This window comes from Colletotrichum destructivum, chromosome 1 (assembly GCF_034447905.1).
Source record: "Colletotrichum destructivum chromosome 1, complete sequence".
NCBI lineage: Eukaryota > Fungi > Ascomycota > Sordariomycetes > Glomerellales > Glomerellaceae > Colletotrichum > Colletotrichum destructivum.
This window is the reverse complement of record NC_085896.1, coordinates 4,233,430-5,209,451: the sequence shown is the minus strand read 5'-3', so window position 1 is coordinate 5,209,451 and position 976,022 is coordinate 4,233,430. Positions and strand designations below refer to the sequence as shown.

The window sequence follows — 976,022 nt, the reverse complement described above, 5'->3', positions numbered from 1 at the left end:
CTACAAACGAGCGACCCACTTGCTACATTAAGTCTCCAGCATGGTTAACATACCAATACCTTGATTGAAATATCTCTCCACCACTGTAAGATGTCAAATGGGGTTGCAATGGTTGATAATCAGATAGTCTGGTGAAGGAGTACTGTTGAGGCAACTCAACAGCACTCGGAGTCATAACGAACAGTGCTGCGATGAATCCAAATTGTTATCAGACGGAGCTCGACTCTTCCGGGGTTTCGAATCAAATTAACAAAAGCTGGCTGGGTTGCAAAACATCTGCACTCTGTTGCAGGGTTTTGGAGCCTATGCGGCCACACGTCTTCTGTCACGAGATTTGCCTTAAAGCATTTACCTAAGCGTCTTCTTGATCTATTTACATAGTCACGTACAATGGTCGTTACTTCTATTGTTATGGAGACGTGCCGGTGCTCATCCGTAGTTGGACAACGGAATGACGGCTTTGGATAAGTCGATCCAGAACCCCAGCCGACCACAAAATGTGTTATTTTCAGCAGCTGTTTTGAACTTTTTACAAAATATCCAAGCAGGGATTAATTTCGTTTGTTAGTTGAAGTAGCCTTCGTGTCCTGCTACGTTGTTAGATTTCATGGTGTGGAAGTATATAGCGCGTCTTCCCCAACCTTCGTTACGGAACCATCAGGAGGTATCATGAGCAGGTTGTTTCTTATAGAAACCAATTCCTAAGAACACAAATTCAAAATACTCGAGGGAACTGATGATTTTGGACTCCTCAGTCAAACTTTACTGCAACAGAAAGATGCCTTAGCAACTAATACCGAATGATAGAATTATGACCTCGCGTGTTGGTAATTATAATACAGCACGGGTACAGAATCTAAATAATGCTTTCATATGGGCAGAAGAGTGAAGACCCGGGATTCTTCAGAGGAAATGTTGTGAGAAAAACGAGAGTATAATATATAATGTTGACAAATTCACCACCTACTCTGAACCATTGCCCGCTAGTGACATATTTAATTCCAAATCTGAAAGGGACATATATATCAAACGATTTAAGACTGTAATTACCATTGGAAGGGAAGATTGTTTGTAAGTGTTCCAATGCTAACAGTAGGGATGCGATGCTCGTTTGCCCGGGAGATTGAAACCTCAGTCATTGGTAACTAAAGACAAGTTCATAATATATTATACCTAGTATTCCATTGACGAGGTCTCTATGAAACCAGCTTCTCTCATTATCATGATCTATATTGTGTTCTGTAGGTTCCGTTTTCAAAAAAAAATATCGCAGTCAACTACCACAAGAAGTTATAGCTTTGTGGAAGGCTGATGGCAGTAGACAACACAATGTACTGAACGCTTACAGCACCCGTGCTAAAAAAACGACTTGTTAGACATTCTATTTACCCATTTCGTTACTTGCCTCACATCACTGCTTCTCATCCCGCTGGGTGTGAAACAACCGCTGACCTTTGAGCATTTGTTTCCTTAGCTCCGGAATAGGCTGTGTCAGTGGTGCTCATTGATGGTCACAATCACTACTTCCCAAGCCCTCGGCGCAAGGTTTGTCATTTCTTCACACCCAAACAAGCAAGCTTACCGGCTCTCAAACTGAGTGATCAAGCAGTTGCGGGCAAAGATTCTGTCGAACCCCTTGATATGAATTACCGGCAGGCCGGGTAGTTGAAGCAGACGTTTGACACAAAACGTTCCGAGCCCCTTCACGTGAGACTTGAATTACGGAGACTGTCTCGCACCCTGTAGCATGCCTCATGTTGCGGACCGTCGTCTGACTAAATCTGAGGCAGACATGAAAGCAGTGACGCACACAGCTAGAGTTATTCAACTCTTTCATGTTGAAGCCTGTGAGATTCTCAAGCGGAGCCACATGTGAAAGTAGAAGCTGCCTTTTCGGTCCCGTAGGAGAATAGCCTGTTTTGTACAAATATTTGGGAATGAAAGCTTATTGCATGACCTTTTTTCCAACTTCCCGCACGATCAACAAGAATGAAGCGTCACAGATGTCACGCGGCAAACAGGGTAACACAATCGAGAGTGGATGAGGGGTATCAGTTTGCGTTCAAATGCTATATGCAGCTCGAAAAGAAATGGTATGTACAGCCGTGTGGTATCATTTTTATGTCATGCGGATCCGGCAAACAAAGTCCCCCCTCAAACGATCGATCGAGACATTTAAGAGTACCAGTTGTTGGGGGTCCACTTGACCTGCAAGATAGGTGTTAGCATCTGGGAAACGTCGATGTGGGACACGTGCACAAGAGTCACTTACGAAGCTGGCGTCGATCTTCTTCAGGTCGGCGACACCGAGGTTACCGGCGTCCATGGCAACCTCGCGCTTGATGATCTGGATGGCCTTCTCGACACCCTCCTGGCCGAAGATGTTGGCGAACATGAAGGGGCGGCCGAGACCGACGGCCTTGACGCCGAGGGAAAGGAGCTTGAGGACGTCGGCGCCGTAGCGGACACCGCCGTCGGCGTAGACCTCGATCTTCTGGAAGATAGAGGGGTCCTTCTCGTAGATCTCGAGGGCGATCTCGAGGGCGGAGGGAGAGCCGTCGAGCTGGCGGCCACCGTGGTTGGAGATGACGATTGCGGGGACGTTGTTCTCGATGGCGGCCTCAGCGTCCTCGACGGTCATGATGCCCTTGAGGATGATGGGGAGGTCGGTCATGGTGGTGTACTTGCGGTACACGTCCCAGGTGATGAGGGTCAGCTCCGAGTCGGCGGAGCCGACGCCGAAGCGGGCGGCACGGTGACGGTTGCCGTCAGCGGGGGAGTCGATGGTGTAGACGATGGCCTGGGCGCCCGAGGCCTTGACGCGATCGAAGATGATCTGGGTGGCGGTGTCGTTGCCGCCGAGGTAGACCTGCTGGAAAGCGACCTGACCCTCGGTCTTGACCTCGGCGATCTGCTCGATGGTCTTGGCAGCGAAGAGGGCGGGCATGTAGAGGATGTTCTCGGCGCCAGCGGCCCTCATGAGGTTGAGCTCGGCATCGACGTGACCGTAGTCAGCGCGGGCAGCCGGGCTGATGAAGATGGGGGCAGAGAAGTTGTGTCCCAGGATGGTGGTGCTAACCGAATCAGTCAGCCTTCTTGTGGAACTTAGGTAGAACTCGGGGACTTACGGAAGGGTGGACTCGACATTGGTGATGTCGACCATGGTACGGGGACGGAAGCGGTAGCGGCCAAAGACCTCGAGGTTGTTGCGGTACGACCACTCGCCGGCGGCACCGTTACGGTAGTAGGTGTAGTTGCGGGCGGGCAGGTAGTTGCGGGCAGCGTACTCGAAGTCCGGGATGCCGACCATCTTCTCGAGCTCGGGGAGAGCACCGACGGCGAGATCGGGGAGGGAGAGCTCGATGGCCGTGTCGGGCTCGTTCATGAAGGGGCGGGTGGCGGCAGCGCCGGCCGCAAGGGCGGAGATGAGAGCAGCACGCATGTTGACGATGGGTAAAGAGCGAATGTTGGTGAGTTGAAAGAAGGCACGTGTGTGATGAGCAAAAAACAAAAAACAAGCTCGGCAGATCGTCCTGGGGGGGAAGCGGCCCTCTATAAGTCTATTTCTCGAGAAACCGACGATCCCGTCAACCCCTCGACACTTCACCAAACCTTTCCTCTCTACACCTCTACTCCGGGCTCCTATAGCTCCTTAGCCTTGGCATCTCTCCGAACCTCCTTGCTCATATCCGCCTTCGGTTCAACGAGCGGGCCTAAGGAATGCTACCTCATCCAAAGGTCTCCAGCGAGCCCCATGACGTGCGCCATGGGTATCACTGGACACCTCGTTGGATGGGGACGGTCGCTCCGTCCCATGTAGAGACGGTTGTGGAAGGCCTCCTTGCATGAAGAGACTGACGCTGACGAACGGCTGTGTCCAGGGAAGATTAGGCTTGGCGGACGTCGTCGTCGTCCCAAGGTACTTTGGAACCGTGGGTCTGTCTAACTCAACACTAGCTAGGTCTCTAATCCCCCCCCTCCCTAATCCGGACGTCTGACCAGTCCTGTCAAAAAGAGAATGACGGAGGGGATGACTACGATGGCTCAAACTCAGATAGACGACGTCGACCCGCTGCCAAGCTCAATGGTGCTACAACGCCTCCCATATCCGGGGAGAAGACCGTTATCAGATCTTATAGTGGTTGACAAGCGAGTGCCGTTAGCGATCCGAGAACTGACGTATCAAGTTGACAGGAAGACTTCAGAATGGGGCTAAGTGTCACAGTTTTTTGCTCTCTTTGTTGTGCCTGTGCCCCCCTCCACAAATTATAAACCTCCTTGAGTGAGCCCTTGTCAAATGTTATGCCCCCCTGACAGCCGGAGGCAGGGATGGAACGGGTAACTGACTCGCCCTGGAAAAGGATGGTACCCTCTTCACTGCTTAACAAGACGCTGGAATGGCTGAATAATTGGTGAGCCAAGAATTGAGCCAAGCCGTCGTACGGGGAGTGGGTGGCTTCAGCAGCTGACAGCCCAGCCCAGGCGCAATATGGGGGCTTGGACAACCGCGCGGGTGGTGACATTGCCCACGTAACGCCCGGAAGCGAGTCCCAGAGGTCTGGATTGCGGTGTCTGCCCGGTCCTAGGAGATCCTCACCTTGCATGCAAACTGCTGACACTGAGTAGAGAGCCTCACAAGCGTAGGGTCTTGACCCCCTTCCAAGGGGCTCGGTCGACTTCCGACTCTGTGAAGATTCAGGAAGTTTGCGTAGTCCCTCCCCGAAGGAAGCCCGCACGTTGATTGTGTTCACGGGGGGTTCTCCTTTCCGCGGCGCTCATGCTCGGTGTTGCCCACATGCATGCTGGCGATCCGAACTGGTTGGCGGGTTCCTGGGTCTTTGGCGCTGCTATCCTCCCTCCGATTCCCCCTACCATGATTGATCGATTGTTTGGTTTGTTTGCGGTTGATGGCGCATTACGCTTGAATCGTCCGGTGTCTTGAAAAACAGTTCCTTCACTCTCTCGTTCAGAAAACAGGGATTGGCCTAGCCTCGCCCAGGTCGGGACACCACAGAACAGGTAGGTCACATTCACCATCAGAGTTACAATGCTACCAACCAATCTCGCATTATGACGTATCTACGAGGTATCGTCGAAGCGAGATTCCCCTCGACCCTTGTAGGCATTGTGCACTGAGGCTTTGCCTCCTTGCCTCGGTTCTTCACCGATGGGTCGCGGAATCAAGGTGAAGAGAAAATTTAAACGTTAACCTGCTCAACCTCGCTAGGCATTAGTTCCCGCTCTTTTCCTGCGCGAAAAGTCCCGATATTCGTGAACAAGGGTCCCATTCGGGCACTGACTTTCGCTCTTCGGACTTACTACCGGCCTTACACCACGGTATCCCTGGCAGCACCGAAGTCTTTGCCTCCCCCGGACTCATTCTGCTCCCGGTGCCCAACCGTCTCTTTCCGGGACGCGACACACCTCGTGGCGGAGTTGCAAGTCGAGAACTTTGAATAGAGCCATTTCTCCTAATAGGGTTTGCCACGTGAGTCGCTACAAGCTGCCAAGCATTCTTGGACTCCGCGAAAGCCGTTGCGGACAACGCTGCGGTGAGGCAGCCGATGGGGCCGAGAGGGCTGGATAAGTCAACAGTGGTCCGGGCAGCGTATGTAGACGTCTCAAGGACTGGGGGTCTGACTCTCAAGGGACGAGCCTCGGACTGAATCGCGATGGAGTCAAGTCGGGCTCTAGTTGCGCCGCTGGACTATCTTGTCGTAAAAATCTGCGGATCCATGCAGGAAGCATAGATTTGGCCCGTACAGAGTGAAGCCTCTTCCTCCCCTATTACCTTGACAACAGGTAGATACGCGTAAGTGGAGGGTGATGGAGGGGTCAATAGGTGTTCGTCCCAAGTCCGCTTTCTCCTCTTTACATTCCACAGTTCGTTCTCATCCATCACCTGAGACATTGTCCTCGCCAATAAGTCCTTTTTCTCAACTCAAAATTTGATCATCGAGAGCTCGTCATCTTGCATCGAGGGCTCAACAAATCATAGCACGCACTACCAAACACTGACCGTTATCCACGCAACACGATTTATTCCCGGCCCGCCGCAAGCCATGACTGACCATCGACGTGAGCAGGTTTCTGGAAGGTGGGAGTGCTTCGGGATGATCTGTTCCATCCCATCCTCGGAGTACCACGGATGGAATCCCGGTCACCCAACCTTGATCAACGGGATCGCAACTACCTCCCGCACGGGAAGGCATAAGCTTCCCGCGACTAATACCGGTCTTCTGCATGGCCTTATTGGGCCCGAGCCGAGCAAGATGACCTATCACCGCCTTGAAACCTGTATGCAGACTAGTCGAGCCTCATTCCCCTGAGACGTCCCCAAGATACACACGCTGCTGATAACATCTTCAACACAAAAGGAGGCCAAGGGTTTTCGGGCAACACCCGACCTTCCGAATAGGCTCTCGGTCCATCGAGATTTAGTCCGCGGCGACCAAACCAGTGGATAGCGTCCCTTCCTCGGATATGAGCCGGGCCTGCTGGTGGACCGCAGGACCTCTCACCGAAGAGATAGACCCAAATTGGCATGCCTACACTACAGCTAGGCCAGACCGGCTCGGCTCCTCTCCGACCGTATTGCGCCCGTTGCCTCTGTCGTCCGGATATGGTAATTGCGAAAACGATAACGGCCAAGCATTGCTCAAGAAGGTAGGCGATTGCCTCGGTATCGCTGATGGTGTGACGGTCTAGACGCATGTTGCCTGCCCAGAACCTTGCCTGATATCATCACAAAATGTGACAGCTCGCACGTGTGGCCAGAGTGGAAATCCCGAAATCCATCTTCGTTCCCACACTAATGAAACCTGCAAGGGGAAGCCAGATATTGATCTGCACAATGGGCCAGGTACCCGACCCGGTCTTAAATCGCTCCAGTTTAACCTTCCGCGCCCCTTGATTCTATGGGCACCTCCGCTTGGGATCTTTTCACTCTTCGGAACCAAGAGGGTAGAAAGTGACGCTGCTAGGAGCATGAGCACCGTCCAGAAGGTTAAATCGGCCCTGTGATAAAGGTGTACTTGTATCCTCATCCTCGGTTTGCGGCGATGCTACTCTGTCCTCGCCTTGGCTCGCGTTTTCATCCTCCCCGCGACTCCCACACTTGGCGAAATGGAACCTTTGGGAGAGAGTGTTACCAGCGTCGCGGATTGATTTAATGCCCACGCAGATGCCGCCCTATCATTAGGTAACAAGCCTGTTGCCCATACCGCTCGGGCGCAGACGGTTATAAACTTGAAGCGCCGCCTGCTGGTCGGAGACCCCGTTGCACCAAGCATGCTTTTGGCTGCCTCTTCCTGTCCACCAGCCATAAATAGATATTCGGATTGAGACCTGTTCCGATGTTCTTTCTTGCTGAAACGTCTCCCTGCTTTGTGGAAGGGCCTTTAATTCGCTGGCTACATACCACTCTGTCTCCTGACAACTAGTACTTAGTCGTCGAACAGCATATGCTCACCAGCAAAGGATTTGAGACAGTTGCCATGGGACGGAAAACAGTAGGAATTATGTGCCTCGTGCCTTAACACCAGCTGATCTCGTATTGACAGCTGTCGGGCTGTTCTGAGTTTTGCCGCCTATGATGCATACGTGAGACGCACAACATTAGAAACACGGACAGACCGAGAGCTTGACCTATGATTCCTTGGCTATCGGCTCAGTTGCGAAGCTCCATCATCGACGTATGGTCCTCTCCAGAAACCTTGCGGCGTCCTTCGCACACCTGACTGCTTCTTCCTCGAACCCCGCCAAATCACCCAGAAGAATGGGATCATGCGGAGCGTCTTCCACGATGTACTGTTCGACGTCATTGCCAGCCTCTCGCAGCCATTCGACGAGCTGTAGGTTCTCGTCGAAAAGCAGCTCGTGAGTACAAGTCTGCACCCAGATAGGTCCCTCGCTCCTGAAGTTGCCGGTCATGGGCGATATCCACGGGGACTTTGCCGAAACAGGCCCGTGGCTGGTGAGTGCTTCGGCGCCCCATTTGATAAAGGAACTGGGAAGCAGGTCGGTGGAGTAGTTTCTACGTTTCTGGACCCCGACCGAATCTTGGGAGCCGGCGACGTCGACCCATGGGGACCAGAGCAGAGCTGACCGTGGCCAGGGGAGGTCCGCCTCGATGCCCCATTTCGCGATATATCGCAGCAGCGCTAGCACGATGTTGCCACCCGCAGAGTCTCCGCTCAGAACGATCCGAGACGCCGGGATGTTGAGATCGTGCAGCAAGTACGCGTACGACGAGATGGCGTCCTGTAGAGCGGCGGGGAAGCGTCCGCTGGCATCGTGAGACAGCCTGTACTGAGGCGAGCATACGTGAGTGCAGGGCATGTTTCGCAGCATCGTCCGGACGCCGAAGCCCATGTCCGCATCGCGGCCGGCTCCCACGACGTAAGCACCGCCGTGCAGATGCAGAACAACGAGGAGATCTTCCGAATGCTGCGCCTGGGCCGTGACGGGAGCTGGCGTCCAAGTGTTCCCGACGAGACCCGGCTTCACGACCTCGTCATCGCATGGTCCGTGGAATCGACGTTTGTCGGCTGGAGGGACGACCACGAATCTGTCCCCTTCGGTTTTGGGCAGCAAAGAAAGTGGCCGGGACAAGCGGATGGTTGACTGGAAATTGATCACAGACTTGACGAGCTGGACCATGAAAGACTGACGGAAGGACCATCGGGGGTTCGGCCTGGTTCGAGGAACAATGCTGAAGAACACATTCCTCAACAACGAGGCTACAAATGTGGGAGGTGCGATCAGCAGGATGTAGATGAGCCTCAGCGGCTGTCGAGACCACTTGGAAGACATTGCGTCCGGAGATTTCAACAACGGACAGGCAACAATTCACGCGGGAGTTGTTTTCAAGATGGCAGACGCATGGGTAGGAGCTTGTCTTATGGGACAGTCGGGTCGCAGAGGGGAATCGCTCACATGAACGGCTCCGCTGTCAGCATCCGAGGCATCGAGTACTTGGCATCTGCAGTAAGCAAGGCCAGAGCCAATGGGTTTAGGCGTGACCTCGAGTCTGCAGGTCAGCTTTGCCTCATATGAGCATATTACAGCAACATCCCTGTTGATTCTGTTTTCCGATAAACTACGTCCGAATAAGGTCCCCCAACACCTGATCCAGGATCACTTAGCGAGGAATTTGCGGAGGACAAACAACAAATCTGTGCCTCGGTGACGTGGTGACGTGGTGTGTCGAACTCCTACTCCTAAGTCTCTTCTCAAATTCTTGTTTGAACACTGAGACAATGTCACCGTAACTAATTGCCGTTTAAACTGGAACTGTCTGAACCATGAATCAATTAGGTGATGCGACTCCCCAGTAACAGAAGCGACGCCAGGCTCCTCCACGAGGATACTTGCGTCAAAATGGGACGCTCCTTGGACCTAGAGGGAATTCATACTGCTGTATAAGAACTCCACCTTGGATCATATCTGATTTCTGGCGGCTGCTTTTTGTTCGGCATCGTGCTGGCCGCCAACGGACTTTGCAAGCTTTGTTTTGCCAATATTTTCCATGTATTTGATCCATTGGTACAAAAAGCTAAGAACAAATTGCAGGGTTTCACTTCAAATCTACTACAGAACCCTCCAAAGGAGGAAACTTGTAAGAAGCATTGTTTCTTTGTCTCATTGAAGGCAAAAATGACCGAATATGCCATGCCATAAGATACAGACTTTGGTGATTCCCTGACTAATAGTAGGTACATGTTCCTGGTCCTTCCTGTCCCTCAAGGGCACATGTTTAAGTGTTGTATCCGTTTGATAGATGTCCAGTACGGAATGGCACAATATTATATGGATTTCATCTTCGAACCTTTATCGAGACTCATTCAAAGATGCTGCTCTGAGGGTGAAGTTGTCGACAAGCAAGGGTGAAAGTGGCTTACTCAGAGTGAGGCGTGAAAGGGGATAGTTTGGGAGGAGGGGAGGGGATGGTACCTGAGCTATGGGTTAGAAGCTCCAGGAGGGGGTTAAGTTAAAAAGGCCAAAAGGCCTTGCTTAGCTAGCTGATTAGTGACATCGTGTGTGGGCAAAGTATGATTAGCTGCGGCAGGCCTACTATGGTTGCAGGCAAAGGTATTCTCTCTGCTACGTAGAATGTAAAAGTGTAGCCATAGTTGCCTTTGTATTAGCATATCTAGTTACCCATGTACTCAGGCTCAGCCAGTCAATATTTCATAAGGGATAAGCTACTCAGTCCGATCCTGCGCCATATCAAGCCGGAATATGAGACTTACTGCAAACCATATCTAGCCTGATTAAATCCAGTAGCGTAGCCTTGTGACACATGCCCCCCTCTTGCTGGCCTGCCCAGCAGAGAGAGAAATGTGTGGATCTCAAACAGACAATGGGCCTCAACCCTACCTGCAGAGTTCCACCGACTTTGGCATGCTGGAGAAACGGGATCGACAGCCTGTTCTGTCGCTCGAAGAACTTCGCTGCACGGTTGAACAATCAAGTCGTCGTGGTTACTACAAGGTGACGCACGAGACCGACGAGAAACTCGATTTCTTCATGGAAGCCAAGGCAGACGGTAAGACCCAGACACTCACCCTTAACAGTGTCCGAGAAGGGAACCCATCGCCCTTTGAAACAAGAAAAGCGTTTCTTGCTTTCTGGCAACATGCGACGAACAAGGGCGCCGACGATCTACTCAGCTTTAGTAAGTCAAGAGAGAGAGAGAGAGAGCGCGAGAGAGCGAGAGAGAGAATGCATTCTGTAATCTCGGATGTCTGACAATCAACGAAAGCTTACCTCGAAGTTGACAACCCGGATACGGTTGGGGCCATTGGAGAGGTTCAAGATTCCATGAACCCCAAATGCACGGACGAAAGAATGTGCGCAGTGACATTTGAAGAACCGAGACCCTTCTACTTCCTGATGGACGAAGCCCCCCATGCGGATATTGTGTCTTCTATCCCATATGAATTCGAGGGGTTTGAGAGGCATTATGTGGAATCTTTCGATTGGAGCGACACTCGCAAGACCCAGAAGTGGAACTTCTGGTTCCAAATCAATTTCGAACTGGACAAATGAACTTGACCCGTAGGCCAATGGATACTGGTTGCGTGAATACTTTTGCCTGTTTGTCGACAATTGGGCTCATGCCCTTGGACGCAAAGTTTCGTCCTTGCGCCAACATGGCTCAACCTCACGTCCACTTCAAGGCTCAAGCAGGTCGCCGACGGAGACAGCACTCGGCTTTTGAAGACGGATTTGCGTCGTGTGAACCGCCTTCATCAACTCCTTGCAGCAAAAATGAATCCTCGCTGATGACACACACCTGTTTGAAGTAGTTTGAGATCAGCGATATCCGTGACTGTTGACAGTTCATCGTATTACCACGGCGTCACCCAGCTCACCCCATCGGCTAGGCCGTGACGAGCCGGGAAAACTCCCAGTGTCGATTCCACCGAATGGCCGCTGTAATGTCGGTGAAGTAGGAGGCAGTGCAGTCTGGCAAAGGAGAGCAGCATACATACCAACTATTTTCATCACCGGGACGATGAACAGCTACTCTGAGGTTTGTGATCGACAAGCTGAATCGGCACGCAGTGCGAGGCGCAGAGGGTGGAGGGGCCTGGGCGAGACATTCCTGGACCTGAAAACCACGCGTGGAACGAAAGCAAGGCGAGCAAATCTGCCTCGCCGTCTTTCAACCCCTCCAAGTCCATTTCTAGGCGCATGACGTGAACCGGCTCACTACGTGCAAAGCGGCCTGCCAGGGTCTTGGACGCTAAACCCAGTCGACTTACCGCGGTGCTCGGATGAGTGTGATTGACAGCGCGGCTAGTTGAATCTGGGCTTAGCGGATGCGTCTGTAAGGCGCACACAACATCAAATCGGGCGGAATATGCGCCACCTTGTCCCAGCCTCTATCCGACTTGGCACGTTGTGTTTCGTTCACGAGGCTCCCTGCAGGTCTCATGGGTCGGTCGCTCATGCATGGAAGCTTTAAAGATGGATGGAAATCGTCAAATCATCGACAAAGCGATGCAGACATCGATACCGGCAACCAACGAACAAGTTGACGACCAAGCAAGCGCATGATGGCTCCTCCCGTCACCGTTTTCGAGAACCCATGGGCAAAGGACAAGCCCAAGATTTTGCTCCAGGCCGCTGCTGCTGTAAGACGCTGTGCTCAAAAGAGCTCAAGGTGATGATGAATGTGTACTGACAATTAGACAGAGACACATTGAGATCGTCGAGATATTTCTGAAGCTTCTCCCGTACTTTAAACAAGACGAGCGTGGCAACATTCATGACGAAGCTCTGACACTCTCGGAATGGCGGTACACATGCTACCTTCGGTTCCTCGACTTCAGCGGAGAATCGCCAAATGATTTCCCGCCGCCCTGGTAAGCGAAGTCGTCGTGTGTCCAAAGTACGATGCTGATCGTGACCTAGGGACGTTGCGATTATCTGGTACTGCCATCTTCTATCACCCACAAGATTCCACCGCCATTTATGGGACGGCAAGCACAGGGCTTATGGATTGAATCATCACCAGTTTCCCGCTACACGGCTGTTGGCCCTTATCAACTCTGGCGGGTGGTCCGACAAGAAGGCCGAGAAGAAATGGCAGTTTTTCAACAAGAAGAAAATCGGCCCGGAGCTTCCCTTCCAACTTTGGCGATATCCTCCTTGGGAAGACAGAAGGCGTTCGAGCATACTCTCCATGCTGTCTGCACCGAAGCCGAGCAGCCAAATCGGGGAGGACCCTCCTATCGTCATGTACAGCCTCGATGGAACGCTCTGCAGACCTTTTTGGAAAGACAGGTGGAGTCTGTCTGATTGGACAGAGGTTAGGACCGGCAGGAGATTGGAGACGTGCTTGAACATGGGCGTACACCACAGGTTCGGGCAACAGTGCGAGTTGACCATTTGGCCGGATCTCCGGGACCTCCGCGCCACGCTGGACAGGCAGATCGCGTTCTGGAAAGCCGTAATCCATGCACGAGATACGCAAAAGGACTTTGATACCATCGTCGGCGAGTCTGTCGAGGATTACGAGCGGTTCATCAAGCTACTCGCACGACCCCCGGACAAGTCCTCCGCTGCCAGCAACTTGGCGCTCGACATGGACACGCTCTACCGCGATGAGGAGAGGGCTAGATACTCCGGGAACCGCGAGTTCGTGCCCCCCAATCTGGTCGTCGACCTGCTCTGGCACACGCACCGGCTGTACCCCGCCAGCTACTGGACCTGGAGCTTCGCGGTCACCCGGAGGCTCATCGACTACGAGCCATCGACCTCGGCCACGGCGGCGAGGAGAACCCTCGCGGAAACGAGGCTCGAGTGGAGGAAGAAGTACCACGAGGATTGTCCCGAGTACTCCACCATGGACGATGCGGGTATGGGAGACTACATCGCCGACGCTGCGGTGGTCCCGGCGGGCCATTCGGCGCGGGTCAAGGCGAAGTGGATCCTCGGTGGCCTGAACCCGGTGAAAGGGAGGAATCGGTACACAAAGGGAGTCTATTGTGTCTATGACGGCATGTACATCCCGTTCGAAGGGTCTGCCTGCAGTGGCGACGGCGGCGGTGGTGGTGGCGGCGATGGTGGTGGTTGTGGCGGTGATGGCGGCGGCGGCGGGGAATGAGATGGTTAATGATGCAGTCAGTCGGTATTGTCTGGTGCAGGTGTTCAGCGTCTGGTTTCTTTATTCCCTTACACATGTATATATAGCCAAGGAGCCATGAGAGTAAATGAGTAATGTGAGGGTTGTCTCGCTGACATAGCCGGAGATATTTCAAAAAAATAATTCAAAAGTCTTCAACGACACTTGATCGAGACAGCTGTACGACACGGGGTTTTCATGACGCTAGGGCAGAAATCAGTGTTTTTTTCAATTAACCAATCAGTCTTATCCCTGGGTTTTCTTGATTATTTGTCCTTAGTACAGCCAGTATCATTTGCTGGTCTCGCTCGCATCCATGTGAAATCAGTTCACTGCCCTAAGAAAGACTGCTAAGTACTAGCCGCAATGTAAGGACATTTGTTTAGTTATGGCAACCGGGTTCTAGGGATATTCATGTTACTATGCGAAGCCATAGCGTCTCACTCGGCAATACCAATTTAAACAACAGTTTAGAGATTCTCTCAAACACACCATCTCAGACGACGAAAATCATCTCCTTGAGGCGTGGGTAGTGAATTCCGAGCGGAATTCCGACCATCGCTTCTGCAACACAGGATCGAACTCCGCTCCGCAACCCCCGCCTTGAGCACCGGTCAACTTGCGGAGTTGTCAGTATGCATTTCATCTGATTTATCAGCATTAACTTCAGATCACATGTAGTCAAGTGGGAATGTATATCTATGCATCATGTGAGTAGTCTGTGGAAAAAAGGAGACAAAAAATTCACCTAGCTTGTGCAAAACACCCGCGATCCTCGGTGAACGTCCATCTCTACAACGACACATACCAACAAGAAAAGCGACGAAAATGCGGGAGACCATGAGAAGCTGGCAGTACTCCGCCATCAACGGAAGGCTGGAGGACTGCCTGACGCTCAAAGAAGACACGCCGGCCCCTCAGAAGTCATCTCTTAGCAAAGACGAGCTCATCATCGAAATCATCAGCGCATCGCTCAACCCGGTCGACTACAAATTACCCGTGTCCACTCTACTCGGCCGCTTGGTGATCACCCGCCCAGCGACCCCGGGCTTGGACTTCTGCGGCCGCGTCGTGGCCACGCACCCTTCCAACGACGCGTTCAAAGCCGGGCAGATCGTTTTCGGAGGCTACCCTGGCCCGAGCCAGAGAGGCACCTTGGCGGAATACATCATCATCTCGGGCGCAAACTGCACCCCCCTGCCGGCGGGCATCGACCCCGATCAGGCCTCCGCTGTCGGTACGGCTGCCACGACGGCGTACCGGTCTCTGATGCCAGATACCTTGAAGGCTGGGGGGAAGATCTTCGTCAACGGCGGCAGCGGAGGCACGGGGACATGGACGATACAGATGGCCAAAGCCCTTGGGGTCGAAGTCGTCACGACATGTTCCGCCAAGAACATTAACCTCTGCCGCCAGCTGGGCGCCGACGAGGTGATCGATTACAGGACTCGGGATGTGGTGGCCGAGCTGAAGAGCAGAGGGAAGGTCTTCGACCTGGTGATTGACAACGTGGGGGGCACCTCGGCGCTCTACGACATCAGCAGCACCATCCTTAAACCCGGCGGCACCTTTTCCTCGGTGGGTGTCGGGGAGGCTCTCTCCCTCTCCGGGCTATTCTCCGATGTGTGCAAGCTACTGCGTCCTTCCTTCCTGGGCGGAAAGCCGTTCTACTTCGTTCAGATGGACAACACTGCCGAGACTTTCCGGCGCATTGGGGACTGGATGGCGGAGGGGAAAGCAAGGGCCGTCATTGATTCATCGTTTGCGTTCGAAGACGTCCCGGCCGCCTACAGCAAGCTGAGGGAGGGTCACGCCAAGGGGAAGATTGTTGTCCATGTCGCGGGAGCTTCAAGACAATGAGAATGGTTTCTCTTACAACCAGAATGATATCTGTCGAGGGCGGAAAGAGGTCCTGTTCAACTAAAACAGTCTTTGAATATTTACAGTCTAATTTCGGGTGTCGGAAGCATTTCCAGCGTCATTTCTTCAAATGACACCATGTGGCGCGGTGCACCGACTATGGGATTTAGGCAGAGGATCAAGTCCATCGTCACATTTCAGCTAGCCAAGCCAGAGACTTATTTCCCGGTGGTAAAGGGGGCCTGTTCTTATAATACAATTAGCATCGATAGACCGCGGTAACCGTTGCTTCACTTGCTAGGCCCGCGGGTTCGGCAACCCCGACCTCAAAGTCAGAAGACGTCCCGGACACAGGCATCACAGAGCCAAGTATTGGCAGCGCAAATTCTAGCTTGACTTACGGGTTTGAAGCGTGAGAAGGCAGTATAGTTTACGGGACCGATCTCGATTGTAATCTCAAATTCCTTATTTCGATCCTCCCGTGGCCTTCACCCACGCGCGTTTGCAGTCCCGAGCAAGTGGCGCAAGCCCCATCGTAGAGCATGTCCGCGACCAATCGCATAACACTGTGTCCGAGGACGCCAGCCGAGATCAACACTAGTACAGGGCTGCCCTCAGATGCAGTCGGAGCAGACTGCTCTTGGATGCCGCTACGCGTGTAGAAATCCACGTCGATGACAGAAGTATTCTTCCTACGTAGTGGTCCGTCCTGTGCTCGTATGATATAAAGCGCTCCTGTCCGCGCCTGAAGGGGCTATGATGCACCACCCAGCCATCCACAGCACATCGCGCTTTTTGGATCAATACCAGTTTCTTTGTCTATTCCTTTTGGAGCTGTAGATCGTCGTTTGACAATGGCCCTCTCCCTTGCGCAGACTTGCGTCCCTAGCGCCTTCAACCCATTTGTTTACGGAACCGAGATCCAGTCCCTGGAAGCAAACTTGGTCACCAACTACAGCGCATCAGTCCCTGAAGCCTACCGCTACACCTCGCCGTCCGTCCAGCTCCAGAACGCGACCTTCTGCAACGTTACCGTTACATACACTCATCCTGGGCAGAGCGACAGCATCGTAGTAGAGGCCTGGCTGCCGACGGAATGGAATGAGCGTTTCCTTGCCGTAGGTGGAGGAGGTTGGGTCGCAGGCCGCTTCTTCCTGAGCTACAATGCCATGCAGGGTGCCCTGGCCGATGGCTATGCAACGATCACTACTGACGCCGGGCTTGGTTCGTCGGTGGAGCCCAGTCAGTGGGCTCAGACAAGCCCTGGCAACGTCAACCTTTACAATCTACAGAATCTGGGTTCCGTCTCCCTCAACGAGCAGGTATGGCGCATCAGTACTATGCTCCTCTACCCTATCCTATCCCACCAGTGTTCAGGATAGCATCCTCTCGAACGTCTTACTGACATTGCCGTTCTCAGGCAATCATCGGAAAGTCGTTGATCAAGAACTTTTACGGTCAAGCCCCGAAGTACTCTTACTGGAACGGCTGCTCCCAGGGTGGGCGCCAGGGTCTCATGCTCGCCCAGCGTTACCCGACTGCCTTTGACGGAATCGCGGCCGGCGCGCCAGCGATCAACTGGAACAAGCTTTTCACGTTCGTCCAGTGGCCGCAGCAGGTCATGAACGAGCTCGGGGAGTGGCCCTTTATGTGCGAGCTAGACGCCATTACCCTCGCAGCTGTCTCCGCTTGCGACGAGCTTGATGGTGTTGTCGACGGCGTCGTCTCCGACGTTAAGCAATGCTTCGACACTTTCGACCCCTTCTCCGTCGTGGGAGAACCCACTGCCTGCGCCCAGCTGAACGGAACCCAGAAGACCATTACCAAAGCCGCCGCCACTGTGGTCAACGCAACCTGGTATGGCAGGGAAGATTACCACGGTATCTTGCCCGGAGCCGACCTCACCGGAAACTCACCGAGATCATTCGGCCAGCCAGGTATTGCAGCAACGGACTGCACCGAAAAGGGGTGTGCTGGAACGCCCAGTAACCTCGGTACCTTGTGGTTTAAACTATTCGTGGCCAAGCACGCAACTTTAGACATGACAAAGCTCACAAGGGAGGAATTTGACAGTCTCGCGTACTCGGGCACTCAGCAATATGCTTCTATGATCGAAACAAGTGACGCCGACCTGAGAGCTTTCAAGGCTGCCGGCGGGAAAATGGTAACCTTCCACGGACTTGTAAGTCTTTTGCTCCCAATTCTGGAGTGGATCTATACTCTCTACTCTCTCCGGAAGAGCTAACGAAAGCAATTCGCAGGCCGACAACGTAATTCCCCCAGGTGGCACTGAAGATTACTACAACGCAGTGGCCGACGTCGATCCAGAGGTTCGCGACTTCTATCGGTACTTCGAGGCCCCCGGCCTGGGCCACTGCTTCGGCGGCGCCAGCGGCTCGCCGGCCGGGCTCTTCCAGCAACTTCGTGACTGGGTCGAGAACGGCACCGCGCCTGAGAAGACGCCGATAAAGATCACTGTGGGCAATACGACCCACGACCGGATCCTATGCCCGTACCCGCAGACATCAGTCTTTGACCAGGACTGCGGCGACGCTTCCAAGGCAGGGTGTTGGTCTTGCTCCGGAGGGCTTTCGGTTGCGAATCGCACCAAAAGGTCGGCGCAACGTTGGAACGAGTTGTAATGGAACCTGTGGGACCCCTGATTCGATTGCAATACTCTTTGCTTCTCCGTCACTCTCCATAGAGGACCTTGTAGGGTCTCTTTTCCAGCCATCGCAAACAAAGTTATTAAAGGAATGCCAGTGAATAGTGTACAAGAGTTTTGGAAGGGACAAAGTCGTGAAATAAACTATGCTAGCTCATGATCCCTCGTCTATACCTACGCTCAATTCTTGGTTGGGCCATTCGAGCCAGTCTGCCCAATAAGACCCAAGGTGACGGGAAGTGGCCTCGATCAGAAACCTCCCAGAGTCCCCCACAGTCCAATAAGCCCTGGCCCAATGGAGTAATACGGCGTAATAGGATAGAATGATGAGAGCTTCCGGCCTGCGCTGCTGCAACAGCGCGATGTATTCCTGGGATATGCGGACCGGCCACTCCTGAATGACGATGTACCGGCGCTTGCCGTCCGATCGCACCGAGTCAATGAGATACTGCAGTATCTTGACAACCTCGACGTAGACACCCCTGTTCTGCTCGTTCATCTCGCTATCCGCTAGGCGACGGAGCAGACTGTCACACTCGCTGCCGTGGGACAAATTTGTCACATCCGCGACCGCGTAGACGGGATCGTGGGGCATGTACTTCTGCAGCAGCGTCATAAACTTCTCTATGGACTCGGCCACAATAACACGGATGCCGTGATGTAGCGTGAGGCACTGGACGAGCTTGTCAAGGACGGTCGGGATGGACGTGGCGGCAGAAAAGGCGTCGAAAAGTGTCTGCTGGCCGATAAGGAGGGAAAAGCAGAAGAGGGCCATGATGTTATCTTCCGTGACCTGCACGCCGCCGAGGCCCAGCTTGCTTATGGCCCTGGCCTGCAGCTGGGTTGCTTCATTTTGGTACAAGACTCTCGCCTCTTCCTCAACCGCCACCACGCTCCTGTGAGCGGCGGCGAAGGCGAGCACTTGGTCCATCAGGTAGGGAGCTTTCAGGGCTTCGGCATATGTCAGATGCAGCATGCGTTCCATGTCATTTTGCACACTGATCATGACGTCGGTCAACGTGCCCCTGAAGTGGAGAAGTAGATCGAAGTGGAACAAGCTGAAGGTCTCCGAGAAGAACGATTCGGGGAGTAGCCGCGGGTCGATGGGCGTGGCGGCGGCGGCGGCGGCAGCATCATCTGAACTCGAAGCTGGCGTAGTCGGATACGAAGCGAGGTTTGATCCGCGTCCTCGGATGCTGCCGTGATGGAAACTCGGAGCCGACGTGGATGACGGAAGCGGCGAGGTAGCCGACGCTTGAGATGTCGGCGTCGGAATCTTGCTGACCAGTTCTTGATATGAACAGACTCTCCCCACGCCCTTACACCGAATACAGATGGGTTTCGATTCGTTGCACTTGACTTTGCGTTCTTTGCACTCTCTGCACCCGAGGCGGGATTTCCGATGTTTGGGCATGGTGTCGGACCCGAACCGAGCGGACTAAGGCGGACTGGGGGTGTGTTGTACTGAGGACCGGGGTTGGGCTTCGGACCAGCTGGAACATATGGGGAAAGCACAAGAGTATAACGAAAGCTCAAGTAAAGATACTTCGGATGCGTTCGCAAAGTCGGAAAGAATGAGGTTTAGTTGGGCAAAGCAGATTGCGAGATGATAAAGGAGACAGAGACATCGATTCAGCATCGGGTTGTCGTCGTATTGCCGTATTGGTCAACAGGCTGAATGCGAACAACCAATCATACTGACCTCTGTCCGATTCGGGATCCACTCTGACCTGCTGCTAGTCAGGCCGATACACGCGCCGCGTAATCAATGGCCTCGATAGTGAGGATGTATAGTGTGTTTTATGCTTGACTTATTACAGAGATGCACTTAAGAAAGTGACGTAATAGCAGCATGCTCATGGCCAAGCTGGGTTTAAACGCCATACGTATTCGTCATTCAGTCATTGAGCAGAATGAGAGAGAGCGTGGAAGATAGAGAGTGTGAAAGACACCTGGAGAGCGTTGATAAAGTAATCCGTGCATCAAGCAGACAGCGTCTAGCCAAAACTGGATTAGTGAATCAATCACCCCACATCGAAAGCCGGTATTCAGCCGAGCGGCCCCACATCTCCGCGTCGCGTCCCGCAGCCTTGCAGCCCGCAGGAAAATTTCTTGACGCCTTTCTGCGATGAGCGGGCGGCATCACTCCACCTGCTACAGACTGTACGGACCATGAGAACGTCCGCCGTGTCAACCCGAACATGGCGACCGATACTCCTCCTCAACCGACAGACGGCGCTGCCGCGAGGCAGCCCGCTGATCTCCCGACCGGCGACAAGCCGTCAGTTCCATCAGACTCCCGCACCGAGAGCTCAACCCAGCCCGATTCTGCTGAGGTGGGTGGACGGAAGGGCGGCCGCGAAGAGAAGCGCAACGGCAAATCCCGCGGACCCAAGCGCAAGCACGACGTCGGACGCTCGGCATGGAGGTAAGGACTATCTCTCTGAATGCCAATTGACTGGTTTTTTTTTTCCTTTTCCTTCTTTGTCTTTGTCTTCGTCTTTGTCTTTGCTCGCACGTCTGCACCCACGCCAACAACTTCTTCTAACCAGGTAATAGCCGCGAGGCCACTGACAAGCGCGGACGCAACTCCGAGTACCAAGAGTTCAAGCGCCGAAAGGTAGACAAGGATGGCAACCCCGAGGCCGTCCCCAGCCCGTTCAGCGCCGAGGAGATTGCTGCTGAGGGACGCCGACCGAAGCGAAAGGTGGCCGTCATGGTCGGCTACTCGGGCACCGGATACAAGGGAATGCAGATCAACAACGAGGAGAAGACGATCGAGGGCGACCTCTTCAAGGCCTTTGTCGCCGCGGGCGCCATCTCCAAGGCCAACGCCGACGACCACAAGAAGTCGAGTCTGGTGCGGTGCGCGAGAACCGACAAGGGCGTCCACGCCGCCGGCAACGTCATCAGCTTGAAGCTCATCATCGAGGACGAGGAAATCGTCGACAAGATCAACGCCAACCTGCCCGACCAGATTCGCGTCTGGGGCATCCAGCGCACCAACAACTCCTTCAGCTGCTACCAGACCTGCGACTCGAGATGGTACGAGTACCTGCTGCCGACCTACTGCCTCTTGCCTCCCCACCCGGACAGCTGGCTGTGGAAGCAGCTGGTGGAGGTGGCCAAGGAGAAGGGGTACTACGAGGAGTTCCAGAAGAAGCTGGCCGATGTCGAGGGCTACTGGAGAGAGGTTGACGAGAAGGACATCAAGCCCATCCTCGACAAGCTCGACCCCGAGACCAGGTCCAAGGTGATGGAGAGGATACACGCCGACGAGGCCGCGACCGGTGGCGAGGCCGAGGAGCCCAAGGCTGCCCCCGATGCCGAGACCAAGACCGAGGAGAAGCCGGCGGAGCCCGTCGTCGCGCCCGCCACCGAGACGACCGAGACGACCGAGCCCGCGACGGAAGCCAAGCCCGCTGCCGAAGTCCCCGAGGGAAGCGTCAAGCCGCGGAACCGCGACCTGACCCCCCTCGACTTCGCCCTGCGCGACATCAAGGCGGCCTACATCGCCGCCAAGAGACGGTACCGCGTCACGCCCGAGCGCCTGAGCCAGCTCCAGGCGGCGCTCAACCAGTACTGCGGCACCATCAACTTCCACAACTACACGGTCCAGAAGAGCTTCAAGGACCCGTCGGCCAAGCGCCACATCAAGTCCTTCCAGGTCAACACGCAGCCGATCCAGATCCGCGACACCGAGTGGGTGTCGCTCAAGGTGCACGGCCAGAGCTTCATGATGCACCAGATCCGCAAGATGGTCGGCATGGCCGCCCTCGTCGTCCGCTGCGCGACGCCGCTCGAGCGCATCAAGCAGAGCTACGGCCCGACGCGTATCGCCATCCCCAAGGCGCCCGGTCTGGGCCTGCTGCTCGAGCGGCCCGTCTTCGACGCCTACAACCGCCGCGCCAAGGACAACTTTGGCAAGGAGACGATCGACTTTGGCAAGTACGACGACAAGCTCCAGGCGTTCAAGGACAAGCAGATCTACCAGCGCATCTTCGAGGTCGAGGAGCAGGAGAACACGTGAGTTTGACCCCGACGCCACTGCCGTTCTTCCTTGGAGGCCCCTTCCCACTAACATGCCGATAGGTTCCACATCTTTTTCCAGCAGGTAGACAACTTCAAGTCGGACTACTTCCTGTGGCTGACGGCCGGCGGCATTGACGCCGGCGGGATCCGCACCGGCAAGGACGAGAAGGGCGCGAAGACGCTCGAGACGGAGATTGGCGACGAGGACGAGGATCCCGAGAACGGCGACGGTTAAGCATGGTCTTGACGTACTCGGAGCGGGGGGCATGTATGGGATGGTATTCGGTGTAGACATTCGCCGTAGATCAGAAGCAAAAGCATGAAAAGTTCTTTTTTTTTCTCCGTCCTCTAAATACGGGTATCAGCGTAAAAAGGCCTGTTGCAAAGACCACTCAATATCCAGTGCCTTCCGAACGCCAGTAAATGCAAATCGTGTCGTAGGGTCGTCTTGGTGACCCCTCTCATTTCGCCGTTCCCCGGGTTTGTCCCATCTTCCTCATGCGGAGCCGGCCCCGTTACCGTTCCCATTCGGCGCCGCGACAGGGTTGGCAGGCGGAGGAGCAGCGGCGGCGGCAGCAGCAGCAGCAGCAGAGACAGCGCCTTCGGCATTAGCAGACGCAGCCTCCGGTCGTCCCGTGGGTGCCCACTTGCCGCCCGCCGCGCTCGCGAGCCCGGCGTACCGTGATTCCTGGATGGCGTTGAGAAGCTCGGCGCAGCGCACGACGTCGGCCTGGAGCTTGTCGGCCTGGATGCGCGCGTCGCCCTCGCCGCGGCCCAGCTTGCCGAAGAGCCAGAGCTCCTTGAGGCGGCGGCTCAGGGCGAGAAGGTCCTTGATGGAGGTGTGCTGGGTGTCGATGTCAGCGCGGGACTCAAGTGAGGAAACGATAGAGGGAAAGAGTGCCCGAGGCGTGGAAGCGGGGGGGACTTGGGAAAGCGGGGGACAGAGAGGACGTCAGAGAAGGCGACAGAGAGGGCCGACATACCAGGCCTTCGAACTCCATCTGCATCGACATGCCCGTCACGGCGACGGTCTGCGGCTCGGCGTTCTTGCGCTCGCCTTCGGCCTGGATCGTCGCGAGCATCGTGAGCATGCGGAAGCGCGATAGGACGTCTGCGATGAGGCGGTTGTGCGTGTCGAGCAGGTTCGACGAGTCGCGTGATGTGTCCATCGTGGCGGATTCGCGGTGGCGCTGGGGCGGATGAGATGCGAGTCGAGTGGATGATGAGTGGTTGACTTGGGGGGTGAAGCAGGTTCAGAGGTTCGAGGTGAGGAAGCTGTCTGGTGGGGGGGGATTCGTGTGGGGCTTTCGGTGAGCTCGGGCCGCCGGTCTCTCACCGAGAACATCGTCCCGGTGAACCAGAATCAGTGTTAGACAAAAGACTGATTTGATTATCTTAATCTTCCAAGCTAAGCCCCTTACCTAGAGCTTAAAGAGATTTACGAAAATTTGTAGTTTCAATCATACCACATGCTTGGAAAATACATTGTAATGGCATGTATGCGAACATCCGGCTTGGTTTAGGCGTGTCACTTGCCTTGCCTAGAGGTTTTCTAATCAAACCGTGCAGGATGAAATTACTAGAAACACTACTTTTGGTGACGTAAGTTTTGTTCATCAGTCTCGTCGTATTCCTTTACGTTGCTGGCTGAGGTTGTAACTTGTAGTCAAGTACTGTCACAATATCTTGTTTTCACTAACAGTGGCATTGTTGTTTCTCTCGCAAAGAACATTGACGACTTGTATAGATTTGAAAGCGCTTACGATAACTCCTTGTCTGGCTTGTTATTTGTGTTTCTTTGCTCGTTATTGTCTTACCCTGGTTTTTGAGCGCATCTTTGTCGGTGAAGACCCTCGAAGCAATGGAGTTGAACATGGACAATGGCCTGCATTGTCATTGTACTTTGTTTCTGAACTCCTGCACTGCCACTTGCCACATTGTTTCCTCGGAATCCATGACAGAGGATGTGGTGTATATATACTGAAGACCCAGTTCATCAATCGGAAACCTGAATTCAAGTAGCACAAACAAGTTCGAGAACACCTTGGCATCCACCACACAGACATCACTCCAAACTATCCAAACTCTTCAACCCCGTATCCAGAAATTAAGACAGAAATATCATTCATATTTCAGCGACAATGTCTGGAGCCAGCCAAGACCTTCTTGTCCCCGACCTCATCAGTCTCTCCAGGATTCCCGAGCTCAACGGCATCACCACATGCAAGTACCGCATCATCTCCAACAGCGCCAGCATCTGCACCATCGTAGTTCAGTTCGACGAGGATCAGTCCCCTCGGGGTCTTCCAACCCACCTCATCATCCGCTTCGAGAAGAGCAGAGAGGGCAACCCGCTCTTGGCGACCGCGGCAATCCAACGGCTTGCTCACCTCAGACTCCCCCACGTTGTGCCCAAGGTTTGGGGTGCTGGCCACACCCAGACCGAAGCAGGCACCCAGCTGACGTACATGATCTCACAGTTCTACATGGATACGTTCACGCTCGACACGGTCTGGGACGATATGGATAGGTTCACGCAATACTTCATGGCAAAGGCAGTTGCCAGCGCTATGTTCCAGTTGCGGGACGCTTCCTTGGTTGAGGCCGGTGACGAAGCGCAGGAAGTCCTGCAAGGAACACCATTTGAAAGGAACGCAACTGCGCCTCCCACTCTGGTAGGTGGTCCTGCTTACGGTTATTTCCCAGGTTTCGAGTCATTCTTTAGGGCCATGGTAAGCCCCGGCAGCGCCAAATACAGCGTCGATCAGAAACCGGATGGGGCTGTCACCATTCGAACGCAATCCACAGAGGAGGTCGACTTGGATTTCGCCAAAACGGACCTAGATCTGTTGACGCAGACGTCAGGCTTGTGTCACAACAACCTGGAGCCTCAAAACATCCTCGTTCGACAAGTCAAGAGCGATCAAGGCAGAGCCACGTGTCAGTTTGTTTCCGTCATCGGCTGGGCCGCTGCCGGTTTCCTCCCCCTCGCATTTGAGATTGGCTTCAAGGACACCTGCCTCGGCCTGCAGAACCAGTCCTGGACGTGGTACCGTGTGTACAGAGCGTACGCCGGAACCGTTCTCGCCAAGACATTCCCCGTCGCTCACCACATCTGTTCGAAGCTGATCCGTGCCATGGTACTTACCGACCTCTCTAGAAAGGACAGCAATAAGCTGAACGTTGGCAACTTGGTTCAGAAGCTTTGGCATGAAAGGGAAAAGACCGGAGACCACGTAGCGGAAACTGGATACGTGAAGAGCCCCGACGCTGAAAGAATTACGTCCTTCACTGCGGCGGACAATGCAGAGCTTGAGCTGGAAGCTTTGCGCAGACTGGGGTACATACGTTGAGGCGGAGTTTTATGGCATGACATGCAAACGTCGCGTGGCTCTCTGTTCCGAAGACCAACTGTTTGTTTCCTTGGACTCTATTTAACGGAGACGGTGTAGTTTTCGTGTTATGGACTCGGTCCTAGATCGTAGACAACAAGCTTAGAAATCAGGCAGCTCTAAAAATAGGTTGTGACTTCGAAGTCAACCGCAGAACACATTTGGAATGGAATTATGCAGGATATGTTGTCAGCCAGTAAACAGCCTCTGGTTGACTCCCTAACCAAGTCTTCTGCATGACGGAGTGGGGCAACGGAGGATCGGCCGGAGGATCGGAGGGTCGGGTCACTAAGTCCATGCTGCGGCAAAGTCGCCGAGCTAGTGCTTATCTGTTTTGGTTATTACCTTACCGCCACCACGGTTAAAGAGATTGATCGCTGCAGAGAACCCTCTAACTGCAATACGTCGATGACAAGACACAGACATACGCTTGTTTAACGAGATACCATCACATCAAACCTCCTAACGTGACATCTAAACCAGTCTCTTGATATTTGCGATGGACCAACGAACGCCGTCAACGACCGGCTCGCCCTCTTTAGAGTCTAACCAAGCTGTATCGATACAGGGCGCGCGATCGATCGCTAGCCGGCGCCGTGACAAACCCCAACTTTCATGTAGTCTCTGTCGACGCCGCAAGTATGCCTGAGATCTATACAAGTCCAGCTTGAAAACTTGTCATCCATTAACGTAAGATCCAAAGGACCAAATGCGACCGCCAACAACCATGTTCGAACTGCTCGTCGCGAGGTTTTCCTTGCGTCTACCCAGTGAACCAAGCCTACACCATGAAGCCAGGACAGCCCACTGGCGATCCACTGTCACTACAAGATCGCCTAGTACATCTCGAACGTCTTGTGATGACACTGGGCTCGCCATCATCACAACCACAAAGCAATGACATCAAGGATACAGGCAGTCGTGTACCAGCGACTGACGCCGGCACAATACTCGACGACCAATCAGATACTGGGAGCATGCGCTTCAGTGCTACCGAACATCACTACGTTGGAAGTGATCACTGGGCCGCCATCATGGACAGCATCGCTGATCTCAAAGACCATTTCGATCGAGAGGAACGACTGAAGCTTGCAGAAAGCCCCACGCAGCCCGTAGGAGTTCATGGCGATGGTTGCGAGGATCTTGATGCGCGACCCGGGCGTCGACGCGCCTTGCTTTTGTACGGATGTCGCCCAGCAACTTCAAAAGCTGAGGTTCTCGCCGCTCTTCCGCCAAAACCCGCGGTAGATCGATATATCGCACGCTACTTCAACCGTCTTGACCTGGTTGCTTCATGTAAGTGAACTGCTCTTTTAGCACCCACCTAATCTGACCTACCCGCAGCATCGGTGCATGGGCCTACCTTTTTGAAGCAAGTGAGTTCATTCATTTTATAAACTCATCTTTTGCTGCGTCAGATACTGATGGAGATCAGTATGAGGCTTTCTGGGCCGATCCTGATGGCATTCCCATCATGTGGCTTGGCCTTCTTTACAGTATGATATGCCTTGCAGTCATTGCGTCCGACCCTCCCACCGACATTCTCGAACATCAGCAGCAAAGACTGCATATTGATTTGTACCGGGAAAAACTAGTCCAGTGTCTCATGATGGGCGGCTACACTTTAGGTGGCGAGCACGCGCTCGAAACGTTCATGAACTATGTCTACGTCGAGTTCCGCATCCACGACGACGCTGAGCAAGATGTGTGGTTCTTGCTTGGCCTTGAGGTGAACCTGGCAAAGCGCATGGGCTACCACAGAGACCCCAAACACTTCCCAGGCATCACTCCACTGCAAGCAGAGATGAGAAGGAGAGTATGGGCAACTGTTTTGCTAGGTGATGTGCTGATTTCAGGCCAAATGGGCATGCCCCGGATGGTTCGCGATGGCGAGTTCGACACCGCAGAGCCACAAAATCTGAACGACGAAGACTTCAAGGAAGACATGCCTGTGCTGCCTGAACCGCGGCCAGAGACAGAGCTCACAACGACCTTGGGGGTCATTGCGCGGAGGAGGATCCTCATCGCCCTTGGTACGATCTCGGATTTAACTGCCTCGCTCAACTCATGCAGCTATGCCGAGATCATGCGCCTGGACGAAATTCTCAACAAAGCCGGCATGAGCATACCTCCCCCGCTGAAGGCCAAGTCCATGGCCACGAGTGTCACCGACTCACCTCAAACCATCATGGCACGGCTCTTTCTCAGCCACATGTTCCACAAGGGGAAAATCATGCTCCACCGGCGCGTCTTGTTTGCTCGGTCGATGTCCCCAACGCGTGATACCTTCACGTACTCACGGAGCGCATGCCTCGAGGCGTCTCTAGCGACACTAAAGATACAGCAAGTCTTGGACGAAGAGACTTGTCCTGGCGGTCAGCTCCACATGATGCATTGGAGGGTTGGCTCGATCATGAACCACCACTTTTTAACAGCAACCATGATTCTATGTTCTCTGGTACACCGAAAGCAGGTCTTTGGTCGCGGAGACGAGATCATATCGGCGCTGCGGACGGCCCGCAGTATATGGATGAGAAAAGGTGATGGCTCGCACGAAGCCAAAAAAGCAGGCGAAGCCGTCAGTATTGTTCTCGCACAAGCCGGTGGGCCTCGATTCGATGCCTATCTCTCTGTTGGTAGAGATGATTTGGTTGGGGTGTCTCGCGATGGAATGAACGACCAGCAACCGCCCAACACTGGTATGACAGACGAAGCCAGCGGCTATGATAGCATGGAAATATTGCTCTTCAACGAGACGTTTGGCATTGACCCTGGTAAGAGAATATATGATACAGGAACCTCGAAAGTCGAACTAACTAACTGCTCCAACAGGACTAGAGCACTTTTTGGCCGAGGTGATTCAGGGCACAGTACCAACTGGGCGTAGACTTTCGGGTGGTGGGATCAATGAGGGTAATTTGTCGACGGGTCCTTCAATCGATGACTGGATGATGCGAGAAGATACGGTCTACAAACGATAGAATTCTACATAAAATTTAATTCTAAAAGGTTCGGGCAAGGCAGAAAGTATTGGCTATTTTGATGACCAATTAAGCTGTGAATATGCTGAGAGTGTTGTATGTGTTGTCTACCGTGAGCGATACGAAGCGCTTTTCCTTGTTCTACTGTAGATTAGACTTGTCGAGAAACAAAAGGCGCATTTATTTTACCACTGGGCTTCAGAGACTTTTATTGCTTAAAACGTGAACATGTTGCCACATCTCAACGCAACGAAGGCATTACAAGCAGAAGCAGCCTCCTGTTTCGCACTATTGCCGTCATCATGTCAAGCGATTGTGAATCGCCTCACTGCTTCAGGGTCGTCTAGTCCCGCCTCCTTGTTATCACCGACTGACTGACCTTTCCGCCGATTCGTAAAAGTTATTAGCGACAAAATGCGACTCATCGCGTGTGGTGGTGATGGCCGTCCAGTCCGAGGCTGATTTCTAAGGTGATGTGTGAGGCCCCGACGCTGAAGGCAAGCTGCTTTCCGGCGCCACAGGGATACTATCCCCGGTATACAGGCGCAGATTACACTCAAGTGGATTTCAATCAAGGACCATATAGCCACTCCTTTGAGTTCAACTATGAATGCATTAGCGCGGTGAACCTCCAGGTCAACCCTTCATTTCTGGCATATTAAGAAGCAACTTACAAGTGGGGTTTCTCGAGTCTCCAAATTCTGTGAGTGTCTCCAGACGAATACAGCTTGCTACTGTCACACTACTTCTATTTAGTTCTGCTTCCAGTCGTTTCTGAGAGGATTAGGGGAGCTATGTTAACTCACATCAGACTGAAGAGAAAGATAAGGCTGGTGCTTATCTTCGTCTTTAATGTCCACGACATATTAATACTGTGGAAAATGGTCAGAGTCTAGCTTTGAGTATCCAGACGCTTGACTTACAATTGAGTAACGGGAAGCACGCAGAGAGACAAATCCAGCGCGATGTTGATTCCCCCGTTGACGAAAGAGAAGATTTTGACATGTCCGCGCTTGGTCATCCAGTCACAGTTAGCTCATGGGGTTCGACGAAAGAGAGGTATGCCTCATATCCCGGAGGTTTCCTTACCCTTCCGGTGTGTCTTCCGTCCCAGAATGTCCAATTATAACTGACGGGCCACGACACGAAAACAATCTGAAGAATGTGCCAAATTCCAAAAATGATAGTGATAGTAAAGATTGCCAAGCAAGCCTTTCTAAAACTTGGCTCGTAAAAAATACGGAGGTAAAAGAGCACAACCGAAATTTTTGTCATAGTTATCACAATGGCATACATAATCTCCGAGAAGAAGAAAATCTTGGGTATCAATCAGCAAACCAACCAAGATATGAAACGATATATCTTCAAGGGTGTCTTACGCAAAGAATTTGTGTTATTTGGTCAGGAGAAATCATCCAGATGTCTTGGCCAAATCCCAAGTCAATGGCTAAATTGTCGTAAGCCAACCCCGTACCAGAAGAAGAGAATCTAATTTGTACTTACATATATTGGTACCGATATTTACGGCTATTATCGCTGCCTACATACCAGTTTAGTGAGTGACTTAAAACGAGGAACATTTGACGTGTTCTGAAACGCACCAGAGACGCAAGAATGCAGCAGTCGTCCCAAGAGAAGGTGAATGTCGGATTCACAATAGGAGTCTTCGCGAAAAGCCGAGCTGCTACAGCTATGAGAGTGACGGCAAACATGGACCAGACGAATGGCATTTGGATGGAATCGCGTCTAATCGGTTCGCCGCAGGATAGAGAGTGATTTTTCTTTGCTTCTTCTCAATTACAGTCGTCAGCACAAAGTTTTTACCTTGCTAGCGGTAGTTCTTACGTACGGAGAGCTTCAATAATGGTGCAGTTAGCTTTTACACACACGCCAATGGCGTTATTGAGACTTTCGCTTGTGCAGACACAGGTTGAATTTGCGGAATTGCATGCGGCTTTAGGCAACTCATTCCTGATACAGAGGGCCTACAAAAGTGGCAAACTGGGTTAGACTTTTGACCACCTGCAAAAACATTCGAGGTTGTATGGTTTCCTTACAACGCATTCTGGCAGCTCGACGGCCAGCTGACCCAAGCCGGTGGAAACGGAGCCGTTGTGGCCCAAAGTCGCGTTGAATGTCGTTGGAGTCGCGAGGGTGGTAGACATGGCGGAGGAAACACCAACCAGTTCGAGAAGTCATACGGAGAAAGCGGTTATTTTTCTTTTCGCTACATGTTCGCGAGCTTGGAGCGATACTCGAGCAAGTCTGGTAATCGTCAGTGGCGCTGATGGTGATGATTTGTGCCTTGTTTGGGCACTTTTCGAGACAATTATCGGAATTCGCGGCGGGGTAGAAGCAAGAACAGTCTGATTTGGTGAGATCGCAGAGATTCCCCGTGTGGTTTGTTTCTTGCCTGTCGGCACAGCGTGAGTGAAATACGGCGAAATACGGGACCGAAACCTTCTCGTATCCTGAACCTTGTTCATGACTCGATGGCCTTGCTTTGACGACTGTCGAGCAGACAAAACTTTGGCTGGACATCAAAATTGCGACGAAAGCTTACGGAGTGAAAATCTTGTTTCCCTGTTGCCACGAGCATGTGGCTACCAAACTCTCTGATCGGCATTTCCCCTGTGATTATCGTTGACTTACAGAGTACGATGTATACTCTGTCACAGTCACAGCGTCCTTGCACGACATGCCGTCTACCTCGAGTGCTTTTGCTAGACCCAGGGTGCAAGCCCAACAAGATTGGCACTTATCACGCCGCCTTCTAATTTGTTTCGAGGTCGTGCCGCGTGCCGCCATGCTGGGAATTCACGACGCAATCTCATCGTAACCTATCTCAAAGTTTCCAGAACATCCCTAGACATCCACATCAACAGAATCTGTTGATTCCACGCACTCAACATTCATAAATTACATTTTTATTCTGATTACCAACTTCTTTTGATGAACTGATCTGAAAATCTACACTCAAGCTCCAAGAAAAATGTGGGTGGTTGTGGGAGGAACAAATCTTCTGGGCAGAACTCGTACTCATATCTCTGAGATCCAGGGTCCCGAAGGAAGAGATCAGCATAAATTTGACTGTGGAAACATTCACGGGAGATCATCCTGTGTAGGGGGTCGAGACGTGCTCAAATTCTAAAGTAATATCAGTAACACTCGGCATATATTTCCAGGCAACAAGCTTTGTTACACGGTAAGTTTTGGCAGCATCGCACAGGGTTATACCATGTAGCTTAGCCCTTGCCAAAACGTTAACTGACTGGAGATGCCTGAGTATCTGAGTGAGCGGAATGCTGTTGAATTCAGTTTGGCTGCATGTGCACGCTCTACATAATCTACTGCTAAGACGCCTGCTTGTGAGACTGCAACTACGGTATCTGAAGTCATGAGTGATGATGCGATGCGTCCGGATTCTACGCTCGCTTGTTGTGATGCTTGAATTCCAGCCACTAGCTCGTCTGCGCCTCCAAAATAACTGCCTCCACCGCCACTGGGGTAACAATTTCTTTGCTTGTGGCTGCCTACCTCCGCTATTAATACCATCGCTAGTCTATTGGGTGCGGATGAACCACAACTAGCCCTTGGTTCTACATGGCTTAGTGAATCAGAACCACTGCCTTAAGTCTCTAGTCAGATCAAAAGGCTCATAAATGAGCTTGGGAACTGACTCTGAGGTTGTTATAGATGTAAGCTCTGAGGATTTCGTCGTCTCTATTTCGCTTCGAGCTTAGACCTGGATTGTCGCTGCCTCCGACAGGTCGGGGATTGACGTCGGAGCAATCGTATGACTGTTTCTTTTCGAGGAAGGGAAAGCGAATTCTGATGACATATAATGTGAGGTAGACATGTTTTATGTGCTTAGTCACGAGCTTGTTGTTGGCGGTTCGACAGACCTCTGGTTAGCGCCTATAGATCGAAGTCGAGTGATAGTCGTAGTGGAATGGAGAATTATTTCCTGATGAAAGATTATCAGGGCTGCGATTAAAGGCAGAGAGAGCATTGGAATGAATAGGCAAGAGTCGTTGACGATATTCATCCCAGGTATCTGTACTACTTCTTCTTCAGCGAGAAGAATGTCTATTTATATCAGTTACGGAGGCTTTACTCCAGTGGCACTCTGGCCAGGCATTCTTTGTTTTTCAATGAAGGGACCAGCCCGTTCAACTCCGAATGATACTTAAATTTGCTGCCTAGCTTGACCGACAGTCTGTCGAGAGGTCGAGCAGGCGATGCCATGATATGATGTCAAGAAAACGCTGAGAAGATCCATATCCAATGCTGTTCAGACGACAACATCTCGTTGCACAAATGGAAGCACAACGGAAGCATTCAAACTTTTAGACATCACACTATCAACCATCTTTACAGGTGTGGAGTTTGATCTTGATTTTTCAAATAGGTTACGAATACGTAGGAGGGAACCTTGGGAGGGAAGTGGTTGATCGGCGCTTGAGGTAGCCGAAAAGCATCTGGCCGATGCGGCCGGATCGGCGTGATTGACCAGTGACGGAACCCGGGCGCAGTCTCCATTGCCCCTGCGCAGGCTTCCCAACCACCCGAGATGCGTCATCCAAGACGTATGCCTGGCATCACTAAGAATTTCGGTCTGGTTTCATGGTCTAGTGTGAACCCAGTGTATTAAAGGTTGACTGGCGTCCTTCGACGCAGCAAGGTTGTGCATGATGCGTGATTCCATAACGTCTGACCACACAATTGACAAAGCTAGTCTCCTCAACCCAGGCGATTCTTACATCCCCTAAATGATGAACATGAAAGGGAAGGTATGATTGAGGCAAGTTTTCTTTTCCGGCCCAGTTGAAGCAGAAAAGAGAAAGTTGACATGAGACAGAGATACAAGAATCTCATCATTTGGTGGATATGAACGTATGATGAGGATGTCTAGAGCACCCAGGGTCGTTGTAAAAAACACAGTTTGTTGTTACATCTTTCCTTCACCTCCATTCTGCAGAAAAAGTGCTCGATGCATATCCACGGAGCTCCCTACAATAGGGAAAATCTCAATGAATCGGAACACCGTCCCGGTCGCGCTCGACTCTGTGTTTCTTAGGCTTGTTGGGGTCCGAGCGAAACGCCTTCCCGACGACGGAAGTCTTGATCGATTTGCTGACTGTTTCAATGAAAGATGGCCCCGTGATTTGACGTTGGCGTTCTTTCTCGGCTTCTTTTTCTGCTTTTTTGGCCGCTTTGATGTCGGCCGGCCCGGGCTCAAATGCCGGGCGGGGACCGCGATGCGGGGGCCACCCACCCGAAGCTTCGCTCCCTGCGGTGAATGGGATTCCGACGGACATCGAAATTGTTTGTTTTGACGTTTCTTGTGATTTTTATCTTCTGGTGATAGTTGCAGTACACTGCACACTCATTGTTTTTGCTCGCCTGTTCCTCTGCGGGTGGTAGCTGGACACTTGAGCTATAAATCTTGAAAATTCCTTTGCCAAGGTCCAGTCTCACAACACTAGAGGGGAGCTTACATGTCTTGTACAATGACGCAACCGCTTTCCCATTTCGCTAGTAAGCGAAGTGGTCATCTGAGAAGCTAGTCTCAGCTGCGCATCCATGCGGGAAGATCAACAGCCGGCTTGCGCCACAGAAGCACAGCCATGCGATCGCCAAGATCGTCCCAAACATGGATTCCTACATCCGTCAGAGGTGCAGAAGCCCTGCGCTCCTTATTGATGGCCCAGAGAGCGTGATTCTTTGTGTTTCCGTTAATGTGAGTATCACCTATCATCTCATTGATTTGTAATACCTCACATACACCATGCGATAACTCCTTACATGGCTCCATGTCACTTTGGTCTGCCAACAGAGTATTTCGGTTCAAAGCCTCAAAGACTAACACGTAAACAGGACGCTTAGAGTCGACCAGTTTAAACATGCAAAACTCTCGAGACCTATCGCGGGCATTCTGAGATATTAGCTCACCTCGGCTGGTGATCACATCAAGAGGCTTGCTCATGACTTTGATGATTGTCTCAAGACTAAATGTCAATATCCATAAATAGAGCCTACATTTGTTTCCAGGGAAGGACAATTTCAGATCAATTCACCAGACATTGTTGTACTCAAACGGAGCTTTTTAGCATATAAGCCGGAGACAGTGCATCATTTTCCAGATGTACAGAGCAAGCGAATTCGCTGAATGATTCCTTGGCGCACTAGATTCCATTGTGTTTGGCAACAGAAAATGGATTTGTTTATTTGATCATACCAATAACAGTTTGTGTAAGTCTCTATAACATCGTTCTAAAGCTGCGACTTCAACGCCACTTGTTGATCAAGGAAGCTAGAAATAGTATCCTCCATGGATCTCCACTGGATACCCAACAACTCTGTGGCACGCTTGGCCTCTACCTTTGGCGGCTCATCGAACGGCCCCTTCAGCTTGATGTCGAGAGCTGGGTACTTTTCCCTCACGAAGTTGGCCACTTGCTCCCATTCCCACCCAACCGTCTTTGGGGCGCTGAGCAAAAACTCTTGCACCGAAGCCTTTTCCTTGATCTCCAAATCGAGGGCCTTGAGATGCGCCAGAGCGACGTCCCGAACGTCGACGGCTGCCATTGGGACGTTTGGCTTCTCGGAGAACAGCGACTCCCAGAGCATCGCATTTGTACCGTCAATCTGGTCATGTGACTTCTGATGCAGGTTGCGACCAAAAACGAATGAGGGGTGGAGAGTGACGACAGAGAAGCCTGGTTGGTTCTTGGGCACCCATTCGAGAACGGCGCGGTGCGCAAGGATCTTGGAGGCTTGATACTTCAACCCAGCGTTCGCCCTGGGGTCGCTGGGGAACTCCATGTCGGGGTCGACGGGAATGGATTGGTTTGCTCCCTCTGTGCGGCCGAGTTAGCTTGAAATACCAGAAAGGTATCAGCAGCAGGGAGTGGGAATCTTCTTCTTGCCTTTAGCGGTGAACTCCCCGCCGGCCAATGCATCTAGAGTGGCCAGGGAAAGCACCGAAGCCATGACGACTACTCGCTTGATTGATGGGACCGCCTTTGCCGCATCCAGAAGCGCATTCGTACCGTCCACGGCCGGACCGAGGTAGTCTGTCTTGAAGTCGGAGCCCTTTCCAGGCATGGGCGAGGCGAGGTGGAAAACATACTCGGCGCCCTGGAGTGCCTGATCGAAAGCACCCGGCTTTGTCAAGTCCGGGATGACAGCGAAGTCAAGCTTGGCCTCGTGACCAGCGAAGAGCTCTTTGAGACTGTTGACCTGAGATTCTTTGCGCACGCTCAGGCGCACATGGTGGCCTGCTTCAAGTGTTTGGGCCACGACGTGAGCGCCGATGAAGCCCGTGGCGCCCGTAATGAAGATGAGTGATTGAGACATGATGGAAAAGTCAAAGGTGTTGTGTTCGTGTCGATGTTGTCATGAGAAAGCTCTGAGTGATGCAGACTTGCACTTGCGATAGGCTGCACATGGGTGCCCTTTATGCTCAATGACATTCGTGATGGTCCCTAGAAAGACTTCGAAATCGTCCTTCGGCCAGGCTTCATAATTCGGGGTCATGACATAATGCCAGAACTTCGTGTGCATGACTAAAACAACCTGAAGTATGGAGGCCGCTTATCGATATCGTCAAAAAAGTCCGTCGGACATCTTATGTCATTTGAGTTTCTCGAGCTTGAGAGAGGCATTGACATTGTCAGAGCTCCGAGATCGGGAACCGTGGATTGTAGTGGGAGTTGTCTGAATAGTAATCACTCAGCCTAGGCTATTTCGCAACTCGAGTTGACGTGCTCGTTCTAGTGTGACATCAGAGCATCATTAGTAGTGCTCGCATAGAATAACAACCTCGTCTTCAGATATTTGTTGGAGTTGTATAAAACAAGGATCGGGTTCCAAGCCACCTGCTCATTTTCAACTTCATCACACAACTACACGACAGCACAATCATTTCCACCATACAATCAAATAACGTTACAATTCTATTCTTCATCTAGACCCGAATACTCCTTCAAAATGCCCCTTTGGATCATCTACCACCCCGAAGGCACGTTCGAGGACGACGCCAGCAAAGAAGCGTTTTCCACCGACATCACCAAATTCTACACCAACATCGGCCTTCCCGCCTTCTTCGTTGTGGCCAACTTCATCAAGCTGCCCCAGGGCGCCATGTGGGTCGGCGGCAAGAAGCTGAGCAAAGACAAGCCGTTCATTCGCATCTCGATCGAACACATAGCTGTTAACCTTCCCGACGATGACAAAATCTTCAGAAAGGTGGCTGATGATGTGGATGCCATCTTGAAGCCGCACGTTGCAGACAAGGGCTACGACTGGGAGTTCCACATTGACGAGACTGACCGGCGCCTGTGGAAGGTCCAAGGCTTGCACGCACCGGCGTTCGGGAGTGACGAGGAGAAGATTTGGGTCAAGGAAAACAGGGCTATTCCGTGGGAGAAAAGTTCCCTTTGAGGTTTTGTCTCTCTGGTCAAATTGGGTTTTCGCGAAGACCTCCTCAGCACGTTCATCTCCGGGGAATGATTTTTGCATCACGGCTCAAGTAAATAGCAGGCATTTCAGCAGGATTTTGTAACAGAGGCATCAAGTCAGTTGTAAACAGCTTCAACAGCTTCAACTGGCCATTAACAGAGCTGGGCTAACAGTACGGAAACATAGGCCTGCGGCCCGTTTTACTGATAGATCAATTAAATCGCTTTACGATCGTTTCCGGAACGCCGCACTCGAAGTGAAAGTTTTAGACATAGTTGTTACAATACAACTAGGTTACTGGGTGATCAGAATAACCCGGGCCAGGTTTGGCCAGTCGCGAGATTGATAAACTCAGTAGCCAACCTGTAGCATTGCTGAGCGATTTCGATTGAATTGACCGGGGTCCTAGTTGATAGGGTGATAACAAGCCTCCATGCTTGTCATGCTCCAGTACCGAAAGCGGTTCTAAAACTCTGAATGTTTAGTCAACGACGGATGAATCCTCTGAGCGCATTGCATAGCTGTGGGCTAGAAGCATTATCTTCGTATCTCAAAATGACACTACTGATGTTCCATTACAAGAGGATTTTCTCTGCAAAGGGTTATCGGAGGCGGTCGGAAATTCGCGCTTTGCTATTGACATGGGCTCGACGCCAAGCTGGTCGACGTCGTCATTTGCATCCAGCGATATTTAGGTATGAGAGATAACTACCTGAATAAATGGTCCACTCTCCGGCAGTCAGGTCTGTTGCTACCTACTGCAGGTTCCTGTAGCACCGAGCGAATAATTCAACCGAACAATTCTAGCGAATATTCACAACCGGAAACCCCAACACTTTCTTGCGCTAGCATGCTTGTGGTGAGGTGCAGCCACAAAAGGTGGTTCACTGCATGAAATGATGTAGTTTACGTACGTATGTGGCTCGTGCAAGGCGTGTGTCTGAAAGCATTTATGACCGCCGCAATGACCGCCGCATACTTCCCTCCTTCGCTCGTTGGGTCTTGTGAATACTGTCGTGCCATACCAGAAATAACACTTCTTACGACGGGTCAACAAGCATGCTACAATACGAGTTCAACACAGACCCCGTTGCGGACGAGGAAGCCATCATCGCCGGGACCAACTACCGCTTCACCGTCATCAACGATTTCGTCATCCGCTATGAGTGGGCAGAAGACGGAGTCTTTGAAGATCGCGCTTCGACCTTCGCCATCAACCGGCGGTTTCCTCGCCAGCATAAACCTTTGATCAGAGACACGGAGAGCCAGCTCGAGATCATCACGCCAACCATCCACGTCACATATGACAAGAAACGCTTCAGTCCCAACGGGCTGGTCATCGAGGCTATTCATGAGACAACGCTGTGGGAGACCACATGGAGGTACGGAGAAACTCCAGTTTCCAATCTAGGGGGGACGGCGCGGACTCTGGATGGGGTCGACGGCCGCTGCGACATGGGATCGGGAGCCCTGTCCCGGGTAGGCTTCTCCGTCATCGACGACAGCGACAGCATGCTCTTCGACGGCGCGGGGTTCGTGGCTCCCCGAAGACCCGGCGATCGAGTCGACGGCTACCTGTTCTCTTTCGGGAGCGATTTTCAGGGCGCCATGAGGGCCTTCTTCGCCATCTCGGGACACACTCCTCGCCTGCCTCGCTGGTCCCTGGGAAACTGGTGGAGCCGCTACCACAAATACACGGCCAAATCTTATCTGGATCTGATGGACAGGTTCCGCGATCAGGAGATACCGTTGTCCGTCGCCGTTCTCGACATGGACTGGCATCTGGTCGGCGCCGACGAGGTGCCGCACTCCGGCTGGACTGGGTATACTTGGGACAAAAAGCTGTTCCCGGACCCGGAAGGGTTCACTGCCGCCCTGCATGAAAGAGGCCTCAAGATCACTCTGAACGACCATCCTCACTTGGGTGTTGGCTCCTACGAGGACCAGTACGAAGAGATGGCGAAGCACATGGGCCACGATACATCCCAGGGGAAGACGCCGATTCTCTTTGACCCGGCCAACCCCAAGTTCTTGCACGGATTTTTCAATATCCTCCATCGAGGCTTGGAGAAGAAGGGCTGTGACTTTTGGTGGATGGACTGGCAGCAGGGCCCCCACTCCAAGGTCCCCGGCCTCGATCCCCTCTGGCTGCTCAACCACTTCCAGTTCCTCGACCAGAAGCAGCAGGCCGGCGAGCACCAGGCGCTCAACTTCTCCCGCTACGCCGGCCCCGGCAGCCACCGGTACCCCGTCGGGTTCTCGGGAGACGCCCTCGTGACCTGGGACTCGCTGCGCTTCCAGCCCGAGTTCACGGCCACCGCCTCCAACGTCGGCTACGGCTGGTGGTCGCACGACATTGGCGGCCACATGTTCGGCTACCGCGACGACGAGCTCTTTGCCCGATGGGTGCAGCTCGGCGTCTTCTCTCCCGTCCTGCGCCTGCATTCCGCCGACACGCCCTGGGGATCCAAGGAGCCCTGGCTGTACGGGGCTGATGCGGAACGCGTCGCCACCTCGTTCATGCGCTTCCGCCACCGCCTGGTCCCCTACCTCCACACGCTCAACTGGCGGTTCGCCACGCTCGACGAGCCTCTCGTCGAGCCGCTTTACTGGAAGTTCCCGAAGCGACAGGAGGCGTTCAACTACCCAAACCAGTACTTCTTCGGCCCTTCGCTCGTCGTCGCTCCCATTGTGGACCCGACTGACCGTCAGACGAGGCACGCGCCTGTCAAGGTTTGGCTTCCTCCAGTTGCCGCTCGGTACATCGACATTTTCACAGGGACCGTGTATGACGGCGACAGAGAGCTTCAGATGTGGCGGCCGCTGAGTCAAGTCCCCGCGCTTGCACCAGAGGGCTCCATTATCCCCCTCGACGGTCATCTGAAGCCGGCCAACGGGTGCAAGAACCCGACCTCGCTTGAGCTTCTCGTCGTAGTAGGGCGCGATGGCAAGTTTGAGATCGCCGAGGACTCGGCCGATGACACCGGCTTTAAGCCGGGCGACAATAGCTTCGAGCGCACGACGACCGTCGAGTGGAATCAGGCGGAAGGTCGTCTTACGATCGACAAGGCCGCGGGGCGAGACTGGATCGTGCGGTTCTTGGGCGTGGAAGCCGCCGGCACTAAGGAGATCGGTGTCAGAGTTAACGGTGTTAATAATGCTAGAGCCCACTTCGCACCGGCTGACGACTTAGCACCTGGGCAAGTTGTGAAGGTGAACAAGGAAGAGGTCGGCGGTGACGGTGCACTTCCGCTCCAGCTCTCTGCTCCCCAGCTTCCTCGGATTGACCATACGGACAAGTTCCGGGCACTGCTGTTGGATTTCCAGATTGAGTTCGCCCTCAAGGACAAGATATTTGGCATCTTGACCTCTTCAAAGCCTACCAGTGTGAAGATTGGCGAGCTTCTTGGGGTGAGCTGCGCAGAGTCGATCAAGGGGCCGCTGATGGAACTGCTGTTGGCGGATAGCCGGACGGCCTAGCCGCGAACTTCATTCAACACAATAATAGCATTGTATGAGTCAAGGTGATAATAACATTTTGTTTCATTTTAGAGTCTAGGGATACGAAACCACAAAGTCTCTAGACATTTAAACATGTTCTGTTCAGATGGGTTGCGCCTGAAACGACGGCGGGTTACCATCAAACATTATGCAATTTGATCTTGTGAGTGTGACGGCTCTGCCGTGGCCTCAACGCAGGGTAATCATGCCAAATGCCCCTATTGCCGATCTAGTATCGTATCAGACTACTCTCAGGAGTTGTTTGTCTACTTCTCTCGAGGCTTCAAGTGGACATTCAGAGGCCCCTTCTTCCAGAGACCAAACAACTCCTGTTCTGTCCAGTTTCTGCTATCATCCGCGATCTGCATGTCGAAGTTCCAGATTACTCTGGCGAGAATGACTCTCATTTCAGACATGGCCAGGCTGGTTCGGCTAAAGTCAGCGGATATCCAAATATAGACTACGAAGAAATGTGTTCTTACTTGCGCCCGATGCAATTGCGAGGCCCAAACGAGAAGGGCTGCAGCGCGCTCCTGTTGTCGTTCTCGAACCGCGGGTCTCCAAGCCACCGCTCCGGGATGAAGGAGTCGGCCTGCGCGAATTGCTCCTCATTGTGGTACATAGGCCACTGGGACACCATGACCCTCGTCTGTTGCAATGTGTTAGCGCAATCCCTCGTAAGCACCCGATGGTGCTGAATGAGATCTACTCACGCCCTCGGGCACGAATCTCTCGCACACGTAGTCCCCGCCAGGCTTGACTACACGCGTGAGGCCTATGGGCACGACCGGGTAGACCCGCATGCTCTCGTCAAGGACGGCGAGCATGTACCGCAGCTTCTGGACGCTAAGCACGTCGATCTCCTGCTCCGAGGCGAATGACGTCCGGACCTCCTCGGCCAGTTTCGCCATGGCGTCGGGATGAGTCGTCAGGAAGAAGGTCACGCCCGAGAGCACGGATGCCGTGGTCTCGGAGCCGGCGATGATCAAAAGGTCGGCCGTTTGTTCGATCTCCGGTTTGGACATGGCCTACGAAGAGTCAGTGTGCATTCCAACTTGTCACAAGGGTCCGGAAGCAGGGGTTGTGTATTACCAAGGAGCCCTCTTTTAACATCATGGACTGCACGAAATCCGGCCGCGACTCGCCCAGCGCCATGCGCCGCCGGATCTTGTCCATGCTCAGCTGATTGTGGAACCTCTGGCTCTCCTTCAGCTTCTTCGGCACGAGCCACCTGGCGAACGGCCGCGTGATGCTGTAGCGCTGGAACTGGTTCCTGTACACGCTGGCGTGGATGTTGTCGAAGATGGACGACACCCACGGGTGGTAATCCGACTTCTCGAGGCAGCCAAAGGGCTCCCCGAAGGCCAGATCCCCGATGATGTCGAACGTCGTGTAGTTGAACCAGGCAACCATGTTCAGAGGCGTGCCGCCGTCCTCGCAGTTCTCGTGCAGGCGCTGGATCAGCAGGTCGATCTGGGTCTGGATCAGGGGCTGCTGGTCGACCATGCTCTGGGCGGAGAAGCCGTGCGCGAGCACGCGGCGGATGCGGGCGTGGTCCTCGCGGTTGGCGTTGATGATGCTGTGCGGCCTGTACTGGGCGTTGATGGGGTCCCTGTAGTTCTCCCCGCCGCCGCCGCCGCCCTTGCTGTGGCCCATCAGATCCTTGAACGCGCGCGGGTCGGCCCAGTCGATGGTGTCCGGGCCGATGCGGACGACGGGGCCGTATTGGGCGTGCAGCTCGGCGATCTTCTTGTGCGCCTTGCCGCTGGTGATCATCCGCGTGAGCGGGATGCGAGTCGCTGCGTGGGCCTTTGGGCCCGGGTAATGGCGGAGCGGGTGGAAGTAGACATTATAGACGACTCTCGAGATGAGGCGGATGCATGTCTGGGTGATGTGTTAGATGTCCATCTTTATTCGTAGTGGTGTTTATGGGACCATGTTTCATAGGCATACCAAACCAAGAAGAACTATTGGCAACGCCACCGCCAGCCGCACATTGCCAAACGTGGAAATATCGTGTGGAATGATCATGGTGAACTCGTTGTGTCTTTTCTTTAGGAGTTAACACACGATTGTTCGTATGAGTCTGGACGAACGAAGTGAAAACCCCTTGTTCACCTTGTCACGTCTCGGTAGGGCATCTCCAACTATTTATAACATCCGTATTACCTATTTCAGTAATGCACTGCACAACTTGTTTCCGGGAGCAAGCCTGCCGGAGGACTCGTTTCCACGTCGGAGCTGAACGCGCGCCGACGTCCACACACACCCACGGGGATAATCGGGGTTACGTGCACTAGCCAATCGAAGAGACGGACCAGCTACCCTCTCGTCGCTTTGGGTGACGTCGCACAGCAAGACGTTGAGGTGGGGGAGGGGGGGCGTATTTGCTTGGGGGAGGGCTTGAGCGTCGCGCGGCATTTCGGACGGCGGGACGCGAGTGTTTCATGCCCGCCACATCTGACGACGTCGACCACGGAAACAACGGATCTCGGACTGTTCGCGGTGTCCGGACGATGCTTCTGGTGTTTGCCTCCCTTTCTTGAACTGGGTTGGGCAAGTTCTATCCTCGCTGGGGTAACGAATGCGAAGGTTGAGATGCGAGGCTCCTCGTGTTAGGTTCGCGCTCGCATGGGTGGCACCGAGTCGATTAGAGATGACAGCTCCTTATGCCGGAGGCCGGCAAAGTGGCGCGAACGGCTCTGCGGAGGTGTGGATGATTGGGCGACCCCGGCGTGGGGTGCAGGGGGGGCAAAGCACGGAGCGGGGTTCAGGTGCTTGTTCCGGTAGTGACCGGGGTTGGAGATCGTCTTTACACCGATGTTGTCTTCAGGCAGAGCGTCATTGATGGGCATTGGATGAAGATTACTCAAAGTCGCACTCGTGTGAGACTGAGGAAAGTCATGGAGTATCCGCCACTGCTCCAAGTACGTGGGGTATCTAGAGGTGTTTCTTGCTAAATTTGGCATCCAACGTTGTGCGACTGGAGCTATTGTAACGTAGCTTACTTGAATACATGGCAACCAGTCAACATTCCTCGGTGCTGGTTGTCAACCGTATGACTTCTCTGTAGAACTGTGGTGCTTTCTTAACCCGTGTTATGTCGTACGTCGAGCACGACTGGCTTGCGAGACTAAAGGGTGAGTGTCGTATCAACTCTCTTCTCAGTTGAGATCGTAAGCCCCGCTTAGGAAGTGTATCTCATGTCCGACTAGTCGAAAATGATTCTTCCTTGACCTGAGACCCACCGCATCCACAACATAATCTGTTCTGGTGCATATGGCTCCCATCGCAGGATATGCCCGAATGGCTCAGTGGTAAAGCGTCTCACTAGTACGGCCGTTCAACAGACTTCGGTCTAATTGAATGACTGACGAAATGAGAAGATCGCCAGTTCGATTCTGGCTTTGGGCACAGCAAGTAAAAATGCCCTGACGCGATGTTTCTTTTGTTGTCCTGGTGTTTGATTTGGCATTCGCTTTTGCCTGCGTACATCCCCAGGACACCGTGTGTGCATCTTAGTACGCACAACTATTGACGGAAGACTGCGCCACAGAAAGAGTGTGGCTCAGGCCTGGCCCAGAGACTTTATGTAATCATTGAGCCTCCCTGTCAACGATTCTGGGTTGCCTAATTCGTCAACGACCCAGGGCGCACTTTCCGCTTTTATTTTGTCTTTGATATTACTTACCTTACTTCAGAGTCAACAACTAGATTATTGCCTCACTTTACCACTTCACCACTTCACCACCTCACAATTTCACCACTTCACCACTGCACCTCCCTCGACTCCGCCATCGGCTGATTCTTCAACCCACGTCTTCATCCCTGCTCAGAACCGCCATCCCTCCTTCCACCTCTCACGGCCTGGCACAACAAGCACAGTACCCCAGTCAATACAATCACGATTGCGCCAACGAACGCGAGCCATGGCCAACTTACGCGACCTCCCGCCCGAACTCAAGATTGCCGTGGCCGAGGCTCTGGCACACGGCAACATCAATGGTTACAGACAGGCCGACAGAGTAGTTTCTGCCCTTGCCGCCCTTTCCGCCACAGACCGGTTTTTCCACAATGTCACCGACCCACTGTTGTATACGTTCGGCGTCATGCGCCATCCGTATCTCCTCTGCTGGGCAACTGAAGTGGGCAACTTGGACATGATGAGGAAGATTCTCCAAGCGGGGTCCGTTGGTCCCCAGACAGGAATCATTCGCTACGATCCACGACAAGAATACGCTCCTTGGAATCCAAAGACAGAGTCGCCCATTGAGCGTTTCAGGCGCTTTTACCGATGTGACGGCCGACACTTTCAGAAGCCTGAAGATTACTTTGACGCCCTTCACGGTGGTGCCAGCAACCCCCCGGCTCCGGATGATGGTTCCTCTCCAGGCAGTAATCACTCGGATCACGGAGCCATCCTTCTATTTGAACACAGCGACTTGGACGACACATCCTCCGAAGACTTCTCTGAAAACGCCTCTATTGCCGATCACTACTCCGCCGGCGAAGCTTCCCATGACGAAGAAGACCTCGACGGAGCACCCGCTCATGGTAACCATGCTGCCAATGATGCCGAAGACAGTCATTCGGTCAACAGCAACGACACAGATGAGCAAGACGAGCAAGCCGAGGCCATTGCCGAAATGATTGAAACGGTCAAGAGGGAGGTGGCCGGCGTAATACGGTATTACGATGATTTTGACGTTGAACAAGTGGACCAAGACGACATTCTCGGCTTATACTGGTTCCCAGTACACATCGCCGCAACCAACGGCAATTTGCCAGCTCTCCACCTGCTTGTCGAGCACGGCGCACTTCTCAACATACCCTCCAAGGGTATCTGTGGCGAATGTACGGCACTGTACTGGGGCGATATGCCGTCTGGAGGACTCTACCCGGCCTGGACGCCGCTCCACCTCGCCCTATGTCGAGGACACACAAAGATTGCCAAGTACATCCTCATGGAGCGCCCGCACACCAAAGAACGCCTTGTTGCCTACGATGAACCTCCGTGGGCGGTGCTTCCCGCCTTTATTTCTGCCATTCGATGCGAAGATTTCCAAGTGGCCGAGTTTTGCTTGGAGGAGGAGATCGACGACGCCACCTCCATCGACCTTGTCATGCACAACGCGACACTACTCTGGAGAGCGTTCTGGGAAACGGAGATGTTTCAAGAAGCCCTCGAGATTCTATTACGCTACGGGGCTGAGATTGACTACGACCTGGGCGATGGGCACACCTTGCTTGTTGAGGCTTGCCTGCACGGTCACTTCAGACAGGCTATTGACCTTGTCAACGCCGGCGCGGATACCACAGTCATCCTGAACAGCCCCGGTCCACAGAGCGCGCTGGACTACGCTTGGGACCGTATTGATCGCTCATTTCCTACTCCAATCGCAGGATGCAGCGTTCTCGACATCTGCTGTGGTTTGTCTCCGGTTCTATCCCAGCCAGGTATGGAGGCCCCGCCACCAGTGCCACCAAGGCCTCGATGTCGCCCGTCACACAAATATGGCCCCGATCTCATTCACCTACTGCTTGACACCTCAGAAGGACGCAGCGTTATGGGACGTACCTCCCTTCATGTTGCAGCTTCTGCGCATAACTCAAAGGCCGTTGAAATCTTACTGGATTCCGGAATGGACCCTTCGAGCCTTGACGCAGAGGGATTCAGTGCGCTAGTTCGCGCAACGCGGTGTGAAGAAAACTACGATCCGGAGCTCTGGTTCTGCGAGTTCCTCCAGACGATCTCCGTTCTCGCGGAGCATTTGCGAACCAGACGAGACGAAGGTATCGCGTCATGCAACCCGGCCAAGAAGGGCACAAACAGTTCCGCTACCGCCGACGGGAACGATGCCCTGCTAAACATCATGGAGTGCAGAGTCCTGCCGGCCAGCACGAGGTCGAAAACTAATCGACTTGCCGCTGCTCTAGAGCTCGTCAGCACAGGCCTCGCTGACATCAACACTCGAGATAAATACGGCCATACAGTTCTGATGCTTGCCGTTGCTAGGGGAGATACCGAAATCACTCATTCACTTATGAAGCTGGGAGCCAGTCTGAAGCGTCGTCCGGCACAAGACGACCTGGCTTTATTATGGGCCACCTTCGTCTTGGACTATAGACACCGTGAGCCCCAGAAGGCCTTTAGGCTGATCTGTTCAGTCGATACCGACGGCCGCATCTTCAGGGAGCCCCGATTCCTCGCATTCGCCATGTGCGAACTGCGGCACGAGGTGGGCGAATCGATGGCCTTGTCTATTCAGCCCAAAACTCTGATCCTGGGCGACAGAGACGCCTCGGCGAGGCCTGGCGACAAACAACAGGAGCCGCAGCTGGTTAACGGAGTACGTGACGCGGAGACGTACGTGGACCACATGGCGTCGAAAAATGAAAGATACGATGGGTATCTTCGCAACGGTTGGACGCTGTTGCACATAGCAGTTGAACTGGGATTTGAAAGCGTAGCAGAAACCCTCCTGAGTCAGGGCGCCGACGCCAACAAACCGACCCCGGATGGCCTGAGCCCGTTACATGTCGCTATCAAGAGCCGGGCCGCGGGGAGCCCTGGGATGTTTAGCCTGTTGTTCAACTCTGGAGCGGACCCTCACGCCAATGCCAGTAAAGCAACCAAATCGCCAATCGACTGCTGCATACGGGAAGGACGATTCATGATGCTCTCGCTGCTTGAGGACTATCCTATCCGGGGCCACCCGCAGGCCCATGGCAATCTGTATCTTCACACCACCGTTTCGGTTCAGATGAACGGTCGATCTTACGTCTCCAAAAACGCCCTTCTTCCGCTAATCGAAGCTGGCGCGGATGTCAACGCGAAAGACCAGAACGGGGACACTCCTCTCTCTTTCCTCATCAATGAGGTTCTGCGACTCAACGAGAACCTCGACGTCGACGAGCAGAGGGTGATCGACCCTATACCGGCCGTCCCGATACTGGTTAGGGCTGGCGCGAGCCCAAGCGCGCGCAACAACAAGGGCAAGACCGTGATGGACATGATGGCCGAGGTCAGGAATCATAAGGACGGGCTCTTTGGCTTGAGGGACTATCTCCGCTCAACTCTTCTCTACGACGTGATGCTGTATCGGAACGGTATTGGACTGTAAGCATGGGTTCGGGGGTGGAAGAACCTTTTCTGTTATTTATTTTTTTGTCGGAGTATCGACAGGTTGTGTTTCGGTAGACGTAGACTTCCGGTCGGCCATCCGGGGTAAGTCTGTATGGCTATGAAAGATATCAAGAAAGCCGTCTCATCAGTAACATTGCTGTCTGTCATTGGCCTCTTCTGTTTGATTGACTTGTGACTGGTTGAGGGCGACATATCAGCTAATGGCGAAGTTTGGCTCGCAATGGTGAAGCTCGAAACAGTCCTTCTCAAGCTATTATCCCACAGCCGCTAAAGCATACGAATGAAAGGTCGAGTACTAACTAGTCTCTTTTGATACAGTGTTTTGTGCTCTCTCCATGGCTTGGCCTATGTCTTAGGGGGGTCTCAAAGACGTACTTGCCGAGGGTTAGTTCACTAATCACTAATGCAGACCAGTTCCTGTTGGTGGACGGGGAGGAAGCTGTAGGAAGTTGCGTGGAAGTTACTAGAGGAAATTTTCAGGAATTTCGAGCAAAAAGAATCAAAGACGTTCGTTTAGAAGTATCTGCGCCGGAACCAGCAATGATTAATAGAAATCTTACTTTTCGGTCTCTGCGTTGAGAAGGGAGGGTATGTATCTCTACTCTATTCCATACACTCCTGGATCGGGATGGGCCGAGTAGCCGGATTACTATTCGATCAGGATCAGTAATCATGGTCTCAAGCACCCCAGATACCGAGGACTACCAGAACAAGACCGCCAAAACGACTGACAAGCGAGGTAATGACTAAAGTCGGATGAACTACTGCTTGTAGGATTTACGAAGTGAGATGATCTCTGGCATGAACAGTTGGCCCTGCCCACATGCCATCCGAAGATTCCAAAGTCACATTGGTATTCATTTTCAAGATACCCAACCACGTCTTCCATCGGCGTTCTTACATCATGAGGATGGATGGGAACTTTTGCTCATAACTAGCTATCCCTTGCCCCGAGTTCAGAGCCGCGTGTATTTCAATCAACAATTATATCGACCATTTGCATATCAAAAAGCAGAAACCCTCACTCATCTTATAACTGACACTCAAAATGGGCGAAGTCAAGTCAGACCAGCCCCTAAGCCTACCAGAAACAGACCATACAGCCCAGGATGTCGAGAAGCAGACCGAAACAGACACAACATCAACAGAAGATGGCGGGCAGCAACAGCAACAAGTGGCATGGGACGACCCCCGCGAGACACGAAACCCCAAGAACTGGAGCACCGCGATGAAGATCCTGCACTCCGCAATCCCGTGTTTCCTCGCCTTTGAGATGTAACCACTCCTCCGATCCCCCCCTCTATCACAGGGTACTATCCCATCCATAACCTAGTCGCAGTCTACTGACATGACCCGCGCAGCACCTTCGCAACCTCCATCACCGTCCCGGCCACGACGCAAATAATGCAAGAGTTCTCCGTCTCGCGCACCCTCTCCGTCCTGCCCCTGAGCCTCTACACCCTCGGCATCGCAGTCGGACCTGTCTTCATCGCCCCCTTCTCCGAGGTTTTCGGCCGCAAACCCATCTACGCCGCCTCCTGCACCCTCCTCCTCGCCTTCCTCGGCGGCTCGGCGGCCGCGACGTCGTTCCCGGCCCTCCTGGTCTGCCGCTTCCTCGCGGGCACGCTGGGGTCCGCCGGCATCGCCGTCGGCGCGGGGACCATCGCGGACGTCTGGGAGCTGGGAAAGGGAGCCGGCGCGTCGCTGCTGTACATCCTCGGCCCCTTCCTGGGCCCCACGCTCGGCCCGCTGGCCGGCGCGTACGTCCTCGAGGACCGGGGCGGCGACTGGCGGTGGACGCAATACGTCCTGCTCCTCGTCGGCGCGCCGATCTGGGTCGGGACGCTCTTCATGAGGGAGACCTCGCGCGCCTGGATCCTGCGGGAGGAGAACGGGGAGCCGAAGATCACCGCGGGCCGGATCGGGGCCCTCGCGCGGGCGGCGGTCCTGCGGCCGACGAAGATGCTCCTGACGGAGGTCATCGTCTCGTCGCTGGCGCTCTACACGGCCTTCGCGTACGCCATGATCTTCAGCTACTTCGCCAGCTCCTCGTACGTGCTCCAGCGGCTGTACGGGTTCAACCTGCGCGAGGTCGGGCTGAGCTTCATCAGCGTCATCATCGGGTACCTCCTCGGCGCCGCCCTGTACGGGTTTCTGGACGCCCGGTTCCGGATCCCTGCGGTGCAAGCCGGTACTTCGACGCCGGAGCAGCGGCTCTATGCTGCTCTTGTGGGGAGCGTGATGCTCCCTGTTGGGTTGTTCTGGTATGTTGATCGCTCTGCAAGGTGCTTTGGTTCGGTTCTTGAATAACTTGCTTACCCCTGAGTCAGGTATGCGTGGGAGGCGCGTGAAGGGGGCAACTGGGCCGCCCTCGTCGCAGCCGGCATTCCGTTCGGACTCGGCGCTTTTTCGCTCTTTGTAAGTCGGTTTCTGTGCTGATACTAAGAACTTTCTAACGTTCAGTTGAAGTTGTCGGTCATCACGTACATGGTGGACTTTTACGGGCCCAAGTCGGCAGCGTCAGGTTTGTTCCCTTCGACCCATAATCTAAACCGCATGCTAACCGCAAATAGCGCTCGCCGCGAACGGGATACTTCGGTACATGATGGGCGCAGTGTTCCCCCTCTTCACCATCCAGATGTACGAGAAGCTGGGGGTGAACTGGGCCGGCAGCGTGTTCGCCTTCCTCTCGCTGCCGCTGATGCCGATCCCGTGGCTGTTGTTCAAGTACGGCGGCAAGTTGAGACAGCGAAGCAAGTTTGTGGTCACGTCCGTCTGAAATATCGCATCAAAGAGAATCTGACCAAGGAGGGTGTTGCTGTCGTCCTATGCTGTGTAGTTATAACACTGGATAGTGATCACAGTTCCCTATCTCTTGGCACAACCAAACCACAACTGCCTCTTGCGACTTTCTCTGGAGTTGAAGTAGAGAACCAATTCTGTCAGTCCTCGTGAAGTATATTAATCCTTACAATAAGCTTGGACTTGGTCAAGTCTCGACTGTTTCATGGACCCGCCCGTTGACCTTTCACTATCGTCCCTTTGGTGGTCAACACAGAATTTCCCTTATCTTGTGGACATTATACTTGCTACAACTGACGCTTTGATTCGGGTAACCCTCGATCAGTACGATCGAGCTGAAATCTATTCCCATACGAAGCTTTCCATACCGTGGGAGTGGCTTCTTGTGGAAGATACTCACGGGCGTAAAGCCGCAGTTCGTGGTCCACGCGTGTGTCGACTTCCTGGCCCAATGTGATTCAGCCGCGCATTAAATGCAGGAACCTAATCGGAGTTTGGTCCTTGGTATTTTGAACATATTATTGCATTGACTAGGATGGCGTGACTCAATAGCTTCTCAAATACACGATGAGCACAGTATTGTAGACCTCAAGCCACGTTCATCCGGATGGGTGTTCTGCCTCCCTTCGAGCCAAGACCCATGAATCTACATCGTCTTTCACCTCCTTAGAATACGGGTGTTCCGGGCCCAAAACATCGCAATGTAGCCGATAACAATCGTTCATCAGTGCCATTGCCTCCTCATCCCTGCCTTGGCGGTTCCAGCACCTGGCCAGCCAGAACATCGTGTTGATTGTCCTAGGGTGTCTTGCACCAAGAAACTCCCGCAATAGCCCCAATGCTTCTGTTGTGATGTTCTCGCTCTCTTTGTACCTACCCTGAGCATAGAATGTTATTGCCAAATCTGCCATGATTTTAATTGTCTCAGGATGTCTTGGACCAAGGATCTCCTGTCGCAGCTCTAACACTTCTGTTGTGATGTTCTCGCTCTCTTCGTATCTACCTTGGTTGTGGTATGTTGTTGCAAGCTCAGCCATGTTTTTAATTGTCTCAGGGTGTCTTGGGCCAAGAACCTCCCGCGATAGCTCTAATGCTTCTGTTGTGATGTTCTCGCTCTCTTCGTATCTACCTTGGTTGTGGTATGTTATTGCAAGCTGAGCCATGCTATTAATTGTCTCAGGGTGTCTTCGACCAAGAACCTCCCGTTGCAGTTCTAATACCTCTGTCTTGATGTTCTCGCTCTCTTCAAGCCTTCCCTGGCTGTGGTATGTCGTTGCAAGCTCAGCCATGCTTCTGAGAGTCTGAGGGTGTCTTGGACCAAGAACCTCCTGATGCAGCTTCAGTACTTCTGCTGAGATCCTTTCGCTTTCTCTGTATCTACCCTGTCCATGGTATGTTACTCCAAGCTGGGTCATGCTTTTAATGGTTTTAAGGTGTCTCTGGCCCAGAGTCATGAGGCGCAACGAGTACACCAATTCATCCACGACCTCTCTTTCGCTCCAACGTCCTCGGTCGTATAAATAATCGGACGCACGACCTAGCAAGTTCGAGATTGGCAATTCCTGTCCAGGTATTTTGGCGCATCTGCTGAGTCGCATGACGTGCGGGATGAGAGTCTCACAGTCTTCCCAGGTTTCCCGCTTGCGTTCTGGGAAAAGGTTCGTGAGTATCCGAATCGCCATCTGAGAATGGCTCGCATTGCTACTGCTGTTCTTTTCAACCCCATGGCTGTACAGAGTGGCCTCCTGCACGAGCTTGTGCATGTCGTAGACTTGTTTGCCGTCTGGGCGTGTTGTCATGTGTAGAAACGAGAACTCTCGTAGCCGGGTGAGGGCATCCTCAGTGGAGTCGTCACTGTCACTCGTGTCTTCATCGCTATCATCCGTAGTGTTGTCACTGTCGGTTGTGACTTCCTCAATGTTATCCGAGTGTCCGGCAGCATAGCTAGGTGCGTCGATGGTGTCTTTTGCATCTTCTTCGCCTTTGTCCGAGTCATTGGTAGTGACATGCGGGATATCGTCACCATCACCTGCGTCCTGGTCATCGCCTTCCGGGTCTTCGTCACTTTCGCTCTCCGCGCATGAGACATCCCAACTTCCGTCGTTGTCTTCGCAAGCCACCTCTGAAAATGTGTCTGCTGTTGCTACCGCTGCTGCTGCTACGGCTTTGATCATCTTTCTGGGGATGTTCTGATTGTCGAAGTACGCCAGAATGTGAAGGATCTTCACAGCCGTCTTGTCTTCCTCATTGAGGAGTTCGATGGTGATGTTCCATGTCTCCAGGATACTGTTGCTGACTCCTTCTCGGCGATGGCGGTCAAAGTCGGTCTTCTTGAGAAGTGCCCACCGCTTTTTCCCGTCCCTGAGCCTGGACAGATACTTCTTGATTGGCATGGCCGTCCTTCGGATGTATGAAGCAGCCTGGGAGACTGGAAGTGGGATGTAATGCAGCTCCGAGAGCAAGGCCACAGCGTCATCCAGCTCGTCGTCTTTGAGGTTGCTGCCCCTCGCCGTTACGAGTAGTGTTTGGGCTTCCAGAGGCAGCATGCTGGTAATCTGAATAGCCCGCATCGGTCCAACGAGGCTGCCAGCAATCCTGCCGTCACGACTCGTCCATAGGATCGATCCCGTGGGGCCTTTGGGCACGTAACTATTCAGACTTTTCGAGGAGGCCTGCTCGGACGAAGGCGTGACACCAACACCGAAGAGCCGCAGGTTGTCAGCGTTGTCGAGAACTAGCAGCCACCGCGGCTGTGTTTCGATGAAGTGGCACACGGCCGTCAGCAACTCCTCGCTATTCGGAGCTGATAATCCCGCCTTTCTCGCAATCAAGGCGTAGTCTTGGGTAAAGGTTGCTTCGGTATCGGCATGGACCCAGAAGATGGCGCAAGAGCTGTCATCGTCGGCTCGTCGGTAGGCAAACTCGAGTGCGACCTGCGTTTTCCTTTGGGGGTTCTCGTTAGCATGCTTCGCGTTAAGAAGTAGGCTGCGAAACAGACCACACAAAAACTTACCCAGATCCGCCAAGGCCGCAGAGAGCGGCGTGTCGGGCCTCGGAGACGGGGAGCAGCTGAGCGAGCTGAGAGAAGATTCCGGGGCGAACGACGACATCCTCGTTCCGGGAGAAGGGGAGGACTCGCAAGGGTGCTGTTTGGGGGGGGTTGTTGGCGGCGTGATGGAAGTGGACGTTGGCTGTGCCGCCCGAGACGGACATGCCGGCGACGACACTCTGGCCACGCAGAGGGCCGTTGAAGGCCATCTGCGGATCCATCTCGTGTTTCCAAGACTAGGCGATCATGGATCTGACCATGCGTTCTTGGGGGTGAATAAGGGTGAGTTCTAAACTAGACGACATCGCGAGAAGGCTGGCTGCCGTGGCATGTTCTTCTCCGCTCCTCCATCATGCAGGCTGCGTGGATTCGGTCAGCAGGACATCCGTACATCCGCCAATCAGCAGTCATCGCCCCCCATTGGGAATCAGCGCACAGGTTGTCGCGTTGGCTTCTCGGGCATATCCGGTATTTGCTTCGCGGGGGGGTGTTGTCATGGCAGGCAGTCAAACAACCGGCGATGCGGGAGGGAGATCGTTTATGATATCGCACCCGGTGCTTTCAGGCGAATAATTAGAATTTTGTTCCAAAGGTGACTGTTGGTATTTGACTACGCGGCTTGGACATCCTGTTTAATATAAACGCTTGTTGTGCTCGAAGCATAGGGACGTAGCAAGATTTGAAACCCAGGCCGGCATACATGTAGAAACCAAACAGATCAGTGGTCATTCACCATTGATGTTATCTCAAGAAATGAATTAGACTCTCAAGCCAAAGTTCTGAGACCCGCAGTCAACCCCCAAAAGTCATGTTGGTCGTTCCACCGCTCGTATGCTGCCCTGCGACTACATGCTTCCCCGTGATGGGACCATTGAAGACTGGACCCGAGGCCCCGGAGAGAGTTGACGGCGTAGCAGACGGAGTGGATGACGCGCTCGTCTCGTTGCGATCACCCGCCGGCGGCCTGTCCGTCTGAATGTAGCGCGCCAATAGAGCCTTCATGACAGACGCCGCCGTCGCCGCCGCATACGTCTGCCACCTCTTGTTCTTGTGGCTGTCGGCGTAGTCGCAGACGCCCTTGACGACGATGCACGGCACCTCGTCCCACATGCCGGCGCCCTCCATCTCGAACGCGACGAGGCCATGGTCCCGGGCGATGCGGTCGCGGTCGAGGCCGGACTTCATAACCATGTCGCCGGACCCGACGCAGCCGACGTGGATCTCGAAGTGGTCGTCCGGCTCCGACTCGAGCATGTCGTCGAGCCGGTCGCGGCGGACGAGTCGCGCCGTGTCGCAGCGGAGCTCGGCGCACGAGGCGGCGCGGGCGGCTTCGCAGGCGTGCTCGCCGCATCCGCAGTCGGACCGGTCCCGGTGCTTGTGCTCGTACCCGGGCTCGAAAAGCGTGTCTTCGGTCGCATCGGGCCGGTTGTATCGCGCGCGCCGTCGCTTCTTGGCGGCATTCTCCGCTCACGTCCGAGGTCCGTCCGGAAGCTCTCGACCAGGGACCGGATGTCCTTGTTCGGACGCCCGAGGTTGTCGTCCACGGTGTCCCTCCGGATGAACCTGCCCGGGTATTGCCGGCCGTAGTCGTACTGGACGACGGTCTTGCTGATGACGACGTCGCCCAGGAGGACCTCGTCGTCGGTCCGGGGACTCGGGACTCCGCCGCAGATGCCGGTCAGGAGTGCCAGGCGCAGGCCCGTGTAGCTCGACCGCAAGCTGGTGGCGACGGTCGCGGCGCCGACTTTGCCCATGTTCGAGAGCAGCGACAGGACGACGTTGTACTGCCCGATGCGGCCGGTGGTGTAGGTGTTTGTGTCGCCCTCCGCCCTGCCGTAGGTATCGCCGTCGTCGTCCCAGAACTCGTCAAACGCAAGCGCCGCGGCGTCGAACTCGAGCGGCAGGGCGCACACCACGGCGATCTCAAACTCGTCTCGGCGACTGGGGCGGACGGCCATGGTGATGATGTCGTCGTGAACTGGGGGTGTCTGGTAATAAGCCAGGCTATCGACTGTGTTGCAAGGCTGCAAGATTTCTGTACACGTATTGACAAGATAGGGCTGGGGAATCAAACACGTGTTGGTAGTTATCATCTGCAGGCCAAAAGCACATAGCCTGATAGCCGGCCCAATGATGGTGGAGTGTCTGTTGGGTGCATGAAGTTGGGCATTGCACCAACACGATGCTGCAGATGCTGCAGCAGCGGCACTAACCCCCCTGCTGCCGTGGATGATTGGCAGGTCTGAACGGGGTCAGTAACTTTGGGACACGCTGCTAGATTACGAGAGTGCCGTTACTAGATGAGACCGGGTTGCTGGTTGTTGGACCTCCGCCCATGGTAGGACTTTTGATTTCAGTTGCTGCTGCTACTGCTGCTGCTGCTGCTGCTGCTGGAACCCTTTTTGCCTTTTTTGCCCTTCTCGCCCTTCTTGCCCTTCTTGCCCTTCTTCTTCTCAGAGAAGAAACCCTTCTTTTCGTCGCACTGCCCTGTCGTAATCGAGTCCACATCTGCGCATGCCTAGGTGCCAAAAGTCAGTTATCCCTCTCGCTACTTAGGCCGACGTGCTCGCCTTTTCCCATAGTTCTTCAGTCCCGGAATATTTGCAGCCAGGCCATTGGCCCTTCTGCATCTTGCCGCCAACATCTTTACAGGCGGCCATAGTCATAACATCATCATACTCCCATCCGCGACGGAGGTTCATCCCACACCTAACAGAGTTAGTCGTCTCCAAGGTGTTCAAGATAAGGACAACCATACTCGCAAACAAGCTGCGCCTGTACTGGCATGACGGCGGCAACAGCCAAGAGAGCACAAGAAAGTGGCTTCATGTTGAGTAATAGGGTAAGGAAATGTCGGATGCTATCTGCCGTTAGTCCTGCGTGTCATGGTTTTTTAGGAAGCCCCATGTGAGGATCTAGAAGGAATGTTCCCTTCTAAATAGATGAAAAAACAAGGAGACAAAAGTAAAACCAGCACACAATACTGATACCACTGTATTATGGCATCTAGCTACTTGTATTACAAGGCAAGGTTGTCAAAAGAGATTAAGACCCATCAAAACTACAAACCTTATACCAAGTTTTAGAAGGGGAACTACTTCTTTTCATAAATTCTTAGAATATCTACCCTCATGACATCCCTGATCATACGTGATATTGCTTAGCATAGACAACGAGCCTATTTCCAACCTAAGCAGTTTATGGCGTTCAGCGGCGAAGCCGAAGGGGCTACTAGAACTAATTAAATAAGCATTGACCGTGTACATAACTGCGTAATGAAATCAACCTAACAAGCTTTGCGCCTACTCTTGCTTGCCATGCAATCCTAGCCTTGTGTTAGGGATCGATGACTAAGGGGCGGCATAGGGATACTGCGGGCCCTGTATGCACAGTTCAGCCGGCATATCCATAGCCCGGTAGGGCATTGAGGGGCCTCTAGTAAGCTAGAGGCTTAAGGAAGTTAAATTGAAATTGTTATCCTTACCCATACCTACCCTTTTTCCCCCTTATATGAAGTCGAGCCTGGCCTACTATCTCAGTCATGCTTCTGTCGTTCATCGAGAGCCCATATCCATCGTCAACTTTGGCATTTTACACTTCACGTTCCTCTTCCACTGGTGTTCGATTATCTAACCATCTGCCCTTCGAAATTCGTGGGGCGTTGGATCTAAATGCACGGCTCGCTGGGTGATCCGTGTTGAAGTGTTGGGGGATTGCACTCAGTCAGGGACAGCTGAAGAGGCCATCTTGGCGGCTTCAACACAGGGTAAGCCGTGACGACGACGGAAATATGAAGAACAAGGTTATTAAACCTACTACTCTATTTCTCTCATCCGGGCCTTCTAGTGCATCCGCGCTGGAGGACTTATCGAGACAGATGGAAGTGGGAAAGGGGGTGGATGTAACAGACGCAGAGCGAGAAGTTTGTCTTGGAGAAGATAGGCTAATTCCAGCCACTCTAGGCATCGTCAGAAGCAAGAATCTATTCCCCAAGAAAGAAGAACAGAACAAGAGAGCCTAGAGAAGCTATACGACGGCCTCTTTCGTCACTAGCCACATCAACAACCGCCCATCCATTAGCCCCCCCCCCCCGAGGTCTCGGCCCTGGCGCGCGGCTCTGCGGCAGCGTCAGCTCTGGGCGGGCGGGGCCGCTGACGCGTTCAGCTCGTGGAGGAGGGCGGGCCCTTGACCCATGAGCCATGATCCGTGAGCGATCGAGCGGGTTTGGTGAGTGATGGATGACTGTGAAAGGTTGAATGGGTAAAGACGCTGTGGCCAAACAGAGGCCATCGCGGGACGCACCGGCTGCCGACGTTCCACGCGAGGAGGGGGGATATGGGGAGCCACATTGCCATTTTTATTTTTATTATTTGACTGTTCATCTTGACGGGCGGCCCCCTTTCCGTCGTCATTCCTCCGCAGGGCTGAAGTTTCGGCCGTTTTTGTCTGTCTCTCTGTCTGTCTGTCTATCTGCCTGCGTATCTTTCTTTGTTTGTTTCCATCTCTACGTCTCTCCCCACTGTCCAACACACCATTCTTCTCCTTGTATCCATCCATCTTTTCTCTTCTGCTTCTTTTCTTCTCTTCTCTGCACGCCGGGACATCGCCCTACCATTCCCGGCTATTCCATCGTTGGACCCTTTCGCGGATCCGTCGTGCTGGGTCGGTCACTCCTCAACCGGGTCTTTTCCCCGAGTCATCCCATCCCATCCCGTCGCACCCACCGAAAAAACCCCAATCAATCTATTCCAGAGGAGGTCCCCCATTCATTACTGCTTCACCCGTCTGTCCATTCGCCCACTGGCTGCTATATTCATCCCGCCCCATCCCGTGGAGCCCCGTCCCGTCGGCCGTGCCGAACTTCCATTCCCACCCCTTTCCACACTACATAATCACGCCTTTTCCCCTCCTCGCCCAGTCGGCGAGTCGAGGGAGAGAGAGGAATGGGCATAATGGAGAAACTAGGGGTGACAGACCCCTTGGCAAACCTTCCCCACAGGCCGCAGTCCTACAACGACAAGTATGTCGTCGTCTATGATTTCAGTGAAGTTGGTACGTTTTGTTCGTGATGTGTTACCCCGACCGGGGGTGGGGGGTTGTGCAAAACGACGTTGGCTGATCGCAGTAGATGCCGAGACCTCCGTCAAGGAGCTCACGACGCTCCTGAGCGACCTCGAGTCGGCCGGACTCCAGACCGAGGTGCGCGCCGGCTACGACCAGACGCTGCTCGTCTTCGTCAAGGCCCCACGTGAGCTCCTCGGAAATACCGTCTACAAGTCAAGGTGAGCTCCTCTTATCTACACTCATACTCACAATTCACACTCTACACCACAACGAAGCATTCTCGACTGACTCCGTCTAGGGTCAAGGATTGGCTCTATGGCATCGTGCCCGAACACCCCGGCGGCTCAAAGACCACCATCGTCGACGGCGCCTTCGAGGCCGAGGACATCCTGTCCGTCTACCACCTTGTCAACTGGTCCAAGTCGCTGGGCGGCGCCGGGATCACTCCGGAGGCCGGGCAATGGAAGAACGTCAAAGCCATCTTCCCGCTGCACAACGAGGAGAGGAACCAGTCCCTGATGAAGCACCTCAGCAAGCGCCTGTTCCTGACCCTGGACGACATTGACTCGATCCGAGACCTCTGGGGGACCAAGGTGAGTCCCTCTCTCTCACTCATTCGCTCACTCTCCTTTGATCGACATGCATTGTCTAACACTCACACCCCCAGGTCGCCTTCTACTTCGCCTTCATCCAGACCTACCTGCTCTTCCTCACGTTCCCCGCCATCACCGGCGTCATCGCCTGGATGTACCTCTCCAAGTACTCCCTCTTCTACGCCATCTCGACCTGCGTGTGGTGCACCGTCTTCCTCGAGTACTGGAAGATCCAGGAGGTCGACCTCAGCATCCGCTGGAACGTCCAAGGCATCGGCAAGGTCAAGGTCAACCGCCCGCAGTTCAAGTACGACCGCATCATCAAGGATGAGGCCGGCCGCGAGAAGCACTACTTCCCCAAGTGGAAGCAGATCACGCGCCAGCTGCTCCAGATCCCCTTTGTGCTGATCTCGGCTTTCGCGCTCGGCGCCATCATCGTGCTCGTCTTCGCCATCGAGGTGCTGATATCCGAGGGGTATGATGGGCCGTATAAGAACGTCATTGTAAGTCTCCAAACTGCGGAGTGGATCATAGACTACTTTCTCATCAGTCAATATGGGTGAGCTTCCCTACTGACTTGACCAACCAATCAACCAGGAATACGTCCCGACGTGCTTGCTCGCCGTCGCCCTGCCCTACATCAGCAGCGCCCTCGAGGACATCGCCACGACGCTGACCAACTACGAGAACCACCGCACCGCCGACTACCACGAGATGTCGCTGACGCAGAAGATCTTCGTGCTCAACATCATCACCAACTACCTGCCCATCCTCATCACGGCCTTCGTCTACGTGCCCTTTGGCGACACCTTCGTCCCCTGGCTCGAGCGCATGACCAAGGCCTTCCTCGGCGCGCTTGGCCAGAAGTACATGGACGACGACCTCAGCTTCCACGTCGACGCGGACCGGCTCCGCGACGAGGTCATCGCCCTCGTCGTCACGGGCCAGATCTCGGGCTTCTTCGACGAGAACATCATGCCGGTGCTCAAGCACAAGGCGCAGGGCCTGTACCGCGAGTACCGCCGCTCGCACTCCAAGGACACGATGCTCATGTCCATCGTCCAGGACGACCCGGAGGAGGCCCGGTTCCTGCGCAGCGCGCGCAATCAGGCGACGCTCGACAAGTACAACGTGCAGGACGACATCGCCGAGATCGTGTTACAGTTCGGCTACCTCGCCCTCTTCTCGCCCGTCTGGCCGCTGATCCCCATCGGCTTCCTCATCAACAACGTCGTCGAGCTGCGCACCGACTTCCTCAAGATCTGCATGGAGCACCAGCGACCTGCCCCCGTCCGTACCGACGGCATCGGCCCCTGGATCAACTCGCTCGACTTCCTCACCTGGGTCGGCAGCCTCTCGACCGGCGCCATCGTCCACCTCTTCGGCGCCAACAGCATCGGCGGCGGCGCCTGGTGGGCGCTGCCCATCACCATCTTCATCAGCGAGCACATCTTCCTGGCGCTGCGCGCCCTGGTGCGCTTCGCCCTGCAGCGCGTCGGCTCCGAGCAGATCCGCAAGCAGCGCCAGCAGCGGTACGCCACGCGCGTCAAGCACCTCGAGGAGATCGAGGCCGACAAGCAGCAGGGGCTGATGCTCTCCGTCGCCGAGCGCGAGCGGCGCAAGTCCATCCGCGCCATGGGCCACGAGTCGTTCTGGACGACGCAAATCGATGAGGGCGCGAGCGCGGCGGTGGGCATCGGGCTGATCCAGTCGGTCAAGAGGGCCGAGGTGCTGAAGAACGGCCAGCCGAAGCTCGACTGAAGTGCTGGGGTTTCCTTTGTGTATCAAACCACGTTTCCCAGACTTCTATTTCCTATATAGTCTCATAGATTCCGGTGTCTTAGACCACACTACGACTGGCTATGTAGAAGCAACTCAATAAAACATCCAGTTTTCTAAGTCTAAACTTGGTTCATGTGGGGAATTCTCATTGGCGCAGAATGACATGGCTTTGACATCATCGACTAACACCATGATGAGTGAGCGTGCATCTCAGTATCAACGACACACACACACACACAACTCAACTCGTCTCTACATCACAACCTCACAAATGACATTATAATTGCCATCAACTCACAATTCTTCAACTCTTCGTCTGAATTTCTTCTTCAACTCATCTGCATAACATATATATCTCAGCAGCAGCCATGTCACAAGCACCCACACCCCCCTTTGACAATCCCTTATCCTTCGCCTCGTGCTCCATCGGCCTCCCCCGTCACACGCTCGAGCAGAAACTCGACGCCATTGCCGCCGCCGGCTTCAACGGCATCGAGCTCTCCTTCCCGGACCTCCAGTCCTTCGCGAACCGGCACCTCGACAAAGGCGACGTCGCCGAGGATGACTACGCCTCCCTCTGCGAGGCCGGGAAGCTCGTCCGCGCGCTCTGCGACCGCAAGGAGCTGCAGATCATGGTCCTGCAACCCTTTGCCAACTTCGAAGGGTGGCCGCGCGGCAGCAAGGAGCGCGAGGACGCCTTCGCGCGTGCGAGAGGCTGGATGGAGATCATGACCGCCGTCGGCACCGACATGCTGCAGGTCGGGTCCTCGGACTCTCCTGGCATCTCTTCGTCCTTCGCAGATCTCGCCGCCGACCTTGCTGAATTGGCGGACCTCCTAGCCACCCGGGGCTTCCGCATCGCGTACGAGAACTGGTGCTGGGCAACGCATGCTCCTTCGTGGAAGGACGTATGGGACATAGTCCGGCTTGCGGACCGGCCGAACCTGGGGCTGTGTCTGGACACCTTCCAGTCCGCGGGCGGCGAGTTCGGCGACCCGACGACGGCGTCCGGGCGTATTGAGGCGGGCGGGTTGGTGGAGGAAGAGCTAAGGTCGAGCTACGAGAGCTCGCTGCGGGAGTTGACGAAGACGGTCCCGTCGGAGAAGATCTACTTCCTGCAGATCAGCGACGCGTACAAGGTCGAGCCGCCGTTGGGAACAGAGGCAGACGCGGAGGGATTGCGGCCGAGGGGACGATGGAGCCACGATCACAGGCCGCTGCCGTATGATGGCGGGTATCTGCCCATTGTGCAGTTCCTCGAAGCCGTCATGGGCACCGGGTTCCGTGGGTGGCTGTCGGTCGAGGTGTTTGACGGGAAGTTTGAGGACAAGTATGGCGATGATCTTAAGGGGTATGCGGTGAAGGGAAGGGAGGCTGTCGCGAAGATGTTGGGGGACATGACTTTGGATAAGAGTGGCTACTAGTTATACAAAAGCGGAGGGTATACATATCTACAAGTACAAGCTTAATAGTGCTTTTCTCTACGGATGACGCTCACTCGTCTCTCTTCTCACTCATCCTTGCTCTCATCCTTCTCAAACGTCAATGGCGTCTGGTTCTCTGGCCACGGCATCACCGTCAACCCCTTCCAGATGCCCAGCCACCGCCTCGCCTTCTTCTCGTACGCATGCCTGTCCCCAATCATCGGGTTCGGCCTCACGACCATCTTGTAAAAGTCCGAAAGCCCCCTCGGCGCGTACACGCTCCACTCCCCGCCGGCCTCCAGCCTGACGCCGATCATGGCGCTCGTCGAGATCCACGAGTCGATGCCCGCCTCGACCGACTCGTGCCGCGGGCACGGCATGCCGAAGCGGGACTCGTACCACAGGTGCACGCGCGCCTGGTTGCGAATCTCGACATCGGCGGCGGCAACCCCCGCGAAGACATCGCGGCCGCGGCGGATCGCGGCGTCCTCGGCCTCGTACGAGGTGTCCGAGGCGTCGAAGTAGACGAGGTCGTAGTCCGAGATGCCCGTCTCGGCGGGCAAGCCCGAGACGGAGTTCCAGATCGTCTGGGAGACGGCGCCGCCGGCGAGGTACCAATTCGGCAGGGCGAGCTTCTGCGCGAGGGAGAGCACCTGGAGGAGCGTCCCGTTCGTGGAGAGGGTTTTGCGGAGGTGCGGGAGTTGTTTGCCGAGGGGGAGATGGGCGGGATTCATGATGAGGGGCCTTGTTTGGAGTGAGTTTTGAGTGAGCGAGATTGTTGAGGTGATGATGATGAATGACTCAAGTTGATGTGAAGTTTTGGGATGACGGATTCATTCACGATATGCAAGGGTGTCGATTGTAGATTGCAGCTTACATAACCACCAGCATGTTGGATTCAAATAGATGGATTTTGCAAGACAGTTAGTGACAACGGTCTCTCTGGTACTTTGAACTGTAACTCGCATACGACATCATTGAACTGAAGTCACCTTTTCATCTTGGGCCCGTCTGATCTGCCTCAATCGATGACTTTCGAGGACTCGTGAGGCTTCCACAAGACAGGGTCGGATCCCATCGGGGCAAACAAGTGTTTGGTGCTTCTCATTGGGCAACGACAGATGATATTGCACTAGGTGAGTAGACTCTTTTGTCACATCAACAGATTTTCGGAGGACAGCGAGTTACTATCGAACTAGCAGCCATCGAAACAGAGTGAAAGTCAAGAGTGTAGAAGAGGGCCTCACGAGGACATTCCAGATGATAATAAACCGAAAAGTAATCAAAGCCAGTAAGTAGTCGCCCGAGTGAAAATCAGGACCACCGTATTATCGGACTGGAACACGACGTCCTTTCCCGAACCAGCAGTGTTCCTGCAGCCGACCAAAAGACCCTTCGTCGCGTCTTGACGCGAGGCAGTTAACCTATTCCGCCAATGCACCGCGGATCCGGTTTGCGGGGTAGATTCGCGCTCACTAAGGCTGTGCTGCACTTACAAGAGAGCGAATAAGAGCCCGTTCAACCCCGCGATCCTCTGGCATCCCGCTTCTGCCTGTTCCCGTTCTGGACATGTCAGACCTTGTACGGGTTGGAGGATCCGGCTAAATCCAACGTGGTCGGCTTGCAGGCTGATGGTTGCTGCATTACCTTCCACTCTAGTTCATCTACAGCAAGCATTTGTCCAGAAACTGCAGGTTCCCCATGGGTGATGCCCATGAGGTTTATTCCGTCATCAAGGCGTAGTCTTGTTGCTCGATGGAACCGTGATATTCAAAGTGGACTATGTAGAATGAAACGGCCCTACTTATATGATCGCACAGTCTGTCCTAGTTCAATGTTAAAACCCTACAGTGACGTTGCTGGTTCGTTTGCCAATATCCAAAATGCAGCTCATCAAGCACCTCATCCCCGTTACGGCGGCTCTAGGCCTCGTGGCGAGCTACGACGTCCCGCCTCGCCCCAACATCGTCCCTTTCCCAAAGACCCCGACGCGTGCTCTCCCCATCAGTCCTCCCCGTGACCCGGCGAGGGTGTGCATCGTCTGCCCCAAGACCACCGGAGACTCGGCGCCGGCGATCCTCAAGGCGGCCCACGACTGCAACGATGGCGGCACCGTCGTCTTCATGCCCGGCGCGACCTATAGGATCGCCAGCCGTGTCGACCTGACGTTCCTGAAGCACATCGACTTCGCCATCCTCGGCACCATCGTCTTCAGCGACGATGTGCAGTACTGGCAGACCAACACGTTTGCGTACCGCTACCAGAACGTCAACCTGATGTGGCGGTTCGGGGGCGAGGACGTGAACATCTACGGCCTAGGCCAGGGACTCATCGAAGGTATGTGTCTTCACGACTGACTGAGTGACTTCGTGAAATGCCTCAAACTGACACACGGAAGGCCTCGGTCAGACGTGGTGGAATGCCAACGTGGCCAACTCCACCGTCGTCCGCCCGCTCCTCCTCGGCACCGACGGCCTTAGGGGCGGCTCCATCACGGGGCTCAACATGCGCAACTCGCCCAACTGGTTCAACATCATTGCCAACTCGTCCGATATCCTCGTCTCGGACATGAACCTCGTGGTGGAAGTGACCAATAAGACGTCTCCGGCCAAGAACACGGACGGCTGGGACACGTACCGTAGCGACAACATTGTCATCCAGAATTCGGTAATTGACAACACGGACGGTGAGACCATTAAAAGACTCTATAAGGATAATACCCCAGGACTGACTTGACAAAAAGACTGTGTATCATTCAAGCCAAACTCGACCAACGTCCTGGTCCAGGGCCTCCGCTGCAACGGCTCGCACGGCATCTCGGTCGGCAGCCTCGGGCAGTATCAGGGCCAGGTCGACATTGTCGAGAACCTCTACATCTACAACAATTCCATGTCCAACGCCTCCGACGGCGCCCGCATCAAGATCTGGCCCGGCGTGCCGCCTGGCACGGTCGGCTCGGAGGCGGGAGGCGGCCTCGGCCACGTCCGGAACGTGACGTATGAGAAATACGAAAACAAGAACAACGATTGTAAGTTTCTGCGGGACCTGTGACTGTCTGATGGGACTAGTAGCTGACTATGAGAATAGGGGCAATTCAACTTACCCAGTGCTACTTCGCTGCCAGCCAAGAAGCGTGCCGCAAATACCCCGTGAGTCTCGAGAGCCGTGAGGATTGTAACCGCTACCTAATTCTGACGATGTAAAAGGCCACATTGATCATCGAGGATATCGTGTTCAAGGACTTCACCGGAACGACGTCGAAGAAGAACGACCCCCGCGTCGGCTCCCTCATCTGCAGTGATCCCTCTGTAAGCATTTCACCCGCTCTGTCTCTCTCTCTCTCTCTCTCTCTCTCTCTCTCTCTCTCTCGCCGCAGGATACCTCCTTTTTCTCGGTTCTTCAAACTGACAATCCAAACAGGTCTGCAGGAACATTCGGGCCCAGAACATCAACATCTCGCCGCCCAGCGGCAAGCCGGCCAAGTGGACGTGCACCAACATGGACAAGTCGCTGTTGGACATCGACTGCATCTAGCACCCCGAGGCGAAGATAGGTGCAAGTTCTGCACCTCGGCTTTCGGGCTTAATTAGAGGAGTACACGTGTGTAGACATGGTGTGTCACTCCCAAGGGGGCCACTAAGGCTTCTAAGCTCGTTGGTGGCTGATACCAAGCCGGATGAGAACTGTATGCCAAGAGAGAGAACGTGTAGGCTGAGCCGGAATCGAATTGGTGCCAAGCAGCTTGGCCATCTCTTGGAAGCTTATTCGGGATTGGCCCTCGTGCGGCGAAAAAAAGGTCCGTCGGCTGTAGAGAATCGAGATGGCTCATCGTATGGTTTTGCTGCTGTAGTAGATCGTAGGGTCTGATGAGATGGGCTCGAGTTGTTGGTGAGTAGCCTCTGGGCCAAATCAGTACACAGTGAATTGTTTGGATAGGAAACTTGGGCCGAAGTTCAACATTTGAGGAATTCCAGCTCCCCGAGACATATGGAGCATTCTGCCGAGTCATATTTGACACCCCCTTTCAAAGAAGCCGACTTCCGGTGGGATGGTTCGCAACCACACGAACGACTGGAATGGTGGGTGATCCCACGCCATACCAAGAACACGCCAAGACGGATAAATTGAATTGGGGTGATGTCTTGAAGGGGGTCGTCGTCTCGAGGCTCTTCTCCACATCCCATTATTCATCCCCCTCCCCCGTATCTTTGTTTTCATGCTTATCGAGAGGATCCCGTGGAGACCAAAAGTCCAAACGCCATGGGTCGATTCCGGTAAAGGCTGGATCCATTCCAGTTGTTAAACTGCGTTCGTCGCGCCGCTCGAGAGACCGTCGAGCCATCTGATAGGAGGAAATTTGCTTCCCCGAGGCTCGCGTGTTAATGCAGCCCACTACCGCCAACTCGATGTGGCGCGATGGACCCCCAGACGCCTATTCCGGCCACCGGCTTGCCAAACATAGGTTTTCCAAACTGATCAGCTGGGGAAATGAGGGAGTACACAACCTTGCGGCTGCAGCTGCCAATGAGGCACAGTATGTGCGTCGGTGTAAGAGGCCCGGTGGTGGCCTCTCCCCGGACCCCACAGGTTCGCGTTCGCGTGGCTGTCAGCTCATGGGGTAGTCTATGTTGCGAAAGAAAGGAATCCGGGGTTTGGCTTCCACATGTATAATAATCTAGCATGCCTCCTCGCTAGGTCAGATTCTCTCGCTTCTCGTATCATCATTATCAACAGCTCCCCAGAGTGAGCCGCCCCCGTCAAACTTTCAGACATTCTGACTACACCACAGCAGTCAAGATGGTGTCTGGAAAGGTTTACAGCTGGTAAGATGGAACCCCACATGTGGCTATGCTTCCCATGGGCAAACAAGTGTATCTAACTCTTCTCTCTCCCTCCAGGTACTCCGCCCTGCTGGCGGCCATGTGCATGGTGTTGTACGGCTTCGACGCCTCCGTCTTCAACGCCGTCCAGGCTTCGGACAACTGGCTCGCCTACTTCGACCTCGATCCGGTATGGCACCTGGTTTAACAGCTCACCCGATGCGACGCCCCTACTGAAACCATCCCTCGCAGGACGAAGACACACAGCTCATCGGCCTTATCAACACGGTGTACACCATCGGCGCCATCATCGCCGGCTTCTTCTTCGGTGGCCCCCTGGTACGCAAAGACTCGACGTACGACACGATATAAGTCAACGCTGACAGGTAGAAATAGGCCGACTACGCCGGCCGCCGCATCGGAATGGGCGTCGGCTGCGCCCTCACCATCGCCGCCGCCTTCATGCAGGCCTTTGCGCCTCGCCACAACCTCGGCGTCTTCATGGCCGGCCGAGTCATCATCGGTATCGGCCAGGGCCTTGCATTGAGTAAATCTCGTCCCCCCCTCACCGCCTACACTTTAGAAGAGGGTGGAAAAGAAGAATGAAAAAGAATTGCTTGCTAACCACAACCACCACCATCACCAGCCGCCGGCCCCGTGTACATCAACGAAATCACCCCCGCCGAGATCCGCGGCGTGGTCATGACCTTCTGGCAGCTCAACTTCAGCGTCGGCAGCTTCCTGGCCTTCTGGATCAACTACGCCTGCGGCCTCAACCGCGAGAAGCTCGGCGACTGGGACTGGCGCATGGTCGTGCTCTTCCAGATCCTCGTCCCGACCATCGTCTGCTGCACGCTCTGGACCATCCCCGAGTCGCCCCGTTGGTACGTCCAGAAGGGCAAGCCCGAGAGGGCGCGAAAGGTGCTCTTGTCCCTGCGCAACACCCAGGAGGAGGCCGAGCAGGAGCTGCTGTCCATCCGGGAGGCCATCGAGTACGAGAAGGAGGCCATCAGCAACAACTATACCGCCCTGTTCAAGGACCCCTCCGTCCGCAAGCGTCTCTTCCTCACCATCCTGCTCAACATCGGGCAGCAGCTCACGGGGCAGGGCACGCTCAACAACTACTCGACCCAGATCTACCGCAAGGTGTGGCCGAGCAAGTCGACCATCAACCTCATCAACGCGCTCAACGGCACTTTCGGCATCCTGTTCACGCTCAACGCCACCTGGACCGCCGACCGCTTCGGTCGTCGATGGCTGTTCATGGTCGGAGCTGTGGGCATGGGTCTCTGTATGATGATCGTCCCCATCGTCGGGATGGCTACGCCGGACCTGCCCGGCGGGACGAAGTCGCAGTCTGTCGGCATCTCGATCGTCTTCCTCCTCTTCCTCTTTGCCTTCTTCTACAAGCCTTCATGGTGAGTCCCAGCTGCCTGCCCCCCGATCAACTTGGGAGTCTCGAGAACGAGTTTCTAACTTCGTGTCCAGGGGAGCAACCGTGTGGATCTACACGGCCGAGGTCTTCTCGATGAACATCAGAGCCCAGGCTGTCGGCATGTGCTCCCAGTCGCAGAACGTCGCCAACACCATTTTCCAGCAGTTCTTCCCGACGTTTCTCAAGAACACGGGCCTCAAGTGCCTCTTCTTCTTCATGGCCGTCAACTTCCTGCTCGTCGCCTACGTCTTTTTCTTCATCCCTGAGACCAAGAAGGTGCCCCTGGAGGAGATTGACGTGCTGTTCGGAGGCGTCAACCACGTCGAGAAGGGCAGCAAGATGGTCGGTCATGGGCCTACGGAGCAAGAGATTGAAGACGTCGAGGCCGAGCCCCGCCCGCAGCAGCAGCAGCAGCAGCATCAGCAGCAGGCTCCTGAAGTCAAGGGTGCGTGATCGAGGTTGGGTTTCATGTGCATCTGGGCGCAACAGCTATCCAACACTAAGCATACCACGCTTAGTTCTGGATAAGCTAAACCAGGGGGGTATGATTCGAGTGACAAACCTTGCATTTGCCCCTAGAACCATTAAATATATCCGAGTATACCCAATATATATCCGAATAGAAATACCCCATTGGATGACACCAACGTAGCTTTCTAGCTCTCTTCAACGACAGAGCCTTTCGCAGTGAGTTTATGGGGGGGGGGAAACAAACTGGGGGTCTAAGCCATGACTCCCCTATTCATGCTTGGCAACGAATTGCTTAACCAAACGGTCCAGGATGCGGGGTCGATGCGGAGAACGTGTTGCTGCGGCTTCGGCTGCCCGGATAGGAAGTTTTGTCCGCCCATTTTTCGCGCTTGGGTTCAGGTATTTTTCTCTCCAAACAACCCTCCACAGCTCTTGTCTGTCGGCGTCCATGGGTCTGCATCTCTTCGAAAAACCGGTCTCTCTGGATGATTCCGGGCTAGCCTCCACAGGAAGCAGAGCGTCGCCGAGCTGGAAATCAAGCATCACGGGCATGGTGAGTGAGGGATGTCTGAGCATGGGTCACCGGACGAGACGTGGAAAAATCCCCTGCCATCTCTCGTGGACGCCTACGGCTCGCGGTATGCAAGAAACAGAGCCCTTGACGAGAACGAGGACGAGAACGAAGCGTAAGATTCGCATCAACCTTGCTACTCTTCCGTTCAGTGTTAACCAACCGAAATAACAACAGCCCCCGTCGAAACTCCTTTCCGGCCGTCTCGATCGCGCGGTCAATGAGCCAACATGGCATCGGGCGGCCCTTTCAAGACAGAGACAAGGCCAGACTGTTTATGCATTATGTCAATGATCTCTCCATGTGGGTAGGTGTTATCGCTCCGTCTCCCGGTCTGCAATGCTCACAAACGATGTGCAGGTAGACATCTGCGACGCAAAACGGCACTTCGGGACAGAAGTGCCCAAGCGAGCTTGCCGCTCGCCTCTCCTCGCGTATTCCATTATCGCACTCGCGTCTCAGAGTCTCTGTTGCATCAAGGGAGCCGACAACTCGGAGCCATCCACATACTACAGCCATGCTCTACAGATACTCATCCCAATGCTGGACAGCTCCCTCGACGCCCAGAACGAAGAGGTGCTTGCGGCGATTGTGATACTGAGACAATACGAAGAGATGAACGGTCAGTCAACCATCAGATGCATACTGATAACTAACCCTATGGATCCGTGAAATGAGTCTGACAGCCCTTCAGATACCGACTTCGGCGTCCACCTCTCTGGCAGCTCCAAGCTCCTGAACTCCATGTTCAGCCTCGCGAGCAAGGGCGGCCTCGGCGAGGCCGCGAGCTGGATCGTCCTGCGGCAGGACTACTGGGTCGCCCTCGTCAAGTCCCAGCCGCTGAGCATCAACCTCGACAGCTACAGGGGGTCGAGCTCCTTTGTCCGCTCGGAACCCGAGTGCCTCGCCAACCGCGCCGTCTTCCTGTGCGCCGAGGCGTGCGCCTACGCGTTCCAGCCGACCGCCGTGAGGGACCTGGACAGGTGGAACACGCTGAACCGGGAACTGGGTAGCTGGCTCGTGTCGAACCCCTGGCACGCGGATCCCCTCTGGGTCGAGGCGCCTCATCGGATCAGCGCCAACGGCTCCGCGTTTCCAACGGTCTGGATGACGCACCCGGCGCATGGTGAGTTGCGAGACGAACGATGGCTGTAGCAGCTTGTAGTCGCTGACTGACCCGATCAACGTTCCCAGTGGTGGGATATCAACATTATAGTCTTGCTCGCATGGTCCTCCATATCTTCAACCCGTATTTAAGCAAGCCCAGTCTTGACACATTCAAAAGAAGGAAAGATTCAGAGGTACGGCGATATGTCACTGGTACTAAACCACAACACTAAACTGACATCGCATAGGAGGCAGTGCTCGACAACTTCCGCCTCTTGCTCGGCCTCGCCATCAGCAACCCGACAGTCGTCAACTCGGCCTTCACAGCAGCACATGCGCTCCGGGCTTGTGAGTTGCTTTCTCTCCACTAACCTACCACCGCATGACTGTTGCTGACCGACCATCAGGCGGCCTCTACCTCACGGATCCGAAGGAGCGGAAGGAGAGTCTGGAGTATCTCGACAAGATCCACGAGAGGACCGGGTGGCGGACGAAAGACCTTCAGGAGCAACTGGAAAGTCAGTGGTCCAAGGACACCAACAGCAGCGCGTTTGGCTTTCTCTTCGCAGATTGTTGAGCACAATGACACGCGATGAGTCGAAGACGCTTTTTGCTTCCTCTACTTTTTCCAACATGGCTTCACTCGTCCGGTCTGCCTCGCTGTGAACTGCGTACTCAGCGGCCGCCCGTTCAAGACATTACCCTTGGCGCATCAGTAGTGTATGAGGCGTCGGTCAGCTTCCTGCAAGTCTGCCCAATCATAAAATTGGCCTGTTGCAGGGATCGTGACATGGTGGCGGAGCAAGCCACACATGTCGGCGGTATGCTGACTGGCCACCGGTATCACCGTCATTCGCCAGCCTGGTGTCCTAGGTCTCGATGAATATGATATATTTGCTTCTCCCTTTTGATGTCATCATCTAGGTCTGGTTATATTCAACCACTTCTCAAATCACCACTCAGTCATCATCATGAAGCCTGCGATAGAGCCTGACGCCGCCCTGGACGGCTGCCCATTTGTTGTCTCCTACTTCGGTTTCTTTTGGTCAGACTATTGGTCGGCAACATACACGCTAGGCCCGTTGCTCAAGCATGATCGGCACTCCGACGTCTTCGGCCTTGAGCACTACCCTCCGGACATCCCGGATCCAAATCCGACCGGCGTTGCGCTTGAGGCGCGGAGATTCGTTCTCGACAGCACCGACAGCCTCCCTGTGAAAGCGCGCAAGTACAGACTGAAGTGCATAAAGCGCCTGAGGGCGCGGCAGCTTTGGACCTCAATCAAAAAGAACACAAGAGTGGCATTTGTCATATACAGGACCGACACGAAACTTCCACGCCTCATAGACGGACTCATGCCCGATAACCAACTTCAATACCGCATCCTCTCGCGCGTTTTCCGCGCGCATAACGAATTCGAGAAGCTTTTGGACAAAGGGTTTCTGGTTCCGGAGGCCGAAGCTACTGATTCTCAACACGACAATATCGACTTGCATGTCGATGGAGGAAACAGCGATGAGGGTGGCTTGACAGCTGCTGCTGTCTCTGTGACCCCAGAGATTCCCAACACTGTATCGCCAGATTTTTTCTATGGCGGCCTAGAAACGCCGAGTGTCAAAAATGCCGACAGCTTCTCTCTTGCAACGAGTGATCCAGAAGAGCTCGGAACCGACTCCCATGTTGATGTAGATGAAGAGACGAGTGATGATGGCTATGACGAGGACGCTGTGGACCAAACTACTGGTATTTCAGGCACTGCGCAGGTTTGCGATGGACATGGTGGGGAGAAACAGACGACCGTCGTGATGGATACCCTGCCTGACACAGTGAGCCAAATTGGACGACGACAGAGACTTTGGAAAGAGATTGGGTTGGTATGTTTGGACTTTATAGCCAAGGCGGCACCGATCACTGTCCTGTTTGTTGTTGTGTGGGCGTTGACCAGATACCTACTTTACTTTTTCGTGGCCAAATGGCATACTTGGTAGAACTTGAAAGCTTTTCTTTCTTGCTGACAAGAGTGTCTTGAATTTATTTTTTAGTTTTCTTTTCTCATTTTGATTTAAGTGTCATTCTATAAGTCAACATACCCACTTTCGGACACCCCCCACATGCGGACACCTAAAAATGCCTCATTTCCCCCTCATCACTACCACCCTCCTCCAACTTCAACCCATCACAACATTATCCTACCTTATCTAAATAGGCTTATTTTTTTAGCATACCTTCTTTTAGGTATTATAACCTAGTATACTAAAGACCAGCTTTAACAGGCTCTTAAGGCTATTAGTTGTAGCTAGGCTATTAAGAGTGCATCTTGCGAATATAGGATCCCTTAAACAACGATATATTAACGCATGACTGGTGCCTAGCTAAGGGTTATTGCCTTTGCAGATCTCTAGAGGCTTTCCCCTAACTAGGAGGCTAAGCTGGCTAAATAGGTGCGAATCCAGCATGCCCTTAGCCTTGCTCCAACCTATTAGCAGGTGAAGGTATTCGCAGAAAGGATCCTTTATGCTATAGGGGATACAGAGCCTATAGGCAAAGGATGGATCTAAGCCTTCCTTAAGAGAAACCTATCTATTAAGGTCTAGAGAAGTTGCCCTATTAACTTTAGACGTATTAATAGGGCATCTACTAAGGTTATTAGGGAATAGTTTAAACTCCTTGCTATACTAGAGGTCTAAGGCATTAAACTAGCTAATAGATATAACATAGATAAGACTAATATCCTTAAGGGCTAGGGATCTAATAGGCTGGTGCTAGGTATGTCTAAGACAAAGTCTGTTTGCAAGAAACAGCCTAGATTAAGGGCATAGGTATCTATTATTAAATGCATCTCTACCCTAGGCTAGAGGCTTTATCCCCTTATTATATATAAGGGTAAGATAGTCTAGCAGCAGTAGTTTCCTCTAGATCTTAGCCCTTATAAAGGATAGCTATTTATAGCAACAGAAAATGCTAGGCAATAGATGCTACTGCAGTTAAATAGCTGCAGAAGGTCTTTATCCCTTAGACTATCCCTTAGGGTAAGGATAATAAGAAAGAGGCTAGATGTTACGACCTGAATTCGGTTGGTGACTAATGCAGCCTGGAACGACCCCTGGCGCAAACAGCAGGGCAGAAGGACACTTATGTATGCAGGCGCACGGCGCAGACCGAACGACGGAACGGAAGAACTAGGGAAGGTTATATAATAGATTAGTTTGGATTACTAGTGATCTAATGCAATCCTGCACTAAGGATTAGTAAACTACTAAACTAATCTAGCACTAAGGATTACTAATAGTAGAAAGTAATTTAATTATAATACTTAAGGATATAAGGATATTTATTTTATATAGATAGATTACTTTTTATAGCTCTTTAGCAATTAACTTTATAATTATCCTTTAGATACTTTTAGCACCTTTTACTAGTAACTAACGTTATAAGCCCCTTATTAAGTATATAACTAATTACTGTATCCTCTAAAGACCTAATCCTTTTAGCATAACTTACAGCACTGTTCCCTAGCTTTATTGCTTTAGCTTCTGCTAATAGATACTACTACAGAAAGCTGACTGTAATACTTTAATTGCTTCTGTTTAGTAAGTTAACCTTATAAAGCTAACAAATAGTATTAATAAGATAGCTACCTATTATACTTCTACCTCTTTAAGCTCTAGCTCCTAGGGCTAGCAACAGGCTAGGAACCTTACTTAGGAGTTAGCTAAGAACTAGACTATAGAGGACTTCTATCTGCCTAAACTCTAACTAAATACTAATAGAGAAGTCTCTCTTACTAGCAAAGTCTACAACTAGATTTGCGCTAAGCTAGAATAAAACAACAACAACCTAGCTACTACTTAGAAGCTTATTAACAAACTTATAGAATAAACTAAGATTCTAAAGAATAAAGCAGACTAAGCTATAACCCTCTAGTAGGAGGTTTAGACCCTTTAAGCTATAGCTAACATTATTTAGACTTTAGTAGATAGATGTAAGAAACTTAAGCTTAACTTACTTATTACCTATAATAGAACTTTAGAAACACTTAAGGGATTCCTTATTTAAGTTAAGAACTATTAGAACTTCTACTAGGGAAACTTTTGTAGTAGAACTAAGAGAGTTATTTACGCTGCAACCTTCTTGTAAGGATAAGCCCTTTAATAGTTTAAGCCCTTTCTTAAAGAATACCTTAATAATAAAACCCTTAACTACTATTCTAGTAAAGTTAGAGATATATTTGCTAACTTCTAAGGATTTAAAGATGCCTTAAAATCCCTATTTTAGGACCCTAATAAGTTACAATAAGCAGAAAGAGACTTAGCTTACCTACACTAGACTAAGTCTGCTACTGCTTATACTGCAGAATTTAGAAGACTTTGCGCTTAGCTTAAGCTTACTAAAGACACTAAGATCTTTATGTTTTATAGCAACTTAAAAGACAAAGTTAAGGATAAGATTATTAAGCTTAATTATCCTAAAGACTTCCTTTAGTATGCTAAACTTACTATTAAGATTAATAACTATCTCTATAAATAATGTAAAAAAAGAGGTAAGAAGTAGGCACTAGCTAACTTAGCTAAGAAGTACTAATAGCAACCCTAATAATAGTTCTAATAGAACTACCTTTAGTGCAACAGATAAGCTAAACGCCCTAAAGGAAACTATTAGTAGAATAACTAGAATTGTAATAGCACTGCCTATAGATACTGTAGTAGCCTAATAGACCTTAGCGTAGCCTAAAAAGATAATAAGGCATAAGACTTTAAGTGCTATAACTGCAACAAGCTAGGATATATAGCTAGAGAATGCTAATAACCTAAGAAGCAGCAATTCTAACTAGTACCTAAGAAAGGCTGCTAAATTAACATTGCTAGTAAGAACATCCCCTACGCCTTACTCTTATAAACTGCCTATTATAATAATAACTGCCTTACCTACTAAGATAGCAAAGAACAATTAGGATAGTATCCTAAAGCCTCTAGAACTTTAGCTATAACTAGGTTAGGCTACAAACAGATAGAGATATATAAAACCCCTAAGGAATACTAATAATAATGTGTTAATATCCTCTAATAAGCCTGTAGGATTGCAACATACTAAAGGATCCCTAAGATAAGGAAAGAGGCTAAGAAGAACAACAGCCTTAAAAGAAAGAAAGAACCCTAAGAACAACTAAAGACCCTTGCAATAATGTAAAGAGGCCTTAGTTAAAAGCTTATATGCAAAATTAAGGAACAACTTAATAAGATGCTTTAGATAGGATAGCTTAAAGAAGTTAAGAGACTAGCACTTTAAGGCCTAGTAACACTAGATAGTAAGATTAATATTACTGCGCTTAACTAAGTTGCAGTAGCTAACCTAAGAGATCTACAAATATAGACCTTTTAAGAAAGAGAAGCATATAAACGCACTGCAAGCAACTACCTGTAAGGGCTAGACAGCTTAAACTACAATTTAGAAGAAACACCTAACTATAGAATTATCCCTAGTTAGTACTACAAAACCTACATTGCATCTAGCTCTAAGAAAGAGAACCTAGAACCCTTAAAACAACTAAAATACTAGATTATTTACCTTAAGAATAATAATTAGTTAGTCTAGTTTTATAGGATAATATATAAGAAGAGTTACCTACCTATACTACTTATACTAGGAGACTACCTCCTACTAAACCCTAACTATAAGGACTATAAAGACCTCTTTTAGGTAGAGTGTCTAGATAATAACTGTAAGATACATAGGAAGGGTAAGAAGAAGTTCTACTTCTACCCTTAACAATATACTAAAGAACCTATTTAGAATGTCTACCTATGCAGACAACTCCTATTCTAGATAATGCAATACTACAAGGAAGGAAACATTGCAACCTTTGCTTTAAACCCTAAATACTGGAATAGGCTACGTGCGCGAAAGCAGCACCCACTAAAACAACCTACCCTACTAAAACAGTCCAGCAGCGCGCAGCGCTGCCAGGCCGTTAGTAGGGCCAGGAGCAAAAGTGAGTCCTACTCCTACGCACTTAGATCGTTAAAAGTTGTATGGCAATAGATAGAGGCTTTAATTCTTAGATCTAATTTACTTAGAGCAAGCAAAACAGATTACAATTAATTAAGTAAAGTCCTTTAGAAAGTGTAGGTAAAGGTGTAAAAAATGATTCTAATGTCTGCTGATGATTCTAATAAGTCCTGCTGTCTAGCTAGGCTAATCCTATCTATTATACATAATTGGATCTAAAAATCTAAAAGCTAAGTGGATCCTATAATCCTTTCCTCCTTGTAGCCCTTATAAGCTATACTACCCTATTCTAATTGTCCCCTATATGCCTTCTAAAGTTGTCCTTAATAGAAGCATACACCTAAAAGATAATAAGGAAAAGTTAAGCACTTTAGATGTATAAAGTGCAACCTGCTACTACTGTAGAGCTTAGTAGAGGCTGTATCTCTTGTTTGGAGCATAAGATACTAGCACCTGCTTATAATAAGCCTCCTACTTAAGACTACAGTTAAAGCAACTTTAGCCTTCTTAGTTAGCAGGCTTTAAGAATGGATAAAAGGCACTGTTCCTTTGTGTGTTGCTTTTTATTTAGGCCTAAGGGTTAACTTATTAATTAATATACTCCTTCTTTGTGTAAGTCTGTATGTCTAGGATAGGTATGCAGTCTAGGTAGTTAGGGCGGCTAAAGATCTATCTATTGCAAAGGGTGCTAGCAGAAAGGATTAGAGAAGTGCTAGGGTCTTTACTGCTCTTAGTGCTACTATTTTCTAAAGGCTAGGTTAGTATGTATAAAAGGTTACTAAGTAGGCTGTTTAAGTCTAAGGTTACAAGAGGGGAGGTGCTAGTATTAATTATTAAGGCTAGGTGCATAAGTAGCATAGTTGTCTTAAGGTTTATAAGCCTAGGTAGGAGTCTAATAGTAGGGACCTTACCTACATAGACCTAGCTAATAAAATTGTTAAAAGGTATGTTAATGTTGCAAAGGAGGGGATTCTTGTATGCAGATTAGAGGTTATAGAATTTGCTAGTAATCTAACTTACCTAGCGACTCTATAGTACCTTAAGGCAGGTAACCTTCTCCTTCTAGGTGTAGAATTTATTAGCTAGGGTTAGCAATAAGAATGTTAGGGTAATAAGTCCCTTGCAGATGTAGGCCCTTATAAACTTAGCTATATAAAGGCTGCAAGACCAAGCGTCTTCCTGCTGCTAAGCATATACAATCTACAAATTAGACCTAAGAATGTTAAGGAGATTGTTTAGGGTACTATAGTTCTTATAGAGGTTAATAAGGTTAATTATGTAAGTAACAAAATAAGCGTTGCTATTATCCCTAAAGCTGGAATTAAAGTAGTAGACAGCACTATATAGTTAGTTAATTATTAGACCTATCTAGTGTTTGCTATTTAGATTAATAAGGAGGATAAAGATCTTATAGGTTTAAATCTTCTTAATATTAACAAATTCCTTGTTAACTTTACTAATAATAATAGGGAAACAATAGTCCTAAAGGTAACCTGTAATAGGGAAGTATGTTGTCTGCAGAGAGTCTTATAATAATAGGACTCCTATACTTTAAATCTCCTTTAAGCTAAGCCACTTTTTCTAGGCTATAAGGCCTTAAGCGTTGTATAGGTTAGTAAGCATTACTCCTGCAGTAACAAGGGGTAATGCATTCTAGTAGAAGTTATTAGTAAAGTTGTTAAAGGTAAAGCCTCCCCTATAATGCAAATGCAGATAGGTAAAGGTCTTAAAGTTAAAAGGTATCTATTAGAGGGGTTTAGTGTTACTAGCCTCCTAAGGTTTTAGGTTGTTTAGAAGGTAGTGTAAGTTAGGGCTAGGAGTAATGCTAAGATGCAGGACTACTAGGGTCCTAGGTGATGTTTGGATTAGAAAAGGCAAGAGAGCTATAGGAGTTAAAGGCATAATGTCTGTAGTTAGGTCCTAGGCCTTCTAGATGCCCTTAGCCTGGAGCTCTGCAATGATGGTGTCCCTATGTCTTTTGTTCTAGAAATTTAGGGAGTCTGCAACGTCTTAGATCTAAGAAGCAGGTACTAGCAGCAGCAGCAAAGGTTAAGGAGCCTAAGGAGGTTAAGGAATAGGAGTTATTGTTTTCTCCTTACGTCTATTCTCCTTAAAGTGCTTGCAGGAGCTAGTAGGTATAGTCCTTTAAAGAGGTAAGAGATATCCTCTTTTAAGGAGGGGTATGTCTATAAACTTATAGGTAATGCCTGTAATCTACTGCTGTTTAACTTAGTTAGGGTTTTATAGTTAAAGCTTATTAATATAACTTATGTATAAGATATTCTTAACCTACTTAAAGAGAGCAAGAGGAGCAGCCTATCTTTCTAAAGCAGGGACCTAATAACTACTAATAGTGTAGATGCAGCTTCTTAGATACTATTTAGCTCCTTCTAAACTATATACCTTACAGGCTTGCTTAATTATAGCGTTAATGCAATCTTTAGCGTGCTTATTATTCTAGTAAGGGTTGAAGTAGTAAGAGCAGGCAGTAGTTTAATTAATTATTAGACTTATGCAGATAGTCTACTGCTTCTACTAAAACCCTCTAATGTGCAAGACCTATCTAGATTCTTATGCATTTAATAAGCTTTCCTATAAAGGGGTAAAGTCCCTATTAAATGTGTAGTAGATGTAAGGGAAGGGCATACAGTCCTAGGTAAGTAGCTATAGGGCTAAGAAGCAGTTAAGGGGCATTAGAGAGTACCTAGCTACTAATAAGGCTTAAAGGTTCAGGACTCTAATTAAGGTAGTACGCTTATGCTCCTTAGTAGCAAGGTTAGGCTACTAGACTAGGCCATTAGCCTTCCAACCTAGGAATTTAAGAAGGTTAGTAGTCTTAGGCTTGTTAGGTGTAAGCTACTTATATGCAGGCTAGTTGAATCTCTTAGGCATGTTGTATATAAGGATTGTTTTATAAGGGGCTCTCTAGTTAATGTTGCTGTAGTTAGAATTGTAGGCAATCTGTTAAGGATAGTATCTGTAACAAAAGGGCTATTGCTCTAAGTTAGTGTAGCGCTTAGCTCCCTTAACAAAAGTAAAAGCAGGGTAAGCTTGTAGAGCCTATTGCTGCTAGGCGCTGTTAATAAGGTTAGAATTCAGGATAAAGAATTCTCTATCCTAAACTCTATTAAAAGTAATAGCCTAGCAGTAGAGGTTATCCTAGTAGTTTAGGTTGTTAGTATCTATTATTAAAGCAGAAAGAATAAGGCAGAGGTATAAAGAAAAGGGTTTTTAGATCTAATTAAGTATAAAAGAAGAGAAAAAAGTAATAAAAAGGTAGTAAAGTTGTTAAGTATGTTGCTAGGGAGTTATATAACTTAAGATGTCTGTTTGCAGCAAATGCTATATGTAAGGAGGGTCTTTCTTTTAAAGAATGTAGAGGAAAGAAGGGTTGCAAGGGTAGTATTATCTGTAAAGTAAAAGCTAGTAGCAAAAGTAAAAGCGTATTAAGTATTTAAGTTGTTGTTAATAGGTAGAAGTATTTGTTTAGGTTGACTAGGGCAGAAGTAGTGGTTTTTATACAGCCAGGTGGAAAGTCAGTTGCTAGCCCTATAGTCCTTTCCTTTGTTTATTGTTGCTGTTAATGAATTACAAGATCCTTTTGTCTAAAGGCTAAGCAAAGCAGTTGCTTTGCTAGAAGGTAAATAATTGCTCTGCTGAATACAAACACAAAAAGGGTGCTTGTCTCTGTAGGGCGATTATTCTTAACTTCTTCCTCTTTACATTACTACAACAAACTTTTAGGCCTAAGAATCCTTAATTAAGCCTTAAAAACTGCTTTGCAATAATAGTAAAGGACACTAACTAACCTTACCCTTACAAGATTACTTTATATTTAATCCTATAGATAGTATTAACTTTACTGCTGCCTCCTAATAGAAATAGGAACTAGCCTTTATATTACTATTTTTCTAATAGCAATTTGTAGGTCTGTTTTATGCTTTCTCTTAGGCTTTATAGACTGTAGCTAACGTTTAGATTGCTTATAGGCTATAGCTTGCTTAATCTAGTTTTACCTAGATCTAAAGCCTTAGGATAACGCTTTTTTTAAGGTTGACTTTTTGCCTGCAGCTAGAGAAGAAGATACTCCTAATATATGTTACGACCCGAATTCGGTTGGTGACTGATGCAGCCTGGAACGACCCCCGGCGCGAACAGCAGGGCAGAAGGACACTCATGTATGCAGGCGCACGGCGCAGGCCAAACAACGGAACAGAAGAACTAGGGAAGGTTACGTAATGGATCAGTTTGGATCACTAGTGATCCAACATAATCCTGCACTAAGGATCAGTAAGCCACTAAACTGACCTAACACTAAGGATCACCAACAGCAAGAAGTAATCCAGCAACAACACTTAAGGATATAAGGACATTTATTCTACATAGATAGACTACCTTCTATAGCTCTTTAGCAATCAACTTTGTGATTATCCCCTCAGATACTCTCAGCACCCTTCACTAGTGACCAACGTTATAAGCCCTTTGTTGAGTATACAACTGATCACCATATCCTCTAAAGACCTGATCCTCTCAGCACAACTTACAGCACTATTCCCTAGCTTTATTACCTCAGCTTCTGCTAATAGACACTACCACAAAAAGCTAACTGTAACACTTTAATTGCTCCTGTTTAGTAAGTTAACCCTACAAAGCTAACAAACAGTATTAACAAAATGGCCACTTGTTACACTCCTACTTCTAGCTCTAGCTCCTAAGGCTAGCAACAAGCCAGGAACCTTACCTAGGAGTTAGCTGAGAACTAGACTATAGAGGACTTCCGTCTGCCTGAACTTCAACCTAACACCAACAGAGAGGTCTCTCTTACCAGCAAAGTCTACAACCAGATTTGCGCTAAACTAGGACAAAACAACAACAACCTAGCTACTACTTAGAAACTTATTAACAAACTTATAGAACAAACTAAGATTCTAAAGAACAAAGCAGACTAAGCTACATCCCTTCAGCAGGAGGTCTAGACCCTCCAAGCTATAGCCAACATCATCCAGACTCCAGTAGATGGACGTGAGAAACTCAAGCTTAACTTACCTATTACCTATGATAGAACCCTAAGGACACTTAAGGGATTCCTTATCTAAGTTAAGAACTATTAGAATTTCTACTAAGGAAACTTTTGCAGCAGAACTAAAAGAGTTATTCATGCTGCAACTTTCTTGCAAGGATAAGCCCTTCAATAGTTCAAACCTTTCCTAGAAGAATACCTCAACAGTAAGACTCTCAACTATTGTTCCAGCAAAGTTAGGGACATATTCGCCAATTTCTAAGGATTTAAAGACGCCTTAAAATCCCTATTCTAGGATCCTAATAAATCACAACAAGCAGAAAGAGACTTAGCTTACCTACGCCAGACTAAGTCTGCTACTACCTACGCTGCAGAATTCAGAAGACTCTGCGCTTAGCTTAAGCTTACTAAAGACACTAAGATCTTTATGTTCTACAGCAACTTAAAGGATGAAGTCAAGGATAAGATTGTTAAGCTTAATTGCCTAAAAGACTTCCTTTAGTACGCCAAACTTGCTATCAAGATTAACAACTGCCTTTACAAACAACGCAAAGAAAGAGGCAAGAGGTAAGCACTAGCCAACTTAGCTAAGAAGTACCAGTAGCAACCCTAACAACAATTCCAGCAGAACCACCCTTAGCGCAACAGACAAGCTAAGCGCCCTAGAGGAAACTACTGGCAGAACAACTAGAATTGCAACAGCACTGCCTATAGACACTACAGTAGTCCTATAGACCTTAGCGTAGCATAGAAAGACAATAAGGCATAAGACTTTAAGTGCTACAACTGCAACAAGCCAAAATATATAGCTAGAGAATGCTAACAACCTAAGAAGCAGCAATTCTAACTAGTACCTAAGAAAGGCTGATAAATCAACATTACTAACAAAGACACCCCCTACGCCTTACTCTTATAGACTGCGTGCTACAACAACAACTGCCTTACTTACTAAGATAGCAAAAAACAATTAGGATAGTACCCTAAGACCCCTAGACTCTAGCTATAACCTAGTTAGGCTACAAGAAGACAGGGATATGCAAAACCCCTAAGGAACACTAACAACAATGTATTAACGTTCTACAATAAGCCTGTAGGATTGCTACTTACTAAAAGATCCCTAACGCAAGAAAAGGACTTATAAAGGATAACACACCTAAGAAAAAGAAAACCTAAGAACAACTAAAGACTCTTATAATAATGCACAGGGGCCCTAGTTAGAAGCTTACACGCAAAATCAACAAGCAACTTAACAAAATGCTCCAGACAGGACAACTCAAAGAAGTCAAGAGACCTGCACTCTAAGGACTATTAACACTAGGAGGAGGGATTGAGATCACTACGCTCAACCAAGTTGCAGTAGACAACCCTTAAGACCTACAAACATAGACCCCCTAACAGAGAAAAGCGTACGAACGCGCTGCAAGCAACCACCTGCAAGGGCCAGACGGCTTAGACTATAATTCAAAAGACACACCTAACTACAGGATCACGCCTAGTTAGTACTACAAAACCTACATTGCATCCAGCTCCAAAGAAGAAAACCTAGAACCCCTAAAACAACAAAAATACTAGATCATCCACCCCAAGGATAACAACCAGTTAGTCCAGTTTCATAGGACAGCATACAAGAAGAACTATCTACCTACACCACTTATACCTAGAGACCACCCCCTACTAAACCCTAACTATAAGGACTACACAGACCTCTTTTAGGCAGAATGTCTGGATAACAACTGCAAGACATATAGAAAGGGCAAGAAGAAGTTCTACTTCTACCCTTAACAATATACAGAAGAACCTATTTAGGATGTCTACCTATGCAGACAACTCCTATTCTAGATAATGTAATACTACAAGAAAGGAAACATTGCAACCTTTACCTTAGACCCTAAATACCCTTATGTTATGCTACAATAACAACAAAGGATAGCAAGAATGCAAATACAACAAATGCCTTATTTACTCTAAAGCTAAGGCAAAGGCCTAGCAGAAGGCACAGAAGAAAGGGACTCAACAGTTAAAAAACTAAAGACGCCTACAACAAAAGGGCAACGTACAGCAACAAACCACAAGACCCTATGTGCAACCCACAATGCAGCACATTTTAACCTAGACATTAAGATCCAAGGACGACAGACGCGCGCAATCATCAACAGCAGCACCCAAGGAAACTTCATCTTACCTAGATTAGTGAATAAACAACAGATACTATAGCAGAAAAAAGAACGCCTATATGCATTACAGACAGTTGAAGGAGAACAAGTTAAGTACAGTGGCGGACTTATTGTTTTAGAGACAGTGCACCTCCCTTTGCAAGTTTATAGCTAGAAAGAAGAACTCCAATTTAACATTACAGAAATAGGAGACATCAACATCATCCTAGGAATTACATAGTTACAGAAGCACAACCTACAAATAGATTAAAGAACTAGCTAACTCTAATAGATAGATTTAGTTACTAAGCAGCACTGCAAGAGTTAGGCCTTAAACAAATCTTTTAGAGCACCTCTTAATAATACACTACAACAGAGATAAACACAATACATTGCCTATCTCCAGGAGATACAGCCTTCCAAGACAGTAGCCCCAGTAGCGTCAGATCAGGGATCAGACCCACTCCTAGCTATTCTAGAGGAGTACCAGAAGTACAAAAAGCTGTTTGCCCTAGAGTTGGAAACAGGCTTACCAGAACATAGACCTTACAATCACAAGATCCCTCTTATCAAAGGCTCCTACCTAAAGTTCCATCCAATATATAGACTTAATAAAACAGAACGCAAAGCACTTAACAAGTACCTTAAGGAAAACCTTAAGAAGGGATACATTAGACCCTCTGAATCATCAGCAGGATATCTAATCCTATTTGTACTAAAAAAGAATAGCAAGCTACAACTATGTATTAACTACTAACAGCTTAACAGCATTACAAAGAAAAATTGCTACCTGCTACTACTTATCTTAGAACTCTAAGATTTGCTACACAGAGCAATGTAGTTTACAGCCCTAGACCTTAAAGGAGCCTACAACTTAATTAGAATAAAGGCAGGCAAAGAATGGAAAACAGCGTTCCAAACACGCAAAGGACTTTTCAAGTACCTTATTATGCCCTTTAGACTTACTAACGCACCTACTACCTTTTAGACAATAATTAACCACATCCTTAGCAAATTTATTAACATCTTTGTTGTCATCTACCTCAACAACATCCTCATCTTCTCACCTACCCTTAAGCTACACAAGGAACACGTACACAAAGTCCTTCAGAAGCTCTAAGACGCCAAGCTACTAGTAGAAGCAGAGAAATGTAAATTCTACAGCAAGAAAGTCGATTTTCTAGGATACACCATCACACCAGGACAAATCAAGATAGAAGCAAAGAAAGTACAGGCAGTCAAGGACTAGCCTACACCCTAGAACATCAAGGACGTCCAGTCGTTCCTAGGATTCATCAACTTTTATTAACAATTCCTTAAAGGTTACACAGGAAAAGTTTAGTGCATCTAGAACCTCACACAAAAAGACACCCTATTCAAATGGACCAAAGAATGCAACAATGCATTTAAAGGAGTCAAGCAACAAGTCACCTTAAAACCTGTTACTTAAATCCCCAACCCAAGCAAACCTTTTAAAGTCAAGACTAACGCCTCAGACTTTGCTATAGGCAGATAACTTGGACAACGCAACAAAGAAGGAAGACTACACCCTTATGCCTTCTTCTCTAAAGCATTCCACAGACTAGAATTAAACTACTAGATCCACAACAAAGAACTCATAGCAATCATTAAAGCATTCCATAAGTGGAGACCACAACTATCTGGTACGAAATACAAAGTTCTTGTGTATACAGACCACAAGAACCTAGCACATTTTACAACCTCTAAGAACCTGAACAAACGACAAGTCAGATGGTCAGAATTCCTTTCAGAATACAACTTCTAGATCATCTACAGGAAAGGAACTAACAACAGCAGAGCCAACGCTCTTAGCAGAAGGACGGATCACAAAGTCCCCATCCTAAAGGAAACATAAGTCATCCTTAAAACAGATAAAAACAGAGACCTTATCCTAGTACAAAAACTACTTATAATTGCTAGATAAGTTATAATTAGCACAACCAACAAAATGACGCATAAGATGATTAGAGAGATTCACAGTGCTTAAGCATACAGTTACTAAGGAGTTACTAAGACCTAGAAACAAATTTAACAACACTACAACCAGCAAGTAACGCAATAAGATGTAACAGACGCAATCTAGGATTGCAACCTCTGCAGGAAAAGCAAGAACAGCCTGCATAAGCCCTACAGACTAATTTAACTACTACCAGCACCTCCAGCAGCATAGCACTTAATCTCTTTAGACTTTATCATCAAACTACTAAAGTCAAGAGAACCACTTACAAAGGTCTATTACAACAGCGTTTTAGTTATTGTAGACTAACTTACTAAATACGCTTACTTTATTTTATACCTAGAAGCAAGCACAGCAGAAGACCTTGCGTACACGTTTTTAAAGTACATTATCAGCAACTACAGACTACCTAACGAAATTGTGTTAGACAGAGACAAGCTGTTTACTTTAAAGTTTTAGAAATTACTAATTTTGCAACTTAGTGCAGACTACAAACTGTTAACCTCTTTTTACCTACAGACCGATAGTCAGACTGAACGAATCAACCAGATACTAGAACAGTATCTACAATGCTATATCAACTACAACTAAGACAACTAGGTACTACTATTACCTACAGCCTAGTTTGCCTACAACAGCGCAGTTAGAGAAAGCACTCTCTACTCCCTATTCTACCTAAACTACAGATTTAAACCTACAGCACACAGAGAACCACGCAAAGGACTACAAGCCCTAAAAGCTATAGCAGACATTAACAAAATGCATAAAATCTAAGATAACGTCTCTAAAGATTTAGAATTCGTTAGGAACAGAATAAAGAAATACGCTAACACTTTAAGAATTAGAGGACCATCCTTAGAAGAGGGAGATAGCGCCTATCTTATACAGCAAAACATTAAGACTAAGCAACTAAGCAACAAGTTAGACTACAAAAAGCTTAGACCTTTTAAAATTGTTTAGAAAGTTTTAGCAGTTAACTACAAGCTAAAACTACCTAACACAATAAAAATCCATCCAGTCTTTCACATTACACTTCTTAAACCAGCACCACGCAGATCACACACTAAAGACTGCATTATTGTTAAACCTAATGAACTAGAATATAAAGTTAAACGAATTATTGACTACCAAACAGAGGACAGACAAGAACAGTACCTCATTAAATAGAAAAACTACAGACATAAAGATAATTTATAGGAACTAGTTAAGAACCTCCAACATTCCTAGCAGGCCCTTTAGCAGTACTACAAGAAGGACTTAAGGGACCTAGCTCCGCAAAATCCAACCCTACGCCCAGAGAACTCCAGTCAAACACCTCACCAGCACCCCAGGAGATAAGATCCTGCTCAACCCTAGCCTCAGCCTCTGCCACCTCCTAATCCTAAGCCTCCAGCTTATCTAAGGATTAAAGACCCTAACAAATTAACTTAGACCTACAATCCTTTAGAAATTGCTTCTGCTTCTGCAAGCAAGATAAACAACCTAAGGCAGTAGATAACTGCACCTAAAGAACCTCTATTTCCTCCTCTGCCTTATGTTCCTCTTTTTTAATCTTGCGCTACTCCAACATACAACAACTCACTACAGAAGTTAGCTAAAGACAACAAAATCAGGAAAGAAAAACTCACAGGCATTTACAACATTATTCCTATTGCACTAGCTGCAACTAGTACAAATGCACTTGCTGCATTGCAACAACTCTTTAGCCATTTTATAGACCTTGTTGGACTTGAAACAATAAGTGCAAGGCATAACGTCAACTCTGTAGCGCTTAACTGCTTTAGCAAGAGAACAACGCTTGCGTGTTTTCTAAGAGATTTTAGAATCTGCCTTTTGTTTAACTACGCAACTAGACATAGTATTAGCATTATTAAGGAAGCACAATTAATGCCTCCCTAACCTAGGAGAGACAACCTACTTATAGCGGTCTGCAGGACTTAGACCTTTAGAGAGGAGACCTGATGTTACAACCTGAATTTAGTTGGTGACTAATGCAGCCTGGAACAACCCCCGGCGCAAACAGCAGGGCAGAAGGACACTCATGTATGCAGGCACACAGCGCAAGCCAAACAACAGAACAGAAGAACTAGGGAAGGTCACGTAATAGATCAGTTTGGATCACTAGTGATCCAACATAATCCTGCACTAAGGATCAGTAAGCCACTAAACTAACCTAACACTAAGGATTACTAACAGCAAGAAGTAATCTAGCAACAACACTTAAGGATATAAGGACATTTATTCTACATAGATAGACTACCTTCTATAGCTCTTTAGCAATCAACTTTATGATTATCCCCTTAGATACTCTTAGCACCCTTTACTAGTAACTAACGTTATAAGCCTTTTGTTAAGTATACAACTGATCACTGTATCCTCTAAAGACCTAATCCTCTTAGCACAACTTACAGCACTGTTCCCCAGCTTTGTTGCCTCAGCTTCTGCTAATAGACACTACCACAGAAAGCCGACTGTAACATATAGTAGCAGCTAAGTTCTAGTAATATGTATTATCTCCTTAAGACTTTAGGCTCCTTTAACAACTTATGTAGGGTAAGCATATAGGCCTTTGCAGATGCGTGTTTATTGCTAGGGGATAGGCTCTTTAAGGCAGAAAGTAGATTTAGAAGCTTTACACTTATAAGCTAGCTAGACTAAGTTTCCTTATACAATCTTTTAGCAGTTAGAACTCTATCCCTTGCAACTGTTGCAAGGCCTAAGCCTATTTGCTTTTTAATAATAATATAGAAGTTTAGACCTACAAACTATACTTTAAGTGTATATCTCTTCCTAAGAGGCTTAGGGGTAATAGTGTGTGCAGCAATTATTACTACTATAAGACTATATTAAAATGTTTATATAGTAGAGCTAGCATCTAGAAGAGGTTTAGGTATAGCACCCTAAAAAGAGATAGTGTAATGTGCTGTAGTAGTAAGGCAGATAAGCAGGGCGTAATCCCTAGTGTAATCCCTTAGACTGTTAAGAGGGTATAGCATAACTAGTTTGTTTTCTAGCTATACCTTAATGCTTTTTAAGAGCAGAAGGAGATAATTAAGCGCAACCTAAAGCAGTAGCCTAGGCTAGGTAACTTAGTCTTTGCACATTAGTTCCTCTTTAAGGAGGTATTTAAGGACTATTTAAGGACTCCTTTTAAGATTATGCCTTATTGCATTAAGAAGGATAGGTTGTAGTAGTCTTAAGAAAAGAAAGAAGGATATAAAAGTAAGGATAGTAGTTATATAGCATAATTCTAGAATAAAACAACAATTTTTAGATCTAATATAGTGTGTAGCTTAGGAAAGCAGGGTTATGTGTTTGTGTGTTAAGTATGTCCTTCCTAATCCTGTCCCTAGTTTATGCAGGAAGGTGCTAGGTAAGCATATAAACTTAAGAAAAAAAGGATATAATAGGGGAATGCTTTTTAGATGTAGGAAAATAACAGGATGTTTAGGAAATAATGCTCTAATATTTAAGTAATGTTTGCAAAATGTTAGAAAATAGTACACTAAAATAGGAAATGTTAAGGCTATGTTAGAAAATGTTTAGCCAATGTTAATAAAATGTTACTCAAATAACTTGCAAATGCAATAGATGTCTAATTCTTAGATCTAATATGTTAACAGAATGCTTAAAATATAGTCCTTATTCTATAGGGGAAGTTATAAGATGTTTATATAGCTAAAGTGCAAATAGGAGCAGAATTATACAATAGAAAATTAAAATAATAAAAGGAAATATTAGGATATAAAAGTGCATCCCTAAAGCAGACTCTAGAGATTAAAATTACTAAGTAAGATAGGAGAAGCAATAGTTCTTTATTACAAATGCATCTATAATAAGCGCTAGTTAAAACGTAATGCTAGTAAGGTTTAAAGATTTTAGCCTAGTTGTTATATTATGTTTAGTAGCTATACCCTAAATCTAAAAGGTAATTCTTAGATCTAATCTCTTAAAAACCAAGCAATATTACAAGTTTTAATAAGGCCTAGGGTAGGCTAAGTCCTTAGGGCTAGCCCTAGAGATTAATTAGGCTTATCTAGGAGCATAAACACTAGAGACTAAAAAGACTTTAGAAAAGTTTTTAGGTTGTATTTTGTAGGTTAAAAGAGGATAGAGAAGCTTAATAAAGCATCTTATCTTATCTTATTAAGAAAGAAAGTATTATAAGTAAGTTAGGCAGGAGTAATAGATAAGGATATTAGATAGGGAAAGTAGTGTAGGGTAAGGGATAAGATTTCCCCCCTCTTTTCTAGGTAGGATCTATTTTAAGCAGAACTTACTATCTGTAGTTAATAAAGGAAGGTAGAGGTCCTATAGTTATTCCTACTTATCCTAAATAGAGACGTATTTATCCCTTCTAGCAGGGTCCATCTAAGGAAGAGCAACCTCAAAGTTAAAGGTTTTCCTAACCTTGTTAAGGGCCTTCTTAATTGCGTTAAGGTAAGCTATTGATCTTGTGTACGCTCTTGTAGTAGTGTTGCCTTTATTAGTAGCCTGCAGAAGCATAGGTTCTTTGATTTCCTCTCTATTGTTATTATTAACTTCTTAAAGACTAGATTTAGACTTAAAAGTTAGCTGTAGGTAGAAGATATCTAGATCTTGCTAAAGTTTAGATCTAAGAATCTTTATGTTGTTAGGTTCCTATAGTCTATCTAGGGCTTAGATAAACTTCTTTAACCTTCCTCCCCTGTATGTGGAGCCTTTAATAGGTTTGCCCCTAAGGGTTTCTAGTTGGTATGAAGATGTATCTAGGGCCCTTAAATGGATCTAGAAAGGCCCTTTCTAACGTTTCTTTAGCTTTATGTCTGCTAACTTGTTAATAGATTGCTTTACGTTAAAGACAAGCACTATATCTCTAACCTTAAGCTTTTTTAATTATGTCTAATTAGCATTTTAATAGTTAAAACCTTTAGTAGTAATACGCCTCTTCTTAGTAAGGGTAATAATAGCGTTCTTATAGTCCTTATTAAGTTAGGCAAAAGCTTAGATTCTTATAGCAAGTTCCTGCTTAGGTGTGCAGATAGAGTCTTAGTTAAGAATCCTTTATGTGTAAGTAAGGGTTTCTATTAGCGTTGCTAGGTTATACCTGTAGTTAAGGTAGAAAGGTAAATACCTAGTAGCTGAACAGACACTAGTTTAATCTGCAAAGAGCGCAGTGTGAAGGAAGGGCTTAGGGTCCTGCTCTCCTTTATTCGTCCAGACAGATAAGGCTTTTGCAATAGGCCTGTGCCTAGTCTTAATGGTCCTGTTAGCCTGAGGGTTGTATGCTGAAGTCACTATGCAGCGCATCCTATACTTATTGTTAAAGGTAATTACATAGCCTTTGTTTTTTAGGCCTCTATTAATAATAATTATCCCTGCAAGACTATAGTATGTAATAATTTCTTCCTAGATAAAAGTTGCAATAGTCTTTAAATTGACCTTCTTTGAGAACTGTGCTTCTGCCTATCTGGTTAGTAGATCCCTTGCCTTAATAAGTTTCTATTTCCTAATAAATTAGATATCTAAGGAGATCTAAGCAAAGGGAAGACTAGCAGTAAGTAAAAAGCTGTAAGGGTCCCCTATAAATTGTTTGTTGCAATCCTAACAAGCTTTGCAGGTCTAAACAATAGTAGCAATCTTGTTATATATACTAGGCTAAAAGAACCTGTCTGCAAGGCGCGCATATGTTCCTTTGCGTTAACAGTAGCCTCCTTTTTAGTAGGCTTTAATAATAAGTCTCTTTTGCATCCCTAGGCAGTTAACAACTCTTCTTAGTGTATTCCTTCTTACTGTAAGCCTAGTAAAGAGGAGTCTATTGTAAAGCATATACTCTTATGCCTTAGCCTTAAATTTCCTATACTGCAAGAGGTAAATACTAGGAGGTCTACGCATAGTCAACAGGTAATAAGCAATCTGCTTAGACTTACAAAACTAGACCTAAGAATCGTCCAGCAGAGAGGGTAGAATAATTAGGAGCTTATTAATCTCCTTATTAGGTAAAGTACTATGTGTAACTAAGGCTTTAACTATGCGTTTGCTATTTCTATAGGTTTAGGTAATATTAAAGAAGTTATTAGATTTAACATTAGTAAAAAAGATCTAAGAATTAATCTAGTTGTCTATTTCTTTTTCTGCTTTAGCATCTTAAAGGTTAGAAGGTCTAGAGGGTTTTCTTAAAAGGCTGTCTGCAGCTAAGTTTATTGCACTAGAGATGTGCTTAACCTTAAAGTTGAACATATGTATCCACAAGATCTAACAAATGATTAGTGCGCCTAGGAGGTTAGAAGCAGCTCTATTAAGCTAGGCAACAAGGGTTTTTGCATTAGTCTTAAGGATAAAGTAGACCCTATACAGGTAGTTACAGACTCTCTTTAGTGCCTTAAGAACCCTATAAAGCTCCTTCTTGCTAGCGTTGTAGCTAAGCTCTAGCCTGGTCTACAAACTACTTTTGAATCTAGAAACTGCACGCTTGCTATTAATTATTTATCTAAGGATAGCTCCTTAGCCTAAGCTGCTTGCGTTTGTAGTAAGGTAGATGTTGCTACTGCTAGGTTTGTAGTTAATAGTAATAAGGACTAGAGCAGAGTAAAGATAAGTCTGCAGGATACTTATAGCAGTTTGCTAGTCTAATCCCTAGCAAAAGGTAACATCTTTCTTTATTATCTCTATTAAGGGCTTTATAATAGTTAAAAAGTTCTTTACCTATATTTAATAAAATAAAGCAATTCTAAGAAAGGATTAAATATCCCTAACTAATTTGTAGATCTGCTATTCCTTAATCTTAATGATCTTAGCGTCATTAGGCTTGTGACTGTTTGTACTGCAAACGTACCTAATAAGGCTAATAGATTCCTAGCACTATTGCAACTTAACAACTGCAATTATACATTTAGCAAGTTTAACGTTAACAAGCACGTTATTAAGGTTCTTAATATGCTTGTAGATGTAACAATAAATACCTAGGTAGTCTTTAAGCTCCTTGTTGTTATACCTAGAGGTTAGTCCTTTAATTGCAATATTATTAAGGAAGGCCTTGCAACAATAGGGATTAACTACTAACAGCTTAACAGCATTACAAAGAAAAATTGCTACCTGCTACTACTTATCTTAGAACTCTAAGATTTGCTACACAGAGCAATGTAGTTTACAGCCCTAGACCTTAAAGGAGCCTACAACTTAATTAGAATAAAGGCAGGCAAAGAATGGAAAACAGCGTTCCAAACACGCAAAGGACTTTTCAAGTACCTTATTATGCCCTTTAGACTTACTAACGCACCTACTACCTTTTAGACAATAATTAACCACATCCTTAGCAAATTTATTAACATCTTTGTTGTCATCTACCTCAACGACATCCTCATCTTCTCACCTACCCTTAAGCTACACAAGGAACACATACACAAAGTCCTTCAGAAGCTCTAAGACGCCAAGCTACTAGTAGAAGCAGAGAAATGTAAATTCTACAGCAAGAAAGTCGATTTTCTAGGATACACCATCACACCAGGACAAATCAAGATAGAAGCAAAGAAAGTACAGGCAGTCAAGGACTAGCCTACACCCTAGAACATCAAGGACGTCCAGTCGTTCCTAGGATTCATTCAACTTTTATTAATAATTCCTTAAAGGTTACACAGGAAAAGTTTAGTGCATCTAGAACCTCACACAAAAAGACACCCTATTCAAATGGACCAAAGAATGCAACAATGCATTCAAAGGAGTCAAGCAACAAGTCACCTTAGAACCTGTTACTTAAATCCCCTAACCCAAGCAAACCTTTCAAAGTCAAGACTAACGCCTCAGACTTCGCTATAAGGCAGACTAACTTAGGACAACGCAACAAAGAAGGAAGACTACACCCTTATGCCTTCTTCTCTAAAGCATTCCACAGACCTAGAATTGAACTACTAGATCTACAACAAAGAACTTATAGCAATCATTAAAGCATTCCATAAGTGGAGACCACAACTATCTGGTACGAAATACAAAGTTCTTGTGTATACAGACCACAAGAACCTAGCACATTTTACAACCTCTAAGAACCTGAACAAACGACAAGTCAGATGGTCAGAATTCCTTTCAGAATACAACTTCTAGATCATCTACAGGAAAGGAACTAACAACAGCAGAGCCAACGCTCTTAGCAGAAGGACGGATCACAAAGTCCCCATCCTAAAGGAAACATAAGTCATCCTTAAAACAGATAAAAACAGAGACCTTATCCTAGTACAAAAACTACTTATAATTGCTAGATAAGTTATAATTAGCACAACCAACAAAATGACGCATAAGATGATTAGAGAGATTCACAGTGCTTAAGCATACAGTTACTAAGGAGTTACTAAGACCTAGAAACAAATTTAACAACACTACAACCAGCAAGTAACGCAATAAGATGTAACAGACGCAATCTAGGATTGCAACCTCTGCAGGAAAAGCAAGAACAGCCTGCATAAGCCCTACAGACTAATTTAACTACTACCAGCACCTCCAGCAGCATAGCACTTAATCTCTTTAGACTTTATCATCAAACTACTAAAGTCAAGAGAACCACTTACAAAGGTCTATTACAACAGCGTTTTAGTTATTGTAGACTAACTTACTAAATACGCTTACTTTATTTTATACCTAGAAGCAAGCACAGCAGAAGACCTTGCGTACACGTTTTTAAAGTACATTATCAGCAACTACAGACTACCTAACGAAATTGTGTTAGACAGAGACAAGCTGTTTACTTTAAAGTTTTAGAAATTACTAATTTTGCAACTTAGTGCAGACTACAAACTGTTAACCTCTTTTTACCTACAGACCGATAGTCAGACTGAACGAATCAACCAGATACTAGAACAGTATCTACAATGCTATATCAACTACAACTAAGACAACTAGGTACTACTATTACCTACAGCCTAGTTTGCCTACAACAGCGCAGTTAGAGAAAGCACTCTCTACTCCCTATTCTACCTAAACTACAGATTTAAACCTACAGCACACAGAGAACCACGCAAAGGACTACAAGCCCTAAAAGCTATAGCAGACATTAACAAAATGCATAAAATCTAAGATAACGTCTCTAAAGATTTAGAATTCGTTAGGAACAGAATAAAGAAATACGCTAACACTTTAAGAATTAGAGGACCATCCTTAGAAGAGGGAGATAGCGCCTATCTTATACAGCAAAACATTAAGACTAAGCAACTAAGCAACAAGTTAGACTACAAAAAGCTTAGACCTTTTAAAATTGTTTAGAAAGTTTTAGCAGTTAACTACAAGCTAAAACTACCTAACACAATAAAAATCCATCCAGTCTTTCACATTACACTTCTTAAACCAGCACCACGCAGATCACACACTAAAGACTGCATTATTGTTAAACCTAATGAACTAGAATATAAAGTTAAACGAATTATTGACTACCAAACAGAGGACAGACAAGAACAGTACCTCATTAAATAGAAAAACTACAGACATAAAGATAATTTATAGGAACTAGTTAAGAACCTCCAACATTCCTAGCAGGCCCTTTAGCAGTACTACAAGAAGGACTTAAGGGACCTAGCTCCGCAAAATCCAACCCTACGCCCAGAGAACTCCAGTCAAACACCTCACCAGCACCCCAGGAGATAAGATCCTGCTCAACCCTAGCCTCAGCCTCTGCCACCTCCTAATCCTAAGCCTCCAGCTTATCTAAGGATTAAAGACCCTAACAAATTAACTTAGACCTACAATCCTTTAGAAATTGCTTCTGCTTCTGCAAGCAAGATAAACAACCTAAGGCAGTAGATAACTGCACCTAAAGAACCTCTATTTCCTCCTCTGCCTTATGTTCCTCTTTTTTAATCTTGCGCTACTCCAACATACAACAACTCACTACAGAAGTTAGCTAAAGACAACAAAATCAGGAAAGAAAAACTCACAGGCATTTACAACATTATTCCTATTGCACTAGCTGCAACTAGTACAAATGCACTTGCTGCATTGCAACAACTCTTTAGCCATTTTATAGACCTTGTTGGACTTGAAACAATAAGTGCAAGGCATAACGTCAACTCTGTAGCGCTTAACTGCTTTAGCAAGAGAACAACGCTTGCGTGTTTTCTAAGAGATTTTAGAATCTGCCTTTTGTTTAACTACGCAACTAGACATAGTATTAGCATTATTAAGGAAGCACAATTAATGCCTCCCTAACCTAGGAGAGACAACCTACTTATAGCGGTCTGCAGGACTTAGACCTTTAGAGAGGAGACCTGATGTTACAACCTGAATTTAGTTGGTGACTAATGCAGCCTGGAACAACCCCCGGCGCAAACAGCAGGGCAGAAGGACACTCATGTATGCAGGCACACAGCGCAAGCCAAACAACAGAACAGAAGAACTAGGGAAGGTCACGTAATAGATCAGTTTGGATCACTAGTGATCCAACATAATCCTGCACTAAGGATCAGTAAGCCACTAAACTAACCTAACACTAAGGATTACTAACAGCAAGAAGTAATCTAGCAACAACACTTAAGGATATAAGGACATTTATTCTACATAGATAGACTACCTTCTATAGCTCTTTAGCAATCAACTTTATGATTATCCCCTTAGATACTCTTAGCACCCTTTACTAGTAACTAACGTTATAAGCCTTTTGTTAAGTATACAACTGATCACTGTATCCTCTAAAGACCTAATCCTCTTAGCACAACTTACAGCACTGTTCCCCAGCTTTGTTGCCTCAGCTTCTGCTAATAGACACTACCACAGAAAGCCGACTGTAACATATAGTAGCAGCTAAGTTCTAGTAATATGTATTATCTCCTTAAGACTTTAGGCTCCTTTAACAACTTATGTAGGGTAAGCATATAGGCCTTTGCAGATGCGTGTTTATTGCTAGGGGATAGGCTCTTTAAGGCAGAAAGTAGATTTAGAAGCTTTACACTTATAAGCTAGCTAGACTAAGTTTCCTTATACAATCTTTTAGCAGTTAGAACTCTATCCCTTGCAACTGTTGCAAGGCCTAAGCCTATTTGCTTTTTAATAATAATATAGAAGTTTAGACCTACAAACTATACTTTAAGTGTATATCTCTTCCTAAGAGGCTTAGGGGTAATAGTGTGTGCAGCAATTATTACTACTATAAGACTATATTAAAATGTTTATATAGTAGAGCTAGCATCTAGAAGAGGTTTAGGTATAGCACCCTAAAAAGAGATAGTGTAATGTGCTGTAGTAGTAAGGCAGATAAGCAGGGCGTAATCCCTAGTGTAATCCCTTAGACTGTTAAGAGGGTATAGCATAACTAGTTTGTTTTCTAGCTATACCTTAATGCTTTTTAAGAGCAGAAGGAGATAATTAAGCGCAACCTAAAGCAGTAGCCTAGGCTAGGTAACTTAGTCTTTGCACATTAGTTCCTCTTTAAGGAGGTATTTAAGGACTATTTAAGGACTCCTTTTAAGATTATGCCTTATTGCATTAAGAAGGATAGGTTGTAGTAGTCTTAAGAAAAGAAAGAAGGATATAAAAGTAAGGATAGTAGTTATATAGCATAATTCTAGAATAAAACAACAATTTTTAGATCTAATATAGTGTGTAGCTTAGGAAAGCAGGGTTATGTGTTTGTGTGTTAAGTATGTCCTTCCTAATCCTGTCCCTAGTTTATGCAGGAAGGTGCTAGGTAAGCATATAAACTTAAGAAAAAAAGGATATAATAGGGGAATGCTTTTTAGATGTAGGAAAATAACAGGATGTTTAGGAAATAATGCTCTAATATTTAAGTAATGTTTGCAAAATGTTAGAAAATAGTACACTAAAATAGGAAATGTTAAGGCTATGTTAGAAAATGTTTAGCCAATGTTAATAAAATGTTACTCAAATAACTTGCAAATGCAATAGATGTCTAATTCTTAGATCTAATATGTTAACAGAATGCTTAAAATATAGTCCTTATTCTATAGGGGAAGTTATAAGATGTTTATATAGCTAAAGTGCAAATAGGAGCAGAATTATACAATAGAAAATTAAAATAATAAAAGGAAATATTAGGATATAAAAGTGCATCCCTAAAGCAGACTCTAGAGATTAAAATTACTAAGTAAGATAGGAGAAGCAATAGTTCTTTATTACAAATGCATCTATAATAAGCGCTAGTTAAAACGTAATGCTAGTAAGGTTTAAAGATTTTAGCCTAGTTGTTATATTATGTTTAGTAGCTATACCCTAAATCTAAAAGGTAATTCTTAGATCTAATCTCTTAAAAACCAAGCAATATTACAAGTTTTAATAAGGCCTAGGGTAGGCTAAGTCCTTAGGGCTAGCCCTAGAGATTAATTAGGCTTATCTAGGAGCATAAACACTAGAGACTAAAAAGACTTTAGAAAAGTTTTTAGGTTGTATTTTGTAGGTTAAAAGAGGATAGAGAAGCTTAATAAAGCATCTTATCTTATCTTATTAAGAAAGAAAGTATTATAAGTAAGTTAGGCAGGAGTAATAGATAAGGATATTAGATAGGGAAAGTAGTGTAGGGTAAGGGATAAGATTTCCCCCCTCTTTTCTAGGTAGGATCTATTTTAAGCAGAACTTACTATCTGTAGTTAATAAAGGAAGGTAGAGGTCCTATAGTTATTCCTACTTATCCTAAATAGAGACGTATTTATCCCTTCTAGCAGGGTCCATCTAAGGAAGAGCAACCTCAAAGTTAAAGGTTTTCCTAACCTTGTTAAGGGCCTTCTTAATTGCGTTAAGGTAAGCTATTGATCTTGTGTACGCTCTTGTAGTAGTGTTGCCTTTATTAGTAGCCTGCAGAAGCATAGGTTCTTTGATTTCCTCTCTATTGTTATTATTAACTTCTTAAAGACTAGATTTAGACTTAAAAGTTAGCTGTAGGTAGAAGATATCTAGATCTTGCTAAAGTTTAGATCTAAGAATCTTTATGTTGTTAGGTTCCTATAGTCTATCTAGGGCTTAGATAAACTTCTTTAACCTTCCTCCCCTGTATGTGGAGCCTTTAATAGGTTTGCCCCTAAGGGTTTCTAGTTGGTATGAAGATGTATCTAGGGCCCTTAAATGGATCTAGAAAGGCCCTTTCTAACGTTTCTTTAGCTTTATGTCTGCTAACTTGTTAATAGATTGCTTTACGTTAAAGACAAGCACTATATCTCTAACCTTAAGCTTTTTTAATTATGTCTAATTAGCATTTTAATAGTTAAAACCTTTAGTAGTAATACGCCTCTTCTTAGTAAGGGTAATAATAGCGTTCTTATAGTCCTTATTAAGTTAGGCAAAAGCTTAGATTCTTATAGCAAGTTCCTGCTTAGGTGTGCAGATAGAGTCTTAGTTAAGAATCCTTTATGTGTAAGTAAGGGTTTCTATTAGCGTTGCTAGGTTATACCTGTAGTTAAGGTAGAAAGGTAAATACCTAGTAGCTGAACAGACACTAGTTTAATCTGCAAAGAGCGCAGTGTGAAGGAAGGGCTTAGGGTCCTGCTCTCCTTTATTCGTCCAGACAGATAAGGCTTTTGCAATAGGCCTGTGCCTAGTCTTAATGGTCCTGTTAGCCTGAGGGTTGTATGCTGAAGTCACTATGCAGCGCATCCTATACTTATTGTTAAAGGTAATTACATAGCCTTTGTTTTTTAGGCCTCTATTAATAATAATTATCCCTGCAAGACTATAGTATGTAATAATTTCTTCCTAGATAAAAGTTGCAATAGTCTTTAAATTGACCTTCTTTGAGAACTGTGCTTCTGCCTATCTGGTTAGTAGATCCCTTGCCTTAATAAGTTTCTATTTCCTAATAAATTAGATATCTAAGGAGATCTAAGCAAAGGGAAGACTAGCAGTAAGTAAAAAGCTGTAAGGGTCCCCTATAAATTGTTTGTTGCAATCCTAACAAGCTTTGCAGGTCTAAACAATAGTAGCAATCTTGTTATATATACTAGGCTAAAAGAACCTGTCTGCAAGGCGCGCATATGTTCCTTTGCGTTAACAGTAGCCTCCTTTTTAGTAGGCTTTAATAATAAGTCTCTTTTGCATCCCTAGGCAGTTAACAACTCTTCTTAGTGTATTCCTTCTTACTGTAAGCCTAGTAAAGAGGAGTCTATTGTAAAGCATATACTCTTATGCCTTAGCCTTAAATTTCCTATACTGCAAGAGGTAAATACTAGGAGGTCTACGCATAGTCAACAGGTAATAAGCAATCTGCTTAGACTTACAAAACTAGACCTAAGAATCGTCCAGCAGAGAGGGTAGAATAATTAGGAGCTTATTAATCTCCTTATTAGGTAAAGTACTATGTGTAACTAAGGCTTTAACTATGCGTTTGCTATTTCTATAGGTTTAGGTAATATTAAAGAAGTTATTAGATTTAACATTAGTAAAAAAGATCTAAGAATTAATCTAGTTGTCTATTTCTTTTTCTGCTTTAGCATCTTAAAGGTTAGAAGGTCTAGAGGGTTTTCTTAAAAGGCTGTCTGCAGCTAAGTTTATTGCACTAGAGATGTGCTTAACCTTAAAGTTGAACATATGTATCCACAAGATCTAACAAATGATTAGTGCGCCTAGGAGGTTAGAAGCAGCTCTATTAAGCTAGGCAACAAGGGTTTTTGCATTAGTCTTAAGGATAAAGTAGACCCTATACAGGTAGTTACAGACTCTCTTTAGTGCCTTAAGAACCCTATAAAGCTCCTTCTTGCTAGCGTTGTAGCTAAGCTCTAGCCTGGTCTACAAACTACTTTTGAATCTAGAAACTGCACGCTTGCTATTAATTATTTATCTAAGGATAGCTCCTTAGCCTAAGCTGCTTGCGTTTGTAGTAAGGTAGATGTTGCTACTGCTAGGTTTGTAGTTAATAGTAATAAGGACTAGAGCAGAGTAAAGATAAGTCTGCAGGATACTTATAGCAGTTTGCTAGTCTAATCCCTAGCAAAAGGTAACATCTTTCTTTATTATCTCTATTAAGGGCTTTATAATAGTTAAAAAGTTCTTTACCTATATTTAATAAAATAAAGCAATTCTAAGAAAGGATTAAATATCCCTAACTAATTTGTAGATCTGCTATTCCTTAATCTTAATGATCTTAGCGTCATTAGGCTTGTGACTGTTTGTACTGCAAACGTACCTAATAAGGCTAATAGATTCCTAGCACTATTGCAACTTAACAACTGCAATTATACATTTAGCAAGTTTAACGTTAACAAGCACGTTATTAAGGTTCTTAATATGCTTGTAGATGTAACAATAAATACCTAGGTAGTCTTTAAGCTCCTTGTTGTTATACCTAGAGGTTAGTCCTTTAATTGCAATATTATTAAGGAAGGCCTTGCAACAATAGGGAATAAGGTTATAAAGGATCCTTATTATTACCTTTATAAACTAGGCTACTAAGTTTGTAGCTCCCTACAGCAGAGTACACATTTAAAGGAGGCTAATAGGCATAGAGAAGGTAGTAATATCCCTGCTCTTTAGGTCTAAAGGGACTTAATTATATCCTAAAAAGAAGTTAAGAAGGGATAGGAGCTAGCACATAGTAAAGTCCTCTAAAAATTTGTTAGCGCTAGGCAGTAAGGCTGCATCTTGTAGAGTGATGCTGTTTATCTTAGTTGCTAAGTTGATTAGATGCATCTTCTTATCCTTCTTTCTAACAAGGAAGAAAGGGTTTCTATAAGCAGCATAACTCTATTCTAGAATCCCTTTTCTAATCTAATCCTTTAGAATAGTAATAACATTATCCTCTAGGGCTCTTAGGATAGGAATGCTTTTAGCCTGCTATGCCTTGTGTAGAACAGTCTTAATAGTTTGCAGTAGGGCAACTGATAGGTGGAGAGATCTGCAGTGCAGAAACTCCTAGGTAAGGGCACCCTCTTAAGCCTTTAAAACCTCTGTAAGGAGCTTCTTTTCTTATTTAAGCAAGTGTAGTACAGTCTTAAGGACCTTATCTAAGCGCTCTTTTGTTAGCCTTAATCCTTTCTCTAGAGTAGAGAATTTAGGTGTAATTAGATCTAAGAATAGGATGTTAAGACTAATCCTAATCCTATCCTTTACCCTCCCCTATGCCTTAAGTTTCTACTCTAGGTTACCTTTAGGTATAGTGCTATTAGATAGAGCATTATTAACAGGATAGATTTTCTTATCTTTAGACTTATAAAGCGTAAAAGCTTTAGCTAGAGGTAGTTAAACTAAGTTAATAATGTAGTCTATGTAGTTAACCTCTACAAGCCTGCGTTTGTAGATCTTAAGGTGTTTTAGGGGCCTCTTTAGTTAAGGTTGCTGTTGTTTCCCTTTTGTTGTTTAAGCACGTTAAGAAATGCAGCTAGGGCTGCAATTAGGGCAGTTTAGGTTGTGTTTCCCTATAGTAAGGACAATCTAGCAGATGTCTTTAATAAGGGGAGTGTTACAACCTGAAAAGCGTTGGTTAACATAACCACCTAGAACAACCCCTCGCAAGGAAACAGGGGACAGCACGCTTCATATGCATGCTAACGGCGCTTACAGAGCAGAACAGAAGAACAATAAAAGGTTACATAATAATAAGAAAGTAATTAAGAGATAAGGTAATTACTTAAGGTAATTACTAAGTAAGCAACTCACCTTAGACCCACTACACTTAATTACTCTACTAAGATACTAATAGGACCTTAGGGATACTAACAAAAAGAATAAAATATAAGGACATTTATTCTACATAAATAGATTATCTTCTATAGCTCTTTAGCAATCAACTTTATAATTATCCCCTTAGATACTCTTAGCACCCTTCACTAGTAACTAACGTTACAACCCCTTGTTAAGTATACAACTAATTACTATATCCTCTAAAGACCTAATCCTTTTAGCACAACTTATAGCACTGTTCCCTAGCTTTGTTGCCTTAGCTTCTGCTAATAGACATGTTACAACCCGAATTCGGTTGGTGACTGATGCAGCCTGGAACGACCCCCGGCGCGAACAGCAGGGCAGAAGGACACTCATGTATGCAGGCGCACGGCGCAGGCCAAACAACGGAACAGAAGAACTAGGGAAGGTCACGTAATAGATCAGTTTAGATCACTAGTGATCCAACATAATCCTGCACCAAGGATCAGTAAGCCACTAAACTAACCCAACACTAAGGATCACCAACAGCAAGAAGTGATCCAGCAACAACACTTAAGGATATAAGGACATTTATTCTACATAGATAGACTACCTTTTATAGCTCTTTAGCAATCAACTTTATAATTATCCCCTTAGATACTCTTAGCACCTTTTACTAGTAACTAACGTTACAAGCCCTTTGTTAAGTATACAACTGATCACTGTATCCTCTAAAGACCTAATCCTCTTAGCACAACTTACAGCACTGTTCCCTAGCTTTATTGCCTCAGCTTCTGCTAATAGACACTACTACAGAAAGCTAACTGTAATACTTTAATTGCTCCTGTTTAGTAAGTTAACCCTACAAAGCTAACAAACAGTATTAACAAAATAGCTACTTGTTACACTCCTACTTCCAGCTCCAGCTCCCAGGGCTAGCAACAAGCTAGGAACCTTGCCTAGGAGTTAGCTAAGAACTAGACCATAGAGGACTTCCGTCTGCCTAAACTTTAACCTAACACCAACAGAGAGGTCTCTCTCACCAGCAAAGTCTACAACCAGATTTGCACTAAACTAGGACAAAACAACAACAACCTAGCCACTACTTAGAAACTTATTAACAAACTTATAGAACAAACTAAGATTCTAAAGAATAAAGCAGACTAAGCTACATCCCTTCAGCAGGAGGTCTAGACCCTCCAAGCTATAGCTAACATCATCCAGACTTTAGTAGATAGACGTAAGAAACTTAAGCTTAACTTACCTATTACCTATAATAGAACCCTAGGGACACTTAAGGGATTCCTTATCTAAGTTAAGAACTATTAGAATTTCTACTAGGGAAACTTTTGCAGCAGAACTAAAAGAGTTATTTATACTGCAACTTTCTTGCAAGGATAAGCCCTTTAATAGTTCAAACCTTTCCTAAAAGAATACCTTAACAGTAAGACTCTCAACTATTGTTCCAGCAAAGTTAGGGACATATTCGCCAATTTCCAAGGATTTAAAGACGCCTTAAAATCCCTATTCTAGGATCCTAATAAATCACAATAAGCAGAAAGAGACTTAGCTTACCTACGCCAGACCAAGTCTGCCACTACCTACGCTGCAGAATTCAGAAGACTCTACGCTTAGCTTAAGCTTACTAAAGACACTAAGATCTTTATGTTCTACAGCAACTTAAAGGATGAAGTTAAGGATAAGATCGTTAAGCTTAATTGCCTAGAAGACTTCCTTTAGTACGCCAAACTTGCTATTAAGATTAACAACTGCCTTTACAAACAACGCAAAGAAAGAGGCAAGAGGCAAGCACTAGCTAACTTAGCCAAGAAGTACTAGTAGCAACCCTAACAATGATTCCAGCAGAACCACCCTCAGCGCAACGGACAAGCTGAGCGCCCTAGAGGAAACTACTGGTAGAACAACCAGAATTGCAACAGCACTGCCTATAGACACTACAGTAGTCCTATAGACCTTAGCGTAGCATAGAAAGACAACAAGGCACAAGACTTTAAGTGCTACAACTGCAACAAGCTAGGACATATAGCTAGAGAATGCCAACAACCTAAGAAGCAGCAATTCCAACTAGTACCTAAGAAAGGCCGACAAATTAACATTACTAACAAAGACACCCCCTACGCCTTACTCTTATAGACTGCATGCTACAACAACAACTGCCTTACTTACTAAGATAGCAAAAAACAATTAGGATAGTACCCTAAGACCCCTTAGACTCTAGCTATAACCTAGTTAGGCTACAAGAAGATAGGGATATGTAAAACCCCTAAGGAACACTAACAATAATGTGTTAACGTTCTACAACAAGCCTGCAGGATTGCTACTTACTAAAAGATCCCTAACGCAAGAAAAGGACTTATAAAGGACAACACACCTAAGAAAAAGAAAACCCAAGAACAACCAAAGACTTTTGTAATAATGCGCAGGGGCCTTAGTTAGAAGCTTACACACAAAATCAACAAGCAACTTAACAAAATGCTCTAGACAGGACAACTTAAAGAAGTCAAGAGACCTGCACTCTAAGGACTATTAACACCAGGAGGAGGGATTAAGATCACTACGCTTAACCAAGTCGCAGTAGACAACCCTTAAGACCTACAAACATGGACCCCCTAACAGAGAAAAGCGTACAAACGCGCTGCAAGCAACTACCTGCAAGGGCTAGACAGCTTAGACTATAATTCAAAAGACACACCTAACTACAGGATCACGCCTAGTCAGTACTACAAAACCTACATTACATCCAGCTCCAAAGAAGAAAACCTAGAACCCCTAAAACAACAAAAATACTAGATCATCCACCCCAAGGATAACAACTAGTTAGTCCAGTTTTATAGGACAGCGTACAAGAAGAACTATCTACCTACACTACTTATACCTAGAGACCACCCCCTACTGAACCCTAACCACAAGGACCACACAGACCTCTTTTGGGCAGAATGTCTGGATGACGACTGCAAGACATACAGAAAGGGCAAAAAGAAGTTCTACTTCTACCCTTAACAATACACAGAAGAACCTATTTAGGATGTCTACTTATGCAGACAACTCCTATTCTAGATAATGCAATACTACAAGGAAGGAAACATTGCAACCTTTACCTTAAACCCTAAATACCCTATGTTGTGCTACAACAACAACAAAGGATAGCAAGAATGCAAACACAACAAATGCCTTATTTACTCCAAAGCCAAGGCAAAGGCCTGGCGGAAGGCACAGAAGAAAGGGACTCAACAGTCAAAAAACTAAAGACGCCTACAACAAAAGGGCAACGTACAGCAACAAACCACAAGACCCTATGTGCAACCCACAATGCAGCACATTTTGACCTAGACATTGAGATCCAAGGACGACGGACGCGCGCAATCATCAACAGCAGCACCCAAAAAAACTTCATCTCGCCTAAATTAGTAAATAAACAACAGATACTATAGCAGAAAAAAGAACGCCTATATGCATTACAGACAGTTGAAGGAGAACAAGTTAAGTACAGTAGCAGACTTATTGTTTTAGAGACAGTGCACCTCCCTTTGCAAGTTCATAGCCAAAAAGAAGAACTCCAATTTAACATTACAGAAATAAGAGACATCAACATCATCCTAGGAATTACATAGTTACAGAAGCACAACCTACAAATAGATTAGAGAACTAGCTAACTCTAATAGATAGATTTAGTTACTAAGCAGCACTGCAAGAGTTAGGCCTTAAATAAATCTTTTAGAGCACCTCTTAATAATACACTACAACAGAAATAAACACAATACATTGCCTATCTCCAGGAGATACAGCCTTCCAAGACAGTAGCCCCAGTAGCGTCAGATCAGGGATCAGACCCACTCCTAGCTATTCTAGAGGAGTACCAGAAGTACAAAAAGCTGTTTACCCTAGAGTTGGAAACAGGCTTACCAGAACATAGACCTTACAATCACAAGATCCCTCTTATTAAAAGCTCCCACCTAAAGTTCCATCCAATATATAGACTTAATAAAACAGAACGCAAAGCACTTAACAAGTACCTTAAGGAAAACCTTAAGAAGGGATACATTAGACCCTCTGAATTATCAGCAGGATATCTAATCCTGTTTGTACTAAAAAAGAATAGCAAGCTACAACTATATATTAACTACTAACAGCTTAATAGCATTACAAAGAAAAATTGCTACCTACTACTACTTATCTTAGAACTCTAAGATTTGCTACACAGAGCAATGTAGTTTATAGCCTTAGACCTTAAAGGAGCCTACAACTTAATTAGAATAAAGGCAGGCAAAGAATAGAAAACAGCATTCCAAACACACAAAGGACTTTTCAAGTACCTTATTATGCCCTTTAGACTTACTAACGCACCTACTACCTTTCAAACAATAATTAACCACATCCTTAGCAAATTTATTAACATCTTTGTTGTCATCTACCTTAACGACATCCTCATCTTCTCACCTACCCTCAAGCTACACAAGGAACACATACACAAAGTCCTTCAGAAGCTCCAAGACGCCAAGCTACTAGTAGAAGCAGAGAAATGTAAATTCTACAGCAAGAAAGTCGATTTTCTAGGATACACCATTACACCAGGACAAATCAAGATAGAAGCAAAGAAAGTACAGGCAGTCAAGGACTAGCCTACACCCTAAAACGTCAAGGACGTCCAGTTGTTCCTAGGATTTATTAACTTTTATTAATAATTCCTTAAAGGTTACGCAGGAAAAGTTTAGTGCATCTAGAACCTTACACAAAAAGACACCCTATTCAAATGGACCAAAGAATGCAACAATGCATTCAAAGGAGTCAAGCAACAAGTCACCTTAGAACCTGTTACTTAAATCCCTAACCCAAGCAAACCTTTCAAAGTCAAGACTAACGCCTCAGACTTCGCTATAAGCAGACAACTTAGACAACGCAACAAAGAAGGAAGACTACACCCTTATGCCTTCTTCTCTAAAGCATTCCACAGACCAGAATTGAACTACTAGATCTACAACAAAGAACTTATGGCAATTATTAAAGCATTCCATAAGTGGAGACCACAACTATCTGGTACGAAATACAAAGTTCTTGTGTATACAGACCACAAGAACCTAGCACATTTTACAACCTCTAAGAACCTGAACAAACGACAAGTCAGATGGTCAGAATTCCTTTCAGAATACAACTTCTAGATCATCTACAGGAAAGGAACTAACAACAGCAGAGCCAACGCTCTTAGCAGAAGGACGGATCACAAAGTCCCCATCCTAAAGGAAACATAAGTCATCCTTAAAACAGATAAAAACAGAGACCTTATCCTAGTACAAAAACTACTTATAATTGCTAGATAAGTTATAATTAGCACAACTAACAAAATAACGCATAAGATGATTAGAGAGATTTACAGTGCTTAAGCATACAGTTACTAAGGAGTTACTAAGACCTAGAAATAAATTTAACAACACTACAACCAGCAAGTAACGCAACAAGACGTAATAGACGCAATCTAGGATTGCAACCTCTGCAGGAAAAGCAAGAACAGCCTGCACAAGCCCTACAGACTAATTCAACTACTGCCAGCACCTCCAGCAGCATAGCACTTAATCTCTTTAGACTTTATCGTCAAACTACTAAAGTCAAGAGAACTACTTACAAAGGTCTATTACAACAGCGTTTTAGTTATTGTGGACTAACTCACTAAATACGCTTACTTTATTCTATACCTGGAAGCAAGCACAGCAGAAGACCTTGCGTACACGTTTTTAAAGTACATCATCAGCAACCACAGACTACCCAACGAAATTGTGTTAGACAGAGACAAGCTGTTCACTTTAAAGTTTTAGAAATCACTAATTTTGCAACTTGGTGCAGACTACAGACTGTCAACCTCTTTTTACCTACAGACTAATAGTCAGACTAAACAAATCAACCAAATACTAGAACAGTATCTACAATGCTATGTTAACTACAACCAAGACAACTAGGTACTACTGTTACCTACAGCCCAGTTTACCTACAACAGCGCAGTCAGAGAAAGCACTCTCTACTCCCTATTCTACCTAAACTATAGATTTAAACCTACAGCACACAGAGAACCACGCAAAGGACTACAGGCCCTAAAAGCCGTAGCAGACATTAACAAAATGCGTAAAATCCAAGACAACGTCTCTAAAGATTTAGAATTCGTTAGGAACAGAATAAAGAAATACACCAACACTTCAAGAATTAGAGGACCATCCTTAGAAGAGGGAGATAGCGCCTATCTTATACAGCAAAACATTAAGACTAAGCAACTAAGCAACAAGTTAAACTACAAAAAACTTAGACCTTTCAAAATCGTTCAGAAAGTTTCAGCAGTTAACTACAAGCTAAAACTACCTAACACAATAAAAATCCATCCAGTCTTTCACATCACACTTCTTAAACCAGCACCACGCAGATCACACACCAAAGACTGCATCATCATTAAACCCAACAAACCAGAATACAAAGTCAAACAAATCATTAACCACTAAACAGAGGACAGACAAGAACAGTACCTCATTAAATAGAAAAACTACAGACATAAAGATAATTTATAAGAACTAGTTAAGAACCTCTAACATTCCTAGCAGGCCCTTTAGCAGTACTACAAGAAGGACTTAAGGGACCTAGCTCTACAAAATCCAACCCTATGCCTAGAGAACTCCAGTCAAACACCTCACCAGCACCCTAGGAGACAAGATCCTGCTCAACCCTAGCCTCAGCCTCTGCCACCTCCTAATCCTAAGCCTCCAGCTTGTCTAAGGATTAAAGACCCTGACAAATCAACTTAGACCTACAATCCTTCAGAAATTGCTTCTGCTTCTGCAAGCAAGATAAACAACCTAGGGCAGTAGACAACTGCACCTAAAGAACCTCTATTTCCTCCTCTACCTTACGTTCCTCTTTCTTAATCTTGCGCTGCTCCAACATACAACAACTCACTACAGAAGTTAGCTAAAGACAACAAAATCAGGAAAGAAAAACTTACAGGCATTTGCAACATTATTCCTATTGCACTAGCTGCAACCAGTATAAATGCACTTGCTGCATTGCAACAACTCTTTAGCCATTTTACAGACCTTATTAGACTTAAAACAATAAGTGTAAGGCATAACGTTGACTCTGTAGCGCTTAACTGCTTCAGCAAGAGAACGACGCTTGCGTGTTTTCTAAGAGATTTTAGAATCTGCCTTTTGTTTAACTACGCAACCAGACATAGTATTAGCATCATTAAGGAAGCACAATTAACGCCTCCCTAACCTAGGAGAGACAACCTACTTATAGCAGTCTGCAGGACTTAGACCTTTGGAGAGGAGACCTAATGTTACAACCTAAATTTAGTTAGTAACTAATGCAGCCTGGAACAACCCCCAGCGCAAACAGCAGGGCAGAAGGACACTCATGTATGCAGGCGCACAGCGCAGGCCAAACGACAGAACAGAAGAACTAGGGAAGATTACGTAATAGATTAGTTTGGATCACTAGTGATCCAACATGATCCTGCACCAAGGATCAGTGAGCTACTAAACTAACCTAACACTAAGGATTACTAACAGCAAGAAGTGATCCAGCAACAACACTTAAGGATATAAGGACATTTATTCTACATAGATAGACTACCTTCTATAGCTCTTTAGCAATCAACTTTGTAATTATCCCCTTAGATACTCTTAGCACCCTTTACTAGTAACTAACGTTATAAGCCCTTTGTTGAGTATATAACTGATTACTGTATCCTCTAAAGACCTGATCCTCTTAGCACAACTTACAGCACTGTTCCCCAGCTTCGTTGCCTCAGCTTCTGCTAATAGACACTACCACAGAAAGCCGACCGTAACAAGACACTACTACAGAAAGCTAACTGTAACACTTTAATTGCTCCTATTTAGTAAGTTAACCCTATAAAGCTAACAAATAGTATAATACAATAGCTTCTAAAGCAACTCCTGCAACTCCTGCTCCTACCTCCAAAGGAAAGGCCCCTATGCCCCTTAAGACCTTAGATAAGGAAATAAAGGACGTTAAGTCCTCTAAAAGCAAAGACAACGCTGCAGAGCTAGCTAAGAAACTCTAGAAGACCTATTAAGACATAGCTTATATGCAGGAAATGTTTAACAACAATGCTACTAAAGTCGCTTAACTTTAGCAGATGGTCTAGCAGAACCCTAAGCATGCCTAGCTTATAGCGCTCTAGCAAGAAGTTAACACTCTCTATGCAGCAGCCAACATTATCACCACCCTACACTATAATAGAAGAGAGAAACTTTAACTTAACTTACCCTAAACTTTTAATAGAACCCTAAAACAACTTAAGGGATTCCTTACTTAAGTCTAAGCTTATTAATAATTCTATAGAATAAGCTTTATAGATAAAGCTAAGAAGGTTATTTATGCAGCCTCCTTCCTAAAAGGATAAGCCCTTACCTAGTTTAAACTCTATCTTATAGACTTTATAACTAACAAATAGGATAAACTTAAAACTAAGACCTAACTTATCTTCTAAGGATACTACAGATTTAAAAAGGCACTCCTATCTCTCTTTTAGGAACCTAATAAATAACAATAACATAAGCGCAACCTTACTAACCTTAAACAGAAAGGCGCAGCTACTTATTATGCTTTAGAATTTAAATGCATTTATGCTAGACTTAATTACACTAATGCTACTAAGATCTTCTTATTCTATAAAGGACTTAAGAAAGATGTTAAAGATAAACTCTTTAAGCAAGATTAACTAAACAATTTCCTATAGTATGCTAAACTTGCTATTAAAATTAACAACAGACTTTACAAATAACATAAAAAGAAAAGCAAGAAGCAAACGCTAGCTAACTTAGGAAAAAAGTACTAATAGCAACCCTAGCAACAGTTCTAGCAAAATTACCCTTAGCGCAATAGATAAACTAAACATCCTAAAAGAAACTATTAGCAGAATAACTAAAATTGTAATAGCACTGCCTATAGATACTACAGCAGCCCTATAGACCTTAGTATAGCCTAGAAAGACAACAAGATATAAGACTTTAAGTGCTACAACTGCAACAAGCTAGGATATATAGCTAGAGAATGCTAACAACCTAAGAAGCAGCAATTCTAACTAGTACCTAAGAAAGGCTAACAAATTAATATTGCTAATAAAGATACCCCCTACGCCTTACTCTTATAGACTACATGCTACAATAATAACTGCCTTACCTACTAAGACAGCAAAGAACAATTAGGATAGTATCCTAAAACCCCCTAGACTCTAGCTATAACTAGGTTAGGCTACAAAAAGATAGGGATATATAAAACCCTTAAGGAATACTAACAATAGTGCATTAACATCCTACAACAAGCCTGCAGGATTGCTACCTACTAAAAGATCTCTAATGTAAGGAAAGGACTTAAGAAGGATAACACCCCTAAGAAGAAGGAAGCCTAAAAACAACTAAGAACCCTTGCTATAATGCAAAGGGGCCCTAACTAAAAACTTATATACAAAATTAATAAACAACTTAACAAGATGCTCTAGACAGAACAGCTTAAAGAAGTTAAGAGACTAGCCCTTTAAGGCCTGATAACATCGGACGGCAAGATCGACATCACTGCGCTCAACCAAGTTGCAGCAGCCGACCCAAGAGATCCACAAACATGGACCCCCTAAGAAAGGGAAGCGTACGAACGCGCTGCAAGCGACTACCTGCAAGGGCCAGACAGCTTAAACTACAATTCAGAAGAAATAACTAACTACAGAATTATCCCTAGTTAGTACTACAAGACCTATATTACATCTAGCTCTAAAGAAGAGAACCTAAAACCCCTAAAGCAACTAGAATACTAGATTATCTACCTTAAGAATAACAACTAGTTAGTCTAGTTTTATAGGATAGCATATAAGAAGAACTACCTACCTACACTACTTATACTAAAAGACCACCCCCTACTAAACCCTAACTATAAGGACTATAAAAACCTCTTTTAGGCAGAATATCTAAATAATAACTGTAAAACATATAGGAAGGGTAAGAAGAAGTTCTACTTCTACCTTTAATAATATACTAAAGAACCTATTTAAGATGTCTACCTATGCAAACAACTCCTATTCTAAATAATGCAATACTATAAGGAAGGAAATATTGCAACCTTTACTCTAAACTCTAAATACCTTATATTATGCTATAATAACAACAAAGGATAGCAAGAATGCAAACACAACAAATGCCTTATCTACTCTAAAGCTAAGGCAAAGGCCTAGCAGAAGGCACAGAAGAAAGGAACTCAACAGTCAAAAAACTGAAGACGCCTACGACAGAAGGGCAACGTACGGCAACAACCCACAAGACCCTATGTGCAACTTACGACGCAGCACATTTCAACCTGGACATCAAGGTCCAAGGACAGCAGGCACACGCAATCATCGACAGCAGCACCCAAGGAAACTTCATCTTACCCAGACTGGTGAATGAACGACAGATACTATGGCAAAAGAAGGAACGCCTGTACGCGTTACGGACGGTTGAAGGAGAACAAGTCAAGTACGGTGGCGGACTTATTGTTTTAGAGACAGTGCACCTCCCTTTGCAAGTTCATAGCTAGAAAGAAGAACTCTAATTTAATATTATAGAGATAGGAGATATTAATGTTATCTTAGGAATTATATAGTTATAAAAGCACAACCTATAAATAGATTAGAGAACTAGCTAACTCTAATAAATAGATTTAGTTACTAAGCAGTACTGCAAAAGTTAGGCCTTAAACAAATCTTTTAAAGCACCTCTTAATAATATACTACTATAGAAACTACAAACGCAATACCTTGCCTATCTCTAGGAGATACAGCCTTCTAAGACGGTAGCCCTAGCAGCATCAGATTAGGGATTAGATCTACTCCTAGCTATTCTAGAGGAGTACTAGAAGTACGAAAAGCTGTTTGCCCCAGAATTAGAAACAGGCTTACCAGAGCATAGACCTTACAATCACAAGATCCCTCTTATTAAAGGCTCCTACCTAAAGTTCTATCTAATATATAGACTTAATAAAATAGAACGCAAAGCACTTAATAGGTACCTTAATAAGAACCTTAAGAAAGGATACATTAGGCCCTCTAAGTTATTAGCAGGATACCCTATCCTATTTGTACTAAAAAAGAATAGCAAGTTATAACTATACATTAACTACTAACAGCTTAATAGCATTATAAAGAAGAATTATTACCTACTACTACTTATCTTAGAACTTTAAGATTTGCTATATAAAGCAAACTAGTTTATAGCCCTTAACCTTAAAGGAGCCTACAACCTAATCTAAATAAAGAAAGGCAAAGAATAGAAAACAGCATTCTAAACATACAAAGGACTCTTTAAGTACCTTATTATACCTTTTAGACTTACTAACGCACCTACTACCTTCTAAACTATAATTAACTACATCCTTAGTAAATTTATTAACATATTTATTATTATCTACCTTAACAACATCTTTATCTTCTTACCTACCCTTAAGCTACATAAGGAACACATACACAAAGTCCTTCAGAAGCTCCAAGACGCTAAGCTACTAGTAGAAGCAGAGAAGTGCAAATTCCACAGTAAGAAAGTCAACTTCCTAGGATACACTATTACACTAGGACAAATTAAGATAAAAGCAAAGAAAGTACAGGCAGTCAGGGACTAGCCTACACCCTAGAACGTTAAGGACGTCTAATTGTTCCTAGGATTTATTAATTTCTATTAACAATTCCTTAAAAATTACGCAGGAAGCATGCAGTGCATCTAAAACCTTACACAAAAAGACACCCTATTTAAATAGACTAAAGAATGCAACAACGTATTTAAGAAAGTTAAACAACAAGTATCCTTAGAACCTATTACTTAAATCCTAGACCTAGATAAACCTTTTAAAGTTAAGACTAACACCTTAGACTTTGCTATAGGTAGATAACTTAGATAACGCAATAAAGAAGGAAGACTGCATCCTTATGCCTTCTTCTTTAAAGCATTCTATAGACTAGAATTAAACTACTAGATCTACAATAAAGAACTTATAGCAATTATTAAAGCATTCTATAAGTAGAGACTACAACTATTTAGTACAAAACACAAAGTTCTTATGTATATAGATCATAAGAACCTTACACATTTCACAACCTCTAAGAACTTGAACAAACAGCAAGTCAGATAGTTAGAATTCCTTTCAGAATACAACTTCAGGATTATCTACAGAAAAGGAACTAACAACAGCAGAGCTAACGCTCTTAGCAGAAGGACAGATTACAAAGTTCCTATCCTAGAGGAGACATAAGTCATCCTTAAGACAGATAAGAATAGAGACCTTGTTCTAGCATAGAAGCTCCTTATAATTGCTAGACAAGTTATAGTTAGTACAACTAACAAAATAATGCATAAGATAATTAGAGAGATTTATAGTGCTTAAGTATATAGATACTAAGGAGTTACTAAGACCTAGAAACAAATTTAATAATACTACAACTAGTAAGTAACATAATAAGACGTTGCAGACGCAATCTAGGATTGCAACCTCTACAAGAAAAGCAAGAACAGTCTACACAAACCCTATAGACAGATTCAGCTACTGCTAGTACTACTAGCAGCATAGCATTTAATCTCTTTAGACTTTATCATCAAACTACCTAAGTTAAGAGAACCACTTACAAAGGTCTATTATAACAGCATTTTAGTTATTATAGACTAACTTACTAAATACGCTTACTTTATTCTATACCTAGAAGTAAGTACAGTAGAAGACCTTACGTATATATTTTTAAAATACATTATTAGCAACTACAGACTACTTAACAAAATTGTATTAAATAGAAACAAGCTGTTTACTTTAAAGTTTTAGAAATCTCTAATTTTGCAACTTAGTGCAAACTACAAACTATCTACCTCTTTCTACCTGCAGACTAATAGCTAGACTAAATAAATTAACTAGATACTTAAATAGTACCTACAATGCTATATTAACTACAACTAAAACAACTAGGTACTACTATTACCTACAGCCTAGTTTGCTTACAACAGCGTAGTTAGAGAAAGCATACTATACTCCCTATTCTACCTAAACTACAGATTTAAACCTACTGCATATAGAGAACTACGCAAAAAACTACAAGCCCTAAAGGCTGTAGCTAAGATTAACAAAATTTGCAAAATCTAGACAAACGTCTCCTAAGATTTAGAATTTATTAGAAAACAAATAAGAAAGTATGCTAACACTTTAAAGATTAAAGGACCATCCTTAGAAGAGGGAGATAGCGCCTACCTTATACAACAAAATATTAAAACCAAGCAACCTAGCAACAAGTTAGACTACAAAAAACTTAGACCTTTTAAAATCATCTAAAAGGTTTTAACAGTTAACTACAAACTTAAGCTACCTAACACAATAAAGATCCACCTAGTCTTTCACATTGCACTCCTTGAACTAGCACCACGCGGATCACACACCAAAGACTGCATCATCGTAGAACCTAACAAACCAGAGTATAAAGTTGAACAAATTATTAACTACAGGAACAAAGATAGTTATAACAAGTATCTTATTAAATAGAAAAACTACAGGCATAAAGACAACTTATAGGAACTAGTTAAGAACCTCTAGCACTCCTAGCAGCTGCTCTAGGACTTCTACAACGCTCAGGCGCAGCAGGGACCAGTTCAAAGAAGTCAGAAAACAGGTTGCTAACACCCCTAGACATTTAGGACAAATTACTAGCATCTCTAGGAGGAAGAAACAACAAGTCTATAGCACCCTAACTACTATTTAATTAAACTATATAAGTAGCTTTAATAATAGGATCTATAATAGGGTCTGCAGGCTATTCTTTTGCTACCTTATGCCCCTTCTTAAATACTATATGCTTCTCCTTACGCAGACGATCCAGCTGCGCTAGAGACTTATCCATCTTAGCCTAAGCTTAACAAAAAACCTCTGCTTGTTTTTGCAATATTTTAGCTTTTTAATAAAGCAACGCTTCCTCTTGCTCCTCAGCCTTATCTAAATGATCTGCTTTATTTAACAGACAATCTACTACTACTATTAGAAAACAACACAATTAGAAAACATTAATAGAAACTTACATTTGCAAATTGCATTATTATCTCTATTGTAAGGACAACCTTAATAAGTATACTTATAATATTTTAAGTAACTTATAAGCATTTTGCAATAAATCCCCTTAGAATAATAATTACTATACAGCATGTTAATTTTAATACCTTAACTACAAATCTTCAGAGAATCAGCAAAACAGCGCTTTGTTAACTTCACCTTCTTAAGAAGACTTTCTAGGCTTACTACATTAAACGCTAACATAATAGAGAAAAGGATAAAGGAAGGAAGAATAACTAAATACACCCTACAACAGGAACCTACTTACCTATATAGGTCTAAGGGACTAGACCTTTAGAGGAGGGACCTAATGTTACAACCTAAAAAGCGTTAGTTAATATAACTACCTGGAACAACCCCTTGCAAGGAAACAGGGGATAGCATGCTTTATATGCATGCTAACAGCGCTTATAGAGCAGAACAAAAGAACAATAGAAGGTTACATAATAATAAGAAAGTAATTAAGAGATAAGGTAATTACTTAAGGTAATTACTAAGTAAGCAACTTACCTTAGACCTACTACACTTAATTACTCTACTAAGATACTAATAGGACCTTAGGGACACTAACAAGAAGAATAGGATATAAGGACATTTATTCTACATAAATAGATTATCTTCTATAGCTCTTTAGCAATCAACTTTGTAATTATCCCCTTAGATACTCTTAGCACCCTTCACTAGTGACCAACGTTACAACCCCTTATTAAGTATACAACTAATTACTATATCCTCTAAAGACCTAATCCTTTCAGTACAACTTATAGCACTGTTCCCCAGCTTCATTGCCTCAGCTTCTGCTAATAGACACTACTACAGAAAGCCAACCGTAACACAGGCCTCCTAATAAGCTCTAGGGTTGTAACTGTTGTTGTTGCTGTATCCCCTGCTACTATAGGAGCCTTAATTGTTCTACCCTCTGTAGCTGCTACAGGTCTAGTATCCTCCTTAAGCGTTGCTATACCTAGGGTAACTCTGTTAAGTAGTGATCTTATTGACTTTAGTAAAGTTAGCATTAGAAGGCTATCTTAGCTAGGCACAAAGAAGTCCTATAATATTATTGTTTTGCTAAAGGAGTATTTGAACAGTTAGGTTAAGGTAGCTAAGTTAGGTCTAATTAATACTTAGGCCTCCTACTTTAGTAGTTATCTTATTAAGACTGTTGCTAGCAGGCATAGTTGTGTCTGTAGCTACACGCTTAAGGACCTGCTTAGCTGCCTTTAGTTAAAAAGCAGTAGTAGCAATAGATTAGGTCTAAGAATTAGAGGTAGAAACTAAAATTGTTTGTCTGCTAAGCTAGCAATAAACTATTTTATTGTTTGCCTACTTAAGGAGGGCCTGCTTAATACAGTCCTATAAGGTAGTTTAGAGGTTGATGACTGTACAGCAGAGGTGCTGTACAACAGCATTAATAGCCTTCTTAGGTAGACAGCAAAAGGCAATATAAATAAGCTCTCTATTTAAAACAATAGGGAGTGTCTTAAAGGCAGCCTTAGTAAGGAGGCCCCTTATCTTATTAATAAAGCCAACAAGGGTATTTAGGTTATTCTTAGCAATTTAGGGCCTAAGAGTAAGTCTGCAAATAGCCTTATTAGGGTTATAAAGCTAGTTAATGTCTGCAGCTTTGTAGACTCTTTTAAGCTCTACTTTAGCTTAGGTTTATATCCTCCTCTAAACATACAATTTAACTGCATATTAGTAGGTATTATTGCAGTATAGGTAGATAGTATCCTAAAGGGTGTTATTGTTAATACTAGAGATCTTGCTAATAGCCTTAAAGTCCCTAAGAAAGTTGGAGATGTTGTTGCTAATAAAGCAAGGGGCAGTAGGGTTATTCTAAAGAACTATGCGCAAGTTAGCAGGAGCTTCTTGCATTAAGGTTATAGCTTAGATTAGGTCTGCAAAGTTGTTCCTAGTTATAAAGCCCTTAGTTGCGCCTTTAGATTAGGGTTAGTAAGTTAGGGCTGGACTAGGTTAGGCCTCTAGGGCTGGCATGTTGTGTCTAGATCCTCCAGACATGTTATATTGCAGGTAAGCAGCAGAGCCTGCAGTAGGAGTAGGGATAGAGGCCACAAGAGGGTTGTTGTTGTTAGAAGCGTCTGCTTTAAGCGCACGCTGCTGGATATTTGAAAAGGTATGCCTGCCTAAGATTGGGCTAGGTGGAGTAGTCCTTATAGGTAGAGGGCCTAGAGTACTAAAGATACTTCTGGCCTGCGCCTGCAGGAGGTTGTTTAAAGGGGAATTGTAGTTATTAGATATAATGTCTAAGAACCCTTGTTGTTAGTAGTAATAGTAAATTAGAAAGGTATGAAATGTATGTTGTGTTTCTATTAAGGTGTATAGCAGTCTCCTTTAAGCAATAGAGGTAGGTAAGGAGAGAGATACTATATAGGCTACCTCCTAACGTCCCTTATTGTATGCTTTTCTAACTGCTTCTAGGTGTATTGTTCTTAATTTGTAGGTCCTAGCTACTTTAATTCTTAGTGCTTATTGCTACCTTACCTCCAGGAGGGGTATCTATTTAATTTAGTGTTCCTATAGTATTCTACTTACATAAGCTTATAAGCTCTCTTGCTTAGCTAATTTATAGGTTTAATCTTAAGCCTTTTCCTTATAGAGGCGCCTTCTTATGCCTTCTTTGTAAAGAAATAGCTATATTACTCTTAAGGGTATGCTTTCTCTTATTTAGTTAATCTCTATTGTTAATGTTGTTATGTTAAGTAGTTGTATTTATTAGAGGCTTAGCCTGCTCTTTATTGTATTATTATAGCTCCTCTTAGCAGTTATTAAGTAGTAAGAGGTCTTCTTCTACATTTGTTAATAGAGAAGGGGCTTAAACACCTTGCGCTATTAGAGTGTAATTAATTAAGGGTTTTAATAAGTAGGGGTAAGGCCTTTAGACCTAATTATATGCCTTCTTGGCTGCTCTCTAAGCTGCATTGCTAAATTGTAAAAGTAGACAAAGGAAAAGTTAAACTGCAGGGGCAATTTTAGGGTCTACTTTAGTCCCTAATTAAAGTTATAAGATAATGCATAGCTATTTATACTTCTTTTCTTTAGATTAGGTCTAAAAAGGGGTCTATTATACCTACCTTATGTTTTTCTTTATAATAATATGTTATATTATATTGTGTTCTTTTTGTTTGTTGTAACAGCGTTTGTTTAGATAGCATAAAAGTATCCCTTCTCTACAGCAGATAAATTAGCTTAGAGAAACTAATCTGCCTCTAGGCACTATTAGAATAGGCTACGTGCGCAAAAGCAGCACCTACTAAAACAACCTACCCTACTAAAACAGTCTAGCAGCACGCAGCGCTGCTAGGCTGTTAGTAGGGCTAGAAGCAAAAGTAAGTCCTACTCCTACACACTTAGATCGTTAAAAGTCGTATAGCAATAGATAGAGGCTTTAATTCTTAGATCTAATTCACTTAGAGCAAGCAAAACAGATTACAATTAATTAAGTAAAGTCCTCTAGAAAGTGTAGGCAAAGGTGTAAAAAATGATTCTAATGTCTGCTAATAATTCTAATAAGTCCTGCTGTCTAGCCAGGCCAATCCTATCTATTATACATGATCGGATCTGAAAATCCGAAAGCTAAGTGGATCCTATGATCCTTTCCTCCTTGTGGCCCTCATAAGCCATACCACCCCATTCCAATACCCTATATTGTGCTATAACAACAATAAGGGATAGCAAGAATGTAAATACAATAAATGCCTTATCTACTCTAAAGCTAAAGCAAAAGCTTAGTAGAAGGCATAAAAGAAAGGAACTTAATAGTTAAAAAACTAAAGATGCCTATAGTAGAAGGGTAATATATAGCAACAACCTATAAGACCCTATATGCAACTTATAATGCAGCACATTTTAACCTAGATATTAAGGTCTAAAGATAGTAGGCATATGCAATTATTAATAGCAGCGCCTAAAAAAACTTTATCTTACCTAAACTAGTAAATAAACAATAGATACTATAGCAAAAGAAGGAACGCCTGTATGCATTACAGATAGTTAAAGGAGAATAAGTTAAGTATAGCAGCAGACTTATTGTTTTAGAGATAGTGCACCTCTCTTTATAAGTTTATAGCTAGAAAGAAGAACTCTAATTTAATATTATAGAGATAGGAGATATTAACGTTATCCTAGGAATTATATAGTTATAAAAATACAACTTACAAATAGATTAAAGAACTAGCTAACTTTAATAGTTAGATTTAGTTACTAAGCAGCACTACAAGAGCTAGGCCTTAAATAAATCTTTTAGAGCACCTCTTAATAATATACTATAATAGAAACAACAAACACAATATATTACCTATCTCTAGGAGATACAGCCTTCTAAGATAGTAGCCCTAGCAGCATTAGATTAGGGATTAGATCTACTCCTAGCTATTCTAGATAAGTACTAGAAGTATAAAAAGCTGTTTGCTTTAGAGTTAGAAACAGGCTTACTAGAATATAGACCTTATAATTACAAGATTCCCTTTATTAAAGGCTCCTATCTAAAGTTCTATCTAATATATAGACTTAATAAAATAGAACGCAAAGCACTTAATAAGTACCTTAATAAGAACCTTAAGAAGGGATACATTAGACCCTTTAAGTTATCTATAGGATATCCTATCCTATTTATACTAAAGAAGAATAGTAAGCTATAGCTATACGTTAACTACTAACAGCTTAACAGCATTATAAAGAAGAATTATTACCTGCTACTACTTATCTTAGAACTCTAAGATCTGCTACATAGAGCAATGTAGTTTACAGCCTTAGACCTTAAAGGAGCCTACAACCTAATTAGAATAAAGGCAGGTAAAGAATAGAAGATAGCATTCTAGACACACAAAGGACTTTTTAAGTATCTTATTATGCCTTTTAGACTTACTAATGCACCTGCTACCTTTTAAACAATAATTAACTACATCCTTAGCAAATTTATTAACATATTTGTTATTATTTACCTTAATAACATCTTTATCTTCTTACCTACCCTTAAGCTGCATAAGGAATATGTATATAAAGTCCTTTAGAAGCTTTAAGAAGCTAAGCTATTAGTAGAAGCAGAAAAATGCAAATTCTATACCTAAAGAGTTAACTTCCTAAGATACACTATTACACTAGGATAGATTAAGATAGAAGTAAAGAAAGTATAGGTAGTTAGGGACTAGCCTACACTTTAAAACGTTAAGGACGTCTAGTTATTCCTAGGATTTATTAATTTCTATTAACAATTCCTTAAAAATTACATAGGAAGCGTGTAGTGCATCTAAAACATTATATAAAAAGACACCCTGTTTAAATAGACTATGGAATGCAATAATGCATTTAAGAAAGTTAAGCAATAGGTTAGCTTAAAACCTGTTACTTAAATCCCTAACTTAGAAAAACCTTATAAGATTAAAGTTAATGCTTCTAACTTTGCTATAGGTAGATAACTTAGATAATGCAATAAAAAAGGAAGGCTATACCTTTATGCCTTCTTCTTTAAAGCATTTTATAGACTAGAGTTAAATTACTAGATACACAATAAAGAACTTATAGCAATTATTAAAGCATTTTATAAATAGAGACTACAACTATCTAGTATAAAACATAAAGTTCTTATGTATACAGACTACAAGAACCTTACATATTTTACAACCTCTAAAAACTTAAACAAACAATAAGTTAGATAGTTAGAATTCCTTTTAAAATACAACCTCTAGATTATCTATAGGAAAGGAACTAATAACAGCAGAGCTAACGCTTTTAGCAGAAGGACAGATTACAAAGTTCCTATCCTAGAAGAAACATAAGTTATCCTTAAAATAGATAAGAATAGAGACCTTGTTTTAGCATAGAAGCTCCTTATAATCGCTAGATAAGTTATAGTTAGCATAACTAACAAAATAATGCATAAGATAATTAGAGAGATTTATAGTACTTAAGCATATAGTTACTAAGGAGTTACTAAGACCTAGAAACAAATTTAATAATACTACAACTAGTAAGTAATAAGATAAGACGTTGTAGATGCAATCTAGGATTGCAAACTCTATAAGAAAAGCAAGAATAGTTTACATAAGCCTTATAGATTTATTTAACTACTGCTAGTACTACTAGCAGCATAGCATTTAATCTCTTTAGACTTTATTATTAAACTACTAAAGTTAAGAGAACTACTTATAAAGGTCTATTATAATAGCGTTTTAGTTATTGTAGACTAACTTACTAAATACACTTACTTTATTCTATACCTAGAAGTAAGTACAGCAGAAGACCTTATATATACGTTTTTAAAATACATTATTAGCAACTACAGACTACCTAAAGAAATTATATTAGATAGAGATAAGCTATTTACTTTAAAGTTTTAGAAATCTCTAATTTTGCAACTTAGTGCAGACTACAAACTATCTACCTCTTTCTACCTATAGACTAATAGTTAGACTAAATAAATTAACTAGATACTTAAATAGTATTTATAATGCTATATTAACTACAACTAAGACAACTAGGTACTACTACTACCTACAGCCTAGTTTGCCTATAATAGTGTAGTTAGAGAAAGCACTCTCTACTCCCTATTCTACCTAAACTATAGATTTAAACCTACAGCACATAGAGAACTACGCAAAGGACTATAGGCCCTAAAGGCTGTAGCTAAAATTAATAAAATACGCAAAATTTAGATAAACGTCTCCTAAGATTTAGAATTTGTTAGAGAATAAATAAAGAAGTATACTAATACTTTAAGGATTAAAGGACTATCCTTAGAAGAGGGAGATAGCGCCTACCTTATATAATAAAACATTAAAACTAAGCAACCTAGCAATAAGTTAGACTACAAAAAACTTAAACCTTTTAAAATTCTTAAGAAGGTTTTACTAGTTAACTATAAGCTAAAACTACTTAACATAATAAAAATCTACCTAGTCTTTTATATTGCACTTCTTAAACTAGCACTATATAGATTACATACTAAAGACTGCATTATTGTAGAACCTAATAAACTAGAGTATAAAGTTAAATAAATTATTAACTATAGGAATAAAGATAGTTATAATAAATATCTTATTAAATAGAAAGGCTATAGATATAAAGACAACTTATAGGAACTAGTTAAGAACCTCTAACATTCCTAGTAGGCCTTCTAGCAGTACTATAAGAAGGACTTAAGGGACCTAGCTCTACAAAATCTAACCCTACGCCTAGGGAACTTTAATTAAATACCTTGCTGGCGCCCTAGGAGACAAGATCTTGCTTAACTCTAGCCTCTGCTGCTGCTATCTCTTAATCCTAAGCCTCTAGCTTATCTAAGGATTAAAGACTCTAACAAATTAACTTAGACCTACAATCCTTTAGGAAGCGTTTCTGCTTCTGCAAACAAGATAAATAACCTAGCGCAGTAGATAACTGCATCTAAAGAACCTCTATTACCTCTTCTGCTTTATGCTTCTCCTTCTTAATCTTATGCTGCTCTAACATATAGTAGCTTACTATAAAGAGTTAGCTAAAGATTAAGAAAGGAATAAAAAACTTATAGGCATTTGCAATATTATTCTTATTGCACTAGCTGCAACCTTAGTAGATACACTTACTGCATTGCAACAACTCTCTAGCTATTTTATAGACCTTATTAGACTTAAAACAAAAAGTATAAGGCATAATGTTAATGCTGTAAAGCTTAACTGCCTTAGCAAGAGATTAATGCTTGCAGGTTTTCTAAGAAACTTTAGAATCTGCTTTTTGCTTAACTATGCAACTAGATATAGTGTTAGCATTATTAAGGAAGCATAATTAATACCTCCCTAGCCTAGGAGGGACAACCTACTTATAGCAGTCTGCAGGACTTAGACCTTTAGAGAGGAGACCTAATGTTACAACCTGAATTTAGTTAGTAACTAATGCAGCCTAGAACAACCCCTAGCGCAAACAGCAGGGCAGAAGGACACTTATGTATGTGTTACAGTCGGCTTTCTGTGGTAGTGTCTATTAGCAGAAGCTGAGGCAACGAAGCTGAGGAACAGTGCTGTAAGTCGTGCTGAAAGGATCAGGTCTTCAGAGGATACAGTAATCAGTCGTATACTTAACAAAGGGCTTATAACGTTAGTCACTAGTGAAGGGTGCTAAGAGTATCTAAGGGGATAACTACAAAGTTGATTGCTAAAGAGCTATAGAAGGTAATCTATCTAGGTGGAATGAATGTCCTTATATCCTATTCTTCTTATTAGTGTCCCTAAGGTCCTATTAGTATCTTGGCGGAGTGATTAAGTGTAGTGGGCCTAAGGTGAGCTGCTTACTTAGTGATTACCTTAGGTGATTACCTTATCTTTTGATTATTTTCTTATTATTATGTAACCTCCTATTGTTCTTCTGTTCTAATCTATAAGCGCTGTTAGCATGCATATGAAGCGTGCTGTTCCCTGTTTCTTTGCAAGGGGTTGTTCCAGGTGGTTATGTTAACTAACGCTTTTCAGGTTGTAACATCAGGTCCCTCCTCCAAAGGTCTAGTCCCTTAGACCTATATAGGTAAGTAGGTTCCTGTTGTAGGGTGTATTTAGGCGTTCTCCCTTTCTTTATCCTTTTCCTATTATGTTAGTAATTAACGTAGCAAGCCTAGAAAGTTTTCCTGAGAAGGCGAAGTTAACAAAGCGTTGTCTTGCTGATTCTCTGAAGATTTGTGGTTAGGGCATTGAAATTGACATGCTGTGCAGTAACTGTCGTTCTAAGGGGATTTGCTGCAAAATGCTTGCAGGTTACTTAAAATGCTATAAGTGTACTTATTAAGGTTGTCTTTGCAACAGAAACAACAATGCAATTTGTAAATATAAGTTTCTATTAATGTTTTCTAAGCGTGTTGTTTTCTGATGGTAGTAGTAGATTGTCTTTTGAATAAAGCAGATCGTTTGGACAAGGCTGAGGAGCAAGAGGAAGCGTTGCTTTATTAAAAAGCTAAGATATTGCAAAAACAAGTAGAGGTTTTTTGTTAGGCTTAGGCTAAGATGGATGAATCTCTAGCAAGGCTAGATCGTCTGCGTAAGGAGAAGCGTATGGTGTTCAAGAAGGGGCGTAAGGCAGCAAAAGAATAGCCTGTAGACCCTATCATGGATCCTGTTGTTAAGGCCACTTATGTAGTTTAATTAAATAGTAGTTAGGGTGCTGTGGACTTGTTGTTTCTTCCTCCTGGGGATGCTAGTGACTTGTCCTGGATGTCTAGGGGCGTTAGCAACCTGTTTTCTGACTTCCCTGAACTAGTCTCTGCTGCGCCTAAGCGTTGTAGAAGTCCTGGAGCAGCTGCTAGGAGTGCTAGAGGTTCTTGACTGGTTCCTATAAATTATCCTTATGTCTGTAGCCTTTTTATTTAATAAGATACTTATTATAACTATCTTTGTTCCTGTAGTTAATAATTTGTTTGACTTTATACTCTGGTTTGTTAGGTTCTACGATAATGCAGTCTTTAGTGTGTAATCTGCGTAGTGCTAGTTTAAGAAGTGTAATGTAAAAGACTAAGTGGATTTTTATTATGTTAGGTAGCTTAAGTTTGTAGTTAACTGTTGAAACCTTTTAGATGATTTTAAAAGGTCTAAGTTTTTTATAGTCTAACTTGTCGCTAGGTTGCTTGGTTTTAATATTTTGTTATATGAGGTAGGTACTATCTCCCTCTTCTAAGGATGGTCCTTTAATCCTTAAAGTGTTGGCGTACTTTCTTATTTGTTCTCTAATAAATTCTAAATCTTAGGAGACGTTTGTCTGGATTTTGCGAACTTTGTTGATCTTAGCTACAGCCTTTAGGGCTTATGGTCCTTTGCGTAGTTCTCTATGTGCTGTAGGTTCAAATCTGTAGTTCAGGTAGAATAGGGAGTAGAGAGTGCTTTCTCTAACTGCGCTGTTGTAGGCAAACTAGGCTGTTAGTAACAGTAGTACCTAGTTGTCTTGATTGTAGTTGACATAGCATTGTAGATATTGTTTAAGTATTTGGTTGATTTGTTTAGTCTGGCTATTGGTCTGCAGGTAGAAAGAGGTAGACAGTTTGTGGTCTGCACCAAGTTGCAAAATCAGAGATTTCTAAAACTTTAAAGTAAACAGCTTGTCTCTATCTAACACAATTTCGTTAGGTAGTCTGTGGTTGCTGATGATGTACTTTAAAAACGTGTACGCAAGGTCTTCTGCTGTACTTGCTTCTAGGTATAGGATAAAGTAGGCGTATTTAGTAAGTTGGTCTACAATAACTAAAACGCTGTTGTAATAGACCTTTGTAAGTAGTTCTCTTGACTTTAGTAGCTTAACAATAAAGTCTAAAGAGATTAAGTGCTATGCTGCTAGTAGTATTGGCAGTAGCTGAATAAGTCTGTAGGGTTTGTGTGGACTGTTCTTGCTTTTCTTGCAGGGTTTGCAATCTTAGATTGCGTCTGCTATATCTTGTTGCATTACTTGCTGGTTGTAGTGTTGTTGTATTTGTTTCTAGGTCTTAGTAACTCCTTGGTGACTGTGTGCTTGAGCACTGTGAATCTCTCTGATTATCTTATGCATCATTTTGTTGGTTGTGCTAACTATGACTTGTCTGGCGATTATGAGTAGCTTCTGTGCTGGAATGAGGTCTCTATTCTTATCTGTTTTAAGGATGACTTATGTTTCCTCTAGGACAGGAACTTTGTGATCCATCCTTCTGCTGAGAGCGTTGGCTCTGCTGTTGTTAGTTCCTTTTCTGTAGATGATCTGGAAGTTGTATTCTGAAAGGAATTCTAACTATCTGACTTGTCGTTTGTTCAGGTTCTTAGATGTTGTGAAATGTGTAAGGTTCTTATGATCTGTATACACAAGAACTTTGTGTTTTGTACTAGATAGTTGTGGTCTCTATTTATGGAATGCTTTAATGATTGCTATAAGTTCCTTGTTGTGGATTTAGTAGTTTAGTTCTGGTCTATAGAATGCTTTAGAGAAGAAGGCATAAGGGTGTAGTCTTCCTTCTTTGTTGCGTTGTCTAAGTTGTCTGCCTATAGCAAAGTCTAATGCATTAGTCTTAACTTCAAAAGGTTTGTTTAGGTCAGGGATTTAAGTAACAGGTTCTAAGCTGACCTGTTGCTTGACTTTCTTAAATGCGTCGTTGCGTTCCTTTGTCCATTTAAATAGGGTGTCCTTCTGTGTGAGGTTCTGGATGCATTGCACGTTTCCTGCGTAATTTTTAAGGAATTGTTAATAGAAATTGATGAATCCTAGGAACAATTGGACGTCCTTGACGTTCTGGGGTGTAGGCTAGTCCCTAACTGCCTGTACTTTCCTTGCTTCTATCTTAATTTGTCCTAGTGTGATGGTGTATCCTAGGAAGTTGACTTTCTTACTGTGGAATTTGCACTTCTCTGCTTCTACTAGTAGCTTGGCGTCTTGGAGCTTCTGAAGGACTTTGTGTACGTGTTCCTTGTGTAGCTTAAGGGTAGGTAAGAAGATAAGGATGTTGTTGAGGTAGACGACAACAAATATGTTGATAAATTTACTGAGGATGTGGTTAATTATTGTCTGGAAGGTGGTAGGTGCGTTAGTAAGTCTGAAAGGCATAACAAGGTACTTAAAGAGTCCTTTGCGTGTTTGGAACGCTGTTTTCTATTCTTTACCTGCCTTTATTCTAATTAAGTTGTAGGCTTCTTTAAGGTTAAGAGCTGTAAACTAGTTTGCTTTGTGTAGTAAATCTTAGAGTTCTAAGATAAGTAGTAGCAGGTAATAATTCTTCTTTGTAATGCTGTTAAGCTGTTAGTAGTTAACGCATAGTTGTAATTTGCTATTCTTTTTTAGCATAAATAGGATAAGGTATCCTGCTGATAACTTAGAGGGCCTAATGTATCCTTTCTTAAGGTTTTTGTTAAGGTACTTGTTAAGTGCCTTGCGTTCTGTTTCGTTAAGTCCATATATTGGATGGAACTTTAGGTAGGATCTTTTGATAAGAGGGATCTTGTGATCGTAAGGTCTATGCTCTAGTAAGCCTGTTTCTAATTCTGGGGCAAACAGCTTTTTGTACTTCTGGTACTCCTCTGGAATAGCTAGGAGTGGATCTGATCCCTGATCTGATGCTGCTGGGGCTACCGTCTTGGAAGGCTGTATCTCCTAGAGATAGGTAAGGTATTATGTTTGTGGTTTCTGTAGTAGTGTATTGTTAAGAGGTGCTCTAAAAGATTTGTTTAAGGCCTAACTCTTGTAGTGCTGCTTAGTAACTAAATCTATCTATTAGAGTTAGCTGGTTCTCTAATCTATTTGTAGGTTGTGCTTCTGTAACTATGTGATTCCTAGGATGACGTTGATGTCTCCTATTTCTGTGATGTTGAATTGGAGTTCTTCTTTCTGGCTATGAACTTGCAAAGGGAGGTGCACTGTCTCTAAAACAATGAGTCCGCCACCGTACTTGACTTGTTCTCCTTTGACTGTCTGTAACGCGTACGGGCGTTCTTTTTTCTGCCATGGTATCTGTTGTTTATTCACCAATCTAGGCGAGATGAAGTTTCCTTGGGCGCCGCTGTTGATGATTGCGCGCGTCCGTCGTCCTTAGATCTCAATGTCCAGGTCAAAATGTGCTGCATTGTAGGTTGCACATAGGGTCTTATGGGTTGTTGCCGTACGTTGCCCTTCTGTCGTAGGCGTCATCAGTTTTTTGACTGTTAAGCTTCTTTCTTTTGTGCCTTCCGCTAGGCTTTTGCCTTAGCTTTAGAGTAGATAAGGCATTTGTTGTGTTTGCATTCTTGCTATCCTTTGTTGTTGTTGTAGTACAACATGGGGTATTTAGGGTCTAGGGTAAAGGTTGTAATGTTTCCTTTCTTGTAGTATTGCATTATCTAGAATAGGAGTTGTCTGCATAGGTAGACATCCTAAATAGGTTCTTCTGTATATTGTTAAGGGTAGAAGTAGAACTTCTTTTTACCCTTTTTGTGTGTCTTGCAGTTGTTATCCAGACATTCTGCCTAAAAGAGGTCTGCGTGGTCCTTGTAGTTAGGGTTTAGTAGGGGGTGGTCTCTAGGTATAAGTGGTGTAGGTGGATGGTTCTTCTTGTACGCTGTCCTATAAAACTAGACTGACTGGTTGTTATCCTTAGGGTGGATGATCTAGTATTCTTATTGTTTTAGGGGTTTTAGGTTTTCTTCTTTAGAGCTAGATGCAATGTAGGTTTTGTAGTACTAACTAGGCGTGATCCTGTAGTTAGGTGTGTCTTTTGAATTATAGTCTAAGCCGTCTAGCCCTTGCAGGTAGTTGCTTGCAGCGCGTTTGTACGCTTTTCTCTGTTGGGGGGTCTATGTTTGTGGGTCTTGAGGGTTGTCTACTGCAACTTAGTTGAGTGTAGTGATCTCAATCCCTCCTCCTGGTGTTAATAGTCCTTAGAGTGTAGGTCTCTTGACTTCTTTAAGTTGTCCTGTCTGGAGTATTTTGTTAAGTTGCTTGTTGATTTTGCATGTAAGCTTCTGACTGGGGCCCCTGCGCATTATTGCAAGAGTCTTTAGTTGTTCTTAGGTTTTCTTTTTCTTAGGTGTGTTGTCCTTTATAAGTCCTTTTCTTGCGTTAGGAATCTTTTGGTAAAGAGCAATCCTGCAGGCTTGTTGTAGAACGTTAACACATTGTTGTTAGTGTTCCTTAGGGGTTTTGTATATCCCTATCTTCTTATAGCCTAACTAGGTTATAGCTAGAGTCTAGGGGGTCTTAGGGTACTATCCTAATTGTTTTTTGCTATTTTAGTAAGTAAGGCAGTTGTTATTGTAGCATGCAGTCTATAAGAGTAAGGCGTAGGGGATGTCTTTGTTAGCAATGTTGATTTGTCAGCCTTTTTTAGGTACTAGTTAGAACTGCTGTCTCTTAGGTTGTTAGCATTCTTTAGCTATATGTCCTAGCCTGTTGCAATTGTAGCACTTGAAGTCTTGTGCCTTGTTGTCTTTCTGGGCTACGCTGAGGTCTATGGGCCTGCTGTGGTGTCTATAGGCGGTGCTGTTGCAATTCTAGTTGTTCTGCCAGTAGTTTCCTCTAGGGCGCTTAGCTTGTCTGTTGCGCTAAGGGTGGTTCTGCTGGAATTGTTGTTAAGGTTGCTACTAGTACTTCTTAGCTAAGTTAGCTGGTGCTTGTCTCTTGCCTCTTTCTTTGCGTTGTTTGTAGAGGTAGTTGTTAATCTTAATAGCAAGTTTGGCGTACTAAAGGAAGTCTTTTAGGCAATTAAGCTTGACAATCTTATCCTTGACTTCATCCTTTAAGTTACTGTAGAACATAAAGATCTTAGTGTCTTCAGTGAGCTTAAGCTGAGCGCAGAGTCTTCTGAATTCTGCAGCGTAGGTAGTAGCAGACTTGGTCTAGCGTAGGTAAGCTAAGTCTCTTTCTGCTTGTTGTAATTCATTAGGATCCTAGAACAGGGATTTCAGGGCGTCTTTAAATCCCTGGAAATTAGCAAATATGTCCCTAACTTTGCTAGAACAATAGTTAAGGGTCTTATTATTAAGATATTCTTTAAGGAAGGGTTTAAACCACTAAAGGGCTTATCCTTACAAGAAGGTTGCAGCATAAATAACTCTTTTAGTTCTACTGCAAAAGTTTCTCTAGTAGAAATTCTAATAGTTCTTAACTTAGATAAAGAATCCCTTAAGTGTCCCTAAGGTTCTGTTATAGGTAATAGGTAAGTTGAGCTTAAGTTTCTTACGTCTATCTACTAGAGTCTGGATGATGTTGGCTATAGCTTGGAGGGTCTAGACCTCCTGCTAAAGGGATGTAGCTTAGTCTGCTTTGTTCTTTAGAATCTTAGTTTGTTCTATAAGTTTGTTAATAAGTTTCTAAGTAGTAGCTAGGTTGTTGTTGTTTTGTCCTAGCTTAGCGCAAATCTAGTTGTAGACTTTGCTAGTAAGAGAGACTTCTCTGTTAGTGTTAGGTTAAAGTTCAGGCAGACAGAAGTCCTCTATAGTCTGGTTCTCTACTAACTCCTAGGTGAGGTTCTAGGCTTGTTGCTAGCCCTAGGAGCTGGAGCTGGAAGTGGGAGTGTGACAAGTGGCCATCTTGTTAATACTGTTTGTTAGCTTTGTAGGGTTAACTTACTGAATAGGAGCAATTAAAGTGTTATAGTTGGCTTTCTGTGGTAGTATCTATTAGCAGAAGCTGAGGCAATAAAGCTGAGGAACAGTGCTGTAAGTTGTGCTGAAAGGATTAGGTCTTTAGAGGATATAGTGATTAGTTGTATACTTAACAAAGGGCTTGTAACATTAGTCACTAGTAAAGGGTGCTAAGAGTATCTAAGGGGATAACTACAAAGTTAATTGCTAAAGAGCTATAGAAGGTAATCTATTTAGGTAGAATAAATGTCCTTATATCCTATTCTTCTTATTAGTATCCCTAAGGTCCTATTAGTATCTTGGTGGAGTGATTAAGTGTAGTGGGCCTAAGGTGAGCTGCTTACTTGGTGATCACCTTGGGTGATCACCTTATCTTTTGATCATTTTCTTATCATTACGTGACCTCCCATTGTTCTTCTGTTCCGATCCGTAAGCGCCGTCAGCATGCATATGAAGCGTGCTGTCCCCTGTTTCTTTGCAAGGGGTCGTTCCAGGTGGTTATGTTAACCAACGCTTTTCGGGTCGTAACAGTATGCAGGCGCACAGCGCAGACTAAACAATAGAACAGAAGAACTAGGGAAGGTTATATAATAGATTAGTTTAGATTACTAGTAATCTAATGCAATCCTGCACTAAGGATTAGTAAACTACTAAACTAATCTAGCACTAAGGATTACTAACAGTAGAAAGTAATCTAATTACAACACTTAAGGATATAAAGACATTTATTTTATATAGATAGATTACCTTCTATAGCTCTTTAGCAATTAACTTTGTAATTATCCCTTAGATACTCTTAGCACCCTTTACTAGTAACTAATGTTATAAGCCCCTTATTAAGTATACAACTAATTACTGTATCCTCTAAAGACCTAATCCTTTTAGCACAACTTACAGCACTGTTCCCTAGCTTTGTTGCCTTAGCTTCTGCTAATAGATACTACTACAGAAAGCCAACTGTAACACTAGACTATTAATCCTAGATAGGTATAGGAGCTATATAACAACAGACTTTATATAGTTATGCTATATAAACAACATCTATCTACTATTCTTACTGCTATACACCTCCTATATCCTCTAGCTACTAGATTAAGCAGTCTTTAGCCCTCTAAAGGCAGCTTATAGAAAGAAGCTTAGATACCTTAGTTAATAGAATAACTCTACTATTGTAGGCAAGAGGAACTTCTTAGGCTGTTATTATAAGGCTACCCTTACAGGTATAACAATTAAGAACATTAGAAGTAGCTAGAAATAGATAGAGTTATAGCCTATCTTTATAGCAAAGCCTCTAATAAGCTCCCTTCTGCTCCTAACAACACTAAAGCTATTAGCATTATTAAATTAAGTTAGCAAAAGGCAGTCTAAAGGTAAGGAAGGCAGGGAAGCTAAAGGATAGGCATCTGCGTTGTCTGCAGTAGTGTAGTTAACGCTAAGGAAGATAAAGGATCTAGCTAGCCAACTAAAGCTATTTACAGAGCTAGATAATAACGCTAGTACTTAACGCCTCCTTTTTATAAAGGTAAAAAAAGGCTTCAGCAAGCAGGCCTATAAGCTAGCTACTGCCTAGCACAAGCTGGAGCTTCTACAGGCTTAAGTGACTAATACTGCAGTTAGAAAGAGGAAGGCAGTCTAGCTAGATCCTAACACTAAGTTTGCTACTATCTCAGACGTGCAGAAGGCGCAGGTTGAGGCTAGTGAAAAAGAGGATACTGCAGGTGAATCCAGCGAGTCTGATTTACCTAGTGAAGCTGAAGACTGTATTGTAGTGGCATCTAGAAGAGGGCAGTAATTAAGTGAAAATAGTGGTGATGCTGGAGATGGCTTCATTTTTGGGTGTCCGCATGTGGGGGGTGTCCGAAAGTGGGTATGTTGACTTAATCAGAAAGGACAGTGCCAAACACTCAATCGTCATATTCAACTTTCAAGACCAGGTACGGCATAATATCCAAACACGCCAGCATCCAGAGCAACAGACATTCGCTGCTTGGGCACTCAGGCATCCAGTTTATTTCTTTTCTTTTGCCAATGAAGGAGTTACCTTGAAGCAACAAAGCGCAGCAAAGTTCTTTTATATAACTTCATCATCACAGTCGATGGCATTGAGTAGAATATGAACGGAAGGCAAAGGGTATTTCTGATTATATCTTTTTGGTCGGTTTCCGTTGGGAACTTCGAACTTGCTGACCGTCTACAGCTTCATCAGACTGAATTATCTGAAAAACCAAGACATCTGCCATGATCGGAACTTCGAACTTGCTGACCGTCTACAACCTCATCAGACTGAATCGTCTGAGAAACCAAGACATCTACCATGATCGAATGATAGGCGACACCCCATCTGCTGCTCCCAGCCCATGTGTCTATAAGTCAATGCTTCCCAAAATGCCACGAGACCATGAGGGCGTTGCTGAAACGCTCTACCCCCGGGTCCTAATGTACAGTCAAAATCAGGGTATCTTGATGGGCAAAAGGTGCACCTTCCACATGTTGCCCATCCTTCTCCTCCTTTGTAGTCCTGGGAGCGAAAGCCTTGAAAGGGGGCATCGCGTCAGGCCATTGGCAAATCAGCGCAAGCGAGTGGCCTTGCTCAACCTTTCGGTCATGTCGCGGGAGAATGCCTCCGTTGCGAAGAACCACATCGCTGCGCCGAGGGTTCGTGACCCATAGATCATCTAAGAAACGTTCATGTTCGGCCCACCGGGTCGGAAATACGGCGAGTTGCCAACTAATACCAACGAACGGCTCGTTCTTGCACCCTCCAAGATCGGTGAGGGTGTCCCAGTGGTTCTGCTTCATTTCGAAGTACTTTTCCTCTTTTTCGGTCGTCCGCGCCTCCGTCCCTTGCATTTGGTGTTGAAGTGACGAAGGAAGTCTTCCTGATTGGTAAACACAAGGCGGTGGGACTGAACCTCGTCGTCTGTTCTCTGTCGCAAGCAAACGTACTGCTTGCTTCCTTGACGGCAGTTCTTGAAATGTTCGTCGACGCGGTCTTCGCGCAGGATCTTGCCGCATCGACATTGAACCTGTCGGCGGTCGAGGTTCCTGCGGTGTTCCGTCCACTTGTCATGATTCATGCTTCTGAAGCCGCAGGGACACGCAAACTCGAGTCGTGGTACCTGGCAAAGGCCAGGCGACACGCCCAAGCAGGCGTCGCAAGGGCATTGGCAGCGATGGTCCGACTCAATATGTATGCTGGAAAGTCATGTTGTTAGGAGTGCTTCCATGTGGTAGCATGATAGAAATGACGAGGAATAGAGGCACGTACCGAAGTTGCAGAATGTCCGTGAACTGCTTTGGACATCGGCGGCAATACACATGGTCGATACCATCCAGCGCGGAGCACGCTGGAGAATCATGTTGCAACGTAGCCAGAGACTGCTGGCTGGTGGAAGAGAAGGGCGTGGGAGTTGACAGAAAGGTCGATAGGGTCCTAGGAGACAAGGAGTCTCCTGGGCTGACAAGAGAAGGAGATGGTGTAGTGCCCGCCGAGAACGGAGAGAGTTCGGTCGACGGGAGAAGCAGCTGAGAAGATGAGCCTGAGGAGCATTGCGAACAATCATCGACGCAGGGTCCTATGTGGACTCCGACGGTGTATAGCCATTCTCGACTCAAACCGTTGCTCCTAGCAGCAGGCCTTTCACGGCACAAACCGCCTAGAGCATCAGCAGGTCGACGACGCCGGCCAACTACATCGCCATCGTCATAAGACACCTCGCGCAAATAAAGATCCACATCAGTTCCCTCGTTGTAGTAAGAGTTGAAAGCGCATCGCCATATTTCGTCCCCGAGTGGGTCGAGGTCATTTAGCACTTTGTGATGATCATATTCCCTCTCTCGAATGACGAGCGGGCGGAGTCAAGTCTCCGCCGGCGCACCTCGACAAGGGGGTTCGGCGTCGTTGTCGGCACCGGGTGAGAGAGGGAGAGCCTCGCGGCCCCGTCAGCACGGGACGGCCTAGCATGAGAGAAACACGGAGGTTAGCGTGGTGTTACACATGCCACAAAGAAGATGTAATACCTAGCCGCGGGGGATCGCTACAGGAAGCGAAAAACAGGAGATCGAATGGTCAAAAATGGTGGTGATGTGAAGCGGTGGTGATCGAGTCGCAAGAGTGGGGTGGGAAACACAAGAGCGTGAAGGCGGGAGTTTAGAAGAAGCGCAGAGTCGGACGACACTGGCCTGGACCAAAGCCCCGGTGGGATGTTGGGGTGAAAACGACCGCGGCGTACCAAACAGGAGAAGCAGCCGGGTTTATCAACGCTGGAAAGGTCACCTTGTCTGATTTGCTTGGGCGACCCATCGGTGTGCCTTACGATGGGTCGCAGAGGCGCAGAGCAAGAATCATAATGTACGTCATCCCTCCTCTTGTTCCATTTGGCAGAGGCATACGAGGGGGTTGACATGGCCGGTTTTCTGTTTGGTCACTATTCACCCTGGGCCGGTTTTCTTATTGGCTGATCGACCAGATATCATGGCTCACTAGGTACAGTTGTTAGTGCCAATGGACAGGAGAGTCTCAGTCAGGCCAGCAGTTGACGATGGAGGTGGGCTTGCAGACGTGGACCTGCAGCATGCCGAGTCCTTCCCCCCCCCCTTGTAGTTGTCGAGTCTGGCCCATTTTCTAATTGGCTGGTGCAAATGCTGTCTGGTTGAAAGCCTCTGGCCGTTATTTTCATTGGTGATAAGTCCATACATGCAGCATACGTAAGATGTACCTCTGTTAGGCCCTGCATCGGGCTAGTTCAGAAGTGAAATGGCGGCAGGGATAAGGGGTACGCTCGTCAACGCGCATGCATGGAAAGCCCTTCAGTTTCCCATCGTTTGGGTTCGATGTGTTTGTTTGTTGGTCTGGCCTATTTCCTCGTTGGTCGAAACATCAACTAGGCCGGTTTTCTGACTGGTTAGACACGACGTCTGGCATGTAAAAGTGGCTATTTGTTCCAGGCCTCCATCACGTCCGGTGCTGGTATTCAAATCTTTCATCAAGCAGTGTGAAAATTCACCGAAGTCATCCTGAGACACGTGATGACTTGTTAGCTCCAATGCGGCATGATATACCTTGTTCGAATGTACCTGGACTTCACCGTGACCCCTCTACCCGTGCAGCAGTGTTCCCAAGGGCAGCTCGGCTCGCGAATCCCAACAGCCCAGCCCGCCATACTCACTCTCAGATGTTATTGCACTTTGAGCAGGCCGTTTATCTGATAGGCTCCTACAATATTAGGGTGCAACTAGAGTTCCGTGTACATTTTACTAGAGCATGATGTATATGCCGCCTTGCGTAGGGTCTGCGCTGTTGACGTGTGTTTTATCCTTCCGTTGAGAGGCGGTTGACGACGGACCATAAGGAGGAACTCGGGAACTTGGCCACTCGATAGTTTCAGCTTCCTTACTCGAAACCACGATTACTTAAAGACTTGTTCATCCCCTAGAAGTTCGTCTGCAGCCCACAGAGATCAATCACATCATTAAGCTCATCAGTACACAATCAGTTGGCTGCCACGATCAAAACCCGGTGTTTTCTGACTCGGGATATCCTCGAAATCATCTAAAGTTTATTTTTATGTATATCCTTCCCCAGATTCTCATAAGCAAGGTCTCTTCCATGGCTGGGAACACGGTTCAGGGCGCCCTCCAGGAATACGTGGAAGGTAAGTCTAGCCCGGTGAAGCTATATTCGATCTCCAGTCTGACACAGGCACCCTAGCCCAAAGGAAGGAAGGTGGGATATCGAACTTGACTCAATGGCTATCAAAACATTCTGAAGACGAGCCTTGGAGTCAATTCAGTCTAAGAACGCGCGGAGCAGGGGAGAATATGCAAGTTAGCCAAGGTGGCTCAGGCAAGGACACCGAGCCATTGTCAAGTGTAAAGATGAAGTCAGGCGGCGGTTCAAAGTCGAAATGAATTATGGGCAAAAGACAAGAATGGGTCATGCAACAAGGCCATTAGGACTTCAACGAATCTTTCGGAAAAAATTGGAGTTTTATTTTAAATCATGCCGAGGAATTTCCTTGGTCTTCCCCCAAATTCCCACTCGGCATATGTTAAAGCTCAGGGACTAGTCACAACACGGCTTAGAAAGGCATAAAGCAGTACCCTCTTGGGTGTATCTGGGCTTCTCATTCATCGAAAAACATATTACTTCGCTCATCCATTTTTTTTATCTAGTCCAAAATCATCTACAGCTTCGCCTGCTTGTCCACGCGGCGGCCGATCTCGTCAAAGTACAGCTTCTTCCCTGTCTCCAGAGCCTCCTGCAGGTAGGACCCGATCTGCACGGCCTTGACGGCGTTGGTGAGCTTCAGCGGTAGCCTGGTGTTGTCGAGCGCGGCGGCGGTGAACTCGTTGGCCTCCTGGACGAAGGCGTACTCGAAGCGGCCGTAGTAGTGGGCCGGCACCTCCCTCGTGATGCCCTGGGGCCCATAGTAGTTGACGAAGTTGGCCTGGGGGTTGCCGTTGACGGTGAGCTTGCCGCCGGTGCCGATGAGCTCGGTGGTGTCCTCCTGGCCGTGAGCCATCATGCGCGAGTTGTAGAAGTAGGCGATCTTGCCGCCCCAGAACTCGACGATGCCGACGGCGTTGTCGCAGTCGCCGTGCTCCTTCAGCTCGGGGGAAACGGCGGTGATGCCCGAGGCGGAGACGGACTTGACCTGCGAGTCCTCACCGAAGAACCACAAGGAGAGGTCAATGTCGTGGACTGGACAGGGCTGTTAGAATCTCATGCTCATCTTCAGCGTTTGGGGAGGGGGGAGGGTACGAACCACTCATGTCGACGAAGCATCCTCCGTTGAGGGCGGCGTACTTGACAAAGAACCCGCTGGGGTCGTGCTTGTCACATGTCTGAGACCTGATGATGGAGGGTCTGCCAATCAAGCCACTCTCAATCTTCTCGAACGCATCGCGGTAAGAGGCGTCGAAGCGCCGAGAGAACCCGCACATGACCTTGAGGTGAGGCTTGTGTTGGGCGGCGGTGATGACCTCCATAGACTGGGTGGGACTGATCAGCACAGAACTGAAATGCGGATCACGTATCCGGGCTCACCTTGGCAAGGTCGAGAGAGATGGGCTTCTCGCAAAGAACGTGGAGGTCCTTGTTGATGGCTTTGATGGCCTCCTCGGCATGGACCTTGGTGACGGTGGCGATGACGACGGCCTGGAGGCCCTCGTGCGTGAGCATCTCGTCGTAGTCGGTGTACAGCTTGACGCCGTGGGGCTCGAGCTCCTGTCTTGCCCACGCGAGCTCGTTCTGGTCGGGCGTGAAGGCGGCCACGAGCTGTGCCCGAGGAGTGCGGTGCAAGAAGTTGATGGCGTGACGCTTGCCCATGCGGCCGAGGCCGGCGGCGGCGATTCTGAGCTTTTGCACCATGATGAGTGTGATGGGGTGGCCGGTGAAGATTGAGAACGGGCTTATGGAGAGATTTCAGACTCAATGGGTATCAAGGGCAGGACAAGTAATATAGAAAGAGAAATAGAGAGAGGATCCTGACATCTATCTGGTTTACTCAAAAGGACGTGGCCGAACGTGCTCGTCCTTTTATATGATTGAGCAAGCCAGCCGGACGCACAAAAATGGAGATTTTTTCCTCCCCGCCCAAGTATCGACGTCAATACCTCCCTTCACAAATTCCTGGAGTAACCTATCATCTGGTGTGTCACTACGTTCAGGAAACTGGTAGCGTAAGCTGCCACGGCTAGAGGCTCAAGCTGCTGCGTATGACAGCAAGAATAGTCAACATCAGGGACCAATGAAAACGGCCAATTCCCTCCAGAGGTTGCCAAGCTCGGGAAAACTTTGCCTTTGACGGCGAGAAGGGCAATAATTGCGCGCTCTCCGCGACGATCCCGAACGCGGGGAAGCGGGTCCGGGGGCCTCACCCCCGAGTCAAGCGGGATAAATGTATTTTCGGTTCATCGTAGGGCTCATAGAGCACTAAGATCAACCGGGAAATAGATTCCGTCGGGCTTCGTTGCCCGGATACTGTTTTGGAACATCGTGAGTTCTTAGGATACCCGCGACTTGACTGTGGGCACGATGGGCGATTCTGGCAGTAAATCCCGGGCGCCCTATAACAGCAGAGCCAGTTTGAAGGGATCAACGGCTGCGTAGCTCCACCGCATCCGGTCAGAGTTTCAGGGACTCAGAAAGCGCAGCAAAAAGTCTGCTCATAGTAGATAACCTTGGCTTTCCAAACCGCTTCCACCCGTCACAGACTCGCCTGTCTTCTCATCAAGTCGCTTACTTACGAGGGGGCCCAAGCCTGAAAACTGAAACGATGCAATGGCTGGCCAGAAGACACGACATAGTATGAAGGCATCTCGCTGATGGGCTCAAGATCAAGAGCTCAACGCTCAGCCCGGAGACTCTCGGGATCTTCCCCGAGTGGTCCCCAGTTTGCTTCCCCCGCACGCACTCAAAAACTTACCACATCTGTCAGATACGGATAAAATGGCGCGACGAGACCCATCTCTCTCGCTCCCTTTCTCCAGTTTGCTTTGGTTTGTTTTGGAACTCCTCTGATCGATTCTCCCCCCCACACACAAACATGCTGCTCCTCATCTGAGCTCCAAGCCTGCCCACCACCGCGCACACAGCTGCACGCACACAAACAACCTAGCGGCTGGGTTCAAATGCCCACTTCGGGGAAAGGACCTGCGAGGAGGCCGGGCTGCGAGAATTGTCGTGCCAAGTGAGTCTATCAATCTCTCTCTTGCCTCTGTCGGTAACATGTTCCGACTGCGAGATCCAATATTGTGGGGGACTCGCGGGGGTGCAGAATCCCGCGCGCTGAACAGCCAACTTTCGATCTCTTTTTTTAATTCACAACGCCGCGGGCACACACACGCATGTGGCCACTTGTTGTTCACTCGGCTGATTAGGCCATTTTTCTTAGACATATTAAATGTAAGTGCGAGGGTACACATCTGGGGCTAATATCTGCCCCTGTACCACAACCTCTGCCATCGTCGTGACTGAAGCTGACCGACTGGTCCAAAGGCGACAAAGGGGCCCCCTGTGGGCAATGCGTGAAAAAGGGCAGGGACTGCCTCCGCGCCACGAAGCTCAAGTTCAGGCCCATCACAGGGCCAAGGTACGCGTTCTCAACACATAACTAACCCCTTCCAATCTCACCGTTGCTGAAATAAACGACTTTCTCTTAGGGAGGCCGGTGACAGTGTTAGACACCGTGGAGAACCGCAGTATGAGTTCTCCGAGTCGCAGAAGTGGTGTCGGTTATCCGGCAAGAGACTCAGGTTCATCGACGAAACAGCCGAAATCAACAGCATACACAATGAGGGGTCCGATTCCGAAGACGACACCCTCTCTGAGGTAGATGCCATCCTGACCAGCTCTACGGCACCTACCACATCGCAATCCGTCATCAAAGATGCTCGAAATGCCCATGTGACGCCGTTAGAAGACAACGGCCCAGTCTCGATTCCGGTCACACGCAGTCGCGAGGAACAATCGCTTCTGCCCATCGAGCGAGGGCAGCCCTATCCCTTGACGAGTCTACCAGCCCTGGAACCCCAACCCGCATTGCGGCGTCTGCCATCAAATTCCCTGAATCTGAACGATCTCGCTCAAAACGTCTCCTCAAACATCCGAAGCCAGTTCTCAGGGCCGATCGGCTCCATCAGTGACATCGGCAGCGGCAGCTCGGCCGAGGACCCGAGCCTTCCGGAGCCGCGTCGGACCTTCGACGGTACCAGTCTTCCCCTGAGAGACCGTCGCGAGGCCTACTTGGTCCGGTTCTTCGTCGACCACATCGCAGCGCCTTTTGACTTCGGAGATACTCTCAACCGGGTCTCGACGTTGATCCCGCAGTACGCCGCTCTGAGTCCCGTTTTGCTCAATGCCGTTCTCGCGCTGGCAGCCAAGTCCAACGACCGAGAGGATAAGCTGGCTTTCTTCGACAAGCCGGCCAGTCGGTATCATGATATCGCCGTGGATCTCCTCGAACCGGTCTTGAGCGACTCGCACTCCGAAGTTGACGAGATTCAGTTCGCAGCGGCTGTACTACTGAGGATCTATCAGATTATCGACAGTACGTTCGTCGACTTCCCTCAGTCCAGCCGCCGGTGTTATGACCCTCCCTCATACCCGTTTTTTACGCAGCTGACTGGAGCATGATAGCCGTGCGGGCCACGGTACAGGCACCTCCCGCGATACTGAACTTCCTTACTTCACGCGTGAGGGTACCGGAAAAGGGCAGCCTGTTGGAAGCAACAATCTGGTCTTGGATACCCGCTGAAATATTCCGGTCCGTGATGCGGAACGAGCCACTCAACCTATGCTTCCTAGAACCCATCAACTTTGATCGCTCGTTGGAACCGGCGGATGACCAGGTATGGGCGTTTCGAATGATACTGCACACTATTGACATCTTAGACTACGTATTCGGAGAGACTAAAGATCCAACGACATACGGCCAACTCGCTTCATACGCCGCCAGGTGGATCAGAGCAGCGCCAGACTCGTTCACTCCGGTGTTCGTACAGAGCCTGCCGGAGAACGAGTTCTTCCCGGACATTCTACTCATCAATGATTCCGCTGTGCTGGGGAACATGTACTACCAGCTAAGCCGAGTACTTCTGACGATGCACAACCCCGACGCACCGCGACTCTCCAGACGCTCGTCACGCGCGGCTCGCGTAATGCAGGTTCGCATCCCGCGCTCGACCATCACCCGGTTTTTGGGGAACTAAAGATCATTCTATAGAACGAGATATGCACCGACGTGAAGGTAATTTGTGGGATGGCGGAGTCGATCAGTGACTGCAACCCGGCACATATGTGAGTCTTCGAATTGGCGTTGCTGAACTGGTCGCACAAAATGATCTCTGACCCTTTTATTCATAGAGTTGCCAGCATAGCCATCGCACTCGCAGGAACCCATTTTACCATTCGGGAGGAGCAGGTGGAGTTGTATAAACTCTTCTCTAAAACAGCGACGTACTTCTATTGGGACATAGGCTTGGTGTGAGTTATAAACAGTGTCTGCGGCTCATTGACGCTCCCCCAACGGCCAACAACTATCAACCGTTAACACGTTCCACGCAGTATGAAACGCTTAAGAGAGGCATGGGGTTGGTCCGAATAAGCTAGCCCGTTGCTATTTGCGTCTATTCCCATGGTTTGGCTCCGGCCACCGTGGATCTTGAGCACCATCGTGGTATGTCTCGGCAGACTGATTCTGAAAAACGCTTGAAGAGGTAGACCAGGCTACATTGCTGTGTTCTTACCGCCTCGCAATCGATTATTTTCGCACAAGACTTTCTCCCTCCGGACTCTTGCCAAGGGATACTCGGAGCGAGAACGTGAGGCAGACTGCTCTCAGTAAACGACAAACAATCTGACCTCGATGCTCTCCCTCGGCTCCTTTGGCGCCGGCCCAGGTAGTGTGAAAGAAGTGTGTCCCACCACCTGGGCACCCCCGGAATCATGCTGCAGGAAGAGCAAAACCTCCTCGGGCGTCTGGTCCGCCATGTACCACCACTCGTGGCGCCTCCCGGCGTCCTGCGGCCTCTGCAGCCAGTAGCCCTCGACGCCGGGCCCAACCTCGGGCTGCGGGACGGTCAGGTAGTCCTCCCAGGCCATCGAGGCTGTGTCGGCCACGGTGACGGGGTTCTTGCGCACCGTCTTCAGCGGCCTCCACGCGTTGACCATCTGCCAGTGCTTCCCGTTGTCGTGCACATCGGCGTGCATCTCCGGGCAGTCCCAGCTCATCAGAATGGGGGCGAATTTGCTGGTCACGTCGACGTGCGGCCTCCGGGCCGGGCAGCGATGCTTGCGGGTGTAGGCCATCCCGTCCTCGTAGGTGACATTGCGCACCACGTGGTGGAATGCCTTGACAACAGACGCGCCGAGCCTACCAGGTGAGGCCAGACTCATCAGCGCTGTACTATATCGTGCTTGTATATGTGCATGGCCAAATGTAACCAAAGGTCATGCAGATCTTTCCTTGGGGGGAGGAGGGGGTGAGGTTGATAAGAACATACTGCTCTTTGACCAGCTTCTCAAGCTCCGGGAAGTACGTGGTTTTCACTTGGTCGTCGTCCAGGTAGTCAATTTCTGGAGGGCCGGCCAGTCGCGCGTATTGGAAGCCGTTCTTGGGAATAGAAAACTCTCGATCCGCTGCTCGGGCGTTGCGGACCTCGGCCGGCTGCAGGTCGAGGAACTCGGCGTCGTGAGAGAACATTTGCGCATGGTTCGGGATCTTGCCTTGGTCGTCGCGCCGGACGTAGGGGATATCCACGGTTATTGCATCGCACGTCGCCATCTTTTTTTTTTTGGTGCTGTGTAATGACGTGTGTCTGCTCTTTGAAATTAACGAAACCTTCCAGCGATTAAGTCGAGACTCTTGTGTTGTGCTATGGAAAGTCATATATGAACACGTTTTCCGGAGGAAGCGCCGGGGAAGCCTTAACTACGCCCATTAATGGTGGTCCGCTATCTGTCCTATCTGCATCGCATTATCTCAACTCATGCACGAGTCATCAACAGTCCGCCTAAACCTTAATAGATTAGGAGTTTCCCTCATAGGAAGCTGTGCGAGGAAGTACGAAGAAGAGGATGTGGTCAAGAGTCAGTGCCTCCGTGAGACATGTGTGTCCCTGAAGGACATGGCAACCTCACGCAATCATTACGACTCTCCCGATTCATCTTGTGCTCCACATAGAAATACTGCTCGCGGATAGTCATGTGTTTTAACACGCGATCTTGTCCCATTTCCTTCACCCAACTCTGCCCTATTGGCCCACCAAGTCAACATATTCATACGAAACTATTTGCCCAGAACGCTCGCGATAGGATCGAGGTAGGTTTGAGAGACCAGGTGCCACATTGCAATTCAGGTAGGGGCAGCTAATCGTTTACGCGATTAGAGGTTTTTGGGTGAGATCCACCTCTACTAGTTTTCCTGGGATCAAGGCTGATTCTGCCGTCAATATCCGACCCCATTTTCATTTATATAATGGAATGCTACTCGCAGCACACTGTTGGCTTACTGTTCGCATTTCCTAATGGCAATCGAATAGTTCCTTGCGAACATACCCGGCTCGTCCGCCCCCACATACCCGAAGTCGCCCGTCTTTAAAGACGCTGGGTAATAAATGATCCGACCAAATGTGGCATTTGAACCACATACATAGGGGGGTACATCCTTCAGATGCGTGGAAACGGCGTCGTCAGATTGGCTATGCTGTACGTACGGTACATGCATGTAAGCCCAACAGACCATCCCTCGGTGCCTAAACTCGTTGTTATTTGAAGATGACGCTCTGTTTTCTCCCTCGCCTTCTCTGATTCTGCGGACAATTGCACTTTCCAAGAGGAACTGTTGAGAACAATACCTATGTCTGGGGAGACGATCTTCACGTTGGAGAACAACCCGAGGGTAAATGAGTATGGACATAATCCCGACAGATCCGCTGACGGTGAGCCTCCTTGGACCCTACTGAGGGCCTATTTGGAGTTCTCTCTAACAATTCAGAAAGCGATGTAAATGGATCCCCACTTCGATGGCGGCTAGCCCTCCATGACCTCTCGCGATGCACTCAGGAGCACGCTTCAAGTTGCTATAACCCGGATACAGTCACCCTACCGACGCGGCTTCTTGACATTACGGGATATCGCAAAAACAAGATACGACTAGTGACAACAGATGGAAGCATTGTTGACAAGAGATACGTCGCTCTGTCTTATTGCTGGGGCACGTCGAATACCTTTACGTTGTCTAAAAAGACATCGAATGATTTCACGCTGGGGTTTTCGCCCTCTTGCCTACCACCTACTTTGCAAGACGCTGTCCGAGTCACGGCAGACCTCGGTATTACTTATCTATGGATAGACGCTCTGTGTATCTTCCAAGATTCGGATGGGGATTGGACAACCGAATCTTCCAAAATGGCTAGTGTGTATGGCTGCGCATTTGTTACCGTCATCGCCGCCAATGCTGGAGATTGCAGCAACGGCTTCTTCCAACGGTCCATGGACAACAGTGCGGCCGTAGGCAACCGAAAACACACCTTGAGTTTCTTCAAATCCAGAGACGAGATCATCTCATTCCAGGACGAGCCCATCAATGCCCGGGCTTGGACCCTCCAGGAACTGGGGCTCTCCCCACGCCGCCTCGTATTCTCAACCAGTCGAACGGTTTTCACGTGCTCCCAGGATTTGAAAACTGGTCAAGAACGCAACCTCTTCGGCAAGAGAATTTGGGTTGGGCTCAAACCGGTTGTAGATCTGGGCGAATGGGGTCTGGTTGTGGAGAACTACAGCTCCCGGAACCTCACACACTCCGAAGACAAGCTTGCGGCCCTCGCAGGGCTTGCTGAGAAGTTCCATCACGCTTCCGGTGGCGAGCTCGGGAAGTATGTAGCAGGTCTCTGGGAAGCGGACCTGCCTCAACAGCTTCTCTGGCGTCGTCGGAACCCATTCAACCGCTACCAGAAAGCTGCCAAGAACGAGAGACCCGAAGAGTGGAGGGCGCCGACGTGGTCTTGGGCCTCCTTGGATGGTAACATCGACTACACGTTGAACGTCTTGAGAGTTAAAAGATTCGACAGGGCAGTCGTGATGTCAGTAGATGCTCCACCGGCGTCAGAACAGAATGTGTTCGGAAAGGTAACCAGCGGCCAACTCACTATCCGTGGCCCAAGTATGGTGTCACGAACGGCGGAAGGACTCGAAATTGGCCCCGTGCCAAATGAAGGAGGCCCATCCACATTGACCCGCAGAGGTCAAGAATTCGTGACTGTCGAATTCGACATAGAAAGTGACGTGGACAAACTCAGTCAACCGACAACAGAACTACACTTTCTCGCCATGATCAACAATCCCAAAGAGTCGTATGGTTTGGCCCTGAAAAGAATGGGAGGGGATAAGTTTCAGAGAGTTGGTCTTTTCGTACCAAAGAACAGCTCCCAGTGGCTTCAGGAAAGCGAAATGGCTGTCTATACCATCGTCTAGATGTAGGTTTGACCACTAGAATTTGATATTCTCTGTCCAGTTCTATCGTAAACCTAACCACTGCAAGTCCATGGTGATCTCCAATAATGAAGAACTTCTTAAAGTCTTCACGGCCCTTCTAGACGGCCTAAGTAGCAATGTGATGTAGTCCTGCTCCGATTGATATCGAGTGAGAACGCTTCACATGGCAGACAAACTTCTGTCAAGTATGCGGTTTTTTCCCCCCACATAGTCGCATCAAAGCGTTGGCCAGGTTGTGGATTTGATGGCGAAACGTCAAATGTCGTTGTTGAAGTGCAAGCTCCATGTTACTGGACTCTGTCAACGCCTCTCTCTTGCTCAAACCCGCGAGTACTGTCGCCCTGCCATATGTTCCGGTCTGTCCCTTCCGTGATTTCGGTTTCATACAGATGCGGGTTTCGTTTCCTACAGTCATGTTAGCTCAGTCGTCGTCACAGGTTTCGAAACGTACAGATCCCTCTTGTACAGGTAGTCGAGCAAGTAGATTCCTATGATAGCAAGAGCGCCGAACAATAATAACACTTCGTAGCCGTATTTATACTTGGGTGCGTCGTATGTCGGAAACATAACCACTTGTCCAGCGTGTTAGCTTTTGAATCATTGCGTAGAGTGAGCCGGAGAGTGAAGGCCGACTTCGAGCCTTCTCGACTGGGTGTTTCCGACTTACCAGGCATCCAAGCACTGAAAGTGTAAGTGAATATGTTTCCTGTAGCAACGAGGAGCTGTCGGAGGTTGGCATTCCATTGAGTGATCTCATGCCCGTAGCTGATCACTACAGGCTGCGCCGCTCCGCCCGTGTAGTTCAGATAAAAGGCGGCGAGTAATGCTGCCTTTGGCACACTCCAGACTGACAACACGATGTTCGAAACCAGCACGAGTGCTTGCACGAATACAACGGTCAACACCCGACTGCCCGTTGCGTCTGACAGCCACCCCACCGAAAAGGCTGCCACAATCTGAATGGCATTGCCTAGCGGTAGTGTCTTGTTAGCACATATGTTAAACACAATGTAAAGCTTTAGACTTACCAATGGTTGGGAGAATGTTTGTCTGCACAACGCTGTAGCCCTCTGACTTGAGATAGAGATTGAAATAACCTGTACCAGATCCAGCTTCAGCAACCATGAGATAAGGCAGAATGAATGCCCAAAGCTGCCACGATGTGTATATCTCCTTGATGCCCTTCAGCGTGAGATTTGATGGCGGCTTCCGGCCCATCTTTTGAATCCGTTGCATGCCGTACTCGCGATCCTGTTATCCAGCTATTAGGTCTTGAAAAAAAACCAGTCATTCCTACAATTTGGCCAAACGCTCACTTCTTGCTTCAGATAGAAGGCTCTGGTGTTATGGGGCAGATCGGGGAGGGCGAAGAATCCGTACAGAGCAATCGGTATAGAGATGACTCCTGGAAAGATGTCAGCAGATTTCCATCATTTGAACACGATGATTAACCTGCCATCCATGATGAACAACCATCTCCAACCGGACAAGCCAGCTGTCCCGTTCATTCCCGTATACAATCCAGCCTGGAGATAGCCGCTGAAAATTCCCGCAATAGCCGCCGTCTGTTCGAATAAAGCCATCCGCTTGGCGAGTTGCGTCCTGCCGTACCAACTGCCCAGAATGCTGGCGAAGCCAGGAAACGAGCAAGATTCGAGGAGTCCGATGAAGAAACGCAAGGCGTAGAGCTAGGTGGTTGTGAGCATCTTCCACTGCATCCCGAGGCATGATATGTGACCAACCGTTTCCACGTTTTTGGCACTTGCCATAACCATTGTCAAAGCAGACCAACCCAGCTCGCAAGCTGGTATCCAGATGGAAGGACGGACCCATTTCAGCTGTATCATCTGCGCCGGTATGGTACCAATGATGATGCCGATGTTAAAGTAGGTGTTTAGAAGATTTCTCTCGTTGCCGTAGAGCTCTAACTCCTCCTGCATCCCGCTGATGAATGCGTTGCTGTAGTTGTTTTGGTCCAGGTACTTGATGAAATAGCCCAAGAGGACATAGGAGCTAGTCTTTCTGTCAGTTCAAAGAACACCATTGAAATTAGTCCACAGGATATTGCACTTACAAAAGGAAAGTGTCCAACTTTCGAACGTATTTTCTTTCTCTCGGATCATCCCCCCATATCTTGCGTGAGAAGCTCGAGAACCGTCTATCACGCGGCGTCCCGGAGATTTTGGCCTCACCCTCGGGTTCAGTAAAGACCATTGCGTCTTGTTTTGTGCCGTAGTTCGAAATGGTACGATCTTGCAATAGCGGAAGTTTTACCGATGACTGAGACATTTTGAACTTGAGCTCCTGATGTAGAAGTTCCTCGGTGACTGCTGGATAAATGTGTTCGGTATCTCTTCTATCATCAGCACGCAATCGCATTCGATGATGGTGAAAAGCTCCGAAGACTGATCGAGGCCAAGTGGCTTCGTGTTTCCCCTCGCGTGTGCTCGAGATTCTCGGAACTTCTCCGTGTGTGATATGCATATAGCACACCATAAGCCAGCAGTTGACGAAGGCACTCGTCCCTGGTTCAGTCGACGTCCGGAAATCAAGAGAGTGTCTCAAGTGCGAGATATTTCATCAGCAAAATCTTGAACATGGCAGAGCCGCTGCAGGAGCTGTCTATGCTGAAGAGTAAGAAGACGCGTGTGGAGAAAGATAAGACCGAAGTCGCAGCCCCGACTCCTGACCAATGTGGCGGTGGGAAGATTATGGCGAATATTCCGGGATGATGTCGCGACACGAATGCACCGCATCGCGTGCTTATACGGCTCAAGCAATGAGACACGTCCGAGGTAGTTAAAACACATACACTATCTGGCGTTTGCGACTGACTTTAAACCAACAAGTCAAAAGAGAATTTTCATCCACTGTTCATCATGGCAACAGACGTGTGCACTACAACGACAGAAGCTCAGAAGCTGCAGCTTCGTGGCGAGACTTCGATCAACTATGAAGAAGAAAAGGTATGTTTTCCGGCCTTTCACCAATATCGCCGTTCTAACAGTCCTAGTATCAATATGAAAACTACTTGCCGCACTTCGTCCCCGGCCTCCAATCCCCTCTCAAAGAGTTCAGTCACGTCGATGTCGGACTAAGGGCAGACCCTGAGAAGACGTTCCTGCTGAAAGCTCCAGGAGTGACCCACGAAGAGATCACGCCGGCAATCGGGACAGAAATCCATGGAGTTCAGCTCAGTCAACTGGACTCGGCGCAGCTGGATGAAATGGCGCTCCTGGCAGCAGAACGCGGAGTGGTCCTGTTTCGAGACCAAGATTTTGCCGACATTGGCCCCGAACGTCAGAAACGCTATGGGGAGCATTTTGGACCTCTTCACGTTCATCAGATGGGTGGTCAGATAAAGGACTATCCCGAACTGCTTCCAGTATATCGGGACTTTACGTGAGTTCTTTAGAGCTAGGGTGGGGAAGTGGCTCACTGACGGATATCGCAGAGCCGGCGCTGTTGACAACGAAATCAAGGATAATGTGACCAGCGTGAAGTGGCATAGCGACATGAGTTATGAGATGTGAGTTTCCACTGATTGGGAGTATCGGGATAGAAGATTAACAAGACGCAGCAATGGAATGGGAACCACGACATTTCTCGCGTTGAATACACCCCCCTCTGGAGGTGACACCTTGTATCTTTCCACAACGGCCGCATACTATGCCCTATCCGATACTTATCGTACGTTGCTTCACGGCTTGAAATCTGTTCACTCCGGCTTCTCGCAGGCTGCGGTGCACGATCATAGACAGCGGTACATCAGGGACCCCATTGAGACCGTCCATCCCATCGTCCGCATCCACCCCGTCACCAAAAGGTTGTCCTTGTACATCAACCGGCTATACACCAAGAGGGTCGTGGGAATGAAGCAGGAAGAAAGCGCTTCGTTGTTGGGGTTCTTGTTTGACCACATCGAGAGGGGGCAGGACTGGCATCTGCGAGTGCACTGGAAACAGGGAACGGTCGTGGTGTACGACAACAGGAACACGCAGCACTCCGCGCTGAGGGACTTTCGAGTTGACGAGGGAATCACGCGGAGGCACATGCTTAGGATCACGCCGCAGGCCGAGAGGCCATACTTCGAGGATCTAGGGCGCCTGAATTCATGACCTAGCGAGAAAGGACCAGGACTACGCGCTATCAATGACAATAAACCAGTTTTTCCTACCCATTGCGTACAACCAGACCACGGCAAAAGCTGCAACAACAACATACAGTATGCCTGCAGAGAACTGATGCTAAGACTGTGGAAAATATTCAATAAGCAAGCAACGTATTGTGGTAAGGACTGTATTGGAGTAATCAAAATACTAAATGATTGTATGTCACCGTGATTGACATAACTGCCTTTGCACCATCAAACCAAAGAAACTTACAACACACTGCTGGTCTGCTCTTCTCAAAGCTAGTTTCTGATTTTTAATCATTGCCTTCGATCCAGGTCTCGTTGTAAAGCTTTCTAAACGTTGCACTGGAAGCTACTGAACTTATCGTTCCAGGCCTCGCTCAGCCAGTTGACGCGCCCAGAGGAGCTAGACCAGCCTCCCCTACAGCTCGTGTCCCGGAACAGAAAACAGTACATGCCTCCCTTGACCTCGTAAGAGGAGACCCTGTCGTTGAAGTCCGGACCGATGTGGTCTGCGGGTAGAGTCAGTGGGTTCCAAATTCTACGTTCAATTTGGGCCATGCGTCGCAGCATTCGTGGGAGTTAGGCAAGGTAGGTTCAAAGAGCACTCACAGCACTTTCTGTCCGGGATAGACCAGGTCTTGCAAGGACCACTCAAGTCTTTGTCCATGCAGACCTTGAGGGTTTTGGCTGCGCCAGCCTCAACGGCTTCGACAACCTCAAGATCCCCGACGGTTCCTTGCTCCCCCTCAGTCGGTGCGGCGGCGACGAGGGGCAGCATAAAGCTGAAGGCGAGTACGGTGAGCTTTTCGATCTGCATGGCGATGATATCAAAGTTGGTACAATGGGAACTGTCAGCTTTATTTCGTAAAGTCTGATGAGTAGAAGATGATTTAGAAGTTGTGTTGATGCCCCAGAGTCGAGAAAGGACCAGCAGAATTAAGGTATTTTATACCTTGTCTCTTCTTCTTGTTGTCTTCCCTCTTGTCGAGTATGCAACCTTGATCATGTTCCTACACAGCCCAGTGAAAACGTCAGCAGCTCAGAACCAACAGAGACGGGAGCCAGGATTCACCATACAAAATATACGGTTACCAGTCAAGTGAGGTACTGTTTCCTATTCTGTCACAACGATACTTTCTAGTGCTTAGTTCTGAGACTTCGTGTCATACTTGAATAGCAACTTTCGGTACAAATTTCCGTATCAGCCTCATAGGAGGGCGAGTGACTCTTTCTTTTCCCCGAATTCAAAGCTGAAAACAGCTCTTGACTAGGCATCAATCTTCAAATTTCAGAAATATTTGGTTAAATAGGCGGTATCGTATCAAGTCATATTGGATCTGAAGAATTGTAAACATCGTTGTCGTCTTACTTTTGCTTCGGCGATCTGCAGATGCGAGGGATCGTTGCAAGGCTGCAAGCCAGTGAGCATGACGGTGCCTCCAATCACCGTTTGTGCCCCATGTCAGCCTCGACCCGATCTTCTGTTTAACCAAGTAGTATGCAGGGTAAGTAGGATTGATCCCTTCACGACGATCTTCCGCATCCGTCGTCACAGAGAGCGCCAAGGTTGGACAGCCTCTGTTTTGATTACGAAGACGTTTACAGAATGTCTTAGTCTCCTTCAAAATGTCCCAAGACTTTGGACTTCCAAAAGAGGCATATCGAGTGTTTCAGCAGGAGGATATCGAGCATCGAGTTCGATCGAGCAAGCAAGAAAGATGTCAGTGTTGTGAAAAAGGTGTAGAGCGCCAGAGAGACTGGTAGGGATGAGAAGCTGTACAGGAGGGGCAGGTCGACGAGGAATGTCTCACATGGTACGGAACGAACTGTTTCCAGAGACTTCTTATCTCCTGATCGAGAAAAGAATTTCGTGGCAAGAAAAATGGCAATGGAAAAAGCTTGGCAGTCATAGAACTAACTACATTACATTCCTGGTTGATGAACACAGTCTTGGCTTATGACAGCCGACAAATACTTTCGGCCTACACAGTTCCCAGCCAAGCAACAATTGTGAACAGAATACGTCTTCAACGGCCTATGACAGTACTCATGGCACATCCTTATGTTTTACATTCATTCATCTGTTTTGACTTAGAATCACGTCCGCAGCTTTCTCGCCAACCATGTATGTTGACACGGCGGTAAAGGTGCCCGGAATGCGAGGGTAGACAGAGGCATCAACGACTCTCAGTCCAGCCACACCACGCACTCTAAAGCTTGAATCCAACACGGCCATCGGGTCGTTGTCGGCACCAATAGGGCACGTAGACGAGGCGTGGTGACCCCAAGCAGTGTCCTTAATGTACTGTTTCACAGCAGCGTCCCCCTTGACGCCGGCACCAGGCAACTCTTCTCTGATGGGGACCAGCTGACGGGCAAAGGCGTCACGAGTGACCTTGACGGTCTCTGCCAAGGCCTGCAGATCGGCGTTGAAGTCGCCGGACCCGGTATCGAAGTAGTTGTACTGGATGTTAGGCACGTCGAGCGGGTTTGACGAGCGCAGCGTCACGGAGCCCGCGGTGTTGCGGGGATGCGACTTGAGGATCGCCCAGCTGAACCAGTCGTGCTCGATGGTCGCGTTGACGCTGTAACCCGGGAAGTACCCGCGAAAGTTCACTGGGCCCCCAAAGGCGAAGACATCCCACTCGTTACGCTCGGCGACGGTGCTCTTGTAGAACATGGCGGCCGCGAAGCCGGAGGACTCGTAGATGCCGCGGTCGCCGAGGATCGGGTTCCGCCAGCGCGTCAGACAAGGGTCGCTGGCGCCGTAGAAGCCGAAAGTGCACCCGTTGAGGGCGCTGAAGTTGGCCGGCGCGCGGCCCTGGACGGTGATCTCGTAGTGGTCCTGCAGGTTCGTCCCGACGCCGGGGGCGTCCTTGACGACGGGAATGCCGAAGCGGCGCAGTTCGGTGGCCGGCCCGATGCCGCTCAGCTTGAGGAGCTGCGGCGAGTTGTAGGCCCCGCCGGCGACGATGACCTCGCGGGACGCCTTCGCCGTGCCACGGACGCCGGGGCCGGCGGTGCGGGAGCGGGGGCTCGCGCGGTAGAGGTACTTGCCGTCGAGGAACTCGACGCCGGTGGCCCTCGGCGGGGACGAATTGTCGAAGAGAACCTTGGTGACATGGCAGTTCATCCGGACGTCGAGGGGGTACCGCTTGCTGCCGTTGGCGTTCTTGGCGTCGCGGACGGCGACGATGAACTCGCGCGAGCCGACGCGCTTGGCGTCTCTGGAGGAGATGGGGATCTGGTAGTAGCCCGGCCGAGTGTCACGGGCCGACGCCGCGCTGTTGCCGTCGCCGGCGGTGAGAGTGGCCAAGTTGAAGACCAGGTTCGTCTGGTTCCCGAGAGCAAAAGCACCCCCCGTCACCAGGCTGAGAAGCTGAGGGTCTAGCAGGGCGATGTTTAGTGGCGCCGTCTCAGTGCTGAACCAGCCGTTGTATCCATGGCCCGGGGCGCCGGGCAACAGGTAGCGGTTGTTCTCCATGCGGGAGAAGTAGCTGCGCATGTTGTCCGCCGACCACGACTGGTCACCGGTGAGGCGGGCGATGTAGTCAAAGTCGGAACGGTGGGGATACACGGCGATCAGCGCGTTGTGGGCGGTACAACCCCCGAGGGTGCCGGTGCGAGGATACAGCGTCCCCTTGATCCTCGAGCCCGGCGGTGGGTTGAGGCCGGTGTACTCGCCGCCGCCGGGCGTCTCGTACGACGTCTTGAAGTCGCGGGCCTGCCTCGCATCGTCGGCGTAGTGGCGGACGAAGAAGTCCCAGGCCATGGCGTCGTCCTCGGTGGACTTTGCCTGGTAGGCCGGGACGGTGTAGTTCTCGTTGGCGCCCTGGTCGTCGCCGGCCTCGATGAGGAGGGTCTTGCGGCCGGCTAGGGCGAGACGGGCGGCCAGGACACCGCCCCCGGCACCGGAGCCGACAACAATGAACTCATAACCGGTGAGATCTATGGCTGCGACGAGGGATGACGACGCGGCGAATAGGCCGAAGAGCCACCTGAGTCTCATGGCGGTTGTTGGCGATCAATGGCTTGCCTACTTTTCGGTTTAGTTGGTTGCAGGCGAAAGGTCTATAGATGACTTACTCTGTCGTCCGAGGGCTCGATGGAGAGATTTAATCCTATCCTGTGCCTGGAGATTATAAGTTGAGTTGTCAAATTCGTCAAGGGAAGGTCCCCAGGACTTATAAACTGCGATCGACAGCACAAGCGCATAGCAATGGCGTATCCTGCGTCTCATCTGGAGTGCAGTTGATCTACCGAGGCTCGTCATGACGACAGATCCGCCATAGCCCGCGATCCATGTCTAGTGTCTCTGCAGCTAGAATTAGCATGGGCTGGCGAGGGTTTGCTCGTTCCATGCAGGCCGGGCTCCGGTCCGGGGTGTTCGGGCAGCGCGGGGAATACTAGCAAGCTGGCTCGGTCTGCCAAGACTCTCGGGGCCATTTCTTAGGCTGGTCAAACTTTTGGGACTCTGAAATATTTGTCGAGTAACCGCGTGACAAAAGTAGGTATTGATAGCTAGTTGCCGGCTCAACAGTTCAAGATCCCTCGGCTAATAGCCTCTTCATCATAGCACAAACATTCGAGACCGTTTGCCCTCTTCTTCTACAATTGCCAGGCACACATTCTGTTGCTGCTCTAGGATCAGGCATCGGGTTGGAAATACTATCACTGGTGATTTACCCTCTCGTATCGAAAAACAAAGATCACCTCTATGGATTCCCAATTGGGCCCAAGTCCTGCTGAGTCCTCATCTCAGCTTTCCCATTCTTGCCGTCCGAAAGCTCCGCACGTCGTCCGTCTTGGTTTAGACGGGATTACAGTTCACTAGACCGTGCGGGATGGCTCCTCGCCGGACAGGGTTTCCCATGTGTCTGTTTGCCAGCAACTCGACCCGAAAGGGGGGCAGTAGACCTCGAGAAGGGCCCAGTGATGCAGTGACGATCATCATCGGAGCGCTGCATTTAGCGAATGTGCCCAGACATTTAGCATCCCCTTCTTCTGAGCTGGCGATTCGCTAGTCTCGTCTTGGTGCCCGCCTCACTCTCATTCTCCAGCGGTGCGATGCAACACGCTGGTTTCTCAAACGACGCATCGGATTGGAGTGGAAATCTCGGTCTGTGGTTGAGTACAATCATAAACCCACGGGGCACTTCTTACCGGGACTTTGCAGACGTCCTTTATCACGCAGGCCTCATGAAAGTGTTACTGAGTTGTGACCGGCAACCATTTCGCTGTTTACATCTATTCCCCGCAGGTATGCGCTTTAAGCTTAAACCCAGACACGCCACCATCTTACTCTCTCCCAATGTTCCTTGGCCACTTTTTGGACCCTAAGGAACTAGCAGGCAGCAAAGGTCGGACCAAGAGGCGCTTGTACTTAGGTCGGTTTGCCGCACAACTCGCGAGTGACGATGCTGTTACGGGAAACAGCTAGTCGGCCCGGGGGCTGCGTTGGCATCGGACTCGATGCAGCAGCTTGAGCACAGCATCGTCGACCACCCTTGTCGTCGTAACTAAAAGGCTACCGGCGTCATTCTCTCTTACGGCTTCCCTAACGTTGTCTCTGGAGATGGCAATAATTATATAATTGTCCGTGATCTGTCGGCGTCAACACTTCCCAGCTGTCCCGCCTTGCTAAGCCTAACCCATTCTTTCGGACCCGTCACTAAGCGAAAGTCTCCTCAACTCCACAGACGATGCCAGCCCTAGCCCACAACATAAGCATCTCTCAGACCGTAAAATATCATCGCCTAAGCCTGCATCTGTAGTGTAGGGGTTATCATCCCAGCCTTCCATTTCCAAACGGTAGCTGGGGACTCGGGTTCGAGTCCCGACAGATGCACATACGCACGTTACTTTTGTTTTTTTAGACAGTGTCTCTTCTTTTTTCTCGTAGTATCATCTCCGAAACACGCTTCCGAAGAAACGAACTTGTTAAATGAGTTGGGATCAAAGAACCGCTTGATGTGTTGATGTAACTCACCGCTAACCCAACCAGGAAACCGAAGAGAAGCCGATGCAGCAGTACATTGTTAAACAAACATCTTCTTAAATAGCATTGCCCTCTAGAGAGTAGTCAGGTGTCACTATTTTACCTTGCCTCCAGTTGTCTAGATGAGATGTTGGACACAACTGTTTCATGCTCACCAGTATAAGATAGCAAGGCAGGTCTGTACTACAGATTATATGATAACTGTCAACACTGAAGTTGTTACTATCGATTGGTATAAAACTTTGAACAAGTGGACTGAGCGAGACCTTGCACTATTCCAAACTCAACTCGAGCCGTCAGAGTCAGACTTCAGCTGTCCCATAATGCTCCTTTGATCGTAAACGACCCACTGAGTCTTAAATCCCGACTGCTGGCCCCAACGAACACGATGTAGTCGCCCTCCGCGAGCCGCCACTGCTGCTTGACGACGTCTCATACGGGGGTTGAAAGGCCCTCCAAGCAGTACGAATAGCCAGCCCGGTCGACAAACAAACAGCGTTTGCTTTCCCTGTGTGTTTGTATTCTCGCGGTCGCGGAAGTCTTATTCCAGACCCCCATATCAATAATCGCGTTTGTTCTACTATACCTGTAGAAGTGGGCGACGTTTCTTGCGTATTAGTCATTGTTGTCGAGATGTACGCCGTTGAGGACTCAAGGTAGTCTTTAACTACTCCCAAACATGGTTCGGAGGAGGGGAGGAAAAAGCAGAAAAGGGCCCTAGACATTCGAAGAAACCTTCCCTCCCCTACGATGATCGTATGAGGATCGCTGCGCGCGCATTCAATTGGGAGAGTTGCAGCCGACGATTCATTCATGGACTACGTCGGATGGGAGGCAGCCTGGCCTCTGGTGCCTTTGTCGACGGCAGCATCCAAGCCAGTCAATAGATAGTCAAGCGGCAGATGCCTTTGTCAGTTCTCGGCTTAATCCGGCTCGAGAGAAACAATGTCTCAACAAAGATCCATTCAATAAGGCCTGGAGTCTCTCAGCAATGAGCGCGGAGCTGGTAGGCGAATCAAACATGGCTGGCCCAACAGCACAGCACAAGCTGTCAAGATGTCGGGATGACGGGTGGCTGGTGGCTACAGCCGTCACGCCCCGACCCGATGAGACAAGGAATGGTCAGGATGACGGATCTCAAAGCCTCAGACCGGGCGACGTCAAGCTCGGCTTTACTAGGTTTGGAGGAAGTGTCGGACGGCGTGGCGTGCCTGGTTTCATCGCATCTTTGGGCAAAGGGATGTTTCAGTCGACAGCTCCGGCGGGGTCCAGCCCCTCTTTTTAGCGGTTCTAGAACATGTCATGGTGGATGGACTGTGCAGAGCTGGGTTGACTGAGATTGCGTAGTAGCTGACTGAGCAAAACCAGGATGAGACTGCGACGTCAAGTGTTGAGGTGAGAGCCAAGACGAGAGAAAGAGAGAGAGAGAGAGAGTGAGTGAGACGGAGACGGAGACAAAAAGAGTGAGTTGAGGTGACATAACATTATCGAAGTAACACTGCTGTATCGGTACGTAGCGGCCGGTTGCAGCGATAAGCGATGGTGTGATCTCATTTGCATTGCTCGGATTAGCGCTGAAGACCGCTAGAGAAACTGAGAGCTACGGGGAGCTCCCAGGTAAAATGGCCCACCCAATTGAGTCATACCCAATCACTCCGCCCCAAAAAGTCGCTTGGCCAGGAGAAGGCATCCACTCGCCAGGCCTGCGTGACATAAGGATGCGCCGCGAACAGCCAAGCAAGCCCTGGCCAGCCAGAAGGGTGCTCACAGTGCGATCCGCTATGCGCGCTGCTGAGGCGACCGAGGCCGATAAGGATAACACACCTGACCGAGCTTCAACCTTATCGCGACATCGACCTCGTCGCCTACACCATCTCGTCCTGCCCATCCACATTGCTCACTCACCTGTCCGTCCCCCTTCTTCCTTACCTCTCCACCTACTCGTCCGATCTCACACCATCCCTCTCCGTCTCTTCCTCCACGTTATCACCTAATCCTTTTCCCCTTCTGTTCAAATATGCATCGCTTCAATTCTCACCCTCGCCTGTCGTGAAGAACTTGCCTCTCTCTCCCTCTCTTTCTTTCTCCTTCTCTTCCCCATTCAACATGGCCAATTCCCCATCTCACCGGAGCCCAGCCTCGTCCACCTCGGCCGGCCGAGACTCCGGCTCCCTTTCACATTCCAGAGACCGCCGTGATGCGCCATCCTCCACATCCGCCGACCCCGTTGCCGACCCCGTGCCGGTTGAGACACTGGTGGAACACCTCCTCGCCGCCAAACGCTCCTTATCGTCCATCACTGCCGTTCTCCGCGCCAACGAGATCGCCACCGATGCCCGCCAGGCCCACGAGGAGGCCGTCGTCCTCTATGCCGAGACGCAGTTCCTACAGCGTGCCATCGCCGAGCAGTTGGCCCTGCTAATGAAGGTCCGCCGAGGTCTTAAGAGGACCTACGACGCCGGCAAGCGCGACTTCAAAAACCTCGTCAAGACCATGGATGCAACCAACGAGACCCTACGCGAGACCATGGACATGCTCAAGAACACAACCGTTGAAGCCGTCTTCCGGCCCCCTGGTGAGGCGCGACGCAACTTGATGGATTTCGTCGACGAGAAGAGCGTTCACGTTATGCGTGAGGCGCTGAAGCAGAGCCTAGGCGAGCTGCAGGTGCGAATCCCGCCCGACCTCGACGTCGTGCCTTTACATATGTGTGTTTCTCCGGCTAACATAATGTGATGCTCCAGTCCATCCAGACTTCCTTCGACGGCGATCTCCTTCGATTCGACGACGACCTGCGAGCCCTCAAAAAGTCGATCGCGACATCACCATTGCGCCGCCTACCCTCCGACTCGTCCGCAACCGATCCCATACCTGAGCTGCTCGGCTCCCTTGTCGACCATTCCCACTCCATGGCACAGCTCCTGACGTCCTTGACGAAACACTTTGACCTCTGTGTCACGGCCGTTCGGACCACGGAGGGCGGCGCGGCCCTCGCTCGTCGCAGGGCCGCCGAGGTGACACAGTCGCAAGGCGGCGACGGCGTGTCAATATCCGGCGTCATTGCCGACCAGGAGTCTCACATGCCCGATCTCGACCCCATCACATACCAAGACCGCGCAGACATGCTGGAAATCGTCGTCAGCGATGCTTCCGAGGTCGACAGCGTCATCCAAGAGCTAAACGAGCGGCTACAGGCCATGGAAGACGAGTTTGCCGCAATGACGGAGCAGACGGGGCAGATCAAGGCGGCCTTTCTTGGCACGCTGGGTGCATTCGCCGCCCTGGAAGACATGGGCGGCCGCATGGCCAGCTACATCGCCAGCGAGGCGGAGTTCCTGCAGCGGTGGGAGGACGAGCGGTACACCATCTACAACAAGCTCGGCGAAATGGAAGACCTTAGGGACTTTTACGAGAAATACTCAAACGCCTACGACAACCTGATTCTCGAGGTTGAGCGGCGCCGCATGGTGGAAGACAAGATCGCCAGCATCTGGAAGAAGGCCAAGGACAGCGTCGACAAGCTGACGGAGAACGACCGGCGCGAGCGTGAAGGCTTCCGCCAAGATGTCGGCGAGTTTATACCGACGGACTTGTGGCCGGGTATGGACAGCGGGATGAAGAGGTGGGAGCTCGTCGCGGTCGACGGCGGGAGCTCCGAGGACGACGCGAGCGGCGGCCAGAGAAGCACGCCGGCGTTAGACAGGAGCGTCGTGGACGCGGCCAGAGACAGACTGGACCGAAGCCAGCAGCGGTAGTAGCTGCTGCAATTGTGTTACAGCTTTGATTACGATAAAGGGGCTGGTGCCTTTTTCTTTTTCTCTTTATTTGTTTTTGGATTTTATTTTACCGGGGAGTTTTGAGGAAAGGACAAAGACATGGCGACGGCCTTCAGTCAGGCGCGGGACTCGGTTCGGACGGCAGCGAGGTGTATTTTCTAATTCTGATTTGGTTGGGTATTTCCGTTCTCTTCTGTGTCTTTACTCAAATTGTAAGCTTTCTTTCCTCGTCAGGGCGAAGGGGTCCTCGCCGCTCGGTTAAGCTGTACGCTTTCCCTCCTGTTGAAACATTCAACTCATAACTATTCGATATCATAGTAGAAAGAACAAATTCAATATGAATTGGAAATGGTATACGCTAGCATTCCATGGGGAGACTAAGTGTGTTGCTTCGCACCAGCCTGGTCTTTCGCCTGGGCGATTCTAGCAAAGCTTTGAGTGCCTACCTCGGCTCCCGTGAGCATCTTCAGACTTCAGGTCAGAGTACGTAAAGCTAGATTGGTTTAGGTCTGTCTCATCAACCATTCACCATGACCCCGGCAACGAACTTACCGATGATGACCAGGAAATACGGATCGACCCCGTTTCTAAATGTGAAGACTTGAGCAGTCGTTGGACCTCGCTCGCATGATTCGGATTCCTCTCTGATGTGATCCTTGCCATGTTGCATTTTTTAATTTTTTTTGCGGCTTGGCCTACTGCCTCGATCTCTTGGACTACTCCTTGGACGGTGTGTCGCTGGATATCGTCCGAGGGCGAGGGTGTTGACTACGCCTCGACTGGTGAAAGCGAGCGTTGGTGTAGCGCTGTCTGTTTACGCTGATTCGAGGTTCTTGACAAACCCATTCCTATCATGGACGTAGCACAGAAGAACGAGAAAAGAGCCATTTCTACTCTATGGACCCTATGCCTTCATTTCAAGCCTCCACTTTGGACACTGAGAGGTCCGGAGCCACCGTCAGTCAGCTACGGCCCTCACCTATTTCGATTATCAAATTCATCATTCAGATGCAATTCACGTTAGTGACGATCTCTTCCCCCCCCCCCCATGGTAACTGTACTCGGCTTGTTATATCGAAATCTACAGGCAAAACCTAAGTGCACACAATGTTGACAAGGTCTATCTTCTGGATCCACCCTGGTACAAGTGCCCGTGGAGTCGGTAGCTAGTTAGTGTCATTCTCAACAGGGGAATGTGTCTGACAACCGACGCGTTTCATTATTGTCCCTGCCTGCAGCAAACGCTAAAACTCTTCTAGACTTTAAGCGTTCTGTGTTGGCTGGCAGACGGGTGGGCAAGATTTCCAAACTCTCAGAACATCTCAACTATTTCAGATATTCTTGCGCTAAAGTTAGGTGAATTGTACACAACATCCGCGAACAAAACAAGCTTGGTCCAGGTACTTCCTAACAAACCCCAACTTCAGAGGTTCTGGGTTTCCCCCCCGCATGCCTAGATGGGAGTTTTCTAAGACATCGTCTTACTGCAGAGTGCAGACTGGCGAGATCAGGTTCTTGCGATTCACGTGGTGGTGTCCCATTGGGCCATCGTGCATAGGAGACGCAGATGGTGCGGGGTTGCGATCACTAGCGACGATGAGTCGACATGAATCATTGTGGATTCACCCCACCCCTCCAAGTGTCTCGATCGACTGTCAAGTCAACAAATACGAGCTGGACAGCATTATATATATGGCTGTCCGGGGTATAGTCGACTTGCCCAGCACGTCATTCTTCTCTCCGAAGACACAATATCCAGCCTATGCGAGGAAAGCCTTCTCACCACCCACACCTCCCATCCTCCGCCATGTCGACCAACACAACACCATCCAGCCCTATCGTCTTCTACGATATTGCCACGCGGCCGCCCGTGGAGGAGAGCTGCTGCTCTCCCAACCCGTGGAAAACCCGGCTGGCGCTCAACTTCAAAGGGCTCCCCTACTCGACCACGTGGGTGGCCCTGCCCGACATCGGCAAGGTCCGCAGCGGGCTCAAGGTGCCGCCCTGCCGCAAGTTCGCCGACGGCACTGACTTCTTCACGCTGCCCATCATCGAGGACCCGGTCACGAACTCGTTCATCGGCGACTCCTTCGACATCGCCGTCCACCTGCAGAAGACGTACCCGGACGCCGGCGCGGGCGACCTGTTCCCGCCGCAGACGCTCGACTACGTCTTCACGCCCGACGCCGAGATCATGGTGCCTTTGTCGGACTGCCGCGGGGCAGAGTTTCCCGAGTACGCGCGGTTCAACGTCAATGTCGACGCGGCCTTCACCACGCACGCGCAGCTCACGACGCAGGGGTTCCCGTTCGACCCGGCCAACGCCGACACCGTCAAGGCCGAGTTCGTGCGGCGCGCGGGCGTCGCGGCGATCTCGCGGTGGGAGGACTTCGACATCGCCGGCGAGGCGCGGGCGAAGTTGATGGGCTCGTTCCGGGACACGCTGGGGGCGCTGGGGAAGCTGTTCGAGCGGGACGCCAGCGGGCCGTTCCTGCTCGGGGCCAGGGCGAGCTACGCCGACCTGATCGTGGGCGGGTGGCTGCGGATGTTCCGGGTGACCCTGCCGAAGAGCGAGTGGGAGGAGGTGAGAGGCTGGCACGGGGGCATTTTTGGGCGGCTGTACGATGCGACGGAGGCGTATGCGGAGGTGAAATAAGGGGGCATTGATTCCAGCTTGGGGGGTAGAACGGACGTGCAAGACGAACTTGAACTTGGACAAAAAAAAAAAAAAACCCCAGGGTCCATCGGTAGGAAAATGCATGGCTGTGGCGTTTATTGCACTTGCTTCTGTGTTGCTAGGTTGTGTTGTATTGAATCAAAATGCTACATACCACGGCGAAAACCGCATCAGACGGCCCTTCATTCTGGTGAACCAGCTGGCGATTGTGATATGTATCATTTAACATAGGGCACATTACGGCTTCTCATGATAAGTGCCTGAGTGGTGAAGTGTTCCCGATCTTCGTCTGCTCTGGCAGCATCAATGGGTGAGCCCGGCGGGGTGGAGCAATGGGTGTTCAAGTGCCGGAAGGTCGACCGGCCGGCAGCAGGAGACGGCGTGGCGGAGGAAGACGGGGCGCAGTGTTTATTTGATGGGGTCCCTTCCCTGTCCGACGGCGGCTCCGCACCGCAGCATTCTAATTTCAGCAGGGCATAATGGCGGAGACAGATGTATCACGTGAACGACCAGAGTGGCACAGTTGTGGACATTCATGTCTGTTGGCAGGGGGGCCGAGACGGCTGGGCCGATGTCTTGCTTGGCTGAGTTGCCGGGGCTTGTTGAAGATGCCGATATCCGAGAGGGTTGTTTCACGGTCTCAGTCGCAGTCTCAGTCGTCACTCACTCCGTGAGCTGTTTGGCTGTCCGTTCATCTGCATTCGTGCAATGCACGTTGCATTTCGTGCCTGGTTGCTGTGGACTTGTTGCACTGCAGTCTCAACGTCGTCATCGGTCCGTTTTGAGACGGTGACACTGGATGCGCGATTCTGCAAATGTTGAACAGGTAAGTCAGAAGAACAACAATTGAGTGGAATAGGGAGGGCCATATTCAAAAACTAGTTCATCTCATCTCAACTCGCAAGGTACCTTAAGATGACATTACATAAGCCCAGAATAAAGCTCTGCGGGTACCCGCCAAGACCGGCAAGGCCCAGACAAGCCTTGGCACGTGACTTTCGGCACTGCGACGCGTAACCCCTGCGCAGCTGATGGGCGCTGGGCCCCAGCGCGATCCCCTTGCGGTGATGCCGATTCCACTGTCGTCATCCCTGTCGATATATGGGTCCATGCCCAATGACGTTACCGTCTTGGGGGCACGGATGAAGTCTAACTGGATTGGCTTCAAATTTGCCTGTAAGTGCAAGTGCAAGCCCAGGGCAGGTACGACCGGCCGGACGCTTGCTCCCGTCATTAGGTAGGTAGTTATCAAATAGCGCCGTCATGGAATCCTAGATCATCCCGCGCATTCTTCTTGTTCCTCTGGTGTTTGTTTGTTTTTCCCATCCTACACTATCGATCCGAGCCTTTATCGCATTCTTCACCATCGTCGACCGCACACCACTCGACGTTCCATCCACCGCCAATCGTCCATCCGGACCAACATCGCCATCTTCGCAGCCGTTGGCTCTTGTGTCGAAGAGAATGTCGCAACCATACGGCGAATCGGCTGGCTACTACGGTGGTCCGCCTCAACAGCCGCCCCAACAGCCGCCTTACGATCCCAAGTACGCCCAGCAGTACGACAACAATTACAACCAAAACTACCAGCAGGGCTACGCTGGCCCGCCTCCGCCTCCCCAGGGCTACGACAACGGAAGCAACGGCTACGGATACAATGCGCCGCCCCAGGGCCACGACCCCGAGAAGTATACCTTCGAGGAGGCTTTCAAGATCGACAAGCCCAAGTGGAATGATCTCTGGGCCGCCATTCTGGTAAGGAACCACCGTCGCAACGACGACGACGACGACGACGAAAACGACAACCCCAAGTGCTCGTGCTCGTACACGTACACGCGACGGACGACGCTGACAATATTGCATAGTTTATCGCAGTCTTCCTCGGCTTCGCGGCCGTCTCTGGCCTGACTATATCCGGCTACTCGGCGACCAAGAGCCTTAATGGCGGCGGCATTTACGACGGTGGCAACACCTTCGGCCTCAGCACAAACACCATCGTACTGTTTGCATTCGTTCTGCTTGTCGCCATCGTCTTGAGCTACGCCTACGTCTGGATGGCCCGCCTGTTCCCCAAGGCCTTCATCTGGGTCACCGGCATCCTCAACATCGTCTTCGCCCTCGTCACCGCCATCTACATGCTCTCGCGCCGCTACTACTCGGGCGGCATTGTCTTCCTCATCTTTGGCGTCTTCCTTGTCATCGCCTTCATCAGCTGGATCCCCCGCATCCCCTTCTCCGCCCTCATGCTCAAGACCTCCATTAAGGTCTCCAAGAAGTACGGCCACGTCTATCTGGTCTCGTTCCTCGGTGGCATTCTCGGTGCCGCCTTGGCCGCGTGGTACTCGGTTACCCTTGTCGCTACCTACTCCAAGTACCAGCCGTCGCAAGAGAACCCACAATGCAGGAACGGCCAGTGCAGCCAGGGCAAGGTCATCGGCTTGATTGTCTTCATTACCTTTGCCATGTACTGGATCTCCGAGGTCCTGAAGAACGTCATCCACGTTACCATCTCAGGTGTCTACGGCTCCTGGTACTTCTGCGTCAATAACTTCCCCAAGGGCGCCACCCGCGGCGCCTTGAAGCGTTCCCTGACGTACAGCTTCGGCTCCATCAGCTTCGGCAGCTTGATCGTCGCCATCATCAACTTTCTCCGTCATCTCTGCTCCGTCGCGAGGTCGCAGGCTGCCGGGGACGGCAACATTGTCGGTTACGTCCTCTTCTGCATCCTCGGCTGTCTCATTAGCTTGCTCGACTGGGCTGTGAGCTTTCTCAACAGATATGCCTTCTCTCATATTGCGCTCTACGGAAAGGCATACATCCCCGCGGCGAAGGACACATGGAAGATGATCAAGGACCGTGGCATCGACGCTCTCATCAATGTAAGCAAACTTAGTTTCCCCATGTCGCCACGCCTTGTAGCTGACCAACGTCCAGGAATGTCTCATCGGCCCCGTCCTCTCTTTCGGCGCCACCTTCATTGGCTACGCCTGTGCCTTCCTCGCTTACCTCTACCTGGTCTTCACAAACCCTGCTTATAACCAGACCGGCAGCTTTACGCCCGTCGTTGTTGCGTTTTCCTTCCTCATCGGCTTGCAGATTGCCAACGTTTTCACGACCCCCATCTCAAGCGGCATCGACACTATCTTCGTCGCATCGGCCTGGGACCCGCAGGTGTTGATGCGCGACCACCCTCAGCTCTACGACGAGATGGTCCGCGTTTACCCCCACGTCCAGGAGGCCATCCACGCCTAAGGTCCGAGTGGTTATTGCGTCGATTCGGTTTGCTGCTAGGATGTCTCTTTGGAAACGGCGTCGGAGACTGGATACCCCGAGGAACGCGTATTGTCTTATGTACTTTTATCACCCATTAATTCTAAATGATTATCTCACCACTTGATTAACCCGTTGAGAGCCTGGATGGGCTATGTGTGTGTGTGTGTGTGTGTGTGAACGATTGCGCGTGATGTGTCGTCCAGGTTCACACGATGCGATCAAGAAGAACCATTCCGAACAAAAAGTAACTAATATGCGTCGCGTGACAGTCGGCAAAAGGTACAATTTGTCCCTGGCAAGGCTCGAACTTGCGACCTTTGGATGTCCCCATCTGAAGACAGAGTCATATTCGAATAATGATATGAGACCAACGCTCTACCGACTGAGCCACAGAGACCATTCATTGTACATGCCTCGTAAGATGTGCTGCCGTCTCAAGTAAGGTGGCGATGGATGAGATAGTACCAGAGAAAAATGATAGAGGAGAGGAGGGGGGTGTTTGGGACAACAGACAAAAGAATTGACCAGCCTGGGGGTCGAACCCAGAATCTCCTGATTACACGTCCTTGAATCTCGAGATGAGAAGCCAGAATCGTAGTCAGACGCCTTGCCATTGGGCCAACCGGCCAGGTTGGAGCCAGTTGCGGATGTGGAACAACTGTTGGGAGAGACTTCCGAATGGGGGTTCAAGACGGATACTTCTAATGATGTGTGGGAACTGGCTTGGATGAGCGAGTGAAGAGTTTTTGCAGATTTTTTTCATACGATGCTTGGCGGGTCGAGTTGGGGTAGTTCCCTAGGTAGTAGTGCTTGGGAGTTTCTAGCCGGGTCGGGGACGAGCGGGGCCGGTGGCCGGACCGGATGGAGACGCGGGACATGCCGATGCGGTAGCAATAAGTGACAGCGGGGACCGGACAGCTGCACAATTCGATTCCAGTCTACTATAGCAATGCTTTCCCAGCGTTTCACTAGTAACCATCGTTTAGACCTCAACACTCTGCTTCGGAGGCGTGTGTTCCTGAGTAGGATCGGTAAACGCGGCATGGAGAATACATCACGCTGTCTGGCCATCAGTCTTCTTCAAGTCAAAGCATTTGATCAACAGTATCTCGTCAGGCTCCTGCGCTAATTTTAGGTGACAATATGGTGAGCCTTGTTGGGCCTAGCAGCCCAGCTTCCGTGCATTCCGTCCCGCCGTCCATAGCAACCGCGATGAGATCAGTGTGTGGTATTAGTGTCGCCGTTCAAGCCCAGCGCTTTTCTTGACGATTCAGATTGAGTAGGCTGATACCCACGACCTATCCAAGCCAGTCGATCGGAGTGTTGTGGCAGCCTTGATAGTGATATACGCAAAAGGTAGCCTTCTCTCAGACTCTCTCTCACTCACCCGACCAGCGGTCTCTCAATGTGATTGTCGAAGGCCGTCACCCATTGAGAACGCATCCATGATGATAGTAATCAAACTCTTTCTAGTCTAGTCTCTATAAGGTGGTATTACAATATCATAAGTGTATACATCGCTGGTTGTGATCGAAAAGTCTCCCCCCCCCCTGCGTCATGATGACCCGAAATCACCTCGGGATCCAAATGCCCCCGTTCCCAAACGCGCGATCCCTCAACGCGGCGCCCTCGGTCCTGACGCCCGCCAGGTGCAAGGGCACGCGGTCGACCTGCTTCTGCACCTTCTCCCGCGTCTCGACGTACCGGTCCGCCAGGCTCATCTCGCTCCGCGCCGTGCGCATCCTCTCGCGCGTCTCGACGGGGCACCAGCCGTCCCTGCTTAGGCTCGCCACGGCGAGCAGCACGTCGGCGCCGTAGGCCGCGAGCGCGGCGTCGGACCCGGCCGCCGCGGGCGCCGAGGCCCGCAGCTGGCCCATGACCAGCACCTTGAGCCGGGAGTCGAGGAACAGCGCGCCGCCGAACTCGTGGATCAGGTGCACCGTCGCGACGTTCTTGGCCGCCACGCGCGGGGTCGCGTACGGCGCGGGACCGACGGTGATGATGCTCTCGTGCCAGTCCGTCGACACGGGCTCGGCGAGGCCCCTGCGGGGCACGACCCGTGCCCAGCCGAAGTAGACGCCGCGCATGCGCATCCTGACGTCCTCCGGCACGTCCGTGAGGTTCGCCGTCGGGATGCCGAGCTCCATGCCGCCCCGCCCCGTGCCGCGGGCGACCTTGCCGTCGAATTTGATCGGGAACGGCTCGGCGGGACCGTCGTCGGGGCCGATGACCTCCGGCGGCGCCTCCTCCTCCTGGAACCCGTCGCCGCTACCGCCGCCGCCGCCGGACTGCCAGGCGTCGTATCCGGCGCCCCGCGTCGCGGCGTACTGGTCCTCGTACGCGGTGACGTGCGTCTTGATGCCCGACTTCTCGATGCCGGACTTGGCGTAGGCGATGTGCGTCGCATGCTTCGTGACGAACTTGGCCTTGGAGAGGTTCTTGGCGCGGGACTGGACGACGGCGGCGGCGGGGCCGATGTAGCGGTTCACGACGGTCGTCGCGACGACGGAGCCGGCCTTGATGCCGATCTCGAGGGGCATCGTCGCCAGGCTCGCGCCGCGGACGACGCTCGCGTCCGTCGAGGTGCTCGCGACGCGGAAGACGGGGCTCGGGCAGAGGACCTTTCTCTTGCTGCCGTCGCCACCGCCGCCGCCACCTGAGCAGAGGACGAGGCGAAAGTAGCCGTCGTCGGCGGCGGCGGGGATGCGGACGACATGCGTCTCCCTGGCCAGGTGCTTCGCCAGGTTCTTGGGCGCTTTTTTGAGGAACTTTTTGATGTCGCGCTGGCACCCCCTCTCGTCGCCCTCGGCCATGTCCGTGGGCGCCGCCCGTGACGAGGGCGTGACGTCGAGCCAGGACGTGTTGGCGCCGACGAGGGACTTGAGGTTCATGCCCATGTTGCCGGAGAAGCCCTTCTGTTGGAGCCAGATGGTGCGCGTGGGCGGCAGCGGCGCGTCGGAGAAGACGGTGACGGTGACGGAGGTGGACGGGCCTCGGTACCAGACGAGTGCGCTCGAGTGCCGGAGGATGGAGTGGTGCTTGGTGTACTCGAAGGGGTGGCTCACCAGGCCGCCGGCGAAGTACTTGGTCTCGTCGAGGGCTGTCTGCCAGAAGGACTTCTCCTTGGACTGGGAGTCTGTCGTAGGTGCTTCCGAGGGGGCGTAGCCCGGTGAGACGGGTGGCCGATGGGCTGCTAAGGGAAAGGTTTCTGCCGTCGTGGGAGGGCCGGGGAAGAACGGCGCGTTGCTGGAAGGGGACGGTGTGGGTGGAGCGGCAGGGCGGTACGCTGCCACGGGAAACGTGTGCGCATTCGGCGGACCAGGGAAGAATGGCCCAGGACTGGGCGGCGCGGCAGAAGATTGCTTCTCGGGACCAGAGGAAGTGGACGTCGTCTGCAGATGGTAAGGTGACTTTTCGGGACGAGGGGTTGTAGGAGGTCCAGGGAGGTATCCCCCGTGAATACTGGAGGTTGCGGATGGAGATTGCTTCTCTGGACCAAAAGACGAGGACGAGGACGACTGTAGTTGGTAAGGTGGCTTCTCAGGATGGGAGGCCGCAGGAGGAGGACCAGGAGAGTAGGCCGCATAACCGGATGGCGCAGGGGAAGAAGGCTGCTTCTCAGGAGCAAAGGTCGGCGAGGGTTGTGGCCGGTAGGGCAATATCTCGGGACGCGGAGCGTCGGAATGCCCAGCAAAGTGCGGCCTAGGATCAGGCGGCGCACTGCCGTATCCCGAGGGCGACGAAGGCTGCGGCCGGTAGGCCAGATACTCCCGCCGCGCATCGGCCGGAGGGGGCCCTGGGACGAAAGAGCTGGGACCCGGAGCGGGCGGTGCGACGGCGAGCTGGCCGTGAGAATCGATTCCCGGGAACTCCTCATACGCGGGCGGGGGGTCGTAGATGGACGGCGTGGCGGACCGCCGGAGGTTCGGCGTCGACCGGGCGGCGCGGAGGGGCTGGTGGCGTTGTGGAAAGGGGTCGAAGTCCGGCGGCGGCGGAGGACCCGGCGGAGGGCCCGGCAGGGGTTTGCGCCTGAAGGAGGCGGCGTTGGGGGCGTTGGGGGCGTCCATGACTCTTGTCAGTGGCCTACGGCACAGGCACACACTCGACTCGACCCTCGGACCCAGCTACTGTTGATTGCCGTGGGGTCGGTTTTATCTGCTGTCCTGATCAGGGCCAGCGGGTTCATCGAAACGATGAGAATGCGGGATGAAATAGACCAGAAACCAGGGGGAAGAAAGGGTGAAGGAAAGGAAGCATCCGTGGTTTTTGTTGGGGGGGTCGGTCGCCTAAAGAAATTCGTATTCCGGGAATTGCAGACAAAACCATTCATTCCCTCCCCCCCTGAAATTCCGGACAACCTGAATCTGGAAGTGTCTCATCTCATCACGTGTCGCCAAGCTGTCGGTCCCTGCTGCTGATGTCGTAAGCAGCATTCTCCAAGTTGGTGAAGCTGGCCCAAGCGTGTGAAAGTCTCCGGTGTGGAATAGGCACAGGAAGAGTAGATGGAAACGATGGAGCATGAGGCAACTTTGTCTATTCGAGCAAGTTGAGGCTGGCGGCAAGTTCAGCTCTCATTCACTCATCTTACTCACCTCACTTCTGCAGCACACATGCAGACTGGCCTTGCGTCCAGCCAGTCATCGTCATTCCGAGTGTCACCAAGCAGGCATTCAAGTGAGAACCATGAGTTTGAGATTTATGTTGGACGTTGTTGTTGACACAAGGACCAAAAGGTTTCGATTATAGAAGACCAAACACGCCTCGTGCTTCAGCCCTAGTATTATGATTACCTGACTCCCCTCAGACCTTTCGTCCAGCCTGGACCACAGACCCCCCTCCCAAGACCACGGCGTCTTAGACCCGGGGCCCTTCTCTCTTACTGCCTAGCCATCTGTCGCCGATGATTCACCTCCCCCACCGCATCCAGACGGCGCACCCGCTGACGAACAAAAGCCCCATCAAGATGAGGTTCGTCAGCGCCCCCTCCACCCACCGCTTGGTCGCCATCTCCTCTCTCGCCTTCCACCCGCCCCCAGGGCCGATGGCGTTGGCGTGCGGGAACGGCGCGTCCGGCACCTTCTTGCCGAGGAACTCGCACAGCGGCCCCCAACCTTCGTCAACCGACCACTCGAGGAGCCGCTCGGGCGGCACCATGCCGCGAATCATGTCGCAGTGTTCTATTTTGTCACTGTCAGCGTCGACGGCGTCGCCACTCCTTCTTGCCTAGGAGGAAGATGGGGGAGGGTGGGACGGCCACACTCACCCCGGTAAATCCACTTCCCGTTCCTCTGGATCGCCCGTGCCATGTCCCCGTCCGGCGCCCGGAAGAACAGCGCCCACAGGAACCTCTCGTACACGTGCCACGCCCAGAACGCTTCCCGGTCCAGCAGGCTCGCGATCCAGAAGCTCCAGCTCTCGTTGACGTGCACCAGCGTCTTGACCGCGCTCTGGTGCCACGCGTCCAGGTCCCGCCGCACGTTAAGGACCACCTTGGCCTCGGGGTAGGCCCGGATCATCTCGGCCGCGAAGCAGCTTGCCGCCGCGTCTGTCACGGCCACGCAATGGCCAAGCAGCTCATCGAACTCCTCCGCCGAGATGCTGCAGTCCCCCGCCTTCTCCTCCGCCCGGCTGCCGCGGCCCCCTCCGTACCACTTCTTCCGTGCGAGCCGTACCCACCCCGTCGCGGGGATCGGCGGCTCGTCGTAGACAATGTCCCACCCGTGATACGTGTGGTCGTAGCCGAGCGTCAGCAGCGCCTGCTGCAGGGACTCGGTCGCGCTGCGCGGTGGGCCGACGCAGAGGACCTGCATCGGCTTCGTGCGCACGCGCTTCGGCGGCGGCGGGATGCGGTAGACGTGGTTTTCGAGAAAGTGCCACCACCAGTGGTTCATGCTCGATATCGAGGAGATCATGGCGACGATGGGCAATCACTTATCTGCCAAGACTGGCTTCGTCGTGATCCTGTCTTGTTCGCTTCTCGCTGTTTCGATCCGGTTTCTCGAATATCGACCCGATGGTCTGGTTCGCTGTCGAGGATCGGTTGCGCTAGCGATTTTGATCGACCGAAGATAAGCTGAGCTGCAGTTGAAATCCACCGAGCGTGCATACGTCCGCCGCAGACGTCAAAACGCGCGACGGCGGTCTATTAAATACAACGAGAAGGAAAACCAAGTCCTTCCTAGGGGAAACCCTCATTCGGGGTCACATCCATGTGCTCAATGCTCGCAAACGCTGGAGACCATGCTGTCATAGCGTATGGAGCTGACTCTTCTTCGCCGCCCCCCTCCTGCGGCAGGAAACAAACTGCATGAACCATGAACCATCACTCCCGATTCCGACAACGAAAGGAAACACGCAACGCTGCCTCCTATGTGACATGTTATCGGATGAGGGGGAGGGGGGCATGAAAGATGGCCTCCGCACGGGGCACGGCTCGGCCGCAGTAACCGTCCTCTCCCAGCGCCCGCCTCTCCGCAACTCGCGTCAGCGCATGCTGCGGCACGTTGATTCGGGAAGCTCTCGATCCTTGCTTGGATATGATCGAGGCACTTGACGGGCACCCGCCCCAACTGGAAAAATGCCTTGGATATAGGTGATGCGACCAAACAAGGCGTGCTTACACAACCCGGCGCCCTGTACATGAACCGAGACTTTCGTCTCGCCGTCCGTCTCGGCTTCAACCATGCTTGCAAACCCAGTAGCCCGCCCTGCTATCCTCTGCCGTCTCCAAAGAACGCCAGAACTTGGTCCATCCAGGACGTCCGTCACTCCGCAGGTGTTCCACTTCTTTGACCTCGCCCGTCTGGCTTGCTGCAGCCAGCAGTGCCGTATACAATGACTGGTAGAACAGAATCTGTTTCTCGATTCCTTTGGGCATGGCATCGATGGGACCCAGCACGAGAGACTCGAGCTCGCTCGCATCGACCTCGCCCAGGGTCGAGATCAGGAGTGTCGTCACGTACGGCCGCGGTACCGGGACCCGCCGAACGGAGCCCTCAAAGGAGATGTGCAACCGGCGCAGTGCGGGAAAGGTCGGAGCGATGCTGTTGACGATGTGCAGATACTGATCCCGGGGACTCAAAGCCCGGAGTTCGCTAATCAAAGGCGCGCCAGTCGACGGTCGCGGGGCCTTGTCCAGTGATCGATCGATAAGGGACTCGTCACGGTCCGGGATCCGCATCTCCAGCGACGTGATCCAATTCAGCTTCGGCGTCGCAATGGCGTAGGGAAAGTACATGGCCTCGAGCCGCTGCTCGAATTTGAACGTGTTGCTCGCGTACAAGACCTTGATCGTCTCTTCGTACCTGCGAGCCTGTCAGTATTGATCATCTGATGTTACCGAGACGCAGCAATTGGTCTCATCTCATGCGGACATGGTGTGAGGAAAACCCACGCTTGTCGACACGTCAGCAGCCACGGCAGAATACCCAGATACGTCTCCTTAGGACCGCATGTCTGGAAGAACCCTCTAGGACACTGGTCAGACAGCTTTGTCTCGAGACACCGGTTCTCCGGGCCACACACGCAGCTCCACCAGTACCACTGCGGCGTCATGCTGGCATCGGCGGAAGGCGGGTCCATGGGCGATACGCCGGGTGAGTGAGGGTACCAAGCCGGCACGGGCTGGTGACCCTTCCGCCACCGCACATCCGGCTGAAGGCTGCGCCGGTACAAGAGGTAGAGATGGAGGATTTTGCGGCCAAAAGCGAGCTGGTAGATGTAGTAGCGTAGGTCCGGTGTAAGGACGTCGAAGAAGGGGCTCTCTGAAGTGTCATTGCGGCTCCTCGTCTCATGGGGAGCTTGCCGCGTCCGAATCGCAAGTGAGGGTGTAAGAGACCCGATACCGGGGTCGTCTCTCTCGGCCGTCGCTGTTGCCGAGGCCGCATCGTCCGCATCCGGAGCGGTGAGAAGCGCGTCGCGCGGCCTAGGCCCTGGCGGCTGTTCGCGACCCGGGCTTGGTACTCCGCGGGATGAATCCGACATGGCTGTTGGGCGCCACAGTCGGCGATTGGAGACAGTCCTCCAACGAGAGAGTGAGAGACGAAGAAGCTGAGGTTCTTGCGGGAGTCGTAACGGGGAGGAGAAGAAGTTGGAAGCGTGTGAGAAACCCGTCACATGGAAGATGGGCAGCTGTTCGGTCCTGCAGGCAACGTGGAAAAGGCAAAATGGTGGGAGGTACTTGTCTTGATGAGCGTGGCGGTACTGGGTACTACCTAGGTGATTCAGTGTGCTGGCTGGTGATAAGGTAACAGACGGGTACGTATCGTGCCTAAATGTGCCCGACGGAGGTCTCAGGTGGGTCTCCAGGACAGTGCGGACGATTCAGTCCGACCACTGCTGTACGGAACGGTAAGGGGACAACAGCGCATTCAAATTACAGTTCACACACTGTACCCCTGAACGCGGCCGTTGAGAGATTCAGTCGAAGCAACCCACACCCGGTCGTTGGACGTCCAAGAACGCGAAGGCGACAGACATGTCTGACCGAAACACAGCCTTAGTTGCGCTGGATATATGTTGCAGTCCTATCCATCACTCGATTCCGTTTCCTAGGTAACCGGACACATGTCTGACATGGACTCGACAGACTTGTCTCCCTGCTCAATCCTTATGTTCGCGCTGGGCTGCTCCGTGGACAAGACAGTTGATTACCTACGTACTCTCGACACGGCAAAGGCCCGAGATTATGTCTTCTACAGAATCCGCTTGAAAGCTGTCCTATCATCAGGTGCCCTCGGCTGATGATTTAGGGTAGTTATCGGGTCATCTGACCCCCAAAATTTCACAAAAGAAGCAACTATAATACTGTTTGGCTTTCGTCCACACACGCATCTCTTCTCACGACCTTAGATACCGACAGCAACCAGAATGGCAGCCACGACGGCAGCAGCAACGACGGTACCACCAGTCTCGATCCGCCAAGCTGAGCTGTGAGTGACGACAGCTGGAGTGAATGTGGCGGTCGTCATGGGAGGATCGTCCGGCATGATGAGTGTCTGGAACATGGGCCCCTCGGGAGTCGACGTAGCATCCGGCAGGGTGATGTTGCCTGGAATGGAAACCGCTGGAATGGGGTCGTACGGAACGAGTTCGATAAGGCTGAGACTGCTGGTAGTTGGCTGGGAGGGAATCACAGGTGTCTCAGCCGGTGGAAGGGTGGCGACGGGAGGGTCCACCAGAATGCTGTCGGAGCTCTGCCATCCGGGGGTACTGATACTCTTCGGCGGCACATGGACGACGACAGTCTGGACGACGACAATGGGGCCTGAAGGAGAGTCTACAGTCGGAGTAGTGGGGGGGATGCCATCAATCAAGGTGCACGAGGTCGTGAGGCCTCCATTGCCGGGTGTAACGGTGTGGATGACGATGGTGGACTTGGTGGCCAGCTTCAAGGTGCGAGTGACGGTCGGAAGACGAATGGTTGAAAAGGTGATGCTAGGGACGGGCTCAGTGGAGGCCGGGCCGCCGGGGATCGGATTCGAGAACGGGACGGGCGTGTTCTCGTCGCACGCCTTGTATACGTTGGCATAGCTGCAGCCCCCAGAGTTGGAATAGCCGCAGAAGCCAAAGTTCCAGTCGCCGTTGCAAGGGTTGCTGCAGATGGACTCCTCGACAGTAGGGAAGCTCTCCAGGCTACTACCGCAACGGCACCCACTGAAGAGACCTTGTGTTAATGTCTGGGCTGGTCTGAATAGGAAACGGAGGCCTACTCAGGGAAGACAGCGGCGTAGTTGCGACCGGTGCAAGCAGATTGGCACTCCTCGGGGGTATAGGCTGTGCCAAAGTTGACGAAGGCGTTGAACTTGTCCGAGGTGACGCTAACGCAGCCAACATACTCGAAGCCATGGATGGCGTGGTTGACCTGGGCCGCAGCCATGGCGATCAGCAGAAGGAGAATGGTGATAAGGATCGACATGATGGGTGTGCTTGTTGCTTGTTACGGAAAGGTGTGTGCGTGTGTGTGTGTGTGTGTGCAGGTGAGGAGACAGCAATGCCTTGGAAATGGGGATGATGACGATGAATCCCCCGAAGATGAGATGGAGATGCTTTTGAGATGGCTTTGGAGGAGGGAAGATGTGCGGCGACAGCAAGATTAAGGGGGGAAAGATGTCACTCCGCTGCGGGAGGAAGCTAAAGGAAGCAGGAGGACAGCAGGGACACAGAGGGAAGTCACGATCATGGTCAAGTATGTCCTTCCCCACCTTACGAGGTAGGAGCAGGAAGGGGAGGGCAGGCACACCGAGTATCCCGGACTTGCCTTCATCGAGGTTTATGAGGGGAGTAGTACTAGGGAAAGTGCACCGGAAGGCTCATCCAACAGTACTTGCCTCATTCTTCCCAAATAATAACGCAACAGGTTCAACTCAACCAGAGTCTCCCATCATCATAATGACTTCTCTAGGGATAAACAGATGGCAGCGAAGAACACGCTCTTGGATTTCTACTGGGTCTACGTTGTCGCAAACTGGTGAGCATGACATTCTTGACATTGGTCAATCTTTCCTCCAGTCTTAAGGTCCAACACCGCAGCGGAGAAATGGTGCAATCGTCAGAGCTCTCCTTGATCATCATGGTGCCTCTCTGGAAGTAGAAGAGGGCATTCGAGAGCCAGAATGACGGGGTCAGCAGCGGTTATACCGAATGGTTAAACACTGCATGCCGACCCCGTCTGAGGCCGATCGAGTCTTCATCACCCGATTGCATCCATGTCTTCCGCTTCCAAGGCTTTCCTCGCAAGTGGGGGGTATCCGTTCATGCATGTCAAATGAGGGGAGTTGGCTCAGTGCTTCTTCCTAGACGAAGACGAGACCAGCTTCTTCTTGACGCTCTTGGGGATCTTTTCCTTGCGCTTTTCGCGCTTGGCCTCCTTGACGGCCAGCTTGTGTTGCTGCATCGTGTTAGCGCCGGCCATTCATCCACCATCATCAGTGCCTGTTCCTTACCTTCTTCTCCTCCTTGTCCTCGTGCTTACGTCCCCTAGGTCGGCCCTTGTCAAACCTGGAGTCGTCCTCTTCGCCGCTGGCCAAGGACGCTCCGCTGCCCGACTCATCGTCGGAAGTCTCGTCCTCAGCCTCCTGTTCTTCGTCCTCCTTCACGACGGCGTCGGCGAGCAGGTTCTTGTAGACGAGCTTGTCGCCCTCGCCCTGGCCAATCTTGGCACCGTCCTTCTCGATGTCGTAGACCTGCTCGAGGGTCTGGGGAATGTACTGCTTCCGGAAAACCTCGTTATCGACTTCCTGCTCGGCGGCGGCCTCCTCGTTGTCGGCGGGTCTGCTTTCGTACAGCTTCTCGAGCGCCTCGCCCAGGGCGGGCTCCTCGACCGGACCCTCGGGCGACGAGACAAAGTCGAAGATGGCACGGTCGCTGAGCGTGTCGACGCCCTTTCTCCTGAAGAAGTCACCGACGTTCTTGATATCCATGCGCAGGAACTCCAGCGCGCGGGGGTGGTCAGGTTCGACACTCTGGGAGACATCGATGATGTACAGCTTGCCGCTGTTGTAGAGGATGTTGTACTCGCTCAAGTCGGCGTGGACGAGCCTGCAGACCTGGTATATCCGGCGCATGAGACCCAGAAGCTGGACGTAGAGGTTCCTCCACTGCTGGTCGACATCGTCACCAGTCAGGTTGGCGTCTCTCAGCCGGGGGTATGCCCAGCCCCTCTTGTCACCGAGGAAGCCCATGGCCAGGACGTGCAGCTTCAGGCTGATGGGCTCTGGGCACGGGATTCTGGCAGCGTGTATTCTCCTCAGGTTGCGGAACTCCTTCTCGGCCCACAGCTTGACCATCTTCCTGTTGCTGCTCTTGTCGAAGCCCTTCTGGAAGCGGTGCTCGCCTGTGATGTACCTCTCGCGGTCCTTGAAGACGAGGATCGAAGTCTTGTACACCTTGATGGCCCGTTGGATGTTGGGGCCGTCGCCCTCGGGGTGCAGGATGGCGTGATAAACGTTAGCCTCCTTTCCGGTGCTGATGGCACCATGGATCTCGCTGACGATGCCGCGGTTGATCATCTGCAGCAAGATCATGCGCGTGCGCTGGTCCAGCACCTGCTCGCTCGTCGCCCGGTCGGCCTTGTCCTTGCTTTTCTCGTCATTCTCCTTGACGCCGTCCAGGCGGATCTTCGCGGCGTGCTTGGAGAGGGCGGTGATCTGGTCGTCGACGCTCGACTTGGTGTTGGCAGCCGGTCTCTGGGCGTTGGAGCGCGGCAGGGCTGAGTCGGTGGTGTTGAACATACGCTGGCGGTTGTACGACTTGGTCAGGTTGCCCGAGTCGGCGCTCCAGTCCTCGTCGTCAATCTCTTCGTCCTCGCCGAAAATATCTTCGAGGTCGCCGTCATCCTCGTCGTCGTGGGCAGAAGCGTCGTTGGGCACGGTTCTCAGCTCGACGGGGATAGACTCGGTCTGGTCGTAGCCCTGGTTGGGGCGGTATGTGTATGGAGGCTCGTGGGGAGCAGCGGGGGACTCGTTGGAAGCCATGGTAGGCGGTCTGTGTGGTGTGGTCTGGTCTTGTCTTTCTGGCACCGGCACTTGCGTTGTGTCTTGTCGCTGGCTTGGTCTTGTCGAGTCGAGGATGCTGCTCTCTGCTTGAGGCGTCAGTCGATGTTGTGCATTGCCCCTCTGCCCCTCCATTGTCGTCGCCGGGATTTTCGAATTTTTTATCTTATCAGTGGTGGCGGGCGAGGCGGGGTCCTCCAGGCTTCGACTCACACATTACCTACCCAGCAGGGTGTGTGTGACTGGCCCGTGCACAGTCGATGAGTCAACATCACGGCGAGTGACTGGGCTTTTTGTGGTGAATCAGCGTGAATCACCGCTGGAAGTCCAGGTAGGTGGGCGCTACAGACAACTCGCTAAGGAGAATAGGCGAGAAATTAGGTGGGGCGGCTGCCGCAGTCATTCCTTCCGGGGCATCGTGGGGCCGACGAGGGAGTCTGGACCGCCAACTTCGACATGCTGCTTCACAACCGCGCGGACACCACATCCCCAGCTCCCGTCATGGTCGCAATTCCACCGGGGACCTTCCTTGAAACAAATTAGCGCCTTATGATTTCTACAAGATACGAATCATATTCAGAATGACGTGACATTCAATGGATGCCGCCGGAAAACTAAGGAGGGATGGATGTGTCAGCCATCGACAAGGACGCCGTCCCCAATAAACTCCATACTGCTTCGCGAGTAGCTTCAATTACAGATTTGTTCCATGCTGACCGGTTCTGTACATGCGTCTGGTCTGAATTTAGTATGGTTACTTAGAGACTATGGGCACTGCTATCCGCCAACGTGGCTACAGTGGCTGCATGACGAGAACGGTTGTGCCGCCTCCAGTAACCAGAGCGCAAACACCTCTCGGGCGACTTTCCCTCTCCGAACTCGTAGGCCCGAGCAACTCATGAAGGCTGGATGACGGGAACCACTCACGTTCCACGTATCACGACGCAACTGTTTTTGGGGAATACCGAATTCTTTCATCCGAGGGGCCTCTGTTACTCAGTCTCTCTGCGTTGCCTGCCGCCAATCATCTCGAGTCGCCGTTGAGGCTATGATGTCCGGAGTCCGGTCGTCGGCAGTGTTTCTCCCTCCTTATCACTGCTCGCAAAGCTTCAGAGACTGTCAATGTTGCAACGGTCATTCACACCGACAAAGAAGGTCGTGAGCACGCTCGAGCCCCTCTTCAGAGGCACCCAACATCACCGGTGAGCTTCGATGATGCCCAGGCGCAGCCGCTCTTTGTGCACCATGTGCCATCAGGCGAACGATAGGACCGTCTGACCGCCCTGTCATCTGTCATTTGTGGTGGGCGTGCAGACAGAACTGTCCCTCGAGCCTAATGCGGTGTCGACGTCTATGAAGTAGGCTCAACGACAGGGCCGCCAACACGTCCCGCAGCTTACTGAACTTCAACAGCAAAAGAGGCATCTCGTCCACGAGGTACGCCGAGTCATTTCTAGCGCTCAGGTAGTGTAACACAGTCGGCGCTGGCCCTCAGCGTACCAAACAGCTGAACCGTGTGTAGATGCAAGTTCGCTCTATTTACCACCTGACCACTCGGTATCGGTTCCTCTTTTGGATTCCTCGCTATCATTTCATCACCTTGGAAAGATACTGGAGCGGAAAAGAGTTAGCTTCTTGCCTCTGCTCGTACTTCTGATCATTTCAGCTCTCGGGAGGCTGCGGGCCCGGGAAGTCTGCTGATGATGGGTCATTTGGTATGACCCGCTGGCTGCCGTCGGCCGAGGAAGTGGTGATAGTTGTTGATGAGGCAGAGCAGGTGTCGTTCCACTAGCAGTTCAGTCGATGAGGCGAGATGCAGGCACGGTCCTTGAACCAAGCTGAACAGAGTTGAGAGATTGTGTTTCCCAACGTCGCTCGCGACCAATGGCGGCCGTTTATCGCAGGAAGTCAACCCGTTCTCAAATCGAACCGGGCCATCCCACCCCATCAAAGCACAAATAGCCTCTGTCTCAGCGCGCCGAGGCAGGTCCCCATACTTTCTCCAGCCTCTAGACCATGAAACCAGGCGGCGGCATGGATCGACGCTCTCGTCGTCTTTATATCGTCGGCTCATCCTCGCCTTGTCATTGTGGAAACGCAGTCGCAGGTTGAAATCGAGCCGTCTTGTCTCGTCTGTGGCGAAGAAGCTGTCTTGCGAGTTCTCCCACACTGCGGCGCAATGGCACCATGTTCGCGCTGGGGATGGTTCTTGGTCGTCGCCCTGGTCCTCTTGCTCACGCTCGTTCCGTCCGCCGAGGGCCACCGCAGCAAGAAGAGGCCTCAACAGCCCCCTCAAGCGCCCGCGCCAGTACCGGCACCATCAATAGTCCCGGTGCCACCACCCGTCCTGCCTCCTCCGGCGCCGGTTCCTCCACCGTCCCCGGCACCACCTCCGACACCACCTACGAAACCATCTACGACACCGCCTACGAAACCAACTGCGGCACCCACTACGAAACCGCTGCCACGGCCGGCACCGGTAGCACCAGCGCCGAAACCAAAACCTTCACCACCGGCATCAAAACCACAACCTGTACCACCAAAGCCCAAGCCCGACTTTACTGATGAAGAGATAAACAACGGGACAGCGTTGGCGAAGCTGAACTTGAGGGCACTCAAGAACGCGCGGACCATGAACACACCGCAAACACATCTAGGCGACAACAATCCATGCCAAGGCGCGAATGTGCCCATGCGGAGGGAATGGTGAGTGATACGTCTTGAGGAGGGCCTTCGGAGCCGGAGGAGCTCTCGCCATGTTTCTGGTGCTAATGGTAAACCACAAGGCGGTCTCTGCCACCACCTGAACGCAAGGCTTTCATTGCGGCTGTCCAGTGTATCATGAGGCAGCCTGTCTTGTCAGATCCGAAGCGGGTTCCAATGGCGAAATCCCTTTACGATGACTTTGTTGCCGTTCACTACACCAGCTTCAAGAACACACATCTTACTGTAAGCTATTTTAGAATTTCCCGTCAGACTATGCAGTCTGGTTATCGTAGGTCCGCCGCTGACAAGGATTTCAGGCGTCTTTCTTCGCCTGGCACCGGTATTATCTCGCCAGTTTTGAACAGAGATTGCGCTCTCAGTGTGGTTATAAAGGTAGACCTACGATCCCCCCCCCTCCCTGACAAAATGAGGTCGATGTTGACGCGTCTACAGGAGCCCTGCCCTACTGGGAATGGGGCCTGGACATCAACAATCCAGCCGCCTCGCCCGTTTTCGACGGATCCGAGACATCGCTAGGAAGCGACGGCGAATTCATCCCCCACGATGGGCTCCAACTCCGCCAGCCGTTCACAAAGAACCTCATTACCCTCAAACCAGGCTCCGGCGGCGGTTGCGTGAAAGCGGGCCCTTTCAAGGACATGCGGGTACACATCGGCCCCGCCGCGCTGGCGCAGTACGGCACGGACAAGCCCTTCAACGTCTCGAACCCGCTCGAGGACCTCCCGCGGTGCCTCAAGCGGGACCTGAACAAGGACGTCGCCACCCGCTTCAACTCGTTCCGCAACACGACGCTGCTCATCCTCCAGCAGACGACCATCAAGAACTTCTCGTCCCTGCTGCAGGGCGACGACCGCTTCTTCCCCAACACGCTCGGCGTCCACGGCGGCGGCCACTTGATCATCGGCGGCGACCCCGGCGCGGACGCCTTCATCGCGCCGGGCGATCCCGCCTTCTGGTTGCACCAGGCCCAGGTCGACCGCGTCTACTGGATCTGGCAGAACCTCAACTTCAGAAACCGGCAGGACGTCTTCGGCACCATGACGCTGCAGGACAACCCCAAGAGCCCGAACGGCAGCGTCGAGGACGCCATCGACCTGACGCCCATCAATTCGCCGGTAAAGATCAAGAACCTGATGAATACGGCGTCCGGGGCGCCGTTATGCTATATGTACCAGTAATTCGGGCGGTGATTTTTTTTTAGCTCCAGATCAAAATAGATATGATACCCTCTTTTCTGTACGTCTCGCTGTTGTTCATCCTTGCTGGATGCGACACTTCCTAGGTCACAATGGGCTACCATGAGAGCCTACCGAATACTGACTAACGCAGCAATGATGAGTATCGACAAATTTGCCGCCATCGCATAGTTACCGATGGAAAAGGCCGGTAACGCACCGCCCAGGGTCTATCGTTCGTGAATAGATGATAGCTAGTCTTATCTGGCTGCCTACAAACTGATGTTGAAGGCAAGAGTCACTTGAGCTGTGAGTCTAAAGTGACACTAGAATCCCAGCTAGATGGCTTTCTGAATCAGCTGGTCTCATGGAAGAAGGTCCGACTTGTCGGCTACATGGACAGATTGGTGCTATCGATTGGAAGAAACTTTGTGCTAATCCTGCGCCGGAGAACTTCGTCTAATACCCGGCCATTGGAAAATATACAGCTTGCTGTACAAGTTCACCTAAACTAACTTGACAAGCTGGGAGATCCGTATGTCAACAACGATCTCATCGTGATTGGACTCTTGACAGAATTCGGATAATTCCATCCCTGCAGGCTTCTTAGCCTGGACCGATTCTCTCATCCGTCCGAGGCATTGCAATTGTTTGATAAATTTCTTTCTACGCCTCTCGAAATATCCTCATTTCCTTTTTCCGTCTGGTTGGCTGTCTGGATAAGCAGAGTTGAGTGAGCCCAGTTGGAAGGTCCTGAGCCGTGTTGCTGCTGCTCAGGCCGCTCTTTGTCATTATATTATATTTCAGTTTTCCTCGTATATTTGAATCAATTGGATGATTTACACTGCCGGATTAGACAGGTTAGATATAATTCATGTCCGTATGCTGCTGATCGAACTTCTGTTGGAAAAGTTTCTTCCCCGACTAACTATTAAGCTTCCGAGAGTGAGTCGTTGCGGTCAGATTGAACTCAGGCGAGAAGTCGTATCCGCCTCAAACCCGCCCCGTTCCTACCACAGTGTGTATAAGGAAGAGGCAAAAAGCAGCATTTGAAACAAAGGGTTCCGCGTATTAGTTTAAAGTCTATGGTAGTACTGGAGAGGAGATCCAATGACGCCGATAGAAGGGAATCGGCCAACTGACCCACCTGGGACCACCCGCTCCGAGCCGCATACAATGTTGCAGGTCACCCTCCTCGAGGGAAACAAAACGTTTCTCGACAGCTCAAGCTTTCCGAGATCAGACGGTGACGGCCATAGAGCCCGCGCATTTTGCCATTCGAGTCCCGCCAAGAGCCTCCCCCATCCCTAAACTGGAACGTGCCCCCCGGTCGATCGGGCCCATCAAAGCGCACCGACGAGGTCATCGCGCCAAACCGCGGCCTCTAGCCCTCTGTCCAAGAAACGCGTGGCGCATCCGTTTCGAAACGTCTGAATGAGGTGTGTGCAAGGGGACAGCTACATACCCAGATTTAGCATTGGTGTGTGTGAAGCGAGCGGTGCGTGGGGTGGTTGTGGTTGGCGGCTTCTGCCCATTTTGGCTCACTTTAAAGTCTGTCGTTGCGGGCTCTTGTGTCGCAGGAGGTTGCAGAGAAGAACTTAACTTCCAGTCGGTCTCGCACCGGCAACCTTCTCATAAACTCGCTGGCGAGTGATAATAATTCCCGGACTCATGGAATGGCAAAGCTATCCCAGCTATTCTCACGCTAAAGCTGGATGAACAATACACAGTTGCCAGTGAAAGAATAATGCTTGGTCCAGGTATTCACTACCTAAACCCAACTTCAGGGCGTTCGGGTTTGTTTGTCACCCGGTTGTCTCGGTCGGACTGTTTGTTACGTTTCTGGCCGTCTTCGTCCAATAATTTTGTCTCAACTTCTGATGTAACGGCATCCCATTCCGACGTGCTCGACGCTATCAACACGTAGTAGCTACCGAGGCAACTCGTTGTTAAGAAGCTGCAACTGGCACGTCGAAATGAACAGCGTTAAAAGTCTTCAGAGTTCACTTCCCAGCAAGGGATCGAGTAATGGACGTTGTCGGTGGCTCGAGTAGCTGTTGTAAGGCCAGATAAAAAGGCAAGTAACAGACGGACGTTGTCTGCCTCCTCGCGGACACACCAGCCCCTTGCGATCCTGTTTTACACTCGGACCGACGTCACTGACAAAAACCAAGCAAACTGCTTCATCCCAAGCATATTAAAACCAAAGAGAACCGGCTTTCTGTTTTTATCTCATTCCGTACCATATACTTGGGCGACGGGACACGTCACCACTGCGTCCTACCGTAATCTGCCCACGCTGCAAACGGGGGTCATTAATCTGGTTCTTCGACCGAGAACGCATACGGTTCACTTGGAATTCAACATCCTCAGAGAGTAGCATCATTTATCACGACTCTGTTTCGACCATGGTGTCCTTGATAGCGCCGCGAATGCTTTCGGTGGCGAAGCCCCGATCACGGCAACAGGTTCCGATCTTATACATCGTCCTCGCTCTTTGCCTGCTCTTCGTGTTCCTCCAGATTGAGTTCAAAAACATGGTCGTCGAGCGCATCGCTGACACCGACACCAAGCCGCCACCCGTCATCACGAGCCCGACCCCGTTGCCGAGGCCGACGCCCAAGTTGAAATCGCAGCCGGAATGGACGCCGCCGCCGGTCAAGGATCCATTCCCGCTGCTGTCGTCGGGCATGCCGCCTCCGGTCCCCGCCTGGAACAAGGCCAAGAAGCCCAACGTCTATCACAAGTACTCGCTGTCGAAGGCCCCGCCGCTGCTCATCGGCTTCACGCGGAGCTGGCCGATGCTGCTGCAGACCGTCGTCGGGTACATCACGGCCGGGTGGCCGGCCGACCAAATCTACGTCGTGGAGAATACGGGGGTGCATGATGCCAACGCCAGAGGCCGTCTGACGTTACAGAACCCCCTGTACCTCAACTATACCCAGCTGCACATGTTGGGAGTCCACGTCATGCGCACGCCGGTCCTGCTGAACTTTGCCCAGCTGCAGAACTACTTCACCACCGTGGCGAGGGAGGAGCCGTGGTCGTACTACTTCTGGGGCCACATGGACTCGTTCGTGCTCTCGTACGAGGAGGGCATGGAAGGTGTCACTGGGGCAGTCAACACGCCGGACTACCAGACCATCTACGAACTGGCCATCAGCGAGTTGAACGACACGATGCGCAGTGACCATAAATGGGGAGCCCGGTTCTTCGCGTACGACCACCTGACGCTGGTGAACCCGCGGGCTTACGGGGATGTCGGCGGCTTCGACACGTTCATCCCATACTACATGTCGGACTGCGACATGTACTGGCGCCTCGAGGAGGCCGGGTGGAGTGTCAAGGAAGTAAAGGCCGGCATTGTACAAGACGTGGGATCCGTCCTGGACGACCTGCGCGTTCTGTACCGCGAGTCAGAGGTTCCCGAAGGCTTCGGCTTCACGGATCCGAACCCGCCACCGCCGACCAAGGTCATGGGCGAGAGCGTCCGGGAGGAGAACAAGCGGAGCCTCCCCGTGCCCGAACTCGACAAGGCCGGTGCTCCTGTTGGTGGTGAGACGGATGACTCCAGGGAGGACGCTGCGAAGGCTGTCGACCCCTTGGACTCCTTCCGGGCGCTTCGCCGCATCAGCCAGGATATGTACAACTACAAACACGCGGACCGGGACAGGAACACGTGGCAGCTAGGGCAAAGGGGCGGGGACCCTCGCGAGCCGTACGCCTACGACGCCTTGGGGTTCCAGGAGGGGATAGACGTCATAACAGAGGCCGGCAGAGAAATCTTTCGTAGAAAATGGGGGCATCGCGACTGCGACTTTGCTGCAGCTGGGTTGAGACCCAGTGAAGCTTGGAAGGTTGAGAAAGACTGGGAATGATGGGGTTCGTCATTTGGCTGGAGCAGCTGATACACTGGGCAATCTGGCGTTGTAAGGAGGCTCTTGAGGTGGTTTCAGGGACATAATTCTAGACTCTTTCGAGTGACGTTGGTCAAGGGTTTGGTTAGTTTTCACGAAGTTCACGGTGTGTTTTTCTCCCGGTTGCTGTGCCCAGAGAGCCACAGAACGCGACAATCTGAGAAGTTCTTATATTCACAGCGGACATAGGACGATTGCGGAGAAGATAGAGGTGTGAACCAAAGAATAATGGTAGTGATTAAGGTATTCCAGACATGAGGTGATGATTCTGTCTTGAATTCCGAGTCCTAAATGACGTCTCAAGTCAATTTCGAAAAATGTGTTGATCAAGTCATCGCCCGCCAAAGTTCAACTCAAGGACGAATATAAGATGCCGGCAAGTGGCATGAGATCGGACAATGAAGAAACCTACCCTCAACCTTGAGAATAAATTACTGGAGGCAATCCCAACCATGTAAAGAAGAGCGGCGGTGTTCTTTCATGATGACTGGGCAAATGACTGGTGTCTGTACATAGTCATGGAAAGCGACGATTGGTTGACAACATGTCCTTTGCAGGCATCGAGGTGGGGAGACTAGGCAGCAATGCGGCACAATCCCGATGACAAAATGCTTGCAACAGGCCACCTCAAATCAGGGTGAATTCAACTAAACAGGCACCGAATGGATTTGGTCTTCTTTCTCGGTCCTGTTTGTCTTTCAATCAAAGCAAGGTCTCTTTGACTGTTAATTGAAACACTTACTCGAACGATCATGAACGTAGACCGTCCCCAAAGCCACTCGGGTGTAGCCAAAGACCCGAACGCTTTATCCAATAACAAACCCCATTCCAAGATGGCAACCAACTTTGAGAAAATCCCACAAGAAATCATCGAACAAATCTGCCTTGAGCTCCGAAAAGCGGACTATTCGAGCCTGCTCTCCCTTTCTAGAGTCTCTCGACGTTTACGAAACATCGCCATCACCGCAATAGTCGAAAAGGTCCAGTTTGCAGGGACTCAAGACAGAGTATGGGGCCATCCTGAGCCGCAAGACAACCGTCCAGGTCTTCTTAGGATGTTCATGGAAAACCCGGACATTGCCTACCGGGTAAAGGAGATCTCCAACAACAGCTGCGGTCATTTGGTCCTGAGCGAAGCAGAGTTCCAGACAATTGCTCTCGCGACCACACGCCTCGGTGCGCCGGTCCCGCAAGACCTCTATAAGCTCCTTTTAGACCCACTCAATCATCCGGGGCGGGGGATCAGGTATCACGATGCCGATGAAGGCCTGGTTCAGAACTTCATGACGGACATCATCATAGCTCACACACCCAATCTCCGCACGCTGGAGTATCACGTTTCCCAGACCGACCCGAGAAAGGCATTTCAGACACTGTCTCAGGTGTCAAATGCTACTGGAAACAGGCCGCTGTTGTCCAAGTTGGTAGATTGCCGACTCCACCTGGATGACTGTGCAAACTTGGCGCAGCCACTCGCCGACGCGGCTCCGAACCTCGACTCGCTCTGGATCATCGGCCCCCGGGGGCTCGAAGCCCCTCTTCAGCTCCACGGCGTCAGGGTGCTTATCCTCACAGGAGCGGACTTCACGGCGACGGAGATCAGCGAGCTTCTAAAGGGCTTTCCTGGTCTGAAGAAGTTCTGGTACAACTCTGCCCGACAATATCGTCGTTCGAATGATAGACGAGAGCTATGCTCGCCGCAGGACGTGGCGGATGCACTCGGGCCGGTCAAATCGCAACTCCTCGAGCTCTCGTTGATGTTTGGAGTGTGGCAGCAGCAGCCGCGCCGGCCGGGCACCGGTCCGTTTACACCGAGACTGCTCACTTCAGTGCGAGACTTCGAGGCACTGGAGCATCTTGACCTCGACGGCGGGAGTTTGTGGAACGAGCGGGGCGATTACACCAATTATGTGGCCGAGAACACGGACTTGCTAGCGAAACTACTCCCGGGAAGGCTCAGGAAGCTGGCGCTGTTAGATTTGTCTCGCGGACCGTTCAATGAGGACTTGAGTGTCTTTGTAGGTCGTTCGGAACAGGTGTGCCCGGATTTGAAAGTCATTCGGTATGAACTCAAATGTTGGGAAAAGGTAGACATGAAATGGATGAAAGAGATTACGATGCAGTCGCAAAAGCACGGCGTGACTATCGAAGACACCACCGCGACGTCAGACGATGAAGATGACGTGGACCGATAACTGGCGGGGAAGAACACTTCAGTAGAATATGTAGTTTGCTCGTGCTCTCCGGTATAACCGTTTGAATTCACCATATAAGAGACCCATGATTCGGAACTTGGAACTCGTGCAAGTAACCCCCACGTGATGGCTTCTGGTTGTCATACGCAACGTCATTCCCAGCGTCGACTGTGCACTTTGGCTTCGGACTTGACTTGAAGATACTGCAAAGCTCATGGACGATGTGCTGACCTTCCCGCAGTTGTCGATATGCGCTGTCGGAACTTTCTCAGCTTGAAGGGAACCTTGATTCGTCATCAATCTGTCAAAAAACAAGCATAGATGCTGTAAACGAGAAGCTTTTTGGAAGACTGACAACGACAGTTTACTTTGTCCCACATTGAGAAACGTCCCACCGTTGCTGGTGCTGAACAACACAAACATCTCAAAGTCAAGAGATTAGGGATAATTGGCTCAGACAGTGACAGAACACCGTCATATCACTATCACTATCACTATCTACAAGTCGACTCAATGCTTAAACACGATGAATAGAATAGAGCCTGTCAATGGACGCGAGACAGTAATATTTAAGAGATGTATAAAAAATGTCGACAAACCTCCAGAGAAGACTATCTTGTCCCGACCTAGGACCGGCTGACTCTAAGTGGCTTCGCGAGGACATATCCAGCAACCTATAGCACATTGTGTCAAGATCCCAGCAGCTTACACACAACTTGACTATACCGTCACATTGCCAAGATGCCAGGCTTGGATCTCGGCGACTCAGAAGCCGGGGTCGATAAAGCTCGACAAGTGCCACCCTTGGCTTATGTCTTTGGAGTCTTGGCGATTCGTCACCACCTTAACAACTGCCAGATTGAGATAGCTTCCCCCCCTCACTGCGGAGTTATGCTCTCATCCCCAAGCCCAAGATTGTAACCTCAGAATGGCCGACGATAGCCAGTCTGAACTTGCCTGTTCCAGATAATACACACTCCCCCCCGCTCACCTCCAGTCGAAATAAATGGCTCAACTTGCTGCAGTTCGCCCAGAGACGCAGCACATACACGCCTGCTTCTTGCGGAACACAGTAGACCATTGCTGGCGCCATCCCACTTTCATGTCAGTAAGCTGCAGGGCCTTGTCAGTCCCCGAATCAGGGTCGCATCGCCGCGCGGGGAGGGGGTGACACTTGCTGGCGCGCGGGGGGGGGGGGCCAGGGCCTTGCAAGAACTCGGCTCGTCCCAGCGAGCTGCGCCGCCGCCAGCAATCGCCGCCCCGACGACTTGCGAAGGCTTTAAGCTTAAACCTTAACGGCAGGTGTGAAGGATTTCGACGGGTTGCGTGCGAGTTGCGTGCTCCATCCCGGCGTTTTCTCGAACACTGCAGCCGGCTAACCCGCCTATCCCCCATTCCGTGTCCGCGTCGGCCGAGGAGATCGCCATGCAGGAGGCTGGGCCTACGGTGCTGACAAGTCTCGCGTCTTGGCTCAGCGCAAACCTAGGGTCTGCTCGGTCTCGAAGACGTCCGTTTAGGAAGGTCAAAGGGAGAGGATAGACGCTCTGAGCTCACATGTCCTCCTCAGTCTCTGGTTAAGCGAGGTCCCGAGCTGATAGCTAGCCCAACGACCTTTGTTTTTATTCCCTCAGCATGTTAAGCTGGTTGTGTTATGTGAGCTGCCCCAGACTGTTTATCCATCCATCCCCTCACGGCAGCGTTTGTCTTCTCGGCAGTGGCTGGCTTGATCCCTGCCGTCCGGCATTTGCTCCCCAAACCGGTCAAGTTGCCGCCCTCGAGGGAGTTGGCGATGGTCATCGGCTCGCCTGGAATCGCCCCGGGTTGCTCATCCGACTTCCACCGCGGGGTTTCTGTGCATGGAAGCTCTCCAAAACCCCTTATCATGGGCGCGGGGGCGCTTAGAAGCCACAATCACACCTACCTGTTTCTGCAAAGGTCGGGCTGGTGACACCATCTCGGCTGGTGCCACGCACAGCAACCCGTCCTCATACCGCAACATGACCACACAGATATCTGTCGTCCGATTTCCATAAAGAGGGGCATATGATCGTCGAAGATGGTCTCGCTCCTTTCAGTCTCCAGCCTGTCAGCGCTTCCTCCCTCTTTCTCCAGCTCCCCGTCCATCTGGAACTTTTCACGGAAGCTAGACAAGCCTCAGCGACCATGAAGTTCCTCGCCGGTCTCGCCCTTGTGCTGCCGCTGGCGTCCGCCGCGGCCGTCACGCCCCTGGAGAAGAAGATCAGCTACGATGGCTTCAAGGCCTTCCGTATCTCCACGCACAACGACGCCGCCTCGATCAAGAAGAAGATCGCCAATATCGCCGCGATCCCCTTCAACCTCGACAACAGCGAGCACCTGGACGTCGCCATCCCCGCGGGTGACGTTTCCAAGTTCGAGAAGCTTGGCCTCGAGACGTCGGTCCTGCACGAGGACCTCGGCGCCACCATCGCCGAGGAGGGCAAATTTGCCCCCTACGAGAGTCAGTCCCCCCCTCCCTTTCCCCCAAAGTTCCCACGAATCTGGAAAAGTGATCGATGCTGACGAGTTATACAGGAAACGAAGATGTCAGCCTCCAGGCTCTTCCCAGCCTGACGTGGTTCAACTCGTACCACACCTTCGCCGACCACCAGCAGTTCATCCGCGACCTGCAGTCTAACTTCCCCTCCAACTCGGAGTTGATCAACGCCGGTAACTCGTACGGCGGACGCTCGCTCCTTGGTATTCACCTCTGGGGTAGCGGCGGCAAGGACTCCAAGCCCGCCATCTACTGGCATGGTACTGTCCACGCCCGCGAATGGGTCACGACCATGGTACGCCAACTAGAACCATGTTCCATGTAGCTGTAACCCTCAAGAGATCATCACTAACCAAGATGAAACAGGTGGTCGAGTACTTGACCTACCAGCTTATTGACGGTTATCAAAAGAACGACGCTGCTGTGAAGGCTCTTCTCGACAAGTACGACTTCTACATCCTGCCCATTGTCAACCCGGACGGTAAGTCATCTCTTGGACATCCTGCAAGAGTGTACAGTCACTGATGGAACCGACCAGGTTTCGCCTACAGTCAGACCAACGACCGTCTCTGGCGCAAGAACCGCCAGCCCCGGTCTGGCAGCACCTGTATCGGCACCGACATCAACCGGTATGTGTAGTCCGATCAACCTGGACGCTGATATGCGTGACAAGAAAGCAGACTGACAGCTCTGCAGAAACTGGCCTTTCAACTGGCAACTCCCCGGCGGCGCCTCCACGAGCTTCTGCTCCGAGACGTACAAGGGCCAGGCCGCCGGCGACACCCCCGAGATGGTCGCCCTCAAGGCCTACACCGACCGCCTCGCCGCTGGCCGCGGCATCAAGCTCTTCATCGACTGGCACAGCTACGGCCAGTATATCCTGCTGCCCTACGGCTACGACTGCTCCGCCCGGGCCGCCAACCACGCGCGCCAGATGACGCTCGCCGGCAACACGGCCAACACCATCGCCCAGTCGTACGGCACCCGCTTCACCTACGGGCCCAGCTGCTCGACTCTCTACGCCACCACCGGCAGCGCGCCCGACTACCTCACCGGCGCCGCCCGCGCCGAGGTCGCCTGGACCATCGAGCTGAGGCCCGCCGGCGCCTCCGGCGGTGGTTTCATCCTGCCTGCTGCCCAGATCCTGCCCAGTGCCATCGAGCAGTGGAACGGAATCAAGTACCTGCTCGCCAACGTCTAGTGTGTGTATGTGTGAAGGAGGGATACGGACGTTATAACGAGGCCCAGTTCACCGGGATGATCAAAAGATACCCCCGATTCAATAATTGAGCTGAGCAATTGAAGTCTTTCTGCACCTGCTAAAGGCCCACGAGTGTGCACAATCCTATCGTATGACGAATAATGAGACAATCTTCTTGCGAACAGGGTACAGACTGGGTTAAGAATCCTTGAATGTATCAGTGAAGCTTGCTGTTGGGAATTCGCATCGAGACTTTGCATTTTTACTGGTCAGGTCGGATTCCGGGTCGTTGACTTTGGCCTCCGACTTACACGCGGTGTCTCTAAGTGGCATCGGGTCAGCTTACGCCCAGCATCAGCATAGAGTAGCCAGACACTATTTCGTGTCAGCACTAAACCCCCCTTAGACCCAAACTTCCCTTTCACATGGATATAAGAAAGGGGTCCATCGTCCTCTTGAAAGTCGAGCTTCCAGTCGTCGTCCTAACAGTCTCGCCAGATCCCAACCCTCCCATCTCTACCACATAACCGCAAGCGCACGCCATCATGACAGCCAACGTACCGTCCATCTACCGTGCCGTATTCCTCTACTGGGACCCCCCTTGCTCGCTATGGGGCGCCTACCTCGCCTTCTTCGCCCGCGACTTGACGCTGAACTCCTTCATGCCCGGGTCCGCCGCCAACCGCGACGCCGCCCACGACATGCTCTTCTACCACCAGGGCGGCGCGCTCCTGGGCGCCGCCGTCCTCAACGGCTACCTCCTGCGGCGCACCGGTGACCTCCTCGTCTGGAAGGCCGCGCAGGCCGCGATCCTGTGCATCGACGTCGCGCTGCTGGTGGGCATGACCGGACACCTGTCGGCGCAGGGGAGGCTGTCGCCCGCGGCGTGGACGGGGTACGACTGGATGGGCATCGTCATCACGGGGGGTGTCACGCTCGCGAGAACGCTGTTCATCGCCGGGGTCGGGCTGTCGAGGAAGGGCAAGACTTCGTGAGATGTTGGCAGAGGTTGTAGCTTTGGGTTGGGGCGGCGGGGCAAGGGGAGAATATTCATGTCACTCCAACATGCCACCGAGATAGACAGTGCTATATGAGCTGGGGTTGCCATTCACAACAAGAAAGTCGTCGCAAGCGTTGCGCATCCAAAGCCGGGTTCGCAAGACTGTCCAATCTGCCGAGAACTTCATGATCGACTAACTCGCAACCTGCTGGAAAACTGCTGACAACCAGTGTCAGGGGTGGGTGAAGAGTTTAATGACAGTTTTGCAGTTGGGTGAGGCGCTGGGATCAACTTTGCATCCTTCTTTTCTTCTCCATCGTTTATCAATTACAGCATTTCGTTTAATGCGAGTAAACAACACTACGCTCTAAGCCATTGAGTCTTACCATGGAAGTAAGCAAGCCTTGTCAACTGGAACGAGTTGAGGAAGAATTCATCTATGCAGTTAGACCAGCATTGGCACCAATGGTGCGGCTCACATGTCAAATCCAAGCGATAATGGGATTCGTTAAGAAATGGCCTGAGTCTATCGAATTGCGAGAATATGCTGCCAGTCCTGAATGCGATGAAATGCACCCTGCGAGTCTTGTTGCATCAACCAGCTAAACCAACCGCCCTCACCTTCCTTTTTGTTCATTGTCTTCCGCCGCGATCAATTGAAATGGTTCGCAGCCTCTTCCAATAGCTCCATAACGTCCCTCTTGAAGTTGGCTTCATGAAGTTGGGCAGACTTCTGTCTCTCGGCCAGGGCGAGCATGTAGTCATCCGTCATGGTTGCGGCGATGGTCTTGATCTGCTCCGTCATGTTATCCTCGACCAACTTCGTCCCCTCCTCGAGGCTGTGCCTGGCGTCCCTCACAGCATTGCGAAACATCTTGACCTTGTGTTTGCGGATGTGCTGCTGGATCGCTTCATTCATTCGTTTTACTACTCCCTTTCCTGAAAGCCGCAGAACCAGTTAGCCTATATTGCACTATCTGCATGGGGTGAGAAGAGTAAGACTTGCCTGACTCGGTGGTGCATCGCTGGTAGCCGGGCGTCATGACTTTTGCCACCGCTGGGCTGAACGCGCGACTGGCGTCCTTTTGAGCTTGATCAATATCCGCCCGACTCTGCGCGGCGAGCCGGAGGATGCGTTCTTTGTGAAGCATCAACTGTTGATCAAGTTGCACGGAAGCCTGTAGCTCCCTGAAGTCATGGTCGCCAAGCCGTGTGACAATACCCTCGTGGAACATAATCAGTTTTCCGGTAGCCGCGACTGAGAAACCGTCAAGCACACTGGCGACATTGAACTGGAAGAAGTTGTTCCAAGTAATAGAGATGCCGCTCTTGATGGGCTCGAGAAGTTGCTCGTTGAGATTGTTATCATTGAACACTCCACCGCGGAGGCACGTTGCCTTGAAGGTATTCCAGCTGATGCTCTTCCATCTCTCGGCAATGATTCCCGCTTGCAAAGTAGCGGTGCTGGTCAACCGAGTCAGCTCGTCATAGAGTTTGGTTTGCGCTTCCGTATCTAGTCTGTCGATGCAGCTTTGACCGTCAGCCTTGAGATTCTGCCAAGTGATGTTAGCTTCAGTGGTTATCGTTTCGGGGTAAGTTGACCTTCACTCACTGCTTCGAAGTTTTGCAACAACGTCGCCAAGGTTGCCTCATTAATGGAGACGGGCGATTTCGATGCATCCTGTGCCCAAATGGCAACCGAATTCAGGAGTTGGCAGATGCCGCTCAGCACTTCCTTCTGCTTGGCAACGCGCAGCTCCTCGGTTAGCTTCTGAGCGTGATCCTGAAGCTGGGGGATCTCGGTGTCGTCCTCCGTCTCGAAGCCGGGCGTCGAGTCGTTGTCGGCCATGAGAAGGCCTCGCATCTGCTGGTAGACGTGACTGCTGGTACAGAACACGGGAGTCTGGCGGGACATGTCCTCGTAATCACGTGGCTCTCGGTCGGGTTGGGCTTCGTAGCCTGCTGCATCTTGGCGGTCAAGGCTGCGCGGGTTAGCTGATTCCACAACACAATGACAGTCAGACGGGTCTCCTACTCTTTGAAGCTCTTGGCAAGGTGTCGCTTGACAGCTTCTCTGGAAAGCTCGTTCCGTTTGTGGATGCACTGCGCATGGACTTGATCCATCAGGTCTTTTTTTACGAGCTTACAATCGTACAGTTCCTGTTGCTTCTCATCAACCTTCAACGTGCGTGTTTCAGTACCGTCATCCCTATCAACGGGTCCATGAGAGACAGCAGTGACACAAGACTCGCTGGGAGCCTCCGTCCTTGCTCTTTTCGCCTGTCTCTCGCGGGAGCCGGTCAAACTGGGCGCCTGAGTCGCACCGCGATGCTTCCGAAGTGCTCAAAGCTCCTTCTCTAAGTCCTTGATGCGTCGCTCACATGAAAGGGCGTCCCTCCATGCTTGCATGGTTTCCTTGCCAAGCTTGCTTTTCAAGCTTTCCATGGCTGAGTTGATGGTGATATCATCCGTCTTCGAACAGATGATGGTCAGGGCCGAGTATGCTCCATCAAGCTTGAGCTGGCGCTTAATAGAGTTGCTCATGAGATCTTTCGCGGTCTTGTTATCGACGGCTCTGTTGATGGGCGCCACAATCCAGATACCGGAGCAAGCCTTCATGTACTGGGAGGCAACTGCAGTTCGTGCGGCATCCCAATCCTGATGGCCAGGCTGCGGGAATGCGTGTCAACCAACATTGCAAACGCCTGTGAGGATAAGTCAAAGCAACTTACCAGATCGACAATGGTAACGCCATTCGAAAGGACGCAAGCCTTGGTGAAGATCCTGACAACTTTGACCAGGGGCCAATAAGCCGCCGTTTCATCATCCTTGTCCTTGGAGTCGACGTAAGGCGCGACTTGTTCTCGGATCTCCGAAGCAGAGGAGGCCTTCATAGTTATCGTCGTGCCTAGAAGCTCTCGCACGTTTGGATGTTCGGCGAGTTGAGCAGAGCTGCTCTCGGTCAGTGTGTGAGTTTCCAGTGACGGATAAACCGCGAGAATCTTTGCAAGAGCCCTAGCAGCATCACTGTTGGGGTCCATGTCGTCCATCTCCCTGCCCCCGTTCGTAACAAGGTCGCTGAGAAGAATACTCACTTCGCGCGACCACTCGTCACGCGAGATGAACTCCACCTCCGCTCGGTAAGGGTTTTCCTCGTCCTCGTCATGATTATACGACAGCTCGGTGGCGACGGCTGTGCAGGCACGCATGCAATTTGTAGGAAGTAAGCTACCTAGCATCAGCTGAACATGATCTATGGACAGAGAACCGGAAGGGGTGTTCTACTTCTCTTCATCCAGTAGAGCATTGATGATGGAGCTCTTGCCGTCACCAGTGTTCCCAAGAATACCAACGATAGTCTGTTTGGAATGCTCGGCTCGTCCACGGAGGTCGCGGATCTGTTGCAACCAGTGAGATGCGGCTTTTCTTACCGCGGGCTGCAGCTTTCGGGACGCGGCAATTCTCTCGCAGTCCGGCTTGAGTTCATCCAGAATTGGCAGGACCTGCTGGGTGAACTTTTCCCAAGTCTCAGGGTCCTTCACATGCCCCATCTTGTGGCGGTACGAGAATGCCATGTGCCAGGGAGGCGAGGCAGCAGTTGACTCATCATCGGAAGAAGCTGACTGGGCCTCATCATCCGGCTCTCTCTTGGGCCAACGCAGATTATCTGTGGTGCAAACCATTTTCGGGCTTGAAGTGAATGAGGTGCGCTGATTGCGTTGCGTTGCGCTAAGGCGGCGAAAGTAATGCGAGTATCGACGCGGTCTGCAGATAAACCTTGGCACAGGGCGTTGATTAGCCAAGTTCTCAAGTCAAAACGAAAAGCTTTGAAAGTGATTGATGGGAATAAATGTCAAGAAGAAATATTCCAAGCAAGCGGTGAGAGAGGAAAGAAAAATATGAACAGAGCAAGTAGGACAGGTGTAGGTAGGGCAGGTACTGCCTTACTTGTGATCAGGCAGGCGCTGTAGTGGGAAAAGCCAATGATGGGCTAGAGTGGACAATTTCTGAAGGGGAAAAAGGAGTTGCAGATGGCGAGTAGGTCTAATTGCCTGAGGTTTGCCGTGGGTTGATGTGACAAAGTTGCGGTAGAAATTAGGGATGAAGAGCAAATGGAACGAAAAGAACTGGGGTGACCGAGTACTTGTGCCTGTAGTGCGTATTGCAGTGTGAGTTTGTGGTTAAGAAAATAGAAAGAGACGAGACTGTTGAAGAAAATAAGAAGAGACAAAAGTAGAGAGAGGAAGAGGCAGAGAAGGCTTGGTTTAATCGATAGTGGGAAAGATCTCGGGGCTTCTTTCCCGTGGATACTATGCGACAAGACCAGCAGAGAATTTAGGAAAGGGCGATGAGAGTGGAAACCACAGTGTTCAATGGCGGTGGGTAGTCGGTAGTCTGGAGAATGTCGTAGTAGACCGTCCCCTGTCTTGTCAAGAAGGTGCACGGCGTGTCGAGAGTTGAGGACAAGGACGGGTGCAGTGGGAAGATAATCGGTGGGAAACTGAAAGATTGGAATGAGAAGAAACAAGCTGATCTGTTTCTAAAAGAACTGCGAAGCTCGTATCTTGGGGTCTTTATGTTTCAGTTGACGGACTAAAACGAAAAACACCTGGAACCTCCGAAAGGCTGAGAGGGAAAGGCCATCATCAGCAGGAGCAGAACCAGGAACCCGCTGTCGCGAAAGCCAGAGAAGCTCAACAGGGAAGGAGCTTCACCGACAGCACCGAGAACACTGCCCCACACCGGGACGGAACCGATACGGGCAGATCTTATCAGATCCCGACGAGCTATCTACACCATGAGAGGTACGTACCCTTGGAGTGGGTGGTGGTGCAGTTACCGTGGCAGTGACAGCTCACCCCACCATGCGAACCCCGCGATGCGCATCGCGCGCTCTGGCCAAAGTCCAGGGCCGAGAGAGGTCTTATCCCTCACACCACCACCCCGAGTCAAGAACGACACGTCTCATAACCCCCTCTAGCAGCTTCTCTCTCTCTTTCTATTTCTCTTTTTCCCTTCATCTCCCTCTGCCTTCCCCCTTCCCCTCCTAATTACCACGATACAGATCAAAGAGAACCATGGCAGCACAGGTCACCACGGCCGCGGCCGGCGCTGGCGACCTCTTCGTCAACGGGCGCATCTTTCTCCACAACGCCGACACCGGCCTCGAGACGCAACCGTCTTTTGCTGAGGCCATGTTTGTCGCCGACGGCATCATCCAGGAAATCGGCACCGCGGAAGACCTCCAGGCCAAGCACTCATCATCATCGTCGTCATCATCAGGGCCGCGGCACGTCACGACACACGACCTGCAGGGCCGGACGGTCCTGCCGGGCTTCATCGACGGACATGTCCATCTGCTGCTCCTCGGCCAGTCGCTGCGCAAGCTGAGTCTCGAGCACTGCGCGTCCCTTGAGGACATCCGCGCCGCCATCAAGCAATACGCCGCGGCGAACCCGGACGTCCCGCGCATCATGTGCAAGCTGTGGATGCACTCCATGACCCCCGACGGTGTCGACAAGACCATGCTTGACGACATCGACCCGCGGCCCATCTTCATCGACACAAAGGACCTTCACTCAACCTGGTGCAACACAGCCGGCATCACCGAGCTCGGCATCGAGCACACGCCCGACCCGTCCGGCGGCAAGATCCACCGTGACGCCGACGGCAAGCCCACGGGCCTGCTCAGTGAAGCCGCAGTGCTTACCATCGTGTGGCCCCATCTGGCCCAGGTGGCGCCCAAGAGAGACCGCATGGACGCCATCAGGGCCGCCGTCGAGACGTACAACGCGTCCGGGTACACGGGGCTGATCGAGATGGCCATGGACGAGCCGGCCTGGGACGCCGTCTGCTCGCTGCGCGCCGAGGAACCCGACCTGCCCATGCGTATCCACGCCTACTGGCTCATCCGACCGTCCGAGTCCGAAGAGGAGCGCCTCCGGCAGGTCGACCGCGCCATCGAGCTGCACACGGAGCTGAACAAGACGACTTCGCCCGACCTACGCATCACGGGCATCAAGATTATCACCGACGGCATCATCGACGCCTGCACAGCCCACCTGTCGGAGCCCTACGCCGAGGCCGGCTCGCCGCCCCCCTTCTGGACCCCCGAGCAGCTCGGTCCCGTTGTGCGGAGGGCCGACGCGGCCGGCCTGCAGATCGCGCTGCACGCCATCGGCGACGCGGCCATCAAGAACGCCGTGAATGCCCTTGCGGACAATGCCACGCCCGGCCGCCGCCACCGCCTCGAGCACATCGAGATGGCGTCGCCCGAGGACGCCAAGCACCTCGGCGAGCTGGGCCTGACGGCCTCGGTCCAGCCCGTCCACGCGGACCCGGCCATCCTGCGCGCCTGGCCGCGGCTCCTCGGCGCGCACCGCTGCGAGCGCGCCTTCGCCTACCGCGAATTCGCCGACCACGGCGCGCTCCTGGCCCTCGGCAGCGACAGCCCGACGGCACCCTGGGCGCCCCTGCAGAACGCCTACGTGGCGACGACACGGCGGTCGGCGAGGGAGCCCACCTACGACGTCGTGGTCAACGAGCACTTCAGGCTGGGCGTGTGCGAGGCACTGACGGCCGCCGCATTCGGAACGGCTAAGAGCGTGTTCGCTGAAGACCGCGTCGGGTCCCTGCAGGCCGGCAAGCGCGCGGACTTTGTCGTGGCCGAGATGGACTGGACGCCGCAGGGTCTCTTGAAGGGCGAGATCAAGGCCACCTGGTTCGATGGGAGGAGGGTCTGGGCGTCTTCCGATGTCTACTAGTAGCGAAGGGATTTCATGTCTACAGATAGAGGCCGAAAGGTCATTCATTGGCTGATAGTCGGGTCCAAAATGGTTCAGGTATTTGTAAATAAAGGGTTCGTGTGGCTGTGAGCCGGGAGAAAGACTCCCCCGAGTTTAGTTTCATCCCATCTCGTCGACTGTTTCCGCTTCTGCGGCGTCGTGGCACTGGCCCCCTCCCCCTCAGCCATCACCATCCCCCCCTTACACACAGTATGCCCCCTCCCGAGGCCCATGTTCTCATACATTACCGTATCTGGAAAGGCTGGAATGCCAACTCGGGGTCGTGTCGCGCTGAGGGACAAGGCCCAAGGATCGTACCTCGGCCCAAGCTGTCATGCAGGCCAAGTCTCAGCCAAACATGTTGGAGAGATGGTTCGAGAGCCCAAAACCACAAGCAGCGGGGTCCTGGTCTCTCATCTTGATGTCTGTGTGATATCTGGTTTGTAAAGGAGGTAAAAAAAGAGGCTGTCTGGCACCGCTCCTTGCATATGCGGCTCGCATACGGCTCGCATTCTCGGACAAGCCACATGAACGACAGTTGCCGCGGCTTTCTCCAATGCAATATCATCCCAGGCTCTGGATGGTCGGTCACTACAAGAAGAGCGGCAACCCCTCCTAAGCACACACGAAAACAAACTCGAAAGATCAGGCCAGCCCAACCTTTTTTCTCGCCTTGTTTCCCTCCTTTCCTCTAAGTGTTTTGATTTATCTTGACTTCCATCTCCACTACACAGACGTCTTTCAAAAGTTCCTCCTATCGTGATTACCCCCGCAAGCAGATCAATATGCATCACCACTTCAGCCTCTCGGCACTCGCCGCTCTCGTCCCTCTGGCGGCCTTCGCTCAGGGCCAGCAGCCATGCTCGACTGTCAACATCATCCTCGCCCGTGGTAGCCTCGAGGCGCAAGGGGTCGGGCTGCTGGGAAACATTGCGAAAAACGCGTCGACCCAGATCCCCGGGTCCATCGTGACGCCGCTCGAGTACCCGGCCCAGCTCGACCCGTACCCTCCCTCAGTAGCGGCTGGCGTGACCAACATGACGGCGCTCCTGAACCAACAGGCGCAGCAATGCCCTGGGACGAAACTGGTGTTGATGGGATATTCTCAGGTAGGCAGCCACACGTCGAGGAAATCTTGCAACCAAACTGACGCGGTGAAATATCGCAGGGCGCGCAGGTATCGCTTGACACCCTCTGTGGCACGTCGGATGGTCCCAACTTCAATACCACAGTGGCGCAGGCCCCAATGGTCGGTAGCAAGAGTGAGTCGCCCTCTGGAATCTTTAAACAGTGGATGACCTGCTGACCCAGACGATGTAGTCGCCGCCGTTGTTCTCTTTGGCGACCCGACGTTCGTCGCAGCCCAGCCCTTTGTCAGAGGCACCAGCAAGAAGAACGGCGTAGGTCTTATGAGCACTCTTTTGATGGTGATAGACGGCTGAACACCTCGTAGATCTTCCCCCGCCAGGATTTCTCGCAATGCCAGGGCCTCACTAGCAGGTTCGCGTCCTTTTGTGACGAGTCGGATCTCTTCTGCGCCTCGGGCCAGAACCTGACGGTCCACCTTGGTTACTTCCAGAACCAGCAGTACATCGCCATGGCGTCGTCGTTCATCGTCGAGAACACGCGGTAAAGCGGGGGTTATCAAGGCTTAGTTTGACCCGGTGCTGGAGACTCGGCAAACCCGTGGCGGTGGTTCTCATCATGATTAGACGAAACGGGAGGTTTTTTGGTTTGTTTGGTTTCTCCGTTTGGGAAAGCATCTGGTCTTGATGATCGATAGCAGGAGTTCGCGGGCAAGATACACTAGCTGTAGCGTCCTTGTTTCTTTATGGTAATGTTTGATCTCCGAACCGAAAATGCATAAACGAAAGATGGAATCTATTTGCCCTCCGAACGGATTCATAAAGCATCCAGATGCCTGAGATACGATAGCGTAACCTACCAAGTAAATGCAAACTCTCGGCTCTTGCTAAATACTTACTTAAGAAAGTCTGCTTTTACGTAGAGGTCCTTTCATACACAATTACTTCCAAAGTGAACAATCAGTTCATATACTCAAAGAATAAGTCTAGATATAATCTAGCATTATGTGGTAAGAAAATGAAAACATATTGTTTCCTAAATCAGGTACAGTTATATCGTATAGAAATAGAACCTCAACTGGAGACACTGAAGTCTGAGCCTGACATACCTGAGCTCAAGGCGACAGTTAGCGAGAGCCAGATAGATGCATTCACAAGTCCACGAGAACCATAGGCTCTTGCCACCGAATCATGCTGATAGAGTCAATATCACAACACTCAATCCGAATCTGGTTGCGGTCAGGACCCTGCCGTAGTTCGACTACCCAATCCACGGGGCTCAAACGGGAAAGGTTGGAGGATCGAATTGAAGAGCCACCACCGCGATACCTCCTTGAAGATGCTGCGAGCGCTGCATGAAACGTACCAATTTGACGAAGTCCTTCGGAGCTGCCTGCTCCGGAATCCTAAAGCGCACCCTCTGACTCTACAATCCAGCCCCGACATTGGAAGGGGTCTACCACCAACTCTTGTAGGGCACCAGCACCGCCATGCGGATAAATCAAAGTCAACGGTATGTCGCCGAATCATCTGAGCAAAACTATGTTGATCGTAGGTATCACAGCTGCGCCAGAGACAATCGCCCTGGCAATAACCGCGGCCGAGGCAGAAGTGGTCCACCATGAGACGGCTCACCCTTTCGCAATTTCCCACCCGACTGCAACTGTTACGTCTGCAAGAAGACTGGTTGCTTGTCGAAAAAGCACACGATGAAGAAACTAAGGCAAGCGTACGAACGCTACAAAAGCAGATCATCACGTCTAAGATACATTATCAACTGCCTACGGTATCGTCCTCGCTAACTATGAAGGGCATGAGCCCTTCAGCGAGGACGAAGGCGATGAAGAAATCTGTCAGTGCATATCACCAGCCCACGGCTCCGCCAGCAATGATGATTTAGTAGAAGAAGCTGCTCTCAACACTTCAATCAGCCTAATATCCTCTGAAAATAGGGTAAACAGAATTTCCTTAGGGAATTCCCTGTGTTACTCTGCCACATTTAACAAATGCTAGCCTTGCCTGCCTATTTGCAGAAAACACTACTGTTAAATATCTAACTGTAGCATAATTTATACCAATCTATCACTTGATTCTCTCTAGCTTTTCTGTTCTATGTCCGGTTTGTGCTGCAATCCTGCACATTTGAATATGCTGATGCCCTAGTGTGCTTTTTTATTAACAAAAAGCTTGATTACTCTTGATGGCAGCTCAGGGAGAGCACCAGAGATCTCTGGACTCTTATCATAGAGACAGGATGTCTATTAGAGTAGTACACACTTTGCCTTTTTCCCTAGACTTCTCCACTGATCGATCTTCCTACTAGAGTGTTGACGTACAAAGACCCCGTCTATCTCTCTCCACTCTATAACCTTTGCACCTTTTTTCTTAAGCTCTTTAATAATTTGGCCAAGGATCTGTCGTGAGATTGTGTTTAAGAAAGGTTTACCTGAGTAGTCTTCTTTAGTAAGCATTTCTGAGGCTGCTAGAAGAACAGACAGGCGACGCTTTGGCAAAAAGAGGATTGAGATGCTTGATGAAAACTCGACCCAGGCGTTTGGTTTTGCACCGTAGGCTAACAAAAGCTCGAGAATTGGAAGCAACTTAGCAGTTGCAGCTGCATTGTGCCACACTGTACACCATGCGTTTTGCCAGGGACTGAATCCATTGAACTTTTCGTTGGGATCCGCGCCATGTTGTAAGAGAGCCTCAACGATCCGTATGTCTGTACCCCTCAACCATACTGGATATGCGGGTTCTGGACTGCAAGCGTAATCTAGAAGTGGCCGACCTGGTTTGGCAATGGACTTCCAACCAGGCGACTGTAGCCTGGCTTGGACGTAGCAGCGCAAGCCGTAACGCACAGCAATTGCGAAAAAGTTGTCGTGCCACTCAGCAGGTCTTTTGTAATTTTCCGAAAAGGTATCCCACCAGTCCAGCCCGTGTCTTGTCGTAAGCGCTGCTTCGAAAGCGTTAAGCATCTCTAGTTGACTTGTCCCAAGTTCAATTTCAAGAGTGCGAGAGATTTCGAGAGCAAGTGACACCATATCCCAGAGCGAAAAGTTGAGATAGAGCTCTTTTTCGTGCGGACATTTTTTTGCCTGCATGACCAGACCCTGTAGTAGTGCGATGCGGGCGTGAAAAGCTTCGTGTCCTGCCTCCGTGAGAATTCCACTCCATACATCTTCTCTCCACAGGTATTCTTTCACAGACCGGTGTAGAAAATCGACTTTTGAGTCTTTCCAGTCAGTCAACTCATCCGTGATAGGAGATAAGGCATTTGTGGCTTCTGTTTCAACCCCAGACTCCGTAAGTGAATCAGAGTGACCATCTCCAGCAAGAGCGCCGAGTTCAATCAAGCCGGAGCAAGAAATCTTGATAAGTGCTTCGATGGAACGAATCTCCTCCAACGCCGTTTTGACAGGAAATTGACGGACATCGGCTTGTAGCACCTCTTTTGAATGGAGAAGTGAGAATTTCAAACCCAAAGCCGTCAGTGGTGTCGTGGTGGAGAGGAGCAATTCGGATTCGCGTCCTGACAGAATCTCAGAGTGGCTCCGTAGAAGCTGAAATATTTTAGACATTCTTCCCCTGTATAAACGAGGAACTTTTTCAAGCATGACTCGAAATAAATCCTCGAGGCCGGTGGGTAGTTCGCGGAGTCTTTCGGTCAATGTGTCGATCTCGTCATGATTCTGGAGGCCTTCCAGCAGAGACCTGACAACTAATCTGACCCAGAGAAAGACGCCCTGGGCGGCTTCGACTATTTCGTCAATAAGGGCCTGTGCCTCGTTGGGTGCTTGCAGTGTAAGCTGAACCATCCTTGGACGATGGCTAAGCTTTTCGTTCACGTATGTGACGACGTCGTCATGGGTCAGAAAGTGGAGTCTTAGTCGGGGGCAGCTGATGAATGCTTCTTCAAATGCGTTCTCGGGCCGGCTGGATAACACAGCCTTGAAGGATGTAGACCGGGCGGCCGTTGTGAATAGTTCCGCAAGTTCCGTTAGGCTCATCGAACCAGCGTCGAACTCATCAAGCCCGTCAATGAGAAGAACCAGCTTTATTGGAGTAAGCGAGGCGTCCGCCAACCCTGGTGCCGTCAAGCAAGCAAACGCTCTCTCCAGCTCTTGCATAGTAGGGGAATGAGTGTCATCAATGCATCGTTGGAAACGATCGGGGAATAATTTTTCGGCAAGCTCGGGGCATCCCTTTAGAGCCTGGGAGACGATGGATCGGAGTAAACCTTCCAACGACTTTTGCAACGGTGTACCCGCATTCCAGAAGTAGAACGACAGGATCAGGAGCCGGCTACCGACGCCCCAATCAAGAAGAGGTTGGCGAGTCCTCTTATCGGTGCTAACCAATTTCATGAGCGTGGACTTGCCTGATCCAGCCTTTCCTGAAATCCAGTAGATACCGGAATCGTTTTGCAACCAATCGTGGAAATTGGTCCACGTTGCTCCGTTTGCTCCCAGCCGGGGCTCGCCGTAAATCCACTCAAAAGTGCCCTTATGTGCAGGTTTGATGTCGTGAAACCGGTCAATTTCTTGGCGGAAATAGAGGCAGTCGAACAAGGTTTTCAAAACCAAATGCTTGGGCTTGAGGGTGCTCTCTGTCGTCGTGGACGTGGCAGGCCATGGCTTCGAGCCATGCATGTCGTTCAGAATAGAGACAATCTCAACGTGCCGCTCGGCCTGCACAGCCTGCACAGCAGCGTGCTCTTCTTGAAAAGCATGAAGACGTTTTGCCATGGCCCTGTTTGCGTCTTCCCCTGCCTTGATCTCTGTGAGCAGAGTCTGGGTCTGGGTGTCCATCGCTGCCATGTTGGGGATCGTGCTGACTCTCGCGGCCATGGGGACAACAATGTCGAACAACAGCTGTTGGCGAATCGCCTCCAGTCGGGTTTTCTTTTCCTCAATTTTGCCATGACTCCACATCGTGCGAGCTGTGACCTTGACCCTCGATACGAGCTTACTCGAACTCGCCACAGAAAGGTCTTCTGCGAGATGTATCAATTCGTCTGACAAGATCTGGCACTCTTCGACAAGGTTCTTGAAAACCTGATGCTAGTGTTAGCTCTGTCACAAGGGAGAAATGCTGAGAGAGTACGTGCCCCCTCATTTTCGCCTTCGGCCAACAATTCCGGCGTGAGTTTGGTGGTAGATGCCTTCAAGCTGCTGCTGATGTCGATAATATCTCGTGTGGCGCTCGAGGAACCAGCATCCTTGACTTGCCCCAGAATTTCGAGAAAGGTCTTGGAGAAGTCGACGACAGACAAGACATTGACCGCGAGACTGAAGGCCGATACTGGGTCCATCGTGTTCGGCGCGCGCGACGACTTGCGTCGCTAGAAGGCAGATCACAACTGTGCGAAGGCGTCAGGCAGTAAAACTGACGAGACAGATAGTTATTTACTGGGCTAAAATATCACGCACGCAAAAAGGGGGTGAAAAGTACTTAAGGGACGTAGGAAGTGTAGGGAGTAACAAGACAGGGGTCCTGACGTACTCTTTTGCACTTTCGACAAAGGGCTGCTTGCCTACCATAGAGCACCCATTGCCAGAAGATAGCATAGAAGTACTAGGTGTATCCACCAATCCTTTGAAATGCGTCAGACGTAACAGTGACAGCCCTGATAAGCATACACGTCTGCTAGAGCAATACGTGTCAAATGTGGCGGAATGACATAGGGAACTCGCTGGGAAATCGCCGTTCAGCTTGCCCTACTTTCAGGGTAGATTTAGAACCTTCTAAGCATGTATTACTTCTACATACATATATATGTATATACATATTTATATATGTACATGCCTTGTGTAATCAAGCAGTATAGCATAAATACACTCCATCACCTATGATATTACATAATACCTGACCTAGTCCCAAGAACGACCTGCGCCAGCGGCTGCTTACAGGTCAAATGCAATAACCATCCTGTCAAATGTATCGGAATGACACAGGTCAACTAAGTTGGGGTTATCGGATTTACGGACCCAAAAGGGCGTCTACCCACGTACGTCGCGATTTCTACGCCAATGACACAACCAGAGGATACTGGCAACGGTGACGAACTCTTCCCGATCTTCCGAAGAGCTCTCAAAGATCACGGCCAGATCTGTTACTTATAATGTTGGATGCCCAGCTGGATTCCGATAGGTAAGTAGAGGCGGCGACTAAATGGGTCTACCAAATCGCGCGGATCTATTTCCCATATCACGGCAAGATTATTGCTGAAACCAGATCCCCAAACAATCATTAAGGAAGAACGCAGTCATCATCCCCTTCTGCTCAGTCATATCTTACAGTCAAATCCATATTGCTTCTATTCCTATCTATGCTCATATTATTACCATCGTAGCATCATCTCTAACCAAACGCCACAACCCTCTTCATTTCTCCGGCACAACAAGAATGTCATCCACGTTGACCGCCTGTCCCGTGGCCAGCGACCTGTTGGCCGCGATGCCCGTCAGGATGGAGGCCGCGCCGTCGATGTGGCTGGCGGCGCGCATGTACTCGTCCGAGACGGGCTCCCCGAACAGGTCCCTCAGCAGCACGAGGTCGCCGCCGCCGTGGGCGCCCTTGGCCTCGCCCAGGTCGATCTCCTGCGGCGGGCCGAACAGCGGGCGCAGCAGCATCGTCCTCTTCTCGATGGCACCCTCGAGCGCCTGGCTGCCGCCCGAGTTGACGTAGCTCTTCTCCACGACCTCGACCTCAAGCCGGCCCCCCGTGCCGTTGAAGTTGACGCGGAACCCCTCCCACGGCGCGTAGGCCGTCAGCGAGTACGTCATGACGGCGCCGTTGCGGTACCGGATCAGCAGGTTCATCGTGTCCTCGATGCTGATGCCGTCGCCGAACACGCTCTGGTCGCGGTAGTAGCTGTCCTCGTGCTCGGCGTCGAGGTACATGGACTTGAGCTGCGGGTTCGAGTCGAGGTGCAGCGCAAAAGGGTCGTCCTTGGCCGCCTCGCTGCCGTGCGCGCGCGTGTAGAACTTGGTCACGCCCCTCTTCTCGGCGTTCTCGCGCCCGTAGAACTTGAGGTCCCCCTGCGCGTAGACCGTCTGCGGCCGGGTCTGCAGCCAGAAGTTGACGAGGTCGAAGTGGTGCGTCGACTTGTGCACGAGGAGGCCGCCCGAGTTGCGCTTGTCGCGGTGCCAGCGCCGGAAGTAGTCGGCCCCGTGGTTCTCGTTGAGCATCCACTCGAAGTGCACGCTCGTGACGGTGCCGATGGCGCCCGACTTGATGATCTCAAAGATCTTGGTGTTGTGCGGCGCGTAGCGGTAGTTGAACGTCACCCGCACCTTTTGCCCCGTCCGCTCGACCGCCGAGAAGATGTCGCGGCACCGCGGCGCGTCGATCGTCATGGGCTTCTCGGTTACGACGTTGCAGCCGAGCTCCATGGCGCGGACGATGTAGATGTTGTGCGTGCGGTCGATCGTCGTCACGATGACCTCGTCCGGCTTCGTCTCCTTGATCATCTGGTCGAAGTCGGCGGCGAGGAAGGTCGGGACTTCGCTGTGGCCGAGCTCCTTGAGCCTCGAGTTGGCGTAGTTCATGCGCGTCTGGTTCGTGTCGCAGAGGCCGACGATGACCGAGGTGCTGCTGTAGTCCTGCGCGATGGCAGTGTAAAAGAAGCCCGACCGGCCGCCGGTGCCGACGATGGCATAGCGCTTCTTCTGTCCCGTCTCACCCATTGCGATGTTTTCGTCTACGATGGATTCTTGCGGTGCTGTGTGGTTGAGGTTTTTGGGGGCCACGACGTACGACGCGGCTAAACTTCTATGACCCGAGGACTTGGGATGGCTGCAGAAGTGCGAAATAGGTCTTCAGATCCAAATCTCCGAACGGAACTGGGCACGGCAAGCTTATTGAGAGTGAGAGAATTCCCCCTCCCGCGCTACGGCGTCATGATTTCGGCAAACCTCACGTTCGCCGCGACTTCTCCTGCTCTAGACGACCCCACTACGATGATATCTCGGGGTGAATTACCCCAAGAACCGAGTTTAGCCAGAATGAGACACCAACTTAGAAGTCTCTTCCCAGACTATTACCCGTCCCCACACTGCGGGGAGGGGAGGGGAAAGACAACTCTCTTTTGAGCCAAAGAGAGGGGTGAAAGGAGCCCCTCGACGACCGGGGATGCCGGGGTTGTCTGTGGACAAGTGCGGAGAGAGTTTGGGGAAGAAGTGGGAACAATGGCAACGTCAGTCCAGCGTGAAGACCCCTCCCCCCTCCCTGTTGATGAAATGTAATCAACTTGGCTATGCCAGCCACCCGCTCGCCAACACGTAGATCATCCCTCCAAAGGCCCAGGAAATGCCCGGCAAACTCTCCGCGACTCGTTCGGCAACGAATCCTTGGCGTAACGGCGAGACTTGGTTCGACGGAGACCCTAGAGGTCTCGGTCTTGCATACAGCCTGAAGTTTTCCCTCCAATGGAAATGCTTCATCAAAGAGCCGGGTATATCATCCTGATCTCTTGGTATTTTGCGACAAGCAACGGCCAACAGCCGGCCAGTGGCGGCGTCCCGCCCGAGCCAAGGGTGCTTAATCTCCGGGTGCAACGAGGGAGAGGAAACCGTGCCACGTATACGTAACATTTGCATCAGGTGTATTCACTGACCAGTGTCGTTGCTCTTGAGGCTCCATATTTGCCGGTTGACTCCTCTTCGGTCGAGGGGCCTCATGTGATGGGTCTTTCGGCCACTGGGTTGATAAGATGAACCGGGCCCAGGCTCACTCTGTGTGACGACGCTGATAGTCTAGCACAAGCTTCTTGTCAACTAACCGCAAAAGAGGAGCTTTCTTCATCGATCCCACTAGCCTGGCACGGAAGGACGGCTTGCCATCATCGATATCACGCTCTCCCGCCCCTAGTCTCGAACGAACTACGCCAGCATGGCCTCCCAAGCCCCGGCAACGAACCAGACCGGTGGCCGTACTGCCGATGTCATAGAGCCTGTCCAGGAAACACAGACAACGCCCGCAAACTCGTTGCAAGAGAAGGCGGCCCAGTTCCTGGCGGCGCATGGAGGCGGGGATACCACTTTCACCTACGAAGAGGAGAAGGCCGTCCTAAAGCGGATCAACCTCCGCGTTCTCCCTTTAATTCTAGGAGCTTATTTCTTCCAGCAACTCGACAAGAGTTCTCTTAGGTGCGTCCATGCCGTTATCTCTCCAGTATCTCCGGTATCTTGTGTTGATCACAACTAACCCCGCCACACCATCGCAATAGCTATGTGTCCATCTTCGGCTTCCAAGAAGACGCGAACCTCCACGGCCGGCAGTACAGCTGGCTCGGCTCCATCCTCTACATCGCCCAGCTCGTCTGGCAGCCCGCCGCCGCCTTCATCCTCGTGAAGCTCCCCAATGGCAAGGTCATCGCCGCCGCCATCTTCCTGTGGGGATCCTCGCTGGCCATCATGACCGCCTGCACCAACTTCGGCGCCCTCCTCGGCCTCCGCTTCCTGCTCGGCACCTTTGAGGCCATGATCGCGCCGTCGTGCCTGGCCGTGACGACGACGTGGTGGAGGCGGAGCGAGCAGACGCTGGTGACCAGTTCGTGGAACGCTATGAACGGCGTGACCTTCATCGTCGGCAGTCTGTTCACATACGGCCTTGGTCACATCGAGAGCGACAAGCTGTTCAAGTACCAGATCATTTTCTTGTAAGTCACGAAATAATGTTGAAAACTACCTTACCTAGCTCGAGGTGGGTGTAGCGGACTGACACCGTAATTTAGGTTCTGCGGGCTGCTAACAGTGACATACTCGATCATCGTCCTCGTTTTTATGCCTGACTCGCCCATGTCAGCCAAATACCTCACGGAACGAGAAAAGGTCATCGCCGTCGAGCGACTCCGGGCTAACCAGATGGGCATCCAGTCCGGTATCTGGCGCTGGGATCACGTCTGGGAGACCTTCATGGACCTGAAGACGTGGTGCTGGTTCGTCCTTGTCGTCGCCATCTCGTGAGTAACCCCCCCCCCCCCCCATCTCAAAGTCTTTCCAGGACGGATGCTGACAATGCGTTTGTGGGTGTGAAGCATCGCCAGCGGCGGTATCTCGACGTTCGGCAACTTGATTGTTAAGTCGTTCGGGTACAACAGCTTCCAGACCATCCTGTTCAACATCCCCTTTGGCGTCATCCAGATCGTCGCCATCATGGGTAGCGGCTGGATCGCCACGCGGACGCAGCGGAAGGGTCTGGTCATAGCTGGGATTGCCGTCATTCCCGCCATTGGCACCATCCTCATGCTCACCATTCCGCGCCAGCACAAGGGCGTCTTGCTGTTCGGATACTACTTGGTACGATGTTCCCAGTTCAAACTAAACACACCCACAGTCTTCTCACACTGAACCCAGGTTTCAACCCTCGCTGCCATCACCCCTCTGATCTATACCTGGCAAGCACAGAATACCGCTGGCGACACCAAGAAGAAGACCACGTCGGCTGTTGTTTTCATTGGCATGTGCACCGGCAACATCATTGGTCCGTTGCTTTACTCCGTCGATGACGCTCCGGTCTACCGCCCCGGCCTGATTTCAAACCTCGTCATGTTCATCCTCGTAGCCTTTATGGGAGCGTAAGTCAATTTTCTCCACGCCCTGAAATCCGTTGGCCGAATGTTATACTGATTGGTTTGTCCTTTCTACAGCCTTATTCCTCTTTACCTCAAATACCTCAATGTGCAGCACGCCAAACGCCGCGAGGCCCTCGGCAAGAGCACGCAGATCGTGGACGAGTCCATGATGCGCAACAAGGACGTACAGGACAGCAAGGCGGTGGAGTTGGAGGAGGATCCTCAGAGACACCAGCATAGAACCATCGAGGAAGACCATGGCCTGCAGGACATGACCGACCTCAAGAACGAGGATTTCATCTTTGTGTACTAGCCTCACTTTTTGAAAGCAGGTAAGGGTATATCAAACATCAATTGGTCCCTGATCCTATCTTTCACGGACTTTCGAAGCATCATGTAATATGTCATGCTACCATATCGGTCATGAAGCTCTCTCATCCTGACCGAAGTAAAGGTGCTGATAGCTTGCTACACCATGACTAAGCGATATGCCACAGGAATCTGAACTGAAATTGACGCGGCGGCGATGTAATAGGAGTTTACCATCGCTACAAACCATTTCTGTTACCTGGCATACTCTTGAACAAATCAGGAGTATGAATAAAGTGCAGCGGTACTCTCACATCACAGGAGACGATGAGATAAACAAAAAAACAAACATGAAGGCTTCGCTCGACCATCAGAGCATTCATAGCATCCTAGCGATGCCTGAGGATCTGTGGCCCTATTTTCAGGACGCCCGGCACTAGTACGGGGCGTTAAGTCGATGTTTCTCAACGGGCACTGGACCGACTGCAGATGGCTCCGTGCGGGAATCAAGAGTCGCAGGAGATCAACATGCTTTGACCCGGAGGATCCAGACCTGATTTACGAGGTGTCAAAATGGGCTGAAGACAGGGTTTACGAGTCTGGCGGGGCTCTGAATTCTCTTGAGTGAGCAATGTACTCATTCCTAGTGTCATGGAGTGGGAAACCGCAAGTGTGGCCCAGATCTGTGCATGGGAGAAAGCTAGAAGGATGTCAGAGATCCATGGCCCTGCATAATGCCTCTCTCTCCAAGTGGTGATCCATGAAAGTATATACAACGGCCGGGTGAGGCCAAGAACGCGCCCAGTCAGGTTTGCAGCTGTTAGCTTCATTGGCTTTTTCGTTGGCTTGTTCATTGGCTAGACTGTCTGTCTGAGTAATATTCACCAATAGAGGAAGCCCTGATCTCCAGATTCCTGAGGCTTGTGACGTTGTATCTAGTCTAAGTATTTGGGAATAACAAACCCAGACTCCAGGCTGGTCTTCCGTGTGGAAACCGCCAAGTATAACGATATGGTCTACTCGGACCCCTTTTTTTCCACCGCATTTTCCAGCTTTCCCCCATGATTGTGATCTCCGCTTCAGTAATAGTTGGCGCTGCATAAAGACGCCCAGGTGTGCTGTCCAGCCAGCATGATTTCCAGTCCCACCATCACAGTTCGAATGGTGAAAGCGTGGGTGAATCTCTCCAATTTATGCACTTAGCATTGCTTTGTTGAAATCCCATCTTTCCGTCCGCCGGGCAAGTCCATGTTGCATGCTGCTTCTCTACTCCAATGCATTTAAGCTTTGCTCTAGCCAATCAGCCACGCAGGCGGTGAGTTGAAGAGGAAGATCCAATTTCGATAGTCTTGAACAACAGATATTCTCGCCCTACGCTTTGACTACTCCTGACGCCTCTAAGGATTGTCTGGCCAAAGGTGCGGGGGATAATGGCCAGGTCGAGAGACGAGGTGCGTGAGCCCGTTTCCAGCCAGGCCTAGTCTTTGCCGATTGTAGTTAAGCTTGGTCTTGATCTAGAATTTCAGGTGACGGGTCGAGGGAGCCTTAGGAATGATTAGCCGCACCAAAGATGCTTAATTACACTAAGCTTTTCAGCTGGGGCAACCTCACTGCTTTTCCGCTTGTTCGCATCCGACCTTAGCTTCATAGCTACACGTGGAGAGGAGCAGCCGGTATCTTGCAGCGCGGTATCAGCCGCGCCTTAAACGGACAATTCTCCTTAATTCCCCGCACTTCACTTCCATAGCTAGCCTCTTCACTTTCCCAGGAGGCTGGGTGGTGGAGCCTCGACGCTCGATTCTACCCCTTGCCAAGGCATTGGGCACAACGTCCGGCCTCAGCTCCAAGCCTGCGGTCAATTTCCCAACCAGACTAGTTGGTGGCCCTCATGACAGTTTGGCATTTGCCCCAGAGGCCTGGATCCAGCGGCCTGGGTCAGAAAAGCATCGTTAACAGAGATCCAGCACGTGGAAGACTAAAAGGGGTTCATTGTCTGGTACCCAACGCTCGCAGTCCACCCAGGCTTTTGCTCCTTTTTTAGAGCTGCTGAACTGGGCCAGGAGGTAACCAATGAATCAACTCAATGCCACAGAGGTAGGCCAGTCCAGCCTCAATCCAAATCTCCTTTTCTGATCCGGCCCGAGCCACTGCACTACTGATAACTTGCCCAACGGTTTTTGGTACTGTTGTTGAAAGACGACCCAAGCGATGCCTAGTTCGATGTGAGAATGGCGGTGGACTATGCGCCAAAGCGGCCTTCCTCTCCTGCCCCTATCACCTGGTTTCTTCAACTCTATTCTCCAGCCCACTCCAGCTGGTTTATGACCATATTAACTCAATACCACTTGGCTAGGGTTGTGGTGCCGGGGCATGATCGGCCCTTGGGGCTGAGAGCTGGAAGTCATCGTCAAAACGCCACGAGCAAGAAAAAAAGGGGCCTGTTCTGGATACATACCGTTTCTGCCTACATTTCCTTAGTATATATACCCGATGGACTGCCGTCGAAATACTTACTATCCATCATCCTCTTCATCATCCTTCTCATCACACTACTCTCTTCTTGCAAGCTTATCCTCCAAAGCTTCCGCCCGCCGCCTTATCTGCAATCATGCACGTCTACTCTTACTTGCCCGCCGTGGCCCTCGCTCTTATTACCGCTGTATCTGCACAGAACGACATCCAGGATGTCACCAACAACGGCGTCGCTTATGGCGCGCTGAACTCCATTCAAGCTGAAGCCGCGCCCGCTAAGCGATCCGTCGACCTGGTCGCACACGGTACTTCGGTCCAGCGATCTGTCCTGAAGCGCACACTCCCCAGTGGCATTTGCACGAATCTGCCTTCGAGATGGAGCTACCTGGGATGGTAAGGTCAGACCCAGCCTTTTGAGACCAGTTACTAACAAGGGGGGGGTTAAGCCATACCGACTCACCATCCGCCCGTGTTCTCAGCGGAGCGAGCGTTCACGGAAGCGACATGTCGCAAGAGAAGTGCATCGAGTTCTGTGACGGAAAGGGCTACAGTCAGTATACCATGTTCGGAAACCCCTTGGACCTCTGTACTGATGTTTGGTAGGCGTTGCTGGCGTTGAATGGGGTAGGGAGTGTTACTGCGGCTACCTGCTCGCCTCCTCCGCCACCAAGGCACCCGAGGAGGAGTGCAGCAAGCCGTGTGAGGGCAACAGGGACGAAGTCTGCGGTGAGGGGGGACGCATCAATGTCTTCACCAACGGCGATGCCGCCCCTGCTATCCTGGCTGCGTCCGGAGACTTCAAGTCCATCGGCTGTTACTCGGATCACGCCTCAGCCCGCACTCTGACCAAGGGCATCAGTCTTTCCGGGGGTGTGAGGGTCAGCGATTGCACATCGGCCTGTGCTGCCCAGGGCTACCAGTTTGCCGGTCTGGAGTTCGGCAAAGAATGCTTCTGCGGCACCGGCATCCAAAACGACGGCAAGCCGATCTCGGCCGAATCTTGCAACATGGCTTGCACGGCCGACAAGACCCAGTACTGCGGCGGCGCGGCGGCCATCAACATCTACAAGAACGACAAGCTTCAGCCCAACAGCCCCAGTGTCATTCCTGACGGCTGGACTTCCAAGTCTTGCTACACCGACAGTCCTTCCGGACGCACTCTGTCTTACAAGGTTCCCAGCTTTGATAAATTCAGCGCCGCCCAGTGCGTCTCCAAGTGTGCCGGACTAAACTATGTAAGTCCTCGCTGCCGGCGCAGAAACCATCCTCTGGCGATGGCGAACATGACACGGGCTGACCAGTGATCTGTAGCTTTATGCCGGCCTCGAATACGGCTCCGAGTGCTTCTGCGGCAACACAATCGACAACGGCAACGGCCCCGCCGCCAGCGGCTGCGACATGTCGTGCGCCGGCAACCGGGCCGATACATGCGGTGGCGCCGGACGGATGAACATCTATCAGGCCCCTTGCAAGGGCACTCCCGGCTGCCATTTCGGCTACGGGGTCATCAGGACATATCTCGGTAACGGACTGACCCAGGCCAAGCAGTGCTCCGACTTTTGCCATGCGGAGCCGAGTTGCCAGTCTATCCAGTATGGTATTTACTTTGACGGCAGGCCATTTTGCAACCTTTTCGCGTTCGCCATCCCCGTTGTCTTGTTACAGGGTAGCGGCGAAAGCGGCCCATGCAGCACTTACACCTTCTACGACTCGGTCTGTTCGCTGTAATGGAACCAGATATTCTTTGGCGTGGGCCGCACTGAATGCAAGCTGCCCTGGCAATAATTCATAACTCCTGAAAAGGCAGACGTGCTGGCTAGGGAGGGGATGGGCTACGGGGTGGATACGTCGAACACGCTATGTAATGCTGTTAGTTATGATATTCCTATTAATAATCATTCTTTTCAACTGTCATTTCATCAAAAAAGAATTTCGGTCTTTACGTATTGTGTATGTTGCTGCTACTCACCCTGCTTGGAGGAGACTAGGTGTTGAGCCTCTCCGCCATTGGGGAAATGTCCTCGAGAAAGCAGTCAGCTGGTAACAGACCGGAATGCTCTGCTTCAAGATGCAACTCATCGTTCGATCTGTCTTAAGTTGGTTTCCTACTCCGATATCGGACACGCAGTGGTGATGTTCTCACAGAAATCATGCAGAGGGGAAAACACTCGGTACTGTGCCAGATAGAATGATCCCACTAGTGATGGAAGACGGAAACATCCAACACTTTCAAAGACTTCCTCTGTCACCCTCGGCATCCTACTCAGGCCAGCTCGCATTCAATCAGGCTTTCCACCCCGTTTCCACCTCCGTATATGTTCACAATTCGCAATCCGGCCTTCTCCAGTAGATCTTGCCACTCGACTCTCGTGCGTTCTCGACTGCTGACGAGGGTGAGCATCATGATGTCCTGCCCCGTATTCTGCCAGTCGGCAACGGTGTCCGGAATGCAGTTCTCATTGACCAGCAATTTGCTATAGCCTGGCTTCATCGCCGCCGTCGTACGGCACAAGATCTGTTTGCACTTGTCATCTGGCCAGTCGTGGAGGACAGAGTGCATGTAGTATGCCCGAGCACCTTACCAACGCTTCTGTCAGCATACATCCTCATGATTTTCCAGGCACTCAAGTTTCCGGTTGGTATACTGACCTTTAATAGGCTGCTCGTCGAAGAAGTCGTGCCCCATCCTCTCGATCCTGTCGTCCAGTTTCTCGATCTGGTTGATGACGCTAGGAAGATCTTGCACGACAAGCCTTCCAGGAGCAGCGGGCTGTTTTCTCCTGAACTCGTCGATGTCGTGTCCGAAACTACCCCCGACGTCTACAAGCAAGACGCCGTCTCCAGAGTGGTCGAATCCATTGATCAAGCGCTCTTTGACAGGATACATCCCCTCATCCATCCAGCTGGGCCGACCTTGGCGGTAGGCCCCCCATATGCTGGGCAAACTGGAAATCGTATCTTTCATACGACTTAGTAAATGTAGTAAGGCTATTACTTACAACAAGGGGGGAACATACGGAGGGTTCGCCGCAAACCAACTGAAGCAATCGAGCTTGGTGTTGTATCCGTACTGCAACGGACCGTTGAAGACGTCTTGTGGTTCGCGATAGTTGGTCTTTTTGGCAAACTCATGGAACTTAGCAAGCGATTCCATGCATGCACCGGCACTGGAGGTTTATTGGTGTTCTATTAGCTACGACCCGTGACGTTTCAGAGCGACATGGAAATCAAATCAGCTTACACGCAGGGGTAGCCTGCCCCCATGCTGTTGATTGTGAGCGCGTTGGAAAAGTTTGTCGGTTTGTACTCGTTTGGCCCGGTTTCGGTGATGTACAACATCGCGCCGAGATGACGCATTATCCTGCCTGTCAGTAGTTAGCTTTGAGGGCTTACAGTATCACTTGACTATACAGATGCACCCAGTAACGCAGGGTCATGTCCCAATGTCCTGGCAAGATCGGCGACTCTCTGTGGCGCTGGATTTTTTGCCATCAAGGCAAAAAGGCCCGAGTCAACGGCGTAGGTCAAGGCCGTGAAGGCGGCAGGCTATTGTTCCCAGCGTCAGCTTGGAACCCAACCCCATGACGTTGACGCCGCACTATCAAGACTTACTTGGGCCCAACAGTGTTTTATCATAGTCTCGCGAGGTGTCTCCAGGGCATGGACAAGCGCGCGGGCGCTGGCAAGCGCGCTCAAGCGTGCAGCATCGTCGCCACTGGCAGCAACGTCCGCGAGAGCCGAGATCTTCTTCGCGTGTTGGACAACGCTGGAAAGATTGCACGCCGTCAAGGCAACCGATAATTCGATACCCGGGGAGTCTCCGTTGGGAATAGAACCCATGATGCTCGTTTTGGAATTTTGAAATAACGAGCGTCGCTGGAAGAGCACTGGGCTGTGCCGGAATAGACCGAAGTTCGGGGGTGTAGGGACAGGTCGAATTTAGAAAATCTCAGGAGAGACGATTTTAGGAGCAATTATGCCAGAGATGACCAAACCTGCTCATGTACAACGTGGTATATGTAAGATATGAAGTCAGGTTTGTTGGTCCACTTTACCGCCCATAGAGAGAGACCACGACGAAGGAGCAAAATTCCAACATAACAATACTCCGCAAAAAGCAAACATAATTCAACTTGCATGCCATGACACATGAGCGTCGGATACGACGCCCAAGATGGGAAAGAAACCTCGGCCGACAGGCATATTTGTAAAAGCCCCTGCCAACTACTGTGGTCGAGATTGGCCGCGGGCCAGGCACTTGAGAACATAGCGGCATCGGCAGTAATATCCGATAACTTGTTCTTCGTCACATGTCTGGCCTGGGCCAACATATCTCTGCCTCTGGCTGAGTACAGCGCTCCAGGAATAAGGAACCAACGAACAGCCGTCTCGTCCATAGTAAATTTCGTCACGAGTCAAGCAATCCACTGAAATATGAAGTACATGTTGAGTAAAGGAGGACATATTGGCTGGTGCTGTTAGATTGCCACCTTCGGAGTTGTCCCGAGATCGAGACTCTGTGATGTTGTTGGAACAATGTCAAGGTTCCTGCATGAGATCAGATGATTCTGTTACTGTTGGCTCTAAGTGACGCATAGCACTCGCCTGATTGGCAAGGATAAATCGTTCCGAGTGGGAACCTCTGGGGTCCCCGGGACCTCCGGTGGGTTCGAACCGGCGAACGTCCCAGTTCCGGCCCAGTATTGCACGAAAGAGCAACCAACAGCCCAAGATATTGCCAGAATCCATCGCCAAGTTGGAGGTTCTTGGTTCTTAAATGCTACCATGAACAGTTGCCCCCTCCACTCATCCCTGCAGGCCCGCCAAGACCGACCAAAGACGAGGATCTCGGGATCTCGGGAGCCCGGGACGCTTCCAACAGGTCACAAGTTGTGAAGTCAACAGGAGGCAGTTGGTCACCATCTTTTCCGCGACTTGATTTCTGTAGCTGTCCACTACAAACTGCTTACGAGGGTAGTGTCCCTTTCCGCCTACAGGAGGGAGAGAATGGGAAGAAGAAGATGAACAAAAAGGGAGAGAAAGAGAAAAAGAAAAACCACCCCGTGAAAGGAAGACAACGAGTGTCGTGACCACCCTCGTGTGTCATTCCAACCTGATAATTATCTTATTCTGGCACTTTCCCCATCTCTCCTTTCACTGGATATGATTGGCGTTCAGATCGACTCCGAGAATCCACAAAGCAACAAACATTTTACCTTCTCATTTCGACCTCTTACCCGATTTCAAACTTCTGAAGCAGCTGCTCAAGCGCCATAGCATCCGCGCAGACGATGAACAATACCGTCATGTCGGAAGCCTACGCGGCCGAGGATAAAGGCCCAAACATCATGTTGACAATATGTATCATTGTCGGCATCAGCACCTTGTTTGTTGCCGCTCGTCTCTTTGTCCGAATCAAGATCCTCGGCCAGACGCATTTGGATGACCATTTGACCGTATTGTCGCTGGTATGTACATGCCGAGTCATTTTTCTCCCTCTTCTCCTTTCACTACCTAAGAACCACAGATCCAAATATTTACTAACACGGCCCAGCTTCTCAGTTATCTCACAGTCGGTCTCGATATATGGGCCATTCGATGCGGTAATGGCCGAGACACGCCGATACACTTTCGCAAAAGCAGCAATCCGCCGCTATCCTGTCGACCATCTCTGGTTTCCCTCCGAACGTACTCGCATATACAGTACCCAAGTTTGCTGTGGTGGCGTTATTGGTCAGAATATTGAACCCTGGGAGAGTACATCGGAGGGTACTTTGGTCACTGGCGACTGTATGTTTGGTACTCGTATCACTGTGCATCATCATCCTATTTGCCCAGTGTAGTCCGACGTATGCTCAGTGGGACTACTCAGTGACGGAGAAGAACTGTTGGAGTCCATGGGTTCTTGTCAACGTTGCTATTCTTACGGGAGGTAATGACAGTGACCCATTTTTCTTTTCCTTTGTCTCCTGGCGCGCGCAAGGGCTGATGTAGTTGTCACGCAGCATATTCTGCAGCACTTGACCTTTATCTTGCAATCTACCCGGCGACAGTGCTCATGAAACTTCAAATGAACATCAAAAAGAAGATAGTATTGAGCGTTGCTCTTGGTATCGGTTCTATGTAAGTGTGCTTCTGTCATGCTCCCCCCCCCCCCCCCCACAGTGTGCTCCAGATTTTAGAATCTTAAACTGACATTGCAAGCTCGTGTTTTATATCTATTTACAAAAGCACCCGCTTGCCATCTCTCGCCAGTCAAGACTTCACCTGTACGCTATGAGAAATCCTCTTCCTCCGTAGTCGATTGAGCATGAACTGATCTTCAAGCAGATGACAGTGCGGAGTTGGTCGTATGGACAATGTAAGTCCCTAAATCTCTGTTCCACTTTCAAGCAATCTTATAGATCTGACCAACTCATGACAGTGTCGAAGGCAACACCCTCATCATTGCTGCCTGCATACCCATTCTGGGGCCTCTTGTGGAACTTGCTCTGGGACGTCGCGTACTCAGCACGACCAACCGGAAATACCAGGAACAGAGCGGCACTGCTGAATTGCAACCGGTTTCAATTGGAAGAAAAGGCTCTCGCTCGCTCCCTTGGAACGGAGACTCTGTTGGTAGAACATCCACGGTCATTGGTTCGCACCACGAGGGGAAAGACGCCAGCAGCCAGGAAAGCATCATCGAGGCTACATTCAGGCAGAAGAATGGCGTGGTAGGAATCATTAGACGGGACGATATCACAATATCCTACGAGACGGATGATGGGCCGAAAAGTCTGGTCGACATTGGCAAACCAGCCAAGGGGAATCCGTTCTAGGTGATTACCGAGACGAGCTTCAAGTTTTAACCAAGACATTCTACTTTAGCTATGGTATGTAATAACATGTGTTAACTATGAGGATTGAATGCGGACATCCAACGTCAGAACGATGTTCCAAGGTTCCTTGCCCTTGTTATCAATAAAAAGATAGCCAGAATATGCGTGACATTTTGAACATATGGAGAGGCTATAGCTGACTATGAACCAACTGATTGACTCAGGAAATACCATTCAATTGGGCCCACCTGATTACCTGAAAGAACACGTTAACCACCGTCTGATTTCTCTTACTCGGCCAGGACAATCCAGTCCTCACTCCCATCGCCGGTTTTTGACTCCACAAGAACGGAAGGCTTTTCCAAGATTCCGTTCGGTCTCAACTGATACTCTTCACTCCAGTCCGGACCCGCAGCTATTGTAAAAACGGTCAGCAACGACGACATGGGGAGGGAAGAAAAAAAACATGAAGAACAAGGTAGAGGTGTAGAGTCACTTACATCGCCACCGGTCAGGCGAACAACCGGGGTACCCTTCCGCCAGGTGGACGTGGCCGAACGAGTTGTACCGGTACCCAAAGGCAGTGATGGCTACCTCGTGCCTCCCGGCCTCGAGCTCCCCGAGGTCCAGCGTCCTTGGCTGCAGCGCGATGTGCCCGCTCTTCCGGGCCTTCTCCCCCCACTGGACCTTGACGACGGGCGTGGAGAACTGCGGGACGGACAGCGTCACGTCCGACCGGGACGGGAGCGAGAAGCTGCAGTTGTAGGTGACGTTGCCGACGTAGAACGGATGGCCCTGCGGCACGACGTCGCCCCATCCCAGGCTCCGGCGCCTCTCGCACAGGACGGGCAGGTTGTCCTTGAGCTCGACGCTGAAGCTGCCGAGGACGTAGATCCTCTCGAGGTTCGTCAGCACGCCGAAGGGCATGCTGATCTCGATGACGTTCTTGCCCCTGCGGATCGCCCGCTTCGGCACCGGGACCGTCTTGATGTCCTCGTCGACCCACCAGGACAGCACCTCGGCGTCGACCGGCAGCTTGTGGCCGTTGATGGAGATGCTCGCGTTCTCCGGGTTCTCCATGGCGAGGTAGGCGGGCGTCTTGACGACGATCTGGGACTCGAACTCGAAGCGCAGGTCGACGTAGACCTTGGCGGCCCGCTCCGACTGCGGCACGGTCCAGGGCTGCCTCCATGCCGAGCCCTTGGGGGGCAGACGCAGACGGTCGCGGATCTCGTTGTCGATCCTGAGGATCTCCTGCCGCGAGGCGTCTTCCCACGGGTCGTCGTCGATCCTGTAGAGCGCGTAGTCGAGCATCAGGACGTTGGGCTCGGAGAGAACGACCTCCTCCAGCTTGAGTTCTGCGGACTGCTTTTGGCACGGCGCCGAAGCGACTTCCTCGACGACGTCGACGAAAGACAGGGTTTCGGCGAGGATGGGGTGCAGTCTCAACAACAAGCTGGCGCAGCCCTCGAACCGGTGCTCGAAGACTGTCCATCCGTCGTCATACTTGACCTTGTGATGGTGGTGGTGGCAGTTGCCCGTGAAGGTGTCCATGATCTCGACGTCCCATTCGCCCTTGATGTTGACCACCGTATCGTACGGGTTAGTGCGGTCCGTGTTGCAGACAAAGAGGAATCTCTCTTCGCCGTCTTGGCGCAGCTGGTACAAGAGAGTCTGGGTCGGCCCCCCTTGCTTGAGATCGATCTTCAGCTCTCGACTTTCGGAGACGATGGAGAGGATGTCGTCCTTGTTCCAGTCGACCTTGGTACACGGCTCGATGTCGAGGCTGATCTCCGGCGGCGGGTATTGGGCGCCGACCAACACCGGCCCCGCCCCGGCGATGATGACTTTACCCCCTGCGGCGGCAAACTTCTTGACGACGTCGAGGGTGAAGGACCGGATCGTCCGGAGGTTGGGCAAGATGACGACGTCGTACTCGCAGTGGCCAACCTTAAGGGGCGCCGACACCTCCACCGTCCTGTCGATCTGGTTCGACAGCAGGCTCTCGGCGATGAAGTCAAAGTCCACCAGCCCGTGCAGAAGCCAGTCCGTCAGCTCGACAAAGGCCTGGTCGCGGCGGCCGCCCTCGTCGTCGCCGCTGTTGTTGGGGCCGAAGCTCAGCCAGAAGCTCTCGATGGGGTGGACGACGGCGACGCGCGTGACGGCCCTGCCGCGGGTCATGGCGACGCCGACGCGGGCGAAGTGGTCCTCGACATAGCCGTACTCGCGGTACCACGGGCTCTGGTAGTTGATGCTGGCCGGGTAGTCCCGCTTGCCCTCGCCGGCCATGCTGACCCAGCTGAGGTGCTGGACGCGGAACGTGATGCCGAGGGCGGCGTGCCAGTCGCCGCAGCCCTTGTGGCCCTCGAAGCTGAAGTACCAGTGGGTGCAGCCGTAGATCTCGCTCATGGCGCCGCGGATGCCGTTCTGGCGGGCCACGCTCGTGCACTGCTTGGCCGTGTTGTACTCGACCCAGTCGTTGAGCAGGTCCATGCCGGGCATCGACTGGTTGCGGTAGCACCGCATCGTCTCGCCGTGCGCCGTCGTCTGGGACCGCAGCGTCGGCTCCTCCATCATGTGGCCGTCGAGGAGGATCTTGTTCTTGCGGCACCAGCTCGCGAGGAGGTCGAGGAAGGACGTGACGAAGCGCTCGCTGACGTGGTCGTGGAACCGGTAGCGGGCCAGGCTGGGCGCGTCTCCCGGCAGGTCCCAGATCAGCTCGGGGATGCTGCTGATGAGATCGGCGTCGTCGCCGAAGGCCTTCCTGAAGGTCTCGGGAAGATCCCCCGTCCACGGGAGGAAGACGTCTTCGACGCTGGTCGGGCTGGATAGCTGGGTCTTGTTGGCGACCTGGGGCTCATCGGTGAAGATGCAAGGCACCACGGTGCCGAACTTGTCGCCGATCTTGTCCTTGTAGACCTCGTGAGTGCTCTCGATGAAGCGGGTGATGGCTTCGGTGCTCATCGTGTCGACGTAGGTCTGGCCGTTGAACCAGGCCGAGGGCGGGTTGATCTCGACATAGCAATACCACACTCGGCCGCCGGGCTCCGCGTCTTCGCCTCCCTGGAGCTTCTTGCTCGACTTGAGACAGCCATTCTCATCGAGAGTGACGGAGAACCGGGCGAGCAGGTATCCCTGCTCACTCCGGCATGCTCGTGCTGTGCTGGGGGAGCAATCGCTGTGAGTGGTGGTGAGACTAAAAAAAAAAGAGAGAGAATTCATATCCGATCTGGATTCTTACCCCCCAAGTTCAACACTGCCGTATGGACGCGGCGTGAACATGAGATGCTTCGCCTTGTGTTCGGGATATTCCTTCACAACCTTGCCGCCAGCAACTCCCGAGGGCCACCGGTCATCATCATATCTGATCTAGGTCAGTTACAATCTTCGCTAGTTGATCAATCAACTTGGCCAGTTGATTGAAGATGAGAAGGGGGCTGCAAATCTCACAGGCAGGCGAGCATCCCCTTGCTCTCGGCATATTCGACACAGTCTCGCACACGATCCATGAACTCGGGGCCCATATAGTCGGTATCCAACCCGGTCCGAACGTGCATGTGGAAGCCGCCCATGCCCATGTCTTTCAGGTGGTCGATCTGCCGGAGGAGCTTTTCCTTGTCCAGCTTCGTATTCCATGCCCACAACGGGCATCCCCGGTACTCCGACGTTGGGCTCTTGAAGAGCTCCTGGCTGAAGGGCTCGGCGGCCTTGGGGTACGTCAGTGGGTTCGGCGCGTCCTCCGTGCCCCGGCGTTCGCCGGCGCCGGTTATGACGGTCCTTTCGTCCTTGACGGGATCGAAGGACGATTCCATCTTGTGGTGGTGAGTGGTGCTTGATGAGAGAGTTCAGCAACTGCAAACTCGTCCAGACAACCCAGCCAGCCGTAGAGTATCCGTACTCTGGTGTGAGGTCGAAGTTGCTGGAAAATGACATTGACAACGGCAGAAGTTCAGGGCACAGACGAGGGGTACAAATGTGATCTCATGACTTGTTTCAACTTTTCGGGCGCGCGCGCGCGCGTGTGAGTGAGTGTGTGTGTGTGTGTTTCCCTCCCCCGCACGCAGAAGACGAGTCCAAGATTTCGGCTGAAAACGGCTGACTGAAAACGAAACCTTTTTTTTTTTTCCCTTTTCCAATTGTACGAGGAGACCATGTAATGAAATGACTCCGAAAATAACAGAGGAATGCTGTTCCCTGTTCCCTGTTCCCCCGCATATAGCTGTTCTGACGTATTGCACCCAACATCACACCCTCCCCGGGAGCTCCCTCACTCTTCTCCGAGACCCTTTGCATTCCATGATACATACCCCCCCCTTACGCTACCGTCGCCCAGACACCCTTGTTCTTCTCGACCGTCTCGCGGAACGTCCTTGGCCGTCTTCCCGTCAGCGCGAGCACGACGCTGTTCGTCCGGTCCTCGCTGCCGTTCTTGATGGCGGTGTCCCAGCCGCCCATCATATCTGCGTAGTCCCGCGGCATGCCTTGGCCGGTGAACCGGTCCACAAGCTCCTGCGTCGAGAGCTTCTTGTGCACGATCTTGCGGCCGAGGACTTCGGAAAGGATCGTGGCGATCTGTAGAAGCAACCATTCACGTCAACCAGGCGCCCCAAAGGCAGTCACTCAGTCCTCACCAGGGTGAGTTGTTGGGAGTGTGAGATGCCGGGGACTTACGTCGTCGTAGGCCAGCAGCTCCGGGCCAAGAATGAGGTACTGGTCGTTGGGCGCGTCCTCCTGGGTGAGGAGCTGGTACGCGCACGCCGCAATGTCCTCGGTCGCCACCCAGGGGATCTTACCGTCCGCCGTCGCCGAGTAGATGGTGCTCTCGTCAACAATCGATCTGCGGTGATTTTCCTGCTCGACGAAGTTCTCTGATCGGGTCGTCAACTCGTCAGCATCGGCTTCCTCTGGAAATACCCCCTTTTTGCAAAAGATGAAATTGTACACCCACGTTGAAACCAAGTCGGTCGTATCGCAGCCCATTGCACTTCCCCCTTGTCACCAAGGTCCTTCAGATACGCATGCGGCCGGCCCATCACGTAGCCGTTGATGTCCGGCTCGATGGGGCTTCCGCTCAACAGGACGAATCGCTTGGTGACGGTGGTGTCTCCTTTCATCCTGACCTGGTCGATGAAGGATTGCATCGGTGGCAGCATGTCCATGACCAGCGGGGCGACGAGAAAGATGCTCGTCGCGCCGGTTTCAAGGGCGGCGGTCCACGTCGTCTCATCATCCCAGTCGAAGGCGACGGGCTTGATGTTGTCGGCGCCCGGTTCCGTGGTGGAGGCTCCGCTCCGGGAGGCCTGGTATGTAGGGATTGAGGTCGCTGCGAAGAGCTTCGCGATCTGGCGGCCGACCTTGCCGGTTCCGCCTAGGATTAACACTGTCGTTGAGTTGCTTGTTGCCATTATGACTATTTGATGATTATGGGTTATGTGAACAATGTTCAACAAAGCGCGTGTCTGTGGTATTTATAGGGGGGAAAAGTGTTTTCCTGGGGTTGGGGGATTAACGGAACTAAAGTCGAAATGTCGTGTCACGGATTTAAGAGAAGGAGAATAATCGAACGACTAGATAAATCCTTCAAACTCCGTGAGGACACCCACCCCGGGGGATTTTGTGGTTTGTCAGACTGTCTGGATTCTCTCGAGTCGCTTAGCTAGAGGCGGACAGATATTGGCGCCGAGGACATGGATGCGGGGTACATACATCACTTATAAGTTATGCTGACGTGGGAATCTTGATTTGAAATCACTCATCCACGATGTAGCGGGATATGCATCCCATCTACAATTCTGACAACAAGTGTGGTATACTGATCTGTTTGGTTTCTCGCTTTCAACCAATCTAATTCCCAGGTGCTCCGCCAACGCTCAGCTGTTGGGCGTATTCTCTCCAAGTCTCTCATAGTGGTCTCTCGTCATCCCTCTTGCTGCCCATCCCATCCCATCCCATCCCTCAACATGAAAACATGGCCTCTCCCAATGATGCGGCCATCTGCCTACTGACGTTGTACTTGCACCGGACGATCCCGCTCGGCTCCAGCTGCCGGCACTCCACCAGATCCAGCTTGAATCCGCCCAGCGTCGCTTGCGGCGACTCCTGCACCATCCTCGCGCCCTTCCGCAGCATCACCGGTATGATGGCCGTCTCCACCGAGTCCAGGATCCCCGCGTCCAGGCACGGCCCCGCCAGCTGCCCGCCGCCCATGAGCCAGATGTCCCGGCCCTCGGCGTTCTTGAGGTCCGCGATGCGGTCGACAAAGTCCCGCGATACCACCGTGACGCCCGGGTGCTGCTCGCCTTTCAGCGTCTTGCTGACCACGACCAGGCTTTCCGGCGGGTGGTTACGCAGCGGGTTCAGCTCGCCCATGTCGGAGAGGCATTCGTACGTCCTACGCCCCATGACGAAGGTGTCGAACTGCGCGTCGAGGGCGTCCAGATCAATGCTGTCGTCGTGCACGATCCAGTCTGTCGTTCCGTCCAGTGGGGCGATGAAGCCGTCGAGTGACACGGCCACATTGTACCGCAGACGTCTGAGTGGTTCTTTCATGATTGTGTGAATCGAAGTTTGTGCATTTGGATTTACTCCTCTACTATTGGGTTCCAGCTTATTGGTAGCGAAGACGAGTATCTTTATAACAACAGAAAAAGGACTCGTGATCTGGAGTTGCCGAGGGCGAGCTGCCACCCCGAAGTAAGCTGAGCATTGAAACCCTCGATCTTGCATCATATTTGCCCTGTCTGCCTCGATGACGAAGTTCCGAACACTTGGGTTTCTCGTGATGTCATTTCTTCCACCGTTCGTGCGCAACTGAAGTCATCTCATACAGTACAACGAGGCGGGCCGCGACAAACCGAGTGCCTCGCTGCCTGTGTTAGGCTTACATTCCCGAGGGGCATGCAGAGCACGCGGAATCGAACTGTGAGACCTGCCTCGGTGACTTAACTTGCTAAAATCGCCAGATGTGATGGACTAGGTGGCGTGCAGCTGGGTTGTTTTACCTCCACAAAGCGTACAATTCGTTTCATACCACGCAGGTGTTTGGAGTGGCGTGTGAAACTGGACCGAGGCTACGGTGTTACAACCACTCCGTACAAGACCGATCATCGGCTGAGGATTCCATTCACACAGACTCACAGTCACTGTACGGAAAACACGCAATAGATTTCAGAGCCACACGTTCAATTTTCTTTTTTCGATCTGCTCCTACTGGAAATTTATTTCCTACTGCTAGACGTCTATGTCGAAATGAATCGGGAAGTCATCCCAAGGCTCGGTCAAGAAGTGATAGGGCCAGATTGGCAAAGCATTCATCCTGACACACCATATATTATATTTCAAAAACTCCTATTGCGCTAGATAAGTATACCGTGATTAAAAACGGATTTCTTCGAAGGAAATAAATATCGTCTTCAGACACGCGTGCCCACTGGTCGTCACTGTCACTCTGACACTTCGATCATTATCATAGCAGATCCTCCACTACTTGCAATATTAAAACCACCCTCCTGTGATGATGGTCCCAGTGGAATATTCCCTCCGCATCCAGATTGGTTGCCAGTGCAGCAATAGATGAGAAACCTTTCCAGTGACTCAATGATCAGAGAACAAGGGATTCCGTCCGAAGTAGGATCGTCGACGACCTGAACCGCAGTGTTGGTGCTGTCTGTGGTGGGTGTTTTTCTGGAACAGTGTATAGCTGAAGCTTCGCACATGGCTTCTGGTCCTTTGGCATAGAGGTTCGTGATGCAATCTTCGATCACTCCAGTATCTGCCGGCGGTCCAAAATGCATGCCGGCCTCACATCCATCCCCTCTCGATTCCATTTTAGCTTTCTCAAAGCTAATCCCTTTTGGTGAAAGGATTTTGTCGCCGGAATCGGGGGCGGTTCGCTCGTTGTTGGTAGCAGATGATCCGTGACTTTCAGGAAGGTCTTGACTTGGCTTGGTGGGGGTGGGTGAGGCCAGAGGTGCCATGTGACGTGTGTCGTGTGAATGCCTGCTGGATGGTAATCTCAAGGTTGCGGCATTGGTATTTGGGAGCAGGACGCTCATAAAGAGTACCACGAAGATCAGGTTCGTCATCCTTGCAGATTAAGAAAAAGGACCACAGGAGTAAATATAACGGGAGAGCTTGCTCTCAAAGATAATGGATGTAACAAAAGAATCAAATGAATACTTCTGCTTAGTTTCGGACTGAAATCCCACCCACGAGGGGGTTCATTTCTAATATAGGCGGAAGCCCAACTACCCTTCACGATAACACAGTCACCTTAGTACTCCAAATAGTGGGCGAGGCAGGCATACGAGACGAGCAAAACGTCTTTGGGCGGACGACTGGACATCAGGCTTCGCGCCTACTACCTGGAGGATTGTCTCATTACAGGCGCTTCGAGAAGGGAGACGAGGAGCACAGGAGGCTGCCAATGATAGCGTTCAGGGGTGGCTTGGGCCAAAAGCGGTCAGCACAGGGGTAACTGGATAAGAATGTCCAAAACCACTCAACTACATGCCCTTTCGGAAACATCCAGCCACCAGATCCGCTGCCCAGCACATGGCGCACTGTCGAAACTGGGCGCAAAAGTCGTCCAGTCAGGGAACTATTGACCCTTGGCGGGGTGACAAACGGTCAGCGTCCCAAGAACCAGTGATTCAGGTTGGGCGTCAACCGAAAAGCCTCATCAGCTCCCCGCCTTTTCCATAGTGTAAGAGGAATGTGAAAGGGCAAGCACAAACTGTGGTCTTGAACAAAGATCGAGGCGGCGATGATGTGTTGTCGTCACATGACAGGATAAGCCCCGGCGCCTAAAGGTCTGCGGCCCTGCGGCCCAGTCCAATACGACGCTGAGACTGGGGTCATTGACCCGACACCATGGTAACAAGTCAGCATGCGGTCACAGGGTTTCATTAGATACTCTGAGACTGTGGCTTCTCTCATGGGATGTTGTTCGGGCTTTAGCCGCTGTCAGAAAAGACACTTTGGCGAAGGGTGCGCGTTGTGCGCCTCGGCGTGTAGGCGGTGAGCAAACAAGTGGTGTTGCCAAGCATTCTTGTCCAGATCCATTTGACAAAGAAATGAAGAGCAAATTGACATCTGGTCACGGCATTCATCTAAATTTAGACAAGAGAGCGGCCAATCGTCTCCAACCCGCGATCCATTCAGTCATTGAGATCAACGCTCGCCTCAAACGCTTACCGTGTCTAAAACTTGGTTTGTCTTCTCTTTTTCTCACAGTCAGTTGCAACTCATTGCAGGACATTTTCTCACTTAAATAGATAACCAATTTCCTCTATCCGCAGTCCTGTACGCTTTTTGATAAGCGGTCAGGCAAGGACCAGTTTTCATCATCGTGACAAAAGCGCGACTGGGTTGAAATTTGTAGCAGTAACATTGAATCAAACGTTACCTGAGTTAAATCTTGGACTCCGCGTCCCTCAAAGTCGACAAGTCTGCTTGCAGACACCTTATAGGAGGCTTTGAATCATAGGCAATGGTGAGATTAGATATACAACTACAAGAACTTATATAATGCGCCTGCTGTGGCCAGATTCTGGAGGGGCTGCGTCTTGCAATCAACTGAATCAAAGTTGCCTGCGCCGTGGTTCTTGACTTCCTCGGAAAGCGTTCGAAAATGTGTACGCTATGGCAGCTTCACCGAACGCAATTGAAGATATGGTCAGCTGATTCCAACATTAGTGACAGGAGCCGGCGGTGCTTGATTTACTCTTGCACCAAGATACTTGCTAGCCTGCCGTACGGAATAGTGCAACGTGATCTCAAGTATGAATACGTTGGAAATGACTGGAAGATGAAATCTAGATGGAAGTGTGCGGCCAGTCAATGTCACCAAATTGGTTCTTCCATCCCGATGGTTCCTGATTCCTTGTGTCGCAGTTCCCAAAGCTTTTCGAACTACTTTCTGGGTGACTCCATGTATGTTTGGATGGTATGTCCGTGACACAGCACCTTGGCGCCGATAGCGGGTCCTGTTGTCATGTGGCCTCGCTGCATCGGCGGAGGGTTGAAGACCGGTACCGAAACTCGACTGGGCGCCACAAAATTTACTAAAGACGCACGGGAATATCGAGTAATACAGTCAGCAATCCCCGTTCAGTCGATATCTCGGGAGCATTTAACAACATTGACGTCAATACACTAATAGCCGACTACCCCACCCTGTGCATGTCACTGTTTACAGGCCCATCACCCGGAAGCAAACGAGTGCCGGATGCAACAGTCTTGACCAATTCTTTCTAATCTGCAATTTTTATAATACCCGTGCCGTTCATCTAACGCACAAATCTCGCAGCTAAGTGGGGAAATCTGGAGATCCAGCCTATTGTGGCCACACAACTGGGCCTGGGCGGGTTACACGGCTTACGTTAGTGAAGGAAAGGTGCTACGACTTGATGCGCAGAGCGAGTAGGCAAACATAATCCTTTCACTCAGATCTGGCCCAGTTCCACCAGAGTAAAGATTCTCGCACTGATTCGTTTTCTGGTTCAATGGTTATTAGTCACTTTGTAGCGGAGGCTACGCCCTAGATGCAGTGCGCCCTACAAAGGTCGGAAAACTCCGGGTATCCCCGTTGTCAGGATAGGATGCCCGGTTTCATTACAATGCATGTCTTATCGAGTAGCCTTCATACTGGCTACGTCCTTTTTTCCCTGTCCCTCAAGTGATATAAAGCCACCAAGGTGCTCCTCACATATCTTCAATTTCCACTCCAACTCAAGCTATCTCAGAGCCCCTGTCATCGACCGTGCTGCCATTGCTTTTTCCGGCGCCCATTCACATCGCGACAAATTTGAGTACCAACATCCATCCTCCTGCACAATGTCATTCAATCGAATCGCTGTCTATGGTCATCGTGGCTGGGGCAGTTCCAACATTGTCGACGCGTTGATTGCTTCGGGGGCGCCAGTCAAGATCCTGTATCGCCACGGCTCGGACATCTCGAGCCTTCCTGACCACGTCGCCAAGGTTGAGGTAGACGTCGATGATGAGGCTGCACTTATCGAGGCTCTGCAAGATACTGACATTGTGGTGTAGGTGTGATCCTAGACTCATACAGGCCCAAACTAACTTTTCGCAGATCTCTTGTTGGACATGAAGGTGTCCGTAGGCAACACGGATTCGTCAAGGCCATTCCGAAGACAAACGTCAAGCTGTTCTCGCCTTCAGACCTTGCAGCACGTTACGACGAGCAAGGCCTGAGAATCGGTGTCAACAAAGAGAAAGACGAGGTCGAGAAGGCTGCCAGAGCCGCCGGAATCCCGACGACTGTCGTGCTCGTGGGCAACTTTGCCGAATTCGCCCTCAACACGCCGTGAGTTCTTGTCTGATACCAGCTGCTGATTCTGACTAACCATAAATGCCAAACTACAGGGGCATGGGTGTGGATTTGGCCGGGAACATGATCACACACTCCGGCAACAGCGCAAATGAGAAGCTGAACCTCTGGTGAGTCAATTCAGCCACTCGAGAGGGTCTTAGGGATCAATCGAATCTTAAAGGCTCACACAATATCATTTGCAGCACGAGAAAGTACGTGGCTGCAGCCTACTCCTCCATTTTCGCGGCCACGCCTATCTCCCAGCTCGAAAACCGTGCCATCACCCTCTGCGAGCTGGCACCCACAGGAAAGGAGATCGAAGCTGCACTGGAAGCGAGGCACGGCGTTGCGCCGCAGGTCTCTACCCACAGCCTCGACAAAGTCAACGGCGAGGTAGAGGGCGGCCTTCAGTCCGGCAGCCCCTTTGCCTTGGCTTGGTACTGCCGCAAGATCTGGGCCACAGGTCAGCAGTGCCAGATGGTGGGAACCGACTTTTGGGAGGTCGATGGTTACGACAAGGCAACCCTTGAGGATCTAGTTGTCAGGGGAAATCTGGAGGCCTATCGGGAGATGCCGCCACAGGTCGCTGCGTATTTCAGGCAGTGCTTCTAAGATGAATACAAATGAATAAGAATGGCATTCGGCTGGATTCCTGTATCACGACAGGTCAAAACCCCCGAGCCTACATGTAGCCTCTGCCAGCGTGACATGGGTGATAAAAGCTACGGCCTGGTGTCAGATTGCTCATCATTGGCTGCACCCTCACTAACCTCCCTGCCATTCGAGATATCTGAACCGTACTGGTTTTCAACCCCTGGAATGTATTTAGTATTTGAATTACACGATGTCGACTCCCCCTAGAATTCCCCCTAACCAAACATATTATAAACCTGCCTACCAGAGATCCCATTATCCATTTGCGGTCATGTTTACCTGCACTGTCAACTTTCGATTGTGGTTGATGCGGCTTAGGGACGTCGTGTTTGCCGGACACAAGGACCGACCAAATGGGGCTGGCGACCCTAGGCAGAACGTCGAGACGCCTTCGTGTCGTCGCTCAGTCTATCCTACTTCACTGATATCCCATCTACGTCGAGCTTTTCAATAGGGTCTCCAGATGGGATTTTGATAGCCGCAAGAGGCCCTGGGAGGGACCCAAGGAAGAATATCATCGTCACGAGGCGCACTTGATGCAGGCTTACCAACCTCAAAACTTGAAACGCCAGCGACTGCAACATCCACCCGTAGAAATTGCCTTTCTTCTCAGAGGGCGAAATTCACCAGCGGTGTATGGAAAGAATGTCCCAATGGAGCACCACCCTGCCCAAGCTCCGACAGTTGTTATTGAACGGGCTGCAACTGGAAGCTGTCAGTATTTGTCCAGTTTCTTCTCTTTCTTTAGGATTTGGAGTATTTCTAGGACGCCAAAGAATGCCGTCCAATCCTTAGCAACGATATTGTCTATCTGTGCTGCAGCTTGTCGCCTTAGACGTTTTTGAAACTCCGCTAATGGACGAAGCTTGTCCATTCTTGAAAGTACTTTGAAGCATCGGAATGAGACTCGTCCTCGAAGATGTTTTAGGCATTGAGAATTACCTTGCCAAGGAGATGTTAGGCCCAAGGCATGGTCATTCATTGAGATACGGCATCTATTTACAGATACGCCGGGCACCTGAGCATAAGAAATTTGTTTCGACAAGTTGGGATGTCATTGGATATGTGTAGCCTGTCGGTTGGAGTTGCTGGGGTTGTTTTCTTTGCTTCAAAGGGGGCATGGAATCACTGACGTGTATGAAGCACTCTGCGTAACTATCAGACTCCAGGTCATCGTCGCGGTCTTTTTTTGGCTCCCGAGTTTTCAACTCCGTCCCCCCCAATCATCAAAGTGGCTCTGAGAGGACGAGTTGCAACCGAACGGTCCGACGTTGGACCTCACTAATAGTTGATTTCTTCAGTAGCGCCTGCACGACTTGAAGTTTCAACCGTAACGCAAACGTAGACGAAGTCTGACAGAGAAATCGTTTCTCAGTATACTTGCCCATGGCATGCAAAATAACCAAGTGGGAAGGCTGTGTGAGGCTATTAAGCATAAAGGAGGTCATCATCTCAGACTTGTTTGAAGTGAAATTGCAGTTTTCGACTAGGCTCAGTTAGGAACTCACTGGGTCTCAAGTACAGCGGTGTGGGTATTCTTGTCGACTTGAAGGTTTAGGATAAATTGCACCCTCGAGTCAAACTGACTCGGGAGTGCACAGAGCACAACTGACAGTCAAACCCACGTTGTGGTAACTCCCCCAAGTTGCATTTTGACGGAAAACTCCACAATGTGACAGGTGATCATTCCGCAAAACTCCGACAGACACATCGCAGCCCAGACCTCTCGTCTGATCGACCTGCGCTCAACTTGATATGGCAACTGCAGCTTCGTCCGAGTCAAGTGTCATTTCCGGGGGGTCTCGTCATTAGACTTCGCCCGGTCGCAAACTATTCATCGTCGAGGCGGAACACCCCAGGCAAACAGGTTGGTGCCAAGCTCCGTCAACGCCCAACAGGAGCCCGTCATTATTCATAGATCCCACACTTCGGAGCTTCAAAAAAGCTTTGGAGCGGGGATCCATTATTAAAGTGGAAGGTCATATCTCGGCACGTTACCCACGTGTTCTCCAGAACATCCATTCACCAACCACCCATCATAAGCGCCCCCCGATTACCCCGCGATGAGGGACAAACACCTGTACGATTTGGGAGCCAATGCCGAATTCGCTTGCCTGTTATCAGACGACAGCCCCGAGCCGATGTCACGCGATCCCTGTCCTAGAGGCCCGCCAGAATAAACCGCCAGAAGCCACGAGACTCGACGACAGGCCGGCGCGCAACCCTGCTCCGATATTTACTGCGAAGTGCCGGACCTATCAGGACGAACCGTGCCGCCATGGGCCTCTATCCAAAGACTCTGGACCGTGATGATCACTTCCAGCTTCAGGTCAGGCTCACATTGGTCATCCGTGCAAGCCGCAAAGGTCCCATTCACCAACCCACCGACAATTCAGAACATGGCTGCACAAACGGACGCCGGTGCGGGCCGAGGTGCTGTAGTGGGCTAGTCGGTCTGCAGGACGAAATCAATAAACTTGCTCCGGCCTGCCAGCTTCCTCTTCGAATGCCTCCGTGCCTGGTGCAACAGAACACCTGACTGGTCAATTGGGGGGGGGGGGGGGGGGGGGGGGGGGGGATGGTCGGAGTCAGAAACCCGGGAACAGGCCGACATGGGTCCCGGGGCCAAGCTTTCGAGTTGGGATGAAAAGAGTCGGAGCTGTAGGCATTGCAAAATGATGCAAGCAACCGATGGCCAAGGCTTGGCCCAGCAACTTTCCGCACGGGATACGTGCACATGTCGGCTCTCTAGCTGAGGAGAGAGAGTCTGCGTAAATTCGTACTCGCGAAACGACGGCTTCCTCGGCATATAAAGGAGCTTTATTCCCCAGCTCCCAATAACATCATGAGAGATCGTCAGAGCTTCAGACTCCCATCCCTCCCCGACAAGTCTCCTCCCCCCCCCCTTTCTTGCTTCTTCAAGCCCCAGGCCAGCCCTGGTCAAGCAGCTGACTCGCCAACACCGCCGTCACAATGAAGGCCAGCCTCTTCTTCCTCGCGGCCTCCACGGCCCTCGCCGCGCCCCTCGAGAGCGTCCCTCCCGTCGTCCGCAGCGAGGTGGGAGCCTTCCCCATCGCCGAGCTCGAGGCCTACTACAACGCTGCCTACTCCGTCAAGCCCCAGGAGGCCGACGCTCTTCACCCGACCATTTCCAAGCGTCAGTACAACGGCGACACCTTCAACCAGCTCACCGACGGCACCCCCTGCCGTAAGGTCACCCTGATCTGGGCCCGCGGCACCACCCAGTCCGGCAACGTCGGTGAGGCGGGCTCCGAGGGACCTGTCTTCTTCAACGCTCTCGCTTCGCGCGTCGGAGCTTCGAACTTGGCTGTCCAGGGCGTCGACTACCCTGCCAGCATCTTTGGCTTCCTCGCCGGCGGTGATGCGGGTGGCAGCACCACCATGGCCAACCTGGTCGCCCGCGTAAGTAAACGGATCTGCCTGTTGTGGTGGATAATAGCCTTTGGGGGTGTTCTTCTCGACTAACAAACACTTCGAACACAGGCCGTGACCCAGTGCCCCAACACCAAGATCGTCCTCTCCGGATACAGCCAGGGCGGTCAGCTCGTTCACAACGCCGCGGCCAAGCTGACGGCGGCCCAGACCAACCGGATCTCTGCCGGTATGTACCATCCCCCCCCCCAACGTGTACCCGCGCGTCGTGGCGTGAGTCGCTAACTTCGTGCAAGTTCTCATCTTCGGCGACCCATTCGACGGCCAGCGCGTGGGCAACATTCCCGCGTCCAAGGTCAAGGTCATCTGCCACGACGGCGACAACATCTGCGACGGCGGCATCATCATCACCGCCGACCACCGCAACTACGAGCAGGACGCCCCCGCGGCCGCTGCTTTTGTTGCTGGTCTGGTTGCGTAAGAGCTTCGCCAAAGTGACAAACTCCAAAAAAAAGGGGGTGGGGGAGGAGGAAGGGTTGGAAGCTGGCTGCTGTAATCCCCTTTACGTACTTAATGACTGAGACGATGAATCGACCGATTACGAGAAGCCCATGATCAACACCTCATCAGCACAAAATCCGTGAAAGGCATCTTGCCAACTATTGTTGAATTATCTGTCCACAACAACTGATAGATCATGCCTGTTAGTCTCGATTTGATGTGACCGACCAGAGGAAGTGTTACTTACCCTTTGCGAGTGCCAACCTACCTTCGGTAGGGCAGTTGTGCTGCGCTGGTCATCTCGTACTCTTGTAATTGAACTCTATCCTCGCAGGCGAGACCAAAAGACAACTCGGATTTGAGAATCGCTTTCTTAGCCTTTGGGATCCAGGTCTTCAAGAGCAATATGTATCGACTCATGTCCGTTGTAGTGTTCGTTGCGGGCTATCAGACTGGTTAGGTGCGCTATAGCGGTCTCGAGAGCAAAATATTTTGTGGTTAACGTTGTGTTTGTGAACGACAAGTATCCCAATAGCCCGGGGCCTCATTTTCATGCCCACAAACAAACAAACAGAATAGCGTCGGACAATTTCATTGACAAGGCCTCACAAACAGCCTCGTCCAACCAACGCGGCTGCTCGTTCCGATATGCATATCCAACTCGAGTCCCCAAGCCCGAGAATAAATGAGATAAGCTTGGCTCAGACTGAGCAGCCCTAGGAGAAGGGGTTCAGCAAAGTTCTGTACAAGCGTTCGATCTCTTTCTCCTGACACTGCAGCATATGTCTACGACACGGCCAGCCGACTCCACGGGACAACTTGAACTGATGAAGGGGGACCATTACGCCCCTGGCTTGCTTTAAACGCGATGGACGATGGCAGGTCATCTAGGAAGATAAGTGGAGGATGCATGAGCGGTAATGTGAAGATACCGTAACTCCTCTTTGAGATTCAATCCGAGAATCGACCGATGAAGCCTGATGTTCAGATTATGGCCGAGTTGAGCAGCCCACGGGCGCATTCCGTCGCCCTCCACACCGTTGATGAAAGATGCTCCCAGCGGGATGAAAGGGCGGATGAGTTACGAGGTGAGAAGAAACAACGTGTCCGGGGACAGGACGTGATTACATGAGAAGGCATTTCAATGTAGGCGGCATGTTCGCAGAGACGACCAGTGAGTGAGAGAGAGAGAAGCAGACCAACTTTTTATTTTTCATTACAATGCCGCCCGCGAACGATGATGAGTCTAGTTGAAAACGACCGTCTTGGTCTTGTTGAGGAAAACACGCCCCTCGGCGGTCCACTTCACGGCGGCGGCCAGGACCTGGCTCTCGATGTTGGAGCCCTCCTCGACGAGGTCCTTGGGGCTCATGCCGTGGTCGACCCTCGAGATGCGCTGCTCGATGATGGGGCCCTCGTCCAGGTCGGCGGTGACGAAGTGGGCGGTGGCGCCGATGATCTTGACGCCGCGCTCATAGGCCTGGTGATAGGGCTTGGCGCCCTTGAAGGAGGGCAGGAAGGAGTGGTGGATGTTGATGATCTTGCCGGACATGGCCTCGCACAGCTTAGGGGAGAGGACCTGCATGTAGCGGGCCAGGACGATGAGCTCGATGTCGTTCTCCTTGACGAGGCGCAGGATCTCCTCCTCCTGCTGGGCCTTGGTGTCCCGGGTGACGGGCAGGTGGTGGAACTCGATGCCGTAGTTGCCGGCGAGGCCCTCGTACTCGGTATGGTTGGAGACGATGAGGGGGATGTCGATGGGCAGCTGGCCCGACTTGGCGCGGAAGAGCAGGTCGTTGAGACAGTGGCCGATCTTGGAGACCATGATGAGGGTGCGCAGCTTGCGGGCGACGGGCCGGATGCGGTACCAGTCCAGCTGGAGCTCGGCGGCGAGGGCGTCGAACGGGGCCGTGAGGTGCTCCGTCGACTCGGACTCGGTCGGCCCAAAGTGCACGCGCATGAAGAACTTTTCCGAGACGGGGTCCGAGAACTGCTGGAGGTCCAGGATGTTGAGCTTCTGCGCCGCAAACACCCCCGTCACGGCGTGCACGATGCCGGACTTGTCCGGGCACGAGAGCGTCAGGATGTGATCGTGAGCGGCGGGAGCCATGTTGAATGTCTTTTGTTTGAGGGGGGGAAGAGGGTGGGGGGGTTGAAGAGCGTTGCTGATGATCGTAGTGAGGGATGTTTTGTGACTCCTTTTTCACACTCAAAATCTCAACCTCTCTCTCTCACACACACAAACACACACTCAGCTGGAAGAAATGAGTCAAACACTAAAAATCGGCCGCGGGGCACCAGCTCCGTCAGTGGTGCCCCTCCGACCTCGGGGATGTTTCGGAGACCCGCAAATAGCTCAGCCCATCCCGTTGAAGACGGTTTTTTTCTTCAGCAATTCGAGAGCTTTCTACAGCCCGAGGCTCGGTTGGTTGAGTCCTGCACGAGTGTCTCTCAATGAGAAAGAAGTATGAGTGAGAAGATGGATGAGACCGAGGTAGACTGGATTGATGAGACAATAGGTACGGCCTGTGTTTCTCATTGGGCTTTGACTCGTGTAGTGTGGTGTGTGCCCCAAAGACCCCCCCTCAATTGAAGAATTCAGTGCACTTTGCGGATACGTTAGGGTCGACGACAGAGGGCTACTAAATTAGATCTTGCGAGAGCTGGATGTCGGGGGTGTTTTTTCTTTTTCTTTTTTTTCTATCCTTCATATCCGATTTACCATAAGACGCCAATTGACTTCAAGTACACTCTCTCTGCCATCAGCGTTTCCCCCGTGAATATTTCAAGTACATGAATTACTGAGTTTCCTACTTCTCCACATGTCGTCTTTTGTCGGCCGGTGCCCAGTTTTGATCGTCTCTTCCGGCGAGTCGCCGGCCTGTTGTTAGTCTAGAACAGGGTTTTGGGCGCTTCTATTATATCTTTCTTCAAGCGACAACTCCCTCAATCTTTGGTATTATCTACCCTGTACTCCTTCTCGACAAATTTTGCTCCTTTAGTTGACGGAAATGCATGAGACCTCGAGCGCAGCGATTTTGGGACACTGCCTCCAGACAACACAACCAGGGTTCCGAGACACTATCTAACCAGCTGCACTTTGATAACTGAGACTTAGTGCACTCCCTGAATGAAGTAGCAGATCAAGGAGAGATTTCATAAGTATCGTTTTGGAACACGAATAATGGCCATTTAGATTTAGAGGCGTTCTCAAATGTCTATACCAGCATCAGCAATCACGCCACTACTCCTTGGTGCCTCGGGTGTAGACGATCGCCCGAATAGTGTATCCTTGTTCGCGTCACTGCCGCGTACCAAATCCAGTTGCAACCGCTAAGATTGAGCCAGGCGATGCTGCAACTGGCTCTGCCAAGCGACTATTGCACATTTCAAAACTTGGTAAAGCACTGCTTGTGGTAGTGGTCATCGTTCGCAAGCGACCCACTGAATCTTTGCTTCTACCGAGGCAACCGCTGTGCTTGGCTATCCGATACCACGTTCACATCACTGATGTACATATTGAAGTGAAGGCCCACCTTCCCCATAGATTCCGTCAGCAGGGATAGCTGCAATGGTGAGGGCCAAGGCAGCAACAACGGTGATGGTGTTCGATTTTAATGTTGATGGAGGGAGTTGGACTGCCCCTCCCAGCAATTCCTGCACCGCTACGCTGCCCGAAATGTGAATATAGGCAACCAGAATGACCTATTTCAGACGGTTTTTATGGATTTGGACCTCAGTAACGAAAGCTCTGAGTGATCTTTGCGATGATTTTCTTCTCATCTCTCTAGATTGTGCGCCTCTAACTAGCCCATTATCGTCTCCAATTGATTATTTCGCCTCAGATTTCATACCCTCTGTATCCAGGTTGGACATAATACGTAGAAGCGACGAAGATCAGTCGCTTGACAAACAATAGACCACATCACACGACTGCCGGCTGCCTCGCTGCCATTTGAAGTTGACCTCCCAAGGTGACTTTTAGCACTAAATTTCCCGGTCGCCAATGAGACTAGTGGCAAGACTCGGTCTTGTAGCTTCAAACATTCGCAACGCATAATCTTGCCGGTGCCTCGGGGGCCCTCGCAGCCAAGCACACTGCACCCTGCCGGGCTGACAACTAAGTCACTCGTCTTGCATCCGAATCTACAGATCATCCAAGACAATACAGCCATTGAATTGGATGTCCTAGTGTTATTCAAGGCCGCCAATGACACCGAGAAGAAGCAAACGAAAGCAAGAGCCAATGAGAAAAGAGCCCTCCGGGCGCAACTGCCAACTGACAATGTCTCGAGGAAGGGCGGCCCCCCTCCCCCGCAATCCGCTAGGAGAGCACAGACCCACTATCACCCGGGGCACATAAAGCTGCCGGATGACTAATCAAGACGTGTCGACCCGACACGATCACGCACGAACCGTTTCGGGAAGGAAGGCCAAGGTCCGCCCGGCGAGGAGGCCCGAGAAACAAGAAACGAAAGCGTGAGAGGCCTGGGTCGGCCAGGGCTCCCCCCCCCCCCCCCCCCCCCTTCCCGCGAATGCGACAATCACACAACAAGTAGACTGCAAAGTCTAATTCGACACGCTCCTCTCCGAGGGGCTCGCCTCGCCTCCTCCGCCCACGGCTCGTCGATTCCTCTCTCATCCATCCCGCAACGACACCAACAAAAAAACAAACATCGTCAACAAAAACCTCTCCGCCCATCCGCTGGAGAACCGAACCTCGAAACCTCTACACACCTCGAGAAGCGAAGCCCACCCACTGCCCTCTCTCTTCGATAACATCTTTCAAGATGGTCTCGACGCGGTCCTCCTCCCGCGCCCTCCCCAACGGCGTTGACGCCTCCTCCCCCTCGCCCTCCGCGTCCCCTTCTCCTTCCCCTCCGCGCGCCCGCACCCGCACCGCCGCCGCCGCCGCCGCCTCATCCGTCGTCATCCCGCCCGCCGCCCGCGACAATGAATCCACCCCGCCCCGAGGCTGGTCCCACGCGCCGACCCGCCTCACCCTCCTCTGGCTCGCCATCTCGGTGCCGCTCGTCGCCTGGGACACAGGCTACGTCCTCCTGCGGCCCTGGTCCATGCCGGGCGGTCACCTCCACTGGCCGCTGTGGGCCCCCTACGCGCTCTACGGCGAGGTCGACCACGTCTACGGCTGGAAGGCCTTCAACGCCCGCAACGGCTTCACCTCGGCCCAGGGCGCCCTCAACGCCGTCGAGAGCGTCATGTACCTCGCCTACGTATGGCTGTACTTCTCGCGCGGCAAAGCCGTCGAGGGCGGCCCCGCGGGCAGCGTGAAAAAGACCGTCGGCGGGAGGGCGGGCGGCCTGGCCATTGTCATCGGCTTCAGCGCCGCCGTCATGACGTTGAGCAAGACGGTCCTATACTGTGAGCGCAAGACTTCTTCTCTGGGGGGGAGCGCGATGTAGGGCATGCTGTGGTTCTGGGTCATGCTAACGTGACGTGTACGGTAGGGGCGAACGAGTACTTCTCCGGCTTCGACAACATCGGCCATAACCCGTTCATGGATCTTTTGTTTCTCTGGATCATCCCCAAGTAAGCCTTTGTTTTCCCCTCTTGAAATGTAACCGTGAAGTGCGAGAGGTGGCGTGTGTGTGCTGACTGGGGGGGTGTGTTTTCGCAACAGCGGCGCCTGGCTCCTCGGCTCGGGCTACATGATGTTTTCCCTGGGCGGCGAAATCGTCGACGGCCTGGCCCTGGCTTCCAAGACGACCAAGACCGAATAGATCCATAATCCGACACGCGACGCGCGATTCGAAATCTTTCGCCATGTTTCGCGGGGGAAATCGGTACGTCAGTCAGTTTGGTCAGAAAAAGGCGACCCGGGTGATTTTCAAGAAAGAGGAGGGAACAGAACAAAAGGGCGAGACGGCAAACCTTGAGACGTGAGGCAAATGTGTTTTTAGTATTCTTCCTCCACCAGGGACCTCGGAGACGCTTTGCACTCTGTAGAATGACGTCGAGCACTCCCATTCATCGGGAGATCTGTCTCCCACCCCGGATAGAAAGAACCCCACGATGGATGCAGCCGTCATGCAGGAAACGTGGACTTGCAGCCGCAAAACCCACATGCCCAAGCCGTCAGCGCTAGCGCTCGGTATCGGAACGGCGGCCGAATGGAGCCCCTGCATTTTCGGCGAGCATTCCAGGATAACGGGCAAGGTCGGGGGGTCAGGGGGTGCGCGTCCATGCCCCCACGCACACATCAGTTGGACTAGGCTTCAAATGTCACATGGCTCTACCCCCTCTCAAGAATGGAAGAGGAACTCTTGTGTAAAGGAAAGATTTAATATGGGAATGATAGTGTTAGTCTGTCAATAAGCTCGAATAAGCTCGCTCGATGAGCATGCTACCATACAAAACGAAATCCCTTCTCGGTTCCCAACGCCTGTTTTCAACCACCGCCATGCGACGCTAGGATAGAGAGGGTACGGCAGGGTATCTCATCGTGTCCAAGGACATTTCTTACAAAGGAAAGAAGAACAAGAAGAAGAAGAATGACAGAAAAGTAGAGACTTTTGTTTTGGTCGTCCATCTCGTCTCATCTCATCTCATCTCGACACAACGTTTTGAGGCTAAAGGATATTCAAGACGTCCCTAGATCTTCAGGGGCGACAAGCTGGTCAGCCCCCCCAGGTCCTTGTACTGCTCCCACTCGGGCTTGATGTCCACATCGATAGTCCCCAGGACCGGAGACTCGGCATGCAGCTCGGTGTGCAGCGGCATCGACGTCTTACGGATCTGCAGCGGGAGCGGTTCCAGCTCGTGACGGTGGAAGTCGCTCTCCTGCTGCTTGATCAACTCTTCGTAGTCATGCGCGTAGCTCATGACGCTATGGCGTCTCTTGTCGTTCAACTCCGGGGAGCTGAAGTGAGGGGAGCTGGCGCGAGGAGGCTCCGGAGGTTCCGCGAAGGCGAGCACGGCCTTGACGCGCCGGCGGCCACGTAGGGGCACTGGGCTGAGCATCGGCGAGCCTTGGTTCGGCCAGTTCTTGCACACCGCCTCGGGCGACGTCGGCGGCGCCGTTGACTCGGTCGTTGCGAAGCTAAAGGCCCCCAATGACTGGGGCTCGGAGACGCTGCTGGACTCGGACGACGTCGAGAACGAACGGGGAGCTGTAACTGTCCGCGGCGAAACCTCTGGGGGCGGGATGGTCGACTTCTTGACCGCGTTGGTGCCGTTGCCGTAGCCGTGGACGACGATCTCGCAGTATGATGCCTTCCTGGGCGCTGGAGCGGGAGCGCACTGCTCTTCCAGTTTGCGGAAGATGCTGAGAGATCGTCGGAATGGGTTGCTACGAGAGAGACTCCGACTCCGGGACCGTGCTGCGCCCGTCCCGGTTGAGCTTACACATACCGACTGGCGACGGGACACCCTCTCCTCCTCTTGGCGCGATCTGGCCATGTAGTCAATATCTGGCCGGATGTCGATGGTGGGCGTAACAATGAGGCTCGGGACCGCATTGCACTTGGATGCCCAGTCTGTGACGGACTGCGTCCGCTTGACGTTCGTTGTGAGGTCGGTCTGCTTGCGTAGGAGTGACTGCAAGTTGCGACCCTCCTTCCAAGGCGGTAGCTTCTCGGTCGAGATAGCAAGATGGTAGCCCACCTTTTCCGCGTCGCGAACCTCTGGCGGAGCCTGCGTGCAGCTCAGGAGAACCTGATACGTGGCGTAGATCAAGATCCATCGGACCTTGCGGGCATCCACAAGACTGATCTTCTCGACCTTGTCAACACGGCTGAGCGGCGAGACCGAGTCTTCCTCAAACTTGCGGTACGCACGAACAAAGTCGTTTTCGAGCAGGTCCTGATCCCGCATGTTCATCGCCTTGATCAGAGCGCTGTGGGCCACGAGACGCTGGTCGGGCTTGAGCTTGTCGCCCCGCGCGGTGTTTGCCAGCCATTGGAGAGACACGCGACGGGCAGACCTGTCCCCGGCCGGCTCGGGAAGCAACGGCAGTGGATGCCGGAGCGACTGGAACTTACAACGACGGTCAAAGTCGTTAACGCTCTGGTACGTGCAAATCCCACCCTGGGCAAGGATCGGGCTGCTCTCGGCAGAAGTGAAACTCTCGTCGACCAGCAGCTCATACACAGCCTGGAAGTCTTTGCGCATGATGGTAAGCACCTCGGGGTCGAAGACGGGGTTCTTCTGCGCGTCGAAGGAGAGCGGCGGGTAAGCGCCCAGCTTCGTCGTGTAAAATGATTTTGTAAAGGCTCGGAATCGGTCCAAGTGAGCACGGCCGCCTGCCGGTAGACCGAGGTGGGTTTCAGACAGTTCCTCCTCCAAGAACAGATTCAGCATGCCGCCGGCTTTGCTAAGCCGTGCGTTCATGTTCGCTACGGCCCGTCGGATGTGAGTCTTGGTGACTGAACCAATGTGCTGGGATTCTGTCAGTCTCACTGATGAAACCCGTTGGTGTTGATGAGACATACCTGGTACTCAGGGCTGTAGGGGAGCTCCTCGCTCATTCCAACGCAGTGACTGAATGCATCGATGTACATGTCCCTCATCTGGAAGAACTCGGAAAGATTTAGGAGAGCCAACGCTTGATGCGGCTGGCCCTTGATGTCCAGATAACCCTCCTCATCCAGGTACGACATGAGATCTGGGATGTTGTCCTGGTCATTGCCTCTGAATTCCGCCATGCTGTTCAGCAGGCCGATGAGAGCGGTGCCCAGGTGTTCGCCGACAACCGAGCGGCGGAAAATCCAGGCGAAGAAATTGCGTGTCGCGAGGTGATAGGCAAACGACTGTTCCTTGTCCGCCATGGGCGGCGCTGGAATGTAAAGTTCGACTTTCTCGTTGGGGTTGAGAGCATTCCACCGGTCCAAGTCATCGTACTGGTCGTCAAACGACACGGGCGACTCGGGCATCGCGTCGCGAGACATGAACCTTTTGACGAAAGGGTGGCATTTTGCCGAGAGCAGAGCCCCAAATGGGACCTTGAATGCAGGCCCTCTGCGTGACTGGCCCTTGCCGTACAGATGTACGAAGCAATTCCCGCCGCGGAACCAGAGTTCAGGGTCCTACATCGCCAATGTCAGTACGAGTTCCACGATCGTATCATTCTGATGCTCGACTTACCCTTCTCAGGTTGTCCCAGTCACTGCAGGACCTTGCCGCACCATCCCACCTCTTCACCTTCGAGTTTTGAGGGACTCGTCCCTCCATAGTTATGCCCAGCTTCTTTGGCACCCACTCTTGAGTTGGTGTCGACATTGTAGGCGTTGGCGGTAGAGACATACGTGGATATCGACGACCGGTCATGGTGAAAGCGGAAGCGTGAGACAGGTCGGCGGGGGGGACTGGCACGTTGATATGTGTGGTCCCAGAGTAGCTCCTGTGCCTAGAAGACCACATACTGGGCTGAAAGCGGCCAGAGACCTCTTTGAAACTTGAGACCTGACGATAGTCGATGGCGCCGATGACTGCAGAGCAGCGTCGAGTTCTCGACCACCACCAATCGACCTGGAAATCCCCGACAACCCACCACGACCCCTGGTAGATCTCCGTCAATCACTATGAGGGTGGGGGAGAGATACCGAGCCCACTAGTGCGGTGATCAGTACGCCCGTAGAAGGGAACAAGGACTTTGGGCGGCCGACACCTCGTCAAACTCGTCGAAAGCAGCAGGTCCAGACTCTCACAGCGGTTCTGGTTAGGTGGAGAAACGAACGCCAAAAAACCTTAGTAAATGTCTCTGGATGGGTGTCTTGATGGCTTTATGTCGCTTGTCCAAGATCAGAACCGCCCGAGTGGACTTTCGGGACTGGCGCCCTGGTGAGACTAGCCGTCTCGCCCACGGTCCGAGCTGTCTTTGGAGTGACGCGGCAAAAGGGAGAGAGAGACTCCAAAAAGGATGTCTTAGACCGGGCCGCCACCTGGAGGAGCTATGGACAAACCCCTCAGTCCGGACCCTGCCCTGGTTCAGAGGTCTCTGCTGCCACATTTTGGCGAGGGGCCAGCGAGCGGACGTGCCTGTTATCTGCAGGTGAGATGCATTAGCATACGCTCTCTCGGGTTCCGCAAAATGTGCGCCCGTGTGATCCCTCTGTTCTGGGACGGCCTTGATGCTGCTGCTACTGTAGCTGCTGTTGTATCCTGCATCAGCTCAAAACTGTGCCACTGCAGGTTCCCCGTCCGTGACCTGGCGTTTCCCAACTGAAAGAGAGTGGAAAGGAAAAGTCCGTCGATGACTAATGTATTTTTCCTTGCTGATGGAGGCAGATGATGTCCTGGATATCTCAAAACGGAATCTGTGTCCCCACAGACGCTGCGGTGACGGAATTCAAGGTGACGATATCGTAGTGATTGACATGAGCGACACTCCTGGGTCCTGGAACCTCATGACGATGATAATGAGAGGCAGTAATGTAAATCGTTGCTGCTGACTCCCTTTACTTTACCAGCTCACGGTCCCGGGCTCGTCATTGAAGGGGATCGCCGTCCACTATGCATCCTTCGGTGATGGCGTGCATTCAGAATGAAGCTTGGTGATTGGTCAGAGTTGGCTCCCATCGGCTGAAAAGAGCAATGTCTCAAGTGAGTGGCCACTGAGCCACCGGGAGCTGTGTTTCCCTTCTGCGAAAGTTGTCCTGTTGTCTTGGGACGATCGAAATCGGGCATGCTCTGCTGATTCATCGAAGTCACCCGACGGCCCGTGGGTGAAGTCATCTCAAACCCTTCCAACGTTCACGATCGCATCCGGAGCGCGCGGTATGGCGTTTGGCCGTCTTCATCTTATCGGAGGGGGTTTAATCTCGACTCTAGCCACTTCAGCTGAAGAGCCTGGTGAGTGGCGGTTGGTGAAGACAAAGCCTGGTCATCCGCATAGGGCGTCGATTATCCATCACGACCTAAAACTCCAGAAGAAGGGCGGGTGTGACCCCCTCGAGCACAAGTCGGCCGCCTCCCCAGCCAGGTCTCAGAGTCGTATGTTGCCAACACTCTCCGTCAGTGACTTCTAGACACTGTTGTGCTACCCCGGTAAACTTGACGGTTTGTTTTGCGGCAGGACTGCAAGGGTGACCCAGGGTTGGGATCCGGTATAATGGGACAGCCGGGATGCAGTGTCTAGATTGCCTAGCTTCATGCCGTCGAGCGAGATGAACACCCTGTTACCATGGATGAGAGGCCGGTAGATGGCCTGTGGGAGGTGGTGCGCGCGCCGTGTGCTCGACTTCAGAGAGATATTTACGGATCCTGCAATCTCGGCGCCCATGGAGGGCACAGCTCGTCAACACCCTGATTCGACGAGCGACGCGAGTATTCGGCAACCCAAAACGTTGGCCTCGACGCTCTGCAGTCTTGTGTGAGCTAACTCAGACCGTCTGGCGGGGACACAACCGACGCCTTGACAGGTCCCTGCCTCGCGTAGATTCACGACTCAAAGAGAAAACTCAGCGACTCGGCATGGCATGGACATGGCTGACCAACAAATGTCCAAGTGCTGCCATGGTTCGCGGGGTCGCCAGTTATCCTCCACAGCCTGGCTCATGGCCATGTGGCACAAAGCAACTCCGAAGGCGGATCCCATCGGCCAGAGCATCTCTTCCTCCCCATCAACCACCGGGCAGGCACAGACAAGCAGGCAGGCAAGCAGGCAGGCAAGCAGGCAGGCAGGAGGAAGAGAGGGCAATCCTAAAATGGAGAGTGATTCGGCTTTTGCTCTAGTCGGGGCGGAAGGCTTCCACGACCTAAACCGTCACTGGCTAGAGGGGACTGGAGACGACCCGTAGTACTTGACCGATCTGGGCCACCCACAACAAGTTCGGCGCTGGGCCGCTACGAAAACGTCGAAGCTGGAAGAGCAGAGATCCAGCCAGGTGGAGCCCCGATTGTGACATCGATCGAACGGGCAATGGGAAATAGGCGAGGAGACGAGACGAGACAAGACGAGACGCGAGGCCGGCCCAGCCAGCCAGCCAGCCAGCCAGCCTGGGCTGGGCCTTCGGTATTTGTGAGCGGTGGGAAACAAGGTTGGAGACAAGCTCAATTCCCCGAAGCCAGGTGCGGCGGGTGAATCATGCTCTTCAGGCGGCGACACCGAGATGAATCATTCGAGTCGTCAAAAGTAGTCAAAGTCGAACGTGGTGATGGGTGACACGAGTGTCTTCTTCATCAAGGCATATCTCTTGGCGACAAGCCGGCGGTGTATTGGCAAGAGCCGGACGTCGGTCTTGACATGTGTCTGACAACCTCGAGACAGGTTGATCAATATCGTCCGTCCCCAGATGCGAGCTGCTCGCTCGGACTGATATATCACTAAGCAACGAGGACGGGTTGATTTGGTGATGACGGTTGGAGCTTGGGGAATGGGGAGGGAAGGGGGCTTGTGCCTGTCCCAAGCCCCCCAGTGCACACAAAGTCGGGATGCCAGGCTGCTTACATAAGGATTTATCGATAAGAACCCTGAGCCGCCTGTGCTGAAGGTGGATCAAAGGTAGGTCCGACCGCTTATTGGCGCCAACAGCCCTCCGTCCTCCGTCAGCTGCTCCGCGATTTCTGGAGTCTGGATTCTGCACTGTCGCGTCCGGGAGACAGCTCCGTGCAGATTCTCAAACGCGCCCTCTCTTCCTCGAGCCTTCTCCACGCAGAACAGTCGCCTCCCTTCCCTGCGCCCCTCGCCCAATCGAGCCTTGCTGCTTCCGGAATCCTCTCCCACGCGCACTATGTCGGAGCAGATATGGCGCCTTTGACCCCGTACACCTACATCCGGTGCCCCTGTTCCGAAACCCGGGAGCACGAGGAGGGCTCGTCGACGCCGGGCAGCCCAGAAGACGATGAGCGAACCTTTGACCCACGTGCTCCGCGCGCCAACTTCAGCCTGTTTCCTCTGGAGCACCTGATGTACTGCGAGGACTGCCACCAAATCCGATGCCCGCGATGTGTCAACGAAGAGATTGTCACCTACTACTGTCCCAACTGCTTGTTCGAGGTTCCTAGCAGCAACCTGAAAAGCGAAGGCAACAGGTTAGTCTTCGAACCCGGCTGTTGGAGATGGACTCCGCGTGGCTGACTCGCCGGCAAGGTGCACCCGAAGCTGCTTCCAATGCCCCGTTTGCGTCGGCCCCCTCGCTGTCACCAGCCTCGATGCGCCCCCAGAAAGCAGCAGCCTGCTCACCGCTGACGGTTCAGCGCCCCAAGGGGGTTCATATGTCCTGACCTGCTCCTACTGTACCTGGAGCTCGACCGAGATTGGCATCAAGTTCGACCGGCCCAACGGTATCCACGGGCAGTTGGCGAAGCTGCAGAATGGCGGCCAGCCCAAGCTAACTCCGAAGGAGCACAAGGAGAGGAAGAAGGAGAAGGCCGAAGACTACCACCTGGACCCGGAGGACATGGACTCGGACCTGCAGTTCTCTCTGCTCAAATCGTTCTACCAGAATCAGATGGCAAACGCAAACCCCTCCGCCGGCGGTCTGTCATCGCTCGGCGACCTCGGCCTCAACTCGCCCGGATCTCTGTCCCGCATAATGAGCCTCTACACGGGCAACAACTTTGGGCCCAAGCAGGCGCGGGGCAAAGTGCAAATCATGAGAGAGGCTGAAAGTCCTAGCGAGGGCCTGAAGACGACCGACCTGGATGAGACTGAGGCCATTGAGAAGCTCAGGCACACCCACAGCGACGACACAACCACTCTGGCCCAGAACTCGCAGCAGCAAGACCCCGTACGGTTCCGAGACGAGCTGCGGCCCATCCCTTACCTTCTTAGAACGAAGCGGTCAAAGAGATGTCCCATCTGCCGCCACATCATCAGCAAGCCCGAGGCCAAGATCTCCAACACGCGGTTCCGCATCCGCCTTGTAGCCGGCAGCTACATCCCCACCATCACCATCCGGCCTCTGAACTCGGAGGTGCAGAACATCCCGTCCACCGCCCGGCCGCCGATACCGCAGGAGCTGTGGCTCACGCCGCTGAAGCCCGTACAGTACCTCCTGACGTTCAAGAACCCCATCTTCGAGACGGTCAAGGTGTCCCTCGCGACGCCGTCGAACACGCCCGGCCGCTTCGCCAGCACCGTGACGGTGCTGTGCCCACAGTTCGAGATTGACGCCAACACGGACATGTGGGACGACGCGCTCAAGGACGACGGCGAGAAGGAGCGCCGGCGGGGCGAGGAGGGTGGGATGCAGCAGGCCGAGGTAGGCAAGATCTACGACCGCGGCCGCAACTGGGTGAGCATCGTGCTCGAGGTCGTGCCGGCGTCCCTCGAACGGGGGAACGAGGCGGCGGCGGCGGCGGCGGGTGGAGACGGAGACGAACTGCGGGAGGACGAGGAGGTGTTGGAGATACCCATGTTTGTGCGGATCGAATGGGAGACGGAGGCGCAGGGCGACGTGGGCACGACGACGAACAGGGACAAAGAGGCCAGGGAAAAGAGGGAGCTGGCGTACTGGTGCGTCCTAGGCGTGGGGCGCATCAACCAGACTTAATTAGACAGACCTGCGGCAGATGGAAAATGATACCCAACATTTGACTTTCTTATCTTCTGGCGGAGGACGACGATGCACGCATGTCCACGGCCAGTCAAATTCAATCACGCAATCAATCGGAACGGAAGGTGGAGTAAGGGGCGGTCAGATGTGTGGTATATGCATTTTCGGGGGCAGCCTGTAATTGAATCGCCCAAGCTATAACATCCTTTAGACGCCAGACCCTTTTGACCAACCAGTCATTGCCATGCTCTCATCGCAGCAGACCAAATGCCAAACCCATCATTGACCGACCAAAGATCACTTTTTGAATCATTCCCTCTTTGATGTCTTTTAGTAAACCATCCCACACACACAAAACGAGTAAACGCAAGCCTCCTCTCTTGATGAGAAGTGAGACACGTCTAGTACTCGGTGGCGCCGGACTGGGGGAACTCGAAGGTGACGCCGCGGCCGGTGAGCTTGCGGTAGACCTCGGTGTAGGTGTCGAGGCGGTAGTCGACGCCGCCGCGTTCCTTCTCGTCAAGGATGACCTTGAGGAGCTTGGAGCCGTCCTCCTTGGTGCGGAGGCGCTTGCCGACGATCTCGACGGGGTAGACGAGGTCAGTGAGGATGGCGTCGTGGACGGCGGTGAGGGTGCGGGAGCGGGGGCGCTTCTGCTTCTGGGTGTTGCGGGAGCGGGCAGAGCGCTTGGGGCGGGGCAGGATGCGGCGCGAGGCGAGGATCAGGACGTGGCGGTCGGAGAACTTCTTCTCGAGCTCACGGGTGAGGCTATTGTTCCGGTCTTAGTTTCTGTACTGATGTCATACCAAGGGAGAGAGAGGTTAACATACCGCTGCTGGACGCGGTGGAAGCCCTGCAGGGAAGGGACGGGGACAAAGATGGCAATAGCCTTCTTGCCGTGGCCAACCTCGATCTGTAGAAAGATCACAAGTCAGCATGCGAGCTCCAGGACGATGCCTTGGACCGCTTCCCGCCCTTGTTCCTGAGAGATTATCATTCTTTTCAGCGTTCAAATCTCGGCCGCCACGGCAGCGACGACAACGACTACTACACACACAAAAAACCCATCGAGACTTGTTTTGCGCGCGCGCAGATGACATGGTGTTTCACGACCAGTAACCTCTCCCGCGCTCCTCCTCTTCCTGATGTATTTCAATCGAGAAGGAAAAAAGGCTTCGGGGTCTCATTGCTCCATTGGATGGGGGTTCTCTTCATGTGCATGTGCGTGTCTCGCGTGCCCGCGGCGACTGGAACAGGATTTCGGAATCCTTTCGGGTTCGGGGAAACAAAAAAAGGTCGCGTGTCCGTCCAAGGACTTTCTAGTTTCAGGTAGTTCTCACCTCGCGGGCAGAGACGATCTGCAGAGGGCGGAGGGCGACCTTGAGGTCGGCGGTGTTGCTCTCGAGGTCGTACAGAGCCTGGGCGATGTTCTGCTCGAGCTCAGAGGGGCTGGCCCGCGAGGGGCTGTTGGCAGCGATCTTGTTCAACGCGGGGCCGGACATTGTGGCGGTTGGAGGTGGTTGACGTTGGGTCGGAGGGGTTAGTTGTTGCTCGAGCGGACGAAGTCGAAAACGAGAAAAAAGTCGAGATGGGTACGAACGTCGCGATCCGAAAGTTTTGCGATTGAGAGACGGTGGGCGGGGACCCAGCGAGTGATTGGGGTTTGCAAGCCCCGGATGGTCCGTGCCCAGTGTGATTTTTCGCTTCTGTTTCGGCGTCTTCTGATTGGACAACAAGGCTGGGTAGGAATCCACTCACCTTCGATACCGCGCTTGTCCCTTTTTGGACCAGCAGCAGACAGGTGCCCCGCCACAGCATTCTCACCCTTCACCTCATGTAACTAGCTATAACATGAAGGCGTGAGTGAGCATCGTGTATGATGTTCTTCGGTACGAGCTTCAATATCATAGCCGTTGAGACCTGCCAACATCGATCGTTGTTGTATGCCATGTTATGGAGAAGTCTTTTTTCGCTGAGAGAAATCCTTGTCCGGGTACGAGGTATCATTTCCTATTTCCAACATGTTTGCTAAATGATTATGAACCTCATGTTGACGACAACTCATGTAAGTCGCCAGACCTCCATGCTGTCTACTTGATGTGTTCATTCTTGTCATTCTTGTTTGATGATCCCAAAAAGGACGCCCTTCACTCGATAGAAAGACGACATTTCTCCTTTCTCTTTCTCCGGCCTATTCTTGGCTTCTTCTCTATCATGAATTAATTATATTACATTGGATTAAGGTATGTTTTTGCCGCCCAAATCAAATGTTAGAACTCTTTCCTAACGAGCGTAAGTTATGTCGCACTCATACAACATTGTAGATCCTCTATCGTCTGAGTAGAAAATCCATCACCCGCTCCCTCTTCACAGCATCGTCTGCGCCCTCTCGTTCCTCTCCTGCCGACTCAGCTCGTTACGGAACACGTTGCCCTCGGACGGCGGCGGAGGCCTCGCGGGCGGCGGCATCATCTCGACGCCGCGATCGGGCGACGAGAAGGCGCTGTCGCCCAGTCCGATCTTGACGTCCGCCGTCCGCTGCACGCGGCTCTTGCCGACGCCGTACCCGCGGCCGCGCGAGTGGAACATGCCCTTCCTGCGGCCGTACCACCATACGAACCAGCCGATGCCGCCGAGCGACAGCACGCCGAAGACGATGGGCAGCACGATGCCGAAGACGTTGGGCCCGCGGCGCCTCGGCGGCCCCCGAGACCGGTTGACGATGCGCACCTTGGGCCCGACGTGACGGCCTGTGATGGTGCCGTTGGTCGCGGGCACGGCGAGCACGAGCTGCACGTCGAGCGACTCGTTGGGCGCCATGTTGTACCCGACGGCGGCCCAGGCGAAGTGGCCCTGCGAGGCAGGCATCATCTGCGAGGTGAAGCCGTGGCCGGCCTCGATGGTCTTGGTCACGCCGTAGTCGCCCTGGACCTGGACCATCGTGTTCGGGGAGGGGAAGAGGGCGGCGTCCCAGGTGACTTTTCCGGACTTCTGGTTAGAACCGCTGCACAACGAATGGCCAGAGGAGGCTTCTCACCCCAGTACGTCTTCCCGCCCTCGAGCTCGCTGTTCCCCTTGGGAGAGCAGAAGGGCTGGCTCAGGCCGCCCGAGCCGGCGGCCTGGTTGCATAGCAGGAAGGTGCCGGCACCCTGGGCGTCCGCCGTGGGTAGCGTCGTGCTGCCCGTGAAGGCGGACGTCGTCTTGCCGTCGTTGATGGTGGGAGTGATGGTCTTGGCAGCACCGTCGGCCGCCACCGTCACCCAGGGCCGAAGTGCCTCGTTACTCTGCCGGGGGAGGATGGCGGCGTTGGCGGTTTGTGACAAGGCCAGCGCCGTCGTGGCGAGGAGGGCGACGCCCTTTGAAAACCTGCCGAGTACCATGGCGTGTGGTTGTGACGAAGAGTGAGGAGGTTTGTTTTACAAGGAAAATTGGATATTCAAGATGCCGACCTGTAGCATTCGATGGGCGAAAGGTGGTTCACGTCAGAGAAACCAACGGTTGACCGAGCAAAGGCGGGTAGGAGGAGAGGCAGCAGGCGCCGTTATGTACCGGGAGTCAAGCGCTGAACATGCAAGAATGCGACGAATACTCACCCTGCCTGCGTGATGCCGCTCACGGGACACCTTATTTCTCATCATCTTGAAACCTTGTTGGACTCTTCTTTTTCGCCTCCAACCTGAGCGGCATGCAGTACGACTTAACAAACTTCGGAGGGAGCGTTTTGCAGCTCCTTTCCAGCACGTCTGCTACAAAACTTTCTTCACTCTCGTGGGCTGGTTGTCGGTTCGGGGGTTTATTTTCCGTCAGTTTTGAGTGACACGAAGACTGCCATCTAATTTGGTGAAAGCTAGATGATGGCAGCGGAAGGGGACTATGGCTGGTGCTACTAATCGTCATGACAAGGCACCTGTGGCCACCTGCTTGCAGAACGAACCGGCTGGTGGTGCCGGACGAGGAAGGACGGCAGGCCGTGGGACCAGGGCACACACTGACATGACATGCAGGGGGCTCCTCCCCCTCTCCGGTTTCAAGAAGATTTTGAGCTCGTTTCCAGCGTGGATGGGGCGATCAGACCGGCGCGCGCAGAAGTGACCTTCTCTCTCTCTGGGTTGCAACGCCCGGAAACATGAGCCTGCGCTGTGATGGTGCAAGATTCGGGGACTGCTGTGGGGCCTGAGCTGAGGGGTTGTGGTGAGGTGAGCAGACAGAATCAGCAAGTGTTCAGACCGGCCGATTGGGGTCTTGGGTGAGTTCTGTGAGTTGGGGAGGAGGCGAACGGCACAGTACCCATGGAGGTCGGGGCGCGTGGTCGCTGGGGCCCTCTGCGCTTCAGGTCTCTGCGCGCAGGAAGCCCCGTTTGGTTCGCGAAGTGGGATTATGTATCATCTGCAAGGTTCGGCACTTCGTGAGATGCATCAGTCCTCCAGTCTTCAGATGAGCAAGAGGAGGGGGGGGTTGCTTCAGATGACAATGAATTGGGAGATGGGCGACGGAGAACGGGAACCGGGGGGGAACTCGTGACACCGAAGGATCGGGATATGTGGGTCTTTGTCCGGCGCCGTCTCCGGAACCCCGGGGCAGTCTTTGGTGCGGCACAGCCCGGCACAGTGCTGCTGGGATGGCTAGGTAGGGAAGGATGAAAGCCGTTGATCCAGCGGAGCCAGTCATGGCTGCTCGGCATCCAAACACGATCGGGTTTGATTGACTCACCCATCTATCTCTTTTACTATCCGAGATGCATCGTCTTTCGCTACTACTGCAGTTTGTTCCTTACCCACTGCTACTGATGATGCAGACAGGGCAGACGCGCAGATAAACGTTTTTCTGGCCAAGTCCACATCTAGACTCAATAGTCTCAATGTAATTATCCAGCCGCAATCTCCAGCGCCCCATCCACCGGTGACGATCTTGGACAGACTCGTCACTCATCCACCCCAATTAAGCTTCCACCCTGCCCCGTCCGTCACCGTCTCCCCAACAACCCGCCCGGAGCACCGACACTCGCGAGTCACCGTCGCCAGAGTCACCACTTCGGTGCTAGATACCCTCCGTTACGTGTACAGATGCAGAGCAGCGATGGTGGGAAAAAAGGGCCGCACCGTCCCCGCACCATCCTGTGCAGTGAGTTTTATTTAGCGTGCGCGGCCGTCGGACCTTCCCAACAAATCTTCCGTGTGAAGCTCTCTGTATGGGTTGGTTGATTGTATGTGCATCTAGGAAGAAGGAAAGGTGCGACATTTCTTCACCTTGGCTTGCCATTGCTCCGATCTGACAACATCCACCTCCGCTTACCTGCAGCATCAGCTACCGAAGCTACCCTCTTTCAGTCAACTTGCAGCCTCTCTCTCTCTCACTCTTTCGCTCTTTCGCGCTCTATCTCTCTCTCTCTCTCTCTCTCTGTGTCCCATCCCCCTCCCCCCCTTTCCAACATCTTCCCTCATGTTTAAAGCTCGCCCTGTCCCGCGCTCCTTCGCCCTCTTCCCCCCCTCTCTCTCCCCCTCCCTCGTCTCCCCTGCGCGACTCGCCCTTCCCAGACCCATCATCCCGCCCAGAGACACTCGGCATCGTCAGCTTCTTCACCACCGCCACCACCTGCAGCAGCAGACATCCAGCTTCTCCCATATCTCCCACAGACGCGCTTCTGACAAACCCAATCCCAAGATGGCGGACCAGGACATTGAGCATTACCTCAAGCAGACGCACGACCGCGTCTTCGAGAACAACCGGCGCTGGGCCGAGGAGAAGAAGAAGCAGGACCCCAACTTCTTCGTCAGCCTGTCGGAGGGCCAGTCGCCCGAGTACCTCTGGATCGGCTGCAGCGACTCGCGCATCCCCGCGGAGCAGATCACGGGCCTCGAGCCCGGCGAGGCCTTCATCCACCGCAACATCGCCAACATGGTCAATAACATCGACCTCAACGTCATGAGCGTCATTAACTATGCCGTCCGCCACCTGCAGGTCAAGCACATCGTCGTCTGCGGCCACTACGGCTGCGGCGGCGTCAAGGCCGCCATGACCCCCAAGGACCTCGGCCTGCTGAACCCGTGGCTGCGCAACATCCGCGACGTCTACCGCCTGCACGAGGCCGAGCTCGACGCCATCGCCGACGAGGACGCCCGATACGACCGCCTCGTCGAGCTCAACGTCGTCGAGCAGTGCCGCAACGTCATCAAGACGGCCGCCATCCAGCAGTCGTACGCCAAGAACAAGTTCCCCATTGTCCACGGCTGGGTCTTTGGCTTCAACGACGGTCTTCTCAAGGACCTGAAGATCGACCACAAGTCCATGCTGCACGACATCCAGAAGCTCTACCACCTCCCGGGCGCCGACTTCTGAGCTCCCCCCCCCCCACTGTCTTCGGTCTACGGTCTACGGTCTATAGTCTGCGGTCTACGGTCTATGTTTTTACGGCCCACCGGGGGTGACTCACGGATGGAACCTGGGCTTCTCGACAGCTGCCCGCGTTGTGCGTTCACCTCCATCACGGCATGGGACGTGGGGGAAAATTTTCTTGTTGAGGGCGCGGCATCTTCCACTTCCCCCCCTCCCATTGCAGATCCGGGATGGGGTTGGGACTCTAGGAGACTCTTCGACCGAGACATGTCCACCACGCACAAGTGACAACCCCCCCACACCCACCACCCACCTGTCTGTTGTCGATCCGGTTTAGCCTAGTGGGAACGTCAAGCGAGCCGAATCTGCCGTAGCGTCACCCCCCCTTCGCTGCATTGCATCTCCGTGGACGCGCGAGTGTGTCCAAGGATAGAGACCGTTATCAGGGTGCAGTCACCAGCGGGATTTCATTTCTATTTCTTCTCATCATTATCATACCGGAGTTGAGGATTGAGTTTTTGTGACCAGGAGTGTGGGAGCTTTTCTTTTTTAGGCGCGGGGGCGAAGCAGGCTTGGTGTGGAGGGGTGCGCATGCCAAGGAAAAACGTGATTCTTGGGTAGGAGATGGTTTTCGAGCAAGAGATTATCAGAAGAACCAGATTAAAAGAAACACAAGCACAAATCTCTAATCGACTAATGAACTGAGATGGAGCAACGCAACAATCGTATGTGTGTGACTGTACATCTTGAACATTTTCTGATTGCTGCCAGAGGTAGAATACACACACTATCAGAAATATACTTTGAAACGTCTCTTGAGATTAATTTACAAGAGAGTGTGGAGAGATAGATGTCTGTCACCCCTTGACATGGTCGCTGTTGGCGATGGCGTCGTTGCTTGTGCCGAGACAGGCCGGGGGGCGACCAAGATCCACAGGCGGATGGAACCCGGGCTCTTATCAGTCACACCTGGCCGGAGATGGCCAAAACAACACAAAAAACCGACACGAAGCGCAGAGAGTGACTATTGTATCATCTCCACCGACACGGATGACTCTATCGTCGTAGATTTCATGCTCACTGAGGAGGCCAGGTAGGAGGACTTCCAAACACAAAGGGGACAGTGACAGGAAGAGGCTCGGCACTGGTCCCCTCTCCCCCTCCCGGAACAGCACGAGCCAGCGGTTGCACTTCCATCCTTCGCCGCAGTCCCGAGTGCGCCTCTGCAAGTTGCTGTACATGGAGGTCTCTGTTTCCGGGGATACGGGATCCCTCTTGGAGTTCTTCGTTGAGCAGGCATGAGCTCTTTCATCTCTTCGCCTACGCCAATAGCCCCCCCCCAAAAACCGCTTCCAGAACATTGCTGTCTCATCGGCCTTGTCGGCAACTTGTGGCAAGTTGCAATGCCGCCCTCGTCTCCATTCGCAATGGTTATGCCGCAGTCCGTTGGATCAACGCTGCTACATTTTATCTCTCAAGCAAAATTGAACACAGCAAAGACAGCTGTAACGTTGGATCGAAGCCATCAAAGGATGAACTTGAGACTGTTTAAATCAAGGCGGGAAACCGGCATATGGTCAGTCCACTGAGTCTACAGCCGTCGTAAGCTTCTTCCATGAATATTTATAACCATTTTTATAAAAAAAAACGCTTCGTAGGATCAAACTAAACACTTTTTACATGAGCAGACTATTGTAGTCTTCTACGCAGTTGCTGGGGTGCTCGTCTTGCGCGTGCCGCAGTGATCGAGGTGCTATTTGGGTAGTCCCATCATTTAGAAAGTTCCAGCTGTGTGTCTGTAGAGATGTTCTGAAGAGGTTGGCTCCTCGCACCTCGATGCTGACGAAAACAAGAGTGTAAACGCTTCTCTCCGGCGGAGAGCCATTGGCTTCGGACGCGAAGACCTGCTGGATCCCTTACACCTCTAGCCCTTGACTCCCTCGTCGTCCAGCACAATGATGTTCCTGTTATTTGCGTTTTAGATGAAAGAATACCGGACATTGGGGTACGCATGACTCACCATGAACAGTTCCACGCATGCCTGCCGTTCAGACTCTTGCACATGCCCCGACTGCCCAGATTCGTCGGGGCGACATCGGCACAAACCCACCCATCGGAGCCGTAGTCGCCGGTACCCCTCTTGAGCAGCCTTGCGGCGAGCGCCTTTGCGTAGCCTCTCTGGCGGTATTCCGGCTACGTGGGATTTGAGTCAGCTTGATGCATTATAGCCTGAGGAGCGTTATTCGGTTACTCACTTCGCAGTGGAGGCTGCTCAAGGAGCCGTCGGTGCCTTTGTCAGTCAGCACACCAATACCTCCAATCGATTCCAAGCCGGTAACGAAGAAGAAGAAGAAATGCGGCCAACTAGCATCGCTACTCACCCAAGAATGACCACGCGATGGGTGTCCCATCCGCCAGCTTGAGCACCAGGCTCTGGAACGACATGAGCGTCTTGCTATTCTCACATCAGCCATGTCTCCTTCTTCGGTCCGCTCGGGGATGGAATTGCCAGGCTTACACCTGCCGAGGAACCGTCGTCCTCGAGATCACAATCTCGCAGTCCCGCTCCGTGGCCGACGCCCACATCGCGCCCTCGGGCAGCACCGCGTCGAACTCGGGGATCTCCTCGACCCGAAACAGCCACTTCTCGTACTCGTGGACCGCTCGCGGCTTCACCCGCGCGCCGCGCCTGATCATCACGTCCCTTGTGACGGTGGCGAGCGTCCCGACGAGGCAGGCGCCGGGGTACGCTCGGTTGTCCGGCTGCTCGTCGCTCACCTGCCTCACGGCGTCTAGGGCCGCCATGATGTGCCGCTCGCCAGCCTCCCTCTCCTCGTCGGTCGCGACGGTGCCGTCTTCGAGGGTGGAGTAGATGAAGAGCTGGGTCTCGTTGTTGCTGCCGAAGTCCAGGTACGCTACCGTGAAGTTGTTCTTCTTGTCAGGTGAGCCGGCCTCCTCGTCGGGAATTGCTGCCAGGGGCGAGTCGGAGGCGAAGATTATGCGGGCGGTTGGGCGGATGCCGCCCTTGAAGCGGGTGAATTGCAGGCGGCGGAGGACGGGGAGAGAGTTGGGGAGGTGTGTCTCTAGGAGGGCCGTGAGCCCGGCCGGCACGGTTGTGTGTGTCGTCGCCATGATAAGCGTTTCGCTGTCGTTGCTTTGAGCCTGTCAGGCTGTGGAGGATGTTTTTTGCGGGAACCCGTGATGTTTTCGTAAGGCTAACTGTGAGGAATCGAGGATGGCGTGCTCCGTCCAAAAGGGCGCATGTGTTCATGTTCGGCGGATTAAATATCCGCAGGGTAGACGCGGTATTACATCAGTCGTTCTGGCGTGACTCGATGAGGCAGTTGGTTGATTCTTGCTGAGTGAGTCACCACTCTACCACACATGCGAGGGTATAATTTGGCTGAATATGATTAAGTGATTAGCTGCGGGTCGTGTTGCCAGGTATGACATTATCGTCAACTCATTGTGAGGTAGCTTCAGTTGTCCGCAATTAGCCACAGTAGATTGGTTCACAATGGTTCTACAGACATCGACACGTTATGGCCCTAATGGTCGACCTGTAATCACTCCAAAACAATGTGATTGAGAGAAAGGTTTATCCTGCCGTGGAAGTATAATGCTCGAATACTTGGTATGGTTTACTATGTGCAATAGCACAATCGACATGTTCTAGTTACTAAAAGAACTTGAGGTTTGACGGTCTGCTAGAGGATGCCCTCAACTGATTCCTTCTTGCGTCACAGGCTTGAAAAACAACCAGTCATATGCAATCCAGACTTAAGACTGTAGTCGTGTGTGTTTGCGCCAAATATATTTGAGCACACTAGTGATGAAAATGTGAAATGCAGGTGATGAACGGTGATGTGTTCCATAAACTCATCTTGTTTAAATTGACTTGTAGTCACATCACCCCAAAGGTTTGCGAGTGTCGTCGAGCCTGCAGATATATCTCTCCATCGTTTTACAGTATCGTATGGCATCCAGGATGTTTTTCAAACAACAGAGTGTCTCCGGTAACCTGGATCATGCTGTTTCTGCCTAGTATTTCTCATTCCCCACTGAGTCCACGCCTGTCCGAAGTCCGTAAAGATGCAATCCTGGATTTGTTCCGCCAGGGATGCTGAATTGACTCATGGCTCATCCATAGGCCGACTGGTTCGTATTTCTCGCTTCCGATGGATTTGGCTCTACCTACTTGCAGAAAGCCCAATGACTCATTGCTCATGTCGATAGCGCCCCTTGAGTCTTATTTATACTTGGAAGCACCTCGGCGGTCTCTGCATCTTCCCGAGACACCTAGAAGAAACAACCGGGATGACGTCTAGCTGAAGCTGCCAATTGCAACCCCATCATATTGGCGATGTTCATTTTGACATGAGGATCTGGGGGATGTGAATGCATGCTTACAGCGGGAACATAGACCTTAAAACATAGGAAGCACAGCAGCACTGGCGAAGAAGCGGCAGCCTGATACTTTCATGTACATCTGTTTACTCAAACAAAACATGTAGCATAATTCAAAGCTCTCAGACAAGACAGCATAGGTTGAGGGTGGAAGACAAGCGCATGAGGTACGAACCCAGTCATTGGCTCAATGGAGGACCACTGCATTTTGGGCCTCAATAATGACGCGCCCCACCGGGGGGCCGCTCAGTGAAAATCTGCAAGCCGCTCACTCACTCACTCACCGTCTTTGACATCCCATCCTCATCGCACTCCGTCCTCGCCTCGCCAGAACAAACTTTGTACACGCCCGGTGAAGAATTCCTGATCCAAAATTATTGTAAAATGTCAGCCTACAATCGAGATGTCGTCGTCAACTGCCTCAAGAGGCATTACGAGCTGCTGGTGCGCATGGGCTACATGGACATCTCGGCCGTCGAGCTGCCCCCCGCCGCCGGCTGGGCCGACTCGGAGCTCCGCGTCGACGCGCTCCGGGCCATGGGCCGCTCCGAGGCCGTGATCGACCTGCTGCGGCACATCCCCTACGTCCGCGAGAACGAGGACGCGGACCCCGTCGAGGTCTACACCGAGACGTTCCCTCTCCGGTACCTGCGCGGCGGGCGGTGGTTCGGCGGCAACCCGGGGGAGGATCTCGGCACGACGCCGCTCCTGGATCTCGGGTTCGCGCCGTTTGACGGGCCCGTGCCGGCGGACATGGTGTCGTTGACGCACGCAGACGAAGGCACTTGGTGGTTGATTGACACCAAGGAAGGTTAGTTGACGGGGTTTGCGAGTTGCGACCACGGGCTTTTTTTCCTTCGTTTGTTTTTCATTTTCACACTGTTCTCTTTATTTCTCACTCACTCAATCACTCACTCCCCCTTGATCTTCCGCTCACTAATGCCCCAAAGGATGCATTTATCCTTACGGCACCGAGTTCGACAAGAGCGAAGACCAGGTCCCCGAGGACCGGCAGTGGCTCGCCGTCGACCCGATGCCCATTCAGGCCTACTTTGACAAGATCTACGCCCAGGTCGGCAACTTGGAGGTGGTCCCGGCGCCCCGCTCCGGCAAGTGGGAGGCCAGAGTCGTGGAGGAGTACACCGAGGAGGGCCAGGTGAGCTGCCATCCCATCTTTTCTTGTGTGATACCGTCGAACTCTCTGAACTTTCACTCTAACTCACATGTGCTACGCGTCGAAGGAGGTCAAAAGGCTGTACGCAGAGTACGGGTGGCCGGATGCGTTCCTCAGGGAGGAGTTCGTCCAGGCCGTCGAGAGGACGCGTGCGGCGGCCATCGAGGCGGCGCTCGGGAATGACGATGATGACGAGGACGATGAGATGACTGGCTAGATAGACGAGAGAAAACAAAACACCTTGAGCCCCATTCATGACGGAGAAGCCCGCTGGCATCAATTGGCCAATGGGGGAGGGCCCCCAGTTGCTTTACTCCGAGACCGGCATTACGCTTAACCGTTGTCAAAACATTAAAGCCTGCGCCCACGGACTCCTCCCCCCCCTACTCATCCCCTTCCCCTATGGTCTATCTATCCGTACGGTCAGAGACAACGGATGGTGAGAGCGATTGCGAGTTTGAGGACGAGGAAAGATATCGGATCACGGAAGACGCTCACGGATGGCGGATATCTGGGTTATCTCGCGTCTTTATCGCCTCCGATCTCCCCATTGTTGCAAAACACAGCCATCGTCAACCCCACAAACACGAACGACCTAGCGTGGGAGGGAGGCTGGGACCCCATCGGCATCGACCAAGGATAACGTTGCGGGGACCCCTCGTTGAGCGTCTCGTTAAGAGATTTAGTCATGTTGGCTTCTTATCACTTTACCTCTCCTCCCGCCAACCATTGTCCATTGAATGTTTGTCACCTAGAACGGCCTTCCGGGGGCATCCGGATGCCAGAAATGAAAGCCGACGACATCGGAGGGACCCCGACCTGTTTCCCTCCCCCTTCCTGGGCAGAATTACATCGATCTGCACGAATCTAGCGTGCTTGTGAGGTTGTGGACCCCTCGGTCGCTTGGGATTTCTCCGCCCTGGAGACGCCTGAGTCAGGGATTCGGCCTTCTCTTTACCCTCATCTCTACCGATCAATGCTGTAAACCGGCTTGGACTTGTCTCCGCCAGTCGGTAAAGGGTCGTTTTCTGAGCGGGTCGCCGGGAAATTGTCAAGCTGATAGCAAAGAGCGGAGAGAGCGAGAGGGTCAGAAAGAGAGAGACGAGAAGAGGGGGGACCAGCGATTGCATTTCAAGATGCGTTTAAAGCTCCGCGATGGCCGGTGCTGCGCTGTTCTCGCGTGTTTCCTCTTCACCACCATCTCTTGCGGTCAAGCAGTAGCAGCAGAAGCAGCAGAACCACCCAGAGACGAGGGATCGAGCACGTTGCCCAGCATGAAGCTCTCCACGTCCTTCCCGCTCTTCGCCGCGTCCCAGGTCGTCCTCGCGCCGGCCGCCGCGGCCGCGGCGTACAACCCCGTCGAGCTCAGCGGCTACGGCAAGTTCTCCGGAACCGTCGTCAACTCGACCCTCAGCGGCCGCGCCCTGCCTGCCCCCGTCGACGCCTGGCTGGGCATCGACTACTCAACGCAGCCAGTCGGCGAGGGCCGCTTCAAGCCCGTCTCCTGGCCGGCGCCCTTCAACGGCACGAAGCCGGCGACCCGGTACGGCAAGACGTGCGTCCAGGACCCGACCTCGACCGACGTTAGCACCCAGGACGAGGCCTGCCTCAACTTCAACGTCTACCGGACGCGCGGCATCCCGCTCGACCAGAAGACGCCCGTCCTCGTCTGGATCCACGGCGGCGCCTTCTACGCCGGCAGCTACCGCAGCTTCGACGGCGCCTCCTTCGCCGCCTCGTCCAAGGAGCCCATCACCGTCGTCAACTTCCACTACCGCATCAACTCGCTCGGCTTCCTGCCCTCGGCCCTCTTCGAGGAGGAGGGCCTGCTGAACCTCGGCATGCGCGACCAGCACTTCTTCCTCAAGTTCGTCCAGAAGCACATCGCCGCCTTTGGCGGCGACCCGGACGCCGTCACCATCGGCGGCCGCTCCGCCGGCGGCCACTCGGTCGGCATCCTCTACTTCCACAACTACGACGAGGACGAGGGCAAGCCCCTATTCGCCCGGGCCATCCACCAGTCCGGCTCCGTCACCGCCCGCGCGTTCCCCAACGCCACCTACCCGCTCTACAAGAAGCAGTTCGAGGAGTACATGGCCTACATCGGGTGCCCCATCGACGAGGCCGACAACGCCGCCACCCTTGCCTGCCTCCGCGCCGCCGACATCGACGCCATCCGCAACATCAGCACCAAGCTCTACTACGACTACGACCCGGCCCTGACCTGGCCCTTCCAGCCCACGCAGGGCGGCCCCCTGCTCGAGAAGTTCGGCTCGCAGTCGGGCTACGACGAGACCTTCTTCAAGGTTCCCGTCATCACCTCCACCGTCACCGATGAGGCCAAGTACTACATGGCCGGCGACAAGGAGACCAACGACGAATTCCTCGACTACCTCCACAACATCTCGCCCGCCCTCAACGCCACCGACCTCGACCTCCTCGCCGCCCTCTACCCGGACCCGGCCACCCACCCGGACTCGCCCTTCGCCAACTCCCCCAACAGCACCCAGTACAACCGCCTCTCGGCCGCCTGGAGCGACTACGGCTACATCTGCCCGGGCCAGGAGACGGCCTACCGCGCCTCCCTCGCCGGCGTGCCCACCTGGAAGCTGCGCTTCAACACCAACAACTCGTGGCCCGAGTGGCGCGGCATCCCGCACACCGCCGACACAAAGTACACCTGGGACGAGCCCGTCGTGCAGCACCCGGACGTCAGCCACATCTACCACGGCTACTTGTCCAGCTTCGTCCTCTCCGGCGACCCGAACACGCACCGGTTCCCCGGCAGCCCCGAGTGGCCCAACTACGAGCCCGCCGGGTACGGACTCGACTCGGAGCCCGCGCTGCAGCTCGTCGTCCAGCCCAACAACGGCACGAAGGTCGAGAAGGACGATATCCGCAGGGAGGCGTGCCTGTATTGGCGGGACCCGGAGAGGGCCCCTCGCTTGAACAAATAGAACGTTGGAAAAGTAGTCCTTTATAAATGATGCATTGTTTTTGGAACGACACAGCAAGCACCGATTCAAGTAGAAACCCCGGTTATCCGTGATGAGCGAAGAGACGACGAGAGACCAAAACTTGCGCACGCGACCTAGCCGAGACAAGTCCAAGATATATATCAATGAGAACCAAAAACGACGCCGTGTTACGCCCTTGCCTATATCCACTGTTGGGAGTCTATATAACGTATTGAGACCAGACTGCCTTATACCGCTTTTTCACTTTTTTTTTTGCATTCCCCTGAACTCCTGGGTATCACGAAAACCCGAACCGGTTCGTTAAACGTACCACGTCACTTCCTGATCATTATCCTTCACTGTGCTGCTCGAGTCCTGCCGGCCCGATCTCGGCTGCGGCGTCATCTCCAGACTCGCGAGGTTGCCAGGCTCCGTGGCGCGGCGGAAGAGCGAACGCGGACGGCTGAGGGCCTCTTCCGTCGGCCCCGCCCGCCCGGAAACCGCATCCGCATGAGACTCGGGCTCGGGCTCGGGGGCGAGGGGATCTGCCCGCCCGCCGAAAGACCGTTCTGGCTCCGTGACGCCCCCGTCGGCGTCCGCCGTAGTAGAGCCGAGCACGCACCGCCCGCCCAGGTAGGACGACGAGAACCTCCGCGACCCTGTCGACTTGGAGACCGACTTCTGGTGTTGGTTCGCGTCGGGGGCAATCTCGTTGCTGTCCCTCCGCGATTCCAGGTGCGGGCTCATGGGATGCGAGGCCTTGACGACCTTGGCGATGAGTTCCGCCATGCCCATCTCGATATGCAGCTTCAGGAGGTAGGCGAGAGGGTGAAATTGTGCGTAACTTAGACGGGTCAGTTAGGTCTTCGAAGTCATGGTATGTGCCTTGGCTACACCTACATTAATGTGTTTGGAAGGGACATGAGTCCTATGAGAATTATCTAAAGAGACGAGATGAGTCGACAATCCTGCGAAAGGAGGGCGAGACAGTGGCAGACGTACATCGAGTGACATGGAGATCGCTATCATGGCCAGGTTGAACCGGAAGAGCGACGTGTACTTTGTCAGGCCGCTGGCGATCAGCCGTGACTTGACGAGGTAGATGAAGGTCAGGTTGAGGCCGGCGTCGACGATGAGGAATATCCCTTTCTCAATGCGGTCCCAGATCTCGTTGATGTGGATGTAGGTCTTGCTGATCTGAAGCCGCGCAGGGATCCAGATGCAGAAGACGCTGATGTTGACGGCGAGGAGGACGGCGAAGACGCCCCATTTCAGCCGCGTCGCGTGGGCGGGGATCGGCATCAAGATCGCAATTCGATTGATGATGATTTGCATCAGACATTGAACCTGTTTCTTCCGAGTCAGTCACCGTGGCACGGGGGTGGCGGGCTCTGTAGGCGGTTTTTTCTTGTTGTTGAGAGAGCTGCTTACTTGAATGCTCCAGAGAACGACTACGTCGACACATTGATCATAAGCTTGGTTCCCTCCTTTCCCGGCAGCTGGGAAAATGCTTGTGATACTTACGCAGTAAGAAGAAATACTCGAAGCTGAAAGGGTTGGGGGGCGATCGTGTTAGTTGTCATTCCGGCCCAAGCGGCCAGACGCCGCAACGCGCGTGGGAAGAACGTACCTTGGCCCGATGAGAGCCGTCAGATAGCACCACGAAACGATGCCTATGACGATGCTGGCCATCCACTCCGCCCAGATGAGCCAGACGTATGTGTTGATCCGGTGGGTCCTCTTCCAGTTGGCCTTGCTCTGCCGGTATCCCTTGACGCCGCTCCAAAGCCCGACGCCGAGCGTGAAGCCCCAGAACATGCTGGCGATGTTCTGCTCCTCGTTGGTCGGCGTGGACGCCTCGTACCACGGCGGCACCAGCGTTCCGGCCATCGAGATGCCGGACGTTCGATTCTCCTCGGACGATCGCGTAGGACTCGACTATGGCGGTTCGCCCTCATCCCCGGTGACAAGGCAGGGAGAAGGAGGAAGATGAGAGGAGTAAGAGGAGGGGGAGAAAGAAAGGGCGGGTTGGAAGAGACTTCCGACAAAAGATTTTGAGTTGTTAACGCTGGCAATATGAAGAGCCGTTTCTGCCCATTGACCGCCGCTCATCGGAACTTTCAACAACCGGACCAGTCGAAATGGCGAATAGAAGACGAAAGAAACGGGAGCGGCGAATGGGGGGAGGGGGGAAGGGCAGCACGGGGGGGAGACTTTATTCTAAAGATTGGTGTGAATGGAGCTTTACAACTCACGGAGCGCGCGCAGTGACGCCTAAGAACTGGTCCTAACCCCGACTTGGGAACGTCAGCGCAGAGGCCCGGCTTCTAAATCGTTGGACCCTGCAGGCGTCAAACATGCGGTCTTCAGCCCGACCGTTGAACCGCTCTCTCCAAGGTTCGTCGTAAGGTTCTTATTTTGGCTGTTGACGGCAGTTGAAAGCGACGTTCTGCTCCCTCGCAGCCGGGGCAGTCGTCACACTACGGTTCTCCTCAGGGGAGGGGAGGGGAGGGGAGGGGAGGTTTGCCACACCACACCGTTCGCGAGAGGGTGTCTAGCGATGATCTCCGAACACTTGCACGGGGGCCCCCTGACGACGCAGTAAATTGTATGGGGTTCTGCCGCGAAGAACAAGGCACGGTCTGGAAGTTGGTAATGGCGTGGAGACCAAGACTGAGAGTTGTTTGACGGCGCGGAGTTCGGACTAGAAACCGGCCTTGACCGGCGCTGTCACCAACGCTCGGCTTGCCAAACAGTCGCAACTTCAGTTTCCTCTTCAGAGAGTGGAAAACTCGCGCCGTCTTGGAATGATCTATTAGTGACCTCGGCTTCGAGCCCCCAGAGGCCGGTATTCACGGCGTCTCCCACGACGACGACCAGCCCCTGGGAAAGACGGACGTCTTGGGAACAGATTTTCAATGGTGGAGGCGAGACCCCCCCGCCTTTCCCCGAGGAGAAGTATTAGACTTCGATGCCGCAGGAACGTGCGTCACTCCAATCGAGATCAGCACGAGGGTGTGGAAGCCTTTTGGTGCTGGCATGCGAGTCAGGGACGGTTTTCTGTTGTCGTCATTGGGGACCCAGCCGTAGGGCCAGAGGAGCCGATGAGTTCGTTGCAGAAGCTGCCGGCCGGCTCCTGCTGTGCCCCCCTCCATGAGACGCCGTTCGAGTCGGAGGCACACCGAGACCGAAGATCGTCCGGAAAAGCTTCGTCGTCTGTTTCGTGTTATCTCGTTTCGGCGGCGGCCCGCTGGCCGCGGTCCCGACACCCACCGGGGCAGCTTGCTTCAGTGAAGCAGCGGCAATGAGCTGTTCGCTGTTCATGACTCAGCTCTGGAGAGAATCAACCATGTTGGAATGTCATGTTCTACCGGGGGACCAGAGCCACAAAACGTAGGTTCAAGATTAGCATGTTTCGGTTGAGTTCCCGGTGAGTCAGCCAGTTTGCTGGGGGGGCCATAAGATTAAGCGTAGGGAAAACAAAACGACGGAACGTCTCGTCTTGCGGTACAAGCTCCTTTCTTACTGGGAAGAGTGACATGCGGTACCAGGCCCTTCAACTCAACCAACGGCAGCATGAAGCTGCATCATCAGAGACACATCGCCAAGCAGCATGTGAATTCGTGCTCTCGCGAGCTGGATCAAGGGCCCACACGTGGAACTGAAGACATGCCCTCTGTCTCTTATTGGTTCGCACTATGAACTCTTGTTTGGGAGCACAACAACATCCGCACCCTGAGCAACATTAGCGACCAACGGCTATTGGTTCATACCCGATATTTTATTTCCCCCTCCCATTTTTCATTAGCTCTGGGCTGCGCGGGTAAATCATCCGCGGCCTAGGCCAGGACAATGTAAAATCGCTTGTCGCCGCAGCAATTGTGGCCTTTCATGTTGGCTGTTCCTGTCCGGTGCCCCATGAGCCTTAGACCTTCCGCAACTGGCGTAGAACATGCGCCTAACACTTCAAAGCAGCATGGTTCAATTCGTCGGGGAGCCGGATTCCCGCCTCGACCCTTGCCGTATTGTGATCCCGCCCGCAGAACGCAAGGTACACATGCAGGCTGTTATGCCGTTGGAAGTCGATAACTCGACATGGCCTCAGGCACAGGAACGTCCAAGGACTCTTAAGAAGAGAGGGGAAGCACCCGGTTGCTCCTTAATCAATACCGAAGAACTCATCGTTCACTTTTCGAGGACTCGACTTTTCCCCAGAAGCCCTGTTCTTGCCGGCGACTGTATTCCCGACATTCTCGACATGGCGACAAACGCTCCTTCAACGGCAAACGGCCAGGCTCCCACCAATGTTGACACGGGTCCTACTGTGGACACAATCGTCGCTGTGAGTAGCCGAAATTCAAAAATAGAATTCATTTGATATCGACGAGATATCTTTGCCCGTTTTGGGGCTGATTGTAGAACATGAGTAGGCCCCCGTCAACGCCGTCGAAGATGGAGACGATGACGGCTTCACAGACACCGGGAGGTGAGTTCAAATTTGGCCAAACAGTAGCAACTAATGCCTATCGTCCAATACAGTGCCACCACGTCTTCAACTGCATCATTGACCGAAAGTGTCACCGAGTATCGCCGTCTCCACGGGCGCACTTATACGCAGAAGACGGACTATTGGGGCCCAAACGATGAGAAGCAAAACGAAGCCCTCGATCTGAAGTAAGTTGTTCTCTCAATTCCCTTACGGTGCCTTAGAGCAGGGAGTGACCTGATCTAAGTCCTTCTTTTTCAACTGTGTCTAACGACGGAACAGCCATTATTGGCAGACGCTGTTTCTTGAACACAAGCTGTTCCTGGCCCCAATCGGAAACAAATCTCACGTAAGTATTTTGGTCACAGCCTCTGGAGTCATTTGGCCGTTGAAGTGCTGGAAACTTATCGTTACCATAGAAAGTCCTCGACCTCGGCACAGGAACCGGCATATGGGCCATGTAAGTCTTTCTTTGCCGAGGAATTTCTCTTGCATGCGACTAACAGAATTGACAGTGATTTTGCGGATGAATTCCCCTCCGCCGACGTCACAGGCGTTGATATATCACCAATCCAGCCTTCCTGGACCCCTCCGAACTGCAAATTCCAGATTGATGATATTGAACGGCCTTGGACATGGCCAGTCGGGTTTTTCGACTTCATCCATGTTCGTAACCTCGAGGGAAGCGTCTCAGACTGGCCGAGGATGTATGAGCAGGCTTTTGAACATCTCCAGCCTGGCGGCTGGTTCGAGATCAAAGAGTTCGACTTCCAGATCCACTCTCAGAAGTTCGGCGATTCTCTCGATAAAGACCACATCTTCACGAGATGGGCTGACGTTATGTTCCCGGCATTGGAACGCCTTGGCAAGACCGGAAAATAAACCCGCAACCACGGCATAGCGGACGCTCTGGGAGCGGCTGGGTTTATCGACATTGTGGAGAAGAGCTGGCCGGTCCCTGTCGGACCGTGGCCTGCAGACCCTGTGTTAAGGGAAGTCGGCATTTGCAACCTCGAGTACCTCGACCAATCCCTTGAAGGGTTCGGAACTTTCCTGCTCAAAGAGATCATGGGATGGGAGTACGCGGAGATTTTAATGTTCATGAGCGAGGCGCGAAAGGCCATGAGGGACTCCTCGCTCCAACCGTACTACAAACTGTAAGTTGATCCTCTCGGCTACTCATGCCATATCAGATGTGAGATTACACCACTAACTTGAGTCAGGCATGTCGTCTACGCGCGGAAACTGGAGGCGTCTGAGGGAACCGAAGCGCAGGCGGGTACTGCAACCGAGGCCGACTCCTGAGTTTTTCTGGACAGGAGCTTGGCACGTGCTTGGTAGTAAATAAGTTTCCTTGTTGGCGGTATTCTAGCATAATAGCAATTGACCTGGCCTTCTTTTAAGCTATATAGGGAACTAAACTGGAGTTATAACCGATGGAACCGAAGGGCGACTTGCATAATTCCGCTACGTCATGGCTATCTTAGCAAAAGCAGCAACTTGGGTCTTCGTATGGCTACCTATGCAATTGTGAAGGACTTTCTGAATGCTGTGTATGTGCAAGACACATACTAGGGTCTTGAGCTTGTGTTTCTTTGTTCCAGATATTTCCCCCTTAAAAGACGGTGTTGATGTCCATCTATATGGAAGTGGCATTTGCTTTATGCCAGTTCTAATACTTTCACATCTGCCATGAACTCTCCATATTGCCTCAATTGCTCTTGATATTCGAAAGCTATACGAGAAGGATTGCATGATGTACCCACCAATTGCCGGTAGCTTACAGTTCCAGGCAGCACTTTCTCGTATTTCACCATTGCCGGCTCTGCAGCCCATTTTTCAACCGCCACAATTGCCGCAATGTGCCGTCGCTTACGGCCACCAGGTCCTGTTACTAGAACACCGTCCTTGAAATACGCCCATTAAATGACCTCATGAACTACGATTTGTGGTACAGGACAGCACAGACAGGGACAGCCATGTCCAAAAGCCAGCAAAAGCTATTTCGGACCTAAACTGGGCTTTCATGCTTTGCAGCCCTGGTCTAGAAATAGCTCACTGGCTTCTTGAGCCACAGGAGAGTCGATCACTGATGGATGGGGATCCTATGGCAGGGGCCCCTGTCTAGACCATCAATTTTCTGCTCCGTGGAGAGGATGACGGCAAGGGAGTCCGAGCGAACCACTCACCGCAGGGAGTCCTTTGGTGGCATGTTTTCAAGCTTGTATCAACGAGATGTTGCAATTTCCTGATCGACCGAATACTTAATAGCGGAAAGCCGACCCAAACAGTCGTGTAAACTCAGCCGACTCAACCCACTCTCAAAACCCATGAAGCGTCCATCCTCCACTGTCAAGCGAACCATGCAGCTCTCTACCATTCTCGGAGCCTCTCTTGTGGCCGTTGCTTACGCTATCCTGCCCACGATCAACCTGGGATCTATCGGTTACCCTCACGGTAGTCGGTTCGTCGCCTGGTCTCCCTTCACCCCCACCACGACGCAGGAGCTGGTCGAAGTCTGCGACAAGCGCGGCGCGATCAAGGGCACGGCGACATGGACCGAGATCCGGGTCTACGAGACCTACGTCTTTGACCCCATCTGTCGCAACCCTTTCAACATCACCGACGACGCCACCAACACCACCTACCGCAACCTCGAGCTGGCATGCGTGGATGACAACGTCCCCCTTTACGCCATGCCGGAAGTCACTGCTGTTGTCGACCGGACTACCAACAAGACCGTTGAGACGTGCGTCCCTGTTTTGAAGGACGGCAAGGAGTTCCGCAGTCTGTGCAGTGGCAGCATCGTCTCGATGAGTTTTGGTTGGGTTTGTTCTGCTTAGCTAGATTTTTGGGATGGTAGAGCGCGAAAGCCCAGGTTATGTTATCATATCTACAAGACGAATCCGCAAACCTATGAGTTGGCAGCATCCAACAGCATGGAACAGAGGCTTTTCGTTTAGTTCCTATCGCGAGGACAAAGTTAAATTACAAACATCCCGTCGGACTTAGCTAGCTGAAATGAAATTTAAGCTGGTTAATTCTCTCCTCAGTCTTGGGGCAAATTAAATCGAAGAAAACAATCAATTCCATAAGAAGAGTCGATTATTGGGGCGGACACATTGCACACCAGTGAACAATCCCTGATGTAAACACAGATGAGTTAACAAGCAACCTAGCTAGCACTGCAAATGTTGAACATGCAATTCGTTGCTATCAAACCACAAGTCACTAGCCATAGTGGCTGCTCAGTCCTAGCTCAGTATATCCACCTCAAGTGGGTTCAAGGCGTTGTGGCAGAGTGGTCTAATGCGCAAGACTAGAAATCTTGTTCCTTCGGGAGCGTCTGTTCGAATCAGGCCAACGTCGTTAAATACTTTTGCACAGGTGGCCGTTTGGTTTGGAGCCATCATCGATCTTGCCCTCTACACTAAGAAGCGGTAGTTTTCGTTGCTTCATTGCTCTTATCTAGCTATTTTGTCCCTGGTCTCTAAAGAGGGGTAAGTAGCAGGGGGGAATGTCTGCAACTGCAGTGAGCAGTTGGTGCATTTGAGAGGCACAGCACGACCAACCGGCCTGGGTGGCGTCCTGGCAAAAAGAACTGAGCACGTTGGATGAGTACAAAATGCGGAAGCTGCGCCTTTCCTACCACAGCAGCACAATGCTATCACCTCCATTCATTCTTACCACCTTAATCCGCGTCTGTTGACAACTTGGAGGTTCCACGGTGACCAAGACTGCAGCCAACCGAACCAGCGCCCCCAATGGCTAGAGAAACCACCACATCGAGTCCTTCCGATCCGCCAGCGGCCATCTCTGAAGCCTTCGGAAGCAACCCAAATTTGGAAGCCGACGAAGATGAAACTGTACGTCACGGTGTGATGGAACCGTCTCTGGCTTGATATCTCTTCTAACCCGTGCACTAACCTGAAGATTTCGACAATCGACGATCGACTGTAAGCAAAAACAATGGTGTCGAGACAGTCTCTCCTTTGCTGACAGGGCTGAGTTGTCCAGCTTGAACTGTGCTGTCTCACTGTCCTCCAGCGTAGTTAACTACCCGGAAGAGTACGGCCGGCGCTACCATGCTTTTCGGCCCGGATGTAGGTTTAAACACTCGTTTTCGACGGCTTTGCAGTGCGCTGACTGTGAAGCTTATCTCATGCCAAATGATGAGTTGGAAATGGAGAGGCTCGACATGACCCACGCTATGATGGTTCGGGCCCTCGGGAACAGACTTTTCCTTGCTCCTCTGGAAAAGCATAATGTTCACGAGATTCTCGACATTGGTACCGGCACCGGAATCTGTAAGAGATGAAGACTGTTACTTCGTGCAAATTTGGTTCAGCTGACTGGTTGGCTTGTAGGGGCGGTTGAGATGGGAGACATGTTTGAAAACGCTGCCATCACCGGCGTTGACTTGAGCGCTATACAGCCATCCTGGTCGGTTACACAAGCTCTATGTCTCTCTATCTCTCCCCCCCCTCTCTCTCTCTGCCAAAGTTGACACAAGACTCGATTCAGGGTGCCATCGAATGTCAGGTTTGAGATCGACGACGTGGAAAGCTCCTGGCTTCACGGGAGGAAGTTTGATTACATATTCTGCCGATTCATGGCTGCTTCCATTGCGGACTGGCCGAAGCTCGTCAAGAACATCTTTGAGTACGATACCTGCTCTCTCTCTTCGCCTAACCATTCCGATAGCCTTTTCCATTGCCAATAGCGTTGAGGTCATACACATCTAGAGATTACTGACGCACTATTGCAGGCACCTCAAGCCGGGCGGCTGGGTAGAATTTCATGATATGGACCCCGAGATCTACTCAGAGGACGGGACATACACCGAGAAACACGCGACCTGGCAATGGAATCAGACGTTCCTGAGAACCATGAGGAACATCGGACGCGACCCTTGCCCGGGGCCGCAACTTGAGGGCTGGGTCAAGGATGGAGGGTTTGACAACGTTTTCCACCAGAGGTTCAGGGCCCCATTGGGTCCTTGGCCGAAGGACGCTTATCACAAAGACCTGGGGATGATAAACTTGGCACAGATGCTTGATGGATTGGAGGGCTTTACCTTGAGGGTGTTTTGTGGAGTGCTTAAACGGACCGAGGCGCAAGTCCTGGTTGAAACTGCAATGGTGCGCAAAGAGATGAAGGAGAACGCCTACAACGGCATCTATGACCTGTGAGTACCAAGGCTGCCAAGTATGTGCTCGGAGAGACTGCTTATTTCGTCGGTAGTCATGTGGTCTATGGACAGAAGCCCTTAGGGATGTCCACACACTATGGTTTCGAAGGGTTCTAGATCTCTTCGAGCCCATGAAGTATAGCCTGACTGGCTTTTCAGTGAGAAATTTGCTCAATAAGGTGTTGTAAGAATACAGGCAAGAATAATATCAGACTTACATTTGTACTTAGTACCAAGCATGGTGTTTTCAATTTTGGAAGGCTCCCAGTGTCGGCCCTTCGAAGTCCAAGTACGGGGAAATTGGAACAACGCAATGGTGCTGAAATACACAAAGTCCGGCCAAGGAGACATTGAACGGCCCGTTGAAGTTACAGGAGAAGCTACTAATACATCTATGACCAGCAAGTGTCGCTTATTTAAGGGAACTCCTGCTGTTCATTTCAACAAATAGGTCTTTCAAACTTCATGTACTCATCACACACTTAAAACTGAGCCAACTCAACGTGAAGAAACTCAAGTTACATGAGGGACGTCACCATGAGAGGCACAGCCAGCCCTATGAAGAGAGAAAACATGGATACTCTGACGACGCCAGCCGAGCCCCGTCTGTTCCCGAAAGTTTCAGGTTGGCGGCTGCCCTCCGCGATTTGGTTGGCACGAACGCATCGGAAGACAGTGTAGTTGGACTCCAACTCTCCGTCGTCATACTTGTAAACCAACATTACGGGGTAGACGTTCGTGACGGCTTGGTCGTAGGCCTCCCTGATCAGCTCCTCCGAACCATTCGTGTAGGGACCCCAGTTGCCGCCGATGTGGTAGGTGGACTTGTTGGCTCTGAATGCCATACTCACTGTTGCAAACGGGTCAGCTGAGAACGGTGCATGGCCGTCGAGACTCAAAGAGTGTCTACGTGTGCCCTACCTGTGATCGAGAAAGAGGAGGAAAGGTACTCGGGGCAGCTTTCGGGCGTTTTGTAGGAGCCAGGCATGCTGCATGAGGCTCCCGAAAGCGTTTCTCTCAGGTCCGCGATGCAATGCTTGGATATGACGCCATTGCAGGAACCGTCGGCGTCCTGGTGCAGTTTCTCCATGTCGTCCGTTGACCAGCGGTTCCCCCACCACATAAATGAGCATACGTTGTAGTGCTCGGTAGCGTTGACCGTTTGCTCCGTTTCCGAGAAGGCGTTATCCGGTGCTTTGAGATTCAGGTCCTGGGGATTGGACCTGGACTCCGAATCGGTGGTGGTGATGTTCGTTGCGACGGCGATATCGATGGTCCACCCGTTGCCTCGACCGTACTCATCCGAAGGGGGGTTCCGCAATGGTTTGGTCACGTCGATACCGTGGATCGGCCATGATCCTGTCGCATTTGGATGTCTCGTGGCGTCATCTATGGATTCGATGGTGTCGTTGTTATTGTCGCGACGTTGGACTTTGGCTGACAGCATGTCAGGGAAATGGTCGACCTCAGCCCCGACGTGCTCATAGAAAGTCAGGGCCAGGAGGCAGGCCGAAAAGCTCTGAGAGAGAAACATGGCGCGGATGGTGGTGTCAAGAGACAATTGGTCTTTGATTGGAAGGTGTCGAGTTGTGAAAGCGAACTGTCAAGATTGCAAAAGTAGGAGGCCGAGTCTTTGGTGGCCAAGTCCTCGATGGGATCCATTCTTGCATCTTTTATTCAAGAGCCATGAGCGGCTGCCTCAACTATTCACGGTTGCCTGACTGTTTGTCTACATGAATCAAATGACGTCCCTGGATTACTTGGGTGGCTGTGAATCAAGGAACGCCCTCTAAGGATTCATCTCAGCAGGGCTCGGCAACTTGGCAATCGACCCGAAATAGCGCTGTCAAGCCACCGCCACTTTCATGCCACTGATTGGACCGAGCTGTTTCCTGAGAGTGATCGTCTGCATCGCACCCGGCGAACTCTCCGTCGTCACACGTCCCATCAAGAGAGTGAAGGATGCAGAGAGGGTTATTGTGAGGACATAGTTCAATACCTGGTACAATTCTAGATAGTGTGATGGGGGCATTGGGAAAAGTGGAACTGCGATTGCCGCGCTGCAATTGTGACTTATAAGGGGCATCTTTGACCCGCAACATGCCTACCTACCTAAGTACCTAGGTATGGACTATAAAGAACGGGGTATTTTGGCCCCCAAAACGTGGTGTTAAGTACATCTATCACCCCCAAGAAAATCGGCGCCAGCTAGGGACATGCTGATCCGCCTTGAAAAAATACGTCAAATCGCTTGGCCCGATACTGTGACCTTCAACAAAGGGATCAAGACCCCAGAAAGCGTAACCGGTCGAGGACAATTGATAACCCACCCACGTTAAGTCTAGAACGCAAGCTCTCGGGAGTGAGTGGTTTACCTTCCTGCAACCCCGGGTTTGGGGTTCAGCTGTTCATCCTTGGCTGGATTGTTGGATACCGTTGATGGTGGCACATGCCGTTCGGGCCACGCCGCCCCGGACTACATAGCTTGCCGCTTGCGCGCACGGGGCTGGCGGCGGCCACACGGTCTACCTCCGGGCAACATCCCGCTGATCGACTCCGGGGTCGCCCCTTGGAGGCTCATGGTAACCCCGTCCATGATCCGCACCGTCACCGTCACCAGGTTGTTGGGGATGTGATCTCGCCCTCCACTCCACCTCCAGATGCACACCCAACAGCCTGTCAGCCACTCGCTGGGGTTTGCTCACCAGCATGCTCAAGCTCATCCAATGGGTGATGATAGTACCGTGCTTTCATCAAGCGTTCTGATTAGCTTGAGTGGTCCAGTGGCACAGACTAGAAATGCACGGTACTCTCAGTTTAACTAGCGGAAAAGGGGCTAATTCCAGATTCGACAGATTCAGTGCCGGAAGAAGGCGTAGGCAGCATTAATGGAACCACACCAGCATATACCTCCCTAACGCGGCCAGACATGCTTTGGACCGTCAGAAAGGCGTGGAAATTGTACAATGGAGAGTCGTTGCTTAGTCCAAGGCCGTGGAAAAGGTCTCGAGACAGGGGTGCGTCAGTCAGTGGCCAGTTGGCTAAACATTCAATACACATGGAGGCTAGTATTTCTCGATTTTGGGCATTAAGTTGACACAAAATGTTGTTGGTTGCCTATCTCGTTCAGGCCGGTCTCGCTGCACTTATAACGGACGACAATAACCGCCCTCCGTGATGGATAAGAACGCCCTATACGTATCACTGCCAGAAAGTTCTTGGACTATTCAGTCATTCATCTCATTGCCCCCCTTTATCACACACATGCACACACACACACACACACACTCTCTCTCTCTCTCGCCACACGGAGCAATTTCTCACCATCATGGCTGGAGTCTTCACTCGATTTCCACCACTCGTTGGCCTCTACAACAAATGGAGGCTAGACAACAACCGCGAGGGGGGTGCTGCCGCCCTGGTGCAAAACATCATCATGGTATTTTTCAGAATCGAAGACAACTGGTGTTCCAACTTCGAGCAGCCCCCGGACGGTGGCGAGCGCAAGCACTTCAGAATTGATGTGCTTCTCCTCCAATATGGTCCAACATTCCACGCGCCTGGAACACTCGTTCCAAAACTGTTGGTGGAGATCAAAGGTAGAGGGGGTTCACCGCGGGAGGTCGAAAGGCAGGCGTTGTTGAACGCCAAAGCATCCATCCGGCAGTATAGCCTCGCTGGCCTATTCGTTCAAACGGTTATTGGAACTGAATCGGGCCTATACTTCCGGTTCTGGTGGACCGATGCACATTTTGATGGTCTCGTTCCTCTTGACGGTGGCCCTCCATCCGGGACCCGGCGTGGGCGCAGGGAATACATGGCCATCGAGGCCGATCAAGGAGCTCTCTTGGAAATGTACTACGCTCAAGTTAGGCGGGGAATTCCAGACCTCCCTCAGGAGCTATCTGCTCAAGAGGACTTCTTCCAAGAGGACTTCACCCAAGAGCAGATGGATCCGTTCTCTCAGGGGCAGTCATACCAGTTTGTTCCAGAGCCAATTGGGTCAGTTTTGCAGGAGGAACCGCACCAGTTCTTCGAGGCAGATGTCTCACACGAGGACAACGATACCATGACGGACGACATACAAGGAGACCAATACGATGAAGCAGATCTGTCTTCCGAAGACGAGATGGAAGACTGGATGGAAATGGAGCCTGTCGCCCAAGACGGCACCACCGCGGGGACATCCCAGAGCTCAAGGTCAACCAGCAGGCCGGTCAAGATCATTATGGAGCCGCACCTGATGCAAAGTACCAAGTACCTTTTCAGAAGGCGCGGTAAAACGCGTGTCACCAGGGAAAGGGACTGGGACAAGCAAGCTTATGGTGGGACAGAGATATGGATATACAAAGCCGACAGGAGTTATTGGGGATACAAACCGAAGTGATGCATTGGACTAAATATTATGATTTTTTTCCCCTTCCTTATTCTCTCTCATTGGTCACAATTTGCCTTGTTTCTTCATCATTGCTTCCGCAGTAGAGGGCATAGAGTAGATGGGGGCAACACAACATATAGCATGACTTACAGTTGGTTGAACCATATCATTCAGTTCAGAACCAACCGCGGTCGCAACCTCGTCATCGGACCGTATTCAAAAACGCGGTCTAGGGCTCGATTCTCCTTGCTGGACCGTCCATGCCAAAAAGGAACCAGCCGGGGTTTCCTTGGCAAATCTCTCATCGGCACATGCAAGTTTGCGTTTGATAGTCCCAGTCCCAAACAGGGGGCTTTGGGTCATCCTTCGAACCTCCCACAGCATGCAAGTCCACTCCAAATTTCAAGGCTGCCAATGCCTTGGTTCTATTCAGCGGCATCCATGGTCGGCATGAAGTATATTGTGCCCTGCGAGCGCAAAGTCGGCACTCGAGTCTATTTCACTGGCCTTCCCCTTCGCTATTCCGACGGCCACGAGGCATCACTTGGGAATGTTCGCCTGGATTTATTGGCAGCTCCTAGAGTTGAAGACGGGTTCAGTCTGTGGCTAGGGTTAGTCGTAAGCAGTTAGAGTTCGTATGTTTTACAGTTAGAGTTCTCGCATGCTACGGACGAGGAGAATCTTCGTTGGGTCGAAATACGCAATGATGACCCGGTATATTGGTGGTTCTCCAGAAACCGTTCCGATGTCTACCGGCGGAAGCAGATTACTTTCTAGACGAGAGCATCAATGAATTCGACGCGTGTTTCTCACACTTTCCTGGACAAAACTCGACTGTACCACAATCGACTGCCCATTCACATTATCCTCCGACCCCGAATCAGCAGCGGTGGTTTTGCCATCACCACCACGCCCTCCTGTGATACGGTTCGTAAGACCGATCTCGTCGTCGGACCCCTTCAACTTCAGCATGCCGTCCCCGCCGCCAAAGTTGAACCTCGATCCGCCGTACGTGAACAGCGCGCCGGACCCCTTCTGCGAGCTGCTGTTGCCGGCCGCCTTGCCAGACCTCCACGGCGCGCTGTTCGACGACGGCCCGAATTGCGCGCTGCGCTGCGTCGACGAGATCTTATTGTGGACGAGCTTTCGGAGAGGGGCGAGATGGGCGAGGCAGGCGGACACGATGGCCACCGACGGCTCAATGGCGGACCAGATGAAGACCGGGCCCATCATCCAAGTGACGTCTTGGGCCTTGGAGAACCTCTCCAGGTACCAGATGCGGACGGCGCTAGCGACACAAACACTGCGTGCAGGTCAGCATACGACTGTTCTTATCACCAGTCCTGGTAGAAAAGGGGATGGGTAGTTACAAGCTCCCGAGCAACATGATGCTGCACACAGCCAGCTTCCTCCGTCCAGACATCTGCAACTTCAAAATTTGAGGGATCGGAATCACTAGAACAATGATGTCGTTGATCATGTTGATGATCCCGAGCGCGAGGTAGAATGTGTTGAGGTCGAGGCAGGTCCCCTGCTCGCCGACGAACTGGTTCCAGTAGAAGGGCAGCGGTCTGCAGGCGTTCCCCATCGTCGTCCATATGACGATCGGATAGGTGATGGACAGGAAGTACCCAAGGATCAGGGAGATCTTGAAGGACGGGATGTTGGACACAAAGATCCGCTGGTAGAAGAGCAGGATGGAGATTTTGGTGGCCGCGCAGGCGCTCCCGTACACGAAGGTGTAGGCGTAAAGGATCTATCTCCCCAAAGCCGGTCAACGAATGCAGAGAAATGGGCAAGGAACGAAAGGGCAGAGACAGACCTTGAAAACGCGTGTCAGTCCTAGAGGCGTAAAGGACCACACATGGTTCCCGGCGCCTTGGGCACCGCCTGCGATGCTCAGACCGACGGTGGCACCGACGAGAAGCTACAACGACAGCGTCAGACCGATCAGTCAGGTTTCTCTCGGAGAAAAACTACAGGTGCGATATCTTTACACGTACAAGAGACGCAATGATGGCCCAATCGTCCGCCTTGAGGTTATGGCCTTGGAGGTATCTGGCCATCAGCCGCAACACCACCGCCAAAGATGCCAGGACTGCCAGAACAATGACGGCAGCATTGTTCTGGACGACGCTGCTCTCGGAAACGTCCAGGCCGTCCGGCGGCGGACCGAACATATGGACTATATCCGCATTGGGTTCCATCCTCAGAATCAAGATGCCGTGTGTGGCCGTGTGTAACAAGCAAAAAAACGCGGCATCACGGATAATGGCGGAGGGGTCGGGGCAAGCAGCTCTGCATACATATTCTTGCAGAACATTGCCAAAAGAGACTTACTTGTTTTGCATTACAGAATACAAGAATCCGGGTTAACGGGGGACACAAGGCACAGGCACAGTTGGGGCAAGGAAAGCTCCCGGCTTGCGCAAAAAGCAATATGTTGGAGTCAAATCGGATGATGGATTGGCATCTTGGGAGCCCATTTTAGTCTCCACCCCATGGCGTCCCAGTGACATTTTACTTTCTTCATGATTAGCAGGGCCGTATGCTCGTCAGGCGATAGTCTCAGTTTACATTGATGGGACTGCCTCGGTCATAAGTGGTCACATCTCATAGTTTCCCAGGGGTGATACAAAGTCGTTGGTTGCAGCCTGGGGTCGAGTATCCGTTGGTTGTTGGTTGACCTCCGTGCTGACCTTTCAACCCCGGCATGTGGGACTCTCTCCACGCTCGACTTGAGGGATTATATGCATAGACGAGAAGGACCTTCTGATAGCTGCGGTCCTCTTTAGATGATGGTTGGCGCGGGTACTCGCATTCAGAACGGAAATACTTTCCACTGCCTTCGAGACTAAACCGCTCTTCAATGCGTCAACGGAAAGTGGGCGGACTAATCGAGATAGAGCCCCGAGAAGCAGGTCAGTGTTGCAGACTGCATTTCTCCTTATACCTTGCTCATTGAGTGCTTCCAACCGCCCCCCTTGTAGATATACAACGTGAGAAAAGTGACAGGTTATCAAATTACAGACTGGTATCGAGAGTAACTGATGAGCTTCCACCATGTCAGTTGCAATCCCATAGCTCTCGGCCGCCCATCTTTGAGGAACTGAATAGCAGTCGGGGCCTATTCTGTGCAAGACCAAGCGGACACAAACTAAGGTTGTTGACCACACACTGTTGTAAGTTGCGACGGGCCGTCTGACTGCATCCCGTCTCACGCACCCTTCAGAGCTGTCGACCAGGGCGGGGAACAAGGGGGGAAGGGTTCCGCAGACAAGGGTCGCGTCTAGGGATCCGCTGTCAAAACCCGGAGACCTTTCCTGCGAAGACTGGCCAGGATGATAGGTAATCCCAGCCGGCCGCTCTGGATAGGAAATTGAGCCGAGAGCTCACATAGGTGCCCCAAGATCCGAATCCTATGGTCTGGACAGAGAACTCCACCCCCCATGAAAGCGCTGCAAATCCAAAGGACAAGGTCCGAAGGAGGCAGGTGATCAAATGGTAAGGCAATCCAACAGCATTTCATTTCTTGGGGTCTGAAATGATGTGTCATGGCCAAGTCTCTTTGAGACCGTCCCCGGTCAACTTTGTTGGTTGGAATCATACGAAGGAGGCAGCTCCAGTTCATCATCCCCAGTTGGACGCGTAACAAACAATCGATCATAAGGCGACGGAGATGCAAGGTCACGGCGTAGTAACTTTTTGTTGGATTGCTGGTCAAACATGACTTTATGTCTAATAGTGTAAGGGGGCCGTCCACTGGGATACAATTGACCCTTTCTGGCCTTCCCGTCCCGCTCTTGAAGGGTCTATCAGTCGTTTTTCTTCTTCTCACGCCTTTGCTCTCTTACTTACAGTATGGGTTCACTGTCACCGTTCACCGAGATCCCCGATCTCACGCCGTTGGAGCGTATAGGTCCCAAGGGCTACCTTCGCTATGTCTTCCCTTTCCAGCTCCCGGACGACTACGACCTCGACCAAGCAGCCGCCGTCCTGCGTGCCGGGTATGAAGCTGCCCAACGTCGGATCGTGGTGTTGGACTGCGAGGCCGCTCCGGACCCCGACGCAAGACAAGCGGGCGTCCTGAAGCTTCAGAGGCTGCCCCTTGGGGAAGTAGAAGGGATCGCGGTCAAGGACCTTCGCGCTCCCGGCGCGTTCCCAATGACCTACTCGGAGCTCAAGTCCAAGGCGTTCCCCGTGTCTGCTTTCGACGCCGACACCATCTGCCGCCGTTCCGTCTGGCCCTCTCCTGGGGAGAGGCTGCCCGTTTCTCTTCCCCAGGTCAACTTTGTCCAGGGAGGCATGATCCTGTCGTGGTGCATCTTCCACATGTTCGGCGACGGACAGACGTTCCTTACCTGGACCAAGGTCTGGGCGGAGGAATGTCGCCGGGCTCAGGGACTCGATATCACGGACCCGTTCAAGCTCGACGACGTCCTCCTGAGGGACCGCCAACGACTCATGAAGCCCACTGGCAAGAATCTCGGGCGGGCCCAAGACCACCCCGAGTACACCATCCTCCCGTTCACTCCGCAGGGGATGCCTCCCAACATGCTGTCCGAGGACCACCGCGGGCAGATGTTCTACTTCTCGCCAGAGTCTCTCGCCAGGCTCAAGGCCGAGGCATCCCCTATCAACGCGACAGAGCCGACAGATCAGAAGTGGATATCAACCAACGACGCCCTGTCGGCGCTGCTGTGGCGCACTGTCATGGCCGTCCAGTCGCCGCTCGAGACCCTCGAGGGCGACCCGGTCTCGGTCTTCAACATCGCCATCAACGGCCGTCTTCGTACGGATCCGCCGGTCCACCCGGAAACTATGGGCTGCTTCCTCGGCTACGTCGCCGCCTCGGCGCCGATCCGCAAGATGCTCGGCCCCGCGAGCCTGGCCGACCTGGCGATCCTGGTCCGCCGGGCTCTGGTCCGGGCCGACAGCCAGTTCGTCGACGACGTGGCGACGCTCATCGACACGGTGGAGGACGTGAACCGGGTGCTCCCCACGGCGCTGCTCGACGTCCCGGGCAACAACTGCATCCAGACTTCTTGGGTCAACTTCTCACTCTACGATGTCCAATGGGGACCCGTGCTCGGCGACAAGATCCAGGCCGTCCGGGCCCCGCATGTGGGAGTCATCAACGGGCTGCAGGTCGTCATGCCGATACTGCCAAACGGAGGAATGGAGATCATGGTCGGTGTTGAGAAGAACTGTCTAGACAGGTTGCTGCATGAACCGTTATGGATGAAGTTTGCAGAGGCTAGATAACGTCAGTGAAGCTTGCGAGCGGATTACCTTACTCGCCAAATTAAAAAGGATATCACCAGAACTGCTCTTCAATCTTGATGATTACTGAACAAGTGAGGTTGTCAGAGGCAGAATTCGCCTGCAGTAGTGAACGCGAATACAGAATAGAGTTCGGACGCAACCTCGCAACTGTACTGATCCCTGCAACGTCATGGGGGTAAGCCCGGGATGTCCGATAACAGAGCGGAGAGGTGCGTTACGGAGCACTTTGGTTAATAATGATTTCGTCTGATGCTGAATCCTGTTTACTCTTTGGGTATTTTCTGTTGACAAGAAATCAATGGCAAGGAACCGGCGGCAAGCGAAGCACCTGGAGCAGAGTGAAGATGCCCATGTGTGTGCATGAACTTTCTGGGACATCGGACGTTCTGGAAATAGCTTCGGAATGCGTTTCTTGGACACCATCAGACTGACACAGAGTTGCCCCTACGGTACAACTGTTGGTTTCACGCGCCATAGTCTAAGCAATAAGATTTGTTCCGTCAGGCCGACCAACCCAAACTGGCTGAAGGTTTTTAGCCTTACTCTTTCTTCCACTTCTATTCGCTTGGATACGAAACCCACCGATGGTCGAGTCAAACAAAGCGCTTTTTAAGGTTTGGCCGCTCAACATCAGTCCGTCCAGAGCCTTTGCCGCCCGGCGGGGGTGGAGCACGCAATCTTTCGGCCTTCGTTTGACGACGCCATGGGACAATAGACTGATTGATAACGCTGCTTCTTGGTGTTGCGTTGGTCCGTAGACACGACCCGTGTGATGATGGGCCTACTCCACGGAAGTACTGTTCCCACTTGAAGGTAGCGTAGAGATACAATGCTCCGGAGGTTGCGGAACCCCCAACCACCCCACAGGGCATGTTGTGCAAAGAATGATGAGACTGTCAACGCACTGGAGTGATGCTGACTGTTTGGAACCTATTCCAAGACTCAACCACGATCATGGTTCTCTATAGACCAATGTTCAAAGACCAGCATCAACACGTAAAGGTACTCGTTGAAGAGCAACGCGTCGAGCACCGTCCCTAACTGGCAAGCCGAGGCGTGATGGACTGTTGAAGTCCATCTAGTGATCAGTAATACTGCCCGGAAAGCTTGCTGATCGGATGTGGTGCTCTGGACTCTATGTATTAAATCCGAAACGAGGATGCCGGGTCACCGCGTGCGCCGGACTCGCCCACCCAAGACGCGTAAATGAACTTAGATTTGACTCCGCCAGGATCTGATATTAGGCCCGCGTAATGTAGACGAGGACGACAAACTCAAAAACCCCTAGCGGCGATCAGCGCCGTAAAGACCCTCAACGATGCCGACGGGACGGACACAACCTGTCATTCCCCGTCTGTTGCTGACAGGAGCTCTCTTCTTCACGGCGTCCTCCCGGTTTCTCTTATAAGTCGGGACCTCCGGGAGTCTTCATCAAGTTGCTCCAACATACGTTCTGTTCCTTGGACACTCTTCCCGTGTCATCACTCACCCAGTCGCTCATTTTCCCCTCACTTTTTATTTTATTTTTTGAAACAAGTACTGTCGTTATCCATGTTTTCCTTCGTTCTTACAGCCGCTCTCCTTTTGGCTGAGCTGGCTAGCGGCCACCGACTCCGTGGCCTCCACGGCCGCGCGCATGCTCTCCCTCACGGCCCTTGGACGCACGCAGACTTCGCCAAGCGGAGCTCGGAAGACCTCTTTGTGCGAATCTCTCACGACCGGCCCATCTTGGTCCCCACCCGCGACGACCACCCGCAGAGGCCGGTCGGCATCAAGGCGGACGACGCTCCGATCCAGACGAACAAGTTCTACGCCAACTTCTTCGCCGGAAAGCAGGACAACGCCACCTGGACCTACCCCTACTCGGTCTGGTGGTCCAACGACACCGTCAAGCACGGCCACGGCCTCTCCGTCTCCCACACGGACCGTGGCGAGTTCGTCTACGGTGCCGGGGACCCCGCGCAGTCTTTCGAGGATCCCTTGTTCCAGCAGTCGATCGCCCTCTCTGCGCGGGAGCTCCAGAACGGCACCGTCCTGACGACGGACACGTTGACGGCGTTCGCCGTCAACGTCAACCTCGCTCCTTGGAAGGGCGCGAAGCCGGTCGTCACGTTCCCCCTCGTCCAGGGTATGGCTTTCGTGACGGGCGTGTACAGCGACGCCACCGTCCTCATCCAGTCTCAGAAGCACTTCTCCAACATCACCGACCTTCGGCTGGGATCCTACGGACTCGGCGCCGCCGTGTACGGCTGGAGTGCGCGGCTGAGTGACGGGTCGACCTGGTTGATTTACCTCAACCCAAGCGAGTACTCCCAGAGACCGACTCTTAGAATGACAGACAAAGGCACGCTTCTGGGGCCTCGTGGGTTCACCGGAACAGTTCAAGTTGCCAAGAACCCCAGTGGACCGTCCGGTGTCGAGGTCTTCAATAAGGCGGCCGGGGCCTATCCTGCGGGTGCCACCATCTCCGGATCTGTCTCGGGCAAGACGGGGACCTACACGCTGGCATGGACGAAGAAGGGCGTCACGCAGAACCCGCTGCTCATGTTTGCCCTGCCTCACCACGTCAAATCTTTTGACAGGACGACTGCCCAGGGCCTCACGAGCGTCACCCTGGCCGCCACCACCAAAGGCATCGCAACCGCCACGCTCGCCGATGCTTTCACCATGGTCGAGGACAACCTCCCGACGGATATCAGCTTCGATCCTTGGTCGCCTAGCCTGGGCTCCGTGGGCTCCAAGGGCGCACCGGGCGGCACGATCTCAGACGAAGCCAAGGCGGCCGTTGTTGAAGCGGCCAGGATCGAGCTGGCTCGCGACGTTGTCGCGCTCACCAACCTGACCTCGAAATACTTCAGCGGAATCGCCTTCTCCGTGTACGCGAGGGCTCTCTACGCCGTCCACGAGATAGCAGGAGACACCTCGTTCACGGACGAGGCGCTGCGTAAGCTCAAGTCGGCCTTCGACCGCTACGTCAACAACCAGGAGCAGAACCCCCTCCTCTACGACGAGGTGTGGAAGGGCATCGTCTCGTCTGGCTCGTACGGCAACAACGACTCGAGCAACGACTTTGGCAACACGTACTACAACGACCACCACTTCCACTACAGCTACTACGTCTACACGGCCGCCGTCATCGCCCACTTCGACCCTGCCTGGCTGACCAAGAACGACGGCCTCAACAAGCTCTGGGTCGACAACCTGGTCCGCGACTGGGCCAACCCGTCCACCGAGGACCCCTTCTTCCCCTTCTCCCGCGCCTTCGACTGGTTCCACGGCCACAGCTGGGCCCGCGGCGTGCTCGAGGCGCCCGACGGCAAGGACCAGGAGTCCTCCTCCGAGGACGCCTTCTCGACCTACGCCATCAAGATGTGGGCGCGCGTCACGGGCGACGCCCGCACCGAGGCCCGATCCAACCTCCAGCTCGCCATCACCGCCCGCAGCCTGCAGTCCTACTACCTCCTCGCCACCGACAACGACGTCCAGCCGCCCCGGTTCGTCGACAACCGCGTCGCGGGCATCCTCTGGGACCGCAAGGTCAACCACACCACCTACTTCGGCGACGTCACCGCCTACATCCAGGGCATCCACATGCTGCCCATCGTCCCCACCAGCGCCTACGTCCGCACCCCGGCCTTCGTCCGCCAGGAGTGGGACCAGTACTTTGCCGGCAACAAGAGCGGCCACCTCACGGCCGCGGGGTACGCCGGGCACGTCTACGTCAACCTCGCCATCGCGGACCGGCCGGGCGCGGTCGAGAGCTACGAGTTCATGAAGGGTCTGACGCCGAGCAGTCCGTACCTCGACGGCGTGAGCCTGGCCTGGAACCTCGCCTACACGGCGGCCTTGGGGGGGAGTCTGAACTCCAATTCGACTATGAATTCGACCATATATAGGCGAGTCTGAGAACGGTTCGCCTAGAGGGAGAGAAAGGGCAAGGGTCGTGGTATTTCTTTTCTATTCTTCTCCTTCTTCTTCTTTTCCCACATCCTTATCCTTTTCAAATTCAAATTCAACGCCATATCGGCCCACCTAACCGAGGTATGACGATTTGTGTCATGACATGATCCAGTGTTCGAAGCTGCTTCGGCCCTTGGCCATATTATATTTTACACAGCATTGATGTCACCCTTTGCACACTCAGGATTGCTATTGCGCTCTGGGCACCAGCTGGGAGCGGTGAGAAAGATGAATGCACGAGAGTAGCTGAGTCGAAAACTCACCCCCCTCGACCGTTGACTCATAAAATGCCTTCTCGTCAGTGGTGACCATACCGTTGTAGCAAAGTATTCTTTATAATCATGATTCAAAAACAGTCGTCAAAGTCGCTCTTTTCGTAGCGATCATCTCAATTCGTTTGATCGGACTCAGGATGCTACAATGTTCCACATAAAGAGGGCCTTCCTTTTCAGGCGTACCCATCCATCCACCCAGTGATAAAACAAAGGCACCTCGAAGCCAAACACACACCATCCCTTTTCGGCTTCCTCAATAAAATCTCGCCGGGCTTCGTGTTAGCGGAGTATCCCGCCGCCTCCTGTGCAGACCCCACAGGAGACCGAATCTCCGGCGTCGCAGACGGGGACGTCTGCCGGTGAGTGGTAGGCCGGAGACTGCGACGCGGCAGCTGTCTTCCCAAGGTTGTCTGATATAGAGGCAGCGTCTTTCTTCTCTTTTTAACTTCCCTTTATGGTGTCTTGATGCTCACTTCATGAGGAAGACTCAAGGCCGCGCCAGTTCTAATCATCCGTCTGCGCTGGCTGACTGGCTGCGGCTCTGTTCTTTCAGTCTTTCTGGTACTGGCCCCATCTTCCTGAAGTTGCCTTGGCTTTGTTTGTCGCTGTTTGCTTAGTTTGGACAAGTCTAGCGTCATGGGCAAGTAAACATGGTGTCTGCTACACCTATTTCTCGTTGATGAGCATTCTTGGAAAGCCCCTCCCCCTCCAGACAAAGAGGCCCGTCTTCTTCGGGACTTGAAGACCGATTGTTGATGCTTGGCTGATAATTTTACTCCCGGGTGTTTTCGACAAATGGAGAACGGATTCCGATTTCCCCCGGCAGCGAGCCCGGAGCTGACCCAGAGGTCCTCGGCCGAAGTGGAGCACGTACACCGGTCAGACGTCCAACACGCACATCTGCAACCCCGATCTCGACCCTGAACCTAAGCAAGTGCCTCGCATAGCCAAGCTGTTGTGATGCCTGCGTCGAACCAAGAGAAGAAGAGCCCCCCAACGTCCCATCTGCGAACAACAGTTTAAGCGTGTCGGCTGGGATCTTGGCCGTCCTTCATCTCCCCTTGCACTTCCTCACACCTTTCCCATCTCCTCATTCTGGTCATAAAACAAGTCGCGATGTGGATCGTTCTGCGAATTCTTGGGACGCCAGCAGAACCACCCTCCATTGTCCAGGCACTGTGACCATACACACTCGCCCACCGGCAGAAAGAAAAGAGCTACGACCAAACAAAAATACACCCACATGACATGACAACCTGGTTCAAGTGACGAATCCCTAGGTGTCTTCCCCAAGTGCTATGTATTTCGAGAAATCGCCTAGCAGGTTAGCATCATCATAAATCACCATCCAAAGCAATATCGGAAAAACAATACTGAATTATCAATGATCTCTCGAGGTATGCAAGGGGAATCCTCTATCCAACACTACATCATATGCCGCAACCAAGGTATCCGTATCAAGACGCCGCATCTTGCCTCCCAAAGTGGGGAAGTGACTTTTACAAAGAAGAACGCCAACGTCGACCAGGCGTCCAAGCCCTTTGCGCTTTTAGGACTGGCCATGTTTTCTATCCAAGTCGTTGGCGAGGTTCATGTGCATCAAAGCCTGAGCCGTCCAGTCCTCGTCGTCTTGTCCACCTCCCTTATGGCTGTTCCACATGTCTGTGTTTTCTCGGCCTTCGACGCCCGGGAGCTTGATCTGCGGCGTGGGCTGTCCCGGGCCGGGCTTCGCACCCACGGGCGGCGGGCGGTCATCATGACCGAAGTGATCAAAGTCTGGCAGGACGTAATCGTTACCCGAAGGCGCGTTGACTTGCCCTTGCTGTGCGTATAAAGGTCCCTCGTCACCGGGCATCTCAGCAATGCCGTCATGGCCGTGTTGAGGAAGAGAGGCCATGTGTCCGACCTGGTTCTGGAACTCCTCTTGTTCCAGGATCTGGGGCGCGTGCTCGACATTTCGCAGACTCGAAGAGCCAGGGGCTGGGCCGCCCGCACTTCTCTGGCTGCCGATGGAAGCACGGTGAGGGTCGGATCCATCCGCCGTACCAGGATCGCCGCCGACAAGGCTGGCGGGGTCCATATCTCTGATGGCGAACTGGGCAAGAGTGCGCATCTTGCGCGTGACCCATCCGGCCAGAATCTTTCCGCGCTGTTTCTCGCCAAGGCGAGACCGAGGGAAGTCGCCCTTATTAACGAATGCCACGATGTCGACAATGATCTGGTGCTCATTGAGGATGGCGTTGACAATGACCGGAACGACGGAGCCGAGGTAGGCCTTGCGAGTGATCTCGGCGAGGACGACAACGAGGCCGCCGGCTTGGAAGACGGCGCTACTGAGTGTTAGCATCATGGGCTCGGACGGAAAATGGCGTCGTCGACTTACCATCCGCCAGTGACGATGTTTCGGTGGCATCGTTCCACAGAGGCCTCGATATCCATGGGGAAATGGCTGAGACCATTGATTTCAAACGTTTCTCCAATGTTACCAAGAACGAACAGGACCTGCATGTCAACCTGCGCGCCGCCAGGGCCGATGGGCCTGCTCACGTTATGCAAGAAACCCAAGTCTCCCGTGCGGACATACTGGATGCTGGGGTCGCCGTCGACTGTACGGCCGTCGAATCGTTCCGCGTCAAAGACATCTTTGGAGCCGTAGAAGCCCTTGACGCATGCTTCTGAGTCGACCCAGATCTCGCCATACTCGCCGTCGTGGCAGAGCAGCCGGCTCTCGGGATTGACAATGGCGATCTGCGTCGACACGGGCACCATGCCCGAGTCCTGGAGCAGGAGCGCCTTCGGATCTTGTTCGGGATCGACGGGGTAAATGAGGCCTCGTCGCAGTGCCTTGGTGTCGAGCCAGAGCTCAATGGGCTCGATGCACATGTAGGACCGCGAAGCGACCATGGGGTTGAGGACGTGCGAGTAGACGGTGTTGATGGCGGTTCTGTCAAGGCCAGTGGCGGCGAAGTGTAGCCGCACCTTCTGGAAGACGTCGACTCGCGGGCGGCTCTCGGCCGAGATCATCATGTTCTTGAGCTCGTGGAGCGTGAAGCCCTTGCCCTGCATCGTGGCCATGGCGTGGTCCAGCATCTGCGGCGTCGCGTAGGTGTCTTTGATCTTGTACCTAGAAAGAGTCACAAACAGGGACATGGGATTCTGCGCAAACTCGACTGGCGACAGCAGGTAGGTCGGCGTGCCGATGTAGATGCCCATCAGGCATGAGTGGATGAATCCCAGACCCGTACTACTACGCACGCATCCGAGGACGGGACGGGAGCTCGTCATCTGGCACGTTTCCTTCTGCACCTTGCACACGCCCAGGATGGTATCGTGTCCCAGCTGGACGGCGATCCGGCGCTGGTCGGGGGTCCAGTACGTCCAGATAATCACAGGGTAGCCTGACTGGATCCAGGCGGGTTGCATCATGATGCCGTTGTCTCGCAACCCGTTGCTCTGCTTGGGTGGTTTCGTGGTGTTGTAGTAGTTGGGGACGGCGATTTTGAGAATGGACGCCGCCTGCTTGACGTGGTTCGATACCAGCTTCAACTTGACCAAGTGGTCAACCTCGTGGTTGACTAGGATAGCCTTGACGCGGAAGTCGGCAACGACGTGCAAGAAGGCCGGCACGTCTTCGTTAAGTCGGTTCTGGTCCAGAGGGGCCAGCGGGATGACGATGGCGCCCAGGTTGATGCAGGCATGGACGGCGTAGACGAACTCTTCCGAGTGCGTGTACATCAGGATCAAGTGGTCGCCGGGGCGCACCTTGACCTTGTTCTTCAGATACAACGCCACGGCGGCGACCTTTGTGTCAAACTTTTTCCAGGTGACGCCCTTGCCTTCTCGGCCGCGGCCGTCGATGGTGCAGTAAGCCAGCTCCTCGGGTTGACGGGCCACACGCCATTGGATGAGGTCGGTGATGCATGAGAAGTTGTTGAGCGGTGTCGAGGTGCGATCGTCAATGACGACTTCCCTTCGGTCGATGCCCGAGTATTGCTTGTCAGACGACATGAGAATATCGGCACGGGAATCGGACGAGATGGGCGACCAGATGCCTCCGATGGGATCGACGCCGATGGGCAGGTTCAGGACCGCGTGCTCGACGCCGAACTTGACGTGGACGCAGGGCAGGTTACCCAGGTCGAACTCTCTTCGGCAAAGCATGTTCCCAATGTCCCTACGTCCGTTCTTCACTACTCTTGGAAGAGAATTCGGCGCCGTGATCATGACGCAGTAGAGTCTCAAGTGGTGCTCCTGCATCAAGACGTCCATGCATCTCTCGGCGAGCGAATCGAGGAGAGCCGTGTCGAGCTGTCTCGGCGGCCCACCGGACGTCAGAGGCGCCGTGGACGCGGCCGGTGACTCCAGAACCACGATAGGGAGGTGCTCCTCGTTGACGAAGACGTCAAAGGCAGAGCAGTCGTATATCTTGGGCACATTCTTGACAATGCTGACGACGAGATGCTGGACGAAGAAGTAGCGGTGCTCCGCGACCTCGGTGCCGTGTTCGACCCATTCGACCTTCTGACGGATGCGGTCCTCGTACAGGCCCAGCACGAAGATCTTCCCCTCGATGACGGTGCCGAGCAATCCGGTCCGTAGGAATTCGGGCTCGACGACCGTCGGCGTCGGCTCGCCAGGATCGAACTTGTAGGGACGAGCGTGGAAGATCTGCTCCGTGTGTTTCGGTAAAGCCCAGAAGCCTCCCGAGAGCGAAGGCGAGTCCACCCAGATCTCTCCCACCGAGTGCGGCGACGCCAACAGGCCGGTTTCCGGGTCGACCACCGCGAGCGTGGCATCCGGGATCGGATATCCAAAAGCGCCGACGCGGACGGTGCCGTGTTCGCTGGCTGCGCGTTTCCGCGCCTCGTCTCCAATGGCGATGACGACGACTTCGTTCGTCTTCAGGGCTTCTCTGTCGAGGAGCGCCTCGCTGAGTTCGTTCTTAGCGCGCTGTTCAGTGGTCGTCGTGCCACCGCCTCCCAAAAGACTGCCGAAGCCGTTGGAGGGCGCCAGTTTCACCTCTTCCTTCTCTTCCACGTCGGACTCGATATCGGAACCCATGTCGAGCTTCAAGGGGCATCCCATTCGCTCTTCGCCTCCTAGCCAGTCGCGGATGCTGATGACCATCCCACCGTGTTCGGGCAGGCACAGCATGGGCGCGACCACCTCGCGAGCGCGCGGGTTTCGAAGCGGCCTCAGCCATCTGTCCGCCAGGACCTCGTGAAATTCGCCGTCTACCGTCAGGGTATCAATTAAGCATAACTTGACTGTCTGGAAATTGGGCTCCATGCCCTTCTTGAAATTTCGCGTCGTCATAGGGTCCGACTGGTAGTTATAGGCTGCCCGTTTCAGGCCGGGGTAGTCTGCAATCATGAGCGTAGCTTTGTACTTGGTGATGAGGTGGGCGTAGAGTCCAGGCACCTCGACGGCCTTGTTTTCGACCCAGACGGTCGTGTGGCCGCCATAGACGGTAAGAAGAACGCCCAAGATCATGCCGATGCCCTGGCGCGGGTCCAAGTATGAGAGAAGCGTCTCGCTCGTTGCTCCGGCACCAATCAGCCGGCCATTCTTGTCCCGCAGGGTGCGGCTGAAGGTGTCGCCAGGGCCGTTCCCTGGTACCGTCGAAACAACAGCACTCAGGCAGGCCATCTGGTGCATGACGGTCCTGTGGCTCAGGACAACACCGCGCAGGTCGCCAGTCGGGGCCCTGGAGAACTCAATGTAGGCCAGGTCGGGGACGGTCAACGGCGGGACATCGTCCTTCCGCTTGGGGTGGAAGCTGCCAAACTCGTTTGTCTTCCACCACTCGACACCTTTGGGCCAGTTCAGTTTCTGAGTTGTTATGTCGCGCTGGAAGGCCTTGAGGTTGTTGTCGGTCGTGAGGGCCAGATGCGCCTGCGTCGACGTGAGGATCAAGTTCAGTTTCTGATAGTCCTGGAGGTCGTTGATGGGCACGGCGACGACGCCGGCTATGAAGCACCCGAGAAGCGCAATGGCAAAGTCGATGACTTCCGTGTCGCGGTAGATGAGGGCAACGCGATCACCGCGATACAACGAGCTCTTGTCCCTAATAACCTGAGCCACCTTTTCGGCTCTCGACGCCAACTTGTCCCAGGTGATGGAGGCGATTTCCTTGCCCTTGTTGTCAAGTACCCAGTAGGCGGGTAGCTTGGACATGGTCTTTCCCCTATGCCTCAGGACGGCGGCCATATTGTCAAACTTGGACATCGGGGTGTTGCTGTCGTGCGGATCGGATATCGCAAACGGGAGGTCGCGGGGTTCCAGCGGCATCTGGTATTCGAGCACTTCGGGCGGGGGCAGATCGTTCGCGGTGAGCATGGGCGGCGCCATGGCAGCCGTGGGCGAGAAGGCCTCTCCTGACGAGTATCTGTGTCCACCGCCGTAATCTTCCTGGAGTCCCTGGTCGTAGCCTTGTTGGTCGTAGTTCTGTCCCGGCTCAAACGCCTGTCCACCAGTGAATCCCGAAAAGTATCCTGTCGAATCGAGCATCGTGCCCGTCCGACTGTCGTAGGGGTTCTGCGCATGGTCGACGTAGTGCCCCTGCTGGTCGGGGTTGAAGGCGTAGTCGGTGGAGACCATGGTGCCTGATCGTGTCGTGGGCTCGTTGGCAGAGCCCAGGAAGAGCGAGTCGTGGTGCTTCATGTTCGGCCGGTGCTCGGCAAGAGGGCCACCAGGCCGGAGAAGACCGGCGGGGTTCATCTCGGGAGAGACAAAGCTGGCGCCGGGGGACTGGTATCCTGGAGGTGATGTGTAGCCGGTCGAGCCGTGACCGGAGCCGTGACCAGACCCGTGGGCGGAGCCTCGGCCGCCGAAGGGCGAGTGTGGGCGATGTGATGTGGGCGAGGTCGGGCTGTTGGGATCGGAGTCTCTACCGCCCAAGGCGGCGAGAGCGGCTGCGCGGTGGCCATCGCTCGAAGGGTGACCGGAGCTGTCGGGAGAGTGTATGCCCAGGCCGCGTCTGGACTCGTTGACGGCTGGAGGGGCGAACGAGCCAGGGGCCATGAACTGGGAGAGGAGCTGGGTTCGTCGCTTCTGGTATCTGCGGGGGGAAGAGAGAGGGGGTGCTGGTTAGCGGTTATGTCGTCGCGCCGTCGTGGGCAAACAGAAGCGCCTCGATGGAGGGGATATCATTCGGGGAAGAGGGGTCGGCCACCAACCCTTTCTCTGTGATGTCGCCTTCCTAGAAGCACGAGAAGATGTGTCAGTCAATGCGACGATGGAAGAGGACGACAGGAAGAGGCTGCAGACGCTCAGGGACGATGCGCGCGCACACACACAAACACACACACACACACACTTGCGCACGCAGGCGCAAACGTTTCTTGGGACGGGAGGACTTTAGACGACGGCAAGGGCGAAGGGGTCGTAAAACTCACCTGCAGCTCTTTCTCCAGCTCTTCCAGCTTGTCCTGCAAATCAGGGGTTAATTGTGCTGCCATGGTGTATGGCTGTTGGTCGTCAAAAGTGCGCGACGTTGGCGCAGGGTGTGCAGAAACAACAAGCTGAGAAGAGTTGAGAAAGGGTCTGGAATGGCCCGAGACCCCCGGGGTTTAGGGGGGGATTGCGGAGAGGGAGAGGAGGGGGGTGGGAGTCGCCCAGAGTTATTAAAAGGAGGGACGACGGCGGCAAGATGTTGATGTCCAGTTCGGGTGCCGTCGGTCTGGATTGAGACGAGCGGTGGTGGTGGTAGTAGTAGTGGTGATTTGTCGGTAATGGTGGAGAGGAGGTGCACCGTCCCGGGTCTCGTGACGTAGGTCGTTGCCAGGAAAAGAAGCGGAAGGGGGCGGTCGCTTTACCTGGTTGGGCTAAGGATCCGAACCAGGTCAGGGTAAGGTTGGCCAAGTCTCACGAGAGGATAGATTGGTTGGTTGGTTGGCTGGCTGGCTGGCTGGTGAGAGGTCGAAGGAGAGACAAGACAGAGATGGAAGGGAAAGCGGCGGCCAACGACTCAGGGCGGGCGGTCACTCACTGGTTGAGTTGCCTACCTACTTAGTTAGGTACCTAGAAGCATAGCATAGGGAGATAGATAGGCAGGACTCGGGAGTCGGGATGGCCTCTGTCTGCTGAAGCAGAATACTGGGGGGATGACTACCGGCCGGGGGTGTTTTTTTTGGTGTTTTATTTTTGCTCCCTGTTGCAATCACAGGAGCGTATGGATGTGACATGCATCAACGGAGGAATCAGTAGGAAGGATGCTGGCAGATACTGGCAGATTAGATGCTGCTGCTGCTGCTGCTGCCGCTGCTGGTCTTGATCAGGTGTAGAGGTATTTGCGGAGTACTTTCTACCAGGTGGGTGGTGTTCGGTACTTGCGACGGAGGGGCGCGGAGGGATGGGCCAGGCCAGTCAATAACTGTATCTCTTGCTATCTTTCTCTCTCGCTCTCTCTCGCTCTCTCTCGCCCAAGTGACCCAGACAAACTTTCAGGTACCCGCAAGGCAAATGGGAGTGCCCAAAGAGGTGGTGGTGGCCAGACGATGACAAGGTCCAGGGCGGTGGTCACATCGCCAAACATATGACTTATCTATCATACCTTCTTGGGAAATGCGCCGGCGGTAGGATGGCAGTCGGCAATATCGTCATTGACAGGTTGAACCCAGGGGATGCCCGCCCAAACGGGGAAACAACACAGGTTCCAACTGCCATGGCCTACAACCCCCGTCCTCGGTCCCTGCGAATCCATCGGGACACACACACACACACACACACACACACACATATACACATTGAGCGTGGTACACACATCATAGTACACAAAAGCCAACAAGTGGATGGGGAGAGGACTCGCCCTTGACACACTAAGGCTGCATCTAGGGACCACATTGGGGCGTCCGAGATGTCTCCAGGCCCGTGGAATTCTCCAACACCACAGTCCCGTCTGCCCCAAAAAACATGTCTTGGAACCGAGGGAGCACGACAGAAGGTGGACGAACAAAACGGAGATAAAAATAAATAAAAACGTCCCCCCCTCCCCCCTCATCTACTAACCGCCCATTCGCTGCTCAGTTCGTAATTACATCATTGGTTCGCTTAACCATCCCAATGGGGCCAACGGTTTTCTCTATTAGGCATAGTTCCCTGAGGAGGACGCAAGGATCAACTCGACCACAGTGCCCCCCTACCCTTCGAACGGCTTTTGGGGATGCGCCGAGCACAGAGCACAGAGCACGTAGGACAGGGCTGCGGGGCCCTTTTTTCCACCCCTCCTTAGCCCATTCGTGGCCGACCCTTTTTGTCTCCTTGAACCCCATCCTGCGGTCAGTGGGCCACCACCTCACGACGTCCTTTGAAAGGAAATCTCTTCCCTCGCTTCTACATCCCAAACACATCCTGTTCCTACAACATTCCTTTTTCTCGAGTATTCATCGTCCAGATGGCGCCGAGATGCAAAGATGACGAGGGTTCGTCGAACAATGACGGATGCGTTTGATCACTGAGGCTCTCTTTATTCGAGCGAGATCTTTGCCCAAGGCACAAGTCGTCATTTGATTCGAACCTCCCCGAAAGGGTCGAGGCGGCCAGGCCAGCTGCTGCATGTTATTTTTATCGGAAAGACGAGACACATGCATCTCTTTCTGCTGGGCCTAGAGTACCGACAGATTCTGACGGGCGAGCCCTGCGCGCCGCGACGTACGCGTCAAAGAGACCCTCAGGCGTTGACGTCGAGTGTCGTCGAGTCTTCTCGGACCTTAATGCGACAACCCACCTCGAGACAGATGGACCCAATTGACTTCCCTACAGACAAGTGACGACACGCAGAGATGCCTCTTCAGAATGGTAAGTCGAGCGTCTCCCTTGGTTCAACGTCACCCATATCACACCAGTCCTCAAATGATGAGAGAAGCAATTTAACACAGACCTGTTCGGAACAAATTTTGTCGAGAAACGTGCACCTTACTCCTGATGAGAAACATTACTCTCTTTTTTTGATCAGCATCTTCATCTTCACATGCGGCTCGCTGACGAACATTGAAGACAGGACATGAGTCTATCTCATCGAAATTGGCCCTCGTCAGGTCAATGACAATGGCTTCGCCTCAGAGGCTCAGTTTTGGCTTCACAAGAAGACCTACCCCAGGACGTGCAGTTCGTGTCTCCGACTTCAGCCAAGAAGGCCATTGTCTCGAGATGGTCTTGGAGATGGGGAAGAATTTGCTTTCCTCTCTTCAGCCACCTCGAACCCGTGTGCTTCTTCTGTGCCTCTCTCTTTGACCATACATATACATGGTCAGGGCCATGCTTCAACGCATCTCCGTCGAAGAAATGTACCTAGAATAGCAATCCAAAAATCAAAAACAAAAAAAAGACAGAAAAAATCCCCCCAGAATCCTTTTGTCTCGGCCGGCATACAACTTGATCGATTATTGATTGTCCCCCAACCCAGCCGCCTTCCCCTTCTCCGTTGTACGGCACTGTGTAACACTTTACACGGCTTCTTCATCGACGGCGACGAGCGCGATCCGCTGCTCTGCCACCCAAGGGAGGAAGACCTGGAAGTATGATGGTATGATTTAACTCAGCCGTCGCCCCGCGCTGCTTCTGTGGTTTGAAATATTTCGGCAATTCACTTCGACAAAAACACATCCAGGTATATACCTTGGTTATTCTCAACAGGCACTTCCGCCTTTTTTCTTTCTTCTTTCTTCTTTCTTCTTTTCCTTTTTCCCTTTCCCTCTTCTTTTCTTCCTCTTTGGCTTCATTTGGATACGACGCTTGAAAAGCAGAACCCGAGAGCAACAGGACGAGACGCGGGTTACCCCCACGCCACTGGGCAGGATGGAGATCGCAACGTTGACCCCCGTTGCGGACTTTTGCCGCTTCGACGAGTTCCCCGACACCTCCTTCGACGCCTTCGTTGACCCGGACTCCTTTTTGGGCCTCGATTCGTACTTTCACCTTGACGCCTGCGCCGAGGGGCTGGCTTCCGAGGCAGCAGCAGCAGCGACGACAGAACAGCTACAGCAACGACCGCGACAGATGTCGGAATCAAGCACCATATTTGATGGTCTGCCGACCAACCGGCTCTCCGATCTCGAGTCTCTCTTCGGCAACGCCCCTTGGCCGACGACTCCTCCGGCCTCAACAGTAAGCCCCGCCCGGTTGATGCTCACACTGCCCGGCAAGACGTCAGACAAGACTACGCCGCCGCCGCCGCCGCAGCAGCAGCACCAGCAGCAGCAGACCCTCGTGCTGCCGAGCATTGAACCAACGCAGCCCGGAGAGGACAACGACGGCTTCGAAGCTCTCTTCGCCGAACTGTCTGGCCCAATCGTCGACGCCTTTCAGCTGCCAACCGCGGCCCCAACGCCCGTCCAAGACTGCGGCTCCTTCGCCCTCCCCACCGCGTCGTGGCCTGCGGGCGAGACCGATCTCGTGTTCGAGTGTAAGCCAGAGGCCGGCGCGGCGGAGCTGGATCTCTTTGCTCCTCAACCTCCCAACTGTGACACACTTGGTAACTTTGACTCTTTTGATTCCTTTGACGTCCTCAACATCCCCTTCCCCGAGATCGAACAAAAGTACTCTCCTTCTCCGGCCGGGTTCTTTCAGACATCGCCCCAAGCCCGCCGTAACCTGTTGCACGCACCACCTACTCCGCCGCTTGCCCATTCAACCGAGTCTTTCGAGCCCTTGTTTCCCGATTTAGCATCAGTCTCGGCCGGCGAGATCCCTTTCACATTCGACGAGACCTCGGTAGATTTGTTTTGTTCCCTCCCTCTAGTCGTATCTCTGACCGCTCCGCAGCTGGATGTCCCCCGCAGCGTCCCCTTCGCCACCGTCAGTAGCGCGACCAAGCTCGTGCACCCGAAGCCCAAGTCGCCCATGTCTGCCAGCTTCCTCCGTGGACGCAGCGAACCCCTGGCGAATGTCACGCCATCCAGCATCCTCGACAGCCAGGGCCTTCTCGATGTCGCTGCCGTCTCGGCATCGTACTTGACTCCAGCTCCCACCCCTACAAGGGACATTGTAACGCCGGTCGTGGATGGCAAGGTCCTGAAGCGCATCCCGAGGCCGACCAAGGCCAAGGACGTGGACGCCTCAGACTGGTACGACGCTCTCGCCGAGACGCCGGCCGCATGGGGAGGCCACGACCCAAACAGCCTCATGTTCCAGTACAACAAGGAGGGCGAGTTGTTGCCTAGCCTGCGATTCTCCAGAGAGCAGATTTTCTCCTACATGAAGGGACGCAAGGACCAGGGTCTCCCGCTGACGCTCTGGATTCAGAACGTCCCCCACGGATGCAAGACCCGCGTTGCGGATGACAGGCTGCGCGCGTGTCGTTGGTCGGGATGCCCGGCCTACAAGGGTACTATCCTCAAAGGGTTCTGGCGAATCTGCTTCGACGAGCGGCCCGCCACGTCGGGAAAGCAACACGACCCGTACCACAACGCGGGTTACATGCATCTATGGTGCCTGGACCGCTGCTTCGATCTCTTCGAGATCTCCCACGCGTTCAACCTGAAGCCTGACACGCGCTACTTTGAGAAGGAGGAGCGCAACCCCATGGCAATGACGCGTGACCACGACGAGCTGATGATGGAATTTGAGAAATGGCGCACTTCGCAGAAGGCGGCCTACGAAGAATGGCAGAAGACGTGCCAGGCGAACAAGATGCTGGGCCTCCCAACCGAGAACCGATTGGTCCAGAGGGAAGCCAAGCTGTGGCACGTCTTGACAGCGAAGCATCTGGCCCTCGAGACGCCTGTGCGAAGCAACATGCGAAGAAAGAGAAACGGCATCTCTATTGACAAGCACAAGGGTGATCTCGAGTGGTATGTCGAAAGGGTCAATGAGAGGAAGTTTACAAAGAAGGGAGAGGTTGCCAACTACGACGAGGTTAACACCGAGGATGGGGGCGTGCTTGAGACTCAAGCGAGCAGCAGGCTGCGCACCGCGAGCAACACGAAAAGGAAGTTTGAGGACTGGGAGTTGCACGCCGAAGACGGCGGCTTTCGGCCTCAGTCATGCCGGCACAGCAAACGTCTGCGACGTACTTGATGATGAGATATGAGGCAGTAGGCCCCCCATTCTTCGGTGCGTTTGTGCGCTTGGGTGAGAAAAGCTGGTAACTTGCTTCCGCTCGCCCCTCGAGCCACGACACACAAGCTCGACCCAAGACGAGAGTCCTTGCTCGGCACTGTGTGAATCAAGTAGACTCCACGTTCAACATAGACTTGTTTAGATATTAGCTGGGCGACGAGGAAAGAATCGCCTGTTTGCCAAGAACGGGGTAAGAGGAGAGCAAGCAGTCTAGAAAGACGTGAAAACAAGACCACAAATACCAAGTTTCCTTAGCAAATGGCAACAGAGCTCCAGCCAAGAAACCAGACATGGGTGCATTTTCTGCGATGATAACTGCGAGAGAACTGACTCGCCGTCCAAGCTCAAGCCATGGGGGGTCGAGGAGCTGGGGCCGGCGCGGCCGTCAGACGCCGGTCCCAAACGGTCGGGAGTGAATCTGGGGCCGAGAACCCACGGCTGCGCCAATGGCCGCCTCGCCTCCTCTGGGTGCTGTGTGGCTTGAGGCCGCAGAAGGACGGGCGGGGAAGGAAGGATGCAGATGAGATTTTGGCTTGGGAGCTATGGGCCTTGGCGTTGAAGACAAGAGGCTCAACATGCGCAAGTATCCGTCCGCAGAAGCCAGATTGCCTGGGGACGGAGGTTCAGCCAGAAAATACCTACCTAGGTAGCTGGAGCGGTGACACGGTCGGGGGTGAGCATGGCGATGGAGACCTGGACTGAGGCATTTGGGCGATGGCGTGGTAGTGTGCGGATAGTAGATAGACAGATGGAGGAAGGGCGCTAGAGCGGGTCGACAAGTCGGAGTATGTAAATGAATTGCAGGTGTGCAAGTGGGAACACTGTGAATCGTTGGAGTGCGTATGCGCGGCGAGGCCGAGGCGGGCAGGGGTCGATGGAGGAGCCACGATGCAAGAATGAAGCCGCGAAGGCAGGACGGAACGCAGTAGCACCGCTTCTGTAAAACCCGAAGGAAGAGCCACATCATATCGGTGCGATGGCTGTTGTAGAATTGATGGATCTCTTGATTGCTCCTTGCGTGGCAGAGCTGAGCTGCTTCGGCATGGAGTAAGACGAGACGGGCGCGCAACGGCGGCGACGCCAGCGCCAACGCCAACACCAACGCGGGCGCCGGCGCCGGCGCTGGAACGTGGAGGGACGAAAATGAAACGAGTGGTGCCTTGCCCTGTACCGTGTCGGCTATTCAAAGTACTGCAGGCTCTGGGTTCCGGTTGGGAGAGGCGACGAAATCAAGGGCGGTATATTTAAAACGCATTTCTCGGTGTCGTCTTTATTTATCATTATCAAAGGTCAGCCGCAGTTTTCTTGCCGACACAGGAGCAGGCGACTCACGAGACGTTCTTGACTCGGAAATCGACATAAAGAAACTCTCGCCCGACCGACCTGTCATTGCCAAGCTTTCGTTTGGCAGTTTGTCGTACGTACTAGAATCAGCGGCATTGATCATCCCGGCGTAGGAGATACGAGACTCAACCTGGTAAAACTAATAAGGCACGCTTAGTATTGCGGCGAGCTGGGATTCCGCAACAGCCGGCTATTCACTTCATCCCATCGTCATTAGTCGGTAACGAAACCCGTAGGCCCCGTGAAGAGCCTGCGATTCGACATCAGACGGCACGAAGCTGGAACACTGGGCTAAAGCTTACAACACATAGAGAGGTACGTTGGGTACCCGGGGATCGGGACGTTCAACAACCGATTGCCGCACACAGACTGTAGACTGTGGCCGTCTCTGCCTCTTTGGCTGACTCTGACTAAGGACGAGTTGCCGTTGGTGAAGTGGCCCGAGGTACGAGGTACAAGGCACGATTCGAGCCCGTCCGTTAAGGTTGGACTTGCCAATTGCAGTTGGGTCTTCTTGGAGAAGAGGTCGTCCTTCACCTGAACCACCAAAACACATTGTCCTCGAGGGGGAAGAAGGCAGAGAGCACAATACAATTGGCAGACACCAAACATCCTTGGATGCCCGCGAAGGCTGGAACAGAGCAACAGCATCCGGAAGGAACCTTAATCGGGCGTTCCCTCCCACTCCATTCAGAAAGACAGGCAGGCAACTGATCGGTGGACCTGAATGAGGAAAGAGGATCGGTTTGGCCACTGGTGTGTTACACTTACTGACCCCTATCGCGCCTGGTCAGCACTGGTGGAAGGAGCAAAAAAGAACCTTGACGCACACACATGGGCAGATCGGAGCACGGGCCAGAGGGTGAGCACCGACCCCCAGGTTCCCGGAGCATTGCACGTGCGGCAGCAGCAGCAGCAGCAGCTTCAGCTTCAGTCGGACTTACCTACCTAGGTACCTAGGTAGGTAGAGGGCAGCAGCAGCATCCGTGAGCACCTGCCTACGGAACAGACCTTCCTTCAGAGGTCAGCTTAAGAGTTTACCGTACACCACCTAACCAGTTGCCAGTTTCCGTACTCCCTACCTAAACAGCAGGGATAACAGGCCTTGCGGGTACCTTTGCTCTCCGCCCATTTTGCCTGTTGGCCATAGTACCCATTGTTCCTCCGAGTCTCCCACTTTGCTCCACAAGCCACACACATCACTGAGTACGTCTCTCATTGTTAGCGCACCTGGGCTGCACCCCAAACATCGCATTCGCAGCCGCGGCCGTATTAGCCGCAGCAACTCTCTTTCTCCTGACTGTCCGTCCGTCGTCACTGTTCCGATCGAGCCTGGTCTTTTTTTTGGCCGCCTGCATTCTGCACTGCACTGCACGAGGCCCTCTTCCTCTTCCTCTTCCCCCTCCACCACCACCCCCGGACCCCAAGCAAGGCCATTCAAAAACGCGCTCCATCGGACTTAAACACAACCCAGCAAGCAGTTACAGGTTACACACATCCCTTCATCAATCGTTCCGCATCTAGACACGGCCTCCACTTCGCCAATCAATACCCTACACACGCCGGTTGGAGTCCTCGTCGTACCCACCTATCCCGTCGAGCCTTCGGGGAAGCCGTACACTACATCACATCTCACCATCCCCAGTCCATCCATCGCTCTTCGCCTACTTGAGCCCGAAAAGACCTTGTTGGAGCATCTGAACCAAGGCTATTCAGAAGAACAAGAAAAAAGCAATAGAAAACGGAGAGAGAACTCTGCAATTGAGCTCGCGCAAACATTGGTAGCCCCAACCCTGTTTTTACGATCCATCAAGACCCCAAACTGTATCTCTCTCATACGCTCTCTCCCCCTACCTCTCTATTTCTCTCACTCACTCACTCACTTTACTCTCATTGCTCTCATCCATTGTCACTTGCGCAAAAACACACACATACACACACATACTCTCTACCCCCGCGCACACGCGCACTCACACACATACGTACCTTTTACTCATTCGATATTCTCACTCAAATCATCTCTTGAACTTGCGCCGCCATCGTCTTTTGGATAACTCGCTCAGGCCAGTTCCCTTATTGCCATCGTGCGCCAACCGCCCACCCGCCGGCAACACACCCTACCGGCAGTCTCGGTCACAGTTCACATACCAGATCTCCAGGTTCCTGCAAATATCGATCTCAGCGGCGTGCATCCGGCATTGTCTTCTTTCGCGCGACGTGCGCAACGAGAATCGCATGTTAACCCTATTTGCGCCGTTCCGCCTTCGTCTGCCTCGCGCCTCGTCAACCCCTCTTGGATTCCCGTGTCTGCCGTGTAGTGGTTCTGGCCACGGCTTTGTAAAGGGGGCGTTGGCTGTGTTGTAGGCATCCGGAACATTATTCCGAACCCATCGGCGCTCATCGAGCAACGCTGCTGCCCTGCATCCCCGGGAAGCGGAACCTCTAGCCCTTCATGGAAGACACGAATGGGGAGTCGGACGATGCCCATCGTCCAGCCTTGCAGGTCATCGTCCTGGTACGTCTACCCTCATCATACTCGAAGCACTTTCCCGTTCTGCCCTGTTGTTTCCTATCGCTTTTACCGCTTCTCCCTTGACTGCTCGATTCCAAGCTCTGCCGTCACCGATGGCGAGTAGCCTCACCTTATTACATACACACGCGGATGAGGCAACTACTTCCATGATACTATCCGGACCCGGCCAGGCGGCACATCATCCTGTGGTTCATGCAGATGTCTATATCGGGGCTGCCAATCGCACCGATTAGGCAGCTAGGTCATGCTGCAGCCGATTGTGCACCCTTAGAATCTCTGCCTGCGAGTGCAGTTTTGCGACCGAACAGGCAGTTGAAAGCCCAGCAACTTCTCCCTCAGATCCTAGCCCCCCTCCCCCTTCTGAACACGAAGACGCGCCGTCACTTTTGTGGGATGGATCAATCGCATTACAGATGGCCGGATCGACTGTTTACCGCGAAGTCGCATCAGAGTGTGTCCCATTATCCTGTGTGCATCTCCGCTAACCCACTCGTTCTCCCAGGGTGCCGGCGGCGGTCCCCAGGAATACAACACCACCGCCCTTCTCGTCCGCTCGGTCGCCTCGGGGTGGACAAAAGGCTCCATCATTGCAGTAGACGCCGGCGTTCACCTTTCCGCCATTACGCGTATCCTCGAGACCTCCGTGCCGTCGGGCCTTGGTGGTGATGTACCGCTCCCCCACACGCTCACATCGGGGCCATTCGCTGGCCTCGAGCTCAGGTCAGACACGACGTCGATCTACCCATCGTCTATCGCTGCTCACATCACCCGCTCTCTCATCGACACCTATCTAATAACGCATCCTCACCTGGACCACATCTCGGGCTTCGTCGTCAACACGGCAGGCCTCACGCGACCCAAGAGGCTTGCTGCTCTTCCCAACACCATCAATGCTTTCAAAACTCACATTTTCAACAACGTCATCTGGCCCAATCTCTCAGATGAGAACAATGGTGCGGGCATCGTGACGTATACTCGCCTCGTCGAGGGCGGGTCACCCGCCACTGGCGAGGGCGAATCCAAGGGCTATCTAGAGATCGCCGACCGTCTCGCCGTCAAGGCGTGGTCGGTGTCTCACGGCCACTGCATGGAGAAACACCCTCACCGTGGCTCTGCCTCGTCCACTGCGACGCCTCTGCGTTACCCTTCTGTTGATGCCGCCTCGGTCGCGTCACCGCGCATACTGCCTCACGGTGTCGCGCCGAGCACAATGCCGGTCCCCCGGGCGGCATCCGTCGCACCTGAGCCGCAAGCAAGCATATGCGTCTACGAGTCGTCGGCCTACTTCATCCTCGATCTGGCCACGAACCTCGAGATATTGGTCTTTGGCGACGTCGAGCCCGATTCCTTGTCGCTCTCCCCCCGCAACCTGGGGATATGGCAGGAGGCTGCGCCCAAGATTGCGGCAGGGCAGCTTGCCGCCATCTTCATTGAATGCTCATACGACGACTCACACTCGATCGACCGTCTCTTCGGCCACCTAAAGCCATGCTTTGTGATGGAAGAGATGCGAACCCTAGCCCAAGAGGTGGAATCCGCACGACACGTCGCCCATCTCTCCCGGAAGCGCAAACGTGTAGCTGACCCTGACACGATCCCGCGGAGACGCACGGGGGGCGTCTTCTCACGTCTTGCGGGAGGCGACGAATCCCCTGTCAGCCCCAAGTCGGTAGCCAAGCGGCAGCTCTCGGCGGACATTGGCCACGTACCACCATTACCGCCGGCCGCGACTTCGGTAGAGAGCCCGAATCTCACGACGCCAACCAAGGAGCTGTCCCTGCGAGAGGCCGAGGGGTGGAGCGACAATGAGGACGGTCACTCTAGAAATCCGCCACTGAAGGGCGTCAAGGTGGTCATCATCCACGTCAAGGATCGGCTGGATGGGCGTGACCAAGGAAAAGTTATTTTGCAGGAGCTCGAGGCGTACGAGGAGGAAGCCCAGCTGGGCTGCGAATTCATCATTTCCGCGCCAGGGCAAAGCCTCTATCTGTAAAGGCAAGATTCCGACAACTTGCAACGAGCACACGACTTTGATATATTGTGATATATATATTGTGATATATATGTAGGCGACTCTAAACGCACAAGTCGAGCATGAAAGGCGGTCGGCGGTTTGTAATATCGTGGAGTTTGGAAGGGCGTGTTTTGTCCAAGGAGAGGCATAGTTTGATGATATACCGTTGTGTTTTTGTCTTGTTTTTCCCCCTTCCTTCTTTCGCTTTTTGGCGCACATCTCCCGCTTTCTATATATCCTGTCGGACGCCCTGGCTATGAAAGGGTTGCCGCGTGTTGATCTCCAAATACAATTGCCACGGCCGTCGTTGCGCTCGTGTTCTAATGATATGCAGGCCTGATGAGTCCGACTGCAAGGCTTACCGTCTCCCTCTCTCTCTCTCTGTATCTCTATTTCTCCCGTTCCCATCTATGGTCACGCTAGTTGTCTAGATGCCTACTGCCCACCTTTTGTGACGTTCTCCCAGCCCTCGTCGCCGCCAATGTCCTTTTCCCAGTCGGCCCTCGGAAGCTCCAGGACCTCGTTGGTGCGTCCGTAGGTGATGCCGCCTAATCTGCTGACGGGGCGAAGGACCTGCAGGACCAGTCAGTACGCGGATTCGCTGTACCACGAGTGCGAATCAAGGGGTTTTTGAAGGGAAGGGGAAAGGAAGGAGGAAGCTTACGGCTGGGTCGATAATGTTTCTCTGGTCGTTGATGGCGTCCTCGCGTACCCAAAAGTTGACGCCCTCGATGAAGGCGACAACGCCGCTTTTCTTGCCGGGGGTCGCCTTGGAGTCGTACTCCTTGTAGAAGTCGAGAGTGCCCTCGACGCTGAAGACGGCCTCCTTGACACGAGCGGCGCGGACGTGCTTGCAGTCGTAGACGGGGGTAAGGCCACTGACGTCCCACTCGCTGCGGCCGTAAGGGGCGTTGACGCTCGTGGAGTTGGCGGCCTCGAGGAAGCCCTCGCCGATGATGTTGATGACGCACTCGCGCGACTCCAGCAGGTTGCGCAGCGAGTCTTTGGGCCTGTCGACGGACGCGGAGAAGCCGACGACGAAGAGGGGCGGGTCGTGGTTGACCATGTTAAAGTAGCTGAAAGGCGCGAGGTTCGTGGTGGTGCCGTCAGCGGAGCGAGTAGAGAGGAAGGCGATGGGGCGGGGGACGACGCCGCTGATGAGGAGCTTATAGTTGAAACCGGCGGGGCGGCCCTCCTCGTGGGGGTCGATGGCGACGTGGGCGGCGTCGGAGCGGCCGAGGGCGTTTGCGCCGGAGCCGTATTTCCAGTCCGGGTCGACGGTCTTTGTGAAGCGGACGCCGAGGGAGGCGTCGAAGTCTGGGCGGGCGGCCTCGATGGACTTGAAGTCCGGATGCGGGTTACGCTGGGCCTGGGCGCCGCCCTCGATTTTGGCGGTTGTTGATGTTGGTTTTGTGGGCTGTGCCGATGATGATGATGCCATCTTGACGGCGGGGGCGAGCGGGGTCGTCGTGAGGGTTCTTGCTGGGTGGCGTGCAAACGGATGAGGTGGACGAGAGCGTGGGAGCGTTTGGCTGTGGGAGAGGACGCGACGTGGTATCGTGGGAGGGAGACGGAGGAGGGCGTTACGGCTGGGGATGGACATGACGACACGGAGGAGGATGATAATGGGGGGAGAGCGATACTTTATATCGCGGCGGGGACGACGTGGGATGCGGGATGCGGACGGAAAACCCACTTTGCTGTGGACGTTGGACAGGGAGCTATGGCTTTCTGGCTTTCCCTCGAGTTTGGTTGCTTACGGATGCCCATTGAGGGGATTCTGCCGTGACGCACTCATACCGCGCGCCGGTGCCTCGGATGGGTGGAGTCGATGCCGAAAAACACGGGTGGATATGGGCGGGGGTCCCGGGTCGAACTTTTTTGGAGGCTTTGGAGGGGTATCAAGGCCTCCCCCCCCCCCCCCCCCCCACATGGAGGGGTAATTAGCACTGGAGAGATAGAAGAGACCTGGTCCATGATGCAATTGACTTGGCGGGCCACGCCGGGTCTTTTTTACTGGTCAATCAGGGTACACAGCTGGTATCTCACACACGAAGCTAGAAACCCGTTCAGACTCGCCAAAGGAATAATCCCCCCCCCCTTCCTGTGCATGCATGCCGTGGTTTCCAAAGTCCTGATGTCTCCGGTGGACGCGCCAGTTCGGATGATGGGTCCGCAGTCGCGGGATCCTATTAGTAAGTAATTAATACTTTATACTGCGGCTCCCCTTGGCAAATTGGGCCGGTGCTCACTCGTTCCGTGGGCTGGGGGTTCCTCGTCCCGGGCAAGACCTCGGGGGATGGAAATCGGAACTCGGAAGGGCGGGCGTGAGGGGGAGGAGCTTGCTGGAGACTCGGTCTGGAGTTGCTTGGACAGGGACCACCCACCCCAGAGCAGAAACTAAAGTGGCATGCATGTGGAGATGGGTGTGCGCAAGTCGATTAGATAACGACTCCTTGGGGAATGCCATGTTCAGAGACATGGTGCCATGTCGAGAGAGACGAGAGACCTGGAGAAACCTGGAGATTCCTCTCGGTTTTGTTTCTTGGATTCCCTGACTGGGCTCCAAGCCGGGGATCATACAACAACCCGACCGGGTTTCCAAATCAAGTTGCAGAACACGCACGGCATCAGCGGTTGATCGGCGTTTATTTTTACCAAAGCTACGCTGTGTGTTGTTGGGCATGGCTGCGGCTCCGAATCAATGAGATGAATGTCTCAACCAAAGCGCGGGGGGAAGCTGGCACCTTGGGAATGGTGTGTAAACAACCGCCTCCCCCCCCCCCAAAAAAAGTCAACTTTCTTCAGCATTCACGGGATTCGCGTTGAGAATGGGGAAAGACATCAGGATTCTTTCCTCGGCCGTGATTTCTGGTATAGTTGTGATCAGCATGGAAATACTCCGTGGGGGGAGAGAGACAGAGACAGACGGCATTCTCATATTCTCACACCAAAAATCCCCCCGCCATTCCCGTCAACGCGTGGCGCGGCGGACATTGGCTGTGTTTCTCATGCGGGTTGGACGTTTGGAATGTCATCAACCGGGTGGCCACTTTTCTGGCTTCTCGAGGGATGCTGAGCCTGTGCGACCTCAACAATCCGAGCGTGGGTAGTATCTGTACAGCACGTATATAAGGCAATAGGGACAATCCGTCAGCCATTTACTGCTTCAATCAACAAAAGAGCCCTTCCACTTGAAAGCACTCCTCGCAGAAACCTGGGCACCCCCAACCTACTCAGCAACACACATTCGGAACATCATCATGAGCGCCATTCGCTCCTCGTCATCGGCCCTCCTCCTCCTCGGCGGTGTCGCAACGCTGCCCGGCGCCGCTACGGTCCGCAGCCGTTTCCCACCACGCGGCGGCTCCACAACCACGGCAACCGACGCAGAGCTGGGGTACATGCAGCAGCCCCTAGGCCCGGCCAGCAGCAGCAGCAGCACCGTGCCCGCATCCGCGTCTTCGTTCACGTCCGCCGCCCCAGGAAAGAGCACCCCGCGCGGCAGCACGGCCCCGTCGACGGGGCCTTTGTGGTGGCAGACGCAGGCTTTATGACTGCCCGCAACGGCGGCCCAGGTCGTCACGATGGCGACACTTCACACGCGGCCCCGCTGGATGGACAAAGCCGAGGAGGCGGCCGCCCTCAGGTCCAAGTCTGCCGGCGAGATGGTCGCCATCATGCTCGGCCGTAACCGGGGGGAAAAGTCCTCGTCGATGCGACAATGAAGGCCGTGGTCTCACTTTGTGAAAGAATGAATTCAAGCAAGGGAAAAGTTTGGTGACGTTCGTTCAACGGGGCTGGTCGGCGCCTGCCTGGGGCGACAAGAGACCATTTCATTTTTGGTTGTGACTCGGCAAAGGCCCGGATTGTTTCTGTGTGCGGTCTTTGGATGGTGTTGGGCGTAACGGTTTTATGGCAATTTCTAGAGCACGATTAAAACGAAGGGGAAGATTGCTATTGAGATGCAATTGCCTGTCTGATTGTGTTACTGTTGGTGGTAGTGCGACGTTGATTGTTGAGATGCCTCTTGTGAGGTGAGGCGAAATGAGACATGTGTTACATAATCACAGATGTGACTTGACTTTGTCAGACTGCCGGTGATGACTCAGCTCTCACCTATGTTTCTGATAAGGTCGCCGATAAGGCCCTAGCAGCCGTAGACAAGGGTCCAGTAGGTATCGCAGCCAGTAAAGTCAGCCATTCAGAGGCACCTACTCCAACTGCATGCTCAGTGCACACCCAAAGTAGGTACGCTCCAATGTGTTGATATCCACCAGCGTCTCTTTTTTTTTTTTTTTTTCCTCTCTTCCTTTAGGCTTTGCTTGTGAGCTTCATGCTCTCCACACTCTTTCTCTCTTCCTTCATGTACCGCGCAGGCATCCAAAGGCATGGGGCTTGCATATTGACTCGTTTCTCTCAAGTTTCAACTCGCGCTGCAAGAGCTGCCACGCCTCCGCTATCTCCCAAGATTTCCCGCCGATATTTCGATCGCAAACCCGAGAAACCCTCCTTAGCGCTCGATAAGGAGAAGAAAAAGAAGCCGAAGAATTCATTTTCTCGCCGAAGCTCTTCGCCGCTCGAGAAGAACAAGCCTCTATTTAGCCTAGCCTCTTCAACGGCTTCCGCAGCCTCGAAACACAACTCGTCCCCTCGCCCCGCCCCCTCAACATCCTCGAGGAACAAACGAGCGAAGGAAGAAGACAGACCCAAGCCGGAAACCCACTCGCAAGACACTTCCCCCGCCCACCCCGACACAAAATTGTCGCCCGAATCGCCGAGATCGTACAAGAAGAGATCGCTGTCCGACATCGCTGAAGGCGACCTGTGGAAAGAAAGACACGCAAGTCTTCGTGGCGATCCTAAGTCATTTCCCGGCCAAACCGTCTTTTGCTTACCAGCCGGTTTGAACAATATCAAGCCCCCGGGTCACAAAGTTAAACTCGTCCGACGCTATACCCTCCTCAAGGGGCCATTGAAAAAGGAACAGGAATCGGGACCGACAGATTTCAGGGACAATTACCGGGTCAACACCATGGCGAGCTACATCCACATCGCGTCGACGCCCACGGCCGACACAGGCGCCAGCCTGTTGCTCCACTTCGACCATCGACGGTATCTGTTTGGCAACCTCAGTGAAGGAACGCAACGAGCCCTGACTCAACGCAAGTTCTCCCTCGCCAAGATGGAGACCATTTTCATATCTGGCCAGACCAAGTGGGCAAACACGGGTGGCATGATTGGTATGCTCCTCACTATTGCCGACGTTGTGGAGGGCAGTCGGAGAGAGATGCAAGCTCAGCCCGACGAAAAGAAGAAGAAGGCGAGGAAACAGGAGGCCTTTGAGCGCCTCGAGATTCACGGTGCCCAAAACCTGAACTATTCCATCGCGACAGCCCGGGGTTTCGTCTTCAGAAAGGGTATCCCGATCCGCGCCATGGAGCTGTATCAAGACCCGAGATTGGCAAACCCTGGAGGCTCCACGCCAGATTGGGAGGACGACGCGATCCAAGCCTGGAAGATCCCCATCTCCGCCGACCAGCCGTCGCCTCCTTCGGCCTACGGCAAGTCACGTAAGAGAAGCCACGAGGTCATGACTGCGGAAGACGACGCCGCCGTCGCCACGTCGCAGACAACACCAGCCACCGACGCCGCCGCGGATTCGGCAATAATCGAACAACAGAAGATCACCAACCGAGAGGCCGTTGAGGCCGTTGTGCAGGAAATGTTCAGCTCGGACTGGGCCATGGACCAGCTCTACGAGACGAAGCTTTCCAAGGTCAACCTTCCCGCCACCATCTTCATCAGGGAGAACGGCCAGATACAGAAGTACAAGGGTCCCATGCCGGGTGATGAGGGCGAGGTGCCTGACGTTGACGTTCTCGTACGGTACCCCTGGCCAGCGACCAAGGTCCGTGATCTTCCCGACCCCGAACGGTCAACCTCGGCCGTCTGCTACGTTGTCAAGAACAGAGGCCGCAGGGGCAAGTTCGACCCGGCCGCTGCCAAGGCGCTGGGGGTCGCTCCAGTCGACTTCAAGCACCTCACCAACGGTCAGACGGTTAAGGGAAAGACGGGCAACGATGTGACGCCCGACATGGTGCTGGGGGCGCCGACGAAGCCCGTTGGCTTTGCCATTATCGACATCGCGAGCACGTCCTATATCGAATCGTTCCTCGGCAGACCGGAGTGGAAGAACGCGACGCTCATGGACAACGTGCCCGCCTTCTTCTGGATCCTCGGCCGCTCGGTGATTGATGACGCGCGCATCCAGAACTTTATCAAGGAGCGGCCCCACGTCCGGCACACCATCATGGCCCCGGACGTCAGCCCGAACATGGTAGCGATGGAATCCTATGGACTCCTCCACGCCAAGCTGCGGCGCATCGACCCCGAGCGCTTTCCGCCTCTCCAGGCGGACAACACCGTTCGGGATCTCTCGCACATTGGTCCCAACGTCGAGGCTGCGCGTGTCGGCATGAGGGCTGTCCTGGGTGCGGAAATCAAAGCAGTGAATGATGACATCGTGCCGTTCCCTACGTTCGAGGAGGCTTCGAACATCGACGGCGGGGCCCTGCGGATGGCTGCCCACGCCGCGGCCAAGATTAAGAAGCCTGCATTTTTGGAGGAGGTGGAGCGGACGGAGCAAGACATTCCCAACCGCGACACCGAGATCATCCCGCTCGGCACCGGATCTGCTTTGCCGTCCAAGTACCGCAACGTCTCGGCGACCTTGATCCGCGTGCCGCAGTACGGCAACTACCTTCTCGACTGCGGTGAAAACACGCTTGGCCAACTCCGCCGCGCGTTCCCGGCCGAGGAGGTCGCCAAGATCCTCCGAGAAACCCGGTGCGTTGCCATCAGCCACATCCACGCCGACCACCAACTCGGACTCGCAAGCTTCGTTACGGCCTGGGCCGAAGCGACGGCCGCCCTGGACCCGCCACCCAAGCTTGGGATTGTAGGCCCTCTCAGCATTCAAAACTTCCTGTTGGAATACAACCAGATGGAGTGCATGGACTTGAGCCGTTTGGAGTTCATCCGGAAGCAGAACATCTTCCCCTACGGCGACGGCCGCCTGCCGGAAGACTCGTGCACCCGCCTCGCCTCGGTCCAGCTGGTTCCTGTCCGTCACTGCCATCACTCGTACGCCGTCGTCTTCGCGTGGCCCTCGGGTCTCAAGATCGCCTACTCGGGCGACTGCCGGCCCAGCGATGACCTCGTTGAGGCCGGCAAGGGCGCCACACTTCTCATCCACGAGAGCACCTTTGACGACGACAAGCAGGGTGACGCGTTGGCAAAGAAGCACTCAACCATGTCCGAGGCCCTCGATGTCGGCTACCGCATGGGCGCGCGCCGCGTGCTGCTGACGCACTTCTCCCAGCGCTACGCCAAGATCCCACTGGTCGAGAAGCGGACGACGGAGACGGGCGCCGACCAGACGGTTCTGATGGCCTTTGACCAGATGAGGGTCAAGCTGGGCGAGTTCCGTCAGGCTCAGGCGTTTCTGCCCGCCATCCGGCAAATGTTGGACGCCGAGGAGGCTCCCAAGGCGGACGAGGCGGAATAAGAGTTGGAAGGACTCGTCTCTTGGGTATATAGATGATAGAAAAAAAAGTCTAACCACCCCTTGGAATCACGTATTGTTCCCGGAACCAAGCATTAGGTCTCCCAACATCGTCGTGACTTTGAGAACTAATGATCCAGCTGAATATCACCACCGAATTTTAGGTACCTGCTGACAGAACCTACGTATACAGGTTGAGTTGTCTTCTCCCATAGACCAAAGGTAGTATAAGACCAGGGGCTTGCTATTACCGCCAAGCTAGGATTGAGTCGAGGCGAGCTTCGTGGTCACCTATGCTGACTGCCCGCCCTGCAACCCCCATACAACGTGTGGACGCCTCGTTCTGCGCCGCCTTGGCTGCAGATGACCAGAGTGGTGGAGGCAGTCAACTTACACAGCTTTATTGGACAAGCTGACTCTATCGGAAAGGCAGCCTGTACCGAACAAAAAATCAATAAAGAAAAAAAAAAATAACAAAAACATAAGTCACATGTCCATGCCTATCCTCAAACCCCCCTCGTGGCCGGCTGGCTTCGATCGAGCCCGGTCCCGTTTTTGTCGAAACCCCCCCCCTCCTTGCGCCCTCACGACAATCATGAACGCCATCGACACCCTATCCTTGGTCGCCAACGGTGCCGGGATCGTCGGTCTCGCCGACGTGGTCCTCAAGAGAAGTACGGAGCTCTACGACCTATACAGCCGGTGCAAGGGCGCATCCGAGTCCAGGACCCGGCTGCTGGCTGAGATCCAGGGCTCCGCCGACATCGCCGTACGCGCCCGCTCGCTCCTCGACGACCTGCGGGCCTCGGGAATCCCCGTGTAGGAAGGTCACTGTCTCGCCGAGATCATGTCGATCCTGGGCCGCTTCAACCAGGAGTTTGACGTCCTGGGCCGGCTGGTGACGAGCGCTCGGGTCTCGGCCGGGGACGGCTTGGTTGCCCGAGTGACGAGAAGCCTCAGGTGGACCATGAACGAGCCGGCCGTCGCGCAGGCTTGCGGCCAGCTGCATAGCCTGACGGCATCCTTGACTGCCGCCCTTGCAGTCGCTGGAGGGTAAGCCGGAAAGCCCGAAGTTACCCACGGTGATCCCCGCTAACTTGTCTGCTTCTTTTTCCCCCTCCAGATACAACGGCATTGTCATACACCGTGAGATCACGCAGACGAGGACCCAGGTGATGGCGCAGCTGGCGCAGACGACCCAGAGCTGGCGAGAAGAGATACAGACGCTGCTTCTTGTGCCGGGGCCGACGAGCGTTGAGGGGCGTCGACGGCCATCCCCCGCACATCCCGGCATCATACACCGAAAGAAGAAGAGGTCCCGTGGGAAAACGAGATATCACGTAACCATCACTAACTCGACCGGGCCCTTGCCAGCCGGCCCGACAACAACCCAAGAAGCCCTTCTGGAAACGGAGTTTCGCGTGGCTCGACGGGAGCTGATCCGGCTGCTCGAGCGCGAGAACGGCACCGTCGCGATGATGGCGCCCGTCGAGGAGGACTTGACGGTGTCCCTGGTCCACATGAAGGACTCGCTGCTGGAAGCCATCGGAAGCAGCGTTGGTTTGATCATCCCCGACCACGTCGCCACATTTGTCGCTGGCATCCTGGATGAAGTCCTTGTTCAGGCTCATCTGTCGTCGGCAAACCGGCTGAGGAACCGTTCCCGGGGCCCGACACAGGCCTCTGCACTCACGGGCGGGCTTCCGGGTCCGGGGAAAGTTGTAAAAACGTTATTTGGCTCCGAACGTCTTGGGCCGTGGATGAGCACCTTCGTCTTCGAAAAGCCCGACGACTCGTACTCTAAAACACCTGTCCCTCGATCCGCCGCGGAGACCGGCGATATGTGGTGCCTTGTGCAGGAGATGACGAGACAGACGTCTGCAGGGCCCATCCGCGCCACGCTGATCCAGGGCGGCAACAGGCTCGTCTCCAAGATACTTTACTTCAACATTACCTTCCATCCGCGCAACGGGGGATGCGGGCGCTGCGTCACGCTGGAATTCGGGTCCCTCTGGTTTCAGAAGATGAGCTTACTGGACCCGTCTATTAAACAGCCTAGTAGACGTCGAGTATTTCGAATTGTCCTAGGTCGTGGATCATCACCGTTGTCTCCGAATAGCCTGACGACTTGTATCAAAGACGATCGCCTGTCGAACCGCCGCGGAGACCGGCGACATGTGGGGACTTGTGCATGCAATGACGAGATAGATGTCTATAGAGATCTTCTGCGATGCTTGTCTTTTGAACAGCCCTTGTGGGAAAAAAGTCTTCATGGCATCGTGAGGCTTGCTCCCGGCTCTGACTAACAGTATGCCGTCGTGATGCCAGATCCGAGTTGCTTGTCTGAGCCCTCGCCTACACAAGAAGCCGTTTGATGAACTTGAAAAGATTGACATTGATGACTACAACAACAACAATAACAACAATTATTACCAGCTTCAACCAACCAACCTACCACGATATGTACCTACGGCGCCACAGGAAACCCATCCAGGACGGAGGGGATCTTCTGGAAGCGCAGGTCGTCGAACTCCGCCTCGGAGATGAACTCCCTTGTGTTGAGCATCAGCGCCCAGTCGACGTCGGACCGGCTCGCCGCGGACGCCCGCGCGCCGACGAGAGTGCCGTCGCGCTCGGCGTTCGGTATCCGACCCCCCATACCGGCGACGGCGTGGGCGCCGATGAAGCGCGCCACCGTGGACGCGCTCGCCGCGAGCGAGAAGGCCCCCGCGCACTCCTCCTTGATGGCGCCGTCGCCGCCGTGGGGTCCTGGCACGAGGCGGTCGGATCCCGGGTCCGTCGGTTCGCGGCCGGTGAACCTGCTCTCCTGGACGATGCGGTCGGCCTCGTGGACCGATGCGGCCGTCTCGTAGAGCCGCACGTCGTAGCTGTCGCCGAGGATAGCGTCCCGGAGGAAGGTCATGTAGGGGACCGCCGTGAGGTTGCTGACGAGGTGGCTCAGGAGCATGGTGCCGTAGTTGGAGTAGGAGTAGTCTGAGCCAGGGGCGAAGTCTAGCGGGCGCGCGACCTGGTACTCGATCACGTCGGCGAGAGTGGCGGCGCGGGCGCCGTTGAGCAGGCCAAGCGAGACGTTCCTGAACTGGAAGGCCGGGTCCCCGGACCGCTCGCGGCTGTAGCCCGCGGTGTGCTGGAGGAGATGATCAACGGTGATGTCGTTGGCGCGGGCGTCGGCGGGCTTGTAGCCCAGCAGAGGGTAGATGGCGGTCGAGTAGTTCAGCCTGCCGGCCCCAACGAGGTGGGATACGGCCGCGTGTAGGAAGAGCTTGCTGACGCTGGCGAGGAGGAACACGTCGTCCGGCTCGACGACGGCGCGGTCGCCCTCGGCCCAGGTGTAGCCGCGCTCGGCGACGGTCGACCCGTTGCGCGCGATGGCAAGCTGCGCCTGGCGCACGCCGTTTTTCCTCATCCATACCTGCATGGCGCCGTCCAGGGCCGTCGTGACGCCGGTGTTGTCCCCGAATCCTGTGACCGAGCCCGTCGCCGTCCATTTGCGCGCCTCGGGGACGTCGGTCTCGGCGAAGATGACGGTAAAGCGCGTGTCGCTGCCAGAGACGCCGCCGCTGCCTCCGTGAAGGTCGATCGGGTGCAGGCCCTGCTGCTTCTGGGTCTCGATCTGCGCAGAGAGCTCCGCGGCCGTGAGGCCGTACAGGGCGATCCATTTCCCGACGGACGTGTCGACGAACTGGGGCGTGATGACGTGGTCGTCCGAGACAAAGAGGCGCGAGGGCCGCCAGAAGCGCTTCGCCGTCTCGGACGCGTAGACGGCGGCGTAGTCGACGAGGGCGTCGTCGCCGGCTGAGTAGAAGATGGTGGAGAGCTGGTTCCCGACGTTCTCGTGCCCGAGAACGCAGTACCGACGGTCGCCCGGCCTGCCGTACATGCGAAAGTCCCTGACGACCATGTCGACGCCGGATGTCGCGTTGTCATAGGTCATTGGGTCCGTCAGGCCGCAACGCTGCTCCCAGCTGGCGATGTCGGTCCTCTGCTCGACGACGCCGGCGAAGACGGCGTTGCGGGCCGGCCCCGTGGCGGAGATGTGTGTCGAAACGTAGCCCCGGTTCCTCCACGAATCGAGCCAGGTGTCGTACGCCGCCTCGTCCGCGCCGTGGATCGCCTCGAACGCAGGCCCTTCCCGCCGGACCCAGACGGCGGCATAGTTGGCGTTTGGCGGCGTACCGTAGACGCTCAGGGAGATGATCCGGTAGCCATCGGCCGTCAGGGACTTGAACTTTTCGCCGTGGGCGGCGCCGTCGAGGTCGAAGTACGTGTGGACGTCGGCGGACGTGTCGATGGCGATGGGAACCGCGACGACGACGGCGGCAGCGGAGAACAGCAGCAAGAGGCATGAGGCCAATAGGCCCAAGAACGAGTGAGGGTTCATGGTGAAAGAGAGAAGACGATGCCCAAGGGCAATCCGGACCGGCGGCAATGCCTGATGGTTGTTTTCTCAGTGTTTCAATGTTTGACAACTCTCGAGACAAAACACCAGCACGCACCTTTTCCCCCGGCGGCCGTTCCAGCAACTCTTATTCAAAGCTCCTGGCATCCACATACTCCCTATTATCAGAGTGTCAATTTAGACTGTAGTCAAGACCCTTTGACATGGGATGAATCCCTTCTATGCCCCCCCCCCCACAACCGCGACGCTTGGCAGAGGAAGACGGGACGGCGGACAACAGCCTCGATCCAGGTCCAACGACCTTGGCAGAACCGGACTCGTCAGCCTGTTCGTCCAAAGTCCGTCTTGGAAAAGGGCGGCTTTACAACATCTCTCGACGACGTTGATGTCATGAGCGGATCTGCATCGATGGACATCCCGGCCGGGGTTGCCCCATAACTCGAGTTTAAGGTCGACGTCGCCGTTTCAGCGCCGCGTGCACGTTGTCTCCGGTTAACAGGGGCAAATAACGGAGAAACTTGCTATAAACACAACGCAGATCAAACGCGTTCCTATCAAACTCAAAAGGCCAAGCACTCTTGGAAGATTGCCAACGTCCTGCGTGCGTACCGTACCATACATACATACGTACTCTCTCCCCCGGCAGGCCACGCCATCTTTTGTTTCCAAAGACAACGAGCAGCTTGCTTATCTGACTCGGTCTCGCCAAGCATCGAACTCAAAAAATCCACAAGACCAACAACTAACTGACTTCATGCATTGTCCCCCCCTCCGACAAGCCCGAGAGAACAGCAAAAGTAAAGGTCCATCCAGGATTCGAACCTGGGCTTACGGAAATTCCGAGCTCGAGAGAGAGGGATCAGAATCCGACGTCCTAACCAACTAGACTAATAGACCGAAAAGATGAGAGAGAGGAGTATCCTACCCCGATGGTGGGGTTGAGAAAGGTCCATCCAGGATTCGAACCTGGGCTTACGGAATGTTCCAACTCGTGTGGAGTGAATCAGAATCCGACGTCCTAACCAACTAGACTAATAGACCGGTTGAGCAGATGTGCTCGGTTGCTGTGGACGCTGCAGCGGGGATTGCAGAATTTGAAGCGACGACGCGATGAGGGTGATGCCGAAGCCCTCGTTGTGGGGGGGCGAGGGCGGGGGCGTCTCCGTCCGAGGAGACAGGATACCCCGGTCATGAGAACGACCCGGTCGAGTTAGGTTGTGATCTTCATGGCTCTGATTCTTGGTGCTCTCTCCCGAAGTCATTGAAAGGGTTGCGTCGCGGAAGGGGAGGGGGGGGGGGAGCTGGCATCATAGGGTTGTGTTCTCGAACATGTTGGTTCTTCAACTGGTTGTTTTTCCACTCTGCGGAACGATCTTGACTCAAAGACAACCAGTGTAGCCGTACTTGGTGTTATTCCCTGTTTGCGAGCCTTTGAGTTGTGTCTCAACTGGAGTGAGAGTTGTTGTCGTCAAGTCGTAGCCTATGTTCAGATATGTACATGTACTTCATCAAAGTATACACAGTCCTGCCGCCGCAGACATTAACAAATGCGACAGCATCAAGAATAGCCCGAGTCTCTCCGAGACTACAGAGCAGTCGCACATCCCCTATCCATCACCCGCCAGACACAGTAAAAGAACCCACCACCCTGACTAACACCCGGTCGTCTTCACATTCGTGGCGACGCAGACCTTGCCGTCGGGCCCCTTGCTCACCAGCTTCGGCTCGGCGCCGCTGCTGTTGCCCTCAAAGTTGTTGCACACGTCGGCCCCGAGCACGCACGAGTCCCTGACCTCGGCCACGTCGCCCAGGTTGCCGTTGACGCCCGCGAGCACCTTGCCGCCGTCGAGCCGGACGTTGTCAAACGTCGCGTGCCGCGCCGTCTGCGTCTTGCAGTTGCCGCAGCTGCGGTACAGCTTGCTGCAGTTCTTGCAGAAGTAGTTGCGCACCGCCACCGTGCCGCCGCCATTGTGCTGCAGCACCTTGTCTGCGGCGTCCTGCGCGCCCCCGCCGTTGACGAAGGAGGTGCCCGACTGCTGCTTGAAGGTGACGGCGTCCTCGCACACCTTTTGGAACCAGCTGTCAGGGGGGTGGGTGGGTCAGCATTGGGAGAGAGAGAGAGAGAGAGAGAGAGAAAGAGAGAGATAACACAAGAGAAGAGAGGAGACAGTCGCGACTTACACGTTGTTGAGCGTACAGCTCCCCAGGCAATGGATCCCCTCGCCGTTGTTCGGCCCGATGACGACGTTGCTGAGGGTCGACCCCTCCTCGAGGATGAAGACGGCGTCCTTGTTGCCGCCCTCGCTCTGGCCCTTGCACGTGCTCGGGCTGCGGTCCCAGAGCTGCATGCCTCCGTCGAACGACTGGCCCGCCGCGATGGTCTTGACGGCCGCGAGGTTCTGCGCGCCCTTGGGCGTCGGGAATGTCGTCTGCAGTTCCGTGTTGGCGCCGCCGCCGCCACCGCCGGAAGTCGTCCCGTTTCCTGCGGCAGACCCGGAGCCGGCCCCGTAGCCCGGCACCGAGGTGCTCTTGGGCGCGTGCGCGGGGTGCGTGCTGTGCGCCCCGCCGGAACCGCTGTGCTTGGCGCCCTTGGAAGAGCCCTTGTGCGAGCCGCTCTTCGAAGCCGGAGATGCGAGGACGGAGAGGCAGAGGGCCAAGACGACGAGGTTGTTTCGGATGTACATGTTTTCGGTGGAGAGGCGTCGATATTTAGGGGGGGCTTGGCAGTGACGGGGTAAAGAGGACCCGTTGGAAAGGGATGGGATGGGGAAGGGGGAAAAGGTTTGGCTCTTAATATTCTTGAGATGGGAAAAGTTGATAGACCAGCTGTCAGACGAGACGACCCAGTCGTTTGTGGAGAAGAGAAGAAAAGAGAAGAGAAAAGTGCTTGAGGCTTGAGATCGAAGTGCCCGTGAGTATCTTGAAGCTGTTGATGATGATCAGGACCCAAGAGCCGAGAACGCCATCCTCCCTTATATACTCTATTTTCCGTACGTTCTCTCCCCTACGAACTCCTACGCCCCCTTTCGTTCTAACACTACCGCTTCTAGAAGCAAAACTTAATGGCAACTTGGCCCCGAAGACTCGTATAGTCCAGCCGCCGGCCCGGGCTCGTCGTGTGCGCAACGACCGCGCATGTGCTTCCTCCGACACTTACAACAACACATCGTTAGAGGACAACTCCAGAGCACAATACCCCCAAAAAGGGAACAAAACATATATCCAAGAACGCCGGCGTGCTTCATCTAGACATCCTCGTCGTCCAAACCCTCTACGCCTAGGCTCCTCCTCCTCCTCTCAGAGCCCTTCTATCGGTCTCCTCTATCCTCTTCAAACCCATCTCGCCCCTCCCCCCCCCGTAGCCAAGCCATGTGGTTGGGAATTCGTCCCAATCTATCACAGAACGACCGTCAACCCGTCTGAGAAAGCTTAAGCGAGAACCCACCAATCGACACACCCTCCTGACGGCCCTCGGCAGCGCGACATTTCAGGGAAGACCGTTGTAGACGTGTCCGGTCTGACTTGACGGGTCCAATGTATCCTCGTCTGATGTCTTAATGCACGAGATATTCCCACACGGGCCACCTAGTACCCCCCCCCCCCCCCCGGGTGATTGTCCCGTCAGCCAAGGTCCCTCCCTGCGCGTGAGCTTCACATCGAGTGGACGAGGGGTGTCGACAGGATGGCTGAGTAAGAGGGGTTCATCTACCTCCGGGAACCAAAGCCAGGTCTTCTGCAATCTTCTTCAAACGGCCTCTTGTCTAGCCAGCCATCCGTCCCTTCATGCGTCCCCATGCGCCGGCAATCGGATCCGAAGTTCAGTCACGTCTCGACAGACCACAGAAGTATCTCTCACCTAAAGTACCGACTAACTAGGACAGTCAACTTGTGACTCTCAACCCCCCCTAACATCAGATCGTTTCGATGCTTTCTTTTCATCCCCAATCAAGACTGTGCTCAGCTGTCATCCTCATCATAACTGTCATGATTACTACCTTCACAACCTGGGCCAGCCCTGCCGGCCACGCTTCAAGTCGAGAACCAGTCACGTTGTGGACACTTTAGACACCTCGTCCTCGTGGTTTAATAAATTTCAGACTTATTTGTGAACATCTACTTGAATCATCTCCACCAGCGCCATATTATTCCGTTTTCCCCTCCCTCAAATCGGCTGCTTCCCCTCGTCTCCCCCCTCTTTGTCATCTCCAAGCATGGTATTCCGACGCCGTCATGAAACCCTGGACGATTACCGCCTCTGTTGGTACGGCCCCCGCGGCTGTTGTTGCTGTTGCTGTTGCTGCTCTTGTGACTGCTCCCTCCTAATCTGTCTCTCAAACCTCTTCCCCTCTGTTGTCGCGTTCTTCTCCCCGTTGAGGCCAATCTTCCTCAGCTCTTCCTTGACCATCCCCACGGCCTCCGCCACGACGTCGTCGCCTCGTCGCCATGTGTACAGGGCCACCCCGTGCGACTCCAGGATTTCCTGAGCCCGCTGCAGCCGGCGCATCCACAACTCGTGCTTCCTGTTCGGCGCTGCCGCGGGTCCGAGATTCGGGCTACCCGTCGGCGACGTGGCACCCGACTTAAGGCTGCCAGTCCTGGCCCTCGCAAAGGTGGGCGGAGGAGCCTGCGTCTGGGGTGCCGCGGACGGGGGCAGCGCATCAAAGTCGACATCGTCGTTGCTCGACAGCCTGCGTCTGCTGTCGATCCTCCGCGGGCTCAGACTCCGCGAGACGGATGAAGTTTCTCGACGCCGAGGCGGCGGCGGTGGCGGCGGCACTTTGGCCGTTTTGCTCGTGAAATTTTGGGACGCAGCGGCCGGTATTCTGGCTGCATTTGGCAGGCTCCTGCTGCTGCCCACGGTCTGCTGTGACGAGTTGTGCATCTGCGACAGAGGATGGGGTCCGCCGCGGTCAGCGGATGGCTTCCGAGATCGCGGCACAGCAGGAGGTGTGGCAACACCACCACCACCGCCGTTGGCACCAAGTGTGTTCAAGTTCGTATCCGACGGAGCGCTGCGGAGAGCTGCAGGCTTGTTCGGTCGAGGCGGAGCGGGCTTGCGACCTACGACTATATCGGTGGAGCTCGTCTGCGGCTTCGGCCTGGCCTTGATCTGAGCCAGGGCGGCCTTATCGTTCAGTGTCGTCTCCTCGGGCTCGTCCGAGAAGTCAATCAGGTCGCCGATGACTGGTCCTACCGTCTTGGCCTCGCCGCGCGGAGGCAGCCCTGGCCGGCTCGAAGGCGTATCGCTTTGGTCTGTGATCCTAAACGTTGGGGCCTTTTGACGTGTGTTTCCGCCACCCCCAAAAGAATTGTCAAAGTAGCCAGCCTGTTCTGGAGTCGTAACATCGCGGATGAAGATGGCGATGATGCGTCCCGGATGTGCCTCGACCAGCTCGGTGTAGACCTCCAAATCTGCCTCGCCGCTGTCACCGACCAATAAGAACCTGCGTTCCGGAAAGTCGTGCATGAGCCTGGTGAGGGTGCTCTTCTTCCTCTCCGCCACCGGCTCGAATATCCCCTGCAGCATACCGCTGTATTGCTTGAGATGAAGTGAGCCCGGGGGCAGGCCGGCGATCATGAAGTAGCTCGCAAGCACCGGGAACAGTTGCCACGGGCTGTTAGAGCAATAATGCATACTGACACCCATCTTATGCAGCTCGTTGTACCACTCTCGAACGCCGTCCACTGTCAAATCCTTCAGCTCTCGAATAAACGTGTTGCGGAAGATTTCCTTGGCACCACCCGAGATGTTAGAGCGCTTGATAGTGTCGTCGATATCGCTGATCAGGCTGACGCCCTTCGGCTCGATGATTTTGACCTCTTGGGTAGCCGATAGATCCTCATTGGCGAGGACGCGGACGTGCGTGGGGACAAACTCCAAGGCAGCGCGGAGGATGAAGTGACCGGCGTCGTTTGTCTGTACCGTCCGCGAGGCCGACTTTTCATCGTTGTAGAAGAAGACGGTGATGGGCAGCTGGACCAGAGGCGTCGTCATGAACGGTGCTATCCTTGCCATGAGGTTGGCGTTCGCAACAGAGAGTTCGGCGTCTGTGAGGTCAGCGCCCGTCGTGTTCTGCCTGGCCGGTACCAGCTTGGGAGACCCCGGGGCTGTCATGGGTGTATGGGCGCCGCTTCGAGACCTCGACCTCGCGCGGTATATGCTTTGTGCGTCGTCATCGGACCCGTCCTTTGGCGCCTCGCTGAAGCGGCCTTGGTACGCCACACGCTGTTCCTCTTGACCTCTCTTTTCGATTTCTGCCGCTTCCTTAGCAATCTTCTCCTGTTCGCGCCTCTCCTCGTGGGACTGGTGCAAAGCGGACAGGTTATCGACGGGCGCGGGGACGTCCTGCCTAGGCGCCGGAATGCCGCTCAGCTGGCGCGCAAGACCGATGAGAATGCGGTTTCTCCTGGTTATCGGGCCCTTGTGCGGCGAGTACACCCAGCCCCTGACGTCAATGTCGACGATGGCCCGTTCATCCTCGTTGCGCTCCCACTCTCTTCTCCAAAATTCTTGGTCTTTGACACTCCCCGGCTGCTCTTCAGAATGCTGCTGGTGTTCCACAGTCCAGTCTTGCTTGACATGGCGCTTTGCATACGACGGGAAGATGACCATTTGATCGTCTCCCCGCACTGTGATGGCGACGTCAGGAAACGATCCAGGGATCGTCGTCCGGGGCATGCCGTCGTCGGGCTCCTGGGGCCGTACCCTCGTCTGCGCATACCCTTCCCTTATCTCGTTGACGGCAGTAGCACCAGCGCGGTATACACTCCCAGCCTTTGCGGCCAGCCATTTTCGCCGAGAGCCCCTCTCGCCCGGGTCATCGGCGGATGCAGCACCGTATCCATAACCGTCTCCTGCACCAATACGGGCACTGGCACCGGCACCGGAACCGGCACCGGCAGCGCCACGCCCTCCGCCGCCTCCTCCGTAGGTCGTATAGTCTGAGAACGTGGGCATCCTTTTGCCTAAGTTGGCCCCTCTCTCCCTCGGATGCCGCTTCGGCTTGACCGAAGTCGGACCCAGGAGCAGCCGGCGACCGTGGCGGGCGAAAAGGTCAACTAGCCTGGTCTTGTTGTTCCGCTTGCGCTGGCGCTCGAGGATGTATCGGTATATGCTGGACTGGAACCGGCGCTTGAGCTGGGGTAGGGTGTCGACGCGGAAGTCGAGAAGACGCTCGCGGTATCGGTCTCGTAGGCTTCGCGGGAACAGGTATCGCAAGAGGCTGGTGCGGTTGTGAGGTTGCGGGCGCGGGGGGCCAAATCGCCCGAAGGGAGCCAGTTTGTTCTTCGTTTGTGCCTTGGACAAGGTTCCAAGACGAACTGCGGGCGCGGGACGGCCCAGGGCGTGGGCGTTATGTAGGAAGGGGAAATCTTAGTCCGTGAAAGGGTGGAGAGAGACGATGGTTGGCGGGCCGAGGCCGACGAGGCAAAGTCGACAGGGTGCACGAGCCTGGCAGGCGACAGCGTCTTCTGACCCCCACACGCTCTTACAGGTGATGAAGACAGGGTAAAGGGTGATGGAAGCACATGGTCTCGGGAAGGCTCTGGGTAGGTGGAATCAGCGCGAACCGTTCGTGGTCGAAAGAGCAAGCGGGAGCACGTGGTGATGGAGGGAAGAGGGGAGCTCGTGACGGTGGGCGGGTGGAAGCTTTAGGTTCGTCCTGGTGTTGGTGTTGGTCTCAGAAGCTCCCGGTGTCGAGGGGTGAGCGTTGTTAGTCTAGTAGATGGGATGGAACAGCGGAACGGGTTGCCTGCTGCTCAGGATTGTTCAGTGTCGGATGCGACAAGATGGTGGTGGTGTTGCTGCGACATGCGATTATGCGGGCGGAATGGGGGCGGAGAGAGGAGCTCGCTTCTGGCCGTGCTGACTGCGGACGCACGCCGTGACGCTGGGGAAGGAGGTTGGTGGAGGGACTCGAGACTCGAAGCGAGGAAGCATTACGTCATCTTCCGATAGCTGACCTGTCTAACTACCTGGTATGCTGAGGTACCTTAGTGCCTTCAACAGCAGCAGCAGCAGCAGGAAGCAGGTATTGCCTACCCGTGGTAGGAACCTACCTTGATAGGTGATGTAACGTTTACTGTTCACTGTAGCCAAGCGATGATTGCGCCAACCAGACTTGGACGCTGGGCATGTGAGACCGAGATACTTGGTCGAGGTACCTACTCAGCTGGTTCACCACCCACCACCCACTTACACGATCCAGATGCAGAAATCCCCCTGCCAAGATATTAAAATAGTATTTTCCCACATGGTATTTTTCGTCTAAGCAACTCTCTCGTCCTTTTCGTTTTACAACACCCCAAATACCTACAAATCAGATAAAATCACCGCCTCTCGCGGGCCAGCTTCGCCCTCGTCCTGCCCTTGGCCGGTACGTTCTTCTTCTTGGGCTGCTTCTTGAGATTCAGCACCGCGCCCTGTCCCGCCCGCTCGGCCCGGCCCTTCTTCCACACCTTATCCTCGCTGCGCATCGCCTTGGCGTCGAGCTTCTTCTTGTCCTTGTTGCTGAGCTTCTGCTTCTTGCCCTTGGGCCCGTTGAGCTCATCGCGCCCCGCCTCCTTGGCCTTCTTCTTGTCCTGTTCCGTCTCGAACCACGTCCTCTTGGGCCGCCCCTTGATCTCCGCCTCGTGCTGCAGAATGTTCTCTCCCTTGCGCACCTGCATCTCTGCCTGCGCGAACTGCTTCTCCTGCTTCTCCTCCACCATGATCTCCTCGATCTCGTCCGCCATCTCGTCCACCTGCGCCTGCCATTTGTCCGCCTCCGTCGGCTCGATCACCCTGCTCATGATCTTGGCCCCCTGCGCCTTGCCTGCCTTGACCGCCGCCTTGACCACCTTGCGATCCGGCTCGGCCGCCAGCGTGATGGCGATACCCGTCCTGCCGGCACGCGCCGTACGTCCGACTCTGTGCACGTAAATCTCAATGTTTTGGGGTGCCTCGTAGTTGATGACCGTGTCGACGCCCTTGATATCGAGACCACGCGAAGCCAGATCCGTCGCCAGGAGGTAGTTGACTTTGCCGTCACGGAAATTCTCGACACTGGCAATTCTCTGCATGCACTGTTAGTGGGGGTCCCCTTGTGCAAAACGTTTGATTTCCGACTGGGCTTGGCTTACCTGAGCCTGGTTCATGCTGCCGTGAAGCTCGGCGCAGGACATGCCGAGCAGACCAAAGATGATTCTCGCGCGGTGAGCCTCCTTCTTTTGGCGGAAGAAGACGATGACACGCTCCGTGTGCATTGTCTTGCAGATGTGGACGAGGTAGCCCATGCGCTTGTCCTCGCGGCCAGGGCGCAGTCGGACAAACTCCTGCACCAAGGTGCCGACCGTCTTGTTCTTCTGCGAATCAACCATGACTCTGGCCGGCTTGTTCATTCCCACGCGCACGAGCTTGTCGACAGATGACGTCATCGTCGCAGAGAAGAGCATCGTCTGTCTGGACTTGGGCAGCGTCGTCAGGATCTCGTTCAGCTCGTCGGCGAAACCGTCCTCAAGCATGCGATCGGCCTCGTCCAGCACGAGAATCTCCACCGTGTCGACGTTGAAGCTGGCAGAGTTCCTCATGTGGTCGATGAAACGACCGGGCGTGGCAATGATGACGTCCGGACGAAGCCTCAGCTCTACCTCCTGGGCCTTGAGACTCAGACCACCAACGGCCAGGGTGAACTTGATGTCGGTGTAAGCGGCCAGCTTGGTGGCAACGGCGTGACACTGGATGGCCAGTTCACGTGTCGGCGTGAGGATGACGACGCGGCTGGTCGGCACCTTCTTGGGTCTGTACAGAAGACGCTCGAGAATGGGGACGACGAAGGCGGCCGTCTTTCCGGAACCCGTCACAGCGCCACCAACAACGTCCTTGCCCATCAGCGCAATGGGAACGGTCTTGGCCTGGATGGGCGTCGGCTTGGAGAAACCAACGGCGGCGAGACCTCTCAGCAGAGGGCGCGACAGCGACATGGCCTGGAAGGACGACGCGGTATCTTTCTTGCCAGGTTTCGCTGGCTCCTCGGGGGCGAAGAAGGCGTCGCGCTTGGCCTGCTCCTCGGCGTCCTCCTCTTCCTCGTCGTCGTCCGAATCGCGATTGTCCTCGGGGTGGTCGACGGGCGTCGCAACGGAGTCGTTGTCTGATGCTGCATCGTCGTCGTCGTCACCGGCCTCGTCCGCGTCAGAACCCTCGTCTTCGGATCCGGATTGCTTAGCGTCGGGGTCTATGCCCATGCCGAAGGCGTCGTCGGCCAGGACTTCGTCGTCATCGTCATCGAGGTCGATGTCCACATCCATGTCGTTTTCAACCTCGTCGTCGACGGCCTCCTCTTGTGCCTCTTCCGGCTTGTCATTGCCGTCCTTCTTTGAGCGCCTCCTGCGGATGATTTCGTCCAGGTCGACACCGAGTGTTGTGTTACTGTTCATCGACTTCTTTGCACCCTCGAAACCCCAGCCCTCGAGCTCCGCGTCGCCGAATTCGACGGCACCGTCTTGCGCAAACTCAAAATCCGAGTCCATGGCGCCATCGTCCTCGTCCTTTGCGCCCCAGATGCCCTCATTTACTTCTTCCTCGGGGGTGTCCTCCCTCGCAGCGGCCTTTTTCGATTTCTTGGAGGTTTTCACCTTTTTCTTGGGGGGCGCTGCGACGGGGGCCTCCTCTTGGATGATGTCTTCGTCATTGTCGGAGATGGTGTGGACGAAATCGTCGTCGACGGGCTTGCGCTTGTTAGAGGGAGCCATGTTGAGGGATTGTGGCAGAGGTTGTAGAGAGAGCGAAAGTCGGGATCGCGGGGTATATCGTTCTGGCCCTCGCACGCTTCGTTCTTCCCAAGCTTCGGCGCTGTTCCTGAGCCAGAAATTTTTCTGGACGGAGGGTGGAGCTCAACTTTTTCTGCCGTCTTCAAAAGCGACCCTCGACAAAGGCGGTCAGACAATGGGTGGGGTTAGTATCTTGAATGCTCCAAATCGGTACGTACATCCTCACGGGCACGTGATGCCCTTTGTCATCTTCCATCTCTCCTTCGTCCAGTGTCCAGCGACAGTAGGGGGCAGGGCCGCAGGGGCAAGTCCCGACGGGGGGACCCCACCATGGTTGATTGGGCGACCACTCACAGCTTATTGGCAACAATTTTGGCTGCCTTCACGCCGCCGGGGCGCCGACAGAGCAACGAGATTTAATTTCTGCCGCCCTGTTGACTCTACAACTTGTCTTTTTCGGTCCTAACCAAACTTGGTGCCTCACTTTCCCGCGTCTTCTCCTCGACTACCACCGCGTCTATCTGCTTCTCCCGAGCGTCTTTTTCAACCGATTTTCCTTCCTTCGAGCGCGCATCTCGACTCACCCGGCCGTCCACACTAGTCCCATCCATCCGTGGAAACACACACACACACAAAACGCAAAACACACCCACGCACACACAGACAAGATGGGTGAATCCAGGTGGGCGAGCTTCCATCCCCTTCCACACCACCATTTCGGCGTTGTGTTTGGCCGCATCTCCAGACGTTGGCGCGTCGGAACTCTCTGCTAACACGCCATGGACTCTCCAGACAGGAACTTATTCAGTGGTTGAACCAGCTGCTGTCCCTCAACATCACAAAGGTCGAGCAATGCGGTACCGGGTACGTGGTGATCGGATACCCCTCCCCCGCCATGTGTTTTATAGTGGGACCCTGATGATTTTGATGGTGTTGCTAACTGTTTGGTCCGAACTGCAGCGCCGCCCTCTGCCAGGTGTTTGACAGCATCTTCATGGATGTCCCCATGTCCCGAGTCAAGTTCAACGTCAACAGCGAATATGCGTACATCCAGAACTTCAAGGTGTTGCAGAGTGAGTCTTGCACCCTCCCATCTCGTCCCACGTTTCTGTCCGTCGCCCGGTCATGCTGACGGCGCTCGCCCGAACAGACACCTTTGCGAAGCACCAGGTCGACAAGCCCATCCCCGTCGAAGCGCTGGTCAAGTGCAAGATGCAGGACAACCTCGAGTTCCTTCAATGGACCAAGAAGTTCTGGGACCTGAACTTCCCCGACCACGAGTACGATGCCGTCGCGCGGAGAAAGGGCGCCCCCGTCCCCTCGGGTGGCGGTGCCGCGCCCCGCACGGCGTCCGGTACCGGTACCGCTGCTAGACGAGGCGGCACCACTCCCCTGGGCGGCGGCCGTGTGGCTAAGGCGGCCGGCCCCGGCACGGCGGCGCTTCAGCAGGAGAACGCCACGCTCAAGGAGACGGTCGTGGGCCTCGAGCGCGAGCGTGACTTCTACTTCAGCAAGCTCCGCGACATTGAGCTCCTGGTGCAGCAGGCGGTGGAGGAGGACCCTGAGCTGGAGAAGCAAGAAGACGGCCTCGTCAAGCAGATCCAGACCATCCTGTACTCGACGGAGGAGGGCTTCGAGATCCCGGCAGAGGGCGAGGCCGTGGACGACCAGGAGACTTTCTAGATGGGGTTGAGAGGTGCTTTTGGGCGAAGCAGAGAGGAAGCCCATCGGATGTTTGGGATGCGAAGGTCTTGTCGGGAGCGACGAGGCAAAAAGCACATGGGTTTGGCGCTAGTGCAAATACCCAGCGGCACGTAATAATCAGTATATCGGAGATGAGGAGGCCGAGTAGTACTCGGACAGTCGAGGCCGAAGTCGGTCAGAGTTTGCGGCGGTCTGGCCCCGTATGAGGAGTCATGATAGAATCAAAACGTTTTGTCTGGAGCATCGAGTCATTCGTGGTTATCCATCTTTATTGAGAGTGTATTTGCTGTGACGAACCACGTGCCAATGCAGCGATGCCCGAGACAGATGACTGGCTCATAGTTGTCTTGCTAGCTGGTCATAGAACAGTTCCAGCCTCGACTGCCGGCAGACACAAAACGTCTTGTCTAAGAAGTGTAAGCCATGGCTTGTCGAGTGTACACATAATGTTTGTCATCAAGTCACAGCCTTGGCTGAGCGTCGATTTGGACACCAGTGAAGAGTGTTTCCAGTCAGTCGCCTCATCGTTCCGAGTGCACTGTATTTTAAACTCTAGCGAGTATTGGTCCAACAATGGTATGCAATTCAGACTGTGTGACCTGATCAGCAGTAACGTGTGCGCCTATTGGCTTGCGTCAGCCTAGGCTTCGCCTCCATCGGGTGCGAAGACAGTGTAGAGCCAGGTGAGGTGGGAGTATCCCAGATATGCGGTCATTCCCCTGCTGCAGACCCTGATTTAGTAGTTCCACGCCAATGCGCCACGGGCGTCTAACATCGTTCACGGACACAACCGCCGGCGGGCATCCTCGACCATCTGCCCACCTGTCCATAATACCTAGGCAGCAGTTGTCTTCCGGGAATGGGGCTTTGGAAGAGAAAAGGAGAGAGAGACAGAGAGTACATCAGATATACACACGCACGCACGCATACAGAGAGAGAGAGAGTGAGAGGCATCGACAGGGGACCTCAAACAGGTATGGGTGGCCGGTGGGCTAGTGGGCCAAACCCCTTTAAGGTATGGCCCGCTGCGGCTTCTGCTGGAACTGGAACTGTAACGCTGCGACGGCCACTGCAAGCCTGTAAATAAACCACTGACTGTGGAGACCTGGAACTCGACCTGGAACGACCACCAGACGAACCACGAACCAGGCCAAAGACATTGAAGCCTTTGTTGCTTCGACAGGCCTGACGCCAACAACAACTGACCAAAAAAGCCACTACACCACGCACCCCATTCCACCATTCCGCCATTCTTTACGCAAAAACAACACAAAAACGGATTCGACTTGGCTGACGGCCTTGTTATTGCGACAACTTTTGACGACCAATGCCCCGGCTTCTCAACTTCATGTGAGACGACGTCGAAAAGCTTAAACGACAATAGCTGCACAGTAGTACTCTGTACCTACGAATACATCACCGACACTGCCCCCCCGACGCTTTCTCACTCTCTCCACTTCTACTCTCTTCCTCCGGCTTTCCATCCACCATCCAGGATCGACGAGGGGAGCTACGACGACCCGCCACTCTGCTCATTAGAGCCTACAGCTCTCGAACATCAACTAACCTCCCGACAAACACCTATCACCAAGAATCACCTGTCCTCAACCGCACCTTGCAATGGCACCCCCGGCCGAGATTTCCATCCCCTCGACCATCCTCTCGACCGGCGAATCCAAGCCCTACACCCTTTACAACATCACCCTGCGCCTGCCGCTCAAGTCTTTCGTCGTCCAGAAGCGCTACTCCGACTTCACCGCCCTCCACCAGACCCTCACCTCCCTCGTCGGCTCCCCACCCCCGAAGCCGCTGCCTGCCAAGTCCTGGTTCAAGTCCACCGTCTCCTCCCCCGAGCTCACCGAGCAGCGCCGTCAGGGCCTCGAGGCCTACCTCCGCGCCATCGCCGAGTCCCCCGACCGCCGCTGGCGCGACACCACCGCCTGGCGTGCCTTTCTCAACCTGCCCTCGACCGGCGTCGGCAGCACCTCCAACTCGGCCGCAAGCGCCCACGGACTCATTACCAATGGCCGTGCCGGCGCCGGCGACCCGACCACCTGGCTCGACCTCCATCGCGAGATGAAGACGTGCCTACATGACGCTCGTAACCACCTCGCCCGTCGCGATGGCGCTGTCGACGCCAACAACACCACCGCTGCCGCCGAGGCCGGCGCCGCAGCCAAGCGCTCCCTTGTCAAGGCCGGCACCCTAGTCAGCACCCTCACCGACGGGTTGCGGGCCATGCAGGAGGGCGGACGCCTCGGCGACGGCGAGCTGCGGCGCAGGAGGGATCTCCTCTCATCGGCGCGCGTCGAGCGCGAGGGGCTCGATAAGCTGAGCAACAGCATGGCGCAGGGGAGCATCGGCGGCGGATCCGGCGGACGGGAAGGGTGGGCCTCGACGGGAGACAAGGCGGCGCTGCTAGGCGGCGGTGGCAGCAACCGCAACGGCGGGGCGCGGACGGGTGGCCGGGTTCTCGGGGCGCCGCTGCCGGAGAACGAGCGCACGCGGGAGCTCGACAACAGCGGCGTCGTGCAACTGCAGCGCCAGATGATGAGCGAGCAGGACGAGCAGGTCAACACGCTGGCGGCCATCGTGCGCAGGCAGAAGGAGATGGGGCTGCGGATCAACGACGAGGTGCAGGAGCAGACCAAGATGCTCGACCGCCTCAACGAGGACGCCGACCGCGTGGGCGGCAAGATGGACGTGGCCAAGAAGCGCATCAACAAGTTCTGACTGCGGCGCGCCGCCGGGCTCGCCGCGCGGGCCGTCGTCGCCGTGCTCGAGCTCGTCGTCTGGGGTCTCTGGGTCGGCGGGCGGGTATTGGATGCTTTTGCGTGGTGTTTGGAGTTGGCTTCACTTTTGGTCGCGCCGGCTCGTTCACGATGACTGGCCGTGCTTTTTCTTCCATCACTGTGCTTCTTCTGTTCTGCTGGGTGGGGGTGGTTAATTCACGGAAACGTACATATGTACAGACGACATTCGCATTTACAAACGCCTTTCTTTTTTTTTCCTTTCTCTCCTCTGCGAAACAAAACACAACAGCGCTGCCTTTTATTTTATTCTTATAATCATGCGTGGAAATACCAGCACGGGATGGCTTCGGCCGATATATGAGCTCACACATTTTTTATCTATCCCCAGGACGAAACTCGCCACCACTGATCTATGCGGGAACGTCTTAAGGGTTTACCCAGCGATTTGACCCCAAGATGTTACACGTTACCAGTCAACCAAGAAGGGCAACAACGGCGCACGTGATCCCTGGGCAGCTTGTAGCAATGTTTGATGATGGGAGGGGAGGGTTGCCAGACAGGTCACTCACTACCCCTGGCAGCAGGTCGTGGACGTGAACTGGAGAGAAGGAAGCCATTCACCTGAATCCAAGGAGGTCCCGTCCCCCTTGGACGTTCTTCTCCGGACAGCACTGCGGCAACCAGGCAGCAGCTTGATAGCGATTGTTGGGGGCCTGGCGCGCCGACGCCACGAGCTGGCGTGTCCTAGACTCCTCCCAGTCGGGTGCCCTCTCCCATTGACGAGAGCATACGCCGTTCGAGACGAAACAAAACGGCAGTGCCTTTGGCGCATAACACACGACGAAAGAACAACGACGCATCCTGTAGGACGTAGCGGGTGAGCGCTCATTTCGCCAGGACAGATTGCTCAAGTTCGCTTGACGGCTCTCTAAGAAACCGCAAAACTCGGGAAAACATGGCACGATGCGACAGGTTGAGCAACCCCCACCCCGGCTCGATGCGACTGGCCTCGTCAACCACAGCTTTCGGGGTCGATGCATGGCCGGATGCAAGCCTGGCTGAAGCTAGCGGAGGGAGGGAGTGCTTGATGTTGCCCTCCTCTCTAGAAATTGCCAAAACAGCGGCGGCGGACCGTTCCTCCCCTCATGCACATGCAGAGGGCTGCTTGTGGGCGAACCCCTGCCGTTGACAGGCGCGCGTGGTCGCATACAGTTAGTCGGCCGCTGTCACATCGGTCCTGTTCTCGGCCACTGCTTGCGGCTGAAGAAGAAATACGAGACCAGTAACCTATAGGCGATCCGAGTGGGAAAATCCAATAGGTGGTAAGGGGAAGGGCTGTGTCGCTGCAGCATGAGGCCATCACCAAAACACGTCACGTCGTGTCAAAAACCATGTCTCTCTCCCAAACATCAGTCGTCCGTGGACATTGGAGAGTCCGAGTCGTGCGAAAGACACCAAGCGTTGCCGGCCGGCAGGGGCCAAAAGACGTTTGGCGTGGGACTTGTAACCGGCGCCCACTTGGTGACATCTGATACGTCACTCATGGCGCCGTGGATACACACGGTTCAAGGGACTTCCCGTGGTTGCTGGGCAACGAAACCGAGCACCGTTTTTTTTTTTTTGGAGATGGGGGAGGGGGGGAACCTCCACAGCGGACGTTGTCAGTTGGGACGATTGGGGCCTGAGTTGAAACCTACTCAAGTAGCCCAACGGCGCCAATAATCGCCATACTCGCCCGATCAGGCCTCGCAACCGACCCCGCCAAATGTCGGACTCAATCAACCGAGGATCGTCAGGGAACCACTGGTAGAATGACGATGCATGCTGGTCCTTGGACGCAGGCTCTTTGGAGGAGGAGAAGGAGGAGAAGGAGGAGGGGGCCGCCGCCGCTGTTGCTGCGAGGCCCGAGGGGGACTGTGGCCGTTCGGGACTGGCGGAGGCTGGCGATCTGTCTCTGTGGCCCTCCGCCCAAAGAGGATTTGTGCGTGCTGCTGGCGCCGAAGCCTCCTCCCGGGGAAAATAGCCTCAATGTCCGCGATTCGCTGTGGGAGGTGGCTTGGTGGACCTGTCCCCCAGCAAACTCCCAGTGGTTGACCGCTCAAGGGACCGCAGCATAGTCCACGGTCTACGGTCCACGGTCCACAGGCGACTTGACGGAGAGCCTCTCATAGGAAGGAGATTGAGCAATCTCTTGGGATTGGACGGTCGGAGGAGGAAGAGTGGACTTTGAGCCTTAAAGGCCCCCCCGGGACTCTCGTAGACTGAGAATGGGCGGGGGGGAGGTCGTGGACTCGGCAACGGGAGGTTTGTTGTGATGATCGTGTGGACGATGTTTCCCGTTTGCGGCGGTGAAGTCGTGTGTCGTCCACCGGTTGGTTGGTTGGTTGGTTGGTTGGCTGTTGTTTGGTCAGATGCTGTTGACATTTGAGTGATGCACTATTTCGATTGGGAGGAACATGTAAATAGGCATCGAAAATTGTGGACATGGAGAGGGACGAGGCCATCGCAGCCTCTGCCGGGAATCGAAAGCGGTGGCTGGAAGGAGAAGGGAAAGCTCGGTCATCCGTGTGTTTGCCTTTTTTCAGGGTCTTGCTGGTGCAAGGAAGATCCTCTCAGCCCATGAGGCCAAGCTGGGATGGCAATTTTCAGCGACGAACCCCAACACTACTTACCATCAGTTAGACAGGGACAGCGTACTGTGTTCGTACAACAATGGCAATAATATACATGTCTCAACAGCCAAGTTCAGTTACCCCAGCCGGGCATACAGTTGGAACGGGTAAAGAATGAAGTTTCGAGGTTTGAAGCTAGCAGAGCAAAGGAAGACGAACAGGAAGCAAGTGAAACATAAGGTACCACCTACCTACCTACCTACCTATACCTGTCAACGGTCAAAACCAAAGGCATTCGGCGTCGGGTCTGTGTGTTCCTTTCTCAAAGATCAAAGAGCAGCAGCCGTAGCCTGTAATCCGTAACCTGTAGCCTATGGACTGCCCCCACCTGTCAAAATGTCACCATCTGATTCCCTCGCTTAAACGAGGTCAGTGAGTGAAAAGTGGATCCAAGTCCACTGAGAGGCCCTGGACCCATCAACTCTGCCTCCCAGCGCTATTCCAGCCACTAGCGCCTACCTAGGTACCTCTAGGTCAAGAAGTCAACACCCTAGGTATCCTTTCCCGCGCCTCTGTTTCCTGTCTTTCCGCCGCCTGAGAGAAATTGACAAAGTAAACACAAAAGAATTCCAGGCCCCTTCCTGCCCGCCGTCTTCGCCGCTGTTTTCTCTCTCATCATCATCATCACCACCACGTCCTCCTCCGACCTCCCTCCACCAGGAACGGCGCCGTGTCACCAGACAGCTCCATTTCCTACCACTTTGCCTTGACTAACCAGCAGGGAAAAGGCAAGACATATTTGTTCCTGGCTCGGTCCCCGACACAATCAGGTAGACAGACCCCCACCAAAAAAGCGCAAAGACCGGAGCGGAAGGACGCAATTCAGCACAAGCGTCTGAGCATCAACAAATACCTCTCGATACCCGACTCTTCTCTCCTTTTCTCGCTCCCGCTTTGACGCCTTGGTCTTTGCCCATCTTGCACTCTGGGTATTTGGCGTTTGTTATTTTTTTCTTTCTCATCGTTGCTTGTGAGTATTGCTCTTCTGCTTTTTCTCACCATCCCAAATACTGCAACTCTCACCATCACCATACGCCACCCAGTCGTTCCCTTTTGTTGCTTGGAAAATTACTCATGGCTTCTATACAGACGCTTCATGACTTTACGACCGTCAATGGACCCCCCAAGATACCAATAGACTTCTGCTTGCTTTATTTCGCCCAGAGACACAGTCTCTCCAACCGAGCTTCGAGGCTCCATTTCAACCGATAACCAGCCCCGACAGGTGCTGAGGTTCGCTCAACATGAGCGCCCCTCCTCCGCCTCCGCCCCATGGCGAGGCACCCAAAACCACCGCCGGCTCCCCTCCTCCCGGCGCTGGCCTGGGCCCCGGCAACTACGACATCTTTGTCATCCCCCAACGCGACAAGGGTGGCGGATTCATCTACCTGCCCTCTCTGGCACCTAACGGCCCCAGCTTCGCCGCTGGCTTCGCATGCGCCCTCGTCCTCGTCGTCTTGTTCCAGAGCATGGCTCCGGCTTTCAGGGCATGGTGGGGAACCTACCAGGGCATGGGCAACATGGGCATGACACTCCTTGTCATTGCCGTCGGCGTCGGAGCATGGGCATGGGGAAAGTCGCAGAACCAGTCTTCTTCTTCTTCGAACAACGGCTCGAATGCCAACTACCGCTCTGGTCCCGGCGGCTACGGTGCAGGCGCAAACTTCGGCGGTGGCTACGCAAACACGGGCCCGCCGCCGCCTCCTCCGCCTCATGGCAACCAATACAACGGCCCTCCTCCGAACTCCCCGCCGCCTAACCACGGCGCAGGAAACGGCGGCCCTAGATCTCAATGGCAAGAACGACCACAGCCTCCACCTCCTCAGGAACCTGAAACTGAACCTGAGCCAGAGCCGGAACCCCGCAAGCCGGACCCTCCCCCGAAACCAAAGCCTGACCCGTCCAAGGGCGCCTGGGAAAAGGCCCGGGAGGAGACGAAGAAGCGCGAGCAGGAGCGCAAGGTGAAAGAGGAGGAGGAGCGCAAAAAAGCAGAGATGGCGAGGAAGCTTAAGGAATTTCGAGAAAGAGAGGCCCGCGAGCGCGCAAGACGAGACAGAGAGGAACGAGAGAGAAGAGAGAAGCTGGAGCAGGAGATACGCGAGAAGGAAGATCTCAAGCAGAAGCTCGAGAAGGAGCGCCAGGAGAGGGAGAAGCTTCAGCGTGAAAAGGAGAAAGCCGAGCAGGAGGCCAAGGAGGCCAGAGAGCGTGAGGCCAAGGAGGCCAAGGAACGCGAGGCGAGGGCCGCCAAAGAAAAAGAAACCAAGGAGCGCGAGGAGGCGCGAAAGAAGGAGGCTGCCGAAGCGGCCGCCCGCAAAGCCCGCGTCGAGGCACAACTCGAGGCCTTCCGGAAAGCAAAGAAGGAGCGCGAAGAGGCAGAAAAGGCGAAGAAGGAACGCGAGGAGGCAGAGAGGGCCAAGAAGCTGGCCGAGGAAGAGGCTGCTGCCCGTAAAGCCAAAGAAGAAGCGGATCGCAAGGCCAAGCAGGCCGCTGAGGAGGCCGAGAAGAACAGTCGCAAGGGAAGTAGCTACGCCTTCTCGTCGGTCGGTGAGAAGACGAGTATGTGGCCCAACGGCCGACCCCCTGTTCCCCCCACGACGGCGGCTTCGACGCCGCCAAGACCACCCCCCTCTGCTTCATCGTCCGCTCCCCCGAGACCTCCCCCTTCCGCCAGCTCGGTACCGCCAAGGTCGGCGCCGTCTGCGGCCTCATCTTCGAACACAGCCAGACAACAACAGCCACCACCACGGCCGTCAGCGCGGACAGTCGATGAAGACCAGCACTCATATCGACCATACGACAAACCGAAACACAGACCGGCGTCTTCGATCGGCTCGGAATCATCGTGGGCGCCGTCGGCCACGACGACGAGGACAACGCCGCCGCCCAGTATGCGCGGCCCGTACACGACCAAGGATCCCGACAAGATCGTCATCAGGGCCGTGTACCTGTTCATGAACCAGTTCGCCAAGACGCCGGCCAGCCAGCTCGTGTCGGGGTTCGGCACGGTGACGGACGGCCTCATCCTCCGGATCACGACGGAGGGCCTCTTCATCGACGACGACGTCCGCGGCGTCCCACAGCGCGAGTGGGACGTCAAGGCGTGGACGCTAAAGCTGGTCGAGGTATGGTGCCCCCCGCACTGCTTGAGTTCCAATGCTGCTCCTGCCCCTGCGAATTCTGCGAATCATCCCTCCAATTTGTTTCAGAAGATGGCGAACCAGCGAGCTCGTACGGCGGACAGGGGCGCCACCAAGGCGCTCACGGGCGACGAGGCCGACGCGTACCTGACCGAGATGTTGCGTGCTTGCAAGAGTTGCTGTCGTCTTGGCTTGTGCGACACAAAGTTCAAAGATACTAACGTGGCATCTTCGACGGGACAGACCGGGGAGTGGAGGACCAAGAGCCTGCACGTACTGCGCGCCACGGTTCGGGACCAAGAGGGCAAGCGATACATGTTTGTCCTCGACGAGGAAGAGGCCTGGAAGGTGGCCGTGGGCGTCCAGCGTTTGCGTAAGGGCACGCAGGTACGCTCGCTGGGCGTCAGCGGCATGAGCGCCTCGGATGCCCGCGGCACGCTCGAGACCCTGGGCTGGTCATGAGGGGCGGTGCCTACTGCCGACGGACACAGTTGGACGAGGCTTTCTATTCTTGTCAATTATTGCTTGGCTCTCGGGCGGTGGAGGCTGCCCTTTCTGTCGATATAGTAATCATGTGTGTGTGTGTGTGTGTGTGTGGCTGGGAGGAGCGGATGTTCGAAAATGAGGAAGACTGCCCTTCTTTCTTTCATTTTTTCTTTCTTATATGGAGGCACCCGCGGGAGATATGGACAGAGGGGGGACGTGTCTCTCGAGATGGCTCATTTCGGTTTACGTGGAATTCGGTTGCATAGCAGAGCGAGCGTGGTCGCATTCCAGGACACAAAGCTGGGACGAAAAACATTGGCATCGATGAGCCGGTTGGGCACATCCTCAGATACCTCGAGTTGACGGACAAGTCACCGACCCCGGATAATGACGAAACGACTTCAACTTTGAGTCTGGTTCTTCCTTTGTCTTTTTGCCGCAGGAGATGATGTGCCTTTCGATGACGGTCTAACGAGGCCGTTGACAGTATCTCGAGATGCGAAGCTCTCCAGATATGGCGATGCTGTCAACAAGGGCCACCCCGACGCCGGAGACTGGGGCAACCCATGAGGGAGTGGGTGTTCCTTGTCGGTTTACCGGACTTATCGTGAACCAGGATCCAAGCCGAGCTAAGGGCTGGTCTAGTATCTGTATACACTAGTATCATGGGCGACGCCCCATTCTGCGAGGGATTTCTTCGACGAGCAAGATTGGCGTCCCATTCCACGGGTCCCATCCGGCTGTCGGACGGGGCAAGATACCGAGCTGTCATCTACGTCACGTTAAACAAACCACTGCGGGTCGGATCTTCTTCCTCTTCTCTCCTTATCACGGTGGTATCCTGTAAGCAGGGCGCACTAATAGCTCCCGCCCCATAACTCTCTCATCCCCGCCTAGTTTGGCTGGCGTTTCTCAACGATCGGTAACGGGGACCGCCACGGTCTCCAAGCTGCAAGTCGGGGGTTCCCCGCTTTTGGAGGCAACAAGAACTGATAACCAGGGAGCGGAGGCCTCGTCTCCAATCCTCTTGGGGTCACTGTGACTGTTCTCCGAACGGCTCGTTCTCTCGGCACGGGTTCCTTATGCTTGACGCCCTCGACGCCGGCGAGACTGCGTCAAGCTGTTGTCTGTTGTTCTGGAAGCATATGGATGAGCACGTAGCAACTCAAATCGGCCCAGTAAGCTTTTTGAATCTTGAGCTTATCTTTGATTTGAGTGTCGGCTAGGACCCGACAGAGTTTACCTACCGGCCGGCCCATCGGGTGTGGGGGGGAACTGTGCATGATGTCGTGAATCCGTCCAAGACCGCAGTGCTTTTATTGTTTACGAAAGTTGAATTAGCAACGTGGGTTTGCTATGCTTACCGTCAACTGCCCCATGCCTCGTTACCACTCAACCCTTTAGGCTGTGCCCTCTTGGTACACCATCATCATCATCTTCTTCATGCACTACTGCCGGCCGTCTCCGCTTCCGCCAAGTTGACCGGGCCCGGCAAACCGATACAACTACCGACATCGGCCAGTTCTCTTGACAGAATCCCTTAACAAGCAAGTTGACAACCCCTCCGAGAGTCCGGTCCTAATGGAATTGTCACCCGACCCTCGGGCTTCAAAAGATCCCCTCCTCCCTGCCAAGAACTACCATGCGTGGGCCCAAGAACACCAAGCTCCTTGGAGTAGAGTGAAGTGAGCCAGGACGAGATAACCCTCGGCACGCATGCATGTCCTCGTCGGGTGCTACGATAAGCAACGCCGTCTGCGGCCCCCCTCCCCCTGTCCCCCGGTCGAGGTGACCGAATCAGATAAGCCGATGCCGCCGAGAAGATTGCATATTGCTTTCTCGCAGAGAAAGGTCCTGATTCTCAGCAATTAGTCCCGCCCAAAGTCCAAGCGTAGAGATAGATAACTGGAATTCGGCAAACAAAAGAAAACCCGCCCTCTCTCTTGTTCTCTCTATCACCGACGCTCCATCCGCTTACATCCATTCTATGTGTAAACAGCTCCTCCGGCTTGATATGAGACCATGTATAAAACACGGCTCAGCCGCGGCGGTCCTGTGTCTCGCAGCACCGCCAGGAATACCCCGTGCAGAAGACTGAAGCTTCACCCTCACGCCGGGCCCCCATGATGAAGGCCTTCACTCTGCTGACCATCCTCGGCGCCGCCGCCGCTGACCTCGTTCAGACTGGCGCGTCTTTGCGGCTCAACGACGTATACTACTTCGTCTCTCCCTTCTCCCAAGGCAATCCCTCCAATGGATCTCTCAACATCAAGTCGCTCCCTCGTGCCTTTGGCTTCACCCCCGTCACCGTCGTATCCGACCCTGTCCCCAAGGACAGCCTCGCGGCCCTCTTCTCCAACTGGACGGCCAAAGACGATGTCTGGCAGCCGGCCTTCCTGAGCGCCATCTTCCTCGCCGGCGCCACCACCACGTGCCTGACAAAGGCCAGCTACGACGGCAGCAACAAGACGCAGTCCATCGTCCTCCCGCTCTCTTCGGGCCACGGCATCCCTTCCGGCCCGTATTTCCTGGACACCCATACCGGCGACCTCTACCAGGCCTTTCGCCTATACGACGACTTCGCCGGCGCCTTCTCCGAGTCCCTGCTGCAGACCCCGGAAGGCACGTTCCAGACCCTCTCGGCCCAGGTGCCGTCCTCGGCGTCGCTGACCATCGGCGTCCCGTCCCGGCTCTACTTCACGCCGACGGCCGAGAAGCCCCTGGCCGGCGTCCGCGTCGGCGTCAAGGACATCTACGCCCTCGCCGGCGTGCGCGGCTCCAACGGCAACCGGGCTTGGTACTCTCTCTATCCGCCGGCCTCGGCCACGGGCCCGGCCATCCAGAACCTTATCGACGCCGGCGCCGTCGTCGTCGGCTACCAGAAGCCCTCGCAGTTCGCCAACGGCGAGACCGCTACCGCTGACTGGGTAGACTACCACGCGCCCTTCAACCCGCGCGGCGACGGCTACAACGACCCCTCGTCCTCCTCCTCGGGCGCCGGCGCCTCCGTCGCCTCGTACCCTTGGCTCGACATCGCCGTCGGCAGCGACACGGGCGGCTCCATCCGCGGCCCCTCCAACGTCCAGGGTCTGTTCGGGAACCGCCCGTCCCACGGCCTCGTCAGCCTCGACGGCGTCATGCCGCTGTCCCCGACGCTCGACACCCCCGGCTTCCTGACGAGGGACCCGTACATCTGGGACGAGGCGAACAAGGCGCTGTACGGCGCCAACTACACCTCTCTCGCCGGTGCCGACGTCCCCGTCGAGTACCCCAAGACGCTCTACACGGTCGACTTCCCGACTGGCAGTGGCGGCGACAGCGACACGCCCGCCGCGCAGATGCTCAACGGCTTCGCGCGCGACCTAGCCGCGTTCCTCGGCGCGGACCTCACCCCGTTCAACCTGTCGTCGTCCTGGGCCGCGTCGGCGCCCGAGGCCGTGAGGAACCAGACGCTGACGGACGTTATGGGGCTCACGTACGCGACGCTCATCACCAAGGAGCAGACGGCTCTCGTCCGCGACCCCTTTTACGCCGACTACGCCGGTAAGTCTATACATTACCCCCCTCCCCCCTCTCTCCCTTCTCTGAAATCCCGGCTAAAACTCCGACGCAGCCGCCCATGATGGCCGCCTTCCCTTCGTCAACCCCGTCCCCCTCGCCCGCTGGGCCTGGGGCGACAGACAGCCCGCCACGGCGCTCGCCGACGCAAAGACCAACAAGACGCTCTTCGCCGAGTGGTTCAACACCCAGGTCCTCCCCCCGGCGGCCGTCGGCAACTCGACGACGACAACGACGTGCTCCTCGGGCCTCCTCCTGTACATCGGCAGCGCCGGCTTCGCGAGCCCGCGGAACCGGTACCCGTCCAGCCCGCCGGGGGCGCCGCCGATGGGCTTCTCCAACGGCCGGCTCAGCGTCTTCAGCGGCGCGCCAGACCACGTCTTCCCGCTCGGCGAGGTCGCCGGCCCCAGCTCCGTGACGAACCACATCGAGGTGCTCCCCGTGACGGTGGACATCATGGCCGCCCGGGGCTGCGACGGCCTGCTCGTCAGGCTGGCGCAGGACCTGGTCGGGGCCGGGTTGTTGAAGGTCCCCGAGGCCGGGGGCACGCTTGCCGGGGGCGAGATCCTCATGAGAAGGGATGTGCACGAGTGGTTGTGAGAGCGTTGGGGCAAGGGAGGGAGGGAGAAGGCGAGGTGTGGATGCTTGGGGGGGGGGTCGAGATATACTTTTTAATGACAATTTGACGCATGACAACACATATCATTCAATGGCCTGCATGTACGCTCTGCTCGGTGGGAGCATCCGTTGCAGTTTTCCCTTTGTATCTTGACCCGTTTCACAGAGCAGCATGGCCTTGAAGTATTGGCGATCTCTCTAAGATCTAGCTAGTCCGGTATCCATACTGCTCGTGATGCAGAACGCACTTCGTTCAGAAGGAAACGTTGTGTCTATCATGTGCCATTTTCACTTGTGAACTACAAAGGACTAGAACGCCTTGCCGGGACCAACAGTATACGCTCTCAGCTCTTCCAAGGCCCTCTCATGCTCCTCTCCAATAACCTCAGCGTGGCGCGGAGACCGGGGGGTGATTGAGCACGGGAACGGCAGCGGGCTCGAGTTGAAGCCGTCTGAATACGCGAATCTGTGTCATGAAAAAGGCAAAAAAACAACAGTCAGTTTTTACCACCACGTCCGGTCAAGGGAGCCAACGAGAAGAACGGCCTTCTGGACTCACATGTCGACGTCGACATCCCTCCCCTTTTCGTCCTTGGCCGGCCCGACGGCGAACCCCCAGAGCACCCGCGCGATGTTGAGTGCCACCGACGCCGAGCCGAGGTGCATGCCGGGGCAGACGCGGCGGCCCCAGCCGAAGGCGCTGTGGCCGAGCGTCCCCGGATACTCGCGCTGCTCCGCGAACCGTTCCGGCCGGAACTCGTGGGGCTCTGGGAAATCGGCCTCGTTGAGGTGGACTATGATTCCCGGGGGGGGGAAGGGTGATTAACGGTTAACATTTCCAAAAGCGCGAGACCAATGTCCGCCGAGCCACGGTCCAACTTACTGCTCCACAGGGGCGCGATGACGGTGCTCCCCTTTGGTATGAACATGCCTTTATACACATGATCCGCCGTGCTGGCATGGGGAGTGCCCCCGAGCACGGCGACCGGCCGCCAGCGTAGGGTCTCGGACGCTATGGCCCGGACGTACGCGAGGCCGTCGAGGTCTTGGAAGGTCGGCAGCCTGTCGCCCCCAACGGCCCTGTCGAGCTCCTCTTGCGCCTTTGGTATGAATCGCGGACCGAACTTGACGCAGGCGAGGAAGAAGCTAGCCAGGGACCCGGCCGACTGCACGACACGGGGATCTGTCAGCGGCTCTCTCGTTCCACAGGAATAAAGGGGGTGGGCGGGCTTCTTATCTTACAGTCTCAACGCCAGCCCCAAAGGGCGATCCCGCGGTGTACGCGATCTCGAGGTCCGTCATGCCGAGGGCGGCCTGCTCCTGTATCAGGTGCTTTGCAAAGCAGGCCGGCGCGACGCCGTCGGCCACCTTGCGCCGGACTTCGTCCATAAGCTCCGTGTAGAGCCGGATGTCCTTCTGTCTCTGCCTCAAGACCTCGGCCTTCCATGGGGCCAGGAAGCTCGGGACATGCTTGAGGACGGGGTACCGTTCGACCGCGAACCTTCCAGGGATGCTGTTATAGGTGGTGGAAGTCAGTTAACACAGTTTGAGCTTCAAGGCTTCGGGGGGGTTGGGGAGTTGTGTACTTGACCGAGGTGAGACGGCCCATGGACTCGGCGTTCCTCCGGACGACGACGTCCGTCGCAACGTCCTCAACCCGTCTGCCGTACGTCACCGTTACAATGACCGAGGCTGCGTACCTCTCGAGATGCCTCCGGAAGTCCCCCGGGCTCGCGAGGAGCTCGTGCATGAGGACCCTCGACTCGAGGCACTGGACAGGCCGGTACGTCTCGCTCCGCCTCTGCATGAAGCCGCCGTGGAGGAGCTTCCGCCAGCGCCGCCAGAAGGGCGAGTACGGGGCCATGAGGCCCCTCATGCCGCCGGATAGGAGCTCGCCGCCCACGATGAAGCGCGGCCGCGACGAGAAGACGGCGCCCCTTTTCTCGAGGAGGTCCCACGCCGCCTGGGCCGAGCCGAGGACGATGGTCGGCGTCGGTCCCATCTGGAGGTAGACGACGTCGCCGTACTCCCGGCTCAGCTCCCGGAACCAGAGCCATGGCTTCTTGAGGCCGGTCCTGATGGTCTTGGGCCCCGGCGGCAGCTGGGAGCGGTGGGAATACAGCTTCCACTCTTGTTGTAGCTGGCGAGACAGAATTGTCAGCGGATCATGATCGCGCGTTGGCCATGTACCAAGATCGAGTTTGCATACCCTGGGGAATGTAAAGACAAGGTATACCAGACCGACGACCACGGCTGAGTAGGTAAAGATGGCGAGAATCATGGTCATAAGAGTGAGCTCGAGACGATATGGTTTGATGCAACGATCAGTTTGTGACTTCGATAACACCAAACTGGGACGCCAGAACACCAGTTTTCCAGCTGGTGATATCACTGACGCCAACCAAACCGTAGCCAGTGACGACGGGAGTGAAGAGGCGGGAATCAACTTGCCGAAAGCCCGAGGCTTGTCAAAGTCAAGGCACGGCACGTCGCAGCGGTTCAACTCGACCGTTTACCATTTTGCCGACCTTGGCGATAGCCGTCCAGTAAGCCACACACCCCGCTGGTATCTGGCCATCCGTGGTGGGTGTGAACTGGGTCCTACAAAATATTTCCCGTATAACAGTCATTGATAGGACAGGTTCGAAGCCATGACATGACGGTCTCACAACCCCGCAGTCGGATCCCGACCCCGGGCTGCGCGGGGAAAGGCCTATGGAATCCGGGGGTGACCCCCACACACGCACATACATACGCCTAGGTATGCTGACGCCGGACTTACAAACGCCATGGTTGGACGCGGGTAAGTATACCCTTGCTCCGGGTAGCATTGCGGCGGCAGTTGATGAGTATTGTTGGCGAGGGAGAAATCGAGAAGGTACAAAGTCTGCTAGATCTGGTCTCCGTGTTGGACTTTTGAGGTCATTCATGATGCCTGATTATCTTAATTATAAGACCTTACTTACTACTACTAAACAACTTTATAGTGAAACCAACCCGACTCATCTAACCATGAAACCCAACAGTTCTTCCTGGTTCAGCAAGCCATTCTTAACATCGCTTCTGCTCGGTATAGGGGGGTTTCTCTACGGATAGTGAGCAAACGTCACGTCACCCTTAGCCCAGATCATCTGGCATGTTGGGAACAGCTCACTCACTTACAGCACTGCCACCAGTGATTCCGGAATCATCACTCCCAGCCTGGCGCTCAAGTCCTTCTTGACGTACTTTGGCAACCCCGACGCTCCTCTACGAGGGGCCATCGTCTCCGTCTACCAGGCCGGAGGTAGGGCGTGTTCTGTTGCATTACGCATAGCGGTGTGCCTGAAAGCTGACGAACCGGGGCACAGCATGGCTCGGCAGCGCCTCGGTCGGCATCACCAGCGACAGGCTCGGCCGTAGGAAGGCCATTGCCTTTGGATGCGTATGGGGTGTGGTTGGCGGGGCCTTGATGGCTGGCGCTGCCCATGTCGCTATGCGTGAGGATCTCGACTGTCCGTGACGACCCCAAGTGAAAACCATACTAACGCAGAGGCAGTCATCATGGGACGGCTCCTAGTTGGGTTTGCCGTTGGAACAATCACCGGCGTTGCTCCCGTATTCGGGGCGGAAATCGCAAAGGCAAGTCTGCGCTTGTACTTGTGACACTTTTGAGAGAGAGAGAGAGAGAAAGAACAGGAGGGAGAGAGAGACAGAGAGAGAGATAGGTCTAACGAGCTTATCAAGACTCATGAGCGAGCCCGGATCACAGCCGTCAACCAGATGAGTAAGTCCAGTCTCTATGAGACCCCAAAGGCGGTTGATTAACACCCACGCGCCTAGTGGTTGCTTGGGGCTTCTTCGTCGCCCTGTGGACCGGGGTGGGCGAGGGGAAGTGGCACAACCCGAACCAGTGGCGCCTTGGCTTCGCGATCCAGAGCCTCCCCGCCTTGCTCCTCGGCGTCGGCGTCCTCCTCGTCGGCGAGTCGCCGCGGTGGCTCTGCCTCAAGGGCCGCCACGAGGAGGCCGAAAGGGCGTTCCGCCGCTACCACCACGACGGCTCTAACGACGACTGGTGCCGGGCCGAGTTCGTCGTCATCCGGGCCAGCATCGCCGAGGAGGAGCTGCAGGCCCAAGGACGGCGGCGGCGGCTCTCGTGGGCCGACCTGTTCGCGACGCCGGCCTTCCGCAGGCGGCTCTTCATCGGCTCCTTCGTGTGGGCCGCCGCCATGCTCTCGGGCATCTCGTTCGTGCAGTACTACCAGACGGCCATCTACGCCACGCTGCAGTTCGGCCAGGACCGGCAGCTCCTCGTCAGCGGCTTGTACGGCTCCGTCGGCCCCGTGGCCTGCTTCCTGTCCCTGTTCTTCGTCGACCGCGTCGGCCGCAGGACGATCCTCGTCGCCAGCTCGTCGCTCCTGGCCGTCTGCTACCTGACCATCACGGTCCTGGCCGCCGTGTACCCAGCGAAACCGGGGCTCCCCACGAACGAGGCGGCCCAGCGCGGTCTGATCGCCTGCATATTCGCCGTCTCGGCCATCTACTCCGCCCTCCTGGGCCCCATGACCTGGATTATCCCGTAAGTCAGTCTACGGGTTGAGTGAGATGACGGTCGCGTCCTTGATTTCGTCTGATCCCCTCTCCCAGACCAGAAGTCTTCACCACCGAACTGCGGGCCAAAGCAAACGCCATCGTCCAGGTCATCCATTACTCCATCAGCCTGGTCATAACACAGTGCTCCCCCATTGCGCTTGATGCCGTCGGCTGGAAGTACTACGTAGGCAGCAGATCCGGCGCGGTCCTGAAGCGATACGGTCCGAGTTCTGACGCCAGGTTTCCAGATCCTTTTCATCCTGACCAACGCTCTCTGCGCCGTCGTATTTGCGTTCTTCTACCCCGAGACTCGAGGTGAATGCCAATCCCCCCCCCTCTCTCCCCTTTCCATATGTGGTCAAACATTGAACCCTAACATGCCACAGGTAAATCGTTGGAAGAAATCGACGAGCTGTTCGGGGACGTCAGGATCGTCCACGACGTCGATGTGGCTGAAAAGGCCGACTTTCAGGAAGTAGAAGTGCGACAGAGGTAATGAAAAGGTCATACTTTATAGTTAACAGTCCACAAAACTACAGATGTCCCCTGAATCTAGAGTCGTGGAGGGGGATCGTCGCTGTTCGGGCACTCGACCGTAACGGCCCATAGCTCAGATAAGTTCAAATTTTATTGAGGATTATATTGCTGTGCTCTTTTGATTAATATCAACTGTGTTGGTGTATTGTTGTCGGATCCCAGGTACACCCACATGACACCCATTCCACGGTGATGTTCGCTTTCGTTTTCTTCTTTCCCTGGCCGCTCACCCCTTTTCGTTTCTCGCTAACCGCTTCACCCTGTTATTGCCTGTTCGAATAGCCCGAAAACCATCTCAAGCGAGCCCCTTCTTAGTGTCTCGTACAGCAGCATACGGCGGTGGCTGGATGAAGCTGGCAGCCTCCTCCCCGATGGCGCCTCTCACCACAGCCGGCGCCGTCCGTCTCGTCTCGACTCGTTCCATCGGTGCCCGCCTCGGCGCCGCGCGGAACTCGGGATACTGGTGACCGAGCCGTCTGCTGGCGGCGGAGACGATGGCGATGGTCCAGAGTCCCATGGTCAGGATGCTCAGCAGCATCCACATGGAGCACAGGTTCTTGATGGCCTCGGGCCAGGAGCTCAGCCACATGTGGTCGACGCAGACGAAGCCGACGGCCTGCATGACGATCCACATGAGATAGTAGAAGAGGACGGTCCGGCCGACGTGGGCCGGGGGCGGGTTGATGCAGCGGTGGCGGACGAAGACGAGGAGGGTGACGTTCTGGGAGACGGCGAGGATGACGGCGAGGGCCACGACGGCGTCGTGGCTGAGGTCGCCGGGCCGCATCTTGCTGAGGGCCGCCGCGAGCGTGCCGGAAGCGGTCATGGAAAGGAGCACGAGCATGACGACGGTGCCCCTCGCCGAGTGGTAGAGGTTCGTCCTCCGGAGCCCCTGTTCCGCCATCTCCAGGCTCGAGGCGGACCTGGCTTGCGGAGCGGTGCCGTTTGGCATCTTTGGTGTGGAATTCTGAGGTAGTTGGGCGTATGCGGGTTGGTATTGTGAGGTCACCAACTACCCGATCGGCTTCGAACAGGATGAAGAATTGTCGGGAAGAGTGCGTCTTGCTGAGTCGACTGGGGAGCGTGTTTTTCGCCGGCCAGCTGCGGCGGAGGGCTCATCGTCTTTTAAACACAATCTCAAATTACTCAATGGCCTGGCACTCTCTACCAACACGACAATGAGGCGTCGTGAGAGTTTCTCGTGATAAAGGAGACTTTGGTGGCGTGAAGCGATGGCAATTACCCTGATAGCTATGAACGACGGCGTTCGGAAAGGGTACTCTTAATCTGTCTCCCACCCATTACGAAGAAGTCAAGCAAGCTTGCTGTCTGAAGCAGAAAAGACATTGGGAATTGAGCGGTGCCGTCACCATCACCGTTGGAACTCCTTTTACAGACTTTAAAGCTGAACATATAAGGTCGGTAGCTTTGTTGCCTCAAAGATGCCCGAATGCGGGCTGAGGCGTGGTCGGCTCCCATGGACAGACAACCTGGCTTCGTATGCTAGGATCTGGTAGTAAAGTAAGTCTATTGCCTTCCGGAGGCAGGGCCGTGATGGCTTCGGGCCCTCGCCGATGCTTTATGCCCTCTCACTGAGACAGGTCATCGTTGGCCGGGGGATGCCGGGCAGACAATATGGATAATGGGAGACAGCTTCGAGCTCTCCTCTCCTCTGCCCCCTCCACGGTTCCGCCGACGGCCCCAACACATGGTTCCAGTTTTCCAACAGCTCTCCAACCTCACAACGGTGCGCAGCTATCCATGAGCTGTCTGTCTACCCAACGCAGAGTACGGATATACGTGACGCGACTTGGAAGAGAAAAGTCTTGACTGAGCGGTCGTTGGGTGTTCGGTCTCCGACCCGAACCCCACGCTCTCCTCTCCCCTTCCCCCTCCCCCTCGTTGCCTTCGTGTGTACGTATGTAGTGTAGTGTATTGTAGTTCACCGACATGCCTCCGTGCCCGGCATCGCCCAGCTCCGCGGCAAACAGGAGTCGAGTTCCAAGATGCTTGAGTGTACGAGCAGAATACCTGCATACGACACGTCTACGACAGAACGACCAAAGACGGCCCCCCCCCCGCTCCGGCGTACTGCACTATATAGTACATACCCCGCACAGGTACAGAGTACAGAGTACCGGGCCGTCTCTCATTTTGGCGGGAGTTGAAGCGCGGGAAGACGAAGGTTCAACGATGCGAGGCCTTGACTAATGCGCGCGCTGCAGCGCCGGGGGTGTGTGTGTGTGTGCCAATTGGTGGTTGGCGGTGGACTCAGGCTTGTGGAGACTTGGCTGAGTGAGCCCAGTAAGCTGTTCACGTCTTGGCCATGAACCTGGGAGTTTCCAATGGAGTGGACTGGACAGAGTAGTGTTAGCTAGTGTTTGTGTGCCCAGCTAGCTTGGGAGTCTTTCTGTGCCCGGTTTTTGTGGTGAGCTTTCTGACGGTGAGGCGGCAAATACCAAGTCCCAAGTCTTGCCCCCCAAGTCTTGCCCCGTACGCGTCCACGGTTGTTAGATAAGACCAAAATGTGGCAGCCAGACATCAGACATTCGGATGGTCCTCCTCTCCTGTCGGTGCGGCTCGGCCAGTACAGTATGCAGTTCGAAAAGGTTGCGCCAAGTGAAGCCCCCCCCAAAGATGAGATTGATGAGCTGTTCAAGCTGCACAGGCGGGCATTACTCAGGTACATGTTAGTGTACCTACGCTGAAATCTGCCCCGAATACCCGTAACATGTCATCTACGAAGACTCTGTCTGTACTGTACCTGCGGCCCATCCGGGTCCCAGTAATTCAGGTCCACCGGAGCGAGCCAGACTGGATCGACCATCCTTGTACTTATCACTGGGCAGTGGGTGGGTAGCGGGCACTTTGAACAGAACATGCCCCCCTGTCAAGTCCCAGCTTCAGCAACCCCCCAGCAACAATCCCCCCCTCTCTTGATGAGTGAGGCCCCTCCTGTGTGTGTGTGTGCCTGTGTCAATGACATCAGCGGGGGTTTTGGGATGCCGTCACGGCCGGCCAGGATGCCAAAGCTACCCCTCCATCATGCCATACCAGCCGAAAGCCCCATTTCGTCTCCAGCAGAACCTTGAGCGACCAGATATTCAAAGCCTGCCTTTTCCTCTCCCTCTCTCGCAGATCATATTCTTTTTCCGTTCTTCTTTCTCTCATCTCTACATACTTCTCTCCAATAAGTTTGATACCCCAAAACCTAACATCCTTTCCAAGCCACATCGACATCACCACCACCACCACCACCACCACCACCACCGCCCATCATGCCTCAGGAAATCCCCACCGCCTCCCGCCTCCTGGACCTCTTCAGCCTCAAGGGCAAGGTCGTCGTCGTCACCGGCGCCTCCGGCCCCCGCGGCATGGGCATTGAGGCCGCCCGTGGCTGCGCCGAGATGGGCGCCGACCTGGCCATCACCTACTCCTCCCGCAAGGAGGGCGCCGAGAAGAACGCCGCCGAGCTCGAGAAGGAGTACGGCGTCAAGGTCAAGATCTACAAGCTCAACGTGAGCGACTACAACGACGTCGAGAAGACCACCAAGCAGATCATTGCCGACTTTGGCAAGATTGATGCCTTTATCGCCAAGTAAGTTTTTGCTTTCTTGTATTTTGCTGCCTTCAACCCCTCATCATCACCATCACCATCACCTTCAACAACACCACCACCACACTGTCAGCCTCAACAATACCACCACATTGTTAGCTTCAATACTAACAAAACCCCTCTCTCAGCGCTGGTGCCACTGCCGACAGCGGTGTCATCGACGGTTCCAAGGAGGCCTGGGACCACGTCATCCAGATCGACCTCAACGGCACCGCCTACTGCGCCAAGGCCGTCGGCGCCCACTTCCGCGAGCGCGGCACCGGCTCCTTCGTCATCACGGCCTCCATGTCCGGCCACATCGCCAACTACCCGCAGGAGCAGACCTCGTACAACGTCGCCAAGGCCGGCTGCATCCACATGGCCCGCTCGCTCGCCAACGAGTGGCGCGACTTTGCCCGCGTCAACTCCATCTCCCCCGGCTACATCGACACGGGCCTGTCCGACTTCGTCGCCAAGGAGACCCAGGAACTGTGGAAGAGCATGATCCCCATGGGCCGCAACGGCGACGCCAAGGAGCTCAAGGGCGCCTACGTCTACCTCGTCTCCGACGCCAGCACCTACACCACCGGTGCCGACATCGTCATTGACGGCGGTTACACCTGCCGGTAGACGTCTCTCTCTCTCTCTCTCTCTTGTTTGGGACGTATTTGGGTGGAGCAATAGGACATGGGCGCAGCGTGGGAAAAGGCGCTGGATATGATGTTATGACTAGCCAGATGAATAATAGACAAAAGTAAAGTCACTGAAATGTTGTACCAAACAAAACGTGAAAGGGTTGTAGTGCTGTGCACAAGGAAGCGTGGTTTTTTCTTTAGCTTTTCCACGTAGAGGTCGCATTGAATATAGCCTACTTTACATGCCTATGCTATGAGAGATGAAAATAAAAATAAAACCCCCAAACCATTCGTGCTTTAATCAATATGAGAATTTCTAAACATTGTCACTTTGGTTATCTTGAGGACATGTTTTCACAAACTCTTCTGTGCTTCCATGTGTTCGTTCACATGCTGCAACCAGACAGATGAGAGGCCATGCTCAGAATGTCCCTCATGTCTAAGCTCGCGATCGAAAATGGTGATGTATAGGTGATGCTATGCCACTCAATGACTTCATCATTATACCTGTCTAACCAAGCCTTTCGTAGCGCGTATTATTGACACTCCACCTTTGGTGCTAATGAGTTTGTAAGTGTACAAGCCATCAACCATCGTGATCCATCGTTCGTTCCACATTACCCAACTCCACCCATGAAATCTCCACGATAGCTGTTCAACCTCGTACTCGCAGTCCTTTTTTTTTTTTTTCCTTCCCGACCCACCTCCTCATGCTTACACATCTCATGTTTCCGTGACCTCACACTCAAGAGGAACCCCCGGAAACGGGGACCAGGTCGATGGCAACAGAGACGCCGCCGCCGAGGTCGCCCGCGATGGTCCGCTTCGGCGTCCCCGCCGCCGTGTACAGGGAAAGGCGGATCGACGGGCCTCGCTCGCCAGAAACCGTCTCGACGTGAAGGTGTCTCGGGTCGTCGAACTGGCGGACGGGCACGTCAAACGCCCACCGGCCGCCGTCGTCGCCCTCCCCGGCACGGCCGTTGATCCCGGCGTACGCCCTCTTGAGCTCCTCCCGGTCCACGTCCACGGCCAGGGAGTGGACGCCGAGCGCGCCACTCGGGTGCCTCGTGTTTTCCGCGACGTGGTTGGGCACGCGCAGCTCCCGCGGCGTGCGGTCGAAGCACCAGAACGGCAGCTCGCCCCTCTCCACCGCTCCGTCCGACCCAGCCCCGTCGCCGGCGCCGGCCGGGAGCGCCACGGCCCACTTCAGCTCCGTGCCGTCCGGTCGGATTCTTCCCCCCGGAACTGGGTCGTCGTAGATAGCTGCGGACTGAGCTTCACGCACGCGCTCCTGGATCGCGGCGAAGCCGGATTCCTCCTTGAGAGAGTACGCCCAGTCAATGACGGTGCCGTCCGGTTTCGGACCCCACTTGTGCTTCAGGCGCTCTTCTTTGCCGAGGCCCTCGACGAAGGAGATGAGCTCGAGGTAGGTGCCGTCGGCGAAGATGACGAGCTTGTTCTCGGTGCGGCCGTCGGCGTGGCGGCCTCCCGTGAGGATGGTGAACTCGGATGAGATCCAGGAGGGGAGGGAGGCGAGGACTTGGTGGGGGAGGAGGATGACGATGTGGTCGAGGAGGGGCGAGCTCGAGCTCTGGTCATCCGACGTGGCCATTTTTGTCAAAAAAGATTGGTGTCCGGTTTTGATTATACAGGGGAGAGGCGTCGAGTCGTTGGTGATGAGTTCGTGAGGCTCTAGAGCATCTCCTGCGCGTCCGAGCCTCTCGAGGCCACCGTCTGGTTATTTATTGTTGCGAACCCCCTCGCGCGCCCCACTATGTCACCATTGCAGACAATCATTGCGAAGGGGGGAGGGGGAAACTCGGAGGCATCAAGTCCGCTATCGGTCCTCTCACGAGTGAGAAAGCAAAAGCCCGGGTCCGAGTTCTTTTGAAGTTTAGACGTCTGTCACCTTTCTTCTTGATTTACCCGACAGGCAGAGTCTTCGGAAATGAACGAGAGAATTCCACGATCCAGACCAAGTTGGCTGAGTTGATGACCTAATCAAAAGGGATCAGATAATTCTCCGCGTGGCTTGCGGAGAAGTTTGACCATCGCGGCGCCATCTTTGTTGGATCCGCGAGCTTATCTCTCTCACACAAGCCTCTTGGATACTTGAACGCCCTGGCTGTCTGTGCCCTCAGACATTTCTCACTGAATCGCAACTACCTCGGCGAGGGCGTACGTAGTCTTCGAGGAAGTTGACAATTCTCTCATCAGGGCAATGGGTGCACGACAAGGCCGACCAGACCGGCTCTATATGCGTTTGCGTTGATCGTCCCAGGCAACATCCCGGGGGACTGCCGTAACGCGCGTCGGCAGGACCCCGAATCGGATGCCCAAACGCCCCAATGCCCGGAAAAAAATGCCTCCAAGTCGGGAGTGAGATCTTGCACCGCGCAGCAACACAAAAGGTCCGGCAGATGACGGAGCTGCCCAGTGTTACCGGAATACATACTCTTCGCTATTCTTCTTCCTGTCGAGCCATCGGCTCCAGCATCTTCTACCTCCGCTTGGCGGCCACCATAAAACCCCCCAGAGAGACGGCGTTCTCTTTGGCGTTTTCCTTGCTTGCTTTGCATCAAAAGTTGGTTGTTGCTTGAGGAGGCTCTGTGGAACACCCCCCCCCCCCCCCCCCCCTGGCATGTTCCTGGACGTCCGCCAACCGTTCTAGTGATCCGCGTTGGCACCGCCTCCGTTTGGCCTCGCCTCTGCCAGACGGATTTGACAAGCAGAGGAACCCCCGACAAATGGCTGCCATGGGCTGAGACGGCTCGAAGGGCCTGCCTGCTGTGTGACGCCGTCTCGGCTCACACAGGGCAAACACTCCTCCCACACACCTTTAGTGAGGTGACCCGAGCCTTCGGCCCGCGTGCCGTTTCTCGCATCATGAATGCTCCTACACGCCTATCACAATCACAAACCTACTTTCACAGAGGCCAGCCGTTTGCTCGCTGTGAAACGCACATCACTACACATCTTGAATAGCCTTGAGTAGCGGCCCCCAAGGTTGCCGCCGTTTGCAAAGCTCATTTACGGCACATTCTGAGAGCCAAGGACTCAAACATTCAATCGCAAACCGACGCAATGGAACGCCCGAGTCTCCGCCTCCCGGTCAGCCCGAACCCCCTCCCCCGCTCCTCACCTCCACCCCGAGTCCGTGTGTCTCCCCCTCCTCTCCCCCGTTATTCCTTGACCTCCATGAGGCTTACCAGAGGCTCAGACGGAGCGGGGGGAGGCTCCAAACCTCCCCATCTGGTGTTCACACATGAAACTCCGGATGTCTGATGCAGGCAGGGCCCTCATCCGACTAGGCTTCGTGGCGCTCGCCGCATGAATCTCGTCGCACAGAAACGATCATCAGATGGCATAACGTTGTATTCCACAGCCCGCGTTTTTGTGTCCACTGTGGACACTGGGGGGGGATTGCGCACTCGCAGGTTTGGCATCCGCCCCCCCCCCCCCCCGTGTTCCTATGCCCCCTTTCTTCGTGTGCTGCTATTCTCGTTGTAGGTGGTAAGTATTGTAGTTAGTATCCCTTTTTATGATCCCGGCCGCGCGGTTGGTTTTTCGATCGCTTCCCGTCAGTAGATATGTGATGCGGCTCCCCGCCGCTCACGAGTTCAGATGGACCTTCTTGGTCTCTTCTCCTCCCAAGGGACCTGTCTCGCAACCCAGAAAACAGACCCCTTTTGTGTTTGCTTTTTCGTCGTCATTCGCTTCTTGTCGTCGATCGCCTCTCTTTTCTATTCTTTGGATAGAATCCCTTCTTTTTCTTCCAATTTTTTTTTATTCGTCTTCCTCCTCTTCTTCTTCTTCTTCTTCTTCTTCTTCTTCTTCTTCTTCTTCTTCTTCTTCTTCTTCTTCTTCTTCTTCTTCTTCTTCTTCTTCTTCTTCTTCTTCCTCTTCTATCCCTTCTTGAACAACCTTGGGTTGTCAACACATTCGTTTCTTCCATTCGCTCAGGATATCGAACATGGTCTCAAAGACATTTACACTTTTGGGGTATGCGGCGGCGGCGGTCGCCAGGGTGCAGTTCTTGGCAAGTTGGCCGATCCGCGCAACATGGGATGACTTTCTAACATGACTTTTTGCTGTTCAGGGAGTCGCGATATCTGGCGGAGACTTTGGTTGCGAGACGGACGTGAGTTCAACTATCATGATTATGAGGTCCTCCCCTCGGAGATCAATAACTAACTCAAAGACAGGGAAGTTGTCCCCTGGGCAAGGTCCAGCTACCTCTCAGCTCACTCGGAGGTGGTGACGGAGAAGGCCAGATGAACCATTTTGTTCAGACCAGCAAGCTCAACATGTTCCGATTGCGTAAAGACCCCCCACCCCCCCGACACTCTTTTTTGCAGAGACGGTTGTGTTTTAACCCCCCCAAAATCTCATGCTGACTTGTCATGTCGTGATAGCCGTGAGCTGGCAGTTCCTCGTCAACAACCAACCCGGCGGACAGCTCGACGCCAAGAACGTCGGCCGCTACGACCAGGTCATGCAGAAGTGCCTCGCGACGGGCGCCCACTGCATGATCGACATCCACAACTTCGCACGGTGGGACGGCGGCATCATCGGCCAGGGCGGACCGACCGACGACCAGTTCGTCTCGCTGTGGACGCAGCTCGCGCAGCGGTACAAGGCCGACGAGAGGGTCGTCTTCGAGCTCATGAACGAGCCGCACGACCTCGACGTCGCCCTCTGGGCCGCGACCTGCCAGAAGGCCGTCGCCGCCATCCGCCGCGCCGGCGCCGCGTCCCAGATGATCCTGCTGCCCGGCACCAACTTCAACTCGGCCGAGTTCTTCGTCAGCAGCGGCAGCGCCGACGCCCTCGCCGCCATCACGAACCCCGACGGCTCGACCGACAACCTCGTCCTCGACGTCCACAAGTACCTCGACGAGAACAACAGCGGCACCCACAAGCTGTGCACGACCGACAACGTCGAGAGCTTCAGGAAGGTGGCCGAATTCCTCAGGTCCAAGGGCCGCAAGGGGCTGGTGAGCGAGACGGGCGCCTCGAGCGATGCCTCGGTGAGTTTCTTTCGGGGGGGGGGGGGGGGTGGGGGGGGGGGGGGGTTGCCCTCTCTTTCTTCTACTCTTCATCTTCTTCTTCTATTCTTCGTTCTTTCTAGATTATGTATATGTGTAATCAATCCGAGGAGCCCCTGCGAGCCAGAACTAACCGGATCATGTAAACAGTGCTTCACGAGCTTCTGCGCCCAAAACACCTTCATCAACCAGAACTCAGACGTCTTCATCGGTCTCGTCGGATGGGCCGCCGGCAGCTTCGACACCAACTACGTCCTCAGCCTTACGCCCAAGAAATCCGGCAACGGCGGGTACGTCGACAACGACCTGATGAAGCAGTGCGTGCTCGACACGTGGGCGAACACGGAGCAGAACGTGTCGGCCCCGGCCACGTCCGAGTCCCAGTCTCAGCCTGCCGTTTCCGCGACGCCCACCAAGGCGTCGAGCTCCGCGCCCACTGCGATCCCGGTCACGGCGCCCGCGAGGAGCAGCGAGGAGCAGGGCATCGCTCCCCCGACGACCATGGTCAGCATGCCGAGCACGCTGCTGGTAGACCCGTCCACGCCGACGCCGCCGACGCCAACCGGTTCCCGGAGAAACGGGACGACGACCACGCGCCCGCCCTCCGTGCCAACGGCTGCGGGGTCGCGGATGGAGACGGGCGGCGCCTTTTTGGGTCTTGGTCTAGTGCTCGCCCTGCTTCTGTGAAGGAAGTGAACAGGTATATGCAAGCCTATGATGTTTTAGAACAGCGTGCAAGCAATCAAAGAACCTAAAGAGGCGAACTGGATACAGTCTGAGTATCAATCTATGCAGGCGATAAACTGCCTACTGAAGTGGCCTCAATGTCTAGGCAGAAAAAAGCAGTCATCATGTCAAAACATCAGATTCAAGCCTGGCATTTCTGATACACATACGTCCTATGACAGTGCATGTTAGTTCTTCATCGGAATAGAAGAGGCGGATAGTATGCAATGCTCCGGTCAGCTCATGGCCTCGTATGGGGCTAATCTCTCTCTCTCTCTCTCTCTGATCAACATAGTGGGAGACTTATTCTATGATGGCGAGTACGATGCTTTTTTGTTGCTTTAATCACATCGTTCTGATTGCAATATTTCTCAAACTTGACGCCGAAACTACTATCAACAGTTCGTCAAGATCAACAATGCCACGACCACAGGTCTTCACCGTTAGCCACTACTGAGATACATTCGTCTCATAACTAGACTTGATTTCATTATGATGATGAAGATGACTCGGTCCTCCGAAGAATAATAACAGCAAGAAGACTAGAAGACAGCCCGTGATCTTAGTCACTCACGGCTGTTATTTTTACCAACATTGCCCCAACCCCGAACAACACCTTTCACCCCGTGGCGGTCCCCTGACGCAAAACTCGTCGTAAAAAGAGTTTCTGGCCTGCAATGTTCTTCTCGTACGCAACACCGCCCTCGTACAAGTCGAAGTGCCCGCCTTCGACCCTCAAGCACTCACCTAGAGGCGCCCGCCTCACGCATTCCTCGGCAGCGTCCAACGACGCCTCGTGATCCCATGTCGGCAGAACGATCAGGTACGGGCGCGCGCTCTTGTGAACCTGGAGCAGCGGCCGAGACATCATGATGTTCAGCAGGGAGCGCCCGGCGATGATATTCGGCCACTCCTCACCGTGCCTGGGCGTCAAGCGGGCCCAGCCCTCCGCCGCCTCCTTCGAGGCCATGACCGCCGTGGTCGAGCCGTCGCTGACCAGGTCCACGTACCGCGGCTCCCTGGCGCCCAGCAAGTACGCCCCCACGATGTCGGCGACGGCCGCGGCGGCCAGCCTCAGGGACCGGCCCAGGGGCATCTTCATCGCGCCGGCGCGCCCGTCCACGAGGGGACACTGCGCGATGCCCGCCGCCAGCCCGTGGTCCTCGGCCATCAGGGCCGTGGTGTGCATGCCGCCGAAGCTGCTGCCCCACGCGACGAGGCGGGCGGCGTCGACCCAGCCGCCCTGCTCGGGGTCGCGCGCCCAGCGCACGACGTCCCGGAAGTCCTGGAGCTGGCGCCGCACATCGAGCACGTTCCGCGGCGTGCCCTCACTCTCCCCGAAGCCGACGTAGTCGAACGTGATGGCGGCGTAGCCCTCCGAGGTGAACTCGCTCGCGAACGGGGACAGGCCGGCCGCCTTGATGGCCCCGATGCCGTGCGCCATCACGACCGTCGGCATCGGTCGTTTGACCCCGTCGGGCTTGTAGATGGAGATTGCAATCTTGCACCCGTCGCGGCTTGACGGGATGAACGCGTCTTCTATGGTGTATCCCATGTTTTTTTGGTGATGAGCTATGACAAACGATCCCTTGTGTAAGTGCCAGGTATGACCGTGGGAGTGAGTAGTGAGCCTTCACTTCAGTAGTTCAAATATCGAAGTCGGGCGTCATCAGAAAAGAAGTGCAGCTGTATCTTTTTCCGGAAATCACGGAATAGTTGTCTCAGACACACCGGTATCTACACGGAGAGAGGGGGGGAGGGGGGCCTGGGCCGCGGTCCTTCGTGCGGAGATGCCACCGAGTGACGACGCTATCCTGAACTTTCGTCTACACAGTATGGTGCATTTGCGGGGAAACATCAGACGGGCAACAAACACACTTGGCCGCCGGGTCAGGATTTCGCCCGCCCATCTGATACTGACGTGATACATAAGCAAGCTGGACAGTCAAACATCTTGTCGCGCCCCAACATTGCTGACCTCGGACCCTACGGAGACTGCCTTGGGTTTTGACCTTTTCCCCCCTTCTGCCATTCCACTCCGCGCGATGTCTTCTCCGCCAAGTATGCTGTCCCGTAGCGTGTCCGGGAGGCACGAGGAGCTGTTCCGGGCTTTGAGATCCTTCCAGGCCCTGGAGGTGTTGGCCCGGCGGGGCTGGCCCCGGTTCATCCTGTCCGTCTTGCTGGGCATGGCGGCCATCAGACGGGCGAGCAGCCTGCTGAGCCTCGCCGCTCTCAACAACTTCACGCGAGACAAGTACGACTGGAGGCGGGAGCTGGTGGTCGTCACCGGCGGTTCCGGCGGCCTCGGGGATGGACTTGTCCGGAAGCTGGCAAAGAACTGTGTCAAGGTAGTCAGTCTCGACATCGTTCCGCCAAAGGACCCGCTGCGTGAGTCTGGGCCTACGTTCCCTTGCCTCCTCCCACACGGTCCATCCATCCATTGACAACGGAAGCAGCGTCCAACGCGTACTTTTACAAAACGGACATCACAAGTTCCACGTCCGTCAAGGAAGCCGCAGACCAGATTCGCCAGGATCATGGCGAGCCAACGGTGCTCGTCAACAACGCGGCAGTCATGCCGATAGCGTCCATCCTCGACGAGACCGAGGAGCAGATCCGTCGAGTGTTTGACGTCAACATCGTGGCCAGCTTCCTGCTGATCAAGGAGTTCATCCCCTCCATGATCAGGAACAACCATGGCCACGTCGTCAACATTGCGAGCATGGCAAGCTTCGTCACCGGCGCGAACAACGTGGACTACGCGTGTTCGAAGGCCGGCACCCTGGCCCTGCACGAGGGCTTGACGCAGGAGTTGCGCCATCGCTACAAGGCGCCGAAAGTGCGCACGAGGTGAGGCGAATGCCGAACATCCCCTCAGTCGCGGAACTGTCGCCCAAAGGAAAAAAACACAAAAGAAAATAAGACTAATGTGTGCAACCCCTTAACCAGCATTGTTCACCCAACCTACATCAGAACAGCCCTGATCGAGAAGGTTCACGCCGCGGGGCCCTTCAAGTCGGAACTACTGGAGCCCGAACCTGTCGTGGATGCCATTTTCAAACAGATCATGTCTGGGCGCAGCGGCCATGTGTATCTGCCGGAAAAGCAACGCAGAATTGTCGGGGCGCGAGGTTGGCCCTTTTGGGCTCAGGAGGCGCTGAGAAACACACAGAAGGATGTTCTTTTGCATTAGTTGTGGTTTCGGTGTTTTTCCCTTTCCCAAGACGAAAAGGGCTTCAGGAAACTACGGATAGAGGTGGAAACTCTACCTCGAGCGTGGCATTGCCACATCTTGCGGCGCGTCTGGGTGCATGAACTTTATGTGGTATTATTACAAACAACAACTCGGACTACTCAAGCACACTGTCTCTAAATTTATGCGGCACTGCAAATTTCAACCAGTCAAAGGTGGATGGATCTTAGTCCCCCCAGCGCTGCAGCCTCAATGACCGACACCTTGCGCAGCGGCCTCGTTCCGTATCTGCATGGTGGACTTGTACGTCTTGAACTTCCTGGCCGGAACGCCCCTCTTGAACATCTCATCGAGCTCTTCGTACGAGCGGCCGCCGGTCTCGGGCTGGAAGTACCAGAGGTAGAGAAGCGAGAAGAAGCACAGCCCGCCAAAGATGAAGGCGATCTTGGCGCCCAGGTTGGCCTTGTCCGGGTTGAACATGTAAGGGATCACAAACTGCCACATGACGTTGATCGAGTTCTGCGACGCGTACCCGATGGCGACGGTCTTGGCCCGGAGTCGCGACGTCGAGGTTTCGGCAAGGAGAGAGAAGGCGGTCGACCCGATGGAGACGTTGTACCACCAGCTGTAGATGAGGATGAAAGCCACGGTTCCCTTGATCATGGGCTGAGTGGTGCCTGTCCCTAGCCCTCCCGTGATGAGGAGGAACGCCGTGAGGATGCCCAGGCCGTAGAACGTGAGGTTTCTCCGGCCTACTCTGTCAATGACAGCGGCAGCCATCAGGTTGCCAACAATGGAGAGAACGGGCTGGGCAATCTGTAGCTGGTAGCTCATTGAGGTAGAGTAGCCAGCGAGTTGAAGATAGTAAGTGAAGTAGCCGGCAACCTGCGCAGGGGTTAGTTAGTATTAGTTAGTACATGCAGGTGGCCGCAGGTGGCCGCAGGTAAAAGCAGAATCGGTTGTACTTACCCATGCGATGCCGCTGAAAGCCTGGATGATCAAGGGCATGATGCTGATGATTGTTCGCCGCAGGTTGGACTTCTTGAAGCACTCCACATACGTGACGCCTTCCGTCTCCTCGCGGACCTCTTCCAACGTGCGTTCGATGAGAGCAAGCTTCGCTCTTCCTTCGTTGCCGGTGTGGCCAAGTCTGCCTAGACTCTTAAGGGCTTCTTCTTTCTTTCCCTTTGAGACGAGCCACCACGGGGACCTGGTAAGGAATTAGCTTAGTGTGACCAATGGAGACCAAATGAAGAGGTCCCCCCCCCAAAAAAAAAACCCTTACTCGGGCATGAATGGCCACAGAATGGCCGCAACTCCTGCAAAGCCGAACTGACAGCAGAAGACCGTACGGTACGCCCAGCGAGACTGGACCGTCCCCGTGTAGTTGATGACGATGAAAGCGACCAAGGGGCCGATGCCGTACGCTACGCCAACGCCGCAGGTGAAGATGCCGCGCAGGGCCAGGGGGGTGATCTCGCCGATATAAGAGACCATGATCGTGCCGACAGCGCCAACCATGAGTCCATTGAGGAGTTTTCCGGCAAAAAACACGGCATTGGTGGTGGCGATGAACTCAATGGTAACGGCGACGAAGGATATGAGAAGGGCGAGGGCGAGGACCTTTTTTCTCCCGATCAAGTCCGCCAACTCGGCCGAGGCAATAGACGAGATGACGGCGCTTATGTGATCAAAATCAGTCTTGGGAACTTGTGTCTTTCCTAAAGGAGAGGGGGGAGGGGTCTGCCTCTCGTTACTCACGTTGCGACGGGGGCGCCGCTGAAGGAAGATTGCCACACGGCCGGGAGCACGTAGTCGCCCTCGAAAGCGTATCCAAAGTCCTTGCGGAACTCGGGGATGCCGACGACGGCCCCGGCCGCCTGTACGTCGAAGCTGAGGAGGATGATGGTCCAGCAGGCGTAGACGCACCAGGCGGACGCCCACGGGTAGCGGACCAAGGACTTCCAGATGCCCAGCTCGTGGTCTTCAAAGTCGGCCGCCTGGGCCAGCTGGGAGTCGGCGCTCAGTTCGAGGTGCTTGGCGTTGGAGTCGACTTTTTCGGCTTCATAGCCGTCGTGGTGGGTAGCCATTTCGAATGATGAGGCTGGTAGCAAGAACTCACAACAAAAACTGACCGTTGTTGAACTTGCTTGTGGTGTTCGACAGTTGGCCGGTGCTATCTTGATTTGGAAGAGCGTCGACTGTGTGGGTTACAACAGACATTTATTAATACACTACGTGAATCGGCCAACAAGCCGCGACGCTGCGTTACCCCAAGATCATGACGAAATAGAGTTTCTGGGGGAGGGACTTCAGCCAGATGGTCTGGGGAGGGTCACCCATCACGGCGGCACTTCTTCCCAGGAACCGTTCAGCGGCAACCTTGTCCCCACGGGGAACTGAGATCAGGCGGTGGACCCGGACAAGGAGTGCCCAACATGTGTCAATCACTCAATATCCCGAGTCGGAACCCCGAGGCTCTGAAGTCCTCTTTCGGTATGGGTCAACTTGGACGTGAGGAGGGGAGGGGGGGTTCCGCGTTCCGGTGGGTGCTTCGCATTTCCTATTCTGGATGATCCCACCTAGCTTCAAAACGGACCAGGTGCCCTTTTGGCCCCCCCCCCCCCCCCCCCCCATAAAGTTGTCGATCTACACTTGTACATCCCAGGACTTTTTGTAACTCGCCAAAAAGCTCCAGGAGTCTCTGATTGCCTGTTCAGGAGACGAGAAGCGATTCATTTTGGATATTCTCTACATTTAGCGCCGATATTAAGGTTCGGCGTACTGAACGAACGAGTCCCCGTCATCTTGATACGTCCATCAAGTCCACAACGAACACGACCGGCAACGTAAAAGACAGGGCCGATACCTAACATCAAACTGTAATCATCCGACCAAGTATCATCAGACCAAGTATCATCAGACCAAGTATCAAGTCAATAGAGGAGCAGATATCAAGCCAAGTCGATCCCGACTACCTCCGAGCAACAATTCACCGCGTGGAGGAAGAGCCAGACATCTTCACAACGCCCCCCCCCCCCCCCCCCCCCCCCCCCGCCCCAAATGGCACCTTTACAACCGCAATTCAGAGGGACGGCTTCCCTCACTCAGTTCCCGTCGAAGCCGCGCGTCTTCATCTTGACGGATATCACCAACGAACCCGACGATGCCGAGTCGTTCTGCCGATACCTCACCTACGCCAACCAGTTCCGCACTGAGGGCGTAGTCGCCGTCACGTCGACATGGCTCAAGAACAAAGTGGCGCCCCAGAACCTCCACGAAATCGTTGACGCCTACGAGAAGGTCGTCGACAACATCAACGCCCACACCCACCCGGGCTTCCCCTATCCCTCGGCGCAGAGCGTGCGGGATCTCATCAAGTCTGGACCCCCGGTGAGTCATTTCGTGTGTTTACCCCGTGTGTGCGCGCGGCGGTTCCCCCCGCAACAGGGCCTTACTGAACGACGGGCTTCTTCTTATCACAGGTCTACGGCATGGAGGCAGTCGGCGACGACATCCCACTCAGCCAAGGGGGCGAACTGCTCCTCGAGCGGCTCACCGCGCCCGAGGAGGATCCGCTCTGGGTTCTCGTGTGGGGCGGCGTCAACGTGCTCGCCCAGGTCCTGCACAAGATCCGAGACCGGCCGGACGCGGCCAAGCTGCGCGAGAAGCTGCGCGTCTACACCATCTCCGACCAGGACGACTGCGGAGGCTGGATCCGGCAGCAGTGGCCCGACATCTTTTACATCTGCTCCGTCCACGGTTGGAACCAGTACCAATGCGCCGCGTGGACCGGGATCTCGGCCCCTTGCTCCGGCGACGTCGGGGGACCGGACGGCTCCAAGGTGACTCACGAATGGGTCAAGGAAAACGTCCAAGTCGGGCCCCTGGGGGCTGCGTACCCCGATTTCGAGTTCATCATCGAGGGCGACACGCCGACGTTCCTCTACCTTGTCCAAAATGGCCTCGGCGTCCCGGAAGAGCCGCTCTACGGATCTTGGGGAGGCCGGTACATCCCGGCCAACGTGAGCCCAAAGGGCCTCTCTTCCAGGGGGCACTTTGCCGATGCCATTGACACCGTCATCGGCGTGGACGGCAAGCCTCACAGATCCAGTCAGGCCACCATCTGGCGCTGGAGGAACGCGTTCCAGGACGATTTTGCCGCGCGCATGCAATGGACTTTGACGTCGGATTTCAGCAAGGCCAACCACCACCCCGTCGTCTCGGTCAACGGCGACTCCGGCTTGGCGCCGATCCGTGTCGAGGCCGACGCCGGGGGCGTCGTCTCTCTCGATGCGTCCAAAAGCTACGACCCCGACGGCGACAAGCTCAGCTTCAAGTGGTACCAGTACCGCGAGCCCAGTTCGCTGCAGACGTATCATGGCCTCGAGGTGTCCGACGTGGAGATCAAGCCCTCCAACGACGACGGCAGCAGGGTGGAGGTGAAGATTGCCCCTGCGGACAAGTCCTGCATTGTGTTTAGGGAGAAGATTCCTCTCGAGCGCGGCCTCCCTCTCCACGTGATCCTCGAAGTCAAGGACAACGGCACGCCTTCTCTGACGAGCTATCGCAGAGTGATTATTCAACCCGTCGATAGGGACTTTAAGTCAAGGAGATAGCCAAGTCAAATATAATGGTACATTCCCTCATCCGTTCATGAGAAATGATTTCTTGCAATGCGCCGATGCGCACATGGCGAGGCACTAATTAAGTGTTTGAACTCCAACCCCGACCCCCCTCCGTATGTCGCCCTCCAACATGGTGAGGCTGGTGCTGCAGAATATCCTAATCATCCTCCATCCGTGGGAACTCCCAGTCCGATCGGCAGTGGGACGGCGTACCCCGGCCGATTTGCTGCTCCACGAGGTGCCGAGGCCCCCGGATGGGAGGGATCCACTTTCCCCGTTGGAGGTCCGTCTCGGGTTTGGAGCTCCGCCGGCTTTAGGTTTCAGCCAATCCCACTCTAGCGTCTGCCCCCCGCCACGCCACCCCAGGTACCACCTAGGCACCCTAGACTTTAGACTGTCCCTTGGGTAAAGGGCCTTAAATTGCGTCTTGGGGCGTCTTTCTCTCCCCCTCTGTTTGCTTCAACCTCCACCCTCCTCGCCCGACTGACCGTCTACATCCCGCATTTCGCTAGCTCACTACTGCGCGTGTCCACGTCCACGATGGTGCGCTTCAACACGGATACGGATCTCCCTGATCTTACCGGCAAGGTCATTCTCGTCACCGGGGGCAACGTCGGCCTCGGCAAGGAGACCATCACCCAGTTCAGCAAACACAACCCTGCCCACATCTATCTCGCCGCCAGGAACGAGTCCAAGGCCCTGGCCGCCATCCAAGACATCAAAAAGACAGTGCCCAATGCCGCCCCCATCACCTTCCTCGAGGTCGACCTGACGTCGTTCGAGAGCGTCAAACGCGCCGCCAGCGAGTTCCGGTCCAAGTCCGAGACGCTGCACATCCTCGTCAACAACGCGGGCATCATGGCCTGGCCGCCCGGCACCACCAAGGAGGGGTACGAGATCCAGTTCGGCACAAACCACATGGGCCACGCCCTCTTGACCAAGCTGCTGCTGCCCACCCTGCAGCACACCGCCAAGACCGGCCCGGATAAGGATGTGCGCATCGTCTCGCTTTCCTCCATGGCCGAGAGCTGGGTCCCCAGCGACCTCTACAACTTCGCCGACCTCAAGACCGACATGGCATCGGTCGGGACCTGGGCCCGATACGGCGCCTCCAAGGTCGCCAACATCCACCATGCCAAAGCGCTCGCCAAGCGGTACCCCGAGATCCGCTGCGTGGCCGTCCACCCGGGCGCTGTGAGCACGAACCTTGTCAGCGGTCCCGCCGCCAGCTGGCCCATCATCAAGCCCCTCATCGGCTTCGCCTCGTGGCTCGCCTTCTCGTCCGTCTCCAACGGCGCCAAGAACCAGATCTGGGCCTCGGTCAGCCCAGACGCTGAAACCGGCGTCTTCTACTGGCCGGTGGGTGTCAAGGGAAGGGACTCCAAGCACGCAAAGGACGAGGACCTGAGCGAGAAGCTGTGGGAGTGGACTGAGAAGGAGCTGGAAGCGTATGCTTGACACTGTCTGGGTAGCAGGTGCAGCGTAGCGAGTACCAAAGGGAGTATGGATGTAAAGTATTTCTTTCCCTGTCAAAACAATTAGCATCTTGATCGTTTCAAATAGATGGATGATGAGACCTTTTTTTAATAATGAAAAATCCTGGCATGTTTTATTAGGCATTTCTTGATTTCAGTCAGAACATAACGAACAATGCCTGGGCATCCAGATTGTTCAACACAATTGCAGAACAATCATGCAGCATCCGAACTAATTCGTGATTCGGCGATTCAGTCATCAACCAACCATCAAACTAGAGTTTACCAATGGCTCGTGCAGTAATAAACTACGCATGGTTTCCCAGCTGAGTGCAATAATGTTAACACTGCTGATATCCCCTGTACCAAGCAGCAACCTCGGGTTTTGGTTTATCGAACCTGATTGATCCGTAAAGGTAAACCCAAAATGAGACGAACGGTCCTAGACCGCTAGTATATGAGAGCATGACATATAGACTGTCGAGTCGATCCCGTCGCGATCTTCATCATTAAATAACAACGTGGAGCAACCTGAAAGAGAAGAAAACCGAAGCTGGTCTGCCTTGATCACACAAGGGTTATACCCGAGATTGACGAACCGGGATTACGGGGTCTAATAACGGCCGAAATCTACCGCAGCAGCCAACAGCTTTGTAAGCGATCGACTTGATCGAATGTCAGCAAGCCGAGGGGAACGAATGAGAGGAAGGAACCTGGCTGCTGACAGTCAGGCGTTGTTCGACAGAGCCTGAGCTGGCGACAAGATCACGGGTATGAATTGTTACTTTCTTCAACGCTCCAGGCTTTTTGGCCACGAAACCTAAAAAGAAAATTGAGCATTCTTCGATAGGGGAAAAAGACACCGGCGCAAGCTGCTTTAAACCAGAACTTTTCAGCTAACAAAATTCAATCGAGTTTGATAACAACAGGGGAGTCAGCATTCATCAGCCCGCATGACTTATAGGTGAGTCGAGACTTTGATCGTCCAAACCTGGTGCTCTCATTGGTTTCATTGCCGGTGGGCTGCCGAGTCCACTGCCTGTTTTGACCGGTAACCCAAATGGGTTGGAAACCATCCTTAGCGGATGCTTAGTTCCTGTGGGCGTCGGTTATATCATATCTCAGGGAGTCTGTCTGCCCGTCTCACTTAGTTGGACCGACGACGGACGGACTTTTAATAATCAATTACTGCACCCGGTGACCAACCACTGCATGTTCTCCTACACCATCACGCGTTTCGGGTCCGAAAACAAGGTTGCTCGATACTGATTTCAGCAAGTGCTGACAGCCTTAAGTTCACATTACACATCACATATGTTTGTCATCTTGGACAAGAACACCCCATCTCACTATGTCGTGTGGGGCTAACAGTTGACGTTCTACATCTGGACACAATTTGATTACCATGTCTTAGTTCTCTGCTCTCACTTTCTGCCCAGCGGGATTTTCGATCGAAACCATTCACCGGGAATATACATCGCACGAGGTTTCGACTTATATTTCAAAGAAGTACTTAAGTTGTTTCATGTCCGTTGGTTTTTGGAACTTGTTACCCATATAGGCTTTCCCAATCACTCTCTATACCATACCATTCAACTGCTACGTGCATCGGTTGAATTTCTTGCAGATTACAAAAAAAAAAAATTTTGGAAAAAGTTCTCAACTTGTCAAAAATGGCTTACCAAAAAATTCTTCTCCTCGGAGTATGATGCCTACCCTGCCTTGATCTTGGACTCGTTTCAAACAGCTAAACACCCCCTTCTTAGTCTACCGGAAGCCTCGGCACCAAGGTTCTCGAGGCTCTTATTGCTAACGGTAGCTTTGAGGTTGCTGTGCTTCTTCGTAAAGCCCTGCCGGAGACTCCATCGGGTGTCAAGGCGACCGTGGTGGATTTCGACTCTGCCGATGCCTTAACCGCCTCCATGAGGGGACAAGACGTTGTCATCGATGCAACTGCGGCAGCAGACCCCCAGGTATCCATACGCCTGATGGATGCCGCGGCCAGCGCCGGCGTCAAGCGCTTCATCCCCTCCGAGTTCGGCATCGACTATACAAATCGCAAAGTACGGTCGCTGCCGGTATTCCAAGGAAAGGACGCCGCAATGCAGCATCTTCAGAAGCTTGCGGACGATGGCAGGCTCTCCTTCACAGCGATCTCGAACTATGCCTTTTTGGACTGGGGTCTCTGGACGGGCTTCTTGAACATCGATTTGGCGAACAAAAAGGTGGACCTGATGAACGACGGCAGCGTCCGGATGTATTGCACCGTTCTTTCCTCTGTGGCAACCGCAGTTGTCACCTCCATCCTCAAGTCGGAAGAGACGAAGAACCGCGTCTGTTGTATCTACAACGTCCACAAGAGCCAGGCGGAGTTAGCGGCTTTGGCGCAGGAAGCCTTGGGTGCTGAGGGTTGGCAGACGACGAGCACGGATATGGACAAGGCTTTCGACAATGCGCGCGCGAAGTGGTCTTCCGGCCACATCTCACCCCAAGTCGCCGGCGACATAATTCGTTACGCGGCCTCGACTCCAGGATTTGTCGAGATCCTCGAGCACGATGACAACGATCTTCTTAACGTCGGTCCTCTGACCGACGAAGAGTTGAAGCAGGTCATCAAGGAAGTCTACCTGCAGGTCAAGGCGACCTGACTAGCTTATCTGGGATCTTTTTTTATGTCGGGGGTTTGCTCATGGAATCGTTTAAGTATATCAGGAACTCTATGTGTTTTTTTGTGACTCTACCTCCTGCGCCTGGAATACTGTTGCAACCATGATCATTGGACCTATAGCCAATAGCTTATGACCTTACTTTGTCTTTGAACATTAGTGTTCATGTTCAACCTTGGGTGCAATCAATATCTAATTCGCTCTAATTCTTCTAATTGATCTCTGCAGTTTGAAGTGTCTGTCAAGACTAAATTAGCCACTTGATCTTGATCCTCCGACTCTGGTTACGAACAAGGCCCTCCCATAGCTTTATGACTCCACTCTCAGGTACGAGTTACTGAATCTGGAACGGGGAAACTCATTCAAAGGATCTTATCCAAGATACAAGGTCAGGGATACCCGTCGTCTAGTGTCAGGACCGGAAGGGCTACCCGTAGGTGACTGGCACCGTTCCCTCATTTCGGGAACCCTGTAGTCGCGTGCTAGTACGGTTGCCAATCTAACCATGACGGATGCGGCCACGCCTGGCAGCTGTTTATTTCCATCGTGATTCAATGAACAGCCGGCTAAATCACTTCCGAGTGTTGGGTTCCATAGATGAGCCTATGTCTTTGCCAGACAACAGTTTGAGATATTGGACTGGGGGAACAATAGAGCCGTGACTTGGGAATGGTCTGGTGGTGCCTGAAGCACACCGAAAATCATTGTCTGTATCACGCGCATCGCATCCCGCATCTTGTGGCAGCTCCACACCTCACCATTTGCGGACAGGACGCAAAGATCTACACATTTTAACAGAATCAGTATGTTGTCAGCTAGCATTTTTACGCCGGAATTACGAGGTGGGAGCCGTACCTTTGGAGAGGCGGCCCCAATCCTTCTTCGTCAAACCTGCGCGCCCACTCTGTTCTAGAGGTTACGTATTATGACAGTACTTCCGAAAGTTACCCTGGCAATATGGAGCCCACTGATCTCCACAGTCTCTAGACACTGAAATGAGACGCACGCAACAGGTTCCGCGCCCAGCTGTTCTCAACGTCATTGCCTCTGGCTTTGTGTCAACTTTGGGTGTGTCTCGGGGAGTACTCATATTAGTACCGACAGGATCTTGGACCGTCTCAAAAGCTCAGCTCTTAGATTCAACATCAAGGCAAACAGCTCTGCACAAGGTGCACCTCTGGGACTTTCTCGCGCAAGGATGCAGGTGGGGGGGAATGGGCTTCCAGAGGCGTGTGGAGATGGCAACGGGCCGAAGTCTGCTCGGACCTTCAGCGAACGACAAATGAGACGCTTGCGACTGGCTTGTGTGGGCTTTGAGGCGGCTGGGTTGTATATGGCTATGTTCGGTTGAGCGGCAAGTGCTTCGAGGTGAAGAGGCGAAAAGGCGGCGGCGGCTACTTGCTGAATCTACACTAGCTCAAGATTTATGTTCAAAGAATCGGCCCAACAGCTTGCTTGTCCTCGGTCGTCACACGAAATGTGGCCTTCAACACTTCAGAAGTCAGGGTAGTAGGGTAAGAGGAACACGTTCACCTGTCCTTCGCCGGCACGACAACCCATCACAATCCCCTCATTATAGGTCAAAATTCGAACTCAAAGCTGGCTTGATCGATATGGTATCGATACCCCGACAGTAAGTGGGCCCTCGGGCGTTTACTCACGGGTTCACGTGGGCCTCATGTCACACCCCCATCATCTATCAACCCCTTTTCCCTGCGAGCTCTCGCGAGGTCCTCGCGTGGCGACCGGAAAGTTGGACGGAATCTTGCCGGTGGGAGCTGACGGCCGTTGAAGAATTATGGCCCCGGCGGGTCTCCCTGACATTTCGAGAGATCCCGTTGGATGATATCTCGTGCCCGTGTAGGTGCTTTGACATAATTCTGTATCCCCTTGCCAGCCGTGACGATCTCTTGAGCCCCTTGGTTTGACTTAGTCCAGGGTTGGCCTCAGAATCCACCCACAGCGAGCCTCCCTTTTCACCGTTTGGGCTATTGATCGACCTATCAAGCAGTTTCATCAGGGGCAGTGGGCTTGTGAGAAACTAGATCCATCCACTTGTTAAGCGATGGTTCTGGAGCAAGGCTTCCCATCCGGTCTTCCCTGCCGCTCTCCATACTCGCAATAGCCATGCCCTCGCTCCCCGCCCATCAGGTTTGGCTCGTAGAATTTGGGACTGCAAAATTGAGGAGATGGACCGCGGAGTCTTAATTGACGAGTTCCCCCAAACCCGGATCCTTGACATCCTCCGGTCTCTTCTGTCTTCCCGCGTTGTCTCGACTTTGAGATCGACGCAAACAAACAATGATTGGACCAGGCGGAGACGCGCCCATGGCGCTCGGCGTCCTTTGGGGCTTAACGGGACTCACTCTATGCTTCGTTTTGCTGCGGCTGTACACACGGCTTGTTATCCTTCAAGCTTATGGTATTGACGACCACTTTTACAACTTTGCCTTCGTAAGTGGCTACCTAGTGCCCATGACGCCCATGCCGGGCTGCTTTGCTTGGGTGATACTAACGCATCGCTCCTCAGGTTCTTTTCGTCGCCTACGATGTCATGCTCACGATTTCTTCCTACTACGGCTTCGGCAGGAATGTAATGGAAATCGAAACGCCGGACGTACCACCGGCGATTTTGTACGAGGCCATCGGCACCACGATCCTCGTCTTCGCCATCGTCGTGTCCAAAGCTTCGTTGGCATTGTTCCTCCTCCGACTTGTGAACACACGCCTGCATCAAATCGTCGTTCTTGGTCCAGTCATCATCCTTTTTCTCTTCGCCGTCGTTTCGCTCTTGGTCTTCTGGTTCTCGTGCGCACCGATAGAATTCCTCTGGAACCGATTCATCCCCGGCGGAGTCTGCCACATTGACCCTGGTCCTATCTCTACAGCGGCTGGGTCATGGAGCGTTGTTGTCGACTTCTGGTACGCTGTGACACCCTGGGCATTGTTGTGGAATGTACAGATGCCGAGACGTGAGAAACTCCTCATCAACGTGAGTATGAGCTTGGGTGTAATGTAAGTCCCTTTCCCTTGTCTTTCCTTTGGCGACAAGAAGCTGACACTTTTCAAGTGCTGGTGCGTGTGGTATCAAGAGAGCATTGGAGCTTAAAAACCTCAGCAGCTTGAACTTCACCAGTAAGCAGCTTACTATGCTCATTGCTAGTGTCACGATCAGCATGCCGCTAGCGCAGGGGGTATAGAATTTGCTAACATGATCTCTTCAACCAGAGGATACGGTCCAGCTTATCATTTGGCATGCGTGTGAGCTTGCGGTCACCATGGTCTGCATCGGCATCCCAGTCTGTCGCCCCCTTTTCAAAGGCTGGCTCAACAAATTCTCCTCCCGAGGCGACAGCAACCCTGGTCCATACACGAGAAACCTGACCGGGTCCAACGGCGGTTTTGGTCTGAGAACGATAGGAGGCACCGACTACACAGTAAGGGTTGGAATGAAGACACCCGAGTTGGATTTGAGCAGCGCTGCTGGCCGAAGTGGGGGGGGTATCATTGGAGTCCCTGCTAAGCCTATCGGAAAGGCATATGGGGACGACAACAGCGTGGATTCGATTCTGGGTCCTGAGGACCGCCATGGCCATGCACGAGGCATGGATACTGACGGGTATTCAAGTGAGGAGGGCAAGAGCGGTGCTCAGAATATCTGGGTGAAATCCGAGGTGCTGGTCAAGTCGACAGCAAGGGGTTGATTCCACGCCAGCCGGTCATCCTTGCTTGAAAGAACTTTGTTCTTTTCCTGACCATCACCGATAATCGAGTGATCGCCGAGGGATTTTATGCCAGGACTTGCGTTGCGGAAGTTTGATGATAGATAATGATCACACATAAATAACCCTGAACCTAACATTAGCCGGCGTTTGACAGAAGAGTTGGTCATTCTTACGACCGGTGTCTATTTTCTCCAGAAGTTTCCATTGTCTTGGTCGAACCCGCTATTGGCTATCCGTCTTGCCATCATGCTCTGCGACTAGTTATAGGTGCCATCAAGCATTCCTTCAAGCTTACGTATACCACAATGAACACAAAGGGAACGCTCTGCCACTTACTGCTAATTAAGGCACTCTACATTGCGGGTGCTGGCATCCAACGAGTGTACCACCTTGTTACTCTATCATAGCAGAATGGGTGACATGTATGTAGGCTGCGATTGTTCTTCACGTCATGTATAACAGTCTATGGCAACAGGCGCGATGCCTGTGTTTCCAGGGTAACATAATAAAACATCAAAATATAGCCGCTGACCCTATAAGTCAATTTCACCACTTCCAACACTGTACCTACACACTTACCCCAGATTCGTTTGATATTTGATGAGATCAAACCTCCAGAACCCAGCAATAGCAATGTTCGAGTTTTCGGGCCTTCTCTCTGCTGCTGGCAGCCGAGACAATGTTTATGAGAGCAGCCTGACACGAAAGATGAGGCATAGCGGACAGACGCCAGCCAAGGATACCGCGCGGTGATGCATGGTCAAACCAGTTTCCAGATTCGTCGGAATTGATTCGTAGCGCGAGGTCTTGTAGACTTCTTGCACCACGGTTTTGCTCAAAATAATCAAGGCCGCCGTCCACGGATGACCGAATGCAGGAAACTTGAAGGACATTTTGTCTACCTATCCAGAGAGAAGCTATCCGCGGGTTCGGTTGCCTCCTCTTTTGACAAGACTTCCTATTGTATCTCATGGGGTAATTCATGATAGCGGACGTTTCTTTTGATAAATTTAGCTCTTAAGTCTTTTTGGGTTCTCAGGTCAGAAAACATGATAAAATGCCTGCCGTATGTAAGGCAGCTTACGAAGAAGAAAGTTCATCTGTAGTAGCTAGTGTTTTCATCTTGTTGTATACCTCAACATAAGTGTACCCTCTGGAGTGGCGGCTTGACGATTATTGGATATGATTGTTGAGCTCCCGATGAGGAATCTCTTTTCCTGTATCACGCCTCTGAAGCCGGCAAAGTCGCTGTGCTTTTTGCGTTTCCCAAACACAGTCTCGAACTCCAGCACTTCTTTTGCGAAACTGGCAACTGGGAAAGTTTTCACCGGCTCCGTGGTTCTGCCATTGCCCAAATTCCTCAAGCGAATTGTTCTCTGACTGCTCTCGGTATACCGTATGAATGACATATCCTTTTCCAAACTGCTTCAGGTTGAAGACGTCTTCAGAGACCACATTGCTTGGTGACATTAGGCTCGGATAGTCTGTTGAAGTCAATTCTTGTCGTAGTTGAAATTTATTTTAGTACAACATTTCATTGATTAATGCAGGGTTTCCGAGTTAAGATTCAGAGCGACTTCAAAGCGGTTTCCTCGGACACGAAGGTGCCCCCTTCGGTGTGTAATCGATGAAAGACAGCATTAGCCTGCACCTAGCCTTTCATTTATCAATCTCGGTCTTTCTCCACTTTCGTTTTCATCCAAAAATCTGGCGGCTTCTAGAAACAATGATTCGAGTGAAGCTTCGGTATTTCAAAAACCTGATTTCATCTGATTCCTCCCTAGAGTTTCCCCCTCCGTTTTCCACGTCTCTAGTGGATGCGACACATTCCAGGCACAGTCTCTTGAACATAAGCCACTAATGCCTTTGAAAATTAATGCAAATAGATACCGAGAAAAACCACATGAACATGATTCCAAGGCCACAATGCCCCTAGAAATCCCCTTCGTCGACAGTTCGTCGCGCCAGACAGACTCGTCTTCATAGATGAGGGGAGAGGTTGGGCTTCTACAAAAAGACGGTACCATCCGGTGGTTAAAACCACTGTAGGCTGCTCTAAAACACACAGCGAGAGTCCGCCTTGTGATGTACACGTTCCTAAGATTTGCAGCCCGGGACCTCGTTCCGACACCGTCTCTGAAGCGCAAAACGGAGTTTGCAAACCAAACACCTACACCTCGCTTCCCGAGAACGACCCCATTTGTTAGTTAAATGGCTCTGGATCGGGTGAATAAATAGCCCATCCCGATTCTGAACACAATGTCGAAAGAGCAACCTCGTACGCTTTCATTAGCCGGCCCGCATCGGCACAACCCTCCAGCCAGTACCAATCGAACGCGGGACGGTGCTCCGGACGTATCCCCACTAGGGTCACGCACTCCTACCTTTGCGAAACCAGCGCACAGACCCACTATATTTCCAGCTACATTAATTGTTGTTTGGGAAGATGTATTACCAACCAAGGCCTGCTGGCGAAATGGCATCGCGTCAGATTTCGGCTCTCTAGTCACACTCTGAAGATTCTAGGTTCGATCCCTAGGTAGGTCGCAATGTTTTTGTTTTTTGTTTTTGCATATCTGCATGCAATTATTGCGGTAAAATACACTGGGCTTCTTCTTTTGATTCCCTGTTTCTGGCTCCCGGCACTTTGTTTCCTCAGTTTCCATTGCTTCTTCCCCCCCTTGAATGTACACTTGCATTCCGCTTAATGACCTTGGTTCCGTTCTTTGAAGTGCTGCGCCGTCCCCGCCATGCAACGGCCACCATGTGCCAGCTGTCAAGTATCAGGGTCCAGACACAATCAACCAATCGCAGAGTTTGGATAACACAAGCCCGGGCGCAACCACCCCCACCGATCTCGGGACGGGAGCTCTCCCGACGATACCCATCCATCTTTTTTCCAACCGGACGTCGTCGACGCCCTTTTGCGTCTTCGACACCCCGCGAGACCTCACCGCCGGCCACCAAGCAAGCACTCGAGAGGGGCAGAACAAAAGGAGGTCGTACCGTTCAGCGTCGGCACCGCTCCCGTGCACTCCATTTCCCCCCTTCCTCTCCTTCCTTCACTTGCGACTCTTGTTTTATTTCACCCTCGACAGTGTCGGCGGCCCGCGCAACGATCCTCATTTCCGAACCCTCAAAACCCTCCCGAGATACTCCCCCACGATGTCGGCCTCCCTCCCCGGTGGCCGCGAGCTGCCCGCCTCCCAACATGACCTCAGCACATACTGGGGTCGCGTACGACACAACATGGGCCTAACGGATCCGAGGTACGTCTCACGATTTCCCTTCTACGCCGCACCCAGTTTGCGCGCATCGTGCGCTGGGCCGTCTCGCTACACCGAAGATGTCTGCGATCAGAGTGTCCACGCGTGTCAGAACTAGAAGACATCGCTGTGATAAACGTCCTTGAAGCAAAGACAGGATTGGCTAACACTTCGCTCCACGCTCCCACAGCACCCTCCTCGTCGGCGGCACCGGACTCGAGCAAGCGAAGTCCCTTCTCACCGACTACAAGCAAGGAAAGATCCCGTTCATGACCCCCGACCTCTGGAAGGCCAAGAAGGTCGTCGACTCGACCCTCCACCCAGGTGCGACGAGCCCGTGAAAGCTACAACATTCTTCCCTTTGCACCGCTACGCCCCCAAAGGGGACTCGTTTCTTTTCCGACTAACACGCAGGCGCGCGCCGACCGTCCAGATACTGGCGAACCTGTCCTCCTTCCCTTCCGCATGTCCGCCTATGTGCTGACCAACCTGGTCGTCACGGCCGGCATGCTCCAGCCGGGCCTTGGAGTGAGACCTCCTTCCCCATAAATCCTTTTCAGTTCTCACAACCAGACCCCTAACGCGCAACCACGTAGACAGCGGGTACGATTGCGTGGCAGATCATCAACCAGTCCCTCAACGTTGCCATCAACTCGGCGAACGCGAATAAGTCTTCCCCCCTCTCCTGGCGCAAGCTAGGCGAGTCGTACGCCATGGCGGTTTCCGTCTCGTGCGGTGTCGCCGTCGGCCTGAACAAACTTGTGCCGCGCCTGCGCAACCTCACCCCGGCCACCCGCACGACCCTCACCCGCCTCGTGCCCTTTGCCGCCGTCGCCTCGGCCGGTTTCCTCAACGTCCTCCTGATGCGCGGCGAAGAGATGCGCACCGGCATCGACGTCTTCCCCGTTCTCTCCGACGCCGAGCGCGCGCGCAAGGAAAAGGAGGAGGGCGCCGGCGCCGGCCAGACCCAGTCCCTCGGCCGTAGCAAAAAGGCGGCTCAGATCGCTGTCGGCGAAACCGCCGCCAGCCGCGTCTTCAACTCAACGCCCATCATGGTCATTCCGCCCTTGGTTCTCGTCCGTCTGCAACAGCAACAGTGGCTGAAGCAGCGCCCACGCCTGACTGTGCCCGTCAACCTCGGTCTCATCCTGGTGACGAGCTACGCAGTCCTCCCGCTGGCTCTGGCCGTCTTCCCCCAGCGGCAGACCATCAGCGCCGACAAGTTGGAGCCCGAATTCCACGGCCGCGGTGGGGCTGACGGCCTCGTCGTGTTCAACAGGGGCTTATAGACTACTGCCATGCAACTGGAATTGGCCAATCGTGAAAATCGGCATCAAGCGGATGCAGCGGGTGCCGCAGAGAAGATGAAAGGAATCCGGCGCTCCGGTGCGACTAGCGTATCTTGGACAATAGCAAGTCTTGCCGGAGTGTCTCTGATGTGCTCCCCACCGGCATGAGATGTCGCAACTGCATCCGTCAGAGGGGCCTTCCGTGCCCGGCGAGCGTGATATGGGTTTGGAAATTCGGTATCAGATCGGACGTTGAAAGTGTTTCATGCCTCCATGTTGCCCTTGGCACGGGAGCTCCGCCGATACCGTCCGACCTTTGAGCCGTGAATGAATTTGGCAGAAACTGATTTGGCTTGCTGGCTGTCTGGGTGCGTGATCCTCAGGGAGTTCGTTTGTCTTGCTATCTGCGGATCCTTAAGACACATATGCATTTGACGCATACAGTTGGCCCAGAGACCCACGCGACATCTTTAGATAGCAAATATCCTTTGCCAGTGAAGGCCAACAACAGCTGTCAAATCCTGGGGGCGTAGTGCTTTCCAGGCGGACTTGTACGTATCGCCAGCCTTTTGTTGTGATTTATTCGGGGTTTGTGAGTCGGGGTGGATTCAGGTACGGCTGGGGTCGACGTGCAACTGGCGAAGGTAAAGCGTTGCGGACAGCGCTAGGCAGTCCATGCTATGCAACACAGTGACGGGTAGGCAGAGCATTACCGAGTCTCTAACTGGGGGAGGTGGGCTCCTTCGAGCCATGGTGATGCCGATGAAGGTACGGGCCTCCCCCACGGTTGCTGACTTTTAGTTTGTCCGGGTACGTGGAAGAGGATGGCATCCCCAACGAATTCGGGGCACCACTATCGCGGCGACTGGGTCTGGAAATGGTGTGAGATGATATCATCCAGCGGGCGGTTGAACCGACTGCCTTGGGGCGGTATACCAAAATTGGCAAGGAGTCGCCACCGGAGGACGGAGAGACGGCAGCGGCGGACCACCGTCGCTGCCAACGGCGAAAACATCTCATGCATGAGGCACCTCTCTGCCTACTTCCACCTAGATAACTTCCCCAAGGACGGTCCGTTCGACTTCGGCACCCAACACAGAGACTGTTAGAGACCAATATCGCTAGGTGCAGTGCTGTGAATGAAGTAAGCCTGTCGACGCACTCGACAGCGAGTTCAGTTGTTAGCTCATGGGCATTGTCTCCTACTCATGGCATCCACCTGTAAAGTCTCTGTGTCCTTTGGCAGTTTCTTGGTAATTTACCTCCTGACCTCTGGACGACTCAGTCTTGCCTGTATTGTTGAGCCAATACATACCAGCTCCTGGAGACTAGGCAATATGGACGACAGGAAGACAGGGCTCCCTCTCAGCCCACGATGGCCCATCTGTCGGTTGCGACGGCTGAAGTACAGCCTATGCAATCGCAACCCCCCCTTTCCCCCCTCCAGACGCTTGGGAAGTGCCAGTGGGTGGTCGGCGACATGACAGCCGGTTACGTGCATGCTACAGGAGACGACAGGCGAGTCTGCGACAAAAGCACGGATCAAAAGCTTTGGGAAACGGAAAAGCAAGCTGAAAGACCCCCCCGACGAGTTTTCGCTCGAGGAACTGAAACCTCGCAGCCGTCAATTTGAGTGGTGGATGGCATCAGCATGCTCAGCCCTGGATGAAAAGGCACCGGGCGAGAACAGCGAGAGGCATGTTGCGAGACACCCTCAGCTTGGGTTTGCCGTAGGCAGAGCGGGGAGCCTCCGCTGGAGGCTAACCTGTGCGAACCACGGAGGGGTTTGACTGCTGTCTATCTAGCGGCGCCAATATTAATTGACAATGGCGGCCAAGCAACAAATCTCGCCCGTTGATTATTGTTTATGAGGGGGTGATATAGGTGGTTGTTCTGTGTCCCCTCACCAACAATGTTTCGCGCGAGGCACAGCATCTGGGCCCATGCCTGGCTAGTCTCGGTTGCCACGGATTCGATGTCATGGAGGTCATGCACGCACTTTACGCCACGCACCAGACGGGCACGCTGCAAAGAGAAGAGAGACTGTGAGCGGCAGCCATCGCGTCGACAGTGGGTCGGCTCCCTCGCATGCGTCTCGTTTCTTCGAAGTCCTTCTACTCAAGGGTCAAATAACACTCCCTAGCCTCCGGCGGTCTCGAGAATCGTCCGGTAGCATTGGTATTCCATTTTATCAGACAGCCAAAAGCTACGCGTTCAAATGGAACTTTTGTCGTGTGGGAAAAGATTTGTTTGGCGTCGACGGAGTCGCGCAGATACAGACATGGTGTTGGTTGGGAGGGGGACAGGACGTGACGTGAGGGAGGGGCTGATGACAACAGCACAACGAGAATGCTCTCTCGGTCCTGTCTGTGCCTGTGCCGTGTGGTAAGAGTGCGTACAGCCGTGGAGACAACGGGCTCCTTGTCTCCGCCGGTCTTTTGTCCTTCTAAACTTGAGCGATGCCAAGTGCCCTCCGTCGTCGTGATGGCTGCGACCCTTCGCCTCCTTCCCCCACCTTGTTGTAGCCTGCGCCTGTGATTGGTTGAAGGCGCCATAGGGTACCGCTCCCCGAAGACTCCATTGGCGCATTTTGGGACGGGAGGCAAGGATCTAGACGCTTGAGAGTGCTTGGAGATTCGTCCGCTACTGTGATGTGTGCACCGTTGGGTTGCCGCAGAGGAGACGGTGGGATCGGACCAAAAGCAGCGGTATCCATAGAGATCTCAAGCCCAAGAGACGGCCAGTGCTGGCTGGTCGAGTGAGTAGTCAAACACCATTCTGTCTTTCCGTTTGAACTGGTGTCTCGACACGGAGAGAAAGGAGTGTCCCCCTTTAACTTTTCATCCAGTGCGATGAGATCTTGGCCGACTGCCTGAAATGTGTGGATCATGCTTTTTGGCAGTGTTTGAACTGATCAACAGTACACCCAGTGCCACGAGGCAACGACGCAACTAGGCAGGCAGGCAGAACAAAGCCGGCCGGCGACCAAGGGAATTGCCAGAATATTCGGCTGAGGCGAAAATGCGAAATCTAAAGCCGGCGTTGGGTCCCGGGATGGGTACCCATCGTGTCTGCATCTTTTTGACGCTTTCTGACGTATTGCAGCCCTCAAGAGATGGTATTTCCGAAAACACAGCGTAGTAACTGGGTCGTGTTTCCATGAAATAAAGACAAAGATAGGCAGGGCTGTTTTGTCAGCAGCAAACCCCGTTACGATATCCGTATATTGCGTTGTATGTTCTCGTGATGGTGTCTGGTCTGCCCTGCCCTGCCCTGCCTGGCCGTGGAGCGGTGTCGTGGGGCGGTAACACCGGGGGCCGGCGGGCGGGGACTGGTTCCATTCATCCAACCATCCTTTGGTCCACCTGTCGATATCGCGGGTGCGCGGTTGGAGTTCGGTTTATTTACTGTGTACATATGTGTTCAGACCAGACCAGACAAGACCAGACCAGACCAGACCAGCCCGGTCCAGTCCAGCATACTGCGGTAGCTCGAGCGTGAGATTGTTCACACCAAAACCGAATACCTACTGACATTTGAGGGCCAGGTGCACCAGTACCACGCCATAGTGAACGGCGACGGCAAGGCGCTGTGCAACGACGTGACTTCGGAAGAGGCGACTTGGCCAAGCCGGCGGGACGCTAAACCCGTCTGGACAATGTTCGTGGAGGCAGATTGGCGGGCAGGCGAGTTAGGGTGGAGGGCGGACTCCAAGCGACCCGCCAAGTGCGTAAAGTGGGTGAGAGGAGTATGGCCGTGAAGCTGTTCCCCGGCAATGGGCAATGGGATTGGCGTGTCTTGATTTTGTGAGCGTGACAAGGCAAGCCGTGGGTAAAGTTGTAGGACCAAGGGCCGTGGAGCTAGGGAGCCGTGACTTGACCTAAGTGGGATGCCATTTTGTGGTTGTAGTTTTGACGATCTTGGAAACGATGACGATTGAAATAGCCCAGCGGGTTTGAAGCATACCATCGGGAAGTGAATCTCTTCAAGGACGTTGTTGAGGGTCAAAAAGTCGGCCGGGTTGCGGTTAGGTGGTGAAGCGGCGGGATTCACGGTGAAAAAATGGCGGCGCGCTAGAATGCGCCCAGACGGTCATTTCCAGCGTGGCGGCGCTTCCTTCCTCTTTTTGCAGTCTCACTCTTGGGTCCTGTCTGTCCAGGCAGGCTGTCCTGGTGGTGCTTTCTTAACCTTGCTCCTTCCGTCAGCGGCTTTGCACCTGCTGCTCTCGGTTCACGGTGTCGCTTCTTCCTCTCCGCCTCGTGTCACTGGTGGTGCTCTTCTCCGTTCCCCTGTTTTGCAATTGGCAGTCGCCGTTTCCCCTATTGAATGAATCAAACAGACGATGAAATGAAACCTCCCAGCCGTGCAATGCAAAAATAAAGAACCCGACCATGACCAGCAAAGCACTCCGCACATGAAAACGAAATATGGTGTGCGTCAAGGCCCGCAGTGACAGGCCCCTTGTACCTGCCGGAAGCACAGTGGCAAGGCGAGAGGCTAATTAATTAAGTGCACGGGAAGCACCTATCCCCTCCGGTGCCGACCCTACCTAGGGTGCCTACGGATACGCAGTTCGTACATCCAACATCCAGTCTCATCAACCTACGGACACTCTGTGACAATGTTGCCAAAACGTGGCTCAGCCCTCAGCACTGTCGGATGGGTTCAGATCGATTTGGCTAAGAACAGAGTGATTCCAGTGCTGCACCTCGAGTACTGAATCTTCCATGTGCGGCGGTACCGTCGGACGGCCTCGCTTCCGCTGCGGCATGGGCATATGTTGCGACATTAGTCGACATTGACTTGGATGCGGGAGTATCATGGAAGTGGGAAATATATGTCAGATAGCGAGATACCTGATTCATCATGTCAGATTGCTGTCGCCAGTGAGTACTTCCTATCTGTGTTGGTGGAGGTACGGATACGTCTCAATGTCTGAATCGAGGTGTGTGCACAGGGAACTGGAGAAGGCGCAGGCCGGAAAGTAAGGTACCTACCTACCTACCTTTGCCTCGACTCGTTCACTCGCCTTCTCCACTCCCGCTTCAGGCTACTAACGAGGCACTTTGTCTGACTGTCAGTCTGTCCGCAGCACAGATACTGCATATACATTCAAAGTACTCTGTACAGACACCAGCACCATTCAACATTGCGCCTCTGGGAACCAACAACGAGGTTGGTGATTCGTTGTAGTTTTTTTTTTTTTTTATGCTGTGAGTGCAGATGGGTCGATTCATCCTCCGTCCTGGCCGTAGGTTCATTTGTTATTCCAGCAGGAGGTCCAAATGCCCGCTCGTCGTCTCCTTTCGGCCTTGGCTCCAAGTGGACGACTACGAATATAGAGGGTCCAGCAGCAAATCTCCTTCTCGCCTGTGCAGTCAGTCGGCAATGTTGTCTGCTTTTGTCATTCGTCCACCGACGTAATTGAACGAAGATGAAGAAGGGGCATGGCAACTGGGGAGTCGGGGGGAATAAAACGGCACCCCATTCATTGTCTTGCCAGGTACCTAGCCTTACTACCAGTGTTCGTACCTACTAAGGTAACCTCTAGGTACTCAGCTAGCCAGAGAGATACCTCAATTCAAGTGCGCAGCAGGCAGTGTATCAACGTACCCATCATGTTGTGAGCTCTAATGTCTCTTGAAAGTTGACCTAGCCGTTTTCTCCGCCCCTTCAATGTTCATTCATCCTGACTTCCATTTCCGCTTTCCAGACGCGCACTCACCGGCACCACCAGCACCAAGACCACGACACACAACCTATTCTTCTTCGCCCATGCCCACCACGCCAACGCCCGCCCTCCTCCCCTTGTGCTCGTCCGTTCGCCCAGTTTCTCCACAATTGGTCTCCTCCTCCTCCTCCTCCTCCTCCTCCTCCTCCTCCTCCCCCCCACGGACGAAAACAAGTGCATCGGCTGGCCATCCCTCGGAACCTCGTCACTTTTCGACCACAACGTCCACCACTGACTGACTGCGGCGACTTGTTTTTATCTCGGTTCCCAGCTTGTTTCTCCGTCCCTCCTTCCCTTTCTCCCTTCCCTCCCGTCATTTGTGCTTTTGGTCGGAAAAATCAACAACAGACACCAAACCTTGCCAGCAGCTTCCTCATCTTCAATGTAGGAAGACGCTTTCCAACACGAGACATACCGTCATCAGCCGAATCCCCCCCCGACTCCACCAACCGCCACTGCACCATAAACTCACTGTACCTTCTGCACCCGCACCGTACGAGCCACTTTGTGCACGACTCGGGAACACAAGCCCGAGGACCCTTGGAGTCCTTGTTGTCAAGCCTATTAGCGATACCCCGACGCCAAAAGACACTGCACCGCGCTGTTTTTGCCCATTAATCTGCGGCCCAGTCCTATGCACACTTAGAGACACACGGCCACCACACCACAGAAACCACAGGGCACATTCTTCGCTGGGTGGTCACTGAACATTGCACTTACTACGCTTTGAGGTGCACCCTTCTTCCCTTATCCTTAACCATCCCCCTCCCCCAAGTTTAAAAAAAAAAAAAAAAAACACCTGGGACCAATTCCGAATCCACTGTTTGGACTTGAAAGCCCCCCAAAAAAGGACCAGCGGGCACGTACCCAGCTGCACCAGCACGCCGGCAAAGAGGAAGAAGGACTGCGAAACCACCTTCCTCCCGCTTTCCCTCAACCGTCGAACCTTCCTTCCCTCGCCCTCGTCCTCCGCCCTCTCCTCAACACCAAACGTGATTCTCACGAGCCCGGTAACGCACGAGGAGAATCATGTCGACCCCGACAACGGCCACTGCGACACTGCCTCCTCACTCGCATTATCATCATCCCCATTACCCCTACAACCATCAGCCGTACCAGGCCTCTACTGCTACGGGCTCCTCATACCGTCAGCCCGCAAACCCAATCCTCTCCACTTCCTCCTCGACGGCGACGGCGACGGCGAGACTGCCTTCCTCGTACGCCAACTCGTCGAGCATCGCGTATTCTACCACTTCTACTGCCAGTCACGCTGGTCCAAATGGCCTAGGCCCTCTAGCCTCGTCAGCCACTTCGAGGACCATTCACGACTTTTCGAGTCCCGACGCGAACTACTCCGTTAACGCAATGCCTACCAACTCACAATCTCAGTCTTCCCAGTCAGGTCGCAAGCGACGCCGCTCAAAGGAGCCCGACTGGAACAAGTTCTACAAAAACGGCCTCCCCAAGGAAATCATCGTCATCGATGATACCCCCGAGCCAGAGCAGGGCAAGGTTGTCGGCAATGGCGTAAGGGTCGTGTCCAACGGCAACGGCAACGCCATCGCCACCAACGGTGCCAGCAGTCGTCCTATTCCCAAGAAGCGGAAACGAGACGACGAGCCTCAACCGTACGACCCTGTCTACCACAACAGCAAGTACGCCGCCTCCCACACAACCACTCCTCATCACAACGGGACCCCCAGCGGCTCTACCATTTCAACCGATCGTACGACGAACTCGGCCATCCATACCACGGCTGCCACCTCACTGTCCTCGAACGGCCAGGAGTATTACGATGTGCAGCCCGGCCAAAAGAGGAAGAGGACTCGTCAGCAGATCGCTCAAGAGGCGAAGAAGAGAGAGGTCGAAGGCCTTGGCGATCCCTTCGTCAGCTACAAGCCGCCTCCCTATCCTCCCAAGAAAGCCTCCGACGTGCACGTTCGTGTAGTTCAGGATGTATGCTTTGTTCCATCGAGCCTCGTGGTTCTTTTTGCTGATGTCAGTCCTACAGGCCGGCTACAACAAAAACGCTAAAGTCGACGATGACGATGGACACTACATTGTCGTCCCCGATGCAGACTTGACGAAAGAGTGTAAGCATCAAAACGCCTGCCACATATCTGGTATTAGACCGCTAACCATGGCTACAGATCAAATGGTCAAACTTCTCGGACAGGGTACCTTTGGCAAGGTCGTCCAGGCTCGAGACCGAAGGAGGAACAAGTCGGTTGCGATCAAGATCATCCGATCGGTGCAAAAGTACCGAGATGCATCCCGAATCGAGCTCCGAGTCCTGGCCACGCTTAAGGAGAACGACAGTGAGAACCGCAATCGTTGCATTCACCTGCGGGACTGTTTCGACTACCGCGGCCACATCTGCATCGTCATGGACCTTCTCGGACAGAGCGTCTTCGATTTTCTGAAAAGCAACAGCTTTGTGCCTTTCCCCAACAGTCAAATCCAGAGTTTTGCCCGCCAGCTCTTCACCAGTGTCGCCTGTAGGTCGAATTGTGCCCAAGATGGCCGCCGAACACAGCTGACATTTTCCAGTTCTGCACGACCTCAATCTCATTCACACTGATTTGAAGCCCGAAAACATCCTTCTGTGCGACAGCGCATACCAAACTTTTACGTACAATCGAAAGATACCCTCCTCGTCTACGACCGTGAACCGTCAGGCGAACCAGCGCCGAGTCCTACTGGACACTGAAATTCGTCTCATCGATTTTGGCTCCGCCACTTTCCAGGATGAATACCACAGCTCCGTCGTATCTACTCGCCATTACAGGGCACCCGAGATCATCCTGGGCCTCGGGTGGTCTTTCCCCTGCGATATCTGGAGCATAGGGTGCATTCTGGTCGAATTCTTCACCGGTGATGCCCTCTTCCAAACTCACGACAATCTGGAACATCTTGCCATGATGGAGATGGTCGTCGGTCAGAGGATAGACTCTGGCCTTGTCCAAGCCGTCAACAAAATGGCCACTCGGAGCGGCGGAAACCCAGCCTCCAAGTATGTAACCGACTTCCGTGGCCCACGCACGTTTGATTTTAACCGTCTTATACAGGTACTTCAAAAGGCTCAAGCTTGACTACCCCACGCCGGAGACGACGCGGGCTTCTAAGAGATTCGTCAAGGCGATGAGGCGACTAGAGGTCAGCACTTTCCCGCATGCAGCCTAACAACGCCAGCTTACTAATCCCTTGCAGGACATTATCCCTTCAAACACTACCTACTTCAAGAACTTCTTGGATCTTCTCCGGAAGATCTTTGTCTACGATCCCCAGCACCGCATCACCGCGAAGCAGGCGTTGCAGCACCCTTGGTTCAAGGAACCCGCGACACCGGACGATGGGACCGAGGCCGCCAAGATTCGCTTGGAACGATTGAGACAGGAGCAAGATCATCGGCATCACGCATGATTCTAGCAACTTGGCTGTCTCCAACCCTTACGTCTATAACGAACAAAGTCGAGCATGATATGGGAGTTGGGCCGTTTGATATCAGGTCTGTACGATGGGGAGATGGGTATGGAAGGGCATGGCGCTCGTGCGACTTGATTTTTCTGGCATGCACCTCGTCAGAGGCTAGCCTCAATCTGCCTCTTAATAGCAGGCTTGATTGGACGCGGGTTTTTTCTTTGGGTTGTGTTTTATGGGATGGTTCCAGGTCAAACTTGCAGCAACACGGAGGAGTAGCATGGACGATCGAGCCACGCCCAGGGCAGCGTTGCTAGTAAAATGATGTCTCGGTGAGAGGGACGTCGCGCCTTTTCGCCAGGCCCAATAGAGCGATTTCTCTAGACTACCGCGAGCGTATCTGGGCTCGTCGGCAACTCCTTCAGCTCTACCTGGAGTGACCCCCTGATGGATGACTTGGACTGGGAAAAAAAAGCCCAACAACTCGAACTCGCAGTTGTCGTTGGACGATTCGGGGCAAGATGATGGGCCTAGCTTGTGAGTGATACTTAGGATTACCGCTATACTCAAATAGTTTATTTCTGGCTAATATCAGTTCTATCTCTAGGTTCAGCTCCAACTGCCTGGATCGTTCTCGGGCGTGCTCTTCCCCGGCGATTCAGGAGTCAACCTGAGTCGCCCGCCTGATCAAGTGCGAGGCCGGCACTTCCGTTCGCTCCCGAGATGAAGAGAATGGAAGCATCGTTTTCATCGAGATTCTAGCCTTACCTTAGCCAAGCCGCAGGTCATGAATGAGGCAATTAGGCAGGCAATCTCGGGGCGAAACAAGGAGCTCCGACAAAGCAACTCGCCTTTCAAATCACTATGACGATGCTCTTTTCTGCGACAAGTTACATGACGGGGGGTTGCGTTGTGTGCTTTGAAGCAAGGACAGTCCGTCCTATTGTTTGTTCCCGGTCGAGCCAAGCTGAAAGACGGACACAGCCATCAAGTTCGAGCTTCTTCGCTGACAATGTGATTTTTTCGCCGCTGGATTGTACAAATGGTTTCGCTTCCCATCCATCCTCTTATGGGCCAACTGATAAGGGTAGGGCAGAACGAGTAAAGCAGCCACGAGATCAACAGTACTTTTGTGTATTCCGCCAGCAAACCCGGAATCGATACTAACAATACAACACTATAATCATACAATCATGTGGACCAGACCATCCAGAGTCGCACCACCGCCTGCTGGAAAGCCCAACCAATTCCAATGCATTCACGACCTGTCGGACGTGACGGTCAGAAAGCTGACCCGATACCTCTATCTTTCACAACGACACAGCACTGCCCATCCTCCAGACTATTGGCTACAAGGCCAAGAGCAAAGTCTGCACGATCTTCCTAGCGACTGTCTCCGTCCAAGAGTCGACAACCTCAATGTGGTCAACTTGGTCAAGCGTGGTCTAATGAGCATCAGCGAGAAACACCAACTGCCCTTTACGCCAAAAGCAGCTGTGCTCTGTTTATCCCATCGGGGCCTCAACTCGTGGACGATCCACGCACTCTTTGCGCTAGTCACGAAAGAGGTCACGAAAGAGACGGAGCGACTGCGTCGAGACAGAGGCGGCAGAAATCTGGAATATTCGGCTCCAATCCAGGAGTTTCTCCACCGTCTGGACGCGATACAAGCCTTGTGGATGGACCCGCCGACGTTCGAGATGGTCTTCGGTCGCCTGCCTGGTGGGCTTGAAAAGGTCGCGTCTCAGTGCGAGGCTTGCATTCTGGCTGCCATTGGGTCCCGCGAGTCCTTCCTCGGTGACCTCCGCGCCAATCTGATTGCTCGGACAGAAACGGAGAGACCGGTCCTCCAAAGGGTCGTGGAGTCCTGGCTTGCCTATTTCCCGATGGAAACACAACAGTCAATCAACCAGGGCAGCTCGTTCTTGGCTGAAGAGATCCGGGCCGTACGCAGAGAGATTGTAGCGGCTCGGCAGAAAAGGCGTGATGCCAAGCGGCAGCGGAGGGAACGCCGGACTCCGAACCTGTCGAGCAGGAGCAGCCAGGCGGTATCTGTCCAGTCTTCTCATCAGCTTTCTGCCACCGGGAGACAACCCGAATCGAGCCAGCAGAGCCTCGTTTCCAAAGGGGAAGATCTGGCTGCCGATGTTGATGACGGCAATCAGCCGTGGGAGGATGCTGTTGGAGGCTTTTACGAACGCTTGGCTGTTCAAAATGGCAACGGGCATGCGTTCGACCGCAAATCGGTGCATCCTGCCTTTAGCGAGTTGAACACTCAAGCCGATCCTTTTCGGTCTCGGGCGTTTGAAACTGGGCTCGAGGTTGAACGCAGCGAACAAGACGCCATCTGGGAAGATGCGGTTTCGAACAGCGGTTCTCTCACATCGTCAAGCCGGGAACCCGTGATGCCGTCGTCTTCGACCAGACAGGAACAGCAGCCGAGCAACGCCACTCTCCCTCCGTCGATGCTTCAAGACGAGCAGCGAGTCAGCAATCGTTTCCGTAACGTAGCCACAAGCAGTGTATTTCTGAACAATGAGCCGGCTCAGGCTGTCCCCTCGCGCTCCGAGGCTTCCCCTACCACCCAACTGTACACCCGGCATCGCAACGTAGCACCGAGCAGCATCTACACGAACACTGACCCAGCCCGGCCCCATCCTCCACGGACCGATGTGGCTGCCTCTGCCGCCCGGTCTCAATTAGGGCTATCGGGCTCGGTTAACAACAGTGACCCCGCGCGCCGCTCTCGCCCAGACGCGGCAGTAAGTAACCCCTCCTCCAGGCCTCAGGATAACAGACCCGTAATACAGGATCATCCGACAACAGACCCCCCTCGCTGGCCTGGCCCGAGCCCGCACAACGATCCGAACCGGCGCGCTGTCGACGATGAGAGACTGATGCGGATGGGACAACAAGGTGAGATCGTGGAACGGATGGGATTTATGGAGTACTACGAGAACAAGCGGAAGCCCAAGCCCATACCCCCTTCGGGACGCCGGATGCACTACGGGGCGCAGTCGACTTCCGCGTCGCTGCAGCCTCGGCCTTTCATCTCTCGTACGCCGTCTGCTCCACCCCCCGTCCCTGGATCGGTTAGGAACCCTACTCTCGACGAGGTGCACCACATGGCGGCGGCACGGGGTTCCGTTGCGCTCAGCGACGTCTCCACCCTCTGGCCTCACGACTCCATCACTAGCGTCGGTATGCCCAAATAGGTTTCTGGCTTATGAAAGATTCACTGGCGTTTCCATGGTCTGGCTTGGTGTCCCTTTTTGGAGGGGAACGGATTGTAAGTAGACGACGGTAAGTCTCGTAGAGATGGTTCTTTTAGTCGGAGGAACATTCAATTCCATGTCACTCGTCATTGCAAGGGCGGCCCCAAATGTGTGAACTCAAATATTGAGCTATCTCCCGTTGTGGCTCTTGAGGCAAGTCTGCGACAAGATGTTCTCTCAGTCAGGCTAGACCATCGAGTAGAACGGTAGTACCGAATGCTGGCTGAGATCGGGAATTAACCTAAACGCACTCGAGATTCCACTCGTACTACTGGGCTTTGTTCAACTTGCCGCCATGATCCGAAATCCGTCCACTTATGAGCTAGGTAGTAGTAGTTACGGTCCATTTCCCCCTCGACTTGCCAACTTCTCTGCCAGAATCGCACATGTCTACCAAAGCGGTCGTGGAAGGAAAAATTCTGTGTCGGGGGGGGGGGGGGTGCAAAGCCCTTGGGGAAAGTGATTGAGACTCGGAAATTGATTAAAAGAGTGTGTAAGTGATAAGGAAAGGGGAAGGGGATAAGTCTGAAGTCCCGTCGGTTTGCTGCTGATGTGAGCCAGAGAGCGACCTTAGTGTCAAAACTGTGCTTGTGGCGATGCAACGTTGATGTCCAAACCGTCTTCTTCTCAAATACGATCAAAGAGGACCCCGTGTCGAAGGAGGGCGAGGTCGGACAACATAGGGAGGTATCTTCCGTATCGTCCTGGTGGTGGGCTGTCTGCTGTTCCGGTTATATCATCCTATACACAGTTAGATCTGACCACGTTTTCTGAGCTGACCTCAGGCTAGGGACTCACTCTAGAACTCAAGAGGGTTTTTTCCCCCCCCTTCCTCTTCCTGCTCTCTTTTTCTTTTGAAATTCGACAACACGGTCGAGTACATGCACACATGAAGTGACATGACCTCTCACGCCATCAAATGCTGATGCAGCTGAAGTCAAAGTCTTGCGCAGTAGAGACGTGGTGCTCAGGGACTGAAGACATCATCGTTGCTGTGGCTCGAACCATATGAGGCTGTCCACCTGCAATTGAAGACTGGTCTCAGCGGTAGTTTGGAGACTGAACCTTTCCCGGGTAATCGTAGGAACACTCGGACTCGTCGCCCGCGTAAGCGTTGCGGGCTGTGTCAATCTTGTTCGCCCAGTGCTGCCAAACGACTTGGTCGTACCACTCAACCCCGTGAGGAGAGTCCACCTCGTATACTTGGCTAACTTGACCGGCTTTCTCGAACTGGAACGAGGTCATGAGTTCTTCAACCCATTTGGAATGCTGTTCACGCTCACTCTTAAGCATGGTGTGAGCGATGATGCCTGTTAAGTGTCAGTTGAACGGTTGAAGATGATGTCGCTTCAAGTATTGTGGGAGACTTACGATGAATCTTGCGGAAGTCTGGCGTGTTGAAAGAGTCTTCTTCGGCTGCAGGGTCCTCCCATTTGTATTCGATAGCGTGGCTGTTGTACAAGATCGAGGTCTGCGCCAAGAGCTGATGGATCAGAGCACTGCCGATCCCACCACGACGATGCTCCAGACCGACGAAGACGGTGGCCTTGACCGTGGGAGATGAGTTGCCGGCGAGTCCTGTGATTCCTTTCTCGTATGGTTTCAGATATGCGAAACCACAGATGTTGTTTTCCGTGGACTCGTCTTCCTGTGGCACTGACTTTTTCCACTTCATGTACTGTCGGTATGCGTCCTGAGAGGGCCAATTCTTGGCATCCGTCAGATCGGCTTTCTGCTTGATTGCGACCACGAACGGGAGTCTCTCTCTCTGGCACTCATCAATTATGTACTCGAATCGACGGGCCGAGGTTTGGACGGTGTCGATGATTTCGTGGTCATGGTCGGCTACGGCCGCGTTGTAAATCTGCGAGCAGCCACTGGCGTCGATAAGTTGAGCCGGTCGTAAGACACAGTCGTCCAGTAGCCTTTTCTCCTTCACGATGGAAACTGCATTGAAGTTTGACGTGGTTGCAATCTGGATCGGCTCATCATCTCGTGTAGGCAAGCTGCGACGCTCCAGGTTCTCCTGACGACGACGCATGTAGTCTTCGCGAACGTTTATCTCACGATAGACGAACAAGTTGCTGGTCCAGTCACGACGACGATGAATCATCGAACCCCTCATTTTCTTTTCCTCATCGTAGTCGACGATAGTTTCGGGCTGCTCGACTCGTTCCAAGAGCTGTCCATTCGCTGGGTCAACGTCGTGATGATGATGGTTGGTAATCTCGTTAAGAAACGAGCTGGCTGAGTCCGCAGGCAGGTTGTTGACCCAGGCTTGGAAAGACTCGGAGGCGTAACCATAACAAATAAGGCCATCCGTCTTGTCGGAGGGAGTGCTGGAGCGGCTTGAGCCACGCTCATCGCTGGACGTGATGTCGCCCGCCACACTGACATCCATGGACAGATGACTCTTCTTGGACTTAAGTTCCACTCCTTGTCTCTCTGGGAGTTCCTTCAAAACCATTGGAGTTAGGGGAGTTGAACTCTTGGCGGGCTCGACCGATTCCGTGTCGGAATCGGCATCATAGCTCATGCTGTTTGGGTTTTCGTACTCCAGGTTTGGAGTGTCAACCTCAACATCAGGCTTAGCCTTGATCATGCGCAAGTGAGGAGGGATGTATTCGTTGATCCTACGCAGGTGAGGAGGGATATATGTGGTCGGTGGATGTTGAGCCGCTGTATCTTGCTTCTTGTCATGCTTCTTGTCTTCGCCTTTCTGGGTCGTCTGGCGTTTGGTAACAACCTCAACCTCCTGCTTCTTCCACGTCTTCTCGGAGCTCTTGCTCACTGCAAACGATTGCTGTGCGACATGGAAGTCAGAGACGCTGCTATCAGATTCAGTAGCTGCTCGTGCAACCTCTGGGCTGGATACTGTTTCGTTCCAAGAAGTGGGAGACCGCTTCCTGTCTGGAACTGGAAGATCCTTAGCCCAACGGATCGAGGTAGTCCGCTTGCTGGGCTCACTAGGTCTGATAGGTTTCTTCGAGGACAATGAAGCCTTATTTTGGGCATTTTTCCCGGCGTTCCGCTTGTTCAAGCCCTGGGAGGACCAGCGAGCCGTAGACTGGCTGGAGTTGCTCTGGTGATGGTGCGCTTTGGTAGAGGCACGAGGGTAAGGGCTGCCTGGCCGGTTGAAGTGTGCACTTCTGCCACCGTCATGATGTTCCTTATCGTGCTTTTGGTAGCTTCTGCTGTCAGAAGTTTTCATCTTGGTATCTCTTTTCTGGTCTTGGGTTGACATTGTTGATGGCAGCTGGTAGTAGGCTTCCTCAAAGAGTTTGTTGGAGCTGTCTAATGGAAGACAGTTTAGTAAAGACCTTTGAAAATATCTTATACAGATAACCTGCGCAATAATTCACTTACTGGCTCTTTGTGTTTCACAGACGTTTGTGTGTCTTTGTGTGAGGATGTGTGAGTGTAAGGAAAATAAGAAGAAAAAACTGCACGCGTGTGCACGTATTGTCCCTGAACTGCAAAGGGCTATCAGCTTCCGGTACTCAGGAAATTAGCGTGAATCACTGAAAATAGTGAGAGGGCGCGCTTGTTGGTTTAAAAATGACTTGTAAGTGGCCTGCAAGATGATTGCAGTATACGCGATGCGTTCTCTTCTTTTTGTGTGTCCTGGGGTGCGTGCGAAGCGTAGTTGATGTGTATAGTTGAGGACTATGTGGTGAGAGGATAGGAAGAAGGAAAGTTGGTATGAGCTTGAGGGAGAAGAAGATTTTAGAAGTGAGAAAGATTTTTTAGAGAAGAAAATATTTACAAAACAGGCTGGTGCCCAAAACAGGTAGGAGCATGTGTCCAGGTGCGGCAGGGCTTTCCTCTGCTCAACTTACTGTCGCTCCTTCCTCCTCTCAACTTCTTTTGAGCACCACCACTGGCCAGAATTATATGGTTTCTAGCCAAAATCACAACACAACACTAGCAAAAATATTATTGATTTGAGATGGTTTTGTGCTGTGTAACAAAACATTTATTAACACTGTTTGTAGGTTGTGTAGACGTTTTTACCAAAGATGACTTCGTGATGTTGCACAAAGTATTGTTCACAGCTGCCAGCAATTACATATGATATATGATATATCAACCACATGGTAGTCTCCGTTCAGGTTGTACGAATTGTGCATGAAGCTACAGGCATGAGCTTGGTTAGAACACCGCCAGAATTGGCGTCGGACGTTGTTGATCACGGTGAGCAGACTCGGTAAGCTCGGTGAGGCGCGCTAGCGGGGCGGCGTCTATTGGAGCTAGGTTGACCGTCACCGAGACACAATCACGTGATTACTGACAGGCGTCAGGGGGTCGCCAGACAGTCTGGATGCGGGCACCGGCTCCTGTCAACTGCAATAGGACAGGTGCGGCATCATGAGCAACCCAAGAAGCCCAATTTCTTCAACTTGCCACCTGTAGTCGAGATCTGCCCAGGGGATAAGTCCTTCGATTACGACTAAAATGTTGTCCATTCTCAGAAAAGCGCGTCTCAAGGACAAGGAGATGCGCATCCTCATGCTGTTGGTTGGGAACCCCTGTATGCTTGCCGTACATCTTTGCTGATGATATCGCATAGAGGTCTTGACAATGCTGGGAAGACGACGATAGTCAAGAAGATCATGGGTGAAGACGTCAACACAGTGAGCCCAACTCTGGGCTTTATCATCAAGACCATCGACTACGACGGGTATTGGGTCATGCCCTCCAGTCGTCAATTGCACAGCTAACAATGAGCCAGATACAAGCTAAACATATGTATGGCGAGCACACGTAATGCTTTGGAGCCAGCTGTCTGACCGAAACAGGGGACGTCGGAGGCCAGAAGACGCTGCGCTCATATTGGCGCAACTACTTCGAGAAGACGGATGCGCTGATCTGGGTTGTCGACGCCACAGATCGATTGAGAATCGAAGATTGTAGAGAAGAGTTGCATGGTCTCCTCCAAGAAGAGGTTCGTCCGCCTTCCAACGACCTGTGTGGAGTAGGCGCGATCCTGGTGTGCTAACTGACCCCCGACCGGTTCACAGCGGCTATCTGGTGCGAGTCTGCTTGTCTTTGCCAACAAGACGGACGTGAACGGATGCATGGGCGAGCAGGAGATACTACAGGTTCGGATATTGACACGCTCCTTGACAACTTTGTCGGAAGTTTGGCTGACATCTCTCTCGTCCAGGGGCTGCAGTTGGAGGCGATTAGGACGCATCACTGGCATGTCTTACGATGCAGTGCCATGACGGGCACCAACCTCAAGGAAGGGCTAGCTTGGGTTGTGGACGATGCCAAGAAAAGGCTCTTTTTGTACTGAGTGCCAGAGGGCTTGTTTTTGGGTCGATGGCAGAGAGATGCCATGCTCATCCAGCCAGCACACCCCGAGTTGGAAGTTGGGATGCCCAGGACAAGGTCGACGCGCGCATAACGGTCGCTGGGTCAAAAAATAAATAGATAAATAATAACAATATGAATGGCCAAAGGTAGGGAACTCAATCGTGTTCTAGAAGGGCGACCCCAGGAGTGAAGCGCGCCTGAAGGTCTGTCGTGGGTTCGGGGGTCGGGATCGACGTCTTGCTACGGGTGAGAGGTAGATGGGGCACTCGAGTGTGCGAAAGAGAGCGCACACACGAGGGAGGGATAGGGGGTGGCATTCATTCCACAGCATCGTTCGCATCGCAATCGCAATCTATCTCTGAGGCCGAGAAACAGGGGCAGCTTTTGTGGATTGGGGTTGTTTGATTACCTACCCAAGGTAGGTAGGCAGCCTTGTGGTGTATGTGGTGATGCGTCTTGGTGCTGACAATCGGGGACCCTGGCCTGCTGCTCCGATGGTGCCCGAGAAGCAGAAATACGAGCGGGCCAACAGGCCATCGCGCGCCGCATGCTGCGGATGTATGTTAAGTACATTTGCATGCCGCCTGCAGAGCACTGCCGGTGGCTGCTCTCATCAGTTGTCTGCTGGGCGGGCAGGCTGTATGCCTGGCCTCTTGCAGGAGAATCATTTTCACTCCTGTCATTCGCCGGAGAGAAATTTGGTGTGCGATTTTCAAGGTCTTCAAGAAACGCGGATGCCCGGGTTCATCCCCTCGGTTATCATGGGTTGAAACGACGTGATTGAAACGGCGCAGATGGGCCAGTGAGGTGGACGACCTCAGGTACGGAACCCACCTGTCCAATCGTGAGACAGGGGTTACGAGTGTGGAGAAGAATATGATCCATGCGTCTCGGGACTAGATACGTACCCCGTTTGTTTTGGTCCTCGTTTCTTGCTACCTATGTCTGACTCTCGACTCGTCGAGGATGGGCTGGGGGCGGCGAGTTGAAATGGGGGACGGAGGATCTCGACAGCAGGAGTGCCAGACGTTTTTTAGACAACAAAGAGCTCAAAGGCTGGTGTCGAAGCAGAAGAAGACGCACGACCAAAGAACTGTTTTGGGCGTTGTCGAAGGAAGACGGAGGGAGAGGGACAGGGAGGGGGAAAGCCGTTGTTGACATTGCGCTCAATTTGGATCAAACCATTCATCACTAGGCGCACGAGGTGGATGTCTGTGCCAACTCTGCGAGATTATTGGATGCGGCGCTACGCCTGACGGTACCTTACCTGATGAACAATCTGCCCAATTGACATGGCATGGCATGGCATGGCATGGCAGCTCTAGTAGCAGCACAAGCACGAGCGCGAGAGCACAGCTGCTGCAGCAGCAGCATCCGGAGGGCGAACCGTCGGCCTCTGTGCCGGCCTCTTCGCCGCTGCGCCGTGTGTCCAAATAAAAATCTGCTTCCTTCAAACTCTTCGTTCGTCAGCCAAAGTACCGCCGCTGCAGGTCTCCTCTGTCCGCCGTAGCTACGGATACGCAACTTCGCATCCCACTCCCTTTCTCCCTGTTTACTTTGACCTCTCAGTCAGGTTTCCTCGAAACAAAACAATCCCCCAACAACCCAACAACACCCTGAACCTCCAGTTTTCAACCTTACCCCCGCCGCCGCCGCCGCCACCCTCGCCAGACACTCGGAACTACTTTCAGTCAGTCTGCGCGCATCTGCTAGTCTAGGTATTCTGTAACCAGAGTGACAGAGCTTCCCCGCTGTGCTGTACTGCTGCACTGCTGTACAGACAAAACACAGACTGAAGATCCGTCGTGCCTGACCTCGGGTTGGCTGCCTTGGGGTTCCTTGCCCGCGCCGTCGCCGCCGCCGCCTCTGCTCCGCTTGGGTAGTGCGTAGTACCTTGCTTTGGCGCAACTGCCCACTCTTAGCGCCATCCATCCCATCCCATCCAAAAGGTGACGAACGCAAGGTACCTCCATCCTGTCCTACCTGTCCTACCATTCTATCCTATCCCATCCCATCCCATCCCATCCCATCCCACCGCAGACCGAGTCCCAAAGGTGGACGCAAAACCGAAAGAGGGACGGCAAGAAATTAGACAACATATCCTTCTCCAACAAGGACCTCACTACCTTACCTGCTCCTCTTGCCACGACATACAATTCTAACCGGGGGTAATCCTGCGCATACAGAAGACAGAACCACCTGTTTCCATTCCCTCCCCCACTTCGCAACCGTGTCGTGTCATGACTCTGCCTCCCACCTCATCATGTCGGAACAAGCAATGGACGACGTCTCCAAGTTTCTGCAAGACGTCAAGGAGATGAATGCTCGTCGCACCGAAGAAGACGACGCCCGCCAACGCGAACTCGACGAGAAGATACAGCAGGAAAAGAGGGAACGCCAGGCCCGCCGCGCCGGTACGTCTTGTCTGTGTTTCTCATGTCTAGCCCTCCTCCCCTCACATCACATCTCTCCCTTCCCCCTTCCCTCACTGCTGCTCAGCTCTGTTCTGTTGCCTCGCCCTGCATCTATCTGTCTATCTATCTATCTGTCTATCTGTCTGTCTCTGCCCTTTTTGTAAGCTTGCTTTTCTCCCCTCAACGCGCCTAGGGTACAGATGTTGCTATTCGGTATCGTTGTCGTGCTCATTCACCCATCTGCTCGTGCTGGGGGTGCCCGTGCCGTGCCATGCCGTGCCATGTTCAGGTTCAGGTCGCCCTGAAGGGCCAGGAAGCGGAAGCCTGAGCGAGCTCCTGATGGATGGAACGGCTACCACACCGGGCGAGACGCGAGCGACGCCCTCGACGCCTTGACGCTCACTCTCCCAAATGACCACAAACCACATACACACGGCCGCTTTCTCGTCTCGTGTTTCCCCGTCCGCCTGGTGCTGTCAGAAACCCGGCAGCACACAACTTTCTGCAATTTTGCCATTGTCCCTCCCCTCGTCTCCTTGCACACGCCTTTTTGTGCTTTACAACAAGATCTTTTCCCCTCCGTTTTTCCTTCTCCATCCTGCTGATTTCCTTGCCCCTCATCATCCCTTCTGACGACATTGACAGAACGCGCTCGATCCATTTCCCCTCAGAAATCATCTCCGGCCAATACCCCACCACCTTCGTCTCGAGGCAACAGCACCGCGCAGCTTTCCGATGACCTGAGACTGTCCTCTCCTGGCCTCGAACAAACCGGCAGCCCTCGTCCCCACTCTCGCTCCCGCGCAACACCGGCCCCCGACGCCATGGAGAGCTTGTCGACCTCCCCCACCAAGGAGAACGATTCCCCCCTCGACGCCGACAACAAGCCATTCAGTATGACGTCTCCAACCGGCGGTGGCGTGCAGGGAGCCCGCCCGCTGTCGTGGCAGAGACGCCCCAACTCGCAGCATTCCGATCGATCCAAGAGCCGTCCCTTGTCCGTTGTCGCCGCAGAGAATGCGGCCAGGACCTCGCCGAACCCCACGTCCGACCCCTCCTCCGCCACCGAACAGAACTTCTCTAGGGACCAGATCTCCCAGGCACTGGGCTCCAAAGACCCTGCTTGGTTCCGTCAGACCCCCGATCGTGCAAGCGTTGGCTCCGCTGCCAATCGCAAGACCCAGGTCGAGGATACCGACATCACCGACATGTCCTCCATGCGCGCCCACCAGCTTCCTGGCTTGAGCCGCAGCTCCTCAACGGACCTGCCGCCCGAACTTTCCAGTCCGACCAAGGAAAACAGGCTCGGTTCCCCACTCTCGCTGTCCAGTGTCCAGAGGCTTGACCCTCCGGCTGAAATATCCTCCGAGAACGATACAGTCGCACAGCGCCGCATGTCAGTCTTGTCCTCGGGCTCAGGTCGCGCGTCCCCTACGAGACCCGTCTCGCCTACCAAGGGTATGGGCGGCTTCGTCCAGAGTGCCATGATGAAGAGGTCAGACAGTGTCAAGAGATGGAGCGTGACATCGCCCCCGGGGCTCGTACGCGCTGATTCGGCTACCTCGAGCCGGGTCGGCGAGCCTAGGTCCCGTCCCCAGAGCATGTTCGTGCGCGACGGCGCAGCTACTCCCACCGGCTCGTCCCACTCCCACTCTCGCTCTCTTTCTCGTCCCGCGTCCCGACCATCCTCTCGCCCTTCCTCCCGCCCTACCTCGCGCCACAGCAACCAGGAATTTCAGGACGAGACCGAGACCACGCCCAAGGCCCCCGCCGCAGCCCCGCCGACGTCAGAAGCCAAGCCCGACACCCGAGACGAAGAAGGTGAAAAGGTGACGCCGCCACCCAGCCCTTCAAAGACCATGGACACTAGGAGGTGGAGCCCTACGAAGGCGAGCTGGTTGGAAACAGCGTTGAACAAACCTGAGGCACCGAAGCCCAAGCCTCCACCAACGGCTAACCAGCCAGCCTGGATGGTTGAGCTCAACAAGGCCAAGGCGCACAAGGCTGCCAATCCCAGTGCTGATCTTGGTCGAACTGGCTCCGTGGCATCCAACAAGCATGAAGTCAACATCGGCGGGCTCATGCGGTCGTCGCCCATGGGCGGCCAAGAAGCGAAGCCGTCCGTCGGTGGGCTCAAGGGCATTTATGCACCAGTAAAGACTCACAAGACTGGCGGCAGCATCAGCAGCCCGACTTTCCGCGGCAGCACCATCAAGAGCCCAACGAGTGAGGATAAGCCGGAAGAAACGCCCGCTCCCGTGGGAATCCCGAAACCATCAACTGCCAGTGACACTCCGGCCGTGACCAAGGTCAAGCCCGAAACACCTCCAAAGAAGGATTTCAGAGCTGGCCTCAAGTCTCGAAACGTTTCCGGAGATCCTGCGTCTTCCAAGGACCCAGCCAATGAGTTGCAGAGCGTCTTCGGCAATCTGCGCCGGACAAAGACGCAAAACTACGTTGCGCCGGACGAACTCAAGTCGAACATTTCCCGTGGCAAAGCATCCCTGAACATTACGGGTGGCCCGAAGCCGAGTGACCTCAAAGATGAGTTCAAGGAGGCGATACTGAAGAAAAAGGAAGACTTTAAAGCTGCTCAGTCCCAAGGCAAAGGCGTGACTCGAGCCAAGTCCAATGCTTCGGAAAACCCCGTACCCGAGGCCCTGTTGAAGCGACATGCCCTGAGCAAGTCAATCTCGGGCAGATCAGAAGCGACATCGCCTTCCGCCATTGAACACCGCAAATCTGTCAGCGAACGATCAAAGCTCGTAACCAAGGACGACCCGAGCGAGTCCATCCCCTCGCTTCGGTCCCCGTCGAACAAGTCCCCGACAAACAAATCACCTGGCGTTCAGTCTCCAACAGAGCCGAGGCCTACGACGCCAACTCTTCAGAAAGAGACTAACGCTCCTGCCCGGCTTCAAGGACGTGCCGCTGCTGGTGGCTTGGCTGGTCGGTTCAACCCTGCGCTTGCGGGAATCCTGGCTCGTGGCCCTCCCCCTATGGCTTCTACCGGAGGACGTGAGGCCGAAAAGTCGGAGGAATCCGGCGGTACAACCACCGAGCCCACGGCCCCGGGACCACAACTGACGCACATGACTAAGGGCCGTGCTCGCGGCCCGAAGAGAAAGGCCCCATCGTCCAAGGGCCTGTCTACCGCCGCTCCCGCCCCAGAGCCGGCAAATGAGCCCAAGGCTAGCCCAGCAGTGGCCTCACCTGTGAAGGAAGAGCCACCTGTTGTCGCCGAGGAACCCAAGAAGAGCCCCCAGCAGGAAGCTCCGACATCCATCCAGGCCCAGGTAGCTGCCCAGGCAGCTGCCAAGAACAGGCCAGCGCCTCTCAAGTCATTCGGAAAGCCTGCTGAGGCTCCGGTTGAGAAGCCCATTTTCCCCGCCAAAGAAGAAGAGCCCGTTTCAAAGCGCAGATCTCGGTCTCCTACGATGAAGCTCCAGTCCTCTCCGATAAAGCAACTCGAGGAGAAGCCTAACGAGCCTGCTTCTCAACCCAGTTCACCCAAAAAGCTGGACATGAAGAGAGTGTCCATGTTCTTTGAAGAAAAGAACCAAGAGACGCCCAAGCCGGAGAGCCCAAAGAGAGATGAGCCAAGGGCAGATAGCCCAAAGAGAGAGGAATCAAAGGTGGATAGCCCGAAGAGAGAGGAACCTAAGATGGAGAGCCCGACGAGGGGCGATGAGCTCAAGAAACAAAGCTCGGCTACAATGCCCAGCATCAAGCCCAAGCCGGTTTTTGAGAAGTCCTTCAGTCCCCCACCACAGAAGACTGAGGAAGTCTCTCCTGTCAAGACTTTCGGGCGCCCCCTGCCTGAACCGACGTCAAGCCCTGCAAAGAAGTCGTTCTCTGATAGCGTGGATGAATCTTCCTCTCCTGCCAGGACCTTTGGACGACCCTTGCCCGAGCCTACACCTAGGTCGCCTATCCGGTCTCCTGTACGGTCGCCGTCCAATGATCAAGCGGATAGCCCACATGTGGCGCCTCTCAGAACTTTCGGACGGCCCTTGTCAAGGCCCAGCTCACCTCAGAAGTCGAACGACAAGGTCGATAGCGAGCCGGTGGTATCCGTCAGGAATGCTGCGGCGATGTTTGGTGGTTCTGTCGTTCAGTCACCACCTCTTGAGATACGGTCGCGATTCGACAACACTGCGTCCCCGGTCCAAAGGTCCAGCACCCCCCCTTCAAGGGGCTCTGCCAGGCCTTTGCCAATCCCGCCGAAACCTTCGTCTCCTACGCCTGTCGCTTCGCCCGTCCGATCCCCGACCAAGTCGAGCTCGGAAGTCTCGGCCTTGCTGGACGACTTCTTTGGCACACAGCGACCGCAAAGAGAATACCATCTTGACACTGCCGAGGTATTGATGAATAAGCCCCGTGTCCGCGATATCCAAAGCCAGGGCGCAAGACTCTTCCAGATCACGGGCGATGGCAAGAAAATTCCCGTCCCGGCGCATAATGAGCGCATCCTGTTTGAACGGGAAATGTATATCTGCGCCAACGTCTTCACCAACGAGGCCGGCAGGAAGGAAACGGAGGTGTACTTCTGGGCCGGCGACGAAGTACCGGAAGCTACCATGGAAGATGCTGCTCTGTTTATCAACCGTGAGGCTCGCTCTCTCGGCGGCAAAGTCGTCAAAATGCGCCAGGGCAGAGAGACGCCGGAGTTCATCATGGCGCTTGGCGGCATGATCATCACCCGCCGCGGCACCGGTGCCAAGTTTGACTCGTTGGCGCCCAGCATGCTCTGTGGTCGCCGCATGCTCGGCCAGGTCGTGTTCGACGAGGTCAACTTCTCGTCCACGAGTCTCTGCTCCGGGTTCCCATTCCTCATTACGCAGTCAGGAAAGTGCTATCTCTGGAAGGGCAAGGGTAGTGACGTAGACGAGCTGAGTTGCGCCCGTCTCATAGGTATGGACTTGAGCCTGATGGGCGAGCTCCTGGAAATCGAGGACGGCAGCGAGCCGGACAGCTTCTGGGCCATTTTCAATGACGGTACGAAGCCGCATTCCGCCGACCACTGGCGGTTGAAGTCCAATTACGACAAGTATTGCCAAAGACTGTTCCGCTCGGACGCGTCTGCAGCCCAACAGGTGAGGCGTTCCGTACTAGTCAACCGTCTATGAATCGATCACGACTGACATCAATCGCAGGTCTACGAAATCAGCCCTTTCACTCAAGCCGACCTGGATCCCTCAGGCATCTACGTACTGGATGCATTCTTTGAGATGTACATAATTGTCGGCAGAACGGCGCAGAGCCAGTACGGTTCCTTCCGCAACGCCCTGGATTTCGCACAGGAGTATGCCATTCTGGCCAGTGGCATGGAAGACCGCCCCTTTATCCCCATCTCGACGGTGGTGTTGGAGGGTATCCCGAAAGACCTAAAAAGCGTGTTCCGGAAGTGGCGGGACGAGGCCAGCCCGACCATCATGCCTCAGAAGACGTCCGGGCTGAAGCGCGGCAGGAGTCTGCGCGTCGTTCCCCTCACCCATGCACTGCAGGCGATGAGTGAATAACACATCGATTCTCCTAAGGAAAACAAACCAAAGAGACGGGTGGGGGCCGACGGGGCAGCGCATGATGTTTTCGAAAGCTAGTAGGCAATGAAGGACGATGGATGGGCTTTCTTACTTTCTGTTGCCAAATACCCGAATGCTTGGAGGGAGAGCAGCACGTGCGTACAGAGTTGGAGGATGGAAGAGTATTTGTACATGATTGTTGTCGCATTTGCAACTGGTTCGGGGAAGAGACAAGGACGGAGGCGGTTGGCGACGGGCGTTTCAATATTTTTATTTTAGCCACTCCCACCGGTTCAGGCTGCTTGCTGGGGACATGATTCATCGTCCATGATGGCCATTGATGGGCCGGCATCGTGAATTGGGGGAATACTGAACGCATCTGAAACAAATAGACCGAGGCCGCCAGGGAGTGAGCGAGTGAGTGACCCTCTCGGTGGTGCAAAGACATTGTCGATTTGCACGAGTCCATCCGTCACGATCATTCAGTCCGCTTTCCAACCCGACCTCGCGGGTGCTATCATACCAGGCACAACAACAGTACGAATGGGGACAAAGGGCCATGCATGGTTGGGAACACACTTGATCAATTCAGCGTCAAACACTAATATACCAACCGTAACGAAGAGACCCGCCCTCATCCTCCGCAACGAACCTCATCAACGCCGATAGCTATGTACGTGGACCAACGTGGACCAACACCCTCCAAGCAACAACTTCCGAAGTCCGGCGTGCCTAGTGCAGCGAAACCCCATTTTAAATGCATTTGATTCTTCTCCCTTGTCTCTTCCTCGGTGTGTATGTGTGTGTGTGTTTGTGTGTTGGAATGTTGATGACTTGGGTATATTGAGTCTTTGCACAAACTCTTGGTCTGGGCAATTACCCTCTTTCTTCTATTGCTCCATACACATACACCTCCCCTGAAAAAAGCGCCGCGAAACCCGAGCATAGTACCTCATGACTCGTCCTCGGTGTCAGTGTTTGTCTCGCTTGTGTCATCCTCGACGTCGTCATCTGTGCCGCTCTCCTCGTCCGAGTCCTCCTCCACTTTCCTGCGCGGCTTGGTTGCACCCGGTACGCTGCCGCCCTTAAGGGCTTGCATCTGTCCGGCTATCGAGTCTGTGGCGGTTGTTAGCATTTCGTGTGCGGATGGGAGGTCTCGAAAAAGCTGGGAGAAAGTGGCGCAACATACCTTCGTCGGGCTCGCTGATATCATCTTCGGCAACCATGGCCGCTGCCTTGCTCGCCTCCTCGACGACGAGGGTGACCTCCATCTTGGTATCGAAGCCGACGTAGCTGTCACATACGACGTGCATAACAAATGTGTAGTGACCAGCTTGTGGAGGAGCGGCGAACTGGGCCTTGAGGGTTTGCATATTGAAGGTGGGCTTGCCGTCTTCGCCAAAGATGGGCTGGTCGAACTGGGTGAAGGTGAAGGGGGGCACAGCCATCTTGCCCTGCTTGGAATCGGTCAAGAAGACATACCACTTGGGGGCATGGTCGCGGGCGAAGTAAGGGGCGTGAGCGAGGGGGGGCAGAATGGGTTTGTCGTCGACGGGGATGGGTTGGCCGTCGGGACCCTTCACGGTCTTCTTCTTGCGGCCAAGGTAAGCCTCAAGGTCGTCTTCGGGGGGGTCGATGTCTTCCAGGTCTAGCTCATTGATCTCGGGGACGTTCTCGCTGCCAGGGGGGACGATGCGTCCCTTGACGACGAGGGTGACCAGGGAGGAGGGGATGATGAAGCGCTCGCCAGTGACCTTAAAAAAGGCCTTGGCAACACGGAGCTGGGGCAATTGGCGGGCGACACTGACGGCGGACTTGTACTGGTCCTCGGAGAGAAGCTTGTTGCGCACGACCATGTTCCTGCGGAGGTCGTCGGGCAAGTCCATGAACTGCTGGAGGGAAACGTGAACCTTTGAGTCACCTCCCTCGACCTGGCGGACGATGTCCTGGCTGAAGTGAGGCAGCTGCAGGAGCGGCGAAGCCTTGGGGGGCAGGGCCTGAATCAGGTGCTGGCTTGTGGAGTAGGCGGCAAGGATGGGACCGGTGCTACCGTAGGCTTGGGCAATGGCAGAGAACGACCGGGTGAGGGCGTGGGCAATGGGGGCAACTTCGTACTTGGCGCTGTCGAGGGCCGAGTCCTCGAGCTCAACTCGGCCAAGGTAGGACCACAGCAGAGCCAGGGCCTTCCGGCGCACGCCGCTGTCGAGGTCTTCGAGAGCTTGCCTGTCCTTCTGAGAGAGCCCAGCCTTCTCGGCGTTGGCGAGCAGCTTAGACTCGAGCTTGGAAAGGCCAGACTCGGCCTTGTCACCCTTGAGGACGGCGTCGAATTCCTTGCCGCTGCTCAGAGCGGTGATGACACCGCCCTCGTCAACGTTGTCGTCGTAAGCACGGAAAAGGTTGTTGGCACTCTCCATAAGCACGCCGTCCTTGGACATGCGCTGAGTGCCGTACCACCACGAGCCGACCAGGTAAGGCAGGAGAACGCCGAGGAGCAGCGTGTAGGCGAGGACGACGTACTTGCCGTTGCCGTCGGAGATCATGAACTGAGGAAGGGCAATTCCAATACTGAAGCTTTGCTTCCCGTCAGGGTGGCCGTACTGAATGAAGTTGTTGCGGATCTCCTCGTCGGTGAGGGCCTGGTAGGCCTTTGAAATTTCGACATAAGCGTCATTGAGGGACTCAATGGTCTCGTTCTTGGCCGGGTCAGGCTTGACCTTGTCGGGGTGCAGTCTCCTCGAGAGCTGCTTGTAGACCTTCTTGATCGTTTTCTCGTCCGCAGACTGGGTTTGGGCGTGTCAGCATTCGGGGGGGGGGAACAAATACACGAGTCAAGGGTGGATAACATACATCAGAGATGCCGAGAATGTCGTAGGGGTTCCAGATCTTTTGGGTGACGGTCTTGGTGTGGATGATGAGGTAGATCATGCCGGCCATGACTGCGAGGCCGACGAAGACGGCAATGACGCGCACAATCCGGCGCTGCTTCTTCTGGTGCGCCTTGCGCTGCTTGTCGATGAGGTCGACATGTTCGGGCTTGAAGTCGCTCTGGATGCGCGGGGCCTTGGCCTCGATGTCCTTGGAGGGGAAGACGAGGGTGTAGCCGAGCGGCAGGGTGATGATGCTGCTGATGGCGAGGATGAAGAAGGGATAGAACTGCGCCTCGGCATCGTACGAGTAGTCGGAACTCATGTTGGCGACGTGGCGACGAGCCCGCGAGCTCCGAGGATGGTGCGAATGACGGTAAAAGCGGCCTTTTGGGGGGGGAGGTAATGGGACGTCGTGGTCGAAGTCGAGGTTCTTCGAGGGTTTGTGTGGTGTTACGCAGCGCGCGGATCGGGACACGTCGCTCGCTACCTTTTGGCGCCCGTGAAACCAAAAAAGATAAAGAAAAAAAAAAAAAGGGTGGTCACGGCTGGCTTACTTAGACCTTGGGCTCGGTATTCGCCTGACAAGAATCAAAAAGAAAAACAGAGCAAGATAAGGAATAAACAGAAGTAAAGAACCGTAATGCAGGCCTGTATACTTGCTCTCTCTTGGTCTCTCTGTCTGCTTGTTTCTTTCCAGGTCAGAACTTCCGAGGGTGGAGGATGATGGAGGGGGAGCAGAGGGAGTTGGAGGTGAAGTGTCCGCAAGAGCTCAGTCACCACTTTCTTTTGACAATCGTGGCCTCGAAATAAACTGGCGCTGTGGTCCTACATGCGGTGGTAGTTTCCGGAAATGCGAGCAGGGGTCGCTCCCTCAGCACCTACCTAACTTACTGTGGGAGGTACCTGAATGGATCCCCTGGTACAGAGCACTGTCTGTACCTTACAGTGCTGTGCCAGTCAGAGCGGTCCCTTTCAAGGACCCACACCCGCCCCAACCCTGCAAACCTTGTCATGCCTTCGACACGGCAAATGGATTATCTGTCCTTCCCCAACTTGGAGGGTTGAACCATCTTCTACCTACCTACCTTACCTCAGGTACCTGTCTAGGTACTAGGTACGTAGAAACAGCTGGATGGCCCCATTACTCTTGTTCTCCCCCAGATACCCGTCGAGCCGCCGAACCGGCTGATGTTAGTCGTTGTTACTGTTAGACGGCCTGACTGATTGTCCATCTGCGACCGTATAACGGCCGGCTTGCAGGAGTCTTGTTTGACGTGCGGTTGCATCAAGGGCTCGTCGTCACTCGAACACTGTGACCGACTTCGATCTAATAGTGATCATCACATCCCCCAGAAATAATGCTTCGGATCGCAGTCAAAGATGCTCTATCGAATCGCATGTCAAAACGCCAAGCTATGCTACAAACCTGTATAGGCCCAGTCCTCCGTTTTCCCCCTATTGTATATACCAACGTTCCTTTCTGCTTGGTCATCGACCCTAATCCATCTTTGGCCCGTTCCTGTACTCGCCCTCCTTGTCATCGTATTCCTCTTCGTCGTCAATGATGGCCTCCTCGTTCTCCTCGTTTTCCAGCAACGTCTCCCCCTCAGCGTCCGTGGTCTCGTCGTCGACATCCGTGTTGCCCGAGATGAGCAGGCTCCTAAGGTCATCCTCGCTGAGGATCGTCTCGATACTGCCCCTACGGATCCACGGCCGCGTCTCGCGCCGCCCTTGCTCAATCAGCCTCTCCACTTTCAATCGGTTGCCTACAAACTTCAGGATCGGGTACCCGCGCTGCTGGCCCTCGTGGATCATGCGCGCCAACCGCGGCGGGTCCGGGTCTGAGAGGATATGGTAGAAGTCCGAAGCCACCGTCTTGGGCCAGATAGTGACGGTGCCGCTGAATGTCTGCAGAAAGAGCTGCGACCAGTCCTGACCAAGCGGCCGTGGAAGCAGCTCGGCATGCCGGATGAACTTGAGCCATTTCGTCATGTCCAGCTTGAGGTAATGCTCCACGGCAGACATGACATAGCCGCCGCGCCAGCCTTTACCCTTACGGTGCGTGACCGGATGGCCGACGGATCCGCGTGACGAGAAGAAGAAGAGATTGATGTGCGGGTTGACCTGGCTGACGATGGTGAAGTTGACGTTGAAGTGCAAGTTAAGCGCCTTGATCGGAATATCGGTCCGTAGGCTGCCGTCCTTCCACTTGTGCCCGAACGAGTAGGGCACCAGCGTGCCGTCGCGCTGCTTCATCATCAGCACGACGGGGTTGAGGATGCCGGGCACGGCGGCGGACGCGAGCACAGCCGACCAGATAACGCAGTCCGGGCTGGTGAGGTAGTTGCACAAGATGGTGGGCGAGTGTGGATCGGCCGGCACGCACGACACGTTCAGGATACGGCCCGTCCGCTCGTATGCCTCTCGGAACGTCATCGAGCCCCGCGTCCACCAGCTGCACTGCTTGGCCCAGTCGACCGAGTCGAACCGGGCCCCCGTCTTCCACCAGCGAGGGATCCACGTCCAAAAGGACTCGCGACACGCCGTGATACGGTGGGCGAGTGCTGGCACGAGCAGCTGCTTCAGCTCGTCGTTGGTGCGGGTCGCCACCAGGGCCGCAACCAGAGCACCGCCGCTGGTACCGGTAATTACGTCTGGTAGGAGGTCTGCCTCGAGGAGAGCCTTGATGACTCCGAAATGATAGTAGGCGAACGACGCCCCGCCAGACAGGCAGAGAGCCGTTCGTCCGTAGTTCGTATGCATGCCCTTGAAAATGGACCGCTTCTCTTCCATCGATAACTGCTTCGTGTTGAGAATGAACCTGATGCTTCTCTCCACTGTGGGGCGTCAGTCAGTCGTCCCATACCCCGAGAGAAGAACCGACATACCTTCGTCAATAAAGTTCTGGACCAGGTTCTTGGTGCCGTAGTACGTCTGACTGTACAGCCTGGGGTTCTCGACGCCCACAAAGTTGCTCTTCACGCAAGCCGAGAGCAAGGCATGAAGCTCCTCGACAGCAGGCTTGCTCTGGACTGTGTTCTGGCCCTCGTTGCCGGGGTCCTCGTTCTCATGCGCCTCGGCCCTCTGCCTGCACTTGCGCATCTGCTCCCATACCCGCTTGACCGTTTTGGAGTCGTAGTAGGCAAAGTCGTTCTCCTCCTTCCACCGCTGTCGGTCGAGATAGCTGTCCAGCTCCTTGGCGGCCACGACCCAGTCACGGTAGTTGTTGGTTCGACGCATGCTCCGACGCAGTCTCTCGCGCGTACCGCGCCAGGTTACAAAGTGCTCGTATACCCAAATGTACAGCCGAGTGTAGAGATATGTCATGGCCAGGGCGGCAAGCCAGGCACCGACGAAGAAGAGCATGGGCCACTTGAGGAGGGCGTAGAATATGCCCTCGCGGGTCTCGTCCTTCGTACGCGTCCCGAGGAGAGCCTCGGCAGCGCCCTTGGCCCTGTTCCTCCGCCTGCGAGACCCCCTCTTGACGATCCTCTGGTTGACAGGCGCCCAATCGTTCTGCGCCGTGATGAACATTTTGTGCTGGGTCGTCGACCCGTTGTGCGCTCCGCCGTTGCTGAAGGAGTGGTTCAGGGCCGGGCCGGGTGCCACGACGTCGCCGGCAGCGGCGGCCGCCGCCGCCGCAACGGCGTGCGGATCGTCCCTCTCATCCTCGTAGACGGAGCCTCTATTCGTAACGTCGAGCGAGCTGCTGCTCCTTAAGCCGGGGGACCGCAGCGATGTCGTTTCGTCCGGAGACTGCAGCGGGTCGGGGGCCTGTAGGGCCTGGATGAAGGCAGCGAGGTCAGCATCGTCGAGAAACTTTGTATCGAAGTCGGGCAGGCCTTCGGTGGTGAAAGTCTCAGGCGGGAAGCCGTAAACGTCTGTGTTGCTGCCGTTGCTTTGGGCAAACGAAACTCTGGATTGGTGCTCAGCCATGTCTGCGGGCTGTGTCGTTTATCGGGTCTAAGCGCATGATATAGCAGTGGGCTAATAGGGGGTAGAATGTCGTCAAGATGCGCGAGGGAGAGAGACGATGATGGGTTACCGGCAACGCCCCTGGGAGAAGCAATGGATGCTCGGTAGAGAAAGGGGAAGTGTCAGTGGCGTGGGCGTGGACGTGGATGTGATTGTGCAGGTGTGTAAGTGCGCGTCGCGTAAATGGTTAATTGCGTGGATAGCACCTGGGTCAGCGGCAGAGAATAGGTACGGATCGGTCAGTGTCTGCAGATGAACGGGTGATTATTTAGGGGGGTAGACGTTCAGGTGTTTAGTTGTACAGCTGTTTGTTGGGGGGAAGCGAAGCTAAACGGTTGTTGGTATGTCACTTTTGTGCCGGAAGCTTTGGTCAGGATGGCCGGCGTTCCTCGTCCTCGTCCTCCTCCTCCCTCCTCCTCCCCAGGGAATGCAATGTACGCCCGCGATGCCACGGGTCGGATGACGTCGGCAGTGGCTCTCAAATTGGATTTCGTTGGGGGGCGGCGAGACTCAAGTCTACCGAAGTAGGTAGGTAGCAGACAATTGCGCATTACTGGCTCCGCCGAACCGTCTTTGCCTAGGTAGGTAGCCACAGGGAAGCAGTGGCCCGTTGGGGGGCGTTTTCTTCAGTGGACGCCGTGCCTGGAAGAGGCAGTCTAGCGCATTCACCCAATAGGCCACACACAGTAGGTACCTACCTACCTCAGTACAGACACGCCACCAAGATGCTGGCAAGACACTCTCTTGGCTTATCTTACGTGAGGTAAGCAAAAGGGGATGGGGTGCTCCCCTGTCTATGCTGTTATTTTTGCCAGTGTACTCCGGAATCATCTGGAAACCTGTACCTAGGTATCTTCCTTCCTACTTGTATGTGACCACCCTTACCACCGCCGCAGATAATTAGAATCGAAAAGTCTCCAGATCGGGGTATCGGGATCTCGAGGTAGAACAAGGCTCCGCCCCAGTTCACTGTGCGGGCAGGGGCGGCAGGCGTACCCCTAAACCCCGACAAAAATACCACATAGACGCAGATAAAGATAAAGATGGGCAGAGCGCAGTGGGCCCTGTCTCCCAGTGATCAACGAGGCTGAGCGAGGAGAGAGAGATGAGGGGGGTTACTTCTTGACATGGTCGCGGGCGGCGGGCATGGTTCACATTTTTTTGGATTTTCGATTGTCTCATCATCGAGACGTCAGCCATCCTGGCGATGAGTCTGGGGCTGTGTGTGGCTTATGGAACAGGCCAAAGGGCCAGCCACACTCCACCTAAGCTCGACACATCATCACGCACCCGACGGAGTACCCGCCTCGAAACCTAGACGGCTTTGAACACGGTGGCCTCGGTTACATCACCATCACGACCCCGCTAGGAATACCTTGGTACTACCACGTACGAACGTCTGTGAGGCTCCGCAGGGATCGTCAAATTGGGTGGGCAATCCCGTCGCGAACAGTCACGTTCCGTAATGCTAGAGAGATCGATAGATCCCTTTGGTCGTTGACACACATGTGGCATGGTCGTGTGTCGATGTCGATGCAACACTAACTAGACAGAACAGCAGGCTAACAATTGAAACGCGTGAATAACCAGATTCCCATTCCCCAAGCCCAGTGAAGTACTCTAGCCTAACAAGCGTAACAACAGCCTTGACTGTTTTGGCTACCTGCATGATTGCACGACTGGCTGGCCGACCAAATTGCCATTGGGGCCAACCTGAGGCTGAGGACCTTCTCCCCTCCCGTGGATCAACGCAGAGCCCAGTAGCGGCATTTCGGTCCATTACGCACTTTCTTTCTTGTCCTCTCCATGTTATCTCAGCTTCGAATGCCGACGTCATGTCGCCCTCAAGCACTTCGACCAGAGGAAGCTTTCGTCGACGTGGCACCATGATATCGTTCCCGTGCCGACGCGTCTCGTTCGTACCATTCTCGCCAGTCGTCCGTGTGTGCTCCGTCCGCCTTGAACAACGCCAGGAAGCTCTAATCCGAGCCGTCGGCACGTGTTTAGACGTACTGCGAGAGCCACCGGATACCATCGCCGTAGCCTGTTCATCAATTTAGCCACTGCTGGTCGTTTCGCCGTGACACGCCGAAAACCACGTACCTTGTCTCAGAACAACCGAGCACATGAAGACCTCAATCGGCCGGATGCCCTCCAGAGGCACCTTGCCCTTGCCCGTCGTCTGGTACATGCCGAGCTGGTGACGCAACTCCTCCTCGGAAATGGCGTCGGGGTGGTCAATCTTGTTGCCGAGGATGACAAAGGGGACCTTAGCAAGCTCCTCCATCGACAGGAGGGCATCGAGCTCGGCCTTGGACTCGGCGAACCGCTCGTGGTCCTTGGCGTCGACGAGGAATACGATGCCGTTAACTTCGGGGAAGTAGTCCTTCCAGAGACGGCGGGCCTGCTGGTGACCACCCAGGTCGAAGGTAGTGAAGCGCACATTGCCGATGGCCAGCTCCTCGGAAGCTACAGAGGTGGTCAGAAACTGTACACGTGCGCAAGGCTCGACGCCCGTGTTCGTCGTCAACGACAAGGGATGTACTCACTAGGGTGGAGGGTAGGCTGGAGAATGGCGACACGATCGTTCTGTTGCAATCCGTCAGCTAGAGTTCCTCGATACCATATCGCCATGCCAGAGCATGCCCGCTAGGGCGCATCAAACGTGATGTCCGGCGGGCTCGAGGCATCGATGGGGTTGTATGCAGAAGTCGGGGGCATCATACCTTCAGCATGTGCAGCAGGGTCGTCTTGCCGGCATTGTCGAGGCCGAGAAAGAGGAGTTTAGCATGCTTGTTGAGCAAACCAAGGCTTGAAAGCACGTTGTAGACTATCGAGAGAACACCGGTCAGTTAGTCCATCGTCGTCCGACCAGGGATGGATGCTCGGCCACAAGAAGCGCAGATGGTTGCCCAAGCTCTCGAGGAGAGCATCTAGGCCGGGGATGAGAGAGGATGGAGAGAAGACAAAGACGTACACCAATCAATAAGCCACATCTTGACAGCTGAGGTGCAAGATTATAATCTGAATCGTGAGGGTGGTGTGTGGATGGGCGGTGGACGCGGAGTGGGCAGTTGATTGAGGTCGGGGAGTTTCGTAGAGGACCGGACTTTTGCTCACAGGAGACGTAGCGTGCAATGAGGTGTGGTAATAGATAGGTCCTGACTGCTGGGCCTGGACAAGTCGGGGGTGGTGCGTGCTGCGGTGCTATTGTGCTGTTGTGCTGTGCTGTTCTGTGCTGTAGGACGGATACTGGGGTGGTTGCTGCTGTGATGTGCTGCCTTAATATTTGGGCCGCAACCTGTCGGCGATAACTCCCTTCCTATCTATCGGACTTGGATGTGTGTCGGTGCGTCAGGGCGAAACTTACCTTGGACCCCTTTCTGGACTTGGACTCGCTCGAAATCTTCGATGGCAGTATCAGATGGGAAATGAACGATGCGTTGTAATCCTCAGCCTTCATGTTGCTCTGGACATCGACCGGCCTGCCTGCTTTTGTAGTGCAACTGGAAAGAACACATTGCATCCATATCCCCTTGCCTCCTTCTTGCGCCACGTGAGGAAGGCGTTGGGTCGAATCCGACTCATCGTATCGTGACCCAGAGGTGCATTAAACTCAATATCAACTATACAGACGGATACATTCTCGTTCGTTCAGCCGATCCAAGGCTGGCAAGACGCCAGAGAACACGTCATCATCTTTGGCTCAGCTCGGCTCGCCATAAGGGTTTTCACCATCTTAAGCGGTCACGGTGCGAAAAGGACAGTTGTGATTATCGGAGATCTGCGATATCTCGCAGGAATGCAGTTGATCAGGCTTCCTAATGCTATGTGTTCGCTCAACAACCATGCAAGCCCTCGTACACGCTATTCCAGGGGTATTCGTGCTCCAGTCCAGGCGCCGTTGGACTCCCAAAAACAAACTGAAATGAAACCGTTAAAATAGAAGATGAAGCGAAGAAACAGGTGCGAAGCCCTCGGTCGTCGAGAGATGCTCCGGTGTGTAAAAAAGATATGTGCAGTCCGAAAGGACGTTGAAGTAGTATCGTATATGTCATGAACCCCACCTTTCCATGCACCTTTCCATGCAAAACGCCATGCGGGAGTATCTGTGTCCTGCTGTAAAATGCAAATCAAAACTCCACCCAAATATGTGATGTAAAACGTCTTCTAGACGGAGAGGACATAATTGCCCTGGTCGATCTTGCCAGCCATGAGCAAGCCCAGCTCTCGCATGCGCTCACAGCCAAGGCCACGCTGTGGCTTGCGCTCGGGGACTTGTCCCTTGCGAGCGCGGTTGCAGTATTTTTGATAGAACTTTTCTTTGCGACGCTGTCGCTTCCGCTCGAGGCCCTTGACAATGTCAATGGCGCCACGAATGTGAATGTCGTTGGCTGGAGCCTTGACGCGACGGCCTTTGGCCATGTGGGGGAACATGGAAGGAGGGCGAGGAAGGGACTTGGTGACAGTGAGCCCGGGGCGGGATGCCAAGGTCTTGAACGCGATGGCGCCATGGCCATTGCGAGGGGACGCAGGAGGAGAACGAAGCATCTGCGGCACAGGCGACCTCAGGCGACGGGGCGAAGGTCCATCAAAGAGGCGACGAGGGGAACGGCCGCGAGCCTTTGGGGCAGGAGATGCACGACGCTTCAGAGGGGGAGGCGAGTGGAAGCGTTTGGGAGAGGTGTGCTCTGTCTTCTTGCGGCGACGGCTTCTGTCATTCGCATGGTGCAAGTCGTCCATCTTTCCGTGGAAGAACATCTCGTCGTCACTGCTGTGGTGAACAGGGTTGTAAATCTCCTCTTCACCCTCGTCCTCAGGGTCGGAGGCCGGGAAGCTAGGGTCGATATCCTGTGGGATGAGCTGGAGCTTCTCGCGCCTACGAGCCGCCAGGCAAGACATGTAAGCGTCCTCCATGGGACGGTCCTCGTCAAGGGTGCCGCAGACGAAGTCGGTGCTGTCAGGGAGCTCAGGAGTGCCGGGACGGATCTTGATGCGGTGAGCCCGGCCACGTCGGGCGCGGAGGCTGGTCCGGGAGGCAATGGAGGAGTCCGAAAGCTGCTCAGGAAGGGAGGGACGTCGAGCAATGGGAGTGCTGTCAATGTTCTGCACGGTGGAGCGGCCCGGAGTCCATAAGCGAAGATCCTCATCTTCATCCTCCTCCTCGTCGGAGTCGGCGAACCCGGTCTCCTCATCGGTCTTGTAACCGTCAGAGTTGTCGTCCTCATCAGAGGCCTCGTCGTCGTCCTCGTCCTCCTCATCCTCGACATCATCGCCATCGTCCAGGTTATCGAGATCTTCATCGTCATCGAGGGCGGTCGCCATCTCTTCCTCCTCCTGCTCGGCCTCCTCTTCTACCTCGGTCGCCAACTTGCGAATGGCATTCTCCTTCTGCAGGGTGTCGTCGATGGTGATGCGGCGACCCTGCGAGGAAAAGGCCTGGCGGATCCAGTCATCCTCACGGGGGATGTCGCTGGCGAACTCATGGAAGTGAGAAGACTCGTTGTTCAAGTCATTGACGTTGGCGGTGATGTACTTCTTCGTGGTGGGAGACTTCACGTCCACGTCGGAGCGGGGAGGGGCAAGCGATGGCCTAGGGGAGCGCGAGCGGCTAGCAGAAGAGCGGGACTTGCGGGCGGTCAGCGGGGAGGACTGCTTGGCCAAGGCGGGCGGCTGAAGGCGAGCAGCGGCCATCTCCATGCGCTGGGGTGGCGTGTTCTGCGTGGAAGCAGGGCGCTGAGGAACGGGGCATGCGAACTTGATGCAAGGCTTGCGCTGGGTCTCCTGGGCAGAAGGGGCCTTGACCATGGGCTGGGCCTGAATGGGCTCGGCAGCCTTGGGTTTTGCAGCACAGGCGAACTGAATACAGCGCTTCTTGGGGGCATCCTTGGCAGGCTCGTCGTTGAGGTTCAGATAACGCATCTCAGGGAGAGGAGGGCTAGGAGTATTGGCGCGGGAGGGGCTGGTCAAGCCGGTGTCGCTCGTCAGGTCGGCGGTAGAGGCCAAGCTGATGTTACTGGCCATGGAGCGTCGGCGAGCGAAGAATGACATGCCCGGGCGGACCTCGGGTTCCTCGTCTTCGGAAGGGCTGTGAAGAGCCTTGGTCAGGAGGGAGGCGTTGTGGTCGAGGATAGTGCGGCGGATTGGGTTTCTCTTGAACATGCTGGCCATGGGAGAGATGGGCAATTGCGCATCCGGAGGCTCGTCGACATCGGCGGGTTCGTCTTCTACCATCGAGGGCATGTTGGCACAATCTGTCGACCAAGCGAGGACGTTTGACGCCGCGGCGTTGTGTGTGTGGTGCGTCATGGTGGAGATGTGACGATGTCGATAGAGAGAAGGAACAGGGGTTATATCGGGATCTCGGCTCGCGAATAAGTGGCTAAAGGTTGGTAATTGCAGGCCAAGTCGTTCAATGACGCTTCTAGCAGGCGCAACTGGTCGAAGCTCGACTCCGTAAGGACCGAAATGGTCGAGGTGAATGCGGGTGGTTGTGGCGGGTATATGGCTGCCTGTGGCAAGCGGCTATTGTTGTAGTAGTTGTTGGTTTGTCTTATGTGAGTGGTATGCAGAGAGGGTGTCCTCCAGGCGGACGTGCAGCTGAAGATCGTCTCGAAAGACGATTGCTGCAGATCAAATCGTGTCCCTAGGGACCGTGAGGCTATAAGAACAGAACAGACATGATCGAAGAAGCAATAGATGGTGGTGGTGGTGGTGTTGTTGTTGTTTTTGGGGGGTAGACGAGGGAGATTATAGGATGACCGGGCGCTGGCTCAATGTGAGGCGCGGTAGCGTGATGATTTCAGGGTCCTGGGGGTACAAGAATAACTGAATCGAGAATGCAGATCCTTGGTGAAAAGGGCGAGCGTGGATGAGAGTGCGGCGGTGGCCGTGAGCAGCGTGGGTGCGGACTATCTCTCTTTCTCTCTCACACGCACAAGGATTAATGTGTGCTGGGCGAACAGATGACGTCGGGCCTAGCGTGGCGCAGGGCGAATGGCGAAAACAGGTAGACAGAACGGATGGAAGAGAAGGAGGAAAGATGGAAGGAGGAACGGGGAGAGAGGAAGGGCGCTGGGATAGATGGTCGGACACAGAGAGAACTTTAACAGGTTCCGTGTTATTCTTGGCGGGTTCGAGGATGGAGGTGGGATGAAAATTCAGGATTTTCAGAGGCTGAGGGCTTGGGCCGTCCGTCTGCTTTTGGTGTCTGGGCCAGAAGGGAGTACAATGGATGAAGACTCAACCATGTGCTGGGGAGACCTGACAGGTAGCTCGAGGCGACAACCTGGGAAGAAAGGCAACCAGAAAGGTGGGAGTGAGTGGGCGTGGGACAAGATGGATGGATGAGGGATGGATGAGGGAGGGGCCTGGGGGGGAGTGTAGGGAAGTGGCGACGACGACGGACAGAGGCCGCGACAAGTGGAGGTCAGTTGGCCAGTTTTTCCAAGGGCAAATCCTCTTACCGCCTCGCTGGTGCTGGTGCTGGTGCTGGTACTGGTGCTGCCGTTGAGGTGGGAGGTGTGCGGTTGAGTGGGTGGGTGTAGGGGCGTGTGAATCAGGGTGGCTCCGTACCGTACCGGGTGTGTAAGTTGATTGCGAGAGGTGTGTGGTGGAGGGGAGCAGTGCTACCGTTTGCTGGCGGGCGGCCGAAATATGCGGTGCAGGCTCCAGTCATTCAGTCAGCCAGCAGCAGTTGGCAGCAACGACAGGCGAAGCAGACGAGCGTCTGACTGGGAGGGGGGCAAGTGGGCGAGAGGTGATTGATTGATTAATGGAGTGATAGAGAGAGAGAGAGGACTTGAATGCGTATCCGCGTTGGTCAGGTGGATGCTGTCGGGAGGGGGGAAACAACTGCGTGGTGGTGTGGTGTCTGGCATAAGGTGTTTTTGGGGGGCCGCAGTCGTTGTTTCTGCCAGACGACGGGAAGGTCCTTTGAGCGTCTGTCTGTCTGAGGCAGTGGCACAGCAAAGGCAAAATACACAACAAAAAAGGGAGGCAGATTGCGAGCCAAGGCCAAGGAGGACAGAGTCCAAGCTGATCAACTCCGATCTTGAGCCAACCGATGGAGAGCGGCGAGCGAGATGAGAGAGATGGAATTGGGGTTTGCTTGGCGAGGTCACAGTATACTGTAGGATATTTGAATGTCTTGGCAGACAAGGCGCTTTGTAGGCTGTGAAATACGGATTGCGGATCACGGATCAGGTCAGAAAGCAAAGCAGAAAAGAAGGCAATGAAAAGTACAAGGCTGTAGCAAAGCAGGTCGAAAGACAAGCAGAAGTGGGGGATTGGATTGCGCGTGCTTGTGATTACATTGCGTCTTTTTTTCCCTCATCCCTCTTTTCTTGCACTTTGTTTTCGTCGTAACTGTTCTTATGTTCATTTTGTCTCTCTTTCCAACTGGACCAGCCAGACGCGGCCTGGTGCTTGTGGTCTGGACCCCCATCGCGTTGCTCTCGTCAGTTCCAGGGGTGGGGGTTTTTTTTTTCTTACAAAATTTGGTTGTGTCTACTTTTTTTTCCCTCTCCCGCTCCCAGGTTCCTCTTTTTTCAATTTTTTTTAACGTGGGGAATCTGCTTTCGAGTATTTCCAATTTCTTCTCTTTGTGTTCCTTGGACTGTCCGTTTGTCTCCGACGCCGGGGGTGGTACGGATTGAGATCGGGGGAGGAAACTCGGTGTCAATTTGCCAAAAGCTGTCAATACCACAAGTAGGTAGGGTGGAGCTCCTAAATGTGGCAGGGACCTCTCACCCACCCCCCTGGCCATCAATAAGAGTGCATGTTCTTTCTACTGTGGAATCCATAAAGGAAGAATCGGGGATGGGGCAGGTCTTTCAACCAGAAGAAAAACGGCTAGCATCGTCAGGGGTGTGTCCACACAGTGTGCATGGTGCAACAAAAATGCCGGGAATGGCAGGAAACGCTCGAGGGCGCACGGCCAAGAGCTACCCCCAAATGCCCCAAAGTAACCACCGGGGGCTGCGGGAATCTGCGGCACTTTTTCGCCTTTGGTCGGGTACCGCGCCAAGGAACTCAAGCTTCGAGCCGAAAACGGACCTAGCCGGGGGGGACCAACCTCGGACGAAGACCTCCCACAATTACCACGGTATGCTACCTGGTTCCTATTGGCTCCAAGTTCTGAGGTGAACAACCATCCTACAAAGTACACCTGCCTGACCATGGGCCTGAAGGGGTACGTATCCAGTAGGTCTTGACTCCCATCCCAGCCTTCGCCGAGTGCCCTGCCCCTGCCCATCGAATGCAATCGACACTCACGAACCGAACATGACATGCGGCAAGGCGTGGTACGGCGTGGCATTTGGCATGGCTGGCTTTCGCACGCCGCGGCAAATACTCCGCCGGTCCGCAGGTGGGTTGGCCATTGGCAATTGCTGGCCTTGCTAGTGGCTGAATCTGCGCAAAGGGACCGCCTGCATCTCATCTCTCCACTCGTCGCCCTGTCTCGCTTGCGGTCAGCATCTGTGGATAGTGAATGTTGAGGCAATGTAACCCTCGACACCACGAGTGCTCCGTGCTTCGTGCTTCGTGCTCCGTGCTCCAGAGCTCAACTAGGTACCTCCCTATCTGGGGATTGCCCCCTACACACTACCTGTACCAACCCGCTACCCAGCTCAAAAGACAGGTGCTGGGGGCACTCAGGCCACTAGGTAGGTAGCATAGGTGTGTACTGCTCCGCTAAGCTAGGTAGGGGCCGAGGACGAAATGGACGGGTCCCGCGCGCCATCCATCTCCCATTTCCCGAATCACTGCTCTGCGACTCCGCAACAGCACATCAAGCACCACCGCTGCGTATGTAAGTCTTACCTATCCGTACCCTCCCTTGCCTTAGCTCATCTCGTCCAAAGTGACATGCGTCCGCCCTACTAACTTCGTATGACGGGCAGGTCACCGCTGATTTGCCGCGGAACTATTCTTACCTTGTTCTCCCCGATTCTGATCAGTCGGACCCCTCTTGCAATCTCGACAAACAAACCACCACTGACACCATTCACCACAAAAAACACTGCGCTTATGTCGCGGTCATCATCCGTCGTCGCCCAGCTTCCATCTTCCATCATCATCACCCGTCGCCCCCCACCCACCCTCCCTCCTCCTTTAACTGGCTCTGTACGAATAGTATTGGCAGTATTGGCTGCATTGCTGCATGCACCTGCACGTGTCCTCGTGAGGCCGCCGTCGATTTTCCTTGGCCGCCCGGTTCCCACCCGTCTCATCTCGTTATGTCTCGTCGTTTCCTGAACGAAAAATCCCACGCTCCTCCAACCGGCAACTCAGTCAAAGCTCTGACATTCCCCATTGACACGTTCCTCTCTCGCTCTCTCATGCCCTGACCTGCCCTGCCCTACCCTGCCCTGTGGGTGTGGATATGGATGTGGATGTGGACGGTCAAGTGGCTCTGGTCCAAACAAGGCTTTCCAATTGGCAACATGCCCATCTGCGCCCCTCTATCCAGCTTTGTTCCTCTCACTCCCCGCTCTGCTTCTATTCAGAGAAACCCCGCTGTGTCAATAGTATCGACGACCGGTTCTTACCGAGGGATAGCAGCGATAATATGGGCAATATCTCATCCAAAACGCCGGGCCTTGACTCGACATCTACCCCGTGAGTTACCCCGTAGGCCCGCAGGAGCCACACATTGGCCTTGCGTCGAAGCAATCGATTAAAGTGAGACATTTTCCATCTTTCGCCGACGCCGACGACAAGCCATCCTCGTCTTCGAACCTCTTGCACCACGTCAATTGCACGTTGCACCTTTCAGGCACAGCCGTCCTGCCACAGCCGTTCTGCCGCCCGTCGATCCCCCCCTCTTCTGTCTCGGCTGTCCTCTGGTTCCCCTAGAGCATCTCTTGAGGGATATCCTCCCCCAAATGAACATCAGAACGCACTTGAACTTCCGCTTCATCGATGCTCCATGTTCTCTCAGGCAGCCCCCCAACCACATCAGACGGAATCGGGCCTCGACACTGGGGACTCGTCGTTTAACTGCCACCAGTTCCGCATAGCTCAGGCAGCTCAGCCCTTTTGAGTATATGTGCGCGAGCAAGCAATATCAGACCTGGTAGTGGCATGCCAGTTTCCCAGTCCACATGGAAAGGACCAAAACTAAGCCTGTCCGTTGATGTCGTTGCGTGTGTAGCAGCTAGAGTAGTACCGATCCATCGGCATCAAAGATGTGAGAGGCTAGTCGTCCCTTCGTCCGGCCCAAAACTTCAAACAAAACACGCCATCAAGATCGCTCAGCAGCTAGCGCTCTTGAACTTTCCCGGATTCTCAAGCAAGCTACAGTACACACCGGCAAACGTGGGCCACGGACCTTGGAGCTGGTGGTGGTCGCGGTGGACATGCAAGACGTTTCTCACTGCGCCGTCCGACGGTGCTGATCCTCCCTCCATCCACATGCAAAGTCCTTGTTGACTTGTGATTGTGTATCCCGTACCTTGGACCACCGGTTACAGAAGAGCTCCCGGCTCCTGCCTCCCGACTCCTGAACCTGCAAGCCCGACGCCCATCAACAGAGAACAAGCTTCAGCCCGACAGCCCTCATCCCGGCCCATTTCTCCGTGGCACCACGGTGATGCCAAGCCTCGGGTCACTGGAAGCGCATTCATCCATAATCGACGAGAGCAACAGGCTGTGACGTGAATTATATCATAAGCCGAGCGGCCGTTTTGCGCTTCTGCAATGCTGCTGCTTCCTGTAGGATGTAGGTCTGTACGCCGTGGCCGACGAGCCGCCGGCATGAAGCAGCAGCCTTGAATGCGGTAAAGTCTGACATTGTTCCCGTGGCCACACGTCCCCTTCAAGCTCAAGCTCAAGCTCAGACTCGGCCTCAGCCTTGGAGCGGGTGGTGGGCATGTAGCATGACGCCAGCCAGCATCTGCGACGGTCTGTTTCTCTGCTGCGGCTTTCTTGGCATTCGGGCGAGAGCTTGGGAAAGGGAACTGCAACGAGAGTGAGAAGATGGAACCCGAAGACTGGCGGATGCGGGTGTGCGTGCGCGGGCATCGCGACAATCGCCCGTCCGCCCTAGGCCGATTCCGGCCGCGAGCTTGTGTTTGGGGTTTCGGGCGCCATAGGAGACGTAGAGACTCCTGGGGAGTTGGGGCACAGGCGAGGAGGGTATCTCTGCCTCGCTTTTTTCCTATCCAGCTCGGACGCCCGCCAAGAGATTCAACGGTCTCCGATGGACTCTTTCGTCCTCGCGCGACACGGCGCGACAGCTTCTTCACACAAAGCCGCGGCCTTTCGAAACACACGACAAAGAAATCCTGCAAATGGTGAGGCTCGGTTTTTCTGAGACCTGCCTGAAAACGAGTAACAACTTGAGGTGCCCAGTTGTCCACTATATCCAGATTCCGACCTGCTTGCGGCGTCCCGGGCTGCCCCTCTTTGTCTTGGTATTGGCTGTCTAGGGCCGAGCGAGCCTGCGATGAGGATCCCCCTTTACATCCATCCGACGACTCTGACGGTGGTGTTGTAGCCAGCCAGCAGCAGATGGAATGGAGCATCAGAGGAAAAGCGCAATGAATTGCCCCGTCCGGCACATGCTTCCGTTGCTGGCCCCTCTTGGTCTCGAGTCCTTCGGTCTCTCGGTCTCTCCATCCCCACATCCAATCCCCCTTGCCTATCCTCTACTCTGCTGGGCCTATTGGCGCTGCTCTCTCCCTCTCCTTCCCCTCTCTCTCCTCTACGTGTGGGCATGTGCGTCCGCCGGTCGACGAGTTAATGTGGGTGCGCAACCGGGTGATTCAGCGGGCGTTGGACCCTAGTAGATACCATCAACATTGGGGGTCATTTCATGGCATTTGCGGCACCTCCTGCTCATTTCCTCCTCGCCAGGTCTGGCCTTGCCCCAAGATTATGGATTATGGGCAAAGGTTACCGATGTCATGACAATTCTCAGGAGACCTTCCGGTTTGTATTGTTGAACATTATCGACCAACAAACATCACATGTCCCTGGCACGATGGAAAGTTACGACATGCTTCACTATCGGTCTTGACACCCATTGTTGTCAACGACGAGTCGTGGGACTTTCTCTCTCCTTCTCCCTGTGTCTGCCCAACACCCATGCCCATCCAACGCGACGTCGGATGTCCCGCCTACCTCCTCATCTTCACCCATGCAAGCTGTCGAAGAGAGAGATAGGCTCGCAGGCAGGCCAACACAGCAAACCCCGCGCCTCGCATCTCTTTGATCGACGACCCCCTGCTAGCCAACCCGCCGATTCCATTTGGAAACTGGCGGAGCATTGGTTTCTGGTGCGATGAAGGCCCTGTATATTACCCCGCATTCTGAGATGATGGGGCGAGTATTCCGACGCCGCCAACCTCCTTCAACTGCTCGCTCTTGTTGCGGCTGCACCTGCAGCTCTTTCCGCCTTACTCTCTCAAATCCCCATGCGGCAGCGGCGCGTAGCGTTGGAAATTCGTCGCGGTGCATCGACTGGTCAGCCAGCAGGAAGAACCCACGCGGGTCGTCGCAACCCTGCAGACGAGACACGCAGAAGACGACGAAGATGATCGACAGGTTCAACTAAGACTTCTGGCGACTCTTCCCACCTAGCTTGCGTCTTGTCTTGCCTACACCCTCAAGAACCAAGAATTCCCAAGCATCCACAACTCCGAGATTCCTTGATGCTACTCATGCACTCGTGTCGTCAAGCCCGCGGCATCCCATAGACTAGACTGATTGCAAAGTGGCAACCAGCAGTGCACTCTGACTGCCGCCGTGCCTTGGGTAGCTGGACCTACTACTAGTGTAGTGTTGTTGCTCTCTGATACCTCCCATGCCGTCACCGTCGACAGACTTTCAAGCTCCTCGTCGGTCCGAAGGTTGGTCCAAGTAGGATGCCAACAAGCCGACGAACCCAGGATTGTCGTTGACGCATGGGGAATAAACAAACTCACGACGGGCTCCTTGGGCAGCGGGCGGTCGAGGAGAAGGAAATGAGCAGACGGAGCCATAGAGTGCCACCCTCCCACTCTACGGGGTCCTCGTACACCACACCTCAGGTAGCCAATGCGCTACCTCATTGGCGTAGGAGCTTTGCTTGTCTGGGGAAGTGGTCGTTACCCCTAAACATAAGCTCCGACACGTTGGAAGCAAAGCCTACATACTCTGTACCAAGTACTCAACCCCCCCCCCCATCCCCTGCAGTCCCCAAGCGGTGAAGGGGGCACAAAGAAAACAGCCTGAGTAAGAGGAGGGTGTGAGGGAGGCCGTCTCGGGAGGCCGCTTTGGGAAAACCCCGAATCTCGGTTTAGTGCGTACTCGGAAACGTGGGAGGAGAAGGATGGATGGGAGGGAGGGAGGGAGGGAAGGTCTGGCTATTGCTGAACCAGTGAGCCACGTCCATTCAGCCGTCCAGTTCCTCGGATACCGCTCCGGTGAAAAGGTTTGGCCGTTATTTTCGCGTTTGGCTTCTTCTCTGCTTTCTTTTTTGGCTTTGCGCTTGGAAAGGATGGCTGGAGAAAACTAACTTTCAGTCCGACTTTTCGTCACCTGGCATGTGCCGTCATGTCGAAATGTTGCTTTTGGGGGGGGGGGTTGCCTTTACTCCCCAAATTCAGGGTCTCAGTCATGCCTTCGTGGAGGATTTTACGAGGGAACGCTCGGAGAGTTTTCGCGAGGGAAGTCGGGAGTTTGTCTTCGTGGCGGGCTGCATGTTGAGTGTGTGCACCCGTATATGTGAAATGCTTTTTCACGACTTCTCACACTTCGTGGTGTTTCCCCCGTCACCCTCACCCTTTGCTCGCGCCCCTTTGCATCAGCATCATCTCTCTACCTTCGGGCGCTAGTAGTAGACAAAGCACAGTGTCACAACCGTCGTATCCCATGCCAAGGAGTCTCAGAACAGAAGAGATATCCCGTTGCCCGGAAAGCTTGTCGCATAGAAAGCGGCACGAGACGAGATACATGCCTTTGCGCGATAAAGTCATGGCGCCTCGAACCCTGCTCTTCTTCCCTCCCTCTCCCCTCTTCAACCCTTTGCTGCCTCGTCTTCGTCTGATGTCCGTCGTCACCGGTCTCGGTTCCTTCCAGAACGTCCAAGGAAGACAACCTTGTTTGGCGGCGGTGAGCAGACGAGCAGTCGTGAGCCTCCCCTCCATCATCCTTCCCTGTCTTCGCCTTCTCCATCCGTCATTGCTAGCCGAGTGCCGAGCTGCAAGCAAGTGGTGTCGCGAGTCACGGACCGTGAGCGTGACCGCATCCTCTGGCGTTTCAAGAACCGCGGATCTTTTCTTCCTCGGGGGAATCTCTCTCTTTCTCTCAGGGTGCCTATCCGGGGGGACGCGGCGGTACCGCTGTCGCCGTTATGCTCGCCTCGTTCGCCTCTCTTCCTCCCACCCCGGAGGCTTCCCAGGCCCATTCGTCCAGTCATCAGGCAGGTCGCTGTTCCATTTGCAGACTCCGGGGTGGCCAGTTGGGGGGGGTTGGGGGACTTGGTTGATCGCCATCAGCTTTTGCTGTTTCGTTTCGAAGGATGGGCGGAAAGGGGCAACGACAACCTGCCAAGCCTTTGCCGGAGTCGGGAGGGGCTTTTCCGCAGCTACCTTTTTTCTCCTTGGGGAAACCTGGAGACAAGCACATACGTCGTACATCGTAAGCGCACGTTGGTAGATCCGTACCTGGGCTGTTGTTGTGTTCCCCCCCGTTTTCCTCCCCCGGGAATGGAATGTCGGGATTAGCGACCGCTCTCTCTCTCTCTCTCTCTCTCTCTCTCTCTCTCTCTCTCTCTCTCTCTCTCTCTCTCTCTCTCTCTCTCTCTGTGGCGACCCATCCCGACGGCGGTTGAATCCTGGTTAGACCAGGCCGGCGTACCAGCAACGTATCCCGGCTCAGAGACGCGGGGACCTCGGTGTACGGGACCAGCAACGTGGAAAGGTGATGGACAGTTACAGGTGCCGATGATCTTCGGTCATGCGGTAGCCGTGAGTGGCCGTGAGTGACCAAAGGGTTGCCATGCAGGGCTGTGAGCCGTCGAAGCGCAGGACGGACGCGCATGTCCGGATCTGCGGGAGGGGACGCGACGGGGGGGCGGAGGAATAATCCGAGACTTAATCAGAGTATTTATGACAACGTGGGGGGTTGATCGCGAGAATGGAGGGAGGAAGGTAGGTTGTGCACATCAATTCCCCTTTCCAGGCGCTTTGGCGTGAGATGCTGCGTGTCGTCAGATCTCTGATCTGCGGCTTTTCTTTTCCTCTTGGTTTCTTCTTGGCAAGTCATATGGCCTCGCTGAGACTCGGCGTTTTGTGGTGGTGGTTGGCCATGTGAACTGTAGGGTGAGTGCGTTGTAGGAGGGGCATGTGATTCGATGTATACGGTAGTCGTTGTTATCTCATGGCGACTGGTGGGTTCTGTCTCAAGCCTACTGGTTTCTTGACATGTGCCAACTCCCTAACTTGCGTCGATGCCGTTGGTCCCTTTCATCTCCGCGGTCGTGGTATTTGGAGCTAGCTAGCGATGAGATACTTTAGCCGCTCAAGTATTCGTTCTTGATGCAACGAAGTTATTCCAGTAGAAAGATCTCATGATATGTAGGCCCGTTTACTGGGAAAGTTTGAGACTGGATGTCTGCAACAGTCTATGAGGCCTCGGATTGTGGTGGTATTGTGGTCTCCCCCATTTGCTGGAAGTCGATAGATTTGTCGTACGGTATGTTTTGAGGGAGTGTCCGCTGAAGGATCAAACTGCAAAGACCTTGAGGACACCCCCAAATCATATTCAATTGGCATGTCGTTATTCGTATTCCGAATAGACAGTGAGCGTTCTTATGTCTAAATGTGCCTCTAATTTGGTTGTATTGCTGACAGGTAAGCTACTAGACAGGCGGACAGTTAGTCAAGTCGGTTCAATTCTGTGACTATTCAGCTGTGATCCGAATTACTTCGAAGACTATCTGTCAGAGAATACACTCCAGTCTCTGTTGACGAGTTTCAACCCCTCCCTGTATAAATATCCTTTGGCCTGGTTTCCCATCTTGCTTTCCCCTTGGTGATATTGGTCAACACCGGTCGAAAACGCTCGACCTACGAGGCCGGTGCTTTCTTTTGGAAGAGATACAGATATTGTCTTGTGTATTCCTACCAGTTGTTCATTTAATCGCTAATAATTACTGGCTTGTCTGGAAACAGTTCGACCTGCTCGATCCACGCCAGCTGTTCAACGTCTCTGTAAACAGTCAGTATCGAGCCGGTGTTGAGTCGAGAAGCCGGCCTAACTCGCGAAATTTGCCGCGCTCTGTAACAATTATGTTGAAGCCAGGAATAAGAGAACATTTCTTGAAACCGCCCACCAGTCAGTCCCTATCGTACCGTTTCCTCCTGATTTCAATAAATGAGATCTTCCCAAAGGCCGTAATTCTGTCCATCCCAAGCAACTCCGCTCTAGGGAGAATACCATGACTACGCACAACGCCAGAGACTCGCCGTCATTACCAAGCTACCTATGAAACCGGCCTTTATCAAGCGTTGGTTTTGAATTTGTCTTTCAGAGCATATCATCTAACTTCGAAAGCCCGTCAAACCCAGTAACGGAAGTCTACATGAACATCGGATCTGACACGATGAGAAGCCCGTCAAGAGACTAGTATTCACGATGTAGCAAGTATTTGTGTACACGAGCATTCAGCGAATTGGGAGGTTGTTAGAATTCTTGCCAGTGTCATGTCCTGGTTATCACGGCCTAGGTATCAGAGATGATCTTTAAGTAGGCAGATAGACGATCTTTGCGCGCTCCAGTGAAACCACAGCCCTGCTTGTCCTGCCGAAGCACGGCGGGGTGGTCAAACGTGTCGGCGGCGTCAAAGGCCTGCGAGCTGTTGTTAGGACAGCATCATCGTGGTGGTACCTGCCTGCTACTTGCAGACAACCACGTAGAGAACCCTGTAGGCTTCCCGAAGGATATTTGATTGGAAGAAAGGAGAGTGAAAAGACAGATCAGAGGACTCGGTGCATTACGATGATATGTTAAACCCACCGCGGAATTTCACAAGGCTCGAGAACAGTTGCAATTAGCTGTTTATGTTGTTGAAAACTATCGACGCAGTTCCATTGCTAATCATCATCAATCTCGAAACCCCCACCACGTCCTGAATTGTCTCCCAATTCAGTCTCCAAGCTCGCCATTTCCGCATCAAAAGCCTCCAAATCCGTCGTCTCCCAACTCTTCTCAAAATCAATCAACTTCAATCCGTCTTTGCCAACGACAAAGTTGTGACGGTTCACGTCACCGTGAAGCAAACCTGTCTGGTGGAAACGGCCAAGTGCCTTCCTGCACGCCTCCAGGTCACCCACCCCAGCAAACTGGCCATCCTCAATCTTCTCCAGTAGCATTCCTACTGTCCGCCCTTGCTCTTAAACATGACCGAGGAACCGCGGCGCAATGCCCGTTCCTTCGAGCAGGCGGTACGCACGCGCTCCATACGTGGAATCTCCCATTCGAAGCGTGCCACTTTGGCAATCGTTGTGACTGTGCCGGTTTGTTGTCTTCTGCGGATGCATTCAAAAGCTGTGGCGCTTAGGCGCTCGACGCGATCTAATGACAAGCAATCGACCATTTCCGGGTGCCATATTTCCTTCACACCAAGCAGTGTACCGTTCGAAAGCGATGGTACCAGCTCGCCGGTTTCATTGCTGCGGGAAATGGTGGCGACAGTCCAGTCGTCGCGGCTGTAGGGAAGAGGTGGAAGTGAGAAGAGAGGCATGAGCAAGGCGTCGCCGTGGAGTGTGCCCTGGGTGGTGACAATGTATTTGACCGGTGATCCGCAGCGTACGCGAAAGCAACTATCAGATCGAGCCGAGGATTCCATGGATATGACTTCGGGCAATGGAGAGTCCATGATGGGCTGTGATTTGGTGAGACTAAACTTAGAAGATGTGGCCGAAAACGAATACGGTCATCGACGAGGCTGAAAGGCCTGGAAGGAAAGTGAGATACGGAAGCGTGACAAGTAGGCCTTGCAGACTACTGTAGGCAATGCAAACGCTTGCAAGTCCACATGTGAATGACCACTGGGCAGCGAGTTGAAAGCGACCAGGTCGTGTGGCGGCGCCAATAAATCCTTTGTGGTTGGTCAAAAGTTGCGAGGCACATCACCGCGGTTTCGATAGGCCCTTGCAGGTTGCATCCAGCACCAGGCGATACGGGAAATGGAAGCTTGCAATGAAAGCTGGCAGATTTGCAAATGTTGATGGATCTAGATGTACTGCCAAAACCTATATTCCAGGGAAAACCTCCGCTTGAACACACCACGCAAACGTCATCAATATCTTGTCTTGTAGGTACAGACTCTTTCTGCTGAACGAAATCCTGCTGTTTCTCGCTAACATCATAGTAGATCCGAAACACACCCCCACGTCGACGAATTTATGCTCAGCCGAAGAAGATGTTTAGTTGCCGATTTGATTCCTCCTCTTGGTAAGACCAGACGATGTAAGTCCTTGTAGATAGAGCTCTTCTAATTCCTATTGATATGGGCACTAAAACATCCACAATATATGTGTATGGTGACGTATACAGTACACCTGCGGCTGTGTAAAGAATATGGAGTTTTAACAAGTTAGGAAAGACATGGGCCAGATGTCAAATGCCAGAGCATCCAAAGAGGCTGGCGAGGCGATCTGCCAAGTATTGTCCAGGCCGTCTTGTCAACCCCAGTGTACCGAAGAAACATTTTAGTAATGTTGAGGAGTAATAGTTGTGGAAGTGGGATGGACGGTTGGTTACTCGGTGTTGTCGTTATGTGATCAGGGCAGGCAACCTTTTCGCTGCTCGAAGTCGGTAGGACGGTATATACACCGCCAACTAGACCATGAATTGAACACGAAGGTCGATGCTACTTCAATATCTCATGCAAGCGTCCTGCCACTGAGCTTCAGTTGGGTTTCATGGCATAAACTATGTTGATTAAAGCAGAACAGCGTATGTTCAGCGGAAAAACCGCTCTGCTGTGCCATGATGGGTTCCCCAATCGGAACCGTACCCTCCTGGCCCAGAACCCAAAGATTCCTCGCTTCCTCACACTGATGGGAGTGGTCTAGAAACTCTTCTCTTGAATATACACGTTCTTGGCGGTCGATTTCTATGATGTGACACGTAGGATTGAAGCTGCTTCATCGAGATTGAAAAGACCGCACTCCCTTGGGAAGGTAGGAGAGCTTCCTGGTTGAACAGACATGAACGGCTTATCGGCATTTATTCATTCAAGACGGGTGGTTTGCCATCACGGAGGTGGTGACATTCCATGTGGTGCCCCCACGCTTACTCAGCAATTTGGCGTTGGGCTGTGAATGGATTGCCTGGCGCTGGCAGACAGACCATTGAAGTCAGTATTCCCTTTACATACCTGTGAAAATGAACTAATGCATCGGCATGTAGAAAAAGAGGGAGATGCGAGAGTCGGGGTTGCTCCGTGCGTAGCGGGTCATGTGCTTTGCGGCGTGACCAAAGTTTCTCCCGCTAGCCGAATCGCGAATGGACTCAGCCGAAAGATTCCTGCCCGCGACCTCACCCGAGCTGTCTCCAGCATCACATCCCCATTGCCAGCTCAGCCCATCATGAACTCTTTCCGCTTCGCGCGCGCGGCTCTCCGGGCCCGCCCTGCTGCTATCCGCGCCCCCCTCCAGCGCAGAACCTACGCAGATGCCGTCTCGGACAAGGCAAGCACCACTCTTCGTGCTCCGAGCTGGCCTCCGAACTCCCGCTGACGATTCGCAGATCAAGCTGAGCTTGTCGCTCCCTCACCAGGTACGAACGCGATGTCTTCCGAACACATCAAGCCAGACACGAGCCGACGACGAGAATGCGGCACAACGGGGGAGCCAATTGAAGGATCGAAGCTAATTACCGCAACCGCAGGCCATCTACAAGTCCCAGGATGTCGTTCAGGTCAACATCCCCGCCGAGTCCGGCGATATGGGTGTCCTCGCCAACCACGTTCCCTCCATTGAGCAGCTGAAGTCCGGCCTGGTCGAGGTTATCGAGGAGAGCGGCCCCAACAAGCAGTTTTTCCGTACGTCACATCATAACAAGCTTCCCAAGGGATGACAAGAATTAGAAACTGACGGGAGATGACGTCCGCAGTGTCTGGCGGTTTCGCCGTTGTTCAGCCCAACTCTGTCCTCAGCATCAACGCCACCGAGGGATACCCCATCGAGGATTTCAGCGCCGAGACCGTCAAGTCCTTGATCGCCGAGGCCCAGAAGGTTGCCTCCGGCAGCGGAAGCGAGCAGGATGTTGCCGAGGCCAAGGTTGAGCTGGAGGTAAGTGTTAACGAACGCGAAGTTGCATGCTTGAGTTCCTAACCCATTTCCCAGGTTCTTGAGAGCCTGCAGGCCGTCCTGAAATAGAGTGTAAAAGAAGGTCGTGGGTGACATGACGTTGTACATCAAAAGACTCGGATTCCCTAACTCATCCAACATCGCATAATTGAATCCACTTGCGATGTTTTTTTTCGACGTTCCTTCTCCCTACAGTCTCGCTGCGTGCATGCCGTGCATACTGCTGTTTCGTGGGACGGTCTTTCTGTCCCTTGATGGATCTAGTACACAGGTGTGGTAGGCACTGACACGACCTTGGCCAGCCCTGTCCCATTTCCTTAAGGTGGCCAGCCCTTACCCGGCTTCTGCCCTCTGACTCCCACAACATGTACCTATATATCCTGACCTCTCTCGAGGCACACTCTCTTCCCTAGGTAATGTTCCGCATCGCCCGTCAGGGAGCATTGTTTCTCATCCGCCCCCGACCCATCCATCACAATACCATTTTACGCTTATCCCAGCATCATTCAGCATTTCACAATCACTATCCACTCTCTCTTGATATGGAGGACTCCTTCTTTGACGACTCCCACCCAGCCCATGCCGACGTTGCCGTCGCGCAGCCCGACGATGGCGAAATCCCAGAGGGCTTAGTATCGGCAAGACGTGAGAAGTTCACGAGGCGATCCTCCCACCGTGTGGCAGGTCGCATGCCATCGCCGCAGGACGCGAGGGAACGCGAGAGCACTTGGTTCGGCTAGGGTCAACGGACCAGCAAGATCTTCGCGAGGCCGGCGATGCGCAACACCCTCTCTGCCGAATCCCAAGCACCGTCCCAAGACCATTCGTTTCTAGGCTGGGGACCGGAAGGAGCCTCTCAAGGAAGCAGTCAAGGCGTTGACCCCGTTTTGCATCAGCAGCGCTCAGCATATCTGACACCTCCCCGAGAAACAATCAGTCTGGACCCTGCACAGCTTCGTCAGATCGCCTCGACAAGCCACCTTCGGCCACGGCCCAGCAAGACACAGAATCGAGCTCCCACAGGTCTCGCACCCCCAATGCGGTCTTCATCACGCCCGGAGCAGTGCCGCCTCTTCTCTAGCCACTCGGCTTCCTCGAGCCACTCTCGTGGAACTGAGGTCACGACTTCAACCATCCGCAGACGTCATGCACGGGACATCTTTGCGGAGTTTGGGATCTCTCGCCCGTCCGGATGGCTCTCCGATGACGAAGAAGAGGACTTCTCGCGTCATCAAGATGGCGCCAACAGCATTCCCCGACACGCAACCAACAGCTGTCACTCTTGTGGAGCCGAAGTCATCTCTCGAGCATTTTGCAACACGTGTGGGCACGCGGTATGCCCACAATGTGCAAGCGAGATACCATTCGACGAAGAATCACTCGACGTCGAGTATGCAGGAAGTACGCAGCAAAGGAAGCTGCCTAGTGAATGGCATGCGTTGAATGCGGCCGAGGAGGAGACTGGAACCTCATCTTCTCTAGAGACAACAACGGAAACCTCCAAGAAGAAACAGACAACTGTGGCCACTTTGACTACCCTGAAGGACAACCCCTTTATCCGCGCAGACAGAATGACCAAGGTCACTGCGGCCGAACCTCAGATCACCGATGCGACCATACGCGCACCGCCAGCAGCCAGACTATCGGATTGTGTGCCTAAGCAAACCGACTTGGGTATCGCAGATACGCACGGAAACTACGGGAACCCCAGATGCAATGCCACCCATGCTGGGCATCATTCTGGTCGCCATAGCATTCCATGCATCGTGGAAGGGCACGGGAAGATGAACGAAGTTGACCGACCCTCTTCTCACCTTTCGCTGGCCGATCCGCTTCACAACGAGATTGACAAGATGTATCACCATGCCGAAGATCTTAGGCGTGCTCAACACATCATCGAGCACCTTGCAGCGGGCTCCACCATCACCGAAGGAAATGCCCAGACTTCCACAGACGATGGCTTAAGGATCAAAAGGCTTTCGACCCCGCCCATGGACAGTATACTGTCCCCGACTGATAGCTATGGCTTCAACCGAGAGAAGTTAGCCAGCTCCGATATGGCCATGGCCGAAGACAAGAAACGCACCCGGGCTTAGAATGTCCACGATCTGGAAAGGTCGCAGTCATTTGACGTGGATCCAGTCAAGAAGAGGGGCGCGGAGTCTACTCCGGTACGTCCAGGTAGACCTCTCTCTCGTTTGCCATTGTGGCTCAAGAGTCCCAGGCAGTCGAAGGGCCGGTTGACGGTAATGGAGACCAAGAGTACGCCCCAGATGGAGACCTCGAGCAACCACGGGCCCACCGCCATGTCGTCGTTGGGACCAGAGACAGCCAGTCCCCCGGCACCTGCCGTGTCACCTCGCAACGCCAATGACAACAGTAAAATGCTACTGACTCAATTTGAGCAGTACGGGTCCCTAACAAGTGAGCCTGCAATCCAGTGGCCAAAGCTGAAGAAGGTGGCCCCAAAGACGATGCTGGAGGTTAACAAAGAGCCACTGCCATGGATGCAAAAACAATTGCGCCGAGTGCAAAAAGAGGAAAACATATCACAACAGGTTCGGGATCAAAAATCCGCTGACGTCGAGTTGTGGAGATCGCAACTGCGCAAGATCTCGGCCCTGGATGTGGGTTCTCTCGACCACGACGAGGACGTAGATCACGGCGATCACAAGCGAGCTGGCACTTGCTTAACCTGTCCTCGCGAAACGCCTTCGTCATCACCCCTTCTCGATGATTTGGCCACACACACTCCAGACATCCCCACAAGGCTGTCCGGAGCGGAACGTGAGGGCCAGGATGACCAGTTACATAATTCTGAGCAGAAGCGCCTGAAAGAGATAGGAGCTTCAAGCTCTCAAAGATCGAGCTCAAGAATCTCGACCATGACGAAGGTGGAATCAACTACAGTGACCCACGTTTATCAGGTCAACGAGCCTGTTTATTCGACTTCGGAATCGCTTACGGCAAAAGAGAATATTGTCGGCAGCGCGGAACAGGCCGGTAAAGAGCTGTCTCGGAGCCACACCAGTGCGATCGAGGTCTTCAGCCCGATGCCCATCATGCCACCTAACCACACATGCTCCTGGAAGGATCGATATCTGAACTTGACGGCCGAAGTGCGGCAGTTGAAAGCGGAGATTTTGTCCCAAGAGCGGCGCAAAAGTTCGGAACTTGTGGACGTTGGGGTCGACGTCGGCCAGGGCGAGGACTATGGGCTGGGCGTCGAGGGGCTCACCATTGTTATGCATTTGAAAGGCAAAGACGACCTGATCATCAACACTGACTTGACGCAGGCATCTTCCGACGTGTGAGAGAGTTTGGTAAGGTAGTTGTTTGAAATTGCTGCCGAGTTGGCCCTGGCAGGATGGGCAGGGCCATGAGAACCATAGCACAAGCATTGATTAGACGACGCGTGACTGAAATAAATTGCTTTCATTGCTACGTGTATGAGTCCCTATCACAGTGCAGTCCCGGATGGCATTAGGGGGGGTCTGACGAGGACTGCCGAGTCCGAGGCCTGCCAGCATCGACATGGCATCGGTTGCATTCATTACAAGAATGTATTTTGTGCCATTGTGTCACCCGCAGCCGGAGCTGGAGACCGGCTCTCTCCTGAGAAGCCAAACCAAAATGACCGCTTGCTCACTTGGCTGGGATCGATCAAAGAACGGGTGGGGGGATTGGGGGTCACGAAGTCACTAGAAGCAAAGATAGTCTCGAGCTCGTCGTCGAGAGCCGAGTGATCTTGGACTCTGGTATATTATAAGCCGCATAAATAAACCAATGTAAAATGCCATTCAACAGAAATGCTGCCTGCACGCCGTGTTCATCTACATGTCATGTCGAACGTCTAGTCCCTCAAAGCCCCGCAGGCCAGACGAATAGGCCAGCGGAGCGAGGAAGTGCTTTCGGTCTATAGGGTATCAAGAAATGCCCCCTTCCGAATCTACCCTACCCATACCCAACCATGCATTCTTGCTACTTGAGGCTCCCTCCTGTGGTGGAGTTGTTGCCATCGGGCCCTTCTTGATGCGGGTTATACATATTTATTTGGAAGCGTAGTGTCCGTCAAAGGTAGGCCCCAGTGCGTTATCTCGTCCGAAACTGGCCCTCGGCCATTTGCAGAGTCCTGGTATTTCACAGAGTCGAGACGGTATCAGCAGCGGCGTCGGTGCCGGTGGTCTTTGCGGAAGCGACATCGTGGGCGACCTTCATAGGTCGGCCCTGGGCCTTCTCAGAGAGGGCAACAAGCTCCTCCAACATCAGGTCTCGAGTCTTGCGAGTAAGCTCGTCGACATCAGCGGCGGTCAGGCCAGTGGTAGGGATAGGGTCGAGGACTGCATAAGAGCTCGTTAGCATAGGCACACCTCACTAGATCAAGACGGAAACCAATGCCATACCCTTGACGGGAATCTTGCCAGAGTTGAAGACGAGACCCTTGAGCCAGAGGACGTGGCTATAGTTGGCGACGACGCACGGGACGATGGGCACGCCGGCCTGGATTGCAAGGTGGAAGGCACCCTTCTTGAAGGGCAACAGCACGGGGTCCTTTGCGTAGCTACGAGTGCCCTCGGGGAACATGTAGACGCTCTGGTTCCTCTTGCGAATCTGGTCGGCAGCACCAGACATGACATCCCTGGCATCCTTGGCGTTCTTACGGTCGATGAAGATGGAGCCGCTCAGGGTCATGAACCAGCCGAGGATGGGCGTCTTCTTGAGCGAGGCCTTTGCGGTGACGCTGCAATACTTGGGGAACATGGCACCCAGCATGAGAACATCAAGCTCGGTCTGGTGGTTGCCGACGAAGACGGCGGGACGGGTGGTGTTGAGGACGTCGTTGGGATCAATGATCTCAAAAGTGATACCTGTCGTGAGGGCCATAAGATAGCTGAAAGCCCGGCCGGTCATCCATTGCGCGATGCCCTGCTCGCCAATGAGGCGCAAGAAGATGGAAGCGAAGACGCCCCATCCAGCCGCCAATGCCAGCGAGATGTAGGACGCGAGGACGCGGGCAGCGAAGGCTGCCTTTGGAACGACGAAGGACAGCATGTAGAGGGCGACGACAAGAGCGGCGTAGCCCTTGAAGAAGGAGAAGATGTAGCCTAGGAAAGCCGACATGGCTGATAATTATGCGCCTGGTCGGTGCGGCGGCAGCTGGCGTAAAAAGAGACAGGCGCGCGGAAGCTTGGAGGGGGAAAAGATGATAGTCGGGGACGGCAGGCGTTAAGCTTCTTTCGGGGGAGAAGGCGCCTCAGAACAAAATATGTTGGGGAGAGGGGACTCAGGGAGCGCTCCGAGCGCGGGGTCGAGGCAAACGATCGTCACAAGAGCGAGGCGAAGCGATGCAACAAGTTGTAGGACTTGGGAGGGGGATGAGAGATTGTGGACGAAGGGGGAGGAAAATAGAGAGGTGGATAGTGAGAGGAAGGCGAAGGCTACAACTTCCGAAGACACATGATACGTGGGAGGGGAGGAGCGCAACGTGTGAGTTGGAGGTGTGTCTCAGGGAGGAAAAGTTGACGAGGCTCTTGCAATGACGATGTAAGGAAATCGGTGTTGGTGGGCTGGGCAGCCAGATGGACAGAACGAACGGATGGATGGATACCTTGGCGGTGGAAGAAGTGGAAACTGGAAGTCGAGTGGCAGGACAAGACAGCAAGACCGCAACTGTAACTGCAGCAGCTTCGCTTCACCTGGGCCACACACCGCAAGCTGTCTGTTCGATTAGCGAAGGGTTAACCAGCCGTGGAAACCGTACACGCTACAACCGGCAGGGTCGAGGCCAGGCCAGGAAAAAGGTGTGGGGTTTCCCTGTCCTGGTTTCTCCCAGGGAATGGGGGGTTTTTCTTTTTTGGTGGGATGACCTTTTCTCCCTCTCTCTGGCTGTCTAGCTCTCTCCCGGCGGAAGTACTAACTCCATGCATGCCCCTCATGTGCAGGTCGTTGGGGAAGAGTCAATAATTGGTCCCTTGCAAAACACACACATACAAGACGTTGTCATATCAGACCGTGCATCTGCGCTGGTTGGGACGGTCGTTCGGAACACATCTTAAGAGGAATTGGTTCAGACCGTTGTGGACGCTAGCCCGCTTTGAATTTGCCATTCTGATCAGTAGTAGGCCACTAGCACATGCCATTGTTCTGTCTATCCGTACATGACATGTACACACCATCTGCAGGCTGGGAGTGGGAGGCTAGACGGAGGAACACCTTACGGGAGATGGGGGCAAGTAGAGACACCCGAAACATTATATTTTGAGGTGGATGTTTGCATTCGATTTTCGTTGCAGGTTGACCCCCTCACGTTTGCTCTTTAGTTCTCTTCGCGGCAGGGTCGGTTGAGCGCCGTTGGCTTCCTGTTGGGGCACCAGGCCAGACCAGACGAGCTTTGTGCACCTGGCATGTGATACTGAGAGCTCCCATGACACAGAAAAGTAAAGACGCGCGAGACAAAACGACGGACGGTGCTTTCCCTCGCCCACCGCCGCACCGGACTATCGCTGTCACTGCCTCCCTGACGGAAAGAAATGCGGGTGGGTCTAAAGGCGGCTTCCCCCGTCTTCCTAGATGTCCATCGCTTGGAAGCATGTGGCAGGACTCGGGCAACATTCCCCCCAGCAATCCATCCACTCGTCCCGTCTGGCCTCGAAGCCACTCCGGCGCTCGCAGATGCAATCTTCGTTGCGGCTAAGCCCGACATCGAACGACACTCGCTTCCTACGCAGGAGTCCGCCTTGTCGGTTTGGGTACAACAACACTCTTCTTAGGTAGGTGATATTACCTGCGTGTACACCGTAACTAGGTAGGTTAAGGTAGTAAGTAAGTGTATCCGGAAATATGCCTGATTTCTAAAGTCAAGGTACCCCGACCTCGCAGCTTGCAAGGGATTGTTATCGATAAGGAAGAGTGACAGTCCGCTGACTAACACACTTCCCGGCGCGTCTGCCCGTCTGGGCGCCTGGGCTCGGCGTCGGTATCTGTTGCCCGACAGAGGAGAGCTCGCAACTTTGATCGCACGACAATCGTCGAGTGCATCACCAATCATCCTGAACCTCTTCCGTCCTTTGTGAATCCGTCTTGTCATCGACCGCCATTCCTTCGTTACACGCCATCAAGCTAACGTCTATAACACCACAGCCCTGTCTTCGACGCATCTCCTTGCTGTCGTAGGATGACCTCGAGTCGCTGAGATACCAGACCATGCCCTCCCGCCGGGCGCAACCACCCCTCTCCGTCCGCTTGCCGGCCGGCAATGCGCAGCCCGAACTGCCACCCATAGCGGCCCTGTTCCTCATCGACTTCGACGTTAAGGCCGGATACACCATTGTCTGGAAACAGGCTGCACCCGGCATCGAGCTCGAGGGCCTCGTCGAGTACAAGAGTCTGCCATCGGGACTCCACACTGTCACCGACGACTTGATATACTTCGTTCACGATGGGCACCATGCCGGACTGAGCGCTTTCATCAACACACCGTGCGACGAGGAGGAGGCGCGTCATGCGCGCATGATTGCCGTCGGCGTTCTGGTTCCTCTCAGCTATGGCCGCCTTGGCCGGGCATGGAGGCATGCTGAGGGCTTGAAGGACATTGCATCGTAAGTGCACATGGCCGGCGCATGCTCGTTGCCCGTATTGATTGTGTCATGCCAGAAAACTCGCCGAGGATCGCAAGAACACGAGCCTTCTCGATGAGTACTGGGAGAAGAACAAGGCCAAGGAAGGCGCTGAACAAGAACGGCCGGCGATCGAATCGCCGTCCGTCAGCTTCAGCGCCCAAGCCGCCCAGCCCAGAAAGGCAAACCACACCCGTAATCGCTCTGCTTCAGATGGCGCTTCGTTGCTGCCGTCTGGCCACCGGCTTTCCCCTTACCACCCGGCCTGGAGCCTGACGTCCCTGCTGGACACCTTCGGTCCTCTCATTTTCCCCATCCACAGGGCCGCTCTGCTACGAAAGCGCATCTTGATATCATGCCACGCGCCAGTGCGAGAAACCTGCAACTTTGGTGCGTTGTATCAACCTCGTTACCAGGGCTCTTGCTGACACCCTTACAGTATACAACATTTCTGTCCTTTCAAATATTCCCCAAACAGTGACGGAGCTACTGGCTCCGACATCGTCCTCGCAGCGACTGAGACCCCTTTTCACCATCGGGGTCCATGACATACCTTTCTTGATGGAGGACTTCGAGGCCTCGAAGCGACGAAATGCCGACAGCAACTTCGACTTTGCGGATGAGTCGGGCTCTGGATGGATCGCCTGTACGACTGACAGCATTCTGGCCATGAAGGACACTCTCTGGGACATGCTCATCACCATGCCTCCGCCTTATGCGCCCAACGCCAAGGAAAAGGTCTGGCCCACGGTTGAGTGCCCTCGTGGCGTACCTGTCAAGGCAACGCAGCGGGACCTGAGAAGGTTCCGTGCTTTGCAGTCTGGTCTTGCCAGGCTGGCAGCAACAACGCCGAAGCCGGCGGCAGCCGAAACGCCTCGATCAGAGACACCGACGAGTTTCAAACTTACTGCCGGTGCCTTCCCGGTGCCCGGCCTTGACAACGATGAGGCCTTGGACAAGATTGTCGAGCCACAGAGCTGGACGGCGCTCGCGTACAGTGGCTTCATGTGGTGGGCGAGTGCTGGCGAGCAGGCACGCAGCGAGGAGCAAGAGGAGGCGGCTCATGATGCGGCATTGCTGGCAGACCTGGTATTGACGCCACACACGCCGAGCATGTCGAATCCCCCGAAATCCCGGCCCTTAGTGTCGGGCGGCATGGCTGACTCGATTGGGTCCATTGTGTCTCGGTCAGCGATCGGGCCAGAGGACGACGAGGCAAGAACGGAGCTCGCGGTTATTGCCTACTTTCACCGTTTGACGGCACAAATGCTCACAGTGATGGGGGACCTGGCGGAGTGCTCGGGCGATTGCTACGAGGACGACGACGACGAAGACGAGAACGAGGACGAGGATGCGGAAGACGTCCCTCTCCGGTCCAACGGTGAACCTAAGCGCATCGCCGTACGGGTTGGCAGTGAAGCACTTGAGAGCATGGGTCTTGACGTCTGGAATGCGCATGATGCGGAGTTCGTCAAGGAGCTTATGGCTAAGTACTTCAACCGGAAGCCCTACATCGAGGGCAAAGGAGTTGAGGTGTGCGGAGTGCGCGTCTGTTGAGGGTCTGAATGCTTTCGAGACTCGAAATACTTGGTGTTGTAAAAATGGCCCACCACTGTATTCACGCGGGATGAAACGGTGTCTCCCCTTCCTTTTTTCCATTTTCGTGGGACGTGGCACCTGTTTGACGGACATAATCCATACTCGATAAGTTTTTTGTGTCAAGCTACGTAGGCGTTGGGATGATCTATTTCCGAACGGATGAGCGCGTGGGAGCTTTTCTCCTGTACATGACATGTGGGCTCCCTAGAAGCCTGGCAGAACATTCTCATCTAGGCGGTCGGAATGATAGCAATTGCAGTGCGTGTTGGCTTTATTATGTATGTATCCCATTTTGTCTCATGAGCAACCCGCCTTGCCAGCATCGGACCCGGCAGTTCGCTAGTTATTGTGTTTGAGACAGCTTGTCTGCCACTATAATCTACAACCCCTGTCCACTTAAAAAAATGTCGAGAAGGCGTTTCTTGGACAACAGTTGACAACGTATGCGATGACACAAAGCCAGGGTTGTCAAGGTATATTGATAGGGCTGACCTGGATCAGTCAAACAAGGAAAGGAAGGGAGGGGGCGCAAATGGATATAGTCAGGGGAGAGGGGCAGTCGGTACAGGTCCAGCAATATGGTCACTGCCCAAAAGTATCCTGGTCACGAGCGTCCGTCCTCTGTCGTCTGTCGTCAAGTCATCAGCCATAGGCTCATGGATGGCATTTTTGCGGTGTGGGCTATGGAAAGGTCTGGAAGCCAAGGTGAACGTCCCGCACATGTGTTGGTGCCACGGCGGAAAACAAGGGACGACATGGCCGGTAATTGGTCGGGAAATACGTAGAGGAACGCCCAGGCCAGGAACCCCGCCGCTTGCCAGCGACAGAAGAACTGGGCGGGTGAGAGGTTATGCGTAGCCCCTCTCTGAAATTAGGTAAGGTAGCTTCTGGTCGCCAGTGATCTAGGTACCTGGCCTAAGTACCTACCTAGGCAGTAACGCATGCCGTCTGTACAGCACTGGACAACCTGGACAGGCATGCTGTCCTCACGGACGACGACTCTACCCCACTTGTGCACGAGACTGAAGTGCACACTTGCGCCGATTTTTTTGAGATTGTGAATGGAGAATAGGAAGAAAAATAAAAATAAAAAACACAAAGACGACAGACCACGACGACGACCGACACCACCTGCCCGCCCGCCCACCGCCCGAGTCTTGCTCTGCAACTGCGATATCCCCTCAGCCTTGCACCACACTGCTTTTCCGGCTCTTCTTCTTCCCCTCTCTCACGCACTCTCTCTTCCTCCCTCTTCAGCGACCAAATTTCGATCGCTCCGGAATATCGATACAACCCAACGCCTCCTGCTTGGGCTCTCTCGTCTCCGACCAAAGTACCCCTCCTTGCGTGTACTGCCTTGCCTGTACAGCCTCCCAACCCAGCCCGACCGATCCCACTTCATCTGGGCCGTCTACGGATACGTCTGCTTGCTCCATTACCTTATCGAACCGAGCCGGGCCATGAGTCTTCGGTAGCTCGTACATCGCCGCTTTTACGTCAAGCAAGAATGCTGAATGCACAGCTTGGAGGGCTGCCAGGATTATAGCAGCATTTCGATTGAAAAAAACTAGTCTTTTTTCTCCCACCTTGACTTCTATTCTTTCCGTCTCCTTTTCTTCCACATTGAAAGCTTCGTTCGGTCTTTTCTCCATTCTCTTCGACCCCTCGCTCTGGGCCAAACCGTCTTGAACATGGACGATCAGGTACGTTTGCAGCACCTAGGCCATTCGCCGTTTGGTACCCGTTGCGTTGGCCTACACAAAATTGTCGGGCTCTGCTTGCCCCACCATCCCGACCTCCATCGTCACCCATCCTACCGACGCCTGTATGGCGGGGGGGACTGACCGACAGCCAACCTCGGCCGGCCAAAGCCTTCCCCGGCAACGGGACCTGAGCTCATTGGGAATAACTTGGAAGGGAATGGAAGCCGCCTTTCAGTACCAGGAGCTAACTGCGTGTCTTGCAGATCGTAAACGCCGTCGAGGCCGCCTTCAACCCCGGCAGCGACCAGGATCTCAAGCAACAAGCTTTCAACTACCTGAACCAGCTGCGAACCGACCCCCAAGGCTGGCAGGTCTGCACCAGCCTCTTTACAAGATCTCAGAGACCCTCGGAAGTAGTCCGCCTCTTCTGCTTAGAAGTCGTCAACTATGCAATCCATACCCAGGCCCTCGACCGCGGCAGCCTCACCTGGTTAAAGGACAACCTTCTCGAATACGTCCGCAACATATACGGTCAGAACCTGCAAGACCAGGTCGACCCGCCCCATCTGCAGAACAAGCTGTCACAGACGCTGACCTACCTGTTCGTCTTTCTGTACAACGATGGCTGGGACACTTTCATCGACGAGTTCCTTGCCATGGCAAACAGCCCCAACAACACGGCCGGTGTCGTTCTCTACCTGCGGATCATTGGCTCTATCCATGACGAGATTGCCGACATGCTGTTGACCCGCAACAGTAGCGATGCGAAGCGCAACACCGACCTGAAGGACCAGCTTCGCGCGCGTGACGTTCAGAAGGTTGCCCAGTCATGGAAGGACCTGTTGACGCAATATTCGGGCCAGAACGACGTCATTGTTGAGATGATTCTTAAGGTTATAGGCAAGTGGATCAGCTGGATGGACATCTCCTTGATCGTGAACCAGGACATGCTCAACCTCCTGCTTCCCGTCATAGGACGAACAAACAACTCTGGCAGCGAGGACAAGGTCAGAGACGCTGCCATCGACACCCTTACCGAGATCGTCGGCAAGAAGATGAGAGGCCCCGAGAAGATGGAGCTGATCTCTTTCCTCAACCTGCGCGACATTGTGGCTCAGCTCATTGCCAGCGCCCCTCTGAGCGAGCTCAAGTCCACCCCCAAATACGACACCGATCTCGCCGAGGCCGTCGCAAAGTTAATCAACACCGTCATGGCCGATATCGTGCGAGCCCTCGAGGATGCGCAAGCCGGCGACGATACGCGAGCCAAGTCCGAGCAGCACCTCCACGACTTCCTCCCGTTTCTCCTCCGCTTCTTCTCCGACGAGTACGACGAGGTCTGCTCGACCGTTATCCCCTCCCTGACCGACCTTCTTACATTGCTGCGCAAGGTCGGCGCGAACCTGCCTGCTTCTTACAAGGAGATGCTTCCGCCCATCCTCAACGCCATCATCATGAAGATGCGCTACGACGAGACCTCGAACTGGGGTGACGAGGACGAGCAGACGGACGAAGCCGAGTTTCAGGAGCTGCGCAAGCGACTGCAGGTTCTCCAGAAGACCGTTGCAGCCGTGGACCAGGAGCTTTACATTGAGGTTCTTAGCAACCTCGTGTCCCAAACTTTCAGCACCCTCGACCAGCAAGGGTCACACATGGATTGGAGAGACCTTGATCTGGCGCTCCACGAGATGTATCTTTTTGGAGAACTCGCGCTGCCAAACCAGGGTTTGGGCACCAAGAGCCAACCGTCGAGCACGGCAACGGAACGGCTGACCATTATGGTGACAAAGATGGTCGAGTCCGGTCAGTGACGTTCACCCCCCCCCCCCCCTCTTTGCAATTTGGACACCATCTGACTCGAAATAGGCATTGCCAACTTTCCCCACCCTGCCATTTTGCTCCAGTACATGGAAATCTGCGTCCGGTACTGGCAGGTGTTTGATGCTCGTCAAGAGTACATCCCCCAAGTCCTGGAGAACTTCGTGCGGTTGGTACATCACGACCATGTTCGTATCAAGACACGATCGTGGTACCTCTTCCAGAGGTTTGTCAAGTTCCTCAGGGCCCAGGTTGGTAACGTGGCCGAGACCGTCATCCAGTCCATCGGCGATCTCCTCCCCATCAAGGCCGAGGTCTCGGAGAACAACGGCGATGATGACATGTCTTCGGACGAATCTGACCACTCTGCCGACGCCCTGTTCACCAGCCAGCTTTATCTCTTCGAGGCGATCGGCTGCATTGCGTCGACCGGAAGCACGCCGGCGGACAAGCAGGCTTACTACGCACGGCTGGTGATGAACCCGTTGTTCAGTGACATGGAATCTCATTTGCCAAAGGCAAAGTCGGGCGACGCCCAGGCCATTCTTCAAATACATCACATCATCTTGGCCCTTGGCCGCCTTGCCCATGGATTCTCGGACTGGCAGCCTGGCAGCACTTCAGCCCAAAACCGCCCTCCTCCAGACAAGCTGGTTTCTGATGAATTCTCGAGAGCCGCCGAAGCCATTTTGATCGCACTCAGCGAGCTGAACAGCTCTACTGATATCCGCACTGCCTGCCGTGCGTCCTTCTCCAAGCTGCTCGGCGTCCTCGGGTCTGCCGTGCTGCCCCAGCTTCCCCAGTGGATCGAGGGGTTTCTGTCCCAGAGCTCCTCCAAGGATGAGATGGCTATTTTCTTGCGTCTGCTTGACCAGATCGTATTCGGCTTCAAGGCCGAAATCTATAATGTCCTGAACATGCTGCTCACCCCCTTGCTGCAAAGGATCTTTGCCGGTCTGTCCGAGCCAGTTACCGGCACCGATGACGAGATCCAGCTTGGAGAGCTCCGCAGGGAGTACCTGTCGTTTTTGTTGGTCATCTTGAACAACGAGCTGGAGTCTGTCTTTATCAGCGAGGCCAACCAGGGCTTCTTTGAGTCGTTGGTCAATTCCGTCCTCACCCTGGGCCGAACTCTCGTGGCGGAGAACATCGGGCCTAGCAGGCTCGCGTTCAGTGTGTTAGCACGCATGGTCGTCGTCTGGGGTGGCCCGGACTGCGCCAAGATCGCGGAGAATCCCTCGGCGCCGAGCGGTTCCCCGACCCCGAGCATCCCCGGTTTCGACCGCTTCATGATCGACCGCTTTCACCCACTCTGCTGGGAGGTCTTCCAGGACCCCAACTTCAGACCCCATAACGACGCGCAGAGCAAGCAAGTCCTCAACGAAATCGCGGGTCTCGAGCAGGCCATCTACACCAAGACGGGCGAGATGTTCATCCAACACCTCCAGTCGTCACTGTTCCCACACCTGGGCATCGACGGGTCCGATTTTCTCCGTTCCATGTCGACGTCCGTGGATAGGAAGGGTTTCTCGAGTTATCTGCAAGGACTACTGAAGAGCCGTCGATAGGAATGGGTTCTTGAGTTCCTGTAGGGCTGCTGAAGAGCCGTAGATTATGAAATGCGAGAGGATATCGGCATGGAATTTTGATAGTAGGCGGTGGGACGAGGAAGTATTACAAGCGTACGATGGGTGGAAGGGAAGGTTTTTTGGACAGAGGAGAGGAAATTTCCGGAATCTCTCTTCGTCTTGGCCACTTTTCTTTGTTTACATATCCACTGGCCGCATCGCCTTGGAGTTTAAGGGAGGCATTAGAGATTAAATGACAAATGACAAAAAGAATCATGTTCTCATCAATGATGCGAACCCTTCTTTTTGAAGGAATATTAAGAAACCCAATGGTCTCCTGCATCTGCTTGTGATTTGGGGTTGCATAGATACTGTAACGTTGAAAGGCACAACATGCGCCTGAAGGTTGGAATGTGGGTGTGTATGGGGGGGGGGGGGGGGGGGGCGGCTGGTACTGTTGCCCTCAGAACACTGGTACCAAGTATTCTGATGTGGTTCGTTCGTCCGCAACATCATGAAGCTCGCGGGGTTGTCTTCTGAGGGGTTGGCGGCGGTGTTGTTTATACTCAGGTGTTGATACTGTTGCTGCTGCTGCATATAGATGTCGAAGGGGTTTCCAAACGGTTTGTGCGCGCTCTCGCGCCTACAGGATAAACTGGGCAGGTAGCGAGCAGAGACGTCGAAAATGGGTTCTAGACATACTAGCGGTTCTAGGGATGGTATATGTCACTGGCCTTGAAATTACATTCGGGCAAGGCACTCCTCGATCCGTAGGATATTCCAGGATGCTTGATCTCCCTTGCTTCCACTTCCACGAGCGAGTCTCTTTTGTTGTTGTTATTTTGTTGTTATTTCTAGGCCAGGTAGCGCAGGAGACTCCTGCAGAGCTCGGCATAGTTACGTTCATTTGTATCTAGCTTATCGCGGATACCATGTGTGAAACTGTAACGCGTCGGGTTCTCTGGATATTTTGTGCCCATCTCCTTAACAACACACTTACGCTGAGAATCACGGCAAGAAGCCTGCCACGGTTCGGAAGCTTTGTACGATAATCTGTCTCCGTTGTTCGAATCGAACATGACTGAGAATCGCCAACCGGCTTAAACCTCTTGTCTTACAATGAATGCTTTTTGCCTACGTCCCATGATGGACAGGCCCTCATCGGACACATGAAGGGAGGGGTTTGCCTTGGCTCTATGTATGATGTTCTACAGTTCTCAGCCTCCACACTCATCGGAGCTTTCTGCGTGTCACATAGCGCAGTACCTGCATCAAATTGTTGGATAAGGGGGGGGGGGGGGGGGGGGGGGGGGAGGTTCAAAGCCAAGCAATAGTATAGGGGTACTTATATGTGTCTATATACACACGACTGCGAACAAAGGGATGACAGGTGGTTGTCTTAGTATAGCTCCTCCGAGTAGGGTAGGTAACACTGGTTCGCAACGACCGCCGTGTCACTACAACTCAATCCCGCCAATGCGTCTCGAAGCAAAGAAGGTGTGATCAGCATCCCGAACTTGGGCACATCCAAGCCTCCCCCGTCTCGTCGACCCCTCGTCAAGAGTCTCCATGACGAAACGGTGTTTGACAGTGGTCGAATCCCCCGAACTCAACCCAAGTAGCCATGCTTAGTCTCGACCCAGGCAGGTGTATATGCCAACTTGTGGCCGACACTACGAGGAAGAAACATCCCGATTTCGTTCCTCTGGTTGGAAAATGCTCGGGATGGTGTTACTCAAGTACCTTACTCTGGTACCTAGACACTCGGAGGCCGCAGACTTGAAAACCGGACTCGGAAAGTTCCCAATCCACATTTGTTTATCTTTGCAGATCGATCAAACCGGACACCCCCGGCCGCATGATGTTTGTCACCGAGCTGTTTGCCCTTTCAAGGTCAACCCCTCATTATCTCGGCAAAAAATCCACTGGTCCGTCGACAGCAGCAGGCCGCATAGATGTTCAAAAAGACGGTGGCTTGCAAAAAGATGGCAAACAGTTGCAGAACCCCTTGCCGCGCAGGGGCCGAATTGCGTTACAACTCCGCAAGCCCCGGTAATTCAGCGGCGAAAAGGCCGCAACTACGTACATGGTATGTATGAATACCATGCCAGCTAACGTGCTGCGTGTCAATTGTTACTTCGGGTACTTACTCGTCACTCGAGATGCAACTAGGGGACAGGCCCCCCGCGGCCAGCGATGACCAAGAACCGAGCACCTTCTAGAATGGATTCCGTGAGATGTATATCCATCGATGTTCTTGGAAACGGACCACTCTCCAGATGACTGTTCATGCCGTCTTTAGTCCCTGACTCGCAGGTAGCGACGGATTCCTGAGCCCTACCCTTTGCTTTCGCTCGAGTGATCCGTAAACAAAACATGTTCAAAGCACAAGACTTTCATAACTATATCAGTATCAAGCGTGTTGAAGTCTTGTGAAACGCCTTCAGTAGTCGCTCCATCAAGTTGCCAATTCGTTAGCCGACCACTAGGACGCCAATACGGCTCATCTGCTGAGATTCCCTTTTTCGACGGCCGTCGTACCAAATCGCATCATAAAGACCGCCGTGATGGAGCATGTCTGTACCTGGGACAGCCGAAGTTTCCAAGTGCGGCATCCGCGCCGAGGAATCAATCAACCGCTATCACAACTCAGACACCGACAGCTAGGACATTTTGCTGCTAGGCAACATCCTCGTCGACCCGGGGAACTTCGAGGCCCCTAGAAGACCTATCGTCTACCTCGCTCACGAGCCCCTTGAGGGCGACAAACACTTCGAGGCGGGGCGTTGCGAGTAGCCGCCGCGGGCGAGGTAAACGGTTCGTTGCTGCTAGGACAGATTAATCGTCCAGGAAGCAAGAACATCAGATAAAATCCAGAAGTCCGGATTCACAATCGAAGAGGCCACAGACATATGCCGGCTTCTCGAGAAGCATAAGGCCGATCTCATGGAGCTCAGTTGTGGCACCTATGAGCAGTCGGCCTGGCACTATCCGATCGAGTGCACGAGGGCTCGCGAGGCATTCTTCCTAGGCTTTGCAGAGAAGGTTGTGCCATATGTAAGAATGACCAAAACCCTCGTTATAGACGGAGCCCGCTCAGTCGGCGCCATGGTCGACATCCTGGAGGCTGGCTGGAGTGCGTCAGCAGTTGCGTCAAGCGCTTTTTTGACGAACAGGATTCTGGTCTCAGAGACATGTTGTCAGGAGCACAGGTGCGACGGATGGGCCGCAATGCGGAGCCCTTTCAGTCATTCAGACAAGAAGTCAGTAAGCCTGTTCAAAGACGTGGTTGCGCGCACTGCTCAAGTAACTGAGAGTAAGGGACGACTGTAAAGATTGGTGAAGGCCGAGTCAGTTTCTGTGTTTCCCTATGCCAATACTGTGCAGGTAAGGTTGTGGACAGTCGCAAAAGGGTAGTAGGATGCGTTGGGGTGAGCGGACGGATACGAGGTCAGCAACTAAGACAACAGTTAGTAGACGGGCCCGAGACATTCTAATTGTGCGTGGCCATTTGCAGACAGTCCAGGCGTTGTGTTTAGAGACGCTGTCGTACAGATCACACATGGTCTGGATATATGATGTATTAGAGTGCCCGCTGGCCATGAACGTCTGCGGCAACACGTTGGATGAAATCTAATCTCCGTGCGGTTCGTGTCATTGAAGAAGCCTCCCAAACATCGAGGCTGAATCGTTCCCTTTTCTGTGTATCAATGAACCCTGCTGTGCGGACCAGGTTACTTGATTTGCTGAAAAGCTCCTTGTAATTGTGCTTCCTATTCGACATACCTCGCAGCCGTGGCCGAAATCAATCATGGCCACCAGGGCTAGGAAGCAATGTGTTAAGAATTGTGGTCCTCGTTTTCTAAGAGGCTGCCGGTGGTGATTTGTATTCATGGTGATTGAGTCGCGTCGTGCCAGAACTATTGGTCTTGAACAAGTCAGGCCTGCTCGGGCATTTATCCTCTGTGTCAGACATTGGCCGAGGTCATATGGGACAGGATAAAATTCAAGCCACTGATGGCCGATGTTTGCTGCCCAGGTACTTCGTGGTGTGACCAGAAGAGGATTTGAAGCGTCAGCAACGCCCTTCTTCGACTGTGAACTGGGCCAGTCAGAGGCGCAAAGGCTGATATTATCCGGTGGCAAACACAGCTGAGTGCTGGGTGAGGGCCCCTGAACTCTGCATGTGCTGCTTATGCAGGCGGTCAATCTGGAGTCGGCTGGCATAGTCTGGCCCGACGAACGACCTGCGTCAAGCGGGTGGCGGAGGATGCTTTGCTGCTTTGGGATATTGCGGGGGGGCGGTCGAGGGTCGCGAAAAATTGCCCGAGATTTGCTTCGTATGGTCAGATTGCTCCTGACTTTTGAGGAGAATTGGATCCCAGTTCCCACTTTCTTAGGAGAGACGGACAGCCATACGTCTCGAAATAACAAAGTTAAGAGGTATCTTGATTTTGGACTACCGCAGCGGGTTCGACGGACGACGGGAATGGTGATGGACGAAGAATATGGGGAAAGTCGGTTGCATGATCTACAAGCTGATGTAGCGCCGAGCGTCTGGCAAGGCGGAGCTGCATGCAGCCCAGTTTGCGCGTTCTCTTGGGGGGGGGGGGGACTGACTCCTGGGGCACGATGCACATCGGTGAGTCTTGGATATCAGCGGAAAACCGCATCCAAAACAGATCAAGTTGGCGATGAGCTTGACGTTTGTCAATAACCGTCACCAATCTCAGAATTAACTTGACGCTGCTCATCAACAGACTGGCAAGGGGCAGCATCCTCAATGAAAAAAACGTAACGAAAAGGTTCTACGCCAAATAACGGTGAACGACTCGGTTGGTTATAGCGAGGTCGGTCGGTGTCGCTGAGATCATGGCGCCTTTTTTCCCCTCCTATTCTTTCTATTTGCGGTGGCCATAATTCTAGTCTGTCTGTTGGTCGCATGGCGGGAGTGCAAGGTCTAACCCAGTGGTAGGGGGGCAGTGTGGTCGCAATGGTGGGTGCTCCGATGAGGCCGCAGATCAGAGGGCAGCTGTAGCCGTGTGCAAGACTCCAAGTGTGTGTGAGATGATGAGTGGCCTATTGGCCTCGGGCCTGTGACGGCTTCGACGGTATCGGTAGGGTTGTCGTCGGCGGTGGCCTACCTGAGTCGCGGCTGATTAAGGTTGTGGTTGCTCCTCGACTTCTGCCACATAGGGCCCACCGCCGGGTTCTGGTGGTTCTCTGGCGGAAAGTAGCCGTCGACATCGATATCATGTCCATAATTAAACGACCTTCGGCCGGTCGTCGGGCAGTACTCCGTACTTCGTACTGATAGGGTATATGTTAGATACAGCTTGTGCGACGTCATAAGGGCCATGCCGGAGCATCAGACGATCTTTGTGCACCCACATTGGTGAAACACGCGATGGGTAGCTCGTTGGCCCCCCCGGGCCTGGCTTGCCTGTCTCGTGGAGACTGCTGAGATACGGGTGATGAAAATCAACATGGATATGGACGAGCACACCATTTGCAAGACGCTTTGGTTTTATCGAAACAATCTTATGTGTGGATGAATGGATAGGCACAAGGTGTTCCTCGCCGGATGGATCGCCGTGGTCGTTGCACGGAAACACAAGAATTTGATGATCAACCGCGCCAGCATCCTATAATTGGACGCAGTAGTAAGTAGAATGAATAGTGTATGTGGCGGCATCAAGACGTTCGTTGGCTTTGGGAATTTCGCACGGGCTCTATCTAGACTGGAGGAAAAGGCGTCGGAGCTAAGCCGATTCAAGCGGTATGAATGAAGTGCCGGGGCCGCCTAAAGCGAACGGATTGGAGATTAAGATTGGCTTTTGAGCTTGAAAACACACGGGCAATCGTGTTGACAACGCTGATCTCGCAACGCTGGAGGGTGCCGCGGAGGATTTTGGGCTGGGTGTCCATCGACTCTCAAGGGGTTGACAGGGGAGAAGATGTGCGCTGGATGGAGTCTTGGGGAGCAAGGGGGATCCGATTGTCACTCACGACAATCCCTGGGACCTTCATGCCTCTGCTCTGTGCTCTCTCGCTTTGGCGTCCCAATTCCCTCGGCTCCGTCTATCGAGTGGCCGTGGGTGGTGGTGATGATGGTCTTCTTCTTCTTCTTCTTCTTAACTGGGGCTGATGAGCCGTAGGGTCCATTGATGAACGCTGTCGAGTGGCTCTCTCCTATGATTAACAACCACAACAAACGGTCGAGGGGAAATTAAACCGTAATGGAGGCTTCGTGAAGTGGAAAATGATTGACGGCACAAGACTGAAAAGGGGAAGTTTTGTAGATCATTTGCGGTTTGCGGTGTGCGAGGAAAGAAGAAGGGTACGTACCACTCTCGTGCCCTCTCCCCTCATGCCTTGCCTCTTGCCTGCCCGGCCTTCGTCCAATGTTTTAGTTTTTGGGAAACAAGAACCCACGACCATCTCTTTCCTCCGCTGTTCCTGCATTAGTGCCGGAAACCGACGGATTGTGCCATTCCATCTTGTGCATGACTTCAATTTGTGCAACTTGCTCCCCCAACCCCTGGTCCCCTGCAAGGCTCAAGACAACAGACTGACTTCAAACTTCAGGGTCAGTCAACAAAGGAGCAAGGGGGGAAGGGCACAGACGCAACTGACAATCCCGCCAGGCACAAGGCTTTGCCAAGGGAACACCAAGGGAACACACCGTACCCCTGTCTGCGAGTTCGTTCCCTCTCCTCTTTTGGCGGAGAACCCTGCCTGCTCTTCTCCTGGTTGGCGCTCTCGCTCTCTCTCTCTTTTTCCCTTCCTTCCCAGTTCCCACTCTCTTTACCTCCCTATCTTGCAGCGTTGCATCTGCCCTTGCCTCGACGATCCGGTGCAGCACTTCCCGCTGTTCGCCCGGCTTAACCCCCCTCCAGCTGGCTGCCTCGTTGATTCAGCTCTGGCGCCATTCTCCAATTGTTCAGGCTGTCTGTCTAGCTCCATGCGTCTTTTCGAGGCGACGAACACATCAGACTGTCTCTCCCTACGGAATCTTCTCCCTCCTTCGGGCTCTTACCGGCGGAAACAACCATAAACGTGGGCCACGTTCGCTCCCGCATTCCTCAGGCAAAACCTTCCATCGACGACGTTCGACCTCTCGGCTCATCCGTGCTGTGCTGGAAGAAATTCGGAGACAGACGATGATTACTTTCCAGATGCTTACCCGCGACTGACTGAGCGAAATAACGACGACACAGATCTGCGAGGCGGCTCGCTCGCTCAAGTACCGAGTACTTCGGATGCCAGCATGGCATGGCCTTCAAGTCGCACAATCTCGCACCTCGACGGGCTGTACCCGCAACACCTGCGTACGAAGTATGGATGCAAAGTCTGACCGAAGCCACCCACTTGCCCAATCAGACAATTCATCCCTGTTGCCATCCAACGTGCCACTTTTTGACTCGCCTTCAAACCTCGCCTTCTGGTCCTTGATTGATTGACTCGTGCCGGACAACCTTGCCATCTTACACCCGAGATCCTCCCCGTCGAGGGAGAGAGAGAAGAGAGCCACACTGACTTCGCTAAACCGACAAGAAGACGCGAGATTGGCGAAACTGACCACTGACAGCCAGTCATGCCCATGGTCGCCGGTGCAGCGGTGCACAATTGTTTGTAGAGTGCATCGAAATCGTGCTTAGCTGGACGGACGGTCGATAGCCGCCCGCCATACATCACATGTCGCTAGCGTCAGTGGCTTCCCTTCCTGCAAATTCAAGTAGGTCGGTCTGTGGATGTGTGTATACGAATACACTGCCGTCTCTTCTTTCTCTTGGTGCAAGTGAGTCAAGTGAGTGGCAGTCTTTCAAGTGAGAACGAGATTATAGCGCTGAGCTCATTGCTCACACGAACGGGGTAAGTGGAATGAATAGAGATGCGCCGGAGATGCAATAAAGCCAGACGAAGCCGGCCGGCGCACAAATCAGCGGCTGCCATTAAGCAACGGCGCCCTGTTGGATCTAGTCTTCGCAGCCCCCAATAAGCGCTCACATCCATCTAGTCTGCTTCTGTTTCTCTCCCACCATCCATCCATACTACACACCGCAACCAAGGAGGCACAGCCTAACATCAAGAGTGGTAACGCCGTTTTCCCTTCCGTCCCTGCACTAATGTCGCTCTGCGCGGATGGGATCCAACCCCGGCTTAGGGTCGCAGCCAAAAGCGGCCGGGGTCAAGACATGGGTGGCATGGGTAGCCGGCCTGGCCTCTGCGGGCCAATTCGCCCAAGTGCCCCTTTGGCACCATCCAACCTCCACCGAAACCCCTGGATTAGCGTTCATGGGGCTGGAGGTTAGCAGCGTGGTGTAATTTCCCACTCTGACATACGGTGTCGAGCCGAGCGAGCGAGTGAGTGGGAGAGGCTCGAGTAAGTGCGAGTCTGAGAGTAACAGGACTCTCGCACTTGCTTGTCCAACATGGCTATTAATATGTGCCGCCCTCCCCGTCTGCGTTCAGATCTCTTTCTTTTTTTCCCCCTCCAGCCAAACAAGCCTCATCATTCTCAAGCATCAGCTTTTGACTCAACTTTGACTTCGGTCGTCCACTCTTTAACAAAGCTTCCAGCTTAACACATTCGCTCTCTTAATCAACAAACTTCAAACTTCGTTTTCACGAAACCCCCCCACCACCCTTCAAAATGCGTTACACTGCTGCCGCCCTCGCCGTCGCCGGTGCCGTCATGGCCTACGATGACGAGCCCGCTTCTACCGTCTTCTCCACCAAGTTCTTCACCATTACCTCGTGCGCTCCTGAGGTCACCAACTGCCCTGCCCGCAGCACCGTTGTCTCCTCCAGCGTCGTTCCCCTGACCACCTCTACCATCTACACCACCAAGGTCAGCACCGTCACCTCCTGCGCTCCCGAGATCACCAACTGCCCCGCCGGCTCGACCGTCGTCGTCACCAAGACCGAGGCCGTCTCGACCACCGTCTGCCCCGTCACCGAGACCGGCGCCAAGCCCACCCCCACGGCTCCCGTTGTTGTCCCTCCCCCCGTTGGCCACAACACCACCGCCCCCGGTGTCCCTATCAAGTCTGAGGCCGTTCCCCCGGTCAAGCCTACCACCGAGACCGGCGTCAAGCCCGTTCCCGTCACCACCGGCGGCGTTGCTCCCTCCGTCTCCAAGCCCGCCACCCTGGCCACCAGCGCCGCCTCCGAGTGCCCCGGATACTCTGTCAAGACCATCTCCACCAGCGTCACCACCGTCGTTCCCACCGTCATCTACGAGACCGTCAAGGTTCCTTGCCCTACCCCCAGCAAGCCCTCTGCCACGATCCCTGGTGTCCCTACCGGTGGCAACGGAACGTGAGTAAACTTCCCGATCTACCTCGAAGACCCGAGAGTGCTAACCCTCATGGCCAGTGCTGTTCCTCCCACCAAGACCCCCGTCACCGCTGGTGCCGCTGGCCTGACCGGCTCTGCCGTCCTGGCCGCCATCGCCGGTGTTGCCGCCTTTGCCTTCGCATAAATATCTTTTCCTGGACAACTCTTCTAAGGAAAGCCAACCAAGGCTACGGCAGTTTACGATCAAATCTAGCGGGTTTCTTTGCTTAGGAGTCGAGACGAAATGTAAAAAGAGCCCTTCTCTTTGTACATGTATCATCTTAACGGAATGGCAAAATACCATTTGTACCTAATCTTCTAATTGTATTTGGGGGACGTTTGCGGCCTGGGGAGGTCTCCCTCACCTTGCGATCGAGGATACCGAGCGCGAGGGAGGTGTTTCCTTCCGAGTCCTGACGGCCTGGCTTTAACGACGAAGTGTTTGGAGAAATTCCGATGATTCGATGTGACTATTGCGATGTGACCGTCCTACAACGTGCCAGCCATTTCCGAGCAGAAGGATGTTTCCTCAAGTGAGGGGACATGGTCTGCAGCCGACTTCCTCGGACTTGCGAATCTTACGACCTGGGGACGCATTGGTCGTTACCCCGGAAGACGCCCGTCCGCATAATGCGAAGCAATTAGCAACCGCAATAAGCACCGGACGGAGACCACCGCCAGTGGCTAACAAATGTCGAGCAGTTCGGACAACAAGCCCGCCCTGAAGATCGCCCTGTCAAAGTGGCCTATCCGTACGTTCCCTCTCATCCCAGACCCTGCCACCTTGGCGCGGTCATGGGGCGCACAGGCAAAGACAGGACAACCAACTGAGGGACTTTTATCGGGAGATTACCATTGGGACGAACTGCGGTGTATGATTGGCCGAAGCACACCATTTCAATTTGGACGAAACGCTCGGCCCCGCCCCATGGGATGAACGGCGTCCCCGACTTCTTTTTTAGAAGATGGAGATAGGATGCATAAGGCGGATATCCTCTTTTCATCTTATGCAAGCACAGACGCGCACCAAACCAGGGTGTCAAGCAACCGGATCGACGAGAGCACGACGAGCGCTCGATGACGATGACGACGGAGACTGGTGGGAGCTGCACAACGTCACAGTACGAGCACACGCCCAAGGCCCGTCGAGGAAACACACGACGGGAAGAGAGATGAGATGAGATTGAGGGGGGGACACAACGTCCAACGTCGCAACGGCATCCATGCGAATAAGTCAGCCGGGGAAGACCGCCACAAGAAAGCAATCGAGATTGGAGGCTTTACTGAAGGGAATGCCCTCCAAGGATGAAGGCGCAGTTGCCCCTCGTCTCACCTCTTCCTCTCTCCGCCTTTCATTTCGGAGAAATTCGCGAGTCCTGCGGTTGTGCGCTCCCTGCTGTCCGCCACTCCAATTCCGCCCTCCATCTTTCTGTCAGTCTCTCCATGTTCGAATTTGGAACCTGGGAGACGGGGGGCACGAGATGCAGGATCCGCTGGATCAATGCAGTCGCAGGGCGCGCGACTTGGGCAATTCGGTCGATTCCGAAGTGATTCGACTCATGGATTGAAACGAACGTCTCTTTATGGAAAAGGCTATGTGATGCGGACCCCGGAGGCGGAGACACGCTTGTCGGTGATCGACGATGCGTCGGCCCACCGCCCGGTGGACGCAAACGCAATGTCCGGCTACGTCACGGTATTCGGAAGGGGAGGTCGGAAGGGGAGGCTATGGTCCATGGAGTTTAGTTGCTCGAGTTGCTCGAGGATTACGCTAACGAGGCACTCTCTCGGACGGTTTGCCCTTTCCTTGGACCGTGTGTCGTGCCGTGCTGGATGATGGGACTGAGCGTCTCACTTCGAACCGAGAAGGGTTTTCAACTGGCTATATATTTCTCGATAATGCCTGTGGCCTTGCCTGATGCTATTCTTTGCGCCGGACAGCAGTGTCACGGGCGTCGCCTTCTCGTGCACTTTTCGTTTGAATGAAGCTGCTAATCTTGGAATAGAATCCCTTGTCCACGGAGGCCTCTCTCTGCCGTTCGAGTGCGAAACGATGAAGGCGGTCTTGCCCTGATACGCAGGCCATACTGAACATTTTTCATCGACGTTACAGATAGATGGAACGAGCAGAACGCAGCTGCTTGTTAGCCGTCTCACCTTCGCCGTTTAGAGCTGTCACCGGAGGCTCAATGTCGCGTTGCGACTAGCTATCATTCCATTCCGCAGACCCTCATTCTCTTCTCTCTGCCGTTGATCAGCCGAGGGGCGTCCGCAGACTCACCGGGAAGTGCCGATGCTGCACGGCCCGGTTGTCCAACCGCCGGAGGGGCCGGCCCACCCGGACCGCTGCGGCATGTTTTCCGGACAAGACACTCGTACGCCCCACTCATGCCGGGTTTTGCAGACACTGACGGCAGCGAGAGACCCCCGCCTGTGGTTCACGGAGAGAGCTCTCCGTCCGTATCAAGGACCCGACGTATGAAAAACGCATGCATCGGCGGGGGAGCTATACCCTCCCTTTCTGTGTCTCTGCTATCTTATTATCCGGGGAATTGCTCGTCTGGAAGAGGAAACTACGGTTATGTCCCCTGCGTAGGAGGTTTGAGTTCGAGCTCACTGGCCTGCACCACTTCGGGAATCCATCTCCTTTACCCATATCGGGCCAACCGTCACTCCAGACCAGAAGCGGGAGTAAACAGGGCATGTCCGACGTCTTTTCCGTTTGAGAGGCGTCCCGATCCGTCCCGGAGGGCTGCAGCGTCTCATCGGCCCCGCAGCCTGCGTTTGTCAAGTCAAGGTAGACCGCACTTCAGCCGGTGCGCCGCCCGCTTACTCCTGGATGCGCCGCCCGCTTACTCCTGGATGCGCTGCGCCCGTTAGGGCTAGCTGCCTGTTTCGTCTCAGCGATCCTCTACGGAAGCGAGCGTCAAATATACGACAGTTTTCCGCGACTAGATGGATGTACTCTAAGTGTTTGGCGACTGAGTCGTTTGCTCGGACATCTCCGGTTGCTGCCAAGGTTCGCTTCCGACAACGGTCCCGATCGAGGGTAACTTCCTCGTCCCCCCTGTTGTGCGCTCAGACCCTAGTGGTCCCGTCCCTGTTGAGTACACCTCGCCGTGGTCAGGATTTACGAGTCGCGTTTGTGTAAGGGTCATCTTATGACGGTATCCATCAAACGGGCCGTGGCTTCGAGCTGGAGTTGGTGTCCGAAGTACAGTCGGGGCCGTAACCTAATCGGAGTAGTAGGCGTTTGCATAACAAGCCTGCGTTTTATCGAGGTACTTAAGGCTACCTATAGTCTCGGTGTGAGGTGATGGAGCTTATCGAGGCAAGGAAGGCCCCGGGGTTCGTTGTGGACTTCGCTAGTGCTGCGGGCTCGCTCTCCGTTGGCCCCGGACGGCGATCGCGGCGGGATGGGCGCAGGACGGACCCACTTCGGTACCGACCGGATATCCACACTTGATGTACCTACCTACGAAGTACCGCCCGAGCTGCCGAGACGGCTTGGACAGGTAAACAGTCGAGGCTCCGACACCGGTCGATGCGATGTTCGTCCGAAATTTGAAGGCTCGTTCTCGCAGGCAGCAAATGGGGACCCAGGGCATGATCGAGAAAAGGATGTCCCGGCGCAAGTGCCTATGGCCGATGATTCTAGCCCAACCAATCCCATCCACTCCCTACTTCCTTTGACTGATTTCTGGCGAATGCACTCGGCCGCAGCCCCGAAGCACCGGCCCCTTCACTAAACTGGGGCGTGGGCGTTCGGCGCTTTGCAGGTCGGCGCCCAAATTTGTCGCCACGGTCCGATCCAACACCGACGCCGACTCCGACCCCCGTGGAACGTCCACGACCGGACGGTTGTGCTAACAAGAGGTTCGAAATTGATTTTTTTTGGCACCGCCAAAGGCATCAGAAGCACGCCGTACTAGGGTCACCTCGATGACACGTCAATTCGGCAGCCCACTCCAAAGCACCTCAATCCTCTGCCCCTGCTTGTACATGCAGGCGTCGTCGTCGTCTGCACAGCCCTACGGCCTGGGGGCCGTCCCAACCCGATGCGCGGCACCAACGTGGCGACGACACCCAAAAGGCCACAATGCGTACAACCGTCGGGAATATTTTGGTCCGAAGTCTTCAACGTCATCCCAGACCGTCGTCCAATCCCACGTCAGACGTCGTCTTACCGGGAAGAGCGTTAGCGCGGCCCGCCTCGCACTCGGCACGCACAGACCACAGCTTCCTTCTTCAACACCCTCTTCTTCCTCGAAGCTGACAAGGCGGTACAGGTTCTCGCACTCGCCTAAACCAGTCGAGACGAATCGGATTCCCATTGTCTTCCCTTTCGCGTCGCCCGTCCGTCATATCTCATCGGACGATTCGTCATGCATCTTATCCTCCTCCTCCTTTCTTTCGGCTCCCTTTGCTGCTTGGCCTAAGCCGGCAAGGGAGTTCGCAACCTAGAAAACCAAACTGGTGTTAACGGCATAAGCTTGTTTCTGCCATTTGTCGATCCAACCACGTTTCCACGAATCAGCCTCCCTCTTTTCTTTCCCGTCTTAGTCGTCGTCGTCGTCTTCTTCTTCTTCTTCTTCCTCGCACCTCCACCTGACAGCGTACTCTAGGCGGCGGGGCGCAAGCGGCTACCCGCTGATGCGAGATTCCCAACAGTGACTATACCCTTTCCCGTCGATGCGGGCGAGCGAGATGAGCCACCGCCTCCACGCGGGCATCGGCCACCCATTTCTGATCCAACGCCGTGTTTCCATGCAACACCCACTGGGCGGTTTCCCTCGATCCACTGGCTGACACGAGCCTGATCTCATTCCAACAAACCCTAAGAGAATGCGAGCGCCTCTGGTACTCTTTATCACTAGTGGTGACGAGGCATACCTACCTTCCCCTTGCCAATGGTTCAGTCCCAACATCCTAACGGAAAGCCGAACGCCAAGATTTGCACCGAGTTTGATACTGTAGTACAAATGCCTCCCTTCGGAAGCGCGCACATATATGATCGGCGCTTCCCATGCTCGTGTCAATTTCAATGCCTGCTTAGTAGTTCCCAGAGCAAACGCCCGAGCTCGACGACGTCTGGCCTTTACGACACATTGTGTCCACTGGAACGCAGACCTTTGAAAACTATTAATCTCCTTCTAGGCGGTCCTCGTCACACCTTTGCCTTCCCATCTTACTCCCTAAATCCTCTTTCTCCTGGACACCGCCACGACAGGTCACCACGACAAGCAACAGCAGAAAAAAAGATGTCCGGCCCGCCGCCCCCTCTGCCGTCCAACCTCGTCTTCTTCGGCCCCTCGGCCAACTGCACCCTCGACCTCTGCCCCATCGAGTACAGCCTCTACAAGTACCGTCCGAACCTCGCCGTCAATGTCCTGTTCCTCGCCCTCTTCGCCCTCGCCGGCGCTGTCCACGTCTATCTCGGCGTCCGCTGGCGCTCCTGGTGGTTCATGGCCTTCATGCTCGCCGGCTGCCTCAGCGAGATCGTCGGCTACGTCGGCCGCATCATCATGTATTACAACCCCTTCGAATTCGTCGCCTTCATGTTACAGATCGTCTTCATCACGAGCGGGCCCGTCTACTATACCGCCGCCATCTACGTGACCATCTCCAAGACGTAAGTGTGGGCTCTGCTTTCCTTTTCAATGGAAGCCGATTGCCATGTTTCACACGTTTCAAAGCCGTTACTTTCCATTTCTTTTTTTCTTTCTTTTTCGGTCGTCTTTTTTCCCCTCCGGTATTGGCCACTTGTAGCAGACACACCATTTTTCTTTTCCCACATGGCACATCGTCATTTTGTATCGTGCGAGTTTTGGAGACCAACCCATCCTACCATCCCGCGTGGGATGCTCTATCGAAACCAAAAGAAGCAAGCATGCCGTCTATCGTAACAACGTCCTCTGACACCGTGTGCAGCATCGAATCCTTCGCACCGGAGCTCTCCCGGATCCCCACGAAGGTCATCTATTGGCTCTTCATCTCCTTCGACCTCTTCTGCCTCGTTCTCCAGGCTGCCGGTGGCGCGCTCAGCACCACGTCCCGCGGCAGCTCCGACGTTGGCATCAACCTCGCCATGGCCGGCCTCGTCATCCAGGTCGTCGTGCTGGTGGCCTTCTGCACGCTCTTCGCCGACTACATGTTCCGCTACACGCGCTCCACCGCCGCGCGCAGGCTGACGCGCCGCGAGAAGGTCTTCTTCGGCTTCCTGGCGCTGGCCATCGTGTTGATCCTGGCGCGGTGCGCGTACCGCGTCGACGAACTCAGCGAGGGGTACTCGGACTCGGACAAGATCACGAACGAGGGCCTGTTCATTGGGCTCGAGGGAGTGTAAGTCGTCGCATGGCCGACTCTCTTCTCTGGAGGCCCGGACCTTGGGTGCTGACTTGTTCGCTCTAGTCTCATCATCTGCGCCGTGTTCGCGCTGTGCATCGGACACCCTGGACTGGTCTTTGGAAAGAACAAGGCGACGGACGGAGATAGAAAGGGGTCGACCGTCGAGAGCGGCGTCGAGAGCGGCATTGCGGTGACGGAGCGAAAGTGATCAAAATACCATTTTGTTTCCATCTGGGGGTTTTTTGTTTTGGGTTTTTTGCATAGGGTCTCAGACTAGACGTCGATCGCCTTTCTTCCATTCCTTCACAGCGCGTTTCGCCCGTTCGTTCTGGATCGGCCTGGTTGGTGACTTTTGAGAAGCGATACCTTTCAACCGTCTCCAATATTGCATGCGCCATTAGATATATCGCAAGCTGGGAGATAGAAACTTTGTTTCGTCACAATAACCCTCTTACAACTCCAGGGGGCCTCCCCTCAGAAACTCTCGTGGATAGACGACAGAGGTCCGAATTTTACGCCATAGGTGTGTATAGGCGGACGACGAGGCCCTCAGTCGAGCATACATTTGTTTCAAGAGACACAGGCCGGACGACGCAGATCCCGGGACCGGACGTCTGTCGGCGCGGGCCCCCACACGCTGGGCAACTCCAATCCCGTCGCCTCACCCCCATACCACCGCCCGCGTCCCGGTGTCCGTTTTGCCTCTCCATCCTGTCAGCTTTCATATGGAGTCACTCCCGCCAACACATACCCAGACACCTACATGCCATATACACCTTCGTCACCGAGCCGGCCCGTGCGTGGGTTCTCACCTAGCCCTCGTGTGCAATACGAAAACAGAAGACTGGAAATCAAGATTACCGCCGTGTGTATCTTTTTTGTTGAGCTTCGCCCAGGCCTTGTCGGCTCCGGCTCCCAAAGCTCCCCATAACGCCGTTCCCTCATGCTGTAGTCGTAGCTCCCAACACGGGACAATAAAACGAGACCGTCTGGCTGATGAAGCCCGGTAACTCTGACACAAGACGTGCTGTCCCTGCAGTTACCTCAAAACACAAATAAGCCACTCCGCAGCCCCCTCCCTCCTTACCCTCCCATCTCTTTCCTCCTTTCCAGCATGACGCGAGTTTGGCATGATATCTCGTGACATTTCCCGACCCAACAAATATCCCTGATCCCCAACCCATAATTGTTGACGAAGATTTCAGGCCCACGACCCGTATGCTGTAATGACACGATGGCGATGCAAATCTCCCGCAAGGGACCTCAGGCGACGACAACGACGACGACAACGACGCGAAGACGTCGCGTTTGATGCAATGCGAGGCAAAATGACCACTTGGATCCCGTCTCCTTCCAACGCGTTATGATGACGACGAAGACGAACCCCTTGCCAAACTAAGGAGACTGGTCGCGATACCGCCGCTAACAGCACTCGTCGGCTCGCCCTCGCCCTGCTCGGCAGCTCTCGTCCCGGTCGTCATCAGACGCGGCAGCACCGCCCCCCCAGACTCGGTCTGCTCCGCTGTCTTGTCCGCCCCGGTCAGAGGTTCCGGTCCCCTCTCACGATGCTCGGTGTTCCTCGTTTCATCGGTGTCTTTCCCTGGAGGCCCGTCGCGGCTGGATGGCGGCTGCACCATGACCCTCGGCAACGCCCTATCACGGGTCATCTCCTGCTGTTGCCCTGGGCGCGGCTTCACCTCCAACCTGTCGAGGGGCACGTTCTCCTGACCTGTCCGAAGCTTGTAGTTTGCGAGGCCGAGCTTCAGCTTGAGGATCCGAGCCTTCTGTACGCCGGGTAAACTTGGTCAGCATACATGCTCTCTCTTCTTCTAGTCACTAAGACGGGGCACGGTACCTGTCGCGCCTCCTCGCGTGTTAACAACCTCCTTGACGTCGGCGGGGGCAAGGCCCTGACAGTTTGCTCAGCATCGGGCTCAGTGAGCATGGTCGTGTTCTCCTGCGACGTGTCCATAGCGGAATGATCGAAGACGGAGGACGACGTGTCGGGGGATGCGGAACGATTCCTCAACGTCTGCTGTTGTTGATGTTGCTCGCCGGTGACCTGGATCTTTTCGGGCTGTCGTTGTTCTTGTTGTTCGCCGTCCAGTTTCTGCTCTTCGCCTTGTTGTTGCCGTTGCTCGCTCTGACCCTGCCAAACAGACATCGCATTAGCTTCCGGTGCTTTAGATCATGACATGATGCACGGCCTTGATTATTCGGAACTGGCTTACCTCCTGCGCGTCGGGTTCCGTGTCGATCTCGGTTTGTGCGGACGCTGCGGGAGAGGGTGCGGACGTGGACGTGGACGCAGACGCGATTGCGCCTTTGGACGCCACTGCAGGAACAGGTTTCGTAGTCGTAGGAGGTATAGCAGACACCGAAGCGGGTGCAGCGACGGTGATGGCAGGCTCCTGGCACTGCTTCTTCTTGGCGACAGTGTTCTCGTCAAACACGACGGCAGCAAGGGGCCTCTTGAGACCCAATGGCGTCTTGACGGGACTCTTGAGAGGCGACCCGGGGACCCTGCTGTGCTTGTGCAATTTGGTGGGCGACATCGCGTTCACGTTCGCGTCCAGGGGCGCGAGGGCGCGTCTTTTGGCCGGCGATGAAGGGTCCATGGTGACTTTTCTCTCTTGCGTTTTTGATGATGTAAAATGGCCGACGACAAAGAGAAAGAGAAGGATTGGGAGAAGGGGAGTAGAGGTTGACTTGGTATGTATGTGTTTGGCGGAGGGGATGGCGGACGGGGATGGTCGGGGTTGAGGATGAAGATGAGGATGAAGACGAGGGTGAAAGAGGAGTGGGGGCGGGAGCTGGACGGGAGGAGGAAAAAGAGCTATTCCCACTCAATCACCCAGTTCACAAGCTTGAGCGACTTTCGGCGTGCGTTTCGCGGCTTGGGGCACGCACGCACGCACGCACGCACGCACGCACGCACGCACGCACGGGGGTAGAAGGGAAAGGGAGGGGCTGTTTAAACGAATGACGGTTTTGGGTAGCCGCGTGCAGCTATAGCAACAACTTGGGTAGCAGGGAGGCAAAGCCCCGTGCTTAAAACAAACAAACAAATACGTTGTTGATGTTGACGTTGTTGTGTTAATGTGGCGAGGGGCGTAGGTTCTTCCCCAACTCCAAAGTATTTTGGAGGGATGAAAAAAGGAGGTAACGAATGTAATTCCTCGACGCAAAGGGGGACAAGGCAAGTAGGGAAGTGATGAAGTGAGAGGATGGGGAAGAAAAGAAGGGAAGAGAGACACAGCAGACGTGTTGTTGATGATGGGATGTCCCAAGGGGGGAACTGAACGCGTGCTAGGCCGTCGGGAAATATGTTGTAGAGCCCTCCCTCCGCGTGTGTGGTGTGTCTCCCCGCATACAAGCAGCTTGTAGGCGTGCTAAAAAAAACCAAAAAAAAGTTCCTTCAGCGCAGCAACATCGCTGTAGTTTTTGGTGATTTGGGTCGCCGATTGCCTCGCCACCTGATGAACACCAACTTGACACCGAAAGCCGACCGCGAGCTTTCCAAATCGCGGCCAGGACCCTGTCGTTTACCCTTGCTTGGTCGTCTGCTCGGTGGCTGGCGGGTTTCGTCGCGTACCCCTGCTGAGGACGAGCTTCCAGCGCCTAACCTACGCCCCGTTTACTTCGTACAGTGAGTAGCGAGGCATGCTTACAAGGGGGGAGAGGAAGCGAAATACAGCGTCTGGAACGCGGCTTACATAGGTACATCGTGACCAGTCCTGCAAAGTTAGTCCCCAGAGGCGCGTCCGTCGTTGCAGGGGTTCGCTGGCCGTTGCGCATTGCATCCGGCCTAGTGCAGTGTTGAAGAAAGTAGTACGTATCACATTGTAAAATGCGCATACCTACTGAACCGTGCATCCCAGGGTGGGTGGGTGGCCACCCTTGGACCAACCCATGGGTCCGCGTCGTCCATGTCCACGCCGCTGGGCTCACTCACTCTTGTCGACGTGACAAGCCCCGCTTCCGCTGTCCGCCGTCCGCCGTCCGCTGTCATCCGGTCGAGCCCGCCTTTTCCATCCCGACACAATCCCGGGCAACTCTTCTCGCCAACGCCCAGGGCAAATACGGAATGCGTCGCTCAAAAGCACTGATAACGTCTTTTGCGCCGCCCTCTCCCCTCCCCGTCTAGGCCTACCTAGCCAGGTACATCCGCACTCACTTCCTTACTGGGAACAATGCTTTGTAAACTTGGGTATCATTCCTCTCGCCCTTGCAAAAGTCGCGTCGACGCTGCCGCCGACGCCAGGGAGACCAACTAAAAGATTTCTACCTCCAGAACAACAACGCGCGACTGTTTCTCTGTTTCTCTGTCTCTTCAACCACGATACCAAAAGATGAGACTGAGATTGAAGAAGGTATTGCCAACAAGGGGAAAAGAAATTTCAAGTACAAGGTGAGCCGGACCCCCCCGCCGTCCATCCTCATCACAGTCTCGTCGGCTGTTTGTCCGTCCATATAAGTGAGATAAAGAGATAAGGAAAGAAAAAAAATCAAAAAAGAGAAAACACAACGCTCGCGCATAGACACTAACCCATGGGTTTCAAACCCTTTAAGTCGAGGGACTCCCAAAGAAACGCCAAACCCTTGCTTTTCCACCCTTATGCCAATCCTTCTCAACCACCCAATGAGTCTCGGCTGGTCATCATTCATGGAAATCTCCGGGGTATCCATCCATGAATCGATCGCCCACAACCACCTGCTGCGCCCTGTTCTATCCCCCCTCCTCTCACATGCTGTTTTGCTCCTGCGCCGACGAAGAAACATCCAGCGAGTACATACTGTTGTCGAACTGGAACGGTTTGTTGAAGTCGTTCGTTACTTCGTCCCAGTTGGTAAACTGCTCCATCGGCATCGCGTCCTCGAGCATCATCATGCCGTCAAACTCAGTCCCCACATCTTGGAGTCCTTCCATCCCCTCCATGTTGATGCTGTTCATGTCGAGGAGCAGGTCCACGTCGACAGGCTGCCAGTTGACGTCGATATCCAGGTGCACACCTTCCGAAATATCGCTATTGGGCTCCGAGGACCCGCTGTCCTTGCTCGATTCGGGTGTGTCGTTTGGTGTCAAGGACCGGTAAACACTCATGTCGCTGATGACGCCGTTGGCGCCGAACTCGAACTTGCCGAGGTTGTTAAAGAGGCTCTGCGGATCGATCGTCGTCGCCCAAACCTCCATCGGCGCCGCCGGCGCCGCCATTTCCGGCTGCTTATTCTCCATCTTGGGCGTGCTCTCCGTCTTGCCCGCCGCCGCCTGGTTGTCCTGCGTCTTGCCGCCCATCTTGCTGCCCGTGCGCTGCATCGAAGCATCCCTGGACATAGGCGTTGCGCCGCCGTTGCTTGCCGGTGTTTGTCCTTGTTTGGAAGCGTTCTGTCCCATTGGCTGCGCCATCTGCGGCTCCACCTTGACCTGCCCGTTTGTGTCCAGTCCCAGAGATTGGGCAAGGCTCTCCCGCATGTATTTCATCGGATCCTCGAGAGGCTTCACGTGCTCCTCTAGGATGTGCGCCTGACGCGCCTGGTCCGAGGGGAACCCGGTAGTCGCCATCTCGCAATCTGCCTCCGGGCACAGGAACATCGGCTTCGGCGGTGCCTTGGGTTCCGGCATAGGCTGCCTCTTGAGCTCCGGCGACCCGGATTTGCTGATCTGCGGCGACGGCGTTGCCTGATTAGGTTGCTGCGGCGGAGTCGGCTGCGTGCCAGTCTTGGCCTTCTTCCGCGCCGGAAGCTGCAGGTTGTCCTTGGTGACCTTGGGCTTGGAAAAGTGGATGGATTCGCCGTGCGGGGAGCTCGCGCCGAAGGGAAAGGGGGGCTGAGTTGTCGTCGGCGCAGCTGGGGGGCCGCTCTTACTGTTGGACCGGTTATGCATCTTGTTGTTGAGGTTCTGCGTCTGCTTTTCCAAATTGGCCATGTTGGCCATGCTCAGAGGAAGGGGCGGGCCGCCTTGGGCAGAACCAGCTCCCGCTTGGTTCGGCGCCGGGGGTTGACCTTGCTGAGGCGCAATCGCGGCCTTCTTGCCGAGATTGGCGCAATCGCGCGCCATGGTCTCGAGCAGCCAACGGACCTCATCGATTTCGGCAGGCCTCACGCTGAAGACGGGCTTGGGGTTAGTCATGACCTCGCCATCGGTAAATTGTCTGATCATGCGAAGTCGCTGTGAAAGGTTAGCACAAAGCTGAGGAGTCGGGGTTACATGAATACTCACAGCTCGGAAGTAGCTCTTGGCGCGCCCGTCGTCGCGAGTTGCGGCGTACCACCGGCCGAGCGCCTTTCCAATCTTTCCCATGTCCACTACGATCTTCATCAGTTTGGCGCATGTCTCTTGGCGCTGCTCCGGTGACATGGGGATGTCGGGCATATGTTCCGTCATCATCAGCCTCTGCTCTTCCTGGCCGATGCGTCTGAGCTTGTCAAAGTCGTTCTCGGTTGGACCTGAGCTCGCTGCCTGCATGGCCTGTTGGCGACTCTTCATGGCTTCGTACTTGGCCTTCTGCTCGGGCGTCATGCTCGCTATCTGCTCAGGTGTGAGGTTCGGAAGGGGACGCATCTGCCCGGGGGCAGCTGCAGGCCTCTGAGGTTGCTGAGTAGCCGTCTGAGGCACGTCAACGGGCTCGTCGGTGCTCGGACGCTTGAGGTTCTTCTGCTGGGATGCCGGAGATGGGTTGGGAGGCTGTGATTGGTTGTTGTTCGGGGCGGAGCGTTGGTTGTTCTTCGGTGGGGCGGCGTGAGCAGCAGCCTTCGGGTCAGGAGTGGCACTCTGCTGCTTCGGCGGGGCTGGTTGTACGGGTTGGACAGGCGTGGGGGCGACGTTTGATGGCGGCGGAGGAGCCAGCTGGGGCATATGTGGCGCCTGAGGCGTGGGCATCGGGACGTTTTGTGCCCCAGGCCCCATGTTCACCTGCGCTTGAGCTTGACGCATGGCAATTTCCTTCTGCATAGCGGCACCCATCTGCCGTTGCTTGATCTGAATAATGAACTGTCTCAACTGATCGTCTGTGAGGCTCGCAATCTTGGGGTTTGCTTTGCGAGCGTTCAAGATGTCGTTGGGCGTGACTTGAATCATGTGAGCGGGAATTACCGGTATGTTGGGGGGCATGCCTGGTTGGTTCGGCATCACCATGCCCGCCGGCATACCATTCTGCTGCAACTGCGGCGGTTGCTGCTGCTGCTGCTGCTGCTGCTGCTGCGACCCGAGTTGTTGCTGTTGCTGTTGCAGCGGTTGAGACTGCTGCTGTTGCTGCTGTTGCTGCTGCTGCTGCTGTTGTTGCTGCTGCTGCTGCTGCTGCTGTTGTTGTTGTTGCTGCTGCTGCTGCTGCTGTTGTTGTCCCGCCGCCGCCGCCGCCGCCTGCTGTTCCCGGTTGCGCTTCTCCATTTGCCTTTGCATATATGTCGCGAACTGAGACCTCTGGATCCTCTCGAGGTGCTGTTGTAGCTGGGGCTGGACGGGATTCTGCGCAAGCCACTGCCGAAGGTCCTTCCACTTGCGAACCTCGGCGGGGGCACGGAGTTGGTTTCCAACCTGCTGGAGAACTGGCGGAGGGAGGTCCATGCTGTCCATCATGACCTGGTGAGCAGGTGCCACGGGAGTGCCCTGGTTTCTCAACCTAGCCAGCATCTGCTGTTGCTGCGCAATAACCTGCTGCTGGTTATTTGGGGTTCCCGACTGCGGTTGTTGTGGCATCATGCCGTTGGGCATGAACTGGTTGCCGTTAGGCATGTTGAACTGGCCCATCTGTCCCGGTCTGCCTTGCATCTGGCCTGGTGTGTTTCCGGCCTGCGCCATGGCGTTCATCTGCATCTTACGCTGCTGCTCCTGCCATTTGGTCATGACCTCGTGGAGCTTGTCGGGTGGCAGTCCGTGGACCGCCTGCCTTTGCTCGGAGTTCATGCTCGCCATCATGCTGTGGAAAACGGGGTTGTTGTTCAGGTTCATATTGCCGCCAGTAGACATTGGTCTTTGGTTCCCTTGGTTAAAACGAGGGTCGAGGGTGCCGGCAAAGGGGCCGTTGGCCTGTGCCCCGCCTTGGCCTTCCATGGGGTTCATGGCACTCGGGGGTCGGCGCATTGGAGTGTTCAGGGTGTTCATTCCTGGGCTCTGGGAAGTAGGGGCGCCGCCAAGACCGTTCGGTTGGCCCTGCAGCTGTCTGGCCTGTTGCTGAGCGCGCATCTGCGCCGCTTGTTGCGATTGCTGCTGCTCCATCTTCAACTGTTGCGCCTGCTGCATACTGAGTTGCTGTTGAGCCTGGTTAGGGCGAGGCGTCTGGTTTGACCCGGTCTGATTGGCCATCCCTTGACCTTGTGCGCCAGCGATGGGCTGTGGAGTCGCGTTACGAGCCGGGCCGCTGCTGGCGGGAACGACCATTTGTCCCTGCTCCTGGGCTAGGATGCCCGCCTTTTGTTGGTTCATGATGTTTTCCATCGTGTTAAATTGACCAAAGTCGCCATTGGCAGACTGCATGCCTGCGGCGTTCATCATGGCGGGGTTCATCTGTCCTCGGCCAGCTTGCATGAGAGCCTGGGCTTGAGCCTGGTTCATGTTGGGAGGCATGCCCCCCTGCTGTTGCCGCTGTCTTGCCAAGGCCGCGTTTTTCGAGAGACCTTGGAAAGCCTGGTGTTGAAACCAGATGAGAACCGGATCCTTGCCCTGCGCCGTGTATTCCTGTGCCCTCTGAGTAAACCGAGTCTGCACAATGCTACGGTAATGGTTCTTTTGAGGCTCGGGGCAGGCAGCAGCCATCTTGTGAGCGAGCTCCAAGACTTTTTGCTGGTCGTGCGGCGTGAGGCTTGACGCGTCGGTGGGCATTGCGTTCTGAGGCCTACCCTGTCCACCGGGCATCTGGAACATTTGCTGGTTAGGCCCGATCGGTTGACCGCCCTGGTTGCCCATATTGACGCCCATCTGACCCTGTTGGGAGATTTGAGACGCTTGCATCTGGTGCTGCAGGTGCTGGAACCCTTGCTGCTGGTTCTGACCCATTCCCCGCCCCATCTGATTCTGCATCGCGGCATTCTGGTTCATCATGAGCTGCTGCTGAGCCTGAGCGGCGGCCTGTACCTGGAGGTTGTTGCTAAGGTTTTGCTCGTTCGCCTGTCGCCGTCTGAAGAACTCGTTCGTTTTGTTGCTCATTTGCGCCTCGTATTGAGCCTGTATCTCCGGTTAGATTCATGCTTACGACGAAAAGCCCCCCACAAGATCAGAATGTGATGGGTGGCTCGACTCGAAACCTTACCTTGTCTTGCGATTTGTTAAACGCCTCGCGCTCGAAGTTGACGCCAACTTCTGCCGCTTTCATGAAATCGATGTTAGTCACAGCGAGACCAATGTTGGTGATCCTAGAGAAGAGCTGGTCAGATACTACGAAAGTCTGGTTCGCGGTAGACGAGGCAAGACATACAGGTTGTGGCATTTGATCATGCGCTCTTGGATGGCGACACCGGCTTGCCAGCCTGTATGTGGCTGTTGCTGGGCGAGCATGGTCTGGTAAAGAAACTGGTTCAACTGAACCTGGGTGGGCCGGGGGCGCGGGGGCTGCTGCTGCTGCTGCTGCTGCTGCTGCATCATACCCGCCGCTCCCGCCATGTGCTGCATGTTCGCGGCCATGGCCGCTTTCCACAGGGTTTACACAAGTCCACTACAGCACGTCTTCCAAAGCCGACAGCTTCGATCGGAAATGGGCCTGAAACCGTTGGGCGGCTGCCTAGGCAAGGGCCGCTTTCGAATGGGAAGTGCGTGAGGACTAAGGTGCGTTCGCTTGTTGACAAAGTCCGTAACAATCGGAGAGGTCGGCACCAGGTATTTGTTATTTCCAACAAGAGGCACGAGGCCGTCGACTGCCTACAATGTGCCTAGCGACTTGCGACGACAAGCATCAAAGGGTAGGCGAGTGTCTCGAGAGCGTGGCGGCGGAATGGCGAACGAGGTTGCGATGTAGCGCGAAGTTCCTGTTCCAACAGGAATGAAACGTGTGCGTGTGGTTGAGCGGTGGTGTTGAGGGAAGCGTGACAAGGAAAGCCAGGTGGTTCGGCGGTCTCGTCTCGTGTTTTTCGTAGCTGGGATTACGTGGAGTCGACGAAAGGACCCGAGCGCCTATGCAACAGGTATATTCACTGTGCGTGGGGTTGGGCGCTGCAACATGAAGCTGCGAGAGCAGGGTGGAAGCGACTCGACAAGAGAGAAAGGAAGAAGACGGTGGGAATCCCTAACGTGAGTTGCAGTCGGTGGTGGGTTGTTGTGGTTTTGGGTCCAGGAGCAGCGGAAATTCCAGAGAGTGGAGGGTGGACGTGGCGTGGGCAGCCGCAGGTCGAGACAAAGCAAGCCGGAGCGGGGGGCGGCTTCGAAAACAGGACAAGACTATGCGTAAGGTATATTGCTGTCCAAATTGTCGAACCGTGTAGTCGTCACCGGGTCCTGGTATGACGGCTCACGACTTGGGCGGCTCTGTTGGAAAATCGCGGGGAGGACACGAAGAGAAGTGATGGGTGGTGTGTTGGTGGAGGAAGAGAAAAAGAGGCGGAAGAAGCGGTGGTGAGTAAAGTAAGGTAAAGTGTGCGTGCGTGAGTGAGGTGAGCGATGGGTTACGGTACAGTACGGCAGAAGACGGGGATCGTTGGGCGTGGTGGAGCCTTCTGGAGATGGGCTTTGCTTGATCAGTGCCAGTTGATTTAGGTTCTGGTGGGCTCAGGATTGGCGCTTTTTAAGCGTGGAGCCTATTTTTGCCTGTGGTTGACTGGGGTGGCTGAAACGAGAGATGGACGAGGAAGTTCGGGTGAGATGAGATGCCGTCGTAATAATCGCAGAGAACAAGCCCATCTGGTGAATTGAAAATATTCCGGGGGAGCAAGATGGGAGACAGGCTGCGTGGGCCACAGTCAGAGCATGCTACCAGGCGAGGCGACTGAGGATGAAGTGAGAACGCTCGTGTAGGTCGAGGGAGTGAGGGAGTGAGGGAGGACTAGGACGAAAGAGAGAAGAGAGGGAGGGAGGGGAGAGAGAGCCAAGGCAGGGCACCGAAGTGAGAGAGAGAGAGAAGAGGGCGCGCAAAGTGAAAAGCGTGGTGGTGGAGGATGTGAGCGAGACTGTGTGAGTGACTGACGGAACTGGGACAGAGCAAAAGAGAAAGAGACTGAGAGAGGGAAGAGAGGATGGATGGGGCCTGCAGGGCGGCGAGATGCACGGGTGGAGGGTGGAGGGGAGTGTGCAAGGAAAAGAAAAAGAGGTGGGCGAGGTGAAATAGTGAATGTGGATTGGATGAGGAGGATGAGGGGGTCGGGGGGTGACTGTAGGAAATGTGGGAGGGCAGCTTAAGAACGAGCAAGAGGTAGGTACAAAGACAAGCCAGTGCACCAGGTACCTGCGGATTCTAGGCTAGAGATGAACGACAGCCATCAGACTCTGTGCCAGTGCCCAGTACTCGCTCAGAAACGCAGGCAAACTCTGTATTGAATACGCCCTCAATTTATATGGGCTGTGTGGACGTAAGTTTTCCTTATCTTGATGTTTGTATCAATTTCAATCTGCCTGTGATGGAAGAGGCGAGCCAGCATTGATGGAATACACAGCAGGAGAGACGTTGGACCTGGCGGTCCTAGTTAGTGTAAGTCGGATTGTAGTCAAGTACATATTCACCAGTCCAACCATACAGGTACTTACTTCCACGCACTCAGATGAATACATAGGTACACGGCAATGCGACAGCTGCAACCCGGCTTGGGAGTTGCATCCGACCTTATTCCTTGCCATCCAGCATGCCCACTGGCATAGGGATCTTGCAAATAACGACATCAAACATATACCAGCATCCGTATAAAATTCTTGAGTGGCCTAGGGAACTGAAAGAGAACGTTGAGGATATAAACATGATACCTAAGGTGGGTAGGGGAAAACAAAAGGGAAGGGAGAGGGAGGAAGGGAAGAGACTGCCAGCAGGTTAAATGAAGTAGGCATATAGCGAAAATGGGGGTCTGCCTTTTTCTTCTTTTTCGTCTTCTTCTGCTTCTCCTTCTTTCACTCTCTCCCCTGCCCTGGCGGCTGGATGGGAGGGCCCAGGTGGGAAGGGGAGAGCGCCTTGCTCCGTAGGGGTGTGGCATTAGTGATCGAGGGCGTGAATGGCCAAAAATACCTCCTCTCTCCGTCTTTCGTCTGTGCTGCCTCCTGCCTCGCGCCTCTGTTTCTATTGTTTCTGTCTACCTGTGCCCATCTTCTGATGTCTGGCGGGCATTGGCTGATATTCATTGTCCTGGCACCGGTTGTCTTTCAATAAATGCTTTTCTCTAGCAACAACAGCGTTACCAATACGGTCATCCACCAACATCACGCTCTTCAGACCACATTCTGTCCAGACCTCAACGTCCAGCGCCCAGCACCCTGTCCCACGAGGCCGCTTAGTCCCTGATGTAAAAGCCAAAGGATACCGGCGGGTGACGGGCGACTGTTGTCAGGTACAGGTCTACCATGGCGGCGGTGTGGGAAGCGGTCAACACGAACAAGACAGCCGCATCATGTGTGCTAACATGGTACAGACATACACACACACATACATACATACATAAATACGTGCAACCTGGAAGGGCTGGAAGGGTGACCGACCGAGGCGAAGCCCTCTGGTTCGGTGTCTGGCGACAATCTCGCCGGTACGAAAGCACTCGGAGCTCATACGAAGAGTGGCTCCTGAACGACACGGGATGGCGCTGCGTGATGCGGCTGTGGTGGTGGTGGTGGTGGTGTGTGTGTGTGTGTGTGTGTGTGTGTGTGCCTGGCCTTACCTCAACTCACCTCTGTTCCTTAGACTTCATGCCGTGCCAGCCAACGGGAGAGACAGACACAGGCCGAGGGGTCAGTGCCGGGGCCAGGGTCAGAGCCGAACCTCAACACCGGACCCCGAATGCCTGAAGTACATTCCTTGCCTTCCTTTACACCTGGCCTTGGCTCACACCGAGGCCAATTTCGAATTGTTCCCAGCTTTCGGGGTCGCAACGCCGTCGACGCAGCTGCAGTGCGGCCTCGCAGAGTACTACATATGGTTATGGTCGTTTTTGGGACAGCAACAGCAATAGCAACAGGCTCCATGACTCCAGCAACGAGCAGATACATTGCGATGCGACGATCAGCATGAGTCCTCGCCGGAAGATCGTGGAGGGGAAGCCCCATGGCCATCTCGCAAACCCCCTCACCCCGGTCACGGGTCTCATCTGACAGCGACTCACTTGGCCCGGTGAGGGCAAGGCACGCCGGTCACAACCGGTATTTATTGCCACGCCACGCCACAGTACTGCACCTTGTTTGAATTGTACCTAGTTACCTACAATAAACATGCCCCGGGCAATCCGCAGCGCAGTGCCAGAGGAAAGGAATGCTCGAGACATTCGACATATTCGACTTGCCCTTCCAACGACTTACCACAGGACCCTACTCTCAAGGTCCAATATGCGGCCATATACATTCTCTGTCGTCCTCGCCCCAGCCCGTCGGCCCGCCGCTACAAATTGGCAATGTCTCTTTAGCCTCAGCCATGGCGAGACACTGGTCCACTACCGAGTTTCCCTCCTCTCCCTCCTCTCCCTCTTGTTCAGACCCCCTTTGGGACAGGCATCGCTGGTTGCTACTGTTCTTCCATTCTTTTCTTTTCCTCTTGCCGTCTTGTTTCCCCCAGCAGGCAAGCAAGCGCTCCTTTCTTTTCCCTTCTCCGACTTCCACTTTCAGCTCTTGACACGGTCTTGTCGTTCCTATTCGCCAACAGCCTTCCCCCCAGCTCTCCACGACCCAGCATCACGGTCCTCAAGTCCGAGTCCCTCCCCGCTTACGCACGCCGCCGGTTCTGGTTTCAGCGGCTATTTCTTCATTTTATTTTATTTTATTTTATAGCTTTCTTCTCTTTCTTCCCGCTCCTCTGCTAGTACTCTTTTCTCATATGCAGCTACAAAACTGAGAGACAAGGTACCCAAATGAGAAAGAAATCCAAACGGCAATCAACGTGGATCATTCGGGCCCTTGCATTGGAAAGCAATTCCGCCCGCAAGTACAACAGATGAGGAACTTACCTGGTCTTGGTAACAGGGCAGACGCCCAGCAACAAATGGGGCCGCGCTTCGTTGTGGCCAGGGAGAGCATACTTGCTGGGGCCTTTCAGGCTAGGTACCGAGAGAGAGAAAGGCAGAAAGTACCTACAGAGCGCTTCAGGATTATCCTTGTCTAGCGTAGCTGTACACATGGACGCTAAGCCAAGAAGGGCCAAGTTGACGACGTGATTCTCACAAGGTGTGGAGTCCCGTCCCTGCCTTGTGCCAAGTGACTGCGGCGGTATGGATACCTGACCTGGCGGTGTATCCGCTGGCAATCTGTGTTGTTTCCCACAGAGCCGTTCTCCAGGCGTGCACAACGAGAAGAGAAATTAAAGAGGTGGAGAGTTAACGGTTATGGCGAACGCCGCGGACGAGATCAGGATGCTGATGGAACGACGTTGGACTTGGTCGTCCATCTCAACATGGACGCTGCAGCGAAACGGGACGAAGCAAGTGCATGCGTATCCGTACCAGAAGGAGAAAATAACAAAGGCACGGATACGCAGGACCGAGCAGGCTAGCAAGCTACTGGTGTTGCGCTGGAGACGCAAGAGAGCAGCGCGTGTCCGGACAAGCCTGTCCTGTCGTGGCTGGCGTGAGTACTCTGTGCGAGGTAAAGGACATGGCCAACGATAGGGCCTGTTTCGATCTACAATGTTTACACAAGTGCTCGCTGCAGGCTCGACCACGTTGGTCCTCCCAGAGTAATTAGTCTCAGGGTGCAGGCAGACTTACATGCTTCACTTACTCGCCTATGGCCGGGATGGGTGGTGTTTCTCAAGGCTCAGCGTTGTCGTTGGCACTTGGGACACTAACCAATCGGGCTAGGCCAGACCTATGCTCACCATCACCACCATCACCGCGCAGTTTGGGGGCGAGGGATTGTTCCTCGATCGGGAACATGACCGCCAGCCTCGACGCAAACCGCTTTAAGCCACAAGGTGCTTTTGGGGGGGTCGTCCAAGACCATCTGAAGTCGGACCAGTCGTTGGTTGACGATTGGCCTTGGCCTTGCGCATACACGCATTGCTGCAAAACTCTGCCCGGAATAAGGTGCTTCGCTGCTCCCTGGGTCCATCGAGAAATCACGAACACATTCGGTTTTCACTCTACGCCGTGCGGCGAGCGTCCCTCGAGCGGGGAGAGCGGTCGCTTCTCAAATTCACCTGGTCTCACCGTCGTCGCCGTCGTTGCCTGCTCGGTAGTAAAGGAGTAAGTTGTACTTGAACCAGGCGGCCGAGATGAGCATTTGTTCGAGGGATGGATGAGTTGGTTCTAGAACAGGGCATGGAAAAGCTTGCCTGCTGGGCAACATCAGTCAGTTCGAAGGGAAACCTCCTCCCCCAGGCCGGCCTTAACCTTGAAGGAAACAAGGTGTTGGCAGTTTGGACGTCAAACGAGACGGCACTTGGCTTTCCTCCTTGATTTCCGGCCAAGTTGGTCGTTTTGTTCCCACCAACACTCATAACATAGATACGCTTCTCTCTCTCTCTCTTCCTCTCTCTCTCTCTCTATCTGCCTTCATCCCCGTTTTAGCCCAACCATGACGATGATCATAAGAAAAAACAAGAGGAAGAAGAAAAAGGGCCGTCAGTTGTTGCAGAGGATCTCCGACTAAAACCCCAAGCAAGCAGCCAGGCCCCTCTTCACTGGTTACACCCTACCTCTCTCCCTGCCCCCTCATTCACGCACCCCTCGGTCAGGCCCAATCACGTTGTGCCTTGGGTCCATTCGACACCGGCCCAACCTTGCTGAGGACTGCAACTGTACTCCTCCTAGTGCAAGTACTACTGTAATCGAAGATGGTTATGAGGGTCTTGTGTGCTGGACATGTTAGCAGCCATGACATCTTGTTGCACACGCACACAGCTCACCCACACACCTGCCCGCACGATACTCACACTCCATTCCCGCCTAACTGCTTGCCTTTCCTTCTACTCTGATTTGTCTGTCTTCGGGTTCCAATCCTCCCCCCCCTCTCTCTCTGTCTCCCTCTCTCTTATTTTTCTTGGTTCAATCTTGATCTTCCAACAGTCGCCTCTCTCAGTCGTGTAGGTGCGGGCTCGCGTTGTTCTCGTTTGAGCGTCTGGTCTTGTCTTGTCAGCACATTGAGTAATGGCCACGACTGACTGGCCGAACCTCCCACATTAAGGTTATGTCCCAGACTCGTCTCGTTCCAGCCGCGTCAAGATGCAGGTTGCACGTCCTCGACGGCCGTCATGCCGGATCCGAATCTGGCCCCAGTCGTCCTCTCTGAGTCTCTGACGAGGGAGACGGGTTCAACGCCTAACACCAACAACCCCCCTTCCCCCCTGCCTGCACTTCGTGGAAGATGGGCCATCGCCGCCAGCTACTGGCTCTCCGGTATGGGTGGCTACCGACTCCCGTCTTATCTTACCACCAACGGCACTGGATGATTACTGGACCAGTGCGTGTCGAATCCTCCGCGCCGGCTGCCGGCCAGTGAAAGTCAGCACCAGGGGCGTAGGGCTAAGTGATGACAGCCGGGCCAGTTTTGGGGGACCGCCGGGGGGGGGGGGGGGGGGGGGGGGGGGGGGGCCTTTCTGTCAAAGTTTCGTCCAGCCGTGGCACGAAATTGTAGAAAGAAATGTCTTGGGGCGCGTTTTGCTCCTTCTGCGTCCTCTCGACCCTCGACCCCATCTTCGCAGGGCAAACGCGCATGTGCGTGTGCTTGTCGCAAACGTGCCGCACCTCGCACCACCTGGCGGCGCGCCGCACGCCCCAAACAACCCACACTAAACGACAAAAAGTTGGCGGCACGGAGCGACTGCAGACGTGGGGCACACATAGAGACGCATAATATCTGTTACTCGCAGAAGACTTCATCAGATCGTTCCCATCTTACCCCTTCGCCGCCAGCGCCGCGCACAGCGTACAGTACTCTCGCCCTCGCCAGTCAAAAAAGCCCATCCGTTTCGAAGCGGACGGTCAAGCACAAAAACAAAAACCAAAAAAAAAAAAAAAAAAAAAAAAAAAAAGAAGAAGAAGAAGAAAAAAGAACCACCGGACGGGGGGGCTTCGGACCTGCCGAGCTGCCTATTGGCCCAGATTACCTTGCTTGTGCACCTGTTTTACCCTTGGTGTCGTTGTTGTCGTTGTTTTTATTGTCGTTGTTGTCGTCGTCGTCAATCCGAATCACTACCTGGTCCAACGTGTTTCTGCGCCGATCCATATAGTCATTGCCCATCTCACCTCTACGGTCGTAGCTATCATGGTTGCGAGAACATGGCCAAAGGTGGTGGCCAACGCTCAGACTAACTGATGGCGCGGCCGAGCTACACGCCAAGAGGGGGCGGCGGCGAAGGTCAGATGGAAGGGGGCGCAAACTCGATGCGTGCATGTGGCTGACAGCCAGTCTCTCGGTCGAGTCGATCGACTCACTAGCCCATTACCCGTCCAATGGCGCTGCGTCGTCGGGGGTTCTTGTCCAGGCCAACAGGGGTAGAGGGGCCTACGACACCATCAATCAGATCCTTGGTTCAAAGAATAACTCCCAGTGATGCTGTCAAGCAAGACCACGACGAGCACCGTTTAGCTGGGCGAGCACACTTCCGTAACATGCCCAAGAAGCACACGGACTCGATTCCTTCAGGGAAACCCCCTAAATGGAGGAATTCTCCGGCGATGGGGCAAGATGGGAGACGCGGCCGTTGCTCTCTCTCTTTGTCGCGTCATCCCGTCGTCGACACAGTCGTGCAGATGTCGATCGGTACTTGTGCTTCATTGGCGCGTGCCTCGAGCGATCAACGCCAGGGTCCAGCTCTAGTTACCTTCCGATGGGAACAGGATTGTCAACCAGTTAAACCGAGCTTTTGTCGCACGAACCATGCTCTGCTCTGTCTGGGCATTGCGGAACGCCCATTCTATACGGTCGCCATGAGATTCTCAGTTAAACAAAGTCAAAAGAAACGGGAAGCAGGTCGGGAACTTGGAAGAGAACATCTGCTTGGTCCAGCAGCCTTGGTGAAGAGAGCACACACACACCAGCCCCCGCCTATTATTCCGAGTGGCTGCCAGGGCCACGGGACCCAGAATCACTTTGGGGATCGTGTATCCGTGCTCCGTAGTAAGGCAGTAGTGCGAGGGGACCAACTGGGCATGGTCGCCGTCTGCTTCCCTCCGAAGTAACCACTCAACCATCTCTGCTCTGTATTTATGGTACGGATACTCACGAAATACTTAGATCCCGCCCAAGAACCAGTGAGCCGACTGGTGCCTGCATTTCGACGAACGTTCGACTGTGAGACGCGGACGCCCGCCTCTCTCTTCGAGTTTCTGGGGCCTCGAGACAAACCAGGGAATGGGGGGAAGGGACGAAACGGGGTTCGGACAAGGTCAAGGCAGCACGGTGCAGAGGAATGAACCTTGCCCAGCCGAAAATTCCCCTGCTGGACCGACTTCCCACCCACCTAATGATTGACTGCCTCGAGCGGCATTCTTGAAGATCCAGACCGTTGCCACGGCCGTTGCCATTGCCGTTATGCGCTCGGTGTCGTTGAGCGGCCCTCTGTGCCCTCGTCTGTATCCGTGTGCCTCTGTAGGTTCGGGGTCTTTGACCTGACATGGGCACTTACAGTGTTACACGTTGATATGGACGAAAACAGAAAAAAACACATTGGGTGTCCTCTTGTTCCTGTTTTAGAGTTTGCGCTTTTTCGTCCCGCTTGAACGACACACGGATGATGGTTATGCAGCTGAAAGATGATTAAAAAATTTAATAAAATAAAAGAAAAGAAAGGTCCCGGACGCATGCGCCCTCCTCTGTGACCGCTGTTGTTCTCTCTCGCCCGTCCCCTCAAGGTCTCCCTTGAAAGTCGAAACGACACACTCCCAGCCCGGGGACACTGGAAGGGTGAGCATCTGAAGCGTGCCTTATGCTCCAACAGTCAGCGAGCCCACTTCCCATCTGGTAATCTATGGGGGGGGGGCGGGGGGCAGGTCCCCTTCCAAAGTCTCAACTGACCAGTGCGTGCGGAAACTTTTAAGCCTACACATCAACGGATTGACGTGACGATCGAGGCTCCTCCAGAGAGAGAGAGAGAGAGAGAGAGAGAGAGAGGCTTCATCGGGGATAATCATGGCGTGAATCTCGACCTCGTCGTACCGGGCAGAGAAGGTCGGTCGAGGGAATGGCGTTATGGGGGGAAGGGGAGGGATGACAAACTTGCAGCTGATGTCATGGCACACGTTCGACATCCATTCAATGGCAATATACCTGCGAAAGGGCGAGACGGAGTTGGCTAGTTGGATTTCTGTCGCGTCGCTCAGCCGGGCGCACGCAATAGCAATCGAGGAACGGCGAGGCTTGGCTTGACTTTGCTTTGCTTTGCTTGCAGTTGTCGCAAGGGCCGCCAAACAAAGAGGCAATAGAGGCGGGGGGGGGGGGGGGGGGGGGGACTGTGACGGGACGGCAGCTTCGTTGACATAGTCAACGATGTCTGATCGTCGCACCCCCAGATCGCCGACCCGAGAAGAAGAAGAAGAAGCACAAGGGGGGGTGGACCAACCCAACCCAAAGGGGTGGTGGGTCGACGGAGGACATGGTCGAGAGTCCTAGGCCGAGTTTCCCCATCTGCGAAGACCCCATCTTAGACAGCGACATCAAGCCGCATAATGGTTGCGTAAACCATGGCAATATGCCACGAAGCACACAGGACAAGACACAGTGTAGCAAGAACAGCCTCTTGACAAGCTGCAAGACGAGGGGAATTATGTCGAGATGACTCGTGCCCCCAATTCAAGGTGACACTTGCTCTCCCCCCTCCTCTAAAGAGCCCAAGCCCAGGGCACATCGAAGACCGAACTTCAATGCCCCTGAGAAGCTCACTCAAATGGTAACGGAAGCGGAAGCGCATGCGTGTCGCTGGGACGGGTTCCCATCCGCGAACAAGGCCAAACCCCTGTTTGAGTTCGAGTGGTCCCGGGAGTAGGGCGACGATTGGCTCGAATCTCGGTAGGCGGCCACCCTTGAGTCCCTTCGTCTCATTTTGTCAGTCCCCCCCCTTCTTCCCTCCCCTGAAGGAGTGCCTGAAGGAGTGAAAAGAGAGACAGTGGCTATCCGTACAATGGAAAGTACGAGACGAGTCGTTGCCAGCCGTTCCGTGGCCCGTTCAGGTTGACCACATCCTCGTGGTGGCGAACGGTCTAGAGCAGGTTGCAAACGGCGAGGGGGTGATGTGGAAAGTGACAGGTGGAGGGCTATCGGTCGCAGATAACGCGTCGGCTTGTTTAAACTGGATTGAGTAGAAGTCAATAGTCCGATGCCTTGTAAAGCCGTGAAGAATGGGCGAAGATACCTCAACCGCAATTCATCCCCACATGCACAACACTGCTACACACCCGCATGTGGATACAATCGTCTTCCGTATCCATCCAGCCTCTCTCTCTCTCTCTCTCACTTGCAAAGCGCATGGTTTAGGTTAGCAGCCATGAGTGCTCTTTCGGGGGCTCTCAAAGCCTCTTCGAAGACACAACGAAGTCTTGCGAGTTTGGGTCCTAGGGCCAACTTCTCACTCATGTTCTGCGCCTCGGGGACCTGGCCGCTTCTCTACCCAGTGCAAGATAAGAAGAAGGCAGAAGAAGAGAGGGAAAAAGGGCAGCTTGTCAAACAGGGTCGCGCCATCTATGGGGGGATACCCTTGGTCGCTAGTTTTGTCGTCGACATGGGTGGGCGGGCAGCATAAAAGAAGCGACGGCGGTCGACGGGAGTGCTGGAAGAAGTTGCTGCGCGGCGACGGACGAAGAGTGGGCAGAGCCAAAGGGAACGACCGGAACGATGGGGACCAGGTCTCGTGGCCATGTCTTCCAGTTGTCGGTTGACAGCATCGAGATTTCCAACTGCCTCTACCTCTGCCTCTGCCTTTGCCTCAACTCGAGACGAAGAAGAAGGGGAAGAGCTTCAATTATCAGGCTCTCTTGGCGGAGCCCGATGGGGAAATGGTCTGCTGCGGGTTGACCTCGCTGGCAGCGCAGTAAAGGAAGCACAGCAAAGCTAGAGAGATCTTTGTCTCTTTTGGCGAGATGAGACCCAGCGACCCTTGGAAATAGAAACCCCACAACAGGTCTCTCTGTCTCTTCTTTCTTCCTCTTCCTCCCCTCTCCCCCCCCTCCCCTCGGCGTGTCGCTGTGATGTGGGAGGGGAATGGGAGGTGAGGTGGGGAGCGCACAGACAAGGGCCTGCAGGGCGTCCCGTAGAAGGGGAAGATGCCTTTGGGACCACACGCCAATGAGCTTGGCACTCTCCCGACCGGTACGGAGCTTAGAGCGGTCCAAGTCTGCTGTGTGGGAGTTTCACCATGTGCTATGAGCATCTGAAGTTTGCTCATTGGTCTGCGCATGTCGTTCCTCTTCTCCTGTCAGTGTCAGGCTGCCGGGTAGGTTTTGTTTGTCGTTCTCGAGTACTCACTCGAGTGGCCAGGCGGATACAAGCGAAACACACACACACATACATACAGATAGATACTATGTACAAAGAGAGAGAGAGAGAGAGAGAGAGAGAGGTGACAACAACTTGATGGGTGCCCCGCTGCCCGTCCTCGCCGCTGGGCAGTCTGGCTGTGCCAGCGAGTGGGTGCGTCGTCCAGGAACCCCCTGGGATCTACAGAGCCGGGGAGGGGGGCGTCATTCCGCATCTGTCGTGCTGCAACACCAGACCGACATGGGTGTTGTCGACTTTGCCGCCACTCGTACAGGTGCCTTACCTTACCTTGCCTCGACTTGCCTTGCATTGCCTTGTCTTGCATTGTCTTGCCTCTCTCTCTCCCTCTGTCTTTCTGCTCTGCTCCCTTCAGTCCTGCCAGAGGAATAATCGGAAAATACCAATTGGGTGTGGTTTAGCCACAGGGAAGTCGATGGGCTGGCCGTGACCTGGTTAACGGCACAAATCAAACGGCCGATCCCACGGGTGGGAAAGTGGTCCAGGGTCCATTTCGGTCGGGCAATTGATAAAAGTGTTTGCATGTTTGGGGGGCCAGAGGGAGACAGTCGGGCTCCTGTTTGTGACTTATCCTGACGGGTACACAGCGAGGGGGTTCCTGTGGCGTAGTCAGCCAGTGCAGGACATTGCCTTGCCTCGCCTTGACTTCCATCCGTCCATCCCGTGCTCTTTGGTACTGTTGAAGTAAGTATCTTGTGATGAAGGAATATATGCTCATAGATAGCGCTGTGAGAGGGTCATCCCGTGTATGCAGGTACGTACCGGCACTGGGCGCTGTTCTGTGACTGACTCCACCCCACTGATCCTTCGCGGCAGGCATAGCTACCTAGGTATCCGTACCTTGCCTACCTACCGAAGCACCTAATGGCCAAGGGATACAGGTCCCCAGCCTCGGCGCCGGATCAACGTCGGGTTGCCGTTGACGACATGCGATAACGATACCGCCCCCCTCGAAGCAGCTCCCGTAACAGGCAACGTGGAATACACCCGAAGATTGTCGAGAAGCGTAGCCTGAGCCAACAGAACACCCGGACTGTCTTGCCGAGCCAGGACCTCTTTCTATCACGAGAGAGTGTTGTACCCTAATAAATGCTATCCGTCGCAACGTTCTTGTGCCGAAACATTGCCAGAACATCCAAGAACTATCACCCCGCCATTGCCTCCGTCACCATCCTCCGACCCCTCCATCCCCGAGCTTCATTCTCGACATCCGCCTGCACTATGGCTCCTGCGGCAGCTGCCCTCGACTTTGTCGACTTTGTAAACGCTTCTCCTACTCGTGAGCACCCACTGTCAACCCGAGGATCCTTCCCCAACTAACGTGCACACCCTTCCCCCTCACTAGCCTACCACGCCTGCGCGACCGCCGCCGCCCGCCTCGAGAATGCCGGCTTCACAAAGATCAAGGAGCGCGACTCCTGGAACTCGGCCCTGCACCCTGGCGGGAAGTACTACCTCACCCGCAACGGCTCCTCCATCGTCGCATTCGCCATCGGCAAGAAATGGAAGCCCGGCAACCCCGTCGCCATGATCGGCGCCCATACCGACTCCCCGACCCTGCGCATCAAGCCCGTCTCCAAGAAGAACAACGTCGGCTTCCTGCAGGTCGGCGTCGAGACATACGGCGGCGGCATCTGGCACAGCTGGTTCGACCGCGACCTCAGCATCGCCGGCCGCGTGCTCATCAAAGATGCCGACGGCAACTTTGTCCAGAAGCTGATCAAGGTCGACAAGCCGCTGCTGCGCATCCCGACCCTGGCCATCCACCTCGACCGCAGCTCCACCTTTGACCCGAACAAGGAGAACGAGCTGTTCCCCATCGCCGGCCTGGCCACCGCCGAGCTGAACAAGGGCGCCGCTGCCCAGCCCGAGGCCGACGAGGCCGATGAGGACTTCAAGCCGCTCAAGGCCATGACGGAGCGCCACCACCCCCACATCCTCGACGTCATCGCGTCCCACGCCGAGGTCGAGCCCGAGGCCGTCGTCGACTTTGAGCTCGTCCTGTACGACGTGCAAAAGTCGTGCCTGGGCGGCCTCAACGACGAGTTCATCTTCTCGGCCCGCCTCGACAACCTCAACATGACGTACTGCGCCGTCGAGGGCCTCATCGCCTCGGTCCGCGAGCCCAACGTCCTTGACAACGACACGACGATCCGTCTCGTCACTTGCTTCGACCACGAGGAGATCGGCTCCACCTCGGCCCACGGCGCCAACTCGAACCTCCTGCCCGCCGTCCTGCGCCGCCTCGCCTCGCTCCCTGGCAGCCGTGACACGGCGTCGGACGGCTCGTACGTGGCCGTGTCCCACGACGGCGACTATGAGTCGACGGCTTACGAGCAGACGCTCTCGCGCTCCTTCCTCGTGTCGGCGGACATGGCGCACTCGGTGCATCCCAACTACGCCGGCAAGTACGAGTCGAGCCACCAGCCGGCCATGAACGGCGGCACCGTCATCAAGGTCAACGCGAACCAGCGGTACGCGACCAACTCTCCGGGCATTGTGCTGCTGCAGGAGTGCGCGCGCCTCGCCGGTGTGCCGCTGCAGCTCTTCGTCGTGCGCAACGACTCGCCCTGCGGCAGCACCATCGGCCCCATGCTTAGCGCTAAGCTCGGCGTGAGGACGCTGGACCTGGGCAACCCGCAGCTGAGCATGCACTCGATCCGCGAGACGGGCGGCAGCGAGGATGTCGGGCACGCGATCAAGCTGTTTGAGAGCTTCTATGAGCGGTTCGGCGAGTTGGAGGAGAAAATTCTCGTGGATTAGAGTAGGAGATAAGGTGGTATTCAGAGCACAGCGAGGAGTTCGGAGGGGGTGAGCCGGCATGGTGTCGAAGTGGCGGCGTTGTAGGTATTGAAGACGATGATAGCAGCACTCTTGATCGATCACTCGTTCCACGGTCAGATAGGATCCTCGAGGTAACAATCTGCATTGCGTATCATGTATATGGTTCTTCTAGAACGGTACAGTGGCGCTTCTTCAGCCGGGAATACGGGTATACTTGTCGTTGAGATGGTGGGTATGTCCAAGTCTTGATGGAAAGATTCTTTCCAATTATGGGTGTGGCTATGATACCCGTATGCAATGCCCGGATCAGAATTGATCTCACGGATCGGAGTTCAGGGAAAGCGATGTCCTCCCTACTACCCACCTACACGGGCAATCGGCCCTCGTCCGTCCCTTCCTTCGTTCTATAGTCCGAAGACACAGTCCATCCTCCTCCACGACGCCGTCTCTCTCTATCAACTTCAGCGACTATTCTTTACAGACCAGCTGCCCGTAGGTGTTCTTCCGAGTTGAATAACTTTTTGTTTTGTAGCGCAGTCTCAGCTCGCGTCTCTTCTTTTCCTCTCCCAGATCTTGATCTCGGCCGAATTGCCATCTCAACAGTCACCGCCGACCCAGCTACGACCTAGACCCCTGAATTCGGCTTCTACAGCCTGGACGCAGGAACACTCCACCAGTTCCTGCCTCGACCCTCTGACTCCTGCCGTGGGGAGACCGCTCTTGACGGCCCTGGGGGGTTTTACTCCAACCCCCGATTCCCGCCTCAAGCCGTCTTCCTGACTTCCCACTCAATAACCACCAACTTCAACCACCTCGACCTCGGCCTCATCCCAGCTAACGTGGGACCGAGACGCGTGTCCCCTCGAACCTGTGCGTCAAATCTTTGCTCATTCTATTTCAAGAAAGATATCTATCTTTTCGTATAGACGCATCCGCGTTTTCATCGGCTCAACCTCCCAAAGTCGTCTCTTTCCTAGGTACGCGGCAGTTTTGTCTTTCTCTTCACTCCTGCACAATGACTTTCCATGTCTCTTTTCAAGTCGAACCTTCTCTCTTGTGCCACTCGCCCATGACAGAGATTCTCCCCTTTCACCGTCCTAGTCAAGTTTGCATACCTATTCTCTCAACATCTCCTACACCCTGTTGGAACGCCCGAGCCGATAGCTAGACTTGGTGTTTCTTTCTGTCAACATGTTACACCCTTCGTTACGCAGAACCCATGTAAACCACATCTTTGTCTCCTGAGTCAACGCGAGGCTTCTCAAACCAAGATGCCAACTTCGACCTCGACCTCAACCTTGACCTTGACCTCAAACGCCTTCCAGAAAGGGTAGCATATCTTCCCCCACACATTACTGCTCTTCCCTGCACGCCCCAGCTTTCCTCGCGATTCCATTCTCGGCATTTGGCAAGAATAATAAGCTAATCTCTCAACAGAAGTTTATTCATCCCTGCCAGAAGCAGTCTTCTAGGAAGTCGTTGGAACCAGAGCGTTCCAGTGTAGCCTGGAACAGGTCCTGCCTCGACGGGCACTACTTTCAGGCGCGAGTCCCTGCGGCTGACTGCAATCTCTGTCAACCCGCTTGGATCGGACCAGGCAGCGCCTTTTTCTCTCACACAAACTTGACGTCCGGAAGTTCTAAGATCATCATATATTCCCTTGATTAACCCTGAAAATGACAGACCTCTTCTATTAAGTCATCACCTTCGTCTATGCCCGTCTCGATAACTCGACCATCTCACTGCATCGCCCATCTAGAGAAACCTCCCCTGTCACTGAACAAGACACTCCTCCACTTAACAAACCGGACGACTGCACCAACAGGTCTTGAGAAAGACTTTGCCGTGAACGGCCAACTACGCCTTGCTTATCAGATTTAACCGCAATTTCCAACGCAATTTCCGAAAGTATTACGAAAGTATTAGGTCAAGTAAAGTAAGTTCATTCTTTCCTCATATGATGCGGCTGGAACTTTCCCATGCTCATGGTTTGCACATAGCATACAGTGCCGCGAAGATGTGCCAAAACGTCTTCTACACCTACTCGTGCAGCCACATGGAGTGTGTGACCTATCGCTGCCTCAAATGCAACGATACAGCCAGGTCCATATGCATGCATCGGCAAGAGCCTCGGTACACGACGCTCGGGGACCAGGTGTGCCACGACTGCAATGAGACAAGCAAGCAGCGTCACCATCGCGGTCGAGCTCGCCGAGGGCACCGCCTACGGGAGCAGATGGAAGATGAGCTTCAGGCCGAATCTCAGGCCCGAGGCCACCTAATCGAGGCTCAGACTGCTGTGTATGAGCAGGGCTTTCTTGAGTCTCAGCACCATCACCGCGAATCCCGGCAGGCTGAGCGTGCTCAACAGGCACAACAACCCCAGACTCGCCAGCAGCCGCAGATGCGGCAGGATGCACAGTCGTCTTCTCCTGACGGCAAGACCATCCGTCCTCTAGAGTCGAACAAGCTGGGTAACATGCAATTCCATGGCGCGGGCGATGCAGTGGACCTGCCACCCCACGGCTTGTACCAGTTCTACACAGGTCAGTGAGAAAGAGGTGAGGAGCACATCTGCGCGAGACCAGGTCTTGGGCCAACGTGGTGGTTTCGGACGGGGGCGAACCTATGGTTCCGACGCATCATGTTGTTGAGCGTTTTAGCATGGGAACGATGACTTTCTTTCCCAGGTCGCAGGCGTTTTTTTTTTTTTTTTTTTTTTGGGAGGCCTAGCAGCATTTGCGTTTGTCAATGACATTTACACATTTACTAAATAGACGAGGCTGTTTCTTTTGGCGTCCAGGCTGAATGTTTCCCCTGTCTAGGATGTATCATCATTGATGCTCATTAGATGTTATACTTTATGTCAACATGAAGGACAGATGCATATTGACATGGGCGGCGATCCGATCAGTTGTTTCAAGGGAAAATAGATAAAGGCTGAAAGTTGGGTAGGATTGGTGATGCAGGTTTACATGCTCATTGCAGTGTCTCCGTGTGAAATAACGTGTGAATTATGAGCTAGTTGTGCAATGTGCCACCTTTCACATCCCTGCCACCCGCTTCTGCCCGTCTCACTTTTCCGCCAAGTGACTGAGGTGACGCTTGAGGCTGTGGAGGTCGACATTTTTACTCCAGACCACCAACCTCCTCAGCTCCTCAAGGAACCCAGTCAGGCCTGCAGGTGGCGTATATGGTATCGATGTGGAAGGGTTGGGGATTAGCCATTTTGACAGTATGGGCAATTGAGTGGTGGTTGGATCAGGATCCCTTGAGCTGCCCAAAAGCCGATCAAGCCCGCATTATACAACCCCCCAGCGTTGCCCATAGAGGTTATTCCCAACTTTCTGCAAGTCATGGCTCGCTTGAACGCTAGGCATCATGGTATTTATCAGGGTGTTACAGCAGACAGCAACTGCTGGTTAAGTTCGTGGATAAAAGGGTGTTTTTTCGCCGACGACTCAGGCCGTCAGTTGGGGCCCATAAAGGTCAAGCTCATTGCAGTGCGCAGTTGACAGACAGGGATGTTGGGGGCTGACAACAGGCGTTGCCAAGACAGCATAGCATAGCAGCTCTTGATAATAGTACAAGAACAAGTCTTCCAGACATTTAGAGAAGCCGAACGCGATTTTAAGCCTTGTGACGAACATTGAGCATTACCAGAAGCCCATTTTGTTTTGGCTGAAATCATAAAAATAGATAAAACGAGGACCCCCACGGGACCATTGGGGCATCCCAGTTACTGATGAACTGTCTACTTCCCCAGTCTGGCTCAGCTGACAGCACCGTTTGCTCCGTGCGTGCTCCAGCTGAGCTCTAGCACTAACACATGGAGAGGCGCCAATCCCCCGACTGGAGCTGAAAACATCCGAGGTACCTACCTAACCCAAGTACGCAAGGCAAAATCTGGCCAACTTGGATTTTTCTTCCATGCCGTCCCAACGTCACTATTCTCCAGCACCAGAGCTATTTCCTCCACTTTGCGCGACCAAAAAGAGAAAAAACGCCACTCCATCGGCCATGGTTCTTTGAGAAACAACACGTATACCTCACGAACGAAGCCTCTTTAAACCCCCGACAGATCCCCAGTCAATCGCAGGGGCCTCTCTCTCCGCTGAGACGAGACTCATCAACTTTGCCAACATGGCCTCCCCCTTCGAGACTGCCAAAATCAATCTCGACTACCTCCCCTACGCCTGCGAGTTCGACCCCCAAGATGCGAACCGCCTTGTCGTTGGCGGCGGCGGCGGCGCCAATAGAAGCGGTGTTGCCAACAAGATCGTACGCTGGACCCTTCCCCCCTCTCCCCAATGTGCCCGCGCGACGTGCGACTGACCTCGCGCGCAACAGACAGTGATCGACGCCTCAGCCAAGGATGAGCTGCGCATCAGCGGCGAGGCCGACCTCAGTCGCAACGAGGACAGCGTCATGACCCTTGCCATCGGCCCCAAGAAGGGTCGGACCAGCCACGTATACGCCGGCATCAACTCGAGCCCCGCCGACGTCGAGAAGGGCAAAAACGAACACTTCCGCGTCTTCGGCGTCGAGCAGAGCAAGGCCCGCGCCTCGGCCGGCACTGGCACCTCCACCGTGACCGTCGCCGAGCTCGCGCGTACTGCCCTATTCGAGCACAACGAGATCGACAAGGACGCCTACCAGCGCGTCCTGCGGCTATCCGCGCCCTACGGTGACAAGCCCCAGCTCGGCGCCGTGGCGACCGGCTTGGCCAAAGAGTCGCAGATCGCGCTATTCGAGGTCTCGCCCACGAGCGCCGCTGCGCCCAAGGTCAGGGGTAGGCTGGACATCACCAAGGAGCCCATGGACATCGACGTCATCCAGACTGGCGAAGACGAGTTCCAGGTCGCCTACTGCGACGACCGCGAGCTCTTCCTCATCAAGATCACAAAGACTCAGGTCGACGGCCCCCATCTTGTCTACACCATCCAAGAAGACGGCACTGGCGCGTGGCCCACATTCCGGTCGATCCGTTTCCTCTCGCCAGACTTCATCATGGCGGGCACCAACATCCCCCAGCGGGCCGGCTCCCTCCTGCTGGGCATCCGACTACCCACCAAGGCGGGCGAGGTCGGCCGGCTGTCGGCGTCGGCGAAGCTGCCGCGTGCCGTGACCCAGATCACGACTATTGCGGCGCGGAACCTGAGTCCGCCCTCTACCCCCGGCGGCAAGATTGGCAACGCGCAGTTCCTCGTCGCCGCTGTCGGCCAGGACCGGTCGATATCGCTCTTCACACTCGAGCATAAGGTGTACTCGACCATCGACCTACTGGTCGACTTTGACTTCCTCACGACGCTAAAGGAGGTGCACCCGCTGCAGATCACCAACGTTGCCCTGTCCGTCTTCGTCCCGCCCAAGACCACCGCTCGCCCTCAGTACGTCAAGCTGGCAAGCATCTCGATGAAGAACACCGTCGTCGTGCACTCGATCCTCCTCAAGAAGTTCACCGACAAGGACGCCCCGATCCGCAAGGGTGGCCCGCCTCGCCCGCAGCGGTACGCCGTCGCCCTGCAGCCGCGCAGGCTCACAAAGTCGCGCCTGACGGTTGTTACCTTCCTCGTCCTCCTGCTCGCCGTCCTCGTGCAGCTTAGCCTCGAGACCGCGGGTGTCTCTCCCCTGCGCATTTTGCCCAGCCGCCACGCCGTTGCCAATGCGCCCAACGAATTCCTCACGTCACTCATCGGTGATGTCCACGCCCTCCAGGGCGACCCCATCGTCATCCGTGAGGACGTTGTCAGCCCCACCCATATCGAGGAGGACCCCGTGCCGCGGTTCCAGGCCGCCGTCCACGATGAGGAGGTGTATGGCCCAGCTGTTAGCTGGGAGGACCTCGCGCCCCAGCAGAAGAAGCTGTGGAAGGAGAAGCTTTCTAAGGCCGGGCACTGGACGCAGAACATGGGCGAGAGCGTCTTTAAGGGCATCCTCTTCGGAGAGATCGCGGGGGCTGTCGGCCGCGCGGTGGGTGGCTGAGAGTGCCTTCAGGCCGTGCGTGTATTTACTATGGGGCTTGATGCGTGTTCACGGGTATTTCGTGAATAGAGGTGCCCAGGGATGGGCATGTACGATTTTTATAATCACGAACTTGTACGATTTACTGGAGCGTATTGAATGGTGCTTTGACGAGTAGCTGGGGTGCGATGCAGTTGATGGACCAGTGGATACCTTATATATAGGAACCGTTGGACCGCCACTATATGTTAAAAGAAAATATTTTCTTGCCATACGATGGTACGTAGGGAGGAATCTCGTCGCTCGTGATGCGGATGGCAGCCAAGTCGAATCCGGCCTGCAACTTCGGAACCTGTCTTGCTGCTGCCGGAGCAGTCGTGCCATCGGATATCAGAGAGAGAAAGCTGGATCCGTAGTGACAGTAGTACCGGCAGAAAAAAACAATGATGAAGCGCCACGATTTTTGACCGAGGCGGTAGAAGGTGGTTGTGCCCCTAGTGAAGGAAGAGCAATGGGCGCCAGACGACTAGCTAAAAGGACCGTCAATATTAAAAGGACAATTACAGTAGTGTTCAAACAGCAGAGCTACCTATGCCTTTCAAAGTGCTCTCAGCTTCAGCTGAAGAGATTCGGCGACGGCTTCTTGCCATATCCTGGACGTTTCCGCTGGTTGAGTGTCAGATGAGAACCAAGTGGGAGAAATGTCTCTGCGTTGCCAAGGGAGTTTGTAGATCTCCAATGGCAACATATTCAGGGACAATGACCCGAGATCTCCTGTGAGCATTAACCCCCCCCCCCCCCCCCCCCCCCCCAAAAAAATCTTTTTTAGCAAGAAGACCTTTCCACGGGAGTCGACACTTTCTTGTGTTTCCTGAGGCAAGGACCACGGCTTTCGATACTGCGGTTTGGTCTTGGGCAGCACGCCGCTGGCCGCGGATGTCGACTCTTTGGGAGCTCAGCGAGAAGTGGCGACCACCCTGGAATATCGATCCGAGCATGGTGGTAATCATGTTCATTGATGCTGCAGTGAGCCGGCGCTGAATGCCTCATTTGATGAACTGCGCGATCTCCAGGCAGAGAGCGGCCATCCGGCTCGTTGACAGTAGCTGGAACTAGATCAACATTCTCGACCGCCATCTCTAAGAAGAATCCGGCTGGGCACCTCAAAGTCCACTTCTCAGAGGCTGGTCGGTGTAAGTAGGCCGTTTCAAGTCTCTGCTCGCACCCCAGAACTTGAAATGAACCGAGTGCGGCGGCATAGTCTTTTGCCGTCGTGATCATCAAGGCGTGCTCTTGATTGGATTGGTGATAGTCTGGCATTTGACAGGTAACCTTGCCGCGAAGGGAGTACTGACGAAACGGATGAGACGATTGGGGGAATAGAACTCCTGCGTCTGAACGGTGCCAAGAGGGTATTCACATGTCATTATGCAATATACAATCCAGAGAGAACGACAGTAGGGATCACACCAACGTAAAGTAGTAAGACTGCGGGCCTGGAAAGGGAAAAACGCCTGGAAGGAGATGAGAGTCGAGAAGGGTAGAATGGAAGATTGGGAGGGCATGGGTAGCTTGTCTCGAAGGGGAGGACTGAGACCTTGCTGGGGGGTGTTCCCGCCCCATGTCTATAAGGCCTAAGCCAATCGGAGAATTCCTTCGTCAGTCGGGACAAAGGCTTCGGAACAGTTCGCCTAAATCTTGGCGGGGCCCACCATATGTATGGGATGACGATCATTGATGTGTTGGTTCTCGAAACAGGGTCTTGACGGGATGTGCTGGTGAAGATGGACGGTATTGTTGAGGAAGGTTTCCAGTCTGACTTGATATTTGGGACCCTTCGCACAGGACGGCGATTTGAATTTGTTCGTCAGTCTCGAAGAGGTGGTAAGGTAGGGAAAGATGCAAGTAGTCGTTTTCGTGGTGCAACATAGCAGGCCAGTTCTAGGTGTGAAAAGGGGCAGGTTGATACGGCGAGGGAGTGTCAAGTTTAAATGGTTCGATGAAGGTGATATGAGTACGTTGGAAAGAGATCAAAGAAAACAGCTTTCCAAGTGACAATATAATGAGAAGATCAAGAGACGGCAAAGACCTGGCCAAGCTCGATGGATTACTGGCGAGTGAAACCAGGAAGCCCCTCACAAGAATCTCAGAATTTTTTTGTCTTTTGTCTTTTTTGTGGCATTTTATCATTCACTATGGTTCCTTCTGGAAGTATCAGCAGGATGGGTACTGACTGAGGCCTATGTATTGCTGTTTGCATCATTGCTGTTATAGGTGCAATACTTACTATTGTATGAATTACCTTAAATCAAAGAAAGACTACCAAAGGCAGACACCATAGTATTGGTGTCAAGCGAGGAGAGTCGTTTGGCTGGGCTACATATAGACTCAGCAATCCTTAATAAGCTTGTGCCGTTGTTGAACACAGCCTGTAGCGTCAAATCGACAACTGTGCAAAACTATCGTTGTATAATTAGTAAAGCCTATAAACTGCCATCCAGAAAATGCACGGTCATTTGCATTAAATGTGATAATGGGCGTTGGGGGGCAGGGGGTTTATTTTGTCACGTGGCGGTAGGTTGCGTGGGCAGTTTCGGGGAAGAGATGATGAGCCTATTGACAATGAATCGAGATCGGAGACTCCTTAGATACCACATATAGACACAACTCCACAAGGCGAAAATGGTAGAAACGCGCGAACCTGGGATCGAGGTGGTTCAGCTTGGCATGTAATTCGACCATCTGGCAACTCGGTGCTGTCCATAACGACATCGGCAATAAAGAGCGCCTGGGTTGGAGATTGACCTTGCCCATCAGCGAGGGACCCCTGAGACAGAGATGCTTGGGGGTGGCAAAAGGGAACAAGTTTCTCCAACGTGGCCCGAAGAGATGCGGAATTTCGCGGGGCAGATCCCTCCCCAATCGACCCATGACATCCTTTTCGAACAAGCTCCCAGTCGGCATGAAAGTATGAGCTTATGCAAGGAACGAGGTATGACTGCTGGAAAAAGTATCGCGACAACCCGACTTCTCGCTAGCGTCACACTGAGTTCTGTCATCGGGTTAAGCTTACCTTTGTGGGCGGGACTCCAACGTCCACCGGTCAACGAAATGACTCTTGCCGGTCGGCTTCAACGACAGCGTCAAAGGACTGGTTGGTGTTGTCGTGTTTCCCACAAACCCCCTTCGTCAGGTACCGTCAATGTGAGTTAGAAAACCTGGTTAATTTTGTCCGACTTAGTATTTGGGACATGGGGATGAACAATGCCTGCCTCCTGATCCAAAAGAGTTGCAACGGCTGGCAAACGCGTGTTGGTTGGTAAGCCACCAAAAGAGAGAAAAAAACATAAATAAAAGAAGAAGAGAAACAAATGAAAAAAAATTAAAAAAATTAAAAGTGACGAGACATTGGCGCAACATCGTCTATGAGCTAGGTGAACAGGACCAAAAGAATTGACCAGCCTGGGGGTCGAACCCAGAATCTCCTGATTGCATCACCCTTTGCAGGATTCGTAGTCAGACGCCTTGCCATTGGGCCAACCGGCCATTTTCCAGCTTGTTCAACTGACGGGATGCGAGCCCGCTGCTTGTGCAAATCGTGGTGGAATATGAGCTCATATTCCTTGAGTAGTGCTGGGGGGACGAGCGGCCGACGACGAAAATTTCTTCATGCACGACGGTAGATGGATGGGGGAGCTGAGGTAATTCGGTGGGCCGGTGGGGTCTGCGTCAGGGGATGTATGGGAATTGGAAAGAAGGAAGGAAAAACGCACAAGGGGAAAAGTGGTCCTCTAGCGCTTAGACCGGGGGGAGGAGGAGCTTCATCCGACGAAAGCTCGAATCGTCGTGTCGAGGTTTTGATTGGTTTATCAACAACGGGTGCGACGAAGCGGATCGGCCGGAGGAGCCCTCGGACTTCCCCGGGGGGACGGTGGGGGGATATTGAAGTCTGATGAGGATCGAGTGCGAAAGTACAACACCGAGATGCTGACCCAATTCGGCAGCCGGATGGAAGTTGTCCACTCCAATAATTCTATTGGAAAAAGAAAAGACCAAACCTCTCCCTAACATTTATAAAAGAAGGTTGCATCCCCAGTCGACGACCGCGCCCCGGAAAGATCGGCCCCCGTTGCTGCCACGCCTGGTTCAGGTTATGGGGTTGTTATCCGTGCAGTATGCATTACGTGCGTATGCGAAGCAGGGACCAGAGTGAAACATGTTTCCATCGGACCACCCATGAAACGGGTAACCTCTCGAGAGAGATGACCCTTGCTGCAGCAGCTCGGTGTCCGTGTGGCCCGAGAACAGACACCAGAACGTCAAGACATCTGTATCACAGCAGCCAGTATCAAACATCCGATATCACCACCTGGGAGCGCCACTACTGCTGCTGTGTAGGAAAAACGTTGCGAGTGAATCGCGCATGGGAATCATCATTGTTTGGCTATGTACTCTCTCGGCACTTCCGTCTCAACCGGCCCCTTCCAGCCCGGAGCTGTTTGAGAACCCTGTCAGAGTGCCGTGGCCTTCCCCGTAAGCTGCCAAAGGCGCATGTTGTCGTAAATCTCGTGAACCCACTCAGCCGACCAACACCAGTGCTGGTCCTTTCTATCCCATAAACTCTCACAAAACTCGCTCGGCAACGGCTTAGTTGGCGTTGCCCTTGCCCGCAGGAAGCACCGGAGCAACGGGAGCGGGTGCGACTGCGGCTGGTTGAGCAGGAGAGATTGGCTTAGCAGCCGGAGGAGGGGCGGCTGGAGTTGCGACAGCAGGCGGGTTGTTTCCCTTGCCCTTAGCAGCGCCACCAGCAGCCGGAGGAGCGGCGGCGGGAGGAGCGGCGGCGGGAGGAGCGGCGGCGGGAGGAGCAGCAGCTGGAGGAGCAGCAGCCGGGGGAGCAGCAGCCGGGGGAGCGGCACCAGCGGCTCCCTTGCCCTTACCAGCGGCAGGGGGAGGAGCAGCAGCCGGGGGAGCAGCACCAGCGGCACCCTTGCCCTTGCCAGCGGCGGGGGCGGCCGGCGTAGCAGCCTTCTTCTTAGCAGCGCCGTTGGCGGGAGCGGCCTTGCCCTTGGCCTTTGCGGGGGCGGCGGCCTTGCCTTTGGCGGCCTTGCCCTTGGCAGCCTTGCCTTTGGCGGCCTTTGCCTTCTTTGCTTTCTTCGCCTTCTTGGCCTTCTTGCCCTTCTTCTTCAACAACAACTTCAGGATCTGACGGGCGCGTACGGGCTTTGCAGCCTCGTCTTCCTCGACGTCGGCGACCACGCTGCTGGTGGTCTCGACGCCGGCGAATGAAGGGACGGAGATGTCGCGAGCCTCCTTGCGCTCTTCGCGGTCCTCCAAATGTTGGTCATAGTGGTTCTGGAAGCTGCAGGAGAGGGAAAAGAAAGAAAAAAGAGTCAGCGTCCTAAGCCCTTTATGTGCCTGTGTGAGAAGATGCTAGCAAACGTACCTGACAGCCCTGCTATCAACATCGGTGGGAGCACTGCTGACGCTAACGATCGTCGAGGCCAAAAGGAGGCCGAATGTGAGGAACTTCATATTTTGATGGTTGAAGCGGACCGAAGTGGAAGATGAATTACTGGGATGATATCTTGATGTCGAGAGTTGAACCGTTGTGTACTTCTCTAAGGGAATGTGTGTATTAAATTTGATACTGTGAGGCCTGCCGTCGAACTAGTCCTGAAATCAGCCAAACGAGAGGGAAGCTGCCAGGTCTTTATGGATCTCGCTCTCCTCTCGTCCCAGATGCCAGACGTGGACTTGAATCCGACTACGAGTGGCGTAAGGATGGAACATGTCGAGACAGCGTGACCAAAGGGGGACCACTGAAACCTGCCTAGCAAGACAGATGTCAATGTGTTATGCGCTGAGCCACTCACGCATCACGAAGCAAGAGGCGGTCGTAGATGCTCCCATCTCACTCGAGGTCAGAATAGCAACATCGTTGAGTCAGAATCCAATAGCAGAGAGTCGTCTCGGGACTCGGTCCATCGTCATCCCAAGTCCCTTACATCCTGACCTTCAAAGGGGTAAGGCGCTCGAAGCAACCGAAACTCTGTTCCCTCGTCCGATGTCGTTGGTTCCTCGCCCTCTTCGTATGATGCGGTGTGGACAAGGCCCCCTCCCCTCCCATACGGACTTTGTAAGCTTATTCATGCTTGATCCGGAATACCCAGGTCGCCCCTGGCCAGTCTCAGGAATAAGCATAGGGGATCTGAAGGATAGCCACGGTAGCCCATGTGATTATCCAGAACCACGGGTGATCGGCCTGGCTCGTGCCCCCTCCACACCTAATCGCGTTTTCGTGTTTGAGGATAGTAAACTTTTCGACTTCCCTGAAGGCCGGGCAGAAGCTGCAGAACATAACAAGGGGGGCGACCAAGGTCAAACCACCTCAAACCGACTCGACTCATCCGACCTTGCGCGTGCTCTCCCCGTCATCATTCGTTGCATGCTTGTTCGTAACTTGATCCGAAAAAAGAAAGAAAGACGAGATTCGATAGGCTGGACGATCCCAACGCTTCCTGGTACGATTACGCATGTTGTCCATGATCTTGTGAACCAACCACCTGCACACTATGCGCGATTGACAAAGGCTTGGGGCCAGGTGACGGAAGTCAGTCAGAGAAGAAGCATACATTTACGCACCCAGTATCGCCCCATCCCTGATTGAAGTTGAATTCCAGCGCCGGATATTTTCGTCGCCGAGAGCATTCGCAGAGACTTTTGTGATGTGAGGTGGGGGGAGACTGGGCTTAAGCGGCGCGGCAGAATCATGCCGTCGTCGGTCGCCGTTAGCGGCCAAGTCTTTCTTTTTTTTTGACACAAGCCCAGAAGACGAAGAAGGCGTGCTAAGCTTGGAAATAATGGCGGACGCAGCCGCATGGCCTGCCGAGAAACCGAACCGCTAAGCCTCCGGCAAGTTTGAACCTTTGTGGGCTTGTTTCCCTGCGCAACGCGTCCCCTCCCCGCGGGGAAGAAGAGGGTCCTACTCTTGGACGTTCGGGCCCCGGGCCAGCATCAGAAACGTGTAGTGTGTATGAGAGGGGACAGCAAGTCACAGCTTTGGGCTCAACAGCGCGGCCCTCGCCCTTGAGAGGCCCAGACTGGACCACGCAAAACCTTGGAAGCGGGCTGTGTCGCGTCGAGCATCACATAATGTCGACGTCGCGACATAGTTGGAGGGTGCCCCGGCCACGGCCAAGCCGTCCAGGGTGCGGGCTTGAAAAGAAGGAAACGATTTCCTCCATGGATTCCGCAAATCCTGTGTTCCGGGTGCCTCATACCACGTATCGGGTGCATGCTGGGTTACGCCTGCTGGCATCCCCAGGTTTCTGGTCCCCGATGGAAGCATTGAAGATGGGCTGGTTTTTGGAAGACCGTTTGCAAGACGAGACGCAGGCCAGACTGCGGCCGTTGGGACTGTTTCTCAAAGTTTTGCGCTTGACGTTTCGCTTCAAGGACGGTTTGGCGAAGTAGCGAGAGAGGAATAGAGGACGGGGGTGACGTGAGGGACGTTGCAGTCGGGTTCCTACGAGACGATCCTTTGCTTTCGCCGCGAAGACGAGCAGTTCTTTTCGTAGTTGACCTGACCCTTCTGAAGAAACCAGTCCGACTGGAGACTCTCCCCGAGCTACTGGCGGGAAAAAAAGCAACATCAACTGACATGTCAGGTGGCTTGAGCACGATCGTAGTCGCCGGCCAATTCCCGTAATATCGCAGAGGGTTTCCGGATAGGAAATTAAAGTCACTTGACTGACTTGAACCCCCCCAACCCCCCCGTGACGGGAAAATGAAGATGACTGAGAAAGGGTGATTGAGTAGTTTTGGTGAGCGCTCCCATAATCCCAATGTCTCAACCATGACACGCGACGCATAACGCCTGAACTCAGCAGCGATGAGCTGCTTTGTGAAGGGTGACGTATATGGGCGCAAATGGTGTCGCAAGGCCCATGCAACACAACAAGGGACGTACTCTCCGGGCAGCACTTGCTGATATCGGAGTCGTGGGCAGCATGAAGATGAGGTGAGCTGTCGTCCGCACCCATCGTGATCGTCAAGCAGAAATATGCTTCGCTGTTCACCTTGGTAGGGTTTGCGGCAAAGGCTTGACACCTGCAGAAGCGGAGATTAATTGGGCTCGGGAGGTTCAGACGGTCGGTTTATGCTGACGAAAAGGCAAAAGAAGAAACTCACGGCGAGCAGTGTACATGGTAGTGCGCACAATTCAGCAAGCCTTTTGGATTGCAACTCTATTGCACGTAGGGGTCGATGGAGGGCCCGGTGTCAACGAGAGTTGTAAAGCTTAATCTTTTGGCTTCCGCGCGCCTCCTTCCCGCGATGATGAGGACCATACCTTATCTTATCTCTTATCTCTTATCTCAGTGTCTGGGAGCCAATCTCAGATTCTCCCAAGACCACCGGGGTATGCATCTAAACACACTCCATCTCCCTACCTTAGACTAGGTACCTTAGGTAGAGACCGCATAATGCATTAACCAGGTGGTCCCTTATCCATATTGACATCCACACCCACCTATCGTGTGATGCAATGCACCTGTTCTGCAACAATGTGACACAATCTTCCTCCCATCTTTTTCTTCACCAACCACGTCAACGCCACCCTATCAAACCGCTACACGCATCTCGGGAAGAAACGCGAGTGAGATTGCGTGCCCGTGTCCGCGTCCGACAAACAATAGAGCCCCCCCGCCTCCCTCTCCGGCGCCGCAGCCGCAGCCGCAACAACGCCAAACATCAGGCGCAACTACAACAAAAGTCGACGGCGATGTCAGCTCCAGGACAGACGGCCACACCGCCGCCCGACGCCAAGATCAGCGCCGCCGATGGCCGCTCTTACTGGCAGGGCGTCGATGCCGACGTGAACGGCATGCTGGGCGGTTTCCCCTACATCAGCAAGGTCGACCTGCAGGGCTCGCGCAACTTTCTCGCCAAAATGGGCATTGGCTCGAAGAGCGGTCTGCGGACGGTGAGCCGCGCTCTGGAAGGCGGGGCCGGGTGAGTTTTTCTCTTGCATCTTTTCCCTTCTGTTGCTGTTACAGTCCGGCGTATGTACCCGTACTTCACAACACCTTTGTTGTTATTGTTGTCTTGTCTTGGGGGGCTTTTCCCCTTTTTCTTCCCTCCCCGTCTCCATATCGACCTGACCTCACAAATATCGTATTCAACACGCCCCCCGTCTCTTCTCACCGCCATCTCGTCCCACCTCACACCGCCTCTCGTTTTTCTTCACTCCCTCACTCCCTCTCTCCTCATTCTCTCTGTCTCACCCCTCCTCCCCCAACGCTCTCTCCCCTAACCCACCACAACCGCAACAATGCACGAGCGGGCCGAACGAATGGTTCGACTCTCGTGACCCGTTTCTTCAACACAAGCAAAAAATAAAATAAAAAAAACACCCCAGTCTTTCTTTTGCCTCTCACCGTCCTGTGCTTTGACGCAATACCCCTGCCTCCCCGGCCCAAGTCTCCGTACCATGCATCCAGGCTAATCCCTGCTCCCTCCCCACCTAGCATCGGTCGTATCACAGAGGGTTTCCTGCTCGATGTAGCTGAACAGGTCGACATCGTCGAGCCCATTGCCAAGTTCACCGCTGCTCTTCAGGAGAAACCCGGCGTTGGGTCTGTTTTTAACATTGGTCTTGAGGAATGGAAACCCCTTGAGGGCATTGCCTACGACCTTGTCTGGAACCAGTGGTGTCTGGGCCATCTCACCGACGACCAGCTCGTCGACTACCTGCGTCGTTGCAAGGCCGTCATTGCCCCCACTGACGGTGTCATCGTCGTCAAGGAAAATCTGAGCACGGGCGGCGTCGATCTGTTTGACGACGTTGACAGCAGTGTGACTAGGTAAGTGACAACTCTTCAGAACCCCTGTCTTCCTCGAGTGCCTACATTACGAACTTCCTCTCCAACCGGTGTCATGTTGGAAACCATTCTGCCGTTCTGCCGGCCCGGTTTTCTCGCTCACTCCCCCCCCTTACTTCCGTCTCCCGACGACCCGCGTTGCTGGACAAATTGTATGCATGCAAGACACCTGCATGTACAGTTACTGACGTACAACAGGGTGGATGAGAAGTTCCGCGCCCTCTTTGAGCAAGCGGGTCTCCGCCTCGTCAAGACAGAGCTGCAGCGTGGCTTTCCCAAGGAACTGTTCCCGGTTCGCATGTACGCGCTCAAGTAGCCGGCTGGTGAATCAGCGGTGGCGCGGCGGCGACGGCGGCAAACCATGGATCTGGGGCTCATGGCCGGGAGGCCAGGGGACTGAGGGGCCGGCCGGATGTATTTTGACTAGGCCTAGGACCCTAAGAGCCAAAGGTATCCCGCATCGCCCCTTCCCCCTAAACCAGCCAGCCTGCCTCTCAACATGGGATGGGATGACACGGCGGCTCGGGCTCCGATCTACTGCACGATGCGGCAGGGCCCCGATCATTCGTTTGTGGGTTCGTTTCTGGGGGCCACTTTAATTCTCCGATCTGAGAAAACCGGGACCAAGACACAGTAGGAGGGAAACGGAGAAAGGAAAAGAGAGGGGAGTCAGGGTAGGGGAAGGGTAATACGGGGTCGAACATGCACTGTAGGTATGAGTACATGCCACGCGAGAGGGTTGCCACGTCGGTTGTACAGATGCAGCAGATAGGCGACGACAGACGACAAGACGACAGGTGGCCGGATGGGCGTGTGCAGGACTCTCCAGCCCCCAAGTTCATTGGGTTCGCCCGCCCGTTCCTGTTCTCTTTCTGCTGTTTGCTACTGCACATCCTAGCGATGTTGGACGTCACTAGCTGTTCCCCCCCTCCGCCTCCCCCCCCGCCCCCCCTTCTCTCTTGCCCGCTCCCGTACGCCTCGGACGTCCCGCGATGGATTGCGAAAGGGGTACGCCCAGCATGCACTGCAGACGCAACACGGAGGCTGATGCTTTGCGAGGCATTGATGCCCAAAACAAAGTGATTATGGCTCCTTCTCTTCTCACCACCCCTTCAATTGCCACCCGGACCGGTGTGAAAGTGAGGCGAACCTCCTGCATGCAGCAAGCAGTTGGAGTACACGTACAGTACGGGGTATGTATCACCGACTTCCAGACAGCTAGGAATGAGAGGTGGGGAGGTGCATGAGTCAAAAAAACAAACCCAAACCGGTGTCCTCTATCGTGACAACATCAGAATGGCCCCCAATTTGAATTATCGTGAAGCGCAGGAAGCGCAAGAAGAGGGAGAACCTAGGGTGTATAGGACTCTCTGGGTCCGTCAACCCAGGGAGCGTTCTCGAACGGGAAGCTTCTGCGGAGGAGAACCAGGGGGAGAGGGGGGAGGGGGGCGCGTCTTTGACGACGATACAATGAGAATAGACCAGGCATCCATCCATCCTTCAGCAAACACGAACTTGAACCGTGGTGGCAAACACACGGTAAAGCAAAGAGCGGTGTCGTGTCATATTCCTCATTCATCATCATCTACGGCCGGTTCCCATTATCGTCGTCTTCGCCTCGTCCGTTGATCCCGTGGGCATTGTCGTCCACCTACCCACACACACACACACACACACACACACACACCCCTCCCAACCACCTCTCGTCAACCCCCTCACTCCATACACGAACCGCGTCTCCATCGCAGGGTGTCGGCGTCGAGCTTCGTATCAGATGCAATACCGCGTGACGACTCATCGTGACCCCCGCCAGTGGGGGGGGGGGACCGTTCAGAGCTTAAACTCAAACGGGTCCAGGCCCTTGGCCCCGACGTCGACGCGGAAAAGAGCGCCCCCGAGGGTCCTCTGCTCGTCGGTGGCCTCGTCGTCCTCGCCGAGCTGCGCCGTCGTGATGAAGAGGGCGGTGCCGACGAACTGCACGCAGGTGACGGCCAAAGTGGGCACCCTGACCTCGCCAACGAGCTCACCGGCGGACGAGATCTTGAGGACGCGACCCTCGTTGTACACGGCGTGCCAGAGGTTGCCGTCGGCGTCGACGCGGAAGCCGTCGGGCTCGCCGGCGCCGTCGTGCGCGTAGAAGACGCGCCGGTTTGAGACCGCGCCGCTGGTGGGGTCGTAGTCCCACGCGTACACCTTGCGGTCCGTCGAATGCGTGAAGTACATGGTTCTGCCGTCCGGGGACCAGCCGACCGAGTTGGGGATCAGGAGGTCGCTGAGAACCTCTTCCCTGGCTGACTTGCCGTCGAAGCGGTGCAGGGCACCTGCGGTTCGTGGGGGTTAGCCTTTTCTACATGAGCATGGGTAGGATCTTCCTTTGAGACGTTGTTGGATTGACGTAAGAGAGATGCGGTGAAGGAGGGGGGTCCACGTTGTCATGACGACGGGGGGTAGTGAGTAGTCAGCCAGGGAGTGTGAGTGAGATAGGGAGTGAGTAAGAGAGGGCGTGGGTGAACCAGGGAGTGGGTGAGTGAGTGAGTGATGAAGTGAGTAAGAGGCGCATGCGACAAGGGGGAGTCAGCCCTTGACCGACAACAGCTCCCCTCAAAAAGAACAGGAACGAACCGTACCTTCAGCCTGGAAGTCGCCCAATCCGAAATCCGTCATGCTGCCAAGCCAGAAGCGGCCGTGAGGGTCGACGGCGCCGTCGTTGGCCCTGAGCCTCTCGTTGTCGGTGTCGTGCAGCTTGGCGACGTACTCGTACTGGCCCGTGGCGACGTCGAGCACGGCGACGCCGTATTTGAGGCCGACCAGGATCCTGTCCGCCGGGTCGACGCCCGCGATGTCGGCCGTCACGCCGACGGGGACGTCGAGCTGCACCGTCCGCAGCGACTCCGGGCCCCGGTCGAGGTTGACGAAGTGGACCTGCTTTTTCTTGATGTCGACGAAGCGCAGGACGTTGCCCGCCTTCTCGTAGTAGGGGCCCTCGCCCAGCCCGCAGTGCAGGTTGAGGTAGGGCTCCCCAGCCGTCCACGTCTGGAAGGGCGCCATTCTAGCAAAAGAATTGAAGAAAATTTGGTGCGACTTTGTCTCCTTTTGTGCGACGCGGGGAATGGGGCTTGGTGAGAGAGGATGCTTGCTGGTCGATGAATAGCCGCGCTTCTTTGCTTCCTTCTTGGGGGGTGGGGGGCTGGTTTCTACTGATTCAAGTAGACAAGTCGATGAGGGATTTCGCAATGAGGAGACAGACGGCCAGAATTACCCAGGATGATGCCTCTGCCACCTTGTGTCTCGCTCGGCAATTAACCGAAGGAAACCCGACGAACCACGTTCTCGGTCTGGTCGTCACGTCAGTATAAGCGGGCGATACGGGGGATGAGGGGGGGGGGGGGGGAGAGGGGTTTGGTTTTTCCGACACAGTAAACGTCACAACGGCATCAATCAAGAGGGAGAAGGGGGGGAAGGGAGGGGGACTGGTGTAAGTTTAGGTATCTCAGTCTCGGCAACTATGGCGTCGTCGCGCAAGACGGTCTCTCAGCTCCGTTGAGGAGAGCGAGGTTATCTGGCCTCGGAGTCGCTCCGAGATGCACGGAAGCCGAACCCCCGCACTTACATCCTTAAATGTCCAGTATGTATGTAACATGCAGGGAACGCGGGCCGCTTAGCCTCAATCCCGCGTCCGCCAGGGACCGGCAATGGAACGTGAAGTGAGGGGAACAGGCAGTCTCTTCGATCCGAACTGCTTTTTGGAGAGAGATGGCGGTGGTTTACAACATATTTGAGTGAGCAATATTTTGGGCGAGCAACAGACTGAATGGCAAGGAATAGAATGGGGGGGGGGGGGGTCGTCGGTCAAACATCGACAGACAGACGGACAGATAGACGACGGCAGGCCATCACTCTGGCTCTGACCCAGCTCCTCCTTACGATCAACCGCCAAGCGCGAAGGAAGCAAACGACAGTGGCGCTTCTTGACCCCTTTGTTTGTCCGGTGAGCCGTTGGCCACTCACTTAATCATTCCACTACGATGAATGTCGTTGGTAGGTGGGAAACTCAAATGTTTGCGTGCTCCGCCAACGACGCCATTTCCGGGGGTCCGGGGAACATCAGTGCATGTTCCGGGGACGGCGGCTGCGGAATTCGATTCGAGGTGCCGGAGAGAGAGAGAATGAGAGAGTGTGTACAGAGTATGCCGTGGAGCTTTCTGATCAGCGTGTCTCTGCCCGACCGAACAGTACATCTCCCCTCCCCTTGTCTTGCTTGATGTTTGCCCAAATCATCTGAACGGTCCCACGCTTGGCTGTTCATTTCACGTGCCGAGACGTCGCTGCGAGTAATGTTTCGTTTCTTCTGCCGGGGGGTGGGGGGGTAAATGAGGGAACATTCTCTGGGACTCATGCCTTACTTCAGCTCCGTTGCAAGTGGTCAGTTAATGTCAAAACGAGCAGGCGTCCGTTGTTGCTGTTGTCGTCGTCGTCGTCGTCGTCGGCAGCGGCGGCGACGACGACGAACAATGAGATCCAGTCTCCTTGGGAGTTCGAACCACGAGCACTACGAGGGGCCGCAGTTGCGAGAAGTTCAGCTCCCAACCTGAGGCGGTCTCGATACATACCACAAACACCACACCTCACAATGTAGCCAGGGAGTTCATGGCCCAGTCCAGCCATTTTTGTAACTTGGTCCCATGGCTGTGTGCAGCGGACCTCCCTCTCTCGATCGAAATGTTCCATCATCAAAGGGGTGGGGAGTCAGACACATGATCGCCCACAACCTGGGGCTGGTCGCCTCTGCAAATTTCCCGAACGACGAGGGGGAGGGTTGCAACGAGGGCTTCGTCCAGAAGGCCTACTGTAGCCCGCCCTGGGTCGCCCATGAATCGTGCAGCAGTTTGGGTGCCGATGCGGGTCAGGCATGGTGTGTGTGTATGTTGCCTTTGGTGCCTCCGAGGATGGAGTGGGAGCGGGTAGCGCGTGCTGAGGTAATGAACCAAGACTACTCTCTCTCTCTCTCTGTCTTGGTCGTGTTGGTATTGCATGTCGGCGTCTAACCTGTGACCATGCAAGTGCCCGACCCCGCTTGCGGATATCGTCAGCCAGAAACAACCATACAAAGTATCCGTCCATGTGCTTACCTCTTGTTTCTCGCCCCAAACGGCCTGCTGCATAGGACCTGCACGGGTCACCCGTTGGCGGCGTGCTGATCCCCAGGGCTGTGTCTCTCCCCTTCCCGTTGGACTTCCCGTTTCCGAACTTTTCCAGACTCCCGGGGGGGGGGGGGGCAAGAGACTGAGAAGGAGGGCCGGGCGCATGAACCGCGGTCCGTGTGAGCGCCGGCCGCTGTTAGTTGCAGCTGCAGAGGCAGAAATATGCATGCCATTCTCACATCACGCTTCTGGCCGCCGTCGTCACCCGCGTTTCTCTTTGGTCAAGGTACTGGAGTATCCGTCGTCGCCCTTGCGGGGCTTGCTGGGCTTGCTGAGGAGGGGGGGTTCCGAGTTGCTCATTTGCCGTTTCGCGAGATTGGACGCATCTCTTCTTGGGGGACGCCGCCCACCGGCCCAGTGATCGTCGGCGCAGGTCGCTCAGAACCGGCTCCCAATTTCTTCTTTTTCTTCTTCTCTCTGGATGGAACAGAGGGTTTATTGGATATGCGTGCTGACTAGTTGGGAGGCAAAATTACTAGGGACGGGCCGGGCAGGGACAGGCCTGGTTCCTTTCTCTCTCTCTCTCTCTCTCTCTCTCTCTCTGTGTGTGTGTACACGTGTGCCATGCTGATGCGGCCTGCTCCGAGTGAGTCGGCAAAGTGTCTGTGGTGCTTGGACGACAGCTCTGGAATAGAGATGGACCGCAGCTGCTGACATGGCGTGCCTCAGCCCCGGTGCCGGACGGAGCGTGTTCAATTTGCGCTCTGGCCGGCATTTTTCAAGGGCTCGGCTGGTTCAAACGCTCGCGCGGGCAGTTGATCGTCATTGCAGTAAACGGCTCTCGTTCTTGTTATTGCAGATGTCTCAGTCCATCTCATCAATTCACGCATTGTCGAGATCGACCCTTTCGAAGGGGGGCATCTCGCAACCTCGCCCATCGGCCCAAGAGCCACCACTGCCGTGAGCTCCTCGGCGTCCGACAGCCCCTTTGGACAACGAAGCTTGACCGAAACTCTGTCAAGGAGCGTGTTGCGAGGATCACCCACTCCCATCTCACGCTCGCCCGGGGATTTCCGGCCAAGAGCGTGTTGCCCTCGTGGCGGAACCGACGTTGCATTCCATTCGGGTCCCTGGGAGAGTGCGCCCCCGTTGAGATGAGGGTGAGCCGTTCATCTCGATTTCAGGAGACACGCTATGTATCCCAGTCTCCATCTACGAATGTACTATCATGCTTACCTTGGCCCTGGCCCTGCGGGCTTCTTCGAGGGGCATCCTAGTGAGCTTCGCGGTATGTATCTCGACGACGTCTCAGCACCCGAACCATTTCTGACAGCTATTCAAATTTGAGCCTCGCGATGGGTGTCAAGGCGGCAATCTTACGGCCCGGCATGGGGTTGGTTCCCCTCTGGCCTATACTCTATACTGGACCTACGCTGCCGTCGCCTTGCTGTCTCGACACTGTCGCAAATGTAGTCAACAAGGTGCACCGGCTCGCGTGACACATCGCGCAAATTCGTGGACTCCAGAGAAGCTTGGCTGCTTGGTGCCTCAAGAGCCACGACGCGGGATGGTCGGGGAGCTGCTCCCGGCACTGATAGGGGGGGGGGCGCCCTGTGGTTCGAGGCGAGACTGGCGTCTCTGTCGCTCCCCGGGCCCCTCGTTCATCAGATGGTGCGGGACACACTCGTTAATAAACCTAGGGCAAGGTCCCTGACCAAACAGAGTTTCATCCAGCGACGTGACTCTACTAGGTAGTTAGTTAGTCTAGCGTGCGTGTCCGAATGTGTTCCAGAAACAGCCCGCGGTGTGCCTCGCGTGCCAAATCCCACCAGCCAGGTCGAGACGGAGGGAGGGGGCCTTGTTCAATTGCGTAACCATGTATACCTACCGGTACATCCTGTTGTTCTTTCGCGGAACCGAAAAAAGAAAAAAAAAAAGAGTCCCGGAAGGTTAACTTGCATAAAATGATTACGGCTATCCACCCTCTTGGAACGGCTCATTTGGCGAGGCGGGCTGGGCTAGGCTAGGCTAGGCTGCTGGTGGTGGATTTCTGTTGACGGCAGCGGGTGGCTGGCCACCGGTAACTCCCAGGTACGGTTCGCACAAAACGCGAGACGAGATGAGACTAGACGAGACATCAGTACGTGAGAACCGTGGTGCACTTACAGCACATTACGAATTGCAGACTACGATTACATCGTACACGACAAACAGGCAGAAACACACGCACTCTGCTGATTTAGCATGGCCTGGAAGGGAGCCAAAGTACCTTGTACCGGCCCTGTCCTTGGAACAACGTTACCGTGGGCCGTGAACAGAGGGGGTGTCAGGGGCCGCGTATTGGGCCGCAGATGGCATTTCCTCCCTCTCTGGGGCCTTGCATACAGCTCGTGCAGGCGGCATGGTGCATGTACAACGACACGTCCCGCGGGTGGTGCTGTGCGTCGCTGACTGCCAGGGATCAGATATCATCTGTAGCGGTGGTGGTGCGCAGGGGGGGTGGTGGTTTGGTGTGTGATATCATGAACGACGAGCGCCAACCGACACGAAACGACAACCAACAACACCGAAGTGCGTGTGCCTGCGTTGCTGTCCAACGGCTTGTAAAATTTTTGGTAACGATGGCGGAAGGGGGCCCGCGAGCGGAAAGAAGGTGAGGGGAGAAAGTAAAGAACGGCCAATGCAAAGGATGAGCCCCTCAGACCCAGAGGCAACGCCAGATAATAATACGAAGAAGAAATGAGACGGCGTGAAGAGGCGTGGATGGGAGACCATTGAGTGTGGAGATGGTACGAATGGAGGGGGAGGTGAGGAGGGTCTATGGTCTATCGAGTGAATCTCAATCCAATTCTCTCCTAGGAATACTAATGTCCCCCTCATTCCTCCAGCCGCCCCTCCATGTCATGAAGATTGACCGTGTGACGGGCAGCCGGAGTCAGTGCCAGTTCAACTGGGTCGTACAGGTATGGTGAGCAAAGGAAGGGAGGGGAAGGGGGAAGCCTCGTTAGGCCATGGGGGGGGGGGGGGGGGGGGGGGTTATTCCAGTTTCGTAGGGGTTGTGACAGGGAAGATTACATCGAAATCGATAGTGGTGTGGGGAAAGTCGCCGAGACGAGCGAGGCAAACAAAACAATGAGCCAGCAGCGCCGCCGCGCTCTAGATTTGACCGTGATCAATGAGGCACATGGACTACGTGGCGATCCGTCACCGATGTGAGCATTCCGTTGGTTCCTGGCCGTCGCGGTGGTGGTGGTGGTGATGGTGAGTGGGCTGAGATGCACGCAAGATGTGGCCATCTCAGTTGGTGGCCGGCCCGTCGACGGGGGGCGTGGTTCTCGCTGCCATGTCCTAACGAGGCTTCTTGTCCGGCAGCATCGAGGCCCAGAAGATCCAGCAGCAGCGGCCGCGGCTGCGCGTGAATGGCGTTCCAGGAGGTCGGGAAGCACCAGGGCTTGCATACATACACAGCACGGCATAGCCTGGACGAGGATCTTGAGATGCAGCGGGCGGGATCGGATCAGAAAAAGGTGGTGAGCATCCATGACATTGGCAGCCAGCCGCCTAGCCCAACCCACCCGCGCCGATGTGATGCGTGCAATCAGTTTCCACGAAGTCGAAGTGGATGCGGCATGCGTTTCTTGGTGTGGTCCGGTGGATCTCGAATAGACCATCGGTCTGCTAGTCCGCGCGCGGTTTGGGGGGTTAAACTTTTTGCACGTCAACCAACCTGACCGCCTTTGCCGGCCCATGGATGATGGAATGGATGTGCTTGTATCCGTATGCGTAGGGCTACTGTACTGCTGCCTGCACAAATCGCGTCGAGTCCAAAGTAGTAGTGGCTGCGGAGGTCAAGGTTGGTGTACTCACCTCCTACGAGACGATGGACCACTCAAGTTCCCATTGCCGGCTTGGAAGCCGAAGAGGGCCTATGTCAGTGAGGCTGGCGAGTGTCTGCTGAACTGAGGCGGGTCAGAGGTGTGTTTGTGCTGTGCTCGTTGAGCGCCAAATGCACCGGTGTGCTGTCAAGCGTCGTTGGTTGTGGGTGCATAAGAGCTGTCAACTGCCAAGGCTTATTGTTGAGTGTAAGTGCAAGTGTGAGTGTGGCATCGACTTTGGTACCCAAGCCGTGAGGCGGGCAAAAGGATATGTGACGAGTCGCTTTTCGATGGGCGTGAAGCACACTGGCCTTCCGGATCAAGATCGTCACCGCAGACTGGAGCGAGTACACCCGTAGCGATTGCTCGGTACACTATCATCTTGTACACCAGCTACGGACGGGGCGGATAGGACGAGATCGACTTTGGCAAGTCCCGGCAGTCTGCAAGTATTCAGTATTCGAAAAGACGGTGACGGTGACGTTGGAGCAGACCGGGGCCCGGTTCCGTGTTCCGCGAGAGGAAAATGAGGAGCCAAAAACGTGTTCAAGGTGCAGCTGAGATGACATGGGGGCTAAGGCGGCAGGGATCCGGCCACGGGTACTTCTGAGCCAAGGTTCTCAGGACCAGAGAGAGAGCAAGAGAGACAGACAGAGAGAGAGAGAGAGAGGAGAGGGAGAGCAAAAGAGGGAAAGAGACCAGCAGGTCGGAAGACTTGAGGAGGTGAGAAGTGGGAGCGGATCCGTCGAGATCCCTTTGGTAAGAGTGGGCCGAGAAGCCCAAGAGAAGAGGGTTTGTGAACGGTGAAGGGTGGGTGGTGAAGGGTGAAAAGTCAGGGACAGGGGAGGGAGAAGGACGGTGGATGCGCCACGGGTGCCCAACATCCAGGTGGTAGTTCAACTGCAAGTGAGCGTGCCAATCGTAAGAGAGGGGTGTGGTACAGTGCAGGACGGTTTGCTTGCTTTATTGTGCTGTGCTGTGCATCACATCGCGCATCGCATCGCATCGCGGTAGTGCATGACCGGGCTGGCTTGGGCCGTCCTGGGGCGATGGTGGTGATGGTGGTGATGGTGGTGGTGGTGGTAGTGTTCGTTCTCTCCGCGGGGCGACCATCCCCTTGGTCTTCTGCCTCTTGTTTTGCTTCGGCGAGCAAAAGTTAAGAACAAGCTGCGTTGGCGGAAAGTCAACGTATAAATGGCGTGGTTTGGCGTGACCGTTGGAGGTAAGCCGAAAGAGAGGAATGTTCACAGCGTCTACTCCGGGATGGAGGAGGGAATCCCGGGAGGGGGGGGAGTGGGGTGACGACAGTTAAGAGATGAAAGTCGAGGCGGCCGTGTCCCGTCCGTTCAATAGGTGGTAAAATGAAGATGAAGAGAGAGTGGGTGAGCTTGAGTATGAGTGTGAGGAGTGTGATGGGAGCTTGCAGTGCATGAGAGTAAGAGTAAGAGGAGTAAGAGGAGTAAGAGTATCTGTGTGAGTGAGCAAGACAGTTGGTGTGTAGTGAGTGCATGCATGGGACGAGCGACGGACCGGGGGAAGGGGGGGGGATGAGTGATTAATGAAAACGAGGCGAGGCGGGATATAAAATGAGATTCAAGAAGATCAAAAGAACGTTTCGTGGCGTCACGATGGATTGAACGGCACGGAACGGCACTTGACGACGACTGGCACGGCCTTTCAGCCTTCCAACCAATCCTTCATCTCCATCTCCGTCCGTTCACCTCCCTCCCGCCCCCAATCCTCATCCCCTCCATCCTGGTTTTGCCCTACGCGGTGATGCTTGCAAGTGTTGCCGGTGGCCCCTCCAAGGAAATTCCGTCATCAAATAAACTTCCACAGCCCGGTGCCCACGGCTCTCGTACCGCAGGAAGTGCACTGCTAGGCTACGTATTCAGAACGGATACAGGTGCGGAGAACGTCACGCCAGCCCGAGCACTCGGAAGGGAAGGGTCCAAGAACGCGTGGTACCCAATCCAAGGCGAGGGAGGCCAGCTTCTTTGAGTGTACTGTATTGTATAGATGGTGTCACCAGCAAAGTAACGACTCGAGTCCATCATGGTTAGACTCCGCCCAGACTTTGGCCCAGTTCCGGGTGCACACCATTCGGCACTTCCTGTCTGCGACCCGAACCTTTCCAGGGGTGGTGGACAGACAGGGCGGCTGCCAGCGAGAAGTACTTGTAGGGCCAAGTGAGATGAGCAAGTGTCCTACTCTGTAGGCTTTCAAGACGGGGGATGCATGTCACGACGATGAGGTCAAGCGTATCCGTAGCCCACCTCAGGTGAGTGAGTGCAAATTGAAGAAAATACGGATACAGACCCCCAACTTCCAAATGCCCGGCATCACTTCCTCTCCAGGGCTGGCAAGCCCAGGCCTTGTAGGTAGGTAGGTAGAGATACTTTCCTCATGTGGGTGATACTTGTACCGTCAGGTCCAACCCACGGGTCTTGGTACTTGGACAGCTCCAGGCCCAAAGTACCGGATGACATGCACCTAGCTACTGTACGGATACCTAGGTGAGCTCCGCTAATGTTTCTTCTTTGCCTGCTTAGCCCCCGGTTCCCCTTCTGTCTTCACCTGGGTTAAGTAATCTGTTTCTCCCCGGGCCATGTCAGTCATGTCACGACAGAGAGCTGCCGCCGCCAGCCGTGTTGTGTTTCCCTTCTGCACAAGCCGAGCAAGCCTCACCACCCCGTCAACGTCAAGCGAACCTTGAGGCTTGAAACGTCTGACTCGAGCACGACTTACTTCTTTCGACTTCCCGCCATCCATCGAGACAAGTTAAGACTCAACGGACGACCGAGGCTGGGCGTCGCATCTCGAACACCCAAGCAAGCAGGCAAACAAGTGCTCGCCTAGGTTCCGGTCCCCCAGTCTCGACCTCCATCACGCTTGATGATACGGACGTGTATTTGTACGCGGTATGATGCAACCAACGTCCGTTGGCGATGGGCCAAAGCGTGCCAGTTTGTTCGCCCCAAGTTTCCGCCTCTTCCTCGCTTGGCCGCCCATGCGAATCGGGGCCGCTTTTGACTTCCGTCCCAGACGGGCATCCTCAACGTCACCGTTGTTCAGATGGACACGCCGACCGTTGGCCATTGACCATTGACGGCTCCTCAATCTTCCTTCTTCGGTGTTCCGATTCGACGCTGGTCCAAGAACGCGCCAATCAACATTCTGGAGGCTCAGCGCACACCACCAAGCTTGTTTCCGGTGGTTGGAGACACGCAGATGCGACTGGGCTGGATGTCGTCGCCATTGTCTCTTTGCCTTGTCTGGATGCAACACTCGGTGGGATTGACTGCCACCGAGACAACTGGATGGGCGCGGCGACGGCACCGATCTGCCCATCCTTTATCTGAACTATGGTCCTGTATAACGCCGCCTTTGGGGATCCTACCCACAGCGGGCAATTGGGGCGGGGAGCATGTCTTTGGCTGGGATCCGTCGACTTGGACACCTCAAGGGCCAACCCTGCCTCCTCCCACACCGCACCACTGAGGTGCGGATGCAGGTATGGATACAGAACGCGCCGCCCGGTACCCTGTCAGCTCACCCACTTCACCTTGGCATGTGTTCTCCATGGAACGCGCTAGTCAATAAGTTGCCTAGTGTCCAAGTAGCTCCCACGAGCCTGGTCCAAGGACGTTGTTGTCTTTCGTTGCTGTTCAACATCTCTCTCAGTCGCCCTCCGGGGACGCGCGCAGTGGCCCCCGAAACCCGGCCGGTTTGGATTTTCGTCCCTCTCACGCTCCACTGACCGAGATGAGGAAAACGTCAAGTAGCATCTCATCTCACGTCCCTCTTGCTCGCACTCACACACACACACACACACTCTCTCTCTCTCTCTTCCTCGCCCCGTCCCTCCTTCGGCCTGCCAAAATCGGTCAGAAGGGGCGCTGTTGGAGGAGGCGGGGGGAGCTCCCCGATTCCTGCATCATGCACAAGAGACCCTTTCTGGGGGCCCAAGAAGCAATCCCTCGGTCTTCATTTAGGCATATCTGACTGCTGCTGACAATACAGTAGCAGCAGACCCCTCTCCCAGTTGCCTCATACGTCCCCACGCGAACCCATCATCTGTGCGAAATGGATGGCAAGGCACGCACGCCATGAGCATCGTGGAGTGCCAGATGTGCCATCATCCCTGCCAGGCACGGAAATTCGGATTCCTCAACGCAATAACGGTTGTGAAGCGTATCGTTATCTCGCTGTCCCTATTCGTGTTGATGTCCATATGAGTGCAAGGCGAGTCGCCCGCAACATCTCGGCCGAGCCGACTTTTGTGTTGTTTATTCTCCTGCCTGAGCAATGGCATTCGTGAGTATCCGTTCGAAGTACATGCGACCTGAGCCAAGTAATAGCTGCGAAGCATCGCTCGCGCCCACTGCCCGTCATTACGTTCCTGGCAAGACCCAAGGCATCACGGACAAGCACCATCCCAGTGCCGTCGCAACCGTTCCGGAATAGCTCACCAGTCCAGAGCCTGTAGCTCTGTGCGTCAAGCATGGCTAACCCTTCCCGACGAGTCGACAAAAGGTATTTCTGCATGGCATGTCCAAAAAAAAACAAAAAACAAAAAAACAAAAGGCAAACTTCCAAAAGTCAAGCAAGGTCCCAGTCAAAGCCAAGGCACGCAAGCAAGTCAGCGAGACAGCCAGTACGGCACACCGGTGTCGGCAGGGGGGGAAGACTTGTACCGCGACTTGTGTCTGGATCCGAACGAGGACCACTGGCCGACTAAGCCCTGTCAATGTCTGAGCACCTTATAGCGCTCAGGCTGGACATACGCCCCTGGTGTTTCTGTTCCTTCTCCTCCTACTCTGTTCTCCCTAGGCACCCCCCCCCCCCCCCGGGGCCAGCAAACTTCCACCACAACCCAACAGCGTCAACTTGTATCCATATCCATGTCGCCGTTCGTCCTCCTCCTCTTCTTCCTCCTTCTCCTCCACCAGCACACCCCCGTGCGTCTTAAGCTCGCTGGCTCCCCGGCAAGTTGCTAGGATTCTACAAGAACGCTATGCCTCCATGGGACAACTACGCTAGGGCAGCTCTGGAAGGAAAGAGTAAAAAAAAATCAAATAGAACAGGCTCCTCCCGACCTTGTCTAATACTAATAGTCTCTGTCGTGTGATGAGCCACGGTTACATACATTCAAACATACCAGACCTACGAGAATCCCTCATCAATCCTTCCGATTTCTACCTTCTCAACCTCTCTGGTCCATTCTTTGGTCACGTCCCTTCCCCCCCCCCCCCCCCCCCCCCCGTCAAGGTTTCTAGAACACTCAAGAGAGGAGGAGCAAGACCGACTCCGCTGCTTCGACGACAGAGCCCAACGACTCAACCCATCTCTACGCTACTTGCCTACCTAGCTAGTCCTTGCTCCCAAGTCATCACCTCGAGGAGGCCGTCTGACAAGTCGTTACGGCGGTTGCGATACATTGCAAGGCCAGCACGTCCTTTCTTCCCTGGTCATTTACGGTGAGTAGCTTCACTCGTCATCTAGTGCCTGAGGTTCTCTTCCGCCATTCATGGTCCGCGAATCGGTTCCGGAGTCATGAGTGGTTCGTTTCGGCTGCATCTTATTCCACACACCCTGTCACCGCATCTAATCCTGATCAGCACAGCCAGCCAGCCTCCGCCAGCTTCCTACCTCCCACACGGTTTTTTCGTGGCCATCCAGGAACTTCTCCCTCGCAACAACAACTACATCACCGTCGAGAGTTGGGGTCATCGAAACTCGGCACGCCTTCTGAACCCTCCCTTATCGGCGAAAGAAAACAGACCATAACCTCATTCTGGGGCAGTCCCCCCGAGTCCATCACGGGTTCCAGTCTAACCAAACCGATTGCCCAGCTATTGGTTCTTGAAGACATCCACCGCTCGGCTTCCATTGCAGCCGTCGGCGCAGCTTTCAACTCGATTCCCTGACCCGTCTTCACATCCATCTAGAGCCCGGGACTGTTGGCCTCGACCCAGTTAGTCCCACCCAAAGCCGGCAACCTGGCGGTCTCAGCAGTTGTCCGGTTTTCTGGACAGCATCCTCAACGTAGCCGTGAGGCTAGGGAGGTGGAAAACGCACAGACGGGCTTCCTGGTTGCTGCACCCCGACAGTCTGGGTCCGACAAGACGCAAACATCCAAACAGCCGATCCCCGTCCCCAATTCTGACTATCGTTCAGCTTCCAGTACTGGCCAGGACGGCCAATGCCCAGGCCCTCAAGGCCGGGAGGGTGTAGGGGAACAGGTCTCGATGTCACAGAGGGGACCTGCAGCTCACACTACCAAGCAAGCACCGACGCAGTCACCGCCAAAAGCGCCTTTCGGCTCCCAACAGAGTCCCCAAGCCCGAGGTAGCCCGGGTATTCAAGATGTCGTGACTACTCCTTCGACGACTGGCGAGGGGCATCCCTTTGGCCCGCGGTCCTTGGGCATCAGGGGACTGATCAACGAAGCACAGCCGGAAGGCTCCGCCGGCGAACCATCACGGCCCCGAGGAGCCCATGCCCAGACTTCGCCCTACGGCATGCCCCCGAGGCAGTATGGTACACCTGGCGACCGTCAGTACACGTACCAGAGTCAGAGTCAGAGTCAGAGTCAGAGCCACGGTTCTTTTGGGTCCCAACCCGCTACGCCAGCAGGCCATCCGGCAACGACACCTCTGGGCCACACGCCGTCGGAACACAGCTCGCCCAAGAGCGGTTTCCCCTTCCCACTGATGGGTGCTCCCAGGCAGATGCTCAGTCCCCGAGAGACGCGGGCTGCGAGCTTGAGTCAGGCGGGCATGAGGGGTCCCGAACCACACCAGACCCCCTTTCTTCCTCCGCGGACAAAGCGGCCGTATCCGGGTGACGACGGTCCCTCGGAGCCCCTCCGCACAGCACCTGGCCACCCGTTCTCCGGCCCATCGCCCCACGGCCCTTCATCATCAGGAATCGGGTCCCTGACAACACCGCCACGGTCCATGTCCCAGCCCATGATCGGGCATATGCCGCCTACGAACCCTGAACGACCTCAACTGCCCCCCATGACACGAGATCCTCACGGCAGGGGGCCCGAGTATCCGGGCCAGCCGATGCTGCCCCCGGGCCACAGCTTCCCGCCGCCGCAATCGCCAGGTATTCCCGTTTGGTCCACCCCAGGGGCGGGAACATCTCTATACCAAAGCCTGCGGTCTGACGTGGCGAAGGCGGAAGGTGGAATGGTTGTCAGGCTTCCGGGGGAAGAAGGCGGCATCCTCATACCGGTGGACGTCCATCAAGGGTCGAAGCAGGCTGACGAGAAGCGGCAACGGAATGCCGGAGCCTCGGCACGGTTCAGACAGAGGAAGAAAGAGAAGGACCAAGAACAGATTGCCAACTTGCAGAGGCTGGAGCAGAGGAGCCGCGACCTGGAGGCCAAGCTTCGGGACATGACGCAAGAGAGGGATTTTTACAGGGACGAGCGCAACCGGCTGCGAGACGTGGTCCTGCGGACGCCGCTCAGCGACATGGCGAACGGGCCCCCGAGCCCGACGTCCTCGAGGAGCGGGGGGTCGATGGCGGAGACCAGTCCTCTGACGCAGCCTCCTATGCTACCGCACCAGTCCCAGCAGCAGGGCTACGCATCGAGCGAGGCGTCGTCGGTGGATCGACCAACACGGCGGCGGCGAACCGATTCGGCCCAGACCCCCGAGTTCTCGATGCCCTCGTACGGCACTCCCGGTCCCCAGGCCGGGAACCTGCCGCCTCTGCAGGCACCAGCGTCTTATGGCATGATGCCACAGCGGTCCCCGTCGACGGCGCCGGGGGGCGAGAGACTGCCCCCGCTTCGAACCATGGAAGGCTCCCCCTTCACCGGGTCGGATTCGGGACCGAGTGTGAGTTCCGGTGGTCCCTTGTACCCCAGTTACACGCGCGTCCCCCATGAGACGGGGTTCGCGAGCAGGACCGTAGGGCCGCTGAGCCATCACAGCCACCATGGCCACGACGGCGGCCTGCGGTAGAAAATACGACAGGAAAGGTGTTCATTGTTTATGTTTGGGCTTTTTATTGGGGGGGACTCGGCGTGCTTGTTTATTATATACATATATACACCGACACTCGTTGCTAAAGGTTATACCCACTTCGTTTCATTGTTCAAGCTCGTTGGCGACATATACGAACAATACAGATTGTAATAGGAGGAAGACGAGGGACGGAGGAGGGACGATTGAGGGGCAAAGCGGTTTCATTCCCGAAGATGGGACTTTGGGGTTTGGATACTTCAAAGAATCGCATAGTTGGGCGACCGACGCACATGTTTCTTGGTGGTTTTTTTTTTCTTTTCTTCCGAGTTGTTGATGTTTCTCCTATTCATCTCGTCTCACTGGCTGTTCAAGAAGTTGTTGAGGCTGCACGGGGCAGAGACGACTCTGGGAAGAAGACGAAGAAAAGCAAAATAAACAGTAAACAGTTACAAAGCAGGAGAAGAGAGGGGGAAGGGACAGGAAAGGCCTGTATGGCCGGACCCCTCGTTCTCGGATTCGGTCCGACCAAAAATCATACAACTTTTCCACAGCGTTGGGTTCATGTCTTGTGCTAGCTATTTGTTTTTTAGTCCATCATGGACCCCGGGAGAGAGAGGGGGGAAGGGGGCCTAGCGGGAGTTTTGGAATTAGGATGTATCATCCCTGGCCGCCACTGATATGTTTTTGAGGCCGTGTATATCATCATCATCGTTAGTCTCGGTAGATATGTGTATGTGTATCTTGTCGAGCATCCATCCTGTGTCGCAGCCACCAGCATCGCCGAAGTAACGGCCAGGCGGTGGATAGCGAGGCTGAGTCAAACGCATGGCTTGCTGTGTCTCTGTAGCTCAATCTAGATATTTACAGACACTGCTAGAACGTCATGCGTCAACCACCCCTCTCCCAAAACGGCGAATGACAACGGCTCGATATTTTGAGTTGGCGCGGCGGGCCAACAGGCGAGCGCCAGCCTGGAGAGAGAGATGACGAGAACATGGCGCGGAAGCCCATTGCGTGGGGGGGGACCTCTAGTCGAAGTGAGGCGGAGGGAAAGGGAGAAGGGGGTGTGATTCTATGAGAAAAGATTGGACGATTGCGAGCGATTGCGAGCCAATGCCGGACGACGAAAATGCGCCCGACGTTCGTGAGATGCCGGCCCCCGGTTGCAAGTCGTCAGTCAGCTTATGCGGCAGATGCAAGTCATCCATCCATCCATCCACCAGCCCGCTCTCGTCGTCATCATTGGGGTTCCTGCCGCCATTATGAACACAACCTAAAATGGGCATCCTCAAAAGCGTCACGTCCCACAAGAAAAAACACGGGGGGGGGGGGGGTTCACACGACGCATCTCGCGGCTCGACAAGAGTTGTAGGTTGCAAAGATCACGACTTGGGCGGAGCGTCCGCCACGTCACACACAGCACACATAACACATAACACATACCTATCACGGCCCCCCCACCTTGGCGGGAAGGAAGCAGTCGTCTGCGCCAGCTCTCAGCGCCCCGAATGGCGGCGTTGGATTTATCGCGTTAGCCGACGAAAAATTCAAAGCCCCTCCCGCCCCCCTCTCGCCCCGGGGGGGGGGGGGGGTCGCGCCGCTTTGGCTTCACTTACACGGCGGCCAAGGGAAAGTAGATAACAGCCTGTGTTGTCAGGGGCTTCAGTGTCTTATTCGACAAGTCATACCGCAGTCCAAGTGGGCCTGACTCGACGGCTGTGTGTCTCTGTCGGGCGTCCATACACTCACTCTACACTCACTGCATACGATACATAGGTGGAGGAGAGGAGGATGGGCGTCTCTAACAGGTATTGGTGCGCCAGGAAGGGGAAGGGGCTGGCTCGTTGCCCAATCAGGCGATGACTTCACCGAGCCAGGGGTACGTACCCAACTGCCTGAGGTCCCCGAGATGGTGGGTGAAGTTGGTTGAGGTGAGTGAGGTTTGTGGTGGCCTGGACTTCAGGGTCTGACAGAAACGGACGGAAGGAGCGCTTAGAAGACAGGAAGGGGAAGGTGGGAGGGACGAGAAACGGGGAACGGCGAACGGGGAGCGGGAAAACGGGGAACCGGCGCATGTGGGTGCGGGTGTGCGGCGGCCCCCTGTTTTCCTTAGCGGGTCCACACCGGTGCATATCATTTTCTTCGGTTGCAAGTTCCAAGTGTCAGTCACAGCCCGTTTTTTGCAGTCAGCAGCAATCAGCAGCAGTCAGTCAGTCAGTCAGTCAGTGTTGGCCTCGTTGGTCCGTTGCTTATTTTTTGCTTTTTTCCAGCAGGGCGCCGAGGCCGATGCTCCTTCCTGAAGATAGGCAAAAACCAACCTCCGTGCGCCGAGCCTGCGTCCCCGGCGACGTTGACACATCTTTTCCCCCGTCCTTTCCCCTGTCTGTCCATGCTTTTTTTTTGTTTTCCCCTTCCTCCATGCTACCCCCCCAATCCATGTCGATGGATATGTCGTTTTCTGCCACAACTGCAACTCTCGGCCTCTCGCTGCCGTCGCACGCACACATGCACACACATACACACTCGCTCACACGATTGATTTCCTTTTCTCGGGCGACTTTCTGGAAGCCTTTTCTGCCCATCGCCGCGGCGGTCCCAGCTTTTTTTTTTCTCTTGTTGCGCCGTGCGTACCTGGACGCTTCGTTTGTCGCCAGGAACGTCACCAAAAAACGAAGAGAGGAAAAAAAAGGAATGAAAAAAAAGCCTCTCACATACAATTCCATTCAATTCAACGAGTGTGCATTATCTCCCCTCTGCTGCTATTCCTGGCGATTTCTCTTTTGTTACTTTCTTGGCCTCTCCTCCTCCAGCCTGGTGCGAGCGCGTGGGAGTCGGCGGCGCCTCGTCAAGGGGGGTAACCAACAACGGGGGCTTGATGCGATGGGGAGTCCCCGAAGCGACAGCCGCGAGACACGCCAATGTCTTGTAGGCCAGGGATTGTCAAGGTGTGGATGGTCTTTGACGACATTCACATCACAGCCCGTCCGGCTTGGCACGGCGCTCCTGCATCATCTCCCCCCCGTCGGCCCGTCTGGCAGCTGGTCCAACTCTACCCTTGGGAAGACCAAAATTGGGACCGGGCGACAGCTTGCTCACAATTATGGCCGAGGCACGTCCAATTTCACAACGCTTTGTTGCGAGCTTTAGAGTTGTGGGGTGATTGCGTAGGTGATGCGATGATGCTTGTGTTCTTCTCTTTTTATAAAAAAAGTATGTAAGAAAAAGCCTTTTCTTCTCGGCTCGGACGAGAGAGAGCACACGGGCTCGACCGTTCTCGCTGACAAACTGTTGCTTTTTGCTTTCTACCCTCTCTTTTCCCGTCCCCCTTCTTCTTCTTCTTCTTCTTCTTATTCTTCTCCTTGTACTTGGACAGGTCCCCGAAGTCGAGGTACTTGGTCTTGACCGGGGCACGTCCTTCGCCATGTACCCGTCCAAAACTGCCTGTCCCTGGGCCGTCCGACCGACCGACTGACCGGACCGACCGTTCTGGTAAGCTACGGGGCTGCTTTAGCCTAGTTAGGTAGTCTGCAGCTATCTTGCTTGTTCTCCCCAGAAATCGCTGCACCGTCGGCCCCGCGGCCCCCACGATGCCGACAAAGAAAGCCCCACTCTGACACGATCACGATCCTGAATCTCGGTCCACAATGTACCCCGCTCCCGCACCCGCGTCCAGCTCCAGCCCGGCACCTTGCGGCACTCACGGCTGACATGGCATGACCTCACCTCACCTACCTTACTCACCCCTCTCCCCTCTCCCCTCCCCCCTCTCGTTCTCGCTCGTGAACCATGCCCACTCTCCCTTCCCGCCCTGTTGCATCCGACCGGGGTGACCCGACCAGCCTGCCGAATGCCGCCGAGAACCTTCGTCATTCTCGCCAATCGCCCCTTCCCTTCACCACGTCGCCCCGCCGCCGATCTGGCCGCCCCGAACGGCAGGACATGGGCCCAGCCCCTCGGCCTCTTCATCGACAATGACTTTGTTCCGAGCTCCAACCGGCGGACCTTGACCACCACTAACCCATCGTGAGGCTGTTGTCCGATCTTTCTCCCTCCCGTAGTACCAGAACCGTCTGCTGACTCGGCACCCAGCACCGAGGACGACATTTTCTCCGTCTACGCCGCCACGCCAGACGATGTCGATACCGCCGTCGCCGCCGCCCGTGCCACCTTCGGCCATCCCTCGTGGAGACGCATCTCCGGTATCGACCGCGGCTCCCCGATGATGAAGCTTGCCGACCTCGTCGACGCCCATCTCGAGACCTTGGCCACAATCGAGACCCTCGACAGCGGCTAGCGGTACTCGGTGTGTCGCGAATACGACGTGCCGCATTTTTTAGAGGCCATGGGCGTCGGCCCGCACAAGCTGGCCTACACCACCATCAAGGAGCCGCTCGGCGTGTGCGCCCAAAACCATCCCATGGAACTACCCCCTGTGCATGAGCGCCTGGAAGCTGGGGCCTGCGCTGGGCTTTGGCAACACAGTCGTTCGGAAGCTGGCCGAACAGACGCCGCTCTCCATGTTGTACCTTGCCTGGCTGAACAAGGAGGCCGGTTTCCCTCCAGGCGTCATCAACATCATCAGCGGATACGGTCGCGAGGCAGGCGCCGCCCTCGCCGGACACCCGGGCGTCGACAAGTTGGCCTTGACCGGCAGCACGGCCATGAGCAGGGAGGTCATGGGGCTCGCCGCCGGCACCCTGAAAACCGTCACCGCTCGAGACGGCCGGCAAGTCGCCCCCCTGATTGTCTTGGACAACGCCGACCTCGACCGGGCCGTCCGCTGCTCCCGCGAGAGCACGCGAGAGCATCATGAGCAAACGGGGGTTGCGCATCCTCGTCCACGAGGCTGTGTACGAGCCGTTCTTCGCGAAGTTCACCGCCGCCGTAGTGCGGTTCCGGGCCGAGGAGGAGGCGTTGGCGATGGCCAACGGACTCGCCTTACGGGCTGGGCGCTGCCGTCTTCACCAGGGACCTGGCGAGGGCGCACCGCGTCGCGAGGGAGGTCGAGGCCGGCATGGTGTAGGTGAACAGAAGCAATGACTCGGACGTCCGGGTGCCGTTCGGCGGCGTGAAGCAGAGCGGCATCGGGAGGGAACTGGGCAAGGGCGGGCTGCTGGGATACTGTAACATGGAGGCGGTGCACGTTAACTTGACGAGCGAGTGAGGTCGCCTGGAGGGGATTGCTGGTGGGGGACGTCTGATAAGGACTGTGTGCATGAATACTTATGTATGTTCTCTCCCAGGTAGTCTGGTTTCGTTTTGTAGAACACTTTGGGGAGGAGGCCAGGCCAGCACTACCAACTAGGTAGATAGACGAGGTGAATAAGGATATTAGACGTATTCAAGTTTACCGCTTGTGGAGAGTCGATTGAACGAATGTAGCAAGCTGAGATTGCGAATCAATTCATCCAAAGACAAGGATGTTCCATCAGCTCAATTATACGGGAGGTAAGTCTTGTACATAGAAAGAGTGTGAAGCTATTCACTACCCGCCCTTAGCTGCATTGGCCAAAACCACATGTCTTACACAAGTTTTTGATTCCCTTTCGAATTGGTTTCGCTCCATGCTTGTTTTATCAGCTGAGAGCTTGCATCAGAGACTTCCAGCCAAGTGTATCAAATAAACAAAAACACCTGGGGGTTCACGGCATCCGTATGTCGAACACATGCCACTGATTCAAAGCTTCCACAACGCCTGTAATCTCTGGTCTCCGAGCAAATCTCACCGGTAGAGGCACTACTGTAAGTGACCGATGCTCATCAATGGATAGGATTCGGGGTAAAACGGAGAGATTCAAAGAGGAAGCTGTAGTCCCTGTTCTGCGGGCCTATCAACCTACCCAGTTTGAGGAAAGAGAGAACGAGATACGCTTCATACATCTTTCCTTTTTGAGCAGCTGAAGCCGGGACTAGATACCCTGTCAATGCCTGCCTTCGGCCATCGACATTCTTGCTCGCTTCTCGTCCAACATTTAACTTGCCAATGTTGACAGACACAACATCTGAAACTCACACATGTAGTAGCTAACTTCCACTCTCTGTCTGGACGGGCACAACCCCATGAAGAGAGCAGGTCATAACTCGACACAACCTAGCTGCCGATTGTTGGCTATGGTAAACAAAAACAAGGCAGGTATATACCCGAAGCCTACGTCGTCATCCAGGTAAGTCGATGCGGTTACACCCATTGCCCTCCTGAGCATATTTTCTCTTTCCTCTTACGCCGGAGCTTACATTTCGTCTCAACATCCAGCCCAGACGGCGGCCAACAACTTGTTCTTCCTTTGCCTTATGCTAATTACCTGCTGTGCCAGACTTAGCTGACTCTTTCAAGCCGATATCGTGCCAGATCATCGCGCTTTCCTTCAGCTCCATCGTTGGTGTGCCTATCTCACAAAATGCCTCCTTCCTCCACTCACTTCACTTCACTCCTTCAACACCTTTCCCCTTTCACCCTACATAAAGCCTGGAGAGACATGCCTTACATGAAGGTCTTCTCGACGTATGCCCTAACCTTGTCGTGCTATCTCGGTGCCGGGAGCGACTGCGTCGAGGTGGTGGCCAACTACGACTCGGACATCCTCCAGACCTGGCGCCTGCAGAAGATGCTACAGCTGTTCGGTCATCTGGTCGAGCAGCTGACCTCATATTCCGCTGATTCGACGCTCAGCACACTTGAGCCGCTGACTCCGGCTGATCGGACGCAGTTGTGGGCGTGGAATCGGACTGTCCCGAAGGCGGCAGATGGCTGCGCGCACGACGTGATCGACGCCCAGTCGCGAACCAACCCGGATGGCACACAGCACGAACGAAGCATAAGGTCCTAACCAAACACCCAACGGCAACAGCTACTTGGGTCATCTTCGTCTGATAGTCTCATCACCAGACCAAAACAACTCATCTCCGCTTCGACTCCAACACAACAACTCCGTCTCAGCCTGTCAAGATGCCCAGGTCTTCGACTCTCCAGGCTTCCACTCCAACCTCTCCTCAGTCCGCAGCCTCGGCTCTCGCCGCCTACAGGCAGAAAATCCTAGACCGCCTCCCCGTCTTCGTCTCGGCCAGCTACCACGACGCCATCCGCGACGTCATCCAGGCGCAGGTAGACGCCCCGAACCTCGACTGCCGGCTCCGCTGGGTCGTTGAGGTCGCCTACCACAACAATACTGAGCCCATGTCCCACGAGGTCGTCACCCTCTGCTACCCTTGCTGCTGTCGGTTACGGCGTCGTGAATCACACCAAAGCCGCCGCCCGATGTGAAAAGCGCCCGGCCACAGCCGTTGAAAACCTTTCCTTCCCCCCGGCCGCTCGCCGTCCTAATCCCCCAATCAACCCAGCTCTCGCTCGCTTTGGGAGAAGGAACACGTCGCGTCTTAACTCCCTCGTCGAGAGCCTCAGCCTCAAGAAGTTCGCCAGACCCAACGCCGCCGCTTCCATCCCTGGAGACCCCGGCTCGTTCTACGTGGGTCCTCTCCCACTCGCCTCCGCCTCGCCCTTCTCCCTCGGCATCCCGGACACCAGGAACGCCCCCGCCCCCGCAAACATCCCGGGCAACACCTTCGAGAACCACTGGACCGTCGCCGAGAAGGCCTCCAACACGCGCATCGCCGAGCATCACCAGCAGACCCGCGACAAACCCCGCCAGGCCGCCGCCCGACAGCCTCTCGAGGACGACGGCGCCGGGATTAGAGACTTGGCTGCCTACGTCGCCGAGTCCCACGGCCTCGTCGCTCGCGTCCGACTCAGAGCAACGCCTGACCCCGACGACCACCGTGAAGACCGAGCGGGAGCAATAGCTGCAGGAGGCAGCAGCAGCAGGAGGCAGAGAAAGTTGAGGTCTCGGTGGCAAGTGGAATGATCGGGGTATTGGACTCGTGAGATTGCATTTCTCGCTCCAAAATTGCCTCGCGGTTTGCCAAGCTTTCAAAAGGGGGGGTGGGGGGGTCTCACGTAGTCAAACACGGGCATGCCTCGTCACTCAGCTTTACCGCCATGTGTATTTTGAGGAATAGCGGGCATACACTACATAAATATACGACGGCCAGAGACAGCAGACAGCAATGGCGGACGGACGGAGGGAACCGAGTCGGTTTTCAGAGGCTGCGGGGGGGGGGGGTAAGGACAGACATTTAGGACGGACACGATACCCGCCTCGACGAGGTTTGATTGTATGATAGTTGCCTCGTTAGGAGGCATAGAGAGTCAGGATGAACACGCCGCCGCCAGCAGAGGTCTAGAAACCAACGGGCATCTTTGATAGGTGTCCATAAGTCCCACCGAAGTTTTTCCCTTTGCTGAGGAGGGGAGAGTCCCCCCTCTCTTTCAAGACTCGAAACCGGGACGATAACAGGCTCATTGCGAAATGACCATTCAGGGGGGTTGAGAGAGCTCACGGTGCCGGTTTCTACAACAGGTTCAAACGGGAGACGTATCAATGTCTGTCTTCAATGTCTTGCTTCATTACCATTATCACATTAAAATCGCCGGACTGCTCCGAGACAAGCGAGAGGCGAGCTACTTGAGGACCACCTCCAAAAAACAATAATTCAGGATTACAAAAAACATGGCCGGCATCGTATACTTTTGTGTCCTCGTGAATTCCGGCGCCTATTTGTCGTTTGAAGGTAAGAAATAAATCATGTACTGCCCCTTTTCTTTTCAAAATGGAACAATCCCACACACCACCCATCATCACTCGTGGCGTGACATGTCGTGGAGGAGGGGTGTGGTGAGATGGGGAATAGGGGTTGGGGTGATGGGTATGTGCAGCAGAAGCCGCCATCGCTCTTGCTCTTGATCAAAGTACCACAAATAGCACCGACGGTGCCCAAAGTCCATAGGTATTGAATTCGGCCACGGCCTGCGGACGTTGTCGTAGCGGGCGGGAGCAGCGGCCGTTGTTGTCGGTCCAGAATTGGAATACTGATTTTCTTAGGATCCTGCTCGACATCCAAATGGTTAGTCTGTATACAAATGAGGCGGAACGAGGCCATCCTGCTGTCAATCGTTCATCAATCGTTCAACTACTTACCACAAGTGCCAAAGCCGGACTGGCAGCCGGTGCCGCAGAAGGCGGAGGTGCTGCCACAATACCCATAGGTCGAACAGCAGTTGCCGAAGGCCGAGCCGGCGCAGGTGGCGCCGCCGTTGGTGGGGCCGCAGTTTCCATTGAGTGAGACCTGAACGTTGGCGCCGGTGCCGCTGCATCGGCCAAAGTTGCTTTGGCAGCCCGTGTCGCAGTGGGCGGTGGTGTTGCCGCAGTAGTTGTAGGGCGAGCAGCAGTCTCCGAAGTTGGAGCCCAGGCAGTTGAAGCCGGCCGTGCCACCGCACTCGCCGCTGGTCGAGAGCCTGGTGTTGGTTGCGGCTGCCGGGTTAGTGGAGCTGACGCGGGTTGAGGCGGCGGAGGACGCCGGGGTTCCAGCGGAGCTGGAGACAGAGGAGCCGGCCGAAGAGCTGGACCCGGCGTTGCAGGTGCCGAAGGCAGACTTGCAACCGGTCCCGCAGTGGGCCGCACTGTTGCCGCAGTAGTCGTACTGAGAACAGCAGTTGCCGAACGAAGTTCCCAAGCACGTCCGTCCGTTTAGGCCACCACACTCGCCGTTAATCGAAGCCAGAAGCGAAGAGGTCGGGAGGGCACCGGTGCTTGACGCGGTCGAGCTCCCCCCGGCGGCAGCGCTGCTGGAACGGCTGGAGGAGCCGGTAGACGAGCTGGCAGACGAGCCAGCAGAAGAGCTGGACCCGGCGTTGCAAGTGCCAAACGCAGACTGGCAACCCGTGCCGCAATGGCCAGAGGTGCTACCGCAGAAGTTGTATTGGGAGCAGCAGTTGCCAAAGGCAGAGCCGATACACTGTCTTCCGTTGCCGGAACCGCACTCGCCGTTCGTGGAGACGGGCCGTGTGGACGTGGATGACGCAGCAGAGCTAGACCCAGTAGCGGATCTTGTACCGGTGCCAGAGGAAGAAGTAGTGGATCTGGTGCTGGAAGCAGTGCCTGAGGAGCGCGTGTTAGACGACGAGGTAGAAGAAGAGCGTGTGGACGAGCTCGAACTAGTGGTCGAGCGGGCAGAAGTGCTGCTGCTGGTACTGCTACGTGAGCTTGAGGCAGAGCCAGTGCTTGATCGTATGGAAGACGAAGAAGCACTGGTCCGCGAGCTTGAAGTTGAGGTCCTTGAGCTTGAGGCAGAGCCAGTGCTCGATCGTATGGAAGACGATGAAGCACTGGTCCGCGACGAGGAAGTAGAAGAAGAAGAAGTGCCGCTACGGCTGGATGACGAAGATGAAGAGGTCCTACCTGAGCTAACGCTGCTCGACGAAGACTGGCTTCCGCAAGTACCGTACTTGGACTGGCAGCCCGTGCCGCAGTAAGCGGCTGTGCTGCCACACCATCCGTTCTTGGAACAGCAGTTGCCAAAGACTGAGCCCTGGCAGGTCTTGGCCCCGGTGGCTCCGCAGGAGCCGTCGAGGGAGACGGCGAGGGCGGTGGATGTCGACGTGCTGGATGTCGACGTGCGAGTGGAGGTGGTCCTCGACGAGGACGTGCTGCGCGTGCTGGAGCAGGCCAAGGGACTGACAGCCGAGATCTTGAAGTTGTAGCCGGGGACGTTGCCGCGGTACCAGTTCTCGGGGGGGTCGCCCAGGCACTCACCGACGGTCACGGCCTTCCAGCCGTTGGCGACGATGGAGTCCAGCATGTGGTTGGTAAAAGTTGTAGCGACCTGTTGGTGGATGTCGTGCTCGATGTGCAAGTAACTGCCGTTGCAAGCCGAGCGTGCGATCATGGCGGCATCCCACAGGTTCAGACTAACCTGGATTTGGCTCGGATCAGTGTGGAGGTATCCCTCGGTGTCAAGATCGAAGTAGGTGATGTGGTAACCAAGATCCACCATTTGCTGCTGACACTCGGCTCCGCAAATGGAGTAGGGCGGTCGCATGTAGGTAGGGTAGAAACCAAGAATGTCCATGAACGCGATCTCATTATACACCATCTGGTTCTTCCGCTGCGCTAATGTCATCTGGTCCAGGTTCTCGTGCGACCACGTGTGGCTGGCGATTTGGTGACCCTCGTTAAACATGCGCTACATTCGTCAGATGGGCTACTTGGTTGAAGGGGCGAACAACATGAGAGGACTCACCTGGATGACATTGCGGTACGCCACGTTGATCTGGCCCTTGCCAAGGTTGTTGCCGGTGATGAACCACGTGGCAACGGCGCTGTGTGCCTTGAAAGCGTCCAACATGGCGGCAGTGTAGATGTAGGGACCGTCGTCGTAGGTGACGGCGACGTCGCCGTCATTTTCACAGGCGTAGATTCCGACGCCGCCGTAGGGGATGCTGCCCTTCAAAGGCCTCGCATCGTTGGCTGTGTCGGTGCCGCTAGGCTTCTGGTTGCCGTCACAGCCTGGACCGTAGCTGATTTGACAATCTGGTGCTCTGCAATATTCGGTGCCCTGTCCGCACCATCTGTCGAGTGTTAGTCGTTTTCGACTGCCAGAGAAGAACAACACGGTAAGATGGGAAGAGGGGGGACCTACCCGGCAGATGAACAGCAAAATCCATCAGCACACCTTCCAAAAGTACCTCCACACTGAACGTTGTCTCCCAACTTGATGGTGGCGGCCTGTCGGGGTGACAAACGGTTTGCACGCTCGCCACGAGGCTTGTAGGCTACGGTTGGGGGGTTCCATGGCTCGTATTTCACGCGCTTCTGGCGCAATTCTTCCACGTTCCTGAGACGCGGCAACACCATGTTCATGTGAGGCTCATCCCCGTGAGCGTGAGCTGCCTCTAGCCCGGCGAGGGCGGCGAGCAACACGGGTGTCAAACGCATTTTGACTGGTGCAGCTGGTGCGGTACAGTGTAAGTTCAAGGTGCGGATGAAAGTAGAGTCTTGAAAGGAAAGGGGGAGAATTCAGGCCTGGGTGTGATGGAAGGACTCCTAGGCTTCTTATCATACAACTAAGCCACCTGGATAGAGGATACCGAGATTAAAAATTCCTCCAGGAACCCGTGTGGATTGCCATGTTATATACAAGAGCAATGGGGAAGGAGAAACATAACAAAACGGCCTCGAGGTCCTCCCCCTTCCACACACACACGAAGATTGGCGATGGCGGCGAGAGCCATGCCCCATCGGTTAAGAGGACCGAGCTGTTCGCAATGGAAATTGGAGGATCAAGAGGCAGGCTATGCGGTTCGGCAGAGTTAGCGTGGCGTCGAGACCTCAAGCTCGCGCGGTCCAGGACGGGGTGAGTATAAAGCGAACGAGCCGAGTCCATCATGGAATGAAGACGATGTATGACGCGCTTGGCCTCGTCTACCCGCAAACCGGCCCACCCGCCCACATGCCTAGAAAAACCGTCGTATGTCGCCAAGAAGGTCCCATCGGATCAAAGACGCGATGACAGTCTTGGAGGGGGCGACCATGCCGAAGACAGCAAAACGGAGGGTGCAGGACGGCGGGGAGAGGAGTGGTCATGATGTGCCGATCAGCGAGAGAACCTGGAGAGAAACGAACGAGAGAACCAGAGCACAAAAAAAAAAAAAAAAGAGAGGAGGCGAGCATGAGGGCAACGACGGTCAAGGCGGGTTAGGCGACAAGCCACCGGCTGCGACTGTGACGGACTGACGATTGAGTTGGGGAGACCAGGGCAACGCCAATGGTTTCCGCAGACGCACTGACGGGCTCTAAGAGGCTCGAGGGAATAGGGTACGCCGGCCATCGTCTCGGGACCTTTTCCTCGCGAAAGGAGGATCGGGGACAAGACTGCAGCGGTCGATATGAGGCGAGGCAAGGTAGATGGTCCATGATGGAAAGAGATGGGAATAGATGGATGGGGTGGCGCGCTTCACAGAGCCAGTCGAGACAGCACCCGTTCCATCCGTCTGTCTCACTGCTCTTGTTTACCGTGACCTGCCTGCTTGTTAGTACTCTGCAAGGCCATCCAAGTGGAAGGGGAAGAAGAGTCTAGAGACTAGAGAGAAGTGAAATAACAAACCTAACTGGCGGCACTAGCCCGAGCCAGCGGTACCTGGCAGTAGTTAGTGCTTCTGTGGGTTGTAGCCTGTAGCTAATGTAGACGGAAATAAATAGAATTAAACGAAGACGGTCGGAGCCGGTTGATCCCTATCCCATCTCTCACCCACGCATTCCTTGCGCCGTGCCTCTTTCTCCTCTCCCCCCTAGCCCCTACACCCGCAGCGCTTACACCAACTCACTACCTTAGTTATTATAGCTTCTCCGTGGACAGGACCTTGGACTCTGAACCGTAGACAGTAGTAGACAGACCGTGTGAACGTGGGGAAAGAAGGCCACTCGGCCTTGGCATTGCTGCACCACATAGGTGTGGCCGGTCCCCTGACACACCTTCATTCTGACGGTCGTGTTTTGGCCGTTCTCCTGTAATTTGCATCTGGCTGCGCAGCCGCTATGTAAACAGTCTTCGTCCAATGTAATCTAAGGTTGGCATTGACATGTTTCTTTACCCGAAAACCCACCCGTCTCTCATCCTAGGAGCCAACCAAGCGTTCGTCTCTGCAGTGCGAAATGGATGGTAAAGCCCGTAGGCACCCATACGTAGGTAGGATACGGATACCGTGTACCAATATCCCACTCATACCTACCCCTCGGGCTGCAAAAAACAGACGCGGCTGGTTCAGAACAGACGCAGCTGATCCGGCACTCTGGTCCTGGCATTGCATCTACCTACCTACCCTACACATCACATCACGCCTCTGCTTTGGCATCAAGGTACGAGCGAGGCTCAGAGCACCAGCTGAACCTTGCCCGGAAGCGAACAAAGACCTGCAGCGGCATCTGCACCATGTAGGAGCATCGACTCCATTGTGCGCATCCATCCCCCGTTGCAACCTGTCGGATGAGCGGCGAATATTTCGCGTTGGCTATAAATCCCGAGAATCGGGAACGCGCCGACATGGTGAAGGTGTACATGTAGTAAGCAGCCAGTCGACTGGTCTCCGGGAACCATGCCGCCCACTAGGTGCTCAAAGACAGACTCATCTCGTTGGATTATTGCCGTTGGATGTTTTGCCTTCGAACAAAATAACTACATTCCACGTCCTCTTTCCCGATCTGTCCGTCATGTGCCGATGCTCCGGCCACCATTGTTGACCAAGATAGCATTTGTTTAAAACTCCGTGACGCCCGACGCGACACCCCTAACCGGAAATGGCATGCCACCCGTCAATTATCCCATCGTCCGTCGCCCTTCTAGGTGACGCCGCGTGTGAGTGCGTGATAATCCCTCCCATATGGCCGTTTGCGACTTCCAAGCCTGTCGCCACAAGCCACGCCCTTATGAACTAGCCGCCGTCAATCGTCCAGCAGCACCACGACCCTTCGAGGTTTCGGGGGATCCTCCTCGCCACAGCCTCTTGACTGCTGTCATACATACCGGTGGCGTTGGCATTGTCGGTGGCCTTGTGTCTCTTGTGTTCGACTGCTTGCCTGGACCCCGAAGCCCGCCAAGCTGACATCCGCCTAGATACAATCCCGTAAATCAACATCATTGCCTGATCTGGCCCTTTGATGAGCGCCTCTTTGAATCTGGTTCGTTTACGAACCGGCTTCTGTTACTGGCTGGTCATTAGATACGATTCGCAGAGGCTGCCTTTGCCTGCGCTTCTGCAGCCATTGCCTTGGCCTTGGCATCCGCATCGTTGGCCAAAGGATCATCTTCGTCATTGTCGCCGGCCTGCTCCTGCTTCTTCTTCTCCTCTTCTTCCTGCTTTCTTTTCTCCTCCTCGCCTTCCTTTTTGCGGCGTTCTTCTTCTTCGGCCTTGGCCTTGGCCGCTTCTTCCGCCGCCTTCTTGGCCTCTTCCGCCGCCTTTTCCTTTTCGGCATCCGTTGGACCGATGCCGCCCTCTTTGTTGTCGCCGTCGCAGCGTTCGCGCTCTAGCTTCATGTCCATGATCATACTGATCTCCGGGCAGTAGTCGAAGATTTTCCTGCGCTGTTTGGGATCCTTCCAAACTTTGTCCGAAAGACTCTGGCCCCCGTCTCGAACATGGTAGCCCATAGGCTTTTCCATGTAGAAGTCCTCCACAGCCAGGGCGCCCTTCTTTCCATGGGCAACCTTTTCGCCTTGCATGACCCAAAGTCGCTTGCCAAACCATTCGTCTTCTGCTTCTGTGTCATTGTATCGCTCCTGGAATTGCAACACTTTTCGGATGGACGATACCCGTCGCAGGGAGAGACCACCGTTGCCCGAGAAATGATCATCAGGGGTTCTGAATCCAGGGTCAGCATAAAAGCAGAAGAAATGGAATGGCAACGGCGTACCTGGGAGCACCTGCCCAGCTCCAGTCAAGCCACTCATTCAGACTCTTGGGAGAGTTGGAGCAAAGGATGCTGTCCGATTCGAACTTGAGGATCCATTCCACACCAGGGAGGAATTCCTCGTAAAAGCGCACATCGGTCAGCAGACGGAAGACGTGTTCTTTAGTGTCGATCTCCCAGGGATCGGGAAGCACCATGAGATCGAGTTTCCCGATGACTTGCTGGTGCTTGATCCCGTAGCTTCGGGCGACGCTGACCACGCTTACGTTGGAGCCGATGAATAGGAACCTCCAGTCCGGGGGCACGACGGAAGTCATGTGCAGCAGCTGAGGCACGAGGTGCGGGATAGGGCGCGGCTCAATGATCAGTGCCAACTTGGAGGCATTGTACTTGGCTCGCGGGTCGTCGGTGGGCTTCCAGTCGACCTTGATCTTAGGGATCTTCTGTCTTGCCTCGTCCAACCTCGATTTGAATTCGGCCTTGATCATGGGTTTGTAGCTCGGGAGGAGGTGGGCAAACCACCATCTGTTGCCCGATGTCAGTGACTCTCTCCCCAGGAAGTGGCGTGTCGCATTCGCAACGGGACGACGAACGTGATGGCCAGCGATGCGAAGAGCAGCAACCGGGTTTTGGTGATGGCGAAGACGCCCGCGGAACCGTTTGAGGCAGCCATGGACGCTAGAGATTGACGTCGAGGAATGGCGCAGGAGGGCCGCAGCGGCAAAAGAGAGAATTGGACAGCGACCGAAACGTTGTTGCTGTTGCGAACAAAGCGGACGAGGAAGGGTTCGAGATGGTCCGGAGCGCAGCGAAGACGAAAACTCTCAGAGTCGGCGAAAGGTCAGTAGCGCGTCATGTCGACCACGTGTTGAAACCGCCTAGAGTGAATGCCAATATGGGCCTGGTTTCGTGTTGTGGGCAGTGAATCCCTAGAGGGATTTCAGCTTTCCAAGGGCTTAGTTAAAGACGCGCAGGAATTCCGAGTGCGTTGGAACTGAGATACAGTTGATCTTGACGTGCTCTGCTCTGATGCAGTCGAGTCGAGTCGACGGGGGCGAGAGACAATTGTCTTCCAAGGGATGGGGGGAAAAGAAACCAAGGGGGTTTGCGGACCGTTCGATAGTCCTGAGCGTACCCAAATGTAGACAGAGAGACGGAAGAGGGCGAAGCTGGTTAGATGAAGAATCGCGGGCAGGCGGCCAGACGCTGGGATCGAATGACACCGAAAACCCACTCACTCGTTTTGCTGGATTGCAGGGTCTTTGGGCAGATGTCGGAGAGAGGGGGGAAAGAAGCAAAGTACTCCCTCCGTACGGAGTACACTCTCAGTGAATAAGGCACAGCGACGCGGCACTTTGCGCAGCATCAATCAAAACCCGGTCCCAGTGTGATGTGAGCAAGCGGGCTGCGGAAGATGTGGGAGGAAAGTGGGACAATAGGAAGTGTTGACGGGGGTTACGGTCGCGGCCCCGCGGGCGGTCTGAGCTGGAACGGCACCCACGCTGGAGTATGGAGGACTGGCGCAGGGAGGGAAGACGCCACCGCCTGGTGACCGGGAAGAGGGTACTTACAGACATGTTTTTCTTGGGTTCTGTGGTCGTACTTGGCTGGTGGGTGTGGCATGCAGGGAAAGGGCTCCTCCCGCATGACCCACTCGCACTGGTTCCTCCCTTCCATGCCCGTGAGTGTGTTCTCAACTTCTCACTGTCCTCTCATCCAGGCGAGTTTTCCTGTCCTGTGGTGGTTGTAGGCCTCGGGATTCTTATCATTATGGTCCTGGAGGGTTTCCCTGGACACATGCCGGATCACGTCTTCCGAGCCGAGCTGGGTTCGTTGTCTCGTCCCTCAACACCCAGTACTTGCAGTGCTCATGGAGAGCTTTCTTCCGTCTCGAGTCGCAACGGTTCGTCAATGACGCCCTCTTCGCCCCAACTTCTGCCGTATGCCGAGAACACCACGATCGCTCGATCCGAGCTGGGCCATTGCCCGCGCACGACTATGTGACACCCCGACTCCAGATGATGTTCGAACGAGTCACTGACGACAGGCAGAGCTGCATCATGTAGCATGCCGCATGTCGCAGAATGCAAGGCAAGCAACAAAAGCGTCGGACTTTGGGGCTGACGGGCGTGGCCCAGACCTGCGTCGCTGGCAGATTGCGCAGGACTGGTTCCGTGCTACTGAAAAAGGAACCACGAAGACGGAATTGAGCATCGGCTTTTCTTCTTCTCTCAGACTCATCCGGAGGCGGGTTTCTCTTTTCATGAGCTGTCGTGATGTACAATAATCTACGCCCGTCCGGCAGGTCGCGACCTTTCCACGCGATGACGACAAGAGGGTACCACACCAAACAGATTGGTGCGCAGCTGAAGCTGAGCCGACTGGAGAGTTGAGCCAACCCGACGAAAGGCAACTTTCAGAGAGGCGAGCCTCGTATGGCCAGTCAGGCAGCCCGTATTGCCTAGCATAGGCCAAACCTCACAGTGGGTGCTGCCGCTACCTTCAGATCAGGGGTATTTTAGGAAGGCTTCTTATCTTTTGGACATTAATAACGTATGCCGGCATGGGGTTGCAGTGTCACACATGCAATACTCTGGAGTGAGTGTACAGGTGCCATGCCAAGGAGCACTACCGAACCATCAACTAACTGGACCTGGAGGCGAGCGATCGAGCTGACACGCTTACAGGCTCCAGTACCACGGTGCATCCATACAGGTATGATATGCGCCCGTTCCTCGTACTGTGACATTCGTGCTTTATTAGTGTTGGGAGTTTAAGTTGAAAGTTGTCCAGATGAAATATGAGACACAATCTAGACACGGCCTCCCTTGTTTGCCCCTGCGCGATGTCTCTATTCCGCTGACCGATCAAGTGGCGAGATGGTTTCGATGTGGCCAGAATCGAGTACGACTACCTGTCCGTAGCACACTAAACCTTCTTACTTATTAGAGAGGAACCGGATCCATGGGGCTCCCGTCGCAGATCGTTGGGAGCAAGCCGCCAGCGCTGTCGGGGAGCGAGTTAGCGACCGCGTGTGCTATGGCGTACCGTGCTATCGGACGCCTTGGCTGACCCGCCCCCCTGGCCTTTAATGCATTCGGGCTCATGGGTGCCACAACCGGCGATCCCGAGAGACCGGCTGACTGTTTGTCGTGCTGCACAAAATGGCCGGGCAAGGTACCCAGAGGTTGGGGTTGGTTGCTGGCGGAGAAAGCTCTGCTACATCGTAGAATTATGCCTAACATCACCTCGCTCTCTCTTGATTCAGGCCGTGACGGTGGGATGAATCCTACAACTCCGAGCAGCTCTCGTCGCTCTATCGCTGGCAGCCTCGTTGCAGGTAGGGGTAATTGGCTTTGCAGTGCCCTTTCGTTTGACGCAGCTTCTTGTCGAGTACGAACTATGGTGGCGTGACATTCCAAATCTGTGTCTGCATTCAGCACCTCGATTTGTTCCCCGAGTTCCAATGGCGGAACGGGAGACATCAGGCCCGGCCACCCGTCGTTCTCATCGCAATCGTTATCGCTATCCAACAGCGCAACAGACTGTCCAAAAACGACAGATGGTGGGTGGGTACCAAAAAGGTACATGCAGATACAAGCCCGGCCGGTACTCGATCATCTCAGGTAGTCACTGTTGCGTGGGTCTTGCATTGCGCGGTTGGACAGGGGCTGGCCGACGACGGCAGCGTGGGCAGGGCAGCAAGGGCGGCCTGGAAGAGGAGAATCGGCCACTGAGAGAGCCGCTGGCCCACTGAACCGAACCAAACCGTCTCACTGGGTTCCCTTTTGCTTGAAACTTCCGCAAGTCAGGACCAGGCCGTTTGCTGCTGTCCCCAGGGCTGGCGTAGACACCCGCCAAGGAAAGGGGAGAGGGTGGGGAAACGCAGGCTGCGGCGCTGCGGTAAGAGGGAGGAAGCAAGGGAACTTGGGGGAGGGAAGGGGCGTCCTGTCTTGACATCGGACTGCTCCTTCTGTCGAGGGAGCTGTTAAGGAAGCTGCCGTCGTTTGTTGCTACCCAATTGGCGATTGTGCCAATCTCACTTTCTTTCTCAACTCCCCCCCCATTGCCCTCGCGCTTTCCGTTTAGAGATTTCCATCTCTCTTCTCGAAAAGACATCCTCCTTCTCCTCTATCACCACCACCACCACTCCGATCTACCTTCGGCTCACAACCCGGTTCTTTCGTTCTCATCATCGTTCGGGCTATGACCAGCCCATCGCGCGAGTAGCTCGTTCTATTCGTAGTCGGCTGACGTCTTCGTCGTCGTCCGCAACATCGGATATGAATTTACTCTTCTTCAACGCTACTCAACACGTCCACGCCGTAGACCTTGCGTAATCCCACAGCGTACTGATCCGACCTGCAAACCACAGCCTTGCCCGCGCTCCTGGGCCGCTCTGGGTTTGAGTCGCCTCGGGCACTGAAATCCCCCACAGGCCGTGCCTTTCTCAGATCGCCACACCCATTTCGTTCGTCCTGGGAGAAAACAACTCCCTCTTCAACCTTCTTGTCAATATGGCCTCCCTACCAAGGCCTACCGCCCAAGGCGAGGCAAACATGTCAGATGTGTGGGAGAAATTGAAGCTCGTTCTCCTCAAGATCTGGGGTCAGACGAGCCGCCGGATGAGGGTCACTGGTGCCTTCGTCCTCTTTCTGTAAGTTGGTTGAGCTGTTTTCGCACCTGTCGAGTGCTGACCTTGCCGTATTAGTGGCGTCTCGGTATGGCTCTCTCTGCCCACGATCAAGACAATGACTGTACCGCAAATATCTCTCGAATACCCGCACTCGCCTTACAATCACTCCAAGGTTGCCCTCCTCATCGAGAACCGAGCCAACCCCATTCTCGCGCCCCTGATGCTGCACTTCATCTCCGTAGTGCCCCCTGATTGGCGCTTCCGCTTCATGGGTTCCATTGAATCCGTCAAGTTCATCAACCAGTCCGTCGCAATTCGCGAACAAGTCGCCGCCGGTAAACTGGACCTAACCTACATCCCTTCCAATATGAGCACGGCTGGCCAAGAGATGATCAGTCGCTTCTTGACGAACCTTTGGCTCTATGAGACGGTCCTGCAACCTGCCGAGTGGCTCCTCGTCTTCCAGACCGACAGCATCCTCTGCGCCAATAGCAAGCAGAACATCAATGACTACCTCGAATATGACTGGATCGGTGCCCCCTGGAACCCTGGCGGTCGCTGGGGAGGCAACGGTGGCCTGTCCATCCGTCGTGTCAGCGCCATGATCGACATTCTGAGGCACCAGAAGCGCGTTGACGGATCCGAGCCCGAGGACGTCTGGCTCGCCGAGCGACTTGCTCACCGGCCGGGAAGCAAGGTAGCCAACGGTACCGTGTCGTTGACTTTTAGTGGCGAGATGCACTCGGGCGAAGGCGCCAAGGTCAACAAGGGAGGGGAAAATGCGACGCTCGAGGCAGCCGCCGGGGGAGAACTTGTCACAGGTATTGACGACCACCGCGAGGGCTTTTACGAGCCCATGGGCTACCACACTGGTGGCAGTGGAATTTGGCTCCACGGCCCCATCTGGGGTACTCCGGCACTGCGCAAGCATATCTGGGAGTATTGTCCTGAAGTCAAACTTACACTGGCCATGGATGCAGCCAAGTATGTGCCTGGTAACTGCAAGGCAAACTGGAAGAGGGGTCTTGAGAGCACAGAGAGCGAGCCTGGGGCAGAAATCGACAGCGAAGTGGAAGCTGATGAGGACGAGGCTGATTCACAATACCCTTTTGGAACTGAGGTCATTGAGGGGAGAGAGTACCCAAAATTGCCACCCAGTCTGATGGCGTGGTGATGCCTGATCATCCCTTCAGACGAAGACCCATTCCCTTTTGAACCTGCCAGCACCATATGCGACGGATCTGGGACAAAATGAACGCAGCGGGCAGAGTTTATTACATTGCAGGCATTTCGGTGGCATGGCACTCGGCTTGGCGTTTGGTGGTCATTTGGTCATACAGGGTGTTCAGACAAGATAGCTTAGGAAATGAGTCATGTAGGCAAGGCACAGATGATTAAGCTTTGACGAACTTTGAGGCAAGATCCAACCTATTGGATATCATTTGAGGTTTGAATTGCAAGGCGGCTCAAATGATGATGTACAGAACGGCGCTGGCAGAGGTGTTCCTTACCCATGTCAAGGTTTGGCCAAGATGATGAATTGAGACCTGCAGACAGCACAGTTGGTTTTACGTATGTAGGTGGAGAGGTAGAGGTACTTGGCTACATAACAGCGGGATTAACGGGTCTAGCACTACTTGTACCAGACAACCAGTTGGCTGCCTATCGCTGTTTTTTGAGGATAACATGTCTGCCTTAGGTAAGAACACTGGCGGGGGAGTTCAATGACTTGCCGCTTATTAGGGAAATGTAGCAAGGCAGGAGCTGCAGGGAACTGAGCGGTTGTGGCCCATGAGGTATTACGCGTCAGGCCTCTTTATGTGGCCACTTGGCAGAAACCTTACTTTACTTCCTGACTGCTTGGTGCTGCAAAAAAAATGATAATTTGGAGAAGCAAACCCCTAACCCCCTGTACAGCTATGAGAAGCAAGTTCACCAGGCACGGCCCGCCGGCAGAACTGACTGGCGGCGGCTCCTACAGATTGCTTAGCTCAACTTATGATAGAGCCTCCGGAAGAACAAGATGGAAGGGCTGAAAGTTCGATGCATCTGAACAGGATCCAACATCCGACTCCTCCTAGAACACACAGCCACTGGACTTCACAGATGGGGTAGTTCAAACCTACATAAATACAAAAAAAAAGAAAAAAAGACTACAATTGTATTCCGAATTTGGCTACAAAACTCTGGTCGCCTCAAGACCTCGCGGGAGGTAATAGGTCAACAGCAAGCCCAATGAGGCAGCGTGAATCCACGTTGGCCATGGTCAAAAACAATTACAAGAATGTTATTCTTAAAGCACGTAGCCACCACTTCCAAGACACTGCCACCCCCTCACTCCAGTGCCCTCCTCGAGCTCCACGCACCACCAAAGCACCTCTTTCGCCTTGTCGACCTGGCCACTCTCCTCGTGAGCCCGGGCCAGGGCGAACCAGGCCTCTGCGTTATTCCATGAGCCGCCGAGCTTTGTCAGCGACGACAACAGACCGTAGGCGCGGTCTCGAGCGGCGAGGCGGTCAATCTTGGGGACCGACGTTGCTTTGTACGGGGCTGGCAATTTCTCGTCGGACTCCGATCTTTCCAACGATTTAACCGACGACGCGGTGGTGGCGGATTGCTGGGCATTGGTCTTGATGGATCCCAAAGCTGAGGCGCTGGAGCCGAGGCCGAGGGGCTCCGACGGAAGGCCGCGTTGAGAAGCCGCTGTCTTGGGTAGGCCTGGGGGCGGCAGGGAAACACTGGAAACGTTCTCAGGTACGCTAAGGACGGGGATCGCCGGAGGTGGGAGAATCTTCTCGCTGTAGATGTCGAGCAGGATGTCGGACAATCCGATGGTTGCTGCCGGGTGGTCGGGGAAATGGGTCAGAGCCATCTCAAAGTCTGACCGGGCCAAGTACGGTGACCCTTTAGCCACAGAGAGGTTGCCGAGCTGTTCATGTCGTTAGTTGTCAGGACTAACAATCGCCACAGGAATGGCACTCACCTCAGCCCACACATCTCCTAACAGTTCGTCGACACCCTTCCTTTCCGCCCAGTCGTTGCCTCGCATGGACAAGGAGCCAGTGGGATCCTTTGCGACCTCGGCCTCAAGCATTCCCACGAGCTTCTGCGCCTCCGAGATGGCGCCTTTGGCGTCCTCAAACATGTTGGCACGTCGGTAGAATCCCGCAATCATCAACCACACCTTGATCAGAAGAACTGCCCTTTGTCTTCGCTCCGTATCCAAGGGGAAGTGGATCAAGGGCAATGGGTTAGAGATGGTGTAAGTGCCGCTCGCAGAGATTTCCGAGAAATTCGTTGATCTCGACTTCTGGGATGCGTACGACTCTAAGTGATGGAGGGAGCGGCCCCGGGAAATAGAAGACGCTGTTGAGGCTTGGCGATTGCCCGAGAGAGGGAAGAATTCGGACTGCTGCAGTTCGTCCGCGGGAGTGAAGAACACCTCACCATCGACGACAGTTGGTCCATTGGGGGTTGTGCCAGCGCTACTGGCGCTGGCCGTCCTCTTGCGGCCGCCGCTGCTGTCCCGCTTACGCAGGCTGTGTCTCTTGCCCGATTCGCTCCGGGCCCGGCGCGTAACGCTAGAAAGTCGCCGGTGCCTCTTCTCTGTGGGTGATTCGCTTTCTTGAGTGACTTGTATTGTTGGTGCATTGCTGGTCGCGCTGGTTTGAGGCCGTGATGGGGTGGTCGTCTTTTCGCTTTCCGTCATGCTGGCTTGCCGCGTCCGCGTAGATCCGAAAAAGCTCCCCTTGAGGCTTCTCAGCGTGCCAGCTGAGCTCTTCGGCACCATGGTGTCGGCCGTCCTCGATGGCTGCATGGTTGGTTTGGTTTCGAGGTTGCCGAACAGTCGCATGAATAGCGACATCAGCTCAGAGCATGCATTGACAGCAACATCTGGCCCTTCAAGTAGCTCAAGAAGTGCGAGTTGGGTCATCTTCACTTCGAGAACGCTCTCCCTTTCGGTATCGTCCATGTCATCCACGACGCCCCTACGCTCGCTGGCGGTCTTCTCATCCTGAGCTTCCACCTCGTTGAGGTGTTCGCTCTTAAAGTGAAGATCCTGTCTTCCGAACAGAACAGAGGGGTCACCGAACTGCTCGAAGGCGCCCTCGCAAGCCTTGGCCGCCATGTTATAGTCCTGCCTCGCGCTCAGTAACAGAGCCAGCAAGTGCCACAGTGGGATCAAGGAGCGTTCCTGCCAGTACGGGCCGTGATAGAGGTCTTGTTCGTCGTCCGCCGACTTATTAGAAATCAGCGCCGTTTTGACAATCTCGATCGCCGGGGTCAAGTCTCGTCGCTCAGCGAGGAGCAGACCGAGCGCAAATAGACTGCGGACATCCCGAGTGCGGCCCAGCTCCTGGGACAGGGATTTCCTCAGGCATCTGATCGCCTTGGTTTGGATCTCAGTTCGTGATGCCGCATCGTACGTGCTTCTCGACCAGTGAGCCTGAGAGAGACCGATTGCCTGCCAAGACAGGGCAATCAGATGAGGGCGGATTTGAGGGTGGAGAGCAGTCGCGTCGTCCTCCTCCGGCACCGTGTTTTCGTTTTCAATGCCGTTTCTCAACTGTGGCAGTCTCGCCAACCAATCCTCCAGCTCGTTTCCGATGACGCGGGCCTTTTCGATGGCTCCAGGGCCGCCGTAACGACACAGCGCGAGGATGCACTGCGACATCGTCTCAAGAACAGTGCCGTCGTCGTCAAGGCTCGCTTCCAGATGGCCCGTCTTGTCGACCCTGGCCTTGCCGTGCCTGATGAGGTCGAGATATGAGTCGAATGCCTTGAAGGCCAGGTCGAACTCTGCCACGGCCAGATGGACGGTGAAGAGACAGCGGAGGATAGCTGTGGAATGATACGTCTTCGTCGCCGCTGCGTAAAGGGTGTCCAAGACGCCTCTGCTCAGACTCTCACGGCCTCCCTGGCCAAGATCCTGTTCTTTCCATCCGCGGCCACAGAGAATGGACCAGTTCTTCACGACAGCCTTGACGAAAGACTCGACCTCCTCTCGCGTGTCCTCAGCTCGCGGGAAACTAGTTTCGCTGATGAGAAGAGTCTCGTATGCAGCCTCCGTTTTCTTAAGCTCGATTCTGAGTTGACTTCTCGTAGAGGCCGCGTTGGTGACCTTGCCGAGGAAGCCCGTGGGGAATGGTATGTCTAGTTCAAGGATCGTCGTCAAGGCCAAATAGTACTCCAGCCAGACTTGTCGTCTTGGCACAGAGCCCCTGTATCCATATCCTCCCGTGACCGGCCCTGACATGGATTCCCAGTACCTAGCCCAGGAACGGAAGCAGGCAAGAGAGTTGTGATCGGCGAGTGATCGCTCGTTCGATCGAAGCGCTTCGCTATGAAGCACACAGTACTCTGTCAGGAAGAGTTCGGACCAGACCTTGAACTGCCTGTGGGCGCTGCGAGCAGTCCAGGCTGTGGAGACTGAGGGCAATGCAGAGTCAAATACGAAGAGCGCCTCGGCTGTCTCATTATTGCGTGCCAGACAATCCGCCTTGATGAAAGCGGCCTTCAGAGCGCTGATGTTGGTCCATTCCGACACCTTATCAGCCGTACCGAGTTGCGCAAGTTCCCCGTCGATGTCCCGAGGCAACCTAGCGACGGCCTGATCGAACTCCTCGGCCACCCAATGAAGCAAGCCGGCGCAGACCTGAGCCTGGAACCTGTCCTCCGGGAACCTTGTCTCTCCTTCTATGGCGGCCTGCAACTTGGACTGCACATTCGCGGCATCGAGGTCCTTGGCGGAGACGGCAGTCGAGGGTCGACCGGCACCTGAGGGGTCGGTGGCTTTGGCGATGGCGCATTCCGTTTCGGCAGCCAGGGTCAGACCTAAGGGGTGCTCGGGGTCAGTAATGAGGGCATCGCTGCGTTAGCATGCTGGGTTCGAGGACACCGACAGGTTCGATCAGGCGCATGCTTCCTGATTTTGCGGACAAACTCGGGGACGGCGCTCCAATTGCCCTCGCATCTCGCATCGTCGAGGGCCTTGATGTAGTGGGCGGCCTTGTTGGGGTCGGGCTGCAAGAAGCAAGAAGGAAAACACATTGGTCAGCTTCCAAGCTCGACGTCATGGGGGTTCAAGGGCACCGAGCGGTCTGGAAAAGGTCCCGCCCTTCCCCCTTTGGAAATGGGAGCAACTCACAGCCATTTCGCGATGCTTGAGCCTGTGCCGATGAGGAAACAGAAATGCAAACCAATACTACTAGCAGCGCATCTGAATCCACGGCATGATATAGGTGCAAAGACCTTGGGAGGAGAATGAGGAGGAGGAGGTGGTGGGTTCAGGAGAGGTTGGCGATGTTCGGGTCCTCAAGAATGACTTAATTAGGGGAGGCACGTTGCGTAACTGATTGGAGCGACGTGGTTGACATGCGCTTTGTTTTGGCTCCAGATGAATGCAAGTGCATTGGGCTGCTTTTGGTGGAGCGAATTTGTGAAAAGGATGGGAATTGGGGGAAGCACAAGCCAGCAGGTCCCTTGATGATGGAGCACGGGCCATCCAACGGACGATGGTCAGGGGTACTCTAAGTACTATGGTAGGTACGGACAGTGAGTGCACTAGCCTCTGAAGATTGACCTGGCTGCTTGCTTGTCTGGACCAACTTATGTAACCGACAAGGTGGAGTCTTTTCACCCAATAATCTTTCAGTAAATCGGTCGAGAGGCGGTACATTTAGGATGTACCTTTCACTTACAGAAGAAAAAAGTTTCATGCAGCATCAACGGCTGTGAAGACTCTGGCTGTGATCCGCGAGATATTGCCAATCACCTCTCGTTTCCGGACTCCAATCACAGCTTCAGAGTCTCAATTCGGCTACCGGCACTGGTTTTTTCTGGTTCTTCACTACAATGTCTCTTCCTCCGGATCTGAAAGTGCTCTGCCGCCGACTGACTTCGACACCACCAGCTCAGCTGCCTCACTCAATCCCGGCCTTCATCAACCATGTCATCCGCTGCAAAGATGTCTTGTCTGCGCCTCAGGATCCCAAGGCAACATCCAACTCATCCGAGGCTTCTACTCTGGTCCATAAGCTGAGAACCATCATCTTGACTCTGCTGAACGGCAAGAGTGCCATGGGGCGCTTCACCGGCGCAACCCTCGTCAAGGCCGTCATCGACGTGGGCGGTTGGGAATGTCTGAAGGAATCCGGCAACTGGGTTCGCGGACTCCTGGCCATGCTTCAGGTAGGCCAGTTTGGTGTTTTGATTCAAGCTGCATGCATTGACATCTTCCTAGAAAAACGACCCCTTCCCGGTCAAGGAGATCGCCATTGTCACCCTCGTCCGCATTTACACCCTCATTCACGGTTATCAAACTCTCACCAGGGAGATCGCGACACCCACCATCCCGACCTTCTTCAACGCATGCCTACAGCTGATCAAGCTCCCGGCGGCGGGCCAGCGCCTCAAGACGCCACTGACCGTCATCGAGACTGTCCTTGACGCGTTCTCCGCCCTGATCCCGGCTTACCCGACCACCTGCCGCCCCTTCAACGGCCAGGTCAAGACAGCCATCCGGCCATACTTGGCGCCTACCTCTTCTGATGGCACGACGGTGCCCCAGTCCCTTCGTAAGGCTAGCAGACACCTGGCCATCTCGCTACCGCTTACCACAGCGGGCAAAACGGGACCTGGTGACGACTGGGCCAAGCTCGTTGACGGTCTGAGGAAAGACTTCCACTCGACTGCTGACCAGGTCTTCCGCGCCGTCCAGGAGTCCTGGGAGGCCTCGGCGCCGTACACCCGCTCCAAGGTTGACTTTGACACGCTGCCGCAGAGTCTAGAGACACCCGACCAGTTACCTCAATGGACCGGAATCTCGGCTGGCCGTGACAGACTCGTCGGCCTACTCCATTACCTGGCTGATGCGCTCCGTTACTCGACCAAGACACCCGTCACAATCCCCATCGCTTCTCTCATGGACGTCGTCTCTCGCGTTGCGCTCATCAGCCGCAACTCCAAGTCCCAATCATGGGACCAGGCAATCGAGACTCAAGCCGCCGTGGGTAGAGAAGAGAAGGAGGAACTTTGGGCCGCGATACCCGACATCCACGTCGCCGCCCTGGACCTCCTTCTCGTTCTGGTGCAAAGGCTGGAGCGCAACGCACTATCAACCATCCCGGAAATCTACGACAATATGGTCCTCATCTTCCGCTCCGGCATCGACATCCCTATCGTCCGCGCCGCCACCTACATGCTCCTGGACGAGACGCTCCCGATTGCCGGCCCCGGCCTGCAGAAGCTCACCGTCGAGACGCTCGGCATCGTCTCGCTCGCCTGCTGCCGCGATATCCAACAAGAGTCAGGCTACGTCAAAGAAGCGAAACCAGCTACCAAGACCGCCGCCGAGACCAAGAAGAACAACATCGCCGCCAACGCCGACCTCTTTCTTCCTTCACAGACCGCCGCGGACTCGGCATCCGCATCCAGGCCAACCCTCGACCCGTCCCATCGTGCCGCCGCCGATTCCCTCCTCGCCAGCCTGCTCACTCACCTCCCCCAGCAGCACCTCAAGCCTGGCCTTCGCGGCCTCCTGGACCAGACGGCCATCCTCTCGCGCAACCGCGACGCCATGATCGCCAGCGTGCTCAACCCTTACGTCAACCAGGGCGGTGCCATGTTCCCCAGCATCCTGCCCTTCCTCTCGCAGCAGTTCCCGCACGATCGCGGCGTCGAGATCCTGCGCTCCAACATCCGTACCTCGACGCAGGGATCCTCGGACGTTCTCGAGGGCGTCGACGCCACGCTCGAGGATCTCGAGGCCGAGGAGGCCGCCAGGGATGGCGACGAGGAGATCGTTTCGGAGATCGAGGTCAAGGGTGACGCGGAAGACCAGGAGATGAAGGAAGCCGCGGCCGAGGCCGCGGCGCAGGTATCGTCGGCTAGCGAGACGATCATCGTTGCCAACGACGACGACGCCGAGGACAGCAACAACCCGTTCCGCCCGTCAAAGGACGCCGGCGGTGGCAGCTCGATCGAGGTTGCGAACCCCTTCGCCGTGACGTCTGCGCAGAAGCGCAAGCTCGACGACGAGGGTGCGAGCCCGCCGAAGAGGCAGAGCGTCGAGAGGAAACCTGAACGGACGGTCGCTGCCGCCCCGGAGCCGGAAGGGGACGACGACGATAGCGATGATGAGAGCGTTCACCTGAACATGGACCTTGATGATGATGACGAAGAAGAGGACGAGGAGTAGAGCGCCGGAAAGAAGAAGAAGACGATGGACAAGAATCGTGAGATATTTGTTTTTTCTCGTGTCACGTAGTTGCGGATATACGCAAATGATACCCCACGGGGGAAGAGTATGTGGTCTTGGAGATGAATGGATGTGGGTATAGATTTGGTTTTTCTGTTTGAAGCAGCTCGTGACCAGGAAATCTGGTCTTAGCTATATTCTGTACATGATACTGTGATGACCAGTATCCAAGGCCATGACGGCCAAGCTGAGTCTGTGTGAGGTAAGTGCAGGTGCCCGCGACGCGACGCGCGGGCTATTGTATCGCGAATTCCAAGCCGTTCCACCGCCCAAAGCCGAATGATGAGCCATTTCCTCCCTCCCTCCCTCTCAACGCCGCCGTATGAAGAATTCGTCCTCTCCACCTCCCGCGATCCAAGCGGAGCCCTTTTTGAAAAGAGGTTGAAAGATCACAAACAAAGCCTAAACGATCTCAAAAAAATGAAGAAATAATGAAAAGCAAAAGAAAAGAAGACCCTTTGTTCCCCTTCGACCATCTTAGTCCCTAAGCCAGGCCCGGCGCTTCTCCTCCTTCCTCGCCCGACGCTTCTCCTTGAACTGCTTGAGCTCGGCCTTGCTGGGCTTCTTGCCACTGCGCTCGGCCTTGAGGCTGCGGCCGTCGTGCGAGTTGGCGGCGGCGTCGACGTCGAAGAAGGCATTCATCTGGCGCTTGCTCTTGGCCTCGTCCGAGTGGCGGTCGGGGCCTTCGCCGAGCGTCTGGAATTGGCCGGTGAAGCGATTAAACTGCGCGATCGCGCCGTACTCGGCCGCGTAGGCGGCGGAAGACGCCTGGTTCGCCTCGTTCTCCTCGGCCGTGTTTCCCTTGGCGTACCACGCGTCCGGGTCGTAGTCGCCGTGGATGGCGGGGTTGTAGCCGCCCGCGGGGGGTAGGTCATTTGTCGGCAGGGGAGGGGGGCCCAAGGGCGCGGTCGTCGCTGCGGTCGTGGTCGTACCCGGGGCGGCGCTGGTCGAAGCGGCGGCGGCGGCAACGGGAACGCGGGGGTTTTCCCACTGCGTCGCGCCGGTGAAGCGGTTGTAGAAGAAGTATGCCTGGGAGGCCGGGTCCCACTGGAAGTCCCAGCCGTCGTCTTGGGTCGCAGGAGGAGGTCCTGAGGGGAGCGGTGGTACCTCGTTGGGGAGGGGCGGCGCATCGGAGGAAGAAGTGGTTTTCTCATCACCAGCGTCGGAAGGCGCGGGAGACGCGGTCGAGCTGGCCTCGCCAGACTCGGGGGAGCTAGAGTCTCTCTTGAAGTCGTTGCCGCCGGCGCCCTCGGGAGATGTTGAACCCTGCTTGGTTGATTGTTCACCCTCAGCAGCAATGTCGGCCGGTCGGCTCTGTTCAGAATCGGCTTCCTGCGGGGAGGAGTCGGGTCGTAGGGAGTCTGACGCCATGGTTTCAAAGCTCGGAATGCAGGGAGGGTTAAATGAAGTGGTGTGTGTGTGTGTGTGTGTGTGTGTGAAGTCGCGTGGTGGATATCGAATGAGTTGAGAGTCTGTTGTCACCGGGTAACAATAGTCAGCCGGTCTGGCAGGAGCTTCATTGCTTGAAAGAAGGAAGGCAAACTTGAAAGGCGGCTTTGGTGAATGAAGAGAAAGTGAATCAGGGTTGCAGGTTTGTTCAGTCGGCGGTGCTCGGATGCGTGCAATGTTCACCTGAAATTTGAGAATAATTAGAAAGGTACAAGGAGGATGTCGCTGCAGTGGGGAAAATGACGGTGGTTGACATGCGACTGCAGGTGGCACCAGGCACCGTAGCACTGGGCAGATGCCAGCTGGTTTGCACCATGCCAGCCTGCTATGCAACCTGCAAATCGGTGATGAAGCTTAGTCATGGAGCTTTCCGTGTGGGGCCATCTGTGACCGGCTTACAGCGCTGTTCTGTCATCCCAAAGCAACACAGACTTGCTGCAGGTGCATCATCCAGGGAAGTGGACGTCGCAATATCGGGTTGAGGGGTCTCAGGGGTCCTGGTTCTTATGGCCCCTTCTAGACCATTACCTAACTATCACTGGACAGCAGGTTGAAAGCAACGGAGGCAGATCCGGACCACGAAGTACCACACGATTGGGCTTGGATGATGAGCAAGACAGGACCTGTAGCTCTAGGTGTTTCCATGGTGCTACAAGTCTCTTTTCTCTCTACTGCATCTCCTCCTCCTCTTCCTCCCTCTCTTTTCCTACCTCCCGCTCTCCCACTCTCTCTCCCCTCAACTCTCGCCCTTCCCCTTCTCTCACCCTACTTTCCCTCCGTCTATCCTCAGTTGTCTCTTCGTATCTCGGCCGCAATCCCATTCCAGCCCTTCTCGTTCCTGCCCGGGCCGCCCTCGCGCCCCTGCTGGCAGCTCACCGCATCGCTATAGCTAGCTACCGCCCCCCCCAAATATCTTCCTCCCAGCTAATGACTTTGTCACTGGGACGACGCCTCTCCCACCACCGTTGGAACAACCAGCCAATGTCAACGCCTTCAGTAAGCCTTGCCTTCGCCTTCAACCGCTGTGTCAACTTCTTCGGGGCGTTGTTGGGTCTTTGTCTGCTTCACCAGCTCGTCGATCGCTTATTATGCCGCCTTTTTCTCTCATCTTTATGCCGAATACCCCTCAATCTCCCACCACCGCAAACGGCGGGGACGGAACAGTCCTCTCGTGACACTCATCTCTCCTCACGATCCTAAAAAGGCTATCTTCAAGAAGCCAACTTCGAGTCCAGGTGGTTCTTGAATGCGAGAAGCACTGGGAGCACTAGATGCGCCCCCTTGGATTATCATGCCTGGTCAGAATAAGCCGACGCAGACCTTGCGGCCTCTGCTCCCGGCTCCCAGAGCTTTGCAGCCGCTTCCTCCACGTTTACCCCCAGCCTCGTCGAAAAAACGGTTAATACCAAGCACAAAAGTTGCATGTAATACCTGTAGATCCAAGAAGAAGGCCGTAAGCAGACTTCTTGCCGTACGTCCAGCATCGCATTAGCCGGAAACTGACATGTTGGAGCATAGTGCGATGGTAAAAGACCCGCATGCACGCCTTGCACGGAGCTCGGAACGCAATGCGTCTACATCAGTGCCAACGAAACAGAGACGGCGGCGATGGCTCTAAAACGAGAGAACCAGATGCTTCGTGACATGTTGAGTCAGCTTACGGCGATGCCAGAAGACGTTGCTCATCAGACTCTCAAGAAGCTCAAATTCGCCGTGGACCCGTTCTCCGCCTTTCGCACCATCAGACCATCCGCGCCAAAGGATGTCCGGGAAGTTTTACCTCACGTCCATTCCGATATCGAGTTTGAGCTCACAAGACGGCATCCTTCCGTGTACCCTCAAATTCGGAGACTGTTACGCGGTGACGTGTTGGAGGGTGCGGCGTCGAGACCGGCCAAGGTGGCACGGATTGCAAGCTCATCCGGGGAGAGCCGCTCAGTCCCAGGCGACGGCAGAGACCGTGACACGGCCGAAGTGACGTTGTACAACCCTAGTTTCGCGTCGGATGTCGGTACTCGGCCTTACAATACGGCGTTCTTCAGCTCGCCGACGGGCCCTGCTCCTCCGCCTCCTCTAGTTCGCAAGGACCCACGGTTGAGGAAGCTTAACATTGGCTTCTGGACCGTGGTGCCCATTACCAACCAAGACGCGGCAGACGCCATCTCAATATACCTAGAAACGGATCATCCGGTGTTGGGGTTGTTCGATGCTGACCTGTTTCTTGATGGCCTGATTAGCGGAGAAGTGCGGTATTGCTCTTCTCTCCTTGTCAATGCCCTTCTTGCGTTCGCCTGCGTAGGTCTTGTCAGTATCATCCCCGCAGTCTCCCTCTGCTAATTTTCTCGTCCAGCAAGCGTACGCAGCAAAAAATCCGGAAGCATCGCGCTGGAGCCAGGAGTTTGAAGATGAAGCAAACAAACTCTGGCTCGTGCAGAACGATGACACTCTGCCCACCATCGCCGCTTTGGCCTTCCTGATTCAATCCTGCGGATGCAACGGCAATGGCGAGCTGGATGTTCGATACATCAAGGAGACGGCCGCCATGGCCAAACGGCTGAAGCTCTTTGGTTGTCCTGATGCATACACATTCGCAGATCTGAGCCATCTGTCAGAGGCGAAGGCTCGGGCAACCGCGCAGACCGCCTGGGGAGTCTTCGATACTCTAAGGTAAGCACATGGCAGACGAAATACTTTTGCATAGTAATCCGCCTAACGGTAGCACAGCATGATATCCCAGTACTATCTACCAGCGACTACCGAGTATCCGCCGAGGCTTCCGATTCCGGGCAGCGGTGGGCTCGGGGGCTCGGAGACCGGAGTCGAACTGGCGCAGAGCAGCAGAGAAAGTAGCGCAGGAACTTCGTCGGATCCTGATACGGGTCCTCGACCGCGTTCCCATTTGAAGAGGAGCCGGTCATCGTCGTTGACATGGCCTGTCTCGGATATATTTACAGCTCTTTGCGAGTTGTGGAAGATATCGTCTCAAATCACATGGGTCTACCAGCACGACAGCAGTCCCGGACACTCGTCGCGAGCCTTCGCCCTAGAAAAATACAGCAAGCTTCTGGTCTGGGCGGACAACTTGCCCGAGAGTATGAAGCGTTGCGAGCACAGCCCGTATCAGGTGCTCGTCTGCCAGTAAGCGGTCCCATAGCATATCGGGTGGCAATTTCTTTCGATGCTCACAATGTGCACAGCATATGGTTTCACGGCACGGTCCTCTATCTCCTGAGGCCATTCATTCCCAGTGACCAGCAGCACGGTTTTAGGTCATGGTCACCGTCGGCAGACCGGATCCATGCCTTCTTCGCTGCCTCGATCGAGCAGCTGAAAGAACTGGCCGAACTGTACGCGTCGTGTCCACAGTCAACGTACAGCATCTTCGGCCACCCGGCGCTTCTCCACGTCGCCAATGCCGTGGCCAGCGACATCGGCAACCCAGAGTGGCGGATCTATTTTATGAGCTGCATCCGTGCGTACCAGGCCCTCTACAGCTCGTTTACGGTCGCCGAGGTGATTGCCGGGGGTCTATTGTCCATGGTGGTCAGGAAAGGTGCCATGGATACAGCAGAGGCATTTGGTCTGCTACAGGAGCTGAGGGCAAAGAAGAGCCAGAAGCTCGTGGGCCGGGCGACTGGGATGTTTGTGACGGATTTCGACCTGGCCGTGACGGATCGTGAGGCGGCGAGGGCAGATCGGATGATGGAGAAGTTTGAGGAGATGACCATTTTGGACGAGTTTACCCACGGCGTCATATAAAGGGAGAGCGTGCGTGCGTGGTTTGTCTCTGGAGGGGTATGGATCAGACCATGCATTTGAGTCGGTGTTATTTGACTATGTTGATACCCTGATGACACTGATAGTAGCAGAGAGCAGAGAAGATTATATCTTGCCCTTGGGGGTAGCCGGTAGTTCCAAGTCATAAAGTTCCTTTGCTTGGGCTGTTGCTTCCGTGCTCTTCCTCAATACAACACAAACGAAGCCTACTAAGCACCATGGATAGTTCCGCAAGGTGTAGACAGAGGTTGAGATGCATGCTAGCCTCTCTTCAGGGTGGATCCCCGAGTTGGGGACCAGCGAATGCGAAACTCGGTGCGAATTTAACGAATCTCCAGTATCTCTTGGCAACTTCCCGGGCCACTCATTATAGTCGGGGACGGGTGGCTAGCACTAGGTACTTTGAAAGCGCACTTCCTAAGGCGTTTTGACTCCCGTCAGCGCCAAGAGTCCCGCTCGAATCAAGCTTCACTTCAACTGCAGTCATGGGACGGAGATCGAGCAAGGTGCGTCTTCAGCCCTATCGGCCGGCAGTTGGTGCAAGTTGCGAGTTGTTGATATTGGGGTCGACAGGGGCGACAAGGGGGCATCGCATGATTGGACAAACAGACGAGACCCGCCTCCGCATTGTTTATGTTCTTGAAGGAGCATGTCGATCCCTCCGTTTCGCACCGACCAGATGCAGCGCCTAGCTCCTCCTTAGTATTCCTCTCATTTCTTATTTCCCATCTCGCTTTGCAACGTGACACGAACGACACCGGCCCTTTGCTTTGCTGTCGAAGAAACGTCGTATCCCCACGATCCCCCGCAACGCTCAGTCTCACTGTCCATCCCTCCCACCGTCTCAACACATCGCTGTCGCGGCTAGAAGCCTAGAGCAAGCGGTACGGGAAGCTCCATCCACGACAACGCCAACAGAAAAGAGGCTAAGGGGGGGGTCGCACAAGTGACCGCCGCATGCGGGTGTTTGAGCGCCGTCGCGTATTCCAAGGTCGATTCGGGCATTGGCCTCTTCATCTTTGTTCTTCTGCCATCGGCCTGGCCTAGCCTTCCCGCTCGTTCGCGGATGGGGATTGATCGTCCTTCGCTCGGCCGCACTGGGCGGCCTCTGTAGCTCCCCGCAATATGCCGGACTTTGAAATCTGGCATTGGTTTCTGTTCTGGTTTCCAAATCATGGCGACCAAGTGGCCGCTAGTACACGGAGTACTCGTCGCCGGGTTTGTTCCACCTTAAGGGCAGCTGGTTGCTCTCAACCATCTCTCCCGGCCTCGGCTAAGGCGAGGGCCTGGCCGCCCATTAGTGGCTCGATGACACCCGGAAGGAAGGAAACAATGCGTATGCTAGGTCGCGTCTCACATTCCGGTGCGCCATATACGGGGTGGAGGGGCTCTAGAGAAACGTGCACCCCGTCGAGAGCGTGTGGAATTTGAATGTCTTTTCTCGGATGACATGCCGGCTGCCTCCTATTAAGCCGTTCCATGCCCGTCCCACGCCTGCCTCCCTTCCATTAAGCCTCATCCAGTCTCATTGCCAAGCCGCCAGCACACGGATAAGGAGGAACACCATGGTTTTCAGACGGTCGGTTCTCGTGGGTCTCGCTGTCGCTCTCGCGCCATTGGCCGTGGCAGACGACCACCCTTACGTCGCCGACTCGGTCTGCAATTGCTACCTGACCAACTCGTCCGAGAGCTACTTCACCAACCACCTGTTTTTCGACTTCCGCAACCTCAGCCAGTATGCGAGAGTCCCCGACCTTCTCACCGACTGGGACGCGAGCGCCAACGCTCCAGTGACGTCCGACTACTTCAACTCGGACGCGTGGACCTCGATATGGGGCATTCAGAACTGGAACAACACCGACAAGAAGGGCAAGGATGGCAACGATGCAACTGTCGACATGGTCAACTCGGCCAACAACATCTACATTGAGAAGAACAACGACCAAGATGCGTCGTCGGACACCTTCATGAGCATGCGCACCGCGAGTCTCAAGGGCTTCCAGACCTCCGCCGAGATGGAGACCGTCTCGATGGGCTACCACTACGTCTCAGTCCGCATGCTCGCCCGCACCCTTGGCGACCCGGGCGCGTGCACGGCGCTGTTCACCTACCGCGAAGCCGACAAGTACGCCAATGTGCAGGAGGCCGACATCGAGGTGCTGACCAAGGACCCCGAGAACCGCATCCAGTACACAAACCAGCCGTCCTTCGACTCCAAGGGCGACACCATTGACAGGTCGACTCAGAACGGCACCATGCCCAGCGGCACCTCGTGGCGCGACTGGGCCGTCCACCGCCTCGACTGGGACAAGAAGGACAGCACCTGGCTCGTCGACGGCTCCGAGGTCTCGAGCATCTCGTTCCAGGTGCCCCGCGACCCCAGTCGTGTCATGCTTAATTCATGGAGCGACGGCGGCTCGTGGTCCGGCGTCATGAAGGTCGGCGACTCGGCCGTCATGCAGATCCAGTGGATCGATATGGTCTTCAACATCACCACCGACGAGTCTTCCGAGAAACGGGACCTCGGCCTTCAGCAGCGGCACGGCCACGGGCCCGCCGGCGAGCTGGAGCGCCGCAGCGGCCACGGTAAGTGCCAGGTCGTCTGCAGCATCGACTCGTCCGACGTGGTCGGCCAGGCCGTGATGCTGCACAACGGGACGGCACCCGGCCGCTTGCTGGGACAGTCCAGCGCCGTGGCTTTCTGGCTGCCCGTGGCGCTTATGTCTGCCATGATGTACCATCTTTGGGCCTAGTCGCTGGTTTTGTCAATGAGGTAGCTTGCCTTTTGTTTATGTTTTTTTTACCTCTCTTCTTCTTCTTGCATGTGATTGCTGCGAGCATAGCAGGGGTGTCAAAACGTTGTACATGTGTCTGCAACTTGTCTATTCATGAATATGTCATATGTGTTATGGGGGAAATGTCTCTATAGAGCTTCTTCATCACGTCTTAAACTACATACTTCCACATAACTAGGCAGGGATTTAGATAAATAATAGCTCAGGGGAGCTTCAGTTCTGATCTGTGATGTGAAATAAGGTACAGTAGTTGTCACCCCACCCCTGCAACAAACAACAGCAACCTACTGTGACGTACCTTTTACAGTTGAGCAACCCCTGCCTTCTAACAGGCCGAGGCAATTGGCCTATGGCAAGGACGGACAGCACAGCGCCTCAAAACCCTGGCTGCATCTCAAGTTCTCAACCCTCCACATTCCTCAACAAACTTCCCGTCTCTCTGCGCCTTGCATCCCCCCCCACCCAAAACCCTGGACCCGATCACCTGCCAACGACAGGCTCTCTTGACGGATTCTAGCTTTCAATAAATCGTCAGCCAGCCGCCCCCGATCCCGCCCAACCACCAAGCAAAGCAGATCACCCGACCGACCCGAAGAAGGAACGACGAGGAAAAAATGGCCGACACAGCAGCCGGCCCGACGAGGCCGCAGCGCCGGCCCTCGTCTCCCCTCAAGAACGGCTACTTGATCCTCTACAACTTCGTCTCCGCCGTCGCCTGGGCCACCGTCCTCGGCCGCACCCTCGCCCTCTTCTTCCTCCGCGGGCCGCACTTTGTGCACCTCGGCGTAGGCGACTGGACGCGCTGGACGCAGACCGTGGCCGCCATGGAGATCCTGCACGCGTTGCTCGGTAAGAAACCGCCCCAATCACCCCTCTCCTTTCCCCCGTCCCTCCCTCTCTGCGATGAAGGGCGGGCTTTCGAAAGATGTACGTACAGCTGACGGTGTTCCCCGTCTTCACAGGCGTTGTTCGTGCCCCCGTCTTCACGACCGTTATGCAGGTCCTCAGCCGCTTCGTCCTCGTCTGGGGCGTCGTGTACCCCTTCCCCTGGCTCGCGCGCAGCACCTGGTACTCGTCCATGCTGCTGGCCTGGAGCGTCACCGAGGTCATCCGCTACTCGTACTTTGCGCTCAACCTCAGCGGCTTCCAGCCCAGGCCCCTGACCTGGTTGCGCTACAACACCTTCTTCGTGCTGTACCCTATCGGCATCACGAGCGAGTGCGCCCTCATCTACCTGGCCGCTGAGCCCGCCAGGCAGTTCGGCGAGGTGTTCCCGTACGTCGCGTACGCCATCCTCGCCGTCTACGTTCCCGGTACGTCATCTACAGCTGTGTAACTCTTGCGCCGTCCGTGGCAAGGGGTGGTGGGTTGAGATGTGCTAACGACGACAGGCTCGTACATCCTGTACACGTACATGATGAAGCAGCGAAGCAAGGTCATGCGTAGTCTGAAGGCCGAGGAGGCGGGCCGCGCAAAGACTCAGTAGGCGATCATCAAAACAAAAGAGGAGGGAATCCAGAAAGGTCAAGTAAAACTTGGGTGGGTATTTCGGGACTATACTATAGGGGATGGATGGGTATGGACATAGACAAAAAGACAGACGAGAAACGGTTATCCAACGGCGTATCGTATGCGGTTGCGCGGGGGTAGCAACTTTTGTCCGTGACGAATAGAGGGAGGGGTTAGCACAAACATAATAGTAAAGAGAAGGGAACAAGAACCACCCTTCCGTCATTAAGCAGCCGCACTCTCGCCCGCCTCCTTGATCGCGGGCTTGTCCTCTTCGCTCGTCTCGTACCACTCGTTCCGCGTCCACTGGACAATTAGACCCGCCGCGTCCTGCTTGAGCTTGTCGTACCCAGGGTTCTTCTTGGCTTCGAACATGTCTTTGTCACAACGGATTAGCATGCCTATTCTCAACCCCCCCCCCCCCCAAGAAAAAAAAAACCACCACGACCCCTCCCCGGAGGATTCCACTCACTCATGTGCGCCTGCGTCTCCTCCGTGGCGGCGTCGTTCACGGCCGCCTCCCACACGCCGGCGGCGCCCCTCTTGGGTAGGTTGCAGAAGGTCCGGTCCCGACCCAGGACGGTGCCGACGACGCCGACCTCCTTGGACCCGGCGGCCTTGCCGAGGCGCGTGTACAGGTTGGCGAAGCCGACGTCGAGCTCCCGGCTGAGTCGCGCCATGCGCTGCGCGCGCGCCTGCAGCTCGGCGCCCTTGGCCAGGCAGCCGACGAACTCGAGGTGCGACGTCGCCCACGACAGGCCCTGGGTGATGTGCTCGCGGTTGTAGTAGGCGGCGCCGGCGCTCGCCGCCACGGCCGCCGCGCTGCCGGCCACCATGGCGATTTTGCCCCATTTCGCCCAGGCGCCCTGCTGCTGCTGCTGCTGCTGGGGGGTGTCGTTCGCGGTCGGGGCCGGGAGGGCGGCGACGGGGGCCTTGTTCCGCGACGGCGAGGGCGACGTGGTGCCGTCCTGCTTCGCGCCCCAGAGGGCGGTGCCCAGGCCGCTGAGCTGGGTCATGGCGGCGTTGGCGGCGTTGTAGTGGCCCTCGGCGCCGTGGGCGACGACGCCCGGGGAGATGCCGAGGTAGGGCGTGTCGAAGGCGATGACGCCCTGAATGTAGGGAAACATGAGTGTGTTGAGCGAGGGCATGGCGGAGGAAGACGGGGCAGAGGAGGAGGGGCCGTCAGCGGCGGCCTTGTTCTCGACGCCGCCGTCGTCCCCCGAGTGGATGGGCCGGTCCGATGTGAGGCCGATGACGGTCTCGGCGGCGACAATGCCGCCCATGGAGTGGCCGGCCAGCACGACACGGACCGAAGGGTCAACAGTGGGCGAGGGGGTGTCGTTGGCGACTTCGAGGTCGATGACCTTCTCAAGGAGCCTATGGGTATCAGTCGTCAGTCGTCAGTTGTCACTCGTCGGTCGTGTATGTATGTATGTGTGTGTGTGTGTGTGTGTGTGTGTGTGTGAGAGAGAGAGAGAGAGAGAGAGGGGTCGTCATGGGACTGTCAAGGAATGGAAGTGTTTACCAGTCGCGGAACCGGCTCACGCAGTCCCCCAGGTCGCCGCGCGTCTCATACTTCGGGTACACGACGACGTTGACGTTGATCTTGGGCAGCGCGGCGGCGACGTCGGCGCGCAGCTGCTCCGTGAAGCCGTCCTTGTCGCCGAAAGTGTCGTCGCCCCCCTTGTCGAATTGTTAGAACAGGATTAATGAGACCATCGCAAACCGGGATAAACGTACCTTGAACCCGTGGATGAATACCAGGAGCAACGTCTTCTTCATTTTTCATGCATCTAAATACTCACTTAATGTAAGTTAAGGGTGAGATGAACGCTCGGGACAGTAGCAGCAGCAGCGGTGGCTGAGCGTCTCGCAGTTGCCTCACAGTGAGCTTACAGTGCAATCACAGTGGGCGTGTGTCCGTAGAGGGCCCCCCTCTCTGCCTCGCCACCCGCCCATGTGATTTATCTCTCCCGCATCTCTAAAAAGCAACAACTTTAACCAATCTTGGCCCTGAGAAGCCGGCAAGGTCAGACAATGGGTCCGGTCAGGACACGACACTTGTAACCCCCTTTCGGGTCAGGCCTACGGAGTAATATGATTTACGCCTTAAGAGACTGACTGGCCTCCCTATTGACTAATAGATAGCTGGCCCATCGCAGTTATGTGGCGAGACATGTAGATGTCACTGGCGTCACCAATGCCTTTCACGTGTAGGATTGGGCCCGTAAGGTCAGGATGGTGAGCGACTGAATATGCTGGGTTTCGACATTCAACCCCCCCCCCCCCCCCCCAAAAAAAAAAAAAACCATGAACCATGGGGCGACTTTTGTGTGGCATGCTGGCATTCATCTTGATGCCCTGCCCGCTTCGCCATCGAAACCTAACACGAGAAACAAAAAACTGCTGCATTTCACTGAATGACAGTTGCCCGCTTTCGCACCCTTAGACCAGTCTCATCAGTCGTACCTGGGGCGCCCTCGTACCATTTGCCCAGTGAAGCGAATCAGTATGTGGCCGTCAGCCGCTGCACGAGATACGTCCCACTGTTAATACCTTCGTACTTCTTCTCTGATTCCGTTGCATATGTGCCGGGAATTGCCTCAATATGGCTCTTGAAGTTGGGGTTGCAGAAGTACCTGTTCAACGTTAGAGGCTGTTGTACATACGGGCGAGAGCCGGTCAACACCCACGCAATGCTGTACCGCGGCGGGTACTCGGTGCCGTCCTCTGGTTTCCTCGGGGGCTCGACCACGCGGTGGATGGTGCTCTTGATGGTGTCGTTGCTCCACCGCGCCAGGAGGTCGCCCGCGTTGACAACCACCGTCCCCGGGATGGGCGTCGCGTCCACGAACTGCCCGTTGGGGCTCTTGACCTGGAGGCCGCCGCGGTCGTCCTGGAACAACAGCGTGATGGAGCCGTAGTCGCTGTGCTCGCCGGCGCGGACCTGGCCGGGGTTGATCTTGAAGACGTTAGGGTCGACGGAGGGGTAGTGCAGCAGGCGCAGCGTGTTATCGCCGGCGTCGGTGAAGCTGTCAAAGAAGTGCTCGTCGATGCCCATGCCGACGGCGATGGCGCGCATGACCTCGACATGCAGCGCCTTGCACTGGTCGTGAAACTCGAGCATCTGCGACCTGAAGCCAGCGACGCGCGTACCCGGCTCCTCGACGGGCCACTGGTTAGGGTGGTCGGGCTCGCCCTCGCGGCCGATCTCGTAGCTTTCCTTCAGGTCGGGGTTCCCCGCGCGCACCTTTTCGATCTCGGCCGTGGTCGTCAGGTTACTGACCTTCTCGCGGCCGGGCGCCGAGTAGCCGCGGTTCGCCTCGGGCGTCGTCCAGCCGAGGGCGAGCTTCGCGGCGTCGTCCTGGGCGAAGAAGTCGGCTGACTTGGCAAAGGTGGCGGCGCGGAGCTCCGGAGTGATGGGCACGTTCTTGAGGTAGATAAACCCGGCGTTCTGGAACCCGCTGAGGATCTGCTTGGCCGTCGCGGTACGCTTGGCGGGATCGCCGTTGAGGAAGGCGGAGAAGTCGATGAGCTGAAATGAGGAGGTAAGCTGTGGCACGTGAGATGTTGCAGATGAGGATACCACTCACGGGGATGAAGAGGCCCTCCTTGTCTACCGCGGTGGCCGCCATGGCGATGTCAGTCAGTATCGTGCCTCTGAGGTGTTGTTTTGTTGCTGTGTTGCTGTGTTCATGTGGAGGAATACGGTTTGGGATTCGTCAATCAGACATCTGCAACAAGAGAGCATCACTTGAAGCAAAGGCGATGGGGGGGGGACTGGATAAGAAGTCGTGATAAGGTTCCTCACCACCGCAACGCGCGGGATGGGATCCGAGTGACTTATATCTCACTGGTTTTCGAATCACAGCCCGTGAGAGCGGCACGCCAGCCAACCACAAGCCGAGCATTGACGTCGTATCATGCTAGCCAACCACCGGCACCATCTACATAATCCGGACATGTCAAGGCTCCCTTGTTGATCCCGGCCATACGGGCGATACAGGGACAGAGAAAAGACTTTGGGAGGAGCCCGGGGGGCGCTACAGGCCCGGCTAGAACCGCAGTGGAGCGAGGGGGATCGGAGACCTCCTACACGTTATACGTACGTGTAAGACGAATAAGGTGGTGTTCGTTTACCCCGCCACCAAAAAGATAGGTGAGGGAAAGGGTGATGATAAGGGTCCGGGCGGAGGTTGAGATAACGGCGGGGTAAGATTACAGCCACCGCAATTGGAGACGCCCGCGTGTGGGGTTTGCGGTTTGTGGGACAATGAGACTGGAGGGTTGCACGTTGGGTGCGCATACGGAGTGCAATGAGGGGAACTTTGGATTTGCTGGATTTGCGCGTGCGGGTCGTGGCAACCTCGTCACCTTCCTGGAAAGACGTAGTCTGTCGGGTAACCGGTACTTACCTACCTCAAGGTACTTGTAAAAGACGAAGCGCCGGTCTCTGTTCCGCCCCGAAACCAGTCCAGCCGCTGTTTTCTCTGTTCCGTGTATTCCTGAAACCGTGACTTGTAAGTAAGCTGCTCGACTTGACTCACCATTGAGCCTCTCGATTTTTCTGTAAGTCGGCGGGCATCTCCTCCCATGTCTTTATTCCACGCCGGGAAACAGTCATTAGTAGCAAGACTCGACTCACAAAGAAACAGATGCCCATTTTCTGTTGATCCATCACCCCTCATTCGCTTCGGCTCGGGTCGGTAACACTCAAACCCCCCAACGGAAAAGGGAAACCAAACGCCCGCTGGCCAGAGACGAAATGGCCTCATCATCATCATCAACGCCCATGAAAGTGGTGGACATCCACACCCACATGTACCCCCCTTCGTATATCAAGATTCTTGAATCTCGAACCACCATTCCCGTCGTGCGCAGCTTCCCGCAAACGCCGGACCCGCGCTTCATCCTCCTCGCCTCGGAGGAGCAGGCCCTCGATGAAGCCACCAAGGACTCTTCGGCCAAGCCCCCGGGCCGGCCGCTGACCTCGCACTACGCCTCACTGGACCAGAAGGTGCATTTCATGGATACGCACAAGATCGACATCTCGGTCGTCTCCTTGGCGAACCCCTGGCTCGACTTTGTCGACGCCTCCGAGTCGGGCGCTATGGCCAAGGGTGTCAACGAGGAGTTCGACGCCATGTGCGCCGCCCACCCTGGCCGTCTCTTCTTCTTCGCCACCCTGCCCCTAACTGCGTCGCTCGAGACCATCCTCGAGGCCATCAACCACGTCAGAGCACTCAAGTATTGTCGCGGCATCATTCTCGGCACCTCGGGCCTGGGTAAGGGTCTCGACGATCCGGACCTGCTGCCCATCTTCAAGGCCATTGCCGCGGCCCGCCTGACCATCTTCCTGCACCCGCACTACGGCTTGCCCAACGACGTCTGGGGCCCCAGGGCGAGCAATGAGTACGGCCATGTGCTGCCTCTGGCGCTGGGCTTCCCAATGGAGACCACCATCGCCGTCACACGCATGTTTTTGGCAGGCGTCTTCGACGCGGTGCCCGAGCTGCGCATGCTTCTGGCGCACAGCGGCGGCACGCTGCCCTTCCTTGCGGGACGCATCGAGAGCTGCATCATGCACGATGGCCAGCTGGTGCGCGAGGGCAAGGCCGGCAAGGGCCGCAGAAAGGTGTGGGATGTGCTCAAGGAGCAGATCTACCTCGACGCCGTCATCTACTCCGAGGTTGGGTTGAAGGCGGCCATAGATGCGAGCGGAGCGGACAGGCTCATGTTCGGCACCGACCACCCCTTCTTCCCGCCGCTGACCACCGATGAGCAGGGCGAGTGGGAGAGTGTAAGCATGAATGCCGACGCGGTCGCTGCGGCCGTGGGCGAGGGGAGTGATCAGGCAAAGTCCATCATGGGCGGCAACGCGATCAGAATTTTGAACCTGAAGGTTGATTGAGTAAATTTTCTGGTAAAAGAAAAATGAAATCGATGTCGGGTCCTACTCATGGATGAATCTCGTGGTTTTGAATAAGCTCAGAACAACCTCACATGAGAAATGACCGTGTTGAGTGACCGATGCTTACCGCTTACCGTTTTGGGTAGGCGTCTGTGGATATAATCCATACCGCCTTCCCCTTCCATATCGGCTCCCTGATTTCTGCCGGCAGTCACTGAAAATATGGCTGCTGGCCCCGCGATGTACATTGATCCCGCATCTTGAACCGCCACTACTGTACTCATCGATTCGGCCGAAACTGAGCAATTGTAAGCGTACGGAAACAGGATCAGGCTCTGTATCATATCAGTTTATCTTCAAAATGACGGCTGAAGTCCGCCGCTCCAATGGAACACGCCTCGATGCGTCCCTTGGCATCACCGAGCGCATCGCGCCGAGCATGACAGCTTGGACTGGAGATATGCGCAAGAGGTCAGCTCCCCGACCTAGTTTCGTTGGATCTTCCTGCTGAAAAAGTCCATAGGTACACCGACTTCCAAGTCTACGAAATCAACAAAGATGGATCCGTCCTGCACCTTAAGGAAACTCGTCTCCCGCCACCTCCCAAGGACACCACTCCTGCTCCCCCCCCCCCTCCCCCTCCGGCCCCCGTAGTCGAGGAGAAGAAGGAAGAAGAAGCCAAGAAGGAAGACGCGGCACAGAACGAAGACACAACCGCCGCCGCCGTACCAACATCAGCAGCAGAGAAACCGGTCGTCCCCGAGATCCCTGCCGAAGACCTTGCGGCAATCGCCTCCCTCACAAATGAAGACTTCGCCAACCAGCTGCTGGCACTGTACCAGACAATATCCGCCGACCAGAACGCCAAGACCGAACCCGCGACCTCGCCCATCATGGACGACAAGGACCAGCGCTCCCAGCTCCACCAGAGCGTCCGGCGCATCTTCAACTCGGCAATCGACACGTCCACCGACCCGACGGGCGCTATCGTCGCCCGAGTCGTACCCCCTCGCGGCAAGGGGAAGGGGATGCGCGGCGGTCGCGACAACAATAACAACAGCAACAAGCAGAAGAAGCCCAAGGCCCGCGCTCCCGGCGAAGGGGAGTACCTCCACTTCACAATGTACAAGGAGAACCGCGACACCATGGACGCCCTGCACCAGATCTCCAAGGCGCTGCGAACCAAGCCCCAGGCCATCGGCACTGCAGGCACCAAAGATCGCCGCGCCGCCACCACGCAACGCTGCTCCATTCGCGGCCAGCGCGCCGACGCCCTCGTCCGCGCGCGCCTTAACGGCGTCACCGTCGGCGACTACCTCTACGCCCCGACGCCGATCCACCTCGGTGCCCACGCCGGCAACGAGTTCGTCATCGCCCTCAAGGACTGCCTCGTCGCCGGCTCGCCCGATCTATCCCCCGCCGACCGCCACGCTCAGATCCATAACTCCGTCAAGGCCGCTATGGCGAGCATGCACAGCCTCGGTTGGATCAACTACTTCGGCCACCAGCGCTTTGGCACGCACGCCGTCGGCACGCACGAGGTCGGTCGCCTGATCCTGCAGGAGGACTTCGAGGGCGCCGTCAACGCCATCCTCGCCTACGACGAGGCCATCGCCAAGCGCGCTGCCGCTGGCGAGGTACCCGAGCAGGCGCACGCGCGGGACGACTTCAGCCGCCACCACGCGTGTATGCTCTTCCGCGAGGGCGGGTCCGCGGAGGAAGCGCTCAAGCATCTGCCACGCCGCTTCTCCGCCGAGTCGAGCCTTATCCGCCACCTCGGCATGTCAAGCGGCCCCTCCCGCCGGGATTTCACTGGCGCCCTGACGAGCATTACCCGCGGCCTGCGCAGCATGTATCTGCATGCATACCAGTCCTACGTCTGGAACCACGCGGCGAGCCACCGCTGGCGGCTGTACGGCGAAAAGGTGGTTGAGGGCGACCTCGTTTTCGCCGACGGTTCGAAGCCGCAGGCCAATGATGCAGAGACGAACCAGGACGATGACGACGCCGAGTTCTCCGACGCACGCCCCTTGACCGCGGAAGAGGCCGCCTCAGGCAAGTACACAATCCACGACATCGTCCTCCCCTCCCCTGGCCACGCCGTCGTCTACCCCACCAATGCAGTGGGCGAATTTTACACGACCTTCATGCGCGACAACGGCGGCCTCGACCCGACCAAGATGATTCGCCGGCAGCGCGAGTTCAGCCTCCGCGGTGACTACCGCAAGGTCGTTGTGCGCTTCCTCGCCGAGCCCGGCTTCGAGGTGCGCGCGTACGAAGACGATAACGAGCAGATGCACCCCACCGACATGGACCGCATTCGCGCCGCGCGGAGCGGTGCGGGCAAGAAGCGTGCCCGCGACGAGGCCGAGGGGCAGGATGGCGACAACAAGAAGGCCAAGACGGAGATAGCCCTGGAGACGGCCCCGGAGACGGAGGCGCAGGGGGGCGAGGCCATGGGCGACGAGAAGATGGAGGACGCGCCGCAAACCGAAGAGGAGAAGCCTGCGGCCGGAGCAGAGGCAAAGGCCGAGGACGAGGCGGCTGCTGCAGGATCCAGGCCGACGGCCGAAAAGACCAAGACGGCTGTCGTGGTTAGATTCCAACTGCCCAAGAGCGCCTACGCCACCGTCGCGTTGCGGGAGCTGATGGGCGTCGACGAATCCGAAGTCGCGGCAGTCACCGCCACCACCACCGCCGCCACTGTTGCTACTGCTGCTCACAAGGAGACAGATGAGTCCCCCAAGTCGGCCGAGACCGAGACAACATCCGTGGCTCACGCATGATCAGCGTCGAAAAGTGCGTCGACGGGGGGGGGGGACAGTAAACAAACACTTCATCACTGACTGAAGGTTGATGAAATCTACTTGGCATGTAAATGGTGTAGACTAGATTAGATACCCCCTACTTGGAGAGAGAATCGTTTTCATCGATAAATATGTACAATGCCTCCCTAACCCCCTACCAAACACACATCGGCCCGAGAAAGAAGAAAGACGAGAAAAGAAAAAATCAACCCAAGAGGACGGCAATACTTTTTCCCCCGTTTGAATTCGCTTGAACGTCGCAAATAATGCCAATGGTCTTTCCAACTAGGTAGTGCTGACACCGACTCGCTCGTCCCGGGTACAACTCAGCTACCGCTACTGAAGAAGAACCCAGCCCCTCTTCCCCCTGAGAGCGAGACAATCGGCAATCCTGTGCCCGTACGCCCGTCATATTAAATCATGAAAAATTGTCTTGTCCTGCTTGATCGCTTTGCCGCTGGCTTGGGTGTAAATGTGCTTCCTCTCTCGAGTCGTCGAGCTTATGGCGTTTTCACTCTAGAGACTCCGGCCACTATTCTCGCAGTTTCTCCGGGAGGTGCCTCTGGTTCCCTTTGTGGTCCCGATTGGTCATCAAGCTGGCGCCGTGTGAGACAATGAATGTCATGCATGGTTGAATGCGTTGCAGATGCATTGTCCTTGTCCTGCCCACGCTTATTTGGTGTCCCAACCCCAAACCTGGGCGAGATATTTCGCCATGTTGACACGTTTCGACCGCATCTCAACCATCCACGGATGCTCGAGCATCCTCCAGGGGCTTGCTCTTCGAGTAGACTCCTTCTCGAGACTTCAAATCATGTCAGCGAACCGGGTTCACATCAACTGCAGGAAGCCACTTACCAGCACTCGATAAAGTACTTGAAGTTGTCGCTCCAAAAAATGTTTGCATCGGGCTCATCCTTGAGCTTCGGTATCGGTTGCCGGACGATGTAGGTTAGAAGGTCGATCAATCCGGCTCGTGGTTGCATCTCGGTACCGTCGGCTGGGAACGGGAACCGGTGTTGCGCCACCTCCAGCAGAGTGACGCCTGTTGACCAGACGTCGGAAGTGATGGTGTACGACTGGCCGGTGATACGCTCGGGGGCCATGTAGTAGCTGGTGCCGATGAAGGTGTTTGCTTCTCCCTTGGTGCCAAAGTCGCCGGAAACACCAAAGTCGCAGAGTTTGACATCTCCGTTCCTGCAGAGCAGGATGTTGGACGGCTTGATGTCTCGATGAATAATACGCATACCGTGCAGGTACGTCAGTCCGCGGAGCACACCCTCCGAGATCTTGCCCAGAACTTTCTCGCCGGTACGGCCGCCGAGCTTCTTTACCTCCTTGTAGATGCTGTCCAGGGAGCCGCCTTCGCAGAACTCCATGGCGATCGAGATGGTGCCCGTCGTCGAGTCCTCGAAGGCGCCATAGTAGCGGCAGATGTGTTCCGATGCACACTCCTTGTTGAATCCCAATTCGCGCACAATCTGCTTCTTGACGTCGGGATCGGGATTTGTGGTGATGACCTAAAGTTATTAGCCCTCGTTTTCCGACAGTGTGAATAGCATGATACGCACCTTGAGGGCGAAGGTGGTCTTTCCACCCTTCAATTTGGCTTTCGTAACGGCTCCGCCGGCACCTTCGCCGAGACTGCCGAGCTCCTCGATCCGGTTCTCCATGCTCGCAACCCTCCAGCCGTCCGAGTCGAGCTCCTCCACATCCAGTGTTCTACCCCGCTCCAATGATAGCTTGTCGAAACCCTCGAGCCCCTGCAGGCTGTTATCTCGCTCCATGCCAACTCCGCCTTCGCTCCGCTCAGAGTATATGGAGCCTACAGCGGATGACGGATCCGGAGTTCCTTGAGGCCTCGCTGGGAAGCCGTACTGTGAAGCAAAGGATAGCGCCGAGTATTGAGAGCCGGCTGATGTGGGATTGCTAGCACGGCCGTCCAGAGGGCCGAAGCTGCCCGACCTTGAATGGGCCGCGCTGCTCTCACTGCCACCGCTCGCTGACTGTCCTACGCCTGCCGCTCTCGATGGCTGCTCGTAGGGTGTCGTCTGGCTGCCCTTCGGAGTGGCCAGGTGCAGAGTCGGGAGGGGAGGTCGCGAGTTTACGGGCTGAGGCGGCTGTCCGCCGACTGGCTTTGCATTTGGCGAAGGAGGAATCGCGAGACCGAGTCTAGGTGTTCGAGCACCGCCGCCGGACCTGCCACCGGGAATGGCAGGGCGGAGTAGGGGGACTGGCGAGTTCATCATGGGAACGGATCCGGGCGTGGATAGGGCGGGGGAGGGGATACTCGGTGGTGCCTGAAGAGAAGGTGTCAACAGAGCTCGCGACCACGAGCATGACGAAGATGCATCACGCGGGCATGCTTACCTGCTGAGGAGGGTCCATTGTCTGAGGCTGTGAAGATTGCTGATCGACCATGACAGCAATGGTATGTCGGACGGGCCAGAAGAGTGCAGTTGAAGTGGGGGAGGGGCAGAGAGATGGGATTCCACGAGGTCGCAAAGGAAGTGAAGTCAAGAGCTACGTGACGATGTGATGGCTGCGGCACAGAGCACGGGCGGAAACCAGGAACTAGTGCGGCGGAAGGGTTGTGCCGAGCAAGTAACTGACGTAGTGAATGGGTTGGTTGGAGGTGGGAAATGGGAGGCTTCAAAAGACCGATGCTTCTGGTTCCAAGCCAAGTGCGTCAGTATCGTCGAGAGGGGCTGTTGAAGCGTGTTTCCTTGAAGATCGGAATGGATGAAAGCGAGAGACACGATAGAAAACCGGCGTAGAAGATCGAGCAGCTTTCCCCGCAGGAGTCAGGAGGTCGATATCGGGGGTTAGAGAGCGGGTTTGAGTGGGATGTGACGTTCCGAGCGAGGTTGTGGTACGCGGCCTGGGTCGACTCGAACAGTTCCTGATCTGTGTTGGGGCCAAGGGGGGTATTCCAGAGAGGGGGGAGGGGGTTCTCTTGCGAAGGGGTGGTGCAGTATCGAAGTTGGCCAGATGAGATAGAAAGGCGGGTGAGGGATGCGAGTGCAAAGTAGTGGCAACTGACGAGCCCAAAGGACCTGAATCCTTTTGAGAGTGGGAGAGGAAGAGGGAGGGAGAGCCTGAGAGGTAAGAGATGGTGCTGCTTGAGTGGGATTCGAGCGACGAATGGGCAAAAAAGGCGGGGAGCGGCGGGATGGGGGCGGGCTTGGGCGCTAATTCCAAGGCCAAGTTCCAATGGAAACCGGGGGGCCTGATGCACTGGGCAAGGTCATTTGGTGTGTGTACTGTATGTGTGTGTGTGTGTGTGTGTGTGTGTGTGTGTGTGAGTGTGTTGTGTTGTGTTGCGTGTCGGGCCAAGGTACCTTTTCCGTCTGCTGCAGGCTGCAACAGGCGCAGATTGGGGGGGACTGGTACATTCAGCAACACAAGCTGTCCCGTACCTCGTGTATCTACCTTAGGCAGATAGCAAGATACCTACGCACGCTAGGTACCCACCTGTAAAATGGACCTTCTGTACCTACTAATCCCTCAACCACTAACATCGTCATGCCATTCCCATCTCGCACCTCGCATTTGGACGAATAGTACGAACAAACACGCCAAAGTCAATGGAATAGTTCCCCGCTGAAGCTGAAGACTACACAATACTCTCAGCCGTCTTTGTTTACGTTTTGAGAGTCTTTGGGCGAAAACAACACGCCGCACGACGTAGTCAGTTCCTTGCGTCCGTCCTAGGTTCTGGCCTTCCGGTTTTGGCAGTTTCAAGCATACGGCAATGGCCCCCCCTAGGCCTGGACTCCTTCAACTGGATACAACTGGCGAGGCGGGCGGAGCTTCGAAGGGGGGGCAGACAGGCAAGAGAGTCAGTCAGTCATGAATATGCGGGTGTCCTACTGTGCGTTTGGGGGAAAACACACAAGACCTGTTGACGGAGACGCACGGAAACGAGGCAACAAAGTCAATTCTGGCCGTCTCGTCATCGGGCCGCGTACTCTACCCAGGAGAAAGTGCCTCACTATGTACCAACACCACTCACCATTCACCACTCACCAGCCCCTCCATAACCAGACAGTCGTTCTGTCGAACCAGAGGCACGGTGTGATGAGTGAGCTCCGTCCCGTCCCAGACGATGCCTACCAAGGGGCAAATTACTTCCACTGCAAACACACACACACACACACACACACACACACACAACGGACCCATGCTGGGCCGTTTACGCGCAACGGAAGAACAGTGAGAGGGCGTACAGATACATGGGGGGGGGGGGGGGCATGAGGCACCGGCAGGGGTTGCGCTGCCGTTGGTAGTGTGTCGTCCGTGTCTTGGGCTGCCATTCGATGCCCTGCCCTGCGACATGCTGCTAGCAAGTCGCCGGCCGCCTGTCCCCTCGGGCCAAGCATCTCGCCTAGCATCAATCGCACAGGGGGGGGGGGGCACGCACCAGGCTGGCCCTGCACTGCTTCCCGGCCATCTTCTGCATCTTTTTGCATACGAATGAATACCTGGGTTCGTCGACAACCCGGGAGACGTTCCCGAAACAACTCGGCTCTCCGTTCCAAGGTCTTGGGATGGAGGGAGGTGAGACGAGGCATTTGGTGTGACTGGATAACAACAGGACTCATGTCTGATGAAGGAGTAATGATGAACATGGCTCTGTGCCATTCTCCACGGCGTTGGCTTTCGCTTCTGCTTAGGTGTCGACAATTAGTCAGTTCGTTCGGGTCGCGAGCCAACAATCGCCCACTCCTACTCCCGTGGCACATTCCCACCCACTAAGACAGCCCGCGACATCACATACATGACTGCAGGATCACAGAACGGCTCCATGCGGGCCGACGGCAGCCAATCACCAATGGCCCAGTTCACACTGGGGTCCCAAGAGAGGCGTGCTGATGAAACTCGCATCAGCCATTTGACAGACAGCGTCTCGTCTGGAAATGGGGGCGTTTCCGGACGCGGCAACAGATCAGGACAGGCAGGCCGACCGACCCAAGCCCTTTTCGGCAGATGCTGTTGGAGGGGACTAGAACTCCGTCCGCGGCAAAAACACCCACCTGCCGCGGGTTCCAAATCATTCAGCATGCCGCATGCCACATTACGACCCGAAGTTCCCAACAACATCGGCATAGCAAGCTGCTCCATGCGTTTCCGTCCCGTCAGCTGATTGCAGAAAACTCGGCTGCGACGCTGATGGTTGCTCAGCCATTGCGTTGCCGCTTCGCTGTTGGAAGGACGGCGCTCTCATCCTTCACCGCATTGTCCTGTTGTCCGCAGACCCCGTATAACTGGACCTGGACTGGACCCTGATCGGACGAGGGTCCGATTTTCCAGGGCCCTGCCCCAAAACGCATGAAGTACGCGCCCTCGGTGCACCGAATGTTGCCTTGTCTTTGGTCGCGGAAGTCTCGAAGGCCAGGCCGGTTCACCCAGCTTGGAACAAGTGTCTCTGACTTGCCACGATCAGCCATCCATGGAGCAGTAAAATGAGGCAAGCTGAGGGACACAGGCAGGATCACGGCGTGGGTGCTGCTGATCGCGCCGCGATCCTCCCTCCCTTGGCTTGTCGAATCCGGACCATCGGGTCCCATCTGTGTGGTATATAAGGGTGTACATACTCATGCCAGCTTGTCAGACGGTGCATCTGAATGTAGGAATGAGGGAATCCGAAAGATCCACTGTGACCCTCGTTCCCAGAGACAGAGAGGCATCCGTTGTGGACGTAGGTTTGTACGCCCCCTCCACCAAGCGACCTGAACTGTCCGGGATCGGCATTTGTCGATTCCTCTTTGCGTCGTCTCCCTCCTCCATCGTCACCCGCTGGCACGAGGCCGCGGATCGACCCGACTTTACAAACAGACATCACTGCAGTCACAAGCAGACCAAGCCCAAGATTCGGCTGCCATGTCCTAGGCTGATGCACTCTGGGCATAAGCACCACGCATCCGGGGGCGGGCATCCGGCAGTCGCCAAGAGCATAGGGCATAGGGCGGAAATGCGGTCGGGCTGGCCCCATCCTTGGGCGCGGGAAGCAACGTTATGCTGTCATCAACCTTCAGCCCTGAAGAGTTTCCTGGCTCTGCGCCACTACTGTACGATGGATGTACTGGCTGCCCCCCCCCCCCCCCCCCCCCCCCCCCCCCCCCCAGCAACAAGATCCGGGTCAACCATCTCGTCAGGTCCTCTCAAATCATATTCATGATTTATGCCCATTTTCTATTACACGCGCACAAGTGTGCGACACAGAGAAGCATCATGGTGGTAACGGATGAAATATGCAGCCAACAGATGACAGATGTGACTCGTAAGTAAGTTTGAGCATGCTCTCCCCCCTGAGTCTATCTCTCTAACGCAACGTCTCTGAGTGGTTGCAGGCTGTTGACTGTAGTGGACTGTGGGTCTGTGGCTGTCCTTAGCGGCTCCTATCCCCAAGCGCGCGTCTATCTTGACGCTTTGGGACTTGGCACACTCCACAATGCCACCACCGTCCGATCCAATTGGACTGTCTCATTCGATACTAGCACCCTGTATGACCCCGCTTGCCCGTCCAATCCCCGTCGCCGACAAACATTCTGAATCCAAGGCTTTTACTTTTTTTTTTTTTTTCATCCAAAAGTTTTGGAGGACCCTAGGCCGAAAATTCTCATACGCTGGTGCAGCCGCCGCCCGCCCGCTCATCCCCCAACCCTTGAACCAGAAGAATCGCTACTCTTGTCTCAGGCCCTTTGATCGACCGCACTCGAAGAAGAGATATACCATATATCTCGATTCTGTGATAGATCGCCCCCAATGCCGTCCTCTGCAGCCCCCAGACGCCCTGGTCCCGCCGCCGACGACGAGGACCCGGCATCTTCTTCCTCCGCCAACTCTTCCGGCGCCGAGTCCGAATCCGACTACCTTGACAGTCCCGCCTCGCGCAAGAGACGGAGGACTGAGCCCCCTGCCGAGCCAGACCTCGAAGACGATGACGATGACGACGAGGAGCTGAAGGCCATTGTCTCAACCATCAAGGCCCCATCAAGAATCAAGCGCGCCGCCGCCGCCGTCGAAGAAGCACCTCAGACCGTCCGTCCCGCGCCGTCGCAAAGCACAATCTCTGCGCCGACGGACCCCAACACCACCTTCTCCGCCATCAATGTGCGCCCATGGCTCGTGCAGTCGTTGGCCAACATGGCCATCAAGCGGCCCACCGGCATTCAGAAGGGCTGTATACCCGAGATCCTCAAGGGGAGAGACTGCATCGGCGGCAGCAGGACCGGTTCCGGCAAAACGGTCGCCTTCGCCGTGCCCATCCTCCAGAAATGGGCCGAGGACCCCACCGCCATCTTCGCCCTCGTTCTGACGCCCACCCGCGAGCTCGCCCTGCAAATCTTTGAACAGTTCAAGGCCATCTCCTCCCCGCAGAGCCTCAAGGCCATCCTCGTCACCGGAGGCTCCGACATGCGCCCGCAGGCCATCGCCCTCGCCCAGCGCCCCCACGTCGTCATCGCCACCCCCGGCCGCCTCGCCGACCACATCCGCACCTCGGGAGAGGACACCGTCTGCGGCCTGCGCCGCGTAATGTACGTCGTGCTCGACGAGGCCGACCGTCTCCTCGACGCCACGGGGCCCGGCAGCATGATCCCCGACGTCGAGGAGTGCCTCTCCGTGCTGCCGCCCTCGTCCCAGCGCCAGACCCTCCTCTTCACCGCCACCATCACCCCCGAGGTCCGCGCCCTCAAGGACATGCCCCTCAAGCCCGGCAAGCAGCCCGTCTTCGTCTGCGAGGTCGACACCCAGGCCCTCGCCATCCCCGCCACCCTCGCCCAGATGCACCTCCAGGTCCCCGTCACCCACCGCGAGCACTATCTCCACACCTTCCTCCTCACCGATGCCAATACCGAGAAGTCCGTCATCATCTTCTGTAACCGCACCTCGACCGCCGACTACCTCCACCACCTGCTGCGCCTGCTCGACCACCGCGTCACGTCACTGCACTCGGGTCTGCCCCAGCGCCAGCGCATCGACAACCTGGGCCGCTTCCGCGCCGCCGCCGCGCGGATCCTCGTCGCCACGGACGTCGCCTCGCGCGGTCTCGACATCCCCGAGGTCGGGCTCGTCGTCAACTACGACATCCCGCGCAACCCAGACGACTACATCCACAGGGTCGGCCGTACGGCGCGTGCGGGACGCAAGGGCGAGGCCGTGACGTTTGTCGGGCAGAGGGACGTCGAGCTGGTGCTGGCCATCGAGGCCCGCGTGGGCCGGCAGATGGAGGCGTGGCAGGAGGAGGGAGTCAACCTCGAGACGCGCGTGCTGCGGGACACGCTCAAGGTCGTGAGCGAGAAGAAGAGGGAGGCGCTGCTGGAGCTCGAGGAAGGGAGGGAGGTCGGCGGAAAGAGGAAGAGGACAAAACAGAAGCTCAATGCTTGAAAGGGGGGGAGCGTACGAGGTTGTTGAAAAAGCTAGTACAGAATTATCCGGGTCTCGGTGTTGTCATGGTTGGATGAGAGTAGACGGGATAGACAAAACAATACCCAACAGACAAATGTCCAAGGCACTGATGAAGCCGACACGTCGCAATCTCAAAATCACGATGGCTCGCCTTGGGTGACTCTCCCGGCATGATCTGCTATAAAGTGGACCTCAAAATGGGCTGAGAGGGTCAATGGGTGAAGCACCACTCATTCCAGGGTCTTTTACGACATACAGTGTGGGCAAAAAAGGTGATGGCGTGATGCTCCAGAACGGCGGCCAAAGATGTAGGATCCCACAGAGATTATCCGGTTCTGCAGTTTGCCATGACCGTCTTGAGAGCATTTTACTGCCAAGACCCTTTTCCCTTCTTTTCACCAAGAAAAGTCCACATTGTTGGATGCTGTTGATATCAAACCCCAGGTTTCATTAACAGCAACGGTTTATCCTATTTTGTCCTCATTTTATAGTACTTATCAGACCACAAGACCGGCTGAGAAGGACACCTGGTTTCTCTCGAGGTTATCCGGCATTAACAAGTGAGAATCTCCTTTGAGTAGCCGTTATCCCTTCTTAGGGCATCGCTGACGAGCTCTTTGGCATGTGTAGGGAGAAAACAAAACCGGGTCTCAGTGTCGTCTGATTAGAACACAACATAATCGAGCGTCCCTGGATCATAACTCGTCGTCATCATTCGTAAAGTGGTAGTACAGGCGTGGTAGGTAGGAAATACAGGGTATCTCTGGAAGTCGTCCAAAAAACATCGCACCGCACCATGCCGAGGCTGTCTCTGTGGCTCAGTTCTCCCTTCTCAAGTAACTAGGCAGGCATTGTAAGCCCCAGCCCGCAGACCTCCTGGCCCAGCGTGGCCCGGAACTCGCTCGAACGCCTCCAGTGCTCGCGGTCGATGCGTTCCTCCTCTTTGAGCATCTTGAAGTCGAGCAGGCCATCGTCGCCCTTGCGCTGGCGGACCATCTCGGCCTCGACCTTCTTAAATGTCTGCCAGTCATCCATCTGGGATGGCCTGGGCACCTTCTGCACCTCCTCGAGGCTCTTCTGGCCATCAACATGTTCCAGCAGGAGCTCGAGGCGGTACTTATCGGTGGTGGCGTCGAGCTTGTTGCCGTACTGGCGGATGGTGTAACTGTCGTTCTGTCAGAAGAGGTCGCGTAAAACGGGAAGCGAAGTGACACTCACAGTCCGTCGTAGCGCACACCGGCCTGTGGAGCCAGTGTGCTCTTGAGGCGATAGCCCCTGAGGATGCGGATCTGAGTGCCGACCTGCGTGAGAAGAGAGACGTGCATGTCGGAGAGGCGCCCCTCGCGGACGTATCGGTAGAGCTTGCCGCGGACGTGCTCCTCGAGCCCTGTCAGGAGGGGAAGGGCGGTGACGCCGTACTTGCCCTTGGTGGGCTTCTCGACCGCGGTGCCAATGATGCCGTCGCGCTGGGCGCAGGCCAGATTCAGCCACCAGCTGTAGGAAAGTCAGTATCTCCACATAGAGCCGGAGGCAACCAAGTGACTTACTGGCCAGGCTCAAACTGTTGGTTTCCCTCAAGCTCCGATATGGGATCGGGGCAGCTGTTGCGGACGGTCCAAGACTCGAGGGGGTCCATGCCGGCGGCGGTAAAGTGGATGTCGCGCATCTCGCCGCCGATGGACAGCCTGCGCTGACGCACCTGGTCGAGGGCAAAGTACTGCTCGCGGAACCTGCTCCTCCAGATCTTTTGAAGACTCTCGGCGACGGCCATGTCGGCACGAAAGCGCAGGGGTAGCGGAGATGGGCGGCAGGCGGGGTCGAGGACGTCGGCGAGGAGCTTGTCCAGACGAGCGTACTGAAGCGTCTCGAAGTCAAGAGAGGGACTGTGACGCAGTTCTTCCTTCAAAATCTTCTCGAAGAGCTCTTGGACTCTGTCTGCGTGCGGTCCAAAGCTCTTCTCCCGCTGAAGGGACGTCCGGACCGAGTCGCAGAGCTCGAGGAGCTCCTCTTTGACCGGCAGGGGTTCGACTGGCGGGGAGGAGAGCACAGCTGGGCACATGTTAGACTGTGGCAGAACCGGTTGGCGAGAGCGAGTGCTGACCTGCTCCGGGATATCTCATGAAATATGTCTCTGATGTTCCGTCCATCTGGAACGGCGAGCGGCAGGGCCTGGTCACGACTTGGGTAGGCGACATGGCGGTCCAGCGGGTGGAGGCGGCCACAGCTCTACGGAACCAAAATGGTATGATGGATGTTTGTAGATGTCAGGGCTTGCATCTAAGGCCAATAGCGTGCGGACTGAGAAGTTGGTGACGAATATGAGGTTAGGCGTTGAATCTTGGATCTAGGCATGAGGGTGTGTGTGTGTGTGTTGTCTTCTCTCTCGAAGCTGAGCATGTCTCCGAAATGAACAATCTCAAGATGGATGAGGGAACGAGCAACGGCTTATATTAAAGGAGGATATCAGAGAATGCAATGGCTTGAAGAAAAGCGTGGTGTTGGAGCTAGAAAAACGCGTACCCCTGAGCTTTGGCGTTCGCGGCGGTGCGAGATGGCCGGAAGGAGACATGGCGCGTGTTCCTGGTGGCACTCCTCTCCTTAGACGAGAGGTGCAAATGGGGGAAAGCCCCATCCGTTGGAACCATTCTGCTGGGAAAGGGATCTGGATCAGGGACCAGTGCCGACGAGGTAGCACGCTACTTCCCTCATCAAGCAATGGCATACGCCACTGAGGATTTGGATATGGTCAATAACCGACGATGGCGGCTTGTGGCGCTGTGAAAGCGAAACCGAGCCAAGGCGGCCTATTCCCTTGGGGGAGATCGCCAAGCCACTCGATGAGAAGACGAGCTAAACCAAGGCCAAGCACACGGGTATCTACCTGTCAGCTATCGCCCCACAAGAGAGGGAAGACTAAGAGCCAGTGGTTGCCGATGAAGGCAGCATAGGAAACATCGGAGAAAGCACATCCGGCGGTTGGAGACGGTACGCGACTCCCTGGGCTGGGCGGTCATGGGAAAATGCCACAAACATGTACGGATATACAGCCAGCGTACCGAGAGCGGTTGGTGTCGCAGATTTGTGGGAAAGACTTGAAATCCTGTCTCTTCACTCCCGTCCGCGTAGGAGTGCAAGCTCGCGTCGATGACCTATTCGTACCGACTCCGGCGATGCCAAATCCGGCGTTTCTGTGGGATGTCTCGGAACATAACCAAACCTGGGGGACAAGATCAAGTCTCAGCGCCGGCGTATAGCCTGCCGATGCTCACATCAGACTAAGACAAAAGGGGTTAACTGCCTAGCCAAGCTGCCGGCGTCTCTCGAGACCATGTGTCCCGTTTGTCCGGATGTGTCGTAGGCGTTTCCGGGCGCCGGCCTCCTCGGCAGTGGTTAACCTTTTCCGGTCACGAATCGGAGTACTCAAGGTCCCCGAAGTCCTAGTGCTGCTTCAAAGTCTTTGATGTCACCACCACCAAGGTTCAGGTAGTCCTAAATCCGAGGACATGGCCGCCTCGCTTCCTCGTCTATGGTGTCCAATAACATTTTAGTCGAGGCCTGTGGGATCTCGCCAACGCACTCCATCAGTGGCGGCGGCGGCCAGAGTCGATTGCTCGTTGGGATCTCGTTGAGCCTACCCAGGGACTCGGGACAAAGGGGTGCCCCTAATCATGTCGACCCATCACATCGACCTAACGGCTGCCATCATGCCCAAACCGAGCAAAGTCGAGAAGGTGGGCACACTCGGCCAGTCTGCTGCCTGTTTATGTTGCCTCTCCATGCGGGCGCGACAGCATCACTTTGTCTCACTTTGAGACGTGCCGCGCTGAACAAAACGTCTGAAACCAGGTGTTCGGGCTCCTGGAACGCTGTGTTAGGTACTCCAAGGCCAAAGAAGCCGAGCACTTTACGGTATATGGCCCATCGTGGTTTCGAGGACGAGAACGGCAAGATAGAGGAGTTAGTCGTGAGAGGGACGTAAGTGGACTCCTTCTTGACGTCGGCGGGTGCGGGAGATCAACTGAGGATCCTTTCCAGATACGTCGATGAAGAAGCGCTCATAAAGCAAGCACATGGTTGGACCCGACGTTCTCACTTTGGTCGAAGCCACAGAGAGCGGCGAGTTAGTCGAGAGTGTCAAGATTGTCCACAATACGCCAAACGCTGCACAGGAGCCATCCAGCAATGGCCGACGCGGTCTTTGAGAAAGGACAGTCTCGCCGTATGGATACGGAGACCTGGCGATAAGGGTGCGTGAGCTGACCACGTGTTGTTGGCTTTGGTCAACTCTCATCTTCGAGACGACTCGAGTTAGCCGCGCGCCCCCTCCATAGCCATGGCTCTGGCCAAGAAAGCGACGCCCTCGCTCTGGGATACGCCATAGGGGTTGGACTCGTGGGAGCCAACAAAGACAACGGGCAATTGGGCAACGCCCGTGGGAGAAGCCTTGCGGACTTTGCTGGACAGTGTAGAATTCTGTACTCATGTGGGAAGCGAAGGCGGGCTTATCCGATGAGGGGCGTGAAATGCCGTAGGAAAGAGCAGTCTCTCACCTCTCGCCCAGGCGGACAGTCTTCCCAATCTATAGCGATACGTTGAACAAACGCCCTTCTCCGAGGATCATGTCAACCCAAGCCCGGATAGAGGGCGATAAGGTATTGCCGGTGGGCGGAAGCGGATAAAAGCAATGGGGGAGGGAGAGGTGAGAGACCCCGGCAAGAGGGCAAGGCTTATGAGGCCAGAGATGAAGCCCACTGGCCATTCTCAAACCCCTATACGGGTAGAACGGTTGGAGATCTCAGATGCCATGTGGACCACAGTCCGAGTGGCGGCCAAGCAACGGCGAGTGTGTGAGTTGGAGCAAGGTGCGAGCTGTACGGACGTAAGATGCAGCAAGCCAAGCATACGATGAAAAGAGGAAGGAGACGGTGCAAGCCAGCGTGCATCAGCTTGATTCCCTCCACTGACCGTGGCGATGTCCCCAAGAAAAAGGGAGGATGCATTCAGAAGAACTGGCAACATCACCCATCCTCTCCATTGTCGATCACCCATCCTAGTTTGTTTCGTGTTCTTCTCCTGCTGTTTTGGATGCCTTGGGAGTACAGTGGAATGAGAGAAAACGGATCAAGACAAAACAAAGGTGTCGAAAGGGGAAACAACTCCAAGTGCAAGTTCGAAAGCGAAGCTTGGCGATGCTTTGCATGCCGTTGAGTCTCCAGGAGATAGATACGTAGCTGCCTACCTACCTAATACCTAATGTACGGACGTAAAAAGTGTACCCACTTTTCCCCGTGGCACCAGCACCAGCACCAGCACCAGCACCAGCACCAGCACCAGCACCAACACCCTGCTGCCGTCTCTAACAATCTTGGCGGCAGGCTTTCCACTTGCAAGCCTTCAACTTTTTCTCCCGTCCGCCGTCCCTCCTCCCAACCCACACCAGAAAACCACCAGTATACGCGAACCTTCGAGCGCCGGAAATGGACAACAACAAAGACCTCCTCGCGAAAGCGCACGAGTACTCGTCCAACAACGTCGACCTCTACCAGTTGCTGCAGATCGACACCACAACAACAGAAGAGAAGGACATCCGCCGCGCGTGGCGCAAACAGTCGCTCAACTACCACCCGGACAAGCTCAAGGACGCTTTCGACCCGGAGAAATGGGAGCTCATCGAGACGGCCCGCGACATCCTCCTCGACGCCGCTGCCCGCGCCGCCTATGACAACGCCCGCAAGGCCGTGCTGCTGCGCAAGGCCGAGCGCGATCGCGTCCAGGGACAGCGCAAGCGCCTGATTGACGAGCTCGAGGCTGCCGAGCAGGAGGGGAAGAGACAGAAGCTCGCCGAGGAGGAGCGCGCCCGCGAACTCGAACGCGAACGGGCGCGGCTCGCTGAGGAGGGGCGCCGGCGCATGGCAGAGGAGGCCGAGCGATTCAAGAGAGAAAACCTCGAGCGGTTGGAGAGGGAGAGGGAGCCCGACGAGTATGACGAAAAGCTGGCCGAGCTGCAAAGACGGCTCGACGAGAAGAAGCGGCTCAAGGCCGAGAAGAAGGCCAGGAAGAAGGGCGGCGGGGTCGACGCCGCCGATGCCGCGGCCGCGGCCACATCAAACACGTCGAGCACCTCTGTCCCGGCGTCGGCACCGGCCCCGAAGGCACCGGTCAAATGGGAGGATCTAAAAGCTCGTATGAGCGCCGCACAACGACTCAAGGAAGCCAAGAAAGCCGCCGAGGCCGGGCTGGCGACGGAAGACGAGGTCAAGCAAAGATACGAGGCACTAAAGGCCCTGGATCCGAATCGAGCGGACTGAACATCCACAGGGAGACGGCAGGCGTTGGAACTAGAAGAGGCGGCGACGTGATAGACGATGCTGGAAAAGCTGCCAAAGAAGCGACGACGGATGGGTGTTGGCGGTGCAAACGATGCGACCGAGTGTCTTGTTATACAATTATACCCCTTTTTCTCTCTGTTCTACAATATGATGGGCACTGACTTTTCTACCGTGCAGATGCCAACCCGTTTCTCAACCACTCTGGCACGAATGCCTTGATCTTGACAGTGTTGTTCTTGTCCTCCTCGCCCCACTGCAACATGAACTCATCGGCCGGGTCAAAGGTCGAAGCGGCCGTCTCGCCAGGGAGGACAATGTCCGTCATGATCTCCAGACGGCAGAGCCCCAGGCCGACGTTTCCGACACCCTTGAGCCACTTGCCCGCGCTTCTGCCCCTTTTCCCCGACCTGCCAATGCTCGTCTCCCGCGGGATCGTCTCTGCAGGCAGGCCCTCGGGGCCGTGGTCCGCATCATGCTCCGGCCGGTACTGCAGCGTCTGCGGGACGGCCCTATCCACTTCGTACACCATGCAGGGCAGTATCCTCTTACGCACCACCCCGCGGTGCTTCGTCCGGATCGTGAGCTCCTGTCCCACGTAGCAGCCCTTGTGATAGTCGATTCCGTCCATGTAGTCCATGTTCGTCTCCTGCGGCAGAGCGTGCTCCCGGATGATCTCGTCCTGGCCCTCGGCGACGCCCTGCATGTATCGCCTGATTGTGTAGCTGTCCTCGGTCGTCGCGTCGAGGTCCAGGGGCGGCGGCGTGTCCCTGCCCTGCAGCAAGCGGTATCCCAACCCGGGCGTTCTCGGATCCCTGGTGACGGTGCTCAGCAGCGCGGCGTCCGTCGTGATGGGCTTCCCGCCGTCGTCCCAGGCGTGCCACACGGTCGCCTCTTCTGCCGCGAGCAGCCGCACGTTCAGCTTGGCCCGCAGCTTGTAACGCTTGAGGTGCTTCGCCAGCCTCTCGGCCTCGTTGGCGTCGACCTCGATCAGGAACCGGGTGCCAGCCTGCTCTGACTCGGCCGCCGCGGCGCCGCCGAGACCGGCGATGTCTGGGTAGATGAAGACGTCGTGCAGCACGCGGCCGGTGGCGTTGAGGAAGGCGGCGTAGAAGCCCGTCTGCCGCTCGCGGGCCTCCTTGGATGCGATATTGCGTGTGATGACGCCTTGCAAGAACTTGGCGGCGTCGGGGCCGGCGACGGAGATGAGACGGCGCGACGAGAGGGCCGCGTAGCCGGCGGCGGGCGGAGCGGGCGGCGGCGGGACAACGTTGCTCGAGTACGGCCGGCGCTGCCTATGTTCGCGGCAGGTGCGGCAGACGAAGCTTGCTGCGGATAGCTGCTTGCGCGCCGCGAGCGTCGCGTTGCGCGTGATGCCGTTCATCGTTGATAAGGGGGCTTGCTTCGGACAACCGGTGAACAGACGAAAATCAGTCGACAATGAACGAAACAAAAAAGAAGAGGGTTTGTCCGGCGCAGTCGGTGACCGAGCTGCTAGCTCTACGGCATTGGATCGCCCGCGAAGGGGTGGGTGTGATTGAGGTTGTGGTGGGAAAATTGTTTGTAATGACGTCTCAGCTGCTGGGATGCACGGGCACCTCGGGACTGTACTGTGATTAGGTATGTACCTACATGTTCGGCTGATGGTAGGCACACACTGCACGGAGGGTCGGATGGCCTAGCTCCGGCTTGCCTCTGCTACCTGTGCGACGTCCCACTTACCAAAGGTACCTAGGTATCTTAGGTTATATGGCCTGTGCGTTGTGAGGCCAAAGTGCTGCCTAGAAGTTTGACCGACAAGATGCAGCCTCAGGAGTAGGGGATATTTCGTCTTTGCGGTGGACCCGGCATGGGTATTCCCCTCCGAGCATCCACTCCGGTGTGGAACAAGCTCAGCATTGCCGCCCGGGCATGAAGACATGGCAGGTTGAATAGACGACCATAATGTCAGTGCATCGGTTGCCTGATGTTGTTCGTCTGCAACAAATTCAGGGCTGTTTGATGGGGGCATCTATACGGAATTCGACTTGTTACTTGACAGGCACTTTCTTCTTTCTGATCCACTAACAGGTAGGTGTCTAGCTTTGGAAACCCCAAGTAACAAGGCTCTCTGGTTCCAACCAAAGCAATATGCCTCGCTCGATGACACCGCTCTCCGTCAAGCCCCTCGGTGCTTCGCTCTCAAAGGGCAGCAATCCCCCAAATGATGACGCCAGCCCAACAATGTTGGGAGGATGTCATGCAGCTCCCACTCCCGTTTGCAAGGCTGAGCGAGGGCCTTTGATGTGGCTTTGTGGCTTCAAATCCCCCTGTTCATCAATACCCAGCAACACACTGCCAATGAGAGACGCGCTCGCCAGCGGTCCATGTCAGCGCTAATGCTCGATGCCCTGTGGCGGTGATTACCAGGAAGTAGTGTCGCAGGTCCGCACCGTCCTGCTCGGAAGTGAACTGTCGGATCAGGGGTTGTGTTGGCCTGCTTGTTGATCGACGAAGTCAAGCGGATCCCCGAATCCTACGGCAAAAACTATGTGTCTTGCCAATCCTGCCCGACCAAAGGCTATGGAGACCTCGGGGATGGTGTCTCGTACTCTTTCCCATCTGTTCTACTTTCTACCATCCAAAAACTTCTTCTTGGCCCCTTTTGTGATCTTCCTATGTCATGAATTGACGCTGTGTTTGACGGCTCACAACGATTTACTCAAAGGGCATCTCGGAGAACCGATACCTGGTGCATCATCCTAACGCGTGACACATGGTTGCCTTGTGTGGAACCTCCTCCTCCCACTCCCGACCGCACATGATGATGCCGCGATCGTGGCTAGCGGCATTGTTTGCCATTGCTCAGCTTTCGCCAGTTTGTCGCGCCGACGATGCCGACGCGTTGGATGTTCCCTCGGTCGACAACTACCTGAGACGAGTCTTTTCTCGGGGTAAGTCCCGCCCGGCCCGCACCAGAGTCCTGCAACGAAAGGTGACTGATAGCATACAGCGTCCGTCCTCGGCGATTGGGCTTACTTTGACGGAGGAGAAGTGTCCCAGTACATCGAAAACGGCAAGAACACCTCGAGACCGTCCTCGCCGCTGTCAAGCACCCTCTCCATCGACCTCTCCAAGTCCTGGAAGCCCGCCGATGTGGCCATCAAGCAGACCCAGAAGGGTGCCCAGAACATGATGAGACAGGCAATCTTCACCGACAACTCGACGAGCTCGTTCTACATCTGGGGAGGCTTCGCATCCTATACCGCCGATCCGCCCGCCGCGCGGCTCTGGAAGTTCCGCGCCGACGGCGACGGCGGCGGCTCGTGGAGCACCGACCTGAAGCCTGGCAACGACTTCTTCACCCAGCTCACCCGCTCCCAGGGCGGCGTCTACGTGAGCACCCCCGACTCGGGCTTCTACTATGGCGGTTACTCGGACGCCAAGTCCGACCCCAACCCAGAGGGCCCCGTACCCGGGTTCCTGCAGTTCAACTACACGGCAACGGACCAGGCGTGGACGAACCATACCGAGGCACCCTACTCCACTTATGGCACTCTGGTCGGGGGCAGCGCGCACTACGTTCCCAGCTACGGGCCTAACGGCTTGATCATGATCTTTGGTGGGAGGTCGCACGTCATTGGAAGCGGGCAGAGCAACAGCAACGTGGGCTGGCTCGACTTCGGATCGATCCACGTCATGGACCCCGTTACGAAGAAGTGGTATTCCCAGAAGACCAGCGGAAACGCCCCCGGGGCGCGAATGTGGCACTGCACCGTCGGCGCGCAGAGTCGCAACAACACTTACGAGATGTAGGTGGAGGGAAGACCCCCGTCGGAACGTTCTCAACCGCAGCACGCTAATCCCCGGTCCTAGTTTCGTCTTCGGCGGCACCAACATGGCAAACCGGGAGACCTACGACGAGGTGCACGTCCTCTCGCTCCCCGGGTTTGTCTGGAAGAAGGCGGACTACGCGCCCACCTCGCCGCGCGATTGCATGTCATGCATCGTCGCCGGCCAGCGGCAGATGGTCACCTTTGGGGGCATCGACCGGATGAGGTGGAACGACAACTCGACAGACTTCTTCCGCGATCCGGACACGTTCCCTCAGGGGGTCGGTGTTTTCGACCTGACGGATCTGGCGTGGAAGGACGAGTACAACGCGGATGCTTCCAGCTACGACTCGCCAGAGGCTATCAAGACTTGGTATAACGAAGGGTTAGCCCCCCCCCCGCTTTCTCCGGGTTGATCAAATGAGAGTTTGCTAATGAGCCGCAGAAACCTCGCCAACGTCGAGTACTCTGAAGGGGTCGAGGGGCTCATGAAATCCGGCACCGCGGGCTCCGGCTTCTTCTCCGGTTCTGGTTCCGACTCGACGCCCGTCGACTCTGGATCCGGATCAACAAACACCGGCGCCATTGCCGGCGGCGTCGTTGGAGGCGTTGTGGGCGTCGCCCTGATCGGACTGGCCGCCTTCTGCCTCATGAGACGGCGGAAGCACAAAAAGGTGCCGACCGAAGAGACCGGCGCCGCTGTCGAGGCGCCGGCCCACCCCCACGGCATGGAACAGGCGTACTCCCCGAACCCGCCGCCGTCGACGACGGTGGCGCCTTCGGAGCTGCAGGGAGAATACCACGATCACTCGCCGTACTCGGCGTCCGAGGTGCCCAAGACGATGCAGCCGCCCGAGATGGACGCGCAGGAGCCGCGGCATTTCTACGCTGCGGAGCTGGACGGATCGGAGGCGCGGAGATGACATCACTGCCAATGAGGAAACAAAGAGGAAGTGAGGACGTGATGTAGATATCGATCGGTCGACGTTCCCAGCATCTAGATTGCAAAGAGGAAATCTGCCGACTGTGTTATTCGACCCCAATACCTCGCTCCGTGCTGATCGATTAGTCAGTCGTGATTTGATTGCGATGAATGCTGATACATTACGCGGCGTCCAGACGCGTGTACTGGCCTGGAGATCCGAAATGCATAGCAAATGACTGACCAGGTTAGGTGTGAGGCCCTTGCTTCGTATAACGACGGGCAGCTCCACGAAGGCTCCTGGTGGTTTGTCCGAAAAGCACAAGTTAGTCAAGGGTTTAGAGATCGACTTGGAATCAATACATGGGTTCGAATGATGTAGCCAAGCGGATAGGCCCACTGACACAAGGATACCATTATCCAGTGGTCTCATGCATAGGAGTTGCACGCCAGCTTCCGATCCAAGCCTGCAGTGTTACGGCCACAGAGTAGAGTTCGAAGCACCAATTGAGCCGCGACGGGAAACGGTAGGTTGTGTGCTAATCTCATCATGGCCTCAAGACAGTAGTAGGCAGCGTCAGCAGCGACGTGCTGGGAAAGAGAGAGTGAAGGCCCAACACGAACCTCAATGCAACGTCAACAAGCCATGCCGATAGGGACCCCGGACGCCGTTGGTGATCGCAGCATCCGGTGCCGGAGTCCCCACTCTTCCGATTTGCTGCTGCCGGACGGGGGCCCGCCACGGAGGAAGCACCTGGGGCCCCAAGGTTCCAGGCTTATATCGGGTAGAGAGGCCTGAGCCTGCTGCGCACTCGGTCCGAGGTGCTTAGCAACAAAGGAAAAGTCGTAAATGATAGCTCCCCCATGAACAGACGCCCAATAGCCGATACGGCAAGACGATCCTAATGAGAACAGATATCACAACAAAGGAGGAGCGTACCAACCATTCTCGGCCCCCCAGAAAACTACACTACCCCCCGATCCGTGGCCCCGATCACAACATCAAGCCAAGTCCTGTCGAGCCGCCGCTGCTCATCGCCGACTCCCCTCCCTTGCCGATCACCTAATTGGCCCCCCATCCACGGTGAATCATGACGGCATCCATCTTCAGAGACGCGCCGCGAGACCTCGCACGCGGCGCCAGGGACATGCCGCGGTCCGAGTCGCCCTGCCCTGCCCCTTCCGGTCGAGAGTTTAAACAGCGCTGAACGACTCGAGTAGGGGTCCAGTGACGGGACCCGCGGGACTGGCACCGTTCGTGCGGAGGGGGAAGGGTGAGGGGGGTGTAAGTGTCTTAAATTGTGGAGACCAATATCGTCGTCCGGACTTTGGCATGTCCCCGAAGAGCCGGGTTTCCGTACGGCGCCCGCTTGCGAGCCCGCGGTATCCCTTTTTGTTCTCCACCCCTCCTCCTCCCCCCCGGCTCCCTGGCGGCTGGCAGGAGTGTCAGTGCAGGTTGAATTGAGAAGTGGCTGAGGTAAGCGGTGCCTGTTTTTGCAAATCGATGACGGGTATGTATCCCAAACCCTCCCCGCGTTCGTCGGGGTTGGGCGGCCTGCGAAGTCCGCTCCGCGCCGCGCTTGTCATCTCGCGCGGCCACCCAAGCTTTGTTTCCACCACACACCCCCCCAGTTTTGTCCGCGGGATGCTGAGCGAGTGCGAAGTCCACCATAGAAGTATGTTTCTGGGTTTGTATACGCCCGTCATGGGATGGCATGACAGGTCGCCAAAGTCAACGTCAACGTTCATGTCACGCTCGTCCGGTCAGGCGCGCCCCCTCGGAAACCCAGCAGCTCGGATGGCACGCGCCCGTTCATTATGTTTCCCTGAACCCCCCCCTTCAAAACAAAACAAAACTGTCAACGAGAGAGGCGTACAGACCGGGTCAGGCAGTACCCATGCCCGTGGAGAGGGGAACACGGGCGGCCACGGGCCAACTCTTGATTCCTCGCTGTGCTGATGAATGGGATGGGAGCGAGCCAGCCCGCCGGTCTGGGTCGCACACAACCGGACGGCTCGGAGCGGTGACACCCTCGGCGCCGAAATGAGACGGGCGGCGAGGGGAGGGGGGGGGGATCTGATCCCATGATGATTTAGAGATAGCGGTGCGTATGACGCTCTGTTTCAGACCCGTCGTCCCGTTGGAATGCATGTCTGGTTGAGAGTCGTCATGGAGCGGCGAGATCACGGCCGATGCGATGACATAAAGTATCGGCGATCGCTTTCATCGAGGAACGGGGTCCTTGCTGTGCGTCCGCTGGCAAAGTCGCGAACCTCGGCCAGCCGCGAATGAAGCCGCAGAGGCTCGGTGGCCCGGCCTCGAAAGTCGAAAGTCCAGCACTTTCTACTGAAGCTCGGAAGGCCCCTGTGGATCCAGCAACCTACTTAATAAGGATAGTGTGCAGACACGGCCCGCAGCTTGCTTGCATTCGCACGTTGTTTGGGGGCCTTTTGATTTCCAACCACGGCCGGCCCCCATCGCGGAAAAGTGTGGGGGGGGGAGGAGGAGGAGGAGAGAAGAGAGTGATGAATAATTGTCCTTGTTTCCATCTCGGCTTACAAAACCACACCCAGTCGGCTTGCACAATTGTCATCTCACATCTTGTGGGTCCGTGCTAATCCCACGCCTCCAGGCAGCTGGAGCCCCACTTTCGGCACCGGGCTTAACTGCGGTACACCCGTCTGGCAGCGTGGGACCAGTCGAACCGAGGGCCTCGAGACTTTGAGATGGAGATCCCAGCGCCAAGCCACACAATCAACACTCGTCCGTCTGCATGCATCGAACAAAAGAGTCCATCGTGAGATTTTCATTTCAGGCACACCCAGCCTGAGATCCCACCCGTGACTCAAAGTGCTTCGTGGTGGAGACGAGACATCTTCCTGGCCCCCCTTTGCACCGCTCGCTTCTTTTTCCAAACCCCCCTTGTTCTGACAATATTTCTGCGTCAAGCCGCACCAAACCGATACCCACAAGCGATCCTCGACAGGCTACAGCAATCGGTCCCCTGTTTCGCAACTTCCACGCCTGCTGGGCGAGTCCCAGAGAGAGAAGGGATAGAGAGAGAAAGGGCCAGCCCGCCCCCGCAGCGTGTTCCCACACCCGCGTCTCCGCCGCCTTGTCGAGAGTCTCGCATCGACTCAAATCGACTCGTCGAGACTCTCTCGCCTCCTCTCACACACAGCCCAGCCCTTTTCCGCACCGCCGCAAACCCTCCCTCCCCGCACGGCGGAGACAGGAGGAGGCGTAGCGTACGTGGACTTGTATGTGGATGAAGCATGTTAGAGAACGATGGATCCCGTGTGCAGCCTGAGCCAAAGAGTCGAAACCTTTTTCTCTCTCTGCCTTTCATTTTCCAAGTTCCAGCGGAGGACGATCTCGGGGTCCGGTCTTATCGGGCTGATCATCGATGACCATCAAGTGGGATAGCATAACCCGTGGAGCCGATGACATGATGGATGCGCGTCCCTAGATCATAGCAGCGACTTCGCAATCCTGTCGATAACGAGTCCCGCGTCCCCCACCGGAGTCTTGGAAATCGCCATCCACGTCAATGCTCCCCCTTCCTATCCCCCTTATTCCTCTTGCCAGATTTCCCATCGCGGCATCAACCCTCGCCATTACGATGGGCATTGCGTGCGTGTGGAGGCAGAGCTTGGCCCGGTGTATTTGCACAAAATCCCAAGCGGCAGCCCCAGTGCAGCAGCAGCCTCAGATGATCGACGGCCAGATAGGCAGATAGGCAGATAGGGTCTAGGGTGACATCCCCACCCCCCCTCAATTGTGTCTCATCCGGGGGTGGATGGGAAAGGAACCAGAAAAAGAGGTCGTGGCCATGTCAGCTGCCACCGTCTGCACGCACTTTCACAAGGGCCTCGCTAGGCTAGCAACTCCAACAACGAGGTTGGGTCAATTTCTCATCTTGCTTGTCTAGAACTCTGGGTAGCAAAGTAGGCAAGGGGCTTGAGACCCCCCCCCCCCCCCCTTTCACCGCCCTGTTTTAGTGAGGGCCTCACTCGCAGGCAGCAAAACTTTTTGTAAAGCAGGGCGAAGAGGAAAATTTCCTTCTCCTTCTCGACAGCCCTGCCCCTGTTGAACAGACCAAGCACATGGGGGAGCGGTCAAGCGAAGCGAAGAACCACATCGTGGAGTGAGGACCCGGTTGTCGCGACCTTGTTGGGTAGTGTAGGACAGACGGCCTATGCTCCTGGACACATCGTTCTGTGTTGATGTTGGTTCCGGGCGTGCGATTGCGTGCGTAGCAGGCTCTGAACCGAGACCCCTCGAGCAGGAGCCTAAGAGTCACCTGGTGAAACAATACGGCGGGCCGAGGAACTAGTCGTCCAGGCTTGACTTTTTTGTCAAAGGTCGTTTGCCGCGGTCTATGAGTGTCTGGTTGACGGATTCAACGACGGCGAGTCTAATTCTCTGCAAAGTCCTGGGCCGACGTTGCCGGATCGGCTGAGGCGCGCGACGGCGGCAGCGGGCGGGACTGGATCGACTCCTCCTCCCATCTTTCGTTGCAGTCGGTCGCTTCGGCTGGATGGTGCGTGTGCCGGCCGTTGCAGAGCGAAATCGGCGCGGGAATGGTGCTTGCCGGTTCAGCGGCATTGCGGATGAACCATTGCCAACAGGGAAACCGCAAACCCCCTCCTTCAATCTTCCGACACGCTCATGATGCAGATCGATGCGTTGTCCTCGTTGGCATCCGAGTCTGGCAATCTGACAACTGGTCTGCCTATCCCTCTCCAGCCGGCCGCGACGTACAAATGGTCAGGGCCCCGGGTGCACTCGTACGTTGCGACACGGACAAGGGGAGCGAAGCCAAGGCCAGCTGTCGTGCCATTCCCATCTCCCGTCTCTCATCTCCCACTCTTAATCTGCCAATCTGCCCATCTCCAATGCGAGGGCGAGATGTCACTGCGTGCTGCGCCCTTATGTCAGCCGGGGGGTGTGACTGTCGCTTTCCGCCCTTCGGGTCGTTAATGACAACCTCGAACCAGGGAAACCAAGTCGTTTGCCTGCAAGATTAGTGTTTTTGATTTAGCCTTTTTCGGCTCGCCGTCTGCAGTCGGGCGGGATTCGTCCGTCGGCACGCGCAAGCCCAGGATGCCCGGACCAACGAAGAAGAAAGAGAGGGCGGAAAGGGGAAAAGAGCAAAAATAAAATAAAAAAAATGATGACTGTTCCTCGGCAACTCGCATTTCCTGTCGAGGCCGCGCACCCCGCGACCATCGGCTTCGTATCGTCGTAATCGTCTTGTTCGAGGTGCCTGCCACACCCCCTCCCCGGCCAAGCTGCGCCATGTTTTGGTTCGCACTCGTTGCTTTTTTGGTCAGAGAGCCGAGGCAGCTGATCTGATCTGACTGAATCAACCATGAAGCCGTCGTCGTTGTCATCGTCGTTGACGCGGTCGCAGTCGCAGTCGCAGTCGTCGCCTCGCTCACAGCCTCAATCCTCGAGTCGAGTCGCGACAGAGCGTCACATCCGTGAATCAAGCCGCCACCATCGCCAGTGACCGACTGTTGCTTGGTGACACTCTCCCATGTGCACTAGCGATAGTCGAACAACCACGAAAAAAAAACCCCCCATGCTGGCGTCGGGCTTTTCGCGTTTAACTCCTCCCTCCAGGCAGCCCTTTTTCTCGTGCGTGTAAAGTCCGGCTGGTGGCCTCGGTGACTGGGGAGTTAGAACACACCGCCAAGGTCCGAGAGTGCCATGACAGTCTCCCTTTGTGATTCGTCCGTGATACGGCTTCGGCAGCGAGGGGGGCGTGATGCCAAGATAACTCCGGTGTGTGGAGGGGCGTGTCGGTAGAATGGCGGAATTGGGCCACAGTCCAGCTTGAAGTCTCGGGATCGGATGAGGTAAGCGAGGGATGGGATGGGACGGGGGGTGTCGACCAACGCCGATCTACCGAGATCGCAGGGCGCGTATCTGGTACCTGAAAGTCCTGAAGGTGCGCTACGTTTTGGGGGCAGTTTTTCCCATCTTCCATGTACCTACCGACTGTCTAGTCCTCGCTGAATTATGTGGACTGCCTGAATGACTCGTCAGCCAGTTTCGATCCTAGGACGAGGCAGACGAAAAGCAATGATGCAATCCGCGACCTCGTCACGCATGTGTCAATCAGTAGCCAATAGCGGTTTGCAAAAAGTGGGAGGAAAGGGGGTTCAGATTGAAGTTTGTCTCAATTGATTTCTGGTTCTAGGCTCGCTGTTTTTTTTAGGAGGGGGAACTGGTGTCAACCCCTCCCAGCGGCGCTGGTATCTATTTGTCTGTAACACAAGGCTGGACCACTCAACCACAGTCTCCACGATCGGGAGCCGGGGAGCGGCAGCAGAAGAGAAAAGGGAGTCAAATCCCCAATAATCATCCATTATCCATCAAGGCCCCCAAAAAATGTGATCCACCTCTGTGCCTTGCTTTTCGTTGCAACATAGAATAGTAAAAGGAATAGGAAAAAGAGATGAGGTGAATGTTCCTGAGTGGCGGTGACATTGCTGTCATGTTGTAAAAAAAAGAAAAAACCCCAGTAATCGTAACCCATGCCGTTATCTTGGTATCGGTAAGAGAAACGCCGTTGAAATGCAAACGCTCGCTGTTGTTCAAAAAAAGCCAAAGAAGAGATTATGCTAACCCGCAGACCAAGTAGTGTGAGACCATGCTCCAGTGTAACTCTTGTTTAGTACACTGAGATGGCAGACACGAGTCTTGCTGGGTTCCGGGCCGGCAAGTAGTAGCCTTCTGAGTAGAAGGAGCCGTCTTCGGTTTGTTGTTGTTGTTGCGAAGCCTCTTCTTTGGCTTCCTTCTCGGAGAAGGTGAGAACGGCGTTTGGCGGTGATGGGGGCATCGACTCGTCATCTGAGATGTCCGAATCATGCTCGAGCTCTGGTGGTGAGCTGCTGCTGGAGTGGGATGGCGTGCGGACGAGCTCGAGCTGTGCGTAGTCCTCCTCAAGGTCGTCCTCCATATCATAGTCTTCCGAAACCTCAACGGCCAAAGTCCTCGGTGATGCGGGGACGGCGGCGGCGGAGGGCATGCGACGGAGGGAGACGGTCTCGGCCATCTCCATGTCTTCGTCGTCGTAGTCGTCGTCCGACGAATCGGACACGGAGTCATCCGAGTCGGATGCGTCGTCGGCGTGCCAGTCTTCCTCGGGCTCCTCAATGACGGAGTCGGCCCATTGCACGTGGCGGCCCTCGCTCTTGGTGGCACCGCGGACAGATTGGTTGAACCAGCTTTCTTGTTCACGCTCGGCGTCGGCGAGCTCGAGCATCAGCGAGTCGAGGAGGTTGGCGTGGCCGACGAGGAGGCGGAGGTCGTGATCGGCGCGGCCAGCCTCCGAAGAGAGCTTGGCGCGGGCCTTGTGGGCGAGGTAGTAGGTCTGAGTGATGCTCATCTTCTTCTTCTGAAGGGTCAGGCGAAGAGGTGAGGAAGAGGAACGGTGTTGTTGTTGTTGTTGTTGTTGTTGTTGTCGGTGTTGTTGGGTGTGAGAAGGAAAAGTAGCAGTGGCGGTTAATGTCGACATTTTGTGTGACTGTGCACCAACGGTGACTGATATGTCGCGATTTTGGTAGGTATGACTCAAAGCGAGATCGGGGGCCGGTTGGTGGTTGATGGGTGGTGCAGGGATGCCTGGGCTAGCTTGCTTGGTCTGTGATGCTTTGATGGTCGAGGCGAGTTGAGAGGGAGACAGGGTCGATGATGTTATATATAGCGTGTCAAGTTTCTTCTTGGAATATGATATCGATCTTGGTCTGTCTGTGAGTCTGTGAAGCTGAGGCTGGATGATGATGGGATTCGAGAACTGGTTGGGAAAGGGAAACACTTTTCTTTTAACTTGGGTTCCATCCACTTGCTCGCAGACCTGGATTTGTCGGACTCGGAGAGAAGAAAAGACTAGAAGAGGAGCGGTGACAAGGGGAGGGGTGTGTGTGCGAGGTGCAGGTGCAGGGGGTGAATGACTTGGCCGGGAGGGTGTGGGCGTTGTGTGGGTGGATGGGTGGACGGGACGGTGGAAGACTCATCGCACCGGCGCCGCACACGCACAATTATTATGGACGGTGGGCCGTGGACTTTGGGCGGCGTTTGTCATCAGCGAGGCCGAGGGTGCTTCCCGAGTCTCCGCCCCAAGCAAACCAGCCAGCGCAGGTGTTCGGACTTTCCAGCTTACCTACGCTGCCGCAGTGCGAACCACGCTAGCGTCGAATACCAAGCATCGGCTCTGACGCACTCGGCGCGCATACCTGCGACTGTATTGCAGTATTACGGATCACCCGCGCTAACGGACTGGGTACGTACTCCGAAAATCCGTCCCCCTATCTCCTTGCACCTTTTCCGAGTCACTCTGGACGCTGCTGGATTGGATGATGCATCATCCTCGGCGTTTGTCAGCCGGTGCGCTGCTGGTCTTGTATCCGTAATCACTTCCATCAACGTCGACCATCCAAACTCTCCGCCATAGCGCCCTTCAGCACAGGAGCACACTACCTTCCGGTGACAGGACATAGGATAGGGGGATAGCATAACTCCGCACCTACCACCGGGCCGTCAATCAATCACCATCACCACCGCACCGCACCGCCCTTCACCAGCTCCCAACTGCCCTCATTTCCTCTGACACGCCTGACGGGCCCACGGGGATCGGGATATCGTCAACACCCAAGCCAAGGCCCTCCCAGGCCTGCCTTACGCGCCCCCCACCAGCACCCCAACACGCCTCATTTTCTCCCCCATGAAGCATCTGTGACAAAGCTGAGGCCAGCAAGCGAGAAAGTCAAGAACACAATGCCAATATCCGTTCCATCCCAATATCCACTGTTGCCAACCCAAGTTGCCAGGCCCCTCGTGGTCAAGGCTGCGAGGGGGCGTCCCTGATCTGATGTCGCTGGCCTTTGCCTGATTGGGACAGCGAGCTCCTCCGCATTTGGCCACGAAAGCGAGCAGACCGAGAGCGGCTGTGGCTACCTAGAGTCTAGCCCCGACACACTGCAATTTACACAGCACTGAGGAGGTGACGACGACGACGAAAACAACGACAATAACGACGACCACGGCCGCGAATGCTACAGGGCGGCCTGATGAATCGTGCCGCACACATCACACAGCGCAGCCGGCCTGCACCGCCTCGTCCGCCCGCCCGCCCGCCGGCTCCATTCCGAATGTCAATGTCCCGGGGCTGGCTGCTCAGTGTGTGCCGCGAGTGCGAGTCTGAGACGCGGCAGCGACAGGGTGGGTGAGTGCTAATTAGCTGCGTAATCCAGCTGACTGGTTTCCTCTTGGACTCGTCGGTCACGCGCCAATCGCGACCCCTTGCGAGCCATGCGCAGTCCAATTTGGTTTCCCTCTGGATGGGATGCCTGTCATGTTAGATCCGTGTGTCCGTCCGGACTTACGAATGGCCCCGAGCCCATCCACCTCGTTTGTAGGGCTGAAGACAACGTAGCAACCCACCCAGTTGTTCACAGGCAGGAAGGTATAGGTAGCTAGTTAGTCAGTTACGCCGTGGGCGCTCTGTAGGCTCTAGTGAGTAGTGACAACTGTACTGTTTGCTTACGAGTTACAGAACAACACATCTTCTCCGCTCCGCATTGGGCATAACGCCTAGGTGTATCTCTCGCTCTCGCACACTCTCCCGTCTTTACGGCTGGTGCCTGGCACCTGGACTTCCCGTCCGTCCCCCCCCAGCCACATGGTCATGATGAGTCGGATTTCGTACCCACCCCGGCCCTTCGCGAAGCACTATCGCCCCGGGCGACGGGGCGCCATTGACGGCGCAGAGAACACATCGCCAGGAAGCCTGACGGTCGCCTGATTGAGGATACCTATCAAACCTTCTTTGCATCGTTGCTGATCGGGCACGGAATCACGGCCAGCACGTCAACCGAGTATCAGGTACCAAGAAAACAGTCAATTGCGGCCCGCCGACTGGTTCCGTTTCCCTGGAGATGACAGCACGCAGAAAGAAGAGAAGAAGAAAAAAAAAGCAAGGATCACCACTGTCACGCCGTACAGGAACTGTCAAGTGATGACAAAAGCCCAACTGGGGCCGTCGACCCGGCCGAAATAAATCCTCTTGGGTTGATGGGGTTTTGGCCGTCCGAACCTTGTACTGGGGAGGGGGGGGGTCGGAGCCCCTCGGCACCGCGATCGGGTACGGAGCAACGGGGAAGCTCTCAATGAAACGCACTCATCATCAATCAGGATTGCTCATCAGTCATCAGTCATCTGGGCGACGGCTTTGGCAGGGGTGTGCAGTTTCAAGACACCCCCCACCCCCTTCCCTTCAACCATCCCAATCTGGCCGGACTGTCGCGTCCGACACACAGGCTATGATTGAGTCGAAATGAGCCATCAGCAGCCAGTCTGCCAGCTAGTCTGCCCTACTGCGACTTTTGCGTGGACGTGGGAGCATTCACGGCATCATTGAGCGTGGCTTGCTGCATGCATGCTAAAGACACCATCGCCTTGTGTCTCTCTGCCTCTCTTGCCTGTCTCTCGCTTTCACAGTGAGTGCGGTTCAATTACATCCCGTCTCCCTTTGACAAGGGGTCTATGCCGTCCCCGTCTCGCGTGAGAAGGATCTAAGCCACCGTTACACGCCGAGGGGGGGGGGGGGGGGGGGGGGGCCGTCCTGTTTCTGCCGTGCGCCTATGTTGTGGTACGAATACCTACTGCGGCAGCCGAGCGGAGGCCGGGATGGTGGATCAAGGCGCCCGGGTTTCGCGCGTGACCACTTTTTCGAATCTGGCTTTCCAGGCTTTGATTTGGGGGCGGCGGTGCCTGGCGGAAACCAAGACGAGAGAACCCCACGATTTGCACAAGAACCCGCTGCTGCTGGAGTGCCTGAGGTACTTCGTATACAGCACGGCGCGGGTTATCCACTGCAGTTACGGCGGAATACGGCGGTTGCATCCATCCCCCTCGCCCACAGGTGTTCCTGAAGCTTTTCGTCCCGAGCATGGGGGTCGAGGCCCCGTGCCGTCTCCTGGGCCCGACTCTCCCCGCAACAAAACGTGGGAGCGAGGGGATGAACAAAAACCGGGCTCACGATGTGGTCCCGTGTCGTCCGAATCCTGTCCCGGTTCTTGACGATGGTCCGGGTTTAAGAAGGAGAAAAGGCGAAATGGGAGTTCGGCCTCTGTTGCGGCCGTGAGTCTTTTCTCGTGGTCATGGACCCTGGCCCGTCCAAACACCCCCTGGCAGCCCTGGCCCCTGGGGTCGCTCACTTCCGGGCCACCCGCACGGTTCATTTGTTGCCGTGGCCCCGACGACGGACGGACGGTCGGCGAGGAGAACAAAGATCAGTCATCCATCCAGGAGTCATCAGGACTGAACAACTCTCCTCCCCTCGTCGCGTTCGCGTCATTGTGGTCATCTCCGCAAAAGCCAAAAGACCCTCGTCTGTTTGTGGTGTTTGTGGTGTACGGAATGAAACTCTGAATCCCGCAGCAGCAACAGCTGACCAATGCTCCTCGCATTTGTGATCAACTCCCATTACGCAGTAGACATCCTACCCCGAAGGCATATAGTACAATCACGTGCACCGCAATTCCGTCCCTGCCCTTCCTCATGTCAGCGGCGTCGTGGAATCGCCAGGGCGCGAGGAGGCATGGGGAAAGGGTGCAAAGAATAAAGACCGCAGCCCTGCAGGCGGGCCCTTGGTGGGAACCGTGCATTTCTTGCAGACGGCGACGCATGGAGTTTCGGCTTGCAAGCTGCTTACACAGCGACCAATGCCGGCCGATGGTGGATGGAGGTGGTCGGGTATGTCGAAGGGTCGACGAACTGTTCCTTATCGCGAGGCCGTTGGTAAGCTCCTCGCAAGAGCACAGCAGCAGCAGCAGTAGCAGCAGCAACACTCAATGGAACGTAGCAACGAATTCGCTGATGCTGCGGGTTTCACAGATAGGGCTGGCAAGGTGGGTGGGTATGAGACGGTCGCTTTTGCTGTGCACTCGCATCCCGCGTATTGTCTTGCACGGAGGGCTTGATGCTAGAGAGCAACCGCTTCTTCCAGCCACCCTATCAGACGGGAGACGGTCCATGCTGACCTGCGCGTTATCCTCACCGCTCGTGGCTGACGTGGTCGAGGGGCCTGCGCCGGATGACTCTGACGTGCATTGCGCGCGGTCACATCTCACAGACGCAGGGCGATGAGAGAGTGTGGCTTTTGCTCGTCTGCTCGCGCTGTGCTGCTCCCTCGTTCGCCGGGCTTGCTCCGAGGTGCAGCGGTGCTACGCCCTATGGGCCCGGTTCCGTCCCAGACGTGGAGTTTGGTCGGCGATGAGCGGCCGGAATGTCGCCGCGACGGAGGCATGGTCGTGGCTTGCGAGGCTGCTGGGCGTGCTTCGGTGCAAGCCGAAGCACGCCCTCTGCAGGAGGTCTCACGCCGCAGATATGAGGGATAAACCCCTGCGGCTCGCGATGCTCTCAATGACACAATGCTCCCTGGTCTGGTCGGCCTGTTCGGGCAGCCAGCCACCAATGACCACACGGACTTGCGTCGGGTTTACTGCTGCGTCCGCGGGCGTCTCTTGCCAGACACCAACTGTCGACGCTGAGTAACTGTCAAATATGCACAAGACACCCGGAGAGGAGAGACATGGCCTCAGATGCAACCGTATCACTCCTCTAGCTCTAGAACGGTGGCATCTGCATGGCAATAAAAAAGCAGGATGATTCCAAGGGGAGATGCGCGCGCAGCCAGGGTCCGCGAGCCTCTCAAACTCTTCAGGCACGACACCCCTGCCCATTCCGAGTGTTCTCCCGCCCTTCTAGCGTGCTTCTATCCAGCGGAGTCCCGCCCAATTTCTCCATAATCATGGCCAGTGCGCGGAATTCCTAGCATTCTAGCGTGCTTCTAGCGTGACTTGCATTTTGTTCAGGGGGGTTCACGAACGAGATTCTCAATATTATGGGCCCGCGTTCTTGTGCGGCGTGCCCAACGTGCGACGGGGCTGAGGGTGGAAGAAGGGCGGACGACCTCATTTCAGGGCTGATGTGTGACAGGGCCCATGGCCCAGCAGAGATCAGGCACGAGGAGGAGCCTGGGAAGGGGGGGGGGGGGTGGGCTTCGGACACCGCACAGGGACGGAACCCACGCTGCGAGGATTTTTTTTCTCACTCCTTGTTTCTCTTCCCATTCGTCTCATGTTGGCGAGGACGCGCGAACCTGTGGATACTTCGGGCTTCCAAGTAGGAGCGAGCGTTCTCTTTGGGCCACGAACCAAAGGCGCCAAGTGGGCTATTCTTCATCTTCTTCCTCTTTTTTTCCAAGATGGAGAAAAATTTTGCGCAGGCATCTCCCACGCATTTTTGACGTCAGCAGACGAGCCGCTTTGCGTCGGAGCAAGGGTTGAAGGGGTGGGAGGGTCTGGGCGCGTCCGTCGAAGGACTCATCATGTGGATCGTCTTGGTCATTGTGGATATCAAATGGGGGGAAAAATTCACAGTTTTTTTCTTTCTTCTATCCATCTTAACCTCTTTTTTCCTTTCTTTCTCGTTGGTTCGCGATGCTCGCCCCAGTTGTGGACCGGCACAGGTCTAGACTGGAAAGACTCTGCCTGCACACACGTGGAGATGTCCCCAGCGCTGACAAAAACCAAGCAGAAGGGGCGTGGACGTAAGAAAGGCGCCTCGGCGGGGACGGCATGGATGGATGACAGATGCAAATGCCACTGCGCGGAAACCGTGACGATATTTTTCTCTTGTCTCTTCCTGGTGATGCCTGAACAGGAGGAGCAGACGGAGCTTGACTCCGAGATGCTGGGCCAGTCAGGTCGGTGGGCCTTTTGAGGCTGCCAACCTCGTCCTCGGAGCTCTGACATGGTTTGGAGACTTGACAGGTGTGCTCCGTACCCCGGTCTCTTGATTCGTCTGAACAGTGTTTCAACACTTTGGGGGAGGGGGGGGAGGGGGGGTTTGTCTCGGCCGTGAGTCGTGCTGGAATGTCGTCGGTATTGAGCGCCGTAACGAGGGTTCCATATAAGCTGAAGCTGAAGCTGAAGCTACAACCGCAGTTCGAGCTTTCGAAAGACGATGCGTGTTGATAACCAACAAAGACAATGTGCAATACTCGTCGACGGGTGAGGTGCGACTTTGGCTTGGCTCGGATCAGCTGAGATCGGCTTTGCCGAGCTGGGTGAACGCGGATTGGCCCGTCTGCCCCGTGAACCCGGGATCAGGACCGTGTCAGAGTTGCTTTTCTGGACATCTGAGACGCCGAGGTCAATAAAGCAATCTCCTTCGCCTATATGTCTCCAGGGGCTGCGAGACGTGTGTAAGAAGCAGTCAGGATGGAGCGTTGTCCTGTCTGAGGGGAACAGAAAGGAGTGAAAAAGGAGCAAAGCTGTGATAGCGGAAGCATCCCGCCCGTCATTGGAAACGTCCCCCCTACGAAGGGTTCTGGATGCCCGATCCGGGTCGAGACGTACTGGTCTGTCTCACCACAAGAGTTGCCGTTGCTTGATCCCCCAGAGACTAGGTCTCTCCCTCCATGCTGGTTTCCTGGTTCTCGGGACCACCTATCGACGTTGCTGCGCTACCTGCAGCCGGGCATAAGCTGACTCTGCAGCCATCAGGGCGACATCTGCTAATGGACTTCATCTCCGCACCGCCGAGCTGGTTATGGTGGGTGTGGCATCCCGAGGCCGAAGGAGGCCTTCCAGATACATCTCATCAAATGTGTGCAAGAAACACGACCGGCGTCGGATTGCACATTGGATAACGAGCTGCATTCAATTACTGGAAGCTTTTCTATATGCTCGTAGTTGCCAGCGCCCATCCTGATGACCCGAGCGAGTGAAGATTACAGGTCACTCATGGGCCGACCTTGCAGAGTTCGTGCGTAACTACCTTCTGGACACTGGGTGTTTCTACATCGACACCGCAAACCGACTTTTGGCTCGGATCCAGCTACCGTAGTGGTACAAGATGTAAGGTATCGGCGCGAGCACCCCTGATATACATGCGAGAATCGTCAGGGCGTAGTGCGTACCCAGGTTCTCGTAAAACGGTATCCCAACCACGGTGATGCCTCCCGCAACCATGTACCTGATCAGGGCGACAAACGTGAGAGCCGACGCTGAGTATATCTCGTACGAGTCGATGATGTACATGTACACGCAGATGAAGATGCCGGTCACACCGTAGCCGAAGACAATGACTGCGAAAATGGCGGACCAGATGCTGATGCTGGCAAAATTTGTCCACCCGAGCCAGAAGAGGGAGACGGGGACGGAGACGGCGGCGCCGAACATGGCGTACCAGAGACGGATCTCCGGTTTGAAACTCGTGTCATGCACGCCGTTCTTGACTCGCTTTACCGTCATCGAGTAGATGAGCGGCACGAAAGCGAAGTTGATTTGCGTACCCGCAAACATGGCGACGAAGACGATGTTGGCGAGGCCCTGATCGAGGCCGTAGGTGTACTCGAAGATGTAGGGCCATCCGACGAGAAACGTGAAGAGGACGATGTAGACGACGGTTATGTACAGCGTCATGGCCATGATGATGGGTTCCGTGAGCATGAGGAACGGCCTCGTCATGCTGGTCTTGAGGCGGCTGAAGAGAGTAGCATCGACGATCTCGTGTTCGGAGCGGAAACGGCCGTCGCCAGTGATCCGCCGGTAGTGGGCGGCCTTCCACTGGAGAAGCAGCGGGCCGTAGGTCTCGGGCATGCAGAGAAGTACCAGGACCAGCACGAGGCCCGAGGAGATCAGCACCGTCCACTCGGTCCATCGCCAGCTCACGACGTTGGAGGGGCCGATGTAAGCACCCATGACGGCGCCGACCATCGGCCCGCCGAAGCATGTGATGGCATACAGCGGGAAGCTCCACGTCTTCTCGAGGCGGTTGTACATGTCCGCGATCGAGCCGCCAGAGCACACCAGCGGCGTCGAGGCGGAGCACCCGGCCAGGAAGCGGAAGGTGATCTGGGCGCCAAAGTTGGGCGCGAGTCCGGAGGCCATAATCCAGATCATGAAGACCGCCATGGAGCCGGCGTAGACGGCGTTGCGGCCAAAGGTTTCCGAAAAGGGGCCGGCCACGAGCGACCCGAGGCCCATGCCTACCAGATACAGACCTGTCGAGCGGGTGTTAGTGTTTGTGAACATGGGTAGAGTGGCGGATGACGTTAAAGGGGGGGCGTGCCTGTGGCCAAAGACTCGGCCACCTCGCTGACGCCAAACGCCTTCGCGGCTTGCGGAAGCACCGTTGCGTCGATACCCGATGCGGCGCCGACGAAGAGGGCGATGACGGAGATCTGCAGCGTCACGCCGATGCGCTTGGCCGTCGGCCAGTTGTGCGGGTCCAGGGGGTCGTCCGGCCCCGCCCAGCCGACGACGAAGACGCGGCCCCCGTGCCCCTCATCGCCCGTGCGGTCCCGGACGTGGATGCCGGTCAAGACCCGGCCGAGCGCCGTGCCTTCAGAGCACTCGGTCCGCGCCGTCTGGCTCCGCTCAAGAAGCCCCGACGCTCTGTCGGGTCGTTGTCCGGGCGCTTCCGTATCGGCCGTGTTCGGCGACTCGGAGGACGGGCTTTGCTGTTTCTTCTCTGCGGAAGGTTGTTCTTGCATCTCATCGTGTGTTCGGCTTGGCGCATTGAAAGACTGTGTCTTCCCGATATCCCGGTCGATTTGCGCCTGGGCCTCAACGCCTGCCCGCCGATGTTGGAGAAAGGACTGCATTTTGTCGGCGATTTTGTCGAGTGAGCGCCCCAAGAAGTTCCCTCTCAGCCATACATGCAGTGTGGACGCAAGGTCGCTTTGAAGCCGCGAGTTTCAGAGCGTCGCGGAGGGAACACCGAGTCATTGGTGTTGGAAAACCCGGCCCCATACATGACTTCATCCTTGCAGCCGCCTCTTCTCACCGAGCCGCCGCACTCCGGCTTATTCCCATGGATTCGAACCACAAGACCCATCAATGACGGTATCAACCCTGGGCGAGCCCTGAGGCTAGTGTCATCCGGCCCGTCGGGGTTTTCGGATTTAGGCCAACTTTGGGTCTTGTTGGCGGTCCATTTTATTTTCTCCGTTCTCTTCTTCATCACGAAAACGCGAGACGCGAGACAGGCCTGGCACCGGGAGCGAGGAGAGGTATGATGGGACGCTGACTGTTGGGGCAGACAGGAGGGAATCTGGAGCTATACTAATCCCAGCACGGCGCAATTGGCTCTTCTTCCGGTATTCCAGCAGGCCACATATTCGTCAGTCCGTTCTTTTCAACCCAATTGGCCAGTCTAGTAAACCCGCGCAATACTTGTTCTGGCAGGATCATAAATCTACTCATCTAGTTGTGAGCAAGCAGAGCGAAGGGCGGGGTTCTGTGCGTTTCTTCTTTTTCTCTCTTTCGCCAATCCGTACGATTGGGTGAGCGTCGATTATGGCCGGAAATGTCATTAGTGTAGTTACCCAATTTGATACACAAAGATCGGCCGGAGGTCCGTCAGAATCCCAGCCCGGCCGTGCCGCAATTGTGGGACTCGGGCCGAGAACTCAACACCCGGCAGCCTACGTCATAAAACCCTACTTCGGTTCGACAAGCCTCAAGAACGACGATGTGACTCGAGCCGGCGGGTCCTGATATCCGGGACGAACTGTTTCATCTGAGATTCGTCAGGAGTGAGAACGAAGAAGAAACAAAATATGATGTGCTGCGATTAGTCACCAGCCCAACCTATTGGCCCAGCCGGCTTGACTCCTACACTTTCTTCATCATCCGCACTCCGGTCGTAGAAGTTGTTCTTGTTAGTAACGCCACTACGACTCGTCAATTTGATGCCAACGTTTGGATGGAAGGCTAGGGTTGATGACAACACGCAGGCTGTGAAGCCTGAGCCTGCTAGCTATACCAGTAGCTCACTCAGGTATGCTTCAGCCAGGATCTTCGATATCCTGGACCTCAGGTGACAGAAAGCGTATAGGGGAAGCTTCTTCAATAGTGCCTGTCTCTGTACATTTCTATCCCAGTCAAGGCGTTCTTGTTTTGTGCCAGTAAACACCCACAGTCTCTAATTGTGGATCCTGGAACCTTCTCTAAAGTCGGGTTTTCGTAGTAGAAGTAGACACCTGCGGCCTGCCGGTCACGGACTCACTGGATGCATGGTGAACCGTTGTTTTGGGCTCGTCTCCACAACGGCCAAGGCCGCGATCTTCCGGGGGGGGGGACTTTTGTTTCTCTGGGCACCCCGTTGGAACAGAAACAAACGGTAAGAAGTCGCAAGGACAACATGCATTTTTCCAACGATTGTAAGAGGCCGAGTGTGGTCCAACATTTCTACCTACCAGAGAGCCTTGCCCAGCTCTCTCTTGCCGGACTCAGCCGTCTTCGAGCATAAATCTGATCATTCGCCCTTCTTGTCATAGGTTCCTACTTCGTTTTTCGTTCCCCGACTCTGCCCTCTCTGTTCCATAAACCCAGCACGCCAGCCGACGAATCACTCGAAGACGTCAGAAACTACACCTAGCCTTCGAAACAACCATGTCGCCCCCCCATCACCTGTCACAGTCATCCCTTACCGGCATCCTTGTGGGCTTCCTGTCCACTTCTTTCGTGTTTTGGCTCCTCATTGGTGCCCTAGCCTACAGTGACGGGACGTTTGTCTCTTTGGAAGCTTTACCTTTCCTTACTGCGCCTCTATCCGTTTTTATGGTCACTTGCCTTGTATTCGTTGCGGCCGAAGTTCCGGCCATCTACTAAACTGCTGCAATCACGGGGTTTGGCATCAGTGCGGTGTACTCGCTTGTTTCTGTCGGATGGGTCAACAACCATCGCCGCGTCTTTTGGGCATTGGGGGGCTTTTTTGGCGGACTGTTGCTGGAAGCCGTGACAGGTCTCCATACAATTTGTGCCCGGCGGTTGTTTATCTCTTTGGATGAAGCACAGCGAGAGAAAAGGGCACAGAATCAGCGGGGGGACTAGTTTCGGTTCAGCTCGAGCCGCTGCACTTCTCACTCCTGTACACGCCAACCAAGCAGGAATCGGCCTGCAAGTAACCACGTCACCTGTTTTCGACGGTGGCAATTGTGGTTTGTTGAATGGTCATAGAGGCCACTCCTAGAGCATAGCTTCGGTAGTGAAGGTGTCGTTGAATGGAGATACAGCCACGGACTCGGAAAAGGTTGGTTAACTCAAAGATGGCACTTGTTCTGTACAAAATCTTTACAAATTTGGGAGACCTCAACCGGTCCTTGTGATAATTATCCTCACACAGCGTTCCCCGCTTTTGAGTTGAAATTACTTTTCGAGGATATTCCAGAGACCGGGGCACGACATTGGGCTCTTCGTAGAGATCTCACAACGAAAACATACCGGGTCTTCAGTCATGCCCTTATCCGACCACTCCTCTCTATACCGCAACCCTGACATCGCCCTGAACAGAGTGTCGCCCGCTGCCGCCTGGGAAGACATCCCGCAGTCAGCCCAGTTTCTTTCTGAGCGATTCCCTCGTTGAGGCTGCGCGGCCCGGGTCGGCTCTCCCGTCAACAAACTTCGCCCCGACGGCAGAGCTAGTGGTGACTAGGGCGCCTTCACTTTCTGAGTTAACGTCCGAGATTGGCGGCAGGAGCTGAGCCATGTCATACCGGCGCTGGCATTCTTCCTCTTCGGCGACTGCAGCATCTCCTTGGGGCCCGCGGGGCATCCGCCTGTAATTGCGCTCGGCTTCCGCACGGCGTTCAAGCTCTTCCCGCCTGTGATGCCTCAGACCTGCAGAAGTAAAGCCTGATGGTCCCGACCGCATTTCCTGGCCAAGCCCGGGGAGCCGATCTGGAAGAAGTGGCGACGGTGCCTGTGTACTTTCGTCCGTTGCTGAAGGGGGCGAGAGCAAGCGGTGTTGCCGGCCTGTTCTCAGCCAGTCTCTGGAGGAACTCCCGCTCGCACCCGGTAGTATTGCCTGTCCACGGTGGTCCTCGGAAGCCCAAGTGACCAAATTGAGTCCCGACGGCTCTGAACATGTGATGACGTCCACGAACGATTTCTAATGTGTGGCGAAAGCGTCCGTGTCTTCGAGGACGTCCTGGCCTAAGATAACGTCGTATGCACATCCTTCGAGGACGTGGAACTCCACAAAGTGCTCCGACCACTCGTCATCGGCATCGTCGCCCGTCGAGCTCGCATACGCCCAGTTCAGCCTCATGAAGCCCATGGTCTTCTGTACGATGCCGTCCGCAAACTGAATCATGCGGATGTTGTTCGTGTTGATCAATTCGCGCATACCCCGGCGGACAACATGATCGAGTGAGAGCAGGTTCGGCTCCGACCCGGAATCCGGCAGAGCCTCGATGGCGTCGCCCATGATCATACCCTGCAGGCGCTGGGTGACGGCCCCGATGTTGTTCACGAAGAGCATCGGCAGGCCTTGAAGCGTGCGGATGGTCCTCTTAAGCCTGATGAGCCCATGACGGGCTACCCGAGTTTCTCACACTTAATTGCTTCCGACCCAGAGCTTTTCATATTCAGGGGCTTCAAAAGTCTGAGCTCAAGGAACCTGTTGCATCTTCAATCGGCTCTCCTAGAAATAGATACCGAGCTCGAAGAGCTCGACAAAGAAGAAGCAGACCGCGCTCAGACGGACTTGGACGCGCAGATGTCAATACAATGCTGGGAAGTATTGTCGGCGAGAGCTAAGGATGGCGACGCGAGAGAATCACTGAAAATGGACCTCGTGCGTCGCCTGCAAGAAGCGACCAAAGAGTACCGTATGTTTTCTGAAATCGTCCCCCCCCCTATGTTTTGGGGTTTAACGCTGCTTAATCCTAGAGGTTGCCCTCATACGCCAAAACCAAGTTATGAAACTCCCTGCACCAGATGAGCGCGTGTTCCGTGTTTTCAAGAGCTGGTTCGAATCCGAGCAGCCCTTCATCGGCGACGGCAGCAAGCTCCTCAAACAACAGCAAGAGCATGGACAAGACTTCATCGCTCTAAGTCCGACCTCGACCGACAGTGACTTTCTAACAAGATCGCTGCAAAATTTTGTAGGGTGGTATTCATCGGTGCGTGAAGGCCGTTTATGTGGATGATTTGACGACTTTGGGACAGTGAAAGCAGGGAACCGTGCTAACAGATACTCAAGGGAATGTGTCACGAGACCACTACACAAATCGAATACTACTCGGCAAGGTCTGTCTCACGTCTCGTAACTATAATTACCGTGCTGGCGGCCTCTCTCGTGATCGAAGCCGCCGTCGTCATCCTCTTCCTCATGAAGAACGAAGCTCTGCGTCTCGTCATGATCGCGGCTTTTACTAGCATATTTGCGGCTAGCTTGGCCGTCATGAGTTTAGATGCCGGTTCTTTCTTAATTCTGGGGAAGAGGACGTGCTTTTGCTCTGATAGACCTGCTCAGCAGCACATCTGTCCCGATTATACGCCTATCGTCCTAGGCAACATCTCTCGAGTCTTGGTATTTCTCTTTCACCTCCTCTCCACCCCCGTAACCTGAAATCGGCTCAACAAAACATGCAATAGCTTAAGGTGACCACGGGATATTTTTCCCATGAGCATGCCACACTTAGGTACTTACACACCCAGTCACCTGCAGAATATTCTTCTATCAAAGTTATCGCTGGGACAATGATACTAAGATTAGTGGTGCAATCTCCGTAAAGTTGAAATCCTTGGCTTACAATCACTTTTACCCGACTCCGCCCTTAGAAATAAAGCTCTGTCTCGCGGCCTTCCAAATCGGCGGACTTTTTGCGCTTGTTGATCAGCCTCACGTATGGTGTCACAACGCCTTGGGTAGTACCTGATTTACGTACACTATAACTTGAACAATCTACTCTAAGGATCTATGCCATGGAAACACTGTTTCAGAATGCCCAAAATGCCGCTGAAACTCCACCAGCTGGCATCCTTCTGCCGGCTACTGGCGTTAAGATACTCAGAAGACCCTAAGAGCGGAGTCTCTTCAGTCGAACTAAAGAGCTTTTTCCAAGTCAACTCTCTTTCCGTGTCTTGGCTGGCAAATAAATATCCTGGGTTCTCTAGCCCTGTTTCACCACAACTGGCTAATGGGGCATTGCTGCTGTTTGCATAGTCTTGTGAATTATCCAGTCCTTCAGAGCGGTCTGAGCCACGATCGCTGTATGAATGCCATGTGTTTCGGACGTCGTATAGGGTGTGTGATGTTGAGGGAGTCAATCCTCCGCACTCTGGAGGTTCCCCATCACGAACTCTTGGAATGATGTTGGAACAGTCATCAAGAAGTGCCGTAGCCTCGTAATCGTAGGTCGCAACCGGGAGTTCTCTGAGTTGGAGAACAAGCGTGTCGCACCTTTCTCGAGTTTTTGGTTCCACACAAAAGAGCTTATGCTGTATCAAATTCAAGAGCTCTTTGAAGTATTGATTGCAATATGAGGTTTGTCGTAACTCAGCGATCCACTGCATGTAACACATCAGCAGCCGAGACACTCACATAGCACAAGTGCGTTCGAAAGAGGTATCGCCTAATGAACAACGTACCTTGATGACAGATTGCTTGACCTCGACAGTGATGTTTCTCTTGTCTGCATGCGGCTGTGTGAAGTTGAAAAACTTGTCTGACTTGATTGGCGCTTCTCCGCGGTCATCTTCAATCCGTCTCCGAACAAACTCTCTCACGCCGTCATGTCCTTTTAGATACCACGTGACAAACTCGAGATAGACGCAGCTCAAAGCCCAGATATCGGCTGCTCTGGAAATCTTGTTGATGGTATCGTACTCGGGAGCTCGATACGTCGGGCTAAGACCGACAGGAAGTGCGTTGGACCTAGTTTCTTCGCCGTGAAAACGAGTGAATCCGAAGTCACTTATGGCCAAAATCCCCTGGTCGTCGTTGGGATCGTCAAACCAGAGAATGTTCTGAGGTTTGATATCCCCGTGGATACCCCACTGCCTTTTAGGGTCGGAGCGGCTTTTGTGAATCCTGTGCAGACCCTCGGCTAGGCCAAGGCATTGCTTGGATACCCACTTAACAAGTCTCGGACTCCGTTTGGGGGTGCTCATTCTCTCCCAAAAGCCGTTGAGATTGCCTTGGGCCCAGGGAAATAGCAGGCTCCATTTTCCGTCTTGACTCCAGGTTGCCAAGAGTCTGGTGAGGTGAGGGTGTTCTGAGACACCTGCTGACTTGGCCCATCCTCGAACCTCTTGTTTGAAGTTGTGTTCATGCCTTTTATCAAAAGAGTCGTTGCTTGAGTGAAGCTCTTTGACCGCAAAAGAAGGATCCCCTGAAGAGCAATCCTGTTGCATCATTAGACGACATGCTCAAATGCTAGGCAACACCATTCTTCGGGTGGGTACGATACCTCGTCGTGATGCGCCGAGTGGATTTGTATCCGTCTCACCATGCTGAAACCACCGTGTGTAGTCTCTCGTGTGCCGTGATCGTTGATAAAGGGAAGAACCGTGCTTCGGTCCAGTTCGTAATGCGGTAGTCTCTTTTCGCTTTGTCGCAACTCAAAAAACGGAGACCGCATTGTACTTTGATAACTCAGGAACGTACGCCACTGTAGACGGTCCCAGGTCTTTCCCAAGTCGAAGCATTGTACTTCGCCAGGGTTCAATCCGCCGGGGTAGGCAGGGAAATCATTTTCGCCATATGGAACCAGCGGTAGGTTTTCGTCCGTGAATCCATGATCAATGAAGCACATGATCTCGTCAACTTTGTTGATCATCACCAATATAGCAAACATGCTCCTCGAACCAAGCGACGAAGTCGGTTGCCCAGCGCGGTCAGTATAGCTGAGCCGGCCGCAGACTTTTGCAGCGTATTCTCGTAGGATAGTTTCTGCGAGTCCCCTACCTTTGCAAGCTTCTGACAACGCTCGGTGAACGTCTTCTTCGTTGGTAATTTCCAATAGCTTATTCACAGGCAGCCACTTCGCCGCTCCTGGCTTGCCAGCATACGCGACTAGAGATGCCTCAATGCAGTTCGCCATGACTTCAATAAAAGAAGACCCAGAAGTAGGTCTATGTTGGCTCTGAGGGTTAAAAATGGAACCAATGCCGACAAGGTTGTCTTCTGCTTTCGCCAAGTTGGGAGGCACACTGGAATCGGGCGTCTCCTGTTGCAACCGCCATGCTGCGGCCTTATATCCACGGTCTCTTCTTGTGTGAACACTGACTTCGTCGTCGAACCTAGCTCTGCCAGCGCTTGTACGGCTTTCACCAGGCGATAAGTGATTCGAGTTCTGGTCTGGGGCCAAGGGACCATGGATGTCTTGCCGTGATACATTATGGTTCGTATTCCACGCGGTGGGCGTGCCCGGCGATGAGTTGGGCCGTTCTTCGGGTAGCTTCAAATCCTTCCCCAGTTAGCTCAACATTAACCACCAGCCATGTAAAACAGGGCAGCTTGAACCGAATCAATTATCAAGACTAACTCGGAAGGTTCTAAATACCTGGGGCTCCAATAGGATGGGCACACTGTGTTTCAGACCATCTTCACGAAAACTCATAGTGTCACTGGACTCTGGTGAAACAACCTGGAGACAAAGTACAATGCAATGGAAGTGGCGGTCTCGGGGGTTGTCGATGTGGCTTCCAGTGATTGCTCAAAGAGAGTCACGTAAAAGTAGGTACTCATATAAACACTTTACCTCGAAGTGTTGTAACCTGCTCTGCCTATAGCATTGCCGCGAGGATCATATATCATAGGTTCTGGAGATTAGGGAATATGAGATGCATTTGTCCATGGCGGGATCCAATATGGCACAGCCTCCTTGAGTGTTCTCAAAATGACACCAAAAAAGATCAGGCTCCCTCGAAAGAACGCCTGAGATGATGGACTTGGCTAGTGACCCAATATCGAAAGGGGCTGTCGAGTGGTCCCCAATACCCCCATGAATTCTCACACCGAACTCTGGGCATCCAATAGTTGGTGGGTGGTACTAACTCGGCTGGGGGTGGCGTAGGTCTCAGATACATGCACGTAGATAGGCAGACTTGCGCTAAAGCAATAAGGGCATCGTACCTTTCAAGTTACCCCATCAGCCAGGGCGTTCGGTAGGCAAGGCACCCAATTGTGGGAAGTAGAATAACGCAATGCCTTGAATGTGGGAGGCGTCTTGTTGGCCGTCCAGTAGTTCCTCGAGCCTCAGCTTGGCTAAGAATAGCTCTGAAAGGATTCATTCTTCCACTTCAGCAGTCTTGTGGACATGTAGTCACTCACACACTCGCCTTGTGAATTTGACAATCAGTGTTATAAGAAGAATCTATCCTCATCATATATTGATTATTTCTGCTGTAAAATAGGCTAATCCACCTACACAGCATTTGTCACTCCTCGCTTGTTTGCCCTCTCGGCAACTCCTCCTCTGTCACAGGCACAGCATTGCCCATTCTTCGTTTGTTTGCCCTCTCTACGACTCTTCCTCTGTAACAGGCACTGTCAAACCGATCCTGAATTGAGCTTGTACCAGGAAACGCAAACCTTAGTAGCCGAAACTTCCAGTTTTTCATCGATCGACGAGTCACGACAATCAATGAATTCCATTGCTACTGCTGAAAGCGAAGAAAGTGGATGGCAGTTCATTCATTGCAATCTAGTCAAGAGCCCAGGCAGTCTTTCCACCCTCCTGACCAAACTCTATGGTGAGGGGAAATTTGAAATTGAGGTATAGTATTTCTTCAATGCCTAGATGGTATAACAATTTCATCATGAAAACACCAGCTGACTGTTTACAGACACGACAAAGTTTATATTGTATTAAAGCGCGAGATGAACAAACACCTCTGAATCTAGTAAGAAAAACTACAAGTCATCTTCAGACTATGGCTAACATGATAAGGATAACCCCGAGGTCCGAGAATGTCTCAGTGGAAAGGTTCTCTAGTGACAGAAAGTCAGGTCGCAAATAACAGGAGCTTCTTCTTGGGAATTCTCACTGTCTGCCGGATTATTGAGTAACCGTTTGACTATGGGTATCGATTTTCTTCGCCCTCTTTCATATGCTGCGTATGAATTATTTTAGAATATTTGCAGGTTTCTTGCTTCTATAAAATGTCTTGCGGACAGCTTGACGTTTCTGACAGATAACATCTCTGTGCAAGAAAGACCGCCACAATCAAGAGGTAGCCATACTGCATTTTTTCCATCACAACAGCAATGGTGAATCCTCGCATCATCTTTCCTAATTTCAGGCAGGCTGCAATTTTGCATTGCCTGCACGCTGGTGCCCCGAACCATGACATGCATTATCTGGATGAGAACACCATCTTCCAACTCTCAAAGGTGCGATCAAGATGCACTCATAACCAATAGCAACTGTCTTGGAAACAATCAACTCAGTAACCTGCAGCTTTCTGATAATCTCCAAAAAAAGCGAGAGAGGCGCAGCGGGACCGGTGAGGGGTTCATTGACCCTGTTTGGTTGCCTAGGGATGCCTTGGACTGTCCGTGGCTGCAGCTGCATAAGAGGTGGTGTCCCGAACGAGGCTCCCTCTTCATGCCAGCACACCAGGTCCGGAATGAACATCTCCTTGATCTCATCAGTCACTGCTTTTCTATCACTGGATCTAAGAATGTCGATTCTATAATACATTGGGCTGCCCAATCGTCGCTTCATTTATTGTGAAATGTGCGACATCTTCCACAGTGTTGACATTCACACCCACATCTAGAATCAACGTCATATTAATTCCCATCAAACGAAGGCGCAGAACTATGGCAAACGAGCTTCCCCTCCCAGAACTTCGGCTTAACGACTCGCCCGATATTGATTTTCATGAGCCGGTAGGAGAAGATTGGGCGAACCCTGAGCTTCCTCCGTTGTCCGCCATCAGTGCCCAATCTGCTGCAGAACAAATCGAAGACAGATTCTGGAAACACGCAGTTAATTGTGACCCCAGGCGTGTGGGACAGCAAGAGTTTTGGCCTCCAAAGCTCATTGATCACCTTCTCGACAAGGATGCAGTATACAATGTCGTCAAGCAACTTGTTACGCAAGGAATCCTTCCGGACGAGATACGCGGAGGGCCTCGCAGTTCGTCCTCAGCCACTTCATATTGGACTGAACGTGTTATGGGTACGACAGCGAGCCCTAGAACAACATACCGCCGAGTTCTCATCATACTCATTTTCATCAATAAGACAAGCTGCCTAAAGCGCTTTCTGGACAGGAAAATTGACGATCAAAAGCTTCACCAGACAGCTTTGCTTGACCCACTCCTCAATGACTGGAAAAGAGGAGAGGTGTCAACCTTCTACCACTACCGACCCAAAGTCCTTGCCCCATTTCTTGAAAAGTCTCGGCAGCCGGGCCAAGTTTCTCACCATAGATTTGACCTCGACAGTGTCCCGCCTTGGAAAATCCTACGCTCAACTTCCCCGTTACAAACGTTATCCGGAGGCTATGGAGAAGTCCACAAGATTGTTATCCATGCCTGGCAACACGGCTTTCACGCCGACCTACAGCAGGTGAGAGACTTGAACATGAAATTCTGCATGTCGATGAGTTTGATGGTCTCTCTGACTTTTTTTTCATTTATATTTTAGATCTCGGCGCCTCCGAGTCTTTTCGCTCTCAAGCGGCTTCACACATCGGATGAAAGGGTGTTTCGCGGAGAAGTTTCGGAGCTCGAACGCTTTGGGGGCCGTCATCACCACATTGTCACCCTTCTCTGCACTGTCATTCATCAGAAATCCGACCGCACTGATTATTTCCTTTTGTTTCCCTGGGCAGAATACGACTTGCTCACTTATTGGGAGAAGGAAGAAACCCAGCAGAAAGACCACCAATTCTTCAAGTGGGTAGCTGAGCAGCTGGCCGGCATGGCAGATGCGTTGAAGTTCATCCATGACCCAAACCTCTTCGCTGGAGAGAAGCGCCTCTATGGAAGGCATGGGGACATCAAGCCGGAAAATATCCTCTGCTTCAAAGGAAACGGTCGGGGAACTCTTGTCCTTTCTGACCTTGGTTTGACAAAAACCCACGGTGACCAGAGTCGGTCCAACAGACCAGGAGAGCAAATCCCAATGACGCCCAACTACCGGCCACCCGAGTGCGACATCGATGGTAGAGATGGATATGTGTCCCGCGACTTTGACATCTGGACTCTAGGTTGCCTTTTTCTTGAATTCATGGTATGGATACTAGATGGGTGGAAAGGATACAAGGATTTTCGCGAGCGGCGGTTCTCGCCTTACATCAACGGCGCCCAGACATGCGTCTACTTCGAGATTGTTCGAGTACCCGAGGAGGAGGGGTATGCATTCAAAGTCAAAGATGTTGTGACGAAGGTGGGCGAGCTCGCCAGTTTCCATTCGAATAGAGTTGCACTAATGGCGCTTAGGAACTCGAGCGACTTCACGCACATCCGACGTGCACCGAGTATGTTCACGACATGTTGAAGTTGATTCACGAGAGAATGATACTTGTTCGATCGGATGGCGTTTACAGAATACGGTCCAACGAGCTCAAGGAAAAGTTACGAGCCATCAAGAAGAAATGCGAAAACTCGGATTACTGCGTTCGTCCATGCCCAAGAAACACAAAGGTCAAGCCGCGTCCGCCTGTTCGAGCCGACCTTAACACGACGGCCAAGAGGTATATTGCCGAGGACCAACGCTATCGCAACTTTGACCTGTACAGAGGCGAAACTTCAACATTCAGGGGATGATCTGGTACGGGACGCATCTATTCCTCGTATTTCGTCAAAGTTTCCTTCCTATTCGACGGTTTCTGGATTTTAGTTAACCGAGTCTTCGTCCCAGCCCTCAACGTTTTTCGCCATATCACGAAAGATCGAACACCTCGTTTCAAGGAACTCCGAGAGATGCAGTTTTGGTCACGGCACATGTCAATTCCCCTCTGCGTAATGATCCATCTCGATTGCCTCCATGACTTTGCTGCGCTCAGTCTTTTCTCAGATCAGTGTTCTGTCATATCTACTGGGGCCTTTCTAAAAGCCGCACCTGTGTCAATTTCCTTGGGATTGTACAAAAGAAGCGGCCGCGTTCGGACTACAAGAATTTTTTCAGTACATGGTCAACCCCTGACGATGTTCATCTTCAAAGATGAATGAAAACGGAAGATGGATGGAACCCTCTTACAGTAATCCTTAATCTTTCCTGCGGAAATATGGTCCTTAACTGCACCAGAATGACGTTTTCGTCGGTGTATCTTCCTCGAAATACTTCAGTAGCCATGATCCCGCCCTGCTCGGTGACGGGTACTGCTAAGAATCACTTTGTTGGCGCGGAAGGTGTGAGTGATTGCTTAGATGATTCAAAGTTGCGAAAGGGAGCTAAAGCAGGCTGTGAAGAACGGAAAGTAAGATGGATGGTTCGCCTCATTACACCTACGTACTCGACTAAAATATGATTACTCAAGACCATTGTGGCACAGTGAGGTAGGTCTTCGGTAAGCCAAACTCCCTGTCGGACGCACCGAGTTTTCCATGGCACCATGCATGCAGCCTCACTGTTACCACGGGGCCACAGGACCTGGTCGGCTTTCACATAACACAGACGACCTGTCTCGGACGATTGTTCTACGTTTTGGGAATAATCAGGGCGTTCGTCTTGGCTTGGGAAAGCCGAATCACCAGGCAACGAGGCAGAGAACAGGAGGTCAGGAGATCTAAGCACATAATTGTTTCCCATGGTGGGCTTCTCTGTGGGCGCACTCGAGGTATTCGGCCACGGCTTGGTAAGATGCCGTGAACCGATGCATAGCCGTCTTGTAATCAAGGCGAACCCGAAGATGGTTCGCCAGGCTTGGAAACAACTTCAAGTTGTGGCAACAAGTCAGCAATGTACTGAGGCAGGCTCTACTGGAAAGGGTTAGGCCAGGCAACTACATATGCTGCCCAACGATGAGATGGTTGGCTTAGATGCTCATGTGGACATGTAGTGTAACGTCCACCCACACACCAGAAGCGGTGTGGTTGCCAGCAGCCATTTCATATTAGTACACCATAGTGTATAACGCCACATCGAGGGGAAAACCCCTTGAGATTCTATCTTCCGAATCCGAAGCTGACTGCTTGAACATTGTTCGAGAAGCAAAGGTGTCCTCAGTTCAGGTTTAGCACGCGGCACGCCATGGACTGGCCTCTTGACAATGGAAGCTTCAGCGATGCAGACTTCGAGAATGTGTTCCGCTACGGGGCCCAAGACACAACAGTCGTGAGGCTGTTGACCAGCGATTGCGTTCGTCACGCATCTCCCTGTGGACAATCTCAATACTGACCACATGTTATTAGGGTCTGGTGTTATGGTCACATAAAACATCCGAGGACTGGAAGTGCTGGCTTGAAACAGTGTGTACATGATGGAGTCACAGTCATCCATTCTCTAATCACTGTCGATCTGTCTACCCCGATCATGTCTTTATAGCTAACAAGAGCAACTCAATAGTGCGTACCGTCCGTCTACAAAGACTCTGGGTTAGTCCTCATGTAAATTGCCTAATCTGATGCATCGGCATCTTTCCAGTGCTCACATAAAACCCAGTCTAGCACGCAGATCAGGGCATTCAGAGAGCTATCTTAGTAGCTTGCTGTCTAGCGTGGAAACCCCAACCGATGCGCCGGGTGTCGTCAAAAATCAAGGCACGTTTAACGAAAAAGATCGTTCGCTGAGTTGGCCCAAGAATGTGACGATATCGAGCCTCGGACACAAATGGCAGAAACAGCCGGTCGAAAATGGAATACGCGGTGGCAAACGCGAGGTCCGGCAGTTGCCTTTTGAAGAGTGTGTTTTCCGGGATATATGCGACAAATTCTTTGTGCATTCGTCAATAGCCCGTGTCATCAGCCGGGCAGACGTCCCCGTCTTCAGCAGATCGCTTGTCAACATGGGAGCCGATGATACAGATTTCGCAGGGCGTCCTGCAATCGGTATGAAGCTTGCATTTATCTATATCCTCACGGCCACACTCACTAACTGCCTGGAGTCTATAATTGCAGATCCTCAAACTCTTGGGCAAATGACATGGCGTTGACGGCAACATACTTCCCCGAAAGCCGGTTGACCTTTGCAATTCTTTTTGGCTGCACAAAGGAGGACGAGAAGATGGTGTTCAACAGGCTCAGCCGAGCGAGAGACCAAGTATCGTATCCCTTGATGCTTCCTGGCATTTTTGCGGAACTTGAGAGAGACCGCATGGTGCGAATTGTCGAAAGGACGGCGGATGAGAATGAAGAAGCCATATACGAGCTCGGCACTGGTAACTCCCTGGAGAACCACGTTCCTTCTGATGAGGAAAAGGGTAACCCTAGGCACGCTCGCAAAACTGCCTGGATGAACACAACGTTCTTGAGGAACGGCCTCAGGGTCTGGAGGAATCAGCTTCGTAAAATGTCGGATCATGTCACTGAGCTTGCTACATGGCACGGGGGCACCAGAGCCTCGGTTCGCGATAAAGAGTCAGCGGACGAAGAACAGGGGGCAGACAGTGAGAAGATGGAACACACGAGTATGCTGGTTCGAGATCGCCTTCGTGCACTGATCGAGGAGTACGAGGACAAGATTCAAGAATGCACCATGAGCGTGGAAGGGATGAGTATTGCAACGCAATGGGTGGGTCTCCCAACTACTGATCTTGTATACCATATTGTATCAGACTCATGACTGACACCCTGCTTCGTAACGACAGGCACAAGGCGACACAAACGTGGATATTGCCACAGCGACTGGGAGAGATTCTAGGCAGATGCGATCCATCGCCCTACTGACCATGATATTTTTGCCAGGAACATTCTTTGCGGTGAGTCCATCGCTTTTCAAACAGAAAGAAAGCGTGACTGATGGAGTCACAGACACTTTTCTCCATGACCTTTTTCAACTGGTCGCCGGATGATGACAGTAAGTCACTGGTTTCAGGCTACATCTGGATATACTTCCTTGTTACTGGCGTCTTCACGGCAACCACGCTCTTTCTTTGGTGGTACTTTCTGTCCCGTCGTCGCCATTGCAGACCTTGAACTGGAGAATGAAATGCATTTGACTTCCAGAGGGACACGTGGAAGGCCGATTGCCACCAAACTAGTTCTGTCAGATAAAACAAATCATTTGCTCTTCCTTCCTTCAGATAAGGCCCATAGAGCACACTTGAGCTGTCCTTGTTTCCTGCCGAGTGTCTGAAATGCAATCCACTTGTCTCGTCGATGTCCACTACCGTGGTCTCCTCCGGTCCACCACCCGAAGACTCATGCTTCTTGTTGCCACTACATCACATCACTCAGGCGAGGTTGGTTCACCCGCCGCCGGATGAGCATGGTGAGCATCTTGTTTGCCTGGTAAACAGATGGTGAATTCGGAAAACTTCAGTACGTCGCAAGTGACCTATGCTATGGACATATTGCCCCAGCGAATAAAGTATTGAGCGGCTATCCATCAAGGGGTCGTACGATGTAGTGCTGATCTTACCACGCTTTGAGACCCGGCCGCTTACCCCTCTTCTCAATTGTCGCCATTAACTGGTCCTTATGTTTGTCTCCACCCACATCATGTCATCTCTTCAACTCCAAGTTCTTCTCCCACATCTTGGCGGCGGCCATTTACCCCTTCAAGCTGGGCTGCATGAGACTTGTCTATTGCTAGGAGGCAGGGCCTAAAGTAGTTATCTAGCTGCATAAACGACACAGTCCTCTACAAGCACACTTGTCAATAGACACAGGGAAATCGGCCTCACTCAAAGTCTCCTTCCTGGCACCTTGGCCCTCAATTCGAATCGGTCACCGATCACGGCCTTGGTCAAACTCATGATCCCAGTTTCCCCTCGTTTCTCCTTGCTCTCGGCCCTGTCATATTGGACGAAATCTGGCACTTGTTCCGCAATCTAAACATTCATGGCTTCCCACGAGAAAGAGTAAGATCTTTTTTTCTTCTTCTTCTTCTCATCATCACATGATATCAGGCCTGGCTATTGCATAGTCGAGTCATGCATAATAACCCATGCTCGATGCCGCATTATAGCCATGAAATCCCACTCTGTTTCTTGTTATATCTTAAACAGCCGTGTGAACACACATCACTCGCTGGGTGGGCGATAAACCAATATGGTCAATACTGCTAGCTGCCACGCTCGCCTGACACATGATCTCTAGGATGGCGTAACTGGTGAATAACATAAGGGCTCTTCCCCTGACTTCAAAGCTAATAAAGACTGCCGCTAGCTTCCCCGCGATTCGCGCTTGCATTTTCGACATGGACGGGCTGCTCATCAACTCTGAGGACATAATCACATTATCCACGAACCGTGTTCTTGAAAAACATGGAAGGCCGGCCTTTACTCAGTCAATTAGAGCCCAACTCATGGGCGTCCCAGACTCGACAAACGGCGATGTATTCCACAACTGGGCAAAATTACCTGTAACCCGCCAGTAATTCGCTCATGAATTGAAAGAACAACTGCGACTGAACTTTCCGGAGTGCAAGCCGCTTTCTGGCGCAGAAAAGATGTTGTTCAACCTCAGTCGTGCGAGGAGTGCTTCATCTGGGGAAAGAATCCAGCTGGCATTGGCATCCAGCACCAAGACTGATACCTATAAGCTAAAAACTTATAGACCGGAGACGAAACGGCTGCTTGACAACTTCCAGGCCGATAGGCGGATCCTGGGTGACGATCCGAGAGTGCGACAGGGCCGAGGGAAGCCAGCCCCTGACATATACCTACTTGCGCTAGAGTCTATCAACTCAGTGGCATGTTCTGGCCAGAGACCAATACAACCTAACGAGTGTTTGGTGTTTGAAGACAGCGTGGCTGGGGTAGAAGCGGGAAGTCGCACCGGGATGAGAGTTGTTTGGGTGCCGCATCAGGATGTGGCTGCTGAATATGAAGCAAGAGAAAAAGACGTGCTAGCTGCGAGGTCGGGAATGTTCGGGCTCGGAGATGATGGGCAGCTAGGGGAGACTGACGATGGCTGGGCTGAAAGCATGTCGAGTCTGGAACATTTCGATTACAAGAAGTACGGCATCAACATGCCATCCTGAGTGTTTCTTAAACCAGATCCGGTTTTGATTTGGGTTTCTTTAAGGAAATATAGTCCTTTCCTTGTCAGGATAGACATGTATCTCCAAAAACAAGTTCCGGTAGGAATAAACTAATTATAATGGTTTCACCCGCATCCCACCGACTAGCAGTGGGCGTCACAAATTGTTAAGTTACACGACCAAATTCAGCCAACTACTTTCCAGTTGTGGAACATGAAACACCGAGTTGTGAGTTGATCATAAGGGTAACTGTGGTTAGGGGGCCCTCTTGTAAAAGTTGGATACTACAGATCAGCTGCTGCTTCAACCTGACAAAAGGCTGTGTTATACGTATAGCAATCTGTGCTTCTAACAGAACATTAGGGCTAGAGCCTATAGAAAGATGGAACCTCTAGGTAACTTACAATCAGCGTAATCAAGGTCAGAGCCACAGGATGAATCACATTTATCAGGGTCTAAGGTTAACTATATTGTCGACCTGGGAAGTGAAAAAACTTCCCTACGTAGCTGCAGCGCTTCAATTTTCATCTTCTCAGCTTCCTCATGCCTTCCCATGCGTCATTCCATACGCCTCCTTGTATAGCTTCTGCGCTTCGGTCTTCATCTTCTCTGCTTCGTTGTACTTTCCCTGAGCTAGGTACGTTGTCGCTATTTCAATCATGCTTTTGATCGTATGAGGGTGCTTCGTTCCAAGAACTATTTTGCGTACTTCTAAGACTTCTCTGTGGATGTTTTCTGCCTCGTTATGCTTCCCCTGGCTGCTGTATGTTGTTGCAAGATGAACCATGCCCCAGGTCAATTCAAGTTGCCCCTTGGTAAAATCCTCTTGGCGTAGCTCTGAAGCCGTGATTAATGGTGGGATAGTACGTAACAGCTCCTTAGCGCATGCTGCTGCAGTTGCTGCAGCGTATGGTTGCCACCGCTTGTTGTTGTGAGCGTCTGCATAGTCGCAGATACCGCGAATGACGATGCAAGGGAAATTGTTCATCAGGCCAGCAGCTGCCTCCATCTCAAAGCATAAGACGCCCCCAAGCTCCTGGCTGTACTTGTCGCGTGTCAATCCATCCTTCATCACCTGATTCCCGGATGCAATGTTACCGAAAAAGAGGACTGGGTCTGTTGTCGCACGGGCTACCCTATGCAGTACGTCTTCTGGATTGCATTTTGCGCATGTAGCTCCAGTGATATGCGGCGATGATGTACGATAAAGGATGTCGTTGTCAGGGCCAGGTGACGCAAACACTGGCACAGCAGAGAGCTTAGACAGGTAGTTAGAGACTCGTGTCTTGCGTCGAATAATGTTCGATTGAAGCTTGGACAAGACCTGAAGTAAAATCTGCGGTGGCGCATTCAGGCTGCCAGTGCGAGAGATGTGACCGTCAGCCCCAGTCTTCCCGAAATCATACTGGATAACTCCACCATGTTGCCCTGCTGGCTGGCTAATAATAACGTCGCCAAGACGGATATCAATGTTCTCGTCGAGGTTTGGGACGCCACCGCCAATGCCAACAAGCACGCCAAACCGCAGCGAGGGGAAGCTGGTCCTCATCTGGCTAGCTACGGCGGCTGCTTGATTCATGCCGATTTGGCCGGCAGGCAGACAGGCAGCCACGACATTGTGGACGCCGATGCGGCCGAAGGAGTATATGTTGGAATCGCTCGGCTGCGATGGGAGTTCGCGAAATTCCTCATCCATCACCTCGGCTGCGGCCGCCAGCTCAATGGGTAGAGCGCAGGCCCAGCCGACAGTGAAGTCGAGGGCGGGGACAGAGTCAGCCATGATGCTTCAATTCTGTGGCGCCGGAGGTCAGCAATGACCTTGATTTAGGCGACAATGAACCAAAACTAACGCGGTGGCAAGACGTGGCAGAGGATTACAACGTTGCACAATGCTTGAGAATCAGAAGTCTAGAAGTGTCTAGAGATCCGTCAACTGCAAAGATATCGCAGTGGGTGTATAGTGGCTCGGACTAGGTAACGGAACCTTAGATAGTAGTAGTACATCAACTCCGTCATCGCCAGTGTCTCCACCATTATGGAACTAAGTACGCTTAAACAGTGACAGCACAGGAGCAGCTGCACGGCAAGAACATCAACCTGCCCTGCTGCCTGCTCCACTGTAACAACTTATCGGGGTATCTTAATGACCGGTCGATGCAATAAGGCATATTTAGTATGCTACAGAACAGACTACCTTCTATTTCCATACTTCCGAAGAGGGGCGACTGGATAGTAGACCTACAACAGACGAGAGCCATTTGCAAGCGATTTGATTGTTGTGACACCAACCTCATTCATCAACAAACAGCCCTGCTTGGTAACCCTCGGCCATGCCCATTTTGCGGGTTCGTACCGGTTGCAACTCATGTCGACGACGAAAGAAGAAGTGTGACGAGACCAAGCCGGTGTGTCGAGGGTGCGCGCGCAATGGTCTCCCGTGTGTGTGGCCTGCCATCTTGGCAGCATCCGCGAGAAAGCAAGCAGAAAGGCCTGCTGCTACTACACATGCAGCCGCCAATCGACGTGCCCAGACACCGACAGGCTCGTCGTCCGAGAAGAGTCGTACAGCTTGTGGCGGTGACGAGGGCGTAGAACCACCACGTCAGGTGCGCTCGAGGCGGACTGCGGCCAGCAGCCCCAGTGATGGCCCAGCACCCTCCTCGATATCATCTACGTCGCCTGCAGCCTCTTCTATTTCCTCTCTCTCATTGGTTCCTACCTCAAACTCCGGCGCCGGCGCCGTCTCTGCCGGCGGTCCAGCTGATGCTGTGATTGATGGCGGAGGACCTACGCCCTCGGTTCCGCTAGGCGAAGACTTCCACTTCGACATTGACAATCTTGGAGGCTGGCACCTCGATCAAGAGTTCAGCAACTCACTGCCAAACCCTACACGCTTTGCAGCTTCCCCTTCTGCGCCAGATGTTGGAACGACACGGCCGCAGCAATCGTTGCCAACTGCTCCACCGTCTCTATTCAGGTCTCTCAGCCTCTTCCCCCCGAGGATGTCAGGCGTATCGTTTGAGCTTCTGGGGCATTACATCAGCGTGACCAGCCCTAGCATGGATAACGGTTCCAAAAAGACCGACAACCCCTTTTCCGTCATACTCATCCCGCTCGCTTTCAACAGCGACCTCATCCTCGAGCTCATCCTTACCCAGAGCGCCGTCCATCGTGCAGCAAAGACCCTCAATGACGGCGACCTGGTTGCCTCCAACTACTACCACCGATCTCTCCAAGTTCTCCGTCAGGATATTATCAGGGCTGGAGATGGGGAAGGCCAAGAAGCCTTGACGCTGGCAGTTGGCGCATTAATCATGTGCTTCATTGAGGTATTATGTCACATCATCACGATTCCCATTAAGCTGAGGCAGAGGACATTTTATGCTAACGAATCTAGACTGCCAAAGGAGATATGAACGGAACAGTGTTCGACCACCTCCTCGCGGCACGCTCTCTCTTGTCTTCACTCTTGTCAAAAAGCGCCGGAGTTCACGTGTCTTTGCTTGACTTCCTTGTCGAGTACTACGTCTATACGGCCACTCTCAGTCTGGTGTCCCTGGACGCTCGCGTAGGCCCTCAGTCTCTCATCAGCGCCGAGCTGGAAACATTCGCACATGGTCTTGTCGCAAAATCCTACGTAGGAAGTCTCTGCGGGTGCTGGCTCAGACTCCTCCTCCAGATCCCGACCATCTTCCGTCTCGCACACGGCATCCTCGCCGACGACGGTAATAGCCCTCGCGCGCTCACGGCCGACGACACGATGCTGTTTGCCCGTGTTTACTCCGCCATCGAAGCGTGGCAGCCGGACTCTTCAGTCAGTCAAGACGTCGCCACGGCCGGCCGGATCTTCCAGAGCGCCCTTCTCATCTATCTGTACACGATACTGGACACTTCCTTGCCGTCGGCCAACGGGTGCTACGCCACCAGCCGGGAACTTGCCGTCAACGACGCCTTCATTCACTTCGATCAACTGTCCCCTGATGCCCGCATCAACACCAGCTTATGCTGGCCGATTGTCATCATTGGTACGTGCGTCGCGGACGAGGAGCGGCGCGCCGTGCTCCGGACCCGTCTGCGCACAATGTTCGCCACCATTGGTCTCGGCAACATCCACAAGACGTCGCTGCTTCTTGAACGCATCTGGGGAATGGGGGGGATCAACCCATGGAGCATCTGCCACGTCATGCAAGAGAATCAGATATGGATATCTCTTGCCTAGGCTCGCCGCTCTCGCAAGTCGTCGCAGCTCGAGGGGCCCTGGGCGCGCAAACCACTGTCAGTGGCTGTGCATTCTCGGCCTCGATCTCCACAGCAGCGCGGTCCGCGCAGTGAGTGCGTCCAGCATCACTCACAGCAATTAGCTTGATTCCGCCAATTCTCTGTCGATCTTGATGCCGCCTACTAACCATGGTCGGTAACCCTGTAGTTGACAACAGTCTAGTGTCTTCAGAGACACGATGCGCACGCGTATTGAACGGTCCTTAGGCAAGGCCATGAGAAGCTGCAACGGAACCATAAACAGTTGTCGACCCGGACCAACTACAAACCCTGGAACAGACTCGGTCATCCCTCTTGCTCTTGGCCACAACAAAACAGATCGAACCGAATTATCACGGCGAAAGATCACCTTCCGCAATGACAATCAACCATACCGTCATTCAATGCAGCAACGGCGGAGATTCGCCCGGCCTCCTCCGCATGCACAGCAACCAGTCCTCGGACCACATCGCCACAAGAGACAACATCGCGGAGCTTCTCAAGAATGATGTCAAAGTCAAAGTGGCCGGGGTAGATTGCGACGGCCTGCTCCGCGGCAAGATGATGGCCAAGTCCAAGTTCCTCGCGAGCGTCGACGGCGGATTTGCTATGAGCTCTGCCATCTTTGGCTGGGACATGCACGACCTCCTCCATGTCACGGAGACCAGCATCACGACTTCTAGCGAAGGGTACGCAGACTTTCTTGCGACGCCCGACCTGACCACGTTCCGAAGACTGCCGTTCGAAGACAACATTCCGTTTTTCCTGGTTACTTTCTCCGCGCAGGGCAGGCCAGTCTCCGCCTGTGGCAGAAGCTTGCTCGGGTCCATATGTGAAAAGCTGTTGGACTCTCGTGGCTACACCGCGTTGGCGGGAGGTGCGTGCTAGCTGACACAGGGATAGGGTGGAATACCAGAATATCATGAGTGGGATTCAGCTAACGCCAAGCCATCGCCGTACCAGTCGAGCTCGAGTTTATGAACTTCCAAACCCCCTCGGAGGACGGCTACCAAGACCACTCCGCGCGACGAAACCTCGCCGGATACCTATCTCGCCACAGTGCAAAGAACTTGCGGCCCCTTACAGCCGGCATGTTTGGCTACAGCGCCACCAGACCCGTGGCATACAAGGAGTATTTCCACCAGCTCTTCGATGCAGCCGAAAAGCTTAGCTGCAACATCGAAAGCTACCACACCGAAAGCGGGCCTGGCGTTTTGGAGGTGGTGAGTTGATGCGGCCATCCATCGGGTCCTTTGTGCCGCAGGGAAGCTGACTTGGCTACGTGGATCAGGCTTTGCAGGTTTCCCCTGCCAAGGAGATGGCGGATAAGGTAACGATGTTCAAGTGAGTGACCGCTTGCGTGGCTTTACCAATGTTCTCGAGCTGACTGGCCGGACGGCAGGTTCCTGGCCAAAGCAACTGGCATCGAACACGATGTGACACCGTGTTTCATGGCCAAGCCAGTGTACGGTCTGCCGGGAAACTCGGGTCACATCCACCTGTCCCTTGTTGACGCCGATGGGAAAAACGTGTTCGCCCGAGACGACTTGGATACAGATGCGCCGTGGCCCGATGTGGCATCCCTATCGGATCTCGGGCGTCATTTCCTAGCCGGGATCCTCGACGGTCTCGAGGACGTCATGGTTCTCTTCGCCCCGACAATCAACTCGTACAAGCGGCTCGTCGAGAACCACTGGGCCCCCGTCAACGTCAGCTGGGGCCTCGAGCACCGTCTCTCGTCCGTCCGCCTCGTCTCGCCGCCCACGTGCAAGCCCTCGGCGACGCGGTTCGAAGTCCGCCTGCCAGGCGCCGATCTCCACCCGCACTACGCCCTGGCCGCCATTCTCGGTCTCGGGTGGCGCGGGGTCGAGAAGAAGCTGGGGATCAAGGTGCCCCCCTCGGGGTCGCGACCGTCGCATGATGCGGCGACGCCGCTGCCGAACACGCTTGAGCGAGCGCTCGCTCGGTTCCGCGCGCCCGGCAGTGTTTCGCGTGAGATCTTCCCTGGCGAGTTTGTGGACTTCTTTGCCGCCACGAGGGAACACGAGATTCAACTCTACAGAGAGGCGGTCACCGATTGGTACGTTGAATCTTCCAGGCGCGGGGGCAATCTGAAGCTTCGGGTTGTGGATGTAAAGAGTATGCTGACTGACGCTGTCGAATCGGGCATTGCAGGGAGTTCAACAGATATATCGAGACCGTTTAAGAGACTTTTGGGAACACATCTGGTGCTTGGCCAGGAGGCGTCCAGACACACTGAGGGTCAGAAAAGCCTACGAGCGTTGGTTGATGAGCATAATGGGCAGTGGAGGGAGTTGTCAAATTTGTTCAATATTCCGGATCCTCGTGTTGATGACCCAATTTGCAGCCGTCCAGGCATATTGCATGGTTTGCCGGCTGCGGCTGGCTGGCCTTGCAATAGCAACAGAAAGACGCGGGACGGCCTCAAGATCGTCGGCAGTACAGGGTGCCTCTGAGGTTCCCTGTTGTTACATACAATACATACAGATATAAACAAACATACACAACTGCGTCCTCTAAGTTGAACTGATCACATACACCACAGCCATTCACAAAGCTGCTGTCTGCACCACTCTGCCATAACGGACGAAGGGTCCAAGAATCATGTCGTCTAGATGTGACTCCACGCCTCGGCATTGCCAATCCCGTCCCTGATCGTCGGCCAGTCCATCTTCCGTCCAAATATTGACCACAATGTGTCAGTATATCACCTAGATGGTGTTCGAATGGGGCTAGTACTTTAAAGGTGTAGGCCTGCGTGTGGCTGCATGGCAAAGCTTCTAAAAAGCGGCTTATCTACAGTCATGGGCCTTTCAACTACCGCCAAGTACCCTTACGCAGTAGAGACCTCGACTTCCCGGTGGGCAATAATGAACATTTCAAAAAACCAATCTGCGTCGTATTTTCGACGTGCGACTGTTGTGACTAAAGGTTCTGCGTTGTTGTAATGATAGTGAGTTGATTGCCAGGGCTTAGGTAGGTTACATGTCAACTAATCACAAGCGTTTCCGCGATAACCGCGGAGACCGCGCTGAGTCGCGGCGGGTAACTGACCACATAGAGGTGTCAGATAGCCTGCTCCGAGAGACCCACGTCGTACTGAGATCAAGACGGATTGGACAACAATGTCTGTATACTCATGTTTGCGGTGGCACGCCTCCCTCAGATTCCCCAGATTCACCACGGCCTAGTCAGTGGGTCATACGCTGTTAAGAGACGCCTGGTCCATATGCCTGGCCTGGCGCCGGGTTGCTTTAGTGATTCGATTCGATGACTTGAAATGGCATCCTACCTCTACAGATAAGCAGGACACTGAGATTTCCCGTTGAACTAGCCTTGCCTTTCTCGAGTTTGGCAGATAAGGGAGGGCAAGCTGGGATAGGGTGAGGGCCGCGTAAGTAAGTTCTTTAACTTCGACAATCCGTTGCCCTCATGCGTCAGCATCTTTACTTTCAGACTTTGAAATCACATCTACTTGCCCTTATTCTTGATACGCCTTCTCTGAGACTTTTGCCCATCGCTCGTATCAGGATGTCGAGATCCGCCAACCCTCAACAGCTTGAATGCTCCAATGAAATGACGGAGGCATCCCATGGGAACGCCAACAAAGCTTCTCTGAACGAACTCGGAATGCTGAACAAGACAAGTGAGAACGGCCCCAAATAAGTTCCGTTGGCTATAAACCCAGTACTGATACCTTTTCGTTACCTCACAAGTCTCGCAGACCGCGGGTACGGTCGTGGAACTCCGCAAGAACTTTTCTGCATGGTCTGTCCTGGGCCTCGGGTTTTCCATGACCAACTCCTGGTTCGGCGTATCCACGGCGCTTGTGGCGGGCATCAACTCGGGCGGCCCCGTCCAGCTGGTCTACGGCTTGATCCTGACTATGGTCGTGGCGACTGCGATAGCCACATCGCTCGCCGAGCTGTCGTCGGCGATGCCGCATGCTGGCGGCCAGTACTACTGGGCCGCCATGCTGGCCTCGCCCCGCTACTCACGAGGCGCCTCCTACGTGACGGGTTGGGTCGCCTGGGCGGGATCGCTGTTTACATGTGCCAGCATCGCCTTGGGTGTGGGAAACCTGTGCCTCGGTTGCATCAAAATGGTCCGCCCTGACTTGTAAGTCGTCAACCTCGAGTTGCCAGCGGCAATCGCTCGACACAATGGCTGTAAACCGACTGAAATTTTCGTCGTAGGGAAATCAAGCCTTGGATGACCTTTGCGGCCTACCAAATCATCAACCTTATCTGCTGCTTCTTCAATCTGTTGTCCCGCCTTCTACCGCTTGTCACGTCCTGCACACTCTGGATCTCCATTATTTCTTACGTCGCAATCATATTGGCTGTGCCCATCAGCAGCCCGAAACACCGGCCTGCCGAATGGGTCTTCACCGAGTTCATCAACAACACCGGCTGGCCCAGTGACAGCATCGCCTACATCACCGGCCTCATCAGCTCCAACTGGGCCTTTAACGGCCTCGACGGGGCGGTGCATATGGCCGAGGAGGTTGTGAACCCCGAGCGCGTCATCCCCATCGCCCTCCTGGGCACCGTTGTCATCGGATTCTGCACGGCGTGGACTTTCGCAATCGCCATGATGGTCAGCATCAACGATTACGACTCCATGGCGGCCACGCCTACCGGGGTACCCATCCTGGAGCTCTTCCAGCAGGCTCTCGGCAACCGCGTCGGATCCATCGTCCTCTTATCACTCATCATCATCACAGGCTGTGGTTGCCTGGTTGCTTCGCACACATGGCAAGCCCGGCTCTGCTGGTCTTTCGCCCGCGACCGAGGTCTCCCAGCGAGCGCCTTGTTGAGCCAAGTCCACCAAACGCTTCAGGTTCCGCTCAACGCTCACGCCGCCAGCTGCGTCATCGTGGCACTGCTGGGATGCCTCTACCTCGTGTCGAACACCGCCTTCAACAGCATGGCGACAGCTTGTGTCGTGTTACTCTACCTTTCGTACAGTATCCCGGTCGTATGTCTTTTGTTTCGAGGCCGCTCGAACATCGACCACGGACCTTTTTGGCTGGGTCAGCTGGGCCTGGTCTGCAACTTCATCCTACTAGCATGGCTTCTCTTTGCTTTTGTGGTACGAACCTCCGGCCCTCCTCTTTCTTCTTCCCTCGAGGGAACCGTTTCTCGCGACCGAGCTGACTGGCATGCCAGATGTTTTCTTTCCCGCCCGTGTATCCGGCCACCACTGGTAATATGAATTGCGTTTCTGTGGTTTATGTTGTGATTTTGGTCATCGTGGCTATCTGGTGGGTTACACGAGCGCGTACTCAGTACCGTCCTGCCATGTTGCGAAGCGAACGTTGAGGAAGGGAAACCTACAACGCTGAGCAGATCCATAGTCTTGAAGAGACGTAGTTGTCGTGCATGGTGTTACTATGGAAATGACTTACTATTGTCGATTCAGTCACATTGTGAATCGAGGTCGGTTACGACCTTGCAAGCTACTATAAACTGTTTATAGTAAGTCCTACAGCTATAGAATACTACATACAACTATACCTACTAGAAACTTAGGATACTGTCTGCTCTCCTATAGATAAGCTAGTAAGAGCTGGATTAGTAGTTAGGTTAGTAACCACTAGCAAATACCTAGTGTTGTATGTTTTTTTTGTTACACTTTTGCAGGTATATATGTGTTAACTAGTTAAGGATTTCCTATATATAGTTCGAAACTATTAGGTATATCTCTGTGTTGTTTAAATGTCTGTGTCTCCAACTAGGTGTTAGAGAAATTCACCTAGCATTTTAAAATCTATTGAAATTTAGTGCTGTTACTGGCAAGAAATTTACATAGCATGAACAAGACGACAAACGGCCCGTTCTTTGGAAAGGCCTTGGCCCCGGATCCGGACTGAGTGGGTCTGTGTCCGGTCTGCAGTGGATTCCGGCTATTCATGGGCCCACTCTTTCGGCCTCGGCACAGCGGACACCAGGACCCCAAAACATACTTCCGCCACACAGACTTCAACCACGAATTCTTCTCGGCAGGAACGTCGAACGTTTTCCGGACTCCGGAGGTACAAGACAGCATAATATCGACCTCACGAACAACTACTCTGAATCTATAACACCAAGGTACCTGCCACTTCAACCGCTACCCGACTCCAGACCCAGGAAATCCCCTATTGAGTGCCCAGGTTCTTAGGCGCATTGACCGGCGGCCCTTCGGGTGTGACGTACGCCTTGGTCAGACCACCATCGACGACCAGATCGTGAGCAATGACGAAGCTGCTCTCGTCGGATGCAAGGAATAGGGCCGCCTGGGCCTGCTCGACGGCCTCTCCGAAGCGACCGGTGGGGAAATGAACCTCTCGGCGATGACGCTTGGCCTTGTCGTCGCCCAGAAACTCTTGAAGCATGGGGGTGCTGCGGTCATTGAAGTCCAGTCAGCAATCGACTCACCATCGGGGTATCGTGTCACAAGAAGGGGTGTGCTCACTTGAGAGGCGCTGGGCACAGAGAGTTAAACCGGTAGCCCTCGCGCGCGTGGACAATAGCAAGCTCCCTCGTCAGAGCCATGACGGCGCCTTTGCTGGCAGTATACGCCACCTGAGGGGTGGCACTACCGACGATGGACACCATGCTGGCCGTGTTGATGATGCTGCCGTTCTTCTTGTTGTGCCTCCTCAGGGACGCGACGGCGTGCTTGCTACCGTACCAGACACCCTTGACGTTGATGTTCATGGTGAGGTCCCAGATGCTGTTGGGACACTCCTCCGCGTCGCCGTCCTTGGGGTGCATGATACCGGCGTTGTTGAACATGACGTCGAGGCCGCCCCAGCTGTCTAGATGGCCAACGGCCGCGGAGACTTCAGGCTCCTCCGAAACGTCCACTACACGTGTCTCGACGCGGCCGGGAGCGTTGGGGTTGGCTGCCTTGACTTTGGCCACGGCGGCCTCAAGCGCGGCGGCGTTGATGTCGGTCATCAGGACCGAGGCGCCCTCGCGTACGAACAAAATGCTACTCTCGAGTCCGATGCCGCTGTTGGATATCGGGTCAACGACCCAGATTGTTAGCATGACGGCACCTCTTGGCTCGGCGGGATATGTGGTACATACCCTGCAGCGCCCGTGATGACGGCGTTCTTCCCAGCGAGTCTGCCCGGCATTTTCGATGAATTAACTGACGTAAGCAAATGAAAAGATTTACTCATGTATTGCAGGAACGGATCAGCTTGCAGATGATTGAGGTTAGTTCGCGACCGGACACAACGCGACGGGACTGATTCGTCTTATACCAGGAGGTGCAGCCGCTGCAGCGATCCCTCGATCGGCCGGGCCCTCCGTCTGTTGCTGTGCACTGCTCCAGTCATAATGAGAGGGGCCCTGGGCCATTCAGTCTTGAAAGCTTAAAGCAATTCAAGTTGTCGGCAACGCGAAAGATCGCGGCACTGTGGTATGGCTCCTCAGCCGCTGGTGCCAACAATTCAGCATCATGTCGTGACCTTGCGAAGCCGACGTTTGCAAAATGGTGGCCTCTGTTGCGCGCTGTTGCGTACTTCCGACACTTGCGCGGATCCTGTTTTGATTGGTCCATCCTCGTAGAGAAGGTTACTCGAGACGCGGTGCGCGATGTTCCTTAGTCTAACTGGAGCCGCGGCCGATGATCCTGATCCACCGGGGCCATGTCCATCCTTTCTCCATTCTTCAGCTCAACTACGACAAAACGGCACGATCGTGGTGGATGAGCGAGCGCGCGCAACGCGCGTCGAGCCATTTGCTGGACGGCCAGCACTCGCAGAGCAGACCCCCTCCCCCACCTGCATTCAGGCGTACAAAGGCTTGTTTGTATCTGCCGTACCGGCTCAGCTTGTAACAATGGGCTTAAATTTCAAATACTTCAATATCTCATAAGACGTAGCTCCGTATGCGTGGTTCCCAGCATTCACCACACCAGACACACTAGCCGAGCACACCAGTCATCATGTCATCTACCGTAATTCGCACCATCTCCCCGTCGACTAACAGGGTCGTCTGCGAGGTCCCCAACACGTCACTGGCCGAGGCCAGGGAAATTGTCGTATCCTCGACTGAAGCCTTCCTATCATGGCGCAATCTCCCTTTGAACAAGCGCCGGGATATCGTTGCCCGAGGTCTCGCCCTGATCCAGGACAAGAAGATGGAACTGGGGCGTGAACTGACGGAGCAGATGGGCAGGCCCATCGCTTTCTCGCATAAGGAGATTGAAACGATGCAGAAGCGCGCCGACTACCTACTCGAAACGGCAAAGTTGGCACTTGCAGATATTCCCGGCCATATTCAGGAGGATGGGTTCCAGCGTTGGATGCAGAAGGTGCCTTTGGGGCCTGTTCTCGTCAGCTTTGCCTGGAACGTCAGTCACATCCCAGCTTCAACCAGATCCAAACCCCACATATCAGATATTGTGGCAGCGTGCTGATCCTTTTGTTTCCCGCCAGTTCCCGTATCTCATCATTGTCAACGCCCTCGTGCCGGCCCTCTTGGCTGGCAATACCGTCATTCTCAAGCCATCGCCGCAGACCCCTCTCGTCGCCACACGCATCCAAGAGATCTTCTCAGAGGCCGGACTGCCCACGAATGTTCTCCAAGTGGTGCAGTCGGGCGATGTCCAGATGCTGCGGGAGCTCGTTCAGATCCCAGGTATCAGGGGCGTCAGCTTCACGGGGTCCACCAAGGCAGGCGACGCAGTCCGCGAAGCCGCCGCCCAACGTGAGACGCCTGTTCCCTTGAACCTCGAGCTCGGTGGCAACGATCCCGCCTACGTGAGGCCCGATGCCGATCTCGCATACACCGCCGCGCAGCTGGTCGACGGGGCCATCTTCAACGCGGGGCAGAGCTGCTGCGCCGTCGAGAGGATCTACGTCCATGCCGATGTTCACGATGCGTTCGTCCGTGAGCTTCAGCGGGAGCTCGAAACCTACAGGCTTGGGGACCCCCTAGACCAGACCACGAATGTCGGTCCAGTTATCTCCAAAGCAGCCCTTGACGTTATCAACTCCCACATCGAGGACGCCCTTTCCAAGGGGGCCATTAACGCCACTCCCGCCAATCCCACTTTCGCTACTCTGCCTGCCACTAGCGGCAACTACATTGCGCCCAGTCTCCTGACCAACACCAACCACAACATGATCATTATGCAGGAAGAGACTTTTGGCCCAGTCATTCCTGTAGCCAAGGTGAGCAGTGACGACGAGGCAGTCTTGCGCATGAATGAGTCGGAGTACGGATTGACGGCCAGCGTCTGGACCAAGGATACTGCGCGCGGCTCGGAGCTGATCGCCCTGCTGGATGCCGGCACTGTTTTCGTGAACCGCTGCGACTACCCCAACCCCGATCTCGCCTGGACTGGTTGGAAGAAGTCGGGGCTTGGATGCACCCTAGGTCCTCGCGCCTTTGACTTTTTCACTAAGCTAAGGAGCTTCCATATCAAGGAGAGCCAGAAGTAGTAGTGGTTTAGAATTAAAATCATAACAGGTCCTTTTAATTAGGTTCTATCTAAGTCAAAAAGTCAACATTTCCTGTGGCCGTATTGATGGCGTATTTCGAAAGGGAAAGAATGGTTCATGATACTAGTGCAAAAATCTGCGCTGACACTGTGTGTCTTTCCAGACGTCACACTTTGCCCTTACTACCTAGATAGAAGGGCAAGGAGCTTACTGCGTCTAAATTGTACATGTATAGATCTAACCTCATCTTATCTTTACGTAACTTGTACTATAGTTATTCTGTTCTATAGTTATCTGTGTAACCATGTTTCTTGTCTGGGCAAATGCTGTGCTGCCTGCACCCTGCCTTGTCTGGTAGGGCTGCATCGCCTGTGACTTTTTAAGCTGTATCACTGGCTCACCCTGCTCACCCTGTTTGGTTGGGTCGCGCAACCTCAAGCTGGCAAGTGATCTGATCGCACCTGAGTGACAAAGTGGCGTCACAGAAAAGATGTCTTTAACCAACCTTTTCCAGTCACGTACATAGGACACTTGCCCACTTATTGCACAGGCCTACCACTTTTGATACCTTACTGTTACACTTGTTAGCTATTGCTCCTAGTGTGCTTTCTTTAAGTAAGTTATAGGGGCTACAACTTACTTAAAAGCGATTCCTGCGTCGGCGCTTTTTGAGGCGGATCCTACAAATCTTTTTGACCACTTTGAGTGGTACCTAGATGTCAGGTCAGTTAGTGTCTCTTTTCCTTGCTTACGTACAGTATTCCTAACAACGTACATGTTGCAGATATAAGACTCGTTATACTCCCAGCTACTAAACTGTACTACCCGGTAGAGGAAGACAGAGGCGCACTTGCCTATTACGTTAGAAAGCTGCTGTTAGTCTTATAATTTATATATCACATTACTGGAGGGGGAAGGAGAGGGTTACATGGGGAAGGGGAGGGGTATGGGGGCTAGGGGTGATGGACGCACCTCTACATCTGTCTAGGCACCACTGCTCGACGTTGTCCTTGATATCGAAATCTGAGCTGTTCCAGCGTTCGACGTAGCCGCGTCCTATGACACCATCCTGTTCAAAGACCCTGCGGAATCCCTGCGGCTTCTTGCTCCATTGGGGTTTAGGGGGCTGCGGAGGCCGAGCCGAGGCGGGGGGATCCAGGGTCATTCGGCAGCCCGACCCGGCGCCGCCCGGCCTTTTTGGCGATTTGCAAACTAGTTCACGCGGGTCAATGCCGTTCCAGATCACAGGTGGCCCGCCCTTGACGCGCGGGTACGAAAATTTCTTGACTTTGGCTTTGACCTTAGCGGCGACCTCGCCAGGAACCTGGAGCTCGGCGGCATGTTCGTCCTGGGAGAGCCAGACGGCAATAACACCTACAACGGCAGGGACGGCTGGTACGTTACATTAGCTTCTTCTTAGGTACGTTTCAATGGGGAAGGCAGCAACAAGGAAAGAAAGGGGGGGGGGGCAGGTAAGGAGACTTACCAAAGGAAGTGCCAGATTTCTTTAACCAGCCTAAGGATGTACTTGAGGCGCACACAACATCGCCTGGGGCAGATTTAGTCAACTCTTCGATGGTGCCCTGGGAGTAATCGGCGCGGGAACCATCGTTGTCAACGGCGCCAACAACAATAAGGTCTGTGTCATAGCTGAAGAGGGCTGGGTGGTCTGACAGTTTGTTAAACCATTCCTAGTAATTATTAGTTAGGGTGCAATAGGATAAGTTGTAAAGTAAGGGGAAGGAGTTATAGAGAAAGGGAGCAGTAATAGCTTACTCTTGAATTACCTGACGCTGTAACAACGACAATGTCTTTACGCATAAGAATGATGAGTAAGTGTTTATAGGCCTCTACAGTAGATTCCTCTTTCATAGGGAAGCCTAATGTAGACTATTTTCAGTTTACTGGCTAGGAGGGTAAAGGGGGGGGGAGGGTAGGATAGTAGCAGTTACACTGACAGGGACTTTTCTAGACTTACGCTGCCCTAAGGATATGTTAACTACAGCCTTGCCCTTGATTCCCTTGCGTTCAACGTCGTCGCTAATATCCACAAGCGCTGCCAAGGTAGCGGATGTCCATGGTAACTCTTTAGGCACCTTAAGCATGACGATGTCAGCGTTTTTAGCGGTACCGAATAATGAACCTGTCGCCTTGGACGACACGCAGGAGCCGTGGCCTGATTTATGTCCGTCCGTCATCGTCTCCTCAGCTTCAGGCAGGTACATAAATCTCTTACTCCCAGTCATGCCTTTCCATTCCTATTTAAATATGTTAGCAGTTGTTCTCTTGAGGCAAAAAAGTTTATCATGTTAGGGCAAAGACATACTGGATTCTGAGCGTTAGCGCCAGTGTCAATCACGTAGATCGTCACCCCTCTACCTGCCTCAGAGGCGTACGCAAAGCCGGGGAGATCAGCGGCGCGCACCGAGCCAGGGGGCTGCGAAATGACTTTAAGCTCTGTGGGAGCCACCGACTGGAGGCGGACGTTGACCGGGTTCCGGACGTTCGTCAGCGGCGAGCCGGACTGATCCTTGGGCGATTCTTGACGAGGCGTCAACGACGGCGGCGACGACCAGGGGGGCGGTAGTTTTTCTTCGAGCATCAAATCAGGGGTCACAACAGCAACCTATACCCAGACACTTTCGTTCAGTACCAGAATTGGTGACATTAACTAGAGGGGGTAGGGGGCAGGCTAAGTCACTTACGCCGGGAAGCTTCTTAATGGCGTTGGCCTGGATGGAGCTGATGGCCGCCTTGAAGAAGACGATTAGGCCGGTGTGTATGCTGGTTTTTCCCTCCAGAGACCCTGGGGTAGCGTGTGTTGAGAGTGTGTTGTTAAGGTCCTGGATCTGCTCCCTGGTGGCGCTCCATGTCATAAGGATGACATATGGAGTAGACCTTGCGGTGGATGCGGAAGATGGTAGAGTAGGTATATTGTGTACTAGGTTCTGTGATCCGTCTTGATAGGTAAGCGTAAGGACTCTATTACTTAGAAAGAGTAAGACAAGACCCCAGAGGAGGCTTCTGGAGAGCATTTTAGGTAAAGAGTAAGGAAGTAAGAAAGTAAGAAAAGAATTAGAGTGTATCAGGAAGCAAATGCAGGTTAACAAAAGAGTGCAGGAAGACGCTGGAGGTCAAAGAGGCCGCAAACAGAGAAACAAATTTAGAGCACTAAAGGGGTATTAATTATTAGAGACAGCTTTACTCCACGTTCTACCCCTACCTACTTAGCAAATGTGGCACTGGCGTGAGCGGCATTGAGCTGTGCCTCTTATGTACTCTATTATAGCTATCTAATCTTAATCACGGCTACTTAGTAGGCCGAGAGAGCAGAACTATTAAGATCGACCAGCCGCCTGCAGTGTAGGACCGCAACGCGCTAGGCCTCTGCAGCAGCAGACGCATTCTGCCTGCCAGGTGCGACTGGTCCTTAGTTTTGCTATGGAAGAGCAGGGGACTTTTCCATCCGAAGCATTGCGAATAGGTTTTAGCCCAATTGGAAGCCAAACTTGAAAATCATCTACCTAACCAGAGTGTTTTTAGACTCGAGGGGTGAGGAGGTCCGTACAACTCAGTCTTCTCTACACTGGTAGAGAGTTTGTTGTGTGGCCCATGCGCTTCTCTTGCGAACGAGTAATCAGCAATAGTTGCATGAAATGGATCCCTGCCTGACACAGTCAATATCTGCTTATATTAGGTTAAGGAGGTAAAATCTTGGCGCTAGCATCAGGGATTGCAGCCGTGTGGACGTGGCTAATGTTCTATCTGCCATGCTGGCGCGCAGACCGAAAACAGGTAGTAAGCAGAGTGAAGTCTTAATGAGTGACATGAGACCACAGCTTGCCAATTCTCCTGACAGGTTCAAGTTCGGACAACGGCGGCGGCGGCGGTCGAGGTGGTGAGGTCAGTCCCCCCGCACTTCATTGGTCGCACACATTGGCCGTGATTGACAGGGTCTTCTTCCATGGTGGGGTGCTGCGAGAGCCAATTCCCCCACCATCAACTACAAGCTCATTTTTCCTTCACCGATCATCAGGGAAACTCGGCGTAGTCAAGATGGGCAAAAACGACAAGAAGCCAGCCGACAAGAAAGACGCCGGTAAGTCGGCCGGCGGGAAGAAGGGAGGCAAGGGCGAGAGCGACGACAAAGGGGGCAAGGCCAAGGGCGCGCAGTCCATCAACGTCCGGCACATTCTGGTGAGAACAGTCTCTCGAGAGAGAAACTTCTGGGGCGCCGGTCTGACGAGCATTTCCAGTGCGAAAAGCATGCGAAGAAGGAGGAGGCCCTGGCCAAGCTGAGAGATGGGGCCAAGTTTGACGAAGTCGCCAGAGAGTTCTCCGAAGACAAGGCGAGGCAAGGTGAGTGCTAACCGATTCACCATAGAAGGCGAGGGCATAGCACGCTGATCAATCGCACAGGTGGATCCCTAGGGTGGAAGACGAAGGGGAGCCTGGATCCCAAGTTCGAGGACGTTGCCTTTGCTCTTGCCTCGAGCACGACGACAAGCCCGGTTTACGGCGAGGCCAAGACGGAGTTTGGGTATCACATCATCATGGTGAGTTCCGACGTTAATGGTCGTGTCTATCCTCCCCCGAGGCGAGGCTTACTAATCCCGAGTTTAGGTCGAAGGCAGAAAGTAATAGAGCAATGGTCCGGGGGGTCACAATTGTCACATCACGTTTTTCCGCGCCGAGGATTGTCTTGGTTCAAGAGTGCCCAATGCCGTTTCTCTTTATTTGCCCTCATTGTGACCTGACTGACTTCCAGAAGGAGTCCTCCATTTTTTGTTTCAAGATGCCAGCTGAAGAAGCTAGAGTACAACCGAAAGATTCGTTCGTAAGCGACGGTTCCAAGTAAATTCCCCGCCGACCCTCTATTCCCTTCTCCCCGTAGTGACGCCCAAATTCAAATCATGAAGCATTCCCGAATTTACTGCTCGGTCTGGAAGTAGTTGAGGAGGATGGAACGCTCCTGGGACTCTTCACCCCAGTCCTTGACGACGACGCAAGAGCAGTTGACGACCTTGCGGGCGTTACCCTCACGGTCGAGGACGCCTGTATGCTGTTAGTCCGTGCCCTTCGCCTAGTCCAACACAACCCAGGTTGGTACTCACAGAGACCGGCCCACTCGCCGAGCTGCTTGCCGTCGGGCACCTTGATCAGGGGGATCTTGTGCTCGGAGCAGAGAGCGATGACGAGCTTCTTGTAGGCCTCCTCTTCGCAAGCCTCGTTGAGGACACACATGTGGGCCTGGCGGCGGTCGAGAGCCTTGGAGGCTTCGCGCAGACCGCGGGCGAGACCGTCGTGCATGAGGGCGAGCTTCAGGACACCCTTGAGGGCGTCAAGAACGGACATCTGGCCCTTGGAGCCGGCATCGGCGGAAACCTCGACCTCCTCGGCCACCTCGGGGGCGTTGTTCTCTTCTACGTCCGACTGGGGGAGGCGCGCAGTTAGCGAGGCTGTTCTTCATTCAGGACGAACACGAAGATATCGTGGGGTTGTCCAATTGGCCTCGCGCCAGCGAAATTCCACAGCGCACGCCGCCGCCAATTCCAAGGGAATTGACGTGGGCGGCGGCGACCAAGGAATCGGGCCCAGGTGTGACAAAGTTGTGCGTGGGTGTTGGGCGCTAACTCACCATCTTGAAAGTTTTGCGGTCAAGTTCCTGTCGGTTCGATCCTCGAAGAGTGGTGTTTTGTTGTTATATGGGTAAATATGAAGTAAATGAACTTTTTGGTCGCGGTTAGGCGAAAGACAAGAGGTTCGTTCCCCTTCGTTTGTGTGCCAGAGATCATTGGCTGGAGGGTGGGGTCGACAGGGCAAATTTCGGCAGGCGCACGGACCACCCACAAGGCGAATTTGATTTTCGGCCACAGCCCACACCGCACAGCGACCTCACAAAATTTTGCTTGCGCCCTCGGTTTCCCCCAGTTGCACGATCTCTTTTTCCTCACACCGTCAAGCTTGCCAATCAACCCTTCACCGGCACCGTTCATCCCACGAGGTAAGTAAGGAAGAGGAAAAAGAAGAACATGGGCGCCACCATGGCGACTTGATCCAAGCAGGAACTCTGGCCTTTTCCTTGATGCCGGAGGAGAGCAATCAGACGAGTCGAGTCAGAATCCGAGAACGCGACAATCGTTTCGACCTCGATTTTCTCTATGCGGATGATGCGAAGCGACGGCCCCTTTGCGAAAGGGGCTGCTCTGCTCCACGCCGACGACGACGACGATGACATCTGATACGCTCTCCTCTTCAGCAACGAGCTGGCAGAACCCTCCTCTCGGTCGATGCTCGCCTGGGAGGGCACTCTCCAAGCTCCTTAGGCCTCGGAAGGCTAACATTATTCTTCTTCGCTGGCAGATACCTCATTTCCCAAGACTTGAGAATCTCCGCATTCACCAACCGTCAAGATGGTCCGCACCTCCGTTCTCCACGATGCCCTCAAGAGCATGAACAACGCCGAGAAGGCTGGCAAGCGCCAGGTCCTCATCCGCCCCAGCTCCAAGGTCATCATCAAGTTCCTCGAGGTCATGCAGCGTCACGGTAGGTCAAACCAACATTTCTTCTTCACTCCCTCCCCTTCCTTTCCTCCTCCTCTTTGGAGCATGGAATTGCACACTTCGGCATGATAACTAGGGCGAATGTCTCTCTCTTCTCCACGACTCAGCCCCTATAAATTGCCGATAGATAAACTGCGGAGGTCTTACAACTTTTTCGGATTCAACCTCGTGATGTCTAAGCTTTAAACCACCGCAACAAGACGCTGACCAGCATCAGGCTATATCTCCGAGTTCGAGCAGGTCGACGACCACCGCTCCGGCAAGATCGTTGTCCAGCTCAACGGCCGTCTCAACAAGTGCGGTGTCATCTCCCCCCGCTACAACGTCCGCCTCTCCGACCTCGAGAAGTGGGTTGTCAAGCTGCTCCCGGCCCGTCAGTTCGGCTACGTCATCCTCACCACCTCCGCTGGTATCATGGACCACGAGGAGGCCCGTCGCAAGCACGTTTCCGGCAAGGTCATCGGTTTCTTCTACTAAGCGAGGACAACGGAACCAAAGAACAAAAAGTCATGTGTTGAAAAACGGGGTACGGGACATTGGGCGTTTGAGGGGGCAAATTGGGTTAGCCATGGCCGATACCAGAGGATGCCATTGAGCTAGGATCTCATTTACACCAAAAGCAATGAACTTCAAGCAAGACCCCGCCAATACGAGCCAGACTTTCCATGTGCCACTACTGTACTGTTCCTATGTGGTCTTTTGATGACGTCGTGAGATGAGGTTGATTAGCAAAGCGGCAGCCTCCGGTTACCGCATGTCTTTATCTAGGCTGCGGATGATGATCCCAGCTTTGAAGCTCGGCACCGATTGAGCTCCAAAATAGATTCAGCGAACCCAGTCACTAGGATCATGACGAGACTGCGGCAAGATTGCTTGTAGCATTGTGAGTCTCGAAGGATAGCTAGAATTCATGGGACGATGGTGTCGTCTCTGCTTAAGCGACGCCAGATTTTGATGATGACAGCAGAAAGCATTTCACTGTAGGTCAAGTATTGGAAACATGACGTGCACTGTAGCTGTTGACCACTTTTGACAACAGACTACATATCAATCAATTTCCTAGGCTGGACATCCGCTCAGCACTGGGCCCGCTCGACCGATGAGAATGTCTCGATCATTTCGACCCCGGCAGCTTATTTCGAAGGGCCCGGAGTCTCCAGGATTCGAAATCGCGGGTTTCAATAAACGGAGTGCCACAAACGGCTGGGAAGTCAGACTTCCGGCCTCGGCTCGGCAAAGAGCCGGAGCAAGGGGCAACGCGCCGGAACCTTTGCCCACGGACAGATGGACTACTCATCAAACTCGGCGAGCGATTTTACCTTTGTAAGTTTATTGTGGTTTGGGGTTAAGGCAGGCGTTTGCTTCTCTGGGAGTTGGCGTCTCATGGACACACTGGGGCATGCATTCCGGTGACGGAAGAAGCAAGCCTGAAGCAGGGGCATTTTTTTTCGATCGCATTGTTCATGATGTGAGGAGAGGGGCAGATTGGACGAGCAAGGCGATCAGGTGCATCCTGTTAGCCCCCGAAAGCGCTTATGAGAGTTTGTGGCATCAGATGTCTATGAACTTAAGCAAGTGAGGAAGGCCAGACACACATATGCGGTGTGAAGTCGTGCGTGGGAGTAGAAACATAGAAGCTAGAGTCACATCTTCGAAATACGGTTGCAACATAGGATGACTGCCATTTGTCGTCCTGGTAATTGGCTGGTCATGATTGGGCATGGGGTTACCTCCAGGAGACCTACCTACCTTGTGCACGCCGAGGGTCCACCAGGAACGCTTGTGCAGCACACAGACGACCCCGGCCCCGAGCCGGACACATCTCCGGAGGGCTGCAGCGGCCCCCCCCCCCCCCCTTGTAAGTCACGCTTCCTTGAATTCGTTTCCTTTCGTCCAAACTTGGACGGTGTTTGGACGACGTATGATGGGTCTCTTCCAGTCGTACTTGTGTAATCTAGACGCATAGGACGAATTGTCCCTCGTGAACAGGAGGAGCCTAGTCGGGATTTGTTCCGGAGAGGACGAGGGGCAATAAGGAGCGGGCGGCGTTTTGGTTTCGGGGTAAAGCGAGCAGAACACGGAGACATTGTTTGCGATGTTGTTGCACGCAGTGGCTTCAACGTCCCCCTCCCATGTTTAACCATCCGCGTCGCACGGGTGTTGACGAAGAAACGAAGGCACCGGCATCGGCATCGGCATCGGCACCGGCGTCGTCTTTTATCGTCCAAAGTATCATCCCGCTGCGACCGCTCACTTGACCCAGATGAAATCCAAACCCGGGATGCTCGTCAAGCAGAACAGTGCCCACCTTTTGTCCCACCAAACCACGAACCTCGCTTTGGCGGAAGTGAATTTGGTTTGTGTTGCACTACGCACAGTAGGCGCTCTTCCTCCGGCTGGTTAGTGATGGGCGCGCGGCCCCACACGAATGGGCCCCGCTCGATGACGATGATGGTTCGACATTCTCAAACCTGGACCTGAACCTCAACCTCAACCTCACTCACGCAAATCCCGCCTATTCCTCTTCCACCACAAGCGCCGGGAATTGGATCTCCATCGGGACGTGCGAATTTTTTGTGCCATTCGCCCGCCTCGGACTTGGCGTCGTGGCACAGCCTATTCCCATCACAAGCAAAACACATCTAGACCGACCCGAAAGCATTGCATCTCGACGACCCCCGGCTAGGCGTAAGAACCGGGTCAATCAGTCCCAATGCACGGGGATGCACTCATCTTGTCGTCATAGACGAAAGACGGCGGACAGGCAACCGTTCGCACTTCTGCCGTGGAGAATCGCCCATGCTAACCCACATCTACCTGCGCCGCGGTCTGTTTTCCACCCTGGCGTCGCACAAATCTCACCGAGAGACGACGCGATCGGTTGCGCGTCCTTCGTTGGTCTCGTACTAGGGCTACCGGTTCAAGAAGGGGAGGCGCGGGCGAACGCTAGCCTTTTCTTGAGATTGAGACACACTGGCCTGCCCAGACTTGGGATGATGGCATCGACCGCCTCCCCCGTCCCGCTGGCTTGGATGGTCCATCGACGCAGCCACATCTACTTTCCGTCCGCTTTGCATGCTAATACCTAGCCTGACCAAGCCCGCCCACCCGCCGCCACCTCCAACTGCCGTGCCGTTGTTTGCCAATCACATTCTTCGTGGCCCTGGCCCTTTGGGATCCCCTCAGCCCACGTTGTCTAGATGTAACCTTGTTTCGCAAGGTGTCACTCAACACGTGGGCGAAACAGAAATAAATGAAAAGAAAGAAACAAAAACGGATGAGCTGAGCAAGGGGGTTCCGCCATTCGACATATCAGCCTCTCTTCCTTTCTCATACACGCTCTCCAGTCACCGCCGGCCCTGTGAGCCTTCTATAATTCACTCAGCCTTGAGGAAGGGAGAGCTGTCGTCATGACGAGAAAGAAGAGGCTGACGGACGCCGGTTCCAGAATCGCCTTGGTCTTTCCGCGTGGCTGGCTTGCATCTCGTCGCACCATTGACGTCCATGTCGGCCTCGACCTTGAGGCACAAAATGCAGCCAAGACGAGCTACCAACACATAACATCAGAGCTCCCGGGGTCGGGGGCGCCTCCCGGATGGGTAAATCACACCAACGAACGGGCTTTCTAATCTGACAACGTTTTGTTCGCCCCTCTTTTCTCCCACCCTCGCCCACTCCAGTTGTGGGGGAAGCTACCTACTTTGAGATGAGGACGATGGTGATGTTCTCCCTCCCAAGGAACCAAGCGCAGCGCATTTGTAATAGGGCGGCATCGCTTATGTCTCTCCTCTTTCTCGGGATGTGGATGGTCATAGGGAGTTTGCCCGGGGGGCAAGCAGTACTAGTGCACTTTCCCTGCCTCCCACCTCTAGGGTCGGCAGAGAAGCAAGACAATTCTTTGAGCTTGTGCACCGACAGACGTCGTTCTCTTCCCGATCGAGACCTCTGCTGGGTTCATCGTGCTTGCTCCCCAGCCGTGTTGTCAGCCCATAGCTCGGACAGAGTTCCGCCTGTCTAAACAGGTTTCGGGAGCCCATAAGAAGCCCTTCCGCTCTCGGTTCTTCTATCGCTCAGTGGTTCCTCTCGCATTTGATTTCCCTATCAAAGACGACAGGGCACGCTTGTTCGCTGTAGTCTTACACAAGCTCGAAGGAGCATTCAACGCAGGCATAACGGCATTGCTCCGATACACCATCCCAATATGCATACAACTCTCCTGCTGGCCGGTCTCGGCCTAGCCACACTCTCATCTGCCGGTTGCCCCTTTGCGGACCCGGCCAACATCGGAGCCCGATCCGAGAGTGGCTCGCGAGAGCATCTTGTCGACTATGAGGTCGATGACTCTTCAGGCGACCCATACCTCACATCAGACGTCGGCGGTCCTATTGAGGATCAAGTGAGCCTGAAGGCGGGCGTACGGGGCTCGACCCTGCTCGAGGACTTCATCTTCCGCCAAAAGATCACCCACTTCGACCACGAGAGAGTATGTTTCAGGCTATGGCCGGTTCAAACTGATCGCTCTGACTGACCGTCTTGCCTATAGGTCCCCGAACGAGCCGTCCACGCCCGAGGCGCTGGTGCCTACGGCACTTTCACGAGCTACGGCGACTACAGCAACCTCACCGCCGCTTCCTTTTTGGGCGAGGCGGGCAAGCAGACGTCTACGTTTGTGCGGTTTTCCACGGTGGCTGGATCGAGGGGAAGTGCCGACACCGCGAGGGATGTGCACGGCTTTGCTACCAGATTGTGCGTTCTTGTTTATCCGGGGCCTCGACGCCAGGAGCTGACATAGACGACAGCTTCACTGACGAAGGCAACTTCGACATTGTGGGGAACAACATCCCGGTATTCTTCATCCAGGATGCGATTCAGTTCCCGGACTTGATTCACGCCGTGTAAGACCCCATGTCATTCCTTTGCCGCTCAGCTGAGATGCGTGCTTACGACAAGACTCGTACAGAAAACCTCGCGGCGATAACGAGATTCCTCAAGCCGCCACGGCCCACGATTCTGCGTGGGACTTCTTCAGCTCCCAGACCAGCACACTTCACACCTTGTTCTGGGCGATGGCTGGCTACGGCATCCCGAGAAGCTACCGACACATGGTGAGCAGACGTCTCCCCCGTTCGCGAGACTCTGACTGACGCTGGCAGGACGGCTTCGGCGTGCACACGTTCCGCGCTGTGACGGACGACGGCAAGTCGAAGCTCATCAAGTGGCACTGGAAAACGCTGCAAGGCAAGGCCAGCTTGGTGTGGGAGGAGGCTCAAGTCGTCTCGGGCAAGAACGCCGACTACCACCGTCAGGATCTCTGGGATGCCATCGAGTCGGGCAACGGCCCTGAGTGGGAGCTCTGTGTCCAGGTCTTTGAGGAGGAGGACACTCTCAAGTACGGCTTCGACCTTTTGGACCCGACCAAGATTGTGCCCGAGGAAATCGCACCCCTCCAGAGACTCGGCAAGATGAAGCTGGACGCCAACCCTGTCAACTACTTCGCCGAGACCGAGCAGATTATGGTACGAGTCCCGTCCCTCGTGTTACAGTAGATAGTCCGCAGCTAACCCGTGCCAGTTCCAACCCGGACACATCGTCAGAGGCATCGACTTCACCGAAGACCCGCTGCTGCAGGGCCGTATATTCTCGTACCTCGACACTCAGATCAACCGCCACGGCGGGCCCAACTTTGAGCAGCTGCCCATCAACCGCCCGATCACGCCCGTCCACAACAACAACCGAGATGGCGCCGCTCAGAACTTCATCCACCGCAACCGGAACTCTTGTCAGTCTTTGCCCCCCCAACGTCCAACGAACGTCGCTAACCGAGCCAAGACTCCCCAAACACCCTGAACAAGGGTCTGCCCAAGCAGGCGAACCAAACCCAGGGCAACGGTTTCTTCACGGCACCGGGGCGCACCAACAACGGCCACCTCGTGCGCGAGATCTCCGACAGCTTCTCGGACCACTGGTCCCAGCCGCGTCTCTTCTACAACTCCCTGACGCCCACCGAGCAGCAGTTCCTCATCAATGCCATCCGCTTCGAGACGAGCCACCTCGAGTCGGACGAGGTCAAGCACAACGTGCTGGCCCAGCTCAACAAAGTCTCCAACGACGTTGCGAACCGTGTCGCCGATGCCCTGGGTCTGAGCAAGCTGGAGCCTGACGCGCAGTACTACCACGACAACACCACCAAGGGCCTCTCTATCTTGGGCGAGAAGCTGCCCACCATCGCCACCTTGAAGGTCGGTGTGCTCGCGAGTCTGTCGGCCGATGGGTCCGTGGGCCAGGGCAAGGAGTTGAAAGACGCCTTCGCCGCCGACGGTGTCCTGGTGACGGTCATCGCCGAGAAGCTGGGCGACGGCGTCGACTTGACATACGCGCAGGCGGATGCCACCGCGTTCGACGGCGTCATCGTCGCCAGCGGCGCTCAGGGCCTGTTCGACGGGACCATCGCGCCGTCGCCCCTCTACCCAGCAGGGCGACCCGCGCAGCTCGTCATCGACTCCTACAGATGGGGCAAGCCCGTTGGCGGCGTCGGCAACGCTCTTAACGAATCGGCCCCGCTCGGCGTCAAAGCCGGCGAGGGTGTGTACTCGGCGGACGGCGTGAGCACAGTGGTGGAAAGCTTCAGGGAGGGCCTGGCGACGTTCAGGTTCACAGACCGCTTTGCGACGGACTAGGGGTGCGTTGCGTGAGCGGTGTTTGTGTTTCTCTTCTTGTTCATAGGTAATTTACGCTATCCCCCGGTTTTCGTCTGGAGGCGGCAGAAGTAGAAGTTTTAGATATCAATATGGCGGGTTCAACCTCGGTTTTGTCATGTCCGCTGTGAACTACATGTCTTCAACGACCTAAAGCATGTGTACATTGAGGCAGCAGCCAAGGGCAAAAAAAAAAAAAAGAGCCGTGATGAAGATGTGGGGTGTCAATTCATCATGTGCGGTGTATCTGGACCAAGAACGCCCCGTCGCCCCGGAAGAGATAAAAAGCAAAGAGGTATTTTGGGAATAAACGACCACTCTTTTCCATTCCGCATGCGTTACCCGTTGTTGGGTTGTCTCCTCGGACCTGCCACCATCGTCATGTGGCTTCTTCTCGTCAACCGCCTCTCCCTCTCTTTTTTTTCTTCTTCCATCGCCTCGATTCGTCGTCTCCTTCTCCGAGACACATCGAAACGACGCAATCCCCTGTAGGCCAATCACCCAATGTGTTTTGTGTGCGTCCGTATTGTCAGAAACAAAAGTGAACGACACCACAGCAAGATGAAGGGCTGAAGCAAATAAGAAAGCCTACACAGAGTAGTACAGAAAAAGCACAGCCGAGCAAAATAGCTTTGAAGAAGAAAAAAACGCCATTCCCATGGGAATATCCCGTGCCCGGATGACGATAAAGTTTCCCAGCCATGCATATAATAATAAAAATAGGAAGAAGAAAATAAAGGCACAAAACTTTACATCGTGCTGTCGTCGCTACCGTTGGCATTACCATTGCGTTGGGGGTGGGATAAGTCCTTCCCCGAGTCTCAAAATCAACGCAGCCGGCCCTTCCCCCTCGAGTCGTAATCATCATAGGTTTCGCGTCGCTTTTGCCCCACCCCGGCACGCGGCGGTGGGTGCCAGCATCAGAGGTTTTCAAAGGAGAAAAAGGGGGGAGGCGAAAGGGGGACGACTATCTGCCCTGGGGTCTCGAACTGGCCATCTCGCCGTACCGTCCACGATGCTGTGTCGTGTCGTATGCTTGGATCACCCTCGTCTGGCTCTCGTCCGCTTGGGAGAACGCGTAACCGCGCTGCTTGCGCATGCGCTGGACCTGGCGCACCTTGCGAATCGCCTTTTGGAACTGCTCCATCCTGCAAAGTGTGCGTGTTAGCGGGCTGTCGTAGCAAGGTCGGCGGGGGGGTAGCATACCTCGGTCGGTAATCTTGAATGTTATACTTCTGAATCTCTTGTATGTGGTGGTACGTCTGCGGCATGTACATCCGCTTGGCGAACTTCCAGGCAATGTCTCGCAGGAGACACATAATCGCCAACGAGAAGGTCTGCAACCAGAAGACGGGGCTGCTGTACAGCTTGGGGATGACGCCGTGGTACTCGGCCGAGAAGGGGATCATGGGCGCGACGGTACCGTAGAGGGCGATGAAGCCCCACCAGAAGAGCATGCTGCCGGGGATGGCGATGACGTGGTACTTTGTCCAGTTGTTCGTGATCAGAGCCGCCTTGCCCAGCACAGTGAGAAGGACAGCGGCGTAGAGCGCCGTGCCCCAGACCCAGTGACCAGCGATCTGCCCGTCGCCCTGGATGAGGTCACCGTACCAGATGAGCTGTCCGAAAACGTAAAGGATGATGGAGTGATAGACGGCGTTGGCGACCCATTCGGCAAAGATCTTGATCTTGAAGAACTGGTTTTGCTGGCCCATGGTGTACAGCTGCGGGTAACGGTCGAGGAGTCTCGCCGAGATGAACTGATCGAGAATGCCCAGGGCCAGTGGAGGCAAGACGGTGTAGAAGACGTTATAGAAGGAGAGCGTCCAAGACTCGTAGATGACGGCACCAGAGAAGACGTTTTGAAACGTGTACTAAAGCAAGGTCAGGGAACGCGAATCACGCAGGAGGATAGCAGCAGCGAACTTACCCAGAACTGCGTCATGTACAATGTGATGTTCTTGTAAAAGGAGAAGAGAATGGTCTTGGCGACGCGCTGGTAGCTCCAGGCGCCGTGCACCAACAACAGCTTCCTAAGGTACCGGAACTGGCCAATGGAGACGTCGGCGCTCCGGGCGGCCTGGAGACCCTCCATGCCGCTGATACCGACACCGATGTGGGCGGCCTGGATCATGGAGACGTCGTTCGCGCCGTCGCCGATGGCGAGGAGGATGGATTCCTTCTGATACTTCTTGACCAGCTTGACGACGAGAGCCTTCTGCAGCGGGGACACACGGCAGCAGATGACGGCCTTGCACATGATGGCCAGGTCGAGGAACTGCTTCTCCAGGTCCTTCTCCAAGGCGTAGGTCAGAGACTTGCCGTCGATGATGAGGGCGAGGGTTTCCGTCTCGATCGTGCCGTCGCCTTGAGTGCGGATGGCGTCGAGCTTCTTCTGAATGTTGTCGCGCGTCGCCTCGGCGCTTTCCTCGTTGACAATCAGAAGCATCATGTCCTCGCTCAGAAGCTTGCAACTCATGCCAATGTTGATGGCGGTCTCCTGGCGATCGCCCGTCAACACCCACACCTTGATGCTGGCCTGCTGGAGCGTGTGGATGGTCTCCGGGACGCCGTCCTGAAGACGGTCTTCGATAGCGGTTGCCCCGAGGAGGTAGAAGTCGCGTTCGATGATCTCGGCCGCCTTGTCCAGCTCGTCCGCGCGGGTGCCACCGACGGTCATGCCGGCCTTTTCGAAGATCTGGAACCATTCCTGGAACTCTTGCTCGGGAACCTCACGCATGGCGAGACAGAGCGTTCGCAGACCCTCGGAGGCGTACTCTTCCAGGTGGCGCAGGGTGGCTTCGACGTGCGGGTTCTGGTCGTTTAGGCGCTCGAGGATGACGGTATCGGCACCCTTGCAGTAGACGCGGACCTTTCCGTCGGGGCACCGGTAGATGGTTGACATGCGCTTCCTGGTGGAGTTGAACTCGCAAACGGCCAGGAGCTCATACTCGAGCTCGCGTCCTCCTGCCTCGATGAAGACGGATCTCGGCTTGCGATCGGTAAAGACATAACCAAGCTGGGCGGCGCCCTCGACAAGGGCACCCTCGTCGGGCGAAGCCGCCTGGTACTTGATCTTGCCGCCTTTCTCCTCGCCTCTCTCGGGAATGACAGTGTGGCAGGTAGCCAGCAAGGCCAGGAAGTGGTCGATGACGGGGGCCGTCTCGTGGCTCTTGAGGTTCTCCGCCAGTCGCTTGTAGTCGTGGATCCCTACTTCAACGCCGTCCTGGATGGTTGCCCTGAGGTCCTCGGGCACATCCTCGGCATACTGGATCCCGCCAATCGAGGCCTGCTTGAACTCCATCATGTTGCAGGTCAAGGTACCAGTCTTGTCGGAGAAGACAAACTCGACCATGCCGAGCTCCTCCACCAAACTGGACGTCCTGCAGTTGGCGGGGGTGTCGGTGCGGTCGTAGTAGATGTCGAGGTCGTCGTTGATGAGAATGCCGTGCCAGTACTTGACCATCTCCAGGGTGACGAAGAGCGAGATGGGCACGAGGGACGAGAACAAGACCCAGTACGTGACCATGTCCTTGAAGAAGGTCCTGATGATGTCGTTGGCCGAGCCGGTTGAGTCGAGCTGTAGGTACGAAATGGCGTCACCCTCAACCTTGCGCTGAACAAGGTCACCTACCGTACAGATGACGCTGAGAACAAGGAGGATGCCGACGAGGACGAGAACGAGTATGTTGAGCTTCTTTTCGACCTTTGTGCGCTTGATGGGCGCGGCCGTGGCGTTGCGCATGAGCTTCGTCTCATGGCCGGTGAAGACAACGGCGCCATGGATCCAGGGAGTGTTGCGCAGAGTGGCACCGCGGAGCAAGAGCTGTTCGGGGTTCAGGGGCAACTCCTTCTCACCCCCGCCCGCCTGCATCGTCAGGGTGGCCTCGTACGTGTACAGACTGCTGTTGGGCTGCTCGGACTTGATCCTGCCGCCGAGCCTGCTCAGATCGCTGGAGCTGACCATGGTGCAGGTCTCGGGCAAGGCTTGCTTGATCTTCAAGTTGGTCTCTCCATCGAGGTTGGCCGTTTCGATGTAGCACAGGCCCTCGGGCTCGGAACTCGCGAGGAGGACCAGATCGGCGGGGAAGGGCTCCTCGGACTCGACGCGGATGATGTCGCCGACGGAAACGTTGATCCACTTGGTCTCCTGGAAGGTGGTGCCGCGCAGGACGCGGGCCTTGGACGTGTTCAGCTGGTGGTCGGCCTGCTTTCTGCGGTAGTCCTCGACCAACTCCTTTCCGGCAGAGACCATCATCACGATGAAGAGCGGGATAATCGTGGTATACCTGTTGGTGGGCGAGAGGTTGGGGATCTGCTGCAACGCGGCCGTGAACAGGAAAAAGATGTTTGCGAATTTGGAGAACTGCTCAAAGAGGAACTTGGGCAGGAAGGTCGCGACGTTGTACTTGGCCGTCGAGATGTGGTTGTCGACGTACTTGTTCGCTGCGTTGGCGGGCGGGTTGTTCAAATGGATCATTCTGGGGCCCAGAGTCGAGGGGTCCGGCTTGCTTCGACCGAATCCGAACTTGAAGTTGCCCATGTCCAGCTTCTTGCCCTGCTTCGCCTGCGGGTCGATGCCGGAGTCTGTCCGTCCATTGCCGCCCGGCTCTGTCAAAGGCAGGTCCATCTCCGAGTACCCTTGGCCCATGCCCAGCTTGTTCTTCATCCGACCAAAGAAGCCCCCGCCCAGGCTCAGAACGCTGTTACGGTTCCGGGCATTGGCCCTGGCCGACGAATCTCCCACATTGTTGGTGCTTGTCGCGGCGCCTCCCTGTTGGTAATATGATTCGCCTTCGGCCGAGTAGTCGTCAAAGTCGTCGGCGTATCGCTGGTAGTTGTTTAGTTCCGACGTTTGACTGTAGTGTCTTTGCATGTAGGGGCCAGGGGGTGCGCCGCCGCCGCCGCCGCCGCCGGTGGGCGACGTGGGACCTCCGGGTAACGGTCTTAAAGCCGAAGGTTGCTGAGCGTGGCTGCCTCCCCCTCCTCCTCCTCCGCCGCCGCCGACAAAGTCATCATACGAAACGGAGGGGCGGCCTTGGGGCTGGTCGTGGTCGTATCGCAATAGGTCGTCGTCGGTCACGGCGGATCGCTGCCCTCCATTGTAGACGGGCTGGTCGTTTTCCAGATCTAGCAGCAGGTCATTATTGGAAGGGCCCCCTGGAGGGCCTCCCGTCGGTCGTCCAGCCATGCCGGGGAGGTCTAGTTGTGTTGCTCGGCGATCAATGTGCAGCTCTCGAGATGGCCAGCATGCAAAGTCGAGAAATTTGGGTCAAGATCGTGTGCCCGGGCATATGAATGAGGAAGAGATGGAATCGAAAGGATGCGGGCGCGGATCGCGGATGCGGACGCGGGTGCAGGTGGTTTTCGGCAGCCGGCTCGGTCGATGGGTGGAAGTCGTAGGGGCAGCAGCAGCTGGATGGCGACGACGACGACGGCGACGACGGCGACGACAGTCGGCAGTGCAAGCGGCGCCGCAGCTGGGCGTTTGAGCAGATGGAGATGATGAGGTGGTGAGAGGGGGGAAAAGAAGTGGCCCGGCAATCCGTATTCGTTGCAGCACAGCCTCCTTCCGGCGCAGGATTAGGATTACACAGTGGTCGGGTGTTGCGCTACGTCAACGGGCTGAATTGCGCAGACGTAATACTGACTGGGTTGGCGAGGGAGAGACGCTGTATGGTAGTGGTGGTGGTTGGTGTACGCAGGTAGATGCGGTCAAATTGCAAAGCAACGCAGTCGCTATGATTGGTTTGCAGCGGTCTCGAAGAAACGGGCAAAATGTGAGGGAGGGCGGGCCTTTGAGACGGACGGCCAGAAGCCAAGAATTTGAGGTGATGTGAACGGTAAGGTGAGGTGAGTGAGGTGTCGTTCCGCGGGAGGGTGGGATCTGCGGAAAGTCGTGTTTGAGGTGCTGGTCGGTGCTGGCAGTGCTAGCAGTGTGCTTGAACTTGAACAGCCGGCCAGGCTCTCTGCTGTTGTGGTCTGCGGTCTCCGTCTGGTCCCAGCTGGCATGGCTTTGGGAGTTTGACGCTGCGTTTTTGCTGTGCACTCTTGCCGAGCCTTCGCTCGACGGTCTGGCCTGGCAGCCCGGGCATTCTTCTCAGCTTATGGGAGCGCCAACTCCACTAAAAGGGGGCGCACGTGGGGCCCGTTGCTATTCGTGTTTTAGTGGCCGATGTCCCCAGTCTGGTCTGGTCTGGTCCCCCCTCTACAGAGTACAGTCCTTGTTTGTTCCTCGTAATTGCCTGCTGGCACTGGCCGTTGCGTCGTCCTCCAGCCACATCAGATACGACGACAGGACGGATGGGGGTAGGGAGGGTGGCAGGAATGTGCCCGCCCGAACTGCCTAGCACTAGAGATACTAGGAGGGATGACCCGCGCGTCCTTGCTTCCCCTCGTCCAACGCTAGGCACCACTGTATCTCAATCGCCAATCGTCAATCGACGAGTACGACGGGCGGACATTCGCACGGAATTTGAGAACCCGTCACTTGTTAGCCACTCGCCCTGTCTGTCACCAACGCCGCTCAGACTTGAGCGCCCCCCAGTCGCCAGCTAACGCCGGGGGCCTGAACGCATGAACGACATGGAGATTTTCCAATACTGCAACCATGACTGCAAGAGGGGGTCATCGTCAGGCAAGGAGTTAAGCATCATCTCCTGAACCAAAATGTCCCCCATCATCTGTGATTGCCAGTGGGTACACTACTCTCGGTCATCCGAACTGAACAGACGAATTGCGCGGCGTCCCCCAACCACATGAAAACTTCTACCCCGGCAACTCTCTGCAGCTTTGAAGATACTCGAACAAAGGGAGATCCAGTTTCAATTCCGGAGGGGCTGGGACCCCCCAGTGTGCCCGGTAGCGGCGTCAAGGAAACATGGAAGAGAGGCAAAGGAAAAAGAGAGGAAAAAGTACGGACCCCTATTGTGGCTACTGCCAGCGATCCAGACAACCTGTTGTCCTTCATCCTGGCGCGGACGAGGCGCTAGCTCCGCCCTGAAGTCTGGTCAGGTCCACTGGGCGGGGGGGGGGGGACTTCAGCAGAAGAAGGGGGCCACACCTGGTGGCGGATGCGCGGCACTTTGACCAGTCCGCCCTGCGATGTTGCGTCACTCTTCAGCTCACCCTCAAGCCACAATACCTTACCTCAGCCTTATCACCTACGCCACACACTCGACTCGGCCCATCCCATCTCTAACCATCGTCGCCGTTGTCCATCGCCCACCATCGTCGACGCAACGCACGACGACACCCCGCGCACCACATCTACCAGTACGGAACAAACCAAAAAAAAAAAATTTAAAAAAATGGTTTGCACAAAGTGCCAGAAGCTCGGCAAGGGCTCGACAACCCTCGCAACGCCAGCCATTAAAAAGAAGTCGGAAATCTACCACGGCTCCTCCGCCTCCGCCTCCTCCTCTTCGTCATCCGCCTCCAAACCGACCCTGGGCTCCACCGGCATCGGCAAGAGCAAGCTGCTCTCCAAGGCCGCCAAGAACCCCTACGCCCAGTACTCGAGTGCCTGCTCAAAGTGCAAGACCAAGGTCTCCCAGGGCCACTCCCTCTGCCAGTCGTGCGCCTACAGGGCCGACTCGTGCGCCTCGTGCGGGAAGCCCAACAAGAAGGCCAAGGGCGCCGCACCCTCCGTCGCCGGCCAGAAGTTCACTCTGAAGTGAGGACGTGCGGTAGACCCGCGGCCAGCAAACAAAAAACAGGAGAATACACGCGCGATCAAACGCTGCGCCGATGATAGGAAGTCAAGGATAGTTGGCCTCGGCATGTCGGTGTCGCTGCTGCGACCCCTATCAAGACACACAGACCAGTCGTTAAGCGGCCCGTCTATTCGGCAACTCCCGCTGTGGGTGGCGAGCAAGAAACACTGAATTTATCAGGTATTGTTACGATGCGCAGGGAACAAGAGGCATGCCCGACCGCGACGGACATGGCCCGGACCTCGTGTCGGTGGGGTCGGCCGGAGAAGGATGCCGCACGCCATGCATGCAGTCATCCCTTGCTCCTCATAGGTAGTCACGGATAGAGAGGGCTTCAAGACACCCAAGAGCAATAGAGCAAGCCGTGACTGGCAACGTGGTTCATTATCGTTGTTCACTAATCGACCCGACCCGACCCGTTCGATCTGTTCCGTTCATCCCTGCCTGTCATGAAAATAAAATAAGAAACCGTCAATGTCAAATCCAACCTCATGCCTCCTCCAAGTCGCACGGTTTCGAGGGGTAAGGGTGATTCCAAGCAAAAACTCACAACGACGCCGTCGGCTTCTTGTCGACCTTGCTCTCGATCCACTGCTTGATCTGCCCGTTGACCTCCTCAGGCGCCTCCCACAGCGCCCAGTGCGTCGCCTTCACCTCGCCCCGCGTCAGGTCCGCAAAGTGCTTGTCCATGCCCGCCGCCATGGCCGGCGGCAGCGCCGTGTCCTTGCTGGCGAGGATGAACAGACTCGGCGGCGTCACCTTGTAGTCGCCGCCCTCGGCCGCCGTCTTCTCCGCGAGCGGCAGCTCCTCGTCGTAGTTGATGCGGCGCGTGCGGTACCAGTTCAGCGGCCCGCGCATGCCGCTCTTGGCGAAGTTGTCGGTGTAGTACGCAACCTCCTCCTCCGACAGCAGCGGCGTCGGGCCGATCTTGCCAATGTTCTCAAAGAGGACGCCGCGGTCCGTGTTGAAGGCGAGCTCGCCGTTGGCGCCCCGGCCGCCGTAGATGCCCTGCAGGAACTGGCGGATGTCCTCGGGCTTCGTCAGCTTCTCCTCAACCTCAGGCCCGCGCAGCTGCAGCTGGTACTTGAAGTTGGTAAGGTGGCCGGCGGCGATGATGTCGGCGAGGTCGAACCACGCCGTCGTCGGGGCGTTGTACGGCGTGCACACGCTGAAGACGCCCTTGATGAGGTCCGGGTGCCACATGGCCACGCGCCAGACGAGCGCACCGCCCCAGTCGTGGCCGCCCAGGATGATCTGCTCGCCGGGCACGATCTGGTCGCACAGCGCCTTGACGTCGTCCGACATGCTCTTGAGGGACCACTCCTCGAGCTTCTCGGGCGACGACGTCTGGCCGTAGCCGAGGCAGTCGGGCGCGACCACCTGGTAGCCCAGCGAGAGGAACAAGGGGATCTGGTACCGCCAGCCGAGCGAGATGTCGGGCCATCCGTGGATGAGCACGACGGTGCCCTTGGGCGTGCCCTCGGGCTTGCTGTAGAGGTAGGAGTAGGTCTTGCCCCTGACCTCGGCCTGCTTGCGCTCGACGCGCGGGTCGTTGGGGGCGATCTTGTCGACAGCCATCGTGTGCGTGGTTGGATGCGTATGCGTATGCGTGTGTGTCTCTTTGATGTCAGTCGGATAGACAGCAACGCGGGGCGGGATGGGAGGGCAGCAAGTCGGACTTATATGCCGACTCGAGGCTCGACGTCTGCCAAGAAGACAAGATCCTTGCTCTAGCCCGCAACTCAAACGGAGAGTGTGGGAGGCAACGCAGCGGGGATATGATGCAGCTCACGGCGAATCCCGTTTATTTCTCTACAACTCCGCGTCGGTCGACTACCGAGTGATGGAGACAATGTCGAATTAACTAACCCCCCTTCCCTTCTGAGCTCGCCGCTGCTTAGAAAGCCACAGAGTGGTCCAGAAACCGTACGAGCGCCGAGCGGTGTAATGAACCTCGGCCTACCGTTGAGAGGGTTTCGGGCCTGTCCCCCAAGTCTGGCGGGGATATCAGGGACCACCCTCAGTGAGGATGGAGAGGGGACAGCACTTGGGACGACAGGGCCGAGTGCACCGAGCCCAGCGGCGGCATTGGCGAACGGCGTGGCCGGCAACCCACCCGCGCGGGGCCTTGCATTGATGTTCGTCGGAGTCCCTCCATGGAACGGTCTTAGCGCCCCGAACGCGCCCTTGAAATGCCTCGGTTCGGGAGGGGGATGGGGAGCTCGGAGGGATTCATGAGACTCGCGCCACGTCTAGCAAGGTCCTATAGACTACACCACCCATTGCATCATCCTAACGGGCTGTATGCAGATTGCAGGAACTACAGAATAGACACGGGTTGATACGAGCCACAAACGGCCGAGCAGACCTTCTCAACATTATACAACAGTTTCGGTGGTCCCACCTGTTTGAGCACCACACTGCCGTGCTCGAGTCAGCGACGTGCCTCCGAGCCTCAACGTCACAAGTCCGCCGTCGGCAGGAAATGGTCTGAATTCCGTCTTGGATTCGAATATCTGCTTCGTCGTGGATATCTTGCCTAAGTAAATGCCGCTCTGAACTCCGTTTGGTATCATGTCCCCCGACTTTTCATTCATCGTCTCCTGCTAAAAATAAAGAACATCCACCCGCGTGTCGTCAATTGTCGGCGATGATCAACATGTGTAATCTGTGCTGAAGGGTGCCCCCACATTACACTCCCAGGCCGCTCAGCTCGTCAACATCAGTAGATGACCATGTCCTCGGCGTCCTCGACAACGTCGCCGGGTTCGTCGTGCTGGTGGTGTGAAGATGGGACCTCGTTCGCGACAGTAGGGACGTGCGTGGGAGCTTCCACCAGGGGCTCTGTGTTGGCCTTCGCCGCGTCATCGATGACCACGGGTGCAGACACCTTGTCTGCAGACACCTCGTCTCTCGCAGGCGAGGTCTGTCCGTAACGCCGTCGATGTTCTTCCTTTCGGCCCCTGAAAGCTTCGACTTCTCTTGCTATGACAACCTTGGCGTCTTCGATCTGGCCATCGATCCGGTCCTCTTGCTCGCTCGTGAGCTTCCACGGTCGGTAGTACTAAGGGTTGTCAGCCTGTGCTTGTGCAAGGGGCCGCCGGCCTTCGCGCGCATGGTAACTCACAACCGGTGGTTTGGCCTTCGACCTGAGAGAATGTGCCATCGCGAGCATGTTCACGTGTCGGGTTTTCATCTGGGAGGGGTATCAGCCGCCACGCCGGAGCTCGCGAGAGAGGGACGCCCAACGTACAGCCTTCTCGTCCAACTTGATCTGCTCCCGCCATCTCGCCTCGGTGATCCGCGCGAGCTTCTCTGTTCTTCGCTTGTCGTCTTCGGCCCTCTGCTTCTGCGCCCGCTCGTGCTGCCGCTGCTCTATTTCCCTGCGCTTCTTGTGCTGGGAGCTGGCGTTGGTCTGGCTCAGCGTGCTGAGAAGACCGCCGAACAACCGTTTACCCCGCTTCTTCTCTTCGTCTTTCGATAACGGTGCGCGCCGGGGCGCATTGGTGTCTGCACCCTGGTCTCGCGGTCTTGAGTCCGTCGAGAGCGCCGAGTCTTGCGTAGGCGGGTCGCGTTCCTCGATCTTCGGCCGTTTGGACGGATCCTCGCCTTCAAACGAGTCTGGTGACGCCTTTCGCTTCTGTGTGACGTCGATTTCGGAGCTCGTGGTTTCCGTTTTGATGGTGTCGGCCGGCGCCGCCCTGGGTTCTGTAAGCTTCTCGGCCGGTTCAAGGGAGCCACGAGCCCCGTACTCTGTGACTGTCGCCATTCTGATGTCGTACGAGAACGTAAATACGCCCTAGGTGACACGGCGATGTCAGAGGGGAGCGATGAGGATGTAAAGTCTGCTTTCAGCAATCAGGTTGGGTGTGCCATATCAAGCCGTGGTCTCCCCGAAGCTCGGAAGCTCCAGCTCCAGGGAAGGCTGAGGTTTGTCAGCGCAATTCAGCCACTGAGAGGTACAGTCCCGCTGTTTACCCCACTCTCCTCGGATCAGACAGGGGTTTGCACCAATGGCTGAAAGAGAAGCCTGGAGAAGCAGTGGCAAGGCTGACCTGCGCGAACTTCTTTCTACAAGTTCGCGCTGCTAAAACCTGCGACCGTCATCCCAGACGGCTTGAAGAATCTCAGCAGCCAAACCACACATTTTTCGTACTCCGCCCAGCATGTCGCGCCATCATCCGTGAGTCGCGCCCCTCTCTCCCATCTTCATCTCCCTATACCAGAAACCGGAGCTAACCCCTTGACCGCCAGTGATCTCGTCATGTGCCGCAAGCAGGCCGGCATCGCCATCGGCCGCCTCTGCGACAAGTGCGACGGCAAGTGCCCCGTGTGCGACTCCTACGTGCGGCCAACGACTCTCGTTCGCATCTGCGACGAATGCTCCTTCGGCAACTACCAGAACAAGTGCGTTGTCTGCGGCGGCGAGGGCATCTCTGACGCCTTCTACTGCTTCGAGTGCACGCGCCTCGAGAAGGACCGTGACGGCTGTCCCAAGATCATAAACCTCGGCAGTTCCAGGACCGACCTGTTCTACCAGAAAAAGACCAATCGGACGGCGACGTACTAGTCCCTGCGTCGCCCGGGTATGGGCACCAAACCCCGTGTTGGGTTTTTGATGAGAAGGATACGGACATGATGTTTGCGGGAGTGGGTTTTGCATTGTCTGGCGTTTAGGGCGTCCAGATTTACAGATCGAGCAGGGAAATTCCATGGCCGCCTTGGCGGCAGTTCAAAAATGGATGGCATTCACAAATAATTGCGGCGATTCGCTGTAATTATGCATCAGTATGGCAACAATTTAAAAACCTGTCACTATCACATGCAGTTGCGGCCATTGTCCATCCAAATTCGTATAATATACAGTGAAAGTCACAGCTAGCCGGTACCCCGTCGTAATCATATGTAGCTAACCTTAACTCCCATTCCCGCAGTCGCCTTGACCTTGTTCCAACCGTTACCAAGCACTCGCTGTATCCGTTCCCGGACGTTCTTCTGTCCAAACATGACGACCAATCCCAAAATGAAGGCCACCAGCCGCATCAGCAGCATGGGGTTCGTCTTGAATGATGCTCCCAGCTGGTCTATCAGCTCGCGCACGCGAGACAAGGCCATCGACGCCCTCGTCCCGAGAGTGGGCGTGGCCGGCGTTTTGCCTTTTGCCCGGGAGACGGGCATTTTCGGGTTTGCGTTGTTGGATCCCGAGGCGTTGGAAACGGCTCTCGCATGGCGTCCCTTGCTCGATCCCGCCTTGCTCGAGCCTGCTTTGCTCGGCGTCTTCTCGATGCCGTAGTCCCCTTCGGCCCCTTCCCTCCGCGCCCTTTCTTCCTCTAACCTTCGGCGTTCTCTTTCTTCGTTTTCGGCTCGCAGCTTCTTCGCCTCGTCAATGTCGCGCCGCAGTTGCTCCTCCTGCCGACGACGCTCTTCCGACTCTTGCCTCTCCTGTTCCTGCTGTTCCTCTTGCAGGCTTTGCAGGGCCTGCAAAAACGCTTCCCGGCGCTCGTCGTCCAGGACCGAGCTCACGCTGATGAACTCACGGGCATAATCCCATTCGTTGTTGCGGATCAGAACGTGCAGCGTGTACAGCTCGAGGATCTTGACCCGCGCGTTGAGGTCCCTCGGCGTATCCGCTCCACTGGTGGGCTTCGCCGGAGACCGGCGCCGATTCGGCCGTGGCGAAGGCGACGAAGGCGAGTCGGAGAACCTCTTGGAGAGGTCCAGGTTTGGCGAGGCGGATGCGGCAAGATAGCTCTCCAGCTTTCTTTGATTCAATTCCTGTGTCCGGGCGTGGGCTAGTAAGAGCGTGGCGCTGCGTGCTTGTTAGCTTGCGTCCGATGCAACAAACGACGGCTTGGGGGGAGGGGGGGGGGGGGGGGGGGGGGGGGGGGAAGGGGGGCTGCTCACAGGTTTATTACGACATCCGAGTCGACATCGCTCTCGACGCCATGGTATCCATTGCGTACGACCTCCTCCCACACCTCCCCGTCCCTGACCTTGGAGCACAGCGACCGCCACTCCTGGCTCCCGAACGCATCCTTCCCCTCGTCCGGCTCCAGTTCGACGATTGCGTTGAGCGTCGTGAGATACAAGCTCCAGACCTTGATCCTCGTGGATCGCGACGCCCTCGCAACGGGCGCGGGTTCGGTTACGCCACCGTCCGACTGACCCGGCGGCGGGGTAATCAATGGTAGGATGGTCGACAGGGCCTCGGGCAGACGACGCGTGAGAAACAGAGTAGAGGCCTGGCGGTAGGTCTTTGATATCTGGGACGACTGGCGCGATGAGGTCGACGACGAGAGAGACGAGATGGAGCTGGCGAGCATGTGCGGAGGGAAGGTGGCGGTGGTTTCGGAGGAGGCGACCGTGGGACTCAGGGTCGCCGTGTAGGAGCCGTTGAGGGACGACATGTCTGCGGCGGCGGGCATTTGGAGAGTTACGGGGCGGCAGCAGATCGTCAAGACGTCGGCATTGAAGTGCCCCAGGCGGAGGGAAATGAGGTTGGAAAAAGAACGGGGTCTATTGTTATGTATCGGGTGTGCGGAGAATGGCGGCCATCATACGCGTTCCTGATCAAATGCCACCTGCTGGTCGTTGTGACGGGAGCCGCGACATGTGGTTAGATTCGGGTATGAGTGTGAGTGTGTGGTTGTTGATGGTGGCGCCGCTGGGTGCTGTGTGCTGGGTGCCGGGTGCTGCTGGGCGGATGCTGGAGAATTCCAGCTGGGGAGTCTGCTGACAACATGCCGATAACTGGGCTGGGCATGCACCGGCACGGTTACACTTTTCGGTCATGGCCCAAGTTTAGCCTCGGCCTGTTTTCTTAGTGGCCCCCCCCCCCCCCCAGCTTCTGTCTTGAACCGAGTTGACCGCCAAAAAACGAGGGTAAGACGATAAGCGAGTACCAGTGACGTCGCTTTGGGCGCCTCACATGTGAAGTATCCCTTTAGCCTCCACGAGCAAACCGTGCTGGAGCTTCCCCTTCGGGCAAGACGAACTGGGCCGGGTCGGACGCACTTTACGCACAGGGGTTGCCCTCGACGACCGGCCGAGCTTTCATCTCACCACGCGGAGATCACCCACCGTTTCCAGATGATCGTTTCATGCTCTCGCAGCCTGTCATTTCAAATCTTCGTGTTTTTCTGCCTCCTCCGAGTTGGGGTCCCCTCCCCAGGCGCCGGTCTTCATAATTAGACCATTATGATACCCCTTTGGGTCGCCCCTTCCCGAATGTCGTCCTGTCAATCGCAAGTTCGCGAACGCGTTCGTCGTTTAGGGTTTCCCGCCCCTGTTCTTCCCCAGATTGCCCCGAGGCTTCTCGAGCTGACAGTTCAGCGACAGAGGGAGGCCCTCATTCATCGAGGAGGTTCTCGTCCGTCTGGTCTTCCTTCACTTTTTGAATTCCACCCCCTGCCTTATCTATCCCTGTAGCCTTCTTGTCGCCCGTTCCCGTCTCGGACGTCGCCGTTCACACTCCACGGTCATCATCAAACTCGAGAAGGATGTTCCAGGACAGGATGTCATTTTCTCGCTCAATTCTTTGGCAGTTGCAAAGACCCCCTCGCCATGTGGCGTAGGAGGGAGTTATGTCACTTCAGACAAGTGGTCAAATTTGGGTCCTCAATTTATCTATCGAGGCCTGGCTCTGCGGGTCGTCTCCAGTAACTCGTCAGGGGTCATCCAGTCTCAAGCGACATTGCCAAAATCATCGCGACTTCCCTCTTAACGCGTCCCGGAGACACTACCAAGGATTTCCGCGTGCCCGTGTCTTGAGAGCCTCGCTCTCTCCTCGCTGTCCAAGGTAGACCGTTCTCCGGGGCGCAATTCGGATTGTGTTCCGGACCAAGTCAAATGCGGCATCGTCCCATTCGGGTTGGTTGACTCCCGTATCATCGGTATCCGACGACTCCGGCCAACCGGGGCTGGAGGCTCTCGGGCCCTCAAAGTGATCGGGGTTGCGTCCAATGGCTGATAGCCACTCTCTGCTGTAAAACAACTTCATCCGCTGGCCAATCTGTTCGTCGTCGCCGCCGCCCGTCAGGTTCTCGTACGCCAACCTGCAGGCCAGTCGTAGGAAGACGGTTGCCGTCATGTAGCCTACGCGTGTGTTAGTTTGGCGCGCCCCCCAACGCCTGTATGACACCGGCGAGCGACTTACTATCGAAGCCGGCTTGATGAGCTGTGTCACTGCGGCCATAGCCATATCCGGGCGGCCAATCTATGTGCGGCATTGCCTTGTGGTCGCTGAGCCTGTCGTATAGGTCAATCAAGGGGTCTTCGCCCTCGATCGCTTGGTGTTTGATTGCCATTAGCTTCGTGTCCAATATGTAGGGGAACAATTCATGAATCTTTGCCAAGAAGTCGTCCAAAGTGGCGGGCAGGTCGTCGACAAAAGTGTTGTACAAGAACAACAGGTCCATGAACTGGTTGTGCCCGACAATGACCGGCCGTGATCTCTTCAGTTGGTCCTCGATTGTTTTGAGGGCATCCGCCACTCTTTCGCCAAGTGTCTGTGCAGTCAGGTCGTCGTCGTCGTCGTCGTCGCTTGTGCACACCTTTTCCCAGTGGTTCGGCTCTCCAAGGGCTATGCAGCCATCTCCTTCATGGCCGTTGATGCTGGTGCTGACTTGCCTCCGGCTGCCCCAATCGCCCCAGCCGTTAGAGGAGTCGATATTCTGGTCAGTCCCTGCAGGTGCTGGCCAGTCATCGACAAAATCAGGTTGCCTCCAAGGGTTGTCGGGCTCCAAGAGAGGCTCGGAAGGCCACTCGTCGGATGTGTGGGACGTATTGTAGGCGTCCTGGTCTTCGCTCTCTGATGAGTCCCCGGAGCGCGCTGCCAATGTTGATTGAAGCATCTGGTGTACATTCTGACATAGTATCTGCGCATCGCCTGGACACACTGACATTGCCTCTACGACGCGGTCCGCATCGATCAGTTCCGCAAAGTCCCCACCGGCAAGGGCTTCGATGACCAGCCGGATCCCTTGCGCTCAGTCGTCAGCCACTGGCGATGCTCCTGACGTCGTCCGTCCTTACCTGAGTACTTGGCCAACGAGGCCGTGAGCTGGTCCTGTAGGAACTTGTGTCTCTGTGCGTGGTCAGCCGTCACAGGTCTACACGGAAATCGCGCCAAGAGTAAACCAACGTCTGTTTCTTCTTCGTCATCCACTAGGTAGACGATCACTGTTGCGCCATAGTTCCACGTACGACACCTCATGTGCGGAACGAGCACCTTGGCCTTGCTGCGGACGATCTGGTGATAGACATCGGTCCGTCTTTTGCTTTCCGAAGGTGGGATAAGAACCTTGATGTCATCGGGTCTCTGGAAAGGTATTCAAGTCAGCTCAGAGCGGACAAAAGTGAGCAAGCCGGTTCAATTGCAACAGCTGTGGTGCGAGGACTGGTCAGGAGTGCTTGCTTTTGGGTAAGGTATCTCCAGCCACTCGGTGATCGTATCCCAGACATATTCGCTGAAAAAGCAGAGGCCTTCTTCGTCCTCGTCGTAAGGGTGCTCTTTGGTGTTCCACGGCTTCATCTTCTTCTCCATTCGCTCAGTAGCCTTGCGAACGTCCTTACGGCTGAGGTACGGTACGCAATCGTCGTAGATTTTCTCCATTCGGATCCTCTCCTTTCTCAAAAACTTGAGAGTGTTGTACGAGACTGACAGTCTTCTGTCGACGTCCTTGACGAATGTCTCGTCATTCCGGGTGTCGGCATGCAGGTAGGGGCTGACGGTAAAGCTGAAGGACTCGGTCGTGTATGAGCCATCTACGAAGGGGTCAGATCAACGAAACCCTCCAACACCCGGATTACCACCCACCTGGCTTGGATATGATGCAAGTAATGCCCAGCTCGAACACGTTGAAAGTGGATGCAATGTTTTTGGCGGATTCGTAGATTTGCTGCTTCGTCGGGTTCCTGAGTCTTTCTTCCGAGTTCTTGTCCGTGATCCCGGTCATCTCAAGATCAATGGCGACAAACTGTGATTTGGCGATTGACAGAAGAATCCGAGGCAGCTGCCTCCAGAAGTTCTCCGTAGTAACTTCCATTTTCGAGTGGAAGCAGTTGTCGGCTTGTGCTGTATGGTCGGTCGGTTGGCTCGTGTGGTTGATGAAAAACACATAAAAGGCCAAGGGAGTGTGTGAGTGAGTGGGCTGGAGGAGAGGATGAATACGCATAGTAAGGGTTCTCGATGATGGAAGGAGCCTTTTCGTTACCTGCTTGAATACAACCGATCATACTCTGTGTGGATTTCTCCAGCCTAGGTGAGAGCCGAACCATCTCAGCCTTGAAGGAGTGAAAACCACAACAGGGTAAACGATCATAAAGGCGTTGGGAAAGGAATATTCTACTTAGAGAAGACAGCATGGGCATGTGGAAAAGACGTGTCAGTCAACACCAATGCTTCAGAACCGACCATTCATTCTTTACAAGCAGTACGACTTCATACATAGCAGGATCCTGGGGAGGGAGGAAAAGACCATTTAAAAAGCACATTTCTAAATAAGAATATGCTGATCTAACTTACCACTAGATAGCAAAAGCAGACGTACAGGTCTTGATGTTTGTCCACTTACAGAGCAGGCTTCTACTACCGCCAGCCACACCACCTTGAACTGTTCGATGTGATCCTCCTCATAGGAGCCTAGCCGGCTGAATCCAAGAGAAGAAAACATCAAAAAGTTCAACTCATGTCCTTGCGGACAGCGGAGTCTATGAAAATCCCAGGAAGCTCTTACCAGCCTCAGGTGTAACGATGCAAGGATTTTACCAACGGCGGTGGAACTCGAACCCACACACCCGTGCGCCGGGACCTTCAATCAAAGAAGCGTCTATTGATCCCGCTGCGTCACGGACTGTTGAGAAACAATGAGTTTGTCTCTGTATATAAGGGGTCGTTCGTCGGTTGGTGGGATGTTATGGCGGGAAGGAGCGAGCGCCTGGGATGAAAGTGTGGGTGGGGCCACCCTCAAGGTGAGGTGGTGAGGGTTCCGGTTCCTACGGGAGGCGAGGACGGCAATGACCCTTACGGTTGATGTACGTCCCTGTGCAGGAGACTGCCCCAGCTGGGGCGGTTGATCCCTAGGACTACGTAGGTTTACAGGTCCACGTCACTTACGATTCACAGCTCAGTCCAAGCAGTCCAACGGCATCTGTTGTTGCTGTCTTGACAATCCGTATCACTGGCATCGTTATGTATGAACCGTACCGCAGGATAGTGTTGGAGGTCAGGGTGGCCTCCACCGCCTACACTCGACACCGTCCTGATGGCATCCAACATTCAAGGATGCCAAGGGTAGCCACAAGCATAGGCGAGACCAACGAGCGCAAACCGGCCGACATCGTCCAGTGAAAGATTTGATTGTACAGTTTCTATGATACAACAGCGTTACACCCCTCTGCCTCTCACCGCCACACTATCTCACCCCTTGCCCGGAGAGGGCCGGGATGGCCGGATACCAAACCGGCACCCCCCGTGCTTTACCGGTCCGCCATCATGTTTCGTACACTGCGGTAGTACGCGGGCTCTAGCACCCCCTTGAGCTCCTCCCGCGTGAGCCACTTGAACTTCTTGTACTTGTGCTTGTTGGCCGTCAGGTCCGCCTGGCCCGCCATGATGCGGCCCTTGAGGAAGAACGTCTTCTGCCCCTTGGCCGCCGCGGCGCCCTCCCGGGCGGTTGTCGGCTTCTTCACGTAGGCGGCGACCGGCACGCGGCCGACCATCCACGTGTTCATGTTGACGCCCGCCGTCTCGTCGAGAATCCTCTGCGCGGCCTGTTCCCCTCCCAGTCAGTACGTTTCTCACGGTGTCAATCCTGCGCACTGTCCCCCCCCCCCCAGCCGACTCACCTCGTGGAGGTTCTCCTCCGTGGACATTCCCGCTGCGGGGAACTCCCACTTTTCGCCGTCCTTGCCATCCTTCCTGACGACCAGGTACAGCGTGCGGTCCATGGCGCGGTCCAGCCTCGTCGTGTCGCCCTTGAGGTCTGCCTCCGACACCCGCGGCGCGAGGGGCTCGGGCGGTGCCCGATCCTCTTCCGGGATGATCTCGGCGTCGTCACTGACGCGCATGACGGAGTCCTTCAGCAGCAAGTCAACCGTCGTGTCGTGCTGGCTCAGCTTGTCGCCAACCGTCAGCTCGTCGTCCCAGGCCCGCGACGCCTTGCCGTTGTACACGCCCAGCTCCTTGGCCACGGTGCCTTGGCGGTCCTTCATCTTCATGTTCCAGTCGATGAGCGCGGGGGTATCGGGCTTGAAGTAGACGGACGTGATGAAGGGCAGCGTCAGCCGCTCGTTGAGCCGCTTCTGGTAGAAGAAGTAGGCCTGCTCGAACGACGTCAGGGGCCGCGTGAGAAGCGGCGCCCGCGTCAGGATCACGCCCGCTTTGATGTGGTAGTTGGGGGCCGTCTGGCCTGCCGGCTTGGGTTCGGGAGGAATGCCGACATTCGATGGAGGCACCGTCGTCGGGTCGTTCGTCGTCGTCGAGGAGGCGGCGGCGGCGGCGGCGGCGCCCGAGTACGCCCGCGAGGGGGTCGGAGCTCTGATCTGGACCTTCGCGCATTGTCGGCAGATTCTAGGGGTGGCGGCTGTCCGCATCAATTAGTCAATTGCTTCGGTGACCAAGCAGAAGAAGCGAGAATCTCACGTCGTAGACGCCCGAGGGCGGCAAATGCGCCTCTGCTGGGGGCCGTCATGGTGAATGGCTAGGTGTACTGGGTCTCCTCATTGACACCTCTGTCGAGATCTCCAGAATGGATTGAACTTTTTTGCTGCAAAGCTCGGCCGGGGTACGTACCGAGAAGGACCTCTTGCTGCTTACCTAACGCCACAGACGCGGCGCACAGCTCACAGCTCAACGGCAGCGGCTCAGCGTAAGCGGATCCCGTAGGCGCCGGGTCAACTTGACGCCTGAACAGCCACGGACAGATCACGTAAGCAGCGGGGCGCTCGGCGCAGAGCCTTTATCATCTTTCCAACGGCCGGCCGTTTCTATTTTTCTTTCTTCCCTTTCCTCTTTACGGCACCAATTCCTTATCGTCAAGACCTGTTCCGCCTCCAGAACGTCCTGATCATTTATCCGGTGCCCAGAGTAAAGAGCAGTCTTTTTTCGCTAGCAGCACCTGCATTTCTTACTGGGTTATACTGTTAGATAGTTACTGCCAACACATCCAGCGATTTCACTGCTGATTATGCTGGGCTCCTGTCGCGCGACGAATGCTTCGAAAGTAGACGGCTCGCACTCTCGGCGGAGCACGTCCGAGAAGATTTGCGCGCCACTCATCGCTACCTGTTTTCGTGCGCTTGTGGCTTGTGTGTGTGTGTGTGCATCGGTCCTGATGTCACTGACTTGGCCATTGCAGAAACACTCACGATTTTGATTGTCACGACCGCGCAAGCATGAAAGAAGTGTCGTTATGTCCATTCGTCGTATCGTCGTCTATCTACCTATCGAAGAAAAAATGAGCCGGTCCGGCTTCCCTTCGAGCGTCTCCATAACGTGGTGTCGATGAGATGCTCGCTATTGGCGCAATTCGAAGTCCACGAGTTACTTACAAAGGCCTATTCCTTATGCACGAGATAATTCAATGCCGAAAGATTTCAAACAAGCCTCCCCTAGTTGGAGTGTCGGGTATCAAACCGCTCGGTTCGCTGCCAAACACCAGAAAAAACGCCATTCCATTCGTGCCACCACACACCGACTGATCAAGCCTTGAGTTCCTCTAGTGCACGGGCCACCTCCTTGGAAGCGATCTTCTCCCACGCCTTCTTGGCATCCTCGTCCAAGGTTTGGGGATCGCGCAGACCTTCGTACAGCTTCCGGGAGACGTCCCGGTTGATGCTTGCGTACTGCTCCGACGTGAGCTCTTGAGCGCGCCAGTGGGGCTTCAGAGCGGCCCGGACGATGCCGCTGATTCTCTCCTTGGTCTCGAAGGGGATGGCCGGTCGCGTGGGAGACGAATCCTGCGACCGAGAAAAGTTGGGCCGCTGGCGGTTCGGCCGCTGCGGTCGAGGCTGGCGGATTTCAGCGCCGTTCGAACGACTGTCGGAGTCGCTGCTGTCGCCCGTGTTTCGGGTCGGCGAGTAGTTGGCCTTGGGAAATCTCGGTTCCACATAAGAGCTCAATGATAACGTAGGCGAACTAGGCCGGGGGTGTGGTGGCGGTGTGAGGGACAGCGCCCGCGGAGAGTTGCGTGACGAGGGGGAGGGGGGCGTCACCGGCGACGACGGGTCGACGCCAGAACGCGTGCCGAAATAGTTCCGCACCGTCTCGTCATCCGACGGAGTGCTCATTTCCACCTCCTTGAGCAGCGACGACAGGAAGGACGGGCCAGGCTCCGTGCTGATCGGAGACTGGGCGCGTTGGGTTGCACCGTTCGAGTGAGGCCTCGACGCCAGCACGGTCGTCGGCGCGGATGACGGTGTGACGGCAGCCGCAGAGGTAGGAGCTGCGTCTGGCACAGTAGCAGAACCAGAACCAGAGCCAGAAGCTGCGGCGGAAGCAGAGGCAGAGGCAGAGGCTGAGGCTGAGGCTGAGCCGGACCCGGAAGATTCCCCCTGCAAAGGCAATCGGCGGGTACGAGGTCGCTTGAGCTTGCGCTCGGGTTCTTGAGCGGGCTCTTGGGGGGAAGCCGTGACGGACCTCGCCTTTCGCTTACGAGCGTTGGGGGCGGTCTCGGCGTCGCGAGCTCTCTCGAGCGCACCCCAGGCCTGTTGTTCCTCTCGAGTCTCGGGAGGCGGCGGGGGAGGCTGAGACTGGACGACCGGCTCGACCGGTACACCGTCCAGGCGATAGCCCACGGCTGGGCGGATGTTCTGTGCAAATATGTCTCTGGCGCCTAGGCGGCTGGCGATGTTCATGCGCTGCTGCCAGTCTTGGTGCTCCTGGGTCTCGCGGACCTGCTCTCTCTGCGCCTGTGCCCGGCGGAAGCCTTGGAAGAGGTCTTCGTCTTCGTGGTTGTCGAGGTCGATGTCAGTAGCATCGTAGATACGACTCGCAATCCGGTCCCAGGCGCCCTGCCACTCAAGAGATCTCGCCTCGCGCCGGGCGTTCCTGGCCTGCAACTGCGTCCGCAAGAAGCCTCGTCGGGCGACCACGTTTCGTCGGTTGGCTGCCGAGCGAGCAGCCTGCGTGATGGGGTGCGCCTGCACCTCGACGTCCGAAGCCTCGCTCGAGCTTGACCGACCCGCATTGTTTTCGGCACATTCGAAGCAGTACCAGTACTCGGTCTGGGGCACGCCGGACAGGCCGATACAGTGTGTGTGGTAGGCTGCGTTGCAGCCATCGCAGAGGAGCAGCACCTCTTCGTGGTCGGAAGACTCGCAAATGGGACAGGCGGGGCTTGGCTCCGACGCTTCGTCATCGGGGTTCTCTTCGAGCCACCGGTGGATGTCGAACTCCTGCTCTTGCTTCTTGTCCTGGACAGCGTAGGAATCGACGGCAGGGCCTATAGGTTTCCAGCATGTTAGTTCCTGTTGCTGCTGCTGCAGTGCGGCGGGGTGGGATGTTTTGATACGTACCGTTGAGCTCAGAGGATAGACTGACCTCATTGAAAGGCGTTCGGCATATGGGGCAAGTGTTGGAGTTTTTGGCCCAGCTCCTGATGCACTGGTCATGCACGACGTGGTTGCAGCCCACGAGAGTAGCGATGAAGTTGGACTCTGGATCTTCGAGGATTTCGATGTCTGAGTCGATGGCACGGTAGACTGCCGCTGGTTTTGTTGTTGTGGTTGCTGCTGGTCCCGCCCCGTTTACGCTGTCTGGCTGCGACGAGGGGTGCTGCAGCGACTCCAGGCATATGATGCACTGATCCGGTTCAGTCATTGTGGCAACAGTGGTAGTATCGCTTCCGGAGTGATGAATTCATAAAAAATCGTCCTGGGGGATAGCCAAAGTATGGCCCTTGGAGTGCACAATGATTCACGGTCTTCTTCTTGTTGTGTGATTGTTGTGCTTTTGTTTACAGCTTCGGTTGCCTTGTTGCTGGTCTTGGGCGGCAAAAAAAGGTGTCAAGTCGAGGGTCCTTCTGTGGTGGCGGCGGTGGTGGTGGTGGTGGTGCTGCTGCTGCTAAGGCGGCAAAGGAGTTGGGGCACTCGCAGCTACAACTGGGTAGGGTAGTTGCTGAAGAGTGGGAAGGGGAGGAAGAGTGGAAGGTGGGTAGGCAAGTGAGTAGGTGTGTTTCTGCGTCTGTCAGTCAGCTGGGGGCGCTTCGGGAGATGTTTCGCCGCTGCCAGGTAAAGACAACAAACGGAGGGAACACGGATGGAAAAATAAAACGGAACGAAATAGACCAAATGGTCAATGTGGAGAGAGGAGAGAGGTGAGAGAGAGAGAGGATTTCGCACTTCTGCTTATGGTGGTGCTTGTGTGAGACAGGAGGGAGAGAGAAAAAGAGAAGAGGCGAGAGGTGCGAGGTATGAGAGTGCCTGAGGGGGGAAGCGCTTCGTTGGTGGAGGTAATGCTGGTGGTGCTGATGCTGGTGGTGCTGATGGGGAAGTGCTGAAGTGCTAGAGTGCTGGGGCACTCCAGGCAGAGAAGTGTGCTGAGGGCTGTGAGGTATCTCGACGGGACTGGAATTGCAAGAGTCAAGGTTTGGAGGAACCAAAGCCCCGAAGCGGGTTTTTGGCGAGCTTAACGCACACCTGCACCTGGTCTCATCCGGGACCAATCAACGGCCGGCTGATGCAGCGGTGCGCCACGCTCCTTGCAAGTTGCACCTCGCAGACCGTGGGCGATCCACTGGGCTGGACATGGCGACAGGGCCGCCCTTGGAATTCAACGCCTGTACGGATACAGAGTACACACACCCACAAACACACACACCTCTCTCTCTCTCTCTCTCTCTCTCTCTCTCTCTCTCTCTCTCTGCAAACCTCCAGACTCCTGCCAGACAGCAACACACCAAAAGTGAGTGCCTGACACATATTTGGGATCGGAGGCAGGTCGAGGCACCGGAACGGACCAGACTAGTCCACTAGGGTCGCTGCAGGAGCACAAACCCCTAAGGATCGATGCAGGTCAACCCCCACCGAAGCATCTCAACTCTCACTTCCGGTAACTTCTCTCCCCCAAAGTAGACGACCCTTGGCAACTCGCCTTTGTCCAAGGGCCCCCCCCTCGGCAACCTCTCAGTCGGACGAGGTAGGGAGGTGGTAAGAACAACAAAGCGATACGTACCTGACTTGGCGGCAGACCGGGGGAGCTTGCGTGGTTTGGTTGCGTTGCGTGGAGTTTGCGTTTGCCGACCCTTTCTCCTCACGGTTCCTGGGTCTCTCGGCCACCCACCAACAAGGTAGGTAGGTATGTAGGTAGGCAAAGGGAGGTCTGGACTACTGGAATCAGCGAGCTGTGTCGCGGGGCCGAGGATGGGAAGGATGGACAGATGGTGGTGGGTGGGTGAGTGAGTGAGTGAGTGAGCGAGTCAAACACTCAATCAATGGGTTGGCTCGTGCGACGTCAGACGGTCAGGTAGGTCTTTGGACCAGCTGAGCGTAAGATGTGTGAGATCTGGTACCGTCTTGTGTCGAGACGCGACGTCTTTGGCCGAAGGGGGTGGGGAGTGAGGGGGGTTTACGTCAGGCACTCTTATGAGCAAAAAACTCCAACAGCTCCGAGAAAGGCGGCGTAGGGAGTTTTGTAGTGTTGGTGTGTTCCGGGTTGACACGAGCGACGGCAACGTGAACCCGAGGCGAATGCAATGGCTGGAGGATGAAAAGCCGGGAGATTCGCTCGTTGGCACGGGGGTCAGGGCGACGGTACAATGAGTGCCGTCTCCGAATCCAAAATTGGGACTTTTCTTATCACGGGAGTCTGGCGGAGCACGCGGGGCCAGGGAATGGCAAAAGGCAAGGGAAAGGGAAAGGGAAAGGGAAAGGGGACAAGGGACCAAGATGCCCTGCTGTGCCCGTTCAAGCAAGGTACACGTGAGACCTTCACGCCCCTCGTTCCTCGGAGGCCGACGAAGATTGGTTGACGGGCCTGGCCTGCGTCAGGTCGCGACCCAAGCCAGAGTCCGTCTCTTCCTTGGTGTGCCCGAGCGAGTTGATGTCGTCGACGGCTGCTCGACCCGGCCGAAATTCCTTTGGCTGCCAAGTACAGAGTAACTACCGAGGGAAGGGAGCATAAGATGGCTGGCAAATTGCGGCCGACGCGGCGTTTTATACCCATGTGAAATTGATTTCGTTAACTTGAGTTTTTTCTTTCCTTCTCTATCCGTAATTGGCGGCAAACTTCCGCCGGCTACCATCAAAAGAGGAAGGGGGAGAATGCCCCCAATTGAAATACGCTTACATGGGGTCCTCGGCTGTCATTCATGTGGCGCCTTGAGCGACATCCTCTCTTAAACAAGACTCGGTGGTGACATACATAGCTCGCCGACTTACATGGCACGAAACCGCCATCTTTTCTTTGGACCCCCTTCCACCACGGCCGGGTACTCTCATTGGCTGCTCGAGCCAGCCGCATCCACGTTTTGTACATGTTCAACCCAGAGGGCACCTGGATGACTCGAGCAATGAGCCAACGGGGCATATCCCATCGATCGCCTGCCACGCACCGTTGACGAATGCAATGCTGTGAATCGAGGTTTTTGATCACGCTGGGAGACAACATCATTGGAGGGCCCTGTGTGAGCGCCGTTTGATTTTCGACGCATGTCAGCGAACCCGGCGAGTCGTCCCTTGCCTGGAGATCACTCGGCATACATCTCGTGATTCACAGCTGCGTAGCCTTGTGGACGTCTCTTATGACGAGTGCAAATCTCTGTTGGGTGGGGGCCGTCTCGACCTCTCAAGACGCGGTTACATGACGGCATACAGAGTTCAGTCCCTGCCGGCCAAAACTGCGCGGCCCCCCCGAATGACCTCAACACGCTGTTCACCACTGCACGCGAAGTGTCCTGTCTGGACATGTAGGTGGCACATCTCAGAACGGTAGCGATCCGGGAGGGGACGTTGCTGTACGTCAAGTTCTTTTCATTGCTGACCAAATGGTCCCTCTGGCAGCTGACCGAAGACCCGTTCCATTGAGGCCGTCGTCAGGATGTAGGCATGATATCCGGTTTTCCCATACACCCGCCCGAAATGCAAATCAGAAGTCGTCCACCATTCCGTAACTCGTCCCTTAAACCTCGGCAATCTCCCTCAGGCGACGGAGAGTCGAGCGCATGGCAGCGGCAGCGGGGGTGCTATTTGTGTGTGCGCGGTTAGCATCACATTGCTTATCGTCTGGCTGGTCATCGCTGGATTGTGCACGTACGAGACAGTGTAGGCACCGCCGGCAACGGTCTTCTTGCAGCCCTTGCAGTTCCAGATACCAGTGGAGTGGCGCTTGACGGTAGGCTTTCCGCAGAACGTGCAGGTGTAGGTGGCGTGCTGGGAGATTTCCATCTTCTTCACCTGCTTACGCAGGGAAGCACCGTATCTGGTACCGTACTTTCCGGTCACTCCGACCTTCTATAGGGGCGTTAGTTATCTGCATCGATGAGAAACAAAGAGATGCGAGTCCTGGCTTTCATGGCATTGTCCGGCAGCAGTAAGCTATAAGCATTCCCGGCTATGCACGAGAGAGAGAGAGAGAGAGAGAGAGAGAGAGAGAGAGAGAGAGAGAGAGAGGAGCGGCCGTAATCCGAGTTCCGCATTCCCACGAATGCCATGTTGCTGAATCCGAAATGGTCCGTCGGGCGATTCGACAGCCGCAAACCAACATATGGTCTCCGAGGTGTATGGGTAGCATAGGACGTGGTGATGATGGTTTCCAGGTCGGATGGTGGTCGCCGCCGGTTCTCTCGTTTCGCTCATCTCTCTCGTGCTCAGCTCGTTGGAAGCTCGGCGCTGCTGCGGGAGCGGTCGTCCGATCCCATCGACTTGCTCCCCCGACCCCGTGGGATTCACGCCTCAACTGCCACTGTCGCCGGTGACGAACGGGAAGTCGAACCGCGGGGTAAGGGAGATCGAACGACGCCGGGGGGATTCGATGAAGCCAGGACTCGGTGGAATGGGTGCAGAGCATTACGAACCTTCGTGCGCTTGGCCATTTTGTCGATGTGTTGGGGGGGAACGGGTTCGTTGACTTGAAGTGCGACGAGTGATGTTTCCTCCCAGGGCGGTTGCTCAATAAAAGTTTTTGTGATGGTGGTGGAATTTCAGGGCCGGGCTGTGTGCGTGTGGAAGGATGCACGGGCCACTCGCTGTGAAAAACCCGCTGTGTGTGGGGTTCGCGCGCCTGCCCTGAGTCCTGACGCAGCTGGAAGGCCTTGGAACGGAAAGAAGCGACTCTCACGTGACCTCTCACATGACTATAGGTAGACAGCGCATTGCCATCCATCATAGTCGCATCGGCGCTGGCGCTCAAACGATGGAGGGGGAGGCCATGCCCGGGAGATCGGCGTCACAGCTGCCCGCTCGGCCTTTCCTAGGCCGTACTTGGAAAGCACAACGTCCGGCAGGTCGTTACGAAAGCGCTTGGGCGCCGATGGAGCGCGGGCCAGATGCCTCGAAGAGTTGGTATCGCCGCTCGCTACACCATAAAGTTTGCGTCCTTGACGGCCGCATCACGGCATGTGTCACCAATGGACCGCGAAACGGGCCTATTGTGCTCGTCATGCCATTCGTAAAAGGGGCCGGGTATCGGGTGCCACTTTTCGTGGCGTCCTGGGATATGTCTATATATGTAAACGATGGCCGGCTGCGCATGACTTCGGCAGGCCGTCTGAGACTGCTGCACGTTTGACTGTCATTTCCCCTTCCTCATCCTCTAGACTCTCTCGAGAGTGTGTGTTGTGAAAGAAAAACCCTTTTTCGTTTGCGAAAAAAAATGTCCCTCAAGCAGCATGGCCGCCAGTACGACCTGGTCGTCTTTGGTGCCACTGGTGCGTATAAGCCGAGATGTACGCAGTCGAACGAAACCACCGCCAATACTAAAGACCAACAGGATACACCGGGACGTTCGTGGCGGAACACATCACGACACACCTGCCGACCAATTTGAAATGGGCGGTTGCAGGTCGATCAGAGTCGAAACTTCAGCACCTCGTTGGCGAGTGCAAGAAGCTGAGCCCCGACAGAGTGCAGCCTGGTGAGTGACGGGAACCCGGGGCCGTCGCCAACAGGAGATGGGGCGTGCCTTGTCCCGAGCGACTGTCCTCGCACGCGCACCGGGAAGAAGGTCAAGAACCTGCGCGGACAGATGGAGAAGTGGTGACGGATGGATGAGGGGCTGGATCCCTCATGCGGGCTTGGCGGCCGACTAGTTCCACGTCGAGAATGCTGACCGTGGCTTACAGGAATTGAAATCTGCAGCCTCAACGACGAGGACCTCGAGGCCCTCGCCAAAAAGACGTACATCCTCATCACCACCGTCGGCCCTTACGCGCAGTACGGCGAGCATGCATTCAGAGCCTGCGCCGAGAACGGCACGCACTACCTGGACGTCACCGGCGAGACCCCCTGGACCGGCACGATGATCAAGAAGTACGAGGGTCTCGCGCAGGAGACGGGCGCGATGATGTTTCCGCAGATCGGAATCGAGTCCGCCCCGCCTGACCTCGTCACGTGGGTGCTGGCAAAGCAGGTCCGCGAGAGGCTCTCGGCCCAGACCGGTGCCGTGACGGTGTCTATCCACCAGCTGGAGTAGGTTCTCCCTCCCATTTCGCCGCCCATCCGGCGGGTGAGACTTTGACAGGACGTCAAAACTCTGACGCCGAATCCCGCGATAGTGCGGCTCCGTCGGGCGGTACCCTGGCGACGGTCCTCGGCCTCTTCGACTCGTTCACCCTCTCGCAGGTGAGGGAGCAGCACAAGCCATATGCTCTCTCGCCCGTCCCGAACCGCAGCAAGGGTCAATTGCAGACGTCCCTGCTCACCAAGCTGGTGGGATTGCGAAATGTCCCGAACCTGGGACTGATGACCACGTCCATTGCCGGGATGACGGACACGCCCATCGTCCAAAGAACGTGGGGTCTCTTCGCAACCCTGCCTTCGCGCGAGAAGCAGTTCTACGGACCCAACTTCTCGTTCCACGAGTACATGCGAGCCAAGGGCCACCTCCGGGGAATCGCCATTCACTGGGCCCTCGCCTTCTTTGGCTTGTTGCTTGCGACTGCGGCGCCCTTCCGGAAGCTGGTCAGGATGTTCGTCTACCAGCCCGGCGAGGGGCCAGACAAGGAGGCGTGCAAGAAGGACGAGATCGAATATCGTGGCACTGCCATCCCGGACAGGGGATCCGAGACGGGATATCCCCAGGCGTTCTGCCGTGCGTGGTACAACGGCAGCATGTACTACTGTGAGCTTGTCCCTCGAATCGTGATGTGGCTTGTCAAACTGCTGACGAGTAGAACAGTGACGGCCGTCCTGTTGGCCCAGGCTGCCTCGACGCTTCTGGAAGAGGACGTCGACTTGCCCGGCGGTGTTTTTACTCCGTCGTGCCTGGGGCAGCCTTTCATAGACCGGTTGCAGGGAGCTGACTTCAAATTTGAGTCGGAGATACTGGAAAACTAGCAACGAGGCCTGGGCTGGGGCAAGTCATGTTTCGACCTTGGCGGTGCTGTTGAAACCATGGCCTGTAGTGAGTTTTTGTTTAGTGATAAGGATGCTACTATATTTGCCTGAATGTGGCAGTTAATAGACGCCATTTTTGTGTAAGTCGAGCAGAGCTGCCAAGTTGCACGAGGCGAAAGCCATCGCCGTCAACGCAGCCATGCCCGGGAATCGTCAGATGCAACCCGAATGACAGATGGCCGGGGGGGGGGCTTAAGATGGTCCAGGGGGGTTCACGTCCTTGTTGCATAGCACATGCAGCTGTATTTCCCAGTGGACAGGTGAATCCCAATGTTCCCACAGTGGAGCGAGCCAGCGTGGTGAACAGACGTAACCGAGCAGTGTCTGGCTGTGGCCGGGTAATTAGCGCGCCGAAAGCAGCTTTTTCCCCGCAGAACTGGAAGCCCACAGCTCGCGCCAGGCCCTGGGAGGCTCAATTCGTGAAAACTGAGGACGTCATCAGACGTGGTGCAAATCCAGCACACGGCCCAGACCCAGACCGAAGCATTGTCGCTCTCTCGTCCACGCAACGCAGGCAATGACCTTTTTCCAGACACCGTCAAGCTAATAAGGGGAAAAAAAGGACCACCAAAATTCTGACCCGTTGCGACATGCGATAACACGGTCGACCATCTTGTCGTTCATTATCTGAGTCGCACGACATCTCCGAGCTCCTTTTTTATTTTTATTTTTTATTTTGTGATACCCCCCCGGCAGTGAAAAGAAGAAGAAGAAGAAAGCCTTTCGAGAATGGACCAGACAGCAACAGCCGCCGGGTCGGCTTCGGCCACCGAAAACACGCCACTGCTCCCCACGGCAGAGGTCCGCCCCAAGTCGTCGCGTACCGTCACCTTCAACCCGAACCCCGTCTCCAAGACGATAGAGCCCGAGCCCGACTTCCAACGATCCAAGGCGGGCCATGGCAACAACAGCTTGTCGGCGAGCCCCGGACAGAGCCCCGGACAGAGCTCCGCCCTGGCCTCCATCAACAACAAGCTGCGGAGGAGGAACAGCCACGGAGCGGTGCCGAGCCACATACCACCCCAGATGGTGCCCAAGATCGGTCCGCAGCGAAGCACCAAGAATGCGCAAAAGCTCAAGCTGCTCCCCAACCCCGAGCTCAACGAAGAGAGCCCGGACGAGGAGAGCGGCAGGGACGTGTACTCGCAGTATACCCGGATCAAGGACCCCACGGCGCGCAGAGATGCCGCGCGCCTGGGCAAGGCGGACCGCGATCGGCTGCCGAGGGTGACGGCGTACTGCACGGCCAACAAGTACCAGATGGACGGCCTGATGCGTTTCCTCAAGGGCCGGGGCAAATCGAGGGGCGCCAACCCGAAGCTGATCGACGAGTGCATCTACTCGGCGTACGACTACAGCAAGACCGTCGAGAACAGGCACGACCGCAGAGTAGGCGCCCAACCCGACCCGGTACAGGCGTACGAGAGGCGGCACTCGACGGGCGACGTCTCGGACAACGGCTTCTCTCGCGACAACCTCATCGACCTCCAGTCGGAAGGCCGGCAGGACTCTGGCTTTGTCGACGGGTTCGACGGAGGCAACGACGAGCACGCCTTGGTCGAGACCAACCCGGACTTCGACACCCAGGTCCACACCCCGGAGGTCTTCCTATTCGACTACGGGGTCGTCGTCATATGGGGCATGACCTTGGCCCAGGAGCAGAGGTTCCTGAAGGAGATTGCCAAGTTCGAGACGGAGAAGCTGTCGGTGGATGACGTCGAGACGGAGCACTTCAACTTTTACTACACGCGCGAATACCAAGCGCGTATCTACAACGACTTCATCACGCTGCGGGACAAGCGGAACTACATGACCAAGCTGGCCATCTCCCACGCGCTGGCACAGAGCGTCAAGGTAAGAAGGGGAGGAAGGGGGGAACGCGAACCCGGCATGAGGTACAGGTATGCTGACGAGACGGCAGACGTCCCTGTTTGAAGAGTTGATCGCCTCGACCGTCGACACGTGCAAAGACATCCCTACCCAGATCGCGTTGACGGGCAAGATCGCCCTCAGCCGCACGCAAATCAACATGCAGATCGGCGAGCTCTTCATTCTCCGCATCAACATCCATCTCAACGGTTCCGTGCTCGACACGCCGGAGCTGTTTTGGGTCGAGCCCCAGCTCGAACCCGTGTACCAGGCCGTTCGGAGCTACCTGGAGATGGACCAACGTGTCGGCCTCCTGAACGAGCGTCTGGACGTCATTGCCGACTTGTTGGCCGTGCTGAAGGACCAGCTCAGTCACGGTCACGGAGAGAAGTTGGAGTGGATTGGTGAGTGACTCCCGTGGTTCGACGGCCGCGGCCGCGGGATTTGTGCTAACAACCGCGCAGTAATTGTACTCATTGCGGCCGAGATTGTCGTCGCAGCCATCAACATCGTGGTGGATTTGTATGCATCGGATTAGCAACATGGTACTACTACTGTACGCATAGGTTGGGGGCCATCTTTGTTTCGTCTCTTCTCTTTCTTACGGCAGCGATTCATCACAGGTAGGGAAAAGCTCGGCGATCGGAGGTATATCACAATCAGGCCACACAGAACACCCGGGAGCTCCGTCATGCGGCGCAATAGAGAGGAGCTTCACGGCGCAGATCGCGCAGAACGGGGGGGTGTGTAATCAAATCGGCAGCAAACGCCTCCTTTTTTTTTATTCTTCTTTCCAGCAGTCGATTAATGTGTCTCGTGTTGTACAAATAAGCAAAGAATTTTCTACCCGCGAAGCCCTTCCCATCCCCCCAACGCCTGAGTTCCTTCCGTCTTACAACGCGGCATTTGTCGGGCCGCATCAGTCATCCGCTTTGTCGTCCTTGTCGTCGGCAGCCGGGGTGTCCTCCGGCTGCTCCTCGGTGTCGTAATTGCCCATCTCTACATCTTCGTCTTGCGATGCTGCGGGCGCCTCCTGTGGTGACTTGTCGCGCTCCTCCTCGTCCTCCTTGGGCTCGGCGTTTTTGCTCTTTGCGGCGAAGGCGTCCTTGTCCTTGTGGTATTTGGCCATCTCCTCCTCGGAGCGCGTCTGGAACTCCTCCTTCTCGCCCTCCGGCAGGTCCTTCCAGCCGCGGGCGAGCTCCTCGTCGACATTGACATCGGCGTCGTTCTTGCTCTTCTCCTCAAGCACCGGCCGCGTGTCGGCACAGTACAGCTCAAAGGCATTTCCAGGGCGCTTGGGCGGCTTCGCGATGCCGTTAGTGCGCGCCGACGCCTGTGTGTCGCCGCCACGGCCGCCGCCGCCGCCGCCCTGGGTGTGGGAGAAGGTCTCGGAACTGGGCGAGATGGTCGCGGCGGTCTGACTGAGCGGCCTGGAGTTGGCCTTGGCGGCGGAGTCGATCTCGGCGAGGACCGACGGCTTGCGGTGGCCGCGTTTCGTACGCAGAGGCTTTTCTTGCGGCTGAGATGGTGTCAGCAACCTGCTTTGTCGTCGAGGTGGGCTTGGCGGAGGGCCTACAGTCGGTGGCGGGCTCGGGCTGCCGTCTGAATCCTCCACGTTGGTGCTTGTTCTCTTGGCCAGCTGCTCCAGCAGGAAGGCTCTCTCCAGCCGCAGCTTCTCAATCTGTCGTCGGATCCGAGCGAGGCGGACGCGGGTCGCGTCGTTTTCCTCCTCGACCTCGCCGGTGCGCTGCTTGAGCTGGACGCATTTTCTCCGGTAGGCCTCTTCGACGGAGGGAGGTAGGGAAGGCGGGATCGCTGAGAGGTCGATCGCGGGTGGATTAGCTCGGATGATCTTCTTGGGAGGCATTTCGCGGATGGTCTGGAGCAGTTGCGGTTCGTGTCCTTGTGTGGGAGAGAGAGTGAGGGAGCAAGAATTGGCTTTTTTTGGGGGGGGAGAAAGGTAGGGGGAATGAGTTGCGACGAGATGGGGTTCGCGGCGGGTGTCAAGCGGAGCTTTGCGAGGGTGTGTAGGTTGCTCGAGTTCAAGGGAGTCACAAACGTACCGGATTGCGGAGCCATTACGTATCTATCAAGAAAGTTTTGGTGATGCTGGACGTGTCAGAGGAGAGGGAAATGTGGTTGAGGTCTGACTGCGACGCGGATCTGAGCAATTGGAGGAGGGAACCAGGTGGTGAGAGGCTGCCGAGAACGTGAGATATGGGCGATTGTCGTCGGGGACCAACAAGCAACATGGACCGCGCCAGCTGGGAAGTGCGAGGCTGGCAGCTGCTGTCTCTCACTGTCTCACAGGGACACCAAGCCTGGAAAAGGCCGGGGGACCCAGTTGTTCCCGCTGGAACCACCCCCGAAATTTAGAATGCACCAGATGCGCCGGATCGGATCAATGGCATGCCTGCGGCGTCATGATTGGCCATGCCCGGTGCCAACCCACCAAGGCTGCAGCAATACGCTCTCCCGCACCTGCACCCAGACTTTTTTTTGAGGCCTGGAGGAAGAGGAGCTCCCGCAACCACATCATCAACACACAGGGTACATTTTACACTGTTGTTTTTGAGCCTCACGACTTAACACGCCCCGATTCCCGAAGCGTACCAGGTCGTCGGTTCATCATGTCTCTCAACATCCCCAACGCGCCGAACGCGAACCTGTTCAAGCAGGGGTACAACAAGTGAGTGTGATCCCCCCTCGTACTTGAAGCTCCCCTCCCCCCCCCCCCCCCCCCCCCCCCCCCCGCCTTGCTGTCCGTGTCACCGACTGACTGACCCCTCGCCTTCCGCCAGCTACGATTCCGAAGATGGAGCCGTCCTGCGCAACATCGACGCCTGCCGGGCCATCTCGTCGACCGTTCAGACGTCGCTGGGCCCCTACGGCCGCAACAAGATTGTCATCAACCACCTCCAGAAGATGATCCTCACCTCAGACGCCGCCACCATCCTTAGAGAACTCGATGTCGTCCACCCGGCGGCCAAGCTCCTGGTCATGGCCAGTCAACAGCAAGAGTCGGAGATGGGCGATGCCACCAACATGGTCATCGTTCTTGCCGGCGAGCTGCTGAAGAAGGCGGAGGACCTGCTGCGTATGGGCCTGAAGACGTCAGATATCGTCACTGGTTATGAGCGGGCACAAAAGTTCGCCCTCGAGACGCTGGACGAGCTTTCCGTCGACAAGGTGGAGGACATCCGCTCTCAGGAGGAGCTCAGCAAGGCCATCCGCACCGTCGTCGCCAGCAAGCAGAACGGCAGCGAGGACTTCCTGGCCGACCTCGTCGCCGAGGCCGTCCTGGCGGTGCTGCCCAAGAACCCCGTCGGTTTCAACGTCGACAACATCAGAGTAGTCAAGATCATGGGCGGCGCCCTGGAGCAAAGTCGCGTGGTCAAGGGTATGGTCTTCCCCAAGGAGCCCGATGGTTCGATCAAGAAGGCGCAGCACGCAAAGGTCGGAGTCTTCTCGTGCCCGATCGACACCAGCCAGACCGAGACCAAGGGCACCGTCCTCCTCCACAACGCCAAGGAGATGATGGATTTCACAAAGGGCGAGGAGTCGCACCTCGAGGCCGCCATCAAGGAGCTCTACGACGTCGGCATCCGAGTCGTCGTTGCCGGCTCCACCGTGGGCGAGCTGGCTCTCCACTACCTCAACAGATTCGGCATCCTTGTCATCAAGATTCTCAGCAAGTTCGAGCTGCGCAGAATCTGCAGAGTCGTCGGAGCCACCCCTCTGGCCCGTCTGGGTGCGCCCATGCCCGACGAGATGGGTTCCATCGACGTCGTCGAGACTCTCGAGATTGGCGGAGACCGTGTTACCGTGTTCAGACAAGAGGACGAGGCCACAAGAACAGCCACCTTGGTCCTGAGAGGAGCCACTCAGAACCACCTGGATGACGTCGAGCGCGCCGTCGACGACGGTGTCAACGTCGTCAAGGCCATCACCAGAGACCCCCGCCTCGTGCCCGGTGCGGGTGCCACCGAGATCCAGCTCGTCGAGAGGCTGAACGCCCTTGGCGAAAAGACTCCCGGCCTGTCGCAGTACGCCATCCGCAAGTACGGCGAGGCCTTTGAGGTCATCCCCAGGACCATCGCAGAGAGTGCCGGTCTGGACGCCACCGAGGTCCTGAGCAGACTGTACATGGCCCACCACAAGAAGGACGACTGGGCTACCGGCGTGGACATCGAGGTAAGGACTGCCTGTTTGTTTTCTCGAGGCTATGACGCTGACCGCGGTAGAACGATGACGGCTCCGGTACTCTGGACGCCCGCGAGGAGGGCATCCTGGACCTGCTGGTCTCCAAATCTTGGGCCATCAAGCTCGCTACCGAGGCCGCCCGGACTGTTCTGTCAGTCGATCAGATTATTGTGGCTCGCCGGGCCGGCGGCCCCAAGCCTCCCGGCCCCAACCCCAACTGGGACGAGGACTAAATGGGAAAACGCGGCGGCTGGTAATGGAGTTCATGTCGGTTTTGATGATCATAGACCACCCCAAAAGTCACGTCGAGATATCCCGAATAGATCCCTGAAGACAAAATGCAAGGTGCGCGAGCACGTCCAAAGTGATGTCCCTCTGCGTAATCTGCGAGAGGTGGGTGAGATGGACCTCGGGGTGCTACGCGCCTGGCTCATCATTCACACACTAGACGAAGCTAATTTCGACTCACGCTCGAGGCCAGCACCACCTCGCATTTCGCTTGACTTTGAGTGTCGCTGGAAATGTGCGGCATTTGTATTAAAAGTGCCCACCCCGGGCAACCGTCGTGACATTGGCCGATGCGTTCAGAAGCTACCTTTCAGCTCCGTTCACCCTACGTGCCCACACGGAACTCTCGGGGTGACTGCAAGAGGCAGCAGTCCTGACGCTGTGCCGAATTGTGATAAAGGGAGTTTTGGGATGTAGATCCCTTATGCATCACCGCAAAACGCTCAGATAAAATATTCGCCTACGGCATAGCACAATCCTCTCAAGTAGGACAGAGTGATCGACTGCGCAACCCTCCGCGGTTCCAGTCTCTGCTCTGCGCACAAATTGTCTTACGGCAACACGCGTGGGATCCAAGACACCAACGAGGGAAAGGTGAGCATCATCGACTGCACGGCCGCCATGGGTCCCACGCGGCGTTCGCATCTTACGCATGGCCGTCAACGAAACCCAGCTTGTGCTTAGTGGCGCATGCAAGATTCCCTCCCAGGCCTCATGCGGCCCGGTTTCTCAGTGTGTGCTGCCTGGTATCGGTGTGCTGTCTGCCGGACGACTCGAGCGGTATCTCCTCCCCCTGCCTTGGTTGCTGCAGCGAGTCGGGTTTTCCTCGATCGACGCCGAGAACGGCTTCCTTTCTCTCACCACTCAGGTGGTGTTCTGAGACAAACAGGTTTAACACCAACGCCAAGCCTGCGAACGCGACATACTGTAGGCTATCGTGAGCGAGTGAAGGCAGACCACAAAAGGGGCTTCCCTTTAGGCGAACTTCGCAGTGTCTCTAGGCGTCTAATACTTACCATAATCCATACGGTCCTGAGTGCTCTGAAATAAGTCTGTCTTACAGGAACCTGCTGATCTGCCGTGAGAAGACTGACATCTTCGACATGGGCCGATGCGTTGTCCCCGTCAAATTGGCGGGCCAGCTCGTGACCAATCCGATCAGCCAGGGCTGGATTCCCGGCCTTCATCTGATTCTGGAAGACCACTCCCCCCACCACAACAGAGATAGCCGTCGCGATGGATCGGAGAAAGCCCATGGTGGCCACCACCGCAGCAGTATCGCGCACCGTGGTCGCGGCCTGAGCCGCCAGGACAGGGGCTTCGATGTTCAGGCCGACGCCGACACCGGTGAGTATCTGGAACACGAATAGCTTTGCCAGGTTCCGCTCGAACTCGAGGTTGACCAGGAGTCCTGTGCCGAGCGTCAGAAGCACCTGCGCCGCGTACATGAGCACGCGGTAACGTCCCGTCTGCTGGATGAAGACGCCGGCGCAGGCCGCCGACAACGAGCACGAGACGACCAGCGGCAGCAGGTACAGCCCGGACGTCAGAGCGTCCACGCCCAACACGGCCTGCGAGTACAGGGGCAGGTAGTACGCGATGCCGATGAAGACGTACGAGTTGAACGCGAAGACACTGTAGGCCGCCGCTTTCGACCAGCTTGAAAGCAGCCGTAGGGGAAGGACGGGGTTCGCGGCGAACTTCCACTCGTTGACGAGGAAGATGCCGATGACGACGGCACCAAAGACCATCAGGCAGATGACGGTGGCGGAGGACCAAGGGTGCGTGACGTCTCCAAAGTCGAGGGCGAGGAGGACCATCAGGGATCCGCCCATGCACAGAGCACTGCCCGTCCAGTCGACGGCTTTGAGGCCGGCGAGAACTGACGTGCTGGGTGACGGCAGATCGAGAAAAAAGAAGAGCACGGCGAAGACTACTGCGCCAATGGGCACTTTTGAGTTTCGAAAACTGTCAGCTCTCATCGGGGGGGGGGCGGAGGGGTGGGCAGCCGCTGCCGACGATTACTCACGGTTGATCCAGAAACACCATCTCCAACTGCAACGGAGAGCACGAAGAGCACGGCAGTCAGCAAGAGCAAGTGTGTAACCAGGGGGGGGGGGGCAGGAATGGCGCCGGCGAGACTCACTTCAGCCGCGTGGCAAAGACGCCCCCGAGCACCGGGCCCACCGCGCTGCCGATGGCCCAGATGATGGACGTGATGGCAAGATACAAGCCGCGGTCGCGGAGCGAGAACATGTCGCAGATGATGGTGTTGACCATGACGCCCATGCCGGAGGCGCCGACGCCTTGGACAGCGCGGCCGGCGATCAGGACGTCCATGTCCGGCGCGAGTGCGCACAGCAGGCTGCCGGCCAGGAAGATGCTCAGGGCCAGCAAAATAATGGGCCTGCGGCCCCAGAGGTCCGCGACGGAGCCCCACACGGGGGTCACGGCCGTGAACCCAAGTATGAAGGCGGAGCCCACCCAGACGTAGCCGGCGACCGACTGCAGCGAGGCCACGATGTTGGGCACGGCCGTGGTCACGATGGTCATTTCCAGGGCGGAGAGGGTCGCCGACAGGCAGAGCGACGTCATGGTGAGGGTGATGGTGGTTCCCGAGAGCTTCGGGACGGCGGTATCGGGGCCGTCGTCGGGCAGCAGCTCGGAGAGACGCACGCCACTGGAAGCTTCGCGGGTCGGAGCCAACGCGGCGCCACCGGGAGAAGCGTCCGGCATTGGATGGCGTGCCTCCGAAGGGCCGCTGTGGTGTATCATGTCTCCGGATTCCCGTCGCAAACGCGGCGTGGTCCCACACTTGTCGCCGCCATCGGCCGCTGGATAGATTGCCGCAAGCCCCGACGACATGCTGGGCAGGGTTTTGTCGGAGCAACAAACAAGCTGAAGTGTTCAACGAAGTCGAAGCTGGTGCTTCACAGTCGGTGTAATGCGTACAAGAACAGGAGGAGGAGTCGTGAGCATATACATTTACGCAATTGGGGCGACGACGTCAGATGAGGTCGGGCCTGGACATTTGTCAGCCAATGTGACAAGCCAAGGCCACCAGCGGATGACAAGTGCATACATACGGCCATTGGCGTGGCCATGACTGACTGTATGAGACACTGTACAGACCTTGGCGAGGCTGCCGACGGCCAAGTCAGAAAGGAATGGCTGCATTCGCCCCCACCGGTGTTATCAGGCAAACTTGTTGACCCTACGCGATGCAGGGGAGTGCGAGGATGGGGTTTCCAAGACAAGCCGGAGTCTTCAAGGGCGACGTGACGGGGTCCGGTTCAGGCTACTGGCACGACTGCATTGTCAATCACTGCTCCATGTCTGCGAAGTCTCTCGCTTCCGACGTGCCCTGGGTGATTCTGGCACGGCACAACTGGCCATGGGGGGGAGGGGGGGGGGGGGGGGGGTCGAGGCGATGAAATAGTTATTGCAGCCCATTCGTTGGTCATTTCCTCCTCCTCCTCCTCCTCCACATAGGCAGGATTACTGATGCAGACATGGCTCGCTTGCTTCAAACATGTCTTGGTCGAGGTCTATGCCAGCTGCTTACCGAGACACTCCCAGCGATTACTCGTTGCGAATACCCAACCACATACGCACTCCACCCCCCTTTGATATCGCCGGCTATGCCTAGAGCTCCCCGTACAGGCTCACAGTCGGCGTTGTCCTCGCCAAAGAGACGCCGTCATGGGGCCGGGATTCCGGTTTCGCAACCCGCGCCATCGGGAGCAGAGGCTTTCCCCTTATCATATCCATGTTCGGGGAAACAAGTGAGCAATGTTGGCGGAGTTGCGGTTCATACCCGATTTGCGGATGTTCTGGCACGGCAACGCGGCGAAGGATCCGGCCAAGGATGACATGCCCTCATCAAGGACCTCTCACACTGTGGAGAATCAGCGCGGCGAGGAACTTCAGTTACAAGGGTAGACGTCAGCTCCATACCTGTTTCGCTGCGGAAACCACGGCAGACCAACGTACGATGCGCCGTCCTGCCTCGTGGCGAAACAGCGTTGCGTGTTTCATGGCCATTGGCTCGTTGCTCCCGTGTTTGTTGAAGGCTATGGCAATGTCAGAAACGAGGTGCAAAATGCCAAGGAGATTGTGCTGTAAAAGCCCTCCCACCAGCCAGGTGCACTTGTTGGGTGGTTGTTCAAGTCAGCGGCGCAGCGGTGGGAAACATCCCCAGCCTGTTTGTTCTGGTCCACTCGGCGTCCGGCCCCACACGGCCGGACGCCAAGGTCATCCATCTCCTATGGGCGAAACGACCGCGTCAAGGCAGATGGATACTTGGTTAACAGAAGGACAGACTGCCCGTCCCCATAAGGTCAAGCAAGCGTCAGTGAGACGGAACCTCGTTGCCGTTTCGTACGTCTCCTGTTATCATCACGTCGACTGCAAGACAAAGGGCTCGTATAGCATGTCAACGGCAAGTGGTATTGTTCTTAATCTTCTCCACGTCCGCACGTCGGCGTCTTTCATTTCGAAAACATGTACAAGAAGCAGGCTATTTGCAGCCACCTCCTCTCGCCTTCGTCATCGAGTAAATGGCCCCGGTTTCCGACCCCTTCCCATTCTCCGGACATCATTGACATGATAATAAGAAGCGAAATTACACAAAATATGACAAGGGTCTTCTGTAGCATCGCACCCCCAAGACAACTTCATGACATGCAACGATACAGCAAACGTCTCGTAAGACCTGAGCTTGCAGTCGAGCATGTGGGTAAGAAAGGAATCAGAAAGCAAAACAGATGTGGTATCTTCCCGGCAAAGCATGCTGCGGCGCGGTAAAGACGTGAGCGAGAGCGCAGCTATATCGGTAATGACAAAAACGACAGATGGAAAAAAAATTACTGAAAATATCAGCTGTAGATCAGGGGTATGATGGTTGGCAAAGCCGAGCCGTGCCGAGTAGCAACAGTAAGAAGAACGCGATTTTCCCCAAGGAATCAATGCGCCGCCGCTTGGTCGCCCAGACGTTCCGAGTGTTGAAAATGAAGCCAGCCGTGATGCATATGTATGGGTGCGCATGGCGTGGTGGTGGGGGCGTGCTCGATCAGGCCTCCTCCATGATGCCGCCCTCGCCGCCGCCATCTTCGCGCCATTCGCGGCTCTTGCTGGTGAGCTTCTTCACCCCCACGACACGCCCAGCCCAAAGAGACTCGATGGGCGTGCGGAAGGTGAAGGCGCGCTGGGAGCTGATGACTCCGATGGCTTGAAGAACCGCCTTGCGGCTGTCGCGGCCAAAAACGGCGGGGTGGCCAATCCACTCGAGGCTGCTCTCAAGCTCGGCGTCGAGGGCAGCGACGGTGTTGGCGTCAATGCCGGCGCCCAGGCCGAGGCCGTCGTTGGACCGGCTGCGCCCAATCCCGGCGGCCGGGTACCCGTTGACGGCGGACGAGTTGGCCGACTGAGTGGGGGATGGCGTCTGCTTCCGGTCGGGGGTGATGGACGGCGAGCCGTCGTTGCCCGGGTGCGGGGTAGACGGAAGAGATCTGTTTGGCGGCGCCGTTGGTGGGGGAATAGGGGGGAGGCCGCCCTTTCCGAGCCCCTTCAGGATAGATCGGGTCTCGTTGAGCAGGGTGTGGGCTCGGTCGTGCTGCCCGCGCGAGACGAGGGTCAGGGCGCGGGTGAGCATGTCCGACGTCAGCAGCTCCATGCGCCGCTGGACGATGTTCGGGTGAGGCGGGATCGGGGGCGAGTTGGCCCACGAGTTCTTCTGTTTCGCCAAGTTTGGAAGCATGGTGATGGCAAGCAGGGACGGGCGGGGCAGATGGGAAAGCGTGCCGTCCCGCAGGATGTCCCCCCACGTGAGGTCCGCCTGGATCAGGGGAACTTCCTCCACGGACGTGACCCGCTGGTCGTCGCCGTCGCCGGCTCCGCCGAGCGCCTCCAGGCCCGACACGATGTTGTCCCAGGGGTCTTGCGGCAGCTGTTCCTGCGACGTGTTGTCCGGCACGATGACGAGCTGCACCAAGACATCGCGCTTGTCGCCGAACCGGAGGTCGCCCAGCGAAGCCTCGGCGTCGCGGCCGGTCGCCCGCTTGGTGATCTGCAGGGCGCCGCTGATCTTGTGAAACTTGGCCGGCGATCCTTCCGGCAGCTTCAGCTTGAGCTTGACGTTTTGGTGGGAGAGCGTCTGCATGGAGCCGAGGCAGCCGGCGAGGCACTCGCGCAGCATCATCCAGTCCTTGACGTAGGTGTAGGATGCCTTGGTGCGGGTCGACAGCTCAATCATCGTGTCCGGCTTGTGCGTCATGCCGAGACCGAACGAGTGGATGGTGATCTTGGCCGCCTCGGCCCGGGACACGACAAAGTCGACGCTGTCGGCATCCGAGGTCGAGGCGTCGCTGATGAGCATGATGGTGGCGATCGGGTTGTTGTACTTGCGCTGCATGAGCAAGTCCATGGCGACGTTGGCGCCCTCGACCACGTCGGCGCGGTGGCTCTTCTGGCCGACCGGCTTGATCGAGGACAGCACGTTGCCCCAGCCGGGCCAGGCCTTGGTGGTCATGCCGACAATGGGCACGCCGCCGCCGCCGGACCCGAAAGTGACGAGCCCCATCCTGTCCCTCTCGCCCAGGGTGTTGACCATGAACTTGAGCGCGTCGCGGACGAGGTTGATCTTGACGCCTTGCATCGAGGAGGAGATGGGCACGACGACGACGACGTCGATCGGCACGTGGATCGAGGCCGGCATGGTCGGGCTCCTCTGGAAGTTGGTGTACTCGGTGGGCGCCGTGGTGACGGACCTGGGGCCACCCCACGACGAAGCAACCGACGACACTCGCTGTTGTCGCGACCCCCGTTGCCAGTCGTCCTCGTCCGTCTCCGAGAACTCGCCCCGGTCGTATTCCGGGCTGCGCATGGGGGACGTCTCGACGGCGTTCAAGTCGAGCAGGGCTTGGTGCCAAAGCTTGAGTTGGTTCCGGTTCTCGAACCGCAGGTGGAACTGCGGCAGCTCCGCGACGGAGAGGTTCAGCGTGAGGACGTTCTCATCGACTGTCGGGGTTTGTCAGCGCCAGGCTCTCTTGTGAAATGAGTGAGAGAGAGAGGGGGGGGGGGGGGGGTCGCAAAACCTACTGTTGCCCGTTTCCGAGACCTCGTTGAGGTGCTTCTTGATGAGAATCGATCCCTTCAGCGTGCAGCGGGTGACCTTCTTGGGCATGCCGTTCTCGTCCCACTGGCCAGCGAGCGGCACTCTTTTCTCCTTCACGCAGATGAGCATTTCGGCGAACAGAAAGCACTCCAGCTCCTGCCAAGATTGCTTGTCCTTGCCGACGCGTAGCGTGCCATACAGCCGCAGCTTGCCGAATCTGGCGTGTGTCAGTATCGTCATTGGTCAGCGGGCATGCCAAGTCGTCCAATCTCACCTGCTAAAGTCGAGCCCATGCCAGTTGTCGACCCTGTTCCTGAGGTTCTCCGTCATTTCCTCCAGCACCTCGCGCGACTCGTAGGGGTAGAACCGCGGCGCGCTCCGGGCCGGCGATGGCGGTCTCGCAAACGCATCGTCGATTCTGGCGTTGACAGAGGGCGGGCCGGGCGGAGCCGACCCGAGGTCTTCGGGGTCGGGCCGCCACTTGTTGTCGGGCACTTCCACGGTGATGAGGCAGGTCAGGGTCTGCTGCTGGCGAGACCTGTTGATGGTGGGGAACTCGGACCGAACCGTCACGGTCGGCGCTGGGATCGGGTTTCTCGTAATGCCACGCGGGCTCCCCGGCGTGGTTTCCATCGCCTGCACGTCGTAGTCATGTCTGCGCGGCGGGCCGCTCTGCGTCGTCTCGGGGTATCCGCCAGACGACGCGACGCCGGTGGCCTCGCTGTCGCTGCGAGCATGCCTCGACGGACCGTACCGCTCCGACGTCGGCGGCTGACTGCTGTCCCTGTCGCGCCCGGTGCTCCGGGCCGTGCTGTCGCGCGTGTGTGTGCTGGGCATGTTCCTCTGGTTCGACTCGATGCTCGTCGGCCGCGGCGTCGGGTTTTCCCATGGCGTAGCAGTGGGCGTGGGCGTGTGGTGCGATCTGTTGTCGGTGGAATGGCTAGACTTGACGAGGCTGCTGATCTTCTCTATCGCGTGGGCCGGATTAGCAGTGTCTCGGGTCGGGCGAGACATGGGAAGGCGCTTACCGATATCCAAGACATTGCCGCCTCGGCTAGTGTCGAGATGCAGCGGCGCATCGCACGATGGGCAGTACTGCGCTTCGAACTCGCGGATGAACTCGTAGAAGCAGGCCTCGTGCGAGACGTGGGAGCAGGAGAATTGCAGTATGCGCTCGCCCTGCAACGTGTGTTCCAGTGGCTCCTCGCAGACGGCGCATTCGCTTCCCACAAAGGTGCGCTCCCTCCGGTTGCGGCCGGCGCCGGACGCCATGTTGTTGGACGAGTAGCTGTCGCCTCTGCGATGGGTGCTGCCCCCGGATCGTACTGACGAGCTGGAGCGCTGACCACCAGTACCGCGGGCTATTGAGACGTCTGCGAGGGGAGATGGGTCAGTGACTTGCGCAGGTCAATCGTCCACGCGCCGGTTGTATCGAGGAGGGAGTGCTTCGCGCACGCAACAGGCGCACATCGGAGTCAAAGGGCCTACGTACTCTTTTCGGGGAAAGACGGCGCATCCGTCCAAGTGTTGTTCGTCCTCGCAGTGGCCGCAGTACCGGGGCGGTAGGGTTCTTGAACGGCCTTGGGGTTCACAAGACCAAGATCGACAAGGTGGTTGACCTGGGAGTCTTTGGAGCTCGAAGATCCAAAGCCGAACCCTTTCGAGCCCTTCCGGGACCGACTAAACATTAGAAGATTGCCGAAGTCGAGCGCTGCACGGTCAGGCAATGTTTGGCTGTTATGCCGTGGAAAAGGCGGGTGTGGTCGGCGGCTCGTTCGATTCGGAGTGCGCGAATCGTGGAGCGCCTCTAGGGGTCGTGAGTGAGAGAAAGAGGGCTGGGCGGGAAGTATATCTCGGAAATGGGAAGGGCGATATCAGAACAGAACAAAGACGGTATAGGCGATGAGGATCTAGGGTCCACCCGTGCGACCGGTAATGCTAACAGGGTCTGTAGCAAGAGAGGTCGGTCCCAGCTAGGTGGCTGTGGCGGTGGGTTGTCACACAAGGACCTGGGAAGCCAGGCAGGGTGTTTCAAATGGTCGTATCAACAATGCTGGGTTGGATGCAAAGCAGACTGAACATGCATGATTGCAGGGTGTCGTCGAAAGTGGTGATGGCCGTGGTGGTCGTGACGCGAGGCGGGAATCCCGCAATCGAGAGTACAGCCGAAGGAGGAAGGAAGGAGAAAAAAAGAGTTCAAGTGACGGGAGTTTAGCAGCAATTGAGTTGATGCGTTGGTGTGGTGGTGCAGCTGTGGTTTGCGGCGGGTTCGCCTGTCGTCGCAAGTTCAAGGTTTCGTCAGGTCCCAGTATGGTTTGGGGATGACAGGAGGAATGGCGTGTCTCTCCTTTTTCCTCTTTTTTTTTTTTTAAACTTTTTGCCTTGCTCGTTCTTCGTCCTCTTTTTTTCTTTTTCTGTCTTTCTTCCGATGGCGTCGTGTCTTGTCTCGGTCGAAGCAAGGTATCCAGCCGATTGGGATCTGGGCCACTCTTAGGTAATGAGACGCAGGTGAAGCAAGTAGCTTTTGTTTCGTCGTTGGTGTCGATTTGACCGGCGCCGTTGGGAATCCAAGGCCTCGATTGGGAAAGATGGGCTCCGTCTCTAGGTCTCAGGTCGACAAAGGAAGACGAGTTGTTGGGTTCGTCTTGTCGGGAGCGCCCGCCAGCACGGTAAACTGTGTAGGGCAAGGAGGGCAGGAAACGAGGAATGGGTCAAGTATATACGCAGTTCGCACCAGTCGTTGTCGCAGTCGGTCGAGAGAGTGTGAGACGTGGACGGGGTGACGGGGGGAGGAAGTGAGGGACGGACGTTGAAGGGGAAGAGGAGGAGGCGTGCTGTGGGTGGGTGGGATGGGTGGGCTTCTGCACGTTTTCCCTTTTCTTTGTTCGGCTAAACCTGGACCTGGGCCTCTGGGCTTGACCAGGCATGTAGGTGTACAGTCTCTCGCAAGGGGGGGGGGGGGGAGATGCCCTGGGAAGTGCAGCGCAGTGGTGCACTGTACCATGCAATGTAGGAACGGTACCTAGCGTGGGTCGACTTGCAGATGCAAGCCCTGGTTTGCACTACCGTTGGGTCCTGTGGGCAAGTGAGTGAGAACCTAGGTAGGATTGTGAGGATACTGCGCGAGGGAGATGGTCTTTTCCCAGGTACAAGGTCCGTCCGTGATATACGTACTCCGTAGTAAGGTCAGGGTTGTGTACCATAAGGAGCGAGAGCAGGGTTCTGTGGACTAGCAGCTCGGCCCAGGTTGCTTCGGCCGGGCCACTACTCGCTCTTTTCTCTCTATTAGGTTCTGACTCCTTATCCCCAGCGAGTTTGAATTGAAAAGCCCCCCTGGTTGAGGTGGGCGAGGGAGGGTGTTAGGGAGAGACGAGGTTGTTGTGGTTTGTGGTTTGTGTATGTGTGTGGGTGTGGGTGTGTTGGTACGTGCTCTTCTAGAAGTTTGAACGGCCAAGCCCACGCCGTGGCTGCTGCGAATCGGACAATGTTTGTTTGTTCAACTCAGCCCAGAAGATGGCGCGAGGGATGCGGAGTGGGAAGACATGCAGCCGATGCCCAAAATAGGGGACCAAGGGACCAGAGAAGCCAGCTCAGACCGCGTGAAGGCGCCGGCTGCTTTGCTTCGCCTGTGCCGTGCAGGACGAGGGCGCGGGCTCTTGAAAGGAACGTTCGGCTGGTGGTTTTGCGCTGGGGAGAACAGACTCTCGAGAACAAGCCGTCGTGGAGCCGCCACCAGAGTCGAAGCTGAGCTGCAGACGGAGGAGCCTGAAAGCCCGTAGTCCTCGAACTACGGCTGCAGAAACAAAAACCCAGATATCCGTCTCAGTGGTTACCAGGGGCAGGTGGGAGACGATCGATCCGGTCTAACCCAGACGTGTCCGCCACGGGGGGGGGGGATATTAAGACAGAGGCGTTGGCCAGGCGCGGGAAGCGTCACGAGACTGGCGAATGCTGAATGGTGGATGTCCAAGGCGGCAAACGGCAAAACAGCCAGGCGGGCCGGCATCTTTACCTCGTTAGCATGCACAGGGGACGAGACCGAGCCTCCGTCATGGTGTTAATTGAACGCGCCTGAATAGTCAATAGTAGGAACAATGATGCAGACTTGAGCAGATCGAACACAACGGTATGGAAAACCGGGGCCCTCGCCCATGACGTTTCTTTTTTGCATCTACATCTGGGCAGATGGCCGACCTCGGCCTGCCTGGTCCTTCTGCGCCGTCAATCTGTCGTGATACTTGGTCGAGTTGGTCCGTGTGGCCTGGGTTCTTCTGCTGCTCGTGCTCGTGCTCGTGCATTGCAGCGTGGGTTGGTGGTAGCAAGACAGCTGCAGATCAGCTTCCGTGTCATTTATCAGTGCCGGGTGAGAGTCGAGCCCACTTCTGCACAGTCAAGGAATCGATGCTCGGTTTACTTTTCGCCTCATACCCTCTTCCCCCTTTTCTTCTTCCCATGCTTTTTCTTCGCCGTTTTGCCATTCCCATTCCCATCTGCAAGCCAGCTCGCCTCTTGCCGTCCTTTCTTTTCTACGCTGCGGCCTGTCTCAGATGTCGAGCCTGCCAATCCAGCAGCATGACAGAGGTCGGTAAAGGGTCCGTGCGTGTACTATACCGCAAGACCCCGACTGGAGTACGAGAGACTACCCCGCGTTGTGCTCGACGCTCAGCACAAAACTCCGGTACAACTCGTGTCTTTCTGCAGCCGGCCCCAAGTATACAGCCCTGTGCGGGTGCCCGGTCCATCATCAGTGTGCTTGTGCATTGCATCTCTCGACGGATTGTCCATCATCGCAACTCACGCAGCGTCTGTCCGCATAGACAAGAACGCATAGGCCTGGTTTCCTGCCGCCTGCCTTGCCGGCCATTTACCCCTCTCCCTCCATGAAGTGTACACGGTGACTTGTGACGTTGATTAGGGGCTCGATGGCGACGGAAGCAGGGCGATGTCGTTGTTGTGTAGTAGGCCACACCCGCAGATGCCCCTCGCCGCTATCAGAGTTAACCACATTTTGTGTTTGTGCTATCGGATTGAGATGTTCCTCCCTTTGTACAGGCCCCGACAATGGAACGGAGCCGGCTCCTATCTGCTCTGCTCTGCTCTGCTCTGCGCTTGTTCCCTCCATCCCAGCCAAGGGCTGCTCCTGCCGCCGTGCGAGGTACCTCTGTCCACCAGTCTTGCTGCGCGTGTAATCACGTACCTGCGACTCATTTGCCTCCACCGGCCGGGGCAGTGGGCCCGAATGGGAGGTTCGAATTTCCACGGCCTGCGCTTCCCAGCCAGTTGCGCAGCTGCGGCAGGTCCAGGAGGGCTTCCCTGGCGACCAGCCCCGCCGTCGATCCTCCCCTGTTCTGCTCGAAAAATGTGGTCTTCTATGGCCCCGGTCGAAACTTCCCTCCCTTGAACCCAGCAGGTGGGTCCACCAAATAGAAGGAAACGACCGCCCGGGTCTCCCTTGGTCCTAATTCATTCTCTTTCCCTTTTGGACCCCAGCACATTTTGTCGCCTTCCCACCCGCCGCCGCCGTCGTTTCTCAGTCCCAATCCCAAACCATCCAGCCATCTTCGTGGTCGTATCCTGCATTGGGGTTGCTGAGCATCACGTATCACGTTGTCGACACTCAAAGGGACACCCTTTCATAAATCCAGACACTCCAGAGGCCCCCTCTTCTCCAATTCGGCGGGTCCCTCCCCTCCTTATTCTGTTGCACAAGACAAGGGTTCCCTCCTCACCACGACGCTATTCTCATCCTCCACACAGTCTTGACCCGACTAAATGATGTCGACAAGTTTGCTTCCATCCGCCGCCTGAAAAATGGACAAACAACCGCCGCCACGGTTGCCATGAGTCCAATCGCTTGCCCCCCAACTGACCACGCGGATATGACTGCATTGAACTGGCCTCAACACGTAGCCAAAGATAGATGAAGTTGACCAGCTGCCGGAGACGTGGAGCCGGATTGCCTTTTGGAGCACTGTGACAAACCACCACCACCACACTACCGCCGCCGTCGTCATCGCTCGATGAGTTGGGGTTTGCGAATTCCATTGGGTCCTCCCTCCCGTTCATCCTCTCGGTATCATCCCTGATGGTTCCCGTCTGCCCCGGACACTTACCGCATACATCCCGCGTACGATAAATGATGCCCCCTTTACACAGGAGGCCCGGTGACGACAAAGGTCTTGCCGTGACTGTGCTGAGCAGCCTTCAATGTAAAATCATCAAGCATCAAGCATACTTGAGAGGGGGCATCGACATTGGTTGGCCGCGCTAACACGGCCCAAACGTGTTTGCCGTCTAGCCCGTATCGATATCGACCCCTTGCACCTTTGTATCCATCCACGGAATGCCCAAGGAGACGGCCTGGCATATTTCTCTCTGCGCTGATCCCACAGCAAACCGACTCGTCTTGTTTCCCAAGCGGCCGGAACGTTTCGGTCTCCCAACAGACCGCGTGTTGGACATGAGACTAGCGAAACGCCGGGGTTGACCGCCAGCTTTGTGATACAATTCGCAGCACGTGGCAACGACGGGCCTGGGGGCCGCCATCTCACCGAAGAATCCAACCGCAATGGACCAACGAGGACCCCTACGATTGATTCCCCTAGTCTTGTGCAAACTTTTGTCCGCTCGCAACGTGCGACCCTGGCCTTGTGCTCTCCTCTTGCCGTCAAGGCCCCAGGAGACGCAACAGTTGGTCCAGGTGCCCAACTCTGAAGGTGAAGTCTGACCAACATTGTTCCTGTCCCAAGGAACATGCCGATGGGCGGAGTAGCCCCTTGCTGTTGAGTTTGTCAACGAGATAATGCGTTCCACCGGGACGACTTGGTTGGGTATTGCTCATTACCCAGGTCTCCGTCACCCGCGACAGACGCTGTGCCGGTTGGGATCATCTCAAGACGTAACAAGGCGCCAGCGTTGTCTCACTGCGGCCTGCGAAGCGACCGTTTCTGGCGGGGCCAACTATTTACACCGTGTCCCAATGGGATGTCTCCCCAATCGACAAGTAGAACTCCTGGGTCAGTCGGTACCTGAACGAGAACGCGATCGAGTGAGTGGCAGTGGCTTTGCCGTCTCCCAATCACGACGCCTCGCCCTGGGCCTGGCTGTTTCCAGAAGCAAAATTAGCGTGCCCAGAGCACTCGGAGCTAAGGCGCCGGTGCTGCATGGGTGGCGCTAGGCCTGCAGCGTCGTTACGTCTGTAAGTAGACTCCCAAACTCCCGTCACCCAGCTAGCCAGACTGACGATGCACCGGAACGCCGCGGCCAGGAGTTGTCCCAACCGGCAAACCGTACATGCTGCTGCCGCTGCTGCTGCTGCTGCCGGGGGACAGCCTCACAAGTGAGTTGGTGTTTGTCTGAGGACGCTCGGCTCGCCATAGCGTCCTTTCTCCCAACCGCCACCGGTGTCGTTGTTTGTCTTCCAACGTTGGCGAACGAGACGGTCACCAGCTCCGAGATGACCGTCGGACAAGACGGTTTGCCGACGCACAATAAAGGGGACGCTTAATTAGCTCGTGGAGACGGATATGTGCATCAAATTCCCCGTCGACGAGGGGTTACCGCCCTGCCTTGTCTAGATACGTGCTGATGTGATCAGCCTGTGGACCTACGTGGAGCCCTCCCACCAGAGCCGACCCGAATCGCACGAAATGCTCCTGCGGCGTCGATTTGGATACGCACGATAGTCCGGCTGTTTCTGCCGCACGGTCGGCATTCTGAACTGTCATATCTGCTAGAGCTTGGTGCGTGTTCCGCCATCCAAAAATTTCTTCTGCTCACCAGTCCTCCCCTTCCCCCCCCCTCCTAAGCGACTCATCGCTACGCAGCTTTGCTCGGGCAGAGGGAGGCAAATCCGTCGCACGACCCATTCCTCCATGACGGATCACTAGCAGGTCCCTCTTTTGAAGTTACATCATGGGAAGGACAGGGGCACCAATGTTTAGCACACCGAATCCCTCCCTCTCTCTCCAACCGACGCCTTCTGCTGGAAGAGTTTTCCCTGCATAGACAGGAGGGTGACCCTTGCGCTCTGGCTCAACACACAAACGAGGGCCGAATCGGAAATTGTCAAAAGACGAGAGAAGCAGCGACCGCCGCCGGATCTTCGAACTGGCCCACGGCGGCCCCCTTCAGGCTTCAAGGATCCCGTCTCGCTGGTTGATGGCTGGCACGGTCGGGTTGGATAGCAGAATCGCGGATTCGTACGAACCTCTTTTACAGTGCCCAGTGGAGCACGGCTAGGCGCAGCCGTACAGCATTTCTCGCCCATTGCCAATACCAACGACGTTCAATGACGGACAGCAGCTCTGTTGGCTCTGCCGGTGGGTGGTCAGAGCTCGATGTGATGTGCGCTCCATCCTGTCAATCCTTAGGGCGGTGTCGAGCAGCGGTCCCAAAGAAGAAGAAAAACGGATCCGCAACTATATCAAGGTTTTGACTACAGTTCGCCTCAGCGCTATGAGGTGCAGACGCCAGTCCCAATCCAGCACACATGACCGATCAGGGATAAGCAAGTTGCGAGGGCGCACAATGCGTCGTTGACTGCGCTTCCGTTTTCTTTTTCGCCGACTGACAACTGACAATCGGGCTGGGTGGTGGGTTCATCCACTTAGCTGACGCCATAAACACGACGGACGGCCCGGGCCCGACATACCGGATGCCGCTCACTCGAGGGCCGACAGAAAGACCGGTTTCCAGTGTCAAAGCGTACATAAATGGCTGTCCTATGTGCCCAACGTTCCATCCCGACATCGTACGGTCGTACGACGAAGAATTCGGCCCAGGTGCGAAGTGCAACGCTCGTCATGCAAACCCGGGTGGACAGCGCCTCACGCCGGGATCCGTACCCTGGCTTGTCTCGCGAAGGGGGGGTTGAAGACATCCCAACAGCGCTGGCGAATTGCCACCACCCGGAGGACAGTGCCCAGCCATCTCCAGTTTAATCATGTGCGCCACGTGTGAACACGGCCAGAGTACACTCATTTCTGGACATGAGAATTGCTGTACCAACCGCTGCACAGACGATGACCGACGGTCGAAGTCGTTTACTTGGAATCGTCGTAGTGAAAGTCGCTGAGTGAACACGGTGGTTGAACACCCTGCATAGACCTCTCTCTGGATGTCCTGGTGGTGGTTGCCACGATGCACCCTCCGACATACGACGAGTGCAATCCAAGACGGAAGCGAACAAGTTTCAAGGGTGGGGGAGGAAAAGAAACACCCCGGCAAGACTGACTTCCATGGCATCAACCTGTGCTCCCTTCTCCCCCCCCATCACCATCGAGCAACACATCAATAATGCACCAGACGCCCAGTCGAATCAATGTGCAAACCAGATGATGAGAAACCCGGGGTTTGGGTTCCCATGATTTGGGGACCATAGCCAAGACACGTTGATGTCTCACCATTCCTGCGGCTCGCCTCAGCGCTGCAAGCCCCGAACATGCTTCGCGAACACCAGTTGACTTCTCCCGGCCGATGGGACATTCGGGGAAACCCCCCCTCTCGGACACATCAGACGACCCAGACCGGGCTAGCGTCGGGTTCGAGCAGCCAGGCCGATTCTGAGATGTGAAAAATGCCATCATGCTGGCGACACATCGGTCTGCCCTCACTGACGACACCAGAAAGAAGAGGTTTCTAGGCATCTCCAACCGTGGTATCGGAATCCTGCTCGACACCTATCATAAATCAAACAACCGGGCTAAGACTAGGCCGGCCAGGGATTGGCTCGTGTTCCCAACTGCCATTGACACGGGTGGCCTCAGCCATGAGCAGGCTCCGGCGACGGACATCGACCCAAAGATCACAAGCTTCGCATGGCTGGTAAGCCCGTAGTATGTCTGCGAGACCAATGAAGTTGGCTGTTGTCGACCTGTCAAACGGCAATCTATTTGACTCTTGCCCGTCCCGTCCGTCGCCGACGGTGTGCACGTTGCCAGTGACCATCATCACCAAGGTCGTACGCAGAGGGGCTGCAGATACCGTTCGAGAGGAACGCCGCCTACCGTCTAGCACCGTCCAATCTGCCGCGTTCGAAATGGCTCGCAGCCTCAAGTGGCATTCGGTTTAGTCCACACGTGGCTCCTGGTGCTCCCACGCCGTCGAGTCAGTTTCGCGCTTATCGCTGCAGGCGTCGATCAAACGGGAAGTCGGCCACGATCATGCCGCGCCTGTCCATCCACAAATCGGATCCGAAAGGGTGTTGCCTGCGGAATCTACAAGAGAACTTGCGCAATCACAACTGGGACGTAGCGGGCCCATGCGATCGTCCAGGGAAGAATAGATCGTGTCTGACTCGGCCCTTCCGTACCTCAGTCAGCCCCGGGAAAGCCGAAGCATACGAACCGCTCTAGGACTACAGGATGATGATCGGGAAGCATCTGGAGAAAGTGCTGACGGGGTCTTTTTCGAACGAGGCCAAAAATGGTTCACGTGCTGTACTTCGAGTCTGAGAAAGGGAAAAAAGTCACGGCATAACATGCCCGCGGATTATCAACAACCGAAACGTTTGACCAACCTCGCGCTGGATCGACCAAGGCGACACCCCCGTGCCTTGAGTCTCAGACTTGAAGAGGCGATGCACCGATCAGCCAGATAAGACTTGAAGCTCGAGAATAATGAAGGGGAAAGAAGGAGGAGTGCCCTTGGAAACAGGCTGCTCACTCCAAATGGATAACATGCCAGGGCTCTTGCAGCTCAGCGTCAAATCTTGATCACGTCCCACACGATTGGAGCGTTTCACACTATTTTCCAAACATCTCCAAGACGGCCAACCCTAGCGTCGAGAAACCCACTCCTTGATCCATTCCCGCGCCGAGGTTCTTCCATGACGCGCTTCCGCTGGCCCATGGCGATCTTGTCGACCGAGGGCGGGGTATGTTGGACAGAGGCATCCCATCCCACCCTGCGCATATCGGGTGTCAGACCAGTCATGCTGGCGCCCCCCGGATCAGATGACATACTGCTGCTGATCAGCTAACCTTACCGCACAGACGGTCTTCCCGACGGTCGAACAAGCGTGTGGCCGTTCTGTCAAGCCTGCCAACCACGAATCCAGAGACGCGAGGCCACCGTCTCCTATGTCGATTTCTCTTATCGTGGACGTCGAGGCTACGGATTCCTTTCCCGCAAGGGACGGATACAGAAGGTGAATAGCGACCCTGTTTCAGTAGTCTGTGCTCACCCCGAGCTCGACGTCCAAGTAGGCAGCTGCCAGGACGATGCCACCACACCATATGCAACACGCGATGGCCTCTGGCAGCGTTTGGATGGGTATTATCAGAGGGACGAGGGCCGGTGGCACGCAGCCCCACCGGCCAAAGTCTATGTTGCAACAGCTCTCCGCCCTGCCGCAGCGAAAGTCTCCACCGGGTTGGCACCGTGACCCGGACTCGGCGGCATGGCGGACCAGGGCGAAGCCTTGCATTTAGTGCCTATATCGCGGCTCCCCTCAATGGGAAACGCCGAGCTGAATCGCCAGCCACGGGAGCTCTCCCCCTCCCTTCGAGAGGGAAGCGCGCCTTGCTCGTGCAACGAGACATGTTTGTATCTGGTTCCATGGTTCCATGGTTCCAGATGAGGACATTTTGTTTTGTGCCCACCCTGCTCCGCTCTGGGAGTCATGTTGGCGGTGGTGGTTCCTGCAGCGCCATGACTCTGTCCTAGCCGACTCGAGCATGTGTTAGGGCGACTTGGGGACAAAGGGACTCAAATCAGACTAGGTGCATCGGCCCTTGCCGCAATGCTTAAAGAGAGGTGGTGGGGCATTGTTTATCATGCAGCCAATGAGGGCCATTCGCTTCGGCGCACAAACACACGCGTGTGTGTGAGTCATTCATATCCTGGTTCATCAAATGAACAGACATCAAATAGGACCTCTGGCGCAACGGTAGCGCGTTCGACTCCAGTTCTGGATCGTCATCGAAAGGTTATCCGTTCAAATCGGGTGGGGTTCAAGTCTCCACGTTATCTTTTTGGTAATTATTGTGATAGGGTGTGATGGCGCTTGGTGAGTTTTGTGATGTCTAGGTGTTTTAACATTTTGGTGATGAGTGAGTGAGACAGATGGTTTGGCCAACAAAGACTGGTGGGAAGAGCTCGGCCGGGTGCACTTGCCATCCTTACAGTGTGCTCCCTTCCTTGACCTAAAAGACCATTACCGCCATTTCAAGCAGCCAAAATGGTTATTGATTGATGATTTTGTTAGGTTTGCTCTAGGATAGCTCACTTCTTATTACGGGTGCTTCTAAAAGGAGACATGAGCTGGGGCAGGCAATCTGCACGCTGTAGGTTTACTCATTTGTTGGTCTTTGTAACTTTGTTGTAGCCATAAACCTCAATGCAAAGTTGCTGTTGTCTCTGTTGTCAGTCCACAGGCATAGAAGCAAGTCGGATTGCTTTTAGACATAAGGCGCCACATAAGACAAGTTCACATTCTTTCATTCTTAGGCCCTCTTGTTGTTAAAACTGAATGTGATTTTACTAGGCTTCTCCAGAGTTGAGCCCTCTTGCTGTAAAGTTGTACGCTGAAGCATACCCGTGAAGCATTGCAGTGTCACTTGGACCGACAAATGGGAATACAGACTTTATAGTTCCGTGTGAGAGTGAAAGCTAGGTGAGTCGCTCACTCTCATGCGAAGATAGGGCCAGCCTCCTGTAGTACGGCTGAAATATCAAGAGAGCCAAGGTTGCTTTGGTTTCCTGTTTTTCTTGCTCCGGCCTTCACTTCTCCCTTTCCACCACATTTTCTCTTTTAAATTCATCAAACTCATCGAGTGGTTCTTCGCTCAACTTCAACCAGGCAAGAACTCGTCTCCTTGAGTATTCTTGTCTTCAAAACTATCGCCGAAGTTCTCGGAGCCTCCATCCTCCTGATCGACTTGTCAGCCTCGCCAACTCTTCCTCTACCTATCCAGTCGAGCCCGCGATCTCGATGACTAGCCACATAACAGGCGTATTCAGACGAGTAAGTGACCCCCGGGTTCCGCCTCGAAATGCTGTAACTCTCGCTCATCCTAAATAAAGTCAATTCAGAATGCCGGGCGTACAGCACAAGACCGAAGATGAGGATGAAGCGAACCGGGAGCAAGAATCAACCTGTGGATATTGCCACAAAACGGGCCATGAGCTCGCAGACTGTGGTCACTTCTCTCTCAGGGGCCGGAGGCATGGTTTCATTGGCGGCTGTCCAATGTGTAACACCGTAGGCCACCGCTACGACAGATGCAAAAAGCTACCTGCCGGCGGCGATGAGCTTCTTCGGCATCACATGGAATGGCTCGTTCGACGTCGTGGGAACCTTCCGATGATCCACAGTAATGTCAACATCTGGGTGCTTGTCTTGGGCTTCCCAGACTATGATGGTGGGTACCCGTGGTCCAGAAAATTCACTCGCCGTCTCTGGTCCAATGCGATCGCTTTGGCATCGACCAACATGGTCGAGTTTACTGCGAGGATCGGTGCTCTGGACTGCTCAACAACGTCTCTTGCACAGATCAAGGACCACATCAGTTTTAACGTCCCAGATGCCCCCCTTAATGAAATCTATCGTACGAACTTGTTGGCCCAGGGCAACGTTCGCCAAGGGGACGTAGGCAGGGGCTCCTCCCCGGATGACAACGAGCCCGCAAGAATCTGGAGAACAATTTTGGACCAGTCTGGCAAGGTTAACGACGAGAGGAAACAAACCATGTGGGCTGTTCACTGCGCCGGCGCCATATCTGCTCCCGCGTTCGCCGCAGAAAGCAAGACATGGGCACGAGCATTCGGCAACTTTCTCCTCCACGACAATCCCAGCGGAGTCGAGGACGTCCCGTTTCTCAGGGAGCTCCGCAACCGGGCAGCCAAACGGGACAAGAAGAAGAAGCGTAAATCTCAACCAAAGCTGGAGAACGATGCGTCGCCGCTGCAGGTCACCGCAGAGCCTCACGAGCAGCCGCAGCCAAACTTGAAGGAGGTATTCGTCACATCGCTCGAGAACCGCCAAGAGATCTGGACGGCTCTCTGCCCCCGAAGAAAGTGCGTCGGCCACTTTCCTTTCGAGGTGCCCGTCCCCCCGGCCGTCAGGCTCCGAAAACACATCCTTGACGAACTGGAGAACAAGGAGGACAACCGGCAGAAAGTCGAGCAGTTGGCACACTACATCCACCCCCACGTGCGCATCGGCATCGCTCAGCGGAGACTGGCGGATGGCGGGGCCGTTCACACGCTGGTGCTGGACCTCGCCGAGCATGCCCGCGACTTGCGCTTCTCCCGCCTGGGCTTGCTGCAGGCCTACGACATGGTCGTCTGCTGGGCGTCAAAAGTCGACAGGGAGGGGGTCAGCATCTCGCTGAAGAGCGCGTTCGACGATTGCAACAGGGCCACGGAGGAGATCGTGGCGGGCGGGGATCGCATCAAGGAGATGGAGGAGCTGGAGAGGCAGCTGGAGAGGCTCACGCCCGACGGCTCGCAGTTCGATCGCGCGGTCGAGCGCGCCTCCGGGTGGCTGGAGCTGCACAAGGGCCGACTGGCCACTCGTCCGGCAGAGCGGGAGAGGCGGCTGCGCAGGTGGTGCGAGAAGAACCTCGGCGAGCTAGGCGACATGGACGGACACCTTCTTGAACAAGCGTGCAAGCGGGCTGTGGAGGTTAAGACCGGGGAATGGAACACGGGCAAGCGGGGGATCGAAGACGTAGAGACCGGCACCGATGGTGACGGAGGTCGACCGGTGAAGAGGGCGAGAGTGCGTTGATGCTAACGAGGGGTATTCTCGGCGGGTCACATGGAGGGGACGCCACTGACCGAGCAAGGCCTTTTGGTCTCTATCTTTCATTGTATGCTGGAAAGCTATCGAGTCGAACGCTGTCCGTGGTGGACGACTGATGGGATGTTGCAGTGTCAGAAGGCTGATGGGTAATGTAGTTGAGAACGACACCTCGTCAAAACGAGACATGCCAAGACAAAGCACGTACAACGATGCATTGAGCCTCGGGGAACGAAAAGAAGTTTGATGGATTAGATAGTCAACTAAGATATCCCTCAACATCCTCCACAGCCACACTGTCAACACACCTTCGACCAGTCCCGACCACCAATCAGACACCCTCCTGCTTTCCTTGCACCTGGATCTGCTCGACAGCGTCGTCCTCCGCCCGCTCCTTGGCCCTGCGGTCCCTCCTCACGAAGAACCAGATGGCGGCGGTGATGAAGAACTGTACGACCATGGTCCCCACGACGCTCCTGAAGCCGCGGGTGAAGTGCGGCGCGTCGACGGCCGGGAACTGCAGCAGCTGCGCCCAGGCGACGATGGCCTGGCCGATGGCGTTCATCGAGGCGGTCACGATGGCGCGCTCCTCGGCGTCGCCCGCCATGGTCACGGTCGCCCAGGCCATGGTCAGCGAGGGGATGGCGCCCTCGAAGCCGTTGAGCATGAAGGCCGCTAGGCGGCCGCCCTCGCCGACGTCCCAGACGACGAGCATGACGACGCCGACGAGCGAAGGCACGGTGGCGGCCGCGGACAGGCCGGCGAACCAGCCAGTGCGGTCGGCGAGGGCGCCCGCCGCAAAGGCCGAGACGATGGAGATGGCCGTCGCCACCGTCGGCAGGGTGTTGACGCGCGTCACCGAGTACGTCTCGGGGAAGGCCTTGAGGTACAGCGAGAAGGGCGAGCCGCTGGGCTGCAGGTTCTCGTTCATGATGGTCCACTGCGCGACGAATAGGTACCAGTGCCAGCGGGTGAAGACGCGGCGGAAGATGTCGCGCGACACCCTGAGCTGCGGCGGCGCCGTGAGGCCCTCGAGGCGCTTGCGCGCGAAGGCGTGTAGGTGCGCCGTCAGCAGCCTCGGCCGCGCGCGCGAGGGCACGTCCGGGAAGACGAAGAAGCCAATGAGGGCGATGGGGATCGTGATGACGGCGTCGACGATGAAGAGCCAGCGCCACCCGGCCAGCCCGTGGACGTTGTGCAGGTTCAGGGCCGAGACCTGGAGGTAGCCCGCGAACATGGTGCCGAGGGGCGCGGCGATGTAGAAGAGGGCGACGCGGCGGCCGACCTCGGACGGCTTGTACCAGGAGCCGATGACGTAGATGATGCCGGTGAAGGACGAGGACTCGAAGAGGCCGGTGAAGAAGCGCATGGCGTAGATGGTCTCGACGTTCTGCGCCCAGGCAAGGCCAAAGGTCGACAGGCCCCAGCCGATCTCGAGGATCGGCAGCACCACGTTGATCGGGTAGCGGGTCAGGTAGTAGCACGCCGGGATCATGGACGTGCAGTACGACGACCAGAAGACGATGGTCATGTAGTTGAGCTCGTTGCCGTGGAGGTTGAGGTCCTCCTTCATGCCGCTGTTGCAGGATTAGCTGGTGAGAGGCGGGCGGAGGGGGGGGGGGGGGGGGGGGAGCCCTTACCTGACGTAGGCGTTTGTGAGGGACGACTGGTCGAGGTACTTTGTAAAGAAGCACAAGCAGCCAAATATGAGGATCAACAAGTCCAGGCGGAGGACGAGCTTCTTCTCCTCGCTGGGCGTGTCGCGGGAGTACCAGTGAAGGGCCGTCATGAGGCGAATCCACGGGCCTTCGCGGGATGTCTCTCGGGTCTCATCGTGGGCGTCGGCCGGGGCGTCGGCGGCCGCAGGCTGCTTCTCTGCGAGTGAAGCCATCGCGATGGTTGTAGCAGCCGTTTGACAAGAAGAACACGAGGGGGGCGGGAAGAGAGCCGCCTCGAAGTCTTCACATGCCGACCGAGTCTTTTTATCTCCTCAGACGTGCGTCCGTCTTATATACCAACCGGCCTGACTCGCCGCGGAAGTCGTTGAAAAAAGCATCGAAACAGACGGATACACAATGTCGAATCGGCGGGCTCCGGTGGTCGGCAGGCAACATCACCCACCCCCCGTTCCACGATTCGGCCAACATCCGCAACGGTGGTTGGGTGGTTCAAAATGGCGCAATGGCAACCCACAATGGTGGCAGACGGCACCACCCATTCGCGTCTTCCTATGAGATACCGCCGTCGCGCAGCTTTTGGACGGCCTGTCCTGGGTTGCGGGGTGGGGTCGGGGGTGGGATGCCACATGTTTTTCGGAAAGACCCTGACGATGAATAGGAACCGTCGCCCAGTGCTAAGCTTTTGAGGCGCCTTGGAACCGATGGCTTGAGAACGTCAACCGTCGAACGGTCACATGCCGGAGTGGGGGGAATTGCGCCGATAACCTGCCCAGAACGCCGTTCTTCCGAGTCGGACCCGGGAGACCGAGACCAGTCTCTAGTGGACAAGCCCTTGTCGACTTCTCTCACGCAAATGGCCTTTCGATGATCGGCTCGGCTTGGTTTTTGCAAATCCAAAACTTTTTATATCATTCGTTGCTTTTTCCCATGCCAATTTACCGTGCCGCCCCTCCCCACCAATTAAGCACATCGGATCCCCCCCTCCCTCCGGTTCTCGTACACTGACTCAGACCAAAAACCCCTTGCGCGCCTTTACAGGCGCCCTGCCGCGTGCCAGCAGCGCCTTCTTCGCGTTGACCGAGGACTTCTGCGCCCTGGGCGCCAGCCTCTCGTCCTCCTTCTTGACGACGCGGAATACCGTCGTCCCGACGACCTCGTCCTTGGGGCCGCGGGACTCACGCGCGATCTGCGCTTCCGCCGTGTGCAGCTTACGCGCCTTGCGGGGCTTCCGGTCCGTCTCGCCGCCGCCGCTCTCGTCTTCCGAGTCGGACTCGAGGTACTCGGCCGGGAGCTCGGACGGGAGGTCGAGCTTATTGAGCCTCCGCCGTCCGGTCGTCTCTGCTTGCGCCGCCTCGGCCTCCTCCTCCTCCTCCTCTTCCTCACCCCCCTCGTTGGACTTCTCCGCCGCGGCCGTGTCCTCCTGAGCCTTGCGCACCGCCGCCTGTTCCTGGAGGCGGGCGTTGCGCTCTTGGCGCTTACGCTTCTGAGTGGCTTGTTGTCTGGGGATTCGTCAGCTTTCAAAAATGTCGAGTGCGCCACGGCGGCGAAACTCACTCTGCGATGGCCTTGTTGGCGGCCTGTGCAGACTTCTTCGCCTGGACCGCAGCCTTGGACGTGGAGACGGCTTCCGGCGCCTCGTCCGAGTCTGAACCGTCGTCTCCCTCGGCGACCAGCACCGTCTGCTTCTCCTCCTCCTGGTCGTCGCTCACGGACGCATCCGAGTCCTTGATGACCTTTCCCTCTTCTCCCGCCTCTGGCTCCGGGGCGGGCTGCTCGGCACCCGTGATGACCTGCTCCTCGTGGACCTCCTGGGCGTCGGCCGGGCTCGCTTCCGACCTCAGCTCCACGACGAGCGACGATCTCTTTTTTGATGACGAGCGGCCGCTCTCGTCCTTCTTGCTGGACGCCTTCTTTGGTGCGGCCTTGCCGCCCTTTGCCCTGACGGGAAGCTTCTGCTTCTTGGTCGTCTCCGTCTCAGTCGCGGGGGCCTCGGCGGCTGTGCGCTTTCCGTTCCGTGTGGTGACCATTTTTGAGTGTGGATATGAGTGTGTGATGAAGGCTTGTTTGCCTTGGGGATGGGCGGACGGGCGGTCAAATCACCGGTGGCAATTTCACAGGAAGTTGAAGCAGCGATGAGAGAACGGGCGTCCTTGGGTGTATATGCCTTCGCTGGGTCACAAAATTCCTGGAAACAATTGACCAATGCCGCGTAAAGATAAGGTATGGAAAAGTCGTGAGTGAGGGTTTGAGTGAAGACTGAACGCCGTCGCGAAGGTCGTCGCACTTTTTTTGCCGGGTGGGGCAGGCAGTTCAGCGTTCAGCGTTTGATTGGCTGTCTCGTCGACCCACTCATAGTACCTAGTACCTAACGGATCTCAGTCGACCTCTCACAGCACACAGCGCAGCAGCCACTCATCTCATGCCTCTCAACCCGAATCAACATCACCCACGACACTGAACTCCCTCTCTACCACTGATCAACATCTATCCGTTCGAACTGAATCTCTTCCGGACCGAGAAAGACTGCAGGTTTCTGCGACTCATTGGCCGTCTCTCACGGCCGGCGGCACGTTGTCCACTCACCTCGTTATTATGCGGTGGCACTGAGGTTCAGCTCACCATCGACCATGTTCCGCCTCACGACAGCCTCCGCCCGCCACGGGAGGGCACTCCTGACCGGCTTCCCGCCACCGGCCGTCCAGGCTGCAGCACCCGCCATGGCGATTAGGAGGACGCTTAAGGGTAAAACTCTCCGCCCCAGTCCTGGGTCCAACAAGAAGTCGGGGCCGTCCATGTCCATGAAGGACAGGCCGATGCTCGGCACACCACGCCCTCTGTCCCACTTCCAAAACGCCGTCAAATCGTTGCGCTCGATGCACGTCACGGGGCAACAGGCTCACGATATCTACATGAAATACTTCGCCGCGGCGTCCGTTAAGGAAAAACCCGCCGACTGGCGGCAGACGTTCGTCAAAGGTGACACATCCGCTGTCCCTCCCCCAGCCCCTCCTCGCCACATGCTAACGAAGGGCAGTCAACAACATCTCGGCCCCCAAGCTCTACGAGACGGCCATGGCACTCATGTCATCCCCCAACAGCAGCGATGCCGATTTCGACGGGTTCTGCCACATGCTGGACACCGCCGCCGGCATGGGCGACGACGCCGCCGCCCTCACCCTCGGCCGCATGCTCCACAACCGGGATGAGAAATCGTACCTGCACTGGGACCAGATGGCGTGGCGCAACACGCGCAAGCGCTGCCAGGCGCTCATCGAGGCGGGCCGCGACCCCAACGCCCTCGTTCTCAAGGGGCTGGTCTACCTGAGCCGCTGGACCTCCGAGGACAACCGCACCGCCCTCGAGGCTTTTATCCAGGCCGAAGAGATCGGCAAGGGCATCGACTCGTTTGAATGGTACTCGTCGTGCCTCCGGGGCCAGAGCGAGGTTTACATACGCAGTGGGAAAAAGACCGAGGCCGCGGAGGTGCTCACGCGGCTCGGAGAGATGGGTTATGCCGAGGGGTTCTGGGGCTTGGCTAAATTGTTCCCCGAAGATGAATCCACAATGTACAGGCTGCAAAAGGCCGCCTCGTCGGGGCTCATGCCGGCGCACCAGGCGTTGGTCAACGAGCACGAGAGGCTCCGCAAGCTTTGCAGTGCCCAAGGCAGAGAGGAAGAGGCGCGGCGGCACGAACGAGACGCGGCCGAGTGGACTTTAATCATGAAGGCGGAGACGACGCGGGACAGGGAATCCAAGTTGACCGCCGCATCGGACTCGTAATCTTGTAAAAGAAGAAATGTACTACTAGTTACCATCCGGTTTCGCGAGCGCCGTCCGCCCGAAGTCAATGACATGGAACTGGATGATCAGATTCTTGGAGGGGCGACCGTCACAGGGCTGTTCGACTTGCAAGCGCAAGCGTCGAGACGTTAGAACGCTGGAGTGAATGGAGAGGCGAATGGCCCCTTTACCCCGTTCGAGTTCTTTTCTCAGGCGAGTGCGATGCTTGGCTCGATTCTGTCATCCTTCAATATAAATGCATGGGCCGGGACGATGTTGAAAGGCAACCGTCGCAGGCCCCGCGAGTCTTGATCGCGAGGCCGGCAGCGGACGGTGTGAACTGCTCTGGTGTCTTGGCCGCCGGTCAGCTTTTACCCACTACCGAACCGACCCAGATCTCCCGACATCTGTGTTGGACGAGTCCCATGACAGAGCTCGAGTGACTCGCAAGGCCACGGGCTCGATCGTGTGTTCAGGCCCGCCCGGTGTCCAGTGCTTGCCCAGAGATAACATCAAGGAAGGGCGGCGCGAATCGGAATGGTAGCGACGGCGACTTCACCGAACCCAAAACCACCAGACTGCGCGTCCACGTCGGCAACTATTCAACCAATCGACACGGCTCAGGTACGTCCGCGGGAGGCAGACCATACCCGGCACAGCTATGGTCAGCGATACCGATCAACAGCGGGACCCGGCTTCCTCAACCTTTGGGGTTCAATGGCGAGGCACCGGGTCGCACCTTTTGCCGCAGGTACATGCCCTGACGGAACTCGAAACATATCACACAGGCTGCTGACACATACACTTCGACGGCAAACCCCACGGCCGACCTCTGCCCGCAGTATCTGCATGCCACCGGCTGGAAAAGGACGTAAAGCCTCCATAGACTTACATTTCGACAGCACGATGGCTGCCCATCGATAGCCTCGCAGGTCTTGGACTAACCGAGCCAAACATGTGGATGGCACAGGCCCTGCCCAACATCACGATACGAAGCTCTCGAAACATCGGCTGGGTCGAAGGTGTTCGGCCTCACGATGCTGGGCCTATCTGTCCCTGAAACGGCATCTCCTGTTCAGATCACGATCGAGTCTTGTGGCCCAGTACCGAGCAGCCTTGCTTTCGCACCATGACGTGCTTTGAACGCGTGCCTCCGTCTTTCCCCGGATCGTCATCGGACGGCGACATGTCTTTTCTGGCCCCTTTGTATCCGTTCCCGAACTGGCGATGAACTCTCATTCCAATGCCCACGACAGCCGGGCGACGCTCGACTGACTCGCGCCTAATGCCATTGGGAGACAACCTGAAGCCCGCAAGGCTGTGAGCGATTTGTTGGAACTCGCCGGCCGCAGCCCTGCCTGCAACCCTGGTTGGCTTTTGCCGGTGAATCGATAGCGCCGAAGCTTCGTTTACCCCTGAGGACGGCCTCCTTAGCAATATTCGCAGGCAATCAAGCAGAGACGTGATGCGAGATACGTCTCCGTCCCGGGGAGCAGGGGTGGCCGTGCCGACAGCCACCTACCGACCGGGGTAGGCGAGATTTAAAGGAAAAGCGAAATGCAACGACAACGGTCCCTTTTCAAGCCATGATGACACCTTGGCAGGCCAGTCCTCTCATCAAGTCTTCGTAGCAACTCCCCGAAGCCGTTGCAAATGTGCGGCGTTGTGCCAATCTGTAGCCTGCTTCGCCCCGGATTACCAACCACTCACTCGTGCAAGCCCCTGGGTGCCGCGCGGGAGCCGGAGAATAACCCCTACTTCCCAGGCGGGAATTATGCATGTCGTTCTGCACTCGGGAAAGGGCGACTGACAGGGGACGGAGAAGGTTGGCCAGTACACCGTTACGCCGACGCGACATCGGCCTCGAAATCGATTGGGATTCCCGCGACCACGTCCGCGACCTTGAAGCCGTTGGCCGACTGCGGGGGGACCACCAGTGAGCCCCTAGCCCAGCCCAGCGAGCCAGACCGATATCAACAGTTCATGACGGTTGTTGCCGTCGACGAGCCGGCGGCGTTGGCCACCACCGTGCGATGGCTGAGCATCGGCACAGACATCGACAACGCCCCGGCGCCGACACACCTGCGTTGGCTGCCGCCTCCCTCCCAGGCCTCCAGACCTGTCGTGGGATCTACCCGACGGTTCTGCAGGTTGCCGCGAGCGATGGCGAAAGGGCGTGTCGCTCGACGGCGCTCCTGCGACCCGCGACGTGCAGTCTGCCAGTCCCAGACATCACTCGACGACGACGGCTGCACGGCTGACACCGCGATGGACATCCGTCAGTACGTAATGGAAAATGGCGACGTGGCCGCGATACCCTTCCGTCCTGACGGGGCAGTCGCTACAGGAGCGACATGTATCAGATGGCCACGGGGCAACCCGGGTATGGCGCCCTTCTAGCTACCAGGACCGTCGCTCATCTGAATCATGCTGGGCAATCATGCTTAGCTGAGACAGAAGACGAGGGAAAGGCAGCAGTTCGGAGAAGACAATGGGACATTGAACAAAACAAGACGGTGGCGGCCGGATGCCCAACGACGGTGGCAGGCCCTCCACACGTGGAGAGTGTGCCTGCGCAGCCTGCCATCGTGCCGTTTCAGTTGTTCCTAGAGAAAGAAGACGGCGGCGACGCTGATAGTCCGACAGGCAACGCGAGGTCGTAACGCTCGCCCGCCCTGAGCGTAAACGACGGAGGATGCTAGCAAGACTCTGACCTTTTTAGGGCGCCGACTAGGACGAAACTCTGGCGGTGAGCGAGCGCGCCGTGCGTGCTTTCCAAAAATGGCAACACCAAGGAGCGAAACGACGACAATAAACAAGCGTTGCGAACAAGATGGAGCACGGAGAGATGGGAGATTTCCGTTTCAACTCTGTCAAACAAGTGTGTGCGGGCTGACACGTTGTGGGTGGAGGAGGAGGAGATGAGCGGAGGGGAGCGGTTCGCAGGACGGACGGCAGGCGCCTTGATACCGTCTGCATCTTCGTCGGGCGCGGCATCTAGGCGGGGATATACCCTCGAACCCCCAGAACAACATCGAGTCATCATCGGCCGGTGGTGACGGCATCGCTTGTTGGTTTGTGCAGATGAGCTCCCCTCTCTTGACAGCGGCCGTTCCAGGCAAGATCCCAGGGCGGGCTGCGAATGGGAAGCGTCGGGGGGGGGGAGGCAGGTCTGGTGCGGTGGTGTCAAGTGAGGAGTAGCGGTTCTGCCAAGTTGCGTCCCTCGCTGCTGATTGCTGTGGAAAAGGCTGAACTCTGGGTCCAACTCCGCAGGGCAGGGAATTGATGACTCTCGCCGCGTGGTGGAAAGGTTCCAGCTGGGCAGAAAAAGACTCAAAAAATGACAAAGCAGGCTGCAGATGGTCGTGGGACACCCTCCACAACGAGATGCAGATGCATCAGCGCGAGCCCTAAACGCAGGAACAGGCACATCTGGGCCCGGCAGTCTCTGTCCGATTGGGGATGTGACGAATGACATGCGCCTGATTTGCCTCGATCCCATGGCCCGCGGTCCCGCAGAATGGCGAATGGTCGGCTTAGCATCGCAATCCCAGCGCATCAGACTAGGGTCTTTTGGTCAGGTACCCGCAAGATACGTATCGGTTCGGGGGGGGGGAGAGGCGTCGAGACGCACACAATGTGAGACACATTGCATCTTGACGGCGTCCGGTGTTGGAAAAATTATACAACAAATTAAATGGATTGCTTCATGACTCCAACCCCCCCCCTTCGCAACGGGAACCTCGATTTGTGCAAGGCGTGTTCAGATGAGAGACTGCCGCGTGCCAGTCAGCCCAATGACGGGTGTGAGCCGCCAGCATGCCAACCCCGGGCTTGTCTCATCTTTAATCGAAAAGGCATCGGGTCGAGAGATGACGACCAGCGGGGGAGGCGCCAACCGGCGTCTCTGATTGGGAAACGTCGGAGAAAAAGGAAGCAGGAAAAGAAGATGTGGAAATGCGCCGCAAGCCTCCCCGAAAGAGCACCGGCGTGCGTCCAACAGGCCAGCTGGCGCTGGGCTGGCTGGACGGACGGCTGGACCATCCACAGTCCAGTCAGTACCAGGCTGCTGGAAAGGCGATCAACAGAAGAGAGCAGGCGACGAGGTCGAGTGGCCCGCCCGCTTCCACGAGGAAGGGAAAAGCCAAGTCAGGGCCAGATGAATCTTGGATGCAGTCTGTCGTCATCAGCGCCGCTTCTTCCAAGGCCCAGGAGTTCCAGGCTTCTGGCCGTGGATCTAATTCCCGCAAGCCCCGTCGCGCACGTTGGATCCTGGTGGCCCTCACTTGTGTCGTCCGTCGTTCCTTTGCCTGTTGCCCTGCCCTGCACTGGTGCCGCTCGCTTGACTGCCGAGGGGAACTGGTGAGTTGCAAGCCCCGGGAGAGGGGGAGAGGGCCCCATTCTCGGCCAGGGCTGTGTCGTGGAAAAGTGGTGGTGCTGTGAAGAGCCACGGAGACGAGAAGGAGCTCGGGTCGAGGCCGCGCGGTGGAGAGGATGGTTGTATGTATCCGTACGGAGTGCTCTGTACTCTGTCCAGTACGGATATTGCGTACGCATACACAGGCGCTCTCACCCAAGGCCTTGTAACAGCGAGCGAGATTTGTAGTGGGGGGGAAGGGGAGGAAATGAGAGAGTCGTCAAATCAAGGCAGGAGAGGAGGGTAATGGTAACAGCGGGAAGGCAGATGGGAGCTGGGGCCCGCTGGCGGAGGTATGTGTGCGCGTGCGCGCGGGAAGACATTCAACAGACCAGACGATGAAGGTTCGCTTAGTGGTTTGGGAAGGACGTGGGTGGGGTACCCAGGTACACTGCCCGTGTTAGGTAGGCCTTTCTTAGTGGGTCCTTCCACCTGCAGGAACGTCAGGTACGAGTGGAGGTACGTATCTGCCACAGCTTCAAGCTTTTCTCTCGTCCCTTCATCCAGACAGACCTTCCCGGTTCCTTTGACGGCGGGCTCTGAGCATTCATTGGCAACAACATCGGGTCGCACTGGCCTCGAGCTCACAGTATCAGCATCTGACCAGGCAACAAGTGCAGAGGAGGAAGGGAAGGCTGTCTTGCGAAGATGCAACGGGGAGGGGGCAAACAACAACAGACCCCTCCCCCCCGAGAGGACGGAGTCGTATCCAGCGGCCGAGAATAGAACTATTCGCACATGTGAAGGCAACGCTCATGGCATCCATACAACAATACCCAGGTAGGTGACCGGGCGATTGGGTCCATCGGGAATTAAGACAAATCACATTCATTTTGCCTTTGGGTCCTGGAAAGGCAGATTTCCCCTCTTCTCGCGCATCTTCGCGTACCTTACGGATGGATACATGGGAGCGTCATTTTACATCGCACACCCTTTGAAAATTTTCTTCCATTGATCGGGCTCGGGCTCCCTGTCCGTGTCTCGTCTCTGCCAGTCCCAGACCCGGTCTTTTCTTCTGCGAGCCTTTTTTTTCTTTCTCTCCTCTCAGGGAAAATGTTAGAACGTTACATCCTACGACATGCCCCTCCCCAGAAAATCTCTTTTTAACCCAGGCTGACTATATTTTTGGGGGCCGAGTCATTTTCGGCCCAGTTTGGAATTTGCATGCGCTTGCCATGTAATTGTTGCGAACCAAAGACCGATCCACGGGCTGGCAGGCTAGCAAAACCATCTGCAGCCATCTGTCGACTCTGACCGGAGCAGCACGATAACGTCGGCTGTTTTTTTTTTTGTTGTTGTTGTTCTGCCTCGTTGTCCAATGTTTATCTGACCACCCACCCGCTTCCCGCCGCACAAGCTCGAGGCCCATAGCGCGCCCCCGGGGAAACGGCACAAAAGGCACTCTTTTGTTTATGCAGAGCTCTCCTCTGCAGAACATGGACATCCCATGCAAAGTGTCATTCTGTCACCCGTCGCCGCCTGCCGAAGCAGCAGGACCTGGACCACCCACTCTGACCCCGCTGTCTCTCCCTGAGCCCCCCCTCAGGTACGCCGTCGGGCCCTCGACTGGAACCACTGGAGGAGGAGGAGGAGGGAACACCCCCCTCTCCAAATAGGAGACCACCGGTTTTGCCTTTTGCGTTGGCCAATTGCCATGCCAACGAGTGGATGATTCAGAGCCACCACCAGAAGCCCCTCTCATTTTTGCTAGCAACGCAGCAGTCTCCTACTTGTCGTGAAGCCATCGTGAGCTGCGTGTGGAGGCCACTCGTCGGCAGCTGTGTTAGGTGCCTGATTCACCCTCCCTTCGGTCGGTGCCCTGTCTCACCAAGAAGGGGGAAAAACAACAAGCTGGGACACCAGAGACGGACGTCACAAATCTCATCGCTAGCTCCGTCGATCATGGTGCCTCTGCCCCGGATGAGGCACAGCACAGCACAGCAAAGCCGGCCGACAGACAACGGGCCACCTTCCAACTCATATGCAAGGGGGAGAGCGCTGGTAACTGGCAGCTCGAAGAACAAGTTAACAACAACCGCGACTCCCGGAGATTGGGCCTGCACCTCCCCCTCACTTGAGATGAGATGCGACTGCAGCTCTCGAGTCCAGCCTTACCCTGCGCCGTCGAATGTCGCCTTTGCCACGTCGCTGCGGCCATGCCAAAAGCGACACGATGTAAACAAAGCTAGGCCGGCCCAGAGCCTCACTGCGATCGAAGCTACCGGACTTCGACGCCGTCATTTCGTCCCCGCGCCGCTAGCCATGGCGGATGCCTCTGCAAGTGGGAATGTCGCTTGTCCATTCTTGGGTGCTCCCGGATCTGATTTCGTGATGGGCAAAAAAAGACATTGTCGATGCAGCCAGAGAGGGATGTTGCGGCTTATCGCCGCTGATAAACAAACAGGTCAGGACCAGGAACAACCACGCAGAAGATCAGTAACAGCGACGGCGAACCTATCTCAGAAGGAGATGAGGGAACGCCGCTCGACGAGGACGTAAGCCATCGAAAAACACGCGTATCGGTGTGTGTATGCAGCAGCCATTCCGCCAGTCAGCCGTTGTAACCTTTGCGCACCGGCCTATGGTTTTCCGGTGTCGTCCTACTTTCTGAACCTATCCAAATCCTATTGTGGCTGGCGATATTTCCCCCCTCGTTTCTTCTTCCAGAAGCCACCCCAAACTGGGATGAAGGGTGATCTCCCCTCTCCCTTCTCACACGCATGTCTCTGGCCCTTCGTTTTTCTCATGTTTTACAATGCGCTTGTGGCTTCGTCCTCATCTAATCTGAGCATCGTGACCAATCACCCCCCGCAGCCCTGCTGTCAGCTCTCGCCATCGTGTCGCCATCTCATGCCGCCGCCACCGGCGCCGCCCCCGAAGACCATGCCATTGTCGCACAAATGTGTCTGTTTCTACATAGACTCTTCTCCTCCCAGCAGGGACTCAGAAGCCACGAGGAAAGGCGGCTTTGGCACGACATCGAGGCGCCATCGAATCAACGCGCCCCGGTTGGAAAGTCGGAAAGTCGAGTTTGATTACCACGGGCGACACGACATCGTTCTAGTCGCTCGCTCGCAGGCTCCCTCGGTCGCGTCTCACAGAGGCACAAGGAACGACGGGGGGGCGGGGGGGGGGGGGTCAGAGAGTAATAGCAGCAGTAGTACACACATGGCCGTCGCATCGTCCGGTCGTCGTCCAATTCTCTGACCAGCTCTGTGCACACTGGCAGCAGTAGCAGCAGTAGCAGCAGCAGCAGCAGCGGCGGCGGCGGCGGCGGCGGCATCGCTGAATGGGACGACAGAGCCCTGCATCCCCCCGTCTGTAGGTACAGCGTCAGCAGCACATCACAGATCCCGAACCATCTCGTCACCGGGCCTCAGTCCCCTGCCGCCGCGGGCTCCCAGTCCTAGTCAGGATCCCAGACCACACACACAGGTACACACCAAGGCCCGGCGTGCCCCAAGAGCACACGCCCCCCGGCACGGACAAGGGTAGCTGCCAGTGTTTCGTTCCGAACGCCCCACCACGGCATCCCTCCACCATCCTTGTCGCCGCCGCCGCCCCTGGGTCCTTTGGGTTGGGATTTGGGACGTGGGACCTGGGAAGGAGGGAAAAAAGGAAGAAGCAGAAGAAGAAAAAGAAAGAAAAGTAGGAAGAGAGTCCACCAGCCGGCCGAGGCGTGTGCGTATGGTACGAATAAAGTCGCTCGGTCTGCCGTTTGCCCACGCGATGCTGGACCTCTAGTCCCAGCGCGCCCTCCTCCACCTCGACAGGGAATGCCATCAAACCCCCAACCCAGGCACACTACACACACAAAAACACGCCCACGACCGCCTGCCATACTTTATCCGTTTGCTTCCCAGGTTTCGTCCTTCGTCCCCTCCTCCGCTTACACCTACTCCTGTCCCCTCAAACCCCTCCCTTCCGTTCGTTCCTCACCAACTACTATTCTCTCGTTAAACCTCAACCTTGGGACCGTCGTCGCTCTCTGCAAACCTCGCTTGCCCAAGAACCCGATACCGCTCGCTATCCATCACCCGACATCTCATTCGTCCCGCCAACGACTATCCTAGGTCTTGCTGCCCGTCGAGAGAGAGAGAGTTTCTACACGGAGCTCTCATTACAGATCGAACGCTCATGTACACGGCTGGCCAACCGCGTCTCAAACACAACCGCCTCTCCCACAAACGCATTGCTGGGACCGCCTCGTCGACCCGCCACTTGCACCCGCCGTCGTGTCGTGACCGCCTCGCCTGCCTGGGCCCCAGTCCTCATCGATTAAAGTAGTCGACCGCATCTCTCGACGGCCGCGGTTCGGACGAGCCTCTCAACGTTTGGACACAGGTATCCATCGTCTTGTGAAGCAATCGGATCCCCCCCCCCCCGATCCATCGGTCTCTGGTAGGCCAATCAGTGCTCCTTGCCTTTCTACTCAAACAGCTCTGCGTCCAAACTCGATCTCCGTCCCTTTCTAGACCGTCAGCCACTTCACCATGGGTCTGCCTCGAGCGATTCCCGTCGCCGCCGGCGCGCTGGCGCTGATCGCCACCATCACCATCGTCGTCATCCACGTCGTGCTCGCCGCCCACATTGCCCAGGTCTCGCCTGTACGGACGTCGTCGGTTCTGTCCTCCATCTTGGAGAGCATTCTCTTGGCCATCATGGGATGGATGCTATCCGCGAATGTGGTCCCCCGGTTCCGGAATTCGTCCAAGCGCTTCATCAGCGTCATGTTCGGCGCCAGCGTGCTCACGTGCACCATGGCCACCGCGGCGTCGGTGGCGACCATGATCTGTCTCAGCAACGCCACGAGGGACTTGGCCGACTCGGTCCTCGGCGCGAAGCAGATGAGCTTCCTCATCGCCTCGTCCATTGCCCTCGGCCTCTGCTTCGCGTGCCAGCTTATCTTCATCGTCATCCACTTCGTCCTGGCGCGTCTCGTCGCCCGCCACGAGGCGGGCTCCCTCCACATGGACGAGGAGTCCCGCAGGTCTCCCAACGTCCACATCAAGTCGGTTCCCTACCACCGCACGTCCCCGACGTTCGACAGCAGGAGCCGCTCCACCTCGATGGGCTCGCAGAGCCCGCCCCAGTCGAGCAGCGGCCGCTCCGCCACCGACACGCTGAGCTCCATCCGCTCCTCGCTGTCCAACGTCGTCCGGCCCATCTCGTCGAGGACACGCCTGCTCCCGCTGAGGGAGAAGATGCGGGCGTCGTCCATCGACTCGAACCACTACCGCTCGCGGTCCAGCAGCGTCAACGAGGACTCTTCGTTCGACTCCTGGGACACGTCGTCGGTCGACATGCAAAGCCGCATGACCGTCCTCGGCACGTCGTCCCCCGTGCCCGGCAGGTTCCTCGAGACGATCCCGGCCAGCCCCACCACCAGCCGCAGTCCCAGCCCCGGGACGCCGCTGGACGTCGACGGCGAGGCGCCGCGCACCCGTCGCCGCAGCCGCAGCTACAGCTACAGCCCCATGGGCACTCTGCAAAACCCCGAGCCCACTTTCACGCTGCAGACTTCTGCCAGCGAGTGCTCGCTGCGACGCCCGGAGCCCGCCTTTACCATGCAGGGCTCCGCGAGCGAGTCGCACATCCACCCCCTGTTCCGGTCCGACTCCCCGGACCCGCCGCCCATGGTGACGCCCGGCACGGTCGTCACGGCGGCCCCCGATGCCGGCCGCGTCATCTCGGACCGGCAGAGCGTCCGCCGCATGAGGAGCGGCAGCCTGCCCTCGGGCCCTAGCCCTCTCAGCCGCACCGGCAGCTACGACAACCTCTTCGCCAACAGCCAGCCTTCCATCAAGGAGAAGGACGACCTCCCATCGCCACAGGAGGAAGACGAGGCCCCCGGCGAAAGACGGATGACACCCCCCATTCCCGAGTGGATCCTGTCTGCGGGGACCCGGACGAGCCTGACGGGGTATCAAAGCAGGAAGCTTCGCGTCGATGGGGACGTTGGTCAGGAGCAATCATGATGATGACGGGCCAACGGCGGCATATGCCTTGTGCCTCGGTGACCAAAAAAAAAACAACAACAGGAAACGGGAGACCCTCCGACCCGGCGTGGTCATCATGAATGTCTAATTGCTATTTTGTCCTCGGCGACAACGAGGGAGTATGAACTCGGGCGGTGATACCATATTTGAGGGATTTATTTTTCTTTGTCCAGCGTGGCGTTGTCCTTGAAGACAGAGAGAAGAGGGAAAAAATCCATAGTCTGGCGGCCGAGAGAAGCCGTCGGAGAGCTAGAACAGCTTCAGCAGCTACAGCAATCTAACGAGTCACACGACCCCGTTGTTTATTGAGTGATGTGACGATGTGGGTGTGTTTGGCGCTTGGAAGAAGCACTCGCTGGTCCGAATGCTCGGTCGGTCGATGCCGTATCCGTACTCTGAAGGGATGGCCGCCGTCGCCCGCTGGATGCGCCAACGCCTTTCCGGATTATGGATGATCCCGCTCCGACTTACCCGGGATCGACAGCAAACCCGTTCGGGTTGGGCACGGGCACATTCTTACCTCAGCGGCAGGTCTGAGTCCCGGCCCCGGGCCCAGCGTTCCTGCAAGCCTGCAAGTGTCCAGCGAGGTCTTCGGCGCGCTGGCTGGCAAGCAGGGAGCCTGGGACGTCTTCGTGCTGCTCTTCAGCGGCATCCCGATCAAATGTAGGTAGGTATGCAAAATTGATACTCCGTGCAGCACCCCCCGCCTTTCTGTGGCCGCCACATCATATCTGCAGGATGCCCTGCGCCTGGGTAAAGGCCGAATAAAATGGAGGGTGAACTAGCAAACGGTGCGAAGCCGTGATACGACAAGTCGGCTGCTATCGTCCTGCACCGCCACTTTCCTGCAGTGGAGGAAGAAAGACTTTGGTTACCTACCTAGGTAGGTAGTGTAGGTAGGTATTGTAGGTAGAGAAGCGCCACCCGACCGCTGCGCTGGCCAGTTGCCAGTGTGCGGTGCCCTTTCTCTCCTGCCTGGCTGCGACTTTGACCTCTCTCGGTTTTTAGTGGAAACGGGCGGGACTGCGGTGGGTGAGCCAACACCACTTCGAGACAGCAGGCGGGAGGAGGTACCTCAGCCAACCAACTGGAACCGCCCGCCGCCGCCTTCCCCCACTGCGCGGCAACCAAACACTGACTTCAGGTCACCACTCGCCTTCGTCATCTCCATTTAATTCTGTGCCAGTCTTTCCCGCGCACAACAAAACCGCTGGATGCTGGATTTCTCATCTTTCGCCCACAGCCCCTGCGCATACCTTCCAGCGTCCTGCTCTTCATCAAGCCCTCCGTCTTCCTCTCACCCAATCTCACCGACACTCTAACCCCGTCCCTCGTCATCGCAGCCTCCGCTGCACCAAACCTAGCCACCATGAAGGTCACATTCAAGGTATGCTCAGCTCGACTGCCGGCCACCCAACGGCCGTGGCCCTTTGGCATTGCGCCTCGCCCCGTCCGCGCTGCCTTGCCCGAGCTTCCGCTGACAATTTTGGCCCCTCTTACCAGGACTTGAAGCAACAAAAGTTCACGCTCGATGTCGAGCCCACCGAGCTGGTGCGTTGCCTGCCCGCCCGCCCACCTCCACCCCACTTCCGCCCCCGAGCTCTTCTTCCGCGGCAGCCTTGCGATGATTCCCCGACCCCGAAGCTGACGAGGAAAAACAGGTCTCTGCCGTCAAGCAGAAGATTGCCGGAGAGAAGGGATGGGATCCCAAGGACCAGAAGCTTATCTACTCTGGTAGGCACCCTCGCCCGTGCGCGCATGCGGTGGCTTTGGCTGACGGCAACTAGGCAAGATCCTGAAGGACGACGACACCGTCGAGTCCTACAAGATCGAGGAGAAGGGATTCGTTGTCTGCATGGTGAACAAGGTTTGGATCCCGATGACAGAGCCTGTCCCGGCTTTGCTCGAAGCGTAGTCACTGACGATCCGCGCAGCCCAAGGCAGCCAAGGCAGCCCCCGCCGCCGAGTCGTCCTCGACGCCCGCCGTCCCGGCGACGCCCGCCCAGGCTGTCGCCGCGACCCCGGCCGCCCCTCCCGCTCCGGCCGCCCAGGCTGCTGCCCCCGCGGCCGCTCCCGCCACGCCCACCCCCGCGGCCAGAAGCACAGGAGGCGATGCCGGAAGCACTGACCCGTCGATGGCCATGGGCGCCCACCGCCAGGAGGTGGTTGCGAACATGGAGGCCATGGGCTTCGAGCGCGCCCAGATCGACGCCGCCATGCGTGCTGCCTTCTACAACCCCGACAGAGCCGTCGAGTACCTGCTCAACGTAAGCCGCGACGGCCTCGCTGTGGACGTCCGTGACTGACATTCTTGTAGGGCATCCCCGACAACGTCCAGGAGGAGCAGCAGCAGCGTCAAGCCGCCGCCGCTGCCACCGCCGCTCAGCCTGCCGCCGGTGCGCCTGCTGCCGGCACCGACGAGGGCGGAAACGTCAACCTCTTCGATCTCGCCGCCCAGGCCCGTGGTGGTGGTGGTGGTGGTGGTGGTGGTGGTAACGGCGGCGCCGGTGGCGGACGCTCCGCTGCCGGTGGCAACACTCAAGCTGCCGCCGCCGCCGCAGCCGCGGCTGCTGCCCAGGGTGGTTTCGGCAACCTGGACTTCCTGAGAAACAACGCCCAGTTCCAGCAACTGCGCCAGGTCGTCCAGCAACAGCCCCAGATGCTGGAGCCCATCCTCCAGCAACTTGGTGCCGGCAACCCCCAGCTCGCCCAGCTGATCGCCAACAACCCCGACCAGTTCCTGCAGCTCCTGGGCGAGGAGGTGGACGACGACGTCCCTCTGCCCCCCGGCGCGCAGGCCATCCAGGTCACCGAGGAGGAGCGCGACGCCATTGAGCGGGTAAGTCATTCCGCGCAGCCGTGGCTTGGTACGACAGTGCTGACATCTGACTTAGTTATGCCGCCTCGGCTTCGACCGCGATGCCGCCATCCAGGCCTACTTCGCCTGCGACAAGAACGAGGAGCTCGCGGCAAACTTTTTGTTCGACCAGCCCGACGACGACGATGCGCCCCAGAACTAAGCCACACCCCGCTACGACCGCATGATTACACATTCTACGACAGATATGCAAGGCCCAGGGATTGCCGGACGGTGTTGGCTTGGTAACAACGCAACGGAGACTCCAGGACACCCAGTCTAGACGACAGGGTCCATCTCAGGCAGGGGGTACGAGGCCGTCGTCCTCGTCATTCGTGGTGGTAGATTCTTTTTCCGAAGAGCTGGCGTGGAGGCGGGCAGGCTGAGGACGCACACCGAGGCCGCGTGCCACGCGCAGCTGCAACGCACATGCTTGTCTGTTGGCCAGGAGTGCTCTCCTGTTCTGGCTCGGAAGAGAGCGCGGCGTCAATCCTAGGTACCCAGGCCAGGTAGTACCGGGTAATCCAACTTTTCAGTGCCAGCCTCTGTCTCAGTGTGAAAGGTGACCCGTTCGGTAATCGTCGTTCGGCGCTTTCGATTTGGCCTCAGTGATTGTCTTTGATTGGCCTCGATCGGCCTCGGTGGCCTCAGTGATTTGGCCTCAGTGCACCGCTGCCTAGCTTCACCTCGGGCGGATACATAAACCGACGCCTCTTCCCGCCGTCTCGATCTCCCTTTCCTTTCCTCTCCATACTTACCTACCTGATGGCCCGGAGATCAAGAGCCCCGGGTCGTGGATGAGGGGGGCCTGCATTGCACACCTGCGGCCGTGCCTCTCGCCGTATGGGGCCCCTGTTGGGAACCGTACAAGGTCTAATTTTTGATGTCATCTTCGTGTAAGAAGAATCCTTTTTCGTCGCGTTCGTCGCCTGGCGCGGTGGTGCGAGGAGGAAGGGCGTGTTGGATGCTGTCGAGAGGTCGGTGAATTGGGGTATTTTGAGGATAGCATCTCATCACGCGAGCATGTAGTAATCATCGTCACAAAATTGCATCGTCAAAGACGGAGTTTCAATACCGAGCCTGAAGACCTCCAAAGCGTGTCTGGATTTTTTGCCCGTGCCTGTGAACAAGGCGTCCTGCCCTGCCCGGACTGGTCCGAACCCTCGCTGAAAATAGCAATACCAACGCCGCCCGATGCGAAATACCTGGGTGTGTGTTCTCCAAGACCGTGTTTTTCTCCTTGTGAAAAAGCAAAGGGTATCTGTCTCTGGTAGCCGCCCCCTTCCCGTTTCCCACTGACTCTAACTGTCTATCCCGGGCCGGCCTCCTCGGCCCTCCAGCGTGTACCCTCACCGGTTGATGATCTCGCCGCGCATGTTGTACTCGACGGCCTTCTTCTTCGCCTTGCCAGCACCCCTCTTCTTACCCCGCCCGGCGTCCGGGTCCATGTTGGTCTCGTCAATGGTGATCATGCCGTCGGCGTCAACCGTTATTTGAGGACCAACATTGGCCTGCTGCTGCCTCGGTTTGGGCTTGCCGCCGCCGCCACCACCGCCGCCCGCCGCGGACTCCTCCTCCGCAGGCTCGCCGCCCTCGCCCTTGTCCTGCAGCGAGGCAAGGTTCCTGGCGTTGATGGCGTCCTTGGCCGCCTTGATCTTGGCCTGCTCGGCGTCGAACTTGGCCTGCTGCGCGCGCTGCGCCGCCATGATGGCCTCGACGGGCTCGTACTCGGCCTTGGTCCACGTCTTGTACTCCTCGAGGTTGATGTGGAGCTCCTTCTTGCCGACGAGGATGGCGTCGATGCGCGCGGGCGCGTGCCGCTCCTCGCGGTTGAACTTCATCTTGACGTGCCGCCGGTTCTTGCCGGGGAACATGCCGCTGATCATCTGGAAGTCGGTGCCGAACATGCGCAGCCCGCGGTAGAAGAGCTCCGTCTCCTCCTCGGTCCACACGTTGGGTCCCTTGAGCTTCGACCCCGTGCGGTAGCTGTTCTGCGTCGTAAGCGTCGTGAAGTCGTTCTCCTCGATCTCGAGCATGTCCTCGCCCTCGGCCGCCGCCGCCGCGATGGCGTGTCGGTCGAGGCTCAGAGAGTTCTGGTCCACCACGATCTGCCCGTCGATGATCTGGAACTGCGGCCCCGTCGACGCCATGCTGGTTGCCTGTGGCGGCGGAACCGCTGCAGGCGTCGCCCCCCCGCTGGTCGTCGGCGCTGGCGTCCCGCTCTCCGACGCCACGTCCTCCGAGCCGTTCCGCTTGGCCTTGAGCCTCTCCCTGGCCCTTGCCTGCTTCTCGCGGTGGCGCTGCAGGAGCTCGTCGTGCCGGCTGAACTTCTTGCCGATGCGGAGGTCCCTCGTCAGGTCCCCCATCGTGAGGGTGCTGAGGTCCGCCTCCTGGTTCTCGGCGTCTTCTGGAGTCACCGAGCGGGCCCGCCGCGGTCTCGCCGACGACGACCTTGGGGTGTCCGTCTCGGTCGCTGCGCCGTCCTCCGTCGTTGTCATCGTCGTCGGCTTCTTCCTCGGCCGGGGTGCCCGTTTCGGAGCCCCCTCGCCATCCGTGGCAGGATCTTTTTGTTTGCGCGGTCGTTTGGGCTTCGGGGCCGCGGCGCCGTCCTCACCCGTTTCGCCATTCTCGGCCGTCTGCGTCGTTCGTTTCCGCGGTCGCTTGGCCGGTGCTTCTGTCGTTGCGTTCGGTGCGCCGCCATTCGCTGCATTTGCTGGCTCGGCTCCGTTGGGGGCCTGGGTTTCTGTCGTAGGCACGACCTCTGTCGCGGAGGGGGCGGTGGCCGGTGGTGTTTGTAGCTGGGCGGGTGTCCCAGCCACACTGGCCGAGTCGGCATCCGGTCGCTGGGCACTCTCTACAGAGGTGGCCGGCGTCCGTGTCGTTTGTTGGCCGATGAAAGCCTCGCTGGCTTTTTCTGATGTTGAAGCAGCGGCGGTGGCGGCGGCGGCGGCGGCAGGCTCGTCCGCTGGTGGGTGTGCTTGTGGTACGGCAGTCTGTGTCGTGCTCGGCGGCTCGGTCGATGGCGGGGTAGTGGTAGGCTGGTCTCGGGCAGACCCCTTCGCCCCGACGCCAATCTCGAAAGTCTCCTGCACTGTCGTATCTTTGGGGACGGGGACAGTCTCTGTCGCGGCCTCGGTCGCAGTCGACGACGGCGCCCTCGACGGCTGCGGTACGGCAGCCCCAGGCGCTCGAGGACGAGCCTGGGGCATTTTCGGCTTAAAAGCCATGCCGCCCTTTTTCTTGAACATGGAGCTCATGGTGACGATGGTATCGAGTGTGGTCTAGTGCCGTCGTTGAGAGAGCCTCATGGCCAGGGCAGAGGCGTATTGGAGTTGGGTGAACTTGTCGGAGACGGCTTGTCACTCGCAAACCAGAACTTTTGTCAACTGCGGCGGGATGGCGGGCGGCCTGGTGGGATGCAGAAAAAGTGATAAGTGCAAGGGGGAGGAGGGAGAGAGAGACCCCGACGATTAACCGAACCGTGCACTTTGGGCGGGGCGCCTGACTGGTCGATAAGGAGACAAAAGTCCCCATCAAGGCTAGCGCAGAGCTAGTCCCGTTTCGGGAATGGGCCCGCCTGGCTTGATTTGAACGTGAAGCGTCGGCGTTCAACCTCGAAAATTCAACCTCCTTGCCCAAGGCTTCCCTCCCCATCTTCCGCGCCGAATCTGACTAGCCCGACTCTCCCAACACACGCACGGCTCGGATCGACCTCTGAATACCCTCGGCTGTTCCATCCAGCCAGCCTCATCGCCTCGCCGACCCGGATGCCCACGCTTTCACAGCATCCCTACCTACCTCTCTCATGCCTGTAGCGACCTCCGCCCCGACAGCCTCCCCCCGTCCGTCCACCTTGATCAAGATGGAGGACAGGAAGAGACCTCCCATCAGCACCGCTGAGGATCTCGCCCCTCCCAGCAAGCGACATCAAACCGTCAATGGAAGCAAGTCCAAGGGCGATGGTGGCGATACCGCCGAGGAGCACTGGATCGAGGTAAGTGTCACGAGACACGGTTTCCCAACACGTCACGTTTTCTCAACAATCAATGGACCCCCACGCGATTCCCTTCTGCCATCAACGGCGACGCGACATCACGATCACCGAATGCCCAAAGCCATGTCCAACACTGGCGGGTCGCGGTCGACTGGCCTGGAATGGCCTTTCGATCCGCCGACGAGGCTGCCTGACGGCACTGCGTCTCCCTACCCTCCACACGCAACCCGATCTCCCACACCACGCTCTCTTCATCTTGAAAAAAAAAAAAAAAACCGATCGCCTGGCGCGAAGCACATGGGAAAGACGGGGGGAACGCATATATATAAAGGGACGTGAGCTGATGATGAGTTCAGAATTACCAAAAGGGTGCCATTTACCGCCAATTGCAAGAAACAAAAAGAGAAAGGGCCGACTTCGAGTCGCGCGTCGAACAGCTGCAGAAAAACCTAGTATACCGCGAAGATCACATCCGCATCATCGAAGCATGGTGGAAACAGGTTGGTCCGATCGACTGATCCCCCTTGTCTCGGATTCTTGGTGGCTGACCTTCCCCCCCCCCTCACTTAGGTTCTGGAGGAAATGGAACAGCTCGCGGATCCGGCGCTACCGCCGCCCTCGGGTCCGTCAAGTGAGTGCCTTTTCTCCCTCCCCCCGGCCCGATCCGGACCGAATACTGACGTACCCAGATCCTCCGTACATCACCAGCACTCACTTCAAGGACAACGACGAGTTTCAGAGACACCTGGACGATACCGCATCGGACATCAAGAAACGGGCCGAGGCGGTGCTGAACCGCATCGCAAACGCCAGAGGAGAGATTACGCCAAACATTGCCGACCTGGAGACGCGGGTCAACGCCTTACTCGCTCAACAAAAGGACTATCTGGTCAAGCTGGACCGTGCGCAGCAGGAGAACGAGCAACTGTCGGAAGACCTCAACAAGGCCAGCCTGCGGTTTTTCAAGGCCGAGAAGCGCATGGACAGATTAAAGAGCGCGCAGGTGCAGAAGCTCGAACAACAGTTCATCGCCAGCGCCAAGCCGACACTCGCCGCCGGAGAGAACGGAAGCGACGCGGCGGAAGCAAACGGGAACGCCGCCGAGGCGCTCATCAAGTTCGGGGAGGCCTCGGCGGTCGTCAAGAAGCAGAAGGAGCAGCTGGAGTCTGCGCAGGCGGACATCAAGACCCTCCAGGAGGAGAACTCGGCACTCAAGGCTCGACGAGAGGGCCTCACCGACGAAGACTTCATCCGGACGGACGTGTTCAAGCAGTTCAAGAACCAAAACGAGGACCTGATCAAGCGGGTCAACCATCTGGAAGCCACGAACAAGCAGTTGAGGGAGGAGGCCGAGCGGTTACAGTCGGAGCGGACGGCGTTCCGGACCAAGCTCACCGACGAGGCGCAGATGATCACGTCGGACCTGGAGCGCCAGGTCGAGGAGCGCGACGCCGACCTGACGCGGATCCGTGCGGCCCGGGACGAGTGGTACGCCAAGGCCAGCATGCTGGAAACGCGAGAGAAGGAGGAGAAGCAGGCGCTGCAGCACCTCAAGGAGCTCACGGGGGCTCAGGAGGACCGGATCGCATCCCTCGAGCTGGAGCTGCAGCGGCTGAAGCCTGCCGAGGACCAGCCGATGTCCGACCCGGACCCCGAGCTGGAGAGCATGCCTGCCGACGAGCTGCGGACCAAGTACAAGAAGCTCCAGCAGGACCTGGAGTCCATCAACAAGGAGCTGCCCGCCCTGCAGCAGGCATACAAGCGATCGATGGGCCTGGCGCAGAAGAAGGTGATGGAGTACACGGTGCTCGAGGACCGCGTCTCGGCCGCGCTCGCCGAGAAGCAAAAGGTCGACCAGAAGTACTTCGCCGTGAAGAAGGACGCCGACATGCGGGACCGCGAGCTCAACGTGCTACGCAGCCAGAACCGCAAGAGCTCCGAGATAGTGACGCAGCTCAAGGAGGTCGAGGCTCAGAACCGGGTGCTGATCAGCAACCTCGAGAAGCAGCTGTCGGATCTGAAGCAGGCCAACGCGGCCATGGCGGCGGAGCATAGGAAGATGGAGGCCACCAGCGCCGACGCCGCGCGCCGGGTCGATTCGTACAAGAACCAGATCGGCGAGCTGACGAGCCTGGTCAAGTCGCGCGACGCGGCCGTCGCGGCGGCACGGGAACGCACCACGACGCAGGAGGCCGAGGTCGAGCGCCTCAAGGTGCGCGCGGACATGGTGCAGAAGGACAAGGACGAGTGGAAGCGCAAGGCGTTGAGCAACTCGTCGGAGGAAGAGGAAATGCTCAGGGTAAGTCGACGCGATGCCCCTCCCCCCGTATCGATCAACCAATCGACCGACCGACCGACCAGACGGCTAACCGCATCCAGACGTTTGCGCTGTGCACCGTATGCCGCAACAACTTCAAGGATACGGCCCTGAAGACGTGCGGCCACCTGTTCTGCCACCAGTGCGTGGACGACCGTATCAGCAACCGCATGCGCAAGTGCCCCAACTGCTCGAGGGCCTTTGACCGCCTGGACGTCATGTCCGTCCACCACTAGGCTCCGGCCCGGTTTGCAACAATTATTCGCCTCGTGTTGGAGCATCACGAGGAATCGCTGTTTTGATATGCATCACAGATGTTTGCGCAGTTTGGAGTTTGCTTTCGCAGCAGGGGGGATTTCATGGTATGATACCTCGGGGAAGACGCCTGCAATTGGAAATGATGGTTCGTTGTACTTTTACGTGTATGGAAGACGGCCTGGACCTCGGAAATGTACATAATGCCACGCCACCCGGCAAAGAAGGGGGCGGGCGACTGATCACACCAAATAGCTGGAGGGCCGGGGGGTGGTACGAGAGAGCGCGGAGTACAGGATAGACCCAGAGTCAAGCTTGGCTCGCCCACGTTCAATTTACTACATGCCGACTCCACGACCGTATCTATCTCCTGCTGGTGGACCCGAAACCGCTGCTTTCGTGACGTGCCGAGCTCGACGACGAACTGGTCGACCTCGACGGGCCGGCTCCCCACGAGCTCGAGCTGCTGTCGTTGCCCCGGCCGCCCGTGCCGTACCCTTGCTGGTTCCTTGCGCTGTTTCTGCCCTGGTAGTAGCCCGCTCCGTAACCCGCTGCGCCGGCTGCTCCTGCGCCGGTCCAGAACCCGGGACGCCATCCTTGCTGTCCGCCTTGGCTGGAGGGTTTCGTGCCCGGGTACGGCGGAGGAGGGTCATCGTCCTGGCCGAAGCCGGGATTCCATCCGCCTCCGCCGCCTCCGAATCCGCCGCCGCCGCCACCGCCGCCGCCTCCACGACGCCGTCCGTTACCACCCGGTCTCCGGTTCTGCGCACCCGCCACACACGCCGAGTACACGATCCAAGCCAGGACGGCAAAGAAGATGACCCCAAAGAGATAGGCGCCCCAGTCCGACTCGCCATCCCCCCCGCTCCCGCGGCCGCGGCCCTTGCCCAGGTTCGGGTACCGCCGCTCGCCCTTGTCGGTCAGTGCGAGACGGTACTCGACGCCGCAGCTCCCGCGGAGGACGTACGGGTCGTCCGAGTTGGCGTAGCCCTCGCAGATGACGTCGGTGGACCCCAGCTTGAGCTCCTCGGGCAGCGAGGCAACGCAGGACCACTGGATGTCCTCGGACGAGTAGCCGGCGCCCTGGTTGGTGCACCGCATCACGTCGATCTCATACAGGTCGCAGATGGCCTTGGACGAGACGCATTTCAGCTGCGGCACGGCGGACACGCGGCGGTGCGTCGTCTTCGCGCCGCCGCCGCGGAGGGTGAGGGACTGCACTTCCGAGAGGAGGATGGCGTTCTTGGGCGTCTTGACCGCCAACGCCAGGCCCGGCAGGAAGGCGAAGAGGGCCAGGCCTAGGTCGAGTGAGATGTGCATGGTGCTGATTGTGTGTGTGTGTGAGTGTGTGTGCGTGTGTGCGTGTGTGTAAGTGTGTGTGTGTGTGTGTGTGCATGTGTGTCGTTCGGGTGGCCTAGAGACGTGAGGAAGTGGCTCCGTCTCAGAGCATGGGCGCAGGAATCCAAGCCCGATGGCGTGAACCGGGAGGAGTTGTATGTCAAAAAGGGCTAGAGGCCAGATATGATGTTGCCTGTGTACCTCATCAAGTGAGTTATCGTGTCGAAGGGGAGGCCGTGGTGATGCTGGCCCTTGGGTGATGAGGGTGTGGCGAGTGGAAACGGGCCACCTGTTCTCTGTGGCGTTCGCCGGCACGGCTTATCTAAGCAGCATCGAATCTTCCAAAGAAGACAGAAAGGAAAGCTTGGCAGGTGCGTCGCGGATCGCCAAGACGGGTGCACTTTCACTGGCGCTTGCCCCATCCCAGCCAAGGTTGGGGGGTGGGGGATTCGAGGACGGTCGGTGATTCTCAAACAGCGGACGGCCAGTATCCATTCTTCTCTGGTATGGCCACCGGCAACCAAGACGTGCGTTAAATTCTGTGTGTCCTTGGGGGTTTCTATCACCTGTATTCTCACTGCAAGTGCTGGTCTGAGCGGCCCTCGGCACGGACGAGACTGATCCAACAGCGCTGCCCACGCCGACTCGCGTTCGCTCTTGCATGAGTCGCGTTTGCCCGTCCTCGGTCGTTCCCTCTCTGTAGGTGCGCTGCCGGCCATTCTCCGGTGAGCGCAGCCTCAGCCTATGCGGCATTCCACGGACGGGTAGCTGTGGTGAGAATTGGCTCTGAGGATGGATGCGTTGCGGCAGCATGCAGAAGGACCGTGCGCTCAGGGCGCAGCGCCCATCATTTGGCTCGTGTGACTACCGTGGTGATGCAAAGTTTGGATGGCATCTGCCCGACCCAGAGGCTAAGTGCACTTACACACACTCCGGCCGTCCAGGCTCCTAGCAGAGTGCCTGTCGAATGTCCGCCATGACTCAAGCAGGCTCAGGCCGCCGAAAGTCCTCCCGTCACTCTCCACACCGCGAACAGCCTCGCGATGTCTGGGAACGCGCTTCTCCAACATGCAGCGACAGGCGCGCCGGGCCTTGCTTGTCAAGATCTACGAGCCGGCCTCACGGCTGCGGAAAGGATCTCCCGAGTACAACAGGCTTGCGTGTTCGGGACGGGTATGGGAAGAATACTTCCAGCCCGGTAACAGTCGTGAAAAGGGGTACCTCGGGCTCCAGCGGATGCATAGGCGGTTGTTGGCCGACATCGACGCCTTGAGAGTAACTCTCCCAGTGTCGGCGCTGGGCAAGACCATGGTCTCCGAGTATGCGCAACAGTCCGTCATGATCGAGAACAACCCTCTGACGGTTGGCGACGCGCACCGCGTGCTCGAGACTCTGCAGGAGGGTGTCTTCCGACGCGTCGACCTGGCATCGATGTCGAGCAGCGAGCTTGTCGAGATGGTCACCTCCGAGACGGCGGGCCAGGGCTCCGCCATCAACGAACTGACGAACCACATCATCGCGTCGCAATGGATTGCCGAGAGCGCGACGTTCAAGGCCCGCACCGCGCGCACCGCGGGGTTCTGCGAAGACGAGGTACGCGACCTCGCCGTCGTGTCCGTCAGAAACACGGATTCTGAGGCGGTATACGACATGCGGAGAGGCCAAGACCACCGTGCCGGCAGCAGCAACCTGGTGTGGGGAGAACCAGTGCCGCCCGGAGAGTACCGAAACCTACCCGTCGCAGTGCGCAGCAACCGCCTCCGAATCTTTCCCTACCCGCAGGAGGTCCCCGCCTGCGTCAGATGGTTCTTCGAGTGGCGGGACGCGCAGCATTGCGAGAAGAGGCTTCATCCGCTGGTCCTGGCCTGTCAGATGACGGCTTACTTTGTGCACCTTCATCCGTTCCCCGACGGGAATGGGCGCACGAGCCGCATGATGGAGCAGGATTACCTCGCCCGCCAAGGCTGCCTACCTGTCGTCATCCAGGGGCTGGAGCGGAAGGACTGCCTACGGATGATCGATAACGCCTACGGAGGCGATCCGGGCGAATTTGTGACGGCGGTCCTTGAGGCTCAACTGGCGGCGTTGCACAGGCTGTACACTCACTGCCTGTTAACAGACGCCATGTAGCACGAGACCAGGGTTTGAGATTTGGGTGGGTGGCGGCTGGGCTGGACGGATGGCTGCCCGGTTGGGACTCGGAGATTTTTTTTTTCCCTTTACGGCGTCCCTAAGCATAGAACTTGAAACCGTGTTTTCCACTGGTTTTCCCTTCTTCTCCTTTTACTATACGATGTACCGTGCACCTGTACGACCTCGAGAGGGACGATCGCCTTGGCTGCGTTTGTTCGTGGCGGATCGAGCTATTGCTGACCGCCTCGGAACGACAACGAGAACGAGGGATGGCTCGCATTCGAGAGAGAACGCGAAGGGCTTATGACGAGGACAAGAGAAAGAGAATGCGAAGAGTTGCGATTGGGTTCCGGCTATGTCAGATGATAGTCCCACATGGACTGTACTCTGTGATTGTATGGTTCAAGGTATTTGCGTTATGGCCACCTCGTGACCTACTGCACGTCTCTATCAGGTCTACTCCGCGTCATGTTTTCACAGGGGGACCGACCGCGCGGCAGGGTTTGCAGAGTGTCCATAATTGGGGGCATGTACTTGTACCCCGCCTGTGAACTGAATCGATGACAAGACCCATGTGGTTGTTGTCCGAGGACCCCTCCCTCTCTGCTTGCTTTCGACGGCGGCGTTGAAGCAACTACTCATCCAAACAACTCCCGTCGGAGTCTTGAGACGAGGGGCGGGCGCTTTGGATGGCAGCACACGTAAGTAAGCACGGCGCCTCCCAGCACCCGTGCGGCCGTGCCCCGTCGAACGAGCGAGCGAAGGGATGGGAATTCTTGCTGGTGGTAAGCACTTGCGTGCATGGCGACGCGCCGGGGAGGCGCCGTGATCAAGCTGTTGGCCGGAAACGAGCAACGTGGTCGGGCTGCTGTCCACGCAGCAGGCCGATTTCGTTCTCGTGAAGATGTGACCGGGCCCCGAAACCTTATCGCCGGAGCTGGCAGGGCCGGACATAGGCAGCCAGATCGCGCCGAACAGTGAGTGACCTGCGGCGGGAAGACGAAGCCACGGTGGTGGTGCTGGCGGTGGGCAAGTCTGCTGCTGTAGAATACTCGCTCGGATGGCAACCTTCCTCCGGGACTCTGTTCTGGTAACTAAGGAAATGAATCGATCGGGATTCGGGCTGCTGATGAACCCCGAGAGAGGGGCGAAAACACGCTGACAGCTGGGGGGTGACATAATTAAGCGAGACACGCCCAGCGGCGCCGGGGTCAGCAGCCCGGCTGACTCGACCCGGAAGACGGCAGGGAGCCACACTGGCTTGGGGCGTTGGGCAAGACAGGGACTTTTGATCCAGAGCCAACGCCCACAAAGAAGGATGTCGGATAACCCGAGCATAACTGAGTAAGTCCACTTGCTGTTGTGTTTCGGGGCCTGCTCGCCAGACAACGACGAGACGCCAAAAGGCAGACGGTAGCAGTGCCAGCTTTGGGCTCTGCCAACGACGGAGGTCCCTGTCGTCCCAAGATCGAAGAAGCAAACGCTGGACAAACTCGTCCGAGTTTTCGTCGCATGTCCTCCGTATCCATCCCCACCTTCCATCAAGCCAAGCGAGAGCAGCATACGAGTGACGGGTCGCATTCGACTTTGAGTGCGAGGAGTCGGCCCACAATGCTGACTGCAATCATCATCATTGAGTGTGTGTGTGTGGACGCATCAGTCCCGCCGTCGATCCCTGTACAAGGTACTTACCTACCTACAGGACCTGTCGCGCAGGTTTCCTTCCCCAGGATCGGCTCCGGGCACAAAAACGCTAATATAGGAAATAAACAGAGCGGCCAAGGCCACACGTCCCTCGGCCTGCCATCCCGACGAATCCCGGCTGGGTCGCGAACCCCGTCCTGCTTCTGGATGGCGTTTGGCGTGCACAAGACACGGCGGTGCAGATTACCTTATCACAACCCACCTGCGGATAAGGTATGCTAGTGTTTGGCAGTCTCTGGCTGGTCAAGGTCGCCCGCCCTGCGGCTCGTACCTCGCAACTCGCAGGTTTGGGCTTTGCGAGCTCCGCGGCCACGTACAAGGTACCTCCCTAGAAGGATGACCCGGTCACTCTCCCTCAGATGTATGGGCCGCCGTGAGCGCTAGCTTACACCACAGCGTGCACGTCAAACCACCTCCGAGTGACTCCTCGCCGCGTGGCTACGGCCCAAATGGCCGGCGCCCGCAACAGGATATGGCCAAAGGCACTCACTCGCTCTCGAGATGCGTACGTCTGCGGCGCGGCCCAGGCTAGTCACCATTTGGGCAGTTGAAATGAACCAAGGGCTCAGGACTCTGGACGCAGAACTCAGAACGGGTCGGCCGCGTTCCGCTGCCTCTCTAGTCCCGATTGCCCGCTTCGCCCCAGGTCCGGGTCCCAGACCCATCTATATCAAAAGTGCCCACCCCAGTCCGTTCGTGGCCAAGGTTCTAGGGACTTTTCACCCCCTTCCACGAACGGATACCGCTAATCCCTATCCTGGCCTGCAACCCGAGTGGAACCGCCTCTTATCCCTTCTTCTTCCTGGATCCGTCCTCGGTCTTTAATAAAAAGTCCTGGCCAGAAGGGGGAGACACCAACCGATTACCGCTGCTGCTGTTGCTTGTTGATGTTGCTCCTGCTTTCTACCTCTTTTTTTTTTTTTTTTTTTGCCTACCCACGCTGATCCTTCGTTTGCGCCTGTGGACGATCTCCCTCTGATCAGCTGCAAAAAGATTTCTTGGCTTTCGCCATCGTCGACTTTCGTTATCCTCTGCCTCTGCCTCTGCCTCTCTCACCCCGCCGCCGTCACCGTCACCGTCTCATGGACTAAGGCAGCTTGAAGAAGAAACACTCGTCACTACAGCAACACACCCCGTGAACCTCGCATCACGAACCGTCAGCGACGATATCCTCTGCCTCCTTGCTGTCGCGCTTGGAGAAGTCAACGTCTTCTCCCCCGCCCCCTGCTGGCGCGCTGCGCATACCGGCGCACCAAGACCCGCCTCTTCTCGTCGCCTGTCTAGGAAACCGCCAACATGACGCTCCAAGACGAAAAGCCCGTCGGGGCTGTCCAGAACCTCGCCGAGACGTCTGAGAAGGCCGCCGCCCACCAAGGTCACTCGGACAGGGCGTCGTCGCACGGCGGCTCGACCGAGGTGGACGCCTCGAGCCAGCCCAAAAACCCCAACGCCGCGATCAACAACCTCGAAAAGGCCGACTCCAAGGCTGTCGCGCCCAAAGACGCCGACGACGACCCCTACGAGCACCTCCCCGCAGACGAGGCCGCCGTCCTCAAGCGCCAGGTCTTCACCCCCGAGGTCAAGGCCGGCATCATGACCCTGTACCGCTACTCCTCGACCAACGACATCCTCATCCTCGCCGCCGCCGCCTTCACCTCCATCGTCGTCGGCGCCGCCCTGCCGCTCATGACCGTCATCTTCGGCAACCTGCAGGGCACCTTCCAGAGCTACTTCAACGGGCAGTCGTCCAAGGACGACTTCAACAGCGAGATGGCCGGCCTGGTCCTGTACTTTGTCTACCTCGCCATCGGTGTCTTCGTGTGCCAGTACGTGAGCACCGTCGGCTTCATCTGTAAGTTTTAGTTTGGCGCTCGCCCCTCCTCCTCCCAAAATCAACGGGCCTGCCGAATGAACCCCCGCTGACCCCGGCCCGCCAAACACACACAGACACGGGAGAGCACATTAGCGCCAAGATCCGCGAGCACTACCTCCAGAGCTGCATGCGCCAGAACATTGGCTTCTTCGACAAGCTGGGTGCCGGCGAGGTGACGACGCGCATCACCGCCGACACCAACCTGATCCAGGACGGCATTTCCGAAAAGGTCGGCCTCACCCTCGCCGCCCTCGCCACCTTCATCTCGGCCTTCATCATCGGCTTCATCCACTACTGGAAGCTCACGCTGATCCTGCTGTCCACCGTCGTCGCCCTCCTCCTGAGCATGGGCGGCGGCTCCACCTTCATCGTCAAGTACAGCAAGCAGTCCATCGAGTCGTACGCCCACGGCGGCAGCCTCGCCGACGAGGTCATCAGCTCCATCCGCAACGCCATCGCCTTCGGCACCCAGGACCGCCTCGCCAAGCAGTACGACGTCCACCTGACCAAGGCCGAGCTGTACGGCTACAAGGTCAAGTCCGCCATCGGCGTCATGGTCGCCCTCATGATGACCATCCTGTACCTCAACTACGGCCTCGCCTTCTGGCAGGGCAGCAAGTTCCTCATCGAGGACGGCATCGCACTGTCCAACATCCTAATCATCATGATGTCCATCATGATTGGCGCCTTCAACCTCGGCAACGTCGCCCCCAACGTCCAGGCCTTCACCACGGCCATCGCCGCCGCCGCCAAGATTTACAACACCATCGACCGCGTCTCCCCGCTCGACCCCTCCACCGACGACGGCATCAAGCTCGACGCCGTTGAGGGCGCTATCCGCCTCGAGAACATCAAGCACATCTACCCGTCCCGCCCCGAGGTCACTGTCATGGAGGACGTGTCCCTGAACATCCCCGCCGGCAAGACCACCGCCCTGGTCGGCGCCTCCGGCTCCGGCAAGAGCACCATCGTCGGCCTCGTCGAGCGCTTCTACGACCCCGTGCGCGGCTCCGTCTACCTCGACGGCCACGACATCAGCACCCTGAACCTGCGTTGGCTCCGCCAGCAGATGGCCCTCGTCAGCCAGGAGCCCACCCTCTTCGCCACCACCATCTACCAGAACATCCGGTACGGCCTCATCGGCACCCAGCACGAGGGCGCCTCCGACGAGGAGCAGAAGAAGCTGGTCGAGAACGCCGCGATGATGGCCAACGCCCACGACTTCATCACCGGCCTCCCCGAGGGCTACATGACCAACGTCGGCGAGCGTGGCTTCCTCCTCTCCGGCGGCCAGAAGCAGCGCATCGCCATCGCCCGCGCCGTCGTCTCCGACCCCAAGAGTAAGTTTGTTTCTGTTTGCTGTCCCGGTCGGTCCCCCGTTGACACTCCCCAGTTCTTCTCCTCGATGAGGCCACCTCCGCGCTGGACACCAAGTCCGAGGGCGTCGTGCAGGCCGCCCTCGAGGTCGCTGCCGAGGGCCGCACCACCATCACCATCGCCCACCGCCTGTCGACCATCAAGGACGCCCACAACATCGTCGTCATGTCCAACGGCCGTATCGTCGAACAGGGCACCCACAACGAGCTCCTCGCGAAGCACGGCGCCTACTACAACCTCGTCACCGCCCAGAACATTGCCCGCGTCAACGAGCTGGACCCCGAGGAGGAGGAGGCCATCGACGCCGAGGACGACGAGATCATCCGCCAAAAGTCCCGCGTCTCCGAGAAGGGCTACGCCGCCGACCCCGAGGACGACATGGCGGCCAAGATGCAGCGCACGACCACCTCCAAGTCCCTGTCGAGCATCGCCCTCCAGAACCGGACGGAGGAGGGCGAGGCCAAGTACGGCCTGTGGACGCTGATCAAGCTCATCGCCTCCTTCAACAAGAAGGAGTGGAAGCTCATGCTCATCGGCCTCTTCTTCTCCATCATCTGCGGCGGCGGCAACCCCACTCAGGCCGTCTTCTTCGCCAAGCAGATCATGACCCTGTCGTACCCGATCACCGACGCCACCCCGGACGCCGTCCGCCACCAGATGAAGAAGGACTCGGACTTCTGGAGCGCCATGTACCTCATGCTCGCCGGCGTGCAGTTCATCGCCTTCGTCGTCCAGGGCATCGTCTTCGCCAAGTGCTCCGAGAGGCTCATCCACCGCGTGCGCGACCAGGCCTTCCGTACCATGCTGCGCCAGGACGTCGCCTTCTTCGACAAGGACGAGAACACGGCCGGCGCGCTCACCTCCTTCCTGTCCACCGAGACCACCCACCTGGCCGGCCTCAGCGGCGTCACCCTCGGCACCCTGCTCATGGTGTCGACGACCCTGATCGCCGCCCTGGCCCTAGCCATCGCCATCGGCTGGAAGCTCGCGCTCGTCTGCACCGCGACCATCCCGATCCTCATCGGCTGTGGCTTCTTCCGCTTCTGGATGCTCGCCCACTTCCAGCGCCGCTCCAAGACGGCCTACTCCAACTCGGCGAGCTACGCATCCGAGGCCATCTCGGCCATCCGCACCGTCGCCTCGCTCACCCGCGAGGACGACGTCATCCGCCAGTACCAGGCCTCCCTCGCCATCCAGCAGCGCAGCAGCCTCATCTCCATCCTCAAGTCCAGCCTGCTCTTTGCCGCCTCCCAGTCCTTCATGTTCCTGGCCTTCGCCCTCGGCTTCTGGTACGGCGGCACGCTCATCGCCAACCGCGAGTACGACATGTTCCAGTTCTTCGTCTGCTTCTCCGCCGTCATCTTCGGCGCCCAGTCCGCCGGGTCCATCTTCTCCTTCGCCCCCGACATGGGCAAGGCCCACCAGGCCGCCCACGAGCTCAAGGTGCTGTTCGACCGCAAGCCGACCATCGACACCTGGTCCGAGCAGGGCGCCAGCCTCGACGCCGTCGACGGCACCCTCGAGTTCCGCGACGTCCACTTCCGCTACCCGACCCGCCCCGAGCAGCCCGTCCTGCGCGGCCTGAACCTCGTCATCCGCCCGGGCCAGTACGTCGCCCTCGTCGGCGCCTCCGGCTGCGGCAAGTCCACGACCATCGCCCTCCTCGAGCGCTTCTACGACCCCCTCTCCGGCGCCATCTTCGTCGACGGCAAGGAGATCAGCACCCTCAACGTAAACGAGTACCGCTCCTTCATCGCCCTCGTCAGCCAGGAGCCCACGCTCTACCAGGGCACCATCAGGGAGAACATTGTCCTCGGCGCCAACAGCGAGGTCACGGACGAGGCCATCGAGTTCGCCTGCCGCGAGGCCAACATCTACGACTTCATCGTGTCGATGCCCGAGGGCTTCAACACCGTTGTCGGAAGCAAGGGCGCCCTGCTCTCCGGTGGCCAGAAGCAGCGCATCGCCATCGCCCGCGCCCTCATCCGCGACCCCAAGATCCTGCTGCTGGACGAGGCCACGTCGGCCCTCGACTCCGAGTCGGAGCACGTCGTCCAGGCCGCCCTCGACAAGGCCGCCAAGGGCCGCACCACCATTGCCGTCGCCCATCGCCTCAGCACCATTCAGAAGGCCGACATCATCTACGTCTTCGACCAGGGCCGCATCGTCGAGCAGGGCACGCACGCCGAGCTGATGAAGATGAACGGCCGCTACGCCGAGCTGGTCAACCTGCAGTCGTTGGAGAAGAACAGCTGAGTGCATACACAAGGGGGCGGGGCACGTGTTTGATTTGTTGCGAACTTGCATCCGTGTGCGGGAGGTTCTGTGTGTCCAGAGATATCCGGATCATGACCATGGTCCATGTCTGTTTTGCATTGTTGGGCGTTTTCTTTCTCATCATTCGGGACTGGTATAATGGGGGATTGTACGGCATAGACTGGCCGCTTCCACAACAAAAGGGGGTTTAGAGAGACGAGACGAGACGAGAGGTATAAGAAGTACGTCGGGTTGCTGTAGCCTTTGGTTTAATGAGCAGGGTTGAGAGGTCAGGACTCCCCCCTCTGGTACATGATGTACCCACTCACTTGAAGTAATTCCATTCTATATATCCAAGCAGACCGTCCACTTGACCATGCCGGTCCTCTCAACATCCGTGACCACAAGCCCGGGCCGCCGGCTCCCGCGGAGCTTATGCCGGATGGTGTGTGCCCTCAGATGCAGCCAAGTCCAAGGGTCGACGACGTCCTTTTAAGTGGCCCGCCGTGCGGCACGGTCTAGACGACCCGTGCGGGGCCGGTCACACGGAGCACAGCGGGGCTGCCGACCTGCCTACATCTCTTCCGCGTGGATACGATTTCGGGGCCTCACGGACGGCGACAAGGCCCGTTCTCGAAGTTCGGCAGGCCAGACCTTTGTGCTCCGTGACACCTACAACTGAAACGTTAGTCTTCCACGATTCCAAGCAAGGGCGCTCCATGGTGGTGTAGACGTCGCTTGGCGGCCGTGTCCCACGTAGAACATCGCTTGGCGGTCGTGCTCCACGCAGCCGTCCGTCCGGTCGGCCTGGGAGGGAGCTCTCCTCCGCCCTTGCTCGCTTGGCCACGACCGAAACGAAATGAGGCATACGTCGTTGCCGACGCCGTGTGATTGCCGCCGCCGCCGCCACCGCTCGCTTGCCCCAACATGTGTCAGACATGCGTTGCGGCAGGGCGTGGTGATGAGACCTGTCTTGAAGCCTTTGGGCCGAAGGCACGCGACGAGCTCCATCGGCCATCTGCACAGAGTGGCCGGCATGTGGCGGAAATTTTCAGCCACTGATTGTCTCGGCGACATCGTGTTCCGAGCCCGTGGCATTTTGGTCGCCCCGACGAAGTGGTGCAACGTTCGACAGAAGACTGGGTAGAGACGGCCGTCGGTGAGCAACATCGGACAAGTCATGTTGTGTGTTCGTGCAACATCCGTGCGGGCGGGAGCGCCGTTCTAAAGGCTTCGAGACGCGGGCGAGCCGACGGCGGGGGTTAGTTACTCTGGCTCATACGTCAGCCGCCTCGAGTCGTAGGGTGGACGAGCCGAGACTGGACTGTTGGTATGGAAACACAGCTCTGCGAGATCCTGCCGGATGGTGCGCGGTGGCCTCGGATAGGGACGCCAATCGACTCGAATAGGGGAACACGTCAGTCATCGGCCAGCCGGTTCGAGGACGCCCGCAAGCGGCACGATTCCATTCCTGGGCCGCGCGATCTGTGGCGCCGTTGCACAAGATTGCGACGCCGACGAGCGAGCGCTTGAGCGGCTTCCACGCAACGGCATGCAAGGAGGCGCAGGAACCCGTCAACTAGGAGAGGCACCGCGAAAGCCAAATCGATAGACCTCACGCTGCCAGGGCACTAGCCCGCCGCGTTGGGAACTCCAAGAGAGTTGGGTTGTGTGTGGCCAGCCAGCAAAGGCATTTTCATGCAGTCATGACCATTCTCTTTGGGGCCGTGTGGCACTCAGACACGCGGAACCTGGGGCCGTGAGATGTTATTCCTGTCGGCATATCGGCTCCCTAGGGGAGAGGGGTGACGCGACTCGTCGTCGAATGACACCACTTTGGGCAAGATGCGAACTCTCGCCAATGATGGTTGCCGGCCAAGAGGATGCCGACCGAGACTTCTCGAAGGTTGGAGGGAGCATCCCTCCTGCAAGGAGCCGAAGGCGGCAAGAAATTGAGTTTGGAATGGATGATGGTGGGCGACGTGCGGGCCGCCGTATCCGATGGGAGCACGAAAGACTGCGCGAGCATTCGTCCACGACGCGTTTGGGTTTTTGGCACGTATAGGTAGATGAGGTTCATGCTTGGCTGGCTCTTGCGGTAGTATTGGGTGGTCAGAGTCGGGGGTTTGTTAGACTACATCGTAAGGACTCTCATGGGCGGCTGGTGTTCAAGGTTAGTTAGTGGCGGTCAATAGCAGGCAGCGACAGTCCATGGAAGTCAATGGCAGTCAGTGTCTTGGGGGCGCATTGGAATGGCGTCAAGTTCCCATTTGGAGTGGTGTTGGAAGCCGTCGGCTAATTTGCCGGTCACCCCAGGGCCAAGCAGCCAGCTGCACGGGAGCGTAGGCCCCCCCCCACCCATTGACAGTTTATTGAGGTCCATTGAGCCTGGATAGAGCTGAAAAATTCCTTCTTCAGTCAGGGCGGCTGGCCGATGACGGACGACGGAAGCTGACGAATCGTGGGTGAGATGAATGGATCCGAATGAAAAGGGGCCAACTCCCGAGGTCGTGCGAAGAACCATGGATTGCCTAGTCGGAGGAGCACTTTGTCTTCCTGGGAAGAACCCCCCATCTCCAGATGCACCGGCCAACTTCCACTCCGGGAAGATCACCGGACACAGACGGGCGGTCTCCCGTCGGGTCAGGAACGGCTGGAGAGAGGCCGTGGCGCGGCGACTGGGAGTTCTTTCCAGACCCTCCTGACTCTTGCCGTCTTCCACCGCCGCCGTGAAGTGGGAAGATACGCGGATCTCAAGAGCCCACCAGTCCACCCTGCCCGATCGAACCCCGCGATGATTGGCCCAGTCAATCTGGCACTTTCCACGTTCATTAATTCTTCTTGTCGGGATGTCACAAACCCCCTCTCCTTGGCGATGCACATTTGCAAGATATGCAGCCCTCGCCCTCGCCCTGTGCATGCATGCACACGCGCACACACTCACACGCACAGGTTGTGGCCCTCTGCGCTTCGTCATTCGCCAGTCGCGAGAGGCGATGCGACCGCTGATACAGCTGACGGGTCGCGCAGGTCACGCAATGCCGGCACACAAAGAGTGCGGCGGTCGATCTCGGCGGCCTGGAAATAGAAATGCGGGTGCGGATGAGGATGTGGACGAGGATGCGGATGCTCCAAGGTTTCGTTGACGACAGGAAAAAGGGTGCCAGCTGTGCTAGGTGAATGAAAAGATCAACGCTGGGGACTCCCACCTGAGGACTGGCGACCGAACGGTTGTCCGCCCCCCCACAACTTCAGGCGCAGCAGCAGCCAGGTCGGACATTGGCACGCAATGCACGGCCAGAATTGGCCCGGGCGCCGGTGGCCACGGCTTACGACGACCACGACCACGACCACGACTACGATAATTCCCAAAGCGGAAGATCATGGAGGTCATCTCCCGCCCGTCGTCGGTCGCGTCTTAGATTTTTTGTTTTTTTGTTCCCTCGACTCTCGGGTCGTCATTCTAGCGTACCACGGGTTTGGCCGCACATCAGAGACAACAAGCCGACAACCAATTCCAAGTCGGTGCCAATGAACGGCCGCCTGCGTCCCCCTTCGCTGCGACCCTGCAACGCCGATACGGTTCTAGACCGTCCGCTGGCATGTTCAGTCAGCCGCCCGCACGAATTTGAATGCTCGGGGACCTCGTCTGCCTCGCCCGTCCTGTTCGTACCCGTGGTAGGTTGCCCATCGCCGCCGCTGCCACCGTTTCCGAGGCTGCCTGGTTGGCCGGCCGTGGAAATTGCTCGATGATAAGGTTGTTTACCCCCTTCATGCCACCCGCCCGCCTGCCTGCCTGCGCGTGTCTCCTCGCATGCAGTGTATCCATCCATCACAGGTACGCGCTCCCTCGTGTTATTGACTTAGTCGTTTGAGTGGCCCGGAGAGTCGGGACCCCAACGCCCTAAGTATCTCCCGGCGCTCAGATTAGGGCATTGCTTTTCATAGCGGACCCCAAGGCGACGGTACGACGTCAACCTGCACATTCTGTCCAGCCCTCCAAGGTCCAAGGTTTCCAAGCTTTGATTGTGACCAGCCCATTCTGTACGTATCTGTACTGTACCACACTGACCAGTCTGTATCTTCGTCCCCCCTACCTCCTCCAGGAGCAAGTGGGGTACGGCCCAGGCACAGATGCAGGTGCAAAGTGCAATGGGGAGGCAGGTGCAAAAATGCAACAACAAAAAACCAACGCGCACCGAAAACAGGCGCTGGTGGTGACCGAGGGGATGCTTCCATTGGGTTGGCGGAGCGGCGGGAGGTGCCAATATTGGCTCTTGCTGGCTGGGTGGCTTCACTGGCTTGACGCCAAATCTCCTCCTCCTTCCCTCCCGGCCGCCTCCCCCTGTCACGCCCATCCTCCCCCCCTGTTCCCCTGCCGGGTCAGTCCATTCCTGGCCCTGGACCCAGAACCACCGGCCACCAACCAGTCCAAGTGCAGACGCCGCCGCAGCGCAATCGAAAGGGCTCAAGGGGAAGCAGGGAAGGCCCTCGGTCGGTTGGAAATACGACTCAGCACGACCCCGGCTGCCGTCCATGCATCATCGCTCGCGCCCCACTGAAGAAGCCCGTTCACGGTCCTCTGACGGGTCTCGACGCTACGCCTCTTTGGACCTGGCGAGCTGCCGTCCAGTTCGTTCATCCGGTCTTGTTCCTATTTTTCGGGCCCCCCAACGGCATCCCATCCAAGATGTGAAGCTGTTTCTTCACCCCTGGACCCCTGTGCTCCTGTCCGGCCTTCCACGCCGCCTCCTACCACGCGAGCGAGCCAAGCCAAGCCAATATTGCTGCCGGTATCCCCCCCTCATCCCATCCCATCTCACCCGTTCACCCACCTGTCATTCTGTTCCCTCTTAACCTCTCCGCCTCCCTCCCCCCCTAGCCAGAGCCAGGGATCGTCGAGAGCCTCAGCTTGCTTACTTCGTCAAACCGCCAAAGCCGACCGAGCTCGACGACTGACCCTTCGAATCGTGGTGAAGGACGGACCATCGAGCAGCTGCCGATTCGTAAAGTCTCCCGAACCGTCGCATTTGCCCACCCCGAACCTTGGAAGCGCTGTTACCCGCGCTCCGTCAACCGACGACAGCCTCAACTTTTCGGTCACCTGGACCGAATCCACTCGTTTATCCCGTCGCCTTTGTTGGTAGACTGCAGCCCCGAAAGCTCCCAGTGGTGTGGCGGTCACGTTTCTCCTTGGTGCCATTTCTATACAACCCACCTTTGCGCACTTTGTCTGGTCGATCGCCGGCTAGGAACAGTCGACGCCGATCAACGTGGGGTTCTCCCGGAAACCAACAAAAGGCCTATCTCTCGCCCCCGGCCCTTGCGGTTGTCGAGATCATCTTGCTTGGCCCGCCGTGTCGACCACCAGAGGACAGGATTATGTTTTGTCTCTCACACCTGCGTATCGCAGCTTCATCATCATGATGGCCTCCGCCATGCCTTCACCGCCGCTATGGCTTTTCCTTTTCCTGGCCGTCGCCTCTCTGACGCTTGCTTCGGCACCCTCGCTGGACACGCTCCCGGCTCAAATCACGGCCCCGGCGTTGATCCCCCCAATGGACGCCCTCGTCGTCGATGACCGCACGCCCACCATGATCAAGGGCCGTTGGATCATGCTCCCGCCGGGGCGCAACGAGCTGAAGAAGCGCGACGAGGACGGCATCACGCCCACGCCGACCGCGACCGGGGCGACCAAGGCCAAACCCACGACGCTGACCGTCTCCGTCACCGCTCCCGCCGCCACGGTGGATGTTGTTCCGTCCCCCTTGCCCTCGCCCTTCGACACCAGCCTCGCCTTCAACTTTACGAGCAACGACGGCGCCTCCTGCCCGCGCTTCATCAACTCGTTCCTCACTAACCAAAACTTCAAGAAGTGCTACCCGCTCTCGATGCTGCTCCAGGTGCGTTGAAAACATCCCCCGGCGCCACGCGCGTGCAACGTGGAAAACTAACTCGTGCAGGGCTCGCGATCTTTTTTCGAGGCCGAGAAGCAGCTCTTGAGCATCGTGCGCGTGCTCGACGCCACCTGCAGCGCCGATGTCGAATTCTGCGCCGAGTTCCTCAACGGCGTCGCCGGTAACCTCACCATGGACGCCAACTGCGGCTCCGACTACCAGAGCGGCAACCCCATCGTCATGCAGGCCTACCTCGGCCTCAAGGCGTACGAGATGTTGTACAAGGCCACCTGCCTCACCGACCCGGACACGTCCATGTACTGCTTCGCCAACGCCGTCACGAACCTCACCACGCCCTCCAACGTCTACTTCTACTACCTCCCACTTAACATGTCGCTCCCCGGCAGCGCGAATCCGACGTGCGGCGCTTGCCTCCGGCAGACCATGGAGATCTACCAGACCTTCACCACGAACCGCAAACTCGCCATCTCGTCGACGTACGAGGACGCCGCCATGCAGGTCAACACCATCTGCGGCCCCGAGTACGTCAACGACACGCTCCTGGCCGCCGTGAGCTCGGCTGTACTGGCGGTGCCCTCGTGGGCTCTCACAGCGGCGACGCTATCGCTGGCAATGGTCTGCCACTTTTGGTAGCCCGGACGGCGCAGCAGCAGCCGGCCCCGGCGGTTACGAGTCACGCTTTGGAGTTCTTTGATTTTGCAGCAAGCGCCATGATACCCTCCGCATTTCTCCAGCATTTACCATTTTTTTTTAATTCTCTTCACCGTGTTGTTGTCCGAAGTCGCCCAGTCAATCCACACCACATCTATTGTTCGTATTGTTTCAGTTCAAGGTCGGATATGGGAGGGAGGGAGGAAGGAAGGGAAAAAAGGCCCGGTCCCGACGGACGGCATCGGTGGGCGGCGGTTCAGTCATTTTGGGGGCATATACGCGGCCATCGAGGCAGGAATGAGAGACATGGCGACGGCAGCCAGGGGCATCCGATGAGATGCGACGCACATTTTATTTAATCTTCGCAGCGTGCGACAGTTCATTCTATTCTCGTAAATACTTTGGTGAGGGCCGGTTTCATTTTACCTTGGGTAAAGGAAGAAGACGGACACGGCCTGCCACGGGCCTCTCAATACAATATGTAGTCAAACCTTGTCGATGAAGATGTTTGCCTAGGTGGTCTCCTCTCCCTCGAGTCCCGTTTCAGTGACATGGATCTCGAACCCGGCCGTTCGGTCACAACCTGTGGTGGTGCTCCCGCCGCTCCTGCAGACGTCTCTGCACGACCTTCCATGGGTGAACGCCGTCGGCGTATCCGATGAACGGCGAGCCGACCCCGTACCCCAACAGATCCACCAGCTGCCGCGGCATGCCGCCCAGCTTCTCCCACTCGACGGAGAGGATCTGGTTCTCGAGCGGGCGCACCCAGGACCGGCAGTACTGCACCGTCAGCGCCCGCCTCTCGCGGGCTGACGTGTTCTCCCCGCCGCCGTGCCACAGCGTCCCGAGAAAGAAGACGGCGCTGCCCTTGGGCATGACCACCGGGACCGTGTCCTCGCGGCGGGGCACGTTCGCGTGGCCGGTGTCCGGGCCCCAGGCGTGCGAGCCCGGGATCACGACCGTCGCGCCGTTCGTGGCGGTGAAGTCGTCGAGCGCGATCATGACGCCCTTTGCTTTCCCTGTCAGCTGCTGTTGTTCTCGGCCATGTACGGGAGGGGGGGGGAGGGGGGCGGGCCTACTGTTCCGAAAGGGGGATGGGGTCTCGGGATGCCGACGTACCCGTCGTCGTGATGCAGCGCCTGGGGCGACTCCCCGGGCTGGATGTAGACGCTGTGGTACGCGTTCAGCAGGAACCCCGGACCCAGGAAGTGGTCGTTCAGCGCGAGCAGAGCCGGGTGCAGGGGGAACCGGTGGAAGACGGGCGATTTGTCGAGTAGCGCGTAGATGCGCCGCGTCCGGAGGCCCTCGAACTCGTTGCGGCCGCCTTGGACCCCGGCGGGCCCGGCGCGGGCTGGCGAGGCCGCGAGGCGCAAGATCTCGGCGTGGGCCTCGTCCGCCTCGTCGGCGGCGAAGGCGTGCGGGATCACGACGTAGCCGTGCGCCTCGACGTGGGCGATGAGGGCGTCGAGGTCCGGCACGGGCGGGGCGGCCGACGCAGGGCGGGCGAGGCGGGCGTCGGCACCGGTCTGCTTCGTGACGACGTCGAGCGATTTGCTCGTCATTTTGTTTTCGGATTTACTGGTACGCAACGGGGGGAAAGGGATGAAGGAGTCTCTATCCCAGCTCGACTCGTGCGGCTTTGGTTGAGTTCATCCGGGTCGGCGAGGGTGAAGGGACGAGAATGGTCTGATCTTTATCATCTGCTGCGTGCTGGCGTCCCCTGGCAGTGAGCCGAGGTACGAGGTCGACGCCGTCCGATGGTCGCGCTGTCCGAAAGTTTAGACGGCGGGAACAGATGGCGATGTGGGGAGGGGGTAAGCCGAGGCCCAGCCGGCCCCGCCTCCGCACCGCCGTGGCATACGGAGATGGCCCCTTCGGGACACGGACAAGATAATGTCCATCTATGGTGGGAGGGGGACGCAGGCATCTTGAAAGGTTGGTAGGTGGCCCCCGTGTCACCACAAACGACAGCGTTCAGCGCAGCTCCACCCCTCCCCGGGCCGCCAAGGCAGCCTCGGCCTTGTTTGACTTTGGCAGATATCGTTACGATGAATCTCCGGTTGGTGCAAGAGTTGAGGGGCTGTCCAGGGAGGCAGAATCTAATTCGTAATCAGCCATAAAAAGCTGGAGGCCATCCCACGCATGTGGCCGCGATCCGGTACTTTGTACATCACAGGCATCTGGACACGGGAAATCATTCCGCAACTCACACAAAGGCACCCGAGGGAAACGTGATGAAAGCAGATAGTTTGGTATTGTTCAGTAAAGGCTTCCCCCTTCCCCTTGCAGATCATTCGTCATCACGACAGGCCATCTCCGGTGCTTCCGACTCACCGGCCTAGGGTGAGTCCCTCCAGCTCCTTCCTGAGCACATCCACGGGGCGGAAGGTGCTTCTGAAGTGGCGCAACTGCACTACCCGCACCGGCACGCTCTGCTCCTCCTCCTTGGCGCCCTTGCCCTCGGCCTCGGCTCGCTCGGCCTCGATCTGTGCCACGCTCTTGACCTCGGAGAAGTCGCCCGTGATACCGCTCTTCTCCTCTCCCCAGATCTCAAAGAAGGGGTAGCCGCTGTCGGCGTACGACTGTGCGTCGACGGGCGTGTCGGGGGCCGGCTGGCCGGTGACGGCGCAGAACGACTCGACGTCTAGGATCTGGAGGTTCATCATCACCGAGGCCTCGACGTCCCAGGCGTCGGCGGGGTGTTTGTCGGCCTCGATCGTCTGGTTGATGAGGCCCCCGGCCGCGAGGCCCATCTCCTTGACCTTTGGCGGGGGTGCCGCACGTGGCGATCTGCTCTCGGCGCTCTCGGCGCTCTGGGCGGGCTTTTGGGGGACAACACTCCCGTACGTCATGCCGTCGCCCGCAGCGGCCGGCGCGCCCATCGGAGCCGCGGCCGCGCACATCATCATCATGGGGCCGCCGCCCCCGAATCCGCGCCTCGCCCTGCTCGGCGTCCAGGACGGGCCATGCCTCACACCGAGCGTGGAGAAGTCGGACGGGAAGTAGGTGTCGCCGAGCTTGGTACCGTCCGAGAAGTCGATCGGGTGGCAACCGAGGGTCGCACGCCCTCCGTGGTGGTCGAGGATCTGCTCGTTGACGGGAACGTCGAACTCGTCGCGGATGCGCTCCTTGACGTCGCCCCAGGTGCTCTCGGCCGTGATCCCCCTTTCAGCGAGGTCAAAGGTGCGGGTGACGACCTTGGACTCTTTGTTCTCGTATCGAACGTCGAACCGGGCGGGCAGCTTCTTCTTCATCGGGATGAGCTCGACCTGGATGCCGCCGACCTTCTCGTCCCCGGTGACCTGGAACTCGACCGAGAAGCCGGATTCCTTGGGCTGCGCGACGAACTGCCGGATCTTGCCGTCCTCGGAGACGATGCCGTCGAGCCACCGCTGTTCGGGCACCACCATGTAGTCCTGGATCTGCTTGTCGCTGTTGAGCATCCGCAGCCTCTTCTCCCTGGTCGTGTCGGTCTCCGTCATGGGGAAGCCGGAGACGGCGTTGACGCCGCCCACGTAGATCTTGATGGCGAAGGGCACGCCGGCAGAGAAGTTGATCCACATGGCCTCGCGCTGGTACATGGGGAAGAAGACGCCGCCCTTGTTGGCCATGCTCTCGGGCATGTTGTGCGCGTAGTCGCGGACCTTGAAGAGGGGAAATGCCCCCATGCTCGGGGGGAGGCTGTTGGTGTCTCTGTTGTCCGGCACACGGATCGTGCGGTTCAGCTGGATCGACAGGGCGTTCTTCCTGCCGCCGTGGGAGACGCCGATGCTTGTGGCTGGCGAGGAGTGTCCGCCGCCGTCGAGGCGGACCGTCACCTTTCGGCTGCTGGCAATGGACTGATGCTCAGTGCGGATCTCGGGCATGATCTCGACGGCCTCGGGGTCGGTGGTCTGTGACATGTTGCGTTGTGTGTTTGGGTGTGTTGTTGGTGGTGGTGGTGGTAAGTAACGATGATCGGTCACGGTCTGAACTGACGATGGAGGGTCGGCTCCTTCTTATAACCCCGGAGGCAAGCTCTCACTTGGCTTGCGCTGTGGCACTTTTGTTGCACTTGAGGAGCCTTCAGCTGCTCTGGTTGCCTGCTTGACGTTCCCTTTGATTCAGCGGCCTCTGAGGCTTGCAGGCGGGGAGGCAAAGAAGACGCAATTGGTTGCCCGCTTAGACGTCGGTTGCCTCCACGAACCGGGGATCCTTATTGGCTGGCGCTGCCCGATTAGGAACTTGGAGAGTCAATGCACGGACGCAGCGAGTTTTACGCAGCGGCGCATTCCTGGGGGGAGAGTCGCTCGCTAATCGCTGCGTAACAAAGGCTAACACACTAAGCAGGCAACCGCTGCTTTGCAGGCGTAAGACCGACAGGAGGGGTTTCCCGGGTGGCCCGACGACTTAGGCAGCCCAACAATAGGGGTTGCACTATCAGCTTGGCATTTGGCAGGATCGCAATGCGTGGCTCACTGTTTGGGAGGGGACATTGGGGGTTCCTTTTTGTATCAAAATTCAGAGACGGAGAAAAGAGCATTCGTTGTCCATTGGGAAAACAACATCACGGGAAGACCTCCCCAAGGCACGCCACGTGGCTTCGTGCGGCGTGGCTTGGGCGAGGCACACCCAGAGGCGACCGTGACCTCCCGGTGTCCTCTCTCCAGTCCATCTAGAGCATGCCTCTCTGTCAGGACCTCTGCTTCTTGTCCGCGTGCTGCTCGGCGCTGCCCTCGTCGGCGCTCCGCTTGGCCGGCGTGATCTCGTCGCCCCGGGGCCCCGCCCTGTCGCTCCCGAACTCGTCCGTCATCTCGGTGCCCTGGCCCGCAAACAGCTCGCGCCAGCTGCCGTCGCGGACCTTGTCGTCGTTGCCCTGCAGGCCGACCCCGTACGCCTTCTTCATCGCCGCCAGGCACGCCGTCCTCCTCTCGTCGAAGTCGAACATGGGCTTCGGGTACACCCCGGCCTCCCGCTCCACGCCGCGGCCCGTCACCCTGACACCGGCCTTCTTCTGGTCCGGCAGCGGGGCCTTCCACGGCTCGTAGATGTACTTGGCATCCAGGTTCGCGAGCTCCGGCACCCAGCGCCGCACGAACGCCCCCTGCCTGTCCCACTTCTGCCCGAACGCGACGGGGCTGTAGCAGCGGAAGTACTGCGAGAAGAAGGCCGTGCAGCTGAGCCACTGCCAGTTGCCCGCGTTGCACGCCGGCTCGTGGTCGAGCAGCCACTCCTCAAACACCTCGCAGCCGCGCTCCCAGTCGACGTAGCAGCCTCCCCGCGTCAGGAAGCAGGCGACCGCGTGCCGGCCGAGGTGGTGGATCCAGCCCTCCTCGCGCAGCTGCCGCATGAGCGCGTCGATCCACGGGAACCCCGTCATGCCGTACTTCCACCGCCGGAACCACTCGTCCGCCTGCTCCGAGTCGACGTGGTACTCGCCCGTGACGAGGCCCGTCTCCGCGTCCACCTTGGACGGCAGGTGCCACGGGATGAAGCGGCAGTAGGGGTTGTTGGCCGTCTGCGTGAACCGGTGGCCCAGCGCGGCGTGCGCCGCGAAGTACATGTCGCGGAACAGCAGCTGCCCCGTCAGGCTCTCCGGCACCTTGGACGCCCCCTTGCCGTACCTGGCCACGACGCCCTGCACGCGCCAGTAGAACTCGCGCACCGACAGCGCCCCAAAGTGCAGGAACGGCGACAGGAACGTCGTCGACGGCGGCTCGAACGCCGCCGGGCTCGTCTTGGGCTTCTCGAACGTGGCCGTGTACTTGTCGTCTGCCGCGATCGCCTCGAGCATGGCGAGCGCCCGCGTCTCCCCGCCCCTGTGCGGCGTGCTGGCCGGCGGGAACCCCAGCTCCTCCATCGTCTCGATGGCAAAGTCCCCCTCGGGGCCCGCGATCCTCTGGTACGCCGCGTCCCCCCGCGTCCGCTGCTCCGCGTTGAAGTCGGGCACCGTCTCGGGCGGCGTCGGCTCGAAATCCACTGGCATCTCGCCGGGGTCCGGTAGCCGCTCCGGCGCGGGGATCGGCTTCGCGATGGGCCCGACCTTGGCGCCCGCCGCCTGTAGCTGCGACATGGACATAGTCGGCTTGCCGCCGTGCTTCTCGACGACGGCGTCGCTGTCCCACAGGGTCCGCCCGCTCTTGACGATGACCTCGACGCCCGCCGCCTCGGCCGCCCTCATGACCACCTCGTCCCGCTCGCGCGCGTACGCGTCCGTGTCCTTTTCGAAGACCAGGTGCGTCACCCCCCACGCCTTGAACAGCTTGGGGAACAGCGTCTGCGGGCCCTCGCGCAGCACGAACAGCTTCGACTTGGGGTTCAGCTTGCTGATGCTTTCGGACAGGTCGTTCTGGCAATCCAGCCTGCGTGCGTGCTCCGGTCAGCTCCAAGGGGAGGGGGGGTTGCGCAGCGCCGCGCAGGGGTTGGGGGGATTGGGGGTTCTTACAAAAACTGCCACCGGTTCAGCCCCCCGCGGGCGCGGTAGACATAATGCGGATCCCAGGTAAAGATGGGCCAGAGGACGGCCGGTTCAAGCGCGAGAGCGGCCGCAAGGGCGGGCGAATCGTGCAATCGGAGGTCGGTCCGGAACCAGTAAATGACGCGTGGGCGGGCGGTCATTGTGATATGGGGGGGGGGGATGCTTGCGTGCAACGCGGGTGTTTTGTCACGAATCACGCACAATTGACAGAGGGGGACAATGTGCCGAAGGGCGAATTGGCAAGAGGGCGTGCAGAACGGGTTTTTGCGTGTGGCCAATGTAGTCAATGATGTCAACGACTCTCCCCCCCGCCACGCAGCGCCGCCCGTTGGCCGTTACCCTCAATTTTAAACATTCCGGGGTCGGGGTCGGACCCGCGCGCCGCGCGACAAACGGGGAGTCGTTCCGCAACGCCAATCCAATTCTAATTCTGAAATAAGACGACAGATTTCCGACCCGCCCGCCCGTCCTACCCGAAAGGTTAGCGGTCAGACAGGCGGCTCCTGCGTTCAAGGCACGACACCACACCACGGCCCAAGCTTGATCCACGGCGCAGAACCCATGAACCCTGACTCGCCGGGGGAGCTGATGGGTCAAGGGACGACCGCGACGGACACTTTCCTTTCTCTGCATCTCGGGCTGCGGACGACCATGGCCCGGAAGCTAGACAGCGACCGCCGACGCCAACAAACGCACACGGCGTGACAACGGCCGTCCTGCTCGCCGTCGTTAGTCATGTCACCGAACAGACGCACGTGGGAATGGTAAGAATGTCTGGGATAAGGCTGCGCCGCCCCCCCCCCCCCCCCCCCCCCCCCCCCCCGGCTTTGATTGTTTGCGTCTGGCACCTAGCGAGGCAACGGCAGACCCTGTGCCCGTTCTGGAGAAGGGCAGGCCGGGCGGTTCTGACTATAACATGCGCCTCCTCCCGCCGATGATGCAACCGGGCCCTCGAGAATCGACCTTTCTTGTCCGACTCTGGCCTCTCCAAGATCATGACCCATAGAATTTCCACGAAGGGTATATAGATACGAAGAAATGGCGAGCGATTGGTGTAAGTGGAAAGAGAGAAAGGAAACTATGCGACAAGAGGAATAAAATAGACACATGGGAGACGATCGGGGAGGGCGTCCGACATGAAGGACTGCACCACAACTCGTCCTTTGTACGCCTGTTTTGTAGAGAACAGCCCGACCGCCCCCCGAGGGAGGGAAAAAGGAAAGGAAAAAACCATCGCCGCCGTATATCCGCCGATTTTCACCGTCGCCACCAACGCCGTGTTACATGATGCTCCGTATAACGGTTGCCGACTTGCCGTCACGTCCCGGGGATGGGAAGCGCCTCGCTCACTTCTGCTTCCGCGTCTTCTTCCGCTTGGGCGTTGTCGTCTCGTCCTCCTCGTCCTCATCCCCGCTGTCATCCTGTTGGCGCGCGTTCTTGGCGCCCGACTTGTCGTTGCCCTTCTTGATGGAAATCAGACACCCCTGCTCCTTGAGACGCTTCGTGAGAGGCGTGCTGGCCTGCATGCCGGGGAAGTCCTTGGCGTTGAAGACCTGGAAGACGTCGCTGAGAATGTTGCATTTGATGGGCGCCCGCGGCGACCTGTGCATGGGATCGACTACGACGAGGGCGAACTTAAGGCGGAAGAGGCCGGGCGTGCGGACCGACATGTCGGGGAAGCAGAAGAAGCAGCCCTCCTCGCCGTTCTCGTCCTGGCCCACAAAGGGCGACGACACGAGCGAGCCCATGAGCCGCTTCCCGGGCCTCAACACGTCGTCGGGCATGTTGGTCATGTCCGCCTTGCCGAACTGGTCCCAGATCGTGCAGTGGACGACATAGGCCGGGTGGCGGATCCGCTGGTACACCTCGTCGGGCGTGAGGTCGGGGTTGTTGATCCTCAGCTGGACGATGGGCGGCGGGTCGATCACCCTCCGGTCCCTCTCGCCGTAGCCGCAGCACCGCGCCGCCTTGGGCTGCTGGCGGAAGAAGATCTCGTACTCGTTCGGGACCGGCTTCACGTCCGGCCCGGGGGCGCACTGGATCGCCATCAGGTCGCTGCCCCCGCCGCTCAGGAGGTCCTCGATCTTGAGCCTGTCCGGCTGGCTGTCGGCGCTCCACGACGCTCCCGCCGTCAACATGGCAGACCCGGCCCGTTGCGCGGGGATCCTCAGACTCGGCGGCGTGAAGGGGATGGCCACCTTTCCTTCGTACGTGTCGTTCAGCATACGCGGCGCCCCCTGCGTCACGTACGGCATCGGGGGCGGCTGGTCACGCTTGAGCAGGTGCGCTTCTCTCGCCGCCTGGTACTGGTCGTACGGCTCGCCGCCCGGCGCCGTCGTCGGCGATTCGCGGGGTGGTTCTTGGGGGTACCGGTGCATGGGGGCCGTCCTGTAAGGGTCTGTGAGCTGTGCTGGTTGGCGCGGCGGCGGCGGCGGCGGCGCTTGGTGCTGGTGGTACTGCGGCGGCTGATGGTAGACCGGCGAGGGCGGTTGGTGATATTCGTGTGGTGGTGGTGGTGGTGGTTGTTGTTGCTGTTGTTGGTAGTGGTGGTGGTGATAGTCCTGGCGATAGTACTGGGCCTGCTGGTACTCGGGCTGGTAATATTCGGGCTGGTGTTCCCGCATCGCCGACCCGTGCTGCGGGTTCATGCTCGTCAGGGCTGGTGGCCGCGTCTGTTCGGGTCCATAGGTGTAGGGGCCCTCTGGCCTGGGCGGGCCGTACGACGGCGAGGGAGCCCACGAGGTGGGCCTTTGAGCCATGTTGTCCGTTTCCACCTTGTAGCCGGCGTTGTAGTGTGACGGATGTCCGCCCGTGTGGAAGGACATGATGAGGTGATATTGACGACGAGAGATGCTACGGCGAGCGAGGTCACCTTGTTAGCACCAACGCCCGTTCCGGCGCGAGGCCGCAAAATCCACGTTCTCGGCTTGAGATGTGGCGCTCGGAGCCAACTCACCAGTGGGTGGAGACGTCTCAGATCCGTCCTCAGCCCTTGGCCGAGTGAAGCGTGGGAGACGGGGGGAGGGGAGACTTTCGCTCCGGATGCGCTCGTTATGATCGGCGCGTAGGAAGGCGAGGAATGGCTGATCCGGATGACCTGGTTCTGGTTGGATGACGACGGAGAAACGGCGTCGGATGGTGGGATGGTGGGATGCAGGTCAGATCACGTCCATTGGGAGTCTCTGCGGAGGAACAAAGATCGAGCGAGACTAGTCAAGAAAGCTGGAGGTGAGGAGGATGCTGGATGCCGAAGATGAATGGGCAGACGGGCGGTAGCAGGGAGGGGATCTTTTGTGCCCGTGTCTTGACGGATGGCTCCTCGCGGCTTGGCGGACGAACGTGGGCAAACGTCTCGTAACAGAACAGAGACAAATCGTTCCCTTTCCTCTCTTGCTTCTTATTCTCTCTCGTAGTCCAGGCCGGCGCAGTCGAGACACAGTTCTACTAGTTATCGGACGGGCAAAGGTGACGAGGGTTGAGCTGGGAAGATCCTTGTCAAGGTTTTAGCCAGCGAATGGCTAGTTTGATGACGGCGCTCAAAAAGTGGGAGAGACGAATTGAGGGCGTCGCCTTGCATGTAGGAAGGGAAATAAAAATGTTGAAAACAAAGCACATTCAACGATGTGACTGTGAGTGAGCGAGAGGAGGCGAGCTGTGTGTTTGGCCGGTCGGGTCAGGCCAGACCGGGCAGCGTGTCGAATAGGCGTGGGCGAGGGCGAGGGCGAGGGCGAGGGCGAGGGCGAGGGCGTGCGACGTGCGGCGTGCGGCGTGCGGCGTGAGGAGGCGAAGCACATTCAGGTGGTAGAGTGAAGAAAGAGGCAATGCGGCGGGGCGAGGGATCACTGGCACGTATGTATATGAAGCAGTTGGCAAGCGAGCAGGGCCAATACGCAATTGCAGCGTCGACTTGCGGCGCCAGAAGAGTGCACGCTGGGGTTCGGATTCCCTGTTCGCTCGCTCAGCCCGTACGTCGAGCGTGAGAGGGGAGGGAAAGAAGAGAAGGAGAGGGAGAGGGTGCGGACGAGGGCGAGGGCGAGGGCGAGGGCGGGCGAGGATCAGGGACGCGGCATCCGCAAAACACCAGGTGCATTGTTGGCTTGTCTTGTCTTGTCGAGGGGAGACCGGGATCAGGCCCCACGTCGGACAATGTGATGGATGGGGAAGAGAAATTGGGCCCTTGGGTCCTTTTTTGGACGTTGTGGGCTTTCTTGTTGGACGCGAAGGGTGGTAAGCGAGGGAAGACGAGAGGATGGGCGCTCGCCAAGCAGGATTCAACACCGAGGGGGCGGCGGCACTTCAGAGGGCGAGTTGCGAGTTGCGAGTTGCAACGGGCGGCGGGCGGCGGGCAACGATCACGATTGTTCTCTTCGTCTGCTCGAGTTGTGTTGTCAGTCAGCAGTCCCTCCGTGCGTGGGAGAAGAGAACCGCGGAGGAGTTCGCCCAGTGGCAGGACCCGGGTGAAATGACTGGTTGTGATCCGTACATAGTAGACGGGACGCGGAAACGGATGGCCTTGGAGGTGGACACCCCCCCCCCCCCCCCCCCCCCAGGAGTCGCGGGCAAGGGTGCGGCAACCGGGACAAGGACCGGGATCATGGATCCGGCCAGGGAAAGACAGGACAGGAGGGCGAGAGTCGGGGGGGTGGTGGTGGTGGCTAGCGGGACTCTCGCTGGTGAGTGGTCAAGGCTCGAGACTCGAGAGGCGTCTGGGAGGGTGCCGCATCGCACTCGGCCACCGTCCAGCTGGGAAAACAGAGAGACGGGTGCGTGGGAAACGGCGGAATGAAAAAGGGGAACAAAAGTCGAGGCAGATCCCAGAGAGAACAGAGAGAGAGAGGCGTGCTTCTGCGCGCCGAGTACGTACCGCTTGGCTATCGGACGACGGCTTTCATTGGACGGAGAAGAGGAGCAGCTGAGGGAAGGAGCGGCCAACGCTGGACAGTGTGGGAGCACAAGAAGAATACGTACTCATTCGTGCCTGAGGTTCTCGTTCCAGCCTCCGTCTTGCAGCAGCATCCATCGACATCATCATCTCGGTCGCCTCTCGCAAGTGCAGATTGGGGGGGGGGTTTGCATTTGCAGGCCAGTGGGCGGGCGTTGTGCAACATGCACTACAAAGCAAAGTCTCCATTGGCGTGCAGATCGCGCAGACAAACAGCTGGCGAATCAGGCACCCTTGGTCATGTCGCCGGAACTGCAGCTTTGTCTGTGGTTGACCGACATCGCCAGACTCTACCTGGTCTCTTGACATAAAAAAACAGCTGCGTCTCTACTGTGTACAGTACACGAACGAACAGGCGTAATAAGCACGTTGGACGACGCACACGACGTCTGTCGTCGACTTTGCGGGGATGCGCTATCCTCAAGGGCCCGCTAAACCACGGGTGCACCCATAGCGGCCGGCGATTGGCGCCAGGGACCATGCCTACACGTTTTTTTAGTGAGGTGCTCCGGCTCGAATAGAGGTGGCCCGCGCCCGAGTCTCATCTGGCATCTCGTCGGCCGTCCCATTCTCCTCTCTCGCGTCGAGTCGTCGACAATAACGACGGGCACCCTAACATAGGGTTACACAAGGCAATGCAAAGGATTCATGGTCACAATAGCCTCGATTGCGTTCATGTCTTCCCGCGCCATCGCACGTGCGACGGAGAGCCCGCTGCCCTGGGGCTCCCGTCTCTCAGGTTCATGTTTTTGGGTGGTGGCATGGACGACTAATGCAGAACAGATGCACCATCTGCAGTCCCCTGGGAAGCGACCTGCCTCTGTTGGACCGGCCGAGGAGATTGTAACCGGGGGCTCCTCCATCCTCCTCCTGCACCGACCGAGACACGACTACTATGTACGCTTCTGGAATCCAGTTCGGCGGCCATGATTGCGCATCTCCGACTCGCCTGGCCTCGCCTCTCCTCGCTGCCCCCCTCCGCCACGCCCGCCCCCTCTGTGGACGCTGACTGAGCTTGCGTGGGTGTTGTCTGTGGTGTTTGGATCAGGTCGCCCATCCCTGGTGTCGGCTGCCAATGCTCGATCGATCACTGCCCACGCCAGCCCATCGCCTCGCTACTTTGGACGAGGCGATCAACGTCTGGGGCGGGGGGTAGACCGGCCCAGCATCCCTTTTTCAACGTCCAAGACACCACCTCACTTCTCTGCCGGTCAACCCCGACAGCCGAGGACGACTGGATCACTCGCAGGGGCCTTTGGTCCTGCCCGGCCCGCTCCATCTGGTTCCTGCTGCCCGTTCGCGCCGGCTCAAACGACACTCCCCCCGGACAACCACCATAAGATTGCTCTGTTGGCTCCATTGACCCTCGAGCAAACATGCCGTCTCAATCGAGGCATCAGCCCCGTTCCGCTTGCTCTTCCGATGACCGAAAGGCCTATCCGCGCCGTTGGACCGCATAACACCCCGAAGTCCTACTTACCTGAGCCCTTCCGTCGGCACCCCGACAATACTCGGCCTCGCTTCTCATTCTTTGGTAAGCCAGCGTCACGCTGCGACAAGTAGGATTGCTGCTCCTGACAAATCAGCACCATCCCATCCGCCGTTGCCTCGTGCCGGCACAGCCCACGCGCTCCCGCCGGCGCCTCGAGCACTGCACGGCCCGGGCACTGCCGATGCGCCGTTTTGCATCATGGCCGGCAAAGGAAGCACGGGATGTGTGTGCTCCTCGTTTTCTGGCGGCCGCGGGCTTGAATCGGAACGTTCCGAGTCTGAAGCCTTTCCGCGCCGTGGGCGGGCCCGGCGGCCCACGGCGGCCACTCAGCGGCCACCCGGCGCTCGCAACACCCTCTTGGCCGTCCCATCGCCTCCGCCGGTCGCACACGGGGCAAGCCTCTGAACGGCGTCGAACACGACCGTGGTGTCGATGTTTCTACGCAGCACACGTATGTGCGGTGCCTCGATGCCCACCGATTCTCGCACTGGCGCAACCAATTACCCGCGGCCAAGGCAGATTACGGAGCCGGGGTTGCCACACCAGGGCGGCCGCCATTTGCAGCTCTACAGCTTTGGGACGCTGGGGGGGGTGTCGAGCAAAAGACGTGACACCGACTCACTTCGGAATCTCGTTTGCTTGTCAACCATGGTATTGCCGATGGGAAGCAGGGGGCCACGGGCCAGCCAGGGTGAAGCGGCGGGGACAAAGTTGCGCATATCGTGCATATCTACGGATAACCCTCGCGTGCGGCACAGAGTACCTGGATATTGGGCCGCTCGCATGTCTCGCTTGTCGTCCGTTTGAGTTTTGCCGCGGTCTTTTTTTGCTTTTGACGGGTCGTGCGCCCCCACCTCATGGCACATTGGTAGGTCCCTCCACCGCCCGCGTCCGCTAACCGAGTCGGTGGTTCTGGCCGCTAACGGGCGATTGCAGACCACGTTGTACGCTGCCTTGGGCGGGCTTATGCTTCATCGATCCGGCCGAGGTGCTGTGCTACGGGCTACCGTCGAATCAGCTGCAGGCGGTGCACAGCCAATCCGGTCACGACGTCCCTCCACAAATAACTGAGACTGAGCCACTGAGCCAAAGGGGCCAACAGCGCTGATGGGAATTGGGAATCGACCACAGAGGACCGAGTACGCCCAACGCCGAACGGATCTTCGAACGGAAGACAAACTCCTCCCTGGATACAGGGGCCCCTGCCGCGCCCCTCGCACTCGGACTGGGCCCCCGCCTACACCGCGACGTCGCTTTCCTCCCCCCGGCGCCCATGTCCCAACCGTCGACCCGCCCCTCCACTCTTGTTGGTTCTCTGCTGTTGGTGATTGTGTTCACGCTCGAGGTTTTGGCAGGGAGGGGCCCTCAAGGCTCCCTCCTCCGACCACGCGCTAAACGACGGATCCGTCATCCCGTCAATTTAGCTCCGACAGCGACGCGGACACATGCAGCCACACGCAACCTCGACGAAAGCCACGAGCGTCTCTCCTTTGACGTTCACCTCGTTGGCCTGGCCCCAAACCCCGCGAAGATACGGCCGTTGCGGCGTTTCGCCCTCGCACTCGCCTACCGTGTGGTCTCTTCCCCGCAGCAGCCGGCACGTTGGCGTCGGAAGAGACGAGCCACAGTATAAGACATGGGACACGGAATCTGGCTGCCTGCCGCCTCGGTCGGTGTCTGATACTGTCATCTAGCACCCCGCAGCATCTCGCCAACAACGGCGGTGCCCTATTTTACGACGCCGAGCGCACTCGCTCCGGTGGGGCCTCGTACTCATTTCCGCATCTCACCTCCGCACTGTCCGGCGACAGTCTGTCGGGACCGGCACCGGCCAACGAGGCCTGCCGCCATCGCATCATCTGTCTCACAACGGCAAAACCGCCGGCCGCCGCCGCCAATCACCGCCCTCTGCAAGCAACACCGCAACAGGACGTGGTGCACCGTGGAATTTCCGGTGGTGGAGGTGGCACCCCCGACGCCATGCCTTCCGCCAACGGTTTCTGGAATCCCGTCATACATCGTCTTTGTGGATCGCGGGGCCCAATCTCTGCCCGTCCAACCACTCTCAACCCTCCGCGGAAGGTTCGACATGCAGCCATTTCTCCGAGCGCACAACTTGGCGGTGCAGTGCCTTTGCGGCTCAAAGAGGGGAGGGGGAGGGGAGGCGTAGGGAGCAAATCACGCCCGAGCACCAACCGGCACTCTGTCCGAAGTTGGCTTGAAGAAAAACCAGCGACCGGGATGCCCGGGTCGTCCACCTTTCGGCGTCGCCAACCATCTGCGCCTCGTGGCAGCACTCCAGCCTTTGGAGAGTGTGGTCGGCTCGGGTATACAAGGAGCTGCAGAGGTCTTCTCCAGGCGCTCTCCAAAACGGCGAGTCTGCTCGTGTTGGCGTCCGCACCGCATCGTCCGTGACGTCTGGTGGAGGATTCAGGGTGACGGGTGTCGAGAGGCCACCGTACGGATGTGGGTTCAAGGCTGCGGGCGTCGAGTGCGTGGTTGGGCAGCTTGGGTCGTCTAGTCCTCCATTCTGTATGCGGTTTCACGTTTTCCGTTCCTCCGTCTCCGTCTTGCCCTGCTAGGCATCGGTTTCTTTGTTTTACCCGCCCCCGTGGAATCCAGCTACCGAATAGGAAGGTGTTTGTGCCGGTTCGTTGCCCGTTGACTGGTAGACCATGGATTGCGGCCGCGCCTCGTGTGGCTGGACGCTGGACGCTGGACGCTGGACGCTGGACGCTGCATACCGGTTGAATACGAAATGCATGACGATGATCGTTTCCCGGTGAGGCGTCGCTGGTCAATGTTCACTGGCCTGCTTATTACGACCTCGAGAAGGACTCCTGACTTGGCCACGCAACCCAGTGGCCGCCGGTTCATAATGGTACTGCTCCATGGCCATCGGAGATGATGCAAATTTTCGGCTATTGTGCTGTTCTACGTCGCAGAGCAGTCGCCAGTCCTCCAACATCCAACATCCATGCACACAGACCAGCGACAAGCCCGTCTCGATCCCGTGCGCCATGCCGCAACTCGGACTTCAGTACGTCGACGACGCCCTGGCGCGCAGCCGGGCTCCGTACCGCCAGAGGAAGACGGGAAGCGGGAGGGAGATGGCCACGCCCGCCAGGGCCATGACGCTGTTCGCCCACCCGTATCCTAGCGCGCCGTACATGCTCGGGGCGAACAGGGGGAACAAGAAGGCCGTCAGGCTCTTGACAAACTGCGTGGCCGCCATGGCACTGCTCGTGTGCTCCCCGTACGTGTCGATAACGTACGCCGTCGCTGGCGGGCAGATTGGTCAGCTTGCAGCCCGGCAGCGGTCCGGGGACGGGAGGGGGACTCACCGGGCATGCCGCTCAGCTGCATCCCAAACATCATGACAACGACCCCGGCGTCGACGAGGAGCCAGTGGAGACGGTACTGCGCCGTCCAGCCGTACGCCAACACCCCGGCCCAGGCGGGCACGATGCCGAAGAACATCAGCATGACCCGAGACTCGGGCGTGGGCTGCTGCCGACGCCCGTACAGGAAGTCCATCATGGGCCCGCCGACTTGGGATCCGACGAGCTCGCCCAGGGAACAGGCAATGTAGTGCAGCCCGCTGATCTCGACGGACTGCCCATACTGCCCCTTCCACAGGTCGGAAAACGTCGACAGCGTCACGTACATGATGCCGTAGTTGAACCCGGACAGGACGGCAGTGACCTGGATGATGGGGTGGAACAGCAGCAGCCGGAGAGGCCGCGTCAGGGCCCGGCCCACGACGTCCGACGCGGATCTGTCGGCGTCGAGCCGCTCGCCCGCCGTACGGTAGCGGGCTTCGCCGGTCTCCTTGCGAAGCCGCGCGGCGCGGCGCCGGAGCACCAGGGCGCCGTAGGACTCGGGGAAGCTGAAGAGCGCGACGAAGATCATGGCGGCCTGGAAGATGGACGTCGACCAGAACATCCAGCGCCAGGTCGTGCGGGCGGCTATGAACCCGCCGATGATGGGGCCTGCGGGCACAAGGTCAGCTTCGGGTCACACTGCTCCCAGGCGGACGAACGGGGCACTCGCCGACGGCTGCGCCCAGCAGCGGGATGAGCAGGTAGACGCCCATCGACAGGCCCCTCTGCTCCGGCCGCCAAATGTCCCCGAGGACCCCGCCCCCGAGGGCGTAGATGGCGCTGGCGCCGAACCCCGCGAGGAAACGGGCGGCGATCAGCGTCCCCTTGGTCGTCGCGAACCCGCAGAGCACGTTCCAGACCAGAAACCAGGCGCTCGACGCGTGGAGCACGACCTGCCGCCCGTAGATCTCGGACAGCGGCCCGATGACCAGAGGGCCCAAGGCCGTCGCGAGGAGGTAGATGGACAGGGCCATGGCCGACTCGGTCGCCGTCATGTCCAGCTCCGCCGCGATGTTGGTCAGCGCGGGCGCCATGATGGTCGACACCATGATGCGGTTGAAGCCCGTGGCCGAGAGCACGTCGGTCACCATCCACTTGCGGCCCGCCGGCCAGTCGAGCGGGTTTTCGGCGTCGTAGGGCCGCGCAAAGTCCACCAGGAACGGGTCCCCGTCTTTTGCAGCAGCAGCAGCCGTTGATGTGGCCCGGGGAGCCGCGGCCATCTCCACCTCGGCGGGGTCGGGAAGCGTGGCCATGGTTGGGTGGTGAGCTGTTGTCTAGTCGGTAAGTTATGACTTCAAGCGAGTGAGCCGATTGATGAGCTGGGCATGGATTTGGATGCCGTCGACAGTCTTATGTAGTGGATGGAAGATGGCAGTCTCATGTAAGTGGGTGGAGGATGGCAGCCTAGAATGGCGTCTTCGGATATACGGCGGCGTCGGGCTTTCGAGCCGTTGCTGCTCGGCTCCAAGTCTTTGGTGGCCCGGATGCTCGGGGGAACGTTTGCTCATTGGCGATGCTGTCGCGTGTGCTGTGGAAATGCCTCGGAAACCCTTTTCTGCCTTCGGCTGCCGAGCTGGACGTCCGTCGCTTTGTCTCTGGTTGCCGTGTTTGGCGGTCTCTGTTCGGATGTTCATCCATTGGCTGTTCGCCCCGGTTGCTGTGAGGCGACGACACGTCCGGCAACCCGTCCGTAAATTAACGCCCACGCGACTACGAGACCAAGTCGGCGCGCGCACGGAGTGCGTGTGTGTGTTCTGACACGACTGCATCTGTCTTAGAGGGCGCATGGGCCACGCACACTCTTTGCCTGCTAAAGAGTGTGCACCTAACTTGACACAGCCCTCCTGGCGGCCTATTGCAGGCTGACAGGTGTAATAGGCTGCGCGACGGCTGGGCCGAAGGCTACAGCAGTGTAGTGTAACTTCACGTGACGCTGGGCTAAAGGCCAGTAAAGGGGCTGCTGACTCACACGGCTGTAGCATGTGAGGAAGCAGGAAACAAGTAAAGCAAAAAGCAAGACAAAGCAAAAGGCAAAAGGCAGGTATGATCAACTGTGTCTCTTCATGGTTGAACCTTGCTTGGGGAAGATTCACAGTGTGTGAGACTATACAAGTATACTCTGTGGGCAAGTGGATCCACACCTAGTAGCAGTTGATGATTCCTATTCACACTCTAGGTTGTGACAATTTCCCCAAAAGGGCATATTTAAGATTTAAGTGCAAACTCTACTAGTTGGGGGTTTGCTGTGTGGTCTGTGCACGACTCCAACGACGAGTAGAGCATACCCACTCCGCATGAAGCCGTCACTTGTATAAAGTAAACAAAAAAAAAAAAAAAAAAAAAAAAAAGTAGATCTACAGAAACAAGACATCTGACTGCATCTAGTGGGACTTGCGAGCTTATTATCATCTTTTGTCGTTGTTGAGAGTCGTTTGGGTGTTGTGAGGAAGGAGCGGAACCGAGACGCGTGGCGCGGCGCTAGTGAACCCACTTTCGGCGCGTCCCGTGTTGTGAAACATGGAGGCGGACACGATCAACGTCGCGCCTGATGAGGAAGAAGTCAGCGGAACGGAGCGGCCACTGCGACGGCTACGTAAACCAACGACCAAAGCCCGACTGAACGAAGAGAACCAAGAGATTGCCGATGATGGAAACGCAGAACCGAACGAGTTGGCTGGAAACGGCGTGCGGAAGGCGACCACCAGGGGCGCATCAGCCGCGAAAGGACGAGCCAAGACCGCCGAGGTTGACGACAGAACACTGCTCCTGGCCATGGGAAAGCAGATGAAAGAGCTTCATGCATCCCTCCAAGTTGTTTTTAATGCATGGAAGAACTCGGAACTGCGAAACAAGGATATCGAGGCCGAGCTCCGACAAGCCACAGGCGAACTACGATCGGCGAACGAGGAACTCCGGTCAATCAAGGACGAGCTGCAGATGGTCCGCGGCGATCTGCAGGCGCTAAAGCAGCAAGTGGAAGACGATAACACCAAGACACGCGAAAGCCTCGAGGAAGTTACGACTCGAGCTTCGGCGCAAAGCGGCCCCAGTCCGTCGTATGCCGCCGTTGCCCGAACCATCCCAAACAGCCAAGCCAGCGATGCGCAGACCCGTACGTCTGGCGCAACACCGCCCAACGCAACCGACACTCTGTACTGCACGATCGACACCTCGCGAGTTGAAGCGGAAGATGGTAACAAGCCCAACGCGGGCACGATCAGGGCGGCAGTGGAAAAGGAGATGCGTGCGGATGGGCATACAGGATGGCGGTGTCAGGCCGTCACCGTGAACCCAAGAAACGGGAATCTTGTCAGAATCGTCTGCCGAGACGACGCGGAACACCAAATGGTCAAGCAAATCGCGGAGACGAAAATCGCTCCGGGTATGCGAGTCCGGGACGACGACCTATACCCGATCAAGGTAGACTTCGTGCGATGGTCAGCAGTCTGGGAGGAGAAAGGGAAGTACAGAAGCCAAGCAGCAGAAGAGTTCAGCCAAGAAAACGAAACGACCGTCGCCAAGATCGTGTGGCTAAGCGACAAGGAAAACCCGAAAGCGTACGGATCGATGGCGGTCTACCTGACCAAAGCCAGTGAGGCCAGGAGGCTCATCTCGGAAGGTTATTTCCACGCAGGAGGAGAATCCGGAACCACGGGGGTATTCAGACCCCAGTTTCAGCCACAACAGTGCTTCCAATGTCAGCAGATCGCCCCACACAAGGCGTCCCGATGCCCGAACCGCTTGGTATGCGGACGGTGTGCTAAGGAGGGCCACCACCACAAGGAGTGTTGCGAGACGGTACTGAAGTGCGTTCCCTGCGGCGGCCCGCACGAGTCTTTCAGCAAGAAGTGTCCGAAGCTCTACCCATCTCTCCATGAGTAAAAACTTTCGGATTCTCCAACTGAACGTGAGAAAACAGGATGCAGTACACGAAAGCCTGATGAACGATGAGCAACTGCGAGACTTCACAGTCATAGCGGTTCAAGAGCCATGGGTGTGGAAGAGAGAGGGCAAGGTCTTGACGGTGCCGATGCGGCATAGTAGGTGGACGAGGATGGTTCCGACGGCGTGGAGAGAGGAGGGACGATGGGGGATCAGGAGCATGTTGTGGGTCAACAAGGAGGTCGAGGCGGAGCAAGTGCCGATACCGTCACCGGACATGACCGGAGCCATCCTTCGACTCTCGGGTCGTCGAGTGCTGGTCGTGTCGGTGTATGTTCCAGCACAAGAACCTGAGATGCTTCGACAGGCGTGTGCCCTGTTACGGCAGGCCATCTCGGGAGCCAGAAGCGGCACGGGCGAGGTGGTGGACGTGGTCCTCATTGGAGACTTCAATCGGCATGACCAACTATGGGGAGGGGACGACATCTCAGCGAACAGGCAGGGAGAGGCGGATCCGATCATCGAACTGATGAGCGACTTGTCACTCAGAAGCCTCTTATCACGAGGGACGAAGACGTGGCACAAGCACGACGCGGCAACAACGATTGATCTGTCAATCGCGTCGGAGGAGCTGGCAAGAATGATGACAAGATGCGCTGTGCACGAGACAGACCACGGATCGGACCATCAAGCGATCGAGACAACGTTTGAGATTGCGACTCCAGACACGGACGGCAAGCCCCGGCTTCTGTTCAAGAACGCTCCATGGAAGGCGATCAATGCCAGGATTGAGGCGACGCTGCAACGCACTCCTACAGGAGGCACGGTACAACAACAGACGGACCGACTCATGTCGGCAGTAGTGGAAGCGGTAGAGGCGTTGACGCCTACGGCCAAACCGTCTAGGTATGCAAAGAGGTGGTGGACGGACGACCTCACTCAGCTGCGCCGGATCCACACATTCTGGAGGAACCGAGCGAGGGCGGAGAGACGGGCTGGCCACTGTCCGCCGGATCTTGAGGAGCGAGCACGGGTGGCGGCGAAGCAGTACCACGACGCAATCCGACAACAGAAGAAGCACCACTGGCATGAGTTCTTGGCCGACGATACGAACATCTGGAAGGCAGCCAAGTATCTATGCGCCGACAAAGGGGCCTCGTTCGACAAGATCCCCCAGCTTATCAGAGCAGACGGTTCAAAGACGGAAGAGACCGGGGAACAGGCGGAGGAGCTGTTGACTGCGTTCTTCCCTCCGCTTCCGGATAGGATCGACGACGAGGGACATCGTCCACAACGGCCGCCCGTGCCCTTCCCCGCTATCACGTTAGAAGAGGTGGAGAGACAGCTGTTCGCGTCGAAACCGTGGAAAGCACCCGGAGAGGATGGGTTGCCGGTAGCCGTGTGGAAGCAGACGTGGCCCGTAGTGAAACATCGGGTCCACGCGCTGTTCCAAGCCTCGGTGGAGGCAGGAGAATTGCCTAAGCAGTGGAGGCATGCAAAGATCATTCCGCTGAAGAAACCGAACAAGGACGACTACACCATCGCGAAGGCCTGGCGACCGATCTCGCTGTTATCGACGCTGGGGAAGGTGCTTGAGTCGGTGATGGCCGAGAGGATATCGCATGCTGTCGAGACATACGGGCTCCTGCCTACAAACCACTTCGGGGCTCGGAAGCAGCGATCGGCAGAGCAGGCTCTGGTTCTGCTCCAAGAGTACATCTACAGAGCATGGAGGAAAAGAAAAGTCCTCAGTCTAGTCAGCTTCGACGTCAAAGGCGCATACAATGGGGTGTACAAGGAGAGACTGCTTCAGAGACTCAAGGCGAGAGGGATCCCGGAAAAGCTGGTGAAGTGGGTCGATGCGTTCTGTTCGCATCGGACAGCAAGCATCCAGGTCAACGGCCAGGACTCGGAGGTCCGCTCCCTGCCTCAAGCTGGGCTACCTCAGGGCTCACCGCTGTCGCCTGTCCTGTTCCTTTTCTTCAACGCCGATTTGGTCCAACACCAAATCGATGAGAATGGAGGATCGCTGGCATTTGTAGACGACTATACGGCATGGGTCACCGGACCATCGCGAGAGGCGAACCGACAAGGGATCCAGGCCATCATTGACCGAGCCCTCGACTGGGAACGACGAAGCGGGGCGACATTCGAAACAGACAAGACGGCCATCATACACTTCACCCGTAACTGGCGACAACCGGAAGATTACTCAACCTTCGACATCAAAGGGGACACAGTCAGGCCCAAAGACCGCGTAAAGGTTTTAGGCGTAATCATGGATACCAAACTCTATTTCAAGCAACACGTGGCAGAAGCGGCGTCGAAAGGCCTCGAAGCCGTGCTGGAGCTGAGACGACTCAAGGGCCTATCTCCGTCGACGGCAAGGCAACTCTTCGTGGCGGCGGTAGCACCGACAATAGATTATGCGTCGAACGTCTGGAAACACAGGTGCAGAGCAGCCCAGATGAAGGTCATCAACAGGATACAGAGGATTGGAGCTCAAGCGATCATTGGAACCTTCAATACAGTGGCCACAGCGGTCGCCGAAGCAGAAGCAAGCATACAGTCAGCCCAGGAACGATTCGAAAGGAAAGCGATCAAGTTCTGGGTGCGTCGCCAGACTCTGCCTACGAGTCACCCGCTGCGACGCATCAGACCTCAGAGCTTCAAGAGGCACATCTCGCCTTTCCAGAAGATGGCCACAGCATACCAAGACCTACCAGTGGACAGGCTAGAGACCATCGAAGCGTTCCCACAGCCACCGTGGGAAAGTCGAATCCATACGGTAGTGGAAGAAGACGGCGATAGGGCAAGCAAGGCGACCCAGACTGGGTGGGCCGTGAGGGCTGCAACAGGCAGCTCGGCAAGAAACGGAATCGTGGGCTACGGAACAACAGTACTGCTCCCTTTGTCACACAGGAGAGGCGGCTCCACGACGACAGCATCAACCACCGTCGGCCCTAGGACGGAGCAAAACCCATATACGGCGGAACTCATGGCGATAGCAGCGGTGCTGGAGTCTCTTTCGAAGAGAGTCCGTTACCTCGCCATCTACGTTTTCTCCACCAACAAAGCGGCCGTCTTAGCAGCAGGAAGACCACGACAACAATCGGGCCAACAAGAAATCCGTCGCATAAACGAGGCAGCCAAGACGCTCACAAGTGATGGCAATAAGGTTAGACTCTTCTGGCTTCCGGCAGAAGTAGAGCCCGACCTCAAGCTGGCGGCCAAAACAGCGGCGAAAGAGAGCACGCAACTAGGGAAGACGCCAAGGAAGAAGCCAGCGAGGGCCTATTCAACCACCCTAAGGCACGCGCTAGAGAGAATACAGAAGTACCGCAGGCTACCCGAAGGTGTAGGAAAGTTCTCGAAAAGGGTCGATGCTGCCCTGCCGGGAATGCATACACGGCAACTATACGACTCATTTTCATGGAAGGAGGCCAGCATACTGGCCCAGCTACGGACGGGGATGGCAAGGCTCAACTGGTATCTGCACCAGATCGGAGCGGCCGTCTCGGAGCAATGTGCATGCGGGCAAGCAGCAGAGACGGTCGAGCATTTTCTCTTCCGTTGCACCCAATGGACAGTACAACGCGCACCGATGATCCAACGAACTGATACGCACAGAGGCAATCTGTCATTTTACTTAGGCGGGAAGGCCACATCCGACCCTGACGACGACTGGTCACCATGCATGGACGTCGTAAGAGAAACAGTGAAGTTTGCCATGGCAACGGGACGACTCGATATGCAGATCAACCAAACGTAGGACAACAACAGCACAATATCACAGCACCAACACTAATCACCGACTAACCCCTCACGCACCCTCGTGCCATCGACAGCAGGGCTCGCTTCAGCCGCCGAAAATAGAGACCTGAACACTTGGAGGAATTGGCTCCAAGAGTACCTGCTACTAACCTTCACGAGAAATCGCAATCATCGGAAGGAGTAATCAAAGATGACGCAGACGGAAGTGGATTTCATATATGGGGCTTATTTTGAGACCAGGGTAGACAATCAATAATGGTAGCATGTAAGATAGACGTAAGAGCCCTTTATGGCTTAGCCAGGGCGTAATAAACTCTGTGTGTGTGTGTATAAAGTAGTGTATCGATCCGACAAGAAAATGTAACCACTCGTCTCGGTAGAAACTCACCCGCTTCCGACTTGGGCTTGCACCTGGTTGAAGATATCAACCTGACAGCCAGCCATGGTTACCGAGACTATGGGGGCGCTCAGAAGCACCGTAGAGGGTCTCATTTCCTATCTCGAGTCACGTCCGGTGGCTCTCGTCCTAGTCCAAAATTACCGCACCCACTAAAGAGAAATCAAGCGCCGTTTCAGAACTTGTACAATACAGGCAATGATTGGGTATAGGCAAAGTTTCTCTGAGGCAGTTGGCAGTTGGTTTTTTTTTTTAACCTTTCTCCTACGGTTAGGATCATGCCGGGTGGAAGCTTGTGAAAAACTTGGCGTTCGGCCCCCCTTTGCCGCATAATTTCAGCCTGGCCGACACGTTTCCTAAGTCCTTGCGACGCCACCCCTACGTTGGGATATACTGAGTAATAAGCTTTCCCATGTAATTGGGATGAAAAGGGCCGAGCGCGTCCTTACCAGTTGCCTCACCGCAACCACCCGTCTCGTCGGAATTGTACGCCGCGCCACGGAGCAACCAATCTCGTCGGACTTCTACACCGCGCCACAGAGCAACTCGGCGATGCCGACCGCTCCGCCCCTTAGGTTTATCGCCGTCTCTCGGCTGGATAACCCGGTAGCAGCAGGTTCACAGGCACGGCTCGTGCGGCTTCTTGCACATTGCGACTCCGTCGACGCATCGGAATGATCCGCCGTGCCTGTTACTGCCTCCAGCTTTCTTCTGCTGGACCACCATCCCCCAAGGCATGCCCCGTACGTCCGCGGCCTTCTTTGGGACTGACAGCACATGCTTTCATTGTCTGTGGCGTCGCCCGCGGTTCTTCCCCCCAAGTGTGGCCACGGTCAGTGCACAGACTTGCGTCAAGGTCTTTGGGGTGTCACGAGTACGGCCGATCTGCGGCTGACTGACGTCGGCGAGTGTCCTGTCACCAGCGGCATAGGCGAGTGGGGATTGTTGTGGTTTATTTTTGCTCCGGGCAATTTGCTGGACCTACAGTAGATCTACATAACCGAGTGGCGTCTATCCCGTGTATGTAGGGCAAACCCTGGCCCGAGGGTGCCTTATTGGCGAGCAACGAACGTACCTAGTATTGGGTCGGTTTTACTTCAGCGAGGGTATCCTAGGGTCTGTCACCGTCCTAGTAGACACCTACTATGGTATGTTGGGTATGTTCAATACCCACCACATGTAGTTAACGGGCTGTGGTCCACAGACAGCTTGGGTTCACGCCCTGGGTGGCTGAAAACCCACATACTGCGGTGATGGGTCTGATGGGGATCTGGCCTAGATCAGCTTGATCGCAGCCACAAAGATACCTAACAGAGGTACAAAGCTTTGGCCCGCAACCAGAGAAGCCGGCGGCAGTGTTCATGCCGCAGTACAGCCAACGTGCCTATCAACATCTCCGCAGACAACTCCGCAGACAACTCCGACCAGACCGTGCTCTATGCATACATAGCACCCGCAGCAGCCGACGATCCTAGGCGCACCTATAGGGCCGACATCGTATGCATGAACCGTATCCCTGTCGGATCAGCCCTTGAGCTGCCTCTCCTCTGAGTAGAGTGAGCCGGAATGTCTTCATCTCCCAGGACAATCAAATCGTTCACGACCTCTTATGCAGGTATAGATTGCACCGTTGTTTAACGTTTGATGAATCATTTAAAGACACTCTCGGCTTAGCTGAGGCGCTATGTTGTATATATATCTACGTTGCTTCTCTGAACTGGCCGCGTCCAGTATTACCAATCTGCTAATGCAGCGCCGCCCACCGTCTCCTACACCTCAGTAGGATTGGTAGCCAACATCTTTACGTCTGGCTCTCGGTTGTGTTGTTCCTTTGTTTTCCCACCTGTTTACCGGTTGCTGAAGCAAGGCATGTGGTCGATCAGCGTGAAGCACCTGGTGCTTCTTCTTCTCGGCCTTGCGAATTTCACACTAGCAGACAAAATACTTCTCGGCTACCGAAGAGTGAATAAGGTGCGTCGGCAACACACACACCCGGCGTGCAAACCAAACTAACCACCAACAGCTTGAAGCAGACCAAATCAAAAAGGAAAAAAACATCTTCCGTGATATCAAATTTGACGAAAAAGCAAAACTTAAGGGTTGGGCCCAAATTGGCTATGGTGTTTACCTTTCAATGGCGGTACATAGCTACAGGGACAATCCAAAGGACTGGTATGTAAAAGCATCAGTCTTGAATACAACGGGGCCGCTTCAAGTATGTTGACATGTTGTGTAGGTGGTGTTACGTTGAGGCGGAGAGAGACCAGCTCGTTGCTGCACCGAAAGTCTGGATCCCCAAAGACTATTGGTATCATCCTGAGGAGGAAATTGAGGGCTATGTGCAGTCTCAGTTGGCAAAGAAGGAACACGCATCGTCAGCCATACGGATGTCCAAGGTCGAGGCCGGCCACGAAAACAATATCCAGATGCTGATACCGACCTGGATGGTGCAGCAAAACGTCTTGGAGACTTCTGCGCGCTGTTACCAAACTGTGAACGAGCTACCCTATGTGAATCCTGTTTCGTACGAAAACTGGCCCAATTTCCGTAACGAGCCTAATGTCGGTGAGGATGAAGAGTCGTCGTCAGGGGGGAGACGGAAGGGGAAGGCCGAAAAGGGGAAGACTGCAAAGGGGAAGCCTGAAAAGGGGAAGCCTGAAAAGGGGAAGATTGAAAAGGGAAAGACTCGAAAGGGGAAACCAAGGCCGCAATAGAAAGGGGGCAGCGGCGGGCGCCGGAGACCCAAAGTAAGGAATCACGGTGGAGGATCAATAATCTGAGGGGTTCGGAGACTAGGGGTTATAATATTCAAGGCTAATGTAGAATACATAGAACAACTCTCAAGATGCCCACGATATCCTGCACAGATGGCTCTCCAAGCCGGCACAATCAAAACTGCGTCTTGCTCCGGAAGTGCATGAACAGGAACCCGTCTGGAGTCGACGATCAAGTCCCGCCCCCAGACTCTTTTACAGCTGCCAGCCTTCCAGCGTCTTGGTGTCGTTGAAGGCTAACAAGTCCAAGTAGTGAATCTGCCTCGTGCCTCCTCTGCCGAAATTCTCGGCCGAGATGTTAAGGAGCTGGCGTGACGTGGCCGACGATGATATGTTCAGGAGACCTGGAAACCTGTTGTCGATCAGAGTCGAAATCTCAGAGGGCAGGTAGAAGTCGGCGCCCTTGGCCTCAATGTTCTTCTGGAAGAACGTCACGTAGTCGCGGGTGTGGACGACGTCCTTGGCGGCGCTGAAGGTGTCTGCAGACAGCGCGTGACCGGGGACAACTCGGCGCGGCTGGAGCTTGGCAACGAAGTCGAGGGTCGCGAGCCAGGACGCGGTGAGAGCGGGGGTCAGGAGGTCGGCCAGCCACACGTGCATCTGGTGGCCGTAGACAATGTCCCCTGCAATCAGGGTCTTGCTGCTTGGGATCCAGAACATGGCCTCGTCAATCGTGTCGCCGCCGACTGAGCTGATGATCTCCACAGGGCAGGATTCATCGCCGGGAAGAACAAAGAACGAGTGGTTGTAGGGGGTGGGGATAGCCGGGCTCGGTGCGATGACGCCCTCCCCAAAGACTGACGACCAGTATTCGGTCTGCAGTGCGCACATGCAGCGTCAGAATAAGAAAAGGGCAGAGAAAGTGGAGGGGCGTCATCGGCAACTGACCTTCTTCTCGGCCTCGTTCTCTATCCAAGCTGCGGCTTCTGCTGTTGCGTAGTGCTTGGCTTCGGGAAAGTGGTCCAGGAAGGCTCGGCCACTGAGATAGTGATCCGGGTGGTTGTGCGTGGTAAAGGCTGCCACGAGCGGCTTCTCGGTCGTGTTCTTGACCCACGCCGCCAGCAGGTTGGCCTGGGCCACGGCCAGTGGAAGGTCGATGACGACCGCAGCCTCGGACCCGATGACGAGTGACGAGACCATGTCCAGAGACAGGCCCTGGTTGACAAAGTTCTCGACCCTCAGGCTGCAGTTGTCCGACGCGACGGCTTGGTGACACTGTGCCGAAAGAGCGGCAATGATGGCGATGTTCTTACGCATTTTGGAGTTGATTAGAGACAAGTAGACAAGGCTATGAAGCTGTTCGATACCAAGCGTCCAAGATATCCGAGTTGTCGGTGATCGAGCATCCTTATATGCATTCTCATGCGGGAACAACTAGTCATCCTGCATTCTAGAGTCGTTGCTCACTGTCACAATCCTTCCTCAGGTGTACGGAGCCATATTGAGGCGTGGAGCCGCATCCTCACGGAGCCAAATTGTGTCCGACGTCAGTTACGAGCTGTGCCGGGGACGGACCGAGTCCACCTGTTCCCAAGATTACCAAGTATGTCATTAATGGGCATTCGCCAGGTGACTAGTTGTTGATTATGTCGTCGTCCCGATACCCACAAAATTTAAACACAAGGTTTGACACCACTTGCCGTGTAGCCGCTAGCTCGGCCCAATCCTGCGTAACACCTCAGAAAGAGGCCTGCAGCGGGACGATTGAATCTCGTACCCTCGGGAGGGCATAGCGAGTACGAGTGAACAAGTGGGGTACGAGGGACGGCAGGCTTCTTGACGTGGTTCCGAATCCCTGAGTGCAGGGTCATGATGGGAAAGAATCACCACAACACAAACCGTGTTCCGATCCAGGTTTACGCCGACTCAACGCAGCAAACCGTACTTGCGACCCGGCTCGGCGCTGAGTTTGGCCGTTTCTCAGTCATCGGGGCATCTGCACGTCGGTGTTTGCCACTAGGGCTGAAGAGCAGATTGGCCCCGCCAACAGATCGCGAGTTGCGGGGCAGTCGGGGCATCTGCACGTCCACGGCCGGAAGCAAACTGGCCCCGCTGACAAGCTTGTGCCGACGTGCTGCAAGTCACAGGGCAGCTTAGGATCGGCTCCCCTACGATATCTTGCTCCCTGGGAGGCGCCGTTTAGCGACAAGAAGCCGAATTGTGATCGGCAGTTGGACATGCCTCGGTGGATATTGGATCCCGCACACTCGTTATGTTATATGCCTCGCACGACAATGGCGTGCGTGCGTCGGAGGCAGGAAAAGGGTTGACATGCTATCAGTGCGTTGGTATAAACCCCCAGACACTGAAACAAGGGGCATCAAAATTTCATTCATTGGGAAACGGTCACATCTGCTCCTCAGATTTGCATTCGTTGTGGTCGCTGCTGCGAGTATGCACCCCCGTGTTGTTCGGACACATCAGTCCTACACGAGATGGCAAATAGAAACCCGACTTTGCCAGGTTCGAGCCAGGGCCGCTTGGCAGCCACTTTGGCGGCGGCAATTCCGAGCAGTCCTCGAAACCGCTCGACCAAATTCGCCGATTGTTGAAGACATGTGCCGCTTCACCTTGCTACGAAGCTGGTGTCAAGGGGTCCGCCATGTTGGTGTCCCCGTAGGTGCCGGATGCAGTCCCTGTGACTTCACCTCTGACCCTGACGACAGACTTGCTGGATGCGCGAGGCAGCACGAATCTGATGGTTGTTTACGACGCAATGTTCAGCATATGTGCAGGAAACTCCATGGCGATTTTCGTCAGTGGCTCGACGGTCAGTAAGTCGACTAACTTGTAAGACCCCTCGACTGCGACTTTGACACTCGCCGTGAGGCCAAAAGTCTGCGAGCTTTGGCTTCATTCGTAGATCTCCGACACCCACAAAATTTAAACACAGGGTTTGACACCGCCGCAATCAATACATCCTCACGTCACAAGCGCAGCATCACACACTGCATTGCAATCAGTCACTCCATAACATCATGAACAGCAGAGCAATCCGTACACCTCCATTCCTACATATACTCTAACACGGGCCCGCCTCCAGCCCTGCCTCACCACTTCACCACCTCACTGCCGCCACTGCGGACCAGCGCTCCGCCATCCGCCCTCGGGCTGCGTGCCGTATCCGTACCCGAAGCCATGGGCTTGCGGGTGGCCCTGCGGGGGCATGCCGTAGTCGTACCCGTAGCCATCGGCTTGCGGGTAGCCCTGCGGTGGCATGCCAGTCTGCTGCATTGGCTGCTGCATCGGTTGCTGCATGGGCTGCTGCGTGGGCTGCATGGGCTGCATGGGCTGCTGCATCGGCGGCGCGTAGCCAGGATGGCCGTACGCCGGATGGCCGCCATAGTAGCCACCGTATGGAGGATGGCTCGGCGGGTAGTACCCCTGCGGCTGCGCGTAGCCCGGCTGAGGTCCCCATTGCGCCGCTTGCCCATAGGGCACCGCGTTCGACGGCTGCGCGGGCTGCACAGGAGGCTGGAATGGAGCCTGTGCTGGCGTCTGCACAGGAGCCTGCACAGGGGTTTGGACTGTGGCCTGCACAGGAGCCTGCCGCGCCTGTTGAGGAATCGACCTCGCCTGCCTCGCCTGTTGAGGAGCCTGCTTCGACGGGCCCGACGGGATGGTGGGACCCTTGTCGGCCCAGCAGGAGTCGTTGATCCCCTTGAGCTTGCGCGCCTTGAGAGCCGCAATGTCGGCCGCGGCCTCCTTCAGCTCGGCCTCCCTAGCCTTCTTGGCCTCCTCGGCCTTCTTGGCCTCCTCGTTCTCTTGGCGCAACTTCGCTGCCCACTTCCACACCCACGCCTTGGCGCCCGCGACATCGTCGGGACTCCCCATTCCGTGCCATTCCTTGTGGATCACGGCGATGGCCTCGTTCCTCGAAAACGGCGGGCCCTTGCTGCCGTATTGCATCCGCGCGGGGATGCTGTCCAACAGCGCGTCCATCCGGCCGGCGGTGTCCTCCTTACTCTTGCCCTTGCCAGCGGCCAGGTTGGCCAGTTCGAACTTGGCCATGGTCCTGACACTCTCGAGGCCATCGGCCTTGGCCTTCTCCCCGATCTGCAGGCTGGCCGCGCGGTTGGTGATGTCGTGCACGGTCGGCGTCTCGGCCCACTTGCGCTTCCAGTTGTTGTGGAAGTATTCGCCCAGGTCTGGGTATTTGCGACGGAGCCCGGTCGAGCTGACGCTCTCGCCCTGCCGCTTGCACTCCATCGCCAGCTCCCACGCGACCACCATGCGCCGGTACACGTCGCCCAGCTTCGAGCTCGGGTGGGGCGACAGCACCAGGCAGACGTATGCCTCTCGGTAGTGGAAGAGGAACTTTAGCCGCCCGCCCATGGTGCGGTTGGCCCTTTCGATCGACTCTTGCCTCAAGAAGAACCCCTTCACTGACGTCTTGTCCCTGAAGCAAACCTCGAACGGCAGCTCCGTCTCTCGGTGTTCCCGCCCGCCCTTGTACCGCGCCCACGCCTCCTCGCGGAGCGCCTGAGACGCGTGGAACATCCTGCTGGACTTGTGGTCCGTTTTGGTCGGCGGCGGGTACTTGTCGCTCGCCGTATTCGCGGCTGTCGGCTGAGGAGGCGGCGGCGGCGGCGCCTGCGGCTTCTGGTTGTACCCTTGCAGGGGAATCTTCCCGAACTTCGCTGGTGGCGGCGCCTTGCTGGTGTTGGGCGCGGGTGGTGTCGCTGCCTTGTCGACGCTGGGCGCGGGCGGTGTCGGCTTGGCCTGGGATGAGGACGAGGCCGCCATTGCTCGTTGCGCCTTAATCGCCTTTTGCCTCTCGCGAAGGCTTCGATGGCCGTGGAACCCGTCGTCGGGACCTCCCGACATCATGTCGACCGGCATGTAATCCTTCCATGGGAAGTCGTCGCGCGTCAAGTAAGTGTCTGGAGATGGTCAGCATGAGTCTTGACGGTCAGCAGAGCACAGATTCACTTACGGAACTGATCCCACACATAGAGCAGGACTACGTAGTTGATGAAATTCAACCCGATATCTTCGAGCCCCCTTCTGATTGTGGTGTCGTATGCCCTACGGCGAGCATCCGTCATGGCGCTGTCGATATCGGACACCGTCACGCTATGAGGCAAATCGCAGAGGTCTCGAAGAACGGCCTCTTCGACTGAATCTGGCTCATCTTCGTTGTCCCAATCGCGATGACAGACGACGTTGAGAAGCAGCGCGGGACGACCACGCAAGGTCCAGTCTGCGAGGATGTTCTGGAGAACGCCGCTGGTGATGGCCATTCTCCCATCACCTACGCTCTCCTCAGATTCCTCGCCCGAAGATGACTGGGGATCGGGGGACGAGGTGTCTGCATGTTCGCCTGGCTGGGTTGAGCTCTCGGCGCCCGGGGCTGGCGACGTTGGTGGAATATCCACATTGACGTCCGTCGGTGTTGATGGTATCTCCACACTGGCGGCCAGGGCCTGCTCGGCTTCGGCCTCGGTCATGGGCGCCTCTTTTTTGGCGACGACCTTAGGCTCTTGGACAGAGGCGTCATGGACGCTTGCCCGGGGGATGGTGGGAGATCCGGGAGGGGATCCCGGGGGGGTTTCGTGTGGTTTTGTCATGATGTCGATTTTTGTTGGAATCAAAATGATAATCGACGTTGACGAAGAGAAGAAAATCAAGAAGAGAAAAAAAAAAGAAAGGAAGGACAAGAAGTGAAAAACAAAACAAAACTCCAAGGTAGGTGGGCAGCCCGCTGCCAGGCACCGGGACCCACCCAGGCGGACAGGGCCCACAAAATCGGCTGTCGTCTGATCTCGGAGCAGCACACAGCTACACCCATGGAGACCAGTCACCCCAGGCACGCCAGAATTCACAAAGTCTTTGGAATTTTTTTTTATTCAGGTGAGCCTTTTCCAACACATGGTGCCTTCCCTCAAGTTTTTAAGACCTCCTTCTCTTTTTGACTGGCTCTGGAATCTCTCAAAGTGAAAAGGTCAAGTACGTACCTACCGGCCATCGGCCCCACCGAGCCCATCCGCCGCCCTTCCTAATATCCGAAGCCTCAATCGTCAAGTTCAATAACTCACTCAGACACAGACACACCTCCACACACTAGACGACCATCATGGACTCATACGACATCATGGCCGACAATGACATACGAAATGGACGGCCCGGCTGCCATCAAGACTTCCTTCTGGGCTTCGCACCGCCCGCAACCGACGACGCCAATGCCACGGGCATTGAGTGCATGATGGCCTTGATCAGGGGCATCAACAGAATGCTTTCCTACGAAGAGAGAGACGCGAGCCTGGACGAGCGAGTCTCCGAGGAATCTCGCAACCCCCTCATGCGCCAAGCCTGGCAAGGGGCCGATCACCTCCAACTGGAATGGACGTTGGCCGACAAGACCGAGCTCGTCCGCAAGATCGGCTTCTCCAATGTCGAGAGCGCGACGTTTGAGAAAATTGCGACGCACTCCCTGATGGACAGCACCCTCTGGGCGAGGCCGCATCACCTCCTGTCCTATCGCCTCATCGGACGACCCACCTCGTCCGAATGGGAGCTGGCAGAGGACGATGCCGACCAGGACCATGCCCGTCGCAGTCTCGTCCGCATTCAGCACCAGGAGGGCTCCGGCCCGATCGACCTCACAGCCGAGATCCAGCGGATGTTCGACCATGTCGAGATCCTCCCAGACGGCTTCGGCCAGTCGTTCATCGCGCGCCCGCCCGTGTACGCCCGCATTCTCTACACACCCGCGGCGGACGACGTCAGCGACAACCTCGAAGCCCTCCAGGTCATCCACATCCGCGACACGGGCGAGGAAGAGAATCCCATTGACGACGGCGTCGACCGCCTGCTGTGGCGCTACGTGCTAGTCGCCGCCGTTCGTATACGCAGCCGTCCCGACGATCACGACAAGATCCGCCTCTTCACCCCCAACGGCGACGATATCAGTTGGACCGTTGCTGGAGCCTACTCTGATTGCGTATGGCACGTCGGCGCACCGGGCCATTCGTATTTTCTCCTCTACACCCACAGCAACTATCCGACGAAGAAACGCTCCCATGACGAGCGAATGGACATTTGCGAAAACACAATGTACTCGGACCTGAAGCTCGAGGGATGGGAAACTCCTGCCATGTTCGAGGTTGCCATGGAAAGGTGGAGAACGGCCCTCCGCGCCAAACCCGATCCTAATGATGGAATGATTGGACGCGATCTCTTTGCGCCCAAGCCTTGGGAGATCCAGACCCCCGCCCCGACGATCCCACAGATGCCGCAGCCTGGCCATGAGCAGGCACATGCAAGCAACATGCATCCCGGAGCCGACCGTGACAGAGGAGAACAGCGCCGCGTCCATGACCAGCCCCAACAAGCCAGCTCCAACAGCAGAGGCCGTGGCGCGCAGAGTATGCGTGGCGGTGGAAGTAGGGGTGGATTTAGAGGCAGGGGTAGAGGTCAAGGTCGAGGTCGAGGTCGAGGTCGAGGTGGAAATAGAGGTAGAGGAGGGAGGGGACAGAGTCAGAGAGGCAGCTTCCACTCAAGCCCAACACCTTAAAATACAGTAGTTAGTCTTATTAAATTAATAAAAGACTAGGTTGTAGGCCTACATTGTGTCTATTACTAATTTACTTGCTAGCGCACCTTTTATTTTAATATGCCTCTTTAGGTCTTACTAAGTAAGATTAGGCCTAAACCTTAGGAGTATAATTATATAGTTTTTATGTTTTACTTCTCTTAGGATTTAAACCTTAGGCTTTATATCTACATCTTTTTAGGCTTAATTAGTATTATATTGCTAAATTAGTAAAAGACTAAGTTGTAGGCCTATATTATATTATTGCTAATTTACTTACTAGTATACCTTATATTCTATTAAGTTTATTAAGATCTTAAAGACGCCTCTTTTAAGCTTAGTTAGCTAGATACACTAAGAATAAAGAAGCTTATCTATAAAAATACTTATATGCCTAATTGCATATATCTTTATAAATAAAAGAGATATAAGTAAACAGTTTTTATATTTAGAATCCTTATAATTTTAGCTGTAGAATAGTGTATAATTTATGTGCATACCTTGTATATAAGGATTTATAGACATACTAGTCTATATACAGACTAGTAGAAGCATTTTAGGCTAGCCCTTTATACTAAGGACTTTAGCCCTACATACTAGATAAATACACTATACTATAAGCGTATTTTATGTATAATAATATATATTAATAATCTAGGATTTTATCCCTTAGGTAGAATTATAAATAGAGGGAATTTCCCTCTCTATTTACCTTAGACTTAAGTTTTTATACACACAAGCAATATACAGACTTTCTGCCTACACCTTTAACTTACTCTTATCTGCCTTATCTTATCCTTATCTAAGATATCCTATCTTATCTACCTACCCTATTCTTACTAATACTAGGTAAGTAGGAGAGGGTTAAAGAAACCTAACTATAACTTAGAAGGTCTTATAATATAACTAAAGCTGTAGTAATATAAGTAGAGAAAGAGTTTATTAATACTAAAGGTAATAATATACATTAAAAGAGAGCTTATATAAAAGAGGGTAAATTATAATTATAAGATACTTTAGAAGGTATGTATTATATAGTTTAAAGATAAGATTTAGTAGCCTAAATTAGTTAGGCTGCTTAGTAGTAATAAAAGAACTATTATAAGCTTTATATTAAGTAGTAGGCTTTATAAAGGAATAATGTACTAAGTATTTGTTATATAAGTATTAGTTAAGAAAGTTTTAAATTAAATTGACTTTTAATTTAAGTATAAAGTAAGCTATCTACTATAGTAAAGTACTAATCTTTAGAGTTTAAATATCTACTTAAAGCTGTTTTAGAAACTAATTAAATACTATTAAAATATAAAATATCAGTAGATTTAAAACAAATCTTAAATCTATTTACTTAAAGTATAAAAATGCTATTAAAGAGAGTAAAAAGAGATTTTTAATAAATTATAATATAATATTAAAATATTTATTATATATAAATAAAGCTTTATATTTATAATATAAAACTTTAGTAATAATATACTTATATAGCAAGCAGCGCATTATAGCAAGCAGCGTATAGGCTTATTATACCTTAAAGAGCACTTTTTTACCTATTTATTAAAAATTGAATTCTTATCTAAAATAAGTATAACTTTATACTGTGCTTTTAATAAGAGTTAAAAGCTAGTAAAAAATCTATTAGAAATTATTATTCTACCCTAACCCTTAGTTCTACTTAGCCTCTCTTATTAAAGCAAACAATAAGGGTTCTAGGGGTTAAGATAGGATAATAATCTCTAGGGTATTTTTTACTAGCTTTAGACTCTTATTAAAAGCACCTTATAGAGTTATACTTATTTTAGATAAGAATTTAATTTTTAATAAATAGGTAGAAAAGTACCCTTTAAGGCATAATAAGCCTATGCGCTGCTTGCTATGTAAGTACGTTAGTATTATTAAAACAATGCTATTATAAAACTATATAATACCTATAGCTTAAAAACTAAAGTATATAAACTAGATTATATAGTACTTATTTATATATAAAGAAAATATCTTTTAGCTTAGCTTAAATATCTTAAGCTTAAATTAATATTTTAGTATCTTTTTTAAGTAAAATAAAAAGAAGTAGATATATAATTAAGTATATAAAGCGCTTTAAAGCACTTTAAAGCACTTTAAAATACTTAATTATATATCTTAAAATAGTATAGTAAGAACTTTAAGGTGCCCTTTTAAGCTATGCATTATATAATATATTTCTATTTTTATAAAATTTAGTAAGATATATTAAGTATAATAATTATATTAAGTTTCTAGCTAATAAGCTTTTAATAAAATCTCTATTTTTAACCTTTAGACTTCTATTTAGTTTTAATTTTACTATATCTACTAAATAATGCAGATTACTACCTGCAGCTAGCCTAACTATTACTTAATTATTACAATTATTATTAAATCCTCTTCTCTTTAGGCTATCCTACTAATAAAGATATAAAGCTTCTACTATAAGATGTATTTTACTGCAATAATTAGGCCTATATTAGCTACTAAGCTATTAAAAAGAAGAAGCGCTAATCTATTGCTTATAATATTAATTATAGTGTAATTATTTATTTTAGTATTAATAGTAATAATGCTATATAATGCTTTCTCTTTATATTATTTAATAATAGTGCTTATTTAAGCTGCTATTAACTACTATATAACCTTTAAAGGGTTATAGTTAAGAAGAGAGAGTAGGTTAAAGAGGTTGTTTATATTAAGTATAGCTACAGCTAAGTAGAATATAGCTTAATTAGATTAAAAAGAAAGATTTAATTTAGTTACTTTACTAAAGGATAATTTATCTAGATTGTAGGTATTATAAGTTGTAAGTATAGTTAATATAAGAATCCTAAAAGATTCTATTCTTACTAACTATGTATATTTAAAAAGCCTATATCTTAAGGTTTAATACCTCTATAGTTAAGAGTTCTTACTATAGACCTTAATAGTATAAACCTTAATAGTAAAGCTATCTTTAGTAAGTTAATCTAGTATTAACACTATACTAATCCTATAGTACTGTGTATTTTAAAACAAGCTATCTTACTAGGTTAATAGCATAAGAATAAAGTATAGTGCTTATATTAAGCTTTTTACTAGGGTTTCTTTTTTGCATTATGTAACTAGTCTTAACTACTAAATCTAATTAGTTCTACATTAATTAAATTAGCGTTCTTAAAGAGCTTTAAGGTATATCCTTAATAAGTAGATAATCTAAATTAATAATACTAAGAATAAAGAAACTTATTAAAAAAAACCTATATGCTTAACTACATATATTTTAATAATAAGAAGATATAAGTAAATAGTTTTTATTCTTAGAATCTATGTTATAAGCTATATTATAGTATATGCTTTTACTATAATATCCTACTTATAGGTTTAAATTCTTAGACTAATAAGTAAAGACTAAAATACTGGAATGGGCTACGTGCGCGAAAGCAGCACCCACTAAAACAACCTACCCTACCGAAACAGTCCAGCAGCGCGCAGCGCTGCCAGGCCGTCAGTAGGGCCAGGAGCAAAAGTGAGTCCTACTCCCACGCACTCAGATCGTCAAAAGTCGTATGGCAATAGATAGAGGCTTCAATTCTCAGATCTAATTCACTTGGAGCAAGCAAAACGGATCACAATTGATTGAGTAAAGTCCTCCAGAAAGTGTAGGCAAAGGTGTGAAAAATGATTCCGATGTCTGCTGATGATTCTGATAAGTCCTGCCGTCTGGCCAGGCCAATCCTATCTATTATACATGATCGGATCTGAAAATCCGAAAGCTAAGTGGATCCCATGATCCTTTCCTCCTCGTAGCCCTCATAAGCCATACCACCCCATTCCAATACTTAAACTTTACTAGTTAATTAAGAGATTTCTAGTTATTCTCTATATATATAAAACAACCTACTATTTTAAATAGGTTGCAAAATCTATAAAATAATATAAATATCTTTATATTATAACAAGATAACTTATAAACCTTTCTACTTAAGTAAAAGTCTTAAAAATAAAAGCCTTTTATAAGAGTTTAAAAAGAAATTATATATATATATATATATATATATACTAGTAATTAAACTTCTACTTATATTTAGTTTAAAATATAAAGGAGGTTAAAGTCTAGCAAAACATTTATTAAATAATATACTACAGCATTTATACTTACTATTTTAATGTATATTTTAAGCTACTTTTATTAAGTATTAAAGACTATTAATATTAAAAAACTAAGTAGTATTAAATATAAACTTAAATCTATTTAATTATAGTATAAAAATAGTCTTAAAGATAGTAAAATAATATTTTAGTAAAGTAAGATATAATATTATAATAATTAAAAGTACATACTTAATATACTTATATAATATAATAGTAAGTATCTAGCAGCATCTATATGCTTTATGTATAAATAGCTAATTTAACTCTAACTATAGAAACCTTTTTATAGTAGTTTAATTTATTATAAAAAAGGCTTTAGTATAATTTATAAAACTTATATAAAAAACTTAGTAAAAGTTAAGTTATTTTATTTTCTACTAAGTTTAATTAGCTCTACTTCTTTATATCTTTATATAATTAGATCTAGCTTATATAAGTTTATTTTAAACTAAAGAAATAAAAGAAAGGCGTTTAATTAAACTAGTTACTTTACTTTATTTTAATATTATAAAAGTTTATTACTTATAAACTTAGTATATTTATCTTACCTAATATACTTTACTAAACTTTTAAAAGTAAAACTTATTTATATAATATATAATTTAAAAAGCTTTAGTACTTATATATGTATATATATATATAAGCTTATAATCCTATTTATATATATAACTAAGTATATAATATTATACTATAAACTATTAAAAGTAATAAAATATAAATATTAGTAAATAAGTTTATACTTCTATTTAATTTAGAATATAAGCTAAATTAAAATTTATAAAACAGTTAGTTAAATACTTTAGTAAAGTATTAATATATACTATTTAATTATACACTTTATTTTAACTCTATAAAGTATTAAAGACTTATAAAGTAAGTAGTATAAATAGTATTAAATATAATCTTAAATCTATTTAATTATAGTATAAGAATAGTCTTAAAGATTATAAAATAGTATTTTAGTAAAGTAAACTATAAGATAATAATAATAAAAGATATATACTAAATATATATTTTAAATGCTTTTAAATAGTGCTTATAAATACTTTTTAAGCTATATTCTCTATAAGTATATTTATATTCTTTTAGAATTTAATAAGATAAATTAGTTATAATAACTATATTAAGCTAGTAAAACTTAGTAGTTAAGATTAACTATATAATAAAGAATAAAGACTAGTAGGAAAAAGCTTCCTATAAGTATTCTATTTTATTTTTATATTATTAATTTAATAAAGGACTTTATAAAGTATATAGTACTATACTATAGTAGTAAATATATAATTATAAGATATTTAAAAACATTATATATATATATATATATATATAAAAGTAAAGTTTGCAACGGCTTGCCTGCCTTCGGAAATGGCGGTCCTGGCATTGCCTTTTGCGGTACTTGCCACATCGGGTAATTCTCGGCCATGCTACCCCTCGCTGTTTTTACCCGCCCATAAAATGGCGTCTGCCCCGCCCCAGGCTCAGATGTACCTCGAAGTTCCTTTGGCACCTCGTCTTTGTCCTGCCTGCTGCGCCGCGTCATTCTTTTCTGCTGTTGGCAACGTCCTCGACACCCGCTTCTGCCACGATGTTTTCCCTACCTCGGCCTGCCTTCATTTCATCACAACAAGAACGAAGCAGAGCCTCTGCCGACGCCAACTCAAATTGATGACAAAACGATGCGCATACGTCCTCGCGGTGGCCTGCATCCGCTGTACCAAACCTCGGACCAACGCACCCCCCTGCTGGGTAAGGCTTCAACGTTTTCCTGCTGCGGCAACAGTGTTGGCTAACTTCGTGTGTATTACTAGATATGGCAATTCCACCTCCTCTCCGCCCGCCTCCCTACGCCTCGCCACTTCCGTCACTCGTTGATGTCGAGACTTTGCGAATGTCTAGGCGAAACGCGCCACGGCTCCATTCTCGATGGTCCCCTTTCCCACCCGGTCGTGTCGACCTCGCCTTACTGTTACAGCAGAAAATTGCCTGTTCTGGTAATTTGACGGCTTGAAAGAGATGGTGGAATGGGTCGCGGGATTACACAGCGAGTCAGCAACGGTCCTACGCGCGGTGTCAATCATCTCGATGCAGGCGCCCAGGAATGAAGATCATGGTCCAGGGTTTGGCTCAGACTACCGGAAGAGGCAAAATCTTGCCTACGGAATTACTATGTCTGGTAATTTCCAAGCCCTCAACCTTGGGTCAGCAATCCGCAAGGTTCGATAACACGTCGCATGACACAGAGCAGGGTCTGCCGCGCTGGTCTCTTTCACTCCGGCGTTACAGTCAGGGGCTACGATTACACGCTAGCGAATTACCTCAATGGGCAATTCACGTCTTGTCTGAACCCTAGACATGGGCTCTGCCTGTTTCTGGCCTGGACTGAGGTAACATCAACGATGTTGGCCTCGCATATACGAGATTTAGCGCATGGGCAGGCTGTACGCGTATCACGGTCTCGAACGACGATCCGGAGCTCATCATCCTTGAGATAGCAAGTTCCTACAGGAGGGATAGCTCTTTGCGAGGCTCGTGAAGAAACCCTCCACCCGAGAATCAGCTTGTGTCGGCATCCCCGAAGCATCAGTCAAGGGGCAGCTTGTGTAAAACGCCGCAACCAGTTACGTAGGTTGCCATGACATCGAGCGGCCAGAAACACAAAGCTAGCAACTTCCCCTCTCGCCGACCAAATTCCCCTTTCGGACCGACTCACACCATGGGAGGGGCTGTCGGCTCTTGGACCTTAATGACAGTACGCGGGTCTGCCTAGACTTGGCGTGGACCAAGGATGAGTAGAACCCAAGGTGCGTCGGATATCAGCTAAGCCGACTTCCTGAGTTAACAAAATTACCTCTTCAGGCAATTCACGTCCTGGCCTTCCTGGACATTTGGCCCCCCCTGATGTGACTTTTCGACCAGGTAACGCCGACATTGATTACCTTGCTTATACGAGACGGGGAATACAGGATAGCTCGAACTCAGCTCGAAGCACCGGCGCATTATTCCCGAGACAATCAAAAGTTTCGCCAACTTCTTGCCTCATGCGGTATGCCTTGCGAGGTCGCATCGCTGATGGCCTCATGCTCACCCATGCTCAGGGGGCGGCTTAGTTGTGCCGGCTGAAAGGTCGACCGGGCTCGATAGAGCGTCAGGCTCAACTGGACATGCCCTACTCGGTGTCACAAGAACGCCGAAGTTGTACGGCAAGTGGATGGGTGCCTATCGCAGTCTGACGACCATGGTTCATTCTCCAGGGACGGCCTGGGAGCTGAGACCGTCCGGGCCAAGTTTAAAGCTGGTGACGTGGCTCGCTAGGTCTAGACAGGGGCTCAGGGCTTCGCGATGCTGCGGATATGGCCAACCATTCGACCGGCAAGTCCGCTATCACAGCCGTCGATGAGCGAGGCGGATCGGCAATCACAAACGAGAAGGCGCCCATCAGCGCGTCAGGGGCATCACCAATGCTTGAAGGAGAATATCGCATCATCCTGAGTACCGCATGACGAATGAGTTGCATTTAGCTAGTGGGCCAAGTGATGCTGGCTTCGTATTCCCCTGTAGGTGTGGAAGCAGCAGGGTCTTCTATGGGTTGATGTGCGGATGTTTTGGATGAACAGTCGTGTCCAGGAGAGGAGGGGCTCATTTCAAGACGGATAAGACAAATATATAAAGCCCCCCTTTCGCCATTACCATGCCAGCCAGCTCATGCTAGACCAGTCAAACTTGCCTTTCTTCCTTTCGCCCACGATGGTCCTCTCACAGTTCAGAAAATTGGACGTCAAGTCCATGGAACAGTTGTACGAAAAAAAAGAGCGTAAAAAGAGGCAACGCGCAGAGCAAAAACGTCGACACGAGCGCGAAGAGCAGCAGCAGCAGCAACAGCAGCAGAAACAAGCGCAACTCCCATCAACGGCCCTTGCGACACTACTTGGACAGACCGTTGGAGTTATGGGTGCGACAGAGGCCCAGACCACAAGCTGTATGTCAACTACATTCTAACCACATCCCGCTGACGTCGACTTACAACCAATAGGGACAAGCGCCGACCCTTTCGCTAGCATTGGCAACCTTGACTTTGATTCCGGTGAGAATCTTGGAATCGGCGAAGCGTACACACAATGCGACTTCGCGTCCTTGGAGTCCACAGAACCGTCTTGTGAGATCGGCGGTATCCTATCGACAATGCCAAAGCCTACCTTTGCAGACGATATCAACTCACATTCGCCATCTTGGTTGTCTTGCGCACCCCTACCTGCTCAGCCTTCCACAGAACGAGCCTCTCATGACGAGGCAAATCCATCTTCGGCTGAGGAACTGCCATTGGCTCTTGACCTAGCCAGACGGGCAACTGGGCAACTTCGCCTGGCAAATACTGTTATCAGCGCCATGAACGCATGTGAGTAGCCAAGATTCGATCCAGGAAGAAACATCGGACTGACACAATCATTGCACAGCTGTAGTTGAAGTTGAAGATAGCAGCGAGAGCAGCGGGAGTTGCAATGCTGATGAGATCGACGACGGCAGGGGTTCTGACGATGAAGAGACCGATGTCGAGAGCTGCCATCAAGAGATGGCAGTCCCAAGACGTGAACTTACGGGAAAAGATCTGTCGGGTAGTCCTGTACTACACGTCCTGTCACAAAGCAAACCCGTAGCGCCCAACTGCCCGGAGTGCCCGTCTGTTGCTAGAAACCCATTTCTCAGCGACTCAGCAAAGGCACCAGTTGGTTTCTTAGGTGGGTTGAAAGAGCCTCAAACAGGCGATTTTTCACTCCCTACCCCAGCGTCTGATCACGCCTCCGATTCAAGGCAAGTTGGCCATATTGTTACCTGTCGGAAGAAACGGGGAGGTGAGCCAACCGAAGGCGGCAGCGAGAGCCATGAACTACGCCCGGCTAAACGAATGAGGCCTCGCAAAGTCGACAACGGGACAAAATCACCGGCTCTGCCACCCAGGACTTTACGCGCATTGCCATCTCGAGTCCCGGCTGAAAATTCAAGTAAGAGGCTGTCAAACGAAATTGAAACACAGCCTCGTCGCTCGGCCGAAACACCGGAACGGTCTGAAGCGGAGGACCCCATCGGTTTGATACCTTGTGGCAACGACAAGCTGCGCCCTGATACATCACTTATGCACGACTTGGATGATAACTCCACAAGAAGCAGGTGCAAGGAAGCAAGGCAGGGTCGCTCGCGAAAAATATCGCCTGTTCCCTCACTTCGCCCAAACCACCTTTCTAGGAATCATGATCAGACCGAGAGGTGCGGATTGGTTTCCCCTCCGCCTATCAACACCACGGCGAACCTACCAGTAGCCACATGCCATGCTTGCGGCTTTTCTGCGAAACACCTATTACGCATGATCAACACTTTCGAGGCTCTCAATGGGGGTATCGCTAGGTTGCCTGATGGTGAAAGACGAATGGACATGCTTGAGCTATTCCTTGGGTTCATCAAAAACTATGCTACGGAGAGACTTCCACACAACGAACTAATCACGGGGGAAGACGGACCGTATAACATGACACATCAAGATCATTCAGCGGAGGTTGCTATCGGACTGTCACACGGTGATACATTCAACCAGGATGATGGCTCGGACGACAACACCGATGACAACGACAGCCAAAGCGACAGCCAAAGTGGCAATGATTGTTCTGATCATTACCCCAGCCCAGACAGTCTTGAAGAAAACGTTAAAAGGTCTAAGCGCCGCCGTTGGACGGATTGGGAAGAGGAGCGTCTGCGTGTATACATTGAAGAGGGGAAGGAGTGGTCATGGATTGCAAAAAGGCTGCATCGAAGCGAGCCAGCTGTAACTCAGCATTGGGTGATTATGGAGAGGCAAGACAAGGAGAAGGCAAAGTGATTCAGGCATATTTGCTACTAAGTTGCCAATGACTTTAGAGAACTGTCATTTGATGTCTTGCAAGACTAACATCAAACGTATTTAATGGAAGGTGGTAGATAATATCCAAATTGTGTGCATCATCAGTACTGAGATAATTCATACAACCTCCAACAAGACTGATAAGCCATTATGTTGTTCACTAGGAAAAGGCCGATTTAGCCTCTAATAAAGATTGAAGTAGATACCTCCTGAGAAGTCGGCAACGTCCAAAGTCCTCCAGCGAGTCGAGTCCAGGCTGATGCGAGTGAAACTTTGCGTGCGTTTGCCACTTTTATACCTCTAGGTCCACCAATTATTGACAGACCAAGAGCTCCCAGGTGCTTATGCCGAAGTTGGTTCGGACCTGGAAACTAGCGATGAGGATGGCGCTTATAGATCCAACGACGATTGCGTCAGAGAGCAAGCCAACGCTGGCAAAATTCAGCTAGGGCCCCAGGGCTGTGAGAAAAATTCTGCAGGAGACTGTTGGCACCAGCAGGGCTCAGAGACCACGACACACGTCATCACAATCATCATCAGAACCAAGACGAAGGTCAGAGCGGGTTATGAATCGACCAAGGACAAGTGGAACTATGACCCCGCCGGTCTCTCTTGCTTCTATCGATAACGAAATAGACCCCAAATCTTTCTTGGCGCGATATGATGACTGGCCTCTCAAGAATGTAATCCTGAAGCGCATCACAGATGGACTTTTAACGACGTTTCAACTGCAATAGGAGCAGCCGTCCACAGAACGACAACCGCATTGCTATCCCTTGATAAGTCAGACCTCGGGTTCTTCGTTGGAGAGATGAAAGTCTACGAGGCGGTCTGCTAAGTCCAGGGCCCCTTTCCAGAGCATGAGAATAGACTCTTGCTTCAACTGAAAGGACAGAACCTTTCATGGAGGGAGACCCACAGCCGTTTCTCGAGTTCCTTTCCGGGCCGGTCTCTCTGGACGCTACAAGTCCACTTCTCTACTAAGCTAAAAGATGACGAGATAAAAGAGCTTGGTGAGGTGCGATACAGACATGTGAATGGTTAGATGGATTGAGAGAATGGTAATGGACTTGGATATATGAGGAGAGGATTTAGATAGTGTGTCAAATAAATGTGTCAGATAGCGATGTCACACGCACCAATTACTGTCTCAGAAAAGGTTCAAGTGTTAAGAAGCTGGTTCTCTAGTCTGTGTTCCGTGAAAACCGCTGCCCTATATCCCCAATCAACTATTTGCTTTCGACTGATGATAGGATGACACGAATCTGCCGACGTACTGCCGACAGCTGGAACAATCCTCCCATCCGCCATCTACAAGATGCGTTTCCTTCCAGAAGCAAAAAATCTCCTGGCTTTCAACCTTCTTCCCTTTCTTCCCCTTCTTCTTGACCTTCAAAGGCCATGACCACACATCGTCTTGTATCTCCGCCGCTGGTTCGGGTTCGGGCTCGAGCCCTGGTATGGATTCCACACAAGCTTCCGGCTCAGGCTCGGCCGCAACCTCCGCTGTTGGCTCAGGCTCTGCCACGACGTCCGCCCAGGCTACCGGTTCAGGCTCGGCCGCAACCTCCAACGATGGCTCAGGCTCGGCCACAACCTCCACCGATGGCTCCGTTTCAAACTCTGGTGCGGGCTCTGGGCTAGGCTCTGAAGCTAAATACTGTGTTGTGTGTGAAGCATCGGTTGAGGGTGTCGCATCAGTTTCTGAAACAGTCGATGTTTCCGGCCGAGACAGGTCACGAGACTCGGCAGACTGTAGAGAACGTGAGTTTTCGCAGCAGATTAGAACCAGGGTCTCGGCCAGAATCTTCGAGTATAGGGTGTTGACGCGAAAGCATCCCAGAAAGACCGACTGATTCAAGGAGGCTGGCTCCTTGAACAGGTGCTCAACACGCAACTTGATGAAGGCCAAGAACCACGAATCATCGTCTGGGAGAAGTTCGCATGCACCGGCAGCCAAGACGATGACGTCCAGCGCGGGTAACGCATCTGCAGACTGACAGATGTTTTCCTTGGCCAGCTCGGCCAAACCCGGTAGACTGTAGGCTCGGGCAGCAGCGTAGACATGTACACTGGTTTCAAAGTGGGCTGACGTCTCGGAGTCGTGCTGTGGACTGTTCTCGTGGAGGGTTTGCCAAGTGCCAGTATAAAGGTAGTGGACGAGAACATGGCCTGCTTCGTCCGGTACATCCTTGATGAAGATCTCATTGAAGTTACGACAAATCTTTTCAAGCTCGGGACTCGCACGGATAAGGTCGCGATGTATCGTGAACGGCTGTTGGTTTTTGAAATAAATTCTGCAGCTCGAGCTTGTGTAAGGGCTTTGGGTGAATATCAGCCTTACGTTCAGTGATAGCGGAGAGGATAAGACTTACGACGCCTCAGGGTCGATATCTAGCGTAACGCCATCGTCAGGAGGCGTTTGGCATTCTGCTGCCTTTTGTTGCTTCTTTTTGGACATCATTATTAGGGCTGGCCTGCTTCAGGTATTGAATGCCTTGCATCAGGTTCACTTAGTTATTCTACCTGTGCTTGTGGATAAAATAACAACAGTCGGATATTGGTTTGACCGTCATCCGATACATCTACGACAAAAACTGAGCGCTTGGGGGGGTTGGAGTTATGCATAACCGAACTTGGCAGATGGGGCATTGGTCACGCGTCCGTCCACGCCTTGCTTATCACTGAAATGGTGCAGCGACAGCCCATGCATGACAAGGTCGTACAGGCCAGCAAGGCAGACAATAACCCCTGAAAAAGACAGCATAACATGGTCTGGTATTCTCAGAGGTATTATTTATGGTGTCCTGCCGCCTACGAGATCGATGCCCTGGTTCGCCTTAGGAGGGAGCGCAGGAATTTCCCGTGCCAGCTCCAGGTTCATTCGTTAAGAAAGGGGGTGCCATCCTCACGTCAAACATTTCGTACCACTTAGCTACAAAGTGTCGCGTATCATCCAGCGGGACACTCCAGCGCCGTTTCCCCGTCTCTCTCACGGCTTGGCGTATCCACATCTGGATGGACATCAAGAATTCCATGAGGGGATGCCCACTAAATAGAGCGCTTTCCGCCGCGGAAGCCGGAAGCAGCACCCGCCGTTGGTTCTGTGAACCACAAACAACAAGGTGGACTTTCAATTCCAACCAGGGTGATAAGCAGAGACTGACCGGGCCTCTGACTCGTGCTTCGGCTTGCCAAGAAGAACTTTGTGCGAAGTACCGTACAGGAGACGCACCTTGGAATCAGCGACGCCATTTCCCTGCCAGGTACGCTTGCGTATACTACTACGAAAAGAGCAAGGCTTACGAAAGCTATTCAGACGCCTTTCTCAATTAGGCGAGATGCAGTACAGACTGGAGCATAGGACCACTGCACGAGTTTGTTGCATACTATGGTATGATAGGTACGTCTTCTATCCACATCAGATTCTGTGGAAATACCCCAGGTTGATCACTAAATTCCTATTGGCTAAATTTATGCACGCGTGCACAGTACGTGACAAAAAGTCAAGGTACCCATGCTTAGAAAATCGAAAAGCATAGACATCTCTACCCGACCTGTGTATGTAACTTTGGCCTGATACCAGGGTAGTTGTGATAGACGGGGCTAGACCCTGTTAGATACTGCCGTATTTTTAACCTAATCCAGCCACCTTTCCAGGGACTTAACCTTGCGTTGTCCTTACTTTCCATTCCCTCTACAACATCAACTTTTTTCTCCTCTTCCGCTAACATTACATTGACAAGTCGCTACCGTATCAAGAAACGCAATGGAAAGCAACGCCGTTGAGAGGATCTTGTCTGATGACACGCCTCGTAAGTGATTCTCTACGTTTTTTTCGGTTTCATTCACGCTGACCTTCTCAAGAGAGTTCCGAAGCCTTTTCAGGATATCGGTGGACGTATCACGATTCTCTACAAGAGGGACCTATTCGTTCACGAGCCGAGTCATTTTCGGCATCTGTGGACTGGAGCTCACTCCTGCAGTACGCAGCCAAGAGGAGGAATGGGTCCAGCTGCCATCTCCTTCGTGATATTGGCCTTGGCTACAACCATATGGTCCGAATCATCCAGTTTGACGATGGTGTGCGATGGGTGGCACGACTGCGAATGCCTCCTATTGGTACCTCAGCTGTCTCCGAAAACTCGGATCAGTCGGTAGAGGCAGTTGAAAACTGCGAATACAACACCATTTCCCTTGTGCGACAAAAAACCAGCATACCGGTTCCTGAAGTCCATGCTATCGAGGCTCGACGGGATTGTGACGTCAAGGCACCATTCATGTTGATGGACTGTCTACCAGGGAACGTGGGAATGGACTTGGGCATGAAGATCCCGCCTGGATATAAGCAAACGTTCCTACGCCGTCTCGCGGAGATTCATGCAAGTCGCCGAAGTGTTCCAAGCACACCTTTAACTAATCCATCACAGGTTCAGTTAGCCACGGTACAACTCCCTATGATTGGGACAATCGTTTCGAGAAACGAGGACGGCACATACCGGCAAGGCCCAATTCGGGGTCTTGGTGGTCCTTTCAACACAGCGACCGAATTCTTCCAAGCATGGGCGGCCAAGACCACATTCGGCATGACGGACGAAGAACTACGAAAAGCATCTGGTCAATATGCTGACGAGATTATCCCCTCCGTCTCATCTTTTCCAAAATCCATTAGCGACCTTGCTAGTAGACTCTCAGCTCGCGACCACGGCCCGTTCCCTCTTTGCCACGGCGACTTTGGCCACAACAATATCATTGTTGACGACGAGTATCGTGTCCTCGGTTTGATTGACTGGGAGGCATCCTTCGCTGGGCCATGGGAGATGTTTGCAGATTTTCCTTTAACCCTCTCAATGGTTCCGCCAGCGATCGATGTACCGTGGAATTACAACGAACAAGGCGATCCTGTCACCGACGAACTAAAACAGCAGCTTGCAGACCAGAAAAGCTACGTGGCGGTTGTGAAAGAAGCTGAGGATAGGAGGGGAACAGACAACTCATTATCAGACGCGCTGAAGAATTGGAAAAGACAGCAGCTGGTGACTGCGATGAGGCTGTACCAGAGGGGAAAAGTTGGGTGGTATTCTAAACTAATCGATGAGTTTGCATAGATTTTGTTACATCCGCCTTCAAGACCATGTGTGACGCTCAGGAAGCGCGAGACGTGAATTGAAGACTGCTCCATTTGGTATTTTCTATCTATTCCTCTAAAGCAAAAACAGGGGTCTATAAGTATGTAATGGCCGGCGAACTTGTCCGCCAATTGGATGCTCGAGCTGGGCGGGACTCTGACGAGGCGAAGTAATCTTGCACGAGATTAATGACATAGCATATTCGCAGACAGGCGCAAGTTGACATGCAGTGTCTAGTTGGGAAATGGGTGGTGTAGCGTTTTTTCACGTCCAATGAAGGGGACCTGCCTTCTGCTGAGAAACTCGAGTGTTGAAACGCCTTAGCCGCGGCTCTACCGGAGAAGTAGCTTTTGGCGACGGGTCCAGTACGCCCGCAAGCAAGGTGGCGGCAAACGGTTCCACGCCTGCAGGCCTTTAAGTCAATACAAGTTGCAATTCGTGGGCAGCCAATCTATGCCTGCGAATGTCACCCGCACGAGGATCTGCGGCCGCTACGCCAAGTATCATGATCCGTTTCTCCGCCGCAACACATGACATCTAACTGCTTCCAACATGCTTTGCATGCACAAACACAATGCTAGGAGGAGGGGATTGTCTATAAGCCGCACACCACTCTGGCGCCGTTCAGCATTCGCCGAGAATGATCCCTACCCTCTGCATTGTAACCATCCCTCTCTCAATACATTCGTTCGGTTTACATTCCTGCTCAGCCCGGTCCATTGCGATCATACTCATTGTATAAGAACCCCTCAATATAACCTTACCCTCTACTCCTGAACCTCCATGCTCATCACTCACATCGGAGTCGCGCAAGTTCAAAGACTTTCGGCCAACCTACTGCATGTACTGTAACAAAGCCCTTAGTCCAGACATTTGCAATTATTAACTAACGTTGAATAGCATTGCCCTCTTACGCCCACTTACGTCCACTCAAGATTTTATCAACATGGCTGCACACCCAAAACCTGACCTCGTTGATTTCGGGGAAAGTCTTTATACTACCTGCTGCAAATTGGGATGCAACAAGGAAGTGAAGCGCGGAGAGAAATGTGCATGCGGCCAGCAAAATTGATTAAATGTGCCGGAAGGTGTTTCAAACTAGCAACAACGAGCATCTCACCAAAGCAATCAAGGCAATCTACAAAGTAGGGAGGGCTTCAAATTCTTAGCTGCTATAGAAAGGCATTCCTGGGATGACGATTCCATGGATTAAAACCAGCTCAGTACCCCGTTATCGTGCAGGTTCAAATCAACACGATGTGCAGGCGTAGCAGTTGTATGGAGCATGGCGACCTGTGGGTGTGGATGATGTGGACATGGATGATACATACGGCTACAGCTATGCACTCCGCGTCGAATTCCATCACACTCTGAACATTAAGGCCAACACTGCCATTCCGAGGCATAACGTACTTATGTGATTTTTCGACGTATTGGGTTTAGTCTTCGCACCTGCAGTGCGTCCATTGCAGCATGCAGCGCTTAGCTGTACATGATCCTCGTCATTTCGTGTCTCGCCGCGGAGCGTGTCAGCCGCTGCACTTCGATACAGCAATCACATCAGATAGGCAGTCGTGTGCTTCCGGCCAGCGCCAAGTGACCTGTGGCTAGTCCAACCTGGCGTTATGTGCCAACCTGGTCCGATGGGGCACATCATGAAGCCACATGATTACATGTTTTTGGCCTGAGCCCCGTTGTTGTTTTTACCCCTTCTGGAAGTGGCCAGACTAGATACTGAACACCAATTCCCAACCCCCGCTTACCAACCCGGTAAGTTTCAAAGATCGGCCGGAGGGCTCGAAGCGCTCACCGGACGCCACGGCCCCCTTTTCGTTGGTGATTGCTGTATTGAAGTGCAGCGACTGACCCAGGTGCAGGAGCTGCAGCAGAGAACATGCGCATCGAGTTATAATTAGCGCCAACAAACCAACGTGCATAATTTCTGGAACTCAAGGCATCTGCACTGTGTCTCTGTTTTAGGAACAAAATCCACTTCCTCACAGTCGCGTTGATAGGGGAAAAGTGGTGAACGGCACATGCAGGTTGTTTGCATATACGTCATCTACATCCAGATTGGCTAAGGCATGACTTGGCCGTCGAGGAAAAAGGTTGTTACAATACTCCAAGTGATTACTGTACTTGTCGATATTGAAAGTGCGAGCAATAACAACCCCCTGGCAAGGAACCGGGGTTAGCTGTGAGTCACAGCTGGATTGGAAATGTTAATTAGTGGGCCTTGTGACAAACAATGGCATTCTGGAAGCTGCCCCTTTCGACATCCCCTTGCGATGACATCATACTGTGATACATGGATCTTGCGTGGACAGTGTTTTGGAAGCTTCTGGAACATGCGTTGATGAACATTTATCCACACCATCACACAATTTCATTTTTTGCTGCTTTCGATTGTGCGACAACGTCTTCTGGCTGCCTGACACATTCCAGGATTAATCCAAAATGGCACAGGATAGTCCATAACTGGCTGTGGTCATTGACCACCAAAGTGCTGAGAAGTATTATACAATGCTCTGTAGAAGAGGGGCTGATGAACTATGCCAGGAACATTGGGAAATGGCTCCTTCCATACATGATGCGCTGTTATCATGGACGTTTTTGTATCACTTTCGGATAAGGTGCAGAACAACCTATGCACAGTACTTTTGAGAAAGCTGACAATGTCACTGTATGTAATCCACAATCAGCTCTTTACTTGCAAATATAGTGCAAAGCGCGAAAGTAGTGCGGGGACGTTAGCAGGTAACCTGTCAACAAACAGGTCTATGATTGTCTCTTGATTGGAAGCACTAGAACAATAATCCTGGAAACCACGCACCCTTCTGCGTGCGCAGCTATTCTTACGCACATTTCTGTCCTTCCATTACGGGCCAAGCACACGGAGGCAGCCTTAGAATTCTCGCTACTTAGAGTTACTTCCCTTTACATACTTGTGGCTTCTTTGACAGTGTCATCTACTGGGCGTAGAAACAAGCCTGCTTTGGCTTTCTGATGTGTATTGAAGTCAATACAGGTACAGTACTGCTAGCCTGTGCACATAAACAGTGAGCCATTTCGGGCTCCCGAGAGTCGACTGTATAGCAGCTGTAAGGACCGATGAAGCACACGCACTTCTAGCTCTCTCTCTCTCTCTCTCTATATATAGAATAGTCTATCATCGGCTTCTCTGATTGCTTGACAAGCTGGAAACTGCAATTAAGTCAAGTAGCTCTATATACAGTAAGAAACGAAGTAGGGAACACTCGAGTTTCTCGGCAGGAGCCAGGTCTGCTTCATTCGATGAGGAAAGAAACGCCAGCAGCCCACACTGCCTATCTTCCAACTGGACATGCAATGCCGTTTCCCCGCCTCTTTCGGCTTGGCGTATCCGCAACTGGAGCAAACGGAGCAGCCTCTTTCAGCTCTGCGAACCGTCTCCACTCAAGCGCTGTAAGTTGCAGTGCTTGTTTTTGTAGGTACAGTACAGTACTGCGTTGTGCGTAACTTTCAATCTTTCAGCACACCGAGAGCGCTCGTATAACCTTGCGGATCATCCGATTGGATACCGATGGCCGAGACGGGTCGTTACACAGTGACGCACAGTAAGAATCGATGGAGACACGCTATTTGATGGGCACAAGTGTTGAAACGCTTTGGCCGCGGTTCTACCGGTGAAGTAGCTTTTGATTACGGGCCCAATACGCCCGCAAGCGAGGCGCTGTTGAGGATGCATACATGGCATAATTACGACGTACGTGGCCTACCTTGGGACGGTTGCAAATGTGACATGCGCGATAAGCACGATGCATTTGACCCATCGATGCAACTGTTGGTTGAGACTTGACAAGTGAGGACAGGCCAGGGAGTGTCCACCCCTTTGTAGCGGAGCCGTGCTTAATGGGTGGGTTCTACAGTATGCTCCAGTTTATACTCCATTTGAGAAGGGCAACCAAAAGCTTCCGCAAGCCTTGCTCTTTTTGTAGTAGTGTACTCAATCGCATGGTGCCTGACAAGGGGAATGGCGCCACTATTTCCAGGATGCGTCTCCTGTACTGTACTTTTGCCTCTTCTCTGGCGTCTGTGAAAGGTTCTCTAAGTGGAGACTGAAAGCGCCCGTGGCCTGCTTCTTGCAAGGGTTGAAGATGGCCATGGATAAAGCCGCTCATTACACCCGTGAACTGCTCTTGGCATAGCACCCACTGGCTCAAGCGTGGCTGTTGGAATGGCACCTCCAGATCGGCACTCTGGTTGGCCAACGTACGACAGGGCGCCTTTCTCAAGGGGATGCAAGACCCACTTTCTATCATATCACGCAGAGAGCGCTTGTGTATCTATGCGGATCATCCGATTGGATGCAAATGCCTGAGGCGGGTCTGCAGTCAAAGAAGCCCTGTCAAAATTGAATTCAGATGCCCTAGGCTTCATTTCATCAGCCTCAACAAGCTTCCAGTTACAGATTCCTGTTCTTTCTCGAAATCATCCTTTCCTTGCTTCTGTGTTCTCCGTCGCTTCCTCTGATTCTGAGCGTTAGGGCCGAGTGGGCCTAGGGGTTGACGACTACGGAACTCGGCCCGCTCGAAATCCACAATCATGACGTTGCCACTTTTTGGATCGTACATGATGTTGCGCGGCTCCGCATCATGGTGAAGAATGTGCAGCCTGTGGATTCTCTTGTAAGCTTCCGTAACCTTATTCACAATATCGACCTTGGTAGTTCGGTTGATGAAGTCAAACAGAGGCAGTCCAGCCCAGCTGAGGAACAAGAAGTGCTCAAAGACATCACTGTCGTAGTAGTATGGGAGGACTAGATCCACACTACCGAGGCATACCGGTACATGTGTCCCCTGGATGGGCTGCAATCGATCGTATAAGTCGTTCTCGTGTCGTAGGCGACCAAGGTCAACCCTCTCAACGCCTTTGGCAACAAGTGTGTAGCCGGAGGATGATAGCCGCACCTTGAAAAGCGACCCAATCGACCCGGATAGGCAGCAGCCTCCAGTGAGCACACTGGATGCTGCTTGAAAAAGCAGTAGGACGACATGGCAGACCTTCTCGTGGTGTCCGGTCGTGAGCTCTCCGCAGCTACCGTGATCGTCTCCAATTCCTGGGTAGCTATCGGGTTAGGCCTCTTCTGGATCTTCTTCGTCGGGGACCTGCTCCAGCTCGGTTGGTTCTCCTGGGTTCAACCTGGTCCGGGCGTCCGGTCCTAGGGCCGGTTGCGGGGCCGCTTGTTCCGGATAGTCACTTGGCCGTTGGTTGTAGGCGGTCTTGATCTTGGTGTTAGGGGAGCTGGATTGAAGGTGTTAGGCTGGCTTCCCGCGAGGCTGGGCCGGAGTGGCTGAGTCTCGGTATTGCGGCGGCGTTTAGCCCTTAATGAGAGGTTGGCTCCAGAGGTGGCCCAGAGCCCCGATCGGGGCTGGCCGGAGGCTGTGAGGCCATCGCGGAAGGGCTCCGGAGCAGGGAGGTGAAGAGTTTTCGGCCGTTAAGGGTTCTGTTGGTTCACCACCTGATTCTCTAACAGCAGATGCCAAGAAAAATTAGGCGAGAGGGAAGTTGAAGTAAAGCAATGGTGCAGTGGGAATAATACATAGTAAAAACACACCACGAGCAATGGGATTGTTTTGGAAATCTCTGCTACAATTTTGCAGACAGAAAATGACATACTACCTGTTTTTGGCGTGGATATGGCATCCAGACGGATGCAACATTGCTGCATATTATAATTTGTCACATTACCTTCGACAAAAGTTATGTCTGCCTTGGCAGTATGTGTTATCATTACCTGACCCCACCGTGGCCGCATTTACGCGCCCATTCCTGTATGTTGGTTACCTTGCATTCGGCCCTTTGATATCTCTACTGGCCAAGGGGCCCAGCCACAACCTGTTGTAACAGACTCTTGGTTGTGCCATACGTGCATGAACCAGGGGAGGACGCAGCCGGTGTAATCAGTCCAGAGATGGTTGGCATGGGCAAATCACTCACATGTTTTAATAGTTTCCAGCCTTCCGTGTTAACGGTTTGTCGCATTGTGGGCTACGTAACTAGCATTCCAACGGAAGGTCCATGCATGGACGTGTAATGTGATTGCTTCTTTGCCAAGTCCACATTCTGGTTTGGTGCGTAACGACACAGTCGTATCTTGTCGCCACAGCGCCTGGCATCCATGTCGATATAACTGTTAGTTAAGACTTTGCAGTACTACTGTAACTAACTAATTAAGTAATTAACAGGCTAGAGATAAAAAAAAACAATTTTACAATAAAGTCTTAGTTACGCCGTACTTAAGCGTGTTATATAATTAAATAGTTCCTTGAGCACCAGTTATTTCTAGCTTTGGCTGCAAATCAGCCACAAACCCGGACGAACAGGGGCTCATACCTGATCCGCTCCTCCACAATGGCTCTCCACACATCCTTGCGTTCGGGGAGACATCCGGCTTGGAAACCCTTGTCTACATGACCTGTCTGTCTGGGCTCAGATAAATTGCTCTCCAGGGGGCGCGAAAGTCCAGACGCAGGTGACAGAACTCACTGCACACCATCATCTGAGGTCTTCCGTCGCTGAGCGCCTGTGAGCAGCCCTAGCCGCACACACCCACTTATGAATCCATAGCGTCTTTTAGCCTTACTACTGTGAATCGAAATGCTCAGCTCAGTCAACCATGGCCAGAACCTTGAGGAAACATCCAAGTATCAGGGAGCTGAACGGGTTGGGATTTGGACTGTCATTGTTGGAAAGCCTTCGGCTTTAGATGGTCTGCATACAGGAAAAGAGAGTTGACAAGGCTAAATACTTGATCTGCGAGCACAACACCCGTTTGGTGACAAATGATCTAATTCAGATTGACAGTCCATCAACAACCAATCATACTCAGGATGTCCACAAAGCCGAAAACCCCTTTTTAACCCCTTGCCGTTGCTGCCTGCTGGTCAAGAAAGTACTGCGCATGTGGCTGGGTGCCATGTAGTGAGCAGCGCGTTAACAATGAATCAGTCCATGATGATCAGGCTGCCTGACATGGGTTATCCTGTCCTGAGGCATAATCACGCAGATCGGTTGGACTGTCACTTCGTCGGCCAACGCCTACCTGCATGAAGTCTCCATTGTTATGCTCTCGATGCGTAGGTAAGGTCTTGGCTGGTAAGCGATAGTAAGGCATATGTTAAGAAGTGACCACGTTACCTCGAGGGTATGACGCGTGAACGCAGGAAATGGCCCTAGGAATGAAAGAACTACAGTGGGTGAGCCGTTTACGATGATGCCTGGTGGTGAGGGCTGACACTTGGGTCCTGATAAATGTTGGTGATTAAGGAACAGCAGTACTTTTTAGGGGCACAGTCTGCAGCCCCCAACTCCCCTCACATGCATGCGTCCATGGAACCCTATTGGCCCGCCAGCCGCCGCTCAGCCTGGTTTCCCTTCGTGAGGACACAGCTTACCTAACTCGATATCGTCCGTCATCCCGTCGGCTGTCCAAAAAGGACGCTTTGATGTTATGTCCATCCACGCTTTTCAAACCCTGCTCCTCCCCAGTTCAGTTGTTTCGGGGCTGAGACGCCCTTGGTAAGACAACTGACATTGCCTGTTAGAAAACCACCATTCTAGGTTGTCGCACCAGTCCACCAGAAACCAACTCTCACAATCAGGTAGTGTCGGTTGCTCTTGGGCCAAGACAGCATTGGATACACAAGGCCCGTCATCCGTGAGCCAAAATCCCAGCCATAGCTTACAAGCAGGATCAACACTTGAAGCCTCTCCTAAGCAGTCGAGTCTGATTTGACCAACACAAGCTGAGTTTCCGTCGGTATAATGTAGTAGAAGTCCGATGGTGATAACCCTTCCTCTATGATGGCGTCGACATGGGACAATCTCAACTACTTCGTTGAGTTTGGCTTTGTTCCAGGCATAGTACTCGCCATGACGAAAGATCGGATACGATGAGGTTGGCCGCTCAAAACTGGGTACTTGGGCTCGCCGCTCAGGCCGAGGTGTCTCGAAGCCTAACCTCCGCACACCGTAAGTTGTTGTTTCGACATAAATGCGGCTCGTGGTGTCGCTCGGCAAGTCAAGAAGAGTCCACTCGGATTGGCTCCAGTTTGGCCGAGGCTGCACCCCTAGGAATTCCGAGCGGCCCTGGTTTGTGACTAACTGTTCGATGTGAGCAGACTCTAACGTGATTCACAAACAGAACGAGACGTACCAGTAATCCAATTGCACTTCTGAATGGCCCATTGAATTTCCAAATTTCTGTCAATACCTCGTCTGCATGAAGTGGCATGTATTGCCATATAGCAGTTTCGTCCGTGGTTCGTAAGCTTTGATAAAAGTCAAGGTTCTCTTTGACGTAGTGTGCATGCAGCATGACGATTTGTGAGTTCCAGCATAGTGAGTAGGCTGTGGTCTGAGGATCGTTACAAGATTCAACCGACATGTGGTAGCTCGGCTCTGCATTCCATATGCTTTCAAACCGAACACACTCGGGTGCAAGTTGTGGAACGCCCCAACAGTCTTTTGGTAACACCATTGTTTCACCTTTGAGGTCGCGCAATTTCAGTCCCTAACGCCTCAAGTAAGCATGCATATTGAGAATCACTGCGTGGCTGGCTTTTACTTACATCACTGTGGTACTGGATACGGCCACCGAGGCTTTCCAGTTTCAATGCTCTCCACCAAACGCCCACTTCTTGTTCGATGGTGCATTGTTTTGAAGAATCGGTAAACAACAGCTGCCGGACACCAAGATGATCGTTTGCGACAAACAAGCTATTGATGGATGTTGGCGAAGTCGGATCGAACAAAAGAATGTCTTTGTCGTCGCTGGCTGCATTCGTCAAGTAGGCAATGTATTGGACGCCCTCAAATTCGACGTGTCTGGCATAAATCTTCTCCGAAGTCTTGACGGACAAAACAGCGCTCATTTTCTCCGCACATCTTTTGTTGACACAATCAATGACCAAGCGACGACGGGTCAGTCGATGGTCTAGGGCCCATGCTGCAATATTATGACGGACTTCCTCCGGTAAATGAGGAAGATGGCGGGTCGTTGTTTCGAGTATTCCAGCTAAACGGGACTGAAACCAGCGGATGCGTCGTTTGTCTGCGAGTACGGGGGGCTCGAATGCAGGTGTGGTCACTTCAAGAACCTTTGCGAGTGTAAAATCGGGCGTGATCTCGATACAGTCAACATGACAGCCAGCTCTCTGCTCATCGTGATGACATCTCCCAAGACACTGGACATAATCGATGCCCAGAACACTGTCGGTAAAGCCCACAATGCTGTACTTGTAAGGTTGAGATGTTTTGATGTCGGACCGCCGCACTAAGGCCGTCAGAATAGTGGATGTCGAGGGTCAGGAAATACTAACCTGCAACAATGTTGTCGCCAAGTTGAAGCTCAAAACCACAAAGTCCGCAACGTCGTGGTACGCAAACAGATTTCATTGTGGTCTTAACATGCATGTTGTGTGTTCAAAAGCTTTCCTCAGGAGCGAACGGAGGGGAAATTTTCTGGCTAAATCACGCGTCATCAGATGTCTCGGATTATCTTTCTGCCAGATTAGTAAGAGGCTCCCATGTACAAAACCGGTGAGAGGCCGAACGTGGTGATACACCTAAGAACCCGTCAGACTCTAGACACTAAAGATCGACTGCCCCTAATTAAGTGGTAAAGAGGGCGTTATGTTCCGAAATCGGCGAGGGAGGTGGTTTCTAGTCATTGCATCAGCAAGTGGGTCATCTCCCAGCACAGACAGACAATAGCACTTGAAAAACAAATACAATCAACACACCTGCCCCTTTCAAGCATGTAAGAGGCGTCCGGCCACTAGGTCTCCTCGGTGCAGCCCAGATGAAGGAATTTTGGTGACCACAACGGTCGAGGTGATCCATCAACTCAACACAGCTTGAGACCTACCACCTTCACCACAGGCTAAGTGCTTGGGACGGAGGCATGAATGCTTAGGTCGGTAGGCTTAAGATATTGCCCTTGCAGAACAAGATTCTCTGAGTCGCAACGAACCATATTATCCATGACCTTTGTCCTACTGGCACCCGAAACGAGGAATTGCGGTGCGGCTTAAGTTCAACGTAGTTCAGTCATTGCTGCAGTTTCAAGTACACGAGAAGATGATGCAGAAGCGCCTTTGAATAGCATTGTGGAGGCGATTGGCAATAGAGATAGGATGTTGTATTGGTGACGGAGGAGTGTTAAGTATTTTCCTGAAGTCAGAATTTGCCGGAGTTGAGCTGGCAGGTTACAGTAAGGAAATAGATACCTGTGGGAAATGTCCGAAGCCCTGTCGATGTTTAAGGCTTGTAGCCCCAAACAGTGTAGCCATGCAACTGTTCACGTAAAGTCAAAACGTTCCCATCTCGTGTCCATTCGCTCTTCTCAGTTTTGACTTTCTCCTTCTTCCACGTAAACTTGTAGCCAGAGTTGTTTTCCCTTCGTTCTAGCGTCACCTCCTTGGTTTTAGGCCTTCTCCTCCTTTGCCCCTCTTGCGAGGGACCAGGCTCAACATCCGGCTCATCCGGCCCAAGCGCGACTAAGTCGTCGATCTCCATTGCATGGCTTTGCGAACTCTGGAAATTTTCGGATGGATACAATTGATCCGCAGAGGAGGGACCAACGCTGTGCATGTTGTACTGGGTTGAGGACTCTGAAAGCTGATTGGTTTGGGAGTAGAAGTTTGCTGGGATATATTGGCTCGGGGCAGGTGGTCCCTGGGGTTGCTCCTGTTCGTACAGATATTGCGCAGTCGCTTCCTGGAGGTTGAGTTCTGCTTCCAGCCGTTGCTTCTCTTCTGCCTCTAGCCGCATCTGCATTATGTCAAGTCTGTTCATCCAGTCTGGTGGTGCGACTAGATAACCTTGGACTTCGAATGCTCCAAGCGGAAGAACATCCTCATTCTTCACGAGACTTCCGAGTCGATGCCATTCGTACTGGCCAAACGAGGTACGGATATCGATGTAGGAGTTTTTGTCCGCTCGGGTGTAGTTACCGAAAAGTGGTTGAAGTTGGTAGTTTGGATATTCAAGCGTCCAAACGCGGAACGCTGTCCCCACCGTCGTGTGACAGTACAGCTGGCTTAAGCCCTCACTCTCCATCACCAGCCTCGCCTTCCTCTCCACGTCGTCTTCGGCCTTCTTGATTTCTGCCTTTGCAGCCCCCAGTCTCTTATCTTCCCCTGCGACCACTCTGATCACATGGTTCCCTTGTAGTACTCGTGAGACGGTTCTGTCGAATCTGAGATTGCTTCGGTTATCTGGATAATCTTCTCGTGTTGTCATAAAGCGTGCTGTCACTGGATACATGATCTGATTTTCGAGGTCCCAGTATGCGTTCGTGCTGGCTTCGCGGTCGTCACTGTACACCTTTGCGTATCTTAGTCGTCTCACATCGGCAACGGGGTCGAGTTGAGAAGCCATTTTGAATAAAAGAAAGAAGTTTCTAGGCGGTAAGTACCGTTATTGGGTTGAATTAAAGAACTTTGAAGAAGTATGGTCCATCAGTCAATAAATAAGTATTTTGCAACTGGGTGAGAGTTGACTTTCTTGCTTTCTTGCTTTCTTGCTTTCTTGCTTTCTTGCTTTCTTGCTTTCTTGCTTTCTTGCTTTCTTGCTTTAAGCACAGCCATGACTCAGGCATCAAGTCCTCTTGGGCACACACCAGTTTGCTTCCCAACTCAGATTTTCTTCCTACAACAGTCATTTATCTCAGTCATGAATCTCTCCTCCAACCCGACACCCTATCACCAACGACAAACAATAACTACCACAGACCTGCACAAGCTGAAGTACAGTATCATTCAAAAGCCATGCGTCAAGTTCGAGTTCAAGAAGCTGAGGTTATGAGAACATGCGCACAGGAGGTAGAAAGCTCTACCATCAACAAATCACGCAAAGTAATCAGTCTGCTAAAATGTCAACAGGTGTCTCTGGATGAAGTCGAACTGGAGTGGAGGCTCGTGCAAGACCTGAAAAGGAATGTACCAGCTCAACACGTGACCAAGGGGTCAGTGTTGGCAATTGTCGTTGACATGACCGAACCGAAGGGGCACATACGAGTTTACGACAGCCAAGACGAAGAAATCGGTGTGGTGCAGGGCCAGGCCAACAGAGGCTGGATGGTAATCATCCCGTGGACACCTGGGTGGCAATACGTCTTGTACGGCACAAGCTGCCGCGTCGCTCATGTCTATTCCAAGATTGAAGAGTCTACATGATCTGCTCTAATTCTGTTAAAAGGCGCATTGCCTCTTTGGGGTCGCATCTGAACGTGACAAAAGGCCATTGCTCACTATCAGGCATCGTGAGTAGCACTTGGAGGTCGGTTTCCCTGTTCACCGCCAATAGCCGGACAGCGTTCAAAACCCCTAATTTGTAGACCTTTCCGGTGAGTGGAGCTTTCTTGCAGTCAGTATGTGCTGTGCCGCTGGTGGAGTTTATCATACCGTCGGATAACAGTGGGTCATTCGTTGGCTCAGCAGTGGCCACGTCACAAAAGTCGTCCTCATCCAGTGTCATGCGCCTGGCCTGCGGAGTCGGTTCTCCGCCTTCCAGTTCTGTGTCGCCAAGTCTGCGTTTCAGATGCACCACTTTATTGTGGTTGTCGGTCGCAGTGGCTGGGGCTTCCTGACGTTAGACCGACCTATTGCAACTAGGGGAGATTGCCTACCGTCATCTTCAACTAGCGTCTTGTGCCTCTCTTTGTATTTCCCAGCCACTGTCCTAAAATTACTGGATATTTTGATTCTCTGTTGTAACTCTCTGAGGAATGCTTCGTGTTTCTTTATCCCGTAGAGTGCAGTCTGTGAGAAAGTGAACGAACACAGTAAAAACATGTCAAAGCCGAGGTCGTCTTGAATCCTCTTCAAGAGTTTGAAGGCCGCCTTGCGCTTTGACACGGTTGGTGCGCTGTCTTCAGAGCGACACCCTCCATCTGGAAACAAGCCGATTGCTGTGGAAAAGTTCGACTCGTGCCTGCTGGTTGGTTCAGCATTGTTCTCAAAATGCTCAAGCACCTTAGACAACGAATGGAGGAAGTGTTTTGACATGGGGAGAGAGAGGAGGACGCAGAGCGGGGGAATGAGCGCGCAAGCAAGAAACAAGAAACCAGGAAAGTAAGAAACCAGGAAAGTAAGAAACCAGGAAAGTGGGACAGTTAAAAAAGGGATGGAGGGATTCTTAACCTCGGCTGTTTTTGGCTAAATTGGAAACCAACCATCGGTCGGATCTCGGCGCATGATGGATCTTGACTGGAAAGTCTGTATTGATTGGTCGAACCGCCTGCCAAGTGTTTGGATTGGGAGTTGCCCAGAATTTGGGGCCGGAGCCACCCCAGCCTTATAACCTCACTGACATTGCTGACCAAAGGCCCCATTTCCGCCAAGGGCGGGGTAGGCCCAATAGGGGCTCCCAGATCCAAGATCCATCAGAGTCATCAAATTACACGTCAATCCACGTGTAGCACTTTGTCCTGGCTCGGCCACTGGAAGAGTATTAGGAAATCTCGCTTATCCTTAAAGTATTATTAACGAAGCAGGGAACATTAGCCTAGCTGCATTCGAGGCAGGCTATAAAGTCGCTATTGAAGCGCAATGGAAACATTGTTCATTGCAGCAGGGTAGCACAGATTTTGCATTGTATCCGTAATTGTTCGCGCAATAAATGCGCAGTAAGAGCTGAGTGATTTTCACATTTGCATTTACATCATGCGCGTGTACATGGCCTGACGGCAATTCCTATTGTGAGGAACAGGCAGCTCTTTGTCTCACTATTCCTACCACCTCGATACAGAGTGCTATCTAACTGCCGGTTAAACTCCCAGCAGAGAAAGATGTCCTAACAGCCTCAGATTCCCATTCATTTAGATTATAGCCTCTGAAAGCACAAATCGCGAACACGTTGAGATCATAAAAGGGCATAATTGAAGTATTAGAAGCAAGCCAATCAATGAGGGAAGTGGCTTACGTCTGAACTGTTGAGTAGAGAAGCGATAGAAACCTTTGGAACTGCTTGAGCTTTCTGGGGCCAATGCTCCTCCCAGAATGCCCGTTAGACTTGGCTCATGGAGCGGCCCATCACGACCTGTACATGTAAGCTCGAGGCTTGTTCAATGGATCTAGAGACTTACGTTCTATAATTTGAGTCGAGTCATGTTCGGCGGTTCCCTTAGGGGTCGGAAACTGGTTTTGTTGATAATTCGGCAGAGTGCCGTGGTGCTCAAGCGTATCCGTGGGTGAGATCTGCATACCTGGTGGTGCAACTTTCCAACCGGCATCTTTTAGTGTCTTTGCCAATTTCCACTCAATAACGAAAGCTGCTCCTTGGGGATCTGGCTCAAAGTCATAGGGCGTAAGCGGGTCCTGTTCTGAGGCTAGACCTGGGGGCGCGACGGTCCAGCCCTGCTCACAAAGCATCCTAGCCAAGCTCCGCTCCGCAGCTGGACGACGCCAGCCGCATTTTGTGCCGCCTCTATTGCATGTAACGTATGTCTATATCGTGTCAGCAAGGGGGCAAATCTTCCTTTTGACCATCATACCTTCTGATCATGTCGAGAACGCATCTTTCCTTGCAATTTTGCAACTCTAGTTCTGCCATCGTCGCGCAGACGAGAAGCTTGAGTGGGATCCTTTCCCATGCTGGAGTAGTTGGAAGTGTGGGTATCTGTCCTGACAAGACAAATGGTGGGAAGGGTTAGTTGCAACGATTTTGTCCGGGCAGCCGCGAAACTTATAGGGCGAGGCACCCCAACCTGAGGTGTAAGAGCCCTGTCTCAGTCTATTCCTGGTTGAGTACTCAATCAGGGGGTCTGCAAAAGATGCAAAGCTATCGGGTGGAAAGGCACTATTTGTTGCTGCACACGCGGAAGTCGACACACCCTAGGGCGTGTGCATGTGAGGTGAGATGAAGCAAAATAAAGGGCGCCCGAATCTGGTTAGATAAGGCTTTTGTTTGCTGATCGTCTGTCAGTATGAAAGAACCAAGGCCATTATGAAGTCCTTGGACTGTTTCTTCTGGCCCTTCGGGATGGGTGTAATCAGTCGACACCTGCGATGGAAAGGGACTGTGCAGCGGATCCATATCATTGAAGGCTGCTCCTGAGGTCTGGTAAATGCAGCCAGTGTAACAGGCGTTCCTGATGAACCAGATGCCACTTGAGATTCTCGCAAGCCGGGTTTTGGAAGTGAGCCGCATACATCTTTAGCATCGGGCAGAGCCGCCAACCTGTCCGCCTCATGGGCCGTCTGTACCTTTCCTTCTTACAGGGAACCGACCTAGATCGGGGTGTGCTGGCTAGACTCAAGGAGCGGGGAAGGTCCCTGTGCAGCAACGTTCAACCCAGCAATCGGCCAACCCCGCTGGTGACCAACGGACAACACTCTACAGTACATTGTACCATCGTTGATTTTTTGTTTCGTCACGGAGCCTATCATCAATTCTTTGTTGTAATATGGCATGATACAGCTGCACGAGGCCGATTATTACCAATCGTTAACGCAGAGGTAAAGGGGCGTCATGTCTCAACGGCGAGCGGGATGCGACACATGCTTTGACGCTGACGCGTCAACCTCGCGAGGCGGCGGCGGAGACATTGCTTTTGGCGAACTAAAGCTGCCATCCCCACTGCCCACGCGGGTAGGTCATCAGCATAATGAGTGGACATAGAAAAGGTCTCGCTTTCACGGCTATTTCGGTCGTTTCAAAGTATTTTTTTTATTGATGTCTCCTCCGATTTCTCTGATAGCCTTTTCCTGTGCCACATGCTGGCAGACATGGCCGACGTGGACGTCTCGCAATCAGCATGTGGACGCCAAGTTCCTTCAGATTCCCGATTTCGAATGCGAAAGTTGCGACCGCTACTTTAACCGTCGAAAGGCCGTCGAACAGCATATGGATGCCCTTGGTCACTGGGCAGATTCGACCTCTGACGAACCCGGACAGTATTGCGATTTCGACGCTTGCTCCGAGGTCTTCGATGACGAAGAACTGAGAGACCACGACATTGAGAAACATTTCTACTGTGATTATTGGTATCACAGATGTTGTGATACTGGTGATCACGAGTATCGAGCCTTTCAGCAGGGTGAAGTAGCAGTGATTCTATTGATAATACTGATTCTCAGGGAACAGAAGAGTAGAATATGAAGAGCTCTCTGAAGCAGTGGTCTATATAAGCAAAGTGAGATTATTCAGAACTGACGATAGTCACGCCCTTGAGCAGGGTTTTGCTTCCTGCGTAAGTCGCCGGCTCCGGCAGCCATAATGTGAAAAGTGTTCTGTCACTTGCGTGCTGCACGCCAACTTGCAGCCAGTGACGGTTCCACCATGGTGATTGGTTCGCCTTGGTGGCTGTCAGTTGGTCCATCTCGTATATAGTTGCTTGTTTGGACACTCTGCGGGTTCTGTGGTTATCGCCCGTCATGAGGGGTACCTGCAAGGCCGAGCCTGGTATCGTTGATATTTGGATTCAAACCGAGTCTTTCATCAATTGTGCAGAATGCATCGAGATACGCCAGGGAAGAAGCATCAGACAGATCCACCACACCTTTCACAACTTTTCCTTCTACAATGAAGCCGTACCGGCAGAACAGACCAATCATCCTCGCAGCCCAGATGAACTGCAAATCAACCTCCGAGGCATTTCTAGCTTCCTCCAAGAAGGTCTGCCAAAAGAGATCCTCAAGTTCGCAGCAATTGTCATAGTAATGCCATCCCTCAGAATCCATATATCCTAGCACATTCTCAAACCCCCACAGCGAAAAGCCAAATAGAAGGATTGCTGCTTCAGCCCAGTCGACAATCCCAGCAATGTTTCCAGTTTTGGAGTTTACAAGGAGGTTCATCTCGCAGAGGTCGCCATAACTAAGAACAAAAGGAAGTGTCCCTAAGAAGAGCAAAGGGAGCACTTGTCGAACTCTGCTCAGGTTCGACGCAAAACAGTGAGGAAGTAATCAAGTTCAAACTTAGAGCTGAACTCCCTCCACAGAGTGTCTATATTATCTTAGGACAAATATTAACTATTATTCCATGACTGCGCGAAGAAACTATTCACGCATTGTCCCTGGATGTATTAGCGCAATGAACATCTGAACACACCTCGCGAGGTCTATCACAGTACTGCACTGCCGGGAAACAGCATCAGTTAGCTAAGGAACAGAGAGATTGCGCGCAATAATGTAAGCAGTTCCAGGAATATTGTCCATCTCGTAGATGTAGATGGGCCGCAATTCGCCAATAGTTCCATAATACTTGCAGTCAGCAACAAGTTTTAGATAAACTGTCTTAGCCAGGTTCATGATTTCCATATCAATACTGGAGTCCTGGATTCAAAACTGGAAGATTTTGGACTTATTAGTCCCTACCGTAACAGTATAGCTGAACGTCCCCTATATCTGGGCTGCCAGCGTTTCTTTCCACGTCCAACGAAGTAGACCTGGCTCCTGCCGAGTGTCTCTTAGTCCGTTTCTTGTGTCATCTCATTCGTCGTGGAACTGGAAGCGCCCGTGGCCTGCTTCTCACAACGCTAGGGCGGAAGATCGGGCCCGTAACCATAGCACAAAGCTGCCCGTTGCAGCCGCTGAACTGCTCTTTGGCTTAAGCATGGCTATCGGAATGGCCCCATTCAACGCCGACACTCTGGGTCAACGAAATGGCAGGGCGCCTTTTCTGACAAGGGACCTCTCAAGATGAAGCAAGATCTGCTGCCTGTTTTTATCGCTCGTGCAGCCCTGCGGATCATCCGATTGGATAACGATGGCTGAAGAGGGTTATACCCACTCCTGTAAGTTGATTACATTGCAATTGGCCTTTTGATGTACAGGCACATAATAATACTAGCCAAGGGGCCTAGCCACACCCTTGGTTGTGTCATCCTGTACATGCAGGAACCGGGGAGCATGGGCAAATCACTCATGGATTTTAATGGTTTCCGGTCGTCCGTGTTAACGGGTTGTCACATTTTAGGCTACGTGGCTAGCAGTCACACGAGAGGTTCGTGCATGGACGTGAAATGTGATGGCACCTTTGCCAAGTCCACGTTCCGGTTCGATGCGTAACGACATGGTCGTCTCTTGTCGCCACGGCGCCTGACACTCATGTCCGATGAAACAGATGGTCCAGACCTTCCAGCACCAACAAACCAATTAAGTGATCGACAGGCTGGAACAAGCAACCATTTCTCAGCGGAGTCTTGGTCGTGCTGTACTTGAGCGTATCTCATCATTGAATGGTTCTTGTGGCACCGGTTCATTCCTAGCTTTGGCTGCAAATCAGCCTCAAACCCGGACGAACAGGGGTCCACCCAATCCGCTCCTCCACCAGGGGGCCCTCCGCACATCCTTGCACCGGAGAGATATACGGCTTGGAAACCCTTGTCTACTTGTCTGTCTGGACCCGGATAAATTGCTGTAGAGAGGCGCAAAAGTCTACCATCACCGGGCGCCTGCAAGTATGAGGATGCACATCGACGTAAAAGTTACCAAGCGCTTAACAGGTCAGTATCAGGTAGACAATTCATAGCATATACGCTGGCAATAGAACCTATACTTTGTCCGTTTCTAGGTCTCTGAATCTGATATTCTTCCAAGAGGGGATAACTTTGAAATGTCCACGACGGCTGTTCACAAAAGGTGTCCACCACGACCGTCTAAGCCAAGTATACAAACCGTCTTGGATGTTGGACTCGGAAGAGATAGCCCTGCAATCGCTCTTCCGGTGGACTCCAAGTCTTTCAGACCTGGAGGGTTCCGCATACACGCTATAGGTATTGTTAGCTGGGCGTGGCATCTGAAGCGGCTTATGTCAAACTGAAAAGGTGACGCAAGAGATATTTCAGAGCTGGGTTTCTGAGACAGGGAACAGTAGCTCTAAGAACTCTTGAGTGTTTCACATGAGGTCTGACAGGGAACAAAGCAAACAAGGAAGTTCTTTAGAACGCTTTAATGTTTAAAGCCACTAGTTTGTATCTGCAAAGGGCAGTTCTTAGGCTTGCTAAATCAAGGTGTGCTGTAAATTAAGTAGCTTGAAATGAAGCAGGGAATAGACAAGCTGCAGTAACAGGAAGCTAGACCCGGGTTGCGCCTGAGGTTTCCGGTATGCCGTAGCATTGTGGTGGTGACTAGAAGGCAGCAAGAGAGCTGCGTTCCCAACTCATACCTGGGCCGTTGTGCGGAGAAACAGGACCGGTATACCGGGAATTAGCGCGATCTTGAAGCCTGGACGGGAATATCCATGGATCGATGGTCGGGCAGGTCCTCTTCAATCATGCTGGCATCGTCGTCATAAAGATGTTACGACGGTGCCAGGTCTTCGAGCTGATTGTCTGACTTCTCCGGTCTAAACCCCGTGGATTGGGAAGTCGAATTATGGCAGGGTTTTTTCTGCGACCGGATTCGAACCGAGTGTTATGATATGATTCGATCGGCATGCTTCGGTGGAAAGAGCCTATGGTTCCCGCGGACTCGTGAACGCATGTGTCTGGCTTTCGCTAACTGTCGCCTTAGGCTCGGATATCTCGGATTCAGTCTTCGGTGTCTCGGGTTGAGATCCATGTGCGACAGACACAGACTCGGGCTCTTGAATACAGTTTATTCGGAGTCGTCGCGAGGAAGGGGTTGAGCGGGGCCCCCATCCGAGACGGGCATTGGTCAAGCCTTCTGAAGAGGCGCTTTTGGGACTTTGGCGGCCTCCGGTATGGTGAATGTGTAGCCTGTCATCTTCGGCGCCGATCGGACGCACCTCAAGTCTCTGTCGGCGTGGACTAAAGTTTGATTTCTCGTCGGGGAGGAAAACCTGCGAGCGTTTGGTAGGTTTGGAGGGGGTCTGCGTTGCTAATTGGCGTGCTCTTTCCCGAAACTTGACAAATTTATCTTCGTTCAAGCCAAGGATGTCCTCCAGCTTCTCCACAATAACATCCGGGCAGTCAAATGTTTCGTCGTCGCTACTGTCGTCTTCTGAAGGATAGTCTGCAGTTCTAAGTTGAACATCGTAGAAGGCAGCGAGATAAGATAACATCGACCGGTGTCGATTCGTTTGAGGGTCCCTCAAGGAATAAAACTCGTTTGCGTTTCGGGGAAATCGTGTGAGTTCGGGTTCGAGGATGCCTTGTTCAGGGCGATACACAACGACAGGGCGGATGGGGAGAGTTGGATTCTTCAACGCGTTATTCCGCATGTAGGCATGTGATTGACGGATCTGGGCTTCGAGGCGCTGGTTCTGGGCTTCGAGGCGCTGCGTCTGAGCCTTGACGAAACCGATGTCGTTTTTGAGTTCTTGCCGCACAAGGTCGATAGAACATCGAACGGATGTGAACTCGACTTTCAGCTGGTGGTCCTGGATATTGCGCAAGTCGATATAATCGTCGTGCGAGAGTAGCTGAGGATGCTGCTCGTGAGACCAAGAGAGGGGAGAGGGTGATGTCATGACGACGGTGGTAGTGGAAACGACCATGTGGTGATTGGGGATTCTCGGTCTTCAGGTTATGACAAAGTTGATCGCTGAGGGTCTAGGAAAACAGTTGGGGGAGGGGAGGCCAGTACTTATGCGGCTCGTCGCTCAATAACTGGCGGGGCAAACTTAGACATTGATTGGCTCGTAGTCGGAAGACGGACCTCCTGGACAGACCAAGCGCACTGTCCCCATGAGTCAGCGAAAGCGCACGGGCTAATCAAGTGGATACTACTCAATTGGGTCTGTGACCGACGCGCTGCTGTCAACGTGAGGGAGGCTGCGTCCCGCACTGCGGCTAAGGTAGCACAAGCAGCAGCACTTCCAGTTCTCACCCATATTCCCAATTCCCAATTCCCCAAAAGCAGGACTTGGCTGCAGTATAAAAAATAGCTTCCTAAGGTGTTCGTGGGGAACAAGGCGCAGGATGGTCCCTATCGTACGTAAGTAACTGACCCCAGTGGCGCGCTATCCTAATAACACCTCGTCCCCTATGGTCCGGAGGAGTGTCCGTCGACCACGAAACACAAGACAGCCCGCCTAAAGTGTCACGTCATTTCGCCTTGCCCTTTTGAAGGATATGTTTCTATCTCGTTATCAACTCATTCTGTGGTTCTTCTACTGTCCTGTTTCAACCATATCAATGATACTTTTGTGTAAGAGCTGAACAAAGATTCTGCTGCTCGTGCTAGACGAAAACAAGACGTGCTGAGCCTTTGTCTTGGAACCGTTTACCAAAACTGCTGTGAATATCTGATACAGAACCAGAATGCCTTAATAACCGCCAGCGTCCATCATGTCTTGTGTCTCATCCATGGCCGTAGTTTGAACGGGATTATGTCGCAAAGCGACGATGAGGATCAGAAGCACCGTCATCTCTTTTGCCGCAGAGAGCATTCATTTCATTGCCCTCCATGTTGATGGTAAGCACGGCGGTTGGGTTGACTCCATCACAGGCCGGACAGCCCTGAAGATGCCCGGTAGGCGACGTTTCCACTGTCTCCTGCGAACTGCTCTCCCAATTCAGCTAACATCACAGCATGAGTTAGGACGTGCGAAATGGATTCATTCGAGTAATATGACGCCGGATCCAGCTCTCCAAAGAGCTGGCACATAGTGATTGAAGCTGCTTGCAACTTCCCTGCTACAAACTCAGCAAGAAAGAAGCTCAAGCCGAAGAAAAGTTCCTAGTAGGAAGATGCAAGTGGTTACTACATGCACCCCCAAGGTATACGATGAATACGAGGGTTTCAGTCGTCCAAAATCTCCGTGATGGTCTTTTCTGCCCTTCCATAAAACCTTCTCAAAATCGTTCTGATTTGGCAAACATTCAGCTGCTTTTCCTTAGATGTCGGGGTTTGATCGTGTATTCTGCCGTCTGTTCTCGCACAATCTGAAACATTTCCCGGCCACGCTGTCCTCCTAAGCTGGACGTTAGTTGTTCGTCGCTTACTGGTTTGACAACACCTACGAAACGCCTCTAGGCCAAAACGACCTGGACCTTTGTCATCGTGGTGACTCGTATTTCACAAGGTCAGGACTGTGGTTAGAGCAAGGGCGAAGAAAGATCGGTCGGGCTGGTCTAAGTACCTAAATCGATAGGTTTCCTAGATTGATATACATAATAAGAAGTGACAGTAATTGAAAATCCAAAAGCACTAAGAAGTGTATATGCAGCACGCCCCGAACTCAATCACTGTGAACCCAAGAGGTATTTCGTCTCAGCCCTACTTTCCCTTTGGTTTGGGAAACCCATCTCTCCGCATTACTCAAAGCGCCCGAGGGAGAGCCCCTGTTTGCGAAGAGGAAAGAAAGGATGTCAGCTGGACTGAATTCCAACTCGGGTACCACGCCTACAAACTCAATCGCCAACCGCTGAACTTCCTGGTTGTTCTTGGCTCGCTGCTCCACATCAGGCAGCTCCTCTTCTGACTGTTCAAATACAGTACGGAACAGCTTTGAGATCACATCGGAATCGGCAAGTTGGAACTCGATTTTCTTGTCGACGCGGCCAGGTCGTATCAGAGCATCATCTAGATGCTCTATGTGGTTTGTCGTCATGATGAGAACACGCCCCTCCTGCGAAGCCACGCCGTCGAGGACATTTAAGAGTCCAGACAACGAAAGAGTCCCGGGCGTCTTGGATGAACCTCTTGATGCCTCTGATCGAGAGTCGGACTCATCAGTGTCGGCCTCCCGGGATCGTGTCGTTCCGACTGCGTCGACGTCTTCAAGTAAGACGACACAACGCTGCGGAAGCTCGGTGAACAAGGCACTAAGTTGCACGTCGTTGATGCCGGCAAGACTAAGTACGTAGATGTCCAGCCCGAAACAGCCGGCGATGGACATACTGAGGCTCGACTTTCCAGTTCCAGGGCAACCATATAAGAGGTACCCTCGCCGGTAGGGTATTCCTCGGTTAGCATACCAGACTCGCGCTTTCGGGTCGAGGAATGAGCGAATGTCCGCAAGAAGCATCTCCTTCAGCTCCTCGTTCATGACCACGGTATCGATCGGTCTGATGTCTCGAGTAATGGTCCTTTTCCAGCCGTTATTGCGATGCTCGAAGATGGAAGTTTTGTCCTCGGAAAGTCTCAAGTATTGGAGTCGACATTCGTCCATAAGCTGACGAAGGATCTTTGAAGAACGGCCGATGCAGGAAACCGTCATCGTCTTGCGCGGGAACAAGGCGGATTCGTTTTCCGTGTACTTCAAAGTGAGAAGACACCCCTTGTACCAGAAAGACAGTCGTTCTCCCCAAGGTGTGAAACGAAGGGGTTTCTTAGCCGCGATGTCGGATTTGAAATGGGCGAGGGCTTTTCCTCTCCTGCTATCAACACTAGCAAGCGAGGAAGGGGCGTCTTTGGCGAACGCCTGGGCAGAGACCCATGATTCAAGCATGTTGTGCGCCTCATCTGGATCGTGAACTTCTATTCTCGAAGCTTGGAGATGTTAGAACCACACCACATGACTTAGAGGGGTTGCTGACTGAAGTAAGTGGACACGAAGCCTCCCACGTTTCGGCATATGTACCTGCCACAGACTACCAGCATCCCGCAGATGCATAAAAAGCCAGCATAGCTGTCCAGATTTCCATTGAGAAGCTGATGTAGCACCGCCGTGACGCCGGTGAAGCCGGGGAAGAAGATGTCCAAAATGGATACTTGGGGAGAACTAGGATGATCCATGATGAAGATGGAAAGAATGGCCTGTGAACTATTTCTGACAGTGACCAAAGCTGCCAGTTGTGATGATTTGAATTCGATTTATCGACTGATTTCGGACATTCACACAGCAGAGACACAAGCCGGGCATGTTTAGAAAGGTAAAGCTTGTGGAAGGAGGGGGCACAACATAAGTTTTATAGGCTTTATGGCTACCCATCATTGATGCAGAGGCCACGGATGGAAGCCATACTGCCAACTGCTCGCAACTCTTCCCTCTCCCCACAGCTAGGCTTTGCAGCTTTTGGCGATATCCCTTGTCCCTAACCCCCCCGCTCTCCACCCCACTGTGTAAGCGTGCAATGCAACCTGCGCTGCCTGCCAATGCAAGCAAGACGGGGCCAAACCCAAGTGCCTCGAAGCCTGCACCGTGCACCATGCGCCAAAGTGCCTCAAAGTGTGCACCATGCGCCAAAGTGCCTCAAAGCGTGCACCATACACCAAATTGCCTCACGCACCTTGCACTCGAGTGCTGGAGAAAGTCCCGTACCTGAACATTTGCATTTGAGCTTAGTTCTGCTACCTGAGCCATAAGTTTCATCAGCTTGAAGGGTATCATATTGGCCCCAATGGCGGGAGTATTATACACAATAAAACAGTCTACTCGGAGATGGCTGATCTGCAGCCCTTCCGGCTAGCTTGGATTGGTACATGTTGCATAACGGATCCTCATATGTGTGGTTTATACCAACACCGTTTGAATTGAGGTAGGTCCGGCCCTATAATCACGACATACACAATCTCCCGATAATTTACATCTGCTGCCTCTTGTAAGATCTTTGGCGCGTTTCGTTCTTTTCACCATTACTTTGGGGGTTTGGTGATGAGGTCGAACTCGGTGCGGTAGTTTCCGGGATGGTCTGCTGACCTTTGCACCTCGTGCAAATCCAGCCTTCAGGAGTTACACCTTCCGTACAGTACTGGCATCCAGGCATGACGACGTTTTGTGGAAAATTTGCTTGAAACTGCTGTGGTGTTAGTGCTGTACACAGAACAATATGATAAGACTCACCGTAAGGGCAAGAAACCTGGTTGAAGAGGGGCAGCAAGTCTCCAAATTAGACAACTGCGTCAGTGGGCTGACTCAAATATATAGCATACGAGGTGGCGAACTCATACTTGCATGTGACTCCAGTTAAGCTCGGATAATTGCATTAAGTAGACCCATGTGTTCGGAACAACCTTTTCGCGGGAACCGTTGGGCTACCATGCGTCATGGCCATCAGCCCGATCTCCAAATTGTCTCTAAACATCGTATTGCGCAAACAGTTTCCGAAGCACCCCTATCCTTCATATAGCGTCCTCGACAAACTATCACAGCAATGACAACAAAAAAATCCGATATTGAACCATTTGAGCTCTTCAAGGAATGTGGAGTTTTCTGCTTAGAAGACGAAAACATCGGGAAGTTGGTCCAAGAAGTGGATGACCTTGGTCTCTCCACCAATCTCGAGAGCTGGAAATTTTTCAAAGACACGGTTCATGGAAACTCCGTAAGTAGATAGGCACCAGTAGTCATTCATATCTAACTTTCCCTAGACAATACGACAGATACTTGAAGGGTTTCTCGAGCCGCCCAACCCGCACAGTTGTCATACCTTTGGTCCGGAACCCCGTCAGGTCTTCTGCTTCTGGCCACAACCGAATCAATCACATCGCCTGGTCCTTTCAATGTGGAGTGCGGGCACGAAATTGGAATTACATGAGGGATCACACAAAGGTCCTCTGAAAGCCGTTCTAGCCTCAAACGGTCTGTTCGAAGTACCCGGCGCGTCCTTGGAGAAGCATAGCATTAAAGCCGTACCGCGTGATTTGGAAAAGGGTGGCATGTAAGTATGATGTGTCCCATACTTCTGTCGGTCTCATAACACGGAGCAGCTTGATCTCGGATGTACGATTCGCTTTCGAGAGGAAAGCCGGCTTCACGATTGCATACAGGATGGAAAGTGTAACCCCCAATCAAGACGGCATACCCAAAGTTGGATAGTATTACAAGCAATCGAACGATAGCTCATCCTGCGTCTCCGCCGGCGCCATCGACGCGTCGAGAAACTGTTGGCCCGACATCGATTCAAGGCCAGAGCCCGGACCGTGGCGTGATGGTAACGACGTTGACTCTGCGCCCAAAGAGACCGTGGACCATAAGGGCATTGGGAATTCCGGTAATTGACTCTGCCAACTGATTCCAAATGGCAAGAAAAGGGGTGGATGAAGTTGTGGGGAGCGGGACAACTGCGAATCAACGGCGGGGACGAAAGCCGAGTCATCGGGGTCAAACGCGATGTCGCTGGTTTGTCGAGAGGGGCCATGGTTTCCTTCTTCCACAAGTCCTTCGATGTCTGATGATAGTATAGGCAGCCCACATTGGGTGTCATCCCCATTTCCAATATCTAAAACCATGCTTGGTCGCCGCTTGATCTGGCTTGCTGTCTTAGCCACACAATTTGTGTTGTTTTTCTTAGCGTATAGATCCCGCTTGGCCTCGGTGCGCAACACGTTGCATCTCCTTTTCGTGTATGTCCGCTGATTGGGAAGTCCGCCCTTTACGCACTTATGCGTTATGTACTTGCGTGCACTAGTGAAGGTGTTCGAACAGAACTGGCAGAATTCCTTGCATCGATAATCTAGTCACGATGAGTAAGTTGCTGACCAAGACGTAGTAATTGAGTCTTTACGAATTGTGTAGTGCCGTTCGAGATCTTGCTTCCTTGCGACAGTAGCTTCGCATTCCGGACAGGCGAATGCCTTCTGGGGGTCCGATGGGTTACTCTCGTCGGTTGCTCCTCGATGCTGAGGGGATTCTGCTTCATCTGCCGTCTGTGTCATCGGCAATGGAGGCAAGGTATCAATGTCGGATTCGAGATTATTCGTGTTGACAATCGGGAGCAGGGGAGCGCGGGTGTCTGACGACTTGATAGTGTCGAGCTCTGTGCTTTGGTGGGCAAAGAGTTCATGCAACTTCGCAAGCAGTGTCGCAATTTCGGTCTAAATTGAATGATTAGAAAGTCCAAGCTGCCGATTCCAATTCTTACCTGGTAGTGCCAGATATGCTGTTGAAGCTGCTGCTGCGTTGGAAACGGCAACGAACAGACATGGCATTGGATTGAATCCATAATTGAAAATTGGGATGTAGGCAAAGGGGGAAGTTTGCCGGAATCAAGAGATTGGCTGGACTTCCCCTCACCTGCAGCGATATCTTTCGGAGATAAGATCTCACGTGATATATGGATATTCAACACCGGCGAACCCCAGGAATGAGATTTTGTCACTTGAAGCTCTCGTATTAAAACACACTGTGTACAGCCTGGTGCAGCACACAGATCAATACATCGACAAGATCCCTGCGCACTCATCCCGCAGGTTCTGAGGTTCTCCGGAATGATCGCTAAAGGATAGGTACGATCCGCCCACAGTCATATTACCCTCGTCATCCAAGCATCCTATCAACACGAGGCTCCAAAGAACCACTTCAAGGACAGGGGTTCCACGGACCTTGTCAGCCAGCGAGGGGGTCCCTGATCAGCGTCTCCAATTGTCGATTGGGTAAGCGGTCATGTTTCTATCCTACGGGACAAAGCCATAGGGATTTTGTCAGTCGGAGATGCCTCATTCTCAGACGAGGAGTTGTGATCGGGATCGCTCTCGTTCCGTAGGTCCATTGTCTCTTCTACGAGCGAGTCGTAACTGTAGGCACAAACTTATCTATCGCGGGTACTGAACAGCAGCAATAGCGTTGGTGGTGTACACACACATAGCTAAATAAAGGCTGCAGTGGAAGTGGGCTGGAGGAGTCAACGGTGTCTGTATGCGTGGTTGCCTCGAGGTACCCACTTCAAGTGCACGAGTCCATGAATCTTGCCAAGCACCTGGCCAAGCACCTCAGGTGCACAAAAGTGTGCACCTTGAAGGATCTCGTACCTCCTGGGCGCGGGCTTGTGCACCTGGCAAGGGCATGAAAATGTGCACCGGCAAATCAGGCAAATTCCGCTTGCATTCGTCGTGATAAAGTAGATGGTGTTGATGCTAAGTCAGCCAGGGTTCTGTATTTGGACCGGCCACTATCTATCAACAGGTCTATAAAGTTTATATGTCCTCTCACATCCGAAGTCGTGTGTGTCGAGAGCAAAGGTTCCGCAGAGATTCCTTGTTTTGCCTTTCGCTACCCATCTTTACAACTTCTCTTTGCAATGGACTCACCTGCCCTCCTGCTCTACAGGACTGCCCGAGTGGCCGTACGACAACCTCATGAAGCTCTTGTGACGACGGAAGGCGAAGAACCGGAAGTTCTGTATATCACCCAGGACGGCATAATAGGTGGAACCGGTCAGGTTTCTGTGTATCTGATGCAGCCGAAAATGACTAGTGTTCGGGCAGAAATCATTCGCCGTTCTGCCCATCCCGTATGTAACTATATTTGGAAGGTCAAAACTGATTGTTGGAAATTGTAAGAGCGCCCTCTTAACTCTGAGTGTCGACCTAATGAGAAACAGACAAGTGAAATTCACGTCTCCGTGGCAGGCCTTTGCTCAGCTGGCTTGGTTCCCGTCCCCTGAAGGATCTCGGTGTACAGCAGCTGCCTCCTTTTCTCGTTCTCCCGGCGAGGTGGTCGTGCGGATGGGTCCGTCTGGCCGGGCGGTCGGCAAAGCTACTCAAACTCTTATCGCCGGCTACGGCTCGCCCACCACCTATTCAATCGATATCAATCATATCACGAAAGACGATTTGATCGTCATTTTCCAACCAGACGATCCGACTTTGGCTCCTGTGCTTTCTCAGGCATGCACGAGATCACCCGTCGAATGGAAGACAGAGGCAGTCCAGCCAGCTCCCGATTATAGCAACGACACTTTCAGCATGTCAGGTCAAATCGATACAGTCTATACAACTGAAACGGAATGCCAAATGGACCTCTGCTTCCCACTTCGGAGAAGCGGCGTCTCGCTTTTTGAACTGCAAGCTGGCCAGCAAAGCTGCGTTTCAGGCCAATACCATTCGCCATATATAGATGAATCCAGTCCGGCCTCGGAATCAACACTCGACATACGCTCAGATGATGGACTCAGTGCACGGTTTGTCACAATGTATAAGGGTGGAACTCAACAGGAAGATAATGATGATCAATGTATTGTCGTCAAACTTCTGCCGTGAGTCGATGAAGGGGGTTAGTTAGTGGCTGGCAAATAACGCCTATTGGTAGATCTGGTGGTAAATGAGACGTTTGAAATGGCAATTATTGAGTTGTCTGTCGTATCTTATTTGATAAAAATTGTGCTTGGATGTTGTCGCGGGCAGACGCGTAGCGATAGGTATTGGGGTTGCGATTGTATTGGTAGGAGTCTAGGAAAGGGATTCTAATGAGTGGATGAGTAATATACTCCATGGAAAGCCCTTCCTGCGAGCATACGTCTCTCCGATGGCCGCGGCCGGGCATATCCCCTGCCAAAAGTGTTCAAGGAGGATGCTATATACCAACCTCATTCCCGGCGTATCGACTAGGCACCCGCGACTTTCGCTGATATATCGTTTCGAACTCCTAATCTCATTAGATTAGGCTATAACTACTAGGATACTCTTACCTTAACAGAAGCAAAGAATCTTGTAACCGCTTTGTCGCCTCCGAGCTCATCTACTCTACCACTCTTCACCCGGGCTGCAACCAGTTTTGCCACTACCTGAACGTATGTGGGTACGCTACGGGTCATGTCTTCGTTGGTGATCTTTGGATTTTGCACTTGGGTAATGACAACTTGGAGCCACCGTTCAATGGTCGACCATTGGAGGATGTGACCTCCAAGGGCTAAGGTTTGCTCGCCACGTACCCGGAAGACAAAGTGGATTGTGCCCGAATTGAAGAAGACCGTCTGGCCGGGCCTGAGAATGACATATCGCCACTGGCCACCGATATAACCTTGAGGGTTAACCATCCAGTCAGTCCGTTCTTGAACGGTCGGGCGTGACATCCAGCCGAAGCCGAAGCCTCCTTCTTGGGAGGTGATCCACGTTGCAAGACCATGACTGTCGATGTGTGGCGCTGTGTTATGGCCCCCTTCTGATAAAAGCGCCCATTCAAGAACGTCTCTCCACTCGTTCCACTGTTCCCCTGACGCAACTGCCCTCTCCGCACGATTCCCAGTGAGTACCATGTCTCGGACGCGAGGGAGAAGCTGGCAGTTTTCCCCAGTCAAGAAGGTGGGCAAAATGGAGGGAGGTAGTGGACTGCGCAGGTCAAGAATGTTCCAGGGGTCATTGGTTTCCAGCTTCTTTAGAAACCGGTTTCTGACCTGACTGAGTTTCTGGCTTTCAAATGAACTGAGTGAGGAGCTGCGAGATGGGACTTGCACCGAGACAGATCGGTCAAAATCTTCCATACGGCGGAAGAGCTCCTCGATTGGACGGTCTCGACCATTCCATCGAAATTGCTGCTGGCTTTCTGTAAAAATTGGGACGTCCAAAGACCCCGACTCAACTTGGCTTGTCGCTTCGCCTGCGGTACAGAAAAGGGCATCAACCTCGCCACAACTCTCATCCGTTTGAGGTTGCTGGGCTTTTTGGAGGATGTTGTAGACTAGTTTGTCGGCTTCTTCGCCGTGGGTGTTGAGAAATGACTTGTTCCGCGCCAACCTCTCCTGCAACCCCGCGAGCACTTGTTTGCAGTAGGCCTCGTCGGCCATCTGATCGTGCAGTGGCCGGCGGTCCATGTCTCTTGGTCCGGTCCAGTGTGTGTGTAAGCCACCAAGTCGCGGTTTCTTAAAGAAAGGGGTAGGGTGGTTGATATCGGGGAGAGAGGCGGTGCGCCGTCGAGGGGGTGAGGTCTTTGAGGAATCAGAGGGATTGGCCAGTAGCGGCACGTTCGATTGATATCCCACAGATTTGCCCACCTGATAATCGTAAGCCATTACGGACTTGACGAAGAGCTGAAGATGTCGGTGACAAAGATGATTGAGGTTGGACGAGTATACCCTCACCAAGTCCGCGGAGAAGGCCAACGGGTTGTCAAGAGCTGCAAGTAACGTTGATGGCACTTCGGGCGGACAGCAACGTTTAGGTACCTTTGGGGCAGCAACTGATATAGCGGTAGCGTGCTTGTTCGAGATTGGATTTCCACCGGACGGTTCTCGATAGGATGACTGTGTCCGTGGCCGGAGAGTTCTCTCTGCTTGGGTTGGCTTTTCCTGGAGAGCTGCTACCTCTGGCGAATCATAGATATCTGCTTCAGCGTCGGCCGGTTGTTCAGCGAGAAATTCACTAATAAACTCGCTCACAATGTCGCCTTCCGAGGCAGCCTCCAGCACGACTAACGAGTGAGTATCGTTTTCGGCTGATGCGACGGCGAACTCCTTCCCAACCATGAGTCCAAACCTGTCGAAGCCAAACCCCTGGGGCAGGTCTGTATCTGCGAGCTTTTCGAATAGAAGGGAATGCTGGCCACGGCCGTTCTGTTTCACATAGGCCTGTTTGTATGACCATGCTTTGAGAGTGTCCAGATCCCTCTGCTCGATCGGATTAGCTACCAGTTTAACGAGACGAGCTCCAACACGTTGGTGTCGTCCAAGCATCACCCGGTTCAATTTTATCGCAGCCTCGGCCCATTCGGGAACGGCTCGGGCTGCCGTGCGCAGAACCTTGCAGTACTTCTCTCCTTTAGAAGCCCAGTGGTAGTGCTGGACCTTGTCGAGTCCCCAGCAACGGCTCACCTCCGTCAGGGCCGACAGACACTTGTACTTGATCTCCATTCCTTCGTTCGCTACACCTACGAAGCGCTCCCATATTGAGATATCGTCCTCTCGGGAATTTGTTTGTCGGCTTGACGGCTTCTTTCTGTTCTTCCTCCAAGCATGATACTCAGCGCACTCGGCAAGCATAACCTGGTCGAATGCAGCGATCAGGAACTGTAGGCTTGAGTGTTGGCTGAGTAGATCATCTCGCGTCTGTAAGCATAGCCTATATCTTGTTGCTTCGTCTTGGCAGAGGCGAATCTCGTCGCGAAACCTGTCTATTTGCTTGGCCTGGCAGGCGTCGAGCAGTAAGGCATCGTCGCTGACAGCGGTCGAGTCCAAAAGGGTTTCGAGCGGTTGCTCGGCGCTTGTCCGTCGTTGACGTAGTTTGGGTAAGCCATGTCGTTTGCCTGCGAAAGAATCGTCCTCAGCAGTAATGGCCATTGTGGATGCTTGGTGAATGAAGTGGGTGAACCACACTGACGCCACCGCTGTAAGATGCTTCGATGGCTGTTTGTGGTGACAGGGTGAAAGATAGAAGTTCCTTCATCATCTTCCTGCCTCAGGTGAGAATGAAAGACCCACAATGTCAGGTCGAAATGTGACTTGACAGGGTGGGTCTTTTCTTCCCTTTTTTATTGGCCAATCACGTCGTGGCCCCACGCGGATTGGCAAAAGATCCGGCATCTCCACGGATTGCACCACGCGAACCAGAGCGGACCCGAGCCGGATCCCGGGCCTACCCTCGGTTCGTCGGCGCCAGATCTGTTCTGTAGGCCGTTGCCGCAGTAGGGACTAGACCATTGAGACTTTTCGTGAACGTAGCAGGGGCATAGTAGACTGCAAGCTTAGAGAAGTCCTGTGTGATGGATTGACATGTTGTTTGGTGCCAATGAAACTTTGCGTGAGACGCGTGAGAACAAGGTACGGAATGCAGTGGGGGAAAACTCAGCGGAGGTATTAATTATTGGTAAGTAGAGAAGCTTGTGGTGAAATGCCTAAGGCACACACACAATCGTGATGTTGAGCCTGAGGCTGATATGCGCTGTCTCCTTCGCGTAACAACAGGGACTTTGCATTTTAACCGAGCTGCGCTCGATTGTGCACAAGATATCAAAGCCAGTGTTCCTGCACACGGTGCATGTCCAACCCAAGCAAAAAGAAAAGACACGAATCATTGACGGCGAATTGCCGCTCTTCAAACCAACCTGGCGGTAACTGATGTTCTGTTGGCTGGTAAATGCAACGCGTTGGGACTGTCGAAACAAACTGCATCCAGGATTGGTTCGTACCGTTGGGGTTGGAGGTGCCCAGCATGATGATTGCAAGTGATTAGCCACTCTTCCTGCAGGAGGCCCACAGCTCAACACCCACTTGTAAGCTTGCTTTTGTGTGCCCGCAGCACAGACACATCAGTGGAAGCAGATGGGATGGAGTAACGCAGCAGACAAGAGTGAAAGGGAGTAGGATAAACCCCCCGGGTCCTTCTGTAAATTTAACAGAGTCTTTCGCAGCAAGCCAGCCCGTTTCATATTTCGTCCGTCTTGCAAGTTACCACAGCCATGGCCGACGAGGTCTTCCACACAATCGACCCCAACGGAGACGTGTTGCTCATCCTCCGCAGCCCAAACGCGCCGTTTGCGGTTTGGAATGTAGACAAGGGAACCGAATCTCTTGCGCCAAAGCGGATGTAAGGAATTATTCTTCTCCTGCAACGCTATCAAGGTGCCCTAGGCAAAGTTAATCTGACTTCCTACAGAGGCTGGGAACAGGCTGTCTTAGAGTCCTTCGACCCTCCACCGCCGACGGATGATCTAGACGGATCGGATTTTGCAACCCACAGCATCTCGACGAAGAAAATGAAGAAGGGGAAGAAGAAGAAGAAGAAGGGTGGTGACTCATCGCTCAGCGCCACCATGGTATCGGGCTCGACCTCAACGGATGCCCTGTCCTGGTCCCGGAATGAGCCGCAACAGCTATCAGAAGCTGAACCGCCCGCAACGCCATCCACAGGCCCGCCCGCAGAGCCAGAGGAAGAGCCCGCAGAGTCAGGAAAAGAGACCGAGATCAAATATCTCGTCTCGTCGCGGCATCTCACGCTGGCATCAACCAAATTTGAAGCCGAGTTTAAAGGTCCTTGGATGGAAGGCTCCGTGAAAAACATCGACGGCTATTACCCCATCAACGCGTCGGACTGGGACCCTGATGCACTTCTAATATTGATGCGCGTCTTTCACGGGCAAACGAGAAGTGTTCCACGTCAAGTTGGTCTTGAGATGCTGGCAAAGATTGCTGTTCTTGTCGATTATTACGACTCTCCCGAGGTTGTTGAAGTTTTTGCAAGCATCTGGATCGGTGCGCTCAAGAACAAGCTTCCCACCCAATACGGCCGAGACATGGTCCTGTGGCTCCTCATTTCACACGTTTTTCAACAAGACGACGTCTTCTCCCTAATGACCAAGATAGCGGTCATCCAAAGCACGGAGCCGGTGCCCACCTTGGAGCTTCCGATTCCGTCGATCGTAACTGGTGTGTTATTTTATTCAGTGCACTCTCAACAGAAACAAACTGACCGCGAACAGACCTGATCGACTGGCAGAGACAAGAAGCAGTCGATTTCATATTCAAGACTCTTCAGACTCTCTTGGAGGCTTTCCGTAAGGGGTCGTCTGGATGCAGCTTTGAATGTTCCAGCATGCTCCTCGGGGCCTTAACCAAAGAAATGGATAGGCACAAGCTGTTGAATCCAGTCCCGAAGGAGCCATACACAGGGTACTCTATTCTCGACACCAACAAGATAGTGAATAGTTTCCACTGCCCTCATTGGAATCACCGCAGAGATTCCTACTATATGGATTATCCAGATAATCCGGATTCATGTAATCTCAAGATAATCATATCGACTCTCTTGAAAACTCAACCCAATGCGGCTATGGAAGGATTCAAGCACTCGGAGATCCAGACGCTGACTCAGAAACGAAGCCCCAAGATCGAAGACAAGAAGGATAATGTTTAGGTTGGGACATGGACTGCCACATTCCCACTTGATTGTCGAGTATATCGATAGCGGAATTTACTTTTTAGGCCTGTGTGATCTTGATGAACAGAGATGGTGACTTCGTTTTTCTTGCGGGGTAAGTTGGGCGACAGGATGTCCGAAGCACAGTTTGTCAAAAGGCCACCGGACCATTCGTGTGTAAACCCTCTTTCACTGGAAAGTTGCCACAATCTTCTCTCTGACCTCTCTAGCCTGCAGCGAGTGGCCCGGCTGTCGGGTCCTGTGATACCTGCGAAAGATCAATCCCGATGTGGAGTGCAGCGTCGCCGCCGCCATCATCTGCGGATAGTGAGGGTGATGATAGTGATGTGAATCGCACTCTGGATAGACGCACATGTCCTTCAGCTTCATGTAGGTTAGTTGGTTGAGCAGTCGCTGTGTGGTAGGCCTCTCTCTGCCTGCTGCAACGCGCCCTGTGCGTCTTGGTTAGCCGCCATCAATGGTCTTGAGCAAATTGCTGAGGATAAGAGAGGAAGTGCAGAGGGGCTACGGGTTAATTTAGATACTTGCACCTGCCTGCGCAAGATTCACATGGGTGTTGCAGCATGATGTCATTGCTAGGAAATGTCGAAAGGGGGCAGGCAGCGTCCAGAATGCCAATGCTTGTTTGCTTGTTTGTTTGCAACCCAAAGGCTCACTCACACTTTCAACCCAGCTGTACCCCACAGCGGATCCCGGCTCCCGGCTGGCAAACCAAATCTACGATTTACTACACATGCCCTCTACGAGCTGTCACTCTTGACTAGCTCCCTGCAGCGTGCGGCATCCTCTGATCTCTCCTCTACCTCTATTAGGTTGCCGGAATGGTATGCATTTACGCGATGGACCGGGGCCTTGCTGCTGTCTGCTTTTGAGGCTCCATTATCACCGCGATGCTGGGCGTCCTTTTCCTCGGCGGCGGCCCCCCTTAGTCTGCGAGTTGGAGAAGAGGGGTGGCTGGTCGGGGCACGGCTTCGCCGACTGACAAAGTCTAGGGGCGTTCTCATCACAGGAACAGGGTACGTTCTTTCCTTCAAGGTACTATTATTAGCCTTGAGCGGTTGCTCCACAATTGCACTCACCATCTCTGTCTTGGTCTTCGGCCACGATGGCTCATTCAAGGAAGTGTACTCGTAGTGTTTATGCATCCGACGGACTTGAATGTATACGTCTGCACCATATCGCTGCCTAATTTGGTCACATCGCGACAACAAGTTCTTTGCTGCCTTGTCAAAATTTTCGTTGGTCCTGTCTCGCTTCTCGAGCGGGCGCTGATTCAGAGACGCCATCCTGTGATCTTCGAAGCCTGCGCTACGACACAATTGTTGTTATTGTCTAATGGCTAGTACTTATAGATCTTGTATGCACCAAACTGAAAATGGTATAATAATCTTCGCACCATGAGTGTGCTGGGCCTCACAATGGCTAATGCATAACCCGTCTTTGTTTGTCGCTGGAGTACGCCGTGGTAGTCGTCATTTTTGACCACTCTCTGGTCGGAGCCAGAAACCGAAGACAGAGAAGCAAAAATGGCCTTGATCCATTCTGAAGTCTGCGGTAATGCTGTACCGTAGCGTCCCTGGGACTCTGAGCAGCCCGTACCGTCGCCCGTTGTCAGCTTCAAAGTAAGCAGATTCGGCACACTGCGTTAGGTTGGGTAAACCTTCTTGGCCCGTGTCCCATTCGCTTTTGGCCCCACAAACTTGTTCTCGAAACTTCTGTGGACCTTTGGTGCCGAGGAATAGGCGCTCCACATGTTCTGCACGAAGCGTCTGCATTTCTTGAGCTTGGTCAGAACGTGCACCAAACCTGCAGCCAAAAGCGTCCTCGAGGCGGGTTGTCCAAAGCTGACGCCCAAGCGGATGCCAAGAATGGGAGTCCAAGATGGCTGGTACGTTCAGAGTGATTGGGCGCCACTTCTTGCTGTAGAGCTGGAGGCCAGCCAACCTTTGCCAGAATATGATTGAGTGCTGAGGCTTGTGACAAGTTCCCCAAATGAGGGTGGATGCTATTCAGGTATTCTCCGTAGTCGATAGCTAGAAAACAAGCATGAGTAAGCACATCATAGAAGCCAATACAAACCCGAACCTGCCGTTCGTCTGTGACAATCCAGCGGCCACTTCCACTTGAAGGCTTCACTTACTGTGAGGATAACGTCTAGGTACTTTCGTATACTTGATGGATTATCAACAATTGGAAAAAAGTAGCTGCTGCGTGCTCTAAAAATCCGATAGATGCTGCGATTGTATGTGGCGTAAGTACCTCTAGGTATAATCAGCACAAGCTGTACGCACAACATCTGGTGCCCCATGGTGACAATGTGGACCACAAGATGCAGTGTCTAGCTTACCCGGGTAGCCACTAGATCGGACTTTGTAGGATGAGCAGTGCTTAAGTTTTGTTATTCACACTATAAGGGCGATGTTCCACACCCAGCAGCCTACCGTATTGTCCTTCCGTTAAAGTTGACCCTAAACGTTGATTACATTTAAAATGGACCCATCCCCCCACACTAATGCTTTTCATATGGACATACAGTGCAGCACTAAAGCTAGCAAAACTGTCTTAGGTCTTTTCGTAGAAACAAGAAGCCTCTTGTCACCAATACAGTGTTGTTTCGCACGGCTGTACGGAAAGCACCTAGCTTAGAGGTACGTATAGGCTTTTTGGAGTCAGAATCGGCTTTTGTGTCAGCAGGCTGCTGACAAGAAAAGCCACTGCTGGATTACCTCCCGACAGTCCAAAGTAAATATGAGTGCGAAATATGCATATGCACCGTGTACACGTGTGTTTGGCATTTGCCAAAATGGATTACTGTGTGTGACTCCTTTTGCACGGTCAAGACACTGATTACTTCACCCGCTTACGGCTGGTAAGCAACTCCGTTTCCGCGACAGATCCATTATGTCTAAACCGTATGCCCCTCAATCGGACGGTCATTGTCATCGTTTCAGTTTCCCAGGCGCTACACAGTGTCTTCAACGCGCATCGACGGAAGTCCAGGCCACGCCACACACTCGCCAGTCGTCTGTGCGGTACACTGTCATGCGCCACGCTGCGTGTTTGGATGGAAAGAGAAGCCATTCTGAGCATCAGACTTGGCTGTAAGAACTTAAGTAGACGTCACTTATGAACGTGCAACCAGAGGTGGAGGTCCAGTCAGCAACAGAAGTTGCTCCAGAACTTATTTGCCCAGGTTGCATCCGTTTTCTTGGGCCACCGTGTTTTCTCTACTGAGGCGCTGCCCTCAAACGCAAAGGCTTCTGAGTAGGATTGAAGTCAGTGTTTTAGATATCTCTCCTGTACACCAAGTTCTGGCCACTTGTTGTGGTTAGCTACTCTGGAAACCCATTCTGGACGCCTCTTCTAGCCAGACAACTGTTCTTGATAATTCAACGGCTAGCGTTCAGTTCTACACTTATGAGCATAAGTCGCTCGCCTCCTCTTCAGAGAGACAAGCAAGATCTTTCGATATGCTCCACATAGTGTTGTCAATTAGAAACAAAGACTGTATACCCCCATTTGCCGAATCTGGTGGGTTTGAACTAGTCCCCAGGGCCAAAAACGGATGCTAGCAAGTACAGTCGCATGACTTCTCTGCTCACTCACACTGTAGCCCATCACGTCGGCTCCATAATTAATCCAAATTTGGCAGCCATCGCTATTCTTGTGGATTTAGGGAGCACATTACGACTCTTCTTGGCTTTCGAAACATTGAAATTATGTGCAGGAGAGGAAGCAACATAAGCTCATACTGAACGTACACAGTACATAGCAGGACGAACATTGGACAACAGATCCCGGGATGCGCGCTTCCACCACGCTCAGTCCACAGCGCTAAATCCTTCCCTCAGCGAGGCGCACAAAGCCGGGCGTGCCGCGATTGGCTGGTTGGCAACACGTTATCGCGGCCTGGTGGATCACCTTCCGCAAAGAGCAGAGAACGGAGTAATCGCTCCGTGTTTGCTGCGTTTTGGGGTGCACCGGAATGCAGCACATTACTTCAATCGTTGACAACGTCTGACGTGAGACTCTTGCAAAGCACGCTTGTCCTCCAGTTTTTCCAGAATATAGATTGCCCTTAACGCCCAGACAGTGGCCGCTCTTGAGATCATCCGTTCATCACGCTCCTACGCCTTGCCTTTTCCAAAATCGTGCCGTCACTTCACCACCATGGATCGCTATCCTTGCGCAAACCGATACAAGCACGGCGTTGACTGCCCCGGCTGGGTGAACGTGCACAACGCTCGCTGCGAAGACTGCGTTGTGGTGAGTACTTCTGACGGGAGAGTTGGGCCCGCCGCTGACGCAACTCCAGTACAACCGATAAGCCAGGACTTTTACGTGAGGTGGCCAAGGGGCGAAAATACAGACAGAACAAAGGACGATTTGGGAGTGAGATGTTGCGACCTCGGAACAAATCAGGACCAGGGAAACGCCACATAGGGGGCACCTGGCGTACGGACAAAGAATGACTGGTTTTTTCCTACTCGGGTTTGGCCGCTTCTTGTCTGCAGCTATGCCCGGAATGCGAGGTTTGGCTAACAGCCGACACGTCCACGATGAAACGCGACGCCCCACTTCGCCCTGTTGCTGGATCAAGGCCAGCTGTTCCCAAGCTCGTCGCTGCACTGTCTATCCTGCGTGTTAATGCCCCCTGATGAAGAATGTTTTCCTCCTGCTTGATTTCTCACTCTTGTATTGCCTTCTAGAATACTACAGTCCAAGCGAAGCGGGTGGATCTGCTGCTCTCGTGGCTGCAGCCCGCTCCGGCATTGACTCCGGCTCTGGTTCTGCCCTCCCTCTCTTTCAATTCATCCGCTGATCACGCTGTCCCGGCTATTACACGCCTGCGAATCCTATCCCCAGTCAGTCCTTGGCGATCACAGTCGCCCGCCAGGCCTGCCCTTGTTCTCCCTGCGCTCAGGGTCACGATGAGATCTCAGCGACAGATTCTACCCGCAGGCTCGCCAGCAGCCAGCAGCGCCTCACCAGAACAGGGGTCGACCCCGCAATCCGCTACCGGAATCTCCTCAAGTGCTCCTAGACGCCGTCTCCATACAAAGGTTGCTTGCACCTCATGTCGTCGGAGGAAATTAAAGTGCGATGGCCAGCGTCCCATGTGCTTACTGTGTGCCAGCACGGGCCGTACAAGGTGTGAGTACGATGCCGGCCCAGACGTTACTCGCTTTGCCGCTCTCAAAACCAAGCATGAGGAACTGCAGCGCCGTGTCACCTTCTTCGAAGACCTCTTCCGCCTGCTGTCGATGCGCTCAGAGGCCGAGTCCGTCGAAATCATCGGCCGCATGCGCATCGCTATCATCGAAACGGATCTCGAAGACCTCGTTAAGTCCATCAAGAACGCCGACTTATTGGTGCAACTGGCCCCCACCCAGTCGGACCAGACACCTCTGGCCTCAGGGGAGCCCAGTGTCGACACGCACCTACCAACCATGCCCCTGGACGACATATTCTCTCTCCTCGAGCTTTTGTAATGTGACCTAACCCCAAACTCAATCTAGGCTCTTGAGACTGACAGTAAGACACCAGAAAATCGGCTGTCTCTAAACTCGATGCCTCGGCCCAGACTGCTTTACTTGATACGATTAGACATGATATAGATTTCTTTACCTCACGCAAAGACGGTCGATCAGGCTCCGCTCTGCCGAAATAGTGAAGCCGGAAAGAATGCTGGACAGAGAGGTACACGCAGAGATGGACCTATCACTGGCTAACCATAGCGAACTCCCCCTCTCTCAGACAGATTGACGCGCTCTCCTGCATCCTATCGCGACCCGTCAACTTCAACACCATCGCGCCACGGTACCAACGACAAGTTGTTGGATTTGCCAGCACCATCTCGGAGGTCTTCACAGTGGTGAAAAGATCTAAGGGGAAGGCGGGGGTGTTGGGAGGTTTGGGCGCGGACCAAGAGGACCCGGGCGCGGTCGTGGTGGCGGGGTCGGAGGGGCGGAGAGGAGGGGGTGTGTGTGTGAAAACACAATCGTAGGACGCAGAAAAGGATTCTTGGTTTCATAGGCTAGTGTTTTCATAATGTGAAATGTAGGGCAGATAGTCCTTGGCGAGACTTTTTTAAGGACAGCATCGTGACTGTTTCTCTGCAGGCTGACTTGAATTAGGTGTTTATGAACAGCTATGTGCATTCACAGCTTCACAAATCATAAATCAGCAAAGATTCACAGTATCCGCCTCAGTCATTCCTTGTTGTTCTTTCTCTTCTGAGAATGCCCCTGGGATTCGCTGTGAGTCATAGCTGGGTTGGAAGTGTGAGTGGGCCTATAGGTGAAAAACAAGCAAACAAGCAAACAAGCATTGGCATTCTGGAAGCTGCCTGCCCCGTTTTGACGTTTCCTTGCCATGACATCATAATATAACACCCGTATGGATCTTGCGCGGACAAGTGTAAATATTTAAATCAAATTGCGGCCCCTTCTTACATCTCTTTTGTCCTTCACCCTTTATATCCTCCAGGAACTTGCTTCAGACCATTGATGCCAGCTAACCAATATGCATACTGCTCAGGACGCGTTGCAGCAGGCAGAGAGAGGCCAATCACACAGCGGCTGCTCAACTAACCACTAACCTATCTGCGCGACATGTGCGTCTGTCTGGAGTGCAACTATAACGAGATTTACACTATCCTCCAAGATCCTTTAGTCTGCATACAATTCACTACTGCAATTTCTAGGTATACAGACGATTTTCTAGCCACCCCTTGTGTAGTCTTATCGCCTTCACTATCTGCAGATGGCGGCAGCGAAACTGCACTCTATTGCAGGGCGTGACGGCTAGGCCGCTAGCTGCAAGCGAAAGAGGTTGATGCGAAAATTCCTTGCAACCTCTTCCCAGTGAAAGAGGTTTTGCGTCTGAAGGCTCCAGTGGCCTTTCGACAGACTGCACTTCGGATATGCTGCCGCCAGACTCACCTCGCACAGAGATGGCCAAACTCAATGTTATTTTGCCCGACGAACGAGTCAATAGAAAGAGAAATTCAGATACAGTCGACTCTAGGCCTTCCTCCAGATACAAGGATTGTAACAAACAGCGCCTTCCTTCAATCATCGCAAAGATGGAAAACATCGATAGCCCCAGCACAATCGTGCGTCTGTGGAACAGCTGTAGGGCATCAAGGAACGGAATCATGAGCCTCCTCAGATGATGCAGGCAAGTACTGTCAATCGAGCCAGAACCCCATGGCCCTCCTGAATGAGAGGCGCCGTGGAGAGAAGAGACGACCGAGTCGAGTCTGTGAAGACCTCCTTCCATATCGTTACGCGACACATCGAGAAGTAGACTTAGGGCGCGAGTTCATCTCGGTTTCGGTGTTCGTTAATCTTGCCCATTACCTATCCAAACATGATGTGTTAGCTCTTGCCCGGGACACTTCTCTCTTCGGAAAAGCCAAGAAGTTGTTCACAGACGAGGAGCTTCCGTCGTCATGGTCAGATTGTCTCAGAGAATGGAGCAAGACAAGCCCGGAACTGGGGTTGCAGTTCTACTGTGGTATGTTTGAATGAATCCATGAGCATCGTGTCACTGACAGAACTTCCTAGAGATACGAGGCTTACAGGCAAATCCTCGAAAGCGAGGAACCGACACTCCAGTCCCCGAAACAAAGAGGCAATGTGTCATCCTGCCAGAGGCCCATGATGCTTCCCAGAATCATCTACCGTCCGCCGAAACTGACCGCACCAAGGAACCATTGGTCGCAAATGAATCCATGCCAAATATCACTGGAACCATCTCGACAAACACCACGACGCCGCCACGTACGCCTGAGCTAGGAACGCAACAGACCCCAGACACTCGGCCAGTGGACAACACAGCCCCAGAGGATTCAAGTCGTCCTCGGCCGACAAACACTCGCGACCCTGGGGACCTCAACAAACATCCTACTCAGATCCCGGAAACTCATAAGAAAATCATGGCCATGACTTTGTCCCGATGTCGTGTGGCTGTCTACCCGGTTCAAGTGTTTCCTGACTTGATTCAACCGATGAGACAAGACATACAGTTTCGACGCCAAGAACCCGGAGGATTAACCTATCGCTCAGATCTTATCAGAAGTGGCGCAGGCCAGTTCCATATCGTGGTTTCTCAAGGAATTCTGGACAAGCTAGGACAACGTTGTGATGGTAAAGTGCTCGTCGCATCCCGCTCGTTGTTCATGCTGACGACACCATAGACCAGGATGATATCGTGGTTCCCTCGTCGCTAGCAGCAGCTCTGTTCATAGTTGGAGACTGCCATCTCGCTACGTCTATATTTTGGCCTACCAGAGGAAGCGTCACTCATATCAGGAAAGGCTGCGATGTTTTGTGGGAATCAGTTTCGGATTGGGCACCTTTTTTGAACCACCTGTGGACTAAACGGTCGCACGTGCCTGAACTTTGTTCCTTGCAGACAATGCTCTTGTCGTTTCCGGCGAGTGAGGGACGACCAGATGTTAGACATGCTGCTCCTTCTGTGGCTTCTTTTTTCTGACGTACTCTACACGAGCATTATCCACATAGAGACCTCCTTTGGGAACCGGATAGAGCCAGATACCAGTTACTTCCGCATACTCTCCTGTAATGACTGCGTCTAAATCCTCGTCTGCGAACATCACGATGCCCTCGTTCTGTATTCTTTCACCCTTCGCATCGGTCGTTACGTATACGAGCACGGCGACAGCATTGTCAGACGTATCGTGGAACTCGAGATCGCTGGCATCTACTCCATCTTTGACCTAGCGCTCAAGTCAGCCCAGTTACTATGATAATAGCGTGGTTCGTACTAAACTGGCAGCGCTTTGCAAAATCTGCGGTCTTTCCCCAGCTGCCACCTTTTCTGTCACATCTTCCCCGACCAGGATCTTTTGCGCAAACAATGACAGAGGAATTGTCATGGCATGTATGAAGCCGTATACCAAAGGTGTCCTCGTTAATGCCGCCTGATCGCGCACTATCGTTCGGAGGGGTTTCGAACCGCTTAGGTTGTGGTCGTATATTGTAAGTTGGTGGGGCTGAGAGGGGCAAGGCTCGTCGTCCGTCTTCAAGTGGGAGACTCGGCGGGGCGTCAGTGGGTATGGAAGCGATATCGTGTACAAATGACTGGCGTTAAATTTGAGACATTTTGTAGGGCTCGGGTGGCTTCACAGGCTCGCACGACATCTTTAGTCGATGATGCAAAGTCTACCTTGAAAGGTAAGGCGAAAAACAACTGGGTTAAGTTCTGCCAACGGAGCAACAAAGGATGTCACTGGTATCGGACAAACTTTGATCCAGAGCAGGGACCACCTGTAAGCGCAGGAATTGCGCGGTCTTTGATGCGCATTTGTCACTTCTGTAGTTGTATAGATCCAGCGTCGGCTTTTTGCAACCGTGCAGCTAAGAGTATTGGGCTTCTGACAATGGGCCCCTATCCCAGCCAGCTTCACAGACCGCAGACTGCTATGCTAAACCCCTGTCCATTAACCGTCCAACGAGGTAACAACTGAAATTGATGTGGGAAGCGGAATCGATTAGGCCATACTGTTAGCAAATGGACTCTTCCACATGAGTATATATAAGCTTGGAAGATTCCGTGTCTCTCTTTGCTCTGAAAGGACATTTAGACTAAAACACGTCGAAGTTTAGTCCACCAGACACTAACGTACTTGATAAGCGAGTGTCCCAGACAAGCGAGTGTCTCATTTCTTATCGCACCTTAAAACCTACTTCTGTAACTATTTTTAAGAAATTCAACTTCAGACCAAAGTCTACAAAGCTTGTTTCACAGTTTTCGATAAGAGTTTTCTGAAAGAGATTAATTTGATAAAATTCTCACATGTACACTTGTAGAGGTATTCAATATTTCTCTTATCGGAGACCCTCTTTTATTCATTCTTGAAATTTAGAAGAATCTGAATAGAATTGAAAAACACAATTTTTATTTTTCCAATCGGTATCAAATGACTAACTTATGTATTATTTTTGATCTACTTTTGGCGTGAATTCGATTTTTTACAAAGAGATAATGAAGTAGGTTTTAAGGTGCGATAAGGAATGAGACACTCGCTTGTCTGGGACACTCGCTTATCAAGTACGTTACTCTGAATACCATCTCCGTCTTCACTATTTTTCAACATGGATCTACCTTCCATTCTGCTCTACAGGACTGCCCGAGTGGCAGTGCGACGACCCGACGAAACTCTTGTGACGACGGAAGGTAAAGAACCACAAGTTTTGTACGTCAACCAGGACGGCACAATAGGCGGAACAGGCCGAGTTGCGATGTATTTGATGCAACACGAAATGATAAACATTCGAGCAGAAATCATTCGGGTTTCTGCCCATCCCGTGTGTAACTACGTCTGGAAGGTCAAAACCGACCATTGGAGATTGTAAGAGCGCCCTCTCGATTTCAAGTATGGACCTAACGAGAAGCAGACATGTGAAATTCACGTCTCCATGGCAGCCCTTTGCTCAACTGGCTTGGTTCCCGTCTCCTGAAGGATATCGGTGTACAGCAACTGCCTGCTTTTCTCGTTCTCCTGGCGAGGTGGCCGTGCGGATGGGTCCGTCAGGCCGGGTGGTCGGCAAAGCTACTCAAACTCTCGTCGCCGGCCACGGTTCGCCCACCACCTGTTCAATCTATATCGATCACATCATGGAAGGCGACTTGATCGTCATTTTCCAGCCAGATGACCCGACTTTGGCTCCTGTGCTTTCCCAGGCATGCACAAGACCACCCGTCGAATGGAATACAGAGGCTATCCAGTCAACTCCCGATTACATCAACCACATTTTCAGCATGTCAGACCAAATCAGTACAGTCCATACGACTGAAGCGGAAAGTCACACAGACGTCTGCTTCTCACTCCAGAGCAGCGACGTCTCTCCTGTTGAACTACAAGCCGGCTGGCAAAATTGCGTTTCACATCAATACCAATCGCCATATACAGATGAATCCAGTTCAGCTTCAGAATCAACACTCGACATACGCTCAGATGACCGACTCAGTGCACGGGTTGCCACCATGAATGAGGTTGGAACTCAACAGGATGCAGTTGATGATGGATGCATTGTCGTCAAACTTCTGCCGTGAGCCGATGAATGGGGATTCATGGCTGGCAAACAACGCCTACAGGGAGATCTGTTGGTTAATGAAGCGTTTGAAGTGGTAACTATTGATTTGTCTTGTCTGATATAATTGTCCTCGAATGTTTAAGTAGGATGCTACATACATTCATCATTCCCAGCGCTTCGGCTAGGCACCCGCGACTTTCGCTGATATATCGTCTCGAACTCCTAATCTCGTTAATTTCTTACACTACAAGTATCAGGATACTCTTACCTTAACGGAAGCAAAGAATCTTGTAACCGCTTTGTCGCCTCCGAGTTCTTCAACTCTACCACTCTTCACCCGGGCTGCAACCAGTCTTGCCACTACCTGAACTTATGTAGGTACGCTACGGGTCATGTCTTCATTGGAGATCTTTGGATTGTGCACCTGGGCGATGACAACTTGTAGCCACCATCCCATGGTCGACCATTGGAGGATGTGACCTCCAAGGGCTAAGGTTTGCTCACCACGTACCCGGAAGACAAAGTGGATTGTGCCCGAATTGAAGAAGACCGTCTGGCCGGGCCTGAGAATGACATATCGCCACTGGCCACCAATATAACCTTGAGGGTTTACCATCCAGTCAGTCCGTTCTTGAACGGTCGGGCGTGACATCCAGCCGAAGCCGAAGCCTCCTTCTTGGGAGGTGATCCACGTTGCAAGACCATGACTGTCAATGTGTGGCGCTGTGTTATGGCCCCCTTCTGATAAAAGCGCCCATTCAAGAACGTCTCTCCACTCGTTCCACTGTTCCCCTGACGCAACTGCCCTCTCCGCACGATTCCCAGTGAGTACCATGTCTCGGACGCGAGGGAGAAGCTGGCAGTTTTCCCCAGTCAAGAAGGTGGGCAAAATGGAGGGAGGGAGTGGACTGCGCAGGTCAAGAATGTTCCAGGGGTCATTGGTTTCCAGCTTCTTTAGAAACCGGTTTCTGACCCGACTGAGTTTCTGGCTTTCAAATGAACTGAGCGAGGAGCTGCGAGATGGTACCTGCACCGAGACAGATCGGTCAAAATCTTCCATACGGCGGAAGAGCTCCTCGATTGGACGGTCTCGACCATTCCATCGAAATTGCTGCTGGCTTTCTGTAAAAATTGGGACGTCCGAAGACCCCGACTCAACTCGGCTTGTCGCTTCGCCTGCGGTACAGAAAAGGGCGTCAACCTCGCCACAACTCTCGTCCGTTTGAGGTTGCCGGGCTTTTTGGAGGATGTTGTAGACTAGTTTGTCGGCTTCTTCGCCGTGGGTGTTGAGAAATGACTTGTTCCGCGCCAACCTCTCCTGTAACCCCGCGAGCACTTGTTTGCAATAGGCCTTGTCGGCCATCTGATCGTGCAGTGGCCGGCGCCCCGTGTCTCTTGACCCGGTCCAGCCTGTGTGTAAGCCACCAAGTCGCGGTTTCTTAAAGAAAGGAGTAGGCTGATTGATATCGGGGAGAGAGGCGGTGCGCCGTCGAGGGGGCGAGGTTTTTAAGGAATCAGAGGGATTGGCCAGTAGCTTTACGTTCGATTGATATCCCACAGAATTGCCCGCCTGATGATTCGAGGCCAATACGGAACTTGGTGAAGAGTTGAAGATGCCGATAACAAAGTTGATTGAGGTTGGATGAGTGTACCCTCACCAAGTCTGTGGAGAAGGCCAACGGGTTGTCAAGAGCTGCAAGTAACGTTGATGGCACTTCGGGCGGGCAGCAGCGTTGTGGTATCCTTGGGGTAGCAGCTGATGTAGCAGTAGCGCGCTTATTCGAGATTGCTTTTCCACCGGAGGGTTCTCGATAGGATGACTGTGTTCGTAGCCGGAGAGTTCTCTCTGCTTGGGCTGGATTTTCCTGTGGAGCTGCTACCTCCGGCGAGTCATTGATATTTGCTCCAGTGCCGGCCGATTGTTCAGCGAGGAATTCGTCAACGAACTCACTCACAATGTCGCCTTCCGAGGTAGCTTCTCACGCGACCAACGAGTGAGTATCGTTTTCGGCTGATGCAACGGCGAACTTCATTCCAACCATGAGTCCAAACCTGTCGAAGCCAAACCCCTGGGGCAGGTCTGTAACAGCGAGCTTTTGAAACAGAAGGGAATGCTGGTCACGGCCGTTCCGTTTCACGTAGGCCTGTTTGTATTACCATGCTTTGAGAGCGTCCAGATCCCCCTGCTCGATCGGATTTGCTACCAGTTTGACAATGCGAGCCCCAACACGTTGGTGTCGTCCAAGCATCACCCGATTCAATTTTATAGCAGCCTCGGCCCATTCGGGAACGGCTCGGGCTGCCGTGCGCAGCATTTTGCAGTATTTCTCTCCTCTAGAAGCCCAGTGGTAGTGTTGGACCTTGTCTAGTCCCCAGCAACGGCTTACCTCCGTCAGGGCCGACAGACACTTGTGCTTGATCTCCATTCCTTCGGTCGCTGCACCTACGAAGCGCTCCCATACTGAAATATCGTCCTCTCGGAAATTATTCGGCCGGCTTGACAGCTTTTCTCTTCTCTTCCTCTAGGCATGATACTCAGCGCACTCGGCAAACATAATCCGTTCGAATGCAGCAATCAGGAACTGCAGGCTTGAGTGCTGCCTGAGTAGATCGTCTCGTGTCTGTAGGCATAGCCTGCATTTTGCCGCGTCGTCCTGGCAGAGGCGAATCCCGTGGCGAAACCGGTCTATTTGCTTAGTTTGGCAGACGTCGAGCGGTAAGGCATTGTCGCTGACAGTGATCGAGCCCACAAGACTTTCTCATGGCTGCCCGGCGCTAGTCGGTCGTTGATGTAGTTCGGGCAGGTCATGTTGTATGCCTGCGAACGAACCGTCCTCAGCAGTAACGGCCATTGTGGAGGCTTGGTGGATAGAGTGGGTGAAACACACGAGTGTCAGATGCTTCGATGGCTGCTTGTGGCGACGGGGTGAAAGACGGTAGTTCTATTATTGTCTTATTATCTTCCGGCCTCAGGTGAGGGATCCACAATGACAGGTCAAAATGTGACTTGACAAGATGGGTCTTTCTCTCCTTATCGAGTAGCCAATCACATCGTAGCCCCACGCTGATTGGCAAAAGATCCGGCATCCCCACAGCACTCGTGGTGAACCCCAGATTGCACCGCGCGAACCAAGTCTCACGTCGCCGGCCGGGAGCGGACTCGAGCCGGATCCTGGGCCTACCCTCGGTGCGGCGGCGCCAGATCTTCTCCGTATACCTTTGCCGCAGTAGGGAGAGGAGAGCAGAACGAGTGGAAGAATAAGATCAGTGGCAAAACGAGTACCAGAACCAGCGTGGGTCCTGACTCCCGTTCTGACTCCTGTTCTGGCACCCATTCTGGCACCCGTTCTGACACCCATTCTGGCACCCGTTTTGACTCCTGTTTTGACACCCGTTCTGGCACTTGCTCTGGCACCTGTTCTGGCACCTGTTCTCCTGTTCTGACTCCTGTTCTGACTCCTGTTCTTGCACCCATTCTGGCACCCGTTTTGACACCCGTTCTGGCACCCGTTCTGGCACCCATTCTGGCACCCGTTTTGACACCCGTTCTGACTCCCATGGTCCTGACCTAGTTTTGTGTTTACCGCACCGCCAAGGGTCGGCATCTACCATCGGTGGCGACTGAATGCGAGGCGCCGCACAAATTGGGGCGTGATGAAGCGACCGCAGGTCTGATATCCGAGATCCAGCCGGAGAGTGACGTCAGGGGCATTAAATACGGTTACGTCTATTAAGTCGCAACCGAAAATGCTTTCAGGTTCTTGATTTCGAACTTGTCTAAACGCAGCCATTTTTGGCTGCTCTTGCTGACACGGTAAACGGCGATTAGCGTACGTTGCTTGTTGGAATATGATGCTGGGTCTTCGTGGAAGCAACTAATAGCTTTGAGTCCGTCCAATTTATCAAGTCGGATTATGCCAAGAGAGCTGACTGTTGCTTTCTGGAGAATGAATAGTTGGCTAGTTCGTGGCAGGATACCTTTGTTTTGCCTTATCGTTTGTCAGTAATACTGTAAGATTCGCAAGCGGCTGTGATGAATTAATTACCAATACTGAAAGACCGGAAACCGGTTTCGGTTGCGGCGACATAACTGAGTAGGGATTCAAGTCAAGTGTTTTAGGCATCTATCTTGGACACCAGTTCTGGCCAGCTGTTTTGGCCAGCTATTCTGGAAACCAACTCTGGACGCCCACTCTGGCTAGAAAACTGTCCTGGAGAACCAGGTTTCAACGGCTAGCTTCCACTTTTGTTCAACGCACACTCGATAATGTCTTGATAAAAGAGCCAACCAAGCCCTGGTTAACTCAGGAAGTGATGGCAGCGATCAGCTCGTTTTGTTGGAATCATCGGAAACTGCTAGCATCAGCATGGGGGATCTGTCAGCTCACCAAAAAGCAATCCACAGGCGCAGTATATTCCATTGATTATGAGAAATCCAAGATAAAGCCGTGCAGAATGTGCCATAAACAGCTATGGGCATTCACGGCTTCACAATCATAAACCAGCGAAGATTTATCTGCCTCAGTCATTCCTTATCGATCTTCCTCTTCTGGAAATGCCCCTGGGGTTCACTGGAAGTTGGGTGCTAGGATGGCTATTGCATAGCCTCTGTATTCCACCGGATTACGACCATGGCAGTCGTCAATTTTAATTAGAAGAGAGCCAAAAGTGGCCATGCTCTATTTTAGGTTTGCGCTCCTTGCTACAAGATCTGGCGTGACTGTGGCGATGCGTCCCTGAGAGCCCAAGCATAGCTCGTCATCAGCTTCAAAGTTGAGATTCAGTTCAGTTTGGGGCACATGTACTGTAGCCTCCTCTTCAGAACAGACTCTCGATGTTTTCAAAGCCAAAAATGGCTGTATTGTGCTCTCTAAATCCCCAGTAGTGGCTGTGGCTGCCCATTTTCGCCTAATTATGGAGCCGTGGTGCTTGATGACAGTGCGAGTAAGCAGGTAAGCTATATATTGCTGTACTTAACAGGATCCGTTTCTGGCGATAGTAATCGGGTTGAGTCCCATCAAGCTCCACAAATAGGCGTACACAGTTAACATCCCCAGGTAGTGACAATATGGGGAGCATGTTCAGAGATTCGGTGAACATCTCTGAAGAGGAGGGGCTTATGTTCACAGTTCTGTGAAAACCGAGAAGATTCAGATTATGCTAAGTATGTGAAAACTGCCACCAAGCCTCTTGATTCGTCTCCTATTACGTCCTTGACCCAAAAACTTCTTCTCGAAGCTTCTGTGGATGTTCGGTGCCGAGGAAAGAACGATCCACATATTCTGTATGAAAGAGGCCAAGTGACGCTCTGCTTTCATTGGGATAAGGTAGTGCACTAAATCTGCTGTAAAGATTCCCGCACCGGTTGAGGTAAGCAACCTGAGTCGAGGTGGCTTGAAGGTCAATAGGTTAGACCCTCAGCCAGCAACAAGCATCACGCTGCAACGCGATTGTTCCTTATTGCAAGTTTATTATGTACAGTACTCTAGCTTCTACTCCTAGCAACCTGATTCAACATCCTGATGCACTGAAAAATGCATCCCGCGTTACGTCGGGGATGCCTTCAACGCATGGACAATGCAGCGGGGACCCGGCTTCCGATGATACTGGCTCCATTTCGCCATTAGCTACCATCGAAGGCGGTCCAGAAGCATTTTACACATGGCAAGGTACTAGGAGTACATTGCTGCCAAGAGGTTACTTACCGAGACTTACAGGATGGGCCGAAGAATCACACACTTGGGCTGGTATTTGCGGCAAACAGCTTATAACTGGCTGGAGTTGCGTTGGACAATCGAAATGGCATGGAAATGTATCGCCGCACAGAGATAACAAGTCGCCCAGTGAAGCAGGACTGGAAGCCCAAGCCAAGACGTCCGACCTAGAAGCGCACTTTTCCAAGCGAAGCTGTTGTTCAGGTAGAATCCCCCATACCGCGAGGAGTGGCAACAAGGCCGTCAGAGTCCTGATACTCTTTGCTTTTACCCGTTTGTCAAGATGGCCCAAGACCGCGTTAAAATCGGAATCCTTTAACCGCCGAAGGCTGCTCTTGTTAGAGTGGAACGCGTAGACTGCGATCCAACAACTCACTTATCATCTCTCAAATTCTCCGGTAGGAGCAGTAGGATACCACACCCATACCTAGTAACCAGCATAGCCAGCTTCTTTCCCACCGTGAGCCATGTGTTGAATGCGTTCTTGAGCGGCTGTCTCGAGGATATGTTGGAGCCACTTCGCGTTGTTATCCCTGCTTTGCTTGGGAAGAGTTTCTCAGCAAACTGATCGACAAGTGAGGGATGGAGAGCAGTGTCTTTCGGGTCGTAGTTCGTCGCATTCGCAGTGCTTTGGTCAAGACTCTTAGCCTTATGATACAGATGTACCATTTGAACATGGTGGAAGCGCTCAGTAGCTGAAGAAAAGTGCATGTTCGAGCTTGCTACCGCAGATTGTTCCTTTAGGATGTCTAAACGGTCCATCACGGATTTCCCGTCCATGGACAGTTCTGGTTCGACGGGCAAGACTTGCCTGTGTCCTTCCGTGAGGGTCCGAGTTCCAGTCCTTGAGTCCCTGCAGCTGCTCCAGAGACGCGCTATCGTGCTGGGGCTTGCGATGTTCATCATCTTCGCAATAGTGGGACCCGGACGCTTACCCTTGCTGTCTCTCTTGCGCTTGAGGGATCGCGTGGCAACTTGTGGATCCATACAAACCTTTTCTACGGTTTCTTGCTCAGTAGGCAAAATGCCATCCGCCTTAGCCGTCTCTGAGACCAAAGCGTTTGGCAGTGACTTATCCAAGATCTGATTTTGGGACGGAAGGCTGTCAGAATTGCCATTGGCTGCAAAGCCTGGCTCGCCGACCATGGCGCGTGGTAAGCTTTTACAGTGGCCGCTGTCGCCTTCGGTCACTGGCTGGCCAGTGGGTACGTTCTGTGCCACTTCTCTGGGATTACTGGCGACAAGGACCGCTACGGTACCGCTCTCTCCCTTTGCCAACGCTGCATTATGGGTATCTTGGGTTTGAGAGACGAATCTTGCAATCACGGACGTGAACTTCAATGGATCTTCGCTCAGGACAGAATAAAACGTATCGAAATCGCAGTTCAGACGATCGCATAAGTCTCGTAGCTTTCTTCAATGTCAGTTTACAGAGTCATCGCCATGACAAGAGCCTCTACCTGCTGCGCTGCGTCCGTAGCCGTGTGCATCTTCGTCAGCCGATAACGTCGGCTTGCCGAGAAAGGTTGAAATGATGGAGGAAAAGGGCAAGTGCTTGATGGCCAAGTTGCTTGTCTTTAATAGTTTTTTTGCCTTGGCAATGACCTGTCCTTGAATGACGTCAACAGAAGAATGAACTGACAGTCAAACATCTGATGCAGCACCAGATCCTTGCTGGGAGCGCCCTGAGGCCTCTCTACGTCTCCGCTATGAATGTAGTCTTCCCTGCTTCACGTTTCTCATGTTAGCTGCTACTGGTGCCCCTCTGTTGACATCCTTCTTTCCTCCACATGGCAATGGTTTCCCCTGCGCCGACGCCTGCATCTGCTTCATTAGCAGAGTCCTTTCAACCCGATGTCGATTGTGAGTCTAATCTCAACTACAGAGCTCGGCCATCTCCAAGCGAGCGCTGCCTTGATCGAATGAAGAAATGGGAACCCAACGAAGCGGGCACTATTCCCGTGTGTGAAGAAGACACCAGTAAGTCGCCAGCTAGCCACCAGTTAGGCCGCTGGTGGTCAAGCTCTGACACTGATTAATTGAGGTGGCTCGACCAAATGCTCTTGGTGCCAAAAGCTTTTAGGCAAACCCTGCTTCAAGATGGCCCCTTACCTAACCAAGAAGAAGGAATCGGTTACTTGTAGATTGGCAGCCCTCCGGTGCCGTTGAAGTTTTTCCCCGCGAGCTTGGCCAGGTTCTCAGCGCCATTCGCAGGGATGGCTATGATCAGTGGAAGGCAAGCACTTTAGAGCAATGATGGGGCCTTTATACGCGGATCTAACCGCAAGAAGTAGGATCGGCTCTGCACTGCTCAGGCTGGTGTGAAGAAGGCCCTTCAGACGGATAAAAACCTGAAGAGTATGCCTGCCGAGAAACGTGCCGTTCACGAGGTTAAAGAGCTCGATTCGTACAAAGAACGGAAGCTCCGTGCGCCAGAGCGTTTGGTTGCTGCATCCGATAAGTCAGGACCCCCCCTTCTTGCGCACCCCCACATCTTGCGCAGCATCCTCCCCTCCACACATCACCTTTCTGAATAACCTCGCAATTGATTCCGCCACAATAACCAACAAAATAAATTATTTCAAAAGTACCACTGTTTTCACCATGGCCAAATACACTGAAATCGACCTTCAAAAGGCACTTGATGAGATTGCTGAAGGTACCACTATACGAAAGGCATCTCGCATATGGTGCATACCAGAATCCACCCTTCGAGCCCGAATGCAAGGGGTCCGCACCCGCCGCGAAGGCCAGGCTGCCTCTCAGAGGCTCACGCCTGAGCAGGAGTCTCACCTTGCCAGCTGGGCACTTGCTCAAGGGGCCCTTGGCCTTGCGCCAAATCATCAGCAGCTGAAGAATCTGGCCCAGCGAGTGCTTGCAGCTGCTGGTGACCTTCAACCACTTGGGAAGAATTGGATTGATGGGTATATAAAACGAAACACTTCTATCAAGACTCTGCAAAGCAAGCCAATTGAAAATCTGCGAGTAAAGGCCCTTACAGCTAAGGTTATCCAGGAGTATTTCAACCTTTTTAACCACTCAGTCATCAGGGAGATTCCCCCTCGCCACCGATACAATATGGACGAGACAGGCCTTATGGAAGGGACAGGGTTCAACGGCCTGGTTCTAGGCTCTTCAGAGATGCGGAAGATCTACACCAAGATGCCAGATGCCCGCACATGGATCACTATACTCGAATGCGTTTCTGCCCTTGGCCACAAGCTCCATCCACTAGTGATCTTCAACGGCAAGACAGTCCAGAGACAGTGGTTTCCTCCAGAGCTGGAAACGTATCATGGCTGGACCTTCTCAGCATCAGAGAATGGGTGGATGTCTAATAAGACAGCTGTCAGCTGGGTAAAGGAGGTCTTTGATCCTCAGACACGTCCACAAGGCAGAGATGAAGATTTATGGCGACTACTGGTGATGGATGGGCATGGGAGTCACTGCACAGTTGAGTTTATGTGGGAATGTTATACTCGGAAAATCTGGCTTATTTTTTTGCCTCCTCACTCTAGTCACATCACTCAACCTCTTGACCTTTCAGTGTTTGGACCCCTAAAGGCATCATACAGAAGGAGAGTTAACGACTTTACAACTCTTACAGACGGACTACCTTTAAGCAAGAGGAACTTCCTTATCTGCTATTCACAGGCCCGGCTAGTAGGCATCTCTCCAGAGAATGTGAGAGCTGGTTGGCGGGCAGCAGGATTACATCCACTATGCCAGGCAAGGGTCCTCCGGAGTCGACAAATAGTATCAAATAACGTACATGAAGCTATTCAGAAAAACCAGGAGACATCTGAGAAGGCAAAAAAGGAGGATGATACACCACAGACACCAAAACGATCCCGAGATCTCAAGAGCATCAACATCTTCACATCAAAGCAGTATCAGCTCCCTCGATCCCTTAAGCGTTATGGCCAAGTCCTCTTCTATAAGGTGGGCAAAGGCCTTGATCAAAAGAATACCATCATTGCCAGTCAGGAGAGAGAGATCCTACAGCTGAAAACGCAGCTTGAGGCAAATGTACCACTGAGGAAGAGAAAGATCCATCCTAACCCAAATAACACCTTCATTGATATTGAGGCTATAGTTAGGTCACATGAAGTAAGCAGACAGAATACTTTTAAGGCTGCCCTAGGTATACGGAAGCAGGAGATTGAATTTCAGTCTTTTAAGCATGAATTTTGGGTGGCAAAGCAGTATTAAAATAATGATGAATCAATTACGTGGTTATCTGCTGATTCTGTAAAGCTGCGCAAGATGCGGGGTTGCGCAAGAAGGGGGGGTCCTGACTTAGTATAGTACAGACGCAGCAAACGCTTTTGGAGGTTTCTGTGAGGCAAGCTGCTATTCAGGAACGCAACAACGTTGCCGCAGCAGCTGTGCAGGCAGCCACTAATGAGCGCCTTGCGCAGCTAGTGACACTGCATCAGGAACATTTAGAGTTCATCTCAAACATTGTACGTTAGTATCTACACTTCGCTTGGATTTTGCTGACACTTGTCTAGAACAAGAACGCCCTTGAGTCGGAAGATAAAGATGACACAAATGTCGATATCGACAAGGATATTTCTGGGTTGTGTTGAGTACCATAGGAGGCGAATTGGGTGTCACTGAACTTTCAGTTAACATCATTAGTGGCGGTGGGGTGGGCTTGCGACTTGTGCGGCGTGGCGGATTACACTTGTAGTGACGAAGTACTCAAAAAGCAATCCCCAACAGAGCCAGAAGTGGCTGCTGACCTACTAGTAATCAGTCGGAGGTCTCCTTTGGAGGTACGCCTGTTGAGGAACGATAATCCCGGAAATACCGATGTCAAAGGACGTCCAACTGCTGTCCAAGGACGTCCAACTGTTGTCCAAGGACGTCCAACTGTTGTCCAAAGACGTCCAACTGTTGTCCAAGGACGTCCAACTGTTGTCCAAAGACGTCCAACTGTTGTCCAAAGACGTCCAACTGTTGTCCAAAGACGTCCAACTGCTGTCCAAGGACGTCCAACTGTTGTCTAAGGACGTCTGTGAGGGTCACGGCTCTAGAGAGAGCAGGTCCAACGCAATAGATGGATTCTGATGACCCGTAGGGTCAGGTCTAGATACAAGACGTAACGCAAAGAAGAGGAGAGAGAGGTCGCGCCACCGTAATAAAAAGGGGTCATGGCTTCGCCATGACTCGCGATACCCTTGACACCACCCTGGCACGCGATCCCGTGACGACTTCCCACTGTTGTCCAAGGACGTCCAATTTCGATTTCAACAAGGCATAAAACTCAGCACTGTACATGTAGTCAGCTCCAGTGGCCCTTTCGGCTTTGCCGCCGAGCGTAATACATTGTGTGTGTGTCTGTAGCACTTGCTGCTTGCGCAGATCTGCTTGAGACCTAAGCTGTTTTGGCGAAGCTGCTTGAGCAGACTACTGCGTACGCAGCTGTGCCTACGCACCCTTCTGCCTACGCACCCTTCTGCCTACGCACTCTTTCTTACGCATATTTCTGCGTGCGCAGCTGTTCTTACGCACCCTTCAGCGTACGCAGCTAGTCTTACGACGAGCAATGCGTACGAAGGTCCGCTGACGCACCCTTCCGCATACGCAGGCATTTTACGATCAATTGTACGAAGGTCCGCTGATGCAGCCCTCTGCGTCGCAGCTGTCCTTATAGTTTATTACACCCTGGCTAAGCCATAGGATATCTTGTGTTTACCTTACTCTTCGTCCATCCTTACCCTGACTTTAGGTAGCCCATACATAGGAAACACCTCCATGTCTTATTCTTGATTACCGTACTCCTTTCCGACTCAATGAGTGTCACGGGATCGCATGCCAGGGTGGTGTCAAGGGTATCGCGAGTCATGGCGAAGCCATGACCCCTTTTTATTGCGGCGACGCGCCGCTCGCACAGCGCGATCTCCCTTTCCTCTTCTTCGCGTTACGTCTTGTATCTAGACCTGACCCTACGGGTCATCAGAATCCATATATTGTTTTAACCTGCTCTCTATAGCCGTGACCCTCACACATATGTACTGTAGCCTCCTCTTCAGCACAGACTCCCGATGTTTTCAAAGCCAAAAACGGCTCTATTGTGCTCTCTTAATCCCCAGTAGTGGCGGTGGCTGCCCATTTTCTACTAATTATGGGGCCGCGGTGCTTGATGACAGTGCGAGTAAGCAGGTAAGCTATATATTGCTGTACTTAGTGGGATCCGTTTCTGGCGATAGTAATCGAGTTGGGTCCCATCAAGCTCCACAAATAGGCGTACACAGTTAACATCCCCAGGGAGTGACATTATGTGAAGCATGTTCAGAGATTCGGTGACTGTCTTTGAAGAGGAGGGGCTCATGTTCACAACAGTACTGTGAAAACAGAGCCGATTCAAGTTATGCTATGTGAAAGCTGTCTCCAAACCTTTTGATTCGTCTCCTATTAGCTCCTTGACCCACAAACTTCTTCTCAAAGCTTCTGTGCATGTTTGGTGCTGAGGAAGACCCAACAATCTGTACGAAAGAGGCCAAGTACTGTAGTATCCCGCTTTCGTTGGGCTTGATAAGAAGGTGCATTAAATCTGCTGTGAAGACTCCCGTATCGGTTGAGATAAGCAGCCCGATTCGAGGTGGCTTGAAGGTCAATAGAGAAGACCCTTGGCCAGCGGCAAGCACCACGCTGCGATGCTATTGTTTCTTTATGCAAGTCTCTTATGTACGGTACTGCATAGATTTACAGCCTTCTTGTGCCATTGAAGTTATTGACCGTGAGCTTGGCCAGGTTCTCAGCGCCATCCGCAGGGAAAGCTATGATCAGTGGAAGGCGAGCACTGAAGAGCACTAACGGGGCTACGCGCCTGCTCCGGGTACCCATGTTAAACGCGGTACATGATGATGAGCTAATCGCCCCACTCCATTTCAGGCTGCTCATCCAGTCCTTCGCGCTAGCATCCGTGTGCCAGTGACAGAATCCTTGCATGCTTCTATGCGAGTCATGGACATAACCCATCCAGAATGGTCTGACTGTACTTAAACAGGCCAGCCTGTCATTTCCACCTGGCCCTAGCTCTGTAAGACTTATTAGGATGGCATTAGGCCCACAAGCCTGTGGTGATTCCATCCACTCTTTAGTACGAATAAGACACTCTTTTCTGCTCACTCATATATGCATATTTTGCTGGCCACCCTGACTAACCGTCAGCCAGCATCTGTGTGCTAGCGTCTGTATATGCTAGCATCCGTGGGCCAGCACTGATATGTGCCAGCATCTATGTGCCAGCTACTGTGTATGCTAGCATCCGTGGGCCAGCACTGATATGTGCCAGCATCTGTGTGCCAGCATTTGTATATGCTAGCATCTGTGTGCCAGCTCGTGATGGTCTTATTGATTTGTTTTGCCTACACTAATAGCGTTTCAGGACAACGTTGCTATGGGCATTCGAATGGATGCAACTCAGAAAGATGTTGGGCTTGCGGCGTTCAGCGAGGACATCCTCAAGATCGAGATCAGCGGACCTGACGTTAGTTCTTCTCAGCTTCCTAGTTGCTTTTTTTTAATATTTTTACTAAGCTTCTTTAAACAGCAAGAACACTGAAAGGTCATTGATGTCCCGAGAGTTTTCCGTGTACCCACGCCAGGTAAGCCACAGCTGGTCCACTGTAAGTAGGTATCCACCGATTGACGGGCGTGCAGGACTCACCACAGAGAGCGATATCGTCCTTGTCGAGAATATGGTGAAGTCGTACATGGCTACCCGCCGAACTATGTCAGTCTCAAAGGTTCCACTTAAAAAAGCGACCAGCTAACTTGTGGTAGCATACTCGCAGTCATATCATGTAGCGTCGACATTGCCACTCATGAGATTCTTAAACCTGCCGAGATCGCTGATCCTGAGGGTGTGCGAACGATGGGTGTACTCACGAAGCCGGATTTCGTTACAGGAATGGCCACCCAAGGTATGATCATTGATCTTGTTCTTGTAAAGCGCAGTACCCTCAGACTTGGATAACGTCAGTCACCCACTTTTCGGTCACCCCCTCATTTCGGTCACCTCACCTAACCCATCAACACCATAACTAACCCTCATGATGAAACAACACAACAATGCTTATTTTCCACTATTCATCACCAAATTCTGCACATACGTTAGTCTATACGTTATGGCTCAGTATACTGAGTATGAGATCGCTGAGGCTTTAAGAGCTGTCAGTACTGGTCTATCTATTAGAAAGGCAGCCCAGCAATGGGGTATACCATTCTCAACACTGCAATGCCGTATACACGGCAACCAGCCAAGAGCTCTTGCATTTGCTGGCCAGCAGCGATTATCCCCTATCCAGGAGAAGCATCTAGCAGACTGGGTACGCATCCAGCACGCTCTACGGCTCCCACCAACCCATCGCCAGCTGAAAGACTTTGCTGAAAGGATCCTCCAGATCGCTGGCGATCACAGGCCACTCGGTAAGAACTGGGTACAGGCCTTTGTTAAGAGGAATCCATCTATCAAGGTCAAGAGAAGCAGATCTATCGATTCAAGGCGTATCAATGGAGCAACAGCTGATATCATCAGACCATGGTTTCAGCATCTCGCGATTCCAGAAGTCCAAGCTATTAAACCGGCCAACCGATATAATATAGATGAGACTGGGATCCTTGAGGGCAAAGGATCTAATGGTCTAGTGCTTGGATCATCTGAGGTTAAGGCGATCCAGAGAAAGCAGCCTGAATCTCGAGCCTGGGTATCTATGATCGAGTGTATCTCTGCTGATGGACGCGCACTTCCTCCTCTTGTTATATATAAGGGCAAGTCAGTCCAGCAGCAGTGGTTTCCTCTAGATCTTAGACCCTATACCTCTTGGGCCTTTACAGCGACAGAGAATGGATGGACGACTGATAAGACTGCAGTCACGTGGCTAGAGGAGGTGTTTATCCCTCAGACTGCCCCTAGCCAGTCTAGCGAGGCCAGACTGCTGATTCTAGATGGACATTCCAGCCATACTACAACAGAATTTATGTGGCTGTGCTATATTAACAACATCCATCTGTTATTTCTACCGCCGCATACATCGCACGTCCTCCAGCCACTAGACCAGTCGGTCTTTGGCCCTCTAAAGGCAGCCTATAGGAAGCATCTTGGGTATCTCGATCTATGGAATGACTCGACTGTTGTAGGCAAAAGGAACTTTCTAGGCTGTTATGGAAAGGCGCGTCTAACAGCATTAACGTCCCAGAACATCAAAAGTGGATGGAAGTAGACTGGACTATGGCCTGTATCTAAGACCCATCCCCTAAAGAACCCTATGGTGGCTAAAGTCAGCAGCCAGCAGTCTGATCAGACTTCTGATAGTACTGGTAGTGCTGCTGATGACTGGGCATCGCAGACATCTATCGTTGCATGGGCTACGCCAAAGAAGGCTGCTGAGCTGAAAGGTCAGTTATCCTTATATAATAAGCTAAGCGATAGTGGTAGCAGCAGCACACAACGGCTGTTATTTAGAAAGGTCCAAAAGGCGTTTAACGAGAAGGACTATCAACTAGGAGCTGCCCAGCTGAAGATCAGCATGATGGAATCCCAGATGGACAACATGAGGAAGAGAAAGCGCTACCCAGTCAAGACAGACCCTAACGTTAAGTTCGCAAAGATTAAGGATATACGGCAGGCCCAGATTAACGCTGGCGAAGTTAACGATAGTACAGCTGAAGTCTGCGATAGCGATAGCTCTAGCGAAAGTGAAAGCAGCTGTATAATAGTGGCTGGTGGATAGTTAGATAGGTTGCAGCAATTGATGGTTGTGTTGCGATGGTTAGATGTGGGGTGACCGAAATGAGGGGGTGACCGAAAAGTGGGTGACTGACGTTACCATGTTGTCAAGAACCGTAGCGCATATGACAATACCTCCAAACTTTCCCAGAAGGTATCTGGCAATCGCTTTGTCGACGTCATTTGCCAGCAAGTCATTTTCCATCTCCTGCTTGAGGGTGGCGTCAGCCCGCTGAAAGTTTTTGACCCGGAGCTGATCATGAAACTCGACCATGACAAGCTTGAGCAGATCGCGGGGGAAGACGCGGAGTCGAAACACCAGCGGCAGGCCCTAAAAAGGGAGGTGGCAAGCTTCGAGGAGGCCTTGAAGATCTTGCGATCTTGAAAACAAGACAGATTACGAAGCGAAGCCTCCGCGAAGTCTAATGGAAATCGGCGTGGCTGGGGGCGGCTGTTCAACACAGAAGCCAGATATTACGCTATAGTGCAACTGCTATTGTTCATTCATGATGTCGCAGCCCGAAAAGCTTGAGCAGGTGTGCCACTGACTAGGCCTCGGGGCAGGTGCCCTATCGATCAGTGATCATGATTTCAATATAGTTACACGGAAAAATCAAAGGTAGGCAAGTATTGGGGGGTCATAACTATAATGCGTCTATCCATGCCCTTAGGAGTTACAATCTAGACTCATCCCTTGGTTAAACTTCCTTTGACCGTGATTCTACCACATCTGGCCTTCTTTGATCGGCTTTGCATGACTTGTCGTCTGAACGCATCCAGTGTCGGGAACTTGGGTCATCCTGGCATTAAGGATGATTGCACCGAACGAAATCGATACGCTGTACAGCACGCTCTCTTTCTGCCAGATACTGGTCGTCAAAGTGGTCATTTTTGACCTTTGGTCGGCAGTACTTGAACATCAGAGCGGTATCGTCGAGCATTACGGCGACCCTCGTTTCCCGACGCAGCTGCGTATGTTCGCCGAAGCAATGTATCGGCCAGTGCTTGCTCCGTTACTCATAACCCTTTTGGCTGATACTTTACTCCTGACTGATGATGCCTTGTCGGTGTCCCCTCCCTCAAGTAGCTACCAGCTGCTTTGTTATATCTCTCCATCGGCGGCATGCGAATAAAGCTTTCTTGCCAACTGGCAGCGCAACTCCTTTCGGACTTGTTGATGTGTTAATCCTCGGAAGCATGGACGATATTCGACTTGATCATGAGCGACAAGAGCGGCGCTCAACCAAGGAACTAGATCCGCTGTACCAGTGCGTTTTCTGATCTCCGTACGGCGGCGAAGCCTCCCTGCGCGGTCAAAGAACCCATATACAGCTCGACGCAAATCGATAAAGTCCTTCATCACACCAAGTCTGACATGCTTGTAGGTCATCTCGGCGGGTATCTTCAGCGTGGAGGCCATGTCAATTCTCCCGTGATGGCTCTTTCGAAGCCTTGGCCGAGTTGATGCTACGTGGTCTCGACAAAGTCGGCTGTTTCGCTCGGGTGTGCTCAGAGAGGCATCAACGGTATGAGTAGAATCCTTCACTATAGCCTTGTTAGTCAAATCGCAGCGTTGCAAGGCGCTACTCACCTTTGTAGGTGCCGAGATAGATCACATCGTCGTCGGTTCGTTTCTTGGTTGGCTGATAACCAACCGCCGTCAAAGATGCCGCATTCTGCTCACCCATCCTAGGGTTCGTCGTCTCGCCTTTCGAAAGGGCTCAAGAAATACAGCTGGTGAGATCGAACCTCCAATTGTGGGGTACCTAGCTTCGTACTGAGATGAGTGTTCATTCATGATGAAGATGTGGGCGCGTATGGTAGACGTAGGCTTTCAAGGCTTTGGCCTTACTGATGCCTGAGGCAAAAAGTTCTGGATCGGCGGATGTAACACAAGTGACGCGGGGCAGTATAGACCCTGGTCCCTACCTGATAAAAGACGGGACACGTCGACGCGTCAAGTCATACTTAGTTTTCTGGTTACCCACCAGGACAGCGGTCGTCGGGGTTAGCGACACAGTAAATCCAACACCAGCTGCCGAGTTGTGTTTAATGTCATACCCCATATCATAGCTTTCAGCAAACGAACAGTGCCAGTATCGGAGGAGTGTGAGGCGACGATGTGGGAAGACAAGATGGGCTGGCAGCGGGACGCCTCGGACAATGGAAAGATTCGTGAGGCCACGAATGATGAGATTCTGGTCGACGACCCCATGGATATTGACCCGGAGAATGACCTGAAGACGAATGAAGGGTATGAAAGAAGCACGATGGTGCAAGGGAGAAGCGCGCCTGAGCCCATGATGCAGATCATTGCAGTCCTTAGGTTTGGAATCTTTGAGCTTGAAATCCATACGGTGAATTAGTATACTTCAAGTTCAACGGCCCATTAAGCTAGGCGGTATTACTCAACTTGATCTCATAGATAATATTAGATTTAGAACATGGACACCCTGGAGGAAAGATGTGTTACAAGACCTGACATTGATCAAACGCGATCCCTTCCAAACCCTCAACCCTGATCAACCCGTGCCGGGACAACCTAGCGGCCCACTGGTCGCCCTTCTTGTTCCGGGGAATGGAAACCCAGGATCAGAAGTAATATATGGATTGTAATGACCTGTAAGGTCAGATCTAGGTAATAGACGTAGGGCGAAGAAGAGGAAATAGAGACCGCACCATGCAAGCGCCGCGTTACCGCAAGGAGAGAGGGTCATGGCGAGGCCGTTACTTGTGATACAAGCCCCAATCAAGAATCGGACAGCTTGCTTCCAACCAACTTCTAACTAGTAACGAGAGTGATTAGGCTGCAGATTTGGCGCACGCTCAGATCAAAATGATCCTAGAGGAACGCGCCACTTGGCATTTGTCCATTGAGAAAGCGTGCCGGGCATTCCTCGGCAACAATGTCCAAAGAAGCTTCGAGAAGGAGGTTGTGGAACCCAGGGGCCCCAATACGACCCTGAGGTGTTCAGCCATAGCCAACCCTCGTTTTGCAGCGAGGAGTGTTAGCTGGGAAACGAATCGCAGTCACTTGGCACTCTCTTGCCTCTTCATTTTGCGGTCACCCCATCGGAGTCCCGACTCAGCAATCCCTTTACCCACTCACACACACAATCAAGCCCGGTTGCGAATCCCCCTTTGTCGTTCTGATTTGGGGATGGTCAATAATGACAACTTCACCGGAGCAGGGCAACAATGCTGATGAAGGACGCGACTCAGACGTCCGTGCGGAATAAGACCCGAGAGTCGGAAATAAGCTCTTTTCGCTGACATTTGGAAATGGGACATTATGGGCTTCGATTAGATAAGGGCGTAAGCTCCACAGTGCACATGCAATCATTCAGCCTCAGTGGCCCTTTGGGGCCCTTTAGGGTTTGCCGCTAGGCGTAATAAATTGTGTGTGTGCCTAGTTACTGTAAGCTGAGTAGAAAAGCTGAAACTGGCTGGCATTCTGTAGGCGGACGCGCATACACTGGCCCTGTCCTCTTGGTGGCCTCTTGCGGCTCACACGAAAGCCCGGAATGGAGCCGTACAGTCTCATTTGGGAACAGTGCCTTGACGATACAGCCGATTCCGTCACCCCGTTTGACACAGTTCGCTACATGCTTGTATGAGCCTCTTCGTTTCCCGCGCTATCTCTTCCCCTTGTTGAGCCGTGGCTCGGATCCAGATGGTCGGCCTCATTCATCTCCAACCATCATCTCTCCTCATCTCTCCGTTGGTCATGCCATAACGGGAGACAACGCCCCCCCACATATACATATCAGTCTCCAATCGGAATGTATCCAGCGGAGGACCTTAGTCCCCAGTATGACATGCCAGACCTGTCCTTGAGGAAAGCGGCCTTGCTTCCCAATTTTCTCTTCCAATACCATACCGTTATTGGTCTTCTCCGACCGACAACCAAGTATCCATGTCTCGTCCCTTCACTCTGCCTCCGCTAGCTTCGCCCCACCGTCTTCCATATCCACCTACCTTTACGCCCTAAACGCCATTATCAACGTCCACCTCGAATCCCTTGCAACCGCTAGTTACCTTCTCATTGTCGGCTACCCAATCCCGTTCGCTACACCGAGGTTGGATCTATCCATCACCTAATATATTATCTCTCATCTCCCACTGTCGCGTCTTTGTGTAAGCGGTCTCAAAGAGGGTCAACACGAATCTTCCTGTCACTTTGTCTCCTACGTTACGTCCATCACCCTCCAGAAAAATCACAAGCACCAATCCCTTAATCTGTACTCAAAACTTCTATATCCGTCAAGCCGCCTAGTCAGTGAAGTGCCCTTCTCCAGTAAGTCAACATACCCACTTTCGGACACCCCCCACATGCGGACACCCAAAAATGCCTCATTTCCCCCTCATCACCACCACCCTCCTCCAACTTCAACCCATCACAACATTATCCTACCTTATCCAAATGGGCTCATTTTTTCAGCATACCTTCTTTTAGGTATTATGACCCAATACACCGAAGATCAGCTTCAACAGGCTCTTGAGGCTATCAGTCGTGGCCAGGCTATCAAGAGTGCATCTCGCGAATATGGGATCCCTCGAACAACAATATATCGACGCATGACTGGTGCCCAGCCAAGGGTTATTGCCTTTGCAGATCTCCAGAGGCTTTCCCCTGACCAGGAGGCTAAACTGGCTGAATGGGTGCGAATCCAGCATGCCCTTGGCCTTGCTCCAACTCATCAGCAGGTGAAGGTATTCGCAGAAAGGATCCTTCATGCTATGGGGGACACAGAGCCTATAGGCAAAGGATGGATCCAAGCCTTCCTCAAGAGAAACCCATCTATCAAGGTCCAGAGAAGTCGCCCTATTGACTCCAGACGTATTAATGGGGCATCTACTGAGGTCATCAGGGAATGGTTCAAACTCCTCGCCATACCAGAGGTCCAAGGCATTAAACCAGCCAATAGATATAACATGGATGAGACTGGTATCCTTGAGGGCCAGGGATCTAATGGGCTGGTGCTGGGCATGTCTGAGACGAAGTCTGTTCGCAAGAAACAGCCTGGATCAAGGGCATGGGTATCCATCATTGAATGCATCTCTGCCCTGGGCCAGAGGCTTCACCTCCTTATTATATATAAGGGCAAGACAGTCCAGCAGCAGTGGTTTCCTCTAGATCTTGGCCCTTATAAAGGATGGCTATTTACAGCAACAGAAAATGGCTGGACAACAGATGCTACTGCAGTTGAATGGCTGCAAAAGGTCTTCATCCCTCAGACTGTCCCTCAGGGCAAGGATGACAAGAAGGAGGCTAGACTATTGATCCTGGATGGGCATGGGAGCCACACAACGACAGACTTTATGTGGTTATGCTATATAAACAACATCCATCTACTATTCTTACCGCCACACACCTCCCATGTCCTCCAGCCACTTGATCAAGCAGTCTTTAGCCCTCTAAAGGCAGCCTATAGGAAGGAGCTTGGATACCTTAGTCAATGGAATGACTCTACTATTGTAGGCAAGAGGAACTTCTTAGGCTGTTATTATAAGGCTGCCCTTGCAGGTATGACGATTAAGAACATCAGAAGTGGCTGGAAATGGACAGGGTTATGGCCTGTCTCTATGGCAAAGCCTCTGATGAGCTCCCTTCTGCTCCCAACAACACCAAAGCCATCAGCATCGTCAGATCAGGTCAGCAAAGGGCAGTCTGGAGGCAAGGAAGGCAGGGAAGCTGAAGGATGGGCATCTGCGTCGTCTGCAGTGGTGTGGTCGACGCCAAGGAAGATGAAGGATCTGGCTGGCCAACTGAAGCTATTCACAGAGCTGGACAATGACGCCAGTACTCAACGCCTCCTTTTTATGAAGGTGAAAAAAGGCTTCAGCGAGCAGGCCTATGAGCTGGCTACTGCCCAGCACAAGCTGGAGCTTCTGCAGGCCCAAGTGACCAATACTGCAGTCAGAAAGAGGAAGGCAGTCCAGCTGGATCCTAACACCAAGTTTGCCACTATCTCAGACGTGCAGAAGGCGCAGGTTGAGGCTGGTGAAAAAGAGGATACTGCAGGTGAATCCAGCGAGTCAGATTTACCTAGTGAAGCTGAAGACTGTATTGTAGTGGCATCTAGAAGAGGGCAGTAATTAAGTGAAAATAGTGGTGATGTTGGAGATGGCTTCATTTTTGGGTGTCCGCATGTGGGGGGTGTCCGAAAGTGGGTATGTTGACTTACCCTTGCCAGCAGTAGGGGTCATAGCCTCCATGTCGGTAATACGTCGACGACAATAGCAAGTTCGTTGAAGGCCGCCGCTAAGGTTGCGCAAGCCCTTCAGGTCGCCAGAGAGAGCCCCGACGGCGCATCAACTCCGGCTGTTAGTGGCATCTTGGAAGGCGCTATCAGCCAGATCTGGGCCAAGATTGCGGAGCAACCGGAGTCGTGCGTTCTCAGTCGCGATGAGTTCGCTGTCTTCAACTACTTCCAACATCGCTTCACCGGCAACAAAATTGCCATGGCTGCACGGAAGCGTTACTGGGACAATTATCGTGCACCGATCTCAAGGCCCTGATTCATACATGGGACTTTAATCTCTGCAACATTTCCCCGCGCACAACGGCGCAACTTAGCTTTGGACTTCATAGCCATAAGCCTTACATTCCAATTCGGCACTAAGTCCTGTTCCGCGAAGATAACGCAGCATTCAATTACATTTACGTGTTGGCGGTAAAGTGTTTGACGCTCAGTGACCGTCGACCGTGCTCCAAAGACTTTCGGATTACAATTGCTGCGTAAACAGTCTTCCATCCACTCTTTGGAGAGCGGACGCGTATCGGCTCCTTGCTGGAGGATCCGAGACGCGAAGGTTCTTCATTGAGATGCCTTGCAGCAAATCCCAACTTGCTCTCTATTGAGCCACGAATCCAGGCAACTTCATTGGTGTTGACTAAGCCATGGGCATTTGAAGCAGCTTTCCAGTGCTTATACTTTCCAAGCTGTCGGCGGTGAATTGAGGGTGTCGCCCCGAGAGCTCAAGCTTGACGAACTGTGTAGCATGGAAGTGAAACAAGTAATGGTTAATAGGAATCCCTTGGATTGTTGACGTGTCGCAGCAGGAACAAATGGTGGTGTTGAAGAAGACAGGGTCGTGCCAAATGCAGTGGTAGGTTTTTTGTGCCTTGGTGAACTTGGCAGTTCATCGCGGCTCAAAATGGTCTACCAGCTGAATCAACTACTTAAGTCGTTTGTTTCACTATCTCGCTGGCTCGCACCAGGGCACTCAGTCCGTTAAGCTTCGGATCGCTTCTGTCTTGAGTCCCGACCGACGTCTGAGAAGAGACGTGCAAGGACGAGTGTGATGATGCAAGCGAACCAACCGATCTAGTGGAGGAGCTTGACTCAAAGCGGAACAAGGCAGGTGATGGCGAGCAGCGACCTGGAAACCTCATTAGCCTACATGGAATATATGCGTAAGGGGGTTTGAAGATACCATTCATGATTTCGCGAGAATCCTCTAGTGTAGCCGCGAACTGACCCTGGAGCGTTGGGGACTTCGGAAAGGACGATGTCTGCAGCTTGAACGCAGAAGCCGACGGCATCTCGTTGAACACCCAAGCTTGGATAGGGAGAGACGAAGTACTTGGTGTTCGAGGATTTGACGTGCCGGAGTCGGAAGACGCAGCGCTTCCGGTGTATGGGTACTCATGCTTCAACGGCGATGAGGTCGAAGCATCGGGATGCTGAGGTGGTGTAATAACACCGACCCTCTTCGTCTCTGGAGACCTAGGAATGCCCATGGACCCCCATCCATTACTATTACTGGAAATACCCGATACTGGAGGAAAGTGCATTCGGAAAACTTCTGGGGTGGCTTGGCTCCCCGTCCAAGCAGGCCGATGTTCCAGGTTGTGAGAGTCCAAAGGGCTCATCAAGTGCAATGTCTCCTGATCGAACTGAGCCCTAGTGGGCAAATGCGTAGAGGCGTTCGTAGGGTTATGATGCAGAATCGCTGTCGCCACGGCCGTTGTGTACTGCAATTTCGACACAGACACCACGGAACATGTTTGCTGTTTCCAGTTGAGAGACGACTCACATCCTGGCTGACTTTTGGTACTGCTGCCTGTGCTTCTGAGACTATGTGATGTCGCGCCTGCACTCTTGTTTTGCAAACAGTTGCCTGATTCAAGCTTCTGACGCTTGGAAGACTCTTTCGCTGAGATAGTGTTAGACCTGCTTACACCGCCGGCTAATTATCTTAGACGCACCTTGGTCTGCGCTGGCTTGCTTTGCTTTGAATTTTCGCAGGTACTCATTGTATTGCCTGTACTTCGCAGTTTTCTTGTATTCCGTCAAATCATGGTTGTACTTCTCCCTCGCCCGACTGCCTTTAGTTTCATATGGCTCCTTCTCGACAGGTGACAAGTTTTGCCAGTTTTCACCCACAAGCTTGGCAATCTCGGTAAAAGTCAAGTTTCGATTCTTCGTTTCATCACGAACCTCTATGTTTCATCAGTCACACTTGTTATATATCAATGATAGTTGATTTCAAAATCTTACTGGATGAGAACAGGACGTAAGCCGAAGGCGGCCGCTCAGGTGCGTTATCGTCAGACTTTCAGATGTTCAGCATATTGCTCTTTGAATATGAAAAATCAGGACATGTTCGACACAGACCTTTGGGTGTCGACGATACTTGCGTTTGGTAACAGCAGGTCCAATCTTGACCTCAGAACGCGCTGAGACTGGTCGTTGAGCCTCAATCCTTGGCCCCTCGGCAGTCACTCTCGATGACGCCACTAACGACGCACCAGGGGCGAGGCCTCGAGAGCTGGCGATACGCCTTTGCAGTTTCTGACTAGCTTGTCAGGCTTCGCCATTGCTACTTGGGGTACGCATTCTATACTCACACGGCGGTGACCTAGCTTGACTCCAAGAGTGTACCTAAAGCAATCCTCGTCAGTCTCGAGAGTAAGTAAAACACAACAATCGAACGATGTACGTACAAGTCGGATTCTGCAATGTCCATTATGGTTTCCCATGTGTCGAATCCATGTTCGAGGAAGATACCAACATACTGCATGATACCCAACTCTGCGAATATGCTTTCAAGTTGCGCCATGATCAAGGCCTAAAGTTGTGCACCAAAATATGTTCGGTTCCCTGGCGTCGCAGTAACGAATCGAGAATCAATGTTGAAGCTGTCCAAGTGATGACTTTGACGTGGAACAGAGATGACGACTTTCGCCTTAGAATGTTCCCATCAATAGGTTCCAGTTGTTCGCTTGGTCAAATGCTGCGTATCGGTTTCTTCTCCTTGAAGGCGAGTCACTTCTTGGTGATCAGCAGTCAAACAATGTACAACGAACCCCTTCCAAACATCTGACTCGATATGGATGAGCAACGGCTGCTGAGACGCTGCTAGAAGCCAAAAAGTGGTGAGCAATGCCAGCTAAATTAGTCTCAAAAACTTCAAAACTACAGGTGGCAGTCAAAAAGAAATAACTTCGAATCATGGGCGAAGGATTGGGTTTGGTGAGAAAGCTGATAAGGATTGCTCGCCAGAGCCGATGGGCATAAGACGGGCGTAGCGTTAAAATGCCAAACTGATGGCTGCAATAACAGACGGATCTTGATGACACCATGAAAGAGAACCGAGCTATGAGGTGTGGGGCATCGATATAGACTAGGCAGAGAAAGTCAGCTCGGCTTTCTATAGGCGCATTAACGATAGGGCGAAGCAGAAAAATTGGCGGGAGAAAGTAGGGCGTTTGGAGATGGGAAAGCAGGAAGTGTTGTTTGTTTAGGCGAGAAAGGTCTGGGGTTTGGAACAGAGCGATTTCTAATCTGCTTTGCTTGGAATGGACCCGAATCTCGATGTCAGATCTGCAGTCTAGTGTGCTTCCTAGACAGCCCAACCTTGCACTCCCTTCTTGCCGTGCGGGGGAACGGAGCGGTGGCTCCAAGGGGGATGAATTCCAAGACACCTGAAATCGAAAAATTGTGTCGCGATCGAAAGGTGTTGCCTACTAGCCTTGCCGCCGCATGCTCCACCGACTGCAGCGTAGGACCACCGGACGGCAAAGAGGTCATCCCTGCATTGCTTTCCGTCTCGGAGGCGATTCGTATCTCGAGCAAACTGCAAGTGGGCCTATGAAGAGACTGCGTGCAGCTTCCGTGCAACATGGCATGGGATTTGGAAAGGGACCGGATTCTGCAGAGCGATTGATTATACATGCGACTCTGCGCCGAAACAAGCAGCGGATTCGCTGTCTATCGGCTGATCTACAATGGCAAACACATGAAAGCCTCGTTCCATCAGGACTCATTTGTAGAAGTAGGGGGGAATGGCCAGCACATGGAAATTACGATTTTGTCCGGGGCGGGGTAGTCGGCCTAACACTGTGCCGTCTGTCCCATTGGGTACTAGTGTCAACCTCAATTGCGGAGTTTATTGGCTGAGAGGGTGCCAGGCACTTACATGTACCTGTAGGCGCAATTGTCCTTTCGTCTGACAGTACACACATTCAGCCAGGGAAGCTTGTGCCCACTTAAGACTCACATGCCGTTAATTAATCACATGCCGAGCTGAGGCCGGAGGTGACCCCCCAGTCAATACGGCGCCCCTGAACACTAAGCCACCAATGACCGACTACTCTTGGCAGAGATAGCCCTTCCTTCTCCCCCAGCCTACTCTCTCTCTCTCTCTCTCGCTCTCGCTCTCTCGTCCCAGCGACTCTGGCCTGATGTTCCCTCCGGTCAACGTCTTTCAAACTCTCGGGTTTCACAGCATGAAGGAGAAGGACTTCGGGTGAGACCTGTCATAGCAGTCGGTATTGGTTGAGAAGAATCCACAGATATCCAGTCAAGCCCAGTGCGCCCGTCCTGTCCCAGTCAACGTGACCTACCACTAAAACTTTCAATCCTTGTTCGGAGTTACTTGGCGTCGAAGCCTGACTATAATCACAGCATACACATTTTGGGACCAATGTCTGATCAAGGTCTGTTGAGTGTTATCAATGGCCCCACGACTGCTCATTTGTCAAGAAACCGCCAACAACACCAGACATGAGGTCACGGACATTTGAGAGTTTATTTCTACTGAGCGCCAGCCTGGGTTCTATTCGGTCGCCATGGTACTCGGTATCACCCTCTCCGTCTCTAGGAGTCCACACACCAGAAGATTCCCGCACGCCCGGCTGGAAGGCATCCCGATAGACCAAACTTCATCTCAAGTTTGCGGCCATTCCCCGAATCTATCTTGACCAAATGAATTTGTTTCTGCTACAGCGGCGTTTTCTTCGTATTTCCTCTCTTGTGGACGCGCCCTGCGCAACAGCCTGTCAACCCTCCCAAGTCCGCGGACTGTAATGTTTGACTTCGGTATTCTCCTGTTCCTATCTCTCCCCTCTCTGGGTTGCCAGCATATCAGCCTTCCGTATCAGAACCCACAACATGGGTCGAGGTGTTCGTCGCCTCCCGCCCCAAAAAGACCACTGTAAACTCGTTGAAGATCGCGAGCTCCTCGAACTCGGCCGCCAGCCTGTCGACGTGCGTCGCCACCGGATCCAACGTTCCTAGGTCGAGATCGACGATAAACGGCGCCTGGACCTCGCCATGTCCCCGATGATGCTTCGCCCTCTCATCCGTGTCGTTGATGATGGCTCTCGCCTCCGATGACCCCACGACCCCTTCCCGCAGCGCCATCGACAGCAGACTGCGAATGATCCCATACGACAGCCGGAACGAGCGCTGTAGCCTCTGATAGCCGAAGATGCATGTGCGCAAGTCGGCCAGCTTCTCGGAAGTGTCGGCGGCGCGCCCCAGTTCTCGCATGACGGCGTTCGCAAAGTAGAGAAGCGCCGTGCTCCAAGGGAAGCTGTGGTACGCGGAGCTGCACCCCTGGAGGTACGTGGTCACGATCCGGCCTAGTTGGGTTGCTGAAGCGAGGCAGATGGCCTCGGGAGTCGCTTGCGGGGAGGTAAAAGACTCGAGCCGGGCTCGCATGGCGTCGCCGTGATGGACCAGGGGACGGAAGAGATCCAGCACAAACGCATGGAAGTAAATGCTGCGTAGTTTGGACCCGGGTTAGCCTCTAGGTTCTCTGGTAGTTCGAACTTTTCGAACTTGTCGTACACCCAGGCATGTTTCACTTACTGCAGAATCAGAACATGGTGAACGCTCTCTCCACTCCGCACCAGTTCCAGCGGCAACCTGTCAGCCCATTCGAGATACCGTCTGTAAAGAACCTCCATGTGCTCGATCATGCTGTACCCCTCCACCCGCATGATGTTGCTGTAGTTCAGCCAGATCATGTCGTGTGCGATCAGTGCCAGTTTGCAAAGGTACGGGAATGTGGTTCCCATATAAGCTGGGAAGCGCAGCCCATCTGGAGATTTGGCGTCATCGAAGTCTTCTGCGTCTCCAGGAATAGGTTGTCTTGGCGGATAGGCTGTTTTGCACATCTTGTTCTGCGCACATTGTGTTCTTTTATGTGGTCAAGATGTTAGCTGTGCGAAAAGAAAAACCTCTGGGGGGCGGGGGTTGCGAGGTCATTCCTGGCGTCGACGGCTCTTTGCAACGCCTCCAGCCAACAGCAAAACGCACGTGATGTAGACAAAACTTCCTCAGGCCGTTTGTGTCAGTGATTTCTCCCAGAGAAAGTCGGTCGCTCCGTCTGGCCATCTCTCGGACATGCCCTCGTCGGCAATGCCAAACAGCTCTATGCTCGTGGCAAGATCGATAGCGTGATCCAGATGCTCGGTAGCGGCCGTAGCACTCTTCGCATGGCGGGTCGCGCACATGCTCAGGTACAGCATGGCGGCCACGGTGTTAGGAGTTGCCATTCCCATTGCCGTCTACTATACGACGCAGAATCAATAGTCGGTGCAAAGGCCTGCTAGAGATCGCCTCGATCGATTCGTCAGATGACTCTGGGACTTGGCAAATAGTACAGTACCTCCACCGGAGTGTCAAAGATTTTGTCGAGAGCCCGGCCGTGGGCGCCAAGCTAAGGGCAGCTGCGGAAACTTTCGATTGCCACATTCGTCTCTGCTCTGCGAATCTTGCCCTAGTGAAAACAACATCTAACCCCCGGTCTCGCATGGCTAAGTATGCTGCTTGTTGTTTGGAAGAAGCTGCACTGGTCGAGAAAGAGAACCTGTCCAGCATGATTACGTTGCTTGATGATCTACAGAAAACTACAGAATAGAAGTTCAGAAATGATCGTCTTGAAGAGTTCTACCAAACGGTCTCGGGCGTTGACAACCTCAGTCCGTGGCTGGAGCATTACTACGGATTCTCATTCTTGTCACTGGCAGTACACAAAGGTGTATCCGAGTACGTCAAGGTCAATGCCACGCCGGGCTGCTTGGTGCTACGAACAGAGTCGCAGACTGTTGGAAGATTTAGAGAGAGTAAACGGTCTTGGGCCAAGAAATTGATCACGAGGCTCACCAAAGCGGCTGATATAGGTGCTACCCGACCAGACGGCCTCCTCTGGTGGCCACTCCTCCTCGATGCGACTTTACACTGCCTCCCAAATTAGAGATGGTAGCATATCTTCTCCAACGAGATGCAGACGTCAAATTCCAGTTCAAGGACGAAGGAACAATTGTTTGGGAAGTTTTCATGGCAGCATTGCTAGTTAGTTGCTGTATGGGGACCAGACCACACGTCAACACTCTCCACGGTCGGCAATCTAGGCAACCTCTACAAGGACCAGGGCCGACTCAAGGAGGCCGAAGCGATGTACAAGCGGGCTCTTCAAGGCAAGGAGAAGGCATTAGGACCAGACGCCATAAGGACATAGATTCCCGCCTTGAACGCACTTCAGAACCTTGGCTCTTTGTTTGAGAAGATTGGTGATAATGGCAAAGCTATCTCATACTACACATACACACACACACACACACACAGAGAGAGAGAGTTTATTACGCCCTGGCTAGGCCATAAAGGGCTTTTGTATCTATTTTACATGCTCCCCTTGTTAAGTGTCTACCCTGGTCTCAGATAAGCCCGTATGCAAGATCCATTTCCGTCTGTGTCCTCTTTGATTACTCCAGTATTTGCGGTTTCTCGTGGGGTTAGTAGCAGGCCATCTTGGAGCCAATTCCTCCAAGTGTTCAGGTTCCTATCTTTGCCGGCTGAAGCGGGCCCTGCTGTCGGTGGCACGAGGGTGCGTGTGGGGTTAGTTGGTGGTTGGTGTTGGATATGTGATGATGCGTCGCTCTCGTCCAGTCTTTAGTTGATCTGCATATCGAGTCGTCCTGTTGCCATGGCAAACTTCACTGTTTCTCTTACAGCATCCATACATGGCGACCAGTCGTTGGGGTCAGATGCAGCCTTCCCGCCTGGGTAAAATGATAGGCTGCCTCTGTGCGTGTCCGTTCGTTGGAGCATCAGTGCGCGTTGTCCTGTCCATTGGGTGCAACGGAAGAGAAAATGCTCGACCGTCTCTGCTGCATGTCCGCATGTGCATTGATCCGAGGCGGCCGCCCCGATCTGGTGCAGGCACCAGTTGAGCCTTGCCATCCCCGTCCGTAACTGGGCCAGCATGCTGGCCTCCTTCCATGAAAATGTGTCGTATAGTTGCCGTGTATGCATTCCCGGCAGGGCAGCATCGACCCTTTTCGAGAATTTTCCTACACCTTCGGGTAACCTGCAGTACTTCTGTATTCTCTCTAACGCGTGTCTTAGGGTGGTTGAATAGGCCCTCGCTGGCTTCTTCCTTGGCGTCTTCCCCAGTTGCGTACTCTCTTTCGCCGCTGTTTTGGCCGCCAACTTGAGGTCGGACTCTACTTCTGCCGGAAGCCAGAAAAGTGTAACCTAACTGCCTTTACTTTCGAGCGCTTTGGCTGCATTGTATATGCGACGGATCTCGTGCTGGCCCGACTGTTGCCGGGGCCTTCCTGCTGCTAAGACGGTCGCTTTGCTGGTGGACAACACATAGATAGCACGATGACGGATCCTCTTCGAAAGGGTCTCCAGCGTCTTTGCTATCGCTGTGAGCTCTGCCGTATATGGGTTTTGTTGCTCCCTGGAGCCGAATTTGGTTGATACTGTCGTCGTAGGGCCGCCTCCTCTGTGAGACAGGGGGAGCAGTACTGCTATTCCGTAGCCCACGATATCGTTTCTTGCCAAGCTACCTGTCGCAGCTCTCACGGCCCACCCGGTCTGGATTGCATTGCTCGCCTTGTCGCCGTCTTCTTCCACTATCGCATGTATTCGGCTTTCCCACGGTGCCTGTGGGAACGCCTCGATGGTCTCTAGCCTGTCCACCGGAAGGTCACGGTATGCTGCGGCCATCTTCTGGAAAGGCGAGATGTGCCTCTTGAAGCTCTGAGGTCTGATGCGTCGCAGCGGGTGACTCGTAGTCAGAGTCTGGAGACGCACCCAGAACTTGATCGCTTTCCTTTCGAATCGTTACTGGGCTGACTGTATGCTGGCTTCTGCTTCGGTAACCGCTGTAGCCACCGAGTTGAAGGTGCCTACGATTGCTTGGGCTCCGATCCTCTGCACCCTTTTGATGACCTTCATCTGGGCTGCATCACACGTGTGTTCCCAGACAGTCGATGCGTAGTCCATCGTGGGTGCCGCCGCCGCCGCGAAAAGTTGTCTCGCCGTCGATGGTGACAGGCCCTTGAGTCGCCTGAGTCCCAGCACAGCTTCGAGGCCGTTCGACGCCGCTCCTGCGACGTGTTGCTTGAAGCGGAGCTTGGTGTCCATGACCACGCCTAAAATCTTTACCTGGTCTTTGGGCCGGACGATGTCCCCCTTGACACTGAAAGGGGACCAGTCCTCCGGCTGTCGCCAGTTCCGTGTGAAGATGGCTGTCTTGTCTGCTTCAAAGGTCGCCCTGCTTCGTCGTTCCCAGTCAAGGGCTCGGTCAATGATGGCCTGGATTCCTTGTCGTTTCGCCTCTCGTGATGGTCCGATGACCCATGCCGTATAGTCGTCGACGAATGCTAGTGCACCTCCATTTTCGTTGATTTGGTGCTGGACTAAGTCGGGGTTGAAGAAAAGAAACAGAACAGATGACAGCGGCGAGCCCTGAGGTAGCCTAGCTTGAGGCAGAGAGCGAACCTCAGAGTCCTGGCCGTTGACCTGAATGCTTGCAGTCCGTTGCGAACAGAAAGCATCGACCCACTTCAATAGCTTTTCCAGGATTCCTCTCGCCTTGAGTCTCTGAAGTAGTCTTTCTTGATACACTCCGTTGTATGCGCCTTTGACGTCGAAACTGACCAGGCTGAGGACTTTTCTCATCCTCCATGCTCTGTAGATGTAATCTTGAAGCAGAACCAGAGCCTGCTCTGCCGATCGCTGCTTCCGGGCCCCGAAGTGGCTCGTAGGCAGGAGTCCATATGTCTCAACCGCATGTGATATCCTCTCGGCCATCACCGACTCAAGCATTTTCCCAGCGTCGGTAACAGCGAGATCGGTCGCCAGGCCTTCGCAACAGTGTAGTCGTTCTTGTTCGGTTTCGTCAGCGGGATGATCTTTGCATGTCTCCACTGCCTAGGGAGTTCTCCCGCCTCCACCGAGGCTTGGAACAGCGCGTGGACCCGATGTTTCACTGCGGGCCACGTCTGCTTCTACACGGCTACCGCCTCGGCAATGACCTGCCATTGGATGACGTCATTCAAATGATGATTTTACAGTCAATCCAGGTGCGACTCACGGCTAATGATCCAACAGGCAGCAACTCCAGATATCCAATGTAGCATCAGTTTCTTGCAGGCGCGACCCGGGCCATTCTCTGTCTCCGTTTGGAACTGATGAATATCAATGGTTATTCTACATACATAAAACGCGTTGTTACGCGCTTCTACCAATGTAATCTCGAGGCCACCGTTATGGGCCGCTCAGCAGGGGTGTGGAGCAGCTAAGCTGCTTGTCGGCACAGGCAATGTAGATGAAAGCACGGATGATAACCAACTACAGTCTGTTCCACCTAGTAAGCTAACCCTTGTGCATCCATGCGTGTCTCAGTTAGAAGTCGTGTTATAAAAAGCCCCTAGACGCGTCGCTCTGAGTGAATGCTGCTGTGGCTAAGTTACAGGACAAGAGGAATCTCAGACATTGGGCCCCTTTGACGGCAGCACAATAAGCGCCCACCGAGCCGGAGCTATGGCGTTTGGGGTGGGACGGGTGCGCCATAGCTGGTGACAGGTTCTTTTGGATGCTATGTTGGTATGCTAGGTCTCAGTGACGCTCTGTATCCGGGCGGGAAAGCAGCTGTTTTATGCCATCCCCCTGACTTTCCCCGCTGAACCGATGACGATGCCAATGTCGCATGATGGGCTGGTCTGGGGCGTGGCGTGATGTTTGTCGGCCAACGCTGGGCTAACCACGTCTGCCAAGTTCGGGTCTTCGCGGCCAAAGTACGTCCGGTGCTGAGGCCCAAAGGCATCAGGTGGGAGTCCAACATCTACGAGACCCCACGTTTCAACTGGAGGCTTCAGGAAATGCAGCCTCCGGATTTTGATACCGACATGAATAGCAAATGGATCAAGGACAACACCTTCACCGATGAGGACGAGCAGGAGATCTTGCTCCAGCAGGGCTACCTTGTACGTATTCTGCAACCTGTATCGTCAAAACTTGACGAGAACTAACTTAATTAGGACGAGTCCTGTTGGAAGATGCCGCGGCATTAAATGAAGAAATACAGCGTACATCACGGGAGCTTCATCTTCTGGTCTTAGAGAGCAAAATTCAAAATCGTTCCAGGATCACTGACGTGGTGGCATATCGCGAGACGGATGTCCGCATAACTCACGCTTTTGTATATCATGCGCTGGCGGAATATGGCTACATTCGGCTTGTTGTTGTTGTTGTTGTTTTTGTTGTTGTATTTAACGCCATGGCGGCAAGGGTGGAACCCCTGCCGCAGAACTCCCGAGGGGTATGTGGCGTGGAGAGCCGTGGGCTAGGACTACGTACTTCATACATCGCCCTTCCTTTCGTCCTCCAAATTATGCCTGATGGCTACTATACGTTCTATCTGTCCCTGGTTCCCGCTGGTTCCCCAGATCCATTGCATCCTATTTAGTCCCTTTGGGGGTTAGGTTGGCTGTCTAGGTCCCGTGCCGGAGCCCGTCCCCTAGTAGCGTGGGCAGATCTTCCGAAAGAAGTCTGTCACGCGGAGGAAGGCCTCACAGCCTTTTTTGGGTCAGTTATTAGTCCCTTGGAGTACCGCTCCAGAGATCCCGTAGGTCCTATGGCTTAGCGCCGCCAGCCCTCCACATTTTATCTCACTGAGCTGCAAGCCAATCAATAGTGGACGTGGATAGCATTAACGGGAGTCCCGCGATTGGCCAAAATCCAACCACAACCTAAGCCTCGAGAAAACGGTATTCGTCCTTACCCATCGATCAAAAAGTCGAGCAAACAACGTTCACTTCCATAGTAGACCGATTTCCTTGATGTCTAAGATTTTCCCCAGTTGCAACAAGAGTCATGAAGTCCTTCTTGAACAGCCAGGCGAGGACGTGACATGAGGGTGAGTGCATCCAATAGGTGGCCGAACTGCGTGGTCCGAATGAGTCACCGGTCATGGATGCACCCTGTCTGCTCCGTTCTGGACGACAGGGGAAATACCAACAATGCGGAGCCAAGAAATTTTGTGGAGGCAGTCCCCTATTGGGTTCAAGGCCCTGCTTCATTCCCCGTCTCCCCTACAAGGGCCTCCCAATCACCTATCTATCGCCTCGAACAAGTTACAGCCCTTGACCACATCAACCAACCTCTCCCCATTTGAAAGTTTGTCTGTCATTTGCTCTTTGGTCACACTCCCCAAACCAACTCGGAGTGTTTCGTCCGGCTTGGCACCATTATTCCGCTTGAGGTTGTCTCCGACTTTATTTCAACCTCGTTTGGCGGTCTCGGCGGCAGAGCAGTCGTCTACCAGCTCTAACCACGCTGCCAAAGCAGCTCTCCCGGGCATGTATGAGCAGGAGCAAGATTGTTTCAGACGTCTCCAGAGTTGTCATGTCCGGTCGCTGCATGCCCCCCTACGATTTGCGCCATTCCCGGTCTATTCCTCGAGCAAGTCGAGGTTTCTGCAGCCGCGAGCCACAATCTGGCTCTGAATCCAGGCTGCCCTTTCATCTGAGCCCTCTTTCTGGTTCTTGCGCCAACCCTCACCAGAGTGCCATCCCGCCAACTTATCGATTCCAGCAGCTATCATCGACTTAATGTCACCCATGCCGCGTGTCAGTGGAAATGTCATGGCCACACCGACACAGGAACCCGCTCCTGCCAAACGAAAGAGGGTGAGTAAACCAAAAGTCCGGACAGGCTGCCTAACTTGGTGAGTTGATACGAGTCCATCTCCACCGTCGTCGACCAGAAAGCTCACTCCTTGGCAGCAAGTAAGACTTGTCCCCGCAAACCTAAAATAGGAGGATGAAAAAATTGATGGCTCCGACAAAAGCTACTACTGCCTGGTGGCTTGACTAACATGTTCATCGCAGAATCAGACGCATCAAATGCAGCGAGGAGCGCCCTGCCTGTGTGCGGTGCACTTCGACTGGACGGGTTTGCGATGGTTACGACAAGGCAATGCCGACTCGTCTCAAAGATGCTGTCGGGGCGGCCATCCAGGAACGCTACCTACAAGTCTGGTCCGATAACCAGGCCCTGCGCATATTGCGGCCCATCGTCGCCGACATCGACGGAACACAAGCAGAGCGCCTTTACTTTCATCGGTTCCGTCGCGTAGCAGACACCGGCCTCTGCAATCACGTCACAAACCTCACCAGTTTCTGGAGCAGGCTTGTCCCGCAGCTCAGCCATTCTGATGAGGCCGTGAAGCATGCCATCGTCGCCCTCGGCTCTGCGTACCACATGTATCAGACGGAACCCCCGCTCGGCGGGGACGGCGCAACGCCGCGCGAGCTCGAGATCTTCACGATCCAGCAATACAGCACCGCCATGTCCAAGCTCTCAAGCTACGCTTATGTACCAATGAAGGACAGGATCACCGTCACGCTGTTGTGTTGCGTGTCGTTTGTATGCATCGAGACGTTGCGCAACAACTGGCGGCCGGCCCTGATGCACCTCTCAAACGGCTTGCGCATCATTGAGAGCCTTCCCCTGAGCACGCTCGACAAGCTACGGAATCCCTTGCCGCCCCATGACAGGACAGGGGCTACAGAGAGCATGTTGGGGATGGATTACATCCTCAGACTGTTCGCCACATGGGAGGTTTCCTGCGCGCTGTTCGCCGAGAACTTCAAGCCCGTCATCTCCATCAAGCTGTACGAGGGACGCGAACTAGACGACACGCCGCTGGACGAGTTCGAAACCATCATGCAGGCTCACCAAGCCATTGTACAGTACACGCGCGACGTCTTCGCCCTGGTCTGGTTGACTAGGGAACATCAAGGCGACGACGAATTCTGGTCTCAACCGCTTCTTTGCCGCCAGCACGGGATATTGATGGACAAGGGCGACTATCTGACCGGCCTCTTTGAGCGGTTTATGGACCGATCCCAAGCCCCGGCAGGCGGCACGGAAGAGTACTACTCCGTCTGTCTTGACATGCTTCATTACAAATGCGTACGGCTGCTGTGTCAGACGCTGCACCAGAAGCCCCATCAAAGACAGCAATCGCCTGACTTCGTAGCTCAACACACTGATCTGGTCTCAATAGCCACTCTCCTGCACCGAAGGCTAGCTGCCAAGCAGCGGCAAACGGACACACTTTCTCGGTCTTTCACTCTCGATATTGGCATCATTCCGCCCCTCTACTTTATTCTGGTTGCTTGCCAGGACCCGGCGGTGCAAGAAAAGGCTCTTGGGATTCTGCGAGACTACCCACAAAGGGAAAATCTCTGGGACGGCAACTCAGTACGCAACCTACTGGTCACCGTCGGGAATGTTAGTTACGGACCGGCGCATCCCTTCAAGGACGTCCCTCATTCTTTGGCGTTTGGGAAGGGAATACCCGCTCTCTACGAGAAGCTGCAGGAACTGCATATCAGGGTTGAAGAGGATTGATTGTGATGGATGGTTTGGGTTACGAGGGTGATTTGCTGCATATCCTGGGAGACGTTACCCGAACAGGTTCCAAGCGTCGTTAAAAGACTGTGCTTGGAAATGGAGGTTGTATTATAGGCCTGGGAATGAATGAATGATTGATTGATTCATTCCTACACGGGTATGAAGCCGCTTCTTATGCCAGCAGCTATGCCCGGAAAGCGGGGTTTGGCCAACAGCCGACGCGTCGACGATGAGTCGCGACGCCCCACTTCGCCCTGTTGTTGGATCAAGGCCAGCTGTTTCCAAATTCCCTGCTGCACTGTCTATCCTATGTGTTGATTCTCTCTCTTGAAGAGTCTCTTTTCCGCTGCCTCATTTCCTAGCTATTTTCTTTCACGCCTTCGAATTCCCTCTTTCGGCTCTGTCGGTGCTTGCCACCATGTGCGGTTCTGCATACCTACAGTCTCCCCCCGGCGCTCAGCTTCGTTTGTTTCTCTTGTCCGCATCCTCTCGGACTGGTATGTACCGTTTCTCAGTTGATCTGCAAGTCTTTTTGCTGCCTCCTGCCGGGTTCCTATGTGGCTCTATGTTTCCATCTTTCGACCACCACCGCCGTCCACCGCCTAGAGTCGGGCTCGATCAGCGAAACACAATGCTCCAACCGCTTCGACTCGTCCGATTACTGAGTATAAGAGCTCGTGCACAGATTCCGCAGACATTGTCGTACGTTGAAGGGGCGACAATCCTTCTTCGCGGAGGGGGCGACAGGGGACCAGTCTGTCTGTAATCTGTAGTATTTTGTGGCACCGATCGTAGCATGCCTGGTGCCTGGTGCTTTCTCTGTGCAGGAGGTGATACTGTTCTGTCGGGCTCGTCGTTGTTGTTGTCGCGGGACGTTGCAAACTTTGTCGGGGTTGATAGGCGACCCATAACCTATCGGTGGCTGTCGTGTTGATGTTTGTTTGGGCGCGGTCGTTGTGCTCGCATGATAGCCCGTGACTCAACCGCGGTGATGGCGATGGTGTTGTCTGTTGACATGTCGTGCTTTGTGGCTTGCTCTCGAATTTTTGGTGGTCAGAGCCCGCCCGCGGCCACGAGCAGGCCCTTTGGATGCAGAATCAATGCCGAGGATGACATTGTGCCCAAAGTGACCTCTGAGAGCGCGAGCGGGCGTGGTTCGATCAATTTGATGCTGTTTTCAAAAATTTCGTTCTCGCTTTTGTTGATTCCCCCCCCCCCTGACAACAAGTCAACGTAATCGCTGCCCACCAACTCAAGAGCGGCGACATACAAATATTCACAAGCACCACGGCCGAGGCCATACAGCTCAAGCAAAACAAGGGATGGCTCAGAGGACTCGGAGAACGTGCAGAACTTATCAATTGCAAACCTACGAGCTCAAGCGTGCTTAGAGGTATGTACAAGCAAGCGAAGCAGGCTAGGTGTCAGGCGACAGCTTGGCAGCCAGCAATAATGTACATATTGGTCTATTCCTACTAAGCGAGTGAGGTGATGTTGTTGTTGTTGACACGTCTTTCTAACCTTAAACAATAAACAGAACAAGGTTTCAAGGCCATAATGCCTATATCCCTTATTGCAATAGGGAATCGAGCATGGGTTGAATGCATGACTCGGATATGCAATGTCCAGGTCTGACACTAGGCCAAGCGGCAGTGCTTTCGCTCGCTGATGTAAGCAGCAACCATCCGCTAGTGGCCCGCAACGACCCGTAACGAAGAAGAGTCCACAGTTCTCTCTCGCCTTGCATCTCGAGGACAGGAGTCCTTGACGACAGGCAGCACAACAGGCGCCGATCGGGAGCGGGTTCGACTAACAGATGCTCAACTGAGCTGCGGGCGCTTCGCGGACGGCCGTTCCAGGGACCGTTTCTAGCAGATCGGTCGGGTTTTGAGACCCTTTGATAATAGCAGGACGAACATCCGATGATAGATACTGGGGTGCGCGCTTCCAGCACCACGCTCAGTCAGCAGCGCTGAATCCTTGCCATAGCGGGGCGCACAAAAGCGGGCGTGCCGCGATTGGCTGGATACCGATTCGTTTATCGTGGCCAGGTGGAGCACCTTCCGCAAAGCACATAGAACTGAGTAATAGCTCTTCGTTTGCTGTGTTTTTGGGTGCACCAGAATGCAGCACATTACTTCATTCGTTGACAACGTCGGACGTGACTGGCTGCGCCGCACTCTCCTTAGAATATAGATTAGCCTCAACGCCCGGTCAGTGGCCGCTCTTGAGATCATCCTTTCATCACGCTCCCGAACCTTGCCTTCTCCAAAATCCTTGCCATCACTTCACCACCATGGATCGCTATCCTTGCGCAAAGCGATACAAGCACGGCGTTGACTGCCCCGGCTGGGTGAGCGTGCACAACGCTCGCTGAGAAGACTGCGTTGTGGTGAGTACTTCTGACGGGAGAGTTGGCCCGCCGCTGACGCAGCTTTAGTACAACCGATAAGCCACGACTTTCACGTGAGGTGGTCGAGGGGCGAAAACACAGACGGATAAAAAGACGGGTGGGGAGTAAGATGTTGCGACCCAAGAACAAAGCAGGACCAGGGAAACGCCCCATAGCGCACCTGGCGGATATGGATAATGATTGACCGGTATTATCCCACTCGGTTTTGGCCGCTTCTTATCTGCAGCTATGCCCGGAATGCGAGGTTTGGCTAACAGCCAATGCGTTCACGATAAATCGCGATGCCCCACTTTGACAGACGTGTCAACATATCACCTGACAGAAAGCCTGCGGTGGCCAGCTAGGTAAACAGGCTGGTATAGGATGCTTGCAGATAAGACCCAGGCACTTCAAGAACAAGGACTCAACGTCGAGCTTCGATGGGTCCCCGCCCATACCGGCATCCGGGGCAACGAAGCCGCAGATGTAGCAGCCAAGGAAGCAGCCGGATGGAGGAAGGACGGGCAAGCAGGCTCGAAAGCGGACAGATCGAGGACCTTATACAAGCTTAGGTCAACGCTGAAGACTTGGACACATAAAGAAGTAACCAAGAAATGGCACGCCGAATGGAAGGCCGAGGAGCGCGGCAGGGCCTCGTTCCGGTATACGCCAAAACCAACGAAGAAGGTCCTTCAGCTCCACGAAGGGCTGAGCAAACGACAGAGCGCGCTCCTAGTCCAGATGCGCACCGAAAAGATAGGAATCCAGGACTTTCTCTTCAACCGAAGAGTGCCGGATATCACCAACGCCAACTGCCCATGCCAGGAAGGACGACAAACGGTATCACACATCCTGCTGCGATGCCGAAAATTCCGACAACTCCGGCGCCAGGAACTCGGAGCCATTCCAGGAAGACACAATCTCCGGGCCATACTGAACGAGCGCAAAGCAGCCGCAAAGGCAATCAGATTCATTGAACAGACCGAGATCCTTGGGCAAATCAGGACCGAGTCACAACCCAGACAAAGCTGAGCATTGGGGGGAGACTGTAGGTACACAGAACCGTCATAAGAGGCACGCGCCTCGACAGAGCCTAGGCAAACATGTACATTAGTAGAGAACCGCGAACTACACGAGGGGTCCAGCCAAATGTAGACAGAGGTTGAGGAGCAAAGTGGGAAAGTTGGGGACAGCTGGTCAATGTTTTGCATTGGCGAAGTGGGGCGCCACGGATCAGCATCCGGAGCGCCTCGGCTGTGGGCCAAACCCCGCTCGCCGGGCATAGCTGCTGACTAAAAGCGGCCAAAACCGAGTAGGAAATCAAGTCAAGTCAAGTCAAGGTATAGGATGCTTACTATGGCTTCGCCTGCCTGTGCGCTTAGTGACGGTTTGTCAGGGTGGCCAGCGGAATATGCATATATGAGTGAGCAGAAAAGAGTGTTAGATAATCGATGTCGATTCGATGCAATACACCTGGGTTCATTGATCAAAGAGTGGTTGTTGTGCTTGATTGAGGGATTCTCCCCATCCCGGTCGAAGCGGGGTTCTGTCTTGTATCTACCCGTTTTCACCGGTTCTTGCATATTACATTATGCGAGTATTGTAGTTTTGACAGCCTTTAATCCGGACACAGGCGTCAATCTAACACACCCCCTCAGTTGAGGCCGCTTAGGCGGAAACTGATCCGCCAGTTAAACCAAGCCCTAGTTTTTCCATTTCACTCAGGAGGTCGTTTTCTTCCATCGCAGGCAGCTTTCTCCTTTCTAGGTGACTGGAGATGTCCACCAGGCCGATCTGTTCGATAAACCTTTTGAATGGCGTATGGCTTATGGGTTTGGTAAGCCCGTCTGCGATCATGTCCTTTGTAGGCCGGTATTCCACCTTGATCCTGTTCAATTGCGCCTCTTGCCTCAACCAATGGTTGTGTATATCAACGTGTCGGAGTTTTGTTTGCATCTTGGTGATGTCCTTGTTGACCAGTTGTATTGTCTGGAGGTTGTCGCATTGTATTCGTATTCGCTACTCGTCCAGTTGAATTCCCAGTTCCTTAAGCAGCCGCGAAACGAACATAGCTTCTTTCGCTGCCTGAGCAAGGGCAAGTAGCTCAGCCTCAGTAGTTGAAGTCGTAACGGTCGCTTGCTTGTTGGCTCTCCAGCCGATGGTGCCTCCAAACAACCGCATCACGTAGGCTTGGGAGCTCTTGCGGTCCTCCGTATTGTCGGCAAAGGACGCATCGCTTGCCACGGAGAACTCATCTTCTCCGCCAAATTGCAGGGCCAGCGATCTTGTTTTCTTGAGATAGAGCAGCGTTTGGTCGGCTGCTTTGTGATGCTCAGGTCCCGGGTTTGCGTTGAACCTGGCAAGCCTTGATGCCGCGAAAGCCACGTCAGGTCGAGTGATGACTGCTGCATACAGAATCGATCCAATCTTTCGTTGGTATCGCCGTATAGACGCCAAGCTTGCCCGTTCTTCGTGTGGACCTAGTTCTTCACGTCTCATAGGAACATCGTGTCGCTGATCTGCATTTTCAGCAAGGTTAGCAATCTTGTCAACGTAGTCCGACTGAGATAGCCAGATAAGATTCTTCTCTCTATCCCGGATGATTTCAATTCCGAGGAACCATTGCAATGGTTTTCCTCCGGTCAGTTTGTATCGTTTCTGTAACTCTTTTGTCACATCTTTGACTTCGTTTTCTCTCTGCTTTTGGTATGCCAGGACAATGTCATCGACGTAGAAGAAGATGACAATCGCTCCTTTGGTCATACAGCAGGGTTCATGGGGCACGGTTTCGAAACCGAGCTTTTGCAGGGTAGCCATGAGGTCTCTTTGCCACAGTAAGGGCGACTCTCTTAGGCCATACAGCGCTTTCTGGAGCTTCAGGATGGTTCCTGGTTTCCTGTAGCCTGGTGGCATGCGCATGAAGACGTCTTTGTCCAATGTTGCGTTCACAAACGCATTGACGGCGTCGTATTGGATCAGTTCCAGGTCGAACCGTGCGGCAATCGCCATCAGTGTACGGAAGGACCGTCCTGCAAGTGTCGCAGCATATGTCTCTTCATGAATCGACTTAATTTGCTGATCTCCTCTGACCACGAGTCGTGCTTTGCACTTTTGGAACCGTCCATGTTTGTCAAACTTGTATACGTATACCCACATGCAATCTAGGACCTGGCAGTCCTTTGCGCGGGAGTTTGTTCGACTGATTTCGGTCCAGGATTGCATCTCGGAATGGCTGCGTAAATGCTCCTGTTCCGCCGCCTCAAATAGCGTCCCCATGGGATGCTTCGTGAGTCCTGCGTGGCTTCCTGGTAGTGGGGGCATCTGTCGTCTGTGTAAACAGCTCGGGGTCTTTAACAGTCGTTGGAACTTGGCTCTGTCGATCTGCTTTCCGCCCATGATGCCCACCGGAGTGGCTTGGCGCCCAGCAGCCAAAGCTGCTTTCCACACTTCAAAGACATCATGGACGTTTTCGCATCTCCGATTCTCTGCTTGTGGGAGCCTTGAATTATCCCGAATTGCCATGGCTAGAAGTGCCGTCGGTGGAAGAGACACAGGGGACGGATACGGCCGACTTCGGGCATCAGAATTCTTGGCTTGGTCATCGGTGCCGGCTTCTGCCTGGTCTCCCGTGCCGCCTTCTGGTTTCCCCTGATCGACTTTCACGCCCCCGGATGCTCCAGAGCCTTCGTCGGTACCAGCTGGTTGATCAGACTCAGCCTCCAACTGTTCAGCTCCCGCATCTCTTTCCACTTCTTGGAGAGCGGCGTCTTCCCAACTGAGCTGGGTTCCGACATCCTCGTCCTCTCCATGAAGGCCCTCCCAATTTGTTTGGGGTATAACGGCACCGTTCAGGTCTTCTTCTGCCATCGTGCTTCGGTCTGTCTCTGGCTCCTCTACCTGGTTAAGTAGATCGATTAGCTCTTGCTGTCCAACGTGTAGGAGATCATCTCTTAGTTGGTTGAGGTTTCCATTGAATAGTTCATCTTCGTTGAAGATGACGTCTCGTGTTGCGATGACTCTTCCAGTCTGTGGGTTCCAGATTCGATATATGTTCGTTGATTGGTATCCGACAAGAAATCCAACCCACGCCCTGGGGTTCAGCTTTTGCCTTTTCTTCAGCTGCAATTGAGCCTCCGAGGTCATCGCGTATGCCTTGCATCCATAGACCCGCAGGTGTGCTTGGTTCGGTTTGCGGTCTTGGACCACAATCCCGTCTCTGTGTGCAAGGGCTGTATGGAACCGGTCGTACGGTGTTCGCCAGCTGTAGATGTACTTTGGGGTTCGGTTGTACAAGTATACGGCCGTGCGATAAATCTCAACCCATAGATGCTCTGGTAGTCGAGCACTCGTCCGCATGGCTCTCGCTTTCGCCTTGATGATTCTGCCCGACACCTCAGCTCCTCCGTTCTGAGCCTGGGTGTTGGGCGCTGATGGTTCGACCTTGATGTGTAGTGAGTGAAGTAGTGAGGAAACGACTCCTCCGTCTTTCAAGATCTCGTTGTCGGATTCGATGACCCTCGGCTTGATTTGGTATTGTCGTTCAAGAATACCGATCAGGTTTCCTAACACCATGCTGATTGTTCCCATTCTTCTTTCCGCAAGATAATAGTCCCAAATCATTCCGGACCAGCGATCTGTTATGAGCATCACGCTGTTTCTCCCCGTCGAATCTCTAGGAAGGTCATGAAAGTCGATCGCTAATCGTTCACCGGGCCCTTGGCCGACGTTCCGTGGTTGGCGGTGTACTTGACGTTTAATCTTGGATAGTGCGCATCCATCACACTCAACGGTGGTCAGTCCTTTTATCCGTACCCCTTTTGAGGTGTTGACAAGGTGTTCCAGAGCTTGTGGTCCTGGGTGTCCGAGGCGAAGATGCCACCTTCCTGCATCCGCTTTCACTGGGCGTCTCTCTGTCCAAGAGTTGTATTCATGTCTATGGGTGACAAATGCACTATTCGTGGCGTTGAGGGGTAGATCTTCGATGACGAACTGGCCATGTCGGTCCACAAGCTTGCAAACAATGGAGTTATCGCTTGAGCGTAGGTAGTTGGAATGAAGACGGTTGTCCCACCAGTATCCGCGTTTTCGCAATTGTCGAAGTGATACTAGATTGCAGGGAAAGTTCCCACAGAATGCGACGTCATGGAGTTGGATTATCCTCGGTCCTCTTGGTCCCTTGGTCTGGATGTTCACATTCCCGTATCCTTGGATCGGTATTTTGTGTTCTCCGGCTAGAACGAAATCTCCAGGTTCCCCTTTTCTGAAGTTATCAAACCGGTTGACGTTGTTGAAGATATGGATGGTTGACCCTGAGTCGAGAAGAGCCGAGTTCCTTAATGGATAGTGCGTACTGGAGAGCGCTGAACTAAATGACGAGATGACGAAGCTCGTTGCACATTCTCCAATACTTCTTCCAAGTCAATCGGCACCTTCAAGTTGCTTGACTTTCTTGATGCGGTTGATTTCTTCCTTCAAGGACGCGTCGTTCTTGAGCCGATGCTCAACCGCGTCACGGATCAGCTTCCTGCCCTTGAAGTATTCTGGTGCATTCTTTGGAAAAACGTAATAACACTTTTCCAGTGCGTGAATGCCGTCACAGGCTTTACACACTACGCCGGTGCTTCCTGTGGTGGCTGTTCGTTTTCGCTTTCGGCTGTTGGATTGGTCTTGAGTGTGTGTGCTGCTCCCTTCGTTGTTTGGTACAGCATCTGGCTGGGCTGTCGTTTCTGGCACTGCGGCGAATGTCGGACCAAATACGCCTCTGGTGACCTGGGAGCCTTTCTCTTGGAAGCCAAGGAGATCGCGACGTTCAGCTTCCTTTCTGAGGTCCTTCGCGACCTCTCCGATCGTTAACGACTTCTCCTCAAGTTTGTCTTTGTAGATTCCTGCGTAAATGGTGACCCAACTACCCAAAATTGGTTGGATAGCCTTGGTTAAGTCGTCGAACCAAGTATTGGGGTCCTCCACTCCGCCAGTCTTTCTGACGAGCGCATGGTTCGTAGCCATTTCCCAGGAAGTGATCCATCCAGCGAAATCCTTGGGCACCCTGGTTAGGGTTGTCGTAGCTGCCTGATATTTTCGACGAGCTGCAGTTTGCTGTTCCCTTTCGGTAGCTCCCACACTTGTCCGTAGGTTGGAATACCACGTCCGGAGGTCCCATATTGCACGACAGGAGCTTTGGCGCAAGCCATAGTCTACCGTGTCAATAACCCAGGCCTTCAGCTTCTCGGAATTTGTTTCTTGTTCTTTGTATTCCTTGTAGTCTTGCTCGTACACTCTCCATTCGAACGTAAAGGAGGCTTTGTCGTCCGCCGTAAGTTCGGATAGGTTTCGAGCCCGCAGCTGTGGGTCGGTTGTTTCTGTAATCGAAGTCGCAGGGTCGCCTGTCGAGGACTGGCTGATCGTCTGACTCGATTGCCCACTGTGGCGGGTCTGTCTTCCCTGTTGGGACAGGTGCTCCGGGTCGGTGGCTCTAGGAGGAATCTTCCGATTGTAAGATTCGAATGCCGGTCTTCCAGGCTTCTCCATCAAAGCCTCGTCGCTGTCTGGGTTGATGCAATTCCATAGATGCAGACTGATGGACTTTGTTTGGAATTCTTCGTCCCAGCGGCCCCAGTCTTCGAAGGTCCGTAGCAACACCTTCTTGGACGAGGTATTGCCGCTCGACATCGCGTATCTTCGGAAAAATTGCGTAGCTTGCTCTCAAGCAACATGAGACTCTTAATTGTTAGATAATCGATGTCGATTCGATGCAATACACCTGGGTTCATTGATCAAAGAGTGGTTGTTGTGCTTGATTGAGGGATTCTCCCCATCCCGGTCGAAGCGGGGTTCTGTCTTGTATCTACCCGTTTTCACCGGTTCTTGCATATTACATTATGCGAGTATTGTAGTTTTGACAGCCTTTAATCCGGACACAGGCGTCAATCTAACAAAGAGTGTCTATTCGTACTAAAGAACGGATGGGATCACCACAGGCTTGTGGGCCTAATGCTATCCTAATAACTGTTACAGAGCTAGGGCCAGGTGGAAATGACAGGCTGGCCTGTTTAAGTGCAGTCAGACCATTCTGGATGGGTTATGTCCATGACTCGCATAGAAGCATGCAAGGATCCTGTCACTTAGCCTCTCTGACACAACTTTAACCCCACCTCCAGAGCACGACGAGCATCAAGATGTGCACCAAGGTGGACCCTGGAAATCTAGTCCTTCTCCCACTGCTGTTCTCTTTTGTTATGTTGTGCATCTCCGCCATTAATGTAGTGCCAGCCCTCCCACACACCTCGAAGGGTAAACGTTGATGACTGGTGCCGCTTTGCCTACTACCCAAAGCACATACGCCGAAAGCAGGCCAAGTCATAATACTCATTGATCAACCGTTTGACTACGAAGCACACAAGCTCTGGTGCGTCTCTCTTAGGTTGTTTCTCACACGTTTCTCACGCTCTCTCTCTCCTCCGCCGCCGCCGCCGCCCTCCGTTGTCAGCTTTTCTTAGGGGTTTCCTCGCCGGCCAACTCTCTCTGGCATACCCACTGACGAAAATTAGTAGTTAGGCCCTGCAGTGCGAGCAGTGTGAACAACAAAGGACGATCTTTTCTCCCACGCCTACGACGACCAAGTCCGTCCCCTTTTCTGTCTTCATCTCGTACTGCCAACAGAGACCATGGCATCTCCCGAACAGCAGCTGGACACTCTGAGAGAAGGCCTGAGCCGCGTGATTCTGGACCAGCTCGCGGAGGTCTTGCGTGATCATTCGTCCGGCAACCTGGCGAAACTGGTGTTTCGGTTCGAGGCCTTCATCCAGGACGGCGGACCTGGGATGCAGGGCTATTCACCCCGTTCTGCCGTAGTTTCGGTACGTTGTGCAGGACATGCTGCTGTAACTGTTGTTGTTATTGCTACTTTTGGGGACCGTCGCGTGGTGTCGATGACGTGCAGCATATCAGAAATAAGATTATATAAAAAGACGTCGACTACTATGCCCGCGAAAAGAGACCGACAACCATGCATCTAGATGACATACCGGGTCCTCCTCCTCCTCCTCCTCCTCCTCTTCTTCTTGTTCTTCTTTGTCTTCTTCTCCGTGGTGCCTTGTCATTCAGCCATGCATCCTGGTCACTGAGGTTTCCGGCCAATGACCATACTAACTCAGAATAACAGAGAATCGTAGATCTGTCTGGCATAATACCACAGATTACAACAAACAGCCCGAGCGTGAGCATCTTCGGAAGAAAACATGTCGAGAACACGACGCCCCCCCCCGGCATGCCACAAATGGCCATACACGACCGCCCGACGAGTAGCAGCAGTCGGTCCATGTCCCTCGTCCGAGAAACCCAAAGAATGGCGTCCCCTGGGCCGCTTCCCCTGCCACCGCCGCCGCATCACCAGTACCATCAGGACCAGCACCACCCATCACCCGAGTCCTCCGAAATGGCCGGCCTGGCCTCGCAGCCACGGAGAGGAACCGGTGCCCTACGGCCGGTCAGGGTCGACGCTGGGCGAGTGCTCGAGGAAGAACCGGATAGCCAGCAGCGCATGCAGGTGGCGAGTAACTTTCCCAAGCGCGCAAAGACGCTCGCGTCATCATCGTCGAGGGACACCGTCTTCGTGGCGCAGCAGTCATCCATAGAGAAGTTCGTTGTCAGCATCTGGAAGCAGATTCATGGCGGCACCAGCCTCGAGTCCCAGAGCCTTCTTGAGCAGTGGCAGCTGACGGCCACGGCGGCGATGACAACCATCAACAACGCCGGCAAAATCCACGTGCCGGAGCAGCTTGAGCTCAGCCTGCTCCAAGCGCCGACGGCAGACGGCCTCAGCCTCGGACCTGGCTCCGGCCCCAGCAACACGACGGCGGCCTTCGCTGAAATCGACATGGAGGGCACTTTCAACCGCAGCAACATTTTCTGCCGCAAGGTGACGCAGGCGAGCCCGGGGTGCCGGTCGATCGAGGTGATTGTGCAGGCGCGGTGGATCGAGCACTTTGACTCGTACGTCGAGCTGCTGGCTGTGACGATCCCGGGCATGTCGCCGACGAGGCAGCGCAAGGTTGCGCTCATCGAGGCGTGCAATGACTTTGGGTGGTCGGAGAAGAAGCTGCGCAACAAGATGGCCATCTGGCGCGGGTACAAGGAGATCAAGGACGCAGGCGGGTGGGCGGCGCTCGTCTTCGCCGGCATGGGCCTCTACCGGTTCTGCAAGTACCGCGTCGGTTTCGATACGGAGAGCGTGCAGCGGCTTCTCTGCCTCCGCCCCCGTATCGAGGTCGCCGCCGACACGCTGCACCCGACGTGGCGGCAACTGCTCATGATCGTGGGCGAGCCGGCGCAGCGGCGGTTCTCCGGTCACCCGCACGATTGGGTGGTCCGGCAGGACGAGTCGGACCCGGTGCCGCTCCGTTTGACGTACCTCGAGCATGACCCCTACTTCGGCTTCAAGCAGCTCGAGCACTCCGTCATGGACATGAGCGCCTGGGACTCCGACGACCCGCGCTGGGTGCCGCCGATGAACACAGTGGCCTGCATCCCGGGGAAGCACACGTGCCACTCGTGCGGCCAGGAGCAGTCCGAGGACCCCAAGTTCAACTCGTGCTACTGCTTTCCGACCCTATTCGGCTCCGGCGGCCGGAGCCCGTGTCCAGTGCAGGTGTTCCGGACGCTGGACGGTCGCAACAACGGGTTGATGGCGCTCTGCCCCTTCGAGCGTGGCGCTGCCATCGGCGAGTTTGTCGGGCTCATCACCAAGGACCTGCAGAACATGGACGTCATGGACAGCTCGACGGGCATGCGGGCGTACCAGATCTGGCAGGGCCGGCAGGGTAACTTTACGCGCTTCGTTAACCACAGCTGCAAGGCCAACGCGCAGTTCCAGCAATTTGTGTGGATGAGCGCCCAGCGCATCGTCCTCGTGAGCAAGGGCATCGAAGCCGGCCTCGAGATCACGGTCGACTACTCAGAGAGCTACTGGCGCGGCCTCGACAAGGGCTGCCTCTGCGGGGAGTCGTGCTGTCGGTACCGGGGTACGCCAAGATGAGGCTTACGACGAGTAATAGAGCGAGGGAAGGAGGTCACGGACATAGGGGTCACTTTCAGCTACGCCTAAGGAGGACACACGTACTGTACGCACATACAGACATATAGGTAGAGAGAGAGGAAGAGAGACAGGGCAAATAAATGGAGGGGGGGTGGGTGGACAGGCGGAAAGGCGACTAAGAAGAGTCACAGCCCAAACCAAAGAGAGGAAAGGCGCAACAGCAACTACCGAAGCTTCGGGGCTTCTGGAGAAACACTCTATACAATAGATCCTGCTGTCTGGGGCGAACACGTGCCTCAGTTCGGGCAGTCTTGATCGCAAGCCTTTCGGGCTGCTGTGAGGAGCCTTCCTTCGACAGGGCAGTTTTAGTCTTTATTGGGCTCGTGCCTTGGTGGAACGGGTGTGGGACAGCGACACACAGCACACTCGGCTCGGTTCGAAAGTCTTGTGGCTCGGTGTACTTTTCTTGCCATGCATGTCAATTGGTCGACTTGGATGCTCGCGTCGGCAAGACACAGAGAGAGAGAAGAGAAAGACACACAGAGAAGCCGGTGTCGAAGATCTCGACAGACCGCTGGAAACACTAATCGAGGTACATTGGCATTCCGTTTCGTGTCTGGTTCATTGCTTCCGCTAGCCAAGAGTGTGCTGCTCCTTTCCATGGGGCGTGATGCGATGTTTTGACGGCCGCTGCCATCATCTGAAAGAAAGCTCAAGGGGTGGAAGCCCGAATAGCGAGGGGTGATTGCTGCGGCATGCTTGAAGGAGTGGATGTGAATGGCGGCGCGCAGCATGATTGACATAACGTCAAGTACCCATGCAATTAAGACTTTCTCGCTAACTGGCAGCGCAACTCCCTTCGGAATTATCGTTGATCATGAGTGATAGGAACAGCGCTCAAGCAAGGACTTAGGTCCGCTGTACGTTAAGGTCTTTCATCACACCAAGTCTGATATGCTTGTAGGTCTTCTTGGTAGTTATTTTCAGTGTGGAGGCCGTATCTTTCGAGAACCTGGCGTAACCGATCATAAGTGGTTTCGACGGAGTCGACCGTTTCGTTTGGGTTTTCTCAAAGAAGTATCGGTGGTCCAATAAGACTTCTTTACTATGGCCATGTTAGTAAAGTGGCGGCGTTGTAAGGCGATGCGGACCTTTGAGCACGTTTGCCATCCGAATAATCCGATTGAAGCTTGAAAGCTTTGGAACGGCGAAAGCCCCTTCGAATGGCGCCGTACGATCCATAACTATCACTCCACCCATACATTGAACGATTGATCAAAAAACCAACATATACCTAGACGAGATGGTTGTTTTCCTGCTGGACGCTCGAGAGGCGCGATGGACATCCCGCGGACGAGAGCGATCAGGAGGAATACCGGGCTGCGGGGAAGGCACCACCTGGTCCCCGACCAGGTTCCTGTCTACTGGGTCGTGGATTTGGACCAGGCCATGACGGATCCTCCCGCGGCGCATGCAGAGAACCTGGTGCAGAGGTTTCGGGAGCTCCAGCTTGGTGAGACGAGCGACACGAATGAGTCGTAAGTCCCGAGGGAAAGCAGAAGGCGGAAAGCAGAGCTTAGCACGTCAGAGCTGCGCCTCGTTGCGCAGCAGGTTATTCGGCGCCTTGTACTCGATCGCCACAGCAGGGACGTCCCGACTGTCAGAGGTGCGATGCATGCCGAACTGGTCCGCCCAATTGCCCTCCACCCGCGCCCTACGCTGGGGTTTGAGACTCGACGGCCCCGAGGCTGGCGCCGGTTGGCCATATCGTCCTACTCCATAAAAATAGATGCATGTGTTCGGGTAAGTTGTCGTCGGCCTCGCCAAGGTTCGTGTGGCTCTCGAACGTCACAGTTCCCTGTAAGCCAAGATCTTTTCGTAGTTGCAGGTTATCGTACGCCTCATCGACGAGTTTCTGCACCGCGTTTTCGACAGCATCGCGTCGGGTTGGTCGTGTCGGTCGTGTCGCCTTGCGTAGTTAAGGAGCGGTCAGTAACGACCTGAATGGCGAGACTGAGCGAACGGCAGGCCTCGAGATGATCCTGATGTGCTTGTGGTCGTGATGTTTTCGCAAGTTCCTTAGCTTCCTCGAGTCGATGCTGTTCTTCTCGAATTTGCTGACGTAATTTAGCGAGTTCACCTTCCATTGTGGTGAGACTGATGGGAGCTGAAGGCATAACTAGGCTCTGGCACCGATGGTTCGATTGTAATCGACAGACAAAAAGGGGACGGGATGCGTGGTGGGCAGGTAGTGTGAAGACCTAACTCCTGAGTGATTAGTTAATTACCTCACGGTGGTGTTAGCGTGGTGCTTTTCCAAGCGAATCCACAATTTCCAGTCTATCTCCGACCTGTTAATGTGGATCCTACAACCCTGACCCCCTAGTTCAGGACTGTGTCAGAGGACAGACCGACATCTCAGAAAAGCGTGATATTGAATTAGCGAGAAGAAAAGAATGCAGCAAAGCACGAAAGAGACTAGAAGAGACGGCGCGACGGTCCGGTTGGGGTCGAGCACGGGGTCGGGTATGGTCAGTAGGGGCATCGCGGTTCAACAGCGGAAAGTCACTGCTTACATCAGCGATAGCACTTGCCGCGTGGCCTAGCTCGCTTACTTATATATGCCTCTAAGCATGCCTGATCCCACAGGCTTGCAATCGATGCATATATTACTATATGCCATGTATCGCCCGAGCGTTGGGGATCAATATCCTCCCTAGGACACTAGTGCGACTAGTCTTCAGGTGTGGCGAAGGAGTCGGGTCACACTCTGCCCCAAGTTCAATCTCATCCTCTCCTCGTACTCCAAACCGACCGGCAATATGACAAGTAACCTTTCCGAATGCCAAAATCTTCCGCCCAGTGTTTGCCATTAACAAGATCCTACTTGTAAAGACGTTCCCAAGGTCAACCCGTGTCGACGCCATACAATACTTGACTGACCATCCATCGCCTTCGAATGCCACCGGAAGGTCACCGGCAGCGACCGCTTCTCCCCCGAACCGCCCAACAACCCTCTCAAGAGCAGAATGCCACGGACGGCGATGATGGCAACACAAATGGACGCAAGAGACGCCGGCCGCATGCCTCCAAAGCTTGCAACTTTTGCCGGGCCAAGAAGAAAGCCGTAAGCAAACAAATCACTTACTTGATAGGCTTTCGCCCCCCGACTTCCAACCGGCCAAAACTCTCTCAGGCTCAGCCTCGTGCACAGGGCGACACTGACAGTTAGCCTGTTACACAGTGCGACAGCCAGCTAGAGTGCTCGCAATGCCTGCGTCGTGGGCTCAAGTGCGAGTACAGAGTGGTCACCGACACCATTCGGAAGGTTATCCCTGCCGGTTTCCAACTTGTAGACGAGGAGGAGTCGCTGGGCAATGCCGACGCCGCCGACTTGCTCGAAATCCTGAAGAGGGTCCCCGAAGACGAGGCTCTGGAGGGTCTGCAGCTCCTGAGAACCGGCAACGATCCGGCCCTCATATCCTCTGCTTTGCGGAGTTACGATGCCGGCCTGTCGTTAGCTGCGCTCAACAGGGCAAGCTTGCCACCCACCCAGTCCTCCTTGGAATTCGAGTTGATGATGAGGCACCCCGTTGCCTATCCTGCTTGGCAGCCATTTCAGCCATCCAAACTCGATTTAGACTTCCTGTTGCTTCCGAGGGAGGTTCTCTGGAACGAGAGTCAAAGTGGCCCGACTGTGTACGTTGGCTCTGTTAAGTCCCTGGAGCAGCGCAGGCAACGCAGCCCATCTTCTTTCCCCCTATAACCCTGAAATCCCTTTTGTGCCACCGTTTGTCCCTGTTTCCAGAAGCACAGGATCCCCGCTGACTTCCAACCCTGGTTTCAGAACCGCAGATTCGTTCTCGCCGTACGCTCATCGCCCCCGAGGGGATAGCTCGAATTCGACGGGCCGAGTCGGGCCACGAAATTCATCGACAGTATACGATAATCGGTTACTGAGTGTCGACATATCACAGTGGACGGACGTGCCCATCACCAACGAACTCTCCCTTGCGGTCCTGCAGCTCTATCTCGAGACCGACCATCCGATGATGCCGCTGATTGACGTCGATCTACTCCTGGACGGGCTGCTCGGTAAGAACGAATTCTGCTCTCGGATTCTCGTCAGCGGGCTATTTGCCTGGGCTTGTGTAAGTGGCCTTAATACTGACAGCGCCCCATTTGAGTTGCTTTATGTGTAGTCTTACCGCCATGCAGCAGGGATACGCAGCCTTCGAGCCCGAGGCCACAGTCGTGGGCTACTCATTCTACGAAGAAGCAAAGGGACTGTGGAGGAGGAGCAAGGAGGCCCGAGTCGAAGACAGCATCTGTACTGTGGCAGCGATGCATTACTTGTTGATGACTTCAGTCTCCCTTGGGGCGGGGGCGCAATATGTCGAGTTCCTCGACGACCTCTTGGACATGTCCAAAAGGCTCGAACTCTTTAACGTTGGCCCCTCTCACGACTCACGGCTCGATCTCGAGAATAGCGCAAACTATCGAAAGGCCAAGTCTCAGATTGCTTGGGTTTCATTCGCCTGTCTCACGTACGTAGGCATGATTTGATGGAACGATTCTGGACTCGTTTCTTTTGCCCTTTGTCATCTTTTTCCGTTGCCATCTTGCTTACTTGCTATTTTGTTCCCTTGCCCTCTTCTTTCGTTCCTTTCCGTAAAAGGAGATTTGCCCTTTCCACTACGGGTTTCCATCGCCCTCCAATTCAGTTGCCCGAAATTGCAGTTCTAGAAGTCGTGCAATGCCTCTTGGGAACGAAGTACATCAGCTAATGATCCCGACAAAGCTTCTTCTCGACACAGCTCCATCAGCGCTTGATCGAGCACCCACCCAGCGGACCCTTGCCAGGCGACAGCATACATGCTGCGAGAGATGCCGACACCATATCCAAAGAAGACAAACGACGAGTCTACAATGCAGTCTTGCTCAAGGAGCACTGTCGTCTCTCCCAGATAGTTCACGACGTGGTCAAAATAATGTACGGGCCGAAACAGACCCCTTGCGCCAAAGCTGTCTCTCTAGCCTTCGCCGAGGAGACGTACGGACGGCTTCTGATGTGGGCAGATAGCCTACCCCTAGAGCTGGCTCAGGGGGACCAGTGCACACATCACGCTGTGGTCCTGCAGTAATTAAGACCTAGCTACCGGTGGTTAACAACTGCTTTGGGGTGTTTGGCTAACGCAGATTGCAATCTCCAGCATCTACCACCACTTGGCTATCATCGACCTCTTCCGGCCCCTTCTTCAGCACAACGGCGCTCCTTGGCAGCGACTCTCTACCTTCGAGTCCGAAAAGTCCACCCCGGATGCTGTTTACGCGGCATCCGTGAAACAGTTGCAGAGAATCGTCCTCTTCTACCGGTACAACCACCCAGAGTCGGCATACTCCTTCTTCTGGCACTCGGCGCTGCTGTATCTCGCCAACGCAATGCTCACCGAGGCAAATATTCCTGGGCATGCGCCCGACTGGCAGTTCTACCTCCGCCTCTGCATTGCATGCTACCAGACACTGTACACCGGCTTCCGCCTGGCCAATGGAATCACGCTGAGCCTGCTGTCCATGGCCCTCGAGAAGGGCGCGATGGACATCCCGCAGACGAGAGCGATCAGGAGGGATCTCGAGCTGCGGGGAAAGCACCACCTGATCCCCGACCAGGTTCCTGTCTACTGGGTCGTGGATCTGGACCTGGCCTTGACGGATCCTTTCGCGGCGCATGCGGAGAACCTGGTGCAGAGGTTTAGGAAGCTTCACCTCCGTGAGATGAGCGAAACGAATGAGTCTTAAGACCTAACAGCCAAGAGGCGGCTTGTCATGTTTTGTAGGATTTAATGTTGATGTACACGAATATCAGCAATCCCTTTATGAATTCCCTGTCCAGTCCGGTGCGCGCACAGAACGCGGCAAGAATTCATACTCCTTTCCAACCTTCAAGTCTGCTTCTTTATATGACATCCTTCCTCCTGGATCACGTCGCGCCTGTAGTTTTCCCACAACGAAGACGACTTCCGACGTGTATCAGAACAAGCTCGGGTGCTTGTCTCCGCCGCCGTGCGCTGTAGCTCCTCCCCCCCAACGCGCATCATCCAGAACAAGTGGGCCTTTATCCTCTCGTAGGCCTACCTCCTCGTCGACTCGGGCGTCGCGTGGTACCTGACGATCCACAACCTAGTAACGACACCGCAAACGATGGACTTCTTCAGCAAATCGATGCTTCCAAACTCGGCGACGCAGAGAAGCATCGCCTCGCGGATGACGTACGGCCAGTAGGTCCCAGGGTATCAGACGAACCCCGCGCTCGGCCCCGACTGCTCGATCCGCCTGTTTCGGATCCCGCTTCCGCCAGATTTGGGAAGGAAGACGGCAAGGGGCGATGTTAGTCCAGCGATGCGCCATTGGAAGTAACACGCCGAGAGCAAAGGATCAACAAGTACATGTCAAGACTTGACAATTCTCTGATGCACGAACCAAACCCCGGCCTCAGTTCGCAACTTATGGAACTTGAGCCGATCCGTCTGCCAAATGACATGTCAGATTCGGCATCGACGCATCTACCCAATTGAAACGCCGCCCCGCCGAGAACAACAGTTGTCGCCAACGTTAGAAATTTGGAGAATATTTCCAACTACATACACAACGCTTTACCATGGTTGGCCTAGCGGGGAGGGTTCCGGACTGTCTCGGTCTCCCATTGGCTTACCAGACCTCCTGTTGTCGACTTCTCTACATCGCCCCATTCCCTCCCCCGAATTGACATGATCAGCCTCTGACGTTCGGTCAATACTAGGACATGCCCTGTAGGGATATGAGCAACTCTGGTTTTTGGCTGTACGGAATTTCTTTCCAGTACGTTCTTCTTAGTTTTCTGCATTGGACTTCTCCAATGACCTGACAACCTGTCATTGTGTGGCACCTCGGCCCATAATCTTTTGACAGTGACCGGTAGGGTAGGTGTTGCGTACATACGCCGGGTTCGAGCATTGTCTGTGAACATGTCATCAAGCTCCTGTAATCGTCATCCCAAATCTGCAACATCAAATAGTGTATCGAGATGCCCTGTTGGGTCACCAAACCATCTATTTGCTAAACAACCAAACGCGACATTACTGCACCCGGTTTCTGAAAGTACCGCTCAACTGAGAGCACAACTGACCCCTGAAGTTATCTATGAGAACGCTGCGCACAAGAAACAGGGGGCAATGGTCAAAATATTGATCCAAAATGTCCGCATGTTCGATAGCGACGCCATTCTTAAACCTGGCAATGTTGTCTTTACGCGATCCGCCGGAAATATTCAAAACTACATGGCTGACGACTCCGACGCCGAGACTTCCGACTTTGTCATTGACGGCCGAGGCTGCTCACTCATACCCGGTCTCATCGACGTCTATGCCAATATCAAAGGCGCCAACGCAGCCCTTGGCACGTATGCGAGCCAGGGTGTCACAACCGTCCTCGACATGAGCAGCACCACCCAGCAATGTCAGGCCATGCGCGTCTACGCCGCCGGCAGAACGGGACTCTCGACCTTCCTCACCAGCGGTACAGAAGCATCTCCTGCCCGAGGCTACCAGCCGCGGCTTCTCGACATCCCAGACGGCTACGTTATCCGGACGCGCGAGGATGCCATGGCCTTTGTCTCGTCAAGGTCCAGTGGCCCGGACCGCTCGGACTTCATCAGGGTCCCGGTCGACCCTGACTCGTTCGACGACGACATCCTCAAGACCCTCGCCGACGCTGCCCACGCTCACGGGAAGCTGATCATCGCCCGCACCGCTGGCAAGGCGTCCTATGAGCGCGCCCTGCTCGCCGGCTTCGACGTCTTTGTCCACGCGCCCCTGGACGCGCCCATTGACACCGCGCTGGCGCTCAAAATGGCGGCCAAGAACGTAATATTCGTGCCGACGCTCACCATGATGCGACGGCGCGCCTCGGCCATTGGCTCCAACGCAAACAATACTACTGCCATCTCCTCCCCAGGCCCCGACAAGACCACGGCAAATCAGGGCCCTGTCGAGCACTCCCGCACCGACTTCGTTCCCGGTGGCAGCTATGATAACGCGACGCAGAGCGTGCGCACACTCTACGACGCCGGCGTCACTATCTGCGCCGGCACGACGGCGAACCCGGTCCCGGGGTCCCGGATCCCTTTTGGCGAGAGCCTGCACGAGGAGCTGCGCCTGCTGGTCGAGGCTGGCATGCCCGTGCTCCATGTACTCCGCTCGGCGACCTGCGTGGCGGCCACGGCCTTCCGGCTCAGCGACCGCGGCATAGTTTGGGGTGGCCTCCGGGCCGACCTGGTGCTCGTCGAGGGAAACCCGCTCGAGGACATTACCGCCACGAGGAAAATCAGGAAGATATGGATCCGCGGGGAGGAAACCGAGCCGTCCGCCGCGGCGGCTGAGATATGATGGACTGGATCGTATGGGTTGTCTACTTCCAGGCGTCAAGGCGAATGAGATGAGGGAAGTGATTGGAACTTTACGGAAAAGATAACATTTAGGATCATACCCTTATCTCTTGTCAAACTTTGGACCGAATTGAAAGGCCCCCCCTTGGTATACTTGTCACTGTGATCAAGTCCCCATCCGTCGTACATTATACATACTCCTGCGGGCAAACCCTCTCCCATCGTCCCGTGTAAACCCAGTCATTTCCATGGAAGCCATGATAATCGTTGCCATAAGCAACCGTTGCGAAATCTCCAAGCAAGAAACGGTCAAAACATTACCAATCGCTGGGGAGGGGCCTGCTGACATCGACATACAAAGATTGCTTGCATCTCATGCCGTCGGAGGAAATCAAAGTGCGATGGCCAGTGTCCCGTGTGTTCCCTATGTGCCAGCATGGGCCGTACAATGTGTGAATACGATGCCGGCCCAGGCGTTACTCGCTATGCAGCTCTCAAAACCAAGTACGAGGAACTGCAGCGCCGCGTCACCCTCTTCGAAGAACTCTTCCGCCTGCTGTCGATGCGCTCCGCGGTCGGAGCTAGAAACCGAAGAGAGAGAGTCAAAAACGGCCTTGATCCGTTTTGAAGTCTGCGCTCTTCGCTTTAAAGCCGGATGCTGCTGTACCGTTGCGTCCTCAGGACTCCAAGGAGCCCGTTTTGTCGCCCGTTGTCAGCTTCAAAGTAAGCAGATTCGGCAACACTCTGTAGGATTGGGCAAACCTTCTTGGCCCGTCTCCTACTCGCTTTTTGACTCCACAAGCTTGTTCTCGAAGCTTCTGTGGACCTTTGGTGCCGGAATAGGTGATCCATATATTCTGCACGAAGGGGCTACTCTTGTTGAGCTTGATCAGAACGACACCAAATCGGAAGCCGAAAACGTCCTCAAGGTGGGGTGCCCCAAGCTGACGTCCAAAGTGGGAGCCCAGGATGAGTGTCTAAGATGGCTGGGCGCCACTTCTTGCTGTAAAGCTGTAGGTCAGCCAATCTTTGCCAGAACGGCATAAGCCGGTTCCTCTTCAGAAAAACATACTGGATCTTTCGAGATGGTCCACAGTCTCATTGCTTAGACACAAGGACTGTATACATCTATTTGTCGAATTTGATGGATTTGAGCTGGTTGCTAGAGCCAAAAACGGATGTTAGCAAGTCCAGTCGCTTGCCTTCTCTGCTCACTTGCACTATCACCCAGCAAGTTGGCTCCGCATTTCGTCTAGATTTGGCAGCCATTGCTCGTCTAGTTCTGGAGATTGGGGGAGCACATTACGGCTGTTCTTGGCTTTCGAAACATTCAACGTATGTGCAGAAGAGGAAGCAACATAGGCTCAAAACTACAGTACTGAGACTTGTAACAAGTTCCCCAAATGAGGGGGATGCTATTCAGGTATTCACCGTAGTCATCAGTGCCAAGGGCCAGCATCGAAAGAGAGGATAGCTAGAAAAGAAGCATGTGTAAGCACATCATAGAAGCCAGTACAAACCCGAACCTGCCGTTCGTCTGTGAATAATCAGCGGCCACTTCCACCTGAAGCCTTCACTCATTGTGAGGATGACGTCTAGGTACTTTAGTATACTTGACGGATTATCAATGGTTGGGAAAAGTAGCTGCTGCATCCTCCAAAGTCCGATACATGCTGCGATTGTATGTGGGATAAGCACCTCTAGGCATAATCAGCATAAACTGTGCGCTCGACATCTGGTGCCCCATGGTGACAGTCTGGACCAAGTGATGCAGTGTCTAGCCTAGCCGGCTGGGTAGCCACTAGACCCGACTTTGTAGGACACATAGTGCCTCATTAGTGCTGCTCATACTATCCCATCGAGTGCGGATTAACGTCAAAAACGCCAAGGCCAGAAGTACCCACTATTATACCCGCTTTTACCCCGCACTTCAATGAGTACATGACGAAACATCATTTGCACCTATGTTTTCTTCCCTACTGTCACCACCAAAATCATCATTTTGTTCAATGCCGCGATGTCTTCTAGCGATTCCGATGCCTCCGGGGCTTCCGGGGCTTCCGTACGGAGCTGTATTGTGGTCGAGCTCCTTCCTGAAGACCTCGCCGTCGCTTGCACTGCCGACTGTACGCCGGAGCGGTGCGATAACAGCACAGTCCGGCCCCACGAACCCCCGGCCGTTGAACGCGGGCGGCCGGGCACCTTCAGACCCTTTGACGTACCGGCCCGGGACCGAGGGATACGGGACCTACCGGCAGTCCCGCTTGACCTATTCCTCCAGTATGTCCCCCGGGACCTTGTTGAGCAGTGGGCGCAATGGACGAATACGGCGCCGTTATCCAAGGAAGGCCCCCGGGCTAAACGGTCAAGAGTGTATGAGTGGAGAAAGACCTCTGTAGAAGAGATTTACCTCTTCTTAGGAATCCTACTCTATATGGGGATTCACAATGAATCTCGAATATCAAGATACTGGTCAACTCAACAGCAAAAGGAGGACCCTATCCATCTATTCACCCGGTTTATCTCCCGGGACCGCTTCCAAAGTCTACTCCGGCAGCTACGCATCTTTAATACCTCTGATTTCCAGCCTAGCCAGTCAGGTCAACGCCAGGCCCAAGCCGGGATGCCGGATATATACCGGAAGGTCAACGATTGGTCAGCCCATATCCAAGAGACTGGAGATTCCTTCTACGTAGCCGGCTCTGACCTTACTGTTGACGAGGCTATGGTCCGGTTTACAGGCCGGTCCCTAGAGACGACAACAATACCAACAAAGCCGACCCCAACTGGCTTCAAGGTCTGGATTCTTGCCCAATCAGGCTACTGTCTACGGTGGCTCTGGCATGTACACGGCAAGGGCCCGTACGGACTAGTCCCTCAAGCCCGGCCAGCAGATAGTCAGGCTGGAGTAGCTACCACGGTCCCATTGACGCCAACGCAGCGGGTTGTAACAACACTTGTTACCTTACTTCCAGTTGCAGTATACCACGTGTTTTTAGATAATCTCTTTGCGTCTATACGGCTTCTTCGGGCCCTCCGGAAGCAGCAAGTCGGGGCTTCTGGAACCTGCCGGAAAGACAGTGGGATAGATAAGATCCTTGTCACCGAGAAGGAAGCAGAAGGTCAAGGTATCTCTTGGGGGCAGACCCATTGCATCCCTGCCTTAGATGGGGAGGTATGAGATTACCAACTACTTTCTATAGAAATCTCTGTACTAACCAGTTTATCTATTTTTAGGTCAATCAATTCACCTGGAAGGATAATGCTCTTGTCCTGTTTATGACAACTGTCTTCCGAGACGGCCAGGAGGTAACCCGTCTCCGGCGCCGGCCGGCTGGAAACTCTGCAAGTAAGCGGGCTGCCTGGCAAGTCTTTGGCCCAGACGTCCGCAAGAACCTCCCAGTACCTAAGGCAATTGATGAGTATAACCATAAGATGAATGGGGTTGATATCAGTGACCAGATGAGGTCCTATTATCAATACAGTCACCCTCTTCGCCGAGGAGGCTGGCAGGCACTTGCTTGGAACTTCCTACTAGAAGTAATTATTGTGAATAGCTTCTTTCTACAGTTCTGGGGAAAGCCTGAGTGGCAAAAGGTTAAGACCCAGTACCAATGGCGGCAACTGCTTGCATCCCAGCTTATTCTGAAGTTTGGACCATTAGCAGGAGGTGGAAAATGTTCACGGTCTCAGCGGGCTTCAGATAAGAAGAATACTTCTATTCCCTGGCAACAGCATCGTCAGGGGTCTAGGAAGGCTTGTTCGCCGCGTTCCTTTTGTAGTAACACGGCAGCACTAAGATCTCGCCAGGCCCTTAGCGATATAACTGGGAATAGCCTCAAGCGGCAACGTAGGTTCGCCCGGAAAGGCTGCTTAGATTGCGACGTAGCTTTATGTACCAGGGGAGATTGCTGGTACCTCTGGCATACCCAAAATCAATAGGGAATAGAGGTACCGGAGATACTAGTTATTCATTGGTTGACTCCAATGGCCTCGCAAGCCCTTATTGGCTCTACCCCGCCCTTGGCGTTTTTGACGTTAATCCGCACTCGATGGGATAAGGATGATGTTCTAAACCCAGCGGCCTACCGTATTGCTCTTCCGTTAAGGTTGATCCTAGACGTTGGTTACATTTAGAATGGACCCGTCCCCCCACACTAATGCTTTATACATGAACATACAGTGCAGCACCATCACTACCAAAACTGTCTAGGGTCTTTCCGCAAAAACAAGAAGCCCCTTGGCATTGATACAGCTTTGCTTCGCACGGCTGTACCGAAAGCGCCTGGCTTAAAGGTACATATGGACTTTTTGGAGTCAGAATTGGCTATTGTGTCAGCAGCGTCCTGACAAGAAAAGCCACTGCTGGATTACCCCACCAACAGTCCAAAGTATATGCAAGTGCAAGATACATATATACACCGTGCATGCGTGTTTTTGGCATTTGCCAAAATGGCTCACTGTGCGCAAAGTTTCTCGTACGGTCCATGCACTAATTGCTTCACCCGTTCACGGCAGGTAAGCAACACCGTTTCCGCGGCAGATCCACGTGGCCTAAACACAGTCTGCCCTCAATCGGACGGTTCATGTAACGGAGCACTGTCATCGTCTCAGTTTCCTAGGCGCTACACAGTGTCTCCAACGCGCATCAACGGAAGCCCTTGCCACGCCACACAGCCGCCTGTCGCCTGTGCGGTACCCTGGTCATGCGCCACGCTGCGAGTTTGGATGACATGATAAGCCACTCTGAGCATCAGACTTGGCGGTAAGAACATAAGTCGACGTCCCCAATGAACGTACAACCAGAAGTAGAGGTCCAGTCAGCAACAGAAGTTGCTCCAGAGCTTGTATTCTCGGGTTGCATCCGTTTTCTTGCGCCACCTTGTTTTCTCTACCAAGGCGCCACATAAAGGCTTCTGAGTAGGAATTCAAGTCAAGTGTTATAGATATCTGGCCAGCTATACTGGCCAGCTACTCTGAAAACCCATTCTGGACGCCTCTTCAGCCCAAATCACTGTTCTGGAGAATCCAACTGCTAGCTTCCAGTTCTATTCAATGCACACCCGAGGATGTCTTGATAAAACAGCCAACCAAGTCCTTGTTCACGCAGGAGGTGATGGCAGCGTTCAGCTCGTTTTCTTAGAATCCTCGAGAATGCTAGCATTAGCATAAGGATCTGTCGGCTCCCAAAAACGGCAATCCACCGGTACATTGGATTCCATTGGTGATGAGAAATCCAAGCTAAAGTGTTGAGAATGCGCCACAAACAGCTATGTGCATTCACAGCTTCACAATCATAAACCTGCATAGATTTATCCGCCTCAGACATTCCTTTTTGTTCTACCTCTCCTGGGAATATCCCTGGGACTCGGTGTGAGTCATCGTTTGGTTGGAAGTGTGAGTGGGCCTTTAGGTGACAAACAATCAAACAAGCGTTGGCATTCTGGAAGCTGTCCCATTTCGACATCTCCTTGCGGTGACATCATACTGTAAAACATGGGTCTTGCGCGGACAGGTGTAAGTATTTAGACCAGCCGTGGCCCCTTCGCTGGCGCTGCTCCAACCTACTGTTAACCTTGTACTTCAAAAACTTGCTTCAGACCATTGATGCTGGCTAACCACGACGCACACTGCTCAGGACGCATTGTAGCAGGCAGAGAAGGCTAATCTCACAGCGGCTGCTCAACCAATAACTAACCTACACAAGCTACGGGACACGTGCGTCCGTCTAGATTGCGACTTTCACGCGTTTCGCTCCTTTTCATCAAGATCCTCCAGTTCGCATTCAATTGCTAGGTACACGATGAACTATTGCGACAGAACCAGTGTGACAGAACCAGTGCGACAGAACCAGTGTGGCAGAACCAGTGTGGCAGAACAGGTGCGACAGAACCAGTGTGGCAGAACCAGTGTGGCAGAACCAGTGTGGCAGAACCAGTGTGGCAGAACCAGTGCGACAGAACCAGTGTGACGGAACCAGTCAGTTATCTCAGTCGTGAACAAGCCGCTTGCTGATTGACAGCCCGCGCGCCCGCGCGCCACTGCGCCACAACAATCTTCTCGCGCCCTGACCCCAATAAGATAAGGTTAGAATAAGGGTAAAGAGACAACGGATGACATGTTCAACTTTAATACACACTTTTTTGCTTCGACAATGACCTGCCATTGGATGATGTCATTTGAATGATCAGTGATCTAACAGGAAGCAACTCCAGATGTCCAGTGCAGCACCAGTTCCTGACAGGCGCGGCCCAGGGCCTCTCTCTGTCTCCGCTCTGAATACCTGCAATTCCTTTACAAATACTCGGTCCAGTCCGGCGAGCGCACAGAACGCGGCAAGAATCCATCCTCCTTTCCAACCTTGAGCGAGTCAGACGCAGGCGGGGTTGAGAGTTAGTTATAAGTTTCACCGTACCACAAAAGTGGCGTGATGGGCTAACATCTATCATGCTGGGGATTTTTACAATGAATATACGTTTGTAGGTGTAGATGATACCGCTGATGTGTTGTTTACTTTTGAGCTATTCAGCGCAGACCCTAAAGCGTCCAGTCCCGAGATTATGCACTCGACCTTTGAATATGCTTTTTAACAAAACATCCCTTCTCATGGACGACGTCGCGCTCGTAGTTTTCCTTCAATGAAGATGACTTTCGACAACTTTTGACGCCATTGGACTGCCACGGCCAGAGATGGCGAAGTGGCTTACTGTGTGTGGATGACCTGGCCTAGACCACTGGAGCTGCTATAACCAGATCCGAACCGCAGCCCATGGCACCCAGCAACGTCCTTGGCAACTTCGTGGCGTTGAACACCCTTGACACTCTTTTCACAGAGCCAAAGTTGCTCGGCATCTCCGGGCAAAAGCCAAAACTGTTCATATGTTTGTACCTCTCCCACCCCCAGGTATCTGTCGTGTGTATAGTGGAAAAGCGCCCTTAAACGCGGATTGGACTAGGGGATCGTGAATAGAGTTCGCAAGATCCAGTTTGGACCAAGATGTATCAACGATGTCGGCCAAGCAAATATGGCAAGATCTCCGAGTGGCTCGGTGGCTTGGGGCAGTGGAGTGGCAGTGGTTCAGTACCTTGGTCGCATGCGTTGTGAACAAACCACCCTCATCTTGACTTGCGTCTCATTGTGAACCGAGGGAAAAGCCGAGAGCAAAACCAGGCCTGAACAGTAGTTCTAGTCTCGACCAAGGGGTTGGTGGCGCAAGAAATTGATCTTAGTTATTCCTACCGAACTTTGAAGGGGTGTGAAGGGAGTACGTTGAGGGTTGCAATGTAGGTAAACATACCCGCTTTTCGGCCACCTAAAACAAAAGCAATCGCAACCCAAACACGGATTCCAATTATCTATGAACGTTGTCCCATCAGCAACAGACAGACCCCATTTACGCCAAACACCGTAGTACCCATGGACATAAGATGCCTCTCCAGGAGGTTTTTATCGATGCTAGAATTTCATGTTGACGTTAGTTTATCGTTCGCAGACTGGCGTGCGCGGAGGTGTCTCAGTCTCTCGTCATGGCGGGTCCAACGGAAGCGAAGAAGACTGTGGCGGATCCGGACCCCCCTTATTCGCCATCGATTGGACGTTTTCGTCCCTCTTTGTTCAACCTTCCGCCAGGCCCTGTGTGCAGAAGGTTGTATTCGATCCGCGCCTTAGAGTGTGCTTTCTACGGACATGCCCTCGAAAACAGACGGATGTCATGCCGACAGGACTTTGTTTTCTTGGTTTGCCCTACTATCTTACCGCCGTATTACCAGTACTCCATCCAGTGTTGGCGACAAATTTTGACAATACTGGCTTTGCGGCATGGTGGATAGCGATATCGATTCGGATCGACCTTGTCGCATCCTCGCGGTCTCAATATTCTGCTTGTTTCTGACTTGGGTTGTGGTTCCACTACGCATCTACTCGAAACTCTGCTTGACCCGCGTGTTTACTCTCGACGACAAGCTGTTGTGCTTGGTACAGGCCGTGTTCACGACGTATCTCATCACATCAATAATGGGCGTTGCCCATGGTCAGGGTCGTGATGCGACGGAGATATCTGTAGAAGACAGAAGAATAGCATTCCGAGTAAGCGCGATCAACGACTTGGAAATCCAGCAGGATACTTAGGTTAAAAAATGGGACACTTTTATTGACTCGAGTACGAGAACACAGCTCACATGCTAATTATTTATACGCTGATAGTATTTCTTCTGCGCCGAGATTCTCTAATTACATAACAACGACCATACTATTGAAACTTTGCGTTGGCATCCTCCTTCTGCGCATCGCCATCGTTCCGGCACACATCCGGATCTTGCGCATCCTTCTATTCGCGACTGTCCTTTTCGGCGTTTTGTATCTGCTCCTCGTCTTCTTTCAGTGCCGACCTATTAGCACATTTTGGGACGAAAGCCCCCGCGTGCCGGGCCGTTGTTTCGAAAAGAGCGTCGTGCTCGGTAGCACTTTCACGGCGGCAATATTGAACTGCATTGCGGACAGTACATTTGGTCTTCTGCCGCTGTTTATTGTCTGGTCGCTTCATATGCGCAGAAGAACAAAAGTACTAGTAACTGTCCTGCTTAGTTTCGCATCCATGTAAGTTGGAGCTGCTCCCAGCCTCTTCGTCTGTGTGGTTCAGAATCGGCCGATGAAGTGGTATCAGTTACATGAGTTGACATTTCCCAGTGCGAGCATCGCAACAATCATTCGCGCAGTCACTATACCATCCATCTTGAGCGAAGAAAACTTTCTCCGTACGCTATCCGGCCTGCTCCCGCAAAAATCTTTTCAAAACACATAACAAGCATGGACTAACTTGTCGTAGGTGATACCACATACTTGGCTGTCTGGAGCGCCATCGAACCTGGAATAGGCATATCAGCAGCTTGCGCGCCGCCTTTTCCTCCTATTTTCCGACAGCTGTTCGGGAACAAACACCGACCGGGGCACGATAGGGGCATCTGGCGGACAAGATCGCTCCCCACGATTGCGACGACAACAACGACAACGACAAGAACGTCGAAAAAGTGATTCAGGGATAGCAAATCCCGTATTGAAGAATCATCAAGAGAAATGCCTCGTTTGCGGTTTGACAACTTTACATCAGAATCCTGGATCTCAGGACCAGAGCCGCGGAATTAGACTTTATGGGCATCTTCGTTGCAGCGCGAATTCAGGTCAGACTCCTTTATCAACTCCACCTCTACCAAACATTCGTTGTCAACTGGCGGGCCAAATTTGAAGCTGCCGCAATTTGGGATCGTGAAGACATTGGAGCTCGAACTATCTTATGAAGGGCGTGTGTGAAAGGCTGCGGGTAAGGAATCAATAGGGTGTTAACTTAGTTATTATATTTACGCCCCGATTACGAAAGGGCAACTATCGCTTAACTACCTAAGACCTTTCATTTACAGTTGGCACTTGGATCGCCCAGCCCTTATATGAGCTCCTTCTTTTTAGTAGACCTCCTACAGTGATTCCATCCATGTCCTTGATTTTCGTGGGTTAGTTAGTAGCAAGTCGTCAGTGAAGGCGTCTTCTTCAGATACCTAGCTTCCTATCTTCAGCCGCCGGCGGAAACCTGCTATTGTGGCACGAGATGATGGTTAGTATGAGTTAATGGTGGGTTGATCAGGCTGTTAGCTGCCGTCGCTTGAGCCGGCTAGTGGCTAGAGTATGTTCAATCGTCGCTTGAACTGCTGCCATATCTGGCGACAAGTTGTCTGAGTCTGCGTTCGATTTTCCTCCGAAGTGCAGGGCCAAGTTGCCTGTCTTGACCCCGGTTAGCGTAGGGCTGGCTGACGGCTTGTATTGCTGTCTTGTTCCTACTCAGCACCGCGATATGGGTGTATCGTAGGCGATCCGGTAGCGCTTCCAGTGCCCGGCAGAATAAGCGGCTAGCTTGGCTGTAAACGGGTTCTGCTCCTCTCTGATGCCGAGTGTTTCCGCGATTGTGATCAGGCCTGCGCCCTGCGCCCTGCGACGATGGGACCGGAGTCCGGATAATGGCGCCGCAGCCAACTGTCTCGCTGCTGACCGAAGTGCTCGTCACCACAAGAGTCAGCGTCCATCGGTTGCCGATTTCTACTACCTCCATGGTCTCCTCATCCCCCAACCGTTCAATCCTTTTCTCCCATGGCTGTGTAGCGTAGGGGTGGATCGTCTCCATCCTGTCGGTTGGGATGGTCTCATAGGACGTTGCGATCCGCTGGAGTGGTGAGGCGAACCGCTTCATCAAGCGAGTCTGGACCTTCGTCAGGGGGTAGGTTTCGGGCAAGGTCCTCCCTCATCTTCACCCAGAGGCTCGTCGCCCGGCTTGAGAGCCGTTGACGAAACGGGAGGATGCCGGCTTCCGCCTCCACTATTGCCGTCGCTACTGTCCGAAACGCTCCTACAATAGCCTGCGAGCCCACCTTTTGTGCCCGTCTGAACGGTCGAGCCATAGTTTCTCCACAGACATGCATCCATACGTTCGATGCAAAGTCTACCACCGGTGCCACTGTAGCTATAAAGAGTTGTCTCGTAACTGCCGGGGTCAGCCCTTGAAGCCCCCAAACAATCCACTCCTTCCGGGAAGCCACTCGGCCGGCCGTGGGTGTGCCTTAACGACCCCGTTAGCCTTTTGCTCCGCAAGGAGACCTTCCCACAGGAGTGTCTCGGCCCCGGGCAAAGCCGAGACGGTGCCGCCCCGTATCCGGTACGGGCCATACGGTCGCGTCGTCCGAGTTTGCACCTTAAGCCGGCCGCAACTGCACTCCAGTCTCTGAGCCGACCGACATGCGCCTCCGTCCTCTCGAGCCACCGTGTCGTCTCCGCAGGTCTCAAGTGCAGGGGCTACTACGCCGGCGATACCACGTCGTATCGGAGGGACGTGGCATCTCGGTACACCGGACACACCGGCGATACCACGCCCGAGGGCGACCCAGGTACGAGCTGGGAACGCATCCGACATACCGGTCCTTTCCCTCCTCACGACGGCCCAGGTACGAGCTGGAAACGTAGCTCACCCGCTGCCTTCTGGTCACGACCACGGTGCTACGGCCCACCGGAAACCCCGGGTGCAACCCCAAGCCCAGCTTCCCGTTACCGCGACTCGTCTCCGACTCGCAGCCAACCATGTCTTGCAGACCAGAGGCGCAGAGTAACCGCCACGCCGGCACGGCTACTCGCACTCTGTCCACTAACCCAACCCATGTCTGCCGTGTGATATTCGATCGCGGTGCGCTGTGTCCTCGGGATCGGTTCGGCCGCTTTTCTTGTGCTCGAAGCTTAACAAGTCTGCTGACACCATGTCAACCCGTCGGTCTTAACAACTTCCATTACGCTCGACTAGAGCACGTAGGCTTGTCCCAAGCCCTCGCCGGGAGACGCGCCGATGCTTCAGATGCTCGACCCGTCCGCCTCCCGAGCCCAGAGCCGGATGGGCCGGAGGGTGTCTTGTCTCTTCATTGACGTCAATGAAGAGTCGGATGGTTTTCTTACGCCAGTATCCCCCATGTAGCTTGTTGGCTTCGGAAATGGCGTGGGTGGTGCGGTGGTCGTTGATCGCGTAGTCCGTTTGTAGGTTCGAGAGTGCCGATGAAAACTTCTCACAGCACCGTCCAGCCGCGGTTCTCGACCGCGCGCGACGCACCGCCACACCCACCACTCCTACTGACACCGGACACCACAAGAAGGTCTGCCACGTCGTCCTACTGCCTTTTCAAGCAGCATCCAGTGTGCTCACTGGAGGCCTTGCCCCAGCCATACAACCAAGACCGCAGGCCACTTATGGATCAGCAGTTGGCTCGGGCCGGCCACTGAGCCGTCCCTCTGGCAGAAAATCGCCTCTAAAACAGCAGCATCCTCGCCTTTCTAGCCTAACTTCGATACCTGAGGCTGCCACCTCGCGCACGCGGACCGCTGTCAAGTTCACTATTGACTCGAAAGGCAGAGCAAGAGCTGAGATCACAATGGTAGTTGATGACCCGACGATTGACAACCAGCAGAGAAGACCGGTGGCCCGGGAAATGCTACGGAGAGAGAAGAGCTGGGAATCGTATGACGACGAATCTTCAACAGACGACGAGCCGATCATCATCCCCAGCCGAAATACCTCTCTTGCACTACCTGATCCCCGAAGACCATCTTCGGCTTCTATCTTTCACTCGTCCAGAAGAAGTATCAGCGGACACAGCTCGAGCAGTTTGGAGCGTCTGTCTCGTGTCTCGTAGCATGACGCCGAAAATGAAGCGGAGACCGACATGAACGAGGCGCAAGGAAAACATCGGCTCGCCACCATCCAGTCCTCGGGCGTGCAATTTGGAGCCGATTCCTCCTCGAGCCTGCCGATCGCATTCGCAAATTGACCGTCGTTGTCTCAGTCCGGATTGGCTCCGGATTGGTCCTTGTTTTGGTAGGTGACAGCGCGCCAGGAGACTTTTGTGCAACCCAGACATCCCTGACTCCTGGCCCGACCACACACTTCCGCTTCAGCGAAGCTTCCTAGAAACCCCACCCCCTAGCGAGCATCGGTGGTTGCTGGAAGGTACGTCATAACCCAACTCATCCTGGAAGACCGCCTGGCAGCTTATCCAGCGTATCCGCAATACACATGTAAACATTGTTGACCTGATAGCTTGTGAGCGCCAAAGTGAGGGACAGGGTACGGTCAAAGCTTTTCCCACAATGGGAAAGCTGAGGGAACATTCTTTGCAGTCCGGCAAAAATTTCCTTTACCAGACGTGGGGAACAACGGAGAGACGAATCTTTGACAGTTGTTTCGACGTCTGACCTGACCCAACGGCAAGAGGCTGATCGGCCCCTTGTCAAACTGACGTCACCAAACTACTGTTAGTCCTTGTGTAAACAAACATTCTTGCATCTTGATCTAAAGCAGATCGGGCGCCACAGTGGGGCGAGACGTAAAACATCAGACGTAGGGTCACGGAATGAGCACACGGCCACCTTTGGCTCCTGTTGAACTATGTGTAGACCGATGACGGGTGTGTGGGATGACCGGGGTGCCAGGGCTAGACTCGTTGGAATTAGGAGACGAAATTGGCTCCTGCAGCCAGATCTGGCGTTAGCGTCTGGCACTTGCATCCTGCGGACTGTTGCCTTGTTTTCTGCTCTTCGATAGCCGTATGGACATATTCTTGGAAAGGACGGATTCTATCTAGGTTCGTCGTCACACTGAAGTCTTACACACAGAACCTAACAGCTTCTTCTTCATTCAACCTACAGTTTCAGATATGGCCTGGTCTTCAAGCCAGATCGGCTTCTTAGCTATCCTTTCGATCCTGAGCGTTGTATTCTATCGTCGGTCACCGAACGCCCCCCCACCTACGGTATCAGTTACTGCGCTGGTAAACGGCTTTTCAGTGGGAGGTGTCAAGAACTACCGGATTCAGGGCGTACCTGCCGACTGGCACAAAGAAAGGTTGCAGTCTTTTTTGGCAGGTCATGATGGTTGTGTCGATCCGGTTGTCAAATCACTTTCCCTGGAGGCTCATGGTCGCTCGAAAACCGGCATAGTCACTTTCCGCAGTGGGATTCAGCCGTCAAAGTTTCATCCCATGGACTCACACGAAGAGGATATTGGGATAGAGGCCATGATTTCTACTATCAGAGCCAACCTCGTATCGACATATCAAGATCAACAACGGTGGAAGGAGATGGAGGACCTGGAGTTGCGGCAGATGAAACTGAATCAAAGTGACCTTGGAGGGGAGCACCCCGACACACTCACCAGTATGGCCAACCTGGCATCGACCTACTGGGACCAAGGCCGGTGGAAGGAAGCTGAAGAGTTGGAGGTGCGAGTAATGGAAATGAGCTTGATCGTGCTTGGAGAAGAGCATCCCGACACGCTCATCAGCATGGCTAATCTGGCATCGACGTACCAGAGTCAAGACAGGTGGATGGAAGTGGAGGAACTACAATTGCGGGTGATGGTGACGCGAAACAGGGTACTTGGAATGGAGCATCCCGACACCCTCACCAGCATGGTCAATCTGGCAGTAACTTACTGGGAACAAGGCCGATGGAAGGAGGCCGAAAGGTTGAATGTGCAGGTGTTGAAGACAAGTTCAACGGTGCTTGGTAGGGAACACCCTAACACGCTGGTCAGCATGAATAATTTAGCCCATGTCTGGATGGACCAAGGCCGTTCTCAGGATGCAATTACTCTGCTACGGAGTTTCCTTGTTACTGCTAAACGGAGACAAGGCGCCACTCACCCAAATACCTTGTCTGCTTTGAGAACACTCGGCAGGTGGGAGCGGAACAACTCAAGGGCAGAGAATGCAATTGACGGCGGTGAATCAAATTAACAGAGCAGATTTTGTATCAAGACAGTAGAATCTACCGAGGAACGCTAAACAAATCCTGCTTCCAGATCAACTTGTCCCGCCACTTCCGGTGCAAGAAATGCCTAACCCAACGAAGAAAAATGCACCTGGCAACCTTCCTGACAGATCTTCAGTATGGTCACCAGCGGTACACATAACACATGGAGATAAGTGCGGTTGTATCACTTAGTGTCATCTGCTGGAACTGTGGTAAATCTAGATGACCGAGTGGCATCTGTCCTTTGTAGGGCACTCCTAGCCCGACTATGCCTTTTGGCGAGAAGCGAGTGTATTGGGCCAGTTCTATTTGAGCGATGGTCTCCCAGGTTATGTGAAAGTGCCATGAGCCGCCACTGAGATAAACCTACCTCAATCGCTGCCTATTGTGCTGCCATCTGGGGCTCCCGCCCTGGGACTATGCTTCCTTCGTCACGATGCCGCTGAACTTCTGCAATCAGTGCTTGGATTGCCCATGAGTTTTGGACACAGTATACTCACCAGAGATTGCGAGAAGCGGGGAAGCGCGCTTGAATGTTGGTTTTGGAGCTGCAGGTACCCTACTTACGATGTGCGCTTCGCATAGTTCAGCGGCCTCATACTCCTTCTCTGACACTTGATGACCTCAAGTGCGATGCTGAGCTTATGATCGAGATAATCAATCATGCATGGTCTTGCTGATTTGAGGATCGTTGGAGAGATCAGTGTAGATGTTTCGAAAATGCCTGTAGATCGCTTGCAGCTTTTGAAACTCAAGATTCAGGATTTCCATCTCGAGCCATTTGCCATCCTCATCGCCCAGCTTGTACGCACCGAGACTGACGCCGAGATGGCCCGCTCAAGAAATCCCATCGGTCCAGACTAAACCCATGAACACAGCAAGAACCAAAAGTTTAAAACCCAGGAGAGAATCGAGCAAAATACCTGCTCGTGGCCACAAATGCTTCTTTGGGCGCAATGCCACCCGGCTCATTTAATTCCCACTGTGGTCTTGTCTCCAATTGGGAAGGCGGCTGGAAGCGTATCGATGACTCATCGATACGCTTCGAGCTGCCTTCGACGATGAGCAGCGAGTGTATTTGTGGCCGACTCTATCCGCAAACGTATTCGATCCAGCCCTCTCTTTTCGATTATTGCGCACGCTCTCCCACTTGTGCATATAGAACATGTGAGTAAACCCAGTAGCTCACTTACCGAGGCGAAGCGCCAGGGTGGCGATTTGAAGTACTAAATCGAACCCGCATGCAGATGTTTAGTCCCATTCGATGCGTGGCATGCGTAGCATCCGAGACAGATCCATACTCGAACTCTGGCTTTTTCGACCAGAATGGTTAATACAACATATTTTTGCTCCCACCTTCTCAACACCTTCATTTTGACCCTTTTGTCGGTATTCATCTCACGGGCCTGAATCTCGACTACTTGATAACCCAATGCTGACACTTGAAACTTTTTTTTTGTACGACCAGGAATCGGAAGTCAGCGAGCTCTAGTTGACAACACCAATTACTCAGAAAACCCCCCCGAAAAAGGACTTGTGGATTTCGAACGCATCGGCCGACTTCCAATTCAACCAACCCACTGCCACTGTTCCCGCCCTTGGCTATCAGCCCTCGCAATTGTCAAACCATGAGCAATACGACGCTGCCACCCGATACATTCGGTTCAACACGCTCGGGCTCCTTGCCCGACGATACCAGGCGGCCCCTAATTATCGGGGTTGCTTCAACATTAACAGGGATCGTGGCCGTTTTTCTAGCAATTCGAGTATACATCAGAGGCTATCTGTTGAGAGCATGGGGACTCGATGACTCGATGCTTGTCTGGTCCTGCGTGAGTCAACGAGCCTCCGGGTCTGCGGTTGACGATCACTAACCGATAAAAGGCCCTTCTCATTGCTCAGAGTGGTGTAGTAGTGAACCGTCAGTCACGTCGACACACCTCCCTTTTTATGCCTCGAAAGTTTCGCAATTTACTTACGCATTGTCAGACGCAATATATGGATGTCTGGGAGAACACGTTTGGAATCTGACACCAGCCCAGTTAAAAAACGACAGCCATGTAAGAGCTTGTTTCTTTTTGAAGACATTTGCTGTCGTGCTTCAACTGATCGACCTCCCAGTTCATGGTCCCCTCCGTCCTCATGTATCAAATTACATTCGCATGCGTCAAAGCCGCGTTCCTCCTCCAGTATCGACGGGCCTTCGCCTTGCCTCACATCAAAACTTTCTGCGATGTTTTCTTGGCAGTCACATTCGTAATCATGAGCTCGACTCTGATCGCAAGCGGCCTGATTCTGAGGGTATTTCTGCAGCCATATTACGTCCCGGTTCCGACGGAAACAGGTTTCCTGAAATTCAGCTATGCCAACGCCGCAATAAATCTCGTGACGGACATAATCATTTTTATGATACCCCTAGCTCTAGTGCGCCGGATACCTCTCGAAACAACGCAGAAAATAGGCTTAGTAGCCAGCTTCTCGGTCGGAATTTTGTAGGTGGACTGACATTCGCTACCTTACTTTGTGTTCCAGTCCAACAGACGCCCTGACCAATTTTAGTACCAGCGCAATTTCGATCCTGAGGATCTCCAGCCTGTCCACGAGCATCAACACCATCGATATCAAGTACAAAGCTGTTCCGCTGGTCTTACTGAGTCTTGCCGAGCCGACCTCTGGAATAGTCTGCGCTTGCGTGCCACTTCTTCGACCACTATTGTTCCGACAGGGCGCATCATTTTCTGGCACAAATGGCTCATCCAGGCCCCTTTCGGGAGACACCGGCAGTTGTGGAGGTTCAAGGGATTTGTCGACCATCAAGCCTCCGCACTCGCCGACAAGTCCGGAAATACCAAGATGATTCGCAAACTTAAAATCAGTGGGAGTTTTGAGGGAGATGTTAAAGGACATTTCTTGGGTGAACAAGTACCTACCTTTTTCTTAGTCTTAATACCTACTTATAACCACGAAATCGCAGCCGCGACGCGACGACGTAATCCGCCACTTTCCTTTCACAACAAACCATGCCACCAACTAGCAAAGAATCCCAAATACAGCTTGCTCTTCAGGCTACCAGAAACGACCAAAAAGTAAGCGCTCGGGCTGCAGCTAAGATTTACTCAGTGCTCTAGGACATTGGATCGTCGACTGAGGGGCAGCGCTGCCGTCAAAGCAATCAAAGCAAATATGGCCTCGTATTTGATTTTGGTTCATTGGCTACCTGCGTTTGATTGATTGGTAAATATTGTGTTTATCTGACTCACTTGACTGGTGAGCCTATTCGCAACTGTCACCAAGGCTGACTGCCCCCCCCTTCAGCCACTGTCTCAAGCACTGAATCTTTTCGAGGAGAGCTGGATCCATAGTCTGCCTCTGCGAAGTGAGGGCCAACTTCGATGCGCTGAACGCTCTCTCGCAGTCTGCTGACAGTGAGGGTATTGCCAGAATATCAACAGCCATCTGACTAAGGCGAGGAAACTGACTCTGATGCTCAAACCACCACTCAATAGGCTCACGTCCAGGCTGCCTCTGAAGCTGTAGATAACTCTCCAGTTCATCAGACTCCTCGTTATCGCTTTCCTCAACCACGGTTGCTTCAGCATGTACCCATTCTTCAAAGCTGTCTGGTTCCCGTGGTGGTTCACGAGTCTGGGCTGGGAATAGCCTCATCGCCCTCTCCTCTGATGGATACCATCAGTTGAAGTACTCTGCGAGAGCCAGCACTGCGTCTGACACCCAAAGGACTTGCCGATCGGATTTTTAAATTCACTTTTCACCCCTCTGGCCGAATCGCACCTAGATTCCCAACGACTACTGCTTCTGACGTTGAACGTACTGTGCTCCGGTTGTCAACACGCCATACCTTGGCTTTTTTGCAAGAAACTGCGCTACAGCGTAGCAGCCTTATCTTCAGATAATTCTCTCTTACAATCTGGTATGCCCGACTTGATCTATGACTACCAACTGACGTGATCATGCGTTTCAACGCTGAATCACGCATTTCTTCGCTGAATTTCCAGAACATATTGCAGTTTCTGACTGGCTGTTTGATGCCAAAACCCGCAACTTTACATGTAATGGATTAGGATTTACGTGTTGTGACGTATTAATGATTTCTTCGCCTTTCCCAATCGACCTCTCCTACCGTCCCACTTGCTTCGCCATACTAGGTGCATCGACTGCCCTCTGACACTATCTCTACCATAAGGGATAATCTCCACACGCACTCCGCATCTCAGTTGGTGCATAATGAAACGTCGTCTATCACTATTTTTTTACCTGCTATCACAATTACTACCATCATTTTCACCAAAATTGAGAGATCTCCCAGTGATTCTGAGGCTTCCGATACTTTGGGCAGCTCCGCACGGAGCTGTATATACACTGAACCCCGGCTGGAGGACTTAGCTGCCGGCTGTACGCCAGATAGTCGTAATTAGTTACAGCATAGTCCGGCCCTACGAGCCTCTGGCTGAGCCCAGACCTCCGGGCTCCTTGTCAACCTTTCCATGTACAGGTTTGAACTGCTAGATACAGGAGCTGCCGGGAGCACCGCTTGACCTCTTCCTTTGATGTATCCCCTAAGACCTCGTTAAGCAGTAGACCTGTTGACGGAGTAGCAGCACAGGCTGAAGGTCTACCGCCACCTCGACTACAACGAGGACAGAAAGCGAAAGCGCAACTGTGTCTATATGTGCGGGCCGAAATGGTTGTGAATTTTGGATTGTGCTGGTGAAGGGCAATGTCGATGTGAGCCGTGTTCGACCAGTCCACTTTTGGAAAATTTACGAGAAACCGGGCAAAGTCCGACCTCGCACCACTTTGTGCGAGCAACGTACGCCACTTCGTACACCCGGCACGTGCTGTGTGCAACGAAATCCCTCAGGTTGTGTTAATCAGACATCTTTATCTGGGTTCACAACAACTCTAAGATTATCCAATAAGCAGTACCACCACCAGCCAGCACGTTGGTGGGTTGACGAGATGCCAGACAGCTATGGGCAAGTAGGGCTGCCGCATCATTCTCTCGCCCTCCAGAACTCGGCATGCCAAGGGCCACTCTTCACCGCCTATTGGCCGCCTGATCAGGCCATGGAGACTTTGAAATGTACCATTAGCGTTTCAACCACGCTGATGCTGTTACAGCCAGCTGCTGCGGGGAGGTTAGGTTAAGCAGTACCTCGTGCCTCGTCGACTGTTACAAGACGGCTCCAACGGCAGCGCTAGCTAGACATCAACTCCCCAAGAGTCGCGAGCTAATTTGTCCTACAGACACTTCAGAACGACACTTCAAGGGACTGCTAACAACCTGCAAGAGTTTTAGAGCCTTCTTTGATTTAACACAGTCCCTTCTCTATGACCGGCATTGATTAAGGGCATACTAGCCCGATTACCGGGGCCACCATGCTGATTTTCACGATCGATGAACCATCATCCAGTTGATTAGTGACTTTAAGGACGTAGTTAGTGCAAATTCAATATAGGTAAAGAAACGAAAAGGTATTAAGGTGTGGACTAAATACTAGAGGTTAGTCGCAAAGGGTGTAATCCGGCCTCATGCCAAGAAATCTGGCTCTATTGATCTTGTGCTTCCATCGACCGCGGCTTGACCCCATTTTTGCTAAGGACTGGGTAAAGCCGATAAGATCCATTAGTAGATGTCTAGAAATAGTTATTGGCCGAATCAAGTACTATCAATCGGCTATCTGGAGTAAAATTGTGTAAAATCGGCCTTGGCCAAAATGGGTTCCAACCGCAGTCAATGGCATAAGAAAAATTAGCTGGGTGATGAGTTAGGGCTTGGCCCAACGGCTTATCCAAGTACTCCATAAGACTTCAAGATAGAGCTCAAATCCTTGAGTTTCACCGGCTTCGTCAAAAACAAATCCAATCCACTGCCAAACGCCTCGTTCTGCGACTCACCCAACGCCAATCCTGTCAACGCAATGATTGTCGCCGGTTTCAGATCAAGCACCCGCTCGTGCGCCCTGATCTGCCTCGTCGCCTCAAACCCATCCATAACCGGCATGGAAACGTCGGTAAGAATGTACTTGCACTCGAGTGGTTTCCGCTTGTACGCTTCAACAGCCTCCAAGCCATTGGTTGCCGTGTGGTACTTTCTCCCAAGCTTGTTCATATAGGTACAGAGAATCTTGAGATTGATCGGGTTGTCTTCCATCAAGAGGAACTCAACCGCTTTTTTAGTGAGCGAAGGGGACTTGAAGAGCTTCGGCCGAGCAGCTATTGTTTCGTGCTGCTTTGGGTTTGATGCGAGAGTTGTGTTACCCGTCATCGATGGCCTCATCGAAAAAGGAGGACTCTCCAATTGATGGATGTTGATCATGCCTTCAACCATGATTTGAGCCGGTGTTAGCGGCGAGTCTGGTCCGGAGCTTGTCCAATCTGCCTGTGCAGCTGCCCATCGGTCGAACACTAACAACAGCACCTTCGCAAGTTTCCGAGGACCGGCACTAATTGGGGTTGTCCATTCAGCAAACTAACTCGCTTGATTCATGGGTGTGGGATACATACGGTTGAGAGATAAATTCAGCAATCCCCTTATGATCGTTCCTTTCTAAACAACGCTGATGAGCGACGAGAGCGTTAACGCACACGGCAACACATGGGAGCTTCGAGAGCACCTTATCTTTGGACCTCTGGGTAAGCGCGTCCTCGGAGACCAAGACCATGTCTGAAACTGATTTGTGTTTTTGCGAGTTCGGGATAACTAACCTCCAGCCGAAGCCAGTTTCGACAAATGCTCTCAACCGTAGCATGGCTTTCGTGACTGTCGCCGTTCACCAATGACATGATGCCTTCGAATCCGAGTAGGCGAATGCGAAGACCTGATAGCTCCATGCACTGTTGGAGGAACAGATCGTTGGCAGCATGAAGCGGTTCGTTCGCTGCGGTTTGTACAGGGATCGAAAGAGGCAGCGTCACGCTGACGGAAGGACCGAGCCCGACGCGGCTTTGAACCGACATGCGACTGCGGAGTTGGGAAGTTATTCGCTTTACCAAGCTAAGACCGAGGACAGTGCCGGGGGCTAGAGGGCCCTCTTTTGCGGAAAGAAACGAAAGAAGAGAGAGAGAGAACGGAATAGCAAGAGGGCAAGATGGCAACAGAGGAAGATGACAAGGGGCAAACGGAACGAGTCCAGAATCCAGTTCCATCAAATCAATACTGACGTATGTGAGACAAGCGAATAGAACCCAAGCAACCTGGGACTTGGCCTTTCAATAGTTTGCGCTATTGTCGAGATCGAGCCGTGAGTCGTGCGAGGGCCCAACATTGAAGAGTTCAAGCCTTTTAGACATGTCCAAGAGGTCGTCGAGGAACTCGACATATTGCGTCCCCGCCCCGAGGGAGACTGAAGTCATCAACAAGTGCTGCACCGCTGCCACAGTACAGATGCTGTCTTCGACTCGGGCCTCCTTGTTCCTCCTGGATCCTGTTCTTCTGGAACCAGGGACAAACGGTGGCACAAAGGAATTTCAGGATTGTAGGGGGAAAGAAGATGCGCTGTGTTGCCTGCGCTGCTCCAGGGACTTATCCTCGTGCTTAGTTTTGAGGGCGGCAAATCGAGTAACGTCTGGGCCGGCATCGTACTCACACATTGCACGGCCCATGCTGGCACACAAGAAGCACATGGGACGCTGGCCATCGCACTTTAATTTCTCCCGACGACATGCATAGTTGCCCTGTCGCTCGTCCAGTTTATCGGTCCTGCAGCTGGAGGTGATCTTCGGGACCGCCTTCACATCGGCGCGACATTCCAGGCTCATAGGGTCGTAGCCGCATTATTGGACGAGCTGGGGAACAATTGGAATGAAAGAGACGTAACTAAACATTCACACCGACAGATGCTCTTTTCTTATTGGGCATAATATTCACTGTTTTTATCGGCTGGCCAGGGATGTCTCAGCGGCTGATGTGACATTCCTGGCCGGGTTATTTAAGCGATTTGTCACCGACGGCAACAGCAATCTGGACCAGTCCTTCTTGGCTTATTTTACGGTTCAAGGACTGCTCGTCTACGCGTCCATACTATCCCAGGATATTCGAATGTTACAGAACATGTCGGAGCAAAACTGTATAGATCATTCGGGTCCACGAACCAAGAATGCGTCGCGAGGTCACGTAAGCGAATAGTAGTTTCTTATCCCTTCTTTGGTCGCAGTGACAACTCCTCGAAGACCTTGGGCTTGCTACCGCCATCAAATCACTTCCTGCTGACATCTTGTTCGAGTAGCAGCTTCAAACTGACAAACCTGCTAAAGCGACACGGATACGAGACAATCAACGACGATCACGCGCTCGGCGAAAAGAGCTCATCAACGAATTGCAGCGAAAGGTCCAGGAATATGAGAGGCAAGGCATCGAGGCATCTTTGCCGATGCAGACGGGCGCCAGCGAGGTCGCCGCCGAGAACTCGCGTCTGCGCGCCTTACTCGCAAGCCGTGGGCTGTCAAATGAGCAGGTCGACTCTCATTTGAAGACTTTTGATCATGATAAAGAGGGCTCAGCTGCGAGATCTGCCACTACGACCATGGTTGCCGTTTTCAATACGGCTTACCCAGATGAACCCTTGCGTACAAGACTACCTCTAGCTCGGGAACACTTAAGCAAGACGTTTCAGACACAAGCCGACAGCTGGGAACAAGGCAGTCTGGACGGGGGAAAGCTTGACAAGACGCTGCTGCCATCGTTGCTCACATTGACGCGTTACTCTGTCGTTCGACAGAGCTCGCCGCCGGACTGGCTTGCCCTTCTTCTCGATGCCAGTCCCAAACACCCTAGTTATAAACAGAGCTTGTCTTATAGCACCTCAACCCACTGCACTGGCTGCCTCTAATCCATGATTGCTTGGATTTTGCTTCTTTGCTCCTTCGACCAATCTCGGCTGTCATTCCAGTCTGAAGAAGCCGTCGAGATTGCGAAACACCAACATAGGGTTCTTCAACGCGGCAGCCTCTTCGCTTTTAGAAACACGGAAATTCCAACAGTATCAATCATGTCGACTACAGCGTCCACAGTGGCGACGCCCATTCCGACGGGCAGCAGAGCCCCTTCGCAAGGTGGCATTTTCGAGGGCCTGAACCCGTCCGTCTTCAACCCCGCGGACCCAATCGTCATGTTCATCATTCAGGCCGTCATCGTGATCTCCCTGAGCAGACTACTGTACTGGCCTCTGAGCCTGATTCGACAGCCGAGAGTTATAGCGGAAGTTGTCACCGTGAGTCTCAATGAAATTTCTTAACTTTTTATCACCACGTCGTCGGCGCCGCCCGCGACATAATACTCAATATGAATCTGACACGGACAACTCAGGGAATTCTTCTCGGACCTTCTGTCTTCAGCCGCATCCCCGCATTTACTGCAGCCATCTTCCCCAAAGAGTCCATGGCACCTTTCCGACTCGTAGCCCAAATCGGTCTTGTTCTCTTCCTCTTTCTCGTTGGCCTCGAAATCGACCTATCATACCTCCTGCGAAACTGGAGAACCGCAATTTGCATCGCAACCTTGGACATGGCCATACCCTTCGGCATTGGTGTTGCCTTGGCCTATGGGTTGTACAATGAGTTCCGCGATGACCCAGGTCTCACACCCATATCCTTTGGATTATTTGCACTCTTCATCGGCATAGCATTCGCAATCACAGCTTTCTCTGTGCTTTGCCGAATATTGACTTCCCTGAAGCTACTCAACACCGCCGTCGGAGTCATCGTGCTGACTTCCGGAGTCACCAACGACGTCGTCGGCTGGATCTTGCTTGCGCTGTGTGTCACTCTCGTCAATTCTGGCGCTGGAGTGACAGCCTTATGGATATTACTGGTCTCTTTTGGATACTGTCTGTTGGTTGCCTACGTTGTGAGGCCTGCCTTCATGTGGGTGCTTCGTCGGACAAAGAGCTTGGAGCATGGTCCCTCGCAAGGGATAGTCTGCTTGACTCTAATCATGGTCCTGGCGTCCGCATCTTTCACAAAGATTATTGGTGTCCATGCCATCTTTGGAGCCTTCATGATCGGCCTTATTTGCCCCCACGATGGCGGTTTCGCCATCAAGCTGACGGAGAAGATTGAAGACCTAGTTTCGACCCTCTTCGTGCCTCTGTTCTTTGCCTGGTCCGGCATCAACACCAACTTGGGCTTGCTTGATACTGAAAAAACCTGGGTATACGTTGTCGCCGTCATTTTCTTGGCGTTCTTTTCCAAGTTACTCGGAGGTAGTGTGGGTGCGCGAATGAACGGCATGGTCTGGCGTGAATCCCTCACCATCGGCACTCTCATGTCCTGCAAGGGTCATGTTGAGCTGATCGTTTTGAACATCGGTCTGCAAGCCAAGATTATCAGCACAAGGATGTTCACCATTTTTGTGGTTATGGCGCTTGTTACCACTTTTACCGCCACCCCTCTTGTCATGTGGCTTTACCCTCCGTCTTATCAACAGAAACTGGAGTTGTGGAGGAGGGGCCAGATCAATTGGGACGGCACCCCAACTCAGAAGGACGACGTCGATAGCAAAGAAGATGACGATCAGAGAGAGCCTGCTAGCAAACTGCTAGTGTATCTTCGCACGGATGGTCTTTCTAGTCTTTTGTCAACCATATCTCTTTTCACCAGCGGCCAGGACACTGCATCACCCCAAAGCTTGTCTCCCGAAAAGAGTTATCACGGTGGAGAAAAAGGTCTCGTCGAGCATGCTGTGCAAATCCCGGAAGAGGAATCACCTCCGCAGGAACTCCTTCGAATCCACGGCCTACGTCTGGTCGGGCTTAGCGAGCGCAACTCTTCAGCCATGAAGGTCTCGGAAATCGAAGGATACGCTGGCCAGGATCCAATCATCAAGGCTTTTGGTACATCCGCCATCAACACAACAAGAGATGTTGTCATCTCTGGTCAAATTACCGTTGTACCCGAAGACTCCTTCGCCGATACATTAGCCACACAGGCTACCAAGCTGAACAGCGACCTCATCGTCGTTCCATGGAGCGAGACTGGCACCATCTCCGAGATCCCTTCTTTCTACAGTGCAACCACGAAGGGAGTAGATCCTATCGGCACCGGCGACTTCTCCAACCTCATGGCCAGCGTCTTTGACAAGGCAAGGCTTATCTCGGCAGTGGCTACATTTATCGACTCCACACTCCTCGGAAAAGCCGACAGCTCAGGCACAGGAGCCAAGAAGCCAAGGCACCTCACCAGGCAGGTATCTGGCATCAACGTTTCTGACACCCAGGGTATTTCAACCGTCAGGTTCTTCTCGGCAGAAAGGCGAGGCAAGAAGCTGGTTCGCGTCCTCTACACGGGCGCTGCCGACGACATCTACGCCGTGAAACTCGGAATCCAGCTCGCACAGAACGAGAACCTCGAGGTCAACATCGTCGACGCCGCCGACGCCGATGACGAGACCAACATGCAGTTCCTACGGATCACGTCCAACATCCATAGTTCCGTCGCCGGACGCATCACCTTTAACAAGGTTACATGTACTGTCACGAAGGATATCACTTCCTCAGCCATCGTTGCCGAGTATTTGGCTCTTCAAGCTGGAGAGAAGCGGGATACCACATTTATCCTCGGCCGTTCCGACGTATCTCGGAAAGCTGACCACAGGACTGCAGGAGAGATGTTTATTGCCGATCCGCGGAAGACGCTTGGGTCTATCGCTCTTGGTGTCTTGATGGAAGTAAAGAGAATTGGAGTTGCCAACGTGAGCTTCTTGGTCGTGCAGGCAAAGCATACCGCCATGGATGGGCAGGCGTTGCAACGCTAATCGAGTACACGCTCGAGTAGTGAATGGTTGAATCAGGTGGCTTTTGGCAGGAGCAACAGGAGCAAGACTCAATAGTGTATCCCGTAGTTTATTTTCAAGTTCTTTTTCACTTTCCAATGCAGATGATTCATTTCTCCAATATTATTCTCCTTCTTTTCCTAGCACGAGAAGTGGGAATATTGCAACAAATATACATGTTTTTGATGAGATCCCGTAATTGCCTTCACATCATGAGTCTACCACCTACCAGCCGGAGGGGATCGGAGTACCTATGGGTTATTGTCGGAACATTAGCTGTCCGGTCGCCGGCAGAATGACTCGTGTGCCCGGAAGGCGACATATCGGCCTCTAACGGCGGTGGCAATAACCTCCATTCTTATTCCCCTCACGAAGCAATATCATAAGTAGACCAATATAACGAGTCTTCGTTGCTTCACCTCGCCGTATATACGGATACCTGGTATAGTTACCAACACTTGCGGATGCGGAAGGCGTCCGATGCAAGATGTCAGTCAGTGTTGAAGTCGCTTCGTCTGGACTCGACGTGCCCAGTCGACTGAGCTTTTGTCAGGCTAGCGAGGCAATATTGTGTAAATTGACCTAAGTAGATAAAACGAATGTGATACTGCTAACGTGGCCGGACATCATCTTTATCCAGCTTTGGCTTAGTAATGAATGCACTGATACGAGGATAAACCTTACACCTGCCTGACACTCTCTATGTCGGCGGCAACGCTCGAACATCTTCAGTGCCTCAAGAACTGGCTCCGTCGGGGCGCAATTTCCCTTGGATCAGCCTTACCGCCGCCCTCAGAGATGTCGACCAAGTCGAAAGGATACAGAACGCCTCCAAAGACCGATATATAGGTTGGCGCCCGCAAAGTGGGCGGCGGCAAGGCGAGTGGCGGCAAAACCGAGCATTCCATGCATTCAACGTTAAAAGGTTCAAATTGAACCAAGCAAATCAAACATTGAGCCAAACAAGCAAATCGGTCGCTCCGAGGGCATCAAATAAACAAATAGGACCATTGGATTTGATTTGTTTGCTTTGACGGCAGCGCTGGCCGGATGGGCCGGACGGTGTCCTGTCTCTTCATCGACGTCAGCCAATGTCAAGTCGGATAGTTTTCTTACGCCAGTACCCATCGCGTAGCTTGTTAGCTTCGAAAACGGTAGTGGGTGGTGCGGTGGTCGTTACTGGCTTGGTGCGTTTGTAGATCTGGGGGTGCCCGCGAAAAAGTTTTGACGGCACCATCCATCCAATCGCGGGTCTCGACTGCGCGACGCACCGCGCCACATCTGCCGTTCCTACTGAGGGGTGTGTCAGACCTGGACATCGCATATCCGAGTCATGCATTCATTCAACCCATGCTCGATTCCAATTGCAATGAGGGATACAGGCATTATGGCTATGGGACCTTGTTCTGTTTCTTGTTTTAGATCAGACAAGTGTCAACAACACATCACTTGCTTAGCAGGCAATAGACCAATATGCCCAATATTGCTGGCTGCCAAGTTAAGGTTGGTTGAATTACGTCCGTGTGGGACGCTTGTGTACATAGGTTCTTCGGCTCCGTTTTATTCCGTCTCTTGGTCAGCCCTTCCCTGAGCACTCTTCCCGCGTTGGGCCCAAAGAGGTTCACGGGTATCCGTGAACCTAATATTTCAACGAAAGATAGCGAATCGCTGCTTGTTTGGCGCAGAGTCGCGTGGCATGTTGCACTGAAGGGCAAGACCTTTCATTCGAGTAGATTGTCGCATCTAGCTGCACACAGTCTCTTCGTAGGCCCACATGTAATTTTGTTGCTCGATATACGAATTCCCTCCGAAATAAACATCCCCGTTCGGTGGTCTTACGCCGCATTCGGTGGCCACTAGACGCATCCGCGTGAGCATGCGGCGGTAAAGCTAGTAGGCGATACCTCTCGATCGCGACACAATTTACCGATTTCAGGTGTCTTGGAATCCATCCCCTTTGGAGCCACCGCTCCGTCTCCCCGCATGGGCATGGAGGCGTGGCACGTGGCCCTAGCCCTGATGGTACGTTTGGAAGTGCGAGTCTGGACTGTCTAGGAAGCACACTAGACTGCAGCTGGATTCGACATCGAGATTCGGGTCCAATCCATGCAAAGCAGACTGGAATTCGCTCTGTTCCAACCCCTAGACCTTTCTCGCCTGAACAAACAATACTTCGAGTCTTCTGCACTCCCATCTTCACACGCCCTGCTTTCTCCCGCCAACTCTTCTGCTTCTCCCTATCGTTATTGCGCCTGCAAAAAGCCGAGCTGACTCTCTCTGCCTAGTCCGCATCGGTGCCTCATACCTCAGAGCTCGGGTCACTTTCACTCGATTCGCTACCGCGACGCCAGAAAACCGAACATATCATCTCGGGGCACAGCTTTAAACCCTGATCATGGCGCAACTTGAAAGTATATTCGCAGAGTTGGGTATCATACAGTATGTTGGTATCTTCCTCGAACATGGATTCGACACGTGGGAAACCATGTTCTTCTTGAACAAATTCGGGACGAGGTGGTCAAAGGCAGTGGAGTCGAGAAAATGATTGAAATTCAATGGGCAAATCGGGGAAACGGGGTGACGGCAGGAAAGCTAGCATGCACAAGCAAGCCCAAGACAAACCAGATAGGGTCCTTTCACTGGCAGGACAATGCCTATAATTGCGACACGGTGGCGAATTGGCCGCTCGATGTTACAAAGGGAGAACACGGCTTGCAGTGTGCGAACGCTGATGGAAGCCAGGAGATCTGCAGTGCCTCCTCTGTCTGCCTGACTGACCTGGACTGCCAGTCCGAAGAACCCCTTTTCGGAGTAGACAGGGTCACGGCCCTTTCAATGAGTTGAACCCCTCCATGTCGGTGGTCCACTAATAGTGGATCATCAGCTTCGCATGCAACACGGAGACCGTCATTGTTAATTGGTCAGCCTGAACACTTACTGGCCCTTCGGAAGTTGTTCCGTGCTCCAGATGGTGTTTTTGGACCAATCATCAATTAAAACGACAACTTAATCTGCAAAGAGTGGAGTTCAGTCTACCTGTCCCAGTCTTCAATCCCGCCCCACCTCCGCAAACACAAGAACGCCCATTGCAGGATTATTTGACGGGGTTTTCTGAACTGGGGGCTTCGACTTCGCCACGTTCACATCGCTCCTCCGGACATTGGCCACTAATTACGTGACTTGCCCATAGTTCTCCCGTTCCAAAAGCCAAAATCTTTATGCCGTTTTCCTGCATGCTTAATTCTCTGCCCGCCCAGTTCCTTAAACCCGGGGGGGGGGGGTTCCTTCAGGCTACATCAGTACCAACCGATCCTTAGGTCGAAATACAGTGGCGAGGGGGCATACCGGCATCACCATCCTCTAGCTAACGCTTGACAATGGTGTTGGTGGAGTCTGAGAACGTGATCTGAGAACATGATCCTCAGGATGACTTCCACTTTTGTTTTGAAATATGGCGCTCGTTTGAAGGAGTGAAAGCTGACATCTGGTGACACTTCGCAAGCGATCCTCTAACTCACTGAGTCCCTCCATGACATGACTGTCGAAGTCTTGGTTCTCAACCGTCCCAAGATCAATCCGACGGCGCTTTGCCGACGAGGATACCTCTACCAGACCAGCATCTGCGAGGCGCATACCGGGCCAAGTTTGATTAATGGGCTCTTTGGTGTCCAATTGACCAATAGATCGGCGGGGAGCAGGTTTATCAGGGGCAAACTTCGCAGATAAAGATGTAAGAAGTCCACTTGGGGCAATAGACTTCTTGTATTCGGATGCAGCCATGTAGACAGATGCTTTCAAAGTGTTTGGTGCACAAGACACAAATTGGTAGGCAAGGAATGAATAGATGTTCAGCCCTGGGAACAGGCGGGTATTGAGGGGTAGGTGCTGGGTATCGTTTCACCAATTTGAAGTGCTTTTTTCGGGGGGCGAGCATTATTTAACTATTGTGCTTCAACCGCGTTTTTCTTCCAGGCAGGTTTATGACGTCAACAATCAGCGAGTGGACGTGCTTGTCGGACATCCTAGATCAAGACACCTATCCAATTGACGTATTCAGATGTTGCTCGTTGGGAGAGTGAAAAACAAATACTGGCTCTTGGGAAGCCGGAACCGATTGCAGAAGGAATCATCATGCCCTATCACACAACCCTGTAGTTTCCCAAGCCCGCAGCCTGCTTCGCCTTCGTGGTCTGTATGCGCGGAGTTCACCGATCAAGCTCTCGTGCCATCTGAGGCTGACCCACCGCCGCTTTTTCATGAAACCATTATCTCGCGGCCGTCATACAGGAATGCGCCAATCTCTCAAGGCAATTAGTACGCGCGCCCCAGTTCGGTCTCGTCAAGTCATCATTAAGTTGGCGCTTAAAAAAGACCCCTTTGTATCTGGGATCGTCCGCTGTCCATCTCTGCGTGTGCCTCTCCGTCCGGCATTCCTTCCGGCTTCACTGTTTCCGCGGAGCCTGATCGACAGCCTTCGTGTGAGGTGAAAACATCTATGTCATGTCTAATCGTGTCCATTAAAACAGTCCGGGCTGAGGCGTCGAGTTTAGAAACGGCCGGTTTTCTGGTGTCTTGCTATCAGTCTTAGAAGCTCAGAGGGAGTTGAGGACTTGATCATATTACAAAAGCTCGAGAAGAGAGGATATGTCGTCCAGGGACATGATTGGGAGGTGCATGTCGACATCTGACTCTCCCGAGGCGGTCTGGTCCGGCTGGTCGGAGGCCAGTTGCATCAACAAGTCGGCGTTCTTGATGAACTTGACGAGGTCTTCGAGGTCCGTTTCGATGTTGGCGGTGCGCATGCGGCTGATGAGTTCGACGGACTCGGCCGCTGAGCGCATCGATAGCAGGCGGAAGAGTTCTTCGAAGAGGGTGACGCGGCGCTGCAGTTCCTCGTACTTGGTTTTGAGAGCTGCAAAGCGAGTAACGCTTGGGCCGGCATCGTACTCACACCTTGTACGGCCCATGCTGGCACATAGGGAGCACACGGGACGCTGGCCATCGCACTTTAATTTCCTCCGACGACATGAGGTGCAAGCAATCTTTGTATGGAGACGGCGTCTAGGAGCACTTGAGGAGATTCCGGTAGCGGATTGCGGGGTCGACCCCTGTTCTGGTGAGGCGCCGCTGGCTGCTGACGGGCCTGCGGGTAGAATCTGTCGCTGAGGTTTCATCGTGACCTTGAGCGCAGGGAGAACACGGGCAGGCCTGGCGGGCGACCGGGATCGCCAAGGACTGACTGGTGATAGGAGTCGCAGGCGTGTAGTAGCCGGGACGGCGTGATCAGCGCCGCTCGCCAACAGTTATCGGAATAGGCGTGCGGATGGACGAATCGAGGGAGAAGGAGGGCAGAACCTGAGCCGGAGTCAGTGCCGGAGCGGGCCGCAACCACAAGAGCAGCTGATCCGCTCGCTTCGCTTGGATGGTCTCGATTGTCTACGGCGGAGCGCGTCATACTACCGACCTATCGGCCGTGAGGATTTCTTTTGTCTTCTTCTTGGAAGGTTGTCTCCCCGGGTGTTTCTCGGAGTTTCGAGTCTTCTGCTTTGGAAATTGTCCCGTCGTGTCGGTTTGGTCGACTCGGTCCCTGAAGACGTTGAGATGCTGCCGCATGTGTGCGGATGGAATTGCTTTGGAGGGAGGCCTGTCAGGTAAGGGTATGACGAAATGGACCGAAAGGCCGCCGCAGCGGTGGCTGCTGCTCTTTCTTTTGCCAAACTCCCGCGCTCAGGTGCAGCAGTCGCTGGGTGCTGGTGCTGGCGATGGCGCTGGGCTTGGGGGGGCTCGGATTGTTCCGGCGCCGTCGGCATGCTCACACAACGGGCCTTCCGGCGATTGTGAGAAGACCGAACTAAACAACATACCCCGAAAAGGGGAAAAAAAGAAATGAAACAGATGCCTCTAACAATGAAAGAACAAAAAAACCAATCAAGGCTTAAAGTTAAGCCTTGTAGAGTGGTCCAAGTCCCATGGACTCTCGTCTGGCGGTAGTGGCCAGGCCAGGCCATCTGCTGTGAGCATGCAGCTATGGCATCCGTTCAGCTACGGCCAAGGCAAGGAAGCCGCAGCAAGCCAGCTAGACCTATCGAAACTTTGCTAAAGCGTCAGGCACCCTCTGCCTGTCGATGTCAGCAGGTCCCTTCCCAGCGACGGAGAAGCCGTTTTTTGAATAGACGAAGAATGCGGCCAAGCAGGGACGTGGGAGAAAAGGAGGAGCGAAAACACAACTCAGTCGACTGGGCACGTCGAGTCCAGACGAGGCGGCTTCAACGCTGACTGGCATCTTACATCAGACGCCATCCGCATCCGCATCCGCATCCGTAAGTCTTTTGGTAAGGACATGTCTCCCTCCGAACAGACCGCTGGCCTCGTGCTTGTGCTTTCCGTTGCCTCGAGCGCCCTCCTCTCAGCACCGCCCCAGAGCAATGCGGTATCAGACGTCGCAATGCTTCTCTCTCGTTTTCGTGTCCAGCTTCATGTCGACGGCGGCAGCATTGCGGGGGCTCGGTGCCCGTTGTAGCCGACACTGCTGGCCGTCCTCGCAATGTACCCCTGGATCATCTCGCAGTCGCAGTTGCCATGATCGAGAATCTGGTTCCTAAGCGCGAGCACCTCGTTCTTGAGAGCAGTCACGCAAGCGTCCAGGTACACGCGTTTCTGCGTGACCTGCTTCTCTTTATTAGCCAGTTCCGTCTCGTACTGCTTCGTCTTCTCGCGGCAGCGCTTGGCGGCCACTCGATTCTTGACGCGATGTGTCTTCTTTCTTTCCGGGCTTCGCAGCGCCCGAGAAATGTCGCTGTCTTCGCCCTTGTTATCGCCTTTGACACACGAAATCGGGGTGACGGGAAATGGTTCGCTGCCAGCTTCAACGCGTGCCCTCTTGGTGCGGTGTTGGGCCGTCGACGAACGATGCGGTTGCGGTGGCTCTTCTACCGATATCGTTGCTTTCTTCTTCGTTGTGGTGGCCCTAGACTCTGGCTCTGGCCGGGTTCGACTGCTGGTAGCAGGCTTCCAGGCTGCGTCCATGGCAAGAGGGGAGGCAGCCGGTGTTGGACATTGCGGCGGCTGGCTGAAGACTGCTGGTTGCGGTTGCTGGAGATTTTGCAGAAGCTCTTGGTACGAGGACCTGTCTTCGGACCGTGTCGCCCAGCTGACAGCCGAGTAACCCGGCGTCGTCGTTGTGGCCGCCTCTGACGACTGATAGCTGGGTCGTTCCACCTCCCAATAAATCGAATGTTTCGATCCTGCAGAGTTGCCAGGAGAGACTACTGGCTCAAAAATATAGTAATCCGGTCCAGTCCACTGCTGATAGAGATGGTAGTCGTCGGTGGGAGACAAGAAGGGCGTCTGCTCCGGCAGTGACATGTCATAAAGAGATAGGGACATGTGTCGTGCATCGACCAGCGGGGCTAAGCCGGGATAACCAGACTGAGCCATTTGATCCCTGACGGATGGGTGTTAGCTGACTTGTATTCCTGGGCTGAACCGCGGCTGTGGGTGAGAGTCGCACAAATATAGGATAGTAGACTCCATGAGCGGGCCGCCTAGGAGATGATCTCGAGTTGGTGCTGCGGAAGCAAACTCGAAATTGGGACCCTCGCAAAAGCTGTGTTGGCCTCCTGACGGACAGATTTGATGACTGAGAAGTTATGAGGGATCAAGATAGATGCGACGTGGTGGATGGGGCAGAGAATGGGTTCGGACGAAGACCATGAGTCGCGGCCAGTTGCTGTCGTACAGGTACAAGTCCGAAGTTAAACAGTGTGAAAAGTTACGGGCAGCAAATAATCCAGGGGTTATAAGAGGTGATGACGAAGGACTGGGGGGCGGGCGAGGGCATATTTGACCAGACCCTGGTGGCCAGGAAAGGGTGTGGACATGCGAGATGGGCACAATGGGTCTACTGATCCGCATGGGAGCAACAAGGGACGAAGGAGAGGAAGGACAAGGAAGCGACTGCCCACCCAAGGCGTTACGATAGCATTCGGACCGACTTTGGTAGATGCTGCAGATACTAATCCAACATTACCATGCTCTACACGTGTATGAGGCATGCGGCGGCCGGTCAGTGTGTCGTACAACAGGGGTTGTCATGGCTGGCGCATCGTGGTCTGGACCAAGACGAAGAGGGGAATCGCGTGCGGGGGGCAAATCCTGTCCAGAGATGCGACCGGGTAACTCACTTTTGCTTCCAGGGGGCGGGTGGGTGCCCAAGGAGAACGAATGCAACGATGAGGCAACGGGAGACACCGGGTGAAGTGAGCAGACGACTACGGAGCGAAAGAGCGTGGTTGCGAGACATGCGGTACGGAATAGGGTCCGATTAGCCAGTCAAGGAGAAAGGGTCCGAGATACGTGAAACGCCATTCGGTTGGGGAGTCGCAGAGCTTAGGTACTGAAGCTGTACCTCATGCAGGTAATAGGGCGGCGTGGTAGGGCGAAGAAAATATAGACGGAAGTCGACTGTTGGCAGGCTGGTGTTGCATGTCTATCCGTAGACTGGGAAGATTGCCAATCAGCATCTTCCCAAAGGGTCGCCCTTGTGATTGGCTGCGGGGAAAGCTCCGGCGCGCTAACCTCTCTCCCCTCCTCCCTTCCCCCATGAATCTGCTGTTTCTCTTTTATGTTTCTCTTCTTTTCTTCTTGCTCCGATTCTTCATTTCCCCCCTCCATCTTCCAGATCATTGCTGATACAGATACAGATATGGCCTGGCTTACCTGCAGCCCCGCGGAGAGGTGCTAACAGATAGGCAGGGCCATAACGCATTGGAGATGCCCCTCTATTCCTTAAAACTGACCTCCATCTCTCGCTCACCTTGACCCCGTTCTGCCGGGTTTAAGCAAAAGGGCCAGCAACCCGAGTGGCCTACCTCGCCGACTTTTCAACACCATCAGTCTCAGGAGTTTGTTATTTGCACTTAGAGCCTGATTATCTCGCCCCTTTACTCAGCTTCAATCAAGATGCATCCATCCTTCATCTGCTTCACTTACACCTGCCGTCTCGTCCAACTGCCATTCTTCTTACCGCCACACATGTCCTAGACTTCGGATATCCCTCTCCGACGACGCTCACTTGTTTGTAAAACTCGGGCGATTGATTAAACGCAGCCTTCTCATCTACCGATAACAGCCAAGTCTGCCCGGCTTCACCGGACCCACAACGTCGCTTGAAGTGTGGCGCCTATCGCCATCCCATCATACCGATTCGGCTACCGCCGATGCCCGTACATGCTAGCACAATCACCATCAGGTCTCAACTGACTGTCCTCTCGCGCCGAGTTCGAATCGCAACGTCTAGGCGTATCAAAGGCGCTTTACGGCAGCAAGTGCGCCCCAGGCCTGTGCGGATGCCCGCGGGTGTAACGCAGATCTAACATAAGCGGCCGAGTGTTATTGTCTGCCTAACCCCGCGCGCGCCAGATGGTTTACAGGAACCAAGCAACGAGGAGAAAAGCTCACACTGAGGGTAGGAAACAGTCCCTTGCAATCCAATGATACCTATGTACGTTACACAGCGTAAGCTAGTGACGGGATTGCGGCAAGTAAACGACACTTGCCAAGTTCAAATGTGAAAGGCCGTAAAGTGCTAGCTAGCGGCGTCTCATCATTTTACTCCACCCAACAGCAGTCAGCCTGTCATCAGCGCGGGAGTTATCTCCGGTGCCGCATGCCAATGAGCCAAGTGGACAGACACCCCTGAACCCCGGGGCCAGAACTACTACCACAGAAGAGGCGGACATACCGACCTTGCTTTATATCCAGGATTGCGACACCTGTGTTTATCTTTTGCCATGGACCACGCCATGTGGGCCAAGCTGGGGTTCGGTACCTTTCTCCCAAATGCCGCCACAGCGGTTGCTTCTTATTCCTGTGAGACAGTCGGCCAACGTTGATCGTTCAGAGGGAGGTCTAGACAGACCATCTGCGCAGCTGAAGCTTCCACGTTTGACCTAGCCCTTGCGTCCGATGCGTACTTTTTCGATGTATTTTTGTGGCCACTGCCGTAGAGGCAAGCTTGCGGTTTGCCTCAACACACACATGCTCTTCCTCCGCTAATTTACATGGAGGATGACATGACTTGCATGGCACAGTCTCCGATGGCACCGGGGTCTCGTCCGTACACGTAAGCTACTGCTCGGCTGCAGCATCGCAATCCTAGCTAGCACGTATCTCCGAGACATCTCCCTCAATTCTTCCACGTGCTTGTCTCTGGTCTGAACCACTTGGACTGGGCCGTATGTGTACCTGTATTGGGCACGACACCTATGCCGGGGGTTAATTATCATGTTTCTATCGGTATTGTGTTTTCGTACCTATGCGGCCTTGGGAGGAACTAGTTGCTTGAGAAAACGAGGCATCAGTTCGCCCGATCGTATCGTCGGTTTGCATACCAACAAGGCCAAAGTGTAAATTGCTTGCTATTGTCAGCAGAAGGCAAGGGTCGTTCGAATAGGTCGTCATCTGGAGCTTTCATCTGATGGAGGGCAGCCTGTTGACGTCTGATATCTTCAACAGTCAAGGGCTGGGCCTGGAGATCTTCGACGAAGTTGGAGTTGAGAGCGAGTGTTCTGAAGATAGGGCTCCTTTTGCTGGTATCTTGGATTTCTTCTTCTGTCCAGACGTGATAGTCATTCTCTTGGACGACTCTGAGAAGATTGTTGCGTATCTGGGAGTTATCTATAGGTATCCAGACCCCTCGATATAGTAGGAAGTCGCGCAGCAGCTTCAGTATCGCTGAGACAGCCTTGCGAAACGTAGCTGTTGTCCATCCTTCGAAATCGCTGCGGAAACGTGACCAAAGCTCTTGGCCAGCAAGGTCCTCCTGCTTGTACACCTCTAGCAGGAAGAGGACGAAAGAGGCAATCGTCTTGTGGGTGTTTTCTTCGTCGTCTGGGTCGAAGATAGCCCAATCACCCCATGCGTCTAGGTCAACGTAGCTGCATAGGGCAAGAGGGACCTGAAAGGGGGTCTTCATCTCTACTTCCGTCTGCTCGATACCTGACGCGACATATGACGTGTTGGCAGAGGTTACCATGTCTGTTGTGATATTGTTTTTGTTCTCAACAGACAGGTAGCCTAGCCTAAATACGTCTCGATCACGGGCGTTTCTCTCCAGCAAAAGCGTTAGAGGCGTATACGTTCGTTAGACGCTCTACCGCTGGTCACCTTATTGAGAACTTCCAACAAAGTTCCAACCAATGTCAATCCACTAGTGTCCTGTTCGTCCGAATGGGGGAAATCGAGATAGGGTGAGAAGGCGCGAAAGTAAGGAAATGTTTGTCAAGGAAGAAGTTTTGTGAAGTGTTCTTGCCTCACAGGCCTTCCTCTCAACGAGGGCAACCAGGTCGATAGTGAAGGAGGGTAAAGTTGACGAAATTGACGGAAGATGGGTAGATACAAAAATCTTCTTTCTCATTGCCTGCGGGAGGTCGTTGGAGGGCAGCTTTGAGGCAGCAGACGGCTTGTTGGAGGGTAGTTTCTAGGCAGTCAATAGCCTCGCGGAAGGCAGTTGAGGCAGCGCAGTGTCTTCTGGAGAGCAGCGGAGGCAGCCAAGGGTCTATATAGTGCGATATTTCGTATAGTTGCTAAGGTGAGGTCGCGGGAGCAAAAATTGAGCTTGCTGAAGTCGCTACAACGGGATAATAGCGGCAGTTGCTGAAAATGATGGATGTTGACGTATCTGGCGAAGACAGTGAAAAAGAGGGTTGTTGATGTGAACTGAAAGGTCGAAGGGTTGACTTTCGCTGGGAGCAAAGAGCCCGTACTGACGAGGCCGCTGGTTCCTTCAGTACTCTTATTGCGAGGTCTCGGCGATATTCGCTGCGTGACAGACGCGCTCAGCTAGGGATATCGAGATATCGGTCCGTCTAGATTGACCGGTGGCTCCAACACGTGCTGTCGTCTCTTCTGCTAACCTTGCTGATCTGTGGTATTAGTTAATCTGTGAAATTAGTTACTGATCAGTGTTGGAAGCATAGGAAATTCGATATACCATATACGGTAACGTGAGCGACGAAGGGATAATACGGTTGTTGTATATTATCCTATTTCTGTGTGACGAAGGGAGGAAGCTATCTAGGGGCTGGTGTCCGAGGTGAGGTAAATGGTTGCGAGCTCTCTGACGGTTAGTCAGGGTGGCCAGCGGAATATGCATATATGAGTGAGCAGAAAAGAGTGTCTTATTCGTACTAAAGAGTGGATGGGATCACCACAGGCTTGTGGGCCTAATGCTATCCTAATAACTGTTCCAGAGCTAGGGCCAGGTGGAAATGACAGGCTGGCCTGTTTAAGTACAGTCAGACCATCCTGGATGGGTTATGTCCATGACTCGCATAGAAGCATGCATGGATTCTGTCACACCCCCTCAGAGAAGCAACTGTTGAAGTTGTGTCTCTGGATAAAGCAGAGCTTTTGATAACTGACGATTAGCGAGAGCGACAGAAGGTAGGGTAATGTAGTGTTGAAGACCCAAGATTGGGATTTCCCTTGATCAAGTCGTGTGGTGTTGTGACCACTGCTGATCTGGTCTGCAGATCATCCTACCCAAGCATCTAAGCTGCCTGAGCTATCTCGGCTTCTCTGAGAGCCTTGACTTGTTGCTCAACGTTTGCCATACCTAGCTGGGCTAGAAATCGGCAGTGCTTCTGAGCTGGCAGTGCTTTGGTGAGTCCGTCTGCGACCATCTCATTGGTTTTGATCCAGTTGAAGTTGATGAGACCATCCCTGACTTCCTGACGAAGCCAAAGATTGCTGATATTGATATGACGAAGCTTGCTAGTCACTTGAGGTCTCTCGGTGGTGAGGAGTCTCAAGGTTGCTTGGTTGTCGCACTGGAGAGAGTAGTCACCATCAAGATCAAGCTGAAGTTGTTCGACTAGTCGGATAGTGGCCTTGTATTCCTTTGCAGCTTGCGTGAGGGCGACCAGCTCAGCCTCAGTACTCGAGGTAACAACGCGACGTTGCTTAGATGACCTCCAGCCAATAGGGCCACCAAACATCATCATCATATACCCTTGGGTGCTCTTGCGAGTTGCGAGGTCGTCAGCAAAGGAGGCATCTGAGGCACAGAAGAGAGTTCCTGGTCCTTGAGAGTTGTATTCGATCGCGAGATAACGAGTATGATCGAGGTAGTCAAGGCAAGCGTCGGCTGCCTTCTTGTGGTTGGCTGATGGGTTGGTGAGGAATTCAGAGAGTCTAGATGAAGTTCTAGAGATGTCTGGTCTTCCAACGACTCCTGCATAGTTTAGGGATCCAATGAGTCGCTGGTAGTGATGGATTTCTGCTGTAGTTGCTTGCTGATCATTAGGAACAAGATTATCGGCAGCCATTGGCGTCCCGGTTGGCTTCTTCCTCTTGTTGGCTCCGAATTCGTCACAGACCTTGGCAATGTAGTTATCAAGGCTGAGCCAAAGCCTGCCAGCCTTGCGGTCTCTGATGACTCGTATGCCTAGAAAGATGTTCATTTCTCCCATGATCTTCATCTCGTAGATCTCTTGAAGTCCCTTGACGACTTGCTCGGCCATCTTTTCGTTTTTCTTACGATAGATCACCGCAATATCGTCAACAAAGAAGAAGACTAGGACTCCCTTGCCAATGAGGATACAGTCGTCCTCATCAAGGGGAGCAAGTCCAAGTCTCTTGAGAGTGTCGGAGAGGCTCTTCTGCCACAAAAGAGGGCTTCTCCTCAGACCATAGAGTGCCTTGCGAAGGATGAGGCAGGATCCCGGCCTGCTGTAGCCCGGAGGGAACCAGACATAAACCAGTTCATCAAGAGTAGCGTTAGTGAAGGCATTTACAGCATCAAGCTGCATCGTCTCTAGGTTGAAACGTGCCACAAGGGCCATCACGCTGCGAAATGATCTTCCAGCGAGTGTCGATGCGTAGGTTTCCAGCCCATTGAGTGGTTGAAGATCTCCTCTAACACAGATCCTTGCTTTGAATCGCTTGAGAAATCCATGCTTGTCGAATTTGTAGGTATATACCCATTTGAGAGGAAGAATTCGATGGATCTTCTGATTGACGTCTTCCAGTCTGGTAAGCTCGAAGGTGCCCTTCTTCCAGACTGTTCGATATTCCACGTTCATTGCCGCCAGCCACTTGGGCCAGAACTTGTGCTCTTTTGCTTCGGAGTATTTCTGGGGAGGTGAGGGGAGGTCTCTGCGATGAATTTGACCTAGATCATGAGCGAAGTCGTCCCATCTATCCTTTTCCTTGGCTGAATCGGTCAATTGGAAGAAGGAAGATCTGATTGATGAAGATCTATCCTTAAGTCGGCGAGAGGATCTTGTAGCTGCCTCTGGTTGATGATTGGTTTGACCAATTGGCGTTTCCCGATTGTAAATAGAGTTATTGCGACTTCCTCTTGGTCGTCCTTTTGGTCTCCCTGTACCTATAGTAGGAGGTGGAGCATCCGAAGAATCAGCGACGTGGATTGTTGACTCAGCGGTCGTTGCTAAGGATGATGATGAGGTGGAGGGCGAGCGATCCTGAATTGCAGTATCCGGAGTGGGTGACTCTTCATGGGTTGTTGACTCAGGAGTAGGAGGGTCCTGAATGAAAGGTTGATCTGAGTCTGAAGTTGTTTGTAGTGACAGTTGCTGAGTAACTGTCTCTTCTTCTGGGTCTGTATAGGTTAAAACATGCTCTTCCACCCCCTCAACTGAAGGAGTGTGTGACTCCTGAAGTTGTGTTCCTGGAGAACCAGTAGGAGTAGGCAGTTGAGGCTCTCGCTGTTGGTCGAAGCACTGTTCCCTGGCATCCCTTGGTCCAACTGCAGCAGCTGAATGATGCCAGAGGTCTTCGTCATTCCACAGTCGTGAATCCAAGGGGAGATCTTCACTCTGAGGATCAGGAATCGGAATCTCCAAAATAGAGAAAACTCTCTCTAGCTCCGTTCGATGAAGGAGACTGGTATCCTCCTGGCTGGGGTCGTATAGCTTCGTTTCGTCGAATGTGACGTCCCTAGTCCTCATGACCTTGTTGATGGCTGGGACCCAGATGCGATAGATGTTGGTACTGTCATAACCACAGAGATACCCAACGTGGGCTCTAGGCTCGGTCTTTTTCGCCTTCTCTTCCCCTCTAAGGTATGTTGCAGTGAGAGGGTAGGCCTTACAGCCGTATCGTCGTAGATGAGCAAGTTGGGGGAGCTCAGCTCTCTGATGAGTAGTCCAGGGCCTAGAGTTGAGCCAAGAATTGATCAATCCCTCTGGGGTTTGCCAAGCGTGCCTCTTGCGGGGCATTCTGTTGCTGAGATAATTTGCAGCTCTCACAAGTTCAGGGGCTAATTCCTCTGGGAATCGTGATTGATATCGTAGGGCCCTGGTGATCTTGAAGAGAATCTCACCAGCCTTCTCTGCTGGATTTTGAGCCCCAGTATAGGCTGCAGATCGCTCAATAAGCTTGCCGTTATCTGCTGCCCACAAGTCGAAGGCATTTCGAAGAGCTGTTTCCCAATCAAGGCGAAGGATCGAGAGTTTGAAGTGGTATTGTTGCTCAAGAAATGTGGCCATCTGAATGATCGCCTGGAGTCCCTCCTTACGAGAATTGAGGAACCGGACCCATGTAAACCCACTCCATTCGTCCCTTACGAGCAGAACGATCTTCTCACCATTATAGGTCCTTCTCAGTGTGAAGAAGTCTATGGAGACGTAATCTCCTGGGGCGGTCGGATTGTGGTCAGGCCTCCTTCTTGAGACTTTACGAATCGCCTTGCCTGTGCTGCAAGCCTCGCATTCGATGGTCGTCACCCCCTGAATCTTGATTCCCCGGCTGTTCTTGAGCAGATGCTCGAGAGCTTTCGCACTTGGATGGCCGAGACGTTCGTGCCAGATCATGGCCTCTGCATTGGAGGGCGTAAGGGGATCCCTAGAATTAGGTTGACCTCGCTTTACAGCAGGCTGGGCGTCTGAAAGAACGAAGCTAACATGTTTATCAGGGGTTGGATTTGTTGGGATTGACGTCGAGGTGTCATTGTTGTTGAAGGATGAAGCTTGAGCAATAGTCGAGTCATGATTGTGGTACTCCAGGAGATATTGACCATGTTTCCAAGGTGTGTGGTACAGGACCTCTCCTGTTCTGGTCTCAAGTCCTGGATGGCGAACCGTGAAGATCAGGCCTTTTTCCTTCAGGGGCTCAGCTCCAATGAGGGTTACAGGGTAGTCTGGGCAATACCAGGCATCCCGTACGATAAACCCTTTCTTCCTGAGACCACCTTGGTTAGGGCGGATCTTCATAGTCCCGCGAGCGATAGCTGTCATTCTTCCTCCTCCAGTAGTGAACTCTGTTGAATGGCTGAAGTCTAGATCCTTCATTCTAGAGCGATCGTTGCAGATGTGGAATCCAGTCCCAGAGTCGACGATAACACTGTTCCGGAGTGGAAAACCAGCATATAGACTTATTGCTGGAGCGCTGTTTGGGGCAGCATAGAAGGACGAGGAATCAGAACTGTGTTCGGTGTCCCTATCGGAGTCTGACTGCTCTTGGTTGAAGTAGGAAGAACTTTGACCTGCGTTCTCCTTGTACGGTGGAGAGGAAGATTGAGTAGCCGGCTTGTCTGACGAGGCTGACGAGGAGACTTTAGCGTTGTTGAGTCGCCCCTGCGCCCTTGGGTTCTTCTTAAGCCAGGCCTGACCCCGTTCAATAGCCTTCTTGTTCTGAGGATGGTTTGGGTCGTAACTAGCCTTCCTCTTCTCCGGGTTGAAGTGAGGACAGTCAATGACCCAGTGTTTTATATAACCAAGGCAAGCAGGACACTTGGGAACCAGTATCTCGTTTCTTTTCCCTTGTGACTCTGTTGGATTGCCCTTCTCATCTTCTCCTTGCCAAGTGGCGAAGCTAGATGCTTTGGCATCTTTGAATAGCCAGTCAGGATGGAAGGACCTGACCCATTGACGGAAGAAGTTGGCTTGTTGAATTCCAGCACATTTCTCTCCTGCCTTAGGGGGTTTCTTTATGCCGTTTTGGTTGAAGGAGAAGGTAGCAGTTGTATAGTAGCTGGGAGCGAGTGGCTCGACTGCCTTAAGGAAGTCAGCAACTTGAGTGGTTGGGTCAAGAAGCGCTGGAAGTCCAACGTCAACGACCTCATCCATGATGTCAATGTAGTTGCTGAGCCAATCAGACAGCTTGGATCGCTTGATTGAGCCCATGTGAGCTTGATAGCGACGAAGAATGAGTTGTTGCCTCGCGTAGTTATCCGGGGCAAGCTCGTCCCTGAGAGCGATGATCATTTCTCTGAGACTCTCTTTACCACTGACGTGGTTGATGTACTGGGCCTCAACTGTGGAGGTGACCCAGGAAAGAACGGCAATGATGCCTTTGTTAGCCCTTTTGTAGTCTTCCATTCGATCGGCATGTCTGGCCTTAGCCAAGGCAAGCTCGTTGACGAAGTTCTCGGCTTCAGGGCTTGGTTCAGTAAGACGGGGCCTGATGTTCACCACTTGTTGGTCTGGATCTATATAGTTCCAGACCTCATGGATCCTAGCCACCAGCTTGAGGTTTCCGTACCATTTGGTCCAGTCAGCGTCAGAAGTCAGCTTCTGAGTGACCTTAGATGACTCCATGGTTGAGGAAGAGGCAATTGTAGCCTTGTGGGGTTGTATCGATATCGTTAGGATGGATCGATTGCCTATAGAGAGGCAGAGTTGTTGCTTCCGTTGAAGCTGAAGATCCTGGCCTGTGTGGCTGCAGGATTGGCGCTGGCCAAAGGAGACTGAATAGTCTCAAGAGTTGCAATGCACTTGATCGATTGATGCTGTCTGAGTGACAGGTCCTTGCCTCTTGGCTGAAGGAATCAATCAAGACGACAGTTGCTAGAGTCGACTGGGCTCATAACTGACGGTTAGTCAGGGTGGCCAGCGGAATATGCATATATGAGTGAGCAGAAAAGAGTGTCTTATTCGTACTAAAGAGTGGATGGGATCACCACAGGCTTGTGGGCCTAATGCTATCCTAATAACTGTTCCAGAGCTAGGGCCAGGTGGAAATGACAGGCTGGCCTGTTTAAGTACAGTCAGACCATCCTGGATGGGTTATGTCCATGACTCGCATAGAAGCATGCATGGATTCTGTCACTCTCCCTGTCGGCCGTAGCTAGCCCGGGCCCGAGTTGGACCAATCGGCCGGGTCGCGCTGTGTCACAGGCAGGATTGTGGTGTGCTGGCCCACTTAAAGCGGAGAAGCAACAATCAAGACTCCTGTCAGAACTTGGAACATGTACCGTTAAGCCATATGTACAAAAGAGAGGACCCCTCATTTGTATGAGGCTATTCTATGTACTTGTGTAGTTCCGTCAACTCCCACCCGCTGCGCACAAGAAGAGAAGTCGCAGAGAACTAGCAGAAAAGGAGCAGCTTTCAGCAGAACACCTACCACATCCCTACATTTATAATAGCAGCTTGTTCGCATATCACTCTAGTGCACGACCTCTGACACGCTGGATAGCTGATATCCAGCGATATTGACAGACCGAGAACTGTACCATTGCGCCATGTACAAAAGAGAGGTTCTATCAGGCAGGAAGTGTACCACTGGACCATGTGCACAAAAGAGAGGTTCCCCTCATATGCCTAGCCACATATGAGTACTTATATCCCTGACAGGTTCCCTCATGCATTTAGGCATTGTAGGTACCTATAGATTTCTGTCAGATATCCTATTCCGACAGAAGCAGACTAAAGAAAGGCCATTGGGACAGGGCTCACCTCGTCAACATTAGAACAGAAGATAGCATCCCAACGTCGAGGTTCAAACCCTTTTTTCTCGCCTAATTTTTCTTGGCATCTACTGTTGGTGACATAAGTGGTGAACCACCAAATCCCTCAACAGTTGAGAACCCTTCACCTCTCTCCTCCCGACCCCTCCCGCGATGGCCTCACAGCCTCCGGCGGGCGCCGGACTGATGCTGGCCCCTCCTACCGGTCCCGACCGAGGTTCTGGACCCCTTCCAGGGCCCTCCAGGGCCATCTTCAATCTCAAGGGCTAAACGCCGCCGCGACACCGAGGCCCAGCCGCTTCAGCCCAGCTTCGCGGGAAGCCAGCCTGACGCCCCTGACACGGCCCCCTTGACGGCGAAGGGGCCCACAATTTCGAACGGGACAGCTACCGTATCTGTACTTACAGCCCCTACCGAAGAGGCTAAGCATTTTTGAAGCCCGAAAGGACGTCTTCCTGATTATCGCCTAGTCTGTCGACAACGAAGTCTCCTGCTTCTAGGGGTCTAGAAAGCAGATCGCAAGAAAGGCCACGTTTCGTGACACCCAGGCCCTAAAAAAACTCATGCATAACGAGATCAGCCCGGCCCCAAACTGAAACTGGGGTTCTGTTGCAGCCTCGCCCCCAGCCTCAGCATAACTACGACTCCGGCTGATGGCCAGGCCCTACCGCTTGCAGGCCCAAGCCGCCCAGGCCCAGGCCCTGGGCCGCTAGGAGGTGGTGGAGGGTAATCCGTGGCAGGGCGAGTTCTGGAGGGCAGGAGAAGTGTACCCTCAAAGCCCTCTGATCCCAGACAGGGTCGCCAATTGTCCTAGAGGGACCGGAAGTATTGTGCCCTCCTTAGCCAGCCGGTCCGCCTCTTCGTTGCCTTTTATTCCCCCTGGAACCCAGTGGGTGTGAATGTCATATGTTCCAGCAGCCGCTTGGATCTCGAGCACGGCTGCTTGTGAGGAATCTGGGGCCCAGCCCCGTATGCCTTGGATGACACTGGTGTTGTCGATGCAGATGTGTATGGGTTGGCTTTGGGAGGTTGAGAGGGCCTGCCGGAGTCCGCCCCCGGCCGGACGCGTGAACCTTTGTTCGCGCGGTGCAATCTGGGGTCTACCACGAGTGCCGTGGAAATGCCGGCCGGATCTTTTGCCAATCAGCGTAGGCCACAGCATGATTGGCCAAACCATGAGGTAGACAATACCCACAATGCCAAGTCACATTTTGACCTGACCATGTGGGTCTCAACCTGAGGCTGGGAGATGATGGCAGAACTTCCGTCTTTCATTCACCTTCTTGTGCTGTCGCTACCAAGCCTCCACACTGGCTATTCCTGGTGAGGACGATTATTTCACAGGCATACAGCATGGCCTACCCGAACTATATCAACGACTGACTAGCGCTGAGCAGCCGCTCGAGACCCTTGTGGACTCGACCACTGTTAGCGACGATGTCTTACTGCTCGACGCCTGCCAGGCTGAGTGACAGAAATATATATGTACCCACAATGCCTAAGCGCATAAGGGGAACCTCCCTTTTGTACATAGCGCAATGGTACAATTCTCGGTCTGTCACTGAGCAAGTAGACCAATTTAACGACGAGATTCGCCTTTGCCAGGACGACGCAACAAAATATAGGCTTTGCCTACAGACACGAGACGATATACTTAGTAATCACTCAAGCATGCAGTTCGAGATTGCTGCATATGATCGGGTCATGTTTGCCGAGTGCAACAGTGATGAGATAGCTTATACAACCACTAGAGCCCTAGCCAGCCCAGCCGGCATGTGACGAACGACCTAGGACTGCACCTTTCGAGACCCGGGTGCCTGGCGCTAGGTTATGACATTGTCTGTGTTTAGTTGGAGCAGGATGGCAAAGTAGAAGGACCAACGCCTCCGAGTGGCCATGCTTGTCCCGTTTGCTGATCAAATTGTGAATCGAAGTCGGTTGGGATAACTTTCTCAGATGCCAGTAGTACCATTCCAAGATGACCCCAAAAATGTACGCCTCTCGTTCACAACTCATAAAAAGCTAAGCACGCTGTTTTATTTTACATGTCTCGGGGCTTCCTTCGACATCGTCAATTGGTGCCCGTGTGAGCCGTCGCGGATATCGAATGTGGGCGTATCGATCGTTCAAGCCCTTCGACAAAGCTGGTTGATATTTCGCGATGCAACATAATCTCCACATCCGTATGCTTGTCGTCGTGGCGAGACAATTGCAGGCTCTGTTAGGATTGATTGATTGATTCCTACTCGGTTTTGGCCGCTTCTTATCTGCAGCTATGCCCGGAAAGCGAGGCTTGGCTAACAGACGAAGCGTCTACATTGAATCGCGACGCCCCACTTCTCCCTGTTGTTGGATCAAGGCCAGCTGTTCCCAAGCTCCCCACTGTACTATCTGTCCTGTGTGTTTGAGCCCTCTGCTGAAGAATATTGTTCCTGCCACCTATTTTCTTGCCCTTGCTTTGCCTCCTGGATCCTTCTTTTATGTCTTCCGGCTTAGACTCTGTCGGTGCTAGCCACCGTGTCTGGTTCTGCATACCTACAGTCTCCCCCCGGCGCTCAGCTTCATCTGTTTCTCTTGTCCGCATCCTCTCGGACCCATGTGTGCTGTATGTTCTTGTCCTGCAAAATCTCGTTGCCTCCTGCCGGGTTCCTATGTGGCTGTATGATTTCATCCTTCGACCACCACTGCCGCCCGTCGCATCGGCCCAGGTTCGGTCCACGAAACACAACGCTCCACTCAAGGGAGGACCAATCTGTCTTTAGTCTGTAGAATTCTGTGACACCGATTGTAGCATGTCTGATGTATGGTGCTTTCTCTATGCCGGAGGTGATACCGTTCTGTCGGACTTGTCATCTTCGCTGTGGGCCGTTGCAAACTTTTTCGGGGATGACAGGCAACCCTGAACCTGTCAGTGGCAGTTGTGTTGATATTCGTTGTCTGGGCGCAGTCGTTGTGCATCGTGTAGCGACCTGTGGCTCGCCCGCGGTGGTGGTGATGGTGTTGTCTGGTGACACGTCGTTCTTCACAGCTTGCTCTCGAAATTTCGTGGTCAGGGCCTGCTCTGCGGTTACACATGAGCCCCTTTGACGCAAAATCGAGGATGACATTGTGTGCACAAAAGACCTTTGCGGTCGCGAGCAGGCGTTTTTCGCTCGATTTGATGCTGTTTTTTCGAAAATATCGTTCTCGCTGTCGTTGATAGGGGTTTTTCGTTTTTGGAGAGTCATTTCATTCATCTTGGCCAACCTCGAGTAATGTACGGTCATTTGTCGTCGGCAAGGAAAGCAGAATTTCTGCCTGTCGTATGGACTCCAAGACTCTGATGGGGTCGCCTGAGAACCGAATCCGCCGAAAAATCTCTTTTGCCTCATCTCCGGACTTGGTGCAGACCATACGGAAGAGGTCTCTGTACTGGGTATTTTCCGTCTCCAAGTCGTTGGCTTTGCGCTTAAGCGCAAGACTCACGGTCTCGCCCTGGTTCGCTTCATAATGGCATTCGACGCCTCTCTTGGAGCAGTGTTGGCATTTCGGGCGTTGGCCATCGCACTGGATAGGGGTAGAGAAAGAATATTAGCCTGGGGTGCGAGTAGCACGCATACAAGATTCTGCGTGGCGCAGTGCGAAATTGGTTGGTGCCTCTTGTGTAAACGGTTTTAATCTCTCACCTTGGCCTTTCTCCGTCGACAGCTATGGCAAGCGACAGCAACAACCTGTCGCTTGGAAACAGCACGCGGCTTTGGGTCGGCTGAAGAATCGACACTCTGGTTTCGGCTTCCAGCGCTGGGATCATTGCCTGAGTCGTCGCTGCTCACTCCTCCGCCCGATCCGCGGCCAGAGGCTGAGGGTTGTTGGGCTGCTGCTACTGCTGCTGCTGTTACCAGCGTAGACGGAAGAGAACCAGAGGAGGGCTGGGCGCCCAGAGCAGGAAGAATAACGCGACTCCGTTTTTGCGGAAGCGACATGATATTGAAGGGGGTCTGCCGGGCGTGAAGTTAATTTTTACTTATTTAGCTTTTCGGCTCTCACGTCTTGTTTTTGTCTCCGTCGGGCGACGTTGTGCCCTTTTGTGTCAGCAGCACTTGCAAGAGGATTTCCAGCCCTTTTGACTCATCAATAAAGATAGAAGCAGAATAAAAGCATGGGCTAATTTTCCGCGGAGAGGAACCGAAAGCACCGGGTGGTGTTGACTCGATTGAGAAGTTGAAGAGTTGATGGTCCTGCTGGGCACTGCTACTGTCAGGCTGATTCCGCAAAGTGATAATTAGCGAGCAGCGATGCGCTCCTCCCACTTTGCGCCTTGCGCCTCAGAGGTTCATTAGTGCAGCGGTGCGTGCCTCCTTCCCTCGACTTGGAAACTTCGAACTCGATCGGTGGGCCCCCCTGGTTGGAAACGCCTCGCGTGGGGTCATCGAGCAGCCGCTATCATTGGCCAGTTGATGCCCTCCAGCCAATGGGAGCTTGTCGGAGCTCGCTCCTGCGGTCGGGTGGGACCTAGGTCACCCTTCTACCGGAGGGAAACGGGGCATGGGAAAGTGCCAGCGGAATGACGGAAACTATAAGTACCCACAGCTACTTAAATGCAGTAGAGGGATCTCTCTTTTGTATATGGCGCAATGGTACAATTCCGAATTCTGTCACGGAACAAGTACCTGTGTCATCCCCTGACATTACGGCGGTGAAATCATCCTTAGCTCGCTTCTGTTTTCGCCGTCGCTTCCTTGATTCTGAGCGTTAGGGCTGAGCGAGCCTAGGGGTTGACGACTACGGAACTCAGCCCGCTCGAAATCTACAATCATAATGTTGCCACCATTTGATCGTGCATGATGTTGCGTTGCTCTGCATCATGGTGAAGAATGTGCAGCCTGTGAATTTTCCTGTAAGCCGCAGCAACCTCATTCACAATATCGATCTTGGTATTTTGGTTGATACAGTCAAACAGAGGCAGTCCAGCCCAGCCAAGGAACAAGAAGTGCTTAAAGACATCACTGTCGTAGTAGTATGGGAGGACCAGATCCACACTGCCGAGACATACCGTCACATGTGTCCCCTGGATGGGCTGCAGTCGATCGTATGCATCGTTCTCGTGTCGCAGGCGACCAAGATCAAGCCTCTCAACGCCTTTGGCAGCAAGTGTGTAGCCGGAGGATGATAGCCGCACCTTGAAAAGCTATCCAATCGACCCGGACAGGTAAGTGGTACGGCGTCCGCATCGCGGCCGTGGTCTTGAGCGAGCTGAATAAGGATGAACCGGAGGAACTGTTCTCCGTTGATGTGCCAGTGTCCACAATCTTCCAAATTAGGACAAGTTTTGCCCATTGGCCCGCCATACGCCAATCCTCAGAGGCATTTCAAAGCGCGGAATGGGTGGTCTTGTACCTTCTGTTGTTTCTTTTGATCATCCTGTCGATGTTGACTCCGTTCGTCTGCCGAGCCTGCGCCCGTTAACGAAGTGATGCCATGTTTTCTAGAACGAGTTGATCGACTTGGTGTGGGGGAAGGCTGGGTGTCTTTTCATCGTCGCTACTATCGTCCCGGAGACTCGCGTTCGTGTCGGGCCGCTTGCAGCGAGAGTGTGTCTGAGTCGGCGAGCGCTTGAAGCCTCGCCAGCGTTGGGGTTTGTTTGCAGGGAGAGGCGAGAGCTTCCTTGCTCTTGCGTACGGATTCGGGGGTGTGTCTCAGGACGTCGTCATATTCTACACCCCAGGTGTCGAGGGCGGCATCCGTGTCGTGCCAGCACGAAGAAGGCAGCTCGACACGGAGGGCTTGAATGATGAAAGCGAAGACCTGCGCAACATTCGTACGGTGAAGCCTGTTCTCGTCACTCATCCAGAACGTCCAGATTGGGGACGCATACGTGATACCGGACGGTGGTGGGATCATCTGGAATGCGGAGGAAGGTGAAGACCTCGCCTGTACACACGTATCCATACTGGATCAGTGGATTCCCTTGCTGATTATGTAGGAGACGAGCTGGGTGAGAGCGGCGGCAGCAAGTGCCTTCAAATTAAAAGTGAAATCCCTCGCTGTCTCTATTGATCACGTCGCATTCCGGCTGGATCTCGAATGCCAAGCCTGTGACGACCTCGTTGCGCCCCAGCTTATGCGGCGCCTTGTACTCAGTAGCTACGGCAGGCATGTTCCGACCATCGGGTTTGTTCTTCTCGAAGTTGCTGGCGTAGTTTGCAAGTTCACCCTCCATTGTGGTGAGAGTTAAGGGAGTTGAAGAATTAGCAAGGCTCTGGCATCGATGGTTCGATTGCAATTAACACATGGGAAATGGGATGCACAAGTGGGCAGGTGGTATGGAGACCTGACCCTCGGGTGATTAGACAAATTGGTACCCTCCCAAGCGAATCCATAATTTTCAGTCTCTCTCCGTTCAGGACAGTGTCAGAGGATGGAGGATGCCCAACACATCTCGTAGGTGCATCTCTGCCACGGTTAGCTGTACAGTATGTATCGCGGGCAGTAAGCAAGGCCTATAAATGCCTGAATATCAGCCTAACGGCCAAGAACTTAATTAAATGCTATTAGTAGCACCTGAAGCGGCACCCAAAAGACCCGTCTTTTATCTAGGGATGTTCAATTCGAATAATACAGCCAGCGATGACAAGAAACATGGAGATGGACGAGTGGGATCCTTGTTCTTATGTAATTGTCATCCACGGAACTTTTCCATAAAGTTCGTGGAATGGTTGGTGTGTGCGGAGGTATCTTAGCTCCCCGTCCTGGCGGATCAAACGGAGCCGGATATTGTGGCGGATCCGGACCCCAAATTCTGACGCCAAAGCGTCCGATTCGTGTGGTGAAGCCGACCCGCAAGACTCGTGCCATGACTCGACAGACCAAAGAGCCTACGATGCTCCGGAAGGCGTTGGAGTTGCTGGAGAAATCCCGCAAAGAGTCCCAATGGCTGAAGGATGCAATCAAGCAGCAGCAGGAAGTGACGAGACGCGACCTGACCGCGAGCAACTCGAAAGTATCTCGACAAACGCCACACACTTCCCGCCCTTGTCGTACGCCGATGCCACGCGATCAGCCCCGTCTTCCAACCGACCAACCTCCGAACGCTTTCGTCATTCAACACAACGCCGTCCAACTTCTCCGACACGCTGTACTGCACAATCGACACGTCCAACGCCGAAAGCGAAGCCGCCGAAAAAGCGTCGGTCGGATCAATCCGAACAATGGTAGAGAGCCAGATCGGCGCAGGAGAGGGAGATGCCGCTTCCTGGCGGTGCCGAGCGGTGGCGAAGGACCCAAGAAACCCATACCTCCATTAAGATCGCTTGGAGAAACGACGACGAACACGCGTTGGTGAAGCGAGTTGTGGAAGCGAACCTGGCACGAGGCGCCCGGGTCCTTCGAGACGAAATCTACCCGATCCGAGTGGACAGTGTCAATCGCACAGCTGTACTACACGAGGACGGAGACATTCGCCCCGGAGCAGCTGAAGCTTTCGGCTTAGAGAACGACGCCTCGATTGCGAAGATAGCGTGGCTCAGCTCTCGTACCGGCAAAATACCCAGAGTCCTTGTTCCGCCTCGTCTGGCATCCAGCGCTGCTCTAATACTTGGTCAATGCTCCGCTCTCCTCCGCGAGCGTCTCGGAGAAGAATGAAGAGTGGCGCTTCTATTTTCGCCTCTGCATAACGAGCCACCAAACACTCTATAGCGGGTTCCCTTTCGCCAAGGGGATCAGTGTACACATCACGCCGTGGTTCTCCAGAAATCAAGCCCTAGCTATCGGTGGTTAACACCCGCTTTGGGGTGTTTGGCTAACGCGGATTGCAATCTCCAGCATCTACCATCACATAACTATCATCAACCTCTTCCAGCCTCTGCTTCAGCACAACGGCACTCCGCGGCAGCGAATCTCTATCTTCAAGTCCGAAGAGTCCACCCCTGATGCTGTTTACGCGGCATCCGTGAAACAGTTGAAGAGAATCGTCCTCTTCTACCAGCACAACCACCCAGAGTCGTCATACTCCTTCTTCTAGCACTTGGCGTTACTGTACCTTGCTAACGCAATGCTTACTGAGGCAAAAGTTTCTAGGCAGGCGCCTGACTGGCTGTTCTACCTCTGCCTCTGCGTAGTCTGCTACTAGACGCTGTACACAGGCTTCCGCCTAGCCAGGGGAATCACGCTGAGCCTGCTGTCCATGGCCCTCAAGAAGGGCGCAATGGACGTCCCACAGACCAGAGCGATCAGGAGGGATCTCAAGCTGCGGGGAAAGCACCACCTGATCCCCGACTCGGTTCCTGTCTTTTGGGTTGTGGATCTGGACCTGGCGATGACGGATCCTTCCGCAGCGCCGGCGGAGAACCGGGTGCAGAGGTTTCAGGAGCTCCAACCTTGTAAAACAAGCGACACGGATGAACCGTAAGCCCCATGGGCCAAGAAGTAACTCATTATGTTTTGTAAACATGGTGAGTGCTCTCTCCGCTCCGTACCAGTTCCAGTGGCACCCTGTCGGCCCATGATAGATACCGTCCAAAAAGTACCTCCATATGCTCGATCATGCTGCACCCCTCCTCAACCCGCAAGATATTGCTGTAATTCACCTAGATCATGTCGGAGCTTCCTTTGACATCGTCGATGGGTGCCCGTTCGAGCCGTTGTGGCTATCGACACTATGTGGGCGCATCGATCGTTCAAGCCCTTTGACTTGGCTTAGTTGATGTTTCGCGATAGCAAAACAATCTCCATAAACGTACGCTTGTCGTGGCGAGAGAATTGCAAGCTGACTTTCATAGGCGGCGTACTTTCACCACCTCACGAGCTGCTTGGCGGTTAGAGTAATTGACTCTGTCGGAACGACCCAGACGTACTGCACAAGCTAGTCAGCACTGTGTTGGAGACGGAGAGTACGCCACGCGAAGTGTAACACGTGCAATGCCATCAGCCCAATCGCAGATTGCACTGACGGCAGTAAGATGCCACTGCGTGACGAGCTGTACGGGAGCTCAAGTACATAGACCTGAGCACTGTATAGTGCAGGTATGTACAGATACTACAGATGCAACGAGGTCCTGCCAGCACCAGTATTGAGAAAAAGAAACAAAACCGGAGCCGAGCGTGATTGTGTGTGTGGGCTCGACATCAAGGGCCAGACCAATAACAGCATCTATGTTGCCATCCCTCTCAGCATGCAGTTGAGGGGTGGCCATCGACGTTAGCTCCGTGTCCACTGGCTGCCTCCTCTCTTCTCGGCTGGGGTGGGTGGCACTTGTGCACAACCCCCTTTCCTCAGTGCCACCCTTTCTACTTTCTCCCTCTCCCTTGGTCTGTACTGGCACTCGAGGAAAAAAGGGCTGTACGTGAGTGCCATCAATTCGAATTTCTTCTTCCCTCCACGTTCTTTCTCTCGACAAGTCCTTCCGCTCTCGACCGTCCACCTGGATTCTCCCTCGACTGACAAAGGGATGTTGACTAGTGGTTCTAAGTTGTTCAAGTCATGAACAAAATTTAAGCAGAGCTTGAAGACGACCCGCTTGAATAGGAGTCACTCGTCCGGCTGTCCAATACCGGGAACGATAAGCGGTTAAAAGTGTTTAACTCAGCCACCCCCCATTTGAACCACCCCCGCATTTGAACCACCTCATCCACCCCATCAACACCAGCCTTGCCACTATTCCCATCAATTATTCCTCATCCCTACCACCTACCCAGACGCAGCTTTCTGGCTCACTAGGTAATTCTGACCCGCTGGATTCATCTGTATCATCCTCCCTTTTACCTGCTTTAATCTGGGCCCTCTGTATGTCTCCTATGTTAGCAAACTTAGTGTTGGGATCTAGCTGGACCTTTCTTCTCCTACCCTGTTGTTGACTGTCCATTTGAGCCTGTAATGACTGGATCTGATGCTCTAGAAAGGCTAGTCTAAAGGCCTGCTTATCCTAGCCCTTCTGGATCTTCCTGAATAGATGCCTTTGGGTAAAGATGCTCTGGGCACTCTGGGGATGCTGCCTTAGCTGGCTGAATAGTTGAAGTTGATGGTGAAGGTTAGCAGATTTCTGTGGTGTTGACTATTGCACTTTAGAAGCAGCAGAATCCTATTGCTGGCTGCTGCCCTGACTGCCTGTTGGTTGACTAGAGGATCCCTGGGCGTCTGGTGTATCCCTGGATATGAAGAAGTTGGATAGAGGTTGTGATACTCTGATAGGCTATAGTCTAGTGTATTTCTAGCCACTCTTGATAATCTGGGCAGTAAGGGCATCCTGCCTTGCCCTTCTATAGCAGTCTAGGAAGTTCCTCTTGCCAGCAATAGTTGAGTTATTCTATAGGTTAAGGTATCTAAGGTATTTCTGATAGGCAGCCTTAAGGAGCCTAAAGACTGATTGATCCAGAGGTTGGAGGACATGAGATGTATGTGCTGGTAGGAAGAGGAGATAGATGTTATGCTGGATACACTGCTACATGAAGTCTGAGGTAGTATGGCTGTGATGTCTATTTAGTATAAGCAGTCTGGCTTCATCAGGCTGGCTGGGGGCAGTCTGAGGTATAAAGACCTTCTCCAGCCATTCCAGGGCAGTGGCATCAGTTGTCCAGCCATTATCTGTAGCTGTAAACTGCCATCCAGCATATCCAGAGAGATCTAGAGGAAACCACTGCTGCTGGACTGTCTTGCCCTTATATATAACAAGGGGCAGCAGAGACTGTCCTTCAGCAGAGATGCCTTCAATAATAGACACCCAGACTCGAGATCCAGGCTGTTTTTTCTGGATATACTTGGTCTCTGAGGATCCTAGGACTAGCCCATTAGTCCCTTTGCCCTCCATAATACCAGTCTCATCCATATTCCACCTGTTGGATGGTTTAATGCCCTTGACTGCTGGTAGATCTAAACGATGGAACCATTCCTGGATAATATCAGCCCTGGCCCCATAAATGCGTCTGGCATCTACTGCTCTGCTCCTCTGAGTGCTAACAGAGGGATTCCTGCGAAGAAATCTTGTTACCCACTTCCTTCCAAGTGGTTGAGGGTCATCTAGAACACGCCTGGCTAGCTCCCTAAGCTGCTGATGGGTAGGGCCAAAGCCTAGGGCAGCTTGGGTAGTTATCCAGTAACTAAGGAGACTTTCCTGGGTCTGAGAGAGCCTCTGCTGGCCAGCAAAAGCAATATCCCTTGATTGGGTTCCTTGGATCCGATGGCGAAGGGTTGGATAGGGGATTCCCCAGGTGCATGCAGCCTTGCGAATGCTGCTGCCATCCGCAACGTCCTCAAGTGCCCGTTTAATCTCATATTCACTATACTGCTACATAATGCAGAGATAAAGGTATGCTGAAAAAATAGTGTTATTTGGAGTAAAATAACAATTGTTGTGGTGGTTTGGATTAGAGGGATCTCACAGGTATGGTGGGGGTGAAGGTGTAGATGACGTGGTTCAAATGCGGGGGTGGTTCAAATGGGGGGTGGCTGAGTTATCTCAGTCGTGAGCAAGCCGCTTGCTGATTGACAGCCCGCGCGCCACTGTGCCACAACAATCTTCTCGCGCCCTGACCCCAATAAGATAAGGTTAGAAAAAGGGCAAAGAGACAACGGACGCCTTGTTCAACTTTAATACACACTTTTTTGCTTCGACAATGACCTACCATTGGATGACGTCATTCGAATATCAATGATCCAATAGGAAGCAACTCCAGATGTCCAGTGCAGCACCAGTTCCTGATAGGCACGGCCTAGGGCCTCTCTCTGTCTCCGCTCTGAACTGATCAACCTCTATTTTGCATTGGTTAGGTTGTGCCTTTCTTGCGCGACTTCAGCGACGAACAAAACTGGCTGGCGTCCTTCTCCTAGGTGCGGGATAGATCCTTTCCTTCAGGGGGTTAGTAAACACACACACGCACAATTTATTACGCCCGGCGGCAAAGCCGAAAGGGCCACTGGAGCTGACTACATGCATATTGTTCCTGGGGCCCTCAAAGCTGGAGACGACATTATCGGCAGACCGCGCGATAGTTAAGAAGACATCCTTGCGGGCCTCATAGTGCCTGGCCTCCCCATCAAGAGCGGACAGGACAGACCCAGTGGCAGTCCTGCTAGTGGTTGGAGTTGAGATCGACGGCCCCTTTGCCGTTGGGGGAGCTGGACTGAAGGCGTTGGGCTGGCTTCCCGCGAGGCTGGGCCGGAGTGGCTGAGTCTCGGTATTGCGGCGGCGTTTAGCCCTTGATGGAGAGGTTGGTTGGCTCTGGAGGTGGCCCAGAGCCCCGATCGGAGCCGGCTGGTGAGGCCATCGCGAAAGGGCACCAGAGAAAAATTAGGCGAGAGGGAAGTTGAGGTGTCTGTCTTGTGTGTAGTGGAAAAGCGCCCTTGAACGCGGATTGGACTAGAGGATCGCAAATAGAGTTCGTGAGATCCATTTTGGACCAAAATGTATCAACGATGTCGGCCAAGCAAATATGGCAAAATCTCCAAGTGGCTCGGTGGTTTCGGGCAGTGGAGTGGCAATGGTTCAGTACCTTGGCCGCATGCGTCGCATGCGTTATGAACATACCACCCTCATCTTGACTTGCGTCCCATTGTGAACCGAGGAATAGCCGAGAGCAAAACCAGGCCTGAACAGTGGTTCTAGTCTCGACTAAGGGGCTGGTGGCGCAAGAAATTGATCTGAGTTATTCCTACCGAACTTTGAAGGGATGTGAAGGGAGTACGTTGAGGGTTGCAACGTAAGTAAACATACCTGCTTTCCGGCCACCTAAATAGAAGCAATCGCACCCCAACCACGGATTCCAATTATCTATGAACGTTGTCCCATCAGCAACAGACAGACCCCATTTTCGCCAAACAACGTAGTACCCATGGACATAGGATGCCTCTCCAGGAGGTTTTTATCGATGCTAGAATTTCATGTTGACGTTAGTTTATCGTTCGCAGACTGGCGTGCGCGGAGGTGTCTCAGTCTCTCGTCATGGCGGGTCCAACGGAAGCGAAGAAGACTGTGGCGGATCCGGACCCCCCTTATTCGCCATCGATTGGACGTTTTCGTCCCTCTTTGTTCAACCTTCCGCCAGGCCCTGTGTGCAGAAGGTTGTATTCGATCCGCGCCTTAGAGTGTGCTTTCTACGGACATGCCCTCGAAAACAGACGGATGTCATGCCGACAGGACTTTGTTTTCTTGGTTTGCCCTACTATCTTACCGCCGTATTACCAGTACTCCATCCAGTGTTGGCGACAAATTTTGACAATACTGGCTTTGCGGCATGGTGGATAGCGATATCGATTCGGATCGACCTTGTCGCATCCTCGCGGTCTCAATCTTCTGCTTGTTTCTGACTTGGGTTGCGGTTCCACTACGCATCTACTCGAAACTCTGCTTGACCCGCGTGTTTACTCTCGACGACAAGCTGTTGTGCTTGGTACAAGCCGTGTTCACGACGTATCTTATCACATCAATAATGGGCGTTGCCCATGGTCAGGGTCGTGATGCGACGGAGATATCTGTAGAAGACAGAAGAATAGCACTCCAAGTAAGCGCGATCAATGACTTGGAAATCCAGCAGGATACTTATGTTGAGGAATGGGACACTTTTGTTGACTCGAGTACGAGAACATAACTCATGCTAATTATTTGTACGCTGATAGTATTTCTTCTGCGCCGAGATTCTCTACATAACAACGACCATACTATTGAAACTTTGCGTTGGCATCCTCCTTCTGCGCATCGCCATCGTTCCGGCACACATCCGGATCTTGCGCATCCTTCTATTCGCGACGATCCTTTTCGGCGTTTTGTATCTCCTCCTCGTCTTCTTTCAGTGCCGGCCTGTCAGCACATTTTGGGACGAAAGCCCCCGCGCGCCGGGCCGTTGTTTCGAAAAGAGCGTCGTGCTCGGTAGCACTTTCACGGCGGCAATATTGAACTGCATTGCGGACAGTACATTTGGTCTTCTGCCGCTGTTTATTGTCTGGTCGCTTCATATGCGCAGAAGAACAAAAGTACTAGTAACTGTCCTGCTTAGTTTCGCATCCATGTAAGTTGGAGCTGCTCCCAGCCTCTTCGTCTGTGTGGTTCAGAATCGGCCGATGAAGTGGTATCAGTTACATGAGTTGACATTTACCAGTGCGAGCATCGCAACAATCATTCGCGCAGTCACTATACCATCCATCTTGAGCGAAGAAAACTTTCTCCGTACGCTATCCGGCCTGCTCCCGCAAAAATCTTTTCAAAACACATAACAAGCATGGACTAACTTGTCGTAGGTGATACCACATACTTGGCTGTCTGGAGCGCCATCGAACCTGGAATAGGCATATCAGCAGCTTGCGCGCCGGCTTTTCCTCCCATTTTCCGACAGCTGTTCGGGAACAAACAGCGACAGGGGCACGATAGGGGCATCTGGCGGACAAGATCGCTCCCCACGGTTGCGACGACAACAACGACAACGACAAGAACGTCGAAAAAGTGGTTCAGGGATAGCAAATCCCGTATTGAAGAATCATCAAGAGAAATGCCTTGTCTGCGGTTTGACAATGTTGCATCGGAATTCTGGATCTCAGGACCAGAGTCGCGAAATCAGACTTTATGGGCATCTTCGTTGCCGCACGGACTTTGGTCAGACTCCTTTATCGACTCCACATCTACCAAACATTCGTTGTCAACTGGCGGGTCAAATTCGAAGCTGCCACAATTTGGGATCATGAAGACATTGGAGTTCGAACTATCTTATGAAGGGCGGGTGTGAAAGGCTGTAGGTAGGGGGTCAATAGGGTGCTAGTCATTACATTTACGCCCCGATTACGAAAGGGCAACTGGTGGTAACTATATCAGGTATCCGTATACACGACGAGGTGAAACAACGAAGACTCGTTATATTGGTCTACTTATGATATTGCTTAGTGAGTGGAATACAAATGGAGGTTATTGCCACGGCCGTCAGAGGCCGATGTGTAGCCTTCCGGGCACACGAGTCATCCGACCGGCGGCCGGACAGCTAATGTTCCGACACTTAGTGTCAGCTGATGCAAGGGTGACAGTACCCTTGGAGAGAGGAGCGACCAGACCGCCGAGGATGGTGGCATACTGATATCCGTCCTTGGGTTGGGTGAGGAGAAGATTGGCAAAGTCACCAACGTAACCCGGCGTGGTCAGATACTCGATCTCAGGCCAGTCGGGAGGGAACTCGTTGTCTTTGGATACCTTCTCAAAGAGAGGGAGGGCAGGACTCCCGAGTAGCGTAGGCGAACAAAGAACTACTGACCAGTAGCTTCCCAAAACATGTCCTTTTGTCCGTTTTCGTCACTTTCTCGTACTGATTGGTACTAACGTCAGACTAAAGCTGTGTAATGTGTCTCTCTGCGGCAGCATATTAAGGTAAGCCCTGCCTTTCTCGGCCCTCCTACTTCCTGACACCAACTGGCACAAATCATCGTCAATTTCTTCGCAGTAAGATCATGATGCCGTCTTCGCTAAGCGGCCTGCTGCTTTTAATTACTGGCACTGCGACGGCAATATCGTTTCCAGAATCAAGAGCTATCTCACCATCGGATTTCATAGAAAGGACTCCAGAGTGCTCAGTAGGTGCCAATGTTTTCATATCTATGGTTGTTTTTCCCCTCAAGCCTACTGTAGCTGTCTGATCTTTTTGAAAGCGCATCGCTGATACCTCTTGTCCGTCCGGTAGTTGCCGTGTTTTTACAAGATGTTACAAACAGCAGAATGTGGCAATGATACGTTAGCAGACTGTGTCTGCATAAATGTGTCGCTTCAAGCCCGTGCCTCGGAATGCGTACAGACGTCCTGCGACTTCAACGAGCAAATTCGTAAGTTTGAAAATGAGTTGGCTTCTCTTTTCTATACTACGCAAGTAAAAAAACTGACTTACCTTTGCTCCGCCGAGTTAGTTACCGCTCAAGCATCGCGAGAATTTTGTCTTGGGTATCCGATTCCCGAACAGCGTCGTGATTTCTGCCGAGTATTCTTCGTCGCTCTTCCTGCAGTAACAGCTATTGTCGTCGTCCTCAGATGCGTGGCAAGGAGGATGGCCAAAATCAAGCTTTGGTGGGATGACTGGACGGCGTTGATTGCTTTGGTAAGTTGTCCGGATGCATGTTACGCATTGAACAGCGAGGAGTTCAATATTGACAAAGTTAGTTCTTTCTGACACTTACAGTTGGTTGCGGTGTTGCACGTAAGACTTCCTTGACATGTTGACTTATACATCATCCCCATCATTAAATCAACCATTTTGCAGATGTTGAGCTCGGATTCGGCCTCCACTACTGGCACGTAGAACCGGGAAACGCGAAGCCTATTCTTCAGGTTGGTAGTCCCTTATCTTTTCTTCGTATAACTGTCATTAACATTTGTACAAAGCTGTTCTACGCAACGCAGACGTTCTATGTCATGAAGCAGTAAAGCATTCTCTATCTCTTTTGTTTCGAGAAGCGATGTTACTGACTACGTTTTAGAGTCGCAGCGAAAGCTTCCATCTGCGCTTTGTATCTACGCATCTTCGTGACTCGTTGGTCCCGTATGGTTGTTATCGGCCTTCTGGTGTCCCTTGTTTTTCAACATTTCTTGTTCTTGTTCCTAGTTTTGTTTCAATGCACTCCAATTCGAATGATATGGGATCGGTCGGTCGCCGGTTCTTGTCTCAATATCACGACCATTGGTTATGCAGGGGCAGCTCTCACCCTCACTTATGACTTCATCCTCATTATTCTGCCAATGCCGCAACTACTGAAGCTGAATATCAGGAAGCGCAAGAAAACGGTTCCGATCTTGTTGTTAACTTTGGGCTCGTTGTAGGTACCCCAGCATGGGAGCTAAGAATAAGTGATGTTTTCGATAGCTGACCGTGCAAAGTGCGTGCATCGCAAGCATGATTCGTCTTAAGTTCTTGGTTTCATTTTCCAATACTTTCGATGCGACCTGTAGGCATCTCCAACCCGCCAATTACTTTGTACAATGTTAAATGTTTTTAGGGGACAACGTCGAAATCGTCATCTGGTCTACGCTTGAGATTAATATGGCGATGATTTGCGGCAGCCTTCCAGCGTTGCGGCCACTGTTTCAAAAAGCGAAGGATGTGACGGGGCAGTTCAATCATCGGGCGCACAACAGATCCGTTACAGAGCACGAGGATCAGGTGAACTTGGCCCAACTTACCCCGACTTAGTCAATCCCATGGGCCCAGTCACCCCTATCCCTTGTCAGATTCTCCGAAACTTCAGAAAAGCTCAGGTGCATCGTCAGTCAATCTAGTTATTGCATTTACGCCCGGATTACGCAAGGGCAACTATCGCTTGACTACCTAAGACATTTCATTTACAGTTGGCGCTTGGCTCGTCCAGCCCTTACATAAGCTCCTTCTTTGTAGTAGACCTCCTACTGTGATTTCATCCATGTCCTAGATTCTCGTGCGTTAGTTAGTAGCAAGTTGTCCGTAAAGGCGTCATCTTCAGGTACCCAGCTTCCTATCTTCAGCCGCCGGCGGAAACCTGCTATTGTGGCACGAGATGATGGTTAGTATGAGCTAATAGTGGGTTAATCAGGCTGTTAGCTGCCCTCGCTTGAACCGGCTAGTAGCTAGAGCATATTCAATCGTCGCTTGAACTGCTGCCATATCTGGCGTCAGGTCGTTTGAGTCTGCGTTCGATTTTCCTCTTAAGTGCAGGGCCAAGTTGCCTGTCTTGGCCCCAGTCACTCTCTGCATCTCTCTACGTTGCGTTGTTACTTTCGTGCATCGGAAAAGGAAGTGCTCGTCCGTCTTCACGGCTTTTCCACACGGGCGCACTGGTGACGGTGCCGCCTCATCCTGTACAGGTTGCCGTTTAGGCATGACGCCACTGTTCGCATTGGTACGAGAATCCTGGCTTTTGTTGCATCCTGTGTTGTCGTACAACTGGCGCGTGTGTCTTCCAAGCAATGCTTTGTCGATCCTTTCGGAAGACTTGCCCACACCCTCCGGCAGGGCCCTTTTTTGTTGCTCGGCTTTCTCCTCTTGCTCTCGTGAGCGTCGTTGATAGTGCTTTGCATAGGTCATCGCTGGTGATCTCCTTGCGTCGGCTGCTTCCCGTACCGCTCTCTTGGCTGTCCGGCTTAGTCTGGGTCTTCTTCTGCTGTAATCCAACCTATCGACACTTTGTTACCCGCGCCCCTTAGCTCCTTGATGATCGTGTATATGCGTTTGATGTTGCTATGTCTCGATTGGCGGTGGGGCTGGCTTACGGCTTGTGTTGCTGTCTTGTTCCTACTCAGCACCGTGACATGGGTGTATCGTAGGCGATCCGGTAGCGCTTCCGAAGCCCGGCAGAATCAGCGGCTAGCTCGGCTATAAACGGGTTCTGCTGCTCTCTGATGCGGAGTGTTTCCGCGATTGTGATCAGCCCTGTGACATAATCCATGCATGCTCCTATGCGAGTCATGGACACAACCCACTCAGAATGGTCTGACTGTACTAAAACAGGCCAGCCTGTCATTTCCACCTGGCCCTAGTTCTGTACCTTTTGTTAGGAGAGCATTAGGACCTCAAGCCTGTGGTGATTCCAACCACTCTTTGGTAGGAATAGACACTCTTTTCTGCTCACTCATATATGCATATTCCGCTGGCCACCCTGACTAACCGTCACCCTGACTGACCGTCACCCTGCGCTCTGTGACGATAGGACCGGAGTCCGGATAATGGCGCCGCAGCCAACTGGAGAGCACAAGAACGAGGCCAGCGGTCTATTATGAGGGAGGCATGTCCTTACCATAAGACTTGCGGATGCGGATGGCGTCTGAAGTAAGATATCAGTCAGCATTGAAGCCGCCTCGTCTGGACTCGACGCGCCCTGTCGACTGAGCTTTATTGTTGCTCCCCCTTCTCTCCCACGACCCCGCTTGTCCACCATCTTCGTCTATTCAGCAAACAGCTTCTCAGTCGCTGGGAGGGACCTGTTGACATCAACAGGCAGGGGATGCCCGACGCCTCAGCAAAGATCCGATAGACATGGCGGCATCCTTGCCTTGGCCGTACATGAACGGATGCCATTGGTATATGTTCCCAGCAGATGGATGGCCTGGCTTGGCCATCACGGCCAGACGAGAGTCTATGTGGGACTTGGACAACTCTACAAGGCTTAATTTTAAGCTTTGATTGGTCTTTTTTCTTCTTTTTTCTTTCTTGCATCGTTAGAGGCATCTGTTTCGTTTCTTTGACTCCCTTTCGGGCTTAGTTTGGCTCTGGTTTTCTCATAAGCGTTGGAAGGCCCGCCGTGTGAACATGCGGACGGCGCCGGAACAGTCCGAGTCCCCCCCAGCCCAGCGCCATCATCGCCAGAACCAGCATCCACCGACTGCTGCACCTGAGCGGGAGTTTGGCACAAGAAAGAGCAACAGCTACCGCTGGGGCGGCCTTTTGGTCCATCTCGTTATACCCTTTTCGCACAGGTCTCCCGCCAAAGCAAACCTATCCGCAACCACCACATGCAGCAGCATATAAACGTCTTCAAAGACAAAGTCGACCAAGCCGACTCGACGGGACAATTTACAAAGCAGAAGACTCGAGATTTGTAGAAATCCTAGGAGAAAAATCCTTTGCAGAAAAAGACAAACTAATCCTCACGGCCGACAGGTTGGTAGTATGACGCGCTCCGTCGTAGACAATTGAGACAATCCAAGCGAAGCGGGCGGATCTGCTGCTCTTGTGTTTGCGCCCTGCTCCGGTAGTGACTCCGGCTCTGGTTCTGCCCTCCATCTCTCTCTCTCGATTGTCCACCCGCGCGCCTATTCCAATTACTGTTAGCAAACGCGCTAGTCACGCCAACCAGTTAATTATTAGCGATCCTGGTCGCCCGCCAGGCCTGCTAGTGTTCTGCCTGCGCTTAAGGCTATGATGAAATCTTAGCAAGAGAATCTACCTGCAGGCCTGTTAGCAGCTAGCAGCGCGTTATTAGAACAGGAGTTGACCCTATAATCTGCTACTAGATTCGCCTTAAATGCGCTTAGACGCTGTCCCTATACAAAAATTGCTTGTACCTTATGTTGCTGGAGGAAATTAAAGTGCGATGGCTAGCGTCCTGTGTGCTCCTTATGTGCTAGCATAGGCTGTACAAAGTGTAGGTATAATGCTGACCTAGACGTTACTTGCTTTGCTGCCCTTAAAACCAAGCATAAGGAACTGCAGTGCTGCATTACCCTCTTTTAAAAACTCTTCTGCCTGCTGTTGATGCGCTTAGAGGCTGAGTCTGTTGAAGTTATCAGCCGCATGCGCACCGCTAACATCGAAACGGACCTTGAAGACCTCGTCAAGTTTATTAAGAACGCTGACTTGTTAGTGTAACTTGCCTCTGTCTAGTTAGACTAGACACCTCCCGCCTTAGGGGAGTTAAGTTTCGACACGCACCTTCTAACCACGCCCTTGGATGACATGTCCTCTCTTCTCCAGCATTTGTAACATGGCCTAGCCCTAAACTCCCTCTGTACTTTTGAGACTGACAGCAAGACACTAGAAAATCGGCCGTTTCCAAACTCGACGCCTCGGCCCAGACTGCTTTACTCGACACGATTAGACATGCCATAGATGTCTTCACCTCACAAGAAGGCGGTCAATCAGGCTCCGCTCCGCGGAAACAGTGAACCCGGAAGGAATGTCGGACGGAGAGGCACACCCAGAGATGGACGGCGGACGACCCCAGATCCTTATGGGCATTTTTCAAGCGCCTACTTAATGATGACAAGACGAGAGCGAACTTGCGCGCGCGTACTGAGTACTCTGGGAGATTGGCGCATTCTTATATGACGGCCCACGAGCGAATCATTTTCATAAAACGCGGCGGTGGATCAACCTCAGATGGCACGAGGGCTTGATCGGTGAACTCCGCACATACGGACCAAGACGGCGAAGCAGGCTGCGGGCTTGGGAAAATACAGGATTGTGACAGGGCGTAAGGATTCCTTCTGTAATCGGTCTCGGCTTCTGATTGCCTTAATCTAGGATGTCCAACAAGCACGTCCACTCGCTGACCAATGACGTCATAACCCTGGAAGGAAAGCGCGCTAGAAGCACAACAGTTAAACCCCCCCACCCCCCCCAAATACCCCTTTGAAGAATGTGAAGCAGTACCCATCACCTACCCCCCAATATCCGCCTGTTCCTAGGGCTGATCTTCAATTCATCCCTTGCCTATACATTTGTGTCTTGTTGCACCAAGTATTTTGAAAGCATCTGTCGACATGGCTGCACCCGAATATAAGAAGTCTACCGCCCCATGTGGACTTCCTGCATCTTTATCTGCAAAGTTTGCCCCTGAAAAACCTGATCCCCACCGATCTATTGGTCAATTGGACACCAACGAGCCCATAAATCAAACTTGGTCCGGTATGCGCCTCGTAGATGCTAATCTGATAGAGGTCTCCTCATCGGCAAAGCGCCGTCGGATTGATCTTAGGATGATTGAGTATCAAGACTTCGGCAGTCATGTCTTGGAGGGACTCAGTGAGTTAGAGGATGGCTTGCGAAGTGTCACCGGATGTCAGCTTTCACTCCTTCAAACGAGTGCCATCTTTCTAAACAAGAGCGGAAGTCATCTTGAGGATCATGTTTTCAGAGTCCATCAACACCACAGCCTAGCCTTAGCTAGAGGATGGTGGTGCCGGTATGCCCCCTCACCGCCATATTTCGACCTAAGAATCGGTTAGTACTGATGCAGTCTAAAGTGTCACGAAGCTGTCCGCACAGAGTGGTAGAGTCGCTGATGGGCAGGTAGGGGTCAGTTGGTTGTGTTATTTCGACCTGCCTCTGCCTATGCCTACAGCAGCAGAGCTATCCTTCTTATCCAAATGTCTCCTTAGCCAGCTGATGGCCCTCCGAGTCCCATTGTTGAGGCTTGAGGCGCTAGTGGGCCCCGATGCCCCCTTGCATGCCCCGCCCCTTGTGTTCTCCCGGTGTAGAGCACCAAGGCCGTCGGGCTCTGACATAAAGGAACCCCCCTCCCACCGGTCTTAAGGGACTGGGCGGGCAGAAAATTAAGCATGCAGGAAGTCGGCACAGAGACCAAAGGCTCTTGGAACAGGAGAATTATGGGCAAGTCACGTAATCAGTGGCCAATGTCCAGAGGAGCGATGTGACATGGCTAAGTCGGAGCCCCCTGTTCAGGAAAAACTCCGTCACATAAACCCGCAATTGGGAGTTGACGCGTTTTAGTGTTTGCGGTGAAAGGTGGGTCGGGATAAAATGAACTCCTCTCTTTGCAGATTAAGTTGTCGTCTTGTTGGTGATTGGTTCAAAAAATGCCACCTGAAGCACGGAACAACTTCCGAAGGACCAGTGAGTGTTCAGGCTGACCAATTAACAATGACGGTCTCCGTGTTGCATGTGAAGCTGATGATCCACCAGTGGACCGACATGGAGGGGTTCAACTCATTGAAAGGGCCTAGACCCCACTTACTCCGAAAAGGGGTTCTCCGGAGGCCAGTCCGAAATGGCAGTCCAGGTCAGTCATGCAGACAGAAGAAGCAATGCAAATCTTCTGGCTGCCATCAGCGTTCGCACACTGCAAGCCGTATTCTCCCTTTGTGACATCGAGCGGCCAATTCGCCACCGTGTCGTGATTACAGACGCTGTCCAGCCTGTGAAAAGGGCCCTACCGAGTTTGTTGGGCTTGTAAATGCTAGCTTTCCTGCCGTCACCCCGTTTCCCCGGTTAGCCTATTGTATTTCATTCATTTTCTCGACTCCACTGCCTTTGAACACCTCGTCCATCGATGCGTTCCATCTATCGAAAACCCGGGACTTCTCGACTTCAAGCCAGCACGTTTTTTGCGTTGGTATTCTAATCCAACTCATAAGAAAGCACAGCCGCTCCAATGACAGCACATTATTCCGTTTTGGACGTACGAAAGTCGACAACCGCCCTATTATTTTATTGAGATCTACCCAGGAAGACGAAACAGGCTCCGCGGAGGCCTGCTAACACTCTAACCACTATCCTCAGGCAAGGTCTTTTGGGTCTGCCGGCACTGTGACAGCAAAGGCACTCTCGATCGCCTACACGACGGCAGAGCGACGCCGCCTCCATCCGACCATTTGACCACAAAGCACAAGATACACCACAGCAGCGGTGATGACGAGACCTAGGCTTCCACGGCGTCAGAAAGCCCTGGGCCTCCCACAAAGCGGCAACGCCGGATGGTTGGGGTGATAGAGAAGCAGAGGACTGGAGAGCTTGCCCTTGGGTATATCATCAGCAGCGACAATCCTTTCGACGCATTCAGCAACCTTTCCTACGATACCTACTCAACAGGTTGAATGCGGACCTTTTGTCGTCCCTGGCGTTGGCTCGCAGTTCCATGAGGAGGCTCCTGGAGAGTACCTTCAGATCTTGGAAAGCCCTCATCCGCGAAGATGTTGCCGCCTCGTTGACGCAGATACATCTCGCCTTCGACCTGTGGACGTCGCCCAACGGGCTGGCGATCCTGGGGGTGTCTGGCCACCTTATCAGCTCCCAGGGATAACCGCAGCAACGCCTCCTCGCCTTGACCCAGCAGCAGGGCCGCCACAGCGGCAAAACCATCGGGCTGACGTTGGCAGCCGTCGTTCGGGACTGGGATATCTCCACGAGACTGGTTGTCTTGGTGTCGGACAATTCCTCGAGCAACGATCTATCCGGGCAGGCCCTCTTTACTTACATCAACCCACGACTGACAGGCAAAGATATTATACACAGGCGTATCCGATGCTACGGCCATATCTTGAGCATCGTCGGCAAGGCCTTCCTGTACGGCGAGGATAGTGAGAGCTTCGAGCAGGAACCCCAGGTGTATGAGGCTCACGGGGATATTACCAACGAGCTTCGGCTCTGGCGAAAACAGGGTCCCGTCGGCAAACTTCACAATATCGTCAAGTGGGTTAGGGCATCTCACCAATGCGGCGAGTACTTCGGGGCGTCTATCTCCCAGTCAGTCGATGAGGGAGACACGTATCTCCTCCACGAGGAGATAACCTTCGAGCTACAGCTTGTCCCCAACAACGACACAAGATGGAACTCCACTTTTCTTATGATCGAACGCGCCCTCAAGAAGCAGAGTCAGATACAGAGCTTCCTCTCCATGAATCAGCTCGAGGCTGACCCCCAGAAACGCCTCCCCAAGGAGGACATCTTGACCTTCGAGGACTGGCATCTTCTTGTGGAACTGCAGGATATCTTACAACCTCTCTACAAGCAGACGATCCGCACCCGAGGGTGGGCAAAAGATGGGTCTCGTGGAGCCCTCTGGGAGATCCTGGGCGGCGTGGAGTACCTGCTCGAAAGGATGGAGATGTGGAAGGCTCTTTTTGACTACGAGGCCGCCGCAGAGACAAGGCATACAATAGTACCCGGGCAGAGTCTACGCTGCCGAGGGAGACGGAGGGCCCCTATCGACGCCGATATAAGCCACCAGCTACATGACGTGAGCGAGCAGTCTCGCCGTTACTTCAGGCTTTCGGTCACTAACGGTTGGACGAAGCTTAACGTCCTGTAGTCTAAGAAATTAGCAGCCAAAGCGTTTCAGGCCTGGTTAAGAACCGTACCAGGCAGCCACATGGTTGTCTTTTCAGATGGCTCCAGAGCGACGAACGGAGCCACGGGATACGGGCTTTTCATCTTCCGCGGCAACAGGCGCGTGGCACAGGGCTGCGGTCAACTCGGTCTAGTAGAGGTGTTTGGTGTTGAAGCTGAAGGGGCGAGGGCGGGACTCCAGCGAACTCTCTTAACCTCGCAAGGCCAGCCCATACACATCTGTATCGACAATATCAATGTCATTCAAGGAATACGGGGTGAGGCCCAATACTCCTCACAAGCAGTGGTGCTCGAGATCCAAGCGGCTGCAAGGATATACGACATCCACACCTACTGGGTCCCAGGGCACCAGGGGATTAAGGGCAACGAAGAGGCGGGCCGGCTAGCCAAGGAGGGCACAGCGCTGCCGGTCCCTCTAGGTCAACTGGCGACCCTATCGGAGATCAGACGGCTTGGTAGAGAGCGATTGCGAAGCCAGAACAAACGATGGTGGGGTAAAGATGCAACAGAACGGTATGCCCAGCTTGGGCTGAGAGTATACTTCTCCTGTCCCCCCGACATTGGCGGCGGCTGCTGCTTCTGCTGTCTGAGGGCGGGGTGCGGACCGCGAAGGGCAAATCATCTGTTTTGATTTAAGTGCCCGCAAAAGTAAAGTGATGGGCCAACACCCGAAATGCTGGGGGAGCCGAGTCCAACCAGCCTACCATTATCGGCAAATGCGCTCCGCATGCATCTGCGACATCCGACGGGTCTACCAGATAAGCAATGTGTAATGTAACTCTCGGCGGTGGCTGTCCCCTTCGGCCGGCGATTGCCCTTCCCCCGCGCCCTACGCTGGGACTTGCGGCTCGGCGGCGGTTGGCCTTTATCGTCCTTCCATATGAAAATTCGATGTATGTGTTCGGATAAGCTGTCGTCGGTCTCGCCGAAGTTCGTATAGCTCTCGAACATCACAGTTCCCAGTAAGCCAAGATCGGTTCGCATTTGCAGGTTAACGTACGCCTCGTCGATGAGTTTCTGCACCGGGTTTTCGACAGCATCGCGTTCGTAATTCCGGAGCCCATTTTCGCTGCTCATCGGGAAGAGCAGGGACATCACATAGTCTAGTTGATGTTGGGATGGGAAGAGGGGTTGGGAAGAGAATTGCTGGTCCAAGAGATGGCCCAGACCTCATCTTGTGCTGTTGCGAGGTCATCCCACAGGATAATGCGTTGAGGAAATATTTGATCGTTCGTGTTGGTCGTGTTGGTCGTGTTAGTCATGTTAGTCGTGTCGCCTGGCGTAGTTAGGGAGCGGTCGGTAGCGACCTGAATGGCGAGACTGAGCGAGTGGCAGGCTTCGAGATAAGCCTAAAGTGTTTGTGGTCGTAAAAGTTCCTCAGCTTCCTCGCGTCGGTGTTGTTCTTCTCGCAATTGCTGACGTAGTTTGGCGAGTTCACCCTCCATTGTGGTGAAATAGAAGGGAGATGAAGAAATAACAAGGTTGACGGTTCGATTGTCATTGGAGACAGGATGAACAATCAGTGAGCAGGTATTGGTATGGAGACCTGACTCCTAAGATGATTAGCTAATTAACCTCAAAGTGCCCCCCCCCCCCCCCCCCCCCCCCCCCCCCCCACCCACTCACCCAAGCGGATCCACAAACTTTGGTCTCTCTCCGACCTGTTAATGTGGATCCTATGTCCCAGGCCCATTGAGTTCCTTCGCATATCCATACCTGACTTGCCAGCCTGTCCTCGATTTTGGGAGTAGATTCTGGTCGGGACCCCAGCGTCAATGGCGGCTGAAAGGGCTTGTGTTGT

The 976,022-nt window shown here is 54.0% G+C and overlaps 303 protein-coding genes across 303 annotated transcripts; 162 read left to right on the top strand and 141 right to left on the bottom strand.

Annotated features, from left to right (window-relative positions):
* Window positions 1-1,990: 1,990 nt before the first annotated feature.
* On the bottom strand, window positions 1,991-3,485 carry CDEST_01569 (Putative FMN-dependent dehydrogenase, FMN-dependent alpha-hydroxy acid dehydrogenase, active). The gene is made up of 3 exons (XM_062917728.1): window positions 3,129-3,485; window positions 2,273-3,074; window positions 1,991-2,208 (listed from the first exon to the last, which is right to left on the bottom strand). Exons 1-3 carry the CDS (start codon window positions 3,440-3,442, stop codon window positions 2,176-2,178), a joined length of 1,149 nt encoding a protein of 382 aa, XP_062773779.1. The 5' UTR covers window positions 3,443-3,485; the 3' UTR covers window positions 1,991-2,175.
* A 3,810-nt stretch (window positions 3,486-7,295) lies between these two features.
* CDEST_01568 (Putative alpha/beta hydrolase-3, lipase, GDXG serine active) lies at window positions 7,296-8,855 on the bottom strand. The gene has a single exon (XM_062917727.1). It carries the CDS (start codon window positions 8,812-8,814, stop codon window positions 7,687-7,689), a length of 1,128 nt encoding a protein of 375 aa, XP_062773778.1. The 5' UTR covers window positions 8,815-8,855; the 3' UTR covers window positions 7,296-7,686.
* A 1,486-nt stretch (window positions 8,856-10,341) lies between these two features.
* On the top strand, window positions 10,342-11,052 carry CDEST_01567 (uncharacterized protein; the record flags this gene model as incomplete). Its single annotated transcript, XM_062917726.1, has 2 exons — window positions 10,342-10,678; window positions 10,766-11,052. 2 exons carry the CDS (start codon window positions 10,342-10,344, stop codon window positions 11,050-11,052), a joined length of 624 nt encoding a protein of 207 aa, XP_062773777.1.
* Window positions 11,053-12,022: 970 nt separating this feature from the next.
* Window positions 12,023-13,618, top strand: CDEST_01566 (Putative Glycine-rich domain-containing protein; the record flags this gene model as incomplete). The annotated part of the gene is made up of 3 exons (XM_062917725.1): window positions 12,023-12,143; window positions 12,205-12,374; window positions 12,424-13,618. Exons 1-3 carry the CDS (start codon window positions 12,063-12,065, stop codon window positions 13,616-13,618), a joined length of 1,446 nt encoding a protein of 481 aa, XP_062773776.1. The 5' UTR covers window positions 12,023-12,062.
* An 846-nt stretch (window positions 13,619-14,464) lies between these two features.
* On the top strand, window positions 14,465-15,496 carry CDEST_01565 (Putative GroES-like superfamily, polyketide synthase, enoylreductase domain-containing protein; the record flags this gene model as incomplete). Its single annotated transcript, XM_062917724.1, has 1 exon — window positions 14,465-15,496. The coding sequence occupies one exon, from the start codon at window positions 14,465-14,467 to the stop codon at window positions 15,494-15,496; it is 1,032 nt and encodes a 343-aa protein (XP_062773775.1).
* An 854-nt stretch (window positions 15,497-16,350) lies between these two features.
* On the top strand, window positions 16,351-18,232 carry CDEST_01564 (Putative tannase/feruloyl esterase, alpha/Beta hydrolase; the record flags this gene model as incomplete). Its single annotated transcript, XM_062917723.1, has 3 exons — window positions 16,351-16,818; window positions 16,917-17,678; window positions 17,758-18,232. The coding sequence occupies 3 exons, from the start codon at window positions 16,351-16,353 to the stop codon at window positions 18,136-18,138; spliced, it is 1,611 nt and encodes a 536-aa protein (XP_062773774.1). The 3' UTR covers window positions 18,139-18,232.
* A 1-nt stretch (window position 18,233) lies between these two features.
* Window positions 18,234-19,749, bottom strand: CDEST_01563 (Putative zn(2)Cys(6) fungal-type DNA-binding domain-containing protein). The gene has a single exon (XM_062917722.1). The coding sequence runs from the start codon at window positions 19,573-19,575 to the stop codon at window positions 18,316-18,318; it is 1,260 nt and encodes a 419-aa protein (XP_062773773.1). The 5' UTR covers window positions 19,576-19,749; the 3' UTR covers window positions 18,234-18,315.
* Window positions 19,750-20,287: 538 nt separating this feature from the next.
* CDEST_01562 (Putative pseudouridine synthase I, TruA, pseudouridine synthase TruA/RsuA/RluB/E/F) lies at window positions 20,288-22,687 on the top strand. The gene is made up of 3 exons (XM_062917721.1): window positions 20,288-20,589; window positions 20,721-22,187; window positions 22,254-22,687. The coding sequence occupies exons 1-3, from the start codon at window positions 20,363-20,365 to the stop codon at window positions 22,426-22,428; spliced, it is 1,869 nt and encodes a 622-aa protein (XP_062773772.1). The 5' UTR covers window positions 20,288-20,362; the 3' UTR covers window positions 22,429-22,687.
* Window position 22,688: 1 nt separating this feature from the next.
* Window positions 22,689-23,429, bottom strand: CDEST_01561 (Putative mediator of RNA polymerase II transcription subunit 22). Its single transcript, XM_062917720.1, has 2 exons — window positions 23,177-23,429; window positions 22,689-23,037 (listed from the first exon to the last, which is right to left on the bottom strand). Exons 1-2 carry the CDS (start codon window positions 23,360-23,362, stop codon window positions 22,690-22,692), a joined length of 534 nt encoding a protein of 177 aa, XP_062773771.1. The 5' UTR covers window positions 23,363-23,429; the 3' UTR covers window position 22,689.
* Window positions 23,430-24,334: 905 nt separating this feature from the next.
* On the top strand, window positions 24,335-25,546 carry CDEST_01560 (uncharacterized protein; the record flags this gene model as incomplete). Its single annotated transcript, XM_062917719.1, has 1 exon — window positions 24,335-25,546. The coding sequence occupies one exon, from the start codon at window positions 24,335-24,337 to the stop codon at window positions 25,544-25,546; it is 1,212 nt and encodes a 403-aa protein (XP_062773770.1).
* A 538-nt stretch (window positions 25,547-26,084) lies between these two features.
* CDEST_01559 (uncharacterized protein) lies at window positions 26,085-28,566 on the top strand (the record flags this gene model as incomplete). Its single annotated transcript, XM_062917718.1, has 5 exons — window positions 26,085-26,224; window positions 26,289-26,881; window positions 26,930-26,961; window positions 27,021-28,359; window positions 28,418-28,566. The coding sequence occupies 5 exons, from the start codon at window positions 26,085-26,087 to the stop codon at window positions 28,564-28,566; spliced, it is 2,253 nt and encodes a 750-aa protein (XP_062773769.1).
* A 305-nt stretch (window positions 28,567-28,871) lies between these two features.
* CDEST_01558 (uncharacterized protein) lies at window positions 28,872-30,296 on the bottom strand (the record flags this gene model as incomplete). The annotated part of the gene is given in 7 exon segments (XM_062917717.1): window positions 28,872-29,170; window positions 29,241-29,314; window positions 29,373-29,438; window positions 29,490-29,578; window positions 29,596-29,883; window positions 29,946-30,054; window positions 30,070-30,296. The coding sequence occupies 7 exon segments, from the start codon at window positions 30,294-30,296 to the stop codon at window positions 28,872-28,874; spliced, it is 1,152 nt and encodes a 383-aa protein (XP_062773768.1).
* A 111-nt stretch (window positions 30,297-30,407) lies between these two features.
* CDEST_01557 (Putative extracellular membrane protein, CFEM) lies at window positions 30,408-30,790 on the bottom strand (the record flags this gene model as incomplete). Its single annotated transcript, XM_062917716.1, has 2 exons — window positions 30,624-30,790; window positions 30,408-30,551 (listed from the first exon to the last, which is right to left on the bottom strand). Exons 1-2 carry the CDS (start codon window positions 30,729-30,731, stop codon window positions 30,408-30,410), a joined length of 252 nt encoding a protein of 83 aa, XP_062773767.1. The 5' UTR covers window positions 30,732-30,790.
* A 2,346-nt stretch (window positions 30,791-33,136) lies between these two features.
* Window positions 33,137-34,013, bottom strand: CDEST_01556 (uncharacterized protein). Its single transcript, XM_062917715.1, has one exon. The coding sequence runs from the start codon at window positions 33,885-33,887 to the stop codon at window positions 33,597-33,599; it is 291 nt and encodes a 96-aa protein (XP_062773766.1). The 5' UTR covers window positions 33,888-34,013; the 3' UTR covers window positions 33,137-33,596.
* An 829-nt stretch (window positions 34,014-34,842) lies between these two features.
* On the bottom strand, window positions 34,843-35,928 carry CDEST_01555 (Putative NAD-dependent epimerase/dehydratase, NAD(P)-binding domain superfamily; the record flags this gene model as incomplete). The annotated part of the gene is made up of 2 exons (XM_062917714.1): window positions 34,843-35,427; window positions 35,554-35,928. 2 exons carry the CDS (start codon window positions 35,926-35,928, stop codon window positions 34,843-34,845), a joined length of 960 nt encoding a protein of 319 aa, XP_062773765.1.
* A 633-nt stretch (window positions 35,929-36,561) lies between these two features.
* Window positions 36,562-37,014, top strand: CDEST_01554 (Putative Tautomerase/MIF superfamily, tautomerase, cis-CaaD; the record flags this gene model as incomplete). The annotated part of the gene is made up of 1 exon (XM_062917713.1): window positions 36,562-37,014. The coding sequence occupies one exon, from the start codon at window positions 36,562-36,564 to the stop codon at window positions 37,012-37,014; it is 453 nt and encodes a 150-aa protein (XP_062773764.1).
* A 981-nt stretch (window positions 37,015-37,995) lies between these two features.
* On the top strand, window positions 37,996-40,550 carry CDEST_01553 (Putative glycoside hydrolase family 31, glycosyl hydrolase, all-beta). The gene has a single exon (XM_062917712.1). It carries the CDS (start codon window positions 38,092-38,094, stop codon window positions 40,510-40,512), a length of 2,421 nt encoding a protein of 806 aa, XP_062773763.1. The 5' UTR covers window positions 37,996-38,091; the 3' UTR covers window positions 40,513-40,550.
* A 22-nt stretch (window positions 40,551-40,572) lies between these two features.
* CDEST_01552 (Putative cytochrome P450) lies at window positions 40,573-42,617 on the bottom strand. The gene is made up of 5 exons (XM_062917711.1): window positions 42,487-42,617; window positions 41,626-42,417; window positions 41,247-41,561; window positions 41,016-41,182; window positions 40,573-40,956 (listed from the first exon to the last, which is right to left on the bottom strand). The coding sequence occupies exons 1-5, from the start codon at window positions 42,562-42,564 to the stop codon at window positions 40,800-40,802; spliced, it is 1,509 nt and encodes a 502-aa protein (XP_062773762.1). The 5' UTR covers window positions 42,565-42,617; the 3' UTR covers window positions 40,573-40,799.
* Window positions 42,618-44,462: 1,845 nt separating this feature from the next.
* CDEST_01551 (Putative ankyrin repeat-containing domain superfamily) lies at window positions 44,463-47,657 on the top strand (the record flags this gene model as incomplete). Its single annotated transcript, XM_062917710.1, has 1 exon — window positions 44,463-47,657. One exon carries the CDS (start codon window positions 44,463-44,465, stop codon window positions 47,655-47,657), a length of 3,195 nt encoding a protein of 1,064 aa, XP_062773761.1.
* An 895-nt stretch (window positions 47,658-48,552) lies between these two features.
* CDEST_01550 (Putative sugar transporter, major facilitator superfamily, MFS transporter superfamily) lies at window positions 48,553-50,459 on the top strand (the record flags this gene model as incomplete). Its single annotated transcript, XM_062917709.1, has 5 exons — window positions 48,553-48,955; window positions 49,042-49,944; window positions 50,011-50,098; window positions 50,150-50,204; window positions 50,254-50,459. The coding sequence occupies exons 1-5, from the start codon at window positions 48,729-48,731 to the stop codon at window positions 50,457-50,459; spliced, it is 1,479 nt and encodes a 492-aa protein (XP_062773760.1). The 5' UTR covers window positions 48,553-48,728.
* A 538-nt stretch (window positions 50,460-50,997) lies between these two features.
* Window positions 50,998-53,840, bottom strand: CDEST_01549 (Putative AAA+ ATPase domain, tetratricopeptide-like helical domain superfamily). Its single transcript, XM_062917708.1, has 2 exons — window positions 53,496-53,840; window positions 50,998-53,425 (listed from the first exon to the last, which is right to left on the bottom strand). Exons 1-2 carry the CDS (start codon window positions 53,750-53,752, stop codon window positions 51,082-51,084), a joined length of 2,601 nt encoding a protein of 866 aa, XP_062773759.1. The 5' UTR covers window positions 53,753-53,840; the 3' UTR covers window positions 50,998-51,081.
* Window positions 53,841-55,884: 2,044 nt separating this feature from the next.
* On the bottom strand, window positions 55,885-56,318 carry CDEST_01548 (uncharacterized protein; the record flags this gene model as incomplete). The annotated part of the gene is made up of 3 exons (XM_062917707.1): window positions 55,885-56,049; window positions 56,102-56,240; window positions 56,290-56,318. 3 exons carry the CDS (start codon window positions 56,316-56,318, stop codon window positions 55,885-55,887), a joined length of 333 nt encoding a protein of 110 aa, XP_062773758.1.
* A 1,608-nt stretch (window positions 56,319-57,926) lies between these two features.
* On the top strand, window positions 57,927-61,079 carry CDEST_01547 (Putative anoctamin). Its single transcript, XM_062917706.1, has 5 exons — window positions 57,927-58,583; window positions 58,660-58,813; window positions 58,894-59,188; window positions 59,263-59,691; window positions 59,786-61,079. Exons 1-5 carry the CDS (start codon window positions 58,475-58,477, stop codon window positions 60,947-60,949), a joined length of 2,151 nt encoding a protein of 716 aa, XP_062773757.1. The 5' UTR covers window positions 57,927-58,474; the 3' UTR covers window positions 60,950-61,079.
* A 134-nt stretch (window positions 61,080-61,213) lies between these two features.
* Window positions 61,214-62,478, top strand: CDEST_01546 (Putative xylose isomerase-like, TIM barrel domain, xylose isomerase-like superfamily). The gene has a single exon (XM_062917705.1). It carries the CDS (start codon window positions 61,339-61,341, stop codon window positions 62,392-62,394), a length of 1,056 nt encoding a protein of 351 aa, XP_062773756.1. The 5' UTR covers window positions 61,214-61,338; the 3' UTR covers window positions 62,395-62,478.
* Window position 62,479: 1 nt separating this feature from the next.
* CDEST_01545 (Putative nucleotidyltransferase) lies at window positions 62,480-63,253 on the bottom strand. The gene has a single exon (XM_062917704.1). It carries the CDS (start codon window positions 63,126-63,128, stop codon window positions 62,481-62,483), a length of 648 nt encoding a protein of 215 aa, XP_062773755.1. The 5' UTR covers window positions 63,129-63,253; the 3' UTR covers window position 62,480.
* Window positions 63,254-64,277: 1,024 nt separating this feature from the next.
* On the top strand, window positions 64,278-65,928 carry CDEST_01544 (Putative glycoside hydrolase, family 28, pectin lyase/virulence factor; the record flags this gene model as incomplete). The annotated part of the gene is made up of 6 exons (XM_062917703.1): window positions 64,278-64,731; window positions 64,793-65,080; window positions 65,138-65,422; window positions 65,482-65,543; window positions 65,601-65,702; window positions 65,815-65,928. The coding sequence occupies 6 exons, from the start codon at window positions 64,278-64,280 to the stop codon at window positions 65,926-65,928; spliced, it is 1,305 nt and encodes a 434-aa protein (XP_062773754.1).
* A 1,188-nt stretch (window positions 65,929-67,116) lies between these two features.
* On the top strand, window positions 67,117-69,292 carry CDEST_01543 (Putative major facilitator, sugar transporter, major facilitator superfamily). Its single transcript, XM_062917702.1, has 6 exons — window positions 67,117-67,217; window positions 67,293-67,404; window positions 67,467-67,553; window positions 67,611-67,761; window positions 67,861-68,632; window positions 68,703-69,292. The coding sequence occupies exons 1-6, from the start codon at window positions 67,192-67,194 to the stop codon at window positions 69,100-69,102; spliced, it is 1,548 nt and encodes a 515-aa protein (XP_062773753.1). The 5' UTR covers window positions 67,117-67,191; the 3' UTR covers window positions 69,103-69,292.
* A 381-nt stretch (window positions 69,293-69,673) lies between these two features.
* CDEST_01542 (uncharacterized protein) lies at window positions 69,674-71,721 on the top strand. The gene is made up of 7 exons (XM_062917701.1): window positions 69,674-69,806; window positions 69,869-69,998; window positions 70,052-70,313; window positions 70,386-70,817; window positions 70,886-70,992; window positions 71,047-71,146; window positions 71,206-71,721. The coding sequence occupies exons 1-7, from the start codon at window positions 69,685-69,687 to the stop codon at window positions 71,373-71,375; spliced, it is 1,323 nt and encodes a 440-aa protein (XP_062773752.1). The 5' UTR covers window positions 69,674-69,684; the 3' UTR covers window positions 71,376-71,721.
* Window position 71,722: 1 nt separating this feature from the next.
* CDEST_01541 (uncharacterized protein) lies at window positions 71,723-72,809 on the top strand. The gene has a single exon (XM_062917700.1). The coding sequence runs from the start codon at window positions 71,770-71,772 to the stop codon at window positions 72,784-72,786; it is 1,017 nt and encodes a 338-aa protein (XP_062773751.1). The 5' UTR covers window positions 71,723-71,769; the 3' UTR covers window positions 72,787-72,809.
* A 61,277-nt stretch (window positions 72,810-134,086) lies between these two features.
* CDEST_01540 (Putative Zinc finger C2H2-type) lies at window positions 134,087-135,956 on the bottom strand (the record flags this gene model as incomplete). The annotated part of the gene is made up of 5 exons (XM_062917699.1): window positions 134,087-134,528; window positions 134,600-134,848; window positions 134,922-135,367; window positions 135,532-135,610; window positions 135,886-135,956. 5 exons carry the CDS (start codon window positions 135,954-135,956, stop codon window positions 134,087-134,089), a joined length of 1,287 nt encoding a protein of 428 aa, XP_062773750.1.
* Window positions 135,957-137,838: 1,882 nt separating this feature from the next.
* CDEST_01539 (Putative gfo/Idh/MocA-like oxidoreductase, NAD(P)-binding domain superfamily) lies at window positions 137,839-139,025 on the bottom strand (the record flags this gene model as incomplete). Its single annotated transcript, XM_062917698.1, has 3 exons — window positions 137,839-138,356; window positions 138,421-138,646; window positions 138,702-139,025. The coding sequence occupies 3 exons, from the start codon at window positions 139,023-139,025 to the stop codon at window positions 137,839-137,841; spliced, it is 1,068 nt and encodes a 355-aa protein (XP_062773749.1).
* A 1,146-nt stretch (window positions 139,026-140,171) lies between these two features.
* Window positions 140,172-144,040, top strand: CDEST_01537 (uncharacterized protein). The gene is made up of 7 exons (XM_062917696.1): window positions 140,172-140,346; window positions 140,655-140,748; window positions 140,823-141,705; window positions 141,795-142,321; window positions 142,381-142,454; window positions 142,521-142,640; window positions 142,722-144,040. Exons 1-7 carry the CDS (start codon window positions 140,288-140,290, stop codon window positions 142,759-142,761), a joined length of 1,797 nt encoding a protein of 598 aa, XP_062773747.1. The 5' UTR covers window positions 140,172-140,287; the 3' UTR covers window positions 142,762-144,040.
* On the bottom strand, window positions 142,995-143,940 carry CDEST_01538 (Putative hydroxylase/desaturase AsaB; the record flags this gene model as incomplete). The annotated part of the gene is made up of 2 exons (XM_062917697.1): window positions 142,995-143,529; window positions 143,660-143,940. The coding sequence occupies 2 exons, from the start codon at window positions 143,938-143,940 to the stop codon at window positions 142,995-142,997; spliced, it is 816 nt and encodes a 271-aa protein (XP_062773748.1).
* An 893-nt stretch (window positions 144,041-144,933) lies between the features above and the next one.
* On the top strand, window positions 144,934-146,669 carry CDEST_01536 (Putative heterokaryon incompatibility). Its single transcript, XM_062917695.1, has 2 exons — window positions 144,934-145,096; window positions 145,153-146,669. Exons 1-2 carry the CDS (start codon window positions 145,015-145,017, stop codon window positions 146,628-146,630), a joined length of 1,560 nt encoding a protein of 519 aa, XP_062773746.1. The 5' UTR covers window positions 144,934-145,014; the 3' UTR covers window positions 146,631-146,669.
* Window positions 146,670-147,062: 393 nt separating this feature from the next.
* On the bottom strand, window positions 147,063-148,940 carry CDEST_01535 (Putative major facilitator superfamily, MFS transporter superfamily; the record flags this gene model as incomplete). Its single annotated transcript, XM_062917694.1, has 7 exons — window positions 147,063-147,223; window positions 147,319-147,621; window positions 147,680-147,902; window positions 147,968-148,056; window positions 148,135-148,339; window positions 148,394-148,664; window positions 148,726-148,940. The coding sequence occupies 7 exons, from the start codon at window positions 148,938-148,940 to the stop codon at window positions 147,063-147,065; spliced, it is 1,467 nt and encodes a 488-aa protein (XP_062773745.1).
* Window positions 148,941-149,530: 590 nt separating this feature from the next.
* CDEST_01534 (Putative TauD/TfdA-like domain, taurine dioxygenase TauD-like superfamily) lies at window positions 149,531-150,769 on the top strand (the record flags this gene model as incomplete). The annotated part of the gene is made up of 4 exons (XM_062917693.1): window positions 149,531-149,617; window positions 149,665-150,053; window positions 150,106-150,180; window positions 150,232-150,769. The coding sequence occupies 4 exons, from the start codon at window positions 149,531-149,533 to the stop codon at window positions 150,767-150,769; spliced, it is 1,089 nt and encodes a 362-aa protein (XP_062773744.1).
* Window positions 150,770-151,119: 350 nt separating this feature from the next.
* CDEST_01533 (uncharacterized protein) lies at window positions 151,120-151,606 on the bottom strand (the record flags this gene model as incomplete). Its single annotated transcript, XM_062917692.1, has 2 exons — window positions 151,120-151,298; window positions 151,399-151,606. 2 exons carry the CDS (start codon window positions 151,604-151,606, stop codon window positions 151,120-151,122), a joined length of 387 nt encoding a protein of 128 aa, XP_062773743.1.
* A 1,084-nt stretch (window positions 151,607-152,690) lies between these two features.
* Window positions 152,691-154,915, bottom strand: CDEST_01532 (Putative glucose-methanol-choline oxidoreductase, FAD/NAD(P)-binding domain superfamily). Its single transcript, XM_062917691.1, has 2 exons — window positions 154,876-154,915; window positions 152,691-154,825 (listed from the first exon to the last, which is right to left on the bottom strand). The coding sequence occupies exon 2, from the start codon at window positions 154,796-154,798 to the stop codon at window positions 152,867-152,869; it is 1,932 nt and encodes a 643-aa protein (XP_062773742.1). The 5' UTR covers window positions 154,799-154,825; window positions 154,876-154,915; the 3' UTR covers window positions 152,691-152,866.
* Window positions 154,916-158,652: 3,737 nt separating this feature from the next.
* CDEST_01531 (Putative autophagy protein ATG17) lies at window positions 158,653-160,847 on the top strand. The gene is made up of 2 exons (XM_062917690.1): window positions 158,653-159,454; window positions 159,532-160,847. The coding sequence occupies exons 1-2, from the start codon at window positions 158,894-158,896 to the stop codon at window positions 160,540-160,542; spliced, it is 1,572 nt and encodes a 523-aa protein (XP_062773741.1). The 5' UTR covers window positions 158,653-158,893; the 3' UTR covers window positions 160,543-160,847.
* A 1,377-nt stretch (window positions 160,848-162,224) lies between these two features.
* On the top strand, window positions 162,225-163,409 carry CDEST_01530 (Putative glutathione S-transferase, Thioredoxin-like superfamily). Its single transcript, XM_062917689.1, has one exon. It carries the CDS (start codon window positions 162,326-162,328, stop codon window positions 163,217-163,219), a length of 894 nt encoding a protein of 297 aa, XP_062773740.1. The 5' UTR covers window positions 162,225-162,325; the 3' UTR covers window positions 163,220-163,409.
* A 1,086-nt stretch (window positions 163,410-164,495) lies between these two features.
* CDEST_01529 (Putative choline transporter) lies at window positions 164,496-166,630 on the top strand. Its single transcript, XM_062917688.1, has 3 exons — window positions 164,496-164,995; window positions 165,106-166,119; window positions 166,175-166,630. Exons 1-3 carry the CDS (start codon window positions 164,705-164,707, stop codon window positions 166,490-166,492), a joined length of 1,623 nt encoding a protein of 540 aa, XP_062773739.1. The 5' UTR covers window positions 164,496-164,704; the 3' UTR covers window positions 166,493-166,630.
* A 1,454-nt stretch (window positions 166,631-168,084) lies between these two features.
* Window positions 168,085-170,580, bottom strand: CDEST_01528 (Putative riboflavin kinase domain, bacterial/, riboflavin kinase domain superfamily; the record flags this gene model as incomplete). Its single annotated transcript, XM_062917687.1, has 1 exon — window positions 168,085-170,580. One exon carries the CDS (start codon window positions 170,578-170,580, stop codon window positions 168,085-168,087), a length of 2,496 nt encoding a protein of 831 aa, XP_062773738.1.
* Window positions 170,581-171,253: 673 nt separating this feature from the next.
* On the bottom strand, window positions 171,254-172,474 carry CDEST_01527 (uncharacterized protein). The gene is made up of 2 exons (XM_062917686.1): window positions 171,777-172,474; window positions 171,254-171,690 (listed from the first exon to the last, which is right to left on the bottom strand). The coding sequence occupies exons 1-2, from the start codon at window positions 172,423-172,425 to the stop codon at window positions 171,419-171,421; spliced, it is 921 nt and encodes a 306-aa protein (XP_062773737.1). The 5' UTR covers window positions 172,426-172,474; the 3' UTR covers window positions 171,254-171,418.
* A 248-nt stretch (window positions 172,475-172,722) lies between these two features.
* Window positions 172,723-173,179, bottom strand: CDEST_01526 (uncharacterized protein). Its single transcript, XM_062917685.1, has one exon. The coding sequence runs from the start codon at window positions 173,152-173,154 to the stop codon at window positions 172,729-172,731; it is 426 nt and encodes a 141-aa protein (XP_062773736.1). The 5' UTR covers window positions 173,155-173,179; the 3' UTR covers window positions 172,723-172,728.
* Window position 173,180: 1 nt separating this feature from the next.
* CDEST_01525 (uncharacterized protein) lies at window positions 173,181-174,720 on the bottom strand. Its single transcript, XM_062917684.1, has 2 exons — window positions 173,907-174,720; window positions 173,181-173,817 (listed from the first exon to the last, which is right to left on the bottom strand). Exons 1-2 carry the CDS (start codon window positions 174,494-174,496, stop codon window positions 173,190-173,192), a joined length of 1,218 nt encoding a protein of 405 aa, XP_062773735.1. The 5' UTR covers window positions 174,497-174,720; the 3' UTR covers window positions 173,181-173,189.
* A 539-nt stretch (window positions 174,721-175,259) lies between these two features.
* On the bottom strand, window positions 175,260-176,429 carry CDEST_01524 (Putative carbohydrate-binding WSC; the record flags this gene model as incomplete). The annotated part of the gene is made up of 2 exons (XM_062917683.1): window positions 175,260-176,167; window positions 176,224-176,429. The coding sequence occupies 2 exons, from the start codon at window positions 176,427-176,429 to the stop codon at window positions 175,360-175,362; spliced, it is 1,014 nt and encodes a 337-aa protein (XP_062773734.1). The 3' UTR covers window positions 175,260-175,359.
* Window positions 176,430-176,822: 393 nt separating this feature from the next.
* CDEST_01523 (Putative serine/threonine-protein kinase Rio1) lies at window positions 176,823-179,139 on the bottom strand (the record flags this gene model as incomplete). Its single annotated transcript, XM_062917682.1, has 2 exons — window positions 176,823-177,401; window positions 177,457-179,139. 2 exons carry the CDS (start codon window positions 179,137-179,139, stop codon window positions 177,294-177,296), a joined length of 1,791 nt encoding a protein of 596 aa, XP_062773733.1. The 3' UTR covers window positions 176,823-177,293.
* Window positions 179,140-179,731: 592 nt separating this feature from the next.
* Window positions 179,732-182,959, top strand: CDEST_01522 (Putative tyrosinase copper-binding domain, di-copper centre-containing domain superfamily). The gene is made up of 5 exons (XM_062917681.1): window positions 179,732-180,468; window positions 180,527-181,710; window positions 181,791-181,953; window positions 182,028-182,103; window positions 182,164-182,959. The coding sequence occupies exons 2-5, from the start codon at window positions 181,184-181,186 to the stop codon at window positions 182,907-182,909; spliced, it is 1,512 nt and encodes a 503-aa protein (XP_062773732.1). The 5' UTR covers window positions 179,732-180,468; window positions 180,527-181,183; the 3' UTR covers window positions 182,910-182,959.
* A 2,355-nt stretch (window positions 182,960-185,314) lies between these two features.
* CDEST_01521 (Putative nucleotide-diphospho-sugar transferase) lies at window positions 185,315-186,784 on the top strand (the record flags this gene model as incomplete). The annotated part of the gene is made up of 1 exon (XM_062917680.1): window positions 185,315-186,784. The coding sequence occupies one exon, from the start codon at window positions 185,315-185,317 to the stop codon at window positions 186,782-186,784; it is 1,470 nt and encodes a 489-aa protein (XP_062773731.1).
* An 872-nt stretch (window positions 186,785-187,656) lies between these two features.
* CDEST_01520 (Putative leucine-rich repeat domain superfamily) lies at window positions 187,657-189,018 on the top strand (the record flags this gene model as incomplete). The annotated part of the gene is made up of 1 exon (XM_062917679.1): window positions 187,657-189,018. One exon carries the CDS (start codon window positions 187,657-187,659, stop codon window positions 189,016-189,018), a length of 1,362 nt encoding a protein of 453 aa, XP_062773730.1.
* A 1,817-nt stretch (window positions 189,019-190,835) lies between these two features.
* CDEST_01519 (Putative peptidase M14, carboxypeptidase A) lies at window positions 190,836-192,734 on the top strand (the record flags this gene model as incomplete). Its single annotated transcript, XM_062917678.1, has 5 exons — window positions 190,836-191,497; window positions 191,572-191,828; window positions 191,900-192,014; window positions 192,072-192,162; window positions 192,230-192,734. The coding sequence occupies exons 1-5, from the start codon at window positions 191,062-191,064 to the stop codon at window positions 192,732-192,734; spliced, it is 1,404 nt and encodes a 467-aa protein (XP_062773729.1). The 5' UTR covers window positions 190,836-191,061.
* A 545-nt stretch (window positions 192,735-193,279) lies between these two features.
* Window positions 193,280-193,729, top strand: CDEST_01518 (uncharacterized protein; the record flags this gene model as incomplete). The annotated part of the gene is made up of 1 exon (XM_062917677.1): window positions 193,280-193,729. One exon carries the CDS (start codon window positions 193,280-193,282, stop codon window positions 193,727-193,729), a length of 450 nt encoding a protein of 149 aa, XP_062773728.1.
* A 657-nt stretch (window positions 193,730-194,386) lies between these two features.
* Window positions 194,387-196,943, bottom strand: CDEST_01517 (Putative P-loop containing nucleoside triphosphate hydrolase, dynamin; the record flags this gene model as incomplete). The annotated part of the gene is made up of 5 exons (XM_062917676.1): window positions 194,387-194,673; window positions 194,741-195,287; window positions 195,347-195,729; window positions 196,116-196,404; window positions 196,467-196,943. 5 exons carry the CDS (start codon window positions 196,941-196,943, stop codon window positions 194,387-194,389), a joined length of 1,983 nt encoding a protein of 660 aa, XP_062773727.1.
* A 72-nt stretch (window positions 196,944-197,015) lies between these two features.
* CDEST_01516 (Putative P-loop containing nucleoside triphosphate hydrolase) lies at window positions 197,016-197,417 on the bottom strand (the record flags this gene model as incomplete). The annotated part of the gene is made up of 1 exon (XM_062917675.1): window positions 197,016-197,417. The coding sequence occupies one exon, from the start codon at window positions 197,415-197,417 to the stop codon at window positions 197,016-197,018; it is 402 nt and encodes a 133-aa protein (XP_062773726.1).
* A 1,260-nt stretch (window positions 197,418-198,677) lies between these two features.
* Window positions 198,678-200,699, top strand: CDEST_01515 (Putative metal-dependent hydrolase, composite domain superfamily, amidohydrolase 3). Its single transcript, XM_062917674.1, has one exon. It carries the CDS (start codon window positions 198,813-198,815, stop codon window positions 200,496-200,498), a length of 1,686 nt encoding a protein of 561 aa, XP_062773725.1. The 5' UTR covers window positions 198,678-198,812; the 3' UTR covers window positions 200,499-200,699.
* A 605-nt stretch (window positions 200,700-201,304) lies between these two features.
* Window positions 201,305-202,434, top strand: CDEST_01514 (Putative cutinase/acetylxylan esterase, alpha/Beta hydrolase; the record flags this gene model as incomplete). The annotated part of the gene is made up of 4 exons (XM_062917673.1): window positions 201,305-201,628; window positions 201,688-201,781; window positions 201,840-201,919; window positions 201,973-202,434. The coding sequence occupies 4 exons, from the start codon at window positions 201,305-201,307 to the stop codon at window positions 202,150-202,152; spliced, it is 678 nt and encodes a 225-aa protein (XP_062773724.1). The 3' UTR covers window positions 202,153-202,434.
* Window positions 202,435-204,335: 1,901 nt separating this feature from the next.
* On the bottom strand, window positions 204,336-206,918 carry CDEST_01513 (Putative NACHT nucleoside triphosphatase, P-loop containing nucleoside triphosphate hydrolase; the record flags this gene model as incomplete). Its single annotated transcript, XM_062917672.1, has 3 exons — window positions 204,336-204,364; window positions 204,393-206,639; window positions 206,711-206,918. 3 exons carry the CDS (start codon window positions 206,916-206,918, stop codon window positions 204,336-204,338), a joined length of 2,484 nt encoding a protein of 827 aa, XP_062773723.1.
* Window positions 206,919-207,990: 1,072 nt separating this feature from the next.
* Window positions 207,991-209,398, bottom strand: CDEST_01512 (Putative gfo/Idh/MocA-like oxidoreductase, NAD(P)-binding domain superfamily; the record flags this gene model as incomplete). Its single annotated transcript, XM_062917671.1, has 1 exon — window positions 207,991-209,398. The coding sequence occupies exon 1, from the start codon at window positions 209,293-209,295 to the stop codon at window positions 207,991-207,993; it is 1,305 nt and encodes a 434-aa protein (XP_062773722.1). The 5' UTR covers window positions 209,296-209,398.
* A 472-nt stretch (window positions 209,399-209,870) lies between these two features.
* On the top strand, window positions 209,871-212,708 carry CDEST_01511 (Putative major facilitator superfamily, MFS transporter superfamily). The gene is made up of 6 exons (XM_062917670.1): window positions 209,871-210,756; window positions 210,837-211,268; window positions 211,344-211,571; window positions 211,647-211,908; window positions 211,966-212,186; window positions 212,259-212,708. Exons 1-6 carry the CDS (start codon window positions 210,500-210,502, stop codon window positions 212,494-212,496), a joined length of 1,638 nt encoding a protein of 545 aa, XP_062773721.1. The 5' UTR covers window positions 209,871-210,499; the 3' UTR covers window positions 212,497-212,708.
* Window positions 212,709-215,100: 2,392 nt separating this feature from the next.
* On the top strand, window positions 215,101-216,692 carry CDEST_01510 (Putative carbohydrate-binding WSC; the record flags this gene model as incomplete). Its single annotated transcript, XM_062917669.1, has 4 exons — window positions 215,101-215,357; window positions 215,411-215,514; window positions 215,568-216,199; window positions 216,276-216,692. 4 exons carry the CDS (start codon window positions 215,101-215,103, stop codon window positions 216,690-216,692), a joined length of 1,410 nt encoding a protein of 469 aa, XP_062773720.1.
* Window positions 216,693-217,227: 535 nt separating this feature from the next.
* CDEST_01509 (Putative O-methyltransferase domain, S-adenosyl-L-methionine-dependent methyltransferase superfamily) lies at window positions 217,228-218,804 on the bottom strand (the record flags this gene model as incomplete). The annotated part of the gene is made up of 6 exons (XM_062917668.1): window positions 217,228-217,541; window positions 217,614-217,933; window positions 217,982-218,131; window positions 218,206-218,329; window positions 218,384-218,510; window positions 218,577-218,804. 6 exons carry the CDS (start codon window positions 218,802-218,804, stop codon window positions 217,228-217,230), a joined length of 1,263 nt encoding a protein of 420 aa, XP_062773719.1.
* Window positions 218,805-220,255: 1,451 nt separating this feature from the next.
* Window positions 220,256-221,785, top strand: CDEST_01508 (uncharacterized protein; the record flags this gene model as incomplete). The annotated part of the gene is made up of 6 exons (XM_062917667.1): window positions 220,256-220,432; window positions 220,608-220,896; window positions 220,970-221,087; window positions 221,169-221,233; window positions 221,295-221,325; window positions 221,389-221,785. 6 exons carry the CDS (start codon window positions 220,256-220,258, stop codon window positions 221,783-221,785), a joined length of 1,077 nt encoding a protein of 358 aa, XP_062773718.1.
* Window positions 221,786-222,075: 290 nt separating this feature from the next.
* On the bottom strand, window positions 222,076-225,597 carry CDEST_01507 (Putative class I glutamine amidotransferase; the record flags this gene model as incomplete). The annotated part of the gene is made up of 4 exons (XM_062917666.1): window positions 222,076-222,200; window positions 222,286-224,963; window positions 225,027-225,149; window positions 225,236-225,597. 4 exons carry the CDS (start codon window positions 225,595-225,597, stop codon window positions 222,076-222,078), a joined length of 3,288 nt encoding a protein of 1,095 aa, XP_062773717.1.
* Window positions 225,598-225,839: 242 nt separating this feature from the next.
* On the bottom strand, window positions 225,840-227,292 carry CDEST_01506 (Putative ergot alkaloid biosynthesis protein). Its single transcript, XM_062917665.1, has 3 exons — window positions 226,734-227,292; window positions 226,457-226,653; window positions 225,840-226,357 (listed from the first exon to the last, which is right to left on the bottom strand). Exons 1-3 carry the CDS (start codon window positions 227,188-227,190, stop codon window positions 226,100-226,102), a joined length of 912 nt encoding a protein of 303 aa, XP_062773716.1. The 5' UTR covers window positions 227,191-227,292; the 3' UTR covers window positions 225,840-226,099.
* A 448-nt stretch (window positions 227,293-227,740) lies between these two features.
* CDEST_01505 (Putative bacterial bifunctional deaminase-reductase, dihydrofolate reductase-like domain superfamily) lies at window positions 227,741-228,334 on the bottom strand (the record flags this gene model as incomplete). Its single annotated transcript, XM_062917664.1, has 1 exon — window positions 227,741-228,334. The coding sequence occupies one exon, from the start codon at window positions 228,332-228,334 to the stop codon at window positions 227,741-227,743; it is 594 nt and encodes a 197-aa protein (XP_062773715.1).
* Window positions 228,335-229,102: 768 nt separating this feature from the next.
* CDEST_01504 (uncharacterized protein) lies at window positions 229,103-230,067 on the bottom strand. The gene has a single exon (XM_062917663.1). It carries the CDS (start codon window positions 229,867-229,869, stop codon window positions 229,228-229,230), a length of 642 nt encoding a protein of 213 aa, XP_062773714.1. The 5' UTR covers window positions 229,870-230,067; the 3' UTR covers window positions 229,103-229,227.
* Window positions 230,068-232,421: 2,354 nt separating this feature from the next.
* CDEST_01503 (Putative NmrA-like domain, NAD(P)-binding domain superfamily) lies at window positions 232,422-233,765 on the top strand. Its single transcript, XM_062917662.1, has 4 exons — window positions 232,422-232,833; window positions 232,881-233,114; window positions 233,174-233,248; window positions 233,324-233,765. Exons 1-4 carry the CDS (start codon window positions 232,622-232,624, stop codon window positions 233,730-233,732), a joined length of 930 nt encoding a protein of 309 aa, XP_062773713.1. The 5' UTR covers window positions 232,422-232,621; the 3' UTR covers window positions 233,733-233,765.
* A 981-nt stretch (window positions 233,766-234,746) lies between these two features.
* On the bottom strand, window positions 234,747-235,282 carry CDEST_01502 (uncharacterized protein). Its single transcript, XM_062917661.1, has one exon. It carries the CDS (start codon window positions 235,223-235,225, stop codon window positions 235,001-235,003), a length of 225 nt encoding a protein of 74 aa, XP_062773712.1. The 5' UTR covers window positions 235,226-235,282; the 3' UTR covers window positions 234,747-235,000.
* Window positions 235,283-236,656: 1,374 nt separating this feature from the next.
* On the top strand, window positions 236,657-237,771 carry CDEST_01501 (Putative cutinase/acetylxylan esterase, alpha/Beta hydrolase, cutinase, serine active). Its single transcript, XM_062917660.1, has 3 exons — window positions 236,657-237,197; window positions 237,279-237,396; window positions 237,464-237,771. The coding sequence occupies exons 1-3, from the start codon at window positions 236,748-236,750 to the stop codon at window positions 237,646-237,648; spliced, it is 753 nt and encodes a 250-aa protein (XP_062773711.1). The 5' UTR covers window positions 236,657-236,747; the 3' UTR covers window positions 237,649-237,771.
* A 186-nt stretch (window positions 237,772-237,957) lies between these two features.
* Window positions 237,958-240,368, bottom strand: CDEST_01500 (Putative formyl transferase, ACT domain, formyltetrahydrofolate deformylase). The gene has a single exon (XM_062917659.1). The coding sequence runs from the start codon at window positions 239,776-239,778 to the stop codon at window positions 238,915-238,917; it is 864 nt and encodes a 287-aa protein (XP_062773710.1). The 5' UTR covers window positions 239,779-240,368; the 3' UTR covers window positions 237,958-238,914.
* A 1,859-nt stretch (window positions 240,369-242,227) lies between these two features.
* Window positions 242,228-243,461, top strand: CDEST_01499 (uncharacterized protein). The gene is made up of 3 exons (XM_062917658.1): window positions 242,228-243,050; window positions 243,137-243,218; window positions 243,310-243,461. Exons 1-3 carry the CDS (start codon window positions 242,459-242,461, stop codon window positions 243,407-243,409), a joined length of 774 nt encoding a protein of 257 aa, XP_062773709.1. The 5' UTR covers window positions 242,228-242,458; the 3' UTR covers window positions 243,410-243,461.
* A 1-nt stretch (window position 243,462) lies between these two features.
* On the bottom strand, window positions 243,463-247,046 carry CDEST_01498 (uncharacterized protein; the record flags this gene model as incomplete). The annotated part of the gene is made up of 3 exons (XM_062917657.1): window positions 243,463-246,065; window positions 246,119-246,712; window positions 246,771-247,046. 3 exons carry the CDS (start codon window positions 247,044-247,046, stop codon window positions 244,281-244,283), a joined length of 2,655 nt encoding a protein of 884 aa, XP_062773708.1. The 3' UTR covers window positions 243,463-244,280.
* Window positions 247,047-250,113: 3,067 nt separating this feature from the next.
* On the top strand, window positions 250,114-252,121 carry CDEST_01497 (Putative dynactin subunit 4; the record flags this gene model as incomplete). Its single annotated transcript, XM_062917656.1, has 2 exons — window positions 250,114-250,658; window positions 250,717-252,121. Exons 1-2 carry the CDS (start codon window positions 250,372-250,374, stop codon window positions 252,119-252,121), a joined length of 1,692 nt encoding a protein of 563 aa, XP_062773707.1. The 5' UTR covers window positions 250,114-250,371.
* Window positions 252,122-252,179: 58 nt separating this feature from the next.
* CDEST_01496 (Putative small ribosomal subunit protein eS7) lies at window positions 252,180-253,793 on the bottom strand. The gene is made up of 3 exons (XM_062917655.1): window positions 253,465-253,793; window positions 252,955-253,037; window positions 252,180-252,892 (listed from the first exon to the last, which is right to left on the bottom strand). The coding sequence occupies exons 1-3, from the start codon at window positions 253,624-253,626 to the stop codon at window positions 252,526-252,528; spliced, it is 612 nt and encodes a 203-aa protein (XP_062773706.1). The 5' UTR covers window positions 253,627-253,793; the 3' UTR covers window positions 252,180-252,525.
* Window position 253,794: 1 nt separating this feature from the next.
* On the top strand, window positions 253,795-254,489 carry CDEST_01495 (uncharacterized protein). The gene is made up of 2 exons (XM_062917654.1): window positions 253,795-254,367; window positions 254,422-254,489. The coding sequence occupies exon 1, from the start codon at window positions 254,078-254,080 to the stop codon at window positions 254,345-254,347; it is 270 nt and encodes an 89-aa protein (XP_062773705.1). The 5' UTR covers window positions 253,795-254,077; the 3' UTR covers window positions 254,348-254,367; window positions 254,422-254,489.
* Window position 254,490: 1 nt separating this feature from the next.
* CDEST_01494 (Putative Pma1 stabilization in the golgi family protein) lies at window positions 254,491-255,779 on the bottom strand. The gene is made up of 2 exons (XM_062917653.1): window positions 255,162-255,779; window positions 254,491-255,102 (listed from the first exon to the last, which is right to left on the bottom strand). The coding sequence occupies exons 1-2, from the start codon at window positions 255,502-255,504 to the stop codon at window positions 254,492-254,494; spliced, it is 954 nt and encodes a 317-aa protein (XP_062773704.1). The 5' UTR covers window positions 255,505-255,779; the 3' UTR covers window position 254,491.
* A 1,784-nt stretch (window positions 255,780-257,563) lies between these two features.
* On the top strand, window positions 257,564-258,864 carry CDEST_01493 (Putative carbonic anhydrase; the record flags this gene model as incomplete). Its single annotated transcript, XM_062917652.1, has 1 exon — window positions 257,564-258,864. The coding sequence occupies one exon, from the start codon at window positions 257,564-257,566 to the stop codon at window positions 258,458-258,460; it is 897 nt and encodes a 298-aa protein (XP_062773703.1). The 3' UTR covers window positions 258,461-258,864.
* A 1,224-nt stretch (window positions 258,865-260,088) lies between these two features.
* CDEST_01492 (Putative acyl-CoA N-acyltransferase) lies at window positions 260,089-261,686 on the bottom strand. The gene is made up of 5 exons (XM_062917651.1): window positions 260,976-261,686; window positions 260,839-260,912; window positions 260,713-260,747; window positions 260,478-260,650; window positions 260,089-260,421 (listed from the first exon to the last, which is right to left on the bottom strand). The coding sequence occupies exons 1-5, from the start codon at window positions 261,587-261,589 to the stop codon at window positions 260,382-260,384; spliced, it is 936 nt and encodes a 311-aa protein (XP_062773702.1). The 5' UTR covers window positions 261,590-261,686; the 3' UTR covers window positions 260,089-260,381.
* Window positions 261,687-262,326: 640 nt separating this feature from the next.
* CDEST_01491 (uncharacterized protein) lies at window positions 262,327-264,456 on the top strand. Its single transcript, XM_062917650.1, has 4 exons — window positions 262,327-262,615; window positions 262,694-263,675; window positions 263,815-264,020; window positions 264,106-264,456. Exons 2-4 carry the CDS (start codon window positions 263,249-263,251, stop codon window positions 264,253-264,255), a joined length of 783 nt encoding a protein of 260 aa, XP_062773701.1. The 5' UTR covers window positions 262,327-262,615; window positions 262,694-263,248; the 3' UTR covers window positions 264,256-264,456.
* Window positions 263,161-269,238, bottom strand: CDEST_01489 (uncharacterized protein). Its single transcript, XM_062917648.1, has 7 exons — window positions 268,626-269,238; window positions 268,520-268,542; window positions 268,427-268,446; window positions 267,998-268,342; window positions 267,896-267,936; window positions 264,114-267,839; window positions 263,161-264,025 (listed from the first exon to the last, which is right to left on the bottom strand). Exons 1-6 carry the CDS (start codon window positions 268,883-268,885, stop codon window positions 267,317-267,319), a joined length of 1,212 nt encoding a protein of 403 aa, XP_062773699.1. The 5' UTR covers window positions 268,886-269,238; the 3' UTR covers window positions 263,161-264,025; window positions 264,114-267,316.
* CDEST_01490 (Putative carboxylesterase, type B, carboxylesterase type B, active, alpha/Beta hydrolase) lies at window positions 265,174-267,001 on the top strand. The gene has a single exon (XM_062917649.1). The coding sequence runs from the start codon at window positions 265,175-265,177 to the stop codon at window positions 266,993-266,995; it is 1,821 nt and encodes a 606-aa protein (XP_062773700.1). The 5' UTR covers window position 265,174; the 3' UTR covers window positions 266,996-267,001.
* Window positions 269,239-271,253: 2,015 nt separating the features above from the next.
* CDEST_01488 (Putative S-adenosyl-L-methionine-dependent methyltransferase superfamily) lies at window positions 271,254-272,536 on the top strand (the record flags this gene model as incomplete). Its single annotated transcript, XM_062917647.1, has 6 exons — window positions 271,254-271,337; window positions 271,426-271,481; window positions 271,535-271,669; window positions 271,764-271,830; window positions 271,901-271,941; window positions 271,997-272,536. 6 exons carry the CDS (start codon window positions 271,254-271,256, stop codon window positions 272,361-272,363), a joined length of 750 nt encoding a protein of 249 aa, XP_062773698.1. The 3' UTR covers window positions 272,364-272,536.
* A 1,229-nt stretch (window positions 272,537-273,765) lies between these two features.
* Window positions 273,766-274,485, top strand: CDEST_01487 (uncharacterized protein). The gene has a single exon (XM_062917646.1). It carries the CDS (start codon window positions 273,812-273,814, stop codon window positions 274,322-274,324), a length of 513 nt encoding a protein of 170 aa, XP_062773697.1. The 5' UTR covers window positions 273,766-273,811; the 3' UTR covers window positions 274,325-274,485.
* Window positions 274,486-275,151: 666 nt separating this feature from the next.
* CDEST_01486 (Putative S-adenosyl-L-methionine-dependent methyltransferase superfamily) lies at window positions 275,152-276,882 on the top strand. The gene is made up of 8 exons (XM_062917645.1): window positions 275,152-275,347; window positions 275,415-275,437; window positions 275,499-275,584; window positions 275,636-275,788; window positions 275,849-275,924; window positions 276,006-276,143; window positions 276,250-276,669; window positions 276,726-276,882. The coding sequence occupies exons 1-8, from the start codon at window positions 275,246-275,248 to the stop codon at window positions 276,787-276,789; spliced, it is 1,062 nt and encodes a 353-aa protein (XP_062773696.1). The 5' UTR covers window positions 275,152-275,245; the 3' UTR covers window positions 276,790-276,882.
* Window positions 276,883-277,190: 308 nt separating this feature from the next.
* On the bottom strand, window positions 277,191-278,206 carry CDEST_01485 (uncharacterized protein; the record flags this gene model as incomplete). Its single annotated transcript, XM_062917644.1, has 2 exons — window positions 277,191-277,522; window positions 277,594-278,206. The coding sequence occupies 2 exons, from the start codon at window positions 278,204-278,206 to the stop codon at window positions 277,191-277,193; spliced, it is 945 nt and encodes a 314-aa protein (XP_062773695.1).
* A 1,794-nt stretch (window positions 278,207-280,000) lies between these two features.
* On the top strand, window positions 280,001-281,059 carry CDEST_01484 (uncharacterized protein; the record flags this gene model as incomplete). Its single annotated transcript, XM_062917643.1, has 1 exon — window positions 280,001-281,059. One exon carries the CDS (start codon window positions 280,001-280,003, stop codon window positions 281,057-281,059), a length of 1,059 nt encoding a protein of 352 aa, XP_062773694.1.
* A 777-nt stretch (window positions 281,060-281,836) lies between these two features.
* On the bottom strand, window positions 281,837-283,257 carry CDEST_01483 (uncharacterized protein; the record flags this gene model as incomplete). The annotated part of the gene is made up of 4 exons (XM_062917642.1): window positions 281,837-282,353; window positions 282,421-282,806; window positions 282,873-282,977; window positions 283,054-283,257. The coding sequence occupies 4 exons, from the start codon at window positions 283,255-283,257 to the stop codon at window positions 281,837-281,839; spliced, it is 1,212 nt and encodes a 403-aa protein (XP_062773693.1).
* A 1,538-nt stretch (window positions 283,258-284,795) lies between these two features.
* On the top strand, window positions 284,796-286,359 carry CDEST_01482 (Putative chloramphenicol acetyltransferase-like domain superfamily). The gene has a single exon (XM_062917641.1). The coding sequence runs from the start codon at window positions 284,912-284,914 to the stop codon at window positions 286,313-286,315; it is 1,404 nt and encodes a 467-aa protein (XP_062773692.1). The 5' UTR covers window positions 284,796-284,911; the 3' UTR covers window positions 286,316-286,359.
* Window positions 286,360-287,772: 1,413 nt separating this feature from the next.
* CDEST_01481 (Putative endo-1,3(4)-beta-glucanase, glycosyl hydrolase family 81) lies at window positions 287,773-290,644 on the top strand. Its single transcript, XM_062917640.1, has one exon. The coding sequence runs from the start codon at window positions 287,888-287,890 to the stop codon at window positions 290,240-290,242; it is 2,355 nt and encodes a 784-aa protein (XP_062773691.1). The 5' UTR covers window positions 287,773-287,887; the 3' UTR covers window positions 290,243-290,644.
* Window positions 290,645-291,930: 1,286 nt separating this feature from the next.
* CDEST_01480 (Putative AMP-dependent synthetase/ligase domain, DMAP1-binding domain, ANL domain-containing protein) lies at window positions 291,931-298,462 on the bottom strand. The gene is made up of 4 exons (XM_062917639.1): window positions 297,969-298,462; window positions 297,750-297,772; window positions 292,955-297,631; window positions 291,931-292,901 (listed from the first exon to the last, which is right to left on the bottom strand). The coding sequence occupies exons 1-4, from the start codon at window positions 298,029-298,031 to the stop codon at window positions 292,121-292,123; spliced, it is 5,544 nt and encodes a 1,847-aa protein (XP_062773690.1). The 5' UTR covers window positions 298,032-298,462; the 3' UTR covers window positions 291,931-292,120.
* Window positions 298,463-299,855: 1,393 nt separating this feature from the next.
* Window positions 299,856-303,588, top strand: CDEST_01479 (uncharacterized protein; the record flags this gene model as incomplete). Its single annotated transcript, XM_062917638.1, has 2 exons — window positions 299,856-300,369; window positions 300,568-303,588. The coding sequence occupies exon 2, from the start codon at window positions 301,369-301,371 to the stop codon at window positions 303,586-303,588; it is 2,220 nt and encodes a 739-aa protein (XP_062773689.1). The 5' UTR covers window positions 299,856-300,369; window positions 300,568-301,368.
* Window positions 303,589-304,606: 1,018 nt separating this feature from the next.
* On the top strand, window positions 304,607-305,198 carry CDEST_01478 (uncharacterized protein; the record flags this gene model as incomplete). Its single annotated transcript, XM_062917637.1, has 3 exons — window positions 304,607-304,615; window positions 304,683-305,047; window positions 305,132-305,198. The coding sequence occupies 3 exons, from the start codon at window positions 304,607-304,609 to the stop codon at window positions 305,196-305,198; spliced, it is 441 nt and encodes a 146-aa protein (XP_062773688.1).
* Window positions 305,199-306,348: 1,150 nt separating this feature from the next.
* CDEST_01476 (Putative flavin reductase like domain, FMN-binding split barrel) lies at window positions 306,349-311,322 on the bottom strand. Its single transcript, XM_062917635.1, has 2 exons — window positions 310,186-311,322; window positions 306,349-310,094 (listed from the first exon to the last, which is right to left on the bottom strand). The coding sequence occupies exons 1-2, from the start codon at window positions 311,122-311,124 to the stop codon at window positions 309,957-309,959; spliced, it is 1,077 nt and encodes a 358-aa protein (XP_062773686.1). The 5' UTR covers window positions 311,125-311,322; the 3' UTR covers window positions 306,349-309,956.
* On the top strand, window positions 307,421-309,501 carry CDEST_01477 (Putative cyclic-AMP phosphodiesterase, class-II, ribonuclease Z/Hydroxyacylglutathione hydrolase). The gene is made up of 2 exons (XM_062917636.1): window positions 307,421-307,489; window positions 308,010-309,501. The coding sequence occupies exons 1-2, from the start codon at window positions 307,427-307,429 to the stop codon at window positions 309,498-309,500; spliced, it is 1,554 nt and encodes a 517-aa protein (XP_062773687.1). The 5' UTR covers window positions 307,421-307,426; the 3' UTR covers window position 309,501.
* Window positions 311,323-312,784: 1,462 nt separating the features above from the next.
* Window positions 312,785-313,517, top strand: CDEST_01475 (uncharacterized protein; the record flags this gene model as incomplete). Its single annotated transcript, XM_062917634.1, has 1 exon — window positions 312,785-313,517. One exon carries the CDS (start codon window positions 312,785-312,787, stop codon window positions 313,076-313,078), a length of 294 nt encoding a protein of 97 aa, XP_062773685.1. The 3' UTR covers window positions 313,079-313,517.
* A 322-nt stretch (window positions 313,518-313,839) lies between these two features.
* Window positions 313,840-317,153, top strand: CDEST_01474 (Putative Zinc phosphodiesterase ELAC protein). Its single transcript, XM_062917633.1, has one exon. The coding sequence runs from the start codon at window positions 313,858-313,860 to the stop codon at window positions 317,089-317,091; it is 3,234 nt and encodes a 1,077-aa protein (XP_062773684.1). The 5' UTR covers window positions 313,840-313,857; the 3' UTR covers window positions 317,092-317,153.
* Window positions 317,154-317,683: 530 nt separating this feature from the next.
* Window positions 317,684-319,207, top strand: CDEST_01473 (uncharacterized protein; the record flags this gene model as incomplete). Its single annotated transcript, XM_062917632.1, has 4 exons — window positions 317,684-317,857; window positions 317,912-318,141; window positions 318,212-319,102; window positions 319,177-319,207. The coding sequence occupies 4 exons, from the start codon at window positions 317,684-317,686 to the stop codon at window positions 319,205-319,207; spliced, it is 1,326 nt and encodes a 441-aa protein (XP_062773683.1).
* Window positions 319,208-319,555: 348 nt separating this feature from the next.
* On the bottom strand, window positions 319,556-321,490 carry CDEST_01472 (Putative beta-lactamase/transpeptidase; the record flags this gene model as incomplete). The annotated part of the gene is made up of 1 exon (XM_062917631.1): window positions 319,556-321,490. The coding sequence occupies one exon, from the start codon at window positions 321,488-321,490 to the stop codon at window positions 319,556-319,558; it is 1,935 nt and encodes a 644-aa protein (XP_062773682.1).
* A 1,670-nt stretch (window positions 321,491-323,160) lies between these two features.
* Window positions 323,161-324,192, bottom strand: CDEST_01471 (Putative pectate lyase PlyH/PlyE, pectin lyase/virulence factor; the record flags this gene model as incomplete). Its single annotated transcript, XM_062917630.1, has 2 exons — window positions 323,161-323,587; window positions 323,690-324,192. The coding sequence occupies 2 exons, from the start codon at window positions 324,190-324,192 to the stop codon at window positions 323,161-323,163; spliced, it is 930 nt and encodes a 309-aa protein (XP_062773681.1).
* A 1,557-nt stretch (window positions 324,193-325,749) lies between these two features.
* CDEST_01470 (Putative phosphatidate phosphatase APP1, catalytic domain-containing protein) lies at window positions 325,750-329,356 on the bottom strand. The gene is made up of 2 exons (XM_062917629.1): window positions 329,013-329,356; window positions 325,750-328,879 (listed from the first exon to the last, which is right to left on the bottom strand). Exons 1-2 carry the CDS (start codon window positions 329,035-329,037, stop codon window positions 325,755-325,757), a joined length of 3,150 nt encoding a protein of 1,049 aa, XP_062773680.1. The 5' UTR covers window positions 329,038-329,356; the 3' UTR covers window positions 325,750-325,754.
* Window positions 329,357-329,731: 375 nt separating this feature from the next.
* Window positions 329,732-332,351, bottom strand: CDEST_01469 (Putative ATP-dependent RNA helicase DEAD-box, Helicase superfamily 1/2, ATP-binding protein). The gene is made up of 2 exons (XM_062917628.1): window positions 330,629-332,351; window positions 329,732-330,562 (listed from the first exon to the last, which is right to left on the bottom strand). Exons 1-2 carry the CDS (start codon window positions 332,234-332,236, stop codon window positions 329,837-329,839), a joined length of 2,334 nt encoding a protein of 777 aa, XP_062773679.1. The 5' UTR covers window positions 332,237-332,351; the 3' UTR covers window positions 329,732-329,836.
* A 344-nt stretch (window positions 332,352-332,695) lies between these two features.
* Window positions 332,696-334,444, top strand: CDEST_01468 (Putative microtubule-associated protein RP/EB). Its single transcript, XM_062917627.1, has 4 exons — window positions 332,696-332,936; window positions 333,047-333,118; window positions 333,215-333,327; window positions 333,405-334,444. Exons 1-4 carry the CDS (start codon window positions 332,923-332,925, stop codon window positions 333,935-333,937), a joined length of 732 nt encoding a protein of 243 aa, XP_062773678.1. The 5' UTR covers window positions 332,696-332,922; the 3' UTR covers window positions 333,938-334,444.
* Window positions 334,445-335,108: 664 nt separating this feature from the next.
* CDEST_01467 (Putative target SNARE coiled-coil domain, PX domain superfamily) lies at window positions 335,109-337,125 on the top strand. Its single transcript, XM_062917626.1, has one exon. The coding sequence runs from the start codon at window positions 335,579-335,581 to the stop codon at window positions 336,689-336,691; it is 1,113 nt and encodes a 370-aa protein (XP_062773677.1). The 5' UTR covers window positions 335,109-335,578; the 3' UTR covers window positions 336,692-337,125.
* Window positions 337,126-339,960: 2,835 nt separating this feature from the next.
* On the top strand, window positions 339,961-343,522 carry CDEST_01466 (Putative SWR1-complex protein). Its single transcript, XM_062917625.1, has 2 exons — window positions 339,961-340,353; window positions 340,473-343,522. The coding sequence occupies exon 2, from the start codon at window positions 340,628-340,630 to the stop codon at window positions 342,980-342,982; it is 2,355 nt and encodes a 784-aa protein (XP_062773676.1). The 5' UTR covers window positions 339,961-340,353; window positions 340,473-340,627; the 3' UTR covers window positions 342,983-343,522.
* A 1,462-nt stretch (window positions 343,523-344,984) lies between these two features.
* Window positions 344,985-347,164, top strand: CDEST_01465 (Putative amidase signature domain-containing protein; the record flags this gene model as incomplete). The annotated part of the gene is made up of 2 exons (XM_062917624.1): window positions 344,985-346,549; window positions 346,620-347,164. The coding sequence occupies exons 1-2, from the start codon at window positions 345,130-345,132 to the stop codon at window positions 347,162-347,164; spliced, it is 1,965 nt and encodes a 654-aa protein (XP_062773675.1). The 5' UTR covers window positions 344,985-345,129.
* A 327-nt stretch (window positions 347,165-347,491) lies between these two features.
* CDEST_01464 (Putative cytochrome P450) lies at window positions 347,492-349,463 on the bottom strand (the record flags this gene model as incomplete). Its single annotated transcript, XM_062917623.1, has 6 exons — window positions 347,492-347,648; window positions 347,742-347,976; window positions 348,066-348,348; window positions 348,425-348,695; window positions 348,769-349,322; window positions 349,392-349,463. The coding sequence occupies 6 exons, from the start codon at window positions 349,461-349,463 to the stop codon at window positions 347,492-347,494; spliced, it is 1,572 nt and encodes a 523-aa protein (XP_062773674.1).
* Window positions 349,464-350,194: 731 nt separating this feature from the next.
* On the top strand, window positions 350,195-352,250 carry CDEST_01463 (Putative major facilitator, sugar transporter, major facilitator superfamily; the record flags this gene model as incomplete). Its single annotated transcript, XM_062917622.1, has 9 exons — window positions 350,195-350,277; window positions 350,359-350,468; window positions 350,533-350,661; window positions 350,721-350,803; window positions 350,909-350,948; window positions 351,005-351,740; window positions 351,809-351,938; window positions 352,003-352,069; window positions 352,141-352,250. 9 exons carry the CDS (start codon window positions 350,195-350,197, stop codon window positions 352,248-352,250), a joined length of 1,488 nt encoding a protein of 495 aa, XP_062773673.1.
* Window positions 352,251-352,586: 336 nt separating this feature from the next.
* Window positions 352,587-353,243, bottom strand: CDEST_01462 (uncharacterized protein; the record flags this gene model as incomplete). Its single annotated transcript, XM_062917621.1, has 1 exon — window positions 352,587-353,243. One exon carries the CDS (start codon window positions 353,241-353,243, stop codon window positions 352,587-352,589), a length of 657 nt encoding a protein of 218 aa, XP_062773672.1.
* Window positions 353,244-355,480: 2,237 nt separating this feature from the next.
* On the top strand, window positions 355,481-357,261 carry CDEST_01461 (Putative short-chain dehydrogenase/reductase SDR, NAD(P)-binding domain superfamily). The gene is made up of 2 exons (XM_062917620.1): window positions 355,481-355,889; window positions 356,036-357,261. Exons 1-2 carry the CDS (start codon window positions 355,570-355,572, stop codon window positions 356,514-356,516), a joined length of 801 nt encoding a protein of 266 aa, XP_062773671.1. The 5' UTR covers window positions 355,481-355,569; the 3' UTR covers window positions 356,517-357,261.
* Window position 357,262: 1 nt separating this feature from the next.
* On the bottom strand, window positions 357,263-358,442 carry CDEST_01460 (Putative glyoxalase/Bleomycin resistance protein/Dihydroxybiphenyl dioxygenase). The gene has a single exon (XM_062917619.1). It carries the CDS (start codon window positions 358,131-358,133, stop codon window positions 357,267-357,269), a length of 867 nt encoding a protein of 288 aa, XP_062773670.1. The 5' UTR covers window positions 358,134-358,442; the 3' UTR covers window positions 357,263-357,266.
* A 2,052-nt stretch (window positions 358,443-360,494) lies between these two features.
* CDEST_01459 (Putative glycoside hydrolase, family 5, glycoside hydrolase superfamily) lies at window positions 360,495-362,255 on the top strand (the record flags this gene model as incomplete). Its single annotated transcript, XM_062917618.1, has 5 exons — window positions 360,495-360,548; window positions 360,621-360,662; window positions 360,727-360,841; window positions 360,937-361,550; window positions 361,719-362,255. 5 exons carry the CDS (start codon window positions 360,495-360,497, stop codon window positions 362,253-362,255), a joined length of 1,362 nt encoding a protein of 453 aa, XP_062773669.1.
* Window positions 362,256-362,811: 556 nt separating this feature from the next.
* On the bottom strand, window positions 362,812-363,849 carry CDEST_01458 (Putative xaa-Pro dipeptidyl-peptidase-like domain, alpha/Beta hydrolase; the record flags this gene model as incomplete). Its single annotated transcript, XM_062917617.1, has 1 exon — window positions 362,812-363,849. The coding sequence occupies one exon, from the start codon at window positions 363,847-363,849 to the stop codon at window positions 362,914-362,916; it is 936 nt and encodes a 311-aa protein (XP_062773668.1). The 3' UTR covers window positions 362,812-362,913.
* Window positions 363,850-364,163: 314 nt separating this feature from the next.
* On the top strand, window positions 364,164-365,615 carry CDEST_01457 (Putative short-chain dehydrogenase/reductase SDR, NAD(P)-binding domain superfamily). The gene is made up of 3 exons (XM_062917616.1): window positions 364,164-364,682; window positions 364,751-365,144; window positions 365,244-365,615. Exons 1-3 carry the CDS (start codon window positions 364,340-364,342, stop codon window positions 365,485-365,487), a joined length of 981 nt encoding a protein of 326 aa, XP_062773667.1. The 5' UTR covers window positions 364,164-364,339; the 3' UTR covers window positions 365,488-365,615.
* On the bottom strand, window positions 365,524-367,657 carry CDEST_01456 (Putative major facilitator, sugar transporter, major facilitator superfamily). Its single transcript, XM_062917615.1, has 4 exons — window positions 367,249-367,657; window positions 366,773-367,168; window positions 366,457-366,697; window positions 365,524-366,372 (listed from the first exon to the last, which is right to left on the bottom strand). The coding sequence occupies exons 1-4, from the start codon at window positions 367,575-367,577 to the stop codon at window positions 365,737-365,739; spliced, it is 1,602 nt and encodes a 533-aa protein (XP_062773666.1). The 5' UTR covers window positions 367,578-367,657; the 3' UTR covers window positions 365,524-365,736.
* Window positions 367,658-368,155: 498 nt separating this feature from the next.
* Window positions 368,156-370,109, top strand: CDEST_01455 (uncharacterized protein). The gene is made up of 2 exons (XM_062917614.1): window positions 368,156-368,880; window positions 368,973-370,109. The coding sequence occupies exons 1-2, from the start codon at window positions 368,551-368,553 to the stop codon at window positions 370,104-370,106; spliced, it is 1,464 nt and encodes a 487-aa protein (XP_062773665.1). The 5' UTR covers window positions 368,156-368,550; the 3' UTR covers window positions 370,107-370,109.
* Window positions 370,110-370,655: 546 nt separating this feature from the next.
* CDEST_01454 (Putative short-chain dehydrogenase/reductase SDR, NAD(P)-binding domain superfamily) lies at window positions 370,656-371,573 on the top strand (the record flags this gene model as incomplete). Its single annotated transcript, XM_062917613.1, has 1 exon — window positions 370,656-371,573. One exon carries the CDS (start codon window positions 370,656-370,658, stop codon window positions 371,571-371,573), a length of 918 nt encoding a protein of 305 aa, XP_062773664.1.
* Window positions 371,574-372,923: 1,350 nt separating this feature from the next.
* Window positions 372,924-374,238, top strand: CDEST_01453 (Putative NmrA-like domain, NAD(P)-binding domain superfamily; the record flags this gene model as incomplete). The annotated part of the gene is made up of 2 exons (XM_062917612.1): window positions 372,924-373,293; window positions 373,357-374,238. Exons 1-2 carry the CDS (start codon window positions 373,264-373,266, stop codon window positions 374,236-374,238), a joined length of 912 nt encoding a protein of 303 aa, XP_062773663.1. The 5' UTR covers window positions 372,924-373,263.
* A 2,199-nt stretch (window positions 374,239-376,437) lies between these two features.
* CDEST_01452 (uncharacterized protein) lies at window positions 376,438-378,154 on the top strand. The gene is made up of 4 exons (XM_062917611.1): window positions 376,438-376,710; window positions 376,787-377,271; window positions 377,327-377,391; window positions 377,485-378,154. The coding sequence occupies exons 1-4, from the start codon at window positions 376,558-376,560 to the stop codon at window positions 377,958-377,960; spliced, it is 1,179 nt and encodes a 392-aa protein (XP_062773662.1). The 5' UTR covers window positions 376,438-376,557; the 3' UTR covers window positions 377,961-378,154.
* A 2,419-nt stretch (window positions 378,155-380,573) lies between these two features.
* On the top strand, window positions 380,574-384,431 carry CDEST_01451 (Putative tricarboxylate/iron carrier). Its single transcript, XM_062917610.1, has 4 exons — window positions 380,574-381,250; window positions 381,438-381,571; window positions 381,681-381,775; window positions 381,844-384,431. Exons 1-4 carry the CDS (start codon window positions 381,147-381,149, stop codon window positions 382,534-382,536), a joined length of 1,026 nt encoding a protein of 341 aa, XP_062773661.1. The 5' UTR covers window positions 380,574-381,146; the 3' UTR covers window positions 382,537-384,431.
* Window positions 384,432-388,104: 3,673 nt separating this feature from the next.
* CDEST_01450 (Putative serine/threonine-protein kinase, active) lies at window positions 388,105-392,515 on the top strand. The gene is made up of 7 exons (XM_062917609.1): window positions 388,105-390,223; window positions 390,279-390,360; window positions 390,418-390,765; window positions 390,818-391,280; window positions 391,336-391,423; window positions 391,478-392,224; window positions 392,295-392,515. The coding sequence occupies exons 1-6, from the start codon at window positions 389,297-389,299 to the stop codon at window positions 391,688-391,690; spliced, it is 2,121 nt and encodes a 706-aa protein (XP_062773660.1). The 5' UTR covers window positions 388,105-389,296; the 3' UTR covers window positions 391,691-392,224; window positions 392,295-392,515.
* Window position 392,516: 1 nt separating this feature from the next.
* Window positions 392,517-395,047, top strand: CDEST_01449 (uncharacterized protein). The gene has a single exon (XM_062917608.1). It carries the CDS (start codon window positions 392,881-392,883, stop codon window positions 394,900-394,902), a length of 2,022 nt encoding a protein of 673 aa, XP_062773659.1. The 5' UTR covers window positions 392,517-392,880; the 3' UTR covers window positions 394,903-395,047.
* Window positions 395,048-396,003: 956 nt separating this feature from the next.
* CDEST_01448 (Putative acyl-CoA N-acyltransferase) lies at window positions 396,004-398,206 on the bottom strand (the record flags this gene model as incomplete). Its single annotated transcript, XM_062917607.1, has 2 exons — window positions 396,004-396,272; window positions 396,334-398,206. The coding sequence occupies 2 exons, from the start codon at window positions 398,204-398,206 to the stop codon at window positions 396,004-396,006; spliced, it is 2,142 nt and encodes a 713-aa protein (XP_062773658.1).
* Window positions 398,207-399,306: 1,100 nt separating this feature from the next.
* On the top strand, window positions 399,307-400,419 carry CDEST_01447 (Putative small GTP-binding protein). Its single transcript, XM_062917606.1, has 6 exons — window positions 399,307-399,476; window positions 399,533-399,643; window positions 399,695-399,711; window positions 399,762-399,907; window positions 399,984-400,064; window positions 400,130-400,419. The coding sequence occupies exons 1-6, from the start codon at window positions 399,418-399,420 to the stop codon at window positions 400,259-400,261; spliced, it is 546 nt and encodes a 181-aa protein (XP_062773657.1). The 5' UTR covers window positions 399,307-399,417; the 3' UTR covers window positions 400,262-400,419.
* A 305-nt stretch (window positions 400,420-400,724) lies between these two features.
* On the bottom strand, window positions 400,725-401,442 carry CDEST_01446 (uncharacterized protein; the record flags this gene model as incomplete). The annotated part of the gene is made up of 1 exon (XM_062917605.1): window positions 400,725-401,442. One exon carries the CDS (start codon window positions 401,440-401,442, stop codon window positions 401,221-401,223), a length of 222 nt encoding a protein of 73 aa, XP_062773656.1. The 3' UTR covers window positions 400,725-401,220.
* A 307-nt stretch (window positions 401,443-401,749) lies between these two features.
* On the top strand, window positions 401,750-408,874 carry CDEST_01445 (Putative villin/Gelsolin, ADF-H/Gelsolin-like domain superfamily). Its single transcript, XM_062917604.1, has 3 exons — window positions 401,750-402,695; window positions 403,341-407,791; window positions 407,852-408,874. The coding sequence occupies exons 1-3, from the start codon at window positions 402,545-402,547 to the stop codon at window positions 408,215-408,217; spliced, it is 4,968 nt and encodes a 1,655-aa protein (XP_062773655.1). The 5' UTR covers window positions 401,750-402,544; the 3' UTR covers window positions 408,218-408,874.
* Window position 408,875: 1 nt separating this feature from the next.
* CDEST_01444 (Putative DnaJ domain, Sec63 domain, immunoglobulin E-set, C2 domain superfamily) lies at window positions 408,876-411,855 on the bottom strand. The gene is made up of 3 exons (XM_062917603.1): window positions 411,068-411,855; window positions 409,410-411,000; window positions 408,876-409,336 (listed from the first exon to the last, which is right to left on the bottom strand). Exons 1-3 carry the CDS (start codon window positions 411,407-411,409, stop codon window positions 409,173-409,175), a joined length of 2,097 nt encoding a protein of 698 aa, XP_062773654.1. The 5' UTR covers window positions 411,410-411,855; the 3' UTR covers window positions 408,876-409,172.
* Window positions 411,856-412,459: 604 nt separating this feature from the next.
* On the bottom strand, window positions 412,460-415,445 carry CDEST_01443 (Putative patatin-like phospholipase domain, Acyl transferase/acyl hydrolase/lysophospholipase). The gene is made up of 2 exons (XM_062917602.1): window positions 413,976-415,445; window positions 412,460-413,924 (listed from the first exon to the last, which is right to left on the bottom strand). The coding sequence occupies exons 1-2, from the start codon at window positions 415,021-415,023 to the stop codon at window positions 412,585-412,587; spliced, it is 2,388 nt and encodes a 795-aa protein (XP_062773653.1). The 5' UTR covers window positions 415,024-415,445; the 3' UTR covers window positions 412,460-412,584.
* A 536-nt stretch (window positions 415,446-415,981) lies between these two features.
* Window positions 415,982-418,192, bottom strand: CDEST_01442 (Putative small GTP-binding protein). The gene is made up of 5 exons (XM_062917601.1): window positions 418,040-418,192; window positions 417,789-417,892; window positions 417,612-417,651; window positions 417,166-417,531; window positions 415,982-417,106 (listed from the first exon to the last, which is right to left on the bottom strand). The coding sequence occupies exons 1-5, from the start codon at window positions 418,056-418,058 to the stop codon at window positions 417,066-417,068; spliced, it is 570 nt and encodes a 189-aa protein (XP_062773652.1). The 5' UTR covers window positions 418,059-418,192; the 3' UTR covers window positions 415,982-417,065.
* Window positions 418,193-418,839: 647 nt separating this feature from the next.
* CDEST_01441 (uncharacterized protein) lies at window positions 418,840-423,355 on the bottom strand. Its single transcript, XM_062917600.1, has one exon. It carries the CDS (start codon window positions 421,369-421,371, stop codon window positions 419,233-419,235), a length of 2,139 nt encoding a protein of 712 aa, XP_062773651.1. The 5' UTR covers window positions 421,372-423,355; the 3' UTR covers window positions 418,840-419,232.
* Window positions 423,356-425,186: 1,831 nt separating this feature from the next.
* Window positions 425,187-430,869, top strand: CDEST_01440 (uncharacterized protein). Its single transcript, XM_062917599.1, has one exon. It carries the CDS (start codon window positions 429,922-429,924, stop codon window positions 430,705-430,707), a length of 786 nt encoding a protein of 261 aa, XP_062773650.1. The 5' UTR covers window positions 425,187-429,921; the 3' UTR covers window positions 430,708-430,869.
* Window positions 430,870-433,426: 2,557 nt separating this feature from the next.
* Window positions 433,427-433,930, bottom strand: CDEST_01439 (uncharacterized protein; the record flags this gene model as incomplete). The annotated part of the gene is made up of 1 exon (XM_062917598.1): window positions 433,427-433,930. The coding sequence occupies one exon, from the start codon at window positions 433,928-433,930 to the stop codon at window positions 433,427-433,429; it is 504 nt and encodes a 167-aa protein (XP_062773649.1).
* Window positions 433,931-434,919: 989 nt separating this feature from the next.
* On the top strand, window positions 434,920-436,560 carry CDEST_01438 (Putative ATP synthase, F1 complex, delta/epsilon subunit, F0F1 ATP synthase delta/epsilon subunit). The gene is made up of 5 exons (XM_062917597.1): window positions 434,920-435,749; window positions 435,808-435,837; window positions 435,949-436,102; window positions 436,174-436,352; window positions 436,407-436,560. The coding sequence occupies exons 1-5, from the start codon at window positions 435,381-435,383 to the stop codon at window positions 436,437-436,439; spliced, it is 765 nt and encodes a 254-aa protein (XP_062773648.1). The 5' UTR covers window positions 434,920-435,380; the 3' UTR covers window positions 436,440-436,560.
* A 226-nt stretch (window positions 436,561-436,786) lies between these two features.
* Window positions 436,787-437,110, top strand: CDEST_01437 (uncharacterized protein; the record flags this gene model as incomplete). Its single annotated transcript, XM_062917596.1, has 1 exon — window positions 436,787-437,110. One exon carries the CDS (start codon window positions 436,787-436,789, stop codon window positions 437,108-437,110), a length of 324 nt encoding a protein of 107 aa, XP_062773647.1.
* Window positions 437,111-437,146: 36 nt separating this feature from the next.
* Window positions 437,147-438,521, top strand: CDEST_01436 (Putative Zinc finger, FYVE/PHD-type; the record flags this gene model as incomplete). The annotated part of the gene is made up of 1 exon (XM_062917595.1): window positions 437,147-438,521. The coding sequence occupies one exon, from the start codon at window positions 437,147-437,149 to the stop codon at window positions 438,464-438,466; it is 1,320 nt and encodes a 439-aa protein (XP_062773646.1). The 3' UTR covers window positions 438,467-438,521.
* A 4-nt stretch (window positions 438,522-438,525) lies between these two features.
* Window positions 438,526-439,844, top strand: CDEST_01435 (uncharacterized protein). The gene has a single exon (XM_062917594.1). It carries the CDS (start codon window positions 438,620-438,622, stop codon window positions 439,682-439,684), a length of 1,065 nt encoding a protein of 354 aa, XP_062773645.1. The 5' UTR covers window positions 438,526-438,619; the 3' UTR covers window positions 439,685-439,844.
* Window positions 439,845-440,120: 276 nt separating this feature from the next.
* Window positions 440,121-441,995, bottom strand: CDEST_01434 (Putative phospholipid/glycerol acyltransferase). The gene is made up of 2 exons (XM_062917593.1): window positions 440,774-441,995; window positions 440,121-440,710 (listed from the first exon to the last, which is right to left on the bottom strand). Exons 1-2 carry the CDS (start codon window positions 441,489-441,491, stop codon window positions 440,511-440,513), a joined length of 918 nt encoding a protein of 305 aa, XP_062773644.1. The 5' UTR covers window positions 441,492-441,995; the 3' UTR covers window positions 440,121-440,510.
* Window positions 441,996-443,280: 1,285 nt separating this feature from the next.
* CDEST_01433 (Putative protein LCHN/Anr2) lies at window positions 443,281-446,040 on the top strand. The gene is made up of 3 exons (XM_062917592.1): window positions 443,281-443,968; window positions 444,024-444,376; window positions 444,426-446,040. Exons 1-3 carry the CDS (start codon window positions 443,574-443,576, stop codon window positions 445,541-445,543), a joined length of 1,866 nt encoding a protein of 621 aa, XP_062773643.1. The 5' UTR covers window positions 443,281-443,573; the 3' UTR covers window positions 445,544-446,040.
* Window positions 446,041-446,697: 657 nt separating this feature from the next.
* On the top strand, window positions 446,698-450,999 carry CDEST_01432 (Putative armadillo-like helical, exportin-1/Importin-beta, exportin-T). The gene is made up of 3 exons (XM_062917591.1): window positions 446,698-447,288; window positions 447,552-449,091; window positions 449,155-450,999. Exons 1-3 carry the CDS (start codon window positions 447,277-447,279, stop codon window positions 450,672-450,674), a joined length of 3,072 nt encoding a protein of 1,023 aa, XP_062773642.1. The 5' UTR covers window positions 446,698-447,276; the 3' UTR covers window positions 450,675-450,999.
* A 2,621-nt stretch (window positions 451,000-453,620) lies between these two features.
* Window positions 453,621-454,007, top strand: CDEST_01431 (uncharacterized protein; the record flags this gene model as incomplete). The annotated part of the gene is made up of 1 exon (XM_062917590.1): window positions 453,621-454,007. The coding sequence occupies one exon, from the start codon at window positions 453,621-453,623 to the stop codon at window positions 454,005-454,007; it is 387 nt and encodes a 128-aa protein (XP_062773641.1).
* Window positions 454,008-454,257: 250 nt separating this feature from the next.
* CDEST_01430 (uncharacterized protein) lies at window positions 454,258-454,739 on the bottom strand (the record flags this gene model as incomplete). The annotated part of the gene is given in 2 exon segments (XM_062917589.1): window positions 454,258-454,443; window positions 454,461-454,739. 2 exon segments carry the CDS (start codon window positions 454,566-454,568, stop codon window positions 454,258-454,260), a joined length of 294 nt encoding a protein of 97 aa, XP_062773640.1. The 5' UTR covers window positions 454,569-454,739.
* Window positions 454,740-459,138: 4,399 nt separating this feature from the next.
* Window positions 459,139-460,461, top strand: CDEST_01429 (uncharacterized protein). Its single transcript, XM_062917588.1, has 2 exons — window positions 459,139-459,998; window positions 460,056-460,461. The coding sequence occupies exons 1-2, from the start codon at window positions 459,331-459,333 to the stop codon at window positions 460,159-460,161; spliced, it is 774 nt and encodes a 257-aa protein (XP_062773639.1). The 5' UTR covers window positions 459,139-459,330; the 3' UTR covers window positions 460,162-460,461.
* A 3,820-nt stretch (window positions 460,462-464,281) lies between these two features.
* Window positions 464,282-466,832, top strand: CDEST_01428 (Putative RTA-like protein). Its single transcript, XM_062917587.1, has 3 exons — window positions 464,282-465,648; window positions 465,948-466,358; window positions 466,428-466,832. Exons 1-3 carry the CDS (start codon window positions 464,927-464,929, stop codon window positions 466,570-466,572), a joined length of 1,278 nt encoding a protein of 425 aa, XP_062773638.1. The 5' UTR covers window positions 464,282-464,926; the 3' UTR covers window positions 466,573-466,832.
* On the bottom strand, window positions 466,736-469,637 carry CDEST_01427 (Putative transcription factor Nrm1/Whi5). Its single transcript, XM_062917586.1, has 3 exons — window positions 468,596-469,637; window positions 468,220-468,513; window positions 466,736-468,148 (listed from the first exon to the last, which is right to left on the bottom strand). Exons 1-3 carry the CDS (start codon window positions 468,980-468,982, stop codon window positions 467,726-467,728), a joined length of 1,104 nt encoding a protein of 367 aa, XP_062773637.1. The 5' UTR covers window positions 468,983-469,637; the 3' UTR covers window positions 466,736-467,725.
* Window positions 469,638-470,568: 931 nt separating this feature from the next.
* On the bottom strand, window positions 470,569-476,859 carry CDEST_01426 (Putative gal11, coactivator domain-containing protein). The gene is made up of 4 exons (XM_062917585.1): window positions 475,775-476,859; window positions 475,610-475,712; window positions 472,585-475,524; window positions 470,569-472,533 (listed from the first exon to the last, which is right to left on the bottom strand). Exons 1-4 carry the CDS (start codon window positions 475,978-475,980, stop codon window positions 471,109-471,111), a joined length of 4,674 nt encoding a protein of 1,557 aa, XP_062773636.1. The 5' UTR covers window positions 475,981-476,859; the 3' UTR covers window positions 470,569-471,108.
* Window positions 476,860-485,372: 8,513 nt separating this feature from the next.
* On the bottom strand, window positions 485,373-486,060 carry CDEST_01425 (uncharacterized protein; the record flags this gene model as incomplete). Its single annotated transcript, XM_062917584.1, is given in 2 exon segments — window positions 485,373-485,896; window positions 485,910-486,060. The coding sequence occupies 2 exon segments, from the start codon at window positions 486,058-486,060 to the stop codon at window positions 485,373-485,375; spliced, it is 675 nt and encodes a 224-aa protein (XP_062773635.1).
* A 2,762-nt stretch (window positions 486,061-488,822) lies between these two features.
* Window positions 488,823-491,144, top strand: CDEST_01424 (Putative peptidase M18). Its single transcript, XM_062917583.1, has 2 exons — window positions 488,823-489,172; window positions 489,239-491,144. The coding sequence occupies exons 1-2, from the start codon at window positions 488,983-488,985 to the stop codon at window positions 490,654-490,656; spliced, it is 1,608 nt and encodes a 535-aa protein (XP_062773634.1). The 5' UTR covers window positions 488,823-488,982; the 3' UTR covers window positions 490,657-491,144.
* A 1,550-nt stretch (window positions 491,145-492,694) lies between these two features.
* On the top strand, window positions 492,695-493,231 carry CDEST_01423 (uncharacterized protein; the record flags this gene model as incomplete). The annotated part of the gene is made up of 1 exon (XM_062917582.1): window positions 492,695-493,231. The coding sequence occupies one exon, from the start codon at window positions 492,695-492,697 to the stop codon at window positions 493,229-493,231; it is 537 nt and encodes a 178-aa protein (XP_062773633.1).
* A 1,326-nt stretch (window positions 493,232-494,557) lies between these two features.
* CDEST_01422 (Putative WD40/YVTN repeat-like-containing domain superfamily) lies at window positions 494,558-497,061 on the top strand. The gene is made up of 2 exons (XM_062917581.1): window positions 494,558-494,958; window positions 495,028-497,061. The coding sequence occupies exons 1-2, from the start codon at window positions 494,821-494,823 to the stop codon at window positions 496,660-496,662; spliced, it is 1,773 nt and encodes a 590-aa protein (XP_062773632.1). The 5' UTR covers window positions 494,558-494,820; the 3' UTR covers window positions 496,663-497,061.
* Window positions 497,062-501,066: 4,005 nt separating this feature from the next.
* On the bottom strand, window positions 501,067-502,319 carry CDEST_01421 (uncharacterized protein). Its single transcript, XM_062917580.1, has 2 exons — window positions 502,085-502,319; window positions 501,067-502,000 (listed from the first exon to the last, which is right to left on the bottom strand). Exons 1-2 carry the CDS (start codon window positions 502,171-502,173, stop codon window positions 501,289-501,291), a joined length of 801 nt encoding a protein of 266 aa, XP_062773631.1. The 5' UTR covers window positions 502,174-502,319; the 3' UTR covers window positions 501,067-501,288.
* A 2,867-nt stretch (window positions 502,320-505,186) lies between these two features.
* Window positions 505,187-507,680, top strand: CDEST_01420 (Putative alpha-N-methyltransferase NTM1; the record flags this gene model as incomplete). Its single annotated transcript, XM_062917579.1, has 3 exons — window positions 505,187-505,653; window positions 506,169-506,504; window positions 506,721-507,680. 3 exons carry the CDS (start codon window positions 505,187-505,189, stop codon window positions 506,836-506,838), a joined length of 921 nt encoding a protein of 306 aa, XP_062773630.1. The 3' UTR covers window positions 506,839-507,680.
* Window position 507,681: 1 nt separating this feature from the next.
* On the bottom strand, window positions 507,682-509,965 carry CDEST_01419 (Putative senescence marker protein-30 (SMP-30)). Its single transcript, XM_062917578.1, has 2 exons — window positions 509,150-509,965; window positions 507,682-508,843 (listed from the first exon to the last, which is right to left on the bottom strand). The coding sequence occupies exons 1-2, from the start codon at window positions 509,568-509,570 to the stop codon at window positions 508,353-508,355; spliced, it is 912 nt and encodes a 303-aa protein (XP_062773629.1). The 5' UTR covers window positions 509,571-509,965; the 3' UTR covers window positions 507,682-508,352.
* A 10,477-nt stretch (window positions 509,966-520,442) lies between these two features.
* On the top strand, window positions 520,443-523,520 carry CDEST_01418 (Putative basic-leucine zipper domain-containing protein; the record flags this gene model as incomplete). The annotated part of the gene is made up of 2 exons (XM_062917577.1): window positions 520,443-520,499; window positions 521,490-523,520. 2 exons carry the CDS (start codon window positions 520,443-520,445, stop codon window positions 523,518-523,520), a joined length of 2,088 nt encoding a protein of 695 aa, XP_062773628.1.
* A 3,228-nt stretch (window positions 523,521-526,748) lies between these two features.
* Window positions 526,749-527,942, top strand: CDEST_01417 (Putative aldehyde dehydrogenase domain, aldehyde/histidinol dehydrogenase). The gene is made up of 2 exons (XM_062917576.1): window positions 526,749-527,546; window positions 527,613-527,942. Exons 1-2 carry the CDS (start codon window positions 527,371-527,373, stop codon window positions 527,815-527,817), a joined length of 381 nt encoding a protein of 126 aa, XP_062773627.1. The 5' UTR covers window positions 526,749-527,370; the 3' UTR covers window positions 527,818-527,942.
* A 1-nt stretch (window position 527,943) lies between these two features.
* CDEST_01416 (Putative aldehyde dehydrogenase domain, aldehyde/histidinol dehydrogenase) lies at window positions 527,944-528,879 on the top strand. Its single transcript, XM_062917575.1, has one exon. It carries the CDS (start codon window positions 527,960-527,962, stop codon window positions 528,548-528,550), a length of 591 nt encoding a protein of 196 aa, XP_062773626.1. The 5' UTR covers window positions 527,944-527,959; the 3' UTR covers window positions 528,551-528,879.
* A 1,120-nt stretch (window positions 528,880-529,999) lies between these two features.
* CDEST_01415 (uncharacterized protein) lies at window positions 530,000-530,350 on the top strand (the record flags this gene model as incomplete). The annotated part of the gene is made up of 1 exon (XM_062917574.1): window positions 530,000-530,350. The coding sequence occupies one exon, from the start codon at window positions 530,000-530,002 to the stop codon at window positions 530,348-530,350; it is 351 nt and encodes a 116-aa protein (XP_062773625.1).
* Window positions 530,351-530,469: 119 nt separating this feature from the next.
* CDEST_01414 (uncharacterized protein) lies at window positions 530,470-531,382 on the top strand (the record flags this gene model as incomplete). The annotated part of the gene is made up of 2 exons (XM_062917573.1): window positions 530,470-530,737; window positions 530,862-531,382. 2 exons carry the CDS (start codon window positions 530,470-530,472, stop codon window positions 531,380-531,382), a joined length of 789 nt encoding a protein of 262 aa, XP_062773624.1.
* A 627-nt stretch (window positions 531,383-532,009) lies between these two features.
* Window positions 532,010-535,351, bottom strand: CDEST_01413 (Putative chitin-binding, type 1, NodB domain, glycoside hydrolase/deacetylase, beta/alpha-barrel; the record flags this gene model as incomplete). Its single annotated transcript, XM_062917572.1, has 4 exons — window positions 532,010-532,463; window positions 532,556-534,599; window positions 534,657-534,984; window positions 535,056-535,351. The coding sequence occupies 4 exons, from the start codon at window positions 535,349-535,351 to the stop codon at window positions 532,456-532,458; spliced, it is 2,676 nt and encodes an 891-aa protein (XP_062773623.1). The 3' UTR covers window positions 532,010-532,455.
* A 2,169-nt stretch (window positions 535,352-537,520) lies between these two features.
* Window positions 537,521-540,224, bottom strand: CDEST_01412 (uncharacterized protein). Its single transcript, XM_062917571.1, has 3 exons — window positions 539,413-540,224; window positions 538,823-539,344; window positions 537,521-538,770 (listed from the first exon to the last, which is right to left on the bottom strand). Exons 1-3 carry the CDS (start codon window positions 539,490-539,492, stop codon window positions 538,128-538,130), a joined length of 1,245 nt encoding a protein of 414 aa, XP_062773622.1. The 5' UTR covers window positions 539,493-540,224; the 3' UTR covers window positions 537,521-538,127.
* A 2,562-nt stretch (window positions 540,225-542,786) lies between these two features.
* CDEST_01411 (uncharacterized protein) lies at window positions 542,787-545,023 on the top strand. Its single transcript, XM_062917570.1, has 2 exons — window positions 542,787-543,476; window positions 543,531-545,023. Exons 1-2 carry the CDS (start codon window positions 543,337-543,339, stop codon window positions 544,627-544,629), a joined length of 1,239 nt encoding a protein of 412 aa, XP_062773621.1. The 5' UTR covers window positions 542,787-543,336; the 3' UTR covers window positions 544,630-545,023.
* Window positions 545,024-545,599: 576 nt separating this feature from the next.
* CDEST_01410 (Putative tetratricopeptide-like helical domain superfamily) lies at window positions 545,600-549,889 on the bottom strand. The gene is made up of 4 exons (XM_062917569.1): window positions 549,604-549,889; window positions 549,359-549,479; window positions 546,439-549,290; window positions 545,600-546,384 (listed from the first exon to the last, which is right to left on the bottom strand). Exons 1-4 carry the CDS (start codon window positions 549,607-549,609, stop codon window positions 545,749-545,751), a joined length of 3,615 nt encoding a protein of 1,204 aa, XP_062773620.1. The 5' UTR covers window positions 549,610-549,889; the 3' UTR covers window positions 545,600-545,748.
* Window positions 549,890-550,163: 274 nt separating this feature from the next.
* Window positions 550,164-553,624, top strand: CDEST_01409 (Putative pre-rRNA-processing protein RIX1). The gene is made up of 2 exons (XM_062917568.1): window positions 550,164-550,646; window positions 550,699-553,624. The coding sequence occupies exons 1-2, from the start codon at window positions 550,311-550,313 to the stop codon at window positions 552,652-552,654; spliced, it is 2,292 nt and encodes a 763-aa protein (XP_062773619.1). The 5' UTR covers window positions 550,164-550,310; the 3' UTR covers window positions 552,655-553,624.
* Window positions 553,192-554,085, bottom strand: CDEST_01408 (Putative WW domain-containing protein; the record flags this gene model as incomplete). The annotated part of the gene is made up of 1 exon (XM_062917567.1): window positions 553,192-554,085. One exon carries the CDS (start codon window positions 554,083-554,085, stop codon window positions 553,192-553,194), a length of 894 nt encoding a protein of 297 aa, XP_062773618.1.
* Window positions 554,086-554,606: 521 nt separating this feature from the next.
* On the top strand, window positions 554,607-558,157 carry CDEST_01407 (Putative zn(2)Cys(6) fungal-type DNA-binding domain-containing protein). Its single transcript, XM_062917566.1, has 5 exons — window positions 554,607-555,616; window positions 555,682-556,458; window positions 556,514-556,830; window positions 556,888-557,301; window positions 557,361-558,157. Exons 1-5 carry the CDS (start codon window positions 555,410-555,412, stop codon window positions 557,920-557,922), a joined length of 2,277 nt encoding a protein of 758 aa, XP_062773617.1. The 5' UTR covers window positions 554,607-555,409; the 3' UTR covers window positions 557,923-558,157.
* Window positions 558,158-559,505: 1,348 nt separating this feature from the next.
* CDEST_01406 (Putative glycoside hydrolase family 16, concanavalin A-like lectin/glucanase domain superfamily) lies at window positions 559,506-560,693 on the top strand (the record flags this gene model as incomplete). The annotated part of the gene is made up of 1 exon (XM_062917565.1): window positions 559,506-560,693. The coding sequence occupies one exon, from the start codon at window positions 559,506-559,508 to the stop codon at window positions 560,691-560,693; it is 1,188 nt and encodes a 395-aa protein (XP_062773616.1).
* Window positions 560,694-561,082: 389 nt separating this feature from the next.
* On the top strand, window positions 561,083-562,661 carry CDEST_01405 (Putative protein-tyrosine phosphatase-like, PTPLA). The gene is made up of 3 exons (XM_062917564.1): window positions 561,083-561,584; window positions 561,698-562,048; window positions 562,127-562,661. Exons 1-3 carry the CDS (start codon window positions 561,350-561,352, stop codon window positions 562,219-562,221), a joined length of 681 nt encoding a protein of 226 aa, XP_062773615.1. The 5' UTR covers window positions 561,083-561,349; the 3' UTR covers window positions 562,222-562,661.
* Window positions 562,469-564,084, bottom strand: CDEST_01404 (Putative alpha/Beta hydrolase). Its single transcript, XM_062917563.1, has 4 exons — window positions 563,985-564,084; window positions 563,770-563,927; window positions 562,717-563,621; window positions 562,469-562,621 (listed from the first exon to the last, which is right to left on the bottom strand). The coding sequence occupies exons 1-4, from the start codon at window positions 564,024-564,026 to the stop codon at window positions 562,470-562,472; spliced, it is 1,257 nt and encodes a 418-aa protein (XP_062773614.1). The 5' UTR covers window positions 564,027-564,084; the 3' UTR covers window position 562,469.
* Window positions 564,085-564,539: 455 nt separating this feature from the next.
* CDEST_01402 (Putative oxoglutarate/iron-dependent dioxygenase, non-hem dioxygenase domain-containing protein) lies at window positions 564,540-568,240 on the bottom strand. Its single transcript, XM_062917561.1, has 3 exons — window positions 565,838-568,240; window positions 564,938-565,779; window positions 564,540-564,883 (listed from the first exon to the last, which is right to left on the bottom strand). Exons 1-3 carry the CDS (start codon window positions 565,877-565,879, stop codon window positions 564,751-564,753), a joined length of 1,017 nt encoding a protein of 338 aa, XP_062773612.1. The 5' UTR covers window positions 565,880-568,240; the 3' UTR covers window positions 564,540-564,750.
* CDEST_01403 (Putative 2-amino-3-carboxymuconate-6-semialdehyde decarboxylase, metal-dependent hydrolase) lies at window positions 566,559-568,205 on the top strand. Its single transcript, XM_062917562.1, has 2 exons — window positions 566,559-566,813; window positions 566,900-568,205. The coding sequence occupies exon 2, from the start codon at window positions 567,010-567,012 to the stop codon at window positions 568,153-568,155; it is 1,146 nt and encodes a 381-aa protein (XP_062773613.1). The 5' UTR covers window positions 566,559-566,813; window positions 566,900-567,009; the 3' UTR covers window positions 568,156-568,205.
* Window positions 568,241-568,422: 182 nt separating the features above from the next.
* CDEST_01401 (Putative pseudouridine synthase, TruD, pseudouridine synthase, catalytic domain superfamily) lies at window positions 568,423-570,942 on the top strand. The gene is made up of 2 exons (XM_062917560.1): window positions 568,423-568,626; window positions 568,679-570,942. Exons 1-2 carry the CDS (start codon window positions 568,517-568,519, stop codon window positions 570,939-570,941), a joined length of 2,373 nt encoding a protein of 790 aa, XP_062773611.1. The 5' UTR covers window positions 568,423-568,516; the 3' UTR covers window position 570,942.
* A 1-nt stretch (window position 570,943) lies between these two features.
* On the bottom strand, window positions 570,944-574,067 carry CDEST_01400 (Putative serine/threonine-protein kinase, active). Its single transcript, XM_062917559.1, has 4 exons — window positions 573,333-574,067; window positions 572,534-573,262; window positions 571,821-572,482; window positions 570,944-571,767 (listed from the first exon to the last, which is right to left on the bottom strand). The coding sequence occupies exons 1-4, from the start codon at window positions 573,381-573,383 to the stop codon at window positions 571,635-571,637; spliced, it is 1,575 nt and encodes a 524-aa protein (XP_062773610.1). The 5' UTR covers window positions 573,384-574,067; the 3' UTR covers window positions 570,944-571,634.
* Window positions 574,068-576,605: 2,538 nt separating this feature from the next.
* On the top strand, window positions 576,606-580,106 carry CDEST_01399 (Putative ATP-dependent RNA helicase DEAD-box, Helicase superfamily 1/2, ATP-binding protein). The gene is made up of 4 exons (XM_062917558.1): window positions 576,606-577,044; window positions 577,091-577,249; window positions 577,316-579,934; window positions 580,005-580,106. The coding sequence occupies exon 3, from the start codon at window positions 577,731-577,733 to the stop codon at window positions 579,351-579,353; it is 1,623 nt and encodes a 540-aa protein (XP_062773609.1). The 5' UTR covers window positions 576,606-577,044; window positions 577,091-577,249; window positions 577,316-577,730; the 3' UTR covers window positions 579,354-579,934; window positions 580,005-580,106.
* Window positions 580,107-580,214: 108 nt separating this feature from the next.
* CDEST_01398 (Putative PUA-like superfamily, SRA-YDG superfamily protein) lies at window positions 580,215-581,824 on the bottom strand (the record flags this gene model as incomplete). Its single annotated transcript, XM_062917557.1, has 4 exons — window positions 581,476-581,824; window positions 580,922-581,423; window positions 580,593-580,868; window positions 580,215-580,539 (listed from the first exon to the last, which is right to left on the bottom strand). Exons 1-4 carry the CDS (start codon window positions 581,567-581,569, stop codon window positions 580,215-580,217), a joined length of 1,197 nt encoding a protein of 398 aa, XP_062773608.1. The 5' UTR covers window positions 581,570-581,824.
* Window positions 581,825-583,042: 1,218 nt separating this feature from the next.
* Window positions 583,043-583,576, top strand: CDEST_01397 (uncharacterized protein; the record flags this gene model as incomplete). The annotated part of the gene is made up of 3 exons (XM_062917556.1): window positions 583,043-583,122; window positions 583,221-583,349; window positions 583,438-583,576. The coding sequence occupies 3 exons, from the start codon at window positions 583,043-583,045 to the stop codon at window positions 583,574-583,576; spliced, it is 348 nt and encodes a 115-aa protein (XP_062773607.1).
* A 1,194-nt stretch (window positions 583,577-584,770) lies between these two features.
* On the top strand, window positions 584,771-585,690 carry CDEST_01396 (Putative DnaJ domain, Chaperone J-domain superfamily). Its single transcript, XM_062917555.1, has one exon. The coding sequence runs from the start codon at window positions 584,852-584,854 to the stop codon at window positions 585,680-585,682; it is 831 nt and encodes a 276-aa protein (XP_062773606.1). The 5' UTR covers window positions 584,771-584,851; the 3' UTR covers window positions 585,683-585,690.
* A 1-nt stretch (window position 585,691) lies between these two features.
* On the bottom strand, window positions 585,692-587,286 carry CDEST_01395 (Putative GTP-binding protein TrmE/Aminomethyltransferase GcvT, domain 1). The gene has a single exon (XM_062917554.1). It carries the CDS (start codon window positions 587,082-587,084, stop codon window positions 585,870-585,872), a length of 1,215 nt encoding a protein of 404 aa, XP_062773605.1. The 5' UTR covers window positions 587,085-587,286; the 3' UTR covers window positions 585,692-585,869.
* A 919-nt stretch (window positions 587,287-588,205) lies between these two features.
* CDEST_01394 (Putative galactose oxidase/kelch, beta-propeller, kelch-type beta propeller) lies at window positions 588,206-590,550 on the top strand. Its single transcript, XM_062917553.1, has 4 exons — window positions 588,206-588,633; window positions 588,693-589,491; window positions 589,556-589,897; window positions 589,958-590,550. The coding sequence occupies exons 1-4, from the start codon at window positions 588,456-588,458 to the stop codon at window positions 590,433-590,435; spliced, it is 1,797 nt and encodes a 598-aa protein (XP_062773604.1). The 5' UTR covers window positions 588,206-588,455; the 3' UTR covers window positions 590,436-590,550.
* Window positions 590,551-597,117: 6,567 nt separating this feature from the next.
* Window positions 597,118-597,963, bottom strand: CDEST_01393 (Putative protein Ecm13; the record flags this gene model as incomplete). Its single annotated transcript, XM_062917552.1, has 1 exon — window positions 597,118-597,963. The coding sequence occupies one exon, from the start codon at window positions 597,961-597,963 to the stop codon at window positions 597,118-597,120; it is 846 nt and encodes a 281-aa protein (XP_062773603.1).
* Window positions 597,964-601,952: 3,989 nt separating this feature from the next.
* Window positions 601,953-602,482, bottom strand: CDEST_01392 (uncharacterized protein; the record flags this gene model as incomplete). The annotated part of the gene is made up of 1 exon (XM_062917551.1): window positions 601,953-602,482. The coding sequence occupies one exon, from the start codon at window positions 602,480-602,482 to the stop codon at window positions 602,297-602,299; it is 186 nt and encodes a 61-aa protein (XP_062773602.1). The 3' UTR covers window positions 601,953-602,296.
* A 1,387-nt stretch (window positions 602,483-603,869) lies between these two features.
* Window positions 603,870-604,315, top strand: CDEST_01391 (uncharacterized protein; the record flags this gene model as incomplete). Its single annotated transcript, XM_062917550.1, has 1 exon — window positions 603,870-604,315. The coding sequence occupies one exon, from the start codon at window positions 603,870-603,872 to the stop codon at window positions 604,230-604,232; it is 363 nt and encodes a 120-aa protein (XP_062773601.1). The 3' UTR covers window positions 604,233-604,315.
* A 996-nt stretch (window positions 604,316-605,311) lies between these two features.
* CDEST_01390 (Putative major facilitator superfamily, MFS transporter superfamily) lies at window positions 605,312-606,502 on the bottom strand (the record flags this gene model as incomplete). Its single annotated transcript, XM_062917549.1, has 1 exon — window positions 605,312-606,502. The coding sequence occupies one exon, from the start codon at window positions 606,500-606,502 to the stop codon at window positions 605,312-605,314; it is 1,191 nt and encodes a 396-aa protein (XP_062773600.1).
* A 53-nt stretch (window positions 606,503-606,555) lies between these two features.
* CDEST_01389 (uncharacterized protein) lies at window positions 606,556-607,849 on the bottom strand. Its single transcript, XM_062917548.1, has one exon. The coding sequence runs from the start codon at window positions 607,120-607,122 to the stop codon at window positions 606,571-606,573; it is 552 nt and encodes a 183-aa protein (XP_062773599.1). The 5' UTR covers window positions 607,123-607,849; the 3' UTR covers window positions 606,556-606,570.
* A 2,002-nt stretch (window positions 607,850-609,851) lies between these two features.
* Window positions 609,852-610,784, bottom strand: CDEST_01388 (uncharacterized protein; the record flags this gene model as incomplete). Its single annotated transcript, XM_062917547.1, has 2 exons — window positions 609,852-610,412; window positions 610,467-610,784. 2 exons carry the CDS (start codon window positions 610,782-610,784, stop codon window positions 609,852-609,854), a joined length of 879 nt encoding a protein of 292 aa, XP_062773598.1.
* Window positions 610,785-610,832: 48 nt separating this feature from the next.
* CDEST_01387 (uncharacterized protein) lies at window positions 610,833-611,876 on the top strand (the record flags this gene model as incomplete). Its single annotated transcript, XM_062917546.1, has 3 exons — window positions 610,833-611,133; window positions 611,195-611,427; window positions 611,508-611,876. The coding sequence occupies 3 exons, from the start codon at window positions 610,833-610,835 to the stop codon at window positions 611,874-611,876; spliced, it is 903 nt and encodes a 300-aa protein (XP_062773597.1).
* Window positions 611,877-612,217: 341 nt separating this feature from the next.
* On the bottom strand, window positions 612,218-614,871 carry CDEST_01386 (Putative protein kinase; the record flags this gene model as incomplete). The annotated part of the gene is made up of 4 exons (XM_062917545.1): window positions 612,218-612,817; window positions 612,899-613,654; window positions 613,720-614,718; window positions 614,815-614,871. 4 exons carry the CDS (start codon window positions 614,869-614,871, stop codon window positions 612,218-612,220), a joined length of 2,412 nt encoding a protein of 803 aa, XP_062773596.1.
* A 2,012-nt stretch (window positions 614,872-616,883) lies between these two features.
* On the top strand, window positions 616,884-619,410 carry CDEST_01385 (Putative protein kinase). Its single transcript, XM_062917544.1, has 3 exons — window positions 616,884-617,831; window positions 617,910-618,653; window positions 618,707-619,410. Exons 1-3 carry the CDS (start codon window positions 617,079-617,081, stop codon window positions 619,031-619,033), a joined length of 1,824 nt encoding a protein of 607 aa, XP_062773595.1. The 5' UTR covers window positions 616,884-617,078; the 3' UTR covers window positions 619,034-619,410.
* Window positions 619,411-620,459: 1,049 nt separating this feature from the next.
* On the top strand, window positions 620,460-622,342 carry CDEST_01384 (uncharacterized protein; the record flags this gene model as incomplete). Its single annotated transcript, XM_062917543.1, has 7 exons — window positions 620,460-620,567; window positions 620,621-620,677; window positions 620,775-620,803; window positions 620,871-621,256; window positions 621,313-621,938; window positions 622,015-622,125; window positions 622,178-622,342. The coding sequence occupies 7 exons, from the start codon at window positions 620,460-620,462 to the stop codon at window positions 622,340-622,342; spliced, it is 1,482 nt and encodes a 493-aa protein (XP_062773594.1).
* Window positions 622,343-623,209: 867 nt separating this feature from the next.
* Window positions 623,210-624,353, top strand: CDEST_01383 (Putative phosphoglycolate phosphatase-like, domain 2, HAD superfamily; the record flags this gene model as incomplete). Its single annotated transcript, XM_062917542.1, has 3 exons — window positions 623,210-623,229; window positions 623,537-623,732; window positions 623,799-624,353. 3 exons carry the CDS (start codon window positions 623,210-623,212, stop codon window positions 624,351-624,353), a joined length of 771 nt encoding a protein of 256 aa, XP_062773593.1.
* A 541-nt stretch (window positions 624,354-624,894) lies between these two features.
* Window positions 624,895-626,133, bottom strand: CDEST_01382 (Putative nucleoside phosphorylase domain, tetratricopeptide-like helical domain superfamily; the record flags this gene model as incomplete). Its single annotated transcript, XM_062917541.1, has 1 exon — window positions 624,895-626,133. The coding sequence occupies one exon, from the start codon at window positions 626,131-626,133 to the stop codon at window positions 624,895-624,897; it is 1,239 nt and encodes a 412-aa protein (XP_062773592.1).
* A 442-nt stretch (window positions 626,134-626,575) lies between these two features.
* On the top strand, window positions 626,576-628,604 carry CDEST_01381 (Putative zn(2)Cys(6) fungal-type DNA-binding domain, fungal transcription factor). The gene is made up of 2 exons (XM_062917540.1): window positions 626,576-627,682; window positions 627,751-628,604. The coding sequence occupies exons 1-2, from the start codon at window positions 626,684-626,686 to the stop codon at window positions 628,570-628,572; spliced, it is 1,821 nt and encodes a 606-aa protein (XP_062773591.1). The 5' UTR covers window positions 626,576-626,683; the 3' UTR covers window positions 628,573-628,604.
* Window positions 628,605-628,988: 384 nt separating this feature from the next.
* Window positions 628,989-631,134, top strand: CDEST_01380 (Putative glutamine synthetase, catalytic domain, glutamine synthetase domain superfamily; the record flags this gene model as incomplete). Its single annotated transcript, XM_062917539.1, has 5 exons — window positions 628,989-629,487; window positions 629,574-629,833; window positions 629,902-629,954; window positions 630,013-630,690; window positions 630,786-631,134. 5 exons carry the CDS (start codon window positions 628,989-628,991, stop codon window positions 630,814-630,816), a joined length of 1,521 nt encoding a protein of 506 aa, XP_062773590.1. The 3' UTR covers window positions 630,817-631,134.
* A 1,028-nt stretch (window positions 631,135-632,162) lies between these two features.
* Window positions 632,163-633,955, top strand: CDEST_01379 (Putative amino acid/polyamine transporter I; the record flags this gene model as incomplete). Its single annotated transcript, XM_062917538.1, has 4 exons — window positions 632,163-632,277; window positions 632,348-632,750; window positions 632,828-633,725; window positions 633,803-633,955. The coding sequence occupies 4 exons, from the start codon at window positions 632,163-632,165 to the stop codon at window positions 633,953-633,955; spliced, it is 1,569 nt and encodes a 522-aa protein (XP_062773589.1).
* An 818-nt stretch (window positions 633,956-634,773) lies between these two features.
* Window positions 634,774-635,760, bottom strand: CDEST_01378 (Putative short-chain dehydrogenase/reductase SDR, NAD(P)-binding domain superfamily; the record flags this gene model as incomplete). Its single annotated transcript, XM_062917537.1, has 3 exons — window positions 634,774-635,017; window positions 635,091-635,633; window positions 635,711-635,760. 3 exons carry the CDS (start codon window positions 635,758-635,760, stop codon window positions 634,774-634,776), a joined length of 837 nt encoding a protein of 278 aa, XP_062773588.1.
* Window positions 635,761-636,575: 815 nt separating this feature from the next.
* On the top strand, window positions 636,576-638,076 carry CDEST_01377 (Putative aldehyde dehydrogenase domain, aldehyde/histidinol dehydrogenase; the record flags this gene model as incomplete). The annotated part of the gene is made up of 2 exons (XM_062917536.1): window positions 636,576-636,983; window positions 637,069-638,076. 2 exons carry the CDS (start codon window positions 636,576-636,578, stop codon window positions 638,074-638,076), a joined length of 1,416 nt encoding a protein of 471 aa, XP_062773587.1.
* Window positions 638,077-638,712: 636 nt separating this feature from the next.
* CDEST_01376 (Putative peptidase S8/S53 domain, peptidase S8, subtilisin, Ser-active) lies at window positions 638,713-641,111 on the bottom strand (the record flags this gene model as incomplete). Its single annotated transcript, XM_062917535.1, has 7 exons — window positions 638,713-638,930; window positions 639,049-639,468; window positions 639,563-639,767; window positions 639,853-639,956; window positions 640,055-640,334; window positions 640,403-640,702; window positions 640,782-641,111. 7 exons carry the CDS (start codon window positions 641,109-641,111, stop codon window positions 638,713-638,715), a joined length of 1,857 nt encoding a protein of 618 aa, XP_062773586.1.
* A 953-nt stretch (window positions 641,112-642,064) lies between these two features.
* On the top strand, window positions 642,065-643,102 carry CDEST_01375 (Putative peptidyl-prolyl cis-trans isomerase, PpiC-type, peptidyl-prolyl cis-trans isomerase PIN4). The gene is made up of 4 exons (XM_062917534.1): window positions 642,065-642,273; window positions 642,333-642,435; window positions 642,496-642,632; window positions 642,700-643,102. The coding sequence occupies exons 1-4, from the start codon at window positions 642,133-642,135 to the stop codon at window positions 642,715-642,717; spliced, it is 399 nt and encodes a 132-aa protein (XP_062773585.1). The 5' UTR covers window positions 642,065-642,132; the 3' UTR covers window positions 642,718-643,102.
* On the bottom strand, window positions 643,007-643,717 carry CDEST_01374 (Putative small ribosomal subunit protein eS12; the record flags this gene model as incomplete). The annotated part of the gene is made up of 3 exons (XM_062917533.1): window positions 643,007-643,131; window positions 643,191-643,509; window positions 643,715-643,717. The coding sequence occupies 3 exons, from the start codon at window positions 643,715-643,717 to the stop codon at window positions 643,007-643,009; spliced, it is 447 nt and encodes a 148-aa protein (XP_062773584.1).
* Window positions 643,718-643,960: 243 nt separating this feature from the next.
* Window positions 643,961-645,311, top strand: CDEST_01373 (Putative small ribosomal subunit protein uS8). The gene is made up of 3 exons (XM_062917532.1): window positions 643,961-644,080; window positions 644,440-644,622; window positions 644,857-645,311. Exons 2-3 carry the CDS (start codon window positions 644,490-644,492, stop codon window positions 645,114-645,116), a joined length of 393 nt encoding a protein of 130 aa, XP_062773583.1. The 5' UTR covers window positions 643,961-644,080; window positions 644,440-644,489; the 3' UTR covers window positions 645,117-645,311.
* A 1,571-nt stretch (window positions 645,312-646,882) lies between these two features.
* Window positions 646,883-651,391, top strand: CDEST_01372 (Putative catalase hem-binding, catalase immune-responsive domain, catalase core). The gene is made up of 7 exons (XM_062917531.1): window positions 646,883-649,122; window positions 649,183-649,385; window positions 649,439-649,534; window positions 649,600-649,744; window positions 649,793-650,155; window positions 650,211-650,418; window positions 650,469-651,391. Exons 1-7 carry the CDS (start codon window positions 648,841-648,843, stop codon window positions 651,314-651,316), a joined length of 2,145 nt encoding a protein of 714 aa, XP_062773582.1. The 5' UTR covers window positions 646,883-648,840; the 3' UTR covers window positions 651,317-651,391.
* Window position 651,392: 1 nt separating this feature from the next.
* Window positions 651,393-656,560, bottom strand: CDEST_01371 (Putative P-type ATPase, HAD superfamily, P-type ATPase, transmembrane domain superfamily). Its single transcript, XM_062917530.1, has 3 exons — window positions 653,265-656,560; window positions 652,541-653,208; window positions 651,393-652,482 (listed from the first exon to the last, which is right to left on the bottom strand). Exons 1-3 carry the CDS (start codon window positions 656,523-656,525, stop codon window positions 652,302-652,304), a joined length of 4,110 nt encoding a protein of 1,369 aa, XP_062773581.1. The 5' UTR covers window positions 656,526-656,560; the 3' UTR covers window positions 651,393-652,301.
* Window positions 656,561-658,644: 2,084 nt separating this feature from the next.
* Window positions 658,645-659,013, top strand: CDEST_01370 (Putative PDZ-binding protein, CRIPT; the record flags this gene model as incomplete). Its single annotated transcript, XM_062917529.1, has 1 exon — window positions 658,645-659,013. The coding sequence occupies one exon, from the start codon at window positions 658,645-658,647 to the stop codon at window positions 659,011-659,013; it is 369 nt and encodes a 122-aa protein (XP_062773580.1).
* A 17-nt stretch (window positions 659,014-659,030) lies between these two features.
* CDEST_01369 (Putative alpha/beta hydrolase-1, epoxide hydrolase) lies at window positions 659,031-661,445 on the bottom strand. Its single transcript, XM_062917528.1, has one exon. The coding sequence runs from the start codon at window positions 660,625-660,627 to the stop codon at window positions 659,596-659,598; it is 1,032 nt and encodes a 343-aa protein (XP_062773579.1). The 5' UTR covers window positions 660,628-661,445; the 3' UTR covers window positions 659,031-659,595.
* Window positions 661,446-661,522: 77 nt separating this feature from the next.
* On the bottom strand, window positions 661,523-662,937 carry CDEST_01368 (Putative pinin/SDK/MemA protein). The gene is made up of 4 exons (XM_062917527.1): window positions 662,802-662,937; window positions 662,303-662,750; window positions 662,177-662,245; window positions 661,523-662,113 (listed from the first exon to the last, which is right to left on the bottom strand). The coding sequence occupies exons 1-4, from the start codon at window positions 662,816-662,818 to the stop codon at window positions 661,772-661,774; spliced, it is 876 nt and encodes a 291-aa protein (XP_062773578.1). The 5' UTR covers window positions 662,819-662,937; the 3' UTR covers window positions 661,523-661,771.
* Window positions 662,938-663,094: 157 nt separating this feature from the next.
* On the top strand, window positions 663,095-663,946 carry CDEST_01367 (uncharacterized protein). The gene is made up of 2 exons (XM_062917526.1): window positions 663,095-663,232; window positions 663,304-663,946. The coding sequence occupies exons 1-2, from the start codon at window positions 663,216-663,218 to the stop codon at window positions 663,617-663,619; spliced, it is 333 nt and encodes a 110-aa protein (XP_062773577.1). The 5' UTR covers window positions 663,095-663,215; the 3' UTR covers window positions 663,620-663,946.
* A 1-nt stretch (window position 663,947) lies between these two features.
* On the bottom strand, window positions 663,948-665,739 carry CDEST_01366 (uncharacterized protein). Its single transcript, XM_062917525.1, has 2 exons — window positions 664,954-665,739; window positions 663,948-664,858 (listed from the first exon to the last, which is right to left on the bottom strand). Exons 1-2 carry the CDS (start codon window positions 665,472-665,474, stop codon window positions 663,949-663,951), a joined length of 1,431 nt encoding a protein of 476 aa, XP_062773576.1. The 5' UTR covers window positions 665,475-665,739; the 3' UTR covers window position 663,948.
* A 1,048-nt stretch (window positions 665,740-666,787) lies between these two features.
* Window positions 666,788-669,095, bottom strand: CDEST_01365 (Putative ribonuclease CAF1, ribonuclease H-like superfamily; the record flags this gene model as incomplete). The annotated part of the gene is made up of 6 exons (XM_062917524.1): window positions 666,788-667,143; window positions 667,205-668,029; window positions 668,083-668,134; window positions 668,192-668,368; window positions 668,510-668,814; window positions 668,867-669,095. 6 exons carry the CDS (start codon window positions 669,093-669,095, stop codon window positions 666,788-666,790), a joined length of 1,944 nt encoding a protein of 647 aa, XP_062773575.1.
* A 1,283-nt stretch (window positions 669,096-670,378) lies between these two features.
* CDEST_01364 (Putative large ribosomal subunit protein mL46) lies at window positions 670,379-671,835 on the bottom strand. The gene is made up of 3 exons (XM_062917523.1): window positions 671,693-671,835; window positions 670,897-671,633; window positions 670,379-670,821 (listed from the first exon to the last, which is right to left on the bottom strand). The coding sequence occupies exons 1-3, from the start codon at window positions 671,739-671,741 to the stop codon at window positions 670,528-670,530; spliced, it is 1,080 nt and encodes a 359-aa protein (XP_062773574.1). The 5' UTR covers window positions 671,742-671,835; the 3' UTR covers window positions 670,379-670,527.
* Window positions 671,836-672,078: 243 nt separating this feature from the next.
* Window positions 672,079-677,205, bottom strand: CDEST_01363 (Putative PHD and RING finger domain-containing protein). The gene is made up of 2 exons (XM_062917522.1): window positions 674,566-677,205; window positions 672,079-674,492 (listed from the first exon to the last, which is right to left on the bottom strand). The coding sequence occupies exons 1-2, from the start codon at window positions 674,867-674,869 to the stop codon at window positions 672,751-672,753; spliced, it is 2,046 nt and encodes a 681-aa protein (XP_062773573.1). The 5' UTR covers window positions 674,870-677,205; the 3' UTR covers window positions 672,079-672,750.
* A 961-nt stretch (window positions 677,206-678,166) lies between these two features.
* CDEST_01362 (Putative zinc-binding ribosomal protein) lies at window positions 678,167-679,079 on the bottom strand (the record flags this gene model as incomplete). Its single annotated transcript, XM_062917521.1, has 3 exons — window positions 678,167-678,230; window positions 678,302-678,498; window positions 679,062-679,079. The coding sequence occupies 3 exons, from the start codon at window positions 679,077-679,079 to the stop codon at window positions 678,167-678,169; spliced, it is 279 nt and encodes a 92-aa protein (XP_062773572.1).
* A 515-nt stretch (window positions 679,080-679,594) lies between these two features.
* CDEST_01361 (Putative saccharopine dehydrogenase, NADP binding domain, NAD(P)-binding domain superfamily) lies at window positions 679,595-681,759 on the top strand. The gene is made up of 5 exons (XM_062917520.1): window positions 679,595-679,913; window positions 679,976-680,119; window positions 680,328-680,673; window positions 680,760-681,325; window positions 681,383-681,759. The coding sequence occupies exons 1-5, from the start codon at window positions 679,859-679,861 to the stop codon at window positions 681,538-681,540; spliced, it is 1,269 nt and encodes a 422-aa protein (XP_062773571.1). The 5' UTR covers window positions 679,595-679,858; the 3' UTR covers window positions 681,541-681,759.
* A 280-nt stretch (window positions 681,760-682,039) lies between these two features.
* On the top strand, window positions 682,040-684,347 carry CDEST_01360 (uncharacterized protein). The gene is made up of 3 exons (XM_062917519.1): window positions 682,040-683,454; window positions 683,522-683,873; window positions 683,934-684,347. The coding sequence occupies exons 1-3, from the start codon at window positions 682,330-682,332 to the stop codon at window positions 684,005-684,007; spliced, it is 1,551 nt and encodes a 516-aa protein (XP_062773570.1). The 5' UTR covers window positions 682,040-682,329; the 3' UTR covers window positions 684,008-684,347.
* A 1-nt stretch (window position 684,348) lies between these two features.
* On the bottom strand, window positions 684,349-685,738 carry CDEST_01359 (Putative High mobility group box domain-containing protein). The gene is made up of 3 exons (XM_062917518.1): window positions 685,533-685,738; window positions 685,046-685,284; window positions 684,349-684,988 (listed from the first exon to the last, which is right to left on the bottom strand). The coding sequence occupies exons 1-3, from the start codon at window positions 685,546-685,548 to the stop codon at window positions 684,389-684,391; spliced, it is 855 nt and encodes a 284-aa protein (XP_062773569.1). The 5' UTR covers window positions 685,549-685,738; the 3' UTR covers window positions 684,349-684,388.
* A 361-nt stretch (window positions 685,739-686,099) lies between these two features.
* CDEST_01358 (Putative T-complex protein 1, theta subunit) lies at window positions 686,100-687,905 on the top strand (the record flags this gene model as incomplete). The annotated part of the gene is made up of 3 exons (XM_062917517.1): window positions 686,100-686,158; window positions 686,271-687,663; window positions 687,714-687,905. The coding sequence occupies 3 exons, from the start codon at window positions 686,100-686,102 to the stop codon at window positions 687,903-687,905; spliced, it is 1,644 nt and encodes a 547-aa protein (XP_062773568.1).
* Window positions 687,906-688,504: 599 nt separating this feature from the next.
* CDEST_01357 (Putative major facilitator superfamily, MFS transporter superfamily) lies at window positions 688,505-690,825 on the bottom strand (the record flags this gene model as incomplete). The annotated part of the gene is made up of 4 exons (XM_062917516.1): window positions 688,505-688,885; window positions 688,977-689,911; window positions 689,990-690,015; window positions 690,107-690,825. The coding sequence occupies 4 exons, from the start codon at window positions 690,823-690,825 to the stop codon at window positions 688,673-688,675; spliced, it is 1,893 nt and encodes a 630-aa protein (XP_062773567.1). The 3' UTR covers window positions 688,505-688,672.
* A 1,563-nt stretch (window positions 690,826-692,388) lies between these two features.
* CDEST_01356 (Putative Zinc finger, RING-type, pleckstrin domain, von Willebrand factor, type A) lies at window positions 692,389-698,917 on the bottom strand. Its single transcript, XM_062917515.1, has 6 exons — window positions 698,076-698,917; window positions 696,567-697,908; window positions 696,103-696,447; window positions 695,349-696,042; window positions 695,059-695,291; window positions 692,389-694,977 (listed from the first exon to the last, which is right to left on the bottom strand). Exons 2-6 carry the CDS (start codon window positions 696,760-696,762, stop codon window positions 693,032-693,034), a joined length of 3,414 nt encoding a protein of 1,137 aa, XP_062773566.1. The 5' UTR covers window positions 696,763-697,908; window positions 698,076-698,917; the 3' UTR covers window positions 692,389-693,031.
* Window positions 698,918-708,110: 9,193 nt separating this feature from the next.
* On the top strand, window positions 708,111-709,808 carry CDEST_01355 (uncharacterized protein; the record flags this gene model as incomplete). Its single annotated transcript, XM_062917514.1, has 1 exon — window positions 708,111-709,808. The coding sequence occupies one exon, from the start codon at window positions 708,111-708,113 to the stop codon at window positions 709,806-709,808; it is 1,698 nt and encodes a 565-aa protein (XP_062773565.1).
* A 341-nt stretch (window positions 709,809-710,149) lies between these two features.
* CDEST_01354 (Putative major facilitator superfamily, MFS transporter superfamily) lies at window positions 710,150-711,805 on the bottom strand. Its single transcript, XM_062917513.1, has 2 exons — window positions 711,461-711,805; window positions 710,150-711,397 (listed from the first exon to the last, which is right to left on the bottom strand). The coding sequence occupies exons 1-2, from the start codon at window positions 711,709-711,711 to the stop codon at window positions 710,152-710,154; spliced, it is 1,497 nt and encodes a 498-aa protein (XP_062773564.1). The 5' UTR covers window positions 711,712-711,805; the 3' UTR covers window positions 710,150-710,151.
* Window positions 711,806-712,426: 621 nt separating this feature from the next.
* Window positions 712,427-713,737, bottom strand: CDEST_01353 (Putative U3 snoRNA associated). Its single transcript, XM_062917512.1, has 2 exons — window positions 713,054-713,737; window positions 712,427-712,998 (listed from the first exon to the last, which is right to left on the bottom strand). Exons 1-2 carry the CDS (start codon window positions 713,524-713,526, stop codon window positions 712,506-712,508), a joined length of 966 nt encoding a protein of 321 aa, XP_062773563.1. The 5' UTR covers window positions 713,527-713,737; the 3' UTR covers window positions 712,427-712,505.
* Window positions 713,738-713,914: 177 nt separating this feature from the next.
* On the top strand, window positions 713,915-715,654 carry CDEST_01352 (Putative tetratricopeptide-like helical domain superfamily). The gene is made up of 2 exons (XM_062917511.1): window positions 713,915-714,475; window positions 714,534-715,654. Exons 1-2 carry the CDS (start codon window positions 714,127-714,129, stop codon window positions 715,277-715,279), a joined length of 1,095 nt encoding a protein of 364 aa, XP_062773562.1. The 5' UTR covers window positions 713,915-714,126; the 3' UTR covers window positions 715,280-715,654.
* Window positions 715,655-717,252: 1,598 nt separating this feature from the next.
* On the bottom strand, window positions 717,253-717,683 carry CDEST_01351 (uncharacterized protein; the record flags this gene model as incomplete). The annotated part of the gene is made up of 1 exon (XM_062917510.1): window positions 717,253-717,683. Exon 1 carries the CDS (start codon window positions 717,553-717,555, stop codon window positions 717,253-717,255), a length of 303 nt encoding a protein of 100 aa, XP_062773561.1. The 5' UTR covers window positions 717,556-717,683.
* Window positions 717,684-719,236: 1,553 nt separating this feature from the next.
* On the top strand, window positions 719,237-720,239 carry CDEST_01350 (uncharacterized protein; the record flags this gene model as incomplete). Its single annotated transcript, XM_062917509.1, has 4 exons — window positions 719,237-719,510; window positions 719,654-719,779; window positions 719,931-719,989; window positions 720,204-720,239. Coding segments are annotated over 3 exons (402 nt in total). The 3' UTR covers window positions 719,933-719,989; window positions 720,204-720,239.
* Window positions 720,240-722,630: 2,391 nt separating this feature from the next.
* Window positions 722,631-723,392, bottom strand: CDEST_01349 (uncharacterized protein). The gene has a single exon (XM_062917508.1). The coding sequence runs from the start codon at window positions 722,977-722,979 to the stop codon at window positions 722,692-722,694; it is 288 nt and encodes a 95-aa protein (XP_062773559.1). The 5' UTR covers window positions 722,980-723,392; the 3' UTR covers window positions 722,631-722,691.
* Window position 723,393: 1 nt separating this feature from the next.
* Window positions 723,394-726,144, top strand: CDEST_01348 (uncharacterized protein). The gene has a single exon (XM_062917507.1). The coding sequence runs from the start codon at window positions 724,190-724,192 to the stop codon at window positions 725,672-725,674; it is 1,485 nt and encodes a 494-aa protein (XP_062773558.1). The 5' UTR covers window positions 723,394-724,189; the 3' UTR covers window positions 725,675-726,144.
* Window positions 726,145-726,834: 690 nt separating this feature from the next.
* CDEST_01347 (Putative UV excision repair protein Rad23) lies at window positions 726,835-729,087 on the top strand. The gene is made up of 7 exons (XM_062917506.1): window positions 726,835-727,082; window positions 727,199-727,246; window positions 727,357-727,429; window positions 727,483-727,562; window positions 727,630-727,962; window positions 728,013-728,534; window positions 728,590-729,087. Exons 1-7 carry the CDS (start codon window positions 727,065-727,067, stop codon window positions 728,713-728,715), a joined length of 1,200 nt encoding a protein of 399 aa, XP_062773557.1. The 5' UTR covers window positions 726,835-727,064; the 3' UTR covers window positions 728,716-729,087.
* Window positions 729,088-729,618: 531 nt separating this feature from the next.
* On the bottom strand, window positions 729,619-731,957 carry CDEST_01346 (Putative SANT/Myb domain, Homeobox-like domain superfamily protein). Its single transcript, XM_062917505.1, has one exon. It carries the CDS (start codon window positions 731,807-731,809, stop codon window positions 729,902-729,904), a length of 1,908 nt encoding a protein of 635 aa, XP_062773556.1. The 5' UTR covers window positions 731,810-731,957; the 3' UTR covers window positions 729,619-729,901.
* Window positions 731,958-732,123: 166 nt separating this feature from the next.
* On the top strand, window positions 732,124-735,420 carry CDEST_01345 (Putative Zinc finger, RING-type, E3 ubiquitin ligase Bre1). The gene is made up of 5 exons (XM_062917504.1): window positions 732,124-732,546; window positions 732,903-733,046; window positions 733,117-733,177; window positions 733,236-734,845; window positions 734,926-735,420. The coding sequence occupies exons 1-5, from the start codon at window positions 732,358-732,360 to the stop codon at window positions 735,097-735,099; spliced, it is 2,178 nt and encodes a 725-aa protein (XP_062773555.1). The 5' UTR covers window positions 732,124-732,357; the 3' UTR covers window positions 735,100-735,420.
* CDEST_01344 (Putative store-operated calcium entry-associated regulatory factor) lies at window positions 735,136-736,773 on the bottom strand. The gene has a single exon (XM_062917503.1). It carries the CDS (start codon window positions 736,436-736,438, stop codon window positions 735,482-735,484), a length of 957 nt encoding a protein of 318 aa, XP_062773554.1. The 5' UTR covers window positions 736,439-736,773; the 3' UTR covers window positions 735,136-735,481.
* Window positions 736,774-737,239: 466 nt separating this feature from the next.
* Window positions 737,240-738,660, top strand: CDEST_01343 (Putative Fido domain-containing protein). The gene has a single exon (XM_062917502.1). The coding sequence runs from the start codon at window positions 737,525-737,527 to the stop codon at window positions 738,584-738,586; it is 1,062 nt and encodes a 353-aa protein (XP_062773553.1). The 5' UTR covers window positions 737,240-737,524; the 3' UTR covers window positions 738,587-738,660.
* Window positions 738,661-739,063: 403 nt separating this feature from the next.
* Window positions 739,064-739,927, bottom strand: CDEST_01342 (uncharacterized protein; the record flags this gene model as incomplete). The annotated part of the gene is made up of 1 exon (XM_062917501.1): window positions 739,064-739,927. The coding sequence occupies one exon, from the start codon at window positions 739,925-739,927 to the stop codon at window positions 739,064-739,066; it is 864 nt and encodes a 287-aa protein (XP_062773552.1).
* A 1,290-nt stretch (window positions 739,928-741,217) lies between these two features.
* Window positions 741,218-746,224, top strand: CDEST_01341 (Putative Type 1 protein exporter). The gene is made up of 3 exons (XM_062917500.1): window positions 741,218-742,145; window positions 742,241-743,506; window positions 743,560-746,224. Exons 1-3 carry the CDS (start codon window positions 741,590-741,592, stop codon window positions 745,797-745,799), a joined length of 4,062 nt encoding a protein of 1,353 aa, XP_062773551.1. The 5' UTR covers window positions 741,218-741,589; the 3' UTR covers window positions 745,800-746,224.
* A 1-nt stretch (window position 746,225) lies between these two features.
* Window positions 746,226-748,250, bottom strand: CDEST_01340 (uncharacterized protein). Its single transcript, XM_062917499.1, has one exon. It carries the CDS (start codon window positions 746,815-746,817, stop codon window positions 746,341-746,343), a length of 477 nt encoding a protein of 158 aa, XP_062773550.1. The 5' UTR covers window positions 746,818-748,250; the 3' UTR covers window positions 746,226-746,340.
* Window positions 748,251-748,321: 71 nt separating this feature from the next.
* CDEST_01339 (uncharacterized protein) lies at window positions 748,322-748,504 on the top strand (the record flags this gene model as incomplete). Its single annotated transcript, XM_062917498.1, has 1 exon — window positions 748,322-748,504. One exon carries the CDS (start codon window positions 748,322-748,324, stop codon window positions 748,502-748,504), a length of 183 nt encoding a protein of 60 aa, XP_062773549.1.
* A 1,927-nt stretch (window positions 748,505-750,431) lies between these two features.
* On the top strand, window positions 750,432-752,860 carry CDEST_01338 (uncharacterized protein). The gene is made up of 2 exons (XM_062917497.1): window positions 750,432-751,702; window positions 751,763-752,860. The coding sequence occupies exons 1-2, from the start codon at window positions 751,223-751,225 to the stop codon at window positions 752,348-752,350; spliced, it is 1,068 nt and encodes a 355-aa protein (XP_062773548.1). The 5' UTR covers window positions 750,432-751,222; the 3' UTR covers window positions 752,351-752,860.
* On the bottom strand, window positions 752,840-753,930 carry CDEST_01337 (Putative phytanoyl-CoA dioxygenase; the record flags this gene model as incomplete). The annotated part of the gene is made up of 2 exons (XM_062917496.1): window positions 752,840-753,376; window positions 753,448-753,930. 2 exons carry the CDS (start codon window positions 753,928-753,930, stop codon window positions 752,945-752,947), a joined length of 915 nt encoding a protein of 304 aa, XP_062773547.1. The 3' UTR covers window positions 752,840-752,944.
* Window positions 753,931-754,615: 685 nt separating this feature from the next.
* Window positions 754,616-756,562, bottom strand: CDEST_01336 (uncharacterized protein). The gene has a single exon (XM_062917495.1). The coding sequence runs from the start codon at window positions 756,268-756,270 to the stop codon at window positions 754,699-754,701; it is 1,572 nt and encodes a 523-aa protein (XP_062773546.1). The 5' UTR covers window positions 756,271-756,562; the 3' UTR covers window positions 754,616-754,698.
* Window position 756,563: 1 nt separating this feature from the next.
* CDEST_01335 (Putative cryptochrome/DNA photolyase class 1, cryptochrome/DNA photolyase, FAD-binding protein) lies at window positions 756,564-759,615 on the bottom strand. The gene is made up of 2 exons (XM_062917494.1): window positions 758,793-759,615; window positions 756,564-758,709 (listed from the first exon to the last, which is right to left on the bottom strand). Exons 1-2 carry the CDS (start codon window positions 758,963-758,965, stop codon window positions 757,041-757,043), a joined length of 1,842 nt encoding a protein of 613 aa, XP_062773545.1. The 5' UTR covers window positions 758,966-759,615; the 3' UTR covers window positions 756,564-757,040.
* A 37-nt stretch (window positions 759,616-759,652) lies between these two features.
* Window positions 759,653-762,647, bottom strand: CDEST_01334 (Putative velvet factor). The gene is made up of 2 exons (XM_062917493.1): window positions 761,782-762,647; window positions 759,653-761,678 (listed from the first exon to the last, which is right to left on the bottom strand). Exon 2 carries the CDS (start codon window positions 761,648-761,650, stop codon window positions 760,172-760,174), a length of 1,479 nt encoding a protein of 492 aa, XP_062773544.1. The 5' UTR covers window positions 761,651-761,678; window positions 761,782-762,647; the 3' UTR covers window positions 759,653-760,171.
* A 1-nt stretch (window position 762,648) lies between these two features.
* Window positions 762,649-763,797, bottom strand: CDEST_01333 (uncharacterized protein; the record flags this gene model as incomplete). Its single annotated transcript, XM_062917492.1, has 3 exons — window positions 762,649-763,188; window positions 763,251-763,568; window positions 763,759-763,797. The coding sequence occupies 3 exons, from the start codon at window positions 763,795-763,797 to the stop codon at window positions 762,784-762,786; spliced, it is 762 nt and encodes a 253-aa protein (XP_062773543.1). The 3' UTR covers window positions 762,649-762,783.
* Window positions 763,798-765,825: 2,028 nt separating this feature from the next.
* CDEST_01332 (uncharacterized protein) lies at window positions 765,826-766,044 on the bottom strand (the record flags this gene model as incomplete). Its single annotated transcript, XM_062917491.1, has 1 exon — window positions 765,826-766,044. One exon carries the CDS (start codon window positions 766,042-766,044, stop codon window positions 765,826-765,828), a length of 219 nt encoding a protein of 72 aa, XP_062773542.1.
* Window positions 766,045-766,532: 488 nt separating this feature from the next.
* CDEST_01331 (uncharacterized protein) lies at window positions 766,533-767,950 on the top strand (the record flags this gene model as incomplete). The annotated part of the gene is made up of 2 exons (XM_062917490.1): window positions 766,533-766,740; window positions 766,791-767,950. The coding sequence occupies 2 exons, from the start codon at window positions 766,533-766,535 to the stop codon at window positions 767,672-767,674; spliced, it is 1,092 nt and encodes a 363-aa protein (XP_062773541.1). The 3' UTR covers window positions 767,675-767,950.
* An 83-nt stretch (window positions 767,951-768,033) lies between these two features.
* On the bottom strand, window positions 768,034-769,910 carry CDEST_01330 (Putative major facilitator superfamily, MFS transporter superfamily). The gene is made up of 3 exons (XM_062917489.1): window positions 769,298-769,910; window positions 768,604-769,251; window positions 768,034-768,541 (listed from the first exon to the last, which is right to left on the bottom strand). Exons 1-3 carry the CDS (start codon window positions 769,893-769,895, stop codon window positions 768,297-768,299), a joined length of 1,491 nt encoding a protein of 496 aa, XP_062773540.1. The 5' UTR covers window positions 769,896-769,910; the 3' UTR covers window positions 768,034-768,296.
* An 8,465-nt stretch (window positions 769,911-778,375) lies between these two features.
* CDEST_01329 (uncharacterized protein) lies at window positions 778,376-779,454 on the top strand. Its single transcript, XM_062917488.1, has 3 exons — window positions 778,376-778,666; window positions 778,719-778,867; window positions 778,932-779,454. Exons 1-3 carry the CDS (start codon window positions 778,565-778,567, stop codon window positions 779,407-779,409), a joined length of 729 nt encoding a protein of 242 aa, XP_062773539.1. The 5' UTR covers window positions 778,376-778,564; the 3' UTR covers window positions 779,410-779,454.
* Window positions 779,455-779,664: 210 nt separating this feature from the next.
* Window positions 779,665-780,726, bottom strand: CDEST_01328 (Putative metallo-beta-lactamase, ribonuclease Z/Hydroxyacylglutathione hydrolase; the record flags this gene model as incomplete). The annotated part of the gene is made up of 2 exons (XM_062917487.1): window positions 779,665-780,285; window positions 780,358-780,726. The coding sequence occupies 2 exons, from the start codon at window positions 780,724-780,726 to the stop codon at window positions 779,665-779,667; spliced, it is 990 nt and encodes a 329-aa protein (XP_062773538.1).
* A 1,809-nt stretch (window positions 780,727-782,535) lies between these two features.
* CDEST_01327 (uncharacterized protein) lies at window positions 782,536-785,076 on the bottom strand (the record flags this gene model as incomplete). The annotated part of the gene is made up of 3 exons (XM_062917486.1): window positions 784,406-785,076; window positions 784,165-784,352; window positions 782,536-782,763 (listed from the first exon to the last, which is right to left on the bottom strand). Exons 1-3 carry the CDS (start codon window positions 785,037-785,039, stop codon window positions 782,536-782,538), a joined length of 1,050 nt encoding a protein of 349 aa, XP_062773537.1. The 5' UTR covers window positions 785,040-785,076.
* A 222-nt stretch (window positions 785,077-785,298) lies between these two features.
* CDEST_01326 (uncharacterized protein) lies at window positions 785,299-786,985 on the top strand (the record flags this gene model as incomplete). The annotated part of the gene is made up of 1 exon (XM_062917485.1): window positions 785,299-786,985. The coding sequence occupies exon 1, from the start codon at window positions 785,546-785,548 to the stop codon at window positions 786,983-786,985; it is 1,440 nt and encodes a 479-aa protein (XP_062773536.1). The 5' UTR covers window positions 785,299-785,545.
* Window positions 786,986-792,630: 5,645 nt separating this feature from the next.
* Window positions 792,631-797,036, top strand: CDEST_01325 (Putative SANT/Myb domain-containing protein). The gene is made up of 5 exons (XM_062917484.1): window positions 792,631-792,886; window positions 792,949-793,941; window positions 793,997-795,116; window positions 795,171-795,533; window positions 795,592-797,036. Exons 3-5 carry the CDS (start codon window positions 794,843-794,845, stop codon window positions 797,004-797,006), a joined length of 2,052 nt encoding a protein of 683 aa, XP_062773535.1. The 5' UTR covers window positions 792,631-792,886; window positions 792,949-793,941; window positions 793,997-794,842; the 3' UTR covers window positions 797,007-797,036.
* Window positions 797,037-797,286: 250 nt separating this feature from the next.
* CDEST_01324 (uncharacterized protein) lies at window positions 797,287-797,655 on the top strand (the record flags this gene model as incomplete). The annotated part of the gene is made up of 2 exons (XM_062917483.1): window positions 797,287-797,308; window positions 797,351-797,655. The coding sequence occupies 2 exons, from the start codon at window positions 797,287-797,289 to the stop codon at window positions 797,653-797,655; spliced, it is 327 nt and encodes a 108-aa protein (XP_062773534.1).
* A 534-nt stretch (window positions 797,656-798,189) lies between these two features.
* Window positions 798,190-799,507, bottom strand: CDEST_01323 (Putative SKP1/BTB/POZ domain superfamily protein). Its single transcript, XM_062917482.1, has 2 exons — window positions 799,403-799,507; window positions 798,190-799,348 (listed from the first exon to the last, which is right to left on the bottom strand). The coding sequence occupies exons 1-2, from the start codon at window positions 799,489-799,491 to the stop codon at window positions 798,253-798,255; spliced, it is 1,185 nt and encodes a 394-aa protein (XP_062773533.1). The 5' UTR covers window positions 799,492-799,507; the 3' UTR covers window positions 798,190-798,252.
* A 1,066-nt stretch (window positions 799,508-800,573) lies between these two features.
* Window positions 800,574-802,366, top strand: CDEST_01322 (Putative aminoglycoside phosphotransferase, protein kinase-like domain superfamily). Its single transcript, XM_062917481.1, has 2 exons — window positions 800,574-800,842; window positions 800,895-802,366. Exons 1-2 carry the CDS (start codon window positions 800,797-800,799, stop codon window positions 802,133-802,135), a joined length of 1,287 nt encoding a protein of 428 aa, XP_062773532.1. The 5' UTR covers window positions 800,574-800,796; the 3' UTR covers window positions 802,136-802,366.
* Window positions 802,367-802,937: 571 nt separating this feature from the next.
* CDEST_01321 (uncharacterized protein) lies at window positions 802,938-804,006 on the top strand. Its single transcript, XM_062917480.1, has 2 exons — window positions 802,938-803,004; window positions 803,057-804,006. Exons 1-2 carry the CDS (start codon window positions 802,940-802,942, stop codon window positions 803,226-803,228), a joined length of 237 nt encoding a protein of 78 aa, XP_062773531.1. The 5' UTR covers window positions 802,938-802,939; the 3' UTR covers window positions 803,229-804,006.
* Window positions 804,007-806,475: 2,469 nt separating this feature from the next.
* On the bottom strand, window positions 806,476-807,838 carry CDEST_01320 (Putative protein kinase). The gene is made up of 2 exons (XM_062917479.1): window positions 807,159-807,838; window positions 806,476-807,105 (listed from the first exon to the last, which is right to left on the bottom strand). The coding sequence occupies exons 1-2, from the start codon at window positions 807,189-807,191 to the stop codon at window positions 806,572-806,574; spliced, it is 567 nt and encodes a 188-aa protein (XP_062773530.1). The 5' UTR covers window positions 807,192-807,838; the 3' UTR covers window positions 806,476-806,571.
* A 340-nt stretch (window positions 807,839-808,178) lies between these two features.
* Window positions 808,179-811,628, bottom strand: CDEST_01319 (uncharacterized protein). Its single transcript, XM_062917478.1, has 5 exons — window positions 811,519-811,628; window positions 810,769-811,472; window positions 810,354-810,710; window positions 809,336-810,301; window positions 808,179-809,285 (listed from the first exon to the last, which is right to left on the bottom strand). The coding sequence occupies exons 1-4, from the start codon at window positions 811,610-811,612 to the stop codon at window positions 809,666-809,668; spliced, it is 1,791 nt and encodes a 596-aa protein (XP_062773529.1). The 5' UTR covers window positions 811,613-811,628; the 3' UTR covers window positions 808,179-809,285; window positions 809,336-809,665.
* Window positions 811,629-812,322: 694 nt separating this feature from the next.
* Window positions 812,323-813,612, bottom strand: CDEST_01318 (uncharacterized protein). The gene has a single exon (XM_062917477.1). The coding sequence runs from the start codon at window positions 813,578-813,580 to the stop codon at window positions 812,459-812,461; it is 1,122 nt and encodes a 373-aa protein (XP_062773528.1). The 5' UTR covers window positions 813,581-813,612; the 3' UTR covers window positions 812,323-812,458.
* Window positions 813,613-813,787: 175 nt separating this feature from the next.
* Window positions 813,788-814,343, top strand: CDEST_01317 (uncharacterized protein; the record flags this gene model as incomplete). The annotated part of the gene is made up of 2 exons (XM_062917476.1): window positions 813,788-814,023; window positions 814,084-814,343. The coding sequence occupies one exon, from the start codon at window positions 813,788-813,790 to the stop codon at window positions 814,004-814,006; it is 219 nt and encodes a 72-aa protein (XP_062773527.1). The 3' UTR covers window positions 814,007-814,023; window positions 814,084-814,343.
* A 26-nt stretch (window positions 814,344-814,369) lies between these two features.
* On the bottom strand, window positions 814,370-815,314 carry CDEST_01316 (uncharacterized protein; the record flags this gene model as incomplete). The annotated part of the gene is made up of 2 exons (XM_062917475.1): window positions 814,830-815,314; window positions 814,370-814,776 (listed from the first exon to the last, which is right to left on the bottom strand). Exons 1-2 carry the CDS (start codon window positions 815,206-815,208, stop codon window positions 814,370-814,372), a joined length of 786 nt encoding a protein of 261 aa, XP_062773526.1. The 5' UTR covers window positions 815,209-815,314.
* A 706-nt stretch (window positions 815,315-816,020) lies between these two features.
* CDEST_01315 (uncharacterized protein) lies at window positions 816,021-816,843 on the bottom strand (the record flags this gene model as incomplete). Its single annotated transcript, XM_062917474.1, has 4 exons — window positions 816,696-816,843; window positions 816,288-816,648; window positions 816,125-816,241; window positions 816,021-816,034 (listed from the first exon to the last, which is right to left on the bottom strand). Exons 1-4 carry the CDS (start codon window positions 816,792-816,794, stop codon window positions 816,021-816,023), a joined length of 591 nt encoding a protein of 196 aa, XP_062773525.1. The 5' UTR covers window positions 816,795-816,843.
* Window positions 816,844-817,876: 1,033 nt separating this feature from the next.
* CDEST_01314 (Putative Zinc finger C2H2-type) lies at window positions 817,877-818,302 on the top strand (the record flags this gene model as incomplete). Its single annotated transcript, XM_062917473.1, has 1 exon — window positions 817,877-818,302. The coding sequence occupies one exon, from the start codon at window positions 817,877-817,879 to the stop codon at window positions 818,300-818,302; it is 426 nt and encodes a 141-aa protein (XP_062773524.1).
* Window positions 818,303-820,681: 2,379 nt separating this feature from the next.
* CDEST_01313 (uncharacterized protein) lies at window positions 820,682-822,669 on the bottom strand. Its single transcript, XM_062917472.1, has one exon. The coding sequence runs from the start codon at window positions 822,602-822,604 to the stop codon at window positions 821,600-821,602; it is 1,005 nt and encodes a 334-aa protein (XP_062773523.1). The 5' UTR covers window positions 822,605-822,669; the 3' UTR covers window positions 820,682-821,599.
* Window positions 822,670-824,145: 1,476 nt separating this feature from the next.
* CDEST_01312 (Putative AAA+ ATPase domain, ATPase, AAA-type, core) lies at window positions 824,146-826,076 on the bottom strand. Its single transcript, XM_062917471.1, has 2 exons — window positions 825,591-826,076; window positions 824,146-825,543 (listed from the first exon to the last, which is right to left on the bottom strand). Exons 1-2 carry the CDS (start codon window positions 825,787-825,789, stop codon window positions 824,291-824,293), a joined length of 1,452 nt encoding a protein of 483 aa, XP_062773522.1. The 5' UTR covers window positions 825,790-826,076; the 3' UTR covers window positions 824,146-824,290.
* A 238-nt stretch (window positions 826,077-826,314) lies between these two features.
* CDEST_01311 (uncharacterized protein) lies at window positions 826,315-826,937 on the bottom strand. The gene is made up of 2 exons (XM_062917470.1): window positions 826,838-826,937; window positions 826,315-826,790 (listed from the first exon to the last, which is right to left on the bottom strand). The coding sequence occupies exon 2, from the start codon at window positions 826,758-826,760 to the stop codon at window positions 826,578-826,580; it is 183 nt and encodes a 60-aa protein (XP_062773521.1). The 5' UTR covers window positions 826,761-826,790; window positions 826,838-826,937; the 3' UTR covers window positions 826,315-826,577.
* A 122-nt stretch (window positions 826,938-827,059) lies between these two features.
* Window positions 827,060-828,971, top strand: CDEST_01309 (uncharacterized protein). Its single transcript, XM_062917468.1, has 3 exons — window positions 827,060-827,318; window positions 827,365-827,654; window positions 827,704-828,971. Exons 1-3 carry the CDS (start codon window positions 827,148-827,150, stop codon window positions 827,810-827,812), a joined length of 570 nt encoding a protein of 189 aa, XP_062773519.1. The 5' UTR covers window positions 827,060-827,147; the 3' UTR covers window positions 827,813-828,971.
* Window positions 828,216-828,938, bottom strand: CDEST_01310 (Putative Zinc finger C2H2-type; the record flags this gene model as incomplete). The annotated part of the gene is made up of 4 exons (XM_062917469.1): window positions 828,216-828,243; window positions 828,392-828,449; window positions 828,501-828,810; window positions 828,858-828,938. The coding sequence occupies 4 exons, from the start codon at window positions 828,936-828,938 to the stop codon at window positions 828,216-828,218; spliced, it is 477 nt and encodes a 158-aa protein (XP_062773520.1).
* Window positions 828,972-829,953: 982 nt separating the features above from the next.
* CDEST_01308 (uncharacterized protein) lies at window positions 829,954-831,017 on the top strand. Its single transcript, XM_062917467.1, has 2 exons — window positions 829,954-830,269; window positions 830,316-831,017. Exons 1-2 carry the CDS (start codon window positions 830,013-830,015, stop codon window positions 830,971-830,973), a joined length of 915 nt encoding a protein of 304 aa, XP_062773518.1. The 5' UTR covers window positions 829,954-830,012; the 3' UTR covers window positions 830,974-831,017.
* A 1-nt stretch (window position 831,018) lies between these two features.
* CDEST_01307 (uncharacterized protein) lies at window positions 831,019-831,259 on the bottom strand. Its single transcript, XM_062917466.1, has one exon. The coding sequence runs from the start codon at window positions 831,254-831,256 to the stop codon at window positions 831,056-831,058; it is 201 nt and encodes a 66-aa protein (XP_062773517.1). The 5' UTR covers window positions 831,257-831,259; the 3' UTR covers window positions 831,019-831,055.
* A 1-nt stretch (window position 831,260) lies between these two features.
* CDEST_01306 (Putative JmjC domain-containing protein) lies at window positions 831,261-834,081 on the bottom strand. Its single transcript, XM_062917465.1, has 2 exons — window positions 831,402-834,081; window positions 831,261-831,358 (listed from the first exon to the last, which is right to left on the bottom strand). The coding sequence occupies exons 1-2, from the start codon at window positions 833,982-833,984 to the stop codon at window positions 831,287-831,289; spliced, it is 2,655 nt and encodes an 884-aa protein (XP_062773516.1). The 5' UTR covers window positions 833,985-834,081; the 3' UTR covers window positions 831,261-831,286.
* Window positions 834,082-834,763: 682 nt separating this feature from the next.
* Window positions 834,764-837,149, top strand: CDEST_01305 (uncharacterized protein). Its single transcript, XM_062917464.1, has 3 exons — window positions 834,764-835,230; window positions 835,300-836,069; window positions 836,123-837,149. Exons 1-3 carry the CDS (start codon window positions 835,103-835,105, stop codon window positions 836,554-836,556), a joined length of 1,332 nt encoding a protein of 443 aa, XP_062773515.1. The 5' UTR covers window positions 834,764-835,102; the 3' UTR covers window positions 836,557-837,149.
* CDEST_01304 (uncharacterized protein) lies at window positions 836,796-837,866 on the bottom strand (the record flags this gene model as incomplete). Its single annotated transcript, XM_062917463.1, has 1 exon — window positions 836,796-837,866. The coding sequence occupies one exon, from the start codon at window positions 837,864-837,866 to the stop codon at window positions 837,321-837,323; it is 546 nt and encodes a 181-aa protein (XP_062773514.1). The 3' UTR covers window positions 836,796-837,320.
* Window positions 837,867-840,591: 2,725 nt separating this feature from the next.
* CDEST_01302 (uncharacterized protein) lies at window positions 840,592-842,740 on the top strand. The gene is made up of 3 exons (XM_062917461.1): window positions 840,592-840,846; window positions 840,896-842,068; window positions 842,128-842,740. Exons 1-2 carry the CDS (start codon window positions 840,751-840,753, stop codon window positions 840,905-840,907), a joined length of 108 nt encoding a protein of 35 aa, XP_062773512.1. The 5' UTR covers window positions 840,592-840,750; the 3' UTR covers window positions 840,908-842,068; window positions 842,128-842,740.
* Window positions 841,113-842,532, top strand: CDEST_01303 (Putative zn(2)Cys(6) fungal-type DNA-binding domain-containing protein). Its single transcript, XM_062917462.1, has 2 exons — window positions 841,113-842,068; window positions 842,128-842,532. Exons 1-2 carry the CDS (start codon window positions 841,512-841,514, stop codon window positions 842,249-842,251), a joined length of 681 nt encoding a protein of 226 aa, XP_062773513.1. The 5' UTR covers window positions 841,113-841,511; the 3' UTR covers window positions 842,252-842,532.
* A 1,019-nt stretch (window positions 842,741-843,759) lies between the features above and the next one.
* Window positions 843,760-845,239, top strand: CDEST_01301 (uncharacterized protein). The gene is made up of 3 exons (XM_062917460.1): window positions 843,760-844,101; window positions 844,152-844,733; window positions 844,784-845,239. The coding sequence occupies exons 1-3, from the start codon at window positions 843,792-843,794 to the stop codon at window positions 845,080-845,082; spliced, it is 1,191 nt and encodes a 396-aa protein (XP_062773511.1). The 5' UTR covers window positions 843,760-843,791; the 3' UTR covers window positions 845,083-845,239.
* A 1,291-nt stretch (window positions 845,240-846,530) lies between these two features.
* Window positions 846,531-847,868, top strand: CDEST_01300 (uncharacterized protein). Its single transcript, XM_062917459.1, has 2 exons — window positions 846,531-846,961; window positions 847,008-847,868. Exons 1-2 carry the CDS (start codon window positions 846,705-846,707, stop codon window positions 847,663-847,665), a joined length of 915 nt encoding a protein of 304 aa, XP_062773510.1. The 5' UTR covers window positions 846,531-846,704; the 3' UTR covers window positions 847,666-847,868.
* Window positions 847,869-848,016: 148 nt separating this feature from the next.
* Window positions 848,017-849,009, bottom strand: CDEST_01299 (Putative JmjC domain-containing protein; the record flags this gene model as incomplete). Its single annotated transcript, XM_062917458.1, has 1 exon — window positions 848,017-849,009. The coding sequence occupies one exon, from the start codon at window positions 849,007-849,009 to the stop codon at window positions 848,017-848,019; it is 993 nt and encodes a 330-aa protein (XP_062773509.1).
* Window positions 849,010-853,014: 4,005 nt separating this feature from the next.
* Window positions 853,015-854,897, bottom strand: CDEST_01298 (uncharacterized protein). Its single transcript, XM_062917457.1, has 4 exons — window positions 854,821-854,897; window positions 853,737-854,770; window positions 853,352-853,689; window positions 853,015-853,256 (listed from the first exon to the last, which is right to left on the bottom strand). Exons 1-4 carry the CDS (start codon window positions 854,848-854,850, stop codon window positions 853,210-853,212), a joined length of 1,449 nt encoding a protein of 482 aa, XP_062773508.1. The 5' UTR covers window positions 854,851-854,897; the 3' UTR covers window positions 853,015-853,209.
* Window positions 854,898-858,178: 3,281 nt separating this feature from the next.
* Window positions 858,179-858,436, top strand: CDEST_01297 (uncharacterized protein; the record flags this gene model as incomplete). The annotated part of the gene is made up of 1 exon (XM_062917456.1): window positions 858,179-858,436. One exon carries the CDS (start codon window positions 858,179-858,181, stop codon window positions 858,434-858,436), a length of 258 nt encoding a protein of 85 aa, XP_062773507.1.
* Window positions 858,437-860,478: 2,042 nt separating this feature from the next.
* On the top strand, window positions 860,479-861,381 carry CDEST_01296 (Putative dynamin, P-loop containing nucleoside triphosphate hydrolase). Its single transcript, XM_062917455.1, has 4 exons — window positions 860,479-860,861; window positions 860,940-860,979; window positions 861,035-861,107; window positions 861,158-861,381. The coding sequence occupies exons 1-4, from the start codon at window positions 860,772-860,774 to the stop codon at window positions 861,348-861,350; spliced, it is 396 nt and encodes a 131-aa protein (XP_062773506.1). The 5' UTR covers window positions 860,479-860,771; the 3' UTR covers window positions 861,351-861,381.
* Window positions 861,382-863,708: 2,327 nt separating this feature from the next.
* On the bottom strand, window positions 863,709-864,889 carry CDEST_01295 (uncharacterized protein). The gene is made up of 2 exons (XM_062917454.1): window positions 864,694-864,889; window positions 863,709-864,647 (listed from the first exon to the last, which is right to left on the bottom strand). Exons 1-2 carry the CDS (start codon window positions 864,788-864,790, stop codon window positions 864,205-864,207), a joined length of 540 nt encoding a protein of 179 aa, XP_062773505.1. The 5' UTR covers window positions 864,791-864,889; the 3' UTR covers window positions 863,709-864,204.
* Window positions 864,890-865,093: 204 nt separating this feature from the next.
* On the top strand, window positions 865,094-865,497 carry CDEST_01294 (uncharacterized protein). The gene has a single exon (XM_062917453.1). It carries the CDS (start codon window positions 865,223-865,225, stop codon window positions 865,466-865,468), a length of 246 nt encoding a protein of 81 aa, XP_062773504.1. The 5' UTR covers window positions 865,094-865,222; the 3' UTR covers window positions 865,469-865,497.
* A 3,708-nt stretch (window positions 865,498-869,205) lies between these two features.
* Window positions 869,206-872,833, bottom strand: CDEST_01293 (Putative sterile alpha motif domain, High mobility group box domain-containing protein). Its single transcript, XM_062917452.1, has 7 exons — window positions 872,056-872,833; window positions 871,960-871,993; window positions 871,727-871,903; window positions 871,610-871,664; window positions 871,318-871,551; window positions 870,543-871,265; window positions 869,206-870,488 (listed from the first exon to the last, which is right to left on the bottom strand). Exons 1-7 carry the CDS (start codon window positions 872,169-872,171, stop codon window positions 870,289-870,291), a joined length of 1,539 nt encoding a protein of 512 aa, XP_062773503.1. The 5' UTR covers window positions 872,172-872,833; the 3' UTR covers window positions 869,206-870,288.
* A 1,644-nt stretch (window positions 872,834-874,477) lies between these two features.
* On the bottom strand, window positions 874,478-875,364 carry CDEST_01292 (uncharacterized protein; the record flags this gene model as incomplete). Its single annotated transcript, XM_062917451.1, has 2 exons — window positions 874,478-875,117; window positions 875,207-875,364. 2 exons carry the CDS (start codon window positions 875,362-875,364, stop codon window positions 874,478-874,480), a joined length of 798 nt encoding a protein of 265 aa, XP_062773502.1.
* Window positions 875,365-875,676: 312 nt separating this feature from the next.
* CDEST_01291 (uncharacterized protein) lies at window positions 875,677-875,901 on the bottom strand (the record flags this gene model as incomplete). The annotated part of the gene is made up of 1 exon (XM_062917450.1): window positions 875,677-875,901. One exon carries the CDS (start codon window positions 875,899-875,901, stop codon window positions 875,677-875,679), a length of 225 nt encoding a protein of 74 aa, XP_062773501.1.
* Window positions 875,902-879,883: 3,982 nt separating this feature from the next.
* CDEST_01290 (Putative Tautomerase/MIF superfamily, tautomerase, cis-CaaD) lies at window positions 879,884-880,976 on the top strand. Its single transcript, XM_062917449.1, has 2 exons — window positions 879,884-880,620; window positions 880,675-880,976. Exons 1-2 carry the CDS (start codon window positions 880,372-880,374, stop codon window positions 880,705-880,707), a joined length of 282 nt encoding a protein of 93 aa, XP_062773500.1. The 5' UTR covers window positions 879,884-880,371; the 3' UTR covers window positions 880,708-880,976.
* Window positions 880,977-882,613: 1,637 nt separating this feature from the next.
* Window positions 882,614-884,053, top strand: CDEST_01289 (Putative fungal transcription factor; the record flags this gene model as incomplete). Its single annotated transcript, XM_062917448.1, has 1 exon — window positions 882,614-884,053. One exon carries the CDS (start codon window positions 882,614-882,616, stop codon window positions 884,051-884,053), a length of 1,440 nt encoding a protein of 479 aa, XP_062773499.1.
* Window positions 884,054-884,797: 744 nt separating this feature from the next.
* On the top strand, window positions 884,798-885,541 carry CDEST_01288 (uncharacterized protein). The gene has a single exon (XM_062917447.1). The coding sequence runs from the start codon at window positions 885,021-885,023 to the stop codon at window positions 885,291-885,293; it is 273 nt and encodes a 90-aa protein (XP_062773498.1). The 5' UTR covers window positions 884,798-885,020; the 3' UTR covers window positions 885,294-885,541.
* Window positions 885,542-886,303: 762 nt separating this feature from the next.
* CDEST_01287 (Putative ribonuclease H domain-containing protein) lies at window positions 886,304-887,780 on the top strand. Its single transcript, XM_062917446.1, has 2 exons — window positions 886,304-886,448; window positions 886,497-887,780. The coding sequence occupies exon 2, from the start codon at window positions 886,833-886,835 to the stop codon at window positions 887,478-887,480; it is 648 nt and encodes a 215-aa protein (XP_062773497.1). The 5' UTR covers window positions 886,304-886,448; window positions 886,497-886,832; the 3' UTR covers window positions 887,481-887,780.
* Window positions 887,781-891,866: 4,086 nt separating this feature from the next.
* CDEST_01286 (uncharacterized protein) lies at window positions 891,867-893,117 on the bottom strand (the record flags this gene model as incomplete). Its single annotated transcript, XM_062917445.1, has 1 exon — window positions 891,867-893,117. One exon carries the CDS (start codon window positions 893,115-893,117, stop codon window positions 891,867-891,869), a length of 1,251 nt encoding a protein of 416 aa, XP_062773496.1.
* A 995-nt stretch (window positions 893,118-894,112) lies between these two features.
* Window positions 894,113-896,481, top strand: CDEST_01285 (Putative SET domain-containing protein; the record flags this gene model as incomplete). The annotated part of the gene is made up of 2 exons (XM_062917444.1): window positions 894,113-894,304; window positions 894,610-896,481. The coding sequence occupies 2 exons, from the start codon at window positions 894,113-894,115 to the stop codon at window positions 896,479-896,481; spliced, it is 2,064 nt and encodes a 687-aa protein (XP_062773495.1).
* A 1,546-nt stretch (window positions 896,482-898,027) lies between these two features.
* Window positions 898,028-899,026, bottom strand: CDEST_01284 (uncharacterized protein; the record flags this gene model as incomplete). The annotated part of the gene is made up of 2 exons (XM_062917443.1): window positions 898,028-898,742; window positions 898,961-899,026. The coding sequence occupies 2 exons, from the start codon at window positions 899,024-899,026 to the stop codon at window positions 898,383-898,385; spliced, it is 426 nt and encodes a 141-aa protein (XP_062773494.1). The 3' UTR covers window positions 898,028-898,382.
* Window positions 899,027-899,185: 159 nt separating this feature from the next.
* On the top strand, window positions 899,186-902,418 carry CDEST_01283 (Putative zn(2)Cys(6) fungal-type DNA-binding domain-containing protein). Its single transcript, XM_062917442.1, has 6 exons — window positions 899,186-899,608; window positions 899,726-900,180; window positions 900,329-900,632; window positions 900,700-901,028; window positions 901,283-901,621; window positions 901,695-902,418. Exons 1-6 carry the CDS (start codon window positions 899,441-899,443, stop codon window positions 902,278-902,280), a joined length of 2,181 nt encoding a protein of 726 aa, XP_062773493.1. The 5' UTR covers window positions 899,186-899,440; the 3' UTR covers window positions 902,281-902,418.
* Window positions 902,419-903,692: 1,274 nt separating this feature from the next.
* Window positions 903,693-904,904, top strand: CDEST_01282 (Putative metal-dependent hydrolase, composite domain superfamily; the record flags this gene model as incomplete). Its single annotated transcript, XM_062917441.1, has 1 exon — window positions 903,693-904,904. One exon carries the CDS (start codon window positions 903,693-903,695, stop codon window positions 904,902-904,904), a length of 1,212 nt encoding a protein of 403 aa, XP_062773492.1.
* A 7,818-nt stretch (window positions 904,905-912,722) lies between these two features.
* On the top strand, window positions 912,723-913,934 carry CDEST_01281 (uncharacterized protein; the record flags this gene model as incomplete). The annotated part of the gene is made up of 4 exons (XM_062917440.1): window positions 912,723-912,942; window positions 913,070-913,499; window positions 913,590-913,657; window positions 913,729-913,934. The coding sequence occupies 4 exons, from the start codon at window positions 912,723-912,725 to the stop codon at window positions 913,932-913,934; spliced, it is 924 nt and encodes a 307-aa protein (XP_062773491.1).
* Window positions 913,935-917,878: 3,944 nt separating this feature from the next.
* Window positions 917,879-920,178, top strand: CDEST_01280 (Putative tetratricopeptide-like helical domain superfamily). The gene has a single exon (XM_062917439.1). It carries the CDS (start codon window positions 918,137-918,139, stop codon window positions 919,214-919,216), a length of 1,080 nt encoding a protein of 359 aa, XP_062773490.1. The 5' UTR covers window positions 917,879-918,136; the 3' UTR covers window positions 919,217-920,178.
* A 309-nt stretch (window positions 920,179-920,487) lies between these two features.
* CDEST_01279 (uncharacterized protein) lies at window positions 920,488-922,175 on the top strand. The gene is made up of 4 exons (XM_062917438.1): window positions 920,488-921,068; window positions 921,117-921,292; window positions 921,354-921,724; window positions 921,792-922,175. The coding sequence occupies exons 1-4, from the start codon at window positions 920,861-920,863 to the stop codon at window positions 922,087-922,089; spliced, it is 1,053 nt and encodes a 350-aa protein (XP_062773489.1). The 5' UTR covers window positions 920,488-920,860; the 3' UTR covers window positions 922,090-922,175.
* A 2,866-nt stretch (window positions 922,176-925,041) lies between these two features.
* CDEST_01278 (Putative signal transduction response regulator, receiver domain, CheY-like superfamily) lies at window positions 925,042-926,213 on the bottom strand (the record flags this gene model as incomplete). Its single annotated transcript, XM_062917437.1, has 3 exons — window positions 925,042-925,699; window positions 925,761-925,961; window positions 926,038-926,213. The coding sequence occupies 3 exons, from the start codon at window positions 926,211-926,213 to the stop codon at window positions 925,042-925,044; spliced, it is 1,035 nt and encodes a 344-aa protein (XP_062773488.1).
* Window positions 926,214-927,306: 1,093 nt separating this feature from the next.
* Window positions 927,307-928,084, top strand: CDEST_01277 (uncharacterized protein; the record flags this gene model as incomplete). Its single annotated transcript, XM_062917436.1, has 2 exons — window positions 927,307-927,369; window positions 927,482-928,084. 2 exons carry the CDS (start codon window positions 927,307-927,309, stop codon window positions 928,082-928,084), a joined length of 666 nt encoding a protein of 221 aa, XP_062773487.1.
* A 159-nt stretch (window positions 928,085-928,243) lies between these two features.
* On the top strand, window positions 928,244-931,005 carry CDEST_01276 (Putative cation/H+ exchanger, sodium/solute symporter superfamily; the record flags this gene model as incomplete). Its single annotated transcript, XM_062917435.1, has 2 exons — window positions 928,244-928,465; window positions 928,561-931,005. 2 exons carry the CDS (start codon window positions 928,244-928,246, stop codon window positions 931,003-931,005), a joined length of 2,667 nt encoding a protein of 888 aa, XP_062773486.1.
* Window positions 931,006-933,524: 2,519 nt separating this feature from the next.
* On the bottom strand, window positions 933,525-936,887 carry CDEST_01275 (Putative zn(2)Cys(6) fungal-type DNA-binding domain-containing protein). Its single transcript, XM_062917434.1, has 3 exons — window positions 935,647-936,887; window positions 934,369-935,587; window positions 933,525-934,307 (listed from the first exon to the last, which is right to left on the bottom strand). Exons 1-2 carry the CDS (start codon window positions 936,195-936,197, stop codon window positions 935,386-935,388), a joined length of 753 nt encoding a protein of 250 aa, XP_062773485.1. The 5' UTR covers window positions 936,198-936,887; the 3' UTR covers window positions 933,525-934,307; window positions 934,369-935,385.
* A 1-nt stretch (window position 936,888) lies between these two features.
* CDEST_01274 (Putative basic-leucine zipper domain-containing protein) lies at window positions 936,889-938,881 on the bottom strand. Its single transcript, XM_062917433.1, has 2 exons — window positions 938,534-938,881; window positions 936,889-938,467 (listed from the first exon to the last, which is right to left on the bottom strand). The coding sequence occupies exons 1-2, from the start codon at window positions 938,554-938,556 to the stop codon at window positions 937,498-937,500; spliced, it is 993 nt and encodes a 330-aa protein (XP_062773484.1). The 5' UTR covers window positions 938,557-938,881; the 3' UTR covers window positions 936,889-937,497.
* A 2,455-nt stretch (window positions 938,882-941,336) lies between these two features.
* On the bottom strand, window positions 941,337-942,058 carry CDEST_01273 (uncharacterized protein; the record flags this gene model as incomplete). The annotated part of the gene is made up of 2 exons (XM_062917432.1): window positions 941,337-941,356; window positions 941,521-942,058. 2 exons carry the CDS (start codon window positions 942,056-942,058, stop codon window positions 941,337-941,339), a joined length of 558 nt encoding a protein of 185 aa, XP_062773483.1.
* Window positions 942,059-951,959: 9,901 nt separating this feature from the next.
* On the bottom strand, window positions 951,960-954,110 carry CDEST_01272 (Putative zn(2)Cys(6) fungal-type DNA-binding domain-containing protein). The gene is made up of 2 exons (XM_062917431.1): window positions 953,401-954,110; window positions 951,960-953,281 (listed from the first exon to the last, which is right to left on the bottom strand). Exons 1-2 carry the CDS (start codon window positions 953,695-953,697, stop codon window positions 952,964-952,966), a joined length of 615 nt encoding a protein of 204 aa, XP_062773482.1. The 5' UTR covers window positions 953,698-954,110; the 3' UTR covers window positions 951,960-952,963.
* A 6-nt stretch (window positions 954,111-954,116) lies between these two features.
* Window positions 954,117-955,111, bottom strand: CDEST_01271 (Putative protein kinase-like domain superfamily). The gene is made up of 2 exons (XM_062917430.1): window positions 954,935-955,111; window positions 954,117-954,893 (listed from the first exon to the last, which is right to left on the bottom strand). Exons 1-2 carry the CDS (start codon window positions 955,049-955,051, stop codon window positions 954,528-954,530), a joined length of 483 nt encoding a protein of 160 aa, XP_062773481.1. The 5' UTR covers window positions 955,052-955,111; the 3' UTR covers window positions 954,117-954,527.
* A 2,653-nt stretch (window positions 955,112-957,764) lies between these two features.
* CDEST_01270 (uncharacterized protein) lies at window positions 957,765-958,121 on the top strand (the record flags this gene model as incomplete). Its single annotated transcript, XM_062917429.1, is given in 2 exon segments — window positions 957,765-957,830; window positions 957,843-958,121. The coding sequence occupies 2 exon segments, from the start codon at window positions 957,765-957,767 to the stop codon at window positions 958,119-958,121; spliced, it is 345 nt and encodes a 114-aa protein (XP_062773480.1).
* Window positions 958,122-962,938: 4,817 nt separating this feature from the next.
* CDEST_01269 (uncharacterized protein) lies at window positions 962,939-964,420 on the top strand (the record flags this gene model as incomplete). The annotated part of the gene is made up of 4 exons (XM_062917428.1): window positions 962,939-963,205; window positions 963,321-963,709; window positions 963,800-963,867; window positions 963,939-964,420. 4 exons carry the CDS (start codon window positions 962,939-962,941, stop codon window positions 964,418-964,420), a joined length of 1,206 nt encoding a protein of 401 aa, XP_062773479.1.
* Window positions 964,421-964,953: 533 nt separating this feature from the next.
* Window positions 964,954-966,856, top strand: CDEST_01268 (uncharacterized protein; the record flags this gene model as incomplete). The annotated part of the gene is made up of 7 exons (XM_062917427.1): window positions 964,954-964,963; window positions 965,127-965,252; window positions 965,394-965,828; window positions 965,930-966,089; window positions 966,147-966,482; window positions 966,544-966,611; window positions 966,663-966,856. The coding sequence occupies 7 exons, from the start codon at window positions 964,954-964,956 to the stop codon at window positions 966,854-966,856; spliced, it is 1,329 nt and encodes a 442-aa protein (XP_062773478.1).
* Window positions 966,857-970,792: 3,936 nt separating this feature from the next.
* Window positions 970,793-971,361, top strand: CDEST_01267 (uncharacterized protein; the record flags this gene model as incomplete). Its single annotated transcript, XM_062917426.1, has 1 exon — window positions 970,793-971,361. The coding sequence occupies exon 1, from the start codon at window positions 970,897-970,899 to the stop codon at window positions 971,359-971,361; it is 465 nt and encodes a 154-aa protein (XP_062773477.1). The 5' UTR covers window positions 970,793-970,896.
* Between the last annotated feature and the right edge of the window lie 4,661 nt (window positions 971,362-976,022).

Excerpts from the sequence above, each read along its gene's own strand:
- CDEST_01569 (XM_062917728.1), bottom strand. The coding sequence starts at position 3,442 with ATGCGTGCTGCTCTCATCTCCGCCCTTGCGGCCGGCGCTGCCGCCACC. Across the intron at positions 3,075-3,128 it reads AATGTCGAGTCCACCCTTCC|CACCACCATCCTGGGACACA; the intron begins GTAAGTCCCCGA and ends TGATTCGGTTAG. Across the intron at positions 2,209-2,272 it reads AGAAGATCGACGCCAGCTTC|GTCAAGTGGACCCCCAACAA; the intron begins GTAAGTGACTCT and ends CCTATCTTGCAG.
- CDEST_01568 (XM_062917727.1), bottom strand. The coding sequence starts at position 8,814 with ATGTCTTCCAAGTGGTCTCGACAGCCGCTGAGGCTCATCTACATCCTG.
- CDEST_01563 (XM_062917722.1), bottom strand. The coding sequence starts at position 19,575 with ATGCCCAAACATCGGAAATCCCGCCTCGGGTGCAGAGAGTGCAAAGAA.
- CDEST_01562 (XM_062917721.1), top strand. The coding sequence starts at position 20,363 with ATGGCGACCGATACTCCTCCTCAACCGACAGACGGCGCTGCCGCGAGG. Across the intron at positions 20,590-20,720 it reads GTCGGACGCTCGGCATGGAG|CCGCGAGGCCACTGACAAGC; the intron begins GTAAGGACTATC and ends ACCAGGTAATAG. Across the intron at positions 22,188-22,253 it reads GTCGAGGAGCAGGAGAACAC|GTTCCACATCTTTTTCCAGC; the intron begins GTGAGTTTGACC and ends ACATGCCGATAG.
- CDEST_01561 (XM_062917720.1), bottom strand. The coding sequence starts at position 23,362 with ATGGACACATCACGCGACTCGTCGAACCTGCTCGACACGCACAACCGC. Across the intron at positions 23,038-23,176 it reads AGATGGAGTTCGAAGGCCTG|CACACCTCCATCAAGGACCT; the intron begins GTATGTCGGCCC and ends ATCGACACCCAG.
- CDEST_01556 (XM_062917715.1), bottom strand. The coding sequence starts at position 33,887 with ATGTCCGTCGGAATCCCATTCACCGCAGGGAGCGAAGCTTCGGGTGGG.
- CDEST_01553 (XM_062917712.1), top strand. The coding sequence starts at position 38,092 with ATGCTACAATACGAGTTCAACACAGACCCCGTTGCGGACGAGGAAGCC.
- CDEST_01552 (XM_062917711.1), bottom strand. The coding sequence starts at position 42,564 with ATGATCATTCCACACGATATTTCCACGTTTGGCAATGTGCGGCTGGCG. Across the intron at positions 42,418-42,486 it reads CAATAGTTCTTCTTGGTTTG|ACATGCATCCGCCTCATCTC; the intron begins GTATGCCTATGA and ends CACATCACCCAG. Across the intron at positions 41,562-41,625 it reads TGTTAAAAGAGGGCTCCTTG|GCCATGTCCAAACCGGAGAT; the intron begins GTAATACACAAC and ends GACTCTTCGTAG.
- CDEST_01549 (XM_062917708.1), bottom strand. The coding sequence starts at position 53,752 with ATGGATCCGCAGATGGCCTTCAACGGCCCTCTGCGTGGCCAGAGTGTC. Across the intron at positions 53,426-53,495 it reads TGCGGCCTTGGCGGATCTGG|GAAAACGCAGGTCGCACTCG; the intron begins GTAAGTTTTTGT and ends GAACCCCCAAAG.
- CDEST_01547 (XM_062917706.1), top strand. The coding sequence starts at position 58,475 with ATGGGCATAATGGAGAAACTAGGGGTGACAGACCCCTTGGCAAACCTT. Across the intron at positions 58,584-58,659 it reads CTATGATTTCAGTGAAGTTG|ATGCCGAGACCTCCGTCAAG; the intron begins GTACGTTTTGTT and ends TGATCGCAGTAG. Across the intron at positions 59,692-59,785 it reads GGCCGTATAAGAACGTCATT|GAATACGTCCCGACGTGCTT; the intron begins GTAAGTCTCCAA and ends CCAATCAACCAG.
- CDEST_01546 (XM_062917705.1), top strand. The coding sequence starts at position 61,339 with ATGTCACAAGCACCCACACCCCCCTTTGACAATCCCTTATCCTTCGCC.
- CDEST_01545 (XM_062917704.1), bottom strand. The coding sequence starts at position 63,128 with ATGAATCCCGCCCATCTCCCCCTCGGCAAACAACTCCCGCACCTCCGC.
- CDEST_01543 (XM_062917702.1), top strand. The coding sequence starts at position 67,192 with ATGGTGTCTGGAAAGGTTTACAGCTG. Across the intron at positions 67,405-67,466 it reads CCTACTTCGACCTCGATCCG|GACGAAGACACACAGCTCAT; the intron begins GTATGGCACCTG and ends CATCCCTCGCAG. Across the intron at positions 68,633-68,702 it reads TTCTTCTACAAGCCTTCATG|GGGAGCAACCGTGTGGATCT; the intron begins GTGAGTCCCAGC and ends CTTCGTGTCCAG.
- CDEST_01542 (XM_062917701.1), top strand. The coding sequence starts at position 69,685 with ATGTCTGAGCATGGGTCACCGGACGAGACGTGGAAAAATCCCCTGCCA. Across the intron at positions 69,999-70,051 it reads TCAATGATCTCTCCATGTGG|GTAGACATCTGCGACGCAAA; the intron begins GTAGGTGTTATC and ends AACGATGTGCAG. Across the intron at positions 70,993-71,046 it reads AAAGAAGGAAAGATTCAGAG|GAGGCAGTGCTCGACAACTT; the intron begins GTACGGCGATAT and ends GACATCGCATAG.
- CDEST_01541 (XM_062917700.1), top strand. The coding sequence starts at position 71,770 with ATGAAGCCTGCGATAGAGCCTGACGCCGCCCTGGACGGCTGCCCATTT.
- CDEST_01537 (XM_062917696.1), top strand. The coding sequence starts at position 140,288 with ATGCCCACTTCGGGGAAAGGACCTGCGAGGAGGCCGGGCTGCGAGAAT. Across the intron at positions 140,749-140,822 it reads AGGCCCATCACAGGGCCAAG|GCCGGTGACAGTGTTAGACA; the intron begins GTACGCGTTCTC and ends TCTCTTAGGGAG. Across the intron at positions 142,641-142,721 it reads TATTGGGACATAGGCTTGGT|TATGAAACGCTTAAGAGAGG; the intron begins GTGAGTTATAAA and ends CGTTCCACGCAG.
- CDEST_01536 (XM_062917695.1), top strand. The coding sequence starts at position 145,015 with ATGTCTGGGGAGACGATCTTCACGTTGGAGAACAACCCGAGGGTAAAT. Across the intron at positions 145,097-145,152 it reads TCCCGACAGATCCGCTGACG|AAAGCGATGTAAATGGATCC; the intron begins GTGAGCCTCCTT and ends CTAACAATTCAG.
- CDEST_01532 (XM_062917691.1), bottom strand. The coding sequence starts at position 154,798 with ATGAGACTCAGGTGGCTCTTCGGCCTATTCGCCGCGTCGTCATCCCTC.
- CDEST_01531 (XM_062917690.1), top strand. The coding sequence starts at position 158,894 with ATGGCCAATTCCCCATCTCACCGGAGCCCAGCCTCGTCCACCTCGGCC. Across the intron at positions 159,455-159,531 it reads AGAGCCTAGGCGAGCTGCAG|TCCATCCAGACTTCCTTCGA; the intron begins GTGCGAATCCCG and ends GTGATGCTCCAG.
- CDEST_01530 (XM_062917689.1), top strand. The coding sequence starts at position 162,326 with ATGCGAGGAAAGCCTTCTCACCACCCACACCTCCCATCCTCCGCCATG.
- CDEST_01529 (XM_062917688.1), top strand. The coding sequence starts at position 164,705 with ATGTCGCAACCATACGGCGAATCGGCTGGCTACTACGGTGGTCCGCCT. Across the intron at positions 164,996-165,105 it reads ATCTCTGGGCCGCCATTCTG|TTTATCGCAGTCTTCCTCGG; the intron begins GTAAGGAACCAC and ends AATATTGCATAG. Across the intron at positions 166,120-166,174 it reads GCATCGACGCTCTCATCAAT|GAATGTCTCATCGGCCCCGT; the intron begins GTAAGCAAACTT and ends ACCAACGTCCAG.
- CDEST_01527 (XM_062917686.1), bottom strand. The coding sequence starts at position 172,425 with ATGATCTCCTCGATATCGAGCATGAACCACTGGTGGTGGCACTTTCTC. Across the intron at positions 171,691-171,776 it reads CGGGAAGTGGATTTACCGGG|AACACTGCGACATGATTCGC; the intron begins GTGAGTGTGGCC and ends GTGACAAAATAG.
- CDEST_01526 (XM_062917685.1), bottom strand. The coding sequence starts at position 173,154 with ATGTACAGGGCGCCGGGTTGTGTAAGCACGCCTTGTTTGGTCGCATCA.
- CDEST_01525 (XM_062917684.1), bottom strand. The coding sequence starts at position 174,496 with ATGTCGGATTCATCCCGCGGAGTACCAAGCCCGGGTCGCGAACAGCCG. Across the intron at positions 173,818-173,906 it reads CTGCTGACGTGTCGACAAGC|GTACGAAGAGACGATCAAGG; the intron begins GTGGGTTTTCCT and ends ACAGGCTCGCAG.
- CDEST_01522 (XM_062917681.1), top strand. The coding sequence starts at position 181,184 with ATGGCACCATGTTCGCGCTGGGGATGGTTCTTGGTCGTCGCCCTGGTC. Across the intron at positions 181,954-182,027 it reads TCAAGAACACACATCTTACT|GCGTCTTTCTTCGCCTGGCA; the intron begins GTAAGCTATTTT and ends CAAGGATTTCAG. Across the intron at positions 182,104-182,163 it reads CTCTCAGTGTGGTTATAAAG|GAGCCCTGCCCTACTGGGAA; the intron begins GTAGACCTACGA and ends ACGCGTCTACAG.
- CDEST_01515 (XM_062917674.1), top strand. The coding sequence starts at position 198,813 with ATGGCAGCACAGGTCACCACGGCCGCGGCCGGCGCTGGCGACCTCTTC.
- CDEST_01511 (XM_062917670.1), top strand. The coding sequence starts at position 210,500 with ATGGCCTCCCAAGCCCCGGCAACGAACCAGACCGGTGGCCGTACTGCC. Across the intron at positions 211,269-211,343 it reads AAGTACCAGATCATTTTCTT|GTTCTGCGGGCTGCTAACAG; the intron begins GTAAGTCACGAA and ends ACCGTAATTTAG. Across the intron at positions 212,187-212,258 it reads CTCGTAGCCTTTATGGGAGC|CCTTATTCCTCTTTACCTCA; the intron begins GTAAGTCAATTT and ends TCCTTTCTACAG.
- CDEST_01506 (XM_062917665.1), bottom strand. The coding sequence starts at position 227,190 with ATGGCAACAAGCAACTCAACGACAGTGTTAATCCTAGGCGGAACCGGC. Across the intron at positions 226,654-226,733 it reads ACGACCGACTTGGTTTCAAC|AGAACTTCGTCGAGCAGGAA; the intron begins GTGGGTGTACAA and ends CGACCCGATCAG. Across the intron at positions 226,358-226,456 it reads AGCTGCTGGCCTACGACGAC|ATCGCCACGATCCTTTCCGA; the intron begins GTAAGTCCCCGG and ends TTGCTTCTACAG.
- CDEST_01504 (XM_062917663.1), bottom strand. The coding sequence starts at position 229,869 with ATGACGAACCTGATCTTCGTGGTACTCTTTATGAGCGTCCTGCTCCCA.
- CDEST_01503 (XM_062917662.1), top strand. The coding sequence starts at position 232,622 with ATGTCATTCAATCGAATCGCTGTCTATGGTCATCGTGGCTGGGGCAGT. Across the intron at positions 232,834-232,880 it reads CAAGATACTGACATTGTGGT|ATCTCTTGTTGGACATGAAG; the intron begins GTAGGTGTGATC and ends AACTTTTCGCAG. Across the intron at positions 233,115-233,173 it reads GAATTCGCCCTCAACACGCC|GGGCATGGGTGTGGATTTGG; the intron begins GTGAGTTCTTGT and ends GCCAAACTACAG.
- CDEST_01502 (XM_062917661.1), bottom strand. The coding sequence starts at position 235,225 with ATGATGACCTCCTTTATGCTTAATAGCCTCACACAGCCTTCCCACTTG.
- CDEST_01501 (XM_062917660.1), top strand. The coding sequence starts at position 236,748 with ATGAAGGCCAGCCTCTTCTTCCTCGCGGCCTCCACGGCCCTCGCCGCG. Across the intron at positions 237,198-237,278 it reads TGGCCAACCTGGTCGCCCGC|GCCGTGACCCAGTGCCCCAA; the intron begins GTAAGTAAACGG and ends CTTCGAACACAG. Across the intron at positions 237,397-237,463 it reads GACCAACCGGATCTCTGCCG|TTCTCATCTTCGGCGACCCA; the intron begins GTATGTACCATC and ends ACTTCGTGCAAG.
- CDEST_01500 (XM_062917659.1), bottom strand. The coding sequence starts at position 239,778 with ATGGCTCCCGCCGCTCACGATCACATCCTGACGCTCTCGTGCCCGGAC.
- CDEST_01499 (XM_062917658.1), top strand. The coding sequence starts at position 242,459 with ATGGTCTCGACGCGGTCCTCCTCCCGCGCCCTCCCCAACGGCGTTGAC. Across the intron at positions 243,051-243,136 it reads GAGCAAGACGGTCCTATACT|GGGCGAACGAGTACTTCTCC; the intron begins GTGAGCGCAAGA and ends CGTGTACGGTAG. Across the intron at positions 243,219-243,309 it reads TTTCTCTGGATCATCCCCAA|CGGCGCCTGGCTCCTCGGCT; the intron begins GTAAGCCTTTGT and ends TTTTCGCAACAG.
- CDEST_01496 (XM_062917655.1), bottom strand. The coding sequence starts at position 253,626 with ATGTCCGGCCCCGCGTTGAACAAGATCGCTGCCAACAGCCCCTCGCGG. Across the intron at positions 253,038-253,464 it reads AGATCGTCTCTGCCCGCGAG|ATCGAGGTTGGCCACGGCAA; the intron begins GTGAGAACTACC and ends ATCTTTCTACAG. Across the intron at positions 252,893-252,954 it reads TTCCACCGCGTCCAGCAGCG|CCTCACCCGTGAGCTCGAGA; the intron begins GTATGTTAACCT and ends CCGGAACAATAG.
- CDEST_01495 (XM_062917654.1), top strand. The coding sequence starts at position 254,078 with ATGGAGAAGTCTTTTTTCGCTGAGAGAAATCCTTGTCCGGGTACGAGG.
- CDEST_01494 (XM_062917653.1), bottom strand. The coding sequence starts at position 255,504 with ATGGTACTCGGCAGGTTTTCAAAGGGCGTCGCCCTCCTCGCCACGACG. Across the intron at positions 255,103-255,161 it reads GGGCGGGAAGACGTACTGGG|TCACCTGGGACGCCGCCCTC; the intron begins GTGAGAAGCCTC and ends AGTCCGGAAAAG.
- CDEST_01492 (XM_062917651.1), bottom strand. The coding sequence starts at position 261,589 with ATGGCGACGACACACACAACCGTGCCGGCCGGGCTCACGGCCCTCCTA. Across the intron at positions 260,748-260,838 it reads CATCGCGTGGTCATTCTTGG|GCACCGACGGCTCCTTGAGC; the intron begins GTGAGTAGCGAT and ends TGACTGACAAAG. Across the intron at positions 260,651-260,712 it reads TGAGCAGCCTCCACTGCGAA|CCGGAATACCGCCAGAGAGG; the intron begins GTGAGTAACCGA and ends AATCCCACGTAG.
- CDEST_01491 (XM_062917650.1), top strand. The coding sequence starts at position 263,249 with ATGTCAGCCTACAATCGAGATGTCGTCGTCAACTGCCTCAAGAGGCAT. Across the intron at positions 263,676-263,814 it reads GTTGATTGACACCAAGGAAG|GATGCATTTATCCTTACGGC; the intron begins GTTAGTTGACGG and ends AATGCCCCAAAG. Across the intron at positions 264,021-264,105 it reads AGTACACCGAGGAGGGCCAG|GAGGTCAAAAGGCTGTACGC; the intron begins GTGAGCTGCCAT and ends TACGCGTCGAAG.
- CDEST_01490 (XM_062917649.1), top strand. The coding sequence starts at position 265,175 with ATGCGTTTAAAGCTCCGCGATGGCCGGTGCTGCGCTGTTCTCGCGTGT.
- CDEST_01489 (XM_062917648.1), bottom strand. The coding sequence starts at position 268,885 with ATGGCCGGAACGCTGGTGCCGCCGTGGTACGAGGCGTCCACGCCGACC. Across the intron at positions 268,447-268,519 it reads CGAGTATTTCTTCTTACTGC|TCGTTCTCTGGAGCATTCAA; the intron begins GTAAGTATCACA and ends GTGTCGACGTAG. Across the intron at positions 268,343-268,426 it reads TCGTTCTCTGGAGCATTCAA|GTTCAATGTCTGATGCAAAT; the intron begins GTAAGCAGCTCT and ends CGGAAGAAACAG.
- CDEST_01487 (XM_062917646.1), top strand. The coding sequence starts at position 273,812 with ATGAAGCGTCCATCCTCCACTGTCAAGCGAACCATGCAGCTCTCTACC.
- CDEST_01486 (XM_062917645.1), top strand. The coding sequence starts at position 275,246 with ATGGCTAGAGAAACCACCACATCGAGTCCTTCCGATCCGCCAGCGGCC. Across the intron at positions 275,348-275,414 it reads AAGCCGACGAAGATGAAACT|ATTTCGACAATCGACGATCG; the intron begins GTACGTCACGGT and ends ACTAACCTGAAG. Across the intron at positions 275,925-276,005 it reads AGCGCTATACAGCCATCCTG|GGTGCCATCGAATGTCAGGT; the intron begins GTCGGTTACACA and ends GACTCGATTCAG.
- CDEST_01482 (XM_062917641.1), top strand. The coding sequence starts at position 284,912 with ATGGGTTCACTGTCACCGTTCACCGAGATCCCCGATCTCACGCCGTTG.
- CDEST_01481 (XM_062917640.1), top strand. The coding sequence starts at position 287,888 with ATGTTTTCCTTCGTTCTTACAGCCGCTCTCCTTTTGGCTGAGCTGGCT.
- CDEST_01480 (XM_062917639.1), bottom strand. The coding sequence starts at position 298,031 with ATGGCAGCACAATTAACCCCTGATTTGCAGGACAAGCTGGAAGAGCTG. Across the intron at positions 297,773-297,968 it reads AGCTGGAGAAAGAGCTGCAG|GAAGGCGACATCACAGAGAA; the intron begins GTGAGTTTTACG and ends TCGTGCTTCTAG. Across the intron at positions 292,902-292,954 it reads AACATCGTCACTGGCGGATG|CGCCGTCTTCCAAGCCGGCG; the intron begins GTAAGTCGACGA and ends AACACTCAGTAG.
- CDEST_01477 (XM_062917636.1), top strand. The coding sequence starts at position 307,427 with ATGGAAGACACGAATGGGGAGTCGGACGATGCCCATCGTCCAGCCTTG. Across the intron at positions 307,490-308,009 it reads CCTTGCAGGTCATCGTCCTG|GGTGCCGGCGGCGGTCCCCA; the intron begins GTACGTCTACCC and ends TCGTTCTCCCAG.
- CDEST_01476 (XM_062917635.1), bottom strand. The coding sequence starts at position 311,124 with ATGTCCATCCCCAGCCGTAACGCCCTCCTCCGTCTCCCTCCCACGATA. Across the intron at positions 310,095-310,185 it reads GAAACATTATCGACCCAGCC|GTCCTTCGCCCCGTCAGCAG; the intron begins GTAAGCTTCCTC and ends CTGGTCCTGCAG.
- CDEST_01474 (XM_062917633.1), top strand. The coding sequence starts at position 313,858 with ATGCTCTCCACACTCTTTCTCTCTTCCTTCATGTACCGCGCAGGCATC.
- CDEST_01470 (XM_062917629.1), bottom strand. The coding sequence starts at position 329,037 with ATGTGCTTCCATCACCCTTTACCCT. Across the intron at positions 328,880-329,012 it reads CTTCCATCACCCTTTACCCT|ATTTCCCCTTCCTACATAAC; the intron begins GTCTTCATCACC and ends TCACGGACTAAG.
- CDEST_01469 (XM_062917628.1), bottom strand. The coding sequence starts at position 332,236 with ATGGCTCCCTCTAACAAGCGCAAGCCCGTCGACGACGATTTCGTCCAC. Across the intron at positions 330,563-330,628 it reads GCAGCATGAACCAGGCTCAG|AGAATTGCCAGTGTCGAGAA; the intron begins GTAAGCCAAGCC and ends CAGTGCATGCAG.
- CDEST_01468 (XM_062917627.1), top strand. Across the intron at positions 333,119-333,214 it reads GTCGAGCAATGCGGTACCGG|CGCCGCCCTCTGCCAGGTGT; the intron begins GTACGTGGTGAT and ends TCCGAACTGCAG. Across the intron at positions 333,328-333,404 it reads GAACTTCAAGGTGTTGCAGA|ACACCTTTGCGAAGCACCAG; the intron begins GTGAGTCTTGCA and ends TCGCCCGAACAG.
- CDEST_01467 (XM_062917626.1), top strand. The coding sequence starts at position 335,579 with ATGGCACCCCCGGCCGAGATTTCCATCCCCTCGACCATCCTCTCGACC.
- CDEST_01466 (XM_062917625.1), top strand. The coding sequence starts at position 340,628 with ATGAGCGCCCCTCCTCCGCCTCCGCCCCATGGCGAGGCACCCAAAACC.
- CDEST_01461 (XM_062917620.1), top strand. The coding sequence starts at position 355,570 with ATGCCTCAGGAAATCCCCACCGCCTCCCGCCTCCTGGACCTCTTCAGC. Across the intron at positions 355,890-356,035 it reads ATTGATGCCTTTATCGCCAA|CGCTGGTGCCACTGCCGACA; the intron begins GTAAGTTTTTGC and ends CCCCTCTCTCAG.
- CDEST_01460 (XM_062917619.1), bottom strand. The coding sequence starts at position 358,133 with ATGGCCACGTCGGATGACCAGAGCTCGAGCTCGCCCCTCCTCGACCAC.
- CDEST_01457 (XM_062917616.1), top strand. The coding sequence starts at position 364,340 with ATGTCTTCTCCGCCAAGTATGCTGTCCCGTAGCGTGTCCGGGAGGCAC. Across the intron at positions 364,683-364,750 it reads TCCGCCAAAGGACCCGCTGC|CGTCCAACGCGTACTTTTAC; the intron begins GTGAGTCTGGGC and ends CAACGGAAGCAG. Across the intron at positions 365,145-365,243 it reads GCGCCGAAAGTGCGCACGAG|CATTGTTCACCCAACCTACA; the intron begins GTGAGGCGAATG and ends CCCCTTAACCAG.
- CDEST_01456 (XM_062917615.1), bottom strand. The coding sequence starts at position 367,577 with ATGGCTACCCACCACGACGGCTATGAAGCCGAAAAAGTCGACTCCAAC. Across the intron at positions 367,169-367,248 it reads AGCGGCGCCCCCGTCGCAAC|CGCCGTCATCTCGTCTATTG; the intron begins GTGAGTAACGAG and ends TGATCACATAAG. Across the intron at positions 366,373-366,456 it reads CTTTCAGCGGCATCGCATGG|GTTGCCGGCTACTTCACTTA; the intron begins GTAAGTACAACC and ends ACCCCTGCGCAG.
- CDEST_01455 (XM_062917614.1), top strand. The coding sequence starts at position 368,551 with ATGGCACCTTTACAACCGCAATTCAGAGGGACGGCTTCCCTCACTCAG. Across the intron at positions 368,881-368,972 it reads TCATCAAGTCTGGACCCCCG|GTCTACGGCATGGAGGCAGT; the intron begins GTGAGTCATTTC and ends TTCTTATCACAG.
- CDEST_01452 (XM_062917611.1), top strand. The coding sequence starts at position 376,558 with ATGATTGGACCAGGCGGAGACGCGCCCATGGCGCTCGGCGTCCTTTGG. Across the intron at positions 376,711-376,786 it reads ACTTTTACAACTTTGCCTTC|GTTCTTTTCGTCGCCTACGA; the intron begins GTAAGTGGCTAC and ends ATCGCTCCTCAG. Across the intron at positions 377,272-377,326 it reads AGTATGAGCTTGGGTGTAAT|TGCTGGTGCGTGTGGTATCA; the intron begins GTAAGTCCCTTT and ends ACACTTTTCAAG.
- CDEST_01451 (XM_062917610.1), top strand. The coding sequence starts at position 381,147 with ATGTCGGCCTCCCTCCCCGGTGGCCGCGAGCTGCCCGCCTCCCAACAT. Across the intron at positions 381,572-381,680 it reads CGACTCGACCCTCCACCCAG|ATACTGGCGAACCTGTCCTC; the intron begins GTGCGACGAGCC and ends CCGACCGTCCAG. Across the intron at positions 381,776-381,843 it reads TGCTCCAGCCGGGCCTTGGA|ACAGCGGGTACGATTGCGTG; the intron begins GTGAGACCTCCT and ends GCAACCACGTAG.
- CDEST_01450 (XM_062917609.1), top strand. The coding sequence starts at position 389,297 with ATGTCGACCCCGACAACGGCCACTGCGACACTGCCTCCTCACTCGCAT. Across the intron at positions 390,361-390,417 it reads TGCAGACTTGACGAAAGAGT|ATCAAATGGTCAAACTTCTC; the intron begins GTAAGCATCAAA and ends CCATGGCTACAG. Across the intron at positions 391,281-391,335 it reads GGCGGAAACCCAGCCTCCAA|GTACTTCAAAAGGCTCAAGC; the intron begins GTATGTAACCGA and ends CGTCTTATACAG.
- CDEST_01449 (XM_062917608.1), top strand. The coding sequence starts at position 392,881 with ATGTGGACCAGACCATCCAGAGTCGCACCACCGCCTGCTGGAAAGCCC.
- CDEST_01447 (XM_062917606.1), top strand. The coding sequence starts at position 399,418 with ATGTTGTCCATTCTCAGAAAAGCGCGTCTCAAGGACAAGGAGATGCGC. Across the intron at positions 399,908-399,983 it reads ATGGTCTCCTCCAAGAAGAG|CGGCTATCTGGTGCGAGTCT; the intron begins GTTCGTCCGCCT and ends ACCGGTTCACAG. Across the intron at positions 400,065-400,129 it reads GCGAGCAGGAGATACTACAG|GGGCTGCAGTTGGAGGCGAT; the intron begins GTTCGGATATTG and ends TCTCTCGTCCAG.
- CDEST_01445 (XM_062917604.1), top strand. The coding sequence starts at position 402,545 with ATGTCGGAACAAGCAATGGACGACGTCTCCAAGTTTCTGCAAGACGTC. Across the intron at positions 402,696-403,340 it reads ACGCCAGGCCCGCCGCGCCG|AACGCGCTCGATCCATTTCC; the intron begins GTACGTCTTGTC and ends CGACATTGACAG. Across the intron at positions 407,792-407,851 it reads ACGCGTCTGCAGCCCAACAG|GTCTACGAAATCAGCCCTTT; the intron begins GTGAGGCGTTCC and ends CATCAATCGCAG.
- CDEST_01444 (XM_062917603.1), bottom strand. The coding sequence starts at position 411,409 with ATGAGTTCCGACTACTCGTACGATGCCGAGGCGCAGTTCTATCCCTTC. Across the intron at positions 411,001-411,067 it reads ACATTCTCGGCATCTCTGAT|TCTGCGGACGAGAAAACGAT; the intron begins GTATGTTATCCA and ends GCCCAAACCCAG. Across the intron at positions 409,337-409,409 it reads TATCAGCGAGCCCGACGAAG|ACTCGATAGCCGGACAGATG; the intron begins GTATGTTGCGCC and ends CAACCGCCACAG.
- CDEST_01443 (XM_062917602.1), bottom strand. The coding sequence starts at position 415,023 with ATGGCTGAGCACCAATCCAGAGTTTCGTTTGCCCAAAGCAACGGCAGC. Across the intron at positions 413,925-413,975 it reads CCAGAACTTTATTGACGAAG|TGGAGAGAAGCATCAGGTTC; the intron begins GTATGTCGGTTC and ends GACGCCCCACAG.
- CDEST_01442 (XM_062917601.1), bottom strand. Across the intron at positions 417,652-417,788 it reads CCCTGCTGCACATGCTGAAG|AACGATCGTGTCGCCATTCT; the intron begins GTATGATGCCCC and ends GGATTGCAACAG. Across the intron at positions 417,107-417,165 it reads CTCGGTTGTTCTGAGACAAG|GCTACGGCGATGGTATCCGG; the intron begins GTACGTGGTTTT and ends ATTGATGAACAG.
- CDEST_01441 (XM_062917600.1), bottom strand. The coding sequence starts at position 421,371 with ATGACGCACCACACACACAACGCCGCGGCGTCAAACGTCCTCGCTTGG.
- CDEST_01440 (XM_062917599.1), top strand. The coding sequence starts at position 429,922 with ATGCCAAGGAGTCTCAGAACAGAAGAGATATCCCGTTGCCCGGAAAGC.
- CDEST_01438 (XM_062917597.1), top strand. The coding sequence starts at position 435,381 with ATGGATTGCCTGGCGCTGGCAGACAGACCATTGAAGTCAGTATTCCCT. Across the intron at positions 436,103-436,173 it reads CCCCAACAAGCAGTTTTTCC|TGTCTGGCGGTTTCGCCGTT; the intron begins GTACGTCACATC and ends TGACGTCCGCAG. Across the intron at positions 436,353-436,406 it reads AGGCCAAGGTTGAGCTGGAG|GTTCTTGAGAGCCTGCAGGC; the intron begins GTAAGTGTTAAC and ends CCCATTTCCCAG.
- CDEST_01435 (XM_062917594.1), top strand. The coding sequence starts at position 438,620 with ATGGAGACCAAGAGTACGCCCCAGATGGAGACCTCGAGCAACCACGGG.
- CDEST_01434 (XM_062917593.1), bottom strand. The coding sequence starts at position 441,491 with ATGTCGGCTTTCCTAGGCTACATCTTCTCCTTCTTCAAGGGCTACGCC. Across the intron at positions 440,711-440,773 it reads TGGCAAGATTCCCGTCAAGG|TCCTCGACCCTATCCCTACC; the intron begins GTATGGCATTGG and ends GCTCTTATGCAG.
- CDEST_01433 (XM_062917592.1), top strand. The coding sequence starts at position 443,574 with ATGCCCTCCCGCCGGGCGCAACCACCCCTCTCCGTCCGCTTGCCGGCC. Across the intron at positions 443,969-444,023 it reads GGCTTGAAGGACATTGCATC|AAAACTCGCCGAGGATCGCA; the intron begins GTAAGTGCACAT and ends GTGTCATGCCAG. Across the intron at positions 444,377-444,425 it reads GCGAGAAACCTGCAACTTTG|TATACAACATTTCTGTCCTT; the intron begins GTGCGTTGTATC and ends ACACCCTTACAG.
- CDEST_01432 (XM_062917591.1), top strand. Across the intron at positions 449,092-449,154 it reads GACAAAGATGGTCGAGTCCG|GCATTGCCAACTTTCCCCAC; the intron begins GTCAGTGACGTT and ends GACTCGAAATAG.
- CDEST_01429 (XM_062917588.1), top strand. The coding sequence starts at position 459,331 with ATGCGTTACACTGCTGCCGCCCTCGCCGTCGCCGGTGCCGTCATGGCC. Across the intron at positions 459,999-460,055 it reads CCTACCGGTGGCAACGGAAC|TGCTGTTCCTCCCACCAAGA; the intron begins GTGAGTAAACTT and ends CCTCATGGCCAG.
- CDEST_01428 (XM_062917587.1), top strand. The coding sequence starts at position 464,927 with ATGGTTCAGTCCCAACATCCTAACGGAAAGCCGAACGCCAAGATTTGC. Across the intron at positions 465,649-465,947 it reads TACGTGACCATCTCCAAGAC|CATCGAATCCTTCGCACCGG; the intron begins GTAAGTGTGGGC and ends CACCGTGTGCAG. Across the intron at positions 466,359-466,427 it reads TTCATTGGGCTCGAGGGAGT|TCTCATCATCTGCGCCGTGT; the intron begins GTAAGTCGTCGC and ends TGTTCGCTCTAG.
- CDEST_01427 (XM_062917586.1), bottom strand. The coding sequence starts at position 468,982 with ATGGACCCTTCATCGCCGGCCAAAAGACGCGCCCTCGCGCCCCTGGAC. Across the intron at positions 468,514-468,595 it reads CGGAACCCGACGCGCAGGAG|GGTCAGAGCGAGCAACGGCA; the intron begins GTAAGCCAGTTC and ends TCTGTTTGGCAG. Across the intron at positions 468,149-468,219 it reads CACGCGAGGAGGCGCGACAG|AAGGCTCGGATCCTCAAGCT; the intron begins GTACCGTGCCCC and ends CCCGGCGTACAG.
- CDEST_01426 (XM_062917585.1), bottom strand. The coding sequence starts at position 475,980 with ATGGCCGCGAACATGCAGCACATGGCGGGAGCGGCGGGTATGATGCAG. Across the intron at positions 475,713-475,774 it reads ATGATCAAATGCCACAACCT|GATCACCAACATTGGTCTCG; the intron begins GTATGTCTTGCC and ends GCTCTTCTCTAG. Across the intron at positions 472,534-472,584 it reads CCAAGAGCTACTTCCGAGCT|CGACTTCGCATGATCAGACA; the intron begins GTGAGTATTCAT and ends AACCTTTCACAG.
- CDEST_01424 (XM_062917583.1), top strand. The coding sequence starts at position 488,983 with ATGCTATCCGTCGCAACGTTCTTGTGCCGAAACATTGCCAGAACATCC. Across the intron at positions 489,173-489,238 it reads TGTAAACGCTTCTCCTACTC|CCTACCACGCCTGCGCGACC; the intron begins GTGAGCACCCAC and ends CCCCCTCACTAG.
- CDEST_01422 (XM_062917581.1), top strand. The coding sequence starts at position 494,821 with ATGGCCTCCCCCTTCGAGACTGCCAAAATCAATCTCGACTACCTCCCC. Across the intron at positions 494,959-495,027 it reads GCGGTGTTGCCAACAAGATC|ACAGTGATCGACGCCTCAGC; the intron begins GTACGCTGGACC and ends CGCGCGCAACAG.
- CDEST_01421 (XM_062917580.1), bottom strand. The coding sequence starts at position 502,173 with ATGAAGTTCCTCACATTCGGCCTCCTTTTGGCCTCGACGATCGTTAGC. Across the intron at positions 502,001-502,084 it reads GTTGATAGCAGGGCTGTCAG|CTTCCAGAACCACTATGACC; the intron begins GTACGTTTGCTA and ends CCTCTCCTGCAG.
- CDEST_01419 (XM_062917578.1), bottom strand. The coding sequence starts at position 509,570 with ATGGCGCCCTTCCAGACGTGGACGGCTGGGGAGCCCTACCTCAACCTG. Across the intron at positions 508,844-509,149 it reads GGGCGACTTCCAGGCTGAAG|GTGCCCTGCACCGCTTCGAC; the intron begins GTACGGTTCGTT and ends CACGAACCGCAG.
- CDEST_01417 (XM_062917576.1), top strand. The coding sequence starts at position 527,371 with ATGCCGCCGAGAACCTTCGTCATTCTCGCCAATCGCCCCTTCCCTTCA. Across the intron at positions 527,547-527,612 it reads TTGACCACCACTAACCCATC|CACCGAGGACGACATTTTCT; the intron begins GTGAGGCTGTTG and ends CTCGGCACCCAG.
- CDEST_01416 (XM_062917575.1), top strand. The coding sequence starts at position 527,960 with ATGAGCGCCTGGAAGCTGGGGCCTGCGCTGGGCTTTGGCAACACAGTC.
- CDEST_01412 (XM_062917571.1), bottom strand. The coding sequence starts at position 539,492 with ATGGCTGCCTCAAACGGTTCCGCGGGCGTCTTCGCCATCACCAAAACC. Across the intron at positions 539,345-539,412 it reads TTCGCATCGCTGGCCATCAC|ATGGTGGTTTGCCCACCTCC; the intron begins GTTCGTCGTCCC and ends ATCGGGCAACAG. Across the intron at positions 538,771-538,822 it reads AGCTGGGCAGGTGCTCCCAG|AACCCCTGATGATCATTTCT; the intron begins GTACGCCGTTGC and ends CCCTGGATTCAG.
- CDEST_01411 (XM_062917570.1), top strand. The coding sequence starts at position 543,337 with ATGGCCTCCCTACCAAGGCCTACCGCCCAAGGCGAGGCAAACATGTCA. Across the intron at positions 543,477-543,530 it reads GGTGCCTTCGTCCTCTTTCT|TGGCGTCTCGGTATGGCTCT; the intron begins GTAAGTTGGTTG and ends TTGCCGTATTAG.
- CDEST_01410 (XM_062917569.1), bottom strand. Across the intron at positions 549,291-549,358 it reads GCATGCGCCTGATCGAACCT|GTCTGACCCTGGCTGCCGAA; the intron begins GTCGGTGTCCTC and ends AGCACCCCTTAG. Across the intron at positions 546,385-546,438 it reads TAGGAGATGTGTGGGCTGAG|CTCGGCAACCTCTCTGTGGC; the intron begins GTGAGTGCCATT and ends CGACATGAACAG.
- CDEST_01409 (XM_062917568.1), top strand. The coding sequence starts at position 550,311 with ATGTCTCTTCCTCCGGATCTGAAAGTGCTCTGCCGCCGACTGACTTCG. Across the intron at positions 550,647-550,698 it reads GACTCCTGGCCATGCTTCAG|AAAAACGACCCCTTCCCGGT; the intron begins GTAGGCCAGTTT and ends ACATCTTCCTAG.
- CDEST_01407 (XM_062917566.1), top strand. The coding sequence starts at position 555,410 with ATGCGAGAAGCACTGGGAGCACTAGATGCGCCCCCTTGGATTATCATG. Across the intron at positions 555,617-555,681 it reads GTAGATCCAAGAAGAAGGCC|TGCGATGGTAAAAGACCCGC; the intron begins GTAAGCAGACTT and ends GTTGGAGCATAG. Across the intron at positions 556,831-556,887 it reads GGAGTCTTCGATACTCTAAG|CATGATATCCCAGTACTATC; the intron begins GTAAGCACATGG and ends ACGGTAGCACAG.
- CDEST_01405 (XM_062917564.1), top strand. The coding sequence starts at position 561,350 with ATGGCCGACACAGCAGCCGGCCCGACGAGGCCGCAGCGCCGGCCCTCG. Across the intron at positions 561,585-561,697 it reads GATCCTGCACGCGTTGCTCG|GCGTTGTTCGTGCCCCCGTC; the intron begins GTAAGAAACCGC and ends CCGTCTTCACAG. Across the intron at positions 562,049-562,126 it reads CCTCGCCGTCTACGTTCCCG|GCTCGTACATCCTGTACACG; the intron begins GTACGTCATCTA and ends TAACGACGACAG.
- CDEST_01404 (XM_062917563.1), bottom strand. The coding sequence starts at position 564,026 with ATGAAGAAGACGTTGCTCCTGGTATTCATCCACGGGTTCAAG. Across the intron at positions 563,928-563,984 it reads TATTCATCCACGGGTTCAAG|GGGGGCGACGACACTTTCGG; the intron begins GTACGTTTATCC and ends CAATTCGACAAG. Across the intron at positions 562,622-562,716 it reads GGAGACGCAGGCGCACATGA|ACATGTTCGAAGCCAAGAAG; the intron begins GTGAGTGGAATC and ends GTTGTGACAAAG.
- CDEST_01402 (XM_062917561.1), bottom strand. The coding sequence starts at position 565,879 with ATGGCGGCCACCGCGGTAGACAAGGAGGGCCTCTTCATCCCC. Across the intron at positions 565,780-565,837 it reads AGGAGGGCCTCTTCATCCCC|CTCATCGACTTCTCCGCCTT; the intron begins GTGAGTGGTATC and ends TCCTCATTTCAG. Across the intron at positions 564,884-564,937 it reads CCGCCGCGGTACAGCATTGC|GTACTTCTGCAACCCCAACT; the intron begins GTGGGTGTTGAC and ends AACGTTGAACAG.
- CDEST_01403 (XM_062917562.1), top strand. The coding sequence starts at position 567,010 with ATGGCCTCATCATCATCATCAACGCCCATGAAAGTGGTGGACATCCAC.
- CDEST_01401 (XM_062917560.1), top strand. The coding sequence starts at position 568,517 with ATGACGGCTGAAGTCCGCCGCTCCAATGGAACACGCCTCGATGCGTCC. Across the intron at positions 568,627-568,678 it reads ACTGGAGATATGCGCAAGAG|GTACACCGACTTCCAAGTCT; the intron begins GTCAGCTCCCCG and ends AAAAGTCCATAG.
- CDEST_01400 (XM_062917559.1), bottom strand. The coding sequence starts at position 573,383 with ATGGTCGATCAGCAATCTTCACAGCCTCAGACAATGGACCCTCCTCAG. Across the intron at positions 572,483-572,533 it reads AGACCACCTTCGCCCTCAAG|GTCATCACCACAAATCCCGA; the intron begins GTGCGTATCATG and ends TAATAACTTTAG. Across the intron at positions 571,768-571,820 it reads AAGTACTTTATCGAGTGCTG|TCTCGAGAAGGAGTCTACTC; the intron begins GTAAGTGGCTTC and ends CATGATTTGAAG.
- CDEST_01399 (XM_062917558.1), top strand. The coding sequence starts at position 577,731 with ATGCCGTCCTCTGCAGCCCCCAGACGCCCTGGTCCCGCCGCCGACGAC.
- CDEST_01396 (XM_062917555.1), top strand. The coding sequence starts at position 584,852 with ATGGACAACAACAAAGACCTCCTCGCGAAAGCGCACGAGTACTCGTCC.
- CDEST_01395 (XM_062917554.1), bottom strand. The coding sequence starts at position 587,084 with ATGAACGGCATCACGCGCAACGCGACGCTCGCGGCGCGCAAGCAGCTA.
- CDEST_01394 (XM_062917553.1), top strand. The coding sequence starts at position 588,456 with ATGGTTGCCTTGTGTGGAACCTCCTCCTCCCACTCCCGACCGCACATG. Across the intron at positions 588,634-588,692 it reads GAGACGAGTCTTTTCTCGGG|CGTCCGTCCTCGGCGATTGG; the intron begins GTAAGTCCCGCC and ends GATAGCATACAG. Across the intron at positions 589,898-589,957 it reads AAGACTTGGTATAACGAAGG|AAACCTCGCCAACGTCGAGT; the intron begins GTTAGCCCCCCC and ends AATGAGCCGCAG.
- CDEST_01389 (XM_062917548.1), bottom strand. The coding sequence starts at position 607,122 with ATGCAGTCCTTTCTCCAACATCGGCGGGCAGGCGTTGAGGCCCAGGCG.
- CDEST_01385 (XM_062917544.1), top strand. The coding sequence starts at position 617,079 with ATGGCAAACGAGCTTCCCCTCCCAGAACTTCGGCTTAACGACTCGCCC. Across the intron at positions 617,832-617,909 it reads TTCACGCCGACCTACAGCAG|ATCTCGGCGCCTCCGAGTCT; the intron begins GTGAGAGACTTG and ends TTTATATTTTAG. Across the intron at positions 618,654-618,706 it reads TCAAAGATGTTGTGACGAAG|GAACTCGAGCGACTTCACGC; the intron begins GTGGGCGAGCTC and ends AATGGCGCTTAG.
- CDEST_01381 (XM_062917540.1), top strand. The coding sequence starts at position 626,684 with ATGCCCATTTTGCGGGTTCGTACCGGTTGCAACTCATGTCGACGACGA. Across the intron at positions 627,683-627,750 it reads TAATCATGTGCTTCATTGAG|ACTGCCAAAGGAGATATGAA; the intron begins GTATTATGTCAC and ends TAACGAATCTAG.
- CDEST_01375 (XM_062917534.1), top strand. The coding sequence starts at position 642,133 with ATGGGCAAAAACGACAAGAAGCCAGCCGACAAGAAAGACGCCGGTAAG. Across the intron at positions 642,274-642,332 it reads TCAACGTCCGGCACATTCTG|TGCGAAAAGCATGCGAAGAA; the intron begins GTGAGAACAGTC and ends GAGCATTTCCAG. Across the intron at positions 642,436-642,495 it reads CGAAGACAAGGCGAGGCAAG|GTGGATCCCTAGGGTGGAAG; the intron begins GTGAGTGCTAAC and ends TCAATCGCACAG.
- CDEST_01373 (XM_062917532.1), top strand. The coding sequence starts at position 644,490 with ATGGTCCGCACCTCCGTTCTCCACGATGCCCTCAAGAGCATGAACAAC. Across the intron at positions 644,623-644,856 it reads CGAGGTCATGCAGCGTCACG|GCTATATCTCCGAGTTCGAG; the intron begins GTAGGTCAAACC and ends GACCAGCATCAG.
- CDEST_01372 (XM_062917531.1), top strand. The coding sequence starts at position 648,841 with ATGCATACAACTCTCCTGCTGGCCGGTCTCGGCCTAGCCACACTCTCA. Across the intron at positions 649,535-649,599 it reads CCGGACTTGATTCACGCCGT|AAAACCTCGCGGCGATAACG; the intron begins GTAAGACCCCAT and ends AGACTCGTACAG. Across the intron at positions 649,745-649,792 it reads CGAGAAGCTACCGACACATG|GACGGCTTCGGCGTGCACAC; the intron begins GTGAGCAGACGT and ends TGACGCTGGCAG.
- CDEST_01371 (XM_062917530.1), bottom strand. The coding sequence starts at position 656,525 with ATGGCTGGACGACCGACGGGAGGCCCTCCAGGGGGCCCTTCCAATAAT. Across the intron at positions 653,209-653,264 it reads TGTACATGACGCAGTTCTGG|TACACGTTTCAAAACGTCTT; the intron begins GTAAGTTCGCTG and ends ACCTTGCTTTAG. Across the intron at positions 652,483-652,540 it reads ATTCAAGATTACCGACCGAG|GATGGAGCAGTTCCAAAAGG; the intron begins GTATGCTACCCC and ends CACACTTTGCAG.
- CDEST_01369 (XM_062917528.1), bottom strand. The coding sequence starts at position 660,627 with ATGGCTGTCGACAAGATCGCCCCCAACGACCCGCGCGTCGAGCGCAAG.
- CDEST_01368 (XM_062917527.1), bottom strand. Across the intron at positions 662,246-662,302 it reads TCAAGTTGGACGAGAAGGCT|ATGAAAACCCGACACGTGAA; the intron begins GTACGTTGGGCG and ends TACCCCTCCCAG. Across the intron at positions 662,114-662,176 it reads CGAAGGCCAAACCACCGGTT|TACTACCGACCGTGGAAGCT; the intron begins GTGAGTTACCAT and ends GACAACCCTTAG.
- CDEST_01366 (XM_062917525.1), bottom strand. The coding sequence starts at position 665,474 with ATGCCCGCCGCCGCAGACATGTCGTCCCTCAACGGCTCCTACACGGCG. Across the intron at positions 664,859-664,953 it reads TCGGATGTCGTAATAAACCT|CGCCACGCTCTTACTAGCCC; the intron begins GTGAGCAGCCCC and ends ACAAGCACGCAG.
- CDEST_01364 (XM_062917523.1), bottom strand. The coding sequence starts at position 671,741 with ATGACGGCCCCCAGCAGAGGCGCATTTGCCGCCCTCGGGCGTCTACGA. Across the intron at positions 671,634-671,692 it reads CGCCCTCGGGCGTCTACGAC|CCGCCACCCCTAGAATCTGC; the intron begins GTGAGATTCTCG and ends TGATGCGGACAG. Across the intron at positions 670,822-670,896 it reads CGGAGGAGAACCTCCACGAG|GCCGCGCAGAGGATTCTCGA; the intron begins GTGAGTCGGCTG and ends GGAGGGGAACAG.
- CDEST_01363 (XM_062917522.1), bottom strand. The coding sequence starts at position 674,869 with ATGACTGAACCGGATCAGTGCATCATATGCCTGGAGTCGCTGCAGCAC. Across the intron at positions 674,493-674,565 it reads TCTATCCTCTGAGCTCAACG|GCCCTGCCGTCGATTCCTAC; the intron begins GTACGTATCAAA and ends GGAAACCTATAG.
- CDEST_01361 (XM_062917520.1), top strand. The coding sequence starts at position 679,859 with ATGTCCCTCAAGCAGCATGGCCGCCAGTACGACCTGGTCGTCTTTGGT. Across the intron at positions 680,120-680,327 it reads CCCCGACAGAGTGCAGCCTG|GAATTGAAATCTGCAGCCTC; the intron begins GTGAGTGACGGG and ends CGTGGCTTACAG. Across the intron at positions 680,674-680,759 it reads GTGTCTATCCACCAGCTGGA|TGCGGCTCCGTCGGGCGGTA; the intron begins GTAGGTTCTCCC and ends ATCCCGCGATAG.
- CDEST_01360 (XM_062917519.1), top strand. The coding sequence starts at position 682,330 with ATGGACCAGACAGCAACAGCCGCCGGGTCGGCTTCGGCCACCGAAAAC. Across the intron at positions 683,455-683,521 it reads CGCTGGCACAGAGCGTCAAG|ACGTCCCTGTTTGAAGAGTT; the intron begins GTAAGAAGGGGA and ends ACGAGACGGCAG. Across the intron at positions 683,874-683,933 it reads AGAGAAGTTGGAGTGGATTG|TAATTGTACTCATTGCGGCC; the intron begins GTGAGTGACTCC and ends ACAACCGCGCAG.
- CDEST_01359 (XM_062917518.1), bottom strand. Across the intron at positions 684,989-685,045 it reads GCCCGAGCCCGCCACCGACT|CCGCAAGAAAAGCCTCTGCG; the intron begins GTAGGCCCTCCG and ends ACACCATCTCAG.
- CDEST_01356 (XM_062917515.1), bottom strand. The coding sequence starts at position 696,762 with ATGTTTAGTCGGTCCCGGAAGGGCTCGAAAGGGTTCGGCTTTGGATCT. Across the intron at positions 696,043-696,102 it reads CGGCAATGTCTTGGATATCG|AGAAGATCAGCAGCCTCGTC; the intron begins GTAAGCGCCTTC and ends CCCACGCGATAG. Across the intron at positions 694,978-695,058 it reads GGTCTCGGAAACGGGCAACA|TCGATGAGAACGTCCTCACG; the intron begins GTAGGTTTTGCG and ends AAACCCCGACAG.
- CDEST_01354 (XM_062917513.1), bottom strand. The coding sequence starts at position 711,711 with ATGGCTTCACTCGCAGAGAAGCAGCCTGCGGCCGCCGACGCCCCGGCC. Across the intron at positions 711,398-711,460 it reads CTCACAAACGCCTACGTCAG|CGGCATGAAGGAGGACCTCA; the intron begins GTAAGGGCTCCC and ends ATCCTGCAACAG.
- CDEST_01353 (XM_062917512.1), bottom strand. The coding sequence starts at position 713,526 with ATGGTCACCACACGGAACGGAAAGCGCACAGCCGCCGAGGCCCCCGCG. Across the intron at positions 712,999-713,053 it reads GCCAACAAGGCCATCGCAGA|ACAACAAGCCACTCAGAAGC; the intron begins GTGAGTTTCGCC and ends ACGAATCCCCAG.
- CDEST_01352 (XM_062917511.1), top strand. The coding sequence starts at position 714,127 with ATGTTCCGCCTCACGACAGCCTCCGCCCGCCACGGGAGGGCACTCCTG. Across the intron at positions 714,476-714,533 it reads GCGGCAGACGTTCGTCAAAG|TCAACAACATCTCGGCCCCC; the intron begins GTGACACATCCG and ends AACGAAGGGCAG.
- CDEST_01349 (XM_062917508.1), bottom strand. The coding sequence starts at position 722,979 with ATGCCGCCGCCGCCGCCGCCGCCGCTGCTGCTGCTGCTGCTACTGCTG.
- CDEST_01348 (XM_062917507.1), top strand. The coding sequence starts at position 724,190 with ATGGGTCTGCCTCGAGCGATTCCCGTCGCCGCCGGCGCGCTGGCGCTG.
- CDEST_01347 (XM_062917506.1), top strand. Across the intron at positions 727,963-728,012 it reads CCGTCGAGTACCTGCTCAAC|GGCATCCCCGACAACGTCCA; the intron begins GTAAGCCGCGAC and ends ACATTCTTGTAG. Across the intron at positions 728,535-728,589 it reads AGCGCGACGCCATTGAGCGG|TTATGCCGCCTCGGCTTCGA; the intron begins GTAAGTCATTCC and ends CATCTGACTTAG.
- CDEST_01346 (XM_062917505.1), bottom strand. The coding sequence starts at position 731,809 with ATGAGCTCCATGTTCAAGAAAAAGGGCGGCATGGCTTTTAAGCCGAAA.
- CDEST_01345 (XM_062917504.1), top strand. The coding sequence starts at position 732,358 with ATGCCTGTAGCGACCTCCGCCCCGACAGCCTCCCCCCGTCCGTCCACC. Across the intron at positions 732,547-732,902 it reads CCGAGGAGCACTGGATCGAG|AATTACCAAAAGGGTGCCAT; the intron begins GTAAGTGTCACG and ends TGATGAGTTCAG. Across the intron at positions 733,047-733,116 it reads TCGAAGCATGGTGGAAACAG|GTTCTGGAGGAAATGGAACA; the intron begins GTTGGTCCGATC and ends CCCCTCACTTAG.
- CDEST_01344 (XM_062917503.1), bottom strand. The coding sequence starts at position 736,438 with ATGCACATCTCACTCGACCTAGGCCTGGCCCTCTTCGCCTTCCTGCCG.
- CDEST_01343 (XM_062917502.1), top strand. The coding sequence starts at position 737,525 with ATGCAGCGACAGGCGCGCCGGGCCTTGCTTGTCAAGATCTACGAGCCG.
- CDEST_01341 (XM_062917500.1), top strand. The coding sequence starts at position 741,590 with ATGACGCTCCAAGACGAAAAGCCCGTCGGGGCTGTCCAGAACCTCGCC. Across the intron at positions 742,146-742,240 it reads GAGCACCGTCGGCTTCATCT|ACACGGGAGAGCACATTAGC; the intron begins GTAAGTTTTAGT and ends AAACACACACAG. Across the intron at positions 743,507-743,559 it reads CGTCGTCTCCGACCCCAAGA|TTCTTCTCCTCGATGAGGCC; the intron begins GTAAGTTTGTTT and ends GACACTCCCCAG.
- CDEST_01340 (XM_062917499.1), bottom strand. The coding sequence starts at position 746,817 with ATGGCCGATGGAGCTCGTCGCGTGCCTTCGGCCCAAAGGCTTCAAGAC.
- CDEST_01338 (XM_062917497.1), top strand. The coding sequence starts at position 751,223 with ATGATGGCCTCCGCCATGCCTTCACCGCCGCTATGGCTTTTCCTTTTC. Across the intron at positions 751,703-751,762 it reads CGCTCTCGATGCTGCTCCAG|GGCTCGCGATCTTTTTTCGA; the intron begins GTGCGTTGAAAA and ends TAACTCGTGCAG.
- CDEST_01336 (XM_062917495.1), bottom strand. The coding sequence starts at position 756,270 with ATGTCACAGACCACCGACCCCGAGGCCGTCGAGATCATGCCCGAGATC.
- CDEST_01335 (XM_062917494.1), bottom strand. The coding sequence starts at position 758,965 with ATGACCGCCCGCCCACGCGTCATTTACTGGTTCCGGACCGACCTCCGA. Across the intron at positions 758,710-758,792 it reads CTGAACCGGTGGCAGTTTTT|GCTGGATTGCCAGAACGACC; the intron begins GTAAGAACCCCC and ends GCACGCACGCAG.
- CDEST_01334 (XM_062917493.1), bottom strand. The coding sequence starts at position 761,650 with ATGTCCTTCCACACGGGCGGACATCCGTCACACTACAACGCCGGCTAC.
- CDEST_01330 (XM_062917489.1), bottom strand. The coding sequence starts at position 769,895 with ATGGCCACGCTTCCCGACCCCGCCGAGGTGGAGATGGCCGCGGCTCCC. Across the intron at positions 769,252-769,297 it reads CGTCGGCGAGTGCCCCGTTC|GCCCCATCATCGGCGGGTTC; the intron begins GTCCGCCTGGGA and ends TTGTGCCCGCAG. Across the intron at positions 768,542-768,603 it reads GCAGCTGAGCGGCATGCCCG|CGACGGCGTACGTTATCGAC; the intron begins GTGAGTCCCCCT and ends TCTGCCCGCCAG.
- CDEST_01329 (XM_062917488.1), top strand. The coding sequence starts at position 778,565 with ATGTGGTCGATCAGCGTGAAGCACCTGGTGCTTCTTCTTCTCGGCCTT. Across the intron at positions 778,667-778,718 it reads GCTACCGAAGAGTGAATAAG|CTTGAAGCAGACCAAATCAA; the intron begins GTGCGTCGGCAA and ends AACCACCAACAG. Across the intron at positions 778,868-778,931 it reads AGGGACAATCCAAAGGACTG|GTGGTGTTACGTTGAGGCGG; the intron begins GTATGTAAAAGC and ends CATGTTGTGTAG.
- CDEST_01325 (XM_062917484.1), top strand. The coding sequence starts at position 794,843 with ATGCTAGACCAGTCAAACTTGCCTTTCTTCCTTTCGCCCACGATGGTC. Across the intron at positions 795,117-795,170 it reads AGAGGCCCAGACCACAAGCT|GGACAAGCGCCGACCCTTTC; the intron begins GTATGTCAACTA and ends TACAACCAATAG. Across the intron at positions 795,534-795,591 it reads TATCAGCGCCATGAACGCAT|CTGTAGTTGAAGTTGAAGAT; the intron begins GTGAGTAGCCAA and ends ATCATTGCACAG.
- CDEST_01323 (XM_062917482.1), bottom strand. The coding sequence starts at position 799,491 with ATGATGTCCAAAAAGAAGCAACAAAAGGCAGCAGAATGCCAAACGCCT. Across the intron at positions 799,349-799,402 it reads GATATCGACCCTGAGGCGTC|CCCTTACACAAGCTCGAGCT; the intron begins GTAAGTCTTATC and ends ATTCACCCAAAG.
- CDEST_01322 (XM_062917481.1), top strand. The coding sequence starts at position 800,797 with ATGGAAAGCAACGCCGTTGAGAGGATCTTGTCTGATGACACGCCTC. Across the intron at positions 800,843-800,894 it reads CTTGTCTGATGACACGCCTC|AGAGTTCCGAAGCCTTTTCA; the intron begins GTAAGTGATTCT and ends GACCTTCTCAAG.
- CDEST_01321 (XM_062917480.1), top strand. The coding sequence starts at position 802,940 with ATGCTCATCACTCACATCGGAGTCGCGCAAGTTCAAAGACTTTCGGCC. Across the intron at positions 803,005-803,056 it reads GCCAACCTACTGCATGTACT|CATTGCCCTCTTACGCCCAC; the intron begins GTAACAAAGCCC and ends AACGTTGAATAG.
- CDEST_01320 (XM_062917479.1), bottom strand. The coding sequence starts at position 807,191 with ATGTCGTCCTACTGCTTTTTCAAGCAGCATCCA. Across the intron at positions 807,106-807,158 it reads GCTTTTTCAAGCAGCATCCA|GTGCGGCTATCATCCTCCGG; the intron begins GTGTGCTCACTG and ends TCGCTTTTCAAG.
- CDEST_01319 (XM_062917478.1), bottom strand. The coding sequence starts at position 811,612 with ATGCATGTTAAGACCACAATGAAATCTGTTTGCGTACCACGACGTTGC. Across the intron at positions 810,711-810,768 it reads GTATCCAGTACCACAGTGAT|GGACTGAAATTGCGCGACCT; the intron begins GTAAGTAAAAGC and ends TTGAGGCGTTAG. Across the intron at positions 810,302-810,353 it reads GAAGTGCAATTGGATTACTG|TTAGTCACAAACCAGGGCCG; the intron begins GTACGTCTCGTT and ends CACATCGAACAG.
- CDEST_01318 (XM_062917477.1), bottom strand. The coding sequence starts at position 813,580 with ATGGCTTCTCAACTCGACCCCGTTGCCGATGTGAGACGACTAAGATAC.
- CDEST_01313 (XM_062917472.1), bottom strand. The coding sequence starts at position 822,604 with ATGGTCGTTTCCACTACCACCGTCGTCATGACATCACCCTCTCCCCTC.
- CDEST_01312 (XM_062917471.1), bottom strand. The coding sequence starts at position 825,789 with ATGGATCATCCTAGTTCTCCCCAAGTATCCATTTTGGACATCTTCTTC. Across the intron at positions 825,544-825,590 it reads CTTCGTGTCCACTTACTTCA|CTTCGAGAATAGAAGTTCAC; the intron begins GTCAGCAACCCC and ends AACATCTCCAAG.
- CDEST_01311 (XM_062917470.1), bottom strand. The coding sequence starts at position 826,760 with ATGCCTGGATGCCAGTACTGTACGGAAGGTGTAACTCCTGAAGGCTGG.
- CDEST_01309 (XM_062917468.1), top strand. The coding sequence starts at position 827,148 with ATGACAACAAAAAAATCCGATATTGAACCATTTGAGCTCTTCAAGGAA. Across the intron at positions 827,319-827,364 it reads ACACGGTTCATGGAAACTCC|ACAATACGACAGATACTTGA; the intron begins GTAAGTAGATAG and ends AACTTTCCCTAG. Across the intron at positions 827,655-827,703 it reads GATTTGGAAAAGGGTGGCAT|CTTGATCTCGGATGTACGAT; the intron begins GTAAGTATGATG and ends AACACGGAGCAG.
- CDEST_01308 (XM_062917467.1), top strand. The coding sequence starts at position 830,013 with ATGGACTCACCTGCCCTCCTGCTCTACAGGACTGCCCGAGTGGCCGTA. Across the intron at positions 830,270-830,315 it reads AAAACTGATTGTTGGAAATT|ACAAGTGAAATTCACGTCTC; the intron begins GTAAGAGCGCCC and ends AATGAGAAACAG.
- CDEST_01307 (XM_062917466.1), bottom strand. The coding sequence starts at position 831,256 with ATGCCCGGCCGCGGCCATCGGAGAGACGTATGCTCGCAGGAAGGGCTT.
- CDEST_01306 (XM_062917465.1), bottom strand. The coding sequence starts at position 833,984 with ATGGCCATTACTGCTGAGGACGATTCTTTCGCAGGCAAACGACATGGC. Across the intron at positions 831,359-831,401 it reads GATTCTTTGCTTCTGTTAAG|GAGTTCGAAACGATATATCA; the intron begins GTAAGAGTATCC and ends TAATGAGATTAG.
- CDEST_01305 (XM_062917464.1), top strand. The coding sequence starts at position 835,103 with ATGGCCGACGAGGTCTTCCACACAATCGACCCCAACGGAGACGTGTTG. Across the intron at positions 835,231-835,299 it reads TCTCTTGCGCCAAAGCGGAT|AGGCTGGGAACAGGCTGTCT; the intron begins GTAAGGAATTAT and ends GACTTCCTACAG. Across the intron at positions 836,070-836,122 it reads GATTCCGTCGATCGTAACTG|ACCTGATCGACTGGCAGAGA; the intron begins GTGTGTTATTTT and ends GACCGCGAACAG.
- CDEST_01302 (XM_062917461.1), top strand. The coding sequence starts at position 840,751 with ATGGATCGCTATCCTTGCGCAAACCGATACAAGCACGGCGTTGACTGC.
- CDEST_01303 (XM_062917462.1), top strand. The coding sequence starts at position 841,512 with ATGAGATCTCAGCGACAGATTCTACCCGCAGGCTCGCCAGCAGCCAGC. Across the intron at positions 842,069-842,127 it reads TTCTCTCTCCTCGAGCTTTT|AAAATCGGCTGTCTCTAAAC; the intron begins GTAATGTGACCT and ends GTAAGACACCAG.
- CDEST_01301 (XM_062917460.1), top strand. The coding sequence starts at position 843,792 with ATGGCCCTCCTGAATGAGAGGCGCCGTGGAGAGAAGAGACGACCGAGT. Across the intron at positions 844,102-844,151 it reads GGGGTTGCAGTTCTACTGTG|AGATACGAGGCTTACAGGCA; the intron begins GTATGTTTGAAT and ends AGAACTTCCTAG. Across the intron at positions 844,734-844,783 it reads GCTAGGACAACGTTGTGATG|ACCAGGATGATATCGTGGTT; the intron begins GTAAAGTGCTCG and ends ACGACACCATAG.
- CDEST_01300 (XM_062917459.1), top strand. The coding sequence starts at position 846,705 with ATGGATCTACCTTCCATTCTGCTCTACAGGACTGCCCGAGTGGCAGTG. Across the intron at positions 846,962-847,007 it reads AAAACCGACCATTGGAGATT|ACATGTGAAATTCACGTCTC; the intron begins GTAAGAGCGCCC and ends AACGAGAAGCAG.
- CDEST_01298 (XM_062917457.1), bottom strand. The coding sequence starts at position 854,850 with ATGCACACGGCTACGGACGCAGCGCAGCAG. Across the intron at positions 854,771-854,820 it reads CTACGGACGCAGCGCAGCAG|CTACGAGACTTATGCGATCG; the intron begins GTAGAGGCTCTT and ends CATTGAAGAAAG. Across the intron at positions 853,690-853,736 it reads GAGAATTTGAGAGATGATAA|CCTTCGGCGGTTAAAGGATT; the intron begins GTGAGTTGTTGG and ends TAACAAGAGCAG.
- CDEST_01296 (XM_062917455.1), top strand. The coding sequence starts at position 860,772 with ATGGGCATTCGAATGGATGCAACTCAGAAAGATGTTGGGCTTGCGGCG. Across the intron at positions 860,980-861,034 it reads TTTCCGTGTACCCACGCCAG|GACTCACCACAGAGAGCGAT; the intron begins GTAAGCCACAGC and ends ACGGGCGTGCAG. Across the intron at positions 861,108-861,157 it reads ATGGCTACCCGCCGAACTAT|CATACTCGCAGTCATATCAT; the intron begins GTCAGTCTCAAA and ends AACTTGTGGTAG.
- CDEST_01295 (XM_062917454.1), bottom strand. The coding sequence starts at position 864,790 with ATGGGTGAGCAGAATGCGGCATCTTTGACGGCGGTTGGTTATCAGCCA. Across the intron at positions 864,648-864,693 it reads CTATCTCGGCACCTACAAAG|TGAAGGATTCTACTCATACC; the intron begins GTGAGTAGCGCC and ends ACAAGGCTATAG.
- CDEST_01294 (XM_062917453.1), top strand. The coding sequence starts at position 865,223 with ATGTGGGAAGACAAGATGGGCTGGCAGCGGGACGCCTCGGACAATGGA.
- CDEST_01293 (XM_062917452.1), bottom strand. The coding sequence starts at position 872,171 with ATGGCGCAACTTGAAAGCATATTCGCAGAGTTGGGTATCATGCAGTAT. Across the intron at positions 871,904-871,959 it reads TCAAGCTAGGTCACCGCCGT|AAACTGCAAAGGCGTATCGC; the intron begins GTGAGTATAGAA and ends CAAGCTAGTCAG. Across the intron at positions 871,552-871,609 it reads TTACGTCCTGTTCTCATCCA|AGGTTCGTGATGAAACGAAG; the intron begins GTAAGATTTTGA and ends GATGAAACATAG.
- CDEST_01290 (XM_062917449.1), top strand. The coding sequence starts at position 880,372 with ATGTTTGTCGGCCAACGCTGGGCTAACCACGTCTGCCAAGTTCGGGTC. Across the intron at positions 880,621-880,674 it reads TGCTCCAGCAGGGCTACCTT|GACGAGTCCTGTTGGAAGAT; the intron begins GTACGTATTCTG and ends TAACTTAATTAG.
- CDEST_01288 (XM_062917447.1), top strand. The coding sequence starts at position 885,021 with ATGATAGCCCGTGACTCAACCGCGGTGATGGCGATGGTGTTGTCTGTT.
- CDEST_01287 (XM_062917446.1), top strand. The coding sequence starts at position 886,833 with ATGCTTGCAGATAAGACCCAGGCACTTCAAGAACAAGGACTCAACGTC.
- CDEST_01283 (XM_062917442.1), top strand. The coding sequence starts at position 899,441 with ATGCCACCGGAAGGTCACCGGCAGCGACCGCTTCTCCCCCGAACCGCC. Across the intron at positions 900,181-900,328 it reads AGTCAAAGTGGCCCGACTGT|AACCGCAGATTCGTTCTCGC; the intron begins GTACGTTGGCTC and ends CCCTGGTTTCAG. Across the intron at positions 901,029-901,282 it reads GTTTCATTCGCCTGTCTCAC|CTTCTTCTCGACACAGCTCC; the intron begins GTACGTAGGCAT and ends ATCCCGACAAAG.
- CDEST_01280 (XM_062917439.1), top strand. The coding sequence starts at position 918,137 with ATGGCCTGGTCTTCAAGCCAGATCGGCTTCTTAGCTATCCTTTCGATC.
- CDEST_01279 (XM_062917438.1), top strand. The coding sequence starts at position 920,861 with ATGAGCAATACGACGCTGCCACCCGATACATTCGGTTCAACACGCTCG. Across the intron at positions 921,293-921,353 it reads AGTTAAAAAACGACAGCCAT|TTCATGGTCCCCTCCGTCCT; the intron begins GTAAGAGCTTGT and ends TCGACCTCCCAG. Across the intron at positions 921,725-921,791 it reads AGCTTCTCGGTCGGAATTTT|TACCAGCGCAATTTCGATCC; the intron begins GTAGGTGGACTG and ends GACCAATTTTAG.
- CDEST_01275 (XM_062917434.1), bottom strand. The coding sequence starts at position 936,197 with ATGAAACCTCAGCGACAGATTCTACCCGCAGGCCCGTCAGCAGCCAGC. Across the intron at positions 935,588-935,646 it reads TCCTCTCTTCTCGAGCTTTT|AAAACCGGCCGTTTCTAAAC; the intron begins GTAATATGATCA and ends GCAAGACACCAG.
- CDEST_01274 (XM_062917433.1), bottom strand. The coding sequence starts at position 938,556 with ATGGAGTCTACTATCCTATATTT. Across the intron at positions 938,468-938,533 it reads GAGTCTACTATCCTATATTT|GGATCAAATGGCTCAGTCTG; the intron begins GTGCGACTCTCA and ends CCCATCCGTCAG.
- CDEST_01272 (XM_062917431.1), bottom strand. The coding sequence starts at position 953,697 with ATGTCGCTTCCGCAAAAACGGAGTCGCGTTATTCTTCCTGCTCTGGGC. Across the intron at positions 953,282-953,400 it reads GTCGACGGAGAAAGGCCAAG|TGCGATGGCCAACGCCCGAA; the intron begins GTGAGAGATTAA and ends ACCCCTATCCAG.
- CDEST_01271 (XM_062917430.1), bottom strand. The coding sequence starts at position 955,051 with ATGGGCAAAACTTGTCCTAATTTGGAAGATTGTGGACACTGGCACATC. Across the intron at positions 954,894-954,934 it reads ACGGCCGCGATGCGGACGCC|GTGCGGCTATCATCCTCCGG; the intron begins GTACCACTTACC and ends TAGCTTTTCAAG.